The sequence below is a fragment of the Pleurodeles waltl genome, chromosome 8, assembly GCF_031143425.1.
Source record: "Pleurodeles waltl isolate 20211129_DDA chromosome 8, aPleWal1.hap1.20221129, whole genome shotgun sequence".
Classification (NCBI taxonomy): Eukaryota; Metazoa; Chordata; class Amphibia; order Caudata; family Salamandridae; genus Pleurodeles; species Pleurodeles waltl.
Window position 1 is genome coordinate 759,594,861 of NC_090447.1, and position 1,153,433 is coordinate 760,748,293.

The 1,153,433-nt window shown below is 44.2% G+C and overlaps 1 protein-coding gene and 1 long non-coding RNA gene across 5 annotated transcripts; one reads left to right on the forward strand and one right to left on the reverse strand.

Moving 5' to 3' along the window:
• Nucleotides 1-11,560: 11,560 nt before the first annotated feature.
• Nucleotides 11,561-864,191, reverse strand: GLRA2 (glycine receptor alpha 2). Of its 3 annotated transcripts, none has more exons than XM_069205004.1 (9): nucleotides 863,591-864,189; nucleotides 859,789-859,922; nucleotides 757,891-757,958; nucleotides 735,313-735,536; nucleotides 462,026-462,108; nucleotides 456,351-456,488; nucleotides 393,112-393,326; nucleotides 159,244-159,393; nucleotides 11,561-13,718 (listed from the first exon to the last, which is right to left on the reverse strand). In XM_069205004.1, exons 1-9 carry the CDS (start codon nucleotides 863,656-863,658, stop codon nucleotides 13,440-13,442), a joined length of 1,359 nt encoding a protein of 452 aa, XP_069061105.1. In that variant the 5' UTR covers nucleotides 863,659-864,189; the 3' UTR covers nucleotides 11,561-13,439. The 3 variants fall into 3 exon arrangements, with proteins under 3 accessions (XP_069061105.1, XP_069061107.1, XP_069061106.1); XM_069205006.1 differs by lacking the exon at nucleotides 757,891-757,958 and adding an exon at nucleotides 758,060-758,127 and having other exon boundaries at nucleotides 863,591-864,165; XM_069205005.1 differs by lacking the exon at nucleotides 757,891-757,958 and having other exon boundaries at nucleotides 863,591-864,191.
• LOC138250284 (uncharacterized) lies at nucleotides 13,654-124,702 on the forward strand. Of its 2 annotated transcripts, none has more exons than XR_011194925.1 (3): nucleotides 13,654-13,734; nucleotides 45,841-45,966; nucleotides 123,886-124,702. It is a non-coding gene; the product is annotated as an uncharacterized lncRNA (long non-coding RNA). The 2 variants fall into 2 exon arrangements; XR_011194924.1 differs by lacking the exon at nucleotides 13,654-13,734 and adding an exon at nucleotides 13,800-13,910.
• Nucleotides 864,192-1,153,433: the final 289,242 nt, after the last annotated feature.

Genomic DNA, 1,153,433 nt, shown 5'->3' on the forward strand with positions numbered 1-1,153,433 from the left:
TTCCAGGTTCTGGAAACTGATAGCAGATGACGGTAGAGATCCCGCCTCCTTACCCGGCTTTTCAATCCTCTCTGCAGTATGGGCAGAGCATTTTGGTCAATTATACGAAGGTCCATCTGAATTATCTTTTAGGACCCGCGACGATTCCATAACCTATGGGGCTATACCAATTAAATTTACTTTAGCCGAAACTAGAGCTGCAATTGATTCATTGAATTGGGGAAAGGCCCCTGGCCCTGATAAGATCCCGGGCGATTTATATAAGACAAGACCTGATATATGGGCACCTTATCTCAACCTAATCTGCAATGCAGTTGTAGCAGGAGCTCCTGCCCCATCTTCTTGGAAAGGGGCCGAGATAGTCCCCATCTTCAAGAAAGGTAGTCCAAATAATCCTGCCAATTATCGACCGATATGTTTACTTGATAACTCCCAAAAAATCTATGCAAAACAGCTTTCGTCTCATCTAGACGAATGGATCTCGGAGTCTGAAGCCTTATCTGATTTACAAGCTGGGTTTAGACCTGCTGTTAGCACCATAGACCAAGCCCTAAGATTCCTTGCAATCAAATGGAAGAATGTGGACCTGGAGGGGGGGGGAATTTGTACGTGGTTTTCATCGACCTTAGAGCCGCTTTTGATTTGATCCCCAGGAATATGCTTTGGTTAACACTTTCCAATATGGGGGTCCCATCCGACCTTTTGAAACTCATTACTAGACTACATGATAACACCTATGCACAAATCAGATGCGGCAAGGAGGGTGAACTGACAGACCCTGTAGCTATCACAAGTGGAGTCAGACAGGGTTGTGTCTTGGCCCCCACTCTCTTTCTGCTTTACATAAACAACTGCATCCACTATTTAGAGAATTGTATTAATGACTCGCCCAAACTGGCTGGAAAGAAAATTCTGTGTCTGCTATATGCAGACGACACAATTCTGCTAGCTAAATCACCAATGGGAATTCAAAATCTGGTCAACCAATTCTGTGACTTTTGCAGAGACTATGGGCTGGATGTCAACGTCAAGAAAACGAAACTTATGATTTACAGCCCCTCAAGGAAACAATCTCGTGCAAGAATAGTAATGAACTCAATCCCGTTGGAAAAAGTGGAAGAATTTGATTACCTAGGTATCAGGCTAACTAATCCAGGTAACTGGGAGGCAGCTATTGACAAAGGGGCACTTATCATAAGTCAAAGAGGTAGGGCACTTGTACGCAGCTCTAGAAAGGCATCGAGCCCCCCCCGAATACAATTGCGGAGATTTACAATGTCCAAATCTGTGAGGCAGCCCTGTATGGAGCGGAACTTTGGGGTTTGCGCAGAAAACTGGACTTTCTACAAACTACAGAAAACCATTTCCTCGACAGGTTTCCAGGTTAGGGAAAGGCACACCAATGACCCCTCTCAGGCTTGACCTAGGATTAAATAGTATTAAAACAACAGCAGCCCTGAGACACCTCTCCTACTGGATCCGTCTATGGAAAACTAACGAACTTGAACCATTCAGGGTGGCAATAAGAGAACTTATAGCATCGCCCCAAGGACCAAAAAAAAATCCTTTGACTGAAGGAGATGAAAGCTGCCTGGGACAAATTAGGATTTCCCCACTATTGGAAACACCCTGAACTGATCCTTACTAACACAAGGCAACTTATTAAAAGGAGATATTGGGAGAAAACCAATGAAGATTTTCTGCATCGCAACAGGGCGGGCAGGCTAACAACAGAATTTCTCCAGCTTAAACACAAACCCAGGCCTGAGATCTTCATGGATCTCCCTGTCTGCATATGCTCGTGCCCTACTCCTCCAGCTAAGATAAGGTACCCTGCTTATTAATAATTACACGGCTCGTTGGTCATCAAGTATCTCTCTGACTGACAGATGTATACTCTGCCATCATTGTAAGGAAACAATTGAGCACATGCTGTTTTTCTGCCCCCTATATAAGATCCCTAGAGAGAGGTGGATCATTCCTCTCTGCAAAAACTTATTATTGCAGGACCGAGCTAACGCCATCAGAATATGCAGATATGACACATCTATATTGGTAGTTAGCTCAGTCACCAAATATTTATCCGAAGCCTGGTCCATCTGTCGTAGGTATATCTTATCCACGGGTCCCTGAGTCAGCTAGGCACTTCTCTTGTTTAAAGAAGGAGGTTTTAACAAGAAATATTTATTCCTGATTCTTACATTTTAATTTTCAGATATGTTATGTACTATGATATTGAAGTGAATTTTATTTAACACTCGTGGTTTCTTTAGGAACCTTTTTAAGAGCTTGCGGTCCCTTATAGGAGAAGCTGAGACCCCACAAGTTTATAGAGATGATCTTTCAGTCTAATTGTTACGATACTTTATACACATCTGCATAAGAGACACAAGTCTATTATTTAAGTATTTATTATATCGTATGATTCATTTTGTATTTTAACTATGCTCAAAGCATCAGTGCCAAGGAGCACATTGTCGATATTCATCTGATTGCCGGTTACTACGTTTTACTAGTACCATGTATGTTTGTTAGTGTAAATTTTAATGGCACAAATGTTATTATGTAAGATTGTCATTTTGTATTTTAATGGTCTAAACTTTTAGACCGAATGAATATAAATAAAATAAATACTTCTTTCAACAATCCAACATCGCCCTGGCACATCAACAACTTTGACTTTCTAAAACAGATAGACCCTCTTTTTGCAACACTGCTAGCCCATAATTTTCTGCAGGCAATAGATCTTTTTAGACGAACTTTGCTCTGCAATTATTTTTGTAATCTGCAGGACTTGTTTTTCTCAATGTGATACTTCTCTACTAATTTAGCCTCCCAGACAGCCCCAGGCGCGGCACACTGTGACTTGGCTCACCACATAAGTTTGCTGCTTCCGATTGCTTCTCTGTATGTTTCTGCGTGGGTCCTCAAGGAAGTACCAAAGTTCACTGCAATGTCGCTCCCAGCCTCCATTCTCCATGTGAGGTGTTCTTTGGCTTTGAAAACAAGTGACCTCTTCTTCACCAGTGTGAAATTAAAGAATACTCCTTAAAGACACTGAACAAGAGAGGTACGTAGTTCACCTTTATTAAGAAGCCCTCATCCATCACTACCCTGAAGCAACTGACTCAGAACCTCCGAACCAACATTCTTTTCATATCACATTCCACAACAGAACTTACATACCAGCAACATCACAGTCAGCACCACTGTGAATCAAATCAAGTGTTTAGAAAACCACGATCCTTGGCTTGTGTAGGTCTTTTTTAAACTAACAAAGATGACCATTACCCAATGTATGTAGCAATCACATAACCTGACAGCATTGTCCTTAGCATGGATAGGAAAGTTCCATCTGACTTCCAGCATGCCAACAGCCATCTACATCCAAGAAATCTTCACAGTGAACATGTGCCTAAATAATAGGTTTGTTCACCACTGAGCATCAAATCCTAGAACTAAACTGCTACCAATTAAAAACTAAGGCCCATATTTATACTTTTTTAGCGCCTCATTTGCATCATTTTTTGATGCAAAAGCAGAGCAAAATGACAAAATACAATTGGATTTTGCAAGCTTGCGCTGCTTTTGCGTCAAAAAGCGGCGCAAATGCAGCGCTAAAAAAGTATAAATATGGGCCTAAAATTTTAGACTATGTGACCAAGGTGCTCACTATTTGGATCAAACTTCTCTGTTTGCAACCTCTTAGAGTGAACTACCACCCAGCTGTTTCTAGGGCTGCCAGTGCTTCTTGCAACATTGACAGCAAGAGAGTGGGCATATTGCAGCATGCCCTTTTCCACATGGGAACTGGAATGGGCTGTGGTAGGCCACAGAATGAGGACCATGACTGAGCCATGCAATATGATATTTCAGAAGGCACTTTCATCCAGCATATGACCTTCATGTAATCAGAAGCACATACATTGCAATAAGGGTGGAGTGAAGCAATTTTCAAGAATGTTGTCACTACATCCTCTTGCATGGATACTGGTAAAAAGTCCTCTGACGCTAAATAATTCAGCCAGCCACCACTATCTGCCAGTTTAGGTACACACTGAGTGTAACACAAGCAGCTAAACCTCGTATTCTGCTCAGTAGACTATAAAAAACGCAGGACACCTCCAAAGGGATTTTTAAGATGTCTACTCTGTCCAAAAACATAGGATGAGACAGAAATGTCGAACTGTGGCTGAGTTTAGTTAATCTCTGCTAACTAGGAGGATTTTCATTGCTACAGATGCTATAACCCCTTTCTAGATGCCACTGAAATAACAATGGAGGCTTGAAAGTACACAGTCTTTTACAGGCCTGATCGTAGCTTTAAAAGCAATATATTTTCTGTACTTATTTATGGCAGGTTACGCATAGATTGTCAGGTCTGATCTGGAAAGTGATTACATTGAGCACTGCTTTGACAGCAAGAGGTTAAGGGCCAGAATACAAGTGGGCCAGAAATTCTGATGGACTCAAGAACTGCAGTTACTGGGCCCATCAGATCTGCAAGTTTTTCATTTTTCCATACACATATTTTCGCTACTGAAAGCAGCCAAAATCTTCACGTGAAAGACTGGTGGCATACATGCGAAAATTATCAGGGTAACTAGCTATTTCACAATCCCATTTAGATAGCAACAGGGCAGACCTGACTGGAATATTGGACCCTACCACTTCAGGGCACTCTGATCAGCCAGGGAAACTATTATCTCTTGCAATTGGAGGTACGGGCACAAAAGGAGGTTCCTTTCCAGAGGAGACATGTTATGGTCTGTACCCTGGAGCGTTGGTCACCCAATTGTTGGCAAGGCCTTTTACTGTATAAGCAGGTTTTAATGTACAATAGACTTCTGATTTCAGTAGACCTGGTAGTCTGTGTAATAATAATCTTAAATCCCATATCTCATCTCATGCTAGTGATGATTAATCTCATATAACACTGGCTCATAGGAGGTGATGCCTGTTTGCATTAAATACTGTCAGTTCTTTATTGATATTGACATCCCATCCTAGTAGATGTATATTGTTGTTAGACCTTTTCTACAGATTCAAGAGGGTACAAGTCAGGATGGGGGAAGCCTCAGTTCTTTTCCAATATAGGAATGTTTTTGGAAGATGAAACCAGTATGTTTCATCAATTAAAACGAATGAGCTACCCAAAGCAATGCCCTCATTTTCTTCACTCTCAAGTTTCAACATTTTGTATTGATGGTCAACACATTAAACCTGGCGATACTAGCTCATCTAAACTGTCAGGACAAGATAAGAGTTTAGTAACACTATTCGAGGTTTGCATCATTGGAATATGCTGTATCTGAGCAGTAGTGGATATTATTTTAGCAGAATATTTCACCTCTCTGTGTTATTTTTGAGTAAGGACGTTTTTCAGCAAATACACAGAAGGTTCGGGATATCATGGTCAATATCTATTTCCATCCTGTGACAGTTTCGTATTCCTTATAAAGGTGAATCTTATTTCCTCTACCCCATCTCTGCTTCCTTGTTGATTGAGGTCCCTAAATATTGCAGTAGTGTCTCTTATCATGTATGCCTGTAGGTTTGGAGGTTGAAATACTCTGCTTTCATGCATGAAGACTTTCATTTATCCAGGATGAAGTATAGAAGACCCCTAAACACTCAATGTTACAAATCAATGTTCTTCATTAGATTGCCTACCACTCTTATAGTTCAAATACACCCCAGCTGAAATAACATTGGTACTGAATGTTATTCGTGTTTTTATGTCTGATATTGAAACTGGATCGAAAAAGTTGTAGAAACATGGTTAAATGTTTTTTGTTTTTGCCACATGTGCTTATTGTTGTAATTATTGTTACCACTACTGAATTGAGTGTGGTGCAAAATCAATTGAGTTGCACAATGTAAATGTGGATGTTAGTATTATCGACTGAGATGGGACTTTCAATTATTGGAATGTGATCTTCAACAGGTTAAGGTTCTTCACAGGAAAGGTGTCATCTAGGTCTGCCCATTGTACTTTGGACTCCTATTGTTGGTCTTCATTTGGGACCTAATTTACAGGGATTTGGCATAGGACAGCAAAGCGAGTCACCTTGCTGTGCTACCCTAAGCCAATGCAAAAGGGCAGGAATGCATTGTATTAATGCAATGCAGTGCATTCCTCTCCTTTCCCCTTGCGCTTGCACCATATCGGCAGCCTAGCGCCAATGCAAGCACCCTTGCACCATGGTGCAAGGGTGCCTGTGTGATAGGCAGTATTATTTTTGTGCAGGAAGGGGCAACATCCTGCACAGAAACAATCCATAGAGGTGTTTTCCTCTTTTAAGGTGTGCTGCAGAATGCGAAAAGGAAAAAACAAGGAGAATTAAAAATATTTCTTGCTGCGCCTGCCCTGGGGAGGCGTAAGGTTTTGACGCTTCCCCAGGTTTATAGGCTCTCCTAAATCTGAGGATGTGTTAAAATCCATGGGTGTTGCATGGGAAATGACACTGCAACATCAATGGGATACATCCCTAGCACAGAGAAAGGCAATGCAGAGACTTGTGCTGCCTTGCGTGCTCCATAAGCATGGGGCTATTCAAAGCCAAGCAAAGTGACTTTGCATGGACTCATAGATATGATTTTGTTGCCTGTGCCACCAGAGCATCTCAAAAAGTGATGCTCTAGCGGCTCACAGGGCTCATAAATATGCCCTAGGTGTTTTAAGGACTTCTGGAAACTATGAACTAATGCATGTCCACTCCTCTTTTCTCTTGAAGGGCTTAAAATCAACTCAACTACCAGTATGGTCTTTTGCCCATCCTGTAGATTCCCATGAGCTTTAAGTGCTTTGGAGTCTTTATCGTTTAAAGTTTCTGAAAGCTTGCACTATGAGATTTGTTCTCTTTTGAGGCCGAGTTGTGTGCAGTGATTATGTCTGAAAGGAACTAGAATCCATTCTTTTCCATAATCTATACCTCCATGCTTTCTCTGATAAACTTGTTCTCAGGACTTGCCCTTTCCTTTATTTCGAGTGATGCAAAGTATTAATTTATGAAGGGGGTGTTGATGTAAATAAAGTCATTGGATTTATCTGGAGAAAGTAAGTTGGGCAATGTTGTCACCTGTGGTTCCGTAAGAAAGGGGTGAAAATAATTGTGACAAAGAGCAGGTGGCTTTGAGTAGTGGTGCTATTCGTGCAAGATACTGTATTGCATGGACAATTAGAATTTCTGATAAATCAAAGTACATTTACTTCTGCTGCTTTGGTGTTAAACGTTGAGGCTTGAGTGTGTTACTGAACACGTGTTGCACATACCTTTATATGTTTCAGCGGTACACGGGCATGTACGTCAAATCGGCATGATATAGCAAATGTCTACTATGATGCAGCATTTTGAAGCTGACATACGACCTTGCATTTTGAAACTGGCATATACTTTAGATGCGCTGATCCAGCCTGGGTTTCGCTTTGCAGACTCTGTACCCATACCAGTGTGCACGACTATAGGAGCAATCTATTAGCTGTGTCCAGCTACTGTATCCTGTTGTGGATAAGAACAACTCCAGTGACAGCGATGACCAAACACACCACCTCCGTGCACCTATACCCCGCATCTATAGGCCTTTTGATAATGCTTTACCAGAATGAGACTCGTGAAAGCTGCAATAAGAATAATACTCTAGCTGAGAAGAGTATAGCTATATGTCACACACACACACATTTTCAAGGTTCTACATTACCCGCATGGTTGCAGAATCAAAGATACATATGTCACCCTGAGGATGCCACTCAGTCTGTATATGGGTGAAATGCATCGACATCTCCCGAGGCTTGTCTTGTGGAAACAAAAATGAATACTGATTGATAGCAAAAACATGAAGGGCAAGAAGAAATAGAATGATTCTAAATGCAACACAAGGACTCCTTAGGCACGTAATGGAGATTTATTTTTATTTTCACTGTTTCCAAATGAATGCAGATTAAACTTCGTGAAAATAGGGAATGTTTGTGATACCAAATCTTAACAGACACATAATGGGGTAAACATCACTAGAAGGTTAAAACAGAAGAACAAAGACAACTGAGGGTAGATGACATGATACTTATCTTTTTGACTGATAATTAAATTATTGAATCTATCCCCACCTGAGAACATATCTTTTTTCTTGAACGTAAATGCAAATCATCAGTTGAGTCTGACTAGTTTAGCCTGTTGTGAATGAGATCAGCTTCAGTTTCTTCTGTAGTTTCCTCCATTTGAAGACCAGCATGGTTCGGACTTCAGTGTTTGCAAGAGGTTGCAACATATTGTGACTACAAATGGTTTACATATTATCCATAGTACCTGCTTTTGGGGTGGCTCCGGAACAGTCATTGTAAAAAAATGTAAGGGGACACTGCAATTTGTTGCCGAGATGCTATGCTTTATCCTACATTTTATCTCTCCAGCTTCAAAGGATGCTAATTAAAGATGCTAGTGAGTTCATAATTAGAGGCCAAACTACACCACTCTCATATTTCATCGTGCCTGTTGTCATAGCAAATTATATTAGAAAGGTGAAAATGCAACATGTGAATCCCCCAGGCACGTTAGTACAAAACAAAGGAGATTCCTATGTGCAATGGCTGGAGTGGGGAAATTTCCTTCTCAGTTGATTTCTATTAACACTGATAAAGTGAAGCCTGATGAAAAAAGTTTGCATTGCACTGCAAATAAACAAGGTTTACGAAATGAGTCTCAGAATAACAGTGACAAAGAATAGGATTTCAAAGTGTTGATGGAAAAAGATAGATTGTTTGGATGAAAAGAAAACGTCAAGGTCTATGTGTATTGTGTTAACGTGCAGGGACCTTGAACTTGTGGTGGATTCAGGGTTACCTTTCACTATATTTGGAGACACACTATGCACTTTGAGGGGAAGAGTGAGATTCTTACTTCCATAAGACCAAAGCTGGGTGGTAAGTACAGATGTGACTCAGCTGGGGTGGGAAGAACTGACTGAGAAAATTGCAAATACAATTTGACTGCAACGATTAGCAGCAGATAATAGCAGTGTGGGTGGATGCAATCTAATGAATTGTTCAGCCGTTTTCTCAGGTTTTCTCTGGCATGTTAGAGAAAATGAAGACGACTGCTCCTGATATTTGCTTAAAGAATTGTGCATATCCAGTAAAATGTAATATGCACAGAATTTCTGTTAAACACAAGGGAGTTACATATATCTCAACAAATCAGCCAGCATGTACACAGGTGTAATTATTTTTAAAATTAGACCTACACTCAGCATGTCACCAAACAACAGGGACCCTCACTGTGTTTGTGACTTACGAATGATTGATTCTGTTCAAGAAGATGCTTTTTGATCTGACAAACAAGAAACATCTAAACTTTACACAATACAGGTGTATTACTTAGGGCATTTAATATCCAAAGCTGGCATCAGGCTGCAATGTTTTTTGATGCTGACTATTGTTGGAGCCCTTACCCTAATGGTGTATGGCTATTAATGGAATGTTCTTGATTGTGTATATGTTATGCCAGATGTATAGAATATTAAGTCATAAGTTGAAGTCTCTGAAAAGGTTATTATAGAAAGGTGAGAGATAGCTGGGAGAATTTGAGAAGGTTAAATAAGAAATTGTGATGGTGCGTAATTTGAAGCCATTACATCATAATGCCATCGGTATGTATGTTAGAAGTTACAGTTTGTGGCCAGTGTGAGCTAAAAAGAGCAAGTTTTATGAGCAGAAGGTGTCAATTGTATCTTTAAGTTTGATTCTCATGGCAATAAATTATTCAATGAAAAACATGTGCTACTGGCAGTGGTTTGGACCATGTAACATTTTAGGGACTTTTGGGCAAATTCACAAAAACATTTCTGAGTACAGGAAGTCGTTGTGAATCACCCTGAGAAACTCCCTATTGATAAAAGTGCAAAGAGAACACAGTCCTTTCTATGTGTACTAACTGTATATAAATATTACCTTCATTTTCCGCTGAATGTACTGTGGCAAATTCAGAAAGACATGTAAAGGTACTTAAAAGAGTGCTACAGGGGTACTTCTTCCCTTACTCATAAATACCCTTGTCAGTTGTCTCCTCTGTTTAGAGGTGGAGTAGAAAATAAGAACAGATCTGTTGACAGTTGGGTCAAAGGCATAAATGTGTTGGATTGATCTCCTGAGATCAAAACTGTAGCAATACAAATTAAGTTGGGAGAAAAATGAACAAAGAGTAGCTGATTGTAGAGTCGCTTCATCTGTGCCAGCTTCCAGGGTGGTGGATGCTTGGAGGAGTTTAGAATAGCAAAGAAGACAAGACAATAAAGGATAAAGTACGATGACTGGAGAAGTGGCAAAAAAGTGTGAAAAAGAATCTGAATTTAAGGATTATGTCACTGTGTGTAAGTGTTAAGTAGTGTGTTTAATTTTTGAAGAATATGTGAGTTTTTTCAGTGGCTGGCTTCTTGTGTGAGGGGTTGTCTTACACAGTATGTGAGTGAGGGCTTTGTGGGTACTCTGTTCTTCTTTCTGCTGTGCGTGTTGAGGAAAGAAGAAATGTGTCATGTTCTGTCTTTTGTTGTGAGTGTCTGTTTGAGTGTCAGATGCCTCTTTGTAATATCAACAGAATCTCTTGAGATCATGGTATTCGAGGACTAGGGTCGAAAGGGGATTCCAGGGGCTGGCAGATGGACAACTGCAAGGTGAGAAACATCCTGAAGCAGGACTCCGGAACAACAAAGTTGTGGATAAAGCAGGCGGAACCACGCTTGCGTGAACAACGACTTTGTTTTTCTGTGCCTTAACCATGTATATGCTGAGGCAGAGAAAAACGGAGTCAGCATCGGGAGAGGACGCGGTCAGGTCAGTATGTCTGGGGCAGGGTTGGGGGTAGTTCTTAGGGGTGAGGTAGTTTGTTTTTTAGGGGCGGGGTGGGGGGTCGGGGTTGCTTTAGCTTTTAGGGGTGGAGATGGGGGTCGGGGTTGTTTTAGTTTTAGGGGCAGGATTGGGGGTAGTTTTAGTTTTAGGGGCGGTGTGGGGTGTTGGGTTGTTTTAGTTTTTAGGGGCAGGGTTGGGGTAGTTTTAGTTTTGGGGCGGTTGGGGGGTTTGGGGTAGTTTTAGTTTTAGGGGTGGGGTGGGGGGTCAGGGTAGTTTTCGTTTTTAGGGGCAGGGGTGGGGTAGTTTTATTTTTAGGGGCGGAGGTGGGGGATCGGGGTAGTTTTAGTTTCAGGGACAGGGTGGGGGGTCAGGGTAGTTTTGGTTTTAGGAGCGGGGTCAGGGTAGATTTAGTTTTAGGGGGGAGTGGGGGACCGGGGTTGTTTTAGTATTGGGGTGGGGGTCAGGGAAGTTTTAGTTTTAGGGTCGGGTGGGGAGGTCAGGGTAGTTTTAGTTTTTAGGGGCGGGGTGGGGGGTTGGGTAGTTTTGCTTTTAGGGGTGGGGTCAGAGCAGTTTTTAGGGGGGCGGGGTAGTTTTAGTTTTAGGTGCAGGGGTGGTGGGTGGGGGGTAGGTGTAGCTTTGTTTTTAGTGGCGGGCGGTCTAGGTTGTTTTAGTTTTTAGGGGTGGGGTGTGGGGTCAGGGTTGTTTTAGTTTTTAGGGGCGGGGTGGGGGTCAGGGTAGTTTTAGCTTTAGGGGTGGGGGTGGGGGCATTGGGGTTGTTTTAGTTTTGGGGTGGAGGTTTGGGGTAGTTTTAGTTTTAGGGGTGGGGTACTTCTGGGTGTTAGGGCAGGTGGGGGGGTCGCATGCTGGAACCACGCATGGTGTCCCACACATGCCTTTACTAGGCATGTCTTTACAACGAAAAATCGTTGTTAAGGCATGTGTGGGAAAGGCATTTGTGGTTACAACACGGTCATTGTTCCAACCGCGTTGTTTAGGCATGCATGCGTGGTTCCAGCATTCGTTGTTCCATCATACATTCCTGCAAGGTAGGTAGAGTTGAAAATGAGGATGCAGTATATTTTAATGTGCTTGCTCCTTGTCTTTGTGTCAACATTAAAAGAATCCTTGAAATTGAAAGTGGAGTTTCTATTCTTGATTTCAGACTGCTTTGTTATGTATACAAACTCAGCTATCGCTTCTTAAAAGGTGTACATATGTCAATCATTCATTCTTTATAAAGTGTTGTTTAGTTTGTGTGTTTAAATATTTGTTAGTAATCTCTAGCTATAATGTTAATGTTAGAAGAGAGTGGAGACGAGAAATTCTAATGAAATTGAGTCCTGACTCAAAAGCAAACCTCACCAAGGCACAATATTTAAGCACACTCAGCTTTATTAAAACCGAACAGAAAAGGGAGCCTGTCTTCAGGTTGACTCGATCACAGGAAGTGCCTTTTTTATCTTACATGTCTTATTTTGTATGTGTAAGCAAAAATACAGTCTTTTTGTACTTAAACATGTAGCAAGGATTCAGAAGCACATAGCTCTGGCATCAAAAGGTTCAATAACAGGATATGAAAATCACAGTACAGTTGTAAAATTCTTAGGTTAATCCATGATATTCAAAATGGCAGCCGCTTCGAGCAAGATGTAAATCAGAGGTTTGTAAACAAGTTTTTGACACCCTACCTACAGAGCTAACTGGCGGAAGCTACGACGGCCGCGGCTATGCGAAGGGCTGGCGCTAAACAGAACTACGCCATTAAAGAAACAGGCTCTCAATAAATATGTGGTGTTGCGGAGAAGGCGCACATTGGGAAAGTTACAGTTTGGCACCTCGAGCTGTATTAAAGAACAGCAAAAAATCCACAAGCTTTTCCGAACAGAAAAGAAAACACAGCTGTATTGGCAGTTTCGCTGGTTGTTAAGGATGTTGGCTATCAAATAAACCACACAGTACACAAGTTGTATCCCAAAAATTACATTTCTAACAAAGCGAGTAAGTATTAAAATGCACATCCACAAATATATTAAAGTATAAATATTTTTTTCTTTTTTTTCTGCAAGTAGAAATCATGTACAACCCCACAAAGGGACTCCTTGTAAATCACCACCTAATGACATATCACTGGAATGTACTGTAGCTCGGCACTCGAATAGAAAGGCAGCATTTCCAGAAACAAAGAGAAGTTTGGTCCACTTTACACGCTGTACTGTCTGTAGCCACCGTTATTATCAAAAGAATGACCTGTTAAAAACTTCACTACGGTCATATGGCAGTAATATTTTGTTTTCTTATACAAATGATTAGGCAATATTTCATTGGCAGTGATTAATACATTTGGCCCTATTTGATACGTACTATCAGTGCAGACACTGGAAGAACAATGCACGTCACAGAGAATCGGATTGCAGTCCTGAAACGTGTCTACTCTCCTGCGTGTTTGTTTGTGCAATAGTTGTTCTTCTCCAAGTTCTCTCTTAGTTGACCTTGGTGGGGTGAACAACAACAAGGAAAGCCCAGAATGACAGAAAGACAGTTCAATGTGTATTTACAAGCACACTTTGGCTAGTTGGTCCTCCTCAGCAGACTACGTCGCCTACTTCATGTCGATATCCTCGTGCCTTATGATTTTGTACGTAATCCAGTAAAAGATGTTGAAGATGAGGAAGGCCAAAGGGAATGCTGCGCGGGATATTGTGTCAATCCGTTTGGCTCGATCAACAAACTTCTTTCGGATTGACTCAGAATCCTTGGGTGGAACTGGAGGTGGAGGAGGCGGTGGGGGCTTTACCGCCGTGCCGTCCTTTACCTGGAGGCAATGTCCCATTCCGTAGCCGCTGAAGTTGAATCGGCTTTCGCGGACAAGATCGTCTTCCTGAAATGAGAGAAGCGTAAGTGGATCAGCGCAAACAAAAAAGAATGTACACAGTCTCTTTCGACCCAGGTCCGCCTAGACTCGCGAATGCATTGTCTACATTGCAGCCTAAACACGCAATACTGTCCCGGAAGTGGCATGATAGAACATTTGCAAAAAAGAAAGCGGAAATGTACACATTTAACGCCACAGGTAGATGTGAGCTAGTTGCCTATCCAAAAGCAATATATTTAATGTTCATGTCACTGTTTGTACCGATTAAGTGTTTGTTTTCCGGATTGTACGTGAGTATTTTCAGTGGCTTGGTTCTTGTTTGAGGGGTGTCTTACAGTGTATGTGAGTGACCACTTAGTGGCTACTGTGTTCGCTTTGTGTTGTGCTTGCTGTGGAAAGAGGAAATGTGTCATGTTCTTTCTGTCGTGTGTGTGTGTTTGGGTGTCAGATACCTCTTTGTAATATCAACAGAATCGCTTGAGATCATCGTATTAGGATAGACAGGGGAATCCAGGGGCTGGCGATGAACAGCGGCGGGGAAGACAGAGCTGCAATCGGGGAAGCAGAGGATTTAAATGTGATTGCACATTGTCTTTGTGTCAACTTTAAAATTATCTTTTAAGTTGAAAGTTGAGTCTCTATTCTTGATATCAAACTGCTTTGTTGTGGATATATAAACTCAAATACAGTGTAAGAGGTGTACTTTTGTAAATCATTTATTCTTATAAAGTGTTGAGTTTAGCTTGAGTGTTTAAATTACTTGTTAGTAGTATCTATCTGCAATGGTACTCCTAGAAGAGAGTGAAGGCGAGAAATTCTGATAAAATGGAGTCCTGATTCAGAAGTAAACCTAACCAAGGCACCTTTGTTAAGCACACTCAGCTTTACTGAAATTGAACAGAGTCTTCGGGTTGACTCGATCACAGGAAGTGCCTCTTTTTAAAATATATTACATGTCTTCTTTTTCGGTGTAAGCAAAAATACAGTTTTTAATGTACTTAAACATGTAGGAAAGGTTTAACAACAGGTTATGAAAATCACAGTACAGTTTTAAAATTCTTGGTTAATCCATGATATTCACAATGGCAGCCACTTCGAGCAAGATGTAAATCAGAGGTTTGTAAACACGTTTTTGACACCCTATCTACAGCATTATTGACGGAGAAGTGGCAACAAGTGTGAAAAAGAAGTTGAAGGATGAGAAGAAAATCTTGAAGGGTCAAGCACTGTATCTTGCTACCACTGTAATCACACACGTTACAGAAAAATAAGGGCCTGATTTAGAGTTTGGCACGCTCTTGCTCTCACACATAAGCACCTTCTCTCCTTAACCGTGAACACTGGCAGTTTGGGCTGGACTCTTCCGACTAAAGCAGTGTCAAAACTGATTTGCATTTAGCTCGGATCCTAACCGAGGTGACATGGTGTGCAACATAATGATTGATTGGGATGCAGTCTGAGTCATTACCAGTGGCTGAGATTAATTCAAGCATTCCATCTATCACTGTTTTGTATTTTTAACATGTCTTAACATGACATAATTCCTGCATTATTCTCTGTGCAAAAAAGTACTGTTGATGATGGATAATTGACTTATTAGGCAAATATTGTTATAACAGTTATGGACTGCGTTGCACCATGGTTCATGAAGTCCAATTGTAATTTGAATGTATCTTTTATTAAGGGGGAGCATTACACTTAAAAACTTTGACTCCTATAAGGAAAACCCATCCCGAGTATAGGCTGTACATTTGTACATTTTGCACTGTAAACTGTTTCAAGACACTATGCACTATTTAAGAGGTGTAGGGTAAACAGTACTGTCTCTTGACCATACACATCCTGAAAGATCTATGAACACTGGCTGGTCATTTAGCAGGTGGTGAAATTTGTTGGTATCCAAAATTAACAAACTGACGTTTTAAAACATTGATTAGGCTGTAGGGTGAAATTATCTATTGATGAGGAACCAACCAGGCTTCTACCTTAAAGCTTTTTAGTCTTCTGAAGTAATTATATTATTATGCTTCACGTAGTCATCAAACATATGTTCTCATTTATCAAACAATGAAGTATGCAAAATTTGATGTATGTCACTTTGGATAAACTCCAGTTTGAAACGATACAGGTCACATGATGAACAAAAATCGGTATTAGGTATAAGTAGTCAAGGTCCAATACTCCCTACCTTAACAGATGCCCAAGATTGTGAATTTAGACAGTGGGTAATCAAGTGTTCCTTCATGTTATCCTCAGAACAATCTTAAAGTTTGGAATCAATAAACAGATTTGAACAAAATATCAGAACTTGATGGACTATTGCCTTTCTGTGACCTGCATTTTCAGCATAATTTTCAAAAAATTAGGTCCTCAACTCTTGTCTTCTTCAAAAATCGGCATTAGGTCATCTTTGTGGTCTTAATCTGCAATCCATCTTGCATTTTGCATATGGTATTGAAATGTCTTAGATGGTCTATTTGAGAAAGACTAGACTATTAACATTGTTTGCTGAATGTACCATGTAAAACAGTTGCAACCTTGTTTAATGAATCCAAATAGCATTCTTAACTGTATCGCATTTTATGTACATTTAAACAGAGTCGGTGGCGAAAAGAAAATGAAATGTTCTCTCAAATTTCTCTTTACCAAGAACTGTATATTTTAGTTTACATTTTTAATTGTATGACTGGCGGGCACCTTGATGGAAGTATACACTGCAGTATCAAGGGTGTCTAATAAACTGCACTGGAGATGCAGCAGAAGCCTTTCAACTCAAACAGAAAACAATGTATACACTCAAATATCTCCTAAGCATCATTCAAAAGCCTGCATCACATATTCAGCACAAAAAAAGTACCCATGACAATTATTGTTTAATGGCGCTATGGCAAGAAAGAGAAAACCCAAAATTATAAAGAATATCAGGAATGAATTTGGGAAATCTAATGAAAGAATTAACCTCAATCAAAGTCACAATGGACTCTGTCCCGGGAAATATCAGAGGTAAAACCACTCACAACAGACCTAACCACCTTACAATCCACATTGGACATCATAGAAAGAAAGAAATCAGTGTTAGAAAGCTACCTGGATTGCTTAGAAACAGTTCGGACATAGGGCAATAGCTAAGGCTGCAATACCGGATATCCATTGACATAGAGGACAAAAGCCACAAGAATAACAGCTGTTTCTCAGATGTTCAAGAGGGACTGGCATCAGATAATGTACCCACCTTCTCAACTACTTTCAAACCGAAGCTAACCAAACCCATCACTGGATTTACATAGGGCACACAGACTTTGCTCGAGGCCCTATCAGACAACCAGCAACCATCCCATACCAATCATAGCATGTTTTCTTCATAACCAAGCCCAGTGAGGTACAGTAGCCACCCAGAAGCAAAATGCCCCCTTACTGCACACACTGGGTCTCACAAGAAACATACTTGAATAAGAAGACTACAGCCCCTTCTTTGTAAACTGGGCATACAATTTGGACTGCTGGAACCTGTATGGATTTTACTGACAATAAATGACAAATATTAGGAATTTGCAGAACCAGAAGAGCTCGAACAGTTTCTCAAGACAGAACGCAAAAGGAGATGCCCATATCTGTGACAATGGATGCAGAAACTGAGGCACAAAGAGCATGAAAAGGACCAATTAGAGGTAGTTAAAAAAAATCGGTGTCAGAAACTGTTAGACCTGGCATCATTGGTGTGGTCTCCCCTAACATTTTGCCTTTACTTCCCAGGTTGTTGACTGTGTGCTGGACTTTGCTTTTGCTGTTTTAGTTACTCTGGGCAATTTACCACTGCTGACCAGTGCTAAAGTGCAAGTGCTCCCTATGTGAATTTGTATGTGTAATTGGCTTTTCCCTGATTGGCCTATTTGATTTACTAGTAAGTCCCTAGTAAATTGCGCTATCGGTGCCTGGGGCCTGTAAATCAAATGCTACTAGTGGGCCTGCAGTACTGATTGTGTCACCCACACAAGTAGCCCAGTAACCATTGCTCAGACCTGCCACTGCAGTCTCTGTGGGTGCAGTTTTAAATTGCCAATTCGACCTCACAAGTGTACCCACTTGCCAGGCTCAAACCTTCCATTTTCATACCTGTAAGGCACCCCTAAAGTAGGCCCTAGGTCGCCCCATGGGCAGGGTGCAGTGTATGTTAAAGGTGTGACATGAACTGATGTGTTTTACATGTCCTAACAGTGAAATAATGCCACATTCGTTTTTCACTGTTTCAATGCCCATCTCTCTCATAGGTTACCTGGGGGCTGCCTTTAAATATCATTAAAGTACAGTTTCCCTTTGAGAGCAGATAGAAATATGGAGTTTGGGATCTTTGAACTCACAATTTAAAAATACATCTGTTAGTGAAGTTGGTTTTTAGATTGTTAGTTTGAAAATGCCACTTTTAGAAAGTGGGCATTTTCTAGCCTAAACCATTTCTGTGACTCTGCCTGTTTGTGGATTCCCTGTCTGGGACAGAATGACAGTTGGGCTGTTTGTGAATCACCTCTAGACAATGACAAAGAGAACTGGGGTGTAGCCTGCATATCATGATGAGACATCTCAGTTACAGTGGAGGGAGGAGTGGTCACTTACACCTAAATGGCCTGTGCCTGCCGTCACACAATGCAGTCTCCAACCCCTGGTGTGTGTCTGGGGCCTGGCCTGAGAAAGGCAGGATCCTGTAAACAACAGAGACTCTTCTTTGAAGTTGGGCAACTTCAAAGGTAGAAAGGGGTATAAGTAGTGGACCAAACCCCCAGACTTTAGATGTCTTCAAGATTACTTCTAGATTTATGAGGAACCTCTGCCAAGGAGAAGAGTTGAAGAGCTGAGGATAAGTGCTGCCTCTGCCTGTGACTGTGCTTTATTGGGCTATCCCGCAGTTGCTGCTTCTGCCTGTGAAAAGGGAGAACGACTGGACTTTGTTGTGCATTCCTGCTTGAGAAGAATCTCCAAGGGCTTGGACTGAGCTTGCCTCCTGTTTTGAAGTCTCAGGCCATCAAAGACTTCCTATGCCAGCACTCGGACCCTCTACTGTGACTCCTTCCCTGCCAAGTGATGCCCCATCCAGTCACTTGGCCCTTGAAAGGTGAAGTTGGCAGAAAAAGGACTGAAATCCACACACAGAACAGGGTGTGGGGAAATTTTCGATGCACCACCTGCAACACGGCTGAAAAATTACGCTCCACCCGCTTCGCGGCAAGAATCGACACACCACCTGCATTGCGGCTGGGAGATAGACACATCGCGGCTGGAGAAATGATGTAAACCCGCTTGCGGCTGCTGATAACAACGCAACCCTGCACGCAGCATGGTTTTCTAACACCGTGCAACCGGATTTGTCAAGCATCGTCGTTTGGCATCAAAGTCATTGTGAACCTGCGCGGATCCGAGGTGCCCTGTCTGGAAATCAACGCATCGCTCTCTTGCAAGGGAGAAAAATGACGCATCGCCTATCCGACTGGAGAAGAAACGATGCATGGCCTCACTTGCGAGTAAGGAATCAACTCATTGCTGACTTTTTCAACGCACGCTCACCCGTGTAGTTTTATCTTTGACGCAAACCAGTTTTTTTTTTGTAAAATCAATGTTTCCATTGTTTTCTGTGGAGTAAGACTCTTAGGGCCAGATGTAGCAAAGGTTTGTGAGTCGCAAATGGCCCGAATCACTATTTGCGACTCTGCAAAATCGGAAATGGGATGCAAAAATCCCATTTCCGACTCGCAAAAAGCGATGCGAGCCGTTACCGACTCGCAAAATGTGCAACCCCATTTTGCGACCCGCAAATAGGAAGTCGCAATTTGCGAGTCGCAAACCATATGCAATTGCAACTCGCAAATTGCGACTAGTCGCAAAAAGCCCAGTTTGCATGTCCCATTTACCACTAACTCAGAGCAGATGGTAATCATTACCAAAGTATAAAAGGAGACCCAGAAGGCATCTGGGTTACTCAAGATGGCGGAGATATACCTGATAGCAGTGAGGAGGAGAGTCCACGCAGCCCAGCAGAGGAGGAGGAGGAGCCAGAGACAGGAGAAGATTTACCGAACAAGGCAGACTCTTTTTCAGCAAACTGAGGAAGAGATCTATGACAAATACAGACTTAGCAGCACTGCTATACTAGAATTAATTGAATTACTCAAACCACAGCTAGAACGCCAGACTCTGCGCGGCTGCGCCATCCCTACCCATGTGCAAGTGCTATGCTCACTGCACCTCTTGGCCTCGGGGAGCTATCAGGGGGTCATTGCTGTGGCAGGTGGGGTATCTCAAAGTGCACTATCAAGGTTCCTCAGGGCATTCCTAGATGCCATACTCACACACATGTCTCACTACATATACCTACCCAGGAATGAGGCAGAAATTAACAGCACCAAGTTGGACTTTTACCGGATTGCCAACTTTCCCCATGTAATAGGGTGTGTAGATGGGACACATATTCAAATATGCCCTCCTGCAAACCTGGAATATCTGTTCCGCAACAGAAAGTGTACCCACTCACTCAATATTCAGGTTGTTTGTGATGCCCATTATGTCATCACTGACATTGACGCGAAATTTCCAGGCAGTACTCATGACTCCTACATTTTTAGGCACAGTGGGATACACCAACGCCTGGAACGTGGGGAGTTTGGAGACGGATACCTCCTAGGTAGAGCTGCATACACCTTGTGGACATACACACAGATCAATGTGCACACCAACCAGGACTTTCTAACAGTGTACTGTTTGTGACCAACAGGTGACAGTGCATATGCACTACGGCCATGGATAATGACTCCGTACTTAACACCCAGCAATGAATGTGAGAGACGATACAACAGTGCACATAAGAGGACCAGGAACCTGATTGAACGCACCTTCGGATTGCTGAAAGCACGGTTCAGATACCTCCACCGAAGTGGAGGTGCCCTCCAGTATACCCCCATTACGGCATTAAAAATTGTTGTCGCATGCGCAATCCTGCACAATATTGCCAGCCGACGTGGGCTACCTCTCACCCCTGCAGACCCAGATTCTGAGGATGAAGAGCAAGAGCAACCACATCGCCATCATGGGGATCGGAGCATCGCAAATCAAGGCAGACTGAGACGGCAACACATCGCAACCCAATACTTTGGAAGGTACGTGTCAACTTTAACCATACTCACCTATTGACCAAAAACTCAATTTGTTAAGTGGAACAAAAAAACTATTTAATATGTGCAGAAAGTGAACTATTTACAATGACAAACTGTTCAGGGAGTTCAGAAAGCCAACCAGGCATGGGGCACATTGCCGTCATGTGCCCCAACATCAGGGACAGTGTTTAGTTTATGACCTACGGCGGCCTCTGCCAGCCTGGCTGGTCCCAGGTTGTTGAGCAGTGCTCTGCCTCGTACTCCCACTCCGGAGCACCCTGGTGTCACAGTGCAGCCCTCTTCGCTGTCCTGTGGAGTGTACCCTGTACCCCTGGACACATGCCGTGCCTCCATGAGATCGATCACATGGGTGATCCGGCCCAGGCCTCTTGCCACATCACCTGTAAAGTGGCCCATTTCCACCTGGAGGCCGACTGTTCTTCTTGACAGCCCAGTGGTGTTGACTGCCAGTCTGCTAATTGAGGAGGCCATCCTGTCCAGCCTCTGGAGCAGCTGGCGGTCCCTGCGCCGCCCACCCTCGCTCTGTGACAACAGTCCAGCCACCAGTTCCCGCATGGACAGGGCTAGGTCCCCAGTGTTGTTGCCTATGACGTCCAATTGTGCATGGAGCTGCTGCATGCTGTTCTCATCGCTCCTTACAAAGCGGTGCAGAACCCCACTAATCCTCCCTAACATTTGGTTCTGCAGGCGCTGACCACGGAGCAGTTGTTCCTCTGTCATGGTGGTGGATGGATGGACGCCCGGACTCTGCCTGCAGCCCTGCTCTCCTCAACCTGCGTCGCCTGCACAGCGGTGGATGCCCTGTGAGATGTACTGTGGCACTCCTGGCTGTTGCTGGTGCTGCCTCCGGAACCACTGTTGCAGCAGGTGTTGTCATCAAGGGGATGGTGTTGGTGGTGCAGGTGGGAGTGGTGGCAGCTCCTGTGCTTTCCTCATGGGGCTGGCTGACTGTTGGCACCTGGCTGCTGTGGATGGTGGTGGGGTCTTGTGGGAGACCTGTGGGACATGGGGAACAGACTGTCAGTGTCTACTATCTGTTGCACACTTCCTAATAAACATTTACCTATTGACTGCCTACTTGACTACATTGCCCATAATGCATCATGCTGGTATATGCTACCCTGAAATGGAGCTATATTGGTTGTGCATGCCCCTGTGTACATGGTGGGTGGGGGTATGGCATTGATGGGGGTACAGGCATATCACATGGTACTCACCGGTTGATGTTCTGGGCTCAGAGGTGTCCAGATCTCCGAATCCAGTTACAGCCTCCTGCTCCAGGGTCTCCTCCACCCTTTCCTCCAGGGGTGTGGGTGGTGGTATGGATGATGGTCCCCCTCCTGTGCCTCTCATCTCCCGGAGCCTTTCTCCCACCCTCTCCTTGGTCCGGGAGCGGAGGTCATACCACCTCTTCTTTATCTCATCCACACTCCTGTGGCTGACCCCCAGGGAGTTCACCTTTTCCTGAATATCCAGCCAAATTCTGTTTTTAGTGGAGTCTGGCACATTGAGGGCTGCCTTCCCAAAAAGATCATCATGGTGCTGACAGCATTCCTCTGTCAGCACCTCCAGCTCCTTCTCAGAAAATTTCAATTTCCTCTTTCTGGGAGTGTCTGCCATTGTTGCTGTAGCTCTGTTTGCAGTTCTGCTGTTAAAAAGGGTGTGGTCCTCCCTCCTCCCAGGTGTATTAGTAAACTTCCTGGCTGTGATGTCATCATCATGTGCCAGGAAGTGTTTCCAGAGTGTTCTGGAGTGGTTCCTGGAGTGTTCTGCAGCACCTGCAATCAATTTTCATGAGAATCGCAATTTGCGACACCCACTTGCAAATTGCGTGTCCGTTTTTTGCGCGGTCGCAAAAAGCGACCTCGCAGACAGCGGACTCGCTATCTGCGTTGCGACTCCAGGTGCGAGTCGCAATTTGTCCCCGGAAATTGTACCTGCATTCCTATTAGCGACACGCAATTTGCGAGTCGCACATGCTTGCAAATTGCGAGTCGCTAACTTTTTTGTACCTAAATCTGGCCCTTATTCTTTTGGAAATTCATATCTTGACTTGTATATGTTGGATTTTTGTCATTTTGGTCTTGTTTCATCTAGATAAATATGACCTATTTTTCTAAACTACTGTGCCTATTTCGTAGTGTTTTCACTGTATTACTGTGTGTATTGGTACAAATACTTTACACATTGCCTTTGAGATAAGCCTGACTGCTTGTGCCAAGCTACCAAGGGGGTGAGAAGGGGTTACCTTGAGTGTGTAACTTCATTGCTCTGACTATAGGGAGGGTCCCTGCTTGAACAGAGTGCAAACTGACTACCAACCAGAGATCCCATTTCTAACAGAAACAGATTAGGAGTTGGACGCACACACCCAGAAAGAAAACAGACCTAACCACCTTACAGTTCACATTGGACATCATAGAAAGAAAGAAATCAGTGATAGAAAGCTACCTCGATTGCTTAGAAAACAGTTCGAACATAGGGCCATAGCTAAGGTTGCAACACCGGAAATCTATTGACAGAGAGGACAAAAGCTGCAAGATCAACATCTGTTTCTCATATGTTCAAGAGGGACTGGCCTCAGATAATGTACCCACCTTCTCAACTACTTTCAATCTGAAGCTAACCAAACCCGTAACAGGATTTCCAGAGGGCACACAGACCCTGCTTGAGGCCCTACCAGTCAACCAAGAACCATTGTAGACCAATCATAGCATGCGTTCTTCATAAATAAGTCCAGCAAGTTCCAGTGGCCACACAAAAGCAAAATGCCGCCTTCCTGCACACACTGGGTCGTGGGTCTTCGTGGCAGAAAGGTTATCACAAGAAACAAACTTGAATAAGAAGATCACGGCCCCTTCTTTGTAAACTGCACATACAATGTGGACTGCTGGAACATGAATGGATTTTACTGACAATGAATGACAAATATAAGGAATTTGCAGAACCGGAAGAGCTTGAACAGTTTCTCAAGAAAGGACTGAAAGGGAGATGCCCATATTTGTGACAATGGATGCAGAAACTGAGGCACAAAGAGCATGAATAGAACTAATTAGAGGTAGTTACCAAAAATTGGTAGTCAGAAACAGATTAGGAGTTGGACCCACACACCCAAAAAGAAATAATAAAAATCCCCATTAAAATCCTAAAGAAATTAAAACTGAGACTCCAACAGACCTAAAATGTTGGCCGCTGCGGGGCCTTGAACCTGATGGCCCCAGCAGGCTGCACTGATAAGCCTTTAACCCCTCTGCATCTGACAAACTGTCTAGCAAGAATTAGTGGTAAGGCACACAGCTGTGCTTGCGCCGTGGAATGTGGCCAGTGTCCTACGCAGAACACGAGTGCAATGCAGAGGCCGGAGCCGGGCCCTGGCAGCGGAGGAAGTAGTAGTAAGCTGGATCAGACCCACTGCAATCAAAGTACTCCACTAAACACACTAAATCCCTGGCGGCAGTGAAGGGTCACTAAAAATGAGCGGCCCTGTGATGGTGGCAAAGTGCTAGGCGGTCCACACTGATGGCTGAGGTGAGGCGCTGCTACCTATGGCCCTGAGGGGATAGACGTTGGTGTTTCAAATTCTCTGGCATGATGTAAGGCCCAGCAAAAGAATGCAGGGGAGTGCCTGATAGAGCCCCTGTCGCAGAGACCAGCCAGCCTGCAGAGATGAGCCCGCTCAATGACAATGAAAGAGGTTATTGTTAGCACTGCTGTAGCTGGGTTCTCACAAGAGGGATATTGCTGTGGATTTTGAGGCTCCAGGATCCCATTTGTTCACTTAGGAAGAAGGTGGCCCCATCACAGTGCTCTAAACCTCTGCCTGCTACCGGGGTGTCAACAGCTTTAGCAGCTTTAGTGAGCTTTAAGCTCCTTCAAGAGCTACAGGCCTAGCCTCAGTAGGGGCCTTGGCCTTAACATCTCAGTGGATATACCAGAAGACATCTGTTGCGCAGGGGTTCCACACATGGAGAGCAACCTGTTGCACCACTACAGAGGACATCATCCAAGAGGATCTTTGTGCTTTGGATGTATGGGGGTCAGCCCTCCAACCACTTCCTGCTCCCCTGCCAGGACACCACAGAAGCATCCACTATTAAGGGAACTTTATAATGTGAAGGGGTTATTTCTGAGCATTCCCGGTATAGGTGACCTGTAATTCCTGACTTTCTGTTGACAACCCATTTCCTCTGGTGAGATTGACCTGGCACAAAAAACACTTCTCACAGCAACAAAAGAGACACTCACTACCTTAAGGGACATGCTTAGTATGCCCACTTCCAAACAATCTGATCAACATTGGGATGCTTCACCCACTCTGCCCTCTCACACAAGAGATTACATAGCTGCCCTCAAGCAAGACATGGCAGCAGATGTCAAGGACATTAAGAAAGACCTGGGAGAACTGAGCCAAAGAGAGATCACCCTGGAACAAACCAGCAACTTCCAAGAAGAGGAAATTGATGACCACTGATGTGTATTATTCAAACTGCCCAACAAAAATGAGGAGCTGCCGTATCACCTGGGAGAAATTGAAAGCTGATTGGACAGATCTAACATTAGAATTAAAGAGGTCCCTCTCCAGACGGACTTAGGGCAACTGGAGGAATATGTAATTGGCTTGTTCCACCACATTGTGCCAAACCTTGTGGATGAGGACATCATTCTGGATCGCACCCGTATGGCGGGCTGACCAGCTAAATCTCCTGGCATTCCTCAAGTTATCCTGACTTGCGTTCATCATTGCCATCAGAAAGAAACCATCATGTTGGTAGTGTGGGATTGAAATGCTATGAGAGAGAGGAGGTGTGGTTTTTCCAGGACTTGTTTCCTATTACGCCACAGCACCATAGGGTACTTCAACTTGACGTCACATTCCTAGGGGCGAAGGTGGTCCGATATAAATGGTTCCACACCTTTCGGCTAATCTTCATCTGGAATAACGAGACCCATATGGTCCACACAATGGCGGAAGCTTGCTCGGTGCTGGGCATGGAGGCACCACAAGAGAAGGAGAGCAACCATTCAAAGACACAAAGTCCATCACACTCCTCAAACACATCACAGCACCCCTCACAATCAGTGAAAAAGTGCCCTGGCAAACCTACAGAAACAGACAGCCGCAAAGAGAGAACAGCCTTACTATGCCAGCTCCAGCACTGGGACAGTGCATTAGATCCTCTCAATGACTGATAGAGAGATGGGTTGCCTGCGCCTTGATTGCGGCTCAGATCCAAGGAACTGCATTACCCTCTCTTTACCGACAGTCCTTCTTTAATGCGGTGGGGCTCCAATCTCACCCCAACTCTAGCACAGAGACAATCACTTACCAACGACATGGACAGCTTTCAGTTTGTTTACTATGTTCCCAAGAGGGAAGTGCTCCAGTTGTATTGTTCTGTGTTGCCCCCTGACTTTCTCCTGCTCAACAACCCACACACTGGTGTCCCCACCTCATGTGGTGATAGCTAAACTGTCCCAATGGGGTGGATGCATTGCTGCTTGACCCACTCTTGTTTGTTTGGCTCTATCACAAATTCTAGCAAATGTTTAGAATACTCAGCAGGAATGTCCAAGGCCTCAATGCTCCAGTAAAGTGTCTGATGCTTTTCTCCATGCTTAGAGTCTCCAATTGCAATATTTGTCTCATCCGAGAAACTCAGCTTCCTAAAGCTAACTGGAAACACCTGTGGTCCAGGGAAACGGGCCGGGGTTGGCGGTCTTTTTGAACATGTACTTCCCAGGTCAGGACACTCAGACACTAGCAGAGCTGCCGGGCAAACTGTCCTTAGGCATCTCAATGAATGCATACAATCTTGCTAACATCTATGCCCTAAATGACCATCAGGAGGCCTTCCTCCTGGATGCTATGGACTGGGTGATGGCCACTCTTGATGCAAACACTCTTATAGGAGGTGGCTTTAACCTAGTATATGATACACTCCTGGACGGATCGGCTCAGAGGATGAGGCAGACAGTGGCGTTCACACTGACAAGCATTCAATGGCTGGGGGACATGGGACTGGTGGAAGTGTGGTGACTACATCATCCAGCAGTAAACGATCACACCTAATTCTCAGCAGCCCACCTAACATATTCCAGAATAGATTTGTTTCTGACCTCACCGCGCTTTACAGCAGCTACATCATTAGTGTATACTGGCTTGACTGCTCTTTCTGACCACTGACCAATCTCTATTACACTGCACATCCCAGACTCCAAATCACAGTCTCGCACCTGGTGCCTTAATCATAAACTGCTGACATATGACTCAAATATATCCAAAATCAATAACACAATTCGCACATTCCTCAGCACCAATGACACACCCAATACCCCAGTCACATTACTGTGGGACACCCTGAAAGCAGTGTTACGAGGCAGCTTCGTAGCTATCACTGCCCGACTTAACAGAGACAGAAAACACAAATGACTCAGAATAGAGGGGAAGATGGAGGAATAAGAGGAGGTCAATGAGCAGTCTGGCTTCCATGAAGTGTGGTGCCAGCTCATGATATCCCAAAAGCAGCTTAAGGCCATAGACATAGATAAGGCGAAATATGCACTCCTTCGTACTAAACAAAAATTCTGTGCAGGAAGCAATAAAGCAGGGTATCTTCTGGCACATTGGTTATGTGGTCAGGTGCTCAAGCTGAGAATAACAGAGATTGAAGGGTCACATGGCTGCAGCATGTATCAGGACGCACAATTAGCTCAAGAATTGGAGCACTTTTACTCTACATTATATACGGGAGAGGTACTTGATCTAAGGGACACTGAGACTTACTTAGCCCAGGTCCATACAAACTGCATCCTTGTGGATGATGCCTTGCAACTAGACAGTGACATCCATCCAAACGAGGTACACATGGCTATAGCTCACCTGCAGTCAGGTAAAGCACCTGGTCCAGGCAGATACACTTCTGACTTTTACAAAACAATTGCAGCCTCTCTCCTTGCCCACCACTATAACTCTTTAAGCGCTTCAGGCCCCCTCACAGACATTATAAGAGAGGCCACCATTACAGAACTACCTAAGCCTGGAAAGGACCCCACTCTTTTTTCTTCATAGTGCCTCATCTCATTGTTAAATGTTGCTGCTAAGATTTTCACTAGTTTATTGGCTGCCTGCCTAGCTTCCTACATGCAGGGCCTGGTAGACCCTGGCCAGGTCAGGTTCATTTCTGAGAGGAGCTGCAGCGATAACGCCTTTTCCATCTTATAGATAAAATTTGTTGTTCCCACACGCCAGTGCTCCTCCTCTTAGTTGATGCTGAAAAGGTGTTTGACAGGGTACACTTGCTGTATCTCCAGTTAGAACTGGCCAAAGCTGGACTCATTGCCAGATTACAACATTGTATATGGTGCAGTTATACCAGTCCTATGGCTGCGGTCACAGTCAATGGGCTAATGTTGCAACCCTTTAATGTAGCATGCGGCACTAGACAGGGGTGACCCTTGTCACCACTCCTCTGTGCCCTCTATATGGAGCCATGTGCAGAGAGAATGTGTAGATACTTACACATAGCGGGCATCACCATCAGGAGTCGGGAGCATAAACTTGCTTTATATGCTGACAAAATCATGATAGCCATTCAACAAACCTTCACCTCCCTCCCCCCATTAAGGCAGGAAATGGAAGCCTTTGAGAGGGCCTCAGGCTTTAAGGTTAATCTTCAGAAATCACAGGCACCTAACCTTACCATTCCACAAGCTGACCAACTCGAAATAGAATGCCTCTTCCCCTTTACGTGGGCCACCCAAGGGGCCACCCATTTAGGCCTGCAAATATACTCTACGCTAAATCGAACAGTGGAGCGTAATTACGCTGCATTGCTTTCCACTGCCCGATCCAATCTACAATTATGAAAGGTGACTCATTTTCTTGGTTGGGTAGGTTAGTGGCAGCTAAAATGACCCTCCTAACCAAGATACTCTATGTCAGGCAGACATTACCACTGCAGTCCCCCCGTTATTGGTAAGCTACAGCACCTAATTGAAGACTACATATGGGATGATAAAAAAGCTTGCATGGCAAAGAAACAAGCATATCTGGCTGCAACAGAGGGTGGCTTCAGCATTCCCCACTTGGTGTGGTACTATTAGGCACCACAACTCCAATATTTGGTACAATGGTCTAGGCCTCACACTGAGAAGCATTGATGCTTTATAGATCAAGCAGTGGCCGGGATCCACATTTGGAACATGTCATGGCTCCCCAAGCCACACTGAACAACAGGGGTTCATATCTCTCCTGTAATTAGGGAGACAGTAGAAGCCTGGGACAAGGTGCAATTGATACGGAAGCTTTCCACTGGTCTATCACCACAGACACCCATAATAGGAAACCCCAACTTCCCTGCAGCTCTACAGGGGACTGCGTTCTTACTGAGGCATAAGGTCAATTGTGAACGGGTGGGTGACCTATTTGGTCATACTGGCCTTATGTACTTCGCACAGGTCCAGTCTAACTATGGCATCTTTCCCAGTGAAGACCGCCACATCACGAAACATCCCCGCCTGTACCGCCAGGGCAGTTGGACAGCTGGGCCGGAGATTAGCATCTCTGACCCGACGATCCAATAAAGACCGCCGGCAGTATCAAGAGTCGCCTTTCCACCAGGGTTTTGGCAGGGGTAGCACCGCCACGAAATTCCTGGCGGAAAGGCTTCTGGTGACAGGAAATTTCTTTCCTGTCACCTGGAGATGATCCCCCACACCCACTGCAATCCCAATACCCCCCACCTCCCATTCCATACCAGACCCCCCACTGCATACATGCAGACGCACACACACCCACACGCACCCCGCATACACTAATTCATAAACACTGACATACACGCATTCACTCACACTCATCGATACACGCATTCACGTACACACATCCATACACGCATTAACACAGACACTCACTTCAACAATCATATACGCGTTCAAACACCCATACACACACGCATGCACAGACACATTCAAACACCCATTGAAACTCCCATACACACACGCATACACACTTACATCCACACAAGGAGACAACACCCACTCACACATGCACATACAACACCCCCGCCCTCCCACCCCCCTCCTCTGTTGTACTATCGACTTTCCTTGTCTGGCAAAGTGGTAGTCTGTGAGGGAACAGGAGTTTCCACCACCGGCAGCGCCCCGCCATCTGGACACCACCAGGCTGTATTACAGGTCTTATTACGGCTGGTGGAGTCCTTTGGCGGGGCCATTGGTGGAACCGTCCATGCGCCTCCCACTGCCAGCACGACTTCTGGAGGATTTCTGCCCAAATTGTGGCAGAAATCCTTCAGTACTTGTAATATGGTGGTCGGAAGACCACTAGCACTGGCGGTCTTCTGGCGCCCGTGGCCTCGGTGGTCTGCTGAAAAGACCGCTGAAGTCATAATGAGGGCCTAAATCTCCAGCACAGTGCCAATGGGAAATGGAGTATGAATCCCCTTTTACCCCTAAAGAGTGATTTGACATTCTGCAACAAGTGTGCACGTCTGCTTATAGCGCCTTCAGAAAGGAGAATTTACTAAAAATTGTACATTACTGGTACTACACCCCAGCCAGAACAGCTAAAAAAGCAGGGTGGGGATGATGGATGGAGGAGGCAATGGGGAAATTTTGGCGCATTGACACATATTCTTTGGCATTGCGCCTAATTACAACAATGCTGGATGGATGTCCTGGCAGACATTAATGAGATGTACGTAACTGATCTGCCCAGGTTCACCAGTTACATTCTGTTGGGCCTCCCCAGTGCACTGATCTATCCTCTACGATTGGCAAAGTGGAGGGCTATCACCCTTGCCCTTTGTGCTGCAAGCAAGTCATACTGTGCACGTGGGGTACAGATAGGAGCAGACGTGGCGGTATTGGCAGCATAAACTATGGAAACACGTTGGCATGGAGAAGCTGACGGTGACAGTAGACTGCAAATTGCCGCAATTTGATAAAACTTGGGGGCTCTGTATACAATTTCTAGCTCAAGAATTCAGGGAACTCCCCTGTCCAGCCTTCTTGCAGACACTTCACCTCACACAAATGGACGATGATGCTAACTGAGGTGTGGAAATAGCAATTTAAACTGTATTATCTACACCATGACCTGAACTCATTGTATTTTCTTATAACAAGAGTTGTCGAGCTTGTCCCTATCTTCCTTCCCTTGACATTCCTCTTTACCTTTACCCCCTCCTTTCTTACGCCAGTCCACTCTCCATGGTTCCCACCTTTCCCGGTTAACCTACCGTTCCCTTTGTTACACCTCACCTGCCAACGAACATAGGTGAGAATTTTGTTATTTTATCATTTATTTCCTAAAACTGGATAAAGCAGATTTAAACCTTAATTTAATCTCTGCAGTGTTTAGAAAGTACACACCGAGTATTAGCCAATCACTCTCCCCTCCTTAAGTAGTTTTCTAATATTTACCTTTTCCTGCTACATGCATTCTAGCTACTATGACAGCAGTACAGAAACCAAATATACCAGATTTCAGTATATCAAGATGACCGGGACAGAACTACATAAGAAGGAGAATTCTCATGGTCACAAGAGGGGTGCACACACCCAGTTCTCTTCCTGATTGTAAATTTATGATTCCCTTGTAGATATACCAACTACTGTTCTTATATTAGACCTGCATATCTTTAGACACAGTGGGGTCTCTATATAATACTTTCATTTGATGTGTATATGATTGGGATGCAAGGGGCTGATGGTTCAACCCACCTGTTTGAAGTTAGTATTAAGCGTATAGTGACTACCCTAGCAGGGATGAGATTCTTACTACACTAAATATCTGTCCCTACCAATTATAGCTTTCACCCCAACTCTATAATGGTCAATTGAGGTACTTTAAGGTCACAGGCTAACATATTCCAAAAGCACTCCCAGGGAAAATAACCCTCCACCCTATACACCTCACTCAGCAACACATGAGTGGCAGCCTCCACTTCGTTTGACACTGAAGCCGTGCACCTAGCAGAAAATGTCCAGCAGGAAACCACTTACATTCATTTAACTTATCATCAATGGGGTAACTCATTATATAAAATGGTAAAAAGCACCGTCATGTTTAGCAACTTAAAAATAAGGCAGAGCACTCATGCAAGAAACTCACTTATCTCCCACAAAATCCAAAAAACTGAACACCAGCTGTGTGGCAAGAGTGGTGAATAGCAATCAAACAAGAACCCATGTTGGCACTACACATGACATTTCTGAACCTTGTGGGGTAGCAATATTAATCAGAAAATCCCAGCAACACACAATTGTGAAAACGGATCCAATATGGAGATTTTTGTTTGGCAAAATGTGCACATTACACACAATAGTAATAGCTGGATTTATTTATGCTCCAAGTACCAATAAATCACTCTTCTTGCCCACCATTTCACATATACACAACCATGTTACATATCCTTACAGAAAATGTATCCACAATACAATCATATTAGGGGAGTAAAACATAGTACTGGATGCAGTCACTAGACAGAACATCTGTCACAAACACAATGCAATACACATCACATTGCTAAAATTCTAAATTATAAAGATAAGGGCTTCATACTACAGGCACCACATAGCTAGAGACACAAGATTTTCAACTCCAGCCTCATCCACATCTTGCCAGGTTATACCATACTGATACACAAGCAACCTAAAAGTACAACACTCACAATGCATTCAGTTCAACATGGAAAGTGCTAAAAATGTATTGACACTTAACAGAACCTAAGTTATGTTAGCCATAACAGGCATCCACAAGTGCACAAACAATTTCAACCAAAACATAAATATAGCCCACATTTGTAACAACATTACACCAACTGCTACGCCATATGTAACCATAGAAGTCACACAATCCCTTCAAATGCATCTCCATTTTGATCTGTCCTAAGGCATAAATACTATAATCGCCTCATCAATATAAAGCACATTTAAGGTGGTCTTTTGTATTTTGTTAGACATGTGCAATACAAGTCAATGCCTATCAACTGATAGTTTAAAATGCTTGTCTATAATTAAAAATATATTTAACATAATTTAACATTATTCAACAACATGCTATACACACCAGTAATATTAATGATTGAGATTTTCTCTTACACCTTGAGGGTGCATGTAGCCATAACATCACCAACAGCATCACAATGCCATTCTGTAAAATGTGAATTATTCACATTTTAAAGTGTCTTTTGACATGTTACTCCATTTCAAACATTACTAATATACTGTCCCCAGTAGTAAAAGTGAATAATAAAGTATCACACAAACAATATGGTTTATTGGCCATCCCCCACATTTGTAATTTAGAACCCTAGTCCCCAATATCTACATAAGGTTTCTATCATCAACATCATAAAAAAATTAAAAACAAATATGTTTGAAAATATACCCAGTACTATTAAATATTTCCTATGCAAGTATTATTGATATAATAAAACATATGCACGTTTATATGTGTGAAGGAGAAATATCTATTGCAACAATGTGACTACCTAACAATAATCAATCTGCAATAATGTTTTAGATGCAATTCCGAGGTAACAGTATACCAAGACTAGTCTGTTGCCCGAACCATCTGCAGAAAGAACATTACTTGCCATCATTGGGAACAGTAGCCCTCCTGTTGTATGACAGTCTAGACGAAACATCAGGACTATCGGGTTCATGTGGCCTGCCCCTAACACTCTCATGGTCACCACAACACTATTACATCCAGTAGTTTTTCTGTTTTCAACTAAAACTACTACCATTGGGCCAATGCCTACATTTTGTTCCAAGACCACCCACCATCTACACTGTGCCACCTCTCTATTCCCTCAGTTCAGAAAAAGGCAAATCCCCAACACCTCATTTATTGTTTAGCAGCTATACAGGTGTGCTGTTGTTAGGGGATGTCGCATCAACACCCTGTCCTGACGAGACTGTATATGTGGCCACAAGTGCCGAAACGTTGTTGACACTACCTGTGCAAACAAACCTAATAACCCTAATTGCAAAACTTGCTGAGGCACATAAGCCTCAGGACTGATGATGCAGGGTTGTTTGTGTATTGTAACATACATCTTTGTTCTTTGTCATTGTCATTTACTATATTCATTGTTTATTGGTGATTATATTTACTTGGAACACAAAGCACTGTATGTGTGGGTTTGATCTGTGACCCTTGCTGAATAAACTATTACAATATTTATGGACTGGAGTGATAATTTCTTTATAAGTTTTTTACATTAACTGATGTCAGTAGTTACTGCTGATTATCTGTAAATTATGATTAATGATGCCAATGAGAACTATTGTTGCTCTGATGTGTTCAGAGGAATAAATGCCAAAATAGTTCCTCATAACACACTGTAGTATTGTTGTGCATGTAGCAAGCTGAATATGTCTGCATACCCTAACACTTATTATTAATTGTTAACAATTATAGAGTAGGACAACTGTCACTCATTTTCCTTGCTTGTGTTCTGCATGCAATGCATGGTAACATGGGCAAGAAAAATACTTAATTGCGCAGCTTTGTCAAATCATTTTTGTTTTCATCACACAAACGCTTGCTTTGGGAGTTTGTTTCTAGAAAAAGAAAAGATTTGCTGAGAGGGCATTTTATGATACAAGGCTGGCAGTTATTTTTAAATAAGGCAGGAAGCCCTGTGCAAGATTAGTGGTGCCTATAGGTTCTGCCCCCTGGCAGGATGGCAGGCTCCAAGTTTTATGAATTATTCAGACATATGTGACTCAGACAAATATATTTGTAAATCTTCCACATGTAATGTGTCTGTTCTCCTTGCCTAACTTTAGACAGAGGAATCTGTGTGATGTGACATTTCGTAAAAAACTACAGCTCCACATCATACTAGTTATTGTGCTGCATTTTTATTGTATTTTTTATGTCTACCATTATGAATTAATACATAGTTTATTTTACATGCAAATGGCTTACACACTGAACAAGTATATTTTTCCTTGTTCATAATTTAACCAGTATATTTGATGAGTTGTATATATTGTGTTTTTATCATTATTACAGATATATGTCTGGCAGAAAATCTGATGTGCCCACTTCGATTATAATGATGTTTATCATGTGCTTGTCATATGATAGCTAACAGAACATTTCTCTTACATGTACCAGTAACTTCTTATATTTTAATGTAAAGTTATTAATTACTTATGTTTTTAATCTAGAACCCTCCACTCAATCTAATGGGGAAGCTGGTTCAATATCTCGGCAAGCCTTGCAGAGCGAGTAGCACAGAGTGTGAAGGGGATGACATGGATGCTAGCTCAGCGTCTGCATCAGTGAGTTGGAGAGTAATTTCCATAAGTCTAGTCAGTCAGAGACCGTGCCATTGGAGCTACCACCACCACCACCACGAGTGCTCCAGCAATGCAAAAAGAATGATGGTCCCTACCCAGGAGACATGGATCTGGAGTCTCTTTCACCCCAGGAATCTCTCCCCTGCTATTGTGCCCCCACTCCTTATTTCCGTTGAGGCACTACAGGTGTGGAGCGACCTTTGTGAGGGACAGACTTCAGTTTTAGATATCTTCCAGTATCTAGTCAAGAAGGTGAAACAAATGGTCCAAATCATAGAGAGCATTTGTTCTGCTTAGTCTGCCCAGGGTTTCAAGAAGCAGGGGTTGCCATCCCCACTATTTCTCACTTTTTTGCCAGAGCCATGAATTTGCTTTTCTTGGTACCTGTGCCACTAACTTCTGTAGGTCACAACCCCTCTACCCTCTTATACCCAACCATTCCTTACCTCCCCCTCTGCCCCATCCAAAGGTGTCTGGCCGCCCAGATTCATCAGTGGAGGGTTCCTGTAATGTGAAAGGTGACATTCAGTGAAAATTGTCAAGGCAAGACTTTTGACAGTAACCTTAGTTTCTACCTATTGTTTTATACTTCACGTCCCCCAGTAAAAGTCAGGTGTGTATAGATTTTTTAATATATTTTGAACCATAAACAAGTGTTGGACATCTTTCTTATGTTTTATGGTCCCTGAGTGAGTGTGGTTTATATTGTACATACTTGATTATTAGGTAAATCAAAGACAGGTTTTTCAAGTTTTGAAATTCAACACCGATTGCTGCCTAATGTGTTGCATTGTGGTACCTATGGGGTAGTAGTCTAACATCCCTTGAAAAGATATGATACTGGATTGTTTTCTGGTTTTCGAATCTAAGGGAATAAAATTAAGGACAAGCTTTTGATGTTTGATATGAAATGATGATGGAGGTTTGAGTCATGTGTTTGCAAGCAACAAGGTTCTTGGGACCAATTGGTTACATTACATGAGTTATTGTTCTGTGTGTGTTTCAGTATTTTTATAGGTTAAAATGTTTGTTAGGAATTAAAATTTTGCACAAATCAAAATTTAAAATGCATATATTTATTTATTTATTTATTTTTAATCAGCAATTATATTTACAAATGAAAAGTACAGCCATGGGATTTTCCTTTTCCCCAAATTTTGCCAATTTAACAATGGGTTGGTTTGATCAACTTGTTGCATGGGCCGAAGAAGATAAAAAGTAGAAAATAGTAATTTGGCTCAGATTCATAGACGATTTATTTCTTATTTGGGATGGAACAATATCAGAATTCAAGGAATAATTTGAAATCCTAAATGCCTGAATACGGCATGTCCGCGCCGAATATAATCCGAAAGATGCGATCAAAACGACCGCGAGAAGTCACATGCGGCCGGCCCAAGTACAGTGCCAGCCGCCAGGAGGGAGCCTCTTGGGGGAAGCCTCCAGTCGGGGTATGAAAAAGACGAATGCCCGGAACCCGGAACTGTACAAATACATCCTCCAAGAGATAGAAAAAGGACAAAAACAACTGCCATATTAGGGCTGGTTGTAGTGAAACTATATTCATGCCAGCAACGTGGAGATAAAGATAGGACAAAAGAAATAGCCGCCATATTGGGGTGAGACCCAAACCATAATGAGAAAAAGAAGCAAATGAATAGAAAATGGATAGATAGTGGAACCAATTGTGAAGAAGGACAAAACTATATTAAACTGACTGGGTACCCTATAAGGCTAGAGAGAGACAAAAAAGTATATATAAAAAAAAAGTATATATAAAAAATGTGTATAAAAAGAGATGAACTAAGAATAATAATAAACGTGAACAATAGATAAAAGTGAATGAAGCATAAAAAAGTGAAGAGAAGAGCGTAAATGGAGAGAGGGAGAAGGGGGAAAGAGGAAGGACAAATAAGCCCAAATAAGTGATGTGATCAAGAATATTATTAACATAAGTGTAAATATATAATATAATGGTAAAAAACCTGTGGATACTGTATACATATTAATGACACAATGTGGACACCATGAAAGTGCATAGAATAACAATACTAACCAATTGACTCATAATATTAGTCATGGTATTATAACGACCAAGTATTTACAATATTGTGAAACAAAACATAATCCTGAAATGAACCACAGAATAAATCAACAAATATGGACATGATGTAAGTATTATATAAACAAATAGCAAAATGTGAACCGGCCCCAAAAGTACATTAAAACACATAAAAATACATGCTAATTAGACGCTATACGGCTTGTAACAGTGTTCTTCACGCCACTAGTGCCCACCCTGCTTGGGTTATTCAAAACATCCCATATGGAGAAATGGTACACGTTAGACGTAACTGCAGTACCAATGACATCTTTTGTACACAGATTCAGCATACTAGACACCGATTCATTAATAGGGGATATGACGCTAAGATCTTAACACAGGCGGCTCAACGTATTATGAAGACATCTAGAAAAGATACTTTGACTACTAAAACACATGGGAATCACAAGACTCGGAAGGATTCCTTATCCTTTGTGACTCGGTACACAGGCCATAGTCAGGGCACTTTAAAATTCTTAAACGTCATTGACATTTATTGACTGAGGTCCCGGGCCTTAAAAGCACCATACCTAACAAACCTAAGATCACCTATCGTAGGGGGCTAACTCTCAGAGACCATTTATGTCCCAGCTACATTTCTTCTCCCAATCCCTCCACGTGGTTGTCAACAAAACCCAAGGGTTTCTACACTTGTCATGATTGTAATATTTGCATTTTTGGTCGTGACAAAACCAAAGATTTCTGCTATCACAACACGAAGATATTTACCACACATCATTTCATAAATTGTAAAACCAAATTTGTTGTTTACATTTTGGGTTGCGCATGTAATAAGGTCTATGTGGGCAGTCCGAAACGCCCCTTAAAACTCCGAATACAGGAACACCTACGAGCCAGAAGAAAACATGACTTTGCATATCCACTTGCAACACACATGTTACTGACCCATCCCAATGATCCAACCATTCGGTTTCATGGGATTGAACACGTTCCCATTCACTCTAGAGGGGGAAATAGAGAACTGAGTTTGCACCAAAAAGAGGCGGCTTGGATCTGCCGCCTCCAAGCGGTAGAACTGGGCATAACACTGACCATGAGTTTCATTATTTTCTCAAGTGCGTCTAATTAGCTTGTATTTTTATGTGTTTTAATGTACTTTTGGGGCGGTTCACATTTTGCTATTTGTTTATATAATACTTACATCATGTCCATATTTGTTGATATATTCTGTGGTTCGTTTCAGGATTATGTTTTGTTTCACAATATTGTAAATACTTGGTCGTTATAATACCATGACCAATATTATGTGTTAATTGGTTAGTATTGTTATTCTATGCACTTTCATGGTGTCCACATTTTGTCATTAATATGTATACAGTATCCACAGGATTTTTACCATTATATTATATATTTACCCTTATGTTAATTATATTCTTGATCACATCACTTATTTGGGCTTATTTGTCCTTCCTCTCTCCCCCTTCTCCCTCTCTCCCTTTACGCTCTTCTCTTCACTTTTTTATGGTTCATTCACTTTTATCTATTGTTCACGTTTATTATTATTCTTAGTTCATTTTTTTTATACACATTTTTTATACAGGGAGTGCAGAATTATTAGGCAAATGAGTATTTTGACCACATCATCCTCTTTATGCATGTTGTCTTACTCCAAGCTGTATAGGCTCGAAAGCCTACTACCAATTAAGCATATTAGGTGATGTGCATCTCTGTAATGAGAAGGGGTGTGGTCTAATGACATCAACACCCTATATCAGGTGTGCATAATTATTAGGCAACTTCCTTTCCTTTGGCAAAATGGGTCAAAAGAAGGACTTGACAGGCTCGGAAAAGTCAAAAATAGTGAGATATCTTGCAGAGGGATGCAGCACTCTTAAAATTGCAAAGCTTCTGAAGCGTGATCATCGAACAATCAAGCGTTTCATTCAAAATAGTCAACAGGGTCGCAAGAAGCGTGTGGAAAAACCAAGGCGCAAAATAACTGCCCATGAACTGAGAAAAGTCAAGCGTGCAGCTGCCACGATGCCACTTGCCACCAGTTTGGCCATATTTCAGAGCTGCAACATCACTGGAGTGCCCAAAAGCACAAGGTGTGCAATACTCAGAGACATGGCCAAGGTAAGAAAGGCTGAAAGACGACCACCACTGAACAAGACACACAAGCTGAAACGTCAAGACTGGGCCAAGAAATATCTCAAGACTGATTTTTCTAAGGTTTTATGGACTGATGAAATGAGAGTGAGTCTTGGTGGGCCAGATGGATGGGCCCGTGGCTGGATTGGTAAAGTGCAGAGAGCTCCAGTCCGACTCAGACGCCAGCAAGGTGGAGGTGGAGTACTGGTTTGGGCTGGTATCATCAAAGATGAGCTTGTGGGGCCTTTTCGGGTTGAGGATGGATTCAAGCTCAACTCCCAGTCCTACTGCCAGTTCCTGGAAGACACCTTCTTCAAGCAGTGGTACAGGAAGAAGTCTGCATCCTTCAAGAAAAACATGATTTTCATGCAGAACAATGCTCCATCACACGCGTCCAAGTACTCCACAGCGTGGCTGGCAAGAAAGGGTATAAAAGAAGGAAATCTAATGACATGGCCTCCTTGTTCACCTGATCTGAACCCCATTGAGAACCTGTGGTCCATCATCAAATGTGAGATTTACAAGGAGGGAAAACAGTACACCTCTCTGAACAGTGTCTGGGAGGCTGTGGTTGCTGCTGCACGCAATGTTGATGGTGAACAGATCAAAACACTGACAGAATCCATGGATGGCAGGCTTTTGAGTGTCCTTGCAAAGAAAGGTGGCTATATTGGTCACTGATTTGTTTTTGTTTTGTTTTTGAATGTCAGAAATGTATATTTGTGAATGTTGAGATGTTATATTGGTTTCACTGGTAATAATTAATAATTGAAATGGGTATATATTTTTTTTTGTTAAGTTGCCTAATAATTATGCACAGTAATAGTCACCTGCACACACAGATATCCCCCTAACATAGCTAAAACTAAAAACAAACTAAAAACTACATCCAAAAATATTCAGCTTTGATATTAATGAGTTTTTTGGGTTCATTGAGAACATGGTTGTTGTTCAATAATAAAATTAATCCTCAAAAATACAACTTGCCTAATAATTCTGCACTCCCTGTATATACTTTTTTTTTATATATACTTTTTTGTCTCTCTCTAGCCTTATAGCGTACCCAGTCAGTTTGATATAGTTTCGTCCTTCTTCACAATTGGTTCCACTATCTATCCATTTTCTATTCATTTGCTTCTTTTTCTCATTATGGTTTGGGTCTCAACCCAATATGGCGGCTATTTCTTTTGTCCTATCTTTATCTCCACGTTGCTGGCATGTATATAGTTTCACTACAACCAGCCCTAATATAGCGGTTGTTTTTGTCCTTTTTCTATTTCTTGGAGGATGTATTTGTACAGTTCCGGGTTCCGGGCATTCGTCTTTTTCATACCCGGACCGGAGGCTTCCCCCAAGAGGTTCCCTCCTGGCGGCCGGCTCTATATTTGGGCCGGCCGCATGTGACTTCTCGCGGTCGTTTTGATTGCGTCTTTCGGATTATATTCGGCGCGGACATGCCACATTACAATACGCGCGGTAAGTTTTTTGGTGTGCAACATTTCCGCGTATGTGTTATTCTTCTATATATATTATTACATTCCTTTGGATTTCCATCCTTTTTAAGACTACTTTTTCCATTTTTGGGTCTTTAGAGCTTGTATCATTTCAGCTATGCTTCCTGTCAATTTGACCTATACCTGCCACAATACGTCACTGATTTCGGGTCTTGACGAGTCTGGATATGTTGGGTTTTTCGCTTTTATTTCATAATTTGAGTGCTTTTTGGATGGATGTACTTGACCTTATCTTATTGCTTTATATTTCATTCTACTTAGTTAATTCAAGCATGTAGCTCTCGTTACTCTCTAGCGCCATTTTCATATGTCACTTCAAACGACTCGCCTTTTTTACATGAAATCTCCCCCCCGTTTTTCTTTTTATATTTTTTCTTTACTTATCTTTTCCGTCCTTGGTTATCTTTTCTCAGGTTACAGATTTAATATTACACTTCTTACAATCATTACCGACTGGATACCCTTGATGGTACGTTTTAGTGGCTTGTGCTATTTACTTAAATTGACACTTGGATGCGCCCCCCTCTCCTCTTTTTTGGGATTTCACTTTTTATCGAATATATATTCACACTTAATTATTTACTCCTATAAAATATATTACGATTCTATTTCTAATTTACTCACTATTTGGTCAATTTTTTCTTATCCGTTACAGTATATTTTTCCTTTTGCATGATATGGAGCATGACTTGCATGGGTCCACAACTTTTATCAATGTGTTGGTACACAGTACTTTCTCTTTGGATTCACTTCTATAATTTGAGATCTCACACTTATTCACACAATCGATCCCCTTTCCTGTCCAATGAAATGTATAGTATACATGTTCTTTTCTGGTTACATTACAGCCCTGAAGAAGCCCCTCAATTGGGTGAAACGCGTTGGCTGTTTATCCTGAGTACTGTTCAATTTGTCCATGGATTACCCTTCGTTTTAACTCTTTTCATCTACGGATTTGTGTGGAATCAACACTTTGGACTTGTAATGAAATATTAAAAACAAGGACTTTTCATTTGCATTGGTAGAACATTGGACTCCTTCTTTATGCGGTGCACTGCCTTTTGAGTACCTCTTCAAAGAGATTTCAAGCCAGACAATATCCAAAGAAATGCACAGCTGCTGCAAAGGAACAGACAAGTCATATCTCTATAACGGAATTAGTTTAGAATAAAAAGACAAGTCTTGCAAAGAACTCAGATAATTCAATATGATGCATTACTACATAATCTAAAGAGACAACAGGGATTTGTAGCATTTTAAATAAATATTGTTCATATTACATATGGATTCGGTAATTGGTTGACATTATGGAGGTGTCTGGATATGTTGGGTTTTTCGCTTTTATTTAATAATTTGAGTGCTTTTTGGATTGATGTACTTGACCTTATCTTATTGCTTTATATTTCATTCTACTTAGTTAATTCAAGCATGTAGCTCTCGTTACTCTCTAGCGCCATTTTCATATGTCACTTCAAACGACCCGCCTTTTCTACATGAAATCGCCCCCCCCCCCTGTTTTTCTTTTTATATTTTTTCTTTACTTATCTTTTCTGTCCTTGGTTGTCTTTTCTCAGGTTACTGTTTTATTATTACACTTCTTACAATCATTACTGACTGGATACCCTTGATAGTACGTTTTAGTGGCTTGTGCTATTTACTTAAATTGACACTTGGATGCGCCCCCCCCTCCTCTTTTTTGGGATTTCACTTTTTATCGAATATATATTCACACTTAATTATTTACTCCTATAAAATATATTACAATTCTATTTCTAATTTACTCACTATTTGGTAAATTTTTTCCGATCCTTCAAGGTATATTTTTCCTTTTGCATGATATGGAGCATGCCTTGCATGGGTCCACAACTTTTATCAATGTGTTGGTACACAGTACTTTCTCTTTGGATTCACTTCTATAATTTGAGATCTCACACTTATTCACACAATCAATCCCCTTTTCTGTCCAATGAAATGTATAGTATACATGTTCTTTTCTGGTTACATTACAGCCCTGAAGAAGCCCCTCAATTGGGCGAAACGCTTTGGCTGTTTATCCTAAGTACTGTTCAATTTGTCCATGGATTACCCTTCGTTTTAACTCTTTTCATCTACGGATTTGTGTGGAATCAACACTTTGGACTTGTAATGAAATATTAAAAACAAGGACTTTTCATTTGCATTGCTAGAACATTGGACTCCTTCTTTATGCAGTGCACCGCCTTTTGAGTACCTCTTCAAAGATATTTCAAGCCAGACAATATCCAAAGAAATGCGCAGCTGCTGCAAAGGAACAGATAAGTCATATCTCTATAACGGAATTAGTTTAGAATAAAAAGACAAGTCTTGCAAAGAACTCAGATAATTCAATATGATTCATTACTACATAATCTAAAGAGACAACAGGGATTCATAGCATTTTAAATAAATATTGTTCATATTACAGATGGATTCGGTAATTGGTTGACATTATGGGGGAGCAACCACAAATCACATTGAGGCATGCTCCCAATCTAAAGGGCAAATTGACTAGAATGAATTTTAATTATGAGTAGAAAATTTGGTTACAACAACTGGGATTTTGGAAGTGCGCAAAATGTAAGGCCTGCAAGATTGGCATAAACCAAAAAGAATATTCCACTGGAAATGGACGCATAAAACAAATCAAACAATATATTACATGTAAAAGTCGATTTACAGTCTATGTCATTGAATGTCCTTGTGGTTTAAAATATGTGGGTAGCACGGTATGTGAGACAAAAAAACTGAATTTAGAACACATTTGTGCCATCATAAATTTGGATAGGAGTTACGTGAACATGGAGTTGGCACATAAATTATGCAATAGATCAAGGGCCTAAAAATTAACGAGGTGGGGATAGAAAGAAAAGGTTACGTCAGCTAGAACAGAGATATATAATGGAGATTCGCTCTAGAGGTTTGAATCAGGATGAAGAATTATTTGTACATTTATTATGTGGAAGTGTCTGATTTCATGTGGATGGAACATGAATTTAAATGGACCGAAAAGGTGTTTTTTTCTTTACAGCATCGCATGTGTTGGAGGCAATGACTTTCATTAAAGTATAGGATAACTTTTTGAGCTTTCCTAAGAACTTTTCAGGGTTTATATGATTTACTGAAAGCAATGTGTTGCATAGTAATTAAAAAATGTAATCAAAAATGGCTTTTCTTGGGCATGTACATATGATGATTAATAAATGAGGTAAAACTGGTACAAAAACACCATACACCGTAAACATTTGAAATAGTGGTATTTAAACAAAAAACAGATACAATGTATGAAAAATATAGGAAGCATAAGAAAGTAGCTTATGCACACAAATTTCAATATGTTGTGAACTGAATAGATGAAGTGGGGACATTGAATCACGAAATGATAACATGATGAGTAGAGGTGTTTGGCATTTAAGCCATTGGATCACATAGAAATAAATTGAGTGTGAACACCCAATAGTATTTATTGGTATAGTCTGAATTATCATATGTGTGAAAATTAAATAGGATCAGTCATCTCCACATAAGGGAGGAAAAAAGGAAAAGGAGCACGAATACCCGAAAATAATAAATGTAATACTGTAATCAGCATACATGTTTAAATTAAAAATCAAGCATATTCACAAGTAATTGTTACATAATTGAGAGGTTTTGTGCCTAAGAAATAGATACATAAAGGTGATAGTTAGTACCAGCTTTCTAAAGGAAAACGTATACAGAAACATGGGTATTGGTTGAAATGACTACATAAACAACAATACAATGGGAAATGGAATGTAAAAATATGTAACTGAATTATTTAAAAAGCGCATAACTAAGAGTTTGCCGGTTCTGTGCAATATATACAAATTATTTTGATAGAGATTATTGTTTTTTTTGCCTTTTTAATCATTGTATGGGTATCTACTCGAGTATTGTATATTTTTAATATAAACACTGAAGAGGGGCTGCAAGGAAAAACATGTGAGCAAAGTCCGGGTGACCGAAACACAACAGGCGTTTTTGCTTAACTGAGAAACAGAGCTTTATAATAAAGAAGGAGAGGGTACAACAACTTTGGAGTGCTGTTTATTTCCTTAACAAAGGCGAGGAATAATGGATATATATATATATATATATATATATATATATATATATATATATATATATATTGTTAAAAAATGTAATTTTTAGAAATAGTTTTTTGTTGGAAATGGCCCTCTCTACAGGGTCACGCCAAACGTTTTACCTTCCGCCTCCTATTTTTTTGCTGGATTTTTGCTGGTTATTCTTAGGGCTTTGTGCACTTTACCACTGCTAACCAGTGTGTGTGCTCTCTCCCTAAGAGATGGTTTGATTGGCATACACCTGATTGGCATATTTAATTTACATGTAAGTCCCCCGTAGACTGGTATAAAGTATATATATATACCAAGGCCTGTAAATTAAATGCAACCAGTGGGCCTGCAGCAATTGTTGTGCACCCACTTAAGTAGTACTTTAAAACATGTCCCAGGCCTGCCAATGCAGCCTGAAGGCAGTGCTCCACTGTCATGCGAACTTGGCATTTAAAACCCCTTGTATCTTTGAAAGAAAATGCTTGAACCTGGCTTGGGGAAGCACCCACAGCTCCAGGCTACTATCAGTCATATAGAAATAAGTGCAGACAAGGCTTAAGTGGGATCAAACAATTGGGGGGTCTCATAAAAAGGCATGGCTTAAACATGTAAACTACATTTTAGAGATTCCCACAGAGTGCCACTCAACTGGTATTTTGGTTTCATATTGAAAATGCTTCAATTCTGAAATTGTGAGACTGAATTAAATATTATTGAGGCCTGTGGAAGGAGTACTGGTCTTTAATGATGCATAATTTATGTTAGACAAATGCCTTTTTCTCTCCACAGCTCATCCATCTGCGTATCGTAAAACTCATCTTAGTCCTCTTCAGAACCCTCTTTTCACTCTCTCCTGAACGCAGTTCCTCGCATCTTCTTCACTTCATGGCCCCCAAACACTGCACCCACTCACAAGTAAGTCCTTTATTTTATTTTCATTTCTCCTTGTCAATATTTCGACATATGTGTATCCCATTCACTCACATTTATACAGAATTTCAACTGCATCTGGAATGCGTGACCATGGCACTTTGTGCTCTGCAGACCGGCCAACCCACTCTGTCCGTCATAAACACCTGGCGTGACTCAGCTCAAAATGTGCACTATTCATGAGTACTAAGATGCACTAAAAAACAAAGAAACACAACATGATGGGAATAGCTAAAACTCTTAGGGAATGCAAAATCAAGTAAAAAATGTGAAATAGAAACAGGAAGGCAATTGCTGACATGAATTACTTAACCTTTTTAGCATTCATTGTTCGAAAATCAGTGTTCTTATTAATGTTAAGGGCATGAATATAGGGCTCAATAGAGAGTACGGTGCACAAGAGGCCTAAAACGGCAGCTACTTTAGCTGCTAGGCCTCTTGTGCACCGGCCTGCCCCGTGTGCACTGTACACCGGATAGGCCAGTGTATAAGAGGCCTGAAACAGCAGCTTTCACTGCCTACGGCCCTGGCCTGAATTGAGGCCAGAGCTGTAGGCAACAAAAGCTGCAGGTTCAGTTCTTGTGCGCAAACATGGAAAAAGAAGAGTCAAGGACTTACCTGGGTCTTTCATGGTGTCCTCCTCTCCTCGTCGTCCTCCTCCTCAGCGGCCTGACTCACTGTCTCCCTCTTCCCCCTACTCTCGGGCTCCAGTGCGCACTGCAGACCAGCTATGGGGGTACACAGAGCAAGCGCAGACTGTCTGCGCTTGCGCTGTGTAGCCCATAACTGAGCTACAGTGTGGACCGGGTGAGCTCCACTCCACTGGCGGAGCTATCGGAGTTTTTGGCGAACTCCATACTCCAAGCAGAGTTCAGACTGCCAAAAAATCCATAAGCTCCACCAGCGGAGCACAGCTTCCCACCCACCCCTAAATTATATATTATTTGGAACTGTGATAATGTATTATATGTAACTGTGTTGTGTATTTTGATACTTGGATTTTATCATAAATAGCCATGTTGTATAAATGGTCTTTTAAGATATATTGGCTTGGTGATTTAGCTGGATGATGATTCATGCAAAACAGAATAACCTCCAACCCCCACCGTACCTAGTGGCAAGGCCGCAATGCTTTGATGTGTCATAAAGAATGTGCAAGTTTCACAAACTGACTGTGATGTTGCCAGGCTTGAAAACAAGATCTATGCCTTATATGATGGCAAGTAATGGCTGGAGCGAAATATTGAAAAGGCAGCTGTCAAATTTCATCAATTCATCAATTTCTGACAGCTAAAGGAGAGTTGTCTAAAACATGTAGGACAGCGAGGAGCTGTGGACACAACTATTTCAGTGAATATTGCCTAGTTGTAGTACTTCTGTATCATAATGTCCGAGAAGACACTCTTTCATTGCTTGCAAGGCTTTTATATGTTCCTGATCCCTTCTGAGGTTATGGTGGATTTTTGGAGGTGCTGTGTGGGCCACTTAGTGACAAGATTTGTTTTTTTAATGTATAAGCCGAAATGCAAGACCACTTGTCTCTTAATACTTTGCAACAATCCAATACACTGCATCATCTGGAGATCTCATAAAGTAACTGGACATATCTATAAATTCACATGCCCAAAAAAACAAAAAGTGTATAAAGGTGAGGTAGCAGGCAAGAAGAACTGTAGAACTGCAGGTGTAGTAGCATGTAGATTTGCAACAGATAGTTCATATGTAGTTTGCTACAATCACTGTTATAATTACACAGGGCTGCGTCTGCATTCAATGTTTTATACACATATAAAAAATAAGCAAATAGTACAACTGTCCCCAAACCCTCCATAGCACAATCTCTATTATACAACTTATGTGTTAAGATCACAAGTTGATACATATGTGTTCTGTAAAAGGAGGTGTGTAACTTTTTCTTGAGGTCCTCATACAGCACCAATAGAGATAAGGTACATATAGCTTATTTTCCACTGAGCAAGTTCACCTATCACAATTTAGCTCATCTAGTTGTTGATGATAGGGCTCCCCCTGTCTCTATATCATGTATGCACCTTTCTATCCAGTGTTCTAGTGTGGTGCATCAAATCTATATTTAAACTGGGGATAGGAAATGATTCAAAATTCTGTTAAATATCTCAGATTGGTCCTTGCTATGTAGATCAATCTCTAGTTCCCTGCCTTCAAAACAATAGCCTCAAGACAGTCTTTCATAGCAGCGTGCAATGCAGATATCAACATACTTTGTAGCATACTTGCATGACTGATAATGATGTCACGAATCATCTTCTGTAATGCAAAGTCAGCCCTACTTTTTTTGGAAGGTTCACCCAAGATGACCAAATCAGATGCCATTAAAAAAAGCAGCCAAATGATGCTTTATAGAGCTATGCACCCAATACCACAAATACTGTAGGTTAAAATTGGTCAAAACCTTATGATATGCACATCATGGTCTGCACTTCAACAACTCCAGCCACTCGAGGAGTTGCTTTGTCTTGACCTCTGTAGTCACCATGGGGATCACTACCATTTGTGGACAATCTTAAAGGAACTGACATTCAGATTTGACTGAAGTCTGTGCAATGGTCAAGCAGAATAGTTGACAAAGTTCATCTGAGTATTTTAGGAGGTTTCTTTTGCCAATGTCTCCTAACCCTGATACTGTTCCTCTAAATTGTGTCTGAATGTTCAAGTTTGGCTAGATTGGAGAGGCGGGTGAGCCACAATCTTTGAGTTGTACATGCCTCTACTGTTGTGGCAGATGAGGTCCTTACCCAGTTTGGAAATCTTTAACTTATTTAAGTTCTCCCTCTGCTATTACATCTTTTATGGTCTTGATCCCTGACATTAACTATTCGACCCAATACAAAGGGGAACCCAATTCTGAGTTTAGTGTTCCAACAAATAGGTGCCTCTGCGTGTAAGTGGGTATGTGTTTTGAGCTATTAGTGTACTGCTTTCAACATTTGTAAGGTGTAGGCTATGACCAGGTGTGAAGGTCCAGATGCACAACAACCATTAGCATAAAGCATATCCACCCCTCCCAAAAGCAACGTTTTTACCAATTATTATCCATGTTGGAGTATATTCTCCATTATGGAAGCTACACGGCAGGCAAGCCAACCTGTGTAATATCTATATTTGAGGGAGACACAGATTGCAGAAGATGATTGTGTCATAGAGGTTTGGCATTTTAAGCCTCAGTCGCACTGCACCACAAATGAAGGTCTTTATCATGGTGTTTGTTACACTTATACCAGTTTTCATGATTATCAGTGCAACAACCTAAAAGCATAGTTGAGTCTTGAGCAATGTTCATCTTTATGACCCAAATACTACTCCACAATGACAGGTGTAGTGAGGACCGTGATAGGAAATCTCTTGATATCTCACCATGAGTGGTCTAACATTGTCCACTATCACATCTTTCAGTGCCTGGTTGTCTAGACTATCTAAGTATTTAATGTGTTGTTGAAACTCACATGGATGGAAATGCACCAATTGCTTTTTTGTGTTTGCTGTAAGCAGTAAACTCTCACTCATGCCTCTGATGTCCGAACCCCTTTCAAAGGGCCACAGAGCACACAAGGGCTACTGAGCCCAACTGTGTGTGGTTGAGGTTTTTACTCTTGATGCGCCCGGACTGCCACACTATAGATCCTGAGCAAATGGGCCAATTGGGCAAATAAATCCCTTCTGCACTTGACTCTCAGTGGTAGCTGCGGACGAGTAGTCAAATGCTCCCTCAGGGTGGAGGGGAGAAGCGTAAATACAGGTGAGTGAACACAACTCATTACTCAAAGTGCACACAGTACTATCAATTAATCAATTTGCTTTTATGCAGAAAAGAAGCATTTTATTTCTAACACTAAACATTCAAAGGAATAACAAAATTCATAAGCAACAACACAATTCCCTTGAGGTCGGGCTCAAGCGTTTGCCTGGCAAATACATGTCAACACTCTCTTCCTTGTAATGTGGTTGGGATTATTCCCCATTCACTGGTGTCTGCATCCAGGAAAAGCTCACTACTGGGCCATACTCAAGAGTCTCCCTTTGACTTTTTCGAAATTATTCAAAAGTGTCTATGGTGCTGCAGCACCATCCACAACAAGTCCCCTGTGGCCCAACAGGCACAATTGTATTCATATGTAGATGCACCTCTGTGACACCTCCTCCCTCTCTGTGTATAGGCTGTCTGAAAAGTATGCACAAAGCCCAACTGTCACTCTGCCCAGATGTGGATTAGAGTCAAGTTTGCAGGCCCACTAGTAGCATTTAATTTACAGGCCCTGGGTATAGGGATACCACTTTACAAGGGACTTATAGGTAAATTAAATATGCCAATTAGGTATAAGGCAATCATGCCAAGTTTACAAGGGAGAGCACATGCACTTTAGCACTGATTAGCAGTGAAAAAGTGCTCAGAGTTATACAACAGCCAACAAGGGTCAGAAAAACAAGGAGGAAAAAGGCAAAAAGTCTGGGGAATGACCCTGTAAAAGGGCCAGGTCCAACAGTGAATTTGGATTTAATATTACAATTTTAGAAATGCCACTTTTCGAAAGTGGGCATTTCTCTACACATTGCCTTCTAGGTTAAGCCTACTTGCTCTCTGCCAAACTACCGGAGGGTGAGCACAGGATAATTTAGGTTTTGTTGCGATTTATCCTGACTGGGATTGTCGTCCCTACTTGGACAGAGTGCATACTTGTCCCAACTAGAGACCCAGTTTTTAACATTGGTGGCGGTAATGGGATAGGACCTGTGTTTGAGAAGTGCCATACAGTAGCTATGCGTACACTACCTAGAGACATTTAAAGACCCTTTCGATTTATTTCTGCAATTTTTCCTGCTTTGCATTTTTAATCCATCCTATGCATCATGTCTCTGGCTGGGTCCACAGGTGAAGCTGTGGAGTTTGACCTGGCTAAGCTGGAGGAATACACAGTTATCCAGTTGAAGGGCTTTCGCAAAGAGATGTGGGTGCCTGACCGTGGAGCTTCCAAGAAGGGAGAGTACCAAAAGGCGCTGAGGGCCTGGGCATAATCCAGCTCCAAATAGCATGGTGAGTTGGGGGAGCATGAGGATATCTCTTCCAAGCAGCAGCCAACAGCAGTTGAGGATGACACCTCTGGATTTGTGCCTCCTGTAAGGGCAGGAAGCAGTGTCTCAAGTCATGGCCTGACCCCAGAGAAAAGGAAAGAGAATTCAAGCTGCAGTTTGCAAGATTAAAAATAGAGGCAGAGGAGAGGAGAGCTGAAATGGAGGCTGAAGCTGAAAAAGCCTTAGCTGAGAAGAAACTACTTCTGGCTCATGAACTGAGCCTAAAGGATCTGGAACTCAAGGCCAAGCAGGCAGATTCAAGCAGTGATGGTGGCAGCATACAGACAGTACCTGATGGAGACAAGAAGGTTTGTATACCCAATGATTTGGTGCTCAGTTGTGTGGTGGGAGATGATACTGTCAAGTGGTTTTCTGCTTATGAAGTTACTTGAGGGCACATTGGGTTCCTGAAGAGCACTGGGGTTGCAGGGGAAGGCCTATGGAAACAAATGCCAACACTTGGGAGAGACACACTTCTAACATTAGAGGTTGGGGACCAGACCAAGTACACTCCCATGAAAGCCATTTTGATTGGCAAATTTGGACTGACCACTGAGAAGTATTGCCAAAGATTCAGGGACAGTCAAATGCTCCCCAACTAACCCTGGGTACATTTCATTTATTACTCTATTAAGGTACTGAGTGGATGAGTGCAGGGCAGCAAAGTCAGATAGTCACTGACTTTGCTGCCCTGCACTCATCCACTCAGTACCTTAATAGAGTAATTGGGTTGGGTTGTAGAAGTTAATCTTGAGAGAACACATACTCGGTCCTGGCTTTACAGAGCTGAGCCAGCACCTAGTTGACAGTAAGCTGACTGATCCTAGGAAGCTTGCTGAGGAGGGGGACCTCTGGGCTAGCACCATATTGTCCAAAAATCTATCTTGGGGGACACCCACACAGGTGGTCAGGGTTCCCAACAGAAGAAAGAGGGAGAAGAAAAACGTAAAAATGAGGAGTTCACTAAAGGCCCCCAAAATAATTCCCAAGGGGTTTGTGGTAACCAGCCCACTCTGATCCTAAGAAGAAAGGGTTCTTCGATCACAAGACAGGGAGGTGGGTTCCCCAATGTACAGAATGCTCCAAGTATGGTCACTCTAAGGGTGACTCCAAATGTCCAAAGAGGGCACAGCCCTCTCTGGTGGGCAGACACCTGGGTTGGATAGTGTAGCACTCGGGGAGGAGGTAGTCCCAGATAGTTTTGTGGAACAGAAAGAGGTAACACTAGTGTCCCTGGGGATGCAGGTATGGTGCCAAAAGCCCACATGCCTTCCAACACTTCTAAGTATAGGCAGTGAGTCACCATTAATGGGTAATGGTTGGAGGCTCTGCATGACACAGGAGCCGGCATGACAACTGTGAAGTGTCAGATGGTGTCAGCAGAGCAGGCCCTACCGAACACTTTCACCAAGTCATAGTCACCATCAATCATGAGCGCCATCTTCCGGTGGCTCTTCCGGTGGCTCTAGTTCCGTGTGAGTGGGGGTGTCTCAGGTACTCTGAAAGTTGCTGTGAGCCTTGCCATGCCTCTATATTGTCTGTTAGGCAATGATCTCAAATCAAATCAAATCAGGGTTTATAAAGAGCAACTACTCACCGGTAAGGGTCTCAAGGTGCTAAGAAGCACACAATCTGGAAGAAGGTAGAGGTCAGCTCTCAATTAGAGATGATGGGATAGCCTGAGTTGGTCTGTATGGCCGTGCAGTCCATCGCTGCCCAGGAAGGGAGTCAAGGACATCTGGAGCTGGGAAAATAGCCCAGACAGCTGCCAAAGAAACCAGTCCCTGAAGTTCCCACAGTGAAGGTTGACAGGGGTCCCTGAGGAGGAGGCCCCTGAACCAACCAGGGAGGATATTGACGCCCTGAGTGACACACCTGAGCACTGGTTGGCAAGTTGACGGTGGGCCCACCAGGGAGCAATTCTGCCAAGCACAGAAGGAGTGTCCCACTCTTGTGGGCTTGAGGTGACAGGCCTCAGCCTAAGCAGCAGGTGAAGCCTCTAGGCATCACTTAATCTACTGGGAGAATGATCTCCCATGTAGTGAGCTTGAGGGTCCGGGTGCTGGTGCAGCATGTGCGCTGGTGATCTCCCAGTGTTACCAAGTCTTCCTACTGGGTCTGGCTCACAACATATCCCTGGCAGGACATTTAGGGTAAGACACAACCTTTGCCAGACTTGCTGCCCACTTCTATTGGCCCCAAATGAAGACAGCCCAGATACATTCTGCAGGCCTTGTCCTACTTACCAGGCCAGTGGGAAGTCAGGGAAAAATCTGAATGCTCCCCTGATCCCATTCCCCACAGTTCACACCCCCTTTGAAAGGATGGGCATATAGGCATCATTGCTCCATTGGACCCCAAGACAGGCCTAGGCAACAGGTATATCCTGGTCTAAGTGGGCCATGTCGCACGCTACCCAGAGGCAATCCCTCTAAGGACAGTGACTGCACCTGTGGTGACCCGCACTCTGATGGGGATCTTTCCCTGTGTGGGGTTCCTCAGGGAGATAGTATCTGACAGAGGCACTAACTTCATATCTGCGTACATGAAGTCCATGTAGGATGCGTGTGGTGTAATTTATAAGTTCGCCATGCCCAATCACCCCCAATCCAAAGGTCTAGTTGAGAGAGTCAACAAGACCTTGAAGGGCATGATTGCAGGCCTCCCTGAGGCCATGAAGCATAAGTGGGACATCCTGCTTGCCATGCCTTCTCTTTGCCGTCAGGGAGGTGTGACAGAAAGGAGTAGGGTTCAGCTCTTTTGAACTCCTCCTTGGCCACCCTGTTAGGGGACCTCTAAGCATTGTTAAGGAAGGGTGGGAAAAAGCTCCCAGGAAACCCACCCAAGATGTGGTCAGCTACATGTTGGCCCTCCGTAACCAGATGCACAGCTTCAGGAAGAAGGCCAAGAGCAACCTCGAGGCAAGCCAGGAGTTAATGAAATGCTGGTATGACCAGAAGGCCACTCTGGTGGAGATTCAGCCTGGCCAAAAAAGTATGAGTCATGGAGCCAATAGACCCCAGTGCTTTCCAAGACTGCAGAACTGGCCCATACAAAATAAAAGAGCATAAGGGGGAGGCCACTTACTTACTGGACTCCAGACCCCTAGAAAGGGTGCTCCATGTGAACCGACCCAAGCCTTTGTTAGAGAGGTCCGAAGAGAGCATGCGCCTTGCGACAGATGAGGGTATGGAGGAGGAGAGTGAACCTTTCCCTGACCTCCTCTCTGCACAGGAGAATGATGGGTCAGTGGAGGATGTCAACTTCTCTCACTTCCTGACCCTAGAACAGTGAAGTGACTGTTACCGGTTTCTGGGACAGGTTTTTCTCCCTGTTTTCCCTCACCCTTGGACTCACACATCTGTGCTTCCATGACACTGACATGGGAAACACTCCGCCTGTAAGGAACAACATTTATAGGTTGTCAGATAGGATGAGAGCCAGCATCAAGGATGAAGTTGCCAACATGCTATCTTTAGGAGTGACTGAAAACTCTAACAGTCTCTGGTCCAGCCCAGTGGTATTGGTACCAAAGGCTGACCCACTGGGCTCCAAACCAGAACTTTGGTTCTGTGTGGACTACAGAGGCCTCAATACTGTCACCAAGACTGACCCACACCCCATTTCCAGCTGATTGACAGGCTAAGTGCTACCAAATTCCTCAGTATCTTTGATTTGACATCAGGGTTCTGGCCTTTACTGAGGGGGCAAAAGAGAGGTCAGCATTCTCAACCCCTGGGGGACATTACCAATTCTGGGTAATACCTTTGGCTTGCAGAATGCCCCTGCTACCTCCCAATGAATGGTTAGCATGGTCCTGGTTGGTAAGGAGGTGTTCTGTGTCACCTATTTAAACAACACTGGTGTCTACAGTGCCAGCTGGGAGGAACACCTGCATTTTAATCAAAGAAAAGGGTGCTGCGCCATGTCTTTGGCTTCAGCAGAGGTGCAAAGTGACAGAGAGAAATGGGGGTTTAGCGTTTCCTGCTCACTGAACATTTAATTTGAAGAGCTTAGAGAATCTGAGGAGGGTGCTGTATGACCTGAAACCCCCTCCGAAACCAGCACAGTTCGAGGCATTAACGATCTGGGAATTAGTAGCCAGACTGCAAAGCAACAGCAACAGAAATTTGAGAGGAGAATGAGAACGTAGAAAAGACCTACCGGAGGCTAGATGGGACAGTGATCAGATGTTTTGGAGAACTGAGACTTTACAGGAGATTAAGTTATTTCCTGCGATTACACAGGACACCGAGAGACAAGGAAGGAAATCCACTAGAAAGACAAACAGAAGCCATTCTGATAGTAGGGAGCAGAGATCAAAAGAGTCTAGCAGATCTTTGACACTTGAAGAAGAGTCAGACGATGACGAGTTTATTTTGCATTTATTGAGAAATCGTCCCCCATTATATGCAGCACAAGAGAGTGGTCCCAGCACTAGTGTAAATCCTTCAGCTCTGACCCAGGTTAATGGGACAATGAGTCCAGTGCAGATTAATCCTAGTATGACACCGAGCCCAATGCAGAGCAATCTTAATGCACCACAGTCAAACGTCCTGAGAATTTACCCTGACATACCTATTGTGGAAACTGCCACAAACCTAATAGAGCCAACAGGATAGGTTTTCCTGAAACTGATATTGGTTCAGACAGAACCAACTCCACTTTTACTGCCTTAAGTGAAGCCACAAGCAATGCCAAAGAACACTCCGATAATATGGATCAAGCCACATATGCCTGCATTGATGAGCCAGAATACGGGAATTATGCACCCACAGAACCTGAGTGTTAGACCAATCCCAGATGACCTATCTGTACCTGTCACCATCGGTCCAATTGTACTTTTGTTTGCACAAGAGAGTAATAGTGCAAGTGGACAGGGAGTCCTGAGTCAGAATGCAATGAGGGAAGGACTTAATGAGAATACTTGAGTGGTTTCTCCTGTGGGAGAGACCTTTGATGGATTGAGGGCATTGCTAGACCTTAGTCCAGTAGGAGTTTCTAGGGATACTGTCATAGGGTCGAACATTGTTAGATCCTGAAATTACTGACGCCACAGTCTCCAGAGGTAGTTATGCAACCAATACCACATGCCCAGACCAGCAACATTCTGTTGCAAGGTTTGACTGCCCAACAATTGACTGAAAGGTTAGACAAGCTGGATACCCCACAGAGTGCTCCTAGGAGAGAGGATCACTTGAACTATCAAGACTAGGAATGGAAGTGGGTGAGATCATTGATGGAACTATGGTTGTGAACAGATTAGAGTCTTACGCCGAAACAGAATTGAGGTATCTGTGCCTGAAGATTACGAGGGAAGTGAGTAATGTACATCAAATCCAGCAGACCTGGCAGAGAAGTATTCCACAGAAATAGAGAAATCAAAGCATTTGAAAAGGAGGTTCGATTTTGACACAAAAGACCTTGAACACATGAGATTTGCAGGAATGAAGGAAGAGCTTAGGGAGTTACTTCAAAATGTCCAGAGAGGGGGAGCATTAGACAAATGGGAAGGCAGATGGGTAAAGAAAAGAGATAAAAGAAAAAGGGATTCTGCAGAGCTTACTGCAAAGGTGCAGCAAAGTAAGGATCCAGTGAATTTTTACCAATGAGAGAGATTTCAGGAGGGAATTGCGTTCATGTCCCTTGCAGCAGAAGTTACATTCATACAAATGATTATCCTAGGTTGAGGGAGAAGCCAGTAGAATGGTAACAGCAGACAGACAAGGTTGTGAAACTTGAAAAATGCCTGTAGGAGGACTTGAACACTTTATTAGAGATAGTAGTTCCAGCTGGTCAGACTACAGGTGCGCCATCTCCTGAGGTAATGAGATATTATTACAAAGTGATTGAATTTTTGAAAATGAGAATTTCGCCCAAAAACATTGACTGGCAGAGAATAGACAGGACAGCTCAGGAAGCAAAGGAGTCAATACATGCATATTATGAGAGATTGTTGCAGGCTTTTAAGCATTTTAAGCATTACAGTAATACAGAAACAATGGAGCCGAAAGACATGATTCATTTTGTGTTCAGATTTGTGGAAAGATTGAGACTCGAAATTAGCCAGATGAATACGAATTATTTGATTTGCTGACAAGCAAAACTGATTGATGAGGTGTTGCAGTATGCAAAGTAGTGTAGTGACGAGACTGAATCGTAAGAGAGAAAGCTGGAAGAAAAGGGCATGGTGATGCAGATTAAAGTGACACAAACAGGGATGCAGGGAAATTTGCCACAACAGCAACTGCAGGGAAATATGATATTTCAAAATCAGAAGAGAGGTAGGGGTCGCAGAGGTAATGTAAACCGTAGTCCCTATTTGAGTACAGTAGTGGCTCAGAAAGATGTGCTGGGAATGAAGTGATTGTTGCCTTGTCATGCTTGCGGAGCGATCGTACATTGGAAGAGGAAGTGTCAGATGATAGTACAGGAAGGTGTTGTTCAGCAAACAGGTGACATCAATTTGTTCCAAAACATCAGAGGACCGAGAATGAGCAGTTATAACCCAAATTTCCATAGTAATATGAATCAAAAGCAACATTTTCAACCCATGCAGCAGGTGCAAATGCCATGTGTACAGACGACACAGTTACAGCTAATGCAACAACAGGTTCCAATGGTACCTAGACAGCAAATTCAAATATCTCAGGTGCCAATGGAACAGCAGCAGGTGTTGCATCCTCAACAGGTCACAGGTCAGAAGTTTAACTACAGTAATAACACAGTACACTAATTCCTGTTACACAGTGAGATTGGAATAAACGATGATTGGGTTAGCGAGAGTTCGGATGAAGAGGAATGTGTGCTTGCAGCTTCTTTAGAAGTAGATCAGAAAGGCCCATATGTGAAGGGAAAAGTCATGGGTCACAGAGCTTCATTCTTGGTTGACACAGGAGCTACACGCTCTACAGTAAGAACTGCAGAGGTGCCAAACTTGCCCCTTTCAGGAAAAACAGTCCAGATTGTAGGAGTAGGGAATCAGTATTTGACCAATCCATTCACAGAACCAGTTCAGGTTAAAATTTGCAACTTTAAAGGATTGCACACATTCGTATTCTGTGATTCAAGTCCGGAATCCCTACTGGGAAGAGACTTGCTGTGTAAAACAAGGTGCTCGATTACTTGTTCTAATGATGGAATCAAGATACAGACGAATAGTGATGAAGAAGATGACCCAGCTCCAGGGACCGAGTGTGAGACTCTAAATGAGGAGCACCCCTGATTTATTTATTTCCAGTATTCACAGTGAAGGAGCTTCCTCCTGATTTAAAGGGAACGGATAAAGAGAGAGTATGGGATTTGACAGGGAAAGAGATTGGTCTGATATAGGGAGTTGAACCAGTTAAAGTTCCTGTAAAGCTGAATGCAATTTTTCCTCCGATTCCCCAGTATCACATGCCACAAAATATCCTTATAAAGGTTGCTCAAATAATTGCAGAATTTGTAAACTAGGGGGTCTTGAAAGAAGTGTTGAGCAGCCCATGTAATTCACCGATAATGGGATTGAAGAAGCCCTATGGGAAAGTTCGAATTGTCCAGGATTTGAGAAAATCAAAGGACATTGTGATTAAATGTTGCCCCGTAGTGCCAAATCCAGCTGTGATAATGTTTCAGATTCCACGTGATGCTGAATGGTTCACTTTCATAGACTTGTCACAAGCCTTCTTTTCTGTGCCTCTTCATAAGGATAGCCAATTTCTCTTTTGTTTCAAATTTTTGGACCAAGTTTATTGTTGGTGTAGAATTCCTGAAGGGTTTTCAGAGTCACCTTCTATATTCAATCATATCTTGAAAAAGAATCTGGAGTCATTGGAATTGCCTTTCCAATCGACTTTGGTACAGTACATTGATGATTTGCTGATTGCACTAAAAATGAAGGAAGAGTGCAAGTATGACACAATTGCCTTACTGAACCATTTGGGAAAGAATGGTCATAAAGTGTCACCTCTTAAATTACGGTACTGTCAGAAAGAAGTGAAATACTTGGGTCACCAGATTGAGAAGGGATCAAGGAAAATATCCAGAGAAAGGGTACCGCAATATTGCAGATGAGTCCCCAACACACAGAGAGATGTCAGGATATTTTTATGGATGGTAGGCTACTGTTGCCTATGAACTCCCAATTTTTCAGTCATTTCAAAGCCCTTGCAGAAGCTGACTCACAAAGAAGTCACCAATCCCCTAGTGTTAGACTAGGCTTGCATGAAAGTGTTTTCTGAATTGAAAGAGAGTCTGTGTAAAGCTCCGGCTTTAGGTATGCCTAGCTACATTGTCTTTCACATTGTTTTGTCGTGAGTGTGATGCATGTTTGTTGTCTGTCTTGGCACAGGCCCATGGATGTGTAAACCACCCAGTAGCATATTCTTCAGCTACTTTGGACCCAGTTGCAGCAGCTTTACCAGGCTGTCTGCATGCAGTTGCATGAGTTGGAGAGAGCCTCACACAGTGTAAAGGCATTGTGATGGGACATCCTTTGGTTATTATTGTCCCTCACTCCATTGAGATCCTACTTACAAAAACGAAAACCCAGTACCTGACAGGTGCCAGATTGACCCGTTATGAGACGAGTATTTTAGGGTCACCAAATGTGTAATTGAGAAGATGTACAGTGCTTAATCCGGCAAATTTACTTCCAAATGAAAATGTTAAAATTGAAAAAGTGGAAGACATTGAGCATGAATCTCTTGAAGTAACTGATTTGTGCACAAAACCGAGACCTGACATTAGAGACACCCGAATAGAAGAAAATAACCAAATTATCTTTGTTGATGGCTCCTGTCTCAGAGACATCAAAGGAGTACTGAGAGCAGATATGCTGTCTGCACAATTTCTAGTATATTGGAAGCGTCTTGGCTTCGAGGAGTATACTTTGCTCAAGTAGCAGAACTGGTAGCCTGTACTAGAGCATGCCATGTTTCTGCCCAGCTTAAAGTTACCATGTATACGAATAGCCAGTATGGATTTGGAATAGTCCAGGACATTGGCCAGTTGTGGTCACAGAGAGGTTTCATGATCTCTTCTGGTTCACCACTAAGAAATGGTGAGAGAATTAAAGATTTGTTGCACGCTATCCAAATGCCTGAAAAGCTTGCAGTGGTGAAATGCAGTGCAGATCTGAAATCTCAAGATTTTGTGTCAATGGGAAATGGATATGCGGATCAAGTCACAAGGTTTTGCGCACTGAACTGTATATTGTTCAAAGAATAGTGTGAACTGTTACCTGAAGAATATGAAACATGTCCAAGTTTTGCATTAATGAAATGTGTACAGCGACAGGATGAATTGTGGGTTCCAGAAAAGGGTCATTTGGTTTTGCCGAACAGTTTGTTGTCTCAAATGACTAGGTATTATCATGGTCAAGCACATGTTGGGAGGGATGCCATGATTCGCCCTTTTAAGCACAATTGGTTCAATCTAAGGTTTAGACAAGTTGCTGAAGCAGTTTACCATTGTTGCGTCATTTGTCAATAAATGAACGCAGGAAAGGAGACAGTGGTTAATTTGAGCTACATTGGAAGTGCAGGAGGTCCATTTCGCAGAATGCAAATGGATTTTAATGAGATGCCTGTGTGTGGAGGATTGAGATATGTGTTGGTGATTGTCTGCATCTTTAGTCATTGGATTGAAGCATACCCTAAACGAAGAAATGACAGCCTCACAGTAGCGAAATTACTGCTTAGGGAACTGATACCACGTTTTGGGTGTCCGATCTCTTTCGAATCAGATAGGAGAAGTCACTTCAACAATGAAGTAATCAAATTTCTATGTGCAGCTTTAAACATTGAGCAGAAGTAGCATTGTAGTTACCACCCTGAAGCATTAGGACTAGTGGAACAGGTGAATGGTACCTTGAAATCAAGAATGGTGAAAATGTGTGCGTCCACAAATCTGAAATGGCCTGACGCACTGCCTTTAGTTTTGATGACAATGAGAAACACACCTGACAGGAAGACAGGATTATCACAGCACGAGATCCTCATGGGCAGAGCAATGAGGTTGCCAGCAGTTCCTGCACTTGCTCTTGTGAAAATAACAGATGATATGATGTTGGACTACTGCAAAGGTCTGGCTGATGTGGTTCACTCTTTCTCTCAGTAGGTGGAAGCCACCACACTGCCACTGATTCAAGATAAAGGACACAGCCTGAGAACTGGTGACTGGGTGGTAGTCTGGAAACACGTAAGGAAGACGTGTTTGGAGCCTCGGTGGAAAGGCCCTTACCAGGTAGTTCTGATCACTACCACAGCTGTGAAGTGCGCTAGAGTTCCAAACTGGATACACACCAGCCACACTCAAAAAGTGGCATGTCTTTTGGACAATGAAGAGGAGTTGTTGAGAGTACCAACAATGACCAGACAAGCCTCAGAGCTGGAAGGAGAAGAAAGAGGAACTGAGACTGGATCTGAGCAAGTTGAGAACGGTCCAGTCACTCCTGTGAGAGACGAAAGAGAAGACCTCCAGGAGGGTGACAGTGAGCCAATCTCAATTGAGGCAGCAGGAGACTCTAGTCAGAGGAGGGCTATCCCAGAAGTAGACGGTCTTGAGAGACAAACAGAGCAAACACCAGACCCCGAGGGGGAAGGAGTTGAGGCGGATCAAAGCCAAGGTGATCTGACTCCTCCTGAACCAGTTGCAGGTCTATCAAGAGAAAACCCTGCAGAGCAAGAAGAAGTTTCAAGTTCAACACTGAAAAGAGCATTGACCAAGGATCCACTGAAACAAGATAAGGAGCCAGAGTACAAACAACCAGAAAGGAAGCAGTTGTTGTGACCACGATTGAGGAAGAAGTAGATACAACAAAGAGAGAAGAACTAAGTGAAGGAGAATTGAATGGAGATTGAAAGTTGAAAAGAAAGAGAATAGCAAGTTGAAGGTATGCAGGTCCTGAATGGGCGTATGCAACAAAAAATGAATGGCAGAGAGAGTTTTTGTCTTTTTGTTTTGATCGAGACATTCCAGTTCAATATTTTGGCACTTGAAGGAAATCAATGAACTGAACTGTTGAGACAATTTGAGAAAAGTACAAGGAAAAAGAAACTCTTAAAAGTAACTGAAAAATACTTTTGCAACCTGATTTGACAAAGATAACCTGATTTGACAAGCTGCTAAACAGATTTTTGACAAAAGGATCCTGGAAGTGAGACTGAGAGCTGAAAATAACTGCTGAAAGAAGATTGAAGATTTATGTTTTTGATTTTTGCTGCATACTATCTACATTTTCCTCTCCTACTTTCTGATTCTTTAAAGATCATGAGCAACATTAGCCAGCAAGGTAGGAAGAACAGGTGCTGTAAATACATGAGTGTTGGTTTGGCAATTGTGTGTGTGATATTGTGCGTGATATTGATTGTGGGTATGACTGTTCTTGACAAGAGTAAAGCCAGCCATATTTCAGCTTTAGAGACAAGTACTGCATTAACAGCGATAGAGAAGTTTAGGTTAGATGAGACGTATCTGCACGTAGGTAATAAACAAGGGGAACTTTCTTCTAATGTCTTCTATCGTTTACTGAGTGAGTATGTTGAAACAATAGATGAGAAGAATTGTTATGTTGTTCACAGATTCCTTCATCAGTCGAAGAAGGAGTTACCTATCATAGCTTGCCCCTTACTTATGGGATAAGTTGTAGTCTGTTACTAACAAGATTCTATAACCAGGAGTACATCCAATATTTCTATTTAACCCCTTCTGTGCCCAGGACGTAATGGTTACGTCCTGAGTCACAGTGCTGCTGTGCCCAGGACGTAACCATTACGTCCTGTGCACAGAGCCCAGAGGGAGCGCTAGCGCTTCCTCTGTGGGGTTCCCCCCCCCAAGTCAGGAATGGAAGGGGAAGCCCTTCCCCTCCCACCCCGACCCCCCTCAACCCCCCCCTGTGACGTCAGCGCGTGAGCGCGCGCTGATTGAAAGAGAAATGCAAAGCATTTCTCTTTCAATCCCATGGGGGAGGCCCGGAGGGGCTTCAAAGGGAAGGAAATGTATTTCCTTCCCTTTGAAGTCTCTCACAGGGTTTCAAAAGCCGGATTGCTTGCAATCCGGCTTTTGAAACCCCACTAGACACCAGGGATTTTTTTTTTCATCCTGAAATTGTCAAAAGGGAGCGACCCCTTGGGCAAGGGTCGCTCCCAGGGGGGGGCATTTTTGGGGGAAGGCCTTTTCTGCCCCCCCTGGGGGCGGATCGGCCTATTATTAGGCCGATCTGCCCCCAGGGGGGGCAGAAACCTCTAGGCACCAGGGATCTTTTTTTTTTTCTTTTTCTTTTTGTGTTGTTTTCTTTTTTTTTTTAGGTGGGGAGCGACCCCTTAGGCAAGGGTCGCTCCCCTAGGGGGCAATATATATTTAGGCCATTTCTGCCCCCCTTGGGGGCAGATTGGCCTATTTTGATGAAGCCAATCTGCCCCCAAGGGGGGCAGAAACCATTAGACACCAGGGAGTTTTTTTTTTTTGCGTGAATTTCACGCAAGGGGAGCGACCCCTTAGGTAAGGGTCGCTCCCTGGGCGGGGGGGGGAATTATTTTAGGCCATTTCTGCCCCTCTGGGGGTAGATCAGCCTATTTTGATTAGGCTGAAGGGGGGCAGAAACCACTAGGCACCAGGGATTTTTTGTTTTGTTTTGTTTTACAGATGGGGAGCGACCCCTTGGACAAGGGTCGCTCCCCTGGAGGGGCAAATTGTATTTAGGCCATTTCTGCCCACTTTAGGGGCAGATCGGCCGATTTTAGGTCAATCTGCCCCCAAGGGGGGCAGAAACCACTAGGCACCAGGGATCTTTTTTTTGCGCCGTCACGCAAGGGGAGTGACCTTGTAGGCAAGGGTCGCTCCCCGGGGGGCGGTGGGAGGGGCAAATTTATTTTAGGCCATCTCTGCCCCCCCTGGGGGCAGATCGGCCTATTGGTATTAGGCTGATCTGCCCTCAGGGGAGGCAGAAACCTCTAGGCGCCAGGGCAAAATTTTTTTTGTTGTTTTTTTTTTGTTTGTTTGTTTTTTTAGAGATGGGGAGCGACCCATCAGGCAAGGGTCGCTCCCCTGGGGGGGTGTTGGACTTTTGCTTATGCAGGGTCATCCCCAGTCTTTTTCGCCTCCTGCCTCCTATGTTTTTCTGACCTGTTGCTGTTGGCTTTTCAACTCTGAGCACTTTACCACTGCTACCCAGTGCTAAAGTGCATATGCTCTCCTGTTTAAATTGTATGTAAGTGGTTCATCCATGATTGGCATATTTGAATTACTAGTAAGTCCCTAGTAATGTGCACTAGAGGTGCCAGGGCCTGTAAATCAAATGCTACTAGTGGGCCTGCAGCACTGGTTGTGCCACCCACATAAGTAGCTCTGTAATCATGTCTCAGACCTGCCCCTGCAGTGTCTGTATGTGTATTTTTACACTGTAAATTCGACTTGGCAAGTGTACCCACTTGCCAGGCCTAAACCTTCCCTTTACTTACATGTAAGGCACCCCTAAGGTAGGCCCTAGGTAGCCCCAAGGGCAGGGTGCAGTGTATGGATAAGGTAGGACATATAGTAGTGTGGTTTATATGTCCTGACAGTGAAATACTGCCAATTTCGTTTTCACTGTTGCAAGGTCTGTCTCTCTCTCATAGGATAATATGGGGGCTACCTTTAAATATGATTAAAGTGTAGATTCCCCTAGAGAGTAGATGGACAGGTGGAGTTTGGGACCCCTGAACTCACAATTTAGAAATACATCTTTTAGTAAAGTTGATTTTAAGATTGTGAGTTTGGAAATGCCACTTTTAGAAAGTGAGCATTTTCTTGCTTAAACCATTCTGTGACTCTGCCTTGTTTGTGGATTCCCTGTCTGGGTCAGTTTGACAGTTGGGTTGTTTTTCACCTCACACCAGACAGTGACACAAAGGGAGCTGGGGTGTGATCTGCATTTCCTGATTAGCCATCTCTGCTAGGAGGGAGGGGTGGAGTGGTCACTCTCATCTGAAAGGACTGTGCCTGCCTCTGACAATGCTGTCTCCAGCCCCCTGGTGTGTGTCTGAGGCCTTGCCTGGGCAAGGCAGGATTTCACAAGAAGGTGTGAGTCCCCTTTGAAGGAAGGTGACTTCAAAGACTAAAATGGGTATAAGAAGGGCACCCAAACTTACAAACTTTAGAAACACTTCTGGAATCAAGAGGAACCTCTGCCTGAAGAAGAGCTGATCGCTGAGGAACAAGTGCTGCCCTGCCTGTGACTGTGCTTTGTGGAGCTTTCCTGCAGTGCTGCTTCTGCCAGAGTAAGAGGGCAAAGACTGGACTTTGTGTGCCTTCCATCTTGAAGAAGAAATCTCCAAGGGCTTGATGTAGAGCTTGCCTCCTGTTGTTGAAGTCTCAGGGATAGCAAAGACTTCTTCCTGCCAGCACCTGGAGTCTCTGGAGAGACCCCTACTCTGCTCTGTGGTGCCCTTCCAGTTCCTGGGACCCTGAAAGGAGAGGCTGGCAGCCTAAGGACAAAAATACACGCACCGAGCACCGTGCGGAGAAAAGATCGACGCAAATCCGATCGCGGCTGAGAAAACGACGCGACGCCGGCTCCGCAGCTGAGAAACGACGCCGCAGGAAACGCGACCGGAGAATCGACGCCCGGAGCAGGAGAAACGACGCGCAGCATCGCTGACGAAGGCTGAGAGATCGCAACCAGCGCCGCGGGACTTTCGGACCGTCGCGTGGCTGGCTTTTTCGACGCGCCTCGCCGTGCCGAGCTGTTTTCGACGCATATACCCGTGCAGGGTTATTTTCGACGCACACCGCCCGTGCGGGGTTATTTTTTGCCGCAAACCAGGTACATTTTCACGCTAGCAGCGCTAGTGTGTTGTTACAACTACCTAAAGACTCTTTTTATTTTAAACCTTTAAAAAAATCATAACTTGACTTGTGTATGTTGGATTTTTGTCGTTTTGGTCTTGTTTTGTCTAGATAAATATTTCCTATTTTTCTAAGCTGGTGTAGTGTCATTTTGTAGTGTTTTCATTAAGTTACTGTGTGTGTTGGTACAAATACTTTACGCCCAGCACTCTGAGGTTAAGCCTACTGCTCTGCCAAGCTACCAAGGGGGTAAGCAGGGGTTAGCTGAGGGTGATTCTCTTTTATCCTAACTAGAGTGAGGGTCCTTGCTTGAACAGGGGGTAACCTGACTGTCAACCAAAGACCCCATTTCTAACATTGGTGACCAGCGGTCGGGATTGGACTTGTATTTGTACTTGACATACAGTAATTAAGTGTACACTACTGTTTTGATCTCAGACCACTACGTGACCACATACTACTTGTCTTGTGATTCTGCTTTTTGTTCTCTGATGTCCTCCTGGAAGTATTGATAATATTTTTGGACTTTGTTTTTGGGTTGTGAAGCCTTTGCAGAATGGAAGTCAATTTCTGGCACCTATTTATGTATAAAAAGTGGCAGCTTAAAGCATTCTGCATGGAAAGGGGACTGGCTGTGAACAGGAAATCCAGAAGGGAGGATCTTGAGTCAGCCCTGTTTCAGTATGAATTGAAACGTTGTCAGGCAACACCACCAAATGAGTCTGAGGAGGATAACTACTCTGAGGAGGAGGATAACTACTCTGAGGAGGAGGAAACAGAAAGAGATGAGTGGCTCCTAGCTCGAATCCGGAGTCTGGAAGAGCTAGATGCAGAGCTTGAGAGGGCTGAGGAGGAGAGAGCCTTAGTCCTAGAAAAAGAAAGGATTGCAGCTCAAGAGCTGAGCTGTGAAGAGCTGAAGCTGGAGGCCATGAGGGCTGAGTCCAGTTCAGATGGTGGCAGCAAAAATCTTGTATCCAGTACTGCTGAAGAAGTGCACATGCCCAGAGATGTGGTGCCCTACTTGAAGGAGGGAGTTAACACACGCCAGGAGGTTCAGGGGTATGAGGTAGCTCCAGTGATGCACAGGGTCCCTGAGGTGGATTGGGGAACTGGCATGGGGAGTCATATTCCTACTGGTGGGAGGGACACTCTACTGACTCTAGTTGAGAGTGACAGGGAGAGGGGTTCCCCCCAGGTAGAAGTCCTGGTTATGGAGTGTGAAAACATCCCAGAAAAGTGTGGGTTGAGTGTCAGGGACAGTCAGGTACTGTCTCACCAGTCTCAGGAGGGTGATGTGGGGTGCTTTTTCAAAGCAGAGTCACTGGATGGTTGGGTGAAGGGTACTTTGGTTAATTCATGTGAGGGGCTGAGTGATGTATTTGCTGGAGAGCATATGTCTAGTCCTTATTTTCCAGAGCTATGCCAACACCAGGTGGAGTGTGAGTTCTCTGACCCCAGGGAGCTTACAATGGAGGCAGACTTCTGGGTGAGTACCAGAGAGTCTGAAGAGGCATTTGGGGGTGCTCCTGAGAGGAGTGGTCTAGGTAGTTCCCAACCAGGTGAGGTAGGGAAGGATTGTAGTGTCCCAGGTAGGTCCCAGTGTAGTGGGATGGGTGAGGGACCCCATGTCCAGTCTCAGAGGAGAGGGAATGGGGATGGGTTGAGGCCCAAGGTGCCCGAGATCCGGTCCCAGGTCCTGGAGGGTTCCCTGCGGGAACCCCAGGAGGGGAGCCTAGCCTGTACCATAGGGCCATCTGTTGAGGGAGACCCCACAGTGTCAGGAGAACTTGGGGGGGCGGCTGTAGCCAGCGTCCCACCAGTTCTGGTGTCTGGCAGTACCACTCCTAGTGAGGGGCTGCAGAAGTCCAGACAGAGGGTTGAGAGGGGGTTGCGGACCCCAGTGGAGAACCTGGAGGGTCAGGGGTCAGCTCTGAGAGCAGAGCCCCCCATGAATGACCTTGGTAAGACCATTTCTGGGTTGGGGGGAATCCAGACTCTGTCAGATGGGCAGAGGTCAGGAGACCTGCGCCAGCCAGACTCTTGTGTGGCCCTTCGGGACAGTGTGTCCCTTGAGGGGGGTACGTGTGCCCCCCTGGAAGTCCTGGTGTGCCAGGCAATGGTTCAACCGCAGGGTGGTGACTCTGGGTTGAATGATCAGGTTCAGGGGGTAAACTCTGACCTGATGGGGGTAAGTGTGCTCCCAAGGAAGTCCTGGTGTGCCAGGCAGTGGTTCAACCGCAGGGTGGTGACCCTGGGTTGGATGACCAGGTTCAGAGGGTAAACTCTGACCTGGTAGGGGGTAGGTATGCCCCCCAGGAAGTCCTGGTTTGCCAGGCAGTGATCCAGTCTGTGGGTACAGACCCTGGATTGGGAGGCCAGGTTAAGGGTGTCCCCCCTGACCTGGAGGAAGGGGCTACTGCTAACAGTGCCCCTACCATGTTGTCTTCTGGGGGGGTCGCTCCTAGTTGGGTGGTTCAGGACCCCAGAAGAGAGGGCAGGGGGAGGGAAGCCTCACCCCTGGCCCTGGTCCAACCTGAAGGTACAGACCCTAGGTTGGAGGATCAGTTGCAGGTTAACATCCCTGCACTGATGGAAGAATTGTGCAGGACTGCTTCTACAAGCACCCTGACAGTTTTGGACTCTGGGGGTGCCGCTTCTGCAGGGAGGGTACAGAGCCCCAGAGGGGAGGACCAGGGTCAGGTTGTCATCCCTGACCTGGTGGAAGAGAGAGTGGTCAAAGGGTGCCAGGCACCTGGGGCTACCACCCCCCACTCTCCACAGTCACAGTGGTTAGAGAGGCCTGAGGTCGGGCTCTCATCCCTGACAGTTGTCTGGGGCCACTGTGGCTTGCTGTCCTGGTGGACAGAGTTGCCCCTGGGGGGGGGAGGACGAGAGTCACACCCCGGGGGTGGAGTGGGCAACACCACTGTGTTGGCCCTGGTGGTACTATCTGCCCATTGCAATACATCTGTGAGCAAAGTAAAGTTAGGTGTTGCTCAGATGGTGTCTGTAGATGTGGAGAAGGGTTCCCCATGGGTTAGCTTAGTGGGCCCTGAGAGTATGGACAGAGGGATCCAACTGGAGTCAGGAAGGCGTAGAACTGGAACATGCCCCTGCTGTTGTGGGCCTGGGTCCCTGTTCTATCGCCCCAATCAGGGAAGTACATCAAGGTATTGATTGTTCTCCCCTGGCTTTAGGCTGGTAGGGGGTCGTGTTGGACTTTTGCTTATGCAGGGTCATCCCCAGTCTTTTTCGCCTCCTGCCTCCTATGTTTTTCTGACCTGTTGCTGTTGGCTTTTCAACTCTGAGCACTTTACCACTGCTACCCAGTGCTAAAGTGCATATGCTCTCCTGTTTAAATTGTATGTAAGTGGTTCATCCATGATTGGCATATTTGAATTACTAGTAAGTCCCTAGTAATGTGCACTAGAGGTGCCAGGGCCTGTAAATCAAATGCTACTAGTGGGCCTGCAGCACTGGTTGTGCCACCCACATAAGTAGCTCTGTAATCATGTCTCAGACCTGCCCCTGCAGTGTCTGTATGTGTATTTTTACACTGTAAATTCGACTTGGCAAGTGTACCCACTTGCCAGGCCTAAACCTTCCCTTTACTTACATGTAAGGCACCCCTAAGGTAGGCCCTAGGTAGCCCCAAGGGCAGGGTGCAGTGTATGGATAAGGTAGGACATATAGTAGTGTGGTTTATATGTCCTGACAGTGAAATACTGCCAATTTCGTTTTCACTGTTGCAAGGTCTGTCTCTCTCTCATAGGATAATATGGGGGCTACCTTTAAATATGATTAAAGTGTAGATTCCCCTAGAGAGTAGATGGACAGGTGGAGTTTGGGACCCCTGAACTCACAATTTAGAAATACATCTTTTAGTAAAGTTGATTTTAAGATTGTGAGTTTGGAAATGCCACTTTTAGAAAGTGAGCATTTTCTTGCTTAAACCATTCTGTGACTCTGCCTTGTTTGTGGATTCCCTGTCTGGGTCAGTTTGACAGTTGGGTTGTTTTTCACCTCACACCAGACAGTGACACAAAGGGAGCTGGGGTGTGATCTGCATTTCCTGATTAGCCATCTCTGCTAGGAGGGAGGGGTGGAGTGGTCACTCTCATCTGAAAGGACTGTGCCTGCCTCTGACAATGCTGTCTCCAGCCCCCTGGTGTGTGTCTGAGGCCTTGCCTGGGCAAGGCAGGATTTCACAAGAAGGTGTGAGTCCCCTTTGAAGGAAGGTGACTTCAAAGACTAAAATGGGTATAAGAAGGGCACCCAAACTTACAAACTTTAGAAACACTTCTGGAATCAAGAGGAACCTCTGCCTGGAGAAGAGCTGATCGCTGAGGAACAAGTGCTGCCCTTCCTGTGACTGTGCTTTGTGGAGCTTTCCTGCAGTGCTGCTTCTGCCAGAGTAAGAGGGCAAAGACTGGACTTTGTGTGCCTTCCATCTTGAAGAAGAAATCTCCAAGGGCTTGATGTAGAGCTTGCCTCCTGTTGTTGAAGTCTCAGGGATAGCAAAGACTTCTTCCTGCCAGCACCTGGAGTCTCTGGAGAGACCCCTACTCTGCTCTGTGGTGCCCTTCCAGTTCCTGGGACCCTGAAAGGAGAGGCTGGCAGCCTAAGGACAAAAATACACGCACCGAGCACCGTGCGGAGAAAAGATCGACGCAAATCCGATCGCGGCTGAGAAAACGACGCGACGCCGGCTCCGCAGCTGAGAAACGACGCCGCAGGAAACGCGACCGGAGAATCGACGCCCGGAGCAGGAGAAACGACGCGCAGCATCGCTGACGAAGGCTGAGAGATCGCAACCAGCGCCGCAGGACTTTCGGACCGTCGCGTGGCTGGCTTTTTCGACGCGCCTCGCCGTGCCGAGCTGTTTTCGACGCATATACCCGTGCAGGGTTATTTTCGACGCACACCGCCCGTGCGGGGTTATTTTTTGCCGCAAACCAGGTACATTTTCACGCTAGCAGCGCTAGTGTGTTGTTACAACTACCTAAAGACTCTTTTTATTTTAAACCTTTAAAAAAATCATAACTTGACTTGTGTATGTTGGATTTTTGTCGTTTTGGTCTTGTTTTGTCTAGATAAATATTTCCTATTTTTCTAAGCTGGTGTAGTGTCATTTTGTAGTGTTTTCATTAAGTTACTGTGTGTGTTGGTACAAATACTTTACGCCCAGCACTCTGAGGTTAAGCCTACTGCTCTGCCAAGCTACCAAGGGGGTAAGCAGGGGTTAGCTGAGGGTGATTCTCTTTTATCCTAACTAGAGTGAGGGTCCTTGCTTGAACAGGGGGTAACCTGACTGTCAACCAAAGACCCCATTTCTAACAGGGGGCAAATTGTATTTAGACCATTTCTGCCCCGCTTGGGAGCAGATTGGTCGATTTTAGGTCAATCTGCCCCCAAGGGGGCAGAAACCACTAGGCACCGGGGATTTGTTTTTTGGCGCCAATGTCACGCAGGGGGAGCGACCCCGTAGGCAAGGGTCGCTCCAGAGGGGGGTGGGGGTTGGTGGGGCAAATTTATTTTAGGCCATTTCTGCCCCTCCCGGGGGCAGATCGGCCTATTATTAGGCCAATCTGCCCCCAGGGGCGGCAGAAACCTCTAGGCGCCAGGGCAATTTTTTTTTTGTGTGTTTTTCTTTTTGTTTTTTTGTTTTTTAAGAGATGGGGAGTGACCCATCAGGCAAGGGTCGCTTCCCTGGGGGGCACATTGTATTTAGACCATTTCTGGCCCCCTTGGGGGCAGATTGGTCGATTTTAGGTCAATCTGCCCTCAAGGGGGCAGAAACCACTAGGCACCGGGGATTTGTTTTTTGGCGCCAATGTCACACAGGGGGAGCGACCCCGTAGGCAAGGGTCGCTCCTGGGGGGGGGTGGGGGTTGGGGATGCAAATTTATTTTAGGCCATTTCTGCCCCTCCTGGGTGCAGATCGGCCTATTATTAGGCCGATCTGCCACCAGGGGGGGCAGAAACCTCTAGGCGCCAGGGCAATTTTTTTTTTGTGTTTTTTTTTTTTGTTTGTTTGTTTTTTTAGAGATGGGGAGCGACCCATCAGGCAAGGGTCGCTCCCCTGGGGGGCAAATTGTATTTAGACCATTTCTGCCCCGCTTGGGGGCAGATTGGTCGATTTTAGGTCAATCTGCCCCCAAGGGAGCAGAAACCACTAGGCACCGGGGATTTGTTTTTTGGCGCCAATGTCACGCAGGGGGAGCGACACCGTAGTCAAGGGTCGCTCCTGGGGGGGGCAAATTGATTTTAGGCCATTTCTGCCCCCTCTGAGCCTATTATTAGGCCGATCTGCCCCCAGGGATGGGCAGAAACCTCTAGGCGCCAGGGCAAATTGTTTTTTAGAGATGGGGAGCGACCCATCAGGCAAGGGTCGCTCCCCTGGGGGTCAAATTGATTTTAGGGCATTTCTGCCCCCCCCTGGGGCCGGCTGAGCTAGAGGCCAAAATCCACAGGTAGGCACTTTGCAAAAAACACCTCTGTTTTCTGTGAAAAAATATGTTGTGTCCACATTGTGTTTTGGGCCATTTCCTTTCGTGGGCGCTAGGCCTACCCATACAAGTGAGGTACCATTTTTATCGAGAGACTTAGGGGAACGCTGGGTGGAAGGAAATTTGTGGCTCCTCTCAGATTCCAGAACTTTCTGTCACCGAAATGAGAGGAAAAAGTGTTTTTTGGCCAAATTTTGATGTTTGCAAAGGATTCTGGGTAACAGAACCTGGTCAGAGCCCTGCAAGTCACCCCATCTTGGATTCCCCTAGGTCTCTAGTTTTCAAAAATGCGCTGGTTTGCTAGGTTTCCCCAGGTGCCGGCTGAGCTAGAGGCCAAAATCCACAGGTAGGCACTGTTTTCTATGAAAAAATGTGATGTGTCCACATTGTGTTTTGGGCCATTTCCTGTCACGAGCGCTAGGCCTACCCACACAAGTGAGGTATCATTTTTATCGGGAGACTTGGGGGAACGCTGGGTGGAAGAAAATTTGTGGCTCCTCTCAGATTCCAGAACTTTCTGCCACAGAAATGTGAGGAATATGTGTTTCTTTAGCCAAATTTTGAGGTTTGCAAAGGATTCTGGGTAACAGAACCTGGTCCGAGCCACACAAGACACCCCATCTTGGATTCCCCTAGGTCTCTAGTTTTCAGAAATGCACAGGTTTGGTAGGTTTCCCTAGGTGCCGGCTGAGCTAGAGGCCAAAATCTACAGGTAGGCACTTTGCTAAAAACAGCTCTGTTTTCTGTGATGCGTCCACGTTGTGTTTTGGGGCATATCCTGTCGCGGGCGCTAGGCCTACCCACACAAGTGAGGTATCATTTTTATCGGGAGACTTGGGGGAACATAGAATAGCAAAACAAGTGTTATTGCCCCTTGTCTGTCTCTACATTTTTCCCTTCCAAATGTAAGACAGTGTGTAAAAAAGACGTCTATTTGAGAAATGCCCTGTAATTCACATGCTACTATGGGCACCCAGAATTCAGGGATGTGCAAATAACCACTGCTTCTCAACACCTTATCTTGTGCCCATTTTGGAAATACAAAGGTTTTCTTGATAGCTATTTTTTACTCTTTATATTTCAGCAAATGAATTGCTGTATACCCGGCATAGAATGAAAACCCACTGCAGGGTGCAGGTCATTTATTGGCTCTGCGTACCTAGAGTTCTTGATGAACCTACAAGCCCTATATATCCCCGCAATCAGAAGAGTCCAGTAGACGTAACGGTATATTGCTTTCGAAAATCTGACATTGCAGGAAAAAGTTACAGAGTAAAACGTAGAGAAAAATTGATGTTTTTTTTACCTCAATTTCAATATTTTTCTTTTTCAGTTGTTATTTTCTGTAGGAAACCCTTGTAGGATCTACACAAATTACCCCTTGCTGAATTCAGAATTTTCTGATTCAAGTCTGCCTGTTCCTGAAAGCTGGGAAACTGGTGATTTTAGCACTGCAAACCCTTTGTTGATGCCCTTTTCAGGGAAAAAACCACAAGCCTTCTTCTGCAGCCCCTTTTTCCATTTTTTTTAAAAAAAACGAAATTTTCACTGTATTTTGGCTAATTTCTTGGCCTCCTTCTGGGGAACCCACAAAGTCTGGGTACCTCTAGAATCCCTAGGATGTTGGAAAAAAAGGACGCAAATTTGGCGTGGGTAGCTTATGTGAACAAAACGTTATGAGGGCCTAAGCGCAAACTGCTCCAAATAGCCAAAAAAAGGCTCGGCACAGGAGAGGGAAAAGGCCTGGCAGCGAAGGGGTTAAACCATGATGTTGTGTTTTTATTTGTCCCCATAGTTCGATATCTAAGTGGAGTAGCTAAGGAAAATGGCATAGTATTAGTGAGAAGTTTCTTTGAGCCTACAATAACTTTTGGCACAGCTTAGGTGCTCAGAAACAACCTGACATGCTTGCTTACACCATTAGAAAAGAGCTTCTTATATCACACAGATGAAAGAAGAAAGGCATTAAAGGAGAAGTTAGAAAAGGGCTTAGAGAAAAGGACTTTTAGAAATGATTATGTTTATAGTGTAATAAAAACACAAGGAAAACTAGATTTAGATGTGCAACACATAGGAAAGCTTTGTGTGTATAGACCTAAATATCGCACTGACACTTTATTTGTGGGAATGAGTGAATGTAGATGTGTTTTTGTTTCAGAGTAAATGGACATTTATGTTGAATAGACAGGATCCAGGGATTCCTGGTATATATTACATTTGTGGACCTAATGCTTATTACCGTCTTCCAAGAGGATGGTATGGCACATGTTATTTGGGGATAGTTATCCCAAAGATATTTCAACTTGATGACTTAAAAAGATTTCCGAAAATGACTGAGTTACATCACTTTAGAGAAAAGAGAGAGCCTCCTTCTGGCATAGTGGGAGATATATTTGGAGCAATGATTCCTTCAGTAGAAAAGTCACAAAAGATACAAAAGTTGTCTACTATTGTGGATAACATGTTGACAATTTTTCAGGAGCCATGATCCTGATCAATACAGAATGGCTGCGGAAAGAGCTATGACTATTTAGAAGCGCCTTGCGTTAGACTTTCTTTTGGCAAAAGATGGCGGTGTTTGCAAAATGCTTAATTCGAGGCATTGCAACTCATTTATTCCTGATAATAGTAAAGAAAATATAAGCTTACTTACTAATCTGACTAATGAAAGTGAAGATTTGATGGAGTTTAAACAACTAGGTGTTTGGGAGAAAGTTGGCTTCAGCAGGAAATTGGCTCAGCAACATTAGGAAAGGAATAATATTTAAAATAATACAAGGGATATTGATTATTGTAATTTGCATAATTGGAGCATGGGGAATATGTAAATTGTGCAGGGGATTAAATTGAAGAAAATGAAAAATTATCGGGGGAGGGAAGAAATGAAAAAGAAAAAATTGTTTAGGTAAAATTTTTTAAAAGGGAACGAAGATTAAGGGGAATAGAGATGACAGAATTTGAAGCTGAAGCAAAGAAAATTTGTGTGGACAGATTTTGTGTGATGACACATTTAGTCATCAGAGGAGGGATTGGTCACGCTGAATTCATTAATGATTATTCATGTATTATGAGTGTTGAATTTGCATAGCAAATTAATTAACGTAGAAAAAAATAATGCACGCATTTGAAGGTGCACCCACTTGAGTGGCTGCCAACGTTCACAAAGTAATCGACTTATAAAATGGCTGCTTATAGAATTAAATTGTGATTTTCCACTGTGCTGACCAAGGGCTTGTAGCTAAAAGTCTTTCTCATGAGAACTGCTTGCTCGAAGATGATGTACTAGCAAGGATACAATGTTTGATGTAATGTGTGTAAGACTGACCTTCCCAAGAAAAGACAATGGATGCACTGACTGGAGTATAAGTTGCAACAATATTGATACCTGACAAGCCAAGCTATGGAAATAGGAGAAGAGGAGCCAATCATCGACATGTGAACCATATGCTAGTAAAAGTGTAGATTTGAAGTTTTAGTTTCATTGGACTAAATACAAACATGCGATTCTTTGACCAATAAGGATATGGGAAGTAGTTTTAGGAAATCTAACTTAGCCGGACTGCACTGGGAGGAGACCACCATTTTTCTCAGTTTTTTCCCCCGAGAAGAGACGTGCTTATGTATATTGCTTAAAGAGACTTTGCTTTTTCTGAACTTTTGATGAAGAATCCTGATGCCTTGCTGACCGAACTGATGTCCTATTGACAAAGACTGTCACAGCTTGCTGAACCATATTGAGGACAGGTATAAAGTCTATGTTACTGATTGTTATGTCTATTTGCTTTTGTTTCTAGGTATCAACCGCTACTTTTGATAGGGCCATAGCTAGATGTTCTTCCAAATTTGTGTTGACTAAATTGTTTTGCATGAAGTCCAAACATGCTATTCTAATCTAATGTTGGCTAGGTTCTCACTGATGATGTTTGGTACATGTAATAACAGATGATGTCTTGTCTTTGCTGAATCTAAATGTATGTTATTTCATTTGCCCAGTTATTCTTGCTATTAATTTGCACTGTAGCTTTAGAATGTGTAGTGGCTCAAGCTTTGATTAGATTGCAATTCTTTCGCCGCTTTGGTCAGCCAGTATTGTTTTTGTTTGTTTATCATTTTATTTTGAGACTAAGGGCCAGATGTAGCAAAGGGTTTTTCCCATTCTATGTCAATGGGAAAATGTGTTCGTACATATGGCCCTAAGTTACATGATATTAGCATCTTTATATTGGGAAATAAACATTCAAATTTTTACATAAAGGTGGTTATTCTTGGTCGCGGGGTCATGATGTGTAGAAATTACTGACTTATTATTGATGTCATTGATAGTTATGGTTATTGATTTGAATTGGTATAGGTTCATGGTGGGAGAAACTCGAAGCGCAGTCAAAAGGTCCATCGGCCTATTCGCATCTTTTTGTAAGTTTACCTATTAAGGTCTGAAGCGCTAACAGACTGTCAATAACATTCTCTCATTCTGTTTATCTAATTCAGATATCTAGTTATAGGAAGATATTACTTACAGTCATTGCCTCAATACATGGCAATAAAGTATGATTCTAAGAGGCAATGTATGATTCAAGCTTTTAGCTTCTCTTCTTCCTAGAATTATTTACCCTTATTATTGATCATTATTAACATCATGGTTGGTTCCAGCAGGTGGTATCTGATGCCTCATTTCTTAAGTGGTGGGCGTAATGGCAAAAATGTACTTAGCTTCAGACTAGTCTTTTATGAAAGGTCAACTGCAATAAAAACCCTGACCCAGACTTACTAAGCCTTTGCGTTGCCTTTTCATCACACAACATGATGCAAGGACAATACAGACCCTTCAAATAGGTGTACAAAGCAACACAAGGGGTGATTTACATCACCTTGCATGGCTTTGTACAGAAATGTGAAAAATATTTTCTTCTAGTTATTTGCCCTTTCATGAGTAATACGTTGTGCCTTCATTAGCAGGAGGTTACTACCATGGGACCAGAGGTGGAGTGCCATTAAAAGAGAAGCATTTGTTGTGGTCTGGGCACTGACGAATCTTAGACGATACCTGTCTGGGAGTCACATCTGGGTTTAGATAGACCACAGGCCTCTCAGATGGCTCATGCAATGAGGGGTGAAAATCCTAAACTATTGAGGTGGTCCATATCCATACAGGGAATGGATTTTACAGTGGAGCATCGCCCAGGGACTGACCACCAATACTGATGGTCCCTACATATTCTTCTGTCTTGGTGATGAGAGTTCCCAAGGGGTTGGATAGCTCTCTCCACTTTCAGCTGGGGGTACACATGTTAGACCTAACAGCTTAGAGTGGCCATTCCCTACATTTTTGCCTGCCTCCCTCCATTTTTCGGGCCCTGTTTTTGCTGGTTTTAGGACTCTGCGCACCAGTGCAAAAGTGCATGTGCTCTCTCCCCTAAACTTGGTAACATTGGCATTTTAATTACCTGTAAGTTCCTAGTATAGTGCACTACAGGTGTCCAGGGCCTGTAAATTAAATGCTACTATTGGGCCTGCAGCACTGATTGTGCAACCCACATGAGTAGCCCCTTAACCATGTCTCAGGCTTGCCATTGCAAGGCCTGTGGGTGCAGTTACACTGCCACTTCGATTTGGCATTTAACACTACTTGCCAAGCCTTAAACTCTTCTTTTTCCACATATACATCTTCCCTAAGTTAGGCAGGACATGTACCTAAGTGTTTTACATGTCCTGGTAGTGAAAAATCACAAATTCGTTTTTCACTACTGCGAGGCCTGCCCCTCTCATAAGTCAGCATAAGAACTGCCCTTATATACTTGTAGGTGGTAGATTCTGATATGAAAGGAGTAGCCCTGTCATTTTTTGTATGTCCATAATGGTAATTGAAAAACCTGCTTACTGGTTAAGTTGGATTTAATATTACAATTTTAGGGCCAGATGTATCAAAAGATTTTGCATACGCAAACGGTGCGAAACTGTACATTCCACCGTTTGCGAATGCAAAATCCCCTTTCACGTTTATGAAAGGCAGTGCAGTGAAATTTTCAGGAATCACAATTTATAGCGATTCCCTAAAATTGAGACTTTGAATAGGGAATCACTTATTGCGATTCCCTAAATAGGAAATCGTAAATAGGGAATTCCTATTTGTGATTCCTATGCACATGTATCATGCATTCCCTAAATGCGAACTGAGCATTTAGGAAATGCAATTACCACAAATTCAAATTTGGTGGTAGCCAGGTGCAATTTTAAAAATGCATTAAAAATGCATTTTTAAAAGTGGCATGTAGCGCACACATTCCCCTAGCGCATATGTGCACTTAACATGTGCACAATTTCTTTAGGGGGGTGCATCAAAGGGGGCTTTAAGCCCCCAGCACCCTTGGGTTTGCATTGCCTAAATTGAGAGTTCCTAAGAGGAATTCACAAATTGGGAAATGCAAAACCATTTGCACCTATGGGCATTCAGGCCCACAGGGATGAATGGAGTCCCATTCCCTAACAGCGATTTCCTAATAGCGATTGCGAATTTTAAGAAATTGCAATTAGGGATTCGCTATTTTCTTACATCCCATTTTGCATTTCTCAAATAGCGATTTCTAAAAATTAGCTATTTAAGAAATGCAACCCGGGACTTTGTACATATGGCCATTAGAAATGCTACTTTTAGGAAGTGGGCATTTCGCTACACATTGCTTTCTAAGTTAAGCCTGCCTGCTCTGTGCCAAGCTACTGGAGGGTGAGCACAGGATAACTTAGCTTGTGGTGTGACTTACTCTGACTAGGATTTTGGTCCTTACTTGGATAGAGTGCATACTTCTGCCAACTAGAGACCTAATTCCCAACACCTATCCTCTTAAGTTTTAGTGTCTCCTTCATGATCATCACTGGTTCTCTCAGTAGAGGTGCTGATGGCATTCTAGTGTATTTCATTTTCACTTTCTGGATTAGTTGTTCCAAATGCCCAAAGGTAACTGCATTTCCTGGCATTTTTGCATCTCGTACCCAAGCCTTTCATGATCTCAGCCTTTATGGATGCTTTCCCAGCTCCCTAAAAAATGTGGCCTAATTACTTTGTGTACTGATTATTGAGTAGGTTGTCTTTAAGATAGGTTTTCAGTTTGTATTTCTCATTTAGTTGCCTATATTTGGAGTTGTTCACTCTCAATAATTTATTCAGCGAGCTAGTCATCCCAAATAGAGTTGAAAGACTATCAGTGGACGGTCCCAAATTCCACCCTTTAGTGTTTGGCAGCAGTTGATATCTAGCAATACTGTATGGGAAGAAGAAATAAATGCACGTTCTTCTTCCATATAAAAGAGATAAAAGAGTTTTCTCCGACTCGTGGGTAATAGATATGCAAAAACAAGTGTACACTGTTCCAAAGACAAAGAAAACTAGGGGGACACTAATGTTCAGGAGCAAGAGCCCTCACACATCCGAGAGGATATCATGCTTCATCATTGGGTAGCTCCTCGTCAGACCGGGGCTGCAATGTATGACGGGCTCCCCATAAAGGGGGCTCTTTGCTGGAGATCTTTATAGATGGCTGCCGTAGTGGAGGACACTAGTATCACGGTCAGGCACTATTCCTAGCAGGAGAGTGACTCATAAAATTAGTTCCCAGTCCTAATAGAGTAAATACATTTAATAAATTGAAAGATAAGACTGGAACCAAGATTAAAAAACATAAGGAAAGTGTAATGTGAGAAATAATGCTCAACCACTTTCTACCTAGTGTTGGAGCTGAGAAAATTATCGCAGGTCTCCTAAAACATGGTCAACATGTTTCGCGTACAGTGGTCTAACAAGATCCTATTACGCTTCTTCAGGACCAATTAATAACAAAACTTCTCCTGTCTATATGTTACAAAAAGTTTGCGTAATTTTAATTAGTCAAACAAGAACATGCAGTCACTTACATTGAAGTTCGCTGTTTGTCAAAAAAATATATATTTTTTTCGGTCGCCCATCCCTTGTTATGTGGGGAGCCCCTTGGGAAGTAGCATGCCGAAAGCGGTCACTGTTCATATGTGCCAGCAATCCACCGGGTCACCTACCCTGGCGTGCTATCCTGCATTGTGGGTAAAAGAGTCACAATTTTCCACCATTGCATGATCACCTAGCATGCCCTTTAGTAAAATGCTGTCGGAAGTCTACGATAATAAATAGATCTAACTAGTACCATATCAACAATGATATTCCAATCTGCCCCAATTACTACTTTGATTATGATATAGTTCTATAGAGTCCTGGGAATGCAAAGAATACGTTACCTACTCAGTCTCTTCTCAGTCTCTTCTCACCTGCTTTCATAGGTGACAAATGCGTCTCTCCTAATAAAAGCAATGAATGGGCATTTTGAGGCTGTAATGTTAGTCAGGTCATTCACTTAAGCAGCATAATGACAGGGTCCTCTAAATGTGATTTGTTACCATTCATCGCGGGCTGTACGTGCACATACATGATGATTTGTATCTAAGGTCTTGTGATGACATAGAGGCGTGTCTACCTTGGGGAGTGAGCAAATAAAAATAAATACATTAAATGAAAAGGCGGAGTGTCTTATGAAAAAGTAGTGGAATGTCATTTAGATACGATTCGATATAGATAACCCCTCTACACATCTTACAAACAGTTTGATACAGAAACCACTAAACAAGAATTATTCAGCTAAACTTGCTGTAACCAGGTGGGCTCAAGCCTACATGTCTGTCGCCCTGCGGGACACCTAATGTTGGTTCCTGTCCAGGTCAAAGCTAATGGTAATCTTTCATATTGTATATGTAAAGGAATTAACACTGTAAGCACTAGTCATCTTTTCCCTCTCTGAACAAGAATTCATACCTGTGCAGTGTAAACCAAGTTTTTCTCATTCACATGAAGTTCGAACATAGCTGTCAATAACGTTCTCTCGTTCTATTTATTTAAATCAGATATGTAGTCATAGGAAGATATTACTTACAGTTATTGCCACAATACATGGCAATAAAGTATCATTCTAAGAGGCAGTGTATGGTTCAAGCTTTTAGCTGGGAACTTTTCTGCCCCGCTTTGATGGGGATTCCAATCACCTTTCTGTGTTCGCCCACCCTTTCATGACAGATGCAGCCTTTCTCTCGCTGCTCTCAACGTTTCTTCTGTCATTGGAGCTCTGCTGCAGTCACAACATGTCGATTAGTTCACACCACTCCTGGCACCTGGGCTCGATGTGTTCATTTTTCGGTCCTCCAGAGCTCTCAGACGGTTCTCCATCTTCTCTACTTCCTAGAATTACTTACCCTTACTGTCGATCATTATTAACATCAACTCTGGTTCCAGCAGGTGGTATCTGATGCCTCACTTCTTAAGTGGTGGGCCTCATGGCAAAAATGTCCTGTGAGTCAGACTAGTCTTTTATGAAACGTCAACTGCAATAAAGACTCTGACCCAGACTTACTAAGCCTTTGGGTTGCCCTTTCCTCGCACAACGTGATGCAAGGACAATACAAAGGCTTCAATAAGGTTTACAAAGCAACACAAAAGGCAATTTACATCAGGTTGCATGGCTTTGTAAAGAAATGTGAAAAATGTGTTCTCCTACTTATTTGCTCTTTCGTGAGTAATGAATTGTGCATCACACTATGAAAGAGGAAAATGCCTCTTTCTTTTTTTTGTGCAGGAAGGTATCTCTTCCTGCACATATCAATAATACCCTTAGCACAGGCATCCTTGCATTATGGTGTAAGGGAGCCTGTGCTGTAGCTAGGCAGCAGAAAGTGCTCCAGTATGAGAAAAGCAATATCAAGGTGAGGGATGGAATGACTGAATGAATATGAGCCACTGGCAAGCTCCCAGGCCACAACCCAATTCATCCTTTTTCACCCACCATACCACCTCACTTTGGAGCCAACCGCATGCAAATCGCTCTTGATCATGCTCCAATGGAAGCAGTCCAGCCTGAACTGCCAGCCTAAGTGCTCCCTGAACCGGAACAAGACTGGTTTCTCTGTTATTAGGGCTCATCAGCCAGGTATAGGTTGGTTCCAGTGGCAAAGTGAGCACAGGACTCACGTCGGGGCATACCTTTCGCACTTAGGGTGTCAACTCCCACAACAAGATGGATGGAATACTTGAATTAATCTCAATCACTTGCAATCACTCGAGCTACATCCCAATCTATTGTTTTTCACCTACCAATTCACCTCAGTTTTGTCCCAGACATATGCAAATCGGTCTTGACCCTACTGCAATGGAAGCAGTTCAGCACGAACTGCCAGGCCAGGTCCTCCTTGAACCAGAATACAAGCAACCCAGGACAGGTTTTGCCCTGAGGACTCATCAGCCATGTATCGCTTGGTTACAGTGGCACAGTGAGCACGGGACACACGTCCCGCAAAGAGGGAGCAGAAATACTCTATATCTTTGCAAACATGGAACATTTTTGCTCTCTCCCTTTCACGAAATGCCGTGCAACAAGTTCCCTTGATGTGCTGCATTGTGTGAAATAGAAAAATATGCCCCTTGTGTTTATTATATAACAGGGCCATACATAGTTCTTTTTTTTAACCAGGATCAAAACTGGACCTCCTTGCTGATGACATATAAAGTATGTTATATTACGTTTCTGGGAGTATCTTGTTTCAGGGACCGATGTGATCTAATCTTATTGACCTTTGGGAATCCAAACTAGAATAACATTTGCAATGTAACATGTGGGGAAGTAGTTGGGATAGGAAGTGCTTCATGTTTGATTATTCTCCTCCTTGAGGTATTCCCAACGAATTAAAAATTGTCTCTTCAACTGTAGTCTTTCAGTCCATGGATTTCTTTGTGTATCCCAGGGTGCCTGACTCCAATAGGGATCTTTGTTCATGACTTTAAACTGGTTTTGTATTGAGTCTCATTTCCAATGCATGTTGTCTAGTTTGAAATTGGCTATGTCCGATCTGATTAATTTCATTTCTTCTGCAGTTTCCACAGTGCAGTCTTGGATTGATCCTATCACCAAATTGAAAAGCTCAAACTAATATTTGCCATTTCAGGTGTTATATCGATCGATGGTTTTGGTTTAGGGGCATAGGTGAAGCGATACTAATAATATTAAGTATCTCTGTAACTCTGAAGCAGATTGTGGGGTGACAGTAGTCTTGACATTTGCTACCTTCTTTGTGTTAGGTGTGCAACTCGTGCTGAAAATGAACAGCTGAAGAAATGTATTTTGGAGCACAGACATTTGGACTTTTGGCAAAATAGTGTAAACAAATTCCTGTAAGTCATTTTGGGACAGCATGTAGCCTATCGTTCTATTCAATCTTGGCGGTGGCGTGGACTAGGAAGTCACAGCATATGTTGGCAGCACTGAGGAGTCTTGAGAGCAATTTCTTGAGGGAGTTGTGGAAGACTTTATTGACGCCGCGATGCCGAAGTTGTGAAAATGTTATGGTTGGAGGCCCACATTCATTAAAAAGTGGCAAATCATCTAGAATTTGGATAGGGCAAAAAGTAATGGAAGCCAGAATTGAACTCTATCTCGAAAAAGCAATGCGAGCAATTTACTTTGGCTACGAAGTTGTTAAAATAGGTTTAATGGGGTGCTCTTTCTGTACTCTGCACTTTCAAAGACACAAGTCCATGAAGATGCACACTTATCCATGTAGGATGGGTTTTCGTGGAGCAATCATCAGACAAACCCATAGGATGGTCCCTTTCACCTTTTTCAATAATGGCAGACTTTTTTTAGATTTTAGCTTTTCTAGATCTTATTTCATTTTGGCCCAAGGCATTTTAGGACACTTAGATGTTCTGGAAAATAGACACCTGAGATAACAAAATAGAGACATGGGTATACAGCGACCAGAGAATAGGGAACACAGAGTGAAATGGATTACCAGAATAGTGCTACCCCAAGCAAATCACATTTAAAGAGAGACTTAATAACGTTTACCAATATAGAGAAGTAAATAAAACATTTTCTTTAGGATTCCACAGATCATCTTGGAATTTTCATAGTTAACATAGACATTCTCAGAAATGCAATCTGCCCCTTACACCCACTCACACAAACACTCCACTGACACTGTTAGCAAGCATTAGGTAGCTGGTCAATTGACCGGCACCCTTATACAGTTCAGAATGAACCAGCTCACAATGTCTCATATAAACATATTCATGACTCATCTTCCCTTAGTGCATCAAGAAAAGGCACGTGATCTGGGATTAGAAGTGATTCTTAATACATATTCAGAACTGTGTGGGGTGTATCCTAATTACTCAAGGGGCCTGAATTTCAGAGTCATCTAAATAGTTTGTGGACATTGTTTTTATTTAGATGCAGAAGCAAAGACCTTTCCCTCCATCAGTATTTTCAATTGCAGTTAAGTAATTCTCAAGCTGAGTGACCTGTTGTCTCTAACAGGGGAAGAGGTGATGAAGGGGCCCACATCCAATTGAATTGTGCTACTGAGCAGCTTACAGCTACCCTTTTGCTGTGTAGAGACTGGCTTGCCTAAGGGAGACAGATGCCGGATTTCAGAAAGGTGTGCACATTAAGTAGTGAACTACTTGCACGGTGTTGACATTGTGGAGAAGAAAGAAACAAATAGCGACAATTGAGTATGTAATGCCTTTTAGTCTACTGAAATGCTGTTATCTTGGCTTGACTTCCCAGGGTGGTGAGAGCACATAACATGGCATAGAAGGAATAAGAAGTGGTCTACAGGACAAGCAGTCCCCACCATGCTGGGGGTGCAGATGTAATCGAAAGATGCTGATGCCGCGTTGAGGCACCGTCAAACATCTTTCATTTTGGCATTTTCGGGCATCCCTAAAATGTCCACTGTTAGACCTGGCATCCTTGGCATGGTTTTCCCCTTAATTTTATGCCTTCAACCTTGCTGTTGTGCTTACTTTGTTTCTGGTCGTTTTAGGACACTGCTAACCAGTGCTAAAGTGCTTGTGCTCTCTCTTTAAAACACAGTATAATTGATTTATACCCAATTGGTATATTTAGTTTACTTGTAAGTCCCATGTACGTGTGCCCAGGGCTTGTAAGTTAAATGCTACTAGTGGGCCTGCAGCACTGACTGTACCACCCTCTTAAGTAACACTTTAAACATGTCTCAAGTCTGCCATTGAAGCCTGTTAGTGTAGTTTTAAACTACCAGTTTGACCTGGCAAGATAAACCACCTGCCAGGCCAAACCTTCCTTTTTAATAAATATGTCATCCCTAGTGTAGGCCCTGGACAGCCCAGAGGGCAGGGTGCAGTGTATTTAAAAAGTGGGTCATGTAGGTTTTAGTTCTACATGTCCTAGTAGTGAAAAAACGTTTTCACTACTGCAAAGCCCGCCTCTCCCATAGGCTAACATTGGAATTATCTTATTACATTTAGTAAGTGCCAATTTCTGTTACACCTCGCATCCTTGGTGTGGTTTTTCCCCTATTTGTTGCCTTCAAACCTACCGTTTTTGCTGACTTTGTTTTAGATGGTCTTAGGATTCCGCACACTTTACCACTGCTAACCTGTGCTAAAGTGCTTGTGCTCTCTCCTTAAAACATGTTAGATTAGCTTATAATTGGCATGTTTATTTTACTTGTAAGTCCCTAGTCAAGCAGCACTACCTGGGCCCAGGGCCTCTAAATTAAATGGTACTAGTGGCCTGAAGCACTGATTGTTGCACCCACTTAGGGAGGATTTTAAACATCTCTCAGGTCTGCCATGGCAGCATGTGTGTGCTGTTCTAAACTGCCCTTTCAACCTGGCAAAGTAAACATTTTGCCAGGTCCAAATCTTCCTTTTTAACATATACATGTCACCCCTAGGATAGGCCTTGGACTGCCCAGAGCACAGGGTGCAGTGTATTATTAAAGTAGGGCATGCACCTTTAAGTTTTACATGTCCTGGCAGTGAAAAATTCCTACATTTGTTTTTCACTACTGCAAGGCCTACCTTTCCCTTGGTATAACACTGGAGTTACCTTATTATCAAATTTAATATGTGCAATTTTCAAATGGAAACAGGTCACCAGTTCAAGTCTGGTGTCTTTGGACGTGTAATGAAAAATCCTTTCTCATGATGAAGTCTTATTTAAAGTTACAATTTTGAATATTTCACTTTTAGAGAGTCAACATTTTCCTACCTTAGCCATTTGGTGCTTGCAGCCTGCCTCTGGTTCACATGTCTGAGTATAGCTGACAGTTCAGCTTTGTGTATTTCTCCAAGAGAGCAACACACAATAGAGAGTTTAGATGTGCCTGGGAGGGCCATCACTGTCGGGATGGGAGGGTTGAGCTGGGCACAGACCAACATATAGTTGAGTAGGCTGTGTCCTGCTTTCACACAAAGGGCTGCATGCCACCTGTAGTTAGTCTGGAGCCAGGTCAAGAAAGGCAGGATGCCTCAGGACTTCAAAGGGAAATGTCTTCCACTTCAAAGGAAGGCCCAGGCGTCTCTATTGGACTCCAGACACCAACTCCTTTGTACACTTTTGGACCTGTGGATACTTTTCCAGCAAGGACGACTGTGCTGTTGAAAGGACTGCCACGCTGCTGGAGTGCTGCTTTGAAGGACTATTGTCCTGCTGTGCCAAACTGCTGATTGCTACCCTCTTGCCTGGGTGAGAAGGACTGGACCTGCATATGTTGAACCCAGGATCCCAGAGTGACACCAGGGGCTAGTTCTCTGGGTTTCGTACTAAAACCTCAGGGACTGAAGGCTCCAACCACCTTCAGTCCAGCACCTGGACTCTGTGACATGTGGGTCCTACACTTCCAAGTGCTGCCATCCCTGCCCTGGATTCTTGTAAGTGGGCCTAAAGGTGCTCTGCCAGACTATGGCCCAGATTATGACATTGGTGGTAAATTCCACTTACCGCCATGCTGACTGCCGCCAACATACCGCCGCGGATATCTGCTAACCATATTATGACACACACACACCAATCCGTCACTATTCACCAACGCACACAAATCTGCTAGCCCAAAGGTCAGTGATAAACTGGCAGTATCCAAACCCACACCGTTACGCCAACAGAACTAAGCCCATCACATTATGACCCACGAATCACCACAGCGGACATTCAATGGTGGTAAGCCATTGGCAGTACATACCGCCGCACTCAAAATACACATACACATACAAAACAGCACCACATTGGACAATTCAAACTACACACACATGACACACATACACACACCACACCCACACACCCACAACACTATAAAACACACCAACACACACACTACCCACAGCCCTTTACGAATACAAACAATTGCCAGCAGAGAAAGACAGCAAGAGCACTCACACAACCAGAGCCACATGCCACCATCACCTATACACCACCCACGCACCTTACATCACACACACCAACACATCACCCTACACACCCTCACCCACACCACTCACACTACACTCATGGCACGATAACGACACCCCAGGTTCTCTGAGGAGGAGCTAAGGGTCATGGTGGAGGAAATTATCCGGGTAGAGCCACAGCTATTTGGATCACAGGTGCAGCAGATATCCATTGTTAGGAAGATGGAGCTATGGCAGAGAATAGTGGACAGGGTCAACGCCGTGGGACAGCACCCCAGAACAAGGGGTGACATCAGGAAGAGGTGGAAAGACCTACGGGGGAAGGTGTGTTCCATAGCAGCAATACACCAACTCACAGTGCAGAGGACTGGCAGTGGACCCCCACCTCCTCCACCAAAACTAACAACATGGGAGGAGCAAGTCTTGGCAATCATGCAACCTGAGGGCCTGGCAGGAGTAGCAGGAGGACTGGACTCTGGTAAGTCAACTCTCTATTACTATCACCCCCTACCTGCATGCCATCACATACCCCCACCCTCACCCTCTCCCTTACTCCCATCACTCCACCACCATCACAACCCACTCATCCCAATGCCAAGCCCTGCATGCACCACTAATGCATGGACACCACTGACAGACCTGCATGGACACCTATCACCACAGCATGCACACTAGAGAGAATCATCTACCCCACCAAATAACAACTCACACAAGGCAAAGCTGGCAGGGCAATAACAACCATGGAGGGCAATACACCCATGCACAATATGTCACGCACAGAAACAATAAGACTGCATTTACATCCCCACAGGTAACCCAGCCAATGTCACCGCCGAAGAGGTGCCAGCACTATCCAGTCCCCCCAAAGAAGAGGCCCACAGTGATGACAGCAGCTCTGGTTGCCTGGATCTGGAGGACCAACCTGGCCCATCAGGGACCTCCGGACACTCGGTTACCCAGGCACACTCTCACACCACCACAGAGCCTCCCCCCTCAGGAAACACCACCACGGCACCCACCCAGTGGGCCCATACCTCTGTCCCCAGGACACATCATTCAGCAGTGTGTTCACCACTACAGGGACCCCAGGGCACACCACAAAACCAGGACAATCAGGGACCTGGGGTCAGTGTCAGTGGGCACACGGTTCAGGGGACAGAGGTACAGGACAACAGGTAAGCTGGGAGGACTGCTGTGCGACAGGGGGAGGACAGGCCCAGGGAACCGACCCTCCAGGAGGCACTCACCACGATCCTGGGAGCATACCAACATTCCCAGGATACGCTGGGCCAAATCCTGGACAAGATGCAGGAGAACATGCGGCTGCAGGAGGGACACTACCTGGGGACCAGGGAGGACTTGAAGGCATTAACACCACCCTGGTCTCCATTGCAGGGGTGCTGACAGACATGGCCAACAGTATGAGGGAGGCAGTGGCATACCAAAGGGCCCCTGACACTAGCCAGACTACTGAACAGCCCTCACCTCCGCTGCTACTAGTGTACAGGAGGCCCCGCCACAGGACCAACAGGCAACCAGCACCCCTCCCCCTGCAGACGGAGAACCACCTTGCAAACGTTCCCTGCGATCCAGGCAGAAGCCAGAGACTATTGCCAAGACCTCCGCCAGGAAATAAGACTCTCCTGATTGCCATCCTTGTGTCCCACTCTGTCACCCTGTCCACCTTAAACTGCCATTGCTCCCCTTCCTGTGCCCCCTTGGACACTGCACCTGTGATACAAATAGACTGGACTCTACCCTGGACTTTCCTCAATCATCACCCCACCCCATTGCACTAGCCCCTCTTCTTCAGAGCACTGCAATAAACACACTTTGATCAAATACAAGTATGGTGTATGTCATATGATTTCAAAATGTATTTGTTTAACAAGGTACAAACATTGCAATTCAACTCTACAGTAATGTTTACATAGGAAAGACCTGTAGTTGGCTGCACTGAACACACCAGGAACAATAGTGGGGCACCAACATCTGAAAAAAGAGATGCCAAAGGGTACAGTGAGTGGCCATAGAAGTAGGAATTCACAGCCTGCGAGTGGCAATGTCACACATCAAACTGTAAATGAAATGTGAAATAACACTGTCTTACCTGTGTCTCATTGGAAGTATTGGTGAATGATTGCACTTCTGTTGTCCTCATCCTCATCCTCTTCCTCCTCATCTTCACTGTCCACAGGGTCCACTGCTGCCACATGGCATTCTCCAGCCTCCTCCTCCTGCAGAAAAGGCACATGGTGGCGAAAGGCAAGGTTGTGCAACATACAGAATGCCACGATGATCTGGCAGACCTTTTTGGGTGCGTAGCACAGGGATTTACCGGTTAGATGGAAGCACCAAAACCTGGCCTTCAGGAGGACAAAGGTCCTTTCTATCTTCCTTCTTGTTCGCCCATGTGCCTCATTTAACGTTCCTCTGCCCTTGTCCTGGGATTTCTCACAGGGGTCAGTAGCCATGAGAGGTTGGGGTAACTAGAGTCACCTGCAAATATCGAGGGACAAATGTTAGCCACACACTCACCCTTAGGGTCCACACCATACCCATACCCCAACATCCACTGGGTGGGAAGCAGGGCTCACCTATTAGCCACACCCCCTGCCTCTTGAGTTGGGACATCACATTTGAGATGCGGCTATTCCTCAGAATAAAGACATCATGCACAGACCCAGGATACATTGCATTGACCTGGGAGATGTACTGGTCCGCCAGGCACACCATCTGGACATTCATGGAGTGAAAACTCTTTCGATTTCTGAACATCTGTTCATTTCGCCTGGGGGGGCAAATGCAATATGTGTTCCATCAATTGCCCCAATGATGTTGGGGATATGTCCCATTGCATAGAAGTCAGCTTTCACTGTGGCCAAATCCTCCACCTGGGGGAAAACGATATAGCTGCACATGTGTTTAATCAGGTCAGACAACACCCTGGTCAGCACTATTGAGAACATTGGCTGTGACCTTCCTGCTGCCAAGCCAACTGTCACTTGGAAAGAACCAGTAGCCAGGAAATGGAGCACTGATAGGACCTGCACAAGAGGGGGGATCCCAGTTGGGTGGCGGATAGTAGATATTAGGTCAGGCTCCAATTGGGCACACTGCTCCATGATTGTGGCCCTGTCCAGTCTATAGGTGAGGATAATGTGCCTGTCCTCCATTGTTGCCAATTCTACCAGGGGTCTGTACATGGGGCTAGGTCTCCATCTCCTATTCATCCACAGCGGTTGCAATCTACGGGGCAAAAGAGTGAGCAACTGGTCATTATCTGTACATTGTAACCACTACAGTTCAATGCATATTGTGATTGTAACATTATTTTGGTGGGATATGTCCAAATTGTGAATTTGTGTACTGTGATGCAGTTAGGATTCATGGCCTGACCCCCCTTGAAATGGCGTCCGCCTGTCCTGTATGGAGGGACAGGTGGAGAAGAGGTAATTCCACTGATGTTGTTCGACGTTGCGGGAGGAAGTCGAGAACCGCCGTGCAACTCCTCATTGGTTATCATTGGGCCATCATTGGGCTCTATGGGGTACAGTGGCCAATGGTGATGCACGCCGGTGGTGACGGTATGCACCTCCACAGACGTGACTGCCATTTTCTATCTGTTCACTTACTTACAACCTGACCTTTAACAGAAGAGGACATACACTGCATGTGGTGCTGTGACTTGTGTCTGGAACCGACCATGGCTCGTGTTACTGGGGAAAGGGCCCCTGCCTTCACATTGGCGGAGTTGGAGCGACTGGTGGATGAAGTCCTACCCGAGTACCGACTGCTGTATGAGCCTCCAGACCAACAGGTGAGTACACCGTGAATACGATGCATGGGGCATGAATGCATGGAGTGCTGTGTGTGAAGACCTCATATGGGGAGGGTTTGGTGGATGGGCCCTGGGCAGCATGCAGGATGTATGCTGGGCCATGTCTGTGATAATGGAGATGGGAAGGGGCATGGTGGGCAATAAGTGTAACAGGTAGGACGGTCGGACTAATATCTTTCCCTGTGTGTATTTCCCTGCATGTCAGTGCCCATCAAAAGAAGGGTATATGGCGTGCCATTGCCAAGGACGTGTGGACCCTGGGGGTCTATGGCAGACGGAGCACCCACTGTCGGAAATGGTGGGAGGACCTGAGACGCTGGGCACGGAAGACGGCGGAGGCCCCGCTGGGGATGACCTCCCAACGAGGAAGGGGTTCCTGTCGAACCCTGACTCCCCTGATGGCCCGCATACTGATGGTGGCCTATCTGGAGCTAGATGGGCGCTTGGGGGCATCACAGCAGCAACAAGGGGGTGAGTACAGTGCCCTTTATTGCAACGTATGCCAGGTGGGGTGGTATCCGGGTGGGGCGTGTGGGCCTTGTGGGTGCCCCTAGGCCAGGCCTGATATTGCAGAGTAGGTCCCATGTTGGGCAGGGTTCTGATGTGAAAGTCCTCCAACCAAGCTAGCAGGCATTCACTACTGGGCAGGGGTCTGTGTGCCTCAGGTATGCTGCAATTGGTGTTAGGTGTCCCTATCCATAGGCTGGTGACTAGCATTGTGACTGGTAGTGCATTGCCTAGTGCGTAGGGCTGTTCCCTGTGTGTGAGTGTGTTGTGTACGCCAACGGTGGTGTTGGTGCCGCCATTGACCAAGAGTATCCTTTGTCTCTTCCCCCCTTTTTGTTTTGTCACCCTGTCCTTATGTGCATTAGCATCATCTGGAGGGGGAGCAGCGGCACCAGCGAAGGAGGGAGCTGCATCCCACAGGACCCAGGAGGCCGAATCCACTGACGGTGAGGGCACCAGTGGGACGGAGGGTGAGGGGAGCACCATGGCAGAGACTGGAAGGTACAGTTTGAACACGGATACCTCCTCTGATGGGAGCACCCGGTGGTGGCAGACTTCTCTGTGCCCACCTCAGCTACAGGTACAGCTGCCACCCCGTACCAGCACCGCCCTCCCAGCAGCCTCCCGTACCCGCTCACTCTGGAAGGTGGGCATCTCCTTTGACCTCCTCCGAACCATCTCTGTTGGACAGTCAACCATTGTGGACGCCATCCAGGAGCTGGCTGCCCAAATGCAACAGACCAGTGCATTTCTGGAGAGCATTCACACTGGCTTGGCGGCCCAACAGAGATCAATCCAGGCTCTGGCCGCCTCTCTGATGGCAGCCATTGTCCCTGTTTCCACCCTCCCTCCTCCAAATTCCTCTTTCACAATCCTGTTCCCCTCAACCCCAACCTATTCCAAGCGCACAGGCAGACGAGCAGGCACCCAGAACAACACAAAAGAGTGGACATGGCAAGCACAAGCCCCACACTTCATCCCACAGGCACAAACACCGTCCAGAAGCAGACATACCAGCATCCACTGCCTCCACTGTGGCCCCCTCCTCCTTGTCATTTACCTCCCTCTGAGTAGCTTCTCCACTCACAGCCGCATGCACTACATTTTCATCCACTACCACCATCACCAGCACACCTATCAGTACACACCCCTCACTGGCAGTCACCACCACCACATCCATGCACACGTCCCCTGTGTCCTCTCCCACTGTGTCTGTGCCCCCTCCTCCCAAAGTACACAAACGCAAGCACTCAGACACCCAACAGCCATCCACCTCGCAACAGCATCCAGCCCATGCACCTGCACCCAAACACAGCAGACTGACACCTCCTACAACCACTGCCTCTTCCTCCACTCCCAAACCATCTCTCTCTTCCCGCCCCAATGTCCCTAAGAAGCTTTTCCTTGCCACCATTGACCTCTTCCCTCCCCCTCCCCGTCCCTCATGTCAGGCCAGGGTGGTCAAAAACAAGACAAGCACTTCAGCCACTCAGTCCACGGGCACAATAGTGTCCCCAGCAACTCCAGGTGGGAAAGGATCCCAGCCACCAGCCAGCCAGAGGGAAAGGGTGCCTGCCCCAAGTGCTTCAAGGAAGGGCAAGGAGCCCGTCCCAGCTGCAGGAAGGAAGGGCAAGGAGCCAGCCTCAGCTGCTGCCAAAAGGGGCAAGGAGACATCCCCAGCTGCTGGCAGTAAGGACAAGGGGCCTGGTGCGGGTACTCAGAGCCAACACCACCAACCATGGTGGTGCAGCCATCCGAGGCTGCAGGGGATGGGCAGGAGCGTTCCCCCACTACTACCAGCCCAACCTCCAGCACCGCTACAGCACTGCCACCAGCCCCAGTGGGCAGCCATCCGAGGCTGCAGGGAATGGTTAGGAGTCTCCCCCACCACTACCAGCTCTACCTGCAGCACCAGCCCCAGTTGGCAGCCTTCCAAGGCTGCAGGGGATGGGCAGGAGCCTCCCCCCACCATTACCAGCTCCACCTGCAGCACCATCACTACCACTGAGCAGCCGTCACCGCCGGTGGACAGTGTGTAGCCCTGCGTCCATGGGCTGTTGTGCGGCCTGGCCCCTGCAAAGTCTGTGGGTCAAACACCCAGCTGAGAAACTGTGACCTTGCACTCCCCAAGATCTGCATCACAGGGCACAATGCCCCCTCCAGAACCAGTGGAGAAGCCATCCACTCACCCCATCCTCTCCAGGATGAAGCTCACTGGGCACGATGCCTCCTCCAGAACCAGTGGAGAAGCCACCCACTCACCCCATCCTCCCCAGGATGAAGCTCACTTTGCACAATGCCCCCTCCAGAACCAGTGGAGAGGTCATCCACTTGAGAGACTGTGGCCTATCACTCCCCAGGACAGAGCACAGGGCATGTTTCCCCCTCCAAAGCCAGTGGGCAAGTCACCCACTTGAGAGACTGTGGCTGTGCATTCCCCAGGACAGCGCACAGGGCATGTCGCCCCCTCCAGGACCAGTGGTGTTGTACCATCTTCTGGCTAAGATGCCCCCAGTTACCTGTCCCCATGAGGTGCCTGGCTATTTTTGACCTGATGCCCCTGCAGTCTTCTCTCCGTGTTTTTGCAGGAGTGAGGTGAGGCCTTGAAGTTTGTGATGTGGTCCTGTGGCCCACGAACATTGAGGACTGGGTAGTGTCCCTTGAATTGTAAATATGTATATACTTTTTTATTTGGATGCACATATTACTACTATATTTATCTCATTACACTCTTTTTACTCTATTGTGGTTGTCCTTGCATTATTCTTCAGGGGTACGGGGTCAATATGTTATGTTACTGCATCATGTGTATGGTGTTGGGGGTGGGGATGTTGCCTGTTGTATGTGTGTGCCTCTCTCTTTCTCTTCCCCCCACCCCTGTGTGCTAGGCGGCTGTACTCACTGCGGTCGTCTTTGCAGTCGTTGGTGTTCGTAGTGAAGCAGCACATAGAAAAGAATTGGGAAGAAATGCAACTCGGGCTCCATGGCGTCGTGGTTGTTCCCTGAGTCTCCACAGGTGAGTCGTTTCCCTTCTGTGCAGTGTTTCCGCCATGCTTTTGATGTCATTGGTGCCACCCTGGAAAAGGTGGCGATTTGGTGTGCCATAATACAGTGGGCGGAACATTGTCTTCCGCCTGGCTGTAGGCGGTTACCGCCGTGGTGCCTGTTGATTTCGCCCTGGTGGTCAGTGTGTTAAAGTGGCTGTCTGTCTAGGCTGTTTCCGCCGTGGTCATATTTTTGCAGTAATTACCGCCGGCCCTGTTGGCGGTGATACCGTCACTTTATCACCGACCGCCAGGGTTGTAATGAGGGCCTATATGTTGTTCAAGCAGAACTGACTCATCTCCTTGGCTGCGTGGTGAAAATGTGAGCAAAACCAATGCATGTAATTTGCTTCGAGGATTCTCTCAGGGCAAGGACTCTGCATTGACATCCAAGCCTGCATCTGAATTGCTGTTGTGCAAAGCTTTCCCGATGCAGGCCCTCGCATTGCAAATCTCTTGTTGAAGGCAACCTCAACAACAACACAGGTTTTCTCATTGCACCCTCATCTTTCTTCTGACCGGTCACATTGCCTCTGCTGCACAATGCATCCTCAATGGCAAACTTCACATTGCAAGGCCTCGTCAACAGGATCCTCAATGATGATGAGGACCTCCTCTTGCAGCTTCGCAGCCCCTCCCGACTGATGCATTGCCTCGGTAGTGCGACTCATCCTTGACGAGGGAGCGCCCAACACACTGCAACCAGGATTTAAGGTACTATTGTTCAGTGGGCCTAACTGGGTCACTGTAGTCACCCCGCACTCCATCACGGTCAGCCTGAAGGTGTGATCTTGTTCCGGTCCAGAAGAACCAGATATCCACAGTTGGCGCTTTGTGCTTTTATGGCAACAACAACTTTTTCCCAACAACAACTTGACTTCTTTTTGCTCAGACACCCTCAGCCTCATCTGTCCCCCCCCCTCCCCCCCCTTTGGATCGTCCCTCGGCCCAACCCTTTTCAAAACCTACATGACCACTGTCACTAGCATCACCCAAGGAATTATTGTCTTATTTTATGCAGACGACTCCCACCTCATAGTCTCCCTTTCTGACAACACACCAACCAGGACTAACTACCACCTATATATGACCAAAGTCATTGAGTGGATGTAAAGCCAACTGTCTCAAGCTAAAAACAGATAAGGCAAACGTTGTGATCTTCTGTGGAAACACCTCACTGTAGGACTCTACCTGGTGGCTGAAGGAACTCAGACACACTGCAGTCCTGAAGCCCGCACAAGGAATCTGAGGATAGTCATTGAAGACAAAGAAAATCAATGCAGCCTCCTCCTCCATACACTAAAGGTGCTAAGGAAGATTTTCGTGTGCGTCCCCACCAACACTTGCAGAACAACCACCCAGACCCTCACCACCAGCAAATAGTACCACGGAAATGCCCTATACCTCAGAATCAATACACAACGGACAAGATGACTGCAGACCTTACTGACCTCGTCAGCAAGGTTCCTCAGTTCTTGAATTATTCACAAAGCTGAATGTGTAGGTCTTCAATCAGGCCTGACCACAACTCGCCTACTTTAGGTCCTGCTTTAGGGCTAAGATACATTCCTGGATGATTGTGCAGTGCACAAATATACATAACATAAAAAATACACATACATAAACCAAACTGTAGTTGCCAACTGAACTGGCCTCTTAGTCAATATTGTTTACTAATTCATGTGACGTTAGAGTTCGAACTGTGTGAGGAAATAAGATGGCCAACAGAGAGGAGTGAAGCACTTTTCCTAAACATAACAAGATCCATTCTAGCATGTATTTCTAAAGCACATTGGAACATCTGTGTTTTTTCCTACTCCCAAAATGATCAAAGCTCGGTAGTATAGAGTAGTTTAGTGTTTTGGATATGTATGCTGTCAGCATGATTGTCTGTCAGCTATTGTTGAGAACCGCTACTTTCTAACAAGCCCTTTACGGCCAATGATTTAAAAATTAATGTGAACGTGCCTAACTATAACAAGCATGAGCATACCTAAAACTGTCATTAATGTATGTGTAAAGTTCTAAAGAGCTGCTCAGATTTAGCCCACATGCTCTTTTGTTTCCCAGGGGCTCAATCTGCCCATCTGATTACCATTTTCCATCTGCAGGTATTTATTGCATGCACTGAGGGTTCGCAAACTAATGATTTTATTCATACCTTTCGTACTTATTATTCTCGGTGATGCACAACATGCACCTGTTTTGTCTTTCCGAATGCCAATTTCTTGTTATGTAGGGCAACAGCAGGGTTGTTTACATGTGTGCTGAATATTGCTGTGCTAGAAGGATAACGGTTTTGTGAGTGTCGATATTTTACAACCCCAATCAGAATGGATTTACTGTATCTCAACTATAGAGTGCCACCCAGCCTCTACACTGCAACATACTGCATGACATAACCCCCAAGGGCTGGATGCGGCCCGAGAGCATAAATAAAGGCTGAATGATTGCTTACAGTCATTTGGTGATACCTAGTTACTCAGTGTGTTTGTGTCTCATTGTTTATCATATTTTCAAGCCTGAATTGTGGCTTTACCTAGCCTGGACAGCGGTGTGATGGCATGCAGGGAACACTAGAAGCCCGGTTGCTGATCCTCGTGGCACCGCATGGTGCACGAAGAGCAATCAGCGGTTGAGCAGAGAGTGAGTCTTGTTGCCCCGCATGTTTTGTGCATGCTTCCATCACGCAGATGCTGCCATTCATCCAGTAGTTAGACCCTGCCATGGTTGCCCCTTGCTGGTGCCAATGGATTGGAAGTCTGCAGCACTATTTTCATGCCATGAGTGAAGCAGATCGGGCAGAGAAGAGGTCCATGATGTTACACATCAGTGGTGGAGAGATGCATGACCTGTTCAAACACCTTCCCAACATTGGAGGAGATGACAATTTTGTTGCTGCAGTAGCAGCATTGAACAGACATTTTGATCCCCAACTTAATCCCGATTAGGAGAGGCTCAAACTGAGACAGGCCAGGCAGACATACGACGAGACAGTTGATGTCTTCTATGCATGCTCACCTAAGTTAGCGAGCACCTGCAACAATATCACCCACCTGAACGTAATCAGAGCCCAAATGAGCAAAGGCTGCTGGTTGTCTGCCCTGAGAAAACTCATACTGTGACAGCCAGGTTATTCCCTAGACAACATACTGATACTTGCAAGATCCCATGAACTGGCAGACAGGAGGGCTGAGGACATGGAAGTTGCTTTGGCAGGAGGGGCAGCCCTGTTGAATGCACCATGAGCAGTGAAGATGAAAAAGGAACAAATCGACGCCATCCAAAGATGTCCGACCCGGCCATGCAACACTGCCACATCCAAGCAGCTTGATAAAAGGATTCGACTTCTGCGGACTGATGCACCGTATGCACAGAACAAAGAGAGGCGAGCTCGAAGTGTGGGTGCGTGAACCACTTGGCCAAGGTGTGCTGCCGCAGTGGGCCTTACACAAGAATATGATACCAAGGACGAGGGAGGGCATCCCTATGGCAGCTGTCCCTTGAAGTGGACAAAGCAGATCACACAGTGCAAAGGTCAGAGCCCGCCACTCAGCCTGATGATGACGATGATGAAGTCTTCACTATTTTTTTCACTAGCAAGGTGAGATACCTCAAGCCACCCCCAAAGATGTGCATCAAAGGCACTCACACCACAGCCCTGAAACACAACACAGGTGCATCCGTAAACGTCATTGACTCGACCCACTTACACAAAATAAAGCTGCAGCTGAAGTTGTTACCCACTATAACCCAGATCTACATGTATGAGGGCAGCGAGTCATTGCCGCTGAGCAGTGTCACAGAGGTAACTGTGGAAAACGAAGGTAAGATGGCACAGACCTGGTTACGTGTGACCTGTGGAGACACAGACACCCTCTTTGGGTGCCACACCACAGAGGACCTGGGGCTGGTCTCCTTCACCAGGCAGCTGCATGACTTACGTGCCACAGTCATTCTACAAGACTTTCCATAGCTCTCAGGCACAGGAGCGAGCCATTTCACCTACGCCCAGTGGTGGAAAACAGCTAGACCAACTCAAGAAGCAAGGGGTGATTGAGAAAGACACAGGGTGCACCCCATGGGTCTTGTCCCTTGTCATAGCCCCTAAGCTCAAACAACCGGGAACCATAAGACTATGCATTGACATGAGGCTCTTAAACAAAGCCATATGCTGAGAACAGCACATCACCCGATAACATAGTGGCGGTCCTCAATGGAGCCAGATGGTTCTCAAAGCTGGTCGTCAATACAGGCAACCCCCGGCTTGAGCTTGATGAGGAAAGTTGGTACAGAACTACCTTTTCAACACATGTGGGCCTTCGCAGGCACAGGCGCCTAAACTTCGCCATCTTATCAGCAGCAGAGGTGTTCCAAAATGTCATCCAAGAAACCCTCTCTGGGCTGGTTGGTGTACTGAACATCAGCGATGACATCTTTCTATATCCGGACACACTAGAAGAACACCACATGCGACTGGGAGTGACGCTAAAGCAATTAGCAGATCATGGACTGACCCTTCACAAGCAGAAGTGCTCATTCTACACCAATGTAATTGAGTTCTTTGGATAACGCTTCTACAGTGAGGGACTGCAGGTGGATAACAGGTGAAAAGAAGATTAAAGCCATTAGAAATGCAGCTGTTCCCCAAACCACATCAGAAGTGACAGCGCTTCCTTGGCATGACAAACTTCCTAGGGCACGTAATCCCAAATTTGGCCACACTATCAGGACCGCTAAGAACCTTAACCAAACATGACAGCCCGTGGAAGTGGGACACCCGCCTCAACCTAGCACTCTGGGAGATGAAGGAGACACTCCTGACTGAGGAAATGATGGCATATTTTAACCCTAGACACAAAATGAAGCTGGTGGTGGATGCGAGTCCTGTTGGACTTGGTGCCCTACTCCTGCAGGAAAAACGTGAAGGATTATGGGTTCCTGTGCCTATGCGAGCAGAGCTCTCACAGACACAGAGACATGCAGACACTTCCACCTGTACCTCTGTGGGCAGAAGTTCTGTGTTGCGACCAACCACAAGCCACTCGCCCCACTATTTGCTGGGGCAGCCAGAAGTGGACCACCCCGCATCGAGTGGTAGGCTTTGTATTTTCAACCATATGCATTCAGAGTTGTGTATCGGTCAGGGGTGAGCACTCCAGCAAACATCTGTCCAGACACCGGCCAGTACAGGCCAGCACCGACTCCGCCCAGGAAGATGAAGGCATAGAAGGATTTGTGAGAATTGTAGTCCAAGATGCATGATCAAGAGCATTATCCATACCAGAAATCCAAGAGGCCACGGAAAGTGACACAAGTCTATCCAAGGCAAAAGAGGTGCTCTGTGAGAGACAGTGGCACAACTTCCTAGATGGTGCCAAAGTGCTAACTGTGGATGAGAAAACAGTGATGAGCCAAATCTGGAGGATCCGAGATGAACTCAGCACAAGTGAAGAAAGACTGCTCCTCCGTGTACAGCCGATTGTAATGCCCAGAAGTCTGTGGGTAAGAGTTGTTGAACTAGCCCATCAGGGTCATCAGTGCATTGTGAAGACTACGGCATGCCTAAGGGGCAAGGTATTGTTCCCTGGCATAGACTAATGGGTGGATGACAGAGTCAGAGGCTGCCATTCCTGTGCCATCATGAGCAAAGATAAACCAGCCGCCTCAGTGATCACCGATGAAGCTTGCATGATGCCGTGGTCATGTGTTAGCATGGACTTCAGCAGTTTTCCTGGTGGCCGGGTCACAGCAGTATTAGTGGACTGCCATACCAAATACCCAGTATTGGAACTTGTGCCATCCACGTCTTTTATGAACATAAAGCCAGCACTGGAAAAGATATTCACACTACTGGGAATCCCTGATGAGATAAAGACGGACAATGGACTTCCATTCCAAGGGTAGGAGTTCCAATCATATCTCGGCAGCTGGAACATCATGCACCAAAAAGTGACCTCGCAATGTTCCCAAGCTAATGGGGAGGTGGATCGCTTTATGCACACCCTGAATAGGGTGCTGCATATCAGAATGGAGCAAGGAGAAGATGCAGAGTGCTGCTTGCACGGGTTCCCAAGGGCCTAGCAGCAAACACTGCACAGCCAACGAGGTATGCCCCAAGTGACCTACTGATGAGGAGAGCCACTCGTGATGTCATCCCAGTAGAACCCAACTGGAGCCCCGCTATCATTGACACCCAGGCCATAGGGGAAAAGGAAGACCACGAATGACCGAGCTAGCCAACATCACAAAGCCGCTGACTCAGACCTGCTGTTAGGATACAAGGTAATCATGAGAGACCGAGATCTGTGGTGGAAGTTCCGCACCTCATTCAAGAAAGAGGTATGGGAAATCATCAACATCCAAGGGACAATAGTTACCATCCAGCAAGGCCTGTCCACTGTATCCAGAAATGTCTCCTGGTTCAAGTATATCCGGGCATGGACGAATGAACAGGACAACCGCCATGAGGTGATGGATGAAGCACCAGAGGTCAGTAGAGCAAGAGCAGACAATGTTGGAACCAGGAATGATTGGCCGCCGGGTGCCCACAAGTCCTACATTCAGGAGTAATGGAGAACCCGCAAGCCAGGAACCAAGTTGTCATAGCCAGAAGTATGAACTCCTGCCCAACCCTGTCCCCAGCCAGAGACTAAAAGACTATGGGCCTGATTTTTGAAAAGTTAGCTCCGCCTTTGCATAACTTTTTGTCGCAAAAGCGGCGCAAACTTATATAATATAATTATATTTTGTAGCGGTGCAAACTTACAAAATATAATGATACGTTTGTTTCATCCCAGTAAAATGAATACCCATTTGTTCTGTGTTAGTAAAAGTTGGGAGGAATGTAGAGCACCGTTCTCTGCAGCAGTTCTCTGCATTACAATATAGCACACGACATAGCCCAAGGACCGGGCCCGGCCGAGGTCATAATAACGGCTGGGTGATGGCTTACAGTCACTCGGCCCATATACAGTTACCCAGTGTGTGTGTGTGTCTCATTATTTATCATATTTGCAAACCTGCGTCGTGTCCTTTCCTCGCTCTTGCCAGGCGCCACATCACCACAGTATGTGTATTTTGGACGTTATCCTATCAGACTGCATTTACTATGGTCTAAGCCACAGAGTCTTTGTAAAAAAGCAATGCCGAAAGCGTAATAAACACGTCATTTTTTTGTTTTCCATTCCTCAAGACTCCCCTTTTCATCAATAATAGTGAAAGAAGTTACAGATGTGAGAAATCAATAAATCAACATTAACCCAGTCATAATGAAAGTGTGAGTGACAACACATTAAAATGGCGAGGTTAATAATGGAATGTAGCAAACTATTTAAAATATTGCCCTCACTCTTTCCTTGCACCACTGTCAAAGGCCTGGTGTATAAAAACGTTTTAACAGTCGCAAGCCCTCCAATTCACTGAATCAAAGGGTTTGCTATCATTAAACAACAGTTTTGTATTTACTAAACACTTTACCAATGTGGACCACTGCCCCAATTTATAATGGCTTCTGTTCACAATAAGACATGTTGCATAATTACTTTCATTATTTTTAATTTAATATTTTCCACATAGCGTACCTAAGACTGCTTTTGTATTGGTGTAGATTTCGATATAGTGCGACTTTGGGTCACTACAGGGATGTGCTTTCTGAGATTTCGGCCATTAAGAATGCACAACATTTTACTTACCTTGCCTACGCCCATTCTCTTGAGAGATTCTTTTTGTCTTTTGGGAATGATGTCATATCTATTATTATGGCTAGTTGTCTCAAAAATAAGTAGTATTATTCAGTGGATCAGTTTAAACTGCTAGAAAACAGGTCTAAAGCAGAGCTCCCAAAAGTCCAGAACATCGTTTTTTCTTAAGTATGTTGAGCTGCTTTGCTACTGGACTGTGAGTAGCTATCACTTGAAGCATTGTGTGAGGGCAGGCACAGCCCTTTCAGGTGTAAGGGTCCACTCCTCCCCTCCCTCCCAGTACAGATGGCTCATCAGGAAATGCAGACTACACCCCAGCTCCCTTTCAGACACTGTCTAGAGAGAGGTGCAAACAGCCCAACTGTCAAACTAACCCAGACAGGGAATCCACAAACAGGCATCGTCACCAAATGGTTTAAGCAAGAAAATGTCTACTTTCTAAAAGTGGCATTTTCAAACACACAATCTCAAAACCAACTTTACTACAAGATGTATTTTTAAATTGTGAGTTCAGAGACCCCAAACGCCACACGTCGATCCGCTCCCAAAGGGAATATATGCTTTAATCATGTTTAAAGGCAGCCCCCATTTAAACCTATGAGGGAGATATGCCTTGCAACAGCGAAAACTGAATTTGGCTGTATTTCACTGTCAAGGCACATAAAACACATTAGTATATGTCCTACCTTCAACATACACTGCACCCTGCCCATGGGGTTACCTAGGGCTTACCTTAGGGGTGTCGTACATGTAAGAAAAGGGAAGGCTTAGGCCTGGCAAGTGGGTACACTTGCCAAGTCAAATTGGCAGTTTAAAACTGCACACACAGACACTGCAGTGGCAGGTCTGAGACATGATTACAGGGCTACTAATGTGGGTGGCACAACCAGTGCTGCAGGTCCACTAGTAGCATTTGATTTACAGGCCCTGGGCACCTCTAGTGCACTGTACTAGGGACTGACCAGTAAATCAAATATGCCAATCAGGTAAATCCAATTACACATACATTTTACATAGCACTTGCACTTTAGCACTGGATGGCAGTGGTAAAGTACCCAGAGTAACAAAAACAGCAAAAACAGAGTCCAGCACACACCAACAACCTGGGAAACAGAGGCAAAAAGTTAGGAGTGACCCCACCAAGGATGAAAAGTCTAACAATAACAAATGGACAGCTCCTCACAAAAGGCATGTGAACATTGATCTTTACTGGTGGAAGAATCACGAGCCATGAGAGGAGTGAGTTAGAGAGAGCGGTAAGATTAAATGAATTTTGCAGGCAGGAGCATAGCTTGTTCGATGAGATTTGGGGTTAGGGGGTGTGAATCTCAAACTTCTCAAATAAAAAAGCATCTGACTGTGGGGTGAATAGTTGAGATGACCAAGGTTCAACATTGACTGCTCACAAAAGGAACAGAGTCAGTACTTAATTGCATTAAGCGGACCTTCGGGGCTGAATTAGAGTTAGGCAGACATGGTAAGTAAGTATAACCATAACTATAACTGTTGAATTTCTATGGTTTTGAGCGTGCAAAATCTAAACCTAACTATAACGTCCCTCTAACGTTTGGTTTTTTACTACATTTCTAAGGTCTTTTTTTTTGTACGTTCAGTAACATTAAATTACCTTACAGTAATCCAACCCTCGCTGTGCAATACGCCGCAGCAGTTGGCCACAGGGCCTGTCTCCAGCCATCCCGCCGTAGGCATCTAACTGCGTGCAAAACAGCAGGGGCTGCAGGCACCTAACCCTGAGCAATGCACGGCTTTCTACCATGCGTGGGACGGTTGGCTCTAGGCTCTAGCCGGCAGCCAGACCCTGCAGTCAACCCTCCATAGGCACCCAACGCCATGCCTTGCACCACCTTTGGAGGTGCGTGGTGGGGGTTGGACACAGGGCCCCACCCAGGGCACCCATTGTGCACTTTCATAAACTCTGGGGTGAGCAAGGAGGCATTCACATCGATCGAGTATTTCAGAGTGTTTTGAACGTGGAATTTCAGAGAAAACACCCTTGCTTTGCCTTGGATAAGTTCAAGAAGTTGTGATGATTTGTCCTTTACAGAAGTGGAGCTTCTACTGGGACACCTGCTATGTTTATATTTGCAAGTGCTTACTGTGAGGTTCAATTTCTGTGAAATGAGCATTGGTGCAGAATGGATCCTCACCTGCTTATTTATCCAAAAAGAGTCAACAGTTTTGTGCAAAATATGTCCCCGACTGGAGTACTTTCTACTGGCTAATTAGTAAGTGCTACCTCATTGAGTAAATATAGAGTGCACATTCTATTCTAACATTGTGTAAAAACCACAAGGTAACGCCTCCAGTGACCATGTCTGGTGTGATTTTGGAAATGTGACTGTTCCTTGAGCTTTTCTCACTGAAATCTGTGCTAACACCAATCTTCGTATAGAGAATATGGCAATTCTACAAAGAGTCAAATCTCCACCAAACAAGTTACTTCCTCTTAAAATGAAGTTAGTGCTTCTTTGTTTGGTGGAGATGTGCTCATATTCCTGTGCATCAAGAATGCTCGGGGGCCTTTTGGTAAGCTGTCCATCAAGCTGGAAAAAGGCGGGAAGACCAGGCCAATCAAGCAGAGCTTTGAGGTCATTTTGTGCATTTGAAAACTGGTAGTAATTAAAGGGATGAAGAATCGACTCTGCTCTTACCAGGACAGGACAGTAAAGAATCCGCTCACCACAGTCAAAATTGCGCTCCAATAGAGCAAGGATGCATTCACCTCCATCAAGTGTTTCAAAGCATTTTTAAATGCGAAATTGCAGAGAAAACATCTTTGCTTTGACTTGGATAAGTTGAGGAAGTTGGGAGGATTTATCCTTTACAGAAGCAGAGCTTCAAGTGGGGCATCTGTTACGATTATATTGATGAATGTTTCCAGTTGAGGTTTAATTTCTGTGAAATGAGTATTGATGCCAGAATGGATCCTCACCTACTTATTTATCCGAGAAGAGTCCATAGTTTTGTGCAAAACTGTGGACTCTTATAGACAGAGGGGGAGCCACATTTCCCCTGAAGTCCTGTTGCTCCTGCATGCTGGGAGCGGCAACAAATGCTTCTCCCTGCATGCGGGAGGAATCGTTTCATCTGTTTTCCTGTCTGTTTGACAGCAGTCAGGAAAACAGGTGAAAACTCCACTCCCAGGGGGTGGGAGCAGTTTTCCTGCTTCTGCCCGATGGAGTGCACATATAGTTTGTTCTCGCTTGGCGCAAGCTATCATAGCTACCGCCAAGTGACAGCAATCGACAATGTCCCGACAGTGGGCACCTCAGGACATAGGGAGTCGGCTTAGGAGGTGGTGGTCCCGAGGGCCATTAGTGTCTCCAGGACGGGGGGCACCTCCTTTGTTATTTAGGGCAAGCCCCAGGAGATGGCGGTCCCTGGGGTGGAAAAAGACCCGGGAGGGGGGCTGCAGTACCCCCTCCCCCTTTGTATATCAATCATTGCTCCAGGAAGGTGGTAGTTCCTTAACATCTACTGGGCAAAGGAGGGGGTCAGTGTGGCCCCCACTAATTTCTTGATGAAGCCCAGGGGAGATGGTGGTCCCCAGGGCTCTTAAGGGCCTTTCCCAGCGAGGTGGCAGTCCCCGAGGCAAGACTGGCCATGGGGGGGGAGGGGAGCTGCATGATCCCCTCCCCTCAAAATATATAATTTTATATGCCTGTGGGACCTAACCCACCCAGAAGCTAACGTTTAAACAAGTGCGGGAGGTCGCTCTTGCTTTTAAAAAGAAATTCTCTGGATTCGCGGATTTTCTGTGATTTTAGCAAGACAAAAAATGCATTTCGGCCCTGGTGGGGTCTTTAGGGACCCCCCCACCAGGCCTATGGGGTCAGGGCACATATACCCTGCCCCTTTCTCTTTTTTTAACTTTCGTTTGAGACTCGGCTGAGTCCAAATCCCAAAATGGCTGCCAACACTTGCTGGTTGAAGTGTTGGCAGCCAATCAGATCTCATCATGAGATCTCACGGATCCAAAGAGCCTCTGAGTCCCTACAATTTTGGATTTCCTTCAATTTCTCAAAAACTACTGAACGGATTTACACCAAATAATAAAAAGTGTGCTTCTGGACCAAGAGCCGCCTTTCTGTCAAATTTGAAGTAATTCCGTCCAGCGGTTCGGGCTACAGTCGTGTTCAAAATCCCTATAGGAATTAACATGAAAAACACACTTTTTTTATCCTTGCCCCCCCTTTTTCATGGCCCCTGCTTGAAAGATCACCCCAAAACTTTCCATGTACAACAAGACTCTAGAGGAAACGTTTTTGGAAAATTTCATGAGGCTTCGTCAAACGTTGCTAAAGATATAGCAAAGTCAAAAAATGCTTTTATTATGGAAACTAGGTCCTAAAGGTAACTATGTACTGGTGACCCACAGTAGTTATTCTATATATATAGCAACAAAAAATTGCCCACAAGAGCGGCGCGCACTTACTGGTGGTGCAAGTGTTGGGGATTGACGACCTCCCCACATTTAATGTTCAGCAAAAGGAAGCACTGCACTCCCGGGAGATTCAGTTTCACCCATTTAATGGCAATAAGCATCAGCATTTCATCCATTACCACCTACACTTTTCGAATACTGTCTTGATCACGGCGGTTTAAAAAGGATTAGATGACACCTAATTGGTCATTCCATACCCTAAAAGCATTGTGGGAGTAGTTGTGCATACATCACAGCACATTACTCACTATAGCAGCATTGTGTAATAGAATGTTCACAAAAAGCATTTACAATCCTCATAGTTCTTCTCAATACTCTGTTGTATCACACATCCTTTCAAGTCAATGCTCTGTCATTTGCATATTCTTTCAGCTCAATGCTGCATACACTGTTATTGCCTTTTCCAGTGCTCATTTTATTGTCTTTTCCAATGCTCATTTAATATCCTTATTTTATTTACCCACGTGTGTCTTCCTTAAAGTATCAAAACTTCCACGTTACCTCACTGAATTCATGTTGTTAAACTCCCGGGCCCGTAACATCTGAATAATCCTTTAGTGTACAGGCAGCATCGATCACCATAATGAATACATACATGGCAGTTGCAGAGTTTTCATTAGGCACATTTGAAGTCAGTGTGTATCCAGCTTGTTGAAGTCTCCAAGTGTAAAGTACGCATGCGCAAGGGATTCGTATCCCCCTTTCCACTTCACAACATGCTTGCTCTTCTCCATATGATGCCGGGCGCTGCCACTCATTATTATAACAACAACAAATTGGTCACGAGAACAGCGCACACTTACTGCTGTTGCAAGTGCTGGGGATTGACCACATCCCCACATTTAGTGTTCAGCAAAAGGAAGCACAGCACTATATGTATGTATATATATATATATATATATATTTACATATGTGTGTGTGTGTGTGTATATGTGTATATATATGTGTATATATGTATATAAATAATAATATACAATATCTACGTTTATATATGTCTGTATGTAGGTATGTGTGTGTGTGTATGTGTATGTATGTGTGTGTGTGTGTGTATGTGTATGTATGTGTGTGTGTGTGTTTGTGTGTGTGTATATATATATATATATATATATATATATATATATATATATATATGCAAAAACAAAGGAGAACTCTGGGAAGTTCCCAAAGTTAAGTGGAGAGCAGCTCTAGTAAGGAGCACCCTGCGACACCAGCGACACTCTAGATTTGCTCACCTCAAATTTTACAGCGAGGATGACACTGTGTCAATTTTATGCTTAAAGATTTTGCTGTACAAATGCCAAAAGACTGTCACTATCTAGCTCGGCGTGGATAGCACTGTGCTGATCCTATGCTTAAAAACTTTGCTAGATAAGCAGACATTTGAGGTTAGCAAATCTAGAGTGTCGCTGGTGTTGCAGGGTGCTCCTTACTAGAGCTGCTTCCATGTGAACCAGGTACTTTGTGCTTGAAAGATACTTTGTTTTGCTTTTAAAAGACTTAAGACACTTTATATCACTTTTCAGTGATATCTCAACATATACTTATTGCATTTTAAATCGTTTTGACCTACATCTTATCAGATAAATATCATGTATTTTTCTAAACACTGTGTGGTGTATTTTTTTTTGGGTGCTATATGGTGTTATTGTATAAATTATTGCACAAATACTTTACACACTGCCTTCTAAGTTAAGCCTGACTGCTCAGTGCCAAGCTACCAGAGGGTGGGCACGGGATAATTTGGATTGTGTGTGACTTACTCTGACTAGGGTGAGGGTCCTTGCTTGGACAGGGGGTAACCTGACTGCCAACCAAAGACCCCATTTCTAACAACCTTCTTTTCCTGATTCTAAGTGCGCTCATTAGGAACTGTGCTACATTAAAGCAGACATACTCATTATGTAACATTTGTAAGAAAATAAGAGTGGGTCTAGCCTGCATAAACTGCTTCCTTTTCAGGAGTGGGAGAATAAATTGCATATGAGGATCACTGAAAAAGTCACAAAACAAGAAAAAGTGTAAAGTGTCCTGGTCAGAGAAATTATCACAGCTACAAGGGGCTAAAACATTGACTTTGTGCCAGCCAACAGGGTCAGCTAAAAACCAATGAAGTTGATTTAACCTGAAACGGGTCAAAATCAAGCATTTTGGGGGATTGGTAACAAACATAAGGTAGGGTTCAATTTTCCCATAGGTTGATATGATAACATGAGCACGCACTGAAGGCTTGGCTAGTTCCCCAGCTTCTCCAGGGGCCTGAGTTCTAATGCAGAAGTGTTTTTGACCTACATTAGATCACCATTACTAATATTTTCAGGGTGATCATATAGATCTGGGCGACCTGAAACCAAACATGAAAGTCTGATGTAGTTCAACCATGGAATCTGTGTGGCCTCATCCAGTGACATACAGTCCCTAAAAATAGCCCTATTGAGTTTCAGTCCAGGATTAAACCATACCGAAATTCTTCTCAACAGAGAGGGGATGGCCAATAGGTCAGAAATGTAGCCCACCCCTACATCTTCATGGACCACCAAAGAAGATGTAGATTGAGGTACGGCCAGGATGTGTCTTAAAAATGTATTTTTCAATAATTTGATGATCAGGGCCTTCTTGTAGTCCCAGATATCACACCCGTATGAGACCATAGAAATACATTTTGACTGATACATTTGGATAAGGGCCTTACTAGGTTTAGCCACTAATTGACTGGCAAAATCAAACACAGAAGCCACTACCCGATCCAGGGTGCTCCTTTGTGCTTTCAAAGTGCACCCTTACATATGGGAAAGCCTTCACAGTAGATATCTCGGCCCCCTTGACACTATGAGGATGCTTCTCTTACCGCCCCTCCCTACCACAATGGAATGTGATTTATTAAAATTTGTGCATAGGTCCAGCCTGTCCATAAAACTAACAAAAACATTTAGCTTTTTTTTGTAGGCCTTCCGCGGCTCTAGATAATAGGACCGAATCATCTGCATACAGAAGATCTGAGATATGACTGGACCCAACATGATGGATAGCTAGACAGGCACTCATAGGGACCCTCCCAAGCCATTAATATAAAGAGAAATACAACTGGGGCCAATATACAGCCCTGCCTTACTCCATCTTAGACTTGAAAAGGGGCAGTTGTGTTGCTATCTTGGTTGTAACATATCACTGCCTCCAGGTCATTATGTGGATCATGTAGGAAGTGCACTAGCTCTTTATCTAGGCCCACGTTTAACAAGGTTAATCTCATTTTACTCCTGTTGATCAAAGGTCAAAGATAAATCCATAAAAGCCAGTTACGAACTCCATTGTTTAGCAATGGTACATTTATCAATGAGCAAGCAGTCAGCCTCTGAAGAATAACCACCCCAGGATCTTAACTGTCAAATCTATTAAGGAAATGGGCCAATAGCAGGGCAGATGATTTCTTGCCCCTTTCTTAAAGATCAGCACAAGTATAGACCTAGAACAGAAATGAGGGATACCCTCCATCACTGCAGCATTCAACAAATTTGTCATATTTTGGGACATGTCTCTGAATCAAGTTTAAAAAAATCGCCCAGCACATCATCTGGGCCAGGTGTTTTATTATTGGATGGGCCCACAATAGCTGCTTTAACTTCCTCCTCCTGAAAAAATCAGGTTTGGTCTGCCACCCTGAAGCCCCAGATTAGACCCTGGAGCTTCAACTAGTTGAAACTCACAAATGCCCTTGACATTTTCTAACCAGGCTTCGGGAGTGATATGACAATCTGTGCTCACATTAACTGCCCCAGTGAAGTACGGAAAATTAACTATGTGCCAAAAATGGGCACTATCCCTTAGAACATCAACCTGAAGGAGCTGATTACACGCATCCGGCCGAGTCTTCTTTTTCCTAGTATATTTTGCAGATTTATAGGTTTTCCTGCTCAAAGTCTCTTCTTTGATATTACGTATTTTTGTTTTAGGGACGTTAACAGGGAGCGGTGGGCTTGAGAACAGGTCTGATCAAGTCATCTACTTACAGGAGTGGGGACCCCTGATTTACTCTTCCCTACCCTGAAAAACCATCAAATAAGCTCGCAGATTTAGTTAAAAGTGAGCAAAATACGATTGGGTGTGGAAAATACACCCAAAAACATGACAATTTCCTGCCTGCAAATGAGATCCAAGTTTGTCATAAGATTTAGGAGAGCCACTGTAGACTATTTCAATTTGTGACCCTGGTCAACTGGCTTGAGTTCGGGACACCCCCTTCGTCATTTATCAAATTCTTTCCCAGGACCCAATGCAAGGAGAAATACATAGGACTGTGATCACTGAATTGGCTCCACATGGCCCCATACTGGGTAACAAGATAAACTAGATTAGGGGACAGTAAACTGTGATCCATATTAGAACATTGGAATGTTGGGAGCTCCATTGGAGACAATGGAGTGCTCTTGGCTTTTACAGGCTGGTATGAGCCTGTAGCAGCAACATTCCAATGTTCTTTGTTCACATCAACAGCTGTGAACAAAGGCCTCATGGAGCTGAGGGGATTTAAAATCCACTTGGGCTTCATGAGGACTTTGTTTTATTTATTAGAACATTCTTCCCTCTAGTGGCATTATTTTCTAATAGCCGTATAGCCATTTGGCTCAGACCTTTAACGCTTGAGTGGGCCTTTAATGGCCGGTATAGCCTGCTACGGTGGGCTCTAAAGTTATAGTAGATTTACAGCCGTGCTCAACAAAAGTAGGAACAACCAAATTCAAACTAGCACCATTATTACCATAGTTTAAAAGTTGCAGATTATTATCAGTCTTGATTTTACCGAGAAGTTCACCCAGGCGGAGTGTTCAAAATGGGGCCTACCCTCTAAGGTCGACTCTTCACTAGGTACACACAGCTCTGAGCTCTTCGATTCTTTTGACTTTACCACAGTGGTGTATACTGATGATACGCAAATTGTGGTATCAATCTCTACCAATGTAAAGGAAGTGGCCGACCGTTTCAATAGATGCATGCGAACAATCGTTAGCAATGCTGTCATTTGAGGCACAGAAAAATAAACTATCTTCATCTTGCTTTTTCATTTTAACAATGGTGGATGAGTGGTCATCTCCTTATGCTTGTGAAGGCTTGTTTATTGTAATGCCTAAACAAGCTACAGATGCTACAAAATGCTTCTTGTCTTCTTTTGAAAAATATTTCAAAACCTAAGTCTGTAGCTGACGCCCTAGTGGAACGTCATTGGCTCTCAGTTAGGAAGAGGATTGCCTTCAAGGCCCTAAGTCTGGCATATAAAATGTTACATGGATCAGGCCCAGAATATCTTAACCCTGTCACTACCAGGCCTTTTCCACCTCAGCTGCCAAGCCTATTTTTGGCTGTTTGGGGCAGTTCGCACTTAGGCCCTCATAACCTTCTGTCCACATAAGCTACCCACGCCAAATTTGCGTCCTTTTTTTCCAGCATCCTAGGGATGCTAGAGGTACCAAGACTTTTTGGGTCCCGCTGAAGGGGACCAAGAAATTAGCCAAAATACAGCAAAAATTTCGATTTTTAAAAAAAATACGAAAAAAGGCCTGCAAATGAAGGCTTGTGGTTTTTTCCCTGAAAATAGCATCAACAAAGGGTTTGCAGTGCTAAAATCACCATCTTCCCAGCTTTCTGGAACAGGCAGACTTAAGTCAGAAAACCCCATTTTTCAACACAATTTTGGCATTTTACTGGGATATACCCCATTTTTACTATTTTTGTGCTTTCAGCCTCCTTCCAGTTAGTGACAGAAATGGGTGTAAAACCAATGCCAGATCGGTCTGGTCGGGTCTGGTTGAGAGGTTTAACCCCAGAAAGCTAACCATTTCTGAAAAGCAGACAAAATTCCAAATTCAGCAAGGGGTAATTTGTGTAGATTCTACAATGGCTTCCTACAGAAAATAACTGCTGAAATAAAAATATATTTAAATTGAGGTAAAAAAACTGCCATTTTTCTCCACGTTTTACTCTGTAACTTTTTTCCTGCAATGTCAGATTTTTTAAAGCAATATACCGTTATGTCTGATGGACTCTTCTGGTTGTGGGGATATATAGGGCTTGTAGGTTCATCAAGAACCCTAGGTACCCAGAGCCAATAAATGAGCTGCACCTTGCAATGGGTTTTCAGTTTATACCAGGTATACAGCAATTCATTTGCTGAAATATAAAGAGTGAAAAATAGGTATCAAGAAAACCTTTGTATTTCCAAAATGGGCACACGAGAAGATGTTGAGAAGCAGTGGTTATTTGCACATCTGTGAATTCTGGGGTGCCCATACTAGCATGTGAATTACAGGCCATTTCTCAACTAGACGTCTTTTTTACACACTGTCTTACATTTGGAATGAAAAAGTGTAGAGAAAGACAAGGGGCAATAACACTAGGTTTGCTGTTCTGTGTTCCCCCAAGTCTCCCGATTAAAATGGTACCTCACTTGCGTGCATAGGCCTAACACTCGCGACAGGAAACACAATATGGACACATTACATTTTTACATTGAAATCTGACATGTTTTTTGCAAAGTCCCTAGCTGTAGATTTTGGCCTCTAGCTCAGCCGGAAGTTAGGGAAACCTACCAAACCTGTGCATTTTTTAAAACTAGATACCTAGGAGAATCCAGGGTGACTTGTGGGGCTCTCACCAGGTTCTGTTACCCAGAATCCTTTGCAAACCTCACAATTTGTCCATAAAAACACTTTTTCCTCACGCTTTAGTGACAGGAAGTTCTGGAATCTGAGAGGAGCCACAAATCTCCTTCCATCCAGCATTCCTCCAAGTCAAATGATAAAAATGGTACCTCACTTGTGTGGGTAGGCCGAGTGCTTCCAGCAGGAAATGCCCCAAAACACAACATGGACACACCATATTTTCCCAAAGAGAACAGAGCTGTTTAAATAAAAATCCCCTGTGTCTAGAGGTTTCTGCCCGCAAGGGGGGCAGAGTGGGCCAAAAAAATAGGCTGATGTGCCCCCAAGGGGGGCATAAATGGCCTAAATACAATTTGCCCCCCAGGGGAGTGACCCTTGCCCAAGGGGTCCCTCCCCGTATATAAAATAAAAAAGTAAAAAAATATATATTTCCTTTGTGTCTAGGTGTTTCTGCCCCCACTGGGTTCAGATCGGCCTAATTATCATAGGCTGATCTGCCCCCCTGGGGAGTGGCCCCTGCCCAAGGGGCCGCTCCCCTCATTCAATAATAAAAAAAAAAAATCCCAGTGTCTAGTTAGGACCTATACTCAATAGGAAGGGTATTTTTTGTTTTGTCCAAATTGCTGGATGAAATTATACCAAATTTGGCAGAAAGCTAGCTCTTGGTCCAGAATGCATACATTTTGTGATTTGGTGTAAACACTTTTCTTGGTTTTAGAGATTTTAAAAGGCAAAAGATATGGATATCTAGGTGTGCCCATCCTCCACGAATCCACTGCTGGTCGATCCATGTGCCAGAGGAAGAATCTGATTGCCTGGCCGCAACCTGTCAGGGAAGTTGCGGCAGCCATTTTGTTTTATCGGGAATCGGTCCCCAGGGCTAAAATGTGAGGGGCAATGTACATGATGGGGTCAAGATAGAGGCTCCCTGACCCCGTGGGGTTGATATAAATGTGATACATTACCAACTAATACACTGGAAGTCCACAGAAAACAGTTTTTTGGGTGGTTTGGAGATCTGTGGATCCACTCAATAGGCTCAGTGCAGCCTCTGGTGTAAATTCATGGGTGGATCTGCAGATCTGGCCCTGTGGCCAACTCCTACCATGCACAGCTGATGGCTGTGTGCTGCATGGGGTTGGTTGGTTATGGTGACTGGGCGGCTGTGGCTTATACCTGCCACTTATGGCCAAAGGCTGTGCACAGCACAGGGTTGGTGCCATGCGGCCAACCCCTGTCGTGCACGTGGTTTGATTAATATATAGTCATTAAAATTACTTTGTTATAAAAGACATAGAAATTCACTGAAAAAATGAAAGGTTACAGGGACATTATAGTTAGGAAATAGAATTAAAAAAATTATAGAAATATACTTAAAAAACAAAAGTTTACAGGGACATTATAGTTAGGCTCAGAATGTATTTGTACAAAACCATAGGAATTCAGCAGTTATAATTAGAGTTATTTCAAGTAATTATAACTTGTGCCCTGGGGTAACTATAACTCGTGCCCTCGCTATGCACTGCTAGTTACCCCAGAGATTTTCAAATCTCCCACCAAGAGGGAGCAAACACCAAGGTCCAGATTTGTAAAAGGTTTTTGTTGCCCTTGCGCCACGCAAGGAGGCAAACAAGTGACACAAAACCTAAATGAGATTTATCAAGCCATGCAAGTCCACCTTGCGTGAGCCAGGATGGTTTGATAAATCTGGAGTAACGCAAGGCAGCACATCACTGCCTTGCTTTACTTTGCCCCAGGGAGGTGTTACATGGATAGAGCAAGGGTGTTTCCATGCATCCACCCATTCATTTTGGTGCATTCCCGGATTTACCCATAGTGGTAGACCTGGGAATGCATCAAAATCCTACACCTCACCAGGGGAGGCGTAACAAGATGAAACATGTTTTTTTCTCCTCGGTGTTTCCTTTTTCTATTCATGCTGTATTTTGCAGCACACATAGAAAGAAAGAAATGCCTCCAGAGGAATGTTTTTGTGCAGGTTGGTATCCCTTCCTGCACAATAACAATCCTGCCTCTAACACAGGCACCCTTGCACTATGGTGGTAAATGTGGCCCTAAATCCTCTCCCAGCAGGCGGGAGCTTCAAAAATGCACCTGCACGCTGGGAGCAGACTTTAAATCTGTTTCAGAAAAATATCAAAATATTGCTCCCACCCAGAGGGAACAGCATTAGGAGCTGCTCCCTGTGGACAGGATCAGTGCCAGCTTATGCTGAATGCAGGGAGATGGCTGCGGCCGAGGGAGGCTTGTGGCTCCCTTGCAGCCCCAAACAAATGAATGGGGGTGCCCTAAGTGGGGTCTAGGGCATCCATCTTCAAAGGGTGAGGGCCCTGGTGTATGGGGTTCCCAGGGCAGAATCAGCCCAGGGGCGGGGGTCTCGTGCCCCCTCCCCCAAACAAGTTTGCCAGGACATGTGGGTTGAAGGCAAAATTGGCCTGGGAGGGGAGCTGTGTGCTCCTCTCCCCTAAACAAGCACTCTAGGGTGAGGATGGGATCCCCAAGGCAGAAAATTTTCCTGCAGAGGGTGCCATGTGCCCCTTCCTCTGATTTTGATTCCGGATCTTGAGAGATGGGGCTCTTGGAGTCGAAATTGCCTGGGGAAGGGGTCTGCACCAGGGCATGTGGTCCCGGGGGCTGCATGCCCCCTCCCACTGATAATAATGCCAGGCCATGGGGAATGGGGTCCCTGGGGCTGAAATTGGCCCAGGAAGAGGGTTTGAGTACTCCTTCCACCTGATAATCATGTTAGGCCCCAGGGGATGTAGTCCTTGGGGCAGAAATCAGCCCGGGGAGGGGTGTTCCTGCCTCCCTCCCCTGATAATCAAGCCAGGCACCTTGAATTGGGTCCCTGGTCCAAATTTGGCCTGGGGATGGGGTCACAAGCACCCCTCCCCTTTATTTAAAGGAGTGGCTCAAGTGGCTCAAGGAGGGGGAGCATGCATCCCACCTCCCATTTGATAAAAAACAACAGCCCTCGGTGATAGGTCCCCAGGGCCTAATGAAGCTAAGGAAGGGGTCACTTGGCCCTCTCCCCTTTTAAAAAAATAGGCCCTGGAGGATGGGTGCCCCCGGCCTAATGAGGCTTGGGGAGGGTGGCTATGCAACCCCCTGCTGCTAACTATAACTTGTGCCCCCACCATGCTGCTTATGACCTCACAGATAACATCACTTGTGACATGTTTCATGACATCATTTATGACATCACCTTTGCTTTTTTCAGTGAATATATATGCCATAAAATATCAGGAACAACCGCCTTCACTCATTAAGTTAGAACTGAGACGAGACAGTACAGATACTCTCCCACCGATTTAAGTTTATTGAGCTTATTGATGTGTCCCACTTCCTACTAATTTAATTTACCTCCAGATTCCCTTAGTGGGTAAACCCAGCAAATGCTGTAAAGATTCCTTGAAATAATTTTCATATTCTTTCTGGCCAATTGTGCTTCAAATTACACGTTTTGCAACAACCTTTCATGAAAGGGAGCCTCACAGGAACTGATAAAACAGTGTTGAGAAACATCTCGCATCACAAATAGTGGACTTGGGCTACTTTTCTTTTTGCTACCAGACCTGTTTTATCTCCCTGTCCGACTAGATATTGAGCCTCCGGGTATTGTGCTCATTTGTTTATAAAACGCTTATGTGCAAAAAATAAATAGCGTATTTATTAATGTAATAAAAATGAATGTCATGTTGTAAACCACATTGACCTTCAGTGAGCTCTGGGCTATCATAAAATATGACCTTGCGCTTACTAGATACACTTTTAGGTCGAGGCTAGGCAGCGCACGCGCTGTCTCTGCGAGACATGCTGCATTCAGTAGAGGGACTTTAGCCATGCCCACTCTTGCCATTCGTTCTTTGTTGTGCTTGACCTAAATGGGTAACTTTTAATGATGCATTGTGCTAATTGTCCCTACTTTGCGATCTAAGTTTCCACCCAGGGAGCATTCACTAAAAGAAACTTTTTGTTGGCCATCACACTTCGTCACACTTCCTCTTGTTACAGCATAAGATGGCTCCGCCTCCCTCCTCCCATCTGGTATCAGATTTCCCTTTATCCGAACCGCAATCCTTTCTCCCAGTGGCTCGGCCTAATGCTTCATGTTCAAAGGCATGTTTTTTTTAAAATAGTTGAGTCTTGTTAGGTTCAAGCCTGCGAGTTCATGTGCTAGCGTGTGCATCTTGCTGGTGAGACTCTATGTTTAGTAAAGGGGTTGAACACACGTCTTTTCTCAGTTTCTTCTCATGTTTTCTTTTGTTTTTGCTTGTGGGCGCTGTTGTCAAAAGATGACAATTAACTTGTCATTAATTTCTCATTTTATGCTGCACTTCTGCTGGCTTCTAGGTGCTATAAATAACAATTGTTACTATATAACGATATGCTGTTATCTGATCTAATAAGGCTGAGAAGTGGATTCTGGTTTGTCCCACTTGAGGGCACTGCATACATCATTTGCAAGCCTTTAATCCGCTAATCCATCTTTAATCACTTAACCTCGCTTTGCTGGACACATTTCAATCGAGCAGCAGGGTTTGTCAGCTCACCAGGTAATGTGTGTCCGGAGACTTGTGTGGAAAGTGTGTGACTGAAGGTAGAAACGCACATATTTATACTGAGTACCACGGCCTATTCCAGTCCCTGTACCCCTCTGTGCATCCTGTTTCCACTGACCCCTGGTGTACTACTTCTGGTGCTTGCCCGTGTCTGCTGCATACAAAGATGGACTCAATAAATCTCCTAGATTGAGTTTTCCAAATTTCGCTGATTAAATCATGATTAGTTTATAGGACAACGAAAACCTGAATTTACGCCTATTTTTGACATTCCTGCAAGAACATGTTTTGAAATTATGGGAGACCGTTTACATGCATTCATTAGGGAGAGAAAGGCATGAATATGCATTAAATTGAAACCCTTAACAGAAACCCGCACTGGCATTTCAATGGGTTTCTCAGTCTTTATGTTAAATCACTCAACTTCCAAGCCTCACTCTGCCCTCACTGAATGTTGCGCTAGAGCAGCTGACACCTCCTCCTCCTTGCAGCTTGGAATTCGAAATTAAGCAATAATGATTTTTTTACACTTCACACTTGATATTTACAGGCAGATGTCCTGAGGTAAATGCTCATTTTATGAACACCTACCTCTTTGAAGCTGGCTGTTTCACCTGCATCATCCCTACATAGAGGTGCTGTAGTACTTTCTTTATATTTATGACTGATGGCCTAATTTGCTATTCAACCAGGTGTTTACCTGTAACTCCTTGTAAGCCTCGCTTTATTTTTGTCACATGGCTCATATGTCAATCTCTAAGCCTGCCATTCTTTTGACACGTTTGTCAATTAAACATAGTAATTACATTCCTGCAATTGCAAATTACGTTACTTTTTAGGTCGAGCATGCTGCAGGTAGAGGAAGATGGTAACTAGAAGTGCTTTAGCACAGAAATAATGTGGCAGGACACACATTATGAGGCATGGTTAACCAATTTATGTGGCAAGAAAAGTCAAGTTATCAATTTACAACACCAATAGCTCAAACTCAAGCAAATGCCAGACCTACCACATTACAAATGCTTGTTATAATGACTAACGGAAATTATATTTACGGTTCAGATTAAATGCAGTCTTCAGGACTGTTACAGCAGCAAATGTGCAAAGTTAAAGGTTGCATTTTCTTTTGCTTTTCATCAACAACAAATATAAAATTTTAATTTGCACCTTCTGTCAAGGTACTGCAAACTTCACTTATTGGTCTCATTTGATGTCACTTCTGTGTTGAGATTAGAAGGCAGATCACTATATGGTTTATACGTGAAAACACAACAAAGTTAATGCAAATACAATATAAGTAGAGTTTTTGATTTGGAATTTTCACACAAGTTAAAACACAGATATCATGGAAGAACATATTTTATTTCTCAAAACTCCAATTCTTTACGCCAATAAAGTTAAATAACTACAGGAGATAGTTTTAAATCCTCCGCAAGATAAAAGTGAATTATACTGTTGTCAGATAAATTCACTTAAAACTAAATCAGTATTGTTGGAAATGGTCCTTTTTGCAGGGTTATCCCCACACATTTTGCTTCTGACCTCCTGTTTATGATTCTGTATTGAATTTCGTTTTTGCTGGGTTTAGAACTCTGGGCACTTTACCACTGCTAACCAGTGCTATAGTGTAACTTCTCTCTGTCTAAATTGCATTGGTAATTGGTTTATCTATGATTGGCATATTTGATTTACTAGTAGGTCCCTCATATAGTGCACCAGGTGTGCCCAGGGCCTGTAAGTCAAATGCTACTAGAGGGTCTGCAGCACTGATTTTGCCGCCCACATGACGAGCTCTGTAAACATGTATCAGGCCAGCCAGTACAGTGCCTGTGTGGGTATTTTAAACTGCTGTTTCGTCCTGGCAAGTGCACACACTTGCCAGGCCCAAACTATCCCTTTTAATACATGTAAGTCACCCCTAAAGTAGGCCCAATACTGCTTCATGGAGAGGGTGCAGTGTATTTATTAGTTAGGAAATGTACTGGTGTGTTTTACATGTCCTGTTAGTGAATTACTGCTAAATGTGGTTTTCACTATTGCAAGGGCCGTCTCTCCTATACAGTAACATGGGAATTGCATTGAAATATCTTTTAAGTGTAGTTTACAAGGAGGAGCACATAGATATATGGAGTTTTGGGTCTCTGAACTCACAATCTTAAAAAAACATATTTTGGTAAAGGTAGTTTTTAAATTGTAAGTTTGAAAATGCCACTTTTTTAAAAAGTGGGCATTTTCTTGCTTAAACATTCTGTGCCTCTGCCTGTCTGTGGAATACACGCTTGGGTCAGGATGACAGTTGAGCTGTTTGTGAATTCACTCTAGACAGTCACGCAATGGGAGCTGAGGTCTGCCCTGCATAACCCGATGGGTCTTCCTGGGCTAGAATGGTGGGAGGAGCTGATACTTGCACCTGAATAGGGCTGTGCCTGTCCTTACACAAAGTCTCTAACCCTCTGGAGTGTGCCTTGGGCCAGGGCAGAAAAGGTAGGGTCTTGTGCACTACAAAGACTTTTCTTTTATGTTTTCCTACTTGAAGAAAGAAATAGGTAAAAGTACTGGATCTCTGTTCCCAAAAAGTTAGAATCCTTCTGGACTGAGGACATTCTGCCAGGAAGAAGAGCTAGATGCTGTAGGAGGGAGTGCCATTCTGCTTGTTGATTTGCTGTGCTGGCCTGCTGCTTGCTGCTTCTGTCCTGGAAGCGAAAGGTCTGGACTTTGCTTTCTGCATCCTGCTTCCAAAGATTCTCCAAGGGCTTGGACTGGGCTTGCCTCCTGTTGGAAGTCTCAGGGACATCAAAGACTTCATCTGCCAGCACCTGGGCTCTCTTGCTGAGAGTTCTGCCTCGCCAAGTGGTGCCAAACTCAGTTCTTCGGTCCTTGGGAGTGAGTCCTTGTGCAACTAAGAAGTAACCAACTACAAGAAACCAAGTACATTGACTCCAGAGCGACGTTGGAACCAGCGCCGCTCTCTGATTCCATGCTGCTGCCTGCACTGGAGCCGAGTCCCCCGGTGCAACGACCATGAGTGACACCATAGGCCCTCAGCTGCCGCAGCACCTCCAAAGTCCCATCACAGCATGAGTCACAAGTGCCATGTGACTGACGTCCGTGATGAAACCGTAAGAAACCAACGCCTCACCTCCCCTGCCTAACAGTAAGGAAGCGATGCATCACATCCCCGGAAGCAGCAAGGAACCGACGCCACACCGGCTCCAGCGACACCTCACCTTCAAGACACCATGCAGTGTCTTTGTTTCCTCATCTTTTTCCAAGGTCCTGTACCTGGGGCTTGTGCGACTCCATGACAGGCACGCACACTCCCTCACCAGTGGCATTGCACTGTTGTTAAAGACTCCATCAAAATGTGATAGCCCCAATTGGAGCTATTGTGTTTCTAAATGCTTTACTAAGATTTGTTCTTTGAAAATGTGTGTCTTTTGTCTTTTTCCTATTTTGGTCTTGTTTAATTCAGGTAAATATTGGCTATTTTTCTTAACAGGTGTGGATTGTTTTGTAGTGTTTTCCACTGTGTGTGTATGTGTGTGTGTACAAATACAATACACATTACCACTGAGATAAGCCTGACTGCTCGTGCCAAGCTATCAAGTGGGTGAGCAGGGGTTATCTTAGCTCTGTGATGCCCTTACCCGGACAAGAGAAGGTCCTTATGTAGACAGGGTTCAAACCTCTGCCCACTAAAGACCCCATTTCTAACCTGGAAGTCACTACTTGATACATTGGGCAGTAAATCCCCACTTAAGGCATGCTTTAGGAACCCGAGAGCCCTAAAATATCCGTCCAGATTTGGAGAAATGTGGATGCGCTTGGATTGTCATCATACCCACGTGAGATGCTCAAATACATAAATGGCACAAACATCATAAATATTGCTCTGATTAGGAGAGGGAAAGGGTGGTACACAGGACTTGATGATCCAGTGTACTATCTACAGTCTTGTGCTGCACTGGATAACAGCATGACTGCATGGGGCTTTGCTTATTTGTTTAAAACAAATGCAAATGTCTTTGGAAAAAAGGCCTACAAAACTGAAGTCAGTTTCCTAATCAATGGTGGACCATATAAATATAATCAAACAGAAAAGTCTTCCTCATTATTTATTTTATTTCAGTCTCCCCACTGCTTCTTAGATAGAGGCCTCTTTAGGAAACTGAATTTGTATACACAGTGAAAATTAAACTCTTATAACGAGGATTATATTTTGTGTTAATCTGGTTTTCAGGTGGTAGATTTTACCCTGTTTTGAACATTACTACCTACCAGCTGCCTCTTTGTCTATATAGAGTGTTGTTCTTCCTTATCCTGGCGATCAGGGTTTTTGACTGAAATGGTATGGGATCGAGGATTATGCGACCTCTACCTGGGTTCTAATGTGTTAAGTATTGTGGTAGCTTTACATTTTACTCATTACAAGTCAGGTGCCAAAGTTAGGATAAGTGTCTATGCAAATTGTGTCCCATTGGAATTGTAAGGTGCATCCCACTATTCAGAAATCCTAATTTTCCAAAAATCATTTGAACTTTTCCAGGGGAATGGGAACGCCTTGGTATAAAGGAGATGGCATTGCTTCATCGTCATTTAAATCATTCACTGATTTAGAACAGGAATCTAATCTGAGGTTTATAAGTACCTTTTACTACTATATTCAATTGCAAAGGTTTTTGGCTAATGTCAATAAAGTGTGAGTCTCTGCGATGTATCGGTGTGGACTTTGTGGTCCCTCAGCAAAGGTAATATATTTGTACAATTGTATTCCATTTGCACCCGATGGTCAGAAGAAATTTAGACCAATGTCTCTGACTTAGACTGGTTGCAATCAATTCAATGATTCATAGTTGAGCTGTTAGCTCAAATTTAAGCATACAATGCTACTTCGTATTTCAGCTATACGTCAGTACGCATGCAAACAATTTCTGCAAGATATACTGATAGATGTTCAAAATGTTTCACAGAAAATTGAGTCATACACTATGACCATGCTTTGAGTTAGAAGGTTGCTGGAGAAGTTTATTTCACGAGATAAGTAAAATCTGTGGGGTCCAGCTAGTTAAAGACTAATGCCTTGTCCTCATAGGGTTTTTACAGATTACCATTAATTGTATTGCCAATTATAATCAGAGTAGTGTAAATATTATGTTATTTGGGTGTTTAATAGCGCAAAGACGTCTGGATCACAAGTTACACTCGGCTGTGCAACCCAATCACCCTTCCTGGTTTATTTAACTGAAATATACAATGGAGAGGGGAGAAATGTTTTCTAAAATAAGGTCACAGTATAAAAAGTTTGGTCAGATATGGGCTGTTTAGATCTTGTGTTATTTTGATTCTATTTTGTGATGTTACATAGCAGTGACGTTTTATGTGACATTATCCTTTCCTTACTTGTGTTTCAGGATATAAATCTGCAAGTTAACATTTGACTTAAAAGATCTCTGTGCACCAGCACAGAGGGAAGGGCGGATCTGGTGGCAGGAAGTGTGGCTGTCTCCCAGAAGAAATAAGGAACATTCTGTGGGACTGAGGAAAGCCAGATTTCCTGTTGTGCTGAGAACATGTGCTATTCAGTTCAGACCGACAAACTGAAAGTGAGCGGCGAAACATCGCTGCACTCGTGTGCACTGGGTTGAGTCAGACGTAGCTATTGGTAACGGACATTTTATGCAATACCACCCTCTTAGAGCATACACAACTCGTTCACAATCACTACCCCTTGTCATGCAAATTGTGAGAATGAAGGTACTTGGCCATTCACTGAGCTCGCTGCAGGTTCTGGTTTTGTGATTCGAGGGACAACAGACAACATATCTCAAAAGCACTGCCTAGTTTCCCGAGAGACACCTAGGCAGAAGAGGACCTTATTGAGTGCTGACATATAATGGTTGTTTATCAGAAGCACTGTGCTGGCCTTGTAATGCAAGGTAAGCTATAAGGACTCCAGATTTCATAGACTTTCAGCATCTATTGGGTCTTTACCTTTTTCTTCGTGGAGGCATGCAATGCTCATCTTAATATAAATGCAGATCAGGCTGCTGAAGGTCCAAGTAAATATTGGCAAGCTACTGGTAAGAAAATTTAAAATGTGCCAACACGAAAGTCTACCCACTCCCTTAAAGACAGTGGAAGACTGTGAATTGGAGACGCAATACGACTTCATTAGGGCTAGACTGAGTTTCCGAATCAATATTTGCTTTAAACTGCTATTACAATAAAGTTCTCCCTGTCAGTCAGATAAGCACGTTTAGTTTATTATGCAAATGCCGAGTGGCAAAAATATATATCTCATACTTATTAAAGCAAGAGAGATCTGCCTCAAATATCACACTAGATATTTGAGACCTTTCTCCGTTTGAAGCTGCATCTGAATATTTAGTTCAAATTAGTGTCAATTTCAAATATTTGCAAAAACATATTCATATTTGAAAAACAAAGAATTCGCCCAATTTCACTATCTAAAACATTTGAGAATATTTGTTGAAAAATAGGATAGGATCTGATTTTGAAGTGAAGTGTTTGGAGTAACAGTGCAGGAATAGAATTAGCATTTTGGGTCTGTGAACTGGAAAATAATTCATGCCACATGGATCATGCAGTAATTGTCCTTAAGCTTTAGAATTGCCTCCTACTCGAGGCACTGTGTTGCAATGTCTGCAGATTCTTAGGAAATGTTATACCTTTTCAAATGTTATAACCTCTGGCCTGAGCGATCCTTTTTAGGTCGAGCGTGCAAGCACTCTGGCCTGTTGTAATCAATCTGTGGGCTTTTAACCACACCCACAGCACACCTCTCACTTTCACTCGATCATCGGCTTGCCTTTCAAAAATCCTTTGTTATCATTGGTAAATGCTTTCTGTTTGTCCCTCCTTGTGGCAGTTTTGTTACCGCTATGGCCATCGATCCTGTTACATGGATAATTGCATGTTTGCCAATACGTTTGACTGCAAGAAAACGTCGTTTTCCTTTTCTGTCTCTCCCTTGCGCTCATGATTATAGTGGCCATGGAAATTTGAATTGGCTCCCTTATGTCAGCTGTTTTACTTTTCATTTTCAATTTATATGGCAAGAAAAGTCCAGTTAGGAATTTACAACGCTAATAGCTCTAACTTGAGCAAAGGAGAGAACCATTGCATTGCAAATGCTTGTTAATGATGGGGTGTCTCTGACCCAGCTCTCTGATGATGTGGTGTAGTAAGTAGCACCTCATCCGTTGGGATGTAGGGGCAGAGCCTCACTACAATCTCCAGCTGTAGTTCACAGCAATTGAATCTTTGAGGTACTGCCTTTTGTACACTGAGTAAAAGGCAGTCTTTGTAGAATGGTTCTAGAAAGACGCACCAGAGAATCCAAGGCAGCATATTGTCACACTATGCCTCATTGGCCGGATCTTAACCTGTACTGAGATTTAACAAACATGTTTTGCTCTTAGAGTTGCTCACACTATAAGAAGTTAGAGGTGGAGTGCAGATCCAAAATGGAATGTCCTTGTTACACAATAAGGGTGTTGTAAAAGGTACAGCTTCCTCTCCACTTAACATGATCAACAAATAGTCTTCATCCACACATAACAAGGGAAACTCCTTCACTCATAACGCTGCAATGAAATGAGCAGTAATAGGACGTGGTTTTGTTCGAAAACATATACAGCAGTAAGACAAACATTCTTAACATAGCAGGAGCAGCAAAGCAGCATGATAAAACTTCCTCCACACATTTCAGAGCTACTGCCACACACAACATCTGCAGGCAGAGCACTAGATGGCTCAGTACAAATCAATTACAGCAGACGGCAAGCGTCATTTGCAAAGCACATGGCCAGCAGCAAAACAAGCTTCTTTAACTGAGAACATAGAGCTTTTATCTGCAGCGATGTCCTTTCTTTGTCGTAAATGTATTTTTTATTATTCATGCAAATTCATGCTACTCACAGTCACTGTTCTCAAAGAAGAAGTTATTTCAAGAAGCCAGAGCTTAAAGACTCCCAAACATTTTAGTCCTCTTTTTATGGTCTAATGTTTCACTCTTTGTGAGACCAGTGTTAAATATAGGGGTGGGTAGAACTTGCGTAATTAATTGTAGCATAATCACACAGAATTACCTTAAAGATATGTGAGACTATGTGCAATTACACAAGAAAAGTAATTCTTCATTTAGCACTATTTCCTACTGCAAAAATGCCCCTTCTCATCCAAAATTGGATGTGAGGATGCATTTTGCTCTGATAGCGCTAAATGTAGCAGAACACTAAGGCCCAGATTTAAGAGGACCTGGTGTCTCCTTATGCCACACTAGCATAATTGCTTTTCAAGCTAATGTGGCCCAACGAGGCCAAAATTACTGCGCCAGATTTACAAAGTTGTGCAATGCATGCATTGCCCCACTTTGTAATCCCTTGTACCACATTATGCCTGCGCCAGGCATAATCTATGCAAGGGTGCATTCCCCTGCTGGGGGGCTGAAATAATGGCACAAAGAAATCTAAAAGATTTCCTTGCACCATTTGTTTCAGCATTTTTAACACCTGCTCAGAGCAGGAGTTAAAAGGGGGCACACCATTATTTATATTGGAACTCTATGTACTGTTCAGGGTTAGCGCCAACCTTTTGGTGCTACAACCTTTTGGCGCTAACCCTGAACAGTACATCAATAGCGTAAAAGATGTTGAAGCTATTGCCCCCTATAGTGCCATGGTGCACTGTATTTTAAAAACATCGCACACATGGTGGTGGTGTGGGGGAATTAAGGGGCGCAAGAAAAGTGGCACTGCCCTGGGTGCAGCAACACTTTTCTTAAATCGGCCCCCAATAGTGAGAGTGAGCAGGCACCCACACTTGCTAATTGTGCTCCTGGGGTAGGATTTTCCACAGCTTCCTCCTGGCAATTAGCGCTAATTTCTTAGCACAAAATGCTACTAAGAAAAAGTGCTAAATGCAGCCAGGCAGGAAAAGAGAATGCGAGCTAAATGTGCTCCTGCTGCAGGATTTCCCTTCCATAGCGTGAGCAGGAGTAATTGCGAAGTTATCAATCATTCTGCATCAAAGAATAATGCGAAATTACCAAAATGACTCTGATTACTCTGGCCTAGTTGAAATTCCACTCAGGACTATTTAAAACATAAATGAGATATGCAGAATAAAAGAGACACACCTTTTATTACACAAAGCATGTTCATGGAGACCTGTTTTCTGCTTAATGCAACACATGGTTTCACAAGAAACGATTGTTTGCTGTTACAAAGGTAACTTGCTAGAAGTATCTTTGAAGTCTCCACACATAAAATCATTGGAGAGCCCTGTGAGAGACTTCAGCCATCCTAAAGATACTACTAGAAAATACCTTTGTGAATAACAAACAATCATAAACTTACCCAAAAGTGTAATTTTACCTTTGTGAATCAGGCCCTGTATGTTTTGTACAGACTGCATTACAAAGAGAGCTAGAAAGGACACTGTTAATAAAGTGCCATTCTTTTGTTTACATGCAAAACAACATTTTTTGTTGGTTGAATAACATTGAGATGACGATCTAAGAAAGTGTATAATTTTCTCTCCTTACAAAGTAGAACCTGAGGTTTTCCTTACAAATCAATAATTACAGGGAAAACCAGTAATTCCTGGTGTGACCGCCACCCATAATTCATCATTTCCCCACTCATAATTGCTGTTACCGGGTGCCATCGTACTTAAAAGAGACTTCCTAATGACTGACATTGATGGAAGAGTATTAAGCAGTCTTGCCATTGTGCATTTAAGAACTGATTACCTCTGTCTCATTTAAATACTGAACACAAGCATGACAGTGGGCTGGTGGAAAGGGAACAGAAGAGACAAAGAGGAGGGACACACTAAACAAAAACATGAGCAAGATATTTAATCAATATACACTATATTCTACAGCCCACAAGACGCGGCAGCTGCCGCAAATCTCAAGGGGTGGGGCGGGCAGGGGGGAGGGACGAGGAAGAGGAGAGGGGAATAAAAAATATAATTTTAAAAAATGTACCTCTTCCCATCGGCAGTGCCACCTCCTGCTGCCTCGCTCCTCCTCTTCTTCTGGTTTCCCAGCATTCACTGGGACACGAGAACAGGCTCCCCAACAATCCTGGCGCTGCTTTCATGCTAACATAGCAAGAAAGCAGCATCAGGATTGGTCTGAGCAGCTTGGACTGCTGCTCAGACAGAACACTGGTGTCTGTGCAGTTTCTCCAGCCCGGCTGTTCAACACAGCCGGGCTGGAGAAACCTAAGTGCACATGTGTGTTTGACCGGCCTAGGGCGGCTGGTCAAACACACATGCACACTTAGATGCACTCTCTCCTCCTCCTCTCTCCCACCTCCTGTGGCCCAGCCCGCTCCTTTCTTCACATGCTGCTGTGTGAGCCAGCAGCTGAAAGATAAATTGATAAAGAAATATAATTTTATCTTTCGGCACCTGGCTCAGCCAGGGGGCGACACTCCCAGGCCATTGCAAAGGAGCCGCCCCTGCATACAAGGCTATTTGAAGTTTGCTTACTAGTGCATGAGAATGTTGCACATTCAGGACAACAACTGCCCATTCAGACATGTGCTGACATCCATTGGGCACTTTCTGAGATGTACTTGGAAAAAGGTCACCATCAGCCACTGAGCCAGTTCCTTCCCCATGAATAATCACGAGAATTTGCTAAAGCAGAATGCTCTTTTTGGCGGGATTTATTTTGCGTCTGGTCTGAGAAAGAATCCAGTGGGAAACCAATAAGAAATTAATTAGATGTGCAGTGGGGTGCTCAGATTGTGATGGAGTTGGGAATATAATGCAATTCTCTTGGCGCTCAGAGATGTATAGCACAGCTGCTTCTCCCCCATTCTACTCCTTTCAAAGCGATCCTCAAATCAGATTGGGCTTTCACTCCCCCTGGACTGAGACATATTTCTAGAGAGAGACAGAATATAGATGTGATGTAGCATGACTCACCCATCCATGAATATGTAAGGAGGACAGAACATTTAGACAAATGAAGTTAAAAGTGGAAGCGCTGAACTTTTCAGTTAGCAGCAGTGGGTATCTCAGCAGTGACATTCGCGCTTCAAGGGGTGCTGTCCCTTTGATGCGGGCCTGCACACTGTGAATTGATCAGCGCTTCCAGTGTGGATCATTAGCTTTCAAAGATGTGCCTTGTTCTGCACCCATACTAATTAAGGCATGAGGCTTTTAGTGGTAGACAGAATAAATAAACTCAAAACTGATTTCGCCACATGAGTTGGTCCGCTGGTTTTCTGACAGTGGCAAAATTCAAAACCACAAGTTATGTGGCCTTTCAGCAGGATCACCAGCAGTCTCCAGGTCATTTTGTAAATAAGACTGCATTTAGAGTTTGGTAGGTGAGTTACTTAATCTCAGTAGTGACAAATATACTGTCTGCTTTATGACAAGTGCCCTGTCTTCACTAGCATTTATAATAAGGTAGACAAGATAAACGTCACGTTTGTAACAAAGTCACCTGTTTGTGAAACTGTAAATCAGCCCATAGTGTCCAGTCATGTACTTCTGTGTGATAACTTAATGGATTCTTGATATTGCAGTCTTATTTTACTCCATTTGAACTAACTTGACCAAAATACCTGTAAGCAATGACTTGTGGACGAAAAGTTCTGGGTTCTGGAAAGAGAGTCTGGAATGTTTAAAGTGAGGTGGTCACCCTATCTCTGAGTCCTATACATAGTATTCAGCAAAGGGAGACAAATGCTGAAATAATGTGGGCATTCCCATGGCTGGTGTCTCATGTGTTGAAGCCGCAGGTCCTTGGATGTCCGAAATCCTCTCCTGAGAATCGAAAAGCTTTTCACACATGCAGAGGGAAATGCCTGTTTTCCTCTTTTTCGGCTTATTGAAATTACGGAAAGTGACATGAAAATACACCTTCCCCAAAAATTCAAGGACTGCAGATAGAATGGCAAATTATCCTGCCTTCCTTTGTTGGGGTGCATTTCAATGCTGCAAGCTCTGATTGTCAGGCAAAGAAATAGTGCTACTTCTAGGACGCATAGCCCTCGTGGAAACTTCTGCAATAAGAACAACTTCACAGAAAGGTCACAAGCATTAAAGTACTTTTTGCAACCTCATGAAACAATGAAGACTACCCACTGGCGTAACAAAACTTGAGGGGGCCCCCCTGCAAAGTACATGAAGCACCCCACCCCCGGACTCTCAGCCAAGCTGCCGTGCTGAGGAGGCCCACTGGAGCTTAAGCCGCCACCCTCCCAGGTTGCCGTGGGGCTGCTGGGGCCTTTGGTACATCACTGACATTACCTGATATTAAATTCCCTGACACTTGTGCACATAGGGACACTGCCATGCCAAACACAGTAGTTCCTTAATCCCAACAGACACAGGCCCATTTAAATGCTCAAGGGTCTAAGCAACATTTTATAGTCAAATGTTCACCACACAGTTGCAACCTTAGTGGTGCTGAATTTGTATAGGTGGCTACAAAGTGTTGCCCTAGAGCTCCATGCAATTGCTATGTTACAGAAATTTGCAGAGCACTCCATTGCCAATAACATGACCTTGCTGCGCACTTAAAGGTCAGTGCAATTACATCAGTGTCTTGAGGATTAAGTCACAGAGCAATCTGCCTTTCTGATTAAATTGTCAGAATATAATTTAATCTTAATTTAACAGCTATTTGTGGTTTAGGATCTTATACCAATCACTTTTGTTCCAGACATACATCCATACACGGCCCCTATAACCAGAGGATATATTCTAACCTCATGAACCAAGATATAAATGTGACAGTTGAAAGTGACTCTCCCACCTCAGTAGTGAAGCTGATTCCTTCAACCCTTCTCACAGCCTCTTCAGGTTTAGGCTAGTGTTAGAAATGGGGTCTTTGGTTGACAGTCAGGTTACCCCCTGTTCAAGCAAGGACCCTCACTCTAGTTAGGATAAAAGAGAATCACCCTCAGCTAACCCCTGCTTACCCCCTTGGTAGCTTGGCAGAGCAGTAGGCTTAACCTCAGAGTGCTGGGCGTAAAGTATTTGTACCAACACACACAGCAACTTAATGAAAACACTACAAAATGACACAACACCAGTTTAGAAAAATAGGAAATATTTATCTAGACAAAACAAGACCAAAACGACAAAAATCCAACATACACAAGTCAAGTTATGATTTTTTAAAGGTTTAAAATAAAAAGAGTCTTTAGGTAGTTGTAACACCACACTAGCGCTGCTAGCGTGAAAATGTACCTGGTTTGCGTCAAAAATAACCCCGCACGGGCGGTGTGCGTCGAAAGTAACCCTGCACGGCTGTGTGCGTCGAAAACAACTCGGCACGGCGGTGCGCGTTGAAAAAGCCAGCCACACGACGATCCGAAAGTCCCGCGGCGCAGGGTGCGATCTCTCAGCCTCCGTCAGCGATGCTGCGCGTCGTTTCTCCTGCTCCGGGCGTCGGTTTTTCGGTCGCGTTTCCTGCGGCGTCGTTTCTCAGCTGCGGAACCGGCGTCGCGTCGTTTTCTCAGCCGCGATCGGATTCGCGTCGATCTTTTCTCCGCACGGTGCTCGGTGCGTGTATTTTTGTCCTTAGGCTGCCAGCCTCTCCTTTCAGGGTCCCAGGAACTGGAAGGGCACCACAGAGCAGAGTAGGGGTCTCTCCAGAGACTCCAGGTGCTGGCAGGAAGAAGTCTTTGCTATCCCTGAGACTTCAACAACAGGAGGCAAGCTCTACATCAAGCCCTTGGAGATTTCTTCTTCAAGATGGAAGGCACACAAAGTCCAGTCTTTGCCCTCTTACTCTGGCAGAAGCAGCACTGCAGGAAAGCTCCACAAAGCACAGTCACAGGCAGGGCAGCACGTTTTCCTCAGCTATCAGCTCTTCTCCAGGCAGAGGTTCCTCTTGGTTCCAGAAGTGTTTCTGAAGTTTGTAAGTTTGGGTGCCCTTCTTATACCCATTTTAGTCTTTGAAGTCACCTTCCTTCAAAGGGGACTCACACCTTCTTGTGAAATCCTGCCTTGCCCAGGCAAGGCCTCAGACACACACCAGGGGGTTGGAGACAGCATTGTCAGAGGCAGGCACAGTCCTTTCAGATGAGAGTGACCACTCCACCCCTCCCTCCTAGCAGAGATGGCTAATCAGGAAATGCAGATTACACCCCAGCTCCCTTTGTGTCACTGTCTGGTGTGAGGTGAAAAACAACCCAACTGTCAAACTGACCCAGACAGGGAATCCACAAACAAGGCAGAGTCACAGAATGGTTTAAGCAAGAAAATGCTCACTTTCTAAAAGTGGCATTTCCAAACTCACAATCTTAAAATCAACTTTACTAAAAGATGTATTTTTAAATTGTGAGTTCAGGGATCCCAAACTCCACATGTCCATCTACTCTCTAGGGGAATCTACACTTTAATCATATTTAAAGGTAGCCCCCATATTATCCTATGAGAGAGACAGACCTTGCAACAGTGAAAACGAAATTGGTAGTATTTCACTGTTAGGACATATAAACCACATTACTATATGTCCTACCTTATCCATACACTGCACCCTGCCCTTGGGGCTACCTAGGGCCTACCTTAGGGGTGCCTTACATGTAAGGAAAGGGAAGGTTTAGGCCTGGCAAGTGGGTACACTTGCCAAGTCGAATTTACAGTGTAAAATTACACATACAGACACTGCAGTGGCAGGTCTGAGACATGATTACAGAGCTACTTATGTGGGTGGCACAACCAGTGCTGCAGGTCCACTAGTAGCATTTGATTTACAGGCCCTGGCACCTCTAGTGCACCTTACTAGGGACTTACTAGTAATTCAAATATGCCAATCATGGATAAACCACTTACATACATTTTCACACAGAGAGCATATGCACTTTAGCACTGGTTAGCAGTGGGAAAGTGCTCAGAGTTCAAAAGCCAACAGCGACAGGTCAGAAAAAAATAGGAGGCAGGAGGCAAAAAGACTGGGGATGACCCTGCATAAGCAAAAGTCCAACAGCTAGCATTTCCGATTTGCAAAAATAATTCACAGCCTGCACTTTCAACTGGGCCCCAAAAAGGTGTATGGCTGAGATCTTGTTCTGTAATATTACATGACTTAACATATCAGAACAAATCACCCATACAGGCACCGTGATGCGGCAAAAAAACACTGAAAACCATTGCGTTTAGGCTAGAAAATGCCTGCAACTCCTTTTGAAAGGTTAGAGAGTGCAATGTCTACAACAAAGATACAGGGGCATTGGAGTTTACAACTTGGCTCAGATAAATCGCCACTCTCTCTTGTAGATCACCTTCCTTAATTGTTTTCTTAACTCTAATGTGAACTGAAAAGTGCCCCAGTATGACTGCGTGGCCCCCACGGCCAGAGGTGGCTCCTCTGCTACGGCAGAGCAGTGTCCCCCCCCCCACCAGCAGCAAGTGCTGCCAATCCCTCAGTAATGAAAGGATAATGAACAAAGTTTATTATCCTTTCATTGTTACAGGGGCGGGGCGTTGTGTGAAGATGAGCACTGAGGGGTGTGTACTCCCTTCAGTGTGCATGTATGTTTGGCCGGCAGTCTCGAGCCAGCCAAACACACATGCGCACTGTGTTCTCTCCAGGCCGGCACTGTGTGTGACCGGGCTGGAGAGTGCAGGCACAAGCTCCCACTCTGCCTGCTAGCACCCTTGCTGGGTGCTCCCAGCCAATCCTAATGCTGCTTTGAGCAGCGTCAGGATTGGCCACAGGGCAGGATGGGAGCCTGTGCCTGCCTGCTGCTGAGATGACAAGGATCAGCGGCGCAGAGGTAAGTTTAAAAAAAAAAAATTTATTTAATTTAATTAATATGACACCTCCCCTCCCCGCACCGCCCTGCTCCCTGCAGCCGCCATGAGCCGCGACTTCCTGGCGGTTCCTAAAATGCCTCTATGCTGTTATGACTATGTGCCACTTTAACAAGATTTGTTTTGTTGTAGTAGAAACTAAATCTTCCGCACAGGAGTTGCCATACCTGATATATAAATTTACAACTGGAATTGGCGTACCCTGGTGCAATTCCCTGAATTCCTAACACAGGGCTCTCTACTAAATTTGAATTCACAGGGGGTCTAATTTTCATTTTCGATGCATAAACAGTTTGTACAATTTGATGGAAACAATGCCAAATTCACACCACATCAGATCTTTTATGCCTTAGGAGATGTGGTGAGATCTACACCTAGTCAGACGTAGCAGTTTAGGGTCCCCTTTTAATCCATTTAGTTAATGCAACTGAGCTTCTGGTCAGAATCAAAAATTATTTCATTGCTATATGTTATATTGCTTAAGGAGCCTAATGAAAACCCAATAGTTCTGGGTCTTGTATACTGAATACACACAAACACACAGCCCTCTGATACAAACCATATAAAGAATATGATTGTGAGCCACCCTGGAACAATTAACAATTAAATGCAGTGAGTATTTTTTTTTTTAGCAAATTTACCATTCCTTTGAGTTCTGCTCTGATTTGTAGCTTTACTATTGACCCTAAGTTGTTTTAACAGTAATGTACACCTTGACAATGGCATTTGGTGACACAGTATGTATGCCTTGTCCATAAAACTATACTTTAAAATCAGGTATACCAAATTGGTTTATTAAAAATTCTAGTATCACATGGTAAGTGGAACAGAAAATGCACCTGTGACATGGACATTAAATGTCATTTGTAGAGCATAAGATGTGTTTAACACTGTACTTTGTGCTGCCCAAGAGTAAACTGATTTAGAAATGGTTTGCCCTGTAGCTCTCCTCCTGAGACTGAATACACATCGCAGGCCGACTCTTAATGACTATCTTCATGAAGGACAATGGCTGCAGGAGAACGTGTGTTAAGTGTGGACACATAGCAGGGATTAGCCATTTGTGAGGGGTACAGGAACAGCTGGCAACACAGAGTTCTTTGTTGTGATGTGGACATCCTAAAATAAGTGTCTCAGGAAAGGAAAACATTTTTAGCCAGAACCACACTAGACTTTGTGGTCATGTTCCCAGGAGTAGGGAAAACCATTTGCAGCAGTGTAATATGAGAGGAAGCCTCTTCTCCATGTGACAGTGGCTAGAAAGAGGGGTAATCCTCCTGCAACTGGAGATAAGACTGGGGCCATTTTAGATGATGGACTGTGGGGGTGGGGTAGGAACAGGTTACAAAGAAAGTGCTAAAAAAGAGGTTAGATTTCGCCAGAATGTTTCCAGGATAGGGTGTAGATATTCAGCCACTGACTGGTGCACAGAACAAGGCTGGCACCTCACCACCACCTATTTTGAATATTTCTGGATCTAGGAAGAAACACCTAAGGAAAGTAGCCTTTGTATAATTGTTAGAAGATAGAAAACCCAAGGACTCTTGGCTCCTGTTGGCACCCAGGGATTGGACTTGCTCTTCAATGGTCACCTGAAGCCTTCAGTTGCCACTACATGGACAAAGAAAGCAGAAGGACTCCTTGATTTGAAAAATACCATTCTCACCAGTTGGGATTGGACCTTGGGAGAGCTCTGGCTGGAGAGAGACTTGTTACCTACTGCCAGCCCTCAGGACATGGGGACTGCAGGAGTGACCAGGGGGCCCTTTACTAGCAGTAAGACACCTTAAGGACTTAACTATTTTTTCTCACCTATGTAGGAAGGCAACAATGTGCTAAGTCTTTTCCTGGAATGGTTCACATGAGGCAAACAAGATGTTCAGCATTGTCGCTTCTTGCTTCATTGGGTTCCCGCAGTGAATGGATATGGACTTTTTTGAGCCCTGCCAGACCACAGCTTCCATGTTTGCCCAATTGAGGATTTTGTGAATCAAGACAGTGACTGAATCCAAAGTTAAATATTTGCACTGGAGTGAGGCAGAACACCTAACCCAGCATAGATGCAATCTCAGATGGTGCAAAATCCTGCTTTGTTCTGCTTGGAGCTCATTTGTTTACATAATTAAAAATTTTAGTCGCACTTTTTGCTTAATTATTAACTGAACAGGGAATGATGAGTAATACACTCTTCAGATAAAAAGGGGAGAACAGACACAGGATGGTGGCAGAGGGAAAAAACTCCAGAGCCAGTGAATTATCTCAGTTTCTGAGCCCTTTCCTCAGATACCACTGCACAAAATGAGGTATGAAGCATATTGTAAAAATGTGGGTGCTGATTTGAAGGACAGCCAGATTGCTAACAATTATTGTGCCTATAGGAAGCTGGACAACTTTTTATGAGAAATAAAGCTGCTTAGGTTTTGGTATCTTCTTCAAAAGCTCCCAATACCAATGCAACTACACCAAGCACATAAGCATGCATTATTTTGCGTATAAAAACTGGTACATGCGGTGGTGTGATCCTGTTGCTGGTTCTGTATAAATAAGGCCCAGGTTCTAGTGCTCTGAACGTTGAGCGGGCAGGGCTGTAGCTTACTAAGTAAGATGGGGACGGGGTTGCCAAATTCAACTTTTACAACAATCAAACTGCATATCATGTTAAAATAAATTATATGAGAATCACGCCATGGGGAGGCTTATGGGTCAGTCCAATGGGAGAGGGGTGGGGATTGTTAGGGGTACGTAAAACTAATTAATTTGTGCAATAACCAACATGCTAAAAAAAAACTTCAAAACAAAGACAAGCATAGAGAGCGTGTGTGTGTCGTGTGTACTTTTGTCTGTGTGTGTATGTCAAAGTGCCAGGTGAAATCCTTCAGCCACCTCACCATACCTGACTGAAAGCACCTGTACCTAAATATTTGTTAGAGAATATATTTGTTGGGGGGGGTGAAACACCCCAAACACCCCCTTGAAGCTACCGCCCTGTGAGTAGGCCACTGTGTTACACATAATCAGAGTGTAGGACAGACTGTTGACTTCACTGACGAGAACAGTCAGGCATATGCCTCACCTAATGAAGCACATTGGCCAGTTAGGAAGAAGCTCATATATGTTCAAATATGATGGATTAAACGCAATATGGGAGTTCGATAATTCCCCAACTACAGCCCAGATACTGTTGACTTGCATGCAAGGGAACTTATTGTGTCTATGCCATATTTGTGACAACAGCAGATTATATAATGACACTGAATTGTCGAAAGAGAGATCCAATGGGATTTCAAACCATTGCGTGTAAACTTAACTTTAAGCCCAGTCGACTTTGTAACAACTGAAGGATAGAAAATGGATTTTCCCAGTCTAACTGCTGTTTATCGAATATCTTGAAGGATATTGATTCCATGACAAAATAGGTGGTTTTCTTCCCGCCACTCACTCTTTTTAGTTAGAGGAAAATAACAAGCCATTTGGGAGAAACAGGCAATAGCAGCAGTCTGGAAGATTTTGGAAGAATCTCCAAGCAAAGGAAGGGTATTGCTTTGTCTAAGGTCTCTCTGCCTTCCACTGGGATACAATAATGAAAATAATTTACTTTGCATAGGAATAGCGGATACAAATGTTATAGTTACCTTTTCAGTCATTTGGCATCAGGGTGGAGGAGACCGCATTCTGAGGGCTTAAGGCTGCTGTGGCGTAAAATGGATGTCCATACATAGTTACTCTTTCTTCCACTTAGAGAACGTCCTTCTATTTGACCCTGTGATCTTTTTTGTTTTTCATTTACACTCACATCACAGTTGTATCTCCTTCGTATTGATTAGCATTGCTGATTTCCCTTCCTGGCTCAGACTGCCACAGTTCAGTGATCACATTTATTAGGTCGCTGATGTGGAATAATATGCTTCACCCAGGATTTTCACTGACCTTTTCATGACTTGTCAAGCGACTGTTTTTAATAAATGTAGTTATACCAGTGAATGCTGTATAAACTGTGCCTCTTCCCTCAAAAACACAGAAATACGGTCCTCAAAATATGATCAGATGCAACTTATTTTCTCCGACTTATTTTAAAGTGCAGGACCTCAAATGACCAAGAGGAGAATATATACTTAAAACTATGCTTGGAATAAGGAATACTCCGAAATGAATCTAACATAAATAAAAGACAAAAGCATACTCATCTTATATCTAACGTTCGATTTACTGTGTTGATTACTGCGTAGATGAGGACTTTGCAATCCAAGATACAACAAGAATACGACATGAATATCAGGGCCCCATTATGTAATAGATACACTGCCCCGGTTTGTGCCGAAGAGCACCTTTAACTAGGTGTGCTACGAACAAGGAGGGACAGAGTGCCCTATTACATATAATGCACAGCCCTCACTGCAGCCCAAACTTGAACTGCTCTGGGGGCAGCACGTTAGTTAAAGACAGACCAGCTGATTGAAGTAGACTGTCCACCTTTCACAGTGCAGGCAGTAGCTGGCCTGCAATTTCAAGAAGGACAGGGATCCCCCTACAGACGTGTGTAGTGAGTTACTGTTGGTACACAGAGGAACTCAGGGTGCCAAAACACCACTGCAGGCAACCGGAGTGCAAATGGAGAACAAAACAAGACACCACAGATAAAGATATTTTTAACTCAGTCCTAAGACGCTACCACCAGCGGATACAGAACACCAAGAGCACAGCTTTTGCAGACAACATTAACATCAGAACTGAGAGCAGCAAGGAAAATCTTTGCCATCATCAAAGATAGCAATAAGCCTCCTTGCACCACCAACATCATCCCCTCACAAGACCTTGGCAACAAGCTTTCAGAAATCCTCTGTAACAAAATCACCCCCCCATACTGCACCTTTGACCCTCAACTGGGCCTCTGCAACTCAAGTTCACATCACTGCCACAGATCAAACTCTGGCCTCATGGCCCACCGTCACCACCAACGAAAAAGCTGCGACCATGAAGACCATCCACTCGAGGGCCCCATCTGACCCTTGCGCGCACCACGCTTCCTTCAAAGGACTCCTACTGACCATCAAAGCACTAACACCAATCTTCAATGTCTCCATTCACAGACACCTGGAAGCATGCCACCATAATGCGCATGCTCAAGAAACCACCGCATGGCCCAGCCATGCTTTCCAACTACAAACCCATCTCCCTCCTACCATACCGAAGGTCTTATAGAAACTAATCAACCAGTGTCTCACCCATCACCTCAGCAGCCACCAACTCCTCGATGCCACACAGTCCAGATTCAGGCCCAATATGAGTACGGATATAGCAATCATTATCACCACAGATGACATCTGCATGATCCTTGACAGAGGAGACACGGCAGCCCTTATTCTCCCTGACCTCTATGCAGCATTTGACATGGTCTCATACCCCATCCGCATCAGATGCTTTCATGAGATTTGCATCTAAGGACCAGCTCTTTGCTGGATCTGCTCCTTCGTAACGGATAGACCACAATTTGTTTGCCTGGCACCACCCTCCTCAGAAGCCCGCAGACAGCTCTGTGAAGTGCCTCAAGGTTCATTACTCTGCATCACCCTCTTCAACACATACATGATCCCTTCGGCCAACATCATCCATGCACACATCATCAACATCTTCTTCTACACCAATAATATGCAACTCACACTTTGCATCATGGATAAGACCTCCAAAACAAGAAACAAGTTCACAGACTACATGATCAAAGTCGCTAATTGGATGAATGCTCAACACAGACAAGACGGAAGTAGTGATCTTCAACAAGAACACCTCACCATGGACTCCAGCTGGTGGCCAGCTGAACTTGGACCCACATTTTGGCACCCATGCCAGGAACCTCAGAATAATCATAAACCGAAATCTGGACATGACTGCAAAAATCAATGCCATAACTGCACCCTGAAGATGCTGAGAAAGATCTTCAAATGGCTCCCAAGCAACATTGACAAAACTGTCACTCATGCTCTAGTCACCAGCAAGTTGGACTACTGGAACACCCACTACACCAGGGTCACCAATCAACTCACTAGAAGACCACAAACCATCCAGAACTTAAGAGCCAGACTCATCTTCAACTCACATAAAACCACATCTCATGGAGCTCTACTTGCTCCCCATACACACATGTACTCATTTGAATCTCCTGACCCACAACGTCAAGGTAGTACACAATATAGGCTCCATCTACCTGAACAATCACATCTCTTTCCACTAATCATCCAGACACTTTCTCTCCGTAGGACTCCTATTCACACACATCCCACAGTTACACAGAACCAGATCAGGAGTACTGGCATACTCTGACATCGCTCTTAAAGCAAGGAATAGCCTCCCATTCCATATCAGAGCCTATTTCTTGAATTCTGCAAGAAACTGAAAATCTGTTTTTTTAATTACCCAACCTACCATAGGCAGAGCCAGGCACACACACCGGCTCAGCGCCAGGAAACCTTTGTGAGTGATAGTGCACTTTACAAGTACACATAAAATAACACATCTACAGGGTCCATGGGACACCTTTTCCTCCCTTCAGAGAGGCACCCTGGGGAGCACAGTAACTGTGCACCACATTTTTGTGGCACAGAGACAAGAGCCTCCTGATAACCTTTTTGTGCCTGCCCTGCATTCTTATTACAGCGCTGGCTCAGAGGCAAAATGTTTCCCTCATCTGCCGGGAGCCACACCGCCATGCAAATGAGAGAATGTCCCCTTATGGTAGTGCTGATGTTATATGTGTGCCGGCACTATCTGCATCACAGAAGGGTTCTTGAAAGCATCTGTGACCCTTTCTATAACTCCAAAGTGCACCTGGCGATGCAGAAAATGTGTGCACATGTCCTTTGCATCCCAAGGGTAATGTAAAAAATACAGTTGATGCTTAGAAACTTCAATACACTTTTAAAGGGCAACAGCAAAAAGTCAATAACCATCAACGTGTACCAAGCGCAATTACTTTTAGACAGTGCTGCTGTGCTAAGTTCAGAATGTACAATTAATATTCTGTACATATGTGAGAAATTTAACACCATCTGGAGAAATTATGCAGACCTGGATCTCCCAGAATGGAAACCATGGTCCTTCATGTATTGTACCATTCACAGGCACACGTACATCCAGCACATACATACCTACATGCACGCACTGCACAGCACTACACCCTTCATGTATTGTTTCACTCAGGGGCACACATACTTCCAGCACATGCATTTAACATGCATGCACTGCATAGCACTATATCCTTCATGTATTGTCCAACTTATAAGCACGCACACACCTAGCACATGCATTCACCATACACACACTGCACAGTACTACAATATTCCTGTATTGTACCCTTCCAAGGCACTCATATGTTCAGTGCTGATAAAACACTCATGCGCTGTGCAGCACTATACACCAAACTGATGTAGCCGAGGGTTAAACACAGCAGCTGAACTTAAAAAATGAGTAAGCCTGTACACTTCACTCCAGTGACACAGGTTACAAAATGAACTGTTCACTCCTAGTGATCACTACACAATTATGCTGCCACCACTGCCTTTATGCTGCCTAACTACTGGTGAAGGCAGTAGCCTTCCACCACTATGAGGTTAGCTCTTTCGGCACCCCTCCTGGTTCAACAAGACAGAAATTAGTGAGACGGGCCTATCTTGTGGTACACACACATGATCTGTGTGTGCCTATAACAAGAAAAATAAACAGTAAGGATCCAGACATCAGAACAGCTGAAACACTCAGGGCAGGGGTGCACATCCATTACCATGTGGACCTTTTCATCCCAAAATGCTGTGAGAAATGTTCAATCAATCAATCAATCAATATTTGTAAAGCTTGGCTACTCACCTGTGAGGGTCTCAAAGCTCTGGGGGGGAAGGAAAGGGTCTCATCCGAAGAGCCACGTCTTGAGGTTCTTCCTGAAGATGGTGAGCAACGGGCAATGTCTGAGATGGGGGGGAGGTTGGTCCAGCTCTTTGCTGCAGTGTAGGTGAAAGATTGTCCTCCGGCAGTGGTTTTGCAGATGCAAGGGACGGTGGCCAGGGCCATCTGGGCGGAGCAGAGGGAATCTGGCGAGGGTGTGGAAGGAGAAGCGGTAGTTCAGGTACGCTGGTCCTGCGTTGTGTATGGTCTTGTACATGTGGGTGAGAAGCTTGAAGGTGATTCACTTCTCAACCTGTAGCCAGTGGAGGGTCCTCAGGTGTTTGGAGATGTGATCTTGGCGAGGCAGGTCCTGAATGAGTTTGGTGGCGCCGTTTTGGTTGACTTGAAGTTTTTTGATGTTCTTAGTTGAGGTTCCGGCGTAGAGGGCATTGCCGTAGTCGAGCTTACTAGTGACTACGGCATGTGTGACTGTCCTGCGACAGTCTTCTAGGATCCATCTGAAGATCTTCCGAAGTTTGCAGAGTGTATGCCAGCAGGAGGAGGCGACAGAGTTTACCTGGCGGGTCATGGATAGAGAGGAGTCGAGGATCATTCCTAAGTTGTGGCCGTGCTCGGTCGGTGCGGGGGGCGCTGAGGGATGTGGACCACCAGGAGTCATTCCATGCTGAGGTGGCGTTTCCGAAGATGATGAGCTCAGTCTTGTCAGAGTTGAGCTTGAAGCAGCTTTCTCTCTTCCAGGTGGCGACTGCCACCTGGATGAGGGATGACGACGAAGTGTAAACCCTAGTTTACACTTCAGCATTAGATAATCTACCTTTGAGATAAAATTACAATTGATAAACCAAGGGTAAGTCTACTCCTCACAAGGGAATCATTTCTTGCAAGCAGCTCCATTGTTCCCGATTGTTCTTATTCCCTGGCCCTCAGCACTGATTGTCCATATAACCAACAATGTTCAGTTCGTTACCATTTCCAAAGCCATGACATTGTAAACCAGGTGCAATAATCTAGGTAAGAATGAAAGTGGTGCTCTAAAATATACAGGTGAACAATTACCACATTTCAAAAGATTGCTATCTGAACGGCATAAAGATAAGAAAACAACATGACAGAAGTAACATGATGACAAAAACACAACTGTAGTTCAATTTTATTTATTTTTTTATTTGAAGGCTGTTTCTTTCAGCTGAAGGTGCTAATATAATAACATATAGGATCTGAAATAGAAAACACACCTTTCCCTGACTTTTTTCCCTGTGCATGAAATTTGCCATATCAGACCTATCAGTTGCTTATACTTTATAATAATAGTCAAGTGGGCAAATGTTATAGGGTAGCAGTAAAACCCCATGCAAGACAAGAATGATTGTTCTTCCGCTCAGTACAAATAGTTGGACAGATCTGCACCAAATTTGGGGCAAATAAGTTCAGTATATTGTGAGTAATTCAGGGAAGATAAAAATAGACTTCACTGTTGAGCTTGCAAATCTGTTTGATAATTGCATTTTAAATCACAAGCCATGTCTGAATGGACCAGAAGCTGTGTTTTACAGCGTTTCCCAGTAGGCAATTTTGCTGAGTAGGTTCTTGTTCCACCATAGTCTAGTTTTCTGACAAAGCTTAAATTGTTTTCCTCCAGAAGCCCTTAAATCATGCACAGGATTTGTAAACCACAACCATGTGCCCAACAGTCACAATCTACATGGCCTATTTACAATATGCATTTTGTAGTATGTTTGGTAGTACAGCAAAAGAACTACTAAGCATATTACAACATGCACTGATCTGAAAAAGAGCAAGCCCATTGCTATTCACAATCTGCAGAAGGAAGTCTCTTTGCAGGGCTTGGTCAGTGGCGTAACGAACTTTGAGGGGGCCCCTCTGCACAGTGCTTGGAGAAGCCCCTCTTCTGGACTCACGCAGAAGCTCTCAGGCCATAGTACTGTGCTGAGAGGGCCCCCTGGAGCTCAGGGCACCTCACACTGTGTGAGCTCTGGGGGGCTTTGTGACGCCACTTGGCTTGGTCTTCCAGCCAAGGCAAAATATTTAATGAATTGCATTAGTACAATATTATCCTACTGAAACAGATATCATATGCATTTACCATTATAACAAATTGCTCGGAATGTGGATTTACTTAATATCACCAATCCCCACCAGATCCGATTTCTCATTGTAAAAGCATGCCAAGAAAAGGCATGTGTGGAATGACACACGTGGTTCTAGCATGTGACCCCCCACCTGCCCTAAGGCCCAGAAGAACCCCCATCCCTAATACTAAAACTACCCCGACCTCTCACCCCTAAAAAAAACTACCCCGGATACCTCCCACCCACCCTGAGCTCTAAACACTTCCCTGACCTCCCCCACCCGCCCTAAAAACAACTGAACCGAGACCGCCAAAAAACGAACTAACCCGAACCCCTACCCCCAAAAAACAAACTACCCTGACCCCCCACCCCAAAAACCAAACTAACCACACCCCTGCTCCTAAAAACCTAACTACCCGATTCCCCCATACCCACCCCCAAAAACCAAACTACCCCAACCCTCCTACCCCTTAAAAACCAAACTACCCCGAACACTCACCCCAAAAACCAAACTACCCCACCCCCGAAAACAAAAGTACCCCGATCCCCCACCCCCCAAAAACCTAACTAACCCGATACCCCGACCCCCAAAAAACAAACTAAACTGATCCCCCCACACCCAAAAACCAAACTACCCTGCCCCCACCCCCAAAAACAAAAGTACCCCAACCCCACCCCCCAAAAACCTAACTACTCCCACCTCCACCCCCAAAAACCAAACTACCCCGCCCCACCCCAAAACAAATGTACCCGACCCACCCACCCACTCCCCAAAAATCTAACTACCCCCCCAAAAACCTAACTACACCGATCTGCCCACCCTCAAAAACATAACTACCCGATCCTCCCACCCCTCATCCCCAAAAACCAAACTACCCCGCCCTCACCCCCAAAAACAAAAGTACCCCACCACCACCCCAAAAACAAAACTAAAAGGACCACCCCACAACCGCCCCTAGAAACAGAACTGCCCCGATCCTCCACGACTAAAAACCAGAACTACTCCATTCCCCCATCCCTAAAAAAGAAAACTACCCCGACCCCACCACCCCCGCCCCTGCTCCAAGCGTGGTTCCGCTTGCATTAACAACGTAATCCGGAGTCATTGTTCTGGACATTTCCCAAGCAAGATACAAGGCAACATATCACTTCAAGCAGAACTCCGCTGACCATTTTGCATTAGGATTTTGATTTCATGTACACTTAAACCAATGCTGGATACAATTGTGCCATGTAACAAATTAATTGCACACTATATATTTAACTATGTCGTCTTCATTAGAGGATAGGAACAAGATGAAGGTACACCAAATTAAAAAATATATACTTAATTATTATTAAGGGTGGTTTGCTGAATTACTCTCATATTATGTGTTTCAGTCACTGTTGGTTGTTTTCTACCAGAGGTTCTTGGGAGTTGTATAAAAAGCCATAATACTCATCTCTCGACTATTAATAAAATCAAGACTTTTTTACAGCATCTCTAGGAAAGCATGAGTTTCTGTGTCAAATTTTATTCGCGAGGAATCATGGAACTGAAAGTCACCTATTTGTAATCCGCCCATGAACACTTTCAAGAGCATGTAATAAATCACGAATGTCCTATTGGTATACCTTGAGTGGCTCTAAGCAGCCAGCTAACGTAATGACTAAGCTCCCATTTTGGGAACTCAGGATCTAATCTTCTGCACTTGACTGAAAATCGAGTGATTCCAGCAACATCACTCATTGTCCCAGATCCCTTAAAATAAATTTATGAAAACTGGTATTCAGTTGATGAACAGGTCTCTGTTGCTACTCAGGTTCACATTGAGTTACAATACGTATATACCTCTGCACTTATTCTACAAACAGTCAAGATATGCATAGGATAGGTACAGAAATGCATGATTTGCAAAAGCAAACTTGCATTTGATAATGTGTCGTGGACGGCTGATGTGAGGAAACTGGTTTTAATCCATTAAAACGCAGAATTTGCAATTTTGGACCTTTACACTTGGTGTGGGAAAACCAATTCGAGTCTCACCCAATGTTAAGTCTAGGATAAAACAGTTTTGAGCTGTACGCTCCAGAGCTCGACTTTTAAAGCACGACCAGTTGCAGTAGACCTGTAGACCTGGAGTGAAAGGCTCTGTGCAGGATGCTCATGAACATGTGAGAACATGCTCATGCACATGTGTGCATGCTAAAGGAGGAAGATGGTGTCTGGCTCGGCCTACCATCTGTGTACACGTAACGCTGTCACAGATGGTAACCAAACTGAAATTAATATGACCTAATTGGAGACCAAAAGGAAATGAACCATATTTGGGATATAGTGTAAGGCGTATGGCTTATACTGTACACTATGGACCCGATTCCCAAAGATTTTGCAGTGAACCACTGATGTTTATCCTGAATTCCAGTGGTAAGCCAGGAAATTCATGAGTTAGTGAGGAGAGTTACAAGAGTATGTCATGACTATTAATATACCAATGATAGTGAATCAGGCCTTGTTTGTAAAAGAAAAGAAGATTGTGCTTTACTGCTCTCTCCAGATTGGTTTATGGTACAAAGGTGAAAGTCTCTATTTTGCAGCCAAATTAGCAGGCTCAAAATCCAAAAATGAGGTTAGAGATGACATATTTAGATTCCTTACTTTGTTTAATAATTTGCATATTTCTTTATGCCAGCCTTAATGGGATTCATGCTTTGAGCTGCTTTGCTGGGAGAATGTATTGATCAGACCGATCAAAACCACCTGAATTTAATGAGCCCACTGTAGGGAGATTGAGTTTCTCCTGTCAGAGGAAGGAGCCAGGAACCAATTCCCTTGGCTGTTAGCAGCACCTTCCTTTAAATCAGCTTGGAGGGTGTAAGCACTTAGGAAAAGGGAGAACTTGCCCACTTCTGGCTCCAACACAAGAGGCATTTTTGATGTTTGATACGTAAGACACCAGATTTGGGTGAGGGGATCTTGGCTCCAAGAAAAGGTTTGCTACAATTTTGGAAACAGCTGCAACTTTTGATTTTTTAAAAAATACTGTGCAAGCAGTGCAGCAGCCGGTGGGCTGATCCCTGGAAGTGTGACTGGAATAGATAGGTGTCACCTATATTCTAGAAGACGACACTTAAATTTTTTACATTTCTACAAAAGGTAAGAACAGCAGAGAAGAGTTGGGAGAAGAAGAAGATGGGCCATCATTGCTGATTAGCCCTCTTGTCGGAGAGTGGACTCTGGACTTGTTCTCGTGAACTGTTGTGAATTATGTCTCCAGGGCTGGTGGCACTATCTCCCTGACTACCTTTCTGGCACAGTAGAGGGTGGACTTGGTGGTGACCCTGAAGCAGAGAGGTCCCTGGACTTTTCTGAACGGAGCCTGGTATAGGAGGCCCAACACCAGGTACTACAAGTTATTGCTGGACACACAAACACACTACAAGTGGAAGAAGGCCTGGGTGTTTGTGGCGTGCAATAAGATAAAGCGGGTCATTCCGACCCTGGCGGTCGGTGGCCGCCAGGGCCACCGACCACGGGAGCACCGCCAACAGGCTGGCGGTGCTCCTACGAGCATTCTGACCGCGGCGGTTTAGCCGCGGTCAGACGCGGAAAGCCAGCGGTCTCCCGCTGACTTTCCGCCGCTCGTAGGAATCCTCCATGGCTGCGGAGCGCGCTCCGCAGCCATGGAGGATTCCGACTCCCCCTCCCGCCATCCAGTTCCTGGCGGTTCTCCCGCCGGGAACCGGATGGCGGGAGGGGGAGTCGCGGGGCCCCTGGGGGCCCCTGCCGTGCCCATGCCTATGGCATGGGCACGGCAGGGGCCCCCGTAAGAGGGCCCCTAAAAGTATTTCAGTGTCTGCAAAGCAGACACTGAAATACGCGACGGGTGCAACTGCACCCGTCGCACCTTCCCACTCCGCCGGCTCTATTACGAGCCGGCGTCATCGTGGGAAGGGAGTTTTCCCCTGGGCTGGCGGGCGGTCTTGCGAAGACCGCCCGCCAGCCCAGGGGAAAACTCGGAATACCCTCCGCGGTCTTTCGACCGCGGAGCGGTATTTCGGAGGGGGGAAGTCTGGCGGGTGGCCTCCGCCGCCCGTCAGACTCAGAATTAGGGCCAAAGTGTTCTACTGTGGAAGTCCTTTGCATCGAGCTGCCCGTAAGACAATCAGGGCTGGGCAGGTGAAAGGTCAGTTCTCTGCAATGAATCTGCTACTGAGGAGGAGATAGCAATAGCACCAGAATCGACAGAAAGGCATTAGGAATCCTCAATCTGAATTGTGAAAGTTGGTGGCTGGCGTGCCAATCCAGGAGAAAAGATCTGCAAGTACCCCACCGCCCGAATCTCACACAATGGGGATAGAAATACTGCACTTCACAGTATTCTGATTTTTTCCCTTGGTGCCCTGTGGCTGCTTAATAATGAACTGGCGTTGTTAGCTCCGAGATACACTGCCCTTCATCCATCACCTCGCACAATGATCAGTGTCTATATTCATTGGTAGGATCACCTTCTTGGCATTTACTACACACTGAACCTCTGTGCTGACCTGAGAAGGGCAGAGTGAAAAAGGGAGCAAAAAATATGTGTGTGTCAGAGAGTAACAGACTAGGAGGGAGTGTGAAAATTGTCTTTGAGAGAGACTGTATATGTGTTTGCGATTAAGAGATGCGTAAGAGCATGTGAGAGAGAGCGAAAGAGAGGTGTGCCAGTTGAAAGACAGAGAGCGAAAAAGCAAAAGAAAGTAAGAAATAAAGAAAAAAAGAAAGAAATACCCAACATGTAACCAGTTTAGATGCTCTTTTCTCTTTTATTTTCTTAATTTAATTGAAATTGCTGCAGGCAGACAGCTAACATTTGCATTTAGAAAATCACCTCTTCTTTGGAACTAACCATCTGCTACTTTCCTGTGATTTCTGCGATGGAGAAGCAATTATTGTATTGATTGAACCTTCCTTTAATGGACCCAGTCCATGTGTGTACGTACTTTACACCAATAAGGCACAGAGGCTTAATGATTAAAACAATTAGTGTGGTGTTGTTTGTTAGTTTCCATGGCAACATATTTGTTAAGACAACATTTCTGTTAGAAGAGCATATTTTCTTTCAGATGTAAAGTAAAGAATGCAGCTTTGTATACCAGGGTTGCAGCTGCCAGCATTGTCAGTAGAACAGTATATAGGTGTATTTTTCAGAACTGGTTTCTGTTCTAGAGATAGGTATGTTTTAAAAAACACGCCATTTGATTCTTCATTAATATTTTAGAGAAAATGGCTTTCCTTTTCCCTTCTGAACTTAACACTATGTAGAAATTGGGTGGGTGGGATGTTTTCCTATAAATCAGATCTCTTTTTTATTAGAAAATTGCATTATGGCCCATTCGAAGAGGTTCACGAAGGGCTGACCAGGGTCTCTTGATAAACGTTATAAATTGGTCAGTGTATTGCTGAATATGAAAGTGCATGCAAACGTTTTCTGCCACTGTCCTGTAAATAATTTGTGAAATTACTACTGCAGCAATGCGGAAGCATTTTTTATCGAAAGGAAAAATATTTTCCGCTAAAGAGTAATCTCTTGCCCTGCAACCTCATCAATCTTGAGTGTCCCTGCAATTGGCAGGAGTAGACCTCTGTTTCTAGCAGGTTGGGAATGGTTTGGGGAGAACTTTGTGAACGCCTACACACAAGTACGTTTTGGGGAGTGCACAATCTTACTCTGTAAGATCAGCGTTAGCAAATTCTAATATACCTTTTACACCAGCAAACAAAGCAATTTGTGCATATAAGCTAAAGTTACAGTACAGACGATAGGGCTGACCAGGGGAAGCAGATGTTACTCCTGGATTGTATTTTGACACCGTTTGCACGGCCTTATATCATGGCCCTTGGCAGTGGCAGAATATGGAGGCTCAAAGATGCTTCCTGTGGACTCTCCCTCACCATTATAGTTCAGAAAAAATACCGCCTTACACTCAGGGGTGCAAAGACAGATGTGAAACATAAAGGGTTCTTAATTGCTGAACTTGGTACTGGATAAGAAAGGGAGAGTTTGTTCTATGTGTAGATGAGAACCGACAACAGTGTCACTGAATGCTGATATAATACTTTTACCACTAGAGCAGTCCTACCCAGTGAAAACAACAATATCTTCATCAAAAGGAGCTGATTTGATCAAAGATAATGCTCCCCTGTTCATACAGGTAAAAGCTTGGAGGCCTTTCTTGATTCGAGACAGGGAGAAGGTACTGGGACTAGTCATGACTTTCCTTGAATGCGAGACTCTTAACACTATGTCACATGCTCCCTGATCACCAGGCATGACGTTGCCTCTCTTTTTAGGAGTAGTTTCCTAAACCTGAACCTCCAAATGTTGTAAATCTGACCTCCAACGTATTCTCAAAACGGATTTCATTTTTGTATCAATATGAAGTTATTAGATTTCCAGACTATGAAACTGGCTTCATAATGTGTTGGATCAAGTTAGAACATTATGCAAATCTAGTTAAGACTGTTGTACAATTACGTGAAACTAATTGCTGAGTTCTGAACCACTGACCCCTTTCATGCTACAATCTATTCAAGTTTTTTTCAAGGGCCCAGACCATATCTAGAGTATGCAATTACAGTGGTAATGATATCGATCTCATTCAGCAAATAATGTATGCTTGATATAATCTCACTAAGCAGCCTCTTCTGTCTGCAATGCAAGTGTTTTGGGTTTATTTTCATTGGGCCACATGTTCTATGACAACCTCTTCTGCATTAATATAACCAAAACAATTCCAGGACGCTCTTATTATTAAAAGACTGCTATCGACATATACTTTGTATAAATGACCTTGGTAAAGGAGTATTTACTAATTTAGCTATATAAGTTGGGTACTCTTAAATTATACCTGGCTCATTACAGGGCCCATACTTTGCAGACCTCAGCTCCTTTTCATATTTATTGAGGACACCAGTATTGTCTGAGATATTATCTCCCCGAAACTTCTCTAGGAATCCAACTGTTTTCTTAGAGTGAATTGTAAAGTGTCAAGTACCGAGAGGGACCTGAAAAAGATGTTTGTGCATCTGTGATCAGATAAAGTCACCCATTTGAGGAACTGTTGTGCACTATTCAGTATACCAGACACCCTGAGGCGTTTCCTTATTATGGGATAAATATGACAAACTATGAGAAGGCAAGTGTAACACATAACGTGCAATTTTAAAAACCTGGGCCAATATTTACCCTTTTTTGGCGCCAATACAATTGTATTTTGTAAGTTTGTGCCGTTTCTGCGTCAAAAAGCGGTGCAAATGCGGCGCTAAAAAAGTATAAATATGGGCCCTGGTACCTTATAAATACCTGCATTTCAGGGAATGCACTCGCCCTTACAACAATCCTAAAAACACCCCAGGCCATTCAAGGTACCACAGAAAACTCTTGTTGAAACCAACAGGCTACTATCATGCCAGTATAAAATGATTTATGATGGATACCTAAACCTCTTGAAAGAAGCAGTGAGCACTGAGAACTGAATTTATATAAATAACTTAATCTGTACTATGGTCAATCTAGAAGTTATAGCCAGAATTCAACATTTTTGACTTTGTATAAAGTGTATCCCCACAGGTTGAGTACAGGATTTGAGACTATTGTGACAAGTTAACAATGGTATTATTAGCTATTTATGCTGCTGAGCCCTTAAGTTATTTTTCATGCGTCCTCTTGAACACCTCAATCAATTTTCTGTAAATTTCTTAGAGTCCCTTCAACAGATTGTTCCACAAATTTACTATATGACAGGCCAATTGCAGGTTGTCTTAGCGAAAACCTTGCTAATTATAGGCAAGCGTTATGCTGCCTTTTATCAGATTCAAAGTTTGGCAACAAAAGTGACAGAGTGAAATTTGACAAAAGGTTTTAAATGGAGAGAGCACAGTGGTGAAGTGTGCTACACTATATGGGTGATGGCCTTCCTACTGCATATTGGATATGCACCACTGATGATTCATTTCACCAATTTGATGACAGAAATGGGAAAGATGTGGAAGAACGCATCCGGAACCACTCCTGCATTATTCATGCAAGCGGAACGACGCTTGCCTGAACAACGCAGCCCTTTTTCTTTGCCTTAACCAGCCATGTGTTGAACAACACAAATGCGTAGTTAAGGCAGAGAAAAAGGAAGATCCATCGGGAGAGGACGCGGTCAGGTAAGTTGGGCTGGGGCAGTGTTGGGGAAGTTTTTAGGTTTGGGAGTGGGGGCTGGGGGGTGAAGGGGTTGGGGTGGTTAGGTTATTTAATTTTTTTAAGGGCGGGGGTCGGGGGATCGGTACTATGGTTTTCAGGACGGGATGGGGGTTGGGGTTATTTTGTTTTTAGGAATGGGGTGGTGGGTTAGGGTAATTTTGTATTTGGGGGATGGGGAATTTATGTTTTTAGGGTGGGTGGGTTTTTAGGGGTGGGGGTTGGGTTTAGGGTAAGTTTTGTATTTAGGGCGGGTGGGGTGGGTTATTAAGGGTGGGGTCGGGGTGATTTTGTATTTTGGGAGGGGCGAGTTTATAGGGGTGGGGGTCGTTGTAATTTTGTATTTAGGGCGGGGGAGTCAGGTTGTTAGGGGCGGGGTTCAGGGTAATTTTGTATTTAGGGCAGCTGGGGTTCTCAGGTTTTTAGGGGCGGGGTAGGGGGTCTGGGTAATTTTGTATTTGGGGGGTTGGGGTAATTATGTTTTTAGGGTGGGTTTTTAGGGGGTGGGGTTGGGATAATTTTGTATTTAGGGCTTGTGGGGGTTTGGGTTTTTAGGGGTGGGGTGGGGTAATTTTGTGTTCAGGGCAGGCAGGGGGTCAGGTTTTAAGGGCGGGGGATCGGTCTAATTTTGCTTTTAGGGGTTGGGTAGTTTCATTTTTTGGGCGCGGGGCGGTTTTAGGGCTCAGGGTGGGTGGGGGTATCGGGGCAGTTTTTAAAGGTGGGCGTCGGGGTAATTTTGTTTTTAGGGATTTGGTTGTTTTATTTTTGAGGGTGGGGGTCGGTTTTAGGGCTCAGGGTGGGTGGGGGTATTGGGGTAGTTTTTAAAGGTGTGGGGTCAGGGTACTTCTGTTTTTAGGGGCGGGGTGGGGAGGGGAGGGGTAATTTTGTTTTCAGGAGTTGGGTTGTTTTATTTTTGGGGGTGGGGTTCGGTTTTAGGGCTCAGGGTGGGTGGGGGTTATCAGGGTAGTTTTTAAAGGGTGGGAGGGTCGGGGTACTTCTGTTTTTAGGGTGGGGGTGGCATGCGACAACTACGCATGCCGTTTCCACACATGCCTCTACTAGGCATGCCTTTACCACGAAAAATCGTTGTAAAGGCATGGGTGTTAAAGGCATGCGTGGAAACAATGCGGTCATTGTTCCGACGTGTTGTTCAGGCATGCGTGGTCGCCACATGCGTGGTTCCATCATACAACCCATAGGGGAAAGATCCGGAACAATGTGTCCGGAACTATGCCTGCGTTGTTAACACAAGCAGAACCACGCTTGCCTGAACAACGCAGGCCTTTTTCTCTGCCTTAACCATGCATGTGCTGAACAATGCGAATGCGTGGTTAAGGCAAGAAAAAAAGGAAGATCCATTGGGAGAGAGGGCGGTCAGTTAAGTGGGGCTGGGGCAGGGATGCGGGTAGTTTTTAGGGGTGGAGGTAGGGGGGTGAAGGGGTTGGTATGTTAGGTCATTTTATTTTTTTAAGGGGTGGGGTGGTGGGGTCGGTACTATAGTTTTAAGGGCCTGGTGGGGGGGGGGGCAGGGTTATTTTGCTTTTAGAGGTGGGGTGGGGGGTCGGAGTAATTTTGTATTTAGAGGACTTGGGGGTTGGGTTTTTAGGGGTGGGGGTTGGGTAATTTTATATTTAGGGCGGGTGAGGGTCAGGTTTTTGGGGTGGGGTGGGGGTCAGGGTAATTTTGTATTTGGGGGTTGGGGTAATTATGTTTTTAGGGAGGGGTGGGTTTTTAGGGGTGGGGTAATTTTGTGTTTAGGGCGGGGGTCTGGTTTTTAGGGGTGGGGTCGGGGTAATTTTGTATTTAGGACGGGTGGGGGTAGGGATTTTAGGAGTGGGTGGGGGGTCAGGGTAATTTTATATTTGTGGAGGTTGGGGTAATTAAGTTTTTAGGATGGGTGGGGGGTGTGTTTTTAGGGGTGGGGGTAGTGGTATATTTGTATTAGGGCGGGTGGGGATTTCGGTTTTTAGGTGCAGGGGTGGTGGGTTGGGGTCATTTTGTATTCAGGACAGGCAGGGGGTTGGGATTTTAGGTGCGGGGTGGGGGTTCGGGGTAGTTTTGTTTTTAGAGGTTGGGTAGTTTTATTTTTGGGGTGGGGGTTGGTTTTTGGGCTCAGGTGGGTGGAGGGGCATCAGGGTAGTTTTTAAAGGTGGGGGTCAGGGTCATTTGTTTTTAGGGGTTGAGTTGTTTTATTTTTGGGGGTGAGGGTAGGTTTTAGGGCTCAGGATAGTTTTTAAAGGTGGGGGTTGGGGTACTTCTGTTTTTAGGGGTTGGGTTGTTTTATTTTTGGGGTGGAGGTAGGGTTTTAGGACTCAGGGTGGGTGGGGGTAATCAGGGTAGTTTTTAAGGGTGGGGGGTCAGGGTACTTCTGTTTTTAGGGTGGGGGGTGGCATGTGACAACTATGCATGCCGTTTCCACACATGCCTCTACTAGGCATGCCTTAACAACAAAAAATCGTTGTAAAGGCATGTGTGTTAAAGGTATGCACGCCGTTGTTGTTCCAACCGCATTGTTCAGGCATGCGTGGTTGCCACATGCTTGGTTCCATCATACAACTGACAGAAATAGCAGAACCATACCTATCACAGTTCTGCCAATTAAAATCCAAAAATATCACTGTGTGAAGAGGGGATGGGGCCTCATAGTGGGTGTGGCCTTGTGCCGCGAAGTACCTACTAGGCACTTTCACCCCAGCCTCGCACCAAACCCCCTCCTCCAAAGTAAAAATAAATAAAAAATCCTGGACTGGTGCCGATGGGCTGGGGTGTGTTCACTCCACTTAATGCATGTTGGCAGTTAAAAGCCTTTGAAAATGAGCTAAAAACCACTGTTTACAGTGGTTTTCAGCTCCTTTTCCATGACACTGTGTGATACCAGCTCCTCGCTGGGTGACCGTGTGAAGGGAGCTGATATTGTGTGTCACACATTGGCACGTTGTAAGTTGGGAGGGCTGCTATCACTTGTAGCCCAGTAGTTCAACAATGTTGTTAGTGAAGAGCTAACACTAGCACTGAAGTTCTACCCACTATGCAATTAGCCATAGTGAGTGGGAGTGCTGGATTTCAATGCTCCTCTACCACTAGTGGCACATGACATGGCAATTGCCTGGAGTTATCATGTTCATAAACATTGGTACACCACTAAAACAATGTAGGGCATTAAAAGAGATATATGTGCAGTATATTTACTTTTTCTGCAGAAGTAATTAGGATACCAGCATGTGATTTCTGTTGGTAAATTTCTCTAATAGGGAGGATTTTATGAGAGGAAGCAAATGTAGAAACTTCATCTTTGCTTCATTTAAGTTCAACCAGATACATTCATCATTGACTTCTACGAATATGAAGTACATCGGTTTGTAGCAAGAGTGACAGAAATGCAGCGTTAATGCATAGTAAGTACATTTTCCTAAGGCTCTTCGTGCTGATGAAAGGCATGAGGGGTGTGAGTTAGAAGCAAATGTAGTGTCAAATTGTGCATTTTCCAGAACACAAGCACGTTAGGGTGCTAACATTGGTCAAGACTTTGTTTAATGTACCAGGAGGACAAAATAAAACAACTGCTTGCTTGCTATTGCATCTGATGTGGGCTCAGAAAGGCCATAGCAGATGTGACCGTGTGTGGGTGTGTGTGGGCAGTGTGTCTGGTGTGTGTTTGTATGCACACCTGTGAATGGATGTATGCCTGTGTGTTTGTTGCATTTTTCTGACAATTTCTAAGTCCTATGATGGTGCGGACCAGGGTGCTTTCTCGGCCTACCTCTAGATACACTGCTGCAGTGAATGTGCTTTAAATCTTCTTTAGTTAATTTTGAGAGTTGGATGTTTACTTAGTTTTTATGAAATGCAATGGAAGGTGATGGCTATGAACTTAATATAAAGAATAAATATGAGTAATGAAAAGCAAAACTGAGGAGTACAACTAGTAATAAATCACCACAATTTACCACACTCTGATCCAAAGTATAGTCCATACAAACTGTTACTCAGAAATGAACCAAAGTTGTTTTGGACCTTTCGGAGACTGCCAAAAGGTCCACAGTTCTGAAAAGCAAGAGTAAGTGGTTGAAGGTATTGAATGTAGTAGACAAGTTCAGAAGATCAATACCATGGTTGAGATCCCACCAATATCTTGGGTAGTGATCTGAACATCAAAACGTGCAGCTTCCCTTTTCATATTGGTCAAAAACCATAGATTCTACCCTCCCCAGCCTTTTCATTACATATGGAACATTAGAAATGGAAGGGGACCTAGTAGAGCAGGTTTTGTGCACCAGGTATTTTAACCCAATAGTAGAGAAATACTTAATGGCATTTAGTATAAGATACAAATGTTCCCTTGAACATTCCTAAATCAGACTAGAAGGGCATGGTTGTTCAATAAAATGTGTTAAATTCGTGGACTTGAGAACCGCACTGGTCTGTCTAAAAGTTACTTCCACAACCTAAAACAGACTGGGAATATCTGAGTCTCCAGTAAATATCACACCACTGATTTTCTGACTTGTTGTTGTGAGTCAATTTTAGAGATTCTCTCAATGGTGACTGGAGCACCTTACTAAATCCTGACCAAATCAGCAAGTCTCAACAAAATCCCCAGTTCTAAACAAAACTATTTTTACACTCTTGTAATAATTTCCTCTGTTTGAGCGACACAGCTCGGATTTCAGAGATTACTATGACCCTTTGCGAAATCCTAAATCATTTTTTAAAAGCTAGTTATACATTGATTGTCCTGATGAAGCGCAAGTACTTCTCGTGAAACAGGTTTTTCGCAAGGAAATAGTGACAAACTGGTACTTTAAAACTGCCACATTTAGAACAATCTGAACGGTGTTTTTGAAATTTTTGGCTTACTTGGAACTGAGGTAACAAGAAGTTCTTGTTCAGAATTATGGATCATGTTGCGCGTTACTGATTTCTTAAACTACCCTTTCGACCACTGAGAAAAATAGTTTTTTTGAGCAGTGTGAGACCAGGCAACTGACACAACCTTTTGTGACTGCAGCATAATGATTGAAATACACAGTTGTTTTAGGTGTTTGCAGTTTCCATTCCTTTCTAATGCTATTGACACATTTTCCTACACAAACAGTTTTGAAGTTAAATACCACATTGAAACACGTGGTTCAACTAGCAGCTTTGACCATTAAGATTTTAGCTTTCAGGGCCTACTATATGTCTTTCGAGGAACTGTCTCCAACAAATGTCTTTTTTTTGCTGTTTGAAAACGTTTTTTCTTTTGCCTTAGTTCTAAGTTGCTCACATCAGGTAGAGGGAGCTCTTTTTGTTAGGGGGTCCAACCCAAATTCTGATCAACAACCTACAAAAGAAAGGTAATCCACCACAAATTTCACAACTGGCTAAGAGTATGATGGCATGCCAAGAAGCAGTCATCCAAATACTGTTTTGCAGTCAACACTAATGCGAACTGCCCAGTCAGAAAGGAGTGTTATATGTCCTTTAAATGCAATTTTGTATGTGTGAGCCAGGGCCGGCTTTAGGGCGGTGAGAGCGGTGCAGCTGCACCGGATGCTGACCTGGATTGGGGGCGCTGATCTCAGGGGGTCGCTGTGTTAGCAATAACTTGTGAAACTTGTGATTTAAAAGCACCTGCTGAAAAGGTCCTTGTGCGTCCAGCCTTGAGCAAGCAATTAAAATGTCAAGATACCTCTTGTGATTAATGTTCCTGCTAGGGAGAAAGATGGGAGTTTTGTCTAGTGGCAGCTTTGACTCGCCATAAAGTAGCTTAGAGGGTTAAAATGCCTGCTACAAAGAACTGAACTATATTTTAAGTGGATAGCTGAGTTGATTCGTAAAGCCAGCCATTACAAGCGCCTTAAAATAAATGAAGGTAGTGAAAGGGGACCTATGAAGAGATGAGGGGCACATTTGAGGGGTGTTAGTGAGGGAATCCGAGGAGGTGGTCATGGGATGGGGGGGTGCCAAAAAAAACTGTTGTACAGGACACCACCAGTGCTAAAGCCAGCCCTGGTGTGAATTATTTATTTTACTGGGTTAAGAGTACAAAATCAAGAGCTATTGGGGTCTTGGAAAGAAGCATCACTAGATAAAGATAAAAAGATTCATAAAAACTGTTTAAGAGATATGGAAGAATGGGAATCACTACTAATTAAATTATATCAGAATGCAGTAAAAAAAAAATCTTGAATACCACTTTGAACAAATTGACTAACTAAATCACCGAATCTTGTTGCTGGGATTTTGCAGTATGGCATTCCGGCCAATGCATGGGTTCCTGTGCCATATTTTAGATATTGCATGACTAAAAACACTATATTTAAGTTTGGCACATTCCACTCTTTAGTTTATGCCGACCACCTGGAGTCATAACTCCTGAGGCATCGATGCAACATTTTAATCTTCCCATAGGATATGTTGATCTGAAGCATTGTATAGATCAGTGAGAAAATGTGCTATCACTTCATCTAATAATGATCATCTCAATATTACAAAGTCGTTAATATTAAAAAAATACACTACTTTTTCAAGTATATTTTCCTCAGTGTTTTAAGTTCAATGGACTAGTATAAATATTTTAATTTTAAATCAAAACTTCGTACATTGCTTACCTAACTTTAAAAGGTCCAGTGACATTATTACTGTGTATCATGTAGTGGTTAGTTATCTGTTTGTGGGGGCAAATGCTGGGAAAAACAATGTTAATGACAAATTCTTAACACACTTCAGCAGGTATAGATGACATTGGACTTATACCTCTATATACAAACCACCCTACCTTATTTTGCCGTTTTTGTCTTCTTCGCAGTCTCAGGAATTCTTTGTGTTGCCGGGAAACAAAGTTTACGGCGGCGTATTCCAGCAAGGCAGCAAACACAAACAGAAGGCACACTGCCATCCAGATGTCAATAGCTTTCACGTAGGATACCTGAAATGACAGCACAGTAACAGGTCCTGGTAAGTAGAGCCTCCTGACTGCTGTGCAGTGGCATGAACAGCACAGTTCATATGACAGCTATGGAGCACAGTTCCCCTCTAGACAGGTTCATTTCCTTGCTCTGTTTTTGCACTGCACATTACTGGACTGTCTTGTTGTCAATTTGTGTTTTTTATATTTGTGCCATTTTAAATAATATGCATTATAAATGAATAAATATAGATTACAACGTTCTGGAGAAAGAAATCAGTGGTAAGACGGAGCCATGTGGAATATGGAATCTCAACTGATGTCCCACGGGACAATGACAACTCAGAAAAATAGATTTATGACGAAAGCATTATTTTGTATTATTTCCATGTGTTACGGTATAACATGTTTTTTTTTGCTGTGTAAGCTCTCCTCAAACAAAACATGTTCTAAATCATTCCATATCTAATCAAACCAAAGAAATGTGTCAGATGGTAATAAATATACGCAGCCAAATTAGCATTATGAAAGTTCAGTGCCACTATTTCTAACCTACCCAACTCGTGACTTCATAATATGACCCACCCAGAAAGTGATGGCTGCTTATTAGCAGTCATAAAGGCACCACTCATCAACAACCAGCGGAGAATGAAGCCCCTACAGCAATGTGAAACCGAACAATCTCGCTTGCTCGCAATGTGAAAAGGCTGAGTTCTCCCTTCTGTCTCCGCTAATGTGGCTATCTGTTGTAAATGTATGAATGGCATTGCCCACAGAGATATCCACACAAGGGCACAATATATAGAAGACTTACTCCTCATGCCACGTGTAGTGTAGCATGCCAGTTACATTGAAGGCTGGTGAACTATGAAAGTACTGCGGTGTAAAATGCCTTCTCTGAATTAGCACAAGGGATAAACTATTTTAGCGATCAACATCCTCCTGTTTGATTTAAAACAGATCTAAAATATTTGGGCTAAATGGTGCATTTTACATCATAATGTCCACATAAATAGGGTAACTGCTCAAAGATTCGGAAGGGGCACTAATGCTTTCATTGAGTGGCTGTCACGCCTTACCCTTCAAAATTATGTTAGAGGTTCACCCTTAGCAAGAAAATTTAAATAATGGTGCAGTTTTATCATAAATTTCCCAAAAAACTGGCTTCACAGTAAAAGCCACTTACAGTTGGTGAAACAAATCCGGACATACAACCTCACGTTGCCTACTATAGTTTAAAATGCATATAACATCTTTCTTCACTTCATTATTAGAATGCCTTTCATGGTTCCACTTTCCCTATTTCAAGCAGTTTTCCTGTCATATGTTTTATGGTGAATCTCGAAGGAAGGATCAGAAAAATTTAACATTATGGAAATATCACAATCATCTCTTACAGTCTCATACAGCAGTGCTCCTGATACGTTTATCCATCCCTTACAGATCAGAAAGGTTACACTGATCTATTTTGGCAAAGGGATAATGAATTGGACACGGAAAAACACATTGCAGGGCAGTTTGGGTCCCATTGACAAAAGTTTTGCTGTGACATTCTCATAACTTACTCGCTTACTTCTGGAATAAGCCAGGAGTACTTTAAGAGTGAGTTACATTTACTCATACACCAATCTTTGTGAATCAGGCCCTGTCACATTTATGTTTTAATTTTCAAACCATTTTGCACATCTAATGTTTATTGTTACACAACATTATTTTACTTAAGCATCTACAAAGATAAAATCAGACTAAATAACTGGACCCTGCTCACCCAAAGACTGCAGTCCCAATACATCAACAGGCCATTAGACCACTAGAACAGTGTTGCATTGACCTTGGTTGCAGATTCTTATTGAAATGAATGTACTTGAGGCCTGTTATAGCATTTAGCCATATAATCATTCGTGTACCTAAAGAGAAGGTACCCAGAAAACAAAGGGAGGCAAATCACATACCGTGTGCAAGGAAAGTGCTGAGTTTACTCTCAACTTTCTCATCTTTATTGTAAAATCCATCAACAAGCTATGGCATAAACAATCACTAAAACCTATGTAAGCCCCTACAAATAGAGTTGATTAAAAAACAGTTGTTTTTAAAATTCTAAAATTACTTGATAAAAAGGATGCATTTAAAATAACAGATACTTGTTATACATTACAAGTAGTTGCCTTGCCCAGTGTTTTAGGCATTATTAGCTACGCTGAGTTCAGAAAATTTGAAACAGCAAACACAATGCATATTCTTGAATCAGTTTTGCATATTTTTTATGCATGTATCCGGTTCGAATTGCCCGTAGTCCAACATATTGGAACAACCTCTTTAGCTCTTTATAACTGGCATAGGCAATGCAGACAAACAGTAAATATTCCTAAGATTCCTCTGTCATACAAATATAGGGAACCTAGTTTGGACTTAGTGGCAGGTGTTGAGTGAGCAAGTGTAAACCTAGCTAAGGGTAATACACCGTATCAAAGTTCAAATACAAGGATTTTAAAAGTGGTAGATTAGTATGGTCCATTAATTCCTCCTCCATAATTACAGTTTTATGGTGCGAAAAAGCTTGTGCTAGAGTTCCTCGGACTATACAGCATTCCCTTTTCTCCATTGACGAATCCCAATAGCTGGCTTTCACTCTGATGACTATAGTTGGTCGAACAGTGGATGGATTGTACCAGTTGTCTCTCAGGCCAAGTGGTAACAAGGGCATTTTATTATAGATTAGACAGAGGATCTTCAAGGCTCATGGTGAGGTAATATCCTGACAAACATCCCTAAATGGTCTTAAGTCATCAACATACCTAATATGAAGCCATTATAGATTAGGCCTCAGTTTGGTGAGCTCTACTACGGGATTCAATGCAAGATCTAATCTCAAAGGTGATAGAGAAGCATTCTGACCAAGGTTTCTTAAGGACCTTATAATTTTGTTCTCTTCAATACCTCGGATTGTGACATCAAAGTATCTTTAAAGCTTTGTACCATAAAGAGCAGCATTAATTGCTTGGGCTTTATAAATTTCGATTGCAGAGGAGATTTGCTGCAAAGAAGGGTGCTTAGCAAGCACAAAGAATGGGTCAAGGGCCTGTGCTCAATGAATAGGAAGCACTTTGTAATTTGAGACACCCATGAATTGGAGTCATTTAGCCTGATCGCCAAATAACACATTTGTTGACTCTTTCAAGATGATTCTCACCCAATCTTATTTCCCCCCTAAAGTTTTCATCGATTCGAACTCACAAATTTGGTCTTTGGACATTAATTTCCACCCCATGCATGTCCCAAAAATAGAAAGCTTGTGACAAAGACTCTGCAGTCTTTTTGGGGATTTGGAAATGAGCATGATGTTATCAGCCAAAAGTAGCAGCGGAACCCTCTTCTTAACTAGAGTAGGCACATCATTTTCACAGTTGGTCAAAAAAGCTAATTCAGCCTATTAATAAAGATGAAGAATAAGGTAGAAGTCCGGGCACAGCCCTGGTGGATGCCTTTATTAACACTGAATATTTTACCTGTCAATTTGCACTTTGAACCTCACCTAACCTGAGCCAAATTCTCTGCGTGGAAGTGTATTTTAATTTTTAAAAGGTCATGTAGCACTCCCAAATTCAGCAAGAACTTCCCACAGACTGGTTGTAGGAACCAGGTCAAATGCGGCTCTGAGATCGGAGTCAAAATAACGGTTTCATGCTCCAATGTACACCTTCCTTTATTTGAATATCAGAAGTCTGAAGACCCGGTCGACAATTCCTGTTTTCTCCATGAAGTCTGCTTGGGAATATTTTAGAGTGCCATTTCCCCCGATCCAGTTGCTTAACTTATCAAGGATTTTTTTTGAAGAAGATGTTTTGGAAGTTATCCAGAGAGACTAATGGAGGATGATAATTTCTTGGCAAGCTTCTATAGCAGTTCTTAGAAATGGGTACAATCACCGAACCCTGCCATGTGGAAGGGATTGTTATGCCCATGGCTATGGCATTAGAGATAGGATTTATATAAGGAACAAGGCTGCATGGCCCCTACCCAAACCTGGGGCCTTTCCCTGTCTTTGGGAAGAAACTGGCTTCTCAGTATTTTGCAAGGAGAAGGTATGTCTAATACAACTTGCTCATGAAAAATTGTTCTCATCATGTAGGGAATCTGGAAAAGAAAATGGGGTTTCACTGGCATAAAGCTATTCAAAATCATTCTCCAAATCGAAGGGCTGGAAGTGGGTTTCTGGTCTCATGGCAATTCACAACCGCCATGGATCACTATACGCCAAAAATCCTTATATCATTAGTCTTAGCTGCTTCTAATAATTTTTTCAACCTTCCAAATTCTCAGACTATTTTTGCTGAGAGATGTGTAGCTTTGTAAATTGCTCTGACTTCTGAAAATGTGACGCTGTCTCCCAGTATAATAGTCACCAGCAGTGCAGTTTTGGTGGCTCTGCAAGTCGGTGCAAACCATTCTTGAAGTCTGGAACATCTAGTAACATGTTTGTATTCTTTTTCAAATAAATCTTTGTGTTCCTCAAAGAAGTTGCCATGAGTCTCTAGGACTAGATTTGGCTTGTGAACATTCTCTATCATTAGTCTTAGTGCAGTACTTACGGGCTCATAGATCTTTGTAACAACATCATTGGAATTGGAAATGGGATTCCATCTGATGGTCCTGCAAATGTTGCTAATTGTCAAGTCATTGCGTTACAGGCATTGCATGCTGTTCATCAAGCAGTAAAATCATGTGTTTTGAGCTATAATGGGTAATGGTTGCTCTCTTTTCTTTGTAGAGCTAAAATGTCGACCTGGGCAATCCTAGCACTTACAACCAAAAGAATATAGTCTATATTACTTACCTAAACCCCCCTTCAAAAGCTTAGAGAAGCATTTGTTTTGAATGGAGAACAACCATTAGATGAGTAAATCAAGAGTATGGATAGCCGATCTGCTCGGGTGCATCCAAGGTGGAACTGTTACATCTGCTATGCTCCACAAAGCATCCTCATCTTTAGTCAGATCAGGTGTTGGACCTGGCCCTTTTTGCAGTCATCCCCAAACCTTTTGCCTACCTCCTCCCCTTTTTGCTGGTCTTGGGATTCTGCGCACTTTCTCCCTGCTAACCAGTTCTAAAGTGCTTGTGCTCTCTGCTTAAAACATGGTGCCATTGGATTCTACTCAATTGGCATATTTAATGTACATGTAAGTCCCTAGTAAAGTGCACTGCTTGTGCCCAGGGCACGTAAATATAATGCTACTTTGGACATGCAACACTGATTGTGCCACCCACTTTAGCAACCTTTTTGTACATGTCTGAGGCCTGTCATTGCAGAGACTGTGTATGCAGCTTTAAAACTGCCATTTCAACCTGGCAAAGTTAACCTTTTGCCAGGCCCAAACCTTCCTTTTTAGTACATATAAGACATCCCTAAGGCATATACTGGGTAACCCAGAGGAAAGGGTGCCATGTTTTACAGGATAACATTGGTGTTGCCTAATTACATTTCATAAGTGTAATTTCCAAATGGGAAGAGATAACTCCTTCAAGTTTGGTGTCTCTGGAATCCTAATTTAAAATCTTAAAATCTTAAAATCTTAACTAACGATGAAGTCAGATTTTAAGTTACAGTTTTGAAAATGAAACCTTCATAAAGCTGGCATTTTCTTGCCCTAGCCATTCGGTGCCTGCAGTCTGTCTGGGTCACATGACTGGGTGTAGTTGGTGGTTGGGCTTTGTGTATTACTCCTAGACAGCCACACTCAATGAGTGATCAGGTGTGACTGAATGGGCCACCACTGGCAGGATGGGAAGAGAAATTGGGCAAAGCCTCTCTTACACCTGAATAGGTTGTGTCCTGCCTCCATACAAAGGACTGCATACCCCTTGTAGTTAGTCAGGAGCCAGTACAGGAAAGGCAAGGCATCTGTACACTTCAAAGACATGCCTCTAGAAGTGTCTCCCCACTTCAAAGGCACAAATGTTTATGAAAGAAGGACATCAGACCCTACCACTTCAGCACACGTCTGGACCTGTAAACACTCTGCCAGGAAAAAGGACGGATGTGCTGCTACTGGGGCTGCCACTCTGCTGGACTGCTGCCCCACAAGGAACTACTAACCTGCTGTGCTGACCTGCTGCCAGCTGCCCTCTTGCCTGGGGCAGAAGAACTGGACCTGCACTTCCATCTTTAACCCAGGACGCCAGAGTGACTCAAAGTGCTAGTCTGGTGGCCTCCTGATCTGAGCCTCAGGGACATTAAAGGCTCCCTACAGCTCCTGAACCCATCTTTAATGAGTTATTGATCCCAAAAAAGTGCCACTAAGGTCCTGGGCCCCTGGTGTGGCTCTCAAAATCTTAAAATCAAGCTTTGAGGCTCTTTGTGACTGTGATCAGGTCTGTTCGCACCTGGACCATGCCGGTCGCACAGAAAATCAGTGCAAGCCAGGCCAAGTCCATGTCTTCCCACAGCAAGCATCGATTGCCCGCATTGATCACCAACGTGAGGCCCAGCCCGCCCGTCCACAATGCTCCTTGTTTCATGTCAATCATCACCAGTGACGCTCTTCTTGCTCATAGCAGAAAACTTGAGAAGGTAAAACTTTAGCTGAACTAAGCTGGGACTGTATCCAACTCATTCTCCATCTCAGTTGGCTTGAACGTTTGATTTTGACCTGGTCCACGGTGACCAGATAGTCACTTTTGCCACTTTATGCTTTTACGGCCTATGTTGCAGTTTAGTCTTTAAAAATTCATAACTCTGGTTCTACTGATTGGATTTGTATAGTTGTGGTCTTGTTTTGTTCATTAAATTAAGCTCTAGTTTTTTAACCTGGCGTGGGATCTTTTGTGTGGTGTTTCACTGTATTACTGTTTGAAGTGTTGCACAACATTTTTACACATTGCCTTTAAGTTAAGCCTGACTGCTCTGTGCCAAGCTACCAGGGGATTGAGCACTGGTTAATTTGGAGTTTGTTTATGCCTTACCTGACTAGGATTGTGGTTGCTGCTTGACAAGGGCTCACACCCCATTCAACGAGTTATCCAGTTTCTGACATAAGCCGATAACAATGGTTTATATGTTAAAGATAATGGGTACTAATATAAGTAGTCAGCAGGGATATTGCTGAGTTTGAGGGTAACCGATTCAGTTTCTTGCATGTGTACCTCCATTATAAATGTTAATTATAAGAAGAACAAGCATCTCTTGGTCAGATTAAATCTTCATACTCTAAATATCTGGTTAGCCCTTGGATATCCCTATTACAGAGCACCGTAAAGAAACTTGTTTCCATACTACAAGGCCCCCAGGAGCTCTCTCAGGCCGTGAGGGAGCGGCAGGTATGCAAAAGTACCAACCCTATAAACAATATTTGTAACTCATGTCTCTTCGAACATGCATAGTTCATATCCATAAAATTCCCACAATTGTCATTCAGCTTTGATTTTAATCTGGCTATATGACAGCTGATGAGATATATATTATCCCTGGAAGATGGTTAGGTAATGGTAGAGCCCTGCCTATGTCTGTCCCTTGAGCCTGGTCAATACCAATGGTTTCATGGCTGTTGATGTTGGCACTCACTCCTCCCCTCCTAAGGTCCCTTCTACTACAATAGTTACATGATTGAACTATGGGTGCATAGTGCTGTAGGGCGTGAAGACAACAGATGAGAGTCAACTGTTTAGTAGTCACTGATAAGTGAATGCTTTTTTTATAATTATTGTGTTCAAAGATTCAAGAGCTGGAGCAGGCATTACATAACCTTTTTTAAAAGTCGAAAATAGATTTTTTTTTCTATTGGAATTTAATGGAACGGGCGGTTTTTCACTGGAAACATTGCGGTGTTTATTATAGCCATCAAAGGAACAGAATACAAACAGGATGCAGTAACAACAGAATAATACAAACCAACAACGCAACAACATAACACAGCACAACACAGTAGTACAACACAAAAACAACTCACCGGCGCACAAATAAACACACTCCATAACACATCAAAATGTAGCTCAAGAACAATGTTACAAAAAGTAACACAACCTGACAAAACATAACAGATAAACTATGCAGCACAGCACAACATAACAAGACCATTACAACAAAAGCACAATTGAACGGAATAGAACAAAATACAGCGAAACATCCTCTGTTGAACATATTGCAATATAAAAACTATATCAACAAATATATCACAAATCAAATAACAACATAAAAACATAACAAAAAATAATACACTGTAAAACAAAATGTAATGTTGATAGTGAAAAGTGCCCGGTATTTGCTGAAAATTATGACATTTGGTATAGAAAAAGGATTCATATAAGTAGTCTAAATTTTTAGTGAGAAAACTTGTAACTTTCAGGAATCTCCACACTTCAAAATTATCATTGTGGTATCTGTAATTCTGGGTGCATGAAGTCTGGTGCCATTACTGGGCAACTGATAGTGAGGATCTACAGGCTGTTTGCCATTCGCAAACCCTCTTATTCAGTGCATGTTAGGGTCTGCAAATCCTAAAAAAAAATCTTATATGTACTAAATCCATTTAGCAATTTGGAAAAGGTCTTTCAAATTCCTAAATGGGTTTAGAAATGGTTTCAGAGTCACTACTTACAAGGGGCATGTTTTGAGCATTCCTTCTATAAAGTTATTCTGACCCTAGTGTATCAATGTTTTATGATGGTAACTAGTCTCAAATCATTGAAAAATGACATACTCCCAAGCTGGGATGGTACCTGATTTGCAAAGGAGAGGGGGACCAATATGGATCCCTTACCCTTTGCAAGCTTTGAAAAATAATTTATAGAGAGTCAGCAGTGTCCAAAGAATCACTTCAACTATTGGGGAAACCTTTTGAGACAATAAAGGTTTTTTGAAACACAATCCCATTTTTAAAAACTATCGGCTACATTATAAAAAATCTTTCTTTACACACAGTTAGAGACATGGTGGTCTGCTGACCATCACAGAGCACCACCCCTGTGATTGTGACCAATCACAGTGTCACAAACTGAGACCCATCTAAAAAATATGAATTAGGCAGTCCTTTTGTGGACCCCATTCAATTTGATACTTTGTTGTTGGACCTGGCCCTTGTTACAGGGTTATTTCTAACCTTTTTGCCTTCTTCCTCCTATTTTTTCTGACTTGGTTTGGTTGGCTGTGGGACTACTGACCAGTGCTAAAGTGCGTGTGCTCTCTGTCTAAACATATTAGTGATTTGCTTCTCCAATGACTGGCATATTTGATTTACGAGTAAGTCCTTAGTAAAGTGCACTATGTGTTCCCAGGGCCTGTAAATAAAATTCACTGATTGTGCCACCTACATGAGTAGCCCTGTACACATGCCTCAGACCTGCCACTACTGTGTCTGTGTGGGCAGTTTTAAACTGCCATTCCGACCTTCCAAGTGCACCCACTTGCCAGGCCCAAACCTTCCCTAAGGTAGGCCCAAGGCAGCCCCTGGGGCAGGGTGCAGTGTATTTAAAAGGTAGAACAGGTATTGCAGTGTTTTAAATGATAGTGAACTACTGCTCAATACGTTTTTCACTTTTGCAAGGACTAGCTCTCAAATAGAGTAACTTGGGATTTCGCCTTGAAATATCTTTTAATTGTAATTTCCCTTTGGGGGCAGATAGAGATGTGGAGTTTGGGGTCTCTAAATGCACAATTTATAAATACATCTTTTGATGAAGTTGTTTTTTTAATTTTAAGTTTGAAAATGCCACATTTAGAAAGTGGGCATTTTCTTGCTTAACCATTCTTTGCCTCTGCCTGTCTGGGGAATACACATCTGAGTCAGGATGACAGTTGGACTGTTTGTGAATTCACTCTAGACAGTCACACAAAGGGAGCTGGGGTGTGCCCTGCATGTCCTGATGGATCTTCCTCAGCAAGAATGATGGGTTTAGCTGGCACTTGCACCAGAATAGGACTGTGGCTGTCCTTAGACAAAGCAATCTCTAACCCCGTTGGGTGTGTCTGGGGCCAGGGCCGGAAAGGCAGGGTCTTGTGCACTACAAAGACTTCTCTTTGAAGTCTGCCTACTTCAAAGACAGAAATGGATATAAGTAGTGGACCTCTGACCCCACAAAGTTAGAACACTTTTTGACGGTGGACATTCTGTGAGGCAGAAGAGCTGGATGCTGTAGGAGGGACTGCCACTCTGCCTGATGCTTTTTTATGCTGTCCTGGGAGTGAAGGGATTGGACTTTGCTTCCTACAATCTGATTTCCAAGGTCCTCCAAGGGCTTAAACTGAGCTTGTCTCCTGTTAGGAAGTCTCAGGGCCATTAAAGACTTCAAATGTCAGCACCTGGGCTCTCTTGCTGAGAGTCCCGACTTGCCGAGTGGTGCAGAATCCAGTTCCTGGGCCCCTTGGAAGTAAGTTCTGGTGCACCAAGACAAAACTAAGCACATCGACTCTAGAGCAACTTTGGAACCGGCACCGCTGTCTGACTCCGTGCCGCTGCCTGCACCAGAGCTGTGGTCCTTGCAGAGTGCAATGACGCAACCTGCAACAGAGGCCCGATGTGGCCTAGTACTTCTGAAGTCCCGCCACAGCGTGAATCCTGAATGCCGTATCACCAACATCCGTGACACCCGACTCCACCGCATCACATGTGGCCCTGTGGGGTTATCACTGCACTGCAATGTCTACGTCTCGCATCTTGACCTGCTGGATTCATCGACCCGGATGGGTCGTAAGGAGCTGACGTCTCGCAACCGACACCGCATCAACTTCCCTGCAACCATAAGCAACTGCTGCCTCACTTTCAATGTCTAGCAGTAAGGAACTGATGCCTCACCTCCCCGATAGCAGTGAGGAACCGATGTCACACCAGCTCCAGCGACGACTCACCTCCCCGACTCCATGCAACATCTTTGTTTCCTCATTGTTTTCTAGGGTACTGTACCTGGGATCCGTGCCACTCTGTTACCAGCCTGCACTCCCTCGTGAGTGGCTTTGGACTGTTGGGAACAACTCCATCAAAATGCCGTGATAGCCCCAGTTGAAGCTATTGTGTTTCTATGAGCTATACAAAGATTTAGGCCCTCATAATGAACATGGCGGTGGCGGTAATTGCCGCCAACGGCATGTCAGTCCAGACTGCCATATTACGAACATGGCTGAACCACCACGGTTGAAACCCTGCCACCGCCCGGCTCTAGCCACCAGGCAGCCTGGCGGTGGCGGCATTTCAGATCTAACAGGGCAGCACTGCAAGTAGCGCTGCTCTCCAGATAATGAGTCAAATTCCACCCACCTTTCCCTGGCGGTTTACACCGCCAGAGAAAGGCTGGTGGAATGAGTGACTCGGCCCCCCCCGTGGGCCCCTGCACTGCCCATGCACTTGGCATGGGCAGTGCAGGGGCCAACATGCATAGCCCTGTCGCGCATTTCACTGCCTGAATTACAGGCAGTGAAATACTTGACGGGTGCTGCTGCACCCACCGCACTGCCACATTGCTGCCGGCTCCATTTGGAGCCGGCGTCAATGTTCAGGCCCTGTTTCCAGCTGGGCCGGCGGCTGGAAACACTCTTTCCGCCCGCTGACCCAGCTGGATGTTCATTATCTGGCCAGCGGGGGTTCTTCATGCTGGCGGTCTTCTGTCAACCGTCAGTGCAGATCTCAGCGGGGAAACCTGCCAAGATCGCAATCACCAACTTAGTCTTTGAAAATTTTTATCTTTATTTGTGCATGTTGGATTTTTGTCATTTTGGTCTTGTTTTACTAAGATAAATATTGGCTATTTTTCTAAACTGATATGGAATACTTCTGTGGTTTTTCACCGTGTTCCTGTGTTTGTGTACAGATACTTTACATATTGCCTCTGAGATTAGCCTGACTGCTCATGCCAAGCTACCAAGGGGGTGAACAGGGGTTATCTTAGCTGTGTGACTCCCTTACCCTGACTAGAGTAAGGGTCCCTGGTAGGACAGTGTGCTAATCACTGCCGGCTAGAGACCCCATTTCTAACATTTGTGAACTGACCTATCTACATAAAGTAGGTTTGCAGAATCAGAACTGATCTGCAAAAAGTCAGTATGCAATTTGCAACCACTGTTTGCAAATTTGTTCTTACTACATGAGGCCCGATGTGTCCTAACTGAAGGTGCGTGAGAAAAATCTCAAAGTTGTGTAGGTGCAAAAAAGGAAGTTGCAACTACAATGCTTTGAAATACTAAACATGCAGTTGCGTTTCTTCTTGGTTAAAGGTCAAGTGGTTTCAATTCTTTGGTCAAATTAAATCTGATGCCACTTCCATTACATTGTGATTTTGTTAAGATGATATTACTGAATCAAGTGAAAACTTAAAGCTATGTGCTCACAGTAGTGCATGGACGAATTAGTTTGTTAATTTTAACAAGTCTTTACCTGGTCGATGTTGAAGGAAAACCACTACCACCAAGTCCCATGCGGCCACCTCTTCCACAATACTTTCTTCCATTGGCATTTTACGTTAATGTATCATGTGTATTTAATCTGAAAAGTGATATTGGCCATGTAACAGACTGCTTCCTGTTCAATAAAACTACCGACAGCAAAACCACATGTTCATTGTTATAGGTTGGTAAAGTTTTAATGATCGTTAGAAAGTCAGGCAAATTTGTGAACTTTTGCATTCCATGAAGAAGTATGAAGTTCCACAAATTTGCCAAAGGATGGCTCAGTCTAACTCCGACATCCTTGCAGCCAGAGTTCCCTCCCCGCATGGACAGCACCCATCAGGCAGAGGGATTTGTGTTTCACCTTGTCACATGAGTGTCAGCAGGTAACACAATGGCTTGGCGATGCGGTTTCTCTTTGCTACTTCTGGAAACCCCACCCATGTACTTTCATCAGAGAGGAAAGTAAAAGGAGTGTAGCAAACCTGAAATAGGGTAAAAAGGGGTCACTTTCATCTAAGCACGACTGTGAGAAGTGCTGCACCTCAGGGCTCCTATCAACCACCAATTTATTTTCAAATCTATCACTTTTGCGTTTTGCAAAACAGAAACAGTTTGAAAAATTGTGAAGTTGTCTGATCACTGACTTTATGACTTCCTCCACTACAACTGATTACGGAAACATTTCCATTATGTGAAGGCTGTTCTCTTCTAAATACACTATGAAAATGACTAGCAAGATAGTTCCATACACTGGCAGGAAAAAGATACATTCCCTTATTAAACTATTACTGGTAAGGGAAGATACTAAAGATGCTCGATATATGTTTTCTGGAAGATTCTCTTTTCCAGTCATTTTTATACACTCTCTGATGGGAATTTTAGTTATTTATCCTTAAAAGAAAGATGAGACCACTTTTCTTTTAGAGTGTTGCTATGATGTTCAAAGTACTCATACTAAAATACATGTCATCGTTGTAAAACAATAGTCTATCTCACAAGGCAATAAGGGGGGCTAACTTTAAGAGAATGACATTTTATTCAAAATGGATGCTCTATTATACCCCTCCGCGAATTAAGGAAGCATTTCTGGAAACTTCAGGCCTCTGTCCGCGTTGTAGCAACAATCAGGGTGACTGGCTCCACCTATGTTTTACTTGTCCCAAGCTTGCAGGTTAGTAGGATAGAATATTCCAGTGGATTAGTCTGGAGGTTCGGGCTGTCCTTATCCCAGATTTTGTTGGTGCTTTGTTTGGCATCTCCAGTCACCCCGAGCTAACAATTCGGGCAAGGCAAATTGTATTTATAGCCTCGATGATTGCCAAATCATTCATTCTTCAGGCGTGAAACTTGCCTCTATTACCATCCTATGCGGCCTGGGAGGCGAAAATGACATTTGTAGCTTCAAGGAGCAACTTTATGCTCAATGTCTGGGTGCATTACGCAGGTTTAAGGGAATATAGGGGTCAAGCACTGATCCACCCACACAACAACATTATATTGCAAGATTTTATAAAACCTAATATGTTATTAATTTTTATTCTTTTTTATGTCTTTTCTGTTCATTACATCAGTAGCATGCTTGGCTGGCCGCACCTCCAAATTAATACTTAATATGCTCTCAGCCATTCTGAATCTGTGTTTCAGACCCACATAAAATGATGATGGTATATAGAATTAATATTTTTCTGAGCTGTATATCGCTGCATTCAGGGCTTGTATGTATTATATGCACTTTAATTCAACTTGCACGCTAGCATTGCAGCACTTTATTTACAGTGTAAAGAATACATTTTTTTTGCTGAGCTACATATTGTTGCATACAGCGCTTGTATGTATTATATGCACTTTAATTCGACTTGCACGTTAGCACTGTAGCGCTTCAAGTTTTTAATACGTATGCCAGGGCACAAAACTCGTTTTGATCACCATTGTTGCATTACGCATTTTAATCTATTTAATAGTGTTTAGGTGTTGCACAATGTATTGCTGTGATATATGGGGGTTAGGGCACTGTTAGTAGGTTTTCGAGAATCACATGATCCAGTTAAATGGCTCTTCAAGTTTATGAATGAGGAGATGGACACATTTAAGATTGCTGTCTTGTTAATGTACTTTAATTCGTTCAGCCCTTTCTTGTACTTAGGCTCTTTACTAACCTCTATTCTGCTATACCCCTATTCTATATGTGATATTGTATAGAACTGGTCTTTTGCATTGTATCACTCCCGCTATTTATTTCTCTTGGTTTGTTGATATACTTTTTGCATGCATGGAATGGCCCAAGAGGATAATTGATGTATGTATTTTTTTTCATGTACCCAACGTTGCTTCGCATTCCTTAATGTCTGCCTTGCTTAATTATTATGGTTGTATCTGCTCAATAAAAGTATATATAAAAAAAATGAAAACAACTACGTTCACAATGCGGTCATATTAAATTGTTGTTGTCATTCTCAAGATGAAGAGAAAATAATGTAATGTGGTTATATTGAAAAAATTTGAACTTTTGTTGCAGCAAACTGTCCTGTGGTTTCAGATATAAGGATATGAAAAATGGATGCCATGCAACTGGTGCAGGCCAAGGACTCTAAGGCTCACAAGTCGATGGCATAGCCAGAAGGGTCTGGAGGAGGAGACAAGCAGTCACTGTGCTTAAGTGTGTTGTTGCACCCCTTGGAGTGGGACACTGTACACCTGACAGGAGCCAAGGACTCTCAAGCCCACCATCCCGCAGCATAGCCGTGAGAGGTTGATAGAGGAGATAACAGTCCCTGCGCTTATACTGCTCTGTTGCACTCTGTGGTGTAGGTCACTGTACACTTGATGTGGGCCAAGGACTCAAAGGCTCACAAGCCAATGGCATAGCTGGACTAGAGGAAGAGACAAGCATAAGATAGGGGCTAAAAGAGGAAACAAGCAGTCGCTGTGCGTATAGGGTGTTTTTGCACCCCTGGGAGTGGGACGCTGTACTTTTGGTGAGGGCCAAAGACTCACAGGCTCACAAGCCAATGGCATAGCTGGAAGGGGCTGGAGGAGGAGACAACCAGTCACTGTGCTCATAGTGTGTTGTTGCATCCCTTAGAGTGGGATGGTGTACACCTGGCGAGGGCAAAGGACTCACAGACCCACCATCCCACAGCATAGCTGGGTGAGGTTGATAGAGGAGATAACAGTCCCTGTGCTTATGCTGCATTGTTGCAACCCATGACGTGGGACACTGTACACTTGAGGTGGGCCAAGAACCTAAAAGTCCACAAGCCTACACCATAGCCCGGGCCTGGTTGGAGGAGAAGACAAGTGTCCCTATGCTTATAGTGCAATGCTGCACCCAGTAACATAGGACGCCGTTCACCTAGTAGGGACAAAGACTCAAAGGCCCACGACATAGCTGGGAGGGGTTGGAGGAGGAGACCAGCGGTCCCTTGCTAATAGCGCCTTGTTGCATCCTTCGGTTCTTTTAATAAAAATATATGAATATGAAAAGAGGCATGCATACCATACACTCTCTGGTGTTATCTGAAATATTAGAGGCTGTTATTTTCATAGAATACAAATGGTGACAAACAAAAAGCATGCATTATGTTAGCTATAATGTGTCAATGTCCAATGGGGAATGTTAAAAAACAAATAACTGGACCACTTCCTTGTGGAAGCAAAAATTGAAAGGCACCGAAATTTGACGACAAGCTCCCTTCAAATTTCCGCTGCGTCTGACTCTGATGTTCAAGGGAGAACAGTAATGTTTAAGACTCAAATGTGATGTTATTCAAAAGTTTATAGTGCCGACATTTTCGAAGCAAAGAATAAGAGAGATTTGTTTTAATATTTTGTATTTTCTTTAATTTAAGAAATACCAAGTCTGATTCTCTGGATTTAAATACTTTTCAATATTAACCTCTATTAATCATACAGAACTGTGAAAATTTCAAGTTCATTTTTATTTTGAAGGAATAAATATTCTAATTCTAATCTACTTTTTTACTGCCCAATAGAAAAGATTAGCCATTTTCAGTTGCTATTAATTACTAGTGTTATCAATACCTAATTCAGAGTTATTCAGCTAATTGGCAGTGGAAGAATAAAAGTCTGATTTCTCTTTCTTTGTCTCTCGCTCTCTCTAAACACACACACACACACCCACACACACACACACACACACATAGACACACCAACACACATAGAAACACATAGAAAAAACAGTGAGGACGTACCATACTCTGTCAATCTAGAAATTGCAGTATTTGTGTTGTTTCACATTTTTCCAAGGATAGCACTGATGCTGTAATGTAACTATATCAATAACCTTTTTTTCTCCATTGAAGGGACTAACTAGCTCAACGCCTATACAGTATAGATGCTTATTAATTACTCTATTAGAAAACCCCACAAATGCTAATGTAAATACTATGTATAATTGGATTATTGGTGTAACATTGTCTTCGCAATATACAAGTGCACATTGGAAAGTGTAACAATTTTTTAAATTGTAACACAATAAAATTAGCAAATAATATTTACAAAGACAGGTAAAGTGTAAAGCCTGGCAGAGTATGAATTCATTCAGAAATAGAGTGAAAAGAGATTGTATTACCTTACAACATGGGTAGTAGAATTTGGTTCAAATAGTGAGGACATGGAATTTCGAAAGTGATCTGCCTTGCATTTTTCCTTATAAAATCCAACATCAAGATATATTTTCTATAGACAGCCCGAGGATCACCGTTTATTATCAACTCAGAGACAGGATACTGAGAGTGATTAGGGCGAAGACATTTTTGACCCATTCTTACTTAGGTAGCATGTATTTCTGTTACCTCATATTGTTGGATACTAGACAGATTTGTTGTATCTGGGGTTGCATATGTAACTATGGGAATAAAATCTTGAAGGTTGGGGGTGGAATGTTAGGATTGGATGTTGTGGCAGTTGCTATTCTGGTGGCTGCCTGCTGGATGTATGACCTGAACTTGGAATAACAAACTGCTAAGAAACTTACCAGAAGTAGAGTCTCTATTTATCAGGTGTCGACAAGCTTTGAACCACGTTGTTTCCAGCAGAGTAGTGGTTTGTTGGAAACCTTTGTTCATTATTCTCCAATTTCCAGTGTCCGGTTGTTCGGAGGCCTGTTTATTTTTTCTTCTGGTGGAAAGATTGAAGAACGGTGCTGTGAGGAGGCTGGTTGTGGCTGGAGCTGTTGGGAACCTCTGGGGAGGTGAGGAGAAGCTGTTTTGGGAGGAGCGTGAAGCGCGAGTGAGCAGCGGTCAGTGCGCACAGTGCGCGTGGTGTGCGCAGCATCACGCGCGCTGGATCAGCAGTGTGATGCTGCGTCCAACTTTGTTTCCAGGACAATGGGTCACGCGCAGCAGTCTATCAGCTGTTTGACGTGCCGTGCATCCAGCGTTGCTTCCTGCTCTACGTGCTATGTATCTACAGCAACAATAGGACCCGTGTATGCGACAATGGCAGTGTGACGCGTTTCCAGCGAGTCAAGAGACTTGTTTCCATGACTACGTTAGATGCTGTGTGTGCGGCAGCGGCGCTCTACGTTGTTTGATTATTGCTTATACGTCAATAATATTGCTTATACAACATAAATTTCTATATTTGCACACTTGGTTGCAGATTACAGTGATTTGCACACTTTTACGTTGTTCATTATTGCTTATACGGCAATAATATTGCTTATATGACATAAATTTCTACAGTGATTTGCACACTTGGGTGCAGATTACGGTGATTTGGTCACTTTCTGGATGCATCCAAGAATGGAAAGGATGAAGTAGTGGCGTTTGCTTCTCAACTGTTGAGGGGAGCTGAGGATACATATTCAGTCGTTGAGAGGGAAGCTTTGCCATGTTGGTGGGGAGTGAATTATTTCAGAAGGTATTTGTGGGGTACGGAATTCACCTTGAGGATAGATCATAAACCGTTGATTAACTTGTTTTTAACTAAGGGTGCTTTCAAAGCGACACATAGAATTGCTAAATGGCATTATAGATTGCAAGAGCTTCAATTTAGATTGGAGTATATTGCTGGTGTTAAAAATATGTTTTCAGATTATCTACTGTGTCTTCTGGTGGATGCAGAGGTAGAAAAGGATAACAGTGATGATTTTCATGTGGTTGCGTGCACCATGTTGGATGAGAAAGAACGCATTAGTGAAGAAGAATGGAAAGAAGCTGTGAATCAGGACAAAGTGTGGCAAGAATTGAGTGGGAGTCTAAGTAGAGGATGGCCCAAGAGTAAGGTGTCTGAAGAAATGAAGGTGTGTAAGGAGATATTCCAGGAATTAAGTTGGTCTGATGCCATTTTGAGGAGAGCAAATTTGTTGGTGGTGCCACAAGTTATGCGCAGCAAGGTGTTGAGTTTGGCACATGAGGGACATGTAGGGATAAGTGCAATGAAAAGAAGAATACTGGAAACATTTTGGTGGTCTGGCATAAATAGACAGGTTGAACATTGGGTAAGAGAATGCGTGTCATGTGCTTTAAGTGACAAGTCGCAAGTGACTGCACTTAGCCCAGAGAAGTGGGTAACGTTTCCAGAGAAACCCTGGCATAAGTTGAGAATGGATAAGTGGTCCCATTAATATGTTGGGTGATAATCACATACTTGGTATAGAGTTGATAGATTACCATTCAGTTTGGTCGGATGTGAAGTTAGTGAGGATGCCGAAAACTAAAGTAGTGACTAATGTTTTGCTGGAGTTGTTCATGAGGGAAGGTGTTCCATCTGAAATAGTGAGCAACAATGGATTTATATCTAATGAGTTTAAGTAGTTCATGAGAAACTGGGGTGCGTAGCATGTCACAACTTCTTTAAATCATCCTAGGAGTAATGGTTCAGTGGAAAGATGTAACCGAGTATTAAAGGACAATATAACATTTTCTGTGGTGAATGGTTTAGAATGGAAGAAAAAGTTGGATGAGTTAATATGAGCTTTATGAACAACGCCTAATGCCTTTATAGGGGTGTCACCGTTTGCTTTACTCAAGGGTAGAGAAGCAGCAAACAAGTTAGTTTGTCCATGGATGAATAATTTGGAGGCATTGGAAGAAAAAAAAATGAATGTAGTAAAGAGGCCTGAAAGTGCACAAAATAAATATGTGGATGTAAGGAAGAGGAAAGGAGGGGAAGTAAAGTAGGAGATTGGGTTTGAATCAAACTACCAGGCATAATTGTCAAAGGAAGTTCTACATTTTCTATTCCAAAAAGGATGGCATGTGTGGTCAAATTGGATGATGGCATTTGGTGGAATAAAGAGAGAGTGGCCATTCAAAAGAATGTGGGAATTAAATCAGAAGTAATTAATGGGGATAAAAGAAAGTGTAGGGAAGAAGTTGGTGGTCAACGTTTGGAATGCAGGAGGTCAGAAAGAGAGAAGAAGAAACCTATATGATTACATGAGTATATTGAGTCAATAAGGTACAAAGTACATGAGGTCTAGAATGGAATAGTGTGTGAAAAAAGATTGATTTCAATGGGCCTCTTAACACTACACTGGATTAGCATAATTTTTTAAATGCTAATCCAGTATAGCGTTACAATAGCATCAAAAAAATTATGCTCTTGACTCTAACATGCGCCATGGTGCGCCTTATTGTAAATACAGCGCTACCATGGTGGCTCGTCATTAGTGATGCGCCATTTTCTTGTAAATATGGCCCATAATGTACTAAATTTCCCAAAGACAATTAGAGCTTGGATTTACATTCTTCAGGAAACTGTTTTAATGCAGAGTTGATGAAAGAATTAGCAAATGAATAGGCGGGAATGCAACCCTATAATTATTATTATATATAATAGACATGCAGGAATTAAAAAGAAGCATAGGCAACAACAAATAGAAGTTGAAAAGTTGATGAGGGCAAATAGTTATTGCTATGTACCTAGATTAACAATGTGGAGGTAGTTATCTTAAATGTCTACTATAGACAATTAGTACAGGTGAGATATGGCACAAAGTAAGCAAAGTAGACAAAATCCACCTAAGAATATCATAATTGTAGGAGATTTCTACTTGGCTACAGACATAATGCTTGACAGGAATTCAAGACACAAAGTTTGTGTCAAGATGGATAAGACAGCCCATAATTAAATAATATTAAGAATTAATAACATGTAATATCAAGTGGCGGTCTCACCACAGTGTGATAGGCACACCTGTGGCAGAGATTATGGGGGTCATTCTGACCCTGGTGGCCGGTGACCGCCAGGGTCACCGACCACGGGAGCACCGCCAACAGGCTGGTGGTGCTCCCAAGGGCATTCTGACCGCGGCGGTTCAGCCGCGGCCAGAAAGGGTAAACCGGCGGTCTCCCGCCGGTTTACCACTGCCCTACAGAATCCTCCATGGCGGCGGAGCGCGCTCCGCCGCCATGGGGATTCTGACACCCCCTACCGCCATCCTGTTCCACAGGATGGCGGTAGGGGGTGCCGCGGGGCCCCTAGGGGCCCCTGCAGTGCCCATGCCAATGGCATGGGCACTGCAGGGGCCCCCGTAAGAGGGCCCCACAAAGTATTTCAGTGTCTGCAAAGCAGACACTGAAATACGCGACGGGTGCAACTGCACCCGTCGCACCTTCCCACTACGCCGGCTCAATTCTGAGCCGGCGTCCTCGTGGGAAGGTAGATTTGCCCTGGGCTGGCGGGCGGCCTTTTGGCGGCCGCCCGCCAGCCCAGGGCAAATCTCAAAATACCCTCAGCGGTCTTGCGACCGCGGAGCGGTATTTTGACGGGGGAACATTGGCGGGCGGCCTCCGCCGCCCGCCAATGTTAGAATCACCCCCTATGCCTTTGATTGCCAAATTCACAGCTGTTATTTCTCAGCTGAATATATGTTAGTAACAAAACAACGTGGGCAGAATAACTGAGATTTATCAGTAATCTACATCCATCAGATCACAGTTTGATTGAGATAAGGGTTTTAGGTTGGACTACACCAGGAGGAATTTTTTAGAAACTTGATGGATTTCAGTCTATCAAAACTAAACTAAAAACTCAATTGAGTTTTTATGGCAATTAATGTGGCTTCAGAAAAGGATTGGAATGTATTAAGGCACTCGCCAAAGGCAGAGCTCAGAGTCAAACAGATTGCATATTGTTCCAGCACTAGAACTTGAAAATTACTGGAACTACTGATACAAGACATCAAGCTCAGGGCACTCGAAAAATACTACATTGGTAAAAGATCAAAGATGGAATTGAGGCAAAAAGTGAAAGCAAAAATATATGATAAAACAAGTTCATGAGAGAGAAGTTAGAAAAGAGGCTATTCTTCCTGAAGCGTAAATAATCAATAGACTTGAAAAGTTTGTATGGCTGCCTGCTGAGAGAATTATAAATTAAGAAGATGAAGGGGCAGATGTACAAAGCTTTTTGCATGGTGCAAAAAGCGAAATTCGCTGTTTGCACCATGCAAAAAGCACATCGCGATGCTCATTCCCATTTTGCGAGTCGGTAACCTGGTTACCTACTTGCAAAATGGGAATGCGACTCGCAAATAGGAAGGGGTGTTCCCCTTCCTATTTGCGATTCGCATCGTGATGTAGAATTGCTTTGTGACCGCGAACGTGGTCGCAAAGCAATTCGCAGTTAGCACCCACTTCAAATGGGTGCTAACCCATTGGCAAAAGGGAAGGGGTCCCCATGGGACCCCTTCCCCTTTGTGAATGGCTCTGAAAAAATGAAATAAAAACGTTTAATTTTTTCGTGTGTATTGCATCTTGTTTTCCTTCAAGGAAAACTGGCTGCCATACAAAAACAAAAAACTGCTATATTAAAAAGCAGTCACAGACATGGTGGTCTGCTGTCTCCAGCAGGCCACCATCCCTGTGAATACTGCGAATCGTAAGGGGGTCGCAAATTGCGATCCACCTTATTAATATTAATGAGGTGGGTCTTTGCGACACCCTTGCGATTCGCAGATGGTGTCAGGGACACTATCCTGCAAACAGGTTTGCGACTTGCAAATTGCAAGTCGCTCAGACTCGCAATTTGCAAGTCGCAAACTCAGAATTTCCTACATCTGGCCCGAAGTCCCTAAACTGAATAAAATCTACTAAGGATAATACTGGCATCCCCATGGGCCCGATGACAAAGGCATAGAGGAAAAACTAAAAAAATACTTTAAAGATATAAATCAGGAGATGCTAAAGAATGAGCAGCAAAAGAGTCTTTTTATATGGAAAGTGAAAATACCACAGTGAAGTCAAGAGACGATACAAAGATTTATATTACTTAATATTTTGTATTTTTTAAGTTTTTGTAGTGAGTACAAGGTTCAAAGGTACCACAGGACATTATACAAAGACAATGGATAGAGGTGTAAGATGCAACCAGAAACGTACTGATCACAAAGCACAAAAAGGCTGGTATCCAGAAAAAGATGGCTTCATCATTTTTTAAAGATGATCTGATACCATTAGTCATTTACATCTATAATGAAAGTAAGTATGCTGGGCATTTGCCCTGTGCCATGAAATAATCCAATATGTCTGAATTCTTAAAACAACAAAATAGATGGCCTGAATGTTATGCTTGTTATCATCCCATTTTGATAAGTATTGACTTTTCTCCTAGTAGCAAATGTTTTAACATCAGAACTGAGGACTGAGGGCCTGATATGGATCTTGTCAGAACTACCGCTGTCCTGTGGCAGTCCAAAGTACTGTGTCGAGCCGACGGACTTCCGACTACCATATGTGGATGTACTATGGCTGAGACTGGAGTGTTTCTCATCACGTTACAGCTGGCCCGCCCCGGTGGACTGCTATGCTGGCTCACAGTACTCCATCACCATCAGGCTGGCAGGTTCCTCTGACCATATTTAGATTTCCCAGTTGGACTGGCGTTGTTCTGGCGGTGGTGTCCTGACTTACGGGGTTCATTGCAGGAGCCATTCTACATTGCCCTGTGCCTGTGGCTCTGAAATGGATGGCAGCAGCACACAACTGAGGTACTCTGGACACTTGCACACAACACACAGCGCACTCCATTTACGCCATGATCCTTTACCATTCCACCACAACACAACTCTTACCTGCAGTAAACACACATGTAATACATCCACACACACAACTTACACATTATATTGCCACTACACCCACATACACCACAACCACATCAACCAAACAAAATTACACAGCTCACTCACCCAAAAACACATACATCCATCTCCCCTCATTACTCCTTCACGAGTCTTACACTACCTTGCCTTGACCCCTCCACTTTTCCTCCCACCACTCCCAAGTACAAGCCCTGTGGTGCCTGATATGTGGCCTAAAGATGCCCATGGACTACATGCAGAAGTCAAGTTAATGGCAACATGGCAGGAGGTAATGTAACTTACACACATTGTTCACTGGCACATAGGAATTACATTGGCAAAAAAATGTACATGAGACAAGGACTACATGACAGAGCATTTGACTTTTGCCTTACACAACATGTGTGCCACATTGTATATTGCTGTACAAGTCATTGTGCAAATGGTATGGGATTGATATCACAGTGAGATACATCCCTGTCTCATATTTATTACTGGAAATGCAACATCTCACAGACATGTCACAAAGTAATGCCCAAACTTGTCATTGTTGCCAATTGTGATGTACTTTGAGTTTTTTGTGCAAGCATTCATTATGGGAATTAATACTTATACCCACTGTTAGAAATAGGGTCTTTGGTTGGCAGTCAGGTTACCCCTTGTCCAAGCAAGGACCCTCACTCTAGTCAGGGTAAGTCACACACAATCCAAATTATCCTGTGCCCACCCTCTGGTAGCTTGGCGCTGAGCAGTCAGGCTTAACTTAGAAGGCAATGTGTAAAGTATTTGTGCAATAAATCATGCAATAGCACAGTATAGCACCACAAAACATACACCACACAGTGTTTAGAAAATTATATAATATTTATTTGGTAAAATGCAGGTCAAAACGATTAAGATGCAATAAGTATATGTTAGAAATATCACTGTAGAAATGCTATAAAGTGTCTTTAGTCTCCTAAAAGCAACAAATGTCTCTTGCAAGCACAAAGTACCTGGTTTGTGTTCAAAATCTCCGCAAGGAAACGTAGAAGAGGCGATACGTGGAAAACAGGGAGGTGTGCGTCGATTTCTCTGGCCACACACGGCAATGCGTCGTTTATTTTCCATGCACGGAAGGCTTTGTGTCGATTTCCGGCGCTCAGATTTGGATCCACTTCGGGTTGCGGGTTATCGGACACCCCGGGGACGATGCATTGAAATCTGGAGCTTGCAGGTCGAAGTCACATGGGCTGCATCGATCCGGTGGGCTTTGCGTGGAAATTTCTACCACACGGCAGGTGCTATGTCGATTCCTCTCAGGAAGTTGGCCTGCGTCGTTCCCGCTCGGCTGTGCACCGATCCAGTGGGCCATGCGTTGAATTTTGGATCGCTACGCTGGCGCTGCGTCCATCTTCTCCTTGTGAAGTCGTTCTGCATTGTTCTGGTTCTGCGTGTGGTGAATTTTTCACCACGATGCAGGCTGTGCGTTGTTTTCTGCAGGCTGTACGTCGATTTCCGCAACACAGGGAGTTCTTCTTGCAGGAATGAAGTCTTTTTGGTCCTGAGACTTCAGGGAACAGGAGGCAAGCTCTATTCAAGCCGTTGGAAAGCACTTCTCAGCACAGCCAGAGAGCTGCAAGGCAGCAGGGCAAAAGAAAGGCAGCAGTCCTTTTCAGAAAGCAGTCAGGTGAGTCCTTTGGGCAGCCAGGCAGTTCTTCTTGGTAGGTTGAAGGTTCTGGTTCAGGGTTTCCTCTCCAGGAAGTGTCTGAGGTGGTAGGGGCAGAGGCCTTGTTTAAATACCCAAATGTGCCTTTGAAGTGGGGAGACTTCAAAGAGTGGCTTAGAAGCACACAAGGTCCCCTGTTCAATCCTGTCTGCCAGGGTCCTAGTAGGGTGTGTGGCAGACCTTTGTGTGAGGGCAGGCTACTGTCCTTTGACATGCAAGTGTCAGGCCCTCCACCCTCCCAGGCCAGGAAGACCCATTCAATATGCAGATATATGCAAGTGAGGCTGAGCATCCTGTGTTCGGGGTTTGTCTGATTGAATGCACAAGGGAGCTGTCAACTGAACCTAGCCAGACATGGATTGTAAGGCACAGAAGGATTTAAGTGCAGAGAAATGCTCACTTTCTAAATGTGGCATTTCTAAAATAATAATATTAAATCGAACTTCACCAGTCATCAGGATTTTGTATTACCATTCTGGCCATACTAAATATGACCTTCCTACTCCTTTCAGATCAGCAGGTACCACTCAAACAGTATATGAGGGTAGCCCTAATGTTAGCCTGTGAAAGGATTAGGTCTCACAGCAGTGCAAAAACGAATTTAGGAGTTATACACGACTAGGACATGTAAACTACACAGGTACATGTCCTGCCTTTTGTCTACATAGCACCCTGCCCTATGGGTTACCTAGGGCCTACCTTAGGGGTGACTTATATGTAGAAAAAGTGGAGTTTTAGGCTTAGCAAGTACTTTCAAATGCCAAGTCGAATTGCAGTGATATTGCTCACACATTCCTTGCAATGGCAGGCCTGCGACATGGTTAAGGGGCTACTTAAGTGGGTGGCACAATCAGTGCCGCAGGCCCACTAGTAGCATTTCATCTACAGTCCCTGGGCACATATAGGCCCATATTTATACTTTTTTTGAGCCGCATTTGCATCACTTTTTGACCCAAACGTGGTGCAAAATTACAAAGTAAAATTATATGTTTTAAGTTTGCGCCGCTTTTCCGTAAAAAAATGACGCGACTGCGGCGCACAAAAAGTATATATATGGGCCATAGTGCACCTTATTAGGGACTTATAAGTAAACAAAATAATCCAATTGGGTATGATCCAATGTCATCATGTTTAAAGGGAGAGAGCATATGCACTTTAGCACTGGTTAGCAGTGGTAAAGTGTGCAGAGTCCTAAAACCAGCAAAAACAGTGTCCAAAAAGTGGAGGGAGGCAGGTAAAAAGTTAGGGGTGACTACCCTAAGGCAGTCAGGTCTAACATGTGTCCCCCCCCAGCTGAAAGTGGGGAGAGCTACCCAACCTCCTGGGAGCTCTCATTGCTAAGGCGGAAGTATCTGGAGAGACCATCAGCGTTGGAATGGTCAATCCCCGGGTGATTCCCCACCATAAAGTCCATCCCCTGTAGGGAAATGGACCACCTCAAGAGTTTAAGATTCTCGCCCCTCATCTGCATGAGCCATCTGAGGGGCCTGTGGTCTGTCTGAACCCCGAAGTGAGTCCCAAACAGGTATGGTCTCAGCTTCTTCAGTGCCCAGACCACAGCAAATGCTTCTCTCTCAATAGCACTCAACCTCTGTTCCTGTGGTAACAGTCTTCTGCTCATAACGACTACTGGTTGGTCTTGGCCTTCCTCATTTAACTGTGCTAGAACAGCCCCTATGCCATTCACTGAAGCCTCCGTCTTGAGCACGGGGCTGTGCACATGGATTCCTTCAGGTAGTCAAAGGCTTTCTGACAAGCCTCTGTCCATTTTACCAACCTAGGTTGCTTTTTGAAAATAAGTTCTGTCAAGGGTGACACAATGGCCTTCATTACAACCCTGGCGGTTGGTGTGAAAGCGGCGGTAACACCACCAACAGGCCGGTGGTAAAAAAAATGGGATCAGGACCACGGCGGAAACCGCCAACACAGACAGACACTTTAACACTCCAAACCACCATGGCAGTAGCAACAAACACTGCGGCGGTCAACGCCAACAGACAGGCGGAAGACAATGTACCGCCCACCACATCACAACCCACGAATCCGCCATCTTTTCTGGGTAGGGGTACCAACGCCATCAAAATCACGGCGGAAACAGGAATTGTAAGGGAAACCACTCACCTCTCGACACTCAACGAAGAACCAGGACGCCATGGAGCCCGAGTTACAGGGCCTGTTGATGCTGGTCTACCTCCTCATCTACCAGGAACATCAAAAACGGCGGCGACGACGACAGTGAGTACACCTAGTACATATGGGGGAGGGGGAGGAACAAGAGAGTGACACACACACGCAACCCCCCCATCCCCACCCCCACCCACAACACCATTAACACAAACACATGCAACAACATTACATATACACCCCGTAACACCCTGGAAGAACACAAAGGCAAAAGGAATTGTGTCAAAATAGTGATATTTTAGAAATAGGCAGATATACTATAGAGTTTGGAAAACAGTATTAACACAAATATACAATATGTACAGAAGGCCGTACATTGTCCATTCACAAATGTCAGTGGGCCACTGGGCCAAAAATCATGGGCCAAGCCCACACTTGACTCCTGCCTCAATACGGAGAGAACACTGCAGGAGCATCAGGTCGAAAACACATAGGCACCTCAGGGGGATGGGGAGGTGAGGGCACCTCAGCCGGAAGATGGGACAACGCCACTGCTCCTGGAGGGGGCTCCATGCCCACAGCGATGTCCTAGGGAGTGCAAAGGCACAGTCTCTCAAGTCTCTCAAGTGGGTGGTTTACCCACTGCTTGGTCCTGGGGAGTGCAAAGCCACAGTCTCTCAAGTCTCTCAAGTGGGTGGTTTGCCCACTGCTTGGTCCTGGGGAGTGCAAAGCCACAGTCTCCCTAGTGGGTGGCAATTTTCCACTGGTTCTGGAGGGGGCTTTGTGCCCAGTGTGCTTCATCCTGTCAAGGATATGGTGAGTGGATGCCTTTCTCCACAGGTTCTGGAGAGGGCTTGGTGCCCAGAGTGCTTCATCCTGCCAAGGATAGGGTGAGTGGATGCCTTTCTCCACTGGTTCTGGAGGGGACTTGGTGCCCAAAGTGCTTCATCCTGCCAAGGATAGAGTGAGTGGATGCCTTTCTCCACAGGTTCTGGAGGGGGCTTGGTGCCCAGAGTGCTCCATCCTGCCAAGGATTGGGTGAGTGGATGCCTTTCTCCACAGGTTCTGGAGGGGGCTTGGTGCCCAGAGTGCTTCATCCTGCCAAGGATAGGGTGAGTGGATGCCTTTCTCCACTGGTTCTGGAGGGGGCTTGGTGCCCAGAATGCTTCATCCTGCCAAGGATAGGGTTAGTGGATGCCTTTCTCCACAGGTTCTGGAGGGGACTTGGTGCCCAGAGTGCTTCATCCTGCCAAGGATTCGGTGAGTGGATGGCTTCTTCCACTGGTTCTGGAGGTGGCCTTGTGCCCAGTGATGCAGATCTTGGGTAGTGCAAGGTCACAGTCTCTCACCTAGGTGTCAGACCCACATGCTTTACAGGGGCCAGGACACACAACGGCCCATGGAGGCAGGACTACATACTGTCTGCCGGTGGTGATGGCTGCTCAGTGGTGGCAGTGCGGTGCTGGTGTTGGGGCTGGTAGTGGTGGGGGGAGGCTCCAGCCCATCACCTGCAGCCTCGGACAGCCGCCCACTGGGGCTGCTGCTGCTGGAAGTGGTGCTACTGTTAGCGGTGCAGGTGGCGGCACTTGCGGCAGGTCTGCTGGCGATGCTGACCGTGGTGCAGGTGCCGGTGCTGCCAGTGGTGGAGGGAGAGTCCAGACCTTCTCCTTCAGCCTCGGACGGCTGCCACTGGGGATGCTTCTGCTGACAGTAGTGGTGGCAGCGGCTGTGCAGGTGGCGGTGCTTGCGGCGGGGCTGCTGGCGGTGCTGCACGCGGTGCAGGTGGTGGGGCTGGCGGTTCTGCTGGTGGGCACCAGGGCTTCACCTGCATTCTCCGTCGGCTGAAGTGCCTTGCTTTTGGTTTTCTGCCCCTTCCTCACCTTGCCTGATACTGGTTTGCCCTTGGCTCTGTCAGCTGGAGGTTTGGAGGAGGCCTTGCTGGGTGGGTCATCATCCATGCCCCTGCTGCATGCTGACCCCTTCTTCAACTTAGCAGGTGGCGGTATGGTTTGGTCCTTTGCCGGGGTTGGTGGTACACTGGCTTTCCTGACGGGTGCCCCTTTGAGCCTCTGGGAGCTGCAGGGTCCACATTGGACGGCGACTTGGTGGCTGAGGTGCTGGGCTGGGTTCTGGACACCCTGGCCCGAGGGGATTGATGGGTGGGGGAGGGGTAGGGAACAGGTCAATGTTAGCTAGGAAAAGTTTTTTAGACACACTGGGGCGGGACGAGGGAGAGGGTTTGGGAGTGGAGGAAAAGGAAGTGGTTGTAGGAGGTGTCTGTCTGCTGAGTTTGGGTGAAGGTGCATGTGCTGGATGCTGTTGTGAGGTGGATGGGTGTTGGGTGGGTGTGTGCTTACGTTTATGTACTTTGGGAGGAGGGGTTACAGACAGTGGGAGAGGACACGGGGACGTGTGTATGGTTGTGGGGGTGGTGACTGCTTGTGAGGGGTGTGTTGTGATGGGCATGCTGGTGATGGCGGTAGTGGATGAGGATGTAGTGCATGAAGTTGTGAGTGGAGACGATACTGGGAGGGAGGTGGATGACGAGGAGGAGGGGGACACAGTGGAGGCAGTGGATGTTGGTGTGTCTGCATGGGGATGGTGCTTGTGTGAGTGCCTGTGGGATGATGTGTGGTGCTTGTGTTTGCCTGAACCACTCCTGTGTGTTGTCTTGTCTGCATGCTGGTCTGAAGATGTGTTTTGGATAGGCAGGGGTTGAGGGGATTGGGACTGGGATTGGGACTGGGTAGAGGAAGTTGGAGTGGGGAGGCTAGACACAGGGACAATGACTGCCATCAGTGCTGAGGCCAGAGCCTGAAATGCTCTCTGTTGGGCTGCCATGCGACAGTGAATACCCTCCAGGTATGCATTTGTTTGTTGCAAATGCCTTTCGACAACCAGGATGACATTCAGAATGGTTGACTGCCCAACAGTGAGGGATCTCAGGAGGTCAATAGCCTCCTCACTGAGGGCATCAGGGCTGACTGGGGCAGGGCCTGAGGTGCCTGGGGTGAAGGAGATGCCCACCTTTCTGGGTGAGCGGGCACGGGAAACACGCTGAGGGGCTGCTGGGAGGGCGGTGCTGGTAGGAGGGGTGGCGGCTGTACCTGTAGTTGGGGTGGGCACAGAGGTGTCCACCGCTGAAAGGGAGCTTCCATCGGAGGAGGAGTCGCTATCTGTGGTCTCCCCTCATGTCCCCGTCGTGGTGCTCCCCTTGCCCTCTGTCCCACTGGTGGCCTTACCCTCGGTGGATTCAGCCTCCAGGCCCATGTGGGATGCAGCTCCCTCCATTGCCGGTGCCTCTGCTCCTCCACCAGATGATGCTAATGCACATAAGGACAGGGTGACAAAACAAAAAGGGGGGGAGAGACAGAGGATACACTTGGTCAATGCCAGCAACACCACTACCGTTGGCGTACACAACACACAGGGAGCAGCCCTATGCACTAGGCCATGCCCAACCAGTTCCTGAGATAGTCACCGTGGGTGCTCCGTCTGTCAAAGACCCCCAGGGTCCGCACCTCCTTGGTGAAGGCATTCAAAATACCCTTTTTCTTGTGGACACTGACCAGCAGGGAAAAGACAGCAGAAAAGGGAATTAGTCACCCATCCGGACCGTCACACTCATTGCCCACCAGATCCCACCCATCCCCTGACGAACATACATTGACCACCTTACATGCTGCACTCTGGCCAGGACCCCTCAGCCCCCCAACATGTGGCTTACACACACAGCACTCTAGACGTTCATGGCCCACGCATCATGCTCACAGTGTACTCACCTGTTTGTCTGGAGGACCATAGCGTAACGTGTACTGGGGTAGGACCCCATCCACCAGTTTCTCCAACTCCTCCGCAGTGAAGGCAGGGGCCCTTTCCCCAGACACTCAAGCCAAAGTTGCTTCCAGACACAGGTCACAGCAGCACTTGCAGTGTAGGTCCTCTCCTGTTGATGGCCAGGTAGCAAGTGACTGAATAGTTGGAAAATGGCGGTGACGTCCGTGGTGGTGCATAACGTCACCACCGGCGTACGTCGCCATTGGCTCCTGGAACCCATAGGGCCCAACGATAACCAATGCAAAGTTGCGTGGGGGTCATCGACCTCCTACCTCGACGGCGCACTGCGCCAGGGCAATTACCTCATTTCCACTTGTCCCTCCTTGACGAATCCGCCATTTCAGGGGTCCACAGGGCATGGCACCTAACTGCATCACAGCAGGCATTGGCACAGCAACTGATTGTAGGATTCACATTTTGTTTCTGTAAAGTTAAAAAAACAGCATTAGTGTAATAGATGTGGGAATGTGATCCTCTGCTAACCGTTCTCTTCCATAGGCTCCAACCGCTGAGGCTGCATATGAGATGGCGGCATCCTCCGATGTACAGACCCCTGGTGGACCTAGCGACAATGGAGGACAGACACATTGGCCCTCATTATGACCCTGGAGGATGGTGCAAAAATGGTAGTAAGACCGCAAACAGGCTAGCGGTCATTACCGCCCCATTATGACATTGGCGGTTTGGTACATGCCAAACCGCCAATGTGCCACACCGTCCGCCACAGCAGTAACAACCGCCAGGCTGGAGACAATGGTCTCTAGGCCGGCGGCCATCACTAGTCCGCCATCGGTATGAGGACACCGCATACCGCCATGGATTTCATAGGGTTTTCAACAACCACGAAATCCATGGCGATATGCACTATCAGTGCCAGGCAATTCATTCCCTGGCACTGATTGGAGTCTCCCCCTCCACCTCCCTCTCCCCCTCCCAGAGTCCTCCCCCAACACCCATGACCCCCCCACCACCCACCAACGGTAGTAGGACTCCCTCCCCACCCCCCTTCACGCACGCTCACACCACTCACACACATACACGCGCACACACATGCACACATACACACATGTAACATTTCCCCTACACACATTACACCCCGCATACATACACACACTCACGCACCCCCTCTACACACTCACACGCACACCCCCATGCACGCACACACTACACAACACCCCCGCCCCCTCCCATAATGGACGATCACCTTACCTGTTTTGGTGATCCTCCGGGAGGGAACGGGATCCATGTGGGCTGCTCCGCCGCCAGCAACCTGTCACCAGAACATCACCATGCCGAATACTGAGTCATATTTCGGTGGGCGGTGTTCTGATGACGTGGCGGTGACGGTGGAGCAGCCTCCCCTACAGTATGGCTGCTGGCGGCTCTCTGTCCAAAAAAAGGCAGAGGGTTGCCAGCAGTCATAATATGGTTGGCGGAAGACCGCCAACACTGGCGGTCTTCGGACCGGCAGAACCTCCGCGGTCTTTGGAAAAGACCGCCGAGGTTGAAAGGAGGGCCATTATCATTACCTACAGATTTGATCGTGACACAGTCCAAGAACTGTGTGCCCAGACCTGATGTCAGCTATCCGGCAGCCCACTGGTATCCTCCCCTCTAGTGCAAGTCCTGTCAGTGTTCCATTTCCTGGCAAGTGGTTCCTTCCAAACAACAGTGGCCATGGCATCAGGGATGTCTCAGGCAATGTTCTCTAACATGTTGACCAAAGTGTTGTCAGACCTGCTGAAACACATGCACAGCTACATCGTGTTCCCCCAGGTGGAGGATTTGGTCACAGTGAAAGCTGACTTTTATGTCCTGGGACATATCCCCAACATCATAGGTGCCATTGATGGTACACATGTGGCATTTGTCCCCCCCGGAGAAATGGGCAAAGTTTCAGGAATAGAAAAAGCAATCACTCTCTGAATGTGCAGATGGTGTGTTTGGTGGACCAGTACATCTCCCATGTAAATGCCAAATACACTAGCTCTGTGCATGACGCCTTTATATTGAGGAACAGCAGCATCCCATATGTGATGAACCAACTCCATAGGCACTGGGTGTGGCTAATAGGTGAGCCCAAGGTCCCCACAAAGTATGAGTAGGTGTCTGGGTATGGGGTTGTCCCTAAGGGTTAGTGTGTGTCCAACATGTATCTCTCGATATTTGCAGGTGACTCTTGTTACCCCAACCTCTCATGGCTACTGACCCCAGTGAGGAATGCCAGGACAAGGACAGAGAAACATTACTATGAGGCACATGGGAGTACAAGGAGGATTATAGAACGGACCATCGGCCTCCTGAAGGCCAGATTCTGGTGCATCCATCTGACTGGTGGCTCCCTGTACTACTCACCCAAGAAGGTGTGCTAGATCATCGTTGCCTGTAGCATGTTGCACAACCTGGCCTTGAGACGCCAGGTGCCTTTTCTGCATGAGGATGAGCCTGGAGATGATCTTGTGGCAGCAGTGGAGCCTGTGGACAGTGAGGAAGAGGAGGCAGAGGAAGAAGATGTTGACAACAGGAGCAACATTATTCTGCAATACTTCCAGTGACACACAGGTAAGACATTGTACGTTCATATTACATTTCAGTTAACTGTTGGACATTGTACAAGACATCCTCTTACCCTATGTCTCCGGCCACTGACTTTACCCTTTGCCATCTCTATTTTCAGATCCCTGTGCCTCACCCTGGTTCCTGCTGTGTGTACTGCTGCCCACTACAGGTCATTCCAACATATATATACTTGGACATATGGATTGAAATGTTTACAGCTTGTTAAACTAATACATATTGCAATCAATTGACAGACTCCGTACTTGTATTTGATCCAAGGGTGTTTATTTCAGTGCTCATAAGTAGAGGGGGATGTGCACTGGGCAGGGGTGATGGTGGAGGAAGGTCCAGTTAGAGTCCAGTCTCTTGGTATCACAGGTGCATTGTCCTAGGGGGCATAGGAAGGGAATTAATTGCAGTTCAAGGTGGACAGGGTGACATAGTGGGACAGATTGGTGACAATCAGGAGAGTCTTTTTTCCTGGCAGGGGTTTTGGCAATGTTCTGCCTGGATCACAGGGACCGTTTGCGGGGTGGTTTTCCTTCTGCAGGGGGTGGGGTGCTGGTGGCCTGTTGGTCCTGTGGTGGTACCTCCTGTCCACTAGTGCCGGCGGAGGTGGAGGGCTGTTTATCTGTGTGGCTGGTGTCAGGGGCCCGTTGTTGTGCCACTGTCTCCCTCATGGTCTTGGCTATGTCACCCAGTACCCCTGCAATGGTGACTAGGACAGTGTAGATGTTTGTTAGGTCATCCCTGATCCCTGGGTACTGTCCCTCCTGCAGCCGCTGGATCTCCTGCAGCTTGGCCAGTATCTGGCCCATGGTCTTCTGGGAATGGTGGTATGCTCCTAGGGTGTTGGAGAGAGCCTTGTGGAGAATGGGTTCCCTGGGCCTGTCCTCCCCGTCGCACAGCAGTCCTTTCAGCTTCCCTGTTGTCCTGTGCCTCTGTCCGCTGAACAGTGTGCCCACTGCCACTGACCCCAGGCCCCTGATCGTCCTGTGTTTGTGGGGTTGCCTGGGGTCCCTGTAGTGGTGGACACACTGCTGATTGATGTGTCCTGGGGACAGTGGCATGGGCCCACTGGGTAGGTGCTTTGCTGGTGTTTCCTGAGGGGGAGGCTCTGTGGTGGGTTGGGACTGTGGCAGGGGAACCGACTGTCCAGAGGTCCCTGATGAGCCAGGTTGGTCATCCTGATCCAGGCGTGCAGAGCTGCTGTCATCACTGTGGGCTTCTTCAGGGGGTGGACTGGTTGTAGCTGGCACCTCCTCTCTGGTGCGTTGAGTAGGGGTCCTGTGGGGATGAAAATGCAGTGTTATTGTATCTGCGTGTGCCATCCTGTGCATAGGTGTGTTTCCCTGTATGATTGTGATTTCCCAGTCAGCTTGGCCTTGTGTGAGTGGTGATTTTGTGGGGTGGGTGAGTCTCTCTACTGGGCATGCAGTGGTGATGGGTGTCCATGCTGGTCTGTGATGGGTGTCCATGCATAGGTGTTGCATGCAGGGCTTCGTATTGGGTTGGGTAGGTTGTGATGGGGGTATATGTGAGGTGGTGGAGTGATGAGTGTGAGGGTAGAGGTAGGAGTTTGTGATGGCATGCAGGTAGGGTGGGGGATATAATAGTAAAGATATGACTTACCAGAGCCCAGTCCTCCTGCTACTCCTGTGAGATGCATTATTGCCAAGACTTGCTCTTCCAATGTTGTTAGTTGTGGGGTAGGAGGGGTGTGGGGCCACCACCAGTCCTCTGTAATGCTACCTGGTGGCTTGCAACCATGGAATGCACCTTCCCCCTTAGGTCGTTCCACCTCTTCCTGATGTCATCCCTTGTTCTGGGGTGCTGTCCCACGGCGTTGACCATGTCCACGATTCTCCGCCATAGCTCCATCTTCCTAGCAATGGACGTCTGCTCCACCTGTGATCTGAATAGTTGTGGCTCTAACCGGATGATTTCCTCCACCATGACCCTTAGCTCCTCCTCAGAAAACCTGGGGTGTCTTTGGGGTGCCATGGATGTGGAGTGAGTGGTAGGTGTGAAGATGTGTGGGGTGATGTGTTGTGGTGTGTGGTGTGAGGTGCGTGGATGGTGTATGGGTGATGGTGTTTTGTGCCTCTGATTGAGTGGGTGCTCCTGCCTTGTCTCACTCTCAGTTGTCAAAACCTTTGGGTCGTAAAGGGTTGTGGGTAGTGTGGGTGTGTGTTTTGTATTGGTGTGGGTGTGTGCTGTGTGTATGTGTGTCAGGTGTGTGTATTTTGAATTGTCCAATGTGGTGTGGTTTTGTACGTGTGTGTGTATTTTGAGCGCGGCGGTGTGTACCGCCAATGGTTTACCACGATTGAAAGACCGCTGCGGTGATTCGTTGGTCGTCATACTGTGGGCGTATTCTTGTTGGCGTAACGTTGTGGGTTTGGCTATCGCCAGTTTATCACTGACCTTTGGTGTGGCTGACTTGTGTGGGTGTCGGTATAGTGGCGGAATTCTCAGTGTGGGTCATAATACCCGTAGCGGATTACCGCCGCGGTCACGGTATGTTGGCGGCCGTCAGCACGGCGGTAGGCGGCATTTACCGCCAGGGTTGTAATGAGGGCCTAAGTGATATTGCAATGTTATGTAGTAATACAGTGTGCCCACCTCTGAGTCTGGCGACAGGGTGGGTTTCCTTTGTGGTCAAGTGGCGACAGCAACGGCAGGAAATGTCCAGTCTGGATCCATTCAAAAACGGAAGTGGAAAGGGTAAAGAAGGATGGTTTTTACTTCATTTCCTTTCCAAATCTGCCAACCCAGATGTGGAGGTATTCTTGCCACAGTTGCCTCGTGGCAAGGCACATCCAAATCTGCACTGCTGGAACACTGGTTGTGATCCCGCCGCCAGCTGCTTTCACCTATGGCGCCGTCGATGCAGTTGGGAATTTCTGGTGGATTTGGTGGGACTCTGGTGGGTTATCGTCTATGTTCCCGCCAACATCTAAATCAGGTGGGCCAACCATCAGGTCGGTGGACGGATTTTCCGTCAAAAAAGTGACTGTGGGACCATTACCACCAAGATCTAATCAGGCCCTGAATTTAGAAAATTCACCTAGAGACCACAGAGGTTTCATTAGTGGCAGACAAGTCCAGTACAACACCGGACTCATTTTAGATGTAATAAAGCTTCTGAGGAAGAAGGGTATTTCTGCTGAAAGCTAAGATGTCCTTCTATAATATAAATTGGCAATATTATCCATAAGTGTTAAAGGCAATGGATTGTATTGACACATTTATCCAAAGTATTATATGGCTTCGAAAAGGACTTCATGCCAGAGTAGTAGCAAAGAATATAATAAAAAGGTCAAAAATAAAGATAAATGTCTTTAAAAAAAAAAGTGATTTGACTTAATCATGCTAACTTTGCATTAATTATCTCAGAGGCCAGGACATTGCAAATACTGGAGAGACCCACAGTTGACCTTTAATGCTCTGACCAACTCCTTTTTTGGGGGGCGGGATGTTCTTCAAACAGTTCTAAAGTTGAATATTGGAGTTAAAAGGTGATATTCTAAGTGGATTATTATTTGAGGTGGGCTGTTGTCCACCTCAATGAACAATAATACTTACCTTTAAGTAACTTATCAGGTTGAATCCCAAAGTCATTGAAGTAACCTGTGCTCAACCCCTTAGTTGCTATTACACATATAGCAGACAGGCATAACTTAGGGAAACGTGTAAAGTATTTGTGCAGTACTAAAACAGCAATACACTCAAAACACCAAGTAATAAACATTCCAAACCAAATTAGACACAATACAGTAACATTAAATACACAAAATGACACCAAAATGACAAAAACCCAATAAGGGGAACCAAAAGTATGATTTTTTTACGTTTTATATAAAAATAGTGCCAAGAACACTAAGCACCAATGATAGTCTATGGAAGTGGTAGACCAGAATCAAGACATGATTTCAGGCTGACCATGATTGAGCACAGGTCGGACACACAAAGCGGGTTTGTCCTTTTCAAAGACCTCGCCTTCTAACTTAATTTTTTTAAAGTTGTTCTAAATCCTCCAGCAGGGCAAGCCTTAAGCTGCATCCCAGGAGAGTTCATTGAAAGCAAACTCCTTTGACGCAGGGTCCACTGGCTGTTTTGGGGACCTTGGAAGTCCAAACACTTTCAAAGTACCAACTTTGCAGGATGTAGTAGTTCCTCTGGGTCAATCCTAGGACCATAGGGGCTGCACTTGAAAGCCAGGGTTCACTCCAGCAGAAGCCACCCGCAAGGCTCAATCCAGTCCCAATTAGTACTAGTCAACCGGTCATGTTCGGAAAAAGGCATGTTGCAGCTTGTTGTGCTCCTGTAGCCATACAGGAGGTCAGCCAACTTACTCTTGGAGTCCATTTTGTTGTCCCTGTTATAAGAAGGTGCGTGTCCTGCATTTTGGGGCTCCTTTCAGGTCACACACAGCAGGTCCGGCCCTCTTCTCATCTTCTGCAGCTCCAGAAAGTGTTCTGATGAGGGTGCCTTAGGATACCACATTCATGGTTAGAACTAGCTAGTGAGTGGGGATGACTCTGACTCCTCTAAAGCCAATGGGCTATAATATCCCAGAGGCAGCAGTACCCACTTGTTCAGCAGTCCCTGTTGCCCCTTCTCCAAACAATTCCACAGTGACCCTCATTCCCAAAACCTAGGTTGGAGAAATCTTTTCTCCTTGGCACAGAGCCTGTGTGCCCATCTAGAGTTGTGGCTAAGTAGATGAGCAATCTCTTGCTCTGTGGTAACTCAAAACCAATTCTGTGTGTAGCTCCCGTCCCACTGGGTTTGGTGCCAGTTTAGTTGAAGGGGAGAAGGATTGCCTTCTTCATGTCTCACTTTACATGTACTTGTGAAATGCAGATTCCTTTACAAGTTAATGAAATTTCTGGGTCAACCTGAACTGTCTTCCTACAAGGGAGAGAAACACCTTCCCACACCTAGGCCATTATTCGTGCTCTGGGAGCAATTCGTACACCTTATTATGGTCAAGCACATAGCTGGACAGCTTTTGGAAAGCTTATCTAAATTAGCCTCCAGGAGCTATAGGCAGGAAGAAATTTAACTTTGACTACGTTCCTCTCCCTAAGTATTTATTAATGATATAACTTCATCAATCAATTAGACTTTTAGAAGTATGAAAAAAGTCCTTGAATTAGTATTTTCCTATCAGAAGTTACAAATTAAAAAGTATAACTTCTACTTTGACATTTTCCAAGATTCAGTTACAGCCCTGCAAGGAAAAATGCCTTTTATGGCCTCCTCACTGGAACAACATGCCAATTTTAATTTAACAATTTTAAATATGGGACATCCTACCTTTTCAGTCACAAGGTGTACTTAGGAGTTACTTAATAATGCAGGGTTTGCCACCTGTCAAAAATGATCACGTTGACAAGTTTGACAGCAGATTTTTAGGCTGCTGCAGTCAGGCTACACATTATAGGCCTGAAGTCATGTTCTCCACCTGTTGATGGGTCAATAGGTGCTGCAGACAACAGTTGGCATTTAACTTTCAAACCATGAGTACAATTTCTATATACCCTACACTATGGTCTCATAGGCAAGTTACATAAGTCATTTAAGGGTAAGCTAAACAAACCATGTTTAAAGGGGGAACAGTTTTGTGTTAAAAAACACAGTAAACATAGAATTCAGGAAAAAGTGAAAAATCCCAGGATGGAAATGCAGAAAAGGAGGATTTTCTACACCACGTTATTGCAACTGTAAGAAAGAAGTAGACTTTTAATGCTCTGATCACCTGCATGTGGGGGTGTGAGGCTGTCCTAGAGTTGGACAATGAAGTAAGAAATGTAATATCATTTTCTCACTGTACTCCTTCTCTAGTACGCCATGTAACAATTTATTCCCCTAAAATCCTATTTTGTCAATATTTTTTCCAAATTTCACATTGTGTAATCTCCTACTTTGTAAATAATGGCTCATATACACTATGCATCTCACTCTTGTTTACTGATTTGAACATTTTCAGAAGTCTATGCATAATAAGGAACCATAAGTCAATGCTCACCTATATAACTTGTAGTCACTCCTTGATCATCGTGTTGGTCCAGCTGGGTGGAAGGACCTTGTGCACCATTCAGTATGTGTCACCTAAACAACTCATAACATTGGACTAGATAAGCAAACTTCCATTTGTGTCCCAATCAGCAGTGTTTACACAGTTTGTTAACAAACTCGAGGCCTCATTTACAAGAATCTGGTGCATTGATGTGCCAGATTTCTTGAGCTTCCACAAGATCCCCTAGCAACACCATGGAGGCACTGTATTTACAATGCAGAGCTCCATTGCGCACGTTTTCACAGATGCGTCAGAAATTCTGATGCATCTGTTGGCTCTAAACTCACTCATTGCTAGAGTAGCGTCGTAGAAATTATGCTACTCAGTCAATGTGAGGAGGTTTTCATTGGAAAAAGCCCTGCATCAATTTTACGCCTGCTCTGAGCAGGCGGTAAAAATAGGACACAGTGAAGTCGCAGAATGAGCAGTGAAATGTTCTAAATTTCACTGTGTCCGTTCTGCATGACTTTTTGCCTGGGAATGCCTTCCCTGCATATTTAATACTTGGTGCTGGTATAATGTGAGGCAGAGATTTACGAACTGGCACATTGGGCCCAATGCATCAGTTTGTAAATCTGGAGCAGTGCACTGCACTGCTAGCGCCACCGCTGCGTAAAAGAAATTACGTAGTGGTGGCGCAAAGGACTTGTAAATGAGGCCCTGGATGTGCAATCTTTAAACCATCAGTTTCATATTATCATCATTAGTAACACCATTCGCCATATTCTCAAAATTTTATTGGTAAATGGAATGACAATGAGGAAGCCTAAACCATGTTTCTTCTATCACACCCTGCTGCTGTGCTGCCATGTTGTAATTGACGCAGGGACTTCCATCTTCTCTCAATTCTTCTTCACTTTTTTGCTCCAATGCATCTTCTATATATATATATATATATATATATATATATATATATATATATATATGTATATATATGCATTTATTTAAGACCGTAGTGTAAACATGGTCAAAGAAAGGGCATAATATAGTCAAGGAAAAATTGGATATTAGCATGAACTATAATTGTATCTGACCTAGCGAGTTACTAATGAGTAACTGTATTTGAACATACGCCCCTAAATGAATGTAATTTTTTGAGGCGATGTGTTCATTTCTATATTCATCAACCCAAAAATTATTAGTTATTTCAAAGCATCTGACTATTTTACCAGTCTGGTTGCACCAAGTAAAGCCCTCTGCTCTGGGTTCATTATGAGAGGGATAGTTACAAGATCGTCCTCCCTCCAATCTGGCAAGAAAGGAAGGAAATGCAACTATACTTCAGTAAACTATACTTTAGTAAAGCATAATTGCCCATTACCTTTCATTAGGCAATGGGCAAAATGATAAACGGATAATCATGATGGCTTCTCTTAAAATGTATTTTAAGGGAGGTCACATTAAAATGAGCCTGGATTGACAGGCAGACGGCATGAACATTTTAAAAAAGACGACCTAATACTTCACTCATCCTCCTATAGCTAGTTTGTCAGCCGCAGCAATTGGTGTGTATTACACTTTAATCGCAAAATGTAATCAGCTTTCAACTGGTTGCTTCTGGCAGTCGCAGTGGTGGCCCGTCCTTTAGGGTGGAGGGTCCACGCCCCCCCACCTTTTGCCCCCCATGAAGAGTGTCTGTCAGGCTGAACAAAGGTCAGCCTGACAGACACTCTTCATGTTCAGGTCAGGCAGCCAGGAGCAGACATGCGCAGTTTGCGCAGACTCCTGGCTGCCTGAGCTGAACTTTGCTGTGCTGAGGAGATCACAGCTCCTATGGGCGTGACCTCCTCAGCCCAGCTAAGGTGCCTCGAGGCCCTCCCCTAAGTGACGAGGAAAGCGTCACCAATTGACACTCTTCCTGGGCGCTTCAGCTTAAGCCCAGAAGTGCCCAGGGCGAGTGTCAATCAGTGACACTTCGTCACAGAGTGGGGTGGGGTCAGCAGTCTCACTGACCCCATCCCACTCTGTGACGAGGCTGGGACTGCTGCCTTCCCTCAGGTAGAAGTCCCAACCCTCCTGGGACCTGGAGGCCGAAGGTAAGTGTGTGTGTGTGTGTATGTGTGTGATGTTTCAAATTGAATGTTTGGTGCATGCGTGCATGTTTGAATGGTATGAATGTTGTAAATGGATGTGCGTGCTTGAAAGAATGAGTGTGTGTGATGTTTTAAAATGAATGTTTGGTGCGTGCGTGCATGTTTGAATGGCATGAGTGTTGTTATTGGTTGTGCGTGCGGGCGTGTCTGTGTGTGAAAGAATGAGTGTGTGTGTGTGTCCCGCCCGTCCCCCTCCCTCCTAAAGCTGCCGGCTGCCACAGGCAGTCGTTGAACTTGAAAAGTTAAAATTACGACTGTGCATCAGTCATTCGAGAATGTAGAGGCCTAGGTTGCACCACATTTATCGACTGAAGGGAATACAATTTAAGTAATTGTTTTTAAGGTTCTTTTTCTCAAATACAACAGGCAGCGTAACTGTTGTTTTGCTGTACTCGTGCGTAACCAGGTATGTCTGTTTGTGCAGTCTTTCCAGCGGTGTACTTAATCAGATTTAGCATGTGGCCTGGCTTTCGGTGCAGCCATTTTGTATAAATGATCACCAGCCTTCCTGGACTTTACAAGCAAGAGCCTTTCACTGACACTGCATAACTTAATAGCATCCATCATCCCTTCAAAGTTCAGCTTCGCATTTAGCCCAGACATACTGTACCGCTGGCAATCCAATGATAACCTTTATGAATGCATGAGAATTGATGGAGTCCTTAAAGGTCAATCGAAAAATATGCCTTTAGTAAATGGGGGCATTTAATGAATCTTCTAATTATTTTCGGTCAATTGTGCTGAAAAATCTCCTCGAAGCTAAATGAATTAGTATTGTAAAACGGGTAGGCAGGTGGTAATGCTCAGAAAGCTAGAGTCCATTTTCAATTTCTGATGAGCACATTTTCTGTCTAAAACTATTTGCATTTTGGTGAAAAAAATTGTCACAAGCCGTGCTTTCTACCAAGGTTTTCCATTCTCTGGTCTTGTTGTATTCATGCTTGTAACTCTTTGACTGAAACTGGGGAGTTTCTTGGAGGAAACTGCTTAGCGCCATCCAAATATTAATTTACAGCCTGTTAGAAAATGAGGCAACATAAATGATCTTCTCTCCTGAAGCGCACAGCATTGCCAAGAAAGGGCCAGCTACTTCTGCACTGTGCTGGGAAACGCTAATAAAATGCCTGCTTCTCAGTGGTGATGGAGAATGGATTAGATATGTCCGTTTACCCCATTGCTAATAAAATGCGGATCCTCCCACTGAGATAGTAGAAAACAATGTATTTGTTAATGTAAATGTCTACAGCTGTTTTTGTGCAATCTAGAGAAGTACCTTAACGTTGATAGAGCTCTCGGCCCTAGTCCTTATTTCTCCTCCTATGATGGACCTTTTTAGGATGCTTGATGGATAAAGAAGGGTTAGAATCAATCTCACATTTCAATTTACACTGTAATCCATTTGGTCACACGCTTAAATACCAGAAGACAATAAGTAAAGTTCAAAGGTTATTACAAGTTAAGCGGCAAACTAATATAAATGAATCTCAAAAACATACTTTATAAGTATAAAATAACCAGAAGTAAATTAAAGTGTTAAATTAAATTAAATCTCATAAGCATCAGGCATATGAGAATTTTACTTGAGGCAATACAAAAGATGAAAAACAGAATCTGATGGTCTGTATACAGGTTTCCGTCATCTTTTCTAATCATTGGATAAAACTACGTTAAACTAAATACCCTGAACTAAACTAAGGAATGGAACCTTATAGGCTTCTGCAAGCCCACAATGGGTGAGTTACATGGACTTCTCATAATTTCCTTTAGAATACCTCTGTCAGTAATTGATTAAATTACTGGGGTAATCCCAACAATTGTCGTGGGTGTCAAGTTATATTCTGTTGTCCTTGGGTACTCAACATTTGGTTTCACTGTGATATGGACAGGTTCAGCACACTTGATCAAACTTATGTCCTTTCCTGAAGGTCTGGTGGCAGATCAACTATTAATAAGGTGAACAATGCACTGTAAAGACCCTCATTTCCCAGTTTAAAGGCTACGTCCTTATCATAAGTTTGCATTTCCACATCTTTCGGCGTGCAATAGATGAACAATTGAGCTCACAAAGGAGGTGTCTCTCTAAAAGACTCACTGGACTAGAATCACCCACCATAAATTGGTGATTCTCCTCAAAAGACCCTATTTTCACAGGTAGTTCTGTTGTTTCTGGGTTTGTCATTTGTTTATTCACAACTCCTATAGCGGATCATTTTCCAAGAGAGCCGCTAGAAATGGAGCAAAGAAATCTTTTAGATTTCATTGTCCCTTTTATGCAGGTCCCCTTATTAGGGAATGCCCCCTTGCATACATTATGCCTAGTGCTGGAATAAAGTGGTGCAAGGGGTTACAAAGTGGAGCAATGCATACATGCAAATATGGTGCAGTGTTTTTGCCATAATATTGCCACAGTAGAGTAAAAGAATGACACTAATATGGCGATATATGGTGCTAGGCCCTCTTAAATCAGTGCCTAAGGCTCTGTGACACCACAAGAGTATTAGACAAATTCCCTTCTCTATGGTGCCACTATGACCTGTGGAACCATTTCCAGTATGATTCAGAGTCGAATAAGCACTTGCCACACATGGAGAACTTGTGTTTGTTGGGATCACAGGAATAAACCCTCTAATATCTTGACTTACAGTACTATTACCTGAAGCACTTGCCGCACTATGGACAGCCAATTATAAGTTGTCTTTCCAGACAGTCAGGCTTGTACATAGGGACCACAGGACCAATAGTAACTGTGACAGTAAGAGCATCAGCAGCAGTGGGGGCTGTGGAGTTAGCAGGAGCTTGCATCCCCGAACTCCCTTTTATCGGCTCACTATGGATTTATGTTGGAAATGGCCCTTTCTGCAGGGTTATCCCCAAACTTTTTGCCTTTCTCCTCCTTTAATTTCTGACCCTCTTTTTGTGAGCTTCCACTGCTAATCAGTGCTAAAGTGCATGTGCTCTCTCCCCTAAAACTTGGTATATTTGGCTTATTTAAGTTTCCTGCAAGTCCCTTGTAAAGTGGTATGCTATATTCCCAGGGCCTGTAAGTTAAATGCTATTAGTAGGTGTGCAGTGCAGATTGCGCCACCCACAGCAGTAGCATTTCAAACTTGTCTCAGGCCTGCCAGTGCAGTGCCCGTGTGTGCAGTTTACTGCCACATTGACTGAGCAAGTCAAACTACTTCCCAAGGCCTAAACTCCCTTTTTACTACACCTAAGTCACCCCTAAGGTAAGCCCTTTATAGCCCTATGGACAGGGCGTTGTGTATGTAAAAGGTAGGACATATATTGTCTTTGTGTTACATGTCCTCGCAGTGACAAGCAGCCTATTTCATTTTTCACTGCTGTGAGTGCTGCTCCTCGCATAGGTTTGCATTGGGAATTCCCTTATATATGTCTAAGTGGTAATTTCTGATCTGTAAGGAGTAGAGTGGGTATGTTTAGTATGTTTGGAATGGTAATGAGAAATCCTCCTTATTGGTTTAGGTGGATTTTACATTACTATTTCAGAAATGCAACTTTTAGAAAGTAGGCATTTCTCTGTGCTTTTAATTCCTGGTCCTGGGGAGTGCAAGGCCACAGTCTCTCAAGTGGGTGGTTTGCCCACTGCTTGGTCCTGGAGAGTGCAAAGCCACAGTCTCTCAAGTGGGTGGTTTGCCCACTGCTTGGTCCTGGGGAGTGCAAGGCCATAGTCTCTCAAATGGGTGGTTTGCCCACTGCTGGGTCCGGGGAGTGCAAAGCGACAGTCTCTCAAGTGGGTGGTTTGCTCACTTCTTGGTCCTGGGAGTGCAAGGCCAGAGTCTCTCAAGTGGGTGGTTTGCCTACTGCTTGGTCCTGGGGAGTGCAAGGCCACAGTCCCTCAAGTGGGTGGTCTGCCCACTGCTTGGTCCTGGGGAGTGCAAAGCCACAGTCTCTCAAGTGGTTGGTTTGCCCACTGCTTGGTCCTGGGGAGTGCAATGCCACAGTCTCTCAAGTAGATGCCTTCTTCCACTGGTTCTGGAGGAGGCCTTGTGCCCAGTGTGCTTCATCCTGGTAAGGAAGGGCTGAGTGGATGCCTTCTTCCACTGGTTCTGGAGGAGGCTTTGTGCCCAGTGTGCTTCATCCTGGCAAGGAGGGTATGAGTGGGTGCCTTCTTCTACTGGTTGTGGAGGGGGCCTTGGGCCCAGTGTGCTTCATCCTGGTAAGGAGGGGCTGAGTGGATGCCTTCTTCCACTGGTTCTGGAGGGGGCCTTGTGCCCAGTGTGCTTCATCCTGGTAAGGAGGGGCTGAGTGGATTCCTTCTTCCACTGGTTATGGAGGGGGCCTTGTGCCCAGTGTGCTTCATCCTGGATGGGACAGTCTCTCACCTGTGTGTCACACTGACAGGTGTTGCAGGGGCCAGGATGCACTGCAGCCCATGTAGTCACCACCCAGTGGATGCCAGTTGCTCTGCAGGTGGCGGTGCTGTCAGTGGTGTTGGTAGCCTCCAGGCCTTCACCTGCAGCCTCTGACGGCTGCCCACTGGGGCTGCTGGCAGTGGTGCTGCTGGCAGTGGTGCAGGTGGCGGTGTTGGCCGCGGTGCAGGTGGCAGTGCTCTCAGTGGTGGTGGTAGCCTCCAGGCCTTCACCTGCAGCCTCGGACGGCTGCCCACCTGGGCTGCTGCTGCTGGTAGTGGTGCTGCTGGTGGCGGTGCTGGCCGCGGTGCAGTTGGCGGTGCTGGCCGTGGTGCAGGTAGCCTCCAGGCCTTCACCTGCATCCTCGGAAGGCTGCCCACTGGGGCTGCTGCTGCTGGCAGTGGTGCTGCTGGCGGCAGTGCAGGTGGTGGTGCAGGCTGCGGTGCAGGTGCTGGCAGTGGTGGTGGTAGCCTCCAGTCCTTCACCTGCAGCCTCGGACGGCTGAAGAGCCATGGCTGGTGTTGTGTGCCCCTTCATGCCCTTGGCAGATGGTGATGCCTCCTTGCTTCTGCCAGTTGGTGTCTTTTTCTTGCCCTTGCTGGCTGGTGGTGCCTCCTTCCCCTTGCTGGCTGGTGTCCCCTTCTTGCCCTTGCTAGGTGGCGGACCCTTCTTGGCCTTGGCAGGTGGTGCTGGCACACTGGCTGGGCTGACGGGTGCCTCCTTGGGGCCTCTTACACCTGCAGTTGCTGCAGAAACCACAGTGGCCGTGGACTGGGTGGCTGAGGTGCTGGGCTGGGGTCTGGCCACCCTGGCCAGAGGTGAAGGACAGGGAGGGGGGGGGAGAGGGGAAATGAATAGGTCAATGGTGGCGAGGAAAAGCTTCTATGGGACACTGGGGTAGGAAGAGGGTGAAGGTTTGGGTGTGGAGGAAGATGGAGTGGTTGTAGGAGGTGTCAGTCTGCTGTGTTTGGGTGCTGGTGCATGGGCTGGATGCTGTTGTGAGGTGGATGGCTGTTGGGTGTCTGAGTGCTTGCGTTTGTGTACTTTGGGAGGAGGGGTCACAGACACAGTGGGAGAGGACACAGGGGACGTGTGCATGGATGTGGGGGTCATGACTGCCAGTGAGAGGTGTGTAGTGATAGGCGTGATGGTGATGGAGGTAGTGGATGAGGATGTAGTGCATGCAGGTGTGAGTGGAGATGCTACAGGGAGGGAGGTGGATGACGACGACGAGGGGGACACAGTGGGGGCAGTGGATGTTGGTGTGTCTGCATGTGGATGGTGCTTGTGTGAGTGCCTGTGAGATGAAGTGTGGTGCTTGTGTTTGCCTGAGCCACTTCTATGTGTTGATTTGGGTGATTGCTGGTCTGAAGGTGTGCTTGGGATAGGCTGGGGTTGAGGGGATTGGGTAGAGGAAGTTGGAGGGGGGAGGCTGGAGACAGGGACAATGGCTGCCATCAGTGAGTTGGCCAGAGCCTAGAATGCTCTCTGTGGGGCCGCCACGCCAGAGTGAATGCCCTCCAGGTATGCATTTGTTTTTTGAAAATGCCCTGCTACACCTTGAATGTCATTCAGTATGGTTGACTGCCCAACAGAGAGGGATCTCAGGAGGTCAATAGCCACCTCTGAGGGCAGCAGGGTTGACTGGGGCAGGGCCTGAGGTGCCTGAGGTGCCTGGGGTGAAGGAGATGCCCACCCTCCTGGGTGAGTGGGCACAGGAAACACACTGAGGGGCTGCTGGGAGGGCGGTGCTGGTACGGGGGTGGCGGCTGTATCTGTAGTTGGGGTGGGCACAGAGGTGTCCGCCACCGCCAGGGAGCTTCCATCGGAGGAGGTGTCGCTGTTGGTACTGTCCCCTCCTGTCTCCGTCGTGGTGCTCCCCTCACCCTATGTCCCACTGGTGCCCTCACCGTCGGTGGATTCGGCCTCCAGGCCCATGTGGGATGTAGCTCCCTCTGTCATCGGTGCCTCTGCTCCTCCGCCAGATGATGCTAATGCACACAAGGACAGGGTGACAAAACAATAAGGGGGGAGAGACAGAGGATACACTTGGTCAATGCCAGCAACAACATTACTGTTGGCGTACACAACTCACAGGGAACAGCCCTATGCACTAGGCCATCCACTACCAGTTACAATGCTAGTCACCAGCCCATGGGGTACAATGCCTAATGCCATTAGCTGCACACCTGAAACCCACAGGACCCTGCCCAGTAGTAGATGCCCACTAACATTATTGGGGTTGGAGTGCATTGTAGCTTGCCCATAATTGAACATACCCTGCCATGTTCGCCCTGCCCTAGGGGCACCCACAGACCACATTCCCACCCAGGTAATACCTTAACGCATGCAAAATCATGATTCAGAATCTGTACTCACCCCCTTGTGGCTGCTGTGATGCCTTCAAGCGCCCATCCAGCTCCAGATAGGCCACCGCCAGGATGCAGAACATCAGGGGGGTCAGGGTACGACGGGCACCCCTTCCTCGTTGTGAGGCCAGCCTCAGCTGGGCCTCCGCCATCTTCCTTGCCCAGCGGCGCAGGTCCTCCCACCATTTGCGGCAGTGGTTGCTCCGCCTGTCAAAGACCACCAGGGTCCGCACCTCCTTGGCGATGGCACGCCAAATACCCTTTTTCTGATGGGCGCTGACCTGCAGAATAAAAACAGCAGAAAAGGTATTAGTCATACCATCCGGACTGTTATACTCATGGCCCACCATATACCCCCGTCCCCTTAGGCACATACATTGACCACCATACATGCAGCACTCTGCCCAGGACCCCTCAGAGCCCCCCTGCACGAGGCGTGCACACACAGCAATCCATACATTCATGCCCCATGCATAATGTTCACAGTGTACTCACCTGTTTGTCTGGAGGACCATAGAGTAAAGGGCACTGGGGTAGAATCCCATCCACCAGTCTCTACAACTCCTCCGAAGTAAAGGCAGGGGCCCTTTCCCCAGACACTCGAGCCATAGTCGCTTCCAGACACAGGTCACAGCAGCACTTGCAGTGTAGGTCCTCTCCTGTTGAAGGTCAGGTAGCAAGTGAGTGAACAGATAGAAAATAACAGTCACATCTTCGGCGGTGCGTACCGTCACCGCCGGCGTACATCACCATTGGCTCCTGGAACCCATAGGCTCCAATGATAACCAATGCGGTGTTTCACGGCGGTCATCGACCGCCGACCGTAACCTCGCACAACGCCAGTGGAATTACCTCATTTCCACTTGTCCCTCCTCACAGGTCAGGCAGCCGCCATTTCACGTGGGCACAGGCCATGGCACCTAACTGCGTCACAGCAGACATTGGCACATCAACTGACTTCGAGTTCACATACTGTTTCTGTAAAGCACAAATTGTATATTAATGTGGAAATATGTTTAAATATGACCTTCTGCTCACCGTTTTTCACCCTAGAGTTCAACCACTGAACATGAATAGGAGATGGAGACATCCCCCGTGTACAGCCCCCTGGTGGACCTTGTGACAATGGAGGACAGGCACATTATTCTGATCTACAGACTTGATAGGACCACAATCCAAGAACTGTCTGCCCAATTGGAGCCAAACCTGGTATCAGCTATCCGCCACCCCACAGGTATCCCCCCTCTAGTGCAGGTCCTGTCACTGCTCCATTTTCTGGCAAGTGGTTCCTTCCAAGCGACAGTGGCCATGGCGTCAGGGTTGTCACAGCCTATGTTCTCAAACGTGCTGACCAGAGTGTTGTCTGCCCTGCTGAAATACATGCTCAGTTACATCGTATTTCCCAAGGTGGAGGATTTGGCCACAGTGAAGGCTGACTTCTATGCACTGGGAGATATCCCCAACATCATTGGTGCCATTGATGGTACACATATTACATATGTTCCCCCCCCCCGGAGAAATGAACAAGTGTTCAGAAATAAAATAAGCTTTCACTCTCTGAATGTGCAGATGGTGTGTTTGGCGGACCAGTACATCTCCCATGTCAATGCAAAGTATCCTGGCTCTGTGCATGATGCCTTTAACTTGAGGATATAGCAGCATCCCATATGTGATGTCTCAACTGCAGAGGCACAGGGTGTGGCAAATAGGTGAGCCCATGGTCCTCACCCAGTGGATGTAGGTATATGGGTGTGGGTTTGGCCCTAAGGGTGAGTGTGTGGCTAACAGGTATCACTTGCTATTTGCAGGTGACTTTGGTTACCCCAACCTCTCATGGCTTCTGACCCCAGTGAGGAATGCCAGAACAAGGGCAGAGGAACGTTACAATGAGGCACATGGGCGAACAAGGAGGATCATTGAGCAAACCTTTGGCCTCCTGAAGGCCAGATTCCGGTTCCTCTATCTGACAGATGGATCCCTGTACTACTCACCCAAGAAGGTGTGCCAGATCATTGTTGCATGTTGCATGTTGCACAACCTGGCCTTGAGATGCCAGGTGCCTTTTCTGCAGGAGGATTAGCCTGGGGATGGTCGTGTGGCAGCGGTGGAGCCTGTGGACAGTGATAAAGAGGAGGCAGAAGAAGAGGATGTGGACAACATAACTACACAAATTCAACAGTACTTCCAGTGACACACAGGTAATACACTGTATCTTCACCTTCTATTGCAGTTTTGTGTTTGACATTGGACATGGCAGCCCGATTTCTCTATTTCTATGGCCACTTACTTTACCCTTTGGCATCTCTATTTTCAGATCTCTGTGCCCCACTCTGGCTCCTGGTGTGTTTACTGCTGCCCACTACAGGTCATACCTATGTAAATATTACAGTACATTTCAATTGCAATTTTCACAGTTTGTTAAACTAATACATATGTCAAACAATTGACAGACTCCATACTTGAATTTGTTCCAAGGGTGTTTATTTATGTGCTAATAAGTGTAGAGGGTATTACAATTGGCTGGGTTGCTGATGGAGGAAAGTCCAGGGTAGAGTCCAGTCTATTTGTATCACAGGTGCATTGTCCACGGGGGCATAGGAAGGGGAGCAATGGCAGTTCAAGGTGGACATGGTGACAGAGTGGGACACAGGGGTGACAATCAGGAGAGTCTTATTTGCTGGCCGGGGTCTTGGCAATGTTCTCTGGCTTCTGCCTGGATCGCAGGGACCGTTTGCGGGGTGGTTCTCCTTCTGCAGGGGGTGGGGTGCTGGTGGCCTGTTGTTCCTGTGGTGGGGCCTCCTGTCTACTAGCATCGGCGAAGGGCTGTTCTTCAGTGTGGCTAGTGTCAGGGGCCCGTTGGTGTGCCACTGCCTCCCTCATGGTGTTGGCCATGTCTGCCAACACCCCTGCAATGGTGACCAGGGTGGTGTGGATGTCCCTCAGGTCCTCCCTGATCCCCAGGTAGAGTCCCTCCTGCAGCCGCTGGGTCTCCTGTAACTTGGCCAGTGTCTGGCTCATGGTCTCCTGGGAATGGTGCTATGCTCCCAGGATGTTGGTGAGTGCCTCGTGGAGAGTTGTTTCCCTGGGCCTGCCCTCCCTCTGTCGCACAGCAGTCCTCCCAGCTTCCCTGTTGTCCTGTGCCTCTGTCCCCTGAACCGTGTGCCCACTGCCACTGACCCCCGGTCCCTGTTGTACTGTGTTTGTGGGGTTGGCTGGGTTCCCTGTAGTGGTAGACACACTGCTGATTGACTTGTCCTGGAGACAGAAGGATGGGCCCACTGGGTAGGTGCTGTGGTGGTGTTTCCTGAGGGGGGGGCTCTGTGGTGGGTTGGGACTGTGCCTGGGTAACCGACTGTCCAGAGGTCCCCGATGGACCAGGTTGGTCATCGTGATCCAGGTGTGCAGAGCTGCTGCCATCACTGTGGGCCTCTTCTGGGGGGGGACTGGATGTTGCTGGCACCTCCTCTCCGGTGACGTTGAATGGGGGTCCTGTGGGGATGTAAATGCAGTGTTATTGTTTCTGTGTGTGCCATCTTGTGCATGGGTATGTTTCCCTCTATGGTTATTATTAGCAAGGCAGCTTTGGCTAGTGTGAGTTGTGATTTGTTTGGCTAAGTGATTGTCACTAGTGTGCATGCTGTGGTGATGGGTGTCCATGCAGGTCTGTGATGGGAGTCCAAGCATTGGTGTTGCATGCAGGGCTTGTTATTGGGATGGGTGGGTTGTGATGGTGGGGTATATGTGAGGTGGTGGGGTGATGGGGTTGAGGGTAGGAGTTGTTGTTTGTGATGGCATGCAGGTAGGGTGGGGGATAAAGTATTAAAGATTTGACTTACCGGAGTCCAGTCTTCCTGCTACTCCTGCCAGGCCCGCAGGATGCATGATTGCCAAGACTTGCTCCTCCCATGTTGTTAGTTGTGGGGGAGAAGGTGGGTGTTCACCGCCAGTCCTATGTACAGCTATCTGGTGTCTTGCAACCATGGAACGTACCTTTCCCCGTCGGTCGTTCCACCTCTTCCTGATGTCATCCCATGTTCTTGGGTGCTGTCCCATGGCGTTGACCTTGTCCACGACTCTCCGCCATAGCTCCATCTTCCTTGCAATGGATGTCTGCTGCGCCTGTGTTTCGATTAGCTGTGGCTCTATCCGGATGATTTCCTCCAACATGACCCTTAGGTCCTCCTCAGAGAATCTGGGGTGTCGTTGTGGTGCCACGGGTGTAGTGTGAGTGGTGTGTGTGAGGGTGTGTGGGGTGATGTGTAGGGGTGTGTGCTGTGAGGTGCGTGGATGGTGTATGGGTGATGGTGTTTTGTGGCTCTGATTCAGTGGGTGCTCCTGGCTTGTCTCTCTCTCACTTGCCAAAAGCTTTGGGTCATAAAGGGTTGTGGGTAGGGTGTGTGTGTGTTTTATATTGGTGTGGGTGTGGTGTGTGTATGTGTGTCAGGTGTGTGTAGTTTGAATTGTCCAATGTGGTGTAGTTTTGTATGTGTGTGTTTTTTTCGGTGATTCGTGGGTCATGATGCTGTGGGCATATTTCTGTTGGCGTAACAGTGTGGGTTTTGGTACCGCCATTTTATCACTGACATTTCGGCTGGCGGACTTGTGTGTGTGTGTGTCTGTATAGTGGCGGGTTTCTATGTGTGAGTCATAATAAGGGTAGCGGTATACCGCCGCGGTTACGGTATGTTGGCGGCAGTCAGCATGGCGGTAAGCAACACTTACCGCCAATGTTGTAATTAGGGCCTAAGTGTAGAGAGGTCTATACCACTCCAAGTCTCAAGGGAATCTGCTCTCGACTATGTGAATACCAACTAAGCCTGCAGAACCTTTGAGAAGTCCAAATCAGCAACACCAGTAATTTTCTATCTTCCTTACGGCTGACATGCACAACTCCCCTCAGGTCTCTGATCCCACAAATTATACACCAGGACAACCTTGGACATCTCCCAGTGCCTGGTACACAAACAGGAGCCTTTTCTTCTCAGTTCATTAGCACGTCCTTGTCCTTGACAATGCATCCTCCATCGACCACACTATCTCTAGTACACAATATACCTTTCACTAACTGCAGAATTGCACAAAAGCACATGCAGAGAAAGAACATTGCAGTGCAAGCAAAACTCCACATTAAAGGCTAAACATGAGAAATCAAATGCTTGAAGTCTGATTATGCTAACGTATTAGAACATTCAATGCATATTTGAGATACATGATTATAAGTGCATCTCACATAAATGAAGACACGAATTATAAATGAAAGGTGAATATATGCAATTTCAATATGCCAAAATAAATCAAAATACATAGATATAAATGTGCATAAGTCCTACAATTAGTGTGTTAAAGACAACTATTATGTGTGCGCATACCTGAGTCTCTAGTCTTCTACTGTGAATGCACCTTCAATAATACATTTTGGGTGCTTCAATTTACGTTAGTAACATTAAGGCTCACAATATATATGCTGTTGATTACATTATTAGATTATCTTTTTAACGTATAAAATGCCGAAAGTATGTGTTACCAAAGTGAACAATGGGAATAGATCAATGAAGTTATTCAGGTTTCTGCACACTCCATTCCACTGCATTCCTATCCTGCACATGTCACTTGTCTATACTCATATTTTTGGACCTGTCTAATACCTTCGACATTGCAAATCACACTACTCTACCCTACTATTCTCTCTAGGCCCTCTAGGCCCTGAGCAAACTGGTGGTTCTCTTCCTAACTTTCTGGCTGCTCTGAAACAGCCTCTTGGACATCAAAGAACTCTGTACCCACCAAAAGCCCACTGGCAAGCCTACATGACTCTGATCGTGGCCCTCTCCACTATACACCACCTCTGTCAGTGACATCATCTCCTCATTTTGCTTTTCATATCATATCTACTCTGACAATACAAATGTTTTTCTCCTTTCCAGCTTGTATGCCCCACCTTCAACTACACATCTCAGACTGTCTAGTCGATGGCACTGCAGCAACTGATGCTGAGGTACTACACTGTGTATCCACTTCTAAACTAATCCCTCCACTGACCTTATCTTCTTTCAACACACAAAGAGATTGATAAACCCCAAGACTATCTGCCTTCTCATGTGATCCTTCTGTTCTGAAAGCAATGCTCTCACCCACTTATTGTGGCATGCTTCATTAGAGGGCGTGATTCTATACCCCTTGTACTGTTATGTAAAATGGTGAAGCTTGATCATGCCACAGCTCTATATAAAAAGAAGGGATCCTGATCATAGGTAGTTAAACTGTCCGTAGGAATCCCAAATGAATTAGATGTTTATTAGCAGGTTCCTCTGACTGAAATAATGATGTATTTGGATGGCATTATTACACTTATCACCCTATCATTCCTTTATTTGTGTCAACATGTTTTAGCTGACATTTATAGGCCAGCAGGGTCAATGAGCTTCTTCAGGACTGGCAGATCCCTATTTGTCTGTGGTTTTATGCAGCCGGTCATGGTGTTGTAATTTTAAAAGTGTTAATTACACGAGATATCATAACACCTTTACTCAAGTTTTTTTGGCTCGATGGATAATTTCACCCAATCACTTTAACTTGGGGTAGGAACTGGGCCCTGTAATCACACATTAATCGAGAGATTGACAACCTTTTTATGCAGACAAATAGTGATCTGCTAGTTTTGAAGAAGGCTGTCAACCATGTGAGTGTCTAAATATTGGCTGAAACACATTGACACAAATAGATGATGACAGTTGAGGGCTGAATACACATTTTTTGGTGTTGATGTAGTGGCAAACCTAAGAATGCCTAACATACTTAAATTTGACATACTTGAGTGTGTGATATATTAGCATAAAAAATGTAGGTAATTAATTGCAGTGTGACAGATGTTTCATTGTAACAAACAGACAAAAGATGTCTGGCCATGGAAGAAGTGTCATAGAATATGGAATTTATCATCTGCAAATCTGCTGATCATGACAGAATAGTACAAGTGTTATTTAATGTTTAGAGGAGTTTGAGGTACTGTTTTTTGCAGTCCCATTATTACCTAGCAGTGTAATGGTCTATACACATAGAGAAAGACACTCTGGGATCAATAATAGAAACGTTAAGGAAAAAATATTGTCATTATTGAAAAGGCATGTTTTTAGTTAATCCCGAGAGATGATGAAACACAATAATTTCAGGGATTGCTTGTGGGAGGATAAAGGGGCAGCATGGCACATGGCCAGGGGGAAGGGGAGTTTACAGGCCCAAAATAATTTCTATTAATTAAAAAAATGTACCTTTTACTCCATGCCGCAGTGCTCCGATCCACTCTGGTCCTCCACTGCAGGCACAGGCTCCCAGCCTGCCCTGCATCCAGTCCTAACGATGCTTTCATGCTGCTGGCAGCATGAAAGCAGCATTAGAATTGGATGGAGCACCCCGCCCGGGCACTCCGAGGCAGAGTGAGATTCTCTGCCTGCTGTCTCCAACCCGGCAACACAGTGCCGGGTTGGAGAGAGCCCAGTGCGCATGTGTGTTTGACCGGCCTGAGACAGCCGGCCAAACATACGTGTGCAGTGAGGGGAGTGCTGTGCACTCCCCCTTTGTGTTTGTCACAGCCCCATGGTCCTGTCCCTTTTACCATAAAACAATGATAAATGTAGTTTATTATCGTTTTATAGTAACTGTTTTGCAGCTGCTGCTGGGGGACGCTCCTCCGCCATAGCGGAGTAGCTGCTCTTGAATAATTTTGGTTGTTTGCCTTGGTTAGACAGGGCTACTGAAGAGTTTGCGAACTCAGTGAGAGAAGGATCTACCTTCAATTCCTGCTCTGATATCTTCAGGTTTTTCCCCCAAAAATCCAAAACTGGGTCCTTTAGGTGGCCCGGCAAGTATCCTTTGAATTTTCCTCAATAAAGTCAGGGCAAACAGTACTAATGGGAAGATGTGCCACATACAGAACTGTAATAATAATATTCCATCCTAGGATGTGAATGCCAGGTCTTCGTGGTAAAGGAACATTTTAAAGTAAAGTGTAGTTGAATGTTTATGGCTCCTTCACTTCTCAGTGGATGCTTGCAACAATGTTGCCAGATCATCCCACCGGAAGCCAGCAACAATGCTGACATACCATACCACTAACCAGAGTTTTGTAGTGCTATCTATAATTCTACACTTGACATCCAGATAGGTAGCCTTGAAACTCGGGGACCCACACAAGTAGCACAATCTTCTTCATTTGCAACAGGGAAGTCTTCCGCCCGTCACTCGCTAGATTTACACTTCCACCAGGTGCTTATACTTCTTACACATAAGAGGAAGTTGGCACTATGTGATGAAAATGTGAACACCCTTAATTAGGCCACTGCAAAATGCGAACATAACTGGACATCACAGATGACCTCATAGCTTGCAGGGAGGCTCATGTCCTGCACCACTGACATAGCACACAACTTCCACATGGTCACCCCCCAAAGGAAGCAAATACCCTGATTCAGGCATACAAGGTGAAACAGGGAAAGTGGAAATTATCATCCTGCTGCGTTTGCTTATTGCTCAAGTACAATGAAATAGGAGTTATTTCTGCTCCTTTAATGCAAACAATGAAGCTGTTCTTGATAATTAAACCAAACACAGTTCTTCTTTTGTCATAAGTAGCAGGAACGTTAAGCTGCATAGTAGATTTAAAACATTACCACTACAGGTGGGCAACCACACTTTTGAAATCGGGTACAAAGAAATGCATGTTTTTCAAGTGGTTGTTAAATAGGATGCTAAGAAACATTTTGCATTTAAATAGAACTTCGGGATGCCTTTTAGTTCTAAAGCTATATATATATATTTATTTCCAGGAAGAAAGACTGACCAATTTAGATTTGAATTCCCTGCAGGCTCGTAAAATCCAGGGCACCAGTGAGAATCCTTAGGAAATGTGAACTTTGCGAAATGTATTTCATTAATCGCTGCCCACACACAAAGCTTGGCATTCTGCTTTGGATCGGGTATGAAAATCCTGGTTTGTGTCTCGATCTGTGCATTAAGGTGCCTTTAACTGAACATGCATTATCGCTGTAACTTTCCAAATACTGCATGAAGCTGTGCCCAGCGTATCCCTGATTCTTAGTAATCATCTTGTTGGCATTCAGGTTCTGGGAGTGTTCGACAGCACAGGTGCAGCTATAGGGTAGCAGGTGCAGTGTCACCAGTGGTGACTCGTGGGAGGGAAAAGGGGAGGAGCGGTGTGTGGCGGGGGCACGACGAAAAACAATAAACATAATAATAATAAAAAAAACTTGCCTTTTGCGCCTCACCGAGCCTTGCCGCTCTGCTCCCCGACTGGACTGCAGGCACAGGTTCCCAGCCTGCCCGACGTCCAATCCTAACGCGGCTTTCATGCTGCTGTCAGCATGAAAGCAGCGTTAGGATTAGACAGAGTGCTCTGAGGCAGAGTGGAAGTCTCTGCCTGCTGTTTCTGCCTGTTGTTGGAGAGAGCCCAGTGTGCATGTGTGTTTGTCCGGCCCGAGGCAGCCGGCAAAACATACATGCGCACTGAGGGGGAGTGCACGTTTCTTAATGTTTTTCTCTGAGATGCAGGCGTTAGGAGCTGAGTTGGAGTAAAAAGAATTCTGTTGTGTGTGAGACATAAGAAAGCCTGAGAAGAGCTATGCAAGGACAAAGAGGAGTATTCTAGAAGTTGGCAGATATAACCTTTTTGATTTAGCAGAGACCAAGGAGTATCAAGGTCTATGTGCAATGTCTCTGAAAGTTGTAATTTCTAATTAAAATTAATTGGGAGTTCAAACCAGATGCTTCTACTGTGATGTCATCGTCTTGGGAAACTTTGATTTAAAGAAGGTTTAGTTAGTGAGAGAGACCAGATTCTTTTCACCTTTTGAGCTGAACAGACCTTTCTGAGGTCTAGATTTCATACTTTGACCTTGTATGGCTACATGCCACCACACCTCTCTTAACAGAATATTCTACAGAATTTCTGTTTGTGGACTCTTTCTCAAATACTCTTATAGAATTAAAATAGTTTAGGTTTTAGTTTAAATGATTAGGCAGGAGAACTTGGTTTTAAAGAGAAAGAACCACATGCTTTTATGATTGTCTGTATTGTGTCAATCAAGGTCTTAGTCATGTATATGCTAAGTTTAATATTGTACAACACTTTAACTCTCCTTTGGTGATTTTATATATCTATACTATGGTTTTGAGACTCATTTATGTAACGTTGACTTTGAGTCTGTAATAAAGCCCCTTTGAATCTCTAATTCGACTCCGAATATTATTGTGTGACATTTGGGTTGCAGAGAAATTGTTTAAATGATTCAATAACAGTCTCTCTCTACCCCTTTGGAACTGAGAATAAAAGATTCATTGGACCCCAAAATTAGAGATAGGGCCCCAGGCTGGAACATCTGTGCATAGCCTATCATGACAGTAATCACCAACGTCCCTTGAACATGTTGTACTTGTAGTAAGCATGCTGTTGCATGAGAGGATTCTGTACATCTATTTAAGATTCCAAAGCACATATTTATACTCAGTTTCCGATGAATTAGCGTCATTTTCTTTACGCTAATTCAGCACAAACTTAACTCCATAGTTCTACTTTGGTGCTAGACACGTCTAGTGCCAAAGTTATGGAGTTTATGTCGTCTTCTGGACGTGAAAACCTACCTTGCGTCAATGAGATGCAAGGTAGGCGTTCCTTTCCAGAAAAGGATGCTATGGCCATTGCACCATATTTATCCCCCCTTGCTAAAATCCAGCACGGGGTGGGGGCCTTAAATAATGGCGCTAAGCTTGCTTAGCGCCATTATTTAACGCCTGGGTATGGGCAAGAGTAAGGGAACCTGTAGCCATATTTCCATGGTCAGAGACCATGGAAATTGCCCACAGGTGACCTTCCCTGACCCCAGGGACACCCCCACCCATCCCTACCCACACCAGGAGGACACCTAAGGATGGGGAAACCATCTCAGGTAAGTCTGGGTAAGTATTTTTTTTTTTTTAACAACACCGCTCATGGGCCCTGACTTGGGGCCCCCTGCACAGCGCTGGCCCCAATTGCCAAGCCCAGGGGACATTTGTCTCCTGGGCTTGGCCATTGCTGTGGTGGGCATGGCTCCTGCCTTTACACTGCTACACTGCTAAGGGGCAATTGTTTGCCTCTAAACAGTGTAGCGCCATAATTCGGTGCACAAGCCCCAGTTCCCCCTAAGCCTCCCAGCCCTGTTAGCCTCCTTTCCAAGGACGCTGACAGGGCATTAGCGCTGGCTAGCACCATTCCATAAATATGGTGCCTGGCTGGCGTCTTGGAATGGTGCTAGCCGGCGCTATACATTTTCACGCAAAACTGTACTGACACAGTTTTGCGTAAAAAAAGTATAACTCTTCCCCTAAATGTCTAGCCTATCACAACAGGCTCCGCCAAAGTCCCCTGAGTGGCTAGGCTTGTGGTAAGCATGCAGTTTACTTACACATGAGGTGATGTGGAACCTCTGCATAGCGGTGTGAATGTCTGTGAGAAGCCTATCATGATAGGAACCACCAACGTTGTTTGAGCAGGCTGTGGACATGGTAAGCTTGTTGTTTACATGAGTGGATGAGGTACTACTATGCAGGGGATCCAATGTCTGTTTATAATGTATGACAACAGGAATGTGGTAAGCATCACACATTGCTTGAGAATTGACTTGCAACAATAACATATCAGACTGCTTCATTAGCATCCTTTTTTTTACCCAAAATACAGTACCTGACATATTATGGACACAATATATGTTGAAAACTACATTTAGGCAGCCACACTTGCTTGTGAAAAAAATATAAGTTGTGCTATTACTTTCTATTCACACAACTGCATCCCGTTTAGAGCATGTCACCAGAACTGCACTGTTACTTCACTCATTCTGATCTATTGAAAATTACATCTTAGGGTTTTTAAAAAAAAATACTTTGATCGATGTATCTCTCTTTAGTTTTATGTATAATCTTGATTTATCGCCAGAAACCTATCACTCAGACTCTTTATGATTCCCAGTTAAATTGTGCCTGATTTTAATATAGTTGAATCTAAACAAACTGTTGTTGCTTATTAATAGATCTGGCATCCTTGGCGTGGTTACCCCAAACGTTTTGCCCTCTGACCTCCTGCTTTCTGACTCATCTTTGGTGGTTTTTAGGATTCTGGACACTTTACCACAGCTGACCAGTACTAAATAGCCAGTCCTTTGTTCTCTAAACAGAGTAACATCGGTTTATCAACAATTCAACATATTTAATTTACTTGTAAGTCCCTAGTAAGGTGCACTATGTGTGCCCAGGACCTGTAAATTAAATGCTACTAGTGGGCCTGCAGCACTGATTATGCCAACCAGTACAGCATCCTTTGAAACCTGACTCAGGCCAGCCACAGCAGAGGCTTGTGTGCAGTTTTAAGCTGCCATTTCAACCTAGCAAGTGTACCCAATTGCCAGGCCCAAACCTTTCTTTTCATTAGATGTAAGTCATCCCTAAGGTACTTCCAAATTAACCCCAAGGGCAGGGTGCAGTGTATTTAAATAGTTGGACATCTCTTTGTAGGTTTAACATGTGCAGGTAGTGAAAAACTATTTAACTCATTTTTCTCTATTGCATGGCCTGTCTCTACCATAGGATAACATTGGGGTTACCTTGAAGCAACCTGTAAGTGTAACTTTCAATTGGGAAAAGATAGAAATATGGAGTGTGGTGTCTCTTGACTAAAATCATAACTTATGGTAAAGTCAGGTTCTAAATTGTAAGTCTAAAAATGACACTTTTAGAAACTTGGAATTCTCTTACTTTACCATTCTGTACCTGTGCCTGTCTCTGAGAACACATCTAGGGTTGTTGACAGCTGAGTTTTTTGCATTCCCGCTAGACAGTCACACAGAAAGGGAGCTTGGGTGTGACATTTGCATTGTTACGGCCCATCACCTGGCTGATGGGTCTTCTTGCGCTAGATAGGTGGAAGGCTTTGACACACCTGAATAGGGCTGTGCCTCTCCTCATACAAAGGGCTGCTTAACCCCTGTAGACTGTCTGGAGCTAAGGAAGGAAGGGCAGGGACATTGTGATCTTCAAATGCCTTTTTGAAGTCTCCCCCACTTCAAAGGCACATTTGGGTATAAGTACTAGACACCAAACCCCAACAAATCATACCTCTACTGGAACCAAGGACACTCTGCCAGGAAGAAGGAATGCTGTGCTGCCAGGAGGGACTGCCACTCTGCAACTGCATTGCTGTGTTGGCCTATTGCTTGCTGTGCTTTAGGAGGGAGTGTCACTTTGCTACATGCTTAACTGTGTTGCCCTGCTTTCTGCTGCTTCTTGCCTGCAGCGAGAAGGACTGGACTTGCTCTATACATCCTTGATCCCAAGAATCTCCAAAGGCTTGTCGACTTGCCCCCTGTTCGTATGCAATCTCAGGGACAAAAAAGATTGCTTGCAAATCTCATGGTGCTGCTGGAATCACCTGTGAGTCCTATCCTTGTCTGAGGTGCCCCTCTCCAGTCCTGGGCCTCAGAAGTGTGTTCTACAGCTAAAACCTGCAAAAATTGAGGCATCTCCCCAAGTGCGGGAGAAAAATCAGGGCATTGCTCATCAACGGCGATGCAGTGGCTGCCTGATGACAGCGGATTCACAGACTGCATGGCCCGAAAATCACATTTTGCGTGGCACAGAGTATTGTATTCACTTCCACTGAGCCGGACGACAACGCAGTATCCCGAGTGCGGTAGAAATATAGACGGATCGTGCCCTCACCATTGACGCTTTGCTCCATCAAAGGTATTGTATCAGCACACCTTGCGTGGGATATGTAGCAGGTCTACCCCTCATCGTGATCTGCATGGAAGTTGGATTTGCATCAGTCCCTCACGACCTTAAGTAATCTTTTGACTGCTAGTGACTTCTAAGCACTGTTTTCACATTTAATCTTTAAAAATTCATATCTCAACTTCTATTGATTTTATCATTGTCATTTTGGTCGTTTAAGTAGATAAATATACTCTGTTTTTCTAAACTGGTGTGGAGTCTTTTTGTGGTGTTCACTGTCTTACTGTAATTAAAGTGTTGCACAAATACTTTACACATTGCTTCTTAAGTTAAGCCTGACTGTTCTGTGCCAAGTTACCACAGGGAGAGCACAGGTTAATTTAGGTTGGGTATCTCACTTACCCTGACTAAGATTGTGGTCACTACTTGGATAGGGTGCATACCTCTGCCAACTAAAGACCCAATTTCTAACACTTATCTTGTATAACTAACCAAGTTGTCATGTAAACAGGTTTTACCCCCTGTTGAAAAAATATTTTAGAGTCAGTCTTGTAAAAGGGTGGAGTGCTATTAGCAAGGACAAAGATAACATATGCACAGTAGTTGCACCTGAAATCTCAGAATAATTTGAAAATAGCACCACTTGTGTGTTGCTAAAACCAGAACTACTGGTAATTGCACATTTACAATTGTACACCTATAACACTAATTACAACATGCGGTTTTTGCATTTCTAAGAGCACCACAAATGCTCACTAGGATTTATTACATTGAAGTAAACCATAGATGAAATCAATCATTGTAGAAATGAAAGATCATTTAAAAAAGGTGAAATTCAAAAATAGAGAATACAAAATATTTTAAAATTAAACTATATGGTAGTGCTTGAGGTACTGCCCCTGAGAATTTTTTTGCTTAAGACCTAAGCTGCAGCTGCTTCTCTTTAAATATATCCAGTAGTCAAAGTGTTGTTGCCTTTATATCAGGCAAGTGCCAGGACATTGTCACTAGAATGGTAATGTATATCTGTAACTCTAACGTGTATGCCCCCATCTGCTGTACACAATGTTGTAGAACTACTAACACCACTATTAATGTACAGTAATCCTCTGGTACCCAACTATGATTGCTCTATAAAAAACATTAAAAAAATAAATCAAGTAACTGAGACGTGGCCACCAGATATTAGCTGATTTAATACCTAAATGAAGGGACCTAACATAATTGTTTTGTTGCAATTGACTGGCAGATGATCGAAAATGCAATGTAGCTCTATAAGGATTCATTCTTATGACAAGGGCTCAATACTGCATTCCTCTAATATAGGAAATGTTATCGGACAAAGCACATTTTTCTGAGGCATGCTTAAAAGATTAAAAATGAAATATCTACACAATGAAGCCTTGATCTTGTCACAATAGTGGTATCTTCACCTCCTTTTTAATGGCCTGAATATTTATGTTTCCACCCGCTGAGTCAGCAAAATGTTCATAATGCGGCCGGCGGGGTATCAAGGGGGCTGGCGGTCTATGGAAAGACTGTCAGCATGAACACGGTGGTGTTTACTGCCGTGTTCATAATGACCCCCATAGTGTCTTGATTCTGTATTTAGGACAGGCTATGTGAATTTTTCTATTCCAACTCAGTATAATGGGAAAGGCCGGCCTTCTGGTGGCCTAATAATATGGATACAAACTTCACTGAATGCCAGATTAGGCTGACTTGATATCGCCTCACCTACCATCCAGGGTGTAACAATCACTAGCAAAGATGGCTACACTTTCCATATGTACAATGTTTAGAACTGAAAGGTTGGAGAAGGCAGGGAAACACCCACATTGACATATTTCATGGTCCATAGGGGTAAATTTGATAACCATGATTCTCTCATTACAGTGGGAGACAACTTATGAATCCCTTGATAACCACGGCCTCTCTCTCACTAAGATTATGGATGAGGAATTGGTCGTTCCCGCGATTGAGACAACGCCAGTGAAACGGTGGACTGAGATAGGCTACCAACTAATGTCATTAAAATTGACCTATGGCATGAGGGCATGTACTGGCCAAACCAGGACTGATTTGCCAGCCCTCCACACTTATAAGAGCACAGGGCAAACTAGCAGGATTGATTATATATTGATTGCTCTGTCCCTCTGGAAATTTGTTTTAGATTTGAAGGGAGTCATAAGAAGTGATAGTGACCATAATAAAATCAATTGTACATTGACGGATATGATAAGCCATCTTGAGAATGTTCCACTGTCACTAGCCAAGGAACTAAAGCCAGCCATGACAGTTGATCGATAAAATGGGCAAGCATATCGGCTCAACCCGATATGAGGGCTGAAATAAATAAGACTCTCTCTCCCGCTCTAGCAGATTCGGCTAGACCCATGACCTCCCAAGCTTAAAAATTCTATAATTACGGCCATTCCTTGAAAACTCTATGCAGCTGTGGGAGAATGGCTTTCATCAGTATAATTCTGGACCCCATTGGTTAAAAAATCAACTAGGGCATGGCTCAACATAGACTGTAGGGGTGCCAAAAACAGGTTACGTCAAGCACTGGAAAGTGCCAACACTGATTCTATTAGATTAAAGAGGAAACAATATAAACTGTGCAGGCAAAGGCAAGTAGGGGCTGGGATACCCAGCTCTGGGAAGACCTATATGAAGCAGCAAAAGCTAAGCATGCTAGGCAATTTTGGCATATTATGGCCATGGGGGCCAGAACGAAAAGAGTCACTTAGCAAATTCAATCCAGCCGCAGGCCTGGCATAAGCACTTTTCTGACCTATACGGCACAGGCATTGGGTCTGTGGTGGACGCTAGGGTGCTATTAGAGCATTGGAGAAATGCTAATATAACCCCTTTGGCCTTAGAACTTAAGGAAACCCTGTGCACTAGTAAGGGCAGGTTTTAGGAAATACATTAGCACCATTGATCATGTGTCCTACAGAAATATCATTTATATGTAGTTTTTGTGGACTTAAAATGTGCATTTGCTCTGGTCCCTCACAACAAATTATGCAAGGTTCTGAAATAAAATGGGGTCCCCCTAGATTTTCTAGAAAATGTAATCCACTTATATCAAGATACTTATTGAGGAGAAAATGGTGTGCCCTTAGACCTGCTAGAAAATCTAATCCACTTATATCAGGATACTTAAGCACAAGTACGTTGGGGGCTCCAGGGTGAGTTAACTGATCACAGAGGGATCCAAAAGGGGATATGACAGGGATGTGTGCTTACCTCTATCCTTTTTGCTCTCTACCTAAATTACGTGATAGCCCAATTAGAGGACTGCAAGAAGGATGCACAAAATATTTCAAGCTGAAAGATCCCTTTGCTGTTATTTACGAATGACACCTTGCTGGTGTTAAAAACTACGGTGGACCATCAGATATTGGTGGACCATTTTGCAGCTGAGACCGAGGGTTAGAGATAAATTAACCAAATTTATGTCTACCAACCCACACAAATTGTTTTGAGGATCTACTAAGCTGGGTGATGCAGTCTGGAAAGGATATTTGATATTGACTACCTGGAGATAAGACTAACAATAAATAGGTCCTGGTCTGCCCAAGTCAAGAAAAGTAGTTTGAATCTATGCAGGGGTACTGAGATTATATAGCTCTAAAAAAGTGAGGCAGATTTCCCCAGCCCTAAATGTTTACCATGCCAAGTAAGTAGGAACTGCCCTATACAGTGCTGAGCTGTGAGGTGGATGACTGCTGAAACAACTTTTTAAGATCTTTGCTAAATCTGACCAAAACCACTCTTTCGGTGAGATATTAGCACAAAACCTATCACTCACAAGGCCAAACTAAGACCTGTTCTATACTGGCAAAGGCTGAAGTATACCCAGTCCCTTGAAGATTACTATAATGATTTTAAGGAAATAGTGGACCTAGATACGGCTAGGAAAATAAAGTGGATATACAATATTAGGGAAACTTTGTCACAACTAGGACTCGATGATCACTGGGAAAGCAGGATGCACCAGAAAACCAATACTTGAGATTGTGTTAAGGAAGCTTTCTGGGCATACACCTGCCACAACCCATCATGTGCCCTATGTGCAGTGGGTATTACTCGCTGGCCTCCTGCCATTCCTTCCACTGTGGCACCCTTCTGTCTCGAGTCCTCCATGGCTCCCTCCTCAAAGGAAGCCTGAACCAATGACCCTATGTTCTGTTGCTATGCAAGTTTAGTCTAGATTGCGGCTGCAGATATCATGTGCCTATTTAGGATAGTGACATTTCCACTGTGAACCACTGAACTGTACCATCAACCACTTGGGGTTCAGTTGTATTTGTTATTGTTGACACTTACCGTTTGGACCTGCTAGGCCTCATATCTGTTGTATGTAACACTTGATTTTCCCCAGGTTCATTGGAAGATTCCTCACTTCCATGTGGGACACATGTCTTTCTGGAACACTCTTGACTTCCTGTATATATACCCCCTTGGAACCTGCATCGGGGCTTGGCCTCGTACCTGTGCTGTGTAAGCAGCGTCCCTGCACTCACCTCCTGAGTCACCCGGATCTTCCTGAGTTCCTGTCCAGCACAAGCCTTCATCCCTTCACTCATCTCCTGAGTCACCCAGACCTTCAGTGCTCCAACCCTGTGCAGTCCTCATCCCTGCATCATCCAGATCTTCTGAGTCACCCAAAACCCCTAGCGTTCTAGTCTTGCAGGCCTTTCTGGTGATTCTGTGATCCTGACGTCTGAGACGCTTCCAGGGTCTTCCTTCATGAGCTACGATTCCACCTTCTCTTGAGCTTCTTACATTTAGCTTCCTGCTGTCTTCAGATTCTAGTTAAATTACTAGACAAGGCTAAGTACTTTCCTATAGGTTAGTGTGTGCTAGTACTTTATAGTAGTAGGAGGCTTGTCTGTCTGACTCTTTAAGACTCTGGACTTTGCTCCATTTCCTTCTCCGTAATTTTCCATTAGTGCTCCTTCCTTGTCCTTGTTCCGGACCCTCTCTCCAAACCTTGGTGCTTGAACTGTATTGCTCATGGACTCGAGACCGAGTGTAACCTTGTTTCTAGTATATCTTGGTAGTGTCCCCGACTCCAAACCAAGGTTTTGAGCACAATCTTGAGAGTGTCTAGTGACTCCAATCTTTTGTTGAGTATAACCTAGTTCTGAGTGTAACCTTGTCTCTAGCAAACCTTGAGAACTTGTTTGAGCTCTACCCCATGTACCCAGAAAACCTTGTTTCCAGTATGCCTTGTCCCTTATTCCAATCCATGTATAACCTTCAGAGTGCCAGTAACTCTGATCTATGTTCTGAGTTTACCTTGAGAGTGTCATAGGGTATAATCAGCATTCCAAGTTCTTCCTTAAGAGTCACAGAAGATTCTCATCCAAGAATCTGGTTATTCTGCTCTTATGCTGTGATTTTGAAGAAACCTGTAAGTGTTGGTTATTGAATCAGTGCATTGTGAATTGTGTAGAGGCTTGTTGATGTATTGATGGTAATTGCCTCTTCTTCTTTCCAGAGTACTGCATCTTCACGAAACCTAAGGTGCTGTGCCTTAAACTCCTGCCTTTGCAGTTTAAGAAGGTCTCAGGAACAATGCATTCTGTATGCAGTATAGTATCGGCATTGAGAAGAACCTGTACCACAAGTTGCTTTTCTTATTTTGTCCCTTCTCCCTCTGGAAGCCGATGGATCTAGGTGTACCTCCTTGGGTCCTGTGCCTTCCTGAGTGGGAGCAGTGGTTCAGCATTGGCTCCAGTGTTGACTCCGCTGTTGGAACTGGGTGAGTGCGTGACACAAATGGGGGTTTGAAGTGTGTAATAAAAGACAAGGATCTTTTACCTCAGACTTTATAGATGTTAAAAATCACAGTAAGTTTAAATGCTTCCTTGATTTTATTTTGACCCCAACCACTAGACAATTATATATTAAGTTTCAGCATTTCACTTTTCCTGTTGCTTCTGATCAAAATGGAAAGCTACATGAGTAACGTATGCTCAGTTTGTTTTCTGGAAGTTGAAACCGTATTACACTTTCTATTATTTTGCCCAGAATATGAGTGCCTTTGGAAATGTGGGATTTTACCCGTTCGTAGTCACTGCTATGTGGAGCTCAGCATGTTGCATGCTGAAACAGAAGAATCAATTGCCTGTGGTGTTGCTAAAAGTTTGTGAATCCATTCAAGATGTAGGATTAGCCCTAGGCCCAATTAATTTTGTGGGCCTTAAAAATTGCTGCCATGGTTGTATTGTCTTTTTAAGGTAAATGCATGCCTTGCACTTTATCTGTTTGAGTATTGCCCTTGTATTTTGGTGCATTTGTTGCTTTTGTACATGTGGAGTGTCTGTTGGGAAATGACCTAGAAATCTCTGCTTGGTCTGAGGTGGAAAAGAAGACCCATGCAGAACTGTTGGGTTTCTCTGAGGGTATGTGTGTGGCTACAAGGGCCCAGACAGCACGTCATAGAAGTGAGGGGAGCCTGGAGTATGGGCCAATGGTCCCCTGCCCTGACAACTAAGAACAGGGGCAAGCGATATGGGAGACAAGCTTCAAAAGTTCCCAGGGCCCAGAAGGAATCTGACCCCTGGGGAGGATCTGGGGCTTAAAGAGGAAGAAATCCCCCTAGGAGACCTGTCAGAGCTGGCTAAGCTTCAAGGGGCAGGAGGACCCTCCAGGGAAGATTTCTGCCTAGGGCAGAAAACCTGTCCTACTCTTGGCAGACATGAACATGCTCATGGTGACTGATGGAGGAGAGGAGGAACAGAGTGAGCCTCTTCTCCACCTCTTATCAAGCAATGCTAAGGATGTGTGAGAGAGAGTAGTCCTCTCTCCCACACTGACTGAGGAGGGGCAAAAGAACTGTCGCCAGTTCATGGAACAATTTGCTGGACTGTTATCACTAATACCTCCCCAAACCAAGTTGCATGTCAATGGTGTTAGACCTGACAGCCTTAGGGTGGTCACCCCTAACTTTTTGCCTGCCTCCCTCCACTTTTTGGACACTGTTTTTGCTGGTTTTTAGCCTCTGCACACTTTACCACTGCTAACCAGTCCTAAAGTGCATATGCTCTCTCCCTTTAAATATGGTAACCTTGGATCACACCAAATTGGACTATTTGATTTACTTGTAAGTCCCTAGTAGAGTGCACTATATGTGCCCAGGGCCTGTAGATTGAATGCTACTAGTGGGCCTGCAGCACTGGTTGTGCCACCCACCTAAGTAGCCCCTTAACCTTGTCTCAGGCCTGCCATTGCAAGGCCTGTGTGGGCAGTTTCACTACCACTTCGACTTGGCATTTAAAAATACTTGCCAAGCCTAAAACTCCCCTTTTTCTACATATAAGTCACCTCTAATGTGTGCCCTAGGTAACCCCTAGAGCAGGGTGCTGTGTGGGTAAAAGGCAGGACATGTACCTGTGTAGTTTACATGTCCTGGTAGTGTAAAACTCCTAAATTCGTTTTTACACTACTGTGAGGCCTGCTCCCTTCATAGGCTAACATTGGGGCTGCCCTCATACATTGTTGAAGTGGTAGCTGCTGATCTGAAAGGAGTAGGAAGGTCATATTTAGTATGGCCAGAATGGTAATACAAAATCCTGCTGACTGGTGAAGTTGGATTTAATATTACTATTTTAGAAATGCCACTTCTAGAAAGTGAGCATTTCTCTGCACTTAAATCTTTCTGTGCCTTACAATCCACGTCTGGCTGGGTTTAGTTGACAGCTCCTTGTGCATTCACTCAGACACACCCCAAACATAGGGTACTCAGCCTCACTTGCATACATCTGCATTTTGAATGGGTCTTCCTGGGCTGGGAGGGTGGAGGGCCTGCTCTCACACAAAGGACTGCCACACCCCCTACTGGCACCCTGACAGACAGGATTGAACTGAAAGGGGACCTGGTGCACTTCTAAGCCACTCTTTGAAGTCTCCCCCACTTCAAAGGCACATTTGGGTATAAAACAGGGCCTCTGCTCTACCACCTCAGACACTTCCTGGAGAAGAAACCTGAACCAGAACCTGCACCCTGACAAGAAGAACTGCCTGGCTGCCTAAAGGACTCACCTGATTGCTTTCTACAGAGGACTGCTGCCTTGCTGTTGCCCTGCTGCCTTGCTGAACTCTTGCCTTGATGCAGAAGTGCTCTCCAAGGGCTTGGATAGAGCTTGCGTCCTGTTCCCTGAAGTCTCAGGACCAAAAAGACTTCTTCAACTGGACTCCTTGTGCGCCGAAAAATTTGACACACAGCTTGTTCCGCGGTGAAAAATTCACTGCGCGCCGAACTGGAAAGATGCCGCTCGACCCCGCGAGGTAAAGATCGACGCCTGCGGTGCGACCGAAACTTCGACGCATGGCCCGCCTGGACAACGCCGCCCGACTCCCAGAGGGGAAATGGACGCAGCGCCTGCCGTGAGGAAGAAAATTCCACGCACAGCCCACCGGAACGATGCGCAGCCGGACTACAAGCCCAGGATTCCACGCACAGACCCCGGAGCGTCTGAAAACCCCGCGACCCACAGAGGAGACCTGTCCGCGCGCCGGAAATCGACTCAACGTCTTCCCCGCTTGGAAAATAACAACGCAAGTCCGTGTGTGAAGGGGCGAAACCGACGCACACACCATTTTCCACGTATCTCCTCCTCTGCGGCCTTTTGCTGAGATTTTTCACTCCAAACCATGTACTTTGTGCTTGAAAGAGACTTTGTTTGCTTTTTAAAGACTTAAGGCACTTTATATCACTTTTCAGTGATATCTTTACAATCTCTTATTGCATCTTTTACCCTTTTGACCTGTAAATATCCAGATAAATATGATATATTTTTCTAAACACTGTGTGGTGTATTTTTGTGGTGCTCTATAGTGTTATTGTATGATTTATTGCACAAATACTTTACACATTGCCTTCTGAGTTAAGCCTGACTGCTCAGTGCCAAGCTACCAGAGGGTGGGCACAGGATAATTTGCATTGTGTGTGACTTACCCTGACTAGAGTGAGGGTCCTTGCTTGGACAGGGGGTAACCTGACTGCCAACCAAAGACCCCATTTCCAACAAATGGCATAAACACTGGTACCAGTTTACCTGTTAAAAGTGAGATCTACAGGCTGTCAGATAAGGTCAAAGCCAGCCTTAGGGCAGAAGTTGCCAATATGCTTGATCTGAAGGTAACTGAGTTCTCCAGTAGTCCCTGGGCCAGTCCTGTGGCACTGGTGTCCAAGGCTAATCCGAAAGGGATGGCTACAAGGTATTTAAAAAACAGGGCATGAGTCCATATAATTTTACATATCCTGGCAGTAAAAAATCACCAAGATGTTATAATGTAATCCAAAGCACTCAGTGATATTATAACACCTTATAATGCAGAACTTCAGTTTGGGGATACCTAGAACCATGGTTCAAGGATTCAAATTAATAGTAGTTTAAAATCTAATCTGATGGTAAAGTCAGATTTAAAATACTATATTGATAAGCCACTTTTAGAAAATTGACTTTTTACTGCCTAACTCATCTTGTAGCCGTTTTAGAGTTAATCCATAACTATCACCTGGTAGCCTGCTGATCTTCTGCAAGGCAGTAGGAAAAGGAAGAAAATGACCTTGGCTGGTAGGAGGTGTGACCTCCTTCTAACAGAAGGGCCTTGAGGATGTGCCCACCAACTGCATAAGCTTCTATGGCTATCCCATGTCACATACAGATATAACTCACACATTGGCCTGCCCAAGCCATTGTCCAAGTAACTAGAATAGCACCAGTTCTCACTGGGGAAATCCTGTTAACGAACTGGTTTGCAAGGGGAGTTCCTCTTTTATCAATATATACCTCAGGGGTATGCTTAGAGCCCTGACCAGAAGAAGAAAGTTTCTGTAATGTTGGATTTTGGCAGAGAAGGGCACTGTGGAATTGTTTTGGGCCAACCCCCAAGGAAATTATCCTAAAGTGGGTAGGCTGCTCAAGGAAACTTTGTCCCTATTTGCCAGGGAGTTTCCTTCACCCACAGGCTACTTACCTGGTATAACATTGTCAAACCTGGGTACCTTCTTCATAACACCTCAGGACCTGTGGAACTTAGAAGGAGGACTGCACCTGGTGTTGAACCTGTGGAGCGAAACCCCAAGAGCTGGGCCTGCTCTCCATTTGTACCCAGGACTGAAGAGTGGACTCCAAAGGCTAGCCTGCTAGCCTCCTGTTAAGCTGAAGTAACACAAAAACTGCAAGAAGCCCAAGAATCTGTTGAGACACCTGACCAGTTCCTATTGCATTTGCCCTGGACCCTGCTAGTGGCTTCTAGGAGATCAAGTCTTAACTTGTAAGTGGTATCCAAAAGGTGCTTGACCCTTGGCAGGTGTTAGAATGTACGTTTTCCTCCTCAGAAACTGCAAGACTGGACACTTAGAAACATTTTTCAAGCTTCCGGCAAAAGATCAATAAGCTACCATTAGGCCTTCGCGAGCTGCAGCTGAAAAGTTGAACTTCTGGTCAGACCCAACTTACTGGTTTGCTCTGCTGAAAGGATCCTGAATTTCAAAAAAGTTTCTAAGTCTGAACATAGTGGAACTCACCAGGAACAATGACATCCTGGTCTATGATTTCAGACTATGCCCACATGCAAGGTTCACACCTCTGATGCGCAGAGCCTCGAGTTCCCACTGGAGCTAATGTTCCCAGCAATGATGGCCTTCAGCTTTTGTTGGCCAACATTGAGGAGCTACTCTACAGATCCGGCTGGCATCACGGCCCTCTGATGCCTTTGTCAACAAGGATTTTCTTTGTATACAGTTTTGTAGTTTTGGTGTCTATTTGTTCAATACATTTTTCTTGACCTTTGAAGAATGAAAGGCTGCATGAATCTGTTGGGCTTAGAAGCTGTGGTCATAACGTCAAACAGAGGTTCCTGAAGTGGATGCATTATCTAACAAGCCACCAGATCCAGCAAGTGGCCATTTTTTCTGTAGGCACTTTTACCTTTCTAAAATGTTTTGTGAATTGTGAGAAAGTGGTCATGAGAAGACCACATACACCGAAAGAGTCCATGCACCCTACTTGTAAAATGTGACTAATAATGAGCAAAACTGGTGAAGTGCACCTCAGCAAGTGAGTCACAGGCTAAATGAAGAACTTGTTGCTGTGGACAGAAATGCATGGAGTTGCTGGTTTTATTCAAGCATTCGTCTACAAATGTATGGAAAATTAAATGACGTGTATGTTTCATCTGTTCTCTCGTACAAGACCAAATGAGCCGAAGTGCGCAACTGTAAGCAAAGCTGCTCTTCCACGTGCAGACAGTGGGAGGCAGCAGACTGACGCAAAGGGTCACACAGGCTATGCCTCTTGGCAAGGTAAAGAAGCATTTTCTGAGCCTGCAGAGCAAGCATTTATTTTAAGCTTTCCAGACCATTTGTTAGAATAACATAAAATAGGCATGAGTTTGATGAGATTTGTCCTCTGTCTAAGCACGTTCATTTTACTCTACCTCGCCGTGGATTACGAGGACCAAATAAGCAACCCACCATTGAGGTTGTAATACATATATTTGTTCACATGCTTACTGGTAAAAATCTCATTAACAAAAAAAAGTTCAAACAAGTTTATAGCTGTGTATGATGAATTTGACATAGACCAGGATAGTTGCAAGAATATTTGCTGATAACTTTTTGCACCTGTACTATATGGCGCATCGAATGCTTTTGTAGGCGATCTCACACCCCTCGACCTATGCTTGTGATCAGTGTAATTTGTAAAATAGTAAAAATAAGTTCAGAGGTCAAACTTTTTTGAAAGTCCTCCACCGGTGCAGGTGCCCATCAGCTGGAATGACTGGCACACTGCTTGTGTTGAGATAGAAATGTTCATACACAGATTTTGAATTCAGATACAACGTGCATACGTGGCACCAGCAGCATAGAGCTAGCATTTGTTGTTGGAAACAGATACAATGAAAAATCTAGAACTGTGGCAAAACATGGCAAAAAAAATAACTTGTACGGGAGCAGTGCTTAATTTGAGCCGGTGGTTTCCGGTGCCGGGCACCTACACTTGATTTTGAGGGCCGGTACTTATTTTTCTGCCTCAAACGTTTACTGAGAGCAAAAGATACATGGGAAAGATGGAGGAAGAGAAAAACGAAAAGCGTCTCAAAGGGAGAAAGAGGAAAGCTGCAAGAGTGAGCTGAAGGGGCAGGGAGTTGCTGTAGATAGATTAAAGAGGCCCAAGAGGGCTTCAGAATTAGGCTGCCTCATTACTCTGTGCTTGGACACTTAATTGCAGCAGCCGCATGTTTCAGAGAAGAGCTTTGGGCACTGGAACTTTTTTATTTACAAATTAAGCTCTGTATGGAATAGACCGAAAGAGGCTATGTTCAGACGTGAATGCACAATTAATGCAACAAACATATGCTATACCAGGGACAAAGAAAACATCTAGTCCACACTAAGAATGGATATGATGCACACAAGAGGTGCATATATGGGTCACACGAATGGCAACAGTCTGTAGGTATCAATACCTTCATAAAGGCCAATGATAGGACGGTGATGTGCCCTAGAGGCTAGAATTGCTGTACTGGGAGCCTAGAGACCAGGGTTCAAATTCTTGTGTAATGTTTGATAAATCCAGTGGTCGAAGTGGGCGGGATCGGAGGGGCACGACGTGCCTATCCTTTTTTAATTTATAAAAAAAGTTCCCCTACTTTTTATGAAAAGACAACCATCTCTGGATGGTAAATTCCGATTGCTTCAACTTAAGTTTCATTGAGGGAGTCTCCTGTGCTGTGAGACCGAGGGATGGGCAGGCAGCTTACCAATAAACAGACCTTCTAGCCAGGCTGCCTTCTTGTCTGAAGCAAATGTGCATAACTGGTTAATCTGCAAATGTAAAGGGGGCTTGGGAGACAGTACTGGTTTAATTGATCGAATCACATGAAGATTTGTGATGACAAAGGTGTGTTCTTTTCGACTGGTGGTGGAAGAGAGTTACCAGCTGAGCTGTGAAGTATGTGCTTTTCAGGGCAGTTATATAAAAATAAATAATTACGTGCAGTCTAGGTATAACTAAAATCTATATTTTGGAAGCACCATTTTATCTGAAACCTTTTGCACACTTGGTAGCAGTCTGTCTTATACTGTGTATAATGCAAGTTTCACATAATGACGTACATGTTCTCTGTGCTTTCTGTCACAGGCCGGGAACTCGTAGCATTAACAACACACAAGCCAGTATTTTCCACTGCACAAACCAAGATTTTATTCTGTGGCTTTCTGGTTACACAGAGACCTCCGCAGTGCATTAACTAATAAAGGTTTCATAAAGTACAACAGTGCGCTTGCCACTGATAACAATGTTTTTAAATTTATTTTTCATTTAAGCTGCAAGTTATTTTATTTGTTTAGCCACACCTTTGACCCTGCCCCCATGCTCACTGATCCCGCCCCCATTGCATACAGCATCATAGTTCCCATACTTCTTTTAATGCACTTCGACCGCTGAATAAATCACTTAATTTACGTATACCTAAAAAACGTGAAAATATTCTGTAATTCACGCTTAATGTGCACGATTCTCTCCTACCATCCTATTTATTGCGTATAATTATACATACATGGAAAATATAAGTATTATGGAATTCTATGGTACGCCCATCTTCATACACCACAGTATAGTATGCTAACTAGGGAGATTAAAAAGGTACAAGTGACAGAGAAAAGACCATGCTGCTTGTTAGTAAAACACCCAATCCGTGTACACTGTAAGTGATTAATTTTAGAAAGCTATTTCTATAAACTAAAAATGTAGTCAAAAACTGAAAATACGTGGTATACTTATAGAAACTGAAAACAGATGGAAATAAAGTGTCTGACCTTTAACGTCCTTTACCTTGCCAACAAAAGAAATTCCGAGGGCTTCTTTTGAACAAGGAGTAGTCCCTATGGCCCTTCGTAAAGCCATAATTTGCTCATCCTTGACAAATAGACTCTGAACTACTGACACAATTACGGTCCATTGCAACCCATTGTTCTTCGCCAAAACATTGGTCTTAGCTCAGGCCTCAGCTATTCAGGTGCATGTTGGGAATGAATACTGAGCACTTATTGGCATTATCAGACCTTTTAGCAGCAGTGGAAGTCGTTGCCAGGAAGCTGCGCATGACACTGATTTGATCGTAAGAAATTAGCAGGACTAGAGGAAGTGGCGCTGAAAGAGAGATTTTGGTAGCTACAGCATAGAAAACACACGGAGACATGCGGAAAGCCTTCACCTGTGGAGTTCCCTATGGTTTCAGGTTTTCTCCTGCATTACGCAGACTTTTCTTAAAGCTGGTAGGAGACCTAATCAGCTGGGGAGGTGTGTCTTTCAACAGTGCCAAGACTGCACCGAGCATTTTGTCAGTACGGTGGCCGAAAATTATGGGGAACCTATTACAAGCGGGAAGAAAACTGACTGCGTCGGTCACAGTCAATAAGATATCAAGGAGGGGGAAAAAAAGCTTAAAATAACAGACTTGGATGGCAAACAAGACAGAGAAGGGCGAATCAAGCGCTAGTCTCACAGTCAGTAAACAAATACATTCAGCTTGAAAGGCTGAGACAGTTCGAGAATTAATAGTTGATGGAAATAGCGTAGGTACAAGGCAAATGTCACAGTGAAAACAGAAAAAGATTTCGGGCATACTAAAAGTGCTTAATTGTGAAAAAAAAAAAAAAACAGAAATGCAGAGGTGCAAAGTTTTTCTTAGGAGCCGTCACTGCTGGATCTGAAGAAGGATAATACCAAGGTTGCCTGGTTTAGATTCCACCTTGTCTCTTTTTTCCACTGTGTCTTTAACTCACTCTTGCAGCCATGTTTCTCCCTTTGTCTCAGTTTTCTTATCTTTCGCTTTCTCCTTCTTTGTCTCTTTTTCTCCCATGCTTTGGGTTAATGTCTGTTATGATGAAAAAAGAACTTCCCAAAAATGAGTGTTGGTGCTCCCCACCGGCACCCACCGTACAAATTAGGCAGGGACTAATGTTGAAAGATAAAAGTAGAAATATTCCCATTGTCTAGATAGACTTGTATCTTTTTTTTATTTTTCATAATGCACAGAAAACAAATCTATAACCATTCAGCCAAATTTGGTTCATATCAGGAGCTGCATGGAAGCGTGTTTGCTCGACCTTTTATTTTGACCATTTTCAACTCGCCGATAAGTGCAATAGACATGCATTTTAAGATTGTTTTCTTTCTTACATTTGATTCTTACATTTTCTTACATTTGATTCTGCCTGTCTGTATCCATGGAGATTCTGAATAGAGCAGCACCTCCCTCCTCCCTTCCACAGGGGCTTGGGCCTTGATGAATGGCTCTCTAGCTCCCAGGCCACCTGAGTCCCCCCCCTTTAACACCTGCACTGGGCCTTTAAGTTTGTAGAGGGAACACCAAGACTGCCACCTCCATTTTGTGAGCCCAGCTTTTCATGCGCCATCATACAGCTGAGTGATCAAGAAATCCTAGGAGACCGGTAAGAGCCCCAGACTTTCTGGGATTTTTTTTATTGTTAAAAGTTTAAAAGTGTTTGTACTGCTACCCGTGCCTGTTTACTGTAGGCTTCCTGTGTTTCAGCCAGCTTGGTCTTTTTTTAAACTGCTGTTTTTTACCCGTGACTGTTTGACACTTTCCTCTTAACTTGTCGCAAAAGACTGCATAAAGACAACTGCCACTCACCCTTCTTTTAAAAAAGGCTACATACACCTCACTGACTAACCAGAGTATTTAGGAGACTACTTAATCTGCTTCTGTGATGTAAACTGTGTTTAGAAAGTGACTGCACCACTTGTTTTTGCTTACCTGGAAAGTAGACTATGCTAGCTTGGAAGTGTGGATGCTGCCTGTCTGTATCCAAGGAGATTCTGAAGAGAGCAGCACCTCCCTCCTCCTATTCACAGGGGCTTGTGCCTAAGTTCACTTGGCCCTTATATAGGTTTCTATTGGTTGTTGCATATGTTGTTGTGATTGGTTGCTGGGACTAGTATTTTTGTTGGTTTAAGGATTAGGGTTTGCTTTCTGATTAATACTAGGGCTGGGATTCCTATTGGTCCATGGTTTTTAGGACTTCTATTTTGATTGGTACTAGGGTTGGGATTCCTATTGGTCCAGGGTTTTTAGGGCTTCTATTTTGATTGGTACTAGTGTTGGGATCCCTATTGGTCTGTGGTTTTAGAGCTTCTATTTTGATTGGTACTAGGGTTGGGATTCGAATTGGACTGAGGTTTTAGGGTTACTGTTATGATTGGTACCATGGCTGAGATTCCTATTGGACTGGGGTTTTAGGGTTACGGTTATGATTGGTAGTCAGGAATAGAGGTGTGATTGGTTAATAGGGCTAGGTTCCCCATTGGCTATAGGTTTTAGAGTTACAAATCTGATTGGTTAGGGTTAGGTTTCTATTGGCCAATAGGGCTATTTAAGCCTAGGGCTCAGGGCTTTTCAGCCCGGGCGAGGCTAAGGGCGGAGAGGACAAAGGCAGTTGCCTGTTGGGCCTGGCCAGACCTAGGGTTAGAAATGCCTCCCAATTTTCCATTTACAAGAAATGACCGTATTCCCTACACATCCTCCAACATTCAAACACAATATCAGCAAAGGCATCCAACTCATGCACCACAAACAAACCTCATACAGATTTCATTAAGACACCTTCGTTCTCACACCAAGCACAACTTTGTCCATTCCCACTAACACATTCTGCCATTGCCCACACAACACAAAACCACTTCATACATACTTTCAGCCTTCCAGATACCCCCCATTCATACAAACCAACAGCACTATCCTCTATCTGCTCCTGCGACAACCCCTTCTATTGTGACAATACCTAAACCTATCGTTCCATCACACCATCAACAAACACACTCCCCCTCACTTCACCAATTACACGCAACCATACAATCCTTACACCCCACTCCACCACACATATTGCCTCTTCCAGTGATCAAAACTAACACAAACACCCCTAACTTTCATCCATCCGCTCTTACACACCTGCAACACTCTTCTCCAAAACACATCAACACCCCTTGTAATATTCTAATACCACTCAATATATCCTCTCACTATTCCACAAAAAACAGAACAAACCACACACATCAGCACATCAAAATAACACAAAATTTCATACTTTTCGTCACACCCACTCCCCCCCTCATGACTACACAAATAATATAAATCCTGACCAATCTTTACTCCTACATTTTCACTCTTCACAAACATCTACCCAAACACAGCAACATTCCTTCACCCGCCTCCCATCCATTTCACAATTTAGAACCTTACATGATCCACATGCTCCTCCACCTCCCCTAAACCATACTCCTTCCACACTAAACAGACACAAACAAAATAAACAACATGCCACTCTTAACAACTTCGCATCCCCTTGTCTTTTACACAATAAGGCTGCTATACAAAAGAAAATACACTCACCATGTCACTCTCAGCCACCAAGTCCACCACCAACACACACAGACCCAACAAAATATGTCCTAAGACTGCTGGATGAGGAACACTATAAGGAAAAAAAGGACTATTGAGACCCTCATACAGTTATTACAACTAACAACACACCTGCTACAAGCTCAAAATATACTGCTCACCCTTCTCCAAAACAAAATGACACTGCCACAAACACACATTTTCTGAACTGCCTGCTCATAAATGCTTGATCACTCTAAAAAAACAAGAACCACATCTACGACCTGCTCACTGACACACAACCTGACATACTATTCGTAACGGAATCATGGTTGGAAGATGACATGGCCCCAGTGTTGCATGAAGCTGTTCCTCCAGGCTATCAAATCATCACACAAAACCATATAGGCTAAAGAGGAGGAGCTATTATATTCAAACAAGCAATACATGTCAGTAGAGCAGACAACATTTCCATACAAGGTTGTGAGGCCCTCTTCACCAGGTGGAACCCTACAACAACTTCTTCCTGCAACGCTCTCCTCCTTTACAGACTGCCACCTAACAATTCAACATTCCCAGGCACTTTTCTAGACACAGTCTCAAACCTTATAACATTATACTCAAACCTATGCATTCTTGGGACCTAACATTTGGTTTGACAAACCCAATATGCCCAATCCAAACGCTATCACCACAGGCCTAGTCATATTGAACCTAAATCAGATTGTACACAATCCCACATACATTGCTGGACACATCCTGGATGCCATTTTTGCAAAACCTGATCTAGTTACCGTTCAAAGCATCAGGCCAATCACATGGTCAGACCCCTATTTGGTAACTTTCCGACATAAAACACCACAAATCAACACACCCCATAGCACCTTACATACACACATATATCAACCATGGAGCAAACTCAGTTTTGAAGACCTAGAAACACACCAAACAGCCAACACAGATCTAGAACCAATAAATTCTGTTCCAAAACTTTATGAGCGGCTACAGGAAGCTTTGATATCCTAATACCACTCAGAAAAACTAAACAGGACACAAAAAAACCAACACCTTGGAGAAACACAGAACTTAAAAAGATAAAGCAACAAATCAGAAGTCTGCAACAGACCTAGCTCAAAACAAACCATATTCAAGACAAACTTTAGCTACACAAACCTAACAGAATATACAACTCATCAACTAAAAAAGCTAAAAAAAAGGTACTCCTTAGACAGAATTCAAAATGCTAAATCTGCAACTAAAGAATTCTATAATTTTCTCAATGATTTTCAAAAACCTAAATGCATGGAAGGAAGTCATCCCACTACTCGAGATTTCACAAAGAAACTGGCAATTCATTACACAACCAAGTCAGACACATTGGACTTTTAAAACAGAAGAAAACCATCAGCACCAACCTGTTTCCTAAAATCACATCCAAGAGTAAACCAACCCAGCCTCTGCACTCCTTCAAACAAATATCACAAGGTGAATTTATGAATTTGGTCAAAACAAGCAGGCCTTCGAGCTGCCCTTCTGACCCTTGTACACCACACATCTTCAAGAGCATTCTTTTATCTACTTCTGATGCCACACCTGTAAAACAATCATCAATAACTCTTTAACTACAGGAACATTTCCAGTAGACCAGAAAAAGGCATGCAGATGTCTGTTTTTAAAGAAAACAAACCTAGAACTGAATGACCCCAATAACCACAGACCAATTACAAATGGAACTTTTCCTGGGCAAACTGATAGAAATAGTAGCACTCTCCCAGATTCATTGAAGACAACTCCATACTTTCAGACTACCAAACTGGATTCTGCCCAGAAGAGGCACTGAATCAGCACTCATAGTAATCTGGAATAATCTTAAAAACACAGTTGACCGCAATGGAGTTGCTGCACTACTTCTCTTGGACCTCTCGGCTGCCTTTGATACTGTTGACCATGACATCCTAATTGAAAGACTCCAGAAAGCCGGCATAGAAGGGACTGCTCTCAACAGGATTACATCCTACCTTCAAAACAGAACTAATATTATCTACTCTCCCCCTTCTTGTCCAAACCCTACCTCACAATAGCAATGTCCCCCAAGGATCAATCACATCACCTGTTTTTCAACATCTACATGATGTAATTATCAGAATTGATCAATCATTTTCAACTCACATGTTACAACTATGCAGATGACACCCAAATACTACTTAAATTAGAATGCCCCAAAGACATTGAAAACTCACAAATCTTCAGTTGAATCAGAGTCGTTGATCAGTGGATGACTTGGAGCCATCTCAAACTGAATGCTTCCAAAACGGAAATACTCACATGGGGCGACTGGAAAGATTATGACCCATTGTGCCTGGCCTGATCATCTGGGACCACCTCCTCAAGTATCCAAGGAAGTTAAAAACCCTGGAATTACCATAGACTCCAAGTTAACAATGAATGCCGAAGTGAACAACTAACCACGATCATGCTACATCACCCTGAAGACTCTGCAATGCATCTTCCCCCACCTCGGATATCCACACAAGGTGAAGGTAATCTCTCTTGTGCTATCTAAACTGGATTTTGCCAATGGCCTCTACCACGGGTGATATCTATCGATTATGAAAAGACTACAATGTATTCAGAACTCAGCTGCCAGGCTACTATTATATGTAAATGCACAAGCCCACATCTACCCTGCCTTGAGAGCACTAACCTGGTTACCGGTTGCCAGAAGATCCACCTTCAAGCAGCTTTGTATTACCCACAAAGCTATACATGGAACAGGACCGCTTTCTATCAGAAACAAAATAACCAAATACATTCAACAATGAAACCTCCACTCAAGATTGCCCCCCCCCTTAAAACACCACAATACAAGAAAAAGACAATAGGTGGTACATCCTTCTCTGTTCAAGCAGCCAAACTATGGAATTCATTACCCCCAAATATAAGATCCACAGATAACTATCTTTTCTTCAGAAGACTACTCAAGAGTTGGCTCTTTCCTTCATAACAACCATATCCAAACAGGAATGGACTGCCCATACCTGAGTTGCTAAATATTTATAATCTGATAATGTGTATATTCAAGATATGTATACTTTTTTAAGAAATATGTATAGTTACCATTTTATAATAATACATTATACACATACTCTTTAAGCCTATTTAACAAATGTATAGTTACAGTTAAATATATATATATGTGTGTATGTGTGTGTGTGTGTGCATGTGTATATGTATATGTGTGTGTATATACATATATAGGTGTATGTTATTCTAGGTCATTGCATAGCTCCTAGGTAAGTTGTTATATTAGAGACTTATGAATCCCTGCTTTCTTCTTTATATCACAATGAGCAAATGTTATCTTAATTATTTAACAGCAAGCATTTCGCTATTGAAAAATTGAGGAAAGATAAATGAATGTTAGAAAAGTACACTTATTAATTAACATCAAGTATTACAAATCTTAAAGTCTGTGTTTACACAATACAGCTTTACGTCTCATATTATTATACCCATTGTTACATTCCTTGCACATATATATTTACTTACTATGTATTTACATATCTATTTATATATTACTCTAGTCCTACTGTATAGAGAGAAAATAAATAAAAATAAATACAATTAAATAAATACATTAAAAAAAAATATCAAAAAATAAATACATAGTTAAAAAATTAAATAACATTTACTCTCTCATAAGCTTTACTCTGTCTCCCCATCACCCTACGTCTCTATCAATCTATCCTCCATCCCCACTCTGACTCATCCCAAACTCATTCTACTTCTTTGATCTCCAAAAAAACCCTTCCTAAGCTTTTCCCTCCTCTACCGCTCCTGGCTCACCCCACACCTCAGTTTACTACTATGATCTCCCAACCAACCCTACCAAATTCTCCCTCAGTTATCTCACCTTTGACTCATCCAAAACCCCTTCTGCTACTATGATCTCCCTAACACCTTTCACAGACTCCCTTTCTCCTTTACTCATCCCAAGTCTCATCCTATTGCTATAAACTCCCAATTAACACTTCTTGATTCTTCCCTTCTCTATCCCTCCATTACTCTAGTCAATCCAACTAACAAACTCACATATCCTTCGCTCAAATTAACTCACACTAAACTAATACTGTACTCATATTTTCCTATACTAATCCACAACTAATTCCTCTTGGGTTTCGGAGTAGCGTGCTACTCTCTGAAAAGCGATTCAATGCCTTGTCAGGGGTAGTAAGCGCTATATAAATACAATTACAATTACATCATGCTAAAGCAACATAGGATACTCATTCTTGCAGAAATATGCAGACTGACAACCCAAACTCGGAAATTCAGATTTAGCAGCACTAATCACTTTGAATAACCGCGGATATTCAAATTCATGAAGCAGTTTTATAGCTTTACCTTTTTAAGTTCCTTGACTAAGGAATATTGATAAAGACACTCTAAAGGCCCACATCTACAAAACCGGTCAGAAATTCGCTCACACGCGGCCTGTGACAGTGCATGGTCGTAACTTACAACTAAATGCCTGCTTCCTACAACCTTCTGAAGCAACTGTGAGGAACTCACGCATGCACTATCTTATGTGTCAAAGGACATTATATTGACAAACATTTTCAGATTTTTGACCCTTTAATCCTGCACGTGAAAAGCTTCACATCACATAGTTTACACATGCTGTAGGTTACTATATGTGTCAGATTTTATCTGTTGGTTGGTATAATTTATTTTCATTGTCCAGGATATTATTTTTCAGCAATTGTTTAGGTGTAAATATTACGTGTAGATAAACGTGGGACATGCATTTAGAAATACTTCTTAATACACCAAATGATGACTATATGGTACACATCATTTTCTTTGCATTGAACTAAGCCACCTCTGACATTATTTTGGGACAGTAATATAAAAAATAGCAACCAAATTATTGGTTTTCAACGAAAGAGGGGTTAACATGATTTTTTTTCACTCCAATGGTTAACAAGGCACCACAACATGTATTTCCTTACTGAATCAACGTTATTCAGATATTAATAAAACTTGCTTGATTATGCTAAGCACAATGGTCAGTAGGCATCACTACTGTGTGCTGGCACCACATTCTAAAACTATATTAATTTGCCAGCAGCGGGAACCTGGATAAAGTGGTTGAGAGTAACTGTTCCCTGGATTCTAAAGTATTAGGTAACCAATGGGTGGTCATCTAATTAGAGAGTGCATGTAGTATACCCTAAAGGAGCACAGACTATGGCCCTCATTACAACTTTGTGCCGCCCGCCAAGTTGTAACCGCCGCGCGCTCGCCAATGCGGCCGCACTTCCCCGGTGGCCATCACAACATCCCCGCTGGACCGGCGGGTGGAAACTGAGTTTCCGCCCGCCGGCCCTGCGGGGATGTCAGCCGCAACACGGGAGCCGGCTCCAAATGGAGCCGGCGGTGTTGCGGCGGTGCTGCGGGTGCAGTTGCACCTGTCGCGCTTTTCACTGTCTGCTATGCAGACAGTGAAAAGCTCCATGGGGCTGTGGCAGGGGGTCCCGCAACTCCCCTTTCAGCCAGCCTTTTCATGGCGGTTCCTACCACCATGAAAAGGCTGGCGGGAGGGGGACTCGTAATCCCCTGGGCAGCGGGAGGATTAAATCCGCCGGGACCAACATGGCGGTAAACCGCCGATCCCAGCGGTGCGACCGCGGCATGAGTTTGCACTGCCAGCCTGTTGGCGGTGCAAACTCCAAAACATCCTTGACCGCCAGGGTTGTAATGAGGGCCTATGTGTTATGGGAGGAGCCTTGTGAACAGGGCCCCCCTCAAACTGTTCCAAAAGGAAAATTGTAGATCCTATAAGACTGAAGAAAAATGATGCCAAAGATCTGCTTCACAGATGGCCCAAGATCTTTGTCCATACAGCACCCATGCAGCTAGATTCAAGCATTCAGATGCAGATCCTTTAATATACATGGCACTTAATTTGATACTCCCTTCATGAACATCGGAGACCCGCCTCTCCAGATCTGCCTATGAGTGGGTGGCACACTATTAGTTGTTATGCCAATCATCTTCTTGGTACACGGACAAACGAAGATCCTCTCACAATTATTTACAGTTCTCTAGTCAGATGCTTTACTGCATCAAGCATCTTTCAACAATCTGTTGGTAGCAAAAATGTATGTCTCTCTTCACCAGGACTTGACGTCTTGCTACCGTCCACATCACCTGCCTTCCAAATACAGATCAAGAATCATAACACCTTTGGACATCTTACTGTAGCAACTGTAACCTATTCTAATTTCTATTCATCCCCAAAAACTCCTCAGAGAAACTTGGCTACTGTGTGCTGCGTTTTGCTAAAAACATAAAGACAAATGTGTACAAAAAACATATTAAATAAAATAGTTTTGTATTCAACCTCCACTGTTGCTCAACTCTTTCTTTGTGGCTTATGCCAAACAACCACTATGTGCCTCAGCTTCTGATTGTAGGTTACTTTGGGCTACTTTGAGATCATTTTTGGGACATTGACCATTTGAGAAAAAGCAAAATTACATAAAATGTGGTCTAAACACATTACACATTGCACCATTTTTGGCTATAAAATTAAGCAGTAAAATATTTTTAAAAGTAGCACAACATGGCACATCAACCACAGTTGCTGTGCATTGAGACTAATGGCATGCGCACACCTTTTCACCTTAGTGAAAACGAGTGAGTGTGAAATCTAGCATAAAAATCGTATGATTAGAAATTTTTATTAATATTTCATAAATGGGATGTGTGCCATATATGCTGCACACACGCAATGAGTGAAATGTTTGGAGAAATTTAAAAAAAAATCGGAGTTTGCACCTGCTCTAAGGATACAAAGCCAGGTCAGACAATCTTTGTTTACCTGGTTTTGCATAAAAAACCATGGGTTGTAGCTTTAGAACAAGCAAGTACCACAAGACGAACACCCTTTTGATTCAAAGTAGTGCAAACTGCTATTTTTACTACTTAGGAGCAACTATCCAGTGCCAACAAGGTTTTAGCTGGAAATTAAATATATTATGAAGATTGTTATACACAAAGTGTATTGTAGTCTTGATAAATCTGCCCCCAAGTTCTTTCCTTAATGAGTGCTCCAGCGTAATTAAGTGCCTCTGAAAGTCAGTTAGGAAGGATCATAGATCTTTAGTGACCATAATATTGAGGTTGTGATGCCTCATTTTTAGTCACAATCATGAAGGGTACTTCTAAGACCCCCACCAGCCCACAGTCTCTGTTTGAGAGTAAACTCCATATCTTAGAGTTACAAACCAAGGTAATGCATTTCAGCCAACACTGCATCATCTGAGGTGCTGTGAAGAAGAATCTCTCTGTTGAAAGGTCCTGAGGACTGCTATCCTCTAGACTGTGGGGCCCCAAACAGATAGATCTAGATGTACGAACATTTTGCAATTTGAATGTGTCCCTTCTTTGGCACAACCACAAAGCCAAATGTTGTTTGTGATTTACAAAGCCACGCAAATCAGATCTGCTTGGCTTTGTTTGGGACTTTTCCCAAAAAGTAATGCAAGACAGCGCATGGCACTCCCTTGCATTACCTTACATCAGGGATGAGTTCTCTGGGTGGAGCATGGCCGTTCCCATGGATCTTCCCATGGATTTTGACAAAATCCCACATTTACTAAGGTGAGTGAACCTGGGATTGTGCTAAAATGGTATGCCGACCTGAGCCAGGCATAACAAGGAGTAATATTTTTATTTCTCCTCATTACTTCCTGTAGTCCACACAGAAAAAGGAAAATGCCTTTAGGGATTGTTTTTGTGCAAGAAGGTATTCTTCCCACACAGAAAACAATACAGCCTGTAACAAAAGCACCCTTGCAGCATGGTGCAAGGGTGCCTGTGTTGGTGCCAGGCAGCACCCAGTGCAGGTAGGAGATATGGCTCATTTCTGCCCTCTCTATTTCGTGTAAATTCAGGGCAGCAACTTTGCTTGCCGCCAACGTTACGAAAAACACAGTAAATATTCCCTCCTTCCCAGTCTATATAATTAGCACTGAATTCAGTATGGACACTTGTTTAATTGACAACAGACAAGATGATTAAGAACTTAGCTTTATAGTCATTAAGCAGGTTTTGGCTAAAGTCTTTCAACATCAAGATGTGCTATGAATTCGTAGAGCAGAGAAGAAAAATGCTTGCACTACAAACTAAAAAGCAATAATCATTGTGGTATATCACTCTGATGAGAAAATCTCCTTTCATTTGCCAAAGTGGCTGTTACATATATGAGCTTGATATATCTAAGTATATTCTCATTCTATTTTGGAAGATGTACCTGCCAGGAATACATTTTTTGAAAATGTAGTGCTGCCAATGTTCATCCGAAACAATCTCAGAAATTGCCCAAAACACCTTTGCATACTTAGCTTATAATGGCTTTGCAACAAACGCATAATAATAAAGTGGTAGAACCAGATGTTCATCATGTTTGGTTCTAAGAACGTATAAGTGACATAATCAGAGCACAATTTTATTATCTCTATGTCAAAATACATTTTCTACAGGTACTCAATCAACTTCTTGGCAAGGCACTGTAATATATATTTTTTTAATATGAACAAAGACCCTTCATTATGCTCAGCTTTCAGGCTTTTGACCCCTCTCTATCAATTCTTAATTTTGATATACAAATATTTTCAAAAATGTTTGCTTCAAGGATGAACAACTCATTAATACAATTCACTGAAACAAACAAGGCTTTATCAGTGGCAGAAGCAGGGAAAAGAAATGTTGCAGATTTTTTCTTTTACTGATATAGCAATAATTTGGAATTTGACTTTAACAGTTAATGCAGCAAAAAGTAGTAGATCTTGTAGATTTAAAATACCCATGCATTCTCCTCAAGGTTATGTGGTTTTCAATGGAAGAATAGCAGGGCATTTACAAATTATATCACTCCAAAATTGAATCACTTATAGTTATTAATCAAAGTAAACCCTTAATAGTCCAATGTAGCAATTACCTTTGCTCTAAACTATTAGCAATCAAAATCTATAAAACAGTGGATCTGCCTGCTTTAGAACATTATCCAATATTACCTAATGTTGATCTGGCACTACAAAGAATCACCCCACTCTTGCATACTTTGCAAATATTGGGAATATTCAATTAAAGTGGCAAAAAAACAGAACATTCATGGGACATTCAGAACTCCACTATTGCTTTTGTAGAAGTATGACATCTTGGTACTACCATGCTATGGAATGTAGTAAGCAATTTAATCTTGGAGCAAAATAATTATGTTTGGATATCAATATTATCTTTGAAACTACATGAAAATGTTTATTCAACTCACGCTAATGTACTCCATAACATCCTTTTTTGCTGTAAATTGGATATATTTTGTATAACTTTGATATGATTCATACACGTTTTAAGAAAACATTCACTATTGAATTGGATACTTTGTAAGTCCTCTAGGTCTCAGATGTTGTTGATTTTTCTTATTGCCCTTGGAGCACCATGGATCACTTTTCTTTCAGAAGGAACCTTGTTGCTACATAAGCACAGTAAATATTGGTGTTAAAGGTGATGTCTTATGATGTGCTTCAATTTAACCTTAACACTCCTTATCACATGTGTTAAATGCCTACAGGAGTGTATATTTCTTCACAAAGGCCTTTCTGGAGGGAAGTTAGGACACAATTTCAGTTTCATTCGAAGATTTAGCAAAAGGTCAATACGTTGATTTCTAATTTATATTTTTGGCCTTTTCTTAATTTGAATTTCATTTGTACAACTTTTTTAGTGAAAAAGAGTATGTTGAGATCACAAAACAATTTTAAATGTTTGGTTATGTAACCTGGATTCACATGCAGCTCTAGGATTTAAAAGCTAATAAAATGGGAGGGTTTGTTTAGCAATGCATGAAGTTTACTCTGGTTAAGTCTAAACTTACGTTGTTAATATGTCAAGGCCCAGGTAAGTTTTGAAATGGGGTATTATTGATTATTATTATTATTGATCATGGGTTTTCTCACTTGGCATACCCTTTGCATTTCCCACTTTTCATCATTCTCTTTTCCTTTTGGATTGGTTTATTGTCTATTGGTTCGGTTTATAATCTAGACATGCAATTAGTCTCGTTACAAATGCAAAGGTAGTGTTGGTAAGCTATTTAGTATGTTTCTGGCTGTAAACTGTTGTGCAAATAAAAACCCAATAGAAATGTTAAATTAAAACTTGGGCCCACATGAATAATAGCTTTTATACATTTTTAACTATGTAGTTTTTTTAAAAGAATTTCAGAGGCTGCATTGTAGAAGTGGGTTTATTTTTTACATGGATGTCTCTTTGGGGCCGCCTACCATAGATAAGCTTCAGGGGATGCTCCCCTGCCCCATATGACTTCTTTAATTTTTTTAGAGCGTTGAGATTCAGCCACTTTGACCTGTAATGGCAGCCACTGCATTTTTCCTGAAGTTGTGCCAGCCAGTCAGATTGTGTTTGATCTGCAGATCCAAATTTGAATTTCCGGATCCAATCTTGGGTTTCCAGATGCAAAATATATATTGGGAGAAAATCCTCCCTCATCCATTCTTGTTTAAATCGTTTTTGAACGTTTGATCCACAGAAGTCGTGAAACTGGGCTTGGGGATCCACGTGGATTTACCTTTCAAATATATCTATAATTTAACTTCCTCGTGCCCAGACCTAAAATAATTATAAATGGTAATTTCTGAAACACTATGGAATACATTTCAAAGAAACCGAGCAAAGCACTTCCTTTAGTGAAGGTTTACCTTTATGCCAAGTGTAATGTATTTCCATTCAACTATTTTTTCCTGTACTGGAGAACAAAAATTCCTTTCCGACTAAAAATAGAAAATGTCACTTTTTTTGCCTCCATGACTCCTATTTTTTTGGCCTCTTCTTAGAGGATCACTATGAAATTTGCCATGCTGAACCCAAAAGCGAAGATTTTTTCAATTGGAAAGTTTGTGCTGATTAGATAATGGGCTTGATGTAGAGTTTGGCAGATATATGTACTCTGTTGAAAATTGAACTGTGTACCCTGCCCGCGAGACCCTCATTCCACACATTAGTTTAGAGAGGGGTGGACCTCAACTGGTGAACTCCCTTTTTTGAACATTTGAATGGTGCTTTAGTTGCCCAGATGTTTACAAATGTAGAGTGGTAACACTGTTCATAATTATCAATTAACAAGTGGTACGAGGGCTAGATTTACGCTGTATCATCAGCGTAATTCTATTCGTAGAATTGAGATCACCATCCTCAGTGTGGAAAGTGAAGATCATGCACACAGTTACTTTGGTACCCTCTTAACATGCTTAATAAAAGACACAGAAGTCTTAAGGGCGAGTATTGCTAAGTTATGTCTTTCAGACAGACAGACTGCTATGGGCAGCTCTACATTACACATCTGGATAGTTTCACTTCAACTTACTGATGAAAGTATTTTGTGTAGGGCTTCCGGTTAATTTTGTTTTATCCATACAGTGGGCCATACTGTTCTCAAACCAATTTAGGGTTCCTCGTGACATATACCTGAAGTTAGACAAAAAGGCATCCTGGTACCTTAGCCAACACATTTGAATATAAACATTCCAGGCAGATATTTTCACTTAGCAGGATTATAGTAAAGTAATAATGAATAATAAATACAATGCCGACCAAGCATCTTAACACAACACAACATCTGTGGATGAATCAGAACACAGTACGCTCTACAAAACGAGCCATTTGTGTGATCTGCCCAATGTGTAAATTTAAGTTAATTTAAACATGCCCCAGATGATTCCAATATGCTGGGAGTTACTGTTGTGCACAAAACAATGGATCTGTTGCTACAGTGAACAAGGTAAATGCTGAAATCTTTCTTAGAAGCAGCACTGAATAGCTTATAAGAAAATCAAAATTACACCTTTGCTATAGGAAAATACGATTTTACCAGCCAGCTGCCGTATATTTGGTACAATGATACATATACTTTTTTTTTAACATTTTGGGGGTGATTCTGACCCCGGCGGTCTTAGACCGCCGGGGCCAGGGTCGGCGGGAGCACCGCCGACAGGCCTGCGGTGCCCCGCAGGGCATTCTGACCGCGGCGCTTTGGCCGCGGTCAGTGCAGGAAAACCGGCGGTCTCCCGCCGGTTTTCCGCTGCCCCTAAGAATCCTCCAAGGCGGCGCAGCTCGCTGCGCCGCCTTGGGGATTCTGACACCCCCTACCGCCATCCTGTTCCTGGCGGTTCGCCCGCCAGGAACAGGATGGCGGTAGGGGGTGTCGCGGGGCCCCTGGGGGCCCCTGCAGTGCCCATGCCAATGGCATGGGCACTGCAGGGGCCCCCGTAAGAGGGCCCCGCTTGTATTTCACTGTCTGCATTGCAGACAGTGAAATACGCGACGGGTGCAGTAGCACCCGTCGCACCTTCCCACTCCGCCGGCTCGATTACGAGCCGGCTTCATGGTGGGAAGGTCGTTTTCCCCTGGGCTGGCGGGCGGCCTTTTGAAGGCCGCCCGCCAGCCCAGGGGAAAACTCAAAATACCCGCCGCGGTCTTCCGACCGCGGTACGGTATTTTGGCGGCTCCCGCCGGGCGCGCGGTGACCGCGCCCGGCGGGAGTCAGAATGACCCCCTTTGTCTCTATCTAAGGTATCTAGATATGAATACGACTGTGTGGTAACGAGTTACTAACTATGACAAAACAGCAACTCTCTTGAAAAAAACAAGGATTACATTTTGCAGTCAATTATGTTAGCAATATATCATTGTACATACTCATTGTATCTAGATGGCTACGGTACATCATGCAAAATACAGATGTCCCACAATAATAAATAAGCAATACCAACATATAGTGCATAAATTAGTCATTTATGTCACTGATTTTGGTGATTATGTGATGTAACTGTTCTTGCCACTTGTGAAGTCATCTGTGAAATCATAGTGTGATGGCAGGAGCTGTGCATTATGGAGTGCTGCGAATATGCAGCTATCCAAGGCAGGATTAATGGATTTTTAGATTTCGAATGATAAGTATGACATTCCTTCAAATCTTGAGGCTTTATGTTTATTTAAAAGGCACAGTACTTTGGGTTCAGAGTAGTCAACTATAACTTTGTACTTTGGGTTCAGAGTGGTCAACTATAACTTTGCTTTAAGAGAGATTATTTTAGTGAAACCAGGAATTAAAATTATTCTGACTGCAAAAGTGATCCAACAACATATAGTAGAATTTAAGTGCATGAACCCTGTTCAATGCGTAGCATAGTTCAATACACTTACGTATAGTATTGGCAACCCAGCTTTGGTTAGAAACACCAAAGTTCAAACCATGCGTGTTCTTCAGACATACACTTCTGATAAAGAGGTGTCCACCACTGGTCCGCATTGGAGTTGAGCCATGCAAAATTCCTAGAATAGCTGCCAACATAAGCTAAATTCACATATAAATAATCTAAAATGAAAGCATTTACATAGTTAGTGGTTACCATAAAAACGTTAATTGGACTCAGCCTTCCTGGACTGGCACTGAGAATCCCTGCTGTTGTCCGATTTTAGATGATCTTGTGTACATGATTGATATTCAGCTGTAATACCATCTATGTTGACATCAACTGTATGTTGGGGGCATTGGAGTGATACTAGAGGAGCAGAGTGAAATGCAGAAATTCATGTTGCAGATGCAACCACAAGCCAGGGTCCTGTGCTCATGATTCTCGCGCACATGGATATCTTTGTTTATTTTCACCTTCCTAAAAAGGATGCCGACATGGGCAGACACATGATATTGAGCTGGGTAGATATAGTGTAACATTGGCTTTCATTTCAATTAACCGTCAGATTTCCACCGCACTCTAGCTCATGAATATTAATGAGCTGACCTTTAAAACCTCATGAAAGGGATTGCCTTCGGCTGGTGGCCTGATCATGTCATAAAGTATCTTTTGAAACAGAGAATGCACAGGACACACAATGACTTATACCTGCTGCTTTTAAAGAAAACTCGGTACAATATGACCCAATGCCATTGTGTGTCACTGGGAATGAAGGTGTTTTACTGGAATTGGCAGTATCACAGTTTCACTCGGTGACCATCCCCCAAAAGCAACATAAACAATCACTTCAATATGATGCTAAGTATTGCCTGCTCTGAGCAGACAGTGGAACTTTTGCAAATGCAATACTCCTCCAAACCTTGCGGAAGTTCTGATTTCATTCTTTGTCATCACATCTTAGTGCTGGAACTGTCTAACACACACTATAAATAATGTGAGTAAACAGACCGTTTTTCACTTCATTTACCAAGACGAGTTGGTGTGGACTCGCACAGGCTTGCCAGTCAGCCTGTAAATACACCCAGCTGAAAGGTGATGCAAGTCCCTGCTCACTAAGGAACTGGTGATGGTTGTCCGCACCTGGGCACTCGTAGGTACTTCATGTAGGAACAAAAGCACCGACTCATGTTCGTCGTCCACACTCAGACTGCTGCTCTCATCTGATAAGTGCCACACGTACGAAATGGATATACAGCACAGGCTATGCTTGAACTTTTTCGCAGATAGTCTGTTTCCTGTAAGTAAACAGACTGCCAGTGCTTAATTTGCAAAATAATTAAGTGCAAAGGCCGAAGGTTTTGCTCAGAAGTCCTGCGCTGTAGTGAGAAGCCTCTAGGTGTGCGGTAAGCCTCACAAAAAAGACCAGTACACACGTGGTGCGTGGCTTAACAGGAGCCATCCGAGCACAGCCTCATCCGTCTCTGTATTAAGCTTCTGACGCTACATCCGAAGTCAGGGTGTCCGCATGCGAGAACGTGATAGCGACATTCGAATGTCTCACGATATACTACATTTCTTCCCAAATTTCTGTTGCTGAGAACTATAACTTTCAAATAGAATGTCCAAGTCCAAGACATTAGACTGCCAGTCTCATTTTACTTTATAATCAAGAGCATCCAAATATTTTCACTCGTGTGGGGTTTCAAATTTGGGGTCTCAAATGATATGGAGGGACACAGGGCTTTGTCTTTCCTCCCCACACCCTTTGGAGCTCTCAGAGTGGCTCTGCACATCTGTTATTTCTCAAGGTCCCTGGCCCCAGACTAGCATTGATTTTATGGCATTTTGTAGTATCCAGGCACTTATTTCATCTTCCTCCGAAGTGCTCAATAGGGTATCTTCCCTTTTTCGATCCAATTCGATATCTACTTGAGAAAGACAGATAGCTTTCTTGTGACTTGGTCATTCCCCTCTTTTCGCAGTGACTATAGTACACTGCATCCAGAAAGGCAGGAGGGATATCTCTCAAAGGGGAAAGTAAAATTTCTCCCACCCACCCTGTTGTGGATCTGCACCCATACACCTACGACAATGTCAAATTCTTGTGCCCCTCTGGCAGGACTTACCCGAATATTGTTTTGTGTTCAAGATACTGGCTGGCATTCAAGTCAAGCAGATTTGGTGACCATGAAGCGACATGTGTACTCACATATTGAACAACTAACCCAATCAGGACATCACCTGGTGATTGGTGAGTAGTAATGTCAAGTGTTCTCCTTGATGCACTCAGAAACACATATATTACTTCTTCTATGTTGTCATGTTGTTCAGTGCCTATTCTTATAGTTTTATTTAGAGTCCTCATCAATTTTTCCACTCTTCCATTCGCCTGAGGCCAATGAGGTCTTATCCTCTGGTGAGTGATACCTAGGGTTTCTAAGTAGTCTTTGAACTCCATGAAAAACTGGACCGTTAATGGCCTTTACACTTCTCGGGATTCTAAATATTGCAAATGTTTTGCCTAGGCACCTTCAGGTCTTTTCAATGTTGGCATTCTGTATTGTTCTTACGACAGAAGGTTTGGAGTTCGCTTCGAGTATCCCCAGCATACAACTTCCTTATGGTACTGACCCATAGTCTGCACTCACATCATGCCATGGCTTGATGTGGAGTTCCTCAGTGACAACAGGAGTGGGTCTTTTGGGGGCACTATTTGTTAGGCACGATTGATGGGACACTGTGTGATCCACAGAGGTATCAATGGTCTGAAATCATACTTTTTTGTGTAGCCGTACCTTGGCCTTGGTGGCACCCGGTGTTTGCAAGACTGAAGATCTGCTTCCATTGCACTGACAGGATAACGAGCTGAGACCTTAAAATGATGCCCCAGTTCTCAGTTCTCGGGTATTGTCTTCGACACAGCTCCCCACATCTCTCAGGAAGTATATTAACTGGTTGCCACACTCATTGGATGCTCATTGGAAGCAGGGATCACTCCCAGAGACTTTAGCAATTTCTAACAGCTTCACAGACTGGGGGAAGTTCACCAGGGTCACCTACTCTGCATATACATCTGCCCTGGTGGTGCTGTATGTTGACACAGAATCTGGATTACAGAGGTCCCGGGTAGGTAATCAGTTAGGTTTGTGCACCTGGGCTTGTACACGGGTGAACTGATATTTTTGAAGTTGTAGCACACATTTTTCTATTCTTCAGGAGGGTGCGGTGTTGTCCCAGCAAAGAGCAGAAGCAATGGCTTGTGACCAGTCTGCCTATGGAGGTATAAATAAAATGAAGTATGAACATGAGCGCACCCCCATTTGATTGCGAGGGCCTCCCTTTTACTATGAGCATACAGTTGTTCGGTGCTGTGAGCGCTCTACTTACTAACGTGGCAGTCTTCCATTTGTTTTGTGTGGTGTGTTGCCCCAGCACTGATCCCAGCCTGATAATACTAGCATCAACAATGAGCTCATATTAATCATCAGGGTGTAAGTACATCATTGTTGGTTCTTGAAGAGGGCATCGTTTATATCCTGGAAGGCATCTGCCTCTCATTTCAACCACTTCCAGGATGTTGATGTTTTGGTGAGTTTCCAGAGTGGCCCAGCCAGCATGTAAGATTGGATATAAATATGCTGCAAAAACTTGCTAGTTCTAGGAAACTTCTAATCTCTTAGGGTGACTACGGGGTACAGCGTCTTTGATGCCTGCCCCTTTTCGCTGGGTCAGCACGTATGCCTTCCCCTGAGAGGACATATTCATAGATTTCCATTCCCTTCTGCAGGAACTGCCCTTTGACTTTTAAGAGTGAGCTGATGATCCTCTAGGGAGGGGCTGTTTGTCGTTTCTGATGAGCTGTGATGGTGGGGGCATAAATCATGATGTTGTCGCTGACATTCACGATTCCTTCTAATCCTGTGAGCATTTATCATAGCACATTTTGGAAGACCCCACCCCTGACGAGATGCCAAAATTGAAGCTACGGTAAAGCTGAAGGCCCATATGGGTCGAACACGTTGTATATAAGAATAGTCCTCTTTGAGTTCAAGTTGATGGTAGTGGAGTTTAAATCAATCTTGGAGTACCGGTGGGCTCCATTTAAATCACCAGGAAAATTAGAATTGTTGGAGCTGGCCCTTGTTGCAAGTTCATCCCCTGACTTTTTGCCTAATTCCTCCTATTTTTTCTGACCTCTCGCTGTTGGCTCTAGGACTCTGAGCACTTTATGCTGATCAGTGCTAAAGTGCAGGTGCTCTCCCATCTAAAGTTGGTGTGATTGGCTTATACCTAATTGGAATATTTAATTTAACTATAAGTCCCTTGCACAGTGGTATCTCTATACCCAGGGCCTGTAAATTAAATGCTGCCAGTAAGCCTGCAGTGCTGCTTGCGCCACCCACTGAACTAGCCTTTCAAACCTATCTCAGGCAGTTCTCTGCCACAGGGACCTGGCATCTAAATTTACTTGCCAGGACCAGAACTCCCCTTTTACTATATGTAAGTCACTCCTAAGGTAGGCGCTCGCTAGCCCTATGGGCAGGGTGCCATGTATGTAGAAGGCAGGACATGTGCCAGGTTGCATGGCCTGTCCTGGTAGTGACAAACAGCCTAACTTGGTGTCTCACTGCTGTGAGTGCTGCCTTCTCATTGGATTGAATTAGAAATGCCCTGCTTTATATGTAGGGGGTATTGTCTGATTTATGAGGGGCAGCGTAGGCATGTTTGGTTGTAATGGTGATAAGAAATGCTGCTTACTGGTGTAGGTGTATTTTTTATTACTATTACAGAAATGCCACTTCTCGAAAGTGCGCATTTCTCTGTGCTTATGACTCTGGTGTTTTGCACCTTGATCCCAATCCACGTCTGGGCAGAGTGACAGTTGGGGCTGTCTGCATACTTTTCAGACAGCCTGTACACAGGGAGGGTAGAGGTGTCACAGTGATGCATCTGCATACTGAATAGTCTTTCTGGGCTGATAGAAGGGAGAGGCGGGTCACACCTACATTTGTAAAGGGTGTGCCCTGACCTCACACAATAGGGTCGTTTACCCCCAACTGATGTTTGGAGCCTGTGCTTAGGAGAGAGGGGACACTCCCAGAACCAGTTGTAACTGGTTGGAACCTCCTCTCCCCTTCTATTGTAAGACACTGTAAAAACTGAGTATAAGTACAGGGGAGTTTTCTCCACAATTTGGAGACTCTTGGAGACATTTTGGAACTGGACACAGAAGGCTGGAAGGACTCACCAGGAACCGCCATTGACTGCTGCTGCTGTGCTGACCTGTGACCTACTTGGTCACTGTACGGACTTACCACTTGCTTGGATCCTCTTTTTGCTGGCCTGTTGCTGGGTGCCTCCACCTGTGGGCCTTTTTCTTAAACTCTGCTCCCAGGGGCAGGGTGCTGTGGCCCCTGACCCCTGCAAGCTTGTGAAGCACGAGGAGTGCTTCATCACTTGACACAACTAGCGCTTTTGGAAAGCGCTTCATCTTTTATTCCCTCAGCGGTTTGAGAGCACTACTTTTTGCCCAGAGACACCACCGCGACCTGGGCTCCTCAAAAAGAGTGAAGCGCTTTGTGAAGCGCTTATTGTGCCATGGAAAAATCACTGCTGCAGCCCGGGCGGGCTGTTTATCGTAAGCGCGAGGATGTGATATCTCATTGTGCCCCAGGAGCGCCATCAAAAGGGGAAGAGGAGCGAGCGTGCTCCTATCATGCCCCTGGGGTGTAGCACGCTATGAGGAGCGCCCCCGGGACACTTTCAGGCACCTACTCTGGTGCATGCCCTCTCGGACAGCCGGGCAGTCCACCAAGTTTTGCTGCAGACATCAGGCGGGGAAGGAGGCCTCATCGGAGGCTCCCCCGCCCCACCGGGCTCCTTTCTCCTTGGTTCTGGGAAGGGCAGGGGAGAAAAAAGCCTCTCCTTGCCCCTCCGTGCCCCAGAGATCGCGGGCCCCAGGAGGGGCACGTCATTAATACAGAGGGGGTGCGTGCTACCCCCCTCAACCTCAGAACTCCTGAGAGGCCCCCTTTTGGGGTAGAAGAGCGCCGAGGGCTCCATTTTCGTTCTACAGGCACTGGAGTTGCCTACATCTCACACAGGTACTGCTAAAAGCCCATATATACAACAAAGGTTATTTTTAAAGACTTTATTGACTTATATGTTACCTACCTGTTTGATAATGTTTTCACATGTGTATGCAAATGTTTCTTTTATGGGCATAACATGCTAATATGTTTTCTGACTCGCCATACATTGTATAATGTTCCTAATATGGGTGTTTGTGATATTATTATGACAAGTGCTTTGGTGTAGTAACGTGTTTCATGACTACTGCTTGTGTTGCAGAATACTGAGTAACCTGTGTGTTATATGTGACTACTGCTAGTTTTGCAGAGTAACTAATGTGTAAGGTTCTGACAACTGCTAAGGTAGTAGGATATTACTGATATGTGATGTTTGGTCTAATAATCGCGTTGTGTATAATACAGTATATTTTCATATAACTTGGTGTTGTGTTTCCTTTGTGGTGGGGATAGGCGTCTCGTGTGTTGTGTGTGTTGTGCAAACGCTTTACACATTGCCTCCGGGTTAGGCCTGACTGCTCGTGCCAAGCTACCAAAGGGGTGAGCAGGGGTTATCTTGGACGTGTAACTCCCTTGCCCTGACTAGAGTGGGTGGGTTCTGCCTGGCTTAGGTGCATACTCTAGCCAACCAGAAACCCCATTTCTAACAAGAATAATATGACACTCATTCTTGATGACCTTATTAGGAAGCTGGATGTTGATATAGATCCTTTTATTATATACATTTTTATTTGCATTAAAAAAATAAGAGAGGGGGGCAGGAGCAAATTACGATACATAAATGATTGTTATCAGACCACAAATATTCAGTCCCAAATTCATAAAGCTTTCCTAGCGCATAAACCAACCTATACAAAAAACATTGCTATAACAAGCCTTCATATGGCATACAGTATCACAAAAGTGCAATTGGGAAGAAAAGAAAGTGAAAGTGCCTGAGCAGAATCAGATGGATCTAGGTAATAACTATAAGATAAAGCAGAATATTATAGTGGTAATTATTCAGAGGGGGAGGAGCAAAATTCAATACATAGCTCATAAACAGCATGCCACATGTACAATACCAAATCTTAAACCTTTCTGGTATACAAGCCCTCCCATACCAAAGAACATTGCATCTCCAAACCTTCATAAAGTGTGCAACATACAATATCATGATAGTGCAAATAACAAGATAAAAATATCAAGTGCCTGGGGAGAATCAAAGGATCCAACTGATGGATAAAAGACTGAACAGGTTTGTTGTAGCAATCATCATGCAAAGAGCCAATATAATGCTAAAATGGTATAAATGGCATATAAAAGTGCAAGGACATAATCATTGCAGGATCAGCCAGTTATAAAAATGGGAAAAAAGTCAATAAGTTACACACTACATATTTTCATATAGTTCACTAGGGTGGTGAGCTTTAATGACCACAGAGGTAGTAATAGCCAAAGCCATAACGCTATTTCACACTCTCCATTCACCTAGTGAGGGGAGACCAGATCCGACACCCATGCCTCTGAGCTTTCCACCCCTTACACTCATACATATTAATTTCCAGATTGTAGATTGACAAGAATCTGGACCTCCATTCTGCGAACGCAGGAGGCTCTGAGTTTAGCCATCCAGAGGCAATACACATACATGCCACTGACATGGCAATAAATACAAAATAGGATTCTTTAATCAAGGTCGGTGCTAGTAGTATCCTTAACTACACCTAATATCACCACAGAGGTGATTTGAACCTCTTCCATAATAACCAAAACAAAAAAAGAGCCAATAACCCGTAGAAAAGGGGTCAGAGCCGGACATGAAAAACACATATGCACGATTTGTTTGATCAGTCTCACAGTGATGGTAGCTACTATCAGACCTCCTGCCCACTTTATGCATCTTAGTCAGGGTACAATAATGATCAAATATGGTCTTGAAGTGCTGGCTCTTTAACCTCTGCTGTCATCAGCACCTTACTGCCAGCACTGAATGACTCCTGGAGAGGCAATCCTTCTGTACAGAGTCTACTATCCCATTTAGCATTTGGAGACTCCAGGTCATCCTACAGTTCTTGCATTAACAAACAATAAGCTGTCCCAATTCTAGCCCCTTTATCAACAGCATCCACTTAAGGGACCGACCTGGATGAGAATTGGTTATTATCCAATTCATAAAGAAAGTCTCAAATCTGGAGAAAGTTAAATAAATATGCCCTGGTTAGCCTGTACATTTCTTAAAGCTCACAAAAAGGAAGCAAAAGTCAATACAGATCATGATGTGTCTGGGCTGCTTGGGCTTTCTGGCAATGACATTGGTGAGACTCCGGGTGTGGGCCCACAAGTTTCTCAATAACTTCAACCATGGCACATCTGAGGAGAGTTTTATTTCCCCTCTTGTATCAACCTAGAAATTTCATTGTAGAATGTCTCTATGTGTGCTCAGACAAGCCTTCTAAGGCTATGGGAGTGGGTGTCCCACATGTGTTTATCTTGATGCAGGTTGGTCAAAGCTTGGGTCTAGTCAGTAAAGCTTGGAACTCTCATTTGCTGATAATGTTTACTGAGGTGCCTGTTTCTATAAGAAAGTCTATGGTTGTTCTAAGCGTGTGAATGCGGCATGTCAGCCTTGAGTGTTGGCATGTGTCATGTCTTCGCCTGAACAGGAGATGAGGAAAATCTTGTCATCATCACCTTCGGGGTCACCATCTGTGAGGGGTTTCCATGTTGTTGCTGCAGAGTTAGTTGCCTCAGAAAGCTTTGATGTCCCACAGCGCTCCTCCAATGGGACACAGTCGGGCAAAGTACCCCTTTACAAACTCTGGCAAAGTGATTGAGGCAATCAAAGTTGGAGCAAGGTTTGCCCTTGGCTTGACAGTACAGATCAGAACAGTATTTATATAGCACTAATAATCCTACTGCCATGGAGGATCAATTGAACTGCCAGGTCTTAAGTCTTTTCCTGAATTCAAGCAGCCAGGCTGATGTCTGGAGGTGGAAGGGGAGATTGTTCCAGGATATCACTGCGAGGTAGGAGAAGAAGCGACCTCCTCTGTTGCAATGGAGGGTTGGGGGTTGTGAGCAAGGGAGAGGAAGGTAGAGCACAAGGTTCTGGAGGGCTAGTGGAAGTTAGGCTGTGGTTGATGAATGTTGTCCCCTAGTTGTGTAAGGCTTTGTAGGTAAGGATCAACATCTTGAATTGACATGTCTTCTGGATGGGGAGCCAGTGGAACTTCTTGAGGCTGGGGGGTGTCGGTCCGCATGAGGAGGTCAAGGATGAGTCTGGCCACTGTATTCTGTATGGTCTGTAGCTTCTTCAGGAGGTAAGAGGTAATTCCTATGTACAGTGTGTTGCCATAGTCCAGCCGGCTGGTGACAAGGGCTTGAGTGATGGTTCATCTGGTGCTGACAGGAAGCCATTTTAAGATCTTACAGAGCAGCGAAGGATGAAGAAACAGGTGGAGGAGACTGTGTTGAATTGTTTTTTCATGGTGAGCTTGCTGTTGAGGATGATGCCAAGTTTCTGGGCGTGGTCTGTCGGCATGGATGAGGGTCCTAGTTGGAAAGGCCACCAGGAGTCGCTCCACAGGGAAGTGTTTTTCCCAAATATCGATACTTCTGTCTTGTCTGTGTTGAGTTTTAGGCAGCTGTCTTTCATCTAGTCGGCGACATTTGTCAGCTACCTGCAGAAGTTGGTCATAGTGGTGGATTGGTCTTCTGAGAGCGAGAGGATGAGCTGGGTGTTGTTGGCGTAGGGTATGGTGTTCAGTCTGTGGGTTCTGGTGATGCTGGCTATGGAGGCCACGAAGGTGTTGAACAGAGTAGGGCTGAGGGACGAGCCATGAGAGATGCCACAGATGATGTTCTTAGGTTCTAAGGAGGTAGTCATATTTTCTAGGTTCTGCCAGTGGGGGAAGGAGGTGATTCATTAAAGGGCATCTCTTTGGATACCAATGTGGTGAAGTCTCTTGATAAGAGTGTGGTGGGATACGGTGTTGAACCTTGCTGAGAGGTTGAGGAGGATCAGGGTTGCCGTATCTACCCTGTCAAGAAGGTTTCTAATGTCATCTGTGGCAGTGATCAGGGTGGTTTTGGTGCTCTTTTTGGAGTGGAATCCAGATTGGGAGGTGTCCAGAAGGCTGCTTCAGGTGCTCAATGAATTAGAAGTTGATGGCCTTTTCGACTTTGGTGGGAAAATAGAGCAGGGAGATGGGTCGATAGTTCTTAGGTTTGCTTGGATAGGCAGAAGGTTTCTTGAGAAGGGCTTTGTCTTCCACATGTTTCCATTCTTCGGGTAAGGTGGTCGTGGTGATGGATGCGTTGAAGATGGTGGTGAATTAATTGCTGATCATCTTGCTCCGGAGGTTGAAGATACGGTGAGGATAGGGGTCCATGGGTGCTCCTGAATGGAGGGAGTTCATGATGGCTATGGTGTTGTCGGTGGTGAGCTGATTCCAGGTGGTGAGCATAAGGTCTGGGTTCATGTCTGTTGAAGTGAGGAGGCTTAGGGTGAGAGTGGTGGTGGGTTGGGTTTGATGTTTTTGTAGATAGTGGAGATGTCATGGAAGCAGTCCATGAGGGTGTCCCAGAGTTACTGGGAAGGGATGATAATTTTTTTGGTGGCTGATGGGTTGGAGAATCCTGTGACGACGTAGAAGGGCTCTTTGCTGTGGTTTGAACTGGCTTCTGCGCAGTTGGCGAGGGCACCCCTTTTTATCTCTTTCGGTAGCTGGTGGTATAGGTTGTAGGAGGTCTTGAAAGAGGCATTGCCTATGGGCTTTTTGTTGATGTACCATTTCCTTTTGAGTCACTTACAGTTTTGTTTGCTGGTTTTCAGTTCTGTGGTGTACCAACTAGCCTGTTTGGGTAGAGTGCACAGTATCCACAGTGCTTCTTTGGAAGTGTGTCAGTGAACTTTGGACCTACTCGTGTCTGTGGCTCTCTGCCTTTAAAAACAGTCATGATGGTCTCCTTCTTGATGAATCGTTCCTCTCATGCTTCAGACTTGGTGGTGACTTTGCCAAAAGGAAGTCCCATTTGTTCAGCTTTGTCGTTGAACAGTTCATTGATTGGTCCAGCGTAAGGATTTCGTCTAAGGATATGCTAGCTTTTGGAAGGATGTGGCTTTTGAGGGCAGTTGACCTGCACCCTTGCATTAGTTGTACCAACTTCTTTAACTTTTTTTGGCGGTAATTGTCAGTACAAATACTTGCTGATTTACGCAATGTAGCATAGAGCACGCCAATAGACCCCCTTTCTTGTTTATGGGTTTAATTGTGAAATGTTCATTTCGGGGTTGAAATAGTTATTTTGTGCTTCGACTGGATATTCAGCATAAACAGCACAATCAGCATAATCGGCATACCCACCAGTGTTGGAAAAAATGGTGAAACAATTTATTCCCCAACCTAAAGCAGTAATACAAATGTAGTCGTTTCTCGGTCAGACTCTTTAGTAGCTTTAAAGTACTTATTTAGTCAAGTGACCCATTTGTGCCAGTGAGACACCACCTTTGCTGGGTCAGTAAGTTCACTGAAAGGCGGCAAGGGGTTGGCTGCCCCACCGTTGTTATGTTGTTCCGAATTCCATTGTGGGAATTTGCACTGTGTGGGGTCTGGGGAGCATCAACCTCCTCGTATTTGTTCATTGTGATAAATGTAAGTGTCATTGGTGCTCCCTATTGCAGCGAAAACGTATGTTCATGCACTCCGTGTGATAATGGCACATGGAGGGGAGTGCCTCTATGACGGCCATGGCTGTGGGTAGACGTATCTTGTCAGGAGTTAGTGTTGTGCCAATTAAGGTAGGTTTGAAGGTCCTTTTCTTCCTTGTCTTATGGTCTTATTGCTTAAGGAGGTAGTCTTTTAAAGTTGAATTAATCCTGACCCCTTTATATACCTCCATAAACAATTGTTGTCCAGAGATTTTCATTTTTGATTTGTGTTTTTGTATCATTAGAGAAGTCATTTAGCTTGGGTAGACATTGCTAATCCGGGCTAATTTTTTCTGGACAACATTTTTGAAAATGGCAGATGTGTGGCAGTGATGATGTAATATTTCAAGAACCATGAGACCTATATACTTCATTTTGGTGTCAAAACATAGGTTTTGGGGGTCAAGTAGTCTTATAGAGACAGAAAATAATTCCTCAGAGCAACCCTTCTTCCATTTCCAAAATGACAGCGCTATAATGCTATTATGATGTGTTTTAGCCATCATATTAGTAATTTATTTTAAGATTGTTTTTGTTTCAGGTTTTCCATTGATTCAAATTCGTAAACATGAGTGAAGCAGGTGGTAGCAGAGGATCTTTACGTCCTGGCAGACGGTTGCTAACTACAAAATCTGAGGACTCCTTCTACAAAGAAAAATGGGTCATATGCAGGGGTGGCTCCTTCGCAATGGTGAAGGAGCATCGCCCTCTTGGTTAAGCCGGGACATGAAAGATAAAACAATATTTAATTATCATTTTATCTTTCATCTGCTGGCTCAGCCAGCAGGGTGTTCAGGGTGGGGCAGGGCTGGGCTGTGGGAGGCGGGGGAGGAGGTGAGAGTGCACTAAGTGCGCATGTGTGTTTGGTCAGCCGTCACATGCGCCCTTAGATTGCTCTAGCCTCGTTGTATGCACAGCCAGGCTGGAGAAACAGCACAGACTCCAGGCTTGTGTCTGAGTGGCCTTACGAGCCATTCTGGGGAGCCTGTGCTGGTGTCCCAGTGAATGCTGGGACACCACAAGAAGACCAGAGGAGCAACGTGGCAGAAGGCGGCGGTGATAATGGGGATAAGGTACTTTTAAAAAAAATTATTATATTTTTTTTATTTATCCCCCTGTCCCTCCACTCCTGCACCTCCCCTTGAGATTTGCGGCAGCTGGCACTGGTCATATGCTGGTCATATGCCAAACTAATCTGAAAGAAAAGCTAACATCAACTGTGGCTGGACAGAAGTGAGTTCGAGATGTTGCAGAAATATTTCAAGATGAAGTACACAAAAGAGTGAAACTGATGGGTGAAGAAGATCAAATTGTTGATCATTGTAGCATCAAGTGATACAAGTCGTATACAATGGAAAAAAAAACTGGAAAAATATTGTCAAAAAATAGCAGAAACCACTAAATTTCAACAGAGAAAGCGACGACAACCAAACCCAATGCCCAACCCCTCATCTAACCCAGCAACTGATCAGAAAGCATATGATGTTCAGGGGCATATTTATACTCCGTTTGCGCCGAATTTGCGTCGTTTTTTTTGACGCAAATTCGACGCAAAACTAACTCCATATTTATACTTTGGCGTTAGACGCGTCTAGCGCCAAAGTTCATGGAGTTAGCGTCATTTTTTTGCGTGAACACCTTCCTTGCATTAATGATATGCAAGGTAGGTGTTCCCGTCTTAAAAAATGACTCCGATGCATATGCGTCGTATTTATACTCCCGGGCAAAAATGACGCCCGGGAGTGGGCGGGTCTAAAAAACCTGCATTAGCGCCGGATTTTAGCGCCTGGGTCAGGGCAGGCGTTAAGGGACCTGTGGGCTCAGAATGAGTCCAGAGGTGCCCTCCCCTGCCCCCAGGGACACCCCCTGCCACCCTTGCCCACCCCAGGAGGACACCCAAGGATGGAGGGACCCACCCCAGGGACATTAAGGTAAGTCCAGGTAAGTATTTTTTTTTATTTTTTTGGGGTGGCATAGGGGGGCCTGATTTGTGCCCCCCTACATGCCACTATGCCCAATGACCATGCCCAGGGGACAGAAGTCCCCTGGGCATGGCCATTGGGCAAGGGGGCATGACTCCTGTCTTTGCTAAGACAGGAGTCATTTCAATGGGGGATGGGCGTTGTAAAAAAATGGCGCAAATCGGGTTGTGGCGATTTTTTTGCCTCAGCCTGACTTGCACCATTTGTGGACGCCCATACGCCATTTTCCCCCTACGCCGGCGCTGCCTGGTGTACGTCGTTTTTTTTAACGCACACCAGACAGCGCCGGCGGCTAACGCCGGCTAACGTCATTGAATAAATACGGCGCCCGCATGGCGCTTCAGAATGGCGTTAGCCGGCGCTAATTTTTTTGGCGCAAAACTGCGTTAGCGCAGTTTTGCGTCAAAAAGTATAAATATGGCCCTCAATGTGTTATTTGTGGTTTAGCAAGAACAAGGGCCAAAGGGATTGAAAAAAGAACAACGTGCAAAGTATGTGAGTCTCAAAGGGCAAACATGTTTTTATCTGTAGCTAGTTTCTTCAAAGATGAAGTTTTCAACTGAGTAGCTGATCTAAAAAGCGAGGTGAATGTATTTGCAGTGAATTTGTATGCCCTCCCGAACTGCATGCGTGCATACATTTGAAAATATGAATGTACAAAGAGCTCCCAGCAGCAACGTAACCGCCAGCCTTCAGTTAAGTTTGCACTCTTTCAAAAAGTAAATGAAGTTTTAAAGCCACTCTTGAGTGATGGATACAGGTTCACACTCAGTGAGATCAGAGAAATAATGGTCAACATTGATGAAACTGTATTCATCCATAATAATTAAAATAAGATTTTTCTGATGAGATAGTACAATGACAGACTCTGTTTTTGTCAGTCTAACTAAAGAATAAGGCACATATGGTGTTCTCAGCTGATTTGACTCCTAAAGTTCTAGCTGCCAAAACATCCTGAAATATTTAGATTTTGGGCTTAATGACAAATTATGTGATGCCCCAGAGCTCTGCAAATCAGGGGAGTCAACAAGAATGTATGATATTGTCTTTACATCATTGTTTAACATAAGCAAAGCAAAACTGTTACAAACTAAACTTCTTGAGTTCCAAACAGATGCCGACAACATTGAAGATGGCTTTGAAGATTTAAGCGAAGAAGTGGAAGACAATCCCATGAACCAACAGGCTTATGCTATGTAAATGTACTGTCTTTTCCAAATCATGTTTTGCAAATTACATCATGGCAAAAAGAAAACTCCATTACACCTGATGACTGCCCACGCAATCTATGACATGTGCAACAATAGAGAACTAATCACTTCAATGGATATGACTGGTGTACCAACAAGTTATAATGGCAAAGTACGGAGCAGGAACTTGTTAGCAGCTCATGCTGTAAAATCTTGTGAATCCGACAACACACCACCTCCAAGTCACTTTACCAGGAAAGGATTTACAATTGCTGCTCTTGATAATTTTGATTTTGAAGACAGCTCTTCTTTGTCTGGAACATCCAGCACACATGATACTGCCAAGGTGCGTTTTCAAGACTGTACCAATGAAGTAGCTGCTGGAAAACAAGCTGCATCAGCTGTAGGCATAAACAAATGAAGCTGCAATATTATAACCCAACTGCCTTGCCAACATGTGCAAAATCACTACAAGCCATCAATGCTTCCAGACTACCAGAAAGTTTCAAAGTGGCTGAGAATATGGATCTTCTTCTACCTGATGCTGCACTCCGCAAAGCTGATTTATCTGAATTTATCATATTGCTTATTCAATACGGACTGAAGGATGAAGAAAAGCCAGTTGCTCTTTGGGCTGGAATTTATGCTGTGATCTCCCAGATTACCACCTCACTGAAGAAGGTTGGGTTTTTACCAGGTATACTGTTAGACCTGACATGCTTTAGGGTGGTCACCCCTAACTTTTTGCCTGCCTCCCTCCACTTTTTGGACTCTGTTTTTGCTGGCTTTTAGACTCTGCGCACTTTACCACTGCTAGCCAGTGCTAAAGTGCATATGCTCTCTCCCTTTAAACATGGTAACCTTGGATCATACCTGATTGGACTATTTAATCTACTTATAAGTCCCTCGTAAGGTGCACTATATGTGCCCAGGGCCTGTAGATTAAATGCTACTAGTGGGCCTGCAGCACTGGTTGTGCCACCCACTTAAGTAGACCCTTTACCTTGTCTCAGGCCTGCCATCGCAAGGCCTGTGTGTGCAGTTTCACTGCCACCTCGATGTGGCATTTAAAAGTACTTGCCAAGCCTAAAACTCCCCTTTTTCTACACATAAGCCACCTCTAATGTGTGCCCTAGGTAACCCCTAGAGCAGGGTGCTGTGTGGGTAAAAGGTAGGACATGTACCTGTGTAGTTTACATGTCCTTGTAGTGTAAAACTCCTAAATTCTTTGTTACACTACTGTGAGGCCTGTTCCCTTCATAGGCTAACATTGGGGCTGCCCTCATACAGTATTGAAGTGGTAGCTGCTGATCTGAAAGGAGTAGGAAGGTCATATTTAGTATGGCCAGAATGGTAATACCAAATCCTGCTGACTTGTGAAGTTGGATTTAATATTACTATTCTAGAAATGCCACTTTTAGAAAGTGAGCATTTCTTTGCACTTATATCTTTCTGTGCCTTACAATCCACGTCTGGCTGGGCTTTGTTGACAGCTCCTTGTGCATTCACTTAGGAACACCCCAAACACAGGGTACTCAGCCTCACTTGCATACATCTGCATTTTGAATGGGTCTTCCTGGGCTGGGAGGGTGGAGGGCCTGCTCTCACACAAAGGTCTGCCACACCCCCTACTGGGACCCTGGCAGACAGGATTGAACTGAAAGGGGACCTGGTGCACTTCTTAGCCACTCTTTGAAGTCTCCCCCACTTCAAAGGCACATTTGGGTATAAAACAGGGCCTCTGCCCTACCTCATCAGACACTTGCTGGAGAAGAAACCTGAACCAGAACCTGCATCCTGCCAAGAAGAACTGCCTGGCTGCCTAAAGGACTCACCTGACTGCGTTCTACAAAGGACTGCTGCCTTGCTGTTGCCCTGCTGCTTTGCTGACCTCTTGTCTGGCTGTAAAAGTGCTCTCCAAGGGCTTGGATAGAGCTTGCCTCCTGTTCCCTGAAGTCTTAGGACCAAAAAGACTTCTCTTTTTCATTTGGACTCTTCGTGCGCCGAAAATTTTGACGCACAGCTTGCTCCGCGGCGAGAAAATCGCCGCACACCGACGCTGATCGACGTGACACCTTCGGGGAGACCGGAACTTCGACGCACGGCCTCGCAAGGACAACGCCGCCCGACTTCCAGAGGGGAAATCGACGCGACGCCTGCCGTGAGAACGAGAATTCCACGCACAGCCTCCCGGAACGACACGCAGCCGGAAAACAAGCCGAAGAATCCACGCACAGTCCCTGGGACATCTAGTAATCCCGCGACCCACAGAAAGAGAATGTCCGCGCGCCTTAAAACGACGCACGACTTCCCCGCGTGAAAAATAACAACGCAAGTCCGTGTGTGCAGGGGAGAAATCAATGCACACATCATTTTTCCACGTATCTCTTCTTCTGCGGCCCTTTGCGGAGATTTTCCACTTTAAACCAGGTACTTTGTGCTTGAAAGAGACTTTGGGGGTCATTACGGCCGGGGACCGCGGATGCACCGCCAACAGGCTGGCGGTGCATCCAGGCCAATTCTGACTGCGGCGGTAAAGCCGCGGTCAGAAAAGGGAAACCGGCGGTTTCCCGCCGGTTTTCCCCTGGCCTGAGGAATCCTCCATGGAGGCGCTGCATGCAGCGCCGCCATGGGGATTCCGACCCCCTTACCGCCAGCCTGGTTCTGGCGGTTTTGACCGCCAGAACCTGGTTGGCGGTAACGGGTGTCGTGGGGCCCCTGGGGGCCCCTGCAGTGCCCATGCCAGTGGCATGGGCACTGCAGGGGCCCCCTAACAGGGCCCCACCAAGATTTTCAGTGTCTGCATAGCAGACACTGAAAATCGCGACGGGTGGAAATGCACCCGTCGCACCCTTTCCACTTCGCCGGCTCCATTCGGAGCCGGCATCCTCGTGGAAGGGGGTTTCCCGCTGGGCTGGCAGGCGGCCTTCTGGCGGTCGCCCACCAGCCCAGCGGGAAACTCAGAATTACTGCGGCGGTCTTTTGACCGCGCAGCGGTATTCTGACGGCAGTACTTTGGCGGGCGGCCTCCGCCGCCCGCCAAGGTCAGAATGAGGCCCTTTGTTTGCTTTTTAAAGACTTAAGACACTTTATATCACTTTTCAGTGATATCTCTACAATTTCACATTGCATCTTTATTCGTTTTGACCTACAATTATCCTGATTAATATTATATATTTTTCTAAACACTGTGTGGTGTGTTTTTGTGGTGCTATATTGTGTTATTGTATGATTTATTGCACAAATACTTTACACATTGCCTTCTAAGTTAAGCCTGACTGCTCGTGCCAAGCAACCAGAGGGTGGGCACAGGATAATTTTGGATTGTGTGTGACTTACCCTGACTAGGATTGTGGTCCCTATTTGGACAACTGGAGACCACATTTCTACTATTATCAGATTTCCGTTTCCCTACCTTGGACAATATTAAAAAGAGGATTCTTGAAATCAAGTCTGGTTCCCCTCTTGATCCGTGTCCTCCTTCTATTTTCCACTTGGTTCCTGATTTGATGGCTCAGATGTTAGCTCCCATCTATCAAGAGGTCCTAATATCCGGGGTGTACCCCTCTTCTTGGAAAGAAACCACAGTGGTACCCCTCAAGAAAAAACCAGACAGTGATAGTCAGGATTTGAGTAATTTGCGGCCAATAGCACTTCTCCCATATCTGGCGAAGATTTTAGAGAAAATTCTGGAACTGGCTGAGTTCCTAACTGAAGCAGAAGTCTTGATGTCTCTCAACATGGTTTTTAGGAAAGTACACAGCACAGAAACGGCCTTGATCTCATCCTCCGATGCTATTCGGAGGATGGTTGATGAAGGCCAGTGGGCTACTTTAGTTCTTTTAGATTTATCTGTGGCTTTTGACACTATCTCTCCTATCTTGCTGACATCTCGCCTTCATCAAGTGGGGATTAGGGACCAGGCGCTTAAGCTCTTGGAGTCCTTTCTTACGAATAGATGGACCACAGTTAGCTGTGGCGATTTTAGATCCACACCTTACCTTTTGCCTTGCGCGATTCCTCAGGGATCTTCCCTCAGCCCCACTCTGTCCAATGTGTATGTAGCTCCGTTGGCTAGTTTAATTCGAACTTTTGGTTTCATTCCATCTTCCTACACAGATGACTCTCAGCTTATTATCCCAATTAATCAGCCATGGGAGGAGGTGGCGGATCGGTTTAGCAATTGTATGCTGGCAGTGAGTAAATGGATGAATACCAACTGGCTTAAAATGAACGCCACCAAAACCGAAATTTTATGTTTCGTACTTGGGAAGGAGCTATAGAACTCACGGTGGTGGCCCTCTGAATGTGGCATTTGTCCTGTGCCTTCTACTGTTAATAGGAATTTGGGCATTCTGTTTGATGATCAGTTATCCTTTAAAAAGCAGGTTAACCATACGGTAAAGATCAGTTTATGGTCCATCAAAATGCTCAGAAAATCTTTTCCTTATTTGTCATACGAATGGAGAGTATCCGCCATCCTAGCATTGGTGATGTCCAAGGTAGACTATTGCAATGCCCTATTTCTTAATCTGGACAAGGTGCTGATTAACAGGCTTCAATTGGTTCAGAATTCCGCCGCCAGAGCGGTTCTCAATCTCCCTCGGCGGACATCAGTTAGAGAGAGCCTCAAGCAATCACATTGGCTGCCGGTGGCTCAGCGTAAACAGTTTAAATCGCTCTGTTTAACATTTAAGGCAGCTCATGGGATTGGACCACGGTATTTGACTTCCAGACTTCACTGGTATGTACCTAAGAGAAATTTGAGGTCTTCTCAAGCTTATCGGATACAGGTCCCTCAAACCTATAAAGCTAAATGGGGGATAAAGCCTTTACTGAGGTCGCTGCCAGAAGGTGGAACTTGCTCCCTTTGAACATCAGACAAGAATCCTGTTATTTGAAATTCAGGAAACTGGTAAAAACATGGATCTTCCCTCGTTAAAATCTTTTCCTGGTGGTTTATGACCTGTGTTCGGTTTTTCTTTTTCTCTTTTCCTTCTCCTTTGTCTATTTTATATTTTATAATTCTTTCTTTCTCTGCGTAGTGCCCTTTATTGCTTCTTCTCTTTTACGCTCTCTCCTCCTAGCGCTTCAACGCTCTATTGAGTAGGAATGCGCTTTATAAATTTTGGCATACAAACATACATTATAATATAGATACATATATTTGCTGTGCATATTGCAGTGGAGAATCATTCATGTATGTTTTTCATTTTATTGCTGTGACCATTTTTAAACGTGTACTTTCAACATGCTAATCTCCTTTTAGGAACCTTGCGTAGTGAAATAATAAATGTCTTCTTTCGACTAAGAAGCGCAGTCCAGAGATTTTTGTCAGAGCATGAGTATTTCAGTTCGGTCATTAGAGAAAAGCAAAACAGCGTTGATTTCCAGCATGCAGTCTTCGTTCCTCACTGCGATGCGGGGATCATTTTGACACCCAGGGGTGATGCGTAGAAATCCTGGGCATGCGGGATGAAGTCACAGGCGTTGCGTCGATCCGGTAGGAAATTAGTCAAATTTTATGTTGCGCAGCAGGCGTTGCGTTGATTCTTCACTCGGGAAGTCGGGCTGCGTCATTCCTGTTTGCCTGTGCTTCGATTCAGTAGAGCTGTGCTTCAAATTTCTGGTCGCAAGGCAGGAGCTGCCTTGATTATTTACTCAGGAAGTCAGTCTGCGTCGTTTCCGGCAGGCTGTGTGCCGATATTTTCCGCACAAGGAGTTCTTGAAGAGATGAAGTATTTTTGGCCTTGAGACTTCAGAAAACAGGAGGCAGGCTCAATCCAACCCCTTGGAGAGCACTTCTCAGCAATGTCAGAGGGCAGCAGGGCAACAGCAGGACAGCAGTCCTTCTCAGCAAAGCAGTCCAGATGAGTCCTTTAGGAAGCCAGGCAGTTTCTCTTGACAGGTTGCAGGTTCAGGTCCAGAATTGTATGATTGGGTGGGGTCAGAGATGCAGTTTATATACCCAAGTATGCCTTTGAAGTGGGGGAGACTTCAAAGAGTGGTTTTGAAGTGCACAAGGTCCCCTTTAAGTATAGGTCCGTCTGCCAGGGTCCTAGTATGGGGTTTGGCAGTCCATTTTGTGAGGGCAGGCCACTAGCTTTTGAAATGTAAGTGTCTTGCCCTCCATCCTCCTAGCCCAGGAAGACCCATTCAGTATGCAGATCAGTGCAGGTGTGACTGAGTATCCTGTGTTTGTAGTTGTCTGGATGAAATGCACAAGGGAGCTGTCAACCAGCCCAGAGATAGATTGGAGACAGGCTGTAAGACATAGATGGATTTTAAGTGCAGAGAAATGCTCACTTTCTAAAAGTGGCATTTCTACAATAGGAATATAAAATCCAACTTCACCAAAACGCAGTATTTTGTATTACCATTCTGGCCATACTAAATATGACCTGGTTACTCCTTTCTGATCAGAATCTACCACTCAAACAGCATATGAGGGTAGCCCTAATGCTATATAATGAAAGGAGCAGGCCTCACAGTAGTGGAAAACAAATCTAGGAGCTGTCCACTTCCAGGACATAAAAAACACACATGTACATGTACATGTCCTGCCTTTTACCTACAAGGCACCCTGCCCTATGGGTTACCTAGGGCCTATCTTAGGAGTGACATATGCAGAGCAAGGGGAGTTTAAGTCTGGGAAAGTACTTTTAAATGCCAAGTCGAAGTGGCAGTGAAACTGCACACATAGGCCTTGCATTGGCAGGCCTGTGACAAGGTTAAGGGGCTACTTATGTGGTTGACACAATCAGTGCTGCAGGCCCAATAGTAGTATTTAATTTACAGGCCCGTGGCACATGTAGTTCACTTTACTAGGGACTTACAAGTAAATTAAATATGCCAATTGGGTTTGAGCCAATGTTAGCATGTTTTTAGGAAGACAGCAAATGCACTTTAGCACTGGTTAGCAGTGCTAAAGTGACCAGGGTCCTAAAGCCAGCAGCAATGAGGTCAGAAAAAGAAGAGGAAGAAGGCAACAAGTTTGGGGGTGACCCTGCAGAGAGGCCATTTCCAACAGTACCCAAGCTAAATTACTTTTCTAATGATCCAAAAACACAAATAAAAAATGAAAATCTCTGGAGAGCAATTCAGGGGGGCAGGATTAAACATGTTGTTCTTCTAATCATTGGGCATGTGGCCTCCAAGCACATGGAGGGAGTGGCACTGGGAGCTTGCTATCTTGATCAGCATCATGCAGGTTGGTGCTTACTGCCCTCCGGTGGAGGAGCACCGTCATCGTATGCAATGCGCAAGCAGTCCACTACGCAGTGTGCCAGTGAGTGTAAGTATCACAAATACAAAGCAAACTGCACTTAAAGGGGTGGGCCGCAGCACCAGCCTTATTAGTAGTGGCAGGTAGTCTGCATAGCCTTTGAAGGTGGTGAGAGGTGGTGCAGGCTCTGGGGGCACGGACACCAGCGAGGCACAGTCCCACAATTTGACCAGCAGGAGGTGCCCTCATTGCCAGTGTAGTGAGGCCACTCAGGGATGCCGGAGCCCTCACAAAGGCCAGCATACACAAGTTGGAGGAGCTTATGAGAGACGTCCGACCATGAACTCATCTGCTCTTTACTGAGCCTCTGACACCATACCCAGCGCCAGGATTTCTGCATGCATGAACATGATGACAACACTTGTGAGTCTCGCAGCACTTTACAGGTGCTACTGAATGTTGAGGGTAGTCCATATGCTAATTGCATTTCTTCTGCTATAGGGTATCTGCATTGCCCTTTGATGAAGAGCAATTAACCAGATGCTATTGACATTTTGATATGCTATTTGAAAGATAGGAAGGAGTTTTGTGTGAACTTGAGAGATATTATATGAGTGCTACTGTAAAGGAATGGTGATCTTGAACAAGTTAAAGAGTCTGGTGTGGGAGTCTGGGGTCATATTATATTAAATGTAATGCCCACGCAAATGCATGCTATCACCATTTTCTTTTAAGGTGCTGTACATTGGCACTATAGAATGCGAAAAAAGAGCCTTTTATACTTAAAGCGTGGGCATTATTGAACAACCTGTACCTTCAAATTGAGCTGTTTCCTGATTTGCATCTTGGACCATCAGCTGCAGCTGGGCCAAGACATTCCTCTCAAAGAATATGCACTTGGCTAAAATATGGTACTAATGAAGTAAAGAAGGAGGCAATCCAGGAAATTTGCTACATTCCCAGCCTCCAATGAAGGGCATTTTGTGAATGGGGAAGAAGGGTGCAAATGCACTTCAATTCAGCCCCCACCAATTATTGATTGTGATCACACATTAAGCCTGAATGCACATTTCACCACATTTCACTGAAGTCTCCCACCAATTGTATGCATTGAGGTTTAATGTGGAGTGTTGTGACATGAGATGGAGAGTGTGTTGGTTATCTTGATTGAATGGTGTGTGGTGGTGTAGGCAGTGTGGTGTGGACTCAACTTTGCATTGGACAGCACTTCCCCATTCTTAACATTTTCACCAACAATGACTACACTTTCCACTACTCACAATACAAAATTGAACACTTCAAACTGCTCTGCAGTACAACTGATACTTACAAACTCCTCTCCATACTAGTATCCTCCTTTCTCAAACAAAGGGTACAACCAACCAAGCATAAAGATTTGCTACAGTCCACCACAAATGTCTCTCCACTAAACTCCACCACACTCCTCAGTTGACCACAGGCCATCCTCCACCACACCAGAGCGCACCCCACTCCATTTTGTAACACAATCTACTTAACAAAATCATGCCACACCTCTCAACCATAGTGCAATGTGCTGCAGTGCAAAACACCATGCATTAATTTCAACAAAATGGGCAGTTTGCTGGAGGCTGATTATTAGTAGAGGTAAGTTTGAAACTGCCACTAACAATAGTGCCCCCAGACAGTGTTAGGTCCATTCAAGGTCTCACAAAGTACCCCTGGCTCAACCCTTGGTAGCTTGGCAATGAGCAGTCAGGCTTAACTTAGGAGATAGGTATAAAAAGCATTTAAATGCACCAATACAGTAAATAAGTAAGACACAACACACAATACAAATCCCATACCAATTTATTAAATTGTGAAATATGTTTATCTTTAAAATTATACCAAAATGGCAAAAATCTAATAAAGGGAACCACAGATGTGAGTGTTTAAAGAATAAAAGTAAAACTAGCATTTAAAAGCTAATAGTGCTCATAGGGAAGGTTGCACTGGGCCGGAACATAGGCAAGGTTTCCAGCTGCCTGTAATGCAACACTTTTACACTTATTTCCAGAAGTGTTTCTTGGTGGAGGAAAGTGGTCTACAACAATCCAAGGTTCCAGAGTCTCTGAGATGTTCCTTGGGACGTTGGGACTACAATTCCCACAATGCACCTGGTCAAATCCTTGCAAATCCCCTGGGTGCACTCTAGGCCGGGGACTTTTGTGGAAGCTGGTGCAGGGAAGCTCTTTTAAACTGTTGCTTTCAGGAAGTCCACTCCTGAGTCCGTTATAAAGGAAGGTAAAATCCTTTCGGGGGTTGTTCTAGTGTGCAACAGGAGCAATACTTCGGTATGCATTCCTCTGCGTTGCAGACCAGAGTTCCAGTGGGGCAGTCCTTCTTATTCTTGTGGTTTCAGGCAGCAGATCTGAACTCCAATGCAGATCAGCCACTTTTATTCAATCATCTTGCGGGGCAGTCAGTGGGCATCCTTGCCCAATGAGCTGCAGGGTGCCACCCAGAAACATGACAACTTCTTCCAAAGTGTGGCATCTTTTTGTCCTATAAAGCACTGCATTTTAACATTCCATGATGGATGATTTTCCTCCAGAGGAGCAAGACCTGGCTAACACAACCCACTGGTGTGGCTCATTTCCATTAATTTCTCCCCTGGACATCTGCAAATTACTTTCCTAAGCCCACTGTCTATCTGTGGGGTTCAGGGTGAGAGGGCATGCCTGGCTGCATTCCTTTCTGATTGGCTTCCTTTTGAAGCCTTAGCTTGAATTACCCAGCCCCCTTCCTGACCAGGCCTAAGCATCTACCAACCTCCCCCATCAGATAGCCTCTGCTCAGGGCAGACCACCGGCTAATCCTGTTAGGGCTGTACATTCAGGAGAGACCCCTAGCAGGCTGGAATTTGGCTTACAGAAAAGAAAGCCTATAACTTATGTTCTGTATTAGTTATGATAAATTCAACTAGGGCAAGTTGTTGGACTCATCATTAACATTCATTCAAGTCCTTTCATGACAAATATAGCTCCCTCCTAGCCATACTTAGGGAAAATATTCCGATTTTATCCTATGGAACTAAGGCCCATATTTATACTCTTTTTAGCGCCGCATTTGCGCCGCTTTTTGCCGCAAAAGCGGAGCAAACGTACAAAAACAATTGTATTTTGGAGGTTTGCGCCGCTTTTGCGTCAAAAAGCGGCGCAAATACGGCGCTAAAAAAGTATAAATATGGGCCTAAGTATCTACAAGGAGGAAAAATGAAAGGTGGGGTTTTTCCCTCACCAGGGCATATAACACATATTTTATAATGTCCCTGCTTATAGTTACATGGAACCCCACCTCTGGGGCGTCTCGGGGAGACCTTGGGAGGGGACATATATGTAAAAATAAGGTCGTTTATCACTTGGGGAGTACCTTAAATCCTAAAGTGGAATTTTCACACATTTTACTTTTCAAAGACAGTCTGCAAGGCAGGGCTGCCTTTAAAATGACAGTAGTCACCATAGTAATACACACTCCAGTGCAGGAAATCTGCTGGGCCTCTAAACTCCCCTGCTCTATTATATGGCAGGTAGTTTAAATCCCCATTACCCTATTATCTACTAGGTTCTTACAGGGTCTGTCAGTGTCAATTGGAATTATAACATTGTACCATTGTACCATTTACCTTTTATTCAGAGCACTGGCCCTAGGCCTGTTTAGCATAGCCCAGGACACAATTAGGGTCAGTTACTGTGAGAAAGTAGCCTCTTTCTAGCCTTGTACCCCCACTTTTGGCCTGTTTGTGAGTGTATGTCAGGGTGTTTTCACTGTCTCACTGGGATCCTGCTAGCCAGGGTCCAGTGCTCATAGTGAAAACCCTATGTTTTCAGTATGTTTGGTATGTGTCACTGGGACCCTGCTAGCCAGGACCCCAGTGCTCATAAGTTTGTGGCCTATATGTATGTTTTCCCTGTGTGGTGCCTAACTGTCTCACTGAGGCTCTGCTAACCAGAACCTCAGTGGTTATGCTCTCTCTTTACAAATTGTCACTAACAGGCTAGTGACCAATTCTACCAATTCACATTGGCATACTGGAACACCCTTATAATTCCCTAGTATATGGTACTGAGGTACCCAGGGTATTGGGGTTCCAGGAGATCCCTATGGGCTGCAGCATTTCTTTTGCCACCCATAGTGAGATCTGACAATTCTTACACAGGCCTGCCAGTGCGGCCTGAGTGAAATAATGCCCACATTATTTCACAGCCATTTTACACTGCACTTAAGTAACTTATAAGTCACCTATATGTCTAACCTTTACCTGGTAAAGGTTGGGTGCTAAGTTACTTAGTGTGTGGGCACCCTGGCACTAGCCAAGGTGCCCCCACATCGTTCAGGGCAAATTCCCCGGACTTTGTGAGTGCGGGAACACCATTTCACGCGTGTACTATACATAGGTCACTACCTATGTATAGCGTCACAGTGGTAACTCCGAACATGCCCATGTAACATGTCTAATATCATGGAATTGTCACCCCAATGCCATTCTGGCATTGGGGAGACAATCCCATGATCCCCCGGGTCTCTAGCACAGACCCGGGTACTGCCAAACTACCTTTCCCGGGGTTTCACTGCAGCTGCTGCCAACCCCTCAGACAGGTTTCTGCCCTCCTGGGGTCCAGCCAGGCTTGGCCCAGGAAGGCAGAACAAAGGACTTCCTCAGAGAGAGGGTGTTACACCCTCTCCCTTTGGAAAAAGGTGTCAGGGCTGGGGAGGAGTAGCCTCCCCCAGCCTCTGGAAATGCTTTGATGGGCACAGATGGTGCCCATCTCTGCATAAGCCAGTCTACACCGGTTCAGAGATCCCCCAGCCCTGCTCTGGCGCGAAACTGGACAAAGGAAAGGGGAGTGACCACTCCCCTGACCTGCACCTCCCAGGGGAGGTGCCCAGAGCTCCTCCAGCGTGCCCCAGACCTCTGCCATCTTGGATTCAGAGGTGTGCTGGCACACTGGACTGCTCTGAGTGGCCAGGGCCAGCAGGTGACATCAGAGACTCCTTCTGATAGGCTCTTACCTGTGTTACTAGCCTATCCTCCTTCCTAGGTAGCCAAACCTCCTTTTCTGGCTATTTAGGGTCTCTGCTTTGGGGAATTCTTCAGATAACGAATGCAAGAGCTCATCAGAGTTCCTCTGCATCTCTCTCTTCACCTTCTGCCAAGGAATCGACCGCTGACTGCTCAGGACTCCTGCAAAACCGCAACAAAGTAGCAAAGACGACTACTGCAACCTTGTAACGCTGATCCTGCCGCCTTCTCGACGGTTTTCCTGGTGGTGCATGCTGTGGGGGTAGTCTGCCTCCTCTCTGCACTAGAAGCTCCGAAGAAATCTCCCGTGGGTTGACGGAATCTTCCCCCTGCAACTGCAGGCAACAAAAGACTGCATCACTGGTCCTCTAGGTCCACTCTCAGCAGGACGAGTGTGGTCCCTGGAACTCAGCAACTCTGTCCAAGTGACTCCCACAGTCCAGTGACTCTTCAGTCCAAGTTTGGTGGAGGTAAGTCCTTGCCTCCCCACGCTAGACTGCATTGCTGGGTACCGCGTGATTTGCAGCTGCTCCGGCTCCTGTGCACTCTTCCAGGATTTCCTTTGTGCACAGCCAAGCCTGGGTCCCCGACACTCTAACCTGCAGTGCACAACCTCCTGAGTTGTCCTCCGGCGTCGTGGGATCTTCTTTTGTGACTTCGGGTGAGCTCCGGTTCACTCTTCTTCGTAGTGCCTGTTCCGGCACTTCTGCGGGTACAGCCTGCTTCTGTGAGGGCTCCCTATCTTGCTGGGTGCCCCCTCTGTCTCCTCACGCAATTGACGACATCCTGGTCCCTCCTGGGCCACAGCAGCATCCAAAAACCCTAACAGTGACCCTTGCAGCTAGCAAGGCTTGTTTGCGGTCTTTCTGCGTGGGAACACCTCTGCAAGCTTCTTCACGACGTGGGACATCCATCCTCCAAAGGGGAAGTTCCTAGTCCTCTTCGTTCTTGCAGAATCCACAGCTTCTACCATCCGGTGGCAGCTTCTTTGCACCCTCAGCTGGCATTTCCTGGGCATCTGCCCAATCTCGACTTTGTCGCGACTCTTGGACTTGGTCCCCTTGTTCCACAGGTACTCTCGTCTGGAAATCCACCTTTGTTGCATTGCTGGTGTTGTTCCTTCTTGCAGAATTCCCCTATCACGACTTCTGTGCTGTCTGGGGAATATAGGTGCACTTTACACCTACTTTCCAGGGTCTTGGGGTGGGCTATTTTTCTAACCCTCACTGTTTTCTTACAGTCCCAGTGACCCTCTACAAGCTCACATAGGTTTGGGGTCCATACGTTATTCACATTCCACTTTTGGAGTATATGGGTTGTGTTGCCCTTGTACCTATGTGCGCCTATTGCAATACATTGTAATTCTACACTGCTTGCATTACTTCCTTTTGCTATTACTGCATATTTTTGGTATTGTGTACATATATCTTGTGTATATTTGCTATCCTCATACTGAGGGTACTCACTGAGATACTTTTGGCATATTGTCATAAAAATAAAGTACCTTTATTTTTAGTATATCTGTGTATTGTGTTTTCTTATGATATTGTGCATATGACACCAGTGGTATAGTAGGAGCTTCACACGTCTCCTAGTTCAGCCTAAGCTGCTCTGCTAAGCTACCATTATCTATCAGCCTAAGCTGCTAGACACCCTATACACTAATAAGGGATAACTGGACCTGGTACAAAGTGTAAGTACCCCTTGGTACCCACTACAAACCAGGCCAGCCTCCTACAGATACCACCAATATCAGTCAGAAAGATTGGGGTGAACATACTGAAAGGGTGAATTTCTCACACTGCTGCACACTAGCACGCACTGTATCCTTCACATCTAACTACAATCTTCAGTCTACCACTCTTCACGCTCCATATCCGACTGTCCTCGGTGACATATTCAGTGGAATTAACATTTAGCTAGTTTAACATATTAATACCCATCGCTAAACAATTGATCAAGCACAATATCAAACGCCTCCGATTCTTCAGAAAGAAAGGAAAATGAAATGAAAGAAATGGAAATTAAAAGGAAAAATGAGACAAGTATAAACGTTCAGTCTATATCCTATTCAGAGGTGCTATGCACCGACTGTTATTGCACTAAAAGTTGCAGCTCTGGTACTGTCCTGTGCATTCCAGTTCTATTTCAGAATGCGCTTTCATTTCAGGGTTCAAGTTTGTTTACTCCATAGAGCAGTGAAATAGCTTCTTTTAAGAAGATGCCCTGTTTAATAGTATTGTTCAAAGGTATTACTTACATAGCTCTTTAGGAGGCATTCTCGTTGCAAGCCATCAGGCCTTAAAAAGGAATGCCATCACTTTCTTCTAAACTGTTGGTGTCCTCCTGAAATAACTGTTGCTTGAACATAATGTCTGTGAGGTAAAGATTTTAATTTGAATGAACGTGTTCACAACCAAGTGGGAAACACTCTTTCCTGCGTCCATAATTAATATTATTTAAATGCATATACGTTTTAATTTCGAGTGCAGACAAAAGCTGCCCCTTTCTATCGAGTGGGAATAGGAAAACAATTTTGTCAAAATAACCACTTCTTTAGTAATGCAGTAGAACAGCTCACTGCAGAAAAGTGCCTTAAGTGTTGGTCTCAATGTACATTATTTAGCACCATTTTGTGCTATAACTAATCTACTTAAATAAAACTGCAACAGATGTAGGGTTAACAATGCATATCACTGCGCAGCCAAAAATCATGAGATTACAGTGGGCCTCTCTGTACCCCACACTTCATCACTCCTCACACTCCACCACACTCCCCAACAATGTATTACATAACACTATGCTACACATTTGCCCACACTCCATTTCCACCAAAGTTAGTCAAAAAACACAGTAGATTAATGCAGGTATCAGAACACACCTGAGTGGTATATAAGTTATACAGTAGTTTTCACAAGTCCCTTCACTGCATATTCGCTGGGTCTGCTTTAAGTGACCTATTCTTTCATCCCTACTTATCCTTTTGCCTTAAAAGTGCATTTATTTTCCTGATCTGGAAAATGATCACCTGATTCATTTATTTGTTCTGGGTGTCTAGTTCGGTAACGTCCACTGCCACAAAATACCTTAAATGATCCGTACGAAGGTAAAGGACAAATAAATATTTCGGAGATATTTCAGATAGCATTGTTAGGCTGCACGGTCAGAGCCTGCAGCGTGGACAGTGCCTAGAGAATCCGTGGTATTTTAATTATGACCGACAGCCAGGATTCAACGATTCACAATGTGAATATACTGGGGATTTGATGCACGTTACATTAGAGGGAAACATTTCTGTTGTTGGAAATTGCAAGGGCAGAGGTAGCTAGATAAACAATTGAGATTAATTAAAAAAGGAAACATCCTGCATGACTACCTGCATAAAAGAATTATTGTTTTTTCCTTAACTGGAACCGGACACGCCTTGGTTTTAGTCTAGCAATTGTCTAGCTTCCATGATGGTGAGTTGTGTAGCTTCAACCCTTTGTATGCTGCTGCTGTCAGTCTGCTACAGAATTTAGTTTAAATTTATGTTTGTGTACAACAGTCAGTGATACAGCTTCTTGTAGAATACTTTCTAGGTTTGTGACCAGTATGGGTCTCCAGCCTTTTCTGTAGTAAAAACTGCTTCTGTTCAATGAAATCATCCAGAGCTACGAATATTATTAGAATTTTAATACTGACCACATCAGACAAGTTTACATGTTTGTTTTAAATGTACACTTTTCAGTTTTTGTAGGCTGGGCTACACACAGGAGAGCTACTGATAGGTAGCTCGAGAGCTACTAGTAACTCACCAGCTACTAGTTGGAGACACCTGAATTCTGAGCATTGAGGATGAAGGTCAGGACCTGAACTATTAAGAGTATAGACCCCAACTAGATCATATGCGTTATATCACATTATAAAAATATTGTCTCAACTACATTCACCTAACCGACAACGAACAAAGTTAATATAGGAACGTAGTTGTGGAGTTAAGAATAATAATGATACACTTGCCTTCACGATGCAGTGGTCTGTAGTGGGCTGCAATGTAGTGGAGGGGATTTTATTGTATGTCACTATTTTCATCCTCAATTTAGTGCCATACAACAGTAAGCGAAACCTCTTTGGTGCAGCAAGCTTTACACATTGCAATCTAGGTTTCAGGTATCAACATCAAATGTGTATACCCCTTTCATTGTGCCTAGAGTCATTCACACATGCCATCAGCAATTAGTGTGGAGATATAGGTTATCGCTTGGCTGAATGCTCTGCCACCAACCTCGAGCTAGAAAATAAACCCACATTGTCCCCCCACCGCATGGCTACTTGCCCGTCATTCCAGGATATGGAGAGACTGATCAGCTGGTGGAAGATAATTGTAACCAGCACCCTGGAGAGCAGATGGGTTACTGGATTTCCTTAGTAAAATCCGTGCAGACTCTGTGGACTGTGGACCCTACAGCCCTTGTTTTTGTGTATTATACAGACAGAGAGAACTCTCTCATTTATTCACCTAGAAAATTTCAGTTTATTATCAACACTAAAAAACTAGTTAATATGACAAAGCAACTGTTTTTAAGATATTGATTTCTGGATACACGATATAGTGAAGTTTATCTTTATCTCTTGACCTGCTTTGAACCTCGAACATGTGTGTAGTAACATATAATAGACAAAGGATTTAACAATAGAAAAATATATACTCACAACAAAATTGCACTTATCAATTCCTCTCTTAAATGGTATAAATTTCACTTTTGCTGAACTCAAATTGGAATTCTTTCAAGGTTGACAGATTTTACATTCCACTTCAAGTAAAAACGGAATGCAATGGCATATAAGATAAAATCAATACAGACACACATGACTAGATTTAAATTATAAAAAATCGTAGATGTCCGGAGGAGCAAATGCATTTATGAATATTTGTGATTGACGCTTTGAAGAGGAAATCAAATATGTGTAACTATTTGATGAATGTAATTAGAAAGCACAGTACTATCTCCCGTGGGCATCAACGTGCTAAAACTGATAGTACCAGTAGTAACTTTCCAGGCAAGCACGCTTTATCTAACTTTACATGCGTGGAATCTCTGCCCTGTGGAAAATACGCTTGATTGGATTTAGAAATTATGTGCAATTTCCTTGTTTTGTCTATTTTCTTGAAACGGAAACATTTTTCCACAGGACGTTTTCCCTGTATACTTACTAATACAAACTAGGAAAACAGTGGCATGTCAGTGGCATGCTCTGGAAATTCTACTTCGCTTCATCAACATGTACATTTGTAAACATAAAAAGGAGGGAAAACAGTGTTTGTAAATATCCAAATTGTGACTTTGTGTATGAGTAACAACCTATATTTGCTTTACTCTAAATGGCCTAGGACACCCCATGGGAACAACCAAAGGTACCATCTCAGATTCTTCTCATTTGTGCAGAAACATTTACAAGTATAATGGAATTTAAGTGTGCGTAAGTGACACGTCTGTCAGTTATGACTGCCAGACATAAAGACAACACATGTGCTTATTGCTAGCATTGAGAGTTAACAAGCTGCACACAACAGCATTTCTCTGCTGTTTTTTTTCAGCTGCTTTTCACTGTTTTGTTACTGATGGTTAGTTTGTGCCCAAAAAATATACAGATAATAAAGTGCGAGTCTACATTTATCTGTTACAACTTACGTTTTACACCCACCGAAAATAAAATGATAAAACATCAGAATTGGAATAGATCGTGTATAAATTAATCCCCTACGAGTGTAAATTGAAGCTTTGTGGATCAAATCCAGAGACTTTAAGCCCGATAATTAGATACTTGTAATACCTGTCTGAGCCTTTATGCCACATTAGAAGACAGCCAATAATTTTAAACGTTCCTTTCACATTACCTTAACCGTTTAAGCACTCAATATGTCCCAAACATCAATAAACATTAACAAAGTACTTTTCTCATTAGATCGCTTCAATTACAATCCCAGGTGGTTTTACTGTGGTTCATTCTAGTCTCATTATTTGTTATGGTTTACATCAAAGTTGACAAAATGTTTATTATTATTTCCATATTTTATGCGAATAGATTGAGGCAATTGTGAGATTTCACGGTTTAATGTGGAGTAGTTCTTAGCAGAATGCGGACGAGTACAAACTTAAATAAACGTGCATTAAAATAAGTCTATCAGTAGCACTAATTGACGTTTGCTAAGTTATTCACTGTTGCCATCAGGCACCACACAATACATTTTCCAATTATTCTTGATCAAATTTATTTTGGTTGTAATTTCAAAGAATACAAACCTTGTGCGTCCCGTCGTACTAAAATTAATGTTGATGTCGACGCTTCTCCCATGTGAACGCCAATATGTAGTTACAATAAGTTATGCTTTTGTGGCAAGAACACATATATTTTGCGACAGCGCATTGTCTATGAGACTTATTAAAGTACATAAGCACATTTTGGTTCCCCAACATGTTTCAGGGACTATGATTAAGTACTGAAGAAATGAACATATTTATGTTACAACGTCTGGTCTAAAAGGAAATGGTTAGATAAACTATAACGTGGTTTATGCCACAAACAGTTTTGTAGGACAATAAAAAACAAAGCATGTTTTGATTTGGGCCAAAGCACGTTCACAGTGTAAACAGCAAACTGAAGAGTGCACTTAATTAAATACCTAAATAATAAACAGCTAATCAGGTTTGTCATTACAAAGGAGAAAATAAAAATATGTTATCAGACTTGCAAAAACACATTGTCACCATAAATATTTTCAACTTTAAGTGACCCAAAATAACTTTTTAATAGCCTGGAGTCACTCAACAATTCTACTGGTCTGCAGAATGAAATATCCCCTACTCAAAATCCGGCTGATGAACAACCTGACTTTAAAGATAGGTGATATAAGAGGTAACAGAGAACTTGCATGGGATCAAATGGTGCATGATCGCTCCGCAACATTTAAAACCAACTATTTTACTCCACTCGCTATTTCTGAGAGTGAGAAATTTATAGTGGGTAACAAAGCCTCAGGCTCCCAGTTTGACACCTCTTTGGCTTGGATTTCAAAACAGCTGGATTCATAGAGGATCTGTTTTTTGCATGGATAATAAATAACGTTTTGGCCTCAGGAGCGATACCCCTAGCCTTAAAAAATATCATCATCAGGCCACTTCTGGAGAAACCATCCTTGAGCCCCAATGCCCCAGTGAATTTCGGACCCATCTTATGCTTACCCTACTTCAAGCTCAAAATCATCATTATTACATTTTAGGTAAAAACCTACCTGCAAACAGAGGGCTTTGAATAATTACATTCGCTGCAATAACAAACCACAACAAACAGCAATGAATTTAGAAATAATAAAACACTCTCAAATGCACACAACATACCTTGATTGAAGTAAAAAAAGAGATGTATATTTCTGCATTTTATTAAATGTATACAGAACAGGTCACCTTCCTGCACAATAACGATCCTCTGAGACTTTTACCTCCAAGTGTGCTGCAGAATGTAGCACGCATAGAAAGAAGAAATAACAAGAAGAAATAAAGATATTTTTTGTCGTTGCGCCTCACCAGGGAATACATAGCTTTTTTACGCATTCCCAGGTTTACCAGTCTGCCCAGGACAGAGTAATGCAAGGCAGCGACTTGCGCTGCATTGCATAACTCCAGATTTAACAAGCAACCCAGGGCCATGCAATGTAGCCTTACGCTGCTTGGTAACAGTATACATTGATTAAAGTTAAAAAAAATAAATGTATATTTCTGCATTTTATTAAATGTATACAGAATGATGAAGCCTTGACAGAACATGTTACGCAAAACATTGTAGAAAAAATTAATGCAGAAGATACCATGCTGATTATTACTGGTTGTATCATAACATTTTACTGTGTCTATGAACGTTGTTTTAATATTTGATATAAGAGCGTCCCCAATTGTGGTGTTCAATATCATTCAAACCAGGTTAAATACACAGGATACGATTTCCTAATGTATCTTCTAGATCACATAATCTACACTTTCTATTGCTCTCATTTATAGTCATTCTTCAGGTACTGGTTTCTGTCAAAATATCAAGCTGTCGGACCAAGAATCAGTGTCAAACGTTTGAAAACAAAAGCTGCTATAGTTTTGGATTAAAAGTCTATCATAATGCTTTGTTAGTTCTATATAGCTCGAGTCTAGTTAGAGAGCACACATCTTCGTCAAAATTACATTGTCTAACTCTAAAACAATCTCTGTTTTGAGCATCGTTTTTGAACTATTGACCTTGTAACAAACACCGCATGCAATGTGTTAGAAATGGGGTCTTTGGTTGACAGTCAGGTTACCCCCTGTTCAAGCAAGGACCCTCACTCTAGTTAGGATAAAAGAGAATCACCCTCAGCTAACCCCTGCTTACCCCCTTGGTAGCTTGGCAGAGCAGTAGGCTTAACCTCAGAGTGCTGGGCGTAAAGTATTTGTACCAACACACACAGTAACTTAATGAAAACACTACAAAATGACACAACACCAGTTTAGAAAAATAGGAAATATTTATCTAGACAAAACAAGACCAAAACGACAAAAATCCAACATACACAAGTCAAGTTATGATTTTTTAAAGGTTTAAAATAAAAAGAGTCTTTAGGTAGTTGTAACAACACACTAGCGCTGCTAGCGTGTAAATGTACCTGGTTTGCGTCAAAAATAACCCCGCACGGGCGGTGTGCGTCGAAAGTAACCCTGCACGGCTGTGTGCGTCGAAAACAACTCGGCACGGCGGTGCGTGTTGAAAAAGCCAGCCACACGACGATCCGAAAGTCCCGCGGCGCAGGGTGCGATCTCTCAGCCTCCGTCAGCGATGCTGCGCGTCGTTTCTCCTGCTCCGGGCGTCGGTTTTTCGGTCGCGTTTCCTGCGGCGTCGTTTCTCAGCTGCGGAACCGGCGTCGCGTCGTTTTCTCAGCCGCGATCGGATTCGCGTCGATCTTTTCTCCGCACGGCGCTCGGTGCGTGTATTTTTGTCCTTAGGCTGCCAGCCTCTCCTTTCAGGGTCCCAGGGACTGGAAGGGCACCACAGAGCAGAGTAGGGGTCTCTCCAGAGACTCCAGGTGCTGGCAGGAAGAAGTCTTTGCTATCCCTGAGACTTCAACAACAGGAGGCAAGCTCTACATCAAGCCCTTGGAGATTTCTTCTTCAAGATGGAAGGCACACAAAGTCCAGTCTTTGCCCTCTTACTCTGGCAGAAGCAGCACTGCAGGAAAGCTCCACAAAGCACAGTCACAGGCAGGGCAGCACGTTTTCCTCAGCTATCAGCTCTTCTCCAGGCAGAGGTTCCTCTTGGTTCCAGAAGTGTTTCTAAAGTTTGTAAGTTTGGGTGCCCTTCTTATACCCATTTTAGTCTTTGAAGTCACCTTTCTTCAAAGGGGACTCACACCTTCTTGTGAAATCCTGCCTTGCCCAGGCAAGGCCTCAGACACACACCAGGGGGTTGGAGACAGCATTGTCAGAGGCCGGCACAGTCCTTTCAGATGAGAGTGACCACTCCACCCCTCCCTCCTAGCAGAGATGGCTAATCAGGAAATGCAGATCACACCCCAGCTCCCTTTGTGTCACTGTCTGGTGTGAGGTGAAAAACAACCCAGCTGTCAAACTGACCCAGACAGGGAATCCACAAACAAGGCAGAGTCACAGAATGGTTTAAGCAAGAAAATGCTCACTTTCTAAAAGTGGCATTTCCAAACGCACAATCTCAAAATCAACTTTACTAAAAGATGTATTTTTAAATTGTGAGTTCAGGGATCCCAAACTCCACATGTCCATCTACTCTCTAGGGGAATCTACACTTTAATCATATTTAAAGGTAGCCCCCATATTATCCTATGAGAGAGAGACAGACCTTGCAACAGTGAAAACGAAATTGGCAGTATTTCACTGTCAGGACATATAAACCACATTACTATATGTCCTACCTTATCCATACACTGCACCCTGCCCTTGGGGCTACCTAGGGCCTACCTTAGGGGTGCCTTACATGTAAGGAAGGGGAAGGTTTAGGCCTGGCAAGTGGGTACACTTGCCAAGTCGAATTTACAGTGTAAAAATACACATACAGACACTGCAGTGGCAGGTCTGAGACATGATTACAGAGCTACTTATGTGGGTGGCACAACCAGTGCTGCAGGCCCACTAGTAGCATTTGATTTACAGGCCCTGGCACCTCTAGTGCACCTTACTAGGGACTTACTAGTAATTCAAATATGCCAATCATGGATAAACCACTTACATACAATTTAAACAGGAGAGCATATGCACTTTAGCACTGGTTAGCAGTGGTAAAGTGCTCAGAGTTGAAAAGCCAACAGCAACAGGTCCGAAAAAAATAGGAGGCAGGAGGCAAAAAAGACTGGGGATGACCCTGCATAAGCAAAAGTCCAACACAATTCATAAGGGTTCGGGAAATAAATCCACATAGCTTTCCCCTTTAGAGCTTAGTTTGGCTTTTATAATAGAAGTAGTCTCCCAGATGTGCCCATATATTGTGATATATTGGGGTTAATTGTACAATTAAATAATATAGCAAATATATTTGATCAGCCAATTTACTCATGGCTGGAAGTCACAATTCTAGTCTTGGCAAGGCTTGTGTGGTCACTCTCCTTAAATTAAACAACTCATGGAGAGCATTTTGATCTTAAAACCAAGGAACATATTAAATTAACTTTCAAGCAACGTAGGCAGCAAGCAAAGTTGCTGGGCTGCATTGCGTGAAAGAGAGAGGGCAGAAAGCACCATATTTACAAAGGTATGGAGCAATTCTTCTCTCCCATTGCGCTGGCTCACATCAGGCAGCCTGGAGCCAATGCAAGCACCCTGGCAAAGAGAATTGTTTTTGTGCATAAAGAGATACCTTCCTGCACAAAAACAATCTCTTGAGATATTTTCCTCATTCTATGTGTGCTGCAGATTGCAGCACACAAAGAAAGATGAAATATCGAGGAGAAAAAAAAGTTGTTTCCCCTTGTTACTCCATCCTCTGGGAGGAGTAGCAATTTCACAAAATCCCAGGGTACAAACCTTTGAAAATCTGGAACTGCATGAAATCTATGTGTGGATGCATGGGAACGCCCATGTTCCACCCATGGAACGCCTTCCAGAACAAAATGTAATGCAATGCAGGGCAAGCCGCTGCACTGAGTTACATTTAGTTTAGTAAGCCAGGCAAGGCAGAGGAAATCATCCCTTGCATGGCTTTGTAAATATCTACTAACATTTTGCGTCATGGATGCACCACAAAAATGGTGCAACCATGATGACCAATGTGAGCAAATATGGCCCTTAGTAATTATTACATTGGTCTTGGTATAGAGCACATGAATACAATAAGGTGGCCTTAAATGTCATCTGCTTAAGATTAAGATGGCTTTAAGATTGTTTGTCTTTTCGGGGGTAAGGTTGTAATATGTGTGCATATGTACCAATAGCTTGGTACTACCAGAAGCCTCGTATTTTCTACGTGCTAACTCAAGATACAAAAACTCTTGCCAAGAGTTAGTATTTTTCTTTCCTTGAAGCTAATAGTTAAAAAAACATTGTGATCAATGTCGATTTGTGCATGGATGTAGGTCATCACAGTGGAGGCAAACATGTATGGGGTCATTACATCACAGCACTACATCACAAGTCATTTTGTCAGGATTACGTGTAAATTGCAACTTTACAGGTGAAATTTGATTGTTTGTGTGAATAAATATATATGCTTATATGTATATATATTCATTCCATGTTTCTATATTTTATATCAATATATTTTCTTTTTATATATTTCCATCCATAAACATTTAAGTTTACTGACTGTTGAATGCTATTGAATATTCAATCAAGCAGCAAAGTAAGTTTGCTTTTTATGGGGGATTAGCTCCTTGTTATGATCATAATACCATAATATTAGCAGTTGTTGAAGCTCCATTCTTGAATTCTTATTGTTTAATAGGGAGAATACCGCATTACTGTATCCAATTATCCAGCTATTTCAATATAAAACAAGCACATCATTTACTTTCACAGTCCAAATAATCTGTCCTTCTATAATTACTTGGATGTTTTCAACTGCCTTTTTTATAAAAAGGTACTGCCCTACTCCCTTTCTAAGGTTCGGGCATTTTTCATGCTGAAGACACACTGTGAACAGTGGTAAAAATATCTGTCTAAATTCCGCCTCTAATTTGAGAGCTGCTAAAGGTATGCCGTTTATAACGGAAGTCCTTGGCGGCTTCATTGGCTTGATTGTTTTTAGTATATTTTGCTTCTCAATTATCGGGCCTACTCACTGAGCAGTTGTTTTAATCGAGTGTTAGATATATAACAGATGTGTTGTATCCATATAACTCTGTCACACCGTTCTGCTTTGTAGTCTTGTGAATGGTTCAATCTGTAGTCTCTTGATTTTTCCCACAGCTTCTCGAAACTAGAACCCAGAACCACTTTGAGTCTTTTGTCCAAAGAAAATGTATCATCTGCTCCCATTCGAGAATTCCATTTAGTGTTTTATCACAAAATCCTGTGTGTGTCATCTTTATATTTTACCGGACGTCCCCTGTTTATGTCCCCTCAAAAAACATAGAGCTTGCAAATGCATAACCGATTACTGTATTTATGCAGCAAAGCAACCTACTCTGGAGTGTCCAAGAAAGATACCCGAAGACTCCAAGCAATGCAGAATGCAGCAGTCAGAAAAATCTTGAAACTGAAAAGAATTTAGCCAGTAGTGGACTATCTTTGGCCGTTATACCTGCTCCCAGTACAAAAAAAGGATTATGTTTAAAACAGATTTTAAGACTTTCATGCCTCCGGCCCTAAAGTTAAGATGATAAAAATGTAGGAAATATACTCTGAATCATTATTTATAGTCCCAGACAACTGCAGTTTGAGATTCCCAACTTTAAAATCCAGAGATAGCTGGGTAGTGTTTTCTGAAGTGCAGGAGATTGGACATGGAACAAAATACCCTTCTACATTTATTCTGCGAAATTTAAATCAGAATGTGGTTACTTAACCACCAATTCAGTCTTCGTGCTACATTTTCCATAGGCTTCTATGTGTATAGAGCCAAGAAACTCTTTACATTTTTATAAGCACATTTTTTTAAAATATCCATAAAATAAAAAATGTTTTCCATAAGAAATAATTAGGTACACAGCCAATGCCTTCTGCCTTTAACATATGAGCCCAGATGAATAAATCTTTCACACAACGCAGTGCAGCAAGGCAACTTGTTGCACTTTGCTTCGTGAAAGACAGAGGGCAGAAATGTGCCATGTTTACCAAAATGTGGCACATTCCTGGTCTCTTCCTGCATTGGTGTATAATTTGCTGTCTAGCGCCAACGTAGGGAATCTTGCGCCATGGTGTAAGGTACCTGCATTCCAGGCAGGATTGTTTTTGTGCGAAAGGGTCGCCTTCCTGCACAAAAACAATCCTGTGAGACTTTTACCTCTAAGTGTGCTGCAGAATGTAGCGCCCATAGAAAGAAGAAATAACAAGGAGAAATAATGATATTTCTTGTCATTGCGCCTCACCAGTGAATACATAGCTTTTTGACGCATTCTCAGTTTTGCCAGTCTTCCCAGGGCAGAGTAACGCAAGGCAGCGACTTGGGCTGCATTGCATTACTCCAGATTTAACAAGCAACGTAGGGCCATGCAAGGTAGCCTTACGCTGCTTGGTAAATCGGATTTCAGTATTGCCTTGCCCTTAGGGCTCCAGGCGTGACACAAGGGCAATGCAAAACTATGTTAAACCTGGCCCATTGTTTCAGAGAAATAATTAGGTAAACAAGCCAATGTCTTGTGACACAACCTACTGCTTCAGAGACTTTACTAGGTTAACAAGCCATGTAATACCTTGTGATGTAAATTATTTCATAGAAATATCTAAGAACACAAGCTAATGCCTTGTGATACAATCTGTTGTTTCTGAAAAATAATTAGTTAAGTAAGCCGATATCTCATAGTGCAACTTATTGTTTCTGAACAGTAATTTGGAAAAGAGGCCAATGTTGTGAGACACGATCTATTGTTTTAATTAAATAACTATGTAACAAATAAAATCTTTTTACCCTAACATATTGTTTTTTTTATACTTAGCTAGGCAAACAAACCAATGCCTTGTGATGCAACTTATTGTTTCAGAAAAACAACCACTTAAACAAGCTGCTGTTCTATGCTATAACTTATTAAAATAACGATTTTACAAGGAAAGAAAAAGCAAATATATTGTTCGAAAACTTCTTGTCTGACAGAGATAATTAAGCAAACATTTGGCAATACATGCAGGAGGTGTGAAAAATAAACAGCACGTGCCGTTGTGGAGTAGCCCTAAATAACCAGAAGGCAGCGTAAGGGCCTGAGTCGCAGAAAAAAATGGAAAAGTCTGATAATAAAAATTGTACCTGTGAATTGCACAGCTTTTCATCCTTTTCTCTTTTTCACCAGTGTCACAAGCATATGCTAGAAGTTGTGTGCGTTAATAAATTCGCATGGTAATATCGCCCGATCCTATTTCTATAATCAAGATCAGGGGCCGTTTTGTGAACAAGCCATATCTCTGAGCTGTGTGTCGTTTTGCAACAAATGTCTGCAAATATGCATTCAGTAACTCTGTGGGACAAATTACATACATTGAGACTTGAGAGTGCTATGTTAAGATTTAGGGTTGGATCGCAACATATTTTGACTGGACCTATTGCATGTCATTTGTGGTAGGTGAAGGTACTGCTTCCTCCAATCATCTTTTACCACTGGATTTTGGAGCTGGAAATGAGTGACAAGAATGTTTGTGTATGTATGTGTGGCATTTTCTTGAGGTAATGATGTGTTCTGTTGTTTTTGTGCTGCTTAAACGCAATGTGATTTGGGTGTATATGTTATTGTGTTGTGCTTTGCTGTTTGGTTTAGATGTGTCAACAAATACTACTAAATTTCTGTCCAAAGGCAGTACAGTTCTTGAACGATCGTGTGGCAAAGAACTGTTTACCACTAAGGTGATTAAATAGTACTGTTGCATAAAAACTGCAGAAGTTTCAGATGATCAGATGAATAATAGCCTTTCAGGCTCTGCTGAACCTATTAGTTCCTAGGATCAATCCGTGAATGCTACTAAGAAACATTCTGGTAAACTGAAAAAGATTAACTACAAAAAATAAAAACACTTAAAATAATAAAAAAGGACAACAGCAAGTATGATTGTCAGGAATACTCATCACACCAGATTTCTACTACACCAGATGCTCCCACAATTAGTCCATTAGATCAAAATGTAGATAAATTCAAACCTTTAAAAAAATCAGATTAATTCCAAACAGGCAGTAATAATTATGAACCCTACATTTAGCCTCACACTCAGGATTATATCTCTAATTCTTTGGCTAGTATGCATTCTTGTGGATGGTGTTCCCCCTACATGCCCAGTAATCTGCAATTAACAACTGATAATATTGTTTCCACATTTAGACTCTCCGTATCCATTGAATCAATAATTTCTTCTTCAAAATGTTCACACCGTTCTCATCTTAAGAAGCTTTCTTTCATCTGATTTGAAGCTGATCACATTTCAGAGAATGAGTATTTGTTATTTTAGTGTCTCATTATTTAATGTTACCTTCCCAATGCTTGTATGTGGTCTTATTTAGCATCAGGAAGATGACATGTGCAAAAGAGGAATATATTTTCATATCCCTTATCCTTGAGCACATGATCCTCCAGGGAAACCAATGGCTAATTTTACCTTACTGGACAAGAAAATAGAAAGGAGACTTCAGTGTGGAAAATTTCAGTGTCAAGACACCTATGGAGGGTAACCAGTTTTAACACTGGTAAATAAATACAGCTTGAGATGACATGAAATGGGTAATGATAGCTATGTATGGAGAACGATAAATGGCAAATAAAGTGAACAACGCCTAAAAAATGCTTATAGATTTTAGGCTGGGATATTCCCTGACTTGTTTTATTTAGAAGTTAGTTGAAAGGGCACTCAAAACAAATGAGGTGCATACCCCTGTCCACTAAACTGTTGGTTCACCTGCTTTATTTAGAATTGGGTGAATTGTCATGTTTCTACTGGCCCCATGGACATCAGGCCATAGGTCTAAGTACCTCAGGCCATCCGCTCCATTTAAGTGGGGTGTTCTGACAGTTTTTCCTGTTCATGACCAGGAGGAAAAGCCTGGTACTCATAGACAGAAAAAAGTGAAAATGATGCTTACAGCCTCTGGTAAGGCTCCCTGGATGCAAATGACATATCGGAAGCAAAAAGGTGTTTCTGTGTGACACCTGCCAGCAGCTCAGCAAAGCTACAGTGCCTTTCAATGAGATGACATGGGGGAAACTCCTCTGAAGTTTTAGAGATCTTTACCAGGCAGGAGTGAGGTCATTCCACATGATGGAGGAAGTCATTACCTCCTCCACCCTGGTGGACAGCGGCCACTCACCAACATTTAGATACGGCCTTTTTTTCTTGTTTATCTTTTGATGATTTAACCCTATATTCTGGTGTCCTTATGATTATGATCTTCTATACTGCTACTTAGCAACACTACATTTAATTAGTAAAATTTTGTGGCACTTTATTGAAAAGGGTTTACTAATTAAATGTAGTGTTGCTAAGTAGCAGTATAGAAGATCATTACCGATGACATCTCACTTTGTCTTCATCCATCTACCCATAGGGATTCTAAATTAAGAAAACAGACTAAGACTAACAGTGATCATTGTTAGAAATGGGGTCTTTGGTTGGCAGTCAGGTTACCCCCTGTCCAAGCAAGGACCCTCACTCTAGTCAGGGTAAAAGAGAATCACCCTCAGCTAACCCCTGCTCACCCCCTTGGTAGCTTGGCACGATCAGGCAGGCTTAACTTCAGAGAGCTAGGTGTGAAGTATTTGTACCAACACACTGTTAGAAATGGGGTCTTTGGTTGGCAGTCAGGTTGCCCTCTGTCCAAGCAAGAACCCTCACTCTAGTCAGGGTAAGTCACACACAATCCAAAATCAGCCTTTGCCCACCCTCTGGTAGCTTGGCACGAGCAGTCAGGCTTAACTTAGAAGGCAATGTGTAAAGCATTTGTGCAATAAATCATACAACACCATAGTATAACACCACAAAAATACACCACACAGTGTTTAGAAAAATATATAATATTTATCTGGGTATTTTCAGGTCAAAACGATCAAAGTTGCAATATGAATTTGTAAAGATATCACTGAAAAGTGATATAAAGGGGGTCATTCTGACCCCTGGCGGCCACCGACCACGGGAGCACCGCCAACAGGCTGGCGGTGCTCCAACGAGCATTCTGACCGCGGCGGTTCAGCCGCGGTCAGAAGCGGAAAGTCAGCGGTCTCCCGCTGACTTACCGCTGCTCGTTTGAATCCTCCATGGCTGCGGAGCGCGCTCCGCAGCCATGAGGATTCTGACCCCCCCTACCGCCATCCTGTTCATGGCGGGAAAGCCGCCATGAACAGGATGGCGGTAGGGGGGGTCGCGGGGCCCCTGGGGGCCCCTGCCGTGCCCATGCCAATGGCATGGGCACGGCAGGGGCCCCCGTAAGAGGGCCCCGCAAAGTATTTCAGTGTCTGCCTTGCAGACACTGAAATACGCGACGGGTGCCACTGCACCCGTCGCACCTTCCCACTCCGCCGGCTCGATTACGAGCCGGCATCCTCGTGGGAAGGGAGTTTTTCCCTGGGCTGGCGGGCGGTCTTTTGGAGACCGCCCGCCAGCCCAGGGAAAAACTCATAATACCCTCCGCGGTCTTCTGACCGCGGAGCGGTATAATGGGGGCGGAATTCTGGTGGGTGGCCTCCGCCGCCCGCCAGAATCAGAATCACCCCCAAAGTGTCTTAAGTCTTTAGAAAGCAAACAAAGTCTCTTTCAAACACAAAGTACCTGGTTTCTGGTGGAAAATCTCCTCAGAGGCCCACAGGAGAAGAGATACGTGGAAAACTGGTGTGTGCGTCGATTTCTCCTCAGCACACACAGACTTGCGTCGTTATTTTCCACGCGGGGAGTCGTGCGTCGTTTTCCGGCGCGCGGACAGTCTCTTTCTGTGGATCGCGGGGAGTACCAGATGTCCCGGGTCTGTGGGTGGATTTTCCTGCTTGTTTTCTGGCTGCGCGTAGTTCTGCGGGGCTGCGCGTCGAAGTTTCGATCTCACGGTAGGTGTTGCGTCGATTTCTCCTGGGGAGTCGGGCGGCGTTGTCCTTGCGAGGCCGTGCGTCAAAGTTTTGATCTCACGGCAGGCGTCGCGTCGATTTCTCCTTGGAAGTCGGGGCGGCGTTGTCCTTGCGAGGCCATGCGTCAAAGTTTTGATCTCACGGCAGGCGTCGCGTTGATTTCTCCTGGGAAGTCGGGCGGCGTTGTCCTTGCGAGGCCGTGCGTGAAAGTTTCGGTCGTCCCGAAGGCGTCGCGTCGATCAGCGTCGGTGTGCAGCGTTTTTCTTGACGCGGAACAAGCTGTGCGTCGAAAATTTCGGCGCACGGAGGGTCCAAGTGGAAGAGAGAAGTCTTTTTGGTCCTGAGACTTCAGGGAACAGGAGGCAAGCTCAATCCAAGCCCTTGGAGAGCACTTTTACAGCCAGACAAGAGTTCAGCAAGGCAGCAGGCCAACAGCAAGGCAGCAGTCCTTTGTAGAAAAGCAGACAGGTGAGTCCTTTGAGCAGCCAGGCAGTTCTTCTTGGCAGGATGTAGTTTCTGGTTTAGGTTTCTTCTCCAGCAAGTGTCTGATGAGGTAGGGCAGAGGCCCTGTTTTATACTAAGTTGTGCCTTTGAAGTGGGGGTGACTTCAAAGAGTGTCTAAGAAATGCGCCAAGCCCCCTTTCAGTTCAATCCTGTCTGCCAGAGTCCCAGTAGGGGGTGTGGCAGTCCTTTGTATGAGGGCAGGCCCTCCACCCTCCCAGCCCAGGAAGACCCATTCAAAATGCAGATGTATGCAAGTGAGGCTGAGTACCCTGTGTTTGGGGTGTGTCTGAGTGAATGCACAAGGAGCTGTCAACTAAACCTAGCCAGACGTGGATTGAAGGGCACAACAAGATTTTAGTGCAAAGAAATGCTCACTTTCTAAAAGTGGCATTTCTAAAATAGTAATATTAAATCCGACTTCACCAGTCAGCAGGACTTTATATTACCATTCTGGCCATACTAAATATGACCTTCCTGCTCCTTTCAGATCAGCAGCTGCCACTTCAACAGTGTATGAGGGCAGCCCCAATGTTAGCCTATGAAGGGAGCAGGCCTCACAGTAGTGTAAAAATGAATTTAGGAGTTTTACACTACCAGGACATATAACTACACAGGTACATGTCCTGCCTTTTACCTACACAGCACCCTGCTCTAGGGGTTACCTAGGGCACACATTAGGGATGACTTATATGTGGAAAAAGGGGCGTTCTAGGCTTGGCAAGTACTTTTAAATGCCAAGTTGAAGTGGCAGTGAAACTGCACACACAGGCCTTCCAATGGCAGGCCTGAGACAGGGTTAAGGGGCTACTGAAGTGGGTGGCACAACCAGTGCTGCAGGCCCACTAGCAGCATTTAATCTACAGGCCCTAGGCACATATAGTGCACTCTACTAGGGACTTATAAGTAAATTAAATAGCCAATCATGGATAAACCAATCAATAGTACCATTTACACAGAGAGCATATGCACTTTAGCACTGGTTAGCAGTGGTAAAGTGCCCAGAGGTCAAAAGCCAACAACAACAGGTCAGAAAAAATAGGAGGAAGGAGGCATAAAGTTTGGGGATGACCCCGTCAAAAAGCCAGGTCCAACACACACACAATAACATAATGAAAACACTACAAAATTACACAACACAGGTTTAGAAATATAGAAAATATTTACCTGAACAAGACAAGACCAAAACAACACAAATCCACAATACACAAGTCAAGTTATCAATTAAAAACAAAAAAGAGTCTTCATGTAATTTTAAATACAACGCTAACGCTGTTAGGGTGGAAATGTACCTGGGTGCATCAAAAATAACCCTGCACGGGCGAGTGTGTGTCAAAAAGGGCTTGCGATGCGTCGATATCACTCACGAGCGAGACCGTGCGTTGTTTCTCCTTCAGTCGGGTCCGGAAAGGCTTCGTGTTGTTTTTGCATGCCCAGCGAGGTTTGCGTCAGAAATCCTGTTGCATGATGATCTGAAAAACCCCAGCGCGGGTTGCGATCTCACCAGCCTCTGTCAGCGATGCTGCGCTTAGTTTCTCCAGCCACGGGCATCGATCTTTCAGTCACGTTGCAGGCGAGCATCGATTTTCAGCCACGAAGCCGGCGGCACAGTGATTTTTTAGCCGCAGATTGGAGTTGCGGCGATCTTTTCCATGCACGGCAGTCAGTGCGTGGATTTCTTACTCTTGGGCTGCCATCTTCTCCTTTCAGGGTCCCAGGAACTGGTTGGGCACCACTTGGCAGAGTAGGAGTCTCAGCAGAGGCCCCAGGTGCTGGCAGAGAGAAGTCTTTGCTGTCCCTGAGACTTCAAACAACAGGAGGCAAGCTCTGTATGAAGCCCTTGAGGAGTTCTTCACAAGAAGGAAAGCAACACAATGTCCAGTCTTTGTCCTCTAGCATAGGCAGAAGCAGCAACTTCAGGATAGCTCCAAAAAGCACAGTCACAGGCAGGGCAGCTCTTCTTCCTCATCTCTTCAGCTCTTCTCCAGGCAGACGTTCCTCTTGGTTTCCAGAAGTATTCTAAAGTCTGTGGTTTTGGATGCCCTTCTTATACCCATTTTGCCCTTTGAAGTAGGCCTACTTCAAAAGAAAGTCTCTCTTGTTTGTGAAATCCTGCCTTTCCCATGCCAGGCCCCATACACACACCAGGGAGTTGGAGACTGTTTTTTTTTCAGGTGTGAGTGACCACTCCTCCCCTCCCTCCTAGCACAGACGGCCCATCAGGAAATGCAGACTACACCCCAGCTCCCCTTGTTTCACTGTCTAGTGAGAGGTGCAGCCAGCACAACTGTCAAACTGACCCAGATAGGGAATCCACAAACAGGTAGAGTCAAAGAAATGGTTTAAGTGCGAAAATGCTCTCTTTCTAAAGTGACATTTTCAAACACACAATCTTGAAATCAACTTTACTAAAAGATGTATTTTTAAATTGTGAGCTCAGAGACCCCAAACTCCACATGTCTATCCACTACCAAAGGGAATCTACACTTTAATCAGATTGAAAGGTAGGCCTCATGTTAACCTATGAGAGGGACAGGCCTTGCAACAGTGAAAAACGAATTTAGCACTATTTCACTGTCAGGAGATATAAAACACATTCCTATATGTCATACCTTAACCATACACTACACCCTGCCCTTGGGGCTACCTAGGGCCTACCTTAGGGGTGTCTTACATATAAGAAAAGGGAAGGGTTAGGACTGGCAAGTGGGTACACTTGCCAAGCCGAATTTAGAGTTTTAAACTGCACACACTGACACTGCAGTGGCAGGTCTGAGACACGGTTACAGAGCTACTTATGTGGGTGGCACAACCAGTGCTGCAGGCCCACAAGTATCATTTGGTTTACAGGCCCTGGGCACCTCTAGTGCACTTTACTAGGGACTTACTAGTAAATCAAATATGCCAATCATGGATAAACCAATTACATACACATTTTGTATAGGAGTACCTGCACTTTAGCACTGGTTAGCAGTGGTAACGTGTCCAGGGTAACAAAAACAGCAATAACAAAGTCCAGCACACATCAACAACCTGGGAAACAGAGGCAAAAAGCTAGGGGAAACCAAACCAAGGATGAAAAGTCTAACAATCATGATCTAATACATCTTTCAACAAACATCAATTGCGATCAGATTTTAACTACTGTAGTTTGTTACAGGACCTCTGAGATACAAACAACTCATAAATAAGTGGATTGGGTTGAACCAAGGATTAATCAGTAATTGGTTCATGAGCTACTGGATTCGGTACCTGATTTACACAAGGCAAATCTACTTCAGTACAATGATTGTACGTGTAATGTACTGGATATGTTGACAATGCACTGGAATAGACTTTTGACAGGATGCACATACATTGAATTATAAACTTGCAGCTCATAAATTACAATTTCATAATGCTTGTTAGTGAGATGAGGATAATCAAATCACTCACTCTCTTATTAGGGTGAACTTTAGAGACCTTTGACATTTTGTCTCAGACTCAATTGATGAAACCATTCCTAAGTGAATTGCCTCAATCAGTAAGCAAACCTAGAGAATTGTCTTTAATGAATAATAAGGTGTTAACTCGGTATTTCCTGTTATCATTGAGACTCACACAAAGAGAAAGGTGAGTTTTAAACCCAGCCTAGTTTACACAGTTGATTAAATGATTAAACTGATTAATTCTGCAAAACCTTGTGGCTTAAGGACTATGCTTGGTTCCTGGTCCCTAGGAGCTGAAGTCCTGTATACCTTATTTAATGCATGCTAATCGAATGGCACAATTAATAAGCTGTGGAGAGTGATTTCATGTTGCCTGTATATTAAAGAAAATTGTGTAATTCCCTTTTCAATTACAGGCCTATAGTGCTATTGGATACAGTGGGTAAGTTTTTTGCAAAATATGTATTGTTTAACCTGAAAGCATGGTCACCAAGGACAGGCCTCTTCACATTTGAGCAGAGCGGCTTAAGGGAAACCTGTTTGATGGTTGATAACTTTATATCTCGTAGGTTGCTAAGTGAGAGATGTCCAATTTATAATAAACAACTTCTTTTTTTGGATGTATCAAATTTTCTTCTGCTTTTGATAAAGTTGATCACATTTTACTAAGGTCTAACCTGGAAAAATGGGGGTGTTAATTTGGTTTCATTACATTCACTGAGGGAACTCGGTGCAAATAATTGCATAAGAATTTAACTCAGTGCATCCAATGAATTTAGCTCTGTTGTACCTTCAAAGAATGGACTTCAGCAAGAGTATGGTTTGCCCCTGATAATTTTCCTGAATCTTGAATTTATTTAAGAGTACTCCTGTATTGCTCTTTTATGTACACTTACATTCGTTTGGTAATTGCCCACAAAACAACTAAAATTTGAATAAAATGGGAACAAAAAAAAGAATTCATATACAATCAATACATACTGAAATGACTATGTACTCCTTGTACTTTTAGGGGTTGGACGTGTTGTGGCTGAGGAGTATGTAAAAAGAGAACTCCTCTAGTACTACTTTCCATACTCATAAATAATTTTGTGAATCAGCCCCAAAGTGTGTGTGACTACGATTTGACCCTTTGTTAAGTGTTTGTACCAATAAATTGCCATTTATTTATTTATTTATTAGTTTTATATAGCACTAGCTAAACCGGATGGTATCAGAGCGCCTTACATGTTATGCAAATAAGTTTACTTTAACTACATGAGAGGATTTGTGTGGGTCAAAAACAAAAAGAGTATAGAACAAAATAATATTAAGGTAGTCAAAAATGGTCACAAGAGTATCTAAATACAGCACTAAGGTAAACAACGTTGGTGGCAGTTTAGAGACTGAGGGAGTCAGATGAATGCAATGAAGGCTCCTGTTGTTGGGGTTGGATGTTTGGGAAACATAACTCAATTTGAGAGCGTGTTGAAGTAGTTGTTAAGCAGTATACATTTGAAGTCTCGTTTAAAGCAAAAAAAGGAGGGGTTACATTGGAGATCCTTAGCGAGTGAGTTCCAAATCCTCCAACCATTTCCTGAGAATGAGAGCACCTGGGATGATTTACTTTTAGGTTTTGGTGCTATGAGAAGAAGTGAGTTGGAGCTTCTCAGTATCCGCCTCTTCATGCTCTCGATAGTTTGGCTTCTAGGTATTTGCGGTTATTGGTATGAAGGGCTTTGTGAGTGATGCAAGCTGTCTTGAAGGTGCATCTTCCTTCAAAGGGAAGCCAATTGAGATTCTTGAGGGCTGGTGAAATGTGGTCAAACCATTTGATTCCTGTGAAGATTCTGGCACCCACGTTGAGAATTGCTCTTAGGGAGTAAGGTGACTTTTCAGGGTCTCAGTGATGATGGCGTTACCACAGTCAAGTTTCAAGACAACTTGTGATTGTTCTACTTTCTTAAAACCATTAGTGGGAATAAACAGTTTGATTTTCCTAGATGTTTTATTGAGTAGAGTGCTCCTTTAGCTGAGTTGCTGATGCGCTACTTCACTGACATGTTTTTGTTCAAGGTGATACCCAAAGACTTTATGGAGTTAGAAAGTCGAAGAGAACAGTTTAGTGCATCCAAATTCTTGAGCCATTCCTGGATTGGTAAAGGTTTACTTTTTGGGAAGAGGAGTAGTAGTTCAATCTTGCTGGGGTTCAGTTTTAGGTGACTGGAGTTTGTCCAGATTTGTATCTTATTTAGTGTGGCACTGAGATGAGAGAAGTCTCTGGATGATGTTATTTTGTAGTAGAGTTGTCTGTCGTCAGTGTATATTTTACCCTTCCTTGTTTCAGATTAACTGTGAGGGGATGCATGGAGAGAATAAAAGGGGCCAGCAAGAGGTTTAAGCCTTGAGGAACACTTTCTGGATTTGGAGAAGGTTTCGAGAGACAACTGCTGATTTTGATTTATTTAGAACAATGTTGCAGATTGGACAAGAACCATCTCAGGAGTGTGCCATTGATACCAATGCGGTTCTTGAGTGTCTCAATTAAAGCTTGATGATTTACTGTCCTAAATGCCGCCGGTAACTTGAGTAGGATTCGGAGGCAGGAGTCGTCTTCATCTAAGGAGTGGATGTCATCTGATATATTGAGCAAAGTAGTTTCTGTGCTTCATCCTTTCTTGAATCTTGATTGGAATGTGTTGTGTAGGTTGAAATCTTCTACGTGTTGGTTGATATGTAGTAGAACACACTTCTCAATTGTTTAGCTAGGAAAGGGAGGTTGGTGACAGGTCTTAGGTTATTTTGGGTGTTTGGGTCCGCACCGGTTTTTTTGAGAATGGGTCTGACTTCGCTTAGTTTGAGGGAGTCAGGTACATGGCCTGATGTGAGAGAGGTGTTGATGATTTTGGTCCAAAACAGAGGAATCATGTGGTTGAAGTTCTTGACTAGGGTGATAGGAATCAGATCAGTAGTGTGGGATGTGGGCTTCCGGTTCACAATTATTTTTAAGACTTCTCCTTCTGTCATAGGTTTGAAATCTGTCCACTTAGCATTGTTTTTCAGTTGTAAGAGATTATTATTGTCTGAAAAAAAATTCAGGGCATTACCATTGTTAGTTGAGTCTTGGGTGGAAGTTTTTGTGGTGACTTGTGTGTCAGTGGCGTAGGTGGGCTTGGCTGTCTGATGTTTATCATGGATAGTAGAATGTTCAATTTTTGCAACTTTGTCAGTGAAGAAGTTGGCTAGTTCTTCACACTGTTCATTGATGGCTATTGTTTTGTTTTGGGAGGTGAGGGTAATTTGTTGTTTTATTGTGTTGAAGACCCCCCTCGGTCAGTTCTTCACAGGATCAAGTTGATTGTGAAAGAATGTGGCTTTTTTCCTAAAGATGTTTCTTATAGGAGAGCAGTTCAGAACTGAGGAGTGAAAGGGGTGCCGGTGATGGTTCTCTCTCCATAACCTTTCGGTCAGTCTTAGTTGTCTTCTCTCTTTTTGAGGTCTGAGATGAACCAGGATCTAGAGTGGGTTTTTCTACATCTCTTTAGTTTCTGCAGGGCCTTTTGGTCAAGAACATCTGTCATTGCTAAGCTATAGTGAGCAGTGAGTTCTTCTACGGTGTGAGGGAGAGGTTGAGATTGTAATTGGGCGCTGATCCTGGATTCCAGCTCAGTTACAGGGATTTGTTTGATGTTCCTTTCCCAGTGTTGGGGTTTGTTGGATAGGGCTAGTTCGGATCTGGGGTATGCCTTGAGACTGAACAGTATTAGATGGTGGTCCAACCAGTGTATGGGCCTGATGGATCGGAGGGAAACAAGCTCACCTCTGGTAATTAACACATCTAGAGTAGAGCATTTGTTGTGGATCTGTTCATTGCAGTGTGGCTTGAGGTTGTTGATTTCAAGAAGATTTATTAGGTTATGGACTGTGATGTCTTCTGTGTTGTTCCAGTGCAGGTTGGAATCACCTAAGATCACATCATTGAAGTCAGTTAGAGATAACTTAGTTATCAAGTTGTTTAGTTCTTTGGTGAAGAGTGTGCAATCACCAAAAGGGTGGCAGATGGTGTGGAGTTTGATAGGAGTGGTGCTTTTGTGAGTTTGTCTCCAAGTTATTTGAAGGTCGATTAGTTTGCGGTCCCAAGGTGTTAAGCCAGGTTTTTTCTTGGTGGATGATCACAAGCCCCACCCCCATTGGTCCTTGTCTATCCCATCTAATGATAGAGTAGCCCAGAGTTGTGAGCAAGTCCAGAATAGGGACTGAGGGCCTGATTCTAACTTTGGAGGACGGTGTTAAACCGTCCCAAAAGTGGCGGATATACCACCTACCGTATTACGAGTTCCATAGGATATAGGGCCTGATTCTAACTTTGGAGGACGGTGTTAAACCGTCCCAAAAGTGGCGGATATACCACCTACCGTATTACGAGTTCCATAGGATATAATGGACTCGTAATACGGTAGGTGGTATATCCGCCACTTTTGGGACGGTTTAACACCGTCCTCCAAAGTTAGAATCAGGCCCATAATGGACTCGTAATACGGTAGGTGGTATATCCGCCACTTTTGGGACGGTTTAACACCGTCCTCCAAAGTTAGAATCAGGCCCTGAGTGTTTGTTGAGCCAGGTTTCCATTAGGAATGCATCGTAAATTCTGTCAGCGAACATAGTTTCAGCTATTTCTGTATTGTGTTTAACTGCTGATTTGCAGTTAAGCAGCATGCAAGTTAAGGAGTTAGGAGTATAATTCGTAGGGTGTAGTGTCTGGATGGTGGTGTACTGAGCAGGTGGTCTGAGCGATATGTTAGTTTGAGGGTTTCTGTTTGTGCCCATGATGAGTGGGATTCTGGAGGGAGGCTTGGGATCTGCTCGATGGAATTTGCTAAGAGATTCTCCTTCAATTGCAGATAGTGGGTTGAGAGCTCGGGGGGGGGTTCTGTGGGGAAGGTGGCTCATCGGAATAGAGGTCCAGACGGTGTGCTGGCTGTCTCTGGCAGATCTTTCATCAGGAGCAAATTCCTCTGTTCTCAGAGTGGAACTGCGTGTAAGCTTGGCCTGGATTGTGAGGTTGGTTTTTATGTGAGGAATATCTTTAACTAGAGAATCAAGTTTTTGTTCTATCCAGGTAAGAAACAGAGTAAGTGTGTCAGGGAGGATTTCTGTTCTGTATGAGGGTGGACGTGCAGCAGGTCTTGTGTCTATAGAAGGTGGGTGAACTTCAGTAAAAATGAGGTTGTGTTATCAAGATTAGAAATGGCTAGACTTTCTTTGGGTTGAGTGTGTTCCACATTGGGAGTAAGTGTGTCAGGGAGGATTCCTGTTCTATATGAGGGGGACGTGCGGCGGGTCTTGTGTTTATAGAAGGTGGGTGAACTTCAGTAGAAAGGAGGTTGGTATCATAGAGGTTAGAAATGGTTAGGCTTTGGGTTGAGTGTGTTCCACATTGGGAGTCAGGGATCTGCTTGAGGGTGGCGCTTTTGTGACACATTTTTGAGTAAAAAGGCTGTGTTTTGGTGTGGATGTTAGTTAGGGTGGTTGGACTGTCGCTGTCTTGACTAAGACGTGTGTCAGGGGGTAGACAAGTGTGCATCATGTGGCAGTGGAGTTCTGGAGGCAAATAGTTTCCAGGTTAATGGAATGGGGTAGTAGGGAGGGTGGTGAGAGTGGAACAGGACCATCTTGTGACAGTAAGGTGAAAAGTGACGAGAAGTGTTCAGCGAAGATGGCCTGTCGCTTGAGTTAGTATGTTCCATGTCCTGCATATAGATATGAAGAGCTCACCTCTATAGTTTTGGGAGAGGGTAGTGGTGACTTTAGTTCCATAAGGAATTTTGATTGTTTTTGTAACTTTAAGGTGGAGCAGTAAAGTGTTTCGACATTTTGGAGGGTGTTTAGAGTAGAAAATGAATTCAGTTTTCGTGTTGCCGCTGCTTCTGTTGTAGTAGGTATCAGCTATAAGTTTCTCTGGATGTTGTTTGAGTAGGTTGTGTTTAAACATTTTCATTGCAGTGTTTGACAGTTTTTTAAATATTTATGCTCCAGGAGTTGGGGCCGTATCTTTCAAGTGTGGTGTTCTGTGGTTTAGGGTAGGGGAATGTCATAGCAGCTATTCCTTATAGTTGAGCCCCTGCAGAGAAGAGGTGGAGTATCTTACATTACTGTGTATTATAGGCAAATGTATGATTTTTGGGTCAATGTCCTGGGATCTCGAGGGGCTGGGTAAGCAGCATAAGAGCATGCAGTGGTTAGTTATCCGGAGGGTAGATTGTGTTTGGGTTTCCTATGTATGTCCAATATCCTGTCCAGGTTATCGTTGGAGTGGGATAGGGGCTCCGTTGTGTGATTATGGATGATTGCCAAGTAGGGTTTGTTCTGTTAGGAGATTAGAGTTTATTGTCAGGTATGATGAGTTTAATTAAATCTGGGAAGAGCATACAATTGCCCTTTGTTGGTCTTATGCTGTTTTTCACTCCTCTTACTGTAGAGGATACTGTAGAATAAGATGCCCGCCCCTTGTTGGTCCTATTTTTATTTCACTTCTCTTTGTAATGTGAGTCTTGAGGTGGTCCTGTTCTTTTTTTAATTATTTTTGGTGTCTTCTTACTGAATAGGGGGTTTTCATAGTAATGAGATGTCTGCCTCTTGTTAGTCCTATTTATATTTTAGTTCTCTTCCTTGTTGCGGGAGCCTTCGGTAGTCCTTTTTGTAATTTTCATTATGTTTGGGTCCTCATTTTGTTATCTACTCCTTGTGACTGGGAAAAGGGGAAGCAGCCTATCTCTATGTTCCCAACATGTCCCTCGTGTGACCTAGAACCTATCCCTGGCTCAGTGGTCTGAGGGTTTCCTCTGGTTTTTGCAGAGTGCTTCTTGGGCAGTACAGCGTCACTAGAGGAAGGGGACCTGGACTGTATGTAAGTAGGGCTAAAAATGTGCACTCCTGTGCTGAGGCAGGTCTCAGGCCCATTCTCCCCCTAGCTATTATGCGGAGCGGGTGTTGTGCTGGGATCGCCGCATGGGGGCGATCATGTGCCTCGCCACAATTGCACTTCCAACAGTAGGTCTCGTCATTGTGCAAATGGAGTCCAGTGGGAAAGGTTTCAGCTGCCCTTTTTTTAGTGTGGTCCGAGAGTGGCGTCCCGTTCGTCCGCTCTCTTCTGGCCCTCCCATACTGCACTCACTGACTGTCACCAGTAGGTAGTCTGAGGTTTTGATTATGCAAAGGCAGCCTCGGGTGCCTCAGTTCAAACCCTAGGACCCAATTTTGACCACCACCAGATGACAGTCATGCCTCGTAGACCAAGGCAGCATCATGTGTTTAAAAGTCAATTGAGAGTCAATTAACCATAACACCTAAAGTCCTGACTGACTTACAGCACCAACCCCAAGAAATGATCACGACATCCCAATTAGTTTACAGAAGAACTGAAAACCCAGAAACATGACTGCAGACAGATGGAAAGAAGTTGGCATGCCAGTAAGACCCTCGAGTACCAAAAACACTTAAAAAATGCCCTCAATGGATACCACCACCTCTTGAACAACATCAAGAAGACCGACCTACCCACCGGCATCAGGGACAGCTCCAACAACAGCAAGGAACTTTTCAACATAGTCAAGGATTTCACCAACCTCTTGGTGACCGAAAACAACATCACACCTCGCAAGCTCTCTGCAATACCCTTGCTGACTTTTTCATAACAAAATCAACACCAGCTATCAAAACTTTGCACTCCAAGCCCCTGAAGGGGCCAACATAAATGCATCATGCCAACTGACTTACACCCACACCAGCACACCTCGTGGGAACATCCTCTACAAGAAGGAAATTACATCCATCATGAGATACATCCACTCTGCAGCCCCAGCAGACCCCTGCCACACCATACATTCAACCTTGGCAATTAACCCATCAGCAAAGAACTCCCCAAGGTCCTCAACTCCTCAATCACCATGGCTCACTTCCCCCAGAAATGGAAACACGTAGACATGAAGCCACTGCTGAAGAAGCCATCTGCGGAGCTTGAGGAACCTCAGAACTGCTGACCGACCGCCCTGCTCCCTTTCCTAGCCAATGTCATTGAGAAAGCCATCAACATCCAACTCACTAGTGATCTGGAGAACCACAACCTTCTGGACCCCTCCCAATCAGGCTTCAGCACTAACCACAACACAGAGACAGCCCTAGTCACAGCCACAGAGGACATTAGAATGCTGTTAGATCACAGAGAAACAGCAGCCCTTATCCTCCTTGACCTCTCAGCAGCCTTCAACACCATATCCTACCACAAACTGTAAAACAGGCTCCACTAGATAGGAATCCAAGGAGCAGCCCTCAAGTGGATTGCATCCTTCCTCAAAGGAAGAACACAGAAGGTCAGACTCCTGCTCTACTCCTCGCTCCCTAAGAAGATCACCTGCGGTGTACCTCAAGGCTCGTCACTCAGCCCAGCCCTCTTCAATGTATACATGACACTCCTGGCAAACAGCATCAAGAACCATGGACTCAGCATCATCTCCTATGCCCACGACACCTATCTCATCCTCTCCCTGACTAATGACCCAGCAACCACCAAGGACAAGTTCCAAAGATGAATGAACGACGTGGCCACCTGGATGAACAACAACTGTCTCAAACACAGCATCGACAAGACAGAAGTACTCATCTTCAAGAAAGGACAGGACACCCCCTGGAACAACGCATGGTGGCCACCTAAGCTGAGAACAACTCCCAAAGTCACCAAACACGCCTGCAACTTCAGTATCAATCTCAACAGCCAGCTATCCATGAAGAAGCAGGACAGCGCCATCTCCTTCACTTGCTTCTTCACCATTCGAATGCTCAGGAAAGTCTTCAGATGGCTCCCACCCGACACCAGGCAAACAGTGACACAAGCTCTTGTCACCAGCAGAGTAGACTATGGCAACTCCCTCTACGTAGGAATAACCGCCCAACTCATGACGAAACTCCAGACTATCCAGAACACAGCAGCCAGACTCATCCTTGACCTCCACAGACGGACTCACACCATCCCACACCTCAAGAAACTCCACTGGCTACTAGTCCTTAAGAGATGCCAGTGCAATCTGCTTACCAATACTTACAAGGCACTACACAATGAGGGACTGGCATACCTCAACAACTGAATGAACTTCCACCAACTTACCGGGAAACTCCGCTCTGAATCCCTCTCCCTAGCAGCCACCCAAGGCTTCCACCAGGCAAACAGTTGAGGCCCCTCCTTCTTCCACCTGGTGGATGAGACCTGGAATAACCTCCCCCTGCACCTCAGAGCCTCACCATCGCTCCAGCAGTTCAAGAAGGACCTCAATATCTTGATGTTCAACCAATAGGAGAACATGCTGCATGCTCTCCCAGCGCCCCGAAACCTTGATTGAGATTGAGACAAGATTGCCTCAATTAAAAGCATGAAAAGTCATTTGCAGAAATCTTATGTGATGGTAAGAGGCTTGTGAGAAAGTGGATTATCACTGGGGTGGATGGTAGTACACCACAAGTAATAGTGTCACTAATCTAAATACAACATAATAAAAATCACAAACCACTTTGGAAAAATAGAGTACATTTTCATAAACAAAATAACACAAAAATCCAATGAGTAAAACCAGAGATATGGTTTTTTAAAGTCTGAATTAACATTAGCGCTAAAATGTGCAAAGTTCCAACTGCAAGCAAGTGGTTTCACTATGCTTGGTCAAAGTCAAAAGTTAACGATGACCTTGATAGTTCGCTGGTTGAATACAGAGACCACGTTTGACCCTGTGGGAAGTTTACCTTTGGACTTAGAAACTTTTATGAAAAAAAAAGTGGTTGTTGATGATTTGTCAGCAAGGCAAGATGTAAACTGAATGTGGAGTGGGGCTTGATAATGGCAGGTTGCTGAGGAGTGGGGTCCTGGTGCAGTTATTGATGAAGGCAGGAATGTTCCGAGCAGGCAAAGTTTGAAGTCCGTGCCAATGAAGGCCTCAACATCAATTGGATGCTTCTCTGCTTCGGTCCCGGTGAAGCACTCTATGTTCAGACGTAGGAACTTTTCTGGAAGCTGGATTTCCCAGAACCGGGCAAACCAGCAAGCTGAGGCTGACTGGTGATTCAACAGTTGCAGCTTTGATGGCAAATCTGGCCTCCATCGGTTCTCCAGGCAGAAAGTTGGCACAAAAGTTTCTATGTCCCAGCTTTAACAGTTTGGGCAGGATGTGTATACTCTAACACATGCCGAGGGTTCCAGGACCTTAGGAACTGCACCTGGGGGTCAAGACACACTCCAACAGAAGCCACAAGAAGGGTCCAGGGCTGGTTCAGTTGAAACTGGTCACCTGGGCTCTTTGAGGAAAGTGATCTTTTTGTAGCCTTGTGTCCTTATACCTTAACAGGAAGCCAGCAAACTGACCCTTTGGGTCCTATTCTTTGTCCTTGGTACAAGCGGAATCTAATCCAGCCTTGCGGGTTGTCCTCATAGGTCTCGAAAGAAGGTGAAGTCGTTCTTCTGTTTTCAACAGGTCCAGTAGTGTTCTGAAGATGGTGCTCAGCGGTGCCACTTTTATGGCTGACAGTTGGCTGTGTATGGAAGTGACTTCTAGTCCCTCTTTAACCAATAGGGAAAAAACACCTGGTGTAACCCTACCAACTTTTGCAGCAGTTTCTGTGTGCTTACTGAAAACAACCCCACAGTGCCCCTCTCTACCCAACACCAAGATGGCAGCAATTTTTGCCCTTATGAAGAGCTCCTGAGCCCACACTAGAAATGGGGCCAGGCAAATGAGTAAACATTTCCCTGTGGTCACTACAAGCTGGTTCAGGGAAACAGTGGGATAGATGTGTGGATGGTTAGTTAGACAAAAGGAAGGCAGGCCCATACGTGAGCTATATGGAAACCATCCTTTGAAGATATGCAAGGAGCTAGGCACAGCCCCAAGGCCATTCTGTCAGTGGAAGGTCAACTTTTCCCCAAGCCCGACGGCCTTGCATCAGTTCTGGGAGCCAATTCACACCGAACCAAGGAACTACTGAGCTCCTGGGTGACAGTTGTAAGCACAGGCAAATGGACATCTAGAGGCTGTGTGATGGCTAAAGGTAAGTTTTTAAATGTTACCTTTTGTAAAATATTTGTTATACATCTGACTTTACCAATCAAATAGATTTGTAATAAATATTTAAAAAAGGGTCCAAAAAATAACTTTTTATCTGGTTCTTAGGCGGAGGTAGCATTATTTATTTTGAGCATTGACTCCTAATGCTTTCATATAGAACACATAGCCCTGCTACAGTGAAAATAGCTTTTTAGGCCTTTTCTCTGTTAGGGCATGTTCTACTCTTAAATACCATGCACCTTGCCTTATAGGCACTTAAGGCTTCCATAGGGGTGACATATTAATATTTAAAAGTAAGGTTTAGGCCTCTCAAAAGGGATATTTTGACAGATCAAATTTGCAGTTTAAGCCTGCACAGCTGGGCTACTGCTGGCAGGCTTGCAGTCTTATTTTGTACTGTCCCTTCAGTAGGGGCACAATGTGTGCTGCAGTCCACTCATGATATTTATGACAGGCCCTAGGTACGCTTGGTACCATATAATATAAACTTATCATCTGAGGCGTACCCCAGGGTTCATCCTTCAGCTCGACCCTCTTCAACGTCTACATGGCCCCGCTCGCTAACATCGCCCGATCCCAAAACCTCAACATCATCTCATATGCCGACGACACCCAGCTGATCCTCTCCCTCACCAAGGACTCTGCCAAGACCTATCTACATGAAGGAATGAAGGCCATTGCTGAATGGATGAAGAGCAGCTGCCTCAAACTCAATCCCGACAAGACAGAAGTCCTCATCTTCGGCTCCATCCCCTCTGCATGGGATGACTCCTGGTAGTCTGCCACTCTCGGAACAGCTCTGACTACCATCAACCACTCATGTAACCTAGGATTCATCTTGGACCCCTCACTATCGATGACCCAGCAAGTCAACGCCATCACCTCCTCCTGCTTCAACACCCTCTGCAGGCTCCGAAAGATCTACAAATGGATACCCATCGAAACCAGAACAGTCACCCATGCCCTCGTAAGCAGCAAACTGGACTACGACAATGCCCTCTACGCAGGAACCACCGCCAATGCATCCAAAACGCCTCTGCACGCCTCTGCACGCCTCATCTTGGACATCCCCCTGCCACTGCCACAGACCCACCTGAAAAACCTGCACTTGCTCCCAGTCAACAAGAGAATCACCTTCAAACTCCTCACCCACGCTCACAAAGCATTGCACAACACCGGACCAGAATACCTCAGCAGTCGACTCCTCCTATACCCCGACCCGGCATCTCCGCTCCGCCGACCTCACCCTCGCAACTGTTCCACACGTCCGCAGAACTACAACCGGCGTGAGATCTTTCTGGCACCTCGCCGCCAAAACATGGAACACTCTTCCCACCCACCTGTGCCAGACCAAAGACCTCCTTACCTTCAGGAAACTTTTCAAGACCTGGCTGTTCGAGCAGTAGCAGCACTCCCCTCCCTCACCTTCTTCCCCCTTCCCTCCTCAGCGCCTTGAGACCCTCACGTGTGAGTAGTGCGCTTTACAAATCCCTGATTGATTGATTGATAGATAGGTATGTTAAATAGGCTAATTGGGAGTATAGCCAATTTCAACATGATTTAGGGATCAGAGCAAATGCACTGTGGTCTGGTTAGCAGAGTCCGAGCGCACATAGTCAAAACAACAGCAGTATCAGTCTAAAAAATGGGGGTGAATATGCCAAAAAAGAGACATTTTCATCCAAGGCTGAAAGTTCACAAAGGAGTGATTTTACACCTGTCATTCCATCACAGCAGATGTTATGGTCACTTACAGAAAGAATGTATGTAAGAGATTAAAGTATTAGTTGAAGTGGGTGAGAAACCACTTCAAATAATAATCACAGTCCTTGCCCAGGTGAAGTACCAAAATCATTGAATAAACCTGTGTTTAACCCTATGGTAGCTTGACACAAAGCAGTCGCACTTTACTTAGAGGCAATGTGTCAAGTATTTTTGCTGCACTTAAACATTAGTAAAGTGAAAACACAGCATTATAAAAAACCCAAACCAATTTAGATAAAAAATGAATGTAAATAAATAAAAGCACACCAAAAGAACAAAAATCAGTGAAACTGGAGATATGAATTTCTAAATCTCCAACCATAATTATCAGGTTTCAATAGACTGAATCAAAGTCAAAAGTCAAGGCATTGGAGCCCAGGCTGGATAGAGGGATCAGGTTCATCCCTGTGAAAAGTTTACCTTCAGTCTTCGAAACCTTTATGGAGAAAAAGTGGTCATCAAAAAGTTGTTGGCAGGGCAAGCTTCAAGTTGTATCAGAAGCGGGACTTGACGATGCCAAGTTGCTGAAGTCCGGGGTCCCAGTACAGCCATCGAAAATGGCAGAAAAGCTCAGCATGTGAAAAGTCCAGAGTCTGTGCACAGAAAGGCCTCAACGTTCATTGGCTTTGGCCCACAGTCAGTCTTGGTGAAGCCTTCCACTTTTCGACTTAGAAACAGTTCTGGAAGTAAGATGTCCTTCAGCGGGGCAAACCAGCAAGCCGAGGTCAACCAACAATTTGACATAGATGACCACTGCTTTGATGGTGATCCTGGTCTACATCAATAATCCAGGCAGAAAGCTGTCAATAAATTTCTAAGTCCCACTTCTTGCATTTTGGAGAATAGGAGGTGGTCACCCTAACACCAGCCAAGGGTATGGGACCTGTGGTGTACCACTTGGGGGTTAGGACTCACTCCATCTGAGGCCAGCTTCAGGTTCTAGGTGAGGTCCAGTTGGTACTGGCCGGCTGGGCAGTTGCAGGGAGAGGGGCCCCTGAAAGCTTGTTGAGTCCCTGTAGCTTGAACAGGAGGTCAGCCAACTGACCTTTGAAGTCTCTTCTGGGTCCTGCGTTCAAAGCAAGCAGAAGCCAGTCTTATTTCGGGGCAGTCCTTCTTCTGATTCTTCACAGGTTCAGGAGTGCTCTAAGGAAAGGTCTGTGGAGTCCAATTTAGTGTCCAGTACCAGCCTCTGGGTAGAGGACAAGCTTCTGACCACCCCTAAAACAGTTCTGGTCACTCTAGCCCATTTCACTGAGATTGATGCCAGCCCTATTAGAGAGACAAAATGGGGCAGGCCTGGGTGTGATCTTCATCTGTCATTGACAATTTGGTCTCCTTTGAAGCTCCGGAAGGGGCTGGGTACATACCCGCAAGTCCATCCTCTCATGAGAGGGGTGCCTTCCCCATTCCCCGGGCTTTTTGTCTACTGTATGAAAGCAATGTACATCTCGCGGTGCCATCAGGGGTCAGGTGACAGCTGGACACAGGCAGGAAAGCCATTTGGTTTTAGACAGGAAAATAACAACTTTCTAACTGACCATTAAATTGGATTTTACATTATTATTGCAATGAGTTCCTGGACCATTTTTTCTAGTTACTGTCAAACTGAATTTAGCACTTATTCTAGGTAATAATGTAAAACAGTCTTAACATATGGGAGAGACAGCCTTACCACATTGAAAAATTACTTTGTAGGTTTTTGAATACCGACCACCCTGCCCTATGGACATTTAGGGCCTACCTTAGGGAAGGCTTGTAAGCGTAAAAAAGGAGCTTAAGGCCTGGTAAAAGGTTTGTTTTCCCAAGTTGAAATGGTAGTTATTAAAACAGCACACTCTGACTGCAATAGAAGGCATGGAGGCATTTTCTACAGTGCTGCTTTTGTGTCTGGCACAAGGAGTGCTGCAGCCCACTACTAGCATTTAATTGACATGCCCTGAGTACATGTAGTACCATATTCTATGGGCTTATAAGTAAATAAATGTGTCAATTAGCTATATGCCAATTTTACCACACTTCAAATAGAGAGCACAAACACTGTAGCACCAGTTAGCAGGAGTAAAGTTTGCAGTGTCCCATGACCAACAAATATGGGTTCAGAGAAGCAAGGCGAAAATCTTGGGAAATTCGACAGAAAAGATGGTTATTTCCAACAATGTCCAAATATGTAAACTATTTTTTCTCAGATATAGTAACTGCATAACCTTCTTACCTTATAGACAAAAAAGGTTTGTTCAGCAGGGAATTTGACATCACCATAATTCATTTTTATGGCATGACTTTTCCAAGTTCTTTAAAACATATTAATTTGTTGCTTGAAATGGCAGGATTCAAATTATAAAATATTCTTCTACTACATCCAAAGAACAAAAGCACAGTACTGCGATTTGTTTGAGGTTTGATGTCTCCTATACTGCCCTCTTTATGGCATGGTATGATACGAAGAATGTCCTAAACAATTCTTTGATTGATTTTCAAGAAATTATTATATGATATTTTCTGGTCATTATATTAGTGATTTGTTTTGATATTGAATAGAACATCTGAGGAATCATGTCTCTATCATGACATGTCAATCAAAAAGTGTATAAACCTTGGAACTCAGTGTAGAGGAATTATAGATTCTGGCCTGTGAAATATAAACATATACAGACACATTGAAAAGTAAACTGCAGACAAAAGAAGGCACAGTTAGTAGCAGCTCATTTACTAAATTTAACACAAGAAGCTAACAATATTCCCTTTGGTGAGCTCATAAAAGCAAGACAAATATGTACTAACGGGTATACCTATAGAAAAAACAAATATACAAATTGTTTCTAGATTTTAGTGCAAACACATCTTGGACACTGTTGTAAAGAAAGTATATCAAGTCAAGAGAGTGATTTGCACAAAGAGAAACAGAAAAAATGCATTTAAGAATGAGAAAGCTGTCAAATGTATCATAACATTTAATTCAGATGGTAAAATAAGATTTTTAAGTTTCCAATTACACCATTTGACAGTGGATTCTGATACAAAAGATAAGATTGATGATCCACCATCTATTAAATTCAAGAGACCTGATAAATTAAAAACACATTTGAGCATCGCAGTTTATCACAGAAATGAACAATTATTCTACTTATTTGTTTATTTCTGAAGTGCAGTTTCACCCATGTGTATCAGGGTACTAAGGCAACCAGGGACACATTAACTAGGAAAAATAGTAGCGAGACAACTGTACAACTAACAATATAACAAAGTCTACAGCTGCTTACAAGGCATGGAATAATAATTGGTTTTGCGTAGCTTCTGAGGCAAGTTGTTTCAAGGAGAAGGTCCCAGAACTCTAATGGATCTACCGCCCAGGCATCTGAAAAACCATCAACAATCCAGATCCCAGTAAATATTTTGAGTCATTAGCAATAATATCTGCTGTGGGCCAGTGTTATAGTAAGTCCAGTACATCATTTGAATGGAATCCTCTGTTTCACCAAAAGCCAACAGAAGGTATGGTGACCCTCAAACACCTGTTCAAAAGTATGGAACCCAGAACCGAACTGTCATATTGTGAATGTGCTACACAATTGTTACATGACATTCCAGCACACTGAGGCAAAGGGTATTATCATAGTCTAGTTGGGAAAGGATTGTAGCACTGAGGACTTGTCTTGTGGAAGAAATAGAAGGGTTTTCTTCATGATCCTCAGCAAGAGAAGGCAAGTAGTCCATGTTTTATCTGTTTGGATGCCAAATGATTGCCTTGGTCTAATCAAACAACAAGATTTTTCATGGATCTGGAAGGGGAGAAAATGTTACCTAATAAGGGGCCAGATGTAGCAAACTTCCAAATTGCGACTTGCAATTTGCGAGTCCCAGCGACTCGCAAATTGCAACTCGCAATTTGAAATGCAGAAAGGTGTCTCAGACACCTTCTGCGAGTCGCTATGGGGTCGCAAAGACCCACCTGATTAATATTAATGAGGTGGGTCGCAATTTGCGACCCCATAGCGATTCAGGGCACTCACGGGGATGGTGGCCTGCTGGGAACAGCAGACCACCATGTCCGTGACTGCTTTTAAATAAAATTAAAATTAAAGGAAAACGAGCTGCACTTTGAAAAAAAAAACCGAAACCTTTTGTTTCGGTATTTTTCAGGGCAGGTAGTGGTCCATTGGACCACTGCCTGCTCTGAAAAATAATTTTTTGTGCCAGACACAAAGGGGAAGGGGTCCCATAGGGACCCCTTCCCGTTTGCGCCTGGGTTACCATCCACTTCAAGTGGATGGTAACTGCGCTTTCATTTGCGACCGCAATCGCGGTTGCAAATGAAAATGCATACCATTGCGACTCGCAAATAGGAAGGGAGCACCCCTTCCTATTTGCGACTCGGAAATGCATTTTGCGAGTCGGTTCCGACTCGCAAAATGCATTTCAACATAGCAAAGACGCATTTGCGACTCGCAAACGGAGATTTTCGCCGTTTACGAGTCGCAATGTCTTTGCTACATCTGGCCCAAGGAGTGTTAGACCTGGCATCCTTGGCATGGTTTTCCCTGACTTTTTGCCCTCTTACCTCCTGTTTTTCTGACTTCAGTTTTGCTGGCTTTTGGATTCTGGGCACTTTACCACTGCTGACCAGTGCAAAAGTACAGATGCTCTATACTCTAAACATGTTAACATTGCCTTAGCCACAATTAACTTATTTAATTTACTTGTATGTTCCTAGTAAAGTGAACTATATGTGCCCAGGGCCTATAAATTAAACACCAGTAGTGGGCCTGCAGCAAGGATCGTGCCATCCACCAAGGGAGCCTTTCACATATGTCTCAGGCCTGCGTCTGCAGAGCCTCTGTGGGCAGTTTTAAACTGCCACTATGGCCTGAAAAGTGCACCTACTTGAGAGGCCGAAACCATCCTTTTTATTGCACATAGGTCACCCCTAGAGCGGGCTCTGGTTAGCCCCAAGGGCAGGGTGCAGTGTATTTAAAAAGTTGGACATGTGCTTTTGAGTTTAACATGTTCAGGTAGTGAAAAACTGATAAATATGTTTTTCACTACTGCAAGGCCCATCTCTCATAAGGTTTTATATTGGGGTTACCTTCAAGCATCCTTTAAGTATAACTTTTAATTGGGAAAAGATAGAAATATGGATTTAAGTGTCTTTTTTGGTGAAATCAGATTTAAATTGTAAGTCTGAAAGGGCCACTTTTAGAAAGCTGATATTCTCTTACTTTAATCATTCTGTGGCTCTTCCTGTCTCTGAATAAACGTCTTAGGTAGATCACAGCTGAGCTTTGTGCATTCCCTCTAGAAAGTCACATAAAAAGGTTGCTTGTGTGTGACATCTGCATCCTGATGGCCCATCGCCAGGCTAGATGGAAGGGAAGAGCCGGCACTTACACCTGAATAGGGCTGAATAGGGCTGTGCCTCTCCCTACACAAAGGGCAGCATAACCCCCTGTAGAGTGTCTGGAGCCAGCAAAGGAAGGGTAGGGACCTTGTAATCTTCAAAGGGATCTTTAAAATTTCCCCCACTTCAAAAGCATATTCTGGGTGTAAGTACTGGACCCCAAAACCCACCAAATCAGAACAATACTGGAACCAAGGACATTCTGTGAGTGGCTGCCACTCTGCAATTGCATTGCTGTGTTGGCCTACTGCTTACTGTGTACTGAGCTGTAGAAGGGACTGCCACTTTGCTACTTGCTTTGGTGTGTTGGGCTGGTGACTGTTGCTTCTAGCCTGGGGTGAAAAGGACTGGACCTGTTTTCTACATCCTTGCACCAAAGATTTTCCCAGGGCATGTTGGCTTACCCTTGTTTACAGTAGTCCTACGGTCAGAAAACATTTTCATTTTCCTTGCACAACAACTGCTATGAGACTCAGATGATCTTGAGTCCGACCCTCCTGGATTTTTCCACGACCAGCCTTGAGCATCTTATGGTGTGCTTACGGCCATTTTGCACATAACCGCATTGTGTGCTGGCTGAAAACTCCCTGTGTCTGCATTGCCATCGCAGCCTATTACGGGTGCCTGTATTCCCCCAAACTGCGAAATCAGATCAGCGTGGCCCGATGCGCCCCACATCAAACAGAGGAGGGAGGACCAATCACTCTTGTTCCCCCTATAGTCTGAACCAAGGGAGACCACTGCACCTGCCCTCGCTGTTTCTCAACAGCTGCATCGGATTCCAGCGCAGCTCATCACTGCATCGATGGCACCTGTGGAAAGGAACAGTGCGTGCTTACCAGCGCTCATGAGGGCTGCTCAAAACCCAAGCGGTTAAACCCAATCAGTTTGTTCTTACATCCTTACCTTAATATTTTCTGGAGCACTGTTTTCGACATTGGGGAAAGCTTTGCCACCTTTCCCGACATTTCCATGAAGGACCTAATCTACGCTAGTGTGTTCTCAGCACTATAATAGCATACAATCTTTAACTCTTCATAACTTGAAATCTATTTATTGGATTTTTGTCATTTTTGTCTCATTTTACGAAGATAAATACTCTATATTTTTCTAAACTGGTGTGGAGTCTTTTTGTGGTGTTTTTCACTGTGTTACTGTGATCAAGTGTCGTACAAATACTTTGCACATTGCCTCCTAAGTTAGTAGTAGTAGTACAAAGACTTTATTCGACTTTCAGCAAGTCATAAAAGTAACAATATTTTACATTTTAATATACAATAAATACAATAAATAGGCTAAAATCTTAATGATTTACAATAATAAAAGATCTAAAATAGTTCAAGTTATGTTGCTACCCCCATGCGCTTTCTTGTGGTTAATACGGAGCATAAAAAATTGGCCAGGGTTCCGCACATCTCAATGGATGATAGTACCTGGAGGCTGGCGTACGCAGTACGACACTGAGGGAGATTGATTAGCCTTAAGAGAGGGACTACTAGGCGCTGTCTTTGCTTGGCGTACAGTTTGCAAAATAAAACCACATGAATTGTGGTTTGTAGTGCCTTTGCGTCACATGGGCAGGCCTTCAAGGTGGTGCTCCAATCATTCATGGGTGGGAAGGTCACTAAACGGTGGAATGTATCCAGCCTCAGTCTGGTGAGCACAAAACGATGGCGGGGATTTATCACATTCATCAGGTAAGGCTGGATAGCCTCCGTTGACAGGATTATTTGATTGTGAATGACGGTGGGCTTTTTTGATTCAACCTCCCATCGTAAGTCTTCTAAATATTTTAATGCCAGAGCATTCAGGTCCTTCCTAGAGATTGTTTCCAGGAGAGCTGGATTTGTGTAATAAGCTTTGTTGCCCATGTTTGAAAAAAAGGTCATAATGTATTTTAGCCAAGGCACCCTTGTTGCGTATATAGACTCCATGCAGTCGGTCAAAATGGCCTTATTTAGTTCAGTATGTTCCGAGGTCCAGATTGTGTGCCATAGCAGTAAGGGTTGAATCTTTATCAAGTCGGTAATAAAGGGGGATCCCAGTTCTGAATGAATTATGTATGATGATGTACCTTTTGGTACCATCAATAAATATCTTAAAAAGTCATTTTCAACCGTCTGTACCAGATTACAATCGGTGTATCCCCAGATACCGGACCCATACGTGGCTGCTGGGATGCACTTAGCTTTGTAAATTTTTATCATATTTGGCGGGGTAATCCCCCCTATTCTTTTAGAGAAAAACCTTAAAGCCATCGTTGTTTTTATAAGCTGGGCTTTTTTTGTCTTCCTACAATTAGCCCAAAAGCCCTGATTGTCAAACATTATGCCCAGATGGGAAAAGGTGCGCGCGGTTTCTACTCTCCCCTCCACGGTTGTAATGTTATAGGATTTGCCGCGTTTCCCACCACAGTTCATAATAAATGTTTTTGAGTGATTGACAGTAAGACCCAATTGTGACATAAATGTAATAAAAGTAGTTAATAATTTTTGTAAGGCTAACGGGGTCCTGGCCATTAAAACTGCGTCATCTGCATAAAGTAGGACCGGGTCAGCGCGATTGCCTATTTGGGGTAGATCTTTGCAGTTAGTAGCCAACACATTTTCTAAGTTGTTTATATACATCGAGAACAGGAACGGGGCGAGAACACAGCCCTGGCGCACACCTCTAAATATGCCAAAAGGGCGAGTACTCTCCCCCTTTAGGCCGTACCTCACTCTTGCTCTGCACCCTGAATACATATCTCGTATAAACTGGATTATAGCTGGTTCTACCCCCAAGCTGGTTAAAATGTCCCATAACTTGTCATGTAGTACACAGTCAAATGCTGATGATAGGTCAATGAAAGCCAGATGCAAATTGCCTTCTCTAATCCTTGTATACTTTCCTATGGTGATACCTAAATTCAGGCTTTGTTCCACTGTCCCAATGCCTTTCCGGAATCCGTATTGTAGAGGAGATAAAGCTCTCTTTTCTTCTGCCCATGTTTGCAATCTGTTCAGGATGATTCTCCCTGCTAATTTAGCTGTTGAGTCCAGCAGGGAGATGGGTCTATAACAGGCTGGGTTAAGACGGTCACCTTTTTTATATATAGGAATTATATTAGAATCTCGCCAAGATAGTAGGGGACCTTGTATGCAAATGGCCCTTAGTGACTGCGTTAATACAGGGCCCCATAAGTGGATGTTGGCCTTGTATATATCTATCGGAACGCCATCGGGGCCAGAAGCTTTTCCTGATTTGCTTAGAGATATGGCTTCCTCTACCTCCTCAAGGCTAAATTGTGGGGTTATTAACAAGCGTGTGCCTTCCTGTAGGGCTTGATCATATGCGGGTAATGTAGGGTTCTCTTCGCTGACTCGTGCATATGTTTTGGAAAAGTGTGCGATCCAGTCTTCTTCGGAGATCGCTATTTCCACTCTGGGGGAGACTCTATCCCCAAGCATAGGTGAGTTAATTGTTTTCCAAAAAAGAATATTATCTTTTGTGCGGCTAGCTGTATGTAGAGTTTCCCACAGGGTTCTTTTTAGGGACAATTTCCTTCCCTTCATTGCTGCTTTGTATTCTTGTCTACACTTACGTATCTCGGTTAAGGATCTTTTGGGGGCTTTTAAAGCTTTTTTCAGTTTCCTATGTGCTTGTGAGCAATTATAATCAAACCAACCAGTGGCCCTTTTTTTTCCCAGGTTACCCCTTCTGGTAGTAAGGGCTTTCTTTATAAATTGCATGATCAATGTAAAGACGTTCAAACGTCGCCCTGGGTCTATGTTCTCACTTAAACAGTCTATAAAAGCGTGCTTGCAGTTACTTAGTAGCTGTTTGAGGAAGAAGTCGGGGTCAGTCTGTGACCATTTCAGGGTGTATCCGTTACGCGGCGATAACTCAATGTTATCTAACAGGGTGGGCCTGTCGTCTCTATCAGCTGTTGTGGGGGTTATTAGGAGGTTAAGGCTCTGGGGGTAGTGGTCACTAATTACAATGTCATGCAGGGTATATTTCTTGAGGTAGTGTGAAAAATGGGTTGACATTAAGACGTAGTCGATCACAGTATTTGCACCCCTTCCGTTGTATGTTGGATTAAACTTTGATTCAGCAGTGTGTAATTCATTTGCAAAGCATAAATTATGGGTTTGTGCCAGTAAATTCAATGCGTCTCCTTGGGTGTTGTGTGCAAAATGGAGACTTAAGCCAACGCCCTCAGAATCCCAGCCACATACCTTATCTGAGGTTTCTTTACAGGGATGGACGTTGAAGTCTCCTCCCCAGATCATAAAGATCTCACGGCTGTTATTAGTACTTGTTATTTTTAAAAAATCATTACCCATCTCCATTAGGATATTAGCAAACTCTCCTGGGGCTGCATTATTATAGAAATTAATGAAGACTAGGTGAGTCTTATGATCCAAGTTGCCCTCTATCATTTGATAGTATAGACTCGTGAATTTCATCTCTAAGTTTTGTAGTCGTAACTTGTTAGAGATGTATGTGCATAGACCCCCTTTTGGTCTGCCGTGGCTAGACGGGCCAGCTGGTGAGTGAAATGTTTTATAACCATTAATGTGAAGGGGGCTCATCGTCCATGTCTCTTGGAGACATATGCATGAATATTTTTCTATAAAGTTCACCCAAGCCTCATTGCCTATTTTATTATTTAAACCTGCAATGTTCCAGAATAGTAGAGCAATCTCCGCTTTCTGTTTAGAGATACCTTGCTGGTCCGCTGGTGTACCGGGAGGTATGATGTCACCTGATGACTGGGGTGAAGTTCTGGGGGCACTGTTTTGGGTTAGGTGAATATGAGGCCTGTTTGCTATGGAATCTGTTGCGTGAGATGTATGTTCTTTGTTTGAGGCCCACCCTGATTTGTGTTCTATCTGGACTAGTTCATCTGGGGCTGTCTGATTCTTATTGAGTCAATCAGTATCTTCTAGGGCCGTAAGGGGGTGAAATCTGTTGCGCCCTGTTGGGAAGTCTGGTGTGTTAGAGAGTACTCTTGCTGATTGTGGGCCTATGGAATTGCGTCCCTCTGGGCTTTGGTAAAAGAAACCTAAGGGTAGTAATGAGATTCCTTGTGAAGTAACCTGTTTGGCCTCCTAAGTTAAGCCTGACTGCTCTGTGCAAAGCTACCAGAGTGTGAGCACAAGGTAAATTAGAGTGTGTATCTGATTTACCCTAACTAGAGTGGTGATCCCTACTTGGACAGGGCGCACACACCTGTCAACTAGAGAACCCATTGCTAACAAGGAGGATATCCAAAGGACAGCAGATCACATCAGGGGGTTGCATCTGGAAATCAAAATGTCCATCTTACCTCTATTAAGCTTAAGAATGTTTGGCATCATCTAGTTCGAGACACTTGCCAGGTAGTTCTTTAAAGGCAACACAGAGTCGGTACCACCCTGGTCTAACTTAATATGAATCTGGCTGTTGGTCACATAGGACAGCATCTGGAAATCAAACTTGTTCCTCCAGCAGTTGTCCATAGATGTTCAAAAAGATTTGGGAAAGTGAAGTCCCTTGAGGAACACTTCATTTGAGTGTCGATTCAATGGGCTTAGAAGTCTGTTCACACACTTCAAGACATTATAGTCTTGAACCAAATTCAAGGTTGATGTCGAAATAGGTCAGGCATCTTTAAGAAAACTTTTTGGACAGAGTTCATACTCCTTTTGTTATTTTCTCCACTTTTTACAGTTGGACACAATGAGTCTGTTGGACACAAATAGTCAATATTGCACCGAAAGGGTTTTATAAGCAATGTGAAAGTGAAGTCCTTTGAATTAATTCAATTGATTTCTTCAAAAACATACTTCTTACAGATGTCTGTTCAGTTCTTCAAGTATGTTCATGTATAAACAGACATCAAAACACAGCCAATACATTTTGTTACTTCAATTTAAACGCATTCAGGCCTATTGACCAGAAAAACATATAGGGCCTCATTATGAGTTTGGCGGACGGAAAACGTTGTCTTCCAAACTCCGTTCAGGGTGGCCACCGCCTACGTGGCAACCCCCCATTTGAGATATATGAGTTTCCTGCTAGGTAGGCGGGTGGAAACCTATTGTTTCCCCCCACCGGCCTAGCGGGAAACAGGCTACAACATTGTCTCTGGCTCATAATCGAGCCGCCAGCAATGCTGTCGCCTTCAAGTTGCACCAGCACCCACGCAATGTTCACTGTCTGCTCTTGCATTGCCGATGCCAAGTGCATGGGTAGTTCGGGGACCCCTCTGTGGCCCCCTGCACGTGCTCTCCGCCAGCCTTTTCACAGATACAAATAGTTCATTTGAGGAACATATATAAACAACCTTCCCTCTTCCACAAATAAATTAACAAGGATTTTGTAGCTTGATACTCAGGATCTGTTGCTGTCTATGAAAATAAATTGCCACTGACCGGTCATAATGCAATACCGGTGTAGTTTGCTTCCTTAAAGTGTCAGTGTTCGATTTCGAACCTTTTGGGTTTGCAGTCTTCCTGACTGCATTGCTCCTGCTTTTAAAAATGTGTGCTTTTCTCGATTAGGAATCGTTTTTAATTAATATTTGACTTCTTTTTAAAAAGAACATAAACAAAACTGTGCGAGTATAGCATGCTAATAGGCCGTCAAACTTACAAACAATTTGTTTTAAAATTGTTTTTTCTGTTGAAAAGCGTTTCGAAAATAGTTATACGTATAAAATATATATTTAAAGTGGTCTGGGATCCTGCACGTGGTCAGGACAACTCAGTGCTTATGACTATTAATGAAGATGTTCTTGAAGAAAGCATTTTGTCTTTTTTATTCATGAAAGCAATCGGGAGGAGGCACTATTAATAAAGAACTGGCTAATTGAGTGCAGTCATGGTGCAAGTTATATTGAAGGATCAGAATGTAAGACCAAGAGGCAATCCTATTGAGCGAACAGAGCTTTGAAGAAAATACATTTTTAAAATGCCTCCATTCCATTAGGTATTCGAGTAGGGAGGACATTAAATGATAATCCTTTATGAAATGTATAACATGTTTAAATCACGCCTGGCATTTTCCAGACAGATATGTTTTTCAACTGAGAAATGCATTTTTACTAACGACTGAAATGTAAGTTCCATCCAATTCCAAGTAGTGCAAGGCTTACCGCACCTGGCAATTAGGGGAGGTGATAAAGTCCACGCCAACGAATAAATTGCAGCGGCTCAAACTTGTCAAAATTTACCGGAAGGTAAATGTCCGGTATACGCCATGTCATGTGGATTTTGGTGCGGTAAGCAGAAAAATCAGCATGTTATTCCCCATTCATTTTTTGGACAAAACTAGGAGGAAATGCAATTTACCACACCATTTAAGTTCCAATCCCAGGTTATCAAATTTGACCAGATATGATAAATATTGCTACACCTGTGGGGTACTCAAATTCAAAGTCTAACTGTAATCCTTTGCACTATTGAACTGGTTTAAAAGTGATTGCTTACATTATCACAGCTATCGTAGGCTTAAATAACAGCAACTAATAACAATGTTTAATATTAGATTCTGGGTATTTTTTTAATTTAAAATGATGGAAAAAATGGCGCAGTAAAATGTAGTAAATTTCACTGCGCCCTTTTTTCGGGACTCCCCGCCCCACACAAAGCTGTTGGTTAAAAATGCATGACACGGAAAGTGACAGACATGGTATGGTGCCAATTGGAAGCACTGGCAGACGGGTCTGTAGAGTTAGGTAAAACAAATGTTATTGGGAAAAAAATCATAACTCAAAATGTTTGTTTTATTGGAACATATCTTAAACACAAATTCAAACAAGTAATTGCAACTTGCCGTTCATATTAAGAACTGTAAACCACTGCGTAATGTCTGTCACTGCAGAAATAGATGCAAAATGCATGTTTATCCAGGCACATGGCCTCCAGCTGTACTTTAGCTTTTCAGTATCATGGCTTCTCCATTTTTGTTTTCCTTTATTTCCAGCCACAGTCTCCTGCGCCTGGTTCTTATTCATTTATCACCAGTTCAGACAAAAGTATTTTCTAATGTTACTTCTAAATTTGTCTCATTCCGTCTCATAATCTTACCTTCTGGTTTAAGTTGTAAGGCAAGGATACAATCACTTTTTCAGAGTCACTTTCGACTACCTAAAGGCAACAACTACACATAAACACTTTTCAATGACTATAATCATGAATCTTTGGTGTCACACATGAGAAGGCCACCTCGAAGGTGCAACACTTCCAGAAAACCGTTGGTCTATCATTCTTGCAGTACCAAGATTTTCCAATTTAAGCTTATTAAGAAATGAAGTCATTTCGCAGATTCAGTACATTTGCAATAAACCATAAACATCATTCATTCAGAACTGATGAAGATTATCTGTAGGTTGTGCATGCAGAAATGCAGTCAGTTTATTTCTCCTCAAGCAAGCGATAATATAAATGCTATTGCCGTGTGCACACCAGTCACTGAACTATTCAGGAAGTATGTGCAATTTACCAATTCTGAAATGTATATTGGTTTGTACATACGGATACATGAACAAGAAATGACACAAAGGCAGCATAGACAGAATACGGTCTAAACCTCTGATGAATATTTAGAAAGTGTAAACTTGTGTATCTCTCACTCTGTCTCCCTGTATCCTTCTCTCTCTCCCGCTCTCTCTGCCTTTGTTTTAGAGATCTAAGAGAGTGTTCTGTAATTTAAGGCAGGCCTGGCACACATTACAGAAAATTAGCTACACCACTATGTCTTTTTGTTACTATAAATATCCCTTCCCCTTAAACATGTTACTTTAGAGGCCATGGAATGAAATAATGAGAAAGAATAACCAAATCTTGCAACGTTTTGACACAGCCCTGTGGTTATTTATCTTGCAGTGGTTTTGTAACCGAAATATAGAGTGCAGCGGGTTGCCAGCTTTTGTGTCAAGCACAGGATTCATTGCCCCATGTGAATGCAAAAAGTGTCAGAGTTTAATTGTCAAATGAGTACTGCAAGAAAATGCCTCTTTTTGCATGTACATCCCACATCTTTAAACTGATGCTGCTGGTTTTTCGACTCCGAGAGTGCACCGAGGCCTGCTAACCAGACCTCAGTGCCAGTGTTCTGACCCCATTCAAATTGCACCCTGAATTAGAGACACCCAATTGGCAAGGGCTGACTCACTTTTAAGTTGCTAATATATCTTACCCAGGGTACCCAGGGCATGTAGGGCAGAGTGTCCACTCAGGACTACAGCACTGTTTGTGCCTTCCTGTGTGTGACAAAGTAAAAAATGGCCTCCAGCTGCCACTGCAGACTGGAAAGACTGTTTTCACTGCCAGTTATACTTTGCTATTCACACCAATTGCAAAGCCCCCCTTTCCGATAGCCTTCTTTACATTTAATTTAGTCCCACTTTGTACATTTTGCAGCCGTGAAAAAGTCCTGTGGATGAAACATGTATCAGGTGCCTCTTGAAGAAAGCACTGTGTTTTTTGCTCTGAAGATTTTGGATGAGTAAACAGATAAGAATCAACTTGACTTGTTGACTGATGTGTGGTCGCTTATCACGGCTTTTTCCAACACATTCTCTGTGTGTGCTTCGGTACAGTCTTCATAAGTTTGCCGGACTGTTCTTGCAGAAAGGATGGTTTCACCCTAGGTGGTTGGGTGTTGTGACCACATCAGCACCACATTCAGGGACTGCCTTTTTCTGTTTGGACATACTTATTGTGTGATCGGATTGTCTCACCCTAGCTTTTATCTATGATGGGATGTGCAAACGTTATAGCATAACCACCATCTTTTTTGCAACTTTTAGAAAGTTGACACTCTGTAGTCTAGTTAGCCCATCAGTCTCACAAAGGACCTGGCACACAGACAGCTTTCTGACCGCCTGGGAGACATGTGAACAACTCCTCAGCCCAGGAACAAGGCAGTTGTCGCAGGGTGAGGTTTGACCCCTCTCCCGGGATGGCCACTCAGGGTGTTAGCCCATAAGGTGAGCTTCAAAGGTGCAGCTGCCTTTGTGAGGGAAGTAGAGCCAACACACCTGACAAAGTGGAGACAGAATCAAAGAGGGAAAACTCGCTCGAAAATAGGTTCTACTGTGGGCGTGTAGCCCTCTGGTAGCAACACGCTAGCAACACCGCTAGGGTGGACTACCAAGCTCCTTTTGGCCGAGAAAAGGTTGTGCCATATTGAAAGGGCAAGAATGTGGCACTCTGGGAAAGCCATATACTACACAGCACAGGAACTTTGTCACTTGGTAGGAGGAGGCCCAGAAGCCCATTGGCTAGTGACCATGTAGTCCCCTCAAAGCATTTTCCTGGCACTCTGACCCTCAGATCATGCTGGAATTGGAGAGAGGACCGATAAAGAACTGCGGAGCTGCCCTTGGACCCACACAAAGAGAGACTACACTGTCGGAAGGACTGCATCTGCTCACCCTAGGGCTGGCAAACTTTGGACTGTGCCTGCAGCTCCTGCCTCGGGAAAAGTTCATTCCCAGCCCTGACGTACAACAGTGACTCCAAGGATCAGTCAGCTGATCTCCTGCAATGGGTTCCAGGGACACAAGAGCTGAAGAAGCCCAAACCAAGTTGGATACCATCACAGAAGATTTGCTGCTACCATTCACTGGGCACCCAAGAGGACAAATCTGAGATAGCCAAAAGTTGCACCTGAGTCTGCCTGACACAGGAGTGCTATCCAAGTCCAGATTCATCACACCCTGTAGTCCAAAATCGTCTGGCCTACTATACCAATGGAGGACTTGGTGGGACAAGATCTCTGTGGCCAAGTTCACCCCACTTCACCCGCGGACCGAGAAGCATCCACAAAAACACCCTCATCGACTGCACCACAGCATCCTTTGAGCATCTTTTGCCTGCATCCCTCAGCATCAGGACCACTCCATTGATGTCTATGGCAGTTGTCCTGCAAAGTTAGGATCTTGCTTAAAAATGCTCTGGTGGCCAGGTAGCCATCCAAAGTGTCCATTCTGGCCCCCTAGACCTCTGTCGTGCCAGAATTGGTCATCCAACCAGGGCCGGAGTAGCCAGACTAACAATTTCAAACTTTTCAAAAGTTTCCAAAGTTATTGTTAACCAGTACTTGGTTTGCGGTTGCGTATAAAAGTAATAATTTCTTCTAAAATCTGTATCTTCTGAACACTCCAGTGAATTTTGTTCATAAAGGTTTCTACAAATAAGAATATAATGTATTTTTATAAATTTGTGGCTTCTTTTTTCTTGTGATGTGACTTTCTTATTTTGTTTGGTACTGTTAACTGCAGAGACATGGGCTTATTTTGTAAATGTGCCTGTGAAGTCACTGGATGGCTGGAGCAAGGGTAACAAGGTGGATACCTATGGGGATTGTACAATTTAATGGTGAAAGAACACATACTTACCAAGTGGTCCTCGGAGAAGTTACACCAGCATCTGGTAGACTCCAAGTTATCTAGCCCTAGAGAGTTGGGGAAGATAGCTGATGACTTGGTACACACTAGGGTGCCCAAAAAGCCATCTGGTGATGAACACCAAAGGGACTGTTTGTGGGAAAGATGGGGGCAAGTCCACAACAGAAGCCCAACGGGGGAGCCAGAGCCACATCTCAATCCAAGGAGAGGAGGTATAAGGAAAGAAGTGTGATCCGCCAAAGGTTGGGGTGTGCTCTGATTGTAGGTTGCCAGGGCACAAGAGGGGTGATTCTGCATGCAGAAAAAGTCACCCACTGGTGACACTACCAAGGGGATTTCAAATGTAGGATGTGGGGTGGAAGTTGTCTCAGGGAATTGCAAGGGGTACATTGAAACCACGTTAGTTTTCCTGGGTGCTGAGGAAGTTAACTCTTTGGCCCATTGGCCTGCCAGTATGGTAAGGTAAAGGGAGTGGCCAAATATTAATGGGGCGGAAGTTCAGGCCTTGAGGGATAGAGGTACCAGCAGAATTATGGCTTTAGCCACACAGGTTTCCCCAAGCCAGATCTTACCTGATGAGGTGGAAGAGACAGTCAGCTCTGACAATGTGACAAAGTCCCATCCCATAGCTGTGGTAAGCTTTGGGTGGGAAGGGGTTAATGGCCCTAAGAAAGTAGCTGCATTCCCTGCTATCCCAGTTTAGTGCCTATTGGACAATTAACTTGAAACGTATACCTGGGCAGAGGTATAGAGAAGGACTCATGCAGCAATGCTAGATATCCCTGTGTGGGTTTATGTCTCCACTGGAGCACAGAAGGGCTTCAGGGGAAAAAACACATGATTGTGGATCCTGAAACAGTGGACCCTATTCCCAGTACCAAGAGGAAGGGCAGTAAGCCTGGAAAGGCTTTTTCCAGGACTCCCCAGAACCAGAAGGAGCCTAACCATCACAGGAAGAGCCTGGTCTCTGAAGAGGAATGTACTGCCTTGAGAGACATGCCTGACTTGGCAGAATTTCAAGGAGCAGGTGCTCCCTCCAGAGAAGCCTTGAGTCAGAAACAGAAGGCTTGTCACATTCTCGAGGGCCTGAAACAGTTGGCTTTCAAACAAGAGGAAAAAGATGTCAGTGGTACCCATAAGGTATACTGTGAGGAATTAATTCTGTACAGTGAGGCAAGGGACCCCAAAGCAGGGGCAACCAGGAGAGTGGTGGCCCCGTCAACATTACAGAGGATTCTCCTTAACCTAGCCCATGACATCCCCTTAACTGGACATTTGGGGTAGACCAAAAGCTGGGACAGGTTGCTCAACCACTTTTATTAGCTCCAAATATCAAAGAAGGTGCAGGAGTTTTGTTTCTCCTGTGTCACCTGCCGAGGTAGTAGCAAGGCGGGTGGTAAGCCAAAGGCTCCTCTGATAGCACTGCCTGTGGTGGGGACTCCCTTTGAGAGGGTGGGGTTGAGATTTTTGGTCCACTAGACCCACCTACTGCTTCTGGGCAAGGGTTTATCCTGGTGGATGTGGACCATGCCCCCAGATATCCTGAAGCAATTCCTTTTAGAACAGTTACTGCTCCTGCAGTAGTTTGAGCCCTACTGGGTATTTTCACCAGAGAGGGTTTCCCTAAGAAGGTCATTTCTGATAGAGGCATAAACTTCATGTCTGCTTATCTGAAAGCAATCTGCAATGAGTGAGGGGTAGCCTATAAGTTCACCACGTCTTATCACCCACAATGAAATGGCCTTGTTGAAAGGTCTAACAAGACTGTGAAAGCAATGATTATGTGTTTACCTGAGAAACTCAGGAGAAGATGGGAAATTCTTCTCCCATACCTACTGTTTACCTACAAGGAGGCGCTTCATAGTGGAGTAGGTTTCATTAATTTTGAGCTACTCTTTGGACACCCTGTCAGGGGTCCCATTGGTTTGGTCAGAGAAGGTCGGGAGAGATGTCTCAAGGAGCCCAAATAGTGCATCCTAGATTATGTATTAAGCCGCCGCTCCAGGATGACAGAATACATGAAGACGGAAAATAGAAATTTGGAGGCCAGCCTGGAGTTTGTCAAGCAGTGGTATGACGAAATGTCTGTTATGGGTGAGTACCAACCTCAGAAATTGGTATGGTGTTAAAGCCTGTGGCACCCAGAGTCCTCGAAGACAAATGGACTAGGCCTTACCTCACCTTGGAAAAGTAGAGAGAAGTCACATACTTGGTGGACTTAGATACCCCACAGAACCCTCATAGGATGATACATGTGCATAGGCCCTGGTTACATCATGATAGAGCAAATATCACAATGCTAATTGTGACAGTTGGTAGAGAAGAGGTAGAAAGTGATCCTCTTCCAGACCTGATGTCAACCAATGTCAAAGATGGTTCTGTGGAGGGAGTAGCTCTGGCATGTCACTTTAACAATCCAGGAACAGAAAGACAATGACAACTTGCTTGGACAGTTTGCTAGATTGTTTCACTTTGACAAGCCAGAAAAAGAAAGACGGTGACAACTTGCTTGGACAGTTGGCTGGATTATTTTCCGACTCCGAGAGTACTCAATAATACATCTGCTATTTTGAGTTGCATTATTAATTAGTGGAGTTATCCAGTTGTGACTTCAGTTATATGTTAATATTCAATTGCAGTTATGTATGTTGTCATGAAATTGCTCTCTCTTCCCACTTCACCTGTAGAATCGCCAGTCCTCCCTCACAAGTTAATTGTGAAAGCAAGAAATATCCTTCTTTCGCTGAAAAAATTCACGAATCCATTTTCCACCACAGTATTTTCTCAGTAATGAGTTATTTATTGCACATATACTGTTTTGTAGGCGTACCTTGTTGATCTAATTTAAACCAGATTTTTTTAACATCTCATTCTGATGTTTTAGTGGTTGTAAAAGCTTGCATATATTTGTGGTATATTTTGATAGTGGCACATACCAATGTGTCAATAAAGAACTACATTTAATTTTGTTGGATTTTCTTTTCATTGACAATCTCATATTTCTTGACTTTGTACACTCGCTTGATTTCTGTGTCTTACTCATATTCAGAATATCAGCAATGTGGGAGAAACACTGTTGCAGTCCCTTGCCTGTCTAAGATGCAACACTGTAAATGTGCTGGATACCTGGCAAGGGACCCCTTTCCCTTTGTGAATGTTTTGTAAATGCATTTTTTAAGAATAGGCAGTGGTCCCAGGGACCACTGCCTATTCTTAAAAAATGAGAAGAAAATGCTCCATTTTTTTTTAAATGCATTCCATTTTCCTTTTAATAAAATGGGCTGCATTAAAAAAAAAGTTTGCTTCATTGAAAAGCAATCAGACATTCCAGCAGGCCACCATCCCTGTGATTTAAGTGATTCCCAATGGCCTGCAATTAATATGAATGAGGTAGGTCTATTTGTGACCCACCGGGGATCGCAAAATGTGTCAAAGACACATTTGTACATTGGTGTTGGAGATTACCAACTAGCGAATCGCTAAAATTCACTATTTGGTAATTGCTAAATATTACCTTCGTACATGTGGCCCTTACTTATCAAATATATATCACTGTTGTTTGCGATCTGAACATGTACGATTTGTGTAGCCCAGCAACATTCTCTGCAAGTTTTTTTCTTTTTTATATGCAATCCTTACAGTAGGTTGCAACTTTGAACCAAAACAAAATAAGCTAGGTCAGAAATTATATAAATGTAGCATACAAGCAAAACATCATTAAATGAATTAATACTATTTTTGGAAAATATACCTACTCTCCACCCTGACATGCAGTACAAGCCAAAATGACAAAGAACAGAAAGTTTGAATGTTTAGAAAGGCTGTATGCTCACAAACAGAACGTATTGACAAAGAAGATCCAGTAAAACATATGAAGAAGCAAAGCTTAAAAAATATTAGATGGCATGATTCCGCAGATAAGGACAATAGGCAGTCATACCTACCTGTGCTTTTAGATTGGATGTTGGTTTTTAGTAAAGAATTCAATGTTGGATTCAGAACATAGCAAAATAACGGTCATCCTTGTCTAATACATTCTTTTTCCTGTCTAAAACTGAATTCGTCTTTTCCCAAATTGTAGCAACAAGATCAGTGGGGGAATTTAAAATCATTTCGATCCATCACTATCTATACCAGTAAGATTATTGGGATTCACATTTGATCCTACACTATTCCTAATCTAACATGTCAAAAGCATTGCTGTCAGCTGACTTCCATTTGCTTTTTCTCAAGAAAATTATAAACAGTTCCTCTCATTAATCAAATGAAAACCACTGCCTGTGTACTAGTTATCTCATCTTTGATTTTGGCAACACTATCCCTCCTGGGGTATCACAATCCTGAATTGTCACTTACAAAGCTTTTCTCCATTCAATGGCCAGGCACCTTTTATTGACAAGAAAGTTAAGCTACATATACCCTGTCTTTAAGAACCAGTGAAGGCTGCCCATTAAAGCGAGAATCAACTTCAAGTTCTGTTGCCTCCTTAATTGTTGACCCTGTTAATCATCTCAAAGTCGAAAGAGGTCTCATGACAAAAACTCCTTCTTCCTGACAACTCATAAGCTGAAGATCTCCCAAGCATTCAACAAGCATTAAACTAGTCCAACGCTGGAGCGGCAATATCCTTTTGGAACTTCCTCTCACAAGACCTAAGAACTGAAGCTCTCTTTCAGGAAACATCTGGACACCCACATCTCCTACATTTACATTCATTGACTATTTAGCCCATCAACCAGAGCCCTCCATTCAGTCACTCTTCTAATGTGTTCTACATTTTACTGTTCTCTTTGAATTATGATCTTAGACCTTTTATAAAGTTACTAATACCTTGTGGTACAGCAGCATTGTAGGAAACAGTCAATACAATAAATAAATAAAAGTGGTATAAGCTTTGAGCAGAATTTGCCAGAGGGGGGCACAAACATGTACTTTTGGAGACCAGCACTTATTTTTTATCAACAGAGAACTAGTGCCGGAAAAAACAAATAAAGCGGGAAGATGGAGAACAAGAAAGGTGAAAAAACGTCTTAAAGCGAGAAAGCCGAAGCCTGTCAGAGTGAGATAAAGGGGCAGGGAGTGTCTGGTAGTGTATTATAAAGGCCTAAGAAGAATTTAACACTACACGGCCTTGGTATTCAGTGCCTTGACATTTAACTGACCGGCTGCAGGTTTCAGAGCAGAGTTTTGAGCACCGGTACTCATTACAAATTAAGCACTTTTTATCTAACCAGTGCGTAGTTGTGAGAAGCCCTACAAATGTGTGATCTGTGGATCTATTCATTTTCAAACATGACCTCTTATAATACTTTTTTCGCATTTATATTAAATGCTCTTTAAATTACGTAGAACTGTAGATATAACAAAGTAAAAGGAAGGAATGAAGGATGGGGATTTGAACATTTTGAAATATGAAAGGAATTGTGGAAAAAGTACATTTTGATCTTTTTTCCCAAAGTTATTTCCAGTGTGGGGATCAGCTGGGCCTTTTCAGTGGTAAAAGATGTCAGGGAGGCTCACTTTGTGGCTTGAATTTCGCAATTTTAGCTTAAATCTTATGGATCCCCTGTTTCACCGTTCGCCTTTGTGGCTCCTATGTTTCACAGTTCGGCCAGCCGCCACTGAACTGATTCATGGGGATCAATGTATGTTTGCCTCATCCATATTTTCACTTTGCAGTGGCAGTTTAAATTCAGAAAATGATCTTGTTTTTTTGAATCAGCAGGTGCCATTTTGCTTCAAAAACCTGCAACCTGCCAAAAAGAAGTTAATTTTTTTAAAACTCTGCTGCCTGCATTGATTATAACGGACTTGATGCCATCTCAGAAATAATAGTCTGAAACCCACTCATTTTACCTCGTGTAGTTAAGCTGCAGGGTACAGTAAGTGGTCTGCAGTTTCCACGGTCACACACAAGGCTTTATTAAATAGTGTCTCTGGCAGCTGGGTCCTGGCAGATAACATTTCATGAACACAGGTGGTGTGTTTTTTTCACTTCAAACCATACCATACCTTTTTAAGATGTTTAGTTCAACTCAAACACAGACTAGAGGGGAAAGACAAAAGTATAGTCTCCGTATTACTTGTTCGACTTTAAGAACCGCATTCAGTAAAGCTGGTTTGAAGAGGGACATTTCCTTGCCCTTTGCTCATTCTTTTGTTTCCATTCGAGAATCAGGCCCCCAAGAGATTTGGGCCCATATTTATACTTTTTGACGCTAAACTGCGCTAACGCAGTTTAGCGTCAAAAAGTTTTGCGCCGTCTAACGCCATTCTGAAGCGCCATGCGGGCGCCGTATTTATGGAATGGCGTTAGACGGCGCAATCAGACCGGCGCTGCCTGGTTTGCGTGGGAAAAAACCACGTAGACCAGACAGCGCCGGCGTAGGGGGAAAATGGCGCATGGGCGTCTTAAAATGGGGCAAGTCAGGTTACGTCGAAAAAATCGTCTTAACCCGACTTGCGCCATTTATTTTCGACGCCCATCCCCCATCAACATGACTCCTATCATTGTAAAGATAGGAGTCATGCCCCCTTGCCCAATGGCCATGCCCAGGGGACTTCTGTCCCCTGGGCATGGTCATTGGGCATAGTGGCATGTAGGGGGGCACAAATCAGGCCCCCCTATGCCACCAAAAAAATATATAAAAAAAAAAAAATTATACTTACCTGAACTTACCTGAATGTCCCTGGGGTGGGTCCCTCCATCCTTGGGGGTCCTCCTGGGGTGGGCAAGGGTGGCAGGGGGGGTCCCTGGGGGCATGGGAGGGCACCTGTGGGCTCATTTTGAGCCCACAGGCCCCTTAACGCCTGCCCTGAGCAGGCGTTAAAAAGTGGCGCAAATGCACCGTTTTTAGCCACGCCAACTCCCGGGCGTCTCTTTTGCCCGGGAGTATAAATACCACGTAAAGGCCTGGGAGTCATTTTTTAGACGGGAACGCCTCCCTTGCATATCATTAACGCAAGGAAGGGGTTCACGCTAAAAAATGACGCACATTCCGGGAACTTTGGCGCTATTCGCCTCTAACGCGATAGTATAAATATGGCGTTAGTTGGCGTTAGTTTTGCGTCGAAATTGCGTCAAAAAAAACGACGCAATTTCGGCGCAAACGGAGTATAAATATGGCCCTTGATGCCTGGTTTATTAATAGCCAAAAGCTGCATCCTCCGTGCTTTGCTCCCAACATTAATTTCTCCTTGGGAGCATGCCCCCTTTGCTTTTGAGGTATACGGAGACACAATGGCCCTCTTCACCAAAGCCCTGGTTAATTTAAATATGTGCTGTAACTCCTCTTTCCGCACATACCGTATTTATGGGGTTTGTGATAAACAACGGCAAGTCAAAGCTGCTGATATGGGGGGGATGCCCGGTATTTACCAGAACATGTGAATTTTGGAATAGTACTCACCAACATATGCATGTTATTACCCAAAAACCTGGAATTTGATGAATGTCATCACCACTTCCAAAAGTTTAATGCAGTGGAAAATGTGATCAAGACATTTAGTTATGTTCAGCTATATGAAGGTTTACCTGATGTTTGCTCCAGGATTTGTGGTAGAAGCACAGATAGATACTAAGTAGTGAGTGTATAGCAAGCATGATACAAATGCCTCTTGTGTTACTCCATATGCCATGGTATACAATGCAGATTCTGATCACCCAACAGAGACTAGTCTACTGTGGATTGACAGTAATGATCCGCTCCATTTCAGGGAGGATCTATCAACTCCAGTGGGTCTCTGAATCCGCTCATCGTGATCTGCTTACTTCTGATGGAGCAGGCAGATGAAAGGTCAAGAAGTTAAGAGAACTAAGGGTCCAATTTATAATTTGCGGGCAGACGACCATTCATCAGGATGGAAGGCTTATTTCCTTCCCTGCACTGGTTGTACTATTGTTCACCACATTAATAGGTCTCCACCAGCTCTACAGAGATCTCCGTTCGCTGATAGTTTAGTGAACAGCCACGTTTTATGTGGCCACTCATCAAACATTTTTGTTCTCCAGAAACTCTGACACCATAAGATTCTTCTCCAGGAGTGTGAGGGTCATTTGTCATTTGTCTAGCTTTTTTTTCAGGATCACCAGGGTTTCCTTTGCAGTCCCAAACAGGACAAAAAGTACATCGGGTCTTTGTAAGAAATTGAGTTAATAGTTGTGTAGGATGCGATGCTTGTGCAAGTCATAGGTCGATAATTGCCCCCGTTACTGGGAGCCAAGAACCCCATTGTAACACTTGACTCTTTCAAGTTAGGGAAGCGGAGCAGTCCAAGGCCTACCTACGGGAGGTGGCAGTAATCTGTCCCCACTGGCACACAATAACAACACTCAATAAATCATAATCCAGTCAGTTGTCTTTCATTGAAAAAAGAAAGGTACATTTATTACACTACTTAATACTCTGAATTAATTTACAAATATATGCATCGGGTAGATTGATTTACGTTTGGTGACATTCTGAAATCAGATTTGACCTCCAATGAGTCATGACCCGAAAAATTACAATGCCCTCATCTATACCATGTAGAACATCATAATGTTGACATGTTAAAAAAACAGACATGTTGACATGTTAAAAAACCAGACCTATTGACCTCGTCAAAAGGTTACCACTAGGGATGGGCGGAGCTCTACTTTGCGGAACTCTGCGGAGTTGGTAAACAACTCAGTGGAATTCCATGGAGTTCTGTGCGAGGCGGGTGTCGCCTGCCCTGGCCTGAATGTGCCTGATCTCAAAATCACTATGCAGAGTCAGCCCTGCTTAGCGCTTCCGAGATCGGGTGCATTCTGGCCAGGGCAGGTGGCAGCGAAAGCTGCCGTTTTCAGGTCTCTTGTGCATCGGCCTGCCTCGTGTGCAGTCAGTGCGCACGGGGCAGGCCAGCGCACAAGAGCTCTGAAACTTTCAGGCCTCTTGTGCACTGCCCTGCCTCATGTGCAGTCAGTGCACACGGGGCAGGTTGGCGGCCAAGAGGTCTGAAACTTTCAGGCCTCCTTTACACTGGCCTGCCCTGTGTGCAGTCAGTGCACACAGGGCAGGCTGGTGCACAAGAGCCCTGAAACAGCAGCCTTTGCTGCCTATGGCCCTGGCCTGAATTCAGGCCAGGGACAATAGGCATTGAAATCTGCCATTTCAGGCCTCTTCCGCACCAGTGTGCACAACATTAAAAAAGAAAAAAATGAGGACTTATCTGGGTTCTCCCAGGGGGTCTTCATTGACAGCGGACTGGCTCTCTGCCTCCCTCATCCTCATGCGCCCAAATTGGCAAAGGTGGTCATCATCAGAGGGAGGCATGAAAGCAGCTCCACCGATGTCTGCGTACTGCAGCCCAGTTATGGGCCACACAGCACAAGCACAGACTGTCTGCGCTTGCACTGTGCGGCCCATAACTGGACTGCAGGGTGCATGCAGTAAGCTCTGCTCCACTGGCGGGGCTAGTGGAGTTTTTGTTCGGACTCCGCACTCCAAGCAGAGCGCGGAGTGCCAAAAACTCCATTAGCTCTGCCAGCGGATCTCGCCGCCCACCCCTAGTTACCACATACAAAAAGCAAGCCTATTGGCTTTGCCATGGGGTCACTACAACAAAATATAAAGCAAACATATTGGCTGTGTCAGTGAGTTACCATTTTAAAATAACAATACCCAGATGTTAAAATATCACCATGTTTATATGCAATCGTTAGTGCTAATTATACCATTGCAATGTTTACCAAAAATCATGGTAAGCAATGCACTTTCAATAAAGCAATGACATTTAAAATAATGTGTGGCCCAGGCTTTCTTTTACCACTTCAGATCACATAACATGTACTTACTGGTCCAACTGCTAGTGGACCCTGCACTCCTGAGCTGTACAACAAACGCTCCAGCCCAAGGAGTACTTTGAAAATGCAGGAAGAGTCTCCCCGTGTCTCTCCATGTCATACATCCTGTGACCTGGGAGACTTTTTTCTTTAAATTCCTCCAAAAGATTCTGCTTTATTTCTTGCAGTCCCCCACAACACTTTTGCAGAGTCTTTGGTGGTGCCCTTGCCGCTCCTTAGGACACCACCAAGAATAAAAGAAAAACAGCAAAGGCCATAGCAGGGCATTATGGAGTGCCCCTTGTGGGAGCAGTGAATATTATATTAGCAGCGCTTGAAGCGTTGTTTCCATTGTGGGGCCTTGTGCGGCATGTTTTCTCCAGCTTTTCTTCTTTTTTAATAACAGGGTGCCCCGTCCCACCTATGAAACCAAGGGCTGCCTTCATTGTTGGGGCAGTACTAGGAGCCCTCTCCAGCCAGGTGGAAGCAGCCTGCATGGCTTGTGCTCATGGAGAAAGTAATTGGTGAGAAGAGCAGGCAGAGTGAAAGAGAACCCTACTTTTTAATGTTGTAGGGATGGGGTCCCCCAGACTGTATCTTCGTCTGGTGGGTCCCAGGGCCATATGAGCCTTTTGGGATAAGGCCCACGCACGTCCCTCTCCCCTAAATACGTAAATGTGTTCCTTATGCTGACCCCGGTGCACTGGCCCAGCCTGGGGGTATTTAAAGAAATACCAGCAGATCCCCAGGAGCTCCGTTACCCAGTCTAGAAAGAGGTCAAAGGTTAAATCTTTCACAGAACATAACTCAGGCCCTACTGGGCCAGTTTCAATGAGTCTTGGGCTAATTGTATTGTAGCCACCAGGGGCATTCTCAGTCAGCCTTCTGGTTTCCAAATGTTGAACTTTGCAGGGAGATGGTTTCACTGGCTCCATGCACCATCCTTCTCCTGTGCTTTGCCCTCCACAGACATCATGGCCTCCTGGCCGTCTTGAGGGTAGTTAGTGCAGTTCATGTCTTCCCCCAACTAATCCTCAGGGGGCATAAGAGGGACAGTACCACTCAGCCTGGAGAGACCCATCTGGTCCTGAGGGTCAGCTGCAGGCAAAGTCCTCAGTGCATCAGGTGGCTTGTACTTCCAGCTGGCCATGACTCTGGTGTAGTCAGTGTCCAGGTCCAGGGTCTTGCACTCTGTCTTTCCCTGTGCAATGGTTTATAAGTTTGAGTGGAAAGTTCTAGATGCCTGGCACCCTTGGCCAATCCCAGGATACCACATCATCCCTCCATCCCTGTCCCAACCCTCCAGCGCAGCATTCTGGGACAGTCCAATATGGCAGTACCCTTCGTCCCCTGATCATGTCTTCTGTGAACACCCAAAGGTGTGCAAATGATGACAAACTCATGTATATGGTCACTCAAAAACAATTCTGAGCCCTCCCCCCACCAATTAAACTCAGAGCCAAGTTGGCTAGAGGCCCAAAGGAAGAGGGCAGGCTTGGTGTCAGTTTCTTCAGCTTGTGACAGGAAGGCTTTTTTGAAGTGTAACTAGTCCTGGAGCACAGCCAGCAAGGCATCCTGTCAAGAGAAGACCAGCATGTGCCCACACCTAAGCCCTTTGTCCTCTGTGCTGGAGCAATACACATCTCATCACATGAGAGATGTCCGTCTGTCAGGTGACAGTTGATGGCCTACAAGATTTAGGCAGACAATGGTATTTTTTTTAAGTGCCTTTTCTCAACAGTGAGGCAAAATTTGATTTCACCATTATTTTGGAATTCAAAACAGGATTAAAATGAGTCCTTGAAATACTTCTATAGCTGCTAGCAATCCAAATTTAGTATTTATCAAATGTAGCAAACATTTGGCTATGGCATCAGCCAGCCTTTCTACAGTGAAAATTTGCTTTTGTGGATATTTCACCATATGTGAAATAGTAATTTCTACATGTCCTTCTTTCAAATGTCATGCACCCTTTTTATAGGGGCAACAAAACCTACTTATGGGCGACTTACAAATATTCAAAAGGAAGGATATTGCAGTTTAAAACTGCCACAAGCAGATTACTTATGTGCAACTAGCAGGTGGTGCCCAACTAATTTCTCATTCAAAGACCACACACAAGCACACACTTGTGTGCACATGTGTTCATGTGTAATCAGCCCTGTGCCCCTTACCCTTATCTTAAAAGGCGGAAACTGGATGTAAACACATGCAGTCCAATTACAATGCAATTACAGTGAGTGAGACTGAGTTAGAGAGACTCAGCCACATTAAAAACTAGGTGATCAAAAAGCAAAAAAATCCTAACATACTACATGGGCAGAACCTGTTTGTAATAACCTTCAACTCTAAAGATGGTGGACAATCTGATGTACCTACAATGATAGCTTTAACTTAGTTGGACAGTCAGTGTAGGGCTTCCAGTGGCAAAGCCAGTGGGATAACTGCTGGCAGAAACATGAAGGTCAGTCCTACTGTAAACAGAGCGGGCAGACTGTCAGTATGACAGACAGGGTGTTATGCCACATTTGGCCCTAAATTTCTGTATTCATCTAAGGATGTCTGTTGTTCATCCCTGATGCTAGCTATAGCGCTTTCACTGGCTCAGGCCAACCTGAACCTCGATTGCAGACATCAAATTGAGATTTACACCAAGGTGGCTGTGGGAATTGTATTGTGACCCTCCTTTCAGTATCTTGATGGGTAGGATACGTCTAGAATTGACCAATTGCTAGTCAATTCACTAGCTCAGCAGGTTTGGTGGTTGAAATGTCACCACATGAGATCTAAACAATGGATTGCAGTTGTCAATGTTTTTGCATGATCATGCTAAAGTACTCACCTTCCTATTAAGCAAATAAGGAGACTTCAGAGGTCCACCTTTTGATGAAGATGCTAAAGTACAAAATCCTACATTAGTGGCCCATAATAATAATAATCCATTGGTGCACAAATCAATCCATGATCTAGGCCTGGGATGCTCTCTATCTACACATCCAGTAAACAAACCCTTGAACCTACCTTAAGTAGTAACCCTGCTCTCCATAATGTCAAGGAGACATTGACAGGTTAATGTGGTTATTAACATTGTGTGGCATAGCACTATATGGAAATTAATATACCATCCAAATGCGCACATGTGAAAAGGCATTTTTTTAATGTGAAAATTATTTTGCCCTGGGAAATGAATAACACGTTTTTGACTGATTCAAAAGATCACTGAGATATCTGTCACAATATCGTTCTCAGTATTCACAGTCCTTGCCAGGGACAGGAAACATCCAGAGGCAAACAATATGTTGTGTTATTACAGTTATCAGATTAGTGGTGAGGAAGTATGTCTGTGGCATCGACATGTAAATGGATCATTAGGGTTATGTGGTGATATTAATGTGACTCTGAGCTGTAGATGTGAGACATGCAGACCAAGTCTACAAGATGTTTTTCAGAGGTAGAACCTATGGGCTGCAATGGTATTTATTAAGCAGATGGTGGTTCTGCCTCCAAGGTGATGAAATGTTTAACAAGAGTTGTTTCTACAGGCTAAAGGACCAAGAATGTAGCAATATATCCTGCTTTTCACTAGTACCAGTCTATGACAACTGGTGTTAATACTGAGCATCTGCAAAGGTGTTTTGTAATACTGAGAGATGGAGTATGTGAATTGAACCTAGATTAATGGATGGGAAACTACCATCAGGGTTATGTCTCCTTAGTAGCTCATTCAATTAGAGAGTATTTTCCTAAATAACATGAGACAAGTATAATTATAGAGCCCTGATCTTTTTGGTACAGAAAAGTTGTTGGTCAGAGCTTGGAGCACTCATACACTTTTTATACAGAAAGTCTGGAACAAATTGGTTATTGGTGCTTTCAAAACAAATCCAAAGTCAGCTTCACTAAAGGAAACCATACAATGATGGGTTTCTGACTGCACTCTTCAGGACCTCAGTGGGACAGAATATTCAACAATTCTAATGTAATTTACTAGAGCTCATGTTAGATAGTTGGGTCCAACAGATAATTAGTGAAGCATATTGGATAGAGCGTTCAGCATTTCTGTCTGAGTCTAAATAAATGAGTGCAGGTCTTCCTAGAGACACTGAAAAGCATCAAGCTCTAAAGCAAGGAATTCAAGAATTACTGAACTAAAGAATGGTGGTTCTAGATGAAAGAGACCAAAGTTTATTCTTGACCACTTTCATGGCACATAAGATCTTAGTAAATACGGACTCGTGATGAATTGAAGAGAGTGAATTGTTCATTCTTCATCATTTGTTCGAAATGAAAACGACACAGCACATTCTCCCAGTGGAAGCACAGAAACTCTTTTAAATGGCGTTCATTCTACAAAATGTAGTCTTTATTTTATTTGTTTCTTGTAAACAATGGGCATGTGTCTCCTAATAAATATGGAATAAACATTTACGGCAACTCCTAAACTATGTTGTATTCAGTATTATCAAAAAGAATTTTACTTCGCCTCAAAGACAACCTTTGTTTTCTAGGTTTTATGGACAGCAGTGCTTTCTCGAGGTATTTTAGCTCTGTAGGCCACGCACACTTGTTGCTCCACCATTGTCTTATCTATGTGCGGAACTTCTGCTGATTCCCCACCTTTACTATGTGGACACTGAATAAGAATTGATTTGGTGTACGCTTCTATGTTATGCTGGACTTGAAAATCTAACAATAGGCCTTCAAACTGTTCACAGTCAATACAACTACATGTGATGTTGTCATGAGTGAGTCAGGAGACAAATGACTTTCTGCTATATTACATGGAAGCTTCATAGGTCTCATCATGACTGCCCAATGGCTAGCACATTCACATAAGAGGGATGACTTTGCCCATCACCTGCAAGCCTAGACAGTTAGTTTTTCTGTTGGAGTAGGAGAGAAAGCTGTAAATAACACAAGGTACAATAGACAGTTTTCTAAATTGATGACTCCATATTATATGGACTTCAAGTGGATGATGTATTACTGGCTTAGGTACAAGTGCAATGAAATGTTATGTAAGTTAGTATGACTCAGCATTCTAAATCTGTAGAATTGGAATACAGGTGTGTGCGCTGATGTCCTTTGACTTCTGACGGAAGGATGGATTGACTCAAAGTATGACAGAAGTTGTTTCAAGCCTGAAATCCTCATCACATAAGGATTCCTGTTTTGGCCTGCTCTTGCATGGGACCCTGGTGCCTAGAGGGCGTATACCAAAGGCAAGATTTTGGTGTGTTGCATCTTAGCTAGTTTCGTAAAGGATGTATTCAGGATAGGAACCTGGGAAGGTTGCAAATTGGACTTAATGAGGAATTCCAAGCTGAGTATTGGAAATCTAATCACTTATTATGGTTTGCTTCATTGGAATGTCTTGTTTTCTCTCCCTCAAGCTGTGGTGTATTATCAAACAGAGAACTAGAGAATATTCCAATTGTACTGACTAAGTTGATGAGTACAAATTGCCATGAAATATATGTATTAGAGAGCTATGGGCCCCACAGACAATGTTATCTGGACTGAAACGTCACTTTTTATACTTAGGATGATATCCTCGCGTTGCATTAGTTTGACAGAGCCTGTGGCTCTGCAGCGAAGACAAATGTTCTTGATGTTGCTCACTTAATGGAACTATAGACAATGTTTCGAGTATTTGATCAATGTAACTTTTAATAAAGAAAATTATAGTAATCAAAACATTCTTGTAATAAAACAGGAATTGAAACAGAGTTATTAGAATGGGGCTTAAATATATGTGAATTTTTGGAACGAAATTACTAGAAAAGGAAAGTATCTTGGCATTGAGTGATTTGTAGCTAGGACCACGTCATTTTTCACTTATTATTATTCGGAACTGCCCAGAGTGTGTCTAATGCTTCTTCAATCTTCATACAAACAGCTTTAGCAATGTGGAAAAGGTTCAAGTAATCACAGACCATACAACATACACATACATGCATACAAACATGCATACAGATGTAGAAAAGAGCTTTTGGAAAGACTCTTTCAGCCACTGGTGAAAGTGGTTTAGCTGCTTTTAGGAAGCGGCTGACAGGGTCGTCCATCAGCAATAATATCAACCCATGGAATTTCCCAGATGTGTGGTACTTAGAAAAGTAGTCTACACGCACATTCTTATTAATGGATTTTTTCCCTTTTTATATGTATTCCCTCTCTCTCCCTCACACGTTCTGTATCCTTTAATGCCTGCCGTCTCTAGGGTGACTCATCCACTGTTTCACAGTGTCCCCCATTTGTCCACTGTTAGAAATGGGGTTTTTGGTTGGCAGTCAGGTTACCTCCTGTCCAAGCAAAAGCCCTCACTCTAGTCAGGGTAAGTCACACACTATCCAAGATTATCCTGTGCCCACCCTCTGGTAGCTTGGCACGAGCAGTCAGGCTTAACTTAGAAGGCAATGTGTAAAGTATTTGTGCAATAAATCATACAATACCACCATATAGCACCACAAAACTACACCACACAGTGTTTAGAAAAATATATAATATTTATCAGGATAATTGTAGGTCAAAAAAGAATAAAGTTGCAATGGAAAATTGTAGAAATATCACAGGGAAGTGATATAAAGTGTCTTAAGTCTTTAGAATGCAATACAGTGTCTTTCAAGCACAAAGTACCTGGTTTCTGGTGGAAAATCTCCTCAGAGGGCCACAGGAGAAGAGATGCGTGGAAAAAGGGGTGTGTGCGTCGATTTCTCCTCAGCACACACAGACTTGCGTCGGTCTTTTCCACGCGGGGAAGTCGGGCGTCGTTTTCCGGCGCGCAGACAGTCTCTTTTTGTGGATCGCGGGGATTACCAGATGTCCCGGGTCTGTGCGTGGATTCTCCTGCTTGTTTTCCGGCTGCGCGTCGTTCTGCGGGGCTGCGCGTCGAAGTTTCGATCTCACGGTAGGCGTCGCGTCGATTTCTCCTTGGAAGTCGGGCGGCGTTGTCCTTGCGAGGCCGTGCGTCGAAAGTTTGGTCTCACGGCAGGCGTCGCGTCGATTTCTCCTTGGAAGTCGGGCGGCGTTGTCCTTGCGAGGCCGTGCGTCAAAGTTTCGCACTCACGGTGGGCGTCGCGTCGATTTCTCCTGGAAAGTCGAGCGGCTTTGTCCTTGCGAGGTTGTGCGTCGAAGTCTCGATCGTCCCGAGGGCGTCGCGTCGATCAGCGTCGGTGTGCGGCGTTTTTCTCGCCGCGAAACAAACTGTGCGTCGAAATTTTCGGCGCACGGAGCGTCCAAGTGAAAGGAAGAAGTCTTTTTGGTCCTGAGACTTCAAGGAACAGGAGGCAAGCTCTATCCAAGCCCTTGGAGAGCACTTTCACAGCCAGACAAGAGTTCAGCAAGGCAGCAGGGCAACAGCAAGACAGCAGTCCTTTGTAGAAAGCAGACAGGTGAGTCCTTTGAGCAGCCAGGCAGTTCTTCTTGGCAGGATGTAGTTTCTGGTTCCGGTTTCTTCTCCAGCAAGTGTCTCATGAGGTAGGGCAGAGGCCCTGTTTTATACCCAAATGTGCCTTTGAAGTGGGGGAGACTTCAAAGAGAGGCTAAGAAGTGCACCAGGTCCCCTTTCAGTTCAATCCTGTCTGCCAGGGTCCCAGTAGGGGGTGTGGCAGTCCTTTGTGTGAGGGCAGGCCCTCCACCCTCCCAGCCCAGGAAGACCCATTCAAAATGCAGATGTATGCAAGTGAGGCTGAGTACCCTGTGTTTGGGGTGTGTCTGAGTGAATGCACAAGGAGCTGTCAACTAAACCTAGCCAGACGTGGATTGTAAGGCACAGAAGGATTTAAGTGCAAAGAAATGCTCACTTTCTAAAAGTGGCATTTCTAGAATAGTAATATTAAATCCGACTTCACCAGTCAGTAGGATTTTGTACTACCATTCTGGCCATACTAAATATGACCTCCCTGCTCCTTTCAGATCAGCAGCTGCCACTTCACCAGTGTATGAGGGCAGCCCCAATGTTAGCCTATGAAGGGAGCAGGTCTCCCAGTAGTGCAAAAACGAATTTAGGAGTTTTACACTACCAGGACATATAACTACACAGGTACATGTCCTGCCTTTTACCTCCACAGCACCCTGCTCTAGGGGATACCCAGGGCACACATTAAGGGTGACTTATATGCAGAAAAAGGGGAGTTCTAGGCTTGGCAAGTACTTTTAAATGCCAAGTCGAGGTGGCAGTGAAACTGCACACCCAGGCCTAGCAATGGTAGGCCTGAGACAAGGAAAAGGGGCTACTTAAGTGGGTGGCACAATCCGTGCTGCAGGTCCACTAGTAGCATTTAATCTATATGCCCTAGGCACCTGGAGTGCACATGACTGGGGACTTATAAGTAGATTAAATAGTTCAATCAGGTATGATCCAAAGTTACCATGTTTACAGAGAGAGAGCATATACACTTTATCACTGGTTAGCAGTGGTAAAGTGCGCAGAGTCTAAAAACCAGCAAAACAGTATCCAAAACGAGGAGGGAGGCAGGCAAAAAGTTAGGGGTGACTACCCTAAGGCTGTCAGGTCTAACATGTGTCCCCCCCAGCTGAAAGTGGGGAGAGCTACCCGACCTCCTGGGAGCTCTCATCGCTAAGGCGGAAGTACCTGGAGAGACCATCAGCATTGGCGTGGTCAACCCCTGGGCGATGTTCCACCGTAAAGTCCATCCCCTGTAGGGAAATGGACCACCTCAGAAGTTTTGGATTCTCACCCCTCATCTGCATGAGCCATCTGAGGGGTCTGTGGTCTGTCTGAACTAGGAAGTGAGTCCCAAACAGGTAGGGCCTCAGCTTCTTCAGGGCCCAGACCACAGCAAAAGCTTCTCTTTCAATAGCACTCCACCTCTGTTCCCGTGGTAATAGCCTTCTGCTAATAAAGACTACCGGTTGATCTTGGCCCTCCTCATTTAGCTGTGCTAGGACTGCCCCTATGCCATGCTCTGAAGCGTCTGTCTGCACGATAAATTCCTGGGAGTATTCAGGGGCCTTGAGCACGGGGGCCGTGCACATGGCTTCCTTTAGGGCGTCAAAGGCTTTCTGACAAGCCTCTGTCCAATTCACCAACCTAGGTTGCTTCTTGGACGTGAGTTCGGTCAAGGGGGACACAATGGTACCATAGCCCTTGACAAACCTGCGGTAGTATCCGGTGAGGCCTAAAAAGGCTCTCACCTCAGTCTGGGTTCGAGGTGGTTGCCAGGCCTTGATAGTTTCGATCTTGGCCTGGAGTGGCTGCACCTTGCCACCACCTACTAGGTGTCCCAAGTACACCACGGAACCCTGCCCAATCTGGCACTTACTAGCCTTGATGGTCAGGCCTGCCTGTTGCAGGGCCTGAAGCACCTCCTTGAGGTGGAGCAGGTGTTCCTCCCAGCTGGAACTGTAGACAGCTATGTCATCCAGGTAGGCTGCACAGAAGGCATCCTTGCCAGCCAGGACCCCGTTAACCAACCGTTGGAAGGTAGCGGGGGCATTTTTTAATCCAAACGGCATCACTCGGAACTGGTAATGGCCGTCAGGGGTGGAAAAGGCGGACCTTTCCTTAGCCCCCTCAGTCAGGGCGATCTGCCAGTACCCTGAAGTAAGATCAAACGTACTCAGGAACTTGGCAGCGCCTAGCCTGTCCACGAGCTCATCAGCTCGGGGGATGGGGTGAGCATCAGTCCGGGTGACTGAGTTGAGACCCCGGTAGTCCACAGAACCGGAGCTCTGGCTTCGCACCTGGGGCAGTAGCCTTAGGGACCAATACCACTGGGCTGGCCCAGGGACTACTGGATTTCTCAATGACCCCTAGAGTCAACATCTTGGAGACCTCCTCCTTGATGCTGGCCTTCACCTTATCCGACAACCTGTAAATTTTGTTTTTCACAGGGAGACTGTCACCGGTGTCAATATCATGAACACAGAGGTGGGTCAGCCCAGGAGTAAGGGAGAACAGGGGGGAGAACTGCTCCAACAGCTCATAACAGTCTCCTTTCTGATTTAGAGTCAGGGTGCCAGACAGAATGACCCCGCTTACTGACCCATCACCTTCTTGGGCAGAGAGGAGGTCGGGGAGAGGTTCACTCTCCTCTTCCGTTCCTTCATCTGTGACCAGAAGCATGTTGATCTCCGACCTCTCACAATGAGCTTTTAGTCGGTTCACATGGAGCACCCTTAGGGGATTCCTAGGGGTTTTGAGGTCCACTAGGTAAGTGGCCTCCCCTTTCCGCTCCTTTATTTCAAATGGGCCAGACCAGCGGTCCTGGAGAGCTCTGGGCTCTACTGGCTCCATTACCCACACTTTGTCTCCAGGTTGAAACTCTACCAGGGTGGCCTTCTGGTCATACCATTGTTTCATCACCTCTTGACTGGCCTCAAGGTTATCTTGGGCTTCTTTCCAGAAGCGGGTCATCTGGTTGCGGAGGGCCAACATATAGCTGACCACATCCTGAGGGGGTGCCTTTGGAGCTTTCTCCAATCCCTCCTGGACAATGCTTAAGGGTCCCCTGACAGGGTACCCATAGAGAAGTTCAAAGGGACTGAACCCTACCCCTCTCTGGGGGACCTCTCTGTAAGCAAAGAGAAGGCATGGTAAGAGGACGTCCCACTTACGCCTCATGGCCTCAGGAAGGCCACCAATCATGCCTTTCAGGGTCTTGTTGAATCTCTCCACAAGACCGTTCGTCTGGGGGTGATAGGGTGTGGTGAACTTGTAAGTTACACCACACGCATCCCACAGCGACTTCATGTATGCGGACATGAAGTTAGTGCCTCTGTCAGACACTATTTCCTTGGGGAACCCCACACGGGTAAATATCCCCATCAGGGTTCTGGCCACCACCGGTGCAGTTACTGTCCTTAGAGGGATTGCCTCTGGGTAACGGGTGGCATGGTCCACCAAAACCAGGATGAACCTGTTGCCTAAGGCAGTTTTGGGGTCCAAGGGGCCAACAATGTCGATGCCCACCCTTTCAAAGGGGGTGCCAACGACAGGAAGTGGAATCAGGGGGGTTTTAACCCTTTTTCCTGCTTTACCACTGGCCTGGCAGGTAGGACAGGATCTGCAGAACTTGTCTGAGTGTGTCCTCATTTTGGGCCAATAAAAGTGGGTGTCAAGCCTGTTAAAGGTCTTGCCCTGCCCCAAATGTCCTGCCAGGGGAATGTCGTGAGCCAGACCCAGTAGGAAGGTTCGGTAACATTGGGGGACCACCAGCACACGTGCTGCCCCAAAGCCCGGAACCTTAGGCTCACTGTAAAGGAGATCATTCTCCCAATATAGGTGGTGATCGCCAGAGGCGTCGCCGGCTGCCTGGTTTGAGGCTTGTTTCCTCAAACCTTCTAGAGTGGGACATTCTTTCTGCGCCTTGCAGAAGTCCTCCCTGGTGGGTCCACCCTCAACTTGCCAACCAGCAAGCTCAGGTAAGTCACCTAGGGCGGCGATGTCTTCCCCAGTTGGCTCGGAAGCCTCCTCCTCAGGAGCCCCGTCAGCCACTGTGGGAACAGCGGGGGCCGGTTTCCCGCACCCCTGGTCCCCCCTCCTGGCAGCTCTCTGGGCCATCGTTCCAGGCTCCAGATGCCCTTGACTTCCCTCTCGGTCAGCCATGGACCGTGTGGTCATGCAGACCCACTCAGGTAACCCTAACATCTCCAGGTGAGACCTGAGCTCTACTTCTTTCCAAGCAGTGTGCTCAAGGTCATTGCCTAACAGACAATCTACAGGCATGGCAGGACTCACAGCTACTTTCAGAGTACCAGAGACCCCCCCCCACTCAAAGGGAACCAGAGCCACCGGTAGGTGACTCTCGCGATTGTCAGCTACTCTGACCTGGTGGAATGTATTAGGCATTATCTGCTCTGCTGACACCAGCTGACTCTTGATAGTAGTCATACTGGCTCCTGTGTCACGCAGAGCCTCCACCCTCTGCCCATCAATGGTGACCCACTGCCGGTACTTGGAAGTATTTCTAGGCATGTGGGCCTTGGGCACCATTTCTCCTTCTCCCAGGGACACTAGGGAAATCTCTACCTGTTCCCCAAAGCTAGTTGGGTCCATCTCCCCCCCGAGTGCTACACTAGTCAACCCAGGTGCCTGTCCGGTAGTGGACGGTGCCCTCTTGGGGCACTGAGGATCGCCTTTGTAGTGACCATATTGGTAACATTCCATGCATTTGGGGCTAGATTTTCCTGACTTGTCAAATGTCCCTGGCTTTCTCCCAAATTTGGAAAAGGAAGGGTTGCCACCCCCTCCCTGGGAATTCTTTTGGGGGCCTTTAGAGAGTTCCTTATCTGTAAGTTTATCTCCCCCCTCTTTCTTCTGTTGGGAACCCTGACCACCTTTGTGGGAGTCCCCCCCAGGTACCTTTTTGGACACTCTGGTGCTAACCCAGAGGTCCGCCTCCTCAGCAAGCTTCCTGGGATCAGTCAGCTTACTATCCACTAGGTGCTGGCGCAAATCTGTATAAGTAACATTAAGCATATGCTCTCTCAGGATCAAATCATATAAACTTTTATAATCTGCTACTTTGTTGCCCCGCACCCATCCATTCAGTGCCTTACTAGAGAAATCAAAGAAATCTACCCATGTTTGTGTGGTTTGTTTGGTGCTGTCCCTGAACCTCTGACGGTATCCCTCAGGGGTCAGCCCAAACTTGGCAAGTAAAGTGGCTTTCTGGAGTGGGTATGTGTTTTGATCCGGTGGATCCAATGTGAGAAGTGTGTCCCTCCCCAATGGCGGCACATAGCCCCACATAGCTACCCCCCATTGCCCTTCAGGAACCTCATGAGCCCTTAGTGCAACTTCATAAGCAGCTAACCATTTATCTATGTCATCTCCCACCACAAAACTGGGCACCACATTTTTGGGTATACGAACCTTCTTTTCTCCAGCAGGTCCTGTCTGTATGCTGCCACCATTATTGCTGGATTCAGACTGTCTTGCCTTGATCTCCAGCTCCTTGAGACTCAGTTCATGAGCCAACAATAGTTTCTTTTCAGCCAAAGCTCTTTCAGCTTCCACTTGTTTGGCTGCTCTTTCAGCTTCTGCTTGTTTGGCTGCCCTTTCAGCTTCTGCTTGAATCTGTTTGGCTGTCCTTTCAGCTTCAATCTGTTTGGCTGCTCTTTCAGCCTCAGCTTGTTTGGCTTCTCTTTCTGCCCTCCTCTCCTCCTGTTGCGCCTCAATTTTCAGTTTTGCCATTTGCAATTGGAACTCCCTTTCCTCTCTCCTTTCCTCTGCGGTCAGGCTTTGCATGGAGACACTGCTCCCTGGTCTGGAAGGGTGCACAATTGCAGTGGTAACACCATCCATAGATAGTGAAAATCCTTCTGAGGGGCCATTTTCTGGCTCCCCTTCCTCATCATCCTCTAAATGGGCTTCTGCCCAGGCCCTCAGCGCCACTTGAAAGTCCTCCTTTCTGGAGGCCCCTTGGGTGGGTACCCTCAATGCCCTGCAGAATCCTCTTAGTTGTTTGACCGTGTATGTATCCAACTGGACTAGGTCAAAGTCCCCTGTCTGAGACCCAGTCAGAGACATGTTGAGTGAGGATTTAGTTTTTGAAAATTGTCAGGAAAAAACGGATTTTCAAAAAGAGATCAAAACCAAGTTGACCTTCAACTGTGGGTAGGTAGTGAGATACTTAGCTACTGTATGTCACTGCACAAATACAAGTCCTATCCTCACCGCTGATCACCAATGTTAGAAATGGGGTTTTTGGTTGGCAGTCAGGTTACCTCCTGTCCAAGCAAAAGCCCTCACTCTAGTCAGGGTAAGTCACACACTATCCAAGATTATCCTGTGCCCACCCTCTGGTAGCTTGGCACGAGCAGTCAGGCTTAACTTAGAAGGCAATGTGTAAAGTATTTGTGCAATAAATCATACAATACCACCATATAGCACCACAAAACTACACCACACAGTGTTTAGAAAAATATATAATATTTATCAGGATAATTGTAGGTCAAAAAAGAATAAAGTTGCAATGGAAAATTGTAGAAATATCACAGGGAAGTGATATAAAGTGTCTTAAGTCTTTAGAATGCAATACAGTGTCTTTCAAGCACAAAGTACCTGGTTTCTGGTGGAAAATCTCCTCAGAGGGCCACAGGAGAAGAGATGCGTGGAAAAAGGGGTGTGTGCGTCGATTTCTCCTCAGCACACACAGACTTGCGTCGGTCTTTTCCACGCGGGGAAGTCGGGCGTCGTTTTCCGGCGCGCAGACAGTCTCTTTTTGTGGATCGCGGGGATTACCAGATGTCCCGGGTCTGTGCGTGGATTCTCCTGCTTGTTTTCCGGCTGCGCGTCGTTCTGCGGGGCTGCGCGTCGAAGTTTCGATCTCACGGTAGGCGTCGCGTCGATTTCTCCTTGGAAGTCGGGCGGCGTTGTCCTTGCGAGGCCGTGCGTCGAAAGTTTGGTCTCACGGCAGGCGTCGCGTTGATTTCTCCTTGGAAGTCGGGCGGCGTTGTCCTTGCGAGGCCGTGCGTCAAAGTTTCGCACTCACGGTGGGCGTCGCGTCGATTTCTCCTGGAAAGTCGAGCGGCTTTGTCCTTGCGAGGTTGTGCGTCGAAGTCTCGATCGTCCCGAGGGCGTCGCGTCGATCAGCGTCGGTGTGCGGCGTTTTTCTCGCCGCGAAACAAACTGTGCGTCGAAATTTTCGGCGCACGGAGCGTCCAAGTGAAAGGAAGAAGTCTTTTTGGTCCTGAGACTTCAAGGAACAGGAGGCAAGCTCTATCCAAGCCCTTGGAGAGCACTTTCACAGCCAGACAAGAGTTCAGCAAGGCAGCAGGGCAACAGCAAGACAGCAGTCCTTTGTAGAAAGCAGACAGGTGAGTCCTTTGAGCAGCCAGGCAGTTCTTCTTGGCAGGATGTAGTTTCTGGTTCCGGTTTCTTCTCCAGCAAGTGTCTCATGAGGTAGGGCAGAGGCCCTGTTTTATACCCAAATGTGCCTTTGAAGTGGGGGAGACTTCAAAGAGAGGCTAAGAAGTGCACCAGGTCCCCTTTCAGTTCAATCCTGTCTGCCAGGGTCCCAGTAGGGGGTGTGGCAGTCCTTTGTGTGAGGGCAGACCCTCCACCCTCCCAGCCCAGGAAGACCCATTCAAAATGCAGATGTATGCAAGTGAGGCTGAGTACCCTGTGTTTGGGGTGTGTCTGAGTGAATGCACAAGGAGCTGTCAACTAAACCTAGCCAGACGTGGATTGTAAGGCACAGAAGGATTTAAGTGCAAAGAAATGCTCACTTTCTAAAAGTGGCATTTCTAGAATAGTAATATTAAATCCGACTTCACCAGTCAGTAGGATTTTGTACTACCATTCTGGCCATACTAAATATGACCTCCCTGCTCCTTTCAGATCAGCAGCTGCCACTTCACCAGTGTATGAGGGCAGCCCCAATGTTAGCCTATGAAGGGAGCAGGTCTCCCAGTAGTGCAAAAACGAATTTAGGAGTTTTACACTACCAGGACATATAACTACACAGGTACATGTCCTGCCTTTTACCTCCACAGCACCCTGCTCTAGGGGCTACCCAGGGCACACATTAAGGGTGACTTATATGCAGAAAAAGGGGAGTTCTAGGCTTGGCAAGTACTTTTAAATGCCAAGTCGAGGTGGCAGTGAAACTGCACACCCAGGCCTAGCAATGGTAGGCCTGAGACAAGGAAAAGGGGCTACTTAAGTGGGTGGCACAATCCGTGCTGCAGGTCCACTAGTAGCATTTAATCTATATGCCCTAGGCACCTGGAGTGCACATGACTGGGGACTTATAAGTAGATTAAATAGTTCAATCAGGTATGATCCAAAGTTACCATGTTTACAGAGAGAGAGCATATACACTTTATCACTGGTTAGCAGTGGTAAAGTGCGCAGAGTCTAAAAACCAGCAAAACAGTATCCAAAACGAGGAGGGAGGCAGGCAAAAAGTTAGGGGTGACTACCCTAAGGCTGTCAGGTCTAACATCCACCTACCACATCATTTTTTCGAGAAGGTTTTCCCGAGGTCCCGGAACGATAAACGAATATAAAAAATAGATACACATGGTTGCCAATGCAAACAAGCACAGGCAAAGCCAGAAGGCCTTGCCGTCTAAACTTGAGACCTGTTAGCTTTGCCGATGCATGTCAAAGCTTCAGTGGCTACCTAAGGCCGATCTGGTTTGTTTTGATCGGGATATATTTACATAAGCTTTCTTTTCTCCTTAAAAGTATTGTGCAGTTGCATTAAGATTTATAAATATTTTTACAAACACTAATAATTTATCTATCCACAATCCTTTGGCATCTGGGAATCAGTTGCACTCAAGAGTACAGGTTGGTATTAGGAGACAGCTTTGAGTTTCTAGTCGTAGGTTTTATTTAGCAAATTAACGCTTAAGGCTCATAAATATACAGTTATCAGAACATTTCTATTTTTATTTTCTGAAAGCATTTGGTAAGAATGCATGTGTGCAGCCACCACAATGGTTTTCCAGTTTTCTCTGGAAGACAGATTGAGCATATCGCCCCAGAAACGGTTCACTAAAACCTGTTCGTATTTGCACAGAGCACGTTAAGACAATACCACAGACGTCACGCGTCCTTAGATGCTGTCTGACAGGCGTAATGCATTGGACGCTGTTCACCGAAGAGCTGTTGTGCAGAGTGTGCTTGGGATTACTCAACGCCTGATTGGTGTGCGCACCTGTCAATCACAATTATGCCTCCTTAATACGTGGTTTATGGCCCTGAGTATGAAAGAGGGACAGTTTTTTCCTGATAGGCTCTGGGAAAAGCGCTCCAAACAGAATACAGTGCTTAAGGCAGAAACGTATTGCCCATGTCTTATATAAGATATGCAATATAACACCACACAGCCAGGTTTGTGAAATTTGGCTGACAGTGACCCATGCAAAGCTATTAGGTAAAATTCAAGAGCCCATTGATTAGGCAGAAATGATGTACACACTTATATTATAGCCAAATACTAGCAGCTTGCCAAACATAGGTTGTAGTTTTTGTGGACGTTATGCAGTTCCACTATAGAGACCTCTATTGGTTGCCATATTCAGTGGCAAGATATGGTACAGTCCTGTGTAAACAAACTATAAAGCCACACCTAAAGGTCAACCCAGAGTTGAAGTATGGGGATTTGTTTACTGAATGGTTCACAATTGTCCGGTATCATCTCTCGAGAACGTTTTCGTTTATTGTAAGGACAATTTATAAGCCCCATGCTGCTTACCAATATTATGAAATGGGCAATTCCACTCATAAACTAATCGTCTTCACAATACTTTAATTTTGCATTGATTTCAGAAACTTCAATCCCTTGCTCAAGGTAGACCTTTTCAAATAGTTGTACTTAACAGGTCATGAGCTTCATAGCAGTATTATTGAGCTACACTGGTATCGTGCTTCAACCAAGCAGTAGCTGAGTGAGAAAGCAACACAATACTATGCAATCCGTTATAAGTGAAGCTCTCTTTCCCCACAGCTCAAAAACTCTGTAGCTTTTTTATGGAAGCCATCAGAGAGTTACCACTTGTACCGGCGCAACTCTGCTCTCACATAGGAATCATATGCCTTCAGAGAGCACGGCCAGGGAAAAAATCAGTGCAGGGCCACTGGAATTATGTGATTCTGTGGCCGTGGATTTTTTTTTGCACAATTATGGATTTGCCGCATTTTCTACATTATCTGCTGCATAATCTGCAGCTTTTAACAAGAAAAAAATGCTTTCATCTGAAACGGATCAAACGTTACTAAAAATGCCGCAACATGTGCCGTCCTGCAGTGGAAATCCCTTTCTAAATGTTGAGGGTCAACTTTAAGTAGGGCATTGCCCTATCTGAGTGTAAAAGAGTTGCTAATGAGGTGAAGTATTTGCTAACACAATGTCAACATGGGCGAAAATGACAAAAAATGAAGTAGCACTGATATAAAATGTGCCACATAACGCTGCATATTTTGCCTTTTATTGCTGCATAATTAGTCACCCCTGCTACATAATTTGGTCCTTTCCTTCTGCATACTTCTTAGGGCCCTGCCTCGGGGTTACCATTGTGGAAAAGTCTTACCAAGGAAACAAAAGTGCTTCCCGTTTTCCCCAAGAATGAAGCACTACCAAGTGTTCCATGCAGGGTGCAATGTATCAATCCGTGCTACATCAACTGTCCAACTAATTAAGCCATTGACAGGATGATTTGCTGATTCGTTTTAGGTGACTTTTCTGTTGCAAATGCGTTTTTTTCACGGCTTCTGATCTTGCTCATATGCAATGGAAAATTATGAAGGGAACTGCTACCAGTTCCGACATTTTGAATTACTGCTGCCTAACAGCTGAATGCACCCTCCTCCTGTCCACTTAGCGGTCTAGATCTTCAATCAATCAATCAGTATTTGTAAAGTGCGGCTATTCATACGTGAGGGTCTCAAAGTGCTGGGGGGAAGGGGCCTCATCCGTAGAGCCAGGTCTTGAGGCTCTTCCTGAAGATGTTGAGTGACGGGCTTTGTCTGAGGTGCAGGGGGAGGTTGTTCCAGCTCTGGGCATCCCGCATCACAGGACATTTAGCTTATCATGGGGTGATGTTCTTTTTCCGAAATGGGTAGCACGAGGTCGTCTTCTCCCTTTCTACACAAAAGAACTTTTGAACTGCTTTCTATCTACTTGATGCTTTTACCACACACTTATCGCAATGGATGCTATGAAACATGTATGGCACTTTAAAGTTAGTGACATTTTTGAAAAATGCATAGTATAACGGAGAAAAACAGTTTGCATTCCCTTCTTCTGGGTGCAATTTAAATATGATGGTTATATGTCAGTAAATGTGTTAACCTTCATATATACACTGACCTGCCAACTCACACGCTGCCACTGTGTGTCAAGCAATATTGGCTATCTTCACATGGTCACCCAGTGACGATCCAATATGAAAGGGTGAGCATCAGGTGAGCCGGAAACCCTTGCAAGGAGTAGGATTCCAACTTGTCTTGGAGCCTACGTGCAGCCGATGTACAGCAGATGTCCATTTTGGGTGTTTAAACGTCCCAGGTCATTGGCAGCGCAGCCTCAGAGGCTTTTGTAATTTTGATTTCTTGGTGGAGGCAGAGAAGGAGAGTTTAAGTGCTTTTAAGTATTGCATGACAAAAAGCCCTCCAAGGCCCCACCTCCTTTTCACATGGTAAATATTTGTAAACATTTGGAAGGTTTAATATAAAAACCACCTCAAAGTCCCAGATTGCAAGTGTGACTGGTAAATTTTTTGTACAAACCCCTTTTTGTGCAAGGATTGGACTCTCGAGATTAGTGGTAATTATCACCACGACCCTAAAACCCCCCATATTGTCTATGAATTTCAGCAGGCAAAACCAGATAAAATTGACTTGTTGAAAACATGTAGTAAATTCTGATGCATGCAAAACATCTTGTGGAATGTATGATGTTCCTCATTTTCCCAAGGAAGACACAGAATTGACGGTATTTACTGCAACTGGTATATATTGCACCCCATGGTATTTACTGGATGTATTAAACACTTCACCCCCTTCCAATGCACTTGAAATTGGGGTAAACATTAGGAATTGATCCAATAGAAAGGGTTGTTTCCAGAAAAGAAGTTGCATGGAAAATTCAGGTAATATGCACAGCCCACTCGTACTGTCAATTTGTGGATATAGGAAAGTCTTCCTTTTTGCCCTGATCACCCCTAATATTTTTGACTGATGCTGGTGGTTACTGACTCTGAAAGTGCCCTGGCCTCTGCTAACCAGGTCCAGGGCCAGTTCCCATTTCCCTAAAAGTACATGGTGGTTAGAATAATTCTAATTGGCAAAGACAACCTACCCGTAAGTATCTAACATATGGTAGGGCATGTAGGTTTAGAGACCCAATGGACTTAATGCATTTGCCTGTGTACTGAGTGCTGTCTGGTGCCATTTTAAAGCCAGGTCTGCCTTGCAGGCTGGTTTTAAAATAAAACGATGTCAACATTCCACTTTGGAAATAAAAATACTCCCAAAGTCCAAGGCTACCTTTTTATAACTTACAAGTAATTTGGTCATTTGGTGGGAGAAGATTTGCTTCCTGGAGAAGCCAGGGATAGGAAGGGGCTGGGGAGATAAGCTGGACCTCAAAGACAGGAGAACAGATGTCATATGACCCAGGCCAGCCCCCAGGTCCTTGATCCCCAGCCAGATGCAAGCCCCCCACAATTAGCTCAGAAAAAGGTTTGGAAGGGGAATGTAGTCAGTTGTTATCCACACCCTTGGGTTGGTTACACAGACACACACGCCAAGGAGAGATTTTCTCCATTTTGATTTTTGGGAGGATAGTACATTCTGGGTCAAAAATTTGGCACACTTCTCAGAAAGTAACAGTAGCAGAGGGAGGTAGCATTACTCCTATTTGTTAGTGTGTCCCCTCTCCTGCCCGCCCAGAATGGCAATATATACAGAAATGCTACAGGGGCTCACAAGATCACTGCCTGAAACAATAGCAGAGGAAGGACTGCTGTGCTGGACCCCAAGAAACGACTATGCCTGAGTGGGCTCCCTCAGCAGCAGGTACAACAGGGCTGGAAGAAGTCACCTGCAAAGCCAAAAGAAGAACACCCCAGCTGACAAGCAGTAACTGGAATTTTCCTGTACTGTGCGGGTGCATTGTGGGGAATTGAGTCCTATTACCTAAGAAGCAATCTAGAGTCTCTGAACCCTTGGCCGGAGCTAATGGACACGTAGGCCCATATTTATACTTTTTTAGTGCCGCATTTGCGTCATTTGTTGATGCAAAAGTGGCGCAAACGTACAAAATACAATTGTATTTCGTAAGTTTGTGCCACTTTTGCGTTAAAAGGAAATCAGAAGCAACATGATTTCAAAGTTTGGAAACTTTCTGCAAAGTTTTGCAGAAAAGCTCCAGGAGGAGACCAGCTTGACATCAAGAGTCAGTCCACTGCCATAAACTCACAAATTGGTCTGACCACGCTAGTTTGCATGCTGAAAGCTCTGAAGCTCCTTGCCATCAATGCTGAGGACAAAGGCTTCCAGAGGCTTAGAGAGGAATTGCGTTGCAGCAGGCCATCGTCGACTCGGATTCTGGATCCATGGAACCGGAGAACTCGTCCTCAAGAGAAAAGTGCCAAGAAAAAGACTATGGGCTTGATTTAGAGTTTGGCGGAGGGGATTACTCCGTCACAAACATGATGGATAACCCGTCCACCGTATTGCAATTACATTTTAGCCTACGGAACTTGTAATACAGTGAACAGGATATCCGTGATGGAATAACCCATCTGCCAAACTCTAAATCTGGCCATAAGTCTAAAGGTAAAGTTTTCACCGGAACTTAGCCCTGAGCCTATCTGACCCACACTCCATCGGGATTGGCCTAAAACCCGTACCAGCATTACCAGATAGCCGTGAGTTGTGGTTTAAACTTTTTAGCGCTACACTGCACAATTTTTATTTAATCTTTGAAAATTAATATCTCTGGTTCCCTGCATTGACTTTGGTTTGTTTTGGTGTTGTTTTAAATATCTAAATATTATCTATTTTTATAAATTGTTGTGGAATTATATTGTATTGTATCATTTACGTATTTACTGTTTTGGTGGTGTTAAATACTTTACAAATACTGGTCTCCTAAATTAAGCCTGATTGCTCATTTGCAAAGCTGCCAAGGGTTGAACAAGGATTAATTCACTAAGACTTGACTGGATCCTTTAGTGACTGTGGTATGATTACTTAGATGAGAGTGAGCACCTTCATCTACTAAAAACCCACTGTCCTACAGTGGATGTTTAGGTACATATGCTGATTTACAGCTGTCACACATATCCAGTCGCTTGGACAAAAAGGGTGACATCAAAGTGGAATAGCTGGTTCAGGGCTACGAACATGAAAATAGGGCATCTGTTCCTCAATCCACTCTCTAAATGCATCTTTTAATCTTATTACAAATGCTTTTCTTATATATTATTTCCAAAGTTGCTGGTCTGCTCCTGCGACATTAAATCTGTAATGGTTTTACCCACTTTGCTAGAGAGTTCACAGTGGTATGTTCATTGCTCCAAGCCTAGTCTGGCTTTGATAATTTCACCCCTCCCCCTTTAGAAGAACCAGCAATGGCACCTAACCTTTTTGACTATCCAGGCAATAGGAAATCATTCCCTGTGGTGCCTGCCTGACTGTCCTCCATGGATTTAGCTTCTTAACCAGTATTATAGGTGAGAGTGAAGTCTGCCAGTCTCCTTCACTGCGCCTCTCTTAGTTTCATTGGGCATAGCATTGGTTCTGTTTTCTCGCTGCCTAGCCTGTCTTCCCCTAAGGCAGCAGGCAAAGGAAAATGTATGAAGTGAATGTGACGCACCCCAAAATGGTAGGAACAGGTAAGTACTTAGGCCGCTCAATTGTCTACCTGGTTTAAAAAAACGACAATTGCTCTCCACTGATGGTAAGATTGTTTAGTGAGTTAAATGATTGTTGGTGATATCTGATATTCAAATCCTGACATGGCTAACTCAACCATCCATGCTTCCTAAACTGTTCAAGTGAGTATCATTCAATTGAGTAATAGTATCAATAACAGCTGTATGTCACAATCTGAAGCACAAAAAACATTGTGTTGCTAAAATATTTCATCCAGAATATCAGATTGCAAAATATCTTGCAGGTAAGTCTATAAAAGTAAGGCTAGATTTACTATAGTAAACTCCACGTATGTGTACCTTCAAGATACATATATGTGGATTTAAGTATAATAGATCTACTCATACCAAAGTATATTTACAGTCACCATATTTTGTTCATCGATACTCTTCCTATGATATTTTGGTTGCACAATATGTAAAACACAATATTGTGGTAATATGACAGTAATGACATCTGAAGTCCAAACCTGAAGGGCCAAATCGCCCTTTTATCATTCTGAAGCTGCTGAACTGAGTTCCAATAAACTGGGTAATAGATTAACTTGTTATTTGTTGCACATAGAAGCAGCAAAGGTGCAGTATGGAGTCTTATAATGAAACAGGACAGTTATTATGAGTTCACTGGAGGGAAAAAAGGGATGTGGGATGGGAAGATCAACAATTCCTCACTGTAAAAGCGGGGCACAGATAAGGACTGCCAGGTAAATCATCATCTACAAAAAGAATTTGCACATGGATCCGAATTACAAGCTGTGCTATAATTATTAAACTTTCACAGTTTTCCCATGACAGATTCCTGCAGGTCAAACCTATCAAAATGTATTGGGGGAAAAATGCCAGGAAAAAGACAAAACAAGCAGAATTCAGAGTTCAAAAAATGATTCTCCACGTTCTGCCTCATTTTCCTGTTAAAAACCCGCACTTCGCACATGTGGTAAACACCACACCCTATGCTGCCCATTTTGTAATGAGGCTCCATGATATATTTGGTGTGCACTTTCACAGCTGTCACAAATATTTTGCTCAGATAAAGATAACATATATTTGAAATTAAAAGGAACTGAACCTAGCGGAACAAGTTCTCCACATAAACATGAGAGGACAACATTGCATTAAAAGCAGCATATTTTCGGGAATCTAGGGAAGGGTTAGGCCAATGATGGAATATTTTATTACAATGAAAGACCATAAATTCTTCTTCTATGAAATTACAAAAATATCTTGCTAAGGCTGTTTCAGAAAATAAACTTTCAATATTATTTTTTTCCAAAGACAGAAAAGATTGATCAATCGTATCAAACGCACGAGGAGACGGTATTGTATTTTGACTGAAAATCAACCTTAGTAAAAGCATTTGAAAGATCATCTCCAGCGCAGCATTTTACATATTGATCCCTCCTTCGAGTGGTTGTTTTGACAGTTGGGCAATTTTGAGGGAGCTTTGGGAAAACAATACTTACGTTTTTGCTTCAAAGCACTGAATGCTGCAATTCTAAATCTATTTGACTAATGGGCCCAATTCACAAAGCTTTTCCTACGAATAGCTGTGTCAAACTCCTGTCCTAAATGTGAGTTACTCCTAACGATCCAAGCCCTATTCACAAAGCATTTTCTAAAATATTGTACCTTACTCCATGTTTGCTGTGACTTACTCAGGAATTTCCAGAAGTAAGACATGCTTCCTCACAGGAAACATGGTAAGCATATCTTACTTTGGAAATTTATAAAAAGTCATGAGTAAGCCATATCCCTGTGTGCTGAATCGGGCCTTGTTATTCAGGAGTAACTCACACCAAGACGTGGTCACAAAAGCATGATATTAATAGAAACACTTCTCAAGTCATTTCTCTCATTCTGTGTCCTTGTTAGCTATCTTTTATAGGAATGACCATGTAGAAAATTAAAATCAGGGAAGACCATGCAAAAAATTAAAATCAGGAAGCAAGAAACTTTTCAGCACTTTTACACAGTTCAAGGTATCAACCAAGTTTGTAACTCATTTTAGAGAACATAAAAAGGGCCACCTAGAATTCACCTGGGTTGTTTTAGAGCACACACCTTGCAATCCTAAAGAATTACAAAAAAGAACAGCTACGGAACAAATTAGCTGGGTTTGTACTCAGTGATCAGAGGATAAAGGCCTGGCTGATAATTTGGAATTTAGGTAGCATACAGAGATATGTGGTAGCATACCATCTGTCTGCGTTTATCTAACATCACATACAAGAGTTCTCTCCTAGTAGGGGTCGCACTTCCCCCTGTCTCCTCTACTGCTATGGAGCTGTCCAGTAATAAGCGTACAGTAAGGTGGGACTCCTTTGTGCAATCAAATAAGCTTCAAGGAAAATTGCGTGCCCTAACCTCTTCTCACCAGTTATTTGATACCAACCTTATTCTGGCTCCATTAGAAATATTGCCTCTTCATTTGGACCTTTTTTCTACTCTGAAAGAGCTGTTTACTAAACGTCCAAGGCCACTGACTATTTCCTGTATTCGACCACATACTAAATGGTTCAACAAGAGGTGTAGGGAGGCCAAAAATACTTTGGCCATCGCGCTAAAGACCAAAGACAGATCAGGCATCATCACTGCTAGACGTCATTATGCTTCCATTTGCAACAAAAGTAAATTCGAGTACGAAGAGGGGCTATGGAGCAATTTACTCGAGGCAGCTACCGTCCATGATTCAAAACGGTTCTGGCTCCTAGTTTCCTGTGGTGATCAGAACCGCGCATCTCACCTGGAGTCTTATATTTCTCCTGACATCTGGCTCTCCTACTTTAAGGAATTGTATGGACCATTGTCGGCAAGTCATACTTCTGACATAATTTCGGAGGAGCCAACAACTTTTGACGAGCCTTTGGCTTTCTTGCCCCCTTTTACACTGAACGAAACTGTGTCGGCCATTGCAGCCCAGAAAGCAGCAAAAGCCCCTGGGATGGACGGGATCCCCTCTGATATGTTTAAAGTGGACCAGAACACCTGGGGCCCATATATTAACAGACTTTCTAATGCCATCTTGACTAGCAGAATTTATCCTGACTCATGGAAAGAGGCGATTATAGTGCCCATCCATAAGAAAGGAGAGAGGAACAACCCGGGTAATTATAGACCCATCAGCCTCCTCGACAACCTTCAAAAAATTTTCTGTTATCAGTTGTTGAGCAGGCTGAACAAGTGGCTAGTTGAAAATCAAATCTTAAATCATCTACAAGCGGGCTTCAGAGAAAAAACTAGCACATTAGATCAGATATTTCGTTTTACTTCTATTAAATGGAAAGTTGTCGATGTTGACTTAGGCCATCTATATGTAGCATTTGTAGATCTAAAATCGGCCTTTGATCTAGTACCCCGCCACAAACTGTGGGAAGTTCTGTCTAAAATAGGAGTCCCGTGTTCTATTTTAAATATTATCAGGGATCTTTACACTGGCAACTATGGCAGAATTAGATGGGGCCCACAAGGTGAATTAACAGAAAAATTCCTTACTGCCCGAGGTGTAAGACAAGGTTGTGTTCTTGCCCCTACCTTATTCCTTCTCTTCATAAACGCATGCATCCCTTATCTTATGGAGTGCTCTAACGACTCGCCTAAAATAGGAGGGCAGAAGATCCCCTGCCTTCTTTTTGCCGATGACACCCTGCTGGTTTCTCAAACAGCCACAGGCCTATCAACCCTGCTTTCAAGATTCATTGACTATTGCAATGATTATGGGCTCGAAATCAACCGATTAAAAACCAAGTGCATGGTGTTTGGCGATAGGAAAGGCAGAATGAGACGACCTATCTATTTAGAGGGTGCCGCGCTGGAAAGAGTCAGCGATTTTGATTATTTAGGCCTGAAACTAGAAGACTCGCACAAGTGGCAGCGCCACATCCAGAAGGCAACTTTACGATTGCAACAGCGAGCGAGTGGCATTGCAAGATTTGCAGCTAGATCTCCTAGCTTTGCCATGACGCCCGCAGTAGAAATTTACAAACTACAAGCAAGAGGGGGAGCAATCTATGGAGCTGAACTGTGGGGCCACTGTTGCCTGGATGATTTGATAAAAGTGGAGAACTCTTTCTTAAGGTCATTGCTAAGAGTTCCTTCCAGTACCCCAATGCTCCCAATACGCATGGACCTAAATCTCCCTTCTATCAGCCAGATTGTTGCACTCAAGCCCCTGTTGTACTGGATTCGCCTATGGTCATCAGATTCTCTTGTCCATTATAGATGTGCGCTAGCTAACTTGATGGCCAACAACACTAGCTCCAAAATCAAGTGGTGTGCATATGTAGAAAGGACCCTCTCGCTTCTTGGTTTGGGGTCCTATTGGAAGGAACCATTATCTATCCCTAAGAACGCAACCCAGACTCTAAAGGATGCTTTCTGGCTCCATGTTCAACTTTCCCAACTGTCCGCTGTCTCGTCATCATCCATGACGGGAAACTTTTTATATTTTAAATGTCATTATGAATTTGCACAATATATGGATATAGTATCTTCCCCGTTTGCTCGTTCATTATACATTAGATTCAGGGTGGGCTCTCTTCCTTTGCGTTCCCTCACTTATAAATGGCCTAATTTTAGTTGTTCTTCTAAGATGTGTCCGATGGGCTGTGCTAGAGAAGAATCAGTAACTCATATTCTCTTCCAATGCCCCGCATACTCCAAACAAAGAGCCCGTTGGATCATTCCTCTGTGCAGAAGTAAGGGTTTTAAAAACTGCTTGCTAGCTTTGAGAATTTTTAAATCTGATTCATCGGTTTTAGTGGTTTGTTGTTTGTCAAAATATTTAGACTCAATCTGGCGTATCAGATTGAACACGCTTAAAAAAGCAGAGGGAAATTTAACAATGAATGTGGTAAACAACAATTGATGGATTTATCAGTGCATGCACATATCACTTTTATTGCTTCAGATGCATCCCCTACCTGCTGTTTTTATTTTTCTTAGATATTTTTTAAATCGAAATGTCCTTTTTATCTGATATGGTTTGCCAGGCTTGTATCTTATTCTTTTACCTATAATGCGTTTTTACATAACTATAAGGTGCGATTTTCCATGAGGGAACTGCTTATGTGTAAATATTTCTCTTTTCTTTTTTTTCTCCTTTTCAATCTTTTATGACTTAAATTGTTTATCATGTAGCTTGCCGTTCCTTTTTTGTGTGATGCGCTTTTATGGTATTTATATTTACCGAAATAAAGCTAATGAATGAATAAAAAAACATCACATAAGCTGTTGAGGTAAGCCACCACTCTCAAGACTTTCTTGTCCTCTTTCTACAATCATTAATGCTGCACGCACTGATATGTTCACACTCTATTCCAATTGTTCTCTTTGGCAGAGTTTTGTGCTCACTATTTTCTCTAAATGTTGGTGTTTTACCCAGTGGCGAAACTGGAGCCTCCTCCCTTCAAAGAACATGGAAGGGGCTCCCCCCCGGACTCACTCAGGCCATGTGCTCTACTGAGGGCACTGCTTTAAATGGGCAGGTAATCACTGGTACGGAGTGCCGGCAATTTTTTATTTTCTCCCCTTGAGTACTGGAACTTGTCCGCAGACAAGGAGAGTATTGGTACCCATGGGGGTCCTGGCATTGACGCAAGTGGTGCTGCTCATGAATTCCTGCCTCAGCAGCAGTTTCACTTTCTAATACCTCTCAAAGGGTGGAATCCGGGGATGAGCTGCTCTAAGAGGAGGCAGGAGCGGGGTGGGGGGCTGCATGGCGCTATCTTTAGCTTAAAAGGTGATTGTGAAACCTAATGGGCAGGGGTGTGAGAAGCATTGTTCAGGGCAGTGCAGCTTGTTTAGTAAGCCCGTTGTTTAAAATGCCTGCACATTTTCACCCATCAGCGTTTTTAAAGTGAAGGCGTTTGCGTGAAAGAAAATCCCTGCCCTCTCCACCATCTTTCCCGATTAAACTCAAAGAAAAACTACATTAGAGGCAAAATACATTATTTTTTTTAGCGTTCTACAAATGGCAACCTCTTGCTTTGGATGGAAAACCAGATCCAAACCAATTGTTACATGGAAGATGTTCCATGAAAGATGTGACATTTTCATACATATTTGAATTTTAGAGGCCAAACCTGGCATTCTGGGATTTGTAGTTCTTTTTTTCACTCTACACAAGAGATTAAACAAATCTCAGCAATAAAGCATGTATTGTAAAAATCAGGGATGGATTTAAAATGTTACATAGGAGGCCACTTGGGACTACCAGCCCCTACTCACATATTTTGTGGGAGTCCACACACATTATGCATAGAACAAAGATCAACAATGACCATTTTTTGGTATTTTTTATGGTGAATACTGAATCCTTCAGGGCACTGCTTCTGGTGCAGGATCTACAACATTTTTGAGAGCTGCCACTGTCTGGCAGTGTATGTGTAAAAAGACAACATGTGAGCAGTTCTTAATTTGAGCCAGTGGTTTCTTCTCTGGTGCTGTGCACCAGCACTTATTTTTGAGGGCCGCCACTTATTTTTCTGCCTCAAGAATTTACTGCAAGCAAAAGGCACATGGGAAAGACTGAGGAAGAGAAAAACGAAAATGCTTCACAATGGGAGAAAGCATGTGAGAGATGGAAATTAAAAGCCAAAGGTGTGCGAGTTTGCAAGCACAGTTATGCCTGTGAGAATGAAATGTGGAACTTGTGTTTGTGTGAAACTGAAGGTGATTCAGAGTATGAAATGGATGTTTAAGTCAGGGACATCTTAACGTTTTCGTGGCCCTTGGCCAAACGTATTTAAGGTGCCCCTGTTTGGAACAGATTTGAATTTATGATCCAGTTTCAGCTCTTTTGTGCCCTCTTTGGCCAGGACACTGTCAGTGCACAGACACACTCAGCAAAATTCTAAATGTGTTTACATCTAGTATTCTGGGAAAGTGACGTGATTTTAAGTTTGTAACACAATATCAACTCACTATTATTATAAGTAATCTCTGTGACACCCTCTATTTTCTCATGTGTGCGGTACTGTTTTGAGATACAATAAACTTTTTTATGGAGGTTGCATTAAACATAAACACAACATTTGCCTGTAAAATGCAAACAACACCTACATTAAAAATATATTAAAGGAAAACACTATTTAAAACAATCTGTTTAAGAATTAGTCAAGGTCATCAGGGCGAGAGTCTCTCCAGAACAGAGCTGGCTCTATCAGAGGCCCCCCTGGAAGGCTGGATCAACGTGTCTGCCATAATGCGCAGAATGAAACATGCAGATCACAGATTTGTTTATGTAGGTAGCATGTTTGGTTATTGTTTTTGCTGCAGAGATCCTTGTGTTACCTGTCGTTAAAATCCTTGGGATATAGCTTAATGATTCATGAACCTGCATCAAGGAAATACATGAAAACAGCAAGGCATACATTGGGAATGTTGCTGTTTTTTCCTCAATACATTGTTATTCTAAGATTGCTAAAGAAGGATTACTTTGGTTAATAATCACCACTTCTTATATAAATACTATATAAATGGCCATTAGTGTAATAACTCATAGACAGATACATCGTTCATTCTTACAATGCATGCAGATTTCTGGCATACAAAGCTTAGAATGTCCAAAAACATAGCCCCGCCCCTTGCCCCGCCCTTAGCACCACCCTTATGCCCACCCCAAACTCCACCCCAGTCCACCACTCTTTTTGATGAGTCTCTGCACTTATTTTTTTCCATTTGAAAGCACTGACTGAGGGGGGCCCCTGGAGTGCGCCCCCCGCAACGTGGGGGCTGCGGGGGCCTTTGATACTTTGTTATGCCCCTGGTTTCTAATTGTTGGGGGAATTTATTTCACATTATGATGTGGTGAATGCCATTGCTTACCTAGGACTAGTCTAGCTTCTTTTATGCACCCTTTTTCTTGATGCAAAGACGCAATCTGCTGACAGATGCACTTTTTCTACCTTTACTAGGATACTTGTACCTTGAACAGCATACATTATTTCTCCTCCTCACTTTGTTTTGAAACCTATGCTGATTTGACCGGGGTAATTTTAGTTTCCAGTATCCGTCACCTCATACTAAGGCGGGTAAGGGTGGTCCTTTGAACCTTCAGAACAATAGGGATACATTCTTAATGTTTCACTTTATTCACGCCTTTACAAGTACCTGCTCTTAAGAACCGCTATAACCTACAAGACTTTAAAGTGTCTACATACCGAGACCCTTTTAAATCCCCACTGTCATGAAAGGTGTCCTCATATGCCAATATGAAATGGTGAGCTTACCTCTGAACGTAAGGAAGAGCTTCAAGAGTCCATTTCGTATGAAAGAAGAGTTTTTTTCAACGTAACTGACTTTAGCAGAATAATAGAGTGGCCCATTCTATAGTAAGAAGTGTGCACACGTGGGGTTGTTTTCTTCTTTGTACAAGAATGTACTTTTTACACAATATATTTTACTTTACTACTTCAAGTGCACTGTTAATAAAATTCATTCGTGTGCTTCTTTGCAGGATAAAATGATTAATTGCACGTGAAAAAGACTGAAAACAGTATAAGAACCCCTTTATCCTGTTTTAAAATGTCCAAATAGCACGCCAATAATGTCACACAATGTGCACACCATTTACTTTTGATCACGTAAAAATCCCCTCATTGGGAAGTCTGCCAAAAGCCTGCGGACAGAAAAATGTCTCGTTGTCTGTTTACTGGACAGTATTTTTGCTTCCTGTAGATGCACATATTACCAATAATTACCAGACGATTTAGCGCAATACTATAAGGAGTTCAAGAAAACATCACACATCTGCTGATAATTAGCAGACATGTCTCAGGCAGATTTTTGCTCCTGGAGGAAACATGCAGTAATGTTATCATGAATGATGGTTTCCTCAGTTAGTCCGTGGATTACTGGGTTTAGCTAAATAAGGTAGACATGGTTGTCGTAAGAACATAAGTAGCTCATCTCGCTCCACCATACTTATTGACTCTGATTGCACGTAGAGGCAATATTGTGTGCCTCATGGTTTCCCTTTCTTTTTGCTGTATTAATTTATCCTTGCCAAAAAAATCTGGTCTTCCCTTGCTCCCTTTCTCCTGACTTTGAGGACATTGTTGTGACAATTTCCATGCAAGCACATTTTTCACCGAATGTGGAAATCTCTGCAAATGGTTAGCATAAGCCTATCTGAAGGCCACTGGAATTATGCGATGTTGTGGCCTCAACTGTTTTCCCATAATTAAGGATTTGCCTTATTTGCTACATAATTCGTCATCTGCTTCAAATCCTCACATTTTAACAAAAAAATGTTTTAAGCTCAAATGGCTCAAAAGTTACAACAATCATGGCAATATGTGTTCGCACGTTTTGGAAAGGTTAACTGGTCATTTTTCATTTGCTAATTTATATATTTGGATTAAACTGGTATTAATGAGGTGAGATCTTTGCACAGACCTTATTACTATGTTTAAAAATGTCGAAAATAATAAAGCCATGGCATCAAAATATATTCCGGCCGCTTAATTTGTCCGTTCTTGTCACATAATTTAGTCAAACCTGCTGCATAATTTGGTGCTGTCCGCTGCAAAATTCTAGTGGCTCTGTCTATAAGCATAGTTCATGGAACTTTTTTTCTGAAAGGAGAACCAGAGGTACTCAAAAAACAAATCTGACAGTCTTTTCATTCAGTTCAGGCATGTAAGAAGGGCCACTGAAGTTCTGCAATGCTGTTACTGTTTATTTCTGCATATCTACTGTACTAGCAACATACTCCACAATCTGCAGCATCATTTTCGATTAAGAAAATGCTTTCAAACGGAACAGCCAGAGACATTGACTGCTGGTTGCAAATCATTATTAGAACATTGGAATGTTGGCATGTCCATTGAAGACAATGGACTGCTGCGGGCTTTTACAGGCCGGTAAAAGCCCGCAGCGCCAACATTCCAATGTTCGCTTTGTTCACAGCGACAGCTGTGAACAAAGCCTCACGGAGCCCGAGGGGATTTAAATCCCCTCGGGCTCCGTGAACATTTTTTTTTTTTGATAGAACATTCTGCCCTGTGTGGCAGAATGTTCTAATAGCCTTAGAACCCGCCGTAGCGGGCTCTACCGGCTATTAAAGTCCCTCTCCCTTGTTAAATGCCCTCGCCTTCGGCTCGGGCATTTAACGCGGGGAGCGGGCCTTTAATAGCCAGTAGAGCCCGCTACGGCGGGTTCTAAGGCTATATTCTATCTTGTCACTGTTTGCAAATTTTGTCAATTTGTCAAACAGATCAAAAACATGATTAAGAGACAATTAGAACATTGAAATGTTGGGACCTCCATTGAAAACAAAGGCATGCTCTGGGCTTCTACTTGCCGGGAGAAGCTCAAGCTCCAACATTCCAATGTTTTCTTTGACAGCTGTTGCTGTGAACAAAGGCCTCGGCGCCGTAAGGCCTTTGTTTTATTTATTAGAACATTCTGTTTTCTAGTGGCAGAATGTTCTAACAGCTAATAGCCCTCCGTAGCTGGGCTATACCAGCATTAAAGTCCCGCTCTTTTGTTAAAGGCCCTCACCTTTAGGCTCAGGCCCTTAACGATGAAGCAGGCTTTAATGAACGGTATAGCCCGCTACGGCATGCTATAAGACTATGGGGGTCATTACAACATTGGCGGTAAAAGCCGCTTACTGCCGTGCAGAAGACCGCCAACACACCGCCGCGGCCGAAGAATACTGCCACAGCTATTATGTTCCACATCTCGGAATACGCCAAAATTCAGACACCCACACAAGTCCGCCACACCAAAGGTCAGTGATAATCCGGCGATAACAAATCCTCCACCGTCACGCCAACAGAAACACGCCCATGCTATTACAAGCCACAAATCCACGCGCCAGTCTTTCAACCGTGGTATTCCATTGGCGGTACACACCGCCACGCTCAAAATACACACACATCTCCAAAACACCGCCACATTGGACAATTCCAAATTCACACACCTGATACACATACAAACAACACTCCCACACACCCAACACAATATAAAACACACACCCACATCACCCACAAACCCCTACGACCCAAAATCAGAGACGAAGGCGACAGAGAGAGAGCACAGCAATAGAGAACCCCACCACACAGAGGCCCAAAACACCATCACCCACACAACATCCACGCACAAAATTCCACACACCACTACACATCACCACACTCATCACCACATACACCACCCCACACATCACCTACACCACCCCATGGCACGCCAAAGACACCCCAGGTTTTCCGAGGAGGAGCTCAGGGTTATGGTGGAGGAAATCGTACAGGTAGAGCCACAGCTATTTGGATCACAGGTGCAGCACACCTCTATAGCCAGGAAGATGGAGCTATGGCGAAGAATCGTCGACAGGGTAAACGCAGTGGGGCAGCACCCAAGAAATCGGGAGGACATCAGGAAGAGGTGGAACGACCTATGGGGGAAGGTGCGTTCAGTGGTCTCCAGGCACAACATCGCAATTCAGCGGACTGGCGGCGGACCCCCACCTCCTCCCCCACAACTAACAACATGGGAGAAGCAGGTCTTGACCATTATTCATCCAGAGGGCCTCGGAGGAGTCGGTGGAGGAATGGACTCTGGTAAGTCAAATCTCAACTACCTGCATGCTATCACACACCCCCACCCTCACCCCCTCACCCATCACACCAACTCCTCACTAATGTACTAATAACACAAACCACACATCCCAACACTAAGCCCTGCATGACACAACTAAGCATGGACACCCATCACTAAAGCATGCCCACTGCACATACCCATAACACCCCCGAACCATCATCACACAAGCCCCCACACAGGAATGCTTGCACTGGGGTACACACACACCTACCCATTGCACACCATGACACACACAGATGCAATAATCATGCTTTTATACCCCTGCAGGACCACTACGTAACGTCACCAAACAGGAGGGTCCAGACATGTCCACTCCACCCCCAGAAGAGGCCCACAGTGATGACAGCAGCTCTGGCCAACTGGATCCAGATGACCAGCCCAGACCATCGTGGGCCTCGGGACTGTCGGTTCCCCTCGCACAGGCACAGCCCAACACTGACCTTCCACCCTCTGGTAACAGCAGCACAGCACCCACCCAGCGTGCCCACACCTCCGTCCCCAGGACACGTCAATCAGCTGTGTGTCCACCACTACAGGGAACCCAGTATAACCCACCACCCCAACAACAACAGGGACCTGGGGGCAGTGGTAGTGGGCACACGGTCCAGGGAACGGAGGCACAGGAACACAGGGAAACTGGGAGGGCTGCCGTTCGACAGGGGGCGGACAGGCCAAGGGAACCCACTCTCCACGAGGCCCTCGCCTCCATCATGGGAGCATATCACCACTCCCAGGAGACGATGGCAACGGTCCTGGCCAAGTTTCAGGAGACCCAGCGCATGCAGGAGGAACAGTATTTGGGCTTCAGGGAGGAGCTCAGAACCATCAGCTCCGCCCTGGGCACCATCGTAGGGGTGCTGAAGGACATACAAAAGACCATGAAGGACACCGTGGTACTCCAAGGGGCCCCAGACACTAGCCTGGATGATGAACTGCCCACCACCTCCGCCGGCGCTAGTGGACAGGACGCCCCGCCACAGGACCACCACACCAGCACCCCACCCCCTGCAGACGGAGAACCACCCCGCAAGCGGTCCCTGAGATCCAGGAACAGGACAGAGCAAGATGGCAAGACCCCCACCAGGAAATGAGACCACCCTGATTGTCCTCCCACTGTCCCACTTTGTTTCCCTGTCCAGATTGGAACTGCCCCAGCTCCACTTCCTATGCCCATATGGGCAATGCACCTGTGAGACTAATAGACTGGACTCTGCCATGGACATTCCTCCACCATCACCCCTCCAATATTTAGCACTGCAATAAACACCCTTGAACCACAAAACAATCTGGAGTCAGTCTGTGATTTTGAAAATGTGTAATAGCTATGACAGTGACAAAATCCGTTCTCAATAGCAATGTCAACATACCTATGTCATACATCACAAGTCCATGAAGGATGCAAGCAGATGACACACGTTGGTAACCACACCTGTGAAACCGTAATGGAAATGTATCACTCAGTTAGCAGATACTACTTCAAAATGACAGACAGGATAGAGGTAGAAGTGTGAAAGTGAATGTAATAGTAAAACAATTGTTCTCACCTGTGTGTCACTGGAAATATTGCTGTATGACAGAGTCCCTGTTGTCAAGGTCTTCTTCTTCTGCTTCCTCCTCATCAAAGTCCACAGGCTCCACAGCTGCCACAACCCCGTCATCTGGACCATCCTCCTGCAGAAAAGGCACTTGGCGTCGCAAAGCAAGATTATGAAGCATTGAGCAGGCGATGATGATCTGGCACACATTCCTTGGTGAGTAGAATAGGGAGCCACCTGTCATATGGAGGCACCTGAACCTGGCCTTCAGGAGGCCGAAGGTGCGTTCGATCACCCTCCTAGTCCGCCCATGGGCCTCATTGTAGCGTTCCTCTGCCCTGGTCCTGGGATTCCTCACTGGGGTCAATAGCCATGACAGGTTGGGGTAACCAGAGTCCCCTAATAGCCACACACGGTGCCTCTGGAGATGACCCATCACATAAGGGATGCTGCTATTCCGCAGGATGGAGGCGTCATGCACTGAGCCAGGAAACATAGCATTTACCTGCAAGATGTACTGGTCTGCCAAACATACCATCTGTACATTCATCGAATGATAACTTTTCCGGTTCCTGTACACCTGTTCATTCCTGTGGGGGAGGGACCAAAGCCACATGGGTCCCATCAATGGCACCTATGATGTTAGGGATATGTCCCAGGGCATAGAAGTCACCTTTAACAGTAGCCAAATCCTCCACCTGAGGGAAAACGATGTAGCTCTTCACATGTTTCAGCAAGGCAGACAACACTCTGGACAACACGTTGGAAAACATAGGTTGGGACATCCCTGATGCCATGGCCACTGTTGTTTGAAATGACCCACTTGTTAGGAAATGGAGCACTGATAGCACCTGCACTTGAGGGTGGATTCCTGTGGGATGGCGGATTGGTGACATCCGGTCTGGCTCCAACTGGGTACACAGTTCCTGGATTGTGGCACGGTCAAACCTGTAGGTGATGATTAAATGTCGCTCCTCCATTGTTAACAGGTCCACCAGCTGTCGGTACACCGGAGGATTCCGCCATCTCCTCACATGTCCCAGCTGATGGTGCCTAGGAAGGACAACAGCGACCACAGAGTCAACAAATTCTGCGGTATGTACCCACAGCTACACAGAACACAACACTAAATACAATATCCTTCCTGTATGTGTGTTGAGTGTAGGCCTAGGTATGTGTGACGCAGTTGTAAATGAAGCCATGTGGGCCCCTGCAATTGCGGATGCCTGACCTCTAAAGTGGGACAATGGGATGTGAGGTAACTGTGCTGGCGTTATACACCGTCGCGGTAGGCGGTCAAAGACCGAGGCGCAATGCTGCAATGGTTAAAATTGGACCCTATGGGTCTCAGGATCCAATGACGAAGTGCGCTGGCGGTGATGATACGCACCGCCGCGGACGTCACCGCCGCGGACGTCACTGCCATTTTCTATCTGTTGAGTCACTCGATACCTGATCTTCGACAGGAGAGGACCTACACTGCAAGTGCTGCTGTGACCTCGGTCTGGAAGAGACAATGGCTGGTGCGTCTGGGGAAAGGGCCCCTGCCTTCACTGCACAGGAGTTGGAGAAGCTCGTGGACGGGGTCCTCCCCCAGTACACGCTACTCTACGGTCCTCCAGACCAACAGGTAAGTACACAGGGAGCACGTTGTATGGGCTATGCCTGGGTGGAGAGGGCTGGATGTCAATAGGAAGGGGGCAGAGTCCTGCGAGCATGAAGAAGTGTGATTGCATGTGCCACATGGCAAGGTCAGGGATGTGGGCCACTCACTTCGACGGTGCTGTTGCTAATAACTTCTCGTCTTCCCCTGTACATGTCATGTAGGTCAGCGCCCATCAAAAGAAGGATATTTGGCGTGCCATCGCCAAGGACGTCCGGACCCTGGGGGTCCACCAGAGACGGAGCACCCACTGCCGTAAAAGATGCGAGGACATTCGCCGCTGGAGCAAGAAGACGGTGGAGGCTCAGCTGGGGATGGCCTCCCAACGTGGGAGGGGTGCCCGTCGAACCATGACCCCCCTGATGTTCCGGATCCTGGCGTTGGCCTACCCTGAGTTGGATGGGCGCATTAGGGCATCACAGCAGACACAGGGGGGTGAGTACACTCACATTCTCATGACTTAGCGCGCAGTGGAGGGGTCTGGGTGGGGGAGGAGGGCTGTGGGTTACCCTAGGCCAGGGCGAGTTCCGTAGGCTAGGCCCCTCCGGAATCCAGGTCATATGCCACTCCACCCCACCTCTGTAGAGTGCCAAGTACAGGTATACATGCCCCTGTGTCATCTATGTGGGTAGATGACACTCATAGCCATGTAGGGCGTATCCCAGGAACTAAATCTGTAGAGGCCATGAGCACGGCGTAGTGCAGTAGGCTGCTGTGTCTGTATTGTCCGCCAACGGTAGCGGTAAGCCATGCACTCAACCTGTCTTTCTTCTGTTTCCCCACCCCTTTTTGTGCTCTCCCTGTTCTTTTGTGCATCAGCATCATCAGGCAGAGGTACAGTGGCACGGGAGCACGAGGGGGCTGCATCCCACATGGCCATGAAGGGCCACACTTTGGACACAGGATACACCAGTGGGACGGAGGGCGAGGAGAGCTTCACGTCGGTCACCGGATCAGCAACCAGCGACACGGACTCGTCATCCGATGGGAGCTCCCTTGGGGTGGCGGCACCATCTGTGCCCCCCACTTCAACAGGTACAGCCGCCACCCACTACCAGCACCGCCCTCCCAGCAGCCCCTCACCCTTCGCTCCGTGCCCGCTCATCCAGGAGGGTGGGCATCACCTTCGCCCCAGGCACCTCAGCCCCTGCCTCTGTCACCCCTGCTCCCCTCAGTGAGGAGGCCATTGACCTCCTCACGTCACTCACTGTTGGGCAGTCTACCATTGTGAATGCCATCCAGGGTGTAGAAAGAGAGTTGCAACACACTAATGCATTCCTGGAGGGCATTCGTTCTGGTCAGGCTGCCCATCATCGAACCCTGCAATCTCTGGCCTCAGCACTGATAGCAGTCATTGTCCCTGTGTCTAGCCTCCCCCCTCCAACTTCCTCCACCCAGACCCAATCCCCTGTACCCCAGCCTATCCCAAGCACACCATCAGACCAGCCTGCACACACCTCAACACACAAGGGCAGCTCAGGCAAACATAGGCACCACACATCCCACAGGCACTCACACAAGCATCACCCACATACAGACACAGCAACATCCACTGCCTCCACTGTGTCCCCCTCCTCGTCGTCTCCCTCCTCCCTCCCAGTCTGGTCTACACTCTCACCTGCATGCACTACCACTACATCCACTAGGATTCACACCAGAACACCCAACACCACACCCCGCTCACCTGCACTCACCACCCCCACCCCCACTACCATTTACACATCCCCTGTGTCCTCTCCCAGTGTGTCTGTGACGGCCCCTCCCAAAGTACACAAATGCAGACACCCACACACCCAACATCCATCCACCTCACGACAGCCTCCAGAACCTGCACCTGCACCCAAATCATCTAAAGTTACACCTCCTACAACCACCTCCTCTTCCTCCACTCCCAGACCCCCTCCAGCTACCCATCCCAGTGTTCGTCAGAGACTTTTCCTGAGCAACCTTGACCTCTGTCCCACCACCCACACCCCTCCAATTCATAGGTCCCGTACTAGCACCTCAGCCAAAAAAAGTACGGTACCAGTGGTGCGTGTTAGAGGTATGTGGAGTGCACCGGCCACCAGGGCAGCCAGTGTGACACGGAGCCAAAGCACTGCCAGTCCACCCCCTGTAAAGCACCAGAAGTTGGACAGTGCCCGACGGGAGAGGGTGAAGACTCCTGCCGGCAAAGCCGCCCATAAGGGTGTCCAGGGGGGAGTGTTGAGTTAGCTGTGACCCCTCCCAAGGTGGTGAAGGGGCAGAAGAAGTCTCCAAAGTCTGGTAAGAGCAGCACGGCGGAGAAGGGCGCCATCCTCCCCGCTGGCCAGGACGCCACCCCCAGCCCCATCATCACTTGTCCGGAGACCTCCGCCAGAGTCAGTGCCCTGGAGAGCAGCACTATCGTCACTGGCCCGGAGACCACCGCCAGAGTCAGTGCCCTGGAGGGCAACACTGTTGTCACTGGTCAGGACGCCAGAGTCAGTGCCCTGGAGGGCAGCACTATCGTCACTGGTCCGGAGACCACCGCCAGAGTCAGTGCCCTGGAGGGCAGCACTATCGTCACTGGTCCGGAGACCACCGCCAGCGTCAGTGCCCTGGAGGGCCCCGGCAGCCACAGCCCCACTGGGCACTGAGGGACCGTCATGCCACACACCGCTGCACAGGTCAGAGACAGCAAAGTCAAGCACCGCTGAACATGGCAAGCACCGCTGAATAGGGCAAGCACCGCTGAACAGGGCAAAGACCGCCATGGCAAGCACCGCTGAACAGGGCAAGCACCGCTGAACACGGCAAAGACCACCATGGCAAGCACTGCTGAACATGGCAAGCACCGCTAAACAGGGCAAAGACCGCCATGGCAACAATGTCGTCACTGGTCAGGACGCCAGAGTCAGTGCCCTGGAGGGCAGCACTATCGTCACTGGTCCGGAGACCACCGCCAGAGTCAGTGCCCTGGAGGGCAGCACTATCGTCACTGGTCCGGAGACCACCGCCAGCGTCAGTGCCCTGGAGGGCCCCGGCAGCCACAGCCCCACTGGGCACTGAGGGACCGTCATGCCACACACCGCTGCACAGGTCAGAGACAGCAAAGTCAAGCACCGCTGAACATGGCAAGCACCGCTGAATAGGGCAAGCACCGCTGAACAGGGCAAAGACCGCCATGGCAAGCACCGCTGAACAGGGCAAGCACCGCTGAACACGGCAAAGACCACCATGGCAAGCACTGCTGAACATGGCAAGCACCGCTAAACAGGGCAAAGACCGCCATGGCAAGCACCGCTGAACAGGTCAGAAACTGCAAAGTCAAGCACCGCTGAACAGGGCAAAGACTGCCATGGCAAGCACCGCTGAACAGGGCAAGCACCACTGAACAGGGCAAAGACCGCCATAGCAAGCACCGCTGAACAGGTCAGAAACTGCAAAGTCAAGCACCGCTGAACAGGGCAAGCACCGCTGAACAGGGCAAGCACTGCCAACCCAAGCATCGTTAGCCCATGTGCGGCTGGGACAGTGACAGAACTGGGAACGTCACAAGGAGCGTGATGCACTCTGGGCACCAGTCCCCCTCCAGAACCAGAGGAGAACTGCATCCACTACCTGAATCCTTCACAGGATGAAGCACTCTGGGCACCAGTCCCCCTCCAGAACCAGTGGAGAACTGCATCCACTACCTGAATTCTTCACAGGATGAAGCACTCTGGGCACCAGTCCCCCTCCAGAACCAGTGGAGAACTGCATCCACTTGAGAGACAGTGGCTTTGCACTCCCCAGGATGGATCAGTGGGAAACCCACCCACTGTAGGGACTTGAGAGACTGTGGCTTTGCACTCCCCAGGATTGATCAGTGGGCAAACCACCCACTGTAGAGACTTGAGAGACTGTGGCTTTGCACTCCCCAGGATGGATCAGTGGGCAACCCACCCACTGTAGAGACTTGAGAGACTGTGGCTTTGCACTCCCCAGGATGGTACAGTGGGCAACCCACCCACTGTAGAAACTTGAGAGACTGTTGCTTTGCACTCCCCAGGATTGATCAGTGGGCATCCCACCCACTGTAGAGACTTGAGAGACTGTGGCTTTGCACTCCCCAGGATTCTTCAATGGGCATAGAGCCCCGTCGTGGATCTGGCTTTGCACTCATCCGGCTGAGGTGCCCCCCCTTCCCTTCACCCTGAGGTGCCTGTTGTATTTCTACCTGATGCCCCAGCAGTGTTCTCTCCGTTTCTGGACAGGTATCGTGTGTGGGCCTCACCCATGCATTTTGGGCCCAGTGGTCCACGGACATTGAATTGTGCATATCTGCACTACTAATCGTGATGTATATATTTGGAATGTGTATATATTTCTGTATATATGAGCTTACTGTATTTTTATACATTACAACAGTTATACTGATTCCCTTTTGTCTTTGCATTCTTCCGGGGGGGGTTGTGGGTTGTTACTGTGATGTTTGGATATGCATTGGTGTGTGTGTTGTAGTGGGTGAGGTTCAGGGTGGGGGTGTTGCGTGTGTGTGTCCCTGACTTTTGCCTCCCCCTCCCCTATGTCGTAGGTGCAGTACTCACGTTGTCTTCAGCACCGCCATTGCTGATGTTCGTAGAGGAGCAGGAAGACAAGCGCAGGGAGTATTTGGAGTTCAGGCTCCATGGTGCCCTCCTTCCTCGTGGAGTGTGTTAAGGTGAGCGTTTTCCCATTGCAAAAGCTGTTTCCACCGTGTTTTTATCCACGGTGAATCTGCCCCAGAAAAGGTGGGCGGATTGGCCAGTTGTAATACTGTGGGTGGTACATTGTCTCCCGCCTGTCTGCTGGTGGTGACCGCCGCGCTGCTTGTCTGTACCGCCGTGGCGGTCGGAGTGTTAAAGTGGCTGTCTATGTTGGCGGTTTCCGCCACGGTCATAATTCCCTTTTTTTTCCGCCGGCATGTTTGCAGTATTACCGCAGCTTTAACACCGTCCGCCAGGGTTGTAATGAACACCTATATTCAGTGTCTGCAGAGTGATAATGGATTAAAAGTGCCACTTCTACCACCTTGGATGTGTGCCCCTGGTTTGAAATATGAAGGAAGGTACAGTTCTCATGTTATGCCCAAATTTGTTTTTAAAAAGAAGTGGAAATCACTTTGGAAAAAACATGAGGCACTCCAAGCTACAGGTTGAAAAAGACAAAACAATGCCACATCCAGAGGCATAAATGGATGGCGTAGCTCGTCAAGTTTATATAAAGCATGTGAAATAGTTTTGGAGTACCGACTCACTTGTCTGCAGCGGCTTGCACAGTGTTTATATGTTTTGATTTGTTTGTATTGCTTTGTTCCCTTTGGGTCTGAAATGAATGTGCTTCGGATGAAAACTAGAAGTCCTGTCAAAATGATTCCCACATCAATGCCAGACGTGCACGTTCTTGCAGTTCCTCTGGAAGAAATGTAGTAAACAACAATTGCTTCTGTGGGCGCAGGTAACCTGGGGATTTAACCTAGGGTTTGTTTTTGTGCACAGAATGCTATTTTATCTTCTGGGAGATGCAATTATAAACAAGGGTGGGCCCTTCAAAATATCTTTGGTTCACACTAAATGGAGCATCATGTTTTGCCCATAATCCAGGACCCCTGAACAACAAAAAACGGACTTGTATTAAACGGATTCTAATACCTTCTTGCAACATATGTCTGACAGCTTTCTTAATGTATTCAATTTTTCACTAGGAATTCTATTTTGTATATTTCATGTTTGCAAACATGCTCTATCTTTTATATGAAAGAGCTATTACCAAGGATTTAAGTGGTTTGGGTGAAAGGTTATGGTGTAGCCATGCACTATAAGTGATAAAGTAACCCCTGCCATACATGGTCAGGATATTTCAAGTCACCTGCACAACCTTATAAAGTACCTTGGCCTTTGGTCTCGTTCCTATATATGTTCATGGAGCTCCTCGGTTTCTTGGAATATCCCCATAATGTACAGCAGGGGCTCCTTTATCCCACAAAATATTTGGATCTTGTACAATTATTGTTACCTTGTCCCTTCCCCTTCTTCTTTTTCCTCATGTGTCTATGAATGTGCTACCTCGTGTGCTGCTTTAACATGTGAGAAAATGTTGGTGTTTTGGAATTTGACATGCGGCAAAACAGGCATTCTGCAACAGATGTTTCTGAGGTTAGTACAATAAAAGTCATCCTTGTCACCTCAGCCTTTTGATAGTACTATTCATGCATAAATAAGAGAATGTAGACATTTATACATCAGACTTTCTCATTTACCTGAGGACCCACCCAGCGATATGTTAGTCACAGTTTGAAATCCTTGTAAAGCTGGCTCAGCGCCTTGTTACAGGTGGGCTGGTTAGCCAGGGTCAGACTGAGGCAGGAAATAGTCCCAGGCACCACAATAAAAGTGTCTCCCATTAGTAAATCAGATAGTTAAAAAAGTGCCCCATGTTTACAAATCATAGCAGTTTTGTTCTTATAAATACACACTGTGTCAGTATTTTGCACGGTATGAAAAGACTGAATAGGCTGAAGCATGCAGCAGGAAATATTTCTTTCAGTATCGGAGAAATCAACATTAAAAACAAACCCAGCAGACCATAAAACAGACCCATAAACAGCCACAAAATGACCCACACATTGTCTTGTTAGACCAGCCCTTTGCACACTACCTGACTGCACTTTTAGGCCAGTGCAATGATATGATTATCCAAAGGGAACAGTCTGTGTCTGCTGGCAGGGGTCTTCCATGAACACTTCACACTTAGAAGACTTCAAATGCACATAAGTAACACTTTTATGCACAACATGGGTCATATGTGCCTGTGAATGACTGTACCTCATTCACAAAGGCATTCATCAGACCTTCACCAACAGTGTTCCACTTTTGGAAAGACTTGAAGACCCATCTCTTTAAAGAAAACTACATCACAGTGCTATAACCACACACAACTTAGCATCCTCTCATATTGCTCATTGACCTGAAGCTTATCTTTGACCCTTTACAGCTCTACGGTGCCGTTTGGCTAGGTTTTGCCCTATAGAAATACCATATCTATACATACACACATACATACATACATACATCCCATTTATTAGTTTTTCGGGGCAAGATTTCCAGGTTGCTGTGTCTTTTTGCAATTTTGGTATTGTCTAGATACTAACCTCTGAATAAATCTATTTTGATATTGTATGGGTACTTACCTGTGACCAAATATATTTGTAGAACCTTTGCCTTGAATATGTCCTGCGATGTGTCTGACTACTTTGAATACATTCAATCTGTGATGGGATGGACAGAAGTAGACATTTTAGTAGAAAATGCTCATAACTTACACTAAATTTACTAATTCCTTTCAATGGTAGTGCATTAACATGGTACTACCTAATTTAAGACATATTTTGCACAACAGCTGCCACATTGATGAAGAAATATACCCACCAGTTTCACAAAGGTGAATCAAGACAGCAGGAAGATTCACAAAGGACATGCCTAGCTTATTTTTCTACAAAGGTTGTAGTCACCTGGTGTTTGTTCTGACACATTACTGGATGAAATATCCAGCCCACTCCCTCTCCTTCACCCTGCCTTTTAAGGATGTGCTCTCTCTTTCTGCAATGCTTTCTCTCCTTCTTCATTATTCCTCAGGTCCCAGAATATTAGAGTGAGGTTCAACAGAAATTCTGACAAAAATATAGAGTATGGTAAAAATACAGAATAAAAGTATTTTGGGCAGTCTTGAAAGGTACAGCGCAAAATGTGAAGAAGACTGGAATAAACCACCCACACATGTAATATTCATTTGTGGTCACATCTATGGAGAGAAGATTCACAGAAAAACAAAATAGTTGAAAACCCTTCCTGAGAACCTACACACATTTCTATAAATACAGATAGTTCAAAAATAAATTTAAAAAGTGAGCTAATATTTACTAAGTGAAAAACAAATATATAAAAAGCTAATTTGAAACGTAAAAACTTTGAGAACCCCATGTCAAATCCTAGCTATGGAACATTGTGTCGCATCTGTAAGATCTTTTCCAAGACATATTTTCTTTACTTTCAGCCACTTGCAAATATTCCCAGGAGCATGCCTAAAATATTGTTCCAGATTCATAATTTCAGTCATACTTCTGGAAGGCCATCTCAAATACGATGCCCTCTGCAAATGCACATTTTATCCCAGCTGAGAAAGTCCTATTCATAGACCTGTATCACATTTGGGTATGAGCCATTCCCCTCTCACCGTGGAAATGAATACACACCAGCTTCTGGATGGAGTAAAAATATGACCCTTTTCAGGGTGGAAAGGAGAGCAGTTTGAGAATGTTCTAAAATAGACCATGTTTGTGGGCCTTCACAAACTTCCAATGATAACCACACCGTGGAACACCCAGTTTTCCACCCTTTGGTTGACATTCACGAGTGTGGAGAACTATGCTCTCATGGCAGACATCTCCAAACTCGTAAATGGACTTATGCCTGCCTGGAATTCCTTTGTGAATTGCAAGCAAATATAAGTAAGGTAAATTTAGATGTAAATTTACCATTGTGAATAATCAATAATGTTTATAACTAAACAGAAAAAAGAGGAAAAGGAGTCATAGTTGGATGGTGGCAGGGTAAGGAAAGGGGTAAGAAGAGGAATGATTGTGCTGGAGGAAACTTCCATCTCATAAGGTGGAAAAATGGAGGAGCATGGGGAGCAGTAAAATAAACAATTTTGAATAATTTGTGAAACGGCTTTTGCCTCCATTGAAATAAGTGCACAGGATGGAAGGAAGAAAGAAGCAGGGGGAGGGAGATAGGAGGAAAATTAGAGTGAAAAATGCAGTGGAATGAGAGAAGAGGGTTAGGAGGGTAAGCCCCAGGAACATCATTTAAGCCCCAGAAACATCATTTCAAAAAAGTGACATGTCACACAGTGGCAGAACATGGGAAGGGTAGAAGAATCTATGCAAATCTTCTAGAGAAGCCAACAGAGAGACTCTGTTTTCAAAACTAATTGCGCTTACATCTTAAAGAATAGTATAAAAGCAATTTAATCAAAATGGTATTTTATGAACCTGCTTTTGCTAGGTAGTAACTGTCATTTGTTTTGAGCACTTTAACAGTTTAGGCGAAATTGTTTCTTAGAATTGGTATTCTATTAATTTATTTCTCGATAAAACTACAAATAACCTGTAAATACATCATAACAAAACTGAAATCTAAATTCAATGAATAGTGCGATATTCAGAACATTTATGGGATCTAACGTTTCCAGTAAATTTTACCAAACACTGTCACATTTTATTCTTACTTGTGTAACTTACAATTGGGAAAATAACAATGAAGCATTGAAAAAATTCCACCCTTATGTATAGTTAATGCAAACAATGTCAATCTCTTAAAACACACTTCAAAGAATGTGCGTGTATATTTAATGACTTTGATGGATGTGAAGGGTTCAAGGCAAATAAGACAAAAGAGGACAATGTATGGCATATGCTAGAACTGATATGGTACTGAAATATCATGGCGTAAATATAAACAGACAAAAAATATAGGCCCTCATTACAACATTAGTGGTAAAAACTGCCTACCAACGCGGCGACGGCCGCCAAAGGACTGTCACCGCGGCTACCAGCCATCCGCCATAATATGACCACAGCTGGATTTCCACCACAAGAAGGGCGGTAATCCGGCTGTAGCCCTACTGGCGGATGGCGGTAAGGTGGCGCTTCTACCACCAGCAGTGCCACGCCAGTAGATTGCCGCCAGCCGTATAGTGAGAAATAATACGGCCTGACGGTGTTATGCTGGTGGGTGCTGCTGGTGGGCGCTGGTGTCGGTAGCAGTGCTCCATCCTGTCTCCTGCCGGAGGACCCCCTGGATCCAGGTAAGTCGGGTCTCCAACAGGGGAGAGGGATGTTGTGTGTGTGTGTGGGGGTGTGTGAATGTATGTGTGTGCGTGTATGCCAGAGTGTGTTGAGTGTTGAATGCATGTGTGCATGTACGGACGTGTGAGTGCGTGTATATTGCGAAATGTGAATGCGTGTCTGCGTGTATGTTTGGAAGTGTGTGCGGATGTGTCTTTGATTGGATGTATGCAAGCGTGTATATATGTGTGAATGAGTGTGTGTATGTGTGTGTGTGAAGGGGGCATGGATGTAGGGGGTGGTTTTTTTTGGAGAGGTGGGGGTATCTGGAGAGGTAGGGGGGACCCCTACCAGTGACAGGGAAGGAATTCCCTCTCACTGATATGGGCTACCGCCATGGTTTTCGTGGTGTTACGAATGCCATGAAAACCATGGCGGTAGGCAAGGTCATAATCCTGCAGACGGCAAAATGGCGGCCGCCAAGCTGGAGATGGATCTCCCCAGCCTGGCGGCTGTTACCACTGTGGCGGTCGGAGTGGTACATTGAGGGTTGGCTTCAGCCAACCCGTCAATATCATAATGTGTGGGTAAGTACCGCCAGCCTGTTGGCAGTACTACAGCCACATTATCGCCGACTGCCGGGGTCATAATGACCCCCGTAGTGTCCTAAATATCAATTACAAAAATACTGCCTCATTGGAGTCAATTTTTTTTTAAAAAATCTCAAAAGAATGGAACAAGATTTTTGTAAATTATATTTAGGCCACATTATTAAGGTGAGAATACAATTTTGTTATCGATTTGTTTTACAAATAACCACAACAATCACTGACACACACAGTCAATACACTGTTGAAGTGAAGCATCCTAGTGTATCCCAAATTGTAACGAGAGTTTAATAGATGTTTCATTCATGCATTGGGGGAAAAGTATTGTATAATTACTTTTGTAAAATATTCATACTATAGAATGTGATGTGGCGTGAGGCTTCGAGACCCTCTAAGCTATGTTCATAGTTGATTACAATACTTTTTCAGAATGCACAAAGAGTAGACACGAAGGCCCAGATTTATACTTTTTGACGCAAACCTGCATTAGCGCAGGATTGCATCAAAAAGTATAGCACCGGCTAGCGCCATTCCAGGACGCCAGCCAGGTGCCATATCTAAGGAATGGCGCAAGCCGGTGCTAAGGCCCGGTTAGCGTAAAAAGAAATGGCGCTAACCGGGTGGGGGAGGCATAAGATAAACTGGAGGTTGTGCAAGAAAGATTGCCGCTAGTCAGGTTAGAGGAAAAAAAGTACTCTAACCTGACTAGCATAATTTTTTTGACACACAGCCCCATTGGATATGACTCCTGTCTTAGTAAAGACAGGAGTCATGACCTCAGCCCAATGGCCATGCCCAGGGGACATATGTCCCCTGGGCATGGCCATTGGGCACAGTGGTATGGAGGGGGGCCCAAGTTAGGCCCCCCGATGGCACTTAAAAAAAAAAAAAACGTACCTGGTCTTACCTGGGATGGTTCCCCCCATCCTTAGGTGTCCTCTAGGTGTGGGTAGAGGTTGGTGGGGGTGTCCCTGGGGGCAGGGAAGGGCACCTCCTCCTCCTCTATGATTTTTGCATGGGAGGATAAATAAGGCGCAAGGGCCTTAGAGTCATTTTCTGCCCAGGAACCTTCCAACTCATTGACGCAAGGTAGTTTTCTGCAGGCAAAAAATGATGTTAACTCCCATATTTTGACGCTATATGGGTCTAGTGTCAAAATATAAATATGGAGTTAAGTTTGTGCCAGATTTGCGTAAAACAAATGACGCAAATCCGGCACAAACAGAGTATAAATATGTGTCTAAGGGCCTTATTTATACCTTTTTTAGAACCGCATTTGCTTCATTTGTTGATGCAAAAACGGTGCAAACGCACAAAATTCAATTATATTTTGAAAGTTTGTGCCGCTTATGAGTCAAAATGAGGCCCTAAGAGTACTGTTGATGCCTAGCTCTTTAAATTAAATTCCTTTGCTTGTCACTATTGTGGACAATGTAATATTAATGTGAGAACGTGTGCATATACACAAGCAGTGGCAGCCGGCAGCTTTAGGAGGGAGGGGGTGGGTGGGAAGCACACACACACTCATTGTTTCACACACACACGCACACACGCACATCCATTTACAACACTAATAACATTCAAACATGCATGCATGCACCAAACATTCATTTTAAAAGTTCACACACACACACACACTCATTCTTTCACACACACATGCACGCACGCACATCTATTAACAACACTCATAACATTTTGAAAAGATCACACACATACACACACACACACACACACTTACCTTCAGCCTCCGAGGTCCAGGAGGGTTGGGACTGCTGCCTTCCTTCATTGGCTGACCTCAGGTCAGCCAGTTAGGGAAGCAGCAGTCCCAGCCTTGTCACAGGCTGGGATGGGGTCAGTGAGACTGCTGACCCCACCCCACTCTGTGACGAAGTGTCAATGATTGACACTCGCCCTGGGCGCTTCAGGGCTTAAACCTGAAGCGCCCAGGACAAAGTCAATGGGTGACGCTTTCCTTGTCACCCAGGGGAGGGCCTCGAGGCACCTTTGCTGAGCCGACCAACTCACGCCCATAGGAGCCGTGACCTCCTCAGCCCAGCAAAGTTCAGCTCAGGCAGCCAGGAGTCTGCGCAAATCGCACATGTCTGCTACTGGCTGCCTGCCCTGAACATGAAGAGTGTCTGTCAGGCTGACCTTTGTTCAGCCTCACAGACATTCTTCATGAGGGGCAAAAGGTGGGGGGGGGGGCCACTCCGCCCTAAAGGACGGGCCGCGCCTGTATAGAAGATCTGCTATCTTTAGCAATGGACGTGTCTCACCGAGAAATACGACACTTAAACAAATGATTGTGTAATATTTCTCTGCAGCAAGAAGAAATAAATTAAACATTTCTTAGATGTGTTGCCTAATGTATCCCATCGGTTCACAATCAAACTAGTATTCTGATACATTCAGAAACAACGGTAGTATGAGTAGATGCTAGGATAATATGACCAGCTTTGAGCGCACAGTGAAACAACGAATGTATGTAAATTGTACCTAATATAATCTTTGATTTCCAAATGAACTTCTTCTAGCCCAATATTGGCAATTTACCAAGACCACCCATATAAACAAATATATATAAACAAACATAGATGCTACGCCCAGTACTGAACTAGGACATTTTATTATACAAATTCAGTTATTCTTTTAGAGCATTGGCTCTGATTTGCAAAGAAACAACACACCAGAAAATCACATTTCAACTAACCTTGCTACTATCTGAACTTTGCAATACCAATACCACTGTCAGACAAACTTTTCACTAGTTAGACTCTTAACTGGGCATGGAGATTCTCTGCTGCAGTAAAAATTGTGAGCAACAGGCTCCAATGTTTTCATATGGCTGGTAAATAAAATCCATAAGTCATTATGTGGGCAATGCTAACTAAGAGCTAAAATTGTTTAATGAAATTTTGAGAAAGGTTTTAAGAGGTTTGTCCAGGTGAAGCCGTGATATAGGCCTATCTGCTCAATCCCACACACAAAGCAAAGAAAATTAGTCTGTCTGGAAAGGTTATTTAAAAGACTGCTAGTCCAACTAGTACCTCACAATGGTGTTCACCAACTGTGCACACTGTATTATTATTACTTGTACTAATGTTGGCCCGATCCAAGGGTATGGAGCAGTAACAACTGTTATGATGTGATCAGCACTGTGACCAACCATGGCCTTTCTAATGCATAATATTAACCTAAAGCACTTTGGACCAGATTTACAAGGCCCTAGCAGCACCTTGTGCCACATTAGTGTCATTTTATTACGCTAATGTAGCTCAGTGAGGCATTTTCTGATGTGCTGGATTTACAAAGTGGCGCAATGCATGCATTGCTGTACTTTGCCCCCCCCTTGCAGCACATTACGCCTGCGCCAGGCATAATGCATGCAAGGGGGCGTCCAGGTGATAGGAGGCCTGCAACAATGGCGCATCGAAATCTACAAGATTTCATGGTGCCATTTTTGGCATATTTTTTAACACATGCTCAAAGCAGGCTTTATATGGACACACCTATTGTGCACTAGTGTAATCTAGTGTAAAAATTGTTGATGCTGGTGCAGCATAGCACCACAATAGTGTAAAAATGTTGATGCTATTGTCCTAACACGTGCCATGGTGTGCCGTATTGTTAATACGGCGCACCCATGATGTCAGTAGGTGCCTGTAGAGGGGTGAAAGAAAAGTGGCAAATCAATGCTGATGTGCCACTTTCTTGTGTATCTCACCCTCTGAGTATCTTAAAAATAAACTAGAACCCTGATTCCATACTTGGTGCTAGCTACATTTCAAGCAGCAACTCCCCAGTTGTGTGCTTTTGCCGATGTGTTATTTGCGCATGTGCTTTCTGCCCAATTGCAGCATACTCTATGCTATTTTCCACAGGCGTTTGGCAGGTAAAACCTGATGTAGAATTTGTTGGAGATAAGAGTGGTATTCAGCTCTACAGATGAAGGAATGTGCACTGGTGCTCAGGGTTAAGCTCTCTGTAACATCTGCATTCGGTACAAGGTGCACAAATTGTAATTTTTCTTCTAAAGCTGAATTGGTTCCAGTGTGCCATCAAGGCCTCGAAAGGCTAAAATAAAACAAACCATGTGAAACAAGCATTTTGGAAACAATGAAATCAAAAGAAAAATACACTGGTTTTTATCATTGAAATTTTGGGATTTCGAGTACTAATACTGTTTACACCATACCCAGGTTTGTTCAATGTATATACTGTACATTTCTTAAAACCAACATTCTTTATTGATTTACAATAACTCTGCCTCTTACAGGTAAGTGTGTCTCTTTACCTTTGGAAGTGAAGCTCTGGATCCAGAACTCTGAGTGGTCATGGTGAGTACTGTGGTGATACCCAGTGCCACTCGGGCTGGGGCAGCGTCCATGTTGATCCAGAAGGACACCCAGGAGAGAATGACGATCAGGAGACTCGGAATGTACATCTGTATCAAGTAGTATCCCATTTGACGCTCCAAGTGAAACTTCACTTCAATGCATGTAAATTTTCCTAAAATTAGAAATTTATTTTAAAGATCACTGTTGTTGGAATGCAATAACCATAACAGCATGTGGCTAAGTTTCATACCAGAGAGGGAAGTCTGCAATCCCAGTATAAAAACCGCTCTAATTGATTTATTACAGTCACTATGTGACTGAAAATGACACAGCTACTTAACAGTCTTAACTTGTTACAGTTGAGTTGTGACATCATGATACCTACTGCCCGTGCCAGCAGCCAAGGTGAAAGGTAGGCACTGTAGCATCATTGAAGTTTAAAAAACAAAAACGAGAATTGACTTTTCCTTTTTGTGATCTGTTTTTCAAAAACAAAAACTATTCAGTAGAATTGTTTTCACTAGATTCATTACATGAAAGAGTCTCTGCATATTACTACTCATTCTGAGCTAATGCCATTTTTAACCACATTTCAATTAAACTGAATCTAATATGAATTTTACAACAAATTACAAACTGCTTTTTGGCATGTTTAATTTTAAGCCACTTTTATTCATCATGCCTCACATATTATAAGGAATACAGTACTCTCTGCCATTTGTTGACAGAATATCCCAGCTCATCGCAGAGTTCCATTACTTTTTAAAGGGATTGGGTCTTTGGACTCCCTCCAACCCCTATATGGTCCTAGGAACTCCACAGTGACTTATAATATCCTTCTTGTACTGGGGGTATTTTATCCCATATGTTTTAGAAATGTGCATATTTTTTTAATCCCAAAGTGCATTTTCATGAAGAGCACTTAACTCCCTGTTTTCCTTAGACCTAAACTGACTCTTGAGTAGCATATGTCATACTTGTGATTCCTGTAGGAAGACAAATGTTAAGCGAGAAAAGACTATGCAACTTAACCCAACCCTAGTGGCTAGGCCTTCAACAAAGATAGAAATCTTTGCTGTTATTTTACAGTTTGTATATGGTCACTTTATTTCCGCGGTCTACATGCGCACAGTCTACATATTTTTATGCCCACATCTGGAAGTGTGAAAGATGTGCTAATTACTGTTAGGTTTCCATTTATATTTAAAAGTTTATCAAGCATGGGTAATGAAAGGAGTTTGCAAAAACATTGTGAATTATATTTATTTAGCAATTTTACATAGGGCTGTGCCTCACCTCTCAGTTACTCCAGAGCACAATACAGAATGTATTACAAGGGAAGAAGGAATCCAACAGGATCTAAGGAAAGTCACCTAACCAGTGTTCCTCACTCGCTATGACCAAATCTGTACTGTGCTCTGTGGCTAGATCTGAATTATTAAGCCTTTAGGAGATTCCTTAAACGCAGGTAATTGGATTCTGTTTTCAAGGTCAGGCTCAACACATTGTATAGCTCTGACCCTTCAACTCCTAGAGAACCATCTCTGTGATTTAGGGCCTGATGACGATCTTGGTGGATGGGATACTTTGTCACAAACGTGACAGATATCCCGTCCGCCATATTACAAGTTCCATAGGATATATTAGAACTTGTAATACGGCAGACGGGATATGTTACATTTTTGACAGAGTATCCCAACTGCCAAGATCATAATGAGGCACTTAGGCTGATTATGACTTTGGCTATTGGAATGAGCAGACCGCCAAAGCTGTGGGGAGGAGGCTGCCATCATACCGGTGGGCCCTCCCCTAGCAGTATTACGATGTTTCCACCAGGCTGGCTGGCGGAAACATTGTATTACAACATTTCCGCCAGTGAGACAGGTGAAAACAGTGTCATGGCATTGGCCTCGGCTCACTTCTTAAGGAAGCTGAGGCCAATGTCGTGGCACACTAGCGCCCTCGGTATGCACACTGTCTGCAGTGCAGACATTGCGCATTACGAGGGTGCTGGGAGGGGGACTCCAGCACTGCCCATAGCATGGGCAGTGCAGGGCTCCCCGTGGCCCCCAGCTCTGGCTTTTCGCGAGCCTTTTCATGGCGAGTACCACTCCATGAAAAGACTGTCAGAAAGAGGAGTCGTGATCAGCACAGCAGCACTGAAGTCAGCACCGCCGTGGCTGACCAAGACTATGACTGCTGCCATCCTGTCAGGCTCTATGATCCTGGTGGGGGCAGTGGTCCCTTAGCAGTCGGACCGCCAGGGTCCTAATCTTGCATTCGGATCACCAGGAGTGTGGCGGTCCAACTGCCAATGTGGGTTTGACAGTCCTAGGACCACCAAACTCATAATAGGGCCCATAGTCTTTAGCACATTTATTGAGAAATCTTGCAGGTACCTGGAGGGGATATGGGGGAGGAACAAATGACATGCCTTAGGTATTTATTCCTGAGTGCTTTGTGTGCTGTATGATTCTGAATGTTATTCTCTCTTTCACCAGTGTCCAATGTTGTGATTTCAGTGCTGCTTTATGAGGTCACGTTTTTTGTAATTCAGGGATAGTCCAGTTAACTGACTCTGCAAACTTTACATTTTTCCTTTTTTTCTTTTTAAAGTTGGGTACACGCTATAATACATAAAATGACCCAAGTCATTATCAAAGAAAGGAGCATGTTTTAGATTAAGGATTACTAGCTGCCTATATATATATATATTTATATATATACACCATGCTAACAATAAACAACACTCCTAAATTTCACCAATTTCTAAAATTCAACTAAGATCACACAAGGAAAATATTTTCCTAGTTATTTACTCTGTAAATATGCCAAAAAGTATCTCAAATTATTTCACAGGTTCCATCTACAATCTCCATCCACAATTTCAGGCTTCAGCTAAAAGTTAATTGCAGGTACAGTGAGGTCAGAAACCAGTAAAGTACCTTTTGCTCACCCTCTGGGTTGTGACCTCACTTTGGTGTTGTGCTATGATTAATGTCAAATCAGGTGCACTGCAAAATGTCCATTTGCAATGAGTCAGAAAAATCCTACTTCCTCAATCTGTATGAGGCAGGATCCCTTTTGCGACTCACTGTGAATAGCTGTGAATGGGGGGATTGAGGCCCCCTTTCCTTTGAGATTCCTTATGGGCCTCAAAATGTAGTTTAAGCTTCAGAAAGAAATTTGCAACTACCAAAATGCAAGTAATTCATTGCAACTATTAGAAATGGGGTCTCTAGTTGGCAGTCAGTTTACACCCTGTCCAAGTAGGGTCCCTCAGACTAGTCAGGGTAAGGGAATCACACTCCTAAGATAGCCCACACTCCCCCTTGGTAGCTTGGCATGAGCAGTCAGGCTTATCTCAGAGGCAATGTGTTAAGTATTTGTACCCACACACAGTAACACAGTAAAAACACTACAAATGCACACCACATCAGTTTAAAAAAGAAAAGTAAAACAAGACCAAAAACGACCAAAATCCAACTTTCACTAGCAAAGATATGAATTTTAAAAGATTAAATCTCAATAAAAGCACTGAGAAACTCAACTGGTGCTACCACAGCATTGTGATGGAGTCGTTCTCAACAGTCCGAGGGAGTGCGGTACAGGTCATGGAGTCACATGGACCGCAGGTACATCACTTTAGAAACAAGGCAGAGTCAAAGATATGGCATGGAGTCGGGGAAGGTGAGGCATCACTGGAGCCAGTGCGGCGTCAGTTACGTACTGCTATGCAGGAGGTGCATCAGTTCCTTACTGCTGTGTAGGGGAGGGGAGGCGTCAGTTCCTTTTGAAGGGAGTGGAGGTGAAGCAGCATCGGCGGTGAGGCGTCTGTTCCTTACGATTTGGCGGGGTCGAGAAGTCCAGCAGGTCAAGACATGATGAGGTGACTCTGCAGTGTTGCAGTCACAACAGGGGGCAGTAGGTGCAGCGTTGAGTGTTATGGACGTTGGTAACATGGCACTCAGGACTCACGATGTTGCAGTACTTCAGAGGCACTGCGGTGGTGGCGGGCATGTGGTATCATTCACGGTTGTCACACTTCAGTGGAGACCACGGCTTCGGGTACAGGCAGCGGTGCAGGGTTAGGCAGCGGCACAGGTTCTGGAGTCGTCCAGAGTCATTGTGCCTGTTTCTCCTTGTTTTATGCTAGATTTCACTACCAAAGGCCAAGGAAATGGAGTGGGCACCTCTTGGCAAGTCAGGGTCCTCAACAAGAGAACCCAAGGGCTGGCAGGTAAAGTCTTTGATCTCCCTGAGACTTCTTATCAGGAGGCAAGCCTAGTCCAAGCCCTTATAGAAACTTCAGATGCAGGATACACAGAAAAGTCCAGTCTTTGTCCTCCCCAAGGCAGAAGCAGCAACTACAGGCCAACCCAGCAAAGCACACACAGCTAAGCGGCAGTACTCCTCCTTACAGCTCTTCAGCTCTTCTCCTTGGCAGTCTCCTCTTGATCCACACGTATTCTAAAAGTCTAGGGGTTGGTTCCAATACTTGTACTCATTTTGGCCTTTGAAGTAGGCAAACGTCAAAGGAAAGTCTTTGTAGTGCACAATACTCTGTCTTTCCTACCCTGGTCCCAGACACACTCTTTGGGTTTGGAGACTGTATTGTGTAAGGACAGGCACAGCCTTCTTCAGGTGCAAGTGTCAGCTCCCCCTACCACTCTAGCCCAGGAAGACCCATCAGGATATGCAGGGCATACCTCAGCTCCCTTTGTGTAACTGTCTAGAGTAAATTCACAACCCGCTCAACTGTCATCCTGACCCAGACCTGTATTCTACAGCCAGGCAGAGGCATAGAGTGGTTAAGCAAAAAAAATACCCACTTTCTAAAAGCTGCATTTTCAAACATGCAATTTAAAAACCACCTTCTCTAAAAGATGCACTTTAAAATTGTGTGTTCATAGTTCCCAAACTCCTTATCTCTATCTGCTTCCAAAGGGGAAAATTCTCTTAAATAATATTACAAGGCACTCCCCGTGATAAATTATGGAAGAGATAGGCCTTGCAATAGTGAAAAACTAATCTGGCAGTATTTCACTACCAGGGCATGTGAAACACACTAGTACATGTCCTACCTTTTGAATACGCTGCACCCTGCCCATGGGCCTACCTTGGGGGTACCTTACATGTGCTAAAAGGGAAGGTTTGGGCCTGGCAAGTAGGTCCACTTGCCAGGTCGACATGGTGGTTTAAAACTGCACACACAGACACTGCAATGGCAGGTCTGTGTCATTTTTACAGGACTACTAGGGGGTGGCACAATCAGTGCTGCAGGCCCACATTGCAGCATTTGATTTACAGGCCCTTGGCACAAATGGTACACTATACTAGGAACCTACTAGTAAGTCATATATGTCAATCATGGATGACCAATCATAATCACAATTTACCCAAGGAGCACTTGCTCTTTAGCACTGATCAGCAGTGGTAAAGTTCCCAGAGTACCAAAACCAGCAAAAACGAAATCCAGCACACAGTCAAAAATACAGGAAGCAGAGGCAAAAAGACAGGGGAAACCACCTAAAGGATGTCAGGTCTAACGGCAACCTATCTTGCACATTACAGGCTTTGTAGCTGAAATCTGAACATTCAGGTGTCACAAAGGAAGGGCAGTCGGGACTATTTGAGGCCCAGCTCATGTCAGAGCCACGCAGCCCGCTGGAAAAGGTATTTTATGCTTTTGGCATGTTTTCAGATAAAGCAGTTAATGATAGTAGTCACTACTTAGCGGCAGCATACTGGAGCCTTCTCTTTATATCTTCCTGGGTATTGTTTTAGTTTTGAAGGGAGCTTTTGTGCGGTCCCCCATGGTTTGTGGCCAGGGATCCACAATGCCTTTTGCCAAGTTTTCTAGCATTGAAAGGACTCTGATCGACCATTTGTGCTAGAATTCTAGAGGGTGCCACTTTCCTTCTTACTCTATGAAGTGATTTTATACATTTATAAAGCAACATCCAGCTATTTATAAGGCATCTAAAAAGCAATCACATGGAGAGCGGACAAAATATACATTTCTTGAAAAGATCACTATATTCTGTGGACATCTGCCATTTTGTGGTGTTTTCCTCAAGATGTAAGATAGTATGTATGTTATTAGTATTATTTTTATTTGATAACATGCTTGGCTCTTCTTACAAGAATGCAGAGGACAGTTCTTTCTGTGATGATGTAACGTCACAACAGTTGCCTCTGATCAGCTATGTGCAATACCTTTAACAGACCTGGATATGAAAAATACTAAATTGGAGGTAAAAGAGGGTTTTGCTCGTGACACGTCTTAAAATACAGTCCTGTGACATTGTTGTCAATGAAGGAACATTCTTGCAAGGTTTAAACTCTGCTTCAAGGGTGGCGTTAGTTTATGCGTGATAAATCCCTCTTCGCATGAATGAGATAAACTGGGGTTTTTCTGACCATGCCATGGCATGCAGTCCGTGTATGAGAGGCACACACTCAGCAGTATTTGCCCTATCTGAGTCCAAGGGCCTTCAAGGTAGATGCTAGTGGGGGCTGTGCTCTCCCCATTCTCTCCATGGGCCTTCTATGACTTCCTGACAGCTACACAGCTGTCATTACCTGGGAAACAATCAAGCTGAATCGCTCCCTTACTCTTCCTGTCCGTTCCAGTCTGCGGTGCACATGTGCTGGCATAGAGCCTCTTAAAGGGGAGGACGGCAACTGCACAGCCAGACAAAAGGCACTTTACAGGGGTATATAAGCAAGAACAACATGAAGGAGTACTTGAATAGCACGTCACAGGGCTGTTTGCTCATCCACACCACACTGGAGAGGGTGTCTGTGAGCGGGTACATCACAGAGGGTGTGTGGGTAAATAGACCACATGGAGATATGTGAGAGCAGGTACGCTGCGCAGAGGCATGTGACCAAACACATGACACATTTAAAGTGAGCAAACACACCACACACCATAGACACATCACCCAGACACAATACGCATGGGTATGTGAGCAGTCACGCATCATATGGAAACATGAGAAAGTCTATTGGATGTGGGTATGACAGTGTGCAAATCACACAATAGTGTCTGTCAGACGTTGCACAGGAGTCTGTGTGAGTGTTTTGAGCCCCCTGACATGTTGCCCCCCTCTACCACAGGGGCAGCAGGGGCCCCTGTTACACCCCTTGCATCTAGGGTATTTGTGGGATGTCTTTGTCATCGTGTCTGATTTGTGCCTTCTGTGTCTCTGTTGTTTTTTTTATTTCCCAAACTTGCGGTGTTGCTTTTTAGGTGGATTGCGCAAGCGCTCTGACGTATAGTAATCTATCTGTAGGCGTTCAAACATTACCACCGCACGCCCATCACTATCAATCGTTCATGGGCTTGCCTTTCAAAAATCCTTTGTTAACATTTGTAAATGTTTTACGTTTGTCCCTCCTTGGGGCAGTTTTGTTACCCCCTTGGCCATCGACCCTGTTACATGGATAATTGCACTTTTGCCAATACATTTGACTGCAAGCGAACTTCTTTTTCCTTTTGTGTGTCTTCTTCTCACTCATGCTCATGGTGGCCGTGGAGCTTTGAATTGGCTTGCTTATATCAACTGTTTTACTTTTCATTTGCAATTTATGGGGCAAGAAAAGTCCAGTTAGGAATTTACAACAATATTAGCTCTCTTTAATTAAATGTGCAGTTTCCCACCTTTCCCACCGTTCCTTCATCAATGCTCCAGCCTTGGTACCCCAGACTTGAATTTTATTTTCTGTTCGTTCTGACAGAGGAAATGCCTGGGGAGTGGACACCATAGCGAGTTAAACTGGATGCTTATCAGTGTTGTGACAAGTAGTATGCCTACACAGAGCTCTGTGCTGTCCTCATATTACTTACTTATAGGGCCCGGCACAGTAATGAATTCTACTCAATCTGAATACCATTCTAACCCTGTTTGAGATGCAAATTGGGACTCCGAATAGTGCTCATATTTTGCATTTCCTACCTTACACACATTTGATCAGGAAATTTGATTAGGAAATATCTTCTAATTTCACAAAAAGAAGGCGGTCATTACAACATTGGCGGTAAAAGCCGCTTACCGCTGTGCAGAAGACCACCAACACACCGCTGTGGCCGTGGAAATCCGCCACAGCTATTATGACCCACATTTTGGAATCCGCCAAAAGTCAGACACCCACACAAGTCCGCCACACCAAAGGTCAGTGATAAACTGGCAAAAACAAAACCTCCACCGTCACTCCAACAGAAATACGCCCACACTATCACGACAAATGAATCCACGCGGCGGTCTTTCGACCGCAGTATTCCATTGGCGGTACACACCGCCGCGCTCAAAATACATACACTCTTACAAAACACAACAACATTGGACAATTCAAAATACACACACCTGATACACATACACACACCACTCCCACACACCCAATAAAATATAAAACACACACCCACATCACCCACAAACCCCCACGACAAAAAATTCAGAAAGAAGGCCCGAGAGAGACACCACCAGCAAGAACAACAGCATCCACAGGCACACAACACCATCACCCACACAACTTCCACGCACCTCACACAGCACACCACTACATATCACCACACTTATCACCACACACTCCACCCCACACATCACCTACAACACCCCATGGCACGGCAAAGACACCCCAGGTTCTCGGAGGAGGAGCTCAGGGTCATGGTGGAGGAAATCGTCCAGGTAGAGCCACAGCTATTCAGATTACAGATGCAGCACACCTCAATTGCAAGGAAGATGGAGCTATGGCGAAGAATAGTGGACAGGGTCAATGCAGTGGGACAGCACCCAAGAAATCGGGAGGACATCAGGAAGAGGTGGAACGACCTACGGGGGAAGGTGCGTTCCGTGGTCTCGAGACACCACCTGGCAGTTCAGCGGACTGGCGGCGGACCCCCATCTCCTCACCCACAACTAACAACATGGGAGGAGCATGTCTTGGCGATTCTGCATCCTGAGGGCCTCGCAGGAGTAGGTGGAGGAATGGACCCTGGTAAGTCAAAGCTTTACTATTACATCTCCTAGCCTACCTGCATGCTATCACATACCACCACCCTCACCCCCAGCACCCCAACTCCTCACATATGTCCCAATATCACAAACCACCCATCCCAACACCAAGCCCTGCATGCAACAACAAAGCATGGACACCCATCACCAAAGCATGCCCACTGCACATACCCATACACCCCCCTAAACCATCATCACACAAGCTCCCACACAGGAATGCTAGCACTGGGGTACACGGTCAACCACCCATTGTGCAGGACCCCTACCCAACATCACCGGACAGGAGGGTCTACACATGTCCACACCACCAACAGAAGAGGCCCACAGTGATGACAGCAACTCTGTCCAGCTGGATCTAGATGACCAGCCCGGACCATCGGGGACCTCTGGACAGTCGGTTCCCCTCACAGGCCACCACAGACCTTCCCCCCTCTGGAAACACCAGCATAGCACACATCCAGCAGGCCCATACCTCCGTCCCCAGGACACGTCAATCAGCAGTGTGTCCACCACTACAGGGAACCCAGGATAACCCACCACCCCAACAACAGGGACCTGGGGGCAGTGGTTGTGGGCACACGGTCCAGGGGACAGAGGCCCAGGAACACAGGGGAACTGGAAGGGCTGCTGTGCGACAGGGGGCGGACAGGCCAAGGGAACCCACTCTCCACCAGGCCCTCTCCTCCATCATGGGAGCCTACCACCACTCCCAGGAGACAATGGCAACGGTACTGGCCAAGTTTCAGGAGACCCAGCGCATGCAGGAGGAACAGTATATGGGCTTCAGGGAGGAACTCAGAACCATCAGCTCCACCCTGGGCACCATCGTAGGGTGGCTGAATGAACTACTCAACACCAGGAGGGACACTGTGGCACTACAAGGGGCCCCTGACACTAGCATGGACGATGAACTGCCCACCACCTCCGCCGGCGCTAGTGGACAGGACGCCCCGCCACAGGACCACCACACCAGCACCCCACCCCCTGCAGAGTGAGAACCACCCCGCAAATGGTCCCTGAGATCCAGGACATAGACAGAGCACGATGCCAAGACCCCCGCCAAGAAATGAGACCACTCTGATAGTCATCCTACTGTCCCACTTTGTCACCCTGTCCATAATTAAACTGCCCCAGCTCCACTTCCTATGCCCATATGGGCAATGTACCTGTGAGACTAATAGACTGGACTCTGCCATGGACACTCCTCTGCCATCAGCCCTCACCATTTCACTACCCCCGCCAATATTGAGCATTTAAATAAACACGCCTAAAGCACAAAAACGATCTGTCTGTGATTTCGAAATAGTGTATTAGCAATTACAGTGCTACAATGTTTTTAAAATAGTAATGCCAACATACCTATGTCACACAGCTCTAGTCCATGGGGAATCTAAGCAGATGTCACACAGTGGGACCCACATCTGTGAAATCGTAAGGGAAAGTGACAACTCAGTGACCATACAATGGGTGAAAACGACAGACAGGAGAGAGGTAGTAGTGTTAAAGTACATGTAGTAGGCAGGTTTGTATTCCTACCTGTGTCTCACTGGAAATATTGCAGGATCACTGAGTCCCTGTTGTGCATGTCTTTTTCCTCTGCTTCCTCCTCATCACTGTCCACAGGCTTCACAGCAGCCACAAAACCACCATCTGGACCATCCTCCTGCAGAAAAGACACCTGTCGTCGCAAAGCCAAGTTGTGAAGCATACAGCAGGCCACGATGATCTGGCACACCTTCTTTGGTGAGTAGAATAGGGATCCTCCTGTCATATTGAGGCACCTGAACCTGGCCTTCATGGGCCTCATTGTAGCGTTCCTCTGCCCTTGTCCTGGGATTCCTCACTGGGGTCAGTAGCCATGACAGGTTGGGGTAACCAGAGTCACCTGTAAATGGCGAGGGACAACTGTTAGACACACACTAACCTGTAGGGATAACCCCAGACCCAGACAACCATTCCCAATGACTTGCTTCCAGGTGCTCACCTAATAGCCACACACGGTGCCTCTGGAGTTGACCCATCACATAAGGGATGCTGCTATTCCGCAGGATGTAGGCGTCATGCACTGAGCCAGGGAACATGGCATTCACATGGGAGATGTACTGGTCTGCCAAACATACCATCTGTACATTCATCGAATGATAACTCTTCCAGTTTCTGTACACCTGTTCACTCCTGTGGGGGGGACCAAAGCCACATGGGTCACATCAATGGCACCTATGATGTTGGGGATATGTTCCAGGGCATAGAAATCACCTTTCACTGTAGGCAAATCCTCCACCTGAGGAAAAACGATGTAGCTCCGCATGTGTTCCAGAAGGGCAGACAACACTCTGGACAATCTGTTGGAAACCATAGGCTGGGACATCCCTGATGCCATGGCCACAGTTGTTTGAAATGAGCCACCTGCAAGGAAATGGAGCACTGACAGCACCTGCACTTGAGGGGGGACTCCTGTGGGATGGCGGATTGCTGACATCAGGTCTGGCTCCAACTGGGTACACAGTTCCTGGATTGTGGCACGGTCAAGCCTGTAGGTGATAATCAAATGTCGCTCCTCCATTGTCGACAGGTCCACCAACAGTCGGTACACCGGAAGATGCCGCCATCTCCTCACATGTCCACACCGGACAGTGCCTATGAAGGACAACAGCAAGCACAGAGTCAACCAACTCAGAGGTACGTACCCACAGTTTACACAGAACACCATCCATACAAATAAGGTGGCCTGCATGTGTGTTGAGTCTAGGCCTAGGTCTGTGTGACGCAGTTGAAAATTAAGCCATGTGGGCCCCTGAAATGGCGGCTGCCTGTCCTCTAAAGTGGGTCAATGGGATGTGAGGTAACTGCGCTGGCGTTGTACACCGTCGCGGGAGGCGGTCGAAGACCGCAGCGCAATGCTGCATTGGTTAACATTGGACCCTATGGGTCCCAGAAGCCAATGGCGAAGTACGCCGGCGGTGACGGTATGCACCGCCGCAGACGTGACCGCCATTTTCTATCTGTTCAATCACTCGATACCTGATCTTCGACAGGAGAGGACCTACACTGCAAGTGCTGCTGTGACCTCGGTCTGGAAGAGACAATGGCACGTGCGTCTGGGGAAAGGGCCCCTGCCTTCACATCGGAGGAGTTGGAGAAACTCGTGGACGGGGTCCTCCCCCAGTACAAGCTACTCTACAGTCCTCCAGACAAACAGGTAAGTACACAGGGAGCATGTTGTATGGGCTATGCCTGTGTGGAGAGGGCTGGATGCAAGAAGGAAGGGGGCAGAGCGCTGCATGCATGAAAGACGATGAATGCATGTGCCACATGGCAAGGGTGGAGATGGGGGCCAATCACTTTGACGGTGCAGTTGGTAATGACTTCTCTTTTTCCCCTGTACATTTCATGTAGGTCAGCGCCCACCAGAAGAAAGATATTTGGCGTGCCATCGCCAAGGACGTCCGGACCCTGGGGGTTTACCACAGACGGAGCACCCACTGATGGAAAAGATGGGAGGACATTCGTCGCTGGAGCAAGAGGATGGTGGAGGCTCAGCTGGGGATGGCCTCCCAAAGTGGGAGGGGTGCCCGTTGCACCATGACCCCCCTGATGTTCAGGATCCTGGCGGTGGCCTACCCGGAGTTGGATGGGCGCTTGAGGGCATCACAGCAGACACAAGGGGGTGAGTACACTCTCATTCTGCTGACTTTGCGCGCAGTGGAGGTGTCTGGGTGAGGGAGGAGGGCTGTGGGTTTCCCTAGGCCGAGGCGAGTTCCATAGGCAAGGCCCCTCCGTAAGGCAGGCCATGTGGCACCCCACCCCACTTCTGTAGAGTGCCAAGTACAGCTATTCATGCCCCTGTGTCATCTATGTGTGCAGATGTCGTCCATAGCCTTGTAGGCCATTTCCCAGAATTGAACAGTGGAGCCCAAGAGGGCGGCGTAGTGCAGGGGGCTTCGGTGTCTGTCGTGGTGTCCGCCAACGGTAGCGGTATTCCATGCACTCAACATGTCTTTCTTCTGTTCCCCCCCCCTTTTTGTGGTCTCCCTGTTCTTGTGTGCATTAGCATCATCAGGTAGAGGAGCAGTGGCACCGGAGCACGAGGGATGGGAGCTCCCTTGTGGTGGCGGCAACATCTGTGCCCCTCACATCTACAGGTACAGCCGCCACCCCCCCTACCAGCACTGCACTCCCAGCAGCCCCTCAGCCTTCGCCCCGTGCCCACTCACCCAGGAGGGTGGGCATCACCTTCGCCCCAGGCACCTCAGGCCCTGCCCCAGTCACCACTGCTGCCCTCAGTGAGGAGGCCATGACCTCCTCAGGTCCCTCACTGTTGGGCAGTCTACCATTTTGAATGCCATCCAGGGTGTAGAAAGGCAGTTGCAACAAACAAATGCATTCCCGGAGGGCATTCATTCTGGTCAGGCGGCCCTTCACCGAGCTTTTCAGACTCTGGCCTCAGCACTGATGGCAGCCATTGTCCCCATCTCTAGCCTCCCCCCTCCAACTTCCTCCACCCCGACCCAATCCCCTGTACCTCTTCCTATCCCAAGCACACCATCAGACCAGCCTGCACACACCTCAACACACAAGGGAAGCTCAGGCAAACATAAGCACCACACATCCCACAGGCACTCATGCAAGCAACACACACATGCAGACCCACCAACATCCAATGCCTCCACTGTGTCCCCCTCCTCCTCGTCTCCCTCCCAGTCTCGTCTACACTCATACCTGCATGGACTGCCTCTACAACCACTACGTCTCTCAACAGCACACCCACCAGCACACCCCGCTCACGTGCAGTCACCACCCCCCACGTGCAGTCACCACCCCCACTACCATTCACACGTCCCCTGTGTCCTCTCCCAGTGTGTCTGTGATGCCCCCTCCCAAGATACACAAACGCAGGCAGACACCCACCCAACAGCCATCCACATCACGACAACCTCCAGCGCATGCATCTTTACCCAAAGTCACCAAACGTACACCTCCTACTACCACCACCTCTTCCTCCACTCCCAAACCCCCTCCAGCTACCCGTCCCAGTGTGTCCAAATTTTTTTTCGTGTCCACCCTTGACCTTTTTCCCACACCTCCCCCACCTTGTCCATCTCATAGGTCCCAAAGTAGCACCTCAGCCACAACATCTCCGGGACCAGTGGTGCCTGTAGTCGCCGGTATGTGGAGTGCACCGGCCACCAGGACAGGCAGTGTGGCACGGAGCCACAGCACAGACAGTCCCTCACCTGCGAAGCATCAGAAGTTGCCCAGTGCCCGGCGGGAGAGGGGGAAGACTCCAGCCACCAAAGCTGCTCCCAGGGGTCTTGTTGGGAGTGTGGAGTCAGCTGTGACACCTTCCAAGGTGGGGAAGGGCCACCAGAAACCCGGCAAGTCTGGGAAGAGCAGCACTGCAGAGAAAACTGCCATCATCCCCGCTGCCCAGGAGGCCACCGCCAGCCCCAGCCCAGCTGCCCAGGATGCCACCGCGAGCCCCAGCCCAGCTGCCTAGGAGGCCACCGCCAGCCCCAGCCCAGCTGCCCAGCTGCCCTGCCCAGCTGCCCAGGAGGTCACCGCCAGCCCCAGCCCAGCTGCCCAGGAGGCCACCGCCAGCCCCAGTCCAGCTGCCCAGGAGGCCACTGCCAGCACCAGCCCCGCTGGGCCATGAAGGACCGCCAGCACAAGCCCCGCTGGGCCATGATGGGCCGCCAGCACAAGCCCCACTGGGCCATGAAGGACCGCCAGCAAAAGGCCCGCTGGGCCATGAAGGACCGCCAGCACAAGCCCCGCTGGGCCATGAAGGACCTCCAGCACAAGCCCCGCTGGGCCATGAAGGACCGCCAGCACAAGCCCTGCTGGGCCATGAAGGACCGCCAGCAGCGGAGACCCTGCAATGTAGACCGCCTTCTGAAGCACCGCTGAACAGGGCATCGCCATCTGAAGCACCGCTGAACAGGGCACCACCATCTCAAGCACCGCTGAACAGGGCACCACCATCTCAAGCACCGCTAGCCCATGAGCGGCAGGGCCACTGACGCAACTGGGCCCGTCACAGGGTGAGTGATGCACTCTGGGCACCAGTCCCCCTCCAGAACCAGTGGAGAAATCCATTCACTACCTCTGTCCTTAACAGGATGAAGCACTCTGGGCACCAGTCCCCCTCCCGAACCAGTGGAGAGATCCATCCACTACCTCTGTCCTTCACAGGATGAAGCACTATGGGCACCAGTTCCCCTCCAGAACCAGTGGAGACTGTCATCCACTTGAGATACTGTGGCTTTGCACTCCCCAGGATTGAACAGTGGGCAAGCCACCCACTGTAGAGACTTGAGAGACTGTGGCTTTGCACTCCCCAGGATATGGCAGTGGGCAAGCCACCCACCGTAGAGACTTGAGAGACTGTGGCTTTGCATTCCCCAGGATTGAACAGTGGGAAAGCCACCCACTGTAGAGACTTGAGAGACTGTGGCTTTGCACTCCCCATGATTGAACAGTGGGCAAGCAACCCACTGTAGAGACTTGAGAGACTGTGGCTTTGCATTCCCCAGGATTGAACAGTGGGCAAGCCACCCACTGTAGAGACTTGAGAGACTGTGGCTTTGCACTCCCCAGGAATGGACAGTGGGCAAGCCACCCACTGTAGAGACTTGAGAGACTGTGGCTTTGGACTCCCCAGGATTGAACAGTGGGCAAGCCACCCACTGTAGAGACTTGAGAGACTGTGGCTTTGCACTCCCCAGGATTGAACAGTGGGCATGTGCCCCCCTTGTGGATTTGGCGTTGTGCACTCAAGCGGCTGAGGTGCCCCCCCTTTCCCTCCCACTGAGGTGCCTGTTTTCTTGCTGTCTGATGCCCCTACAGTGTTCTCTCCGTCATGGTCGGGGATCTTGTGTGGGCCTCACCCATACCGTGTGGTCCCAGTGTTCCACGGACTTTCTTTGTGCAGTACCTGGACTACTATGCCTGGTATTTATTTTGTACATTCTGTATATATATATTTCTGCCTACTAGTTTTTAATATATTCCGATGGTTACACTCATTTTCTTTGGTCTTTGCTTTCTTCCGGGGGGTGTAACTGTGATGTATTGATATGCATTAGTGTGTGTGTTGTGGTGGGTGAGGGTGGGGGTGTTGCATGTATGTGTCCCTGTTTTATGCCTCCCCCCTCCCCTGTGTCGTAGGTGCTGTACTCACCGCCGGCGTTCGTGCTCCTGGCAGAGGAGCAGGAAGACTATTGCAGGGAGAATTTGGAGTTCCAGTTACATGGTGTCCTCGTTCCTCGTGGAGTGTGTAGAGGTGAGTGTTTTCCCTTTGAAATTCCTGTTTCCGCTGTGTTTTTATCCACGGTGAATCCGCCCCGGAAAAGGTGGCGGATTGGCCTGTCATAATAGTGTGGGTGGTACATTGTCTCCCGTCTGTCTGTTGGCGTGACCGCTGCGCTGTTTGTTTGTATCGCCGTGGCGGTCTGAGTGTTAAAGTGGCTGTCTTTGTTGGCGGTTTCCGCCACGGTCGTCATTGCAATTACCTGTTGGCGGTCTTACAGCCGCTTTAACACCGTCCGCCAGGGTTGTAATGACCACCGAAATGTTAACGATCCCTAAATGACATGTAGGCCGATGCCAGTGGGAAGAAAAACAATGTTCAGGGCAGAGAAGGTCATCTTTGATAAGAAATTCATCCATAGGCATCCAGTCAAATCCTTTGTACGTTTACATTTTCAAAGCTAAATAGATCAATCTATTGTTTGTAAAGCATGATGTGAATCAACAAGTGCCTTGTTATAGACACTGTCCTCTTCCCAGGTATGAAATCCAGTTACTTCAGGAAATGTCACTTGAAAATACAATATTGCTATGTTGGCCACGGCTTAGGGATTTCTAATGGTAGGCAGTACCAGGCCACATGTTGAGGGCTACGTTAGAATTGGGTACAGAAATCATCAAGGGAATTACTGTAGACACACATTATCCAATTGTTTTTTGGCTCAGTTTGCTTTTTGTGCCTTTTTTGTATCCAACATTTTCACCATGCAAGGAGGAAGAACTGCAACAACAGTCTTTGCAACTATTTTTACACAGTATTTCCCTTACCACGTTATTTTCCTAGCACAGTTTCCTCCACGTAGTACATGAAGGAAAATGCACATGCAAAAAAACAGGACTGAGCATCATTTGTGTATTTTTTTACTTTTTAGTGTTACTACCATAGCCAGTAAATACTGGTACAGTAGGGTGTGGCATTAAGCAGGTGCAGTTTTACTTTGCACCACATGCTCTTTCTGTTGAGATCATCTCTGGGCCACCACACTAAATTAGTGGGAACCTCAAAAAAATAACCCCTCATACCATTCAGTGCCCTTTTGCACTCTCTCTTGGCTGGAACTTTTGTTTTACAACTGGGAGTAGTTTCTGTTTAAAGGGCTGTGAGAAAATAGGGCTTATCGCAGAGACCCCCTAACTTTTTGCCCTCATTTTCCACTTTTTGTTGGTGTTTTCCTGACTCTGATGGTGTCCTGGGTACTGCTAACCAGTCCCACGGCCTGTGCTCTGTGTAAAATCAATATGCAAATTAGGCTAGTTATAATTGGCTCAGTCAACCCACCTATAAGTCCCTAGTATATGGTAGGGCATGTAGGTTTAGGGACCACAGCATAGGTAGTGCACCAGTGCCCAGTGTCATTTTAAAAGCAGGACTGCCTTGCTGGCTGCTTTTAAATTAAAGTTATATGCAAATTCGACTTTGGAATTAAAAGTAGTTCTAAAGTCTTAAACTACCTTATTTTTACATATAAGTCACCCAAAGGTGTGCCCTATGTGCCCCTAGGGCTGGGTGCCATGTAACTATATGCAGGGACCTTATAAAACTAAGTGTGAAGGTAAACTTTTAACTGAGGCCTCCCGCGGCCTGTAGCCGAGCAGGGCTCCATCGCGGTTAGCCTTAAACTTTGACTTTGCCCCAGTCGAGGTGTAACCAGATGACCCGATTGGCGCTTTTTGTTTCTAGGCGCTAAAAAAACAATAATTCTTTAAAAGTTCATATCTCCGGTTCCCCTTATCCGATTTCATTTGTTTTTGTGTCATTTTAAAGATAAAAATATAATCTATTTTTAAAAATTGGGTTTGGATTTTTAAACTGTTTCCTGTGTTTTATTTAATTACTGTTTTGTGATATTTGAATGCTTGACACTCTGCCTCCTAAGTTAAGCCTTGTCGCTCGTTGCCAAGCTACCTAGGGTTGAGCTGGGTTTAATTTACTGAGACCTAAGTGGAGGTTAGTGGCCTATTGCTAAGTGTTGGTACCTACGTGCCCTTACCAATAACCCATTTTCCAACAAGGGCCTTGTTTGTAATAAATTTCTAGTAGGGCTGCTAGCCCTGAAGAGGTGTAATGGAATATGCTTTCTAGGAGCTAAATATATGGTTGCACTGCATTACTGTCTGCCATTCTATTTTCATGTGGTGATGCCCTCAAAGGGCTGACTGTATGGTTATAGAGCCATGTTTCTTTAAAATTATATTTTTGTTGTGGTGCCCTCTAGGGGCTGTTATGAGCATTGCAGTCCAATGCTAAAAGTTTATTTCTGATAAAAGTTGTTTATTGGGTTTACATGATGATTGTATATGTTTTATGAATCTCCCCTATTTGCAATTATGACCATGATTCACGCAAACTTAACATCCTTATAACACTATGATGGTTTGAACACTCTTGGTATATTTGGGTAACCCTTCTAGTTTAGTACTCTCACATGGCTGTCTTGTGTCTTTATTTTTTAATTGTGTTAGCCAGCCAGCAACTCTGATAGTGAGGTAGTGAAAGTGGTATTCTACTGGAATTAGCATGGCAGATTTAAATTAGGATGCTAAATGGCAACATATTCATTTTTTCCTGTAGATACAGGAAGAAGGTAAATGGAAATGCATCAATTATATGCAGAGCCACTGGAATTATGTGGTAGGAAAAGACCAAATTATGAGGCAGGGTTGACCAATTTGTGTGGCAAGAAAAGTCCAGTTATCAATTTACAGTGCCAATTACTCCAACTCCAACTAATGCAAGACCTATTGCATTGCAAATGCTTGTTTGTTTTTCTCTTCCTCCAACTTTCCCATATGTGTCTTTTGCTCACAGTAAAACAGTAAATGCCTGATGCAGAAAACTAAGTGCCAGCCCTCAAAAATAAGCCCGCACCAAAAACCATTGGCTCAAATTAAGTACTGGCTTTAACAGGAATTGGAGCCTTGGTTTGGTGTTCTGATTCATTATGGTAGAGAAAGTCACTCTGAAAAAAGGATGATGTCATCAAGGGGAGCAAGGCCAACACCAGTATCCCCCCAGGTAGATTTGTGCAACTGGCACAGGCCACAAAACAAGGATTAGGGTAAGGCTGGGGACAATGAAAGGGGCAAGGTCAGTACAGGGATTACACATAGGTCGCGTGAAGGTGATTTGTTTACTCAAACAAATTTGTGACGCCACTTTGTGAGGGTGGGAGTTAGGGCTGAGGTGTTTTTATGGTGAGAAACCATCCACCCACCCACCCAAAATGAATTCTATACAAAGTTTTTTTAATTCCCTGGGTTTAAAATTTTGTCATGGTCATTTTCATGGTAGAATAGGTTGCAGATTGTGTTAGTGGTGCAGTTTTAAGGGTGATGGAGAGTCAGATGTGGACATATCCAACTCAGGGCAGAGAGGGGGAGACGGGGGGAAGAAAGTTGGTTAAGGGGATTCCATTGAGTCGGAAGTGGTTTGGTGTGAGAGAGGAAGAGATTGAGTAATGCAAGGGAAAGGGTGCGAATGCCACATGAAAGAATATTGTTGCGGTATATGGGGATTTGTTTGGGGAATGTTACAAATGTTGGAAGTTCGTGGAGGGAGGATGCCAGGAGTTAACATTGCATTAGCAAGGATGGTTATTGTTTTTGATTAATTTCAAAAGCAGAGGTGGCTTCTCCGCGGTAGCGGAGGGGTGTCGCCCCCCTGGCTGAGACAGCAGATGAAAAATAAAATGATAACTTGCTATTGTTTTATTTTTTATTTTTTATCTGCTAGCTCAGCCAGCAGGTGCAGGGAGGGGCGGGACTGGTACACAGGAAGGTGGGAGGGAGGAGGAGGGGAGAGTGCACTAAGTGTGCATGTGTGTTTGACCGGACATCTGAGGCCAGCCAAATACACATGTGCACTTAGGTTTACCCAACTAGGCCTTTTACACAGCTGGGCTGGAGAAACAGCCTAGACTCCAGGCTCGTGTCTGAGTCGCAGTGACTGCTGCTCAGACCAATCCTGATGCTGCTTACATGCTATGTTTAGCATGTAAGCAGCACCAGGATTGCTGGGGAGCCCGTGCTGGGGTCCCAGCAAATGCTGGGACCGTGGATGTCAGTTCACCAAAATGCCTGGGTTAGCAGAAGTGACATCACTTGACATTTCATCTTTACTTTCAATCCCATTACACATGCTTACACATATACACACATTCACTCATACACACACTCTCTTTTACATAAACACACACTAAACCGCAAGCATACACACAACATACATTTAAATGTGTTTTTACTTACCTAAGCTCCCATGGAGGGTCATATTCCAGCTAACTAACTGTACTCCATTTTTTATTACACTAATAGTGAATAATATTTTATTATTTACTATTAAGGTAAAAAACTGATTGAAAACAAGGAAGTGGATACCCAACCAATATCCATAAGGAGGAGCTGCCAGTGTGCTTCTGACACGAGTTTTGCCACCTCTGAGGCTAGGGGTCGGAAAGGCAGTGCCAGTGGTCACAAGGTGCAAGCCAGGGGTTGCAGCTGCAACCTCTGGCGACCCCCGAAATGACGTCCATGGCTGGGACTCCAGCAGCAGCAAAGCGGCAGGAGATGGCAGCGGGGACAGGTGGCGGAGGTAAGTGTTTTCTTTTTTCTTTAAAAAAAATGTTTTCCCTATTGGACCCCCTCCACCAAGACCCCCTTGACATATACAGCAGCTGCCGCTGTTCATACAAATAATTCTGACTACAAGCATGTCCTAATTAAGCGGGCTTTTATTTTTTACAGGTCTATGGTTCGAGTCTTTATTGCACAAAACTATTCCCTTATCCATATCAGACCTGCCAGCTGTAATCACTAACACGATTACATCTGGTCTAGTAAAACCCCGGAGACACAGATACACTGTGCCAAAAGGCAAATGTGAGCAGGTGGACACAGCTTAAAGAAATACTGGGGCACATTAGAAAGGTTTGGGGGTTTGCTTTAGCTTCTAATAAATCTAAGGAGGATTTTTGTTACCCTTACTACTCTAGCCAGGGGTTGACCTTCCTTTACATTATGTTCTAAGGATATTTTAAGGTATACAAAGGAGTGGAAGGATAACACTATATCCTCTTTTCCAGATTTTGTTGGCCACGAGGTATCCTTTCACAAGTTTGAGGAAAGTTTCCCTCAGGCACCAAAAGTTAATACAATCCTCTCAAGTATGGCATCCTCTTAACCTTTGGCTTCAGTGGGTGCATTATTGTCAGACCATGTTGACAAGAAGGCGGATAGTTCCTTTCAAATTGCATATTTGGCCGTGCATTTTGCTATAAGAAAAAGTGCTTCTGCTGCTTTTACTTTGCAAATGTTTTTAAATCCTTTTAAGACCTTTATGAATATTTGCAAGAAGGATCTGTTCCCTCACCCATTTTGGGTAGCATGGAGCTGCTGTCAAAAAGTTTCTCTGATACAAGTTTTGATGCCATCTGGTCATTGGCCAAATCTGCAGGAGCACAGTCGTGGCAAGGTGCCATTTATGAATTAAACTTTAGAAGGTGGATGCATGGCAAAATACTCTAATCAACCACCTGCCTTTTTTAGACAAACATTATTTGGCCCTGAATTGAATGAATTAGTACTGAAACTAGCAGAAAAGAAAAATATGCTGTAGCCTTTTAGGACTCTTTTCAAGAGGTCCTTCTCTCCAAGGAAAATGATAAAAGGGGCGCAAGAAGCAAATAAACTCTTTTGTGGCTGGGCCCATCCCTGTAGGGCTCCTTTCAATGACAGAACCTGGTCCCAGCAATCTCAATAGCAGCACAAAAAGTCTGGCTATCCAATGAATGAGAAGAGGTTCAGCTAGACATTTACCACTTCCCAGAGGTCTGGTATGTTAGGTGGACAGACAGTGAATAACCTTATATCAATTTCAGAGGTTGGGGTTCCATTCAAGAGTTTAGTGAAGGTCATTGTTGATTCCATGGGGATTGCTATAATTCTGGGAAACAAGCATATACTTGTAGCAGTGAAATATCTACTAGGTCTCGTGTGGGGATGGCCCTCAAAAACGCAACATCGTCAATGATGGCCCTTGCCATGATGAGTATTTTTGATTGGGTCAGCTTCGCTAAAGAAGTTCTTTATGGAGCCGAGTTCCTGTCAATGTACACAAAGTCCATTTGTGATAAGTGTGGGACTAATTACCTCATAACATTCAAAGCCAATGTTCATGTTGTGGGTTTTAATTAAACTCATAAGAGCATTATAGATTCTCTGGAAGCCCATTGAAGGGGACGAAGGACACCTTCCTTCCAAAACTTATTTTTGAGTATAGGGAAGTATCACTGAAATGCCTGGGTTTTAAACCCTTAGAAGTGCATTTAAACCATCTTGTCCAGTGAACCCTCACCCTTGTCAGGTTTTGTATGCTTGGCTGTCCAAGAACTCACAATATGGTGGCAATAAAGCCATGGACAGAAAGGGCGAAGTAGGCTGGTCATAACATTGTCTTCAAAAAGTTCAGTTAGGCGATAGAGAAGAAATTACAAATCTCTGCCTAATTAAATTGTATCATTAGATCTTCTGAAGGAGAGTATTATGATTATGAAGGTAAGATTGATGGTAATGGTTAACAATTATTTGGAATTTGATATGGGCTTAGTCCTGCATTCTCATGTGGTTTTCATCCGAGTACAAGGAGTACACGTGAGGATGCTTAAATTGGTGAGAATTCATAACGTTTGGACAAGCATAGTAGCATTTCGATTGACTGTGTTTTCGTGGTAGTTTGCCGGAGCTGTTTGTTCAATGTCATGCAACAAAAGTTGGCAACTGTTTTTTTCTTGGCAGAGATCTTTTATGTTTCTTGTCTCATAATCAGTATAAAAGGCTCATTAGGCATGGATATCTGCTAGAATCCATGTGTGCCACACCAGAGAGCTAAGCTATTTGATAAACAACTGATTTTTAGGAAGAACCCACTTGACCCGAGACCTCTACAGGATGGCCTAAGAAGAAAAACTAATGTTGAAAGACACAGGAGGGTTTGACAAACATTTTTACAAAATGGACAGAGAAAATAAGCATTGGCAAAGCCAATATGTGTTTACCTAAGTGAGGCCATTTGGTGGTGTCAATGTTCTTTAAAGATGTTGCACAACAGCGCGAGCTGCTATGCAACATGACTCAAACGAAATAAAACCAAAGCACAATGGCGCATTCAGTGTTTACCACGTCATAGCTCTTACTTTTAGTTTTAATTTAAGCCATGTTGCACAGCAGCCTCACCTACTGTGCAACATCTTTAAAAAATATTGACAACGCAAATATGTCTTGCATAGGTGAAACCTGCTGGCTTTGCCAATGCTTGTTTATTCTTGCGTCACACTGGAGAAAGCTCAAAAGCTTAGCACGCACCAGTGCATCTACATACAGTTTGGTGTTCAGTTTGTATGAGGCCCAGAGAAAGAGAAGAGGAATGAGGCATTCTTTCCCTAATAGACAGAAGTCCAATGGCCTACAATGGTTTATTTGTAATTGTAACAAGTCAGATGTGAATGTCAGCTTTGAGGTGGAGGATTTACTAAGCAACCCTCTCTTCTAGGTAGAGGATGTGGTGTAACAGCCAGAGCTGCTGACTGTGAACCAGGTTCAAGTTTTGTCGGTGCCTCAACAACCTGTGATTCTGGGCAAATCACTTAGGCCCTCATTACAACATTGGCGGTAACTACCGCCACGGCGACGGCTGTCAACATACCGCCACCGTGGCTACCAGCTGTCTATGCGTATTATGAACACCAACAGTATATCGCCAGAATGCTGGCGGAACACTTCCGACGGTCATGGCGGCGGATGGCGGTAAGGTAGCGCTGCTGACAGCAGCACTGCCACACCAGCAAACCACCGCCGACCGTATTATGACCAATGATACGGCCTGGTGGTGTTTTGCTGGCGGACGCTGCTGCTGACAGCAGCGCCACGGACCATCTCCAGCCGGAGGACCCCCTGCGAGCAGGTAAGTTGGGTTCTCCGACAGGAGAGGGAGGAGTGGGGAGGGGGTGTTGTGTGCATGTGGGTGGTGTGCGTGTATGTTTTGGAATGCGGGTGTGAGTCGCGTTGAATGCATGCATGAATGAGTGATTGTTGTGTGTTGTGAATGCATGTGTGTGACAAGGTATGTTGATTTGTGTTGCGGTGTGTGGGTATGTATGTGTGCATGCAGGGGTGGTGGTGGGTATGCTTGTGTGCATGTGTGTTTATGGTTGAGCGTGCCGGTGTGTATATGTGCGGGGGGCAGGAGAGGGAGGGGATGGGTGGGGGAGAACTCTGGGAAGGGGGGCAGGGGAGACCCCTATTAGTGCCAGGGAAGGGATTCCCTGGCACTGATAGTGCCTACCGCCATGGTTTTCGTGGTGGTAAGTTTGCATGAAAACCATGGCGGTAGGCCGGGCGTAATCCTGAGGGTGGGATTGTGATGGCCGCCAGGCTGGAGAACGAAGCCTCCAGCCTAGCGGCCGTCACCACTCTGGCGGTCAGTGTGTGAAAGTGGCGGTCTTTGATGGTGGTTACCGCCAGGGACTAAATCCCATTTTTGTTTATCGCCTGCCTGTTGGTGGTATTAACGCCGCTTTAACATAGACCACTAGGGTTGTAATGAGGGCCTTAATCTCTTCATGCCTAAAAAACAAAAATTAATGTGTCCTTGTGCAATGTACCTGCTGCTCATGTAAAGTACTCCAATACCTTAGGGTCCAGTTTGCACTATATAAACCGGAAAGAAAAAAAAGCATCAAGAGAGAGGGGGTGGAAACAAAGGCGGCGGGGTGAGTGGATTAAAGAGAAGGGCGGGAGAAAGGCACCAAAAAGTAAATAAAAGCGTATCTGAAGGAACCTGTGGGCGTTGGAAGGACACTGGCCACAGGAAGCAGTATTTGGACAATGAGCCGGAGGCTAGAAGGAGGCACCGACCAATAGGAAGCAGGGAAAGTAGAGGAATGTGGAAGTCAACCAATGATAAGTAAAGGTAAGCAATGGGTGGGATCTGAGCCCTCTTTAAGATTTTTGTTTCTTCAGAAGAGATTTTGCAAGCGCTGTGTTGGTGAAACCTAAAAGCAACCTATCAGAGTATCTTTGCTAATGACATAGAGTGTTCCTACTTTTATGAATATTTTAAGTAAATTGAACAAAATGAGTTTGAACTTTAAGGCCTACATTTTCAACATACCTAACTTTTGTCACTGAACCTGGACCCATGTCTGTGGGATAAATATGTGTAAGGAGGTTTTCAAAGAAAGTAACCTTCAGTAATCATGGCATGACCAAAACAGTGTGAACGTTTGGATAAATAAGTTGACAGCAACATTTTCTTTCCTAAACGCAGTATGTGTGGGTAACATTGCATTTTGGAAATGGATGCAGAACAGGTAGCTGAGAAGGCAAAATGAAATGGTGTATTGACCAAACCAGCAGCACAGTCTATAGATGATGGAAGGAGACATCTCATCTATTACACATATAGCTGAAGGTAAACTCAATGGAAAACTACACATAGCTAATACAAAAAAGGTTGCCCTCAAACAAGGAATATCTGATTGCCAAACCTAATTCAACAAAAGAAGGGGATCAACATGTGTGTTGAGTGTGCATCTTTAGAACACACTGTGTTCTGGTCTCAGGATCCCTCACAGTATCCAGGTCTCACATGAGCTGTGACCCTCCACAACCACTGGTAATCCACTGATGGGAAAGGGGCAGGGTTACTCAAAAACTACTATCAAAGCCTCAACAGTGCTACAAAGAGGCATCTGTCATAGGTCAGCGCTTTACAATACATTTTAAATGCACTACATAAATATATATCAATCATCGTAAATAAACAATGTAATTCGTGGATTGGTCGAAACATTTAATAATGATGTTACTAGAAATGAATTTCTATTTTCGGTAAAGATACTGCTGAATCTAAAAAAATAGAAGCATTTATCACAAGGTCATCAGTGATGTGCATCCCAGATGTGATTTTCCTGGTCATGATGATGAATAAGTGTACTGGAGTTTCTTTTTTTTTTTAAGTCTCATTTCATAAAACTTGGGACGAGACGCATTTTGATGAGTTTTCATCGACTTTAATGTTACGTGTTATGTTAAAGTACTTTATAAAGCGCATGTTCATCACTGGTTTCATGGCGCCGAGGGTGAAGTAATACAGATGTGCTGAGACATTAATCATTTATATGCTTGAGTGAATAACCAGGTTTTCAGCAGTTTCCTAAATTTATGGTAACAAGAATTCCATAAGTTAAGTGCCAGAACTGAAAATCTGGCTCCACCAGTCCTCTTCTTTTTAAATTTGGGGACTGTCAAATAATCAGCATGAGAGGATCGCAAAAGGCGAGTGGGATTATATTTCTGACTAATTGTGAAAATAAAGACCGTACATTTGCTCCATAGCGTTTTATGGATGATGCAGCCTGTCTTAAAAAAAAATTGTGCCACTAGTAGCCAATGAAATTCTCTCATCAGAGGGGTAAGGTAGCACCCATAAGAAAGTTTAGGTATCAGATGGGCTACCTGATTGTGGATCAATTGCAGTTTCTCCATTAGGCCATTGGACATGCCAACATATAGAGAGCTGGCATAATCTATCGTGGAGATTACCAGAGCAATCACTACCTCAATAAGGACCTTGGGTGTCAAATCTTTAAATATTTTTATTAATACGCTGAAGTGTATGGAAAGAATTTGCAACTACTGCTCCAATTCAAAATTTAATTGACAGGTTTTTGTTACTGATTACACCAAGGCTCTTTACTGACGTCTTGGGAACCAGAGAAGATTCCAACTCAGCGGGTCAAAACGATGCAGTCCAATAGTCAACCTTACCTTTGGTGATAACGATTTCAGTTTTATCTGAATTCAATTTAAGGTGGTTGCAATTCATCCAGTTGCAAATTAATAGCATGGTGGACTGAAAAACATATTTTTACTCTGGAGAATTACTGTTTTTTAATAATAACTGAATGTCATCTGCATATTTATAGATCATGCACGTACTTTATTTAAGAGAATGGATAAGAGGGTGAATATATAGGTTAAATAAATACGGAGACATAGAAGTTCCTTCAGAACTCTGCAATCCAGATGAACCTCAGAATATTTATAAGATGAAAGGCAGACAAATTGGGTCTGATTTGTTGCAAGAGAAAAGACCCAGTACTTTGCTGAACCCCATGATCCCGCAGCCTTGACATGGTCCATTAAAAGCTTGTGGTCAACCATGTCAAAGGCCGTGGATAGAACTAAAAGAACCAAGGCCAGGATGGTATCTCTGTCAGTTTCTTCATGAAGGTGATCTGTCACCGATAAGATGACTGTTTCCGTGGAATGAGCTGGGTGAAAGCCAGCCAGAAGAGGATCGAGATATTCAGTTTCCTCTAAGAAGGTGCATTATCTTTTACCTACAGGTGCTTCTAATATCTTAGCCAAAAATGGCAACAGGGAAATAGGACAATAATTTTTCAATATTGCTCAGGACTGATCCAGAACTGATGGAGTAGTTGAGAAGGGAGATAGCAATATCTGGAAATTGTGAGAACACTGAAGTCAGGATTGTGGGAGAGCACATGTCATATGAGGAGCCTGATTTTACTTTAGACAGTGATTCCTTAAAACAATCCCTACTAGTCAGGGGAAATGATGATAGGGTACTAGAGTTCCTATCTGTAGACATTAAACTGATTTCATTATGGCCATTCAGAATACCGTCTTTAATGGTTTTTATTAAAACCACAAACACTGGTAATCCACTGATGGGAAAGGGGCAGGGTTACTCAAAAACTACTATCAAAGCCTCAACAGTGCTACAAAGAGGCATCTGTCATAGGTCAGCGCTTTACAATACATTTTAAATGCACTACATAAATATATATCAATCATCGTAAATAAACAATGTAATTCGTGGATTGGTCGAAACATTTAATAATGATGTTACTAGAAATGAATTTCTATTTTCGGTAAAGATACTGCTGAATCTAAAAAAATAGAAGCATTTATCACAAGGGCATCAGTGATGTGCATCACAGATGTGATTTTCCTGGTCATGATGATGAATAAGTGTACTGGAGTTTCTTTTTTTTTTTAAGTCTCATTTCATAAAACTTGGCACGAGACGCATTTTGATGAGTTTTCATCGACTTTAATGTTACGTGTTATGTTAAAGTACTTTATAAAGCGCATGTTCACCACTGGTTTCATGGCGCCGAGGGTGAAGTAATACAGATGTGCTGAGACATTAATCATTTATATGCTTGAGTGAATAACCAGGTTTTCAGCAGTTTCCTAAATTTATGGTAACAAGAATTCCATAAGTTAAGTGCCAGAACTGAAAATCTGGCTCCACCAGTCCTCTTCTTTTTAAATTTGGGGACTGTCAAATAATCAGCATGAGAGGATCGCAAAAGGCGAGTGGGATTATATTTCTGACTAATTGTGAAAATAAAGACCGTACATATGCTCCATAGCGTTTTATGGATGATGCAGCCTGTCTTAAAAAAAAAATTGTGCCACTAGTAGCCAATGAAATTCTCTCATCAGAGGGGTAAGGTAGCACCCATAAGAAAGTTGAGGTATCAGATGGGCTACCTGATTGTGGATCAATTGCAGTTTCTCCATTAGGCCATTGGACATGCCAACATATAGAGAGCTGGCATAATCTATCCTGGAGATTACCAGAGCAATCACTACCTCAATAAGGACCTCGGGTGTCAAATCTTTAAATATTTTTATTAATACGCTGAAGTGTATGGAAAGAATTTGCAACTACTGCTCCAATTCAAAATTTCATTGACAGGTTTTTGTTACTGATTACACCAAGGCTCTTTACTGACGTCTTGGGAACCAGAGAAGATTCCAACTCAGCGGGTCAAAACGATGCAGTCCAATAGTCAACCTTACCTTTGGTGATAACAATTTCAGTTTTATCTGAATTCAATTTAAGGTGGTTGCAATTCATCCAGTTGCAAATTAATAGCATGGTGGACTGAAAAACATATTTTTACTCTGGAGAATTACTGTTTTTTAATAATAACTGAATGTCATCTGCATATTTATAGATCATGCACGTACTTTATTTAAGAGAATGGATAAGAGGGTGAATATATAGGTTAAATAAATACGGAGACATAGAAGTTCCTTCGGAACTCTGCAATCCAGATGAACCTCAGAATATTTATAAGATGAAAGGCAGACAAATTGGGTCTGATTTGTTACAAGAGAAAAGACCCAGTACTTTGCTGAACCCCATGATCCCGCAGCCTTGACATGGTCCATTAAAAGCTTGTGGTCAACCATGTCAAAGGCCGTGGATAGAACTAAAAGAACCAAGGCCAGGATGGTATCTCTGTCAGTTTCTTCATGAAGGTGATCTGTCACCGATAAGATGACTGTTTCAGTGGAATGAGCTGGGTGAAAGCCAGCCAGAAGAGGATCGAGATATTCAGTTTCCTCTAAGAAGGTGCATTATCTTTTACCTACAGGTGCTTCTAATATCTTAGCCAAAAATGGCAACAGGGAAATAGGACAATAATTTTTCAATATTGCTCAGGACTGATCCAGAACTGATGGAGTAGTTGAGAAGGGAGATAGCAATATCTGGAAATTGTGAGAACACTGAAGTCAGGATTGTGGGAGAGCACATGTCATATGAGGAGCCTGATTTTACTTTAGACAGTGATTCCTTAAAACAATCCCTACTAGTCAGGGGAAATGATGATAGGGTACTAGAGTTCCTATCTGTAGACATTAAACTGATTTCATTATGGCCATTCAGAATACCGTCTTTAATGGTTTTTATTAAAACCATAAACACTGGTAATCCACTGATGGGAAAGGGGCAGGGTTACTCAAAAACTACTATCAAAGCCTCAACAGTGCTACAAAGAGGCATCTGTCATAGGTCAGCGCTTTACAATACATTTTAAATGCACTACATAAATATATATCAATCATCGTAAATAAACAATGTAATTCGTGGATTGGTCGAAACATTTAATAATGATGTTACTAGAAATGAATTTCTATTTTCGGTAAAGATACTGCTGAATCTAAAAAAATAGAAGCATTTATCACAAGGGCATCAGTGATGTGCATCACAGATGTGATTTTCCTGGTCATGATGATGAATAAGTGTACTGGAGTTTCTTTTTTTTTTTAAGTCTCATTTCATAAAACTTGGGACGAGACGCATTTTGATGAGTTTTCATCGACTTTAATGTTACGTGTTATGTTAAAGTACTTTATAAAGCGCATGTTCACCACTGGTTTCATGGCGCCGAGGGTGAAGTAATACAGATGTGCTGAGACATTAATCATTTATATGCTTGAGTGAATAACCAGGTTTTCAGCAGTTTCCTAAATTTATGGTAACAAGAATTCCATAAGTTAAGTGCCAGAACTGAAAATCTGGCTCCACCAGTCCTCTTCTTTTTAAATTTGGGGACTGTCAAATAATCAGCATGAGAGGATCGCAAAAGGCGAGTGGGATTATATTTCTGACTAATTGTGAAAATAAAGACCGTACATATGGTCCATAGCGTTTTATGGATGATGCAGCCTGTCTTAAAAAAAAAATTGTGCCACTAGTAGCCAATGAAATTCTCTCATCAGAGGGGTAAGGTAGCACCCATAAGAAAGTTGAGGTATCAGATGGGCTACCTGATTGTGGATCAATTGCAGTTTCTCCATTAGGCCATTGGACATGCCAACATATAGAGAGCTGGCATAATCTATCCTGGAGATTACCAGAGCAATCACTACCTCAATAAGGACCTCGGGTGTCAAATCTTTAAATATTTTTATTAATACGCTGAAGTGTATGGAAAGAATTTGCAACTACTGCTCCAATTCAAAATTTCATTGACAGGTTTTTGTTACTGATTACACCAAGGCTCTTTACTGACGTCTTGGGAACCAGAGAAGATTCCAACTCAGCGGGTCAAAACGATGCAGTCCAATAGTCAACCTTACCTTTGGTGATAACAATTTCAGTTTTATCTGAATTCAATTTAAGGTGGTTGCAATTCATCCAGTTGCAAATTAATAGCATGGTGGACTGAAAAACATATTTTTACTCTGGAGAATTACTGTTTTTTAATAATAACTGAATGTCATCTGCATATTTATAGATCATGCACGTACTTTATTTAAGAGAATGGATAAGAGGGTGAATATATAGGTTAAATAAATACGGAGACATAGAAGTTCCTTCGGAACTCTGCAATCCAGATGAACCTCAGAATATTTATAAGATGAAAGGCAGACAAATTGGGTCTGATTTGTTACAAGAGAAAAGACCCAGTACTTTGCTGAACCCCATGATCCCGCAGCCTTGACATGGTCCATTAAAAGCTTGTGGTCAACCATGTCAAAGGCCGTGGATAGAACTAAAAGAACCAAGGCCAGGATGGTATCTCTGTCAGTTTCTTCATGAAGGTGATCTGTCACCGATAAGATGACTGTTTCAGTGGAATGAGCTGGGTGAAAGCCAGCCAGAAGAGGATCGAGATATTCAGTTTCCTCTAAGAAGGTGCATTATCTTTTACCTACAGGTGCTTCTAATATCTTAGCCAAAAATGGCAACAGGGAAATAGGACAATAATTTTTCAATATTGCTCAGGACTGATCCAGAACTGATGGAGTAGTTGAGAAGGGAGATAGCAATATCTGGAAATTGTGAGAACACTGAAGTCAGGATTGTGGGAGAGCACATGTCATATGAGGAGCCTGATTTTACTTTAGACAGTGATTCCTTAAAACAATCCCTACTAGTCAGGGGAAATGATGATAGGGTACTAGAGTTCCTATCTGTAGACATTAAACTGATTTCATTATGGCCATTCAGAATACCGTCTTTAATGGTTTTTATTAAAACCATAAACACTGGTAATCCACTGATGGGAAAGGGGCAGGGTTACTCAAAAACTACTATCAAAGCCTCAACAGTGCTACAAAGAGGCATCTGTCATAGGTCAGCGCTTTACAATACATTTTAAATGCACTACATAAATATATCAATCATCGTAAATAATCAATGTAATTCGTGGATTGGTCGAAACATTTAATAATGATGTTACTAGAAATGAATTTCTATTTTCGGTAAAGATACTGCTGAATCTCAAAAAATAGAAGCATTTATCACAAGTGCATCAGTGATGTGCATCACAGATGTGATTTTCCTGGTCATGATGATGAATAAGTGTACTGGAGTTTCTTTTTTTTTTTAAGTCTCATTTCATAAAACTTGGGACGAGACGCATTTTGATGAGTTTTCATCGACTTTAATGTTACGTGTTATGTTAAAGTACTTTATAAAGCGCATGTTCACCACTGGTTTCATGGCGCCGAGGTTGAAGTGATACAGATGTGCTGAGACATTAATCATTTATATGCTTGAGTGAATAACCAGGTTTTCAGCAGTTTCCTAAATTTATGGTAACAAGAATTCCATAAGTTAAGTGCCAGAACTGAAAATCTGGCTCCACCAGTCCTCTTCTTTTTAAATTTGGGGACTGTCAAATAATCAGCATGAGAGGATCGTAAAAGGCGAGTGGGATTATATTTCTGACTAATTGTGAAAATAAAGACCGTACATATGCTCCATAGCGTTTTATGGATGATGCAGCCTGTCTTAAAAAAAGAATTGTGCCACTAGTAGCCAATGAAATTCTCTCATCAGAGGGGTAAGGTAGCACCCATAAGAAAGTTGAGGTATCAGATGGGCTACCTGATTGTGGATCAATTGCAGTTTCTCCATTAGGCCATTGGACATGCCAACATATAGAGAGCTGGCATAATCTATCCTGGAGATTACCAGAGCAATCACTACCTCAATAAGGACCTCGGGTGTCAAATCTTTAAATATTTTTATTAATACGCTGAAGTGTATGAAAAGAATTTGCAACTACTGCTCCAATTCAAAATTTCATTGACAGGTTTTTGTTACTGATTACACCAAGGCTCTTTACTGACGTCTTGGGAACCAGAGAAGATTCCAACTCAGCGGGTCAAAACGATGCAGTCCAATAGTCAACCTTACCTTTGGTGATAACAATTTCAGTTTTATCTGAATTCAATTTAAGGTGGTTGCAATTCATCCAGTTGCAAATTAATAGCATGGTGGACTGAAAAACATATTTTTACTCTGGAGAATTACTGTTTTTTAATAATAACTGAATGTCATCTGCATATTTATAGATCATGCACGTACTTTATTTAAGAGAATGGATAAGAGGGTGAATATATAGGTTAAATAAATACGGGGACATAGAAGTTCCTTCGGAACTCTGCAATCCAGATGAACCTCAGAATATTTATAACATGAAAGGCAGACAAATTGGGTCTGATTTGTTGCAAGAGAAAAGACCCAGTACTTTGCTGAATCCCATGATCCCGCAGCCTTGACATGGTCCATTAAAAGCTTGTGGTCAACCATGTCAAAGGCCGTGGATAGAACTAAAAGAACCAAGGCCAGGATGGTATCTCTGTCAGTTTCTTCATGAAGGTGATCTGTCACCGATAAGATGACTGTTTCAGTGGAATGAGCTGGGTGAAAGCCAGCCAGAAGAGGATCAAGATATTCAGTTTCCTCTAAGAAGGTGCATTATCTTTTACCTACAGGTGCTTCTAATATCTTAGCCAAAAATGGCAACAGGGAAATAGGACAATAATTTTTCAATATTGCTCAGGACTGATCCAGAACTGATGGAGTAGTTGAGAAGGGAGATAGCAATATCTGGAAATTGTGAGAACACTGAAGTCAGGATTGTGGGAGAGCACATGTCATATGAGGAGCCTGATTTTACTTTAGACAGTGATTCCTTAAAACAATCCCTACTAGTCAGGGGAAATGATGATAGGGTACTAGAGTTCCTATCTGTAGACATTAAACTGATTTCATTATGGCCATTCAGAATACCGTCTTTAATGGTTTTTATTTTCTCAATGAAAAACCTGTTAAGGGAGTCACATAAAGTTTGGGAAGGAATGACTTGTAAAGTAACTCTGTCTGGGTTGGACACTTCAGAGACTATTTCCAAAATCTCTTTAGATTTGTTTTTGGCTATGGGGATTTTGGTGGTAAAAAAGGTGTTCTTTGCTTGAAGAATAAGAATGTTATATTCTTTAAGGAGTTTGGGGAAAATTTCCTTTGACACTCGATTATAGTTTCTTTGCCATTTCTGCTCTGCCAGTCTTAATTTGAGCTACTCTTTTCTCAGTTCATCTATAAACCATTTCAAAGCATCATGGTGTCCAAGCTGTTTGGATAGAAGGAGAGGAGCATGAATATCACTAGGTGTGGTTAGTCAGTCATGAAGTGCTTTTGCCTGTGTATTGATATTTCTAATCTGCAGTCGCACAGTGGTGTCCAGATCATCACAGAACTGCTTCAGGTAAACCTTTGACCAGATTCTGGTTAATATGTTTGTGTTGCACTCTTCATCCTTGGCGTGGTCTCCCTTAACTTTTTGCCTCTGTTTCCCAGGTCATTGATGTGTGCTGGACTCTTTTTTTGCTGTTTTTGTTACTCTGGGCACTTTACCACTGCTAACCAGTGCTAAAGTGCAAGTGCTCCTTTACAAAATGTGTATGTATTGGGTTTATCCATTATTGGTATATTTGATTTACTAGTAAGTCCCTAGTAAAGTGTGCTAAAGGTGCCCAGGGCCTATAAATCAAATGCTACCAGTGGGCCTGCAGCACTTGTTGTGCCACTGCAGTGTCTGTGTGTGCAGTTTTAAACTGTAAATTCGACTTGGCAAGTGTACCCACTTGCCAAGCCTATACCTTCCCTTCTCTTACATGTAAGGCACCCCTAAAGTAGGCCATAGGTAGCCCCAAGGGCAGGGTGCAGTGTATGATTAAGGTAGGACATATAGTAATGTGTTTTATATGTCCTGACAGTGATATACTGCTAAATTTGTTTTTCACTGTTGCAAGGCCTGTCTCTCTCATAAGTTAACATGGGGGCTACCTTTAAAAATTATTAAAGTGTAGATTCCCTTTGGGAGCGGATGGACATGTGGAGTTTGGGGTCTCTAAGCTCACAATTTAGAAATACATCTTTTAGTAAAGTTGATTTTAAGATTGTGTGTTTGAAAATGCCACTTTTAGAAAGTGAGCACTTTCTTGTTTATACCATTTCTTTGACTCTGCCTGTTTGTGGATTCCCTGTCTGGGTCAGTTTGACAGTTGGGCTGGTTGCACCTCACACTAGACAGTGACACAAAGGTAGCTGGGGTGTAGTCTGTATTTCCTGATGAGCCACCTGTGCTAGGAGAGAGGGGAGGAGTGGTCACTCACACCTGAAAGGGCTGTGCCTGCCCTCACACAATGCAGTCTCCAACCCCCTGGTGAGTGTCTGGGGCCTGGCCTGGGCAAGGCAGGATTTCACAATCAAGAGAGACTTTGTTTTGAAGTAGGCCTACTTCAAAGGAGAAAATGGGTATGAGATGGGCACCAAAAACCACAGACTTTAGAACACTTCTGGAAACCAAGAGGAACCTCTGCCTGGAGAAGAGCTGAAGAGCTGAGGAGGAAGAGCTGCCATGCATATGACTGTGCTTTGTGGAGCTATCCTGAAGTTGCTGCTTCTGCCAGGGTAAGAGGGCAAAGACTGGACTTTGTGTACCTTCCATCTTGTGAAGATCTCCAAGGGCTTGATTTAGAGCTTGCCTCCTGTTGTTTGAAGTCTCAGGGACAGCAAAGACTTCTCTCAGCCAGCACCTGGAGTCTCAAGAGAGATTCCTACTCTGCCAAGTGGGGCCCATCCAGTTCCTGGGACCCTGAAAGGAGAAGCTTGGAGCCTAAGAGGAAGAAATCCATGCACAGAATGCCGTGCAGGGAAAAGATTGACGCAACTCCGATCTGCGGCTGAAAAATCCATGTGCCGCAGACTTCGCGGCTGAAAATCGACACTCACCTGCAACGCGACCCGAAGATCGACTCCCGTGGCTGGAGAAACAATGCACAACATCATTGATGGTGGCTGGTGAGATCGCAACCCGTGCTGCGTGGTTTTCGGATCATCGTGTGGCTGGATTTCCGACGCAAACACCGCTGGGCATCTAAAAACAACGCAAGGCCTGCCCGGACCCGAGAGTGCTGACCGGATTGACGCATCGCTCTCCTGCGAAGAGAAGGAACGATGCGCCTGACCCGACGAAAGGAGAAATGAGGCAAGGTCTCACTCATGAGTGAAATCAACACATTGCATCCCTTTTCTGATGCACACTCGCCCGTGCATGGTTATTTTTGACGCACCCAAGGTACATTTTCACGCTAACAGTGTTAGTGTGTGTTTAAAATTACTCGAAGACTTGCATTTTTAGTGATAACTTGACTTGTGTATTGTGGATTTTTGTCGTTTTGATCTTGTTTTGTTAGATAAATATTTCCTATTTTTCTAAACCTGTGTGGTGTCATTTTATAGTGTTTTCATTAAGTTACGGTGTGTGTTGGTACAAATACTTTACAGCTAGCACTCTGAAGTTAAGCCTACTGCTTGTGCCAAGCTACCAAGGGAGTAAGCAGGGGTTAGCTGAGGGTGATTCTCTTTTGCCCTGACTGGAGTGAGAGTCCTTGCTTGGACAGGGTGTAACCTGAACTGCCAACCAAAGACCCCATCACCATCTCTATGACACCTACTCTGCTTCTGGTCCTCCCAGAAGCCAGACCTCTTTCAATGGACCACAAGCAGCCAGCTTACCTCTTTACCCTTTGAATTAATGAACTTCAGACCTGGGTATGATCAGAAATAAATCACTTTTACTATGGTCCTAAGTGTGTGAACTGGTAAACCGCTGCCTGCCTTAGACAGCAGATCAGATATAGGTTCCATGTTTCCCCCACCACCTGTTAAAAGACCCTGGACAATAATAACTTCCATCTTGCAGCATTCACTGCTTCATTGTAAGAAATACCATTTTTTTGAGCACTGATAAATTTTGCAAATGAGTATGTGTATACGGACCTAGTTCTAGCGATCATACATGTTAAGCGAAAGAGTAATTGAAAGCATGACTTGATTACAAGCCAGGAGAAATAAGCGAAAGCAGGTTTCTTCTTACGCTTCCTGTGACCACTAACAAATATCCCTTTTTTGTTATGTGCCATAAAGGTTTTCCTTTCCCTGCACATTCTCTGGTAATACACAACGCCGTGATTTTCTGTTTCACAAAATGAGGCAAATGTCACTGACTTCCGCTATGTGAACAGTTTGATAATTGGCACTTGAGGATAGGGCATTTCATTCTCACTGCCAGAAAGGCCTGGAACATGTAGCACGAAACCAAATGTGCCAGTCAATATTGAAGCAACACAAGAACACGTTCCGCATGCTCCAATGAACCGACTTATTTGCAAATGATTCTATCAACGTTCTGAGGCATTTTAGTGTTTTTTCAGAAATAGTAATCCTGTTTTTGGTCCCACTACACGAAGTCTATTTCGCTATGTACAGCTCCCCATTTATATAAAAAAAAAAAAGTATTCGGTAACATGCTAGCGTGCTAGCGCTACACAAAGTTACTACTTTTAGATTTGCCTGTAAACCGTGCTTTTCGAAACCAACAGTGTTTTCATCGTGAAAGATGCAAGGGAGCCACATATGGATGCAAATGTCTCGTCAGATCATGGTTCTGAAATGACACAGCTGACAGCCTTTCCTGCTGATGGAGGGAAATGTGGGCACTGGTAAAGTGTGTTAATTTGGAACTGTTGCCAATTCCATGCCCACGTTTTATTCATGAGGGGTAGGCAGGGCCGTTTCTGCAAGGACATAATCTGCGGTTCCAGAACCTTGTTGAAAGAATGGATGGCCAAATCTTTGGAGAACTACAACAACAAAATACCGGGACCGGGGTTGGCCTAGCACTTCTACCTCAACCCGCACCTTTCTCGGACTGGGACAGGTAATAGGCCCAGGCATTAAAATAAAAGTGGCACCCACTAGTGAATTCGACATACAAAAAAGAGGCCCACATTTGCAAATCAGGGAAGTTTTGAACTTGTAAAGACACACTGTAAAGATTTTTTGCAAGATATGGAAGACTGCATGTATTTGAGGTTGCTGCAGGCAATGTTTGTGGTAAAATCAGGGAAAGCGATGGTAAGCACCAACTCACATGACCAAAAAACGGATCCACACACACTGAAATGTGCAGCTCGTCCTTTAGGGCAGAGGGGCCACGCCCCCCCCCACCTTTTGCCCTTCATGAAGAGTGTCTGTCAGGCTCACCAAAGGCCAGCCTGACAGACACTCTTCATGTTCAAGTCAGGCTGCCAGGAGCAGACATGCGCGATTTGCGAAGACTCCTGGCTCCCTGAGCTGAACTTTGCTGGGCTGAGGAGGTCACAGCTCATATGGGCGTGACCTCCTCGGCTCAGCAAAGGTGCCTCGAGGCCCTTCCCTGGTTGACGAGGAAAGCGTCATCCATTGACTTCGACCTGGGCGCTTCAGGTTTAAGCCCTGAAGTACCCAGGACGAGTGTCAATAAGTGACACTTCGTCACAGAGTGGGGTGGGGTCAGCAGTCTCACGAGGCTGGGACTGCTGCCTTCCCTCATTGGCTGAACTAAGGACCTAAGGTAAGCCAATGAGGGAAGGCAGCAGTCCCAACCCTCTTGGGACCTCCGAGGCTGAAGGTAGGCGTGTGTGTGTATGTGTGTGTGATCTTTTAAAATGAATGTTCGGTGCGTGCGTGCATGTTTGAATGTTATGATTGATGTTAATGGATGTGCATGTGTGTGTGTGTGTGTGTGTGTGAAAGAATGAGTGTGTGTGTGTGATCTTTTAAAATGAATGTTTGGTGTGTGCATGTTTGAATGTTATGAGTGTTGTTAATGAATGTGCGTGCATTCGTGTGTGTGTGTGTGTGAAAGAATGAGTGTGTGTGTGCTTCTCACCTGCCCCAGTCCCTCCTAAAGCTGCCAGCCGCCACTTCACACTGACCAGTCAGACCAGTCTTTGGTTCACTGCTTGATTGCTTTACAGGCCAGTTGCACCCTGGCTAGGACCCACGTTTCTGATCACCTTGGACAGAATGAGGGAAACACAACTACTAAGGCTGGCATTGCAAATGGCCTGGAGTAATCCCCTTATTTTCCCACCCAGAATTACTGTTACCGATACGCCCAATAATTCTGTAAGTGGGAAAAGAATGGGGAGTACATGTTTTTGTGGAACAACATGTGAGAACCTGTGTAATCCTGGTGTTTTGGGTGGTTTAAGCAACCGAAATCTCTGTGTGAAACAATTTATAATTCCGATGAGCCCGTTGGAATTGATGGCCCGCTCTTAATGCTGTCCTAAAACACAGAACATATATTAGAAATATCAGCAGTGCAGCATTTTAAGGTGCAAAGGCAGATCAGACAGAAAAGTGCTAACTAACTAAAAGAGAAAGCATAAATATGCTCTGAGACAGAAATAGAAACATGGAAGACCATAAGCAGAGACGATGGGAGAAAAAGACAGGGAGAAGCAAATAGAGAGCTGAATCATCCACACCTCTGAGTCTGTGCACCCAGAAGACAAGTCCAAGCAGGACAGAACATCAAGCTGCCAGAAACTGAGAACAGAATTTCCCCACTATCACTCTGGGCTGCCTTTAAACCCGGGAGATCTGGGGGAAATATCAAGCTTGACCTTTCAATGCTTACTGGTATTTGTTTCCTAAGATGCTGTCTTTCCAGGAGCAAGGACTGGATGGTCAACAGTTATTCATGCTGGAGAACTGGATGAACTAACTTGTAGTTCTGAGTGGCAGCGGGAATATTTGTCAGCTACTGTGCAGGGCTCCATTTTCACTACAAAAAACTAGCATTTTGTGCAGCACATTTCAAGACCACTGACACAAATCGGAGGCCCTGACACCAAATTTCTATCTGGAGCATCAGAGTATATTTAATGTAAGCTTTTAATATATATGCAACATCTGGGTTCAATTCTTTTTTTCTGACATATAAAAGTTTGCGGTGCATTGGTTTAAGAAATGATCTTGATAGCCTTCACTGCAATGAAAAGTGTGCCACAATGTAAACTATTTTTTCACTCCTTTAGTTGTTGATTCAGTTTGGAAGACTTTAGGTTGCTGTATTCTTTAAATATCTAGAATTAAGATTACATTGCCTACACAAATGTCTCTGTGTGTCCAAAATAGCAATGTTTGACATATAGCAAGGCATAGTCCTCTTCCCATATCTTTTAAAACGTTTTGCACTATCCCACATCTATCATAGCACTGGAAGCTCTAGCCTCACAACCGCAAACACCAAAATCACAATATATCGTGTGTAGGCTGCCAATTACAAATGGATACATACTGTGATTGCCAAACTGGCACTGCTATTTGTTGCATCTCATTAGGAAATTGTAACACTGCCCCTTTGCTAGCAGACATTGGGGGCTTTCCATGAACGTTATGATAGCTAGAGCTGTTTCCAACTTGTATGGTTATTGACTCCTTTCTTGTGTCTTCACAGTCATTGAAACACCCTGTGCATTGGAATCAGTTAAGCATGCCTGTCCCGGTTCAGATGTCTCTTTCAAAAGATGGCAATCAAAATGGCAGCCACTGTGAAGGGAGCTCACCAAAGACGAAGACCTCCTATCTAGTTCAGGGCTCTATTTTTGTTGGAAAACCATATGGTAGACCAGGAATCCTTGGTGTGGTCTTCCCCTGAACTTTTTTGCCTTCACTCCTCTTGGTTTCTGAATTGATCTTTGTTGACATTAGAACTCGGAGCACTTTACCCATACTAACCAGAGCTAAGGTGCTGGTGCTCTCTCCCTAAAACATGGTAGAATTGGCCTACTCCTGATTGGCACATATAATTTACTTGTGTTAGAAATTGGGTTTTTGGTTGGCAGTCAGGTTGCCCTCTGTCCAAGCAAGAACCCTCACTCTAGTCAGGGTAAGTCACACACAATCCAAAATCAGCCTGTGCTCACCCTCCGGTAGCTTGGCACGAGCAGTCAGGCTTAACTTAGAAGGCAATGTGTAAAGCATTTGTGCAATAAATCATACAATACCATAATATAACACCACAAAAATACACCACACAGTGTTTAGAAAAATATATAATATTTATCTGGGTATTTGCAGGTCAAAACGATCAAAGTTGCAGTATGAATTTGTAAAGATATCACTGAAAAGTGATATAAAGTGTCTTAAGTCTTTAGAAAGCAAACAAAGTCTCTTTCAAACACAAAGTACCTGGTTTCTGGTGGAAAATCTCCTCAGAGGGCCACAGGAGAAGAGCTACGTGGAAAACTGGTGTGGGCGTCGATTCCTCCTCAGCACACACGGACTTGCGTCGTTATTTTCCATGCGAGAAGTCGTGCGTCATTTACCGGCGCGCAGACTGGCTCTTTCTGTGGGTCGCGGGGAGTACCAGATGTCCCGGGTCTGTGCATGGATTTTCCTGCTTGTTTTCCGGCTGCGCGTCGTTCTGCGGGTCTGCGCGTCGAAGTTTCGATCTCACGGCAGGCGTCGCGTCGATTTCTCTTTGGGAGTCGGGCGGCGTTGTCCTTGCGAGGCCGTGCGTCAAAGTTTTGATTTCACGGCAGGCATCGCGTCGATTTCTCCTTGGAAGTCGGGCAGCGTTGTCCTTGCGAGGCCGTGCGTCAAAGTTTTGATCTCACGGCAGGCGTCGCGTCGATTTCTCCTAGGAAGTCGGGCGGCGTTGTCCTTGCGAGGCCGTGCATCAAAGTTTCGGTCGTCCCGAAGGCGTCGCGTCGATCAGCGTCGGTGTACGGCGTTTTTCTTGCCGCGGAACAAGCTGTGCGTCGAAAATTTTGGCGCACGGAGCGTCCAAGTGGAAGAGAGAAGTCTTTTTGGTCCTGAGACTTCAGGGAACAGGAGGCAAGCTCTATCCAAGCCCTTGGAGAGCACTTTTACAGCCAGACAAGAGTTCAGCAAGTCAGCAGGCCAACAGCAAGGCAGCAGTCCTTTGTAGAAAGCAGACAGGTGAGTCCTTTGAGCAGCCAGGCAGTTCTTCTTGGCAGGATGTAGTTTCTGGTTCAGGTTTCTTCTCCAGCAAGTGTCTGATGAGGTAGGGCAGAGGCCCTGTTTTATACTAAGTTGTGCCTTTGAAGTGGGGGTGACTTCAAAGAGTGTCTAAGAAATGCACCAAGCCCCCTTTCAGTTCAATCCTGTCTGCCAGAGTCCCAGTAGGGGGTGTGGCAGTCCTTTGTGTGAGGGCAGGCCCTCCACCCTCCCAGCCCAGGAAGACCCATTCGAAATGCAGATGTATGCAAGTGAGGCTGAGTACCCTGTGTTTGAGGTGTGTCTGAGTGAATGCACAAGGAGCTGTCAACTAAACCTAGCCAGACGTGGATTGAAGGGCACAACAAGATTTTAGTGCAAAGAAATGCTCACTTTCTAAAAGTGGCATTTCTAGAATAGTAATATTAAATCCGACTTCACCAGTCAGCAGGACTTTACATTACCATTCTGGCCATACTAAATATGACCTTCCTGCTCCTTTCAGATCAGCAGCTGCCACTTCAACAGTGTATGAGGGCAACCCCAATGTTAGCCTATGAAGGGAGCAGGCCTCACAGTAGTGTAAAAACGAATTTAGGAGTTTTACACTACCAGGACATATAACTACACAGGTACATGTCCTGCCTTTTACCTACACAGCACCCTGCTCTAGGGGTTACCTAGGGCACACATTAGGGATGACTTATATATAGAAAAAGGGGAGTTCAAGGCTTGGCAAGTACTTTTAAATGCCAAGTCGAAGTGGCAGTGAAACTGCACACAGAGGCCTTGCAATGGCAGGCCTCAGACAAGGTTAAGGGGATACTGAAGTGGGTGGCACAACCAGTGCTGCAGGCCCACTAGCAGCATTTAATCTACAGGCCCTAGGCACATATAGTGCACTCTACTAGGGACTTATAAGTAAATTAAATAGTCAATCATGGATAAACCAATCAATAGTACAATTTACACAGAGAGCATATGCACTTTAGCACTGGTTAGCAGTGGTAAAGTGCCCAGAGGTCAAAAGCCAACAACAACAGGTCAGAAAAAATAGGAGGAAGGAGGCAAAAAGTTTGGGGATGTCCCTGTCAAAAAGCCAGGTCCAACAACTTGTAAATCTGTAGCAAAGTGGCACTACATTTACCAAGGGCCCATAAGTTAAATGCTACTAGAGAGCCTGCAGCACTCATTGTGCCACTCACTTATGAGATAACGCATGTCTCTGGCCTGCCACTGCAGTCTGTAGTGCAGCTTTAAAACTGTGATTTTGACTTGTCAAAATCAACTTTTTGCCAGGCCTAAACCTTCCTTTTTAATTTACATGTCACCTCTAAGTCAGCCATAAAGATGGCCATAAAGACCCATGGGCACGGTACATTGTATGCAAACTGCAGGGCATGTATCCTTAAGATTCTTGGAAGTGAAAAAGTCCTGAATTCGTTTTTCACTGCTGTGAGGACTATCGCTCCCATTGGATAACATTGGGTTACCTTCTTACAGTTATTAAGTACTAACATTTGATTGGGAGAAGGTAGAACTGTCATGTCATGTTTAAACTCAAATGAATTGTAAATTAAAATCCTCCTATTGATGAAGTTGGATTTTAAGTCACAATTTTGAAAATGGCACTTTTGGAAAGTTGCCCTTTTCCTGCCTTAGCCATTTTTGTTCCTCTGCCAGAGCCTGGGTCACCTGACTGTGAACAGCTCTGCGGTTGGGGTTTGGGTATTCCAGTCAGACAGTGAGGCAAAGGGGACCTGGTGTAGGCAGGATGTGCCATCCAGCCTGGATGGCTGGGGCAGTGCTGGTCTCTTTCCCATTTGTACCTCAAAGGGCTTGCCTGCAACACACACAAACAACATGAACACTAGTCTTTTGTTACCCTAAATATCTTGGAGCCTTGGCAGGGGAAGGAAAGAACTGTCCAGAACCAGATGTGGGGGTAGGTCATGATGTCCCAGCACTTCAAAGGTTGGCACCAGGTATAAATGTTGGACCCTCAGAACACCACTGCAGCCCTCCTAGACCTGTGAACATTTCAGACGATGGACTGCCTTGCTTCCCAGAGGATTGCCCTGCTGCTTAAGGCCTGCCCTGCTATTTGGAGGACTGCCCTGCTACAAACAGGACTGTTCTGTTGCTTGAGGATTGCCCCCTCTCTGAAAAGGAAGATTAGCCCTGCTCCCTTCATCTCAGGCTACCTGAGTGACTCCAATTGTCAGCTGGCTAACCTTCTCCCTGAGTTACAGGGACACAATAAGCTCAAGAGACCTCTTTGCACCTGTCCAGCTGACCTGCTGCAATGGACCTGCATAAGCCTGAAACTAGACTTGCCTGAGCCCTGCTGGCCTCTGTTACAGTGATTTCCTAATCTCCAAGAAGAGCCTCCCCTTATCTTGGACCCTTAGCTGGCATCAGTTGAGCTTCACCTGTGAAGGAAGTTGAAATTATGAAGTCTTGGGCACTTAGGGCCTGATTACAACTTTGGAGGAGGTGTTAATCTGTCCCAAAAGTGACGGTAAAGTGACGGTAAAGTGACGGATATACCACCAGTCGTATTACAAGTTCCATAGGATATAATGGACTCGTAATACGGCTGGTGGTATATCCGTCACTTTACCGTCACTTTTGGGACGGATTAACACCTCCTCCAAAGTTGTAATCAGGCCCTTAGTGACATTGAATACGCCCATTCACACTGAGACTCTACCGCCTGGGACAATCATGCATACAAAGGTCTGATATACTCGACACTTCAAAATAAAACGACCACCAGCGATGAACGACAGTGTGAGATTTGCACTTTGCACTTCAGCAACGACAGCCCGCAGTAACTGTCAATGCAAAGCTTCAACAATTACTACCTCCTCTTTGTGCTACCACAAAATCCATCCATGACTCTGTCCCAGGTCCTTTTGGCCACCTCCACTGCAAGCAGACCTCTGTGCACCAGACTTTGAGAAGGTAGCTTTTTCAGCAGAATTAACCCAGTCCATGTATCTGGCTGTAGTCCATCACGGTTGGCCTGAACTTGTGACTTTCCCCTGACCTAGCATGATTAGACAACTGTGAGTAGTGCTTTGCACTTTTAGGCACTATATTTACCTAAAAATTTACAATTGCAAATCTCCAGTTCTATTGATTGAATTTCTGTTATTCTTGTATCATTTTACTTATTGACATATATTCTATTTTACTAAATTGGTTTGGGATTTTTCTTGTGTTGTGTTTTTATTTTGTTACAGTTTGTGTACTGCATAAATACTTGACACTTTCTCTCTGACTTTTGTGCTAAGCTTCCAGAGGATACGGCAGACGTTGATTTAGTGACTTTTGCAGTTCACCCTGGCTTGTATTGTAGTTATTGCCTAAGTGGGGTTCCACTCCCTCAATCAAAAAACCAATTTCCTACACCTCGCACAAGAGGGGACAAGTGGGCAAGTACTGTCTACAAATGGAGCTGGTCACAGTGCTTTTCACTTCACATGGGTGCTTTCCAAAGTACTAGTATATAGCAACAGGGAAAACCAGGTATTCCAAATGGGAACTAGGTCAGTTATACAAACAGAAAGAAAGATAATCCTAATTGAGTCACTTCTGTAGGAGGCTGGACTGGCTTGTAGTGAGTACCAAGGGGTACTTGCACCTTGCACCAGGCCCAGTTATCCCTTATTAGTGTATAGGGTGTCTAGCAGCTTAGGCTGATAGATAGTGGTAGCTTAGCAGAGCAGCTTAGGCTGAACTAGGAGACGTGTGAAGCTACTACAGTACCACTTAGTGTCATATGCACAATATCATAAGAAAACACAAAACACAGTTATACTAAAAATAAAGGTACTTTATTTTTATGACAATATGCCAAAGTATCTTAGAGTGTACCCTCAGTGAGAGGATAGGAAATATACACAAGATATATATACGCAATAGCAAAAATATGCAGTATAGTCTTAGAAAACAGTGCAAACAATGTATAGTTACAATAGGATGCAATGGGGAAACATAGGGATAGGGGCAACACAAACCATATACTCCAAAAGTGGAATGCGAACCACGAATGGACCCCAAACCTATGTGACCTTGTAGAGGGTCGCTGGGACTATTAGAAAATAGTGAGAGTTAGAAAAATAACCCTCCCCAAGACCCTGAAAAGTGAGTGCAAAGTGCACTAAAGTTCCTCTAAGGACAAAGAAGTCGTGTTAGAGGAATAATGCAGGAAAGACACAAACCAGTAATGCAACAACTGTGGATTTCCAATCTAGGGTACCTGTGGAACAAGGGGACCAAGTCCAAAAGTCACAAGCAAGTCGGAGATGGGCAGATGCCCAGGAAATGCCAGCTGCGGGTGCAAAGAAGCTTCTACTGGACAGAAGAAGCTGAGGTTTCTGCAGGAACGGAAAGGGCTAGAGACTTCCCCTTTGGTGGACGGATCCCTCTTGCCGTGGAGAGTCGTGCAAAAGTGTTTTCCCGCCAAAAGAACGCCAACAAGCCTTGCTAGCTGCAAATCGTGCGCTTAGCGTTTTTGGACACTGCTGAGGCCCAGGAGGGACCATGAGATCGCAAATTAGACCAGCAGAGAGAGGGGACGTTGAGCAAGACAAGGAGCCCTCTCTGAAGCAGGTAGCACCCGGAGAAGTGCCAGAAACAGGCACAACGAGGATGCGTGAAACGGTGCTCGCCGAAGTTGCACAAAGGAGTCCCACGTCGCCGGAGACCAACTTAGAAAGTCGTGCAATGCAGGTTAGAGTGCTGTGGACCCAGGCTTGGCTGTGCACAAAGGATTTCCGCCGGAAGTGCACAGGGGCCGGAGTAGCTGCAAAGTCGCGGTTCCCAGCAATGCAGCCCAGCGAGGTGAGGCAAGGACTTACCTCCACCAAACTTGGACTGAAGAGTCACTGGACTGTGGGGGTTACTTGGACAGAGTCGCTGGATTCGAGGGACCTCGCTCGTCGTGATGAGAGGAGACCCAAGGGACCGGTAATGCAGCTTTTTGGTGCCTGCGGTTGCAGGGGGAAGATTCCGTCGACCCACTGGAGATTTCTTCGGAGCTTCTGGTGCAGAGAGGAGGCAGACTACCCCCACAGCATGCACAAGCAGGAAAACAGTCGAGAAGGCGGCAGGATCAGCGTTACAGAGTTGCAGTAGTCGTCTTTGCTACTATGTTGCAGGTTTGCAGGCTTCCAGCGCGGTCAGCAGTCGATTCCTTATCAGAAGGTGAAGAGAGAGATGCAGAGGAACTCGGATGAGCTCTTGCATTCGTTATCTGAAGTTTCCCCAGAGACAGAGACCCTAAATAGCCAGAAAAGAGGGTTTGGCTACCTAGGAGAGAGGATAGGCTAGCAACACCTGAAGGAGCCTATCACAAGGAGTCTCTGACGTCACCTGGTGGCACTGGCCACTCAGAGCAGTCCAGTGTGCCAGCAGCACCTCTGTTTCCAAGATGGCAGAGGTCTGGAGCACACTGGAGGAGCTCTGGACACCTCCCAGGGGAGGTGCAGGTCAGGGGAGTGGTCACTCCCCTTTCCTTTGTCCAGTTTCGCGCCAGAGCAGGGCTAAGGGGTCCCCTAAACCGGTGTAGACTGGCTTATGCAGAATTGGGCACATCTGTGCCCAACAAAGCATTTCCAGAGGCTGGGGGAGGCTACTCCTCCCCTGCCTTCACACCATTTTCCAAAGGGAGAGGGTGTAACACCCTCTCTCAGAGGAAGTTCTTTGTTCTGCCATCCTGGGCCAGGCCTGGCTGGACCCCAGGAGGGCAGATGCCTGTCTGAGGGGTTGGCAGCAGCAGCAGCTGCAGTGAAACCCCAGGAAGGGCAGTTTGGCAGTACCAGGGTCTGTGCTACAGACCACTGGGATCATGGGATTGTGCCAACTATGCCAGGATGGCATAGAGGGGGCAATTCCATGATCATAGACATGTTACATGGCCATATTCGGAGTTACCATTGTGAAGCTACATATTGGTAGTGACCTATATGTAGTGCACGCGTGTAATGGTGTCCCCGCACTCACAAAGTTCAGGGAATTGGCTCTGAACAATGTGGGGGCACCTTGGCTAGTGCCAGGGTGCCCTCACACTAAGTAACTTTGCACCTAACCGTTACCAGGTAAAGGTTAGACATATAGGTGACTTATAAGTTACTTAAGTGCAGTGTAAAATGGCTGTGAAATAACGTGGAAGTTATTTCACTCAGGCTGCAGTGGCAGGCCTGTGTAAGAATTGTCAGAGCTCCCTATGGGTGGCAAAAGAAATGCTGCAGCCCATAGGGATCTCCTGGAACCCCAATATCCTGGGTACCTCAGTACCATATACTAGGGAATTATAAGGGTGTTCCAGTAAGCCAATGTAAATTGGTAAAAATGGTCACTAGCCTGTTAGTGACAATTTGGAAAGAAATGAGAGAGCATAACCACTGAGGTTCTAATTAGCAGAGCCTCAGTGAGACAGTTAGTCACTACACAGGTAACACATTCAGGCACACTTATGAGCACTGGGGCCCTGGGTTACCAGGGTCCCAGTGACACATACAACTAAAACAACAAATATACAGTGAAAAAATGGGGGTAACATGCCAGGCAAGATGGTACTTTCCTACACAACCCCCCCCCAAACGACGGACAATAAGACTAGCCATGACCTGATGAGTCTTCATTGTCTAAGTGGAAATATCTGGAGAGTCCATCTGCATTGGAGTGGCTACTCCCAGGTCTATGTTCCACTGTATAGTCCATTCCCTGTAGGGATATGGACCACCTCAACAATTTAGGATTTTCACCTTTCATTTGTTTTAGCCAAAGTAGAGGTTTGTGGTCTGTCTGAACAATGAAGTGAGTGCCAAACAGGTATGGCCTCAACTTCTTCAGAGCCCAGACCACAGTAAAGGCCTCCCTCTCAATGGCAGACCAACGCTTTTCTCTAGGGGTCAACCTCCTACTAATAAAAGCAACAGGTTGATCCTGGCCCTCAGAATTAAGTTGTGATAGGACTGCCCCTACTCCTAATTCAGATGCATCAGTCTGGACATAGAATTTTTTAGAGTAACAAGGGCTTTTCAGGACAGGTGCAGAGCACATGGCCTGCTTCAGCTCCTCAAAAGCTTTCTGACAGTTTGCTGTCCATAATACCTTTTTAGGCATTTTCTTGGATGTGAGGTCATTAAGAGGGGCTGCAATGGAGCCATAGTTCTTAATGAACCTCCTGTAATACCCAGTGAGGCCTAGGAAGGCTCTCACCTGAGTCTGAGTGGTAGGGGGAACCCAATCAATGATTGTTTGGATTTTCCCCTGAAGTGGTGCAATCTGTTCCCCACCAACAAGGTGTCCCAGATAAACCACCTTACCCTGCCCTATCTGGCACTTTGAAGCCTTGATAGTGAGGCCTGCCTTTTGCAGGGCCTCCAAAACTTTCCATAGGTGGACCAGGTGATCATCCCAGCTGGAGCTAAAGACAGCTATATCGTCCAAATATGCTGCACTGAAAGCTTCCAGCCCTTGCAGGACTGTGTTCACCAACCTCTGAAAAGTGGCAGGTGCATTTTTCAAACCAAAAGGCATTACAGTAAACTGGTAATGTCCTCCAATGGTAGAAAATGCAGTCTTAGGTTTAGCATCTTCTGATAATTTGATCTGCCAATACCCTGCAGTCAAATCAAAAGTGCTTAGATACTTGGCAGATGCCAGTGTATCTATGAGCTCATCTGCCCTGGGTATAGGGTGAGCATCAGTTTTGGTTACCAAGTTGAGACCTCTATAGTCTACACAAAACCGCATTTCCTTCTTTCCATCTTTGGAATGGGGTTTTGGTACCAGTACCACAGGAGAAGCCCATGGACTGTCAGAGTGCTCAACTACTCCTAGTTCTAACATTTTCTGGACCTCTTGCTTTATGCAGTCCCTGACATGGTCAGGCTGCCTATAGATCTTACTTTTGACAGGTAAACTGTCTCCAGTATCTATAGTGTGCTCACACCAAGAAGTGGTACCTGGCACAGTAGAGAAGAGTTCAGAGAATTGATCTAGGAGATTTATGCAATTATCTTTCTGCTCAGCAGTAAGACAATCAGCCAAAACTACACCTTCCACAAGAGCATCTTGATCTGTGGAAGAGAAGAGATCAGGTAGAGGATCACTGTCTTCTTCCTGTCCCTCATCTGTTGCCATGAGCAGGGTGAGATCAGCCCTGTCATAGTAGGGTTTCAGGCGGTTGACATGGAGCACCCTAAGGGGACACCTGGCAGTGCCTAAGTCAACTAAATAGGTGACTTCTCCCTTCTTTTCAACAATTGTGTGGGGACCACTCCATTTATCTTGGAGTGCTCTTGGGGCCACAGGCTCCAAGACCCACACTTTCTGCCCTGGTTGGTACTGAACCAAAACAGCCTTCTGATCATGACATTGCTTCTGGAGCTCTTGGCTGGCCTGAAGGTTTTTACTGGCCTTTTTCATGTACTCAGCCATCCTTGATCTGAGGCCAAGTACATAATCCACAATATCCTGCTTAGGAGCTTTTAAAGGTTGTTCCCAACCCTCCTTTACAAGTGTGAGTGGACCCCTAACAGGGTGTCCAAAAAGAAGTTCAAAGGGGCTGAAGCCCACTCCTTTCTGGGGTACCTCCCTGTAGGCAAAAAGGAGGCATGGTAGAAGGATATCCCATCTCCTGCGGAGTTTTTCAGGGAGACCCATAATCATGCCTTTGAGAGTTTTATTAAATCTCTCCACCAGTCCATTTGTTTGTGGATGATAGGGTGTTGTGAACTTGTACGTTACACCACACTCCTTCCACATGGCCTTTAAGTATGCAGACATGAAATTGCTTCCTCTGTCTGATACCACTTCCTTTGGGAAGCCCACCCTGGAAAATATTCCCAGGAGGGCCTTTGCCACTGCAGGTGCTGTAGTGGTCCTTAAAGGAATAGCTTCAGGATATCCTGTGGCATGGTCCACTACCACCAAGATAAACCTATTGCCTGAAGCAGTAGGAGGGTCAAGGGGGCCAACTATGTCAACCCCTACCCTTTCAAAGGGAACCCCAACCACAGGCAGTGGGATAAGGGTGCCTTTGGGGTGCCACCTGTCTTGCCACTGGCTTGACAGGTTTCACAGGACTTACAAAATTCCTTTGTGTCCTCAGACATTCTAGGCCAATGAAACAGGGGAACAAGCCTGTCCCAAGTTTTCATTTGTCCTAGATGCCCAGCTAAGGGAATGTCATGTGCCAGTGTTAGGAGGAACTTTCTGTACTCCTGAGGGATCACTAATCTCCTGGCAGTTCCAGGTTTAGGATCTCTATGCTCAGTGTACAAGAGGTTGTCCTCCCAGTAAACTCTGTGAGAGTCACTGACATCCCCATTAGCCTGTTTGACAGCTTGCTGTCTGAGACCATCTAATGTGGGACAGGTTTGCTGTGCCACACTCAGCTCCTCTCTGGCAGGCCCCCCTTCACCCAAAAGCTCAGCAGTGTCTGCTTCCAGCCCCTCTAGTGTAGGTTCTGCACAGGGAGGGAATTCTTCTTCCTCAGAAGTAGAATCCACTGTAGAGGGAGGGATAGTAGGAAGTGGTTTGCTTCTACTAGCCCTAGCTTTAGGGAGCACTTGGTCCATTGTTCCAGGATCCAAGCTTCCCTGTCCTTTTTGCTTTTTGGCCTGAGCCCTTGTCAAAGCAAAAATATGCCCTGGGATGCCCAGCATTGCTGCATGGGCCTCCAACTCCACATATGACCAAGCTGATGTCTCCAAATCATTCCCTAATAGACAGTCTACAGGTAAATCTGAAGCTACCAAAACTTTCTTTGGACCAGTAACCCCCCCCCAGTTGAGATTTACAACAGCCATGGGGTGGCTAAGTGTGTTGTTGTGAGCATCGGTTACTTGGTACTGGTGACCAAGTAGGTGTTGTTCAGGGTGGACCAGTTTCTCTATGACCATAGTCACACTGGCACCAGTGTCCCTGTAGGCCTGAACCTCAACACCATTTATTAGGGGTAGCTGCTTGAACTTATCCATATTAAGGGGACAAGTAACTAAGGTGGCTAAATCAATAGCCCCCTCAGAGACTAACACAGCCTCTGTGGCCTCCCTAACAAGGCCAACCCCAACTAAATTACCAAAAGTGAGCCCAGCTACTCCCTTGGATTGGCTATTAGTAGGTTTGCTCCCACCACCACTGCTATTAGTAGGGACACTAGGTGTAGCAGTAGGGGTTGTAGTGGTAGGAGCATTGGTGCCTTTCTTTGGACAACTGGGATTTGTTGTCCAATGGCCTTTTATTTTACATAAATAGCACCATGGTTTCTTTTCCTTGTTCTGATTAAAGGAGGATTTGGACCCACCACCCCCACAAGAGTGTTTTTGTGGGCCTGATGAAGACTCATTTTTAGATTTGTCCCCACCCTTGTCTGAAGGCTTACCATCCTTCTTTTTGTTGCCATCTTTGTCACCCCCTGTATGAACTTTTCTGTTCACTCTTGTTCTGACCCATTTGTCTGCCTTCTTTCCCAATTCTTGGGGAGAGGTCAGATCAGAGTCCACCAAGTACTGGTGCAACAAATCAGACACACAATTATTAAGAATATGCTCTCTCAGGATTAAGTTATACAGGCTGTCATAATCAGTAACTTTACTGCCATGTAACCACCCCTCCAAGGCCTTCACTGAATGGTCAATGAAATCAACCCAGTCTTGTGAAGACTCCTTTTTGGTCTCTCTGAACTTTATCCTGTACTGTTCAGTGGTTAAGCCATAACCATCCAGGAGTGCATTCTTAAGAACTTGGAAATTATTAGCATCATTTTCTTTCACAGTAAGGAGCCTATCCCTACCTTTTCCACTAAATGATAGCCATAGGATAGCAGCCCACTGCCTTTGAGGGACATCCTGTACAACACAGGCCCTCTCAAGTGCAGCAAACCACTTGTTAATGTCATCCCCCTCCTTATAAGGGGGAACTATCTTGTGCAGATTCCTGGAATCATGCTCTTTTGCAGGATGACTATGGGGAATACTGCTGCTGCCACCATGGGTTTCTAAACCCAACTTCTGTCTTTCCTTCTCTAGTTCAAAAGACTGTCTATCCAAATCCAGCTGTTGCTTTTTAAGCTTCAGTCTGGTTTGTTCCACCCTCAACTTATTGAGTTCCCTCTCTAACATTCTGTCATCAGGGTTGGTGGGAGGGACATTCCTAGATACAGAGGTATGATGGGAATGAACAGAAGGAGACCTGTCCCTTACAGAAGCCACCCTAACAGCTTGGCTAACAGAAACATTACTACCAGTATGGTGAGAATAAATGCTTTTGTTATGATGTGACCCAACACTATTTGTATGGTGTGGCTCATCATCATTACCAACTATGCTAGACTGTCTAGTAATGGGCAGGCTAGGAAGTTTCTTTCCTGAATCTTTTCCTGGGGGAGTCCCTGAATCAGATTGGGAACTATTAGGTACTTTTTCAACAGATGAGGCACCTATGGCCTTATCCTGTTCTCTAAGCATGTTAAGTAACAGTTCCAAGGAAGGATTCTTCCCTACACTCAAACCTCTCTCTATACAGAGACTCCTTGCTCTTTTCCAGCTAAGGTTGTCATATGCAAGTTTGGACAGATCAACATTTTGGCCTGTGCCAGACATTTTTAGAGAGAGTTAAAGTGATAGTAAAAGATAAAAAGTTTGTCAGAGCTTTTAGAAAGACAGAGAAAAAAACGTTTTAAACTTTTTAGAACTTTTTAGAAAGTTAGAAGTACTTTTCAGCACTTAGAAAAGAGTGAAAAGAGGAAATGCAAAACTTTTTGGCTATGTGTATATACACTGACCTTGTTTTGTATATTTTTCTCTTATGAAAAGTACAATGACAAGAGTGGTAAGTAGTCTCAAAGCACTTATCCCACCACTGCACAACCAATGTAGGAGGCTGGACTGGCTTGTAGTGAGTACCAAGGGGTACTTGCACCTTGCACCAGGCCCAGTTATCCCTTATTAGTGTATAGGGTGTCTAGCAGCTTAGGCTGATAGATAATGGTAGCTTAGCAGAGCAGCTTAGGCTGAACTAGGAGACGTGTGAAGCTACTACAGTACCACTTAGTGTCATATGCACAATATCATAAGAAAACACAATACACAGTTATACTAAAAATAAAGGTACTTTATTTTTATGACAATATGCCAAAGTATCTTAGAGTGTACCCTCAGTGAGAGGATAGGAAATATACACAAGATATATATACACAATAGCAAAAATATGCAGTATAGTCTTAGAAAACAGTGCAAACAATGTATAGTTACAATAGGATGCAATGGGGAAACATAGGGATAGGGGCAACACAAACCATATACTCCAAAAGTGGAATGCGAACCACGAATGGACCCCAAACCTATGTGACCTTGTAGAGGGTCGCTGGGACTATTAGAAAATAGTGAGAGTTAGAAAAATAACCCTCCCCAAGACCCTGAAAAGTGAGTGCAAAGTGCACTAAAGTTCCTCTAAGGACAAAGAAGTCGTGTTAGAGGAATAATGCAGGAAAGACACAAACCAGCAATGCAACAACTGTGGATTTCCAATCTAGGGTACCTGTGGAACAAGGGGACCAAGTCCAAAAGTCACAAGCAAGTCGGAGATGGGCAGATGCCCAGGACATGCCAGCTGCGGGTGCAAAGAAGCTTCTACTGGACAGAAGAAGCTGAGGTTTATGCAGGAACGAAAAGGGCTAGAGACTTCCCCTTTGGTGGACGGATCCCTCTTGCTGTGGAGAGTCATGCAGAAGTGCTTTCCCGCCGAAAGAACGCCAACAAGCCTTGCTAGCTGCAAATCGTGCGGTTAGCATTTTTGGACGCTGCTGAGGCCCAGGAGAGACCAGGAGGTCGCAAATTGGACCAGCAGAGAGAGGGGACGTCGAGCAAGACAAGGAGCCCTCTCTGAAGCAGGTAGCACCCGGAGAAGTGCCAGAAACAGGCACTACAAGGATGTGTGAAACGGTGCTCACTGAAGTTGCACAAAGGAGTCCCACGTCGCCGGAGACCAACTTAGAAAGTCGTGCAATGCAGGTTAGAGTGCCGTGGACCCAGGCTTGGCTGTGTACAAAGGATTTCTGCCGGAAGTGCACAGGGGCCGGAGTAGCTGCAAAGTCGCGGTTCCCAGCAATGCAGCCCAGCGAGGTGAGGCAAGGACTTACCTCCACCAAACTTGGACTGAAGAGTCACTGGACTGTGGGGGTTACTTGGACAGAGTCGCTGGATTCGAGGGACCTCGCTCATCGTGCTGAGAGGAGACCCAAGGGACCGGTAATGCAGCTTTTTGGTGCCTGCGGTTGCAGGGGGAAGATTCCGTCGACCCACGGGAGATTTCTTCAGAGCTTCTGGTGCAGAGAGGAGGCAGACTACCCCCACAGCATGCACAAGCAGGAAAACAGTCGAGAAGGCGGCAGGATCAGCGTTACAGAGTTGCAGTAGTCGTCTTTGCTACTATGTTGCAGGTTTGCAGGCTTCCAGCGCGGTCAGCAGTCGATTCCTTATCAGAAGGTGAAGAGAGAGATGCAGAGGAACTCGGATGAGCTCTTGCATTCGTTATCTGAAGTTTCCCCAGAGACAGAGACCCTAAATAGCTAGAAAAGAGGGTTTGGCTACCTAGGAGAGAGGATAGGCTAGCAACACCTGAAGGAGCCTATCACAAGGAGTCTCTGACGTCACCTGGTGGCACTGGCCACTCAGAGCAGTCCAGTGTGCCAGCAGCACCTCTGTTTCCAAGATGGCAGAGGTCTGGAGCACACTGGAGGAGCTCTGGACACCTCCCAGGGGAGGTGCAGGTCAGGGGAGTGGTCACTCCCCTTTCCTTTGTCCAGTTTCACGCCAGAGCAGGGCTAAGGGGTCCCCTGAACCGGTGTAGACTGGCTTATGCAGAATTGGGCACATCTGTGCCCAACAAAGCATTTCCAGAGGCTGGGGGAGGCTACTCCTCCCCTGCCTTCACACCATTTTCCAAAGGGAGAGGGTGTAACACCCTCTCTCAGAGGAAGTTCTTTGTTCTGCCATCCTGGGCCAGGCCTGGCTGGACCCCAGGAGGGCGCAAATGCCTGTCTGAGGGGTTGACAGCAGCAGCAGCTGCAGTGAAACCCCAGGAAGGGCAGTTTGGCAGTACCAGGGTCTGTGCTACAGACCACTGGGATCATGGGATTGTGCCAACTATGCCAGGATGGCATAGAGGGGGCAATTCCATGATCATAGACATGTTACATGGCCATATTCGGAGTTACCATTGTGAAGCTACATATAGGTAGTGACCTATATGTAGTGCACGCGTGTAATGGTGTCCCCGCACTCACAAAGTTCAGGGAATTGGCTCTGAACAATGTGGGGGCACCTTGGCTAGTGCCAGGGTGCCCTCACACTAAGTAACTTTGCACCTAACCTTTACCAGGTAGAGGTTAGACATATAGGTGACTTATAAGTTACTTAAGTGCAGTGTAAAATGGCTGTGAAATAACGTGGACGTTATTTCACTCAGGCTGCAGTGGCAGGCCTGTGTAAGAATTGTCAGAGCTCCCTATGGGTGGCAAAAGAAATGCTGCAGCCCATAGGGATCTCCTGGAACCCCAATACCCTGGGTACCTCAGTACCATATACTAGGGAATTATAAGGGTGTTCCAGTAAGCCAATGTAAATTGGTAAAAATGGTCACTAGCCTGTTAGTGACAATTTGGAAAGAAATGAGAGAGCATAACCACTGAGGTTCTGATTAGCAGAGCCTCAGTGAGACAGTTAGTCACTACACAGGTAACACATTCAGGCACACTTATGAGCACTGGGGCCCTGGGTTACCAGGGTCCCAGTGACACATACAACTAAAACAACAAATATACAGTGAAAAAATGGGGGTAACATGCCAGGCAAGATGGTACTTTCCTACAACTTCTATATTTTTTTTTACAGTTAGTCACTGTGGCAAATATTCATCACAAAACATCTCAATGAATCATAATCAATGCACCTGAAATTATTTGGAAAAGCTAGGTTATTGCAATTAGCCATTTCTCCATTGCAATAAGTATCAGAAAAACATTAGAGTGGTCACAATCAGGCTCACATAACAACCAACTGCTTGGTAGAACAGTGATTGGTGTAAGAAGTGGAAAAGACAGAGAATTAAAAATATTATAAACAGCACCCTTTTTTTAACAAGTGAAAGGTATATAGTGAATTTAAATTCAAATACTTAGGCGTTCATTATTAGTGGCCTCTTATTTCCAATGGGGTCAGCAACAACAGTTACCACCCCAATTGGAATTATGAGATACACTTTTTCTGTGGATGTGTTTATTTTCTTTCAGCAGCCAAAATCACTGTGAAAATCCAGGGAGCAATGAGGAATTATATGGAAAATCAGACCCAGAATAAATCATTCCCTCAGTAATTCCTCATTTCTAAGTGGACTCTCAAGGCCCTACTTGTAATGGCCTGGATTATACCTGTCTCCAGAGGAACCAATACTCCTGGTATTGGCAATTCCAGCTTTGGTAAATGACTGGCCATTCCTAATGTGGGCCCTGGCCAGTCAAAAGAAGAGCATTATTGTTTTGACTCATAATGTGTGATTTCCAATAGGGCTCATCATTAAGATGGACAAGCATAGCTGCTTGCATAGATCACTATTCAAAGAAGGATTTCAGTGAAGGGAAGGAGCCTTATAAGTAGAATTCTACACCAGGACGCAACTTAAGAGCAGCCTGACATAATATTTGGGGGAAGGAATCGTTTTACTCATTCAAATGTCCTGCTCGAATACATCAAAGTGAGAAGGAAAAACAGCACATGCTAATGGTAGCCAGAATAATAAAGAAAATACTGGGTCAGGCATAAGGTCTGGGGCAAAGAGAAGCTGTAGGTGCTTTGCTTGCCTTAAGGAGACTGTAATCTTAACAATGCAAACCAGGATAAACAAGAACATGCACTTCCCATGCTTTAATTGTAATGCTCTTTCTAAGATCATGAGCCAAGCAAGGCCTAACCCACAGCATCAGTATTTGTGAAGTACCATTATGTTGTCTTGTGGTCACTATTCATCAGTGGTGGTCACTTGGGTGCCACCTCCACATGTAATCTCAACTCACCCAAAATTGGATGGCATTAGTGCTGTTCATCAAGTGGATTCATCAGAGTTAGGCCTCCACTACTGAGGGTCTTGATAGGACCTGTTAGTGTTTGGTAGGACCTCATTCCTTTGTTGAATTGTCAGTGGCCACATGATTCTATATATGTATGAAAGTGTCAGAAAGGACCCAAAAAGAGGTATTTAGAAGTCATTTCTGAGTCCTGCTGGTTAGTGCTCTCAGACAAGGTCCTGGGCATTCCTGAGTTAAAGGGTATGTATTGTTTAGAGTTTGTCTCCATGCACCTCCTCCTTAAACCTGAGCTGGACGTTTGGTCTGAAATTGCCAGATCAGAGTTGTGGCTGAGAACATATAGACAAGACATTTTTCTCAAGATCCTGTTCCCTGGAATGCTCTGTCACTACTCCACTACTTATTGCTAAAAATCTGAGTATTTGTTTCTCCCACATTAAATACAGTTCTTGAATTGGGGAGGTGTAATATGGTCAGGCTAAATGATCAATTCTGAATCGTCTGGAACTTATGTATTTTTTCTTCAGTGTTCTAAAATTGACTTTTTGGCAATCGTCAAGCTGGGACAAAACCAGAAGCTTTATAGCTTGAAAGCCATAGTTTGCTTATGCAAGTAGGGGAAGCCGTTCTCAGCTCCATGAATTGTGGTTTCCTATCCTTTACAAATGTTATGATCTATTGCAAGACCTAGGTTATTCACTTTCTTGGGTATGAAGCTCTCTTCCTACTCTTATTACTATTGGAAAGACTGTATTATCGTTTAGGTTACCAGCAGTAATGACTTGTTCTTGGGTCTCCCTGGTACAGGAAATCTGCCTTCACCCACTACTATATCTGATTGGAAATATAACTTTTTTCTGATCCTTGGCATTTTTTGAATGGGAGATATAACTGTATATCTTCAAACATGCTGAATCCTGGATGTGCTGTGTGAGGACATTGGTCAGTGAGTGAGTATACGAATTGAAGAAGAGGTGTAACAATGTTGAGACCTGAGGAAAGCATCATTAAATTCATGAATTATTTTTTTTTACTAGAAACAAGCAGACCCATTAATGTGCCACTCTTAAAAATTTCACTTAAAATTTCCAGCTCACCCAGGGGAATATCACAATACACTTTGTTATAAAGTGACAACAAATGATACCAATTAGAACTCCATTCAGCACTAACAAAAGTTCTGCTCTGATATCAGGTAGTGTACCATTTGTATACCTAAGAGGACTGCAATGTGACTGACATTTGGGGCTGAGGTCGTTAATTTCCACTTACTCATGGATTTAGCCAGGACTAAAATGTATGCATGCAGGGTAAAACTGAAATCGCTTCAGGATCTATGGCTAGTTTCTTCAGCAATGGGAATGTTATCTAAACCATTAGTTCCTTAAGTACTATGTCATGATGGAAGGATGTATTAAGTCAGTGTAATGGTGGCAATAAGGGGTTTCACAGTCATTGTAACGTACTGTAATCTGGAAGATTAAATTCTTTAAGACTTTGATTTGTAAAGCTAGACTGAATTTAGACAGAGAATAAACTTGAGAAGGGGCCCAAAGTATCCTCGTTCTTAGAGGATTCAGGAGTTTTGTATTAGTTCAAGTTGTCCTTGATGGAGTCAGGACTTCTCTTTAATTTAAAGTCAAACAAGAAGTTTCTGCGCAGTTGTGATTCTGAATAGCTTTCTGTTTAATTAGTTACCTAAACCAATCCTGATTACAAGATGTAGCTTTGTGGGCCCCAGCAAAACCTTGTTTGTTTTTAGCTGTAATTTTTCTCAGTGCTTCAATAAGGTATGAGAGCTTTGTCACCTCATGATGCCTGATGTTGGCGTAAAGGATCAACATACAGGGTTGGCACATGCCACCTGATAAACAATACATAAAAACATAATATGGACATGTAATCTAATTATTTAGACTGTTGATGCATGTGTGTGTATGTGTTTGTACGAGCTATTAATAATTTTATTATTTATTGACTTGGGGCTAGATGTCTGTAACATTTTTGCTGTCACTAACAACCTGATTTGCAGAATCAGGCCGTTTGTGAAAGCAAAAAGGCTTTTTGTAAGGTACTAACACCAAATTGCGATTCAGTAACTTGTTTTTGAATTACATTGTGGGTTTGTGAACAAAAAACAGAATCTCTATTTAGAAGTGACATATTTATGGCGTCCCTTTCCATTTCCAAATAGGGAATCTGAACATTATGTACTGATGTTCTGCAGCCAAAATGCAGTCACAAAACATTCGCATTTTAACACCAACTGAAAGTTGGTGGTAACCGATTCACAAATGGGAAGGGGTCCTGTTGGGACCCCTTTCCCTTTGACAATGTTAAAAAAATTCTTATGAGCAGGCAGTGGTCCCATGGACCACTGGCTACTTTCAAAAAGTAAAATGAAACATTTTTTTTTTTTAAACATCCCGTTTTATTTTAACGAAGGTGGGCTGCTGTTAAAAAAAAAGATTCCCTTATTTAAATGCAATCAGAGACACAGTGGTCTGCTGATCCCAGCATGCCACCATTCCTGTGATGGCAGCGAATCCTAGTGGGCCAAAAATTGCAACCTACCTCATTATTATTCCAAGGTAGGTCTATTTGCGACCCACTACGAAACGCTATTTAGGGAATAAGGGCTAGATAACACATTTGTAATGTAGAAATAGTGATTACAACATAGCTATTTACAAAATATCGGGATTTGGTAATCACTATTACTACTGTTCGTGCATCTAGCCCAATATGTATAAATCTGAATTGTACCCTATACATGGCATATATAATTCACATGCTAAGTTCTCATCGCCTTACTTTTGTACATTTCTCATGATGCATTCTTGCACACCATAGTAAGGAAGAATAGTCTGCTCACATTCTTTTCATTCTGTGAACGACTTTAAAAAACTTTGCTTTAGCTGAAAGCTACAAGGGGCTGTTTCATTCATGGAGGTGTTCTGATGAACAGTTGAGGAGTATGCCCATGCTAACATGTGGTCAGTACTCATTTCACATATGGTAGTGGAATGATGGGCAGGAATTTAGCAGATTTGTAAAGATTGACAGAAAATACAACACTGTCTCTTGTTAGTCCTTTTATATGACGCAAGGTGTATGTTACTTTCCTAGTAGTCACTTGTGATTATTATTACCACTATTATTACCATTCACTTCTTATACTTTATTTTAGGATGCATAACAAATATGTGTACATACACCATAGTTGTATTCTTCGGCTCCTTAGTACCGAGGTGTGACCCAACCTATAGAAAGCATCCTGCTAGAGTCTCTGCAAGGTATGAACAGACTCTATAGTGGCACAGACCATGGGTAGTCCAGTGAGGCCCAAGTGTGTTTGTCTTCCCTGTGGATTCACATTCAGGCACATCTCTGTGACGCAGACAGTGCCTTTGGTTTGCAAATCGGCTGTGACTTGATGGTAGGGATTTCAGTTGCATCCAGTAAATAAAGCAGACAGAGGAGCAAGCATGCACACATGCACTCTCGCTCACACCCACGCACATGCACACACGCACACACATGAGTATTCACAGCACGCACTCACTAATACACATACATTCATACATACACAATGGCATGCTTGCACCAAACATTAAAAACAAACCTTTACTGCTGCAGCGTCATGGGGAGGAAAGCCTCAGTGATTCTAGCAGGGTTGGGACTGCCAATAAGAGGAGGCGGCAGCCCCTCACTTATCACAGAGTGGGATGTTGTCAGTAAGACTGCTGACCCAACCTCACTTTGTGATAAAGTGTCAGTGATAGACGTTTAGCTCCGGGCACTTCAAGGCTTAAAAATTGAGATCCCAGGTCCAAGGCTCTCTGTCACACTCCCCCTCATCATGAGGGAGAGGTCCTCGATGGGCTTTGCCAGGCTGAGAAGGTCATCACCACCGAGCTGTGACATATTCAGCCTGGTAAAGTGCAGCTCATTTAGCCAGGCACATGCATATTTATCCCATGTATAGCTTCTGACTGCATGACCTGAACAAGAATATTGTCTGTCAGGCTTACCTTTGCTCAGCCTGGTAGACACTCTTCAAGTTGGGAACAAAATGTGGCCCCTTTGCTCTTAAGAATAGGCTACAGTTGATGGGTCAAGCAACTTTGGTACTAATGGTATTTTCCATCAACCTTTTAAAAACAAGGAGGCATGTACATCAAATGGACTTGAAATGCATCAAGTTCTTCAAGACTGAGCAGTGCTCAAATATTCTACTTATTCCCCCTCAATGACCTACTCTAACATAAAGTAGTCTACCTTCGGCCTAATGCTAACTAATGGTGTTGCAGTGCACATTGTGAGGAGGGTCCTGAAGACCCTGCCACACGCAGTATGACTCTGCATCAATATGCATGTCAATCCCATAAATCTCCCATTGTTCATGGCAGTATAGTACTAGGTTGGCTCGGTCCTGTAGGAGTCAATTGTAATGCCAGTGATGTTCTAACCTGTGCTTACAAATGGAGCCCTCGGCAGGGCCTACCTGGCTGTGAAGATGAGAGCCACCTGCGCTGCACTGCCTACTGTGATGTGCAGTTGACACTTGAACTCCACAAATTCCCTAACTACTGATAAAAATATATATTTTTTGCGAATACAATTTGATCTTGAACTGAATGGAGCCCTGTAATAACTGCCATGATAAACTTCCAGTCTGTAGAGGTGGATTTTAGTAGGACATACGTGTTTCAGTGACCTATAAAATCATAAGGATTGTGCGTTAAGTACAGAGCAGAATACACATAATATTTGAGCACTCACCAGTGTTGTAGTGTTTTGTGCAGTCACCAAGCTCATTTTCTTTTTTCAGGATGAATTGTGGCAGTGTTAATCCATCTGCTACCTGGACAGGACCGACGTCCAACCACTCAAATATGAGGTCATGCATGGTATACCCAACTAAATGAAAGAAAATTGATATTAGAAAACAGCAAACTACAAATTCTGGAATTAACTTTTGTAAAATTACATAAAAAGGAACATGTTATTTGAAAGAGAATGCTTCCACTTGTAGATAGTCAGCACCAAACTATTGCAACAGTGTGCTTCAGGATATTCAGAAATCGATTGTGGTATTGTTAACCCTGCACTATGAATAATTATAAGGAGAACATAAAAACTAATCCCAACAGAAGAGAGTTGGGGACATGAATGAAATCTAACAAATTCAACATTTACAAAATTTAAATAGTTTTTTAAAGCACATTCCTGATTGCCAAGTGCCTTATTGGTGGCCAAGACGAAGGAAACGTATTTGATTACACAATCACAATCTGTTAATTTCTTCACTTTGTTCTGTTGTCTCTCATTTTCACATTTCTGTCTTGTAATATAGCTCATAATAAGGAGATATTATACTGCAGGCTGTTCGAAGACAACTTGATAAAACTACGTTATAAAGTATACATTCATCTACATTCAATACATTCTAAAACCAATGATAACTGTCTTGTATAGTCTTTCACATGTTTGGGTAAAATGTGTCCATCCAGATATGAGGTCTGATGCATGGGATAGTATAAATCTTAATTTGATACACCTCTAAAGTGAGAGTGAGTACATTTCAAAGCATGAAACACTTTAATACTGAATGTAACCAGCAAACAGTTTCTGCTAAAGGGAAATGAAGACCTGCAATTCCATCAAAATGTGCAAGAAAATTGTAATTGCATTAATAAAATTACAGATCAATGCTGATCAAAATATTGTCAGAATTGGGATTGTTAACTAGGGAGTGATTACTCTACCAACATAACAAACACAATCTGGCTAGATAGTAACAAAGCTTTAAAAGAATATGCGTTCAACCTCTGGCATCAAAGGCACAAGCAGCAGAAGTTCTACAGAGAAGTGCATGGAATGTTCAAGCAGAACCAAACAACTTTAAAGTCAAGAGAACAACACAATAAAATCCCCAAACCGTTTTCAAAAATCTTACATTCATTTCATAAGCAAAAACATAGCAAAACAATCAAAATTCAACGAATCGGGCCAAAGATATGTCTTTTTGAAATTTAGAGACATAAAGCACCAAGAAACCACAAAGAGATAAGGAAAAGTCTATTCACAGTTCACTGGAACTCTAAGTTGACTCCAATGAAACAGAGGTCAGGTAGATCAAGTGGGCCATATAGATGCTTTACTTTCAGGCTTAGTTTATTTTCAGAAGATACAAGCCCTCCATCACAGCAAGGAAAAAGCAGAGGTGGGTGAGGTTTGCTAAAATTCAGATAAATCATCATCCAGCTCCCACCAAAGCCTTTCAATTATGATGCCAGAAGTTCTGAATGGGACAAAGAAAGATTCTGCAACCACTTAGGTCACTGTGCCACTTACGTAGATTTCCTTCCTTGCTTGAGTGCAAGGTTTTACTTTGTGACTGAGTTATTTTTTGTTATAAAACTGTTCCTGTGAGGCAAGGCTGGAAGCTGTATTTGTGCAGGGCGTCAGGAAGCCAGACACATTCAATGAGATATCCCTCTGAATAATAAACAGATATCTCGAGACAAGGAGGACCAGAGTCTCCTAATCTGGCTATGCTGGCCCATTCCATATGTTAAGCGGAAAATGGATTGCCTCTAACTGAGACTCATACTGAAGGGTACTAAACAAGTTAGCAGACAATATGAGCAGAAAGTTCCCCTCACAATATTGCTTCATCTTCATCCAGACATATTCCAGATAATGACAAACAGGCTAGGAAATTCTTGGGTGACATGTTTGCCTAAAAAGAAGATTTTCTTCTACCCCTGGTTTGCTCACGGAATAGGTGCAAAGAAGCCTAGAGGACAGATGCACTAGCATTTCACTGGCCTACAGGCCTCCTGTATGCATTTCCCTTATTGCCCCCTCCCAGGTGCTGAAGAAGATTCAGCGGGAGAAGGTGAAAGTAATACTGTGGTTTGGTCTCTTAAACCATCTGTCTCATTTACCCCCTTTCAATTATCAATGTCTCCCAGGCCTCACCTTCTTCTTCAGTCTCTGGTATGGCTTCACCTCTTGACTTGGAGATTGGAAAGGCACCTCTATGTCACTTGAGGTGTACAGAAGAGGCTGCTTTGGATATACAGGAAAGACATAGCAGATCCACTAGGAAATCTTATAGCAGACATTAAAAATATTTTAAAAAATGGTGTGAAGACAGAAATCTTGATCTTGCCTCATGTAATCCTTTAAAACTCCTGTAATGTTTGACTGACAGATTTCAGAAAGATCTATCTCTTTCTACCTTAAATATCCAATTGGCTTCTATAAAGGAAATTAGAGACTTACAAAATCCTGTTTGATCAGTAGAGTTCTTGGTGCGAACACTTTTAAAATATTTTTTCCAATAAAAGACCTATGATTCAAATCCCCCCTCCACTTTGGGATTACAAAGGGTGTTAAAGTGTTTACAAACATCACCATCTGAAACATACAAATTGTACATTTAGCATTCTTGATAGCTAAAGTGGAATTTCTATCAGATACACGCCAGCTAGGCACTTAGGAGAGATAGATGTCTCAATGAAAGTCTCTTCATACCTGAAAGTTTGGTTGCTAAAATGTTTAACGCCTGGGTCTTGCTTTTTAAAAAACTACCTCCACATTTCTTCTAAAACACAAGATAATTCTTACAATTTTAATGCTAAACCCTTCCTCCCTGGAAGAAGAAAATATGCAAAGCCTGGATGTCAAAAGAGTAGTTTTAATTTATTTACAGCAAACTCAACCTTTTTGTTTATCTAATTCTCCTTTGTTTGCTTTTGCAAAACTGATACCTTAGTAGGTGGATAAAATTGATATGTTGAAAGCTTATGAGGCAATGAATCAACAGCCTCTGTTTGCTATTTACACTTCCTCTATAAGAAGTATTGCAACCTCATAGACTGAGGCAAAATGTATTTCAACACAAGAAATACATAGGGCCACTAGATGGGCATCAACAAATCCCTTTATAAAACGCTGTAGTTTACAGGTAAAGAACAGAGTGGAAAATGTCTATCAGAGGAGGTGCTATTGTGTTAAAAACTGAAAAGTAAAGATATGAAATTTAATATCTGCACATAAATAACTTAATGTTCATGAAACTTTTTTCCTTTCAAATACTAAGAAGATTTGGAGATTGATTGGTAAATCAGTAAATGGATATTACCGGTAAGTAACAAGGCCTGTTCAAGGAAAATATAACTACCTACACAGAGACAAACAGCTTTTGTAACTATTCCCTATGACAACATCTACCATACCCTAATGCCACATATCTTACGTACCCTGCCTAGCGGGCTGAAAAGGCACACTTTGGAGGAATTAGGTTGGAATTCAGTTTGACAAGTTCTTATGTGCAAGGATTGGCCAGTGTGATTCAGTGGGGTTATCAGCTGAAGAATAGTGAAAAGGACTCCATAAGGAATCTCATGAATCAAGAAATATTTGGGTTAGATCTAGGCAAATAGTTGTTCTCTCAAAATTTTACTCTGGCGCTGAACCATTTGATTTACAGGAAGATGTTGTGACCTCCATTTCTTCTTTTGAATTTAAAACTTTACGAAAAGGCACTGCAAGCATTATTTGCTATCAAACAGATTATACATACTGTACTGTATAATGAAGAAAAAGTTAGACCTGACTACTTCTTCTAGTCCCCCTAAGGTAGCCCAGAAGTACCTGACCTGGAACTTGGACCATGGTATTAGTCGTTTCATGATATTATTTTGTATGACTATGCTCAGGCTAAATGATTTAATGACAAACCGGTGCTCTTCTGGTAAAAATAGAAAGATTTTAACGAGTGATCTTGGGATCCACGGTCTTAATCATGTTCTCTTTGCCTGCCCCTTATTACTACCTCTGGGACGTTGCCTTTTATGGCCAATGTTTTTACAGAATAATGTTAATTCTGCAGAGGCAGCACAAGAATTTGTTTTTTATCCTAAGAATGAAGTCGTTTGTATGAGAATGTTTAATTTTTGTAATGGTTCTATGAATTTATATTAATGGTTTTTAGGATTGCTTCTATATTGGGGGAGGAATCTCTTCTGTTTGCTCAACTTTGAGAAATTTGCACATACTGTTTGCTGCTTTGACTGGGGGAGTATCTCTTTGGAAGTGCATTATAGACCATTTTGCACATAAGTTAACTATTTTAGGTTTCATTTTTAATGTTTTTATGGTCTAATGTATGTATTTTAAACCTGGAGCTAGGACTGCCCTTTAGGATTGGGAACTCCTTGGAAGCTCATTACGGAGCAATTTGTAGAATTCCTTTTGTTATGCATGTGGAGATCCTCCTTAGATATTTATTATGAAGTCATTTATTTTTAAATCTGTATTTATGCACTTTCTATTTGGCTCTTATTTTTAAGACACAAGGTTATGGCAGTTTTATATTGTATTGTTTTGATTTTGTGGACCTCTTTTGAGTTTCAAATCATGAATAAAGAATTGAATTGAATTGATTTGAGGTGACTGTCAATTTGCTAAAGTATACCCTTTTCCATAGCAAAAACACTCTTCCTTGTCAAAAGTCACTCGAGTACTTTTAAACTGCCGCCCAGCCAATACCTAATTGTTCTTCATGAAGCCACAAATATGTGAGTAGTGTAAATACATTCTGCAGCCCAATATGATATTTATATTCCACTCCACTTCTGCATTTCCTACGCCATAAACCAAAGCATTACAGGGCAGTTAAAAACACCAGTTAGGAGAACCCAATACACAGTACATGTTTAAGGAAAAAACATATGTTCTGTGACCCTGCTTAACAGTGCCATGGTTGATGGAGTCCTAAAACCAGCAAAACAAGTCAGGAACAAATAAGGAGGCCTCAACAAAAAGTTATTCAAGAAAGTGGTTGCCAATTGTCTTTTGAATGAGGCTAGAGATGGCCCATTCCTAATATGGGTAGGGAGTGTGTTCTATAATTTAGGCCTGAGGTGGTAAAAAGAGCAAAAGTTATGAGAGGCACATGGGCAATGAGGAGGAGATAAGAAAAACACTGCAGCAGAAACAAAAGGCATGAGTGGGATAGTCAAAGTAGCCATAATGTTGCCCCTTTTATGTGTTCTTACAGTGGCTATTCAGTGTCATCCATCAAAGACTGTGGGCCTGATTTAGAGTTTGACAGATGGGATACTCCATCGCAAATGTGATAGACAGCTTGCCTGTTGTGTTATCAGTACCATATGATGTAATGCACTTGGAATTGTGGGGACAGGATATCCGTCACATTTATGCCTGAGTATCTCAGCCTCCGAAATCAGGCATTATTTTTTGGGGGGTAATAAACAAACATGACTTGACAATGTATTAGATTTGTTACATATTTTTATAAATCTTCTTCTTACATCAGTTCTATGTGACATACGTTCGAATCACCATGTAGCTAAGAAAGAACATATAAAAGTTGTAAGGCAAAATTGACAAGAAAAAAGCCTTAGAGAAAAGTTACTCACAGCTCTCTAATTGCATTGCACACGTCTGTACATCCATGGGAAAGTTCTTCAAGTCCATTGGACAGGATAAAATTAACGTCAGCCTAGAGGTGGAGAAATGTAACATTTCGGTAAGCAGCAAGAACAAATAATGGCTTCAATAGTGGAATCAGTGTTCCACACATACTTTTAACTACACAGATATGGCATACAACAGCTCGCTTACTCTTGGGAGTGGTTCGATCTTACAGTGATTATAAAAAATTGTGACACTGGACTTAAAAAGCGCTATCCAGCAAAAATGCAACACTAAGGGAGGCAGCTTTGCCACGATATTACTTTAATAATATCCATGTGTTTCTGGCACATATAAAATTAATGCACCAACAATTAAAGGAATTTTCAGAATCTCAACACTTACGAAAATGGTGTAGCATCCCAAGGGCGTTTATCAAAATTATATTATGATTTAGTACAAGTTGTTCAACAGAAATCCACACATATTTCTCATACCATGGACACTACATAGGAGGCTTAATTCATATATCTCACTATAGGTGTACATAAATAAATATCATCCGAGAGTAAAAAGCTAAAATGCAAAAGTTTCTCCAGTTTTCCTTAGAAATGAGGAGAAAACAGCTCATTTTATCTGCCCCATATGCTTTCATGTTTTTGGAAGGTCAACATTTTGCAGTGCATTTATCTCTCCAACGAGGTCAAAACACTGAGGCCCTGATTTAAGAAAAGTGGCGCTGCACCCAGTCCAGCGTCACTTTTCTTGCACCCCTTAGCTCCCTCCTAATGTCACCATGTGTGTGCTGTATCTACGATTTGGTGCACCTTGGCGGTAGTTGAGGAAATAGTGTCAAAACTTTTGATGCTAGTTCAGAGCTTTGCAGGATTAGAGTCAACAATTTTTACGCTAATCCTGCAAAGCCCATTGAGGCTCATTGAAAACAATGGCATTAAAAGTGCCAACATAAATGATGTGAAAAAATCTTTAGATTTCTTTGCACCTTTTTTTCAGCACCCCTAATGGAGGAACACCCCCCTTGCATAGATTATGCCTAGCGCAGGCATAATGTAGCGCAAAGGGTTACAAAGGGGCCCAGTGCATGCATTGTGCCACCTTGTAAATTTGGTGCAGTGATTTTGGCCTTGTTGGGCCACATTAGCATAAACAAATGATGCTAATGTGATGCAAGGAGACGCTAGGGGCACTTAAATCAGCCCCTGAGTTCTTATAATCATTCATTAACACTGACCACACATTCCATCCGTTGTAATACCAGGTACAGCACAGCAAGCTAAGATGTTTTCCTCACTGAGTGCTCCCCTGCACCCATGGGACATACTTTTGGGTGTACTGAAGTTTTACACTACAGCTGCAGGTCAGAGAAGCAAACAGTAATGAGTGTGCCAGGAGAAAATGGCAATGTCTTGGTTCAGCGGAGATTTGGAGGCTACCCTTGACGTCACAATGATGATCTAAATGTGACTATACTTCACATTTTATTTTGTGTACTGATAAAAAAAACTAATGTAAACTTGGTCACTTAAAAGCCAATATTGATGTGCATTCACCATAGACTAGTGTTGTAATGCATGTGGTATAATCATATATATTGAATTATAAGCATTATGTTTGATTCTATAGGTTTCCTTATAATTTTAAAGAATAGTTATCATTGAAATGACAATGATTTTCTCGATGGATGTCTGTTAAATGTTATAGGCTAATGCTGAAGAAATGTAGTTCACCATTATATTTACTGACATGGATTAACAAGTTATTTCACTTTTGCAAGCTAAATGAAATTAGACAAGATTTATTAATGATGATTTTACTATTGAAACATTTACATATGTTTGTTTAGCATGACTATAGTGTGTCATCTTAATTCTGATTTAGTTTAGTCGTGTTAAGGCCTGCTAGTCCCCAGTCTCACAGAATGAGGGAAAGTTGTCTTCTTTTCTGCTAATGTGTAGTTTTTAAAATTTCATTTACACAAAATGTTAGTTTGTAAATAGTTGTGCTATTGTTTTGTTCATAGAGAGTCTAAAAAAGTAACCTTGGGGGCAGTACATGAAGAAACAGGGAACATGAAGATTGAATTTATTCATAATCTTTGCAAAGATGTACTGGAGAGCAAATATGGAAACCTTCCCATGACAGTCCTGGGAACTTGCCCAGATGGTGCAGATATCTGTTGTATGATGGGCCTTGATTGGACAATTTAAATCTTTTTATTCATATGGCGGTACCAATGGACAACTCATCATTCACATTGGACTTAAATATATTGTTTTCAGTTAGCTGTAGTGGGAGAAGCCCTTTGGACTTTGAGAGGTACAGACCTCTTTGCCATTGCCCTGCACTTTCTCAAATGCTTTCTGAGAAGATTAAGGTTTTTCCTGACCCATGAGAAGGCTCTTGACCAAGCTTCTGTGATGCTGTCACATTCCCTTTTTGCTTACTTCTTACCAACTTTAGCAGGCTTCATTTTGCCCCAAATGTCATTTTTCAACCTTCTTTTTGTCCTTTCTTTCCTTTTTTCATTTTGTTCCCATGTTTTGTAGTCCAGCGCATGCCATTAAGTAAATTATTGTCTTGAAGGGACTCCCCATGGTTTAGTTAGCTATTTAGATGTTTGCTAGAGTGCTCAAATGTTCAGAAGAGTTGGGGTTTTCAGAGCACCAAATTTTACTTTTATTGTTTTGCATTGCATTAATCAAGTGTTTAGTTTGTTTCATGTTGACAAGACTACGGCTCTGATTCAGAGTTTGGTGAAGGGGGTTACTCCGTCACAAATCTACTGGATCAACCTCCAAATTACAATTCGATTATAGCCTAGAGAACTTGTAATATAGCGGACGGGGTGCCTGTCATGTTGTGACAGAGTAACCACTTCACCAAAATCTACACCAGGCCTTTAAAATTTTCCAATGTTTTGTTCTCCCAATGGTTATACTGTATCTTTATAGCCTGGTGTTGAGAATTGTTTATGCTAACCTGAGTACTTATCTGTGATAACCTCTTTAACTTTATTTCTGATTTAGGTTTTCATTGTGTGCCCACTTTGGTCATACTGTAAATTAAATGTTGATTGATGGTGATGCTAACCACTCTTAACCCCAACTTAGGGTGAAAAGATTTTTCAACCTTGGTTAGAGCATACCTGAAATGAGCCATCAAATCTAGTAGCAGAGGACTGGTCTCTCCCATGTGGGGGCACAGGGGAGATCGTAGCAACAAGACAGTAAAAGAGAGATACTATTAGGGAATTAGGGAGTCCTATTTTGAAATTGGGCCTTACTAAACCCAAATTCTGATCTCATGGTTCATTCAGAAGATTAAAGGAGTTCTAGCAACGTTCCTTTGCAGCGGATGAGGGAATATTAATAGGGTCTGAACTTTGCATTGCTTATGCTTAGGACTGATGTTTGTGAAGTGTTTTGCCGATTTTTGAAATTGTTGCGTGAATGTGGTGCTTTTTGTTAAGATCTTGTGTTGGTTAATGGGTCCATAGTGGCCTTAGATCCCAGGATAATGCAGAAGTATAGAAGACACTTGGTCAATTTTTTTTCTGCAGTGTGAGGTGCTGATTGGGAGATGTCTTCGACAGTACCATTAGTTTTCCTGATGTGAGGGGTTGGTATAAATGAATTTTGAGTACACACATGGTAACTGTACCAATCCAAGTGAGATCCACTGGTCGAGTCTCATTCACAGTATAACTGGGAAAGCGTAGTCGGAAAACATATTCTATATCGCTTTTGAAGTGTTTGATTACCCAGTCCTTTAGTGAAGCAGACAGCTGTTATTGATTTTTGCTTGCATTATTTTGCCCTAGGCTTACAAGAAAGAGTGATTGTGAGAGACATTGTAAAGGAGGGTGAAATGCTGCAAGGAGTGAGACTGACATCACATGGTGTCGCACTGGTATAGGTCGGTTGGTGTGAAGCCTCACTGGTATTGATGGGCTACGTCACGGAGAGTAATGCTGCTATTGATTGTTGACATCAAAAAGAGGATTGTGAGAACAGGATTACTTTCTCAATAAGAATGAAAAGTCAATTGTACATTATTGAAATATTAAATGAAAATTAAGTTCTTTAAAGCATTGAAAAGTTTGATAAGAGGTGATGCATTTATTCCAGTTAGAAAGGGAATAGAGACTCCGCCCTAAGGTACTCCAGGTTATTATGTATTGTCCAACATGGGTCTTCAGGCATGTTTGTGACTTGAACAATGGCATAAGGTCACTGAGAAATAAGGTGCATTAGCATGTCCACGCTATGAAACATTCAATTTGAGAATTATTGAGAACCAGAGGAAAATTTTACATGAGATGAAACCAATTTCAAAACCTGCACAATTTGAAGCACTAAATACTTGGGAACATATAGCTCATCAGAGACAGAAAGAGAAGTATGAGGGTAGAGTAAAGAAAGCAATAAGGACTGTTGTAGATGCAAGATGGGATCATCAGCAGATAGATTGGACAGCAGACATAACAGGGGGAACTTGATTGTATTCTACCTTTGCAAGTGACGAAAGAGAAAGAGCTAAACTAAAGGGAAAGAAATGACAGAACAGATAACAGAGACAGAGAAAAAAGCTGAAACATATGAGAGCGATTAGGACGATGATTTTATAAATCAGTCACTGTTAAATTGTCCATCTCCATACAACTCTGAGAAGACAGGAGTGTCAGGTGAGACATCAAGAAATGTGATATTTGATATACCTTCTGTACCCATTGAACAGAGCACTAATCAGACAGTACAAGGTTCAAATTTGAATCAGGCAGGACAAGGCTAGGGATGACAGTTCATCCGAATATAATGAATAACATTAATCCAGATGCATTAACAGTGCAGTTGCTCCTTTATATGGTCCAGGTATGACATGAAATAATGCACATGCATTAAATGTTCCAAATGTTCCAAACATTTCAAATGTTATGAATGTTCTAAATACTGAAGTTGCACACAAGCGCTCCTTTACTGGCAAATGCCCAGGGACTGGTTAGCCCAAGTGGTTCAGAATTAGAAAGAATTATTTCACTTTCAAGGCCATTGACCCCTACACGTATTTCAGATCCAACTCTGACAACAAGCCATGCAGGATTTACCCCTAATATGAGGTTTCCTCAAACATCCTCACCATATTTTATACAAAGGCCAGAGCCTACTCTAAACATTGGTTATAATACCCCAAGTAGGAGATTACCCTTCAATTAGAAGAAGAGATGTCCATTGCGAATACCCAAGAACCAGCAAATGTGAGTACTTTAAGAGAAGCTTTGTCAAATCCTCCAATAGGTTTGCAAGGGTTTAATGTCCAGACACTGAACAATTGGTTAAATGGTCTGAGCACTACAGTGCAGCAGGAGCACCAGTTACAGTTGAAAATCAGTACAAACCTAAGAAAGAGAGAGACCTACAGATGTGTCCAAATTGAAATTAGAATTAAATGAGATGATACTGTGAAATTTAGACGCTTTTCAATTAGACGCTTACAGGGAAGACAAACTGCGGTTCATATGCAAAGGCATGCAAAACATGCAGAACAAACTTAAGAAAGACTAGCTGTATTAGCACAGAAATATGTAGTTGATTTGGAGAAATCAAAATTCTTAAAGAAGAGTTATCGTCAAAAATTCAGTGACAAGGACATCATGAACACGAGACCTCCGGTAATGAGATTGCAGATTAGATTAGATAATTAATTTGTTACATTTGAATATGGGTGCATTGGACAAGTTGGATGGACGATGGGAAGAAGGGTCAGAAGAAAGTGATAACAGCCCTACATCCTGCTGGAGCAGGTCAGAGTAAGGGAGATGTGAAGATGCTTCCCATAAAAGAAGTTCCTGATGGAGGATTTGTTTGTGTACCTTAGAGTAGGAATTATATTTTATCATTCACAAATGATTTCCCAAAATTGAGAGAGAAACCTGCAGAATGGTACAAGCAAACTGAAAGATTTGTTAAACTTTCCAAATGTTTGTGGGAGGATTTGAACACATTGTTTGACTTTGACATTGACATTGTGGTTCCGAGCGATTTGTGGACTGAATGCAAAATTGCTGTTGATTGGCCTGACGGGGCACCTCCAAGAGATCCAGTGACAAAGGCGTTGCCTGGAGAGGTGATTAAAACGTATCAGAAGGTGATTGCTTTTTAAAAAGAAAAGGTGTCCCCCAGAGATATTGATTGGCTGAGAATTGACAGAACGACTCAGGAGTTTAAGGAGTCAATAGATTCCTATTATGACAGATTGTTGCGGACCTTCAGACATTTCAGTGGTACTAAGACCAGAGAGGAGAAAGATAAGAGTCATTTTGTGTTTAGATTTGTACAGGCTTTGGAGCCAGAAATGAAATCTAATGATTCACATGATTCCAGTATTAGATTCCACATGAAATCTAAACATTAATCTAAAACAAAAGATGTGACTACAGTGATGCGCTTCACAAAGCCATAGAATACTTTATAAAGAACTCAGTAAACTGTTTTAAATTGTAAAAAAATATACAGGATAGCAAGAAAATCAGTGTACAGTTGTAGATCCCAAGCAACCTCTCGGATATTCTTGGTGTCTTTAGAAAGGGAGGACATTACTGTGTTCACCACCCTATTAATGAGATGATTTTATGCAATAGTGATAATTATAGATTCAAAATATGTTTATTGTATAGAACTATCCTCATGGGATTAACCATTAGACTACAGACTATTTTTGTGTGTATGTGTAGGTGTGTGAGTGTGTGTTTGTGTCTGTTTGTGTGTATGTGTGTGTGTGTGTGTGTGTGTGTAGGAGAGACAGCTTAGCTTGTGAGTTTTTTATTATGTTTGGACCAAGTTATAAAAATTACAAATGAGTAGTGATCTACTTTTGTTTAATAATTCTTGGCAAATCACAATTTTGCAGCATTTCTTCTTTAAGTAGAACAAAGTGAAGTGACCACCTAAGATCCTGTGCACCTTGGGAAAGCTCAGTTTGAATATTTGTAAATAGTTCACTAAAGACAGAAATGTATGACATATTTAAAGGCGGACTTTAGCATTTGACCACCAAGGGAAGAACAGACGTTTACATTAAAACTAATAATTATGTAGATTGATACGTAAGAATCAGAATGAAAAAATGAACACAACCTTGCAAATCAAAAGATTCGTACACTTTTATTTTTTTAAAGAACAGTGCTTGCACCATGAACGTTTATATGAACCCTCATTCTATTATTATTATTCACTTAAGTATTAAAGCAATTGTTTTTAATTCTGTATATTGAAAACCAGAATTCTAACACTAGATCCAGATTAGAGGTATTTCAAACATTGTCCATATCATGATTCTTTAAAATGGCCTTAGCCACACTGTTGAACTTGACAACCTTTCAGTGGCTTTCCCCCTAACTTTTTGCCTGCTTCCCTCCATTTTCTGATCTCGTTTGTTCTGACTTTAGGACTCTGTGCACTTTACTTCTGCTAACCAGTGTTGAAGTGCTTATGCTCTCTTCCCTAAAACATGCTAATATTGTCCCATGCCCAATTGGCATATTTCATTTACAAGTCCATAATAAAGTGAATTACATGTGCTCAGGGCATGTAAATTAAATGCTATTAGTGCCACCTGCTTAAGTAGCCCCTTAACCATGTCTCAAGCCTGCCATTGCAGAGCCTGTGTGTGCAGTGTTATACTTCCATTTCGACCTGGCAAGATACATATCTTGATAGGCCTAAACCTTCCTTTTTTATACATATGTCACCCCTAAAGTGGGCTGTATGTGATCCACAGGGCAGAGTGCAATCTATTTAAAAAGCAGGAGATGTACTTTTAAGTTATACTTGCCCTGGTAGTGAACAACTCTCAAATTCATTGTTCACTACTGCACAGCCTGTCTCTCCCAGATGATAGCATTGGGATTACCTTTATTATATCTTATAATTTTAATTCACAATCTGGATGAGATACGTTTGTCACTTTTGGTGTCTATGGACTCACAATTTAAAATCACAACCTAAAGTGAAGTTAGATGTTAAACTACAGTTTTGAAAACACCACTTTTAGAAAGTTGGCATTCTCTTATTTCAGCCATTTGGTGCCTACTGCCTATTGCCTGTCCCCAATACTCATCTAGGTTGGGGTGACAGTTAGGCTTCTGCATTCCCTCTGGACAGCCTCACATAAAGGGAGCATAAGTGTAACTGATAAGCCATCAACATTCTGATGGACCATCCTGGTCAGGATGGGTAGGAGCGGCTGTCACACCTGAATTGGCAGTGTCCTTCCACTCATAAAGAGCTGCTTACCCCCTTGTAGTGAGCCGGAGCCAGGACATGAAGGGAGGGCCTCGGTGCACCTCAAAGACTTTTCTTTGAAGTCTCTGTCACTTTCAAAGGCACAACTGGATGTAAGTACAGGATCTTTGACACCACCAACTCAGTACACTTCTGGACCTATGGATACTCTACCAGGAAGAAGAACTGCTGTGCTGCTACAAGGACTGTCATTCTGCAGAGGTGCTACTCTGCTGAACTCCTGCTTTGCTGAGCTGTCCTGCTGCCTGGTGCCCTCTTGCCTCGGAGTGAGAATGACTGGACCTGAATCTCTATATCCCAGAACCAAAGTGACTCCAGGGGCTTGCTGGCTTGCCTCCTGTTTTGAAGTGTCAGGGACATCAAAGACCTCTCTTTCATCTACAAACAGCACCTGAACTTTGCTTGCTACAAGTCTTGCTCTGGCAAGTGGTGCCAATCCAGTCCAGGGCACTTGAAAGGCATATAAGGTGCTGCATTTGCCAGAACCTGTGCATTAGCGCCGCTTTGCCAATCGGAACCGATGAATCGCCTGCTGCGTGATCAGGATCGACCCATCATGTTTCTACAGGGACCAGACTGGTACATTGCCCTCAGGACCACTGCATCACCTCTGGGTCAAGTGCTTCGGAACCAATGCATCACTGCTAGTGCATAGAGATGATTGGCCCAATGCCTTGCCAGCGTGGATTAACCTGTGCGTTGGATTCAGAACTGCCATACTCAAAAATGGTGCATCGAACTTGGAACTAATACATCGCTACAGCTGTGTGGAGAAATCCGGCACAACATCCGAACTGCATGGGGATTATTGATTCATTTCGTGATGTGACAAGGATTAAGGTATTGTTGCACAGATGTCCCTGCATGGGTCTTGTACCTGGCCTGCTCTCCATCGTGGGTGGTATGAACTCTTGACTTTGTTCCGGGCCAGTGCAACCAGATCTCCCAATAGGTACTTACTGCTTTTCAGCACTACTTGCACATTTATTATTTAAACATTCATATCTCGACTTCTATTTATTGGATTTTTGTCAGTGTGGTCTTGTTTTGCCATTAGAAATACACTCTATTTTATTTTTCTAACCTGGTGAGGAGTTTTGTGGTGTTTTCACTGTTGCACAAATACTTTACACATTGCCTCTTAAGTTAAGCCTAACTGCTCTGTGCCAAGCTACCAGAAGGTGAGCACAGGTTAACTTTTAGTGTGTATCTGACTTACCTTGGCTAGAGTTGTGGTCCTTTTTGGACAGAGTGCAACCCTCTGCCACCCAGACACCTAATTTCTAACATCCGTGTTAGACTTCGCATCCTCGGCCTGGTCTCCGCTAACGTTTTGCATCTGTTTCCCAAGTTGTTGATGTGTGCTGGACTCTGTTTTTGCTGTTTTTTGATACTCTGGGCACTTTACCACTGCTATCCAGTGCTAAAGTGCAAGTGCTCCTATGTAAAATATATGTGTTATTGGCTTTCCATGATTATGATTGGCACATTTGATTTACTAGTAAGTCCCTAGTACAGGGCACTAGAGGTGCCCAGGGACTGTAAATCAAATGCTACTAGTGGGCCTGCAGCACTCGTTGTGCCACCCACATGAGTAGCCCTGTAAACATGGCTCAGACCTGCCACTGCAGTGTCTGTGTGTGCAGTTTTAAACTGCCAATTTGACTTGGCATTTTCTTTTTATACATGTAAGGTTCCCCTAAGGTGGGCCCAAGTAGCCCCATGGGCAGGGTGTAGTGTATGTTAAAGGTGGGACATGTACTTATGTTGTTTACATGGCCTAACTGTGAAATACTGCCAAATCCGGTTTTCACTGTTGCAAGGCCTATCTCTCTCATAGGTTAACATGGGGGTGCCTTTAAATATTATTATAGTGCAGATTCCCTTTCGGAACAGATAGAAATGTGGAGTTTAGGGTCTCTGAGCTCACAATTTAAAAATACATCTTTAAGTGAAGTTGTTTTTCAGATTGTGTGTTTGAAAATGCCACTTTTAGAAAGTAGGCATTTTCTTGCTCAAACCATTCTGTGACTCTGCCTGTTTGTGGATTCCCTGTCTGGGTCAGTGTGACAGTTGGGCTGTTTGTATCTCTCTCTAGACAAGTGACACAAAGGGAGCTGGAGTGTAGCCTCCATATCCTGATGAGCCATCTGTGCTGGGAGGGAGGGGAAGAGTGGTCACTCACACCTGAAAAGGCTGTGCCTGCCCTCATACAGTGCAGTCTCCAACCCCCTGGTTTGTGGCTGGGGCCTGGCCTGGGTAAGGCATGATTTCACAAACAAGAGAGACTTTCCTTTGAAGTAGGCCTACTTCAAAGGCAGAAAGGGGTATAGGAAGAGCACCCAAAACCCCTGAAAATCAGATTACTACAGGAATCAAGAGGAACCCCTGCCAAGGAGAAGAGCTGAATAGCTGCCCCTGCCTGTGACTGTGCTTTGTTGGGCTATCCTGTAGTTGCTGCTTCTGCCTGTGAAAGGGGACAAAGACTGGACTTTGTGATATATCCCTGCTTGAGCAGAATCTCCAAGGGTTTGGACTGAGCTTGCCCCATGTTCTGAAGTCTCAGGACCATCAGAGACTTCCTCTACCTGCACCTGGACTCCCTGCTGAGACCCCTGCCCTGACAAGTGGTGCCCAATCCAGTGCCTGGGCCCTTGAAAGGAGAAGCTGGTGAAAATCCAAGAAAAACAACTTCGGATGACTCCAGACCGATGCCGCTGCCAAATCCTGTGACGCCACCTGCAACCGACTCCATGGTCCTCGCTGGAGTGCGATGACACATGCAGACCCGACACTGCTGCAGCCCCACTGAAGTCCGCGACTCCTTGGAAGTCACCGCACCAGGTCGTGACCACCGCCTCCCGAAGTATGCAGATTCTACACTATGCACCAAGGCCGCCTCACCTCCACCGCTACACAGCAAGGACCCGACGCCTCTTTGCGACACCTCCGGTCCCTTGCCCTGCAGCACTGGAACCGACGCCGCCGCCTCGGATTAAGCGACACTGTGATCCCCGACTTCGTGCACCGACTTGTTCTCACAGTCCCACCCTCCCCATCAGATTCAGAGGTATCTGAAAAAGTAACTCTCCGTGCTCCCTTGAAATTGGGGATGAAATTAGTCTCTGTGGATATCTCTTCTGAATAAACATCCACACGAAGATAAGGGATATACTCTTTCTTGTGAGAAAATACATCTGAATCTGATGGGGAGGGTGGATCTGTTAGGCATGACCTCAGACCATGCAGGACACAAATTATTTTTTAGAATATCAAAGAGGCAGGTACAGCCCTCGGAGAAGACAGCACAACAGAGGCAGGGGAAGGCCTAATTATCAGTCGGATCAGTCCCATCAGTATCTGCAGACACGGCGGCATCAGTATTGGAAAACATGGAAATCCCTAAAGCGTTACCTATTTTTAATTTGTCTCAAACCAATTTGGCATAGCATACTGTGGAGCTCTTAAAGAAAGGTCTTTCGTTTGTCCCCAGTCAGAGGGTTAACAAATTTGAACTTGTCAAAGATCTACAAGTATTTTTTTGCAAGATCAGGCTCAATAAATTCTTCTCAAATCGAGAAGTTCAATTGGATGGCAATATTTCAGGCCTTAGACCTAAATCTACTTTCATTCCTGGTCTGGACCTAGTTGGTCCAGAAGTAGCTATTTTTGAAAAAGCAGTTATGAGCAAAATCAAGAAAGCTATGAGATTTGTTCTCCCTCCTTCTTCTAACCTTACATCAGTACAAGAGATTGCCTTGAGAGATCTCCAACAGAATAAGCTAATCACTATAAAACCGTGAGATAAAGGTGGAGGTATAGTAGTCATGGATACTGAAAGGTATAAGTATAAGATGAATACTATGGTGGCCATTGAGGATCATTATTGTAAGATTCGAGGTAATCCATCTATGCAGATAAATTCTGAGATTCTGGCTCTGTGTGAATAAGGCCTACAAAATGGCCACATCACTAGAAGTGAGTTTAATTACCTTACAGGTGGAACCTTTAAACTTACTGTTGTATATGGGGTACCTAAGACCCATAAAAGAATTAAAGATCCTCCTTTAAGGCCTATTTTGTCCACCATAGACTCAGCTTCTGACCCTTTGTCCAAATATATTGACACATTCTTAAAACCTTTTCAAGAGTTTCTATCGTACATCAAAGATACAGCACACATGATCTCCATAGTGGAAGGTCTATTTTTTGATCCCAATAAACATCAACTAGTTACCTTAGATATTGAAGCCTTGCATACTAATATTCCACAAGATGGGGCTTACAGGGCTTAGAAAAAGTACTTAGAGAAACTACCTCCCAGAAGCCTATTAATTTCATCTTGAATTGTTAAAGATTGTGCTATGGGAGAATTATTTTGAATTTGATGGTAACACGTATAAACAAATAAAAGAAGTCAGCATTGGAGCAGCAGGTGCCCCAAGTGTGGCTAATATCTACATGGGATTATTCGAAAAAAGATTTATACACAATGAAGTTGCACCTTTGAAAATGTTAGACACTGGTCACACTATATAGATGACATTTTCTTCATGTGGAAAGGAGATAGAGATTTTCAACAGGAATTAATAGAATGGTTAAATCTGTGTGATGAACATTTGAGATTTACTCCTAATATAAGTAATCAACAAGTTGAATTTCTGGACATCCTTATATATGGAGATCAAGGACGTCTTTTGTTATCTTTGTATACCAAACCAACATCCCATAACACTTTTCTACACTTTGAGAGTTATCATCCGAGATGCCAACGTCAAAGTATACCATTCAGCCAGTTGTTGAGGATTAGGGGGAACTGCAGTGACATAATCGAATATGATAAACATGCCAATGATTTAAAAGAGAAATTCCTCCAGAGGGGATACCCTAGAAGACTGATTATAGATGCATTTAAGAGAGCTAAGTATTATACCTGGGAGACTATGTCACAAGATAAACAGAAGAAGGAACTACAAAGGCTGGTATGTGTGATTAAGCATTCTAATATTAACAACAAAATAGGAGGAATAATTATTACACAATGGAAAATATTGATTAGCAATGAAGGAAATGATCCTCTTCTTCTTCCATTGTTTGCATGTAAGAGAAACTCTAACTTAAAAGATAAATTAGTTAGAGCTAGGTCTTTCATACAGAACACTTATATACAGAAAAGCATTACTGGAACTGACCCCATCTTACCAAATGATAGATGTGGACAAAGTCATGCCTGTTCACAGGCCGTAGTGTCTGATCGTTTGATATATAACAACAGAGATATCCGTTTAAGAACTATGACTAAATGTAAAAGTAGCAATGTCATCTATTGCATTTTTTGTACTTGTAAGTTAGGCTATGTGGGCTAGAAAGGAGGGGAATTTAGAAGTAGATTTAGTGAACATAAATATGCCATTAGAAATGTTTAATTTCAAGCTCCACTAGCTTTTCATTGCAGTGAACACCAACACACAGAGAGTGATCTTCATTGGACCATTTTGGAGTAAATTGACTCGTCCAAGTACACGGATTCAGACACATATAGAAAGAAATGTGAGGTCTTCTGATTCTTCTTCTTGAATACAGTAGAGAGAGGTTTGAACGATAGCAATCCATGGGAGAATGCATTCTAGTTAAGTTGTAATTTCTAACTTGCTTTTATGTAATGTATTCTGGGAGGATAGTGACCTATATATGGTGGTTATATTTTTTCTCTTCATTCTACATTATCTTGAGTTTAAACAGTTAATTTTAATCTAATATATACATTTAAGAGTTTAGTTTTGTATTTTTAGTTCTACCTGTGTTCAAGTCTTTATCTATATCTATATTACATTTGAACATCTACAAAATGGCTGCCATGACCCTTGTTTCTTTTTCAATTAGGGATCACAGAACCTTCCCTGACCTTTAGTCTCTTGGTTATTGGTTAAGGTGTTACACTGGTTTAGTTGATTACTAATTTATCTTTTCCCATATTTGGGTCAGTTTAGGAATGATTTCTAGGACAGTCTGTTTATTTATTGATTATATATTATTTGTTTTGTTTTCATTTTTATTTATTATCCAGATATAGGCTGTAGCATCATATTTATATTTATATCCTCTTTTTTTATTTTTGGAGCGGTCATTGCCTTTTTAGATCTTATATCCATTGATTTTCCATTCTTACCTTACTATAATACTGTACTCATGCACCATTGCATTATGGCGGCCGTTTTGGAGCTGCCCGATCGGTCAAATTATCTTGGTCTGTTTTCTGTGATGTTCACCATGATGTACCTATTTACGCGTCACCAGAGGCAGTATGAACTTGTTTGCCTCTGCAGTCGGTGCTCTAGGAAGCATGATGGATCGCGTTTTTTCACGGATCGGCAAATCAGAATGTTTCAATCATGCTAGGTGGTCGCTCTGACCATTTTAGTGACTCCTCTCTCCCCGACTCACGTTAGTATGGTGAGTACAACATACTAAATAAGGTTTTCTTAGTTGGAGCACAATGTAGATTCTATATATTTAACATTGTATGTTAGATTGTAGATATGAGTTTTTGGGATAGCGTCTCAGATAATTATCTGCTTATGGTACATAATTATCTTTTTCATTAGTTATTCCTCTATGGTTTTGCTGCATTTGGGGGCTATTCTGTGATAGGCCACACTAATAGCTTTAGTTTTGTAAGTAGATTCAATTACTCCTTGTTAGTACAACGCTATTGACATCAGAGATAATAATAGATAACAGCTTAAAGTTTTCTATGCTATGCTTGGTTTTTCTTTTAGAGCTTGATGTATGTTATACACATAGTGCAATGGATAAAGGTAAGATGCTGTGCGCCACTCTAAGTGACAGTTATTAGATGGATGGACGTGAATACGTGAGCTGCCATAGTCTTCGCTTTTGTTTTTTGTTTTTTTTAACTATTTTTCTGATTGTAGTAGTATACATTACACCAGTTTTCTTGGGTTTATCTTTTCTTGTGCACATTTATATGTTTAATTAAGAGAATCACTTTAGGGTGTTTTGATTGCACATTCTATAGGGTCCCTTTTTTCATATTTTTTTTCTATTCTTTATTCTTTCATTATTCACTTGATATATAAGGTGGTGGATCTTTTTGACACCTTGGTGTGTTTATTTATTGATCTTTACTTGATGTGTGATGTACTGGCATACATTAGATTTTGGATTGAGCAGTTTATTTATGGTTTTCTTATCAATTTATTTAGAGATTTTTTCTATGGATGGAAACTCTCTCTCTCTCTCTCTCTGTACATTTTATAAGCCATGGACAATAAATGTGCGCCCTGAGGAAGGTGTGTGACCGACTGGCCACTTTACACCGAAACTTACGTCTGGGCGTTTGCTCAAAAGGAGGAACTTGGAATTTCCTGGACTTTGAATTTGAATTACTGGATAACTACAATTTACAGAGTAAAGGAGCATATAAGGAGTAAAATTGTAAAAATAACTTTTCAAGGAAAATTTTGAATTGGAGAAGCATCTTGGCTTTTGATGGGCATTGAACTATATATATGAATGATTTGATGCACGTCAGTGTTTCCTCCTAAGAAATATTTGTACATTATTTAACTATTTGTCCTCTTTTTTATTTATTTTCTATTGATGGATGAGTGAGGTGTAATTGAGTATGAATGAAGGTATAGAGAGATTTGTTTTCCATTATTTTACTTTAAAGTGCTCATATATATTTTTAATTAGTAGGTAGTTTTTGAGAAACAGTAATAAAGTTATCTATCTTTTGTCATATAATTTGACCTTTCATGTTTGTATATTTAAAAATAATCTTTTTGCTCAACGTTGATTATGTATTTTTTTCAGGATTCTTGTTGGAACCTTGATAGGAAGTGGGTTATTTTTTCATTTTTACTCCATGTGGCTCTTGAAACCTTTGTTATCTACTTCCAAATGACCCATCTGAGGCTACTATAAAAAGATGGTCAGTCTGCATCTTCATCACATCCAGCGGCCCACCACATGCACCAATGGGCTCACCTGGTTTGCATGAGTCAATCTCCCATAAAAATAAAAAAATCACCTAATAAGAATATACAAACACTTGAATGACACCAAAGCTTTCAGTTTTACTAAGGTGATAAAATAATACTAAGGTAGGGTGCCCACAATACAAACAGCACTCTCTAAGTGTACATGGCAACACATTTTATGGAAAAAAGGCTCTTATCCACTAAGCTTGACTTGCATTTGAGAGACAACCAGAAGTTGATGCTCTGGGATAAGAAGATCAACAAATGTGAGGAAAAAGGAACAGTTTGGCATCTGTCTTTCTTAAGAACTAATTATTTTTTAGTTGTACCTGTTGGCCAAAACCTTAGCCTTGGACTATGAGTGCATTGCATTGCTGAGGCTAATGAACCCTTAAGTAAGTACGATTGCCATGCTCTCCTCCCTTAAATCACCATTTTGCATTCTCAACTATCTTTCTGACGACCTTACTGTCATAGAGTAGAATGCAATAGAATGAAAATGTATAATACAGCTCCTTCCACTTCTGGAGAACTAGTAAAACTTAAAACCAGAAAAGAGTTCATCAAACACCACTTAACGACACACTACCAAATTTAAAACCAATTGTAAGTCAAACTCAGGAACACAATCAGAAAAATTGAAGAATGTTTGAATGCATCTCTAGAGAATTGTTTTAAGTTCTCAACACAGTACTCACTCTCAAGTTCAAAGATTTTTCATTTGGCCCTTCTCAATCCATAATCATTGAAATTGCTAATTAGATCAACAGAAACATTGATTCAATGTGAAGCAAAACTTTGCTGACTGGAAAGCTGAATATTAATCCTAAAGTTCCCCTCTCAACCAGTGCTACATTTAGCCACACAGCAGTGTAGAATTAGCTCCCAATCACCTCTTTAATTCATCCTGACTACTCCTTGAAGGAGGTTTTCAATGAGTTGCTCATTTAATGTCACCCAAACGATGGGGCTAGCAAATCTGTACCATGCATCCTAGCCACCACCCCTTATTCAAGAAATGGGTGTCCATCACAATTGATACTGGACATCACAACTCTGTCCCTGAAAATGACTTACACAAACCATGGTGATCTATAAGATATGAAACATACCAATATAAATGCATGGTTAGGAAATTACTTGGGATACATGTTATTGTTTCTTCACTTATAGATGTCTTGAACTTCCACCTTCCTACTAACCACCACATGGAAGGAAGACAGCATTCCTTGGAGTAACAAATACCATACCTAAGATCATGCACAATGACAATCCATTTCTTTGCTCTGCAGCTGCATTCAATACCACAGAATATACATCCTTCAAGGGAGGTCTCACTTGGTAGCAGGAGTTAAAGGGGTGTAACCTGAATGGCTTATGTCACTTTTGTCCAATCGCAGGAGTAGAGGGAGAAATTGCCACTGACCATACCTTAATTTCTTCAAAATGTGCCTGTTTCAGGTGCAACTACATCCTCTTCTTTTGCTTAGTACAAGCTCAAATCTCAATCCAAGTGAAATGCTATTAGGAAGTTAAGAAGACAATAATACTTCTACAATATCATATTTTGGGCAAAGGTTCTCAAGGGCCCACAAATGTATCAATCTTGGGACCTGATTCACAGAAAAAACACAACTCTGCACCCGGCAGTTTACAACCTCACATGCGTGCAGGTTTCTGTGCAACAAATCATAAAGGTTTCCTATATTATCCATTGAAATCTGCAACAGTTGTGTTGAAAACCTTCGCAAATTGGCACTTTTGACCACTCAGAGGCAATTCCACATTCACAAGTGTACTTTGCCCATTCCTTAGCATAAGGACATGCCATCACATGGTACTTTCTTCTCCGAAGTCAAAGTATTTCCATTAAGAAAATGCCCTTACCCACAACTTCATGAATGTGAGTGATGTCCCAAGTCCCTTTCCAAACCATGCTTTTGCCAGGTGGGACTATGTCAGAAGAACAATTGTGAATAATCGCAAACTGTTGAGTTTGTGGTTTTCCAAACTTTCCAGGGAATTACTAAACTGGTACAGCTCCTTTCCACCCCTGGAGCCAATCAATCAATCTTTGTATTTGAGGAGCACACAGCTGCCAACCAGAGTACCAGTGCCAGGACACAAAAACAGATCCAAACACACAAGGATTAATCCTGGTCAAAAAGCGAAGTCTTTAATTGTGTTCTAAACAGGCATTCTTCTCAAGACGACATAGCACTAAAGGGGGCACGCTCCAGACCTTGGCAGCTAACACTGTAAAAAGAACAGCCTTTTCTGGTTTTCAAAAGAAACCAGGGACATTTTTAAAAAAGCATGTTCTGAACATAGAGTTCAACCTGTCAGATAATGACTTAGTCCAATGCAAAGATATCTAGGAGCAGACTGATGAAGGGCCCAAAATGCAATAACTATGGGCCTGATTACAACTTTGGAGGAGGTGTTAATCCGCCCTAAAAGTGATGGTAAAGTGACAGATATACCACCAGCCGTATTACGAGTCCATTATATCCTATGGAACTCGTAATACGGCTGGTGGTATATCCGTCATATTTGGGACGGATTAACACCTCCTCCAAAGTTGTAATCAGGCCCTAAGTGTTTTGAAGATATTGCCTTTATTGACAGGAAGCCAGTGAAGCCCTTTCAGATGTAAATGGATTCAGATCAACTCATGCTGACTTTCAGATGATTGTTGGCCAATTATATGCACGAGTAAATCAAATCAAGTTACTGTAAATTGAATTTACACCTCTAAATGGCTTTGAGAATAAGATCCTTGGTATTTTTCTACCAATGTAATTACCTATATGAGAATAGGTCACTAAGAGCATCTCCTTTCTCCTTCTCAAGGCATGACAGAACATTCACTTGATCTGATCAAATTGTATAAAAGTTTTGATCCGTAGTTGCCTCCAGACTGGATTATGCTTTTTTGCTCATACCTGGGATTGAAAAGAATCAACAGCAAAATGCAGTGGTTATGCTATTTGCAGGGCTTACTGGAAGGGATCTTACAAGCAGCAGAGCTGGCAGACTGGCACTGAGCATCTTATGATTAGCAGCATCCTGAAATACTTCTGCAACACTCTGTTAAATCTACGGGCTACGAAATATTTCAGCAACACTCAGATATATATCTGAAGGCATACATTTGGCATATACTTTAATCCCCGATAGCAGGTTTTGGTTCAGAAGTGTTGATGGACTAATAACCACCCCATGAAAGGTGAAGGCTGTTATATCTTGGCACAGTACTTAAACCTGATGTGATTATTTTCTACCATAACATTTCTGATGGGCATTTCTTCAGTAAAATATGCTATGTTTGACATGCACTGCTTCTTCAGGGGCAAAATGTTACCCTTCTATACTTCTGGTGTTGTTTTCTAATGGGCACACACATGGTTTTATTTTGCAGGGAAATATTTATCCTGGGTACAGTGAAAGGCCTTAAATATTGGAATATGTTATTGATTCTTCATCAGAAGAACCTTCATAAAATCAATGATACTTTAATCTATGTTAGACATGGCATCCTTGGCATGATTTACCCCCTAATGTTTTGCCTTCAACCATCCTGTTTACTGACTTCGTTTTTGCTGGCTTTAGAATTCTGCACACTTTACCGCTGTTAAACAGTGCTAAAGTGCTTTCTCCTTAAAATGTGGTAGAAGTGGTTCATAACCATTTGGCATATTTAATTTACTTGTAAGTCCCTAGTAAAGTGTCACATCTGTGCCCAGGCCCTGAAGATGAAATTCTGCTAGTGGGCCCACAGCACTGATACTACCACCCACTTATCTCACACTTAAAAAATGACTCAGGCCTGCAATTTCAGCCTGTGTGAGTAGTTTCAAACTACCATTTTGAGCTGGCAAAATAAACCTTATGTCAGGACTGAGCCAACCTTTTTTATATGTAAGTGACCCCTAGGGTAGACACTGGGCAGCCCAGAAGGCAAGGAGCAGTGAATTAAAAAGTTTGACATGTACTCTTTAGTTATACATGTTCTGGTAGTGAAAAACTCTTACATTCATGTTTAACTACTGCAAGGCCTACCTCTCCCGTAGGATAACATTGGAGTTACCTTATCACACTTAATAAGTGTAACTGCAAAATGGGAACAGATGACCAGCTCATGTTTAGTGTCTTTGGAATTGTAATGAAAAATCCTAACTTATCGTGAAGTAGGATTTTAAAGTACAAATTTAAAAATTTCGCTTTTAGAAAGTGAGCATTTTCCTGCCTGAGCAATTTGATGCCTGACTCTGGGCTACATGAGTAGGTGTAGTTGACAGTTGGGCTTTGTGTATTCCATCTAGACAGCCACACACAATAGGGACCTTAGGTGTGCCTGGATGGACCATCACTGGCAGGATGGGAGGGAGGTGCTGGGCACAACCCCACTTACACTTGAATATGTTGTGTTTCCCCTTCCCACAAAGGGCTGCATACCCCTTGTAGTTAGTCTGTAGTCAGGGCAAGGAAGGAAGCACAACTGTGCACTTCAAAGGCATGCCTCTAGAAGCTTCTCTCTATTTCAAAGACACAACTGGGTATAAATACTGGACCTCAGACATCCACTTTTCAGTAAACTTCTGGAACTGTGGATACTCTAATAACTGCCACTGTGCTTGATTGCTGCTTGGAGGAACTGCTACACTGCTGTGTTGAACTGCTGCCCTCTTGCCTGGGTGAAAAGTAATGGACCTGACCAGAACCCCAGAGTGACTTCAAGGGCTATTTGGCTGGCCTCCTGATTGGAAGTCTCGGGGACACAACAGGCTTCAAACAACCTCACACTGGCATCTGGACTCTATCAGTAGGTCGATCCAGCCAAATAGTGCCATGCCAGTCCTGAACCCTTAGATGTGGGCCTAATGTGATCTGCCAGCCTCTGTGGATCCAGTGAAACCTCATACGTTTCCTCTGCTGCACGAAGCAACCCTGAGCTGAACTGACACGTTGACGCACCTGCGTGGAATGGACCTGTTGCAAAGACCCAATCACACTGAGGTTCATCAAAACTGCTGCTGCGCATCATATCCTCAGTGCAGAGCCTCACATTCCTCATTGATGTAACCTAGACAGTGGACTCTGCATCGCAACCTCGCAGCTCCTTGAAAATGACACATCACCCTGACAGCGTGATTCATCCTGAATGCCAGACTTTGCATTGTAAGCGCTCAACAACAAGATCCTCAATGAGGAGGCAAGTACTCGCACCACAGCCTCGCTGCATCTCACAACTGAGGCATTGGTTAGGTTGCTCTTCGCATCTTCGACGCGGATCCTTGCAACTCTATCCAGACCAAGATTAAATAACTTTGTTCAGTGGCCTAGCTGGATCCCTGCAGCCAGCTTGTGCTCCAACACAATCAGCCTGAACTTATGATTTTGTCATGGTCTGGTGCGACCAGATAGCCACAGTTAGTGCTTTGTGCTCTTTGGTCCTAGTTTCACTAAAATCTTTAAAATTGCATATCTCCGATTCAACTAATTAGAGGTTTGTTGATTTGGTCTTGCTTTATTTGTTAAAGAAAGCACTGTTTTTCTAACTTGGTGAGAAAACCTTTTTTAAGATGTGTTTTTCTCTTTTTTACTGTTGTGTTGCACAAACACTTAATGCATTGCTTCTAATTTAAGCCTAACTGCTGTGTGCCAATCTACTGGAAGAAACAGCACAGTTTAATTTTGGGTTGGCTTGTGCCTCACCCTGACACTAAGTATGGTTGCTGTTTGACAAGGGTTCACACCCCAGTCCACCAACAACCCAATATCTTGCAGTCTATGGGTTTGAAAATGTGTACCGCCATGCTAAAGTTCATTCTTTGGTTCCACTTTTAACACAGTTTAACAGGGATTGTGGACCAGTCCTTAAGCCCATATCTTCAACCAACTAACTGGAAACCACTGGACTTGGTGGCTGTTCCTGCCACTGGGTGGAAAATTAGGACAATACTAAAACATTTTGTGTTGTTGGTTATGGTTACTACTCCATCACTGGGCATATGAAACTTGAGTAAAATGTATTCTGTATGCTTCAAATTAACATTCAAACCTGACTGCACTGCTCTCCACATGCACAGAATATACGTATTTACATGTGAGTGCACTCTATCAAGGGGCAAGTGACAGACACTCCCAAGGCAAGCGTTTTACAAACTTAAGAATAACTAAAGCCAGCGCTAGTATAACAAGTGATACTGGCTCTTTGAAAGCTATCAAAACAACTATTTTGTAATGCTTATGAACCTAATGGATACGGCCCTAAATGAAAAAGCTGTATATTTGTACCTGTGCAACATCACATTGGTGACAGGAATGCACGTTTTCTCTTTTTTTTTTCTCCACGCGCCACATAACCTCCACCACAACACCCTACTAACATTTCGGGGTATTCTTAAATTTCCAGCCCGTATATGCAGTAAACCTCCAACCATTTTCTATGGGGTTATGAAAAGCCTAAAGAAGAGAATGTGTATGCCAACCAATTTACAATTTTGTGGGTTACGAAACTTTCGAGTCACACCACAACTTGTTCCCCAAATCCTCAAAACATGTGTGTGGTTTATACTATTGCCTAACTTATGCAACCATTGCACACAATATGTAGGAGTGAGACCGTTTTATGTCCAGGAATGCTTGTGCTGTTACCTGTCATTCATAAATGGCGCCATTTCCACCATAAACCTAGCTGTGCAGCTGTAAGTGACTTTGTGACTCGAGTGCTAGTGGGCCGCAGAAGAAGCGGATTCAATGTTCAAAATGTATTTAGCTCATCTGCCATACAAAACGAAAAAATATGACACCGGGCCTCTGAATAGTGATGAGTTATTAATGACACGCTCAAATAGGCCGGTGTTCCCGTCTAGTGCCTGTCGAAGCACAGTGAGTACCGTGGTTGAGAGGACACTGATAAAACCTGGTCGATCTAATTGTTCTTTGGCTAGGGATAGCAATAACGCATTTTATTTTAAAGAGCTGTGTGAGCGGGTACTTTACAGTGCTGTAAATGCATTTCTTGCTACAATGCAGAGTATCTGAACATTTCTCAAACTTGTTGAGAAAACTTTATAAATGTGCCACTCAACTCCTGATGCCATATCGTAAGCAGCTGCACTTGCTCAGAGCAGAGCACCTGTTTTTCTCGAAATTTCTGTAAGGTAATGAATGTGAATGGTTGACAGCACAACTTGGAAAGAGAGAGTGGGAATCACTGCTCACACTTTCTAATTTATACCAAATGCAGTTTATCGGTTAATTCGGAGAAATTCCGATTTTTATATCTGCACTTTGGACAGTAAAAATACATAAACAAGCTCTCAGTTCTGTTCAAGGCCAGCGCAGCTGTTCATGATACAGTGCCTGGCTTGCCATAACATTACAGCAGACTGTTGCAGGGTAGCACAGTTCTTCCAGTGGCCTGTATGCTTAACGCAGGAAACATCCTTTTGGTTTCCTCTACGTGAAACATTCACTAAATCGATACAGAAGCCTGCCTTTGAGCAAAATCATAGTAATAGCGGGCTTTCCGGTGGTGTGACTGGTGCAGCCGCACCTGGCTTTGAAGTGGGGGGGGGGGCTCCCTTTACAAATAACTTGTGAGTTTAAAAGCACCTGCTGCAGAATTAGATGGATGTCCAGCAGTTTCAGGCAACAATGAAAAATTACAAGAAAGCTCTGGTGATTAATGTTCTTTCTGGAGAGAAATTTGAGTTTTTTTCTGGTGGCTGTTTTGACTCATGCAGATTATAGTACTGAATTGTATGTGGCTAGCTCAGTGGGTTACTGCTTTTGTCAAGGAGATCCTTTTGTGACTTGCAGTTATTAGATTACAATTCTAATATAGCATTATTAGTAAAAAGCAACCCCATTGTGGTACATTGTAAATCCTGAGTTTGCGCTTCTCCAGACCAATCACTCTTAAAATATATTGTCTACTAGTATGGATGGCATGTGATTCGTACACCTTGTAACCCTCATTGTTATATGTAACATTTCCTAAAGACGCATTCTCACAAGTATGAGTGATTGTCTCTGTGTGTGTGTGTGATCTAAAGTGCTCTGATACCCTACACTGGAACGAGTAGTGCTATAAAACACATGAAATGTATGTGAGAGGAGCTATGGGGAGGCGAGGGGAACTGTTAGAGGGTGGTAGTGATGGAAACCAGGGAGATCACAAGGGGTACACCACCAGCGCTAAAGCCAGCACTGATCATTCTCACCAAACTGTTCAGCCCCTTCTCTAGCAGGATAAGATTGATGAAGTTCATTTTTAGATCTCTGAAATATAGTCCCCTGAGGTTACTAGTAAGCGAGTGCATGTTTTAAATTTTTACGGGATTTACAAATATTCCTAACAGTACAAGAATTGAAGATTTACAGGAATACTCCAATTCCAAAACAAAGTAACTAAGGGCCTGATTTATGAAAAGTGGTACTGCACCTAGGGCAGCACCACTTTTCTTGCGCCACCTAATGTCACTGTGTGTGCGCTGTATTTAATGTATGGTGCACCATGGCGGTAGTTAGGGTACTAGCATCATAATGTTTGATGCTAGTTCGACACTTTGCAGACTTAGAATCAAAAGTTATGACGCTAATCCTTCAAAGCACCCAGAGGCCCACTGAAAACAATGGTGTGCCTCCTTTTAACCCCTTTTCTGAGCACGCGTAAAAAGTGCTGAAACAAATGACGCAAATACATCTCTTAGATTTCTTAGTGCCATTGTTTTGGCCCCCCTAAAAAGGAAAAGCCCCCTTTGCATATATTATGCCTGATGCAGGCATAATGTAGCGTAAAGGGCTACAGAGAAGCACAATGCATGCATTGCGCCACTTTGTAAATTTGGCGCAGTGAGTTTGGCCTCGTTGGGCCACATTAGCGTAAATTAAAAATGACACAAATGTGGCACAAGGAGGCACTAGAGGCTCTTAAATCTGCCCCAAAATATTTACACATGATGGGAAATTGTACATGTGAAAATGATGCTAAATTAACTTACCCTGCCACTCAAGGAACAGTTTTCAGTACATTTCCCTAGAGTGAAAGTCACCTGTGTAAAATTTGTGGCCACACACGCTTCCACATTTGTGATTGATCACTGCAATTTGTGTGGCAACATCCTCCATAAGAAACCACACATTTCTGCATTCTTAAATGTGGACAGCCTAACATACAATTGGATTTCCTGTTTACTACAATTTATGATAGCAATATTCCACCTATCCTGACTCTGTGAAAGAGAGTGGGAAATTTTCTCTCATGCACATGTCCCACATATGTCCAACAGCTTTGTGGGACATATGTAGGCAGAACATTTTAAACTCAAGTTCTCAATTGTTTCCTATAACCTTGAAAATACTTTAGAAACAATATTTGTGTTTAAAACACCTTGGGCCAGGTGTACATAGGGAATAATTTGACATTACCAAATACTGAATATTTGTGATATGTGATAATTGCAAACACAAATGTACTAACATGTGTTTAAGTAGACCTATCTCATTAATATTTATGAGGTAGTTCTTGGTTTGCAACCCATTGGGAATGGCAAAAATCACAGGGTTGGTGGCTGTTAGAAATGGGGTTTCTGGTTGGCTAGGGTATGCACCTAAGCCAGGGAGAACCCACCCACTTTAGTCAGGGCAAGGGAGTTACACGTCCAAGATAACCCCTGCTGACCCCCTTGGTAGCCTGGCACGAGCAGTCAGGCCTATCCCAGAGGCAATGTGTAAAGCGTTTGCACAACACTCACAACATACAAAAATACCAGGAAAACATAATGATCCACAATGTCCATACCAGGAACATTTTAATTTCATATGTCCAAGGAAAGTACCTGTTTTTATGATGAAAGGCACTTCCAGTGCCACGAATTATCCATAAGGGGCCCCCGGTGCGCTACTGTATGAAAATGGGGACCTCGCATTGCTGTGGGGGGCAGCACGCACCCCCTCCGTCTTTTTAACAGGTCCCTCCTGGGGACTGGGATCTCTGTGTCCTCCTTGAACTTCTCTGGGGCTCCATCAGGACACTTGCAAGGGACTCCGGTGGGGCAGGGAGCCTCCAATGAGGCTTCCTTCCCCACCTGTCTCTCTAGACCTGAGCCGGCATCAAAGTGGGTGTCTGCTTGTGCCCCGGGGGCATTCCTTGGAGCGTGCTTCACCCCGGGGGCACAGTAGGAGCACGCTCGCTCCTTTCCTTTCTTTTAGTGGTGCCTGGGGGGCACCAGGGAGAGCGGGTCACTCAAACATGAAGAGAGCAGCCTGCCACGGCTTCAGTGGTGATTTAGGGAAGAACAACGTGCTCCCCAAAGAGCGCAACAATTTACGGCCACAGTGTGCCCCAGGTGCTTTTAACTTAGTAAGGCAGGGCACTCAGAAGGCGCTACACGGCACAATTCAAAAGCGCTCTCAAGGTGATACATCAGAAAAGGTGAAGCGCTCCTCATGCACTTCAGGTGGAGTTGCAGGGGTCAGGGGCCACAGCACCCTGCCCCTGGGGGGCAACAGTTAAGGACAAAGGAGCACAGGTGGCAGGTCCCAGCAGCAGGCCAGTGCAAGGGGGATGCAGGCAGATGGCAGTCTCTCCTAGTGACCCAGCAGGTCACAGGTCAGCACAGCAGCAGCAGTCCATAGCGGTTCCTGTGAGTCCCTCCAGCATTCTGTGTCCAGTTCCAGTTAAGTTCCAAGGTGTCGCCCAATTGTGGGGAAAACTTCCCCTGTACTTAGACTTTTACAGTGTGTTCACAAGGAAAAGGGGAGAGGAGGTTCCAACCAGTTACAAGTGGTTCTGGGAATGCCCCCTCTATCCTCCAGCACAGGCTCCAAATGTCGGTTGGGGGTAAACGACCCTTTGTGTGAGGCCAGGGCATGGTCTTTACAAATGCAGGTGTTCCCCGCCTCTCCCTTCTCTCACCCCAGGAAGACTATTCAGTATGCAGATGCACCATTGTGACACCTCCACCCTTCCTGTGTACAGGCTGTCTGAAAAGTATGCACAAAGCCCAACTGTCACTCTGCCCAGACGTGGATTGGAGTCAAGCTGCAAAACACCAGAGTCTTACGCACAGAGAAATGCTCACTTTCTAGAAGTGGCATTCATGTAATCCACCTACACCAGTAAGCAGCATTTCTCACTACCATTACAACCATACCAAACATGCCTACGCTACTCATCATAAATAGGACAATTCCCACTAGACATAAGGCAGGGCATTTCCAATGCAATCCTATGAGAAGGCAGCACTCACAGCAGTGAGAAACCAAATAGGCTGTTTGTCACTACCAGGACAGGCCATGCAACCAGGTACATGTCCTGCCTTCTACATACATAGCACCCTGCCCATAGGGCTAGCTAGGGCCTACATTAGGGGTGACTTACATGTAGTAAAAGGGGGGTTCTGGGCCTGGCAAGTAAATTTAGATGCCAGATCCCTGTGGCAGAAAACTGCGCATGCAGGCCCTGCGCTAGCAGGCTTGAGGCAGGTTTGAAAGGCTACTTCAGTGGGTGGCGCAATCAGCGCTGCAGGTCCACTAGTAGCATTTAATTTACAGGCCCTTGGTATACGGATACCACTGTACAAGGGACTTACAGATAAATTAAATATGCCAATTAGGTATAAGCCAATCATACCAACTTTAGATGGGAGAGTACCTGCACTTTAGCACTGATCAGCAGTGATTAAGTGCTCAGAGTTTTAGAGCCAACAGCATGAGTTCCGAAAACATAGGAGGAAGGAGACAAAATGTCAGGCGATGAGCCTGCAACAAGTGCCAGGTCCAACAGTGGACAGTTGGGGTCAGTAGACATCATGTCTGTGTAGCTTTTCAATAAAGCAATTTACAAAGATAAAAATGTGGAATGCATTTCAAAAAGAAAAATGAAAAATGTTCTCTTCATTTTGTAAGAGTAGGCAGTGGTCTGTGGGACCACTGCCTGCTTTAAAACAATATTTTTATAAACATTCTCATGGGGAAGTTGGTGATAAAATGCAAATGTTTTGCAACCACATTTGTCGCAAAACATTGATACATACCACTGATTCGGTAATAGATTATCAAATCACAAAAAGGGCTTAGTACATACAAAAATGCTCTTTTCTGGTCCTAAACGGCCCGATTCTGCAAATCGTGCCATTTGCTTTCAGAAAAATCCTCCCTACATCTGGCCCCTCAAGTATTTACTTTCCAGAATGCCAGGACATATGTGGATTTTCACAAAGCAGAAGACTTATTTGTATACATGTCATCACTAAGAAAAATGTGTTTGTTATGAAGCAGTTTTTCACACAACATATCTCAAATCGACAACTAAAAACAATTCTCTCTGATTTCCGCTTCCGAATATTTTTTTGCCTGGGTAGCTGCATCCATTGTGTCATTATTCAATATTTAGCATTTAAGCAAGTTTCTCTGCTGCCGAATACGCCGCATTCCTACATTTCATGTGGTATTCAATCTGCGTTATTCACAAAGAATCTGTCCCAGTATATATTCTCACATAGAAAAAATAAAATTACTAACTACTAAGAAGACAGATTTTGGGATCAAGTAATAGGACTCCTCAGCTTATCAGCAAAAAAACATCGTGCCTGATTTACAAAGATACATGATCTATTGTAGCAATTTTGACTTTCTTTGAATTCACTTGTAGTTTTCCAAGCGTTTTCCCATAGGTAAATATTTACTCATCCAGAAATCTGATAAGTGTACATTTGAAAAAGGCGAAAAAGTAATGCACACGCTCATTTGCTTATGCTAATTTTTCCTTTTTTCTCCATGGGAAAAATATTCTCTGATTTGAAAACCTTTTCTCTGCACCCCCACCAATCTTTTCAATTCCCGTCATACCCTGAAAACAGATCCACTCACCACCAGTAGGAGTAGCTCACCAACGATTTTCATTGTCGAAAACTATGTTGCAAAGATTTCGTAAATGACAAAATGACAAACTTTGTGGGTTTGTGGCTGTTCACAGACCTTTTGAAGCTCTATCCCACCATGTAACATCCACAACCACATCCTACCAATCACATGCAGCATTACAAATAGTGGGCTCGAATCAAAGGAAAATTGACTCCAGTCCTTTGCTGGTGCAAATCACAAACCAATCCAGGGTGGGAAAATAATGAAAAGGAGTTTGTGAAAGCTCATAAACTCACCAGGTTTGTGGACATTTAGGGCCTTATTTATACTTTTTGGTGCAAAACTGCACTAAGGCAGTTTTGCCCCAAAAAGTTTTGCACCGGCTTGCACCTAGCTTAAAAAAAAATTACGTTAGGCAGTTTTGAGTCAAAATAAATGATTCTGACCAGATTAATATCATTTTTTGACGCTAAGGGGCATATTTTTACTCTGTTTGCACTGAATTAGCGTCATTTTTTTTACTCTAATTCAGTGCAAAACTAACTCCATATTTATACTTTGGTGCTAGACCCGTCTAGCACCAAATTTATGGAGTTAAAGTCATTTTTTGGAAGTGGAAACCTACCTTGCCTTAATGAGATGCAAGGTAGGCGTTCCCGTGCAAAAAAATGACTCTATGGCCTTAACACCATATTTATACTCCCATGTAAAAATGGTGCAAGGGAGGGAGGAGGGGTCCAAAAATGGGGCAAAGCTTGCTTTGCCCCATTTTTTAAGACCTGGGTCAGGGCAGGTGTTAGGGGACCTGTGGCCCGATTTCCATGGTGGAACACCATGAATAAGCCCAGAGGTGCCCTCCCTATGCCCTAGGGGCACCCCCGCCCACACTAGAGGGACTGCGAGGATGGGGGACCCCATCCCAGGTAAGTACAGGTAAGTGCATTTTATTTTTGAAAGTGCCATAGGGGGCCCTGAAATGGGCCCCCACACCGGGTGCAATGGCCATGCCCAGGGGAACCCTGTCCTCTGTGCTGGCCACTGGGGTGGTGGGCATGACTCCTGCCTTTTCTAAGGCAGGAGTCATGTGGCATGGTAGGTTTAGCACCATAAAATGACGCTAATCTGGTTAGAGTCATTTTTTTTTACTCTAACCTGCCGAAAGCCATTTTTTGGTGCTTAACCCTCTTCTTCCATACTGCAAGTCCCACCCGACTAAAGTAATTTTTTAAAACTCTAGCCTACCCTTTTCACCGGCTTGCACCATTCCATAAATATGGTGCCCGGCTGGTGCACAGAAATGGTGCAAGCCGGTGCTAAACTTTTTGGTGCAAAACTGAGTTAGTGCAGTTTTGCAGCAAAAAGTATAAATTAGGGCCAATATTTTGTAAGTTTGCGCCACTTTTGTGTCATAAAATGACGTTAATGCGGTGTAAAAAAAGTTTAAATCAGGGCCTTGGTGCTAGATGGGTCTAGCACCAAAGTATAAATATGGAGTTAGTTTTGCACCGAATTAGAGTAAAAAAATATGACACTAATTCGGTGCAAACAGAGATTAAATATGCCGCAGAGTATAAATATGCCCCTAAATATGCGTTAAGGCCATAGAGTCATTTTTAGCAAAGTAGGTCTCCACTTTCAAAAAATGACTTTAACTCCATAAATTTGGTGCTAGAGGGGTCTAGCACCAAAGTATAAATATGGAGTTAGTTTTGCACCGAATTATAGTAAAAAAAAATGACACTAATTCGGTGCAAACAGAGTATAAATATGCCCCTCACACTCTCTCAAGACAAACCATGCTTTGATCCACAACATCCTCACGCCTTGCTGATGCTTCAATATACACACAATAATACAATACACAGCAGTAAATGCTTTTACATCCGCAAGATGTCCTTTTGTGGATAACTGCTCACCATAAATTGAGGGCCATATTTATACTTTTTGAAACAAAACTGCGCTAATGCAGTTTTGCGTCAAAAAAATTAGCGCCGGCTAACGCCATTCTGAAGCGGCATGCGGGCGCCGTATTTATTCAATGACGTTAGCCGGCGTTAGCCGCCGGCGCTGCCTGGTGTGCGTGAAAAAAAATGATGTACACCAGGCAGCGCCGGCGTAGGGGAATATGGAGCTTGGGCGCCAAAAAATGGGGCAAGTCAGGCTGAGGCAAATTTTTCGCCTCAACCCGATTTGCGCCATTTTTTTCGACTCCCAACCCCCATTGAAATGATTCCTGTCTTAGCAAAGACAGGAGTCATGCCCCCTTGCCCAATGGCCATGCCCAGGGGACTTCTGTCCCCTGGGCATGGTTATTGGGCATAGTGGCATGTAGGGGGGCAAAAATCAGGCCCCCCTATGCCACACAAAAATAAATAAAAAAATACTTACCTGAACTTACCTTAATGTCCCTGGGATGGGTCCCTCCAGCCTTGGGTGTCCTCCTGGGGTGGCCAAGGGTGGCAGGGGGTGTCCCTGGGGGCATGGGAGGGCACCTCTGGGCTCCTTCCGAGCCCACAGGTCCCTTAACGCCTGCCCTGACCAGGCGCTAAAAAACAGCAGAGAAGCGGCTGGACGTCATTTTTTTTGACCCGCCCACTCCCGGGCGTGAATTTTGCCCGGGAGTGTAAATACAGCGCACATGACTCGGAGTCAATTTTTTAGACGGGAACGCCTACCTTGCATATCATTAACGCAAAGTAGGTGTCCACGCTTAAAAATTACGCAAACTCCATGGACTTTGGCGCTAGACGCGTCTAACGCCAAAGTATAAATATGGAGTTAGTTTTGCGTCGGAATTGCGCCAAAAAAAACCACTCAATTCCGCCGCAAACAGAGTATAAATATGCCCCTGAGTCTTTTTCACTAGACACATGTATTTGTGGACAAAATGGTTTTGCATATTGTCACTTTGCGAATAACGATATTACACAACAATGTTGTATTCGGAAGCACTATTAGAGCATCTATGTGTTGCGTAGGTGTGCCAACAGCTTTCTGAATCGGGCAATTGGTATTTTTGGTAGGTAATGACTAATGGTGATCAATCTTCTGTCTTGATAAACAGCCTGGTTTATCGAGAAATATATTTTGTGCTTGACCTTGACTTGAGAGCTTTTACCTGATAACAAAAGTGTCAATGTTCAATCATATTATTCAATTTCTGTATCTTAAGTCGGATGCTTTCTTGAACCTATATGCGCATTACATTTTCTTGTCAATCTATTTTGTCTTTTTTCCATACACAGTTAAACTGATCATATGTTCCAAGAACAAGAGAATGAAGGCTAATTTTGCTTTATTACAGGATTTTGCGTCCCCCGATAGGCATACATATTGAATGTATTCTTTTAATAAAACAATAGGGCATAGGAACTGAAATAGCAAATTCAAGAACATAATTATGAGAGTCAAACCATCAGTTAGTCAAAAAATGAGCTCCAGGTACCAATAGCTGAAGAGTGAGAATAATTAAGTTTCCTTTGCTGTGGTCTACTGCTCTGTCATTTCTCCTGTGCAGCTGCATTGCTGTACCCCAATATTAAACATCAACAACAAGTTTTACAAACACTTTAAATAAGGTCGCTCATTTTTCTAGGGGTCTTAAATTGCACAAACTCATCAAAGCCTCATTTTGTTCATGCTGCATGTTCCATTTCTGTAGTTTTGTCTCTGATTGATGTTTGTTGTGCTTGACAGTGTGTAATCACTTTACCCTTTAACTACAAGAATCCTTGAGTAGCCAGAATATAGATGTGTCTTTCTTCCATTTTCTGTGTGCACCAATTCATGTTTTTTGCAGCATGCATACTGTCTTCCTTCAGCCACCCAAAATCGTGCATTGCAGACTTCTGTTTGGACCTTTATCTCTCTTAGCTTTCAGCCCGAAGATTTAGGCTAAAAGATAAATCCATGCATTGGTATGTTTATACACGCAATGGCCACTACGAGAATTAATTTGGAGCTTGGTCACAGTAACGTTTGCTGTTCAGATGTTTCAGATATTGTTAGATATGTCTCAGAGATTCTGTAAAGATTTATAAACTTTATTTTTTTTAAAACGCGCTTCAAACCATGAAAAAATAACGGATTTGACAAACAATGGATCTTAATGTAGGCATCGGAATATATACAATACCCCTCTTACTGACACACAACGGTATATAGTGCATACACAGTTATTGCCTAGTTCTCGAGGCAGGGATGATAACTCTGCTTAGGTGTAATTGCAAATATACATTAATGAAGATAAAGGCTGTAATTATCAATTTATTATTTGGGTATCACAAGCCATAAGCAATGTGTTAACTGCCTTGTGGTAACATGGATCACTACATGCGACTCAGTTTCAAATGTGCTGCCTTTGGTTTACGGATTGTTGCCAAGAACAACTGGTACAAATTACTAGAAACATTGTTCAGCACTCCAGCTGTTAAACTGGCTAGATGGAGCCTCTGTTAAAAAAAACAGAGAGTCTGATTTACAAAGTCATTTACACTTGTCATGTAAGTCTCATGTGTGTGTAAATGTTTCCTTTCAAGAGTATGAATCCAAGTTTGGTGTTCATAAAAGCTGCATTGTCACTTCAAAGGCTTTTTGACACCAATACATACCAAGACTGGCCTCACATCACACACATATAAACCATACTCCAGTAGGTGTTGTAAGGTGGGGATGTCCTGAAAAGGCTGGGAACACTCTCAAACCCTAAACACATTAGTTTGTAAATTCTTTTAAAAATGTGATCCAACCGATACCCATCCTAGAAATGGACAGAGAACTAAGCCTGTCGAGAACATACGCAAATCCCTTGTTTTTGGTGGGAATCGAACTTGTAGAAGTATGGGGGAGGGTTCTCTCCTCAGGAAGAAATATTTACCCGCTTGAGAAAAAATGTAGTTACCACACACAGTTGCATTTTGCATGCAGAATTGGATACAACATACGATTATGTATGTAGAGAGCTCCTTGCATGCATATCGTATGTAATCTACACCTTCCCTGGAGTACTCTTGGAAATCTGCAACTCCCACAATCTTTGTGAATTCCTACAATTTGGAACGCTGCACTTCTGCAAAGTAGTAAACCTGTAAGTGCAGTTTATATTTTTTTAATGAATCAAGCCACGGGTATTTAGCACAATAACATGACATGCACATATGCTACCCAAGCAGAAATACCTGTTTTACCTTAGAAACATGAAGAACAACTTATCTTGATGCAAAATGGCTACTACTAATCAAAATCTCTCAACTAAAGTATTCACTACAGATGATAAGAAAGAAGTATGGATTAGACATAATTAAAGCAACAAATGTTTTTGACAAACTACTTTAATCAGATTCCCCCTGCGTACTAACAGGTATTTAAATCATGTGACACAGTTCCCCTCCCTCCAAGAACAAGCATCCATGGAGTGTGTAATGAAATGTTAGAATTCCTCAGTCAAAAAAATCGATGCAATTAAAGCCCGAAATGTAAAAAATATGAGCTTGTCAAAGTTTGCTGCAACTGACGTCAATGGTGAGTCAGCTGCACAGGTTTTGTCACACAAATCTCACAGAGGCTCAGAATAAAACTGCATTCTTTTTCAGCAATCCATGAGTAAAGAGGGCATTCATGAGTTTCTAATGGCTGTGAAATCCACCACCTACCGAGTGTAGCCGTTTGCAAATTTCAGAGAAAATGAATTTCACAGTGGATCAGATATTATTTCTCCTTCATTCCAAACATAATTAAGAAGGTATGGATTACGATTTTATTAAAGAATATCCTTTTGCAGATCCTTTTCATTTTCTAAATCTGTTCCAATAGCCAATGTTTGTTTTCTCATGATAATTCCTCAGAAGATTACAACTGTTCATGCAAAAAAACGATTTACTGGGAATTTTAACTGCATTGAAAAAAGAAACATACATGACAGCAGGCTTTTTCCATCTATGCACCCCAAATTCGGAACAACATACCCATTTTTTTAGAAATGGGATCTTTGGTTGGCAGTCAGGTTTCCCCCTGTCCAAACAAGGACCCTCACTCTAGTCAGGGTAAGTCACATACAATCTAAATTATCCTGTGCCCACCCTCTGGTAGCTTGGCACTGAGCAGTCAGGCTTAACTTAGAAGGCAATGTGTAAAGTAATTGTGCATTAAATCATGCATTAACACAGTAGAGCACCACAAAAATTCACCACACAGTATTTAGAAAAATATATAATAATTATCTGATAAGATGCAGGTCAAAACGATTAAAATGCAATACGTATAATTTGAGATATCACTGTAAAAATGATATAAAGTGTCTTTAGTCTCTTAAAAGCAGTATATGTCTCTTGTACCTGGTTTGCGTTCAAAATCTCCGCAAAGAACCGCAGAGGAGGAGATGCTTGGAAAACCGGGAGGTGTGCGTCGATTTCTCGGGCCGCACACAGCAATACTTCATTTATTTTCCTTGCAAGGAAGGCTTTGCATCGATTTTAGGCCCTAGGGGGCTCATTCTGAGCCCGGCGGGCGGCGGGAGCCGCCCGCCTGGTGGGAGCCGCCAAATGACCGCACCGCGGTCAAAAGACCGCGGCGGCCATTCAGACATTTCCTCTGGGCCGGCGGGCGCTCTCCAAAAGAGCGCCCGCCGGCCCAGAGGAAATGCCCCTGCAACGAGGACGCCGGCTCAGAATTGAGCCGGCGTACTTGCAGGGGTGCGACAGGTGCAGTTTGCACCCGTCGCGTATTTCAGTGTCTGCATTGCAGACACTGAAATACACAGTGGGGCCCTCTTACGGGGGCCCCTGCAGTGCCCATGCCATTGGCATGGGCACTGCAGGGGCCCCCAGGGGCCCCGCGGCACCCCCTACCACCATCCTGTTCCTGGCGGGAGACCCGCCAGGAACAGGATGGTGGTAGGGGATGTCAGAATCCCCATGGCTGCGGAGCGCGCTCCGCAGCCATGGAGGATTCCCCCGAGCAGCGGGAAGTCGGCGGGAGACCGCCGACTTTCCGCTTCTGACCGCGGCTGAACCGCCGCGGTCAGAATGCTCGTGGGAGCACCGCCAGCCTGTTGGCGGTGCTCCCGTGGTCGGTGGCCCTGGCGGCCACCGGCCGCCGGCCGCCAGGGTCAGAATAACCCCCTAGGTCTTTGGTCCTCTTCGGGTTGCAGGGTTTTCGGACACCCTGGGGATGATGCGCTGAAGTCACAGGGTCTGCGTCGATCCAGTGGGCATTCCATAGAAATTTCTCCTGCAAGGCAGGCGCTGCATCGATTCCTTTCTGGAAGTCGGGCTGTGTCGTTCTGGCTCGGCTGTGCATCGATCCAGTGGGTTGCGCATTGAATTTACGGTCGTTAACCTGCCGCTTCGTCAGTCTTCTCATTGCGAAGTCAGGCTGCGTCATTCTGGTTCGGCATGTGGTGAATTTTTCACTGCAATGCAGGCTGTGCATTGTTTCTGGCAGGCTGTGCATGGATTTCCACCACACAGGGAGTTCTTCTTGCAGGAATGAAGTCTTTTTGGTCCTGAGACTTCAGGGAACATGAGGCAAGCTCTATCCAAGCCCTTGGACAACATTTCTCAGCACAGCCAGAGAGCAGCAAGGCAGCAGGGCAACAGCAAGGCAGCAGTCCTTCACAGAAGGCAGTCAGGTTAGTCCTTTGGGCAACCAGGCAGTTCTACTTGGCAGGTTGCAGGTTCTGGTTCAGGTTCTCTTCTCCAGGAAGTGTCGGTGACAAGAGTGTCTTGTCAAGAAGTGTCTAACTTCAGAAGTGTCTAAATTGATAGGGTCAGAGACCCTGCTTAAATACCCAAATGTGCTTTTGAAGTGGGAGGGACTTCAAAGAGTGGTTTGGAAGTGCACAAGGTCGCCTTTCAGTTCAATGCTGTCTGCCAGGGTCCCAGTAGGGGGTGTCCTTTGTGTGAGGGCAGGCTACTGTCCTTTGACATGTAAGTGTCAGGCCCTTCACCCTCCCAGCCCAGGAAGACCCATTCAAAATGCAGATGTGTGCAAGTGTGACTGAGCATCCTGTGTTTGGGGTTTGTCTGAGTGAATAAACAAGGGAGCTGTCAACTAAACTTAGCCAGATGTTGACTGCAAGGCACAGAAGGATTTAAGTGTATAGAAATGCTCACTTTCTAAAAGTAGCATTTCTAAATTAATAATATAACATCCAACTTCACCATTAAGCAGGATTTTGTATCACCATTCTGGCTATACTAAATATAACCTGGCTACTCCTTTCAGATCAGGATCTACCACTCAAACAGTATATGAGGGTAGCCCTAATGCTATCCTATAAAAGGAGCAGGCCTCAAAGCAGTGTAAAAACGAATTTAGGAGTTTTACACTACTAGGACATTTAGAACACACATGTTCATGTCCTGCCTTTTACTTACATAGCACCCTGCCCTATGGACTACCTAGTGCCTACCTTAGGGGTGACTTATATGTAGAAAAAGGGGAGTTTATTTTAAATGCCAAGTTGAAGTGGCAGTGAAACGGCACACACAGGCACTGCAGAAGCAGGCCTGAGACATGGCTAGGGCGCTACTTATGTTGGCAGCACAACCAGCGCTGCAGCCCACTAGTAGCATTTAATTTACAGGCCCTGGGCACATGTAGTGCATTTGACTAAGGACTTACGAGCACATTAAATAAGCCAATTGGGTATGAGCCAATGTCACTATGTTTTAAGGAGAGAGAATATGCACTTTAGCACTGATTAGCAGTGGTAAAGTGCACAGAGTCCTAAAGCCAGCAAAAATGAGGTCAGAAAAAGAGAAGGAGGAAGGCAAAACGTTTTGGGGTGACCCTGGAAAAAGGTAATTTCCAACATATTTCCATCAGGACCACCCCAACCCTACTCCAATTTAGGAACGAGTTGAAGACTCACCGCTTTAAATTACCATATATCACACTGCATTATCCTCCACAACCCAGCTTCCTCGCCTCTTTCTCCTTGAACTGATGCTTGACTTTTAACATGTACAGCGCTCTGCTGCTGTTTGGATAGGTGTGTGTTATAGAAATGTCATATGCACACATAAGTACATACATTGATTTCAACCTGAAACAAATCTATCCAATAAGCACAGGCCTTTCAGACTCAAACATCTATGGAGACAATGTAGTACCCAAACTTGACTCAGATAATGCACTTCCATCCTGTAAAACAAAACATTGTTTTTTTTTCTTCATTTTTTACATGCAGTCTGCTGTAGGGGTCAATACAATCCATTTGGAACTCTATAATCTGAACCATATATACAGCTCCTTGTGAACCACACATCATCAGTCGTTAAGAAATATCACTGGATTCCAGTGACCATTAGGATCAATTTCAAAACATGGACTATGTCACAGGAAATATGCACTTAGAGATTCAATATCGGGTCGTAGTCACAAAATTTGCAGCAGACAGCACATACAAAAAATGCAGGCCCAGATACCAACAAACCTGTGCAGACTGAAGGATTGTGTGCATTTAGAAAAGCCATCAATATCTGAGATGTAGTAATGTGAAAACACACCGTAGGATAGGAAGTTATTGGCACTCTCACTTGGGATATGGGGATACTTATAAGTGCACTGTGACAGAGATACACTTATTGATTTGCTTACTGGAGGCCAAGATCATGATCTCTTGTGGAAAGCCCAAGATGCACACTAACACCATTGACAGGATGTAAGTAGAGAATACAGGAAAGAGAATATAATACGCCATGCGTTCTCTAAGACTTCTCCTGATATGTTCCAAGGATGTGAACCTCTATTCCAGTCCACCTTTTTCAGTCTTCATCCCTTCCCCACTTCTGGAATTAGATGAAGGCTTATTTCAACAAGCAACAACTCCTTTAGATATAACCTTATTGTTTTTGACCCAAGCAGCAGGATACCTTTAGCCTCAATTCATTACATTAGACCTGCAGTATCTCCGCAATCTTTTCTCCATTCAACTACTGCATTTAGTCCACCACTTGGGACCCAGCTACCTACATGCTATCAACACTTCCTGATATCTCACAATGACAACTACATACATGATGATAGTTGCAAAGTCCTTCCTAGCAGATGACCTTACTATCTCTCCCTCCTACCTACGTGTGTGTACATGACCATAATCTTTAAACTGAAAATCCCAGATTTCTTAATGCTGCCAGATTACTGAAGACCATATACTACCTGCCTATCTTTCACACTTCTTTATCCATCATACTGCTAAGTGTTGCATCCCAAAACATGATGACCACTCTTTGGTGGTCACCATGCATGATGAACAATTTCCCACATAAAAACAAAACATGGATTTTGGACCTGGCCCTCTCTACAGGGTCACCCCCAAAAATGTTGCCTTCACTCCTCTTGTTTTGCTGAATTTTATTTTGTTGGCTTTAGGAGTCTGTGCACTTTACCACTGCTAACCAGTGCTTAAGTGCTTGAGCTTGTTCATTAAAATATGGTGGAACTGGCTTACACTGAATTGCACATTTAAGTTACTAATAAGTCACCAGTAAAGTTGTACTACTTGTACCCAGGGTCTGTAAATTAAATGCTACTAGCAGGCCTGTAGCACTTAGTGTGAGACCCACTTAGCACCCTTATTAAAATGACTGAGGCCGGGCATTAATGACTGCGCAATTTTAATTCCCATATCGGCCTGTCAAAATAAACCTTTTGCCAGGCCCACTCCTTGTATTTGAATACATATAAGTCACCCCTAGGAAGGTCCTAAACAGCCCAGAGGGCAGGGTGCACTGAATTAAAAAAGTTGGAGATATACTTTTTCGTTTTACATGTCCTGGCAGTGAAAAACCCTTAACTTCATTTTTTCACTGCTGTAAGGTCTACATCTTCTGTAGGATAACATTGGGTTACCTTATTACTTTTAATACATGATAACTTTTGATTGGGAGCAGGTACAGTTGTCAATTGTGGGTGCAAATTAATTGTAATAAAACCTTCTTTAATGGTAAAGTTGGATTACAAGCCACAATTTTGAAAGTGCCACTTTTAGAAATGTGCCATTTTTTTGTCCTAAGCATTTGGGGGCAGATTTATAAAAAAGTTTTGCAATCGCAAACGGTGCGAATCGGTAAATTCAGCCGTTTGCGAGTGCAAAACAGTGGTCTGCGATGAATGAAATGCATTCGCAGACCACAAATAAGAAATCGCTAAAATTGCGATTTCTTGCGTTGCGACCTGGAAATTGCGAGTTGCAATTTGCGATTCGCAATTTCCGTGTTGCAAGTCTATGCTGGAAAAAATCGCAAATTGCGATTTTTCCAAAAATGGCATTTTGCACTTGCAAAATACCATGAAATGCAACCAGGTGGTAACCTGGTGCAAAATGTAAAAATGCAGTGAAACTGCATTTTTAAATTGAACATGTAAAGCACACATGCCCCAAAAAAAAATTTGGGGGGGCAGGAGAGGGGGCCTTAGGCCCCCAGCACTCTGGCCTTTTGCATTTCCAAAATTGCGATTTCTGGTTCAGAAATCACAATTTTGGAAATGCAAAAAATTCATGGGGCCGGTATCGCAATTTGCGATTCGGTAATAGCATTTGCGATTTTTAAGAAATCGCTGTTACCAATTTGCAAATGTGATACATGGCCCTTTGCGACTCGGTAATAGCAATTTCTTAAAAATCGCTATTACCGAATCGCAATGGGCCTTGATGGTACGTTTCTCCCACTTCAAAGCTGACTACTGGACCATCAGACCAAGTCTTCCGATCACTTCTGGACCTTTTGAAGACTCAGAAGGACTGCTCTGCTTCCTTGCTGCAGGAAGGACTACCCTGCTGCAAGAATGACTGCTGTGCTGCCTGAGGAAGGACAACTGGACCTACTCCTTGAACCTAGGACCACCAAAGTGACCTCAAGGACTTCAAGGACTTGCTCATTGGCCTCCTTTTATGAGCTACAGAGAAATAACAATCTCCAGAGACCTGTCCTGTATCTGCTTAGCTGCCCAGACTCAACTTTTCCTGCTTGTGCGCTCTGCTGGAGTGAGTCCATGAGAGAGCTTATATAATTTACACTAACGAGAAATGTTTATGAATTAATATCTGATAATCCTGCAAAGAAACTATATAATAATTTTGCTTAAAACGTGCACCTGAAATGTGACCACGGGGAGTGGCCGCCAATGTATACGTAGACTAATAATGATGACTAAAATGTTTCTATTGTGTTTCAATAAGTTTATACTAATGATTGCGTTATTGAATCTGTGCTGAAATCCTCATAGGCCATAAGTTAGCATGAGCCGAAGCTTAGCTGCTTGGCTCTCATATTAAATGTATTTTTCTATTTTTCAGTGAACTGACTCATAAAAGGACACGACCCCGTATGTTCTTTTTCTTCAAACTAGAAGACGAATGTAACCATGTTAGATCCGTTCTCATAGCCTTTTCCTTGCTTGCAGAATAAATGAAATGAAACAATGTAGATTAATGTAATGTACAAGGTCATTCAAACCGGTGAAGACAATGAAGTTACTGACCAAAAGATGTGCAAAGAATTACAGAAAGATGAAATCATTCCGGACGTGCCACCTCTGAAGACGTCAATTATGGAGACCAATCAAAGACTTGTAAAATAATATGGGGTGAAAAGTTAGGTGACCTAATGAGTTTTCTTATAGGTTAAAGATAGTAGGGTATAACAAATGTCCAATAAAATTTTGTGGGAATGTAAAACTAAAAAGGGATAAAAACCCATGTCACGGAGAGTCATTTTGGAATTAGGTAGGGAATGCTATTGATTTTATCCAGAAACTGTGTCACTCTGCTTGGTGATTTGTTGCTTTATTTAAAACCATCCTCGCCCTTAGATTTGTTCATTTTACACTTTACCTCCTTATGAGGGAAGTGCCCTTTGCCCCGGAGCTGAGTTCTGACTGATGGCGAATTAACTGATGTCCTGAGCATGAAGACTGAACCTGTGCGCTGACCTAAACTTTGGAGGGTAATTATGACAATGCAATTACTTTTGACAGAGACCTTAGTTAGATGTTTTCCAAATTGATGTTCTAAATTGTTTTGCATGAAGCCCAACATGCTAATGCTAATCAGCGGTTTGGACAAGGGTTTACTAAACTGACACAAACAGACAAACGACCGAGACTACGCTTTGTTGAACTGATGCGTTATTGACACTCTGCCAAATTTGATCTATGTTCACGCCGTGTTATGTTCTGATGTTTGTGATTCTCGCTTTAATGAAATCTTACCAAAGTTACCATATCGTGACTATGCTATTATGTTTCTTGGTGTTGAGATTAACTCATCTGCTTTTAGATTGTAATTAATAGGGAATAAAACTTATTAAATTCTTCTAAACTGGTGTGGTTATTCATGGCTGCAAGGTCATTGTAGAATCTTGAATTGATTAATGACTTTGACTAAAGTGAAGTGTATTGTCATGATAAATATTGATGACATTATTGATGTATTGATTGATATATTGATTAGCTATCTCGTCCTAAGGTGTCTCTCAACTGGGTCAAAAGATTCATTGGCCTAAAACGAGTCCTGATGTGTAATAAATTATCATAAAGGGACGCGTTAACAGTTCTGGTAGCAGAGCGACAGTTTGGCCCTTTGGGGCCCTAGGATGGAGAATTATTGTTTAGACTGTTTTTCTGAGATAATGCAAATTGGAGGTATGATGTGTTTCTAAATTCACCATGACTTTCCCGGGATCTCAGAGCCTACCTAAGGGATTTGGGAATGTTTTCGGCATCATAGCATGCGTGGTGTAGAATTTGCGCTTGCTCAGCTTATGTATTTCGCAGGTGATTTGTGAAGTTCGTGTGTATCTAGGCCAGGTAAATGTTGTTTTAAGTAGGAGTGGGCGTACTCTGCAGTATGAGAGTAGGGAAGTCGGTGTACTTCATATGAGTGTGGCGCTTTGTGCTCAAAATTATCCACGTGGTTGGTTGTTCATGTACGGACCCGTCGTGGTCTAAGACTCCGGAGTATATTGACAAGTGTAGGAGACACTTGGGTTTATGTTGTAATTTGTGCAGTTTAAATAGGTCAATCAGGCGTGGTTAACAAGTCAAGTTTGAGTCAAATTGTATGTGTGAAACCTTCGATGGAGATTTGGCAAGTTCTAAAGTGCACTAGAACGAACCATTGACAAGTCCAGAGTAGGATTTGCAGGTCAAATTCTGCTTGCGGAAGCGGGAACTGAGAAGGAGAGAGTAGTGGCCGAGGCTTCAAGTGAAATCTCTGTAAAGTTCTGAAGCGAATGTGTACCCTTCCTGTAGTTAACCGGCAAATTTGTGTTGTTGTTGTTAAGGTGCTCCTAGTAATTTTTGCATTAGTTTGGTGTGAATCCAGAGAGGGGCGGACAAGCCGCAAGACTTTGTCAGCTGCAGTGTGTGAGTGTGACGTCAGTGGTGCCGCGCTGAGATAGGTCAGTTGTCGAGAGGGGTCGCGCACAGATTGGCTGCCGTCCGTGAGAGGCAATAAGTTGAGAAAGGTGGGTGAAGAGTGTCCTGGGAATCAAAGTCACTTCTTGATCAAATACAAACAAAAGAAAAGACGCAAAGATGAATTTTGTCAAAGCTTTTAAGAGTGCTCTGAAAGGAGACACATACATTATGGCGAGTGAAGGGGAGCCTACACCACCTGAGGGTACTCCAGCTTATATAGTTATGGAGGAAAAAGGTGTCGCGCCTTGTTTATGGATGAAACAGTGGCACAAATTAACGGAAAAAGAGGTACGTTTGGCGTTCGCAGAACACGGGACATCCAATACGAGAGTTCTAGAGAATTTAAGGTGGATGTTAAGTGTACAGAAACCACCTCCGAGGTCAGCTCAGTATGAGGCTTTAGCAATTTGGGATTTAATGGCTCTTAAACAGAGACAAGAAAAGTTCCAAAGAAGACTGAAAAGGGCAGAAAAGACTCTAGTGGAAGCTAGGTGGGATAATGAGAGCAAAATGTGGAGACGGGGAATAGTTGACGGATTAAAATTGTTCCCAGCAATAACACAGGGAGATGAGACGCAGGGAAAGAAAGCCACATGCAAAACAGACAAATACTCTAGTAAGACTAAAGAAACTAAAAGATCTTGGGAAGAAGAAGATGATTCAGATAACGAAGAATTTTTAAAACAGTTATTACATGATTGCCCGCCACCTTATGCGGTAAGCGACAATGTCCCGAGCACTAGTGCAGATCCTGGGAACCAGACGCAGGAGAAGGGAGTTACTGATACAGTACAGACTAGTGATACGGGTTCGATACAGAATGGTGTCAGTGTACCCACTGCGCCAGACATGCAGATACAGTTGCAACCTCTGCTGCAGATACAGAGAATCTATCCAGACGTCCCAGTACTAGAGACTACTACAAATCTGATAGTGCCACCAGACCCGATATATACAACATCGAGGTTAGTGCAGATTGAGCCAACTCCACAATTGCTGCCGCAGCCACAACTGATACCAGGATATAACCTAGCAGGAGGACCGCCATTAATACCTGCCCCGTCTTCACTGGATCAGACCTTTGGAGTCGCTGCTCCACGAGGTTTGGGACCAGGTCAGACACCAGCTGCCATATCATTGTCAATTACTGTTGGTCTGCCGGTACCATTGTATGCACAAGGTAAGCCTGGTATGTGTGACCAGGGAGTAGTGACCCAAGATGTAATAAGAGGAAGTCCCGTAGGAACTCCCCAGTTAATGGCCCCAGGAGAGCAAGTGGTTGAAAAACCGAGGTCTCTGTTAGACCTTAGCCCAGTTGAAACACCATTGGAGGCAATGAGTCAGGCAGGGCTAGGAGTGCTAACCCCACAGACAATAAGTACGAATGCTTCACAGTTGCCATTGATGCATGCAGGGAACATTTCATTGCAAGGTTTTACGGTACAACAGTTATATGAGTGGTTAGAGAAGACCTATGCTACCCAAAAGACTACAGTAACTGCAGTGGAACCGGAAAGCTTAGGGAGAGATGAGTACCTGAACTTTGTGAGACTGGGTGTGGAAGCTGCTGAGTTAGTGGAAGGAACGATGGGGGTAAACAGATTAGAGTCATACACCGAAGCAGAATTGAGATATCTGTGCCCTAAAATCACTAAAGAAGTAGGTAAGGTACATCAGAAATTAGCGAACCTGGCAGACAAATACAATATTGATATTGAGAATACTAAACATTTGAAAAGAAGTTACAGGTTAGACTTTGACTCAAAAGACTTCGAGCATATGAGGTCTGCCGGAATGAAAGCACATCTGAAGGAAATATTGCAAAGTGCTCAGATCTGGGGAGCCTTAGAAAAATGGGAAGGTAGATGGGCAAAGAAAAGAGATAAGGAGAAAGGTGACAGTCCAGGATCGAGTAAAGCAAAAACTTCACCAGATACGGAATCAGTAAAGATGCTACCAATGAGAGAAACAGCTAGTGGGGTTCTAATTCATGTACCGTGGTCCAGGGGAGACATCCTATCTTTCACAAAAGATTATCCCAGGTTGAGGGAGAAAACGATCGAGTGGTACCAACAAACCAATAGGTTTGTGAAGCTTGCGAAGTATCTCTGGGAAGATTTGAATACCTTGTTTGAGATCATTGTTCCGCCCGACTTAAGGCTTGAGTGCAAGAGAGGGGTAGACTGGCCGACACAGGAGCCGGCAAGGGATAAGGTGACCGGAGCACCTTCTGAGGAGGTGATGAAGTACTATCATAAAGTGATTGAGTTTTTGAAGCAGAAGGTGTCACCGAAAGTGACTGATTGGCAGACAATAGACCGGACCTCACAGGAGGTTAAAGAGGCGATACATGCTTACTATGAGAGATTGTTGAAGGCATTCAAACATTACAGTGGTACTGAGACCATTGAGCCGAAAGACATAAACCATCTCGTGTTCAGATTTGTTGAAGGGCTGAGACCAGAGGTTAGCCAGATGATTAAGAATCATTTGATCTGTTGGCAAGCGAAGCCGATTGATGAGGTGTTGCAGTATGCGAAATACTGTAGTGATGAGATCGAGCTGAAGCAGAGAAAACTAAAGGAGAAAGTTAAGGTGATGCAGATAAGGGCTGCGCAGGCAGGAATGCAGGGAAATGGAATTCAGCAGCTGGTACAGCAGCAACCGCAAGGGAATGGTGTGATTCAGGTGCAACCGAGAGGCCGAGGTCGAGGTTTTGTAAATCGCGGTCCAGACTTGAATACTGTTGTAGTTCAAAATGATGTACAAGGGATGAAAAAGATGCCACCATGTCACGCGTGCGGGGCGTGGGGCATTGGAAGCTGGAATGCCCAAATGTGGTGCAGGATGGTGTCATTCAACAAAGCACTAATGTCGGTACATTGCAAAATATGAGGGGTCCAAAATTGAGAAATCAAAACCCGAACTTTCAAAATAACATGGTTCAAATGCAAGGGTTACAGCCCATGCAGCAATTGCAAATGCCGCGTGTCCAACCAGTGCAAATGCAGCAAGTACAACAGCAGGTTCCTATGGTACCTAGACAGCAAATGCAATTACCATTTGCTCCAATGGGACAGCAACAGGTGATGCTTCCTCAGCAGGTCACAAGGCAAGTATTGAGCCAAAATTATACAGTACAGCAATTCCCATTGCGTGGTGAAGATGGAACGAATGAGGAATGGTCAGATGACAGTTCAGACAGTGAAGATTGCAGGCTTGCAGCATCCCTAGAAGTAGATCAGAGGGGACCCTATGTAGAGGGAAAGGTAATGGGTCACAAGGTTTCATTCTTGGTTGATACTGGAGCTACACGCTCCACAGTTAGGAGTGCAGAGGTACCGAAATTGCCACTTTCGGTGCGTACCAAAAGAGTGGTCGGAGTAGCAAACCAATACTTGACAAATCCGATCACAGATCCAGTGCAAGTTGAGATTGTCAACTTACAGGACTGCATAAGTTTGTAGTCTGCGATTCAAGTCCTGTGTCCCTACTGGGAAGAGACTTACTGTGTAAGACGAAAAGCTCGATTACCAATGATGGAATTGAGGTGCAGACAAACAGTGATGACGAAGGGGATGATGGTCAGTTCTCAGAGACGGAAGCAGAAACCGCGAATGAAGATTACCCTTTGATAACTTTATTCCCGATGCTTACAGTGACCGACTTACCAGCTGAATTACAAGGAACAGTGACAGAGAAAGTGTGGGATTTGACAGGAAAGGAAGTGGGACTGATAAAATGAGTGGAACCAGTTAAAGTTCAAGTGAAGCCAAATGCAGTGTTTCCCCAGGTGCCGCAGTATCATATGGCACAAGATGTCCTTATTCAGGTGTTGCAAATAATTGCGGACTTTGTAAAACAAGGAGTCCTGAAGGAAGTATTGAGCAGTCATTGTAATTCACTGATAATGGGTCTTAAAAACCCTTGTGGGAAGGTTCGAATTGTACAGGATTTGAGAAAAATAAACGAGATCGTGGTGAAGTGTTGCCCTATAGTGCCAAACCCAGCAGTGATCATGTTTCAGGTTACGTGTGATGCTGAATGGTTCACTGTTGTAGACTTGTCACAGGCCTTCTTTTTGGTGCCTCTTCATGAGGACAGCAGCCAGTTTTTATTCAGCTTCAAATTCCTGGACAAGGTGTACAGTTGGTGCAGAATTCCTCAAGGGTTTTCTGAGTCACCGTCTATCTTCAATCAGATATTGAAACAGGATTTAGAATCCTTAGTACTGCCTTTCAATTCGACTCTAGTACAGTACATTGACGACTTGCTGATTGAGTCCAGGACAAAAGATGACTGTAAATATGACACAATTGCCTTATTGAATCATTTGGGAAAGAATGGACATAAAGTGTCGACAAAGAAGCTGCAATACTGTCAGAAAGAGGTGAAATACTTAGGACACTTGATTGAGAGAGGGTCCAGGAGAATATCGAAAGAAAGGCTGACAGCCATTTTGCAAATGAACCCCCCAACAACAAAGAGAGATGTCAGACTTTTTTTGGAAATGGTGGGCTACTGTCATCAGCGGATACCCAACTTGTCAATTATCTCAAAACCATTGATAAAGCTAACAGGCAAAGAGATTAAGGATGAACCGTACACCATAACCCTATTCAAAGAAGAGCTTGAGTCATTCATGGAATTGAGAGAGTGCATGTGCAGGGCACCAGCTTTTGGTATGCCTGATTACACAAAGCCTTTTCTACTGTTTTGTCATGAACGTGAGGCTTGTTCTTTGTCTGTCTTAACACAGGTCCATGGAGGTGCAAATCGCCCTGTAGCATATTTTTCAGCTACCTTGGACCCCGTCGCAGCAGCCTTACCGGGTTGTTTCCGCGCAGTTGCAGCAGTTGGTCACGCAGTGTGAAGGCATAGTGATGGGACATCCCTTGACAGTAATGGTTCCACATTCAGTTGAAAATTTGTTGACTCGAACCAAAACCCACCACATGATGAATGCCCGACTTACCAGATATGAGACAATCATTTTGGGGTCGCCTAATGTCTCACTGAAGCGATGTACTGTATTAAACCCGGCAACCCTACTTCCTGTTGAAAGTACCGAGATTAATAATGAAGAGGAAGTGGAGCATGACTGTCTTGAGGTAACAGAACTATGTACCAAGCCCCGACCTGATATTCAAGATACGCAGTTAAAAGAAAATGACTGCATTATGTTTGTTGATGGATCCTGTTTGAGAGATTCACTCGGAATGCTGAGAGCTGGTTACGCTGTGTGTACTATAGCTGGTATCATCGAAGCTTCCTGGCTCGAAAGAATGTATTCCGCACAAGTGGCAGAGCTAATTGCCCTTACTAAGGCATGCCACGCAGCTGAAAATCTGAGAGTCACTATCTATACTAACAGCAGATACGGATTTGGAATTGTACATGATTTTGGCTAATTGTGGTCACAGAGAGGTTTCATGACCTCTTGTGGTTCTCCTGTGAAAAATGGTGAACAAATTAAGGATTTGTTACATGCGATTCAGTTACCTTTTGAAATTGCCGTGGTGAAATGCAATGCTCATTTTAAGTCACAAGACTTTGGGGGTTATTCTAACTTTGGAGGAGTGTTAATCCGTCCCAAAAGTGACGGTAAAGTGACAGATATACCACCAGCCGTATTACGAGTTCCATAGGATATAATGGACTCGTAATACGGCTGGTGGTAAATCCGTCACTTTTCCGTCACTTTTGGGACGGATTAACACCTCCTCCAAAGTCAGAATAACCCCCTTTGTGTCTATGGCAAACGGCTATGCAGATCAAGTCGCAAGATTTTGTGCATTGAACTGTATATCATTCAAGGACCAGTGGGAATTGTTACCGCAAACTGAAAATGACACATGTTTGAACCTTGCATTAAGGGTGGTCGATACACTAGATGAGCTAAAGACACTACAGGGTCGTGCTAGCAAAGAAGAAAAACACTCCTGGCAGAGAATGCAATGCGTACAAAAAGCTGATGATTTATGGGTCTCAGAGGAGGAGAAACTGGTTTTGCCAAACAGTCTTCTATCACAATTTGCGAGGCTTTACCATGGACAGGCATGTCTTGGGAGAGATGCAATGATCAGGTCAAGATTGACTGGTTTAACCCAAAATTCAGACATGCCGCAGAGATCACTTGTCACAGGTGCATCATCTGTCAACAGATGAATCCTGGAAAAGGGACTGTGGTAACTCTGAGCCACATAGGGAGAGCTGGCGGTCCATTTAGCAAGATGCAAATGGATTTCATTGAGATGCCTGTTTGTGGAGGATTGAAGTACGTGTTGGTGATTGTGTGTGTTTTTAGCCACTGGATTGAAGCCTACCCCACACGTAGAAACAATAGTCTCACAGTTGCAAAGCTGCTTCTTAGGGAACTAATACCCAGGTTCGGGTTTCCGCTCTCTATAGAATCAGATAGGGGCAGACACTTCGACAATGAGGTGATTAAGCTCTTGTGTGCCGCATTAGACATTGAACAGAAGCTGAATTGTAGCTATCGCCCTGAAGCATCAGGACTAGTAGAACAAATGAATGGTACCTTGAAATCGAGAATGGTGAAGATGTGCGCAGCTACCAATATGAAATGGTCAGATGCATTGCCCTTAGTGCTGACGTTGATGAGGAACACCCCTGATAAGAAGACAGGACTATCACCCCACGAGATCCTTATGGGTAGAGCTATGAGGCTGCCTGCAGTGCCCGCAAATGCACTTGTGACTATCACGGATGATATGGTGTTGGACTACTGCAAAGGTTTGGCTGATGTGGTACGCTCTTTTTCTCACCAGGTGGAAGCTAACACATTGCCACCGATCAGTGATCCAGGTCACACCCTGCAAGCCGGTGACTGGGTGGTCGTCAAAAAGCATGTGAGAAAGTCGTGTTTGGAGCCGCGCTGGAAAGGGCCATATCAAGTAATATTGACAACAACCACTGCTGTGAAATGTGCAGGCGTTCCAAACTGGATACATGCCAGTCACACAAAAAAGGTAACGTGTCCAACTGACGAGGAACTTGAAGTTTCTGACTCAACAGTTCCAAAGAGAGAAGTCTCAGGGCCTGAAAATAGCCGAGGGAACTGAGACTGCAGGAGAGCCCACTGAGAACAGCCTAGTCCCTCAAACAGTAAACGAGTTCGAGAGAGGTGACAATGTGCCTATCTCAGTAGAGGCAGCAGGAGAACTAAATCAAGGAGAGGTTCTCCCAGAAGCAGACGGATACGGGTTATAGCTTGAACCTGTTACAGATCCAGAAGAAGAAGAAGAAGGGGAAAAAGTAGAGAAAGATCAAAGCACACCGGCATCCCCTGAGCCAGTTGCAGGTCCATCAAGAGAAAACACCATAGCACAAGAGGAGGGTGCTGTTTAGCGTACTGAAAGGACAAGCAGGAAAAAGACGCATAAGGGAGATAATTGGCAAGAGAAGCAGGCTGCGAAAGAAAGGGTCGCACCAGGTGAAACAATAACAGAAGAAACTGATACATCCCGAATAGAGGATCTAAGTAAAGGAAAATTGCAAGGCGAACGCAGATTGAAAAGAAAGAGAACCACAAATAGAAGGTACGCAGGTCCTGAATGGGCATATGCAACAACATCTGAATGGCAACAAGAATTCTTAGTGTTCTGTTTTGATCGAGAAGTACCTGGCCAATACTACGGTACCTAAAATTCATCAAAGAAAAAGACTTTGTTAAAACTAAAATTCGAAATTAAAAGCTGAAAAGCTGAGAAAGAGACTTACAAACTACCGGATGTGACACTGATAACCTGAATTGACTTTGAAACCCCGATTATGACGAGCTGCTAACCTGATTTGACAAAAGGGTCCTGGAGCGAGTGAAACACTGTAAATACACTCAGAGAGAAAGAGACTTTTGCATCAAGAAAAAAAAAAGAGAGAGTTTGTTTTTATCATCCTTAAGTTGATTATTGTTCTGCTATCTGATTCTTTACAGACATGGCTTATGATAGAGGTAGTAACAAAAGGGGTAAGGTGTGTGGTTGGTTAAGTATTATACTAGGTATTGTGTGTACAATAATAAACGTAGGTGTGATTGTGGGAATGCTGTGGATGGATAAGAAAGCGACTAACAATGCTTCAAAACCTGAGACTACAACACTAACACCATGGGAAAAGTTTGAGCAGGATGCAAGACACTTGCATGAGGGAACTAACTCAAAGGGGGAACTTTCCACTAATGTTTTCTATTGCTTGCTAAATGAGTATGTTGAAACCATGGATGCGAAAAACTGTTATGTGTGCACAAAGATTCCTTCATCAGTGCAAGAAGGGGTCACCTACCATAGCCTTCCATTAACGTACGGGATAAGTTGTAGCTTGCTTTTAACAAGATTCTATAATCAGGAGCATGTGCAATATTTTTATTCTAATTTGGATGTGGTGTTTTCCTTTGTGCCTGTGATTGAGTTTCTGAACAAGTTAGCTAAAGAGCATAGTATAAAATTAGTTTGAGGTTCCTTTGAACCGACACTTACATTTGGGACAGCTTATGCACACCGCAATAATCTAACTTGCTATTGACACCTGTAGAAAAAAGCTTCTTAGATCACACTGATGATAGACGCAAAGCATTAAAGAAAGATTAGAAAAAGGGTTAGAAAAACGCACATATGCAAATGATTATGCTTACACCGCAATAAAGACACAAGGCAAACTAGCTATAGATGCATTACATGTAGGAAGGCTTTGTAAATATAGGCCGAAATCTGAACATGACACTTTATTTGTGGGAATGAGTGAGTGCAGGCATGTGTTTTTGTTTCAGAGTAAATGGACATTCATGTTCAATGTACAGGATCCAGCGATCCCTGGGATCTATTATATCTGTGGACTTAATGCTTATTACCGTCTTCCTAAGGGATGGTATGGACCATGTTATTTGGGAATAGTTTTCCCAAAGATTTACCAGATTGAAGACTTAAAGCAAATACCTAAAACGTCTGAATTACAACATGCTAGGCAAAAACGAGAGATAGCGGCTGCTGACGTTGGTGACATATTTGGAGCCATAATTTCTTCGGTAGGGGTTATTTTAAACTCCATGAAGATTCAAAAGTTGTCTACTATTGTGGATAACATGCTGAGAAATTTTACAGGGGCTATACTCGTGATGGATACTGAACTTGCTGTGGAAAGAGCTATGACTCTTCAAAATTGGCTTGCTTTGGACATTCTTTTAGCAAAGAGTGGCGGAGTCTGCAAGATGCTCAACAAGCGTCATTGTTGCTCATATATACCTGACAATAGTAAAAAGGTTAGAGATATGCTTACTAACCTAACTAAAGATAGTGCAGATTTGAATGATTGGAAGGAACCTGGAGTGTGGGAGAAATTAGGAAAAGGAATTGCCAGAGTAGGGAGTTGGTTTAGCAATATTTGGAATGGGGTCATTGCAAAAATATTAGGGGGGTTTATTAATTGTTCTGGCCTGTCTATTAGGTTTATGGGGAGCCTGCAAAATAAATGACAAAATTAAAAGAGATTGGACAAAGGGTAGGAAAAGTAATGAAGAAAATGAAAGGGAGAAAATGTTTAATGAAATTTGGGAGAGTTCACACAAGGGACAAGCTGTTGAAATGCACATTATGCGTAAAGTGAAAAATTAAAAGTGAAAGATCAAAGGGAAAGGTTTGTGTGATGACGAACGTGATCAGAGGAGGGACTGAGAGAGCCTAGTTTATATAATTTATACTAACGTGAAATGTTTATGAATTAATATGTGATAATCCTGCATAGAAACTATAATATTAATTTTGCTTAAAACGTGCACCTGAAATGTGACCACGGGGAGTGGCCGCCAATGTATACGTAGCCTAATAATGATGACTAAAATGTTTATATTGTGTTTAAATAAGTTTATACTAATGATTGCGTTATTGAATCTGTGCTGAAATCCTCATAGGCCTTAAGTTAGCATGAGACGAAGCTTAGCTGCTTGGCTCTCATATTAAATGTATTTTTCTATTTTTCAGTGAACTGACTCATAAAAGGACACTACCTCGTATGTTTTTTATTTCTTCAAACTAGAAGACGAATGTAACCATGTTAGAGCCGTTCTCATAGCCTTTTCCTTGCTTGCAGAATAAATGAAATGAAACAATGTAGATTAATGTAATGTACAAGGTCATTCAAACCGGTGAAGACAATGAAGTTACTGACCAAAAGATGTGCAAAGAATTACAGAAAGATGAAATCATACCAGACGTGCCACCTCTGAAGACGTCAATTATGGAGACCAATCAAAGACTTGTAAAATAATATGGGGTGAAGAGTTAGGTGACCTAATGAGTTTTCTTATAGGTTAAAGATAGTGGGGTATAACAAATGTCCAATAAAACTTTGTGGGAATGTAAAACTAAAAAGGGATAAAAACCCATGTCACAGAGTCATTTGCGAATTAGGTAGGGAATGCTATTGATTTTATCCAGAAACTTTGTCACTCTGCTTGGTGACTTGTTGCTTTATTTAAAACCATCCTCGTCCTTAGGTTTGTCCATTTTACACTTTAGCTCCTTATGAGGGAAGTGGCCTTTGACCCGGAGCGGAGTTCTGAATGATGGCGAATTAACTGATGTCCTGAGGACGAAAACTGAACCTGTGTGCTGACCTAAACTTTGGAGGGTAATTATGACAATGCAATTGTGGTTTGTCTGTTTGCTTTTCCTTTCTAGGTACCAACTGCTTACCTTTTGACAGAGACCTTAGTTAGATGTTTTCCAAATTGATGTTCTAAATTGTTTTGCATGAAGCCCATCATGCTGATGCCAATCAGCGGTTAGGACAAGGGTTCACTAAACTGACGCAAATAGACAAACGACCAAGACTGCGCTTTGTTGAACTGACGCGTTATTGACACTCTACCAAATTTGATCTACGTTCACGCTGTGTTATGTTCTGATGTTTGTGATTCTTGCTTTAATGAAATCTTACCAAATTTACCATATCGTGACTATGCTATTATGTTTCTTGGTGTTGAGATTAACGCATCTGCTTTTAGATTGTAATTAATAGGGAATAAAACTTATAAAATTCTACTAAACTGGTGTGGTTATTCATGGGGTCAAGGTCATTGTAGAATCTTGAATTGATTAATGACTTTGACTAAAGTGAAGTGTATTGTCATGATAAATATTGATGACATTTTTGACGTATTGATTGATATATTGATTAGCTATCTCGTCCTAAGGTGTCTCTCAACTGGGTCAAAAGATTCATTGGCCTAAAACGATTCCTGATGTGTAATAAATTATCATAAAGGGACGCGTTAACATCCTGATTCCCAAGAGGTGCTCTCCAGGTCCTGGACCTTTGGCTGGCATCACAGTGTTATCCTCCAGCTCCAAATGTGGGTTACCTCAGAATGATCATGGTGTGGCACAACTCAACGGAGCATGACACAGGACCACGCATTGCAGGATCTTGCTGTTCCTGATTGGGGGGCTTACTGGAACCAACACAATGTGACGCAACTTGACACAGCACCTTTCAGCTCCTGATTGGTGGCCCCATCGGAACTGAAGCAACCCCATGCAGCGCAGCACAGGACCTCACAACCAGGTACGTTGCCCACCTTTTGTGTTGCTAAAGTTGCCCTAAGTGGGAATGGTATGCCCAGACGTGGTTCCCGTGCTCACTGTACCACTGGATTCAAGCTAGCCTGGCTGATGAAGGGTGATACACTGAAACCGGTCGCAGGATGCTTGTTTCCGGTCCAGTGAGGGCCTGGCTTGGCAGTTCGGGCTGGATTGTTCCCTGGAGGAAGAGGGTTAAGACTGATTTGGATATGGCTGGGTCCAAACTGGGGAGGCATGGTGAGTAAAAGAACTATGGATTAAACCTAGATCTGTGACTGGGGGTGAGTGTTTACATTGTTCAGCACTCCTTTCATCATCCTTTTGTGTTGCTAACATTGCCCAGCAGGCCAAACTCGGTCTTGTACCCGGCCTAAGACTCCATTGCGTTCAGCTTTAAATTGTGACTTAGACCTGGTCTGCTGAGAGCGGATAACCCCATTTTGCACTTTGGGCTTCTTGGCAATACTTTTAGCTAAGATTATGACAATGGATGTCTCTAGTTCAACTGAATGGATTTTTGTAGTTCTGGTATCATTTTAATTATTAAAATCTACTCTATGTTTCTAGATTGGCGAGATTGGTTTGGGATTTTTTGTGTTTTGTGTTTTCACTTTGTTATTGATTGAGTGCTGCATAAATTCTATCCACATTGCTTCTAAATTAAGCCTGACTGCTTTTGTGCCAAGTTACCAGAGGGTTAAGCACATGTTAGTTTAGTGACTTTTTATGGTTCACCCTGACAAGGATTGTGGGTGTAGCTCAAGTGAGGTTTCACCCAATAACCCAATTTCTCAAAATGGGCAACACCCTTCCAACCACAAACCCTACACAATGTAGCATGCTACCCAGTTAAGAAAGTCCTTCAGCCCTACCCCACCCCCAATACAGGTAGTAAACGCTATAAAATTGTTATAGTTTCTCATTACAACTGTGACAACAGTCTTCACCTTAACCCTTACAACCTTATATATCCCAGCTCAATCAGAACTCCTCCCTCTATATTACAATCTCTTCTCCTCGAGTTGTTCATCACCCAATCAGACTCCCTAGCTGCCATGTTATACCAAAGCCACATTGGCACTATCCTGTGAATTAGTTACTCTATAGCTAGGTTGGCTCTATTTGGTTCTTAAACAGCTGGCAAGTGCTATACATATCCTCATGGAGAGAAATCAGCAAACACACACACATATTGGGCATCGATGTCCAATTTAGTTTCAGGAAGGTCTGTAGATTTTTATGGAATTTGCATAAGATAAATGCATTTTCAATTAATCTAATGAAATGACTTGTATAGACTGAGGTTATTCAAAAATCCAGCATGGATTTTCTGCTCCTGGACCTATGTTGGACTCTCCTATAACTGATTAAAGCCACTTGGGATTGTTAGAAGGTTTCAACACTTGACTTTACATTCTTCCCAACTCAGCTACTTCTGTTTGAAAAAAAGAAGGCAACAGTCTGCATATAGAGATATCCAACAACACAAAGAGGCTCTAGGAAAGATGTCACATGTTCAAAAGTAGGTAGCACAATTAAGTGAATGTCTCTTTCGAAGTGATGTCTTACCTGATTTCGATCTGAAGCTTGGCTGCTTGTTATTAGATTGAGCCACCCACGAAAGATGACACACATGTGCAAAAATAACGGTGCTACAACATTGTTGCAAAGAATGGAATAGTCAGGTATAGAAATGGCTCAAGCGCCTCATCAAAACAAGTCTGTCCACAGATCACGTATATATTCCTGCCAAGTGATTCAATGAAAGGAAACTTCCAGAACAGCACTGTGTGTGCTTACTCATTAGCAAGCACACAGCAAGCTAGCTGCAAATAAACACTTGCCAATTGTGTACCGCTCAGCAGGCACACACATATTACCTCTGCATACAACCCTATGTCAACTAAGATAACCCTTTTTTTATTTCACGTGACAAGTGCCTTTTTGAATGCGCGTTTCTTTTCCGAAAAGATATGTCAATCCTAGCTGTGACAGGTAGCTCTTACTGACAGGATGTTCCCAACGTTTAAAATGTCTATATGCTTTGCAACGTAGAGGCATCATTGGTGATATGGGAACAGATAACCCTTTTCTTTAGGTAAAAGCACTGCACAGCTTCTGAAATTCTTTCCAGCAGGAGATATACTATATAGTTAATTTAACTATAGTAGAAATTTCACTTGAAATATATTAATGTTTAGAACAGTACATACTGCAAACATTTTCCTAAGGGCATGTTTTAAATTGTTTCTAAACATCCTGCAAAAACATGTAACATATTATACTGAGGTATTGTTATCAGATGATTTATGCAAGGCTAGTTAAGGTTGTCAAAATAATGTATGAGCACAAATGGAGCTGTCTTTACTGTTGACTGAATTCTAGATGTTTAGATGTGGCATGTAACAGACAAGAGCAATTTGCCAATTGGCATCTTTACCTCAGGAAATCCTAGAAAGTTTAGGGTTAAGGATTTTTAGCTGCCCCGTGCTTCTACGTCCACTGAGCCCGAATAGATGTCTGCCCTAGGCCGGGTCGGTTGCCCAAACCCCTGACATTGCCAGGTGGCAAACCTCACCATCTCGCAAACCCTGCACACCCTCTGAAGACTAAAGGAACCTCCATTACGCGGTCACTGCCGCAGTGTTGCAATTTTCTACTTAGACCCATGGGGGCATATTTATACTCCGTTTGTGCCGGAATTGCGTCGTTTTTTTTACGCAATTCCGACGCAAAACGAAATCCATATTTATACTTTGGCGTTAGATGCGTCTAGCGCCAAAGTCCATGGAGTTAGTGTCATTTTTTAGCGTGGACACCTACTTTGCGTTAATTATATGCAAGGTAGGCGTTCCCGTCTAAAAAATTGACTCCGCGGCATGTGCGCTGTATTTACACTCCCGGGCAAAATTCACGCCCGGGAGTGGGCGGGTCAAAAAAAATGACATACGGCCGCTTTTGCGCCGTTTTTTAGCGCCTGTAAAAGGCAGGCGTTAAGGGACCTGTGGGCTCGGAAGGAGCCCAGAGGTGCCCTCCCATGCCCCCAGGGACACCCCCTGTCACCCTTGCCCACCCCAGGAGGACACCCAAGGCTGGAGGGACCCATCCCAGGGACATTAAGGTAAGTTCAGGTAAATGTTTTTTTTAATTTTTTTTGTGGCATAGGGGGGCCTGATTTGTGGCCCCCTACATGCCACTATGCCCAATGACCATGCCCAGGGGACAGAAGTCCCCTGGGCATTGCCATTGGGCAAGGGGGCATGACTCCTGTCTTTGCTAAGACAGGAGTCATTTCAATGGGGGTTGGGAGTCGAAAAAAATGGCGCAAATTGGGTTGAGGCGAAAAATTTGCCTCAGCCTGACTTGCCCCATTTTTTCACGCCCAAGCTCCATATTCCCCTACGCCGGCGCTGCCTGGTGTTCGTCGTTTTTTTCAACACACACCAGGCAGCGCCAGAGGCTAACGCCGGCTAACGTCATTGATTAAATACGGCGCCTGCATGGCGCTTCAGAATGGCGTTAGCCGGCGCTAATTTTTTGGACGCAAAACTGCGTTAGCGAAGTTTTGCGTCAAAAAGTATAAATATGGGCCATGGTTTGCGAACGAATATCGTCGGCCTACGGTTTCCTAGGATAACATAAAACTGAAGTAGTCAATTGATTTATTTAGGGGGATTATAACACGTTTACTATGCTTTGATAGTTCTGATTATAGTTACTGATCCCTTGTTTACAATAGTATGCATAGACGGGTTGGGGATCATAACTCCTATGGCTGGTATTGCACCCTAAATGTTTTGTTAGAAATGGGGTTTTTGGTTGGCAGTCAGGTTACCCTCTGTCCAAGCAAAAGCCCTCACTCTAGTCTGGGTAAGTCACACACTATCCAAGATTATCCTGTGCCCACCCTCTGGTAGCTTGGCACGAGCAGTCAGGCTTAACTTAGAAGGCAATGTGTAAAGTATTTGTGCAATAAATCATACAATACCACCATATAGCACCACAAAAATACACCACACAGTGTTTAGAAAAATATATAATATTTATCAGGATAATTGTAGGTCAAAAAGAATAAAGTTGCAATGGAAAATTGTAGAAATATCACAGGGAAGTGATATAAAGTGTCTTAAGTCTTTAAAAAGCAATAAAGTGGCTTTCAAGCACAGAGTACCTGGTTTATGGTGGGAAATCTCCTCAGAGGGCCACAGGAGAAGAGATGCGCGGAAAAAGGGGTGTGTGCGTCGATTTCTCCTCAGCACACACAGACTTGCGTCGTTCTTTTCCACGCGGGGAAGTCGGGCGTCGTTTTCCGGCGCGCAGACAGTCTCTTTTTGTGGGTCGCGGGGATTACCAGATGTCCTGGGTCTTGCGTGGATTCTCCTGCTTGTTTTCCGGCTGCGCGTCGTTCTGCGGGGCTGCGCGTCGAAGTTTCGATCTCACGGTAGGCGTCGCATCGATTTCTCCTTGGAAGTCGGGCGGCGTTGTCCTTGCGAGGCCGTGCGTCGAAATTTTGGTCTCACGGCAGGCGTCGCGTCGATTTCTCCTTGGAAGTCGGGCGGCGTTGTCCTTGCGAGGCCGTGCGTCAAAGTTTCGCGCTCACGGTAGGCGTTGCGTCGATTTCTCCTGGAAAGTCGGGCGGCTTTGTCCTTGCGAGGTTGTGCGTCGAAGTCTCGATCGTCCCGAGGGCGTCGCGTCGATCAGCGTCGGTGTGCGGCGTTTTTCTCGCCGCGAAACAAGCTGTGCGTCGAAATTTTCGGCGCACGGAGCGTCCAAGTGAAAGGAAGAAGTCTTTTTGGTCCTGAGACTTCAAGGAACAGGAGGCAAGCTCTATCCAAGCCCTTGGAGAGCACTTTCACAGCCAGACAAGAGTTCAGCAAGACAGCAGGGCAACAGCAAGGCAGCAGTCCTTTGTAGAAAGCAGACAGGTGAGTCCTTTGAGCAGCCAGGCAGTTCTTCTTGGCAGGATGTAGTTTCTGGTTCAGGTTTCTTCTCCAGCAAGTGTCTGATGAGGTAGGGCAGAGGCCCTGTTTTATACCCAAATGTGCCTTTGAAGTGGGGGAGACTTCAAAGAGTGGCTAAGAAGTGCACCAGGTCCCCTTTCAGTTTACTCCTGTCTGCCAGGGTCCCAGTAGGGGGTGTGGCAGTCCTTTGTGTGAGAGCAGGCCCTCCACCCTCCCAGCCCAGGAAGACCCATTCAAAATGCAGATGTATGCAAGTGAGGCTGAGTACCCTGTGTTTGGGGTGTGTCTGAGTGAATGCACAAGGAGCTGTCAACCAAGCCCAGCCAGACGTGGATTGTAAGGCACAGAAGGATTTAAGTGCAAAGAAATGCTCACTTTCTAAAAGTGGCATTTCTAGAATAGTAATATTAAATCCGACTTCACCAGTCAGTAGGACTTGGTATTACCATTCTGGCCATACTAAATATGACCTCCCTGCTCCTTTCAGATCAGCAGCTGCCACTTCACCAGTGTATGAGGGCAGCCCTAATGTTAGCCTATGAAGGGAGCAGGCCTCTCAGTAGTGTGAAAACGAATTTAGGAGTTTTACACTACCAGGACATATAACTACACAGGTACATGTCCTGCCTTTTACCTACACAGCACCCTGCCCTAGGGGTTACCTAGGGCACACCTTAAGGGTGACTTATATGTAGAAAAAGGGGAGTTCTAGGCTTGGCAAGTACTTTTAAATGCCAAGTCGAGGTGGCAGTGAAACTGCACACACAGGCCTTGCAATGGCAGGCCTGAGACAAGGAAAAAGGGGCTACTTAAGTGGGTGGCACAACCAGTGCTGCAGGCCCACTAGTAGCATTTAATTTACCAGCCCTATGCACATAAAGTGCACCTTACTAGGGACTTATAAGTAACTTAATAGTCCAATCAGGTATGATTCCAGGTTACCATGTTTTAAGGGAGAGAGCATATGCACTTTAGCACTGGTTAGCAGTGGTAAAGTGCGCAGAGTCTATAAACCAGCAAAAACAGTGTCCAAAAAAATGGAGGGAGGCAGGCAAAAAGTTAGGGGTGACTACCCTAAGGCTGTCAGGTCTAACATGTGTCCCCCCCAGCTGAAAGTGGGGAGAGCTACCCGACCTCCTGGGAGCTCTCATCACTAAGGCGGAAGTACCTGAAGAGACCATCAGCATTGGCGTGGTCAACCCCTGGGCGATGTTCCACCGTAAAGTCCATCCCCTGTAGGGAAATGGACCACCTCAAGAGTTTTGGATTCTCACCCCTCATCTGCATGAGCCATCTGAGGGGCCTGTGGTCTGTCTGAACCCGGAAGTGAGTCCCAAACAGGTAGGGTCTTAGCTTCTTCAGTGCCCAGACCACAGCAAAAGCTTCTCGTTCAATAGCACTCCAACTCTGTTCCCGTGGTAATAGCCTTCTGCTAATAAAGACTACCGGTTGATCTCTGCCCTCCTCATTTAGCTGTGCTAGGACTGCCCCTATGCCATGCTCTGAAGCGTCTGTCTGCACGATAAATTCCTGGCAGTAGTCAGGGGCCATGAGTACGGGGGCCGTGCACATGGCTTCCTTCAGGGCGTCAAAGGCTTTCTGACAAGCCTCTGTCCAATTAACCAACCTAGGTTGCTTCTTGGAAGTGAGTTCTGTCAAGGGTGTTACAATGGTACCATAGCCCTTGACAAATCGGCGGTAGTATCCTGTGAGGCCTAGAAAGGCTCTCACCTCCGTCTGTGTTCGGGGTGGTTGCCAGGCCTTGATAGTTTCAATCTTGGCCTGGAGTGACTGCACCTTGCCACCACCCACTAGGTGTCCTAAGTACACCACGGAACCCTGCCCAATCTGGCACTTACTGGCCTTGATGGTCAGGCCTGCCTGTTGCAGGGCCTGAAGCACCTCCTTGAGGTGAAGCAGGTGTTCCTCCCAGCTGGAACTGTAGACAGCTATGTCATCCAGGTAGGCTGCACAGAAGGCATCCTTGCCAGCTAGGACCCCGTTAACCAACCGTTGGAAGGTAGCGGGGGCATTTTTCAACCCAAACGGCATCACCCGGAACTGGTAATGGCCATCCGGGGTTGAAAATGCGGATCTTTCCTTGGCCCCCTCAGTTAGGCCGATCTGCCAGTACCCTGAAGTAAGATCAAACGTACTCAGGAACTGGGCAGCGCCTAGCCTGTCCACGAGCTCATCAGCTCGGGGGATGGGGTGAGCATCCGTCCGGGTGACTGAGTTGAGACCCCGGTAGTCCACACAGAACCGGAGTTCTGGCTTCGCACCGGGGGCAGTAGCCTTAGGGACCAATACCACTGGGCTGGCCCAGGGACTACTGGATTTCTCAATGACCCCTAGAGTCAACATCTTGGAGACCTCTTCCTTGATGCTGGCCTTCACCTTATCCGACAACCTGTAAATTTTGTTTTTCACAGGGAGACTGTCACCGGTGTCAATATCATGAACACAGAGGTGGGTCAGCCCAGGAGTAAGGGAGAACAGGGGGGAGAACTGCTCCAACAGCTCATAACAGTCTCCTTTCTGATTTAGAGTCAGGGAGTCAGACAGAATGACCCCGCTTACTGACCCATCACCTTCTTGGGCAGAGAGGAGGTCGGGGAGAGGTTCACTCTCCTCTTCCGTTCCTTCATCTGTGACCAGAAGCATGTTGATCTCCGACCTCTCGAAATGAGCTTTTAGTCGGTTCACATGGAGCACCCTTAGGGGATTCCTAGGGGTTTTGAGGTCCACTAGGTAAGTGGCCTCCCCTTTCCGCTCCTTTATTTCAAATGGGCCAGACCAGCGGTCCTGGAGAGCTCTGGGCTCTACTGGCTCCATTACCCACACTTTGTCTCCAGGTTGAAACTCTACCAGGGTGGCCTTCTGGTCATACCATTGTTTCATCACCTCTTGACTGGCCTCAAGGTTATCTTGGGCTTCTTTCCAGAAGCGGGTCATCTGGTTGCGGAGGGCCAACATATAGCTGACCACATCCTGAGGGGGTGTCTTTGGAGCTTTCTCCAATCCCTCCTGGACAATGCTTAAGGGTCCCCTGACAGGGTACCCATAGAGAAGTTCAAAGGGACTGAACCCTACCCCTCTCTGGGGGACCTCTCTGTAAGCAAAGAGAAGGCATGGTAAGAGGACGTCCCACTTACGCCTCATGGCCTCAGGGAGGCCACCAATCATGCCTTTCAGGGTCTTGTTGAATCTCTCCACAAGACCATTCGACTGGGGGTGATAGGGTGTGGTGAACTTGTAAGTTACACCACACGCATCCCACAGAGACTTCATGTATGCAGACATGAAGTTAGTGCCTCTGTCAGACACTATTTCCTTGGGGAATCCCACACGGGTAAATATCCCCATCAGGGTTCTGGCCACCACCGGTGCAGTTACTGTCCTCAGAGGGATTGCCTCTGGGTAACGGGTGGCATGGTCCACCAAAACCAGGATGAACCTGTTGCCTAAGGCAGTTTTGGGGTCCAAGGGACCAACAATGTCGATGCCCACCCTTTCAAAGGGGGTGCCAACGACCGGAAGTGGAATCAGGGGGGTTTTAACCCTTTTTCCTGCTTTACCACTGGCCTGGCAGGTAGGACAGGATCTGCAGAACTTGTCTGAGTGTGTCCTCATTTTAGGCCAATAAAAGTGGGTGACAAGCCTGTTAAAGGTCTTGCCCTGCCCCAAATGTCCTGCCAGGGGAATGTCGTGAGCCAGACCCAGTAGGAAGGTTCGGTAACATTGGGGGACCACCAGCACACGTGCTGCCCCAAAGCCCGGAACCTTAGGCTCACTGTAGAGGAGATCATTCTCCCAATATAGGTGGTGATCGCCAGAGGCGTCGCCGGCTGCCTGGTTTGAGGCTTGTTTCCTCAAACCTTCTAGAGTGGGACATTCTTTCTGCGCCTTGCAGAATTCCTCCCTGGTGGGTCCACCCTCAACTTGCCAGCCAGCAAGCTCAGGTAAGTCACCTAGGGCGGCAATGTCTTCCCCAGTTGGCTCGGAAGCCTCCTCCTCAGGAGCCCCGTCAGCCACTGTGGGAACAGCTGGGGCCGGTTTCCCGCACCCCTGGTCCCTCCTCCTGGCAGCTCTCTGGGCCATCGTTCCAGGCTCCAGATGCCCTTGACTTCCCTCTCGGTCAGCCATGGACCGTGTGGTCATGCAGACCCACTCAGGTAACCCTAACATCTCCAGGTGAGACCTGAGCTCCACTTCTTTCCAAGCAGTGTGCTCAAGGTCATTGCCTAACAGACAATCTACAGGCATGGCAGGACTCACAGCTACTTTCAGAGTACCAGAGACCCCCCCCCCACTCAAAGGGAACCAGAGCCACCGGTAGGTGACTCTCGCGATTGTCAGCGACTCTGACCTGGTGGAATGTATTAGGTACTATCTGCTCTGCTGACACCAGCTGACTCTTGATAGTAGTCATACTGGCTCCGGTGTCACGCAGAGCCTCCACCCTCTGCCCATCAATGGTGACCCACTGCCGGTACTTGGAAGTATTTCTGTGCATGTGGGCCTTGGGCACCATTTCTCCTTCTCCCAGGGACACTAGGGAAATCTCTACCTGCTCCCCAAAGCTAGTTGGGTCCATCTCCCCCCCGAGTGCTACACTAGTCAACCCAGGTGCCTGTCCGGTAGTGGACGGTGCCCTCTTGGGGCACTGTGGATCGCCTTTGTAGTGACCATATTGGTAACACTCCATGCATTTGGGGCTAGATTTTCCTGACTTGTCAAATGTCCCTGGCTTTTTCCCAAATTTGGAAAAGGAAGGGTTGCCACCCCCTCCCTGGGAATTCTTTTGGGGGCCTTTAGAGAGTTCCTTATCTGTAAGTTTATCTCCCCCCTCTTTCTTCTGTTGGGAACCCTGACCACCTTTGTGGGAGTCCCCCCCAGGTACCTTTTTGGACACTCTGGTGCTAACCCAGAGGTCCGCCTCCTCAGCAAGCTTCCTGGGATCAGTCAGCTTACTATCCACTAGGTGCTGGCGCAAATCTGTATAAGTAACATTAAGCATATGCTCTCTCAGGATCAAGTCATATAAACCTTTATAATCTGCTACTTTGTTGCCCCGCACCCATCCATTCAGTGCCTTACTAGAGAAATCAAAGAAATCTACCCATGTTTGTGTGGTTTGTTTGGTGCTGTCCCTGAACCTCTGACGGTATCCCTCAGGGGTCAGCCCAAACTTGGCAAGTAAAGTGGCTTTCTGGAGTGGGTATGTGTTTTGATCCGGTGGATCCAATGTGAGAAGTGTGTCCCTCCCCAATGGCGGCACATAACCCCACATAGCTACCCCCCATTGCCCTTCAGGAACCTCATGAGCCCTTAGTGCAACTTCATAAGCAGCTAACCATTTATCTATGTCATCTCCCACCACAAAACTGGGCACCACATTTTTGGGTATACGAACCTTCTTTTCTCCAGCAGGTCCTGTCTGTATGCTGCCACCATTATTGCTGGATTCAGACTGTCTTGCCTTGATCTCCAGCTCCTTGAGACTCAGTTCATGAGCCAACAATAGTTTCTTTTCAGCCAAAGCTCTTTCAGCTTCCACTTGTTTGGCTGCTCTTTCAGCTTCTGCTTGTTTGGCTGCCCTTTCAGCTTCTGCTTGAATCTGTTTGGCTGTCCTTTCAGCTTCAATCTGTTTGGCTGCTCTTTCAGCCTCAGCTTGTTTGGCTTCTCTTTCTGCCCTCCTCTCCTCCTGTTGCGCCTCAATTTTCAGTTTTGCCATTTGCAATTGGAACTCCCTTTCCTCTTTCCTTTCCTCTGCGGTTAGGCTTTGCATGGAGACACTGCTCCCTGGTCTGGAAGGGTGCACAATTGCAGTGGTAACACCATCCATAGATAGTGAAAATCCTTCTGAGGGGCCATTTTCTGGCTCCCCTTCCTCATCATCCTCTAAATGGGCTTCTGCCCAGGCCCTCAGCGCCACTTGAAAGTCCTCCTTTCTGGAGGCCCCTTGGGTGGGTACCCTTAATGCCCTGCAGAATCCTCTTAGTTGTTTGACCGTGTATGTATCCAACTGGACTAGGTCAAAGTCCCCTGTCTGAGACCCAGTCAGAGACATGTTGAGTGAGGATTTAGTTTTTGAAAATTGTCAGGAAAAAACGGATTTTCAAAAAAAGATAAAAACCAAGTTGACCTTCAACTGTGGGTAGGTAGTGAAATACTTAGCTACTGTATGTCACTGCACAAATACAAGTCCTATCCCACCGCTGATCACCAATGTTAGAAATGGGGTTTTTGGTTGGCAGTCAGGTTACCCTCTGTCCAAGCAAAAGCCCTCACTCTAGTCAGGGTAAGTCACACACTATCCAAGATTATCCTGTGCCCACCCTCTGGTAGCTTGGCACGAGCAGTCAGGCTTAACCTAGAAGGCAATGTGTAAAGTATTTGTGCAATAAATCATACAATACCACCATATAGCACCACAAAAATACACCACACAGTGTTTAGAAAAATATATAATATTTATCAGGATAATTGTAGGTCAAAAAGAATAAAGTTGCAATGGAAAATTGTAGAAATATCAGAGGGAAGTGATATAAAGTGTCTTAAGTCTTTAAAAAGCAATAAAGTGGCTTTCAAGCACAGAGTACCTGGTTTATGGTGGGAAATCTCCTCAGAGGGCCACAGGAGAAGAGATGCGCGGAAAAAGGGGTGTGTGCGTCGATTTCTCCTCAGCACACACAGACTTGCGTCGTTCTTTTCCACGCGGGGAAGTCGGGCGTCGTTTTCCGGCGCGCAGACAGTCTCTTTTTGTGGGTCGCGGGGATTACCAGATGTCCCGGGTCTGTGCGTGGATTCTCCTGCTTGTTTTCCGGCTGCGCGTCGTTCTGCAGGGCTGCGCGTCGAAGTTTCGATCTCACGGTAGGCGTCGCGTCGATTTCTCCTTGGAAGTCGGGCGGCGTTGTCCTTGCGAGGCCGTGCGTCGAAATTTTGGTCTCACGGCAGGCGTCGCGTCTATATCTCCTTGGAAGTCGGGCGGCGTTGTCCTTGCGAGGCCGTGCGTCAAAGTTTCGCGCTCACGGTAGGCGTTGCGTCGATTTCTCCTGGAAAGTCGGGCGGCTTTGTCCTTGCGAGGTTGTGCGTCGAAGTCTCGATCGTCCCGAGGGCGTCGCGTCGATCAGCGTCGGTGTGCGGCGTTTTTCTCGCCGCGAAACAAGCTGTGCGTCGAAATTTTCGGCGCACGGAGCGTCCAAGTGAAAGGAAGAAGTCTTTTTGGTCCTGAGACTTCAAGGAACAGGAGGCAAGCTCTATCCAAGCCCTTGGAGAGCACTTTCACAGCCAGACAAGAGTTCAGCAAGACAGCAGGGCAACAGCAAGGCAGCAGTCCTTTGTAGAAAGCAGACAGGTGAGTCCTTTGAGCAGCCAGGCAGTTCTTCTTGGCAGGATGTAGTTTCTGGTTCAGGTTTCTTCTCCAGCAAGTGTCTGATGAGGTAGGGCAGAGGCCCTGTTTTATACCCAAATGTGCCTTTGAAGTGGGGGAGACTTCAAAGAGTGGCTAAGAAGTGCACCAGGTCCCCTTTCAGTTTACTCCTGTCTGCCAGGGTCCCAGTAGGGGGTGTGGCAGTCCTTTGTGTGAGAGCAGGCCCTCCACCCTCCCAGCCCAGGAAGACCCATTCAAAATGCAGATGTATGCAAGTGAGGCTGAGTACCCTGTGTTTGGGGTGTGTCTGAGTGAATGCACAAGGAGCTGTCAACCAAGCCCAGCCAGACGTGGATTGTAAGGCACAGAAGGATTTAAGTGCAAAGAAATGCTCACTTTCTAAAAGTGGCATTTCTAGAATAGTAATATTAAATCCGACTTCACCAGTCAGTAGGACTTGGTATTACCATTCTGGCCATACTAAATATGACCTCCCTGCTCCTTTCAGATCAGCAGCTGCCACTTCACCAGTGTATGAGGGCAGCCCTAATGTTAGCCTATGAAGGGAGCAGGCCTCTCAGTAGTGTGAAAACGAATTTAGGAGTTTTACACTACCAGGACATATAACTACACAGGTACATGTCCTGCCTTTTACCTACACAGCACCCTGCCCTAGGGGTTACCTAGGGCACACCTTAAGGGTGACTTATATGTAGAAAAAGGGGAGTTCTAGGCTTGGCAAGTACTTTTAAATGCCAAGTCGAGGTGGCAGTGAAACTGCACACACAGGCCTTGCAATGGCAGGCCTGAGACAAGGAAAAAGGGGCTACTTAAGTGGGTGGCACAACCAGTGCTGCAGGCCCACTAGTAGCATTTAATTTACCAGCCCTATGCACATAAAGTGCACCTTACTAGGGACTTATAAGTAACTTAATAGTCCAATCAGGTATGATTCCAGGTTACCATGTTTTAAGGGAGAGAGCATATGCACTTTAGCACTGGTTAGCAGTGGTAAAGTGCGCAGAGTCTATAAACCAGAAAAAACAGTGTCCAAAAAAATGGAGGGAGGCAGGCAAAAACTTAGGGGTGACTACCCTAAGGCTGTCAGGTCTAACATGTTTCATGACATTTCAGACATTTTTCATGGATTATTCTCATCGTCTTGATAAAAAATACGAATTGTCTGTTGAAACGTTTTATTCAGAATTTACATTTTAAAAACGTTGGTGTTGTGGCTAGTAGTGAAATATAGGATTTGATGTGCCATTGTAATTCTGAAGGATGAGATGCAGATGTCAGTCCGTGGACTTGGATCAAACAAGAGGGTCGAGCTCACAGAAAGCATGATAGAAAGCGGCACGAGAAGCAGGGTACGTTTCTACGCAACAGCACAAAATAACACAGGATTCTTTTAAATATTTTATAAGAGGTTAGGCACTTCTTTTACATTTTCTTTTTTTATTAATCACCTAAGCTAATGGTCTACTAATCACTGCAATAATTGCTTGCCACTGGGAAATATGAGTTGAAGCCATATTGTAGCATACCTTCAAGTTTGAGCAACTAAGTGGACGGCCGACCCCACATCGAACTGCCCTGCTAATGTATAGAACAGCTCTGTGCAGCCTCCAGCTTTAGCCATCCTGTGCAATAATCCAAAGGCAATTTAGTAAGACCCCTGTCGGTTCACTCAACTCCACGGTACCATGAACTGTCGAAATTAGTCTGGGAACCAAGAGAGATCGATTGGGAGGGCTGCAATCCCCAATTTGCATCAACAGTGGTTCAATCAACACTAGAGAGGGGCCACTAGGAAGGTAAGGCTTTTTTAACACGATCATGGCAAAGATGGAAGGCATGACTTCTTTGACATGATGCATCGAGAGATCTCACAACACACATGTATACTTTAGAATCTTATAAAAAATGTGGTATTACAAGAAAGGGGACCTTTTTAGGTCAAGCGTGGAAGCGCTCTGAAGTGTTGGAATGAAGTGAAAGTGATGCGCCCATCACAATCACTCGTTCTTCAGCTTGCCTTTCAAAAATCAATTTTTTACCATTGGTAATTGCTTTACGTTTGTCCCTCTTTGGGGCAGTGTTGTTACCGCCTTGTCCATCGACCCTGTTACATGAATAATTGCATGTTTACCTATACGTTTGTCTGCGAGTGAACTTCCTTTTCCTTTTGTGTCTCTCCTTCCCGCTCATTCTCATTATGGACATGCCGTTTTGAATTGGCTCGCTTATGTCAACTTCATATTTCATTTTTTATTTATGTGGCAAGAAAAGTCCAGTTAGGATTTTACAATGCTAATAGCTCTAACTCAAGCAAACACAAGACCCATTGCTTTGCAAATGCTTGTTGTAAAATATACTTTCCAAATTAACATTTACTTGCCAGTCAACAATAACTGTGGAGTAAATGGTTACAAAAACCTGGGTAGGCATACACTCAGGTGGCAGTCCCAAGCCAGCTACAGTGCAAGTCACTCTGCCCCAAAAGTAGGCAGAAACTCTCACAAAAAGCAACATGCCTCAGCCCTATCATAAAATGCGTATTCACATCATATTGCAAGCATTTTCACCATATATCCGCACTCAGATTCATACACATGCACTCTCATACATGCAAACAGGCAAGCAGGCACTCACACACGTATGAGCAACACTGACACACCTCTATACACACCCTCACACAAATACAGTCTCTCCCACAAGCACAAATGCACACTATACAAACACATGAACTGAAATTTGCACACAAACGCATACCCATGCACACTTCCAGAAACATAAAAACATGCTTTTGTGCAGCTGAATGCTCATACATGCCGTAATACCATTGTGATCACACCCAGGTACAGCCACAAATACATACATATACAGATACACTTGAACAGAATAAGTGAACGTCATCACATATACACAAGCAGAAACCTACACAGTCTCATATAAACACATTCCCTGACACACACCCATTTTCCAGGGATTGGCATAATCAAACACACAATCTACAAGCACAGATGCACGCACGTACACAAAGCACCGTTATCAATGTTTGTAAATGTTAGGAAAGAACACTCATTTGCACATTTGTTTTTGTCACACGAAGCAGTGTTGCAAGGCTGTTGAGACCACTTACACCATAGGAAGTGACATCATTTAAATTCAAAATCATAATAACTAAAAAAACACCACTATATTTGTCACGATACCAATTCTGTAGTTCAAATCGTGTATGTGTTCCTATTAAACGTGAAAAATACATTTCCCCCAGCACGCAACAATCCACAAGCTAGCAGTTTCAGCAATGATAAATTTGGAAAGTATGAAATACTGACCTATTGAATAATGATCCCAGACAAAAATGAACACGAAATTAAAAAGCAATATTGGCCCCAGGCAGTGTATCATTTTATCAATCGGGATGGACCTTTAAGAGCTGGGCAACCAATCAGAATGCTCCCTTTGATAGCAAGAGCTAATATTACAGGTCCATTGCGCTGCCAGTTCCTAATAACTCTGTGGTGTGCTGTGGGCTCTGGGGCGGTGTGAGGGCAGGAGTTGCCTGTATGCTGAACAACAGACTGATAAAATTGGCTTCATTCACCCGTGACACATCTCCTGCCTCTTCTGAAGCAGTCAAATAGCGCACCGTTGTCCAGTCTTCTGCCTTGCTTTTGCTGGAAAGAAAGCCCAATCAACCAACACAATAGGAGAGCGTGGAAAGCTGTGTACTGTATGGCTGCAGTGGCGACTGAAGGAGCACCGCAGGTGGACAGAGTTGTTTTTCATGCTGTCTTTTGGCTCTTGCTCTGTTAATGCTCCCAATTTTTTTGGTGAGGAGAACTGTGATAGAGCGGTCCGTAGTAATAGTTTACTTGTGTCCGGACGCTCTTTAGGCCGATGAATCTTTTGACTAAGTGGGAACTCTCTGTACTCTTAATCGATCAACTCCCTCCAATCAATAATCAATAACGAACATAGGCAATACCTTGATAGACATAGCACTTGACAATTAATCCAGAATACATTTCGGCGAACCCTGACCTTTCAGTCAGGAATAACCACACCAGTTTATTCAAAGTTAGTGAATTTTATTTCCCTATATCAACAAAGCTAGCACAATATAAATGTGTCTCAACACCAAATGATAAACATAAATGAACATTAATAGCTGTCCATAGCGGCGAAACAGGTGCAATCTATGTAACATTTGAATCACAAGGCATTCGATAATAGCAATGCAAATCACTAATACGATAATCTGTAACGAACTAATTGCATACATTTAGTCAGCATAACAAGATCTCAAATTGCATCGTGCGACATATGGAACCCTCGTCTAACCTCAAATTAGCATCGGCATGTGGGGCTTCATGCGAAAACAATTTAGCAACATTAATTTAGGAAAAACTCCTAACTAGGGACCTTATCAAAATCAGCAGTTGGTTACCTAAAAGAAACACAATGCAATTTTACAATTTTCCTTTCATATTTACCAATTACGATCAGCAATCAAGGAAGTCTTCGTCTCACAGGTACCGTTCTTCGGTCAGCATGGGTACCGTTTCGATCAGCATGGGACGAGGCAAAGGGGCAGGGGTAAACGGGGCAATTGCCTCACGGCGGCAAGGTAAAACTATTACTTCATGCAAAGGGATCAAATCAAAGTTACAGTCTCTAGGGCAAGAATCATTTAAAGTCTCTTTCTCTCGATCAGAGAAAGAATCAAAGTCTCTTTCAAAATGGCGTCGCAGCAAAGTGGGCCATAATAGCTACGAAGTAAAAATGGCGGGATGTCCAATAATGGCCGATGATAGCGCAATGGCTACTTTCTTCTCGTGCACCTGATTTTTATAGACAACAGTTCGAATCCAGTAGGGTCTTCCATTGGAGGGTTCATAGGTTAGCTTCAAATTAACCAATCAAAAACGACAGTTCTCAAGCTTTTACTTAAGCATACATTATCCTTGGAGATGGGTACGCAAGTTGCAACATTGTCTACCAATTAGCTCACTTTCAGAGCCTCCATTGTCTGCACCTGCAAATCGACCTTGAAGTAAATTGAAAATATGCCAGGCTGGCACGAAACCTTAAGATAAGCATGTGAACAGTTTCTGTGGAAAAGTACAGCTTCAAGCAAAAATACACGTTTATTAGCACAGTGGAAAAATACGAGCACCTAAACCGTGAGACCGGGCAGCTAGGCCAAAGCCTCCGCTAAAGTCATGCTAAGCTAAAGCAATTCAAACAAGCAAATCGTAGCACACGTTTATGATTATGTCGGATTAGTGCAATTCTAATACACCACGTTATATAAAGCTCGCGTATAAATGATGGCAAACTACTCTGAGGGCACATTTTGTCCCCGTACAATCTTTATTAGTTCGGTTAAAGTCACACATGATTATTTCAGCACTACATTTAAGCGTTAATAAATCAGAACCTTCATTTTCTGCTTCATCAATCCCTCCTCTGATGACTACTTGTCATCACACCAAATCATGCCCACAAATTTTATTTCATTAAAATTCTGTCTGTTCCCATTTTCTTTTAGTTCCCCTAGTTTGCGCTTTGTATTCTTCTGCCATTCTTTTCATAATTTTCTCTTCTTTTCTTCTTTTAATCCTTTCCATAATCATTATTATTCCCCTTTTTATTCCCCAAATTCCAAATACACAAATTAATACTATTAATATTCCTTCTATTATTTTCAATAGTATTCCATTCCAAATTCCCCCAATCCAATGTCCCACTGAAGCAAGTCCCTTTCCAACCTTCTCCCACACTCCTGGTTCTTTCAATTCCTTCAAATCTGCACTTTCTTTTGTTAGATTAGCAAGCATAGTTTTAATCTTCACACTATTGTCAGGTATATATGTACAACAGTGTCGTGCACCAAGCATTTTGCAAACGCCTCCATCCTTTGCTAAAAGAATGTCTAAAGCAAGCCTATTTTGAAGAGTCATAGCTCTTTCGGCTGCAAGTTCTGCATCTATCAGTATTATAGCACCCGAAAACTTTGTCAACATGTTATCCACTATAGTAGACAACTTTCTTATTTTGATGGAATTCAACACAACTCCCAATGAAGGAATCATGGCTCCAAATATATCTCCTACCACAGCAGCTGCGGTCTCTCTTTTCTGGATACGATGGGATCCAGATGTCTTTTGAATCATCGATACGTCATCCAGCTGATAAACCTTTGGGAATACTATACCCAAATAACATCTCCCCCACCATCCCTTTGGAAGACGATAATAGGCATTATACCCACAAATGTAATATATACCTGGAATGACAGGGTCAAGTCCGTTCATCATGAATGTCCATTTGGCCTTAAAAATAAACGTATGTTTACACTCACTCGCTCCTACAAAAATATTGTCGTAATAAGATTCACCTCGATATATACAAAATTTCCCTACATGCCAAGCATCTAAAGCTAGTTTCCCTTGTGTCTTTATAGCAGCAAAATCATAGTTATCTACTGAAGTCCTCTTATGTAGCTCTTTTTCTAATTTCGCCTTCATTTGTGCCCTTCTATCATCTGTGCGATCTAAAAAGCTTATTTCTACAGCAGAAACTGAGCAAGTAAGGTTCTCCCTATGAGCATGAGCCGTTTCAAAAGGTTGCATTGGCTCGAAAAATTCCCTCATTATTTTAGCATCCCAATCTTTAGCAGTCTGGCTTAGCTGCACTATTATAGGAACATAAGCAAAGGTAACATCATAATTCGAATAAAAATACTGTATGTTAGTTTGACCATAAAACCTAGACATTACTATACTACATGTAATCCCATATGTAAGAGGCATGTGGTGATAAGTTACCCCTTCCTTTACTGATGTCGGTATCTGTGTACACACATAACAATCCTTCGCATCCATAGTCTCAACATACTCTGTTAGCAAGCGATAGAAAACGTTATACGAAAGCTCTTTCTTATCATGCAAGAGTCTCTCATCCAATGCCAGTCTTTTCAATGGGGTTAATTCAGTGACAGTAACAGGAGCAAAAGTAGAAGCCTCAATATTCTCATTCTCACCCTTTCCATGCATTCCAAGCACAATTGCCATTATTATTAGTACACATGCAATTACCAAGCCTATACACACATATTTACAATATTTCTTTCTATTATTCTGCATAGCGTACCTAGTCATGATCTGTATAGAATCAGAGAGCTAGAAGCACCTATAGATGAAACTATTTAGCGATTCAGTTACAAAGCTGAACGAGCTCAAGGTTCACACCGTCTTCTTCAAAAAGGCCAGTCACTTATCGGTTAGCAGCATTTGTCTCAATTCGGCAATAACTCAGTCTTTATCTGTTTAGCAAGTCTCATCCGGTTTAGCAATGTCTCGGCTGGTTGTTTCTTTCACGTTAGATTGTAGCAAGCAATATCATTTACTATTCTTTCAATCGACAGAGTCTATGAAACTTTTCTTTTCTATTGGTATCTCTTCTTCTTCTTCGTTCTCGATGCTTAGAGATACAAACTCGTCAGTCCAATCATCATTGACTGCATATGCCCATTCAGGACCGGAATATCTCCTGTTTGGTATCCTTTTCCTTTTCAATTTTGCTTCTCTTTTCGACTCTCCTTCGCTGGTACTTTCCTCTTTTGTCAAGTCTTTTTCTTCACTTGACGATTGTTCCACAACAGTCACTTCCTTTCTTTTCTCTTTCACTTTCGGCCTTCCTCCTTCGTTCAAACTTTCTTTACCCCTTTCTTTTATTGGTGAGATACTTAGTCTTCTCTTTGCACCATGTCCATTCGATGGACCTGCAGTCTTTTCTGTGGAAGCTTGAACCTTTTCCTTTTGTTCTGCCTCGTTCACTCCTTCTGGGGAATCAATCACGTTCTCTTTTTCCTTTTCTGTATCGTCTGCTTCTGGGAAAGCCCTCCTCTGATCAGGCTCTCCTGCCTTTTCACCTTTTTCGAGCCCTTCATCACCGTTACTTTCGTCAGGCTCTTTATCACTTTCGGCTGCTTCAGGTTCCTTTTCACCTTCAACTGCTTCAGGCTTTTTGCTACCCTCAGCTGCTTCAGGTTGTTTGTCACCTTCAGCTTCTGCGTCGCTATCTGAACTTTCTCCTTGGTCTTCCCCAAGTGACTCGGACTCTTCGCCCTCCAATAATATCTCTCTCTCTCCTGCTTCTGCCTGTACGCCTTCAGTTCGGTTTTGTTCTGTCTCAGCACTCAGCACTGTTTTATCAGGCACTGGCAGTTTCAGCGCTTCAACTTCCTCATCTGTGGGACACAACACCTTCTTTGTGTGACTGGCGTGAATCCAGTTGGGAACCCCCGCACACTTCACAGCGGTAGTTGTCGTCAGGATCACTTGGAAAGGGCCTTTCCAACGGGGTTCCAGACACGACTTTCTCGCATGCTTCTTTACCACGACCCAGTCACCTGCTTTTAGTGCGTGTCCTGGACCTTGGATCGGTGGCAAGGTGGTCGCTTCCACCTGGTGAGAGAAAGAGCGAACCACGTCAGCCAGATCTTTGCAGTAGTCTAACACCATATCATCTGTAATATTCAAAAGCGCATTTGCGGGAACGGCAGGAAGTCTCATAGCCCTGCCCATGAGAATTTCATGCGGAGACAATCCAGTCTTTCTATCAGGGGTGTTTCTCATTGATATTAGCACTAAGGGCAATGCGTCAGGCCATTTCAAATTTGTCGATGCACATATTTTCGCCATTCTTGATTTCAGTGTACCATTCATTTGCTCCACCAGTCCTGATGCTTCAGGGCGATAGCTACAATGCAGCTTTTGCTCAATGTTCAGCGCTTCGCAGAGTAACTTTATCACCTCGTTATTGAAGTGACTTCCCCTATCTGATTCTAAAGAGATCGGGAATCCGAAACGTGGTATTAACTCCCTCAACAATAGCTTTGCAACTGTAAGGCTGTCATTTCTACGTGTGGGGTATGCCTCAATCCAGTGACTAAAAGTGCACACAATCACCAACACATATTTCAGACCTCCATGCGCAGGCATCTCAATGAAGTCCATCTGCATTCGACTAAAAGGCCCGCTTGCCCTACCAATGTGGCTCGCGCTCACAACTGTTCCCTTTCCTGGGTTCATCTGCTGGCAAGTGACACATCGATGGCAAACTGCTTCTGCAGCTTGACGAAATCTGGGGTTAAACCAATCAGTTTTGAACAATCTTATCATGGCATCTCTCCCTAGGTGAGCCTGCCCATGATAGAACCGCGCAAGCTGTGATAAGAGACTATCTGGCAAAACAAATTTTCCCTCATGTGAAACCCATAACTCGTCTTGTCTCTTTATACATTGTGATTTAATCCAGGAATCTCTTTCATCCTCCCTGACATTATTTTGTAATGCTTTTAATTCATCTATTGTATCTACGACCTTCAAGGCAAATGCTTCAGCTGGTTCGAGTTCTGGCTCATTTATCGTATTCCAATCATCCCTGAGTAATATACAGTTCAAGGCACAAAATCTTGCGACTTGATCCGCATATGCGTTTCCCAGAGAAACATAGTCCTGTCCTTTCGTGTGAGCACTGCACTTTACTACTGCAACTTCGGCTGGCACTTGAATGGCGTGTAACAGTTCTCTTATCCTCTCCCCGTTCTTCACTGGGGATCCTGAAGAAGTCAGGAAACCTCTTTGTGACCATAGTTGTCCAAAGTCATGCACAATCCCAAACCCGTATTGACTATCCGTGTAAATGGTGACTTTCATCAATGCAGACAGTTGACATGCTCTTGTGAGGGCTACGAGTTCTGCTACTTGTGCAGAATAGACTCCTTGAAGCCATCCCGCTTCCAAGACCCCTGTTACAGTACATACAGCATATCCTGCTTTCAAAATCCCCATCCCGTCTCTTAGACATGAACCATCTACAAAAAGAATTTGATCATTTTCATCAAGCTTAGTATCCTTGATGTCCGGTCGGGGTTTTGTGCAAAATTCAGTCACCTGAAGGCAGTCATGCTCGACGTCTTCAGCGTTCTCAATTTCGGCATTTTCTCCAGGAAGCAAGGTTGCTGGATTCAACGTAGTGCACCTTTTCAGCTGCACGTTCGGTGAGCCCAGAATTATCGTTTCATACCTTGTGAGTCTTGCTCCAGTCATGTGCTGCGTTCGGGAGCAGGTCAAAAGTATCTCAACTGAGTGAGGGACCATGACTGTTACTGGATGTCCCATCACTATTCCTTCACTCTGAGTGAGGCTGATACCAACTGCTGCTACAGCGCGCAAACACCCTGGGAGTGCTGCTGCGACCGGATCCAAAGTAGCTGAAAAATACGCTACTGGTCTGTTTACGCCACCATGGGCTTTGGTCAGGACAGACAGAGAACATGCATCCCGTTCATGACAAAACAATGTGAAAGGCTTCGTGTAATCAGGCATACCTAAAGCTGGAGCCCTGCACATGCATTCTTTCAATTCAACAAAAGCATCCATCTCATCTCCTTTCAACTCAATTTGATCCAAAGCATCCTTCTGGGTCAGTTTCAGTAGAGGCTTTGCTAGAGTCGAGAAGTTGGGAATCCACTGGCGACAGTAACCCACCATTCCCAAAAACTTCCTCACCTCCCTCCTTGTCTTTGGTGGACTCATTTGAAGTACGCTTCTTATTCTTTCCTTCATTATTCTCCGTGACCCTTTCTCTATCTGGTGACCCAAGTATTTCACTTTCTTCTGGCAGAACTGCAATTTGGAAGGAGACACCTTATGTCCATTCCTTCCCAAATGATTCAACAGAGCAATGGTATCGGCTGTGCAGCCACTTTCTGTCTTTGATGCAACCAGTAAGTCATCGATGTACTGTACTAGGGTTGACTCGAATGGCAATTCTAATTCTTCCAAATCTTTCTTTAGAATTTGATTGAAGATTGACGGTGACTCAGAAAACCCTTGAGGAATTCGACACCAACTGTACACTCTGTCTAGGAATTTGAAACAAAAGAGAAATTGGCTGTCCTCATGAAGAGGCACAGAAAAGAATGCTTGTGACAAATCGATGACTGAGAACCATTCGGCATCGCAAGGAATTTGAAACATTATCACAGCTGGATTCGGTACGACAGGGCAGCACTTGACTATGATGTCATTTATTTTCCTCAAATCCTGCACGAGTCGGACCTTTCCACTCGGCTTTATTAGTCCCATTATTGGTGAATTACATGGACTGCTTAACACTTCTTTCAGTACCCCCTGCTTTACAAATTCGTCAATGAGTTGAGCAACTTTCATGAGGGTATCTTGTGGCATGTGGTATTGTGGGGTCTGGGGAAAGATTGCATTGGGCTTTACAGCCACTTTCACTTGTTCCACTCCTTTCATCAATCCCACCTCTTTCCCTGTCATATCCCACACTTCCCTTCCGACTGTTTCCCGTAATTCAGCTGGGATGTCCTCTTCAGTTATCATCGGGAAGAGACAAATTAGAGGATACTCTTCATCTACAGTTTCCATCTCATCCCCCTCTACACTGTCCTCTTCTTCCCCATCACTGCTCGTCTGTATTGTTATTCCTTCATTCGAACACATGATCGAACAACCCAACTTGCACAATAGGTCTCTCCCTAACAGTGCTATCGGGCTTGAGTCACATACCACAAACTGATGTACCCCTTGATAGTTACCGATGCTGACTGGTACCGGATCTGTTATTGGGTTCGTCAGATGTCTGTTTGCTACTCCCACCACTTGAACTGTCCTCCCTGAGAGTGGCAAATTTGGGACTTCACTGCTCTTAACTGTTGAACGGGTGGCTCCCGTGTCAACCAAGAACGAGACACGATGACCCATTACTCTTCCTTCTACGTACGGACCCCTTTGATCAACTTCCAAGGATGCCGCAAGCACACAATCTCCTTCTTCTCCTGAACTTTCACTCTCCCATACGTTGTTTATTCCACTCTCACTGTGTAATGGGAACTGTTGTACGGTGCCATTTGTGCTCATTACCTGACCCGAGACCTGTGGAGGAACCATCACTTGCTGCTGACTCATTGGTGCCAAAGGTATTTGCATTTGCTGATTAGGTACCATAGGTAACTGCTGTTGTATTGGCTGCATTTGCGTCATCTGCATACGAGGCATCTGCATCTGCTGCGGCTGCATAGGTTGTAATCCCTGCAATTGATTTACGGTCTGAAAATTTGGGCTTGGACCTCTCAGTTTCGGTCCCCTCATTGTCTTAAATGCATTGACATCATTGTTTTGCTGACCAACACCTGCACCTGCACCTGCACCTACACCTTCCTGCACCACCATCGGGCACTCGCGTTTCCAATGACCTACAATTCCGCACACGTGACACGACATCACCTTCTTCATTGCCTGCACACCCGTCACAACAGTGTTCAAATCCGGACCATTATTCACAAAACCTCCTCTGCCTCTGCCTCTGGCCTGTGGCTGAAACGCCATATTTCCCTGCAACTGCGGCTGTGGTTGCGGTACCTGCTGTTGGAACCCTTGCATCCCTTGCAAACCCTGCAAACCTGTCTGAGCTGCTTTAAGCTGCATCATCATCACCTTCTCTTTCAACTTTTTCTGTTTCACTTTAATTTCGTCACTACAGTATTTTGCATAATTCAACACCTCATCAATCGGTTTCGACTGCCAGCAAATCAAATGCGACTTTATCATCTGACTTATCTCTGGTCTCAGCCCTTCCACAAATCTGAAGACAAAATGGAGCATGTCCTTCGCCTCTATTGTTTCCGTCCCACTGTAGTTCTTAAACGCCTTCAACAACCTCTCATAGTAACTATGAATCGATTCCTTAGCCTCTTGGGACGTTCGATCAATCTTCTGCCAATCCACATTTTTCGCGGGTACCTTCGTCTTCAAATGCTCAATCACCTTATAGTACAAGCTCATCACCGTAGGTGATGGTGCACCCGTCTCCCTGTCCCTTTCTGGTTCACTTGTCAGCCAACCTACCGCTCTTTTGCAATCCTCCCACAAATCGGCTGGAACCACAATCTCAAAGAGGGTGTTCAGATCTTCCCAGAGACATTTGGCAAGCTTCACAAACCTGTCGGTCTGTTGATACCATTCGATCGGTTTCTCTCTCAGTTTGGGAAAATCGTCCGTAAAAGACTGAATGTCGCTTCTGTGCCATGGTACATGTACTAATTTTCCCCCTGCCGTCTCCCTCATTGGTAACATTGTTACTGTATCACTGCTCTGTGGTCTTTTCTCATTATGCTCTGTAGCACTGTCCCTCCTCTTTTCCTTCCTCTTTACCCATCTGCTTTCCCACTTGTCTAAGCACCTCCACACTTGTGCACTCTGCAGCAATTCTCTAAGGTGTGTCTTCATGCCTGCTGACCTCATGTGTTCAAAATCTGTGGTCCCAAAATCTAACCTATAGCTTCTGCTCAAGTGTTTCATCTTGCCTATGTCAATCCCGTTTCTGTCCGCTACTTCCTGCAAACTTTTATGTACCTTGTTCACTTCTTTCGTAATCTTTGGACATAGGTATCTCAGCTCTTCTTCCGTGTAGGACTCTAACCTATTCACACCCATAGTCCCTTCCACCAATTCTTGTGCTTCCATGTTCAGCCTCATCCTATTCAGGTAATCTTCTCCTTTCCCACTGGCTGAACTTTGTGTGGAATTCAAACTGTTGAACCACTGTGTCAGCTGTTGCGCATTTACCCCCATCAGTGTAGCATTCACATCGACTGCCATTGATGGTTGCGGCAACTTTTCAGTATTCGATGTTAGAGGTATTATCAATGGGGGGCTTGACCTCACCAGTGTTGACTGAGCACATATGGGACTAAACTCCATCAAGGACCCAGATCCATTTGGCTGAGCCGCTATCGGAGTTATCCCTGGAGTGTTTTCTATGCACCTCCTTTCTGTCCCATTCTGCAGTATTGATCCCTGACCGCTCATACCTAAGTTAGGCTGATTGTACAGGGGTACCGGTGGACCTACAGTAATGGGTAGTGATATCGCGTCTGGGTTCTGTCCATTTCCCATGTTCTGTGGCATGTTCATGCCCACACCATGGGTCATCATTGCCGGCATGCCCATCTGACTCCCCGTCATCTGAGCATGTGCGTTTCCTCCCTGTATCTGCTTCTGGGGCAGCATAAACTGAGTTGATTCAGCTTGTCCCATTGTTTGGTTGCAACCATTCTGTCCTCCCATTGCGGTTGGGTCTAGAATCATTCCTGTACTATTGTCGCTGCTGTAATACCCTGGCATCTGCGGCTGATAATTTTCTGCTGGTTTCAACATGGGCACATCTGGATATATTCTCCTAACCTGCGGTATCTGCGGGGTGAACAATAAACTCGGGTCCTTATATCCCGATGACGCTCCTGAACTCTGGGTTTCACTGTTCTGTACCGATGCCGGAGGGGCAGAGCTGGTACTTGGACCTTGTCCATCCTCCGCATAAGGTGGTGGACGGTCGTTCAGCAATTGCATTATCAACTCCTCATCCTCTAACTCCTCTTCTCTTCTCAACTTTTCCTCGTCCTCTCTATCCTTGGAACACTTCCTGTCCATCTTACAGGTAGCTTTCTTACCTGTCTCCTCTTCCTCCTTAGTAATTGCTGGAAACAATTTTATCCCCTGCAATACATCTGACCTCCACACCTTCTGTGCATTATCCCACCTAGCATCCGCTAGTGTCTTTTCTACCTTTCTCATCCTGGTCTCAAACTTCTTCTGCTGTTGCTGTCTGGCCATTAGTTCCCAAATCGCTAGAGCCTCAAACTGTGCTGGTCTTGGAGGCACCTTCATGTCGTACATCGTGAATCTCAAATTCTCTAGAATCCTTATATTGAATGTCCCATGTATCGGGAACGCTACGCTCCCATGTTTCTCTGTCAGTTTGTGCCATTGTTTTAGCCAAAGGCACGGAGCTACTCCCTTCTCTTCCATTACAATGTAAGCTGGTGTACCCTCGGGCGGCGTCTCCTCTCCTACGCTCGCTTTAATGTAAGACTCCCCCTTCATCGCACTCCTGAATGCTTTAAAGAATTTCATTTTCTCGTCTTTTATTTCACAAAGTTTGTAATCAATGGGTGACTTTAATTCCCGGAATACTCTTCGCTTGCCTTTCCCCTTCCAATCGAGTCCCACGGACTGCGTCCAATCCGTGTGCGACCCTTCTCTGCAATCAACCTATCCCAGCGCGGCTCCTAGTGACGTCACACTCACACACACTGCGGCTGACAAAGCCTCGCGGCTAGTCCTCCTTCACTCACCTCTTTTCGTAACAACTTTTTGCATGTATCGCGAGCTACCAAAAAATAAAACAGATCTGTTGGTTTACTACAGGAAGGGTAACACAATCGCTTCAGGACCTTAGGGACCTTTCACTAGCCTCGGCCGCTATTCCGTCTTTCTCAGTCCCCACGTTCGCAAGCAAATCTGACCCGCAGACCTACTCTCAACTTGTCAATGATCTATTCTAGTGCACTTAGAATCTTGTCAAAGCCCGAAGTCGAAGTTTCTTTCACTCCCTAACACACGTACCGACTCGTTGACCACGCCCGATCAACCTACTAAACCGCCCAGACCACAACATGGATCAACATACTCCGGAGTCTCTTGACCTCGCAGGGCCCGTCTCAACAACAACAACCACGTGGACCTTTTTATGCACAAAGCGCCACACGCACATGAAGTTCGACGACTTCCCTACTCTCACACTCGGAGCCGCACCTCCGCTATTTCTATGAAGTTCGACGACTTCTCTACTTCTACACTCGGAGTCGCACCTCCGCTATCCTTTAAAAGAAAAAAAATCCTCGCAACCTTTTCACACACCCTGCGGCAATAAGCTGTGCAAGCGCAAAACCCTAACTCCCCTCATACCATCACTAGTACCGCCAACGCTGTTTCCACACCTCCGTTCTCTCCATTCGCAAGCTCCGAGATCCCGGGAAAGTCGCGGTGGACCTAGCCCATCATCATTCTGTCAATCTATTTTACCCAAGAAAATCTAACTCAACTTCTCGAATGGGGTCTCAAAATGCGTAACCGTTAATTCAACACCATGTACTCTAAGAGTACAGGGTCCCAAAAGACGGAACCGTCCTCTGCTACCATCTACTGATAGAGCGGTCCGTAGTAATAGTTTACTTGTGTCCGGACGCTCTTTAGGCCGATGAATCTTTTGACTAAGTGGGAACTCTCTGTACTCTTAATCGATCAACTCCCTCCAATCAATAATCAATAACGAACACAGGCAATACCTTGATAGACATAGCACTTGACAATAAATCCAGAATACATTTCGGCGAACCCTGACCTTTCAGTCAGGAATAACCACACCAGTTTATTCAAAGTTAGTGAATTTTATTTCCCTATATCAACAAAGCTAGCACAATATAAATGTGTCTCAACACCAAATGATAAACATAAATGAACATTAATAGCTGTCCATAGCGGCGAAACAGGTGCAATCTATGTAACATTTGAATCACAAGGCATTCGATAATAGCAATGCAAATCACTAATACGATAATCTGTAACGAACTAATTGCATACATTTAGTCAGCATAACAAGATCTCAAATTGCATCGTGCGACATATGGAACCCTCGTCTAACCTCAAATTAGCATCGGCATGTGGGGCTTCATGCGAAAACAATTTAGCAACATTAATTTAGGAAAAACTCCTAACTAGGGACCTTATCAAAATCAGCAGTTGGTTACCTAAAAGAAACACAATGCAATTTTACAATTTTCCTTTCATATTTACCAATTACGATCAGCAATCAAGGAAGTCTTCGTCTCACAGGTACCGTTCTTCGGTCAGCATGGGTACCGTTTCGATCAGCATGGGACGAGGCAAAGGGGCAGGGGTAAACGGGGCAATTGCCTCACGGCGGCAAGGTAAAACTATTACTTCATGCAAAGGGATCAAATCAAAGTTACAGTCTCTAGGGCAAGAATCATTTAAAGTCTCTTTCTCTCGATCAGAGAAAGAATCAAAGTCTCTTTCAAAATGGCGTCGCAGCAAAGTGGGCCATAATAGCTACGAAGTCAAAATGGCGGGATGTCCAATAATGGCCGATGATAGCGCAATGGCTACTTTCTTCTCGTGCACCTGATTTTTATAGACAACAGTTCGAATCCAGTAGGGTCTTCCATTGGAGGGTTCATAGGTTAGCTTCAAATTAACCAATCAAAAACGACAGTTCTCAAGCTTTTACTTAAGCATACATTATCCTTGGAGATGGGTACGCAAGTTGCAACATTGTCTACCAATTAGCTCACTTTCAGAGCCTCCATTGTCCGCACTTGCAAATCGACCTTGAAGTAAGGAGAAAATATGCCAGGCTGGCACGAAACCTTAAGATAAGCATGTGAACAGTTTCTGTGGAAAAGTACAGCTTCAAGCAAAAATACACGTTTATTAGCACAGTGGAAAAATACGAGCACCTAAACCGTGAGACCGGGCAGCTAGGCCAAAGCCTCCGCTAAAGTCATGCTAAGCTAAAGCAATTCAAACAAGCAAATCGTAGCACACGTTTATGATTATGTCGGATTAGTGCAATTCTAATACACCACGTTATATAAAGCTTGCGTATAAATGATGGCAAACTACTCTGAGGGCACATTTTGTCCCCGTACAATCTTTATTAGTTCGGTTAAAGTCACACATGATTATTTCAGCACTACATTTAAGCGTTAATAAATCAAAACCTTCATTTTCTGCTTCATCAACTGCTTTATTACCCACACCTGCGGAGCAACAATGAATAAGGGGGTTGAAATCTATCCCCCTTCCATTGTTATGCACCATCACCGGCACACAGGTCAATAGTTGTGGAGAGGTTAATGAACCATAGGTTTTTGCCTATCTTGTGTTTTAGTTACTGTTATTCCTTTTCCTCCAGTTGCCCTCTTTGAGGTATTTGGTATTGAATATGTCAGTTATTCCCATGGCACCCGCCACACATTTCCTCAGCCAACTACAGTGAGGATCTAAATGCAATATCTCCCACTCATGAAACTTCATTAGCTCTCTCATTATCAAGAATAAATGCCAGACAGTTAGGCCCAGATTCATGCTAAAGTGCCGCAGTGCTGCGCCAAAAATAGCAGTGCCTCACCACTTTTGAAAAAGCAGGGGTATGCCGTATTTAGAGGAATATGGCTCACCTCTGTGTTTCCCCCTGCGCTGGCACTGAAATAGCTGCCTAGCACCAATGCAGGCATCCTTGCCCCATGGTGCAAGGGTGTCTGCGTTGAGGGGATAGATTATTTATGTGCAGGAAGGTGTCCCTTCCTGCACATAAACAATCATCCATGGCATTTTGCTTCTTCTATGTGTGCTGCACTTTTAGCGCCACCCCTGGGGTCGCTGTAGTTTTTGGTTTACGACAACTTGTAAATCTGAGGCAGTGTCAAAAGTAATGGGTTTTGTGGTGACACGCCCACAGCAACACCCATTGCAAGCCCCGCTGAAACAGAAAACTACGTCAGAGGGGCTCATATTTACAAAGAGGCGTAACGCCACAAAACAGTGGCATTACACCACCTTGTAAATATGGAGTAGTGCTTAGTGCCACCGGAGCGTCATGAAAAACGATGCTCTGGTGGCGCTAGGGGCTCCTCAATATGCCCCTTAGAGTTTTTTTTAACTTTAATCATATTTCAGAAACAGACTTGAATGACATGATCCATAACTGCAATTTTCTTTGTCAAGGTAAAAGGACATTCCTCATAACCCTTTAAGAATGCGCAAGTTCAATTGAAATTCAATTCAAGTCTGTTTTTAGTGATTATATGTTTTCTGTATGACAAACCAGAGCACTGAAAAATGTATGAAACACATGGAAACAAAAGAGCAACAGTAGTTTTAATCAGTGGTATTAACATGCTTCCATGGACAGTTCAGCATGCTTAACCAGACCTATATCTCCTCCCCAGTCCCTGTCTCTCTGCAGGAGATGTGTGGAGAAGAAGGGAGAGTTAAATACTGTGGTTTACTTCACTAACCATCCTGCCAGGATCCATTCTGTAACTGTTAAGCTAAAGCTCCTGGCTCTCCCTTCCACATGCCTCACTGTTGTTTTATAAAGCAGCAGCTGTACGTTCTTCAGGGTGAAAGGGGAGCCAGAAGTTGTGACCAAGGGCTGGAGAGTGGAATGTCCTGTCCTTCACCTCTTGCTGCCACTGTCTTTCAGTTACAAGTGGGAGCCATGATAGTAGAATTTGGTAGTTTCTTCTTCATTTCCATTTCCCTGCCACCCTTCTCTCCCTCTAATATCATGGACTTCTCAGTCCATGCCCCCTTATACCACCCTATTGCAGCTCATTCAATTAACATCACAGCCCAGGGTCAGCAGACGGAGTACTGAGAGGTTTGGGAATTAAACTAGGCCTCCCAGGCTGCCAATTTTTTTTTAATTAAAATTTAATTAAAACGTGTTGCCATCAAAAGTTGGAACATTCCTCCACTCTTATAGCCTATTATAGCAGGTTATACTTGCCATTAAATTCTTCAGACTCATGTCACTAACACAGAAGCAGATATACAATAACTGGCAAAGCTCCCTACATCCAGCTCCAAAACTATGTTAGTAGACATGGTTTGAATGCGTAGCATTCTGCACACAGGATTATCCAAGAAAGAGGCACATGCAAGCAAATGTGACCCCAGAGATGCGACAAAAGAGATGTGCTCAGTGTTTTGAATGAATGAAAGAATGCATGGCTCCCATTTCCACCATTCTCTCCCTTTTTGTTTCCTCCCTTGCCCCTTCTGACCTCGTTTATGTCACTTTCTCCCTGGATATCATGCATCAATTGTAATATGTAGGCCTGCTCTGATCTTACTGCATCTCCAACATTGATTTTATTCTTGATTTGTAGCTATAAAGTGGGTTGCTGTTGTGAATACAACACTAAATGAGTGACTCGTGGTGGGCTATGAGGCTGTTTAACTCTAAACACTGGATCCTGAGCATTCTTCCATTCCATGCGGAGTGACTGAGAGCTAGCATTTCTCTTATAACTTTCCACTCAAGCATCTTTTTTGTCTTGAGGAAGCTTTGACCTTTTCTTGCCTATTTGGCATTTACACGACTGCCAAAGAGATTTGATGCTTGTATAATACAAGGGAGCAAAGTGGAGCTATTCAAAATGACTATATAACCAAATGTCTGATTTCATGTCTGTTCATCGGTCTATATGCTCATCCATCTTTTCGCCTTTCTATCTAGACATCATTATATTGAAGAACTTTGTCAACTTGGTGTGACCTTGCAATGCCTTATTGTATTATTTATTATATTATCTTTGTAAGTTTGTAATTTGTTATTATTTTTAGAGTTTGTCGGTCAATAAACACTCTTTATAGATGGATCATATTTTGTGTAGGAAAGTATGTCCTTGAGGTTGCACAGGCTTAGTTGAACAATGTTGGAAAAGAAAAAGTTCTTTGCTGGGTGAAAAGACACATACCTCTGCCGTGAGTGCCCAACTGTATTGTTGTCTGGATCCCTAACAATGATTTTTTTCCATAGGCGAAGACAGATCATGCATGTGCTTCATGACAGGCATGTTTCACAGATTATGGTTTTGTTAGACCGGAAGGGGCAACCAAAATCTACCTTCATAGTGGTGGGGGGCTACTGCCTTCACCAGCAGTAAAACAGCACAACTGCAGTGAAGGCAGCATTCAGTGTAGTGATAAGTAATAGTGAACAGGTCCTTTTGCCCTGTGTCACTGGAGTGAGGCCTGCAGGCTCCAACACCCTTTTAAAAGCTGTTCTGTTGCTTTATGTTTATGTTACCACTGGCTTACATCAGGTTGATGTAGAATTGCATGTGTGATGAAAACATGTGCTGAGTGCACGAGCACTCACAAGAAATACACTGCAGAAAAAGTCAATTGTGGTACAATGCACACATGGCAACTGAATGTGTGTGCTGACAGGGCATGCTTTTCAGTAACACCCTGTGGCGCAGTACAGAGAGACTGCAGTACTGAACAGTGTGCGCAGACTGAGCGCGTGTGCTGCCTTTGGCAATGCTGGTGCTAGCATAATACATGAGGAGAGCAGTACTAGGCAGTGAGTGTGATGTGAATGTACACTGAGTGCAGGTGTGCCTGCATTACTACATTACATGGACGACCTTGGGTTCCATTTTGGAAAGCCTAGCCCTGCTTGGTGAAAACATGAGAAGTAGGGTAATCCCCTAGACAGATTTGTGTATTGCTGCATTCCTGTGTGCTGGGTGTGCCAAGCACTGGATGAGGGGAGAGCCAGGCTCTCCATGTGCATTTCAAAGGGCTGTTGATTCAGTAACAGATCAAAAGAAAGGGGTCTGGACACATCTCAAGAAGAAGGAGATTGGGCTGATAAGAGTAGGGCTGAGGGCCCAAGATTAACCTTTTGATGCACATATCAATGTGGCTAACATCTAGGTGTGAACTCCCGTCACTCCAATGTATCTTGTTCTAGATTTATCAGCTTCAAAGTCTAATGCCTAATGGGACAGACATCATTCAGGAGGAAGAAGAAAGGTAAAATATATCAATTTCAAAGAAGCAGAACCCCAACATAAATCTTCAAAGACTTGGACACTAAATTACATTTTGTGTCTGGAAAAGGTCTAAAAATAGGGTAAGACCCCAAACGTTGTCATCTGCTGAGCAGCTTGCCAGGCTGTGTGAGGAGTGGAAGCTCTGCTAGACTTCTGCCTGTGACCAGAACGAGGGGCCCAGCCAGCTAGTCTCTCTGCTGGGTCAGGAGACATCACCCAACGAAGTCAAGATCACCTGCCCTGGAACCTGGAGCACCAGCACCCGCCTTCTCACCAAGAATGGTGTGCCTGTGAGGAAGAGGAGAGGGCTGTAGGAACAAGGGGCCAGATGTAGCAAGGGTTTTGCGACTCGCAAACGGCCAAAAACGCCGTTTGCGAGTCGCAAAAGCCTCACCGGAATGCAGAAATGCATTTTGCGAGTCGGCTCCGACTCGCAAAATGCATTTCCGACTCGCAAATAGGAAGGGGTGTTCACTTCCTATTTGCGACTCGCAGTGGGATGCAATTCCATTTGCGACCGCATACGCGGTCGCAAATGGAGTCGCAGTTACCATCCACTTCAAGTGGATGGTAACCCACTCGCAAATTGGAAGGGGTCCCCATGGGACCCCTTCCAATTTGTGAATGGACCCAAAAATATTTTTTCAGGGCAGGGAGTGGTCCAAGGGACCACTCCCTGCCCTGAGAAAATACCGAAACTAAAGGTTTCGTTTTTTTTTTTAAGTGCAGCTCGTTTTCCTTTAAGGAAAACGGGCTACACTTAAAAAAAAAAAAAACTGCTTTATTTAAAGCAGTCACGAACACGGAGGTCTGCTGACTACAGCAGGCCTCCATGTTTGCGAGTGCCTCTACTCGCTATGGGGCCGCAATTTGCGACCCACCTCATGAATATTCATGAGGTGGGTCATTGTGACCCCATAGCGAGTCGCAGTCGGTGTCTGAGACACCGTACTGCATTCCAAATTGCGAGTTGCAATTTGCGAGTCACAGGGACTCGCAAATTGCAAGTCGCAATTTGGAAGATTGCTACATCTGGCCCCAGGTCCAGAAGGAAGCCGTGGCGTGAGCACTCCCTGTGCGAGGTGTGAGGAATCCATCCTTGCACCAATCGGGCTATAACCTGTGTGCCAGACTGAATGGGCGACCATGTATGTCAGGAGGGGCTACCGTGAACTGACCCTAAAAGGCGCAGTGGGAGAAACCCACTCCCTGTACTGATCTTGTGTGCTAGACTGTAGACTGTATCCTGTGTGTCAGGAGAGGGCGCCTTGAACTGAGGATGAGGAGCACAGTGGGAGGAACCTGCTCCCCACACCGATCAGGCAATTGTCCATGTGTTGAAGTGACTTTGTGGCCCCGGATGCCAGGAGGGACCACCGATGAATGAATCAAAGAAACCCATCCCCACACAGATTGGGTCATAGCCCATGTGCCAGAGTGCCCTGGTGACTCTTTTAGCCAGGTGGGGCCACCATGGACACCAACATCAGGCCAGCATGACTCAAGTGTGAAAATTGAATTGGAGCCCACCTATGCCAGGAGGGGCTGCTGGAGACGCTGAAGCCAAGAGGTCCAGCTCGTCGACCAGGACCGAGAAACTGCTGTGATTAAGGTGTGACCCAACCACATCACATGGACTGCACCAATTGATGTACTGTCAAAGCAATCCAAATTTGATACAGGGGATGGAGTAGCACAGGATAAACATTTTAGAAAAGATCGTGAAAAATATTTGTTTTACTTTTAATACAGAGTAGCATTCACCTGTAACATAAAGGAACGGGGTCAACCATGGAAAATGAAGAACTAAGCGTATAAAAGCTAAAGCTGAACGGGGCACGATGATGTCTGTAGAACGTAACACAACATAAAACAAGGCCAAACTGAATGGAATGTACTTGATCATTAAAGCTATGATAGCAAATTAACAATATTTAATGATGACAAGGAAGGACAATAAAGCTGCATGCAAAGCAGCCACTGTATATTAAGAGGATAATGTGGGATGGAAAACAGTGCTAGGACTCTCTATAAAGGCTGGGTTCTTTGTGAGGACAAGTTCAAAATATTTTGTTCATTTGTGTTATTCATGCATGCAAAATACAACAGGAGTTTATTGAATTTGAAGAACTATGTCCCAACTAAATGACCTGAAGATGAGTGTATGAGTTTTTAAATATATTATCATAAAGTGTAATTGTAACACGTTCACTCTGAGGGGAATACAGGAATTGTTACCAAATTCAATGGTACTAATTTCATCAACCATGCAAAGGTGAAAGGCTGGGTAAAGCCACCATGAGCTGAACCTGTAACTACTGGATCAAACAAGATCGCCACAGTGAATGCAATGGTTTATGCGTCATGTGACCTGGTTAGTACATTGACATTCAAACTAAAGAATGACATTGGTATAAGAAAAGTCCTTCAGGAAGAACAAAAATCAATCACATCCTGCCTGATGTATCAGAACCCTGAAACATCAACCGCAACCATTGCAGATACAGATATTTGGTCAGGATTTGACAACACAGGTAAAAAGCGGCAGTGAGGTACCATTAAAATGAAAATCGGGTTTACACAGGCTGGCAACTCCCACTCTGCTTAGCTATATGAATGTTAAAGATACACAGGTTTATCCCCTAATAGCAGCATAACCCATCAAGGGCCATCAGTTATTTCTATTCCATGCCGTCAAATAGTCATTCCATACATTTTTCCCTCCACTTTGCAGAGAGAGGTTGAAGTTGCTTGATCAGCCCTAATCAGTTGAGGGTACTAGAGCTTCATGAGAGAATTTCTTACCGTATGAAAGTATGCAGAGCAGTCTTGCCAGGTGACTATATGAATCGCAGACCAAAAACAAAAAAAATAAAATGTGACTACCAAAAAACACTACTATAGAAAATTTACTTATAACGGCTGTTGATGCTGTAGTGCAAAGTGTAGCTATCAAGTCGCTGGTGGTCACTGCAGAATGAAGAGTCGGGTTCACCAGAGCTTCGTGTTGGCATTTGGAACAGGTGGCAAGAGCTTGGTGCCAATGGACCCCTTCACTGTAGCAAAGAGCCCAAAACATCAGGATTTCTCCTTTTTTAGTCAGATGAGTACACTCTGATGCCAGACAAGGTCCCAGGACATGGGGAGACATCACTTGGGGATCAGGGACTCACTCTTGCAGAGGCCAGCAGGGCTTAGACAGTTCCTGTTACGGGCCCTGCATACATGCAGTACCGCTTACTAGCAACTTACAAGTAAATTAAATGTGCCAAATGGGAATAAGCCAATCTCACCATGTTTAAGTGAAAGAGCACACGGATAGCAGTGGTAAAGTGCACAGAGTACTAAAAGCACCCCAATCCTTAATAGCAGACACCATAATATGTCATATTTATCAAGTGCAAAATGTGCATTTTGGGTCCATTTTTACAAATATGAAAGCAATCAATCAAAATAATCCATATGCTCTCTATAGCTCTCAAATCATACCACGTTGAGAGACCAGATATACGATCATAATGGTTGCAAAAACTGACTGCACTTTTCCAGCCAGTGTGGAATATGACAAACTGACCTACGTAATAATAAGTGAGTTCATAAAACCCTGAGGTATTGGGGGTCGCAATCTGACCTACCTCATGAGGTAGGTCACGAGTTGTAACTCACACTGATGGGATACAACCACAGAGATGGTGTCCTTCAAGGGTCAACAGATTTGCCATGCCTGTGATTGTATTTATATCAAGTAAACCTAATAATGTAGCCCGTTTTCCTGAAAAGAAATATAGATGCTTTTAAAAAAAGTTTTCTTTTTTAAAGTTTCTCTCAGCGTTGGTTGTGGTTCAGTTACCAACTGCTCACCCCCCTTGACACTTTAAAGTAATCCAAAAAAGGGAAAAGGGGTCCAATGGCGATCCGTTTTCTTTTGCGAATAAAATACTATCTCATTGTGGAAATCTGTAACTATTCAAGGGTTTGAGAGTGGAGTTTCGGTTGGAAACTGTGATACTGATTCTTTGTTTGAAGAGACGCCAATAACGTTCCCCTTCCAAATAGCGTTTGGAATAATCTTCTTAACCAATTTATCTATTCATAAAATCTTTTCTGAATCGCGAAATGGGTTTTATGTATTAAGAAAAGGAATTTGGCATTGGGTAGCCCTCTGATACAACAAATCATAAGGCTTGCAAATGCTAAGACCCTTCGTACATCGGGCCCATATTACTTAACTGAGAAATTCAATAATCATGAGACATTTGTTTTAGGCACTCAATTGTTTGTTTCTTTGTAAAGAACCCCTTATTTGCAACACCTGGCATGTTTTAAGTTTTTATTCTGTAGCATTTTTTACTCTTATTGTATATAGTGTTTGATGTTCTGCATGCATAGTATTGGCCGGGCATCATTGTCGTTAGGATGTTGCTAATACGTAATTTCAGTACGGAATGCAGTGTCTGAATTACCATGCTGTCTCGGGCCAGACTTTCTGATTCATCAGGCGTATGCACCATAGGGCTAGTTCCTGGACAGATTTTCAGAAAACTGCTATGGTAATTAATTTATCTCAGTTGCATGTAAATATATCATATGTGGAGGTCCTGCAGATCTCAAACGGATCTGGCTCTCCGGCACCCACGTTGGACACAGGTTGTTTTGATTTACATCAACGTTTTTCAATGCACTTTTACTTCACTATATCCATGTGCTTTCCACATATTACATATTTTATAATGCACAGTGGCATTAAATTTTAATTTAATTTTAATTAAATAGAAATTTTAATTAAATAGAAAGGCACATGTAAAGAACATGCTAATGATTTCATTTCTTTGAAGCAGAACGTGATGACATTATACTCAACGTTGATATGACACTTGACCCATACACTTGTTGGTTTAATTTTGTCTCAGAGGGAGATAGTAAGTGTGAATGGTTCAAAAGTGTGCATAAGAATCATTCGTCTCTCGGTAACTAGAATTAATCAATTTTAAATCGTTTTCTTGTTGTTGTTATTATTATTATTAGTAGTAGCATTGTTATATATAATAATGTACACGGCAGAAAAAAAGATTTTGGTAATTTAATAATAGGGCTAATTATTACCCAGCTCAATGGGCAGTGATGACGTGAATTTACTTTTTATAAACCTCGGAATGTAGGTTTTGGACAAATCTGGATTTTTTAGAGTTTGTGGTAATGTCATTTTAAAAGCAAGGAATTATGGTTTTATTGTTAGGGTTTATTCAGACCAATGATTTCAAGACTATACTCCAATCTCTGGTTCTCTCAAAACTTGTCCATGGTAACAGTTTTTTGACTAGCATACCCGAATACACCTATCACCTCTAAGGGCTGTACTTGACTCCGCAGCCCACTTATTATCAGTCTCCAACATCACATCTCCACCATTTAGATCACCCTCAACTGGCCCCCCATAAAATCCAGAATTCAGTTATAGCTGGGGTGTATTAAACATAAGGCTCTACTCAGAGGAACACAAAACTACCACCCCAAAAACTAATCATTTCAGGTGGATCCCACAAACTCTGAAATTCAAAACCTTTACAAATTGAAACTTTGCTCTTCAAAAAACCTCTAGACCAATCCTTTTTGGACATTTGGCCCTTACATATGGAGCTCTATGCTCCCAGGCTTAAGAGCTAACCCCTCACACTATATCTTCAAAAAGAACATAAAACCTCTCTCTTCCATCACTACTTTCAGTTATGATCAGCCTCCATTCTAGGAGGTTGTCTGCAGACGAGAAGGCAGGATTATGGCAATACAATGACTGAACAACTACAGTGTCTCCTACTATATGCTCCAAATTATGGAAAACACGTTTTCAAGAGGATTAAGAGGATCCTGGAAAGGATCTAAAGGATATTTTTGTTTTGTCATAGACTTACTACGATGAACTCCTGCCCCATTTATCTCCAGTTTCAATCTCCGTCACAAACTGAACATTCAACCTTTGGATGAACTGTGCCCCCTACTCACTGTTAGCCATCTACTACTAGCACCATGTACCGCCTCCCCTCCTGATTATGAATACCTTTATTTAAATTATGAAAAGTGCCATGATACCCTGGAAGGTATGGTTTGCTACATATAAAACTGCAACTACATAAATAAATAAATAAATTGTAAACAATATGTCTCGGAAATCTCTGAAGACCAAGATAGTTTTTGTTTCATTCAAACACAGTGCCGGATTGGTGCCAAACACTTTATAAACTCTTTTTACTGCAGACTCTACCACTATTTGAGGTTTTTTAATATGCTAATTCTTCGCTCCATATTGTTTACCTCCTTATGTAATCATTCAAGTTCTTCCCTCCAGCTTACGAGCTTGCTTTTTATATTCTGTCAAGAAGCAAACTATGAGGAGCAGCCAGCTTTCTTTTGTAGAATAAAAGTGATATATCTAATACGCCTAATACAGTACACAAGGCTGAAAAGGAAGCGCCAAAACATAGACCTAGCATTCTTCTCCATATCTTGCCCACCAACACTTCCAAACACGCCAGTAGAGTTTAATATGCTCCCCATTGTTCAGCCCCATATAGAAGGTGGGGACTACTCTTAGATCAAAGGTTTTAACAATTGCGAATACAAAGTCCCCTCCACGTACTGAGTTACACAGTGACAGCCCCTGCATTAGTAGCTTTGAGGTCATTTTTAACTTGTCTTTCCTTCATAAATCATTTCTTGTCCTAGTCATTCACAAGTAATTTTATAACTGGAAATTCTCTAATGTGTTACCTCCCAATTTCCACACATGATTAGAACTCTTCTTGCCAAAGGTGGTTATCTTTAATTTGTCATAATTGGTGGCTAATTATTCCTTTCCAAAATAGGCCCTAAGTACATCAAAATCTTCTGGAGGCCTCTCTGTGCTGTAACTAAAATCACAGTATTCTCTTTTCACTACAGAATATGCCCCTTTTAACACCCTATTTAGGCGGGTAAGAACAATCCATGTTTAGACGTGTTGGCGCAACTGCCACAAACAGATTAAAAAGTGTTGGGACCAGTGGCCAGCCCTTTTGAGGCTTCTCTTAGTGGAGATCATAATTATTAGACACCTCCCTTTACAACTTACTCCAAGTATTACTATGAAGATTGTTTATGGTTTCCAAAAAGCCATTTTCTGATTATTTGCAAAGTTGTTTCATAGTTTGCGTGGCTTTGCCACACATACTTATATCTCTATTAAATCAGGGGTTCGAGAGAAGATGAGATTTAGTGAGTATGTTTCTGAAATAATTCTGCTACCAATAATCTAATGTACCACCACGTTTCCATGTCTCAAAGAAACTGTACATTTACTATTAAAATATAAGGTTTCAATACAAACCTTTTGGAGAAGCACTTCATATACAAGTGTAGTTTGTCTTGCATATGCAATTGATCCTATGAGTATATTACTATTAATTAGGGGCATTCAAAATTGTATTATGCCTGCACATTTCACACAATTTGCAACGTTTAGGTGAGACAAAATTTGTGATATTCCAAAAATATTGTGGGTGTGAAGTTTGCTTCTTGAGGTCCATATGTCTTGCGGGGGCGTGGGTTGAGCTGAAAATGCCTCACAAGCGACATTGTTTTCCTCTAGTTAGACCTTTTTACCGTTTAACATGAAGTATGCTCTAGTTCAGTTATTTTGTGAAATGCTGCAAAATTAATTTTGCTAATTTTTTCGATATGTTCCAGAATTTGATTAAAACATGCTGTATCGCAAACCCTGCTATCAATGGCCATACCGTTGACATCCATCTAATCAAAGTGACTCCGATTTACCAACTCTTTGGATTTTTGTTAGTAATTCTCTTTCGCTTTTTGAATTGTTGATATCAAAATAAGTTGAACATAAGCCTATGTAAAGTTTTATGTTACATTTTTAGATATAGATCACTCTATGTAAAACTTCTAACACAATAAATTCAAAATAAACCAAGATTGAGAGCTCTAAATCTAATTGGTGTTCTGCACGTATGGGAGTTCAGGCAAAATATTAGGAAGGAAGCCTTGATAAGCGCCTCCTATGGAGATTTTAAAATTATGACATTTGTTTAATATAGTCTGACGCATTTAAAACAGTACAGTGGACATAGTATCTTGGTCGGTGGAGAGGCGGGTTTTGTAGTGTGGTCGATTTCTACTGTATTTTTTAAAAAAATTGGGTTAGAAGATCTTTATTTGAAACTGTACTCATGTACACTGTTATTTGAAACTGTAGGAGAACTCTACAGAAAGGCAGGCCCCATTCAAGGTAGTGTTACCTAATACAAAAAAAAGACAACTGGACAAGTATCTCTTGTGCGCAACGATTAATCAATTTTCATGCAGAAAACCAAAGATAACCTGCTAAACTGATCTGCACAACTCCAGAAATCGTAAAATGTTGCTGTTTGAAAAGGATAGCAGTGCTCTGACAGTACAATTCTTTCCTATTGCCTGTAGTTCCAAGTTCATGCCCACGCGCCTATCTGATCATACCCCGCAGGAATGACTTTACTGGGAGGATTCTGTGCTGTGTGTCTCCAGCGATTACTCTCGCTTCCGCCTAACGCTTGCTGATGTCCTCGCAGCTGCTGCATTCCACTGCCTGGCAGAAAAGCTGCCCAGGAGCTCTGTATGCAAAGTGCTACACCAGGGTCTGCCGTGACAGGGCTTCCCTGCCACTGGGAACATGTCGTCCGTGCTATTTGTGTCTTCCGGTTTCAAGCTGCAGGTTGGTGCTGTGCACGCGTCTCGACGAGACAGCAGCGTGGAGCAGCTGCAGGACTTTGTGGAGACACCAGGGGAACTCTGCATGACTTAATCTCCGAATATTTGCTTTTCAGTTCAAATCTTTTTTCATTCAGCGAAAGAAACTGCAAACATAATTCTCTCGTGCGACATTAAGAGCTTAACTCATTTCTAATACACACCAGTGACCTATTTCTATCTCTTTATTAAACATGTCCTACTTGATAGAACTGTCCTTAATTATTAAAAAGAAATAAGTGACAGAGTGCAAAGTAAGAAAGCACCTTCCTACTTAAGAAACACCAAGGAGAAGGTTGAAGCCTTGACCAAACACTTCCTCTGTACTGTATTCAGGGGTGACAGTTTAAAGATAATGAGACCTGTCAGCTAGGTTAATTTAGACGCCAATTTGTACATTCTATATTTATGGCATCTGCATCACATTTATGCGGATATAGGCCCATATTTATACTCTGTGCGCCGGACTTGCGCCATTTTTTTTAAAGCAAATTTGGCGCAAACTTTACTCCATATTTATACATTGGCGCTAGACCAGTCTAGCACCAAAGTTATGGAGTTTGAGTCATATTTTGCACGTGAAAAACTACCTTGCGCTAATGACATGCTAGGTAGGCGTTCCAGTGCAAAAAATTACCCTAAGGCATGTGCGCCTTATTTACCCTCCGGTGTCAAAATGAAGCACAGGAGAAGGCGGGCCCTAAAACATGGCACCCAGCCGGATTTGCGCTGTTTTTTAACGCCTGGGTCAGGGCAGGCGTTAAGGGACCTGTGGGCTAATTTCCATGGTGAGTGACCATGGAAGCAGTCCACAGGTGCCCTTCCCTGCACCCAGGGACACCCATTGACACCCTCGCCCACCCCTGGAGGACACGCATGGATGGGGGGAGCCATCCATGGTGAGTGCAGGTAAGTGCAGGTAAGTATATATATTTTTTTTAAGTGGCATAGGGGGGTCTAACTTGGGCCCCCTTACATGCCACTGTGCCCAATGGCCATGCCCAGGGGATATTATTCCCCTGGGCATGGCCATTGGGCCGGTGGGCGTGACTCCTGTATTTGCTAAGACAGGAGTTATTTCCATGGGGATAGTGCGTCAAAAAATGGCGCTATTCAGGTTAGAGCCAATATTTTTGACTCTAACCTGACTTGCACCATTCTTTGGCGCACAACCCCCAGTCTTTCCTTTGCCTCCGCTGCCCAGTTACCGCCATTTATTTTGACGCTAACCGGGCCGCAGCGCTGGCTAACGTCATTCCAAAAATAAGGCGCCCAGCTGGCGCATTGGAATGGCATTAGCCGGCGGTAAACTTTTTGACACAAATCTGCACTAGTGCTGATTTGCATAAAAAATTATATATATGGGACTTAATCCATGGACAGTGTACATCTGGCCTTAGTTTTTCTTTTCTTAAAAAAAATTGTAGCCAGAAGATTGCTACTTTAATTATCGTTTATTAGTATTCAGCGTATATTATTCCCTGTTAGATCATATACCTGTTTTCCTTTTTCTTTTATTTTAACCAAATGGTTAAAACCAATGTGAGAAAAACATTGCTTTCGTGTATTTGTATGTAGAACCAGTGGTGAATATTTATTTCGCTTGCCTTGTACGAAGGCGAGGGCAGGATGTAGCTGGACACCATAAACAGAGTCAATATTAAGAAACAATAAATTGTTGTGCTCAGAAACTGGGAAGAGGCTTTTTTCCAGTTTACATGATCGGTGCCCTTCCCATCTCCTTCTCTCATTCTGGTAATTAATTGCTCTCTGGGATCTTGTAGTTTTACACTTCATAAAGTAACTGTTATATATCATCGCAGCCTGAATAAATGTTCATACCAGTTGCACCATGGCTTGCGAATCATCGTATTTTATTTCAATTCCCCCCTCAGATGTTCTTAGCTCGGCTCGGAGCTATTAATATTGCAGTGCTTCTTTGTAAGCTATTAAATATCGACATATAATGCTTCAGTACCCCGTCAAAGACTGAGCGTAAAGTGTCGAAACTGCTGATTTTGGCCATTGAAATTTAAAGCTGTCATGCAAGAGCCTGACTATAAATGATATACAAGAATTTCTACAAATAAAATAGAGGCACAAGAAAAGAGGAAAGGCTATTAAAGCTTGGGAACGTACGCACCAGACTCACATTGATTCTGATTTGTCGGAGTGCGCTGTAACAGTATTTCGTATTTAATGGGTCCTCCTCTCTTATGAAGTACCTAATTTACATTTCCCAGATGGTTCAGGCTCAGTCTTGTCACCTGCTTTTGCTAAACTGTCACATAGTTGGGATTGTTTTTGAGTCACAGGTCGCCAAATTATATATACAGATTAAAAAAAAGTGCATTGATTCTTCTGAGGACAAATATATCCTTCCTGCCTAATTTGGCCACTCTCCTTCCACTTAATTTACATTCAGAGACCTAATGACGAAACTATTAATATCCAAGCCTGACATAGATGTCAATTCACCAAAATGACAGTGGCAAGGAAAGTGACATCACACATCCATCATCCTCCACTGACACCAACGGTTGACCCATTGTCCTACTTTTACTACTTCATCAATCACCTTTTTGCTAATGGGGGCTACTGAAAGAAAGAAATAGAAACTAAAGAAAGTAAGTAACTCTCACAGCCTTTTAATGGATTTACGTTCCTGATGCTGTCTTCTTGATCCATGAGACCAGTGATATCAAGGGCGGTGCTAGGGGTACCACAGGGCCAGCAGCATGTGGCACTGGCTACCCCTATTTGATTATAGACCAGAAATGTGTAAAACTCCCTCATCTATACCCTATTATGTGAAACTGATTACATTTCATTGAGTTTAGTCATCTGAGTAGTTAAGGTGAATCATGTCTTTTACGCATGTTTAGGCCTTTGATTTTGCTATTGCAACCCAGACCTGTACTGGTACTTTGAGCCTGATGGCCTCTCTTTGTATTGGTCTACTAGAATACTAGAATAGCCTGTTGAATGACACCCAAACACTTCCATAGCATATATTTAACACATGCTTATATATAGCATGTTTTTGTTGGTGAGAAATTACACTCTTTATATCTAGAGCCATGCTGTTTTATGTTGAACTATACCTTACACATTATAGGTTATTGTAGATTTTTTAGATAAACAGCTGCTAACTACTGTGCCCATATGCATTAAACACAAGGACAGTTACTGAGTAGGCACTACGCATAAAGTAGTGACCTTTATGGACAGATTTCTAAGGGGGCACAATATGTTTTATGTTAGCTGCCTGGCAAATCGATACTGTGGTCTCCTTCCAAAAGCTTCACAAGTCCATCAAGGCACTGATTACGAACTGTCCAATTAATTCCTAGGTTTGATAACACCTGTTATAGCACAAACTGTAATTATGAGTTCTGTGATAATATACTTTTGGGGGGTAAATGCCTGGTATTTACAGGAATATATGGATTTCGGCACAGTAAGCACCAAAATCCACATTATTCCCTCAAAAACTGTTGATAAGCAATAATTACCATACCCAATACATTTCAAACACCTTGGTGTCTTTTTAAACTGGTGCAATAATTATAGCAACCGATACTGGCCATCTCATAATGAGTGCTCTAGATGTAGGCGGTGCGCCACCATAAATGTGCACCCCCTCAGCGAATAAATGGAATGAGCCAACATAATTTCCAGATGCCTTCCTTCAAGGCAATGCAGCTTTAAAATGCTTTACTGCTCTTGTACATTAACGTTCTCCCTAATTAATTAGCCACATTAACACCAATTAACCACTCTGCAAAGTAATCTCTTAAATGACAGCACTGAGATCAAAACACTAATGTATTGATGAAATGCACACAGCACAACTCTTACACATTGACTTCAGGTTTGTTGGCCAGGCATAGCTAATTTGTAAACAATAGGTGTAGGGCCCCAATTTCTTTCTTAGAGGTCAACAGCTGTCACTACTGAATGCCACAGCTACCAAATGTGTTTATTCTTGATTCCAACCCAGGGCTCTTTCTTCCACCACTCTCTACTTTGTGTCTATTTACCTCAATCCATGTCTGGTCTTTTTCATTACTTCTTTCTCCCTTTCTCACTGCTTTTCCCTCCTTTACTTTCTTCTTAATGCCTTTTTTCTCTCTTTTTTAATGTCTCCTAATGAAAAAAAAGTTTGGGGCATAAAAAATGAGAGCGGGTGCCAACCACCTGCAAATGTCTGCACTAATTAAGTACTGTTCTACACTGTGTTTTGTGAGAGAACACAATTCCCTTAGGCCCAAACATTTGAATCGGAAATAACTCTGTCTTGACTACACCCAATGGTCTAGTTGTGTCATGCGTCATTGAAATCAGAGTTAGACTACAAAATCATCAGAGCACGTATATTTGATAATAAACTTTTTCCACAGCTGTCATCTATGATTAAATACTGTAAGAAATTAATTTAAAGGACTGGACACATTGTCAATTAAGATGAGCCCCAAAAACTGTGACACCCCAAGTTCCAAATTGGATTACTTTCACTTTTATTAGTAAAAAGGATATGGTGTGATTGCCAACTCCGCAGTTTTATGGGCGTGGAAAAATATTTCCACTGAACAATAAATCTACACTTTATGTAAGGATGAGGTACAATATCTTGGGTCTGATTAGAAGTACTTTGGTCCATAGGACCGATGTACCCGCTGTGGCGGTCTGACTGCCGCACCCCTGGTGGTCCAACTGCCAGATTACGATCCTGGAGTCCACCAACACCGGTAGGATTAGAGATTCCGAAGTGTTGGGGGTGGTAAAAGTCATGGTCAGCAACGGCGGAGTGAGTTTGGCACCATCTTGTTTATCACAGCTTTCCTTTCTTTCCCTGTCATGAAAAGGCTAGCAGATAGTCAGAGTTGGGGCAACAGGGGGGCCCCTGAACTGCCCATGACCCTTTCATGGGCAGTGCAGGGGCCCCCTGTCAGCACACTCGGAATGTGTTCTGTCTGCCTTGAAAGACAATGAGCATTTTGAGTGTACTGTGTGCTGCAGCATTGGCCTCGGCTCTCTCTGAGAGCTGGGTCTAATGCCATCACACGGTTTTCACTGGTCAACCTGGCGAAAACATCGTAATACGGCAATGGTGAGGCAACCGGCTTGATAGCCATCTCCCTACATTCATATTGGAGTTCATGCGCTCCGACCACCCAACTCATAATGAGATCCCAAGTCCATTTAGTATTTGTCCTTCCTTGGGTTTGCAATATCAGTGTTAGACCTGACAGCCTTAGGGTGGTCATCCCCCAACTTTTAGCCTGCCTCCCTCCACTTCTCTGACACTGTTTCTGCTGGTTTTAGGACTCTGTGCACTTTACCACTGACAACCAGTGATGTTACCTTAAACATGGTAACATTGCTTTATCCCCAGTTGGCGTATTTGATTTACTTATAAGTACCTAGTAAAGTGCACTGCCTGTGCCCAGGGCCTGTAAATTAAATGCTATAGGGAGCCTGCAGCACTGATTGTACCACCCACATAAGACCTGTATGTGCAGTTACACTGCCGCTTCGACTTGGCATTTAAAAGTGCTTGCCAAGCCTTAAACCATCCTTTTCCTACATATAGGTCACCCCTAAAATAGGCCCTAGGTAACCCATAGGGCAGGGTGCTATGTAGGTAAAAGGCAGGATGTGTACATATGTGGTTTATGTGTCCTGGTAGTGAAAAACTCCTACATTCGTTTTCCACTACTGTGAGGCCTGCTCCTTTCATGGACTAGCATTAGGACTGCAGTCATATAATTTCTGAGAGGTAGATTATGATCTGAAAGTGATAACCAGGTCATATTTTGTATGGCCAGAATGGTAGTAGAAAATTCTGCTTATTGTTGAGGTTGGATTTTATATTATTATTTTAGAAATGCCACTTTTAGAAAGAGAGCATTTCTCTGCACATAAACCACCTGTGCCTTACAGCCTGTCCCCAATCAACATCTGGGCTGGTTGACAGTGCCTTTCTCATTTCACCCAGACAACCACAAACACAGGACACTCAGTCACACCTGCACTCATCTGCATATTGAATGGGTCTTCCTAGGCTGGAAGGGTGGTGGGCCTAACACTTACATTCCAAAGGCCAGTGGCCTGCCCTCACACAATGGACTGCCACACCCCCTACTGGGACCCTGGCAGACAGGACTGAACCGAAAGGGCAACTTGTGCCCTTCAAAACCACTCTTTGAAGTCTTCCCCACTTCAAAGGAATTTTTGGGTACAAAAACTGTGTCTCTGACCCCACCAACTCAGATACTTTGGGATCTACACCTGCATCCTGTCAAGAGGAACTGCCTGGCTGCCCAAAGGACTCATCTGGACTGCTTTGCTGAAAAGGACTGGTGCCCTTCTGTTGCCCTGCTGGCCTCTGACTTTGCTGAGAAGGATTCTGCCTTCCCCCAAAGTGCTCTCCAAGGGCCTGGATTGAGCTTGCCTCCTGTTTTCTGAAGTCTCAGGGCAAAAAGATTTCATCTCTTCAGGAAACTCCTTGTGCATCAAAAATCGACACACCGCCTGTCAAAATCGGCACGAAGCCTGCATTGGGACCCAGAAATCGCCGCACAGCTGACCGGAACCACGCAGCCCCGACTTCCCCACTGGAAATTCAATGCAGCGCCTGCCTTGCAATGGAAAATTTGAAGCTTTGCCTACCGGAATGATGCAGCACCCATGCTTTCTTCCAGCGTGTCAAGGATATTCCCTGCATCATCCCTGGGCATCCAAATATCCCAGCACTGCAGTGGGGTACCAAGAGTGCATGCCGAAAAACAACACCACCTCCTTGCAGGTTAGAAATAAATTATGTATCGTCTGTATTGCGCCGGAAAATTCGATGCAACACCCTATTTTTCCACACAGTTCCTCCTCTGTGGTTCCCACGCGTCATTATTTTTGACACATACCAGGTACTGTGTGTAACAAAGAGACAACTGGTTATTTCTAAGGATTAAGACTCTTTTAAACCTTTTAAAAGTGATATTTCAACTTGTACTTATTGGATCTTTGTTGTTTTAACCTTATTTTGTTCAGATAAATATTATCTATTTTTCTAAACCTGTGTGGTGTATTTGTGTGGTGTTCTCACTGTTACTGTATGATTTATTGCACAAATGCTTTTCACATTGCCTTCTAAATTAAGCCTGACTACTCAGTGCCATGTTACCATAGGGTGGGCACAGGATAATTTGGATTGTGTGTGACTTATCATGAATAGGATTGTGCTCCCTACTTGGACAGGGGTGTATACCTCTGCCAACTAGTGACCCCATTTCTAACAGTCAACAATTTTTATTACCTCTTTTTTGGTAAGGGAATATGTACTCTGAAAAGAAAAAAAATATTTTCTAATATTAATGTTTGTATTGGTGATGAACGTGGATGGGATTTTTTGTTTTACTATATTGTTGATTTCAGATGAGGTCTATTTCAATAAAGCATTATTATGGTTGTGATTATGAAAGAAATTAGTAAGGGGTCATTACGAGTTTGGCGATCGGACAAGCAGACAGTGCGCATTCCAAGGATGCTAGGTAGGGGACCCTGCATGGGCATGGCAGTGGAGGGGCCCCTCGGTGCCCCCTGGACTGTGTTTCTGCCAGCGTTTTTATGGTGGGGTCCCTGCCATGGAAAGGCTGGCAGAAACTGAACTTGTGATCAGCACGGCGGCGCTGAACTCAGCGCTACCATGGCTGATCACAACCCCGACTGCCATTAGCCCATTGGGAACCATGTTCCTCTCTGGAACATTGTTCCTGGTGGGCACAGTGGTCCCCTGGCGGTCCGACTGTCAGGAGCGTAATGTGGCAGTCTGAACACCACCGCAGCATTGGCGGCCCTAGGACCGAAGGCCCATATTTACACTTTTTTAGGGCCACATTTGCATAATTTTTTGACACAAAAGCAGCGCAAACTTACAAAATACAATTGTACTTTGTAAGTTTGCGCTGCTTTTGCGTCAAAAAATGACACAAACGCAGCGCAAAAAAAGTGTAAATATGGGCCTAAGTTTGGGAACTTTGACTCACAGTGACTCATAAGGACTGTGGTATTCTTTTAATTTTTTTAATAGTAAAGACCTGAACTCTCACTGGATCTACATCAGTTATCTCTATGAACACACAGCCATCTAGTTTGTTAAGTAAATATTAAGTTTCAAGCTTATCTGTTCCAATAATGAGAACACATCTACCATGCCTGCTCACAGGTGTGCTAAAAAATGCTAAAGGACTGTCAGCTCATTGAAGCCCAAGCATCAGTGCTAAAATTGGTGCTCTCACAATTGCAGACAGCTTTAGCAATAGCTCATATCAGGTACTGAACAAAATCGTGCTGATTCATTTGCTTGCTTTGACAATTGCCACCAGGGGCCAGGTAGTGGTACAGGCCTAATCAATCAACAGAGTTAGGAGTAATACCAAATGCAAGGAAAGTGCACTTCACTGTGTGCACGTGTTAATTGCCATTTTTGCCTTGGTTTCCAAATCTGGTTTTAAAATATTGGGAGGCATCATCTCCCATACAGTGCACACCGGGGAGTTTTTATACTTGATATTTCCAGTTGTTCATAATAATCCAGCGTGCGTTTTACCTATTCTCAATGGTAGATTTATTTTTTCACCCACTTTTATTGGCTATTTTGCAAATGCTAAATGAAATACACCTTTGCATTTAAACCAATCCTCGTCTCTCAAATACACCCATCGGGTGCTTTTGCAAGTCTGGCAAGGGGAAGTATTTTCGAAGAACCCTGGTCTATGGAGTATCCTGTGTTTGATACTTTGTTGTTCATGTGCAGTTATCGCTTATTGGTTTCAAGTCACACAGACTTCCAGTTCAGCACATGCATAGTTGGGATCCGGGACTGCCTCTTTCTCTTTATGCTGTACCGTTCTTGGGCTCGGCCAAGTTGATGTTTGCATTATGGACGTTGGCCTCTTTTGGTCCCGTTTTAGGCCTAAGGGCATTTAGTGTGGAACAAAACTTTCCATAATTTCATAGAACATGGCGAAATGTGCAGAATGTGCGTAAATACAATTTCCAACAGTTGTGTCAGTTGGACTGATCCTGTTGCTAATGAGTCAGCGCGATTTCAGAATGTGCTCCCGCATCTCATTAGGTACTTAGGGGGTCATTCTGAGTCTGGCGGGCGGCGCAGGCCGCCCGCCAGACTTCCCCCCTCCAAAATACCACTCCGCGGTTGAAAGACCGCTGAGGGTATTTTGGCTTTTGCACTGGGCTGGCGGGCGACCGCCAAAAGGCCGCCCACCAGCCCAGTGCAAAAAACCCTTCCCACGAGGACGCCGGCTCAGAATTGAGCCGGCGGAGTGGGAAGGTGCGACGGGTGCAGTTGCACCCGTCGCGAATTTCAGTGTCTGCAAAGCAGACACTGAAATTCTTTTTGGGGCCCTCTTACGGGGGCCCCTGCAGTGCCCATGCCATTGGCATGGGCACTGCAGGGGCCCCCAGGGGCCCCGCGACACCCCATACCGCCATCCTGTTCCTGGCGGGAGAACCGCCAGGAACAGGATGGCGGTATGGGGTGTCAGAATCCCCATGGCGGCGCAGCAAGCTGCGCCGCCATGGAGGATTCAATAGGGCAGCGGAAAACCGGCGGGAGACCGCCGGTTTTCCCTTTCTGACCGCGGCCAAACCGCCGCGGTCAGAATGCCCTGCGGGGCACCGCCAGCCTGTTGGCGGTGCTCCCGCCGACCCTGGCCGCCGGGGTCAGAATTACCCCCTTAATGTACAAACTAATTCTATTATTTTGACTGTCTTACCCTATAGAGCTTCTCTTTGAGTACCCCAGAATGAGCAGAAACTGAGGGGGAAATATAGGAATTACTGTATGAATCGAAATTACTGATGCTGTTAATTCTAATTCCGGTAACTTCTCTTTACTCAGGGGATTCTTAGGATTCAAGCCTCACTCCTTGTTAATTGAGCAACCTCAGAGATCCCGAAGCACTTGGCCCATATTTATACTTCAGTTGCGCCAAATTTGTGTCTTTTTTACGCAAAATGGGGCAAACCTAACTCCATATTTATATGTTGACGTTAGACATGTCTAACGTCAAAATATAGGAGTATGCACCAGTTTTTGGATGCGTGGACCTACCTTGCGTCATTGAGATGCAAGGTAGGCGTTCCCATCTAAAAAATTGTGCTACCCTCATAGCCCCATATTTATCCTCCATGCTAAAATGACGCACGGGTGGGAGGAGGGGCTAAATAATAGGGCTAAATAATAGGGCTAAGCTGGCTTTACACCATTATTTAATGCCTGGGTCAAACCAGGTGTTAGGGGACCTGTGAGCCCATTTCCATAGTAAAACACCATGGAATGGGTCCACAGGTGCCCTCTTCATGCCCCAGGAACACCTCCACCCCCACCAGAGGGACACCAGAAGGTGTGGACCCCATCCCAGGTAAGTCCAGGTAAGTATTTATTTTTTATTTTTTGCCATCGGGGGCCCTAAATCGGGGCCCCCTGCATGGCAAAGGGTGCAATGGCCATGTCCAGGGGACACTTGTCCCCTGTGCTGGACATTGGTGTGGTGGGCATGACTCCTGTCTTTACCAAGGCAGGAGTCATGTTTTTGGTGGTTGTGCGCCAGGAAATGGTGCTAGTCTGGTTAGAGGCCATTTTTTTGCCTCTAACCAGGCTAGCGTCATTTTCTGATGCACAATCCCCTTCTTCCCTACCGCCACCCCAACCCCCACCCACCTAGCGCCTTTGTCTAAGACACAAGCCCAAGTTTAGCGCCAGCTTGCGCCATTCAATAAATACGTTGCCCAGCTGGCATTTAAGTGACGCAAACCGTTAGCGCAGTTTTTCGGCAAAAAGCATATATATTTGCCTTGGTATCATTTACTCCGGGGATACAGGATTAAACCTTCCTTGCATTGGGTACTTGTAGTAATGGTAAATAGGTAAGAGTGGGATAGGGCCTATTGATTGAATTTTGAAAGTACCGCTTTTTGAATAGTGTGTTATCCTAACTAGGTGTACCGTTTATCACATTGTCATGATTGTTATAAATCTGGTGATTGTTTGCTTACTGTGTTGGCAGAAACAATCTGAGGTATTTTGCCTGACCGCACAACTGGTTCATGCGTACGAGGCAGCCGCTTGAGGTGATCAAAGTTTCCAGCAGAGGTATTCTGCCTTCAGTCCTGCTCTCCTTCTTTCTCCGTGAGGGCAAACATAATAATTGCTGTTAAGTGTGGGGGCCAATATTAGTGTCTGGATTCAGATTTCTTATTTTTAATCTATCAAATAGCTCTTCCCTTTAGAAAGGGGCACGCAGGGAATGAAGACAGGCATGGAGAATGATGCATACAGTTGAACAACACAGAGCATGTTGGCGAAGATGTTGCCTACAGTTGCCCTGGCAACTCAGCTAAGCTCTGTGCCACAGCTGGGAGCCTGTCAGCTCAGCAATGACTTTGCAACTGCAGATACAGACATGCAAGACATTGTTTCGCCATGGTCTGACACAGCTGACAGAAACAGAAAACCTCCATTCGAAAACCCTAAAGAGGAGTTCCGTTTTTTACTGAATAATGAAGAAAATGTACGTTGGCTACTAGAAAAATAAATTACTCTCTCATGCACCATGCATAAGGAATTGATATGGTTGAAACAGGCTGAGAATATCTCAATAATCTAATAGGAATGTCTTGAAACTTTATTCAAGAGCAAAAATATTTTACAAAATTTAGTGGTGTCTGTCACTTCTTTACCAACCAGCAATAATTATCCCTACTTTAAGTAATACTACATTTAGGGGCCATTCACAAAATAATTTTTTTGTAAATTTGGTAGTACTACAATAGTACTAATATCATACAACAAAATGCTATTCACAAACCTATGTGTAGAATCTACACCTCCATCTGTCCTATTGTTTTCTGTTTAGAGATCTCCACCCGACTGCAGAGTCACCACACTGAAGTATTCGTTTCATTAGCAAATGTGAAAGGGACCAAGGGGAGTGGGTGGAAATTGTGGACTACTTACGACTAAAGTGGAGGGGTAAAGGGAAGAATAAGAAAGAGACAAGAGAGGGTTAGAGAGCGGTTTAGGGAGAGACAAGCACCCACCACACAAGAGTATGCCCATTTCCGTTCAAAAACTGCACCTCTAGTTTCCAATGCTTATGTATCTCTATATAGATATATAGGTACACCTCTAAAGATGCTACAGTCAAAAATGACCTAAAACTGCAGTGAATGTACTCCAGAGTCAGAGTAAGTTCAGCAGCACAATTCGCCAACAACTGCTACTGCAACACCCTCCCATAGAAAATAATGGTGGTAGGGACTTCAAATAACATTTCATAGGAAACAATGTTCAAGTACAATAATGTATTTAAAATAGTTAAAAATATGAATTGCTGTAAATTAATATTAACAAAATCTAACATTATTTTTGTATTTTAACATATTTTAAAACCCCTTTTTGAATTTGAAATATAATGTAGCAATAATATTTAAAAAACTATAACTAAACTACCTTTAATTCCATACATCAATTTCAATAACTAATAATACATAATCGAGATATATTATTTTTACTTTAGGTGACATTTAGTTTCTTTCATTAAACATCAGAATAAAATTGTTAATTTAATGCTGTGTATGTAAATCAATTAAATATTTAGTTCAAAAGTAATAGTGCTGTGGCATTTTATTGTAAATTTAAAACAAATACAAAAATAATTTACACAGCTATTTAAACTTAAAGTGTGTTTACATTTTTTCATGTTTGATAGACTGTTGTATATTTACCTGTACTTTACCATAGTATGGTCTCAACCACCAGTAAAATCATCTTTGTGGTAAATATTTGATAGATCAGTCAGACTTGGGGTGGTCTGTCCTCATACATTTAGTCTTACTCCTCCATGTTTACTACTATCATGCTTTTTGGCGTTAGGACTCTGTACACTTCATCACTGCAAACCAGTGCTAAAATGTGTGTACTCTCTCCTTTAAACATGGTGAAAATGGCTTATGCTCAATTGGCTCATTTAATGTATTTGTAAGTCCCTAGTAAAGAGGTACTACATGTAACGAGGGCCTGTAACTTAAATGCTACTACTGGACCTGCAGCAATGATTGTGCCGCCTACTAAAGTAACCTTTAAACATATCTCAGGCTTTCCATTGCAGCCTATTTGTGCAATTTTAAGCTACTATTTCGACCTGTCAAAATCAACCTTTTGATACTAATCTACAATACAAAAATTAGACAGCAGTCTTTTGAAAGCACTGAACATAAATTGAACATAAATATACCTATTGATCATATTTACCATAATATATTACATTCATTATGCTCAAAGTAAATTTTTATTTCACCAGTAAGGCAATCGATAAGTGGTTCCAATTTTTACAGCGCCACTTATGTCTCACACCTGCTTCACTGATGAGGGGATATCACTTCCAAGTCTATAAACACTCCTTCTTTATTTCGTTAAGTATGACACCTGCGAAGAGCACCTCAATCTTTGTTTCACAGGTCACCATCTGCCCTATTCATACATAATGACCATAGGATTTACATCTCTTGATACCTGATACAATCTGACCATTCACAATTCAGAAGTATATGACACTTACAGTGATTTGGACAGTGGGAATTAACAGATTGCATCATGTATGAATAGTTGTAAATCCTATGGTCATTATGCATGAATAGACTTGATGGTGACCTGCCTGAGTGAAAAGAAATGGACCTGCATCTTGATTCCAGGTCACCAGAGTAACTCTAACGGCTAGTTAGCAGGCCTCCTGTTCAGAGCATCAGGGGCAAAAAAGGTCTCAATCACCTTGAGCCCAGCACCTGAGTTCAGTCTGCTTTGAGTCTTACCCGCCAAGTGCTGCCACCCCAGTCCTGGGCCATTGGATTGGTGTGAAGGGGCTCTGCTAACACATCTATGGTCCTGTTGGCAGAACTGACGCATTTCCACACAGCTCCACTACGGAACCACCGCAGTGTGACACATCCCCAATGCTGGACTTCGTATTGCAGCTTTCGTTTCAACTGCCACTGTATGATGAATACTCAGCGCAGGGCTTTGCATCGCAAGTCCCTCATTAGCAGCATCCTTGACAACAACGCAGGACTTCGCAACACAGCCCTTTTGGAATCACCAATGTGTGATGCATCTTTAAAGAATGACTTCCCCTCACAAGCCACTCGTTGATGTCCTCCTTGACGATGACAAAGGAATCTACATTGTAGCCCTACAGTTTCAGCGGAACTGCCGCTGTATGATGCATGCTGATTGAGGGATATTGCAATACTTAACAACCAGGATCTATGGTACTATGTTCATACACTAAATTTGTCCCTGTTCCCGGCCCACACTCCATCATGGTCACTCTGAACTTATGACTTCCCCTGGTCCAGAGCAACCAGGTGACCGTGGTTGATGCTTTGCCTAAAAGTATGAAGTTCTCTCGATATTTGTCATTTTGTTCTCAAACAATTTTTTTAATTTTACTCTATATTATAAATCAGTGTGGGATTTTTCTTTTGTTGATTTCTCACTTTATTCCTTTTTCCAGTGCTGCATAAATATTTAACATTGCATCTAAGTGATGCCTCACTGCTTTTGTGCCAATCTTCTAGCGTGTTAACCACAGGTTAATTTGGGGTTTGCTTGCAACTTCACCATGAAAGGGATTATGATTTCTGCTTGAGTAGGGTTCCATCTCCTCAACCAGTAACCAATGTCCAACAATATATATGTAAGTTAGGTTTATCTATTTTTTAGAATGTTGAACAAAATAAAAAACATACTACAGCACTATTAACTTAATTTTGAAATATGTATTTAATGATTAAAATAGAAAACATTGAATTAGCATATTTGTTTAAAGATGTAGTTTAAATAAAAAAATACCTAAAGTGAAAGGTTTATATTTAATTGTTATGAAATAAAAGCTACAAAAATGTATGTACAGAATTAATTAAAAATAAACACAATTAAAAGTACATGTATTTTTAAAAGTTCTTAAAATGTTTTATCCTAAAAAGTATTCATTTTTTCACATTTGTTTTATGTACACACACACACACACACACAGACACACACCCGCAGACACACACACACAAGTTCCATATGGAACTCCAAGGTGACTTGCAGTATCCTTCCCACGTACGGCAGGAGGGACTTTATCCCATATAGTACATGGTCACACCATCACCTTTCCCAAAAACCACTTAAAACATTGGTGCACTGAGCTCTTTCAGAAAGAGAGAACATGTTTGCAAAATCAAGAATAAAAGTAGAACCTCTAGCACAAAATATATATCTACACACACACACACAAAGATAAAGCTAATCCCCTACTCATGTCAAGACCAGAGGTTACCATTATGTATTCATCTTTTATTCCTGCTCCATGCAGCACTTTAAGGCAAACTTTAACCATACTTAAAATTCATTCTAGAACTAGAACAACTACTACAGTCTATGTAAAACAAGGCCTAAGAGCCATCTTCCTCTTTTGTCTGCTGCTTCTTGTCAGTTAAGCATTTGTCAGATTGCTTTATTCATGTTGAATTTGCATTATTGTATATATTTTTGACATAGTAATAGATATGATAATGTTAAAAAGTGTTAGTTTAGCTGTTTAGCAGTTTTTGGTATTGAATTTCTCTATTTACAGGATTTTTTTAGGTGTAGTTTACCAAAATTAGCTTACAAACATTTGTTTGTTTTAAATAATATATAGGTTTTCTTGCCTGTGGCCCAGGTGCACAACTCTCCAAGCGTTGCGAGGAAGAGTGAGAAAAACAGACTCAGCGTGAGTCAATTTAATTTCTTCCTTACGCTGAGGTCGGGCAGTGCACTCGGCTCCTACCAAGTGCATGGGAAGCGAGTTTGCCCTGCAGGCGCTTGTGTTCTCAGTGGTTCCTGATTACGGTGCTGTTGTACGTGGTGCACACCTGAGGGTACTGCCTGATCAGGCAGCCATTTTAGACAGCTTTGGTTGCCTTGGAGATTGAAGTCTCCAGTGGCCATAATTGTTAAATAGTAGCACAAGAAGATTTCAAACAGATATTACCTGTCATCCCTAACTGAAAGTTGAGGCAGTTGATGCGTTTTGTGATGGAGAGTGGGAGTAAGGTTTTGTAATTTAATTCATAATTTAAAAAAAAAAAAAAAAGTAGATATTTTACGGGCATTGATTTTAGTTGAACCTCAAGAGTATTATGTGTATGTTTGAAAATGAGGATCTTTATTTTTACTAAAAAAAATGAGTGAGGAAGGAGGACCTTCAAACGTTGGTAGCAATGAAGCTTCTTTTTAAAAAGATGGTCCAGGACCTCAGTAAAAGATATTTTAGGAACTCTTATGAAGGGGAGAAGAAAGGCTACGGATCTTTAAGATAAGGAATATTGGTCCTTGGAGGATGAGAAGGTGAATAAAAATGTGGGGTCAGGAAAGAAGAAGATGAAGAGGAAAAATACTGAAATTGAGGCAAATTATATATTTTTTATCTTGGCAGAAGGGTGGTCTAGGCACCATGGTAGAGGAGGTTGTACAATGCGGCATGAAAGAAGGTGTCCTTTACAGCACACATGAAATTCAGGTAAGACCTGATGATGTAAATTCATATAACCAGGATGGAGATACTTGTGATGAGTTTGTCTTGTTCAACTATGAGGAAGATAGTTGAGATCTAGAATATGATAAGGAAGAGAAAATGAGGAAGGAGAAAGGAGAAAGGAATTGTGAAGGATCCTCAGGGTGTGGATATCTCCAGTTCCGACATGATAAGGCACCTTTGAAGTACTGATTGGTGGCCTTTGCACATGTTAGATTTTGTAAAATTATGGATAATGAGGCCATTGAAGAAAGAGGCGATAGCTGGTATGAAAGCAGATTGCTCTCATCTAGTTACTGAGACTAAGGCCTGTATGACCCCAGATTTAGATCCAGATCTGATTAGTTTTCTTTTTTAATTGGGGTGCTACCCCAGGACAGGTCTAGAAAGGGCATACAAACAGTGTCAGGATAGATTGCTAGACGTAATTGGTCTATTAGTGAGAATATTGGATATGGCTGAGGAAGCCAAGTCTGAGACAGTGTCTGTGGATACAGAGTTATTAAGAGGTTGGTCACAGACAGCAGTATGTTTCCTTGGAAACACAAATGCAGCCTTGATGGCAGAAAAGAGGAAGGTGGTCCTGATGCACATTAGACCAAAGCTAGGAGACGTTGAACAAAATTAGCCAAGTGGAGTGCCAAAAGGGTATTTATTTGGGGATAGCCTTGTAAAAGATGTGGGGAAGTATGTTTCCACTTTCAAATCCTAGATAAGGCTCAAATTTCCTTAAAAACGTATTTGGGGGACATGTTTTTGATGGGGCTGCAGCAAGGCGACTTTTCCCTGGCTGGGCTTTCCCAAGGTCCCATTACCAATTGCAAGGATGTGCTTCTTTTACAGCATTCTAGGCTGCCTCTGGATTCTATCCTCAGAGAAGAAGAAGTATCAGGGGTCGCCAACCCACGGACAGGGCTCACATATTGCAAGGAATCCAAGGTAAGTATGAAGACAAAATTTGGTTCTTTCTTCAGAAAGGTAGGAAGTTGTTTAAAGCATGATGTACACAATTGGAAGGTTTTAACAAAAGATCAATGTGTCCTACAAGCTGTTCAAGTGTACACAATAGATCTTAGGGAGTTACCTGCTTCGGGAGTAGAGCCAAGGGAGCTGGTACTTCACAAAGACCAACAAAGTTGGTAGAACTGGAGGTTCTATATATGTTAATGAAAGAAGCGCTAGAGAAAGAGTCTGGGTAAGATTTGTGAGCACAATATTTTTCCCCGATAATAAACTTGAGAAATCTGTATTGTTTTTTGTGTTGCAGACGTTTCAAGGTGGAGGTTATCCATTTTTAAGAGATATTGTGGAGAGGAATAATTGCCTGGTAAAACTGGATTTTTGTGGAAAAGTCACAGATATGCAATTCAGGTGATTGGGATACCTTTAATAGTTCACTTGTCTGCCTTTCGGACTGGCATCAGCATATTGCTGTTTTATGACGGTGCTGAGGCCAGTAGATTATTTTTTCATAAGAGAGGAATTCAAATGATTATGTATATAGACATTTTTTTGATTATGTCTCAGAATCAAGAAGAGTTGAAGACACATGTTGTGCAGTTTTGAATCTGTTGGAATCCCTGGGATTTTTTAATCAATTTGGAAACATCAGTGCTGATTCCTTGCCAGGAGATAGAGTTGCTTGGGTTTCAGGTGAACACTAAGCATGCATCTTTGAGTTTACAGGAAAATAAGTTTATACAAATAAAAACAGAGGTGAAACAAATTCTGAAGAAACAGTTCATTACATTGAGGTCTTTGGCAAGTGTTATAGGTTTATTTTCTTCTTCATTTCAGGTGGTCGTTCCAGGACCACTTCATTCCAGAGCAATGCAGAGACTGAAGGCGGAACGTCTCAGGAAGGGTTTGTGGTATGGTGACCAATTACAGGTTACTTCAGAAGCAATGGAGGAGTTGAAGCCCGGCTAGCTTCAATCCAGTGGTACAGGGCTGCTGGGCTTTGTCTTATATACACTGTAGTGGTGGTTCTGGAATTTTAAGTATGGTTAAATTCTGCATTAAAGTGCTACATGGAGTACCAATACAAGATTAATGCATAATGCTAGCCACCATGGCTTTAATGAAATCCAGATACTCTGATCATAAATTAGGAGAACCTTTATTCTTGGGACCTATTGCTGACTCTATGGAATTGGTAGAACTGCAAGAGAGCATCTTTGAGCCCATTCAAAAAATCAACCTCTATTATTGTTCAGTTGAGAAAGCAACAATATCCTTTTATCCTCCACCTATTTCTTGTTCTTATTTTAAAATTGTTGACCCAATAACAGGGATCCCATAAATGGCAAAGGAAGAATGGATGTGCATAGACCCACGCCCACTTTCTCCAGGAGACATAGAGACCACCAGATTCAACAACGTCAGAGAGTTTGCCTGCCCAGTAGCCACTGAGAAGACCATCTTCTCCTCCCAGTAGTTCTGCAACACCCTGGCATTTTATTTCTGCAACAAGATACCCACCATCTACAGAAACTTCAAACCCCAACCCAACGACTGTACAATTTCCTCACAACAAATAACGCCACACACAACCACCCGCTCACTGCATAGGAAGAGCTGCCCACACAGAGCACCACAGCCATCATGAAATCCATCCAGTCGGGAGCATCCACGGACCCCTGTCTCCCACCACCTCTTCAACCCCAGGAGCAAGGAAATCTGCTGCAAACTCACCTCTATTATCAACGCAGCCATCATGACAGCTGCCTTCCCAGCCAGATGGAAAAATGAAGAGGTCAGACCCCTCCTCGAGAAACCCTCTGCCAACCCCAGCAATATCAGGAACTACTGCCACATCTGATTGCTCTTCTTCCCCATCAAAGTCATCGAAAAGGCCATCAACCACCATCTTGCAGATCACCTGGAGAGAAACAACCTGGTAGACACCTCCAAATCAGCGTACTGCACCAATCAAAGCACCAAGCTGATTCTGATCACCACCAGTGATGACATCAGAACCCTCCTTGACTGAGGAGAAACATCGGCCTTGATCCTCTTTGACCTCTCAGCAGCATGCTACACTGTATCCCACCACACCCTCATCAAGACACTCTACAACCTCTGGAGCCAGGCATCCCTCCTCACAGAACGAACCCATAGAATTCACCTACCACCTCTTTACCCTGGAACCCAAGAGCAGTATCTATGGCATACCTCAAGTTTCATCTCTCAGCCCCACCCTGCTCAACATGTACATGACGTCCTTGGCCAACATTGTCAGAACCAAGGCATCTACATTTTTTCCTATGTATATGACACCCAACTCACCACTGAGCCAAACATCCACAACTGCATGACAAGTGTCACCAACTGGATGAAGAGCAACTGCCTGAAGCTCAACACAGACAAGATGGAGGTGCTGATTTTTGGGAACAATACCTCCCTGTAGAACAACACCTGGTGGCCCTCTGAAGTCAGACCCACACCGACAGATCATTCTTGCAACCTTGGCATCATCCTGGACAGCAAACTTGCCATGAAATGCCAGCTCAACGTGGTGTCCTCTGCTTGCTTCTACATCCTACACATGCTTCAAAAGATCTTCTGATGGATCCCTGTCAACAACAGGAAAATCGTCACTCAAGCCCTAGTCACTAGCTGGCTGGACTACGGCAACACACTGTATGCAGGAATCTTGAAACCCCCGGAGGAATTCACAAAATGAGCCTGACACCCATTTCTGTCTAATGGCCACAATAACTACCCACTGGGACTTGAAAGTGTGGAATTATAGGTACCGTCCTGGACCCAAGCATTTAGGGGCAGATGTACGAATGTCCTGAATTGCGACTAGCAAATTGCGAGTCAGAGCGGCTCGCAATTTGCGAGTCGCAATTCAGGATGCAGGATGGTGTCCCTGACACCAACTGCACCTCGCAAGTGGGTCGCAAAGGCCCACCTCATTAATATTAGACTTACTGGAGACAGCAGACCACCATGTCTGTGACTGCTTTTAATAAAGCAGTTTTTTTTTTTGTAATGCAGCCCGTTTTCCTTCAAGGAAAACAAGTTGTATTACAAAAGAAAAAATGCAACGTTTCAGTTTCATTTTTTTAGAGCAGGAGGTAGTACATAGGACCACTCCCTGCTAAGAAAAAATGTTTTCCAGGCCATTCACAAAGGGGAAGGGGTCCAATGGGGACCCCTTCCCTTTTGCAAATGGGTTACCACCAGTGTGACACTGGTGGTAACTGCGATTGCTTTGCGCCGCATTCGCGGTCACAAAGCAAAGCAGCATCTCGCTGCGACTCGCTATTAGGAAGGGGAGTGTTATGCCCAGAAAAGTATGCAAATTTGTCGACATAGGTTTTGGGGCTCCCGACAGGTGGAGTACAAGAGTGTTCCCACTGTGTGTAGTTAAATACTGATCTGTGTCTAGTTGCTCGGTGCAGATAGTAATGTCCCCAAAGATTAGAAAAGAACATTCCCCATAATTTGCTGTGTTCATATACACATCATCACTTTCAAATACAGTGTAATCCTGCAGCTCAGCAAGCATAGAAACAACTGAACATCCCAGTCATCAGAAACTACACCAGGTGTAAATACATCAGTTACTGAAATTTTGAAGACATATGAAATTTGTATAACCTCAACCTTCAAGCAAGCCCCTATTCCATGCTTCTCCCTGCTGATGATGGGCTAAACCCAGAAACATGTGTACCGGGATATACAGCACTTGCTGCGCCTATGGAGGTGAAAGACTTTATTACTTTCTGAATGGACTACGAATTCGACTGCATTTACCATGATGCATTGGAGTTGGACTTTGTTGCTGGAGTGTAGGCAGTGTGGTCCCTTTCTTTGTAATTTTGTCTTTAAGACGGCTTTCTTGAGCCATGGCTGACGATCCTTGGAGGCACCTGTGTGCCATGAGTGGTACATAAACCCGAGAAGACATTTGGCAGCATCTCAAGCAAGCACCTATACCATGCTTCTCGCTGCTGATGACGGGCTAAACCCAGAGACACGTGTACAGGAATAAACAGCACTTGCTGCGTCTACGGACGTGAAAGACTTTATTACTTTCTGAACGGACTACGAATTTGACTGCGTTTACCATGATGTATTGGGGTTGGACTTTGTTGCTGGAGTGTAGGCAGTGTGCTCCCTTTCTTTGTAATTTTGTCTTTAAGAAGGCTCCCTTGAGCCATGGCTGATGAGCCTTGGGAGGCACCTCTGAGCCATGAGTGGTACATAAACCCAAGAAGATATTTGGCGGCATTTCAAGCAAGCCCCTATACCATGCTTCTCCCTGCTGATGACGGGTTAAACCCAGAAGCACGTGTACAGGGATATACAGCACTTGCTGAGCCTACGGAGGTGAAAGACTTTATTACTTTCTGAACGGACTACGAATTTGACTGCATTTACCATGATGCATTGGGGTTGGACTTTGTTGCTGGAGTGTAGGCAGTGTGCTCCCTTTCTTTGTCATTTTTTCTTTAAGACGGCTCCCTTGAGCCACGGTTGACAAGCCTTGGGAGGCGCCTGTGCGCCATGAGTGGTACATAAACCTGAGAAGACATTTGGCGGCATTTCAAGCAAGCTCCTATACCATGCTTCTCCCTGCTGATGACCGGCTAAACCCAGAAACATGTGTACAGGGATATACAGCACTTGCTGCGCTTACGGAGGTGAAAGACTTTATTACTTTCTGACTACGAATTAGACTGCCTTTACCATGATGCATTGGGGTTGGACTTTGTTGCTGGAGGGTAGGCAGTGTGCACCCTACCTTTGTAAAATAGTCAGAATTGTTGTTGTTTCTTCTTTGAAGAGGTATATACTGTTGGGTAGTGAGAGAGGACCGGGAATTACCCAAGGGACCTCTGGGTCTACTGTGCAGATTTGGCACAAGGTGCAAATATGATGTTGTCAATGGAGACAAACTTGTTCCCTTTGGAACCGAAATTCTTCTTCACAGCAATCTTCTCATGAACCAGAGCCCCAACTTTAGGAATCCAGCTTGTAGAAGTTGTTGGCAAATTCCTTATTCCTACGGTGGCAGCACTGGTGAATGAATTGTCATCACAAAATTGCTGACGCTCCTGTAAGACAGTGAGGTGTTCATTTATGTCAAAAGATGTGTCTGCTGCCACCATACCAGGGCCATCTAGATCTGGGACATAAATAGGTATCCCAAAGAGGACCTTGTAAGGAGTGTGTCCTCCCAAGGACCATTGTGGCAGATTATTCAGTGCTCTCTGGACCCCATATAGTTGATGAAGCCAACTGCATCCTGAACCCAATACTCTAACTGTTAAGGACTGCTTTAGATCTCGATCCCTCCTCTCCATGACCCAATTACCCTTGGAATGGTAGGGTGTGGAGTAATGAAGCTCAACACCCATCATGATGTCCCTGAAGGCATTAGAGGCAAAGGCAGCGCCCTGGTCCGAATGGAATGCTGCATATGTACTGGTAAAGATCAGCAAGTCTTTTATAACAGATCGAGCGTCAGCCGACCGCTGTGGCTATAACCACTGGAATGTAGAACAAGAATCTACAGTGACTCAGATGTATTTGTATGCACCACCAGGTCGTAAGGGTCCACAGTGGTCCAGGTACACACATTGTAGTGGCCTGTTAGACACTAAGAGGGATGTCTGTGGTGGTCTGTTTGTATAGACCTGGCCACCAGATATGTTTCTGTAAGAGTGATATTGTGGCCACGGTACCAAGATGAGTGATGCAACACCCTCATGCGCTGCTTTGATAAGATCTAATCTCTGGTCTTTGTTGGGGATTACTCTATCAACAATCCCAGGAATTTTTGCAAAGGCAACATTCTGTACACTGATGTGGTAAGAATACTTTGTAGGGAATGCTTTTGGGAGCGGCTTACTTTCAGCTGAAGCTTTAATGGCATCCAGAATTTTGTTATCCAATCTCATGTGGGAACGAGTCACTGCAGCAACAGAAGCCGTAGCTACTGCAGATTTGGCCACTTCATCAGCCAATGTGTTTCCAATAACGTATACTCCTACATGTTGGAGGCCCAATGTATGGACCACATGAGCCTCAGGTAGCTTATCCTTAAGATCAGCCACCCTCCCCCACAGAGTATTGTGTTTTATGGTGTTCCCCTTTGAGTCTCTGAACCTGTTCAATCACTAATGATTAAGATAATCATTGTAGGACTGGACACAGTAGTACAAATCACACACAATCAATATGAACTGTCCTGGATCGGTGTGTTCCAGTGCCAAGATAAGAGCTTTAAGTTCAGCTAACTGTGCTGTGTAGTCCCCTAGGGTCTGCGTGGAGGAATTGTGAGGGTGGAATACATCATCCTCCATCACTCCACTCACAGCTGTGCAAGCGGCTGAGTATTGATGTTTTGTACCTACAGCTGGTTGTTCTGAACCATCAGTGTAAATGATGATGTGGTACCTGTCAAGTGGCAAGATGTTAAGAAGGGTGGGGCACTCTTATCCATATTGGAGAAATTCTTGTGTTTGAAGTTTTTTTAACTAAGATGAGAAAGGTAGTTTAAATGATCATGCAACAACCATGATCGGCATAGTTTTCTTTAGACATTGATCAGGATATTGTGGACCTAACTCACAAAAAAACTGAAAAATGAGTGATGAATTAAAGGACACCTAAGCAAATCAGAGATTTATAACTTTTTCTACTATACAGAAGTCTCAGATATGCACCAGAATTAAATACTTATATGCATTCAAATTGTTCCCCTAAAATCTACTCATATTCTTGTTCTAGAGTAGGGGGGTTACACAGTTCCTTTTTCAGAAAAATAATTCTGATATATATATATATATATATATATATATATATATATATATATATATATATATATATATATATATATATTCACTTGAATTTCCATGGAAAAAGTTTTTTTTTTTACTTGCCTATATCTTTGGCACCGTTTGACGAATCTTCACAAAATGTTCAAAGACAACTAGACCGGTGATTACTGTTGTGCATTGGAACTTTCGGGTTGATCCATCAAGTGGAGGCCGAGAAAAAGGGGGCTAAAAAAACTTTGCGTTTCCCAAGTTAATTCCTATAGGACCTGTCAGCACATTTACAGCCCGAACAACTGGACGGAATATATGTATGAAGATGAATATATATATATACTGGACACAGATATGTATATATGTGTGTGTATATATATATATATATATATATATATATATATATATATATATATTCATCTTAAAAACCAAAAGTTATGGATAAACATACAAAACAATAGAAATTCAGCAGAGTTATTTCAAGTAAGTACAATTCACGCCTAAGGTAACTAGCACGCGCCCTTACCATGAATAGCTAATTACCCCACATATTGCAACACTCATGACATCTTTGATAACATCTTTGATAATATCAGTGTAATATGTGCAGTAAAACTATTGAGGAGAAACCTGTGCATGGCGTGGGGGTGAGTGAAACATATACTGAAACATATACTCTGCCAAATTAGAGAACAATTTCCTGCCACCCATGCCTGATGAAGGTCCAGAAAACATTAGCTTCTGCATTAGCATATGCAATAGTAATAGACATGTCGCAATACAGTCAATACTTCAATAGTAGACAGCAACATCTTCATAAAAAACAGTACTGAACTAATATACAAGATCAACTGCTTAAGCACAGAATCAAGGCACATCACCTTTAAAGCATTCAACATTCCAAAATTTTGAAATACATAAACAAGGAATTATAACATAACAATATCCTTGTACAAAGAAAAAACACATTACTAAACGCATTCTCATAAATCAGAAACATGAATGGAAAACATAATTAATTTCCTATCATTGCACAACATACTTGCTTGTCTTTGAGTTCTGGCCACTCCAGTTCTAAATCAAAATTGTCTTTCTCACCTCTCTTGGCTAACTTCTTTACATTTGTCTTTCCTGGTATCTTTGGTGTCTTGCATAATTTTGCCCTGCTTCATCTCTGCCCATTTGCTAACTATTTTTTTATTGCTAAGAGGCTCGATGAACTTCAAAATGGGTTTCTTCTCATATCCTGAACATCGTAAGCATCAAAACTTCTCTTTCGCGCCACCTATTTCGCTCCTTGACTTCTATCATAGCTCAATTTATTCTTTAATGTATTCTTTTATAATCCGAACCCCACTCCCACAGCTGACCTTCTAACCTTCAGAGGCAGAAAAAGAGAGACAACCATCTAATCTAATAATCCTATTTGTGGCCTGTATTTACCCTTTCTCCAGAAAAAACTATTTGCGTTGGTGACAATAAAGGGTGGTATTCTTATGCTTTACAACCATTTCCACAATAGAAAAAAAGTAAACTGATTGCATACAAACTGCCCTCCATTGGCTATTATCAGAATTTTATATATGCCTTCCTCTAAAAATACGCCCCTTTTAAAATTGGTAAAACCCTAGGTTTGACTGAAATCACCACTTGTGCCATTACTCATGTCGAGTGGCAGTCAACATACACCAGCATATGCTTGACAGCCTGATTTAAAACCCACCACAGTTCCTACAGTATTGTTTCATCCAATACCATCCGGAACTAAAAAAAAAATAGAGGCTTGCAAACCACAGACATTTTGCCTGTAGCTGAACTCTGCACACCTTTTCTTTCATTGCCAGTTCATTTTAGGTTACACCATGTTAAACACTATCTGCTGTTGCTGACACTAATATAAAATTTGTTCACAAACCCTGCAAGTCTCTCACGCAATCCTTTTAGAGAAACACAATTTAAAGCTTGAAAGGTATACCTTTCTACAACACAAATCTTTTTTTAAATTCCTCCAAACTCCAAACACCCTCATTTAACTTCTTTCTGCAAAACAAACCAATCACTAACTTTTTTTGACCTTATCTTGCAACTAATCTCCTTCATCTCTTGCTTCACGTTACTTGGTGTCCACTACTATATTCCTCAGTCCTGGTAAATAGAATATTTTAAGGCTACACTTCCTAAATCCTAATTTTTGCTGGATGATGCGATAGGTGGTGCGCTTCACCCTCTTTACAAGTAAAACCATATATCAGCAGATTATGGTATGTCTGCACTACAAATGTTATATCACAAATTATAAGTATCCCAAGGCACCACAACAGTGCAAAACGTCAATTGCACAGCTGACTACTTTCTCTCTACCAATTAGGGGTCCCTTGTTAGATCTGCCAGCATTGTGGTGGTCTTCCCTCAAACATTTTTTGCCTGCTTGCCTTATGTTTTTGCTGTATGTTTATGTTGGCCTTGGAACTCTGAGTACTTTACTAATGTTCTCCAGTGCTAAAGTGCATGTGCTTCTCTCCTAAACATGGTAACATTGGTGTATACTCAAATGCATATTTGATTTACTTGCGTGTCCCTTGTAAAATGGTATACCATATACCAAGGGCCTGTAAATTAAATGCTGTTAGTGAGCCTGCTCCACTGGTTATGCCACCCACAAAAGTAGACTTTCAAACCTGTCTCAGGCTTGCCATTGCAGGGACTGCATATTAAGTTTACTGTCACTTCAACTTGGCATTTAAAACTACTAACCAATTCTTCAACTCCCCTTTTATTACATAAGTCACCCCTGAGATATTCCCTAGATAGCCCTAAGGGCAGGGTGTTGTATAAGTAAAAGGTAGGACATTTGCTTGTAGGTTTTACATGTCCTAGTAGTGACAAAGATTCAAATTCATGTTTCACTCCTGTAAGGCCTACTCCTCTCATAGGCTAGCATTGGTAATTCTATAATACACTTTTAAGGTGTAATTCCTGATTACAAAGGAGTAGCTGCATCATGTTTCATACCTTTGGGATGATAATGTTAAATCCTCTTTAATGGTAAAGCTGGATGCACCATTACTATTTTGGAAATGCCACTTTTAGAAAGTAGATATTTCTCTGATTTTACTTCTATATTTGCCTTGCAGCCTGCTTCCAGTACATGTCTGGAGTGGGTGACAGCTACACTTTGTGCATTTCCTCTACATTTCCTCTACACAGGAAGGGTGGGTGTGACAGAGAACTCATCTACATTCTGGTGGCTCTTTTTGGGCAGAAGGAGGGAGGGGGAACTGAGACTTACACCTGAAAAGGGAGTGCCTGTCCCCACACAAAGGGCTGATTGCTCTCTACCGATTGTCTGGAGCCAGGGCTTGGAAGAAAAGACCTCTGTGCACTTCAAAGACCCTTCTTTGAATTCACCCCCACTTCAAAGGCATATTTGGGTATGGGAACTGGGCCCCTGACCCCAAAAAAGCAGTGCACTACTGGACTTGTGAAGAAGTCTGTCAGGAGTTTGGACTGGTGTGCTACAAGGATTGCTGACCTGGAAGAGTGCTTTCTGATTTGCTAAGCTGCCCTGCTGATCTTTGCCCTGCTGATCTCTGCCCTGCTGAGGATAAGGATTGGACCCGTCTCCCCTGAACCCACAGTGACTCCAAGGGCTTGCTGGCTTGCCCTCTGTTCTTCTGCAGTCACCAAAGACCGCCTTCAACCAGCACTATGACTCTGTGTGTTGTGAGTCCTGCTTTGCCAAGTGGTGCCAATTCAGTCCTGGGCCGTTGGAAGTGAGTATCTATGCGACAACCCCGAGAACCAACACATTACTGCCATTACACCGATCAGAACCACCACTTCCCTCCTCAGCACCAACGCATTGCTGCTGCCTCTGAGGACTTCGCATTACCGACTGCGCGTATAGGATCGACGCATTACCACCAGCCCCAGTGCATCAGTTCCGCATCGCTAGTTCAAAGACAACACATGCTGCACCTCGAGGAAATCACATCGACAACTTTGCAGCTCAACAACGACTCCTCCCTTGGGTGTGGATCCAAATCAACACATCACCTTCTCATCGCTCCTCGACATCGACGCTATCCTCCATCATAGGTACTTTCTCAGCAGGCCCTGCAGGGGTCCTGTAGTCTGCTTGCCCTCCATTGTGGTCGGCCTGACCTTTGGATTTACCCCAATCTTGTGTGACCTCAAGTAACCTTTAAGCGCTACTGACTTCTAAGCACCACTTTTGATTTATTCTCCTAAAATTCATAACTCTGCTTTTTTTTTGGATTTTTGTCATTTTGGTCCTGTCTTACTCATCAAAATATAACCTAATTTTCTAACCCTGTGTGGAATAATTTTGTGGTGTTTTCGTTGTGTTAGTATGTGAGTGTGTTGCACAAATAGTTTACACATTGCCTCTTTAGACAAGCCTGACTGCTCTGTGCCAAGCTATCAAAGGGTGAGCACAGGTTATCTGAAGTGTGTATCTAGCTTACCCTGACTAGATTGGTGGTTCCTGCTTGTACAGGGTGCATACTCTGATATCTAAAACCCCCAGTTCTAATACCCCTAATAAAAAGCAAATTCATCCCATCCACTACCTGGGCTAATGTGGGCAGCAAAATCCCAGCACTTTCATCTGTGGTAAGAATTGTATGGCATGAGATATTAAGACTTCATAATTACTGCACTGTAATAATCACATTTCCCAAACTTCAAACAGATCATTACGTTTCTCCAGCCTAACAAAAGTATTTCTTTCTTCAGCAGAACGACCACAGGAACTACTTTTTAGAAAATGTATTACAAACATTACGTAATCTTCAAACAGAACTAAAACATGATCTCTGTTCCTCTTTATCATGAGGTTCGGAAGCCCTCTCCAGTGTTTGCACCAGATCAAACTGCAGCCTAAGGGGGTTATTACAACTTTGGAGGAGGTGTTAATCCGTCCCAAAAGTGACGGTAAAGTGACGGATATACCACCAGCCGTATTACGAGTCCATTATATCCTATGGAACTCATAATACGGCTGGTGGTATATCCGTCACATTTCGGACGGATTAACACCTCCTCCAAAGTTGAAATAACCCCTTAAGTCTAAACATTGCTACTTTACTACCCACATCCAGTCGAACAATTGGCAGGCATTTCTTGCCCTTAGCATTAAAATCTCAGTCATATTTTATCTTGCTCATGCACATCGTTACCAAACACCAAAATGTTTCTTAGCATACTTGCTACTGGCCACATAAGTGAAAACTGCTGCTGTAAGACATTCAGTCATCATGCACAAATTGAATGCTCCTATCCGCACCAAAAACAAAAAGAGATCTGTAATCTGTGTAATATCCTACCTAACTATAAGTCAAAGACAAATCATTAATGATGAAAACACATGCTTTACTCATAGTATGCAACATTTCTTCAATGTTTGACAAAGGATGCCTGCCCATCCAGATGTTTTTGATATATACCTTAAATTAACACACAAATGAAAGCACCCTGCCTTCTCCACTGCACACATGAACAGATATATGAAAATGAAAACTGGAGAACCTTTGTACATAATCCTCATGTGCGTCATTGTTCCCAATCTATCTGATCTTTGCTGCAAATCTACACTTAACATCTCTTTTATCCAAAATAACACGTTATTCCCAAATGTCTCCTTAATATTGTTTGAATCATTTAGCGTATAAGGAGACACTTAAGTTCAAAAACACTTGAACAGCATTACCGTCCAACAAAGTCTCACAACATGGCAAGTCAACTTACACCTCGACCTACAAAACCACCTTCCCAACTTCGACCACCTAACTGCTTGCACCCTCTGTCTTTATCCACGTCACTACCAATATACACTTGCAAAATGATCTCTACAAGAATTCAATACAGAACATTGTCCTCAAAACAATCTGTCCTACCAGCTATTTGTCTTTGGAATTTACAACTATAATATTTCTTCTTTGGTTCACCTCTCCACCCCCCCCTACACACACACGTACACACACTCCTGGTTGTACACATTTCACCTTCTTTTGTTATATTGCTAACTGAGAGAAATTGGGTAGTTGGTTGAGGGGGGTGTGAGCCCTTCTCAAGCTACAGCTACAATCCTTGTCAGGGTGAATAACCATATTAATTAAATTAACCTGTGCTTGATTCTCTGACATCTTGGCACAAAAGAAGTCAGACTTATTTAGAGGCAATATGTAAATCATTTATGCAGCACTCAAACAGTAATACAGTGAGAATGAAACATAAGAAAAATCCCTCACCAATTTAGAAAAATATAGTAACAATGAAAAAATTATTGTAGGAGGCTGGCCTGGTTTGTAGTGGGTACCAAATGTACTTACACTGTATGCCAGGTCCATTTAGCCCTTGTCAGTGAAATGTAGTCAGTGTCTAGAATCCAGGCTGTCTAGAAGTATTTGTAGACAGAGCTGTCATGGCTGAACTAGGAGACATACAAAGCTCTTGCAATACCACTGTAGTTCCACTGTACTTACACACAAGAAAATAAATACTCAGTGTTACCAAAACTAAAGGTACTTTATTTTAGTGACACAATGCCAAATATATCTAAGGGGCTAGACAACCTTAGGAGGTAAGTATTATACACAAAATATACACTAGTAACCAAAATCAGGTAAGTAAACAGTCATGAAATATTACAAATAGTGAAAATCATCATAGGTTACAATAGGCCTAGTGTGTAGAGGGGTGCTGGGAGTGTAAGAAAACACGAAAGGTATGTAAAGTACCCCACCCCAGAGCCCTGGAAAACAAGAGCAAAGTACAGCAAGTTTCCTCAGAACACAGTAGAAGTTGTGATAAAGAACAATGCAAAAACCAAGCAAGACTGCAAGACACCAATGATGAATTCCTGGACCTGAATACCTGCAGAGACAGGAAACCAAGTTCAAAAACAGCTGAAGAATCCAGGAAGTGCAGGAGCCCCAGCTAACCAGGATGAAGATGCAAAAGTGAAACCTCCAGTTAGAAGAAAAAGTCAGCAATGCACCAAAGAAGACAGCTGCGGGTTCCTGCTTGTTGCAAGAGATGCCCCACATTGAGTAGACGAATGCAGGCTGGTTTTCTTCATTGGATTTTGCCAACAAGCCTTGGTTCACTCAAGAGATGTGTTTGTCGGGAAAAGGTGCTACCCAGACCCAGGAAGGACCTAGGGGTCTCAACATAGACTGAGGAGACATAGGGGGCTCTCAGCACTTCAGAGAGCCCTCAGAAGACCATAGAGCACCCACAGGAGTCCCAGGACACAGGAACAAAGGAGTTGCAAATTGTGTTCATTGCAGCACTACACAAAGGGATCCCACGCCACCGGAGAACAACTCAGGGAGCTGAGCGTCACAGGATAGAGTGCTGGGGACCTGGGCTAGGCTGTGCACAAAGGATTCCGTGGAGAACGCACAGAAGCCTTAGAAGCTGCAAAATACATGGTGCACAGGGGTACTTTCTGGCACGGGGAGGCAAGCTCTTACCTCCACCAAACTTGGACAGTTGGATCTTTGGACGGTCACGGTCACTTTGGTCTACCACCTGTGTTCCAGGATCCACACTTGTTGTCAGGAGAGGGGACCCAGAGTACTAGTCGTTGCTGCAGTGAGGTGCCTGCTGAAGCAGGGAAGTGACCCCGTCACTCCATGGGAGATTCCTTTGGTTCTTCTGGTGCAGGATGAAGGAAGGCAGTCCTCAGAGCGTGCACAACTTGGAAACTGTTGCAGTTGTTGGCTGGAGCAGAAGTTACAGAGTTGCAGGATATTTGTTGCAAGTTGTAGAGTTCTGCGGTTGATCCGACGGTAGAAGGTGAAGCAAAGGATGCAGAGGAGTCCTGCTGGAGTCTTGCAAACAGAATCTGAGGAAACACCCAGGGGAGAGACCCTAAGTAGCCCTGAGAGGGGGATTGGTCACCTAACCAGGTAAGCACCTATCAGGAGGGGTCTCTGACGTCACCAGCTGGCACTGGCCACTCAGATGCTCCCAGAGTTTCCTGACCATCCTGAAAACAAGATGGCAGAACCCAGGGACACTCTGAAGGAGCTCTGGGCACCAATCCTGGGGTGGTGATGGAAAGGGGGAGTGGTCACTCTCCTTTCCTTTGTCCAGTTTCGCGCCAGAGCAGGGACTGGGGGTCCCTGAACCGTTGTAGACTGGATTATGCAAGGAGGGCACTATCTGTGCCCTTCAAAGCATTTCCAGAGGCTCTGGGAGGATTCCCTTCCCATGCCTGTAACACCTATTTCCAAAGGGTTAGGGTGTAATACCTCTCTCCTAACGGAAATGCATTGTTCTGCCTTCCTGGGATTGAGCTGCTCAAGGAGGGCTGAAGCCTGTCTGTGAGGTGACAGCAGCTGTGGCTGCAGTGATAACTGCAGAAGACTGGTATGGCAGTATAAGGGGTCCATGGTGGAGCCCCCAGGGTGCCTGGAATTGGACCACCAATCACAGAATTAGTATTGGGGTACAATTCCCAGTTCTTAGACACCTTACATGGCCATTTTCAGAGTTACCATTGTGAAGCTACATATAATGTATTGACCTATATGTAGTGCACACACTTATAATGGTGTCCCTGCACTCACGAAGTCTGGGAGAATGGGCCTGGATGATGTGGGGGCACCTCTGCTATTGCAAGGGTGCCCTCACACACAAGTACTATGGACCTAACCTGTCTGAAGGTTAGACATATCGGTGAATTATAAGTGACCTAGTGCAGTGAAAATGTCTTTGAAATAGTGGTTGCACCATTTCACTCAGCTTGCAATGGCAGTCCTGAAGAAGTGTTTGTATGAGCTCCTTATGGGTGGCAAAAGAAATGCTGCAGCCCATAAGGATCACCTATAACCCCAATGCCCTGGGTACCTAGGTACCATATAGTAGGGACTTATAAGGGGGGTCCAGTATACCAATTTGGAGTGAACTCCTGGGTTACCAGTATGTAAGTACAAATTCGGAACCAGAGAGAGCATAAGCACTGGAGTTCTGGTTGGGAGGACACCAGTGACACAGTCAAGCATACTGACAAAACTGTAAAACACACTGACATGTAGGCCACAAACTATGAGCTCTGGGATCTTGCCTAGCAGGATCCCAGTGACACAGTAAAACACACTGACAAAAAGGCAAAAATGGGAGTTACCATGCTAGATAGAGGCTACTTTCTCACAATTATTTTACTCCTAGTAGAACTGGAGATATGCAATTTGAAAGAGTTAAGGTAGGTATAGTGCCTAAAACCACAAAGCGCCACTTGCAGTTATCTGGTTGTGCGAGACTGAATGAAAGTTACAAATTCAACTATATTGGAGCGTGGGCTGGAAAAACAGAACCAGTTGAGTACATCTGAAAAAGTTACCTTATGAAGACTAGCACGAAGAGTCCTGTCATGGTGGAAGAGACCATGAGGAGCAGAAAGAACATGAAGGGTAATCGTTGGAGTGCAAAAAGCAGTCTGGATGTCACAGGCAGTTGTTGCTCTAGTGCGAAGATCCTGTTGGGCACCATGGACCATCATTGCTGGAACTTCACATCGACAGTCACTGCTGGTTGTCGATGCTGTACTGCAAAGTGCAGATCTTACAGTCACTGTTGGCTGTCGCTGTATCGTGAAAGGCTGGGTTCACCTGAGGGTCCAGCTGGCTGTTGACATAGGTTGCAAGATCATGGCATGAATGGGCCTGTTCATGGTCACTAAGAGACCAAAAGATCAGGCTTTCTTCTTCTCTTCTAGGAAGAGCTCAACTGATGCCCCCTCAATAGTCCCAGACCGGGGCGGCACCTCTTGGGGATCAGGAACTCACTCCAGCAGAGACCAGCAGGGCTCAGGCTGGTCCAAATGCTGGTACAGGCAGCTCTAATGCAGCAGGTTAGTTGGGCAGCTGCAGAGAAGCATCTGCAGCTTGTTGTGTCAAAGTAGCTCAGAACAGGAGGTCAGTCAGCTGAACCTTGGAGTCACTTCAACCTGGGATGAAGGATGCAGATCCAGTCTTCCTGCTCAGACAGCAGGGTAGGACTCGAGCAATAAGGCAGTCGTCTGTCATCTGGGCAGTCCTTCTTCTCCAGGAATGTACTGAGTAGTGGGTTTAGGGGTCCCATTTTTATACTTGGATCCCCCTTTGAAGTCAGAGAAGCTTCTGGAGTTTTCCCTTACAGATGAATCTGGAGTTTCCTACTTCCCTGCCTTGGGCCCAGTCTGTTTAGGGGTACAATAGACTATTGTGAAGGCCTCTGTGTGGGAGCTGGGTCAGTGCTTTTGAAGTGCAAGTGTGGTAGGTGACAGCACTGCCCCCATCAAGTCAGGAAAACCCATCCTGTCAACACCTAAACAACCCTCTATACTGTCCAAGAGGAAACACAAAGACAAACTGCCAACTACACCCAGTTATGTGAACAGGCTTCTGGCACCAAATGGTTAGGACAAGACAATGCAAACTTTGTCATTAAAGAGGGGTTTCAATTACAATCTTTCAGTAACCAAACCTGATATGTCTTCCTGTTCCCAAAGAAAGTTATCATTTATTAAATGTAATAAGGTAACCCAATGTTATGTTATAGGAGCCCTCACAGCAGTGGAAGCTAAATATGGGAGTTTTCACTACCAAGACATGTAAAACTAGAAAGTATATATCTAATGTTTTAATTACAATGTACCCTGCCCTATGGGCCGTTTAGAACATAACCTAGTGGTGATTTATATAAAATGAAAACAAAGGTTTAGGACTGGAAAAAGGTTTATTTAGCCAGGTGGAAACTGCAGTATATACCTGTATACTATATACATGACATGTTTTAAAGGGCTACATAAGTGGGTGGCACAATAAGTGCTTCAGAACCACAAGTAGCACTTAATTTACAGGTTCTGTGTACCCACAGCATCACTTTACTAGGGACTTATCAAAAGATTAAGGGCCAGATGTATGAAAAGTTTTTGCACTCGCAAACGGTGCGAATCGCAAAAATCGGCCGTTTGTGAGTGCAAAAACGTGGTCTGCGATGCATGAAAGGCAATTCCAGACCAAAAAAAAGAAATCACAAAAAAGTCGATTTTTTGCGATGCGACCGGTTTTTGCGAGTCGCATTTTGCGATTCAGTATTTCCAGTAGGAAAATGCGAGGAGCAAAATGCGAATCGCAAAATCCGAATCGCAAAGAGATGCATAAAAAAATCGCAATTAGCGATTTTTCACAGAATGGCATTTTGCACATGCAAAATACCACTAAGTGAAAGCAGGTGGTAACCAGGTGAAACCTATATAAAGAGGCCAAGAATACCTCAGACTCTCTACCACAATGGCTGCACTCTACGTTATGGCGAGAAGGATGAGGATCTTGGCAGGTTTGAGGAGAGGGAGGAGGAGACAGGAGTGAATTTTTAGAGTGCGCATTACACTTTTTGACCAGACAGAGGAGGAAATATATGAGAGGTATAGGTTGAACTCAGCCATGATACTTGACCTGATAGCTGAGCTACAGCCCATACTGCAGCACGGAACACTAAGGACACATAGTATCCCCACCCATGTGCAGGTATTATGCTCCTCACACCTACTCGCCTCAGGGAGCTATCAAGGGGTTATAGCAGTGGCTGGGGGGGTCTCACAGAGTACCCTCTCCAGATTCTTCAATGCATTTATCAACGCCATGCTAAGCAAACTGCAACAGTACATCAGATTCCCCCACGCCTCACAGGAAATACAGCAGACAAAAATGGACTTTTATCAGATAGCACAGTTCCCCACGTCCTAGGTGCCATAGATGGCAAACATGTGGCAATCTGTCCACCCTCTGTCACAGAGTATGTGTACCGAAACCGTAAACACCAACATTCCATGAATATACAGGTGATATGCAATGCCTCCTACATCATAAATGATCTTGTGGCCAAGTACCCAGGGAGCACACATGATTCATACATCTTTCGCCACAGCGGCATTCACACAAGACTGCTAGCTGGGGAGTTTGGTGAAGGATATCTGCTAGGTAATGTCACTCTTTACAATGGCGCATAGATAACAAACCCTTGTCAGATGTCTGAGGTACTCATCAAACCTTCTGTCCCTTTCAGGAGACAGTGCCTATGCAGTGCGCACCTACATGATGACGCCCTACCTCAATCCCACCACACCGGCAGAACGGAGATACAATGCAGCACAAAGGGCAACCCGCAAAGTGGTGGAGCGCACATTTGGCCTCCTGAAGAGTCGCTTCCGTTGCCTCCACAAGAGTGGAGGGGCACTACAGTACAGTCCAGAAACCACATGTAGAATAGTGGCTACTTGTGCAATCTTGCACAATATAGCAACAACCAGTGGCATACCTATAGAAATCAGTGACACTGAATCAGATGAGGATGACGATCCCATACCACCTCTACAGCCAGCAGACAGGACCAGTGCAGCAGAGGGACGGCAAAGGCGTGCTGACATCACACACAACCATTTCAGATGTGAGTATGTACAATCAAACTCCACTAATAACTGTAGCTGTAGTGATAGAAATATTTATTCCCTTACGTCAGGTTATAAATTGTGATGAAAGAAGTAAAAAGGTGAATGATAAAAACGAAAATCAACAAATGAACTGAGTCCCACACTATTACTTCATAGTGGGGACACCAAAGTCAATGCGGCAAGAGTCACTTCCTCCTCCCTCGCACACCACTGGGGTGCCCAGTTGCTCACTGGCACCCTGAATGTCAGCCTCAGTGGCAGTGCTGCGCCTGGCACTGCGCAGTCTGTGGTCAGAAGCAGGTACGTGCACACTACTGAGGCTCAAGGTGTTCTCCGTGTCCCCCAAGGCAACCTCACTGGGAGTGGCCGACCTCTGTCCCATTACTAGTTCTATCACATTGGTGATTTGGACAAGGCCCTGGACCACATCCCTTCTGGTGTGTGCAGCCTCCACCTGGGCCACCACAGCACGACGGGCGATGAGGGCAGTGGAGTTGGCCATACGATTTGAGGACCTGCAGTAGTTCGCAAACATGGCGCAAAAACGGTGCTCATGTCTGCGTCGACTCAGTCTTTCGTGTCTCAGCTCCTCACACAGGTCACGCACTGCAGTGGTCAGCTCCCTAGTGTCCTGGGAGGCCTGCACCTGTCCCTCACGCAGCTGGTTGATATTTTCGTTCAGGGTGTCAAGTCTCCGATGCAGGCCAACCATATTTCTGTTGTGGACTCTAAGGTTCCTGTCCAGACTCTGTATTCTTCTATTTTGCAGGCGCTGTTGCTGCAACATAGCAGCCTCAAGTCCACCAAACAGGGATGTACCCTCAGCTGCCTCCTGCAGTTGCTGTTGGGACACTGGGGCACTTTGACGATGCGCTGAATGACCCCTGTCCTCTGGCACCTGGCTGCGCCTCCCGGATGCAGATGGTGTGCCTGGCCCCTCCTGCTGCACATCGGAGTCACCACTGAGGTCTGGAAGTGGCAATGGCCTGGGCCTGCGGCACACAGTTGAGAGATTGATGGACCCACTGGTGTTGGTGTCAGAGGGCAGCTGTGTGTCCGTCTCCCCTACACACGCTATTGCTGTGGCTGCTGTGCCAGGCCCACCTGCAACAACAATATGCAGCATGTCAGTTCTGTATGTTACATTCTCTGTCCAGAAATGGCAATAAAGCTATAGGTACTGCTCTACATGGTGTAGTGTGTGTTGTGTTACCTTGGGTGTCACTATGCTTGCTTACATTATCATGCCACTGTCTGTACTAGTTTGTGGACCACGACTCCCATAATGCATTGTTGTGCTGCTACTAAGATGTGGAGTGGACTACTTCACACACTACTTCACATTATATGCTAATTCCTAAGGGGCTTTTATGCATGCACATATTGGGTTCACACGACAAAATTGCACTTACCTTGGCTGGTACTTGGTTGAGCGGAGGTGTCTATATCTGTGACCCCTGTCTCTGCTTCCGGTAGGAGTGTTGATTCCGCCAGGTCCTCCAGTGGTGTGGCAGGTGGCTCGGTTGGTGGTCCTCCTCCTGTGCTCCTGGCCTCTGCAAGTCGCCTTGCCACCCTCTCCTTTGCCCGGGACCGCAGGTCATACCAGCGCTTCTTGATTTCTTCAATGGAGCGCTGTGCCACTCCAATTGCGCAGATCTTACTTTGGATCTCCAGCCAAAGTCTCCTCTTCTCACTCTCTGGCACCTGGAGGGATGATTTGCCAAACAGGCGGTCATGACTCCTCACCACCTCTTCTGTTAAGACCTCCAGCTCCTGCTCAATGAACTTCAGTTTGCGCTTCCTCTCCTGCTTCTCAGATCCTGGACCTTGGGGCTCCATTGTGGCTCAGGTGATGCTGCTCCTTCACAGTGCTGCTCACAGTGGCTGGGCTGCTCTCACTCAGGATGCTGGTTTGGGTGTGGCACCTGTAACTGCCTGGGATGACTCATTTCCTGCTGATGAGTCATCAGGCACCTCCAGGTGTGCATTCTCGAACTTTCTCGCATTTTGCGTTTTTTTACCGAATCGCAAAAAAATCGCAAATTGCGAGAATGCAAATTGCGATTCGGTAAATGGGCCTCGCAAACCAAAAATAGCGATTTTTAAGAAATCGCTAATTCCGAATCGCAATTTTGTTACATGGCCAATTGCGACTCGGAAATAGCGATTTCTTAAAAATCGCATTTTGCGATTCGCAGAGCCCAGTTTTCATACATCTGGCCCTTAATGTCCCAATTGGGTGTAAGCCAATTTTATCATGTTTAAAGGAAAGAGAATAAGTAGTTTAGCACTGGTTAGCAGTGGTAACGTGCCAATTGTCACAAAAGCCAACAAAAATGGGTTCAGAAAACAGGAGAGGTGAAGGCAAAATGTTTGGGGGTTACCCTTCATACAGGTCCAGGTCCAACATTAACTTGAGCACAACCTGCAATATGCTTTGCCCCTTCTCTGACTATTTTTTCTTTCAGATTACAGTGACATACTGTTTCCCCAATTCTCATGTTGATGCATCTCGCAAACTGGTTCTCATATAAGTGAATCAGTCAACAACACTTGAGTGCAGCAGTATACTCTCCCACCTTCACTTTGTTACAGTGGACATAGTTAAAAATGACATTTCATATAGGCCTATATCTTAAAATACAACAATTTGAAACAGACTGTGACAAAGCTTTCTCACTTCCACCCACAAATTGGGAATGAGAACAACTAGTTTTCTATATAGTGTTAAACGGTTCGTCTGCGGCCATGAGATACAAAACATGAAATCCTCTGTTCCCAGGGTTTTAGGGCCTGATTCTAACTTTGGAGGACGGTGTTAAACCGTCCCAAAAGTGGCGGATATACCACCTACCGTATTACGAGTCCATTATATCCTATGGAACTCGTAATACGGTAGGTGGTATATCCGCCACTTTTGGGACGGTTTAACACCGTCCTCCAAAGTTAGAATCAGGCCCTTAGTGTCTTAAATGAAGAACTGTGGTTGCCTGTGGAAGGCCATAAACAATATCAAAATTAGTTGAGCGCAACAAAATAATCAGCTAAGAAAACATTTTAAAATTTGGGTCTAACAACAGGATAAGACAAAATGTTAACACATGTAACAAAACACAACTACACTAATACTGATTTGACAAACTTTTTATAGACAATGATAAGAACCTTGTCAAACCTCACAACAGAAGACCTGACAAATTGTCATAGAGAAGCTTTACATCACTGCCAGAAAGAGGAGGAGCACTATTTATCCCACCCATGAAACATGAAGTCTTATGCTGAAATCACACTAGGAAATAGTCCCTTGTCATGAAATATTTCTCCATTCAGAGAGTTCAAAAGACCAGACTGTAAGAAGACTGATGACCGCCAAAAGCCTCAGAAGATAATCTATATGTCTTTTTCTGTAAGACAAGACCAACACAGAATGGCAGAATCCAGGTGCAATAACTTGAAGTCCCATGTCATCGAAGAAATAGGATGTATTATCACAATTTGTCCCTAGCATGCTCACTCCAGTGATTGCATTAGGCTCCAACATACTCTTCTGCATACACACAAATCTAGCACCTGCCTTGGGTTCTGGGCCATACTCCAGCATGTGCACATCACCGGTGACTGCCCTGGGCACTTAAAACTCTCTCCCATGGACTCTCATTGCTAGTGACAGCCAAGGGACAGTATTCACATAATATGATGATGCAGGTATTGACAAAGAGCCCCAAACAGTACCAATGAGAAGTAATCAACACCACAGAAATTAGGACAATATTTTTAAACCTTTAGTGCAGAGAACTGGACAATCTCTCCGTCTAGAAGTAAAGGCAAAAAACTGTCACTATAGGTGCAGCAGTTGGTCCACTAACCCATCACAACCACTAACAACACTGGAAACATTCAATTAAAATAGTCTTTAAGAGTATATTTTTATTTTAATTTACCATTCATACAGCATTATACCTTAGGTAGTTCTCAATCTGCAGCAACAAATGTCAAAGTATATGGAAAGTAAAAGAACATGATTTTAATTCTTCTTCTAAAGCATATCTGGTTACTTTACATTCTGATGCAGTCCAGGAAGTCGTATCAAAGTCCTCCCCCATGCTGGATCTTCCTGCGGTAGGTATAGTTAGCAGGAGCTTACAATAGACTCAAATGCAAAAGCCATGAGCGTCCGCAAGGAGTGTAAGGGGGGTGCTTGTCCCCCAGGATTTAGGTACAGCCTGGTGTGCAGGCTCACAATGCAGGATAATACTACAGCCACCGTAATGTTATGCTGCCTGCGCTAGTAAGGCCCCCGCCAAAAACAGCCCCCTTCAAAAAAAAATCTGCCTGATTTGTGGGCCAGCGTTACGGTTTTAAATGTAACTTTAGCTTTCACAAAGAGGTAATGCAAATTCTTCAGTGTTGGAATGATATGGAGTCGTTCAAGGAAATTGTACAACAACTTTAACAGACAATGGTAGTCATTATGACCCTGGCGGTATACCGATCGACAGGGTTAACATGGCGGTATCACCGCCAACAGGCGGACGGTAATGACCGTCAAATTATGACCATGGCAGTGATCTCTTCCATAGACAGCCAATGTACCACACCATCTGCCAATGCGGTATGAACAGCGAACATGGCGGTAGCCACCTACAGGCAGGGGGAGCACAAGGAACTGCCCACCATATTATGACATAGCACACAGCCACAATTTCCGGGTGGTAGCAACGACACCAAAAGCCTGATGGAAACACATCACTTTAAAGGAGCCACTGACCTCTAGGGTCACACAGGGGTCTGTGGCTGCCATTGAATCTGAACTACAGGTATTTCTGATTCTGTACCATGCCATGGCTGTCCTGGAGCACCAGCGCTGACGAAGATGATGACGGTGAGTACAGCCGCCTAGCACACAAGGGTAATAGACGGGGTTGAGTGACACACACACACGCACAACACACACATGCACAGGAAAACACATGCACAGGAATATAACAGTAACAGAACCCCGGAGTGAATAATCCCAGTACACATACACAGTTCCAACCACAGTATTCCTTTTGTATGAATATGTAAAATGCAAAAACATGCACAGCTGCAGAAATAAATAAATGCAGGCCCAAAGGCCAGTCGAAAGTCACTAATGCCCACAGGACAAAGTCCAAACCCCAACTTGACTCCTGACAACATCGGGAGTCCACTGTTCAGGGACATCATTTTGGAAATGGGCAGGCACCTCAGGCGCAGGGAGTGGATTGCAAATCATTGCGAGGGGGCTGATAGCCCGTTGGTTCTGGAGGGGGTTCCTGTCCACTGGTTCTGGAGGGGGCTACCTGCTCACAGGATGAGGAGGGGGCTTCATGCCCACAGGTTGAGGAGGGGGCTTCCTGCCCACTGGTTCTGGAGGAGGCTGCCTGCCAACAGGATGAGGAGGGGGCTTCCTGACCACTGGTTATTGATTGTGCCCCTTGGCCTATAGTACCAGATGCTGCTCCTTGGCCTCTGCTTCCGATGCTGCTCCTTGACCACAATTTTGAGTGGGGGCTCCTTGGCCAAGGTTTCCAGTGGGGCCTCCTTGTCCAGGGATTTCTGGAAGGCCTCCTTGGCCTTTGATATCTGGGGGGGGCCTCCTTGGCCTTTGATTTCTGGGGGGCCTCCTTGGCCTTGGATTTTTCTGGGGCCTCCTTGGGCAGGGATTTCGTTAGGGCCTCCTTGGCCCTGGGTTTTGGAGGTGGTCCCATGGTCTTTCCAGTCTGTTTGGGACGGGGCGGCACTTTAGCCTTCTGTTTTGGGGGGGAGAAGTGTCCTTGATCCGGGGGCTGGCTTCTCACTCATGTGCCCCTTTGTGGCAGCTGGAGACTTTGGGGGTGGAGCTGTGTCAGACTGGATGCTTGAGGTACTGAGCTGGTGTGGTGTGACCTTCCTTGGGAGGGAGAGGGAAGAGGTCAAGGCGGGCAAGGAAAAACTTCTTAGGAGCAATTGGGTGAGATGTGGGAGGAGGGATGGGAGTGGAGGTAGAGGAAGTAGTTGTCGGAGGAGGGGGTGTGCTGGACTTGGGTGCAGATGCATCCACAGTGTACACGTGTGAGGTGGATAGCTGTTGGGGGTCTGAGTGCGAGCGTGTATGTGTTACTGGGGAGGCAGACAGAGTGGGGAAGGACAAACATGACGTGTGTACAGATGTTGTGGTGGTGTCTGCAAGTGAGGTGGTTGTCCTGCATGAGGTGGTGGTAGTGACTGCGCCAACAGCCGACCGGAGCACCAGCTGATTGTGGGGGGCGGAGACAAGGCCCCTTTAAATCTGTAAAGCGTGCCCGCTTCCCGGGACGCGCCAGGGCAAAGCCCGTGCCAAGGGCGGGCCCGTCCTGTGCCCGTCTGTGACCGGTTGAGGCCGGGCTGGGCCCCCCTCTGAGGCCTGCTGACCAGGAGGTCTTGAGTGTCCAGCATCCACGGAAGAGAGTAGAAGTAAGGCATATTTTGACATGCCAATTGAGTAGTTTACCTATCGACGTATTTCAAACTGTTATATAGCACCTCTTTACCTTATTACTATTTGTTTTGGCTAATTTGGGGCATTTGCCCTATTACTATCTGAACACGATGGGCAAAAGGAAGAATACTACATCTGGGGCTGAAGGAGTACATGCTGTGCCTATTCAATCATCAATAACTAGTTATTTATCTACAGTTATTGGGGCCATTGAAACTGAAATTGGTCAAATAGAAGAAAGGATTGGGGTGGTTAACAATTTAACTCAAAGAATCCCTTTAGAGCCTACGGTTCACATACAATCTATGGATTCTTTAACTACCCCTTCTAATTTTGCTTCACCTCAACCTAAAGATAAAACTAACGTGCTACACTCCCTACAGTCCCCTAATGTATGCAATGAAGCCACTACAGAACACTTAGGCCCTTATTTATACTTTTTAATCGCCGCATTTACGCTGCTTTTTGACGCAAAAATGGCGCACACTTACAAAATACAGTAGAATTTTGTAAGTTTGTGCCAATTTTGCGACAAAAAGCGGCGCTAATGCGGCGCTAAAAAAGTATAAATATGGGCCTTAGTTGCTATCTCTCCTCCTCCTCCTCCTTCTAAAAAATGTGTTACATGTGTTCTAAAAAAGGAAAACTGGAGGTCAACGTAAAAGCACTAAGCTGCTAAAACAAGTGCCGAAGGCTAAGGAACTTATTTCTTCACCTCTGAACACCCCGGTCGATTATTTTTCCACAACAAGATTACCATCAGGAGAACTGGGCTCAGATATTAGAAATTTAAAGGACAACTCTCTGCCCAACTTGGACCAAATTCTTAAACCGCTTTTTGTGGCTTTAGAGGAGAAATTAACATTATTAATTAATTCTAAATTCAAGCAGCTACAAGAAACTGTTTTTAATTTTCTGTCGCAACACTCCGCTACAAAAACTGATATAAATCCCGTGGCTTCTTCCATCCAGGAAACTAAGTCCGATCCTAAAGATTCACAGCAAGTTAATTGCTTAACGAATTACGATCAAACTTCGGCTCATCGTAAATCCATTTGTGGCTTCCATGGTGACTTACCTATAGATCCTTTGCCTGTTCTGACTGGCAGTATGACCACTCTTTTGAAATCTGATACAGCCTTTAGGCCTAGATCATCTGTCACTCCAATGGAGGTTTTACAGCTTCCGCCGGACAGTGTGCCATATGTTTTAGTTTTAGCTAATGTGCCCCCACTTGACTGTGCTCAGAAAAAAGACACTCGGGCTCTAATAAGGAAATGTGCACATTAGATGAGGAGGGAATTAAGATGCCAAGATGATTTAAATAATAGAATCATTATGGCAAGAAGGGTGAAGTGGGTAGGTTTGTCCAACAAAATATATGAAGGTGATTGCATAGTGATTAATTTTGCTAACCCTCATTTGGTTAACTACCTGCTGGTGACCCTGCCATTGTGTGCGAAGGGGGATGGTGAGATCAAAATTCACCCTTTAAGTTTTTTCTATGAGCCAATTGTTCTAACAATTCCCTCCATGAAGGTTCCTTACGGACTAAATGTAGATCCGTTGAAGGTAATCAAAATCTGTCACCCCTTGATGTTAATGATTGACAAGTGGAGGGGAAGGTGTTTCCAATTGATATTCTGCAGGAAAATTAGATGGTGGGAGGGCATATATCTCTGGCATCAACAACAGGGTCTGGTGAATTAGTTATTTTATCACAGAATGTAACAGACATTGCTATAAATAAGGAGCCATGGAACACGTCCCAGGAAAGTAATGAGTCTCTATCCTTAATTAGTTGGAACATCGCAGGGCTCTGATCTAAAGTCGGAAACCAAGAATGGTTGGAGTTTGTATCCACTTATGATATTATTTGTTTCCAAGAAACTTGGTCTATGGCCCTTTTTTATCTGGATGGTTATTATTCTGTGTTTCAGCCTGCTCTTCCATCCACAGTGGGCAGAGCAAGTGGTGGGCTTTTGGTACTTGTGTCTTTATTACTCCCAAAAATTTAGGTCTCTCTGATTTGGTCTTCTGCCTTTCCGTGTAATGCCTTGCAGGAAGCCTCAAAGAGCTAACAGACTTTTTAGATTCTGCAGGAAAACTTCAGGACAGGGAATTTGATATGATTTGGGTCGGAGATTTTAATGCTCAGTTGTGTAACTATGAACTACCTCATATATGTGGCCCCCTAATAGAAGGTAGAGAGTCACTTACACACTTTATTCAATCTAATTTAGGTAACGCTCTGAATTCCCTTATTTATAAATACGATCTTATTTTCGCAAGGGACATGACAAAAAATTCAGATAAGGAAAATACCCACCTATACTGGGAGCACGAATGGCAGCATTATTGACTTCATTCTTATTTGCCCTTCACTCCACCGGGATATTGTGGATTTTAAGATTATATCCCATTGTGCCAGTGACCATAATCCATTGAGTATAAAACTAGCCCTTAAAACTAAGCAATTTTACCTAGGATAGAATGTAAGGGAAAAGTGGTTCTTAAAAGAAATTTCGGCCCCCGTATGAAGTGGGAGAGAGTAAATTCAAACACCTTTCACGAGGAGTTTATAACACAAAATAAGGGCCACATTAATATTTGTCTGTCTTTGCAACCTGTTTGTGTCCATCTTGTAGCTGCTTATGAATCTTTAAGCTATGCTATCTCTGAGGCACTGACGTATGCTGAACACTCTAAAGGTGTAAAACCTCAACGCTGGTTTAATTCGGCCTGTACGGCTGCACATAGAGATTTAAAAACAGATATTAAAATTATTCCATTTAGCCGTGTCCTAGTTATACAGGCTAGGGGTCGATACAAGTCAGTCCTTGAGGATAGGAAGAACGAAGTACGTACTAGAGCATGGGAAGATCTCATGGCAGCCACGGAATTGAGGGATTCTTCTCAATTTTGGAAGGTGGTTAACCATCCATATTTTTCAGGACAAGATAATAGGGAGGATGACTGTCTGATACCAGATGGGGTCTGGATAGAACATTTTTCATCTGTATTTCAGTCCACAAATGACCCTAATCATGGCACGGAGTTATGTGGTTCTCCGGGATTGGCTATTTCCACTCCAAATAAAAGTGGAATTCTACTTGAGATACATGAGATTGCTATGGCAATAAATAAAATGAAACTAGGAAAAGCCCCCGGCCCTGATGGGGTACCAGTGGACTTATTTAAATCTCTACCTGACTTGTGGGTCCAGATAATCACAAATACTTTGAATAGTGCTATTCAAAGCTCTATTCCTTCATCATGGCTTACAGCAATAATTGTACCGATATTTTAAAAAGGTAATAGGCTTGACCCTTTTTGTTATAGACCCAATTCTCTCATTGATTCTACGGCAAAGATCCTGGGGAGTGTAATCTTGAATCGGCTTGAGGAGTGGGTGGCAAGTACAAATATCTTATCACCAATTCAATATGGGTTCAGGCCTGGATTAGGCACAGTGGATCAGGCCCTAAACCTGCACCTCATTCTTAGCAAATATGTTATTGCTAAAAGGGAATCTATCCACTTAGCCTTTATAGATTTATCCAGTGCATTTGACATGATGAATAGAGTGAAATTGTGGGCACTAATGGATACAATGGGGGTTGAGCAAGATTTGTTGGATTTGGTCAAACGCTTATATTCTGATCTCACCATCTCAATTCAGTTTGGTCAACATGGTGAAAGGTCTCATCCCATTGCATCCAATCGGGGCGTAAGACAGGGCTGTACTCTGGCACCTTTTTTATTTTTGTTATATATCAACGGTTTGTATAGTTATCTAGCCCAAAATGGTAAGGATTTCCCAAGGATGAGTTTTAGACAATTGCCAATTTTACTGTACGCTGACGACGCTGTCTTAATAGCCCGTACGACTAATGGCCTACAGACCCTTCTGGACCTTTTTTTAACGTATACACAAGAGCTTGATCTGAAAGTCAATTTTAAAAAGTCACATGTCAAGATCTGTGGTCCTAGAAATACACAAACTAAATGTTTTAAAATGGGGGGGAACACTCTAACAAAGGTGAAAGATTTTTGTTACTTAGGTTTGTACCTAAGTTCCACTTTGTCATGGAAACCCCATCTGAATTTTAAGCTTTTACAAATGGAAAGAAATGTTGAAGCAATTTTCAGTTTTGCTCGTAAACTAGGGCATAGACCAGTTCATCAGATCATTACGCTCTATAAATCTAAATGTGTCTCGGCGGCGATTTATGGGGGGGGGCCTTTGGGGATACACCAGCTCAATTATACTACAACGGGCGGAGAATAAATTCCTCCACCGACTACTTATGGTACCCAAGAATGTAGCGAATATCATATGCCATGAGGAGCTGGGAATTGGTTACATTACTGATCTGTTAGACATTGCCCCCCTTTTGTTGTGGATAAAAGTATAGTCAAATCTGGTGGCCACTTTAACACAGGACTGTGTAAAAGACTGTTCTTCGATAGCAAACCACAACAAAATTCAATGGTTACATTTTATTCGAACTTGTTTTCAAAATTTGGACTTGGAGTTCATGTACCTTAATCCGGAGCTAATGCCTGCTTACCCAAAGGAAATTGTTAAATCCTACTATAAGGAGTATGTCATGAATCTCAGATTTTAAGCGGCAGAGAAATTGAGATCGTTTGAGTTATATGTACAAATTTCATTTTCAAAATCGATAGAACCCTATTTCGTTTGGTAAACGTTTCCCTCCCTATATTCCTTACTTGTACTATTTAGATTTGATATGATTGATTTTAGAGTGGCGTTTCCAACAAAATGCGTGTGGGAAAAAATATTACCACCATGTCCTTGTGATAACATCTCGAAACAAAGCACTTGTCATTTTGTTTTATTTTGTTCACTTTATTCAGTTCCTAGGAAAACTTTTATATTACCAATTTTGCGCTATTTACCTACTCTCTCCCACAAGGAAGGACTGATTGGTATTCAAAGCCTCTCATCTAAACAAATGTGTAGTTCAATTTTAAGTTTTATCAAATCAGCTATCGTTATTAGAAAAAGATATGAACTAGTTGATGTGACTATTTGTTAATGCAATTTCAAATAATGTTTGATTGTTGCATATGATTTTACAAGTATTAACCATTATATTTTGATTTAGGAGGGCTAAGGGACATGTTGTGATTTTATAGTTCTTGTAAATCAGCAGATCGAAGATATGCGTTTTAATAATTATGTAATAAGTATTGTATTTTATGGTGATACATATATATGCATGTGCACTTTTATGGCAATATGCCGAATAAAGTTTTCTGACTGACTGACTGCGCATGTGATGTGTGGGGTGCATGTCTGCAGGTCTGCTGTTGTGATGACTGTGGGCATGGCTGTGCAGGTGGAAGGGTCTGGGACTGATTATGCAGTGCATTCGTGTGTGAGTGCAGATGTGACTGTGAGGGAGGAGGAGGAGGGGGAAGCCTTGGAGACAGTGGATGATAATGTGTGTGCATCTGTCTGTTGGCTGTGTGAGTGCTTGTGGACTGAGGTGTGCTGCTTGTGTTTCTCTGTGCGAGCCTTTTGTGTTGTTTTGGGTGCATGCTTGTCAGAATGAGTGCATGGGATGGGTTGGGGGTGAGGAGACTGGGTAGTGGTACTTGGAGGGAGGACGGATGAAACAGAGACACTGGCTGCCGTCAGTGAAGAGGCTAGAGCCTGAAACTACCACTGTAGGGCTGCCAACCCTCCGTGGATGCCCTCCAGGAAGGCATTGCATTGCTGCATCTGGGATGCCAACCCCTGGATGGCTTTCACAATGGTTGCCTGCCCTACAGAGATGGATTTCAGGTGGTTGATAGCCTCTTCGCTGAGGGCAACAGGGCAGACTGGGGTAGGGCCTGAGGTGCCTGGGGCGAAGGAGATGCCCACCCTCCTGGGTGAGCAGACAGGGGCAACTCGGTGGGGGCTTCTGGGAGGGCGGTGCTAGGTCTGGGTGTGGCGGTAGAACCTGTAGGTGGGGTGGTTCCAGAGGGGGTCAGCTACCACCAGGGAGGTCCCATTGGAGGACGAATCAGAGTCAGTGGTGTCACCTCCTGTCCCTGCTGTGGTGCCCTTCGTCCCACATGTCCCCTCAGCATCAGTGGACTCGGCCTCCTGGGTCCCGTGGGCTGCAGCTCCCTCACTCGCCAGTGCCCCTACTCCTTTGCCAGATTATGCTAATGCACACACGGACCGGGTGACAAAAGGAGAGAGAGGGGGAAGAGAGAGAAAGGGAGCACAGGGGCAATATCAGCACCAACAGCACAGATGGCACACATCACTGTCACACACTGAGACTGAGAGCACACTGGCATACCATTGGCTAAGTACCACAGCAGGTAGGAGCCAAACATTGCCAGCTATACACAAACTGGTATCAGCTAAGCCCTGTCTGACATGAGAAGCCGCCTACCTAGCAATCTAATACATGCTTTCCACCCTATTAACCTGAGCTGGACCACGCAGCAATATCTGATCTGGTATATTGGGGCATCCACTGACTAGTACCCTGCACCCAAATCCCATGCCAGGCAACATAGATGGTTGACAAACACACTGTATTCACCCCCTTGTGGCTGCTGTGATGCCCTCAAGCGCCCATCCAGCTCTGGGTAGGCCACCACCAGTATGCGGTCCATCAAGGGGGTCAGGTTCTGATGGGCACCACTCCCTCATTGGAAGGCCATCCCAAGCTCGGCCTCCACGTTCTTCTAAGTGCAGCGTCTTAGGTCCTCTCACCGTTTCCTGCAGTGGGTGCTCCACCTGCTATAGACCCCCAGGGTCCGCACGTCTTTGGAAGTGGCACACCACAATCCCTTCTTCTGATGGGCGCTGACCTGCAGAGGATACACAGAAGGCGGTACACCATGAACCTGACAATCCAGCCTGTCACAAATATGGCCCACAAAAAGCATTTCCCCTCATCAGACACACACATGACCCTGACCCCTGCATTGATGCTGCCACCAGCCATATTCCACCCACCTGACACACTGCCAGCACACACACACATCTCCATGCAGTCATGTCACATGCAACATACCCATGGTGTACTCACCTGTTGGTCTGGAGGACCATACAACTGGCCATACTGGGGTAGGACCCTACCCATGAGGCACTCCAACTACTCCGGCGTCAAGGCTGGGGCCCTTTCAACTGTTGTACGAGCCATGGCAGGTTCCAGACACAGGTCACAGCAGCACAAGCAAGTGAAGTGGTAGAAAGGAAATGGCGTTCACGTCCGCAGCAGTGAACACTGTCATCGCTGGCGTTGATCATCATTGGTTCCCATTATCCATAGAGGGCCAGGTTACCCAATGAGGAATTGCACGGTGGTACAGACCGCCTTCCGCCATGATGCCAATGGCTGCGGTGTGAGGTCACTTCCACCTGTCCCTGAATACAGGACAGGCCGGTGCCATTTTCTAATGCTGGAACACATATACAGATTAATTAGTGCAAAATTGTACTCAAATGTACACACCTACACAGTTCCAGTGTCCAACATACACACATGCTCTGAGTACACTGCTGTAGTGTGTTCATGGTTCCTGTTGTCACTCCTTTCTTACATTTGGATCCCTTAGGTACCAACCACTGCGGAGGAATAGGAGGAGGCAAGCACCCATGTACAGACCTCTTGTGGACTTGGCTACACTGTTGGTCTGGCACATCATACTCACCTATCGTCTGGACAGGGCCACAATCACAGAGCTGTGTGAACAATAGGAGCTTAATTTGCTACCCCCTATCCTCTTGTGCAGGTACTTTCAGTGCTCCATTTCCTGGCTCTTTCCAGGTGACAGTTGCCTTGGCTGCAGGGTTGTCACAGCCAATGTTCTCTATTGTGCTTGCAAGGGTTTCGTCTGCCTTGCTCAAACACATATGCAGCTATATTGCATTCCCCCAGGTAGATGATTTACCCAATGTTAAGGCTGGATTCTATGCAATGGGACATATACCTCATGTTATTGGGGCTATCGACTGGACCAATATTGCCTTAGTCCACCCCAGGGCCAATGAACAAGTGTACAGGAATCAGAAGAATTTCCACTCACTCAATGTCCAGATGGTGTGCCTGGCTGACCAGTACATCTCCACACATCACTGCCAAGTATTTAGGATCAGTGCATGATGCCTTTGTCCTGAGGAATAGCAGTGTCCCACAGCTGATGGCACAACTACAGAGACACAGAGTGTGGCTAATAGGTGAGCCTGTGTCCCTACCCAATGGTTGTGAATGTATGCTTTGAGGAGTCATGGCCCCTGCAATTGAGCAGGGCTAATGGGTGTCTCTTATTTCTTGCAGGTGATTGCGGCTACCCAAACCTGCCATGGCTCATGACCCCTGTTAGGAATCCGAGAACAGGGGCTGAAAATAGGTACAATGATGCTCATGGGGGTGCCAGGAGGATTGCAGAAAGGACCTTCGGTCTCCTGAAGGCTAGGTTCAAGTGCCTCCATCTGACAGGTAAATCCCTATGCTACTCCCCTGTGAAGGTCTGCAGAATCGTTGTTGTGTGCTGCATGTTGCACAATTTTGGCCCTCAGACGGCTTGTACCCTATCTGCAGGAGGAGGGGGTGACAATGCAGCAGTGGCAGCAGTGGACACTGATGACAGTGAGGAGGAGGAAGAAGAGGAGGATGTGGATAACAGGTCACATTTGATCCAGTAGCACTTCCATTGACACTCAGGTAAGACATTTCTACATTTTAGTGTTGTACTGTGTGACTGCAGCATAATGCCAGTCATTCCCTTTGCATCCCACCTGACTGTCAGCTATGCTTTCCCTTATTACAGATGTTAGTGTTGTTACAACAGTGTACTGCTGTGATGTGTGCAGACTTCTGAGACACATTTGTTGGATGGATCAACATGTTACTGGACATTTGCACAGGATCATGCAGTTCATTACAGTTCATTACATTGTACATTACCTGTAGATAAAACACTATTACTCAAGTTGTGTCCAAGGGTGTGTATTGAAAATTGTTCTACAATGGAAAGTGCAATAGAGTGGGGTGGTGGTCGGGAATAGTCCAGTGTAGTGGCCCAATCTGTTTGTAGCACAGGTTCAGTGCCCAAAGGCCATAGGAAGGGAAGCAATGGCAGTTCAGAGTGGACAAGATGACTCAGTGGAACACAAGGGGGACATTCAGGAGGGGCTCATTTCCTGGCTGTGGTCTTGGTCTTGGCAACTGTCTCTGGTGTCTGTCTGGGTCGCAGGGAACGTTTGGGGGGTGGTTCACCTTCAGCAGGGGGAGAGATGCAGGTGGCCTGTGGGTCCTGTAGCAGGGCCTCCTGTCAACTAGCTCCAGCAGATGTGGAGGTCTGGTCAGTTGACTGGCTAGTGGAAGGGGCCCACTGGTGAGATGTGTACTCCCTCATGATGTTGGCCATATTACCCGGCACCTCTGCAATGGAGACCATGGTGGAATTCAGGGCATGCAATTCCTCCTGCAGCCACTGGTTCTCCTGCATGATGTCTATCGCCTGACCCATCTTGTCCTGGGATTGTTGGTAAGCCCCCAGGACATTAGTGAGTGCCTCCTGGACAGTCGGTTCCCTGAGCCTGTCTTCCCCCTGGTGCTCAGCTGTCCTCTGAGTGTCTCTGGCCCCCTGTGACTGTGTCTCCTGAACAGTGTGCCTACTGCCACTGACCCCAGGACCCTCATTGTCTTGCATATGAGGTGTGGACTGGGGTCGCTGTATAGGTGGGCACAATGCTTATTGCCGTGTCCTGGGGAAGAGGTCTGGGGTTGTTGGGTGGCTGCTGTGGTGTTGGATACTGAGGGGGGAGGTTCTGTGGTGGACTGAGGTAACCGACTGACCAGTGGTCTCTGATGGGCCACGGAGTTCATCTAGATCCAGAACTCCAGAGTTGCTGTCATCACCTGGGGCATTTTCTGGTGGGGGCTGGGTAGCCATGGCACCTCCTTGCTGCTGAGATTGGCTGGGGCACCTGTGGGACTGTAAGTGGTGTGTTATGCTACATGTAGGTGACATATTCTGCATCTCTAGCTTCCCCTATACTGTTGCTGTTGCCCTGCCACCTTTGTTTGTGTATGGTGATGTAATGTGGGACTGTTAGTTCTCCATGCTGTGCATTCATTGGTGGTGGGTGTACATGCAGGGCTGGAAGGGATGTGCATGCAGTGGGTATGGCATGCAGGGCTTGGCATTTAGGTTTGTTAATTGTGGCGTGCACTGTGTGGGATGGAGTGGAGTGATGTGTGTCAGGGTGAGGGGTGGGGGTGGCCTGCAGGTATGGGGGGGGGGGTGATAGGTAGTAAATGTTGACTCACCAGTGCCCAGTACTCAGGCAACTCCAGTGAGTCCCTCAGGATGCAGGATTGCCAAGACTTGCTCCTCCCATGCTGTCAGCTGTGGGGGAGGAGGTGGAGGTCCACTGCTAGTCCTCTGGATAGCTAGCTGGTGCCTTGCTGCTATGGAACTCACCTTCCCCCCTAGGTCGTTCCACCTCTTCCTGATGTCATCCCTTGTTTGTGGATGCTGTCCCACGGCGTCCACCCGGTCCACGATCCTCCGTCATAGCTCCATCTTCCAAGCAATGGATATCTGCTGGATCTGTGCTCCAAACAGCTGTGGCTCTACCCTGACTATTTCCTCAACCATGACCCGCAACTCCTCATCAGTTAAATGGGGGTGCCTTTGTGGGGCATGGGTTTTGTGTGGTGTGTGTGTTGTGCAGAAGGTGTTGAGTAATGTGGTGGGGTGTGGGGTTTGTGGTGAGGGACAGATGAATAGGTGGTTCTGGTGTGTGTGTGGTTGTCTCTGTGATTTGAGTGGCTAGTTATTGCAGTCTTTTCATGTTAGCAAAGGATTGTGGGTGATGTGGGTGTGTGTTTTATAGTGCTGTTGGTGGGTGTGTGTAATTATGTCAGGTGTGGGTTTTTCGTTCTGACCAAGGTTGTCTTGTTTTGTCTTTAGGTGACATTATCCTCATTGGCAGTGTTCACCGCCAATGGTTTTCCATCATTGAATGTCCGCTGTGGTGGTTGGTGGGTCATTATTTGGAGGGCGTAATGTTGGTGGCATAACAGTATGGGTGGTAGTACTGACAGTTTATCACATTCAGTGGGTCTGGTGAATTTGTGGTTGTGGCTGTTATCTGTCAGTTTTGCATGTAAGTGTTATAATGTGGTGGATGTATGTCCGCCTCCGTGGCAGTATGCTGGCAGCAGTCAGCACAGCGGTATTCAGTATTTACTGCCAAGGTCATAACGAGTCTCAATATAAGGACGACCTGCAGATTTTTCATTTCCCTTTGTATATAGTGACACAAAGAGCATTTCAGTGATCTCATTTTGCCTTTATCATGGTTTTTATGGAAAGTGGACATATGTTGCTCCCCAATGAGAGAGAAAACTATGTATATGAGTTTCTAGTGATTGTTCACCTCTGTCACTACAGCATTTAAATGCTTACCTATCAACATCTGATGGTCAAAATAAACTCTCAGAATTCTTAATTTTTTGTGAGCAATAGTCAAGAGGATCTCACGCTGATGGACAAACAGTCATCTTTCATTGTCTTCAGGACCCTTTTAGTTCTGAATAGTAGAAGTCTTATTTTATATTTCTTCAAACTCAACCAACCATTGTCCATTCAGTCTTTAATTTATTTAATGTTTAACTCTTTCAGGTCTAACTCAGGGTTTCAGGAAATATGAAAGACCGCTTGCCTGTCATCAGCCTGTTCATGAAAATCCACCCTCAGTTCTACCAGCAGATCCTGTAAACTTGACATAAACATTAAATAAAATTAGTGATGGACACCTATGTACACTCCTCTAATCTCAAGACTCATGCTACCCTTCATGCAAGCAGATTACCATGACTTTGTAGATGCCCTGAAAAGTGTGGGTGCCTTTTCTAAGTATTTAGCTCAACAAACAAACCACAGAGAAGAATCACATGCATCAAAACAGGTTATCACACAAACAGGAATGCAATCCAGATTAAACTTTATTAAAGAAAGTTCACAATTCCTATACTAGAAATATAGCAGCATGGTCTCAACAAGTTCTAAACAGAAAAAAAAAACATTTCTGTGCTCTTTTACCAACACATGTTTCATGAGCATCCTGTATTGTTACTCAAAGATTTATGGTGCACACGTTATTAGAGTTCCTGCATCTATAGTGCCTTTTGAAGGTACAAATTAAAAGAATATTCATCTATATTTACAGTACAACGTATTTAAGAGATCTTTTTATTGCTACAAAAAGTCAGTATCAATGAAGGGGGCACGCAAACTCGCCATTATCATAGCATTTACCCATCTTATCTGAATGAACATGTATATGAGTGCCAAAATACATAGAACAGCTTACAAATTACAGTTTAAAATACTCAACAAATCACAAGAACAAAACAAGTAAACTTAAGTATATACACTAATATGTGAGTTAGTAGTCAGGTATACTTCTACAATGTACAATTTGCAGAATTATACATGTTAAGCCACATTAAATAAATCACTCTTTCTCACAGTTAACAATCTCTTTCTTTGACTTTAATCTACAGTGGGATGCATTCATTCAGTGAGGCGAAACAGTCCTCTAAGAGCTTCCAGTTTGTCTTCAGACATTTAGTCAAGGGTATCATCTATAGTTCTCACCTGCTTTTGGTAATTGTGCCAGATTAAACAAGAAAGTGAACACACATTAAAAGTGGAAATCAGAAGCTATTTAATGTTATTTGAATTCATCAAAATCACTAATCTTCTCATGGGTTGCTTGAGCGGAGAATCAAATTCTTGCTCAAGTAAGAATCTATTAACAAATCACTGCTCTGAAAATAGGAACAGACGTCATATACTGATTAAGGAAGCTAGATGACAATATTCTCACAGTTAAAATATGGAAAACTTCCTAATCCTGCATCAGTATTAAGACCAAAGTGGAAAGACTGGATAAGCAAAGTATGTATTTTGTCTTCATTTGATGTTACCTACACTTTCTGGGTCTGATTCTGAAAGATAAACTTACACTTCTGTACAAGTTTACTATTTTTTTTGGTATTCACAAACTACAAGTTTAATTTTGCTAATAGTGATTTTATGACTGCAGAGGCTCACGCATAAAAAGAAGGAGAAGCCTGTCCTATCTTTTTATGTAAAGAGTTCTCTGCCCCAACTGTTTAGTCTCCTCAGTTGTTTAAAATACTATTAGTAAAATGTAATTATTTGTGAATTCCAAACAAATAGTACATTTACACCAAAGTGTGCATTTACCTTTGTGATTTAGGCCCAGAGTTTCTGCTTCATATAATCTTGAACCGCTTGTCAGTCACAAAAAATGTAGCCGCAATCAATTTTTTATGGCAGTCATTGAAATTGCAAGCTCACCCATTGCACAGATCTGATTGTTCAGCTGCATCAATATGTCTCAAAAGTCTCACCTTCAAGGCACTTATCATGTCCCTTCATAGAAATTAGGAAAAACATAAGAGATGACACATCCTGTCTATGTGGATTAACAATTTGAAAATGTATCAATCTGAAATTGTGTTCTCACATCCATACATTCTCCAGTTTCTAAAGTCTTTATTTTGATTAATGATAAATGAGCAGGCCTTGCATTGCCCAGCTGTAAACATTTGAAGTTGAGGTGGTAACCAAGTATCTTGTGTGTCTCTATTGTGTTCTAAATGGCTTGAACTGACACTATTCAGATTATTTGCTAAATTGGTGAATGTAATGTCAAGGGAAGGGTCAATATTAGACTCAGCTCAATGCTTATCAAATGGCCACACATAATAAATGTCTATCCTACTCATGAAGTTGACGAATGTATTGTAAATAAGGGTGGGTGTAACTTGCTTAATTCAGTGTAGCATATTCGAATAGAGTTACCTAAGAATTCCATAAGATTACGCTTGAATTACATGAGAAGAGTCTACATTTAGTGCTATTTCGTAGCACAAAAATACCCGTAGCATCCAAAATGGATGCAAGGAGGCATTTGCGGTAAGAAATAGCAGTAAATGCAACAGAACATTAATAGCAAGCAACCACTTTCCCTTGCTTAATGTGCTCTTAGGTTAAGATTTTTCCCCAATTTACTACCGGCATTTAGCACTATTCTATAAGTGCAAAAAGCACCCTTGCATCCAAAATGGACACTAGCGTTTTGTACTGAGAAACAGTGCTAAATGGAGCAGAACATGAATAGGAAGTGTGAGCTGCTGCTTGTGCTCACTAAATGTGTTCTTGTGGTAAGATTCCCCTCCCAAATTATAATGTAATGCATAGTAACTGAAATTACTCCAATTACTCTGGCATAATCGAAATTCCACCCAAAACTAAGTCTAATATCAAAGCTAGACATCTGAGCTTTCCTCTCAATCATATAAATCTACTTTCTGATTTAACCAAAAGTTTTAGTAAATCCTTTCTGGATCTATTCTTCTACATTATTTCTAAATAGCCCCCCTGTTGAAATCTCAAGCAAATAATCCTACTTTACTTTTCATATAAGGTGTTGCCACTACAATTTCTCATTGCTTAAATCAATTCCTAAAGAGGATATTTTTCTTATTTATTGAGTTAGGGTAGCAGGTTTTTGGCATCCAATACCATATTAACAGCAGCTTATTTCCTGGAGATCTTGGTTGTTAATTGATTATTATCAATGCACAAATGTCTGTCCACATGGACAAATTATAATTGACTACAATTTATTGATAATCCTAGGTTCAATCAAGTTCAACACAGTTACAAATTCAACCAAATCAATACGTGCACCATTCCAGCTGAGTGATGAGCCATCTATAAATTGTTGACAAAGGCAAACCAAAGGCCAGCTGAGGGGGACTATTTGGGGCCAGCTGAGAAAGCCAGTTGGGAGCCCTTGACTCCTCTGGCACTTTGCAGTTTTGAAATTCAAGAAAATGCAAATAAGGCATAATAAACACCTACCATCGGGCCCTGTGGCATTTCTCTTCCTTCTGGGATCTCTCTTTGCTAGGGGTCTGCTGCATTATGGTGGGCCCTGTAGATGGGTGTCTGAAGGGATTCAGCCCTCTCTGGAGCGTAGTTGCACTGGGCTGTGGTCTTAGGTGGTCTTGAGACTCAGTGGGGACTGTTGAGCCTCAGCCCAGATCTGTTTCCAGGGCATACTGAGTGGATTCAGCACGCAATGGCTCTCCCAGCACAGCTTCTTGCAGAAGCAACACTGGGGGAAGAAAAGAGAGAGGAGGAAAGTAGAACCCATATGAGCCCAGTACAAAGACTCAGGGCAGGAGGTGAAAAGAAGTTCTGTCAGTCTCCCAACCCCACATGGTAAGAAGAAGAGTTAAAGGTCAAGGTTAGTGCAATCGGGGGCTGGGGAATCTGTGGAAGTCGAGCTGGGGGCTTCTAGAAATAGATATCCCTTAGGAATAAGAACATACTTTTGAAGCAAAGGCAGTAAAAACAGTCCAGAACCCGCTTCAGGTCTCTCCTCCTTTACAGTGCATTAGTCAGAGTAGAGACCCTAGCCCTACTAACAAGAGAACAAGTGGAGCAATGAAGTTACAGGGAGGTAGATTGCTCAGGGCATGAAACCAAAGTTTGCTTCATCTCCACTCTGGCCACAAGATAAACAGAAGCCTAAAGGATCTCTGGGCTGAGGGATCAAACTAGTAGAGTACACCAAGATTAACCCCTCTTTAAGGCCTTTTTTTAAGGTGCAATCCAAAAGGCAGGTAGAGAGTGAACTTTCACAAGGGGCAATATCATCATAGAGGCAGACAAACAGGGTACAGGGGAGAGATAGGCAAGCATTAGACCCTGGAACAGATTTCAAGCACTAACAAGTGAAGGAACACCTGGCCAAACTCAGCTACAAGGAAAGCATCTACAAAGCTCAAGCCTTGAGTCCCCAGGTTCTGGAAGTCAGCTAGTGATTGAAAGGGCTCTAGTAAGCTTAACAGAAGAGATTAGAGACAAGTTTGCAGTATCAGAAAAAAGACCTGGGAAGAATACAGAAAAAAGACCTGGGAAGAATACCTTAGAACTTAAAATAAATACGCTAATGGATAGAATGAGGGTGATAGAAGCCTCTATGGAAGAGCTCACTAAGGAGGTTGAAGCTAATTGCATTGAAATCCGAGCATTACAGGTGAGAAAGAACTTTGAGATAAAACAGAATCTCTATAAAAAAATGCAAGATGTAATAATATCAGGGTGTTAAATGTTCCAGAAGGTTTAGAGAGAGAAGACCTTAAAAGCTTCATGATAAACCGGCTGAAAAAGTTAATTCCTTCTTCGGACTCCATAGAGCTTAAGGCTGATATACAGAGGATTAACCAAAATCCCTTTACAAAAAAATCAGATAGGAAAAACCCAAGGAAAATCCTGATAAACTTTAAGTCTTACTCATTGAAGGAACGAATTCTACCTGTTGCCTTATAAACTGACAACTTAATAAAAGGAGAATGGTCATTTCTGGTTCGGACAGATATTTCGGATCACACAAGACAGACAGTGGGAGTTGGGGAAGCACATCTCAGAGCTTAGGGCAGTAGGGGCCACCACCCAAATAAGGTTTCCCACTACCGTAAAAGTCACGTAGAAAAATAAAATGCACAGCATAAGGAACACCAGAGGAGGTGGAAAACCTTATAGAACAGACTAAAGTACACCAGAATTCAAAATAGAGAGGAGACGAAGAAAAGGGATCACATGGGTATATAGAGAATACACAACATGGTTTTAGGGAAGGTTCCCCAGGGAAGGCAGGGTCTTTTTAAACACAAGAAGAAGGTGGGTCGATGGTAGTCATTGGGTGGGAAGCATGGTGAAAAAAAAAGTCTCCTTTTGCAAATAGTCAATACTTACAATCAAAAAGCAAAGCAGTAAAGAGCACAGGGAAGGCAGGTCTCTTCAGAATAAGATGTCAGACTTGGTAAATCATGAACCATTAAAGGTACTAACTTGGAACATGAATGGCCTCAGGTTAAATAGCAGGAGAAGGAAAATTGTGGCATAGCTGAGACAATCAGATAATGAAGTTCTAATATTGCAGGGGGCTCACTTGTTACATGAAGAACTGAAGTACATTTTAAAGAGACAAATGGGGGTTGAGCATTTTGTGTGTACCAATCAACAGTGTTGCGTTAAGGGGTGGCAATGTTGATCAAAAGCTCCACTAAGGCAACATTGGGTGAATGTTTTGTAGACTCAGCAAGGCAGTGGGTGGTCACTATAATTAAAATTTATAGTGTATAGTATGCTTTTTTAGGATACTACGAGTCAAATATTGATGACCCTGCACCCCTCCGAGCACTATACTGTGAGGCCCTGGACTCTAAGGTCCCTATTGTGATAGGAAGGGATTTTAATATCCTGTCGGACCCTGTCTTTGATAAATCTACTAAAAGAAACACAGTAGGCTCCTCTGAGGTGAGAAGTTATGTAAATCTGATAATGTAAAATCTTGGGCTAACTAATATTTGGAGAGAGAGGGCTAATGGTGCAAAGGTTTCACCTTTCGTACAAGAACTATGGGCATTCTTCCTGGAACTGATTTATTTTTGGTTGATATTAGATTAGGTAAAAGAGTCAAAAGGGGGAGCATTGTCCAGCATATCTTTCAAATCATTCTGCTGTGTGGCTAGAACTACGTCTCAATAGGATTACAACCCCTCCCAGATGGTCTCTAGACAGAACTCTTTTTTTGGACTTGACAGTGAGAGAATTGCTTAAAAAGGATACAAGAGAGTTTTTCCAACTCAGTAAAAAGTTCTGCTCCAAACATACAACATGGGATATGTATAAAGCTTTTATTAGGAGCAGAATAAGAATATTTGCAGCAAATAGACACAAGAAGTCACAGAATAGACTAAGAGAGTTAGAAGTTAAAATTGTGAGACTTCAGGAGAAGGTTGAGTTTATGTATAATCTCCAGGAGCAGGCTGTTGTGCTAAATAAGATTAACAGAGCAAGAGCTGATCTGGCAGATTATCTGGAAGGTATAAAAGAAGGAGATGGGAGGCTAGCAAACTGGTTAATTATGAGTAAGGGGAGGAATGTGGAAAATTATTTGCCTGAAAGGCGCAGCTCTCTAAGAACATCATTAAGGAAATTGAAGCTAAAGAGTCTGGCAAATGCTATATTGAGGATCCAGATATAGAGCAGGGTTTTATTACCTTCTTTCAAGATCTTTATAGTGAGGATCTAGAAGTCTCTAAGGCCCAGATAAAGAATTGCTGTGGGTGCATAGACCTGTCATCACTGAAAGCTGAATTAAGGTGAGGCTTCAATCAAAGGATTAGTGTAGAAGAGGTGCAAGGGGTTATTAGGAAGCTAAAAAGGGTGAAAGCAGCTGGCCCGGATGGCGTACCGAACGAATTGTATGTGGCCCTAAAAGATGAACTTATTCTGAGCCTAGCTGAATTAATGAACAAAGCTTTCTCTGAAGGTTACACCCTGCCTCTATCCTGGGATGAGGCTTTATTTGAAAACCAAAATAAAGACTCTAAGATCTGTGAGTCATACAGACCGATCTTGTTACTTAACAATGACAAAGATCTACTTGCAAGTGTTAGTGAAGAGATTGGAACAGGTGATCTGGACTTTAGTTCATGAGGATCAGAAGGGGTTTATTGAGTGCTGGCAACTCCGTGAGCTAACACATGATCTAGTTGGCGTGATAAATATGGCTACAAGAAAAAAAGGGAGGACCTAGCCTGGCAGTTTAGGCTGCACTGTTCCCATGGGAAACATGGTCTAGACTGATTTGCATATTGCTGGGTCCAGACTGGGGTGGCATGTTGAGCAAAAGAACAATGGATTTAACCCAGATCTGTGACTGGGTGTGAGTGTTTGAAAAGTGTCAGCACTCCGTCCATCATCCTTTTTATGTTGCTACAACAGGAAATCAACTTATAAAAGGCGATGTACCAGAATGCACAAGAGCTGGCTCCTGTCGATGGTTGCAAGAGGTTGTGGACCCAGTATTAGGAAATTGCTGCTTGGTAGCAACAGTAAAAAGCGTCCTATTAGATATACCTGTGAACCGAATCCACTAAACAGTCACTCTTACTCTCTTAGTACTTGGTGCTAAAGCCTTCTTCCACTAGTGCATGGTCAAATGGAGCTGGATGAAGAAATCACAATTAAATATAAGGAATCTGTGAGCGAATCTAGCCACATGTGTTCAACTAAACTTTCAGACCTTTAATTTAGAAATGTTTAACTGCATTCAAACCTGTGCTTTGACTGATTCATCTGTACAAGGATACTACATCTAAAGTTATTTATTGCATTTTTATTCTCCCATGTCAAATTCCGCATGTGCATCAGAACATCTGTGGTATCCAGTGCATATGAGATCCGATTCTAACTATTGTACTAGAAAGTTATCAATATATGACAGATTGCAGTTGTTTTACCCTTCAATGAACTAGTGGGTGTATGTATCTTGGAGACTAAATAGGATGTAGCTGTCGGAAGGCGCCTGTTAAGGAAAAAGCCACAGCAATCTTCTAAACTAAACCACTTATTAAACCAGAAGTCAACCTTATTTTTCAATAGCCTACAGCAAAATCTCTCTGAAATTCACAATATTAAGCAATATAATTTCTAGATAGTATACTTTGGCAATAGTACCACCTTTTTAATAAACCTTTATTGCAACACTAGGATTGTTCCTTGGATTTTAAAATCTCGGCTCTTAATTACCATTAGACTAGGGCCTTATTATGAGGATGGTAGTCATAAGACTGCCAGAATTGTGGTGGAAGTTAGACCTCGGCAACTGTGGAAGTCCGAATGCCACATTACAACTGTGGCGGGCATAACCTGAACTCAGCGCCGCCTGGCTGATTACAACCCCACTTTCCACCAGCCTTTGCTGGCAGAAAGCCAGTGCCGGGAGCTACAGGGGGCCCTCTGCACTTCCCATTGCCCATTACCTCCCGTCCCTCCCTCGCCTTCCTTTTAACCAATGAGGCCTCCTGCCTCCCCCCTAGACCCTCCCTTCCCCTTTCAAAACCCCCCCCCACCCTTATCCCCTCCTGTTCTTTTGTCTAGCCCACGCTAGACGGTTTTCTTTCCCTTTCTTACCTGCACGGCGGGGCCTGGAGGTCTTCGATGGAGGCACTCCTCGGGACGCGGTGCTCCGCGAGGAGTGCTACGGCTGGGTCACGTCTTGAGCGAACGGCATGGCTGCTCGAGAGGCGTGTACTGGGGGCCGGCTGACGGGGTCAGCCGGCCCTCTGTGGCTGGGGCGTTAGTTTCCGGGTTTCCGCGCCGCGGAGCCGCGAGGACCGAGGAACTTCAATTTTTGGATGCTGGTCAGGTAGGACGGGCGTTCTGCCCGTGGTTTTTTGGATTTTTACAAGGATTGTGACCTTTTTAGGGTTTGGTGGAGCCCTGTTAGGGAGGACCAGGGTCCTATATGTAGGGTAGTGTTTTGGAATGAAAGGCAGTGTTATTTTGGTTACCATGCCTAAAGCTCCAGCAAAGGGACGTGGTTGTCTCTTCTTCCTCCTCGGAGGTGGGAGGGGAGGGTAGCATTGCTCTTCCTGAGAACCCACAGGTACCTGGCAGGGGTACTCCCCTCATGTCTAGTGAGGAAGTGCAGGATATGGGTGAAATGGCTGTCACCAGGGCACTGCAAGCTGGCGTGGCCAGGACTGATCAGTCTAAGCGTGCGCACTCATCGGTAGCGGCAAGGAAATCCTCATCGGAGAGTGAGGATGAGGCCCCATCAACGTCATCTGGGGGGAAATAGGTTTCCAGAAGAGGTAATGTGGGAAGTGATGACACATGTTCGGGACAGTTTAGGTTTCCCTGTGTTTCAACCTACAAACTCAGAGTCTCATTTATTTCCTCAAATATCAGACGCCTTTTATGTTTGCCATGCCTTTCCAGGGACCTGTGAAGGATATGGTGTTTCGTGAGTGGAAGGATGTGGAGAAGGCTCAGGTTCCACGATTCCTTCAGTAACTTTACTTACTTGAGGGTGAGGGGGTTTTTCCTCCTTCAATACGCCTGGACTCTATTCTGGCTACTCTAATTGGCAAAACGGCAGTCAATCCGGAGGATTGTGTGCCTACGTATGCCACAGACCGTAAAGTGGATTCAGGTCTTAAGAGGGCTTTTGCGGCGGAGAATCTGGCGCTGAGGCAGGGATTTATTCTGCTTATGCGTCACAATCATTGGTTCAAGGCTTTGATAAACTGGCGGTGGCTGTACAGGAAGGGGCAGAGTGTTCGGAGCTCCTGGCTGGTATGGAACAGCTGGCCAGATTATTGGCGGATGTGTCTTCAGATATAGTCCGTACTTCGGCTCTGGCATCTGGGTCTTTGATTGGGGCTCGTAGGTCCCTCTGGTTGCGTTCATGGAAGGCTGATCCAGGGGAAACGGCGGCCTTGTTGAGACTGCCGTTTGAGGGTTGTAACTTGTTGGGAGAACTATTACCATCCATACTTTCCAAGGCGTTTAAGGAGCGGAAGCATGCCTTACCTTATAAAGGGGTTTCTTCTTCGGGTAAAGGGTGGAAGAAGCATTCCAGATCTTCTCCTACTAGGGTTGCTAAATCCTTTTCGTTTAGGAGACGGCGTTTTCATCCGCGTTTTTCACCTAAGAAGTCTACTCCTGAGACCCGGGGTGGTTTCAAGAAGGGGTCCTGGCATTCGCTGTGGGCCTGGCAGAGGGCCGGTTGGGGGATGACTGTGTCACTTTCTTTCAGCTTGGGAGGACAGTGTAACCGATCATTGGGAACTAGACATGATGACCAATGGTTATGTCATAGATTTTGTGGCGGTTCCTCCAGATTCCGGGGTGCATCCCACACCTCTGCCTTCAGAGGGGTCTTGGAGTGGAGCATTATTGGACGGAGTGCGGGACTTACTGGTCATGGGGGCCATTTCCCATGTTCCGCTAGACGACCGAGGTCAGGGCACTTATGCGGTCTTGTTTCTTGTGCGGAAAGTTTCAGGGGGATTTTCAACCGGTGCTCAATCTGAAGGAGGTGAATACCTGGATCAGGACAGGGCATTTCCGCATGCTGTCCATTCGGACTATTTTTCCATTGGTCAGGCAAGGGGATTTTCTGGTGTCACTGGATCTGCCGGATGCTTACCCACACGTACCGGGGGCATGGTCCTCTCAAAAGTTCCTGAGGTTTGCTGTGGGGCAGGATCGTTTCCAGTTTTGCGTTCTGCCTTTTGGTCTGAAATCTTCTCCCCGAATTTTCACGAATATGCTGGCTCCTCTAGTGGCTTTGCTTCATTCAGAAGGGGTGTTTCTGCACCCTTTTCTAGTCGACATTTTGATTCATGCCCATTCACGAGACCTTTTGCAGAGGCAGGTGGCCCAAGTTCTGGGGGTCCTGCAATAACACAGGTTTTTGATCAATTGGGTGTAATCGGACTTTGTGCCGTCCCAGGATCTGGTTTTTCTAGGGGCTCGGTTTCAGCCTATTCTAGGGTTGGTGACTGTGTCTGAAAAAAGGTTGGATGCTCTCCAGGCTTTGGTAAAGAAGGTATGGTTACTGTCTGCTCCCCGAGCTCTTCTATGGTTGCGACTGCACATTTGGCGTCAGTGATATTTTGGGTTCTTGGGCACGTTTCCATCCCCTGTGCTTGATGACGTGGTTCTTGAGTAGGTGGGATCCAGGGTCCGGTTCTCTGAAGGACGGGGTTCCAGGGTCCGGATTGATTCACAGAGAGTTGCAATGGTGGTTGGATGCAGACCACCTGAGGGTAGGGGTGTCTTTGTCACCTCTGAGACCCGTGGTGGTGACGACGGATGCCAGCCTCTCCGGTTGGGGGGCATGGATGGGGTCAGCTCAGATTCGGGGGTTTTGGTCCCCTCAGGAGGCGAGTCGGTCATCTAATTGGCGAGAATTGCGGGCTATATTCCTGGCTCTGGTCCATTTCCAGGATTCCCTGAGGGGGTTGGCGGTTCTGGTTCGCACAGACGACTTAGTGGCCGAGGCTTATGTCATTCGGCGAGAGTGGTAAATGTTCGGGCGGATCTACTGAGCAGCGTGATTCCTTCCTCTCAACTTTTCTCTCTCCGGAGGTCTCTGTTTCGGCATCTGGTTCGGCTTTGGGGTCTTCCAGTGCTGGATGTGTTTGCGTCAGTAGAGAATGCGATAGTGGAGTGCTTCTGCTCCCGGTTTCGGTGTCCCCAAGCATGGGAGGTGGACGGGATGTCATGTCCTTGGCCGCAGGGCCTTTTATATGCATTCCCTCCGTTTCAACTATTCAGGGCGTTTCTGTTAGGTGCCAGTGGCTTTGAGTTCTACCTTGCTGGCTTCATGGAGACGTTCAACTTTGCTTTCTTATGGTAGACAGTGGAAGGTGTTTTCGTCTTGGTGCTTAAGTCGTGAGTTGGATCCTTCCTGCGCTTCTCTCTTTGAGGTGATGCAGTTCCTGCAGGACGGTGCTCGTTTAGGGTTGTCAGTGGCTTCTCTTCGGGTACAGTGGGCGGCTATTCAGGCATTTAGGGACCATGGCGTAATCTTCAAGTTGAAGGGCGATTGATGCCTGGATTTTTTCAGGGGCTTATTAATTTATTTCCTCGCCCGGTACGTTCTTTTCCCTCATGGGATCTGTCCTTGGTTTTGGATGTGTTGACAGGGGCCCCTTTTGACCCATTGGGGGACTGTGATTTGCGACGTCTATCTTTGAAGACGTTCTTTTTGGTCGCCATTACTTCGGCTCGTCGGTTGGGGGAATTGGGGGCATTGGCATGTTCCTTTCCTTTTTTGTAAGATTTTTCCCGATAGGGTGGTTCTGGTTCCGGTGCCTTCCTTTATTCCAAAAGTCAATTCTTCGTTCCATTCCAGGCAGGCGGTCATCCTTCCTTCAATTTGTCCGGATCCCTCATCAGGGGAGGAGGTCCGTTTGCATTCGTTGGATGTGCGTAGGGTTTTGTTGGAGTATCTGCGGGCGGTGGCTCCTTTTCGTACAGGGGATTCACTGTTTGTTACTTTTGGTCCGGCGCGCTAAGGTGAGAAACCTTCCACGGCTTCCTTGAGTCGGTGGGTTCGATCTTTGATTCTGTTGGCCTATTCCTTGAAAGAGGTGGTTCCTCCTCTAGGGATTCAGGGGAGGTCTTCCAGAGGCATGGCGTCGACGGTGGCAGAGCTTCAGGGGACTTCAGTGGTGGAGATTTGCAGGGCCGCCGCTTGGGCTTCTCCTTCGGCGTTTGTGCGTCATTATAGGCTGTCGGACTTGGATGGTTTGGAGTCGGTGTTTGGTCACCGGGTCTTATCCTCTATGAGATAATGTTTGGGATGTTCTTGGTGCAGGATATTAACTAAGGGTCTTGCAACTCGATGTCCGTCTCCTGTGTGTTTTTCTTGCTATGTCTCATTGGTTAAAAGGAAGGCGAGGGAGGGACGGGAGGTAATGCTTCCATTTTCTTACGATAATGGCATTACTCCTAGTCCTACTCCCTCGCCTTCCTTTTCCGTTCCCTCCCACCCTCCCGGTACGGACTGTCCGAGTTGCGGCTTGGGCTTGGTTTTTGTACAGGAGGGGATAAGGGTGGGGGGGGGGTTTTGAAAGGGGAAGGGAGGGTCTAGGGGGGAGGCAGGAGGCCTCATTGGTTAAAAGGAAGGCGAGGGAGTAGGACTAGGAGTAATGCCATTATCGTAAGAAAATGGAAGCATTAGCTTTTGTGACAAAATGACAAAGAAAGATAGAAAGGAAAACCAAGAAAATGGGAAAGAAGTGGAAAGAAAGAAAAGAAAGAAAGAAAGAAAGAAAGAAAGAAAGAAAGAAAGAAAGAAAGAAAGAAAGAAAGAAAGAAAGAAAGAAAAGGACCACCACATGATTGAGGGTCTGAAAAAATACCATACTACCAGGAAATAACAATTATCACCATATTCAAAACAGACTCGCACATCTGCCTAAGTACTGAATACTCTAGTGAATCATATGAATAATGCGATATTGCTTCAGAAAGGCCGTGCAAGCCTTGCTCTAACAAAAAGGATATTGTTTTTAGGCTTCTACCGCACCTTACTGCTCTCTTTCCTCTGCTGACGAGTTCTGATATTTTCATCCTGAGCTCCCTGAAGCGGCCTCATTTACATGCAGTTGCTAAATCAATCCTCTGCTTTCTCCTTCAATTAGATGAAATCTTCCTCACAGGAGTGAAATAAGCTGTGATGATCCATCCTCAAAAGATCTATGTGCGTCTTCAGAAGACAAATACCAGTGCATGTGGGAGCGAGAAACAGGAAGAGGCTGAATGGTCGTGGGCAGGTTAATGATAGAGAGACAGCTATTAGGTATATTGATGTGAACACACATTTCGTTGTTGGGTGAACGGATTGGTCTTCATTCTTGGAACGTATGTACTGAAACTGTCTCAAATCTACTGCAACTCAAATGTAGCATTTTTTGTCAGAGCCTGTTTGTAGATATGGAGTGTTCTGCAATGCAAATGTAGGTCTCAAATTGAAAGCATTAGATTGAAATGCTTTAAAATCTAACTTTCCTTGAGACTCTTGGCCCTTTCGATGTCGCTTCCCCTTTCTGGGTTGAATCGATGGCCATTTTCTAACACCCCTCGCTTGTGCACGCATAATCGACTTCTCTCAGGTTCAGCGTTTCGTCAGACAATCAAGCAAGCAATGTATCAACCAGTCAATCAGCAATAGGCATTAAACAAGCACAAAAGGAAGAAAGGATGCAGAAAAGCAGAGACTTTCTTCCAGTGTAAAACTGCCCCCCGGTAGAGTTGCTAATGTCTGTTTGGCAAATATCATCACTACTTCCACTGTTATAACTATTCATCAAAGTACAAGTCCTCAGGCTTCTCCTTGCTCCTTTTTCTCAACACACATTAATATGTAACTGAAAAGTGCACTTGACACTTTTCTCCTGTGCTGCCGTTTTACCTAACAGTACTTTGTGTACTGTGATTGTCAATGTTGAAAGCAAAACTATGTGTACCAGAATGCAACATGGCGCATGCTAAAAAGGCAGGATTTACTGAAAGTGTCACACATTACATGGGATCTGTTGGAAGCTACGTTTTCAGAAATCAGCAGAGTCCGCCCATCAACAAACATTTCTTCTAGGGGTGAAAGGAAGAAAGCAAACAAATGGACCCATGTGTTTGCTGCTTCATCCTTCACCCATAAAATAAATATTTTTTGTTTCTTAGACTGACGGTCATTGCTCAGTGCTTAAGTTGTAAAACACATAAGTGCCAGGGCCCTCCTCAGGAGGCCGCCGCAGCTTGCACCACCCATTGCTCCTGCCAGCGTTGCCAGTGACATACTTACATAACTACTCGCCATCACACGACTACAAGTCTGACAATTCAGACTCTTCGAATCTCCCAAAGCTATAAGAATGGCTTGGGCTGCAGGAATTACAATGAATTAATAGACAACTATTGTTTAGCTGATCTTTAAATTACACAAATAGCACCACCAGGAGGCAGCTGTCATAAGTACAGGTGTTGACAATTAAGTGCTCGTGCTGAGCACCGGAAACCACAGCCTAAAATTAGGCACTGGCACTATTCATTGCTGCAAACCACGTATGAGAACCTGCATTCCATTTAAAGATCAGGCAAGTTGAATACCACCCCAGTCTCTGCATTAGCAAGTGACTGCTACAGGCACACAAAGTTTGGGCTCATGCAAATCAACTTTCTTCATGCTGAATAAATGCAGTCATTCTGAGTGAAAGTCGCCATACTGAGTGAAGGCTGCCATACGTCTTGAGTGCTGTGACATCACAACTTTTTTTTTTTTTTTTTTTAATATATATTTTTATTGTTATATCTGCCAATAGGCAACACTTAAGAGAGATACAGGTGCGTACAATTTGCTCCAAGGAATAGGTACATTTGAGGTTTCTTAATTGCCGCATTTCCCGTTCCCGTGCAGAAGCCTCCCCCCCCCATGCATGCCCGGGCGCGCGGAGCCCCCCACACGCGCGGGCCAAAGGGCAAGGAAACAATGTACATTTGTAGTGGATAATTGGTACACCATGTGAGATAGTGATAGAGAAACTTAAGGTACAGAGAAAAAACACAAAGAGTAGATCGGGAGCAGGTCAAGCGAGCGCCGTAGGGGAGGCGGGGGGGGGGAAAGCAAAGGAGGGGGACGAGTTACAAGGGGAGTGTGGCCCCCATCTAAGGTCCAGCAATTGAGCCCCCTAGCCAGGGCCGTTCAGCAATACCTGCAGTCCAATAGTAGTTCAGGGAGGAGCTGGGGTTCCAGCTCCCACCTGGAGAGAGGGCGGTGACATGGCAGTCCCCGAGCAAAGCAAGCAGCCGTGGCAGCCGGCTCCACCCGAACAAATAGTATAAGTAGGTGCACAGTCCTCTTAGTTTAGGTCTTCCATAGAGAGCCAGTATGGGTGTCTATATGTATATATATATACATTTGTTTTCCCCACATATTGTTTGGTAATGTATTTGGGCTGCCCTCGTAACTCATATCTTAGTTACGTAAGTTGGTTTACAACTTGTGGTGTGCATGACAGTGGGCACTTGTGTTGGTGTCTTAGAGTCGTATTTTAAGTGTCGGGTGTTCTCTGATATTTACTCTTTTCAGGGAGGACGATCGTCATCCTTGCTTTCTACAGCGGTCACAAAAGAATTCCAAGTATCCAGGCCCTTGACCAGGATTCCTTTGTCCAATAGGAGCTGCAGCGTCTGTGCTTCAGCCTTTGCCCACCGAAACAGTTCAGCCCGCCACCGGGCAATACTTGGGGCGCCCGGTGCTTTCCATTGCATGGCTATAAGGGGCCTATACATCACCAGTGCTAGGGCGATACAACGAAACGTGTGTTTGCATTTTTTGGGGCACGGCCCTATGCCCAATGAGCATAATTCGGGGCTGGGAGTTAGTGTAGTGTTTGTCCATTCGGCTAGCAGTGTTATTATGTCAGTCCATACATTTCGAATTGGGGGACAGTCCCATGTCATGTGAAAGAAAGTCGCTTCTGTGGATCCGCATCTGGGACATGCTTGCGGTGCTTGAGGAAACATGCGGGTTATGCGGTGTGGCGACAGGTATGTTTGGTGCACGTAATTGAACTGAGTGTACCGGAAGCGGGGATTACGGGATACTTCATAAATCATTCTCATGGCTTGGTTCCATGCGTGTTGTGTTAGGGGTGCTGACAGCACATGGTCCCATCTGCTTTATGGTTGTTCCTGTGTATGTTCGATATGTGTAGTGGGAGTTTTGTATGTATTTGATACACTTAGTGGAGTAGTTGTACTTTCTAACAGGTCGTGGAGAATGGGGGAGACATTAGGCTCCGCATTGACATTTCTCCACCGAGACCGTATAACTTGTCGCACTGCTCCGTAGGCAAAGAAGCCACCTTGTCCTAGGGTATATTTGTCGGCCAGTTTCTCGTATGTTTGGAGTTGCCCGTCAATATATATGTCCCCAATTGTACGTATGCCTTTGTCTCCCCAAGCATGCAAACCCACCTTGGTTGCTATTTTTGCGAGCTTCGGGAGAGCCAACAGTGGTATCTTAAGGGAGTATTGTGGAGTTTTGTCACCTGATAATGCGAATCGCCCCATATCCAGTGACCCGTAGTCAGTAGGATACTGCGTGGGTGCTTAGGGCACTCGTGGTTCAAGAGATAATGCAGTACCTCAGTATTGCCGAGGTCCGATAGAATCATCTGTGTTTCTGCGTTGGTGGGGTTCCTGATCCAGGTAGATATCCATTGCAGTTGAGCGGCTGCATAGTATAATTCAAATCTGGGGGCCCCTAGTCCCCCTAGAATAAGTGGTTGATATATTTTGGATAATGCTACCCATCTTCGGCCATTGCCCCATATCAAATCAGTCAGTAAACTATTCAAAGGTTTGAAGAAGGAAGCGGGTAGTAGCAACTGCAGGGCCATAAAGAAATGCAGGAGGCGTGGAAGTATTATCATCTTTGCTATGGCCACTCTGCCCATAGGCGATAGTGGAAGCGAACACCAGAAGGGCAGGGAGCCCCTAATGGATCTGATCGCTTGGCCGAGGTTGCCGTCCCTTAGGTCCCGGTTGTCGTGATGTATATTTATTCCTAGGTACCTAAAGGTGGTGTGACACCACTTCAAGTCACCCGGTATGGAGGGTATCCAATGGGTTTCAGGAACCGGGCGCATGGGAAATATACATGATTTTGACCAGTTCACCCTCAGTCCAGCCGCAGAGTCAAATCGCTGCAATAGGTTCAGTAGGCCAGGTAAGAATTCCGTGTGATCGCGGAGGAACATTAGTGCATCGTCCGCATACAAGGACACTATCCAATGTGTCCGGCCATCATGTACGCCCCAGGATGGGGCCAATGTACGGAGACGAGCCCCCAGTGGTTCAATGGCCAGAGCAAACAGGAGCGGGGATAATGGGCATCCCTGCCTGGTACCTCTTTCTATGCTGATTGGCTCAGAGATCGTGTCACCTGTCTTGACCCTCGCCGTTGGATTAGCGTATAATACTTTCACCCAGTCAATATAAGTCTGTCCAAATTCTATGCGCCGGAGCGTTTCAATCAGGAAGGGCCATCCTAATGTGTTGAACGCTTTTTCTATGTCTAGCGGGACTGCAACTTGGTGATAATCGCCCACTGGGGATTTTTCCATTAGGCGCAGTAAATTCCGGATATTGCTGAAAGTGTTGCGGCCAGGAATGAAACCAGATTGGTCTTGATGGACCAATTCTGATATGTATGGGAGCAGGCGGTTAGCAAAAATTTTGCCCAGTAATTTGCAGTCTGTGTTTAGCAACGATAATGGCCTGTATGAGTGTACATCCAATGGATCTCGGCCCGCTTTGGGTAACACCGCTATCAGTGCTTCTCGGCAAGTATCGGGAAGCTGGCCTAGTCTAAGGGCTTCTTTTAACATTGCTAGATATAGGGTTAAAGTTTGGCACGAAAACATATTATAATATTCTATGGGTATACCTTCGTTACCAGGCACCTTGCCATGCGTTAATTGTTGTAACACCTGTTGTACTTCCGTAAGATCTATCAGACTATCTAGGTCAGCTATCTGATTATCCGTTAAGTGGTTTATGGCAATGCCGTTAAAGAACTCGCTTAATTGTATTGCCGTAGGAGGGGGTCGCGCTTTGTATAGTAAGCCATAGTACTCTCTAAAGGCACTGTTTATCTCCGCTTGTGTATTGACTATTAATCCCGTGCCTAGGTGGATGGCGCCTATGGGGGAGTTCCGACGCTCATTGCTTATGAGCCAAGCTAGTAATTTACCGGATCTGTCCCCTCCTGCGTGTGTGCGGGCCATGTAATGTCGATGGTCGAAGCACCTGAGCCGGTTGTCTGTCTCGTTCCATTGACCAAGAATATCAGAGAGCTCTGCTAGCGTGGTTGTGCCTTTTGCAAAGTTGCACTCTGAGGAATGAACCTCCTGCTCTAATTTACAGAGCTCGCATGTCAGTGTTTGACGTACTCCCACTGTTGTTGATATACATATCCCCGTATGACAGCCTTGTGTACATCCCATTCAATAGCTCTAGAGCTTGTTGTCCCATCATTTTGGGTGAAATATGAAGAGATGTGTGTGGCTATCTCTTTTCTGAACGGAGGATCGCCTAGTAGTTGAGTTTGTAGGCGCCAGGTTGGAATACAGGCACAGGGTCTACCCCATCTAATGTGCGCGATAAGTGGGCAGTGGTCCGAAATTACCCTAGCGGCATAGTCCACACCCGTTATTCTATGCGTTAAACCCTGTGAGATAAGAATAAGGTCAATACGGGTGTGGAGGAGGTGTACTGGGGCGTAGTAGGAGTATTCTCTATCATGTGGGTGCAGGTGTCTCCATATATCTATCAAGCGGTGATCTTTCATCCATGATTGTAGCGTCTGAGAATTTTTCGCTATTGGTGCAGTTACCAGGGGGAGATGTGATCTGTCCATCTCTATTTGCGGTACGCAATTCATATCCCCTCCCCATATGCAAGATGTAGTTAGATCGTTTGTTAATTGTGATATCGTTTTTTGTAGAAATTCACCTTGTCTAACATTCGGGACATGTAGTCCATTTATCGTTAATGCCTCCCCGTCTAGCAGCCCCAACAGTTGTATAAATCTGCCATCCTTATCTGTTGTGCTGCATTGTACCGTGTAGGGAACCCCTGGGGCCATCCATATCAACACCCCTCTGGCAAACGACGAGTTACCAGAACCATAAACCCGACCCGCCCATCTCTTTTCTAGCCGTGTGATATCCTCTGGGGTGATGTGAGTCTCTTGGAGAATTGCTATGTGAATATGATGGCGTTTTAGATATGTGTGTATCCTATTAAACTTTTTTATTCCCGCCATACCCTTCACATTCCACGTTATTATATTATATACTGGCTCTTTATTCATCATTTTGAGTGTTTTTGTGAAGAGCTATGTGTAATGTTCCCAGGATCCTAGACCTGCGCTCATCCGACATTTGCCACCAGTCCAACACGCGCGCGCCCCAGCCATGCCACCCGCCCGCCCCCAACCCCGATCCCAAGAGAAGAGGAATAATCCCATGATGGGAGAGAGAAAGATAAGAAAGAGAAAAGGAATAACAACAAAAAGGATATTCCGGGCAGATCCCGGTTTTAAACATAGTGGCACAACCGGTGCCTAAGCTAGCGTCCTGGTAGTTCAGTTCCATTTGGGTACCGTTCAGGTAGCGGGGGTGTAGATTGACTGAGGTCGGGTCCCTGGATGGCCCACCTCCAGGATGATGCTTTCCCTGCGTGATCCTGTGCATGTCCGTGTCGTATGGTGGGCGACAGTTAATGCTGCCAGTTCGGCTATCAGTTGGTTCCCCTCCCAAGGCCGTCGTGAGCCCTGGGGTGCACCTGCAGAGGGGGGGAGGTCTCGCCCAGGACTCCGCCACGCCCGGACAGGCGCGATGGGCACCCGCCCCGGTCTTCTAGAGTTCGTCAGCCGAGCGCGGAGTGAGGGTAGGGCCGACCAGCAATGGGGAGGGGGATGGGCTGGAGTCCCCGCCATGTGAGGTTGTGTCATTAGTATCTGTTTCGCTCCTGGTGTCTATTAATGATCGGGTGAAAGAGCTGGTTTCCTTTAAAATTTGTGCTTGATCTGCTGCCATTTGTGATTTGGTTGGGCGCGTCGTTGCTTTTGATTTTTTCTTCCTTCTGGAGCTGGTGGTAGTCCATTCTTCGTTCGCTGCCTCTTCCCTGGCTGGATCTACCAATCCTTTAGCATGGATCCATGTCCATGCGTCTTCTGGTGCGGAAAACATAAGAGTTTTTCATCTGTTACTATTTGCAGGCGTGCTGAGAACATAAGAGAGTTGGTGATATTGTGGTCACGCAATAGTTGTTTGATCTTAACATATGCAACTCTTTTACGCTGTACTTCCATCGTATAATCTGGGTAAGCCGTTACGTTGCTATTTTCCAGGTTAACTGGGTTTGAGGTTCTGAAGTGTTGGAGAACCATGTCTCTTTCTCTATAATTTATGAACCGCGCTATCAAGGGGTGAGGTGGTGCTCCGGGCCGAGGGGGTCTGCCTGGAATTCTGTGAGCTCTCTCAATCACTGGGGCTCTAGCAGAGTCTTGTGTGTTCAGTATGTTTTGCAGCCAATTCTCTAAGAATTCCTCTGCTTTAGGGAGCTCAAGTCGTTCTGGTATGCCGAGGAATCTGATGTTGTTGCGTCTTGAGCGGCCTTCCGTGTCCTACGGCCTACGTTGCAGTTGAGCTAAATCTGTTTCTATTTGTTGGATTTTGGTTCTCATGTCTGCCACTTCTGGTTGGATGGGTTTTAATGCTGATTCTGTGTTGTGTACCCTTTCTGTCAATTTACGGTGGTCAGCGCAGAGCAGTTAGACCTCCAGTACCACAGCGTCGATTTTCCCCTCCAATGAGGATTTAGTGTCCATTATTGCTTGCATGATTCTATCAAACTGGAGGGAATGCGTGCGCATAGTTTCATTCAATTGAAGAAGTGTTGCTGATTGCATGTCCGATTGAGCTGCAGGTGGGGGCGGGTCCCCATCCATATGGATCCCCAGTTTGGGGTGTTTTGGCTTAACCATGTCTTTTCACGATTGTTGCCCTGCCCAATCCGCCAGTCCCGCGAGTCAGAGTCCAGCCGTGCGGGGGCACCAGGGGGTACAGGTAGGACGTCTGCGGGGATCCCCGCGCAACAAGCAGGCAATTCAGGACTGTCAGAGGGGCAGATATGTTCTGCACTGGTAAAGCTCACTGCTGGGCCTTCCGAGTCGTGTTGCTTAAGGATACCGGCTTTCTATTTGATGTGTGTCCCATGGAAAGACCTTGTGGTTACTATCAATTTGGGTTGATGGGGGCCGCTTGAGTCTCCTTTGTATTAGTTTGATTTTTTACGGCTTTTCTCAGTGACTGGTAGTCGTTGCCGTATTACGGGATATGATCAGGCATGTATCCCCGCTATGCACCAAATGAAAGGGAGTGCTCCGCTAATGTGGCTGGTAGCGCTGAGTATCTGTGGGCCAGAGGTATTATCCCAGAAAAACGATTATGCGCCTAGTTGGGGAGTTACTGGCAATTCACCGTGTGTAGCTATTGCACCCTCAGCCCAGTACACCCAAGGAGCATCTAGTGTGTGGGCCCACTCCACTCCCGGTTCACCTTTCTTCTTGTTTCCTTCATCCTATCCTTCTTAATATCCTGTTGTTTTTATCTTCCTTACAGGCTGCATGTTTTGCCACTGATTATTTAACTTCTGGTTGTACCTGCAGTCACTGAGTTAACTGGTGTCCATATGTTGTGTGTTCCGTTGCTTAGATTTCCATTGCTACCCAGGGGTCGGCCCCCGACACCGCTCCCGAGCGCCTGACCCAGGCCCGGGTGCGGGTGGCGTCCGATCCAGATGGGGGGCAGGAGGTCGCGTCCCGTCAAGGGAGGCTTAGCACGCCCCCGCAAGTGCGTTGATCAGGTAAGGAGACCGAGGGGCCGGGTCCTGCATGCCGCGCGCGTGTGCCCGACTGCAGTGCGTGCTCCACTAGGCCGCCCAGCTGGGGTCGGGGCACAATGTGCGCGGCCCGCTCCAGCGAGCACAGTGCCGCGGTCCGCTCTCCCGCTGAGCTCCGCGGTGTCCAGCAAAGAAAAGCTCCGGGCTGGAGACCAGGGGATCCAGGTGAGCCCGCAGCGCCACCATCCAGCACGTGGCGCGAGCGGGCGAGTCCAGCGGCTCCAGGCGACGGCGCGTCGCCGTCTTAGTGTCTCCGATTTCCCACCCCAGGTGCCGTCTTCATGAGCCACGAGTCCTCGGCTCTACTCACGGCAGGGGAGGGGAGCCTTGCCCGTATCTGTCGGCGGTCAAGGATGCGGCAGTGACAGGATATTTCAAATGTTGGTGGGCCGTGAGCGGAGCTCTTTGTCTAAGCGTCCGCTCCGGCAGCCATCTTGGCCACGCCCCCCACAAGTTGTTTCTAATGACATTACAAGTGACTAGGTACATCATTTTGTTATCCCACAGGTGTTATGATTTTAGAAAACACTCATATTATATACAGATTATAACAACTCTATGAACATTATGAGCAAGAATAAAACTGTAATAACAACAGTATTAAACAAAGTATTTATGCACTGATCATTTCATGGCCAAGTGAATAGCAGTTTCCTAGTGGACTGGACATCCTGATAGGCTGACAGCAGAGTTACAGCTTGTTACATCCAAAATCTCAGAAAGAAACTGTGGAGGAGAATGGGGTATTACCAGTTGATTCTCTAGGAATAAACCATTTATTCCACAGTTCCGGAGATAATAGGACCTCAGGGATCATTAAATGAGGGGGTGCAAAATTAATATATCTGCACAGGGGAAATGCTCATGGAGTCATATCGGTTTGCATTTTTTTGCATTAATTGATTAGCTGCATGTCTGGCACCCATGTGCAGTGGTAATATTCACTTTAGTGTGGGTGTGTTCAGTAAATATTGTCAGTCCACATTACAACATTTTTTTGCAGATTTTCCTAAGTCAATAGACATATTTTGAGTGATCAATTGAGTCTCCTTCTGCCAAGCAAAACAAGGAGTAATGAATTAAAAATATACAGATAAAGTGAGCTAATTGTGGAAGAAGAGAATGAGTGCTGTATTAAATACAGTCATTGATTTTTTGTCACTCTGCATTCCGCTTGGAGTGTGTTGTTTGGTCAAAAACTCCGCTATCCCCGCCAGCAGAGCAGAGCTCACCACGTGCCCACTGTAGCCCAGTTATGGGCCACACAGAGCAAGTGCTGACAGTCTGGGCTTGTGCTGTGTGGCCCATAACTGGGCTACAGTACACACTCACCTGAAGTCAGCGGTGTGGAGCTGCTCACTGGCGGCCCAGCAGCTCCAGAACCAGGGCCAGGAGGCAGAGAGCCAAGCTGCTGGCAGCGAGGAACCCCTAGGAACCAAGATCCAGGTAAGACCTCGCTTTTTTTCCTATGTGCACACTGGTGCACAAAGGACATGAAATGGCCCTGGCCTGAACTTGAGCCAGGATGGTAGGCAGTGAAAGATGCCATTTCAGGCCTCTTGTGCACCAGCCTGCACTGACTGCAAATGGGGCACGCCGATGCACAAGAAGCCTGAAGCAGCAGCTTTCGCTGCCTATGGCCCTGACCTGAATTCAGACCAGGGCCGTAGGCAATGAAAGCTGCCTATCCAGGCCTCTGACTGCACACAGGGCAGGCGGGTGCACAAGAGGCCTGAAATGGCAACTTTCATTGCCTACAGCCCTGTCCTGAATGTGCCCGATCTCAGAAGCAATAAGCAGAGTGGTGCCTAACAGAGGCTTCTGAGATCGGGCGCATTCAGGGCCACTCCGCAATTCATGGAAATCCGTGGAAGTCCACTGAGTTTTAAATCAACTCCACAAAATTCCATGGAGTAGAACTCTGTCAGCTCTGCCCACCCCTACTTTAATGTTGCAAAAACTTGTCAAAGTTCTGACCTTTCGCAGCCTGCCAATGTTTATATCAGACATTAAGTTATACCTGTAACCAGAGATTGATCCCAGCCCACCGGACTTAAAAAATGTTTATACAAGCATTTAGGCTTAGAATCCAGATTAACTCACAAATAAAACTCTGTATATTTCTTCTTCGATTGGAAACAAACGTATTTGTAAACAGTGCAAATAATGTGTCTTTTTGTAATCATCAAACTCTTGAGCAAGCTTTTGAGGTGATGCTTAGTATAAGAGACATTAAATCTAAATATTAAATACCAAAATGTCCTTGACATACACAAAATACCTAGAGACTCTATAGCCATTTTCATAATATATTTAGCAAAATTAAGAGATTGCAGGGTCCCGGGTTCAACATAAGTGCAGGTCCCTGATAATATAAGCAAGACCTATGTAAACAGTACCACTTCCAATTCCTGGCATATCGCTTAGACAGACATAGATTCTCTCACTGATAACTAAGATTTCCATAAGAGACTTTCCACACTTTTTGTTTTTGCTATCTCATGTATCAACAAATACTGTATACCAGGGGACAATATAGATGACAATTTAGCAGTGCAAACTGTTAACAAAGCATTATTTCTTGAACAGCCAATAGCAGCTAAGACACTCAATAACCCCAGACCAATCAATGGGCTTTACCGCATTGCATTTGTACATACTTTTTCGTATTAAGATTTGCTTTGAAGAGTACACCTAGGCAATAATATTTCTAAAACCTTTACATTTTTACACATTTTATACTCAAAATATAACTCTTTGTAATCAATGATGTAAAGATCATAATTACGGTTTTTCAGATAATAATGTGAAGATAATGATTATTCACAAACCACTGTAAAGCTGCCAATATTATAGAGTCCTAAGGAAGCAAGGTCTAACAAGACAATTCCATCAGTGTAGGTCAGAAGGTAATTAATTATTCACCCAATTTTTGGCACTAAAAAGTATGCTTTATTTTATGATAACTTTATTCAAATACCAAAGTATTCATAAAAGTACCGACATTCACAATAAAAACCATACAAATTTGAATGAATAGGGTAAAACTATCATAAAAACAAATGGGTAAAATCAAATGCTATGCACAGACTTCCAGGCAGTTGTGCAATAATACTTTCATCAGGCTCAATCAGTATTCAAGGAACACCGAGCGTGCACTGCTGCACGAAGGAATGCCCCAATATGAGCAACTACTTCACCATTGCCACCCTGAGATTATTAATGGTGCGTCTTTTAACAAAGGGAATCAGAAAAGCCTAGAGTACATAAGATCATATCTACAGAAGAATATAAAATGTGTCACAGTTTGCCCGGACTTCCCTTCACAAGGGCATGGCATGAAATCAAGGCTAGTGTTGAAGCCCATTGGAAAGTATAACAGTTACTTATCGTCCCAGCCCTGTAGCGGAACAACAAACTCTGCTCCCATTGACCAATTGATTTATTCATGTACCCCACAGGCCGGCAGTCCATGTTAAAATTCAGGTAAGCAGCCACATTGGACTTCCCCCTTTCTCTGGTTATCCTTTCTGAGTCCGTCAGGTTAAATAGGGCAGCTGTTTTTTTATTGATAATAAGATTATTTTCAGGATCTTTAAGGCATAGTGAAAGCCAACCTTCTGTAAACTTGATTCTATGTTGGCTATCCAGGAGATCTTAAGGCCTTCATCACAACCAAGGCAGCCTTGATGATATCTATTGTGAGGCTCGCCTCCTTGTTTTCCCACACTGCCAGCCATAATAGGGGAGGGTGGGCTCTAATATATCTTCAATATCCGGGGACATCTGACTCTCTTTGACAGATCAGATGGGAAGAAGGGATGGGGACCTCCAGGACCTTTAGGCAGAATCTCTTTTCTTTGTTCTGCATTTTTGAATACCCTAAACCCCGCTCCATAAGTTGCTGAAGGTATGCTCTGCTGTTTATACATTTTCAGTAAGGGGATGAGTGCGCCCCCGCCCCTAGGTTTTGTCAGCCTACGTAAATACTAGTTGCCTTAATTAGTTTTGCCCTGGAATGAGCAATATGCAGGAACAGTAAAGGTTAGTCCTAGATAAGGGAAAGTGCATTTCAGACTACTGTCGCCAACTGTTACTGTGGACACTCGATATTTCTTCAGGCCACAAGCCATAATTTAGAATTTGGCAAAGTTTGTCTGCAGATCCAATTAGGCCATAAAAACCCACAAAACCATTAATTAAAAGGCGCAAAACTGTTTGGGGTTCATGCCATCAATATAACATCATACGCATACAAGAATGAGGGTAACAAGTAGACATTAATGAGTGGACATCAGGAGTTAACTTTGTTGAAAAGGGAGAAGCTTATTAATATGCAGGATGACCAAACGTAGAGCTAAAACACATCCTTGCTAGGATGACCACCTGGCACTGAGGGAAATTCTGAACAGTGGCGCTAAAAATTCAGGACATATGGTCAAAATTCAGGACACAAATTCAGGACAAAAGGACAATTTTATGGACATATTAGAATAGGACAAGTGAGCGTAGGTTCAATAATGTGATGTGGAAGTGAATAAATAGACAGCTGATATAAGTAAAAAGCAAAATAGGCCTATGGTCTTTGGCTTGTTTAATACATAGCAGTACTTAGCAAAAATTCACATGTAACTCGACTTACTTAAAGAATAAAAAAAATAGCAAACATATGCGCGCTAAGCTAAATTTGACAGCTGTCATGAGGGACAGTTGTCAAATGATACTACCCCTTTGCAATGAAAGATAATAGTTGAAGAAGTGCATATTCGAAAAGCACAATTGCTCTTTTCTTGTTGCTATGCCCTCCAAATTACTCCCAGTTAATGTCCAGATTTCACTTTTTGCAGAATCCCAAAGCAGATCATGAATTAATCGTATAAGCATGTTTTCGTTGAAGCCTTTCAGTCATCACTAATTTTCATAAACAACTTTACCGTATCAATGGTAACTTAACTTTCTACACTCATTGGAGAGGTCACAATCGTAATGACAGTCATTGTCAGTATCATTTATGATGTTTTCATAAATGTTTGACATCCGGGCATGGATGGGGAGTTTGGCCTTCTCAGAATGGATTGTATATTGGATTGTATATCGCCCATCTGTTCACAAGCATGCAGGTGCTTTATTGCCGGTGTCTTAAAATCAATCCTCTTCTCCACTGGCAGCCAGTCCATGCCATGAACAATAGGGGACACTGCACTCTCCTCACTATACAAACTTCTGCCCTTGGCGCTGAACTCTGAATGTCACACTTTGGCAAACTCTGGCAGTGCATTGGTGGTGGTCCTTGTGGAGGGTAGGCAGGAGCTGGGTCGTTCATACCGCTTGCCCATTGGTCTGGCCAGGGAAGGTCTAGGTTGTGGCCTAGATCCAGTCATCACTGCGTAGGTTGATGTTCTCTTTGGAACAACAAAGATAAAAAAACAAGTAAAATGCATCCCAGGAAAAGAGGTCATCAACTGCCCAAAGTCAGTCTAGGATGCTAATAATAAACAACTAGTGTGTGCATATAAGGTCATTGGGCAGAGAGCATACTGTATAGAGTGCACCATGATTTGCTGGCCGACACATATGCCAAACCAAGGCCAGCATACAAACTGTGTCCTACGTTGATAGTGGCGTTCACTTCCCCTTTGCTAATTTGAGGTTTTATTAAATATTTACTGGCCGTTAAAGGCCAATAGGTTTTTTTGCGGAAGTCTACCTTCCTATCCGATGCAGCTGAAATATCGGAGAGCTAGGAATGAGAGCATTTTACAAGGAAGAAAAGTGGGCATAATCCAGTTGTGTCACATTAGGCAAACAACTCATTTAATGCTTTAACCATGTGGTAGCAGTGTACGTTTACCTCACCACTGTCAGTCACTTGGATTGTATCACAAAAAGCCTAAAGAGCATGTTTGTGTGCCTGAATGAAGGCCTCCATGGCTATGAAACTACTTTGGGTATTGCACACAGACTTCCCTCAAGCCAGACGCCCTCAACCTCAGTCTGCTACAGCAAGCTACAACTCATGTAATACCATGGTTAACAGAGGGCTATTAATATGTTCACAATACATTCTGTATACCCATTTTCATTCATCCATCCACCCAAGCACCTGTCCCATCCAATCATCAATCCATCACTCCATCCATTCATTTATCAGTCCATCTGTCTAAGCATCCACGGAGGCACCCATGTCCATCCATTCATCTACCTACTCATCCATTCATCAAGATTCATCCACTGAGAAATCCATGCTTCCAACCAATGCAAATATCTATACAGCCATCCTCCCGATTACATATTCTCCATTCATGCCCAAACTCTCCATCCATTCATTAATTCCTCCTCCTGCTCATCAATCTGTCCCTGTGTTCCGCCATTCATTCATCCATCCAACATCTATTCAGCTCAAACAATAATAATTGAAACATCAAGATGCTCAACTTAGATGAAAATCTATGTGCGTAAAAATCATAGTGCCATATTATATGATAGGAAAATAGTAAAAAAATTAATTGCAAAACTGTAATAAAAAGCAAGAAAAGGCAGTACAAGCAACAAGCTAGAGCTTTTCAAGTGCCTTACAATGGTACTGGGTTATGTTAAAATATCTCTGTGTTCCATTAAGCACTTATTGACCATTGACGCTGCACATATATCCAGTTATGATGCCTGCATCACGTAACTGTCAGCTGCATGATGAACCAGAAACGTGTAAAAAGTAACAGTATTGAAATTAAGAACAAAAGCTGTCCATTATCATATCAATAATTGACAACGGACATCAGGCCGAAATTATGGACCATCCGTGTAATTTATGGACAGGTGGTCACCCTAATCCTTGCCTCACACCCTGAAGGACCACTCTATCTTTTGTGACCTCACCATTTGAATTTAATCTAACCCTGGCCTTCATGTCCCTATGCAAATAAGCTAGAAAATGCACTAGTGCTTCATCCATTCCATGTGCAAGAAGAACTGACCACAGCTTTGAGCAAGTAACGTAGTCAAACACTGATGTCAAATCCATAAAAGCTAAATACAAGGACACCTCTAATCCCCTCAGGTTGGGTCTCAGCATAAAGTCTAGCAAATGACCCTCCCACACCTCGCTTGCTTGAAATGTGACAACTCATGCGGGGGTCACTACTTTGCTCGTGCACTTCATGTCCTTTACAGAACAACTTACTTTTTTTTTTGGGAACAGATAAAACCAATAGGTCCCATTGGTATTGAAGCACCTCTGTCTTCCTACTTGAGGTTACCTGTTTACATACCTTGCACTGGAGTGCCACCTCTAAAGAGTTTCTCTGTCTAGCTATCAGTGCCCTGCGTAATTGACGATTTGCCTCAGAACAGTCATGATCAAATCACCTGGGCTTAATAGCTAATGTGCAAGGGGTGGGGCGCGATAACTTTGTACTGATGTTCTCACAAAGCTGGGTAAAGGCCTTTACCACTTCATTACTGGTATCGTTCTCAGTTAAGCAGATCTCAACCAGATTCAAATTCTCCATGATTATGACATGGAAGAGTTAGTCAGGTTCAAATGCTCTCCAGATTAGTCGCAGTCCATCGGTGGTCGGTTGAACATTTCTGGTTCCAAACTCCATTCTGAATTTGGGCCTGGGAGTCAATATGAATACTGCCTCTATTGGGTTATGGTCCGCAAACTCAGAGGGGACTACTTTCCCATACTACAATAAGGCCTCTAAGTTAGACAATATGAAAAATTAGTCACTTGTGGAGGAACACCCACGACCCGTAAAAGTTGGTAGTGAAGGTTTGGCGTGGGGAGCTACATCCATTACATTGTTTAAATTTTGGGAGGCCAAATAACCCATTAGTTCCACCCTCCGATTGTCAATGTTACTCAAGGTATCAACAGGGTTATGTTTTATTTATTTCAGCAAGTTGTTTGGCAAGTTACAGAGAAGATCAAGGGAGCATAATTCCACCTCTACGTGAGCCAATCTTTTAAGGGAATGTTGAAGATTAATTTAATTGTGCATCCAAATGGGCCATTATCCAGTTATTAGGAAGCTGGTCCTTCATATTTAACAAAGCTAATGATATTCCACCTTTTCCAAACTTAGGGTTGATCAACCTATTTAAAAGCTCATGAAAAGTTAATAAAGGCCATTTCATGTGCTGCTTTCTTTTATCAGATATTTCTCACTTAGCAACCTGAGAGATATGAATGAATGAATGAATGAGTGAGTGAATAAATGAAAATAATTTATAGGGTGCAGGAATAACCAAAGGAGTCAAAGCGTCAAGCAGATAGCCCTACAGCCTAAACAGCTGAATGTAACCAGGCCCCTATTTGCAGACCACTGTTTTAAAACATTTATTATATACTTTGTGAACAGTTTGGCAACTATATCCAATAATATGATGGGCTGCAAGGGTTTGGAAGATTAGCTTGGCCACTAGAACTGCTAACAATAGTATTTTTGATAATTATTAATTCCTAACAATGAACAATTGATTACAAATCAGAGAGAATATATGGGTGGCCTATATCTCATCAAAATTACTTTTCCACGTTTGTGCAAAAAATGGTCCCTTTGGTGCATCCTTTTCCCAGCAATTCAAATACAAGAAGCCAAAAATCTCTCAGCTTCTCCATAGTGAGTACAATTTGATTTATTTTTCTCCAATAACATATGTACCTAAATTGTTGTTTAAATAATCCAGATTTTGTATTTTTGGAATCTTTGCAACAGTCATAAATCTAACAGTATGCCTTACCATCATATCAGGACACTATTCATGAAATCATCATAGTTGGTGGAAAAGGATCCTAAGCGATTCAGAGGCCATGTTCCATATATCATGCAGCCATTTGTATAAACTATTCATTTCACTTAGTTATGGGTTATTGAAAACTCTGAGATGATCCGATGGGTTCTACCTTAATTCCAACCTGTCTACAGATAACTTTTATGAAACTAAGGAGACAATTAGGATCACTCCTAGCTTTTGCCCTGAATTCTAAATTTATGATTCCATGCCTCAGTATGTAGGTAGAAAAGCAATTGCTGATGATAAACATTCTCCATTTCAAGCAGTAAAAGCTAAGGAGACTCCCAAGAGCCTACCATTTAATAACACTAAATTTAGTTTATCAGCCCATTGAAACAATAATGCTCCTTAAATATCAGATGATTTTTTATTATATAAATGAAGAGTTTCCAATTTCCAGATGTCATCAATAGTTAACAGTTCTGAAATTTCGTCATTTTCCATTTGTCATTGTCTCTTTGAAATAAGGCCATTGAAATCTTCCATTAACCTAAATTCCTAAATAGATAGATATCTTCAAAGGACTCGATAATCAACACAATTTCAAATAGCAGATCAGCATTATGTTTGGTTCTGTCTGGATTGTGAACGATAAAGATTGAACCCTTGTATTTAACTCCTTTGTCTGTTATTGACACCCTACGTTCCTATCTTATACCAAGTCAATAAACCACAAAATCCAAATCAAGCTGTGATAAAACTTTAGGAAAAATTAACTGTCACCTTTGGTATGACCTGATTTAGCAAAGATGCCTGATTTATTCTATGCTCGATAGTTAAAAGCAGCAGCTGATTATGTTTTCTGTAAGCATACTAAAGCACATCAGAATATTGGATTAAGGACAAACAATAACTCAGTCCAGGAACATTCAAACTTAATACACAGAGACCCAGGGCACGATTCACAAAGGTAACTTACACTTTTGAGTAAGTTTACTACATATTGGCCTATTCAGAAAATCTGAGTGTAAATTTACTTTAAAACTGCAATTTACACTCTCATTTTGTGAGTATGCAGGATTGAACGTGTGCAGGATGACAAATGCAGAGATAAAGATTTGAGATTTCAAAATAACAATTTTTATAAGTGCACAGAGAAGATGAGAAGGGAGAAAATAAATTTCCTTTAAGAATCAATAATTGCCGCTTTGGGCTACAGAACAAGCTTGGGACCAAGAAAGATGGAAATCTCCCTGCCTGCTGTTGTCTCCCTGCTTGATGGTGTCTGTTTAAAGAAAATGAAAACAATAGTTCCTAGATCTGACATGGAGCCTTGTGTCCCTGGGCCTGTTCCAAGAGTTTACTGACAGGATCCACTGGGCGAACTTGATCTTAGTAAATAAACTATGTGCAGTTCCAGGTTAGACATATGAGATGTTTAGAGATTAGTAATAACTCTGAAGGATGCTTGAACATTTTGGCTATTTTTCACTTTGTCATGGACTTTGAATACCATTTTCTGTGCATTCTGTTTTTTTTTAATTGGACATTAACATTTGAACCTCCTATCAGATGTTCTACATTTTTGTCTTTGCTTTTCATATGATATATTTTGTTTTCCCTGAACCTGCCTGAAGTGTTTACGTTTTTTTTTCTTTAAATATATATTTTTGGGTTTCTTTGCTACAAAAATTGTCTCCTACTTTTTCTGACATTGGCCTCAATATGTAAGCAAATCTGCATAATCAAAGGTACAAAAGTGGAGTGAATGTTATTTTTACTACACATTATTTGAACCTGTGGATTCTTCTATTTTAGTAGCATGAGGGTTCAGCATCAGATAAAAATATGTACTGGAGGGAATACTTGAATTCACCTGAAACACTGACAATCTTTCTTGTTATCATTCCGCTTCTTTACCATAATTTGTAGAAATCCTTATTAGGGAATTGCAAAATGAAAAGTACTTTTTGAAAAGTGTATTCCTCTAATAGCGATTTCTACAGTGTCGCAATCACACTTAAAAAATAACAATTTAGGAAATTGCTAAATTGTGATTTCCTAAAGGGCAATCACAAATTAGGAAGAGTCACAATCTGGATTCAGAAAGATGATGTCAGACCAGGCAGTTAAGAAATACAGAGTGAGATCTTAATAAAAACATGTTCCATACTAAATGCAACAATTATACTGAAATATCATCCGTTTGGCTGTAGATTTCCTAGGTTTCTCTATAGAGTGTGGAATAAATGTAATATAAGAATCCATTGGAAAAGAAATGAAAGCGCCAGTAGTGAGACAGGTGCACTCCTTCCTTCCTAGACAGGTGGAAAGACCTAGACCAATATATACAGAATCAGAATAGAAGTAGCAGTGTATAAATGCTCCTGGGCCAGATTAGTGGTATGCTACAATACTTGCATAAAAAACACTGTGGGCCCTATTACGACCAGGACAGAGAGGTTTCCTCTATCATAAATGTGGCGACTATCCCGTCCGCTGTATTATGATTTCATTATATTCAATGGAGATCGTAATACTGCGGACGGGAAATCTGTCACATTTGTGATGGAGAAAACCCCTCCGTCAAGGTTGTAATAAGGCCCTGTGTCACAGATAATGCAAAGGTAATGACATTTTCAATGGCCACGTAAATAAGTATTTGAAATATATATCATTATATTAAAATGTTACACCTGTCTGGGTTCATTGGCCTGTTGTTGTGTCTTTCATGCTTTTTGTTCCACCCACTACAGCATACAAAATGGGGGGCTGGGTCAAACCACTCAGGCCAAAGTCTTATGTCACGGTGAGTGATGGTATCCTGCTCCTTTCAAAATGTACAGTTACACACAACAAATAGTCCCCTTCAATGCCAGGGACCACTAGCTAGTACGTGCCTTATCATGAAACAAAAACTCATGTGTTTCATTTTTATTTATTATTATTGTTAGCAAGGACCTGGCAGCTCCCTTATCAGTGTCATAGGGCTGTTCATGTCTCCTTATATATGCATGTTGCATTCATAATTCAATATTGTTGCTGACAGTAAAATATACAAGCATTGGCAAAGCCAATATTCCTGGTCTGTGCAAGCAGTGTGATTAAAATGGATGAAGACGGCTGGCCAATGGATCGAACCCCCTATGTCATTTTGGATTGTGAGAGTTAAATATTGCATTAGGTTTTTGTTTGAAGTATATGCCAAATATGTGAGCAGTCATTATTGAATGGTTGTTTTATGTGCCCTATTGTAATGTCTTTCACTTCTTGTTCTTGGATTCAACTATGATGTCATTATCCAAGGGCGCAACACAACTACACTGTCTCTTTTAATAGTATGAGAAGGAGAAAACATTAGGCATGTTACAAACACACTTATGGGCACTGTATGAACTGGGTTTGCTATTCTCTTACCATGCAATATGCCATCTCTAAAGTCACCCTGAGATAAACAGGTATGTAGTCCCCTGGGTGGAACATAAAGTAGTCATGTGTGCTGTCTGGAAATCTGCCTACAGGGTAAGTTATGATGCTTGAGGCATCACACACTACATGTACCTTTTGCGAATGGGAGCATTTCCTATTTCTATATAAACATTTATTTGTATAGGGGGCACTTGGCAATATGTGTGCCATCAACACAGCCAATTACGTTTGGGAACTGTTGTAACCTGTAAAACATGAATTTGGTCTGTTGCTAATACTGGGGCATATTTGGTAATCATATATATTTGGTTACTTTGCTAAACATGATGTCCAGAAACCTGTGAAGAAACCTAGAAAAAGCACTCTGTAGCACTCCTCCTGGCACTGCAATGACTCCATGGTAACTGCCTGAAGCCAAAAGGTATAGAAAACACTATACCTGCATATGTGGTTGGATTGCATTGCTTCTGACTGTTGGGGTCTCTAGCTGAGGTTATAACTCAGCAATTAACACCAGGATTACCTCACTACTCAGTCTGTACTTCTCATATATCTCCTCCTCAGTCTGTACAAAAAGGGTGTCCCTCACCATAAATATCCTTCCTGCCTCCACCTCTTTCTCTGTCTACCAGCCAAAATCCTTATCCTCCTTGCCAAGACATAGAGCCGCCATTCTGAATTAGCCAGATGCATTTTGGGTGATTTTTTTTTAGTTTGCACCTGGTTACCACCTGTTCCACGTTGATGGTAACTGCAATTCCTAAATACCCACTTTGTGAATAGTCACAATTAGGAAATCCGTTGTACATAGTGTTGGCGATTCACTATTTGGAAAACCATTTTGGGGATTTCCTATTTAGCAGTTTCCAAGATGCAATTTCTAGTAGATAGAAATCACATCTTGCACCACCGCAAATGTCCTTCATAAATACTAATGAGGCATTTTGCATTTCCTAGTGCCCAAAATTGTGAACTGCATCATGAAGAAATGAAAAATGCCTTTGTACAAATGGCCCCAAGGGTGGAAATAGGAAGGGCTAGGTAAAATAAGACAAAATATCATTCTAACATAACTAACTTTACCTAAAAGATGCTATGTGTGGCATGATACTTCTACACAGCCTCCCACTGCGAACAAAAATTTATGGTGCCTCTCATATTAATATCTGGTGTCACCAGGTTCGTTGGAAGAGATTAATCAAGGTGGGTAGAGCAAAAAAGCTAGGTAAAATGAAATATCAGATTATGTTCCTGTACAAGTGATATTTTTTGCAACATCATTAAAATACACCTTGTGTTAGATACCTTAGACTCTCTGACCAACCTCACACTCAGTAATGCCAATTTACTAACATAAGGCAGTGAACCGAGTGCTCTGTAACCCAATAACCTCCTGTGCATTACATGAGGCTGATGCATTCCGGGAAATGATCAGCCCTGTGAGTCTACACAGACTTACAGGATAAGTTGCTTTAGTGAGCTTCCACCAAGAAGGGACGCACACAATAATTCAGATTATAGATAACCCCCTAATCTAGTGTAATGTGTATAGATGTAACTATAAAGAAAACAATATAGTGACAATGAAAGCAATTAGTAAGCAGCACATTAAAGAACTGCAACACCGCTGAGGTGTTTCATCAGTTAAGTGGATGGAACCAGACTGTGCTCACTAACCCCTCCCTTCTAGACCAAATGTGCCTGTCTGAGTTTTTTAAAGTGCCTTCTCAGTCCCATACCTTACCCAAACAACAAGACTGTTGTTCTGTACTTCAGGAAGGTTACTCACTGTCTCTGTGCCTCAGGTGTGGCATTCCAAAGCAATGTGACATGGTCAGGTTAGCTTTGAGAAGCAAGCCTATGTCCCTCACTGCCGAAGTTTACAGTTCAGTCTGCGTAAGCCTAGTCGCCCAGGAAGTTGAATCCTCCTTGCTCAATAATCAACTGTACCAAGATTAAATGCACTTTCCTGGATTTTGAAAAGGGCGGGCCTTGCAATGAATGATGTAAAATACAAAAAAATAATTCTATCTAGTATGGTAAATTATATGAATACATATATATGAATAACTGACGATCTAGCAAACTATTATAACACAAATGTTATACTTTGTATATTTGCAGTCAAAACTAAATGCAGCAAGCATGTGTTTATAAAGGTAAATGTGCAATGAGATACATGAATTTACATAAAATGCAATGGGGGCACAAAAGTAGAAAAATGGAAAATTATGTCACAAGGTTTACTGACTTTCTTAATCTTGAAACAGCACAATACTTCAAATACAATTTGATATCAATAACATTAAAATGTTATAACATAGTAGGAATTTTAGGCAGTGCCACGATATTCAAAAAGTCTGATTATTATCAACTTAAACATCTATAATTCCTTATTAAATATCAAACACTGAGGCATAACGTTTAAAATGTGAAATTATTCTTTACACAGCTGCAGGCAATCATCCATCATGTTATTTTTTTTCGTTTTAAATTCAGACATTGGCTGTACAGATAACCATGAATACACATCAATTAGGAAATAACATCAAACCAAAATGACCACCTAGCACCGGCAAGAAAAATAATGTGACTCTGGCTTGTTCTACTCCATTGATAATGCTCTAACATAATGCAGTTTTGCATGCTCTTGCATTCCAATATACACCTCACTAAGTCCAAATCGACTGATTGCGTGCTTCCTTCATTATGTAACAACCCATCTCTCTGTTAGAGCACCAATGGAGGCTGTCTGGGTGCCTATGGTCAAGTTTTTATTTTCTGTGAAAGTGTGGCTCTCTGTGTTGCCTCTTTGTATGTTATTTGTGCACAAATATGATCATGTAGTGTTGTTGGTTTGTGCTCGCAGACAGAGCAGTTGGCTTTCCCATTACTTATTTTCTTTGCTTCACCACCGAAATGCTACATTAGGAGCCTAGTAGGCTACGTTGGTGGTGATGGTCCAGCAGTGAACAGAGGTTTGAATTGACTGAGATGTTGTGGTAAACTGTGGGACTTAATTGAATCATCACATCCTGAAATATGCTACTGCTGCTCATTCAAAGGGACTTTTCATAAGGCGTTGGGGTAAGAGGATCTGAACTGAGGGCCAGATATATACTATTATCATTCGCAAGCAAGGGATATGTAATTTGCAGACTGTCTTTTCCCATATGGTCGCAGAATGACCCATCTAATACATTTTAATAAGACATGTCGGAATTTGCAACTGCCCGTGAATGGCTGCAACTACGAGAATGAAGGCCTGCAAGGGGCAGCGGACCTTCTTTCTGCCTTCACAAATGCAAAACGTTTTTAAAGCAACCCTAAGCCATTACAGAGACAGATGCTGCTTTTAATAAAAATGTGTTCCCTGCTTGGGAACACATCAGGAGGAACAGGCAGTGTTCTTAAGGACCACTTTTGGTTTGAACTGAGGCTACCTGTATGATTCCTAAGGGAACAGAAAGAAAGCTTCCCCTTTGTGAATCAGTTACGATTCCAACTTGGAGGTAAGTAAATGATAACAAGTTTTAGAGAACAATTATGAGCACCAACCATTTATACACCCCTTTCAAAGTCATAGGTAGGAAGGAATTACACTTCCAAGCTCCCTTCTATTTGCAATTTAGAAAGGGTTGCAAAAACTCTTTTACTATTTGGAAAGGGATTTCTGTTTTTAAACACAGAAAAGCCCTTTTGCAGTTACAAATCTGGTGATCTTGTGAATCACAACTTTGCAACCGCCAAAGACCTTTGTACACGTCCTTGATTTCTGTGTTTACTTTTGACTGTAAGTGATGCTTTCACAAGCTCTGTTTGTGGGTGCCTCACCTTCTGATGTAAATGTTGTAGCAGATATAAGGTGAAGTCTGTACAGACCAACATAGTGAAGGATTGACTACTAGACTATTTCCCAATAGTACAGCAGCTATTCACATGGTGTCACAGTGACTGAAGTATGCTAAGTATGATGACCCCATACCATCATTGTTGGGGTCAGCAGGCAGGACTACAAAATCCTTTTGAAACTATTACGCATGTATACGGCAAACTACTGTGTATGATTATAACTCCAAAAGGTCAAATGGTACAGGTCGATAGATTTAGGACACTGATTACTGCATTACAGAATGTTTTGTTGTAAAGTGTCTTATTTTACTTTTAGACTATGTAAGAGATATTTTTAACTTTTTCCAACTGGCCATAAAGTAATACCTCAAACAAAGCCAGGGCAGTTTGGAAACACACATGCTTCTAATATCAGTTTCCACAAATTAGTTGCTGTGGCATAATCACAGGTAAACTGAAAGTACACAAAATACAAATAAAATAATTTCCTGTTCAAGATTATTTGATTTAAAATGAACAAGGTTAACTGCACAATGTTATGACTATAAATCTAAGTACTGGTTCTCACATATACTATTTTGAATAAGATTTAACATATCCAAAATTTGAAATAATTTATGTAGTGACAGAAAATATTAACTGTACAGCAAATTGAACACTGCATGTATACCAAAACATTCAGTCTTCAGGTAAATGATCTGTAACTGACTAGTATACTGTGTCGGCCACTATATGTGCAGATGATGACAATCTGGAACTATCAGAGGCCTTTAGAAAGAACAAGAAGAACAAGAAGATTCAGAGAGAGGAATAGACAACACTAAGGTGAAAACCTGTATAATTGCTATAAATTATACTTGTCTAACCCATTTTTTATGTCTGTACTACCCTTCTCCTAATGGGACTACTCTTTTAAAAAACCGAAACAGAATAGAATTATTTTGAAACACAATTTCTCTTGCCACTCTCTTGCCTTTACACTTGCCTTGCAATGTGATGAGTACTTACCATCCAAACTATGTTTACACAGGAAACTCTGATTCTGTTTTGCTCACTACTCAAATTCAGTATTTCCAAGAAATATATTCTTACAGAAATACTACACATTTTCAGATTCATAAAAAATACATTTTGAAATTATAAAATCACAGTGCTCTTCTCTACAACCAACATGTAACACATACCTAAAAAACAATATAAAGCAGTATATAAAATACCTTCACAGCTAAGAAACATCTGAGAGAACAGCACGTTTACACCATACACTAAGTACATCAAGGTTTCAGGGAACATCATTTGCCCTTAAAAATGCAGAACCTATTACAATACTTAAAAAACAAAGTACATTGTGCAAGGCCACATGGCATAAACCACACAACGGCATACTTCATATTTTAAAAATACCTTTTAAAGTACATCTAAAATAAATCTATGAACAGCCCTTTCATACCATACTCGAAATACCTCAGCTTTCAGAGGTACATTGGTTAGCCTGTAAAAAAACAGGTCTATAGTTACTTAGATTACAAAGTTCTTTTGACAGAAAAGTGCAGTGTGCAAAACCACACGGTGTATACTGCTTAATAGAAAATTCATATTTAACATGCCTTTTAAAGGGAATCTTATATAAATCCACAACGGGACACTTTCGTATTCATTCATATCATATTCAAAATAACACAGTTGGCAAACAGAATGAAATCTCAATTGTAACTAATAAAGTGCATTGTTACAAGACATTTAAACCTAACTGGTCCTATTAAAACCCTATTTTATCCTAGTTCAAGGTAGACTTACTACAATTTTGCACAAATATGAACTGAAGGCAATGGCTTATTGATGCCTCAAACCTCAAGCAAGGCTTAACCCCATATCTCTCGACCGAATCCCATTTGTTTTTAAAACTGGTTGCAGGATCTTCTTTCGTTCTTCTAAGAAAGATACACAGTCCACCAATAGGTGAGTCACTGAATATCTTTTACCCCACTTACAAGAGCACTGACCAAGGTTCTCAACAATCTGCACTTTCAACCCTGGCATCCGCCACCCGAGATCAGTTCCCACTCTTAGGCGCAGCATTTCATTGTGGAGAGTTCTTTCTGGAACCCTGTACAAATACGGGAAAAGGTCCATGCCATCCTGAGATGATAAAAAGGGAGCAACTGATCTCTTATTCCTCAGGTACTGTAGATTCTCACTCCAGCTCATTTCCTCAGCAGAGCGCCTATGCACACTTCTTTTTCATTTAAGAATGTATTCATTAAGCTACAAACATCTCCTAAGATCCAATGATGGTGCACAGCTTATTAAGCAATATACAAAAACAAATCCAGGATGTTTAGGTAATTCAAGAAATTCAAAATAAGTCAGAACTGATTCAAATGTTGCTGTGTTAAAGAACAGAAACCCTTATGACAGAAACAATGACAATTATCCCTTGCAAAATATCACATATTGAACATTTTATAACAGAGAATTCAAGGTCAATACATTGTCCACAGTAAGTAGATACCAAGATTTCTCAAATCACTCTGCATTATGATATATTGCTGTTTTATAAGCAATGTGAGCAGACCTTAACGGCTTCTCCAGGACTTAATAGCTAAGACAAATGAATGCAAATACTGTGGCAGATAAAGTTGGGTTGCTTAGAAACAGTGAACCCAGGACAGACACAGGTAAATCTATTTGCTAGAAGATCCTGCTACATCCTTGCACAGTAAATAGGTTTGCCAAGCATTCCATAATCTGCTTCACTGAAGTGATACCATGAGTTATGGTAAGGGCATACTGAGGTAAATATACAATGCCCAAATTAAATCAGAGGTTAACTATTCGTTTAAAAATAAGAGATCTATTATTGAAAGGAAAATTAATTCTTATTCTTCTATTATTGCAAATTAAATTAGTCTCTCTTTAACGTAAAAGATACAAAACCTCTATAACATTCCAACTAAGGATATTGAAATTGTCTTCAACCGTGATAAACAGTCTTTCATTAACATGCATACATTTTATTGAATTATTGTATTATACATTCTAAAATGTTTTATAAAAGGAAAAGATAGAACTAGGTCAGGAGAGGGTAATCTGATGAGTCTACCTTTCCTTCTTTTAAGGGTAATCTGCCAATTAAAATAGAAATGGACAATTGCACACAATCGTATTATTTATTGTTTTATTTATATTGCGTTCAAATATTTTTCCCATTGACATCCTAAAACAATTCTTTACAATGATACTGAACTTGTTGATTGTTTAGAGAACAATAATTAAAATGCAACAAAAAAACAAGGATTTCCTCATATTTGTACTCAATTAGAGATACTATCTGATCATCTGCGATCAATAGGAATTGTTTTTTAAATTTATAACAGTATTGATCCCAATATAGGTAGAATATGAAGTAATGAATCAGAAATATTTCAAAGTCAGCTCTGTTAAGATCTGCTTATTGTAGTCTTTGTAAATTCGGGCCTTTGTTTTCAAATATATCAGCAATCAGATATTTTAAAGTCAAAGCAAAAAAGAACACATAAAATGTGGCAGATTCAACTTATGACCCCAGGAATAAGAAACAATATCTTCTCCCATGCAAGGATTGTAATGCCACATCAGGGGATAGAGGCTCAACCAATAAACAGAAAAAGAATAGTGATTAATAAAATACTTTTATGAAATATTGCAGGATGTGTCAACCATACAATGGTGTTCAACTGAAGGCATTTTTGTCTGACTTTACTTCAATTATGCTACAGGAAACCAAGAGCCCAGGAAAAATGGAGCTAACTACATGAGGTCTGCAATATGCTCAGCTAGAGGTAGCTCAAAGGAAAGTTGCAGAGTTTTCATCTAGCAGAAATGAAAATTACAAAGTGCAACAAATAGTGACCAGTACCCTACTACATATGGCAATGTACATCATGTCATGTGTAGTTCTACGTAAGAGACCAACATACCTAGACACCACAAATATGTAACTGTTGTTTTTTTCTCTAATTAGAGCTTTTGAGGAAACTAGTTTTTCCACCTTTTGCATGGAGCTGGGGTTTGAGCAAATCAAATAAACAATGTGACTTGGCTCAAAGAAGCAGACGATAATCTGGTGCATTTCACACTTTGAATGGAGCCTACCATGTGTAAGAATGCAGACTATTTGCATGCAAATTGCACATAAATGATGGAACAAAGTCTACTGTGATTTAGGGTGAATATGTATGCATTAGATAAAACCATTCAAGTGCATCTAAAAGGACTAAATCAATAGTGTTACTGGGGTGTCATACCACAATATGTTTGCAGGCTCTGTAGTAACGATTCCCAAATAGCACTAGTCTAGAATGGTGATGAAGCTTTGGGGAACAGATAGTTACATGCATCCTATTTTGTATATTGTTGTTTACATGGTACAACTATTTTATATAACTAAATCAAGAGAATGAGGCACATGGAAGGATTCTAATGGAATTATAGTGTTTCACGGAGTGCTCTGTTACAGGAAGCAAGCATTTATTTTTCAGGTGTTAAGGTCAGAGCGACTATTTCTAACTAAGTAGGAATTTCTGTTGGATAACTAAATTTGTGTCATACTCATTTGGTATACCCTATGGTTTTATCATAGGATGCAGATTACTGTCACCTGTTTAAAATATAGGCTACAGATCACCTGCCCATGGACAACTCACAATCCATGCACAACAATGGTACTATTTCAGAAGCAGAATAATACAAGTGGTGGTGAATCAAATGAAATGTGGTAGAGCCCAAGCACCCTTGTCTATACTGCTTCTTAAAGCTATTTTTGGTGGAAACATAAGCTCTGACAAACAGCTATAGAAAATGCTAGCCAGACCTTAAAATTACTATATTATACTCAAACTAAATATTAAACATAAATCTAAAATTAAACCAAGCCCTCTTTTTATTTAGTGATATGTTGTGACATAGTTTTTGTTATGAGTGACACCTCCCATCAGAGTCACATCATTTTATTTCATTGTTTCTATCCAAAGATGAACCTGTAGGGAGTTTCATGGCTCTAGATCTATGAATTTCTCTGAGCATTGGATCAGAAATCCATTCAAGCTGATTATCCTATATTCCTTGCATCGAGCACCTATAAGGGTACTGTCCAATCAATGCTTTCTGTCAGATCACTGCTTTTGTTAATGAACCCAGGTTTCAAGTTTATTTGAAAAGTGCATAGTTAATCAAAACCATTACACCATATTTTAATGTAAAAGTTAAAATACATAAATAAATTTTTACTATATACCGATAAAACCATTATAAACTTAAGACACTACATATAGTGCTAAGAGTACAACAAGCAACATATGTTGCAACAAAAATTCTCCTTGCACCCTACAAAGCTAATAGCTAAAAAGATACCTAAAAATAAAATGAACTAATATTTAAAATACGATCCATGAGCTTTTGATTTCCAAACATTTGCCTATCACCTCAATTTTTTATAAAGTACAACTATTTTACCCCACAGTCCACAATGCTTAAAATATATTCAAAGTACCAAATAATAAGGTGCAATATTGACCTAAGACGGCTTTATATTTCGCCCCCCTAACCCCTCAAAAAACAAAATACAAACATCCTTCCCACGTTGCCTACAGTACTAAGATTTCGGAGTACTTAAAAAAAACACAATCATTTTAAATCCACATTTTCTGAACATTTAACATACCCTAAAGAACCTCACTCCCTTGCCCCCTTAAAGTTCACCTTGCCTTGTTCATAAAGCTTTGTTGATACCAAATGCAAAAATGTTGTTAGTTTAGTGTTTAGAGTGGTATCTGCTGATTTGAAAATACTAATCACAGCTTGCCTGCACATAAGTATACATCTCTGATTAAAGATAGCCTTCAACAAACTTCTTCGTTCGTTTAGCAAACCTTTACATGGACAAAACAAATGGATAATACATCTTCCACCTCACTTCCGCACAAACTACTGAGAGCGTAAACTTATCCATTCCCAGGGGACTCTATTGGCTCGTCCTGGCAGGTGGCCAAAACAATATCTACTAAATAAGTCCTTTTCCCTTCTTGCCCACCCTACCTACAGGTATAGCTGGGGCTTTAGGATTTTATACTTGTTTATTATTATCCATGAGTAGGATTTACTTGAGAAGAGACCCTTATCTGTGATATATGATATATTCTTCACGGTTAACAACTTTTTTTAACGCATAATAGGGGTTGCTTTAATCCCCCAATGGCCAAACCCCTAGATCAGTTACATAGTTAAAGAACTCAAGCCCCACTCACCATATTGTATGGCGCACGTCTATACAAGTTAGATTGGCAGAGAGCTAGAATACATATAATAGGGAGTGAGCAGACAAAATCACTGTCAATGTAACAAAAAATTTTGACTGTGATATTACGATGTCAGATTATATAGTGAACGGCTCTGTTCTTTCATTTCCAGATACCTGCTCGGGTAGCATCTGCACCATGAATTAGATAGTAGTAATCATAACATCTATACTGAAAATCAGGCTAATAATTGATTTAATTATAGATCACTCACAGCTCTATCTAATGTCATGGAATATTGTAGGGTTAAATGCAAAACTAACCAACCACAATTTGAGAAACTTCATAGATACTATATTTTTCAAGAATCCTGGCCATCATCCACTGTTTTTACATCTTATAGTGCAGAGGCCAATTCCCTCTATGCTGGCTGGCCGTTCAGAGGTCTTACCTTTTGGATAAAGGGATAAAGATCTTGTGTCAGATCAAGTTGTTAGAAATAAGAATGCTCATCGTATTGGGTTCACCTATTATCTCTTCTAACAGTCCTTTTGTAGAGGTATTTAACATGTACAATCTAAGTACCCTTAACAATAAGGAATCACCTCATTTACACTTGCTAGAGGGATATGTGGAACACTGTACTGACAACTGTCCTCTCTTATTAGCCAGAGGTTTTAATGTAATGTACAAACCCCTTGGACATTATGAGTATCCTTACAGAGCAAGAGAATGAGGAGTGAAGTACTGCAACTCTTACAACCTTGCCCATGAAAAGTTGGTCTGCTTCAGCATTACAATTAGCATCACTCACCTTATCTTATGGTCTTCGCTATTACAGTTGCTAAACCCTGTCCGACCATGAGTGTGTGGATACTTTTAAAAGAGGAAATGGTACTAGCAAAATATATTACATTATTTTGGATTTGGGCTTCTGGTCAGGCTTGCTTTATATTGAAATTATTGCTCGATGAGACAGTGGTCATGATGCTCTTTCTCTGCCCTTTAAAGTCCATTGACAGTTCATTGACTGACCAGGCTGCTGCTACCATTATTCCACACTTGCTGCCTAATACATAATAATTGAAAGTGTGTCAAAGGTCTGACCATTTTAACAAGACCTGCAGTACTTGCCAACATATATAGAGTTGTAGTTGCAGCCCTGGAGCCTTATGAATATCTACCTTTGGCAGAGGTCCCAATTAGTAATATCCATCACATATTATTTGAAACCTTAAAGGCATTTTTCTACAAGTAGGAAATGTCACTGCCCCTGAGATGAAAACAAGCACTCTGGTATGGCAAGGACTGTAAACAAGCAAAATTAAAACTATTACCTGCAGCTAAAAGTCTTAACATGGATGCCATTATCAAAGCTTAAAATGAATATATGTCTGTCTAGGTTGCTAACACGAAGAAATGCAAAGAAGCAAACTGCCATGACTTGCTGGATCCTGTAAAAAAAGAGTGATCATAGGTAATTTTGGCTCATTTGGTCATAGTAACGTGAAGGAAATTGGTAATTTAGAGTTCTATAATCAACTGCATGTCTGGTCTTAACATTTTACAGCTACTGTATATGCGTAGATAAACTCTCACCAGAGGAAACTGAGCATGTGAATAGCTCAATAGCTCTGAGACCCATTATTCTGAATTAATTGTTATTACAAGATTCACTTTAAGCTGTTGAGAGGCTGAAAATGGGAAAGCCCCTGGTCTCAATGAGATCCCAGAGTATCTATAGCCTGTTACATGGGGCCCATGTTAATGTATTATTGATTGTATTGCAGCTGTTGCTGATATTCCGGAGTCCTGGAAAGGGACTGAAATTATCACTATTTACAGGAAAGGAAGCAGGGGTATTCCAGGGAATTATAGACCTAGAAGTGTAATTGAAAATTTACAAACAGTCTTCAGTAGACATGTAATACCCAAGGTACATGACTAGATATCAGAGACCAGATCTTATTCCATCTTCATGCTGGCTTCCTATCTATGGTCAGCATACTCGACCAGGTATTCCTTTTTGTTTTATTACACTGGAAATATTTGCCATGAACCATGACCATCTTTATATGGCATTTGTGACTCTGTGGGCAGTTTTTGATATGGTACTTAGAGCTAAATTGTGGGAAGTGTTAAATAATATGGGAGTCCCACAACTTGCTGATATTAATAATGCACCTATATACTGATAACTAAGCTCAAGTCAGATGGGACATGGAAAGGAGAACTGACAAACTGCATTAAGATCCAAAGAGGTGATTTTCAGGACTAACCCCTTTTGGCCTTTATCCTAATGAGGTAATTGAATGAAATACCTCTGTGACTGCGACAATGATTCACCCAAAATTGTTGGCCAAAATAGCCCTGCACTGTTGTTTGCAGGTGCCACTCTGGTGATTTCTGAAACTCCACTGGGTTTGCAAACTATGCTTGACACATTTTCAACTTTTTGCAGCCTATGGGGTCTGGAAATCAACTGTACTAAGACCAAACATATGTCATTTGACCCACATAGATCTTTCTGTGGAAAATTGAAGATGGGAGATACTGTTTTAGAGTGGGACAAAGTTCGACTTCTTGGGATTTCTGGTGGTAAACTCACTCTTTTGGACATCACAGATGCTGCTATCCATGTATAGCGAACAAAAGGTCTTGGTGGTGTGCTATTTGACACAGCGATATGAGGCTACCGTAACATCAATAGCCTAGTCAGAATGGAAAAAACATTTAAAAGATGTTTATTGAATGTGCCACAAAGCACCCCATGTGATCCCCTCTGCCTGGACTTAGGCTTTAAAAGCACTGAATCTATCACTAATTTAAAACCATTTCTCCATTGGAAGGGAAGTAATGATCAATTGGAACCTTAGAGGAACTCATTTATTGAGTTCAAAATCATGAATAGGGCTTGCAGTTTACTTCCGTTCCATCCAAAGATGTAAGATCTTTGTTTTATTCTTTAGGATTTTATGATGTGTGGGGTGATCCAGAATCCATATCCAGAGAGACTGTGAAACTAATAAATGCTAAATATTAATCTTTTGCAATCTAAAGGTAACAACACGATTCAAGAAGTGAAGGCTTGGCTGAAAATGTCCTTAATTTTAAAAATGTTTTAAAGTTTGAGTCTTTTATGAATTATATTGTGCCTTGGGAAGCTAAAATATATACCTGAAATTTGGATTGGGAAATCTACCCATTAACAGCTTCTGTTGTATATGGCCTTCAGCTAACCGCTGGTCTGATGAATATCCCACTTGTATGGTCACTGTAGAGTTTGAGGCCCATTTGCTGTTTTCTGCACCGTTGAAAGTCATCGTAGGTGGGAATGGATTTTTCCTTTAAGTCAAAATTAGAACATTAGGCAATATTGCACTGCATTGAGGATTTTTATATCAGATTCCAATGGTTTTATTGTTTTTGGCATGTCTACATTCTTGTACTCTGATTTGTGTTTCAGAAATACTTTTTGTGCCTTAGAACAGAATTCTTAGTCAATACGTTAGCCAGATTTTTACTTTTCATAGATGACGTTTATTTATACATTGTTATTGTACTGTATCATTTGCTACAACTTGGTGTATATTTGAAGGAAATTCCCCAAAACCATCTTTTGCACTTTGCGCTACAGCAACGAGAGACAGCAGTGACCGTCAGCATGAAGGTCCAGCAATGTCCGTCCACGACGCCCAATATCTTCGTACTACAGCGATAAACATCAGAGACACCAGTCCTGCTCTTCACACTACAGCATTCACCATCCATGTGCTCTCCCTGCTCCTCATGATCTCCTCCACCTAAACAGAACTCTTCACAATGAATTTTGAGAATGTAACTTTTTCAGCAGGACTTACCTGGTCCCTGTATCTCACAGCACTCCATCACGGTGCCTGAACTTGTGACTTCCTCCTGGTCTAGCACGATCAGCTAACTGAAAGCTGTGCTGTGTGATTTTAGGCGCATATCAACCTAAAACTTTAAAGCTGAATATCTCTGAGTCTACTGATTTTTGTCATCCTGATCTCATTTTATTTACTAAAATATACTCTATTCTCCTAAATGCCTTGGTGTTGTGTGCTGCATAAATACTTTACACCTTGTCTCTATGTTAAGCCTCACTGTTTTTGTACTAAACTACCAAAGGGCTATGCACAGGTTAATTTAGTGGATTTTGTGGTTCACCCTGACAATGATTGTGGTTGTTATTGAGTAGGGCTTTTTACCCCCTTCAACCAATAACCTGAATTCTTACAGGACAGCATTAATAAACCTTCTATGAGTTGCAAATATTGGAACTACATCCTATTTGAACTAACACAGCCCTTCCCCAATTACATGTCTTTGAAGAAAAAGATAAGCAAAGGGGTCAAACCAAAGCCCCCCTGTCAATCTCCATGGCTGCTTCCTAATGCTTTTATGGGCATTACATGTGCTCCTGCACACAGCTAAAACTGTCTCTAGCTAGAGCAAAAAATGTCTTGTGTCTCTTATGAGTATACACAAACATGTTCATCCAACTGATACATCTACCCCCTTGTGTCTGAGATACTGGTTAAATGTATCCCATTATTCCAATTTCAATGAGTTAAACACTCATTTCTGACATCTGATATGCTCTACAGGTTTTGAATTTGAATCCTGGCAAACTCAAACATCCTTCTATCTGATATCCATAAAATGAATACTATTATTATGAGTAACAGTGACAACTTTCATTTACTGTGCTTAGAATGAGTAGTTCTGTGGAAAGCACTAAAGAAATCAAGCTTCTATTATTTCATTAGACATAACAAAAATTCAGCACAGTCTTTCCTATAACAAGTGTTACTTTTTCGTTTTATCTTATTGAATGTACAATGTGATATGACAAGCTGAAATGTTATTTTTCAAACATGGCCAAATGTCAAGTAAATTATTCAGTCGAATTCAGAGTGGCATCAAACTGCATTGTTGCCTCAAGTGCGATGGTGTTTGATGTCACTCAAAACAACAGAATCCTCTGATTCAGTATGCCGATTAAGGTTGGATGATCTCTCGAATCTACAACGTTTATGACAAATCCCTGGCCAAAATGTAGTTTCTCTTGACTCCAGGCCCTGGAAAATGCAAAACTGTTTTCCACAACCTAATGCTTAATACTATTTTATGGTTCAAATTCGAGGCTGGGTCATCAATTGAGAAAGCCTAATTTAAGAAACAATTCTTACTGCAATTACATGATACAAGCCTTATGAATATTCATTAAATAGTAAAGCATGAGCAGAATGGTTTAAGTTCAGGCAGTGGAAAATGTAATGCTCATGGAACTCCGTTCATCCCTAATAAAGACACTATGAATACAATTTAAAAGAAAGTACCTGAGAATAACTGGTTCACCACTGTGTGAAAATGATCATATACAGATATCATTTTGAAAAAGATGTAATTACTGTATCCGTCTACACCACAAGGCTATGGCCCTGATATTAGATTAATGCAAAGGTGCAGAGTCCTCTGACTTTTAAACTTTGTAATTTTTTTTAAAAGCTTTGCAAGCGTATGCTGGACGGTACAACACACATCCAAAGAGTAAAACGTTTCAAAGTTTGTCTAAGCATAGTATTTTTTTACTGAAGGTGTACCCTTCTGTGTTAGATGTTACACAGCCACTTTTACACTATAGGACAAAGATGTGTGTGTGTGTGTGGCACTAGACAGAATGATTGTGCGGCAGAGCTCAGGGAGAGCAGAACAGTGCCATATCTCAACTAGGAGCTGTCCAGCTCTCTCCATTTCATGCAACTCTGCATTACATAGTATCTTTGTAAAACTACACCAATTTACTGATATTTTATGAGTAAGATGAATAGATTTCTAACATTAAGAAAATAATAGAATTCAAAAGAAGCTGGTTAGACTATGTCACTCACTAAATATAGTCTTTGTTAAGAACCCATAATCATTATTTGCTGAAGAAAGTCAAGTGTCATTTCATTTTGTCAGGATAAATAATTTGTGGGAATATGATCTATGTATGGATAGTATTATAATATAGGAATGTGTTGATGGCCGGTCATGCTTTTGCTAGCTCAGATTTCACCTCCTTGCCTTGTCATTGTCAGCATCTGCAAGCTTGTGATTGGTATTTGGTAATATGCTGCTCTCTGGCAGACCAGTGTATTGTTGACAGCATGGGCATAGTCTAGTTGAAAGCAAAGAAGAATTCTAAAGTAATTTCTTGGACTTAACATCATTAGCCTCATTACAATTGTCCCTAAGTTGCTGCTGAGGCCTGTAATGGGAATCACAATTGGAGCAGTGCTACCACACCTTGTATTTCCCGGTGCAGTAAAACTGTATATTGTATTGGGGACAAAGCTTTCAGGTTGCACCTGAACAACTCCCTCTCCGGTAAATGTAATGGAATTACAAGTTTATTTGTTGTAATTGGTGCGGTAACATAATTTACTCCATTGCTTAGTAGTCTGCAGGTGATCAACTTGTTATTCACCTGTAATCATGGAAGCCAGAAACACTGAAAACCCCAGTTTCAGTAATACAGGATTGTTAGAAATAGGGTTTTTGATTGGCAGTCAGGTTACCCCCTGTCCAAGCAAGGACTCTCACTCTAGTCAGGGTAATTCACACACAATCCAAATTATCCTGGGCCCACCCTCTGGTAGCTTGGCACTGAGCAGTCAGACTTAACTAAGAAGGCAATGTGTAAAGTATTTGTGCAATAAATCATGCAATAACACAGTAGAACACCACAAAAATACACCACACAGTGTAAATATATAATATTTATCTGGTAAAATGCAGGTCAAAACTATTAAGATGCAATAAGTATATGTTGAGATATCACTGTAAAAATGATAGAAAGTATCTTTAGTCTCTTAAAAGCAATAAACGTCTCTTGCAAGCACAAAGTATCTGGTTTGCGTTCAAAATCTCTGCAAAAAACCACAGAGGAGGAGATGCGTGGAAAACAGGGAGGTGTGCATTGATTTCTCAGGCCGCACACAGTGATGTGTTGTTTATTTTTCATGCAGGGAAGGCTTTGCGTCGACTTCCGGCACTCAGGCTTGCATCCTCCTCAGGTTGTGGGGTTTTCGGACGCCCCGGTGATGATGTGTTGAAGTCTGGCGCTGACAAGATGAAGTCACAGGGGCTGCGTCGATCCGGTGGGCGTTAGGTGGAAATTTCTACCGCACAGCAGGCACTGCGTCGATTCTTCCCAGGAAGTCGGGCTGCGTCATTCCGGCTCGGCTGTGCATCGATCCAGTGGGCCGTGCGTCGAATTTCCGGTCGCTACGCTGGCGCTGCGTCGATCTTCTCCTTGTGAAGTCGGGCTGCGTCCATCCGGTTTGGCGTGCGGTGAATTTTTCACTGTGAGGCAGGCTGTGCATCGTTTCTGGCAGGCTTTTTGGTCCTGAGACTTCAGGGAACAGGAGGCAAGCTCTATTCACGCCCTTGTAGAGCACTTCTCAGCACAGCCAGAGCGCAGCAAGGCAGCAGGGCAACAGCAAGGCAGCAGTCCTTCACAGAAAGCAGTCAGGTAAGTCCTTTGGGCAGCCAGGCAGTTCTTCTTGGCAGGTTACAGGGTCTGGTTCAGGTTCTCTTCTCCAGGAAGTGTCTGAGTTGGTAGGGCCTTGTTTAAATACCCAAATGTGCCTTTGAAGTGGCAGAGACTTCAAAGAGTGGCTTAGAAGTGCACATGGTCCACTTTCAGTTCCATCCAGCCCAGGAAGACCCATTCAAAATGCAGATGTATGCAAGTGAGGCTGCGCATCCTGTGTTTGGGGTTTGTCTGAGTGAATGCACAAGGGAGCTGTCAACTGAACCTCGCCAGACGTGAATTGTAAGGCACAGAAGGATTTAAGTGCAGAGAAATGCCCACTTTCTAAAAATGGCATTTCTAAAATAGTAATATAAAATACTTAAATCCAACTTCACCAGTCAGCAGGATTTTGTATTACCATTCTGGCCATACTAAATATGACCTTCCGATTCTTTCTAGATCAGAAGCTACCACTCAAACAGTATATGAGGGTAGCTCTAATGTTAGCCTATGAAAGGAGCAGGCCTCACAGCAGTGGAAAACTAATTTGGGAGTTTTAAATTACCAGGACATGTAAACTACACAGGTACATGTCCTGCCTTTTGTATACACAGCATCCTGCACTTTGGGTTACCTAGGGCCTACTTTAGGGGTGACTTATATGTAGAAAAAGGGGAGTTTTCGGCTTGGCAAGTACTTTTAAATGCCGAGTCGAATTTGGCAGTGAAACTGCACACACAGGACCTGCAATGGCAGGCCTGAGTGGTGGTTAAGGGGCTACATATGTGGGTGGTACAAGCAGTGCTGCAGGCCTCCTATTAGCATTTAATCTACAGGCCCTGGGCACATATAGTGCACTTTAGTAGGGACTTATAAGTAAATTAAATAAGCCAATTGTGTATGATCCAATGTCATCATGTTTAAGAGAGAGAGCATATGCACGTTAGCACTGGTTAGCAGTGGTAAAGTGCGCAGAGTCCTAAAACCAGCAAAAACAGTGTCCAAAAATTGGAGGGAGACAGGCAAAAAATTAGGGATTGACCACCCTAAGGCTGTCAGGTCTAACAATGATGTAGTCCTACTGGCCAATTTTACTGGACTACTTGAAGTGAGGGCCTTTGTTACAATTACATGAAGAACAATATGCTGTGAAATAAAACTTTTTGGAATGTTTAGGGGCCTTACTCATAAAATATAACACGTTTACTACATTCTGCACAAGGTGCACCATTAAAGGCTTGTTAGAAGTAGGACACAACTTGAACACACTATCAATACAATTTTCTAAGCATATCCACTGTGTTGTAAAAAAGGAGTTCAAATGTTTTTGGCCCTTGGTAAGAGCTGTTCATTAAATGAGGATCTTTTAATCAACAGAAGAATGGAATTTGCTAGGTTACTTCCATACCGGGGTACAATATTGTGAAATGAATCTAGGATCTGCCTGAAAAAAACTTTATAGACACTGTGGTTAACATTGTATTGCATGTTTGAGGGTGGCCCATCTTTGGCAAACATCAGAAGATACAACGTTGGATCAAAAGTTGAAATGCACGGAATATATAATAAAGTAACCTCAATAGTAAAAAGGGAATAACAAATATAAAAAATGTAAGGTATATGCATTTTTTGCCAAATGTTAGAAGATAGAAGAAAGCAGATGCTTCAGGCCCTATTCACAAAAGTGAATTTACGTGTGTAGATTTACTCAGTTCAAGAAGTCTAGACCTCTAAAACTGAATTTTTGAAATGTATAATTATGTATTGTTTGTTTGTGAAGGGCTATTGGGTTCTTCGGTTATTCTATGCAAAGTTGTGACTCTTGTAAAAGACAGTAATACTGTTTCAATGCTTCAGGTTATTGTTGTTTGAGAACATTTTAGTTCCAGTGCATAATTTTCATTTTCTGTAGAATTTGTCTTCAAAAGATGTAATGCTTTCATTTGTAATAAAGCATTAATACCTCTTTCCTAATCGGGTGAATCACAGCAGAATCCTGTTATCTTTGGATAATCTTCCACATGCTTTTTGAGAGAGAGAAGTATATAAGGAACTTAAATTTCAGATGTCTCAAAAGAATAGTGTAGACCTTCTCCTTCATATATTAGATCCAGCCCTTGAATCACTTTTAGCTGTCTCACACGGCTATTGTTTTTCCCAAAAAAACATACATAATATATTTAGAGCAAGGGACTTTTGGTTAGCGGGAGTCGCCTTTTGGTCTTTTAATTTGTCATTCACATTTTGCTTCCGCCTACCACAGCATACAGCACTGTACAATGCCTTCCTTAACCGTTGCCTTCTTTTACTTTATGTGACTGCCCAAAATCTGTGCACATTGTTCACATCCACTTAAACCTATTTCCTTTGATTTTAGTTATAAGGCTAGTTGAAAGTGTGCATTTTTATTTTATTTATTTTTATATTAACATTAAAGAAGGGTCGTTTATTTTTCCTATGCTCTTTTTTTTTTAATTTATGTTTAATAAAATGCATGGTACATCTGAAAGGCTTGTTGACTAAAAAACATCATTAGCAAAACAGGCACATTGTTGATTTTTTTAGTTTCAACAATTTTTAATAAATGGTATTTCAAAAAAGAACGATACACTTCAGATAGACCAGCATACATCAGTGTGCACATTTGTGAAAACATTTAGAGCTTATATAATATTGTGCTACGAAATAACATATATAGTACAGTAGTATAAAGCAGTTTTTCAGATATGGGAGAACTGTAAATACACAACAGAGATTCAGTATAGGAAGTGCATTCCACAGATGGCTAGAAGTTCGTACCATTCAATAGAGAAGCACCATAAAACATAAGGAAAAAAAAGTCAGACAAGAACAGTAGCTGGAAGATGAAGAAGAGAGGGGAGAAAGTGCATTATGCTCTGGTAATGCAGTCCACCAAGCCCCATCTTTCCAGTAAAGCTTACAAATTCTTATAAACTAACTAATGTACTCTCAGTGAGTCTGGTTGGGTGAAAACTATTGTGTATCAGCACCCATAATTTTTCAGAGGGAAAGAAGGATGAGGACTAAGGGGGTTTGCATTTCTGGAAGTATTCAACAAGACTGTCACTTAGTTGTCAAGCACTATACGGTACATGTAGTTTTGAATACATCATGTTGTCCGCAGTGCTAGTATCACAAATCAAAGACCACTGTTTTGTAAAAGACATTCTGAATGTCAATTTCCATTCCATGAGAATTACCTTTGTACCCAGGATTATAAATAGATCACTGAGTTATGACTTTTGAGCAGACAGAGACAAAGAAATTGAGTTTGTAGGATTGCATTGTTGAATGCTTTTTTAAACTAAAAGCTTTGTTTGTAAGAATATGTTGACCATGTTTACGTGGTGGCTTGATGTCTTATTTCCTAACATTTTTGTTGCATTTACTTGTAATAAAAAAGAAAAAAATAATTAAAGCACCAGCCTAACATTGCCAGACCTATTGGCTTTATTTTTAGGACGAGACTGAAAGAGCTTACCTAAGCAAACTGAAGTCTTCTTCTTCAATTGTGTTACATATAAACACCTGATTGATTTGACTGATTCACTATATATATGAAGAACCTCAACACCAAGGGGTCTCTTGTTTAACTACATTACCAATGTCTTGCTGAAAGGAAGGAATTCAGCTTTTGTCTGAAGCTTAAATGTGAGGCACAACTCTCACTGACCAATGGGAGCATATTCAGCACTCTAGAACACTGCATTGAGAAAGAATGGCCTCCATAAGTTGTGGGAATTTCTAACAGTAGCTTGAAATGTCTGCACAGAGATTTGAGAAGATATTCCCATTGACACAAATCAGTAGCTTAACTGAGTGCTGTAGCTGGACCACAAAAGTTTTCTAAGATGCCATTTCCAATTTAGAGCCAGATCCACTGCTCATAAATAGAGAAGGACGTGGCTATGCGTTTAGGCTGTTTCTATGCACTGAGTGAATATAAAGGCTGCAAACTGTGGAGGAAGGTCATCTAAAATGACTAAAATATTAGGTGTATAATTAGAAATGATGTGTTTGCATGTTGCTGAAGTATAAACGATTCCCTTGTGTACATGTGTAAATGGGTTCGCATTAGTTTAGATCAAATATCACTTTTGACATTGTTTACAATCGAAAGGTTAATTGTAAAACTCAAATTGTGAGGAAAATGTACTGCAACTAATTGTAAGTAAAGGCTTGCGGATGTCAGGTAAGAGTCTATAGAAAGTAGAGGCCGATTTGGCTCTACTAGCTCACGTGTAGCATAAAGAGGCATTTAAGGGGAAAAGACTAGTCTCAGAGACACTAAGCCTGCTCTTCACAAATAATCGGTAAAGAAAATCTGCCACCAAAGAAAGTGTCATCCAATAAAGGTGCATTTCTGAGAAATAAGAAAATATCACAAAATATCTCTTTAATTTTTTAAGTACATGAAAAATTATTGAGTTCCACCTGTGTCAGTGGAAAGATACCACAGCCTTTCAATAATCATGTATTTCACAGAGAAAAAACGGTAAGACTCATATACCATTAGAAAGGGTGAGACTCATATGTCACGGTGCTACACTCTCAGTGGTAAGGCACTTTTTGCATTTGCTCATGTTCTAACCACATGAAATCAATAGGATCCTGTTGGTGGGATATATTGCCACCTGGTGCACCCGCTGAGAGCTCTGCCTGTGCAGTGAGAAATATTATCAGTGCTGGAGTTATTCTGGTCGTTTCTAGTTTGGTTACGACTGTGTCACATGTTAACCCATTCAGGTGTGGCGCAGCTCTGCTAAATCGCACTGTGCCCAGAGTTTTCAATGGCCATTGCTATTCTCCACACAGTGCCCCACTAGGATGTCATGAAAAGGAATTCATGTGCCAGTTCTGCAGCTATGCCTGGCGAACAATGGCACCCTTTTGGAATTGCGGTGCCAAAAGAAGGCTTCGGCCAAGCCATTTTGTGGGCAACAGAGCTGCAATTTTTGATGTTTGGATATAACGTAAACCTAGCTTGTAAGAAACGAAGTTCTGTACATTGTGAGGAGTTTTGGGAGATGATACAATAGCTTGGACACCAATTGAAGATTTACATCTTTTGAATTACAAAGTTGCATTTCGCCTATTTATTATTGCATTTAGCATTTTAGACATAAGAACATTAACAATCCGATTAAAAAATATTTCTCCTGAATTACTCATGAATTTTAGGAGTACTGCAAGAGTAAGTAACAGCAAAATATTTGCAAATCTGGTCCTAAGATTTTTGTCCAGGATTACATGATTTCACAGATTGTCAATTATGGGATTCAAACATAGGCCACCAGATTAGTTAGATCTTAACCACTGCACCACATGTTTTCCCTTTTTTTGGGGGTCATACATTTCTCAATGCTGAGGAATCGAAAAGAAAATCTCACTGTACATTTTAAAGAGATGCTGCAAAATTCCCCAGGGAACCATCAGTCAGAAAGTGAAACTTTTCGAGGCAGGGTTCTTTTTGTGGGCCATTCTCTCATATGCAAACGCCCATCTGTTGACTATTGATCACTTTCTTAGTGGACTATTTGCTGTTGAATATATGTTCATTAGATGGGCTACACTGTTTGCGGTATTCTCTGTGCCACGTGATTTTCCCTAAGCACAAGGTGCATTGTTTGTGCACTGCTTAATGTCAGCTCATGGTGACACGTCAGATCTCTTCAGCAAGTGTTGACCTTTTAAAATGAAATGGCTATTTTTGTTTCAGAAAAATCAAACCTTTTCAATGAAAATGCTGGACTTTTTTGTAATGGAAAACATCGACCTTTGCAAGTAAATGATTTGACCTTTTTAAATGATACAAATTATTCATTGCATTATGGAAATGATATGCAATGCAGGCTCAAAACACATCTTTATTGATAATGTTTCCCTAAACGATGGCGATTGTTTTGTGAGAAATTGTACAAAAAACAACACCTATGTTGCTGAAGGAGCAACTCATTGCAAATGGATCAACAACTGCTACACCACACTTTTGATCCATGTCATCAGCAATGGAATTCGGATTTGAGGAGACACACATAAAGTAGAACATATTATTTCTGTGTAGGGAACTTAACTGACAGGCCATGGGTGAAACAGTTCACAATCTAATGATGAGCTGTAGCTAATCTCCCACAGTGTCTAAACAGAAGAACCTCAAAAGCGATACCAGTTGTGCTATGGGGTGTACATGGCTCGCCTGCAGTGGTTTAACATGAGCAGCAATGCAAACTTCCAGAGAAATGTGTGTGGACTAGGATATTGAGCAACCCATCAATATAATTAGCAACATAGGGAGAGTGCAGGCGTGGGCTGGGTGCGGTCTTGATGTCAGGACTTCCCGCTCCAGAAGACCTGTAGCCAAGCAGACTGGCTGGACTGTGCCTCCAAGCCTCAATACAGCGAGGGGTGAGGGTGTTCATAAGCATCCTGGGCTGCTTGCAGTGCAGGCGGCCTGATTACCCGGTCTGGATGCACTCCAGGCTCGACTAGGGGCTATGGATGTGCCATCAGAAACTTATACCTTATATTCATCACTTATGAACTACCTACAAATAATTATAACGTGCACACCTCCATACACTGTACATAGAACACAGTAGCCACACTACATCAACTACAACTCACCACTCTACTATGCATTTGTTCTCACAAATAATGTGATTTTCAGTGATGTAATATAAAGGTGCATAAGCAGAGCATGGAGGAGGAGTTCGGATTCCTCCAGCGGGGCAAGGCTGAAAACTGTAGCCAAAAAGCTCCATTAGGCAAAATAGCCTCTCCATGATGTCCTGCTGTTGTGCAAATGCTCCAAGAAGGAACAATCTGAATCTTTGGACTGGCGGCAACACTCCTTCATTAGATTGAGGTGATAAGTTGCTCCTGGTTTTCGAATTGATAGCTTTTAAGTTTAGGCAGGAGGAGTACACTCTGGAACTTATCCAAGAGCCCCAGTTCCTTAGAGACACCATCTTGGTGTCAGGACTTGCTGCAGAGAAAGACACCAGTGAGGTCCAGGGCAGGTTTAGTTGGAACTGTTCGGCTAGGCTCGCCATGAAGGTGGGCTTCTTGCAACATTTCTGTCCCTGTAATTTAACAGGAGGTCAAACAACTGGCACTTGGGGTCCACTTCTCAATCCTGGGTGCAAGTGGGAGCAGGGCCAGCTCCTAGGGTCTCTCTCCACAGGTTCAACAGCAGGTGCAGTCCTTCTGTCTTCCACAGGCCCAGGAGTGCGCTGAAGAAGGTACTAAGGGTGGCACTTTTATGTCACGTCCAAAACTTCTGTGCAATCTCAAGGTTCTGCTCTTTTAACTTGCTGGAACCTCATCACTAGAATTTATTCACAGATGACCTGTGCTTCATCTCCTATATCTCCACTTTTATGTTTGCTGTAACCTAACTTTAGAAACAAGAAGGAACGTTTAACTAAATCTTCATCACAATGCCTTTTTTCATCTAATTTTTCCCTGAAACCAGGTCCCCTTACTATGTACACCTCCATATAAGTACACATACTGTAATACATATGAATATATAATGCTCTGCAGTATCTTACATACATACTCAGCAACCGTAGTAAAGTCACCCTGTTCACATTCTCTGCCAAACTGTTTATTTCTTTGCTTTGTACAGCAAGCAGTGATACTATGTATATAGTACCATGACAAAATGCGTTTGGAATGTTCTATAAATACATTAAATAAATAAAACAATAAATGTATAAATAAATAAATATGACGCCCCTGCAGACAAATATTCTGTGGATTATTCATGCCCAGTATCGCAAACAGTTGATGCTCACTGTCTTGGTCGATTGATGCTCCTTGCTGTCTAAACCATTCAAAATCAGTACTTCTTGGGGACATTACTGCACAGGGTCATGGCTTTTGCCTTTTCATATTTAGTCTTGAAAGCAACCGCTAATAATCATTACTGCAAGCAATTGTTCATACTCATTAACGTATTGGCTTTAACGTATAGTTCATGCTAGCGGGAGGTGAACAGAGCCCACAGCACAAACTCTCAGAAGACAAGAAATACAGCTGTTAAAGTAGTATGTTTTTTTCTCAGTACTGTGCTTTTAAGATTTGTTATAGCAACCAAAGCAAAGAAAAGAAAACGGTGTCAGCAATTACAAACAGTATACTTGTGGAAGGAGTACTGCATTCTGATGTGCGCACATGATTAACACACCAGTCTAGACATCAGCAACCGTGCATCGAGAAGTAGCTGTTCGCCGATACGTTATTATCGTCACATCTATAAAGTATAGAGTGCAAACCAGTCGTCTAGCAACTTGCTAAATAAATGTGTATTCCGGAGGTGAGAAAGCTTTATCTCAGCTCTCTCCAAGAACAGTAGAAATGACAAAAAGCTCCACTCATTCTGGAAGTATAAATGGCAGATGCAGTTGAGAGGCCACAGGTAACAATGCATGACTGGGAGTGGGGGAATACAAGAGCCCCTAGAGTAAGAGAAAACTAGGTCTTCAATGAGTGGAGGGGTAGCTCTCCGACCAATCACTGTGGGGGCATTGGGGTTCCTGGTCTTGACAGACGAGCGACTAAGAATGCAGTCTGTTGAGGAGGAAGTCCCTTAGGAAAACAGACAATGGCTACAGGGGGCAGAATAGCAGAGAAGGCCCAGGGTAGCGTCTGCTTGAGTGATGGCACATCCATCCAGGAGAAGGGGTAGACAGGGGAGAGGGCACTAGTACACTAGTCCAGTAGGTCAAATCCAGGAGGGAGGGCACAGGGAGTGTTGCTGTCCCCGGGGAGGGCTGTCCTTTGCCATGCACCATTCAATAAATTGCTTGTGAAAGTATTCAATGGTGCCTCCTCAGGGGGAATATGTTTAAGATTTGGCATACAACTCAGTCAAGTATCCAGGTGTCTTGGGGTGGAGGGCTCCCCACATAGTAGGAAGTTCTCTCCATGTTGCAACCGCAGCCGTAGCACATTTGAGAAGGTTCCTCACCCACAGGAATAGCAATGGAACAGCAGCTGACTTCCATGACATCGCTATGGGAATTTCACCAGAACAGAGGCCTAGTCAAGAAAGCGCACAACATATTTATTTTTACTTGTCCACGGTACTAAGCGCAGGAAGCAGGGGAGTGAGTCACGCTGTACGTCACGGTCCATGAATTCCGTCAGTGCTTGAATCGTCCCCTCCAAAACCTTTCAATCTCCAGGCATTCCCAAACCATGTGGTAGAAGTCGCCCTTGTTGTGGAGAAGCATGAGCACTTTGGAAGGGCATCTGGAAATATATGGTGTAGGCGGAACTGAGTCAGGTACACTGGTGAATGTAATTGAACTTAGTATATTTCAAGAAAGTGTTTCTAGACACACTGTGTACCTGCCCTAGTGCCTTGTTCCATTGCTTGTCTATTAGTTCACCCCCGATGGACTGTACCCATTTATTGAGCAACCCTCGGAAGTCAGGCAGTCACAATGCAAGTTAACCACCATAGAGCAGTGTGGTTTCATGTCTACAAAAGCCGTGGGTCAGTAGACTTAATAGCACTGGAGACATGGGTGGTTTGGTGTGATCTGCACTTCAAGTCACCCCTGTGGTTGCCATCAGTGCATTACGTGCCAGGAACTGGCCCTCTGGCAAATTATATTGGCCCTCGAGCAAAGCATATTGACCCTGCAGGTATGCAAAGAACATCAGTTGTTGGTGATTACAGAGGTCTCCAACTGTGGTGACGCCAGCCTAGGTTCATGTCTGGGAGACATGATGATTGGCAAACCTATGAAATTCCGGCAATCACTACAGCAGCAGGGTAGGAGCATATGGGGTTGGGTGGGGGTCGTGTAATGGTCCCAGCAATACTTTGAAGTGAGAGGCTCGGTCCCCTTAGATTGCCCAAGGTGACATCAGCCAATTCAACACTTCTCAATGTGACCCCCAGGTAGTGAAAGATGTCAACCTGCCACAAAAGCCAAAGGTGGCGAGGGTTTCCACATCTGTGAGGAGGGATATTCTGTAGGAGGAACAAGCTAGACTTAGACCAATTGAGGTGCAGGCCAGAGGCCATACCAAACCTATTCAAGGTTTCCATCACTACTGGTAAGTCCCGACCAAGGTTGCTGAGGAAAAGCAACTCATCATCTGTATAAAGTGATATAATCTCCCATGCAGCACTGCTGCGTGTGCCCCATTGCGGACCTTGCATTCGAAAGAGGCCAGCCAGGGGCTTTAGAGCCAATGCGAATATCAGGGGGGAAAGAGGGTAGCACTGTTGATTCTCTCTTCATATCTCTAAGGGCAGTGAGATGTCTCTGCCCGTCTGTCCTTTGGAAATCTGATCTTTGTATAGCAGGTCTTTTCAGCATAGGCTTTCCATCCCTGACCCCATCTACCTCAAGACACCCCAGAGATATGACCAGCTCAGGGAGCCTAAAGCATTCTCAGTGTCCACGGAGAGCGCCACCACTCACGAGGATTTAGTACTCTGTTTCTCCATAATACAAAGCAAATGTCTGAGGTTTAGGAATTTGTTCCTTCCTGATATGAAGCAGCTCTGATCAGGATGGCCCAGAACAGCCACAAAAGGGAGTAGACAATTGACAATGGCCTTCCCCAGAACCTTGTAATTCACATTGATCAGCGAGAGAGGCCTGTAGGAGTGGACATCCAATGGATCTTTTTCAGGTTTCCATAGTACCACTATAAGCATCTCTCTCTTTGAGGGAGGAAGCATGGGCACTGTTCTTGCTGCCTGAGATATGGTTAACAGTTGTGGGGCAAGTGTGGCTCGATATGTGAATAAACCCAGGGGGAGGCCATCTGTTCTCAGGTCTTGTTGCGTGCCATCTGGTCTAGCAATAACTGGATCTCATCGACTCTCAGAGGGGCATCCAATGTCTGCCTAGGATGAGGATCCAGATTGGGGATCAGGAGGGCATCCAAATATGCCTGAAACCTAGGTGTAGTTAGCCCTTTGGCCTGCTGATAGAGGGCCTTATAATAGTCACAAATAACTATTACTGGGAAGTTGTGAAGTGAGTATCTTGCCTGTAGGAGACCGGATAGCCGTTAGATCAGGGTTTTCACATGTAGAACACAAAAATCATGATAACACTTGCCCTGCCTTGTCGCTTTCCATGTGCCGCCTCATGGTGTACTCTGATAGTCCACCCGACCCAGTATATCCTGTACAGCCCCATAATCTGTCTGGAGTCTAATGAGTTCTGCTCTATGATCCCCTCCCTTTCCTAAATGTGTCTCTATTGCACGGATCGTTGCCTCCGGTGGTGTCAACTCACAACATAGTGATAGGTGACCCCGTAGTTGGTTTTTATACAGAAGCCTCTTATGATTACTTTAAAGGCATCCCACTCAGTTCCCGCACTCAATGTCAACCACTCATTCTGCTTGAAATATTCTAATAGTGGTGCCCTGACTGATTTCAGAAACACGATATCCTGGAGTGCGTGGATGTGTAAGCACCATGTGGAAGTCTGAGTCCGATACCTCCCCCAAGTCAAGGTGGTAGGAAAGGGACAATGATCTGATAATGTTCAAACCAGATATTCTGCTGTCCTAACATTCAAAGGCAGCCCAGGGTTAACAAAGAGGAGATCAATCGTAGAATGGAGCTAGTGGATCAGTGAAAAATATGAATATTCATGCTCAAGAGAGCGTATAACCATGAGACGTCAAATCAATGCCGTCTCCACAGCCTGCTTCCACACACTCCATAAGCTCTGTGAGGTCTTCAACTGGCTACCCATCAGCACTAGAAAGACGGTAACACAGGCTCTCATCACCAGCAGACTAGATACAACAATACATTCTATGCAGACACCTCCACCAAACTCTTGAAAAGAATCCAATTGATCAAAAACACAGCAGCCAAACTGATCCTCAACCTGCCCTAGAGAACCCACATTACCCAGCACCTAATGGACCGCCACTGGCTCCCGGTTCAGAAGAGATGCCACTTCAAGCTCCTGACCCACACCTACAAAGTCCTTCACTACCTAGGACCTGCCTAAATTATCCACCGCCTGCACTTCCACCGATCACCCAGAAGCATCTGTTCCACCCACCTAGCCTTCTCAGTGATCCCTTGCATTCACCGCAGCTGCACCGGAGGACGCTCCTTGTCCCACCTTGCCGCCAAAGCCTGGAACTCCCTCCACCTTTGCACTGCACACTCACTCACCGGCTTCGAGAAGAGTCTGAAGACCTGGCTCTTCGACTGAGACCTGCAGCAAGCACCTGGATACCCTCGTGGGTGACAAGCAGCGCTGTACAAATACTACTTGATTGATTGATTGTATGGAGTGCCAAATGTCCTGCAGGCCAGTATGGATAAGCTAGTCTGCTAGTCAATAGGCATCCCTATTCGTCTGTGTCCCCTCTAATGGGGGCATCGATCAGTCTTAGTTAATGTTAGGGGTGCAATTGAGGTCTCCCCCAAAGGTTGGGTGCTTGTAGATCACTGCACTAGTGTAGAAGGAAGAGAATTAAGGATTCAAACAGGCCTGAGTTGGGTGCATACACTGCCCCAAGGAAAATTGGGGCCTCATCCAAGTGCCCTGCGATCTGCGGATAGCACCTGTTTGGGTCCACCCTCTGGCATATGATCTGGAGGGGGACGGCAGGCACCACCCATATTAATACCCTTCTAGCATGTGTTGAGTAAGTAGTGTCCACCACCTGGCCCCCCAGTGGTGCTGCAAGCGCTGCAACTTTATTGCTGTCATATGCATCTCCTGGAGGTTGGCTACATGTATGTGTCTATGCTTGAGGTAGGAGTATAGTTAGTGGTGCCACCTAGGTGTTCCCAACCCTCTCACATTCCAGGACAAACAGTTATAACTGGGAACAGAGTCTGCCATTGTAGCTAAATTTCGCCATGAAGGGGATAACTCTCATGCTCTGAGTCAAGCCCCATCCCACCCCATCACTGCCAACTCCCTACACCCAGCCCTCCCACAACTGTCCACAGACATTAGGGAAAAGAAGTGAAGACAAAAACAAGCTCCAGATCAAAAACAACATATCAAACAGTACACATCAAACTGAGTCCACTAAACTTGTTGTGGTGGTAAGCCTAAATGGAGTAGTCATAGTGGTGGTGTGGCCCATTCGCTACACACAATGGGCCGGGGGTAACCCCTCACCAATTGTAGAGTACAGCAAATTGATATCCTAGTAAATGTGCCACAAGATTCCCCGGTTAAATCACCAACTCAGCAGTCATCGGGGTCAGGGCCTGACCTGCTTGCAGTTCAGAAAGAATATAAATTCCCATTCTCCTTTCAGGGAGGATGTGGAGCTGCCAGGGGAACTGGTAGTGTGGCTGTATTCTTCGGCTACCACCATTGCCCGATTTCTAGCTACCTGTTCCACTGTCAGGTGGCCCCGAGGGTGGCTGTTGTTATGGCGCTGCCTGCAGACGGGATCCTCCTCCCCCTTTTCCCACTGGCACCCATCGCATTCTGTGACAGAGGTGAGACCCCCCTCCTTTTTCTCCAGCCATTCTCTGGACTCAGCTGGGGATGTGAAGAAGCGAGTTGTGTCAGAGTCCGGGACCCAACTTTGGCTGGGAAAATCAAGGAGTATCGCAGGCCCAGTTGTTGAAGCTGACATCTAGCAGGTAGGAAACTATTCTATTGGGACTGTACACCTGCTGTGTAGCCTGGATATGTGTTCAAGGGATGGTTCTCCACCTGCCAGGGGCCCTTGGTGAGAGTCACCCATAATATAGGATCTCAGTCTCGAAAATTGAACAGTCTAGCTGCTACTAGCTACTACTAGTCTCAGTGTGCTCATTCCACTGAGAAGAAAGATGACTGTCTGCCCTCTAGAACTGTGTGGAGCAGCCAGTCCTCCACACACTTCGGTATGCCTATGAATCAGATGTTATTGTGCCCTGATCTGCCTTTTGCATCATTTATGCGGGCTCACAGTAGAGTTACACTTCTGCTTGAAGTGTCTGTAATTGATTCTGCATGTCAGATATAGTATGCCCCAGGCCCACTAGGGCAGATTCATTGGATCCTATGGGGTCTCTGAGCTTAGCTTTAGCAACTCGCAAAAGGAAGCTCATCTTAACTATGAGGGCATCCAGTTTAGCGTCTAGTGTGGCCTTCACATCTTTAATTGCCCCTACGAGTTTATCCTGTTGGGGTATCGCAGTTCTACTACCTTGTTCAGGACTGCCCCTGGTGCCCCGCTGTTTGACCATGTTGGCACCAGTAAAACCCATGCAGTGCTCCAGTCCCGGCCCTGGTATCAGATGTCTGCATTGGAAAAGTATCACAGAACGTGGGCACAGGGCCACAGGCATGGGCGGTAGAGGCCCCACAGGGATGAAGTATTGCAAAGTCGATGGTGGCCCATGGAGGGGGAATAAAACAGTGGAGAGAAGCAGTGCAACTAGCAAAGATTTGCAAATGGAGAGGAGTGAGCACAATTGTAGGAGAAACAAGGTCAAAGGGAAGCATCCACTAAGACCCCCTTACTCATGGGTTGCTGGGTGTGCAATCACACTGGTTCCCAAACTCTGCCAGCATGTCCCAGCACACCCCAGGCATGCCCCAGGTTTCAGGGATGAACAGATGACTGCCGGTGGGGGGGGTGGTGGTCAAACCCCCTCTTGCACCAGTTATTGCTGCCCTCCCAATGAAGATATTCATTGGCTGTGAGGCACAGTGCCAACCAGTAAAACAACAGCCGACCTCCAATGGGGGCAGTGTGCTGAGGCAGAGAGTGCAGTTCAATAGAGTGTTGAGGGCAATGGCAGGCCAATCCTCACCTCAGTAGCTTGTTGAGGCAATAGTCAATGTTGGTGTACCTTTGCATCACTATCTCGAGCAGATGAGAAGGGGATAATCTGGTAGGAGTCTTTTTCTCCAAATGTGGGGCCTTCAGGAGGCCAGCGTTCACCACCTGGGCTCCGGCAGTGCCACCCAAGCCTTCGAAGGTGCAACCCAGCTGCGGGAATCTGGTCCCTCTCCCTGCCATGTCCAATTCGAGTGGGATGCAGGCAGGAGCCACCACTCGCTCTCCGCAAGAGTGACTAGCTTATTTCCAAGGGTGGGCTGAGGGGCCCCAAAAGTCACGAGGATGAGGACTTCCGGGCTTTCGGGCTCCTGATCTCAGGCCTCGACTGCAATCGCACGCCTCTGCTGCTCTTGATGCTGTAGGTGGTGCCACTCCACCAGTTAAGCCCAGGACGTGATGGTGGCACTCGTTATGAGGTCCCCGATGTAGGACTGGGTTGGATAGGGTCCCAGATGATGCAGGATCTCTGTAGGTGGGTGGGACTCCCAGAGCTTGATTACCATGCGTCTTTCTCATCTTGGCCATACCCCCACCCCAAGTAGTAAGATCACTGAAACTCCCTCCAAATTGAAGAGTGTGTTACACAGTGTGTGGTACGTTCAATGACTTAGGTATTAAGTTGGTTGAGTAATAAATTACTGTAATAAGTAATTTAAGAATTGTTTTTTTTATTTGTCTGTATTGTCGTCTCAAATTATGTCATAGTGACAGACATTATGCTTAACCATCTTTACATGCTGATAAAGTGTCATTTTACACTATTAATTACTCATTGTATAACTATGTCTGATTGTAGTTTAAGAATGTATGCTGGTTTTATATTTTTCAATGTGCTTTCATAAAGATTAATCATATCACTTTACGGATATTATGAATGATGTAAAGTGGTATTATGGGTGCAGGAAATAATGTGTCAGATTATGACTATGTCATGCTGGTGGTCTGAGGTAAGATTAAATTAATACAGTACTTAGTTTATGTCTGTGTTTTAGCGGTGCTCGGCACCAGCACTTATTGCTTAACAGTGGCATATATTTATGATAATATTACCATCATTCCCAAGCTGTTCTCATACCCTTTGGCCATCTGGTGTAGTGCAAATTGTCAATTTTGTAGGGGTTTGATGGTGAGTGTATGTAATTATTACTAGTATGTGGCAGCTGTAGCAGGGCCTGTAGATTGCGAAAGCTGCAGTGGCCTCTTCAGGAATATCTTGGACCATGACACTTATTTATTTACTTCTTTTTAACAAATTAAGCACTGAATTAATACCTCATGTACACCACACTCACAACCTGGAAAACAATGTATGTTTCCATCATTTTCCTTGCTAATTAGGTCACTCTCTAAGCCACTATTTAAGAATGCAAGCAGATCAATGTTTGGGGTTCTGTTTTTTTGTGTATCAACATTTACATCACCCTTGAGCTTCTGTATGCCAACTGACCACATGACTCAACCTAAAGGACATGTACCAATGTACCGTGGATGATGGTATTGACTACTGTATGTAAGAGCAGGAGGCAAAAGAAATGTCCAAGTCACGGTGTAAACAGATAGGAGAAAGTGAAATACGCCTTATATTGAAACAAGAGTAAACATTTTGCTCCTATTTCTTTTCACACATTGCACCATGTAAAGCAGTCATGGAATAAGTACAATGTTACCACTGGGGACACATGGGCCTTGCATCTGCCTCCTCTATGCCAAGATGGTCTTCCACTGGTTCTGAAAGCCGGGAGGCATGACTAGCAGTGACCCTCCACATACAACAAATGCTACTCCTCTAGTACTCCAATTTCAGGTATGTGATATCATAAAAACACAGGTAAACACACAGGGGTAGATTTACTACTGAAACCTTGTGCACCAAAGCACAGCAATAAACATTGCTGCACTGCATTGCATGCGACAGTGTCACATTTACTAAGAGATGTCACTGTTTTGCTCTCTGTTTAGTCACAACAACACACATAAACTCTACAGTAATGCACCAACTTAACAACCCTAGAACTATCAACACCTAAAACTAAATATAGATTTTAATTCTATGCTTCATATGATCACACAGTTCCTTTATCATATTTTCACCTTTTATTCTTTGTGGTGTCTCTACAATGGCAGCATTATGCAATCTTTCTATCAGAAACGTAAACACCTTATTTGCTGATATATTTATTTGTGTGCTTTTAAATAGTGGATTGATTTATCTGATGGGATGACATTAGTAGATACGTTTTTTTACACAGAGATTTCACTATTAAAATATTTTATCACACTAATTGAGTTCTACGTAAGCCATTGTCCTCCAAGATACTCACCCTTGTGCTGATGCGCAATGAAGCTGCCTAGTGCCACGGACACACATTTGCACCATAGTGCAAAGGTATCTGTGTAATATTTAGCATAGGTTTTGAACGGGACGTGTAATCTTCCAGTAAAAAATACCACTGTTAGAAATGGAGTCTTTGGAAGGCAGTCAGGTTACCCCGTGTCCAAGCAAGTATCCTCCCTCTAGTCAGGGTAAAGGAGAATCACCCTGAACTAACCCCCGCTCACCTCCTTGGTAGCTTGACAAGAGCAGGCAGGCTTAACTTCAGAGTCTAGGTGTAAAGTATTTGTACCAACACACACAGTAACTCAGTGAAAACACTACAAAATGACACAACACAGGTTTAGAAAAAATATGTAATGTTTATCTAAACTACACAACACCAAAACGACAAAAATCACCCATACACAAGTCAAGTTATGAATTAAAAGCAAAAAGAGACTTAAATCCTTTAGAAAACAGTGCTAACACTGTTATTATGAAAAAGTACCTGGGTTGTGTCAAAATAACACCGGATGGGTTGGCGTGCCTTGCTTTCCCTCTCAGCAGGAGAGCGATGCGTCGATCCGGACAGGCACCTCAGGTGAGGGCAGGCTTTGCTTTGGTTTTCCACGCCCAGGGAGGTATGCATCGAAAATCCAGTCGCACGCTATCAGAAAACCGCACTATGTGGGGTTGTGACGTTAACAGCCTCCATCAGCGGGTGTTGTACGTCATTTCTCCAGCCGCGTTGCATCAATCTTCCAGCTGCGATGCAGGTGGAGCGTAGATTTCAGCCACGAAGCCGGCGGCGCATCGTTTCTCAGCCGCGTCTCAGAAGGTGCGTCGAATATTTCTCCGCACGGAGGTCTGTTCGTGGATTCTCAGTCTTTGCCAGCTTCACCTTTCAAGGGCCCGGGAACTAGATAGGGCACCACTTGGCGGGCAGGAGTGTCAGCAGAGAGTCCAGGTGGTGGCAGGGGAAGTCTTTGATGGTCCTGAGACTTCAACAACAAGAGGCCCTTGGAGATTTCTTCACAAGCAGGAATGTACAACAAAGTCCAGTCTTTGTCCCCTTTCACAGGCAGAAGCAGCAACTGCAGGATAGCTCCACAAAGCACAGTCACAGGCAGGGCAACACTTCTCCTCAGCTCTTCTCCTTGGCGGAGGTTCTTCTTGATTTCCAGAAGTGATCTAATTTTCAGGGGTTTGGGTGCCCTTCTGATACCCAGTTTTTCCTTTGAAGTAGGCATACTTCAAAGGAGAGTCTCTCTTGTTTGTGAGATCCTGCCTTGCCCAGGACAGGCCCCAGACACACACCAGGGGTTTGGAGACTGCATTGTGTGAGGGCAGGCACAGCCCTTTCAGGTGTAAGTGACCACTCCTCCCCTCCCTCGTAGCACGGATGGCTCATCAGGATATGCAGGTTACACCCCAAACTCCACATGTCTCTCTGCTCCCAAAGGGAATCTATGCTTTAATCATATTTAAAGGCAGCCCCCCGTTAACCTATGAGAGAGATAGGCCTTGCAACAGTGAAAACCGAATTTGGCAGTATTTCACTGTCAGGACATATAAAACACATTAGTATATGTCCTACTTTAACTATACACTGCACCCCGCCCATGGGGCTACCTAGGGCCTACTTTAGGGGTGTCTTACATGTAAGAAAAGGGAAGGTTTAGGCCGGCAAGGGGGTACAGTTGCCAAGTCGAATAAGCAGTTTAAAACTGCACAACCAGACACTGCAGTGGCAGGTCTGAGACATGATTACAGGGCTACTGATGTGAGTGGCACAACCTGTGCTGCAGGTCCACTAGTAGCATTTGATTTACAGGCCCTGGGAACCACTAGTGCGCTGTACTAGGGACTTACCAGTAAATCAAATATGCCAATCATGGAAAACCAATTAGATACACATTTTATATAGGGGCACTTGCACTTAAGCACTGGATAGCAGTGGTAAAGTGCCCAGAGTAACAAAAACATCAAAAACAGAGCCCAGCACACATCAACAAACAGAGACAAAAAGTTAGGGGAGACCACGCCAAGGATGGCAAGTCTAACAACCATGCTGAGGCAAACTTTGAAATGTTTCCCACTTTGGATGTCTGCTGTAAAGTGCAACACACATGCAAAATCTAAAATGTTTGGATAAATAAAAACATTTCTCCTTTTTACTCTTGCCTCAAACAGGCATTCTTTTTTGGTGCAACACCCTGTTTACTATGGTTAGTAGATAGGGATTAATGTAAAAAACCATGAGCAGTTGTCATGGAACACCAAGGTATCACCCTTGGAACTCCCACTGATGTAAAGTAATGCAAAACAGTGCGAATTTCCAATGTTATGTAAACCCTGATCAAAATATTAGAAAATATGCTTGATAATTTACTGGGATAATAAACACAACATACAGTATACTGGCATTTAGTTCACACTCAGAAGTTTACTAGACATTGAGACCGTAACTGTCAGACTACTAGAAATTAGGCTACAATTAGGCTGTGAGAAATTGTGTTGTTTGTTGACTGGAATGGTAGCTATCCATGTGAGGATGAGCAAAAAAAGTCACTAATCAACCTGTGCTTAACCTTTTGGTAGCTTGGCAGAAGAGCAGTCAGGTTAAACTAGAGGCAATGTGTAAAGTATTTATGCAGCACACAAACAGCAATAAAGTGAAGAAACCACATAAGTAAAAAAAAAAAAAAATGCACACCAATTTATAGGAATAGAGTACATTTTATCACATTATGTGACACGACACCGAAATGACAAAAATCCAATCAGTGGAACCAGAGTTATGGATTTTTAAAGTGTACAGTAAAAACTAGCACCTAAAAGATCAAAGTGTCACTCCTGGAAATGTAGCCATGTAAGATTGGGTCCAAGTGGAAAATTACTGCTGACCACAATGGAATGCATGTAGGATACAAGTAGTGGGTAGGGTACAGTTGGCGCTTACCTTTAAAATTAGAAGAAATTTGAAGAAAATGGACTGAGAAAGTAAAGTTCAGCAGGGCAAGGTTGCTGCAGGTGGTGTCCCAGGAGGGCGCATTATCACTGGGGAGCGACTGGAAAAAAGTCACAGTGAAGATTTCCACATTCAGACTTAGGGAATGATTTAGATCCTGGCGGAGGGGGTTACTCCGGCACAAACATGCTGGATATCCCGTCTGCCGTATTATGATCCCATTAGCTCCTGTGGGGATCTTAATACGGTGGAAGGGATATCCATCATGTTTGTGATGGAGTATTCCTTCTGCCACAATCTAAATCAGGCCCTTAGTCTCTTTTTTGGAAGTCAAAAATCTCCAACAGGACAAGGCTGGGGCTGTAGCTGAAGTTACACATGGCAGGATGCCCCTTTGGGGAAGGACCACTGAACAGGATTTGATGTTGTGGAGATAAAGATAATGGGAGCTGCTGCGAAGTCAGGCTGACTGAAGATGTACTTTGGGTGGCTGGACAAGTTGGTTGGTCCTCGTCTCCTCTCAGTTCTCAGTAAAATTTCAAAGTTCCACTTTTTGGATTTTGACTATCTGGGCACCATTAACACCACTATCAAGGGTCCAGGACTGGAGGGGCACCACCTGGTGGGTTAGGACTCACTCATGCTGGGCCCGTGTGTGGATTAAAGATGGTTGGAGCCTTTTCTGAGGCTCTGATAAAGAAAATGCCAGCTTTCTAAAAGTGCCATTTTCAAACCAGTAACTTAAAATCCTACTTTACCATTAAAGACGATTTTTTAATAACAGTTTCTCAGACACCAAATGTGAAATTTGCATCTGTTCCAAATCAAATATTAGCACTTATTACATGTAATAAGGTGAGCCAAAGGTATCCTACGGGATAGGTAGGCCTCATACAAGTGTAAAAACTAATTTAGGAGTTTTTCATTACCAGGACATGTAAAACGTAAAAGTACATGTCCACCATTTTAATTACGATGCATCCTGCCCTGAGGTCTACCACATAGAGGTATTTAATTCTTAAGTCCCACTTAACATATCAAATAATTTTGTAACATAGCACTATTACTTGTTTTTTACTGGTGAAATGTCCACTGATCATGTTTGTGTGGACACTTTAGCCTTCCTTTTTTTTTGTTTGTTTCCCTTTTGATCTTTGCTACTCCTTTTCCCTGGGATCCAAGGTGTGAGACACATTACTGGGCCACTGTTTCTTCACATGGAGCAAATAAGAAAAGGCAAGAAAAAAAGTGGGTCAAAAACTTTCTTCTACAAATTACTGAAAACTCAGGAAAATGCCAGCTCGGCAAGCCACAAATACTTTTTAACACTTTTGGTATTATTACATTCTAGCCTAAAATGACTCGCTGGGTCAGTCCATCATTCGCAAATCATACTTTGCTTTTGAACGGGTGACCAAAGAAAGTAATACAGTAGTATAGTTTTTGGGGTTGAGCCTGCAAGTGAATGCGCTAGCGCATGCTTCTCGCTTTCAAGAGACTGCTGTATTCAGTACAGGGCTTGGAGCCCGCCTGTCGCTCACCATTTGTTGTTTTGCTTGGCACTCTTCTTTACAGCCTAGTAATTCATCAAGGCACAACTGGTATCACTTCAGTTTCTCTGCGTGGCAAGGTGTCAACCACTAATGCGACTTAATTAGTGCCTGTCCGCTGCGCCCAACGTGATCGAGGTACTATTTGTTGTTTTTAACTTCGAGTGCCCCGCAAACAGAAGGGTGTGTGGCAAGCAAAAACATGCGCAGTAGGCACAACATTTGCAAACTTTAATTTTTTTAAACGTACTTTATTTTATGCAGCCATGTCGTCTTTTCTAAGTTTCTTCTCATGTTTTCTTTTTGTTTTTGCTTGTGGGAGCTATTGTCAAAAGATGGCAATTAACTTGTTCGAAATTTGCGCGACCAATTGCATTGCAAATGTTTGTTTTCTTTTGGTACACGTTCTCTCTTTCATACACAAGAGAAGAGCTCTGAGTGGTTCCCACATAATGTAACTGCTAATCATTGTCTATGCAGTATGCCAAGGGCCTCAATGCAAGGAAGGAAAAGGCCTGGTCAACTACAGCAGTAATCAGGGTTCAGTGGGCCCAACGAGCTCTAAACCTGGTGCCACTGCACTTGCTGCGCCTACTGAAGATCGGCACCTTCCACTAATGTCAATAAATCATTAATACACGGAAACCCACCACTGCCATCCAGGCTCCTAGATGTGGCCCACTAATATATTGTACATTGTTCTAAAAGGAGATGTAATCTAGTGGCTAACTGCTGCCCTTGAACTTCTGATCCCGGCTTGGGCACATGCCCAGTAAATCGTCTAATCCTGGGCAAATTACCTCTCCATCTGTGATGGAAATGTATGCCTAATATGCTAAAACCATACTGATCATTGTTAATGTCGCTGCCACATTTTCTCAACCCCTTCTACCCACCATACGCGTTTTGCGTACTAAAATTTGCCCCGAATGAAAACATTCAGAACTTTGCCTGCTTGAAGCTCACTGCTTTTGTTAGTGCAAAACATGTTTTTCACCCTTCTCAGAACAACTACATAAAATGTGCTGTAAACGGAGGAGGAACGTAATGGGTTTTCTAAGCTAGCACAGTAGAGGGCATGAGAACAAAGTTAGGAAGAAGCGCATAAATTACAGGCACGTGGCGCCCTTTGTTAAAGGATTCAAACAGCCTTTTTGCACAATGGTCGAGCCTTGGTTTCTGTTTTCCAGACTCATCCACTCTCTCAGACACGCACCACACTTTTCTAGTTACAGTTCGTCTTGTTTAACGTATTTCTGCTCCAATATAAACGTTCTCTCTAGATTGTACTGCTGCTACGTGAAGATGGCTAACAAATTAAATGATATAACTAAATAGTAATGTTAACAAAATGGTCCTACCAACGATTTATTAGATGTTATAAAAAAAGAAGTGACGCTGTTAAACTTGATAGTTACAAACCTCTCCTAATGTGTCACCATCATTCACATTGATTTCAAATTCTTTACTGCTCTATTCCAGACCTGCATTGAGAAGGAAAGGTCAGATGTAATCCATCTAAGTTATTAACCCTATTGCAGTACACTTTTCAAAGAGGCTTCAGCATCCGCCTCGACTGACCCCACGCTTACTGCTCAGAGCGCTGGCTGAAAAGTCTCTAGTCATAAAGTGATAATAATGAAACTGACCTGGTTCACATGATGGCCTGCTGCTGGCTGACCCTCTCATAATTTGATTGACATGTGCTTGACACGTTGCCTCTATATATATTTTGAGTATAAAACGAGCAATGATTTCATTCTCCAATTGCTAAACGTAATATAAAGATCCATGTAAAATGTGATACTCTAGTCGCATTGCACATCGCACAGAATTTTACATTTGATGTTGGCAGCATGATAAAGTCAAGTCATATAATAAAACTAAACGCTCAGGGCCCCATTTACAACGTTTTGGTGCAGGGCAGCACTGCCAGCCTTCTTGCTGCGTTGCCCTGCATCAAAACAAAAGGGCAGGAATGCGCCTTATCTACAAGATACGGCTCATTCCTGTCCTTTCCTTGCACTGGTGCACAAATTGCTGCCATGCTCCAATGCTGGCATTATTCACCATGGTGCAAGGGTGCCTGTGTTGGGGGGGTGATTGTTTTTGTGCCCGTAGAGACACCTTCCTGCACAAAAACAATCACGAGAAGCGTTTTCCTTTTTCTATGTGTGCTGTAAAATGCATCATACATAGAAAGACGAAAAAACGAGGAGAAATAAAGATATTTCTCCCCATTGTGCCACCCTTTCACCACCCCTTGAGTGGCCTGGGCTTTTGATGAATTCCCAGGTTTACAAAACCTTGTAAATCTGAGAATGCATCAAAATCCATGGGTGCTGCATGGGAATGCCCACCACAACACCCATGGAACACTGCTCTGACACAAAGTGAGGCAATGTAGAGACTAGTGCTGCATTGCCTTCCTCCTTATCTGCAAGGCCATGAAAAGCCACGCAAAGTGGCTTTGCCCGGCCTTGTAGACATGGGCCTGCAGCCTGTGCCACCAGTATGTCACAAAAAGTGATGCACTAGCAGCGCAAGCTGCTTGTAAAAAAATCCTTAAGTTTCGAAGGGCTCAAATAAGCTCCACGGTCGTGGCTGTGCAATGGACTGCTGCAATTCGTCAGCTATTTCAAGTTCTCTCTCCATAGCTACACAACGGTGTTTTACCTTAATATTGTTTAAAAATATTGTTGGGCTTTGATATTGATACTGTAATGTCCAGAACATCTTGGGAGTATCACAGGCAACAGTATAATTTTTTTCCTTAAAAATATTAAAGAATTTAATATAGTTTTCTTACATATCATTGCACTTATTTATTCACTGGGTTATATTGTTTTACTAGTTTGTGTTTTAAATAATAATTATTTTATTATTAGTTTAAAATATTTGGATTAGGTAGGATGTATACATATTTAATTTTGTCAGGCTGTTCAGTTTATAGGGAAATAGGCTAGAAAGAGTGTTAAAATAAATTTGTTTTAATATTTAATATATTGTTAAAAAAGGCTTTAAATTGTAATTGTTTAATTTGTTTATTATTTAAAATAATTATTTACATGATATAATTAAACTTATGTGCATTTATTTTTAAATTTTGTTTTATGTTTTTATTAGGTAGTCTTTTTAATGTCCGGCTTGTGTATGTTTTAAAGATCATAAAGTGTACATTTTTCAAAATATTGTTTTGTGTTTGGTTTGTTCGGTGTTTAGTGGATTGGGGGAATTGAGTTAAATACATTATATTGATTAGTCATTTTATTTGGTTCATTCTTTAGAGAAAATTGTACATTTTTACAATTATTTTTTGCAGACAAATTTATGAATATTTGATCATTTGGAAAGAATGTTTTCAAATATATTTTTTGCTATTTGTCTTAGTATTTTCTACTTACATTGTGTTTGTATTTAGTATCTTTAATAAATTTAAATAGCTATTTTTGTTCAACCTTTTTGGGGGTACATTGCTGGCTTTGTATAAAAATAGAGTGGCGGTTTGTTTAAATAATTGAAATTTTAATTGTTGATTATTAGTTGGTAAGTATTTATTCATTTTGTGAATTATGTGTTCAAATAATTTAAATAGAGCTTATAAATTGTTTTCATTTGTTTACAATTTTCAGTTTATATATTTTTTAATGAAGTAACACGTAATGTTTACATTAATTTTTAGGAGTTGTATAGAGATTTATAAAGTTTCATTATTATGTTTTATTTTGTTTAATTGTTATTAATCTTTTAAATATTGTTTATATTGTGAATAGAATTTGCATTTTTATTAATGTTCACATGAATTGATATATTCATTAAAATAATTACTATATGTTTGTTTTAATTATTTAATTGAGCTTGATGTTTTTTCAGTGGGAATAATTGTTTTTTTTACATTTAGCAACTTGGATCCTGTTTTTTTACATTTGTATTTAATTTGCTAGGATAGGGCATTTAAATGCTATTTTTCTAAAGTCCTAAATTGGCACTGTACTTTACTGGTCAGTTTAGTTTGAGAATGGTAAATATGATCCTTCCAAAGTGCAACATTTTCCGAATTGTTGCTTAGGTTGGCGTTGGAATTGTAAACCCGACCCCTCCAAATTCCACATTCGCTACAGCTGCTTAGTTTGGAGCAGTAATAGTAAATGTGACCCTCCCACCCCCAAAAATCTAACCCTTTCTAATATGAACCCTCCAAAGTCTGACGTTGTTCCTACTGTTGCTCAGGTTAGGGTGAGAACAGTAAATTTCACCCATTTAAAGCCTATGCTGGTACATGTTTATTTTTTGTTTACAATTATTTTAAAGCTAATAATTCATTACTATTTTTTAATTATTAACTGTGTACTTTGTGTTTCACACAGAAAAAAAAAAAAAAATATATATATATATATAGAGAGATATATATATATATCTATATATATATATAACACCTAGTGTCAGTCGCACTAAGTTGTTATAGTTAGGACCAAGTTTCTATATAAAAAGCATTTTTTTTTACTTGCCTATATCTTTGGCACTGCTTGACGAATCTTCACAAAACTTTCCAAAAAAATTGTCAATCACGTCAGCTTCTGTCCGAAAAGTTTTAGGTGATCCATCTGGGGGGCCAAGAAAAAGGGGGGGAGGGGTCCCAAAACACGCTTTCCCAATCCATTTTTCCATAACACTTTTGAACAGCGATAGCGCTGAAACTACTAGACAGAATTACACCAAACTTGGCAGAAAGGTAGGTTATGGTCCAGCAAGCAACCTTTTTTTGTTTTGGTGTAATTCCATTCAGTAGTTTTGGCGAAATTAAAGAAAATCCAAATTTGTATATATAGGGATGCTGAGGATTCGCAACCTCCTGCTCTTGTGCAAGATCTGATTGACTGACAACACTTCAACAACGAAGCCGTTGAAGTGTTTTCAGCCATCTTGGGACTCAGCTGAAGCCGAGTCCAAGAAAAACATAATGAAAAATACAAAAGGTGCCAGGGTACTAACACCCTGACCCCTTTGCTCTGATGCTAAAAAGCACTTTTTGTAAAGTTTTACTGCAAATTCATGATGTGGTCGCGAATCCATGGTAAAAATTCAAATGAAAAAAGCACTTGTTTTAACTAAGCCCTCCAGGTGGGCAAGGTCCAAGGGCACTCTTTCTTTTTGATAGGGGGGGCTTCTGCCCTCCCCTCAGAGCCTCAGGGACCACTAACTCCTCAGAGCTTTATGAATTATGAGCAGGGGTCTGTGTTGCCCCTGCCCCCCAGGGCCCACCACCCCCAGGGCAAGAATATTTTTCATATGTGGGGGAGGCCTGATGGTTTCCTCCTGTGCCCTAGGGACCACCACCTCCCCTGGGCATTCTCAATAATGTCAAGGGGGTCCGTTTTGGACCCCCATCCCCCTGGGGATCACTACCTCCCCGGGACTATGCATACATTGGAGGGGGGGCCAGAAAAATTGACAATGCCTTGACAGAGGCAGTCTACCATGACTGACTTTTCCTCTGCACTACTGGCCTTTCGAATGACTGGTAATGCCATTAGCTTCCCCCGTTTTGCACTCAGTGCAGTAATTATGCCTTTATTTGAGCTGCCTCTCTTCATTTGCCGTGTGTCCCAACTCTCCTTAACTCCGTAGCTGGGCAATGTTCTGATAGTACGAGAGACGTTTTCTGAAAACAAATTCTGCGTCATAAAAAGAAGCCCAAAGAGGATTAAACTGCACAATTATCAAGATAAAGGCTTTATTTCGGTCTTTTTTAAACCTGGTGTGCTGACTTCCATTTCACTTTTAAACATGAAAAAGTCAAGGGACCAGCAATTTTAGATGTTTTGGGACTAGTGCACCTACCTGAACATGGCGCCACACCTCCCAGCAGGGCATGCCCTAGTTTGAAAACCACTGGGCCATTTGTTAACCACTACCATATGTCATGCTGCAGAAATGCTTCAGAGGGAGTTTAAGTGACTGGGTAGCTTTGAAGAGGCACGCTCCAGTTTAGCCCATGGTTCACCAGTTTGACTGTCTGCTTTTCTTGTTCTGCTACCATCCCAATCCCCTGCAGCAGGATTATGAAACATGGGTTGTGAGCATCAGATTTTCAGGATTAACACTGTTTATGTAAATGGCATCCAGTCATAATATTTGTAGGTACATCTATCCCTTGTGAAATCCTTAACATCTGGCATGGGCATAGCATATACGGATCATCAAAGGACTCCCTGGCCCTAAAGCCTATCACGTATAACTTCTTACATCTTGGCTGATAATATTATCATTAGTTTCATTTCCACCTCCGCTTCCATCCAAGCACTGAAAATAGTAGTTCTAGTTTGCCACTAAGGTTCATATCATATGTAATGCCTCTTTGAGGTGACAAAATAAGAATGCTGACCCTATGGGACTTCAAAAACCCTTAGATCTCCCATGAATACTGATTATTATGGAAGGATAAAAATAAGCAATTTTGCCCACCCCCAATAAAAATACAAATAACAAAATTAAATGCTGTGCAAATGTGAGAGCTGCAGTATTTGCATGAGCAATGTGGTTATTTCATTTCAGAGTTGCATTCATCTCAATAAAGGCGTATGTATTACCTTCAGTTCGAGAGAAAAGGTAACCTGATGTCCCCGTTGTTTAAATAAAGCCGACCTTTTCTTTTGTTTTGTGCAGGACATTCTGCAGAGGCAGCTCCTGCATAGGGGCTGAAGGGAGTTGGCCCACTGCTTTAATCTTCTCCCATCTGGGCACATATACTGCACGTTTGGGGGGCTTCATGCTACAGCAGAGCTGGGCTCCAAATTGCATTTTTGCATGCCATCACGAGGGGAGGGGCATGGCTGTTGGCATGGAAAGCTGTGGTGCTGTGTTAAAGTGCCATGACTGACTGACCTGTCGCTGGTCTCGGCAGCCTAAACGCAGACTTCAGGCTTCTCACGCAAAATTCACTTTGTGTTTAGGCTATGGGCTGGGACAGCAAAAGCAACTCTCTGTGTCTTCACTGGGGTGCCGTGACGAGCTGCCTATCCGATCCTGGCACAGCTCTTCTGCTTTATAACGTAAAATACGTCATAAGAGCTGCAAAGGGACTTCAGGACAAAGCAACACCAAGTTCTCACACAGTGGATTCCGACAGCGCGGGGATGAGTAGTGTGTGCAATATGGGCAATTATTGTGCTGCTTTATTTCAAAGTGCGCAACAGATGCATGTGGTATTTGAGCATCTTATGCCTGGGCTCCCTTTTCTGGGAGTGTGCAGGAAGGTATGGACTGGCGAGCTCTCTTGCTGGCAGCTTACATCGACCCTCGCGCTCAAAGGGCACACATTGAATCTGACATTATAATGAGGTAAGGTGCATTTTACAAAGCCCCATGTTCTTCGGAAGTAAGCATCATTGAGGCATGTTTCACAATAAGATGATGTGGCATCATGTTCAGAGCTGCTGACTTTAGAACTAGGTGAGAGTCTCAGCGCCAGCTCACCATTCTGTGATTCTGGGCAAATATTTAATTTCCTCGTACCTAAAAATAAATATATATAAACGTGACCTTGTCTAATAACTGGTGCTCATGTAAAGCGCTCTAAAACCTCTGGGTCCAGTCGTGCTATATAGAAACTGCAAACAAAAATAACTGCAAGTTGGCAGTTGTGTCCAAGTTGACAAAGGTTCCTTTTGTCCAATACAATTGTCTTCAAAATGAGGCGCTATATTTCCGACTTTAAACACGGTTACCTTTCCACAGCATAATACAAATAACAGGGGAGAGTACAAATGGCCTTTTCTGATCACTTGGTGTATCGTTGCTGTGGCTTAATTGTTTCCTTACATCTCATATAGTCATTATCTGAGTCAGGAATAATCAAATATGAAAGTTCACAATTAAATGGGTCACATTAAAGAGGCATGCCTGAAAAGGTGGTCGGTGGAAAATGAGTACATGTGTTTGTACTGGAAATGTGTTTGGCAAGGAAAGCTGTCATAATGTGCTGTGTTATTTCACAATTAGAGACACCACGGATGGTTGTACCACACAGCCCCTTATACAATACAGAATCTATACCTTTCTTTGTTGTGTGTGAGTGTTTATTGTAGTTTGTAAAAAGATACCCGTGTGTGCATCTTGTAACTGGGTTAATTATGGCAAAAGGCTAAATGTTAACCACAATTTACTTAAGTCCTTCAATGCAGTAATTGCAATTTATCTTCCCAGCCCTTCAGAGTTATGTTTTGAGATTATGTAAAGTACATCTGCATATATTTGCAATGTCCTTTAGCCTGAAACCCCCTTGGGTCACCTGGTGTCACTCTGTTTGCTCACAGTGACAGTCGAAGATAGCGTAACTGATAGCGTTTATGCCCCACCACTTTCAAAAGCCACTAGCCGCCACTGAAATTCTGTAAGGTTTCAGCGCAGGTGAAACCCCAATCACTGGAGTATGTGATACACTTTAAATATAAAGAGGCCTATAATATTAACACTACTGGGGACGCAATGATTGTTTTTCACTGTTTTACTGGTTTTGGAATGCAGAATTCGTAACGCAACAAGTTGCATAAGTGTTTTCAGCAATTTTGCAGTCGTGCCCAAAACCTACTTGAGACTGGTTGGACTCTTCGTCATGCGGTAAACAAGGAAATTCAACTAACATTAAAAAAATAAATGGGAATTCTCAATTTACATTTCACTTTTAGAAAAGTGTCCTCAAATTAGAAAATCTTTATCTTTACCATTGTCAAAAAATAATAAGGAAACCTGGGGGCAAGAGGTGGCAAATGTATTAAAGGAGCAAATACACAGCTTCCAAAACGCCCTATTCAGGTAGGCCTTAAACAGCTAAAACTTGTCCCTGTCTTTCCTTTGTAGCATGGATTTGGGGCAAGGCTTATTTTAAACAAGGTTTTAGGAGAGAATTAATTGCAAGGTTCACAGCAAAACAAGCAATACAGTAAGAAACAGAGAATGTAAGATGCAAGCCATGGATGAAGAAAAAAGGAAGTTGCATTAGACAATATAAAGAATCAAACGGCTTTGTAGTAATTCCTGAACATTTTACATTTTCTGAACACTGAACTGAATTGAGTTCTGTGCCCTATGTAATAGCCTGGGCCCTCAGGTGCTCCTGTTTAGATGATAAAATCTTGCAATCTGGCACAATACCCTTATAACTGTGAGGGATATAGCAGGTGAGTTCTAATGTAGTGTACATTAGGGACTTTGTTTTTTATAAAGTCTGCCTATGTAACACATTTAGGGCCCGATGTACGATGCCATTTTGCTGTCGCAAATGACGAAAATCGCTGTTTGCAACCCCAAAATGGGAAGGTACAATATACCATCCCTATTTTGCGAGTTGGCCACAATTACCGACTTTCAAAATAGGGATTTGCGACTCGCAGTTAGTAAGGGGCTTCCAGAGGACCTCCCTTCCTAATTGTGAGTCTCAGGGGGAGGTATGATTTTTTGTGACCGCAATTGCAGTCTCAAAACAATACCAGTTACCACCAATTTAAAATTGTGGTAACCAATTCGCAAATAGAAAGGGGTCACCAGGGGACCCCTTCCCCTTAGTGAATGGATGCGAAAATATTTTTCAGAGCAGGTAGTGGTCACCCGGACTACTTCCTGCTCTGAAAAAAATGAAGAAAAAAAAACATTTTTTGCTTTAAGGAAAATGGGCTGCATTTAAAAGAAAATGCTTCTTTTAAAAGCAGTCACAGACCTGGTGGTCTGCTGTCCCAGCAGTTCACCAACCCTATGAGAGCAGCCATTTCAAATGGGGTCTCAAATTGTGACCTATCTCATGAATATCATTGAGGTAGGTCATTTGCTACCTAATTGGGAATCGCAAACAGTGTGAGTTATACTGTTATGCATTTGGTTTTGCGAATGAGTTGCAAATTGTGAGGCGCAAAACCTGCGGTCAAACATCTGGCCCATAGTATATAAGAGCCATTTGCTCATGTACAATGTGCGCCTTTTAAAGGAGCAATGTAAAAAGCAATTTTCCCCCAGTGCCATTTTTGTAGATGTAATTATCTCTTCTAGTAAAAAGAACAGATGATGGGTGGAATGCTGAACAATCAAGCACTAACCCCCAGTCACAAGGATCTGGGGTTAATCCATCGTTTTTTTGGCCCTCCGCACCACCCCAGGGTGGACCCAAACATATGCAAATTAGTCCCATAGGAACAGTCCATCCAAACTAGCCTGGCTGATGAGGGGTGATACCCTGAAATAGGCCTCTGGGTGTTTGTTTCTGGTCCAGGGAAGACATGACTTGGCAGGTAGGGCTGGACTGTTCCCATAGGGAGCAGGGTCTAGGCTGATTTGCATATGGCTGGGTCCAAACTTTTGCTCGCTGGGTGACTTGGTGAGCAAATTAATGACAGATTAAACCCATATCTGTGACTAGGGATGAGTTTCAACACTCTGTCCATCATTTTATTTTGTGGTGTTATTATCTCTTCTGGCCTCAGTGTATTAACAAAAAGGGTATTTAACTGTAACCTCTTTGAATTAAATAGCACAATTCAAAACTTCAAGACAAGGGTACTCAATGTGCTGTTATTTTTTGTTATGCATTTAAATCCTTTTTACATGATATTATGAAATGTTACAGATGTGTAATCATATCTTTGGAAGAATCCTCTAACTGCAGAAGATATTATTTTTGGTCGGCCTAAAAGATGAAACTCTCGACTATGTAATTGCTCCCAATGTTTAAGTAATGAAAAAAGGCAATTTGATAGAGGCCTTCAGCAGGCGTATTGCACCCATTTCTTACAATTCAAATTACAGATGGATCTGGGAAACTTAATATGTCCTATGACACCACCTAGTCCAGTATGCTATCTTAGACCGCAGGCTCTAAGGCTAGCAAAAAGGGGGGGCAACATCAGTCAACATCTAACCAAGCTGAAACACATTACTACATTGGATTTTTCAGGACATGGCTATGGGATCAAATGTAGGACTCACATATAACAATATAGTTGTAGTTTTAGTTGTAGTTTAGTTGTCCTTCAAGATATTTGTATAATAACCCTAATCACAATAAAATTATGGCAAAGAACTATAGATGATAATAATTTAGTGAATGAAAATTCCTGTCTTTCTAACAATACCAAGCATACTATACACAAGACATAGTCAACAGGTTCAAGCCACTCTAGTATTTTCAGTGTCACCTTACTTGTTGCATAGAAAAGAGGAAAAACCTTCAGGGATATAATCGTTAGAGGTGATGACCCTGTCAAGTGCACCAAAAACAGGAGCACTTAAACTAGCCTGTTACAAATGTAATAACATTACCCTTTGTAAAATGTAATTGTTGTTAACAGTTTCTCTAGCCAAGACACCTCAACAAAATGCTATATCTTTGAAAACTCACATGCAGAATACTGAATTTACAAACATGAATGCCCTTCATGCTTAGTGTACATTGATAAAACCAATTTTAAAACAAGCATCTCTGAGCACAAACTTTAAAATTAAGAGGTTGAGTTAACATTATATTTTTTAAATGTGTTTCCAACAAGCACCTAGTTTTAAAGATACATTGTAGAGCTTTCGATTATGTGAAGGAAGATGAATGTTATAATGACAGAGAAATATTTTTTCTCAAAGATTTAATTTTGGTTCAGAAAACCAGTTTTTTTTTAAGACAGTGGTCTCAGTGATTTTAATAAATGCAGTTTTACATTAAAGCTGTTATCTTTGACATTTCTTTACCCTCTAGTATCATTCATCATCTCTTAGGTGCTCTATAGTTGGCCTGTTTTGATTTTGGATTATATCACATTCAATACACCAGTCTTTTTACATCTATGATACACATAAGGTATTACTGACACTGACTATTGTCTGTGATTTTTTCATCAACAACACAGTCTACTGGATACCGATCTTGAATGGATTGGCTTCCAAAGTTGGAAAAAAGAGGCACACAATTATGCCCACAAGATGATTGTAAGATTAATAAGATATGCTGTCAGATAACTTGGCCCACACTAAACGCATGTTAAATTGATTTTCTTAGCCTTTATCTTGCAAACCCAATAACAACCAGCTCAAACCCTAAAAAATAGCATCATAACAACATTGTGAACCAGCTTATTGTGTTTCTTTCAGCTGAACCGTTTTTTCTTTTCATTCCTCCAATGTGTTTCTTTACTTTCTCTAGTTAATTAGTTCTGTTTTACTTGTAGTTCATAAACTCAGACGGTTTCAGGTTTGAGTCTGGATTTTTTAAAAGGTTTTAGGGTTAAATTCATTCTGTTGTTTCTCACTAGAAGATGTTCTTCTTATTTCTTTTTCCCAAAGACTCATTTTATGAAACATTTATTTTGCATCTGGGCCTCAATATCCGATACGGTATTATTTGCAATCTCATTTTAATTTTCAAAAAGGTTTCTTGTCACAAACGTTATATTAATCACATATGGCACCTTGTACATTGATTTTAAAATATGAGTGCCATTACAGTTTTTTTACTCATGTATTTCATTCTGATACCTAGAAAGCTCTAACTTTGTAGCATCAAACAAACTAAACAAGTGCATACAACTATCACAATTTGCCATCATTGATACAACATTATGAGATCATCAACATCCTTTGAAAATAGAGATTTAAAACTACAGCAAGACAGGTTGTTTGGAGTTCTAGTGATTCATATTCATTGATGGATAACATTTTTAAACACCCAGCAAGATTGCAAAGGTTTATTCTAGCTCAGTTCATTACTTACTTTGTTGGTCCAGAAATCAATTGTCTGAAAACTTTGTGCCTGATTTAGTGTTTTGCGGAGGGGTTACTCCTCCACAAACATGATAGATATCCCATCCACCATATTTCAATGTCCATATGACATAATGGAATTGTAATTCAGTGGATGGGATATCCGTCACATTTGTGACAGAGTACCCCATCTGCTAAATTCTAAATCAGGCCCTTAGTTTTTAACAGAACTCAACTGGCCAATACATGTTTCGTGACCTTACACAAACACAAGTGCTGCTTCATTAAATGATTAAATCTAAGCATCTGTTAGAAATGTATGGTAGCCAGATGCTTTGTGAGTCAAAGACCATCCTCAAAAATGGGAAATCATTAACCATTGTAAAATTCTTCCCCTTTATGGAAATTGTTTTGACTTTACACCATTGTTGCCCACACATCATACAATCAGTTTTAGCAATATTGGTCTTGAGGTTCAAATCATTTATCAACTGTACAAAATTACCCTTGAAACCTCTTAGATCATTAGAGGTTTGGGAGATCAAAACGGTGTCATCAGCATATTACAGTGTTGGCACAGGAGTTGATGTTAATTTTGGCAAGTCCTTACCATTTGCAATAAAAAATGATGAATAAATTAAATAGGGTAGGGGTGAGTAAATATCTGTGACGGTCCCACAAACTAAGCCAAATGGTATAGTTTAATTCCCCTTCTCAACAATATCTAACCAAAGTCAAAACTCCACTTAGTATGACACGTAAAAAATCAACGAAGGTTTAAAACAGCCTTATCTGGAGAAAATTCCCCATAGCTTTGATCAATTTACACAATCAAACACTCTAATAAGATCCATGAATGAAAGATAAATTGACCTTGTTTTAGCAACCACATAAGTATCTATATTAAGTTGCCAATTCAAACACTGTTCCCAGGTCCAATCTGAAACCATATTGAACCAGGCTGATCACACTATTGTTCAGGTCCCAATCCTCGATCCTGTGGCGGATAATGCCCCCTGCCACCTTGACCATCGAGTCCAACAATGAAATTGGCCTAGAAACGGGAGGCCTGGCTACTACAGTTCTTAGAAATTGAAGCAATGATTGCAGTCTGCCATGATGTTGAAATTCCAGAGTAGGCATCTGTGATCAGGACATTAGTTAATGATGGGGCCCGAAATTCTAAATTATCCTTGTACAGGTCCATTGGGATCCTGTCTGGTCCTGGGACCTTCCAAGAGGGGCGAAGCCCATTGGCTACAATAACCTCTTCAAGCTAAAATTTAACACAAAGGAGAAATAGTGGTGGCACCTCAAGTACTGCACCTTCATGACCTAAACCAAAGGAATAAATATTTATGAAGAGTGTGACATAACTATGTGCACTTATGTCAGCACTTAATCTGTTTGAATAGGTTTCATTGAGACTGTTTGCTTTGTAAGACATTGATATCTCACCATTCACAAGCTCTTTCTAGGTTGTCCGAGGATTTGCCCCTGATTGCAGCTTTCCTCTTCTTAATGGCTGATTTATGCACTGGCGGTTGTGGCCTGATTTCTAGGAGCACTATTCAAAGTGTAACACAATCTTTGGATGGCCACCCTACATTCTTTGTTAAACCTGCCTGGATTAGCACCCCTATTGATAGTACTGTGACTAAGAAGGGTTGATTTAATATAGTTGTTTAACTTAGAAAAGGCCTTGATTGCTGAAAGTGTGGGTTGATGAGTGATCAACAACTCATCATAAAGAAGATCTATGTTAGCTTTAATCATTGCAGCTAATAGGCTGGGTATACGAACGCCCCTCCATCTCAACCTTAGCCCTCTATCAATAGTGTTTAGGCCAGTTTGCCCCTTTTCTCCTAGCAATAGAGAGAATGTTAGCAATCATAGTAGGAGGTCATTGGGGCTGTGATTGCTGGGATGATTTTCAGTTGTGCCCCCAGAATAGACTTGCTCTAATCTTGGATATGACGATATAGTCAGTGATAGTGCCTTGGTTGCAGCCTACAAGCATTGCTGCCATGGCAGACATCTCCCCCACGCATTCCACAATGTTGTAAAAGCCAAAATCTAAAAGATGGTTATAAAGTTTGGCACCCATGGAGTCTACTTTCTGTCATTTTCAGAGATTTGAAAGGGTCAAAAAGTGTGATACAAGATCCTATTTTGGGTTGAAACCCCTTCCCAGCTTGATATTGAAGTCCTGAAGAACAGCAAAATATCTGTTCTGTAGAATGGCTAGGGCATGAAATAAAGTGTTGATTTGGTTGACCTTGTCCTACCGGCTAACTGAGTTATAGAATTTAGCAGAAAAAAATTAAATGTATTTGGGAGGACAATCTCTGGCATTCAAATGTATGTACTAGGCGCCTTAAATTTACTCAATCAATTGGTGATCCTTTCAAGGTGATTCTTATGGTAAGGGAAAGTCAATAGCAGCTTTTCTTGAAATGTATAAAACGCAGTGTGTCCCCATTGCCATCTGGAGCGTAGAAGTCTGGGGTTATGCTAAAATACGTAGCATTCATACCAGACCCCTTACTACCCTCAGTTTGTATGTCATGAGGTACTCAGGATAACCTATATTGAGGACCTCATAAAACTTTCACCCCTGATACTCTGGATGTTTATATGGAACAACACCCGTGACCATCTTAGCTGTGATGTAGGCTTGAACATCCTATCGCTGTCCTATGTCAAAACTTGCTTTTCTCAATTGGGTAGGACATCCTCAGGCCTTGAAAAACCATAAACGTGCTACTAGACCTGCAGGTCGAGTAACTTGAATAATGTACTCAACCTAACTGAAATGTACGTGACCCATAAACTGGTCTCAAATTATGTAATCGTAGGCAAATACGTTATATTTCAGCACTGCCTTTTTCTTCATTCTCATATGTGAGTGCATCTTCAAATATGTGAGTTCAGCATTTCTGCTGTACAAAAAAAACTCTTGTTTGATTAAATAGACTAAATGTTTGCTCCATGTATAATGATAATCTAGCCTACATATAGGGTACACATGATCCCTCACTTCCCTCTTAGTTTCTTAATAGCATAGTGTATTAAAAATAATCTGTGAAAACCGGGTTTCAGAAAACATTTATCATTTGCACATCATCAAGTAAAGTGTTCAGATTTGCTTTTATCCTATTACATTTTTTTTTTTCATTCCACAGAAGTCCAAAAAAATGGGCTTTCACAACTATTGAAATATATTTTGGAACGTGTGTTCAGTTGACTTGTTAGCTAGTCAAGTGTGCGTTTGGAAAAATCTGACACCCTGCAGCCTTTCATTTCACACTCTTTGTACAGCAGGTCAGGCAGTTCACTTTATAAAATTCTGGAACTCTGCAGTCAGAGAAGAAAACTGTCTTTGATCTCTTTCTCAGAACATAGAGCTAATGTGACAAGATAAAAACAAGGTTTAAAGGTATTCTATTGCCCCTTCACTTTTTGAGTGAACAGAACACTTGCTCTTTGTCAACTCACCAGAACAGGTGAGGTAGGTTCTAAATTTAGCCACCTGATAAAAGCTGACTTGCCATTTGGAGTGGGTGAGTAGATTTCTTGAGGCCTGATCCTTTTTTACTAATTCCATCAGTATGCAAGGCATTTTCAAATAGATTTGAGTAAAACTGCTAACCCTACAAACAAGCAGTACATTCTCCGTCAAACTACTGTTGACGTTAACCCGTATTCATTGTACACCATCAGACAGTGGAAGAGATCTGTACTGTTGAGGTTCAGAACAGGTTCCACACATAGCCTGTTATGTTCTTTCTTGGGAGAGTTAGGAGGTGCCTGTCCCCTTGTTTGTTTGTCTGATGATTTTTCCCTTTTTCTCTTGGGAAAGTAAAGAAGGATCGGTCCCCTATTTTCTCTCTGTGTTGATTTTTCCCAATAAACCCTAAAACATTTTACCTTTGTCTGCAAATGTTATGTAAACTATACCAGGCTATATTTCTTGTCAATTGTGAAAGCCTTTAATTGCAGACTATGCAGAATTCCCTGATTGTTCTTCACTCTCTTAAGAACGAAGCAACTTGGTCTGTAGTTGCATCTTTTAAAAAAAATATTTGGTTCACTACCGTACAGACAAGCTTTTTTAATTTTTTTAGTATTTTCAGTGTTTTTATATACTGTGATTCTATGCAATATGTGCTTTTATGATTACTTATTTTAATTAAATAACGTATTTGTTTATTTTGATTTGATTTGACTGTATACTAAGAAGGGGCTGCTGATAGCAATGAATAACACAGTTCATGATAATCTGTACACATGAACATCTCAAACGTTTTTAGGCACATTTACACAGTGGCTCTATTGATTGGGGACTCTTAAAAGAAAAACTGTACTCTCCAGTCTACTGACTTTGCTGGTAGACTGTAATGACAATCCAGCTTTTCAAGTAGTGCCTCTAAAAGCAAAGGTTAAAGCTCAGTTATAACTGGGATAAGGCTGTGTGCCATTCTACAAAACTCTACTCAACATCACTCCACTCAGTACACTCCACTCTAAGCTTTGAAACACATTTTTATGAATTTAAAAAGACATAGAAATTGAATGTTAGAGTGTATCCATAGTTATGAAAACATTATTTATCTTTTATATACAAAGCCAACTTAAACTACAGACAGCTTAAAAATTCTAAAGTTATATTTACAACTTAAACTTATAACTTGTGCCCCGGCTAAAACATCCTGTAACTCTTGGACCTCCATACATAGTGTTCTGAACTCGCTAGTCACACTATATTAACTATAGCTCGGAACTCCACCATGCATACTTTTTCCATAAATTATTTCAGAAGGCATGTCATAAGTCTTGCAAGGAATGCCATCATTTAACATGATGTAAGTGATGTAACATGAAAGAGTATGAAGAAGCCGCAAATTATAGTTAATGTAGTGTGGCTAGCTAAGAAGTGTAATTGAGTGGAGCGTTGTCGAGTAGAGTGTCATAGAGTGACATAGAGCATCGTAGAGTGTAGTGTCACAAAGTGAAGTGTTGCAAAGAACAGTGGAGGAGAGTGTCGTACAGTTTAGTGTCATACAGTGGACTGTCATATGGTTTAATGTCCAGAGTGAAGTGTTGTTGTATGTTGTGGAGAACAGCGGATTAGAGTTCTGTAGAGTGGAGGGACATACAGTGGAGTAGAATGTTCTAGAGTGGAGTGTTGTAGAGTGGAGTGGCGTGTAGTAGAGTACAGTGAAGTGCCATACAGTGGAGCGGAGTGACGTAGACTCGTGTACCGAGGAGGGGCATTCAGTGGGGTACAATCTTCTATGGTAGAGCCATGTAGATTGGAGTGCTGCGTCATAGAGAACAATGAAGGGTCATATACGGGAGGGGAGTGTCATAGAGCGGAGTGCTGTATAATAGAGTGTCATTCAGTGGAGTGTCGTTGAGTGGAGTGTTGAACGGAGAAGAGTGGAGTAGAGTGTCACTGAGTGGAGCATTGTTGAGTGGAGTGTCATAGAGCAAAGTGGAGGAGAGTGGAGTAGAGTGAAGAGCCATGTTTTTCAGTGGAGTGGAGTGGCTTGCCATAGAGATGAGTAAAGTGGCGTGTCATAGAGTGTTATACAGTGTTTTAGAGTGGAGTGGTGTACAGTGGAGTGTGATAGAATGGAGTTGCATAGAGTGTTATAGAGTTGAGTGGCATAGAGTGGTGTAGAGTGGAGTGACGTACAGCGGAGTAGAGTGGATTAGGGTAGAGTAGTGTGTCATACAGTACAGCAGAGTAAAGTGGGGTGCAGTGGTGTACAGGGAGTTGTATAGAGTGTTGTAGAGTGGTGCAGAGTTTTGTTGAACGGCACTGAGTATAGTGTTGTACAGTGGCATACAATGGAATAGAGTGTTGTAGAGTGGAGCTGCATAGAATGGAGTAGAGTGGCATGGAGTGGTGTACCGCGGAGCATCACACATTGGCATAAAGTGGGGTAAAGTGTCATACAGTGGATTAAAGTGTCATAGAGTGGAGTTGTATGTTGTACTGTTCTGCAGTGGAGTAGAGGGGAGTGGCATAGAATAGAGTGGAGTAAAGTATCCTATAGTGGAGCGGTGTGTCATACAGTGGAGTTGAGTGACATGTTGCACAATATGGAAAAGTGTCATTGAGAGAAGTAGGGTTGAGTGGCATAGAGTGGATAGAGTCAAGTGGCATAGAGTACAGTGGAGTTTAGTAGACTGTGATAGAGTGGAGTGGCACAGAGTATCTTAGAGTTGAGTGGCATAGAGCATTGTATAGAGTGGCATGGCCTAGGGGGGCAGGAATAGTGTACTACAGAGTGGCATATAGTGGCGTGGCGTAGAGTGGAGGTGCGAATGGTGGAGTGGCTTAGAGTGGAGTGGCATGTCACAGAGTACAGTGCAGTGTCATAGAGTAGGGTGGCATACAGTGGAGAGGCAGAGAATGCAGTGACAAACAGAGAAGTGGCATAGAGTGGAATAGCATAGAGTGGGATGGCGGGGAGTGGAGTGGTTTAAAGTAGAGTGGCACTGAGTGAAATACAGTTGCACACTGTGGAGGGGCATAGTGTGGAGTAGAGTGCTGAGGAGTGGCCTACAGTGTAGTGGTTTGGCGTACAGTAGAGTACAGCTGTTTGTCACAGTGTCATGTCATTCAGTGTCTTAGAATGAAGGGGCGTAGATTGGGGTGGCATAAAGTCAAGTGGGATGTAGTTCAGTGGAGTGATATGCATTACAGTGGAGTGAGAAGTGGTATAGTGGAGAGGCGTGTCATAGAGTGGAATGAAATGGGGTGTCATAGGTGTGAGAAGGTAGCCTCTTTCTAGCCTTGTTACCCCCACTTTTGGCCTGTTTGTGAGTGTATGTCAGGGTGTTTGTCACTGTTTTCACTGTCTCACTGGGATCCTGATAGCCAGGCCTCAGTGCTCATAGTGAAAACACTATGTTTTCAGTATGTTTGTTATGTGTCACTGGGATCCTGCTGGTCAGGACCCCAGTGCTCATAGGTTTGTGGCCTATATGTATGTGTCACTGGGACCCTGTCACACAGGGCCCCAGTGCTCATAGGTGTGCATGTATATGTTCCCTGTGTGGTGCCTAACTGTCTCACTGAGGCTCTGCTAACCAGAACCTCAGTGGTTATGCTCTCTCATTACTTTCAAATTGTCACTGACAGGCTAGTGACCATTTTTACCAATTTACATTGGCTTACTGGAACACCCTTATAATTCCCTAGTATATGGTACTGAGGTACCCAGGGTATTGGGGTTCCAGGAGATCCCTATGGGCTGCAGCATTTCTTTTGCCACCCATAGGGAGCTCTGACAATTCTTACACAGGCCTGCCACTGCAGCCTGAGTGAAATAACGTCCACGTTATTTCACAGCCATTTTACACTGCACTTAAGTAACTTATAAGTCACCTATATGTCTAACCTTTACCTGGTAAAGGTTAGGTGCAAAGTTACTTAGTGTGAGGGCACCCTGGCACTAGCCAAGGTGCCCCCACATTGTTCAGAGCCAATTCACTGAACTTTGTGAGTGCGGGGACACCATTACACGCGTGCACTACATATAGGTCACTACCTATATGTAGCTTCACCATGGTAACTCCGAATATGGCCATGTAACATGTCTATGATCATGGAATTGCCCCCTCTATGCCATCCTGGCATTTTTGGTACAATTCCATGATCCCAGTGGTCTGTAGCACAGACCCTGGTACTGCCAGACTGCCCTTCCTGGGGTTTCACTGCAGCTGCTGCTGCTGCCAACCCCTCAGACAGGCAGCTGCCCTCCTGGGGTCCAGCCAGGCCTGGCCCAGGATGGCAGAACAAAGAACTTCCTCTGAGAGAGGGTGTGACACCCTCTCCCTTTGGAAAATAGTGTGAAGGCAGGGGAGGAGTAGCCTCCCCCAGCCACTGGAAATGCTTTGTTGGGCACAGAGGTGCCCAATTCTGCATAAGCCAGTCTACACCGGTTCAGGGACCCCTTAGCCCCTGCTCTGGCGCGAAACTGGACAAAGGAAAGGGGAGTGACCACTCCCCTGACCTGCACCTCCCCTGGGAGGTGTCCAGAGCTCCTCCAGTGTGCTCCAGACCTCTGCCATCTTGGAAACAGAGGTGCTGCTGGCACACTGGACTGCTCTGAGTGGCCAGTGCCACCAGGTGACGTCAGAGACTCCTTGTGATAGGCTCCTTCAGGTGTTAGTAGCCTTTCCTCTCTCCTAGGTAGCCAAACCCTCTTTTCTGGCTATTTAGGGTCTCTGTCTCTGGGGAAACTTCAGATAACGAATGCATGAGCTCAGCCGAGTTCCTCTGCATCTCCCTCTTCACCTTCTGATAAGGAATCGACCGCTGACCGCGCTGGAAGCCTGCAAACCTGCAACATAGTAGCAAAGACGACTACTGCAACTCTGTAACGCTGATCCTGCCGCCTTCTCGACTGTTTTCCTGCTTGTGCATGCTGTGGGGGTAGTCTGCCTCCTCTCTGCACCAGAAGCTCCGAAGAAATCTCCCGTGGGTCGACGGAATCTTCCCCCTGCAACCGCAGGCACCAAAAAGCTGCATCTCCGGTCCCTTGGGTCTCCTCTCAGCACGACGAGCGAGGTCCCTCGAATCCAGCGACACCGTCCAAGTGACCCCCACAGTCCAGTGACTCTTCAGCCCAAGTTTGGTGGAGGTAAGTCCTTGCCTCACCTCGCTGGGCTGCATTGCTGGGAACCGCGACTTTGCAAGCTTCTCCGGCCCCTGTGCACTTCCGGCGGAAATCCTTCGTGCACAGCCAAGCCTGGGTCCACGGCACTCTAACCTGCATTGCACGACTTTCTAAGTTGGTCTCCGGCGACGTGGGACTCCTTTGTGCAACTTCGGCGAGCACCGTTTCACGCATCCTCGTAGTGCCTGTTTCTGGCACTTCTCCGGGTGCTACCTGCTTCAGTGAGGGCTCCTTGTCTTGCTCGACGTCCCCTCTCTCTGCAGGTCCAATTTGCGACCTCCTGGTCCCTCCTGGGCCCCAGCAGCGTCCAAAAACGCCAAACGCACGATTTGCGTGTAGCAAGGCTTGTTGGCGTCCATCCGGCGGGAAAACACTTCTGCACGACTCTCCAAGGCGTGGGGGATCCATCCTCCAAAGGGGAAGTCTCTAGCCCTTGTCGTTCCTGCAGTATTCACAGTTCTTCAGCCTAGTAAGAGCTTCTTTGCACCAACCGCTGGCATTTCTTGGGCATCTGCCCATCTCCGAGCTGCTTGTGACTTTTGGACTTGGTCCCCTTGTTCCACAGGTACCTTCAGACAGGAATCCATCGTTGTTGCATTGCTGATTTGTGTTTTCCTTGCATTCTCCCTCTAACACGACTATTTTGTCCTTAGGGGAACTTTGGTGCACTTTGCACTCACTTTTCAGGGTCTTGGGGAGGGTTATTTTTCTAACTCTCACTATTTTCTAATAGTCCCAGCGACCCTCTACAAGGTCACATAGGTTTGGGGTCCATTCGTGGTTCACATTCCACTTTTGGAGTATATGGTTTGTGTTGCCCCTATCCCTATGTTTCCCCATTGCATCCTATTGTAATTATACATTGTTTGCACTGTTTTCTAAGACTATACTGCATATTTTTGCTATTGTGTATATATATCTTGTGTATATTTCCTATCCTCTTACTGAGGGTACACTCTAAGATACTTTGGCATATTGTCATAAAAATAAAGTACCTTTATTTTTAGTATAACTGTGTATTGTGTTTTCTAATGATATTGTGCATATGACACTAAGTGGTACTGTAGTAGCTTCACACGTCTCCTAGTTCAGCCTGAGCTGCTTTGCTAAGCTACCATTATCTATCAGCCTAAGCTGCTAGACACCCTATACACTAATAAGGGATAACTGGGCCTGGTGCAAGGTGCAAGTACCCCTTGGTACTCACTACAAGCCAGTCCAGCCTCCTACATTGGTTGTGCAGTGGTGGGATAAGTGCTTTGAGACTACTTACCACTCTTGTCATTGTACTTTTCATAAGAGAAAAATATACAAAACAAGGTCAGTGTATATACACATAGCCAAAAAGTTTTGCATTTCCTCTTTTCACTCTTTTCTAAGTGCTGAAAAGTACTTCTAAACTTTCAAAAAGTTCTTAAAAGTTTAAAAAGTTTTTTCTGTCTTTCCAAAAAGTTCTGAAAACTTTTTTCTCTTTGTCTATCACTTTAACTCTCTCTAAAAATGTCTGGCACAGGCCAAAAAGTTGAACTGTCCAAACTTGCATATGATCACCTTAGCTGGAAAGGAGCAAGGAGTCTCTGCATAGAGAGAGGTTTGAGTGTAGGGAAGAATCCTTCCTTAGAACTGTTAATTAATATGCTTAGAGTACAGGATAAGGCCATAAGTGCCCAATCTGTAGAAAAAGTAGCTAATGGTTCTCAATCTGATCCAGGGACTCCCCCAGGAAAAGGTTCAGGAAAGAAACTTCTCAGCCTGCCCATTACTAGACAGTCTAGCATAGTTGGTACAGAGGTTGAATCACATCATACTGATGATGTGCTCTCACATTATGCTGGTAGCCAAGCTGTTAGGGTGCCCTCTGTAAGGGACAGGTCTCCTTCTGTTCATTCCCATCATACCTCTGTATCTAGAAATGTCCCTCCCACCCACCCTGATGACAGATTGTTAGAAAGGGAGCTCAATAGATTGAGAGTGGAGCAAACCAGACTGAAGCTCAAGAAGCAACAGCTGGATTTGGATAGACAGTCTTTAGAAATAGAGAGGGAAAGACAGAAGATGGGTTTAGATACCCATGGTGGCAGCAGCAGTATTCCCCATAGTCATCCTGCAAAAGAGCATGATTCCAGGAATCTGCATAAGATAGTTCCCCCTTACAAGGAGGGGGATGACATTAACAAGTGGTTTGCTGCACTTGAGAGGGCCTGTGTTGTACAGGATGTCCCTCAAAAGCAGTGGGCTGCTATCCTATGGCTATCATTTACTGGAAAAGGTAGGGATAGGCTCCTTACTGTAAAAGAAAATGATGCTAACAATTTCCAAGTTCTTAAGAATGCACTCCTGGATGGTTATGGCTTAACCACTGAACAGTACAGGATAAAGTTCAGAGATACCAAAAAGGAGTCTTCACAAGACTGGGTTGATTTCATTGACCAGGCAGTGAAGGCCTTGGAGGGGTGGTTACATGGCAGTAAAGTTACTGATTATGACAGCCTGTATAACTTGATCCTGAGAGAGCATATTCTTAATAATTGTGTGTCTGATTTGTTGCACCAGTACCTGGTAGACTCTGATCTGACCTCTCCCCAAGAATTGGGAAAGAAGGCAGACAAATGGGTCAGAACAAGGGTGAACAGAAAAGTTCATACAGGGGGTGACAAAGATGGCAATAAGAAGAAAGATGGTGAAAAATCTCAAGATAAGCATGGGGATAAGGGTAAAACCAAAGATCCCACTTCAAATCTTAAACACTCTTCAGAGGGTGGGGATAAAACAAATTCTTCCTCTTCTTCCCAACCTGCACACATTAAAAAGCCTTGGTGCTTTGTGTGTAAAAATAGAGGCCATAGGCCAGGGGATAAGTCCTGTCCAGGTAAACCCCCTGAGCCTACCACCACTAATACATCAAGCTCTAGTGCCCCTAGCAGTAGTGGTACTAGTGGTGGGACTGCTGGCAACAGTCAAGCAAAGGGTGTAGTTGGGTTCACTTATGGGTCCATAGTGGAAACTGATGTAATCAGTCCCAAGACAGTTTCTGTCACACCTAGTGGCATTGGCCTTGCCACACTGGCTGCTTGTCCCCTTACAATGGATAAGTACAGGCAGACAGTTTCAATAAATGGTGTTCAGGCCTTGCCCTACAGGGACACAGGTGCCAGTTTCACTTTGGTGACTGAAAACCTAGTGCCTCCTGAACAACACATCATTGGACAACAGTATAAGATTATTGATGTCCATAACTCCACTAAGTTTCTTCCCTTAGCTATAATTCAGTTTAGTTGGGGTGGAGTTACTGGCCCTAAGCAGGTGGTGGTATCACCTAGCTTACCTGTAGACTGTCTCTTAGGTAATGACCTAGAGGCCTCAGGTTCGGCTGATGTAGAGTTTTATGCCCATGCAGCCATGCTGGGCATCCCTGAGGAATTGTTCCCTCTCATTTCAAGTGAAATGAAAAAGCAAAGGAGAGAAGGCCTGAAAACTCAGGATCCCTCTCCATCAACAGGTAAAAAGGGTATCACAGTATCCCCTAACCACCCTACCATTCAGGATACCATTCCTGTGGTGGGAGAAACCTCTCCTGGGGTGGCACCTGTTCCAAGGGAATCATCAGCTGGCAAAGCTGGACTCCCTGAGGTGGAAGTACCTCTCTGTGGGATAACTAACATTGGTGAGAAAAACAGCACCATTTTAGTTAACATGGAGCATCCCTCCAACCCTCCCAGAGAAACTTTAGTGCAGAAACCCTGCACTACCTCACAACACTTAGGACAGCATCCCTGCCCTAGTGTGGAGCTCATAGGACAGCATCCCTGCCCTTCTCCAACTCAAGAGAAACAGCATCCCTGTTCTCTCTTCCAGCCAAATGGACAAACTTTTTGCCCAGCTATGGCTTTACTGAGACAGCATCCCTGTCTGGCATTTCCATCATTACAAATAGGTTCAGTGGATAATTCCCACTGCTCTAAACTAAAACTTACTGATAGAAACTCTGAAAATACATCTTCACATTGTTGGTTAGCTAAAAAACTTCAAACAGGGTGGTTTACATCCCCACAGGGAAGTAACCATATAGTGGATGATAAAGGGAGTAACCAGTCTATTGCAGAGCTACTCTCTACTTATCACCACTTAGACAATAAAGTCTCAACTGGCCAAGGTTAGCCTTATTGTCCTTCGTTTGGGGGGGGGGTTGTGTGAGAAGGTAGCCTCTTTCTAGCCTTGTTACCCCCACTTTTGGCCTGTTTGTGAGTGTATGTCAGGGTGTTTGTCACTGTTTTCACTGTCTCACTGGGATCCTGATAGCCAGGCCTCAGTGCTCATAGTGAAAACACTATGTTTTCAGTATGTTTGTTATGTGTCACTGGGATCCTGCTGGTCAGGACCCCAGTGCTCATAGGTTTGTGGCCTATATGTATGTGTCACTGGGACCCTGTCACACAGGGCCCCAGTGCTCATAGGTGTGCATGTATATGTTCCCTGTGTGGTGCCTAACTGTCTCACTGAGGCTCTGCTAACCAGAACCTCAGTGGTTATGCTCTCTCATTACTTTCAAATTGTCACTGACAGGCTAGTGACCATTTTTACCAATTTACATTGGCTTACTGGAACACCCTTATAATTCCCTAGTATATGGTACTGAGGTACCCAGGGTATTGGGGTTCCAGGAGATCCCTATGGGCTGCAGCATTTCTTTTGCCACCCATAGGGAGCTCTGACAATTCTTACACAGGCCTGCCACTGCAGCCTGAGTGAAATAACGTCCACGTTATTTCACAGCCATTTTACACTGCACTTAAGTAACTTATAAGTCACCTATATGTCTAACCTTTACCTGGTAAAGGTTAGGTGCAAAGTTACTTAGTGTGAGGGCACCCTGGCACTAGCCAAGGTGCCCCCACATTGTTCAGAGCCAATTCACTGAACTTTGTGAGTGCGGGGACACCATTACACGCGTGCACTACATATAGGTCACTACCTATATGTAGCTTCACCATGGTAACTCCGAATATGGCCATGTAACATGTCTATGATCATGGAATTGCCCCCTCTATGCCATCCTGGCATTTTTGGTACAATTCCATGATCCCAGTGGTCTGTAGCACAGACCCTGGTACTGCCAGACTGCCCTTCCTGGGGTTTCACTGCAGCTGCTGCTGCTGCCAACCCCTCAGACAGGCAGCTGCCCTCCTGGGGTCCAGCCAGGCCTGGCCCAGGATGGCAGAACAAAGAACTTCCTCTGAGAGAGGGTGTGACACCCTCTCCCTTTGGAAAATAGTGTGAAGGCAGGGGAGGAGTAGCCTCCCCCAGCCTCTGGAAATGCTTTGTTGGGCACAGAGGTGCCCAATTCTGCATAAGCCATTCTACACCGGTTCAGGGACCCCTTAGCCCCTGCTCTGGCGCGAAACTGGACAAAGGAAAGGGGAGTGACCACTCCCCTGACCTGCACCTCCCCTGGGAGGTGTCCAGAGCTCCTCCAGTGTGCTCCAGACCTCTGCCATCTTGGAAACAGAGGTGCTGCTGGCACACTGGACTGCTCTGAGTGGCCAGTGCCACCAGGTGACGTCAGAGACTCCTTGTGATAGGCTCCTTCAGGTGTTAGTAGCCTTTCCTCTCTCCTAGGTAGCCAAACCCTCTTTTCTGGCTATTTAGGGTCTCTGTCTCTGGGGAAACTTCAGATAACGAATGCATGAGCTCAGCCGAGTTCCTCTGCATCTCCCTCTTCACCTTCTGATAAGGAATCGACCGCTGACCGCGCTGGAAGCCTGCAAACCTGCAACATAGTAGCAAAGACGACTACTGCAACTCTGTAACGCTGATCCTGCCGCCTTCTCGACTGTTTTCCTACTTGTGCATGCTGTGGGGGTAGTCTGCCTCCTCTCTGCACCAGAAGCTCCGAAGAAATCTCCCGTGGGTCGACGGAATCTTCCCCCTGCAACCGCAGGCACCAAAAAGCTGCATCTCCGGTCCCTTGGGTCTCCTCTCAGCACGACGAGCGAGGTCCCTCGAATCCAGCGACACCGTCCAAGTGACCCCCACAGTCCAGTGACTCTTCAGCCCAAGTTTGGTGGAGGTAAGTCCTTGCCTCACCTCGCTGGGCTGCATTGCTGGGAACCGCGACTTTGCAAGCTTCTCCGGCCCCTGTGCACTTCCGGCGGAAATCCTTCGTGCACAGCCAAGCCTGGGTCCACGGCACTCTAACCTGCATTGCACGACTTTCTAAGTTGGTCTCCGGCGACGTGGGACTCCTTTGTGCAACTTCGGCGAGCACCGTTTCACGCATCCTCGTAGTGCCTGTTTCTGGCACTTCTCCGGGTGCTACCTGCTTCAGTGAGGGCTCCTTGTCTTGCTCGACGTCCCCTCTCTCTGCAGGTCCGATTTGCGACCTCCTGGTCCCTCCTGGGCCCCAGCAGCGTCCAAAAACGCCAAACGCACGATTTGCGTGTAGCAAGGCTTGTTGGCGTCCATCCGGCGGGAAAACACTTCTGCACGACTCTCCAAGGCGTGGGGGATCCATCCTCCAAAGGGGAAGTCTCTAGCCCTTGTCGTTCCTGCAGTATTCACAGTTCTTCAGCCTAGTAAGAGCTTCTTTGCACCAACCGCTGGCATTTCTTGGGCATCTGCCCATCTCCGAGCTGCTTGTGACTTTTGGACTTGGTCCCCTTGTTCCACAGGTACCTTCAGACAGGAATCCATCGTTGTTGCATTGCTGATTTGTGTTTTCCTTGCATTCTCCCTCTAACACGACTATTTTGTCCTTAGGGGAACTTTGGTGCACTTTGCACTCACTTTTCAGGGTCTTGGGGAGGGTTATTTTTCTAACTCTCACTATTTTCTAATAGTCCCAGCGACCCTCTACAAGGTCACATAGGTTTGGGGTCCATTCGTGGTTCACATTCCACTTTTGGAGTATATGGTTTGTGTTGCCCCTATCCCTATGTTTCCCCATTGCATCCTATTGTAATTATACATTGTTTGCACTGTTTTCTAAGACTATACTGCATATTTTTGCTATTGTGTATATATATCTTGTGTATATTTCCTATCCTCTTACTGAGGGTACACTCTAAGATACTTTGGCATATTGTCATAAAAATAAAGTACCTTTATTTTTAGTATAACTGTGTATTGTGTTTTCTAATGATATTGTGCATATGACACTAAGTGGTACTGTAGTAGCTTCACACGTCTCCTAGTTCAGCCTGAGCTGCTTTGCTAAGCTACCATTATCTATCAGCCTAAGCTGCTAGACACCCTATACACTAATAAGGGATAACTGGGCCTTGTGCAAGGTGCAAGTACCCCTTGGTACTCACTACAAGCCAGTCCAGCCTCCTACAATAGAGTCAAGTGGTGTGGAGTGTTATGGAGTATAGTGGACTGTTGTAAAGTGGAGTGCTGTGTTGTAGAGCTGAGTGGCATAGACTGAAGTGGCATGTAAAAAGGAGAACATGTTACAGAGTGGCAGAATGCAGACTAAGGGCCTGATTTAGAGTTTGGAAGAGGGGGTTACTCCGTAACAAATGTGACGGATATCCTGTCCGCCGTATGACAATTCTAAAATAGCCAATGGAACTTGTAATACGGTGGATAGAAATAGCGTACTGAGTATCCGTCACATTTGTGACATTGTAACCCCTCTGCCAAGCTCTAAATCAGGCTCCAAGTGTGGCCTAAATAATATTTTGCCATTACAAATTAAAAAGGCAGCATTTTGTTTAGACCGTACTGTTTTGCGTTTTGGCTTTTAAAGGAAAATATAGTGTAGTACAGTGCTTTTTTTTTTTTTTTACATATTTAATTTTTTCAGATTTCTGTAAGTACTGCACTACTTTCTAGGTAGTACCGTTGTACCTCATAAACTTTCTTTTTGAATATCTATACTAATAAAACTACTTTTCCCTACCTTCTCACTTAGCTAAAGTGACTCATGTTTATCTATGCCCTTATAAAACAGTAGTACACTACATTTCAAATTAAAATCCAAAACGCAGACTAATTGCCTGATTTAGAGTTTGGCGGATATGTTACTCAATCACAAATGTGACAGATATCCCGTCTGCTATATTACGATTCCCATAGGATATAATGGGATCGTCATATGGAGGATGTGCTATCCATCACATTTGTGAAGGAGTAACCACATCCGCCAAACTTTAAGTCAGATCCTCTGTGTGGTGAAAATAATATGATTGGCTTTTAATTTTGTAAGGGTTTCCATTACGGAATCATGTACTGTTTTGTCATCGGCATGTACCGCTGTATACTGTAGAATCACTGCAGTATATCATGGCCCAAAATATTACTAAGTTTCTGGCCCATATAACTGTAAATCTACTGCACATTTTTACATTAACTAGCCAAAAGGATGCTTTCCATAACAAAATTGACATTCCTGCCAAATTTTATAAAGGTCTGTGCAGCCATTTGCCACTATGTCTGAAAAATGATTAGCCATCTTGCTCCCGAGGGAGTTAGCACTCTGATTGGCTGCCAGCAACATGGGAAAAATGTTGCTGGCCGCCATGATAGCACTCTGGTACTCACTCCCCTGTCCTGGACTTTTTTCAAAGAATGATATATGGGGGCAGGGTAAGGATGTCCTGCCTACCTCTGCCCCATAGGGAGACCCAGAGGAATGCCCCAAGGCCAAAATTAAAAAGAAATCAGAAAATGTTGCCACGGTCCTGCAAGAGTCCTGCAGGATTATGGCAAAAAAAAGGTGGCCGCCATTTTATAACATATATATGGGGAGGGGGAGTCAGTAGGAGACCCCGTCCCCTGGAGCTGGGTATATTTAATGAGAGGAAGACATGCAGCTCCCTCTTGCTAAGCTGTTTTTGTCCCCGGGGACACAATCCCCCAATCTATGTATTAGGGGAGGGGGGAACACAGCCCTTCCTGAGACATTTTTAGCACCAGAGACCCCATCCATCAGGCCTCATTTAATTATTTAGGGGAGGAGACACCACCCCCCTTCCCTGAGCTCTGTTCAGCCCTAGGGACTCCATCCCCCAGTGCCCAATGTATTTAATTAGGAGAGGGGGCTATGTGGCCCCATTCATGAGCCATAAAAAGGCACTTATGACCCCATTCCCCAGGACCATCACTTTAACCCAGGGCCTGCTCACTTACTGTGTCCCAGGGAGCCCACTACCAGGACATAGTAGTTTCCCTGCCTACACTATTGCCGGCTGGGAAATGTGTTTGGTCTCATCTGACAGGAGCATTTTTAAATCTCATGCCATATATGAGCAAACATTGAGGGCCTTATTTGAATCTCAACAGATGGAATACTCCATCACAAATTCGATGAATATCCTGTCAGCCATATTAAGATCCCCAAAGGCTATAATGGGATTGTAATATGGTGGATGGGATATCCCCTCTGCCAAGAACTAAATCTGGCTCTAAGTCTACTCCCAGCCGGCGGGAGTTTAAAAAATGCTTCCGCTGGCTGGGAGCAGACTTGTTTTAAGTTTCCCTGCTGGCACCGATGCGGGTAGGGAAAAAGAACACAGATTACTCCCACTCTAAGGGAGCAAGCAAAAATAGTTGCTCCCTCTGGTCGGGAGCAATGTCGGTTCCTTCACTATGCAGGAAGCTGGCTGGGTCTGTGGGGGCTTTGGGCTCCCCGTGGCCCCCAGTCAGTACCCACCCATTTAAAATGCAGGCCCAGAGGGATAAGGGTCCCGAGGGCAAAATAGGTTTGGGGTGGGGGGGGCCACATGGCTCACCTTCCTTTTCAAAAGGCCGGCCCGGGGACTGAAAATGCTTGGGGAAAAAAGGCCTTGCATCCCCCCTTTTTAAAACAAAGGTACTATCCTGGAAGATGGGGTCCCCGTGGCTTCTGAAGGCTCGAGAAGGGGGACAAGCTCCCCATTTTAGCCCCAGAAGATGGGGTCCCTGAGGCCTCATGGAGGGGGAGCTGCATCCTCTGTATTAATTACTAAGCCCATGGGGATGGGGTGCCTGGGGTCTAATAAGGCTCATGCCCCTCCCCTTTTTTATGAAATATGGCCCTAGGTATGGGGTACCTGGTGCCCAAAAAGGCTCAAGATTGCTGCACGTCCTCTCCCCTTTTTATTCTGCCTCAGGTGATGTCTTCCCAGGCTTTCACAATACTCAGGAAGGGGGGCAGTGCAGCCTCCCTTTAAACAAAAAACAGCCTTGACGATGGAGTCCCAGGGCCTTGAAGGCCATGGGAGGGGAGACACATAGCCCCCTCACCTTTTTTCATTGGTTTGGCTCCAGGCAATGGAGCTAATAAGGCTCGGGAGGAGGGCTGCATGCCCCCTACCATTAGATTTTTGCCCCATGGGATGGGGACCCTGGGGCCCAAAAGGACTTGGGGAGGGGATGTGCAACCTCTTCTTCTTCTCTATTGAATTTGGCTCAGGGATGTGGACTTCAGTATTTTCTGTATAATTATACATTTGCCAGATAGATAATCTACTGCATAATTATCTGAATTCAACGAAACTAAATCTTTAGCACAATGAATCAATGTTACTAAAAAAGTGCCACATGTTGTATTGTACCTTACATCATGAAATAAGTACTCTGGTTTAAATTATTGTATTGCACATTTACAACCAAGCCTGAATACCAGCATAGACTTGGACATATTATATACAATGAATATCTTTTAAACAAGGGCCTCATTTAAGTTTAGGTGTTAATGGAAAATCCTCTGATAACTTAAGGGAGTGATAACTTTGGAGGATAATTTGTTGATGGTGGTTCCTCCACCACTGGAATGGCTAGTATAATGGAGGACAATGACAGTGAGTTATACTCCTGGCTGAGCATTTCTGTTTGAAGTCTGAAGAATTTATGTTACTACCAATATCAGGTTCAACGTTATTAAACAACTTAAATTAGCATTAAAAGTACTGATAAAAAAGAATAGTTGTACATATTTATGATACCACAAAATGCAGTGTAAAAATTGGATGATGCACAACTGATAATCCAAGTGCTACACCAACATGGAGATGAGGCAAAAGTTCCCGGTTAAATGCATACAAACCTGTTGCATGTTTGCCAAAAATGACAAATTGGGAATGATGGAAATGAAGTGCTCTTAAGCCAGGGGCAGTATTCCACCATCCTGATCAATAACAATGGTGCAAATCAAAGAGACTGTAAATAATCACTTCAAACTAAACAACATATTGTTTGACAACAACAAAAAACTATACTCATTACCACCTGGTGATAATTTGTTGAAAAATGCATATTAGTGTTATTCACAGCGCCAGTATTTAAAAATTACAAAACAAAATAGACATGTTCTTCTTCAGGTCCTTTTCTAGTTTGAAAATGTGAAAGGTAAAAATATTCCTATCTAACATACAACCACCATATTCCTTTACCTGAAGACAGGTAATTTTTAAACTATAAGTGCAAGGACCCTCATTAGGAGGCCATTGCAGATTGCACCACCCACTACCTTTGCCAGCACTGCCAGTACCAAAACAACCACTAACCATCACACTCCTTTAAGTGTGATAATTCAGACTATTCAAGGGCCCCAAAGGTATATGATTAGTTTCGGTGGAAGGTGTTAGTCATGTTTAATGTATATTGAGTTAGCAAACAACTGTTGTGGTAATTATCTCTAAATTAGAAAATAGCATCGCCATGTGGCAGACTGTCATAAGTGCCGGTATGGATGATTAAGTGCCGGTTTTGAGCACCGGAAACCACCAGCTCAAATTAAGCACTGTGTGGGTGTACTTCAAGGGCCAGAATCTACCTATGGAAGACTTACAATATTAAAAAAAGTAGCAGGTTTGTGGGTGTTCTCTGCATTTTGCAGTCCATCCTCAATGAGTGTCCTGCGTCCCTAACCTTAACTTTATGATAGTTCAAAATCTGCAAATACTTAATAAGTTTGTCACTCAAACACATTGTTGTTACATTAGTATGTTTGTTTTTGCAGCAAGCACAGGTGACGCAGATTACACAATAGTAAGCTACATCTAGATAATCATATAATTCATATTAATATTCTGACACCGAAAACAATTATTTAAATGAAAATCATGTTGAATCGACCATTCTTTCTATAATGTATGATTAAAATTATAAGGGACACACTGGCACAATATTCATTAGGGTTAAGGATTTAGGGGCATAATTATCAATAATGTTTTTGTTGTCCTTTTGCCACAAAAATGTTGAAGGTAAAAGATCTTGGCAGAATTAGTGCTTGTGTGCAAAATGCTATTTATTGAAAGACAGTTGACAATGAAAATTCAGTATAAAAAATAAAGTCATGCTAACATCAAGAACTACACAATTTAGAGACACTACATAAGGGGGCCACATAAGTGGGTGCAGGGCAATGCAGAACCTATAATGAGGTTTACAAAGCTGTGCAAGGCCACCTTGCATGGCCCTGCTTGATAAATCTGAAGTAAAGCAAGGCAGCGCAAGTTGCTGCGTTGCCTTACTCTATCCCAGGGAGGCATTCCATGGATGGAGTGCAGGTATTCCCAAGCATCCAACCATGCATTCTGAAGCATTCTCAGATTTACCAATACTTGTAGACTTGAGAATGCATCAGAATGTTAGCGAGGGTAAATATCTTTATTTGGTCTCTGATTTTACTCTTTATAAGTGTGCTGCATTCCGCAGCACACATAGAGAGAGTAGCAAGCCTTAGAAGAATGTTTTTGTGCAGGAAGGTATTCCTTGCTACATAAAAACAATCCTGCCTGTAATGCAGGCACCCATACACTATGGTGCAGGGTGCCTTCGTTGGCACTTAGCAGCAGTTTGGGCGTCAGTGTAGGCAGAGAGCAGGAATGTGTCATATCATGATAGATATGGTGCATTCCTGCCCTCTGCCTTTCATGCAGCAAAGGGCAGCCAGGTGTCTTGCTGTGTTGCATGAAATATTGATAAATATGGGCCTTTTGGCCCCTCAGCAGAGGAGAAGCCTTCCCTATGTGAGACTACTGGCAACATCTAAGGAATTCTCGTTGGGTGGAGATAGTTTTGCTGAATGGAAATATACGAGTGCTGCTGATGCACTTTCTGTATCACTGCTTCTTGGTGACCTCATACTGGGAGTTCTTTCTGCAGAATAAAAAAAAATGTCAGACTAGTATTTAGATTTTTCCCTTCCGTCAGGGATTTGATTTTATGTGCTTGCCCGAGACTGGAAGCCATGCCCCAAATGCGATGGGGCCAAGGTCAACCTGGTGTTTAGGGAAGTTTAGGACAGTCAGGGGTGCCCGATGGTCTGGTCTTCCAGATTAGTGTGTGTACTGTTTTCTTTCGGTGTTTATGATCCTCTTTTATGGCCAGCTGAGCCGTTTTTCACTGTTGATTTCACAGCTATTAAAATGAACATTGCATGCAGCAAGCTCAAATGCATGCTGTTTTCCACACCTAGCAAAACGCTTATACAGCTTGTCTTTGTCCAATTTGTAAACAGGGCTATCTAATCCACTAATGGGACAACTTTTATATTGGTGCCCGGGCCTATTTTCTGTCCCAATCCAATCCCGGATAGAGCATCCACCACTATGTCTCACTGTTGTCCAGCGGCTGTGGAAAGGATGGGACATTTGGTCAAAGGTTTTCCCAGGTGGAACTAGTTCAAGATCTGCTGTTGGATAACTTGTTGTTCCCTCACCTCTAAATGAAGTGGGAGAATGACTGGGTTGGAGGAGCAGTAGCCCCATTGATATGCAATGGGGCTCCCGCTGAGCTAAACCGTATATAAATATTAGTTATATTAAAGTCTTGACTAGCCACATTTAAGTATACAATATCCATTTGATTTATTCAAATAACAGACATACTTATGGATCAAATCTGTTTATTATTTTGAACGTATAAACATACAAAAAAAAAACATCATATCACAGGGCAGCGAAAAGAGTAAAACCTCATGCAGTCAGAATTCAAGTCCACAGACAAAGTCCCTCCAATTAGTCTCGCATCATGCCCGAAAGGACATCACCGCCCGCCCCACCCTTATGGTCCAGCGAGCAACCAAGCAACACCCAATATTCTTCAGACTGCAAGATCCCCTCATGAGGCCCTGTGTAAACACAAAAATAAACACATACCAACAATGCTTCCCCTCCAGCCCCTGTGTCATCTTAGTTTCTCTCCACTCCTCTGCTCCTCCCTCTCACTCACCCAATCGCTACCATCTCAGACATCCCTCCCCACTAATGTCGAACTAGAGTTCAAGTTAGCGTCAAGACTCTCAAATAGGCCGGACATGTCAGCTCAGTAAATTCTGCTGATAGGATCTGAAGGAATGGATTCCATAATTCACTCATTTCTCCCACCCGCTGCTGGGAGGCTAGGGTGAGTTTTCTCCATAGCGAGGATAAACCACAGCTTCTGAAGCCAGGAGACACGTGTCGGAAGCCTATCCGTACCCCACAACACCAGGATCAGCTGTAACGCTGCGTTAAGTGCCAGAGCCATCTGCCTCCCTTTTAACGATCTCAAGGGAAAGGTGATCGAGGGACCTTGGTATGGAACGCTGCATCTATATCATCTATAATGCTTGCCCAATAACGGTGGAGCTTGGGGCAGTGCCAAAGTAGATGTACAAGTGTACCTGTGGCCCCACACCCCCTCCAACAAAGATCAGACTTAGCCTGATCCCATGCGTGAACCCGTGCTGGAGTGTAATACCAGTAGGAGGCCACTTTGTATTATGTCTCAGTTCCCGCTGCATTATAGGCTGTGTGGTGAATCCTATAGAATATGCTGTCCCATTCCTCATCTGAGAATTCCCTCTCCATCTCTCTCTCCCATCTTGACTGTCCCTTTGACTTTCTCCCCCTGCAGAAGCCGATAAAGTTCTGAGATAACTCTTTTATCGTCCTTCTTTAGCAACAACCATTTCTCAAACTGCGTAAGTGGCCTCTCTATTAATGCTCTGTTAGCCGGCTGGAGAGCCCAATGCCGAATCTGATAATACATCAGCCTATCTGCCTCCAACAAGTCATATGCCTCCCGCATCTGTTCGAAGGACAATACCCCTTGTTCGTCAAAAAAGCATCCCACCCTCTTACAACCCCCGTCATACCAGCGCCACAGGCCTTCCAGACGAAATCCCGGCTCAAAATCAGGGTTCGCGCCTATGGGGGTCATCGGGAACGGGAAGGACGTCAACCCCGACCGGCAAGGCCGTAATCGGAGAAGGATAAAGGCCTCCCACCCTATGGCGACGTCGGAGCCAATGTTCCTTCCAAATGTGAGAGCCCGCCACCGCCTGGTCCATAAAACACCAATGTTTCTCAGTAAGTGGACGACTCCACTCTAAAAGAAAGCGCAGTTGTGTCGCCTGAAAATATCACAAAAGACAGGGAACCACTAGGCCTCCCCCACTCTTAGGGCGATACAAAACCTGCCGCGGGAGACGGGCCGGCCTACCCTCCCACACGAATCTCAGAACCGCCGATTGAAGAGTGGATATTGTCCGAGGAGGTGGAGTCAACGAAAACGCCTGAAACACATACAATATAAGCGGCAGGATTGTCATGTTCACAGCCGCCACCCTACCCAACCAAGACAATTTGTGTCTCCCCCAGGACTCCAGGTCCGGCTGCACCTCACGAACTAACTTCGTGTAATTCAGACTCACCGTCCTGGCAGCTGAAGTTGCTAATTCAACCCCTAAGTAGGAAAGACGTGAAGACGACTAAAGAAAGGGGTACCTAGCTCTCAAGGTTGCCTCATGATCCAGGCTGACCGACAAACTAAGGACCTGGGACTTCTGCATGTTCACCCGGAATCCCGAGACCTGGCTAAACTCAGTTATTATCTCCATAAGCGCAGGTATCGAAGTCACAGGCTCCTCAAGGGTGAGGATTACATCATCTGCATACAGGGTAATGAGATGGCGATCCCCGCCAAATTTCACTCCCGAAACTAAGGGGCTGTCCCGCAGTCGCTGTGCGAGGGGCTCCATATATAGCGCAAACAAAAGGGGGGATAACGGATACCCTTGTCTAGTCCCCCGCCCAACCGGGAACGGGAGAGAAAGCACTCCATCAAGACGAACCGCCGCTCTGGGAGACCGATAGGCGCTCCGGATCCAAGACCGAAACCCAGGGCCCAAACCGAAGCGCTCCAGCACCCGAAAAAGGTATGGCCAGTGGACCCTATCAAACGCCTTTTCGGCGTCAATAGAAAGGAAAAGAGCTTCCCTTCGCGATCGGCCTAGTTTATCCAACAAATGCAGAAGACGCTTCGTGTTGTCACTACACTGTCGGGTTGGAATAAATCCCGACTGGTCCGGGTCTACAAGGCCTAGCATATAAAGATTAAGGCGGTGAGCAAGGATCCCAGTAAATAGCTTGGCATCTATGTTCAGGAGTGAAATCGGCCTATATGAAGCACACTGCTCTGGGTCTTGGTCAGCTTATAGATATCCGCAATGGTGGCGTCCAACATACTAGGCATCAGTGCACCCGACGTCCGGAAGGAATTGAAAAGCCTCACCAAGAGCGGGGCAAGTTCTGCACAAAAGGTCTTATAGAATAATGCCGTAAACCCATCAGGGCCAGGAGATTTCCCACCCTTTAGGCGGGAAATCACCGATATAACCTCTTTCAACCTTATCGGTTGTTCCAGCTGGGACGCCTCCTTCTCACCAAGAGGACTGATAGCTATACCTTCTAAAAAGGAATGTAGAGCCTTGTCGTCTCGCACCTCCGCCGCATATAGCCCCCGATAGAACTCTGCAAAAACCTCTGCAATCTGGTTGCTCGTGCGGGCCTCCCTCCCGGACGGGGATCGAATCAGTTTTATCGACGACGACGCTCGTTGCTCTCACAACCGATGTGCCAAGAGCTTTCCGCACCTATTGCTCCGAAGATACTATGTATGCTTAAGCCGCACCACCGCATACTCCGCCCTATCCCAGTCCAGCCTCTTCAACTGCTGGCGCACTCTCTCCAATTCCCGCCAGACTCTAGGCACACCTGTGGATTTATGGGAACGCTCCAACACAGTCACCCTCTGCTCCAACTCCTCCCTTATCTCTCTCCTTGCCTTATTATCCCTCGCAGACAACACCATCACCTCACCCCGCACCACTGCCTTCAGGGCCTCCCACACAGTCTCCAAAGCCGTACTGCCACTGTCATTAAAGCTAAGGTAGTCCATAATTGCGCGCTGAAGCGACTCCACCACTGTCTCACTCTGGAGCAGAGAATCCCTAAATCGCCTGCTTGGAGCACCCACACGACCCAAATCCGTGGTAACCTCCAAAGTAATCGGAGCATGATCCGTCAAGGCCCTCGGGTCAATCGTGGCCTCCCGAACTCAGGAAAATAACTCCTGTGAGGCCAGAAAAAGATCGAGCCGCGCGTATGTCTTGGTCGCCGCTGAATAAAAGGAGTAGTCCCGTAGCGTGGGATGCAACTTCCTCCACACATCCTCCAACCCACATTCAGCCAACCACTGACGTCCCGACTCCAATAACGCCCCTTCCTGGCCAAAGTGTTGACCCGAGCGGTCAAGCTCGTTATCCATCACCAAGTTAAAATCCCCTCCTACCAAGATGGCCCTATCTGGCGAGCTAAGTATCGGGGAAACCGCCTGACTCAGGAATGCTTCCTATTGGGTGTTCGGAGCATAAAATGAAGCCACAGTGAAGGAGAAGGCCCCAAGTCTTATTCTCATAGCCAAGAGCCTGCCTTGCACTTCGTGCACCTTCCCCACTATCTCCCCGGCAAAAGTCTTTGAAAGCAATATGGCTACCCCTGCATGCTTCGTAGTAGTGGATGACCAAAATTGTCTAGGGAACCACCGTGAGCGCATGCAAAATGTGCCTTTGTGCAATAAGTGTGTTTCTTGCAATAGGCAAATATGACTCCCGGATTTCTCCAGACTCGACAGTATTGCTAACCGCTTAGTCGGGCTGTTAAGCCCGCAAACATTCAAACTTAGACACTTAACTGTCATATATCACAGAGGAGGGATTGCCCGGGGGGCAGGAGCTTTGCGGAAGGGCCACAACACGGGGTAGCACCTCAGCCACCCAGAGTAAACCAGCCCGCCCATTACGACCTTTAATGACCGGACACACAGGGGAGCATACCTACATATAACCATAACGCACAACAGGTGCTCATAAGAAAACAGTCCTCTCACACACATCCCAAAGAGGAAAAAGTCTCAGCAGGGTCGTAGATCCACACAAATTCGCCCACCAGGTCCGTCAACTCCGCCGCCCAGGCCTCGCTCAACAGTCACAGGCACACAATGAACAGCCCAGTTCTATCCGGGGACTCCCGCCGCTTCTCGCCTAGGCACTTGTCCCAGCCACCACACTGTTCACAGCCGATTGGCGCTCTGAGATCTGTTCCAGTGCAGTGGGGCGTTGCTGCTTCCTCCTCTTCTCCTTTCGCCGCCAACGCGGACGGCTCCCACCGCCCGGGACCAACCCCGGATCCGAATCCAGGACGTCTCCCTCCAAACCCAGGTTCCGGGCTGCCTCCGACACAGACTTCACCTGATGCAGCTGGTTCTCCCAGCGGAAAGCAAGACGGAACGGATGACCCCACGAGTAGGACACAGCATGTGCGCGTAAATGCTCCATAATGGGCTTTAACTCACGCCTCCGTTGCAAAGTCCGAACCGAAAGGTCCTGGTATAGTTGGAGCTGATGGCCTCTAAAGTGAACCTGTGAGAGATTGCGCTCCCGTTGCAATATGCTTTCTTTCAGACCAAAATTGTGGACGCATGCCAAAATATCCGGCGGACGGTCCCCAGCTGCGCCAGGCCGGCACACACGATGGACTCTGTCCAGGACAATTTCCTGCGACTCCTCCAGGTCAAGGACCGAGCGGAACAACGCCCCCACAAAGTCTCTAATGTCATCCTTCTCCGCCCCGATCAGCGCCCCTCTAATACGGATGTTATGTCTGCGCGACCGATTCTTCAAGTCCTCCACTGTCATCTGGAGGAGATCCTGTTGCTCCCGCAAGCGTAAAACCTCCTGCTGCAGGTCTGCCAGCTCCTCACCACAGGCCGTTTCACCATCCTCCACCTGTGCTACTCGCTCACCCAAAGATGCGAGCTCAACCCACAGTGCCTTCACCTCCTGAGATATGTCTTTGCGGAGTTCCTGCAGGTCGCTGCGAAGCGATTCGAACAAGGAGGTAAGGAAGCCCTTCGTGACTGGGGCTGCCTCGTCCTCTGTCACTTCTCTTCTTGCCACAGGAGACCCCGCGGGAGGCGGCTCCTCAGGGGCCCCTTCCGGGCCTGAGCGCCCCCCAGTCAACATATCACTCACCGTCCGGTCCCGCCTGGGCTTGGAGGCCACCATCACCTCCGCTCGCGTACTGTGAAGGCGTAAGGGACTCAGACGGGCTTCTGTGCGTCGTCGCCGGGGAGTTATTCTCCTGGCCTCACTCCCCTATCAGCCGCCGTTGATCCTTCACTGCGGAGCCCCGCACGAGGCTCCTCCACCCCACGGCTCACTTCCATTTTAACCAGGGCCTCCTCGGGCCGCCCATGTCAGCAACCAGTAACCGAGGCCCACTGGGCCACCTCCAACTCCTCCACGTCACTGCCCGCGGGGCAAATGCTTCGGGGCTCGCCAATGCCAGGGAAAAAAGGAGGGCACAACCACCTCACGGGCCCCAAAGCCCAGCTCAGCCCTGGACTCGCTTCATGGGCTCCTCTTCAACGCCCATGCGCGTCCTCCACTGCAGGCGCTGCCTCACCCCCACATCGAGCCAGCAGGCTGCCGGCTCAAGGCCCGCCGCGCGGCACGACCCGCCGCACACAACTCCCTCCTGCAGCGAGCGCCGGCCCAAGGAGCGCGACTCCTCGCCCGCAGCGCCGGCCGCGTGCGGCCCCAGCTCTATCGGGGCCCCCGCTGCCCCACCACCACAGGCTCCACAGCGGGACCCCCCCGGGCCACAAGATCAGGGGCCGCAAATCGATTTCAAGGGCCTGGGCAGCGGAGCACGGACCAACGCGTCCGCTCACGCTGCCATCTTGGCCACGCCCCCCAGACATACTTATACCCTGCACTTGCTACTCCAACATTATTTCAATTTAAGTAATCAGTAAACTAAGAGACAATTTATATAAACTACCTGATTAGTGCTAATTTGCATCAAGGTGCCATGAGAGAGATGAAACAAATTAGCAAAAGCTTGCAAAATGTAAAATGGTGCAAATAACGCCTCACATCTGTTTTGCTCAGTTTCCATTTTCTGTGGAGGTCCGTTGTGACTTCCAAAATCAATGTTCTTATGTTATCGACAAACGAAATTGTAAACAGATTGCAAACAGTCATTATCACAAAGGCAAAACAACACTGAAAGCAAGGAAAAGAAATTTCAGGTTGGTGTCAATTGTTTTGTGCACTGTTTTTTAAATGTGTGAACTGTTGTGCCGGGATAATATCAACGGATTTTCATACGTACCAGAAAATGTTGAAGGTAAAAGATCTTGGCAGAATTAGAGTTTGTGAGCAAAATGCTATTTATTGAAAGACAGTTGGCACCAATGAAATTACACTATACGAAATAAAGTCATGCCAACATCAAGAACTACACAATTTAGAGACACCAAACTAGACACTGGTGCCATCCTGTACTATCAATGAATTCTGATATAACCAACACACATCTATTATCCTCATATGGAAAACCTGAAGAGGTTACCCAATAAAAACAATACATTGCATTACTGTAAATGCAGCCAATGCTTAATCTTAGATATGATGTAAAACATTTCAGAGAAAAGCAGGTCAACAACAAAGTATACCCAGTTCTATTTGTAAAAAACATCATGGAATCACTACATTTCCATGGACCACAGAGTGGCAAATATTTATCTGGAATTTATCTCTGGCTTACATCTATACTAAGTTATTGACATAGTTTGTTTTTATCCTTTGTAAGAGTATGCCAAAGGGAAGAAGCACTTTCTTCCATTATACAATATATGTAAGGAAACAGGTTTTTTAAGGGTCTCCCACCCCACTTTTTGACCCCATTTGAACTATTAGCTGCTGGTATTTCAACTCTGAGTGTGCAATTTCGACTCTGAGAATGCACTAAGGCCTGCTAACCAGACCTCAGTGTCAGTGTTTTAACAAAGTACATATTGAATTGGACATAACTGATATGCAAGGCCTGACTTACTAATAAGTGCCTAGTATATGCTACTCAGGACATGTAAGACAGAGTGTCCACTCAGGGCTGCAGCACTGTTTGTGCCACCTGTCATATGATTAGGTACAAAATGGTCCCCAGCCTGCCGCTGGAGAGTGGAAGGACAGTGTTTTCACTTCCAGTTCGACTTTGCCATTCAAAACAATATCAAAGCCACCTTATCCCTTAACAAAATATAAGTCTTGCATAGGAAAGGCCTATGGAGTCCTATTGCAGGAAACTGTATTTGTTAAGTAAGACATATGTTTTCTGATATGCATTAATAGCTACACTTACAATTGTCAAACCGGGTCATGTAAGGTATCAAATTAATTGTGGCATTAAGTGCGACCTGATGGCCAAGTGAAAATTAATGTAACTATCAAAAGTAGGCAACTTTTAGAAAGTTGCTACTCTGTGCTCTACTCATCCAGTAGCCTCACTAAGGCACACACTCACAGTCAGCTTTCCGACCACCTGGGGAGATGTGTGAATGACTCCCAGTCTCAGGCAATGCTGTAGCAGCGGGGTGTCACCTCCTTTGCCAGGATGGCCACTTGGGGGTTAGCCCAGAAGCGACCTTCAAAGGGGAAGCTGCGTTTGATGGGACACCCAGCCAATACCCCTGATCATGATGCCTTTTGTTCCTGTAGACAGCATGGAGACAGGACCAGAAAGGGTAAACTCACCCCCAAACTGGTTTTACCGTGGTCGTGTAGTCCTTAGGTAGCCACATCTCTAGGGTGGGCTGCAAAGCTCCTGACAATCAAGGAAAGGTTGTGCCATTCTTGAATGTGGCATTCTGGGATATCCAGATGACACACATCACTGGAACTTGGTCACTAGGTAGTAGGGGACCCAGTAGCCCATTAGCTAGTGACCATCTGGCCCCTCAGTGCACTTTCATGGGATAAATATGGCACCCCAGGCACCTTGACCCTCAGATCATGCTGGAATTGGAGTAAGAATGCAAGAAGGTCTTCCCAGTTGCACTTGGACAGGCACAAACAGAGGCTGCACGCTCAGGACTGCACTGGCTGCACTTTTTAGGAAGTAAAGATTTGATGTACCTATGGCTCCGGGCGCAAAGAAAGGTTGATTCCCAACATCCAACAGCAGCCGCAACTCCAAGGATCAGTCGGCTGATATCCTGGTATCCATCATCCGAGGACAAATCAGAGGACAAATCAGAGATCGCCAATACCTGCACTTGTGTCTTCTGACCCGGGAAGTGCTATCCAGGACAAAATGTGTCATACTCAAGGGACACTAGCCCCCACCAATGGATTTTGCTCCAGACATGGTGTAGACTGACCAGTAGTCCAGCATCGGCTGGCTGGCTGCTGCAACATGGGGGACTTTGATGGACCCAGACCTCTGTGGCCAAGTTTGCCCCACTTCACCCATGAACCACAGAATCACTACAAAGGCACCCCCATTGACCGCACCACAACTGAATCATCCTTTGAGCATCTTTTTTCCTGCATCCCTCAGCATCATGACCACTATATTGATGTCCATGGTGTTTTCACACCAATAATTCATTTGCAAGGTTCTAAAAAGCTACTTCAAATGCAAATTCTTTGATGATTGCAAAAATCATATATATCCCCCATTTGACCACATTTCGTTTTTAACAATTTTATTTAAGTTATGACATGAGGGCAAGTTTAGCTCAGAAAATCACAGAAATGAAACCTAGAATGGTGGGAATGCTATGTTACATTGATTTAAAAAATGTGACAATCTTCTTTACAGCAACCATGAAGGCAAGGACCACTAGCAGAGGAGTTGCTAGATGAATATAGTTACACATCATGAAGTAGCTCAAATTTCAGCATGATAAAAAAAAGCCTTGAGGTATCAGACAGATAGTCCAAATCCAGTTCTCAGTGTACTGTTCATTTATGAACTTAATTTTGCACTCCATGTATTATTTAAATAGTTCAATTTTAACCACTTCAAGAGAACTGTGTGCGGTGTCACCACATACATCAGCTTCATACACTACCTTAGAAATATATTTTTCGATATGGACTCTTATTGAAGTTTTAAGAGCAAGTGTACAGGTACAGTTCGAGTTCAGCTCTTTTATTGAGATAGGCTGTGTACTGCTTTTACTATATGTTCCTTCAGGACATGGTATTTTGAAATTTGAACCTACACATAATTGTAAATGGTAACTTTTTCCCATTGAGCAAAACTGAGAGAGGCATTGCTTTCAAGAGGTGACTTCCAAAACTTCCTATTTAATACATTTATTTTTAGCTTTTTACCAGAGGCGTTTTCTTCTAAAAATGTACGAGAGTACGGTATTCACTCTCTCTGCATTCAGCATCACATATCAGTAATTAATAATAGTGGGGTTCTAGAGGTCCACAGCAAGGAACAACTATATCTCTATTGCACACAAGAAATGCAAAAGCAAAAGTAGAAGAGTCAAATTGCACTCTTGCCATTCTCCCGCATATATCAAACAAACCAGTCTTCTCAACATTATCATATGCCCTATTGTTTATACTTTAACATTAAACAATTGAGTAGCCCCTTCTCCATTCTCAAATTATTTCATGTAACCAATACATTAGATAATTTAAGATATCAATGCCATTTGCAAATCAATAAAAGCCAAGAAAATCTTTGACTATCTTCAAGCATCACCCTCAACATCAAGAGGAACAGTGTTTGAAAAGAAGTGAAGTGAAGAGTTCAATGTCCTTTTAGTTACATCTTTGGTTCCTCAAACTCACATTGCTAATCAGTAAATAGCATTTTGTCTGTATCCACATTAGCAATCTTTGTAACTCAGATTCCAACTTGGTATGGTCTGCATGTCAATAGATGAAATGGGATGGCAAGAGACAGGACTTTCTCTACATCCTGTTATAAAGATTAGTGCTATACCAGTTTATTTCCATGAGTTTTGAATCTTTCAGTTTGGATTTACTAGATTAAAGAACATTGAATGACTAGTACCCACATTTCTGGATTACACTTGATTTCTTTACTTGGTATGAAAAAGAACTTGGGATCTAGCCTTTCTTTAGCTCATCAACTACTTGCTGAGCCTCTTCTAGAGGTATTGTCAGAAAGACTGATGCAACATCAATGGAAACTACCTACTTGATGGTGAATACATAATATCGTCTACTGTGACTTATAGCAGCATTGCCCACATAGAGAGGAGCAAAAAAGTTACATTTGGTTTTATCAGCCTTGATGCTATGTCCTACATTATTATAATATAGTTCTGTAATTGATAATCATACATTTCAAACATTACTGGAGAGAAGTCCAAGAGAATATCCTTTCAAAGCATATCCTTTCAGGTCCAAGACCACTTGAAAAGACCATTAGATGAGTATCCAACTACATAGACTGCAGGATAACATTCTTTATAAGCATATGACGCATGCCTCAGATAAAGCGTATCTTTTTAGGAAGTCCAAGACCACATGAAAAGACAATCAGATGAGTATCAAACTACCTAGACTACAAGATAACATTCTTTACATGCTGGTGACACTTGCATTAGATATTGTCTATCTTTTCAGGAAGCCTAAGACCACTTGAAAAGACAATCAGATGAATATCCAACTACCAACTCCACAGAATAACTTTTTTTATCAATAGGCGACGCTTGCAGTTGCAAAAGCCAAAAGCAAAACATTCTTATCCCTCTGATGCTGAGGATGCTGGATTATGCACTCCACAAAGCAGGCTATACAACTCCTTCTTTCAGAAGCCATTTCAGATGAAGAATCACGAATAAAGGCTTGAACATTAATGCTCACAAAATCAATATAAAATACACCAAACCTGATGCTTCCATTTTGTGTAAAAAACAATTATCATTCACAACCCTTCGTCCAGTTCCTCACAATAACTGCAGTAGAATTCTCAATGGTATATGCAATCCATACTGCCATTCTACAGGAATAAGCTGAATTAAACCAGCTGTAAAAAAAATCTAACAATAAAACAATCTCACCTGATGCTGTAGAGCACGTTCCCATTCTTAAAAATCCTTAGCAGTTTGTTGTCTGTTGTAACATCATGAAAATTTGCACCTTTTTCATTAGCAAAGAACAAATCAGGCTTCCAGATTGAGTCCAACATAGAAGGATCAAGGTCCAAAGAGTCATCAGGGTATTCGCTGTATGCTAGTCGAGGATCGTTCCAAGTCTGTCTTAAAAAAATGTTGACTCTGTAATCCTATGGAAACACCAGGCAAAAGGATTACTTAATATGTGAGGAATGGCAAGGCTTCATTTAAACGTCTAAGTCAATAACATTGAAAGGGTGGTTTAACAGTATACATGTTCACAGACAGTGAATCTTGGCCAATATCAGACCCAAAACAATCATGATATCTTTGTTTTTCCTGAGCAAACGCAGAGTTGTCAAAGGAAAACAGAGAAACAGATGGCTGATGGACACATTGGAGAAATGTGATGTATGGGACACATAAATGATAATGAATGTCCTCTTGCCTACCCACCCAGAAAGCTTCCCCTGTGATGTTTCATTTGGCACCATCATGGTCATCGCCGTTGCATCTTTCACAGAACTGAACAAGACTGAGATTTGAAAACCTCATTAGGCGACCAAATTAAGTTGGTATGTTAGGACCTTGCCACGCTGATCCAACCATGTCTATTCATTGGTAGCACATAATAAATATTAGAACAGTATAGATACCAAAAAATGAACTTAAATGCACATTGAAAAAAGAATAAACATAGCCATTCGTGTACTTGAAGGAACCATGTTCCTTTACTAAACTCTGTCCTGTTGTATTGAGCTCTTTGCCCGTAGGATTATATATTGATATCAGCCTGTGGCTACCCCATATAAAAACAGATTGACTGTATGCTGCTTGTGTACTGTTTTATGATATGAAACATTTTAATGCATCATTTTTTACACTTCTTTAAGATAAATCCAGACAAGGGAATGGATAGCTTTCCATTTGTATGCATGGGTAAAAATCGCCAACAACAGAAATCTAGTAGCCATAGTTATAATTGTGTTTTTTAATCAAATGTGCTGGACACTTCACTTCGCTTTCTCAACCACTGTCACATAATAATAGGCCATTACTCCAACACACATCTACCAATGCAGTAATACAAAACTCCAAAAGCTATTGGCACTATGATGGAGAGCCAATCTCTAGAATGTTCACTTTTTGTCACCAGAGTATTCTGTTGGGAAAAAAACAAAAAATGGGGGGATAAGTTAACCAAGGTGCAGACCATGCTTTGTTAACCAATAGCCTCATCTTCTATGGCAATATAAGGGCTCAGAAGTCGACACGCTCTATTGCTGGAAGCTCTTTGCTTCAAAACCTCACACACAAAAACACTTCTTCACTTCTGCGGTGACCTTGACCTGGAACTCTCAATGACACACATTAGCACTAAACCTTCTCTTGGCACATTCAAGGAATATCAAGAAGTCACCTATTCAAATCCCCTTATTCCTTTTTATTAATGTATGCAGTAAATGACTAATGACCCAATCACAAAACATGTTTGACTGGCGCTACTTCATGTCCTTGATGGGAAATCAAGTAGTGCTTAGTGCAAACACCTTTTACCACCATGTTATGAAAGCAAGTTTTTGCAGATGCAAAGGTTGCAAGAATGTTGGTGCATATTTGTTCTGTGCATTTTGAAGTGGTGGTAAAATATTTTATTATTTTGTGCTGCTCTGTTTTGTGCAGCACTGTTGTAATCTGCTTTTGCTCAGTTGTACATTGATTAATGTGTTGTATTCTGTTTTGACTATTATGTAGTGCCCAGTTATGTTTTAATTGTCATGTCTTTTTGTTTTGGGCATGTTATTGTTCTATGTTCTGCTGTCTACCTTAGATATGTGAACAAAATGCTGCTACATTTCCAGCCAAAACCAGCATATTCCTTTAAAGTTGTATGTCAAGCAACCATTCACCTCTGTTTAAGTTGGTAAAATAATATCTGCTTCAGCTCTTTAACTATTTAAGAAACCAGTCAGCCCAAGGCTATGGCAGAGATTGGTCTTAAAGTAGCAATTGCATGGCCTCTTATGTGATACATTCCTAACAATTGACACAGTTATTGTTCAAGCAATTGACAAGATGGCATTCTTCATGCTCTAAGAACTCCCTCGTCCCTAACACTGTACTTTTTCTGTTCTATGATATAATTCATATATAAATAGAAACTAAACAAAAAGTGAGCAAAGAAAAATACCCACCGCAAGTACAATGAACGTTTCCCGGCTACGTGTTTTCTGTTTCATCAATTTGCCGCTCAGCCACCCTCCCCCGGCTTGCATACATGAGCACGATTGTTTATTATCCCCGTCACAACTGCCTTATCTAGACGTACATTCTTGATTACATTTGTCCCGGACAGATTTAATGGCCTTAATGCTGGTTTTATCATGGATAAGAAATGGTTATGAATGTGGCGCTGAACCGATATAATCCTAACTAGCGCACAAACCCCTCACATATTAATAAGCTTTTGACTTGGAGGAGTCGCAAGTTGCTATCTGCGCGGTGAACCACTGAAGCACATCATGTGGGTAATTGTGATCCGCAAAATGTAGGTCAACTTAGATTTCATGACCTGCATCGGCAAGGGCTTTAATCAAAATGAATAATACATTCCAAGACACGAGATGAGTCCAAATAAATATTTGCAGCCCAACACATTGTTATCTGTAGCATGGAGTCCCAGATGGCTTATGATTAAGCAAGCCTATGATGCATAATTTAAGTCTTAAGCTGTCACAACAACTTTTCATCGAGTTATGAAATAGACCTGAAGAGCATTGTCCCTTCTGCTTTTTCCTTTCGTCTTTCTAGTTTCCACAGTTTACTCTCACAGAGGGCTAACCTTTGACAATGTCCATTTCTATCTGAGTAGCTGATCAAAAATCCTGCTAACATTTATTATGCAAATCGGTGTTGTCCTACCACAAAATATGTGATTGTTTTAAATAATTCAGTTGACTTTTCAGATTTCCCTTCTTAAGAAAAGTTCTCTCTTTGTGCATTGTACTGAAAACAAAGTCTGTTATCCCTGAATTGGCAGAGCAGTGCTGTGAAATCTGTTACGCTAACAAGCTCGCTTTCTTTGGCTCCAATGAACTCTGGTATGCGTGCAGATGACTTTGCATTGTGTGCTCCAAATCAGTGCTGTCGTCGCGAGGATTTCAAATCTAAATCCAATATTGCACAATACGATGCATATCCTCCTACTGGAAACATCAGCCATGAACTGAGGTGTCCAGTATCCAATACCTGTGTTACCAGGAAGATTCATCCTTATAGAAGAGCTGTATTTGGTGGTCGAAGTGCTAGTTGTCTTCCGATTACATTGGGATTCCAGGTTCTAATAACATTCTCTGGTCCTTCATTGCTGCACCATGCTACAGACGGGGGCTCACAGCTATAATCTTATTGCTGTTATCATACCCTATTGCCGTTGGTATTTAATGAAAGATCATCTTGACTTTAAAGTTTGTTACCTAGTGTACAACATTGTAGTGGATAGACAAAATTGTGAAGTACTAAACCAAAATACCTGGCGATTTAGTGTGCCTAGTGTAACTCGAAGCGGAGCACGCCTTGCCAAAATTCAAGATGACCCCAACCTATGTGAGTGGAATCCTCGCATGGATACCGCCATCTTTTTCCCATGTCGACGCCGATTTTCTAGAATGTTGAGGAGTCGGCCTTTGCTTCAGCTGTATTCCCCCCAGTCATTAAAATAAGTTCATTTACATTTGACTTTTCTTTTGGTACTACCAATGAGCAGCAGCATCCTACTTAAAGAACAGATTAAAGTTTTATAGAATGTTACCGTTATTTAGAGGATACTGTTTCTAGTGTTACCTAGGTATTTCAGTCAAATGCCAATAAATGCAACTGAAAAAAGAATCAAGGCTGATTTCGACAAGTAAAAGCCATGAACATTGGATTTAGTAAATGTGCAATTCTCTTTCCTCATGCTCTTTTTTAAAGAAAGGTATAATTTCGAAATTTAGCAGCGATAAGCAGCAATTTCATCAAGAAGCGATTTATGACACTGTAAACTACGATAAGAAAAGCCGAGTGGTTGAGAAATATGACTAGAAAACTCTGAAACTAACCTATTTCTATATTAATTCATTGATGGTCGTGCGTAATTTTAAATTATATATGGGTATTGGACATAACCTCTCTTTTCTTTCTGTATAATAGTCCACTTCAACAAAAGATCTTCTGCCAATGTGCTTCCCAAGTGTCACAGCCGTGAAAGTTCCTGCCTTGCAGAATATTAATATTTCTCGTTTCTGACTCTTTCCTTCATCACTGTTCTTCGATCTCTCATGTCCCATACCCATTTTGTCCCACAGTCATTTAGTATTCTGTAATGGCTATTGGTAATAGCACTCCTGAGCCAAGTCAATGCCACCCACTCACAGCAAAGTTAACAGTAAAACCCCAGCCTTCTGGTAATTAATATGGATTCATGGGTTGCATTCCATGCATCAATTATTTCAATTTAATCTCTGTTGTTTCCAGATAAAGGTGTTTTGCCCAGTTCAGAGGCAAAACTGCAGCCACGTGATGCATTATAATTAAAAATTATCAATGGAGAGCGTTTGTTCACTGCACGTAGTTTTTGTGTCTTCTAACCCTTGTCGTTTATGAACATTGTAGAACATTGTCACTGAATGAGAAACTCTTTCCTTGGCTTATAAAACGCAGTGTCCTGATGTAAGCAGAGCAGATAACTACTTACTAGACACAAAGCAGCAACTGCCATCTCTGGGAGTCATGCCCAACATCACATGAATTAGTCATCTGCGATATGAACGCGAGGGCTTTCTGAGTGGTACTTTCAAGAGATGTAAATAAAAACGAGTTTAAATTTAGCAGGGCTTTGTTCCATCAGGTTCAAGAATTGCCATTGCATCATAGCACTCTTAGCTTATCAAAGCTTCTTATTTTTAATTCTGGAGCTTGTGCAAACTTTAAATTAATGTTTTAGTTCAGACACACAGTGTGTAAATTCCCCAAAAGCTGCAAAGAAAGTGAATTGCATCCTAGGCATAGCTAATGAAAGTAGAAAATGGAAGAACAGATTTTCTGCACATTCAACAGTATAAGTGCACTACAGAGCTATTTAAAGGCAAGATCAAATGCAACATTCAAAAGGATTAATGTAATTGGTCTTCATACTCAGCCAAACTATTTAAAAAAATCTGATATATTGCTCTAATATGGTGAGGGTTGGACACCACTTTTGGCCATGTAATCTTGGTGAATTTATTATTCCAGCAAGGTGGCGGAATAATTGTGACATGTTTGTTAAGTGTTCTCCTGAACATTTCTCCAGAAAGAGTAAGGAGCAAAGGGAAATGGTCACTATCACATCTCACTTCTACTTTCATATCTACCAATTGGGGCCACAACCTAACATCGACCAAGAAGTAATCAATAGTGCTTGTCGACATGCCCCTTTTAAAAGTAGGTGCGCTGTTCATATCGGATGGAGTTCTGCCATTACAGGCCCTAAGGCCATGATTTAAACATAATGTGGCTAATTGCATGGCCACCCGAGATTTTTTGCAAGGCTGGGTAATAGATAGTTGTGGGATCCCCCACTGCTCATCTTCTTCATCAGTTAAACCACTTATGAGAATAGAAGGCTCGAAGGTACAGTTAAAATCTCCAGCTATGATTAGAATAGTTGAGGGGTGGAGGCTGCCTACAAATTCAGACAGAATAGCCAGGGTATGGGACTCGGAGCCATTTGGGACCGATCGTATATAAGCATTAACAATAACAATTGATAATCTTCTGTTAAACGTAATACACATGGCTTTTAGATCTACAGAATCAATTTCCAAAAGCTTATAGTCACACTGCAAATTCTTGTTAACAAGTAATAAGAGCCCACCTTTTGCCCGGCCCCTCCCCTTCTCTGGAGGTGTAGCAGGTGCACTAAATGAGAGAAATCCATCTATATTGGTGGCATCCTCCGCCCAAGTTTCCTGAAACAAACATATGTCTGTTTTTTTAATAAAAGAGGCCCATTCACCATCATCTAATTTCTTTGCCAGGCCGGCAACATTCCATGACATAAGTTCTAACGTACATTTATCTTGGTTTGTCACCACGATTGTGCATCCAGCGTCTACCGCGCTCGGGTCATTACTACAAGTGTTTGATGATGATACTTTGTCATCCCCCGTCAAATGTAAGGCCTTGGAGCAGGCCGTCACATTAGTTACTAGTTCAGTAGTCAGTCATACAGGATTAGGCAACGGCCTGGGATTAACTTCCTTTCGTGCAGCACCTCCACGGGAATTAATTAAACCATCAGATCCTGCCGGTCCCATGGCTGGTCCAGTATTTTGTGGGTGTAACATGAGTCTAATTCCCTCCCTGGTTGTTGCATTATCCAAGTGGGTACGACAATCAAAGTCCATTAATTGTGTCACCATATACTTGTCTTCAAAATAGATAGTTATTATGTCAAGATTGGTCCCTGTGATGCTGCTTCTCTTGGCCGATATTATGTCAGAACGAATAACAGAGAGACAACTTCGTCGGGAACGTATCCAATGTATGACTTTGTTGATCAAGGAAGCTTGATTCTCAGCTAACCCTGGCGATAGTTTTGAAACATTAGTCAAATAGATTTTATTTGTTCCCTGACTTGTAAGCAGGTCCTGTTCTTTATTACCTATACTCTCAATATTGTATCGAGAGAGAGTGATGTTATTAGAGGGGGTCTCATGTGACTTGTTAGGGGTTTGTGTAAAGCTGGAATCTTGGACAGTTTCCGGTGGGTCGGATCTACTAGTCCTACCTCTGGCCCTGTCACTGGTAAGATTACTTGACCAACTACCTTGACGGTCTCTGTGCCTAGGTACATTTGTAGACCTCCTTCTGGGCCTCATATTGTCAATATTGGGATCACAGCGGTAATCTTCCCTCCCTTGAAGAGCTGTCCCCCCTCTAATGGGGAGACAACAATTGTCCCTTAACTCCGTCCCCATTGATGGGGCAGATAATGGGAAGGCTTCTTCCCCCCTGACCTCCCCACAGACTTTACAAGACCCGGCACAAGCACGGTTGCTCTTCATAAGATCTATTAGTACTAAAACCAATCCCTTAACTTCATCGACTCTCTGAAGAACTGTAGCCAGGTTGTCTCTACTAGCTGCCGGTTCTTTGCCTTCCGACTCGAGCTGGGGGATCGGTGAAATAACACTAGGGTTGGGTTTTCCAACTACTGGCTTGCACTTGGGCACACTCGTGGGCACGGGCGAATCCTCTATTACTAATAGAGGTTCAAAGCGATTAGTACAGAATAAGCTAGGGACCACCTTGATCACCGGGGTCAGTGGTAGGAGGGTTGGTGTATGTGGTACATGTGGGAGACCCCGCTGGGATACTGGAGGACTCGCTATGTTATAAGTGGGTATTGGGAAGGGGCCCCTACAATTATGCGGGCCCCCATCTCCATCAACCCCTATTATAGGATCTATAGGATCCCTTGACCCCTTCTTTTTAAATAACTCTGGGATTTTCCTATCCTTAGGGGGGCCTCTCTTTAAATTATTTGCCCCTAAAGTTGTTTGTGTACCTAACATAGACTCAACTTCTTTAACTAGGAGATCTATTTCATCCAATGGGTTAGACCCATTGGGTATAACTGGATTCAAAGGTCTACTTGGGCGTTTTTTTGCGATTTTAGTACCCTTGGATTGCACTGGTAAATCTATAGCCTTCCTTTTCCCCATATTGGGAAGATGCCCGCAATGGGATAGCTTAGAGGAGGAACTAATGAGGGAAGGGCTGAGTAATGAATAGGCTTCTCAATTTAGGAATAGTAGGATGGTGCTATAATCTGTACACTCTTAAACAACTCTTAGATAACAAGTAGTTCTCTTACTGCAGGTGAAAGAGAGGGGGCCCAGCCCAGCCTCCTCCGGTCTCTGACGGGCTAAGGACGGGCCCGCCCTTGGCCCGGGCTTCGCCCGGGCGCGTCCCGCGACGGCGGGAGCGCGACGATAGTTTTAAAGGGCTCCTTGCCCTGATGTGTGGCCCCTCCTTCCTGCTCCTCCAACGCGCTGCCCGCGACGGCGGGAGCGCGACGATAGTTTTAAAGGGCTCCTTACCCTGATGTGTGGCCCCTCCTTCCTGCTCCTCCAACGCGCTGCCCGCGACGGCGGGAGCGCGACGATAGTTTTAAAGGTCTCCTTGCCTTGATGTGTGGCCCCTCCTTCCTGCTCCTCCAACGCGCGTCCCGCGACGGCGGGAGCGCGACGATAGTTTTAAAGGTCTCCTTGCCCTGATGTGTGGCCCCTCCTTCCTGCTCCTCCAACGCGCTGCCCGCAACGGCGGGAGCGCGACGATAGTTTTAAAGGGCTCCTTGCCCTGATGTGTGGCCCCTCCTTCCTGCTCCTCCAACGCGCATCCCGCGACGGCGGGAGCGCGACGATAGTTTTAAAGGGCTCCTTACCCTGATGTGTGGCCCCTCCTTCCTGCTCCTCCAACGCGCGGCCCGCGACGGCGGGAGCGCGACGATAGTTTTAAAGGGCTCCTTGCCCTGATGTGTGGCCCCTCCTTCCTGCTCCTCCAACGCGCTGCCCGCGACGGCGGGAGCGCGACGATAGTTTTAAAGGGCTCCTTGCCCTGATGTGTGGCCCCTCCTTCCTGCTCCTCCAACGCGCGTCCCGCGACGGCGGGAGCGCGACGATAGTTTTAAAGGGCTCCTTGCCTTGATGTGTGGCCCCTCCTTCCTGCTCCTCCAACGCGCTGCCCGCGATGGCGGGAGCGCGACGATAGTTTTAAAGGGCTCCTTGCCCTGATGTGTGGCCCCTCCTTCCTGCTCCTCCAACGCGCGTCCCGCGACGGCGGGAGCGCGACGATAGTTTTAAAGGGCTCCTTGCCCTGATGTGTGGCCCCTCCTTCCTGCTCCTCCAACGCGCTACCCGCGACGGCGTTAATGTAATTATTCATACTATTTTACAAATAGGGGCTGCACGATGAAGCATTTCATAATAGGTGCATATTTTACATTGCTCCCAATTTATTTGATATACTCCTAAAATAGCACGTTTAATCAGAAGTGAAGTCTTGTGTGCAATACTCGGTGACAAGTGGAAGCTACTATAAAAGGGCACATTTTCCTTCCTTTATTTTTTTGAATTTCGATTATTTTAATGTTAGAGGTAACCAAATTCACAAAACAGCTGGAAATGTAGGTTACATTTTTTAACAGCAGAGGACCTGCTCAGATGTGTACGTGTGCCTGCCATGGGCAGATCATACACACTAAAATTCATGAATGCATGATACAAGGCAGATAAAGATAAAACAGGTGGAAGTAAAGAAAATTGACCACACTTAGACATTAATTTCAAAATTTGGTCACACTGCATTACTGCTATAGAGCTAATCTGCTTTTCACTCATTCGTTTCACGAAAACCAATATAAAATGTAGTTTTATCACTGCTGTGACAAGTTGTGGGTTATCTGCAGAAAGAGAGACACTAACAACTAAAGAAGGAAGCTGACAGTACAACCTGTGCTCCTTTCCATTTAGTGAGAGCATGGTGATCAGAGGAGGTAAATGGTTGCCTGTCGACTACAATGACAAAGAGGGTTAGTGTGGTCAGCGGTATACCGAAAAAAAGAATTTAGAAAAACATATTAAATAGTTTCAACTGCTTTTAGCTTCAAATACTAACAGAGCAGTGGATCCAAAGATTGGACTAGTATGCTTTGTTTTCACAAAAGCGATTACAGATGAATATCACGACTAATGTTTCTATTTTTGATTATAACGAAAATACTGCATTATGTTAAATACAAGAAGAGGAGGGTAACATAACCAGGTGTGAACATTAATGCAGTATGATCAGTTAAGCGGAAGAAGAAGTCTGAATTATACAACTCAATGGTGAATCACTTAGAAAACTAGTGAAGCAAATTTAGAAACAAACATTATTCAGAGAAAATGGGCCTGGCAACTGCCAGGACCAAAACAATTGTCTTCTTCTAAAAGACTCTCCTGCTCATCTTCCCCAGTGTTACTGTCTTGCAGCAATCCACTCCTGTGCTAATTAGGTATTCTACCTGCCAACATTATTATAATCACTGTCAGTATCCTCCTTCTTACCCATGCTCTCCTCCAGCAACCCGTGTTATGCCACTTTGAACTCTCATTTCTTTACCTGAGTCTCCATTTACCCTGAATAACCAATCTTAGCGCACATATTGGTCTTTAAACTTGACCCCAACCCTAAATCCTCAAATAAACTTCAAAACTTGTGAAGCCTCCACTAGGAAGTCCACAAAAAAACATTCTTTACATGAGATCACGGCTCATCCCCATACATACATAAAAACCCACATGCACTCGCTTCCTTGCACATTGAACCTACCATTTGCCCTGATCTAGCAAGGGTTACAAAGTCTCCCTTTCCACCTTCTCCAATACTCATGACCATGCCAAATCTAGCTATGTCTGAACCCTAAGCACTTAGTGTTACAGACCCCAAGCTGTTACTTCACACACTGGTCTCCATCCCCTCAATCATTTTCACTTAAAACTTGCCCCATTTCTAAATTTGGCCAAGGTCTTCTGCGTCCTGTTCTGCTCCATCACTCACAAACAGTCAATGTTTTCTCCTCTCAGGCATCATCATGTATCTCAACGTTTCAAAAAAGCCCCTTTTATTTCCCATTTCAGAACACCAAATCCTGTCCACATTGATTATAAAATAACACTTCTGTTGACCAAAAAATGTCTAATCTGCTTCACTCCTTCCCTTTTTTCATGACTATCGTGCTTCCCTTTCCAATTTGCTGCGTTGCTGCAAAGATCGAAATGTGCAAATAAGGATCATTATAAACTTAAGTCAGAAAATATTCTAGGTATTCATTTGGGAAGCACTTTGGGTATAAATGATGAACGTTTTGGCGTTAAAATAAGAAAGCGACGATCAAACAAAACCCAGGGTCAGATGTAGGTAGGTATCCTTTTGCGAGTTGCAAATTGCGAGTCCCAGCGACTCGCAATTTGCAACTCGCAAAAAGAAAAGCTGAAAGGTGTTTCAGACACCTTCCGCGACTCGCTATGGGGTCGCACAGACCCACCTCATAAATATTTATGAGGTGGGTCGCAGTTTGCGACCCCAATAGCGAGTCTAGGCACTCACGGGGATGGTGGCATGCTAGAGACAGCAGACCACCATGTCCGTGACTGCTTTTAACTTTTAAATAAAGCAGTTTTTTTTTTCTCTTTGCAGCCCGTTTTCCTTAAAGGAAAACGAGCTGCAAATAGAAAAACTACCGAAACCTTTTTGTTTCGTTTTTTTTCAGAGTGGGAAGCACAATAAAAAAATGTTTTTGTGAGCATTCACAAAGGGGAAGGGGTCCTGTGGGGACCCCTTCCCTTTTGCAAATGAGTTACCATCCACTTCAAGTGGATGGTAACTGCGAGTTGGTTTGCGACCACTTTCCCGGTCACAAAGCAACTCTACATCGTGATGCGATCGCAAATAGGAAGGGAACACCCCTTCCTGTTTGCGAGTCGGAATCACATTTTGCGAGTCGGTACCGACTCGCAAAATGTGGTTCTGCATCACGGAAGGCCTTTTGCGCCTCGCAAACGGCGTTTTTCGCCGTTTGCGAGTCGCAAAAGGCTTACTACATCTGGCCCCAAGAAACATAGTGAAATACCACCGCAAGAAGGGCGAAAATCCAGCTGTGGTCATGCTGGCGGACAGTGTTAAGGTGGCGCTGCTACCACCACCAGCGCCACGCCAGTAGACTGCCGCCAGCCGTATTATGAGAAATAATACAGCCTGGCGGTGTTCTGCTGGAGGGCGCTGCTGGCGGTAGCAGCACCCCGTTCCTTCCCCTGCAGGAAGACCCTCTGGATTCAGGTAAGTCGGGCTTCCGAGAGGGGATGGGGTGAGGGCTGTTGTGTGTGGGGGTGTGTGCATGAATGTGTGAGTGTCTGCATGCATGCCCATGAGTGTGTAGTGTTGATTGAGTGTGTGTGTGCATATTTGAGACTGCGTGTATTAATGCAAATGTGAATGAGTGTCTGCGAGTAAGTTTGGATGTGTGTACGGATTTGTGTGTGAATGAATGGATGCATGCATGTTTGAATTCGTGTATGCCTGTGTGAGTGAGTGTGCGAAAGTGTGGTGTGTGCCTGTGAGTGTGAGTGTATGTCAGGGATTGAAAGGAGGGGAGAGTGGATGGAGGGGGGATGGGTGGGGGTAGTGGTGGATCTCCTACCAGTGACAGGGAAGGAGTTCCCCGTCACTGGTAAGAGCCTACCACCATGGTTTTTGTGGTGTTACGAACACCACAAAAATCACGGCGGTAGGGAGGGTCATAATGCTGCGGGCAGGACAGTAGCATCCGCCGGGTTGGAGATTGTTATCTCCAGCCTGGCGGCTGCTACCGCCATGGCAGTCGGTGTTGTACATTGGAAGGTTGGCTTCAGCCAACCCGCCAATGTCGATATCTACCGCCAGCCTGTTGGCTGTACTGCTGCCACATTAACACTGACCGCCGGGGTCATAATGACCCCCATAATGTCTTAAATATTTTTTACAAATTTATTGCCTTGTAAAAGTACCATCATTGACATGCAAAAATGGCACTTGGGCTGTCCATCCACAAGGTGCCAGCAGTTAGCCATCTCTCTGCCCTCCAGTATCTACAGCTCAGATATGGTGTGCTTAACTTGGGATTTGGAGACAAGGTGAAGAAAATGTTCTGTTTGATCGTACTGGAAATGCGAGAACTCTACCTTGAAGTGGGTGGCACTAGATCTCCTCAGGAGGTGGATTGAATTAAACAATCTGTAAAATGTATGCTTTTTGACAAAGCTTGAGGCTCATAGATAATACTTTTTTTCGTTCCACCTTCTAAGTAAGCTTTGTGGTTCATAACAAGCTGCACAATTTGAGAAGTGAAGAAAAATAATAATGACACTTTTAAATCTAGTCTAAATGAGTGTTGGTACAGGTGCTTATTTTTGCATGCTGCGTCTAGGCTAAACACCAGCCTATGCATCACATTTCTAGACTGAGTGGCACCAGAAGACAGGACATTTTAACAATCGGATACTATTGGCTACATTGGACAAAATGACAAAATAACAGTGTGTGGAATGGAAACTTGCATAATTCGAGGTGGTCACACATGACACAATGTTGTTGCCATGCTTGAGGGGTGCTCTTTTTCTACTGAAGCCAAGTCTGACAAAAATGTTAGTGAACTTTTAACATGAATAGTGGGGGAAAATATGGTACCTACATGTAGGGAAATTGTGCAGTTAGCATTGGAGGTAAGCCACATCAATATCATCATTCTAAGACATATGCTGACGATCACAGGTCGGATGATGATCTCTTTCGTAGCTACCTTCCCCTATGACAAAAGCTATTATCATTCATTTGGGGAATGCCAAAATTGGCCGAAAATTGTTTGGAAAGCATTACTGTCTGTTATGCCCGTTCACAACAGCAATGTTGCTCAATTCAATAAGGTAATCCAATTATTGATTAGGTGCGAGGCGGTGCACGCAAGGACTTTTACTAGGAACCAAATGAAGAACAACATAACGGTCACCATACAACTTCTTCAATTGACACAAAGCACCTACTCTAGAATGCTGTACTAAAATGCAGTTGAATTTAAATTATCTCAAGATGTAAGTATCTAAGAAGTTAAAACACAGATGTCAAAAATATATATGCTTCTCCTTCACAAAACGTATGCTTATCTTCCACAACTTCTGTTAATAATCATTGCTATCATCACTGGTCGTTCACAACTCAAATCAATGTGAACCACCGGTGATTGGTCTGCGTGTAGTCCATTGCGTTATCCTGGACATCATCTGTGCCATTGTCGACCGGAAATAAATATGTGGAAATCAATATTGTTCATGTTCTAAATGGGCCCGACTAGGCTAAACTAGTGGGCCACAGTCCTCCCTATGGAAACTTAGGAAACCTTGGATAGGTTTCAGTCCTATTATGCCTCATCTATGGGTCCAGCTAGAGTTCTTCTGGGACAGGCTCATCTCTATTCTGTGAGCATTTCCCTACTTCCTTGTACAACCAAAACAGTAAACAAGTGCCAAATGCAAATATGTGAATAAACTGAGCCACATCTCTATCTGCATTTCATTGCAACAATTTAATGTAAGTAGTATAATACTACTAATGCAGATTTTTTTGGGATCTGGTCCCTAGTACTTCAAACTACTCCTCACTGATGAGGTGTAAACTGGTGTAAACACATTTTGGTTTGCTTGTGTTTCTAACAATTTGTGGTTGTTTAAGCAAGACTGGTTTGTCTATGGTTGTCCCAGTTTTTAATGACACTCCAAGCTAAGAAATCATGAAAAAGAGTGCTTCCGTGGACAATGGGCTGGGTTTATGATTAATTCTTGCATTGTCATGCATAAGTTGCCTTTTTACTCCGATATGTAATCCAAAGTGAGAAACAAGACATGTTTTTTTACTCACTCCATTACACAAGCTCAAAATGCTCCTCACGGATAAGGCTAAAAACTATGAATTTTGCCTAAAGTTGCATGTGCTGACAATTAGAGGGTGCTAACTGCCTTTTATAGTCAGAGCCAGACTTATCTGCATGTACTTATTCCCCTTCTGTAATGGTGTAACAAACAATATAATGATTGCATGGAGTGCTAGAGAGAGGAATTCTGGGAGATTATGATTGCTTAAATGTTTTTTTACCTAAGACCTATGTAGAGTACAGATAGAATTTAGAGGCACTGAAGAGCCTTAAAAGTGACAAGAAAATGAACAGTATGTGGAAAAGAGGAACATTTACCTTAAAATACTAACGGATGTACTTTGAATATGCCATCACTTTTTTTGCAGAATGGTCTGAGCAATGTGGCAAGTATTAGGACCTGATTTAGAGTTTGGCTGATGGGGTTACTCCATCACAAATGTGACTGATATCCCGTCGGCCATATTACGGTTCCATTATGTCCTATAGACTTTGTAATGTGGCTGATGGGATATCCGTCATGTTTGTGACAAAGTAACCTGTCCACCAAACTATAAATGAGGCCCTTAGTTCTTTAGGAATGGACTTCCCCAAAAGAACCAGAGAAAGCTTGTAAATAGTTTGTGTTTTTTATCTGTGGCAAGATCATGCAGCTGGTTCTTTACTTCATGCAGTTCCTCAGGGTACTGGACATCTCTCCTGTAAATAGCCTGGTTGGTGAGGCCAGTAAAAGTGCATTATTTCATAGATGTGTAGCAGGACCAGTAATTGTATGTGGTTAAAGACTCATTCAGGGATGTTCAGTTTATTTTGTTGAGGTGGTAAACTAGGTACATGACAGTTTTTTAAATTCTAGAAACTAGGTCAGAGGTATGGTTTTAGAGTTCAGTGGAATATGTAATTGTCAAGCTTAGAGAAGACTTTTTTTAACTTTGAAATATCTTCTAAGCGATGAACGTTTGAGGCACAGTTGAGTGGCATTGATACACTGACTGACAGCTACTTGGTGATAATGTTGAGTACTGAGCTACTCCACATTCCATCAAGTGCATAGGAGAGTGGGTTGTTTCTAACTGCACAAATTGTTTCTTCTAAGAAAAAAAGAAACACCTGATTATATGACCCCCTGTCACCATGTGGCTAGTCATGATTTCAACAAGAGTCTCCTGGGAGACTGCTTTGAAGACTTCCAAGGTGACGAGCAGGACTAGGAGGAATATGTAACAGCAGTGAAGAATCTGTACGACATTATGTAGAACTCGCAATGTGGTGGTCCATGGGCTAAATTAGATTCTACATCCAGATTGATAACTGCACAGTAGATTATTGAGATATTGTCCTGTAGCTGAAAGCTTACTAGATTTTAAATGTGTTAACCATGAAAATGTATCTTTGATGCTGGACTTAGGCACTGCTAAACTTGGTGGTTTTAGATGCTTTTTTAAGTAGCAGGGATGCTTGTGCTTCTTTGAGTTTTACCTTCTGCTGAATGTAGCCGAGGCAGGTGGGTGCCTGTGCTCGCTCCCACTGGATGTGTGCACCTCCACAGGGGTCAATAAGGAAGAATTTATCAAGTTGGGTCCTATTACCACAATATCACATTACTCCTTTGGAACACTGGCATTCCTGAAGTGTTTGAATGGAGTTTCTTCAAGGCTCCCTCATGAGTTTACTTTTGGGTACAGTTGGCAAAACCATAATGTTGTCACAGTACATGGTAGCCTCCATTATCAAGCCAATCAACGGAGACAGGCAGGGATGCAAATACCAGCTATGACATAAAGCACAAAGACTTTGAATGCAAGGCTGCCTGATTTCTGTGTTCTTAAAAACATCAGGCAGAAGACTTTTACACTCCACACATGCATGATATTAGTAACTAAGAGATGCTAAAGGGCCTCAGTAGAAAAATAGTGAAACATAATACGTGTTGCAGTACTTTTTTATTTGCATTTTCATGAGAACAGGCTGCAAAAAGAATCATTAGCTTGTTCAAGAGAACCTGGTATAAATAGAATCTTAGTCTTAAAGGGATCATTTCCAAGATATCAGTCTCCAAGAAGGACTCTAAGAAGGGAAATCAGGAAACTACACCTGCAAAGATGATAATGCAGTATAAACAGAGAGATCACTTTGATAAAAGGTTAAGCTTAAAGTATCTTGAGGCACAAAGCCATACTGATCAAATAATTTTCAACATTGATCTAAACTCCTCGATACAGAACCATAAGGCTCTTCCACTAATCACAATATTTACATGGTAGCCAGCATTTTGAACTAACACACAGATGTAGATGTCCTGGCCTAGAGTCATCCCACTCATTACAAACAGTACAATCAGAGAAGAAAGCTGTTGACAGGCTGGGAAAGAAATACATGAAGTGTAAGTAGTGTATCATATTTGTGGTTGAGTGCCTAAAGAATGGATGTTGATCTGATCCAAAAAGATAACTGGTCAGTGACTTTATAAATGATATGTTTTTAGGCAACCTCTCTAGCGCAAACTCAGCCAATCATTATTATGAAAACAGAGCAGTGGGTTTTCTACAGTGGTGCTGGATCTAAGTTTATGAAGATGTGCATTTTCTCCAGTGATGAAGGGCACATGTTTACCTCTATGAGTGCAGGGGATGAACCTGTCAGGCATGCCAACCAATATTTCTAAACGGTTCATGGAACTAGGTTGATATCACTCACAGAGGGCAAAGAAGACCATACCTTCTGCTGGTTTCACTTAATATCAGTGCAACTACAGAGGATATGGGAAACATCTCAGACAAACTGTCTGACTGCCTGCTTTCAGAACTGTGCAGGAGCCCAGCTTACTGCAATCAGAGATGGGTCAAGCACTAGTTATGAATAATTTTTATTTAGGAGAATTTAGGCCTGGCATCCATAAAAGGTTATCCTGGGATGTAAATAAAGTAGACTAGTTTACACTGGGTAAACATGTTGTAGTGCAATCTGCCAAAAATCCCAAGAAGCAGCTTGTACATGGTTGTAGTATATATGGTCATCAGCATCACATGCAGGCCTGATACCACTCCTCAGACTATCCAAAGTTTTTCAGGATTGACCGACACAAGAGACATTGGAACACACAGTGGCTCTCTATCCATTCTTCCATGTACACAATGGACTCTCTTGTTATAAAACCAGCAATGTGTGGCACTTAAGCCAAATTCAGTTTCTAAAACATAAAAAGGATTCAGGGTATCATCATCAATGAGCAGCTCCTACTGGTGTGTCACAGACTGAGTGCCAAATATTCCTCCTATTTTCAGGTCTGCATTCCACCAAAGAGGCACCAAGGCATGGAACCAGAGGTCTACCTCAAAGTGATTATGCATAAGCTTCCAATTCAGGAGCATATTCAATGCTGCTGGATTTTCTATTTTTGACAGTAGTGATTTATAGTTGTAAAGAACATCAAGGCTGTGTTCACATTCTAATTTGCCCCACTCCATGGTGGTCCAGGATTGTGGATCAGCGGTTGTTGGTTCGAAGTAAGTCAACTGGGAAAGATGACATGCAAGACATTAGTGTCCTGTGTGTGTAGGTGCAACATCCCAATTCAGAATACGCATTCAGTTTACCAGGCTTCAGTTTCAGTCTTCCACCTTCTCAAATAAATAATGTAATGTCTGAATCAATTCATATAAGGGTTAATTTATGTATAGTGACTGATAGCATCCCAAATACTTAATCATGCCCCAGGGCAACCACATCTTAATTCCCTGAATTGTGCCTCACAGGGCTAGCTGGAGTTTAAACAACCTCCAGAAATCAGACTGAGTCTTAGTCATCAATGTAGGTATATTATCCTCCACCATTCCTTCTTCTTCTCTATTCAGAAGGATATCTAAGTAGTGCAGAACTTTCAGACTCATTTCAGAGCAAGACCAACAACAGTGGTGATGGTAGCCGAGCGAGATAGTGGTAACTTCTCACATGTTTCCCAGTTAAGAACAATATGGTAGGCAATGGCTTGTCACAATCTGCGACTGTCATAGAGCGACTGTTAGAATAAAAGAAAGATTTAGGGGCATTTTTATACTCTGTTTGCGTTGAATTAGCGTCTTTTTTTTACACTAATTCAACACATGTTTTGTCTACGGAAAACTACCTTGCATCAATGAGATGCAAGGTAGGCGTTCCTGGGCAAAAAATGATGATATGGCCTCAGCGCCATATTTATGCCCCGTGCTAAAATCAAGCACGGGGGGATGGGGGCCTTAAATAATGGCGCTAAGCCTGGGTCAGGGCAGGTGTTAGGGGACCTGTGGGCCTTTTTCCATGGTCAGAGACCATGGAAAGAGCCCACAGGTGCCCTTCCCCAGCCCCAGGGACACCCCCATCCAAACCAAAGGGACAGCAGAGGATGGGGGAATCCACCCCAAGTAAGTATAGGTAAGTATAGGTATGTTTTTTTTTTTTGAAGTGCCATAGGGGGGCCTAACTTGGGACCCCCTACATGGCACTGCGCCCAATGGCCATGCCCAGGGGACATGCCCTGGGCATGGCCATTGGGGTGGTGGGCATGACTCCTGTCCAGAAGTCCAGAAGTGATCTGTGGTTTTGGGTGCCCTTCTTATACCCATTTTGGCCTTTGAAGTAGGCTTACTTTAAAGGAAAGTCTCTCTTGTTTGTGAAATCCTGCCTTGCCCATGCTAGGCCCCAGACACACACCAGGGGATTGGAGACTGCATTGTGTGCACAGCCCTTTCAGGTGTAAGTGACCTCTCCTCCCCCCTAGCACAGATGGTTCATCGGGATATGCAGGCCACACCCCAGCTCCCTTTGTGTCACTGTCTAGAGAGAGGTGCAAACAGCCCAACTGTCAAACTGACCCATACAGGGAATCCACAAACAGGCAGAGTTACAGAATGGTTTTTGCAAGAAAATGCCCACTTTCTAAAAGTGGCATTTTCAAACACACAATCTTAAAACCAAATTTACTAAAGGATGTATTTTTAAATTGTGAGTTCAGAGACCCCAAACTCCACATGTCTATCCGCTCCCAAAGGGAATCTACGCTTTAATCATATTTAAAGGCAGCCCCCATGTTAGCCTATGAGAGGGAGAGTCCAGTACACATTAACAACCTGGGAAACAGAGGCAAAAAGTTAGGGGAGACCACGCCAAGGATGCAAAGTCTAACACTTGTACATTTATTTTAGGCAATGCTAAAGAAAACAGGTAAAATGAGAATCAAGCATAGCACCCTTTCTTAACTAGCTTAGTGCGAGGCTTGCGAGGCTTACAGAGTTAGCTAGGTATGTTTTCAAGAAAATGAAAGTTCTATCTTTTCATAAATCAGCTTCAAACCAATAATTGTGAACAGACACTTGACACATTAGCAAGCACTGGCAAATGAGGTGCAATGACACCACCAACTCACAGCATGCTTCCTCTACAACTCATTAAACAATTATAATACACAAGCTATGTGTTAAAACCTTCTGCAACATTATTGCCAGTTGTAACTTGCCTCATGGTGAAACAGAGTTTTGTCAAATTCGCATCCAGTGCAGGACATTCTAAAGTAAAATCAACTGACTTCAGCATTAGCGACACTTACAACATTTGACAATTTGTTTTAAAAAAAATAATATTTAGAGTATGTATGTCAGAGTATTCATGATTCAAAGTGCGTGTGTTAACTAACCTGCTAAGGTATCAAACACATCCAAATAACAAATAAATATCCCATTGGGTTCAACTTAATCAACTAAATATATGTGCATACTTGACCTTACCTGAAAAATAATTGCATTGTGAATTATTGAAAGATGCAGTGACAAGGAAGAAATTTAACTGGACCTCGAGAACATCTCCATAATGCTGACGCCATCAATCAGAGTTCTATCATTTACAGTAAAATGAAAGTAAAACAAAGAACCCCTCAAGCAATTATTGTGTGCAGTTGTGCACTTCACTTTCCCATCTGCCATCTTCCCCGATGAATGAACTGGTGGATGTTGCACACGTGGACATACATGTAAAAGGGAAACAGTAAAATGAAATGAGTGAATTTCATTGAAGTGTGAAGAAATTAAATTAATGTCACAGCAGAGCGCGTATAAACATTTCATTGAAAGCCATCTTGAAAAGTTAGCATTATGCAGTTTTTTGCTTTGTTTGCACCTATGCCAGAAAACTACCTGACAAAATAGAAACTCTAGGAGGTGTTCAAGGATCTTCATTAATGACACACACATACATAAATACACATACAACCACACAAATGAAGACATGCTTAGATGTGCCAAGAGTTTCTGCTGCAATCATTGTGAAGTTTTCTTTGAAACTTCACAAGTTTCAGAAACATCTTGAAGTTTCAAAGCTTTTAGAATAGCAGATGAAGACCTCTATTATCTCTAGGTTTGAGGGAGAACCAAATTTTAGAAAAAAACGAATTTTACCAAAGAATTCTCTCACAATTTTAGTTTTTTAAAGAATCATCCCCACCATAATCTTTTTGCAGGAATGTTCTGCCAGAGAAGCTGGATTTGGTTGAAAAACTTGGAAACATTTGTACATTTTGCAAAGTGCTTAGTTTGACAGCATTGCCTATCTTCAAGGGTGAAGTATAAACATATGCCACCCATGTAGTAAGTCAAAATGACACTTTTAGCACTTTTAAAAACAATTCATATTCTACTGATGACTCTGACTCAAACCTAGAGTTGGCTGTCTACTGACCTAATGATTTTTAAATGTCAGGGACCAAGTGGTAATTCTAAATGACCAAATTCAATTCGCTTCTATAACATGCAGTTGTTGCATATGGAGTTTAGAGTACTGAAATATAAATGCAAAGCAGGTATAACTAGGCTAGTGTTTCAATTAAAGTATCATGTGATCCAGTTAACTCAAACCAACCTCCTATGTTTCAACATATACAACATATGTATTAATTTATCAAGTTTTATCAAATTTCTATTTCAATACTACAACTAAGGGGTATTATTGCACTTAAGGAACTAAAAAACAGTTACAATAAGGTTAAGGGTAATGACAAGCAAGCAGACAAAAATGAGTAGTTGAATGGGAGGTGAAGCAGATCTTAAGAGTCAAATTATGTAGGTGGAAATTGAAAAGGTGAATATTTAGTAATTTACCGAAATATAGGAGGTTGGTTTGAATTAACTGGATACCAATAACCAGTTCTATGATGCAGATGGAATCAAGGGTTAGTTTCTTCAAAGCAGTTCATCATTTGTTCAAAAACGCATAAAGTATTATCCAGATCCACTTGAAGGAACACTACCAGAATAACTAGTTTAAAATGTCGGGCTACAAAAATATTGTAGCCAGAATATTGACTAGTAAAATATTATGAAAGTAGGCATATATAGGTAAGTATAGACATACTATTCTTAACTTTACATTTATGTACCTTCACAATATATTTATCTTCAAGGTGTTTTGATGTGGAGTTAAGAATAGTAAATCAATACTTAATGATCTATGCTTACCTTTACAATATTATGGTAGTTTATAATTTGGCTTGATACTTTTGCTGGATATTCATATATACTTCCCCAGTTGAAACCACATGTACTGAAATTCCCTCTTGGCAAAATACTATAAACCCATACAAGGCTATTGCAATTAGTGAGAAAAAAGTGCTGCTGATTATCTGCTATCTTAAAGCATGAAACCCATCAAGGAATACTAATCCTAAAATTTATGTTATATCCTTGATTTCGTCTATACCAAGTTTAGCCATATCGTGCATGTCATTGAAGTTTAATATCATACCTAACAAATTTGATGTGTTACATTTTTTCTCAATCTGTCTGTACTATACTATCTTGCACACATTCTGAAGGGAAACAGGTTCTGCTTTTGGTCCTAATTTTTGCCGCTGATGATCGGCCAAATCAAAGAAACAAAACATTACACATTGTGAAACCGAGTTGGCAGGTGGCTATGAAATGCGTCAGGCATATTACACTACTTCACAAGATGGCTTCAATGGTCCCACTCACCATTGTAGTTTCTGCAATTGAACCAAAGCTGTTGATAAATATGTTGCAGGTAACATTTACAGGTGGACCTGAAATGTGAACAATAAATAGAAAAAAGAATGACAGGTAGCGTTCATGACATACATCACAACACTTTTGTACAAGAGGGGTTCGCCGCTGCGGCACTTACCATTGTTGTTTCCGTGACTGATCCAAAACTGTTGATAAAAATATTGCAAGTAACATTTACTGGAGGACCTGTGGAATGCAACAAGAACACTGCAATATACCACATATCGAGGAAATATTCTACTTTGCCTACATCAGCGCAATGCAGCACAAGTAGGAAGTGGAGATTGAGTGATTTGATTGTCTAATACAACCTATATGACTGTATTAATTTTGTTTTCAAATTGACAATAAATACTCTTATAACAAACATTGGTGTACATAATTTTTTACAAAAACTTGAGACTAGCTCAAAGACATGATTTGATGTGGACAGCTGCTAGAATTAATTTTATCATCAGATGATGCATAGATCATACTAGGAAAAAGAAGCAAGAAGATATTTTAGTCTATAAGATATTTTATTTTTTCCTAGTTTAATAAACTGTTTACAGTAATGCAAATATCATGAGATGTTTGCCACTTTACTCAAAGTTAATGTACCCAAGATGAGGTGTGCAACTGCTTTATATACTTACGAAGGGGCCTAGGTGGCCTATTTATGAATAACGTTCTTTGTTAACTATTGGCATTAACTCTCATATGAAGAGGTAATCTTTTAACTATTTTTTCTAGAAAAAAGACTAGCATTTGTAGCTATACTGATGAGGATTCAGCTCTAAATAGTTGCACAGTTGTTTACAACAATAATGGCCAATCTAGCACTTTGTGCAGATGATTGACCAGAGCCAAAGACATAGTCACACATTTCTAGATGTGATGCTTCTGCATACACACTGATCTTAATTATGTTGGGCTTGTAAAATTCCAACACCCCACTGTTTGCATGGGTCTCGTAATTATAAGAACGTTGGATTTTTCCAAAATCTCATTTTTCAAGAGATACATTTGTGCTCTGATTAGAAAATTAGGTGCTAATTATCACACATGATAAATAGCGACACTGTGGGATATGTTATTTATTGAGTGTGATAAATACCACCTATTATGAGTTCCTGGGGGATAACGTGGATTTTGGTGTTTAATACAACAAAATCTGCATCATATGGTGACTACAGTTTGGTTTTCCCCTGTTAAATTTCAGTAGATTTGACCTGCCGAAATCTAACAAAGGCTGAGTGATTTAACGCATCCAATAAGTATCTGATGTGTTAAATACCTAACAATTCCTAATTTCAACCGTGGTTTATGAATGGGTAGGAATTAACCGCACAACTCATAATCAGGCCTTTGGGCATGTAGAAACTACTGAGATTTCTTGGGTGAAAAAGGGCCGAGAAATACTGTTGATGCGGATTTTGGTGCAGTAAGTATGTCATGCTACATTTGAAGGGCAGACCTCCTAATTACCATTGTTTATCACATCTGATAAAATAGGAAAGCATGTGTGTTTTTTTTTTTTAATGCAACAAACAACAATGCAATTAAAACAACCATGTAATTGAGGTCTTTGCGTTTGGAAGTTAAACACAGAAATTAATGTTTTAACTAGATTTCTGACATGTGCTTTAATTCCCTAAATCTACCTCTAATGAGTGTCCACATATTTAGATAAGGAAATTATCAATTGTTTTTTTTTTACTTTTTCCGTTCACTAAAAAATTATATTTTATGAAGAGTCTCTTCCCTCATGCCCATGTGAAAATGAGAGCTATTTGTGGAATTTTCACTTTCTGTTGCATTAAGTGAGGTGTAAGTTACAAAGTACATGCGTGAGGGAAAGGCATGGCAAATGTGTGAGAATATTCAAAACGTAAGACCTGTATGCAGGTTCCCATCATTGCATTTTAAATCTTTGACCTTCCTCTTTGGAATGTCAGAGCCACTGTTCCCGGAGCCACAGGTGTAATCAGATTTCCACATGAATAGTTGGCACCACTGCTTACAAATATGGCTTTGAGAAGCACATGTCAGTTTTGTATGCCGATTCAGTATTTTTCAAAGTGGCACAATGCATGAATTGCACCAATTTGTAAAAATGGCGCCATGTTTTTGGCCTTCTAATGCCACATTAGTTTTGTGTGACAACATTGCAGGGATGCTTTGGATTCCCAGTCATGCCCCGCTTATAACTAAAGGTGAGGGGATTAGGAAGGTGTAAGGAGTGGTTTATGGAGGGCTAGGGAGGGGGTTACAGAGTGACATGCACACACCCACAACGAGTACACCCATTGCTATTCACAAACTGCTCTTCTAAAGTTACTATAGTCAAGAAGGGACCCAAAACAGTAATAAATTAGTCCAGCTCAGAACTGGTGTAAGTCCAGCCCCAATTGTCCAAGCAGTGGATCCGCCACACTCTCCCATAGAAAATAATGTTGGTGGGAGTTTAAAATAAAAACATGTAGGACATAATATTAAATACAATTAATTAATATAAATATATTTAAAGTAAAAAATATATAAAAATATGTTACTATAAACTATTTATTATACTATAATATGAATTTGAAAATAAATAGGATTTCATTTAATAAAATAAAATAAAATTAATTTAGTTGTATACATCACTTTTAATTTAGTTCTATACATCACATTATTAAAAGTGATGTATAGAACTAAATGAATTGAATTATATTTTCTTAAATTGAATAATTGAACAAACATATTTTTATTGGGGGACAATTATTTTTTAATTTATAGTTCAGCAACATTATTTTTATTTAAGTTAACATGATAAAATTAATTAAATATTTTATTCAAAAGTGTTATTTTCCTTCACATTTAAAATAAATATAAGCTATAGTTATATTAATATATAACATAAAAATATATTTACTAATTTTTCTCCAGTTGCACAAACTTTTTTTTTGCCTATAATTTGTTATGGTAAGCATAGGGAAAACTGAAACAGTTCATTACACTTTGAAAAGCATAGTAAAATAATTTGCATTCATTATTATTATTGTAAAGTAATTGTATATACTAATTTTAAAATGTAGAACTGAGAATAAAATGCTACAGGACTATTAATTTTGAATTAAGTAAATTATTAATTTTACCCCAAAATATTTTGCTGACATTTAAATTAAAAAATAAATTCCCACCTAATATAAAAAATTAAATAAAAATACTTTAAAATGACTTAAAATAAATATAACATTATGCATTAGTCATTTTTCTAAAGTAACTATAGAATTATTTATAAGTAAATTAGTTATATTGTATTAAAAAGTGATCTTACATTGATTTTAAAATTCAACAAAGGTTATTAAAATATATTTGTAATATATAATAAATATGGTTCATTTATTTGTATATTTATTTTTACGTTAAATTACGTTTGTACGTTTAACTCTATTAAATAACTTTATTTAATTTAACATTATTTTCTGTGGGGCTCTTTTTTGGCGTCCCCACTTCCATTATTTGCTGTAGGAAGGTATTGTAGTATCAGAGGTTCACCATGTCTGGTGCTTTACTTACTGCCATTTATTTCTGCCAGTTTTAACTTACACTTGTAAATGGTGCTCCACCCCCTTTTCAGGATGTGAAAATATGCAGGTGTACACTTTTGAGTAACTTTACACACATATTTTGTGGATAGTCCACGGTAGTAAAGTTACTCAAAAGCGTAAAAGTCAATTTAAATATGTAATTTACTTACAAGTGTGAGTTATGTTTGTGAATAGCAGCCCCTTTACTCAGGAGGAGATTTGGGGTTGGATCACAAAACATTTTGAAGGCTACTATTTCATGTTCTTGGTGGTAAGTAAATGCATTCCTTAATCCAAACACTTTTTACCACCGTATTATGAATACAGGATTCTGGAGGTGGTAACATGCACATCTATACAGTCACATATTGATGTTGTGGAGATATATTCTGTTATTGTTTTGTGCTGCTCTGTTTTAGTGCTGTAATATTGCAATCTGTTTTTGTTGTTTTTTCCGTGGTTTTTGTTCTGTCTTGAATGTTTCATTGTGATATGCCCATATGGTTCCATTCCTTTGTTATGTTGTCAGCATAACACAAAATGAAGGGGACCCAGTGGTGGTGTCAGTCCTAGTTCTCCCATATGGCAAACATATTTTAGAAATTTAGCTGAATGATGTCCTGATGGATGGAGGGGGGGTCCCAGATGGGCTGAAGGAGCTTGTTTTACTCAACCGTTGCTCTGTTATTTTCAGTTGTTTATTTTAGACACAAGAATAAATCCTGATATATTGTCATAAAAAGCAGCCCAGGTCATGAACGTTCCCTTCACAAGCAACCATATACTACTGTCCAGGGTGGTAAGATAGTGCTACTTGTGCTCTACAAATATTTAAGGTTCTAGCCAGTGTAAAGCTCGACAAAGACTGGGTTTAAACTTAGCGCTCATAGACCTCACTTTATGTATATGGCACTAAAGCTAAAATGTTATCCTCATTTTTCTGCCATCTTATTCTTCAGTTTCTTCTTGAACTCAAATATAGATTTGCCTTTATGGGTGCTTATTCCATCATTAAGGCATATCTCTAGAAAGGACAAGAAAAAAAGTGGGAGTCTGGCTGGAATACAAAACTGTAGATTTTGTCACTGGATCGTGTTGATTAAAAAAAGTAATTTATATATTGCACCATTATTATGGAATTGCTTTCATTCTTTCTTGTGTCATCTTTAATAACCTCTCTAGACAGGCTCCGTGGGAGAGTCACCAGTGTCACAACATGAATGATATATATATATATATATATATGGATCTAGTTTCTATTTTTTTTTTAAGCGTTTTTTTGTTTTGCTAATAACTTTTGAACCGTTTAATGAATCTTCACAAAATTTTCCAAGAAAATACAATGCTCACTTTAGCTGCTATCTGGCAGCTCCCACCAAGCAAAAGCAAACAAAGTCCGCTTTCTGACAGAGAGAGTTGTCAAATAGCTCCGGCTGTCAAAAAGTTGAATTTTCATAGGTCTTCCCTGAAAGCAAATATGTGTGCAGGGAGGAAAGGTGAAAGCATTGCTCCCAACAACAGGGAGCTGCTATTTCAAGCAGCTCCCTGCTTGGGGGAGGAATACAAGCTCCAGCTGGATGCGTGGAGGCGGCTAGGGCTATGGGGGCCTTCAGGCCCCCCCTGCAGTCCTGTCAGTCTCTCTCTCTCTCTCCATAATGGGATAGAAGAGAGAAAGAGAGAGAGATAGAGAGAGAGAGAGAGAGAGAGAGAGAGAGAGAGAGAGAGAGAGTGAGAGAAACTGTAATCACAATGGTCACTCCATGAAATGAATTCAAAGCATCAAACTAGCAAAATGTTTGTTGCAAACGTTACACTTACTTTTAATGGACAGCAGACAAGGGTCCCTTCTGGCCTAATGGTAAAGCTCTTGGAATGTAAGTATGTTGAACGTTTAAATCCTAGTATATCATGACAGTGTCTGTTTATTTTCTAGTGTTTTGACTGTTAAACATTCCTAGTGATGGAACATTGAAGTCTTTTTTCACCTCAAAATCTGTGGGTTCAATGTTAATGCTAAGTCTGTACACTGCACACTAAGGAGTTACCTCTGGCCTAGTTGTTAAGGACTCAGACATGCACACCGAAGGTTAATGGTTCCAGTCTAGGTGAGTCTGTGGTAATTTCCTGCTTTAGTTTCTTTTAACAAAAACATTTTTCTTGTCAGCTTGTCTGGCAATATCTCATTCTAGGTATATCATTAATCAAAGCCTAAAAACTCCATCTCTCTGCCTCTCTCTCTCTCTCAATTTATCTCTGTGAAATCTTTCTCTAAATCACTCACTCTCTCTCTCAATCTCTCACTTTATCACTCTCTCTGGGTTGGGTGGTTATAGGGGGTTAGCCACAGGGCCTGGCCACAAGCCAGGTGGTCCCCGGGGTGCAGGAGCTGCATGACCCTCTGCATACTTTATACATAAAGCCCCGGGAGGTGGTGGTTCCCAGAGCCCTGTGGCGCTGCAGGACCCCTCTAGTATAATTTTATAATCTATTGTCCCGGTGAAGTGGTGGTCCCCAGTGCACGGGCGGTCTGCATATCTGAAGGACCCACCATTATATTATTATACATTTATTACCAGGGATGTGGTAGTCCTTGGGGGCGTGAGGGGCCACACAGCCCCCTGCATATTTATTATGTACAGATCCTGAGAGGTGGTGTTCCCAGGGCTTCTAAAAGCACTCAGTGCCCCCTCATTTTTTTACCTCCCAATACCCCCAGGGTCTGGGCCACCTGGAGTCCAAAGTATTTACAATGTGGGAGACTGCACTTTTTAAAAAAATCACAGAGAACTCTGTGTATCCAGCTGCAGTTTTCTCCATGATTTAAAAAAATGCTTCTAAACCTTGGGGGTCTCAGGGTGACTCCTGGGCTAGGGGGTCAGCATATATATACCTTGCCCCATGTTTTTTTTATGTCTGCTGAAGCCGAGTACCAAAATGGCTGCCAACACTTCTTGTTTGATCTGTTGGTAGCCAATCAGATCTCAGTAGGAAATCTACCTGGATTTGCAGCATAGAAAAACACATTTCTTATCTATCTATCTATCTATCTATCTATCTATCTATCTATATATCTATCTATCTATCTATCTATCTATCTATCTATCTATCTATCTATCTATCTATCTATCTATCTATGCAAGAAATTTGTATATGAAAATATATATTTATATATATGGTTCTTGTTGGACCTGGCTTTTTCACAGGGTCATCCCCAAACTGTTTGCCTCCTTCCTCCTATTTTTTCTGACCTGTTCTTGTTGGCTTTTGAACTCTGGGCACTTTACCACTGCTAACCAGTGCTAAAGTGCATATGCTCTCTGCGTAAATTGTACTGTTGATTGGTTTATCCATGATTGGCTATTTAATTTACTTGTAAGACCCTAGTAGAGTGCACTATATGTGCCTAGGGCCTGTAGATTAAATGCTACTAGGGGGCCTGCAGCACTGGTTGTGCCACCCACTTCAGTAGCCCCTTAACCTTGTCTCAGGTCTGCCATTGCAAGGTCTGTGTGTGCAGTTTCACTGCCACTTCGACTTGGCATTTAAAAGTACTTGCCAAGCCTAAAACTCCCCTTTTCCTACATATAAGTCACCCCTAATGTGTGCCCTAGGTAACCCCCAGAGCTGGGTGCTGTGTGGTTAAAAGGCAGGACATGTACCTGTGTAGTTTATATGTCCTGGTAGTGTAAAACTCCTAAATTCGTTTTTACACTACTGTGAGGCCTTCTCCCTTCATAGGCTAACATTTGGGCTGCCCTCATACATTGTTGAAGTGGCAGCTGCTGATCTGAAAGGAGCAGGAAGGTCATATTTAGTATGGCCAGAATGGTAATACAAAATCCTGCTGACTGGTGAAGTCGGATTTAATATTACTATTCTAGAAATGCCACTTTTAGAAAGTGAGCATTTATTTGCACTTAAATCTTTCTGTGCCTTACAATCCACGTCTGGCTAGGTTTAGTTGACAGCTCCTTGTGCATTCACTCAGACACACCCCAAACACAGGGTACTCAGCCTCACTTGCATACATCTGCATTTTGAATGGGTCTTCCTGGGCTGGGAGGGTGGAGGGTCTGCCCTCGCACAAAGGACTGCCACACCCCTTACTGGGACCATGGCAGACAGGATTGAACTGAAAGGGGACCTGGTGCATTTCTTAGCCACTCTTTGAAGTCACCCCCGCTTCAAAGGCACAATTTAGTATAAAACAGGGCCTCTGCCCTACCTCCTCAGACACTTGCTGGGGAAGAGCCCCAAACCAGAAACTACATCCTGCCAAGAAGAACTGCCTGGCTGCTCAAGGGACTCACCTGTCTGCTTTCTACAAAGGACTGCTGCCTTGCTGTTGGCCTGCTGCCTTGCTGAACTCTTGTCTGGCTGTAAAAGTGCTCTCCAAGGGCTTGGATAGAGCTTGCCTCCTGTTCCCCGAAGTCTCAGGACCAAAAAGACTTCTCTTTTTCATTTGGACTCTTCATGCGCCGAACATTTTGACGCACAGCTTGCTCCGCGGCGAGAAAATCACCACACGCCGACGCTGCTCGACGCGACGCTTAAGAGGTGACCTGAACTTCGATGCACGGCCTCGCATGGACAACGCCGCCCGACTTCCAGAGGGGAAATCGACGCGACACCTGTGGTGAGAAAGAAAATTCCACGCACAGCCTCCCGGAACGATGCGCAGCCAGAAAACAAGCCGAAGAATCCACGCACAGACCCTTGGACATCTGGTAATCCCGCGATCCATAGAAGGAGACGGTCTGCGTGCCGGAAAACGACGCACGTCTTCCCCGAGTGAAAAATAATGACGCAAGTCCGTGTGTGAAGGGGCGCAACCGACGCACACACCATTTTTCCTCCCGTAGAACGACGCACGTCTCCCCGCGTGAAAAATAACAACGCAAGTCCATGTGTGAAGGGGCGTAACCGACGCACACACCATTTTTCCACGCATCTCCTCTTCTGCGGCCCTCTGCAGAGATTTTCCACTCCTAACTAGGTACTTTGTGCTTGAAAGAGACTTTGTTTACTTTTTAAAGACTTAAGACACTTCATATCAATTTTTAGTGATATCTTTACAAATTCATATTGCATCCTTGATCGTTTTGACCTGCAAATATCCAGATAAATATTATATATTTTTCTAAACACTGTGTGGTGTATTTCTGTGGTGCTATATTGTGTTATTGTATGATTTATTGCACAAATGCTTTACACATTGCCTTCTAAGTTAAGCCTGGCTGCTCAGTGCCAAGCTACCAGAGGGTGGGCACAGGATAATTTGGATTGTGTTTGACTTACCCTGACTAGAGTGAGGGCTCTTGCTTGGACAGAGGGTAACCTGACTGCCAACCAAAAACCCCATTTCTAACAGTTCTTTTCCCAAACACAGGATCTATCTATTAGTAGAGCAGCAGCTGCAGCAAATGCAATGACACAGAGCTCAGGAGCATGAGGGACCCACTAGCAATGATGTGCAGCTGCCTTTCTCCTTGTAACCAGGAAGCAGAAAGTGGCTATTTTCCATGAATTAGGACCCATGATGCCATTATGACACAACTGCCCTGTTTTCACTCAGTGAACACATTTTTTTTTTTCTTCAACCAGTTATCTGTCTCCGACCACATAATAAAGAGTAGTACAAGGAATAATGGGTGAAACGGTGATCGCAAATAACTACTTCTTTCAAGCTGTCTACTCTTCTCAAATGAAACCCAGGCTTACTCATGCACTCATCCCCCACACTTCTACAGTCGATTCACATATTCTACCTATGCACTCCACAACCATTACCCTTTTACAATAAAAACCGCTTTGCAACACATTCCCAGAGACAGACAACTTAGCAAAAACAGAAGAAAACAGCGCAGAGCACACAGCTCCAACACATATCACAATATTTGAACTTCACAGGAATATTCCAAGCTCTACTGCTGCATCTATCAGCAACTTCCTTCAGATCAATTCAGGTTTGGTGCAAAACACACACCTAATCAGAGCCAATGTGACACTCAATGCCAAAAGCATCATGTTCCACTAATAGACTGGACAATGCAACACCCCCTTCAGATATCATACCTCCAAATTCACCTTATCCACAATACACTAAGACCCTAGTGACATTCCATACAATCCTTCTCTCTTCTTAATCTGCCTATTTGAGGACCCTTCTGACTATTATGGACCTTGGCTGTTTGGAATGAGTCTCTTGATTCTTGGGAATGCTAATCTTAACAAAATAATTTACTTGAGGTAGAATCCTAGAAAGATGAACCTTCCTCTCTTCTAAATAGCTCCTCACCTTTCTCTTGTACTCAGCAACATTTTTTTTCACATTCCCATACACATTTCTGATGTTAGGTACCTAGACTCTTGAATTCCTCACCTTCTCCTTCAACCACTATGGTGTGAGGGAAGAAACATGATACCACCTTCTCAACAGTTCAAATGGTTAACAGCCTGTCACAGAATTAGGAGTAGTCCTATAAGAAATGCACATTACAGTGCCCTGTTCAAATGTATGCCCTCACTTGCAGTAGGTTGTACAGAGGCTTTGATAACAAAGTTGAATAGCCCATCCTGCCCATTCGTTTTTGGGAGATAGAATACAATTCTATTATGCCTTACCTTACATTTTCCAAAGTATTCTGAGATTATAGGACTGGAAAATTGGGGACCATTATCAGACACTAAACATTCAGGTCATTCTAAAAAATATATTACAGCATCTAACATCACATTTTCAGCCACTCTCTTCTCAGGCCATCTGGTGAGATACTCCATCATTACAAACTTCTCCATTTTTTGAAGCAAGCAAATGTCCAATCAAATTGATTCAAAACTTTCTCCATGGTCTCTCTGGGAGTTCAGTGTGAATGGGCCAAAGCATACAAGGTTTGGAAGACTTGTCACTGTCCCTACAAATTGTTTACTGCCTAACAGTCTATCTTCACTTTAACCTTTGACCACTAAAAATATTCCTGAATCCTCCTCTTGGTGTCCCTCATTTTCAGATGTCCACCATAAGCAGGTCTCATATCTCTCTCCCTAAAACAGAAAGAAGGAACATTTGTATATCCACTACTGAGAATACCTCCTTCCTAAGCTAATTCCCTTGAACTTTGAACAGAGAATGCAATTCCCTTTCCAACATTCCCCCATAAGGCCAGCAATTCAACACATACTTCCTCACTACTTTCCAAAATGGCATCACCCATTGCCATGTCCCATTCATGTTCAGAGAAACACCATTAGGTGAACACCCAGCCAAGTCCATCTAATGCACCAAACTAACTACTTTCTTCTCTTCCTCATATAAACCAGGAGCAGGCATACATAGGCTTTTCATATAATGTGCATGTACATTAGTTTTTCCCTGAAATATAAACTAGTTTTCCCTGGATTATAAACTATTTTGTTTGGGTTAGCGCTCTGTGAAGCAGGAGGAGGGGCCAGCCGCCACACGCTAGGGCAAGGAGCCCTTTAAAAACATTAACGCGCTCCCACTGCCGCGGGTAGTGCTCTGTGAAGCAGGAGGAGGGGCCAGCCGCCACACGCTAGGGCAAGGAGCCCTTTAAAAACATTAATGCGCTCCCGCTGCCGCGGGTAGCGCTCTGTGAAGCAGGAGGAGGGGCCAGCCGCCACACGCTAGGGCAAGGAGCCCTTTAAAAACATTAACGCGCTCCCGCTGCCGCGGGTAGCGCTCTGTGAAGCAGGAGGAGGGGCCAGCCGCCACACACTAGGGCAAGGAGCCCTTTAAAAACATTAAAGCGCTCCCGCTGCGCGGGACGCGCACGGGCGGCGCCCGGGCGAAGCCCGGGCCAAGGGCGGGCCCGTCCTTGCCCGTCATTGCCAGGAAGAGCCAGGGCAGGGCCACGCCCCTAATGTTTTAAACTAGGTAGGCTCAAATGTGATGCCCCTTAAAAGTAGTGCGTCTGGGTTTATTTAAGTATAAACATCCTTACCTATATCGCACTACCTTTCAATTAGGGCCTATCGGCTTCTGGAATATATTATCCAAGGTATTCATAAATCAGTTGCGGCTTCCGTTAGTATCCCGGCAGGCAGCGCGGCACCGAGGAGCCCCGGCCCGGAGACCCCGGCAAATGGTGTGCCCCGGAAGTCGGTGGATTAATTGAGTGCACCTGCATACACGACGCTGGCTGCGAGGATCGCGGGCTCCGAGCAGGGGAAGCGAGACAGTGACGAGGTTTGGAGGCAAAGACGGAGCAAAGACGGAGCAGAGCAAGGGGCTCTGTCGGTGTTTGTAAACTGCCGAGACCAGGGGACTGTATGTAGGTTGTGTATATCACATTTTGTTTTCAAGCAGCCCTTATTATCTTAATATTTGTGTGTAACTTGGAAAAGCCTTATTCGATTTTAAAGTGATAATTTGTGACTGTTAAGCATGTCAAAGCAAAAAGTCCCCTCTATACCCCAGACATTGGATAATTATTTAGTGAAGATTGTTAGTAAAATTAATTGCGAGAGGAGACAATCCCTAGGGCTTAGCAGCTCTCCCCCATTATCTAGTGTGCAACTTTCACCTGCTCCATTGGCTCTGGATGACAGTAGTAGTGTCTGCACTAATTCCGGTGTTCCTGATAGGGAAGTGATTATGCAGAATACTTCTACTTTAGCCGATCTAGAGGTTTCCACTGATCCCATAGTGCAACATCCACCCACCCCACTACCTAGAGTGGTTAGAGCATGTAGAAAGACCCAGACTAAACGTGGGGGTGCTCGGCCCGCAAAAAAAAGATTAGTTAGCCCCCTCAAGAATCCAGATAAGGATGAGGATAATACGGCAAATATCGACGACGTTAAACTAGATGCAGAAAAAACAAAAAACTTAGTAAGTATTATTGACTTAAAGATTAAGGGTATTGTCAAACCCCTTATGGTAAAAATTGATCAGCTAACCGCGGAGGTTAATAGATTAGGCGATCTCCTCAAAAAAACACTGGTGGAAGCAGATAGTGTGTCAGCCCCAATAACAATAAGCAATCATGATACTCAGGTTGCTCCCCCCGGTGATGTTACAGGTTTAGATATTAGTAGGAGTGTTGTACAGAACTACTCGACAGCACAGTCCTTAGCCTGTAATGATAGCCAGGTTGTTTTAATACCTGATAGAAAAGAGGATTGGACTGAGGTAAGGCGAAGGCGCGCCATTAATCTCCCTCCTGATTGCGCACCATATGTGGTAGTTTTAGCTAATGTTCCCCCTGTTGCAAAGGGGAATCATCAGGAAACCCACGAGCCTTTAAAAAATAAAACCGTTTCCTGGATGCACAGGCATTGTGGATTCCCAACTGAACTCTCAGATCAAGTTCTGACTACCAGAAGGGTAAATTGGATAGGGAGCTCTAAGAAAAGTTTTAGTGGTGACTGTGTCATTATAAACTTTAAACACCCTCAACATGCTGCCACTGTATTATTAAGAGCTGCCTCATTACCAATTACTGATAATAATGTGTGTGCCCGCTCGCTTGCTTTCTTTTACAGCCATCATAATAATGCCCCTTATGGGAGTAGAGGAAGTAGATTATGCCCTGCTACACAGGCTATACCCTGATATTTTAATGCAAAACCGGATTCAACCCCTAAGTTCTCTGGATGCAAATGATTGTCTTAATGAGGGAGGGCAGTTCTTACCCCAGGTGATTATTATTCCCTGTGTGGATATCGGTATAGACAATACCATGGCCCAAGAGATGCCCAACAACACAGAAATTGAATTGGCTGTGGATATAAGGGCACCGCCCGATTGTGGGGACATAAGCAATTCAAACCAGAATGCGAATTGGGGACGAAACAATGGTATGGTGCCTGATAGTAATTGTGTTAGGGGTAAGGATACTATTACTATTGTTTGTTGGTTTACCAGTCGCAATAGTAGGTAAAGTAGGAACGGACCGAGATGGTTTAATCACCTTTGCACTTCCGCACTAACTGGCCTCAAGCAGGCTTTAGCAGCGAGGCCCAGGGACAAAAAACTGGTAAATAAATTAAGAATGGAATATAAATGTGTGCTCAAACAGAGGAAGGGTGAACTGCAGCAACAGGCTTGGGATTCCCTCAACCAAGCTGCTGAACTATCAAATTGTACATTATTTTGGGCCACGGTCCACTCGCCTTTTCTAAGGGATGAAAAAACACCACAGTTGACTTCTAATGTTTCTAGCGAGGGTTGGATTGCACATTTCTCCAGCATTTTTGACTCTGATAAAGACAATGATCCTAGTCCCAATAAGTGGCCCACTCTGCCTTTGGATATATCTGTTAGTGAGGTCAAATATGGTATACGGGCTAGCAAAGGAGGGAAAGCTCAGGGCCCAGACGGGGTACCTATAGACGTTTATAAAGCTGCGCCAGATGTCTGGGGCCCCCTTTTAACCATTGTTTTTAATGTTGCCGTGTGTGCCGAGGCCCCTGTAACTTGGGGTGAATCAATCATTGTGCCAATTCATAAAAAGGGAAGTAGATCTGATGCTAAGAATTACCGCCCGATCTCTCTCCTTGACTCTTCAGTCAAGGTTATGAGTAGAGTGATGTTAGTAAGATTAGAGGAATGGGCTGAGCAGGATAGCATACTGGGTGATAGCCAGTATGGTTTTAGGAAGGGACGAGGTACGCTCGACCAGTGCATCAATCTTGATCTACTGATCGGGAAGTATACTGAAGCGAAACCCGGTTCCCTGTATCTTTGTTTTGCTGACCTGAGCAGCGCATTCGATATGGTAGATCATTCCATTTTATGGCCAACTCTGTTAAATTTAGGAGCCCCAGAAGGCATAATCTTTTTCCTCGCTAGGTTATACGAGAAATTGAAAACCAACGTACGTTTTGGAACCAGAGGAGAATGTACTCCAAAAATCTGTGTTACACGAGGAATTAGACAGGGTTGTGTTTTGGCAGCTCTCTTATTTGATTTATTTATTAATGGAATTGATGATATTTTAAAAAAGGTTAATGCTGATGCTCCTCAGATCAACGGTGTTCCGGTGCCGGTATTACTATATGCCGACGACGCTGTTTTACTCTCTCGAACACCTGTCGGATTACAACGACTAATGGATAGTTTTTCCTCCTTTATTAAAGATAGAAAACTAGTAATTAATAAGGGAAAAACGCATACCATGACCTGCGGAGCTAAAGCCAAAACGTTAAATGCCTTTTTTATAGACGGCGAAAAGGTGCAACAGGTGGATAAATTTTGTTACCTAGGTATTACCTTCTCTAACGACAGGAAATGGAACAATGAATTTAATAACATCCGGAATAAAATGGCAAAAAATGCTTATGGTATTTATAGATTTGCTGCAAAAGTTGGGGATCGTCGAATATGCTCAAGATTTACCAAGCTAGATGTGTGACTATTGCTCTGTATGGGGCAGGAGTATGGGGTTATAGCTGTACCTACAACTTACAGTTGGAGGAAAATATGTTTTTAAAAAAGCTCCTGTTTTTGCCCATCTCTGCCTCAACTGAATTAAGCCATCGCGAATTAGCCATTAATTATTTAACTGATCTGATATCACTTAAACCATTGATGATCTGGCGGTCTTTTTGGCTTGGCGATGAGAAGCTACTTAACAGAACTATTGTTGAGGATTGCCTACGTTTGGATAAATATCGAGATATTCCCTGGGTTAAATATGTTGTTGTCTGTTTTTCAGACATTTTTAATCTGAATATTTTAAATAATCCTAGTGCAGCAACCACGATCTCCAAATCAGAAATGAAAAGTATATTTCTAACTTATGCAGAAAGGAAACGAGCAACCATAGCCGGATCACTGTCCTCCTTCATTTTTTATAATAGATACAATCTAATGGAGGGTTTTCCATCTTACCTAACTATGGTGACTAGGAATTCACATAAATTTGTGCTAACCAGACTAAGATTTGGGATGGCACATTGTTTAGTAGCCCATCCAAACATTAAGAAACACCCGATTGGGCCATGTAGGTGCGATAATGTATCTACACAGAGCACTGTGCACCTTCTGCTGTTCTGTAAACTGTATACATGTTTTCGTATAGTATTTTTGAAACCTCTGTTTGTTAAATACGGAACACGTACAGTTAAACATGCCATGGCTTTAATTTTTAATCTGCAATCGGCAGATATTTGTTTTTATACTGCCACCTTTTTAAATCAGTGCATCAATTCCAGGAAAAGTATGAGTTTTTAATGTATTTCATTATTCATTTTATATATTTATGAATGACCATATGTGTTACTCAATGAGCCATTAACTATAATTAATAACTGTAAGTTTTAATTGCAATGTCTTTGTAAATATGTACTGTTGTCTTTTTTTTTTTTTCTTCTTTGTTCATGCTTTTATGGTCATTTATATGTGCCGAATAAAGTTTTATGAATTGAATTGAATTGAATTGAAACTATTTTGAACAGATAGAATGAACCCTCACAGCAAAGTTTGCTGATCTGGCCATCATCACCCTTCCCTAACCTGGACATAATATGTTCACAAGAGGCTTGTGATACATATGGAGAAGAAACCTGACACTCTTGGGTTCAATTCCTTCTTTGGATATGTGGTCGCCCAAAGACTTCATTAAATCACAACAAGACCTACATTTATCCAAACTCCAAGTTAAATCTTTGTCTGAAAGAGCTTGCAAATCATTTCACAAATTGCTGTTCCTTGTCATTTACAAAAGCAATAATCTCATTTTAGAAGACACCAACCCAATGTATTCCTTGCTATTCTCCTTCAGGATCTATTGGAAGACTGGCAATGTACAGCCAAATGGCATACTTTTGAAGTGGAACAAATGCAGTGGATGTTTTTACCTTTCTGCTAATCCAGCTTGCTGGTACACACAAGCCATATCTAGCATTACAAATATAAAAGCTCTAGCAAAGGTGGAAACCATCATATGCATGTGTGGAAATGAGTGCCGATCAATTCAGCTGACATCATTCAAACTGTGCACAGCTATGCACAACCAAAGTTTGTCAGAGCCCTTCAATGAATTGACCACCAAGTTCAATAATATCTTAATCACATTAATCTTTTAGTAGATCTGTTAACTTTCTGCTATATGAAAAACAACATTCCTCACTCTGGGCCTGATTTACAAAGGCACACTTTTGAGTTCACAAACTTCAAGTGTAAGTTACTACTAAACCAAAATCAGTATGAAGTCCTTCACTATAGATGGACAAACACTGGTACTTTAACATCCTCAAATAGAAGTTAATGTTGAATTAAATGAGTTAAAAAAAAGTGACAAATATAAATAAATAAGTATTAATATTAACAAAATATACAAAACAGTACATATTTTTCTTTAATTCTAAAATATTTTTAATACCCGATTTTTCAATTAAAACAAAGTAACAATAAAGTTGATTTAAACAAATTTTAATACATTTTATACATTGTTTAAATAATCATATGACACATTTTTTTTTTTTCATTAGGTTGGAATTTATTTGGTAATTTAAACATTAGAAAAATTATTTGAATTTAATATATTTTCATTAATTATTGTTTTATTTCAAAATTAATGTACTAGTGCTTTGGCATTGCTTTATTTAGTTCTACCCTTACAAGTTAACTACGTTTTTAAATGTCCCCTATACTTTACTATAGGAAGACTGCAGTCAGGGCAGAGATCCCTTCAGTGCTCAAGATAGGAGTGCAGCGCAAACACAGCTGATACGTGGTGTAAATGTAGGATATTTGTCACAAGAGAAGAGTAATCTAAAGGAGTATATGTGAAACAGTGTGAGCAACCGGCGACCTCTTTCCATGTGTCCTTTCTTCTCTAACCAACTCTCATCAATGCAGGCTCTCACGGGCGCTCATCCACCAAGTTTTCACACTCCACCCCACACTCTAAAGACGAAAAACACACAGACTGCACCCATGCCGATCCCACACTTAAGCAGTGCTCACAGCCATATCAACCTGTACAAGAGAAAGAAGTGATGTGGGATTCTTACATAAACAGGCCTATAGTACCCTGAACAGCTACACTGTGCATGCAAGCTCAAGGGTGACAACAAGAATAAACATCTACTCACAAAATTCCAAACGCCTGGGGATATTTATTCAAAGCGAAGCAGCAATGGAGAGGAAGAGGTGTCAGATCACAGGATATTTTAGACTATGGGTACTCGCAAACATTTTCCCAGGGGCCAAAATGTTTGGTCTGTGACGCGCCTGGGGGCCGCATTGATGCCAGGGCAGTGGCGGTCAAGTGGGGTGGCTGGGGGGATTGGTAGCAAGGTAGGTGTAGGAGAAGCAAATTATATCCATCTAGTGGCTGAAATAAACATTGGGAAACCAGAAAACCTGGAATGAATCCCGGCTTACCCACTTTTCCAAATTGTGTGATCCTAGGCAATTGTTTAGTCTCACTTTCCCTCCTTTTTTTGGATTATCACATTTAAGATGACCTCGAAATACATGATTTATGGTGTGCACTGCACGAAACCTGCTTCTATGTTTGATTTAATAAACTATAATGTTGTTAATGTATGATAGGAACCCAGGCCACCCACAAAGTGCACATACCAAGTGACTTGCCTCTTTAACTTACTATTAGTGGTGTTCTCAGGGTAAGGGAAATAATTGATGTTTCAAAATTTATGTTTCCAAATGTATGTTTGAAAACTATCACTTTTAAAGGAATACATCTCAATGCAATGATAAAATATTTTTTACTAAGGCAAAAAGGTTCTGCATGTTAACTAAATCCCTAGTTACTTCCTTTCTTTAACACCAATTAAGTTTGAAATAAATGATTGTGTGTGTATTTAATATTTTCATTGTTAGTGCGGAGTTGAGCAAACAGCTGCCCAGTGCTCCTGTTACCAAAGGGGCCGCATGTAAAGGTCAGAGGGGCCGCATGAGGTCCGCGGGCCGTACTTTGAGTATCCATGTTTTAGACTGACACTTTTTCATGTTTTTAGTGGTATGTAAGATAGTGGTTAGTGTAAACACATTTTGCAACCATATCATGAAAGCAGATTTCCGTATGTACAATCGTGTGAGACATACATATGCAGTTATTGTAGTGGTGATATGTTGTGTTGTTTTTTGTGCTGTTGTGTTATTGTATTGCATAGCTGCCGGTTATGTTTTGTGTTGTTATGTACCTTTGTGTATGTTATTGTCTTAAATTCTGTTGCTTACTTCAGAGACAAATGCCGCTAGAGTTCCGGCCAACAGCACCACATTCCTTTAAAAGTCCAGTGACAAACGTTTACCACTGTCTAAAGTGATAAAATACTGCTCACTTCTCTAGCTTTTCAAGTACTTAAGAGACAATTCAGCCCCAAGCTGTGGAACAGACCTTGCCTTTAATACGCACTTCTAGTGCTCCTCGCTTTATGTGATAGGGCCCCTGGGGGTTGTTTTCCAAAATCTCTCTTCAGCCTGGATACAGAAGCCCTGCCGACAAATGATATGCCCTAGAGCAGGAGGTAGCAAAATTAACAGTTTGACACGAGATTCTGACACTGATAAATAAGCTCCTTCTTTAAAGGCAGGCTTTCTTTCTAGATTGTCAGGTTAAGTGGTTATGGTATTTAACCTTAAATGGTGAGGTATGGCGCAGCATGCGGTGGCCAGCTGTAGTAATCTGACAAAACAACATTTTGCTTTCAGGCGTTGTTGCATGAGTCACTATTATTTTTAATGTATTTTGACTTCTATTGTCTAATTTATATCTTACCAAATAATTTGTTGAATTCGATACAAATTTGAGTGAACAGGCCAGGGAAATTATAGCATAAATTCTTTCTCCTAGAGGCTCTCGTTTCTCAAGAAAAACATGATTCTTTTGTTTGTACGGCCTAAATCGTCCGCCTCTGCTGACAGGTTTGATTTTGTAACAATAACCCACACAAGAGGTGTTTTAATTTATTTTTATACCCAGCGTGCCATTTTAAATCCATACCTTACTATCAGCCTGGTTTTAGATTACGTGTTATGCCTTGCTAGAGAGACGTTTGAGGGGCCTAGGAGTGGGCTTTTAAAAAGAATCATGATACATGTGTTTGAATGTGTATGAAGCGGGCCACGTGTCTACATGGCGCTATTTAGCTACTCCTGAATCCGAGTAGTTGATAAAAATATATTTATTTCTGAGAAAGCGACTTTCAGAACTGCTGTGGATTGTCTTCAAATATTAAAAAACTTCCTCTAAAATGCATGTCTGTGACCGAAAGGGCTCTAAGGTCCCTCCATATGTTTTTAGTGGATTTTGTAGCACTTTCAGGTCCACTTTTCCTGGTAGACAAACATCAAAATTTGGCCCTTAAACTATTACGTAAAGTGACAACAATCCCGAACACAGCAAAAAACGCATAAGCTTAAAGAAGCACAAAGTTGCGAAAAGCACCCCTAAGGTTGAGCAGGCCATGAGCCCGCACACAGAAGTAGAAACAAAACTCAAAAAGCTGCTCACTAGCACTAGCACATTAGCTTTATAATACCACACCAACTAACCATAAAGAGGACGTTGAGTGACTGGTCTATAAATCAACACTTTAGATGAAAGAAACGGGCTGAATGGTGTCGAAGGCCGGTGTATGCTGATAAAGTTGCTTTAAAATATTGCTCAATAACCTACTACACTCCCAACTCTCTAACAATCCTTGCTCTGAATACCCTATATCAAAAAAATAAAATCTACTATTGAAGGAGGCCAGTGCAATTTTTGACAAAATAGCCTCACGTTTTTGGAACATTAAGGCCTCAGTACGAGATATCTGGAATTTTGCAGTTATCTACAATTCCAGCCCATAATCCCAAATTCTGGCAGTCACAGGTTTTCTCCCTGGACTGGTGGAAAAAACAAACAGACCTAGAGGTATCCATCCTTTTCTGTGTGTTTTTCCGAATTCTGCTAAAAAGCACACAGACGTTTTCCACCTACTCCATGCAGGCAGAAAATGTATAGAAAAGGGGGAATGGAGGTAAGAGAGAGTATGGTTGAAGGGGAGAGGTCAGGGTGGGTTTGTGTGTGTCGAGAGACAGCACTGTCTACTCCCCCATACTTCTGCAGGGGTTAACAGAAATGTGTTTTTTATGGCCCACCACCCCTGCAGCAATAAATGTAGGTCCAGACTCCCAGCCTGTAATTATTGGATTCAGGGTTTGCAAACCCTTATGATTCTTGGCCGGGAGAGCCTTTAGAATTGTCGATTGCAGAATTACACCCAGAGTTATCGCTCTGACTGAAATTATACCACGCTTGGTGAGGCCATAGACGTTAGAGTCAAACAAATTTTCAAGGATGGGGACATTGTTGGATGGTGGGAGACTATGGTCATACCTGCTTTTGAATGCTGCAGAGATATACAAATTGTGACTTGTGCTATGTGGCCAATATCCACTAGTAATTTGAGAGCTTCCAGCATCACAACTAGGATTTTGAGCAATAACCTACTGATTGTGGCTATGACATCAAATGCTATTGACACATTGACTCCATCAGACACAAAACGTCAGCCACTTTGAAACCCACTCCATAAAAGCTCAGCACATATTCCTTGTGTGAACACCATCAACCTGTGTTCTGCAATACAGTGATACATGGGCAAGTGTTGATGTCTCCTCAGGTGTCAGCAGTTCATTAGTCCAATGAACCTACAGCGGGAGTGGAAGACCTTGGGTAGTAGAGCAGGACTGAAAACCAAAAGCCAGTCTGGCTGAAATATTAAAAACAGCCTCACACTGCAGGAGGCTGTGACTAGAATTTGGCAATAGGTCTTTCATGTTTGGGCATGAAAGGAGTCCACTTCTGCAGCCCAGTGGCAAATGGCAGACTGACAGAGTGTCCGGTCCAACCATGTTAGGAATATCAATGAGCTGGTCATGGATAATCTTTATCTAGTGTAGAAGGGAGGAATATTCCATGATTTCTATGCCACATTCACTTTCCACACCCTATTGTTAATATGAAACATTTTTCTGAATGACGATTACCAAGACCAATAGTAGGAGTATCCATCTCAAAATAGCTAACTTGAAAGAATTAATACATTCATTAATAAATGAATGAATAACATTATTCGAGCACACTGATACACACATAGTGGCTCTAAAAGGATCAGGCATAAAAGACTAGATAAAAACTTAAGAAGACACAAAAAACAGGGTTTGAGCTGGTTCCTAAAGAGGAGCAGGGAAGGCATATTTCTCATGACAGTTGGCAAAGAGTTCCATGATTTGGATGCCAGATAAAAGAAGGCATGGCCTCCATGCTGCTGAATTTTATGCAGGGAAGATGAAGGAGGTTAGCACTACAGGAGCATAGAAAGCTAGCCAGTCTTAAGGAAGGACTCTGTTTTTAAGTTAAGAGGCACAAGTGTTGTGGAAGTTTGCATGTGTCAATCAGAGCACTTTAAAAATGTAGCACTTGCAAATAGGAAGCCAGAGTGAAGATTCTGTCTAAAGGTTCATAGTAAGGAAGATTTAAGACCACGAGATAAGCATCATACTGCATAACCTCGAACAAAATAAGAACATAACTAGGTATGCCCAGATAAGGAGAATTGCCATAGTCAAGATAAGCAGTTATGAGGCCTTGAATAAACATTCTGTGGCAGAAAGTGGGAAGAACCAGAAGAATCTTACTGAGCATTATGAGAATGCCAAAATATGTGGAAGCAACCCAAGAGACCTGAGAGAAAGATACATTGCAATCAAAGAGGATGCCCGGGTTTCTAAGGCATTTGTAGGGAGGAGTGGAGATGATCTCTGAGGTTCACCATGTGGGCAACCATGTGAAAAGTTAGGTCATAAATTTTAAAATCGTCATCTGGTGACTTTTTGAGACATCTGTGGAGGATAACTTAATGATCCATTCAGTAAGTGTCAAGTACCCTGTGGAAGAGGAGTTTATTAGAGCAATTGAAACTGGATAGCGGGGAGTGAGCCCTGAAAATACCTCCAAGGTGCTGCTCAAATATGTCCATTTTTGCAGGACATATGGATAGTTGACTACCATCTGACTGTGATCAGGGACTTTGAAATCAGCCAAACGATGGATCAATCCACGCCATGTCTCTTGAGATGGAAATCAGAGGGACCATAGGCACCAGATGACCAGACCAGATATCCTTTTAATCATCTTACAGGTCAAAATGAAGTAGAAACTACAAAGGTGAGTGCGAGGAGAGATCTTCCCACAGACTGTCTCCTTTGAAATGGTATCACTTGAGTTACTGTTGGGCAAGACTGACTTCACTCAGTATCACATGTGGAGGAAACTCTTAGGACAAAAATGTACAGCCAGGACAAAGACAGGGTGCAGGTTAAATCTTCCACCAAGCATTCACTAGACCCACAGGGTAGCCTGTCTTTACCCCTGAAGAGCTTGTGATGCGTGGGTAATCATGGTAAAGCACTAGGAGTTCCCACCACTCAGAGCCCACTTCAAGGCCACAATAACCTCCACAACATCCAAGGTATTTAGCTTCAGGACTGATGGTGCCTTTCTAGTAACAGATGTAAAAAGCTGCCTGACCCGATATTACTGGAAACCTCTGTTTGTCTAGTTGGGTCAACTAGACATGATGTGGAGGTGTAGATTGTTGTTTGCCTGTCAAAAGGAAAAGAATAATAGACTTTCTAGACATGTTACTTATCAAGAAGACATACTTTAAGGTTAAACACTGGTCCACTGAAGCACATCAGCACCACCGTACCTGGGAACGTTGGCTAAGGACAGTGAGATCCTGAAGAGATATCACTATTTGTAGCTTTTATAAGGGCAACTGCTAAGATGAATGATGAGAATTCAGACTTTTGGCCTGTTCTTCGATTTAAAAAGGTGGTGAGGTGTGAGCATTTTCCTTCCTCTCCTTTTAACCCTAATGGTTGAGTGGCTCCATCAAAGATGGACCCAGACCAACATTTCTTGGACCAGGGGAGAGTAAGTCTTCCAGTCTTGAGAGAGTTTACAGGGCTTTCTAGAGTTTGGAGTGGCTCCAGATATCACAAATAAAACCTCCTATTTACAATCCTGGAGAGGATTACTTGGGCACCAGTAGAGATATATCTGTTCACACTTGTGGAGCTGATAGCAATATGTTAAAGGGAAGTGACCCTGAACACTAGGCCAAGACTTAGGTAGGGTTAATGCTCTCCTGTTGGCCTACTTTGTGATATGTTTGGAAGACAGGCTTTACGTGTTTGAAGGACTTGGGCAGTAGCACCTCAAAACTACCTCCAAAGATACATGTAACCTTAAAAGTTCAAAATCTTGAAATGACCAGCTATAGGGTGTCCTGAGGGAATGTTCATAGGCCTTTGAGGAAGGTTTCCCTCGCCAGGTGACATAAATCTCTTAGCATGGAACCAAAGTTTTATGTCTGATCTGCAATGCATTCTCTAATGGCAAATGACATACCGGTCTGTCCATTTTTGCTTGTCTGGCCTTTCCTTTCCTTTTTTTCCCAGTGGCAACGACAATTATAAGCTCACAGGTGGTGTTCTAGGATATGTTTTTTCCCAGTAGAGCATAATTCTATCCTAGAAAGGGGGCACAGCCAAAGTATACCTCCACCCATATATAGATTGTGGCTACTCTCCCCTCAACAGGTTATGGGGGACTGAAGGTCTGTTGTAGATGAATCTATAATGCTCGGCACAGGAATTTTCACTTGTACAACTGAAGGAAGGTCTAGTAACATTCACCAGGAAAATAGACTGAGTCCCCAAAAGTGTGCCCTTTCTCTCCCCCCATGTGTATGTTATGAGTTGTTGCATGCATCATATATGTTGTGTTTATTTTATGCTTTGGTCTCTTTGTGCTCTTCAGGTGATGGTCTGTGCGGGCACATGATAACTGCCTCTTCTGGTGGACATTCCCCTGTAGGATGTCTTTCTGGCTGCGACTACATGAAACACATTTCTCCCTTGAAAGTCACACAGTCTTTCTAAGAGGGTTTTGGGAATTTTTAACATCCTGTCACTCCATCGTTGTGCACAACTAACACAGGATTGTGCAAAACTGGTTTGGCCTCCTGAACATCAGTCTTCCAAGATCTGTCCACGGACAGTTTACTCCGGTTCAGGATGTCTGGAAATTAATATACTTATATATATCCTAACTCTTTGCTGTGCTTAGAGCAGTTTGAAACAGGAGAGGCAGTGGTCGAGATGGTTGAGCTGTCTTTCAAATGCATGCCCTCGCCCTCAAGCATTCAGCCAGTCAGTTGTGACTAACTCTGGTGATATCTTCATCGTCTCAGGGCTAACAATATATGGAAACTTTAAAAAACTGCCCCTATTAGTGAGCATGTATTGACCCTTGCTCTGCCTCATGTTGCAGGAGCCTGTATCTTTCTACCTCTATCTGAGAGAGCACTTCGGCTTTTCTCTTTTACACTAGGTCTTTGTGGTGCATTATTTTAGCCAAGCTTGCCTGCCCTGAATCCACAACTTGTTCAACTATCTTTATACTGCATACAGTTCTGGAGATAACACTATTTAAATTTGATGTAGGTCCCAACTGTAATCCAGTTTTTTCTGAGTTGCTTGTTGGAACTAGAGGGTCCTATTTGTGCCAGGACACAATATGTGTGTTTAAAACATGGTGAGAATGGGTAGTCCATTCCCATCACCAGTGGTACCCACAATGCAGAATTGAATGTTGCTATCAGTAGATACTTAATATATCCTCTATTTTACTACTCAGTCCTGTTCTTGTTCCATCAACATGCAACTTTGGGCAACTCCTTTGAATGGCCTGGGAGTCTAAAAGGGCAGACCAAATGGAAACCTGTTAGGTACTTATAGGTGCTGCCTTGATTGTCACCACAACCCCAACTGCACATAACAAACCAATCTATCTCTACTCTACATCATCAAAGTGTAAAAAATTTACCAAAGTAACTTTGTATATGTAGGTGTTTCAGTGTGGCCAAGGAAACGTCATCTTGGGTACATTCGTGTAAATTCTTATTTCCAAAAACATTATTGCAGACGGACATTCATTCCATTCACTAAAACTCATGGAGATCAAGTTAAGGAGGGCAAGATCTCACTAGAATAAAAAAACACGATGATAGAAAACATGTAAATAACAATAATATACCAGAGCAGGAAAGTTAATGGTAATGTTAATGTAGAAGTTGAAGTTAAGGTTAATTAGGATTTGGATGCCTCACACTGTTGGTCTAAAAATTGGCTTCAAGGTAGAGGACATGACTGTTTAAACTGAATTATGCAGACTGGCCTTTGATTAAAGTACAAATCTGGTATAGTGAGAGAGGAATTTGGGATCCCACTAGCCTAAACGCTAGTCCTTGTAATTTAATCATGCATATCTCGGAACTAACAACGAGGTGACACATAACACCGCACAGAACTCCTAAATAAATAAGTAAACTATGGAGACTGCATGAGAAAAGGCACATTCTTGTTTTTAAAGCTACGCAACGTATTAACTAGTTCAACTTAATTGAACTATTAAAGTTAGGATGATGTTCTTTGCTTCCACAACAGATGCCACGTTAAGGCCCCAACTACGACCTATGAAAAGTAATAATCTGTGGCCTGAATTCCTGATACAAGTTGGAATCTCATGAAATTAAAAAAATCTGCGGACCTGGAATTATTGGGGGGGATTGTGCATGGAATTCCCTTTTCTTGGTGGCTCAAAACAGATTTATAACACCTGTTCAGAGCAAGGGGTAAATGTTTGAAAACATCCTGTGTGAAACAGTTGGGGTGGGCAAAGACATAGAGTGGGTGAGTGAAGGAAATGGGGAATAACCCCTTGAAGCAAGGGGCATTGTATGCTCCCCCCTCATGTCTTGGTTGAGGATCAGGCGTGGCCACTGAATGACTCCGTGTTGCGATGCAGCCCTTTCTTTATGCGATTCTACCAGCCAGATTTATCAGCTGGAAAAATTAGGTCCGGTGATCCTGCACCAAGAAAATCCAGATTCGGGAACACTGGACAAAGTTATTCTTGTGCAGAGCGGAGCAGAGCAGAATTCTACACTGGAATTCTGCTCTGCGGAACTTGTAATCTGGCTGAAATCGTAAAGTTCTTGAAAAACATTGTCTCTTTATTTCACAACTATTGCACCATACATAAAAATATCAATTTGTTTAACCAGTTCCCATAAATTTCTCAGTTGCACTAGCGCTGGTGAAGGAAATCAGCTGGGGGCTGATGACAACAGCCAAAGTAATCGTGAAGAGGCTGATAAAGAATGTCATCAATGCTTATCAGGACTATGAAAACCAAGATAAATCAGTGGATTTTATGTATTTCAGCCATAAAGTTAAGTTTCTTAAAGCCTATATATACTGTGGTTAAATACTAGAAAGTAATTAGGCATAACAAGGAAAATCGGAACTGGCATCACAGATTCCTCATTATTAAAAAGGAACCCAAGGGGTCCACTTGTAATCCACAAGGAATACCAAATCCTTGTTAATCGACAGACCCGGGGTTAATGGTGCCCACTCCATCGGGATGCTGCAGGTGAGAGGGAAGGAGTTGAGAGGGCTGGTACTAGGCCACTCACAATGAGGCCTTATGTGAAAATTAACAACAACAAAAAAGGCGGTGATATCAAGAAGCACTATTCTCCACAGACGAGGCCCAGTGACGCAGTTTAATGTACACATATCTGCAGGGGCGGCTCCTCCATTAGGGTGGAGAAGCGTCACCCCCTCCCCCACCGCCAGCACAGAAGCTGCAATGCTTTCACCACGAAGGAATAATAAACCAGGTTTATTATTCCTTCGAGGTGAAAGAGGTGGGGCATAGGAGATGACAGCCTTGGAGGGCAGAGCACTCCCCTCAGAGTGCATGTGTGTTTGGCCGGCCGTCTCAGGCCGGCCAAACACACATGCGCTGTAGGCTCTCTCCAGCCCAGCACAGTTGCTGGGCTGAAGAGAGCCTGCACAGGCTCCCAATCTGCCTGGGAGTGCCCAGCCAGGGCGCTCCGGGCCAATCCTGACGCTGTTCAGAGCAATGTCAGGATTGGCGCAGGGCAGACTGGGAGCCTCTGCCTTCAGTGCCAGCGAGACGGAGGAGAGGAGCGGAGCAGCGAAGAGCGAGGTAGGTTTTTATTTTATTTTATTATTTTTTTAATCCCTCTCCCGCCACCCCCCAACGCAGCCCCCCTCCTCATTAACAGTGCGAGCCGCGACTGCACAATAGACTAACATTTGATCACAATACTGCATTCCATCAGATTTACTGGGGGACTTTGTGCTAGGCATGATTATTTTTCTCCTAACCCAGTTCTCTCTCTCCGACGAAGTGTGCAAATTAATTTAGGTCATCAAATGGAATTACATGCTTTACACATAACAGCTTTTCAGAATAATCACAATGATGTAATGTTTACTATGGAAAATAAAGATTGCTACGGTTTGGAAATACTAAGTATCATTACCCCACAGGATAAATATGTTTCTTCATCTCTGTGTGTATGTTTACCCAAGGCCTCCTCCACTGCACTTCGCAATATTTGTTCGTAGTTCTCCACCAGCAACGCAGGTGGCAATGACGCACCATTTACTTGAAATACCGGAGGCAAATCACCTCTAAAGCCCGTCATGTTTTGCAGACTGAATCAGCTAGCTAAATCACTTTGTTTAGCTTCGAACAAGCAGCATCACTTACTTAAAGTAGCTACGCTAGGCTTCAAATGATGCTTGGCCCATGAAAATGTTAAGGGCGTGTACAAAAACATCACTAATTTGCATACACCTGTTGAAGAGAATGCACATTGTGAAATTTTCAGTATATATTTTCAATCGTGATGGCATGAATTATAACCGGTGCATGCGTCATGGGAAGGCATTTTGAAAGTGAATGATTCAGAGACACAAATTTGCACAGCAGTGAAGTGGCAGACGGTGTTTCCAGAGATAAAATGGTAATAACGGGCTTCTTTTGGCAGTTTTATTACGGAGCGGCCTGGCAGACAAGCAAACTGCCAAAGTGAGTAGAGAAGTCAATAAACAAACTCTAAATTCAACCTGGTTGAATTTATACATTTGAATGACATTTATTTCTTCCAACCATTCTAAGATCACTTGCCGCTTTAATTTTTGGATTATCTGAATTAATTTGCTGGGGGATGGTGCGTAAAATAGAGAACATAATTAAAAATAATAATTTTGTAAGAAAAAGGCAGTTCATATTAGGAGTGATTCTGAATAGTCTTCCCACTGATAGAAACTTTGTGGAATGTTTCCAGCATAATTGTGAAATAGTGACTCTAGAGTATAAATCTTCTAAAACTGTTGCATTGGTGTTACAGACCTAAAGCAGGAAGCAGTCACGATTCACAGGTCATGTCCCACAGTAGTGTTTCCATTACAGTACAAATGCTTCAGTGCATATTGATGCCAGCATGTCACACTTATCCTCCTTCAAGCAAATCGGTGCTGCCTCCCAGCGAATAGCAACTCTATAACTGTTAAAATAAGTAGCGAACATGAACCGTCCAGGTATTCCTTAATTGTAGAAATATTCACAATTTTTTAATTGTTGTCTATAAATATTTCTTTTGGAGAGATGGAATAGAAATTCTCTGACAATTCGCACCCAGCCTGGGAACGTTTCCTCCCCCTCCCCCGCCTACCAGCCAGCCCTACCCTGGGAACTGACTCATCAATGCAGCAGGTCCCGGTGGCTTAGGAGTAGCACCTAGACCTGCCAGCAGCTGAGCAGACTCAACGGAGGAAACAACGTGGGCAGTGTAGAGTCCGGCTGGACTCATACTAATGTTTTGAGATGACGTGCTTCCACAAGCCACTCCTTGAGGGCTGGTTTCACACTCATCCCACACCCATCCATCACAGGTGTCACGTGTCAGGTGACCCTGCAAATAGAAAGGGGCCGGGCGCACGTGACCTGGACCAGCTCTAGTAACAATAATGCTGTGTTTGTGTCACTCATTTTAGAAGCATTAGGGCCTAGGGCCTCCAACACTACAATGGCGACGACAAGAGGGTCTGACCCAGCATGCAGGCTGGCAGCACCTCTGCCATTGATCATGGGGGGAAGAGTAGCCTTTGCATAAGGCACTCCCCCACCCACTGCCACCATGACAGCCACCAGCGCAGGGCGACAAGGCGGCCACCCAGCGCCAACACCGGAGACCTTAGTGAGGCTCCTGCAGCTGCCCGCCTGCTCTGACACTGATTCCTCCTCCGATGGGAGCTCCCTGGTGGTGGCAAACACCTCTGGGGCCACCCCAGCTACAGCTACCACCCCCGTACCAGCACCGCCCTCCCTGTTGCCCCTCACGGAGTTCCCCGTGCCCGCTCACCCAGGGGGGTGGGCATCTCCTTCGCCCCAGGCACCTCAGGCCCTGCCCTAGTGAGCCCTGCTGCCCTGAGTGAGGAGGTTATGGACCTCCTCAGAACCATCTCTGCAGGGCAGTCAACCATAGTGAATGCAATTCAGGGGTTGGCATCCCAGATGCAGCAATGCAATGCATTCCTGAAGGGCATCCACAGTGGATTGGCGGCCCAACAGAGATCGTTTCAGGCTCTAGCCTCCTCTCTGATGGCAGCCATTGTGCATGTTCCTACTCTCCCCCCTCCAACTACCACTTCCCAGTACCAGTCTCCTCAACCCCAACCCATCCCATGCACACAAGACATCACACAAGAGTAGCACAGTCACACACAGGTAGCACACTTCAGGCCACAAGCACTCACAGAAACAACAGACAGTTGCACACAGAATAACATCCACTGTCTCCCCCTCTTCCTCCTCCCTCACAGTCACATCTGCATTCACACCTGCATGCACTGCTTCAACAGCCAGCACCACCATTACCACACCAAGCAGCACACACACCTCACTAGCAGACACCTCCACAACATCCATCCACGCATCCCCTGTGTCCTCTCCCACCCTGTCTGTTCCTCCTAAGGGACACAAACGCACGCACTCAGAGACCCAACAGCCATCCACCTCACATCAGCACACTGCCCATGCACCTGCACCCAAGACATTCAGGAGCGCGACCAGGGGTAGGTTAGTTCACCCTCCTCCACGACGTCACAAAGTGTTTGTAAGCCTGGCTAATCCCATGAAGCCCTATCCCAATTTGGGAGGGGTGACTAATAGGAACAGAAAGTTCAGGTCAGATTGGACTCGCGTAAGTGACTGGTGATACTTTTTGACTGTCAGTTATAGATTGTAAGAGTCAATTTAGTCTATAGTTGGAGAAGTTTAGTATACATTAGGTCCTGAAGAAGCGTCAAAGGATCCTTGTGGACCACAGAGACGCGAAACATGTCGACCCTATTCTGAGGTAGGTCTGGTAGTTCCTGACCTCCTCTCTGTTGTTTATAGTGTTAGAGAGTGGTTGAGCATCATCTCTATCTCACTCTCCGGTTATATTTTTAATCTTGGCCATCACCCCACACAGACAAATAAACATAGTACTCAGTGAGGGTCTTGAGCCAATTTTATCCCGTTTTTTTTATCTCTTCTCTTTTTCTCCTTACTCACTTTTGGGGTATTGTGGCATCATCGAGAAAAGATCTCCGGCAAAGAGCCCCCATACGGGGGGTGCCCGTCAGACATTGCAGCGCCGGTCTGACGAGGAGCACGTCCGATGATGAAGCATGACACCCAACAGGGTGTGTGAGGACTCTTGCTCCTAACAATTAGTACTCCCTAGTGTTCACCCTGTCTTTCTTTCTCTTTTTGGAACAGTGTATTTCATTATAAAGTAACCTGCACCCAAGGAGACATACACCTCCAACAACCACTCCCACAACCTCCACTCCCATCCCTCCTCCCTTATCCCACCCCACCGTCCCTAAGAAGCATTTCCTTGCCCAACTTGACCTCTTCCCTCCCCCGTCCACTTCCGTCTTGCCCGTAAGAACAGGGTCCCAACGACCCAGCCCAGCACCTTAGCCAAAGAGTCCACGGGGTCAGTGGAGGCACCTCCTAGTTGTGGAGGAAAGAAAGTGAAGGATCCTACTCCACCAGCCAGGAAAGGGAAAGATCCTACTCCACCAACCAGGAAAAGGAAGGATCCCACTCCACCAGCAAAGTAAGGGAAGGATCCCACTCCACCAGCCAGGAAAGGGAAGGATCCCACTCCACCTGCCAGGAAGGGAAAGGCTCCCACTCAACTACCAATGACAGGAGCGGTTGCCACTCAACCACCAATGAAAGGCAAGAAGCCCTCACCTCCAGCTGTGACACAGCAGCCCTCACCTCCAGCAGAGGCTGCAGAGGAAACACCTCCCCCAGCAGAGACAATGCAGCCCTCACCTCCAGCAGAGGCTGCCCAGGGGACACCTCCCCCAGCAGAGACACAGCAGCCCTCACATCCAGCAGAGGCTGCCCAGTAGACACCTCCCCCAGCAGAGACAATGCAGCCCACACCTCCAGCAGAGACTGCCCAGGGGACACCTCCTTCAGCAGAGACAATCCGGCCCTCACCTCCAGCAGAGGCTGCCCAGGGGTCACCTCCCCCAGCAGCAGAGACAATGCAGCCCTCACCTCCAGCAGAGGCTGCCCAGGAGACACCTCCCCCAGCAGAGACAAAGCAGCTCTCACCTCCAGAAGAGGGCATGTAGGCCACCCTTCAGGGACTGTTGTACAAGTAGCCCCCTCCAGGAGCAGTGGGTGAGTTCCTCACCTCAGAGACTGTCAACCTTGCACTCCCCAGCATTGGGAAATGGGCATAGGGCCCCCTCCAGAAGAAGTGGGTGAGTTCCCCACCTCAGAGACAGTGACTTTGCACTCCTCAGCATTGGGAAATGGGCATGGAGCCCCCTCCAGAACCAGTAAGCAAGTTCCCCACTTCAGCTGAGGTGCCCCCACCCCTCTTCCCCCTGAGGTGCCTGCCCACTTCCAACATGTTGCCCCTGCACAGTTTGGTGTGGAGAATTTCAGGATCAGGTTGGGGCTTGGACGGTGCCCTGTGCCCATGTGGGCCTTTTGTACTTTGGTCTGGGCATTGGCCCTTACTGGAAAATTGTTCATATATATTTTTTGTCACTTCGGTGCTTATGGTGGTTGTTGGCATGCAAATACATTATCAATTCTGCCTTACTGTTGCCGTTGCATTATTATGAGGTGTGTCCTATGGCATTGTTTTTCGTCTGCAGCTGGTTGTATGTATTGTGTGTGTGTGTGTGTATGGTGTGTATAGTGCGTGTGTGTTACTCTCCTTTTCCTCCCTCCTCCTCTTGTGTGTTAACTCCCTGGCAGATGGTGTGGTACATTGGCTGTCTATGGGAGTTATCACTTCCATGGTCTTAATTTGGTGGTAATTACCGCCAGACTGTTGGCGGTATTGACGCCACTTTAACAGTCACTGCCAATGTCATAATGATCACCTAAATCTTTTGTAATGTCCTGTGGTTATAGGGTGGGGCTGAGACCTGTCTTTAAGCTCCAGGCTACTCCTGTTGAACATGTGACTAACTTTAAATATCTCTGGGTAACCTTTAATTGGAATGGGTCCTAGCTCCTGCAGATAGACAATAGACACAATCAGCTAGCAAGGTTTAACAATGCAGTTTTTTTCCTTTGACACCAAAGTGGGCAAAAGGTCACTTGGCCACATGCTGGCAATTTATAGTTGTAAATGTGTAGGTTTGGCTACTTACAGTGCAGGGGTCTGGGACGCACATGTGCTTTCGCCATTACAGATCACTGAAAGAAAATTCACGCATCGCCTATTGGGCTTACCACCATCCATCACCTCTTTCATCACTCATAGGGAGCTAGGGCTTACCCATCTCAAGGATATTTTAAAAACTCGTCCACCTTTGCTACGGCAAAGGTTTTGGGTTAACAAGGCTCTCTCCTTAAACAGATTGCTAATCAAGGACTGACTGTCCCTAGATATTCCCTGGTTAAGGGGCATTAGGGACGTGGAATTGGACCTGGGCAAGTAGGACTTATTCGAAGACCCTTCACCCTCCATTCCTGCCATGCCCAAAAAAACACCTAGGGACACATTTTGGGAGGAAGAGAGGTGGGTTAAGGTGTCGGCACTCCATTCTGTCACCCGCTATTTGCAGCTTGACCCCCACATCCTAGGAGCATTTAACCATTCCTATTGTATGATGCACAACACTATAAGTACTTTATTTTGCTCAGGTTTTGCCTTAACATATTTTGAAGACTGGTTACTTTTACTCAAAGCAACGTCTAGTCATGTAATCTTGTACCCAGCCCATGTGATCAGATGTCAGCCTAAAGCACATTACAGGTACAGTTTTTCTGTGCCTTTTACTCTGCTTACAGATCCATGGTTCTAAAAACTCTTTTAATTAAGTACTCCTTACGTCACTGTAAAGAAGCCTGGCACTTTTTTCAATCTCTGGCATCAGAGGAGATTGTCTTCCCTGCTTATGCCTTTTTGAGGCTGGTGCTCAAGGCAAGGGAATTGCATGGGTAGTTCTGTAAATAAGTATGACACCTCTGTGCATCCTCGCCTTAGATCCATTTTAATCTTCCTTCCGTTATTGATCACATAATTTTTATTGTTGTGTTGTATTTTAATCCGTCCATCTAGCACATTAATGGCAAATGTTTTATCCTTGCGTCAATGCACAATTTATTTAACTCGATGATTGCACCTTGATTTTATTGTTGTAGACTCTGCTTGCATTTACCGTGTTTTACTTCACTATGTATTGCTTCTTGTATTTTACTTTTGTGTTCTATTTTAATACGTCCGAATGAAGTTGGTTTGATTGATTAATTGGTTATATACGCCACAATTGAGCAGTTAGGTATGCACTTCAAGAAAAATACCCCTTAAAAGCACAGGATGAGCAGCCCAAGCTATGAAGAAGAAAATGCACACAGATGGAACTGTGAGCTTCTGAAAGAATGCACCAGAAAAATAATGCTCCTCAAAACAGAAGATCAATTAGGAACATGTTTCAACAAGTATGTTGTACCCATGGTAATAGTGGATCTCCAGCTACTCTGCAAAGAGAACATTGCTCTCAGAAAATGTGCATATCGGTTTTATACTATGCTGTGCATACCAAGAATGCACTGAACTGGTCTGCGCATAAGGCATGTCATTAAAACTACTGTGAGAAAAAAACTGCCATTAAAATGAGTCTGTTGAGAACCTAGTGCAGAAGAATTAATTGAAAAGAAAATATGGCAACATAATTAATCATCCAGTAGAATATGGCATCCGAATTACTGTGCCACAACCTGTACACATGAGCCTTACAGTACTGGGATTTTGTTTTAGCAGAATGAGAGAGCCAATTATTGTGTCAATCCTGGTTACTGGGCTCCTTTGCCAATTAAGCGGTCATACGGACTCCTGTGAAAAAAATAATTAGGATTTTAAAGGGAAGAAAAAAACCATTATTACCCCAGTTGGTTGTATCACAAGGCAACCAAACTTACAATGAGCCATATGCAAATTTGGATCGGGCGACTCATACATCATCTGATAAGAACAACAAAAGGAAATTGTTTGTGATGGTTTATTTAAAAAACAATGAGATTGTAGAGTCTCCATTTGGTGCAACAAAATATGAGATACTGTGAAATGGCCACACATTTTGAATATAAGGGAATAACCTAAGAATGGCTGGTGAGCTGGAAAAATGTATAGATTTCACAATTAGTTTCCTTGACAACCATCCAAAATGGAGTAAATGATTGATTTATCAAACTGATGATCAACAAAGCAACCAAATTGGGGATTGGAGGCGACTCAAACTACCTTTTAGTTTCTGTACTTTGGTTGGATGTTCCTAAAGCATCATGCATCCTAAACTCAACGGTTTCCTACGCTTTTTTTACTCATGAAAACTTTATAGTATTGATTTGAGTATTTTAATATTTTTTTGTTTTGTGAATGTTAACCTTCTTCTGAATAGGATTATATCCTCCATCCACTGTTTATAACTTCATGACCAAAGTTATGTATGTATTTGGTGGAAAAGATTTCAATCAATGAAAAACTTCTATTTACATAATTACTGCACCAGTAACTTCGCTATCCCGCGTACTGTGTAGCTAGTGGTATGCCTTTAGAGGCCGAAACAGAATGACTTCACAGCCCAGCACCCTGGATCCTGAAGCTGAAACTGGATATTTGTCCGACCCTCCTACTCCCCAGGCTACCTCTTGTATAGGGGCTAAGTCGCAAGGACAAGAAGTCCCAGGTGCTGAACTTTTCTTACGCAAAGGAATTGGAAAGGAACGAAGCAAAGCTGTCTGCCTCCAAGAATAGACTAGTCTGCTGCATGTGGCAAGTTATACATTCTAGTGGGTTTGAGCTCTGCCACGCTCTCCACTGGCGTATTCATTTTCAAGGAACGACCCGAAGCTCAGTAGGACAGATGCTGGTGCTAGACATTTAATTCCTAGAAACTATGTCCAAAAGTGGTAGCTCCCTATCTGAGTTTAAGGATAGGAACAGTAGGAACCATCAGAAATATGGCCTCAGCAGCAACATTGAGAAACCCAAGAGGTACTATTGGGCTACAAATATTCATGTTTTGGGAAATCTCATTAAAGTTTTATCATGGAGCACATCAGGATCTTCCTGTGTACCGTGCTCTCAACCACAGTGGAAGATCATTAACCACACCAGAAAGGCCCCCGAATCCGTGAAGCAGAGACTAAAGAGCCAGCATCTGTCCTCTCATAGTACGCAATTATCTTTTGGAATACATTCTAAAAAATTATTAACATTTTATAAAAACTCATACTGTACAAAATTGCTATACATAAGGTGATGGCCACGTATGTGTTGAAACAGTTTTTAATTAACAGGCGGCATAAACATTTGTGATATCTCAGTCAGTTAATTCATATGTTAGTTAATATAGTCTATTTTATTCCTTAGTGTCAACGGTTTTAAAAAGATGTTTAAATCTGTGTGTCGTTCTGACCCATATTGTGGCGGTTTGTACTGCGGTGGAACTGTGCAAATAACGCTTTATCACAGAAAACGGCATTCTCACCGACCAATACTCTTGATGAATAAAGGGCTGGAAGAAAATGAATTGGTGAGAGTCAAACGGAAACTCTATGAATTCCCTGACTGCCTCACCTAACTCTGTGGCCTCCTACATCTGTTCAGGCTGCCTTAAAATCAATTTTCATTAAAAATCGAAACTTTGACATGATCAAAAGAACAACTTATACAAAATGTCAGCATGGATCCCGATGTGCGGGATACATTTTATTTTAATTTATGAATGCAGACCAACTTTAACTTGTAATTGAAGTTAATGGCCGAAGTTCCAACGCTTATTGAAGGCTCATTGGAGTGCTACATTGATGCAGTTTTTGTATAAACATCCACCCTGTTGCTAATGTGTCTTCTGGTAGACTAGTACATAATGAACCGCATATATACATACACCTGCTTGCCACGTAATTTGCTAAAGATAACATCGTTGCCCAGGTGAAGTTTAATCTTATGCCAGTTCAAATAGCAGTAGCGACCATCTTTGAGCACTCAACAACTCACTCCACATCTAAAGAAGACTATCGCTGCTTGTAGAGTCGATGGCAATACACTGCAAAAATGTGCAAATTCTTCTCATCATTTGAGAATGGATAGAAATGTTCAACTTTGCAATCACGGGTTTAGTGGTATGCCACAAAGCAAAGCTGACTGCACAGAACGTACCAGACAAATAAACAACAATGAGCTGTAATAATAAGATGTGTCAGTGAGCGATAAACGTGCTGTGTGATATCTAGAAAAGCTCTTGTAGATTCCCCATGGGGCAAACGAGGGCTATTTCCTAACATATTTATGGACTCACCGATAAAACCGAAACTGCATTAATTCACACCAAGCATGAGCAGCATAACTGTTTGGATCGCAGGATTTGCAGAAACATTCATATTTCACTTCTGGACAGGATGCAACAGCAGTACCAACACAAATGTGCAATTGGCTTGTTTCAGTAAAGTTGGCAGATGATGTTCCCTTTTGGATCTTCTGCCTCAAAATAACTTTGTGGAAGTAAGCAAGGACATATCTGGCAAAACATTCACCCAATGGTAAAAAGAAGGTTGGGACATACTTGGCACATATGTATTTCTTTGCCACAAATGAAGATTGTTAGAAATGGGGTCTTTGGTTGGCAGTCAGGTTACCCCCTGTCCAAGAAAGGACCCTCACTCTAGTCACTGTAAGTCACACACAATCCAAATTATCCTGTGCCCAACCCTCTGGTAGCTTGGCACTGAGCAGGAAGGCTTAACTTAAAAGGCGATGTTTAAAGTATTTGTGCAATAAATCATACAATACCACCATATAGTACCACAAAAATACACCACACAGTATTTAGAAAAATATATAATATGTATCTGGATAAATGCAGGTCAAAACGATGAAAGATGCAATAAGTAAATGTAGAAATATCACTGAAAAGTGATATAAAGTGTCTCAAGTCTTTTAAAAGCAAACAAAGTCTCTTTCAAGCACAAAGTACCTGGTTTACATGACAAATCTCCGCAAAGAACCTCAGAGGAGGAGATGCGTGGAAACAAAGGGGTGTGTGTCGATTTATTGGGCTGCACGCGGCGTTGAGTCGTTTTTTTTCACGAAGGGACGGCTGTGAGTCGATTTCCGGTGCTCAGTCGTGGATCCTCTTCGGGTTGCAGGGTTTTCAGATGCCTCGTGGACGGTGTGTGGATTTCCTGCGCTGGCAGGACGAAGTCACAGGAGCTGCGTCGATCCAGTGGGCGTTGCATCGACTTTTCTACCACACGGCAGGCGCTGCGCCGATTCCTCTCTGGAAGTGGTGCTGTGTCTTTCTGGCTCGGCTATGCGTCGATCCAGAGGGCCGTGCGTCGAATTTCCGGTTACTACGCTGGCACTGCGTCGATCTTCTCGTTGCAAAGTCGGGCTGCATCGTTCCAGTTCGGCGTGCAGTGACATTTTCACCACGGTGCACGCTGTGCACCGTTTCTGGCAGGCTGTGCATCGAATTTTGCAGCACAAGGTGTCCTTCTTAAAGAGATGAAGTCTTTTTGGTCCTGAGACTTCCGGGAACATGCGGCAAGCTCTATCCAAGCCCTTGAAGAGCACTTCTGCACCTCAGCCAGAGAGCAGCAAGGCAGCAGCGCAACAGCAAGGCAGCAGTCCTTCCAGAAAGCAGTCAGATGAGTCCTTTGGGCAGCCAGGCAGTTCTTCTTGGCAGGATGCAGGTTCTGGTTACAAGTTTCTTCTCCAGGAAGTGTCTGAGCAGGAAGAGGCAGAGGCTCTGTTTATATACCCAAATGTGCCTTTGAAGTGGGGGAGACTTCAAAGAGTGGCTTAGAAATGCACCAGGTCCCCTTTCAGTTCAATCCCGTCTGCCAGGGTCCCAGTATGGGGTGTGGCAGTCCTTTGTGTGAGAGCAGGTCCTCCACCCTCCCAGCCCAGAAAGACCCATTCAAAATGCAGATGTATGCAAGTGAGGCTGAGTATCCTATGTTTGGGGTGTGTCTGAGTGAATGCACAAGGAGCTGTCAACTAAACCCAGCCAGACGTGGATTGGAAGGTACAGAAAGATTTAAGTGCAGAGAAATGCTACCTTTCTAAAAGTGGCATTTCTAAAATAGTAATATTAAATCCAGCTTCACCAGTCAGCAGGAGTTTATATCACCATTCTGGCCATACTAGCAGCCCCAACGTTAGCCTATAAAGGGAGCCGGTTTCACAGCAACGAATTTAGGAGTTTTACACTACCAGGACATGTAAACTACATAGGTAAATGTCCTGCCTTTTGCCTACACAGCACCGGCCCTATGGGTTACCTAGGGCATACCTTAGGGGTGTCTTATATGTAGGAAAAGGGTAGTTTTAGGCTTGGCAAGTAAAATGCCAAGTTGAATTGGCAGTGAAACAGCAAACACAGGCCTTGCATTGGCAGGCCTGAGACATGGTTAAGGGGCTACTTAAGTGGGTGGCACAATCAGTACTGCAGGCCCACTAGTAACATTTAATCTACAGGCCCTGGACACATATAGTGCACTCTACTAGGGACGTATAAGTAAATTAAATAGTCCAATTGGGTATGATCCAATGTTACCATGTTTGAAGGGAGAGAGCATATGCACTTTAGCACTAGTTAGCAGTGGTAAAGTGCGCAGAGTCTAAAAACCAGCAAAAACAGTGTCCAAAAAGTGGAGGGAGGCAGGCAAAAAGTTAGGGGCGACCTCCCTAAGGCTGTCAGGTCTAACAAAGATACCATAGAATACTTTAGAATCTAAGTCAGTGTGTGGCTATCATGGTTAATGTAGCTACAAAGCATCATGGATGCCTTTTGGGCACTTTCTAAAAGTGTAAGTACTGCATTTGAGTAGTGTTTTTAAGATGAGGCTACAGCCCTTATAACTCAGTCCTATCACCCACACAGAAAGCACATGCCTGAGAAAAGTGGATTCATGTCATGGGGAGTTGACCATTTCAGTTATAGCCACATAAAGAAAATAGGGCATGATTGACCTTGTAAAAACTTTTTATGTCAAAAGGCAAATCAAACGTTATGCATAGATCTAGAGTAGTGGATGGAACATCATAAGATTTAAACTCAATAGTCCCTGTAAAGTATGTGTGAAATAATTAAACAAAGAACACCTTTGCCATGTTTATATGGAGGGGATCTTAGAGATAAAATGTTTGATTTGCCTTCCTTTAACTGGACTCCCAGAAACCTTTGTAGGCTCCATATGGCTATCAAGTAGTTTCCCAGTTGTAAACAAAATCTCTGGTAAAATCCTGGTCCACAAAAAGGGATAAATGGGTTGTGAAGCAAAAGATGGAGGAAATACAGGATGCTTTGATATTTTGTAAAATACTTTTATAATATATGCCTGCCTGGAATTTGTACTTTACATCTTGAATTTTTGCAAGTTGTACTTCGCCTTGTGAATTTGAACATTGAGTATATGCACAATATAATAAATATGTCAACCTTGCTTTTATTTATATGATTTCCATTATTTTGATGATTCGTTTTTTGCCGAAATAATCTCAAAATGAATATTGATCTTGAGGATGATAAAGAAGAGAAAATCTGTATGATATAGCACACTTCATAGTTATGTTTTTTAACTTGTGTTGGGACTCAATGCATCACTGACGGTTCATATTATTTCTGTCCGTTGTTGCTCGTTGATGTTATCTCTATGGTGGTAGGTGTTTTTATATTTTGCTTTTTCTTTATTACTTCGATTTTGCAATTAATATGAAACCTTGAGCTCATGTCATGTATTACATACGTACGGTTGGGAGCAGAACATGTTCATATTTTAAAATGATTTAATGCATTTTATGCTATGTATTTATTTAATAATTATTTGTTATTTAGTTAGTGGATTTGAAATTCACTAACATGCTACCAAGGTCACTTCGCAGTGCAGGAAAATATATGAAGTTTCAGAAAGAACCAATAAAGAGAGACAGAGGAAAATATTACATGGAAATCGACAAAGAGAACGTATTATTTGGCAAAAAAGCCTTTCTCTTTAAGAAAAAAGGGATCTCGGTGGACTTTGATTGTGACATTAATAGCTCCACGAAGACATTGACTTTCAAAGCTGTTTTGAAAGAGGGTAAGCTGACTCTCATGCTCGGGTGTGGCTCCTGTGAGTTTTAGAGGTTTGCTTCTTTTGTTCTGATGGGGTTCCACCACATATTTGTCTTATATTTTGGGGGGACGAAAATAAAACTTACATTGTTGGAACTGAAAACCTGACCAAGGACAATCTTGGCACCATCCTCCCTAAATCATTTCAAAACTTGACTAGAGTCATTCTGGTTAGCAAAGAACACTTGGAATTTCAACTTTGATATTGCTTATTTGACCAAGACTCTTACAGGGACAAGAGCAGAGCACCTTCCGAGCTACCTCCAGCCAGCTCTCCTTCCCTGTTCCTTCTGGGCAGGAAACTCTAATAAAATAATTATTGTGGTTGGTGTGTTGCTGGGGGTACCCGTTTTACATTCAGTGATGATCGCCACCGGTGGTGCTCAGCAAAAAGTGCTTATTCTTTTGGCACCAACATTTTTGCATGTCCAAGAGGCTGCACTCAATGTTGACTGATTGGTGACATTCATACACTGTTTCACTCTTAGGTGATGCATTTTGTGCTAATACATCACTGTTAGAACTGGCATCCGTGGTGTGGTTTACCCCTGCCTTTTTGCCTTCAGACCTCCTGTTTTGCTAACTTAGTTTTTGCTGGCCTAGGTATTCTGCACACTTGACTACTGCTAAGCAGTTCTAAAGTGCTTTCCCTCTTTCCCCAAAGCATGGTAACACTGTCTTATCCCCAATTGGCATAATTAATTTACTTATAAGTCCCTAGTAAAGTACACTACTTGTGCTCTGGTCTGTAAATTATATGCTACTAGTGGGCCTGCATGAATAATTGTCCCCCCACTTAAGTAGCCCTTTAACCATGACTCAGGCCTGCCATTGCAGACCCTGTGAGTGCAGTTTTGAACTGCCATATCGACCTGGCAAAAAAATCCTTTCGCTAGGCCCTCACCTTCCTTTTTAAGGACATATGTCACCCCTAAAGTAGGCTCTAAGAACCCTCAAGGTCAGGGCACAGTGTATTTAAAAAGTAGGACATATACCTTTTAGGTTTACATGTCTTGGTAGTAAAAAACTCTTAACTTCATTTTTCACTACTTCAAGGCCTATCTCTCATCCTATAGGGTAACGCGGGGAATACCTTACTACATTTTACAAGTGTAAATCCCAATCTGGAAGAGATAGATTTTTAGGGTTTGGTATTTCTGAAATCACGATTTAAAATCACAACTTATGGTGAAGTCAGATTTTAAATTGCAATTCTGATAATGCCACATTTAGAAAGTTGTCATTTTCTTGCATTAGCCATTTGGTCCTGCTGCCTCTCTCTGATCACGTCTGGGGTGGGGACAGCTGGGCTTTGTTTATTCCCCCTAGATAACCTCACACCCAAATGAGCTTAGGTGTGACTTGATGGGGCACCAGTGTCCAGATGGGTCATCCTGGCCAAGATGGCAGGGAAAAGCTGGACACAGCCTCCCTAACTCGTGAATAGTCTGTGTCCTGTCCACACACAAAAGGCTCCATACCCCTCTGTAGTGAGTCTAGAGCCAGGGCAAGAAGGGCATGGATTCTGTGCACTTCAAAGTCATCTCTTTGAAGTCTCCCCATTTCAAAGGCACAAATGGTTATTAGTACTTTACCTCTGACACCACCAACTCAGAACGCTTCTGAACTTGTGGATACTCTGACCGAAAGAGGGACTGGTGTGTTAATGCAAGGACTCTGCTGGACTGCTACTCTGTTAAGCTCCTGCTTTGCTGTATTGACTGCTGCCGTCTGGGAGTGAGACAGACTGGACCTGCATCTCTCCAACCAAGAACCCAGAGTGACTACAAGGACCAGCTGGTAGGTCGCCTGATTGAAGTCTCAGGGACATAAAAGACTTCCAGCCAACCTTCATCTGCACCTGGACACTGCCATCTGTAAGTGTACCCTGCCAAGTGGTGCCACCCCAGTCCTGGAACCTTGGAAGTGGTAGTGGGCTTAAGTTGTTTGCTGCAGCTAAAATGATGCATTGCCACAGCTGTGCAGACCAGAACCAGCACATTTCCCCTCTTGTGTGGATCAGAAGCAGCACATGGGCTCCATGGATGGGAGTCGACGTATCGTCTCTTCAGGGCAGTTCAACCTTGGCTCATCACCTCCAGAACTGCTCCATATCAGACCCGATGCGTTGCTGCTGTTCCAAGGAGAAAATAGATGTATCTTTGCAACTGCGTGGGAAAGATTGATGCACCGCCTGCACTGCAGGGACTGACAATGACGTATCGCTTCCGCATGCTCGCCGCATCTGTGACATTGATGCAACCAACATTAAAGTACTTTGGTTCTGTGGGCCCAACAGGGTCCCTGTAGCTGGCCTACGCTCCATCATGTTCGACCTGAACTTTTGACTTTGTCCTGGTCCGGCGCAACCAGATATATCTGATTGGCACTCCTTGTTTCTAAGTGTTTCTTTAAAAAAATCATATCTTAAGTTCTACTTATTGGATTTTCGTCGTTTTGGTCTTGTTTTATTTATTAAATGAAGTTGTATTTTCCTAACCAGGTGTGGTATGTTTTTGTGTGGCGTTTTCACTGTTTCGCTGATTGAAGTGTTGCACAAGCACTTTACAAGTTGCCTCTTAAATTAACCTGACTGCTCTGTACCAAGCTACCTGAGGGTGAGCACAGGTTAATTTAGGGTGGGTTGGTGATTTACTCTGATTAGGATTGTGGTTGCTGCTTAACCATGGATCACACCCAGTCAACTAGTAACCCAATTTCAAATAACCACATAATGAAATCACCACTCTTCTTTTTATTGTAACTCCCTGACAACACATTTCTGTAAGCATTCACGCTGAAAACAGAGCAGATAAAATGGGTAGCCCTAAATAATTAGCCAAAAGAAAGGTGGCATCAGATAAAAATGTCTATCTACAAAATAATTTCACCAGAGTTTAAAATCCTGAGATACAAACACAAACTTGAGGCTAAAAACAAACGAGAACAAATCATTCCTCAAAAATACCCAAAATACTATTTAAACATCACGATATCAATCTCAGAAAAAGCTCAAATTATCACATAGTCCTCTGCATTACAAAATATTATGTTAGTGGCACAGTTATTTCCCAATATTTCTCTGACTCAATATGACAATAACTATCAATTTCTTTTTCGTCCTTTCTCTTGTTTGTTATAACTCTCACTATAACTCAGCCTTACCCTTGACACCTCTCTCTCTCTCTCTCCCTCTCTCTCTCTTTTCCTTCTCAACTCCTCAGAAAAAACACAATAGGTTTGCAGAAAATATTGACAGTGTTTGTGTAACATGGGAAGAGCAAATCCCGAAATATCGCAGGACTTGAAGGTGAAAGATGGAGTTCCACTTTGATTGGAATGCTGTTTTTGCTCAAAATTGGTTTATTCACAGATTGTGGCACAAACGAATTTGAATTTTCTATGCAACATTCCCATTGACAGTTGTGGATATGAGTGCTCAGAATCGAAAGGGGTAGTTCTACCCGTCCGTAATAACTCACCCACTCATGACAGATGTCCGTTTGGATAATGTTATTTAACTTCAAACGCCTCGATTCCTGATCTTTAGGCTAGTGAAGGTGGGAGAATGAGTTATAGTACTTTGTGAAATGACAAAAACCTGGGCCTACGCCTTCTTGGCTTCCCCCAGCCAGAAATTAATTACAACACACCATTATAATTCATGAGATATTAAGACCGACACCAATTATATGTAGCTAAAGGTATCAGCCTGATTTTAATATTTACACTGGTCCTTTAAAGTCTAAATATGGCAACACAAACAGATTATTGGAATATTAATTCCAATACTTTATCATGGAAGGAGTGGAAACAGTAACAGCCTTCGATGACTTTGCATAAGAGGATGAGACCTTAATACCCACAGAATCCCAACAGAATGTAGCCTTCCGTTTATTCTTGAGATTTGTCACTTTTTCCCTCAAAGCCTTTAACCTCAGCCGTGGGTAATACCGACAAGTGAATCCCTCCACAAATATGTTGGTGCCAACACTTGATAAGCTAATACTGTCCTTTCTACGAGCCGACAAAGACATTTCAATTGAGCATTATGCACCTTGGGGGGTTGGAGGTGGAATTTATGTCACGTAAACCATCTTTCATGAAGGCACTCATTTTCGCGTGGCACACGACCCGTGACACCAGAATGCCAGTGCTTATTGTCAGTTTGCAGATGTTATGGGTGCCATTTTGGGATGAGCTCCCTTGGTGGCGAGAACTGTACAGGCTCTTGCTTTACCGACCTCACCCCAACAACAAGGCCCGGCCTACAGGCTGTGCCGAGTGAGGGATAATTTGGAGAGACTGCAGAATGTCATGTGCAGGCACTCTTTCTATTACTACACTGCAACTTTTATCTCAGGAACACCACATTTCTAATTTTAGTTCTCTAAACTGTTGGGACATAATGACTTTTTTTTTTTTTTTTTCGTTTGTTGCCATTGGCTGACCTGCTTGAATCGGCGCGTTAGATACAAAAATAATTTTGGATTTATGTTCTTTATATGCGGACCAAATTGAAACATCGTGGGTGATTAGTTGATCACTGCATAAATTGTATGCAACGAATTGCTAATTGCTCAATGTTCATACATATGCTAATGAATGATATACATGCTCCAGCTGCGGATTAAAATATGAATGGCCAAGCTTATTCCATGTTAAATCTCTGCACGGGCATATTGTCAGCTAGTAATATGCAGTGTGGAATGGAACAATAGTCCTGTTTATTAATTATATTTCCTCTGGCTGAAACATTACAAGGAAAGCAGGCCAACTTCCGTCTAAAATTTGAATTTATAACTAAATTCACACAGTAGGTAAGATAATTGCTCTTAAATACTAATTCTAGCACTATTGTATATATCATTTCAAAAATATTTATTTCGTTTAAAAGTGCACAATTTGAGAGAGCTTGTGTTAGGTGATAGGACTGGCATATACTTAATAAATAATTTCCATCAGTCTCTTGGGTTCAAATCTGCCCATGTGGAAGGAGTTTAAGACCTTTTAGTTGTAGTTATCCATGCAATGAGAAATCACATCTTGGTATCTTGCATGAATGGTCACGTGGTAGCATTGAGGAACAGAAACAAGTTGCCCTATTAAAATGTACTCCAGTCTACGTTTTGACTAAATGTATACATTTTCAAAAGCTCTAAAAGAAAATTAGAGGATTTTGTTGAGAAACACTGACTGCCACAGATTCCCAGGAGATCTCACATGCCCAAGCACGTATGCACGTATGTCCATGCTAACGTCCGGATATACGTTTCAGTGTGCAGCAATATGATGCTAAGTCCATATGGAAAACGAATATAAAAGTACAACTTCCAAGCATCTTTGATTGTGGAGGTGTTTCCTGCCCCTTTCTCACCCTGAAAACTGTAGGAGTCAATCTACCAATTCATCCACGGTAAACGTCATCCTGAAAAAAGATTGTAAACGCCCACAAATTTACATTTGTGAATGTTGATAGGAGGACCCCCGACTAAAACACTCAGAAACCTGCACCTATTAGCTTATTTGCGCTATTGGAACTTCGTCCCTACCCTCAGATTTTCTCTGTGAGTTAATCATATTTTTGATGACAAACCCCTACAGCACCCAATTTTGTGAATTAGGAATACGATTATAAATTACTGTATCTGTGCACTTACATTTACATTGCCCCTAAACAATGGTTCCCCCAACTATTGCAGAGTTGGTTTGTGAAAAATATATATCTTCCTGATCGTAAATCTATGTGTGGGTTGGGGCAGGTCCGATTCACTGATATATTTCTGTGGTCTGCAGATAAGAATATGTATACTATTGAGTAAAAGTACAGGTTGATTAAAAAGAAAAAACAAATATGTGTATTAGTATAGTAACTGTCAGCTCTCCATTGTGATTCTTAAAGTTGTTCAGGGAAAATAAAGGGCCTGATTTAGATACTGGCATAAAAGTTACTCTGTCACAATGGTGAGGGCTAGTTCATCCGCCAAAATCTAAATTCCATTACATCCTACGGATTTAGATTTCGGCAATGGGATACCATTGTGACGGAGTAACTTGTCTGTCAATATCTAAATCAGGTCCAAAGTTTCTAAAATGTTGGTGTGAAATATCCTCCACAAAACACTGATCATTTTTTAAAACAGAAATAAGGTATAAAAGCACAAAAATAACACAATCCACCAAGAAATATGCAAAATAGCCCCAGCAGAACAAACTTAGCCTCGGAAGAAAGGAGTTAGGGAAATTGTCAGAAATCCTGAAGCATTAATTCCTTAGAAAATCCTAATTAAATGGGATGGATTGAGGCGGTGGGCGTGCCACATGCCTAATGACAAATCGACGAATTAAGTTCATAACTATAAAACTAAAAATGCAAATGGAAGTCTGTTTGATTGAAAGGAAGTCTGTCTGTGTGCTTTGAGTAGTTAGTCTTTTGACCTTTCCAATGGCTGTAGCCTACTGAAGGGTTCAGTAACATTCAATAAAAAGGACAGACAGTTTTGTTGCTAAATTGCCATGACTGCAAGTCTCTTAAACTGGCTGATTGTGTGCCCAACCATTGCAGAGCTGGAGTAGTTGCGCAAAGCATAGGTATTGAAGTAGAAGCAAATTACAAATTGTCCCACCTTCTTTAAAATATTTATCCTAAATATTTTTCCATGCGGCCCTAGCTGCAGGACATATTTGGGGTGTGTAAAATATCTGACACTTTAATCCTACTGTACAGTTTAATAGGAGAGTTTTACCAAAATAAAATATGCAGCAAAATAGATGATTTAGGATTAAAAGACCAGTAGTGAAATTACATTTCTGTCATTCTTTACATTTGAAGTTACTTTGAATTATGAAATATATAATGCTTCAGTACAGCTGAAATACATGCCAAAGGCATTCACATTTCTTTTTGCGATCACGCTCCATTTATGCTTTTCTGGGCCACTATCAGCAAGTTGGTACTTCAAAGAAAAGTCGAAAGAATGAATGGAACAGAGGAGGCCAGTGGCTGATGACTATTTGCCACATTTCCCATTTAGATAAGGGAACCATGGAATTGGAGATGAACTAGTGCTATATTTGACAGGACCCCAACACAAACACCACCTCAGAAAAGGAGATCCCCACTTAAGTGTAGTAGGCTTCAACAGGAGCACCCAGGGTGTAATCTGCAGCCACAAAAGAGGTCCACACAGCTGAGCCAGGGATTCCCTGTTTACACCATTAGGATATTTGTCATGCCGAAAAAAGCATTCTCAAGACAAGAACTGCATCACCCTGCAGCCGAACTGGCACGAGAAACGTGGGAATTTTATTGAGGATTAACTACTCCTCATCAAAAATGAACCATTGTTTTACTCTTTAAAATATCTTGCTTGACTATTTCCAATGACACAATATGCCTAGGACTGAAGAGAATGGAAGACATATCATCCATGTGCACTGAACAATTACTGCCTGCATGCCTGAATTTTGGGAAGAGTTGCAGCCAATACTGTCTGAAATTCTATTTTGGCATTTGACTTTAGGACTGTACACCAGCCTCCTGCTGATTTAAACGGACTACAAGGTTTAAGGATGTGCTAACGAAGTTTGCAAGACCCTTTGGCTGAAGTTTGATGAATGTCCTCAAAAGTAAAAGTCTGCCTGGAAGAATTCCAGTGACCTAGTTGGAGCCGGACATTTCTTGTGGCCCGAGAAGAAGGATGTTGGGAACAATTGTAAAACTTGGAAGAGAGGAGAGGAGCCTGAGAAGCCAGTCTGGAGGATTTGAGGACTTATATTCAGGGTAATAGTATTAAAATAATTTGTGCACAGAGGTAGGACATTGAAACAATTTCTTTTCTGGAAGACTAGAACAGCCTCCCAAGTCTACTGGAAAAAACACTTCATTGGTAGGTTAGTTTTGCATTTTCTTCCACTTTTAGCTTTTCGATGGACATTTTAGGTAATTGGGCAAAATATCAAAGAGAAATATCATGTAGACAAAATATTGTTTTTTAAAACTTTTTTATTGAGTCAGAAAGCATCCTCCTAAGTAACATCAATACAAAAAGACAGAGGGATAACTACAAGGAGTTGGGGAAAAACACATTTTCCAACACAGGGATATACAAAGAAATGTATGGCAAAAAAAAAACAGATAGGGTAGAGTGGGATGCCATTGAATACCATGCAGCGGACAACCACTATAAATCTAAACCTAGCAGCTATGGATTGATAAGAATTACGTTTTAGACATTATTCTGTGGCTCCCAATTAAAACCCACCTATATCCTGTCCACTTTCTTAAGTGAGCAGATACCCTGGCTCTAGCAATACCGGTTCAGACTCATTATGTTGTCATTCTCCTAGACCTCAGCGCGGCTTTTGATACAGTAGATGTGAATATCCTAAAAAACAGGATGCAGGGGATTGGAATCTCCGGAACTCCTTTAGAATGGATCTTCTCATTTATTTACGGAAGATCTTTTCAGGTGTTAGACAGATCATGTATATCCAAACGTATTATGAGCAGTTGCGGAGTGCCTTAGGGTTCCTCTCTAAGCCTGTTGCTGTTTAATATCTATATGTTGCCATTAGCAAAGATTGTCCAATCATTTGGTTTGAAATTGGTGTCATGTGCAGATGATACTCAACTTATTGTCTCATTCTCCAATAAGCAACTGGATCTTGGGACAGCATTGGGACCCTGTCTACAAGCAGTTGCTGCCTGGATGACGGAAAGTAAATTAAAGCTTAATAACGGAAAAACAAGGAGGTTTATTTTGTGCAACCAAAAAATCCCTTGACAAACCCAGCTATGATAAAAGGAGTCGGTGTACTCCCGCCCCCTAAAGACCTTATTAAAAGTCTGGGAGTATGGTTGGACCCCCAACTTTCAATGTCGCAACACACTCATAGAATAGCCGGAACCTCTTTTGCGCTTCTTAGGACCCTGAGGAAGATCCTGGCGATTATGCCTTTTGCAGCCAAAAGATTGATTATTCAGGCCCTGATAGGATCACGCATTGACTATGGCAATGGGTTGTTTATAGGATCGCCTAGATATGTCATAGATAAAAAAACAGATGTCAGAGCACTCATGATATCAAATTAGAAGTAAGTTAACACTATGAATTAAACTGGACTCTGAGACAAACACGAGTTTGTCGTACCTTCACCAAGGAGATTGGACATTTGAATTTACTTCTAATTTGATATCATGAGTGCTCTGACATCTGTTTTTTTGCTGTTTTGTTTCCCTTGAGACATTGGAGGACTAAGGAAGATCCTCTTGTCAGAAGCACCGTGCCATGAACGGAATGTTTTGATTTTAATGGACGTTCTGTGAGCGCCCTAAATCCTATGAATTTCTTCCTAACCGGCACTGTTTTGACTACATTATGTCATAGATAGACTACAGAGGGTGCAAAATGCAGCTGCACATCTTCTCTTAAATTTTCCAAAACAACATTCTCTACGTAATGGAATTGCCTCTTAACATTGGCTTCCAGTAGCCAAAAGGATTCAATTCAAGGCATTATGCCATATCCATAGAGCATTATATAGCCAAGGTCCTGAGATGCTCAGAACATTAGCCTCTTTTTATGCACCAAGCAGACTACTGAGATCCTCCTCAGCCATGTTAGTTACAGTTCCAAAAGTGAAAAAGGCAAGATGGGGAGGAAGGTCATTGACCTATCAAGGAGCCAAACTCTGGAATAGTTTACCTCCTAACATCAGATCAAGTTCCCAAGAAATTTCTTTTAGGAAAGCCCTAAAAACATGGTTATTTAGAGCTTGAATTCATGTGCGGTTGTGTACTATTGCGATTCTGCATTGCAGTGTATGCGCTACAGGCCTTTTGGCAGTTTAAGCGCTATACAAGCAATTATAACAGAACATAACGTAACTTAAGTTAATACCCGGATATGTAGCTGAGAATGTTAACCCCAGAACTGAAAGAGCCAACTGGAAGTTCAACAATAACTGAGTTTTAGCTATGTTTAACTTATGGCCTGAAAATATTCAAAATTTGTCAGCTTTTTCTTTGAGGTGGACTAACGCAACTGATGGATCAGATATATGTATAGGAACATCATCAGCGTATGCAGTAATTTTAAGTCCACAGCCACCAGACATCAGCAGACAAATACTTCCATTCATCTACAGAGATTAGAGGTATGGCTTCAAACTGAGGATAAAAGAGGATATAGTGGACACCTCTGCAGGGTGCTACGATAGATTCTAAATGGTGATGAAAATATCCCATCATATGCAAACCTAGCAACAGGGGTCTTATATAAAGACTGTACCCACTTACAGAACCGACCTCCAATCCCAGAAACCTTCATTATTACCCACAGGCAGTCCCACACTACATGATCAAAAGCCTTCTTGGCATCTAACAGAACCATACCTAACTTCTTACCGAATCTTCCCGCCACATCAAAGGCAGCAATTGCCGTATTGGTGTGGCTAGTTGTACTCTGCCTGGTATAAAAACATGCTGTTGTCGCAAGACTACATCTGGCAAGAGAGGAACAAGCTGGGTAGCTAAGATATTAGTGAATATTTTTGCATCTGTGTTGATCACGGAGATGGGTTTGTAAGAGCCCCTTAAGGAATACTATAATGTTAGTCAAACTCCAAGTGGCAGGCACTTCTCCATTTCTATCAATATGTTGTATGTTGTTTAAGAGGAGGGAACTATGATATTCCGGAACAGTTACAAAATTCCAGTGGCATAGAGTCCTCTCCTGCTGCTAAAGCAGCCTCAAATCCCTGGCAGACATGTCTTCCTACAATGCTAATGCCTGAGAATTCCCTAAACATGATAGTCTGCAACTCTGAATGTATGCATTAAGCAAGGAAACACTAATCTGTTGGGGTTGCCTAATAGTTTCTGATATAAAGCAGAGAACTGGTCTACAATGGCCTGGAGGGTGTATACGTTGTTTCTTCACTACCTTTGATACCTTTGAGATTTGGTGTGTTAGGAGTCGATCAACCCTCTCCCCAAACTCGTATTTAAACAACTTATTTTTAAGATAGCTAGCAGCCATCTTCTCTTTCAGATTTCTCCTGAGAAGAGACCTTTTATTCATTAGGTGTTCATTGGGAACGTTGCTCCTTCACTACCTTTGATACCTTTGAGATTTGGTGCGTCAGGACTCGAACAACCCTCTCCCCATACTCGTATTTGAGCACCTTATTTTTCAAATAGCTAGCAGCCATCTTCTCTCTCAGATTTTGCCTGAGACGAGACCTTTTATTCATTAGGTGAACATGATGAGACCAGTCGCCGGGTCTCTAGTTCTTATCGCCTAGGCATGTAGCATTTCCAGCTGTAGAATTTCTTGGCATAGCCCGCTGACACTATCTTGTATGTCGTGGCTTTTATTATAGATAAACTGTGCCCTAATACCCCACATATAAGCCTTCATTGTGTCCCACTCCACCAGCGGTGAGGCTGTATGTACATTGACACTCAAAAATTCACAAAGAGAGCCATACATAATCTTACAATAATCAGGGTTTGTAAGAACATGTCAGGAAAAGGTGAACTGGCACAGCTCTCCCCTAACTAAGGTAACTTCAGTGTCAATAGAATTGGAACATGAGACAACATGACCTTGGGGACAGACCTGTATTTCTATATCCTGTAGCAAATGTCCTTTAGCAAAAAACATTTCTATCCTGAAATAATGCTTGTGCGGAAAGGAGTAAAAAGTATAACCCTGCAAAGTAGGATATAGCGCCCACCAGGTATCTATCAGCCGATGTTAATGGGCTAGTTCCAGGATAGATTCCCTGGTTTTGGCCAGATGGTTAGTAGAATCAATGCTATAATCAATCACGTAATTAAAATTACCAATTAAGAGTATCTCAGCAGACCAGTCCAAAAGTTCAAAACAAATCATATCTAGGATCCCAGGCTCACCAACAGTTGATCAATAAACAGTGCAAGCCACACATTTCAGGGCATATATTACTATCAGAACGATCACCCTCTTCCCTCTCATATCCGAAGCAGCTCTCAACATCTTAAACTTTAGATTCTTAGCTAACATAACTGCAACGCCCCGTCTGAAAACAGGCTGAGATGTACTTATGACCATATTATAGCCAAGTTGCTTAAGCAGGTGGAGGTCCTTACAAGCAAGGTCAGTATCATTCAGAGAGAACAGATGCAGACTACACATTTTTTTCTCTTCTCGTACTGTTGTTTGGTAACTGAGTTGAGGCCAGATACATTCTAGCACATACACTTTAATCTAACTATTGCAGTAACTCACACAAAAGAAATACCTAATCTATGTCTTAATCTCATATTTATGTGTATTCTTAATGCAATCCATCCATATACAAATGAATGATCCTTTTGACTCATTTTACCCCTCACCACAACCAACCCACCAAATGCAAGAATTTTTTATATTCATCTACACAGTGCGGCCCCCCTCCACAGACCCACACTCATCCTTCTGCAAACCCTCCCCCATATCTATCTAAGGGAATCATCCCCATCCCACTGCTGTTGATGGTAAAGATAACTCTGAAAGCCTACCTCCATGTGACCACCACAAAGCCATCCACCACACCGTCATGCTGCCCCTAATAGAGGAAAAATAGACCACACCCAAAAAATAGACACCCTAAATTGAGCCCCCAGTCAGAGGGAAACTAACTCAGAGTTGTGACACATGCGTCAGAATAACAGTGACAAAAATAATCTACAATGCAGTCCTCTTCAGGTTGTTAAGAACCTGTGCAGCATCTTGCTCCATAAAGCATATCTTGCTCGAACCATCTTTCATGATCTTGAGCCTGGTGGGTTCCTGCAAGAGGACTTGAGCCCCAATTGACTTCAAGGGATCAATTATTTGGCAAAGCTTCCACCTTCTATCCGTTGTGGACTTGCAAAGATCTGAGCCACCTGAAATAGGAATGGAGTCAACAACCACTGGAGAGGTAGGGTGAGCTTTCAGTGAGATTGCCTGCCTCAAGAGAAAATGATCAACATATATTAAAATGGGTTGGGGATGTGCAGACTTGACATTGGAGGTAGTTGCCTTACTATTCCGATTTATGGGAGCCGATGTGCCCATTGTGTTTGTGAATCTCTGTCCCAGTCTGGCAGATCCGGAAATGCCTTCCCAAAAAACTGCATGATAAATTCCTTGGAATTGTCGCCTTCTCTCCCTTCCGCAATTCAAAAGACCTGAGATTGTTCCTCCTCCAATGATTCTCCAAATTGTAAATTTTAGACTGAACCAGTGCCAAGTAGCGATTGTGATTCTTGATAGATTTCACTATAGCTGACCCCACTTCCTTTGCATTAGCTACTCACTGCTGTAACTCCAGGGTTTCTGTATATAGGGCCATCACTTTAGCAGTAACTCCAGCCAAAGACTGCTGGATTGATGCATTATCTGTTCTAACTTGGGCATAGCGCTGCTGTGCCTCAAGCCCACTGAGCTTGGAGCAGCTGTAGTATTGTCAGCAAGGATGGCTCCTGTGTGCTATCTACTAGCAAAGAACCTGTGGAAGCAGCTGGTGAATAATAAGAGGGAGGACCACCTGAAGAATTTAGATTAGTCTCAGAAAGTGCTAAACTTTGAGGACTGGAGGGAGCACGAGAGGTTGACTGTGCAGTCTATTGCTTGTCTGCAGTCGTTAATAACTGATGCTCCATCTGCGCGATAGACAGTTGGGAAATTAGGGCTTTCACATCTCCCTTTGACATGAACCAGTCCCGCAATGGGCTGCCTTAGGTGCCACCTCTTACTCTACTCCTTGTCTGTGAGGGTGTAGCATTAGCAGGCTAATGGCCCTTTTGAGCTTGCTTAACTTTGACATTGCCCCATCCATGTACAGCCATCTGCTTGTCACTTTTTTGCTGAAGATGAGGCGATAATATGTTCTGTTACATTCAAGGTGTGGCTTTATCACCATTTATGCTTCAGGTTTGAGTGGATGGAGAGGCAGAACTAGCAGGGGAAGGAGTGAGGGGATCGAAGTCCACAATCTGCTGAGTTGATACAGAGCCCAACACTATTGGCCCTGTTGAGCATTCACTTGTGTCTCCCAGCTAAGCGTCTTCAATCACACCACAGCCTCTACCTGTATTGTCGTATAAAATGGCCCTCCTGGATCCATTCATGGCTGCCTCTGTGGCTACGTCCGTGGGGTTGATATCGATGAGGGCCTTAAATGGTGTTTAGGCCCCCCACGTTTAAGCTCAGCAGCGCCATAGATCTGCGAGTGGAAAGCTAGGAGAAGAGCGCTGAATTCTCCAGCGTAGTGCTGTGAGCCTATGCTGCCCTCCGCTTAACTGCAGCACATGCGACCCCCTGGAGGCTCCAGATATCTGATGGGTGCACGGAATAGCCAAGTCTGTTATATCTGCCTGCAATCAGCTTGTAATACTGAGTGCGTTGTTCACATGCTGGACGGCTCAGCAGTGGTCGGCGGCGACCATGAGAGTGGTCAGGGAGGAAGACTTCATAGTAGCAGGATCAGCTCATCATCTTCCCTCAGCCCAAGACATGGACAAAATAATTTGCAAAGAAAATAGAGGACAAAAATATCATGAAGGTAAGTTTGTATAGCAAAGCAAAGTTCTACTATACTTAACTATACATACTGTATATGCACCTTGATGATACATACGCACTACAGGACCAGCAGAGGCCTTGATACTCACTCTCCCAGCAGAGTTTGCAGCACAGGACAGACTGCTGATGCCAACTTACCGGCAGGAGGCACATAAAGCAATCTCGCTCCACCGACAGCGCGGGACGCGCTACAGGCCCGAGGGAGGCCTTGAGACTCACTCTCCTAGCAGAGTTTGTGGCTGGAGACAGACTGCTGATGCCAACTTACCGGCAGGAGGCGCGTAAAGCAATCTTGCTCTATCCACAGCGCGGGACGTGCTACATGACTGAGGGAGGCCTTGAGAGCTCTCCCAGCAGAGTTTGGGCAAGAGACACTCCACTGATGTCAGATAAGCACCAGGAGGCGCCTAAAGTCATCTTGGTCTATCAGCAGCATGGGACACGCTACTGAACCGAGGAAGGCCTGGACACTCGCTTTCCCAGCAGAGTTTGTGGCAAGGGACACATCACTGATGCCATCTAAGTGCCAGGAGGAGCCTAAAGCCATCTCGCTATACCCACAGCACAGAATGCACTACAGGACCGGGTGAGGTCTGAGTCGCGTTCTACAAGCAGAGTTTGCGGTAAGGGACACGCCGCTGATGCCAGCTAAGCGCCAGGAAGCGCATAAAGCCATCTCGATCTACCCGCAGAGCGGACGCGCTACAGGACCAAGGAAAGCCTTGAGACTTGCTCTACCATCAGATATTTCAGCAAGAGACAAGCTGCTGACACCAGCTCAGTGCCAGGAGACACATAAAGCCATCTCACTCTATTCACAGCATGGACACACCCGCGCGAAGTCCGGGCCAAGAGCGGGCCCGTCTGCACCTGTCTGCGGCAGGATGAGGCTGGGCTGGGCCAGCCCCCTTTGACTATTGGCCTGTTAGTCTTTTTTCTGGATGAGTGTCTGAGGTCTGATATCTTAGTAGGGGTACAAGGTATAAGGTACAGTGATTCTTGTGTATGGTAAATTAGGGCACTGAACCTCAGTGTTGCTTTGGGGTTATCTGTGAGATCTCCTTCCTTTTACAACACTGTTAAATATGGGCAGGTTGTAATACACCTTTGGCTCCATCAACTTTTAACTCAACACTGGATGGTTTCCTACAAAGAGTGGTAGGCATTCTTAGTAAGGAGATCGAATTGCCTGAGAGAAGACTGTCTTTGTCTTCATCACCATTATATAATTCTGTCTCAGCTTTGACTCCTGTTTTAGCTTTAAGCTCAACGCAGGTGACGGGTGTCCCAGTGGGTGGCATGACCAGACAGCGCTGGTCGTACCACTGACAGCTTCACCCCCTCCAGTGCTAAATGTGGAAATCCTTTGAAGAATTGTGATAGGTTTTCTTAGATGCAGTCTCAGACCATAAAAGGGGGGTCAATGCCCCAAGTGATCAGTAAGACCACTGTTGTGAAAAGAAAAAGAGTGGAGATTATGACAAAATCTAAAAAGCAAAAAGTTGCTGTCCATAAGAACACCCCTAGCCCAGTAGGGAGGAAACACTGGGGGCTTATCAGCTGGCTAATGAGGGATTGCTGCTTTCACAGGAGTCACTTTTCTTGAATATTGGGAAGTTGATTAACGATGCTTATGCCCTAATATTGGTTTGTTTAGAGAAGATTGAGAATCAAATGGATCATTTGATGAGTGTATTGAAATGCGGCCAATGGGTTGAGCCGACTAGGACTGATAGTCAGGCCTCCACTGAAGTCCCTAGTGTTGTGCAGGAGGCCCAGAGCAATGTGGGCCCTTTATTATCTGTTGATACCACTTCCATTGTTGCCCTTGCTGGTTCTACATTACTCACCAGTAGTTAGGGCTGGGGCTTGTTCTATTCCACAGCATGATCTTCAAACCAATTGACTAAGGTCAACTCTTCTCTAAATAACCTACAGTTTATCCCTCGAGCCAAAGGGGCTTCTGTTTGTCTGCCTTTGCCCCCACAGTTTACCCCATACACCTTGGTGGTAGTTGGTGTTCCACCCTTGGCTGCTGACCTACCCAGAGCCTGATTAATAAAGCAGCAAATTGGTGTAAGAAAAATGCAAACTTCCACTGTACCATAATCAATAATATCATTATGGCTCATAGAGTGAGTTGGGTGGGCCTTATGCTACAGTCTATTTATGGGGATTGCATTATGTTAAAGTTCAAGAATATAAAATGGTTTCACTTTTTGCTATCTTGGTTGAGATGTTTAGATATAAATCAAAGTAGAATGACTAGACCATTGTTTTTTTTTCATCCCACCTGCCAGAAGTGCCCTGGAAGGAATTTTATAACTGGCCTCGTAAGCATAATAGGCCACTTACTAGGCATGATCCTGTAGATTTATGTGTTCATCCCAACCGTTTTGAAGTTCTATCAGACCCGCAGGATATTGACACCCGATCCTGTCAAAGTTCAGAGACAGTGGGGCTGAGGTCAAGTCAATAGAGACTTCCGCCAATGTTAGTAACCCCTGTCTCACTCTTGGTGAGTCGTTCTTAGTGACTAATTTTGATACGAGGTGTGCCGGAAATACTCAGGCTTTGCAGTTTTTATCCTGGAATGTGGCAAGAATTCAGGACAAGCTTCTTAACGAGGATTGGTTGTTAATTATGAGATCATATGCTGTCAGGAAGCATGGGGCCTTAATACTGTATCCTTAAATTGGTATATGTCTTATTGCTCACCTGCCACTCCATCACTGGCTGGAAGGGGAAAGGATGGTTTTGTAATTTTTCTATCTTGTGTATTAGGCAATCTAAAGGTGAATGTGCTGGTTTTTACCGCTAATTTTCAAATTGTGTTTCTGCAAAAAGCTGAGGTTGCAAATTGATTCTAATGAATCTTTATTATAATCTGTTTGCTTCCCAAACTGCATAGATTATTGAGGATTTGGAGACGAAGGTCGCAGCCTTTTGTGGCAGACACAAACATGTGTCTATTTCATCAATCTGAGCAGGTGATTTTAATACTACAAAATGCCGATTTAGTGGAGAACCCATTTGTGGGTTTTCCAATCCACAGGATGATATTAGTGGCCATTTTTCACATTTTGCATGTGGCGAAGCCATAAATAAATTAATCTTGTTTTATAATCTAATTGACACCTCAGATATATTGGATAAAAATGATGATAGGCCCCCTACATTTATGGGGAGTGGGAGGGGCAGCATGATTAATTACCTTTAGTTTGGTGCATAACCTGAGACATTTCAAAGTACAGTGTTTACTATTTAGTGATCATAACCCTATCCATATTTGCTTGACTGGGAATTACCGTGTAACTTTGACAAGGACCACCTGTCTCACTATTACCCTTAAGATAAATAACGGGACCCATTTAAAGTGGAATAATGTTAAACCGGACACCATTTTTTATAATTCAATTAAAAACATGGTGACTGACTTTTTCTGTTGTTTGTCGCCCGAGAGGCCCCCGGAAGATATTCTCCAGAGTTTTACCAATATTGGTGGCAAGGTAGCAAGCTAATTAATTTTCAAAAAATACTTAAGCAAGCGTCCAATGAAACTCTGGTTTATTAATGAGTGTACCATGGTGCTTTCCCTCAAAAAGGCAACTACTTTTCGGCCACGTAATCTGAAGGTCATAATTGACTCCAGGTGGGCCTATAAACAAGCCTTATTAAGAAGGTAGCGTGAGCTGAGGATCAAGGCATTGGAGGATTGAGGTGAAGCTGCAAAGTTGAAAGATAATAAACTTTTCTGGAGGTGTTAACCGCCCAATCTTTACTAATGATTTCTCCTCTGGAATTGAGTGCACATCAGTGGTCAGGATTGGACTGATCATTTTTCTGCTATTTTTGACCCTGGGTATTTCTTATCTGCCCAACGGGGAGTTTCAGTCTGCTAGCCCACTTTAATCAGGAAGGAATGATTGGTTGATCTTATTAACCTTGGCTCTGTAACTAATGCGATCCAGAGTGCAGCTAATGGTAAGGCCCCAGGCCCAGATGGGATTCCAATTGATTTTTACAAATATAATATTGTTTTTCGGGCCCCTCTATTGACCAATGTCCTAAGGGCAGCTGTTAAAGCAATTTGAAGGACTCATGGAAGGAGGCCATTATCGTCCCTGTTTTCAAAAAAGGGTATCGGAGCTTGCCTACTTTGCTACCACCCGATCTCCTTACTAAATTCCATAGTGAAGATTTTTGGGCAGGTAATTTTAGATAAATTAGAAGCTTGGGCAGAGGCTTCTGCCTTTTTCTTACTGCTCCAATATGGCTTCAGATCTAGTCTAGGGACAGTAGAGCAGGCTCTAAATCTAACTCTCATTTGGGGAAAGATTGTCAAAGCCAGGAGAGGTGCCCTTCACATGGCATTTATGGACCTCTCCTGTAGTTTTGACCTAGTGGACCGGGCAACTTTATGTAACCTAATGGACCAGCAGGTATTGACCATTCACTAGTGGATTTGGTACAACGTTTACATACAGATACAACCACAAAGGTGTGCTATACCCCTTTCTGCGGAATGTTAAAAAATCTGTCAGAGTATCCAGGTGTGAGACAGGGTTGTATTCTCGCACCTTTTTATTTTTACTGTACATTAATTCCTTAGGTAATTATTTAGAATCATTTGGTTTGGCCATCTCACATCTTGCTGCTCAAGCAGTCCCGGTTCTCCTATATGCAGATGATGCCGTTCTTTTGGCATTAACTGCTAATGGCCCACAAAACTTGCTGAACATGTTCCATGACTTCATGTCTAAATGAAAGCTTAAGGTCAATTTTCAAAAATCCTTTATATTGACCTGTGGTCCCAAAGCTACTAAAACAAAAGCCTTTAAGATAAGGAGGACCCAATTAATGAAAGTTCCTTTTGTCTGCTATCTGGACATCTTGTTCGATGCAGGTCGGTCCTGGGAGAGGCTGATTGCCCAATGAGCACTTAAATTGGGGGAAGTCTCTGATGGTCTATTTAGATTAGCTAACTGGCTCGGTTGTAAACCAATTAGGGAACTAATTCAACTGCATAGAGCAAATGTCTCTCTCTTGGGACGTGCAGTGCAGGAGTGTAGGGTTGCATTCCCCCAGGGCAACTGCAAGCTGTTGAGAATAAATTTATATGTCGCTTGCTAGCATTACCCAAAAGTGCAGCAAGTTTTATTCTCAACCCTGAATCAGGAGTAGATTATATTGAGGACCATGGTGGGTATGCCCCCTGTTGTAATGGCTAAAGATTTGGGGCACCCCAAAGGCTGTATTTCTTTGGCCTAGTTTTAGCAGATTACTCAAAGCTGGATAATTGCCATGCTATTCCATGGTCGCCATGTGTAAAAAGGATTTTTTATGCTCTTGTCCTGAATGTACTCTTTGACTCCCCTGATGAGATTCATCCCCAATTCAAAGAATGTGTTAAAAAGCGGTATTTGTCTCATAACTAGGAAGGGTGCAATGTAAGAGCCCTCAATATGGTTTCTGTGATTAATTTTATGCAGTTCAATAATATTTCAGGGGTGAACAAGTACCTGTTATTGTTAACTAATCTACATCATAGGCTCTACATGACAAAGTTGAGGCTCAATTTAATCCATCATTTGGTAGCCTTTCCTGTGGCTGGGGCAAGAATAATTACTTGTTCTTGTTGCCCATGTGACAATTTCTCAATCCAATCCGTGTTGAACTTCATGCTTTTTTGTAAATTGTATTCTGTGTGCTGGTCTCATTTTCTTTGCCCCATTTTCAAAAATATGCACTTTACATCACTCAAATATGGATTGAAATGTTTGCAATCTGCCGCCTCACCGTAAACCTGTCATGCTGCTGTGAGTTTTATCAGGACTGTGTTGGCTGTGCTTGATTGACTTGTCTTCCTACTCACCAGACTGTTGTTTCAAAATAAAACATGCTTCCTATGAGAAACGTGAAACAGTGATTCACTTAATTTATCAACGGATACTTCATACTTTGAATTTACTGGTGTACTGTATTACTGTTTTAGTTCTTGTGTGCTGTCGTCATATTTGTTTATTGTCACTTGTGCATATTTATACACATAATTTGTGCCTACGGGTAGTGAGGCACTTGACCACTTGCACCATTTGCGAACCTAAGAATTGTTCATTTCATACCAACTTGGCTACCTCCAGGAGGTGCAGTCTTCTATTCCACTACTATCCTGAAGTATTTTTAAAATGCATTTAATGTTTACAAATGCCTTGATTAAATATTGCTCCAGTTACAAAATATTTGCAATGGTTTTTATTATTAGCCAATTTGCACATTATGATTGCACTGTTTTTTTATATTTGTCTAGCTGTTTTTAGTGTTTTTAATTGATTTTCACAATTATTGACGTATTTTGTTTTTTAATAAATAATTGATGACTGCAATGTTGTTATTTCTGCACTTTTATGGTCTTATTTAGACCGAATAAAGTTATTTTGACTGACTGATACATATGCTGCGTATATGTGGATCTAATATTATTAAATCTAAATGTATCTATTGGCACTTACTTTCTTGATATGTTTGTCCTCAATATTTTTAACACAATATTTTGTCAACACAATATTTTCATATCAATATTCTGACAGATAACAGTAAAATTGTGGTTGCTGCTGAACAGTTTACCCCATGGGGCCATTTCTGGCTCTGACTATGGCTTCCAGGCTAACCCTTCTGAAGATCTCTAACCTCCAGAAAAATTGCTAATTCGTAAGTGTTAGACCTGGCATCCTTCATGTAGTTTCCTCTAACTTTTTTGTCTTCTGACCTCCTCTTTGATGGCTTCGTTCTTGCTGGCTTTAGAGCTCTGGGCACTTTACCATTGCTGACCAGAGCTAAAGTGCATATGCTCTTTCCCTAAAACAATTTTCCATTTGCTTGTCCCTAAAATATGTTGCCATTGGATTATCCACAATTGGCATATTTTATTTAATTATGATTCTCTAGTCAAGTGTATTACATGTGCCCAGGGCCTGTAAATTAAATGCTACTAGTGGGCCTGCAGCACTGATTGTGTCACCCGCTTAAGTAGTGCCTTAAACATGACTCAGGCCTGCATTGCAGAGGTTGAGTGCAGTTTTAAACTGCCATGTCGATGTTGAAAGTTAACCCTTTTGACAGGCCCAAGCCTTCCTTTTTAATATATATACCCTTTTTAATAAATATAAGTCACCCCTAAGGTAGACTATTGACAGCCCCAGGGGAAGAGTGCACTGTAGTTAAAAATTTGGACAACTTCATTTAAGTTTTACGTGTCCAGGTCATAAAAAAAGTCTTAAATACTATTTTCACTACTGCAAGCTCTATCTCTGCCATAGGTCAACATCACAATTGCCTTAATACATTTTTTAAGTGCAATGTCCAATTGGGAAGAGATGGAACCCCCAAGTTTGGTGTCTCAAGAATCACAATTTAAAATCACAACTTATGGTGAAGTCAGATTTTGAATTGTAAATCTGAAAATGCCACTTTTAGAAAGTTGGCATTTTCTTACTTTAGATCATCTAGTGCCCTCTGCCTGTCACTAAATACATGTGTGGGTGGGTGACTGCTGGGCTCTTGTGCATTCCCTCCAGACAGCCACACACAAAGGGAGCTTATGTGTGGCTGAGTGGCCATGTGCATTTTGATGGCCCATCCTGAGCAGGATGGAAGGGAGGAGCTGACACTTACACCTGAATGGGCTGGGTCCTGAGCCCTCATAAAGGGCTGCATAACCAAATGCAGTGTGTCTGGAGCTAGGGCAGGAAGGACAGGGACTTTGTGCACTTCAAAGCACCACAGGATACAAGAACTGGACTTCTGGCCCTACCAAATCAGTAAACTTCTGGACCTTAGGCCATTCTATCAAGAAGAAGGGCTGCTGTACTGCTGAAGGGACTTTCGCTCTGCTGCCCTTCTTGCCTTTCAGTGAGAAGGACTGGACCTGCATCTCTACATCCCCAGAACCAAAGTGTCTCCCAAGGTTTGCTGGCTTGCCTTCTGTACTGAAGTCTCAGGGACATCAAAAACTTCACTCATCTCTGCCACAGCTTCTGGACTATGACACTGTGAGTCCTACTCTGCCAAGGTGCCAATCCAGTCCTGGGCCCTTGGAAGTGGGTTGTGCTGCTGTCTCTACCAAAGTCCACGCATCGCTGTCACTGCACCAATCAGAAGCCCCACATATATCCTCAATGGCAATGCATTGCCGCTGAGGACAAAGATATCACAGCACCAACTGCACGAATCAACGCATTGCCATCGGTCCTGATGCATTGCCTTTCATCGCAGGCTGCGCGGCTCGACAACAACGCATCGCCTTCATAGCAAACCTCCACAAAGGTACTTTTTCAGCTGGACAATATTGGTCCCTGTACCAGGCCCACACACCATCACGGTCCTTTGGAACTTTTGGATTTACCACGGTCTAGCGCTACCAGACCGCCCTGGTTGGCACTTTCAGTTTCTAAGCACTATATTTGCAGATAATCTTTAAAAAATCATATCTAAACTTCTATTGATTGGATTTTTGTCATTTTGGTCTTGTGTTGTTAATTAAAAATTAAGATCTATTGTTCTAACTTGGAGTGGATTATTTTTCTGTGGTGTTATCTTTGTTTTACTATTTTAAGTGTTGCAAAGATACTTTAAAAATTACCTCCTAAGTTAAGTCTGCCTGCTCTACGCCAAGCTACCAAATGGTAAGCACAGGCTAATTTATGGTGTGTAACTGACTTACTCCAATTAGCACTGAGGTCCCTCCTTGGAGAGGGTGCATACCTCTGCCAACTAGGGACCCAGTTTCTCAAATGAAGGATATAACTCTCAGTGAGACCAATCACCAAATGTATTCTGCCCATGGTTACTGCCTGGTCAGCGCACAATTGTTCTAGACAGCCTGTAGAATAAAGGATGGGTTGCACTTTTGGTGCATTTGGATAACACTGAATTATTTTGACCAGTGCTCTCCTCTGGATGTGTTTTTGTTGTTTTTATGAGTTTTGATGTCTATATGTGATTTTCTTGATTTTAAGGACAGTCATGGCTCGGACCTTTTAGGTTCTTTTTTATCATAACTGTATTGTTTAGATAATTTCTGCACATATACACACGTGTTTTCTCTGAAGAAGGCCGTGGTGCTGCTTGTTCTTGGGCCTTGTCAAGCTCATTCATAGCTCCCATTAAGACATTGGCCTCTCTTTTTTACCTACAGCCTAACTTTTTTATTTCCTACTCTGTACGTATAGAATATAACATGCTAGAGGAGTAGTGTAAAATGAATCACACCATTAAAATAATTGAAATCATTGGTGTTTTACTGTGGTGTAATGCAATCAATAAAAGGTAAAGGACGTTTATCATATGTTGCATCAGGCTAACATTAGAAGATAGAGAAAGGAGAAATTAGCATAGTTGGAGGGAAGGTAGTGAAGAAGCAGAGTTTACAAGACATGTTTCGCAATACTTGTAAATTGTCTGCAATCCGAGCTGACTGAGATTATCATAGAGAAACAGGCTTTGGAGTTTAATTGCCTCAGTCTGTCAATAACGTTTCCTCAGTTAAACCAGACAAAGTCAGTGAAATGTGCTTAGTGGCTGGCCTCTTTATCTACACATACACTGTTAGCCATTGGCTGACAATACACATCACATTATAACGTACCCACTGATGGTGTTATGTTACTTAAATTACACAGTGCGAATGGTATCAATGAAACAAGAATGTGAAAGGGCTGATTGATTTGACTTTAACAACTTTTACATTGTTATGAATATTAAAAATGAATGATCTGTGGTTTAGTTGAAAGAAAGTTCTAGGTACGTCTCTCTACTCCAAACCATTGTCCATCAGTGATCAGCTTCTTCAGGCATGAAAAATGAGAAGGTGATCTAAAGAGCAAAGTTAATAGTTGGGCTATATCAATAAGGACCACTGTTTACCTTACATACTAATGTTATAAGTAATAATAATAAAATTATAGTCTTTCAAAACAAAGTTTGGTGTAACACTTTTCACAAGTGCAGTCAATGGCGGCCGGTAATTTTAGGGGAGAGGAGTGCTGGTGGGTAGCACACTCACACTCATTCATTTACACACGCAGGCACATCCATTCACAACACTCATCAACATTCAAACATACACGCATGCACCAAACATTCATTTAAAAAACACACACACAGTTACCTTTAGCTTGGAGGTCCAGGAGGGTTAAGACTGCTGCCTGTCCTTTCTTGTTGATCTTAAGTCAGCCAATGAGGGGAGGCAGCAGTACCAACTTCATCACAGAGTGGGATGGGGTCAGTGAGACTGCTGAGCCCACCCCACTGTGTGACGAGGTGTCACTGATTGACACTCGCCCTGGGCGCTTCAGGGCTTAAAACTGAAGCGCCCAGGTCGGAGTCAATGGGTGATGCTTCCCCTCATCCCCTTTGCTGAGCCAAGGAGGTCACGCCCATAGGAGCTGTGATCTCTTCAGCCCAGCAAAGTTCAGCTCAGGCAGCCAGGAGTCTGCGCAAATCACGCTTGTCTCGCTCCTGGCTGCCTGAGCTGAACATGAAGAGTGACTGTCAGGCTGATCTTTGCTCAGCCTGACAGCCACTCTTCATGAGGGGCAAAAGGTGGGGGGGCGTGGCCACTATGCCCAAAAAGAACGGGCCACGACTGAGTGCAGTGTTTTCTCAGTGTCCTGATAGGACGGGGTTACAAAATAGAGATTCTGTTGATCAAGAAAATTAAATTGAGACTTTTCTTGCTGGATTTTTGAAGGAATAGGTAATGGTCTTTGTATTGAAAGTACAACAGTATCTGAACCCAACCAAAAAATTGTATACCTCAATAGATATTAGAAGAAAGACCAAGGGCACTGTTATTTTAGCCAGAGAGTAAAATAAATGAAGGTTGGTGCAGGGATCCAGAACCATGTTACAAATTGTGCATCTTTCCTTGAAAGGAGTCTTCTATAATAATAATATGCAAAAATGTCACTTCCTGCTTGCTTAGACTGTCTGTTCAAACTCTGGATTCAGCAGAGACAAGAGGAGTACTTCATCAACATTTCCAGTCACCTTGTGTACTCACATACTGCTGAAAAGAATAAGTTAAATCTTTTTAGATGCATGTTTGCGCCCATTTCTTCAATTTTTATTGACTCAAAGATGTCCCACTTAAATCACACAAATTGGAGAGGGGAAGGTAAACGCCACAGTTCGTCCTCCCTGATTTGGAGATACATGTCAGACTATATTTGGACATCAATGTAATCCTGTTGGGTCATGTAGTAAAGCCTTCTTTTTGTGAGAGGAAGCCTCCCACACTGTTTGTGTCATGCTTCATCATCGGCAACCTCTCCCCAACCTGGTAGGGCAGTGCCACCACAGCAGACTCAAACTCCTGGTGGATTAGAAAGATTATAGAGAAGGAGGGGGTTCTTAAACAAACGTAACAGGGCAAATGATAGGAGCCAGATGAATCAAAAATACCTTGGGGTACCCAGGTGCATCATCTTTGGACCCCAGGTTTAACTAACCACCTCAATGAGGTGGTCACTGAGGACATTGGCTCAAACCATCTCTCTAAGCCTTCATGCTAAAGTGCAGGTGATCCTATACAAAATGTGTATGTAATTGGTTCATCCATGATTGGCATATTTGATTTACTAGTACGTCCCTAGTACAGTGCACTAGGGGTTCCCAGGGCCTGTAAATCAAATGCTACTAGTGGGCCTGCAGCACTGGTTGTGCCACCCACATTAGTAGCTCTGTAAACATGGCTCAGACCTTCCACTGCAGTTTCTGTGCAGTTTTAAACTGTAAATTCAACCTGGCCAGTGTACCCACTTGCCAGGCCTAAACCTTCCCTTCTCTTACATGTAAGACACCCCTAAGGTAGGCCCTAGGTAGCCCTAAGCGCAGGGTGCAGTGTATGGCTAAGGTAGGACATATAGTAATGTGTCTTATATGTCCTGACAGTGAAATACTGCTGGATTCGTTTTTAACTGTTGCAAGGCCTGTCCCTTTCATAGGTTAACATGGGGGCTACCTTTAAACATGATTAAAGCGTAGATTCCTTTTGGGAGTGGATAGACATGTGGAGTTTGGGGTCTCTGAGCTCGCTCACAATTTAAAAATACATATTTTAGTAAAGTTGATTTTAAGACTGTGTGTTTGAAAATGCCACTTTTAGAAAGTGAGCTTTTTCCTGCTTAAACCATTTCTGTGACTGTCTCTGTTTGTGGATTCCCTGTCTGGGTCAGTTTGACAGTTAGGCTGGTTGCACCTCTCACTAGACAGTGACACAAAGGGAGCAGGGGCATAGTCTGCATTTCCCGATGGGCCATCTGTGCTAGGAGGGAGGGGAGAAGTGGCCACTCACACCTGAAAGGGCTGTGCCTGTCCTCACACAATGCAGTATCCAACCCCCTGGTGTGTGTGTGAGGCCTGTCCTGGGCAAAGTAGGATTTCACAAACAAGAGAGACTTTCCTTTGAAGTAAACCTACTTCAAAGAGCAAAATGGGTATAAGTATGGCACCCAAAACCACAGACTTAAGAACACTTCTGTAAACCAAGAGGAACCTCTGCCTGGAGAAGAGCTAAAGAGCTGAGGAAGAAGAGCTACCTTGCCTGTGACTGTGCTTTGTGGAGCAATCTTGCAGTTGCTGTGCTGTGCTAGAGGACAAAGACTGGACTTTGTGTGCCTTCCTTCTTGTGAAGAACTCACCAAAGCCTTGATTTAGAGCTTGCCTCCAGTTTGAAGTCTCAGGGACAGCAAAGACTTCTCTCTGCCAGCACCTGGAGCCTCTGCTGTTCCAATCCAGTTCCTGGGGCCCTGAAAAGAGAAGCTGGAAGAGCAAGAGTGAGAAAGCCACACACCAACCGCTGTGCGGGAAAAAGATCGACACAACTCTGATCCACGGCTGAAAAATTGCCGCGCCGCCGGCTTCGTGGCTGAAAATCAATGCTGGTGAGATCGCAACCCGCGCTGCGTGGTTTTCAGATCATCAAGCAGCAGAATGTCTGATGCAAACATCGCTGGACATGTAAAAACTATGCAAGGCCTGCCTGGACCCAAGAGTATGGTTTGAATCGACTCATTGCTCTCCTGCAGAGAGAAGAAACGATGCAGGCGTACTCGACTGAAGGAGAAATGACGCACGGTCTCGCTCATGAGTGATATCGACGCATCGCAAGCCCTTTTTCACTCACACTCGCCAGTGCAGGGTTATTTTTGACGCACTGAGGTACATTTCCATGCTAAAAGCATTAGCTTTGTGTTTAAAATTACATGAAGACTCTTTTGGTTTTTAATTGATAACTTGAATTGTGTATTTTGGATTTTTGTCCTTTTGGTTTTGTTTAGATAAATATTCTCTATTTTTCTAAACCTGTGCTGTGTCATTTTGTAGTGTTTTCATTACGTTACTGTGTGTGTTGGTACAAATACTTTACACCTAGCACTCTGAAGTTAAGCCTGCCTGTTCGTGCCAAGCTACCAAGGGGGGCAGCGGGGGTTAGCTGAGAGTGATTCTCTTTTACCCTGACTAGGTTTAGGGTCCTTGCTTGGACAGGGGGTAACCTGATTTCCAACCAAAGACCCCATTTCTAACACAAGAGATATATTATGAAGGTGTGGTTAAGTTATTTCCGACCATGGTTTGCAGAGAACAAAACTCAATGAGAGATATTTTCTGCTAGAAACCAGTTTACTGCTGTTATGTACCAAGAATTTTCTTTTGTGCTCTGAAAGTAAAATTTCAGAAAATGTTAAAATTCTGCAAAAATTAATGAAAAATGTCCTTAATTTTGAACAATCTGAGCTGCATGTCAAAATGACTCATCTACCTTTTCACATAATATCAGACAATTGTCCATATATTTTGCGAAGGTAGGCACCTGACATCCTGGTTACCAACTTTTTTACTATTTGGGCACATCTGTGAACAGCTCTTGATATATATCCATATAAACATTGTATATGGTCAGAAGGATTATGCAGCATATACCACACTTGTTTTATGTTCATTCCATACCAATGAAAAATAATAAAAGGTTCATAGAAATTTGAGAGCAGTTTGAAGATGGCACTATAGAGCTAAATTGGTCCCTGCTTATTGCAAGTGAGATTTAAAAAATAGAGAATGCGAGTGCTTAGGGATGTTAATGATTGGCTACTTGAAAGAAGGCATTTCTAATTAGTAACTCAGTAATAGGAACAGTGGGCAATGTACAAAGATTTTTTACAGCCACAACCTCTTTCATTTGCTGCCAGGGGGTGTGTGACCCATACAAATCATTTTCTAATGTGCTAAACACATTAAGCAATTCTTTAAAGTTTTTCCAAATTGCAAATAATTTTTGAAATGATTACCCATTAGCAAATTAGAAGGGAAATTTTTAAGGCACCCTTTTCAAATTGCGAATAAGTAAGCTATGCGTCAGTGTTTTGTAAATGGGATTCATGTTAAGTTACCCAGAGGAAGGAAGTTGCAATTTGTAACTTGTCCTATGAATATTAATTGAGCAGGTCTTTCTGCCACCCCCTCAGATTCCTTATGTTGCAAACTGACCTAGTAGTACATAGGTCAGTTCACAAAAATCAGTTACTAGTACCAAACTTTTGATTCACAAATGAGGCTAGTACAATGTCCTACTGAGAAGACTAAAAATTGTTCTTCTGTAGTTAGTGCTGAAAATAAAATATTTGCACACAGAATACCAAGCCATGTCTAGACCCACGAGCGAGAAAAAAAAAAACGAGTGTAAACTGAGAAAAGATGACTTAACAGAATAAAATAAAGTTATCTTAAAAAAAAAAACTTTACAATTTTGTTTGTCCTCCTTGGCACATTTTTGCGGGTCACAAGCCTTCTGTTTGTGGGGCACTGAAAGATAGAGCAAAATAGTACCTTGAACACGTCGGAAGCAGTGGATGGGTTCTAATTAGGTTTAAATCAATTAGTGCTTGATCCCTGCTCCACACAGAGGAATGGAAATGATGCCAGACATGCCTTGACGAAATACGAGGCTGCAAAGAAGAGTGCCACGCAAACCAAAAAATGGTGTGCGACAAAAGGGCTCCAAGCCCTTTACTGAACACAACAGAGTCTTACATGCGAGACGCACGTGTCAGTGCATGCACTCGCAGGCTCGACCTTGAAAAAAAGATTTGCAAGAAATCAAATCAGCGCTTCTCTAAACTACAATAAACACCAAATGTCAAAGATGAAGTAGATCGGTGCAGCTCAAAGGACTGCTGTTTATGAAATGCCTTCATGATAAGAGGAATGATTTGCTTTGCAAATGCCTTTGTCTGTCTGGGATCTGAATAGTAAAAAAGGTCACGAGAACATTAGCGTTACACCCAATCACTTTTCTTCATCAATTGCACCAAAAATGATGTCTGGTTCAAATTTTCAGATTAAAAGCTATATTTCTTCTTTTACTTACTTTATCTTGCCTTCCAGGTATTTGATTCCTGTCCTGTTGCTACTGTCAAGAACACATGGCAACAAGGTGATTTGCAGAGACAGAACAATTCCAGGCATAAATATAATGGGCATATTTCCAACGAACTGGTGCATCGGCTCAGATGCACCCGTTTCCTTGCGTCACCCTGCGCCCCCTGATGACACCATGGTAGGGCAGTATTTACAATACAGAGCACCATGGCGCAAGTTAGCACAATAGCATCAACATTTTTTATGCTATTGTGGTGCTTTGTTGCACTAGTGCCAAAAAGTTTGACGCTATCCAGCAAAGCTCGAAGAGGCCCATAAGAAATAGCCTAGCAGCACTTTAACGCCTAAACGACTCAAGAATGGCACAGTGAAATCTTGTAAATTTCACTGTGCCATTTTATTTGGGCATCCCTGTAGGAGATGCTCTGAACATACGGATGTCTCCTCATATAGTTCAGCATAGTATCTATGAAACACCTTTCTGATTCCATCCACTGTTGATATAGTCTGTCCTTGCCAATCTTCAATCTCTCTGATGACCCCAGATGCTGCTTTCTGACTAGCCCGTACTGCTAGTAAGCGACCGGATTTTTCTCCAAACTCATACCCTTGTTCACATTGCGCTAAATATTTTTCCGCTATTCTTTGAGCCATGTTCTCGTTAATTGCTGCCTTAGCTAAAACAACTTCCTCTTGAGCCTTTTTTATATCCCTCCCGGTTTCTATTGCAGTTACCAATTGTCTTTCTAGTACCCTTAACTTCTTATGGAGATCCCGTATTCTGCTTTGGGCGATTTTCTGCTTTTTAATACTAAACTCAAAGTTTCACCTCGTATTCCTGCCTTTAAAGTATCCCAAACTATCTCAACTGGGGCTGACCCTTGATTGAAACCCAGAAATTCAACTAACGAATTACACATATATTTGCAGTATTCTGGGTCATTAAGGAGCCCCCTTTCAAATGTCCACCCCCTAATCCTTGATTCTAGCCAGTCCAGTTCCATATCCAATACTAGGGGATTATGATCTGTGACAACCCATGGATACAGTTCCATACTCCCCTTATTTAACAATACGGGAGAAATCAGAAAATAATCGAGTCGTGCTAATTTCATATGAGGAGCCGAATAGTACGTATACCCGGGCTCTGGATTACATTATCTTGCCCAGGCATCCACTAGTCCTATTTCCTTCTCAATGGTGACCATTGCTTTATATATCCGAGGTTTACACCCCTGATACTTCTTTGCTGTGGGTGCGAGCATATCCTGTAGTCCCTCCCAGGAACCATTAAAATTAAAATCACCACATAGAATATAGGGAGGGGACCATCCTACTAGCTCAATAGCGAGGGTGTCTAAAACAGCTGGATCGTCCGTTACTGCCCCATATAAAGAGCATAGTGTAAAGCTACTATGCCCATAGCTACACTCTACAATTACCCATCTCCCTCCCCTGTCCACCTTCTGTCTCCTAAAATTCTATCTATGCGTCCGGTCTAGTATCGCCACCCCCTTAGTTCTAACGTCCTATGCTGATCTGACTATCACTTTCATACCAAGTGACCCAAGAAATCCGATATTATTAAATTCCACATGTGTCTCCTGTAAACAATAGATATCTGCCTTAAAGGTTTTTAATTCCTCAGCCACTCTCCTTCTTTTACGGGGGTCATTCAGTCTGCATATGTTTATTGAAGCAATTCGGAGCCTAGCCATGTACTATTTTTCCCCCTTTTTTTTTTTTGTTGATTGTGTTTTTTTTTGTTTCCCCCCCCCCCATTTCTCCTTCTGCACACCCCATTTCTTTGAATTCCATCGGCTCTTTCTCTTAAGTCTTCTACTCCCTTTATTCCTCTCCTCCTATTTTTTTCCCTTTCAAACACTTTCCTTGGTCCATTCCTTTCCTTTTTATACCCGCGTTTTCCTATCCCTTCCTCCCTTCCCCTCCTCTCCTCTTCCCCATTCCCTTCCCCCCTCCACCCCAGACCAGTCCCCTCCATCCCCCTTCCAAACTCCCATCCTCCCCCCCGGGGCTGGCCCCCCATCCTGTTGAGCATTCAGACCTATCATGGCCTGGATGTTGGTGACGTGTATAAGTGGGCCCACCCACCCACCAGTCTCCCAAGCCCCTTTGTTCTCCATATATCTCTCTACTCTACTACTTAATCCCCATCAAATATTCCTTTGCTTTAATTTGTGACGTAAATACTTTTACTTTCCCATCCATAACTGTTTTAAGTCGAGCAGGGGCCAACATGTATGCCTCCCCTCCTTTCTCTGAAAATGGTTTAATAAGTTGTCTAAGCCCCCATCTCTGCTCCACAGTGGCGTGGCAGAAGTCAGGGCGGGTAAAGAAGGTAACCCATCCACCGTGCATGGCGTATTTGGTCGAGCCTTAACAGAAATTTCCTGTTGAAGTAAGTAATTTCCAAAATAGACTAGGATAGCCCTAGGATATTTCGAGTCTGGCCATTGGCCCCCCTCCCGCCGAGTTAGCGGGAACCTGTGAACCCGCTGCAGCTCAGTCTCCCAATCCCAATTCCCCAGTTCCCGGAAGGCCCTACGTAAAAGGTTGACCATATAAGTCTGTATATTACTTCCTTCCAGCCCTTCCGGTATACCCAAAAATCAAAGGTTGTTCCTTCTCTGTCTATTCTCAAAGTCCTCCATTTTCCACATAACGTCCGTCAATTGTTCACTCCTCGCAGTACTCTGTTCTTTAAGTGTATCGACCTCCTCCTCAACTGCGGCGATTCTTCCTTCCATCAAGCCTAGTTTTGCTTCTATTTCTGTGCATGATTTTACAACTTTACGAACCGAGCCCTGCAGCCTCTTTGTAGCTATCCTCGCACGTCGGCTTTCAATCCTAGTCTCTGTTTGTAGTTCTTTAATTGAACTGTATATTGACGGCAACAGCCCAGCCTCAGTACCCACCGTGGACGAAATGTTAGGGCAAGCTCCTGTCTCTAATTCTATTTTCCCATCGACTGAACCCTGTTGGCTTAGAGTGGGAGTGTCTGAAAGCCCGATACCAGATAAATCCCATTTCAAAGTCTTGCCGCCCATAGACCTCGAATTCTCAGAACCCTAGTGAGAACAGGGCCGTATTTTCACAGATTTCCGCTGTCGGCGCGGTTGCCGTACTGTAGGCTCATTACTTGAAGACATATTTCCAGTTGCTGATTTTTCACTGTCTTCAGATTCACTCAAGCTGTAGTCAGTACTGCTGGGTTCAGACTCTTCTGTCAAAGAGTAAAATTTGTCGCTGCTATCTTTGCCCCAATCCATAGGTTGAGAATCTTTCCCCGTAGCTTTACCCCATCTTTTAGGGCTTTCATAAGCCTCCTGTTGATCCACCCTTTCCGTAATAGGCCCCATTAGAGTTACCGTTCCTTCCCTACTTTGAGGCTCTGGGTGTTCGCTCTGATCAACTTGTTGCGTTTGGGGGGGATTGTTCCCCTTAGGGGGGTCGAGCTCCTTCGCTCTGCCCTCCCCAGCTTTCATCTCCAACATAATGTCAGTGTCTTGTATAGATTTTGTGTAAGATTCGCAGTTCTCATTACATAAATCCCTACTAGTAATATTCGGGAGAATTATTTCTTCACCTAATTTGTCCTTATTTTCAGGGGAGGGAGTTACAGAGATATTGTCTTGTGCCCCGCCTGCAAAAAAAGTCATGATAGTAGATTGGCTTTTATCTTTGCCCTTGATTTCTAGTGAAGGAGTGATACTGTCACTTGTCTTAATATTTTACCCCGATCCTGGCATATTTTTCACTCCTACTGTTTTGCCTGCTAATGACGTCAGACGTTTATTTGCTTGTGCTGGTTCTCCTTTATCTTTCCCAATATGAGTCCTCTTTGTTCCTTCACTCATGTCTCCAGGGTTCCGGATAGCCTTAGGTGCCATATTTACTTTAAACATGAGAAATAATGACCCAAACCGTGCAATTGCACAGCTGATTATTGTTAATGCGTCAGCAATTTTTTGTTGCGCACCATTTCTCAGTAGCCATAGCGGGGTGTTTAAGTGCCCAGATAAATCTGTTTGTGCGCCCGAAAACATTGGGGTCCGTAAGCCTTTTAAATCTCTCCCCCCCCTTCTTTGTCACCCTGCTCTTCACTGGCCATGGGAAAAAAACATCGGGGATTTTTTTTTCCCCCGCTGTTCCCCCGCCGCAAAGGCTACATCAGCCTGTAAAGGTTACTTAACAGCTTAACTAAATGGCCCGTATACTCCATGTTAAGAGAATTGGGGGGAGAAAGATTGTTTAGCAGTCTGGAGCTCAGTGCATGTATTGACAATACCACTTAGGCGAGGCAGAAAAAAAAATTCAGTCTGATCCTTCTCTCTTCTGCATGTAAAAAAGGAATTACATGCACCTTTAAAATGTCCTACCGCCTTTGTACTTCTACCGGTCTCCAGGCGTGTGTTGAGACTCTTTGGAAGGGTTTAGTCCTGCTTTCGTCCTGCTTTGCCAGTTTCTCCGCGGTCCATGCGGCGCTCGGCATCCTCCTCCCGAGCGCCGCTGCTTCTGCCTCGTCTCTCCTTAGGACCGCGATGTCCTCAGTGGCCCTGAGCGGCCCTGGGCGGTCGAGGAGAAGCTCGGAGCCCCGAGCTCTCCGTTGGCGGCGTGTAATCGTGGAGCAGCGTTTTCGGCTGTGACCGTTACGGCCGCGGGTACGGCAGCTGACTGCTTGGGTCCTGGTGGGCGGGGCCGGTGAGCTGCGCTGTCTACGCCGGCACCATGTTGCTCAGGAAGCAATTGTTTCCGCAACGGCCCAGAATTATTGATTTACTAATGTTAAATCCATATCCATGTACTTTGGGTGTACACTCTGACTATTGACCCCAGAATACTGATAGGACACTTTATTGAGGACAAATTATCAAAAAAGTATTGACAGGTAAGTAGGTCCAAATTGTCTCTAGCTAACTGCGTGTACATGTACCTATCCAGCACATACATCTTCAAGGTACGTAGATTTGGAGCTAAGACTAGTAAATCTATACTTCCCTATATACAATTTTGATATTTTGTCTCCTGACATTCTGTCCTTGATATTCTTGTGCCATGATATTCCGTGGTCAATATTCTGTAGCACAATCATACTTTGAAGATACATATGTCCTCATGTTATGTATATATCTGTTAAGTATAACAAATCTATGCATAGTTAACCTTTGCTATTTTGGCCACAATATTAGTGCCCCACAAAATCCTGGACTCAATATTCATGAGCCATACCAGTGCAAAAGAGGGCTGTAGGACACACCCGCCGTACAGTAGCTGAGGTGGCAAAAACATGCCAAAGGTGGGAAGTGTTTGCAAGGGCATATAAACTTTGACTAGCGTAAAACTGCTAAAAAAATAACATCTGATGAATATGCTGAGCAAATCAGAAATATATACGAAATAAACTCTTAAACACGAGGGTAATTGTTGGTGTGAGTTTGATTTTACCTAATGCACAGCTGACTCTGACTTGCATACTGGGCGGTTAGAAATCTTGGTAAAGATAATCCTATTAGTCATACATTATTGCCGCTATTGATACTGTGCATTTTTTCTCTGATAAAATAAATTCCATTATTTATGAACTCCATGGCAGTTTACGGGTCTCAAGACTGCCAGTGACCATATACCTAGGAGACTAGGTTTTGGACAGATGACCTAACAGAAAGATTTTAAAACATGGCAATGACAACAGATGTGTCTTGATGTGTCTGGATCTAGATCATATAGTGAAAGCTTATTATGGTTTTAAGTCCAGTGTGCCACTCTAGCTTCTCACTAGAAGAAGTATTTTCCTTTCTACTAAAGCTATGTGACATGAACCCTAACTTGTTGCATACAGGAGGAAAAGAGATCCAGTTGCACACTAACTGGTAGTCACTTAATGTATTTGTGATCCAAAAACTTTACATTAATGAAATTCTCTTTCAGAAGTTATGAGTCACTCCTGCAGAGCCTACATCCTATTCATAACTGCCTTTACATTTGTGATAGGAATATCATTCACAAGAGTCAACTTTTCAGTTTGACATTATAAAAAGGTCACATGCTAATCAAGAGTGGCATTTGGCAACATGCTTTTAGTCTATGTTCTGAAATGTTCTGAATATTTATTATATCCTGAGTCTGAATAGTGGGGTATTTAACTGTAACTGAATCCTGAAATGTTATCCAGTCATTATTGTTCATTTTGGCAGAAGATTAGATAATGTACCTGGGGCATTCATCTACCAATGTGGAAGACATGCACGGTTATTGCTTTTGCTATTTCACCCATGAAGGATATCTTCTTTGTATCACTCTGAATATATGTAGCCTGGTAAGTCACTAATGTTCTGTGGGCATCAAGGCACTACCAGACCAGGAATTTGAGAGGCTAAATCCATGCCACACATCTTAAAACTGTTCTCATAAACGCCTACATCTGCAAGTTGGGTATATTCTTTTGCTCTGGTTCCTTTGTGGAGTCAGGGTTTGCAAGGAAATAACAATCAAATGTATCACTCTACTGGCAGTGCCCACTTGCAGATCTGCATACTTTGAGACTTTGGAAATTTTTCTCTGACTGCCTTCATGGCAACAGAAGTTACAATGGAATAACATTTTAGGCCTCCTTGTGCTTCCATGGCAATTTCTACTAGAGTTATAATGCAATAACATTGTAAGCCTCTTTGTACATCCATGATGACATCAGAATGAATAACAAAGGAAAACCAAAATAATGCTCTTTGAGGGCCACACACACATTTATTACAATATTTAGTGCCAGATGTATCATCCATTTTTGCATTCGCAAATGGTGCGAATGGCCGCTTGTGAATGCAAAAATGCCTTTCAGTATTTATTCAAGGCATTCGCAATGCAAATTGCAAGCCCATTTAGAGTATTGCAAATTGCGATTCTCTAAATAAGAAATCGCAAATAAGGAATCCTTATTTGCGTTTTCTAAACCACATGTAACAAGCAATTCCTTAATGCGAATTGGGCATTAAGAAATCGCTATTACCACCAAGTTGAACTTGGTGGTAACCATGTGCAAATTTTACAAATGCATTAAAAATGCATTTTTAAAATTGGCATGTAACGCACACATGCCCCTTTGGCATGTGTGCGCCTTACATGTCCTTAAAAAAAATCTTGGTGTGCAGCAGAGGGGGCTGTAGGCCCCCAGCACCCTGGGTATTGCATTTCCCAAATTTGCGAATTCCAGTTAGGGCTTCCCAATTTGGGAAATGCAAAAGAATTGCAAATATGGGCATACAGGCCCATAGGTGTGAATGGGGCCGGTATCGCAATTTGCAATTCGGTAATAGCATTTGCGATTTTTAAGAAATCGCTATTACCGAATCGCATATATGATACATAGCATTTTGCAATTCAGAAATAGCGATTTCTTAAAAATCGCTATTACCGAAAGGCAAACGGCTTTTTTGATACAGCTGGCCCTTAATCTAGTACTGATATGGCTAATATGATACCTACAGTAAAGAAATTGAAGACAAATATGTCAAAATTAGTAATGTCAATAGTGCACAATAAACAGCATAATATTAGGTTGGGGTAATTTTTGTATTAGGTGAGCCTAATTGTGCATAAATCCTGATTATCATGTTTATGTATTAAGCATAATTGCTGTTTTTGCCCACTTAAGCTTTCTCATGTGTTTATTTGCTTGCATGAGATTAGTTCAAGCAAAAACATGTCTGACGGGAACTGAGAACTGGAGTGCAGCATGAGCACAAGCAAAGTTCCCCCACTATTTTAGAAACTCTAAGGAAAGTTCATTGAGCCAGTATCTTGCCTGAGTTTGGTAAGTGAATGCAAATCTTGTGCATAATTTTCATGGGGATGACCACCCAAGTGGGCCTTTAAGTGATATGAAAAAGAGGACTATATTATTAAGGGCATGACCTAAACTTGTAAACTAAATTTCTGTGATTCCCGTAGTGTGCCAGACAACAAGTATTTTGGTACCTATATAAGCTTTCTGGTATTACATCCAGATATATAACACAACAACTGACTGTTAGAAATGGGGTCTTTGGTTGACAGTCAGGTTACCCCCCGTTCAAGCAAGGACCCTCACTCTAGTCAGGGTAAAAGAGAATCACCCTCAGCTAACCCTGCTTACCCCCTTGGTAGCTTGGCAGAACAGTAGGCTTAACTTTAGAGTGCTAGGTGTAAAGTATTCGTACCAACACACACAGTAAATTAATGAAAACACTACAAAATGACACAACACAGGTTTAGAAAAACAGGAAATATTTATCTAAACAAAACAAGACCAAAATGACAAAAATCCACAATACACAAGTCAAGTTATAAATTAAAAAGCTAAAAGATTCTTTCTGTAGTTTAAAACGCACACTAACACTGTTAGCGTGAAAATGTGCCTTGGGTGCGTCAAAAATAACCCCACACGGGAGAGTGTGCGTCAAAAAGGGCTTAGGATGCGTCTATTTCACTCATGAGCGAGATCTTGCGTCACTTCTCCTTTCGTCGGGTCGGAGCACGTTGTTTCGTTTCTTCTCTCCCAGGAGAGAGGTGCGTCGATCCGGTCAGCACTCTCGGGTCCGGGCAGGCCTTACGTTGTTTTACATGCCCAGCGGTGCTTGCATCAGAAATCCAGCCGCACGATGATCCGAAAACCATTCAGCACGGGTTGCGATCTCCCAGCCTCCGTCAGCGATGCTGCGCATTGTTTCTCCAGCTCCATGCATCGATTCTTCGGTCGCGTTTCTGGCGAGTGTCGATTTTCATCCGCAGAGCCGACGGCGCGTTGTTTCTTCAGCCGCAGATCGAAGTCAAGGCGATCTTTTCTCCGCACATCGCTTTGTGCGTGGATTTCCTCTGCTTAGGCACCCAGCTTCTCCTTTCAGGGTCCCAGGAACTGGATGGGCACCACAGGGCAGAGTAGGAGTCTCTCCAGAGACTCCAGGTGCTGGCAGTGAGAAGTCTTTGCTGTCCTGAGACTTCAAACACCAGGAGGCAAGCTCTAAATCAAGCCCTTGTAGAGGTCTTCTCAAGATGGAAGGCACACAAAGTCCATTCTTTGCCCTCTTACTCTGGCAGAAGCAGCAACTGCAAGATAGCTCCACAAAGCACAGTCACAGGCAGGGCAGCTCTTCTTCCTCAGCTCTTCAGCTCTTCTCCAAGCAGAGGTTCCTCTTGTTTCCAGAAGTGTTCTAAAGTCTGTGGTTTTGGGTGCCCTTCTTATACCCAATTTCTCCTTTGAAGTAGGCCTACTTCAAAATAAAGTCTCTTTTGAATGTGCAATCCTGCCTTGCCCAGGCCAGGCCCCAGAAACTCACCAGGGGGTTGGAGAGTGCATTGTGTGAGGACAGGCACAGCCCTTTCAGGTGTAAGTGACCACTCCTCCCTTCCCTCCTAGCAAAGATGGCTCATCAGGAAATGCAGACTACACCCCAGCTCCCTCTGTGTCACTCTCTAGTATGAGGTGCAACCAGCCCAACAGTCAAACTGACCCAGACAGGGAATCCACAAACAGGCAGAGTCACAGAAACGGTGTAAGCAAAAAAATGCTCACTTTCTAAAAGTGCCATTTTCAAACACACAATCTTAAAATCAGCTTTACTAAAAGATGTACTTTTAAACTGTGAGCTCAGAGACCCCACACTCCACATGTCTATCCGCTCCCAAAGGGAATCTACACTTTAATCATATTTAAAGGTAGCCCCCATACTGACCTATGAGAGAGATAGGCCTTGCAAAAGTGAAAAACGAATTTAGCAGTATGTCACTGTCAGGACTTATAAAACACATTACTATATGTCCTACCTTAACCATACACTGCACCATGCCCTTGGGGCTACCTAGGGCTTACTTTAGGGGTGTCTGACATGTAAGAAAAGGGAAGGTTTAGGCCTGGCAAGTGGGTACACTTGCCAAGTCGAATTTACAGTTAAAACTGCACACACAGACACTGCAATGGCAGGTCTGAGACATGATTACAGGGCTACTTATGTGGGTGGCACAACCAGTGCTGCAGGCCCACTAGTAGCATTTGATTTACAGACCCTGGCACCTCTAGTGCACTTTACTAGGGACTTACTAGTGAATCATGGATAAGCCAGTTACATACATATTTTGTAAAGGAGCACTTGCACTTTAGCACTGGTTAGCAGTGCCCAGAGTAACAAAAACAGCAAAATCAGAGTCCAGCACACATCAACAACCTGGTGAACAGAGAAAAAATGTTAAGGGAGACCACGCCAAGGATGAAAAAGTCTAACACTGACATGCACCTCATACAAGCCAGGTCTTTTGGTTTAGTCAATGATTGTAAGCACTATAAAGCAGGAATATGCTACGTGGAAAAATACAAAATAACATCATCCTGGAAATAGCTAACACTCTTATGGAATGTAACATGGAGTAAAATATGGGAAATATGAATTGGAAACCAAATCTTGACATGGATTATTGTGACGTTTTTTACAATAATTGTTCAGAAATCGAACTGTGGTTTTCCCGTTTCAGTTAAAGACATAAATATGGGGCACAATAGGGACCTGTTTTGATGCCCTTTTTTTAATTACTACTGGGTCTGAGATCCAGATGGCCCTGGCCCACTTAAAGCACTGCACCCAAACATACTTGGTGTGTGTGTACTTCGCGTCAGTGTATAGCAACTCATGAACTTTAGTTATCTGCAACTTTTTAAAAATGACAATGGAGGCAAGAAAAAATATGTAATGCCCCAGATTATAAGGAAAGCAGGTGATGTTGACCAACTGGGGACTGGTTTGATCAGGATGAGTGCACTGTCAATGATATCTTCAAGACAAAGTTAAGATTACAGCGCCTCAAGCAAAGCAGATGCTTTAATCAAGAGGTTAATAAGGTAGTACTTGACTTTGGGCACAGTGTGTGACTGATCAAATTACAGGAAACGTGGGCGTTGTTAGAAGAGATCAGTTACATTAGTGATCTGAGGGGTGCTGGTACTCGTGTACTCTGTCTTTGTTGACTTCCTGCATTTTAATAATTTGATGATTAGAGTGTGAACAAGGCGACCCCGTGGGAGAGGTTCAAATCCCCAGGGGCCAGAAGAGGGCAGAGTGATATATCAGCCTAAAGGACCTGTGGAAAGTGACAGTAACCTTGCCTGACTGCCAGAAATATGACTTCTACGACATAATTGTTAAACGGCCCTGTTAACAGACCGGTACTGCATTTTTCGTAAAGTGCACAATGGCCAGAAATGTTCCCTCCTGATTTGTACTTCCATTTAAAAGTTTTCTTAACAAGTAGGAAGTATTTTTACGTGATAGAAATAACTATTTTGCAGAAACTATTGATTGCTTGCATTTTGAAGTGAATATTCTTCAGTTTAGAAGTTGTTTTATTGCTACTAAAAAGTTTAATGTCAGGGAGCAATATGATTGAGGCAAGCGAAAAACGAATTACTTTCAAAAGTCTTCTGGGATGCACACCTTTAAAAGATTCCATTACTCTGAGATTGCAGCACATATCATTTTATGGGAGAACTTAGACACCTCAGCGGTGCAAAAGGCGAATGTAGAAGTTAATAAGAAAATTCATACAGGAAAGAAAATTTGCAAAGAGGGTTCAATTCATGTTTAAATTAGTTTCAAAGAGGGGATGCGTGAAATGTAGCTGATAACCTCACTGCAAACATTTACATAAATTGGAAAGATATGTATTACAATCGATAACATCATGAACCATAACAGGACGCCATTGATCTAAAAAGTAATAAAACACTTTTGGGCGACTTCAGGCTTTGGAATGAGGCATTGTCAGTCATATAGAAACAAGGAACCGTCAATGCCAGAAGGGCAAAGAATCAATGAGCCATAAATACAACAGGCATGACTGTTAGTTTCCCAACCAACATTCACATGTGGATTATCTAGGCAAGCAGTAACAGATTGACGCTCAGATGAATCTCAAAGTCATTGTGACATAGACCAGAATGACTAGCCGTCAAGGATTAAGCATTTTCTAAGACATAAAAGGAATCATTTTTTTTAGATTAACCTCATAGGCCACCTGTATGAAGGATCTATTAATTTCGATGTGTCAGTATTAATAGTTACCAGCCTCTTAAGAATTATGGGATCGTTAGGAATAGTGCTATTCTAATTTGTTTCACACCTCAGAATTTGCTGTTCAAGACAGCAGAAATCTTCAAATGACACTCCAAAAGGCAAAATGAGAAAATTACAGGGGAATCAGACCCAGTTTATAGACCCCCTCTGTAATACTCATGTCTTGGGAAAATTCTGGGTTCAACCAGAATCCCTTCTAGCTCCCCCTCCAGTGTTAACTGTACCCCGATAATATGTGGGTAGGCCCACTGGAAGTAAAGAAGTCCTTGCCACTCAAAATAAGAGCCAAAGTGTTATATTTGAACTAGTTAGTGCAGCTAGCATGTAAAAACACTTTGTGCGTTCAATCATGAAGCAGGAGAGTACAAATGGGTTTTAAGCCCTTATTCTCTCCTCCTTTGACTAGGTTTCATGGTCACATTGCTTTCATGAGACCGCACTGCAAGGCTTTTACGCAGTAAAGAACTATGTAAATGGATTTAGAGTCGAGAAATGACATTCATGCACTTAAAAAGATGTAACAGCTTCCTCTTATGCAGGGCTTATGATTGACATATCTCTAAACTGTTCACAAAAACAAGGGGACAAAAATTAACAATTTCCCTTAGAGGTTGGCTCTGTACAGCAAAACTCTCCAGAAAACCATAGCCTTTTCATCCCAGATCCCTTCAAAATGAGGCTGGTCTTGGAGTTTATTCTACATATTAATCCAAATATCCCTTTAGACCAGTTTACAAGGTTGTTTTGCACTACCATGAGACAGGTTCAGTGGGAAGAGATTCACTGTGAAAAGTTTAGACAGTTCTCTGTAACTTTCTTCCAACAGAGAAGCCAGACTTGGTTCATTGGGGGCAAGCGTACTGTCTGCAGGGGGGTGGAAATTCCTGGAATCTGGAGGGCATGGAAGCTGAGATGAGCTTGATCCAGTGGAAGCTACAATCAGTCAGAAAAAAATAGTAAACTGGTGTGCTCATTTTGAGACTTTGTAGACTTTGGCTGGTTGAGTGGCCCCTACAATTCCTTCCAAGAGGTCTGATCACAGGTACTGGTACTGTTACATGGTCAAGAAGAAACCGTCAATACAAATGTGGAAACAACCATGCTAGAGGATCAGCCTACACATCTGAAAGACAGCAACATGACCAGAGACAGGCAGCCTGCTGCAGTGAGGTACTGACCTTCTCCCAATCATATCAGCCTCAGTAAGCATTCTTTGACTGAAATTCTTATGTGATATTCAAGATGTACTGTTTCCCTCTGGATGGCATTGTTGATTGCAAACACATTACAGACTTGCTCTTGGACTCTTGCATTGTCTTACTAAGTGCTGTTTTTTTCTCAGTTTCTGTTATTCCCTTTTTTTCAATTTTCTTGTTGTAAGTGGTACCCTCTTGTTACATTGATATTTTTCCAATAAAAGTCGACCTTTGAAATTTACGTTCTATATTTCTTTAACTGTGTTTTTGATTGGTTGTTTGGTTTATTATGCACAATAACTGACACGCTTTTTATGAGCATTATCATGCTGTTTAGGCAAAGCTTACATAGACGAGTCAAGGTTACCATCAGTTTTCATAACGTGCTCTTGGTTGTCAGTTGAATAGAGCTGTATATCAAGCAAGCGACTTGCCTAAGACAGGGAAAGCATTGGAGGGGTGGGAATATAGAGGTGAAATGCAGTGAATCAATGAAAACAGAGGGGGGGAAATAAGCCAACAGACTTAATGTATGCTCATGGAGACCTTAGTTTTGTGATCACAAGTGTGTTTTTGATAGCTACTGTCATGTGGTTGATGGACCACACAATTTCTCTGTTTAATTTTTGAGATAGGCGACCCTGTTAAATTTTGCTGCAGGAGGGCTGTGATTTTCACGATTTTTTCTCCCCAATGCTTAATTTGTAAAAAAACAAGTGTAAGGGCCTTAAGTATTTCTTAGGATCCTGCCACAGGGTGGGTTTACTGAGCACCAAGTCTGCCTAGCCTTTCATCCAGCACTCTCCACTTCCTGTCTCTTTATATCATTCTTGCAGGTTGTTTTTCATACCTGCTTTTTACTTTCTGGACGTTTTCCAATTTTTCTTTCCCTCCTTCTTTCTCTTGCTCTATGTCAAAACCTGATGATGAGAAAATAAAACAAGTCCTGGTCTCCAAAAAGAAGTGCTGATCCCCATCATCCGCGGCCAGTGGTGGCCTGCAGTTTTAGGAGGGAGGGGGGCAGGCGGGAAGCACACTCACACTTTCACACATGCACGCACATCCATTAACAACACTCATCAACATTCAAACATACAAGCATGTACCAAACATTCATTAAAAAAGATCACACACACACACTTGCCTTCTGCCTCGGAGGTCCCAGGAGGGTTGGGACTGCTGCCTTCCCTCATTGGCTGACCTTAGGTCAGCCAATGAGGGAAGGCAGCAGTCCTAGCCTCATCACAGAGTGGGATGGGGTCAGTGAGACTGCTGACCCCACCCCACTCTGTGACGAAGTGTCACTGATTGACACTCACCCTGGGCGCTTCAGGGCTTAAACCTGAAGTGCCCAGGTCGAAGTCAATGGGTGACGCTTTACTCGTTACCCGGGGGAGACCCTCGAGGCACCTTTGCTGGACCCAGCAGGTCATGCCCATAGGAGCTGTGACCTCTTCAGCACAGTAAAGTTCAGCTCAGGAAGCAAGGAGTCTGCGCAAATCGCGCATGTGTGCTCCTGGCTGCCTGACCATGAAGAGTGTCTATCAGGCTGACCTTTGCTCAGCCTGACAAACACTCTTCATGAGGGGCAGAGGGGGGAGCGTGGCTTCTCCACCCTAAAGGACGGGCAGCACCTGTCCGCACCTTCTGGCACAAAAAAGTACAACCTGTTCCTTTTTGACCTGGAAAACCTTAAGATTCCAGCTAATATGCATGAAAAGTTTGCAACATTCCAGCGTCTGGACAGATGCTCATTATGTGAACCTGGATGTGATACTGGCTTCGTCATTTGATGGAACAAACGAGTTGGGCTGTTTTCACTGCTCTCACCAATCCACTCTTTTAAACTTGCAAGTGAAGAAATCTACTCTATAAGTTGCTTTACAATTATTTTTCATCACTTTAAATGCTACGTGGTCATCTTCATTTTGTTAAAATCTGACTTATTAATGAATCATTTCAACGTAGTTTAATGTTGCTGTCTTTTTCTAAGGGCGTTAATGGCTGTTAATTTCCTTTCTTGCTCTTATGTCATTAGCTCAATGTGGACGTGTATAATGATAGTGGAAGAGCACATAAAAGCAGTTAATACCCTCAGAAGATGGATGATGGTGATAAACACTCAGGCCAGGTTCTCAACATACCTTCATACAAAGACACGTGTCCACATCTTGACATTATTGCACACATGATCTCAGTTTAGGAACGCTAAGAATGCAGAAATAGTTGTGAATAATGTCGGCTTTTTAAGACATATAATTGGCTGAGCTAATCACTTCGCTCCGTAAATGGAGTTAAATACATTTAAAACTCACTTTTGAAAGGATATACTTTTAGGGCTTTGTTAAATCGATGTTTTGGGTTCCCAATTTCTACAAGATTTTCCACACAAAAAGTTGCATTGATCTTTCCCACATGGGCAGAAGTCAGCAAATTTAGGCACTCGTTAACAACAGTGTGGCAATGTTGTGGAATAGAAAAATTACCAGAGTTTTTTTCTGCTCTGCACCTTCAAAATACACAATCTTACCCGGGTGTGGATGCGGCTATGGGGCTTGAGTTGTGGCATTACCATTTCATTTCCCAGTAATTGCAGCTTTTTTGCTGAAGGAGAACATCTGCTGCAATGTCCTGGGTGAATAATGCTTTTATAGTTATTCCCAATAGAACCCAGTGAACTTCAGAACACAGCAATAATGGCGGTCAGTAATGGTAATACCTGTAATGCCATTTTTGCATTTTTACTGGATAGGGTCTAAAGCTGAGCCTTATTGGTTTATACGCACATGAAAGAGAAGAAACAATGTGGGAGACGTTGTCCAGAATAAATGTTGGCAGAAATAACGTATAGTGTTCTACAGTGACTCCTGCACTCAGATCATTTTTCAAAGTTATGTATCATTGCACTCTGCAATGAATGTTCCAGGACAAGTCATATTTTGTAACCATCCCCATGCTGATTAATTATCATTTAATATAGATTACCAAAACCTGCCTCTTGAAATACCTCCCACCTGCCTGAAGTGTGTCCACGTACGTACAGCCTATGTAGATGGGTACAGTGGAGTGGGTCTCTGTACTAGGATTATGCAGATTTCCCAGAACTCCCCTCAGCTTGCTTCAAATTTTCATCTGTGTAAAGCTATTGAAAGAATTATTCATGAGTACCGGTCTTATTTGATTCTAGTGTACTTTCTTGGTTGATTTGCACAGAAATGACTTATTACTTCTAGATCTATCTTCCTTGCCCCCGCCCATACTATTGAGGTGTGTTCTGCATATGAGATAGGAAACTACAATTCGAAATGGGGTGAATGTAACCCACGTCCCTTTTATGGGGTGCCATGAAGGGAGCAGCCATTCCCAGCAGCCACCTGGCTTTTCCCATCCCCATTAAGCATGGAAGATTCAGCCAGGAGCCTCGATGTGGCTTTTGCTTCGACTAACTGCTTCCAGAGGTCCCCTCTTGCTGGGCTTGGGGAAATGTAAAAGTTCCACATTGGAGCAGCACCTTAAAGAAGCTTTTGAACTGATCCTCGCATTTTAGGCACATGCAGCGCTACAGCGGGAGGTCCCTCTTCACAGACCTAGCTATCAAGATGTATGAATATTCCCAGTTGCAAAGAAAAGGGAAATAGGAGATCATGGGGCTGGTATATCTGCACTGTGTTTGTTGGTAGAGTTGCCTGGCCTCTTCTCTCAGTGTGATTTGGTGTGGCATGGAAGAGAGGCTTGCTTCACACTGGAACAGAACTAATGCAACGAAGTTCTGGAGTCTCTCAACAGTGCAAGTGCAGGATTTTAACTTCATTGCTATTAGTGACGTGGCAAACCATTTCAAGTGCACATCGACTAGATAGTTACTGGTTTGTTTGGTTGTGATATATGAGTTCAAGTCACTCCTCTGCTTGTGTAAAGAACAAGCACTGATAGAAAAGGAGGCACCAGGAGTACTCCTCAAGGTCTAGTTCGTTCTTCCCTCTATGTACGCTCATTATGCATGGGATTAAGGCAGATAGTGCCAGAGTCCACCTGGCCTTTTATTCAATTGGGCATTTCCCCGTGGGCTGGAGCCATTGTAGGCTGGTTTTGAAAGCCTAGGGTCATCAATGCTGGTGCCTTTGATACTTCCCCCAGCAACTGAAGGATAATTGCTATAGGCACAGGTGATTTCAAAAGAGAGGCAGGGAGAGAATTAGAAAGGGAGAAGTGAGAGAAGGGAGAGGGAGAGAGTAAACAGATGTATGGAAAGAGAGAGAGAGAGGGGAGAGCAATGAGCAGAGGGGAGTATGATTAGATTGAGCGTTTTTGCCAGGGCTGCTTTTGGTTTCCAAGTTCTACCCTGATTGTGGCAAGCTTTAAGACTCCTCTCTCCAAGAGAAACATGGTCAGCCAAAAGATGAAACCCCGCTTTTCAGGTTTGGAAGTTGACACTGTCAGAAAGTAGAGTGAAGATGAAGTACCGTGTGTCCTTGAACTGAGGAAGAAATACATTGATAAAGAAAGGTTACAATCCATCAATGACATAATGACTTGGAATATAGGAATTATCCTCCCGAGGTACCCAATACCTCCTCTGGGGCAGATCTGCAAAAATTCTACAAACACCATTTTTTGCAAGGCATCATCGGAAGGGATTTGATGGGCCTGGAAAGGACTAACATTTTACGATTCATCACCAAACTGTCCCTTCTACCTGAAATGGGCAATGCCAGATACCATTTCTCTTAATTCTGTGATGGCAAGCCTGATGGGGAGAATTGATGTTAGTAGATTTAGGCTTGAAGGGTCCTACTGATAAGAAGGAAGACTCAGCCATCAAGACAGTTGAATTATGCATCCATCTAGCCCCTTTTGGCTATTGGTTATGGAGCATGTACAGCCTAGTCTCTTCATCTGGTCTTCAATGAAGTGTTTAAGTTGGTTCATGAGAGAGCCAAATGCTTATCCACATCGGAGTATATGGAGTGTTACAAGGAGTTCACTTCAGTTGGCATCTCTTAGAGTGTGAAAACTGCTCATGCTAAAGAGGGTCTCCATTCCAGCTCTCTTGACTCTCAGTCTTTGGGACTGGCATACCAATGCTTCACAGAAAACAACAATGCTCAGCATGCCCTTCATGAGTATGAGACTCTTAAAGAACAAATGGAGTAGGACCCACTGTTCTTCATTCCTTCCTTTTCTTCCCTCATCTCTCAGAACAACTTCAGACACACTTCAAAGTGCTGGAAGTCTTCTAAGTATCACAGACCTTAATCCAATAGTGCATAAGTTTAAGACTAAATAACATCAGTTTATTACCACCTGTGTCCCATTCCTCCTGATTAAGTCACCTACGGCTTTTCCTTGACAGTAAAAGATTAATACAGCATTTTGTACAGGCTTAGGTGGAATTCACTTTTGACTGCTACGTTCTAAAGATAAATAATTAAAATGTATGTCAACAAATTCATCTCTCTTCTCCTGAGTCAGGGGTCATCTGAATTTCATGGTCTCAACATCAGAATAAGACGGTCTTGGATCAAGGGATGAAGAAATTACTGGAGAACACGCTTATTGCACATGTAGGTTATCCTACAGATTTGCGAGGGTTGGGTATCCCACTCAAGAGATCTGTGCCCTTTACAGCAGTGATTCCCAACCTTTTGACTTCTGTTGACCCCCACTTTATCAGTCCTGGAACTTCGGGACCCCCACTGAATTATTATTGGAATCCGGGGACCACCCACTGAGTCATTACTGAAAGCTGGGAACCTAATTTGTTAAAATTATTACATTTTCCAAGTAATCGCGGACCCCCAGTGGTCCCCGGGTGACAGGTTGGAAACCACTGCTTTACAGTTCAACACACAGGGTGTGATAAATGTGGTCAATAATTGACAGCTGCCCGGACATGGAAGGGCCATACACTCAACCTATGCTCCCTCTATATCCCACCCGTCTTCACACCATGACTCTTCTGGAGGTTAGCGCTCTCCTACTAACACTACCAATTGGGGCACTAATATTGGGAGGTGACAGAAACTATATATTGGTGCCAGAGGCAGATAGAAAAAGTAGCGCTACTACACTGGGAATGAGAGGCCCACTGCTTGCATTTGTGGAAGCTATTGTGTTAGCTGACCTCTGGAGGGAGCACCACCAAAGGCAATGGTAGTACACATACTTCTCAGTCATGCACAATAACTTCTCCCGTCTGGATCATATACTCATGCACCACACAACAGTTGATAGATTCAGGGGGCAAGGCACCATACAAGAGGCAAATCTGATCATTCCCCGGTGGGGTTCCTGTTGGAGAGACTGTCCAAGAAATTTGCATTGGCTCCAAGATTAGATACCTGGTATCTCAGAGACAAAGACATGAAAGAAAAAATAAGGGAGGGGCAGATTTATACCTTGCGTAGAACCAGGGAACAGTGGAGTCTGCCTGTAACCTCTGGGAAGCATTTAACTCTTTGCTACGGGGTCAGGTCCGGACCCTGGTGGGGGAAAAAGGAGGAATGTAGACTAGAAAACTAGGCTATTGAGAGGGACGTAGTAGCACTAGAGGAGAGGGCTGTATAGGAGGGGCCAGTGAGCCTTAGTCATCAACTACACCTTAGACAGCAGGATCTCTCTGCACTGGGCACAGAGTCACGTATTGGCGATACAGCGTCAACTGTACAACATTGGAGATAAGGTTGGTAAACTCTTGGCCTGGTTGGAAAAAAGGGAACAGAGTAGATCGTGGGATTTCGAGATAAGGGATAGAGCTGGTGGGATACATAAAACCAAAACGGCCATAGCAGAAGCCTTTGCAGCCTATTATGAGGAAGTATATACCTATGATACGACCAGAGCTGATGCCGACCGTGCAGACTTCTCAAAGATATCATGCTACCAGTACTAATGCAAAAGGATAGAGAAGCCCTTGAGGCCAAACATGACAGTGACAATACGGGGTCTGCAATCAGAGAAGGGGGGGGGACAAATGGCCTGCCTGTGGAGCTTTATAAAACCCTTGCAGACAAAGCCTCCAAACCCATGCTTGAAATGTTCCAGCTGGAGTGCAAGGAAGGCTACCTGCCAGTTGATCAGAGTAGCCACTATTGTAGTTCTCCACAAAAAAGGTAAGCCACCGGCAGATTGTAACTCATACAGGCCCATATCCTTGCTGAATGTAGAAGTGAAAGTGGTCACAAAGATGCGAGCTACCAGGCTCCGTGGGGTCATCACTTTTCTGGTGCACCCAGACCAGTCAGGATTCATGCCACACAGAAGCACCCGTCTTAATCTGAGATGTCTGTACAAGGTACTATACATAACCGAACAACCCAGCAAGGAGAAGGCATTCGTGAACGCCCTGGATGCAAAAATGGCATTTGATAGCATAGAATAAATCTACTTGTGTGCCATGCTAGCCAGGATGGGCTTCAGCCAGAAATGTGGCAATTGGGTAAGGCTCCTATATGAAGCACCTCTATCAAGGGTGAGAGTCAATGGGGAGGTGTCCTGCGAGTTTTCCCTGTATAAGGGGATGCAACAGCGGTGCCCACTCTCACCCATGATGTTTGCACTGGCCCTCAAACCGCTGGTGGTATGGGTGCCCCAATGCCCTTATAACGGGGCTCTGGGTTGGTGGTAATTGGGAGGAGGGTATTTCTCTCTATGCAGATGAAGTCTTATTATAAGTCACCCAGCCGTACCTCTCCATAGCCAGAGTATTGTATATCTTCAACACTTTTGGAAGTTACTCCAGTTACCAGGTAAACTGGTCCAGGTCAGTGATATATCCCTGACCAGACAGGCTCCCTGACTGCCATTAGACTGTATGGCACCAGTGGTACAGAACAGGTTCAAATATCTGGGAATTTACATCACCAGAGACTCTCATGACTTTCTACGCAGAAATGTGCTTGCCCAAGTAAATAGGCTACGCAGCTATGTGGCACACTGGTGGAATATGCTCCTCTCCATGATGGGTAGGGTGTCATTACATAAAGTAATGACTCTCCTATGTATATTGTATGCATTGCAGAATACACCATTTAGAATCCCGACAGAAGTATTTAGTAAAATAGATCATGAAGTCCGAACACCCCCTTGGATGAGCACCACTCTGAGAATTGCACAATGTAAGTTACAGAAGAAAGTGTATGAAGGGTGGACTAGCAATCCCAGATATCCTGAGGTATTACTGGGCGACACAATTTATAGTGATTAATGACTGGGTCTTCTCGGATCAGCGAGAACTGGCTACCAAGTGGATAGGGAAGCCTTGGGCAGCAGAGATTACTATATGGAAGAACAAGGGACAGGGGCCTCCAAACACACATCCAGATGGTAGTCAGGGCTTGGAGAGAAGCCACAACCTATCTAGGCCAGGAAGGAAAATTTACAAACTTGATCCCTTTGTGGCAAAGTGTCCTGCTATGTGAGGCCATAAGGGCTTCTCAAGCTGGGAAATTATAGGAATTGAGCATCTTGGAGACATTTGGAGGGGGCAGGCCATGATACAGTTTGCAGATCTTAGCCAGGAATAAGAACTGGTGGAAAGGGAATGATATAGGTATATGCAACTTGGGCATGCCCTGAAGAGACATGTCCTGGAGAGAGAGCACTTGCCTGAGTCGTCTCCTTTTGAAGATAGACTGCTTATGGATCCAATCCCCTAAAAAGGGGTCTCTATCACATACAGAAAGCTGATGAATAATTCCCCAGATCCAGTGGTGGTATTAAGAGAAGCATGTACTAGGGCCGTGGCAACATTGATAATGATGAATGGGTTGGCACCATCCAGAGCCCAAGGGTGATAGCTGTTCGGACCTATTTTCGATTAGTCCAATTTAAGATTTTACACAGATCATACTTCTCGAGAACTGTAATACACAAGATTGTCAAAGCAGTTACACTGCTATTCTTGCAGGATTGTACTCACGATGGTACGTTCTTTCACATACTTTGGAAATGCCTGAGGATCCAAGAGTACTGGAAACAAGAAACTGAGGTAATGGCTCAGGTGTTGTCAGTGACAGTCCCTGTTGATGCCAAGTGGCTCCTCCTGGCTATTTCGGGCGAGGAGGTCTGGCCGAGGTACCAGAAAATGTGGTTGGTAATAGCAGAAGAGGTATCTAAATGAAACACAGCACGAGCATGGGGCAGGGAAGCCCCTCCTAGAGCAGAAGATTGGGAATCAGATCTTGGTTGGTGCCAGAGAGGGCGTAACGGGTGAAGTGCAAGAGCAGAGGATGCCTGAAGAAATAGGAGAAAGCCTGGGCCTGGCGAGACTTTAGGGGTTAATGAATAGAGAGGGAAGAGTGAAGTGGGGTGAAGGGTACAAAGCACATGGGCCGATCAGCCATGGGAGTGGTTTCAAGAGTGATGATGGGACGTAAAAGTGCCATAACTATGAAGGGTCCAAGTTTTAAATCCAATGATGGTAATTGTACTGGACTGTATGATGCATGTTAAACTGAGATCATTATTTGTACGTGCTGTATGGTACATTAAGGTAATAAAAAAAGTTTTTTTTAAAGAAATTACTGGAGCAGAATGCAATAAGGTGTATGCCACTGTAAGCAAAAATAAGCAATGAGGGTTTAACCCATTGTATTCTAGTTGCCAAAGGGGCCAAGAGCTACCACACAAAGGTGAACAGTTGGGTGCAAGCATTACCTTTCAAAATGGAAACTCTGCTTATGATTATTGTTTCTCATGCCCTTCATGGTGACTCTCAAACTTCTAGGAATCTACTTTCATATTCTGATGGCTTTTTATCATTAGGTATTCCATCGGATTGCTGCACAGGAGTATATACTTTTAGATCTCAGGACTACATCTCAACCTGAAGCCGATCCCTCTCTAATGTACACTATTTTGGTAGTGTTACACCTACAAGACTGGTCTCTCTAGCTATACTTTACGTGCTCAATCTCTGAAGAAGGTGGTGAAATGTCTGAGAATGGTCTAAAAAAGTCTGAAATAAAAAAAAAATCCTTACTTCAAAAAAGTGCAGGCTTATACTCTTCAAGAATTTGGCATTTAAAGGAGCACACTTTAAATGGATTTGCTCTCAGGATGCTGCAAGCAGAGATATCACCCAGGCTACAGAATGTGTTATTATTTATCCACTCGGTCTCAGGCAACAACTCAGGAATGGGTCAGGGTGTGGATCTATATGGTCCCAAAGTCCAGCCTCCATCTTCAGCCACGTTTCAGTCATCTTTATGCATAGTTCCAATTTTTCCAAACATTTGAGGAGCTGATCTCAATCATATGAGATTCATATCCTCACAGTTCATTTAGTCATGCCCAACTGGTCACAGAACTGTGAATATTTACCAGAAGGAATAATGACAACTGCCAGAGGCTGGGGGAATAATGACAACTGCCAAAGGCTGGGTTGGGAGATAACTTTGGGTGCTAAAACATCACAAGGCAATGGTCTCTATCTGGAGGTTGTAACTCTCTCAGCTGGAGGAAGTTGGCAGTACTATGTAGACTCTTGAACATTTACTTCCATAGGTTCAAGGAAAGAATGACTTGGTGGTAGCATATATTATCTTGTGATTTTTCTGTCCATTTTTGTCAGGCTTTCCCCTCCTTCTTGCCACCTGTCACCTATGCTGTGAATGTGCATACCTGCTTCAAATGAATCAACCTTGGGGGTCAGGCTCACAGGCGTCTGGCTTTGTTGGTTTGAAAATTGGGATGATTGAGGTCTAGATGAATGGTTTGCACCTCATTTTAGCTATGGCAATTCAGTTCAGGTGAGTCTTTTTTCACATGAAAAGCCTACGCAATTGAGGCTCTTTTCGTGAATGGTTTAAGGAACTGACCTTTCCCAGCTGGAGTATTACTATCAGACAGTTCTTTAGTTCCTCTGCAATGGGTTCTTGCTTAATCTGGCTATTGCCAAAATGAAAACTTAGTTGTCATTTAAGTGTCTGGCTAAGGCTGTGATGGAATAGAAATATATGAAGCATCGTCAACCCTTACTATGTATTGCATTACAATCATGACACCAACTTTAGGATGTTTAGTTTGTCCTAGAAGGCTGGCAACACACTTTGACGCATCTTTTTGAATCTATAGAAGAAGCAGATCTCAGGTTTTCAACATGGAAATTTTCCTTCCAGGGGGCTATTACTCCAGAGCCCTGGTGTGCAGAGAAAGTGTTCTCTGCTTTGCTTTGCTTTAGTTTTTTTTCCAGTTTAATCTCCACATCCTGTTTAGAAAAGGGCACTCGTGCATTCTACAATTGGCATATTTCCTATCTACATTGGGCATGTAAAGCATTGTACGTGTCTCTGTATTCATTTTTGAATGTTTTATTATATGTTGTTTTTGGACTTTATAGTTCCATGTCTCTGCACGTGTGTGGTACGCAACAATATATAGGCACAAATAAGTCAATTTAAATGCAACTATTCGCAGCATGTCCCACTAACGTACACTTGATGGGGGTTGCAGCCACATACAGATTTCTGCGCAGTATTATTTTTATTTTCTTTCCACTAATCACGTTATTAGCGTGGAGCGCTTTGGAGACATTGTAAACAGGCTAGCAAAGTTACGCTATACAAAACGCGTGGATAAGACAATAAGACCCATATTTATACCTTTTTGCTCCGCCTTTGAGTCATTTTAATGACCCAAAAGCGGCGCTTTTGCGTCAAAAAAGGCGCAAAGGCGGCGCAAAAAAAAAAGTATAAATATAGGCCTAAGATTTAAGAATAGAGATCGGTATACTCAATAAATACCCGGGGCTTATTAATAACGTTTTTTTTTCTGGAAAAATAACTGGTCCACCTGAATAGATTTCTTCTTCACAGGTTTAAAAATTCTTAGCGCTCTTCCTTGTCACATATATTACATATGAGTTATGTCCAGATCTCCATTAGACTCCATTCATCTCTTACTCTCACTTATCCTGCCCTTTCTGCTACCCTTCTGTAGGGCCCTCCTATCTGGTCCATAATTACCCAGAGTGCACTTTGCTTTCTGCGTTTTTTGCGTATCCAAGGACATACTCTAGGCCTAGCGAGAGACGGAAGGCATATTCTTTTGAGTCAGCCACTTGGTTCAAAACTTGAGGAAGTGTTTTAGAATAATAATGATGCAACACCATTTCAAAGCAAAGCAGGGTCCTGTTTGTCAAGACATCAGTAACTGCGTCTTATACTTCAGGAAGTCTTCAGATAAAACAAGTTCAGAATAATCAAACTGACATCCGGCACCTCAGAATCAAGGTGCCGAGCTTCCATAGGCAAGTCAGCTCAATCAAGTCATGTCATATTATGCTGCGACAGAAACATAGAGTTTTCTGGAGGGGGACGAATCTCAACATTTCTACGACTCAAACGATGATCACTATCAGATGCACATGTACCATGAGTGCTAAAGCAAAGATGACGGATTGACTTTATTAGCTCTCCTCCTGCACCAGGTATTTTGGTAAATTATTGGACCGGTACCATAACCACGGGGAAGGCTTTACAGAAAGGGATCACATTACACTTGAAGAAATGTGATCAAAGACACAGATCAAGAAAAATGATATTTTATTTTTCATAATCTCCATAGTGGAAAAAAGCACTGTGTCAGTATTTCCCTCAATCCGGGCCGCCCATTCTTTGGCCTGTGCCTTCTCCCAGGTAAATTTCAGCAGTTGAAACATCCTGATATTTAACGGGAGAAAATGCCCGGTAAATACTGATACGTATGGATTTGTGTGCAAAAAGTACCAAGATCTGCACACCATGCCTCACTGTAGAAGGGTGCAGCATGTAACATGTGATAATGATCGCACATTTTAAATTCTAATCCCTGTTGTGATGGATTTTAAACGGTGTGATAATTATTGCACCCCCAGCCATGCCATTCATAACCGGACCTTTTTGTTGGATTTGAAACTTGACATATGGGTGGAAGAGACCAAATCAAGATGGAGAGTCGGAAATCTATGCTTCCACTGTTGCAGGAAACAGATTTCCTGACTTCAAGGTGTCAACATATACATATCTGTTTTCTTTAAGAGTTATATCTCAAACTTACTGTCCAAAATGGACATATTTCTGTCATTTTCCCGTTCAACTTAAAGACAACCCCATGTGTTATCAATTCAATAACTCTAGTTAAAGGATTAAAGTTCACACTTATCTGGGTGCCTACCAGATACACGAGCCATCATTACTATGATCAATGTGCAATGAGTATGCAAAACCAACAGGGAATGTAAGAATCAGATCACTTGGGGCGCTTGAATAACAGCTAATATTCATACCTTCAGACAACCACTTGTTAAAATGTACTGGCACATTCTTCTGAAAAGACATAACATCAGCTCTTCACCGAGTGAAGAGAAAATTCCGATTAAAAGACAATTTTCAGTGTCTTGTTTGTCAAGAGGTGGTTTCAGCCAGGGTCCGGAAAAAAAGCACAAGAATTCATGGAGACAGCAATATTCTTGATGATACGGACGTAAGAACACAGGAAACCTCTGACAACTGATTTACATCGTGATCTGCTCTTACGGTATTATGACCATCTCCTGACAGCGTCACATCAAATCGGGCGGTATCCACGGAAACTGCAGAAGGGATACCAATTGTATGCACCACGCCCAAGATGATGACTGCAGAGGCCAGTAGAGAGTGTCTGAAGCAAGACTGGGATCAAGCACAAAGCAGAGTCACTGGAGATATCCTTATTCTAAGGTAACAAAGAACAAGAAAGAACTGAAGAAAGTCCAAGCAAACCCACCAGCATTTCAATACAAGTCGGGTGTATGTGCAATAATTGTGAGGATGAAGAATACTGCTATAATCTTAGAATTAACATATTATAGCCAGTGCTTTAAATGGGCCGGTACTGAGTACCGACACTTTTTTATTTTGAGAGGGAGAGTACCTGCTCTTCTTAAGGTAAATGTAAAACTTTAAATTGGGGAGTACCGGCACTTCTCAGAAGCAAGCAGGTACTCTGACACAGAATACCTGCCCTTCTATTTTTCCATTTCAAGCACTGATTATAGCCAAGCTGCCACCAAAATGATTCATTGAGATGCGCTCAACCCGATCTCACTCTGGGTGGTACTCGTAAAAGTAGTTCAAAAGCAGATGGTAAAACACTTAAGATATGTATTCCCCTGTTACCAGATTTCTGTCTCCCATGATGATATTCAAGAAAAAATGCAAACACTGTGGAAGACCAGTAATTGAGCTATTTACCACAAAAGGCAAAATGATGGTAATGCCCTTTGCAGAAGATTTAGTAATTAGCTAATTTTGTGTTTGCTTTAATCCCACTCATTCCCAAAGTAATTGTCAAACTCAGAAGAGAAGGTGTGAACTGGGTTAAATGGTGCCATTTATTCATTTAAAGGTGGTTTAATTACTAAATACCACTGAACTGCTTCAAAGTGCTAAACAGTGGGTTGGGAGTTGGGTGGTTAGTTTGAGACTTGAGAGGAAAAGGAGAGAAAGAAGGAATGCAAAGAACCCCGGCCAAAAGAAAGGCAGTGAAGTAAGCGAAATAAGGTTGAATTTGCATTAAAGCGGAAGATAGCGGAAAAGAAGTTAAGAAGGACAACGTTCTTATAAGGGAAGGAGGAGCCTGGGAACTAACAAGAAGCAAGGAAGGGTAAAATCAGAGTAAAAGAGATAGACATATGGATGGACTCTCTGAGAAGAATGGGCGGTAAAGGGTGCAGCTGTGGCATAGGAGGACCTAGATTCTATTTCTGAAGGTCTTTTTCAGGAACCTCCATAGGTATTGCGACTATCTCTTTACTAATGAAATACTTGAATATTGTGCTCCTGCGGTTGGCCAGGCTACTTCAATTCACGTTGAGACTTAGAGGACTAGAATTTGATGACAGAAATTGAACAGCTGGGGATAGACCTTTGCAAATGTAATCTCTTATTCTGCCAGCTTGGAAAAGTTTTTCTGCTGCCATTGGCTCTGGATAATACTCGGTAGTTTGAGTAATTTGATTAATTTCCCTTTGATACTTTCAAACACAGTTTCCCCTTATTAGATGCAGTTACTTCAATCAGAATTGATGGTGATCATCCAGGACTCCACTGCAATTTAGGGGCAGATTTATACTTTTTGCTGCAAACCTGCGTTAGCGCAGGTTTTCTGCAAAAAGTATAGTGCCGGCTGGTGCCATTCCTAGACGCCAGCCGGGCGCCATATTTAAGGAATGGCGCTAGCCGGTGCTAAGGCCCTGTTAGCGTCCTTTGAAAGGACACTAACAGGGCCTGGGAGGCGTAGGGGGAACCGGGGCTTGTGTGCCAAATTATGGCGCTCTACTGTAAAAAATTGCCTCTAAGCAGTGTAGCGCCATTTTCTGGTGCACAAGCCCCAAGGACATGGCTCCTGTCATAGTAAAGACAGGAGCCATGCCCACCACCCCAGGGGTCATGCCCAGGTGATGAATTGCCCCTGGGCATGGCCATTGGGGCCAGCGCTGTGGAGGGGGCCCCAAGTCAGTGTCCCCAAGCGGCGCTGGACAGAAAACAAAATACCTACCAGGACTTACCTTTGGATGGGTTCCCCATCCATGGGTGACCTCCTGGTGTAGGTAGGTGTGGGTGGGGGTGTCCCTGTGGCCAGGGAAGGGCACCTGTGGGCAATTTCCATGGTCTCTGACCATGGAAATCTTCCTACAGGTCCCCTTACGCCTGCCCATACCCAGGTGTTAAACAATGGAGCTAAGCAGGCTTAGCGCCATTATTTAAGGCACTCCTCCTCCCGTGCGTGATTTTTGCACGGGAGGATAAATAAGACTCTAGGGCTATTGAGGCATTTTTTGCCCGGGAAAGCCTACCTTGCATCTCATTGACGCAAGGTAGTTTTCCGCTGGCAAAAAATGTTGTTAACTCCAATATTTTGGCGCTAGACATGTCTAGCGACAAAATATAAATATGGAGTTAAGTTTGTGATAGATTTGCATTAAAAAAATGACACAAATCTGGTGCAAACAGAGTATAAATATGGGCCTTACTTTGGTTATAGTACTGTCTGCATGTGCTTATTCTCAAGCCTGGTTATGCATTTCTGTGCAATTTGCTCTGGTTTTCATCTTGATCAAAACATGGCACTGTCAATGCTGGGCGTAGATGCCTCTAAATCCAGACCTAAAGAATCAAGTGAACTGGATGCATGGCAATCACCAAGTACCAAATAGACAGCTTTGTTTTGGAAATGTGAAAATCTTATCATATATTTTAGAATGGCAAGAAGATGATTGACAACTACACTATCCACATGAAGTATACTGAAAAGAATAATAATTGCATCCCATTGTCACCTACTGCTCACATCCCACTATCATTCACATTTGCATCTGAGTGTGTTTTTGTAGGCATGTATTCCTAAAGTCATCTCTGCAAATGTATAATGGAGCTGGGTTTAAGTATGTTTTGAGAGGTGCAAGGAGAGCAACAAGGTGGTGATGCCTCATTGCACCAAGTTGACTATTTCATCTCACCTTCCTTACAACTTGCCTGTTCTCCCACAAAGATGTGGTGGATTTGCAAAATGTATACGATTACGCTTGAATAGTAATTAGTGGAAGCTGGATGCTTTTGAGGTAGTTATGTGTCATGGGGCAGAAGGAGCATTGGAAGTGTAAGCAGAGGCGATAGAAAAAAAACAGATGCATGGTCCATCTGAGTCTGGTAGAGTTATGGACATATCTCTCATCTAAGAAAGGTGACCAGGGATAAATGACTCATTTTAATACTTCTTGTTAATTACATGATTGTCAATGATTTTTAAAGAACCTTATGTATAACTCGCAAAAGTAGTGAGATGTACAGTATGTGCACATGTGTGTGAAATCGCCTTCGGTCCACATTCCATTCCATTGTGTTTTGCCCATCATACCACTCTTGAACAAGGCCTCATATTGCAAATCACTACTGACCCTGATCCTCATGGGAATAGTCTATCCTGAACTCCAGGTGAGGCCCTCTCCAGAAGGGTACACATGCACCAACGAGAGGTTTTGACCTATTGGGGCCTCTTCAGTAGAATGCCGCTTCTATTGTATAGCCAGTGAACACAGGACCCATGTCTGGGCCTACCCATCACAATTAGAGTGTACACTACATCAAGATCAGTGGAGGTGACTGACATTGTAACTCTCGGCTGCTGCACTTTCATGCCTGTCTTGAGATTTCCTGTAAACATTTTGTAAATACAAAGGATCTTCAATTTGTCGTTACTGATTTTGGAGTAAGCTAGCAGAAAAGATGGGTTGGGCAGGAGTTATGTCTGGTACCTTCCTTCAAGCCCCATACTGCTCTTAGGCGACCCTCGGCTGCTTTCTTATTAGAATTTTAAGGGAACACAGCTTACCTTTAAAATTTGGCCTGATTCGTGCATCATATCCTGATGTTCGGCCCATTAATTTATCCAAAAAGTCGGAAGGAGACATAGTCTGTGGGGGAGATTTTCCATGCCTGGAATCATGTTCTTTACAGAAGGCCGCCCTAGAGAAACCAGGAGCCAGAGTTAGCTTTGAAATACAGTGCAGAACATGGGTAGCAAATTAATTTCTCTACTTAGGGGGACAGAAGGGTGATTAAAACACACTTTAGAGAGTGAGGTGGTTGTTTTCATGACATTTTCAAGGACTTTCACAGCTGTGTGTGTTGTCACTTCAATCTGACCTTAATGATCATACCATATGGGTGCACCAATGGCTAGGACAGGGAGTAGTGCAGCCCTGATTCGAACTTTGGTGCTCCCTTATTGGACCAGTCACTATGATCTAAGTTCAGTAACCAATACTGAAGCATTCTTAGAAGATCGACAGACACAGGTTATCGTTTGAAACTTTATATGAAGGATTAGTAAGTAAATACAGGAAAAATGCCATCAGCAAGTTATAGATTACAACTACAAAGAACTCTGTACAGTTCTATATGAAATCCGGCATAGATTTGCCTTCTAAAGGTGGGGAGAAAAGGTATCTCGCTGGGTACAGAAACTACATGTCTTTTAGAGGACTCTAGACAAACACTTTAACACATTCTACACAAGTACATGGTCCTCAGGATGTGTACCAATGACGAACAAGCCAGAAGAACCAACTTACCCGATAATGCATGTGCATGTGGAGATTGTCTGATGATAGTACTACATTGGATTTTAATTGTTCTCATAGTAAATTTGTGTATGATAATTGATACATTGTATGACACTAGTCTGCGACGGTTGGGACGTCCTTGGTTAATTACAGTGAGGGAAAGTCTCTGGGAGCATTCTCTTTATTAATGTAATGCTTGCAATTCTTTCTTTAGTACAGAAAAATTAGTAGAAATTGTCATGTGATGTATGGTGACGATGCAAGATGGGGGGCAGTGTAAGCACAGTTTGGGTTTGCATAAACTCAGTTCGGAAATGTATTCAATGAAATAAGAAAAACAACTCCCACATATGTTTTGTGTGCAGAACACCAGTGTCATTTTAAGGGTTTTGGTGGCCCTGGGCAAAACATATTTTGGGGGGCCCAAACAGATCAACATTGAGCTTTATTAGTCATTCCCCATTAATGCAAAACATATGTAGCCAAACAAAACTAAATTATATTCTAAACTTAAACAGGATCACATAAAGACAGCTAAGAAATGTTTTGCCAGGGACTCCAAAAATCCTTAAAATTATATTAGCTAGGAGACAAAGTGAAAGGTAGGGTTAGCAAGAGCGATTAGACAGAAATAGAAAAGACAGATGTCAAACAGAGAGAAATTTAACTTTCCTGGGACTGAAGCTGGGGGCCTTGGACAATTCCCCTCTTTGCCCCTGCCGTAAAACGTCCGTGCAGAACACCAGGAAGGGAATGCATATGAGTCTGCGTGTTAGTGATGAATGAGGACAACAAACACTTTAAGGGTTGAAGTGTTGGTTGTATGTGCTTTGCCAGACCTTCAGCCCTGCGGTGACACTTTTCTCCCCAGCACCACTCTCCCGGCTGTGGGGGTGGCAGGGCCCCGTCTGAGGGACAAGGTGGCCTGGTGCCTGCCTGTGTCTAATGGAGTCCATTGTCCTGTCACGTTTCGGCTGCGTGGGGGTGGTTGGGTCAACGAGCGGGGTGGGAGGGTCGGGAAGCTGGGGAGTGATACACACCTCGCTCTATGTTCTCTCCGTCTCCCTCTCTAGCCAGCTTCTCTCCCGGTTCTCCATCCTTCCCTCTCCTTATCTCATTTCCTCCGATGGCGCGATTCCGCTGTGAAATCACGAAATCTTACGTTTCTCGCATCGTTTTTGGGGTTCGGACCTACCCTAGAGAAAACTCTTTCCAAAAAGTGTTTGCTCTTAGCTTCTTCAAACTTTGAAATAATAAAGCGACTTTAAGAACTCAGTTGTGTTTCCAGCGTTCCTTTACCCATCAATCGATCTCCTTTTCTTCTCTGCCTCTTATGTATCTCTCGTTCTCAGATTCTCACTGTCTGCATTGCTCTCTGCTATGCCTCTGACTCTCTCTGTAGCTTCCTCTCTGTGTCTTCCTCTTCCCATCTCCTTTTTTATTTATAGTCTCTGTTTAATGTCTCTCCATTTACTACGCTATAATTCCCCTATTTCGCTTACCCTAACTCAATCATATCCCTTTATTCCCAATCTTTTCCTTATAGCCTCCCTTTGTGATTCTTACGCTCTTTTTTTCTCTGTCTCTTCCCGTTTCTTTTGGTATCTTTCTTCTCCTCTTTTCCAAACACGCCTTCCTCGCGCTTTCTTTCTTCCTTTGCCTCGCTCTCGGTCTCTCTCTTTCTCTCTCTCAGTCTTTCTGTATCAAATTCAGGCCCTCTTTTCACAGTCTTTAACTGTCACTCTCGCCATCTGTCTTGATCTCCCACTTTCTCGTTGAATCCCCACCTCGCATTCTCTCACATTCTCATCGGTTCCCTGTTTAACTCTAATTTTCTCTCTCTCTCTCTCTCCCGCCCCACTTCACATCGCTCTGTAGCCCACTGCCTCATTTACCCTATCTGCCTGTCCATTTCTTTTTCTGTCTGTTTCTCTCTTTTAAATTATCTCTTCTAATTGTCTTCCTCATCCCTGTTTATATATATCATTCTCACCCTCTTCGCCACTCGCTTTCGCTCTGATGCCGAATTCCCTCGCGCTCTCTCTTCCCAATATCATCTCACCCGGCCCGCTCTCGTTTCCCTTCGATATGTATGTTTCTAGTTCTTTCGCCCCTTTCAATTACGCTCTCTCCCTGCCCCGCTCCCCGCCCCGTCTCACCATTCCGAAAGTGACTGTTCTCCCAATCTTTGCCCCTGACCGGTTTCTCTTCTTTGTCGGGTCTTATCTGTTTCCGTCTCTCACTCACATACCCATTCCTGTTCCTTATTTGTGCCATGCCCCCCTGGGTATCTCTCTAAGCGTGCTTCACCCTCACATCTGTAATCCTCTGACTGTCGCCACCACCGGTGTATCCTCTCGATCTTTCCCTCAACCCAATGCAGTGAATTCAACAACAGATTAATCGCGTGCGTCTGTGGGGGACGGGGATGGTGTAGGACCCGTTGCTTCAGCCTGTTTAAACGTGCCCATTTTCTGTGAATGCAAAACACAAGACTGGCATATAGTGAGAAGGAAACTGGGTCTGTGGGAGATCGTGGCAGAGTGGAGGGGGGAGGGAGGATTAGTGCTTACCCACAGCGGGCCACCCTGCAGGTACAGACTTCTCCTGTGCCCTCCCATATAAAATTACATCCCCCCACCCCCAAAAAAGCTCTCCGTGCATCCCGAGCCTTTTAGACAGAGGTGCGTATCATATAATTTGAAATTGACCCTTGTGGTCCAGAAACACAGAGCGACCACTGGTGGACAACAGAATGCTCATTTTTGCTCCCTAAAAAATGACTGGGTCACAGATCTAGCGTGCAAACGTGGTTCCCAAATTACAGCAGTCAAACAGAACGAGTGTAGGAGTGCACATCGTTGTGTACGGGAGATGTGCGTGTAAAGAAATCCTGCCTCTGGATGGGGGAGCAAACCAGTTTCAGAAACTTGTCAATTTTTACATCCGTTGCCAAGAAACACGACTCCCTTTCCATTGAAGAATGATGCACATTGGAAAGACGTCGTAAGCAGACTTGAACATGGGTAAACGTTAAGTTCAACGCCTCTAGCCAAAGCTGGTTCTTACCTGAAATGAAAGGTCTCCAGAAAAAAGGCACACAAGGCTGTCAAAATGCTGACCAGCTGCCGGTTCATTCCTCCTGTTTTCGGTGGTGGTTGCCGAAATATTCCAGAAGAGGCTCCGATGTGAGTAGGCCGGGGCGGGGGGCTCTCTCACAAGCACAGCGAGGGCTCCTTTAGAGGGCTCCAGTAGCGGCGGCTGCTTCCCTCCACAAACACTGGGAGACAGCGGGGGCGCGGGCTCTGGTGGGCCGGGAGCACAAACGCAAAAGTGCCGTTCCTCCGACTCATGGTCATGTCAGAGCCAGGCTTCTCATCGCCCGACGAGTGGAGGGCCGGGGAACGGGCGTGCAGCTCCGGGGAACACAGTCGGATGCTTAGGCTAAAAGAACAGCATGATGGAGCGCAGGCAAGTGAACGCTGTAAATGCACCTGCTTGTGCGATTTACTCCCGTGAAAAAAAATATCTGTCCGCCAGCGATATTTAAAATTGTGTTGGATAGAGTGCTTTGTGCACAGCGGGCTCCTTGACAGTGCCGGAATGGTGGAGCGCAGAGAGGGGTTTCGCAGCCACTGGATTTCAGCACTTGGACAGCTCCGCGCTCTGCTCTGCGCATGAGCGTTTGAGCAGCGGGGGCCTGGGGAACCAGGGACAGCACAGGGACAGCCCGCTACTGCTCACAACGGGCGAAGGTGCGGGGAGAGCCGGGGATCCTCCATATGAAATTCAAATTGTGCATTATTTATCAAGGCAAGAGGGCAATAGAAGGGGAGTACGGGGAGGAGGAGGGATGGTGTGGGATTACGGCGAGCAAAACATAGAAAATACCAGAGGATGAAAGGGAACGACGGGAAACTCAAAAAGGAGAAGTAGAAACGGCGGAGAGGGTAAGGAAGGTAAAGTAAGCAAGGATGTGTGGAATGAGAGAGAGATAGAACACAGCAATAAAGACCTGTGGCATAAGAGGGAGGACATTGAAAACGAGTGAACCATACTGCCAAGCGATGGCGCGCACTGACACTGTAATTGTATTGCTTCGAAATGCATGAGTTTTGAGAATGTCAGATCATTTATGATTGAGAATAAATTGACTCAATCTGAAGACATATGTGTTATCTAAACCGTTAAACTAGTTCTTTCTTCGTTAACTCTAGTTTTGGCGCTGTTCTAGCGTTCTGCCGTGAGAATATTGCTCAGGCTGAGACTGGAGACAGGGTGTGAAATGGTCGAGTCAACACATTATAACATGGGCCTACTTTGATCATGCATCCACGGCGAGACACCCCTCTGGTAGACTACTTATCCCCACTTGGGAATGTTATGAACTATGGGACACTGTTGCATTGGGTTTGTTATTGCCGCTCCTCACGTAGAGTTAGGATTGGTTCAGGATTTCCTTTTTTTTATTAAAATGTTTTTATTTAAAAAAAAAAAATACAGATAAACAATTACAGTATACAATTAGACCTTCTTCAATTGGGGGGTTCGGTGCATTTCTTCCATATATCCCTACGCAGAAAATCATAACAAAAGCAGAAATCAGGGAACCTCGTTTCAGTACATTAATCATTAACCATAAGCCAGCTCTGAAAGTGACCCCAAACCGTGTTCCCTTTCATTCTGGCTAATCTTCCCTTCCGCTCATACAGGGGGGTCTCCACATAATATACCGACATTAGCCTGCCCAACCACTGTTGCCAGGATGGTGGTAACCTGTTCAGCCATACAGAGGAAATACATAAGCAATACACTGCCATAGAAAGAAAGATAAAAGCCCTCTGTCGTCCCCTTGTTTGTTCGGCCGTCCCTAGAACCAGAATTTCTGGGGTAAGGACAACCTCTTGCCCCACATTTTCTTTTATTACAAGTTGCCTCCCGTCTATCAGTGCCTTTAATTCTCTACAGGTGGCGAACATATGTATTACATCTGTCGCGTGCTCCCCACACCTTGGGCAGTTGATTCCTCGTGATCCCCCCCACTTAGCAAGGTGGGCTGGTGTATAGTACAGATTGAACACAGTTTTATAGTGTTGTGCCTGCAGAGATGAAGATAATAGTACAGTGTGACCTAACTCGAGTGAATTATGAAAATTGGCGCTTCCATCAGTCAATTTCCCGCTCCACCGTTCGCTGTGCTTCTCCAAATCGTCAGGTTGTTCTGCCATTAACAAGGAGTATATTACTTTGATAGTTAAATTCGATTTTCCCAGGATGCGTTCTAACAGTTGGTTACTTTTAAACCCCTGTGACCCACCCGTCTTCCTGCTCAAAAAATCTCGTACCTGTAGAAATTTAAAGAAGTCCTTTTGTTCTAAGGCAAACCGTTCTTGGAGACTCTTGAATGTTACGATTCCAGCGTTATCGAAAAAGTCCCCCAGCCTCACAATCCATCACTCTTATTTACACATACAATCCGAGAAGTAGTGCAGATATGTACAAAACAATGTCCGTGCACCAACAGTCTACAAATTCATGGGCGAGGCCCACAATAGATACCTGACCAAAATCAGAGAGAACACTGCCATGGCGGTCTTTGCCCTGTTCAGCGGTGCTTTGACATGGCGGTCTTTGCCCTGTTCAGCGGTGCTTTGCCATGGCGGTCTTTGCCCTGTTCAGCTGTGCTTTGACATGGCGGTTCAGGACTGTTCAGCGGTGCTTTGACATTGCGGTTCAGGACTGTTCAGCGGTGCTTTGACATGGCGGTCTTTGCCCTGTTCAGCGGTGCTTTGCCATGGCGGTTCTGATACGGACATTGGTGTGTGGCATGACGATCTCTACACTGGGCATTGGTGTGTGGCATGACGATCTCTACACTGGGAATTGGTGTGTGGCATGACGATCTCTACAATGGGCATTGGTGTATGGCATGACGATCTCTACAATGGGCATTGGTGTGTGGCATGACGTTCCATCATTGCCTAGCGGGGCTGTGGCATCCTGGCCCCTCATGGGCTGTGACTCCGGCGGTGGTTTCTGGACCAGTGACGATACTTGGGCCCTCCTCGGCTGTGACTCAGGCGGTGGTTTCTGGACCAGTGACGATACTTGTGCCCTCCTGGGCTGTGACTCCGGCGGTGGTTTCTGGACCAGTGACGATACTTGTGCCCTCCTGGGCTGTGACTCCGGCGGTGGTTTCTGGACCAGTGACGATACTTGTGCCCTCCTGGGCTGTGACTCTGGCGGTGGTTTCTGGACCAGTGACGACGGTGCTGGCGGTTGTGTCTGGACCGCCGGAAATGATGGCGCACTTCTCCGCCGTGACACTCACAACAGGCTGGGCAGACTTCCTCTGGACCTTCCCCACCTTTTTTTGAGTTACAGCTGACTCACCAATCGCCTTCGATCCCATGTCACTTGTTGTCCCACCAGGAGTCTTAAGACGGTCCCGTCGTCCACTCTCCAATTTCTGAGCCTTTACAGGGGGTGGGCTGCCAGTGCCTTGGCTCCGGGTCCTACTGCCTGCCCTGGTGGCCAGTGCACTCCAAAAACCTGGAACACGTACCACTGGTACTGGAGGCTTTTTGGCTGAGGCGCTACGACAGGACTGATGAATTGGAGTGGGGGGGGTGGGGGCAAAAAGGTCAATTTGACATAGGGACAGTTTCTGACGGACACTCGGATGGGTAGCTGGAGGGGGTCTGGGAGTGGAGGAAGAGGAGGTGGTTGTAGGAGGTGTCACTTTAGCTGTTTTGGGTGCAGGTGCAGCTACTGGAGGCTGTCATGAGGTGGATGGATGTTGGGTGAGTGATTGCCGGCGTTTGTATACTTTGGGAGGGGGCGTCACAGACACACTGGGAGAGGACACAGGGGACTTGTAAATGGGAGTGGAGGTGGTGAGTGCAGGTGAGCGGCTTGTGGTGCAAGGTGTTCTGGTGCGAGTCCTAGTGCCTGTAGATGTGGTGCATGCAGGTGTGTGTGTAGACGAGACTGAGAGGGAGGAGGGAGAAGAGGAGGAGGGGGACACAGTGGAGACAGTGGATGTTGCTGTGTCTGTATGTGGTTGAGGCTTGCATGAGTGCCTGTGGTGTGTGTGGTGCCTATGTTTGCTTGAGCTACTTGTGTGTGTTGACTTGTGTGCATGCTGGTCTGTAGGTGTGCTTGGGATGGGCTGGGGTACAGGAGATTGGGTCTGGGTGGAGGAGGTTGGAGGGGGGGGGGCTGGACACAGGGACAATGGCTGCCATCAGTGCTGAGGCCAGAGATTGCAGGGTTCGCTGAAGGACAGCCTGACCAGAATGAATGCCCTCCAAGAATGCATTACTGTGTTGCAACTGCCTTTCTACACCCTGGATGGCATTCACAAAGGTAGACTGCCCAACAGTGAGTGACCTGAGGAGGTCAATGGCCTCCTCACTGAGAGCAGCAGGGGTGACTGGGGCAGGGCCTGAGGTGCCTGGGGCGAAGGCGATGCCCACCCTCCTGGGTGAGCGGGCACGGGGCGAACGCTGAGGGGCTGTGGGAGGGCGGTGCTGGTAGGGGAGGTGGCGGCTGTACCTGTAGAAGTGGGGGGCACAGATGGTGCCGCCACCACAAGGGAGCTCCCATCGGGGGACGAGTCCGTGTCGCTAGTTGGTGATCCGGTGGCTGATGTGAAGCTCCCCTCACCCTCCGTCCCACTGGTGCATTCAGAGTCTGTGGTGTGGCCCTCCATGGCCATGTGGGATGCAGCTCCCTCGTGCTCCGGTGCCACTGTACCTCCGCCTGATGATGCTGATGTACAAAAGGACAGGGAGAGCAGGAAAAGGGAGACAGAACAAAGAGAGTTTTAGTGCATGGCATGCCGCTACCGTTGGCGGACAAGACAGACGCAGCAGCCCCCTGCATAACGCCGTGCTCCTGACCTCTGCACATGCAATTTCTGGAACATGGCCTACATGGCAATGGTGGAAATCTGCGCACATGGATGCCACAGGGGCAACTATACCTCAACTTGGCACTCTGCTGAGGTGGGGTTGAGTGCCACATGGCCTACATTACGGAGGGGCCTTGCCTACCTACCTCGCCCTGGCCTAGGGACACCCACAGCCCACCTCCCCCACCCAGACACCTCCACTGCACGCAAAGTCCACAGAATGAGGTTGTACTCACCCCCTTGTGTCTGCTGTGATGTCCTCAAGCGCCCATCCAACTCCGGGTAGACCACCGCCAGGATCCAGAACATCAGGGGGGGTCATGGTGCGACGGGCACCCCTCCCACGTTGGGAGGCCATCCCCAGCTGAGCCTCCGCAGTCTTCTTGCTGCAGCGGCGAATGTCCTCCCATCTCTTACGGCAGTGGGTGCCCTGTCTCTGGTGGGCCCCCAGGCTCCGGACCTCCTTGGCAATGGCACGCCAAATGTCCCTCTTCTGGTGGGCGCTGACCTACATGACATGCACAAGGAAAGAGGAACAGTCATTACCAACTGCACCGTCAATGTGAGTGGCCCCCTCCCTACTCTGGCCATGTGGCCCATTCATTCCCATGCATAACTGTTCTATGTACTCTGCCCCCTTCCCTCTTCCACCCAGCCCTCTCCACCCAGGCCTAGCCCATACAACATGCTCCCTGTGTACTAACCTGTTGGTCTGGAGGACCGTAGAGTAGCGTGAACTGGGGGAGGACCCCATCCACAAGTTTCTCCAACTCCTGTGCAGTGAAGGCAGGGGCCCTTTCCCCAGATGCAGCAGCCATTGTCGCTTCCAGACCGAGTTCACAGCAGCACTAGCAGTGTAGGTCCTCTCCTGTCGAAGGTCAGATATCTAGTGAGAGAACAGATAGAAAATGGCGGTGACGTCCGCGGCGGTGACGTCCGCGGCGGTGCGCATCATCACCGCCGGCGCACCTGTTCATTGGCTCCTGGGACCCATAGGGTCCAATGTTAACCAATGCAGCATTGCGCCGCGGTCTACGACCGCCTACCGCGACGGTGTGCAACGCCAGCACAGTTACCCCACAATCCCATTGTCCCAGTTTAGAGGTCAGGCAGCCGCCATTTCAGGGGCCCACATGGCTTAATTTACTACTGCGTCACGGATAACTAGGCCTATACTCAACACACATACAGGAAGGGTTTTTTGTCTGGTGTAGTCTTGTGTGTAACTGTGGGTACATACCTGGAGGAATAGTGACTGGTTCTTCGCTGTTGTCCTTCTTAGGCACCGTCAGCTGGGACATATGAGAAGATGGCGGAATCCTCCGCTGTACCGACCGCTGGTGGACCTGTTGACAATGGAAGAAAGACATATCATCGTCACCTACAGGTTTGACCGTGCCACAATCCAGGAACTATGTACCCAGTTGGAGCCAGAACTGATGTCACCAATCCGCCATCCAACTGGAATTCCCCCAAGTGCAGGTGCTGTCAGTGCTCCATTTCCTTGCAAGTGGGTCTTTTCAGACAACTGTGGCCATGGCATCAGGGATGTCCCAGCAAATGTTTTCCAACGTCTTGTCCAGAGTGTTGTCTGCTCTGCTGAAACACATAAGGAGATACATCATTTTCCCTGAGGTGGGGGATTTGCCTACAGTGAAAGGTGACTTCTATGCCCTTGGACATATCCCGAACGTCATAGGTGCCATTGATGGGACCCATGTAGCTCTGGTCCCCCCCCGCAGGAGTGAACAGGTGTACAGGAACAGGAAGAATTATCATTCGATGAATGTCCAGATGGTCTGTTTGGCAGACCAGTACATCTCGCAGGTAAATGCAATGTTCCCTGGCTCTGTGCATGACGCCTACATCCTGCGGAATAGCAGCATCCCTGATATGATGGGTCAACTCCAGAGGCACCGTGTATGGCTATTTGGGGACTCTGGTTACCCCAACCTTTCCTGGCTATTGACCCCAGTGAGGAATCCCAGGACCAGGGCAGAGGAACGGTACAATGATGCCCATGGGCGGACTAGGAGGGTGATTGAAAGCACATTCGGCCTTCTTAAGGCCAGGTTCAGGTGCCTCCAGATGACAGGTGGATCCCTATTCTACTCACCGAAGAAGGTGTGCAACATCATCATCGCCTGCTCCATGCTCCATAATTTGGCATTGCAACGCCAGGTGCCTTTTCTGCAGGAGGATGATCCAGATGATGGTGTTGTGGCAGCTGTGGAGCCTGTGGAGCCAGTGGACAGTGATGAGGATGAAGCTGAGGATGAAGAAAACGACAACAGGGAGTCAGTCATACAGCAATATTTCCAGTGAAACACAGGTGAGAACATTTTCTGGTTTAACATTACATTAACTTTCACACGTCTACCTCTATCCTGTACCTACATTTCACTCACTATTTGTTCATTGAGTTGTACCCTTCCATTTCAGTTTCACAAGTGTGGTAACCTACGTGTCAACTGCTTGCATCCTTCAAGGGCTTGTGATGTGTGACATTGGTATGTTAGCCTTACAATGGGTAACCCATTATGACACTGTAATTGATAATACAAAGTTCCAAATCATGGACTGACTCCAGATTTTTTTGGCTTTTAAGGGTGTTTATTTAAGTGCTCAAAAAATCAAGGAAGGTTGTAAAATGCTGATGGGTGATGGTGGAGGAATGTCCATGGCAGAGTCCGGTCTATTAGTCTCACAGGTGCACTGCCCATCTGGGCATTGGAGGTGGAGCTGGGGCAGTTCCAATCTGGACAGGGTGACAATGTGGGACAGTGGGGGGACAATCAGGGTGGTCTTATTTCCTGGCGGGGTCTTGCCATCTTGCTCTGTCCTGTTCCTGGATCTCAGGGCCCGCTTGCGTGGTGGTTGTCCGTCTGCAGGGGGTGGGGTGCTGGCGTGGTGGTCCTGTGGTGGGGCGTCCTGTCCACTAGCGCCGACGGAGGTGGTGGGCAGTTCGTCATCCTGGCTAGTGTCAGGGGCCCCTTGGAGTGCCACGGTGTCCCTCAAGGTCTTTTGAATGTCTGTCAGCACCCCTACGATGGAGCCCAGGGCAGAGCTGATGGTCCTGAGCCCCTCCCTGAACCCCATATACAGTTCGTCCTGCAGACGCAGGGTCTCCTGCAACTTGTCCAGGACTGTCGCCATCGTCTCCTGGGAGAGGTGGTATGCTCCCATGATGGAGGATAGGGCCTCGTGGAGAGTTGGTTCCCTTGGCCTATCCTCCCTCTGTCGCACAGCAGCCCTCCCAGTTCCCCGGTGTTCCTGTGGCTCCATCCACTGGACCGTGTGCCCACTACCACTGCCCCCAGGTCCCTGTTGTTGTTGGGGTGGTGGGTTACCCTGGGTGCCCTGTAGTGGTGGACATCCCGCTGATTGACCTGTCCTGGGTAGGGAGGTTTGGGCCCGCTGGGTGGGCGCTGTGCCGGTGTTACCAGAGGGTGGCAGCTCGGTGTTGGGCTGTGGCTGGGCAAGGGGAACCGACTGTCCTGAGGCCCACGATGGTCCGGGCTGGACATCAGGATCCAGTGGGGCAGAGCTGCTGTCGTCACTGTGGGCCTCTTCTGGGGGTGGAGTGGTGTTGTCTGGACCCTCTGGTGTGGTGACGTTCCTTCGGGTTCCTGCAGGGGTATAAGAACATGATTATTGCATGTGTGTGTTTCATGGTGTGAAATGGTTGGGTGTGCGTGATCCCCAGTGCAGGCATTCCTGTGTGGGGGCTTGTGTGGTGATGGTTGGGGGGGTGTTCTGGGTATGTGCAGTGGGCATGCTTTAGTGAGGGATGTCCATGCTTAGTTGTGTCATGCAGGGCTTGGTGTTGGGATGGGTGGTTGGTGTCATGGGTAGATTAGTGAGGATTTGGGGTGATATGGGAGGGTGTGAGGGTGGGGGTGTGTGATAGCATGCAGGTAGGGTGGGGCATATGATAGATAAGATTTAACTTACCAGTGTCCCATACTCCACCGACTCCTCCGAGGCCCTCAGGATGCAAGATGGTCAGGACTTGCTCCTCCCATGTTGTTAGTTGTGGGGGAGAAGGTGGGGGTCCGCTGCCAGTCCGCTGCACCGCAATGTTGTGCCTGGATACCGTTGAACGCACCTTCCCCCGTAGGTCATTCCACCTCTTCCTGATGTCGTCCCTATTTCTTGGGTGCTGTCCCACGGCGTTGACCCTGTTGACTATTCTGCGCCATAGCTCCATCTTCCTGGCTATTGATGTGTGCTGTACCTGTGAGCCAAATAGCTGTGGCTCTACCCCTAGGATTTCCTCCACCATGACCCTGAGCTCCTCCTCGGAGAAGCGGGGGTGTCTTTGGCGTGACATGGGGTGTTATGTGTGATGTGTGGGGTGGTGTATGTGTTGATGAGTGTGGTGAGTGTAGTGGTATGTGTTGTTTTGTGCGTGGATGTAGTGTGGGTGATGGTGTTGTGTGCCTCTGTGTGATGGGGTTGTCAATAGCTGTGCTGTCTCTGGACTTCTCTCAGAAATTCTGGTTGTAGGGGTTTGTGGGTGATGTGGGTTTGTGTTTTATATTATATTGGGTGTGTGGGAGTGGTGTGTGTATGTGTATCAGGTGTGTGTATTTGTAATTGTCCAATGTGGCAGTGTTTTGGAGATGTGTGTGTATTTTGAGCGCGGCGGTGTGTACCGCCAATGGAATACTGTGGTTGAAAGACCACTGCATGGATTCGTGGGTCGTAATAGCATGGGCGTGTTTCTGTTGGCGTGGAGGTGGAGGATTTGTTTCTGCCAGTTTATTGCTGACTTTTGGTGTGGCGGTGTTGTGTGGGTGTCTGAATTTCGGCGGATTCCGTGATGTGTGTCATAATAGCTGTGGCGGTCTACCGCAGCCGCGGCGGTGTATTGGCGGTCTTCTGCACGGCGGTAAGCGCCTTATACCGCCAATGTTATAATGACCCCCTAAGTGCCTTATCCATTTCTAAGCTGCTAATCTGACCCTCTAGTTGCAAGTTATCTTCTTCTGAGACTGTATTAAACTTGATAGGGTGAAAAAATTCCTGCATCTCTGTAGCCGAGAATCCAGCCGTATCCTTATACAGGTCAGTGTAATACCCCTGAAACACTTTCCTAATACCTTCATGGTCAGTCACTGTTTGTCCTTGTTGGTCTAGAATCTCTCGGATTACCCCTGCTGCTGCCTTATGACTTGCCCTTACTGCCAACAGGTGACCAGTTCTTTCCCCATACTCGTACCACTCCGACCGTTGCGCGAGATATTTTCCGGCTACTCTATCTGCATTACCCTCATTTATAGCTGCTCTTGCTATAGCTATTCGCTCCTTTATATTCTTCGTATCTTCCCCCCTCTCTATGACTGTGATCAGTTGCATTTCTAGCTCTCTAAGCTTCAAATGAGAATCTCTAATCTTCCTTTGGACCTTTCCTTGTTAATTCAGACTGAAGCTTAGGGTTGCTCCCCGTGCCCCTGCTTTCAAAGTATCCCATACTATCTCTATGGACGCAGAGCCTCTGTTAAACTCTAGAAATTCCACTAACCAATTCCTCATATATTCCAGATATTCAGAGTCACTAAGGAGCCCCCTTTCAAAAGTCCATCTCTTGGTTTTATTTTCTAGACCATCTTTCTCCAAGTCTAATACCAATGGATTATGATCCGACATGACTTGTGGGTGTAACTCCATACTAGCCTGTGAAAGCCATTCAGATGATATCAGAAAAAAATCTAATCGGGCCAGTTTCACATGAGGAGCGGAGAAGTAAGTGTACCCTGGATCTGGATTACGCAGCTTGGCCCAAGTATCCACCAGTCCTAGTTCTTTTTGTAGACCTACTATAGCCTTAAGGACACAAGACTTCCGCCCCTGATATCTCTTCACTCCGGGCACTGAAAGATCTTGTAGCCCATCCCAAGACCCATTGAAGTTAAAGACTCCACATAGAATATACGGGGTCGGCCAGCCAGTTAATTCTATGGCCATAGCGTTAATTACAGTTGGCTCATCTAATACTGCCCCATATACAGAGCACAATGTGAAGCTACCTTCCCTAAATAGACATACTACTACTACCCATCTTCCATTCTTGTCCACCTTCTGCCTCGCAAATTGTATTTTATTGCTCTGATCCAATATCGCCACCCCTTTAGTTTTCACCTCTTGTGCTGAACATGCTATCACCCTCATACCTAGTGATCCTAGTATCCCTCGATTCCTATATTCTACATGCGTTTCCTGCAAGCAGTAGATATCTGCCCTGAGAGTTTTAGCTCCTCCGTGATTCTCCTTCTTTTCCTGGGATCGTTTAGGCCACAAATATTGATGGAAGCAATGCGGAGTCTGGTCATTCTAAGATCTTTCTACCCTCCCCCTACCTTCTTCGCCTCCCAGTCTTCCTATTTGGCCTTTAACTCCAATTGTGTATACTCTTACAGAAGTCTTTCTTTCTCTGCTCTCTCTGGTCTTTTGATTCTGCTTCTGTGCCAATCTTCCCGTCCCTCTCTGCCCCTTCCCCCCCTCCTTTCCACCTCTCGTCCCCTTCAAACCCCCCCAACCCACCACACACCCATCTTCCCTCCACCCTCCCCCCCCCCCCAGGGGTAGCTGGGGGCTCTCTCTCTCAGCCAACCCCCCCTTCCTTGTAGAGCAATCGAGCCTCTAGGCTCGAGTGTTGATGAAGTGTAGATGCAGGATGTCCCGCCCACCACCGAAACCTTTTATATCCAAAAGAGAGAAAAAACACCCCCCCAAAAAAAAAACACACCCTTATTTCAATTCCATCAAATATTTCTTCGCCTGAATCTCTGACGTAAACCATCTCACTTTCCCATTAACCACCGTTTTCAGCCGAGCAGGGGAGATCAAGTAAGCCTCTCCACCCTTATCAAAGAAGGGTTTGATCAGCTGTCGGAGCCGCCATCTCCGCTCCACGGTTGTATGACAAAAATCTGTTTGTGTGAAGAAAGTGACCCCTTCTGCCTGTCGAGGGGTATTGGGATGTGCTTTATCAAAGATTGCCTGTCGCAGTAGAAAATTCCCCAAAAACACCAATATGGCTCTAGGATATTTTGAAGGAGTTGGGCGCGCCCCCTCCCTCCTGGTCGGGGGAAATCTATGTGCCCGCTGTATCTCATTGCTACAGTCCCAATGGTTCAGTTCGGGGAAGGCTTTCTGCAAAAGCTTGATCATATAGTCCCGAATGTCATTTCCTTCCAGTCCTTCCTCTATGCCCAGGAAGCGTAGATTATTCCTTCTATACCGATTCTCGAAATCTTCCAATTTCCACATCACATCAGTCATCTGGCTTTCTTGCATGACATTCTGTTGTTTCAGGGAGTCGACATCCTCTTCGACTGCTACTATCCTCTCTTCCATTGTACCTAGCTTAGTTTCTATCTCAGTGCATTATTTGGCCACCTTACGCACTGATCCTTGCAGCCGTTTTGTAGCCATTCTGGCTCGGCAACTTTCTACCCGTGTTTCCGTTTGGAATTCTTTGATTGAGTTGAGCATTGATTGTAGCATCTTAGAGTCTGTATTGGCTGTGCATGTGTCACTCTTCGCACCTTCAATATCGTCTCCTCTGTCCACACTCCTGGACGGTTGCTGATAGTTCATGCTTGGTTTATTCGTTGTGAAGGCTTCATCTGTTAAATTGATACTGGAGTAATCCAATTTCATAGTCCTGTTCCCACTAGAGGTGGAAAGTTCAGTACCCTCTTTTAGATCAGACCTCATTCTGATGCACTTGTGCTGGCGGTGTCTCTGCCGCACTGTGAGTTCATTATTTGATGAAGCATTCCCCTCCTCCGAGGATATGCTGCTGCCAGAGTCATTAAGGCTTTGCCCCTCAGTGCTGTTGAGTTCTGATTCCTCTGTTAATGAGTAAAATGTATCCCCAGTATCTTTTGACCAGTCCAAGTTCTTAATCTCCGTCCCATTGCTCTTATCCCTTTCTCCTAGACTCTGTGGCCTGCCTTGCTCTTCTGCGCTTCCTCGCAATTGCATTGTATCACTTAAGTCCTTTCCTTGTATCTCTGGCACATGCTGCAACATCAAGGGAGTCTCCTGACATTTTTCCATTGTGCCACTATCAGACCTTGCGATTCCTGGTTGGTATACTCTTTCCTTTCCGGATTTTTCACTGGAGGCCTCCCCCAGTGTTCTTTCTGTAGATATTTGTTCCCCTCCCAGCATAGGGGTTAGCAGGGTAGTTTCAGTTTCTTGTGCCCCTCCTGCCAGGAAAGAAGTGATAGTGCCCTGAGTTTTATTCTTCCCCCTATTTTTCACAGGGGGGGGTCACGTTATCGCTCAATTTAAGATCTTTGCTTTGGCCTGTTGTGCTTCTCCCAGGTTGCCTCCCCGCGATTGAAGTGGGCCGTCATTTAGCCCTGGTCTGGTCCTCTTTCTCTTTACCTGAACACAATGATTTAGCATTATCAGTCTTGTCTCCAGAGTTCTGAAGTATTTTAGGTGCCATCCTTGCTTTCAGAAAGGGGGGGAGTAGTTTCACCAAGCTGGTTAGCCCTACTATTGCTGTTATCAAATCATGTGCTAAACTATATTTCGTGCTTCCAATAGTGCCCTTAGTAGTCCAGGGATAAGTACATGAGTGAGTAATATCCGCCTCCGTGATTAATAACATTAGAGAAATCCTGGTTTGTAGATACAGCTCACCATAAACCCTCTGCCATCGAGTTTAACACTCATATGTACCTTAATAACTAAGGTTCTCTCCCCCTTTCCCCTTTCCCCCCCCCCCCCTTGAGAGAGAAGAGTTGAGAAGGGGAGTGCGCATAAACTGGCGTGTTTTTTTTTTTTTTAAACTTCAGTCAATCCTTAAACCATTTCTCCCCCCTTGGCTTACTTGAGATTACTTGAGACTTCTGCTCTTCTTCCTTGCATAGCCCGTAGTTGAGAGCGCAGAGCAGGCAGGTAGAGTAGAAGACTACTTCCTCCTTTTATTTTCCTGGATATCTCTTCTCTTTGTCTTCTCTTAGTCTAAATGTGTAGCATATCATAGAAGCTACAGGGAGCGTTTACCTGGAAGCATCCGACAGGGATGCCTCCATTTTCATCTCTCCCTGCTTTTCCAAAAATGTTTCCTGAGGGAGAGGCTTCCCCCCCTCGTTGTTTTCACCGGCGTGCTTGATTATCGTAACCAGCAGCTGAAGAAAGCCCTTTGGTTCCAGTCTTGCCCTCGGGGGACCGCCCCCAACGTGCTTGTCTCAGCTGTTCAGGCTACGGCATGGCCGGGACAGTGCAAAGGAGGGGAGGCCTCCCCTCTCGTTGTTATCCGCAGTCGCGGCGCGTCCTCACTCTTCGGTGTCCGGAGTCGGGGTGGGTGTGGTCGCAAGGCTGCGTCCGCTCTACGGCTCCGCCATTTTGCTCCGGGTTCAGGATTTCCAAACATCAAACCGCGATCTGTGGTCGAGGCATACGATAGTTGGAATGTGATGTGCACTTTAATTATACTCCGCACCGAGCCTCCCACGGTGTATTTTAGTTGCTAAAAGAAGTACAGTCAACATTATATTGTCATTGATTTAATAATTCCCTACTCCCATAGGCGTGCATTTTAGAAGCAATGTATATTGCAGGTTTACAATGGACAACGCTATTTTAGAGCGGTGTTCATCCCTTATGACTAGGAACTGCCAAGGAAAGTTATCATAAATTGGAAGAATTTTTAGGCCACTAGCTCTGCGCTTGGCTGTTATGGTGTAGAAATCTGAAAATAAACTTTGTGACCTTTGACACATGGTTGATGGATTCCTTCACTCGATAATACCACTTTGAGATATGTTCACTTACTAACTACAACTAACCAGAACTTAATACATTTTCAATTGTATGTGATTCTCAACACAACGTGTTCTGTAGTGCTTCATGAAAACAAATCAAAATTAGTGGGAAGTAGGTAAACTGAAATGGCGTTATTCTGATGCTAACCAAACGAGACAGGCTGTTGAGAAGCAACATCTTGTTGATGGTATCAAAATGCATCTCAGAGGTCTACTAAAATTAAAATGCACACCATGCTTTGTTAGAAGGGGACATATTTAAGAACCCCTAGCGCCACTGGAGCATCACTTTTCGTGAAGCTCCAGTGATGCAATGCCCTGCGCCGTATTTACAAGTTGGTGTTAAGCCACTTTTGTGGCTTAACGCCACCTTCTAAATACGACCCTTCAGATGCAGCCTTTTATGTGGAAGTGGCGTGCAATGGGTGTTGCTGTGGGCTTGCCACAGCAACACACATTGCATTTTGACTCTGCCCCTCAGATTTACAAGTTTTTGTAAACCTGATGCAGCACCAAAATCTAACACCACCCCAGGGGTGGCGTTAGCAAGGCGTAACAAGGAGGAATACTTTTATTCTTCCTCGTTTTTTTGCTTTTTCTATGTGTGCTGCACTCTGCAGCATGCATAGAAAGACTAAAATGCCAGATATGATTGTTTATGTGCGGGAAGGTGTCCCTTCCCGCACATAAACAATCATTTCAAAATGACACTTTGGCACTTGTGTGTGTGCTGCATTCTGCAGCACACACACAAGTGCCAAATCGCCATTAATGATTGTTTATGTGCAGTAAGGGACACCTTCCCGCACATAAAGAATCAAACCCCTCAACGCAGACATCCTTGCATGATGGTGCAAGAATGCCTGCTTTGGGGCTAGGCAGCACAATTCAGCACCAGCGCAGTAGGAAACGCAGGGGTGTGCCATATTCTAGTAAATACAGTGCACCCCTGTGTTTCTAAAGTGACACAGTGCGGTGCTGACAATTTTGGCACAGCACTGCGCTGTGCCACTTTTTAGTAAATCTCAGATGTTTAGCATTGTTGACTCTGTGCCCACGATGGCTTTGAAACTAGGTCCTGGTGTAATTTTGGTTACGCTTCTGTAATATGGCTTAAGTTTGGGAATTTTACATTGTGAAAATTACACGTAAAGAGCAAGATTATGCTATTACAGCTCCTCCTTTAAACAACATGTCAGCTGAGGAAAAAAATCATATTACAGGAGCAAGGGAACAACACGATCGATTAACACCAAAAAGCAATCGACCAGTTATAGGATGTATCCCAAGTTCAAATGATAGCAGCAATGTGTACATACAGATAACCTCAGCACTTTTAAAATAGCTTAGCAGCCTTAGCCGCACAGGTAAACTTCAATATCAACCACATTAGTAAACAATGTGCACAGCACCCCCGCAGTACAATGTAGTGAATCCCAGGCAATCACTCCCACACACTCACCTCACACTGCTACGTGGTGCCATGGATATCAGGCAGGCTGAAATACACGCACTCTCACACACTCATTTCCAGCACCCTGATTTGGTGCTCCGACATTCAGCAAGTGAGGTGTCAATAAGTTGGCTGACCCCTCTTGGAACTCAGACGTTCCTCCACTCTCCAACTAATTGGCGCCACAAGCGCTAGACATCTCGTAACCTTTCTCAGGATACTAGGCCACTCGTCACCAGTGGTTATACTTATTCAGGTTCCCAGGTCAACGGTGGGGGAAGAAAGAGAGAATGGCTGATCAGGCAACAGTTGACAAATGGAGGTTTAGCCTCAACTCGGGAAGTTCCCTCAGGAGTCTCCAAACTGGTCTTCCAGCACAGGCCCAGTCTGCAAAGGATGGGTGGAGGGTCACCATGGGACACACGCTGTTCTCAATGGCGCCCAGCTAAGCTGGACACTCCAATCCACTAATAGTTATCAGTTCCATGCCTCCTAGGAATGGACGTACCACGTCTAGGGTGGGATGACTTGGGCCACCCCCGGCTTTCCGGTTGCACACAAAGAGTTACCAAATTTGCATCTCTCTGAAAGAAAGCACAACATCGGGTGTGCAATGACTTGAGTCACACCAGATGAATCCAATTACCCACGGAGAGTTACCGATTTCTGTGCCCTCCTGGTATGGGCACAATATCTGGTGTATGAAGACCTGAGTTGCAGCAGGCAATTCTGATTGCATATGCAAAGTGACCATTGTTGTGCCTCCCTGGAATGAGGCACTTCGTCTGGTGCCTGATCACTTGAGTCGCACCAGAAAATTCCACACACACATGAAAAGTTACCAATGAAGTGCCTCCCTGGAATTAGGCATGACATCTGATGTGCAATGACTTGAGTCGCACCAGACACTTCCGAACAGACAAATAGTTCTAATTCCATACTTCCTTGGAATGAGGCACAATGTCTGGTGGACGATGACTTGAGCCACACCAGACAAATTCGGTCACACACACACAGATGTAAGTTCAGAAGTGCTGCATGAGGTAAAATGTGGCACTGCTCCAGGTATACCCCAACCTCCGAGGGTCGCAACCAGTGTCACGAGCACCACTCACAATGAGCATGCAGTTGAGTGTCGCACAAGAGAAATGGAGCAAGCTCGACAAAAGGGGGCAATGCGGGGTTCCTCAATCGGTAAATCAGCTTATTACCAACCAGATGCCTATGTGTGTTATGGCCCCATGGCGAAGGGCCACACTTTTGAATGTGGGCAGTACTTTGAAGACTCTGCACCAGGCATATCTGGCCTCCAGGCACAATACTAAGTTCTGCGCTCACACCGCTGCTACCTGGTGGAATCCAGCAGATGTCAGACGCATAGGAGTGCACCGCTCTCCGGATGACACAGGTAGAAGGCGTAGGTCACTTGCAGCAGGTCTTTGATCTCCCTGAGGCCTCCATGATGAACAGGGGGCAAGCCCTTGGAGGGCACACTTCAGAGATCCACATTACATCAAGCAGTGTGCCCAGGCCAGCCACAACGCAGGAAGGGTGTACCATCCCTTCCCAGGGTAGTAAATACTCCTGTGCATAGCAGATTCCTTTGGCAGTGTGCACCAAGCAGTTCAGGGTCTCCATCCTGTGATCCTGCAAGTGTATTTCTAAGTTACTGAAGTGTAGTATCCCTAGGTATAGTGAAGTGTGCCTTTGATGTTGGTGATGGTTTGAAGGGTTCCACTTTGCACTATGCATGTCTCCTCTAAATTCCAGTCCTGTCTGCCATGGGGCCATCAATTGCAGATCTTAATTTTTAGTGGAGCCATGATCTGGCTCCGAGAGGCCAAGTGTCACAACCTCTCCCTCCAGTCTATCCAGCCAGGCCCTCACATGGCAGAGGTCTGTTGTTCCTGTTGCCCACATTTAATAGCTGTCACTGGGGAATACACAGATGTGCTTCCGCCAGTCCCCAGAGGAATGAATCTGAATTAAAAAGGCAAACACAAGGAGGAGTTTTAGGACATAGAAAAGCCAACTTTCTAGAAGTGGCATTTCCAAGGCATTACTGACAAAGCAACCTTTACAATTGGAAAGGGTTTGTAATTGTAAATCCAATGATAGTAAACATTATGAGGCTGCTTCACTGCAATCCACTATTGCAGCTAGGATTAATTATAAACTTTCCCCCATATTAACCTATAGGCAAAGCAGCTCTTGATGGTCTTAATGGTAGTGAAAACACACACAGGTATTCTTCACTCCCTTTGCACATGTGCCCTGGCTCACGCACCAGCCTGCAGTGCCAGGCTGGACACAAAGTTTGAGAAAGCTACAAAGGTGCAAGCGTGCTCATACAGCCTTGTTGTGACAGGCTCAGTATATATATGAAAACATTACTGTGCAAGTTTGCACATATTGGCAAGCTGTGCAAGGCTCAGTATATATATATATATATATATATATATATATATATATATATATATATATATATATATATATATTATATGTGAAAACCCCAGTGTGCAAAGGTGCACATACTGACATACTGGCAAGCTGTGCCTGGCTCAGTATATATATAAAAACACAATTGTGCAACTGAGCACATGCTGGCAAGTTGTGCCATGCTCAGTATGTATGAAATCACCACTGTAACAACACCAATGAGCAAGTGTGCACATATTGGTAGGCACCACTTCATAACATATGTAGCAAGGTTGCATACACTTTCACACTGTACTTACAGTTTGAAAGCATCCTTGGCCCTAGGAAGATCAAGCAAAACCTCAGGTAAGAGCTGACCTCCTAGGTAGGGAATCCCACGTGGGGGTTCTCTCCTGCACGGCATAGGACACCATTGTGCGCCTGGCCTGCCTTCTTCCCACCGCCTGCTCCATCCTCCAGGGTGCTCTAGGGGTAGCCGAAGGCCTATTCAGGGTTGGCCAAAGTGGGGGAGATGCAACCCAGAGCACAGGCGCACCTGTAACTCTGCCCCTGGTATGTGGTGTACCTTTTTACAGGGCACTCTTGGGTACAGCACCTCAATCAATCACTAAGTGCCCCTCCCTGGCATTGGATAGGAAGGGCGTGTGAACTTTCCCACTGCAGGACAGTGGGAAGGTGCCCAGAGTCCCAAGGCTAAAAGTTTTGAGGAAAAGGCCTAATAAGAGCTATATCCAACAATCACCAATTCTGTGCTAGAGATACTGTTTTATTCAAGGGGCTTGTGGATGGCTTGTATTCATGCCACATTTAGGTTACTTTTGTCTGCATGTGCTGGTTTCTGGCTAGGGTTGTGGTTGCTCCTGGAGTCCAGGCTCATGTAGGTAGACATTTTCCTTTACTCTCCCCAATGTGCTTGCTGGACTTTGTGTGTGTGTGTTTGCGAGATGGTTGATTGGTTTTCTTTTACTTTTAAAAACATATTTCACGGATAGTTGGTGTCTTTTGTGTTTTGTATTTGGGTTATTTTAAATTCTGTTTGAGTTTTGCTCACTTTTTCCATTTTTCTGTGCTATTATATTTTGTTATCTTGTTTGGATTTCCTGTTACATTATTGTTGATGATTTACTGGACTGGTTGTGTAATAAGGCCCACAGATAGTCCCACTCACATTTTTGGTATATATTTGAGCAATCATTCCTTGCAATCCTGCAGAGTTTGTATTGATGGAGCAGGAGGAAGGGATATTAGCCATACAAGGGCAGGAATATTCTCTTCTCCCTTTGTATCCCATGCCTTCTTTTTGCTGACCATATGACAACCACCATTTTGTGGAGCCATTGTGTGCATATGATAGGCAGCCATTTTGTTTTTGTTCCCCATGCCTTCAAGTTCTTTGCTGACCATGTGTTGAGTGACCAACATTTTATGCAGCTTGTGTGTGTGTGTGTGTTTGTGTGTCTGGTGGTCAGTTTGTCTTAGTTCTCAATGCCACCTTCTCTGCTGGCCATGTGGTGAGTGGGTATGTGTGTGTGTGTTTGTGTGTGGCCAGTTTGTTTTTGTTCACTATTATATGTGTGTGGTGGTTATTTTGTCATTGTTCTCCATACTTCCTTCTTTGCTGCCCATGTTGCGAGGCACCTATATTTTATGGAGCCAGTGATTTTACAAGTATTAGTAATCTGTTAATTTCACTTTGAAAAGCCATTTTCTTGGAGCATTAATAGCAACCCATAATTTTTGTTCATTTTTAGCTTTTGTTCTAATATATTTTTCCTGAATTATTTATTTGTGCTGGTGGCTGATTGTACTAGTCTTTTAGTCTTTAGTACACAGTTGTTATTTTTATTGCTGTAGTCAATTTTTGCCTCCCCACCTGCATCCCACATGCCACATGAGCTCTGGAGAGACACCAACGATTGCTATATTAGGTTATTGTTGTGATGTTGCGCAGGAAGGAGCACATACATCCCTGACTTGTTAAACAGATTTATTAGAATAGGCCTGGAATGGCAGGACCACCCAATCATCAGCACAGATATCAGCTCCAAGCTACCCTTTGGTGGTATGGAATCCACACCCTGATGTCACATCATTTTAGATTTCACCAGAGAGGCCTGGCCTTGAATAAAACAATACACTAACCATAACACTTCTCCCTCCCCAAAATAAACCAAAGAAGTGGAAACACAAATGCAAATAATGAAATTAAATATTAATGTAAATTCAAAAAAATCTAGAACAAAATATCTATGCAATGACTAATAAGCATAACACTACAACACTACCTACAAGAACCATACTGCACAAAATACCCATGCAAGATTTGTAACCAAATTTTGTATGATTGACTAATAACCAAACATGGGAATTGCTCATACACTCCCGCTCACCACATAGTCTGTCTACCATTCTGGTCTCATGGTACTCCTTTTAGCCTGGACATCCTTCTCTACTGGAGATGTGGATGCTGAGACATAAGAACCTATCTTCACACCATAACTATAGTTCACATTGACTTCCACCCTCTCAATGCAGGACATACTCCACACGTCTCTAGATTCCAGAACAACAACATTTTTCCTCACCTCCTATATTTTGAAAGGCCCAACAAACTTGGATCTGCTTTTCTTAACAAACCCTGGCGCCTTTGCCAAAATTGTGTCTCCCACTCTCCACTTTACATTCTTAACGCCATTCCTCCCATCACATCTAGTCTTGTACTTTCCCTGGTAACTCTCTCTCCTGTCCTGCACTTTCTTCCCACTCATGGGTACCTTTGATTTCAGCACCCACTCCTAACCATGGTGGTTGGAGCTCTGGACACGAAATTCTACCCTCCAATCATTTGGGAAGGTGACCTCAAGGTGATGGAATTAGGGGTGTTGCATTGCTCCCATCGTGCCTCCCTTAACACTTCCTTTAAGGGTGTACTTGTGTTCACCAATCTTTGAGCACAAAAGTGACCACCCTGTTTATCCTCTCAGCAAGACCATTTACCTGAGGTGATAACGGGCCATTTTGTATTGTTGAATAGACATTGCATTATTCTCTCATTACAGTAGAGGTAAACTGCACCATGTTATCCGTGGCAATCACCCCAGGGATACCCTAACATGCAAACTCATCTCTGAGAAAATCAATCACAATACAAGTGCTCACAGCACTCACACAATGAACTACCACCCATTTGGTAGTATAGTTAACCAATAGTAACGCATACTGTTCCTTAGGTGACAACAACTCAAAAGGATCAATAACATCCAACCCCAACTTCTTCTAAGGCTCCTCAGGAATTTCCACACGAGAAAGTTGGTGCAGCATATGTCATCTTATTCTTGTCATTACTGGCACATAAGCCCTCATTATGACATTGGCGGTAAATCCGCTCACCATATTATGACACACATACACCAATCCGACAGAATTCAGCCACACACACAAATCCGCCAGACCAAAGGTCAGTGATAAAGTGGCGGTATCAAAACCCACACCGTTATGCCAACAGAACAATGCACATCACATTATGCCCCACGAATCACCACAGCAGACATTCAATGGCGGTAAACCATTGGCGGTACACACCACCGTGCTCACCATGGACACCCACATACAAAACAGCACTACATTGGACAATTGAAATAACACACACCTGACACCCATACACACATGACACCCACACCACTATAAAACACACACCCACATTACCCACAACCCTTTACCATTTCAAACCATTGCCAGCAGAAAGACACCAAGACCACTGAGACAACTAGAGCCACAAACTATTCACACCTATACACCACTCATGCACCCCACATTACACACCCCAACACATTACCCAACGCACCCTCCCCAACACATCTCACACAACACCCATGGCACCACAAAGACACCCCCATTTTCACAGAGGAGGACCTAAGGGTCATGGTGGAGGAAATTATCAGGGTAGAGCTACAGTTATTTGGAGCACAGGTGCAGCAGATATCGATAGCTAGGAAGATGGAGCTATGGTGGAGAATCGTGGACAGGGCCAATGCCGTGGGACAGCACCCAAGAACTAGGGATGACATCAGGAATAGGTGGAATGACCTAGGGGGGAAGGTACATTCCATTGCAGCAAGACACCAGCACGCTGTACAAAGTACTGTCAGTGGACACCCACCTCCTCCCCCACAACTAACAGCATGGGAAGAGCAAGTCTTGGCAATCCTGCATCCTGAGGGCCTGGCCGGAGTAGGAGGAGGACTGGACTCTGGTAAGTCAACTCTCTACTACTACTACCCCCCCTCCTGCATTCTATCACATACCCCCACCCTCACTCCCATCATTCCACTCCATCCCACACACTCCACCATCACATCTCACTCATTCCAATGCCAAGCCCTGCATGCTGTACCAATGCATGCACACCACGCACAGGCCTGGATGGTCACTCATCAATAAAGCATGCACACTGTAGAGAACTAACTATCCCACTATACACCAACGTACACAAGTGAAAGCTGCCAGGGCAAATCCAACCAAAGAGGGCAAGCCACAGATGAACAATATGTCAGACACAGAAATCATAAAACATCATTTACATCCCCACGGGTACCCTAGCCAATGTCAGCGGAGAGGAGGTACCAGCACTATCCAGTCCCCCAACTGAAGAGGCCCACAGTGATGACAGCAACTCTGGTCTTCAGGATCTGAATGACCTACCTGGTCCATCAGAGACCTCTGGACAGCCGGTTACTGTCAGAGTCACCAGATCCTCGGGATCTGCGCACGTTCCCAACACGTCCACCACTGAACAGCTCCAAGACTATGATAGATAAATCACAGAGGCTAAGAGAGTTCAAGAGAGGAAGAGGGGATTAGGAAGGGAGCAGCTGGGAAGGAGACCTGTAGTAAGAAAAAGGTTAAAACACACAATATGAACATTACATCTCATGAAATCAATACTAGACTTTGACTCTAAGCCTAGTCATTCTGAAAACATGAACAACCTAAGAATTAGGCTTAAAATTACTAAATTTCAAGCTGGCCGGATACCTGTAAGGAAATCAAGATGGATTAAATGAAACTTTCAAATTCAACTACTTTCCTTTACATGAGAATCAGGAAAAACATTCTGAATAAGTTCTAAACCAGTCATATGAATCCTTTTTTGAGAATGCATACTAGGACCATGCAATATTGCATCTAGAAACTCTGGCCTTCTGTGTTCTCTTGAAATGTTTCAACACGAATGGCGCACATTGCAGATTTTCATATATATATAGTAAACACCATAAAAGGATTGTGCACCATGAATAACACAATATAGATTCAGGAAACAAATCACACAACTTGTCAACTCGAATATTACCTAATAAATGTCCTAGAATAGTGGCATACAATGAACAACATGAATTAAGCTTGAGGAGAGAATCGTGCGTCTTGCCGATTCGAGTGCCACCATTTAAAATGTCAAGAAATGGTAGCACGCAATGAATAACAAGATTAAAGCACCATGAAACGAATTGCGCGTCTTTTGCCGATTCTTAAGCCACCATATAAATTTCAAGAAATGGTAGCGCGCAATGAACAACAAAGTTAAATCATCATGAAACGAATTGCGCGTCTTGCCGATTCGCAAGCCACCATACAAATGTCAAGAAATGGTAGCGCGCAATGAAAAATAAGATCAAATCAGTATGAAACATATCGCGCATCTTGCCGATTCGCAAGCCACCATGCAAATGTCAAGAAATGGTAGCGCGCAATGAATAACAAGATTAAATCAGCATGAAACGAATCGCGCGTCTTGCCGATTCATTAGCCACCATGTAAATGTCAAGAAATTGTAGCACGCAAAGTAATCTGTTAATCATTAAAGAATTAAGCCAAGAATATGAAAGTTCTCGATACGGCGTCGGGAGGCAAGCCCAACCACCGTCTTACCTCCCAGAACAAGGATCACCAATGAAGAATGAAGGGCAGAGGCCTGGAAGATCAAATAGGCCACCGGGACAGAAGCTCAGGAAGTAGCTGCTGCTCTGCACCGGGACCTCTGAATAGTGAGCACTTGGAGCTGGGCTGGCTCCCTTTTATAGGGTCTTGGCCCAGCCCACAACCAAACCCAGGCATGCTGCAGTGAAAGTCTCTGGAAGGCCCTGGAAAGGGACCACACCCTAACACACTCTGAAAGCCTACAGCAATACATTGCAAATGAACAGTATTTTTAAACACATTAAAAATAAGTCTTCAGGATTAAACTCTGCAGTGCAAAAGGTTAAACAACACCATATCAGCACAATGCATAAATTACGTTGTTTTGAGAGTGCTGGGTTTTTGCATTCTAGTCGCCAATAGAGTGCGCACTGCCCTGGTGTTGACAGTTACCCAGGACAAGTCACACACCACCGCAGCACCTCCCCTATCAGGAAACACCACCACAGCACCCACCCACACCTCTATCCCCAGGACACGTCAATCAGCAGTGTGTACACCTCTACAGGTATCCCAGGCCACATCTCATACCCAAGACAATCAGGGACCTGGGGTCAGCGGGCCCACGGTTCAGAGGACAGAGGCACAGGACAACAGGGAAACTGGGAGGAGTGCTGTGTGCCAGGGGGAGGACAGGACCAGGATGCCAACTCTCCAGGAGGCACTTGCAGAGATCCTGGGAGCATATCAACAATCCCAGGACACGATGGGCCAGATCCTGTACAATGTGCAGGAGAACAGGCGGCTGCAGGTGGGACAGTACCAAGGGGATCAGGGCGGACTTGCAGGCCATCAACAACACCCTGATCTCCATAGCAGAGGTCCTGGCAGACATGGCCAATCTTATGAGGGAGGCAGTCTCACCCAGGGGCCCCTGCCGCTAACCAGACATCTGAACGGCCTTCCACTTCCGCACCCCTCCCCCTGCAGAAGAAGAACCATCCCACAAACGTTCCCTGCAATCCAGAAAGAAGCCAGAGACACTTGCCAAGACTACTGCCAGGAAATGAGTCACCTGATTGTCACCCTTGTGTCCCACCCTGTCATCCTGTCCACCTTGAACTGCCATTGCTCCCCTTCCTATGTCCCCTTGGACAATGCACCTGTGCTACAAACAGACTGGAACAACACCCTGGACGTTCCACCATCATCACCCCATCCCATTGCACTTGCCCCTCAATATTTTAGCACTTCAATAAACACCCTTGGAAAAAAACAAGTTTGTAGTATGTCATGTATATCAAATATGTATTCATTGAAACAGGTACAAACATTGCAAATCAACTGTACTGAAAATGAGCATAGATTAATGACCTGTAACTGGCTGCAGTGATCACACCAGGAGTACATGTGTGGTCACCAACATCTGCAAAATGAATTGCCAGAGGGAACAGTAAGTGGGCATAGAAGTGGGAAATATCAGCATTTCATTGCCACACAAATTCAAACAAATGTCATTGAAATGTGAAGTAACACTGTCCTGCCTGTGTGTCATTAGAGATATTGTCTGATCAAATATGTTCTGTTGTCCTCATCCTTTGCCTCCTCATCCTCACTGTCTACAAGGTCCGCAGCTGGCACACGGGCATCACCAGCCTCCTCCTGCAGGAATGGGACATGGCGTCTGAGGACCAGGTTATTCAACATGCAGCATGACACCACTATCTGGCAGACCTTCTTTGGTGCGTAGCACAGGGATCTACCTGTTAGATGGAGGCACTGGAACCTGGCCTTCAGGAGGCCAAAAGTCCTTTCAATTATCCTTCTGGTTTGCCCATGTGCCTGATTATAACTTTCTCCTGCCCTTGTCCTAGCATTCCTCACAGGGGTCAACAGCCATGATAGGTTGGGGTAACCAGAGTCACCTGAAATATTGAGGGACAACATTTAGCCACACACTATCCCATATGGCCCACACCATACCTATATACCAACATATACTAGGTGGGAACCAGGGCTCACTTATTAGCCACACCCTGTGCCTCTGTAGTTGGCCCATCACATTTGGGAAGCTGCTATTCCTCAGGACAAAGGCATCATGCACCGACCCAGGATACTTAGCATTGACATGGGAGATGTACTGGTCCGCAAGGCACACCATCTGTACTTTCTTAGAGTGGAAACTCTTCTGATTCCTGAACACCTGTTCATTCTGGCGGGGGGGGGGACAAATGCAATATGTGTTCCATCAATCACCCCAATTATGTTGGGGATACGTCCCATTGCATAGAACTCGGCCTTCAATGTGGCCAAATCTTCAACCTGGGGGAAAACAATGTAGCTGCACATGTGTTTAATCAGGGCAGACAACACTCTTGTCAGCACTACTGAGAACATTGTCTGTGACATTCCTGTTACCATGCCCACTGTCACTTGGAAAGAACCAGTTGCCAGGAAATGGAGTAGAGATAGCACTTGCACAAGAGGGGGGATCTCAGTGTGTTGACGGACAGAAGATATCAGGTCAGGCTCCAATTGGGCACACAGCTCTGTGACTGTGGCCCTGTCCAGTCTATAGGTGAGGATAATGTGGCTGTCCGCCAGTGTTGCCAAGTCCACCAGGGGTCTGTACACGGGGGTATGTCTCCATCTCCTATTCATCTGCAGCGGTAGCAATCTAAGGGACACAAGAGTGAAGAGCCGGTCACAAACTGAACAATGGAGCTACAACAGAACTTTGAATCCTAGTAAACTTGTAATGGGTCATTGTGATTTGTCCAGTATGTCCTAAAATCTCCTGTGATGCAGCGTTATTCCAGGGCCTGCCCCCCCCTTAAATGGCGTCCGCCTGTCCTGTGTGGAGGGGCAGGTGGAAGTGAGGTAATTCCGCTGATGTTGTGCGCTGTTGTGGGAGGTGGTTGGGAACCGCTGTGCAACTCCTCATTGGTTATAATTAAGCCCTATGGTGTACAGTGTCCAATGGTGATCTACGCCGGCAGTGACGGTATGCACCGCCGCGGACGTAACCACCATTTTCTATCTGATTCCTCACTTGCTACCTGACCTTCCATAGGAGAGGACATACACTGCATGTGCTGCTGTGACCTGTGTCTGGAACCTACCATGGCCCGTGTGACCCAGCCTTCACTTCGGAGGTGTTGGAGAGACTGGTGGATGGGGTCCTACCCCAGTATGGACTGATGTATGGGCCTCCAGACCAACAGGTGAGTACACTGTGGGCATGATGCATGTGGCATGAATGCATGGAGTTGTGTGTGTGAAGGCCTCAAGTAAGGGGGATGGGTGGATGTCTTCTGGGCGGCGTACAGGTTGTGTGCTGGGCCATGTATGTGTAAATGGTGATGGAAATGGGTATGGTGGGACATATGTTTAACAGTCAGGAATGTTTGTCTAAATCTATTTTCTTGTGTCTATTGCCTCTGCAGGTCAGCACCCATCTAAAGAAGGGTATGTGGCATGCCATCGCCAGAGAGGTGCGGAACCTGGGGGTCTATGGCAGGCGGAGCACCCACTGTCGCAAATTGTGGGAGGACCTGAAACGCTGGGCACGGAAGATGGCAGAGACCCAGCTGGGGATGGCCTCCCAACGAGGAAGGGGTGCCCTTCGAACCCTGACCCCCCTGATGGCCCACATACTGACAGTGGCCTATCCTGAGCTGGATGGGCACTTGAGAGCATCACAGCAGCCACAAGGGGGTAAGTACAGTGCCCATCATTACAACTTACGCATGATAGGGTGGTATCCAGGGTGGGGGATATATGTCAGTGGGTGCCCCTAGGCCAGGCCTGACATTGCAGCATAGGTCCCCTGGTGGCTAGGGTTCAGAAGGGAAAATCTTGCAACCTAGCTCGTAAGCATCCACTACTGGTCAGGGCTGCGTCGGTGCCAAGTGTGATGCATTTGGCAGTGTGTGCCCCTCTCCATGCCTTGGCCACAAACTATTTCTCTATCAGTGCAATGGCATATTATGTAGGGCTGTTCCCTGTGTGTGAGGATGCCGTGTATGCCAATGGTGGTGTTTGTGCAGCCATTGACCAAGTGTATCTTCCCCCCGTTTTTGTTTTGTCATCCTGTCCTTATGTGCATTAGCAATATCTGGCGGAGGAGCAGAGGCACCGGCAATGGAGGGGCTGCATCCCACGGGACCCAGGAGGCAGAGTCCAACAACGGTGAGGGCACCAGTGGGACAGAGGGCGAGGGGGGCACCACGGCAGAGACTGGAGGGGACAGTTCTGACACAGATACCTACTCTGATGGAAGCTCCCTGGTGGTGGCGGTCACTTCAGCTACCAGCACCTCCTTCCCAGCAGCCCCTCATCGAGTTGCCTGTGCCCGTTCACCCAGGAGGGTGGGCATCTCCTTTGCCCCAGGCACCTCAGGCTTTGCCCCAGTGAGCTCTGCTGCCTTGAGTGAGGAGGCTTTTGACCTCCTGAGATCCATCTCTGTAGGGCAGTCAACCATTGTGAATGCCATCCAGGGGCTGGCAGCCCAGATGCAACAATCTAATCCATTCCTGGAGGGCATTCACACTGGTTTGACCGCCCAACAGAGATTGATTCAGGCTCTGGCCTCCTCTCTGATGGCAGCTATTATCCATGTTCCTACCGTCCTCCCATTGTCCCTGTTCCTACCGTCCTCCCTCCAACTTCCATTGTCCAGTCCCATTCCCCTCAAACCCAACCCATCCCAAGCACACATACAGACGAGCATGCACACAAGACAACACCCAAGAGTGTCCCAGGCAAACACAAGCACCACACTTCATCCCACAGGCACTCACACAAACACCATCCAGTTGCAGACACAACAACATCCACTATTTCCACTGTCTACCCCTCCTCCTCCTCCTCCCACCCAGTTCCGACCACACTCACACCTGCATGCACTACATCATCATCCACTACCAGCATCACCACACCAAGCAGAACACACACCTCACTGGCAGACACCTCCACAACAGCCATGCACAAGTCCCCTGTGTCCTCTCCCACTGTGTCTGTCCCCTCCTCCTAAAATACACATACGCAAGCACTCAGACACCCAACAGCCATCCACCATACAACAGCATACAGCCCATGCACCTGCACCCAAAAGCAGCAGACACATCCAGCGAACACTCCCTCATCCTCCACTCCCATTCCTTCTCCCTCTTCCCTCCCCCATCCTGCACGTTTGACCAGGGTAGGAAGAACCCAGCCAAGCACCTCACCAACACGGTCCACGGCCCAGTCGTCACTGCACCCACTCGTGGTGGAAAGGGATCCAGGCCACACCTCATGAAGCGGAAGGAGCCTGCCCCAGCAGGCAAGAAGGGAAAGAACCCTGCCCCAGCAGGCATGAAGACCAAGGAGCCTGCCCCAGCAGGTAAGAAGGAAAAGGAGCCTGCCCCAGCAGGCAGGAAGACCAAGGAGCCTGCACCAGCAGGCAGGAAGACCAAGGGGCCTGGGCCAGGAACTGTGACGGAGCCACCACCACCAACCAGGGTTGTGCAGCCATCCGAAAATGCAGGGGATGGGCAGGAGCCTCCCCCCACCAGCAGCACCACCACTGTACAGCAGTCCAAGGTTGCAGGGGATGGTCAGGAGCCTCCCCCCACCAGCAGCGCCACCACTGTGCAGCCGTCCGAGGTTGCAGGGGATGGGCAGGAGCCTCCTACCACCAGCAGCACCACCACTGTGCAGCCATCTGAGGTTGCAGGGGATGGCAGGAGCCTCCCCCCACCAGCATCACCACCACAGTGCAGCCGTCCGAGGTTGGAGGGGATGGGCAGGAGCCTCCCCTCACCAATAGCACCTCCACTGTGCAGCCGTCACCACCGGTGGATGGTATGTAATCCTGCCTCCATGGGCTGCTGTGCGGCCTGCCCCCTCCAAAACCAGTGGACAAGACACCCACCTGAGAGACTGTGGCCCATCACTCCCTAGGATCAAGCCCAGAGCAGGTTGCCCCCTCCAAAACCAATGGGTATGACACCCACCTGAGAGACTGTGACCTTGCACTCCACAGGACCAAGCACTCCAGATCCAGTGGTCTTGTTACATCTCCCGGCTGAGGTGCCCCCATCCCCCTGAGGTGCCTGCCTATTTACCGGCTGATGCCCCTGCAGTGTTCTCTCCGTGTTGAAGCAGGTGACATGTGTGGCCATGTGGCCTACGCAAATTGTGGACTGGGCTGTGTCCCTTTTTCTGTACATATGTATATATCTATTATTTGCCTAACTTATTTTTCATACTGCGTTGATATCATTACATTAACTTTTGTGAAATTGTTTTGTCCTTGCATTATTCAGCCGAGTTACGGGGTCAAATTATTTTTGCAATGCAGCTGGTTGTGTGTATGGTATGTGTGTGATGTGAATGTGTGTGTCACTCTCGTTTTCCTCCCCCCCTCCCTTGTGTGTTAGGCAGCTGTACTCACCGTCGTCATCTTCGCCGGCGTTGGTATTTGTGGTGGAGCAGAACGTAGAAGATCATCAGGAAGACATGCAGTTTAGGTTCCATGGGGGTGTGGTTCTTCCCTGTGTCTCCAATGGTGAGTCCTTTCTCTTCTGAGCTCAGTTTCTGCCAGGCTTTTGATGTCATTGGTACTGCCCCAGAAAAGGCGGCGGTTTTCAGGGTCTTAATATGGTGAGCGTACCATTGACTTCCGCCTGGCTGTAGACGGCTACCGCCGTGGTGGCTGTTGTTTCTGCCCTGGCGGTCGGTGTGGTACATTAGCTGTCTATCAGAAATCTTTCAGCCATGGTCATAATTTGGCAGTAGTTACCGCCGGCCTGTTGGCCGTATTACCGCCACTTTATCACCTACCGCCAGGGTCGTAATGAGGGCCATAGTCAGCAATCCTTAACAGCTTGCTCAACTTGTCGATCCAGTTTAGCCCACCAATATAACTTACGTGCCTGAGATGTCATCATATTCTTTCCCAGATGGCCCTCATGCGCCAAATATAGCATTATTTCCTGCAAACTTGTTTGTGGCACAAGACGTGTGCCCATGAACAGGTCACAATCAATAAAACTCATCTCTTCTCTTACATTCCAAAACCCCTTCACTTGGTTTGCCACATCCTTACGATCCCGCCACCCCCTTACCACAACTTCAGATAGACATAATCCCTTCAAGTAAAAAATATGTACCAATGGGTAATGATCAGGTCTCCCCAGAAGTAGAATCTGAAATGTATCACCCATGCAACCACCAAGGCCTCATACTCTGCTACGGAGTATCGCTCCTCTGTTCAGTTCAAGAATCACGAGGTAAAACCTATAGTCTTGTGCTTCCCTTTAATCACTTGCTACAAAACAGCACCATGACTACTAAGGCTTGAACCAGTTAGTATTGTCTTCTTACACACATAAAAATGTCTCAAAGTGGAAAATATACCTACAGATAACTAGACTGACTGAAAAGTCATTTCACACTCACCCGACCATGAGAACACCAACACTTTTTTTTAGTAAACTTCTCAGTGGTTGACCACACTTGTTAAATAAAACTCAGCTAAGCAGAGAATGATCTCACTTGATCTCTGTTTTTAGGGATAGGAGCCTCAACAGTACTCTTAGTCATATCTAGCTTGGGACTAATTCCTTACACATAAATCGTATGCCTGAGATACGTGAACTTTGTGACCCACACCTGCATTTGTCTTTCCTCAAGGTCAGTCCAGGTGCTTGCAATTTCTCTAATACCTGCATCAAGACTTAATCATGAGCACCCTTGTCTTTTCCATGCACCAAAATATTATCGTGGAAGAATGGTACATAAGGAATCCCTTCCAACACCTGCTTCATTGCCTCTGAAAACAAGCCACCACTGATGCTATCCCAAAAAGCATTCTTAAGAATCGATAGGCTCCCAAAGCATGATAAATGGTGTGAGATGTCATGATTGTTCGCTTACGGAAATCTGATGGTAGGCTGAGCCCAAATTCATAGTACTAAGCAGTCTAGCTTCTTTTAGACCAGCTACCAACTGAGGTATATTGGGAAGAGGTTGGTGATCAACCCATATATGCTTGTTAAGTCCCCTGAGGTCCACGCACATTTGCACACACTTCTTCTACCATCTTTAGGAGCAAGGATCACTGGGGCAAGCCACTCAGAGGATTCAGTTTCCTCAATGATGCCCAATCTCAATAGTATTTCCACCTCAGGTTTAAGATGTTCCCTCATTAAATTCAGCACCTTCCTGACCTTAAACACACACAGCACAGTATTCTTTTTCAACACAATCTTGTGCTTAAAGCTATGTAACAATCCCAGCCCCTCACCAAAAACTTTGGGAAACTCACATAACACATCATACACATCTCCATTGTTCACCATTAAAAGAATGGGCTGGGGTATTAGGTCTGAAAAAGATACCCATGTCCCTTTGATGTAGCCAGCAAAATAAATTGCCTCCACCATTTGATATTTACACTTTGGCCACAGTTTCTCAGTAACAGAATTGAATTTTCATAACTGTATTCATAAACACATCAATATTTGTTCAACCATAATCTACAGGGTTGATATCAGATGGTAATACCGTATTATGTTTACCATCAAAGTGTTCTCACCAATGCTGGTCACCCACCATGTAATATCCGTTAGGACCTTTAATGTCTCACCCCAATGTCAACAACATCCTCTGGCATTTTTAAGCCACCTCCATCAACCACAGCTTCATTCATTACAGTCAAAACCACTTTGCTTCTTACCACACTTCTTGTACAGTGCTAATTGACAAAATAATTTAAGCTGTATGAAAAGTGTGCAGCACTAGCACACCTGTAACACTTCACATTCTTACTGTCTAAATATGCCTGAGAAATTCTAAAATGAGTTATAAGATTATTTATAGTCACATTAGCACTTTTCCCTGACACCATGTTCATTGCATCGACTTGGCGTATATGTTCTTCCCATTCTACTGCACATAACTCTCAAAAACAGGTGGAAGCATTCTTCGTAGCTTCCGCGACTGCTAATGCTTCCTTGAGGTCAGGGTCTTTGCCTAATAGTTTTAGGCCGGTTTCCCTTTTCTGACCGCGGCTTTACCGCCGCGGTCAGAATTGCCCCTGAAGCACCGCCAGCCTGTTGGCGGTGCTTCCTCCGTCCCCGGCCCTGGCGGTCCATGACCGCCAGGGTCGGAATGAGGCCCTATATATCTTTTGAATTCAGGTTATGATATTTAGGGGCTTAATGTTGTACATTCATGTCAATACTAATGCATTGAGATCTCTTTATTATAATTGACTAATTAGGCGCTTATGATGATCATTGATGGGTATTTTTTAAAGACCAAACAGAAGGTTTTTTTATTTTAATGTGTAAATCGACCTTTAAAAGCCCTCTTTTGATAATTGTTAATAATATGTATTTTAAAATATGCTTAATCTTATTATCCTTGGGTTGTAAATTGAGAATACAGTGGGATTGACATGAATATATGTATAAATATTGCACTTTATATCATGGATGAGAATATTAGGATTGTATGTCATGGTTGAAGATCGAACAATATGTTCATTTAAAGATGGCCACCGTCTTCATAAACACCAGCTGATAATGAAAATAGACGAGGGCTCACAAGTGGTATATTTATAGTGTGGGCTTTGAGGGGGCAAATATGTCCGGTTGAAGGTGTTTGCAGAAACGTGTTGACATTTTTGTTAGGTGACAGCGTTTTCCTTTACAACACATTTACAATAAAGCAGACGAACTCTATGGAAGAACTTCTCTTTCTTTGTTACTTTTTTTGATGGTACATTGTGATACGGTGCAGCTGTTTGGTGAGCGGGTCTCACCATTTTGAAGTATATATATATATATATATATATATATATATATATATATATTCCAACAATTTTCTCCTCCATGAAGAAAAGCGCCGAACTCCGGTTAAAAGTGAAATGAGGCATTATTTATTCACAGAAGCAAAAGTTCTTGCATTTCCCATTTTGAGGGAAATGCAAGAACTTTTGCTTCTGTGAATAAATAATGCCTCATTTCACTTTTAACCGGAGTTCGGCGCTTTTCTTCATGGAGGAGAAAATTGTTGGAATGTTTGAGAGGGTTCTTCGTCCCTCTGTGCTGTGACCGCCCTGTTTGGATCAGGCTTTTCATACGGAGAAAAGTTGATGGTGATATATATATATATATATATATATCACCAAGGTACATGTGTGCAGAGGTATATATAGTAACACTTTGCTTCCCTTGAGAAACTTACCTTCATGATACTTTTGTCCCAAGATATTTTTGGTTCCAATATCCTGTCTCAACAAAGCATTACTTAATCCATAGGGCATTATTGGTATTCAAAAAGCCCCAAAGGGGTCTAGAAGGTTGTCTCCCCCCCCAATCCAGGAGTGCAAAGATCCAATTCAGTTTCACAAGGGACAGGATTCTGAGTTTCTCACTGGCTTCTGTAAGTGTTCATGCAAACATGGATCAAAGATTCTAAAGGAACTGCAGTACAAATGGAGTCCATGTTTGTGCCGGTATCCTGTCTCAGTCTCAGAAAGAGAGCCTTGATTAATGCTGATCTCCATAAGTTCTTCTCCAGAAGATGTGGACAGTTCCTTTGTAGCACCCTTCTAGAGGCAAGTTGAAGGCTTACAACAGCAGGAGGCATTGGGTCCTCCATCTCTCAGATCTGCATTCAGAAAGGGGATGTTCAATGAACATGGCTTGGTCCCTGAGTTCAGGAAAAGAGATTGGATGGACGGATTGGACCAATTCATTTTTGATGTAATCGGCAAAATAAGATCATTAGAGTTCTCATGGTTTCAGCAGCTAGTTGACAGAATTGGGTGATATATGCCAAAACATCCTGGCCTCTTTGTTGGATGTCTTATAGCGCCTCTTACATCAAAAGTATGTTAGTTTGAAGTTTGTCAGAAATGTGGATTTGTTAGAAAGCCTGAGGTCATCAGCGGTAACCAGCAGTATAACCCAGGCTTGTGCCAGTCCAGGCAAGTCACTTTTAAATACCCCACATTGGTTTTATCCTGGCCACATTAGGCTGGACAAAAAGAGAATAAAATAAAGAGGCCTAGAACCCCAGAAGCCCATGAAGTTAGGGCTTGTAGGGGAGCTATACTTTCATCTCATTGTTGTAACTCCTACGTCCATTGCTGAACGGGTTGAGTTAGGACTTGTGTTAGATCCATTTCTTCCCTCTCTGAACTTGGAGGTAGGAATTGCAAACTATTGAGGGCACAACATTTGAATGGATCTTTGCTGCTGCTTTTTAACTTGAATCATCTAATCTCCAGAGACATAGGGCCTGATTTATATATTGGTGGATGAGTTACTCTATCACAACGGTGATGGATATCCCTTCCGCTGAAGTCTAAGTCCCATAGGAAATAATAGGATTTAGATTTCAAGCCTTCAAGATCACTGAAGTCCCAACTCTCCATCTTCTGGATGTTTTTCAGCTACATGCTTGTTCCTCTTTGGGTCTCCTTCTGGAAGGAGCTGACTATTGGGAGCTGGCTGCATTAGCAGCACAGTGGCTGTCAGAAGGGGTCACTCTTACCTCTGTCAGACTGAGGGCTTGATTTAGATATTGGTGGACGAGTTAATCTGTCACAACGGTGACCGATGTCCTATCTGCCGAAATCCTATGGGATTTAGATTTTGGCAGACAAGCAGGATATCTGTCACCTTTGTGACAGAGTAGCCCATCTACCGAGTTCTAAATCAGGCCCAATGTTATCACTGCTTGTAACACTATGCATGCAGTGCTGTTGCCTACTGTAGTGCAAGACATCCTTAGTCTATGGTCTGACCCACTGCTGCTATTTAAACTTTTCAAAGCTACGAGATAGAGGAGTTTACCCACATACCCCCAGATAATCTAGGTCTTAGAGAATCAGAAAAAGCAGCATATAATGGGGGCCAATTTCAATAGTTTAATTTCACACAATAAGACAGCTAAGACCAGGTGTATGAAGGTAAGTGTTTACGATTACCAAATAGCAAGTTTTTGTGGCTCGCACTTTCATAATCGCAAACAGCAATGTACAAATGTGGATTTTACACATTTTGCAATTCCTCGTGGGTCGCAAATAGACCTACCTCATGGATATTAAGGCGGTAAGTCTTAATTTGTGACCCATTGAGAATCAGGAGAAAAACATATCTGTGATGGCTTTTCATTAAAACAGTATTTGTTTTAAAATGCAACTCATGTTCTTAAGGGAAAATGGGATGCATTTCAAAAAGAAAAATTAAAAGTTTTCTTTTCATTTTTAAAGAGTAGGCAGTGGTTTTCAAAGCATTTGTGAATGGGTTAGCACCAAATTGATTGTTGTAGTAAAAAGCAAATGTTTTACGACTGCATTTCAGATGCAAAACATTCGTACATACCACTGCAATCCAGTATTAGGTAGGGACGCAGTAAACATATCCCTTCCTAATACCAAATCTCAAACCCAAGTTGCGATATGGTAACAGGTTACTGAATCTCAATTTGGATTTGGTACATACGAAAATGCCTTTTTGTGTTCGCAAACGGCCCGACTCTGGCAATTGGGCCGTTTGCAAATGTAAAAATGTTTCTTACATCTGGCCTTCAATTCTTACTGGGACATGATTTAATCATGATCATCATACCAACCAATATATTTATTAAAGAGCTATCACTCTTTACATCAAGAGGACCCCACAATCTTTGGATACATATATATGTACAATTTGACCACAGCATAAATCACAAAACATATACATACATGATGTGTATAATATATCTGTTTTGTGGTTTATAAGTGTTTTTTGGTTTATGCTGTTGTCAAAGTGTACATATATATGTATCCAGGGACTGTTGGGTTCTCTTAATGAAAAGAGTGATGACTCTAATACATTCTTGATTGGAATAATGAGCAAGATTAAATCAGGTCCCAATAGGAATTAGGAAGCTTATTGTGTGAATTTAAACTTTTGTAATTGATCCCCAATGTAGGTTGATGATGTAATTTTCAAGGCACCAGTGATTACAGAACATGCACCCATCCAAATGATAAATTTACCCATGAGGATGTAGGTGGCCCTAATCCACTCCCCCTCCCTGCAGCTTGGACAAAAGTTTCTGAGGACCAAACCATGCCAAGGCTATGCTATCTAGTCCCTAGGCTTGGTTGTTTTCTTGGCGCTGGCACCCCTAACTGCATCATCTGCCTGACATTGTCAAGGGCATTCCATAGAGGTTGCGATTACGTCTTCCTCCCTGTTCTGAGTTAGGTGACCAGCACTTGGTCCATATGCATCTAGTGCAAATAAATATTTCATGACATAACACAAGTATGAATGCTAATCTTAATAACCCCTCAAAGTGCTAAATTGTTTTTTTTAATTAACTTAGGTGAGAGAGGTTGGCCAAGCTAGTTCTAGGAGATCCACCAATGTGCTTGGTCTCTATTTTCTATCTTCTATTGAGGCAGCCATTAACCAGAGCCGTTTTTCAAGAGATAGAAACTAAGCAAGTCTGGACAGTATGTCACGTGGTAGACTTCTCAACCTTGCAAATATTTTAAGGGAGTTGTCAGATTTGCCAGCAGCGAGGTTGTCACATTTTCAGCAAGCAAAATCTGAAGTTTGAACTCTACCCACCTAAAAGTGCCATGTCATTTTGCAGCATCCATTTCATTTTAAAGGTGGATGCATATATTCACACACACACACACACACACACACACACTTGCTGACCTTTACTCGTCCTTCTACTTTTCACTGTCTACCACACTAATTCAGCTTTCTAGCAAAGTTAATAGGCGTGCCACTACCCAACTCAGTGCTGCTTCTATTATTCATTCTGGATGAATGAAAGGCAGAGTTTCAGCAACATATTTTGAACATGTCCCATTGACAACTTGGGTACCTAAGCCACTATATTTGCTGTGGAATTGCATTTTCTGCTAACCTCTCTTAGTTGGTTAATGCACCTGCAGAGAGGATTGAAGCACCTGATGATCTGGGTGCATCCTGCACTTCTTGGTATCATTTTTTAACTCATGCTGTTAATGCACTTGCAAAAGAACTCTATGGGTAATCAGGCCCTCAAATATGTGAATAATAACAAGCCTTCAAAGTACTCCAATTAAATAATGCTGATCACATTTTCAAACTCAAAATAAGATGGTTCAGTCATCTAAACCATTGAGGAGGACACTAGAGGTGCACAAGTGGGACAGGAGAGAGGAATGGAGCAGGGGAAGCTTTAGGGGAAATGAGGAAGGTGCATTGTGGATGATGTTATCTCATCAAAGGCAGTGTTGATAGACCTATTGCACTTTGTGTGAAGAAGAGCAGAAGTGTGTTGTGGAAACAATATAGTGAGTTACACTGTCACACTTCACCAAAATTACCACACTCATGGCTTGCAGCAAAGCAGAATGCCTGTGGTTCCCAACCAGTGGCAGCTGGTGACATTTGAAAGTGGTAGGGCATAAAAATTGGGTATGACTTTTATGCAGCAAGTTAAATGGGCAAGCTTAATGGACAAACGTGGGGTCCAACATGAGCCCTCCTCGAAGATTGTTGTTTTAAAAAAGATTGACAAATGGTGCATTTGAAAGCAAATTAATTTAGTGAGAAAGCAAGGTTTATAAAGCAGTGGGAACGAATAGTCTTGAAATACTAAACACATTAAAAACTGCCACATATCTTACTGCATTAATACGTTCAACAGTTACTTTAATGTGCAAATTGTACAGCGTGACAACTTCAGGCCCTTTAAAGTGTGTTCTTGCCCAATGTCTTGCAATGCATGTAGCATCACCTTTGAAAGAAAGTGTTCTAACCAGGCATCAGGAAGCACCCACAGCTGCTGGCTGCAATCAATCATACAGAAATATGTGCAGATAGATCCTTAAGTACGATGAATAAAGTGGTGGCTCTCTAAAAGGGAACATGCAAAATACATTTCTGTGATTCCCATAGTGCACCACCTGGCCTGTATTTTGGTTTCTCTTTGAGATGGTATTGTATCCAGAAATATAACACAACAACTGGCATACACCTAAAACCAATCAGTACTATTGGCTTTGTCAATGGTTGTTAGCTGTTTAAGATAAATGAGTAACAATAATTAATTATAATTTAACATTGAAAATGTTTTTAATTCTGAAGTTGTGAGACTGTGAGTTCAATATTATTGTGGCCTATAGAAGGAGTATGGTCTTCAGTTATGTGTGCATTACATTAGATATGTATACCATTTTTCTCTTCACTTCTAATCCAGCTGCACATTTTCAACCTCCTCTCTTTCCTTCAGCACCCTCTTTTCCCTCTCCCCTGAATGCACTCCCTCGCATCTCCCTCATTTCACCACCTCAAACATACACTGCAATCATTCACATTTAAGCACTTTATTTCATTTTGCTTTTGCCTTTTAAATATATTGAACTCTACGCACCCCTTCACACACATTTAGATTGAATTTCATTTACAACTGGAATACATGACCATTTTTCTGTGTGCTCTGCAGAGAGACCAACACACTGTCAGGCACTTTGCTTTGCCTTCAGTGTCAGCCTCAGGACTCTCAATCATGGCACCTCAGAAACACCTAGCACGAGTCAAAGTATGCGCTATGCAAGGGTAATACAATGCACAGAAACACAGCATGATAAAACAGCTAACTCTTTTGTGAAATGCAACATTAAGTAAAACATTAAATAGGAAGAACTAAATGGCTGACATACATTATATACATTTTAATATTCATTGTTCACATAGTAATTCATGTTTGTGGCATTAATGTTAAGGGCATTACGATAGGGCTAGTTTTAATGCCATACAACTGATAACTGCCCTTACTGTAAGCATGTATTTCTCCCTTTGCGCTTGACTCGGATATTTGGATCCATTTTGCAAGGGAGCAAAAACCGTACTCGTAATTTAGAACAATTTCAGGCGGAACAAATACAGCAGGCCCACTTCTCAAGGAGCCAGTGATCTGCAGCCAGGGCCTGCGGCGTCACATTGAGGAGGTTAGCATGACAAGTGGATCTCTTTATAACAAAAATAACACAAGATTATCATTATAACACTTACTGTTTACTGAAGTCAAGGCACTAAATCACACATTTGCACGCACTCTTACTGCGTGACGGACAGGGAAAGGGTAGGATCAATGCTTGTTAATGATTAATGACAGATGGCTGCCCTCATGCAGGGATGAAGACTCAGACGCCCAAAATCAGGAAGCTAAAAGCATCACTGGTCTTTGGTACTACCATAGACCACAATGAAAAAGAAGGGTTTTAGAGCAGTCCGCCCTGCTTCGTTCATCACAGTTAAGAAAGTTGATTTACTGCCTGACTTCTGTCTCATGCTTCAAAGCGAGACAGGACAGGCAGCTTGGGACAGGCAGCCCAGAATTAAGTGCATCATTTTGTTTAGAGATACAATTGTATCTCTAAACAAATCAATCTATTTAAAATATTTTTTAATATGAATGTGAAGGAATTTCAGAGGGGCCCTAAAAGAGAAACCGCCCCTGTTCCCAGCCCACAGAACCACCTAGACAGCAGGGTATAAAGGTGAAGAGTTGCTTGATTTAGAAATGCAGGTACGTTTTTTGCCACTAAATTGTCAAATTGGAGATCCAAGAAATGGGCCCACAGCCGTCTCAATCCTGTTGCAGTAGAATGTTTACTTTAGCATTCCCCTGCTGTTGATTATAAAACGATAAGTCAAGTATATGTTGAGCCACCGGCCTCATTCTGTCTTTTACATGCAGTCATCATGACTATCTTTAGCCTGTCCAAACCTTTAGTTTTGGAATTTTTTTTACAATATTACAGACGGAGGATGCCTCAACTTTGGAGGCATAGCTTAGCAAGTCAGAAACTCAACAAACATCTTATGTGAGCAGCCATTTCACTGTAAATATCAACGTAAATAAAACTCTTAGGGCAAGATGTACAAAGCCATTTAGCATTTCTCAGTGGTCCGAATTACTGTTTCAAGCCACTAGGAAATGCTAAAATGGGCTTTGGAGATGTACAAAGCCCTTTAGGGAATCGCGAATTGCGATTTCTTCCCAGTAGAAATCACAATTTGCGATTCCCAAATAGTAAATCACAAAACAGGATTTCCTATTTGCCATTTCCAAAGCACATTTTGAAAGCATTTCCTAAGTGCGAATTGGGTATTTAGGAAATGCAATTACCAACGATTCCAAGTCGATGGTAATCAAGTGCAATTCAAAAAAAGCACTTAAAGATGCGTTTTTGAAAGTGCAATAGAGCACACACATGCCCATAAGCATTTCCATCCTGGTTTCAGCTCCTTAATTGGGAGTCACAGTACCCGGGCCCATTGTATGTTGCAGGAATTTGTTGCTCAGTGCACTAGTCAGGTATGGCTAGATAATGTTTGCCTCTTTGGAGTGAACTAGGCCTGGTAGCCTTCCATTTTCTTTATATCTAGCCAAGTCCTCATCCCTCGATAACTTGAAGACTTGTTTGTCTAGTGCTTTCGTTATTGCCACATAGTTTACTTTCTTCTGTGTCCAGCTGGGTATTGCTAATTTCAATTTTAACACCGCAAATTGCAGATAGCTGTTCTGGGAGTTTGGCCCCCCAAATATAGCACTTGAAGCACGCCCTTTAATATTTCTGTGTCCGCTTGGAGAATTTGGAAACAGTATTTAGCCAGATGGCTCAGGTGTTTGTACGTCTGCTAAAACAAACCAAACTCAAGCTGAATCAAACAGTTGCTTGTGTACTTTGTTAGACTGAAGATCCCTTTGTAACCCTGGCACTGCACTTTTTCCATTATTGACTCCATTTGGCCTGGGAATGCCTGCTGAGCATACCCTGCTAGTGCAAGCAGTTTAGCTTCTAACACTCTTCTAATTGGTTCTGTGGTTAGGCTACATAATTTCTCCTGTGGTTTACAAACTGCATATGTGGTTAGTTATGTTTTGGAGCTCAATTTAGACTAACGTAGTGATGGCTTCCCTGAGTCGCTTAGCCTTACCCCCAGGTAATTATAGGATCTTCCTGTTTCTATGATCTGTGAACCCACCCTCCACCTGAAGAGAGCTTTTGATGCGTGTTGTCCAAAGACTACCACTTTGATCTTGCTTGCGTTGGATCAAGACCTCTTTGTAGGCCGACTATGGTGTGGTCAAAAATTACAGGTCATCTGCATACTGGAGTAAGTGTAGTCTGTGTGATCAAATTTTTGGGGTCACCATTGTAGCTTCTTGGAGGGCCTTCCCCAAGTCAGCCGTATACAGGTTGAATAGCTTGGGTGCCATGACACAACCCTCTTTTAGACTTCAATCCTTGTAGAGCTTGTGGGTGACCGTGTCCCCATCCAGTTTTATTCTCACTCAGGTGTTACTCTATAACAAGATGATGGCCTTCAGGAGTTTGTTAGGGATCTTCCAGCTTTTAAATTTGTTCCCCAACTTGTTTCTGGACACCCTGTCAAATGCCACTGAATAGTCCACAAAGCAGGCAGACAGGGCTGTGCACAATGCTGCAATCCAAGTACCCCATTTCTGAATAGGGGAGTCTGGATTTCTTTAACCCCTTCACTGAGCTGTTCCATTATCCATTTCTTCAATTTTCCTGAATTGACTGTGTTCCAGTTGATCCTCTTTAGCAGGTTATGGTCATCTGCGCCCATAGTGCAGCTATTGACCTCGATTTGTGCCCTTAGCTCAGTTTGGAGCTTCAATTCCAGCCTCAGCATGGCGTGATTTCTTGATATGAGTCTGAGCATCTCAAATCCAGGAATCATTTGCCTGGTATTCTTGCTTAAGACTATATAGTCGATGGTAGTATGGCTGTTAAAGGAGGGGATGCTTGTGACTTTGAGTTGTAGTTCACTGGCCCAAGCTTCTGCTGAGACTAATTCGCAGATGCGGAGAAAGCTGCTGAATGCTCTTTCAGGAGGTGTGTTGCTCCTGTGGTTGACCACCTCAGTACTCAAGTAATGTATATTTAAGACCCCTGTTATCACTGTGACCGTGGATACATTTTCGCACACAAGGTCTTTAAAAGCAAAGATTGCCTTTTCGGTTGTCTCTAGCATTGATGCTGTATGCCAGCTCAGGTTGATGTTGATGATAAGAAGATCCTTCCATCTTTCTCCGTCATGTATAACTTTCGATTAAAACTCTCTGAAGTTTATTCAAAATACTCCTGTGTTCTTTGATAGTGACTTGCAAATTGTGTTTCACTTATATTGAAAGACCTCCTGAAGGTCTTCCATGGCAGTGTAGTTCACTTGCTGGTATGTGCAGGCCTGCAGAACCTTCTAGATGTATATCCTCGGTTTCCCACATTTCTTGGAGGCAGAGTATATCACTCTCTTGCAACTCTTTTCTTGCTTATTCACTAATTAGAATACTTGCAGTGCCTGCCACGTTCCAAGAGATGAGTTTAAGGCTGGCTTTTTTCGCACTGTGGTGTACTCTGTCAACGTGAGTTACTTGTGTTGCTGCCCACCTCTCTATCCGTGGGAACCAGTACCCCTTCTTTATGCTAGGGGTGATTGAGGTTACTGCTCCCCGAAGTGGTAGATGAAGGGTTCTGGTCCTCATGTAATCGTACTCCTACTGTGCTGCATTACATGATTCTTCTTCTGGTTAGCCACTCGGTTGGTCTATATTCTGTACTGAGGTTCTGAAAGTGCATTAGGGGTTATACCAGTGGAATTCCCCCTTAGCAGGCATTATGTGGCTTTGCTTTTGCTGTGGGTGCTGCCTGGGGTACCTGCCAGCATATGAGGGCATTTTTTCTTCAGTAGGTTCCTGAACCCGCATGCCCCAGACCTCAAATCGTTGTTTCTCCTGCAAGTCCAAGTAAGCAATCCTGTCCATCTTCCAGGTGGCTATCGTGTATTCCAGAGCATTGGGCTGGTTTCCCCTCTTGAATTGGATGCTTAAGTGGTCTGTACTTGTTATTTGGGCTAGGGAGGCGATATGTTGAAGCAGCTTCAAAATGTTAGCCTTGTTAAGGATATTGTGCCTCCCTCGAGACCTGATTAGCGGGTAAAATATTACTTTCCGTGAGGCACCTAATTTGACCTGCGGATTTGCCTCATTGTTAGTTTCTAGCTGTTGAGAAGAACTTTCACACAAGATGTCAATTGGTCTGGCAGTTTGCTTTCCCCTTTATTCTAGGTCTAGCAACCGGACTTAGACTCGTTCCTTGTTGTTCATATAGTTCTGCTTGCCTCTACCCACATTGCACTGAGACTCCTTTGGCCCACTGGGGGCTGACTGAATTGCCTGGACTTCCTCATGTGCTGTCACTCTATCTGGACCATGACCCTTTCTTATGGCGGCCATGAGTATGTGCGACTCTTTTGGGAGCTGCTTTTTTCCTAAATATCGGGTAGAGATTTGAACTTGCTGTTTCCTCTATTTTTACATTTTCCCCTGCCTTCGAGTTCTGTCCCTAGCTACTGTGTGCAAGTGTCTGTCATGTTTTTTGCCTTTTCTTTAATCTGTTTTTCTCGCGCCTTGACAGTGAGTTGTTATCGTTGCTGTTGTCGTGGCCTTAAGGTTGCATTTGTTTATTTGACAATGTTGCTGTTATTTTTGTCCTTGGGACTCATGCCCAGTTGCCCATTGAAATTGATGCTATTGGTGTTGTTGTGATTGCTTAAAGTCATGCTGATTGGCTGGTTAAGGTTTACATTGCTGTTTTTATCTCTATTAATTGTCTCCAGGGTGTATGTCTGCTCATTGTGGGCATCTGCTGAGATCGTATTTGCTCTTAAAGCCATAGATCTTGTCTTTGCCCCTTTTTTAGTCCAGAAACGTTTCCCCTGCTGATATTTCTGGTGCCTTGTTGTTAAGGTGCATGGTCATTCTCTCTTTGTCCATGCACATATTGTATTGTCAATTGTCTTAAGGCTTCGCAAGTCTCTGATCATTGTTCTGAGCACCTCGGGTAACGCTGATAGTTTGTCTACTATGATCTTACCATGACATCCATTTGAGGTGGCTGTTTCTTCCATCGCTTCTAATTTGGTGGCCATGTTTGCAATAGTGAGTGCTAATTTTAGCATTGTGTCCATGTGAACCTCCAGCTTGTGCGACTGCCAGGTAAGGGCATTTGTGGCTGCCATAAGAGTGGCATTAATTGTTGTCAACAGTGTGTCTTCAGTATTATTTGTTTTATGGAGGTCTAGACTCCGTTCAGGGCTAACCTCCTGGATACTGTTGAAAACTTGTCTGCCTTATCTAGTGCAAGTGACATTTTCATTTTCATTATCCTGATTGTAAATAGGAAGGGTGAGCTCTTTTCTGCTGCTTATTCTGACATTACTCAGAGTGGCCATTTTATGGTTTGGTGGCTCTGCTTTGCTGTGCTGATTGACCAACTCTTCTTGTGTTTAAAAATGTGTATCTTCCACCTTGACATAACCCATGCTCTGGGCAGTCACCCTGATGAATGAGGGTTGTCGGGTACCTTTATCAGATTTACTGGGGCAAGTTGGTGCCAGGCTCGACCTGGTGTTAGGAGTTGGGCTCCCTGCGATAGCTCCTAGACCACTCCTAAAAAATACCCAACCAGGTTCTTTGTCTTTATTGCTACCCCCCCAGATGCCTGAGTTTTGGTCGCTGTTTCCTTCTTCATGTTTTTCCATAATAGTTGCCCTCCTTTGTAGGAAAAGCCTATGGGCGATTTTTCAGCTGACTGCGAAACTCAAAGGTTGCTGAGCCAGTTTGGTCCCCTGTCTCCTTCTAAATTGCCACCTGTTAGACTCTGATGCCTCTGGTACTCTCTTCAGGGTGCTCCGTAAACAATCTACTGGACAACTCATTAGATTGTGCGGTCCCCCTGACCCGTGGGTCCTTCTTGACTTTACTACTTTAATCCTTCACTCCTTATTCTTTACTTCTTAATGCTGTGCACTCTGTTCTCAACTTGATCAAAGATTGTTGTGTTGCAGTGTTGCAATGTAGTGTTGTTGCAATGCTGCCACGGTTTTTCAAGAGGGGGTTGGGAGCTCACTCCTGGCCACAAGCCATGCCTGTACCTAGTTGGGCTGCCTTTGTGACCAGGGGGCTCAACCTTCTGCCTAGGCACCTCTGCTCCCACTACACCCCCTCCCTATGTTTCTGGACAACTTATGGACCACTCGGTCCTCCCAGGTCTCCCCTAACCTTGGTGTGTTGTTATTGTGTTGCTCATGCTTTGCCTTACTTTAACATCATGTTTCTTGATGCTTAAAGTTTTGCTGCATAGTGCTCTCCTTGCTTGTCAGGCACCTCCATGTGCCCCCCACAGGCGCATGGGCGCGCAAGGTTGCAGAGCAGCGACTCTGGTAGTCTGATTGTCCACTCCCCTCTCCCTATTTCCCTCGCCTCCCTTGCAGCTTTCTACTTTTTGGGGTGGAACTCACTGCTAATGTCGACTTTTCCACTTGTACATGTGAGGGAGCTTGAGCTTGAAAGCTGAGGTCGGTGGGGTAGGTGCAGCCATATGGCCATGTTGCCGTATATCTGTACTGGCAAGGCAGGTGAGAAGAAGAGCCGATGGGAAGTCAGCAGGGAGCTGAGTGTTAGTGTGCCCCCCCCACAGCTCTCACCATCTCCAGTGGCCTCTGTGGCCTCCGTGGACTCCGACCCAACACATATTTCCTCCTCCTGCTGCTACGTCCGTGCCCACGGCTTTGCCGTAATCTCGTTGCAACCTTGTAAGCTCCGCCTCCGCTTCTGACTTCTGACTGTATACTTCCAACTTCCGACAGTGTGTATTCAGCAGCATTTTGGAGATCACTACTTTGTGAAAATATTTCTTTATGTGGGCTATAAGCCTTGTGTAATGAATGGACTAAGAGCCTGATTTAGATGTCGACAGAGGGAATAACTCATCACAAATGTAATGGATATCCTGTCTGCCATATTACGATTCCCATAGGAAAGAATGGGATTGTAATACGACAGACAAGATATCTGTCACATATCCCCTCTGCCAACATCAATTGGGAATTTTGCATGTAAGCTGTACTAAGTATATAGATGGAAACAATACATTATTGGTGCCTCAATGTAAGTATCTTTATTTTTTAATAAAAGGTTTCTGATAGAGGGATAACTGACCTTTTGTAGTGTACCAGGTGCAGGACACACATAAACTGTCCAATTACTTCTGTTTTTTTATATAATGCATGCATTCCCAAATGTGGAGGTTGAAGTTGTGCGTCATCATGCAACTCAACAAAGTTGATGTCAGTTGTGACATTAATAGGATCTCCAATGTCAAACACAACACTTAACTTGGATGTCTAGCTCTGTTAGTCGCCATTTTCTTCCAGGACACTGCTGTTGATGGCCTACACCTTGCCCTTTTCAGATTCAGCCAGCTTTGCTGAAGAAGAGTCACTTGAGGCGTTTCTTTTCATTGATCTTTTTATCAGTGTTTCTGCTTTGCGTATGTTCCCAAATGTTTAGCTTATTGCTCATTAAACCTTGAGATAATTTTAGCATTTTAACCTTTCTACTCTATGACAGGGGCCTACACATTTCATGAATCTGAAGTCATTGCGTCTGTCACATTGTGTTGAGTCCAATAATTACACTTAGAGCAGAAATTGGGAACAGCTTTGGGAAAGGAACACATTTGGATTAAACAGCAAACAACACTTTTTACAGCATCAGGACACCTGCAGTGTGACCCATCGCCTCAGAATGAATATCTTCTATCTAAACAGCTCATGCCTTACTCAAAATATCATTCAGTTAATTTAGCTTCTGCAGAAGGTTCTTCTGAAATAGTACCCAGCAATGGTTTAGTACACCAGTGCCTGTTCACAGCTGCACTTATCAAACTTGCTGTCCTTCATACATTTAACATAGCTTGCGATGAGTGTCAGTGGTTTTACCAGGACCCTAGTATGAATGGACGATATCACGTTCCTTGTCTGCATTCTTTTCAGGTGAAATATATTTCAGGATGCTACCTTTTAAGTTGTACAAATATAGGCGTCAGTGGTCTGAGAGCCTGAAAATAATGTTCCTTGCATCAGAAGTATTTCCTTTTCTATCTGTCACACCGATTGCAGCAGTGGAAATGTTGTACTCCTTGATCAACCTGGTTCACCGAGGCCTCAGCTGTCTTGACTCATCAACCTCATAATGTGGTTGAAAACCCAGGACGATGTGCTTGGCAGCTGAAAGGGAGGTGCAGATGCAGGTGGTGTGCACCCATTGAAGAAAACCAATCAGGAGATCATGCACGGCTCATATGAGGAGTGTTTTGGGGCTCCAGGGCAGGCATATGTTACTTGGCAATAAACAATAGGGCTATTGGTGTGTACGCTTAGTGTCTTGATCCACAATACTGCTGCTCTCAAACTGTACTGGACTGTGTCAGAATGGTGAGCTGTAGCCGGCAAGGCTCACTTGAGGAGGCAGTATGAGGTTAGTAACTCAGAAACAATGTGATAGTGAAAAAAACACTGAAAACCTCATTGTGCGTGGCCATTTAATTCTAATAGGGAAGACAACCTCAGGGACAAAATGGGGATACACCAGGGGAGACTGACCTAAACTTATCAATTCCCCTGGTAATTTTCCAATTTTTAATGGGCCCTCAGGGCTCAGCTAGTAATGTGATGGAATTTCACCACCAGCAGTAACACTGGGTCTGGGGGAGTACAGATCCATTTCCAGGCCACTCGTAGTGAGAACCTTATTAATTTGAATTTCCAGGCAGTTCTTTACTGTAAAAAAAAGACTTTATTTACGGATAGTGTTGGAAAATGGGCTATTGGTACGGGCAGGTAAGTACCTAAGGCCACTAACCTCCACTTAGGTCCAGTTAGGTCTCAGTAAATTAAACCTAGCTCAACCCTTGGTAGCTTGGCAATGAGCGACAAGGCTTAACTTAGGAGACAAAGCGTAAAGCATTCAAATATCACAAAACAGTAAATAAATAAAACACAGGAAACAGTTTAAAAATCCAAAATCAATTTATAAAAATAGATCATATTTTTATCATTAAAATGACACCAAAGCGAATAAAATCGGATAAGGGGAACGGAGATATGGATTTTTAAAGAATTAATGCTTTCTAGCGCATAGAAGCAACTAGCGCTCAAAGGGTTAAAAAAAAGGTCACACTGGAAAGGAAAAAAGTCCAGAGTTCAGGCCACCCACGAGGTAACACTGTCACACTTACTTTCAGAAGTGTTTGATTCAGGAAAGTGGTCCATAGCAACAGGAAAGGGTTCACAGGCTATGGTGTGCCTCTTGGGGTCTGGGACTACAACTCCTACAATGCACTTATGGAGTTGCTCCAAGCATCTCCAAACTTCTGGATCTTCTTCCAGAGGTCCTTTTTGTGTCCCTGAAGTGTCCACAACTTGATCCAAGGTTCCAGAAGCTCTGAGTTGCTCCTTGGGAGTTGGGACAATGCACCTGGTCAGAATCCTCAAATGGCCACTGGACGCTGGTCAGCTGGGCTCTGCTTGCAGGACTTGATGCAGGGGACTCTGGGCAGCTCCTTTGTACCTGTAGTGAACAGGGAGTCCCTTCTTGAAGCAGTAGAAGACAGGTAAAGTCATTTTAGTGGTGAAGCCCCAGTGTGCAGCTGATGCAGTCTTCCAGAGTGCAGTGTCCAGGTGCAAGTCAGGGAGTCCAGCAGGGCAGTCCTATTTCTCCTGTAGTTGTTCCTTGTTGGAATCTGATAGGGATCTGAGGTGTGGGTGCAGGTCTGCCAGTTTTAGCCCTGCTCTTGGGTGAAAAACAGGGGGGTCCTGGTTCTCTAATCAGGTGCAGGGTCCTTCTCCCTGTGATGACCACTTCCTGGGAAGTGTGGCAAAAATCAATCCCAGGGATCAACATTCCTCAAAAATCCATCATGGCTGAAAGTGATTTTTGGAGGTTACATCTGGCTGAGCCCACCCACTGGTGTGGCTAAAAATCCTAAACACACCCCTCTCCTGCCCTCTCCTACTCCAATCAAGGGACACCTAATTGTCTGGGTTTGCAGGATGTGAGGGTGTTGCTGGGTTGCTCCAAATGTCCTCTGCTTTTGAAGACCAGTTTGGCAGCCCTCCCCCTTCCTGCTTCACCATCTGCTGAGGGGAGATCTCCTCCCCCAGGCACATCACTTTGTGTGGAGCCAGGCCACGTCACACCTCATCAAGGCAGCCTGGCCAGGTTGGCAGAGGCTGGCCAATCAGAGCACATCAGCAAAAATACTGCAGGGCTGAAGTTGGCAACTTTTCAGGTAAAGTTTAAAACTCTTTACCTGAACAAGTTTTATTAAATCCCACAACTGTAAGTTGTGGGATTTATTACAACAATTAATTTGATACCAAACCTCTCGTATCTGTTACTTAAGGGGATTTTTAAAATTAAAATAAAGTCTCCCCATTCTATCCTATGGAGGCCATTCACTACAATGAGGGAAAAACGAATTTGTCTGTTTTACCTCACCAGGGCTTATAAAACTATTTTTATAAGGCCCGTGCTTATAGTTACATGGCACCCAGTCCTAGGGGCACATAGGGCGCACCTTAAGGGTTACCTATATGTACAAGTAAGGTAGTTTAAGACTTTGGAACTACTTTGAATTCCAAAGTTGAATTTGCATGTAACTTTAATTTAAAAGCAGCCAGCAAGGCAGGCCTGCCTTTAAAATGACACTGGGCACCTCAGCAACTACCTATGCTGGGGTCCCTAAACCTACATGCCCTACCATATACTAGGGACTTATAGGTAGGTTGACTTAGCCAATTATAATTAGCCTAATTGCATACTGAATTTACACAGAGCACAGGCCTTGGGACTGGTTAGCAGTACCCAGGGCACCATCAGAGTCAGGAAAACATCAGCAAAAAGTGGAAAATGGGGGCAAAAAGTTAGGGGGCCTCTGCAATCAGCCCTGTTCTCACACATATAGGAGTTAATTTTTATTTAACATTGAACTCTTTCAAAAACGGTGGATCTATGGCCAAACTCATAAGTGTAGTTGCTAAGTTTTTAAATAACATTGAATGTTTGACTTATGGGGAACATTTGTCTAAACTCAGAGGTTTTTTGGAAGCATTTAGGTGTATTATTTTTTTCAGCCAACAGATGAAAGGAACCTGCTGGCAGTGTCTTTATTTTCAGTATGAAGGGATTCCAAATAATTATATAACAAGGTATGTGTTTCAAATTTCATCGTGTGCATTGAATACAATCCAAAAGATTCCTAAATAGTTCACCACTAAAATGATGATGTGCTCACCCTGCAAATAATCTTTTGTAGAGCCTTTCCCAATGGTGGTCAAGGGTGACCTGGTGTCCAGTCACCAGTGCCGGTTGAGGGGCATACATCCTTCACTTGAGTCCAAACATCCAATAGCCAATGGGCTATAGAGGATGCAGTAGCTGGATAGGGTGCTTGTTCACCCTAAGTGACCCTTTTGATAGTCATGAGTTGAGGGAATTAGTGTCTCAGAAAAACAGTTGTCATCTTTGCTTGAAAGTGGCATCCACTGCTTATTGCCACCCACAAAGTGCACTGGAAACTCTAGTAGGCAGTTGCCACTGGCTTGGACATGGATGTATTGACCACACTATCTCAGGAACCACTTGAATTAGAAAGATGATTTTAATAGTTCCATAATTATGCCAAAGTCCCTCAGCTGAAGAAAAGGAACCACAAATCAAGGGCCAAAGTTGAGAGTTATCAAGCCTTCTAGGAATAGCCAGGGAGATAAGAACAGACACACCCTAGAGGTACAGTGATGGTCAGGGAAGATACAGGCTCACCATTCTTGATTGGTAAGGTGATGCAGCAGCTTCTCTCTCCAGATGGGTCTGTGGGTTCCTGGGCAGTTGCTAGGGTGACTTTGCAATGACCAGCAGTCTCTAGTTTTCAGAGTGCCCACTGTGCAAACTTCTTCAGTCAGCTAAGCCTCCTGGCAGGCACTCTTGAGCTCCTGGTACAGGCAGACACATTTTTCATTTTCTCTATGGATCTCATAGCAAGGTGCTTATCCAGACTTCCCTTCCTTTGGTTCATAGAGAGAGTTAGTAGCAATGCATCGGTTTCAGAACTATGTTTGGGAGTAGATGAAACACTGTGCAAAATACTGGTTGGCAATGCTATTCTGGTCGTCAGACTTGGCCAATCAGCGTTCACTGCAAGCCGCTACGTAAATAGAAAGATACTGATCACACCTGAGAAAATCCGACTCACCGGAGCTGGAATGCATCGGGTGTGATAAATACCAGCCAAGGATGATTTTGGGACGGAAATAACATGCAAGTTTTTGGCACCACATCACCCAGCATTTCTTTTCTGATGAGTATTTGTAGCTTTGTCGTGCCGATATTCATTACAGAACCTATAACTGCGACATGTGCAGTAATAAGGTTTACTGCATAAATCATTTAACTGACCAGCTCATAACGAGGATCGTAAGAAAAGCCGTGGTGGGGACAGATGCGCGTGTCGGCAAACATCAGGGTGTGGGGTATCTGGATTGGGGAGATGTTAGGAACCCCAAATAAACCTGAAACTACAAGCAACTAGTTTAGAGACCTGGACGGCAAGACTGACGCTCACCCTTCCCCCAAATCTTTAACCTCGGCGGCAGGAGGAAAAAGGCAAACATGGATGAGAGAGGGCTTTTATGACCTCTGCAAGTTCTTGTGCTCGTCACTGAAATGTTTGCCTTGCAACCAATGGCAGTCCAAGAATCAGAAAACAACCACCACTTAGGATGGAGAGACCACCACAAAGGACAATGCCTGTTGGCCTTGTAGCATTCCCTTACTCTGTTTTATAGCATGTCAGCTCACCAAACATTAACTCTTTGAAGAATGTCAGGACAGCACTGCAAACTGCAACCCTCCAGAGGACGCACACACTTCTTTAACCCCATCATTTATCAGCTCATCTATCACTGTGACCTTCTCACAGAATGACTTAGCAGGTACACTATCCCACTGAGCTTCAATACTTCAACCACACTCATAAACATGCTTATACATACACTGAGGCAGCCGATGCATTAGCCCTGAGTGTCCTCGCAGCCTTGCAATGACAGCTACTTCATCCTGTCCCTGGCCGCATCTAACTTCACGGACCTGGGTGCCCAGTTGAACGGAGTTGAAGCTAGATAGATATGGCACATGCTTATTGAATGGGTTACGCCACCATCTTCCGTACAGGCCACATTCAGAAACACCCCGCCCACACCTTCAGGTGTCAGGAAAAAATACCAACAGAATGCTAGGAGTGGTGGTCTTAAAGGAAACAGGAAAATGGTTGAGTGACAGAAAGTGACCCCTATCAAATCATGTAGGGTGCTCAATCGGCTTCCGCTCCTGTAGCAATGTGTTTATTCCACATAATTCTGGTTAAATCATTACACAATATATCAGTGGATTGTTGTATTATTAGTAATCACAAACTAAACAAATTACTTTTGGAGAAATAAAACATGTGCAGGAGTATTTTCATGTCCCCAGCAGCAGACAGTGTATCCGTTTATTAGGGGGAAGGTGGGGAGGTGCGAGACCCATTGAACACACATTTCTGGTTAAATCCTTACATGATAGATCAGTGGACTAATGCACTGATCAGTGTATATTATTGGTAAATCACAAACTGAACAAGGTTATTCAGGTAATTTAGGAGAAATAACAAGTGAGCAGTAGTATTTTCACATCCCTGGCAGCAGACTGCGCATCCGTTTATTAGGGGGAAGGTGGGGAGGTGTGAGACCCATTGAACACACATTTCTGGTTAAATCCTTACATGATAGATCAGTGGACTAATGCACTGATCAGTGTATATTATTGGTAAATCACAAACCAAACTGAACAAGGTAATTTAGGAGAAATGACAAGTGAACGGTAGTATTTTCACATCCCCGGCAGCTGTGCATGTGTTTGATAGGGGGAAGGTGGTGTGGCGCGAGGCCCATGCGATGAGTAAATGGGAGCCAAGTGAGCCTGCCAGAGAAAAGAAGGCTGCTACTGTCCCAAGCTCAAGGGGCTCAGAGAGCACTGCATAGCCAGCACTAACACAACTGTAGCATTAAGAGGAGGTGGTAGGGAGGAATGCTATATTAAAATGTTAGGGACTATGCCGCAAAGTTGAACAAATGCAAACAGTAAGACGAGTAGGAACCAAAGAGAAAAATAGTCCCCTGAAGAACAGATAAACAACCGAAGCGTGATGATACAGTTCTTTGTCCCTGCGCCAACAGAGAAAAAAGGAGGGACAAAGAGGTAGGACTGACCACTAGCAAGCAAGTATTTTTAAAGAAAGAAGGAAGCTTCTGAGCAACCAAGAAGTAATATTGCATTTACAAGTCCATGTATTCTCAATTGATTCTTTATTTGTAGACCTAGTCTTCAGAACCACTGTCTCTCCATGTTTAAAACAGATCAGTAATCACATCATCATCATTCCTGCTTTGTCCAGTAACTACTGAAAAAAAACACTCTTCAATACAAGATTTCTTAAATGTATGATTGATAATATAATAATGTAACTTGCTGGATCAAAGTAGTCTTCATAGAATATGTGAAGAGAAGAATGAGGTCATATACCTGTTAAATGACCGGCTGTATAGAGCCAAAAGCACAAGGCTTTGAAAACACACGAATGGAGAGGGGAGAGAAAGCACCAATGGAGAGAGGGGATAGGAGGCAAAATTTCTGGCACTTCTGTATGGACATTCAATGAGACAAGCACCCATTTTCTGTATGAGATGAATTTATGAAGATTATGAGTTGGCAGCCCTACAAAAAAAATTGGAGCTTAGCCTACAGATGATAAGGGACTGAACTAAAATGTTACTAGAAAAACTAGACAACGTAGGATTTTCGAATTACTTTCCTCATTAAAAAAGCATGTTGAGTTTAACTTACTAACGTGTGCCTCAAATAAGAAATTGTTGACAAACATAATGCCTAGTTTATGTGCGCTCAATGTGGGTACAGAAAGGTGACTTAGGAAGCAAGCCACCAGATTGAGGTCTAGATGAAATGGTTGCTAAACATGAAGACATCAGTCTTGTCTGCCTTTAAGCTAAAGTGAGATTGTATTCATCAAGCTTGCAACCAAACACAAACATCTTCTGAACTGGTCCTGCAGGCACCCAAGCACTTCATCGAGTTACATAGTGATCTGAATATCATCTGCGTAGGTGTAAAACTGAAGACAATAAGATAAAAAGAGCATGGTTACAAAGAAGAGTCTTTTTGGACCACACAACTGAAAGTTTTAAATGAGGAGTGGCATAACTGTTTGAGAACGCCCATGCAGAAATGAGACAAACCAGCTGTGAACTGCACCCTTTACTCCTACATTAGTGAGCCTGTCCAGAAGATGAGAAACCATATCAAAAGATGCAGATTGATCTGGTAGGATGGGGAAGGCTACTTCGCTTGCACCTAGAGTGATTCTCAGGTCATTTACTGGCTGCAATGAATACAGTTTCGATGGCCAGATTGAGGCGAAAGTCTGACTGAAGGGCATTTTTAAGAGAGTGTTCTTCAATATAATTAGACAGTTGTTGCTTAACAAAATGTTCAACAATTTTAACAGTGAGTGGCAGTAGAGAAATGAAGTGGTAGTAGTTGGATAAAATAGTACATTCTAGAGGGGACCTTTTCAGAAGAGGAATGATGGGCACCGTTGTCCACAGACTGGACTGCAATCTAAAAAGCAACAGCCTTATCAATCTTGACTAGGCCGTGGTCCAGCAGCGAACTAGAGGAAATGCAGTTAAGCCTGATGACAATATCAGCACCAAACCAAAAGCTACCAAGAAGAATAGGGGACTGGAGGATGGTAAAGTGAAGGGCAAATGCTCTGAAGGTGATATGTGTTTATTACCTAAGGAGAAAGAACTTCTTGTTCTGAAAAAAGTCAGCAAATTCAGAGCTACTGGGAAGGAACTACAGATGTAGAAGCCCCTTCAGAGCGAGCAAGATAGTTGTAAATAGAAAACATGTTTTTGGTGGGTTTGTTGGCAGATGGTAGTAGTCATGCCAAGCGCTTTGCACTGTTTTTCATATGAGAATAGTTTCGTATTTGTTAAGTGCTTTGCCGGCAGAATTGTATGTACGTCTCTACTGCCTGTTACAGCGTCTTTAGCTAGAGAAAGTTCATCGGATCTGTATACCAGGGGGCTGACGGAAATGCACTATGGGTGATTGGGGCCTTCTTGAAGGTTATGCAGACTAAACAGACATTCCTGGGTAAGAACCAGTAGGCCTCTTAACATCAGAGCACGTCTCTTAGTAAAGTGATTGTTGAGCTTACTTTAGTTTAAGGAAAATGTGCGCAGGGATTGCTGAAACATACAAGGTCGATACGCACTTTAAATCTCTCCACCCGAACTGTCGTAGACAGCTGGGTGGAGAGCAGGCACAGGCCTCCAAGGCCTAAAGGAGCGTCAAACCAGCGCCCTGCAGCTATCCGGGTGCGAATGCAGCGCGAGGATTAGTAGAAGGGAGCTGGCTCAGAGACCGCTTGCTTCCTGACTGTGGGACAGAAAGAAATGGAGTAGGTAAGTACGTTTTTAAAAATTTAATATACTGTTTTATTTTGTTTTACACATTGCTCAGTAGTGTGAGAAACTCGCACGGCCTTCAGCCTTAACTCCAGAGCTTTTAATCGTGGCCCGTTATAAACAGTTGGGCATATTTACAAGCCTCTAGTGCCTTCATGCCCTTCCCTTGTGTCATTTTTTTACGTTAAAGCGACGTCAAGGAGGTCTTTTCCCGTACCGGAGTTACAAAGTGGTTCAATGCAAGGGTTGTGCTACTTTGTAACCCCTTGCACAACATTATGCCTGTGCCAGGTGTTAGGAGGCCCAGAAAAATGGCGCAGTGAAATTTACTAGATTTCACTGTGTCATTTTTCTCGTCAATTTTATTGCCTCCCCAAGGCAGGCGTTAAAGTGTTGCCCCCATTCCTTTTAATGGGCCTCCCTCACCATTGCTAGACTAGCAGCATCATTTTTGGCACTAGTCGACCAATGCGGCAGAATAGCGTAAAACATTTTTGAAGCTATTGTGCTAACGTGTGCCATAGTGCACCGTATTGTAAAAACGGCGCTACCATGCTGAAGTAGAAAAGTGGCGCATCATAGCTGATGCGCCACTTTCTTGTAAACATGCCCAACTGTTTATAGTGCACCATGACTGAGAGTTTTGGGGTTGTGCCTCAGGGCATTGTTAATCGCCCCACCACTTTAAACAGGAATCAGGCACCACAGCAGAGAACGCAGAAAGCAGAGCTTTCCTGGAAAGCAGCACAGTTGCAGCATGGCCAACAAATGGTGTTGTGCCCTGAAATAAAATAAAAAAATTAAAAAAACAGTACAGCAAGTGGAGGTGGTGTCTCCTCTCTTTACCCCCTGTAAATAGAGAAAAATAAGCATGGTCTTTAAAAAGAAACAATTGCTCAAGGGCCAGAGGGCACTGATGAACAGGTTGTTCAGGTTGGTTGCAGCAAGAAAAGCAGGCCAAATAATAAGGACATAAGGGGATGACAGGCAGGAAGGGGGAGTGGTGTGCACTCCCCTCAGTGCGGATGTGGGTTTGTCTGGCCGTCTCAGGGTGGTCAAACCCACATGAGCACGGAGCTGTCTCCAACCCGAGCTGTGTTGCCGAGTTGGAGACAGCAGGCATAGGCTTCCAGTCTGCCTGGGAGTGCAAAGCCAGGGTGCTCAGGCCAATCTTGACGTTGCTTTCATGCTGCTAGCAGCATGAGAGCAGCGTTAGGATTGGCTGCAGGGCTGGCTGGAGGCCTGTGAGTTGCAGTGAGTGCAACCAAAAGAGCTGCAACGTGGTGGCAATGCAGCAGGCGTCAGATAAGTTTTTTTTTACATTTCTATTTTTGTTGTCTTTCTGTTTTGTGCCCCCCGCCCCACCACTTTACCCCAACAGGTTGGGTACAACCTGTACACAAATGACCGAAGAGATGGAGAGTTTTGACATTACTTTCCTGACATCGTGGAATGAAGAGGATGCTGAGTGTCAAACTCATAAGATTGAGTGGAGAACAATTGATAGAGATGTGAGTGATGGTGAATGTTCAGGAATGAGCAACATCAGTGAAAGCGGATTGGAGAATGAAGAAGCATTACTGGAGGAAGAAGGAGAGGATTTGGAAGAGGGTGAAATACCACCACGGCAGATTCTCCCAGACAGCGACCAGTGGAATGGGGCAAAGGGTGGGTAACTAACATATTGGACAACAGTAATCCATTGCTGATACCAAATATAAGGGTTGTTTGCAGATCTAAAATGGAAAAAAGTGATTTGAGGTTTGCAGCGGAGAAGGGAAGACATTTGTGAAATTAATAGCTACTCAAAAAAGGCTGCAGACAGTTGAGTTAGGGTTGTGGCAATGCTGGCAGAGAGGAGGACAGGTACAAAACGTGCAAGCAGCTGAAAAAGGGGTTGACATGAATTTGGCAGACAAATGAGTGGGTGCAGATAGTGACTTGGGCGGTAAGGCATTGGATGGACCCATTTAACAAGTGGGTGATAAGTCCTAGAAAAAGCCTGAAAGTGTGAGGGTTGACAAAGCTCATGTTACAGAGGGAAGTGATGGGCAAAAGGAATAAGAAGAGAGTGCAAAACAGTCCAATGGGTTGAAAAAATCACCTTATGTGGGTGTATGAATGCCTTTGGGTGTGCACTTGCCTACAGAAAGTGAAGGAAATGTTATGGAAAGGGAAGTTCATTGATGTCTACAAGCTGTTACACAGGGAGGTATAGTCCAAAGAAGAAGCTTGGGAGTTAGGATGCAGACCTAGAGTACCTACTAACATAGATAGATACAGAGGCATCTGCCTTTTTTATTTATGTGAGTGTATACTGTGTAAAGTTTCTAGAGCAATCACTATCCATCTTTTAATACATAGATACAATTAGAAAAGCACAAATGGATTTTAGGGGCATGGCTTGATTGTATCATAACAAAGAATTTAGAACCAGACTTGTAGTGAAGCCAGACAAAGCTTGGGGTGAGGTAGATAATGAATTGTTGCTTCAATGGATGTTTTCAACCCAACCACCTTCTGTCTTGCATAATGCCAGTGACTGGATGGTACAATTCCAGACCTTTCTGGGGCATCACACCCTTGGGGGTGGGCCCATGGGGAAATGGGCAAGGGATTAATCCTGAAGTATGCTGGGGGTTTAAAGGGGGTCACTCTGCCCCGTTCCCATGCAGATAAAAGCATGAATGTTAAGAACAAGTGGGGAAACATGCTATTCAGCAATATTTTGGGGAGCACACAAATCTCCTGCAAGTTGTCCATGAAGGGGCAGGGGACGACAATAACAACAGCCTGGTAACAAAGGCTTTCACACCAGTTAATGTAGAACCATTGTATTTGTGGCTTGCTTTTTACCCAGAGAAGTTGTAGTGTTACTGGAGTGGGGCCTTCAAGAAGGATTTCAAGTAGGATATCAAGGGCCTACACAGAGGAGGTTTGCAGACAGTTCAAAATCAGCTAGAGATACACCACAGGTAGTAAAATAAAAGTTGACCAAATAATTAGGAGAAGAGAGAAATGCATGTTATTTACTTCATTGGCCACTAGTTGACCTCATGATATCCCCCTTTAGGAGTGGTGACTAAAAAAATGCTGGGAGAGTTCAGAATGATCCACCAACTGTAATAGACCAAAGAGTCATCAGTTAATATTTGTATTGCTAAAAAAGACACAGCAGTCCAATTTGGCTCTGTGGACATTGCAATAGTATTGGTTCGGAAGTGTGGGTTGTGTACTAAATTGGCAAAAAGTGACATAAAGTCTGCTTTCTGGCTACTTCCGCTACGCGCATTGAATTTTCTCTTGTTGTGTATCCAATTTGATGGGCATATATATTTGGACAAGGTGGTTCCCATGAATTGTGCGGTATAATATAAACTTTTTGAATTGTTTAGCACTTTCCCACAATGGTGTTTCACAGTGAAGCCAGAGCATGAACTAGTGATGCATTATTTGGCCAATTTTATGTTTCTTGGTGTGAGTGGTGCAGGGGAGTGTGATGGAGACTTACTGACTTTTCACGCAGTAATTGCATATTTGAGGGTCCTTTTAGCAACAGAGAAAACTGAACGCCCCACTACAAAACTTGCCTTTCTGAGTAATGAGTTAGGCACAGAAGCTATGAAAGCCAAGTTACCATAGGCCAAGATCAATGAGATGATTGTGTTTCCAGAGAAAAGCAATAGCAGCCCCTAAGTTGTCACTGTCAGGTGAAGCGTCTCTTGGGCTTCCTAAATTTTGCATGTAGGGTGGTCAGAGCGGGCAGGACATTTTGCTGCAGATTAACTTTTCTGCTGTCGGCTGCACACTTACTCGATCACAGGATCAGAATTTCTGCTGCAGTGAGAGTGGATCTTTAAATTTGTCTGGTATTTTTGAGGAACTTCAATGGAGTTATGATGTGGTCGCTGGACTGGGACTTTCAGTGGTTGATTCGAAGCTTTTCAGATGTTGTGGGAGTGGATGGTTTTGGCTCGTATTAGGGTGGAAGGTGGTGGTCTGAAAGGTGGCCACAGAAATGGGTACAAGAGCGATAGAGCATTACATTTTTGGAGTTGTTCCCACTTTTAGTTGTAATTTCGCTGTAGAGCAAACACTGAGCGGACAAGACTGTGACGTTCAATGTAGACAATGAGACACCAGGAGCATTATTCAAAGAACAGAAGGCAAGAAGTAGGAGTCTTTTGAAGCTGATGCAATACTTTATGATCAGTTGTTGATGTTCAACATTGTGTTTAGAGTCAAACATGTGCCAGCTGTGAAAAACTGTCTTGTTCATAGTGGCAGAGATTCTGCCGTTTGGTGCCTGTAGTGGATCAACTCAAGGCAGAAGGTACCAGAAGGGATTTGGGAGTTGGAGAACTGAGTGGTCTAGGTTTTGTGGAAAATGCACTGGTGAGAACTAGTAGGTCAGCATACAGACATATTTAGGAGAACATTTTGTCTTATGGTGCAGCTAGAAGAGGTTTGGTCCAGCAGGACATGGAGAGGAGGCAAGAAGATGTAGTATGTTTCATTATGCACAACATTGACCAGGGCATTTCAGCTACAACAATGGTAGGAGGATGTTACTAGGATGAGTTAAAGAGAAAGTGAGGAAGTGGCATCTAAGGGAACCTATCACCATTTAACGGTTGCTGTTGTTCTTACAGAGTTTACTAGAAGTTTGCTTTAGTGGTTTTGTGACAGGGCTGTTAAAATCAAACATGTTATAATTATTCTTTGGGGCCTTTCAAGTTTCTGAATTGTTAGGGTCCAACTGCATACATGGAATTCAGTTTGGTGACATGGAACAAAAAGGGGGAACACTGGCCCAAGGTGAAGGACAGGAGGGGAGGGGTAGGGAATAGGTCAATGGTGGTGAGGAAAAGCTTCTTTGAGACACTGGGGCGGGAAGAGGGTGAAGGTTTGGGAGTGGAGAAAGAGGGAGTGGTTGTAGGAGGTGTCAGTCTGCTGTGTTTGGGTGCAGGTGCATGGGCTGGATGCTGTCGTGAGGTGGATGACTGTTGGGTGTCTGTGTGCTTACGTTTATGTACTTTGGGAAGAGGGGTTACAGACACAGTGGGAGAGGACACAGGCGACGTGTGCATGGATATGGGGGTGGTGACTGCCAGTGAGGGGCTTGGAGTGTTAGGCGTGCTGGTGATCGAGGTAATGGATGAGGATGTAGTGGATGCAGGTGTGAGTGGAGATGCTACTGGGAGGGAGGTGGACGATGAGAAGGGGGACACAGTGGAGGCAGTGGATGTTGGTGTGTCTGCATGTGGATGGTGCTTGTCTGAGTGGCTGTGAGATAAAGTATGATGCTTGTGTTTGCCTGAGCCACTTCTGTGTGTTGATTTGGGTGAATGCTGGTCTGAAGGTGTGCTTGGGATAGGCTGGGATTGAGAGGATTGGGACTGGGTAGAAGAAGTTGGAGGGGGGAGGCTGGAGACAGGGACAATGGCTGCCATCAGTGAGTTGGCCGGAGCCTGGCATGCTCTCTGTTGGACCCCCATGCCAGAGGGAATGCCCTCCATGTATACATTTGTTTGTTGCAAATGCCCTGCTAGACCCTGGATGGCATTCAGTATGGTTGACTGCCCAACAGAGAGGGATCTCAGGAGCCTCTTCACTGAGGGCAGCAGGGCTGACTGGGGCAGGGCCTGAGGTGCCTTGGGCGAAGGAGATGCTCACCCTCCTGGGTGAGCGGGCACGGGAAACACAGTCAGGGGCTGTTGGGAGGGCGGTGCTGGTACGGGGGTGGCAGATGTTCCCTTTAGTTGGGGTGGGCACAGAAGTGTCTGCCACCACCAGGGAGCTTCCATCGGAGGAGGAGTCGCTGTCTGTACTGTCCCCTCCTGTCTCCATCGTGGTGCTCTCCTCACCCTCTGTCCCACTGGTGCCCTCACCGTTGGTGGATTCGGCATCCAGGCCCATGTGGGATGCAGTTCCCTCCGTTGCCGGTGCCTCGGATCCTCTGCCAGACGATGCAAATGCACACAAGGACAGGGTGACAAAACAAAAAGGGGGGGAGAGACAGAGGATACACTTTGTCAATGCCAGCAACAACACTACCGTTGGCGTATACAACTCACAGGGAACAGCCCTATGCACTAGCCCATGCACTATCAGTTACAATGCTAGTCACCAGCCCACGGGGTACAATGCCTAATGCCATTAGCTGCACACCTGAAACCCACAGGACCCTGCCCAGTAGTAGATGCCCACCAATATTATTGTGGTTGGAGTTCATCTGAGCTTGCCCATCATGGAACCTACCCTGTCATGTTCGCCCTGGCCTAGGGGCACCCACAGCCCACATCCCCCACTCAGGTAACACCTTAACGTGCGCAAAGTCAAGAATCTGAACCTGTACTCTCCCCTTGTGGTTGCTGTGATGTCTTCAAGTGCCCATCCAGTTCCGGATAGGCCACCGCCAGGATGCGGAACATCAGGGGGGGCAGGGTATGACGGGCACCCCTTCCTCGTTGGCAGGCCAGCCCCAGCTGGGCCTCCGCCGTCTTCCTTGCCCAGCAGTGCAGGTTCTCCCACCGTTTGTGGCAGTGGGTGCTCCGCCTGTCAAAGACCTCCAGGGTCCGCACCTCCTTGGTGATGGCACACGAAATGCCCTTTTTCTGATGGGCGCTGACATGCAGGAAAAATACAGCAGAAAAGGGATTAGTCATACCGTCCGGACTGTCATACTCATGGCCCACCACATCCCTCACATCCCCGTACGCACAGACATTGACCACCATACATGCAGCACTCTGCCCGGGACCCCTCAGCCCCCCCCCCACATGAGGCTTTCACACACAGCACTCCATACATTCATGCCCCAGGCATCATGCTCACAGTGTACTCACCTGTTGGTCTGGAGGACCATAAAGTAAAGGGTACTGGGGTAGGACCCCATCCACCAGTCTCTCCAACTCCTCCGAAGTGAAGGAAGGAGCCCTTTCCCCTGACACTCGAGCCATGGTAGCTTCCAGACACAAGTCACAGCAGCACTTGCAGTATAGGTCCTCTCCTGTTGAAGGTCAGGTAGCAAGTGAGTGAACAGATAGAAAATTGCGGTCACGTCCGCGGCGGTGCGTACTGTCCCCGCCGGCGTACATTGCCATTGGCTCCTGGAACCTGTTGGCCCCAATGATAATCAATGCGGTGTTGCACGGCAGTCATCGACTGCCGACCACAACGGCGCATGACGCCAGCCGAATTACCTCATTTCCACTTGTCCCTCCTCACAGGTCAGGCAGCCGCCATTTCAACGGGGCACAGGCCATGGCACCTAACTGCGTCACAGCAGGCATAGGCACATCATCTGACTTACAAATTCACATACTGTTTCTGTAAAATAAAAAGTGCATATTAATCTGAGTACATGTTTGAATATGACATTCTGCTCACTGGTTTTCACTCTAGAATTCAACCACTGAGGATGAATAGGAGATGGAGACATCCCCTGTGTACAGACCCCTGGTGGACTTGGCGACAATAGAGGACAGGCACATTATCCTAACCTACAGACTTGATAGGGCCACAATACAAGAGCTGTGTGTCCAATTGGAGCCAGACCCGACTTCAGCTATCCGCCACCCCACAGGTATCCCCCCTCTAGTGCAGGTCCTATCAGTGCTCCATTTCTTGGTAAGTGGTTCCTTCCAAGCGACTGTGGCCATGGCATCAGGGATGTCACAGCCTATGCTCTCAAACGTGCTGACCAGAGTGTTGTCTGCCCTGCTGAAACACATGTGCAGCTACATCGTATTTCCCCAGGTGGAGGATTTGGCCACAGTGAAGGGTGACTTCTATGCACTGGGACATATCTCCAACATCATTGGTGCTATTGATGGTACACATATTGCCTTTGTTCCCCCCCCTCCGGAGAAATGAACAGGTGTTCAGAAATCGAAAGAGCTTTCACTCTCTGAATGTGCAGATGGTGTGTTTGGCGGACCAGTAGATCTTCCATATCAATGCAAAGTATCCTGGCTCTGTGCATGATGCCTTTATCTTGAGGAATGGCAGCATCCCATATGTGATGGCTCAACTCCCGAGGCACCGGGTGTGGCTAATAGGTGAGCCCATGGTCCCCACCCAGTTGATGTAGGTATATGGGTGTGGGGTTGTCCCTAAGGGTGAGTGTGTGTCTAACAGGCATCCCTCGATATTTACAGGTGACTCTGGTTACCCCAACCTCTCATGGCTACTGACCCCAATGAGGAATACCAGGACAAGGGCAGAGGAACATTACAATGAGGCACATGGGCAAACAAGGAGGATCATTGAACGCACCTTTGGCCTCCTGAAGGGCAGATTCCGGTGCCTCTATCTGACAGGTGGATCCCTGTACTACTCACCCAAGAAGGTGTGCCAGATCATCGTTGCATGTTGCACAACCTGGCCTTGAGATGCCAGGTGCCTTTTCTGCAGGAGGATGAGCCTGGGGATGGTCGTGTGGCAGCGGTGGAGCCTGTGGACAGTGACTAAGAGGAGGCAGAGGAAGAGGATGTGGACAACAGAACTACAATAATCCAACAGTACTTCCAGTGACACACAGGTAAGACACTGTAACTTCACCTTCCATTGCAGATTTGTGTTGGACATTGTACATGGCAGCCTGATTTCCCAATTTCTATGGCCATTTACCCTTTGTACCTTTTGGCATCTCTATTTTCAGATATCTGTGCCCCACTCTAGCTCCTGGTGTGTTTACTGCTGCCCACTACAGGTCATACCTATGTAAATATAACTGTACATTTCAATTGCAATGTTTACAGCTTGTTTAAGTAATACATATTTCAAACAATTGACAGACTCTTTACTTGTATTTGTTCCAAGGGTGTTTATTTCTGTGATAATATGTGTAGGGGGTATTGCAATGGGGTGAGTTGATGGTGGAGAAATGTCCAGGATAGAGTCCAGTCTATTTGTATCACAGATGCATTGTCCAAGGGGGCATAGGAAGTGGAGCAATGGCAGTTCAAGGTGGACAGGGTGACAGAGAAGGACACAAGAGTGACAATCAGGTGAGTCCTATTTCCTGGCGGGGGTCTTGGCAATGTTCTCTGACTTCTGCCTGGATCGCAGGGACCTTTTGCTTGGTGGTTCTCCTTCTGCACGGGGTGGGGTGCTAGTGGCCTGTTGTTCCAATGGCGGGCCTCCTGTCCACTAGCGTCGGTGAAGGTGGAGGACTATTCTTCAGTGTGGCTAGTGTCAGGGGCGCGTTGGTGTGCCACTACCTCCCTCATTGTGTTGGCCATGTCTGCCACCACCCTGCAATGGTGACCAGGGTGATGTGGATGTTTCTCAGGTCCTCCCTGATCCCCAAGTACTGTCACCCCTGCAGCCGCTGGGTCTCCTGCAACTTGGCCAGTATCTGGCCCATGGTCTCCTGGGAATGGTGGTATGCTACCAGGATGTTGGTGAGTGCCTCGTGCAGGGTCGGTTCCCTAGGCCTGTCCTCCTCCTGTCGCGCAGCAGTCCCTGTTGTCCTGTGCCTCTGTCCCCTGAACCATGTGCCCACTACCACTGACCCCAGGTCCCTGACCGTCCTGGGTTTGTGGGGTTGCCTGGGGTCCCTGTAGTGGTGGACACACTGCTGATTGATGTGTCATGGGGACAGAGGGATGGGCCTGCTGGGTGGGTGCTGTGCTGTTGTTTCCTGAGGGGGGAGGCTCTGTGGTGGTTTGGGACTGTGGCTGGGTCACCGACTGTCCAGGGGTCCCTGATGGGCCAGGTTGATCATCCCGATCCAGGCGTGCAGTGCTGCTGTCATCACTGTTGGCCTTTTCTGGGGGGGGACTGGATGTTGCTGGCACCTCCTCTCCGTGTTATTGTTTCTGTGTGTGACATCTTGTGCATGGGTCCCTCTATGGTTGTTATTAAGAGGCAGCTTAGGCTTGTGTGAGTTGTGATTGGTTGGCTAAGTGATTGTCACTAGTGTGCATGCTGTGGCGATGGGTGTCCATGCAGGTCTGTGATGGGGTCCATGCATTGGTGTTGCATGCAGGGCTTGGTATTGGGATGGTTGGGTTGTGATGGTGGGGTATATGTGAGGTGGTGGAGTGATGGGGTGAGGATAGGGTAGGAGTTTGTGATGGCATGCAAGTGGGGGTGGGATAAAGTAGTAAAGATTTGACTTACCAGAGTCCAGTCATCCTGCAACTCCTGCCAGGCCCTCAGGATGCATGATCGCCAAGACTTGCTCCTCCCATGTTGTTAGTTGTAGGGGAGGAGGTGGGAATCCACCGTTAGTCCTCTGTACAGCTATCTGGTGTCTTGCAACCACGGAACACACCTTCCCCGGTAGGTCGCTCCACCTCTTCCTGATGTCATCCCTTGTTCTGGGGTGCTAACCCACGGCCTTGACCCTGTCCACGACTCTCCGCCATAGCTCTATCTTCCTAGCAATGGACGTCTGCTGCACCTGTGCTCCGAATAGCTGTGGCTCTACCCGGATGATTTCCTCCACCATGACCCTTAGCTCCTCCTCACAGAATCTGGGGTGTTGTTGTGGTGCCATGGGTGTAGTGTGAGTGGTGTGTATGAGGGTGTGTGGGGTGATGTGTTGGGGTGTGTGCTGTGAGGAGCGTGGATGGTGTATGAGTGATGGTGTTTTGTGCCTCATATTCAGTGGGTGCTCCTGCATGTCTCTCTCAGTTGTCAAATTCTTTGGGTCGTAAAGGGTTGTGGGTAGTGTGTGTGTGTGTTTTATAGTGTTGTGGGTGTGGTGTGTGTATGTGTGTCAGGTGTGTGTAGTTTGAATTGTCCAATGTGTTGTTGTTTTGTTAGTGTGTGTGTATTTTGAGTGTGGAGGTCTGTACCATCAATGGTTCACCGCAGTTGAATGACCGCCACGGTGATTCATGGGTCATGATGCTGTGGGCGTATTTCTGTTGGCGTAACAGTGGGGGTTTTGCTACCGCCAGTTTATCACTGACCTTTGGGCTGGCGGACTTATGTGTGTGTCTGTGTAGTGACGGATTTCTATGTGTGGGTCATAATACCCATAGCGGTATACCACCGCCGTCGCAGTATGTTGGCGGCAGTCAGCATGGCGGTAAGTGGCACTTACCACCAATGTCATAATGAGGGCCTTAGAGAGATTATGAGGTTGGGAAGATGGTCATCAGTTTGTTGTTTAAGATATATCAGATATATTTAAAACATGCACTAAATGGGTTGTTTCTTTGTTTTCCTTTGTTTCAGGTTGCGTTCCAGGACCGTATGTGTCTCTGGTCTTCATATGAATTGGCGAGTACTCATTTGTAAAATGGGCAGCGAAACAGGATGAATCTCAGCCATGTGGAAAGAACTTGGGATTTTGGTCCTCAGAGTTTCAGATTGATTGGTTGGGAAAACGGGGAATTAAATGGGAACAGTTGCTTCTCTGGTTATTTGATTTGGTGAAAGTGAAACCCTGTCTGATGTCTTAATTAGACACTTTGGTGAGAAGGATTTGGTTCAGTTGTCTGGTCTTGGTTTTATTAAGGTCAGGAAAAGTGATCTGGAAGTGATCAGAAGGTTATGGTCTGGGTGTTTTTTTGGAGAGCACTGGTACCCAGACGAGAAAGTGAATAGGAAGGTGCATGGATTTTGTGGTCTAGTGTGATTGAGCATGAGGACATCAGTAAAGAAGCTTTTAATTTGTTCTGCCAAGATGAGATACATCTGTTCCTTCTAGAGAATGAGCTGTATCTATTGGAGATACAAGTGCACGTGGTGAAAACATTAGCAGTCAGAAGGTGATAGAATTTGGACGACAGCTTGCATCCTTTCACAGTGACAGAAACAGGTGCTGGAGCGACAACCCATTGTTTCATGTTTTTGTAATACTGATGAAGCTTAGCTGCATGCCTGTCCTAATATTGCAGTCTTTTGTGCTCACTTGAGGTCTGTACTTTCTGCGTGACTCACCTGATGAGTGCTCCCTGGGGTGGCTACCTTTAGGTGGCCCACACCTAGGGCGTTTTGGGTGAGTATGTGAACCAGGCCCAGGAAATATGTCTGTTGGCAGATTCAGAGGCTGGGGTGGGATGGTAATGCCAGTCATGGTAACTGACATTTTACTGTGCATTTATAGAGCACCTAGGGCAGGTTCTTTCTGTACTCCCTCCATCCTTAATAAAAAGATGAATAGTGTATTTGTTGCCATTTTGAAGCAGCTTTATTGATTTTACAGGTAAGGGTTAGCCTTTTTTCACTTTAGTTTACATGCATAGCTTTTTGGATGCAACAGAATGAGGATCTAGGTGTTTAGCTCACATAACAAATTACAAAGGTAATTTGAAATACTCGGAGAACACAGCTCCACAATCCACAACCTGTACATCCCTTGTATGGACCACAGATTATGACAACAGGCACCCAAATAACTCACTGGGACTCAGAGACCTGGGAGGAAGGAAAGGATGGTTTTGAACACAGTCAATTATGAAGGTGAGATAGTTACCTGTTCCTCTGGTGAGCCATCGAGCAGACCATACAGGAGAAGGACCTCTTCAACAGGTTTCTCCAGCTCATCTGGAAAGAAGGCAGGCCCCTTTCACCTGCTGGCCTGGCATGATTAATTCCAGAGGCTGCACACAGCTGCTGAAGTGGTGGAGGTTTTGATGGCACCAGTGTCAGGCAAGTGAGTTATTTTCCAAACCACGGCATACATGTACTCCATGTACGTGGTCATCACCATCGACGGGCACAGCCATTGGGCCATGACCATCACAGTCAACAACGTTAGTCTATGGCTGTGTCTGCCACGGTTGGAGCCTTCCATGCTCTGATCAACTTCTGCCACCTGTGGGTGGTTCCTAAAGTCCAAAGAACAAGGTCAGGCGTCCACCATTTTGGCACTTGAAAATGCAGTTTTGTTGACTTTTAAATGTGTCAAAACATATATTAATGTGTAGTAACATCTCAACAGATGTAAAGATCCCTCGATATTTAGATTTTCTACACAGTCATCATGTAGCACGTTGCTGGTCACAGATGCCATTAAAGAATGGTTCACTATACCCTACCGGTGACAGTATTTTTGGCAGTCGGAACATACTTCACAATATCAAGGGGTACAAGAGGAGCAGATCAGTATCTTATGTGTCCATATATGTAGTAGACATGTCTAGACAACCAAGGGGATCATGGCTGGACCATGAGTAGTAGTCAGTTTTGATGTGTGATGGGTGTAATGTGTTTTCAGTTAGTAATGTTTTGTCACATGACTTTGGTCTTAATCATCAGATATGTTAGTCTAGGCACAGTGACTAATGCTCCAACTCATTTCATTCCACAAATAGGTACCCTGGGAGAGGAAGGATGTGAAAATCTCCAGCATACCATCCATTTCGAGACTTCTGTCCATGGAAAAATGTGACGTAATATAGCGGCTCCGTCTGAATAGGCAAACAATCCAAGATCTATGTTGTCAGCAGTAGCCAGATCTCATGCCTCAGAATACTAATCCAACACGTGTACCACCCATTGTGAGATTCATGGCAGTATTACACTTCCTGGCCACAGGGTCATTTCAGTATACAGTGGCTATATCTGGTGGCATGTCACAACCTATATTCAGTGGTGTTTTAAGAGATGTGCTATCAGCAATGACGAAACACATTGACACCTATACCAGGTTCCCCACGTGTGAGGATTTAGCCAATGTGAAGGTTGACTTCTATGGATTTGGTTGCCTTCCACATGATGTGTGGGTCACTGATGGCACCAATAATGCATTGCTTTCATCGCATGCTAGTGAACAAGTCTATTGCAACAGAAAACACTTCAACATGCAAGTTGTCTGCTTTCAGATCTGTACAGCCCACGATTAATTTGTAATACGTAACAGCACCATACCCCAATTTACGTCACTACTACAACCGGAGAGGGCCTGGCTTGTTAGTAAGTTACATCTTTTGTGATCTTGTGTGTACAATGTCAGGTGTTACAATCAGGAAGTGTGTGACTCATTGTGGCACTAAAGTCTCATTACAAAACAGGAGACTCAGCATATCCCAACCGTCCTTGGCTGTTAACACCACTGAGGAACCCAAATATGCCAGGGGAAATCCACTTTAATAAGGCCCATGGAAGAACACGGCCGCCAGTTGAGTGGGCTTTTGGGCTCCTTAAGACCAGATTTCGCTATCCTGACAAGACTGGAAGGGTGTGTCAAATCATTGTGGCGTGCTGCATGTTCCATACCATCGTCCTGTGAAGGTATGTCCCTTACGTCCCAGAGGAGGGGGAGACTGCGGTGTCACCGGGTGATAATTCGGAAATGCCAAAGGAAGATGATAGTGTGAAGAGGAAGAATCTGACTTGCAACAAGATCTCATCAACAGATACTTCTTATGAGTGTAAGAATGTCATGAGATGTCATGACTTTGTACAATGAACTCTTGTTGTGAATATGTGAGGAGTATATTATTTTTAACAGTTCTGAAGCTGAAGCTCTGGCAAATACTGGCAAAGTGTGTCTAATGAGGAAGCTTGTGACACAATAACATTTAGAAGATGTTGCTTTGTTTGTGTGAGATCTATTACATGGACTACATTCTCCAGATGTTTTCTATGTGAATTGTGTCATATGTATGGTTTCATAGCTATACTGCTTGTTTTTGCATTTGTTCATGTATCTTCACCATGACATCTTCATTGGGACATTTCTGAGTTGTGACGTTGGCAGGTATATGATAGTGTTCGGACGTACGGAGTGGACATGGATTGTTCCTAGGAATGTAGGGTACAGACTTTGGGTGTACAAGACCTGTACCAAGACAGCTTGCACAGAGCAAGGTTGGAGGTTTGGAAGATTCCATTGGACTTGTTCCTTGTCATGTGGTGGTCCTGATGCATAATGTGTGTTATCATATGGTAAGTGTTTGAGTGCGATGGTCGTTATACTGTTCAGGGCACTGTGTACATGCAACATATCCCTGCTTGTTTTTTCATTGTATAGCTCACATGTTCTTCCATATGTACATTGCTAATTGTGAAATTTAAGATATCAGACAATAAGTTTGTGATTTGTGAATTTATTATAGTGCTAATGGTGAAAACAAGCTTGTGGCAAAAAATACCATAAATGACAACTGAACAGGTCAGTCATGGTGAATGAAATCATTAGAGTAGATGCCTCACCATTAGAAGTGGAAAGCCCAGAGTACTCCTCCCATTAGAAATGGAATGGGGCTCAGGATCAGTCCACAGAGTGAATGTGTGGCTCACAAAGGAGGACATTAAGGATGAGGTTTCTTGCTGGCAGTGGTGGGTGTTTTTCCATTCCCACCTCCTGGCTTTTCACATGGATGTCCCTGCTTGCGAGGACGGGGGTTTCAACTGCTACAGAAGCTGGGGTGTCTGAGGGTGGTTAGTCCTCTGGCAGGACATCCCTTCCTGTGTCTGCTGCAGATGTACTTGCGCTTGATGTAGTTGGTTCACAGAAAGGAGTAGATGTTGGGGGAAAAGTCCTGCTCAGGACTGTATGGATGTTCCTTAGTACCCCTGTTAGGGTGCCCATGTGTGAGTTATGGGCCTCCATATTTTGGTGTATGTCTCTCTGCAGCTGCTTGATTTCTTTGAGTTCAGTTAGCATCTGGCCCATCACACCTTGGGACTCATCATAGACCCCCAAGACTTAGCTGATAGTAATCTGGTCATGAGTGTCCCCAGTGGCCTCACTCTTGCAGCACACAGCATCCCTCCCACCAACCCTTCCCCACAAGCCTGTGTCCTAGGCATGGGATAACTTTTCCATCTGGGTCCTGTATCCTCAGTGTCAGGATTGTTGATTTGCACATCAGAACTGGGGGGCACAAGATGGTAGCAACTGTGCCAGGTACACAGGTTGGAGGGCGCGTTGTCTGTGATGTTGAAACAACTTGGGTGGGAGGTGCTGTTGTGGGCAGAGTGAGACTAACATTTGCTGCCTGACCAGGCTGCTCAGATGGGCCAGGACCTTCAACAACATCCACATGTCCAAAAGTGTTCTCACCACTGAAGGCTTCATCCAGAGGTGGGTTGGTTGGGAGTCTGGTTGGTTGGCCATGTCTGCAAGGTGCTGTGCCAGCTTGACCTGTTGAGTACAATGTTATTGGTTGAAGTGTGGAATCTACATCCAAAGGTTTTGTGTGACTGTAAGTAGCACCTTGGACACTCTTAAGTTGTAGATTTGCTGATTGTGCTATGGTACCAAGGTACTGAAGTTGTTGACATGACGTGTGACGCTTGCAGAAACTATTAGACTCAAGCAGCTCATCAGATATGGTGATCATTTGCACTTCAGATGAGGAAATATAGATGACATCTTAGAAACAGTTAAGCCAACACAGTGGAGAGGAGATGTGCATTTGACATTCCAAGGCCTATGTGTGCGAGATACAGGCAAACACACAACGTTGTGGTATATGTTGCTGTAGCCATCATATAAGCAGTGCTGATTCAATGTGTAACTGCCTCTACCACTCTGATGAAGAAACTTAATACTTTAGGAATACTTGATGTACACTCTTGTTAATACGTCAATCCTGTCCTCAATAGTTTCATTTTGGCATACCAAGACAAGAGCAAGCTAGATTGACAGACATGTCTCTGAGTGAACATGATATGTAGATTGCTAACTCCATTGTGAGAAAACATCATTTGAGAGATTGCACACAGGTGTATTTGGGCAAGTGCAGAGAGGCCTGTTGATTAGAGGTGCAGGAACAAGATCTCCTGGTAGTTGTAGCCAAGTCACTTGCTGCCTCCTCACATTACCCAAATACGAAACTCACATGTGAGGGTACATCATTTGAGAGTTGCCACACAGATGTATTTGGACAAGTGCAGGAAGGCCTGTTGGTTATAGGTACAGTAACAGGGCCTCCTGGTAGTTGTAGTCATGTTACTTGCTGAGTCCCCACACTACACAAATGCTAAACTCCCATGGGAGGGTACATCAATTGAGAGATGACACACAGGTATATTTGGGTACGTGCAGAAAGGCCTGTTGTTTAGAGGTACAGTAACAGGGCCTCCTGGTAGGTATTTGTCATCATGTCACTTGCTGAGTCCCCACACTACACAAATGCTAAACTTCCATGGGAGGGTACATCATTTGAGAGATGACACACAGGTATATTTGGGTAAGTGCAGAAAGGCCTGTTGGTTAAAGTTACAGAAAAAGGGCCTCCTGGTAGCTGTACTCATGTCACTTGCTGAGTCCACACACTACACAAAGGCTAAACTCCCATGTGAGGGTAAATCATTTGAGAGATGGCACACAGGTATATTTGGACAAGTGCAGAAAGGCCTTTTGGGTTGAGTTAAAGAAACAGGGCTTGTAGTCACTATATTTCCCAACACTTGACAAATGTTTAGTGTTACAAATCTGTTGCCACACTCAAGTTAGGTTGGCCCATACATTTACATGTTGACATATACCATGGGTCCTGGGATGATGTTTTGATGTTGAAACACTTACAGACCTCATTCTAACACATGGCATGTAATGGGGATTGATACATGTGATGTTATGTACGACAATGCACATTTACAAGCTTACATCTCTGCAATTCTGTGTATTGCATGTTGGGAAAGTAGATGAACAACACAGTAGCAAAAGGTGAGATGTGAGCATTCAGGACATTGAAGATTTGTGACAGTTTTTGGGTTATAACTTATCAGGGTCCATTCTCCCAGCTATTCCTGTCAAGCCTTCAGGATGCAGGATGGTCAAGACCTTTTCCTCTCAGGGAAAGAGTTGTAATGTGCAATGGGAGGACCAACACCAGTTTATTGGCCTCCATGTGTTGCCTGGAGGCCAGAGGGCCCACCTTCCCCCTCAGGTCATTCCACCTCTTCCTAATGTCCTCCTTTATGCACAGGGTGGTGGCTACAGCATTCCCTCTGTTGACTATCCTTTGGCTCATTTCTATTTTCCTACTGAGGAGGAGTATGCTGGACTTGGGCTCCAAACAATTGTGGCTCTACTTGTATGATTTCATCCATCATGAATCTCAACTCATCTTCAGAAAAACTGGAATTTGTGGAACGTGACATGGGTGTAAAATGGAGTGGGTGGCAGGGACTTACTTAAAAAAAGTGATATAAGGAGTAAATGGACAAAAGTGTGTGAAAAGTGTTGAGTGGGATGGAAAAAAGGGATGCATTATCTGTCAATGATGTGAAGAATGGTGGGCTCTGGTCTCTTTCTTGTAGTGGATAGGCAAAGGATCATGGTATGGGAAGGTTTATGTTTTTTAGTGTTTTGCAGGTGTGTCCACTGGGCCAATATATGTCAGCTGTGTTGTTTTTGAATCCATCAAATGGGAACTTGTCTGTCACTTTGCTGAATGCATACCATGGTACCACGGTGGCTAACCAACATCAGCTGACCTCCGCAAGGAGACCACCACGTCGGCTCAGTTTTTGTAATTGGCTTGTGGTTCCACGCGGACAAAATGGCGATGGAGTGTGCAACACCAAGATGGCAGGCCACCATGCAGCCGGCAGGCAGCCATTTGTTTTGACGGTTCAGCTTACATACACCATAATACAGCGATCTGGAGACGGCCGGCAAAGCAATCTTTATGCGACCGCCACCTTGGTGGTCTGGCTGTCTGACTGCCAAACTCAGAATCAGGCCCTAAGTGTAAAATACGTTACAAACTGCCAATTTGACTTTGAAATATAAATAAATGATACCACCAGCCTATACCCAGTCACAGAGGAAGTGATAGAGGTCACAGATGTAGCACACCAATTTACTAACAGAAATCTCGTTCTACAAACAAAACAAAGACAATCTTAGCCTCCTACTGGATTATTTCAAATAAACTTGGATTGGCAGACTGCTTCGCTTTGGACACAGACATCAACCCAAGTTCCAAATACCATGGTGGAATGTCCATGATATCATCTTGCGCAGGAAGCCAAAACAAGCAACACAGTAGAAGGAAGGCAACACTGTCTTTCAACCCACACTAGGCAGAACCCTACCTACTCTCTAACTTTATAAATGATTACAAAAAGAGCAAAGCTACAAACAATTATAAATAGAGCTGTCTTTACCCCCAAATTGCACCTAAACCTATTAGTTAAACCAAAAGAATGTATGACCTGCTACAATTTAAAGTCAAACTCTTCACAGTAAAGAAAGGAGAAGAAATTACAGCCAAATGCATATCATAAAATAAATAGTAACCTACAAAGGTCCTAAAAAACTGTCCCAAAATCTACAGCAAAAGCAAAAGAACAATGGATTGAACCCAGATCTGTGACTGGGGGGGGGGGTGTTTGCATTGTTCAGCACTCTGTCCATCATCCTTTTGTGTTGCTAAAGTTGCCCTAAGTGGAAAGGGAATGCCAAGACGTGGGCCCCCGTGCTCACTGAGCCACTGGATTCAAGCTAGCATGGCTGATGGAGGGTGATACCATGAAACCGGTCCCAGGATGCTTGTTTCCGATCAAGGGAGGAGATGGCTTGGCAGTTTGGGGTGGACTGTTGCCATGAGGAACAGGGACAAGACTGATTTACATATGGATTGGCCCAAACTGGGGTGGCATGGTGAGAAAAAGAACAATGGATTAAACCAAGATCTGTGACTGGGGGTGAGTGTTTGCATTGTTCAGCACTCCGTCCATCATTCTTTTGTGTTGCCAAAATCCAAACCAACATGACAAATCACTTTATACATACATATTAAACATAATGTTTTATAACATCAGTCTGAACATTAAATACAATTCCAATGTTAAGTAAGACTGAGATAATAAAATATATAAATTATTTTCATGAAAAATGTAAACCCCACCAACCAAAAAGCTCAAAGAACAAACTCAATCCATCATGTAAAATAGGTACATAAACCACAGGTTTCCAAATAACAATCACATAATATTTACATAAACAATAAAATATAAAATATCCCACCCAAAACTAATAAACCAATATGACTTAGGCCCCGATTATGTGTTTGGTGGTCCTAGGACCGTCAGACTCGCGGTGGTAGTTGGACCACCATGTCTGTGGTGGTCTGACCACCACATTACGAGGTTGACAGACAGACCCACCAACCTACTGCCATCCCTGCCAGGATCCTAGATCCTGACGGGCTGACTGTGGGGCTGGTTGTAATCAGCCATGGCAGCGCTAAACGCAGCATCACCCTGCTGATTGCAACTTTTTCTCCACCAGCCTTTTCATGATGATTCTACTGTCAAGAAAAGGCTGGCAGAGAACAAGTGCAGGGGTCACAGTGGGGCCCCTACACTGTTCATGCCCCCTTCTCAGCACCCTTGAAATGCGCACTGTCTGCGGTGCCCCCTACGTGCGGCAGCATTGGCCCTGGCTCTTTAACGAGCACCTTTCCCAATGGGCTGACCAAGGTTTCCACCATTCAGCCTAGTGGGAAAGTCGTAATGGGGCTGGCGGGGAGGTCGCTAGTACTGCGGTAACCTCCCCATCAGGAGTTTGACAGACAAATGTTTCCTGTTCTGTAGCTGTAGATCGTCCTCTGTACCCACACAGTCAAAAATAATAATCCACTAAAAATGGGAAACAGCTTTCCCAAAAAGCCCAAAAAATGCACAAATCAAATAGAGATTCCTCAAAGCAATCCAAATTCTATAGAAACCATAAAAAAACCTCAAAAAGTTTAAAAACAAAACACTCCTTGAAACCCAATAAAGGAAATCAAAGTAAAAAATTGGGGAGCATATTTATACTTGTTTTGCGCAGAATGTCCATCATTTTTTTAAAGCAAATTTGGTGCAAAACTAACTCCATATTTATACTTTGGCGCTAGACCCATCTAGGGCCAAAGTTATGGAGTTAAAGACATATTTTGGACGTGGAAACCTACCTTGCGTCAATGAGACGCAAAGTAGGCGTTCCTGTGCAAAAAGTGACTCTAAGACCTTAGTGACATATTTATCCCCCGTGCTAAAATCACACACGGGGGAGGGGTCAAATAATGGTGCAAAGCTTGCTTTGCACCATTATTTAACACCTAGGTCAGGGCAGGCGTTAGGGGACCTGTGGGCCTATTTCCATGGTGGAACACCACGGAATAAGCCCACAGGTGCCCTCCCCAGGACCCAGGGACACCCCCACCCACACCAGAGGGATAGCGGAGGATAGGGGACCCCATCCCAGGTAAGTATAGGTAAGTACAGGTAAGAATTTTGGGCCATATGTACTAAAGCTTTTTCCCATAGACACAGAATGGGTAAAATCCTTTGATACATCTGGCCCTTTGTTTTTAAAGTGACATAGGGGGCCTTGAAATGGGCCCTCCTACATGGCACTGGGTGCAATGGCCATGCCCAGGGGACCCTGGTCCCCTGTGCTGGCCGTTGGGATGGTGGGCGTGACTCCTGTCTTTTCTAAGACAAGAGTTATGTGGTATGGATGGTTTTGCGCCAGAAAATGAAGCTAGGCCGATTAGAGTAAAGTTTTTTTTACTCTAACCTGCCTAATGTCATTTTTTGGTGCAAAACCCCCTTCTCCTATACCACAACCCAACTCGGCTTGCACCATTCCCTAAATATGGTACCCGGCTGGCGCTCTAGAATGGTGCAAGCCGGTCCAAAACATTTTGATATAAAACTGCATTCGTGCAGTTTTGCACCAAAAAGTATGAATATGCTCCTTAGTTTATTATAAAACAAAAGTGATTTCATTAAAAAAAGGTAATTTCCAATGCCAATAGGACGTTCGTAGACAAAAACCTATTAACCAATCAAGAAAATCCCCCTGAAAAGCACACTACATTCCCAAAAATACATGTACTTTACACTTAATCATCATAAAATAAGTAAAATAAGACAATATAACATAACAATACATTACTAAAACAGTGTATGAAAACCCAAACTACACATAAGTGAAAAACCCTACTATTAATACAGCCAAATGTATAGAAAAATCACTAACAACACTATAACTAACCTTTAGACCTACACCATACATCCCACTACCCTCAAAATCCTTTAAAAAACTGTGAAAAGACTTACTTGTTCTGATGAACATCAGCACTTTACTGTGAATTAGATCCCAAGAAATATAACTAAAATGGCATAATAAGAGTGAAGACTACAAAATGAAGGCAGCAGCAAAAAATAGCCAATAAATGAAATTAGAAAAATATTATCTCCCCATTGATCTGAATTGGAAACAATTTAACATTTTTGAATAACACATAAAACTTGTCATTTTTTTCAAAACGTTTAAACATTCTAAACTCTATATTAAATAGTAGTATAAAAAAATATAGTTATTTAATTGATACTGAAAAAACGTATGTTAAAATGATGTACAAAATATGTACACAAAACAATTTAAGAAATGTTAAAAAATTAAAAAAGTGGAAAAAGTTTAACATACAATACTATTTAAATATAATTTACACTTTTTTATGTAATCAACTGCATTATAAATATGTTTGTTATCTACATATGAAAGTTTATTTTGTAAGTTGAGATGTATGTTTAAAAATTCAAAAATATACATTAAATAAAGTTGGAAATCATATATAGAATTAGAAACATGTCACATGTCTTTATTATATATCTTTATGATATTTCTAAACTTGAACAATATAATTGAATAAGGTAAACTATTTCTAGTACATGCCTATACTATTTAAACAAAGGATTCCACAGTATTGTTTTAAAATTAAATAATCACACTCCAACGTAAACTATTGTTTAAGTATGTGTTGGGCACTAATTGGGTGACATATACTATTCCCACTCCAATCTAAACCAATTTGAAGAATGTGTTAGGCACTAAAAGGGTGACATTTACTATTTCCACTCCAAACTACCCAATTTGAGGAAAGTATTGGACACTAAAAGGGTGACATTTACTATTGCCCCATTCCAAGCTAAACCAATCTGGGAAGGTGCTGAATGTTAAAAGGGTTAAATTTAATATTCCTACTCCAATTTAAACCAATTTATGGATGGTGTTGGACACTTAAGAGGTGACAATTACTGTTCCCATTCCAAAGTAAACTATTTTGAAAAAAACATTGGATAATTAAAGGTTGACATTTACTATTCCCACTCCAATCTAAGCTAATTTGAGGATGATGTTTGACAGTAAAAGGGGGACATTTACTATTACCACTCCAATTTAAACCAATTTGGGCAAGATGTTGGACTCTAACCGGTGAGAATTTCAACTCTAACTCCAATCTCAACCAATTTGGGGAAGTTTTTCGATGCTAATGGGATGACATTAAGGGGCATATTTATACCTTTTGATTCAAAACTGCACTAACGCAGTTTTACACCAAAAGGTTTAGCACAGGGTTGCGCCATTCCTGAGCACCACCTGGGCACCATATTTATGGAATGGCACAAGCTGGTGCAAATGGTGGGCTAGCTTAAAATAAAAGATGATAGCGGGTCCGGCTGGCAGTATGGGAAAAGAAGGTTTTGCAACAAAAAATGACGTTAGGCTGGTTAGATGCAAAAAAATGACTCTAACCAGCCTAGAGTCATTTTATGATGCAAAACCAGTCATACCACATGACTCCTGTCTTAGAAAAGACAGGAGTCATGCCCATCTCCGCAATGGCCAGCACATGGGACCGGAGTCCCCTGGGTATGGCAATTACACCCTGTGCCATGCAGAGGGCCCCCAGTTGGGCCCCCGATGGCAGATTAATGTTAAAAAAAAATACTTAACCTATACTTACCCTACTCACCTGGGATGGGGTCCCCCATCCTCTTGTGTCCCTCTGGTGTAGGTGGGGGTGTCCCTGGGGCTTGAGAAGGGAATCTCTGGACCCATTCCATTGTGTTTAACCAAGGAAATTGACCCATAGGCCCCCTAATGCCTCGTCTGACCAATGCGTTAAATAATGGCGCAAAGCAAGCTTTGCACCATTATTTAGCCCCTCCTCCCATCTGTGCACCATTTTAGCACAGGGAGATAAATATGGGGCTATGGGGTTAGCACCATTTTTTAGATGGGAACGTCTACCTTGCATCTCATTGACGCAAGGTAGGTTCATGCATGTAAAAAATGGTGCAAACTCCAATATTTTGACGTTATACGTGTCTAACGTCAAAATATAAATAGTTTGTTTTGCCCTGAATTTGCATAAAATAATAACGCAAATTTTGCACAAATGGAGTATAAGTTTGTCCCTTACTTTTTCTTCTCCAATCTCAACCAATTGGGGGAAGGTGTTGGACAGTAAAGGGGTAATATTTATTATTCACACTCCAACCTGTACTAATTTAGGGAAGATGTTGGATACTAGAGGTGTGAAATTTACTCTTCCCACTCCAATATAAGCCAGTTTGGGGAATGTGTTTATAAATGAGTGAAAGTTACTATTTTCACTGCAGTCTTAAATATTTTATGCAAGGTGCTTCACACTAAAAAGTTCATATATATACATTCAATACTCCATAATCATACTTAATTTTTGATATATAAATTAACAAAAATGTATTTAAAACACGCACTAACCAGACTACAAACCTATATATTCACAAACAAACTTTAACAAATAAAAGAATAGTTGTATTGCTATTAGCAATAATATCTTTTTTAAATTTTTACTACCATTCCTACATTTTGAACCGTAACAGAATAAAATAATAATCATAAAACCAATTTTTAAAAGAGCATTATAATTGTCAGCATAAAATATTTAAAAAAGGTTAATTTTGATATAATTTCTTTCCACAAAAATTATAACATGATTAAAAACATTACTTGATATTTGTTAATTTGAAACGTTATTGTAAATTATTTGTATTTAATATATACAATAAAGTAACCATTTTATATTTAATATTATTATTGATATATATATATTTACATATATATATATTTATAAATCAGTCGTTATAAAACTTAATAATGCACCCATTTCATTTAAAAATAACAATAGTAATGTGCATATTATTAAAATGATTAACATCAAATTTACATTAAAATAGCCACATTTTAAAAATCCCCCAACCTTATCCCCTTAAACCCCAATATCCAGCTGCCAAAAAATATAAACCCATTATTTTCAGACTTTAATACAACTAAAAATACAAATTTCAAGAATTTCATAATTAATAAATTATCTTACTAAAGACACATCCAAAAAATCATAAACATAGAGAATCAAACACGCTGCACTAAATTACATACAAAATAACACATAGAATATTGTAAACAACAATATTTTCGAAATCATTATTTTTTACAACAATGTTAAAAACAACGCGTAAAATGATATTTTTACCTTATATTCCTGTTGACGATATTTTTGACTTACTGACGTTCTTGACACAATATTTTTGTATCGTGAATATTTTTTATTTGATATTTTGTCCAATCACATTGTATTCTCCAGCTTGTGCCTTTTTTCTTTAATTCCCATCCCTTAAAACCACAGAGATTTTTTTCATGGATGCTTTTGTTGTTCCACCAACAGGGTGCTAGCATTTAGTCTGGGCAGAATTTTCAATTCCGTTTGCAGAATTGGAGGAATTTTGGTAATTATGTGTTACGCTGCATTATTGGTAAATTAAAATTCCACCGCCTCACTGGTGGAATTGAAAATTATGCAGTGGTTTGTAAAGTTTAGAAACCACTGCATACCACTTGGCACTCATAATCTGCTGTGATTAAAAGTCTTTAATCACTGCATGGTATGTAAGGTCACAGAGTGATATGCAGTGATTTCTAAACTTTAATACCCACTGCATACCACCCGGTGGCAGTGCCCTTACATGCTCTGCAGTGACTAAAAGTTTTAATCATTGCAGAGTATGCAGGGTGCAGAGTGGTATTTGGTGGTGCTATTTTCTTAGGGTAAAATGCATTCTCATAACTGTATTTGGACACAATGGTGCATTTTATGGTAAGAAAATGGTGCCAAATGGCACTATACCCTGCTGCGGAATTTAGCAGATTCTTGCAGAATTTGAATGTAATTTCGCTAAGTCAACCTTGGCTAAGATCTGCTGGCCTGAAGTTTAGAATGTACCATATCTTCTGAATGGCTGGCTATCCAACCAAAGCTCGGAATTTCAAATGATTACTGACACTTCTCAGTGAGTACTTTGTGATCAAATTAACTTCATCAAAAGCTCTGCAGAATAAGTTCAGATAGGAATTAGGTATCAGTATCTTGGTGGTGTACTTTTCCCTAAGACTAAACAAACTGTACACCAATGAAAACCTCTGTTGGTGTAACCTGCACGGAAGACAAACTACTGGATTGCCTTAAAAGAAGTAAAGCTGCTCTGACCTGAAGGACAGTCATCCATAATAATGGTTCACAAAGGTTTTACAAGCGTGTCATATTTCATTAGCAAATTATTAGCCACAAGAAATTAAGAATGAGAGCACCGGGAATCAACCGTAAACATTTAGAGAGAAACTAAAGAGTAATTTTTAGTAATTTAGTTGCTGCATAAATAATTATGTTGATTTCTGGTGTTCTCAACAATAATTGATCTAACGTCATGTTGACTCACCTTATAAGTGAGTCCTTGGTGAACCAGTGTTCTAGATGACTACTATTATCCAGTTTCCCTTTGGTATATGGGTTTCTATTGTGGTTTCTACTGCCATGAAGGACAAACACAAGACACAGTTGTATGCAACTGTGTGAAGGATGACTTTATGAGAGGGCTGTTTGGGTGTCACATTATGCCTGAATTAAACAAAAGAGCTGCATCTTCATTGCAAGAGGGGTAAGGGCATGCTGAAAGCACCAGTGCAATGCACCTGTGTTTGTGCCAGCACTTCCCCTCAAACTCCACCCTTTTACACTCCCCTATAGAGGGCAACTGGGAATTTGACCCAGAGATGGACAATAAGAACATTCACTACAACTTTGCGACATTGAGGGGCTCAATATACCTTTTCCTGAGCCTAAAGGTAGCAGTGAAGTTTGGCCTTTGACTCTAAACCTGTGATAGGTTCCAGTGCCTGCTACTGATCTCACTGACTCTGGAGCTGTTTGTATTAAATTGCATTTGGGATGTTCATCTGAATCCTAATGCTACACTCAGGGCTCTACTGCTTTCCCTGGGTACTAATTAGTCCAATAGGGGCAGTTAGGCAGACTATGAAGTACAATAATATCAACAGGCAAAACTATCAACTGCAACATTTCGGCAACCACTGTATCATAATGTTAAGTATATATTGGTAAGTATACATTTACTATTCTTGACTCCACTTATATGTATCTTGAAGTTATATATATATCTTCAAATGCATATATGCAGAATTACATATAGGGCCTAATTACAAGACTGGTGGCTACTAAACCGCCAGCATTGCGGTGGCAGTGTGGACGCCGCTGCTGTGGCTGTCCCACTGCCACATTACGACCCTGGCGGTCAAACCGCCAGGGTACCGCCATCTCTGCCGGGATCGGTGATCCCAACAGGCTGACAGTGGGTGCAGGTTGCAAGCAGCCAGGGCGGCACCGCATTCAGTGTCGCCCTGCTGATTACAACCTGGTCCTCCGCCAGCCTTTTCATGATGGTTTCAGTGCCATGAAAAGCCTAGTGAACAGGAGCAGGGGGCCACAGGGGGGCCCCTGCACTGCCAATGCCCGTTGAATGGGCAATGCAGGGGTCCCCCTTCCCAGCACCCTAGTGATGCGCACTGTCTGCTATGCGGACAGTGAACATTATGAGGGTGCTAATGTGACCTGTGAGCGGCAGCATTGCTGCCAGCTCAATTACGAGCCAGCGACAATGCTGCCACCACTTTCCTACTGGGCTGACCAGTGGAAACCTTGGTTTCTGCCCCCCAGTCCAGCTGGAAAGTCATAATGAGGCCAACGGGGAGGTCGCTAGTACAGTGGTGGCCACAGTGTTGGGAGTTTGACGGATGGGTGTTCCCCTTTGCCAAAATCGTAATCAGGGCCTTAGTCACCCTATACTTATCTATATACTCACCTTCATGATGTTCTAGTATTCGATATTTAAAACTCCGTATTCTGGTACCATACTCCAGTGGGAGCCTCATTCCCATTGGTGCCCCAATCACTGGAAACATGGTTACCCACTGAAAAATACAATCCCCTAAACTGCATGATTCCCTCTGTGACCCAATTGTGAGATGTCAGTATATCTCCTGATACCAGTAAAACTCCTGAACATTGACTTGCTCAGTGTGGATTTCACAGAGGTACCCCCACATTACCAACACTGAAGATTGGATCCAGATACATTTGAATTTAAGCATTTGGTCAGAATCTCCTTTCTTCAAACAGTAGCATGCACTTTCTATGCACCACACAATAGAAAGAGGGTACTACTGATTGATGAAAGGGATTACTTTCCAAAGTTTCAAATTCAGCAGTATCTGAATCCAAACTCGAGTTCTCTTGGGGTAGGGCACAAGACAGTTTAAAGGACCAGAGAGAGATAATGCATTTTAGCACAATCACATAATTGTCAGACACATCACTAATTACTTTTCTGAGCATCCATTGATTAACCAGAGGTTTAACTGGTATGAATTGGGTAGTTCCTAGGTTTATCCAAGGAAAGAACATTGAACTACCAACATCACAGAGTGATTGTGACAAGTGTAAAACAATAATATTAGTTTCATATTGATAGTGGGCCCACTTAGAAATTCTAAACAATAAAGTTTGGGTTTCTATTGTGATCCTTCTAATTGCTAGAACCTTCATTCAATGCCTTTGGGCCTGATTACAACTTAGTCAGTCTTACCACCAGCCCACTGTGGTGGCAGTCCAGAAAAATGCTGCCAAGCTGGTACCATCCCACCTGCTGCATTATGAATGTTCTGCAGGGCTGTCTGTGTGTGGGCGTTGGAGTCATGGAGGCGGCACGCTTAAGCTCTGGAAATGAGCTGGAAGCCAATGTCGCCATTCTACAATGCATCCAGCCAGTCGGGCACACTGCTTCTTTGCATTATGTTCTGCAAAAGAAAAAAACAGACCCGAAGCCATTGGAAGACAATACACGAGCACCAGTTACATTAAACAAGGGCACAATCGCCCTCGAGCCAATAATTCAGCTGATTACCTGCCTTTCTGCCGACTCTCACAAGGTGGTTTCTCTGCCAAGAACAGATCTGCAGAAAGGCAGGTCATGATTGGGCCTGCAGTGAGCTGCATGGACCCACTCCATGGGCTGCCTCTGCCACCACAGGAGCAGAAATGTTGGGGGAGGCGGCGGTCCTGAGGCGGTGTTCTTACTCACTTCCTCATCAGGTGGTCAGGCAACCAGGGAAGTGGGCAGAAGGACCACCAAAAATGCAATGACAGGACTCTTCCTGCCATCATCGCAATAAGGCCATTTATCTTGATTTATGACTGAGTCACATTCAGCTATTGTAATTAGAGGTATATATATATATATATATATATATATATATATACTCTAAAGCAATAACTCTGACTTGACAGTGACCTTTAGTGAGTGATGTTACTTCATGCCATGCTATACCTATGATTTAAGCCAACACCAGCTCATGAAGTTATTTTTTTTGCTCGACCACGTTACCACAGGGCAAGTCAGTTTTCATACAGGAATACTTGCCATCCAACAGCCAGTGCAATAGTGCTTCTGATTGGAGATGCCAGTACTGGATGCTAAGGACCTCATTACAAGTTTGACGGTCCATGCACTGCCATGGCGGTGGTCCAACCACCATCGTCTTGGCGGTCAGACTGTCGTATTATGATGCTGATGGGCCCATAAAGGAAAGACAGCAGCAGTCCTTTCGGCACTGCCAGACAACGCAGACCGCCGCAGTGGCGAGGCAAACCAAACAAGCAGATAGAGCCAGTGTTTCTGCCAGACACATTATGATGTTGCACACTACCAACGTCAACGTGGTGGTCTAACCACCACGTCCCAGCAGGCAGAAATGGAGAGCATAAAGGAAGTAACTCAACTGCAGGCAGCGTTACACGTCCTGTGCCACCATGGAGCCCATCACACATGTCCTGCCGCTACTGCTGCTCATGGATGGAGCCCAAAATCCATGCCACTGTGGATGCAACTGACGGTAAGAACACACACCTACCTGTGTCATTAGCTCAACAGCAGTTCTTCGGGCCCTTATCTACATGATATGGGGCTCACGCTACGTGCACCAAGCACACGTGTTATTGTGTCACAAGGAATGACACACTTACAGTTATTAAACACCCCATTTGGGCAGGTCACTGACACTGCACCACCACACTGCACAAAAGCACACGTCTGCTCATCTCAGGCACAGTGACAGTGAAGTGTACAGAACATCATGTCACGCAACAGCAACACCACAGCAACATAACATCTACCAATTCAACTGACACCCTCACATTTCTTACATGCCTTGGACTGTTGTCAGATTGAAGACACATTAGTATGGATGTGACATGGAACACAAACATCCCTTCCACCAACATCCCTGTAATTGACCCACACATCACCCACATTGCAAGACAATGGAAGGTCAATGGAATGAACAGTAGTTTGTGAAACACATATCGAAAGCTCACAATGCAAACAATACTTGAATAATAGGGATGGGGGCATCAGGGGCACTCATGGAAGGATGCAGGCCTGGGACACATTTCTCTTTGCACATGCCCCTAAAACACCATTTGCACAAGACGTGGCCCTCCATGTATCACAGGGGCAAACAATATTTGAGGTAAGTGACATGCCTATCTGCCAAATGTGTAAGTGCAAGTCAAGAAAACACATATAACAGCAACAGCATGGGCATACATTTAGATGAAGTAGCTGCAAGGTTCACACATCAAAATGGACACATGGTCAGTCAAATGCAAAAGAACCTAGCACAGTTAAACCCCCTCCACGTGTGGACAAACCAAACTCTAGCTTGCTCACATGAGACGAATGTACAACTCATATCAGGGGGCAATTCTTACATGCTGACATTAGCCAACACAAGATGAAATACTTACCATAGCAAACATAACACAATGCTATGGTATCCCAACTGGATTATCAAACAAATATCCATATAGTGAACATCTACCCTTGTCTTGGGTGACACCCGCACTGCCCACAAATTCAGATAATGCACATTGATCAGCATTCAGTGTAAAACACACACAACTGGAAGTATACAACACACGTTATTCAGGAACAACATGAAGGTAGAAAAGTAATTGCAGGACAAATATGCACCCAACAAAACAACAACTTGGTTTGTTGAATTCACATTCTGAAGAACAAAGACCATTGGCCAGTCCACATGAGTTCATGCACAATATTGTGGCCAACCTTGACTCCAATAACGGACAGGGAACCTCCACAGTAAGGGGCATCTATAGGGCAGTCAGGCACCTCAGGGATCATCCTTGAGTGTTGTGGCGTTGGATTTGGGATGGGTGGGTTTGGGAGGGGGAGTCTTTTTCTTTAGAGGGGTGGGCTTCTTCTTGTGGTGGAGGTGTATGGTTGCTTGCAAGGGGACAGGTGTGACAAGGGAGGATTTGGATGTGAAAGGGACGGGTAGGGATGTGGATTCGGGCCTCTTGTGTTTGGGAGGAGGTCTGGCGGTAACAGGGGAATAGGCAAGGTCAATAAGGAAGCTCTCTTTGTGAAAACGGGTTGGGTCATCAGAAGGGTTTGGGTATTTGGTGGTTGAGGGAGTGATAGGCTTGTCTGTGGGTGTAGATGCCTAGGGTGTGTGCATGTGTTAGGTTTGCTTGTGTTTGGGTGGTGTGTGTTGAGTGTGTGAGTGTGAGCATTTGCATGTCTTGGGGGACTGGGTGGTTGAGGTGCTTGGTGATGTGGAAGTGGTGGATGTGTGTGTCTGTTGGGATGGTGTCTGTGGGTATGGTGAATGTGTCTGTGTGTGTTGTGCGGTGTTTGGGGATATGGCATCTGAGATGTGCAGGTCTGTGGGTTGTGAATTGGTGTCTGGCGGCATGGTGGATGTGTCACTAGGTGCTATGGTGGTGTCTGTGGGTATGGTGGATGTGGTGTGTGGGTCGTGGGGGTGTCTGTTGAAATGGTGTCTGATGTGGTATCTGTCGGTGAATGTTGAGTGCCTGTGTGCCGGTGTGTCTTGTGGTGTTTGTGTTGATGCGTGCTGCTTGTGTGTGTTGAGGTGGGTGCATGTGGATGTGTCTGTGTGCATGGAACAGTAAGGGGAACAGGGAATATGGATTGGGAAGAGGGAAGTGGTGGGGAGATTTTGGGGGTGAATGGTTGCTGTCAGTGAGGAGGCTAGAGCTTGGAAAGATCTCTGTAGGCCAGACATGTCACTATGAATGCCTTCCAGGAAAGTATTTGTCTGCTGATGTTGTCTTGCCAACCCCTAGATGGCCTTCACAATGGCAGTCTGCCCCACAGAGATACTCCTCCGGAGGTCAATAGCCTTCTCACTCAGGGATAACAAGGGTTGGAGCTGATGTGCCTGGGGCAAAGGAGACACCCACCCTCTTGGGTGAACGGGCATGGACAACTGAGTAGGAGTAGCGGGAAGAGTGGCAATGGAACTGGGGGTGGCATACAAGGATGGTACAGGAGTAGGTCCTGATGTGCCTGCCACCCCTAGGGAGTGGCCACTGTAGGTAGAATCTGATGTTGATCCTGTGTCCTCCTTGGCACTCCCCTCGCCCTCCAGGCCATTGGGTCCCTCTGTGTCAGTGGTGTCATGAATGGAGGTACTGTGGCCTGATCCTGCCCCACTTGGTTGCACCTTGTCTCTTTCACTTGTCTGGGATGATGCTGCAAACACAAAGAAGAAAAGGGTCACCACATGTTCATGATCACATTTGAACAACATCTGTATTTATCAAACATTATCATGATGTCAAGTAGGCCCCGGAAGCAAGCTACATCAAAGTGGCTCCTATGTGTACCATACCATACGCATGCATGCCGCATGAACTGTCAACAGTTGCCCATAGGAAAATCAGGATCTCAGACAACTACAATTGCATTGGTGAAGCTGTGCAATCAGAGTAACTATTGAACACGTAGGAGACCAAATCACCTTCAATGCTTTACCTCATGGAGAATACCTCAGTTACCTGTTGTCATGAAATAATAGGCCAATGCCACATTCATTCTCACAGATCCCACACAAGGTCATGCATACATCTATTTGTCACATACACAATAACACAACAATAAGAAATGATTCTCTAAAATCCTGACATGTCGCTGACTGCAAGACAGTAGACTGAAGATGGTGACATGGAAATACTCATGTCATACTGGAAACATCGCAGAGTTAACCATGTGTAATTTGTCGTACTGAGTCATGGAGGTAGCACAAATGTTGCTCAAATGTACTACACATTTGGCACAGAAATGTACACTGTCGACAAAATGTGCAAAATATCAGGGAGATATGTCTCTAAAAACCACAACACAATGAATCAGCTAGCCCCAGGGAAATTACCGCTACTGTCTGGCACCCCTTAAAATGACATGCTCTGATTGCATCAGTAGAAGCCATTAGTCCCTTGTATGTTGGAGAGGCCCAGGGATTTGCAAGTACTTGTAAAAGGACCTCAACATGTTGCCCAATGGGAAGCTACATTACTGTCTCCATTTTGGTCTTGCAAGCCAAGATGTCCATGGATGAATGGTTGTACCCAACCCCATATGATTCCAAGATACCTACAAATCACTCCATGATGCATGTCAACAGTCAGGTAACTAACCTTCCCCATTTCACATGTGCAGTGAACTTTGACACATGATGCCACATCAATAGCATGGAAATGTACATTGTGTGTAAAAACTCTATTCCTACCTATCATGTCCCTCATTGCTACTGCATTTGTACATGCCAAATCACATGCAATGATGGGTGAGGGTATGTGTGAGCCAACAATCAATGGTGACACTCTCCTGTCTGTTGTACCACATGAAATGTAGCCCCATTGCATATGTCCAATTCCAAAAATAGGTTGGCATGCACATACATGTGAGGGAATACAGAAATCATCCGATGAAGACAGGTAGACCATGCATGAAATGGTAGTGCACACATTTTGTCAAAAGAGAATGGGACACATGCTAACATGTTGGCACAAGGAATGTTGGCAACAGTGATGGCACATAAATCATGTCAATGGGCATTCCCCACTTACCAAGGGAAAGTTTTGATCTGTAGCTGCACCTAGAGATCAATGTATGATCTGTCACACATATGATGGCCACCTTCACATGGCAGACAGTAGTAAGGCAATACAACTCATCACACACTGAAGACAAGTGACCTCTGGGGGGCAGAGGCCAATGTACTCACTTGACCAGGCACATGGCTGAGGACAGTGATTCATCACTTCTTTTTCTTTGGGCTATAACACTGAGGAGTAGGGTGTGCTGTGTAGAATTTAGACCTACTACAACAACAGACATTACTTGATTGATAAATGTAGACAGCCATGTGTTATCCGTAGAAAGGATTTTTTTTGTGGAGTGTACTCAGTTATGTCCTAGGTCCCTGGGCTAAGAGGCAAGGCACATCAGTATGCACCACATTACATATCTACTCAAACAGTTACTCATCTTGTGTGTCACACATGGGCCACCCGAAATCATCAGGGGGAGATGCCAGAACTTAACACACTAACTGGGCTATGTGACAGGCAGGAATATGCCATGTACTCACCCCTTGTGGCTGCTGTGCTCTCCTCATGCCCATAAGGGTGCAGACCATTAGGGGTGTCATGCTCCGACTTGCGTCCCACCCACATTGGGAAAACTGCCCCAGCTAGAACGCCACAATCTTCAGGGCCCAGCGTCTCATGTCCTCCCACCTCATGCTTCAATGGGTGCTCCATCGGCTATGGACCCCCCAACGTCCGCAACTTCCTAAAACTCCATCTTCTGATGGGTGTTTACCTGTATGGATGCAAGCGACAAATCAAGCAATTACAAACACAATTACTAACACAAGTTTTTGCCCAAATGGATGTGTGACACACATGTCAGAAACAGCAAGCACAAAATAAGCAATTTGTGAACACACCACAAGTGTAAAGCACACATGCCAATGAGTGCAGGGATATGACTACACACTTTTGGATTCATCTGCAGACTAACCCACTACCCTGCTCGTAGCCTACAATAACTAAGCAAGCCTACTGACATCAGGTAGCCCATGCTCCAGATGTATGTACTCTGATGTGAGCCTCAATGAAACACTACATTCCAGTATTGCTTCTAAAGGGGTAAACTCCTTTGGCCTGACTGGACAATCACATTTACACTCTGCAAGATAAACTCCCTGCATACAGTCCCTACAGGCAGCTGCCATAGTACAGACTTGCACCCTTGCACTTGAATGACAATGGAAGGTCTGGCATGGTGGGTATGGATAGTGTATTCCCTGTGCATGTGTGGACAAGTGGCCTGCCACATCAGGGTGAGTTTCTGTGATATGTACCTGTACCAAAGAACATTCCTTTGAACATATCTTTCTAACCTATAGATATGGCATCCAACATACAAAGGCATACATTGTAGGTTTTCTGCTTGGTAACCAAACTACTCAGTCACATGTCTCCCAGGAATCTACACACTGTCTGCACTGTGGATCTGTCATTTGTGCAATAAGCCTGTGCAGGACAATTATGACTTCTGTGAAGGTGATAACAGAGCTGTGGGAATAAGGGACCTGTCACGTGTCAAAGACACACATTGACAATGATGCAAAATGCACATGAGTACTAGTTCTGGGATTTACCTCAGTACCCTTTCCTAATCTAGTCAATGGACTGAGGCATTCAGAGCATGTTTGCCACTAGAGCCTCATACTGACCACCTGACAGGATCAGCAGGTCTAGGGAGTGGGTACAGTGCCACAGTTGCATGGCCACAGTGACTCTCCCATAGCCTGGACTATGTCCAGTACTGGGAGATACACTTGACAGGCCCTGGTCTCTGCAGGCTGAATATACAGAACCTACATGATACTCACATTCCCATAGCTTCCATGAATTACAGTACATCGTGTGGCCATCATGAATGTGGCTTGTGGCTTGTGTCGCAACCTGAAGGGAGCAGGGACTCATGATATGCCTTCCCGACAACAGTTTGGCAAGGCCAGATGTAGGGTGAAATATCTGTGGCACAATACACATTGCTTACAAGATCCTCAAGTGACTCAGACAAGGTGCATACACAGCTCATGCTGTCATGCGCATACATGTTGTCTAACATATACAACCTTCATAAACAGAAAATGTAATCGGATGGCAGTAAAGTTGCATTGCCTAGTTATGTGCATTCAATCCAGAAATGATCTAGGACCCCAAAAACATCACATAACACAATGTGAATGAACACAACATATAGTACTGGTCTCTAGTACCTGCACCATGTACATCACATTGATGCTACACAGACTCCACCAACAAGCAAACAAGAAGACTAACTGGCACACAGAGGCACATTGTAGCCTGTGAGGAGGTTGAACAGAGTCAATTGTGCCATGAGACACTTACCTGCTCCTCTGGTGAGCCATAGACCTGACCATACAAGGGAAGGATCTCGCTTACAAGCCTCTCCAGATCCTCTGGAGAGAAGACAGGGGCCCTTTCACCTGCTGAACATGGCATGATTCCTCTCAGAGGCCACACACAGCAGCTGAAGTGCTGGGGTGTTGCTGGCTGCAGTGTCAGGAATCAAGTGACTGATTTTGCACAAAGCGTTGTACACATATGCCACAAACGAATCATCACAGCCGACGGACACAGCCATTGGGCCGCGACCTCCACAAGCAACAACGTTAGCCCATGGCTGTGTCCACAGGGATTGGAATCGCCTACCGTGCGGATTACTTCAACCAGCGGCCGCGGGCAGTCCCTGATGTCCAGTGGAGTAGTATCACTAAATAAAAAGATGGACAGAGTGTTGCAACTTTTCAAACACTCACCCCCAGTGACAGATCTGGGTTTAATCCATTGTGATTTTGCTTGTCACGTCACCCCAGGTCGGAACCCGCTATAGGAGCAGTCCAGCCAGTTCCTCGCTGGACAGGATTCAAGCATCCTGGCACTAGTTTCAGGGTATCACCCTTCATCAAAAAGGCAAGCTTGAATCCAGTGGTGCAGCAAGCAACGGACCCACGTCTGGCCAGCAAAAAAACTGATGGATTAAACCCAGATCTGTCACGGGTTGAATGTTTGATTTGTTCTGCATTCTGCCCATTATCTGTTGTTTTTGCATTTGTCGCCCCAAGTGGGAAGGATATGCCCAGACGTGGGCCCCGTGCTTGCTCTGCACCAGATTCAAGATAGCCTGGCTGATGAAGGTGATACCCTGAAACCGGTCCCTAGATATTTTTTTCTGGTCCCTGGAGGACCTTGCCTGGCAGTTTGGGTTGGACTGTTCCCATGGGGAACAGGGTCAAGACTGATTTGCATATGGCTGGGTCCAAACTGGAATGGATTGGCAAGCAAAAAAATTGATGGATTAAACCCAGATCTGTGACTGGGGGTGAATGTTTGATTTGTTCCGCATTCTGTCCTTTATCAGTTGTTTTTGCATTCGTCCAGTGGAGTAGTTCAGGCATCCGCCATTTTGGCAGCTTGAAAGACTGTATGTGGTTCTGTTATATGCGTTGCAAAAACAATATAAGTTTAAATTATCACAAACATCCTCAATCTGGCTTGTTGTATAGGTCCGACCACACAACCACCAGTGTAGTGTGTTACATGGCATAGATGACATATGACTGCAGTGCACAGGCCACTGACAGTATTTTTGCCAGTCGGAAAATAAGTCACATTTTGAAGGGCAATTGTGTAGCAGATAGTTGGTTGTCACCCAAATCCATGTTGCTGACGTGTTCACAACCATGGGATCACATTTGACCCTTGTGTAGTTGGCAGCTGTGATGTGTACTGGTCATCATGTATATCCAGTCAGTCAGAAATGCTTTGTCATATGATATTGTTGGGATGTATCATGTATGCTGCTGTGGACATAGTGACTACTGTTCCACATCATGTTATTTCACACATAGTTACCGTGGGAGAGGGAGGATGCAACAACCTCCTGTCTACCGTCCATTGACAGACCTTCAGACCCTGGAGGAACACCACGCCATCCAGCTCTGCTTTCTGAATAGGTAAAAAATATTGGATTTATGCTATCAGTTGGAGCCAGATCTTATTCCAGCTAACAGTAATCCTTTCTGCATACCACTTTCCAACATACAGTGGCCCTATCTGGTAGTATGTCCCAACCCATGTTCAGTCTTGTGTTGAAAGATTTCCTATCAGCAATGTTGAAAGACATTGACAGCTATGTCAGGTTTCAAGATGTGAGGATTTAGCCAATGTGAAGGCTGACTTCTATGGTTTTGCCCACTTCTCACGTGGTGGGGGCAATTGGTGTTACACATGTTGGCTTGGTGATACCACAGGCCCCTAACAAGTCTATTGTAACAGACAAAGGGGGTCATTCCGACCCTGGCGGTCCATGACCGCCAGGGCGGAGGGCAGCGGAAGCACCGCCAACAGGCTGGCGGTGCTTCCTTGGCTATTCTGACCGCGGCGGTAAAGCCGCGCTCAGAAAAGGGGAACCGGCGGTTTCCCACCGGTTTTCCCCTGGCCCAGGGAATCCTCCATGGCGGCGCTGCTTGCAGCGCCGCCATGGGGATTCCGACCCCCTTCCCGCCAGCCTGTTTCTGGCGGTCTTCACCGCCAGAACCAGGATGGCAGGAACGGGTGTCGTGGGGCCCCTGGGGGCCCCTGCACTGCCCATGCCACTGGCATGGGCAGTGCAGGGTCCCCCTCACAGGGCCCCATACAGATTTCCACTGTCTGCTTAGCAGACAGTAAAAATCGCGACGGGTGCCACTGCACCTGTCGCACCCCTGCAACTCCGCCGGCTCCATTCGGAGCCGGCTTCCTTGTTGCAGGGGCTTTCCCGCTGGGCCGGCGGCCGGCCTTTTGGCGGTCGCCCGCCGGCCCAGCGGGAAAGTTGGAATGGCCGCCGCGGTCTTTTGACCGCGGGGCGGTCATTCGGCGGTAACCGCATGCCAGTTGGCGACTGCCGCCCGCCGCGGTCAGAATGACTGCCAAAATGTCCATTCCATCAACGTGCAAGTTGTCTGTTTGGCGAATCTCTACATCTCAAATGTGTGTGCCCATTTTCCTGGATCAGCCCATGATTCTTTTATAATGTGGAACAGCACCATACCCCAGCTGATGTCACAACTGCAAGCAGAGATGGCCTGGCTGGTTATAAGTCATTTCTGCCCTGATTGTGTGTGAGCAATGTCAGGTGCTACAATCATGAAGTGAGTGACTTATTGTTGCACTTATGTCCCATTCCTTAACAGGAGACTCAGCATATCCGAACCATCTTTGATTATTGACGCCACTAAGGAATCCAACTACACCAGGGGAAGTCCGCTTCAATAAAGACCATGGAAGAACATGGCATGCAGTGGAGCTGGCTTTTGGGCTCCCGAAGGCCAGATTTGGCTGTCTGGACAGGACTGGTGGAGCCCTCCTCTACTCACCCAGGAAAGTGTCAGACCATTGTGGCATGCTGCATGCTCCACAACATCTCCCTGCGGGGAACATCCTATACATCTCAGAGGAGAGGGAGCCTGCAGTGCCCTAGAGTGAGAATCTTGAAATGCCGACTGGAGATGACAGTGGTGAAGAGGAAGGAGCTGACTTGTTAGACGATCTCATCCACAGCTACTTCTCATGAGTGTATGTCATCTGATGTTATGACTGTGAATGTACAATGAACTGTAGTTGTGAGAATGTGTGGAGATTAGTGTTTTCAAAACAGCTAGAGAGTTGATACTCTGCAAAAATCAGACAAAGGCTGATTGATAAGACAGATTTTGATACATCCTCACCTTCATGATATTGCTTTGTTTGTGTCAGAATTATTTAAATGAACTTTGTTTTCCAGATGATTGCCATGTGACTTGTGTCATATGTATGGTTTCAAGCCTATACTCATTCTTTGTTCTTTGTATAGGTACCTTCACCATGACATCTTCATGTGGACATTTCAGAGTTGTGACATTGGCAGGTATGTGATACTGTTCTGACATATGAAGTGGACATGGATTGTTCCAGGTAATGTAGGCCACATAATTTGGGTTATGAGACCAGTGCCAAGACAGCTTGCATAGTGTTTGGATGGAAGTTTGGAAGAGCCCATTGGACTTGTTGTGTGTCCTGTGGTGGGCCTGATGCATCATGTGTGTCATCATGTGATCATAAAATATGTAGTCCTAGCTTACGACCAAGTCACTTTCCATTCACAATGACTAAACACTCTTTTTGTATGACCTGTATATACCCGTAGATGTGTTTCATTGTTGTAGGCCACAGTGCCTGTGCCAAAACACTGACATATATTTGTGACATACCACCAGATGCATGGGCATTGGATTATAATGGCCTTGTGATCCAAAACTGTTGTACTGCCATCTGTCCGAATCATTGATAATGTGATGTTGGAATACTTTGGTGTGGTATGTGATAAGGCTCAAGTATGCACCACTTCATTGTTTGCCTATTCTACAGGACAATGTCTGTCAACACCAGAGCAGTACGCGCTCTATTGGCGACAAAAATGCAAAAACCCAGCACTCTCAAAACAAAGTAATTTATGCATTGTACTGATATGTTGTGGTTTAACCTTTTGCATTGCAGAGTTCAATCCTGAAAACTTATTTTAATGTGCTTACAAATACTGTTCCTTTGCAATGTATTGCTGCAGGTTTTCAGAGTGTGTTAGGGTGTGGCCCCTTTCCAGGGCTTCCAGACACTTTCCCTGCAACATGCCTGGGCGTGGTTCTGGGCTGGGCCAAGACTCTATAAAAGAGAGCCAGCCCAACTCCCAGTGCTCACTATTCAGAGGTCCCGGTGCAGAGCAGCAGCTTCTTCCTGAGTTCCTGTCCCGGCGGCCTATTTGGATCTTCCAGTCTTCTGCCCTAATCCTTCATTGGTGATCATTGTTCCAGGCGGTAAGACAGTGGTTGGACTGTCCCGACACCGTTATTTAGAATTTTCATATTCTTGGTTTAAATTCTTAAATGAGTAACAGATTGCTTGCGCGCTACCATTTCTTGACATTTATATGGTAGTTTACAAATAGGCAAGAAGCGCGATTTATTTCATAAAGGTTTGACTTTGTTATTCATTCCGTGCTACCATTTCTTGACATTTACATGATGTTTTACGAATTGGCAAGACGCACAACTCGTTTCATGAGCATTTAACTTTGTTGTTCATTGCGTGCTACCATTTCTTGACATTTGCATGGTGGCTAATGAATCGGCAAAAGAAGCGCGATTCGTTTCATTGTACTTTGATCTTGTTATTTATTGTGAGCTGTTATTCCTTGACATTTTTATCGTGTTTTACGAATCGGCAAGACGCACAATTCGATTAATGATGATTTGACTTTGATATTCATTGCGTGCTACCATTTCTTGGTATTTTACATGGTAACACTCGAATGGCAAGACGCACGATTCTCTCCTCGAGTTTAATTAATGTTGTTTATTGTATGCCACTATTCTAAGATATTTATTATGTAATATTCAAGTTGACAAGTTATGTGATTTGTTTCCTGAATCCATATTGTGTTATTCATGGTGCACAATCCTTTTATGGTGTTTACTATATATATATATATATATATATCTGCAATATTTGCAAGTTGTGTTGAAACATTTTAAGAGTACGCAGAAGGCCAGAGTTTCTAAATGCAATATTGTATGGTCCAAGTATACATTCTCAAAACAGGATTTATATGACTGGTTTAAAATTTAGTCAGAATGTTTTTTCTGATTGTCATGTAAAGGAAAGTACTTGAATAAGAAAGTTTTCATTTAATTCATCTTGATTCCCCTACAGGTATCCGGCCATCTTGAAACTTAGTCATTTTAAACTTAACTCTTAGATTGTTCATGTTTTCAGAGTGACTAGGCTTAGAATCATAGTCTAGTACTGATTTCAGGAGATATAATTTTCATATTGTGTGTTCTAACCTTTTTCTTACTACAGGTCTCCTTCCCAGCTATTCCCTTCCTAATCCCCTCTTCCCCTCTTGAACTATCTCTTTCTCTGTGATTTATCTATCAGAGTCTTGGAGCTGTTCAGTGGTGGACGTGTTGGGAACGTGCACAGACCCCGAGGATCTGGTGACTCTGACAGAATAGTGAGCCCACGAATTATTATCCTCCTGGCTTGTGTATGCTCTCAGCATTGGCGACGATAGACGAGTTAGTCAAGGCTATCACCCAGCTCCAAGCAGAGGTGGTATCATCCAAAGAATTGACAACCAGCTTAGCAGAGAGAGTTAGTCAGTTGCAAGATAATGTAGAGAAGAAGGAACAAAGTCCCACAGGTGTGTCTTGGCCAGGTACTTCTTCTCAGGCTTCTGGAAGTAATCCGATTTCCCTATATGTTCCTTCTGCTATTTCTTTAGCTCCCCCAGAACCTTTCTCAGGTGACCCTTTGAAAGCGCAATCTTTCCTGGTTCAAGTGGAACTACACTTCACCTGCAGACCAAATACTTTTCCAGATGCCCAGTCCAGAGTAGCTTTCTTGTTATCATATCTGTCTGGGGATGCAGCTACTTGGGTAATTCCTCTTGCGCGTAAAAATAGTCCCTTGTTGTATAACTGGAGAAATTTTGTTTGTGAATTTGAGAGAGTTTTTGATCGTAGAACTGTAACACAGTCAGCAGATTGTGAAATATTAGATTTACGCCAAGGAAATCAAGATCTAGTGTCATATTTAGCCAACTTTAACTGGCTGGTTGCCGAGACATCCTGGTCTGAAGAAAAACAAGCGGTCTTATTTTACAAGGGACTCAAAGAGGAATTAAAAGATATCTTAGCGCAAATCGATCCACACCCTACAGACTGTCAAGAATTAATAAATCTTGTCTTGAGACTTGATCATCGTTTAGCAGAACATAAAGGAACGTGCAAAAAGATTGGAAAATATTCATGGCGCGTTCATGATAACAGAGACTCAAGAACTCCGAAAGAAAGAATGCCAGAACCGATAGAAATTGGAACCATCAGAAGACCTTTGACCAAAGATGAAAAGGACCTCCGCAGAAAAAATGGACAATGTCTTTATTGTGGGCGAAAAGGTCATTTTGCCAAAGATTGTCCAATCAAACCAAAGAACAAGCAAGGTCCAGTTCAGAAGGTCGCAGCCAATGCACCAGTCGAGTTGGAAAACGAAAACACCCGAGATACAGAGAAGGGTTTCCCCTGGGTGTCACCGTGGACCCTTCACAATCTAGACATCTTAAACTGGAAATAAGAGTTCAGGTCAAGAAAAAGATCTATTTAAAAAAGCTCTAGTCGATTCTGGGGCTACTGGGAATTTTGTTGATGTCCAATTGGTTCGTGCATGGGGGATCCCATGTATTGAAAAGAAGACTGCAGAAATCATCCAGACAGTCGATGGAAAACTCTTGACTGGAGGTCCGGTAACTCTTCAGACCATCCCCTTGTCGATGATTTGTGAAGATAAGATTCAAAGAAAGAAACATAAAGAGAAAATCATCCTTGACGTGATCCATGCTCCCCAATATGGGATTATCCTCGGCTTGCCATGGTTAACTCATCACAATCCAGAGATCAATTGGGCAGAACAAAAAATCGTGTTCTCATCTGCGCTATGTAATGAACAATGTCTCCAAAAGATTCAAGTACCAAACGTTTGCAACTCTTACATAGCTACTGCCGTGGAGAAAGAAATTCAGCTGCCCAAACAGTATTCATCTTACAAAGATGTATTTGATGAGAAAGGATCAGAGAGTCTACCTCCTCATAGATCTTATGACTGTCAAATTGATCTAGCCTCAGGTGCGATACTTCCCAACTGTCGTGTATATGACCTGTCAGAACATGAAAATCAACCTTTACGAAAATACCTATATCAATTTTTGGAGAATGGCTTCATTCGCCCCTCTAAGTCTCCTGCAGCTTCACCTTTGTTTTTTGTTCCAAAAGCTAATGAAGAACTTCAAACTTGCATCAACTATAGGGGTTTGAACAAAGTCACCATCAAGAATAAATATCCTTTGCCCCTAATTCCGGTCTTATTGGAACAAGTAAAGAAAGCAAAACTCTACACGAAGCTTGACCTTTGAGGTGCTTATCATTTGGTCAGAATGAGAGAGGGTGACGAGTGGAAAACAGCGTTCAAGACAAGATATGGCCTTTATTAATACACCGTCATGCCTTTTGGTCTGTGTAATGCTCCAGCAGCATTTCAATTTTTCTTGAATGACGTTCTTAGAGAGTACCTCGACATATTTGGCATAGTCTACATCAATGACATTTTGATCTACTCAGACAATGAAAACGAACATGTCCAACATGTCAAGAAAATTCTTGCAGCCCTTCGAAAACGCCATTTATATTGCAAACTAACCAAGTGTGAGTTTCATGTTACCACAGTTGAGTTTTTAGGGGTTATTCTTACCCCTCAAGTTATGGTGATGGCAGAAAAGAAAGTAAAAGCCATATCTGATTGGCCCACCCCAAAGACTGTTTGTGATGTACAATGTTTCCTGGGGTTTGCTAATTTTTACCGGAGGTTCATAAATCATTTCTCCCAGACAGTGGCTCCAATCACTAAGCTACTAAGAAAGAAAGAAAAGTTTGCATGGTCCCCAGAAGCTGATCAAGCCTTCTCAACTTTCAAGGAAGCTTTCTCCACTGCCCAGGCCTTGACTCATCCTGATGCAAATCAACCTTTCATAGTGGAAGCTGATGCTTCAGATGTAGCAATAGGAGCCGTCTTATCACAACGAAATAAAGACACTGGTCAACTTCATCCTGTAGCTTATATGTCTTGGAAGTTGAACAAAGCCGAACAGAACTGTGTCATTGCTGAAAAAGAGCTTCTGGCGATTCGTGACGCCTTCAAAGAATGGAGACATAATTTGTTGGGTGCCAAATACACTGTTACAGTATATACTGATCATCGTAATCTTCAATTCATGAGTTCCGCCAGACTTTTGACCCCTCGGCAATTACGCTGGATGCTTTTTTTTGCCGAATTTGATTTTGTAGTAACCTTCTGGCCTGGTAAAGATAATCGCAAGGCTGACACCTTGTCCCGTCAAGAGTCTCCCACGTTGCCTGCATTTCAAGCCTCCAGAGCTATCATTGTTCCTGACAAGGTTCTATGTATCATAAAAACAGAAGATTTCTTTGAAGAAATTCGCAACTCTTTCACTGTTTTAAAATGGCAAACATGGGCCTAAGCAGATCCCAAAAGGTCAATCAAGCAAGGTTTACCCTTTCATGACGCTCGTTTGTTCGTACCCACTACCAAACTTCACAAGATAGTGTTTGATTGGTTGCATGTTACACCTACGGCAGGTCACCCAGGTACTCCTAAAACTCTTGAACTGATCCAACGTTATTTTTGGTGGCCTACCCTAACAAAAGATGTAAAAGCAATGGTAAACAACTGTGAAGTTTGTGCTCTCATTAAAACAAGTCATTCAAAACCAAAAGGGTTGTTACATCCACTTCCAACCCCAAGTCGTCCATGGGAGCACATTTCTTTAGACTTTATTACCGGTCTGCCAGTGGTTCAACAGCATTCAGTAATTCTGGTGGTAGTAGATAGTCTCAGGAAATATGGACATTTCATCGCCTGTATAAATTGCCCACTTTGAGTGAATTGGCAACTATTTTACTGAACAGAGTGGCTCGTTATCATGGACTGCCAAAGGTTATCCTCTCCGATCGGGGGTCACAATTTTCCTCCAATTTCTGGAAGACATGATGTAAAACACTCCAAGCGACATCTACGCTATCTACTAGTCACCATCCTCAAACAGATGGTCAAACGGAGAGACTAAATCAGACTTTGAAACAATACCTACGTGCCTACGCTGAAAAGGCACTTCATTCTTGGACATCTATGCTCTGGTTAGCTGAGTTAGCTTACAATAACTCATTCTACACTTCTCTTGGCGTTATACCCTTTTTTGGTTTATTTGGCTATCATCCTGACACCTTGCCTATCACAATTCCTCAAGAAAGTTCTCTTACTCCAGCTGTGTCAGAAACCATTCAGCATTTACATCAAACCCAGAAACTGAGTCAACAGCATTTAGAAAAAGCCAAACAAAAATATAAAAGGCATTATGACAAGAAACATTGTGAGGGACCGCAATATCAACCAGGTGACAAAGTGTGGCTTTCCACAAAACATATGGGGGGGTCATTACAACATTGGCGGTAAAAGGCGCTTACCGCCGGACAGAAGACCGCCTAAACACTGCCGCGTCCGTGGAATTCCGCCACAGCTATTATGACCCACATCTCGGAATCCGCCGAAATTCAGACACCCACACAAGACCGTCACACCAAAGGTCAGTGATAAACTGGCGAAAACAAAACCTCCACCGTCACGCCAACAGAAATAAGCCCATGCTATCATGACCCACGAATCCACGCGGCGGTCTTTCAACCGCGGTATTCCATTGGCGGTACACACCGCCGCGCTCAAAATACACACACATCTCCAAAACACCGCCACATTGGACAAATACACACACCTGATACACATACAAACACCACTCCCACACACCCAATTTAACATCAAACACACACCCACATCACCCACAAACCCCTACGACCACAATTCACGGACGAAGGCCAGATAGACAGAGAGCACAGCAATAGACAACCCCACCACACAGAGGCACACAACACCATCACCCATACAACATTACACGCACAAAACACCACACACCACTACACATCAACACTTACACCACCCCACACATCACCCACACCACCCCATGTCACGCCAAAGACACCCCCGGTTTTCCGAGGAGGAGCTCAGGGTCATGGTGGAGGAAATCCTACAGGTAGAGCCACAGCTATTTGGCTCACAGGTGCAGCACACATCCATAGCCAGGAAGATGGAGCTATGGCAAAGAATCGTGGACAGGGTCAACGCTGTGGGACAGCATCCAAGAAATCGGGAGGACATCAGGAAGAGGTGGAACGACCTACGGGGGAAGGTGCGTTCAGTGTTCTCCAGGCACAACATCGCGGTACAGCGGACTGGCGGCGGACCCCCATCTCCTCCCCCACAACTAACAACATGGGAGGAGCAAGTCTTGACCATCATGCATCCAGAGGGCCTCGGAGGAGTTGGTGGAGGAATGGACACTGGTAAGTTAAATCTCAACTATCATATCCCCCACCCTACCTGCATGCCATCACACACCCCCACCCTCACCCCCTCCCCTATCACTCCAACTCCTCACTAATGTACACATAACACAAACCACCCATCCCAACACCAAGCCCCGCATGCAAAAACAAAGCATGGTCACCCCTCACCAAAGCATGCTCACTGCACATACCCATAACAACCCCCTAACCAACATCACACAAACCCACACACAGGAATACTTGCACTGGGGTACGCAAACACCCACCCATTACACACCATTACACACACACATGCAATAATCATGCTCTTATATTCCTGCAGGACCACTACGGAACGTCACCACATAGGAGGGTCCAGACAACTCCACTCCACCCATAGAAGAGGCCCACAATGACGACAGCAGCTCTGCCCTACTAGATCCTGATGACCAGCCTGGACCATCGTGGGCCTCGGGACAGTCGGTTCCCCTTGCACAGGCACAGCCCAACACTGACCTTCCACCCTCTGGTAACACCAGCACAGCACCCACCCAGCGGGCCCGTACCTCCATACCCAGGACACGTCAATCAGCGGTGTGTCCACCACTACAGGGAACCCAGGATAACCCACCACCCCAACAACAACAGGGACCTGGGGGCAGTGGCAGTGGGCACACGGTCCAGGGGACGGAGTCACAGGAACACAGGGGAACTGGGAGGGCTGCTGTGTGACAGGGGGCGGACAGGCCAAGGGAACCCACCCTCCACGAGGTCCTCTCCTCCATCATGGGAGCATACCACCACTCCCAGGAGAGGATGGTGACGGTCCTGGCCATGTTTCAGGAGACCCAGCGCCTGCAGGAGGAACAGTATTTGGGCTTCAGGGAGGAACTCAGAACCATCAGCTCGCCCTGGGCACCATCGTAGGGGTGCTGAAGGACATACAGAAAACCATGAGGGACACTGTGGCACTCCAAGGGGCCCCTGACACTAGCATGGATGGTGAACTGCCCACCACCTCCGCCGGCGCTAGTGGACAGGACGCCCCGCCACAGGACCACCACACCAGTACCCCACCCCCTGCAGCCGGAGAACCACCCCGCAAGCGTCCCTGAGATCCAGGACCAGGACAGAGCAAGATGGCAAGACCCCGCCAGGAAATGAGACCACCCTGATTGTCCTCCCACTGTCTCACTTTGTTACCCTGTCCAGATTTCAACTGCCCCAGCTCCACTTCCTATGCCCATATGGGCAGTGCACCTGTGTGACTAATGGACTGGACTCTGCCATGGACATTCCTCCACCGTCCCCCATCACCATATTACTACCCCCCTCCATTTTTGAGCACTTAAATAAACACCCTTGAACCACAAAACAATCTGGAGTCAGTCTGTGATTTGGTAAATATGTATAATCAATGACAGTGTCAACATGCGTTTCCAATTGTAAAGACAACATACCTATGTCACACATCACAAGTCCTTGAAGGATGTAAGCAGATGACACACGTTGCTAACCACACCTGTGAAACCGTAATGGAAAGGTACAACTCAGTGACCAAATACTGCTATGAAATGACAGACAGGATAGAGGTAGAAGTGTGAAAGTGAATGTAATGGTAAAAAGAAAACTGTTCTCACCTGTGTGTCACTGGAAATAGTGCTGTATGACTGACTCCCTGTTGTCTATGTCTTCTTCCTCAGCGTCCTCCTCACCACTGTCCACAGGCTCCACAGGCTCCACAGGCTCCACAGCTGCCACAACACCGCCATCTGGACCATCCTCCTGCAGAAAAGGCACCTTGCATCGCAAAGCAAGATTGTGAAGCATCGAGCAGGCGATGATGATCTGGCACACCTTCTTTGGTGAGTAGAATAGGGAACCACCTGTCATATGGAGGCACCTGAACCTGGCCTTCAGGAGGCCGAAGGTGCATTCGATCACCCTCCTAGTCCGCCCATGGGCCTCATTGTAGCGTTCCTCTGCCCTGGTCCTGGGATTCCTCACTGGGGTCAATAGCCAGGACAGGTTGGGATAACCAGAGTCCCCCAATAGCGACACCCGGTGCCTCTGGAGTTGGCCCATCATATAAGGGATGCTGCTATTGTGCAGGATGTAGGCGTCATGCACTGAGCCAGGGAACATAGCATTTACCTGGGAGATGTACTGGTCTGCCAAACATACCATCTGTACATTCATCGAATGATAACTCTTCCTGTTCCTGTACACCTGTTCACTCCTGTGGGGGGGGGGGGCAGAGCTACATGGGTGCCATCAATAGCACCTATGATGTTGGGGATATGTCCAAGGGCATAGAAGTCACCTTTCACTGTAGCCAAATCCTCCACCTGAGGGAAAACGATGTAGCTCCTTACGTGTTTCAGCAGGGCAGACAACACTCTGGACAACACGTTTGAAAACATAGGCTGGGACATCCCTGATGCCATGGCCACTGTTGTTTGAAAAGATCCACTTGCAAGGAAATGGAGCACTGACAGCACCTGCACTTGAGGGGGGTTTCCTGTGGGATGGCGGATTGGTGACATCAGGTCTGGCTCCAACTGGGTACATAGTTCCTGGATAGTGGCACGGTCAAACCTGTAGGTGATGAGTAAATGTCGCTCCTCCATTGACAACAGGTCCACCAGCAGTCAGTACACCGGACGGTTCCGCCATCTTCTCAAATGTCCCAGCTGACGGTGCCTAGGAAGGACAACAGCGACCACAGAGTCAACAAAAGCCCAGGTATGTACCCACAGATACACAGAACACGACACCAAACAAAAATCTTCCTGTATGTGTGTCGAGTGTAGGCCTAGGTATGTGTGACGCAGTTGTAAAAGAATCCATGTAGGCCCCTGAAATGGCGGCTGCCTGACCTCTAAAGTGGGACAATGGGATGTGAGGTAACTGCGCTGGCGTTGTACACCGTCGCGGTAGGCGGTCGAAGACCGCGGTGCAATGCTGCATTGGTTAACATTGGACCCTATGGGTCCCAGGAGCCAATGATGAAGTGCGCCGGCGGTGATGAGACGCACTGCCGCGGATGTGACCGCCGTGGACGTGACCGCCATTTTCTATCTGTTCAATCACTCCATACCTGATCTTCGACAGGAGAGGACCTACACTGCAAGTGCTGCTGTGACCTCGGTCTGGAAGAGACAATGGCTGCTGCATTTGGGTAAAAGGCCCCTGCCTTCACTGCTCAGGAGTTGGAGAAGCTCGTGGACGGGGTCCTCCCCCAGTACACGCTACTCTACGGTCCTCCAGACCAACAGGTAAGCACACAGGGAGCACGTTGTATGGGCTATGCCTGGGTGGAGAGGGCTGGTTGTAAGAGGGAAGGGGGCAGAGTGCAGTGAACATGAAGGACTGTGAATGCATGTGCCACATGGCAAGGGCAGGGATGTGGGCCACTCACTTCGACGGTGCTCTTGCTAATGACTTCTCTTCTTCCCCTGTGCATGTCATGTAGGTCAGCGCCCACCAGAAGAAGGACATTTGGCATGCCATCGCCAAGGACGTCCGGACCCTGGGGGTCCACCAGAGACGGGGCACCCACTGCCGGAAAAGATGGGAGGACATTCGCCGCTGGAGCAAGAAGACGGCGGAGGATACGCTGGGGATGGCCTCCCAACGTGGGAGGGGTGCCTGTTGCCCCATGACCACCCTGATGTTCCGGATCCTGGCGGTGGCCTACCCGGAGTTGGATGGGCGCTTGAGGGCATCACAGCAGATACAAGGGGGTGAGTACACCTTTATTCTGGGGACTTTGCGCGCAGTTGAGGGGTCTGGGTGTGGGTGGAGGGATGTGGGTTTCCCTAGGCCAGGGTGACTTCCATAGGCTAGGCCCCTCCGTAATGCAGGCCATGTGCCACTCCACCCCAGCGCAGTAGAATGCCAAGTACAGGTATACATGCCCCTGTGGCATCCATGTGGGCAAATGACACTCATACTCATTGCCCAGGAGGGCGGGAGTATTGTCACTGGTCAGGAGACCACCGCCGGAGTCATTGCCCAGGAGGGCAGAAGTATCGTCACTGGTCAGGAGACCACCGCCGGAGTCAGTGCCCTGGAGGGCCGGAGTATCGTCACTGGTCAGGAGACCACCGCCGGAGTCATTGCCCAGGAGGGCAGAATTATCGTCACTGGTCAGCAGACCACCACCGGAGTCATTGCCCAGAAGGGCAGCAGTATCGTCACTGGTCAGGAGACCACCGCCGGAGTCAGTGCCCAGGAGGGCAGCAGTATCGTCACTGGTCAGGAGACCACCGCCGGAGTCAGTGCCCAGGAGGGCCGCGGCTGCCACAGCCCTGCTGGGCAATGAGGGACCGTCATGCCACACACCAATGCACAGGTCAGAGACCGCCATGGCAAAGCACCGCTGAACAAGGGAATCACCGCCATGGTGAAGACCGCTGAACAGGGCAAAGCACCGCTGAACAGGGCAGAGAACCGCTGAACAGGGCAGAGACCGCCATGGCAAAGCACCGCTGAACAAGAGAATCACCGCCATGGTGAAGACCGCTGAACAGGGCAAAGCACCGCTGAACAGGGCAGAGAACCGCTGAACAGAGCAGAGCCCGCAATGGCAAAGCACCGCTGAACAAGAGAATCACCGCCATGGTTATGACCGCTGAACAGGGCAAAGCACCGCTGAACAGGGCAGAGAACCGCTGAACAGGGCAGAGCCCGCCATGGCAAAGCACCGCTGAACAAGAGAATCACCGCCATGGTGAAGACGGCTGAACAGGGCAAAGCACCGCTGAACAGGGCAGAAAACCGCTGAACAGGGCAGAGACCGCCATGGCAAAGCACCGCTGAACAAGGAAACACCGCCACATCAAGCATCGTTATCCCATGTACAACTGGGACTGTGACGGAACAGGAACCGTCACAGGGAGCCTAATGCAGTGTGGGCACCATTCCCCCTCCAGAACCAGTGGAGACTGTTATCCACTTGAGTGACTGTGGCTTTGCACTCGCCAGGATTGCACAGTGGGCAACCCACCCACTGTAGAGACTTGAGAGACTGGGGCTTTGCACTCCCCAGGATGGAACAGTGGGCAACCCACCCACTGTAGAGACTTGAGAGACTGTGGCTTTGCACTCCCCAGGATGGAACAGTGTGCAAACCACCCACTGTATGGACTTGAGAGACTGTAGCTTTGCACTCCCCAGGATGGAACAGTGGGCAAACCACCCACTGTATGGACTTGAGAGACTGTGGCTTTGCACTCCCCAGGATGGAACAGTGGGCAAACCACCCACTGTATGGACTTGAGAGACTGTGGCTTTGCACTCCCCAGGATACATCAATGGGCATGGAGCCCCGTCGTGGATCTGGCGTGGTGCTGTAATCCGGCTGAGGTGCCCCCCCTTCCCTTCCCCCTGAGGTGCCTGTTGTATTTCTATCTGATGCCCCAGCAGTGTTCCCTCCGTTTGTGGACAGGTATCTATTGTGGGCCTCGCCCATGCATTTTTGGACCAGTGGTGCACGGACATTGATATGTGCATACCTGCACTACTTCTCGTAATGTAGATACTTTTGAATGTGTATATATATATCTGTATATATTTGGTAACTGTATTTTGATACATTACAATTTTTGAACTGATTTCCTTTGGTCTTTGCATTCTTCCGGGGGGGATGTGGGTTGTTACTGTGATGTTTTTAAATGCATTGGTGTGTGTGTTGTAATGTGCGAGGGAGAGGGTGGGGGTGGGGGTGTTGCGTGTGTGTCCCCCTGACTTTTGCCTCCCCTATGTCGTAGGTGCAGTACTCACTGTTGTCTTCGCCGCCGCCGTTGCTGGTGTTCGTAAATGAGCAGGTAGACAAGGGCAGGTAGGATTTGTAATTCCGGCTCCATGGTGCCCTCCTTCCTCGTGGGATGTGTAGAAGGTGAGCGTTTTCCCATTGCAAAAGCTGTTTCCGCCGTGTTTTTATCCACGGTGAATCTGCCCCGGAAAAGGTGGCGTATTGGCGGGTTGTGATACTGTGGGCGGTACATTGTCCTCCGCCTGTCTGTTGGCGGTGACCGCCGCGCTGCCTGTCTGTACCGCCGTGGCGGTCGGAGTGTTAAAGTGGCTGTCTATGTTGGCGGTTTCCGCAATGGTCGTGATTCCCTTTTTTTGTCCGCCGGCCTGTTTGCGGTATTACCGCACCTTTAACACCGTCCGCCAGGGTTGTAATGACCCCCATAGACTTCAAGAAGAAGCACATGTTTAACCCTAAATTCATAGGTCCTTATACTGTCCTTCAGCAAATCAATCCAGTGACCTATAAACTAGAATTGCCCAGATCCTTACGGATTCATCCAGTGTTCCACACTTCCCTCTTGAAAAAGGCAGTCCAAAAGGTCCACCCTCATCCAGCTCCTGTTCTAGTACAAGGGGAAGAAGAATACGAAGTCAAGAAAGTGTTGGATTCTAAACTGAGAGGGTGTAATCTTTGTTACTTAATCTCATGGAAAGGTTATGGTCCTGAAAGTAACTCATGGGTTTCCGCATCTGATGTTTATGCTCCAGTACTTGTGAGACGCTTTCATCGTCTTAATCCAAGCAAACCAGGCCCTATAGCGCGTCTGGGAGAGGGGAGTACAGTCAACACCACAGCAGTACGTGCTCTATTGGCGACAAAAATGCAAAAACCCAGCACTCTCAAAACAAAGTAATTTATGCATTGTGCTGATATGTTGTGGTTTAACCTTTAACATTGCAGAGTTCAATCCTGAAAACTTATTTTAATGTGCTTACAAATACTGTTCCTTTGCAATGAATTGCTGCAGGTTTTCAGAGTGTGTTAGGGTGTGGCCCCTTTCCAGGGCCTTCCAGAGACTTTCCCTGCAACATGCCTGGGCGTGGTTCTGGGCTGGGCCAAGTCTTTATAAAAGAGAGCCAGCCGAACTCCCAGTGCTCACTATTCAGAGGTCCCGGTGCAGAGCAGCAGCTTCTTCTTGAGTTCCTGTCCCGGCGGCCTATTTGGATCTTCCAATCTTCTGCCCTAATCCTTCATTGGTGATCATTGTTCCAGGCGGTAAGACGGTGGTTGGACTGTCCTGACACCGTTATTTAGAATTTTCATATTCTTGGTTTAAATTCTTAAATGAGTAACAGATTACTTGCGCGCTACCATTTCTTGACATTTATATGGTAGTTTACAAATAGGCAAGACGCGCAATTTATTTCATAAAGGTTTGACTTTGTTATTCATTGCGCGCTTCCATTTCTTGACATTTACATGGTGGCTTAAGAATCGGCAAGACGCGTGATTCGTTTTATGGTGTTTAAACATTGTTGTCCATTGCGCGCTACTATTTCTTGACATTTACATGATGTTTTACGAATTGGCAAGATGCACAACTCGTTTCATGAGCATTTAACTTTGTTGTTCATTGCGCGCTACCATTTCTTGACATTTGCATGGTGGCTTAAGAATCGGCAAAAGAAGCACGATTCGTTTCATTGTACTTTGATCTTGTTATTTATTGTGAGCTGTTATTCCTTGACATTTACATCGTGTTTTACGAATTGGCAAGACGCGCAATTCGATTAATGATGATTTGACTTTGATATTCATTGCGTGCTACCATTTCTTGGTATTTTACATGGTAACACTCGAATTGGCAAGACCTACGATTCTCTCCTCGAGTTTAATTCATGTTGTTTATTGTATGCCACTATTCTAAGATATTTATTATGTAATATTCGAGTTGACAAGTTATGTGATTTGTTTCCTGAATCCATATTGTGTTATTCATGGTGCACAATCCTTTTATGGTGGTTACTATATATATATATCTGCAATATGCGCAATTTGTGTTGAAACATTTTAAGAGTACACAGAAGGCCAGAGTTTCTAGATGCAATATTGTATGGTCCTAGTATACATTCTCAAAACAGGATTTATATGACTGGTTTAAAATTTAGTCAGAATGTTTTTTCTGATTCTCATGTAAAGGAAAGTACTTGAATAAGAAAGTTTTCCTTTAATTCATCTTGATTCCCCTACAGGTATCCGGCCATCTTGAAACTTATTCATTTTAAACTTAACTCTTAGATTGTTCATGTTTTCAAAGTGACTAGGCTTAGAATCATAGTCTAGTATTGATTTCAGGAGATATAATTTTCATATTGTGTGTTCTAACCTTTTTCTTACTACAGGTCTCCTTCCCAACTGCTCCCTTCCTAATCCCCTCTTGAACTCTCTCAGTCTCTGTGATTTATCTATCAGAGTCTTGGAGCTGTTCAGTGGTGGACGTGTTGGGAACGTGCACAGACCCCGAGGATCTGGTGACTCTGACAATGTCTGACCAATGCCTTTCTTCCATGGTCTGGAGGTCTGGAGCTGTAAATATGTTCAGTTACTCAGTATGAGTCAATCATTTATGATTTCCCCTATTTCCGACATATTGATTGTCTATGTGCTGAACACTGTAATCATTTGTTTAGTTTGACCAGACATTTGTATTTATGTGTTTGTGTTGGGTGGTTGTAAACCTGAGCTTGAAACTGTGTACATGCAACATATCCCATCTTGAACAAGTACCTCAGATCATCATTGTATGGTTCACAAGGTCTGACATATCTACATGGCTAAATATGAAAACAAAATCAGCAGACAATGAGTCAGTGATGGGTGATTTTATTGTGAAGCTATGACCAACAGAAAATATATATGACATGTATCAACCAAATATGTTAAGGGGTCAGTCATGGTGAATGAAATCATTGGAGTAGATGCCACACCATTGGAAGTCTAAAGTCCAGAGTACCCCTCCCATTGGAAATGAAAGATGGTTCAGGATCAGTCCACAAAGTGAATGCATCACACAGAGAAAGGAGGTCCTTAAGTAAGAGGATTATTGCAGGCAGTGGTGGGTGTCTTTCCAGCCGCCCTTTCTTGGATCCTTTGCTGGACGTCCCCGCTTCTGGGGGTGGGGGGGATATAGCTACTACAGAGTCTGTGGCTGGTTGTTCCTCTGGCAGGACCTCTCTTCCTGTGGCCGCCGCCGATGTTGATGGCCCTGCTGTTGATGAGCCAAAGGAAGGGGTTAATTGGATTAGAAGAGCTCTGCTCACGGTTGTATGTCCCTCATCACCCCTGTTGGGGAGGCCATGTTGGAATTGTGGGCGTCCACCTGTTCATGCATGTCCCTAATCATGTCCCTCTGTAGCTGCTTGATTTCCCGGAGTTCGATCAACGCCTGGCCCATCACGTCTTGGGACTCCTGATAGACCCCCAAGACATGGCTGATGGTGTCCTGGCCAAGAGCAATGCCAGTGGCCTCACACTGCTGGCCCACAGCATCCCTACCACACACCCTACACCCAAGGGCTTGTGCCCTTGCCACAGGTGCCCTCTACAACTTGTTCTTGGACCCTCATTGTCAGAAGTGTTGCACTGCAACTCAGGATCCAGGACTGGGGATCACAAAATGGTGGACACTGTCATAGGTACACAAGTGGGGGGGTGAATGGTTTCCTGTGATGTTGATAGAACGGGGCTGGGAGATGACATTATGGCCAAATTGAGACTCACTGTTGCCGTCTGACCTGGTTGCCCAGATGGGCCAGATCCGCCCTCTGGTCCACAAGTCCAGAAGTGTTGTCACTACTGAGGCTTCATCCAGCAGCAGATCCACCTGTTGATGAAAAACATACATTATTACTGGTTGAATTATGACATCTACCTCCAAAGGTTTTGTGTTACAGTAACCAGAGACCTTGGACAAAGTTAAGTTGTAGGCAATCCAATTGTGCCAAGTAACCATGGTATTGGGTGTTTTAACATCACATGTATGAAGCATGACAACCCAATTTGACTTAAGCAGCTGATGAGATGTGCAGATCAGTTGCACTGTGGAAGACGGCCCGAAAATGACATTTTACCACCAGTGCATCTAACACAGTGGAGAAGCAAGATATGGCTTTGATCATCTGGAGGTCTAGTTGAGTTGGATGCAGGCAGACCCTGGATTTGGTTGTATATGTGTTGAAGTCATCATGTGCACAGTGTGTTTCAATGTGTCTTCTGATAATACCAATCTGGTGATGCAGCTTGAGGCTTTAGGAATACTTGTTGTACACACTGGGTAAGGTGTAATTCCTGTTCTCAATAGTTTAATCTTGGCTTAACAAGTGAAAATGGAGCTAAGTAGACAGACATCTCTGATTTGAGCATGATCTGTGTCTTGACCACTCCCAGGTGAGTACACATTAATTGAGAGTTCACAAACAAGGACATTTGGACAAGTGCACACTGTGCTGGTGGTTGGAGTTAGAAAAACAGTGCCTCCTGGGAGTTGCAGTCAGGTCATTCTCTCTACTCCCCAACACTTGATAAATGGTATATCCCCAGGTGGGTACACTTCAATTGAGAGTTCACAAACAAGGGTATTTGGTCAAGTGCAGACTGTGCTGGTCAGTGAAGTTAGAGAAACAGTGCCTTCTGAGAGATGCAGTCAAGTCACTCTCTCTATACTACAAATATTATACTATTGGTATCCCCCCAGGTGAGTACACTTCAATTGAGAGTTCACAAACTGGAGTATTTGGACAAGTGACCACTGGGCTGGTGTTTGGAGTTACTGAAATAGAGGCTGCTGGGAGTTGCAGTCAGGTCACTCTCCCTACTGCCCAACGATTGACAAATGGCATCCCCCCGGTGAGTACACCTCAATTGAGAGTTTACAAACGGGCATTTGGACAAGTGACCACTGGGGTGCTGTTTGGAGTTACTGAAATAGAGGCTGCTGGGAGTTGCAGTCAGGTCACTCTCTCTACTCCCCAACACTTGACAAATGGTATCCCCCCAGTAGGTACACTTCATTTGGGAGTTCACAAAAAAGGGGATTTGGACAAGTGACCACTGGGCTGGTTGTTGGAGTTACAGAAACAGGGCCTGCTGGGAGTTGCAGTCAGGTCACTCTCTCTTCTCCCCAACACTTAACAACTATTTGGTAATACATTTCTGTATGCAGAATGCATTTAGGTTTGAGCATACGTTTCCTTTTTGGGACATACATTGAATCGTGGAATGTGTTTTTGTTATTGTGAAATTTCAAGGCACCATTTGGACATATGATATGTGATGAGCCTCAGTAACTATGAGACTGGATCCAATTATACAGAGTGACAGTGTTAAATCTCAGATGCTCTGGGTATTGAATGTTGGTGAGGTACATAAACAAGACAGTGGTAAAAGCTGAGCTGTGAGAATACATGACATTAAATTTTTGTGACAGTTTTGGGTTGTAAGTTACTAGACTCCACTTCCTAAGGTATTCCCGTCAGGCCACGACCTTTTCCTCCCAGGAAAAGAGTCTTAATGGGGCACTGGGAGGGCCACCACCAGTCTTCTTGGCCTCCAGCTGCTGCCTGGAGACCAGGAAATGGACCTTGCCCCTGAGGTGCCTACAGCATTCACTCTGTCGACTATTCTGTCCCACATTTCCATTTTCCTACTGAGAGGAATGTGTTGGACTTGGGCTCCAAGAAATTGTGGTTCTATCCAATGATTTCTTCCACCATGACTCTCAACTCATCCTCTGAAAATCGTGGGTTTTTGGCCTGCGACACGGTTGGAAATTAAAGGGGGTGATAGTGACTGACTAAACAAGACAAGTAGATATGGGAAAAAAAATAGATGATGTGTGTGAAGGGTGCAAAATGAGTGACTGTTTTGTTGTAATGTGCTTTGTGGTTGGCCACAGCTCTGAAGGCACTGGAGGTCGGACTTCCTAAACCCATCTGTCTTTTTTGCTTGGTGGATGGTGGTCCTGCCTGCATAACTCGTAATACAGCAGTTTGGGGACGGCCAGAGTTGCGGTCTTTGTAGGACCGCCAACATGGTGGTCTGCTAGATCAACAGCCAAACGTATAATCAGGCTCTAAGTACTCAAAGTACTCACCAGAAGATTGCCCAATAAATACTGGCAGCCAACAACATGGAGACAGTGCCTAACACAAGCAGGAGATTACTTTGTTTACTAACTAGGAAACAGAGAAGAACTTTATGACAATGTTCACATGGTTGATGTGAGAAACTTCAGTCTACAGCTGCTCAAACTCAAGCTTCAAGGGTGTGGGGCATATGTGAGTTAGTTAATATATGCATTTCCATGTTGCTACTAGAACACCTCCGGTGTCCTGTTTTGAAGATGTCGCCATATTTCACTGGTTTAGATGATGCCTTAGATGGCTTGATATGTTTTCATTTTGATGTGTAAATTAGGTAGGTAGGGCGAAATACAAATTTAATTTCAATTAATTTACACCATCGTAAATCATGTCATTTTTGGAACATTGTGTTACTCTTGTTATGCAAATTGACTATATTACATATTTACACCATTCGTGAAATCATGCCACCAATTCCTGTAAATTTATAGCATGGGAATGTGGAAACAACATGAAGAACCACAATGCAAGAACGGCAGTGCATGGCAATTTTCGTGCTTTTTTCTTTCGGTGCCTTACAATCCACGTCTGGCTGGGTTTAGTTGACAGCTCCTTGTGCATTCATTCAGACACTTCCTGGAGAAGAAACTTGTAACCAGAACCTGCATCCTGCCAAGAAGGACTGCCTAGCTGCCCAAAGGACTCACCTGACTGCTTTCTGTGAAGGACTGCTTGCTGCCTTGCTGTTGCCCTGCTGCCTTGCTGCTCCATGGCTGTGGTGAAGAAGTGCTCTCCAAGGGCTTGGATAGAGATTGCCTCTTGTTCCCTGAAGACTCAGGACCAAAAGGACTTCTCTCTTGCAACTGGACTCCTTGTGCGGCGAAAAATTAGATGCACAGCTTGCTAAAAATGATGCACAGCCTGTCCCGCAGTGAGAAATTCACCGCACGCCGAACCGGAACGACGCAGCCCGACCTCACAAGGAGAAGATCGATGCGGCACCTGCGTTGCGACCGGAACTGCAGTGCGGAAGAAATTTCCACCCAACGCCCACCGGAACCACGCAGCGCTTGTGACACCGCTCTACAAGCCCAGAATTCCATGCACAGACCCCAGGGCTTCTGAAAACCCCGCAACCCAAAGAGGATCCAAGACCGAGCACCAGGAATCGACGCACAGCCATCCTTGCGTGGAAACTAAACAACAGATCACCGTGTGCGGCCAGAGAAATCGACGCGCACCCCCTTTGTTTCCACGCATCTCCTCCTCTGCGGCCCATTGCGGAGATTTTTCACGCAAACCAGGTACTTTGTGCTAAAAATAGACTTTGTTTACTTTTAAAAGACTTAAGACACTTTATATCACTTCTCAGTGATATCTCTACATTTACTTATTGCATCTTTGATCGTTTTGACCTGCAAATATCCAGATAAATATTATATATTTTTCTAAACACTGTGTGGTGTATTTTTGTGATGCTATATTGTGTTATTGTATGATTTATTGCACAAATACTTTACACATTGCCTTCTAAGTTAAGCCTGACTGCTCAGTGCCAAGCTACCAGAGGGTGGGAACAGGATAATTTGGATTGTGTGTGACTTACCCTGACTAGAGTGAGGGTCCTTGCTTGGACAGGGGGTAACCTGACTGCCAACCAAAGTCCCCATTCCTAACAGTGTGTCTCCTTTTAAAGTTTGCTCTGAGAATGCGTTAAAAGTGCTGTAAAAAATGTCCCCTTTGCATACACTATGCCTGACGTAGGATTAACATAGCACAAAGGGTTACCAAGTGCCGCATTGCATGCATTGCGCCACTTTGTAAATTTGACATGATGATTTTGGCCTCGTTGGGCCACAGAACAAAATTATGTTAATGTGGTGCAAGGAAGATCTAGGGGCTCTTAAATCTCCCCCTAAGTGTTTAACACACCAGAACAATACCTTTGTTGCCTTAACTACAAGATACCACACAAGAGCTTTAAAAGAAAACCCATTTTTTTAGCTGGATGGAAAATAAATAGATAAAGTAGTCCAGACACCTTTCTTAAAACATCGAGCCTCGTATGTTTTTAGTAGTTTAACAGTGCTGTGTAGATGAGCTAAACACTAGAAAAGGCATGACATATGCATGCCTTTCACAAATGAAAGCAAGCGGATTTTAAAAGGCAAGCCCACAAACCAATGTAAGTGACTGACGTGACATGGGCGTGTTTGGAAGGCCAAAGCGAGATTACAGAATGGGACGGAGCACTTTGCGCTCGCCCACACAAATCAACATAAGAGTGAGAGTAACACAGAGAGTTTGGAAAGATGAACACCCATGGAGAGAACAACATGGGGCAAAGTGTGAAGAACATGGACAAGAGCAACAGAGTTAAGCAGGAGAGAAGCACGCTGATGAGAAAGAGCAACACATTTGGGAGAGCAAAGCACACAGATTAGAGCAATTAATACTGTGCATCTAGGTGAGAGAAGGACGTGGTGGAGATATCTGGAAAAAATGCACTCTCAAGGAGGGCTTTGCTTAAGCAAAAAGAGAAAAACAGTCCCCTAAATGTGAACATTGCAAGGACCCAAGTAAAGATTCTTTGCTCAAGGGAAAGGACACAAACACAATGGACAAGGCTAGCCATTGAATTAGAAGGGGGACTTTCAGAGTGACAATAAAGCCAACCAATAGTAAGCAATGGGTGGGCTTTAAACCTGCTGTAAGTTATTGTTAAGCTGACAATAGGTCTTTTGTAACCAGACCGTTTGTGCCGTCTGGTAGGCTCTGACAAGCTTCATCTAAAAAATTACCTATTAACAGTAACGTACTGAGGGTGGTAACTGTGTTTGACTGCTTAGAAACTGATTTGTGTCACCTGAAAATGGTGTTGGGCAGTTGAAGGATTGACTGGAGTTTTGGTGACTAAACTGAGGCACCACTCCCTAGAATTTAATGTCAAAATGTGTGAATTTTAATAAGATGAGATGTGACATTGAGAATGCACATTGCTCAGTAGCTGGAAGTAATTTCCTGAGGAAGGTACTTAACTTAAACCAGGGCTCAGGTTACACCTGTAATTAATTTGAAATCTGCCCTTGGGTTTGTTTTTCAGAATATGATTGCTTAAATAGGGGTTGAGAGAAATAAATGTGGTCTAAATACATTTACAAAAATATTGCTCCATTGGTTATAGATTTTCTATTATTAAACCAAATGAGAGAAGGTTTCGTGAATTACATTTAGACACAACATGTCTTTGAGATCATATTTAGGCACCCATATTCTGGTACAGTACTACACTGGACCTTGGTGGCAGAGAACTTTGTTGCACTAAGTGTTCCAGGTGCTTTCGATTTTGAAGGATGTGATCATGAGAGGATAGGCGAAATTAAATGCACAAATTTGAAGGTGTGCTAGTTGTACCTTATTATTAGTTGACAGTTCAGAATTAGAAATAACTTACCACTGTTGCATGTTAATCTCCTTTCTGTGGTATGCAAACAGTGTAATGCTATTTGCTTTGACAAATCGAAACAAGGGATTTTCTGCAGGAAATTTCTTAAGACAACATCTGCAATTTCTACATGAATTGCAATCCTGTTTTGGCTGCACATAGCTATTTATGCCCACAATGAGATTTGAAGCCCCATCGTAATCAGGGCCCACTTGATCTGCTTTTCCAATTCGCACAAAAAATTTTCTTTTTCCATGATCACCCCATTTTCTCTTTTTTTCTTTGTACTGATGCAGTTTTTGTTTGTCTTTGCACACTGTGACTCTGCTAACCCAGTCCCAGTGCATGTGCTCTGACCCCTAAAGCATGTCAAAATTAGATATACTCCTAATGGGCATATTTAACTTACCTATAAGTCCCTAGTATATGGTACAAAATCTGCCCAAGGTGTGTACGTTAAATACCACTAGTGGACTGCTGCACATATTGTGCCTCCATGAAAGTGACAGCGCAAAACATGACTACAGGCCTTCTAAAAATAACCTAGCTGTGCAGGTTTAACCTGCAAGCTCAATCTGTCAAAATAACCCTTTTTGATAGACCCAAGTCCTCTTTTTAAATATTAATAAAGCATCCCTTAGTAGACTGTAAGTACCCATAAGGCATAGTGCATGGTCTTTAACAGCAAGACATGTAAAAGTTTAATGTTGAATATATCCTTACAGTGACAAGGCCCTAAAAGCTATTTTACTGTAGCAGGATTAGTTGTTTTATTGGACAGCATTGAGGTATATTATTAAAATTAAATAAAATTATTTCCGCCTAGGAACCAGCAAAAAAGTTAATTCTCAGACTTTTTCAAATACCCATTACAAATCCAATTTGTTAGTGAAGCTGCATATGCACTAAAGATTTTGAAAGATTCCATCTGTCACCCAGGAGCTGAATAGCTCTGCAAAGAAGTATGATGTTGCTCCCAGAATTAAGACAGAGGACTTGGGTGTTGGGATGTGTTTTGTTTCTCTGACAAGATACCCATCTGGGCAGTGCCCAAGAATGTAATTATCTTCAAAAGGGCAACCCTATTACAGGCAGATGTAGCTAATACCTGGCCCTGCCCCCTTCCTTTGTCCTCCTAGGCAGCCAGGCACCAATCCTATTGGGAAAGGTGCTTCCTCAAGAACAGGTTTTGAGTGACCACTGAAGAGGTGTTGCTGGGGTACGCTCAGGACCTCTGCACAAGGCAAGGAAGGTTTTGTCATGTTGGGTTTAGGTAGAGAGGACCACTGTGAGATTGTTTGCAGTAGGGCACACAGGAACTGCTGCAAAGGGGGCATTTGCCTTATTGGTTAGGGAGGGGCTAGGAGTCCTTCTCACTCACAGGCTAGTTCCAGGCATAAATGTGCCACCCTCGGCCACCCTCTTCAGAACACATTTAGACCTGTGGAAGATCGAAGCAGGACTGCACCCTTGGTTGAGACCTGAGAGTGAACTCAAAGGGCTGAACCTGCTCCCACTTGTACCCAGGATAAAGAAGTAGACTCCAGAGGTCTGTTAGTTGAGGTCCTCTTAAGATACAGAGACACAAAAGCTGCAAGAAGCCAATTTTCCTAAACTAAATCAGCTGACCAGTTTCAACTGGACCCTGCTGGTGGCTTCTAATGGAACGAGCCCTGATCCTTACGTGCTGTTTCTGAGGTCCTGGAACCCTCGATGGTGACAGAGTGTACTTCTCTTGCCTAAACCTAAACCCCCGTATTCTGAAACATTTTAAAGACTTTTTGCCTTGAGAACCAACAGAAGACTAAGATCAACCTGCCAAGCCATTGCGACAGGCCTGACTTTGCTATAACTTCAGCTATGTTCTCTTTTGCAATAGCAAATATGATTCAGGCACAGGCCCGGCACCAACTGTATCCGACAACATTGAACCCCCTTTAGTTACAGTCTGCTGCCATGCCCCACTGAAGTTCTCTAACTTCCAGAAAAGAGTCTAAGGTCCTGATTGCGAGTTTGGCAGATGGACCTCCAGACCGCTGTGTTGACAGACCTAAGAAAACCACTGAACCGGCGGTCTCCAGACCACCCTATCATAATATATGCAGGCTGGTCCACTGACTGCCAAAACAAATGGTGCCCGACAGCTATGTGGGGGTCAGCAACCTTGCTGCTGCACACTCCGTTGCCATCTGGGTCGCATGGAACCGCAGAGCCCATTACAAAAGCACAGTTGGCATGGTGATGGTCTTGCAGCGGTCAGCTGATGGCAGTCAGCCACCATGGTATACATTCAGCCAAGCAACAAACAATTGGATGGATTCAAAAACAAAACAGCTGACCTACATTGGCCGAGTGGACACACCTCCAAATCACACAATAGAACACACCCCTTCCCAGACCATGATTCTTTGCCTCTCCACTACAGCACAGGGAGTGAGACACCAGAGAACACTACTGTATACAGCATATAGGTCAGCCACCATTTTTATTCACAATCCAATTTCACACCTTGCACACACTTTTTTCATTAATTTCCTATTTCACTTTCCCTATCAAGTAAGTCCCTGTCACCCACTTTAATTTACATCCATGTCATGTCCCAAAAATCCCAATTTTTCAGAAGATGAGTAGAGAGTCATGGTGGATGAAGTCATAAGAGTAGAGCCACAATTGTTTGGAACCCAAGTCCAGCATACTTCTCTCAGTAGGAAAATGGAAATGTGGCAAAGGATCATTGACAAAGTGAATGCTATAGGCACCACCCTGCGCACATAGGAGGACATTAGGAAGAGGTGGAATGACCTGAGGGTGAAGGTGCATTCTCTTGGCTGCAGGCAACACTTGGATTTCTTGAAGACTGGTGGTGGTCCTCCCAGAGCCCCATTACAGCTCTTTCCCTGGGAGAAGAAGGTCTTGACCATATTGCATGCTGAGGGCTTGACAGGAATAGTTGGGGGAGCTGAGCCTGGTATGTCACACCACAAAAACTGACACAAATCCTCAATGTCCTGCATGCTCACATCTGACCTTTACCACTGGGTTGTTCAACCACTTTCCCAACATGCAACACCCAGAATATCATAGATGTAAGCATGTCAATGTGTATTGTGCTACAGAACATCACATGCATCAATCCCCAGTACATGCCGTATGTTGGAATGGGGCCTGTAACTGGGTCAACATCAAAAGGTCCTCCCAGGACCCATGGAATGTATCCACATGTAAATGTATGGCCCCACCTGACTGCAGAGTGCCAATAGATATGTAAGATTAAACATTTGTCAAGTGTTGGGAAGTTGAGAGAGTGACATGCCTACAACTACCAGGAGGCCCTGTTTCTGTAACACAAATCAACAAGTCATATTGCACTTGATCAAACACAACTGTCTGCCATTTTTTCAAGCCAAGTACCCTCCCCTTGGAGTTTAGCATTTGTGTAGCATTGGGAGCCAGCAAGTGACATGCCTATAACTACCAGGAGGTCCTGTTTCTGTAACTCATGCCAACAGGCCATACCACACTTGATCAAATACACTTGTGTGCCATCTCTCAAATGATGTTCACTCACTTGGGAGTGAGAAATCTACATTTCATGCTCAACTTAGAGAAGTGTCTGTCTACCTAGCTTGGTCTTGTCCTGGTATCCCCAAATGAAACTATTGAGGACAGGAACAAAACTTACCAAGTTAGTACTTGAAGACATACAGCTGTTTCATCAGATGTGGAGTGGCAGCTCACACATTGAATCAGCACTGCTCATATGATGGCTACAGCTACATATAAAACAAAGTTGTATGTTTGCCTGTATCTCACACAACTAGGCCTTGAAATGGTCAAATACATGTCACCTTTCCACTGTGTTGTCTTCAATGTATGTAAGATGTCATGTTCATTCCCTAACTAAAGTGCAACAGATCAGCACATCTAATGAGCTGCTTGAGTCTTATACTTTCTGCAAGTGTCACACATGTCAGGTCAACAACTTCAGTACCATGGTAACATAGCACAGTCAGATAATCTACCTCTTCAGATTGTGCAAGCTCTCTAATGACAGTGACACAAAACATTTGGATGTAGATTACACATGTCAACCAATAACAATGTTCTTTATTTCATAACAGGTCAAGCAGGCACAGCACCTGCCCAGGCATTGGGCCTGATTATGACTTTGGCGGCTCAATGGTGGGGAGTTGGCCGTCAATCTGGTGGCGTCCCCACCACGGTATTGTGACTTCCCTGCCAGGCTGGACTGCACAGACAGTGTGGCCGCATTGGCTTCAGCTCTCTGAGACTTGAGGCCAACTATCAGTGCTGGCAGCACCCTCGTAATGTGCAGTGTCTACCATGGCAGACAGTGCACATTCCGAGGGTGCTTACAGGGGGGACCTTGCACTGCCCACATCTTGGGAAATGCAGGAGCACTCCTGTGGCCGGTCTTTGCTTTTCTGCCAGCCTTTTCATTATGGTGACTCCGCTATTAAAAGGCTACCAGAAAGGCAAGTCATGGTCAGCACGGTGGTGCCGACATTGGCATCACTGTGCTTTGCCACAACTTGCACCGCCAACCTGTCGGGATCCATGATTCTGGTAGTGCCAGCATTCTCCTGGCAGTCTGACCACCAGCATTATAATCTGGTGTCGGACCGCCAAGATTGCGGCAGTTGGACCGCCACCATAAGTGCAGCGGTCTTAGGAATGCTGTCCTCGTAATTAGGTCCATTGTCCAATGACCAGACACCCAAACCACCTCTGAATGAAGCCTTCAGTGATGAAGACACTCCTGGACATGTGGAAGTGGATGACGGTCCTGTCCCATCTGAGCAGCCTGGTCAGAAGGCTACAATGAGTCTCACTGTGCTCACATTGGCACCTCCCATCCCAGTTACATCAACTTCACAGACAACAACATGTCCCCCACTGTGTACCTAGCACAGTTGCTACCGTCTTGTGCCCCCCCAGTCCTGAATCCTCAGGAGCAAATCAACAATTGAGACACTGAGGCCCTCATTTGGACATTGGCGGTAAAAACCGCCTACCACCGCGGCGATGGCCACCAAAAGACTGTCGCCGCGGCTACCATCCGTCTGCCATAATATGACCACAGCCGGATTTCCGCCACAAGAAGGGTGGAAATCTGGCTGTGGCCATATTGGCAGATGGCAGTAAGGTGGCGCTGCCACCACCAGCAGTGCCACACCAATAGTCTGCCACCAGCCTATTATGATAAATAATACAGCCTGGCAGTGTTCTGCTGGCGGACGCTGCTGGTGGTAGCAGCGCCCCCCATCCCCTGCCAGAAGAACCCTGGATCCAAGTAAGTCGGGTCTCTGACAAGGGAGGGGGGTACGGGAGGTTGTGGGTTGTGTGTGTGTGGGGGGGGAGGTGTGCATGTATGTGTGAGTGTGTGCATGAATGCGAATGTGTGTGTGGTGTTGTTTGCCTGCGTGGATGAATGTGTGTGAGTGCGTGGATGAATGTGTGTGAGTGCGTTAATGAATGGTAATGTGTATGCGTGTCGGCGTGAATGTTATAATGTGTGTGCGGATGTATGCGTGAATGAATGTATGCATGGTTGTATGTATGTGTGGATGAGTGTGTGTCTGCGTGCGTGTGTGTGTGTTTTGGGGGCATGGATGTAGGGAGGGCAGGGGATAGGGGGCATCGGGGGAGCTGTTGGTGGGTGGGGGCCTCCTATCAGTGACCTGGAAGTAATTCCCTGTCACTGATAGGCCCTACCACCATGGTTTTCGTGGCGTTACGAACGCCACGAAAACCATGGCGGTAGACAGAGACATAATACCGCCGACAGCACAATGGCAGCCACCAGGCTGGAGATTCTCATCTCATCTCCAGCTCAGCGACTGCTACCGCTATGGCGGTCAGAGTGGTACATTGGGGCGTTGGCTTCAGCCATTCTGCCAATGTCATAATGTGGCGGTAAGTACTACTGCCACATTAGCACCGACCGCCGGGGTCATAATAACCCCCTGAGTGTCTAGGATCCAGTTGGAGAGGGCACACTGTGCCAAGAGACATGCTCCTGGGGGTAGGGTCAGTGGGAGGGATGCTGCGGGCTGGCAGAGTGACACCACTAGGCCTGTTCCTGACCGAGATACCATCAGCCAAGTCTTCATGGTTTATCATGAGTCCCAAGGCGTGATGGGCGTTAACCGAACTCTGGGAAATCAGGCTGCAGCTGAGAGACCAGATCCAATGAATGTATGCCCATAATTCACACATGCGCACCCTAACTGGGGTGCTGAGGGACATCCACACAACCCTGAGCAAGACTTTTCAACCACCATCCACTCCTTCTTGTGGGCCAACCACATCAAGCCCAAGTACATCTGCAGCAGTCACAGTAAAGGAAGCCCTGCCAAAGGACCAAACAGCCTCAGACACCCCTGTCTTTGCAGCAGCTAAACCCCAACATCCTCGCAAGCAGGGATATCCATGTAACAGTTCCGTAGTTGCAGATGGCAAGACACTCACCACTGCCAGCAAGAAACCTCATCCTTAATGTCCTCATTTGTGTGTACCACATTTACTCTGTGGACTGATCTTGAACCCCATTCGATTTCTGATGGGAGGAATACTCTAAACTTTAGACTTCTGATGGTGTGGTATCTACTCCTAGGATTTTATTCACCATGACTGACCCCTTCACTTTTCAATTTTGTCACTTTTTCACCGAAGTTTGTTTTCACCCTCAGCACTATAATAAATTCACTAGTCACAAACTCACTGTCTGCTGTCTTAAATGTCACATTTATTAATGCTGATATGTGAGAACATGTGAACCATACAATGAAAAAAACAAGCTGATTGTAAAAGCAGGGATATGTTGCATGTACACAATGTTTAGCTTAGGTTCATAACCATGTCACACCAATACATACAAACAAGTGGCATGGCAAAGAAATTTTGTATTACATTGTACACATCTTAGGCTGTCAAGATGTCAGAAACATAGGAAATCATATAAGGTGGGATCGTACAGTGCATGTGATCAAATTTACAGGGACAGACCTCCAGAACATGGAAGGAAGGGATATATCAGATACTGTCTTGTAGAATAGGAAAAAAAATTGTTTGGTTTATGTCATCCGGTGGAGCCATGTCGCCTACCTCACAAAAGAATACCAATATCATAACAGGCAAGATTCAGACAGATGGCAGTACAACAGTATATGACCACAGGGTCAATACAATCCAGTGCATCTGCATCTGGTAGTATGGCACAAACATATGTCAGTGATGTGCCATTGGCACTTTGGCCTACAATGATGAAACACTACAACAGCTACATACAGTTCATACTAAAAGAGTGTTTAGCCAATGTAAAGGGAAACTAACATGAGTTTGGGCTTGAAGTACATGTTTAATGACCACATGATGGATCTGACCACCATATGACAAGGAACAAGTCCAATGGAGCCTCCTCAACTTCCATTCTATCACTTTGCAAGTTGGCTTGCACAGGTCTTGTACACCCAAAGTGTGCAACATACAGTCCCAAGAACAACCCATGTACACTTCGTATGTCCCAACAGCATCATATACCTGCCAATTCCACAACTTTCAAATGTCCAAGTAAAGATGCCAAGGTGAAGGTATCTAAGCAAACACAAAAACAACGAGTAGAGTTATGAAAACATACATATGACACAATTCACATAGCAAAAGTCGGTACAATGCAGTCCATTAAAAGAATGTGACACGAACAAAGCAAAATTACCAAAGTCTGATTGTGTGCTTCTGCAACAAACACCCTTTGCAAGATTTTGACAGACCTTCAACTTCCTAACATGTACTACAGTTATAGTCCTCACATCATCATAACAAGAGTTCATTGTACAGTCAAAGTCATGACATCTCATGACATACTTATACTCATGAGAAGAAGCTGTTGATGAGATCGCGTTGCAAATCAGCTCTTTCCTCTTCACCACTATCATCATCATTTGGCATTTCAGGATTCTCTCCTGGTGGCACCTCAGGATCTCTGTCCTCTGGGATGTAAGGGATGTTCCTGTGCAGGATGATGTTATGGATCATCCAGCAGGCCTTGGTGATTTGGCATACCTTCACGGGTGAGTAGAGGAGGGCTCTCTAATCTTGTCCAGACAGTGAAATCTGGCCTTCAGGAGCCCAAATGCCAGCTCCACAGGCAGATGTGTTCTTCCATGGGCCTCATTGAAGCGGAGTTCCCCTGGCGTAGTTGGAGTTCTCAGCGATTTTAACAACCAAGGATGGTTGGGATATGCTGATTCTCCTGTTTTGTATTGAGAAATAAGTGTTACAATGAGTTACACACTGCCTGATTATAGCACCTAACATTGCACACACAAAGTTAGAACAGATGTTACTTACCTACAAGCCAGGTGTCAAAAGATTACCTATTAAATCAAACTTCCACAGGAGCAGATGCCTTTTACCCAATTCCGTCCAACTGATGCGTGCTCAGACTTTAACTGATTATCTGAACCCTGCATCTGCTAGAGGGAAAGGGGAATGGAAATAGAACAAGACAGACCACCTCCAGATCAAGTTTCAGCCTGTGTTTCCCCCTTGAAGATAGGATATTCAGTGTGTGCTCTGAAAACCTGCACCTTTCTTATTGGGAATTCTTTAAAGGAAGGACCTGCAGTTGGGTGATAAGAGCATAGATAAGTTCATTCCTACTGCGCATTCAACTGTTCAGCTTTTCACATTCACCCAATTCTATTATTCTCCTAACCTGGATCTTTTGAGAGACTAGTCTATAAGACAAGAATGTTAACTTAATATCTTCTTTGCTCCAGGAGTAAGAGGTTTCCAAGGTTCTCTGGAGAACAGTTCAAAAGTTCACAAATATACAAACTACCAATGCACTTTACAGGAAACAAAAAATCCTATGCAAGGTTCAGTTTTCTCAATCACAGTCTCTAGGAATTAGTCTAAGGTTTGCCTATAAGACTGACAAGTCTGCAAAGCAAAGAGTTCATGAATATATATGTACATATATATATATTGGCAAGTCTGGAAATCATACAAAAGGATTCTTTACTGAAGTTGCTTGAAGTTCTGTTAAGCCAAAACAAATTCTCCTCAGAAAGCCGATAGCCAGATGTTGGAAGAAATACAAAAATTCTGCTTTTTTAAAAGGCAAAAAGTAGCTGGTGTGCACACCGTAACAAGAAAAAGAATTAATTACTCAAAACTGGAAGAATTCTCTAAACAACGGGCATCAAGAACACTGCTCAATTGTGGAATCAAATGATTTGGAACATTAGTTACTGTGTCCAGACCAACATATCTAATGAGTGACAACAAAGTCATGTGACAAAACATTACTGACAGAAAATACATTACACGCATTACACATCAAAACAGTCTGCTTCTCAAGGTCCAGCTATGATCCCCATGATTGTCTAGATGTGTTTACAACATATATGTGCACATAGCACACCTATCTGCTCCTCTTGTGCCCCTTGACATTGTAAAGTATGTTCTGACCACTAGAAGTACCGTCACCAGTGAGTTACAGTGCACCACGGTAATTTGGCATCTGTGACCAGCAACGCACTACACTGATGACTGTGTAGGAGAATATACATATCAAGGATTGTTGACATATTTTGAGATGTTAGTACACATTTATACATTGTGTGACACATTTTACAGTCTGCAAAACTGTAGTTTCAACTGCTAAAATGGCCGATGGCTGACCTGGTTTATTGGACTTTAAGAACCTCCCTCCACCTGCAAAAGCCGACTACACAGTAGATGGTTTCAACTGCAGTGGTCACAGTCGTAGGGTAAGGTTGTTGACTGTGATGGTCACAGGCCAATGGCTGTGGCCATCAACAGTGATGTCTGTGTATGTGGCGTACATGTACGCTGTGTTTTGGAAAATTACTCACTTACCTCCTGAAACTGCTGCCATCAACACCTCCAGCATGCTAGCTGCTGTGTGTCACCTCTGGGAGCAATCATGCCAGGTCAAGCAGGTGAAAAATCCCCTGTCTTCTCTCCAGAGGAGCTGGAGAGGCTAGTGGAAGAGGTTCTTCCCCTTAATAGCCAACTCTTTGGCTCACCAGAGGAGCAGGTAACTACCTCAGTGTCACATTTGTCTCTGTTCATCACCACCCTTTGCTTCCTCACAGGCTACAAGGTGCCTCTGAGTCCCAGTGAGTTATTTGGGTACCTGTTGTCACAATCTTGGGTCCATACATAGGATGTACTGGTTGTGGAGTGTGGAGCCCTGTACTCCTTTATCCTCCTAGTTTTGCCTTCATATGTCTATGCAAGCAAACTTTACAGACAAATAAAGATATATGTGATGATCTGATGATGGTAAATAACACAGTAAATGTAATGGCATTACAGCATGAGCTGTGTATGTATACTGTTTGAGTCAGTTGAAGGATGTTGATAGTGTAAAGTCCAACTGATCACTCAGCCCAGATATGGCCTTGGCAAGCTGTTGTATTACAACAAAGTAAATCTCATGGAGGCCTTCAGAGTGCCACACAATCTTTAACTCTTTTTTAGTATGGCCACAAGATGTACAGCCATGTATGGAAGTGATGGAAATTTGATGTTAATGTAGGTTCTGTATGCTCAGCCTGCAGAAGGTAAGGCATGACAAAGTCTCTTGACACTAAGGGGCATAGCCCAGGCTGGTGAAAAGTAACTGTGGCTATTCAACTGAGGCATTGGACCCACTCCCTGTAAACTTTCAGATCTTGGATATGGCCAAAATGAGTCTTCATGAGCAAGATTTGGCCTGAATGCTTTTACATTGACTATATTAGGAATGGGGATTGAGGCAACCACCTGACCTGGAACCCATTTCTATTGACCCTCATTGTCAATGTGAGAAAATGACTTATGACAGGCCCCTTACTCCCACAGTTCTGTTGTCACCTTTCCATAAGTCATGTTTGTACAGTGCAGGCCTATTGCACAAGTGACAAACACAAGTGCAGATAGTTGGTTAATTCAGGGGAAATAATGACATCTGAATCATTACCTTTGTAACCTGCAACAAATCCCACCAAACATACGTTGCTATGTTGGATGTTTTCTCGGTCATAGTACCACATATGGCAACAGGTGACTCCTGTAATACCAGTACATACCACACAAACCTACTCAGAAGTGGTAGGAGATTCCATTAGGTAGATAACATGTCCACACATTTACAGAGAAGAAGCTTTCAGTGGCACCCACATCAACCCTTTCATTGTCAACTAAGTCTTAGGTTATAGTCGGTTACATAGTAGTTGCATGTATGAACCGTATGCAGTGAGTATTTCTGTCCCTGTATATATCACCATGTGTGCTTCACACAAGAAGTTCTTTGCAATTACAAATTCTTGTGTAAGGTGTTTCCAAGATGTGTAGTAAACAACCAGTCAACCATTAAAACAAATAAATCGTGACTTCTTCATTTGTCTAGTGCATCCATTCAAGTCAATGCCCATCAGAAGCAAGGGATTTGGAGAACCATCACCAGGAAAGTGGGGAATCTGGAGGTCCATCGTCGGAGGAGCATCCACTGTCAGAAAAGGTGGGAGGACCTATGATGCTGAGCCCAGAAGATCGCAGATGTCCAGCTGAGACTATCCTCCCAATATGGGTATGGAGCATGGCAGGCCCTTACCCCCGATGGCCTGCTTACTGGTCATGGCCTACCCCGATCTTGATGGGTATTTGAGGAAAGCACTACAATTACAAAGGTGTGAGTCCTGGGCAGATTCCTGCCTGTTACATTGCCAAGTTGATGTGTTAGCGGTAGCCATCTCCCAATGAATATTCGAGTTGGGCCATTTCTGAAACACAAGATGAGTTGTAGTTTGTATAGGTATGATGGTTGGTGCATGCTTATGTGCCTTGCCTATTGTCCTAGTGACAAGGGACACAACAGAGTACAGTCCACTACCAATATTCTCTCTTGGGAAGACACATGGCTGAGTACAGTGGTCAATTATCTCATGTTGTTTCATGTTGTGGGTGTCATTTGTACCCAACAGTCCCCTTGTCTTCATTGTGTCAACCCCATCATCAAACAACATAAGGTAATAGATCATTGCACTCAGCCATGTGTCTGCTCAAGTCAGCATATGTGTCAAGTGTGCTGGTACGTCACTACTGTTTCTCATGTGATGGTGGCCATCATACATGTGACATGGCATACATTGTGCTTTGTGTTCAGTCGATGAGCAATACCTTCCATTGGTAAGTAGTTAATGTACAGTTACATGACCTGGGTGACATCACTATTGGCAACAGCATTTCTGCCAAAAATTTAGCATGTGTACCTCACACTTTTGTAGTATCATTTCAAGTACTGTTTCATACATGTTCTACCTGTCTTCATGGGATATGTCTGATTCCAACACATATGTGTGCATGCCAAAATCTCTTGCAAAATATATGTGTATGATGAGTATACAGTTCATGTGGTACCACAGACAGGAGTGTGTCAACTTTGATTGCTGCGTCACACATACTCTAAGCTATTTCTCCATGTAATTTCTCATGAACAATTTCAGGTGCAATGATGGACACGACAGGCAAACCTACAATACTTACTCACAATGTGCATTTCCTTGCCATTGATGTAGAATCATTTGACTACATGCTTGGCACATGTCAATTGTTGTAGGTACTTTACCTGACTGTTGACATGCATCAGGGATAGACATATAGAAATGATAGAATCATGTGTGAGTGTGTAAACTCAGAAAACCAATAGAATCTGTATTTGCATGACAGAAAGGTACAGTGATGTGCCTTTCTATTAGAAATCATGCAAAAGACCCTCTTCAGATGATGGCGATTTCCTGAGCCACTACACTATTCAATGGATCTTTTGGCTTTTAAATATGAAATGTTTGAAGGTTAATCTCAGCAGTACCAAGCGAGACAGGTGATTTACCTATGCCTAGGTGATTCATTGTGCTATGGCTATTTCTGGACAAATCTCCCAGACTTTTTGACCAGATTTTCACCATTGTACATGTCAGCGCAAGATGTGTCATCTAGCAACGCAACGTTAGTACAACTTCCATGAGACTATTCAGACAATGTACATTTTGTGAAGTAGCCATTGGTAAGTTTTTTTACTTGGGTGTGTCAATGTCACCTTCTTCCTGCTAATGTGCTTCCTACTGCAACATGGATGGATTATCTGCCCAACAAATCCACATGATGTGGTATTGTATACATATACATATGCTGATTTTAGGACCTTGTATTGCATCTATGAGAATGAAGTTGCCATTACCATATTAATTGTTGCCAGCAGGTTTGTGAGGGGTGCCACAAGAGCCAAACCATTCAAAGTGATAAGGCCTCCTACATGATCCATGGGTATTGTGATTGGAGACTTCACTCATGCGCTACCCAACACCCATAGATACACCCACGACATTCATCATACCCCTAGACACCACCCCAACACACACAGATGCACCCACCATTCCCACCTTAACTGTCACATCGATATACCAGCCCACCAAGAAATGCAAACACCCGCACTCAAACATGCAACAGACACCAATAAAACGCAAACATACTTCAGACATACACGTACCAGCAAAAACAGAACACAAAGCCATAGCAGATACAGGCACTCCCTCAACTCCCAATCGTTAATCCCTCCTGTACACCCTCCCCATTTTCCCAAGGAAAGTTTCCTGTTTGGCCTTGCACTTACCCCTTTAAAATCTCTCCCTCCCAAACCCAAAAGGACCCTGCCCACAACCCAATCCAACTCTTCCACATCCAAGTCCTCCCTGGTGACATCTGCCCCCACTCCCGGACCCATCCATACCCCACCCACACCCAATAAGAGACACACCCCTCCCAAAGTGAAGCCCACCCCTCCCAAAACCATACGCACCCATTCTAAACCTGACGCAACCCCGCCCAAAGGTCATCATTGAGGTGCCTGGACTGCCCATTAGATGCCCCTTCCTGTGGAGGTTTCTGTGGCAGTGATTAGTGAGAAGTTTTGGGGTACAGCAGTGTGCCATGCTCATGTTTTCATGAACTAGACATTGGCCTTTACTCCAGTTTTGGAGTTTTGTCAATAACGTACATTTGGTTATTGTGCCATACATTGGTCCTGCCAATACTTTTCTACCTTTTTGATGTTCATGTATAATTTGTGGTGTATTACTACAGTTGTGTGTGTTTAGCACTGATTGATAATCCATTTGATGTAGTGGTGAAGATCTAACTTTGGAATCAGTGCTGGAGTCATCCAGGACATGGTGAAATGTTGGATGGATGGATGTGTGGGGTGTAATCCAATTGGCGTGGCATTGTATTGGTTGTTGTTTCATATGGTGAGAATTTTATCTTGGCTTGGCCATTGCCAACATTTACTGGGTTTCATTTCTCCTCCTGATGTAGATTGGACATTTGTATAATGTCTGCAGGCTAGAGTTTGTTGTCCATACATGGATGGTATTCAATTGTGCTACCTTCCTGTACAGTTCAATGGCCATGTGTCCATTTTGATGTGTGCACCTTACACCTACTTTTTTTAACTGTGTGACCCATGCTGTTACTGTTGTATTTGCTGTCTAGACTTGCACCTACACATTTGCAACATGGGCATGATATTTGGTAATGCCAGTGGCTGTCCCCAATATTCATCAGGCCACAGTTCCTGTGCACATAGGGGTTTAGAGGGATGTGCAAAGTGGAATGTGTCTCAGGGCAACAGCCTTCCTGGGGTCACCCTGATGCCACCATACCAATTCTGCAGGGATTATTTACATTGTGTGCTTTGGATATTTTTTACACAACTTATTCTGATCTCATTTACCTTACGTTCTCTTGCCATGTAGGTGATATGTGTGAGTCCATTACAAGGATGCTGCAGAGGAGGTATGTTTGGGTTCAATGACACATTCATACAGATGTATCCCTTATGTCACGACAGACTATAGCATGTGAATGATGTGAGGATGACACACCAATTTGTAGGTGTGCAATTAATGAGGATCTTCTGTTTGGTGACACAATGTTATGAACACATCACTATCCCTGTGACTGGGATGTGCACACTTTGAACGTTTTGTAGTGTGTGGTGGTGCAATGTCAGTGACCTGGCCAAAGGGGGTGCCATGGGGCTGTGATTGTGACCTACGTTGTGTATGACTCCGAACGGGGGCACAGACAATCTTTTGGACCACAGAGCATAGCCCACATACCAGGTCAATGACAGCCTGTTGAGTTGATGTGAGTTACTACGAAACTGGTCTGTGTTTGGCTTATCATCAGTTGTATCCATGTAGGCGACGATTTTGTGCATCGCTGAGCAGCACAAGCAGTGGCCGGATGTGTAGGATCAGCTTCATGGCAGCACTGGATTGGTGAAGATGAGAACAGGTGAGTTACAGCATTATATTCCTCCATTTCTGCCAGTTCAGTTGTGGTGGTTGGACCGCCACAGTCACGTCACTAGACAGCAACATTGTGATTGGACCCGTGTTTGCACTGGCAGTCTACCCTCCGACAGATACATTGGCTTCTCTCACCAACACCGCAGTCTATTTTTGCTGGCAGTCGAACTGTGGTCTTTCGTCTATGTTACCGCATGCATCGTAATATGGCGGTCGGACCGTCAACACACCAGCATTTAAACTGCCATGGCTGCCAAACTTGTAATCAGGCTTTAAGTCTGGAGGTAGAATTCTTCACTGATCCCAATGCAGAGAACCATCTGATCAACGCCAAAGACTTCCAGGTGCAAACTTCAGACTTTTCCCAGTCTACATTTTTCCTGCCTTTGTTATCAACTTCACTGAGACCTACTGTTTTATCAACCTGCCTTCAACGAGCCCGTCTTCAGATTCAGCCTGCAGCCTTTACTCACTGAGAACTGTACTGTAGCTGTGGGTATAGCAATAGGGAGAAAAATGACACCCAGGTGAAACGGTGAATATACGTGATTTTATTGTACTTCAGCAGTATCTTTATAACAGTCTCTATCTGTGGGTTTTAAGATGAATGATCTCCTCTGTTTCTTCTCCCTCAGGTTTCCTAGTGGCTGTCAATGGATTCCCGGCGGTGATATTGTCAGGAGGACCGGAAAAAGAGGAACGAAAGGCAGGTAAGTAGTGTCTCTGTGAGTGAGTTTGTATTTTAGTGACGTGCAGGGAGGGTGCGGGTGTAGAGAGAGAGAGAGAGAGAGAGAGACAGAGAGAGAGACAGAGAGAGAGAGAGAGAGTTAACGTGGTAGAAATATCCTCTCCCAAGAGGAGAAAAGTAAAAGAAAAGGAAGCAGGATTTAAGGGTGAGGGCCATAGGACCTGTCCCTACACCTCTGTGGACACAGTCTCCATTACAGTTAGTTATACCACTCTTCCCTGTGCTCAGTGGTTGGTGCTCCTTCTTTTGTTTGTGGGTTTTCCCCTTTTCAAACTCACTTCCCTTTCCCTCCTCCTCCCCCTACCCCTCTCATCCACCTTCCTCCCTTCCAACCATAGACAGTAATGTATTCCCTAAGCAGAACCGTACCTTCTTTAGCCACGTCCCTCCAGGGTCGTGGCAGAGTTCGAGCCTCTCTGGACTTTCCTGTCCCTCCGTGGGAGTCTCTCGTGTGCTTCTTGTTTCTGTTCTCCCAAGGTGGGGACGGCTGTTTTTTCCGTCTCCTTCGCTGTCCTCTCGGTCCACAATCTCCGTTCTTCCCTCTTCGTTGTTTTTCTCCTCAGCGTCCTTCTCCTCTCCTGTGCATTCCGTGCATAGTCCTTCTTCACTTTTTACACACTAGGGAACCCGGATATCCGGGTTCCCGGCTCCAACGTCGTCTTTCTCTTCCTTCCAGCCTCGCGCTTCCCCTTCCTTCCCGGGTAAGTCGATGGGAATCTGGATGTCCGGATTCCCGTTTTCAAGGGTTTTGTCCTCTTTGGGAGTCTTCGGGTGCCATTCCGATCCCGGATCGGCACGAAATGGAGCCGAGGAGTCCGTCACCCGGCTACATCTACTTTCTTGGAAATTTTCTAAGTTTAAATTAGCTTTCAAAATGGGATTCACCTATCCTTGTATCTGACTCGTGCTCAATTACTGTTGGCCTCAAACCTTTCTCTTGCCCTGGCCTAACATGATCAATGATCCACAGTTAGCACACTGTGGTTTCTGGAACTATTTTTATTTAAAACTTTGAAAATTCTTATCTCTGGTTTCCCTTTTTGGATAATAGTTTTGATGTCATTTTGTTTATTAAAGTATTCTCCAATTTTATAATTTGGAATGGGATTTTTATTGTGTTGCGCTTCTGACTTTTTAACTGTTTTGTAACTTCTAAATGGTTTACACATTTTCTTAAATTAAGCCTGTCTGCTCTGTGCCATAGGTACCAGGGGTTGAGCTTGGGTTTGAACTACCTACTTCTTGAGTATACCTAACAGGGACAGTACAATTATTACTCATGGTGGACTACCTTCCACACCAATTCATAATCCACTTTCTCACTAAGTTGAATTATCATATGATAAGGTCAAGGCTGTGCCAACAGTATGATTGAGAAAACCAAGTCCACAAAATATTTATTTTATCCTGACATAGCTTATCAGTGTTAAAACCATACTCTGAAGGACAGTATGATGGGTTATTACACTCTGAAGCATCTATATGGTATTTATACTTTCTCTAAATTCTTTTCTGTTCAAAAGTAGGATCCGCATTAAATGTGTCCTTTTTAAGGAAAGCAATTGAAATCATAGAGTCATGTCATGGAAATTTCTAAAATAAATATAACAAAATAAAATGAAACCATTATTTAATTAAGCAAATTAGTATTGTCCATCATATAAATAAATTGTGCTTGTTAAACAGAATTGATCTGAGAATTAGAAAACTTTCTGGCCTTCTATGGCACTGCAAAGAGGTCAAGTAAAACATGAGGTGAGGAGGGGTAGCACATACTTTTTGTTAGTGCTCCTATATTTAAAGGAAATAATGCTCCCACTCAAAGATAAGCATTTTGCCATTACTAAATCAGTGGATTCATATTTACAAGACACATTAAATATAACAATCACCCAGCTGTTAGAGTTAGTTTAGTGTTGAAAGCTCCTTTAGTGGGTCTGAGCTGTGCTGGGTGTTCTTTCACCCAAAATGAGTTAAAAATGTATCATGTTCTGCTGTGCTTTAGTTGTGTTTCTCTTAGTGGTTAGTGATGTTGGAATGGCAAGACCTCTGGCACTATACCGCATTTGTGCTATTTTGGATGCGAGGTGTTAATTGTTCTGTCTAATAGGTTTCTTTACATGTGCATATGCGAAAGCTTTAAATAAAATGCAAATTTGAAATGAACAATTAACATGAGCAAATAAAGCTAGGCCTAACTAAAGCTGCTTTTCATAATCATACTCTTGCTTAAACTCTGCATGACCTTTCCTGCCTGACTTGCTAAATTGTTAATGCGAACACATTCATTGGAACTTAATAAATGTCTCTTTTCTAACCTTTGTATGGCTTATGCATGTTACCAAACTACCTCCTTCCTAACAATGGAAGCTGTAGTTTCCTGTACTTTTTGCCTTAATGACCTGCTTTGTAATGCACCAATTTATACAACATATTGTTTAAGTTGCATCTTTTATAAATGTGCTTACAGTGTGAAAGCGGTGAGAAAAGAAATGACGACATTAATTTATGCATGTATTTTATTTTTGCAGAAGCAAAGCATGCATGGGAAAGCTGAACCATGTTTCAGTTTACTTTTCAGTTCAAGCTGATTAATGTATAAGAAACTCAGTTCACAGGAGATCATGTTACATTTGTGATACAAATTGTTAAAGATTGTATCCAATATATTGTAATATAAACTTGTTCAAGGAAAAGAGCAGGAGGGGAGTGGTGTAGAGCAGCAACAGAGAGAGAGCTTCTCCAGAGTTTAGAGAGAGTGGGAGATTAACAGTAGCTCTTGATTGCCAGAGAGAAAAAGAGGCAGGACAGACTGTTACAGAGTAGTATGTTAGTTGAAAGCCCATTGAATTGATAGTTTGTGAGAGCCAAGTCAAAGAAAGTATAAATAATTACTCTTGTAATTTTCAATAGCATTTTCTCGCTTTTTTCTTTAGTCTGATTAGACAAAGCATTCTAAAACTGTTACTCTATTCTTATGAGTACTGTAAATCTTTCCAGAAAAGACTGAAATATATATAGTAGGGACAGATTCAGGACACACTTCATGCAATGTTCTGTAATTTCATTGCTTAAAATTATTACTTAGAGATTGAGGTAAACTTTTCAAACGCCCTTAAACTCTCATCATGGCGGTCTGAAGAGTTACAAACATTGCAAATATGAAACACTCATAGAGTTCCTGAAGAATTAGTAATGCTTGAAATGCATTGAACAAGCAAAATTATTATGAGTGTGGTTAATGAAATGGAAACAAAATATGTGAAGATGCTATTAAAAAAACCTTCGTCTAGTGTTGAGTATAGTAGGACAAAGTGGTGTTAGCTCAAATTTCCTCATTTTGTAAACGGAAATGCATTTAAAATAAAAGTACAAAGTAATGTTTGTATAATAAATGCAAATTTGTTGTAGGTTGACATACTTAGCTGTTATAAATATACAAGTCAAATAACTTAGGGAGTCATTATGACCCCGGCGGTGAGTGTTAATGTGGCGGAATGACAACCAACAGGCTGGCGGTACATACCTCCACATTATGAGATTAGTGGTTTGGCTGCAGCCAACCCGCCACTTCTTCACTCCTACCACCATGGTGGTATGAGCCGCCGGGCTAGAGAAGAGTATCTCCAGCCCGGCGGACGGCATAGTACCGCCAGCGGCATTGTGATCCTGCCTACCGCCATGGTTTGCACCATGAAAACCATGGCGGTAGGCCCTGCCAGTGACAGGAAATTCCTTCCATGTGACTGTTAGGCAGCTCCCCCACCCCACCAACACTCACTTGACACCTCTCACCCCCTCCATCCAAACACCCCCTCCGATCCTCACACACACACACCCCACCCCCTCCAATCCTCTCACACACACACACCCCACCCCTCTGATTCTTAGACACCCCCACCCCCTCTGATCCTCAGTCACACACACCCCACCCCCTCCAATCCTCAGACATGCCCCCACACTCCCCATACATGCACACACCCGCAGACACGCACCACGCATACACCCAATCAGTCACATTGCCATACACGCATTCATACACACACTGGCAGACACACATTCATACACGCATACATCCACACATGCTCACACACATTCTTACAACGACCACACTGACATACAGACACACACTCACTTCACCATTCTTACACACATTCACTCACATGCATACAACCACACAAACAGCACAACACACACAGACGCATTCACACAATCATTCACACACAGACACACCACCCACACTCCCAGCCCCTTCCCCTGTCAGAAGCCTGACTTACCTTGAGCGAGGAGGTCTTCCTGCAGGGAACTGGAAGGGGTGCTGCTACCGCCAGCAGCGCCCCGCTGGCAGAACACCGCCAGGCAATATGAATTGTCATAATATGGCTGGCGGCATTCTACGGGCGTGGTGGTGCTGGTGGTAGCAGCACCAGCTTACCACCGAGCACCACCATGAACACTGCGGAATTTCCGCCCTTCTTGTGGCGGAAGTCCCACAGTGCTCATAATATTGCGGAAGGATGGTAGCTGCGGTGGTGGTATTTAGGCAGCCATCATCACGGATGTAGGCGGTTTTTACTGTTGATGAGATAATGACCACCATAATGTACTGACTTCAGTTAGAATATCTGCCAATGCCATATTAATAGAGGTTTATATGCAAACATTGAAAGGCCTATTTTCTGCATTGAACTGTTTTGCACAAGATGCTTTTCTCTCCCACTGCCGATTATATAACTTTCCAGAAGCCTTCTCTTAGTTAGTGAATATGCATTTCTTATGCATTAGACAACTGATAGGGAGGTTCTCATTGAGAGAAAAGGAGACAACAGGAAGGATAATTCATGGGAAAATTCATCTGAACTGCAAAATGTGGACAAAGTATCTTTTCAAGTACTTGTCTCTGTGACCTATTGTGAAGATGTGATAGACTGTGGAGTTTACCTACTCCCGGGAGTTTACTGAAATCCTACTGGGTATCGTGAACAGAGAATGTGATATTTGTTTCTTTTTAAACTTCACTGCATTTATATTAGCATGTGTTCCTAGAGTAGGCTCGCTTTTGGCTTTTTGGCTTCTTGGCTTAAGAGCACTCTATATATCCTCTTCTGGGTTACCAGGGATTACATATTTGTCTTCAAGAGAGATTACCTTTAAGCCATTTCTCTTTTAAGAGATGCCTGCTGATTCATAGCTGAGAATATTTTCCAGCTGAACAGTTTCTTTATGGCTTGAAATGCAAAGGTTGTATGCTTATGTGCTCTGTCTCTTTATTGGGTTTGTAAATTGACACCTTCTTCTCTAGAATCCTTAATTTTAGATTAAGGAAATTTCTTTATGGAAGACGCTTGTTGTATTATCTCTATTTTGACTACGATATTTACTTATAGTGTATTTTACCTTGTTTTGAAATATCGATTATTGGATTATTTGAACTTGAAACAATGATGGCTAAAAGATTAGTAACTGTTGAACAAACAATTAAATCTTAAGAACTGAAAATAAAACCCTTTAACTTACACAAACTCTCTTTAACAAACTAAAGTCTTTAATAATATTACTGTTTATAAAGCCTTGATTTGGATGGTTGTTCTTTATAACTTCTCCTTGCAGTTGAACAAAGGTCCATACGGACAGTGGCAGGTTTATTTAATGATTACACTTGAAGACTGAGATTCAAAGATCCCTGGGTCAATAAGTGATAGAAGAGGACAGTTTGTATCACTGGAGAGGAAGCAGCAGACAAAGGGGGTCATTATGAGTTCGGTTGTCGCATGACCGCCATATTGGCAGTAGTACCACCAACAGGCTGGCGGAGAAGACCCCTGAATTATGACCATGATGGTCTTCCCAACAGAATACAATCAATCCACCACTGGCACTGCCAGTGTGGTCAGGCCGCCACAGAAGACGGCACCCACCTTCAGGCCAGTGGAGAGCATGTTCCTACCAGACAGAATACAAGGCTGCACACCGCCAAGGTTTCCTCTGCCTTTGCACTAACACGGAAACCCTGGAGGAAACCAACTCTATAAAAGGAGACCATCAGGAACATGTAGGCATCTTGAGCCGCCATGGAACATGAGCTGCACGTCTTCTCGCTGCTCCTGCTTACCCAATGATTCTGGAACCAGGGACGATGACAACTACAGCAACTGTGAGTACACACACTTACCTGTCACTGTTGCACAATGCCAATGTATTAACCTGCATACAACATACACATCCTGAACGGGTGGTGATGGTGAAGCACACACATACCCTCACACTGAAATGCATACCCACACACAGCCACATACACACACACACATACATAGTACACACACTACGGCCAACGCACACACTTTCAAGACACACCAACACCCAAATAAACAGCACCGGCAAAGTCAAAAACTACAACACACAACACAACCAAATGACACAACAACACCACAACTGCGACACCTCGAAATCACCGTCATTCATCGACAGCACACACCTCCACATGGCAAATCATACATACACCACAACCTAAGAACACCAGAGAACCAACACACACAATCACACATCCATACAAGCCATACATTATATCCCTCCAATACACATCACAACGGATCTGACATAACAATCAACACACACACGCACACACAGTACAACCACACAAGGGCACACAACACAAGAAATAACACATGTTAACACAATCACTACACATAATATCAACATTAGTCCATGTCCCAAACTCATAAATGCCCATCACACAATACACAGCCATCACAGCGGGACAAATTCAAAGCACACACCTACACGTGATGGCCAGACACAACTGGGAGCACAACCACCACATACACAAAATGTACTCACACATTAACAAAAGCTTACAAGACCAAAACAGCCATAAAGAATGAAAGGCAGGATAAAAATTTGACTTTGGACCCAACAACTGGTTGGCCCAGATGTATGGCGAGAAGTAAATATGTATAAATATAGAACTATGAACATGATAAGAGGCCATAGGCCAGTCCATACACATATGTGCTGCAGGCACACATGAACATTCCAGTGCCTCTACTTGACTCCTGACTGCCATATAACCTCCACATGTAGGGGACTCAAGGGGGCAGGCAGGCACCTCAGGGAATGGGGGAGGGGAGGGAGGGTTTGGGTTTCAGTTTGGGAGGTGGATCCTTCGGCTTTGGCTTAGGAGGGGGAGGCTCAGGTTGAGGCTTAGGGGAGGGCTGGGAACTCTTGGGAGGGGTTGACTTTTTGGCGGGGGAGGATCATGGGTACCTGCAGGGGGCCCAGGGGAGGACTTGGAGGTGGAAGGGTTGGACTTGGGAGGGACACAGATCTTCTGGTAGTCACACGGGGTGGGAGAGAAGTAGGGAAAAGTTTCAACTCCAAGAGGCAACATTTCTTAGACACACAGAGACGGTCATGACAAAAAAGGTTGGGAGTGGAGGGAGAGGGAGTGGTTGTAAGATGTGTTTTGGTGGATGTCTTGGGTGCATGTGTGTGCGAGGTATGCTTGTGTGCACTGGGTGGCTGTTGGGTGGGTGAGTGTGGGTGTTTATGTGTGTTGGGAGGAGGGCGGTGGAGGTGCTGGAAATGCTGTGGTGGATTGGTGACTGTCGGGTGGTGACCGCAGGTATGTTGGATGTGCTGCATGTAGACGTGTCTGTTGTTGTGGTATCTGCATATGTGGTGACTGGTGTGGATGTCTGCGGGTCTGCTATTGTGGTGACTGTGGATAGGATAGGATAGGATTTGTGGCTGTACTGGTAAATGTTGGTGTAGTGTCTGCATGTATGTTCAGTGTAGTGTCTGTGAAGGTGGGGATATTGAGGGAGTCAGTGCAGGTAGTAAGTGTTGGTGTGTCTTCAGGAGGGTGTTGTCTGTGTGCATGCTGGGGGTGGGTCTTGTGGTGCTTGTGTCTGTCAGCGGAACCCTTAGATTTTGAGATGGATGCATGCTTGTCTGTGTGCTTTGGCTCGTATGGGGAAGAGGGGAATCAGAATGGGAAGAAGAAGGTTGAGAGGCGACGGATGACAAAGGGTGACTGGCTGCCATCAGTGTGGAGGACAGAGCCTGAAAGGATACTGTAGGCCAGCCAGTGCTTTGTGAATGCCCTCCAGGAATGCATTGCTTTTCTGGACTTGAGTTGCGAGTCCCTGGATGGCATTCACAATGGTCGACTGACCTCTGACCAACAGAGATCGTCCTCAGGATGTCAATAGCATCCTCACTGAGGGCACCGGGTCTGACAGGGGCAGGGGCAGAGGTGCCTGCAGAGAAGGAGACACCCACCCTCCTGGGTGAGCTGGCATAGACAACTGGGAGTCCACTGGAGGAGGATTCAGAGGATGATGAAGTGGAAGATCCGTTCTCCCACGTGGCACTCTCCTCGCCCTCCGGGCCACTGGGTCCCTCGCTGTTGGTGGTATCAGCACTCCAGGTCCCGTGTCCCGCAGCATCCTGACGTGCCTGTGCCCCGTCTCCTCACCTGCCGATGCTGATGCACACAAATAGAGAGGGAGGGAGAGATAGAGAGGGAGAGAGAGGGTCATCACATTCTTCACATACACACATTAGAATAAGAACAACTGTAGTTATAGATCTCCTGGTTAGGATATGTCATCTAGTAATCCTCATTTCCTACATCATGTCACAACATGTTGTCCTGGCTGAAGCAGAAAATCTGTCCTAATCTGGATCAGAACTCTACATACTCCTATAACCTTTAAGAAAAACAGTTTTCTGATCACAACATAACATGTATATTCTGAATCTACACCTGACCAGTCCATGTCCATAAGTAATGTCCCACGATAGTTAAAAAACTCAATTCACAGACCACACTGCACCTGCCATTCTAATCACATGCCTGGCTGAAAGCTCTGTACATATATGCAATAATGAAAACAATCACTGATGTAGCCACAACATGAGGCACTTCCATACAGGTGACATCTGATGTGTATAATACATGTCTGGAGAACAGCCATGTCACTACATGTACCAAACTCCAGAGGAACCTCTGCAGACACTGAACATCGAAACACCACATTACTTCATACATGCATGTATAGCTACAGTGGCCTACGTAACACAAATGAGACATCCACTGACAATCAATGAGTGCAGTGTAAGAACACCTAAACATTAGCCAGCCATGAAATTCTTCATAGGGCACCTAACATACCACCTGACATGCTGTTACAGTTCCACCCTATGACTGCATGAGAAAGAGAATACCACTCACACCTTTCCTGACATGTGATTAGCAGTACCTAAGTACGGACAACACACATATCCCACTGAAGAGATATGTACACATGATGTACACATAGAACTACATGACTGCTGTTGCACTGACCACATATCCCACAGCAACACCTGCTTTAGAAATTGTAGTACAGCTAAACCATAAAACATTGAAATTAGAAGTCTTTCAATGACAAATCCTGTCCTAACTGCCCTCCTCAGCCAGATAGGGGGTAGAAATGATTGACCCACTCTATTACATGTGACTCTAAGTAACCATTGAGACATGATGCAAGCAGATAATAACATTTATGTCACTGTAATTGGTAGAACATTTGCACACATAGCATGGACATTACATATTGTAAAAAGGTAGCTCTGCCTAGCCACTTACCGCCTAGAGAACAGAGCTATTGGGATAAATGTGATTTGCCCATATGTCAAAGCCATGGAAATGCTTGAAAAGGACAAATAGAGAAAGACATACACCCATAGTAGAACAGCCTTCCCTTACTACCTTCACATACCCCATAGTATGAAGATGATGCAGCAATGATGATACATCTACAGACCCATATGCACTGTCCTATCCTGGCCATATCTGTGTAGTGATTGAGAGGCCTGCCTCACATGGAGTCAATACCTGTACCAGTACAAATGTTACATTGTCCCTGTACAAAATATGGGGGTCATAATAACCCTGGCGGACGGTGTTAAAGCGGCGGTAAGACCGCAAACAGGCCGGCGGAAAGAAAAAGGGAATTATGACCGTGGCGGAAACCGCCAACATAGACAGCCACTTTAACACTCCGACCGCCACGGTGGTACAGACAAGCAGCGCGGCGGTCACCGCCAACAGACAGACGGAAGACAAAGTACCGTCCACAGTATTACAACAGGCCAATCCGCCACCTTTTCCGGGGCGGATTCACCGTGGATAAAAACACGGCGGAAACAGACATTGCAATGGGAAAATGCTCACCTGAACAAACTCCACGAGGAAGGAGGGCACCATGGAGCCGGAACTCCAAATACTCCCTGCGCTTGTCTTCCTGCTCCTCTATGAACATCAGCAACGGCAGCGCCGAAGACAACGGTGAGTACTGCACCTACGACATAGGGGAGGGGGGAGGCAAAAGTCACGGACACACACATGCAACACCCCCACCCCCAACCCGACCCTCACCCACTACAACACACACACCAATGCATTTCCGAACATCACAGCAACAACCCCCAAACCCCCCGGAAGAATGCTAAGACAAAAGGAAATGAGTTCAACCATTGTAATGTATCAAAAAACAGTAAGCTCATATATACATCAATATATACACATTCCAAATATATACATCATGATTAGTAGTACAGGTATGCACATTTCAATGTCCGTGAACCACTGGCCCCAAAATGCATGGGTGAGGCCCACACACGATACCTGTCCTGGAACGGAGAGAACACTGCAGGGGCATCAGATAGAAATACAACAGGCACCTCAGGGGGAAGGGAAGGGGGGCACCTCAGCCAGATGACTGCACCACGCCAGATCCACGATGGGGCTCCATGCCCATTGATGTATCCTGGGGAGTGCAAAGCCACAGTCTCACAAGTCTCTACAGTGGGTGGTTTGCCCACTGTACCATCCTGGGGAGTGCAAAGCCACAGTCTCACAAGTCTCTACAGTGGGTGGTTTGCCCACTGTACCATCCTGGGGTGTGCAAAGCCACAGTCTCTCAAGTCTCTACAGTGGGTGGTTTGCCCACGGTACCATCCTGGGGAGTGCAAAGCCACAGTCTCACAAGTCTCTACAGTGGGTGGGTTGCCCACTGTACCATCCTGGGGAGTGCAAAGCCACAGTCTCTCAAGTCTCTACAGTGGGTGGTTTGCCCACTGTACCATCCTGGGGAGTGCAAAGCCACAGTCTCTCAAGTGGATGCATGTCTCCACTGGTTCTGGAGGGGGACTGGTGCCCAGAGTGCCTCATCCTGTGCAGGATAGATGGAGTGGATGCATGTCTCCACTGGTTCTGGAGGGGGACTGGTGCCCAGAGTGCCTCATCCTGTGCAGGATAAATGGAGTGGATGCATGTCTCCACTGGTTCTGGAGGGGGACTGGTGCCCAGAGTACTTCATCCTGTGCAGGATAGATGGAGTGGATGCATGTCTCCACTGGTTCTGGAGGGGGACTGGTGCCCAGAGTGCCTCATCCTGTGCAGGATGGATGGAGTGGATGCATGTCTCCACTGGTTCTGGAGGGGGACTGGTGCCCAGAGTGCTTCATCCTGTGCAGGATAGATGGAGTGGATGCATGTCTCCACTGGTTCTGGAGGGGGACTGGTGCCCAGAGTGCATCACTCACCCCGGGATGGTCCCTGTTGTGTCACTGCCCCTGCCGCTCATGGGCTAGCGGTGCTTGAGTTGGCGGTGCTTGCCCTGTTCAGCGGTGCTTGCCATGGCGGTCTTTGCCCTGTTCAGTGGTGCTTGACTTTGCTGTCTCTGACCTGTTCAACGGTGCTTGCCATGGCGGTCTTTGCCCTGTTCAGTGGTGCTTGCCCTGTTCAGCGGTGCTTCCCATGGCGGTCTTTGCCCTGTTCGGCGGTCTTTGCCCTGTTCAGCGGTGCTTGACTTTGCTGTCTCTGACCTGTGCAGTGGTGTGTGCCATGGCGGTCCCTCATTGCCCAGCGGGGCTGTGGCCCTCCTGGGCACTGACTCCGGTGGTGGTCTCCTGACCAGTGACGATAGTGCTGCCCTCCTGGGCACTGACTCCGGCGGTGGTCTCCTGACCAGTGACGATAGTGTTGCCCTCCTGGGCACTGACTCCGGCGTTGTTCTCCTGACCAGTGACGATGGGTCTGGCGGTGGCGTCTTGGGCAGTGGGGAGGATGGCGGCCTTCTCCGCCGTGCTGCTCTTCCCAGACTTTGGAGACTTCTTCTGCCCCTTCACCACCTTGGGAGGAGTCATAGCTGACTCAACACTCCCCCCGGGACCCTTGTGGGCAGCTTTGCCGGCAAGTGTCTTCCCCCTCTCCCGTCGGGCACTGTCCAACTTCTGGTGCTTCACAGGGGGTGGACTGGCAGTGCTTTGGCTCCGTGTCACCCTGGCTGCCCTGGTGCCCGGTGCACTCCACATACCTCGAACAAGCACCACTGGTACCGGAATCTTTTGGCTGAGGTGCTACTACGGGACCTATGAATTGGAGGGGGCGGTGATGGGACAGAGGTCAAGGTTGCTCAGGAAAAGTTTCTGACGAACACTGGGACGGGTAGCTGGAGGGGGTCTGGGAGTGAAGTAAGAGGAGGTGGTTGTAGGAGGTGTAACTTTTGGTGATTTGGGTTCAGGTGCATGTTCTGGAGGCTGTCGTGAGGTGGATGGATGTTGGGTGTGTGTGTGCCCGCGTTTGTGTACTTGGGGAGGGGGTGTCACAGACACACTGGGAGAGGACACAGGGGACGTGTATATGGTAATTGGGGTGGTGAGTGCAGGTGAGCGGGGTGTGGTGCTGGGTGTTCTGGTGCGAGTCCTAGTGGCTGTTGTGGTAGTGCATGCAGGTGAGAGTGTAGACGACACTGGGAGGGAGGAGGGAGACAATGAGGAGGGGGACACAGTGGAGGCAGTGGATGTTGCTGTGTCTGTATGTGGGTGATGCTTGTGTGAGTGCCTGTGGGATGTGTGGTGCTTATGTTTGCCTGAGCTGCCCTTGTGTGTTGAGGTGTGTGCAGGCTGGTCTGATGGTGTGCTTGGGATAGGTTGAGGTACAGGGGATTGGGTCTGGGTGGAGGAAGTTGGAGGGAGGAGGCTAGACGCAGGGTCAATGGCTGCCATCAGTGCTGAGGCCAGAGATTGCAGGGTTCGATGATGGGCAGCCTGACCAGAATGAATGCCCTCCAGGAATGCATTGGTGTGTTGCAACTCCCTTTCTACACCCTGGATGGCATTCACAATGGTAGACTGCCCAACAGTGAGTGACCTCAGGAGGTCAATGGCCTCCTCACTGAGGGCAGCAGGGGTGACAGGGGCAGGGGCTGAGGTGCCTGGGGCGAAGGTGATGCCCACCCTCCTGGATGAGCGGGCACGGGCAAAGGCTGAGGGGCTGCTGGGAGGGCGGTGCTGGTAGGGGGGGTGGCGGAAGTACCTGTAGAAGTGGGGGGCACAGATGGTGCTGCCACCACAAGGGAGCGCCCATCGGAGGACGAGTCTGTGTCACTGTTTGCTGATCCGCTGACTGCCGTGAAGCTCCCCTCGCCCTCCGTCCCACTGGTGTATTCGGAGTCCGTGGCGTAGCCCTCCATGGCCATGTGGGACGCAGCCCCCTTGTGCTCCGGTGCCCCTGTACCTCCGCCTGATGATGCTGATGCACAAAAGAACAGGGAGAGCACAAAAAGGGGTGAGGAAACAGAAGAAAGACAGGTTGAGTGCATGGCTTACCGCTACCGTTGGCGGACAATACAGACACAGCTACCCCCTGCACTACGCCGTGCTCTTGGCCTCTACAGATGCAGTTCCTGGGATATGGCCTACTTGCCTATGAGTGTCATTTGCCCACATAGATGACACAGGGGCATGTATTCCTGTTTTTGGCACTCTGCAGAGGTGGGGTGAAGTGGCACATTGCCTGCATTACGAAGGGGCCTAGACTACGGAACTCGCCCTGGCCTAGGGAAACCCACAGCCTTCCTCCCCCACCCAGACCACTCCACTGCGCGCAAAGTCATGAGAATGTGAGTGTACTCACCCCCTTGTGTCTGCTGTGATGCCCTCATGCGCCCATCCAACTCAGGGTAGGCCACCGGCAGGATCCGGAACATCAGGGGGGTCATGGTGCAATGGGCACCCCTCCCACGTTAGGAGGCCATCCCCAGCTGAGCCTCCAAGGTCTTCTTGCTCCAGCGGCGAATGTCCTCCCATCTTTTACGGCAGTGGGTGCTCCGTCTCTGATGGACCCCCAGGGTCCGGATGTCCTTGGCGATGGCAAGCCACATATCCTTCTTCTGGTGGGCGCTGACCTACATGACATGTACAGGGGAAGAAGAGAAGTCATTACCAACTGTACCATCAAAGTGAGTGGCCCACATCCCTACCCTTGCCATTTGGCACATGCATTCACAGTCCTTCATGCTCGCATAACTGTGCCCCCTTCCTACTTACATCCAGCCCTCTCCATCCAGGCATAGCCCATACAACTTGCACCCTATGTACTCACCTGTTGGTCAGGAGGACCGTAGAGTAGCGGGTACTGGGGGAGGACTCCGTCCACGAGCTTCTCCAACTCCTGTGCAGTGAAGGCAGGGGCCCTTTCCCCAGACGCACGTGCCATTGTCTCTTCCAGACCGAGGTCACAGCAGCACTTGCAGTGTAGGTCCTCTCCTGTCGAAGATCAGGTATCGAGTGATTGAACAGATAGAAAATGGCGGTCACGTCCGCGGCAGTGTCGTCCGCGGCGGTGCGTATCATCACCGCCGGCGCACTTCGTCATTGGTTCCTGGGACCCATAGGGTCCAATGTTAACCAATGCAGCATTGCGCCGCGGTCTTCGACCGCCTACCGCGACGGTGTACAACGCCATCGCAGTTACCTCACATCCCATTGTCCCACTTTAGAGGTCAGGCATCCACCATTTCAGGGGCCCACATGGCTTCATTTACAACTGCATCACACATACCTAGGCCTGGACTCAACACACATACAGGAAGATTTTTGTATTTTTAGTCGTGTTCTGTGTAGCTGTGGGTACATACCTCAGAATTGGTTGACTCTGTGGTCACTGTTGTCCTTCCTAGGCACCGTCAGCTGGTACATGTGAGGAGATGGCGGAATCCTCCGGTGTACCGATCGCTGGTGGACCTGTTGACAATGGAGGAGCGACATTTAATCATCACCTACAGGTTTGACCGTACCACAATCCAGGAACTGTATACCCAGTTGGAGCCAGATCTGATGTCACCAATCCGCCATCCCACAGGTATCCCCCCTCAAGTGCAGGTGCTGTCAGTACTCCATTTCCTAGCAAGTGGGTCATTTCAGACAACAGTGGCCATGGCATCAGGGATGTCCCAGCCTATGTTTTATGACGTATTGTCCAGAGTGTTGTCTGCCCTGCTGAATCACGTGAGGAGCTACATCGTTTTCCCTCAGGTGGAGGATTTGGCTACAGTGAAAGGTGACTTCTATGCCCTGGGACATATCCCTAACATCATAGGTGCCATTGATGGGACCCATTTGGCTTTGGTCCCCCCCACAGGAGTGAACAGGTGTACAGGAACCGGAAGAGTTATCATTCGATGAATGTACAGATGGTATGTTTGGCAGACCAGTACATCTCGCAGGTAAATGCTATGTTCCCTGGCTCAGTGCATGACGCCTACATCCTGCGGAATAGCAGCATCCCTTATGTGATGGGTCAACTCCAGAGGCACCGGGTATGGCTTTTAGGGGACTCTGGTTACCCCAACCTGTCATGACTACTGACCCCAGTGAGGAATCCCAGGACCAGGGAAGAGGAAGGCTACAATGAGGCCCATGGGCGGACTAGGAGGGTGATAGAACGCACCTTCGGCCTCCTGAAGGCCAGGTTCAGGTGCCTCCGTATGACAGGTGGTTCCCTATTCTACTCACCAAGGAAGGTGCGCCAGATCTTCATCGCTGTATGCTGCACAATCTTGCTTTGCGACGCCAGGTGCCTTTTCTGCAGGAGGATGGTCCAGATGACGGTGTTGTGCCAGCTGTGGAGCCTGTGGACAGTGATGAGGAGGAAGCAGAGGAAGAAGACAATGATAACAGGGACTCTGTCATACAGCAATATTTCCAGTGACACACAGGTGAGAACTATTTTTTCACTATTATATTTACTTTCACACTTCTACCTCTATCCTGTCTGTCAATTTGAAGCCATATTTGCTAACTGAGTGGTACATTTCCATTACGGTTTCACAGGTGTGGTTACCAACGTGTGTCATCTGCTTGCATCCTTCATGGGCTTGTGATGTGTTACATAGGTATGTTGACATTACATTTTCGAACGGATTTTGTCATTGCCATAGATAATACACATTTTCAAAATCACAGACTGACTCCAGATTGTTTTGTGGTTCAAGGGTGTTTATTGAAGTGCTAATTATTGGAGGGGGGGCAAAATGGTGATGGGTGATGGTGGAGGAATGTCCATGGCAGAGTCCAGTCTATTAGTCTCACAGGTGCACCGCCCATATGGGCATAGGAAGTGGGGCTGGGGCAGTTCCAATCTGGACAGGGTAACAAAGTGGGACAATGGGATGACAATCAGGGTGGTCTCATTTCCTGGCGGGGTCTTGCCATCGTGCTCTGTCCTGTTCCTGGATCTCAGGGACCGCTTGCAGGGTGGTTGTCCGTCTGCAGGGGGTGGGGTGCTGGTGTGGTGGTCCTGTGGTGGGGCATCCTGTCCACTAGCGCCGGCGGAGGTGGTGGGCAGTTCATCGTCCAGTCTAGTGTCAGGGGCCCCTTGGAGTGTCACGGTGTCCCTCATGGTCTTCTGTATGTCCTTCAGCACGCCTACGATGGTGCCGAGGGCAGAGCTGATGGTTCTGAGCTCCTCCCTGAACCCCAAATACTATTCGTCCTGCATGCGCTGGGTCTCCTGAAACTTGGCCAGGACCGTAGCCATTGTCTCCTGGGAGTTGTGGTAGGCTCCCAGTGCCTCGTGGAGAGTGGGTTCCCTGGGCCTGTCCGCCCCCTGTCGCACAGCAGCCCTCCCAGATCCCCTGTGTTCCTGTGCCTCCGTCCCCTGGACCGTGTGCCCACTGCCACTGCCCCCAGGTCCCTGTTGTTGTTGGGGTGGTAGGTTATCCTGGGTTCCCTGTAGTGGTGGACACACAGCTGATTGACGTGTCCTGGGTACGGAGGTATGGGCCCGCTGGGTGGGTGCTGTGCTGGTGTTACCAGAGGGTGGAAGGTCAGTGTTGGGCTGTGCCTGTGCGAGGGGAACCGACTGTCCCGAGGCCCACGATGGTCCGGGCTGGTCATCTGGATGCAGTTGGCCAGAGGTGCTGTCATCACTGTGGGCCTCTTCTGTGGGTGGGGTGGAGATGTCTGGACCCTCCTGTCTGGTGACGTTAGGTAGTGGTCCTGCAGGGGTGTAAAAGCATGATTATTGCATCTGTGTGTGTCATGGTGTGCAATAGGTGGGTAAGCGTGTACCCCTGTGCTAGCATTCCTGTGTGGGGGCTTGTGTGATGATGGTTGGGGGGGTGTTATGGGTATGTGCAGTGGGCATGCTTTAGTGATGGGTGTCCATGCTTTGTTGTGTCATGCAGGGCTTGGTGTTGGGATGGGTGGTTTGTGTTATTAGTACATTAGTGAGGACTTGGAGTGATAGGGGAGGGGGTGAGGGTGGGGGTGTGTGATAGCATGCAAGTAGGGTGGGGGATATGATAGTTAAGATTAGACTTACCAGTGTCCATTCCTCCACCGACTCCTCCGAGGCCCTCAAGATGCATAATGGTCAAGACCTGCTCCTCCCATGTTGTTAGTTGTGGGGGAAGAGGTGGGGGTCCGCCGTCAGTCCGCTGAATCACGATGTTGTACCTGGAGACCACTGAATGCACCTTCCCCCGTAGGTCATTCCACCTCTTCCTGATGTCCTCCCGATTTCTTGGGTGCTGTCCCACTGCGTTGACCCTGTCGACGATTCTCTGCCATAGCTCCATCTTCCTGGCTATAGAGGTGTGCTGCACCTGTGATCCAAATAGCTGTGGCTCTACCCGTATGATTTCCTCCACCATGACCCTGAGCTCCTCCTCCGAAAACCTGGGGTGTCTTTGGCGTGCCATGGGGTGGTGTAGGTGATGTGTGTGGGGTGTATGTGGTGATGAGTGTGGTGATGTGGAGTAATGTGTGGTATTTTGTGCGTGGATGTTGTGTGGGTGATGGTGTTGTGTGCCTCTGTGTGGTGGGGTTGCCTATTGCTGTGCTATCTCTCTGTCGCCTTCGTCTCTAATTTTTGGTCGTAGGGGTTTGTGAGTGATGTGGGTGTGTGTTTTATATTGTGTTTGGTGTGTGGGAGTGGTGTTTGTATGTGTATCAGGTGTGTGTATTTTGAATTGTCCAATGTGGCGGTGTTTTGGAGATGTGTGTGTATTTTGAGCGCGGCGGTGTGTACTGCCAATGGAATACCGCGGTTGAAAGACCGCCGAGTGGATTCGTGTGTCGTAATAGCATGGGCGTGTTTCTGTTGGCGTGACGGTGGAGGTTTTGTTTTTGCCAGTTTATCACTGACCTTTGGTGTGGCGGACTTGTGTGGGTGTCTGAATTTCGGCGGATTCCGAGATGTGGGTCATAATAGCTGTGGCAGAATTCCGCGGCCGCGGCGGTGTATTGGCGGTCTTCTGCACGGCGGTAAGTGGCTTTTACCTCCAATGTTGTAATGAGGGCCTATGTCTGGCATCCTATTTGCAAATACAGATGATCGAGACAGAAGGGAGTGCACAGGCACTTTAGAGCTACTAGAGCACACATGCTGAAGGATGGACCTGAACGTACAGTCTGGTTAGGATGAAAAACAGCTTGCAATCCTAAAAAAGACTGGGTGGTGTCACACATGTGGCATTGTCATCTGAGCATCTCCACATGCAGACATGAATATGTCTTGACACAGGTGAAATAAACGTACACATAGCAAACCATGAATGCCAGATCTACATCTAATAGTCAGGCAATGTGGGTACTAAGTATTCCCACTAATCTACATACATGTAGCACCTACAACATTGTCACAGCTGTTACAGTGTGAGTACAAACACCATACAACCAGAGTCAAGTACAAGGATACAGTCATTACTTACCCCCTTGTGGCTGCTTTGCTGTCCTCAAATGCCCATCCACCTCAGGGTAGGCCATTGTCAAAATGCAGGCCATTAGGGAGATCAGGGTCCGACGGGCACCCGTTCCTAGTTAGGATGACATCCCCAGTTAGGCCTCCATGATCTTCCAGGCCCAACGTCTCAGGTCCTCCTACAGCTTGTGACAAGGGGTGCCTTGCCTGCTGTGGACCACCAGGCACGCCAGATTCCCTTTTTCTGATGGACGGTTACCCGCATGGATGACACAGACAAAAGGAGAAAGTCATGTATACATGCACCATACCAATAGGAGTGTTCACTACACTTTTGTCACTGTAAGTAGGCACACTTACCCATCCTCTCTGCTCACACACCTTCACAATATGGCATCTGCATGCATCCACACTCTCACCAGTTCACATGCCCAAAAAAACATCACACACAACACCTATCACACATGGATGAGCCTTTAAACTTACCTGCTCCTCTGGTGCCCGAAATAGCTACTCATACAAGGGTAGGACCTCCTCCCCTAGCTTATCGAGCTCTTCAGGGCCAAAGGCAGGGGCCCTACCACCTGCAGGATGTGGCATGATGGCTACCAGAGGCAGTACACAGCAGCTCACGTCGTGGAGGTCTTGCTGGCAACAGTGTCAGGAGTCAAATGAGCAAAACTGCTGAAAATGGCGGTCACGGTCCATGGTCATGCCTATTGGCCCCAGTCTGCCAAAGGCAGCAATGTTAACCAATGAAAAGTTGCAACCCGGTTGCTGCCACCTACCACCATGATGACTTCCGAAGGTGGACTTAGGTCACTTCCAACTGTCCACTACAGTAGGTCAGGCACCTGCCATTTTGGGCACATGTAATCAATAGGTGTGCAAAATAATCTGCATCAGTCACTTACTACTCCTATTTTCAGTGTAACGATATGTTGGGCCATCATGGTTATGCAACATATAGTGACAATCATTACACAATGACGTATTCAGGCTGTCTAAACGTTGAGAACTATGTAAAGAAACTCTGTGGTACATAGGCCAGGGCTAGGTAGAGGTAGATACCAACACATATGTGTAATGAGTCCATGACAGCAACGTCACCCACACATGTACAATGACAAATGTTTTATATGTACATTCCAATTTACATGTAAGCCAATGTGCAGCAATGAGGTTAAATTAGGTAGATATCTGTGCTCTGTATTATATATGTCAGAAATCCTGCGCCACCTCTACAGATATTAGTTGTCTGGTAATATACAGTGTGTTGGTGATGTGTGCATACTGCATAACTCGTACATTCTCTCCTCTCAACCTATTTATCCTGCCATGAGAAGAGTGAGACAACCACCAGTGGAATGCCCACTAGTTGACCTGGCAACCATGGAGAACAGGCATGTCATCCAGGCATACTGTCTAAATCGTCATACCATCATGGATCTATGTACACAGTTTGAGCCAGATCTAATGCCATCCATTCGCCATCCCTATTGCATACCTCCCATAGTTCAAGTCTTGTCAGTGCTACACTTCCCTGCCACAGGGTCCTTTCAGAATACTGTTGCCTTAACATCAGGGATGTCTCAGCCCATATTTAGTCTGGTGTTGAAGGATGTACTGTTTGCCTTGTTGAAGCACCAAGACAGCTACTTCAGGTTCCCCAAACAATGGATTTGGCATTTGTGAAGGCAGACTTTTATGAGATGGGGCACATTCCTCCTGTGGTAGGAGCCGTTGATGGCACCCATGTAGCCCTGGTCCCTCCCAGTGCCAATGGACAGGTGTATAGGAACAGGAAGAACTACCACTCAATCAACATACAGGTAGTGTGTCTGGCAGACCAGTACATCTCACAAATCACAGACAAATTTCCTGGATCAGTGCATGATTCCTACATACTATGTAACAGCAATGTCCCACATCTTATGGCACAACTACAAACAGAGTGGACCTGGCTGCTTGGTAAGTATGCATTGTATTGTACATTTAGTGTTATGTCACCTGTCATCACATCATAGGCAGTCACTGAAGCTCTGTATATTTTGTTCTACCATTGTGCTCACAGGTGACTCTGGCTATCCAAACCTTCCTTGGATGTTGACACCAGTGAGGTACAAGGTGCAGATGACTGTAAAGTGATAAATCTGTAACAACATTTTTCTAGGTATAGGCCCTATGTTTGTGTATGGTTAATGTACTGGGTCCTCTGTGATGTCATATGTGTGTTCCATGGGATATGTGATCATGCAGCTATGTTCTGTATATGTGAAGAGTCTGTACCTGGTGATATATAGGTCCATTCTGGGTGCCCCGGCTTTGTAGGTGGGTTATCATGGCCATGACGTCTGTTACCTGTATTTGTACAGTGTGCCACCATGCCTTCCATCCTGATAGTATTCTCTGTTATGCTCTATTTGCAGATTGGAATGCTGCCTATATTATGGTATAGACTTCAACTGCAACCTCTCTGACACCTGTCCTGTAACTTCTCTGTTGTATTATGTCTCATGCTGTGGGAGGATCCTTCTGATGACTATTAGACTGGCTGTTCGATGCATGGGGGCATGAAATCACCACAGTTGGAAAGCATGGCAATTGTTGAGGTATTACTATGACACATGCAGTAGCTGTGCTCAATTGTGATTTATTGTGCATATCATGATGAATAAGGTCAAAATCAAAGTGGTAAAATGAAAAAAGGGATGAGGAGTTAGGTCATGGTAGATGGGTTCATCAGAGTAGCACCTATACCAGTTGGTTACACAGGTCCAGTGCCCTTGTACCATGGGAAAATGGAGTCATGTCTCAGAACAGTCTACACGGTGGCTAGGTGGCACACAAGGGTAACATATCAGGCGATCAGGCGATGTTCACTATCCTTGCGGTGGGTTTGGTTTCGGCATCTGCTCAAGCTGGATTTCCAGGTGGACATCCACGTTTGTGGGGGTGTTCTTCAGCTACGGAGGGAGGGGTGTCTGAGGCTTGTGGTTCCCTTGGCAGGGCCTCCATTCCACTATCTACCACAGATGTAGATGGGGCAGATTTGAGGTTGCTAGTGGAAGGGGCCTGATGGTGTGTGAGGGAACCTATGAGGGTAGTATTGATGTCCCTCAGCACCCCTGCAATGGTAGCCATGGTGGAATTATGTGGCTGCCACTGCTGCATGACTTCCTGGTGGTATTCCCTCTGCAGCCTTTGATTCACATGTAACATGGTAATAATTTGGCCCATCCTGTCCTGTGACAAGTGTGCCCACTCCCATTGGTAACAGGGCCTTCATTGTCAGGGATGTCAAGGTTCAACTCAGGTCCCTGTACTGTGGTGCACACAATTTATTGAATTGGCCTTGGGACACAGGTTGGGGGGGGGCAAATAGTTGCTTGTGATGTGGTTGAACCAGGGATGGAAGGTGTTGATATGGGCAGGGTGAGGCTGGGAGTCGTTGACTGACCAGGTGTCCCAGATGCACCAGGTTGTTCGTCGTTGCCCAGACATCCAGACGTGTTGTCCTCACAGGTGCCTTCATCCTGAGGGGGACTGGCAATGTCTTGTATCCTCTCCATGGTGGCAATGGACGGGTTACCTGTGGAGGAAGTGAGACACAGAGTTCAGGTTTGAATGTGTGTTAGATTATCTCTTAATGAGATGCATGACAGTGGTTCCACATGATTCCCTGCAATATCTTTGACAGATGCTGCACAGCATACCTTTTTTTTTATATACTACTCTGTGACTTGATTGCCATACTCCATGTTGGGAGATGTCATACAGGTTTGGTACAGATTGCACAGCAGATGAGTTCTGTTATTGTCTGATAAATGACATGACTGGTCACCTCTGTTACCTAGTGATTTGTAAGGATTGCTAGATGTCACAAATTATAGCTGTACAATACACAATTGTGTCCTAGTGTGAACACAGTATGTGAGTATGCAAGGATTAAAGTCCTGTATCTAGATGTTTTTCATATGTTGACTCAGCCATCTTCCTTTTCAAAGCTGTTCAGTTTATTTCTGGCTGAGGATCTTTGATCTGCACCCATTAGGAATGGTCTGTAGCTGTATGTTGTTTTGCATGCTATTGTGAGTGTGCCATTGCATTTATGTCATTGCCTTGTACTAGTCCTCACTAGGTCACTCTAGATGGTATAGTTAGTACTTTATTTGGTCATGCATAAAATGTGATGTGTTTTTCACATGCAAGGTGTTCAAAAAGTAGGGTTAGTGCATTCTTGGAATAGTAGTGTTTTGATTTGCCAGTCGTTCATGTGCCATTACTAAGGCCTTTAGGGCAGTTGGGCTGGGTGTGGTGGCATGCAGGAGAGGGGAACTAGGTGAATAGGTGGGAGGTGCATTGGGTAATTTAGTTAATTAGGGAATATTTGGGTGGTGAGGAGGCATGCAGGACAATACAGTGGTAAGACATGAATGTTGTAGGTACTTACCTGACCCCAGTCCCCCAGGTATTCCAGTCAGGCCCTCTGGATGCAGTATGACCTTCTCCTCCCACAATTTGAACTGTGGGGGAGGAGGTGGGGTCCCACCTCCAGTCTTGTGCACGGCGATCTGGTGGTGTTATGCCATGGAACGCACCGTTCCCTGTAGGTCGGTCCACCTCTCCGTGATGTCCTCTCTTGTGCATGGATGGCTGCCTACTGAGTTGACCCTGTCGACCATCCTTTTCCCCATCTCCATTTTCCTGGCAATCAATTTTTGTTGGTCCTGTGCTCCAAACAGTTGTGGCTGTACCCTGACAATTTCACCCACCATGACCTTCAACTCCTCATTAGTGAAACATGGGTGTTTTTGTGGGGACATGGTAGCTCTGGTAAAGACAGTGAGGAGGTGATTAAAAGGTTGAATAATGTTTGTGATGATGCGTGGGTGCTGTGATGTGAGTGGGTGATGGTTGATGGTTGATGTGTATTTTGTTGTTTTGTTTATTGTGTATTGTGTATGTTGTACAAGTGTGGGATGTGTGCTGAGTGTACTGTGTCGGAGTGCCTATTGTTTGTTTAGCTACTTATAATTTCTTTGGTGGTGTCTGGCTGTGAGTGGCATTAAGTCATACCAATGTTCATCAATGTACTAGATTCATTTCATGTATCATATATGTATGCAGCCTGAGCCTCATCAAGCTTTGCTAGCAGAAGCTTTTGAAACTAAATTCCCTGATAAAGGGCACCAGGCCGAAATACATTGGCATGTATGATTACTATGTACTCATTCTTGAACAGAATGAACAAACATTCATGAATGAATAAAACGACGGATAAGTCAAATTTCATCTTGTGAGTTTCATTTGTACCCAGCCTTAAGAATTATATAGCAAATTCTGGAGCAATTAAATTAATCCAGCACATTGATGAACACTGGTATAACTTAAGGTAAAATCCCTTTTGAGACAGACCCCGGTGCACCTAGGGCTCACTATTTCCGACAAGGGAGAGCGCTACTTTTCCAAATCCTATTGTTCCAGCTGCTGTTGGAGGGGTTACCATGATGGAGTTTCTCTAAGTGTAAAGAAATTCACAAATGGCTGCCTGGACAGCACCAAAAAATGTCCAATTATTAAGAGAATGGAGAAGGATTGTTTTTACAACACCAATTGCACAGGGAAAAACAGGAAAAAATTGATGGGATTTTTTCTCCATGATTTGTGAAAATTCCCCTGATGATATAGGGGAAGGGGGAACTGCTAAACCACGTATTAGTCAGAAAAGGTCAAGACTCCTTGATATACCAAAATTAAAGGTGGGATTGGAAGAGATCACTAAGGGATGCATAGACAGTTCACATTTGAACCAATATCAGGAGAATAAACCGATACACATACCTGATGTGAGAGAACAGGGCTGATTGCAGAGGCCCCCTAACTTTTTGCCCCCATTTTCCACTTTATGCTGGTGTTTTCCTGACTCTTATGGTGCCCTAGGTACTGCTAACCAGTCCCAGGGCCTGTGCGCTGTGTAAAATCAGTATGTAAATTAGGCTAATTATAATTGGCTAAGTCAACCTACCTATAAGTCCCCAGTATATGGTAGGGCATGTAGGTTTAGGGACCGCAGCATAGGTAGTGTGCCCATAGGTGCACTGCAGAGGTGCCCAGTGTCATTTTAAAGGCAGGCCTGCCTTGCTGGCTGCTTTTAAATTACAGTTATATGCAAATTCGACTTTTGAATTAAAAGTAGTTCCAAAGTCTCAAAATACCTTATTTTTGCATATAAGTCACCCCTAAGGTGTGCCCTATGTGCCCCTAGGGCTGGGTGCCATGTAACTATAAGCAGGGACCTTCTAAAAATAGTTTTATAAGCCCTGGTGAGGTAAAACAGCCAAATTTGTTTTTCCCTCATTGTAGTGACTGGCCTCTATAGGCTAGAATGGGGAGACTTTATTTTAATTTTTCAAAGTCCCCTTAAGTAACAGATACCAGAAGTGTGGTATCAAATTAATTGTTATAATAAATCCCACAACTTTCAGTTGTGGAATGTAATATTACTTGTTCAGGTAAAGAGTTTTAAAGTTTATCTGAAAAGTTGCCAACTTCAGCCCTGCAGTGTTTTTGCTGCTGTGCTCTGATTGGCCAGCCTCTGGCAGCCTGGCCAGGCTGCCTTGATGAGGTCTGAAGTGGCCTGGCTCCACACAAAGAGATGTGCCTGGGGGAGAAGGTCTCCCCTCAGCAGATGGTGAAGCAGGAAGGGGGATGGCTGCCAAACTGGTCTTCAAAGGCAGAGAAGGACATTTGGAGCAACCCAGCAACACCCTCATATCCTGCTAACTCAGACAATTAGGTGCCCCCTTGATTAGATTAGGAGAGGGCAGAAGAGGGGTGTGTTTAGGATTTCTAGCCACACCAGTGGGTGGGCTCAGCCAGATGTAACCTCAAAAAATCTCTTTCAGCCATGATGGACTTTTGAGGAATGTTGCTCCATGGGATTGATTTTTGCCACACTTCCCAGGAAGTGGCCATCACAGGGGGAAGGACCCTGCCCCTGATTGGAGAAACAGGACCCCCCTGTTTTTCACCCAGGATCAAGGGTAAAACTGGCAGACCTGCACCCACACCTCAGTTCCCTACCAGATCCCTACCAGGAAGAACTACAGAAGAAGAAGGACTGCCCTGCTGGACCCCTGGCCTGCACCTGGACCCTGCACTCCGAAGGACTGCACCAGCTGCGCACTTGGGCTTCACCACAAGAAGGACTTTGCCTGGCTTCAACTGGTTCAAGGAGGGATCCCCTGTTTGCTACAGGTGACAAAGTGCTAACCAGAGTCCCCTGCACCAACTCCTGAAGAAACCAACCAGCTGACCACTGCCCAGTGGCCAAAAAGGAGTTTGTGACAGGTGCATTCTGAGAGTTGTAGTCCACACCCACAAGGAGCATCTCAGAGCTTCTGGAACCTTGGGATGAGCTGTGGCCCCCAAAAGAACCTTAAAAGAACATCTGGAAGAATATTCAGAAGTTTGGAGAACTTTGGAGAACTTTTGGAAAAAAAGCTCCATAGAGGGACGGACCCGCCGCGGCAACTCTAGCCGGCTTGCCTCAACCGCGACCCGGCCTGACTTGCAGGTTCGTCCCCGTGAAGAAAATCTCCAAAACAGAGACTAAGTCCGAACGTAGGAAGTTGACCGGGACCTCCCAGCCAGCATATCCGAGGATGGCTCCAAGGACGTCGGATCAAGATCCAGGTTTGCCCCGGTTGAAGGATTTTCACCTCAAAAAAACGACTAAGTCCGAAGGTAAAAATCTGCATGAGGGCTCCCGCGACACGTATCTGAGGAAGAGTTCCAGGAGGTCGGATTGGACTGGCAGGTTCGTCCCGCTGAAGAAAATCTTCAGAAAAATGACTAAGTCCTAAGGTAAACTTTTGACCGAAGCCTCCCACGGGCTGTAGCCGAGCCGGGCTCTATTGCAGTCAGCCTTAAACTTTGACTTTGCCCCGGTCGTGGTGTGACCAGATTGGCGCTTTTTGTATCTATGCGCTAGAAAGCAATAATTCTTTAAAAATTCATATCTCCGGTTCACCTTATCCGATTTTATTCGTTTTGTGTCATTTTAAAGATAAAAATGTAATCTATTTTTATAAATTGATTTTGGTTTTTTAAACTGTTTCCTGTGTTTTATTTAATTACTGTTTTGTGATATTTGATTGCTTTACACTTTGTCTCCTAAGTTAAGCCTTGTCACTCGTTGCCAAGCTACCAAGGGTTGAGCTAGGTTTAATTTACTGAGACCTAACTGGACCTAAGTGAAGGTTAGTGGCCTATTGCTAAGTGTAGGTACTTACCTGCCCTTACCATTAACCCATTTTCCAACACCTGAGTAAAGATGTGCAGCTGCCATGCATAATAGGTTAACTCAATTGGCAGGAAAATACAAGGTGGAACTCTCTAAGAGTGTTCCTTGATAGAATAGGTTTAGAGCACAATTGGATGGCAAAGGTATTGTGACTGTGCAGTCCTTGGGAATGAGATTGCACATTGCTGAATTGGTAAATTGCATTCAGAAAAGGAGTGATTTGGATATACTAGAGAGTAAGTGGTCAAAGAAACAAGGAAAGAAAAGGAAGCAAATAGATACTAGAGCTTAATAGTAAGCCATCACCATTCGCAGAGGAAGATGAGGCTCCAGTTTTCCCTATGAGAAAGATACCAGGTGGAGGGTACGTCAATATACCATGAAGTAGAGGTGATCTTGTGACATTCACAAACAAATCAAAAATTAAGAGAGAATCCTGCCCAATGGTAGACACAAGTTGACAGGTTTGTGAACATTTCAAAGGTTCTGTGGACAGATTTGAATACTTTCTTTGACATTGTGGTGATTTCTGGGTTGAATGTTAGATAGCTGTACAATGTCCTTGTATAGAGCCTCCGAGGGATGCTCGTAAACGTTCACCCTTACCCATAGTGATGACAAAATACAATAGGGTGATTACTTTTTTTAAAGTAATAGTTCCATTGAGGGATTTTGATTGGTTAAAAATTAATAGAACCACTCAAGAAACTTAGGAGTCAATCCATTCTTATAGTGAACAATTGGTACAGGTGTTTAAACAGCACAGTGGACAAGAAAATCCCAAAAAGCGGAATATGGGGAGTTTTGTGTCACAATTTGTTCTTGGTTTGAGTTCCAAATACATATACAGCAAAATGTTATTTGTAGGTAGACAAAATCTTTGAATGAAATCTTGAGGCATGCAAAATACTATAGCGATGAACAAGAAATTATGCAGAAGAGGCTTAAAGAAACGTTTATGTTTGGTCAAATTAAGTTGACAATGAAAGGTTTCCAAAATCAGCCTTATGGAGGAAATGATGGTGAAATGCACGGTGTTGGGTTTCGGAGCGGTTGCCAAAAGATACAAGGTGGAATTGGTGTATCGCAAGAAAGAGGTTGTGGTATTCTGATTGCCCAGAATTCAGAGGTGGATATTAAAATGTCAAATAAGTCAACTCATTGTTACTAATGCAACAGGTTCAGGGATTGGAAAAGGGAATTTAGGCAGAATCCAAATCAAGTAAGTAGTGAGGGACAAATGCAAAATGTGAATCAATCACAGATGAAAACTGCTCCAGTTAAAGCCTTAGTTCAACGACGCAGATATCAAATCAGTCACATGTCCCTATGATGCAGATCCCTCAGGCAACAATAACCCCATAGATTGTGGGAAACCCCAGTGTTAGAAATAGGGTCTTTGGTAGGCAGTCAGTTTACCCCCCCTGTCCAAGCAAGGACCTTCATTCTAGTCAGGGAAAAGGAGACTTACCCTCGGTTAACCCCCGCTCACCCCCTTGGTAGCTTGGCAGGAGCAGACAGGCTGAACTTCAGAAGCAATATGTAAAATATTTGTACCAACACACACAGTAACTCAATGAAAACACTACATACTGACACAACACAGGTTTAGACAAATAGGTAATATTTTCTAAACAAAACAAGACCAAAATGACAAAAATCCAACATACACAATTCAAGTTATGAATTTTAAAGAGAATACGAGTCGTAATCCTTAGAAAACAGTGAGAACACGGTTATTTCACAAAAGTACCTGGGTAGCGTCAAAATAAAGTGGCACAGGCGAGTGTGCGTCGAAAAAGGCCAGCGATGCGTCGATTTGTCACCCGCAAGCGAGAACGTGCGTCATTCCTCCTCTGGTCGGATCGGCGTGCATTGTTTCTTCTGTTCTGCAAGAGAACAATGCGTCAATACTGGCGGGCACCTCGGGTCCGGGCAGGCTTTGCGTTGATTTTCCGTGCTCAGCAATATTGCGTTGAAAATCCGCTTGCACGGTCTCACAAAACCACGCTGCGTGGGGTTTGCATCATTGTCAGCCTCCATTAGTGGGTGTTGCAAGTTGTTTCTCCAGTCGTGTTGTGTTGATCTTCCAGCTGTGATGCAGGTGGAGCATTGATTTCAGCCTCAAAGCCGGCAGCACGTCGTTTATCAGCCGCCTCACGGAAGGTTAGTCGAAAAGTTCCCCGCATGGCGGTCTGTGCGTGAATTTTAAGTTCTTGTCCACCAACTTCACCTTTCAAGAGCCCAGGAACTGGATAGGGTACCACTTGGCAGGGCAGGAGTCTCAGCAGAGAGTCCAGGTGCTGGCAGGGGAAGTCTTTGATGGCCCTTGGACTTCAACAACAGGAGGCAAGCTCAGTTCAAGTCCTTGGAGATTCTTCTCAAGCACGAATGCACAACAAAGTCCTGTCTTTGTCCCCTTTCAAAGGCAGAAGCAGCAACTGCAGGATAGCCCAACAAAGCACAGTTACAGGCAGGGGCAGCACTTCTCCTCAGCTCTTCAGTTCTTCTCCTTGACAGAGGTTCATCTTGATTCCAGAAGTGATCTAATCCTCAGGGGGTTTGGGTGCTCTTCTTATACCCCTTTCTGCCTTTGAAGTAGGCCTGCTTCAAAGAGAAGTCTCTGTTGTTTTCAAGATCCTGCCTTGCCAAGGCCAGGCCCCAGACACACACCAGGGGGTTGGAGACTGCATTATGTGAAGGCAGACACAGCCCTTTCAGGCGTATGTGACCACTCCTCACCTCCCTCCTAGCACAGATGGCTCATCAGGATAAGCAGGCTATACCCCAGCTCCCTTTGTGTCACTGTCTAGATAGAGGTGCAAACAGCCCGACTGTCAAACTGACCCAGACAGGGAATCCAAAAACAAGCAGTCACAGAATGGTTTAAGCAAGAAAATGCCTTCTTTCTAAAAGTGGCATTTTCAAACACACAATCTAAAAAGCAACTTCACTAAAAGATGTATTTTTAAATTGTGAGCTCAGAAAACCTAAACTCCATATTTCTATCTGCCCCCAAAGGGAATCTGCACTTTAATAAAATTTAAAGGCAGCCCCCATATAGGCCTAAGAGAGAGATAGGCCTTGTAACAGTGAAAAACGAATTTGGCAGTATTTCACTGTTAGGACATGTAAAACACATACGTACATGTCCCACCTTTCACATACACTGCACCATTGGGCTACCTAGGGCCTACCTTAAGGGTTGCTTACACGTATAAAAAGGGAAGGTGTAGGCCTGGCTAATGGGTACACTTGCCAAGTCGAATTGGCAGTTTAAAATTGCACACACAGACACTGCAATGGCAGGTCTGTGCCATGTTTACAGGGCTACTCGTGGGTGGCACAACCAGTGCTGCAGGCCCACTAGTAGCATTTGATTTACAGGCCATGGGCACCTCTAGTGCACTGTACGAGGGACTTAATAGTAAATCAAATATGCCAATCATTGAAAGCACACATACATTTTACATAGAAGCACTTGCCCTTTAGCACTGGATAGCAGTAGTAAAGTGTTCAGAGTTTCAAAAACAGCAAAAACAGAGTCCATCACACATCAACAACCTGGGAAACAGAGGCAAAAAGTTAGGAGAGACCACGCCCAGGATCGCAAGTCTAACACCCAGGGTTAATATGATTCAGGCATCAAGGGTGAATTCGAATCCTTTCCATTATCAGAACCCGTTTCAACAGTTTCCCATGTTTGAAAATGAGAATTGTGACTCTGACAATTCACATTTATGGTGCCTGAGAGGGAAAGAAGACTGGTTACTCAACAAAGTCTTAGTAGTAACCAGAGCTGACCATTTAAAGAAGGAGAGGTAAATTGCCATCAAGTGTCATTTCACATTGATACAGGTGCTAACCGTTTCACTGTTAGAGCAGACGACATCCCAGAACAACCCCTTTTGGGAAAGATGATCCAAGTTGTAGGAGTCACAAATACTCAAATTTCCAACCCAGTTTCAAAAAGGGTACCTGTAAAAATAGGCTTATTTGAGAAAGATCATTAATTTGTTGTGTGTGATTCAAGTACTATAAATCTGTTAGGAAAGGACCTTTTGTGCAAGCTAAATTGCACAATAAATTGCAGATATGATTGTGCTGAGTTTCAAGCACATGCTGAAGATGTTGAAGTTAAAATGGCAAGATAGAAAACAGCTGTATGGGATTTTTCAGGAAAGTAAATTGGACTAAATAAAGGTGTAGAGCCAGTCCAAATCACCATAAAACAGAATTCTGTATTCCCAAGAATGCCAACATGGAATCTCATGCCTGAAACAGTGGCTGAAATTTCTCCAATGAGGGAAAATGTGTTAAAACAAAGGATTTTGCAGACATTGTTGGAATTCCTTGCAATTCACCTATTATGGGTTCACAAAAGTCCAATGGTAAGTATAGGATTGCACGGGATCTGCAGAAAATCAGTAATGTAGTTGTTCCATGCTGTCCTGTGGTACCGAATCAAGCAACAATATTACTTTAAAATCCCTGCAATGTAGTGGTTTACCATTGTGGATGTCTGCCAAGCCTTTTTCTCTTTTCCACTGCACAAGAACAGACAGTTCCTGTTCTCCTTCATATTCAGGGATAGAGTTTTGGCATGGTGCCGAACTCCACAGAAGCATACCAAGAGCCTTTCAATCTTTAATAAGATCTTGAAAAAGAATCCTGAGACTTTACAAATGCCCTGGAATTCAGTTCTTGTTCAGTACATTGATGACCTACTGGTAGCATCAAGTACAGAAGAAGCCTTTATTCAGGACACAGTTGCTTTGTTGGCCAACAATGGACTTACAGGCCTTCCTTATAACTTCAGCGGTCTTTTACGCAGTCCGCTGACATCATGCCTGGCCACTTGATCATCAGTGTCGGCAACCTTCAGACTGCCATATTATGGCTGCTGGCTGCTCTCCGCCACTATTTGGTGAGGAAGCCACCAGCAGCCATACTGGTGGTCGGCGGTCTAGTGGAGCCTGCTCCGTCGCCACCGCCATGTCACCACAACATCGCCTGCCGTATTACTACATTGTTGATTGCGTAGTGGTGTTGTGTTGGGGTGCTGGCGGCGGAGCAGTCCCATGGACCCTGTTCCCTCCCGATGACTACCAGGTAAGGTGATCGACCGACGGGGGAGGGGGGTGTTGAGTGTTGTGTGCGTGAATGGGGGTGGGGGTGTGTGTGAATGGAGGCAGGTGGGGGGGTGTTGTGGGTGTTTGTGTGCATGTGTGTGCAAGTGTCTGTGTGCCTGTGTGACTGCGTGTATGCAGGGGGCAAGGGGAGTGTTGTGGCCATGTGTGCATGTGTGTGTGAATGAGTGAGCGTGGATGTATGTGTGTGTGGTGTGTGTGTACGTGGATCGGGCGGGGCTACAGTATAGGGATGGGGGAGGAGGCTTCGCTGCTTTGGGGGTGGGGAACTTCTGATGGGGCCAAGGGGTACGGGGTCCTGACATGGAGGGGGGGTGGGGAGTCCTGTAGTGGCGACAGGAATGAGTATTCCTGTCACCAGTATCCTTACCCCAGGGATTTCGTGGCGGGGCTGCCGCCACAGAATCCCTGGTGATAAGGATACTCAAAATACTGCAAGCAGTGTTAGGTGGACCGCCAGATTGAAGGTGGACAACGTTCGGCCAGGCGGTCCTACCTCCCTGGCAGTACAGGTGGTAAACTGGCTACAATGCAGCCAGTCTACTACCCTTGTCAAAATTTGGTGGTCCTGCATCACCACGCTGTCGGCGGTCTGGCCGCCATCGTCGGTGTGGCGGGGCAGGACCGCCAGGGTCATAATGACCCCCACAGTGTCCCTGAACAAAATGCAATGCTGCAAAAATAGGTCCTGTATTTAGGACATCTCATTGAAAAGGGAATAAAAAGATGTCACAAGAGAGAATCACAACAATTTTAAAAATGAGTCCTCCCAGAACACAGAGAGGTAAGGATGTTTTTGGGAATGGGGTGCTACTGTAGACAGTAGATTCCCAACTTTATCCATAATGGTCAAGCATCTACTGAGGCTATCTCATAAAGATGTGCCTGATTTGCTTCCATGGGACAAGGATTGCTTAAAAGCATTCCTGAGCTGTGAAAAAGTCTCTGTCATGCCCTGGTATGGGGAATGCCTGATACCAATAAAATGTTCACTTTGTTCTGCAGTGAGCAGGAATGTGTGGACTCTCTCAGTGTTTACTCAGTTACATGGAGACTCTCTGACACCTGTGGCTTACTTTTCAACTACACTTGACCCTGTTGTCGCTGGACTGCCCCTCTGTCTTAAAGCGGTTGTGGCGATTGGTGTCAGTTTTGAGAGAAGCAAGAACTTAGCTAAGGGACATCATCTTACTGTGATGGTCTCACATTTTGTTGCAGTTTTGATTACATTTATTAAGATGCAATATTTGGCAAGCAGTAGGCTTACATTGTTAGAGCAATTGATTCTCGCTGCTGATAATATTATACTGAAGCAATGTTAAACTCTGAATCCAGCTACATTGTTACTGTTACTTGAAAATGAAACTGATGGGGATGAGGTTGAGCATGATGTTACGGATTTATGTACCAAGTGAATACCTGACATTAAGGATGAACCCTTTTATGAGCCTGATTATGCAATATTTGTGAATGGCTCATGGTTGAGAGACAATAAGGGTACTTTGACAGTAGCTTATGATATCTGTACAATTCCGGAAGTATTGTAAGCCTCCTGATGTCTAAGTGTTACCACTGCAAGAGCAGTGGAATGAATTGCCCTTACACAAGCCTGCTATCTTTCAGCTCAATTATGAATGACTATATTTACAGATAATCAGTATTGCGTTGGTCTACGTCTTTGGGGAATTGTGCTCACTTAGGGAATTCATGTCTTCATCCGGATCTCCCATCCAGAATGGGGAGCATATGATTAAACTGTTGGAAGCTGACATTTAAAACAAGACATTACAGTAGTTAAATGTGCAGCCCACTGAAGTGGAAATGATTATGAAATGCCAACTAAGTTGTTCGTTATTGTGCCATTGTGGCATGCACATTTAATGGGGAATATACAAATGAATCTGATTAGGACACAACCTTTTCAATGCTGTTGTCAGTAGCTGACATGGGAAGAAATCAGGGAGAAGTTTCAGAGCTAGAATAGTAAAAATGGTGTTAAACTGCTAATGACATTTAAGTTTCAGCTGATGGAAGACCTGTGTTACCAGATTCCCGATTATTCCCCATGACACAACATTTTCATGGCCCTGCACAGATCAAACGCTATGCAAAGGTTAGACCATTTAAGCAGAACTAGTTTAATTCCTGATTCATAGTTCTAACTGAAGAATCATGCCATAGATGTGTGACATGTCAGCAGATGAATGTAGACAGAAGAAACCCTGTAATGTTGAGTCACATAGGAAGAACAGGAGAACCATTTAACAGAATGCAGTTTGATTTTATTGTAATTCCTGTTTGTAATGGGCAGAGATGCATCCTGGTTATTGAGTGCATTTTCTCCCAATGGGTGGAAGCCTATCTAACGCAGAGAAATGAGAGTCTCACAGTAGCCAAACTGCTGCAATGTGAACTTATACCGAGGTTCGGATTTCCAGTTTCTCTGGAGTCAGACCGAGGGACCCACTTTAACATTAAGGTCCTCTGAATGCTGAGTGCAGCACTTCAGGTAGAACAGATGCTTCTTTGTAGTTATTCCACGGAAGCCTTGGTTATTGTTGAACATTTGAACCCAACATTCAAATCAAATTTGACAAAGTCATTGCATGTATATCTTTAAAATGGCCAGATCTTTTATCATTGATGCAGATAAGTCTCCAAAGAACCTCTGACAGGAAGACAGGATTATGGTCTCACGAGATAGTCCTGGGACCGTGCTATATCACTGCCTGATGTGCCTGATGTGCCTGTCGAGATGGGGCCACTCACCTGAAAAGCAGGATGTCTGCAGGGGCGATGGTATGCCCCCCGACCTCCTGGAACACCTCTCTGCACTTCCCGGTGCACACAGAAACCCCGGCAGGTGTCTCCAAAGGAAAGTGGGAGTGGAAGAGAAAGAGACAAAACACTGCCACGTCTTGCCGATCCAGCCAGGCACCCTGTATCTTCGGAGGGGGCAGGTCGTTGTTGACAGAGTGATAGTAGAGTTAGTGCACTCAACTTCCTTGAAACTGAATCTCTCTTTCTGATATGGGCATTGAGCGGTAGAAGAACACCGGGATGCTCCAGCACTTTTCTTGGATAATAATAACTGTTGGCACAATTACTAACACTGCATTATCAAAAAACCCAAACAGGGTACCATAACAATAAGTACTGTGACACTAGGGCTGACTTCACAGAGATTCACTTTTGCACACTACAATTAGAACTGTGGTTTCACTTATCATGCACAAGAAAGACAAACAAGGGCATTAATTATATCACATAAAACTTTCCTGCATGCATAGGATTAAACTAAAAGGAACAAAAACAATCCAAGAAATACAAATTTCCACTCTGGGTTCAAACAGTTAGGGTAGCACAGTTTGGTTTGGTTTCACTGTGTGTGTGAAAAACCCTTCAAAAATCTAATTCTTCAAACCTGAAACACAGGCATGAATGACACAATTTAAATCCAAGAGTTATGCTATTAGAGAAAGAAAAGTCATGTAAATGCTCTCCTAAAATTGCACTGTAATTTTTAGTAGTATTTGAGCTCAAGCATATTTCCTGAAGCACATTTAGGCAAGTAACTACAATAATAATGTAGAATGTTCAGAAATGCATTTGTCTCTTCAAGATAAGCACTCTGCCAAAATACGAGGTCTGAAATACACCAGCTGTTCTAGGAAAGCGCAGCGCTCAAAGAACAAACTCCCTGCAAAATACTAGTCACTTAGCTGTAGTCCTTCCCGGAGTATTGGAGGAATGCCTGGTGTCAGCTGGTACAGGAACGAAGAAAAGAATTGTCTCAAAAGTCCTGAATACAAGGATGACAGCAGGGGCTGGACTGCCAAGTCAGGTGCTGAGATTAGGAAGCAAAACAAAGCCAAGCAGGGAGGCATGTTTCACTCTGCTATTTATAGCCAATCAGGAAAGCAGTTAAGTTTCCACATGTGAATGAGTCACCACACCCAATTAGAAGCACATGTCTATACCACACCCAAATATAAGCACATGCCTACACCTGCTCACATTAGTAAACAAGCATTGGTAAAACAAGCATTGATAAAACCAATTGTGTAACACAGCACATTATGCCTACTTAGAAACATGAAGTTTTAACCAAGAACAGAGATATGATTTAACCCTAATCCATGGGGATGCTGACAGATAACACAGGAGGCACCTTGGGGATTCCTGACAGTGCCTGTGAATGCACTTATGAACATCACAAATTATATGATACTCGACTACTGGAAGGGGTTAGCTGATGTGCTACGTTCTGGTGACTGGAAGCAGTTGAAATGCCACCAAAGCAAATGAATTATGCAGGTGAGGGAACAAGTGTAAGAAGCAAAAGACTACTATTGAGATTGGAATGTCCAACTAGTAGGAGGAAATTGTGATCTAGTGTGTCATTTGAACACATACCACAAACTATCACTGAAAAGGCAGAATCAAGTGGTATAAATGACACAGGGGAGATCAATAGACACCAGGGAGATGCAAGAAGTTACCGTACATTTTCATAGTATTCATCACCTTAATGGACCTACTGCACAGACTGTGCTTAATGAAACAGATCAAGATCTCAGTGGATTGAAAACTGAATCACTGGAACCTTTGTGTCACACTATACTGAGACTAAATTGAATTCAATTAATTGAGACAGACAATACCATACATTAGGATTTTGACAGTTGATATCAATTAGTTCTATTCAGAAAATCTAATTTCGTAAATAATTAGCTGTGTTTAGGCCAAACAACAAAGACTATGATCATTGAAAGTGGAGTAGCACAATGTAGACTCCATTTTATACACATCACCTTTGCGCAATTATGCATTTATATTTGACATTGTATTCACTGTATGCCTTAATCATATTAACTTGTGTGAATCATTTAAATATATTAATGAAATGTAATTACTATAGACATTAATAGATTTATACACATCCGCACTACTGTTCAGTTGAAAATGCTTACTTATGTTAATTATTCACATTTTAAATTTACGTTTTAATTAATGTGCATATGTAAACATGTATTCTTTTATTCACGTTTTGCATTTATTCTTTGTTACATGTGTGCATGCATAGCCATGTATTTGAAATGTACATGAAATGCTTAGTTAAAGTTAGCCTGACCACAGAACTCATCTTGAAATGTAGTTTGCTTTGTCAGCATGTGCTGTTTCTGCAGGAGCATTCACATGATTGTGTTGGCTTGAGAAAGGAGCATTGTATGTGGTAGATGACTGATAGTGAGGGTTGAGAAGAGAAATCTTAGCAAGAAGCATAGAAATGTAGGCCCTCATTATGACATCAGTGGTAAATCCCACTTAACGCCACACTGACTGCCGCCAGCTTACCGCGGCTGAGGTGGATATCCGTTCACCATATTAAGACACACACTCACCAATCTGTCAGTATTCAGCCCCATACACAAACCCCCCAAAACCAAAGGTCAGTGATAAACTGGCAGTCTCAAAACCCACAACGTTACATCAACAGAACTACGCCCATCATATTATTGTATTGTATTGTAATAGTATTTATATAACGCTTATGACCCCGGACGAGGCGTCAAAGTGCGTTTCAGTGAGTAGCACGCTACTCTGGAACCCAAAAGGAATTAGTGGTGGATTATTATAGGGAAATATGAGTACAGTTTTAGTATTATTATGAGTTAATTTGAGCAGCGGATTTGTGAATTTGTTAGTTGGATTGGAGTAATGGAGGGATGGAGGAGGGAAGAATCCAGAAGTGTTAATTGGGAGTTTATAGTAATAGGATTTAGGCTTGGGATGAGTAAAGGGGGGATGGGGGAGGAAAGAGACTGTGGAAAGGGTTAGGGAGATCATAGTAGCAGGAGGGGTTTTGGATGAGTTAAAGGTGAGATAAATGAGGGAGAATTTAAATATGCTGCTCACCGTAGTCTGAGTCGTTTTGGAAGGCAGGCAGTCCCTCCTTGGTTTTTTGAAAGCTCAGTTGCAGGAAGAGTTGTCTTTTTGGGCAGAGTGATGAGGTCAGCCGGCAGGCCAGTGGGGCTGGTATCAGATCAGCAGCTTCTTTTCCTCTTCTGCAGGTGTGACTCTTCTCAGTGTTCTTTCCTTAAGTTGTCAGGATCCGAGTTCTAGGGCTCAGGGGTGCCACCTTTATCTATTGAAGACCAACGAATCACCACAGCGGACATTCAACATCGGTAAACCATTGGCGGTACACACTGCCGCGCTCAAAATGGACACACACAAACAAAATAATACTACATTGGCCAATTCAAACAACACAAACCTGACACCCATACACACACCACACCCAAACACCCACACCACTATAAAACATACACCCACAGTACCCACAACCCTTTACCATTTCAAACCATTGCCAGCAGAGAGGCATCAAGAACACTGACACAACTAGAGCCACACAATATTCACACCTATACACCACTCACGCACCCCACATCACACACTACAACATATTACCCAACACACCCTTACCTACACACCTCACACAACACCCATGGCACCACAAAGACAACCCCGTTTCACAGAGGAGGAGCTAAGGGTCATGGGGCAGGAAATTATTAGGGTAGAGCCACAGTTATTTGGAGCACAGGAGCAGCAGATATCGATAGCCAGGAAGATGGAGATATGGAGAATTGTGGACAGGGTCAACGCCATGGGACAGCACTCAAGAACTAGGGATGACAACAGGAAGAGGTGGAACTACCTACGGGGGAAGGTACATTCCATTGCAGCAAGACACCATCTCACTGTACAAAGGATTGGCGGTGGACCCCTACCTCCTCCCCCACAACTAACAGCATGGGAGGAGCAAGTCTTGGCAATCCTGCATCCTGACAGCCTGGCCAGAGTAGGAAGAGGACTGGACTCTGGTAAGTCAAATCTCTACTACTACTACCAGCCCCCCACCTGCATGCCATCACATACCCCCACCCTCACTCCCATCACTCCACTCCATCCCACACACCCCACCATCATATTTCACCCATCCCCAATGCCAAGGCCTGCATGCTGTACCAATGCATGGACACCACTCACAGCCCTGCATGGGCACTCATCACTAAAGCATCCACAGTATAGAGAACTAATCATCCCACCATACACCAACATATACAAGTGAAAGCTGCCAGGGCAAATACAACCAAAGAGGGCAAGCCACGGATGCACAATATGTCAGACACAGAAACCATAACACATCATTTACATCCCCACAGCTACCCCAGCCAATGTCAGCGGAGAGGAGGTGCCAGCAATATCCAGTCCCCCAACTGAAAAGGCCCACAGTGATGACAACAACTCTGATTGTCATGATCTGGATGACCAACCTGGCCCTTCAGGGACCTCTGGAAAGCCGGTTACCCAGGCCCAGTCACACACCACCACAAAGCCTCCCCCATCAGGAAACACCACCACAGCACCCACCCAGCGTACCCACACCTCTGTCCCCAGGACACGTCAATCAGCAGTGTGTCCACCTCTACACAGACCAGAGCCCACACCTCATACCCAAGACAATCAGGGACCTGGGGTCAGTGGCAATGGGCACACGGTTCAGGCGACAGAGGCACAGGCCAACAGGGAAACTGGGAGAAGTGCTGTGCGCCAGGGGGAGGACAGGCCCACGGAACCGAGTCTCCAGGAGGCGCTTGCAGAGATCCTGGGAGCCTGTCAACATTCCCAGGACACGATGGTCCAGATCCTGGACAGTGTGCAGGACAACATGTGGCTTCAGTAGGGACAGTACCAGGGGATCAGGGAGGACTTGCAGGCCATCAACAATACCCTGATCTCCATAGCAGGGGTGCTGGCAGACATGGCCAATATTATGAGGGAGGCAGTCTCACAACAGTGGGTCCCTGCTACTGGCCAGACATCTCAAGAGCCTTCCACCTCCGCTACCACTAGTGGACAGGAGGACCCACCACAGGACTCACAGGCCACCAGCATCCCTCCCCTTGCAGAAGGTGAACTACCCCACAAACGTTCCCTGCGATCCAGACAGAAGCCAGAGACACTTGCCAAGACCCCCGCCAGGAAATGAGACTATCCTGATTGTCACCCTTGTGCCCCACTCAGTCCCCCTGTCCACCTTGAACTGCCATTGCTCTCCTTCCTATGTCCCCTTGGACAATGTACCTGTGCTACAAACAGACTGGAACAATACCCTGGACTTTCCTCCTTCATCACCACATCCCATTGCACTTGCCCCTCAATATTTTAACACTTCAATAAACACCCTTGGGAAAAAAAGAAGTTTGGAGTATGCCATGTATATCACTTATGAATTCAATGAAACTGGTACAAACATTGCAATTCAATTGTACAGAAAATAAGCATAGATTAATGACCCGTAGCTGGCTGCAGTGATCACACCAGGAGTATATGTGAGGTCACCAACACCTGCAAACTGAAATGGCAGAGGGAACATTAAGTGGGCAGAAAAAAGTGGGAAATATCAGCATGCTAGTGCTACAGAAATTCAAACAAATGTCATAGAAATGTGAAGTAACACTGTCCTACCTGTGTGTCATTTCAAGTATTGTCTGATCATAGTTCTGTTGTCCTCATCCCCATCCTCTGCCTTCTCATCCTCACTGTCCACAGGGTCCACTGCTTGCACACGGGCATCTCCTGCCTCCTCCTCCTGCAGGAATGGGACATGGCGTCTGAGGGCCAGGTTATGCAACATGCAGCATGCCACCACTATCTGACAGACCTTCTGAGTGAGTAGCACAGGGATCCACCTGTCAGATGGAGGCACCGGAACCTGGCCTTCAGGAGGCCAAAGGTCCTTTCCATTATCATTCTGGTTCGCCCTTAGGCCTCATTATAATGTTCTTCTGCCCTTGTCCTGGCATTCCTCACAGGGGTCAGCAGCAATGATAGTTTGGGGTAACTAGAGTCACCTGAAATATTGAGGGACAACATTTAGCCACAAACTATCCCATATGGCCCACACCATACCCATACACCAACATCTACTGGGTGGGAACCAGGGCTCACCTATTAGCCACACCCTGTGGCTCTGTATTTGGCCCATCACATATGGGATGCTGCTATTCCTCAGGACAAAGGCATCATGCACCGACCCAAGATACTTTGCATTGACGTGGGAGATGTACTGGTCCACAAGGCACATCATCTGTACATTCATAAAGTGGAAACTCTTTCGATTTCTGAACACCTGTTCATTCTGGCCGGGGGGACAAATGCAATATGTGTTCCATCAATCATCCCAATTCTGTTGGGGATATGTCCCATTGCATAGAACTCTGCCTCCACTGTGACCAAATCTTCAACTTGGGGGAAAACAATGTAGCTGCACATGTGTTTAATCAGGGCAGACAACACTCTTGTCAGCATGTTTGCGAACATTGACTGTGATATTCCTGCTGCCAAGCCCACTGTCACTTGTAAACAACCAGTTGCCAGGAAATGGAGCACTGACAGCACTTGACCAAGAGGGGGGATCCCAGTGGGGTGACAGATAGAAGATATCAGGTCAGGCTCCACTTGGGCACACAGCTCTGTGATTGTGGCCCTGTCAAGTCTATAGGTTAGGATAATGTGCCTGTCCTACAGTGTTGCCAAGCCCACCAGGGGTCTGTGCACGGGGGTATGTCTCCATCTCCTATTCATATACAGTGGTAGGAATCTAAGGGACAAAAGAGTGAGGAGACGGTCACAAACTGAACAATGGAGCTACAACAGAACTTTGCATCCTGTAAACTTGTAATGGGTCAGTGTGATTTGTCCAGTGTGTCCTAATATCACCAGTGATGCAGCAATTTTCCAGGGCCTGCCCACCCCTCCCTGAAATGGCGTCCGCCTGTCCTGTGTGGAGGGACAGGTGAAAGTGAGGTACTTCCGCTGACATTGTGCGCCGTGCGGGAGGCGGTCGGGAACCGCCGTGCAACTCCTCATTGTTTATAATTGAGCCCTATGTGGTACAGTGGACAATGGTGATCCACGCCAGCGGTGACCGTATGTACCGCTACAGACGTGACTGACATTTTCTATCTTATTCCTCACTTGCTACTTGACCTTCCACAGGAGAAGACCTACACTGCATGTGCTGCTGTGACCTGTGTCTGGAACATACCATGGCCCGTGTGACTGAGGAAAGGGCCAGCCTTTACATCGGAGGATTTGGAGAGACTGGTGGAGGGATCCTACCACAGTACGGACTGCTGTATGGTCATGCAGACCAACAGGTGAGTACACTGTGGGCAAGATGCATGTGGAATGAATGCATGGAGTGGTGTGTGTGAAGGCCTAGTATAAAGGGGGTGGGTGGATGTCCTCTGGGCAGCATACAGGTTGCGTGCTGGGCTATGTGTGTGTAAATGGTGATGGAAACGGGTATGGTGGGCCATATGTTTAACAGACAGGACTGTTTGTCTAAATCTATTTCCTGTGTGTATTGCCTCTGCAGGTCAGTGGCCATCAGAGTGGCTCTGTACACCAGTATACAACATAAATTTGGAATTTGTGCGATAGAACATGTACTGCATAAGAGATCGGCTAGTTTAATGGCACATACGCAGATGATCATTGATATGATAGAATTTATACTGAATAATAATTATTTTCTCTTTAAGAAAGAATGGTATAAACAAAAACAGGGTGTGGCAATGGGGTCAAAATTTTCCCCCTCATATGCTAATCTATTTATGGGATGGTTAGAGGAAAGGTGGATATGGGGCCCAGGAGCAGCAGAATGGCACACTAACATTTTATACTGGGGACGCTATATCGATGACTGTTTTATGCTATGGACAGGAGATATCAATTCATTGGAGAAATTCTGTGGATATCTTAATAACAACAGTGTGAATATTAAATTCACATATGAATATAGTGAAACACGAATAGTATTTCTGGATGTAGAATTGTATATTGAAAATAACAAAATAGAGAGTAGACTATACCGTAAACCGACTGCGTGTAACAATATATTATATGCTACTAGTGCTCATCCGCAACATCAGATAGGGGCGATACCTCTTGGTGAGATAATCAGAGCTAGGAGAAACTGTAGTAAGAATAGTGACTTCTATGATGAGATTGACAATATGGGTCGAAGGTTTTTAGCTAGAGGATATTCAGAGCATATCATAGATAAATCGATACAGAAAGTGAAAAGAATATCACGCACACAAACTCTAAGACAGAATATGAGAGAAGGAGGTACATTGAAAAAAGGTGAGGCTCAGAAGGTCAGAATAATTTTGGATTTTACGGATAAATCTCAAATACTTATTCAAAGTATGAAGAGACATTGGTCGCAACTAACTCAGGACGATGTACTTAATAAGTATATAGGAAATAGACCGGACGTTGTATTTAGAAGGGGTAATACTCTTAATAATATATTGAGTCCTAGTTACCCATTAGCGAGTAAGGAATTAGATTGGCTAGGTAAACAAAATATAGTTTTTTTTAAGTGCGGATCATGTACAGTCTGCAAATGGGCATGGCAGCCCAAGAAAGAGTTTATGGATGGTAAAGGGCAAACAGTGTATATCAAATCACATATTGATTGTAATACAAAATTTGTAGTATACATGATTGTGTGTAGTTGTAATAAGATATATATAGGCAGTACTATTAGACCACTGAAGGTGAGAATTTTGGAACATTGGAGGGCTATTAATTTGGGGGACGATCGTTATCCCATAGCGTCCCATATGAAGACTTGTAATGCACAGACCCAATATAAAACATTCAAATTCTTTGGTTTCGATCACTGTTTGGCTAATCCTCGGGGAGGTAGTAGGGAGTTAACCCTCAGGAGAAAGGAATCTCAGTGGATTCTACAATTACAAGCTGTGGAACAGGGTCTAAATACTGAATATGAAATGGAATATTATTTGGGAGATATGTAACAAGTGCATATATCAACATAAAATGAGGTGTTAGAGTTATATAATATGTACTGCATATGTATTAACATAAAATTAGGTGTTGGAGGTATATAAGATGTACTGTATATAATAACATGGTGCACTATAATTAGATAGTATACGTAAGTAGGATAAATAGGCTAAGATTGAGTTTAGTAGCCATTATTTGAGAAGCTTAGGTAACTGTAGTACATTGAAGGTACTTAGAATTAGAAATTAACACATGTGTGAATTAAAACTCGGGGATTTGCTAGTCTGTTTTCTATCTCTACTAAAATTATTAGGAAAAAATAGACAGACGCTACTATTGAGTAGTTCGTTTTCGTTATTTAGTTCACTGTTAGAAATAGTATAAATACTGATCTTTTACCCTATAACAAACCATGAGGCAAGGAATATACGGTAATATTTGGATCTTTGTTAGGTTAGGGAGTTTAAGACACTGACAGTATGGAATTGTATATATTAGTAATAGATATTTATATATTATATAATATCAAGCAATACTCTATTGCATGTATCAAGGTGCATTACATAGACTCCAATAGCTGCAGGACATTTAATTTGTCGGTTGCGCACTATCAGTGACTCGCTTGATGTCAGATATTCTCGGACTGGTGTAGTCCGCTTTTCAGCTTTACTCTTATCATTGAGAAAAACGGACGCTCTTACAGAGCAGTCCGTCTTTGATGTTTAGCAGGAGAATGGCGATATAAAACGCCGGGAGCAGCTAAGCGTCGGCTTCGATGAAATACGAGTCGATTGCATACTCGCGTTCCTAAGAGATATCTAAACAGAAATACGGTGAGCATTCTAACAAGATTTAAATCAATGTAATGAACACGATATATTCAGGTATAATATTTTTAGTATATAATTATATTCAATTCCTCCAGGGCAGAGTATCAAAAAGGAGACAGTCTATTACGAGTTATCTGTTAAGGAATAAGTGAATATTTTTTCAGGTAGGGTTTAAACTAATCTCTAGTTCACATGACTCACGAGGTCTAAGGAGCTAAAAGGGATATACAAGCACAATCACTGAGGTGATTGCATATTTGTAAATAATTGGCACATAAAAGGTGGTGTGTTAACATGCACTCAGGGAAATTTTGACTGTGAGGAGAATTAAGATTCATAATAATTCTTTGGGTATAATTGAGATTTAAATTTTGGATTCCCACCACATACTTCTCATATATGTTTACAATTATATCTAATCACATTTAATTATATTTGATTATATGCAATTAGGCATTAATTTATTTTATTTTATTACAATAGTACATAAATATGTATTGTTATAGGAGGTCCTGATGAAATCCAAGGGTACTCCCAGGATGAAACACGTGTTGGCAACGGAACAACAGGACGGACACATTACAAGAGGATAAAATTTGGGACGGACTCTGACTTTGTGGATAATATGCAAGGATCAATTTAAGATGGACTTTAATTTCATGGACAATTGAGACTATCAATTAACATATTTGCATTTTTTGATTGATGATAATGAATTTTTGGTTATGTATATAATATTGTCGATTACATTAAATATGATAATTTAGGTAGTGATAACAAATCTTTTTTATAGGTACAGATTAACATGTTGTGTTTAATTACACGTGTGCGAACATTTAGTTTCGTGTTGTGGTAACCCTGTGTTACTGTTTTGGGGAGATTGGAGGGTATAGCCCCAATGTTTGGCACCGTGTATTGCAAATAATATTTGGAGATTTGGATTTAGGAGAGTAGGAGCGCTGTGACACTCTAGTTTTACCCCCACAATATATTTCTTCCACAGGAGAAGACCTACACTGCATGTGCTGCTGTGACCTGTGTCTGGAACATACCATGGCCTGTGTGACTGAGGAAAGGGCCAGCCTTTACATCGGAGGATTTGGAGAGACTGGTGGAGGGATCCTACCACAGTACGGACTGCTGTATGGTCATGCAGACCAACAGGTGAGTACACTGTGGGCAAGATGCATGTGGAATGAATGCATGGAGTGGTGTGTGTGAAGGCCTAGTATAAAGGGGGTGGGTGGATGTCCTCTGGGCAGCATACAGGTTGCGTGCTGGGCTATGTGTGTGTAAATGGTGATGGAAACGGGTATGGTGGGCCATATGTTTAACAGACAGGACTGTTTGTCTAAATCTATTTCCTGTGTGTATTGCCTCTGCAGGTCAGTGGCCATCAAAAGAAGGGTAAATGGCGTGCCATCGCCAAGGACGTGTGGACCTTGGAGGTCTATGGCAGGTGGAGCACCCACTGTCGCAAACGGTGGGAGGACCTAGACGCTGGGCACGGAAGACGGCGGAGGCCCAGCTGGGGATGATCTCCCAATGAGGAAGGGGTGCCCCTTGAACCCTGACCCCCCTGATGGCCCACATACTGGCAGTGGCCTATACAGAGCTGGATGGGTGCTTGAGGGCATCACAGCAGCCATAAGGGGGTCAGTACAGTGCCTATCATTACAACTTATGCATGGTAGGGTGGTATCTGGGTGGGGGTTTGTGTCATTGGGTGCCCCTAGGCCAGGCCTGACATTGCAGCATAGGTCCCCTGGTGGCTAGGTTCAGAAGGGAAACTCTTGCTACCTAGCTCATAGGCATCCACTACTGGTTAGGGCTACGTGGGTCCCAGGTGTGCTGCATTTGGCGATGTGTGCCCCTCCCCATGCCTTGGCCACTAACTATTTCTCTGGTAGTGCTATTATATATTGCTTAGACCTGTTCCCTGGGTGTGAGGGTGCTGTGTACGCCAACGGTGGTGTTGGTGCAGCCATTGACCAAGTGTATCCTTTATCTCTTTCACCCCGTTTTTGTTTTGTCATCCTGTCCTTATGTGCATTAGCATCATCTGGCAGAGGAGCAGAGGCACTGGTGACGGAGGGAGCTGCATCCCACAGGACCCAGGAGGCAGAGTCCACCGACGCTGAGGGCACCAGTGGGACGGAGGGCAAGGGGAGCAGCACAGCGGAGACTAGAGGGGACAGTTCTGACACAGATACCTCCTCCGATGGAAGCTCCCTGGTGGTGGCGGACACTTCTGTGACCACCCCAGCTACAGGTACATCCACCATCTCCGTACCAGCACCGCCCTCCCAGCAGCCCCTCAGCGAGCTGCCCGTGCCCACTCACCCAGGAGGGTGGGCATCTCCTTCGCCCCAGGCACCTCAGGCCCTGCCCCAGTTAGCCCTGCTGCCCTGAGTGAGGAGGCTATTGAACTCCTGAGATCCATCTCTGTAGGGCATTCAACCATTGTGAATGCCATCCAGGGACTGGCAGCCCAGATGCAACAATCTAATGCATTCCTGGAGGGCATTCACACTGGATTGGCAGCCCAACAGAGATTGATTCAGACTCTGGCCTCCTCTCTGATGGCAGCCATTGTCCCTGTTTACCTCCCCCTACCAACTTCCACTGCCCAGTCCCATTCTCCTCAACCCCAACCCATCCCAAGCACACAGACAGACAAGCATGCACACAAGACAACAGCCAAGAGTGTCACAGGCAAACACAAGCACCACAGTTCATCCCACAGGCACTCACACAAACACCAGCCAGTTGCAGACACACCAACATCTACCTCCCCCTTCTCCTCCTCCATCACCTCCCACACAGTTCCGTCCACACTCACACCTGCATGCACTCTATCATCATTCACTACCAGCATCACCACACCAAGCAGAACACACACCTCACTTGCAGACACCTCCACAACAGCCATGCACACGTCCTCTCCCACTGTGTCTGTCCCCACCTCCTAACGTACACAAACGCAAGCACTCAGACACCCAACAGCCATCCACCACACAGAAGCTGCACCCAAAAGCAGCAGACAGACACCTCCAACAACCAGTCCCTCATCCTCCACTCCCATTCCTTCTCCCTCTTACCGCCCCAATGTCCCTGAAAAACTGTTCCTATCCACCATTGACCTCTACCCTACCCCTCCCCCCATCCTGCACGTTTGGGCAGGGTAGTAAGAACACGGCCAAGTACCTCAGCCACACAGTCCACGGGCCCAGTCGTCACCACACCCACTCGTGGTGGAAAGGGATCCAGGCCACATGTCCTGAAGGTGAAGGAGCCTGCACCAGCAAGCAAGAAGGGAAAAGAGCCTACCCCAGCAGCCAGGAAGACCAACGAGCCTGCACCAGCAGGCAAGAAGGGAAAGGAGCCTGCCCAGGCAGCCAGGAAGACCAAGGAGCCTGTTCCAACAGGCAGGAAGACCAAAGGGCCTGGGCCAGGAACTGTGACGGAGCCCCCTCCACCAACCATAGTTGTGCAGCCGTCCGAGGTTGCAGGGGATGGGCAGGAGCCTCCCCCCACCAGAAGCACCACCACCACTGTGCAGCCATCCAAGGTTGCAGGGGATGGGCAGGAGCCTCCCCCCCAGCAGCACCACCACTGTGCAGTTCACCGCCGGCAGAAGGTATGTAATCCTGCCACCATGGGCTGCTGTGTGGCCTGCCCCCTCCAAAGCCAATGGGTATGACACCCACCTGAGAGACTGTGGCCAATCACTCCCCAGGATCAAGCACAGGGCATGTTGCCCCCTCCAGAAGCAGTGGGCATTACACCACCTGAGAGACGGTGGCCCATCACTCCCAGGATCAATCACAGGGCATGTTGCCCCCTCCAGAACCAGTGGTCTTGTAGCAGCTCCCAGCTGAGGTGCCCCCATCCCCTATCCCTCTAAGGTGCCTGCCTATTTACCAACTGATGCCCCTGCAGTGTTCTCTCCGTGTTGAAGCAGGTGACATGTGTGGCCTTGAACTTGGCCCTCTGGCCATGGGGCCTACGAACATTGTGAACTGGGCTGTGTCCCTTTTTCTGCACATATGTATATATCTATTATCTTGCCTAACTTATTTTACATACTTTGTTGATCTCATTAGATTCACTTTTGCAAAATCATTTTGTTCTTGCATTATTCAGCCGAGTGATGGGGTAAAATTGTTTTTCTAATGCATCTGGTTTGTTGTATGGTGTGTGTGTGTGGGGTGTGTGTTGTGTGTGTGTGTGTCATTCTCTTCCCACCCTTCCCTTGTGCGCTAGGTGGCTGTACTCCCCATCATCGTCTTAGCCGGCGTTGGTGTTTGTGGTGGAGCATAACATAGAAGATCATAGGGAAGACATGCAGTTCAGGTTCCATGGCGGCGTGGTTCTTTCCTGTGACTCCACTAGTGAGTCCTTTCCCTTCTGAGCTCTGTTTCCGCAAGGCTTTTGATGTTGTTGGTACTGCCCCGGAAAAGGTGGCGGATTGTGTGGGTGTAATATGGTGGGCGGAACTTTGACTTCCGCCAGGCTGTAGCGGCTACCGCTGTGGTTGCTGTTGTTTCGGCCCTGGCGATCGGTGTGGTACATTGGTTGTCTTTCGGAGATCTTTCCGCCATGGTCATAATTTGGCAGTAGTTACCTCCAGCCTTTTAGAGGTATTACCGCCACTTTATCACCGACCGCCAGGGTCGTAATGAGAGCCTTAATGAGCAGATAAAGCCTTCAGTTCATCATGTACCAGGACTGAGGGATGTTGAAGGTTGCAGTAACTAAGTTTCAGTGGGACGTGAAACTAAGATGATTTTGCAAACACACATCACAAATAATTCATTGATTGGTTTCTGGTGGTGTGGGAAAATAAACAAATGTTGCTGAAGTTTAAGTTGCTTTTAAATAGTGTTCACACAGCTAGTAATTAGGACAGAGTTTCTAAGACTTTGAGGAGTACCAACCTCTCTGCTTCCCTTTATTCTTGCAAGTGTGAAGCATTATGCTAAATACTTAGGGGCATATTTAAGAGCGCCTAGCGCCATTCAATCCATGCATTGCAGCACTTTGTAACCCTTTGCGACACATTATGCCTGAGCCAGGCATAATATATGCAAAGGGGGAGTTCCCCTGTTAGGGGTGACCAAAAAAATGTAGTAAGGAAATCTAACAGATTTTCTTGCGTAATGTTTTTCGGCACTTTTAATGCCTGCTCAGAGCAGGCGTTAAAAGGGGGCATGCCATTGAATACAATGGGCTCCTATGTTCTCTGTAGGAGTCGCGTCAATATTTTGGTGCTACTCCTCCAGCGTACATGAGTATCGTAAAAGAAATGATGCTATTGCCCCCTATCCTGTGCCATGGTGTGGCATCTTCTAAATACTGCGCACACATGGTGGTGGTAGGGGGGCGCTAAAAGGCGCAAGAAAAGTGGGGCTGCACTCTATGCAGTGCCACTTTTCTTAAATATGCCCCTTATTCCTTTTCCTGTAGACTTCTATTGAAACCTTCCGGAATTTCCAGACACCCCTTTTAAAACCATCCTAATTTTCTAATTAGAGCCATACTTTAATGATCTTAGAACTATCCTATGTTAAGAAAAGAGATCAGAGGTTTATTTATGGAACTTCGATTACTTATTCTCAGGTTCTGTACTGTAGCGGCTGTTACTATTCTGTATCTCATTTTGCTACAGCTGAACCTACTGAAATAGTTCAGCTTGTCAGCTGTATTTCTGTATCTTTTGAAAATCATTCTGGCATGTTTACATACTGGACTGATCAATAACCTAAAATAAATCCTTGCTAACTACAGTCTCTGATTCCTGGTCCCTATTATGGAGTCACATTGGCTTCACAAATCTGAAAGGTATTATTGATGTTGCCTCCCTTTCAATGCTTCATTTCAACTTATAAAGGTCCATATGACCAATGGGGAAAAATGTTTGACAACTTTACTAAGAAACTGCATGCTCTCCAGATGGTAGCATGTTGACTGGTTTTGTTACTGAAGCAAAGAGAGTTACTGTATCTCTATGAGAGCCTTCAATTTGCCCAAACCCAGTCTTAGCCCCTAAATTCCATGTCTCTATTAAGGGGATCAGCAGGGTTCCAGATGTTCAGAATGGAGTTGTAGCATCAGAGCAGTAACTATAAATAGGGTTGGACTTTGCAATTGCTTATGTCTAGCTTGTGGTATTGTGCTGAGATTGTGTGGTGTGATGTGGTGATGCTTTAAGTTGGCCAGATGTGGGTGCGCTTAATGTTAAGAAGTTGAAATGGTTATCAGGCTGGACGTAGCCTAAGATCCCAGGATAAGTAATAAATCATCAGTGTAAAATACACTGGGTTGGTATTGTCTGCTAAGTTTTGTGGTGTTAGTTGTGAGGTACCATAACCTACACAATTGAGACAGGGACAAGTACCTTTGTGTGAGACGAAATTGTGATTGGTGTGGTGGATCCTTTTGCATAGGGGTGAAGTTGTACTGATCTGGGTGACTTTCTACTGGTCACGGTTTCATTCGAGTGTGAATCTGAGTACGCCGAAAAGTGTTGCTCCTGACTATTTCTTGTGTGAACGAATACTATTTATCTATTAGTGGAGCAGACACAGTTTTGTTAATATTGCTTAGTATTTGTTTGCATTTGCTTAGAGTTGGGAGGAGAGTATGCTTGGGTAAATTGTAAAGGAGGGTGAACGTTGCAAGAAGTGAAAAATGTGACAGTGTGCAGCGCTGAGATTGGATGGTTGGCGTTAGTGCCATGCTGTTATTAGTTGACTATGCCGTAGAGTGCTGCATTGTTACTGGTTGTTAACATCTAATGAAAATTGGGGGTAAAGAAATTATTTCCTGCTATGAAAAAAATTCTATTTGTGACTGTTGACATTACTATTGAAAAATTTTGGCCTGCATTTATACTTTTTTTAGCGCCGCATTTGCGACGCTTTTTGACGCAAAACGGCGCAAACCTACAAAATACAATGGTATTTTGCAAGTTTGCGCCGTTTTTGCGTCAAAAAATGACGCAAATGCGGCGCAAAAAAAGTATAAATACGGCCTTATGTTTTTCAAAGGTGTATGAGATTTGATTAGGGGAGATATGCGAGTCCTGTATAGAAGGGGAGAAGAGAAGCCACCAGAAGGCAGAGCAGGTCATTTTATGGCTGTAAATTTGGGCTCCATACATGTATTGGCTGAGTCAATGGCACACGATCACTGAAAAAGAAGATGTTTTGATTTTTCCTCACTATGGCACATTTAATTTGAGATGTATTGACAATTTGAAGAGTATTGTACAAAATAAAGCCACTTCCTAGACCCGTACAATTTGAAGAACTTGGGAACATACTGCTTATGTTAAGGAAAAGTAGACATAACAGGGAAGGGTAAAAAAGCAGTATATATCTGTGCCGAAGTGAGTTGGGATGCAGAACAGCAACAGTGGAGAGCCGATGTAATTGAGGGAACTAGGTTAAACCCTGCATTGACAAGTGTGGAACCCCAGAAAAATAAAGAGAAGAAAGGAAAGAATTAAGGCAAAAGGTCCAGAGAGTTCAGGCCAAGATAGTGATTCCAAAGGTGATTTCATAGATGCGTTATTGTCAACATGTCCACCTTCATATAATGTAACCTAACCAGAAGGAGTAAATAGTGTTGTCATTTGTGGAAAATCAGAAGGCTCCACCGGCCCAGTGAATACAAGTCAGAACTTGATGGGAGAGAGTTCAAGGATCAGTGCCTCCGTTACCTCCACTGTTCCTAATGCCCCAGAAGCAATTACTGTCCCGGTTACTATTGGTCCCACAATTCCCTTGTGCAAATTTGAGCCATCAGGAGCCACAACACATGCTTTCACATTTCGTACTGGAATAAATGTGTCAACTACTGCTCCTGTCGTCCCTGTATGGGTAGAAATGAGAAGAATCCTTCAGTTCTGAATCAGGTAACTCAAACTCATGTTGCCCTTGTATCAACTAGAATAAATCAGAGAGGATCTACTCCTGCAGGAGAATGCACTCAGAGGTTGCAACATTCTCATCTGTCCATTTGAAATTCACCTCAGTGTGTTACTAGCAGTGGTCCTCACGAAGAGATGGTGTCCAATTACTCTGGAGTGCAAAATGATAATTCACAAGAATTTCATTATTTAATTAGGTTTTGCAATGGGTCACCAAGAGGAGGTGAGGGCTCAGGATTGGTCAGGAAAGTTCAGTCTTGTGGAAGGGAGAACACAATGGATGTGGTCATATTAAAATTAGAATTGAATGAGATGATACTAGGAAACCTTGATCTTTCCCGAATGGATATCTACCAAGAGAAAGAGCTTGTATTCTTTGCAAAGATATTACTTAATGTGCAGAACAAGCTCATGACAAGCTGTCTGAATTAGCCCAACCGTATCATGTATATTTAAAAGGACCAAATCGTTGCAAAAAAACTATCATGTATGTTTTGATGAAAATGACATTCTCAGTATGAGGTTATCAGGAATAAAAATACAGATTAGGGAATTAATTGGCAGCACTCGGAAATGGTGCAAATTGGACTTGTGGGAAGTCAGGTGGGCTAAGAAGAAAGATCAGAAGAAAATCAAATGGGGAGTCACCTCTGTCTCTAATGGAAGGAGAGGGTGCTTCACAATGAGGGAAGTGCTTGGTGGAGTAGGATTGATCTTGCCACATTCACAAATGATTTCCCTAAATTGAAAGAGAATCCAGCCAGTGGAGTAGTATACAGAAGTTGATCGGTTTGTGAAGATTTCAGAAGTATTGTGGGTGGATTTGAATACATTTTTCGATACTGGGGTATCAAGTGACTTACGGCCAGAATGTAAAGTAGCTATAGAGTGGACAGAGAAAGAGTCTCAGAGAAATCTGATATCTCATGCCCTCTCACTGTTGGTGATAAAAAATATCAAGAGGCGATTATCTTTTTTTTAAAAAATAGATATTTTTAGTGTTTTTTCAGAGAAGAAAACAAACCATAACTGAACAAAACAGACAGCAGGCATAAAGGCATCACATAGTGGGCCTGCTCGGCAAGTTATAATCAAACAAGTAAGTCATAGACATTTGACAAGTGACACCATATAATGTTCCTTTATGCCTTTCATTTTAATATTACGACCCAAGTCAAGTACCTTTCACATTAGTCCTCTAAACTCCCACAAATGGGACCAGAATTTTTCCCATTCTTGGGGCATCCTCTGCAGCGACAGATCGTTTTTTCCTTCAACATACACTAGGCTATGATGTTTTTCCAGTCCTCCACATACGGGGCTCCTCCAACTCTCCATTTTCTGGCTATGTTCCGTTTGCCCGCTCCCAGGGGCAACCACAGCTTAACACATCTAGGTGGAGGATCATGTCTCCAAATATCCAAGACGCAGAACTTGGTTGTATCAGGGATAGTGTAACCCAATGCATCTTTTATTGTCCCCCTGAGTGCTGTCCAGTAGGGCCGTATTGTTTGGCCAGGTGCACAGTATGTGGAGGAATGTACCCAGCTCCCCCTAACACAGACGTTCATGGGGCATGTACCAATGGAGTGTAGGGTTGTGCTGGATTAGTAGGACTGGTGAAGGATACGCAGTTGCACTAGTCTAAGTCCAGTCTCCCTAAATATCCCTGTGGTCTCCCCGACTCACCAGCCTCAATGTCTTCCACCTTAGATTTCCATTTAGTCTTAACCTATTGCAGAATATCAGGGGAGTTATTGATCAACTTTTTATATAGCAGTGAGATCGCCCCTGTAGACAGTGGTTCTGACAATATGTGGCTTTCCAATGACAAGGAGTTTTCGAGCAGTATGTTTGGGGATATGTAGCGCTAGAACATGTCTAAGCTGAAGGTATTTATAGATCTCTGAGAGTGCCAATTCACACTGACACTGCATGTCGGCAAATGTGAGCATGTCCCCTTTGCCAAATGTCCCCTAGTTTGGATATCCCAATAAGGTTCCACTTTGAGAATCCATGTAGTAATCCTACTTCCTCTAGAATGTTTCTCAACCAAAGTGGGGTCATTCCAGTTGGTTTCCCTTCCTCCCCAAAATGGCAGCAGCTTCCCTCTAGGCTTGTACCACCATCTTGGTGTGGGGTAGCAATAACAGCAATGTTGTAGAGCTATAAATTGCCCCCAAATACCTCCTTCTGTTCCCAAGTTAGTATCTTTCCAGATATCAGAAAGACCAATTTCATCATCATACACTCCACACATCAATTTTTGAAGGGCTATATGTGGTGGTCCTGTATCCCAGAGAAGTAGTCAGAACGAGGCCTCCCTCCACGGAAGAACTCTTCAGGGACTTGATATGGGTTGTTATAAAGGGCATAGAGCAACATCGTCATTTTGAACGTCTCAATAGGGAATACAGCAAGGTCCAACAATACTGCACATCGGCTGTAAGTGGTCCAATATGGGGGCTAGGTTTCTGCGATAGAAGAGCTGAAGGTCAGTCATGACATATATCCCCAGGTACTTAAACACTGGTTTGACCGTTGGCATGATTATGTTCCCTCGCAGGTGGGGTTTGGGACCCATGATCAGATGCATAAGGGACTTACCCCTGTTAATAGCATAGCCCGATTATTTCCTGAAGATTTGAAAGTTCTGCCATCAGTCTGGAAATAGCCGGCGGGTCTGTGACATGAAACAAAATATAATCCGCGTATAAAGAAGTACATTCTTCCGAAGCCTCCTCCGAGTGTATTCCTCATAATATGGAGTCTCTCCTGATCCAGACATACAGCAGTTCAGGAGCTAGGGCAAAGATCATGGGGTTATAGGGCATCCCTATGTAGTCCCTCATTGGAGGGCAAATTTGCTAGATATCACCCATTCACCCTAACTTGGGGGATGAGGTCTTACTAGAAGAGGCAAATCTAGTCTATGAAGTTGGGGCCACACCACAGTCTCTCAAATACCTCAAACATGTAATCCCAATCAAGTGTAGCAAAGGCCATGGTGGTGCCTATTGCCAGTACCATGGTGGGTATCCTGTCATTCACCCAACCTTGCCATTACTCTGAAAAGTCATCAGATGCTATGCCTTGTCCCTCTATTATGCATGAAGCCCAACTGATCTGCGTGTATAAGTGAAGTAGTGACCTGTCGGAGTCTGTTAGCTAGAGATTTTGTGAGGATCTTGTTCTCTGCATTGAGGAGTGCTATTGGTCTAAAAGAACAATATCTTTCAGGGGGCTTTTCCTCTTTGTGTGAGACTACTGTTGTGGCTTGCCTTTGATCCTTTGGGAATTGACCTGATGATCTGGCTTCCAGCCACATCTTTAGAAGATGAGGTTCTATTTTGCTTGCTAACCCATGGTAGAGTTCAATTGAGATACTATAAGGCCACATCGCCTTCCCAGGATTTGGGGACTGTAAGGCATAGCTAACCACACTAAGTTGCCTGTCACTGTCTAGCATCTGCCTATGCTCATCTGTCAACTAAGGGACATTGATCTCAACAAGAAAAGCTTTAATATCAGGTATTTCACAATGTGTCTTAGCGGAGAAGAGGTCTTTGTAGTACGCAGAGGAATTCACTGGGTACTACAAAGACCTCTACTTCGCCAGTGAATTCCTCTGCTATATCCTCAGGGTTGGACTTCGTCTCTTCTCTGTCAGTGGTTGCAATGCTTGGTTATGCTTTTCAAGCCACGTCAATAATTTCCCTGATTTATTGCCTTCATCACGTAGTCTTCTCTGGGACATTAGGGAGGATGTCCTTGCGCTTTTTTCAGCCAGGTCCCCATACTCACTCTGTTTCAGTATAAAAAGCATGAGCAACATCTTCAGTCTCGCTGTTAGGTGCTTTTGTTTCCAGGTCTATAACTTCTGCCTCAAAGCAATTCAGTTTATCCCTTGCCACTTTGTCCCCGCACAGTCAGTGTTAGAAATGGGGTCTTTGTTTGGCAGTCAGGTTACCCACATTCCAAGCAAGGACCCTCTCTCTAATCGGGGTAAGCCACACACAATCCAAATTATCCTGTGCCCACCATCTGGTACCTTGGCACTGAGCAGTCAGGGTTAACTTACAAGGCAATGTGTCAAGTGTTTGTGCAATAAATCATGTAATAAGACAGTATAAATACCACAAAAATACACCACACAGGTTTAGAAAAATATAGAAAATTTATCTGAGTAGAATAAGGTCAAAATGATCAAGATTTAATAAGTACAAGTTGAGATATCACTTTTATAATGAAAAATAGAGTCTTTAGTTCTTAAAAAGCAATGTGTATCTTGCAAGCACAAAGTACCTGGTGTGCATATAAATTATCCACATGGGACCGCAGAGGAGGAGATGTGTAGAAAACTGGGAGGTGTGCGTTGGTTTCTCCGGGTGCACACGACAATGTGTCAGTATTTTCCAAGCAGCAAGGGTCTTGCATCGATTTCCAGCACACGGACTTGGATCCTCTTCGGGTTGCAGGGTATTTGGATGCCCCGGGGACGATGCAGAGAAATCCTGGGCATGTGGAACGAGGTCACAGGAGCTGCGTCGATCCAGAGGGCAATGCAGAGAAATTTCTGTGTCACTGCAGGTACTGTGTCGATTCGTCTTGCAGGAAGTCGGGCTGCGTCGTTCCGGCTTGGCTATGCTTCGATCCAAAGGGCAGTGCATTGAAGTTCCGGTAGCAACACTGGTGCTGCGTCAATCTCGACTCGGGGAGACGGGCTGTGTCGTTCCGGTTCGGCATGCAGTGATTTTCTCACTAAGATACAGGCTGTGTGTCAATTCTGGCAGGCTGTGTGTCAATTTTTCACCGCACAAGGAGTTCTTTGTAGAGATGAAGTCTTTTTCGACTTGAGACTTCAGAAAACAGGAGGCAAGCTCAATCCAAGCCCTTGGAGAGCACTTCTCAGCAGAGCCCGAGGGCAGCAAGGCAGTAGGGCACCACCAAGGTAGCAGTCCTATTCACCAAGCAGTCAGGTGAGTACTTTGGGCAGCCAGGCAGTTTCTTTTGGAGGTTGCAGGTTCTGGTTCAGAGTTTCTTCCCCAGTGGTAGCTTGTCCAGAAGTGTCTGAGTTGGTAGGGTCAGAGGCCCTGTTTCAATACCCAAGTGTGCCTTTGAAGTGGGGGAGACTTCAAAGAGTGGCTTAGAAGTGCACACGGTCCCCTTTCAGTTCCATCCTGTCTGCCGGGGTCCCAGTAGGGTGTTTGGCAGTCCATTGTGTGAGGGCAGGCCAGGAAGACCCATTGAGTTGCAGATGTGTGCAGGTGTGACTGAGCATCCTGTGTTTGGGGATGTCTGAGTGAAATGCACAAGGGAGCTGTCAACTGACCCATCTAGATGTGGATTGTAAGGCAGAGAAGGATTTAAGTGCAGAGAAATGCTCAATTTCCAAAAGTGGCATTTCTATAATAGTAATATTAAATTCAACTTCACCAGTCAGCAGGATTTTGTATTGCCATTCTGGCCGTACTAAATATGACCTTGTCACTCCTTTCAGATCATAATCTACCACTCAAACAGTATATGAGGGTAGCCCTAATGTTAGCCTATGAAAGGAGCAGGCCTCACAGCAGTGTAAAATGAATTTAGGAGTTTTACACTACCAGGACATATAAACTACACTGGTAGATGTCCTCCCTTTTCCCTACATAGCACCCTGCCCTATGGGTAACCTAGGGCCTACCTTAGGGGTGACTTATATGTAGAAAAAGGGTAGTTTGAGGCTTGGCAAGTACTTTTAAATGCCAAGTCGAATTGGCAGTGAAACTGCATACACAGGCATTGCAACGGCAGGACTGAGTCATGGTTAGGGAGCTACTTATGTGGGTGGCACAATCAGTGCTGCAGACCCACTAGTAGCATTTAATCTACAGGCCCTGGGCACATGTACTGTACTTATAAGTAATTTAAATAAGCCAGTTGGGTATGAGCCAATGTCACCATGTTTTAAGGTAAAAGGCACATGCACTTTAGCACTCGTTAGCAGTGGTAAAGTGCACAGAGTCCTAAAACCAGCAAAAGCAGTGTTAAAAAGTGGAGGGAGGCAGGCACCAAGTTGATGGTGACCACCCTAAGATTGTCAGGTCTAACACTCAGGGAGTATGCTTGGCCCCTGATCACAATTTTTTACACCTCTACAGAGTCAGCTCCAAAACGACTGATCCCTCATTAGTTTCAAAGTATGTGGCAGTTGTTTGTCTCAATTTCTTCAGAAGGTTTTGATTTATCAGATGCTAAGCACTGATGGGTTGTAGCCATGTGGTCCTCTTTGAGTTCTCCCCTGAGTTCTAGCCACACCGAACAATGTCCAAGATATCCCTGACTGAGAGGGTAATTCCGACCCCGGCGGTCCTTGACCGCCAGGGCCGGGGTCGGCGGGAGCACCGCCAACAGGCTGGCGGTGCTCCTAAGGGCATTCTGACCGCGGCGGTATGGCCGCGGTCAGAACCGGAAAACCGGCGGTGTCCCACCGGTTTTCCGCTGCCCTGAGGAATCCCCCATGGCGGCGCAGCTTGCTGCGCCACCATGGGGGATTCCGACCCCCTCACCGCCATCCTGTTCCTGGCGGTTTCGCATGGGCACTGCAGGGGCCCCCGTAAGAGGGCCCCACTTTGAATTTCAGTGTCTGCTTAGCAGACACTGAAATTCGCGACGGGTGCTACTGCACCCGTCGCACACCTTCCACTCCGCCGGCTCCATTCGGAGCCGGCTTCCTCGTAGAAGAGTGTTTCCCACTGGGCTGGCGGGTGGCCTTTTGGCGGTCGCCCGCCAGCCCAGTGGGAAACCCAGAATGACCGCCGCGGTCTTTTGACCGCGGTACGGTCTTCTGGCGGTTCCCGCATGGCGGGCGGCTCCCGCCGCCCGCCAAGCTTGGAATGACCCCCTGAGTGTCTAATCTCACTGATCCTGGCCATGTTGGAGTGTTGTGTGAATATGTAATCTAGTTGTGAGAAGCCGTGGTGTACCACAGACAGAAAGGTGTATGTGCAGTCGTCTACGTGTCGGAGGCACCATGTGTGCACCAGGCTCAGAGCTGTCAGAAAGGAGGCAAGAGTGGTTTTAGATAGGGCTACTTGTGTGTTTGAGTGTCTATTCATGTCCTCAGCCATGACCACATTAAAATCTCCTCACATAATTAAGATGCCCTCCGGCAGTTGTAACAAGATGGGGCTTAACCCTAGGAGTGGTGTAATTGGTGGGATGTGTACCTAGCATATGTTGATGGTTAGGCCCTCCCATGTGCCAGTTTGAGCTACATATTTCCTCTGAAGATCAGTCCAGTACTTATGTGGAGTGAATGGTATGCTGTTTTTAAGTAGTATTCTCATTCCTCAGCAGTCGGATGTAAAACCTGCATGAGCTGTCATCTTATACCCGTATCTAGACATGGCTGTACAGGAATTACCCAGGAGGTGCGTCTCTTGGATTAATATAATGTCTGGTTTCTGTCAGCTGAGGTACTGCATTACTATCTTCCTCTTCAGCCGGTCGACCAATCCGCTCACATTCCAAGACAGTATTTTTAGATGGTTATGAAGGCTTTGTGCCATTTTGGTCTCTTGCATATGGTAGTGATCTTGGCGTATCAGTCTGAGTGCCCTGTGTAATTTTTTGTAAGATTTATATCTGCTATATAACATGAACATAGAACTTTTTTCTATAACCAACACCCCCACACATTGCCACCATGTACAGTGAGCCCAAAATTGCCCACCACCTCCCAACTTGCACAACGCCTGTTGCCCCTCTGAATATGGCAGTAAAACTGTTAACTGGGAGAGAGTGAGTCTCACCAATCAAGCAAAGTTGTATGTGTAACTCACCAATATCGAATGCATGTCTGTGGTTGCCCCCACTAAGGGCTTGTGTTATTGTCCTTGGCTTGACAGAACTGGACCAGTTGTAACCCCCCCATGACAAAGCATTTTATAATCCACCATCAAATTCTGTAAGTGTATGTCTTCATTGCTTTCAGAGTTCTGCCTATTGTGTCCTAAATGTTTCCCCTGGCACCTCCAATTGACAAATCATTTCAGCTGCACACTGTATTGTGTCTGTTTCCCTTCTTGGCCACGGGGAGCCGTCTCTTTCTCTGATGTTGGATGCCAGGCACCAAACATCCAGCCACTCCCAGGCCTCTTCAGCGGTGACAAAGTGACAAATTTTGCCCTCAGCAACCACTGGCAGCTTGGCCAGAAAGAGCATCATGAATTTTAGTTCTTTGGTTTGGAGAGCTTTCTTTACCTCAATGAAGCTTCACGTCTGTGGCTGGACTTTGAGTGTGAGGTCCGGGTACAGACTGATCATAGCACTGTTGAACTTTCAGTCTGTTTTTTGTCAGTCTGGTTGGAGAATAGTATTGTGTTCTCAATGATTAAAGATACAAGCGATTATTGTCCGTGTTGATGCCCCCGGTCTGTGTGGAGGCACTGGCACTTTATGGGCCCGCTCCACAGAGAAACATTTAGAATCTCCGCGGGTTGTACAATGCTAAGGATACAATGCTCAATGAAGAGGTCCATGCTAGGACCCTCCGCTCATTCAGGCACCCCCACCAAACATATATTGTTGTGATTAGACCCTTTCTCCATGTCTTCCACCTTGGATTGTATTAGGGCATTGTGTTTTTGCAGGTGGTACACCTCTTTTCTGTGATTGTTTGTGAAGCCAGTGATTTTAGATAATGTTGCTTCAGTGTCTCTCAGACGGTCATTTTTCTTGTTGACATCAGCCTGCAGCAGGGACATTTCTATCACAAAGGAGTAAAGTTTTGGCTCTTGAGTTTTTTTTATCCTTTGGACAGTGGCAATGATGTCTTTGAGGGTTGGCTTTGGCGATGCTGCGGCCCGGTCCTTTGTTGGGTCTGAGGGTGGATTCTCAGTTAATCGATGTCCGGCTGTGGGGACTGCATATTCATCCATTATGTTGTGTTGTGTCAGCTAGCCCCCTCTGACTCCCACCCTGGTAAGTGAGTCTGGGGTACTCTGTGTCTCTGTAGAGACATGGGGGAATGAGAGATAGAGTGTTATGCAATGCTTTCTGCCAGGAGGAGGGACATTATTTCCTCCCAGTAGCTGTCCTCCAATCCTGCGGCTTTTCAGTGGGCACACCTCCACCACTCCACTTACTTGGGTTCTCCATAAAGTCCCTCGCCCTTGAGAGGGGTTGGCCCAACCACCACATGCAGGACCGTGGGTCAATTCGCTACCCAGCAGCATGGCACCCAGGCTCACTCCCACCTCATCAAAGCTCGCTTGTCCTCCTCAAGAATATGATGGCAGAGCAGGCTGAGGGAGACCCTATCCCTCACTTAAAGGCCACCTTTAATAGTTCAAGTCTTTTCTTGTTTCACATATGGGAGGTGGGACATTAAATTGTTCCACAACCCTCTTGCCCAACCATACATTCCTTTGTTTGTTTCCTTCCACAGTGAGGCACTCAGCATATATTGCATGGACACCCAGCTGCACAGTGCTGTTGAGACCAAGGGAAGTCCCCAGAAATCATTGCAACCCTCCAAGTGCTTTGTGCACCACGGTCTGCAACGGTCTCCCAAGTTTGTGTCCACCTTAAGTCATTCTCATTGAGGCAGTCAGTATGCCCCCACAGTAGCCAGTAGTCTTCAGGTGTCCCCACCTCATCATAGATCCCAGGTGTGGGCCTGTGGTCCCCACAACCTCACCATTCAGAATAGCCGCCACTGTCTCTTTCATCCCTGTGCTCGTTGGAAGGCACCACAGGGGGGGTGCGCCTATCACGAGAGGAGTGTTGAGGCCCAGCCGCCTCTCTGTGTGTCTCCCCTGCTACCACCTCAATGCTCTCCAGGACAGCTGCTGAGGGCAAAATGATCTTTGCCCCTTCGAGTACCCTGTCCTGGCAAGGCCCCTGTAGACCGGAAGGTCCAAAGTACCGTCGCCACCCCAAGCAGGTCTCCAGCTACAGATGGCCTCCTCCCTCACTCCCTCAATTAATACAGGGGTATCTCTCCACAATCGCACAGGCCCATGGGGCCCAAGTCTCAGGCGTGTTTACTGTCACAGTGACCCCAGTCCCTAACATGGGTCAGCACCACCGATAGTCATAGAGTAGGCGCCAAGGGGGGCATTTCTGGAAAGCCTGTTTCGTCCTCTTTATGTTGTCAGACTTCGCAGGCAAGGGCCATGGCAGATTCAGGATGGTGAAACATTTAGGATGTAGGTGCTTCCCTTAAGAGCAGCCGCCACGTTGGACTGTAGGCCATCCCCGCCCCCAGGTGATTACCTTTTTGAAAGGAAAGATAACAGCAAAAGACATTGATTGAGTTAAGATTGACAGAATGAATCAGGAGTCTAAGAAGTCTGTGCATGCATATTAAAGATTGCTATAGGTGTTTAAACAGCACAGTAGAATGGAGAATCTTGAAGCAAATGATGTTAGAAATGTTGTGTTTCGCTTTGTGACATGATTGAGACCTGAGATTAGTTTGATGACTTACCAGTATTTGATTTGTTAACAGAGTAAATCAGTTGACTCTGATGAGATCTTGAGGCATGCAAAATACTGTAGTGATGAAAAGGAAATGAATCAGAAGTAATTGAAGGAGAAACTGAGGTTGGCACAGACAAAAGCATCATAGAGAGGAAGTCAGAGTCCTTCTTATATAGGGAATATTGTGCTATGCAATGTGTGTATCAGCAGGGAGGTCCTGCCATGCAAGCTGGAATGGTTACTCGCAATAAGGTAGAGATTGTGTAGTTCAGATTGTCCCAAGTCCTAGAATTGATGTAGCAACATTGAAAAGATCGAATCCATGTCATTATTGTAACAAGTTAGGGAATTGGAAGAGGAAATATCATCTTAACCTCAAAAAAGTAATGAATAAGAATCAAGTCCAAAATTCAGGGTTTACACAGCCCCAGACTAACAACCATGTACAGTCACAAATGTACTGAGAGCGAAAGTGAAAGGTCCTAATGTGCCACAAGCTCCAGTGATGTAGGTTCACAAGCCCTGATGCCTTGGAAAAATGTAAATGGTCTCAGATTTAATTATAATCAAACCCTGAATTTTTATCAGAACTCCTTCCAAAATCAGAATCTGTTCCAACAGATTCCCATGTTTGACACACTTGATGGCTACAGCTCAAATCTGTCACAACAAACATATATAACATAACATATGTATTTGTAAAGTGCATACCATATTCCTGACAGTGCCTGAAGGGGGAGGAAGATCGCGTACGTGGCATAGTGTTAGTGGTAGACCAGAGTGGTCCATTAGTGGAAAGTGAGGTGAATGTCCACCTCGTATAATTTTTAATTAATACTGGTACTACCTGTTCCGCTGTAAGAAAAGTAAAAGTCCCAACCCTACCCCTCTCAGGAAACAGAATTATTATTGTAGGAGTCACAAATGAAAAATGTCAAACTCCATAACAAGTAAGTGCCTATTAAAATAGGGGCTTTGAAGGAAAATCAACAGTTTTTGGAGTGTGATTCTAGTGCTAAAAATCTTTTGGGACGTGACCTATTGTGCAAGTTAAATTGCACCATCTATTTGATGAAGATCTTGATTTCAAATTGATAAACCAAGGGCCAAATGTTGGATTATATCCTACGATGACAACTGAGGATTTGCCATCAGATATTAAAGATATGATGAAGCCTGTAGTTTGGGACTTTTCAGGAAAGGACATAGGTCTCATAAAAGGAGTTGATCCTGTCCGCAAGTAAAACCTAATGCAGAATATCTAAGAATTCCACAGTACAATCTGACTCCTGAAATGATTGCTGGGATTACTCCGGTGATAAAGTCAATGATACAGCACGGCATTTCGAAGGAGATAATGGGGAGTCTATGTAACTCACTCATCAATGGCCTGCAGGAGCCGAGCGATAAGTACGGCATAGGGCAGGACCTGAGAAAGATGAATAACATTTGTATTTCCTTTTGTCCTGTGGTACCAATTCCAGCTGTGATTTTGTTTCAGATTCGATGTGTGGCTGAGTGGTTTACTGTCATCGATTTGTGCCACACCTTTTTCTCTATTCCCTTGAATGAGCAAAGTCAGTACCTTTTTGTCTTCTGATTCAAGAGCTGAGTTTTGCCATAGTGTTGAGTCCCACTGAGGTATACAGAAAGTCCCTTGATCTTTAATCAGATCCTTAAAAAGAACCTTGAGCCTCTGATAATTCCTTGTAACTCTCTCCTAGTTCAGTACATCGATGAACTGCAGGTGGAGTCGGATACTCAGGAAGTTCCTAAACAAGACACCTTTGCATTGTTGAACCACTTGGATGAGAATAGACATAATGGGGGTCATTATGACCCTGGCAGTCTACTGACCACCAGGGCCATGGTGGCGGTTTCACCGCCGTCGGGCTGGCGGTGAAGACCGCCACATTATGAGTGTGGCGGGTTGGCCTCTGCCAACCCTTCACAGCTCCGATCATACCACCATGGCAGTCGGAAATGCCGGGCCAGAGATGATCATCTCCCGCCCGGCGTTCCACAGAAGACCGCCATGGGTATTAGGAGCCAGCCTTCTGACATGGTTTCTGTGACGGTATCACCACCATCACAAGCATGGTGGAAGGGCTACCGGTGACAGGGAATTCCTTCCCTGTCACAGGTATACGGCTCCCCACCCCCCCAGCAAGCACTAGACCCCCCACTCTCCATTCAGCCACATCGCCCCCTCTCCCTAACCTTCCTTCAGCCACATCTCCCCTCCCCACCCCACTGCATACATGCACACAGACACCCAAACGCACACATACATCCATTCACCTACACTTACAAACATGCATCCACTCACATGCATCCATGCACGCATTCACTGCACCTTTCATAAAACATTCACAACTCCTTTCATACACATATTCATGTACGTAAACTCACACCCATCCTAACACGCATACTCACACGCAGACAAACACACATTCACCACAGCAGTCATACTCGCATACTCACACGCATACACACTGACTTGCAAACACACAATCACTTCAACATTCAGACATGCATACACACACATTCATGCACATACACAGACACCACACACTCATACACGCACTTACAACAACCGTCACCCTCCCACCCCCTCACTGTTGGACGATCACCTTACCTGTTCCAGGAAGAAGGTCATCCGGCAGGGAACGGGATAGGGTGCTTCCACCGCCGGCAGAGCCCTGCCAGCAGGACACCGCCAGGCCATATTATGGACCATAACATGGTGGGCAATGTCCTTCTGGTGGGGCGGGCTGGTGGTGGATACGCCAGGGCGCCTCCACTGGCCAGCATGACTACTTCTAGATTTCTACCCAAAGTGTGCCAGAAATCCAGCAGTACCTGTGATATAGCAGGTGGAAGACCGCCAGCACTGGTGGTGTCCTGGCTCCTGTAGCTTTGCGGTCTTGTAAAAAGACTGCAAAAGTCATAATGAGGGCCAAAGTGTCTCTGAGCAAGCTGCAGTATTATCAAGGAGAAGTTCTGTATCCTGTACATCACATAGAGGAAGGAGTAAGGAAGGTGTCTCAAGAGCGAATTTTGATGAGTCTTATGATGAATCCACCAACCACCCAGAGAGAAAGTCAGGATGTTCTTGTGAATGGTGGGATAATGTCATCAGTGCATAACCAACTTTTCCCTAGCGGCCAAGCCTTTACAGAGGCTGACACACAAGGATGTGTCTGATCCAATACCTTGGGATACTGATTGCTTGGTTGCCTTTCTAGAGCTGAGAGAAAGTCTCTGTTGTTCCCGATGCTGGGAATGCGTGATTACAATAAAGCTTTTACTCTTTTCTGTGGTGAGAGGGAGGGCTGTGCTCTCTCAGTGTTTTCCTAGATGCATGGAAATGCTTGAATACCTGTGCCATATTTTTCTGCCACTCTTGATCTCATGGCCGCAGAACTGCCAGGGTGTCTTAAAATGGTAGTGGCAGTAGGTGTAAGCATAGAACAAAGTGAGAATATTGTAATGGGACATCCCCTAACTGTTCCTTTGCCTCATTCAGTTGAGATCTTGCTGGCAAGTACCCATACTCAAAACTTGACAAACAGTTGCTTGACCAAATATGAATGGATCATACTTGCAGCTGATAAAGTCACCTTGAAGAGATGTGCTTCTCTGAATCCTGCCACTCTCTTACCACTGCCTGAGAATGAAAATGATGATGGGGAGGTAGAGCATGATTGTCTCGATGTCACTGAACTATGCACCAAGCCGACACCAGATCTATGAGATGAGCCACTGGTAGAGTCTGATTACATGCTGTTTGTGGATGGGTCTTGTCTAAGAAACAATGAGGGGAACTCTAAGAGCTGCTTATGCAGTCTGCACAGTTTCAGGAGTAGTTGAATACTCCTGGCTTTGGGGGTTGTTTTCTGCACTAGTGGCTGGAGTGATTGCTCTTACTAGAGCTTGCTTTGCATTTGAACAGCTGAGAGTGCTGTTTATGATACCGAACAGTTATGGTCACAAAGAGGGTTCATGACTTCATCTGGATCCCCCATCTATAATGGGAAACATATGAGATTGCTTGAAGCATTACCGCTGCCTGCAAAAATGCTCAGCCCACTGATGTGGAGATGACTATGTGACAGTTGTCAGTCCATATGCTTCTGAGATTGCACAATATTGTGCGCATGGGTCTCAAACATTCAATGGTGAATATGTAAAGGAGTCTGAAGATTAGATAAATGACAAACTTTTATTGTCAACAACTGATACTTTGGGAGGAAAGTAAGAGAATGCAGAAAGAAGTGCCAGAAGCAGAACAGCAGGGTTGGATCAGAGCAGATTGTATAATGAGAGATAATGATATGTGGGTTTCTGTGGATGGAAGACCAGAGTCACCAGATAGCTTTCTATCCCCAATGGCCAGAAACTTTCAGAGACCAACACATGTTGGGAGGGATGCAATGGTCAGCGCATTCAGATAACATTGGTTCAATGCCTGATTTAGACTGGTGGCAGAAGAATGTTTTTCACAGATGTATTGTATGTCACTGATGAATGTAGGAAAAAGAACTCAGTGACATTAAGCCATAGAGGGAGATCAGGAGGGCCAAGCATCTGGATGAAAATGGAATTAATAAAAATGCCTGTGTGCAAAGGGTTGATATATGTCCTAGTGATTGTGTGTATCTTCTCGTGCTTGGTGAAAGCCTACCCAATGAGGAGAAATGACAGTCTCACAGTAGCCAAGGTGTTGTTGCGTTTTCCTGACTTCGCTCGAGTCAGACCAAGAAACTCATTTCGATAATGAGGTCCGGAAAGTATTGTATGCAGCATTACAAGTGGAGCAAAGGCTACAATTCAGTTATCGGCGAAAGGCTTTCAGCATTGTCAAGCAGACGAGTGGCACGTTGAAATCCAGGTTGCTCAAAGTGTGTGCTTCAATGTCTCTGATATGGCCTGATGGTTTCCCTTTTGTGCTGATGAGTCTTCACAGTGTTCCTGATCAGGATCCAGGATTGTCCCCTCATAAGATAATCATTTGGAAAGGCATGATACTGCCTGCAGTGCCTGCACATGAGCCTGTGAACATTACAGATGACATCGTTCTTGACTATTGCAAGGGACTAGCTGATGTGGTGTATTGTGCGTCCCTCAAGGTTGAAGCTACTGCCACCTCTCCACATTTGGAACAGGGCCATGAGCTTAGTCCTGGCATCTGGGTCTTTGTGAAGAAATACGTTGGTAAGACATGTTTGGAGCCTAGGTAGTGAGGTCAATTCCAGGTCAGCCTTGTGATAAATACAGCTGTTAAGTGTGGGATCTTCCCAACTGGATCCATGCCACCCACACTCGCAGACTGGTGTCCTTCTGGTGATGTGACAGTACCTCTCACTGGAGTGCAACTGACAACTTAGAGACAGCCAGAAGAGATTACACCAAGTACTGAGAGTCAGCAAGAGCCTGTGACATCACATCCTAAGCCTGAGGGGGGTCTTGATGAGCAGACATTTGAACAGTCTTGGCTCGAACTGCTACCTGAGCCAGACTCAGACCCTGACAAAAGGCCTACTGTTGTGTCAAGTCGAGTGAAGACTGGAGACCATTGGTCGAGAAGGCAAGAGAGGGAGAGAGTAATATTGCCTGCAGAACGTATACTGAGTACTGTCCTAGAGGATACTAAGGACTCTGGTCTGAGTGAGAGTGAAGACAAACAATCCACACTCAGGAAATCAAATAGAGCTGGAGTGCCACATCAGAGATACTCATCCCTGAATGGACATACTTTGCCACAAATTACAGTGAAAGGGGAGTTTATGAGTTGGAAGGAAGTAGTGAGATCCCAGTTGAACTTGAGCTTGTAGCTGAACTGTGCTTTGAACTTGCTATCTTATTGAACACATTGATTTGAGTTGCTTCTGACACAATCAATTGAGCTGAACTTTGATCTATGTTTTCAGGAGAGACATTAAATGGAGCTGGCTAAAAGAATGGAGATTTCTTAGGCCCAAGGTTGCAGAAAGACCATAAGGGTGTCATTTAGGAGAAGGTATAGCAGGGTTAGGGAAGACTTACAAAGCATTTGTAAATAATTTAATTATACATCACATGAACTTTGTTTTGCCATTTTCACTAGTAGAAACATACAGAGAAGAGATACTGTTTTTGCTAATTTCTACTCAGCGGTAGGTATCTATAGAAGTCATGGAAACTAACAACACCAGTAGGCGTTGGTTTATATTAGTGGGAGCAATATAGCCCTCATTGCAACCCTGGCGGTAAATCCCGCTTTCCGCCGTGCTGAAGACCGCCAACATACCGTTGCGGCGGTGGAATTCCGCTACAGGTATTACGACCCACAGCTCGGAATCCGCCACAATATACACACCCACACAAGTCCGCCACACCAAAGGTCAGTGATAAACTGGCGATACCAAAACCTACACCGTCACGCCAACAAGAATACACCCACACTATCACAATCCACGAATCAATGTGGCAGTCTTTCAACTGCGGTAAACCATTGGCGGTACACACGGCCGCGCTCAAAATACACACACATTTACAAAACACAACCACATTGAATAATTCAAAATACACACACCTGATACACATACACACACCACACCCACACACCCACAACACTATAAAATACACACCCACATTACCCACAAACCCTTACAACCCAAAAATTAGAAGTAGGCCAGATAGAGAGATCCGCTAACAGAACACCAGCATCCACAGACACACAACACCATCACTTATACAACATCCACGCACCTCAAACAACACACACTAACACATCCCCCCACACATCACAACAGACAGCACCTCACACATCACCCACACCACATCATGGCACCTCAAAGACACCCCAGGTTTTCAGAGGAGGAGCTCAGGTTCGTGGTGGAGGAAATCATCCGGGTAGAGCCACAGCTTTTCGGATCACAGGTGCAGCAGACATCCATTGCTAGGAAGATGGAGCTATGGCGGAGAATCGTCGACAGGGTCAACGCAGTGGGACAGCATCCAAGAACACGGGATGACATCAGGAAGAGGTGGAACGACCTACGAGGGAAGGTACGTTCAGTGGTATCCAGACACCAGATTGCTGTACATTGGACTGAAGGTGGACCCCCACCTCCTCCCCCACAACTAAAAACATGGGAGGAGCAAGCCATGGCAATCATGCATCCTGAGGGCCTAGCAGGAGTAGCAGGAGGACTGGACTCTGGTAAGTCATATCTTAACTACTTCATCCCCCCACCCCACCTGCATGCCATCACATACTCCCACTCTTACCCTCAACCCCATCACACCATCATTTCCATATGTCCCACTATCACAACCACACATCTCAATACCAAGGCCCTGCATGCAACACCTATGCATGGACCACTGTTACCAAAGCATGTCCAGTACAGAAACCCACACAGACCCCAAACCAACTATCAGAAAAGGGCTAACACACTGACGCAAGCACAGGAGTAGAGGTTACCTCACCCAATGCACAAGATGGCACACACAGATACTAAAACTATGCATTTCCACCCCAACAGGACCCATACCCAACGTCATCGGACAGGAGGTGCCAGACATATCCAGTCCCCCCACAGAAGAGGCCCACAGTGATGACAGCAGCTCTGCACGCCTGGATCAAGATGACCAGCCCGGCCCATCAGGGACCTTGGGACAGTCAGTTCCCCTGACACAGTCCCAAACCACCACAGAGGCTCCCCCCTCAGGAAACACCACCACAGCACCCACCCAGCAGGCCCATCCCTCTGTCCCCAGGACACCACAATCAGCAGTGTGTCCACCACTACAGGGACCCCAGGCAAACCCACAAACCCAAGACAATCAGGGACCTGGGGTCAGTGGCAGTGGGCACATGGTTCTGGGGACAGAGGCACAGGATAATGGGGAAGCTGGGAGGACTGCTGTGCGACAGGGGAGGACGGGTCCAGGGAACCAACACTCCACGAGGCACTCTCCAACATCATGGGAGCATACCACCATTCCCAGGAGACCCTGGGCACGGTACTGGCCAAGTTTCAGGAGACCAAGCGGCTGCAGGAGGAACACTACCTGGGGATCAGGGAGGACTTGAAGTCCATTAACACCACCCTGGTCACCATTGCAGGGGTGCTGGCAGACCTTGTCAACACCATGAGGGACACAGTGGGACACAAATGGGCCCCTGACAATAGCCTGGATGATAAACAGCCCTCCACCTCCGCTAGTGGACAGGAGGCACCGCCACAGGACCAACAGGCCACCAGCACCCCAACCCCTGCAAAAGGAGATCCACCCCACAGACGGTCCCTGAGATCCAGGAACAAGACAGAGAACATTGCCAAGACCCCTGGCAGAAAATAAGACCCTACTGAATGTCACCCTTCTGTCCTACTTTGTCACCCTGTCCACCATTAACTGCCATAGCACCACTTCCTATGCCCCATTGGACAATGCACCTGGGAGACCAAGAGACTGGACTCTACCATTGACATTCCTCCACCATCAACCCAGCCCATTTCACATCCCCCTCCACTTATTTGCACCGAAATAAACACCCTTGATTCACAAATCAATCTGGAGTCAGTCTGTGCTTTCACAATTATGTAATTGCAAAATCTCTGGAATATAGCAATGCCAATGTACTTGTTCACATACCAATGTTACACATCTGTAGGCCGGGAGGAAACATAGCAGAGGGCACAAATTGGGACCCAGATCTGTGAAATGGAAAGCCAAAGTGACAAGTCACGGTCCATACACACAAGTAAAAAGGCAGACTTATGCTAGGTCCTACAATAGTATGACATGTGGGAAGCAGTTCCATCTTCTTACCTGTGTCTCACTGGAAGTATTGCATGATGATGTTGTTTCGGTTGTCTACATTTTCTTCTTCTGCCTCCTCTTCTTCACTGTCCACAGGCTCCACAGCTGCTACAAGACCAGCATCAGGCCCATCCTCCTGCAGAAAATGCACCTGCCGTCACAAAGCCAGGCTGTACAACATACAGCAGGCCATGATGATCTGGCACACCTTCTTCAGTGAGTAGTATAGGGAGCCACCCGTCAGATGGAGGCACCGGAATCTGGCCTTCAGGAGGCCGAAGGTGTGCTCTGTTATCCTCCTAATTCGCCTATATGCCTCATTGTAGCGTTCCTCTGCCCTTGTCCTGGGATTCCCACTGGGGACAGTAGCCATGACAGGTTGGGGTAACCAGAGTCACCTGCAAATATCGAAGGACAACTGTTAGAAATCCTCCAAACATTAGGGACTCTCCCATACCCAGACAGCAAATGAAACTGTGTGGGGACTTTAGGCTCACCTATTAGCCACACACGGTGCCTCTGGAGTTGGCCCATCACATAAAGGATGCTGCTATTCCTTAAAATGTAAGCGTCATGCACTGAGCCAGGACACTTGGCATTCACATGGGAGATGCACCAATGATGTTGGGATATGTCCCAGGGCATAAGAGTCACCTTTCACTGTGGGCAAAATCTCCACTTGAGGAAAAACAATGTAGCTGCGCATGTGTTTCAGCAGGGCAGACAACACTCTGGACAACATGTTAGAGAACATTGGCTGGGACATCCCTGATGCCATGGCCACTGTTGTTTGAAAAGACCCTCTGGAGTACAGACAGGACCTGCACTAGAGAGGGTATTCCTGTGGGATGGCGGATAGCTGACATCAGGTCTGGTTCCAACTGGGCAGACAGTTCCTGGATTGTTGCACCATCAAGTCTGTAAGTGATAATTATGTGTCTCTCTTCCATTGTCGACAGGTCCACCAGGGGTCTGTACACCGGAGGATGCCGCCATCTCATCACCTGCCCCAGCGGACGTGCCCTATGGAAGAGAACGGTGAGCAGAGGGTCATACAACACTTAGGTATCACAATGCCGTTTAGCAAAAACTTAACAATTTCTCAATGTGCCTTTGTCTGTCCGTATTCCTGGCATAAATAGGTGTGATGCAGTTATTTGGCCTGCCATGTGGCCCCCTGAAATGGCAGCTGACTGACCTGTAAGGTGGGACAAGGAGAAATGAGGTAACTGCACTGGCGTTGGACACCGTTGTGGTAGGCGGTCGAAGACTGTGGCACAATTCAGCATTGGTTAACATTGGGCCCTATGGGTTCCAGGAGCCAATGACGATGTACGCCGGTGGTGACAGTATGCACCGCTGCGGACGTAGCCGCCATTCTCTATCTGTTCACTCACTTGATACCTGGCCTTCAACAGGAGAGGACCTACACTGCAAGTGCTGCTGTGACTTGTGTCTGGAAGCGACAATGGCTACAGTGTCTGGGGAAAGGGCCCCTGCCTTCACTTCGGAGGAGTTGGAGAAACTAGTGGATGGGATCCTCCCCCAGTACACGTAACTGTACGGTCCTCCAGACAAACAGGTGAGTACACTGTGAGCATGGTGGATGGCACATGATTGTATGGAGTGTCGTGGATGGAAGAGGGAGGGGAGGGGGACAGGCCAGCATGTGAGGATAGTGTGTGTGTATGTATGTCTGGCCCAGGGTGGGAGGTTGTTTTTAGGCAATGCATGAGAAGAACAGTACGGGATAGTAATATCAATTATTACTTCACTTTTCCTCTAGGTCAGCGCCCACCAGAAGAAGGGGATTTGGTGTGCCATTGCAAAGGAAGTGCGGACCCTGGGGGTCTACCATAGATGGAGCACCCACTGCCGGAAAAGATGGGAGGTCCTGCGCCGCTGGAGCAAGAAGACGGTGGAGGCCCAGCTGGGGATGGCCTCCCAACGTGGAAGGTGTGCCCATCGCACCATAACCCCCTGATGTACCGGATCCCGGCGGTGGGCATATCCAGAGTTGGGTGGGCGCTTGAGGGCATCACAGCAGCCACAAGGGGGTGAGTACACTCTCATTCAGCTGACTCTGCGTGCTTGACAAGGTGTCTGAGTGGGGGGGTGGACTGTGGGTTCCCCTAGGCAAGGGCATACGCAGAAAGGTAGTTCCATTGTTTTGCAGCCTCATTCCCAGTCCAACCCCAAAGGTGGTATTTGTCCTCTACACCTAGTCAGGTTCCCTTGGGTGCCAGCTGTGCATGAAATGGGTCTAGACAGAGTCCCCCTTGGGCATGTGCCTTTCCCCTGCCCTGTTAGTGCATGGCTTAGTGCATAGGGCTGCTCCCTGTGTGTTGTGTCCGCCAACGGTAGTGGTGTTGCATGCACTGACCATGTGTATCTTCTGTCTTTCCCCCCTTTTTGTTTTATCACCCTGTTTGTGCGTGCGTTAGCATCATCTGGCAGAGGAGCAGTGGTACCGGAGCAGGAGGGAGCTGCATCTCACATGGCCCTGGAGGGTGAAGTAACGGAGTCTGAAGGCACCAGTGGGACAGAGGACGAGGGGAGCTCCACGACGGGGACAGGAGCATACACCAGCGACAGAGACTCCTCCTCTGATGGGAGCTCCCTTGCGGCGACGGGCACCTCTGTGCCCACCGCATCAACAGGTACAGCCGCCACCCTCCCTACCAGCACCGCCCTCCCAGCAGCCCCTCAGCGTGTTTCCTGTGCCCGCTCACCCAGGAGGGTGGGCATCTCCTTCGTCCCAGGCACCTCAGGCCCTGCCCCAGTCAGCCCTACTGCCCTCAGTGAGGAGGCTATTGACCTCCTGAGATCCCTCACTGTTGGGCAATCTACCATTTTGAATGCCATCCAGGGTGTTGAGGGGCATTTGCAGCAAACAAATGCATACCTGGAGGGCATTCATTCTGGGCAGGCGGCCCAACAGAGAGCATTTCAGGCTCTGGCTGCAGCACTGATGACAGCCATTGTTCCTGTGTCCAGCCTCCCCCCTCCAACTTCCTCCACCCAGACCCAATCCCCTGTACCTCAGCCTATCCCAAGCACACCATCAGACCAGCATGCACACTCATCAACACACAAGAGTGGACATGGCAAACATAAGCACCACACTTCCCACAGGCACTCACACAGCACCATCCCCATGCAGACACACCAACATCCACTGCCTCCACTGTGTCCCCCTCCTCCACGGCCTCCTAATCCCTCCCTGTCTCGTCTCCACTCACACCTGCATGCACTACATCCTCAGCCACTACCTCCATCACCAGCACGCCCATCACCACACACTGCTCACGTGCACTCTCCACCCCCACTACCATTCACACATCCCCTGTGTCCTCACCCAGTGTGTCGGTGAGACCTCCTCCCAAAGTACACAAACGCAGACACACACCCACCCAACAGCCATCCACCTCCCAACAGCCTCCGGCCCATGAACCTTCACCAAAATTCACCAAACGTACACCTCCTACAACCACTACCTCTTCCTCCACTCCCATACCCCCTCCATCTTCCCGTCCCAGTGTGTCTAAGAAACTTTTCCTGATTAACTTTGACCTCTTCCCTACACCTCCCCCGTCCTTCCCCTAGGGCCAGGCTGTCCAGGTCCCAGCCCAGCACCTCAGCCAACAAATCCCCAAGCAGAGTGGTCACAGCAACTCCGGTCTCATCGCGGCCGCCACCCATCAAGGCTGCCAGTGTGCCACCTAGCGAGGCCAAGGTGCAGGCCATTCCGCCACCTGCCAAGGTGAAGAAGGTGCTCACATGCCGGAGGGAGAAGCCACACCTACCAACAAGCAAGGGCTCCTCCAAACCAAAAGGGGACAGTGGCAAGACACCAGCAGCAACATCAAAGGTGGGGAAGGGACACAAACCGAAGAGCAGGTCAGGACAGGGCACGGTGGCTCCGGCTGAGGGACCAGAGTCACCCCTTCTGTCAACCAGTACACCAACCTGTACGGTGGTGGACACCGCCACCTGCACCGCCACCAGCACCGCCACCAGCACTGCCACCTGCACGTCTGCTGCCTCACCAACAGTCCCCAGAATCATCCCCAGTGGGCAGCCGTCCAAGGCTGCAGGAGACGTCCTGCTGTGCCCCTCAACAGGTGCAGACACATGCACCACTGCCAGCACCTCCGCCACAGACACCTCTGCAACCACCGCCACCAGCCCCACGACGTGCTCAGACAGTCCCACCACAGCTGACATGGCAATCATCCCCAGTGGGCAGCCGTCCGGGGCTACAGGAGACGTCCTGAACCCTGACCAGCGTCCATGAGGCATGACTCTCAGCACTGTTTTACCTGCATGTGGCAGGCGAAGTCGCAGCAGGATGGAGTGTGTCTCTGCCTCCATGGTGTATCATGCTACCTGTTCCCAGGCAATCTCGTGGCACACACACCCCAAATGATGAAATTGAAATTAAGACAAACAGTGACGATGATAGCTTCTTTCTAGTTTTCACAGTGAGAGATCTTCCTTCCGATTTACAGGGAACAGTTAAAATGAAAGTGTGGGATTTTACAGGAAAAGACATTGGTCTAATAAAAGGTGTTGAGTCATTTAAGGTCCCAGTCAAGCCAAATGCTATTTTTCCCCAGATTCCTCAGTACCATATGACACAGGACACAATTGAAGGGATTGCACCCAATATTGCAGAGTTTGTAAACCAAGGAGTTTTGAAAGAAGTGTTGAGCAGTCCATGTAATTCACCGATAATGGGATTGTGAAAGCCCTGTGGGAAATTTCATATTGTTCAGGATTCGAGAAAATTAAATGACATTGTGATTAAATGTTGTCCCGTTGTGCCAAATCCAGTAGTGATTTTGTTTCAGATCCCATGCGATGCTGAATGGTTCACCATAAGAGACCTGTCACAAGCATTCTTTTCTGTACCTCTCCATGAGGATAGCCTATTTATTTTCTGTTTCAAATTTCTGGATTGAGTCTACTGTTGGTGTAAAATTCCTCAAGGGTTTTCAGAGTCACCTTCTATTTTCAACCAGATCTTGTAAAGGAACCTGGAATCATTGGAGATGCCTTTCCAATTGACATTGGTACAGTACATTGATGATTTGTTGATTGCATCAAAGAGGAGAGAAGCATGCAAGTATGATGCTATTACATTACTGAATCATTTAGGGAAGAATGGTCATAAAGTGTCCCCAGTGAAATTACAGTACTGTCAGAAAGAAGTGAAATATTTAGGTCACCTCATAGAGAAAGGAACTAGGAAGATTTCCAGAGAGAGAGTCACAGCCATATTGCAGATGAATCCCCCAGCAACCCAGAGAGATGTCAGGATGTTTTTGGGAATGGTAAGCTACTATTGCTAGTGGATTCCCAACTTTTCAGTCATTTCGAAGCCATTGCAGCAGCTGACGCACAAATAAGTCACTGATCCCTTAGTGTTAGATCAAGCCTCTTTGAAAGCATTTTCTGAATTGAGAGAAAGTCTGTGCAAAGCCCCGGCTTAGGGAATGCCTGACTACACAAAATCCTTCATGTTGTTTGGTCATAAGTGTGATGCATGCTCTTTTTCTGTCTTGACTCAAGTCCGTGGTGGTGTAAACCGCCCAGTAGCATATTTTTCAGCTACTTTGGACCCATTTGCTGCAGCTTTACCAGACTGTATGCTCTCAGTAGCCGTGGTTGGATTGAGCCTCAATCAGAGTGAGAGCATTGTGATGGGACATCCTTTCACAGTCATAGTCCCTCACTCCATTGACGTTTTACTCACACATATGCCAGGCTGACTCATTACGAAATGATCATCCTGGGGCCCCAAAATGTGTCACTGAAAAGGTGTACAGTGCTTAACTCAGAAAGCTTACTCCCAAAACAGAATGTTGAAATTGACAAATTGAAAGAAGTTGAACATGATTGTCTCGAAATAACTGATCTGTGCACAAAACCGAGACCTGATATTAGAGATACCCGATTGGAGGAAAATGACCAAATTATTTTTGTTGATGGTTTCTGTTTAAGAGACAACATCGGAACACTGAGAGCTGGATATGCTGTGTGCACAATTACTGGTATACTTGAAGCGTCCTGACATCCAGGAGTATATTCTGCACAAGTGGCAGAACTGGTAGCCCTTACTAGGGCATGCCATGTTTCTGCACAGCTGAAGGTTACCATCTATACGGACTGCCAGTATGGATTTGGAATAGTCCTCGATTTTGGCCAGCTGTGGTCACAGAGAGGTTTCTTGACCTCTTCTGGTTCACCAGTCAGAAATGGTGAGAGGATTCATCAGTTGTAACAAGCTATTTAAATGCCTGAGAAGATTGCCATGCTGAAATGCAGTGCCCACCTGAAATCACAAGATTTTGAGTCAATGAGAAATGGATATGCGGATCAAGTCGCAAGGTTTTGCGCATTGAACTGTATATTGTTCAAAGATAAATGAGAATTATTATCTGATGAAGAGAAGATGAGCCCAAGTTATGCATTGCATGTTATAGATACCTTAGAAGAATTTAAAGCATTTCAGGACAATGTTGAAAGGGATGAGAAAAAGACTTGGATTAAACTGAAATATTTTCAACGTGAGGATGAACTGTGGGTTTCAGAGGAAGGACAGTTGATGTTGCCAAATAGCTTGTTGACTCAAATGGTGAGATTTTACCATGGTCAAGCACATGTTGGGACAGATGCTATGATTGGTACTTTTAAGCAGGTCTGGTTCAATCCAAAATTTAGACAGGTTGCCTGAGCAGTTTTCTATTGTTGCATTATTTGTCAGCTAATGAATAGGGGTAAAGATACTGTGGTCAATTTGAGTCACATTGGATGAGCAGGAGATCCATTCAGCAGAATGCAGATGAATTTCATTGAGATGCCTCTATGTGGAGGATTAAGATATGTGTTGGTGATTGTTTGCATCTTTAGGTATTGGATTGAAGCTTACCCTGCACAAAGAAATGACAGCTCTACAGTAGCAAAGTTACTGTTTAGGGCACTGACACCACGTTTTGCATTTCCGGTCTCTTTACAATCAAATAGAGGAAGTCACTTCAACAATGAAGTAATTAAACTACTATTTTCAGCTTTAAACATTGAGCAGAAGTTGCATTGTAGCTACCGCCCGACGCGTCAGGACCTGTGGAACAGATGAATGGTACCTTGAAATCAAGAATCGTCAAAATGTTTGCGTCCATTAATTTAAAATGGCCCGATGCATTGCTGTTAGTTCTGATGACTATGAGAAACACACCAGACAGAAAAACACCACTGTCACCGCATGAGATCGTCACGGGCAGAGCGATGACATTGCCAGCTGTTCCTGCAAATGCTCTTGTGAACATAACAGATGATATGAAGTTGGACTACTGCAAAGGTCTGGCTGATGTGGTTCGCTCTTTCTCTCATCAGGTGGAAGCCATCACACTGCAACCGTCTCAAGATCAAGGACACAACCTGAGAGTGGGAGATTGGGTTGTGATCAGAAAGCACGTGAGGAAGACATGTTTGGAGCCTCGGTGGAAGGGTCCTTACCAAGTAGTGCTGATCACTACTACAGCTGTGAAGTGTGCTGGAATTCCGAACTGGATCCACGCAAGCCATACGCGAAGAGTACCGTGTCAGTTGGACGATGAAGAGGAGTTGTTGAGAGTACCAACAACGTCCAGACCAACCCCAGAACTGGAGAGGGGAGAAGGTGAATCAGAGACTCAATCTGAGAAAACTGAAAGGGGTTTAGCAACTCCTGTGAGAGAGGAAGCAGAAGAAATACAGGAGGGGAAAAGTGAACTAACCTCAACTGAGGTAACAGGAGAGTCTAGTTAGAGGAGGGTTCTCCCAGAAGCAGACGGTGTTGAAAGACAAACAGAATAAACAACAGATCCTGAGAGGGAAGGAGTCGAGGCGGATCAAAGCCAATGTGGTTTGACTCCTCCTGAATCAGTTGCAGGTACGCCAAGAGAAAATCCTGCAGAACAAAGAGAAATTACAAGTCCGACACTGAAAAGAGCATTAACGAAAGGTCCACTAAAGTAGATAAGTGGCAGAAGGCACAAGGAAAGAGAAAAGAAGCAATTACAGTAACAACAATTGAGGAGGAAGTAGACACAAGAAAGGAAAGAAGATTTGAGCAATGGAGAGCTGAATGGAGATCTCAAATTGAAAAGAAAACAAATTGCGAATCGAAGGTGCGATGGTCCTGAATGGGTGTACGCGACAACAGGTGAATGGCAGAGCAACTTTTTGTCTTATTGTTTTGATCTAGACATTCCAGGTCAATATTTTGGCACTTGAAGGAAATCAATGAACTGAACTGTTGAGAACTGTAAACTGAAAAAGTGCCAGAGAAAGAAACTATTTAAAGTAACTGCGAAATACTTTTGATAACCTACATTTTGACAAGCTGCTGAACTGATTTTGACAAATTATCTATATTTGACAAAAAAGATCCTGGAAGAAAGACTGAAAGCTGTAAATACCTGCTAAAGAATGATTGAAGATTTTTGTTTTTGATTTTTGCTGCATAGTTATAAATGTTCTCTTCTAAATTCTGATTCTTTACAGATCATGAGTAACCTTAGCCAACAGGGTAGGAAGAATAGGTGCTGTACATGGGTATTGGTTTGGCGATTGCATGATAATGTATCTGATGTTGACTATGGGTGTGACTGTTCTTAATAAGAGTAAGGCAAACCATACCTCAGCTTTAGACACAACTATTACACTCACAGAAATAGAGGAGTTTAAGTTAGATGAGAAATATCTGTACATAGATAATGCCCAAGGAGAACTTTCTTCTAATGTTTTCGATCTCTTATTGAGTGAGTATGTTGAGACGATGGATGCAAGAGATTGTTATGTTTGCACGCAGATTCCTTAATCAGTCGAGGAAGGAGTTACTTATCATAGTTTGCCCTTACTTGCGGAATAAGCTGTAGTCTGTTACTAACAGGATTCTATAACCAGGAGTACATTCAGTATTGCTCTTCCAATTATGATGTTGTGTTTTCGTTTCTCCCTATAACTACAAATTTGAGTAGAGTAGCTAAGGAGAACACCATAGGATTAGTGAGAGGATTCTTAGAACCTTCATTGACCTTTGGTACAGCTTACGCACATAGAAACAACCTGACATGCTTGCATACACCCATAGAAAATAGCTTTTTAGATCAGACAGGTGACAGGAGAAAACATTGCAGAAAGTACCCTCTTTCTTGGCATGGTTACCCCTATTTTCTGCCTGATGTCAGTGTGCTTGACTGTTTCTACTGGGATCCTGCTAATCAGGACCCCAGTAGTTATGCTCTCTCCCTTCAAAATGGTTGTTGGATACTGTTAACACAGTATTTCATCTGCAATCTGGCATACTGGTGCCCCCTTATAAGTCCCTGGTATATGGTACCTGGGTACACAGGGCATTGGGGCTGCAGCATATATTTTGCCACCCATAGTGAGCCCATGCAAAGGCTTCTCCAGGATTGCCATTGCAGCCTGCGTGAAAAGGTGCAAGCGCCTTTTCACTGCCATTTACACTGCACCAGGTCACGTATAAGTCACCCCTCTGGCAAGCCTTCCAGGCCTGAGGGCAGGGTGAAAAGTACCTGTGTGTGAGGGCACCCCTGCAGTAGCAGAGGTGGTCCCATGAACTCCAGGACCATTTTCCAAGACTTTGTGAGAGTGGGGATGCCATTTTGCACATATACTGACCTATGTCCATATAATGGTAACTCTAAGTATAGGCATGTTTGGTATCAAACATGTAGGAATCATACCCCCATGCTTTTGCAAGCATTGGTTGTATGCTTCCATGCACTCTGAGGGCTCCTTAGAGAACCCAGATTACTGCTATTACAGCCTTCTAAGATTTTCCAGGCAGCCCCAGCTGCTGTCACCTCACTAGCAGGTTTCTGCCCTCCTGCTGCTTGAAAAGCTCAAACCCAGGAAGGCAGAACAAAGGATTTCCTTTGGGAGAGGGGTGTTACGCCCTCTCCCCTTGGAAATAGGTGCTCCAGTCTTGGGAGGGGTAGCCTCCCCAAGCCACTGGAAATGCTTTGAAGGGCACACTTTGCGGGTGCTAAGGCTTGTTGGTGGACTCCAGTGAGGCAAACCAGACTGCAAGACTGCAAATCTTCTTTTGCACCTTCATCTGGGTTAGCAGGGGCTCCTATTCGTTCTGGACTCCTCTGTGCTTCTTGGCCTTGGTCCCCATCTTTCACAGGTCCTCAAGTCCAGGAATCCACTGTTGGTGTCTTGCAGTCTCTTCTGGTTCTTGCATTATCCTTCTTTTCGTTTCTTTGTGTGTTCTGGGAAAGTTACTGTATTTTACTCCTGCTTTCCTGGACACTGAGGTGGGTTCTTGTACTTACCTTGGGGGTTTTCTAGTACTCCCAGCTCCCCTCTACACACTATATTTTCCTAGGTGGGAGACCGACTTTTGCATTCCATTTTCTTAGCATATGGTTAGTACTCCCCCTAGGTCCATTTCTAACTATTGTGATTTTCACTAATTGAACTGTTTTCTGACTGTTTTCATGCCTATTTCTGCATACTAGTGTATATAATTTGTGCATTACTTACCTCCTAAGGGAGTATAGTCTCTATGGTATTTTTGGTATTTGTGTCACCAAATAAAGTACCTTTATTTTTGTAACACTGAGTATTTTCTTTCATGTGTGTGAGTACTGTGTGACTAAAATGGTATGCATGAGCTTTGCATGTCTCGTAGATAAGCCTTGGCTGCTTCTCCACAGCTACTTCTAGTGAGCCTCGCTTCTAGACACTGCCTACACTACACTAATAAGGGTTAGTTGGACCTAGTAAAAGGTGTAAGTACCATAGGTACCCACTACAAACCAGGCCAGCTTCCTACAAGCATTAAAAGAGAAATTAGAAAAGGGCTTACAGAAAAGGACATTTAGAAATGATCATGCATTTAGTGAGATAGAGACACAAGGAAGGTTAGCTTTAGATGCACAACACGTAGGAAAGCTTTGAGTATATAGGCCTAAATCTAGAACTGATACATTGTTTGTGGGAACGAGTGAATGCAGACATGTTTTTTTGTTCCAGAGTAAATTGACGTTCATGTTGAATGGACAGGATCCTGCAATTCCAGGAGTTTTTTTTACATCTGTGGATCAAATGAGTATTACCATCTTCCAAGAGGATGGTATGGCACATGTTACTTGGGGATAGTTTCAACTAGAAAACTTGAGTAAATTACCTAAAATGACTGATTACATCATGTAAGACAAAAGCAAAAATCATATTCTGACATAGTTGGATGTATGGAGCGATAATTTCTTCAGTGGATGTTATTTTGAATTCATTGAACATTTTAAAGTTGTCTACTATTGTGGATATCATGCTGACAAATTGTTCAGGAGCCATGATCCTAATAGATAGAGAAATTACTGCAGTAAGATCTATGACTCTTCAGAACTGCCTCGCGTTAAACATTCTTTTAGCACAGGATGGCGGAGTTTGAAAAAATGCTGACTCAAGACATTGTTGCTCATATAGTCCTGATAATAGTAAAGAAATTAGAAGCTTGATTAACAATCTGACTAGTGATAGTGCTGAATTGAAAGAGCTGAAAGAACCAGGAGTTTAGGAAAAGGTTGGCATAGGATTTATGTCCGTGGGAAATTGGCTTGGCAATCTAGGAAAAGAGATAATATTGAAAATAATAAAGGGGATATTGATTATTGTGATTTGCATAATTGGAGAATGAGAAGTATGCAAATTGTATCATGTGATTAAATTAAAGAAAATTAAAAATGATCAGAGGAGGGAAGAAATTAAAATGGAAAAATAATTCAGGGACAATTCGAAAAGAGAAAGAAGATGTACAGAGGACAAATTTTAAGGGAACAAAATAATGCATGACTTAGAAAATGTGCCTACTTGAGTGGCCGTCAGTCATCACGAAGTGTCCTTATTCATTGCTTATTAAAATGAATTCATGTGCCCATGTTTGGAATGATGTAGTAGTGTGTTATATTAATGATTATGTGTTATGTATTTGCTTTATTAATTGAAGGCCTTAAATTGGCGAGGTTTTGGGCCTAGTTGCACAGCCTTATGATAAAATGTACTGTCAAGATAATGCTGTGAGAAATGTTCGCTTGAGGAAATTAATATGCGAATTGTTCTTTTCCACTTAGTTGACCAAATGATAGCAAATGTTTTCTTTTCCCATGAGAACTGCTTGTTAGAAAATCGTGCAATAGTTACTGATACAATGGAAAGTTTAGTGTATGAGAAAGGAATGTTCACAGGAGCTAACAATGGATGCACTGACTGAAGGACAGAGAGATACAAAATTAATGCCTGACGAATCTGACTACAGGAACAGGAGAGGAGGAGCCAATCATCGACATGTGAAAGACAGTTTAGTTATATCTCAGATTTGAAGTTCTATTTCCATTGGACTAAATGTAAACGTACGATTCTTTGACCAATGGTAATGTGGGCAGAGTTTTAGAAGATTTTAACTTAGCCCGATTGCTCAGAGAGAGAAGCGCTCATTCCATTTTTAGTTTTCCACCCACAAGGTGTACTTGCCTTTTGATTCTCTTACTTAGAAAATTCCATCTTTAACTTTAATGCTTAAACCCCTGATGCTAAATACTGATCCTTTGACTATGTTTTACAAATGGTTCGGATAGCTTAGAGTCCCCTGTTCTGAACCATTCCCTTTCGTGGTTCGATGCTGATGCTGACCTAATAGATGTCCAATTGACGAAGATAGTCACAGCTTTCTGATCCATACTGAGGAAAGGCGTAACAAAATGTTATCTTGTTGACGTAATTTGTCTTTTTGTTTCTAGGTACCAACCGCTATTTTGATAGAGCCATAGCTAGATGTTCTTCCAAATTTGTGTTGACTAAATTGTTTTACATGAAGCCAAAACATGCTATTCTAATCAGAAGGTTAGTGAGGGATGACCCTAAAATGCTAATAGGTTGCTAATAATAAATAATTGATGCTACTCAGTTGCTGAATCTAAATGTATGCGATTTCTATTGCACAATTGTTCTTGCTATTGATTTGCACTGTAACTCTATAGTGCGTAATTCATGCTTTGGTTAAATTGAGATTCTTTAGAAGATTTGGTCAACCTGTGTTGTTTCTGTATGTATACCATTTGATTTTGAGACTAAATTATGTGAAATTAGCATTGTTAGTATAGGGAAAAAAAACTTCTGACTTTTAAAAGAAAGATGTGGTTATTCATGGCCAAAGGGGTCATGGTGTGTAAGATTACTGTCTCCAAAGAATATTAATGTTACTGATTGATATTGTTTGATGGTGTGTATTGAATTGGTAATTTATGGTGGGATTTACTTTAAGTTCTGCCAAAACGTTCATCGAAATTGATATTGTTTGATGGTCTGTGTTGAATTGGTAATTTATGGGGGGATTTACATTAAGCTCAGACAAAACGTCCATTGAACCTCTAACTCGCCCCATTATGAAATAAAGATAAGAACCTAAATAAGGTCAGACACGCTAATACAAGCTCCTTTGCAGCAGAGCGTTAAATACTCTGAAAACTGCTTTGCTGCCGTCATCTCAACTTTTATCGTGTGAAAACAGGAAACACAAAATGAAATAATACGTTAATAACGCAAGCACCGAATCCGCAAGCAGCGTTTGCATACGTTATTCTCATTTTTCTACAGAAATCCAGAAAACAAGTGCACAAAACTCAGAGAAGACAACACGCAAAACTGATTTTGCAATTGATTTTGCACATGTACTTAAACAATTATCTTAAATCTGTTTGTAACAGTGATTTTTCCGAACAACCCGCTCGCATTTGGACTATTGCACGTTAAGCTAGACATATATGGTTTAATGCTTTTCGTTCGAGAATTGTCTTGCTCAGTAGAGAACACCAGTCACGAGCCTTATCTATCATTGCGCATTAATTGATTGGATAGTAAATGAAGGTATCCTGCTTTCTCCTTTCACAGCCTTGGGGATTTGCCGCACACCATAAGGATAATTAAAAGCTCGTGTTGGACAATACCTTTTGTGTTGTTTTACAGTGTGGGGTACTTATGATCAATCGGGGTCACGGGCAGGTCATCTGTTTAGGACGGGTAAATGAATATTTCATCATCTAGGCAAATGTGAAAGAGATCTCATAGAGGGTCGCGTGTACTCGCAGTTGTTAACCAGGGAGTTTTTTTTGACTCGCTAAGGGACTGCTGTTAAACACTTAATTGTCTTAAAAAATCTCCTCCTGGCTTTTGTTATACCGGCAGACTCTTTATTTATTTATGTATTTATTCATCGTATTTTTATTTGTAGAATACCTTGATACGGTGTCAGACATACCAAAATGGTGTCAGAACGCCTTATAACACATGAGCAACGTTTATAATAAAAATCAGATTTAAACAGAGCGAAAGGCAGCTATTACCCGTACAGCAAGAATTAACATAGTCCAAAGGAGTTTAGCAACCATTATTTGTACCCTGAGCAGGCACTCAGAAATGGCAAATGACGTACGGAATCAAGATTTAGGGGCCCAATTTCCACAGCAGTTTTTCATTTGTATGCTGTTAATCACCCCACATGCTGGGTATTGCTATATTTTCGTCTAGAGCTGGTCACCTCAGGCAGCATTTCCTAGCAATGCAAAGTAACAACTTTTCAACCGTTTAAAAAAAATAATCTTTGGTAATCTTTTGACTTTCCCAACATTTTCCAGGACTTGGGTTTGAATACTAAATAAACCTCTTGACTCAGTGGGGAAAACTGCACTTTCCTCAAATATTCTAGGACAGGAATTAGAATAGAAAAATTGCTTACCTCCTGAATAAGATGGAGGACATATATATGTTACAGGCTCCAGAGAAATAGGAACACCAGAATTAAATAATAGCTACACCTTAGGCGGAGGAACACATTATAGCTGAGTTTACTAATTAGATAGGCGTTGAGATCATTCTAATTAATCGAAGCCAAATAGAACACTACTTCCGTGAAAAAATAATGCAACCTTTATACATGGGTTTAAATATCCTAGGTGAATATTAATTTATTCACAAACTCACACCTACCCATGTGTTGGTTTATTTGCACTGATATGCTTTCAACATGCCACTTATTACCATATTTCCAACTGTAAGGGCCTGCTAATGCGCATAATTTATGTTTTCAGAGGTCAGTGCTGTATTCTGGTAGTAAAAATCAATGTTCATGTTTTGTCTTTGGAGGCAAAATGTGAATATTGGTTTTTGGAGCCCTAAAACTGCATTGACTGCGCAAAAAATAGCACACCCCTGCAATATTCATTATAATGTTAAAAACAATACTGATGCAAATTAGCTACACTGAAGTGGTGTATGCAAACCGGTCCAGGTGAAATGTTTCATTTTCTTTTTATAGATTATTTGCATTGTCTTCAGTTTTACAATAGCTTTTATTAATTATTACTGGTCTACTGTCGAGAAAATAAGGGATCAGTTTTGCTTCTAATTTCATTTCTACTTTCCTTTTTTGTGCTAATGAATATATTTGCCTATTGGTTCTACTTACATTGTTGCTACTTTTTAGCTTGATTTACTCATGTTGCCTGTAAATCTGAACTTTTTAGGGACAGCCCTGTCAATACTTGTTAAACTTTTACAAGCAAATTGTTGTTGGTAAGATCTGGGCAGAAAGAAGTTGTGAAAACACAGATCAGTTTTTGCTCATAATTTCTTTTGTATGTGTGAATTCATACATTTCTCTATTACTACTGCTGAAATTGTAGCTACATTTCTACTGTGGTTTAAACATGTTTAACTTTTTTGCAGGATTTTAATTTGCATCTCGATAATTTAATTGACTCCTCAGCTTTGTCACTTGTTGATCTTTCAGATTCGTTCAAGCTCCCCTCAGCGAGGTACACAGTCAATTTGTTTTTTTCTAACATTTAATTAGTGGCAAATTAAAACTTTAGGACGTGACCTGGTCTGATCATTGCCTGATTCCCTTCTTTTGGCCTACTAAGAGCAATTGGAGCCAGGGGCAGCCCCTCCTCAATGACAGAGCAGTGTCGCTCACCTGGCCAAGAGCCAGGAGGAGAAAAATAAAACAACATTTTAATATAGTTTTATTTTTCACCTGTGGGCTCAGCCAGCAGTACAGGGAGGGGCAGGGCTGGGCCACGGGAGGAGGGAGAGTGCACCTAAGTGCACATGTGCGTTTGGCCAGCTGCTGATTGTAGCTTACAGAATGTCAAAGAGGGCTACTACATGTCAGTTTGGCATAGAATCAAGGCTCCTGAGCTGATTAATGTCCTTTCTACATCTACACTTAGTTTGAAGGGTGATATGTGCATTGATGATCAGGCTGTCAATCACTGGGTGCTGCCGTAGATAAGCTGGCCCCGGTGAACGCTGCCAGCCACAACAAAAACTGACTTGCTTGGTCCCATGGTTTTAATGTTCCACTACACATGGAGAAAAAGCAATGTAAAAAAAAATGGGAACAATTTGGTGGAAACAATTTCTTCTGGCTAGCAAGCTCAACTTTACGTTGATGTTAAAGAAATATCATTTAGCAATTTAGGCTACCCAGAGTTCCATTTTTATGGATAAAATCTATGGGCAACAATAAGCCGCAAGGGATTTTTAAAACTGTAAATACTTTCCTTTAACCACAGGCAGTTAGCCTACCTATTAATGCCCAGATTTGCACACTAAATTGGATGATTTCTTTGAAAGCAAAATCATTAGAATTCAACAAAACCTTAAGACATTACCTGGGTCAGAAAACAGTGACATTGATGAGATGGGCTGTCCTCTGCCCCTTGCTTGCACTTTGGCTCAGTTTAGGCCAATTACTTTGAAGAAGTCTAATAAGGCCATCTGAGCTGCAAGTCAGGCTCTCCATCTGGCCCATGCCTTCCTTCTGTATTTGCTCAGGCTGCTGAGATTATCAAGCCTGTTTATAATCAGAGCAGCACAAGTTCCCTCTGCCTGGAAGCAGGCCAATGTAATACCTTTTCTTAAATATCAGTTGACAGATAGGTCTTTAGATCTATTGCTTTATTACCAAGTGCAGCTATAATTCTTGAAAAGATTGTTAAGAGCCAACTGTCTGTGTATTTGGAGCTAAGCAGGCTCCTGCATATTTCTCAGGTGGGACCGGTGTTTGGCTGTATAACACCAAAACTGCACTATTAGAAATTGTGGATTCCATAAATTGGACATTATGCAAATGTCTTAGTGCTGTTCTGATTTTATTAGATCTATCAGCAGCCTTTGATATGCTCTCTCATGCCATTCTCTTACAACGCCTTAGTGATATTAGAGGTAATGGCCTGGCTCTATATTAGATTCACTCCTTTTTCAATAATAGGGCACAAGCTTTTTGGGCAGCCCCTTATTCATTTTCCTCCAAATCGTACCTCTAGGCATACCCTAGAGCTCATCTCTGAGTCCTACATTGTTCAATGTATATATGTCTCTCCTGGCTGCTCTGGTTGAGTCCTTTTGTGTGAAGAGATAATTCTGTATGTAGATGAGAACCTCTTTACATGTGAGAACAGCTGGCCGTTGCAAAGTCTTATAAAGCTTGACTAGGAGCAGATTTCTATTAGATGCAAGCCAATAACTTACAATGCAACTAAAATAAAAAGGTTCTGCTATATGGGTGTGATTTTTTGTTGTTGGTGGAATCATTGTTGCCTTATAGGTCTCTCTCCTCCTCCCCCACCTGCACTGGTGGCACAGAATTTGGGAATAAAATTGGTGAATAAACGTTCTTTTAAATCTCAAATTTCAGGGGTTGTTAGGTCCTGGTTTTCTACACTCAAATCACTTACGACAAACCTTGGATTACTGTCAATTGAGGCCCAATGCAGGGTGAGTAGAGCTTAAATCACTTCTAGTCTGGATTATACAAATGCCATTTTCTTGGCCCTTCTGTATATATTAGTTAGGTGTTAACAAGTAGTTCAAAATGCGGCATCATAGATTTTATTGAAACTCCCAAGCTATAAGTCAATGATGACTCACATGCACATGCTTCATTGACTACCTATTATAAAGAGGATTCTGTAAAAATCCTTTGCCCAAGTGCACCAGGTGTTCTACAAATCAGGCCCACAGTATCTTTCTGGGAGAATTAGGCCTTATAAACTGAGGAGAACTTTGTGTTCCTCCAAAGCTCTCCTGATGGGAATTCCTTCTCATCCCAGTTCCAGAAAAGGTGGTTCACGGTCCTAACCTCCCAGACCTGGAATACTCTCTTGGTAGGTCTATGGGCCATTCAAAATGATCATTTATTCTGGAAAGCCTTAAAACATTTCTGTTTACCTCACTGTAAGTCCAGCTGGAAGGACTGTTGTTTCTGAGCACCAGACAACTCTGCCGCGTAGCTGTGTGCTTTATAAATCTGATTCATTCATTCATTCATTCATTCATTCATTCATTCATTCATGTTGTATGTTTATGTAAAGGGTTAGGGCCAGTACTGCCAATATGTGTTAAACCTTTCAAAGCAAACTGTTGTTGGCAAGATCTGGTGAGACAGCAGTGTTTATTTTTAGCCTGTGGTTGCAGGTGGGGTCACAGACACTCATTTTTGAGGACCAGCACCTATTTAGTCTCAACAGAACTTGATCCAGAGCAGGAGAAGGAAAAACACAAAAGGATGGGCGAAGAGGGAAGAGAAAACAAGAAAACCAGAGACGAAGGGAGAAAATAGGGGTGAAAAAGAACCTGCAAGAGTGATATAAAGAGGTAGGAAGAGTCTATTGGTGGATTAAGAGGCATGTGGTGGAGTCGAAAGTGCTCATTCTTGGTTTTTGGAACTCTGACCTTCGAAAGCACTAGCCACAGACTGGAAAGGGTAAAACACATGTCCTGTCTTTCTGAACCTGAACTCTTGCACGTGCAATCATTCAGTAACAGTCTCTTAAAAAATAGCCACTAAAATTGAGTGTACTATCGTCAGCTTTCTTCAGCTCTGCATGCCACCCTCTGTCATTGGCAGTACACAATACCTTCAGGCCCATCTATCTGTTATTTTCTGCCACACTCTTGTCATTGTCTTTCACTGGCATGGGTCCGATCTTGGCCATCTGTGTAGCAAGGGTCCTTATTCAATATAGTATTAATCATCTTCTCAGGCTCATTCAATCCAAACACCTTAAAACCCTTACATTCCCACCATGGGGCATATCTTTTCCAGTTTGGGTATTGTGTAGCCATACGATTATGTGATCACCCATGGCATAGATGGGTCATATCCAATCCCAGGCACTGGAAGAAGTTTGAGGGTTTGGAGTACTTTATAGTAGAACCGGGTGTGTCTGGGGCTTGTGAATAATAATCAGGCGTGGAGCTTCAGAGGAGTGTTTGGGGTGTGACACTCCCAAAACAAATGCATTCTTGGCTTGGTATTTGGTTCTGGGGACAGTGACATGGGCCTCCTATCCCAGTCTCAGTTTTTCTCTCCCTGAGCAAAAAAAAGAAAGACAAAACAGTGACCTTTAGTGTATAGAAGAGAGAAAAAGAGAGAGAGAGAGAAACAGAAAGAAAGAGAATGAAAGCGAGAGAGAGAGAGGGTGATACCCATCTGGTGGCTGAATTTCAATATGGAAAACCAGATAACCTGGAATTAATACTGCCTTCCCTGTTTGTCCAAATTGTGTGTTTGGAAGTAGCAGGCCTGGAAAGCTGCACCAGCCCCAAGTTCCCAGGCATACTACTGACAAACATACAAAAAGTGATGGGATCAAGGCTTGCAAATAGTCTAACTAGTGGAAACCACTCAGGTAATCACTCCAACCCATTGTTTTTTGCCTACTGTGCCACTCTAGACCAAGGCCCACCTAATGTAACTCAGTACTGACCCTGTTCCTCATGGAAACAGTCAATCATAAATCTTTGTCATCTCACGTCTCTACTCTGCAGCCCACAGCTTTTTAGTTGAGAAATTTGAAGTTCTCCCCCTACCTCCTAAAACTCACTGCACATTGGTTGTAAGTTTATCTTGCTGTCATCTACTGAGAATAGTCGAACAGCATGGCCTGAGGCATATCATGCAGCGTTAGTAGTGCCTGAAATTAGTTTTCTTGCAATTACACTTTTAAGCTACGTATTAAAGAGAGCTTCTGTTCTTGTGTGAGCTTTGCTTAATGAAAATGCTCAAATTAAAAATACATCTGTATATACATACATAGAGGTCTTTTGGCTTTGCCCCCTTCATTCATTGGTCTATTCAACTGTCATTCACATTTTGTTCTGTCCTACACAGCCTACATAGCATACATGATAGAGAAAGGGTTAGTCCACTTTGGATATTGGCTTTCTTGTATAGTGAGTGACCATTTTTCCTGATGATTTCCTGCTGACAAATTTACAATTGCCCTAAAAGAATTGCTCTTCTGTGGCAGGCTACTGGCCCACACTTCACTAATGTTTTTTTTCCTTTCCTCTCTTTATCTTTTTTATTTTCTAATCACCTTTGTGTATATAAACTGTGGGCCCTATTAACAAAGGTAAACTTTGACGTTTGATCTAAGTTTAGAACAAAAGTTTAACTTTATGACTTTTCAGTGTTCATAAAGGTAAATTACAAGAAGTATCTTTACATCTGCACATCGGCAGAATCACCGCACCAGGAGTGTACTCTCTGCACTCGTAGTGGAATGTCCGCACTCGCGCTTGATCTCCACCCTGAGTGTGGCGATTCCGCCTCAAGTGTTGAGATTTCACCCTGAGCCTGGATGTAAAGATACTACTCGCAACTTACCTTTGTGAATATCGAAAAGTCGTAAACTTAGACTTTTGATCTAAACTTAGACCAAAAGTCTGTTCACCTTTGTGAATCGGGCCCTTTGTATTCGGGGTACAGTAAATAAAAGCCAATAGTACAATGTGTTGTGCCAATAAGAATCCTATTATTCTTTGATGTACATTAAAACTAAAAAGGGTTTCTAGGTCTGGTTTAAGTACACCTGCCTGCTAGGAAGTGCTGGTACTGTTCTAATAAAATGTTATGCATTGAATATTATATTTAATTCAATTTTGTTATTGCAAGCATATGGCTACTATGTTTAGCCAGTGGCATGTTTTCTTCCTTTTATTTTTGTTGCATAGGATTGCAATACAAATAAAAATAGCTGCTATACAAGCTTGCCAAAGCCAAACCTGATGACTTTCCAATACTTGTCTTTATTGCAAGCACAGCATAAGCACCAGGGTTGCTTCTACTTTAGACTTACTTTACAGCCAGTTCAGGGGACTGCCTCAGCATACAAGGTCAACTTCAAATGTTCAACTCATCTCATTATCAAAGACATCTCCAGCTTTAACATTATCTACTCTGGCCAATCAATCAATAAACTTTTTTTGATTAAGAGATTCAAGAAAAAAACACAAATTTATATTACTGCAATAAATAAAAACATACCAATATAAAAACTTAGAAGTTTATAGATTTGAGGCTACATACTGTATGTTTTGGAAAGCTAGAAACAACTAAACATGTTTTTTTGGTCCTTGAGAGTCTGTAAAAATATAAGTGCTGGTCTACATAACCTAAGATTGTGCAATTTTACAACAGGTAATAAAAACAGCCTAGTATATGTTTCATAAAACCTGCAGAAAAAATAAAGTGAATCTGAGTGTGCTTAGACACTTGATCACAAGGGCAAGGTGGGTGGATTTCACTCACAAAACAGCCCATTTGGTAGCAGAGCAAAGTACAAATAGAGCCTGTTCTAAATCTCAGCAATAAACATCTTTCCCACTGGCTTAGCGTATAGAGCAAATAGGGTTCCATAACTAAGGTAGTTTGTAAAGTAGGTACTGTCTGTTGTTACCTTGGAGGATTACCTGTGGTCTCTTTCATGATATCTGACATTCATAAACTCGTGCTTAAGCCAAGATTTATCCAACTTCATTATATGATCAGGGGTGGTAAAACTCCATATTGATAACCATAATAATAGTGGTCTAAGCTTAATAAGGTTTTCATTATAAGTTACGCTATCCCACAGCGTTTGTGTTTTCCTTTGCTTTTGCCGCCCTAAGTGCGCCGGGTATGCCCAGACGTGGGTCCCGGGCTCACCGTGCCACTGGATTCAAGCTAGCCTGGCTGATGAGGGGTGAAACCCTGAAAACGGTCCCAGGATGCTTGTCTCCGGTCCAGGGAGAACCTGGCCTGGCAGTTCGGGCTGGACTGTTCCCATGAGGAACAGGGTCAAGACTGATTTGCATATGGCTAGGTTCAAACTGGGGTGGCATGGTGAGCAAAATAATGGATGGATTAAACCCAGATCTGTAACTGGGGGGTGAATGTTTGATTGGTTCCGCATTCCGTCCATCCAGTTACGCTATCCCACAGCGTTTGTGTTTTGCTTTGCTTTCAGTATAAGTGAAACCTAGTTACTGTGGGCAGACAAAATGGGAGCAGCTAGGAGGTTGTGATAAAAGGCTCCATGTTAGTATACCCTCAGACACATTTACCACATGTGGCTACTGGAACACTTTGGTGGTCAATAGAGTTTGGTGGTCCCATGGTGGCGGCGGTAGCACAGCCGACGGTCTGGCAGTGAAGACTGCCAAATTATGACCATGGCGGTGTTCCCAACAGAACACAGCTAAACTACAATCAGTATTGCTAGTGAGGTCAGGCCGCCGGGGAGGGCGGGAGGCACCTTTAGACCAATGGGGACCATGTTTCCTCTGGACACATTACGAGCCTGCACACCACCAAGGTTTCCACCACAGTCCCACCATCACCAAAACCCTGAAACCCTGGCAGAAACGAACTCAATAAAAGGAGACAAACCTTCAGTAGCACAGACACGTTCAGAGCCGCCATGGAACCAGAACTCTAAGGGCCATATTTATACTTTTCGAAGCACAACGCAGTTGTGCGTCAAAAAATCTAACGCCGGCTAACGCCATTCTGAAGCACCATGCGGGCACCGTATTTATTCAATGACGTTAGCCGGCGTTAACCGGCGGAGCTGCCTGGTGTGCGTAAAAAAAAATGACGTACACCAGGCAGCGCCGGCGTAGGGGAATATGGAGCTTGGGCGCCAAAAAATGGGGCAAGTCAGGCTGAGGCTAAATTTTCGCCTCAACCCGATTTGCGACATTTTTTTTGACTCCCAAACCCCATTTAAATGACTCCTGTCTTAGCAAAGACAGGAGTCTGGCCCCCTTGCCCAATGGCCATGCCCAGGGGACTTCTGTCCCCTGGGCATGGTCATTGGGCATAGTGGCATGTAGGGGGGCACAAATCAGGCCCCCCTATGCCACAAAAAAAAAAATAATTACTTACCTGAACTTACCTTATGTTCCCTGGGATGGGTCCCTCCATCCTTAGGCGTCCTCCTGGGGTGGGCAAGGGTGGCGGGGGGTCCCTGGGAGCATGGGAGGGCACCTCTGGGCTCCTTCTGAGCCCACAGGTCCCTTAACGCCTGCCCTGACCAGGCGCTAAAAAACTACACAAAAGCGGCTGGACGTCATTTTTTTTGACCCGCCCACTCCCGGGCGTCATTTTTGCCCGGGAGTGTAAATACGGCGCACATGCCTCGGAGTCACTTTTTTAGACGGGAACGCCTACCTTGCATATCATTAACGCAAAGTAGGTGTCCACGCTAAAAAATGACGCAGACTCCATGGACTTTGGAGCTAGACGCGTCTAACGCCAGAGTATAAATATGGAGTTCGTTTTGTGTCGAATTTGCGTTAAAAAAAACGATGCAAATCCGGCGCAAACGGAGTATAAATATGCCCCTAAGTCTTCCCACTGCTCCTGCTCACACTACAACTCCAGAACCAGCAACGACGAAGACAACAGCCATAAGAACACCCACCTAGCACACAATGAAGGGAAAGCCTTTAGAACACATGCACACAAACACACAGCCGGGACAACCAATGATGGGCACACACACACACACATACAACCACACACCCATACCAACACAAACACACAGCTGCATACATACATGCACACACAAACCACACACACACAAATCAGAAACACACACCACAGCCAACACACATTTGTCAACTGCACACACACATCACCACTGGCTAACACACACAAACACAACACCACTGAGTCACACAACGACATCCACAACCGCAACTACACAAATGCATTGGCAAGCCATTGCACTGCACACCTGCACATGACAACACATACAGACAACGACACGCAACAACTCAGAACCAATCAACATCATCACACACCCATACAACATGCCAAATGTCACTCCACGCCCAAACAACACACAATGCATATGACATAGAGATGACCACCCACACGGACGCACACACAACCACACAATGGCACACAACACCACCACAACACATCGCACCATGAACAATACAAAATATATTTACACACCTACATGTAACTACAAAATCATATCCCACACACAATACACATCCATCACAGAGGGATTGACGGCAGGGCCTCACACACACATGTAGGCCATGCATAACAGCACGCACATTCAACACACACACACGTCTCACACACACACAAAGGACCACAAACACAAATCCGACATGGAGAAAGAAAGGTTGTCTAAGTAGTGTTCCAACATTTTGTTGGCCCAGATGTATTAAATCATGAAAATAAATAAATATATAATAACTATGTGCAATAAAAGGCAATAGGCCAGTCCAATGTCAGAGGTGCCAAAGGCAGATTAGGCACCTCACTGTGCCCCAACTTGACTCCTGGCTGCAAAATGATCTCCATAGGTTAGGGGCATCAAGGGGATAGGCAGGCACCTCAGTTGTGGGGGCAGTGGTTGGAGGTGGGTTTGGGCAGGGGTCCTAGGGTTTGGGCTTGAGATGGGGGTCTTTGGGCTGGTTGATCTTTTGGCAGGGGGAAGGGCATAGGCACAACCAGGGGTGGCAGGGGAGGACTTGGAGTTGGAAGGGCTGGCCTTGGGGAGTAACACAGAGGGTTATATGTCGGAACCACAGGTGCCTAAACCACCCGTGGCTCAACAACGAGGTTGGAACAACAACCTCGTTCTTACCACTAATGCCTTTACCACAAATGCCTTAACAACGATTTTACCATTGTAAACACATTCCTGGTAAAGGCATTACCAATCAGCATGCACGACCCAGCATGCTTCCACCCCAGCCCCTCACCCCACCGCTTGAAGCTAAACCCTGACGCCCCTCCCCCAAACCCTAATCACCCCCAGCCCCCCAACCCACCCCAAAACTAAAAATACCCCTAGTCCCCACCCCACCCCTAAAACCTAAACCCTGCCCCCAAACCCTAATCACCCCCAGCCCCCTCCCAAAAACAGCCCCAGTCCCAGCCCAACTTACCTCCTCCTTCACTGCGTCCACTCTGACTCCCTTCTGTACCTTAACCACGCATGTACATTGTTCAGAGATGCGTGGTTAAGGTACCAAAACCAGGAAGTCGTGGAAAACGAAAGCGTTGTTTCGCTTTCGTTTTTCACAATCTTGTGGTTCCAGACTCGTTCTTCTGGGTGTTTCCCATCACAGAGTGCTTCGGAGAGTGAATAAGTATAGGGAACAGGGAGAAATCATAGAAGAAACGTTTCTTTGGCACACAGGGGCAGTCATGGCAAAAGGGTTTGGGAGTGGAGGGAGAGGGAGTGGTGGTAAGATGTGTCTTTGTGGGTGTCTTGGGTGCAGGTGCATGCATGAAATGCATGTGTGTGCTGGGTGTCTGTTGGATGAGTGAGTGCAGGCTTTCAGGTGTCTTGGGAGGAGGGGAGAGGAGGTGCTGGGAGATGCTATGCTGGATGGGTGTGTGTCTGTTGGGGTGGTATCTGCAGGTATGGTACATTTGGGGCATGTGGGGTTGTCGGTGGTTGTGGTGAGTGCGGAAGTGTAACGGGTGGGTGTCTGACGGTCTGATATTGTGGTGACTGTGGAGACAGGGTTTCTCTGTGGTACAGAAGGTAGAAGGTTCAGGAGAGGGTCACTGGGTTGTGTCTTTGCATCTGTTCCAGCCGGATGTCTGGATGGACGAATACGACAGGGGGTTCCTCTGCTACAGAAAGAGAGGTGCCAGTGGCCTGTGGTTCCCCTTCCAGTACCTCATTCCACTGGCTGCCGCAGATGTGGATGGCTCAGTTGGTATGTGGCTAGAGGAAGGGGCCTGCTGGTGGGTGGAGGAAGAACGCAGGATAGTGGTGAGGTCCCTGAGCATCCCTGCAAGGGAGGCCATGGTACCATTGTGGACCTACCACTGATGCATGGCCCCCTGGTGGTATTTCCTCTGCAGCCTTTGGTTTTCCCCCAAGATGGTGAGATGGCCTCCTGGTAAGTTGACTCCCTTGGCTGTCCCGTCCTCTGGTCCACAGGTGCCCTCCCATGCTCCCTGACCCCTTTTGCCTGTGCCCCTGGCACAGTGTGCCCACTCCCAGTGTCACCAGGACCTTCATTGTCTTGGATGTGAGGGGTTGACTCTGGTCCCAGTACTGTGGGGCACACTATTGATTGTACAGCCTTTGGGACACAAGTTTGTGTATGAGGGGTTGGCTGTGCTGTTGATGCCACAGAGTGTGGGGGAGGTTGAATGTGGGCAGGGTGATGCTGGGAGTGGTGGACTGACCAGGTGTCCCCAATGTGCCAGCTAAATCGTCAATGTACAGACATCCAGACAGTACTGTAGACATTGTTTGTGGGTAGTGAAGTGTGACATGGGTACCATGTTCCATTGAGGGTTGAGGAATGAGGATTGCATTGCTGTCATTGCCAGTCGAAGCATCCAGTTGATGTAGCAGGTGCAATAGTTATACATGCAGGTGTTGCACTGTAAAGTGGACATAACAGGTTTTGATGTAGATGGGCTGTTGCATTGTGGGAGTTGTAGTGATTGTTATTGGTTACGTGCACTTGGCAGGAACTGTGTGGGCATTGTGGCTGGCTGGTAGTGTGGCATGCAGTGGAGGGGCATTAGGTGATTGGATGGGAGGTGGAGTTGAAGACTGGGTGACTTGGCAAGTGATAGGGTGGTGGGGAAGCATGCTGGACAGGAGTACTTAGTACCAGGGGAGTGATAGTTACTTACCAGAGTCCAGTCCTACGGGTATTCCAGTCAGGCCCTCAGGATGAAGGATGTCCAAGACCTTCTCCTCCCACATTGCAAACTCTGTGGGAGGAGGTGGGGGCCCACCATCAGTCGTCATCTTGGCTATTTTTTTGTCTGAATGCCATGGAACGGAACTTCCCATGTAGGTCGTTCCACGTCTTTCTGATGTCCTCCCTTTTGCATGGATTGTTGCCCACTGAGTTGACCCTGTCGACAATTCTTTGCCACAACTCCATTTTCCTGGCTATGGAGGTTTGCTGGACTTGTGCTCCAAACAGTTGTGGCTCTACCCTGATGATTTCATCGACCATGACCCTCAACTCATCGTCAGTGAAGCGTGGGTGCTTTTGACAGGACATGGTAGTTGTGTTGTGGGTGGTAGTATGTGTTGTGTGCAAAGTGAAATGTAGGGTGCTTGATGGAGAAGGAGTTGTTTGGTTCTGTGTGTTAGTTGGATGTGGTGTTTGTGTGCAGTAGCAATGTGTGTATTGTGTTGATGGTGCAGTTGTGTGGTGTGTGATGAGTGTTGAGTTTGATAGTGCCTAAGGTGTACAAGTGCACAGTCTTCAGTTTGTGTTCTTCTCACTGTCTGTGTTAGTAGCTGTGTTTGCAAAGGATTGTGGGTTGTGTGGGGGTGTGTTATATAGTGCAGTGAGCAGGTGTGTGTGGCGGGTGTAGGTGCCTCAGGTGTGGGGTATTCGTAGTGTCCAATGTGCTGTTGTGTTCTGTCTAAGGTGGGTTTTTGTCCGCAGTGGTTCGCACCGCCTATGGTTTTCCGCCATGAAAGAACCACTGCCCTGATTTGCGGGTCATAATCTGGAGGGCGGAATGTAGTCAGTGTGGTGGTGCTGGTGGTCGGACCACCTCTATACCACCTTCAGTTTTCCTGGCGGTCTCAAATTTGTGGCTGTATTTTGGCAGTCTTCAATGTGTGACTCATAATACAGCGGTCAGAATACCCCCTCCATTACAGTATTTTGGCAGTCGCAAACACAGCAGGCTTCAGTAAAGACAGCCATAGTCGTAATGAGAGCCTTTGTGTTTCATAAATATCTAAAAAGGCAGCCTCCAGTTTACCACATATCATAGAGGTCAAATTAAATAGCCCTTAAGTGGGAGTGGGCACACCGTTCAGGGGACACAGGCACAGGGGGCCAGGGCCAGCAGGAGGTTAGCTTTGCACCAGGGGGAGGCCCAACCCAGGGAACCGACTGCCCATTAGGCACTCACACACATCCTTGGGGCCTGCCAACAATCCTAGGACAGGATGAGCCAGGTGATTACCATTTTGCAGCAGAACCAGCAGCTGCAGGGGGCACACCACCAGGAGGTCATGCAGTAGTTGCAGGTGTTAAATGCCAACATGGCCTCCGTTGCAGGGGTGCTGGGTGACATGGCCAACACGATGCTCGAGTACAAAGCACACCAGCGGGCCCCTTCTACTAGCCAGTGTACTCACTAGCCAACAACATCTGCTGCAGCTAGTGGACAGGAGGACCTGCCGCATCACTCACAGGCCACCAGCACCAAACGTTTTCTAAAACCCAGACAGACACCAGAGGCTGTTGCCAAGACCAAAGCCACTGCCAGGAAATGAGCCCCTCCTGAATGTCTCCTTTGTGTGCCACTGAGACACCTTGTTCACTTTGGACTGCCATTGCTCCTTTTCCTATGGCCCCATGGATACTGGACCTGTGCTAGAAACGAAATGGGCCACTACACTGAAGTTTTTGTCCACCATCACCCCATTCTATTGCACTATCCCATCCTTTTTGTCACTTCAATAAACACCCTTGAACACAACTGAAGTATTTGTGCTTTATCATACAACAATATGCAATTTCTTGATCTGCATTATCCTGTAAAAATGTCCTGTTATGTGTGAATCCATCCAACAAATGTGTGTAAGCAGTCTGTAGTCATCACATCAGTACACAGTTGTGACCACACCAACATCTGCAAAAAGGAAAAGCATAAGTGACAGTCAATTGAGAAGTAAAGGTAGAGCTTAGAATAGGAATCCACCAGTTACGTGGAGGCACGAGAACCTGGCTTTCAAAAGCCCAAATGTACGTTCAATAACCCTCCTCGTACGCCCATGTGCTTCATTGTACCGAATTTCTGCCCCTGTCCTCGTATTCCTCACTGGTGTCAACAGCCAGGACGGGTTTGGGTAGCCGAAGCCACCTGGAAGTAGTGAGGGACACACATTACTCATGTACAATGGCACAGAGTACAACTTCAGGTGGCATACAGTAACATACAATGGGTGAAGACTCAAGCTCACCTATGAGCCACACTCTCTGCCTCTGTAGTCGTGCCATCACCTATGGGACACTGCTATTTCTCAACACATAGGCATCATGCACAGATCCAGGAAACTTGGCAGTGTCTTATGAGATGTATTGATCAGCAAGGCACACCATCTGGACATTTATAGATGGGTAACTCTTCCTAGTCCTGCAGACCTGCTCATTTGTCCTAGGAGGGACCAACGCATTAAGGGTCCTGTCAATTGCTCCAATCACATGCCTTATGTGTCCCATGGTGTAGAATCCAGCCTTCACAATGGGCAAATCTTCACTCTGGGGGATTGAGATGAAGCTGCTCATGTGTTTTAGCAAGGCAGCCAAAACTCTTCCAAGTACATTCAAAACATTGGCTGTCACATTCCTGCAGCCAAGCCCACAGTCACCTTGAAGGAACCACTTGCCAGGAAGTGGAGGACTAACAGTACCTGCACTCAGGGGGTATTGCTGTAGTGCTACGGATAGCAGGAATCAGATCTGGCTCCAATAGTTGACACAGCTCAGTAATTGTGGCCCTGTCCAGACAATAGGTGATAATGATGTGGCGGTGCTTGCCTCCTCCTCTGTAGTGGTAGGTGTCTAAGTAAACCAAACATGAGATGCGTGTGACTACATGAAGTATGGACACACAATATCACAGTACACAGAGCAGTCACATCCGATTACACCAACAAAATTGTAAAGTGCATTGGTGTCCTCTGCCTGCAAACGTACTTTCTCAAATATGCCAATACATTTCATTGGCCATTGTGTCCCACAGATGTAGTCAGAGCTGTGTGTCGTGATTAGTATCAGCAGATTATAAATGTCAACTACTCTTCTGCCAGCAGTGCACTGGTATGAGATTTAGGGCCATATTTATACTTTTTGATGCAAAACTGCGGCAGCGCAATTTTGCGTCAAAAATATTACCGCAGGCTAACGCCATTTCTGTGCGCCGTGCGGGCGTCAAATTGATACTTTGATGCCCGTCGGCGCAAACCACAGGTGTAAGTCATTTTTTTGACGCATGCGCAGCGTCAAGTCGTAAAGCAAAACGATGTTAACGCGGCGGAAATGACTGTGGGTCAATTTACGACACCGCACACCGGATATGTGTAGTTTTTTGACGCAATAGCGTCAAAATTCCCCGCAAACACAGCCATTTCAGCAGAGGAGAGCCAAAATGGATCCCAGATGCCTGTACAGACGCCAGGAAGATGACAACAGACCAGGAACCAGTCAGGAGGACCCACAAAAGACCCAGGACAGTCTTAAGATGAAAAGAAAGTGTCACTTCAGTGCAGAGGAACAGGAAATTCTGGTTAAAGAGGTGACGGAACACCAGCACCAACTGTTTGTCAACTCAAAGTTGCCAATCAGTAGGAGAGAGGCAATATGGCAACAAATTGTTGACAAGATTAAAAGTGTGGCAGAAGTACGCAGAACAGGCATCGAGTGCAAGAAACGCTGGCATGACTGCAAGCGCAGGACCAAGGAAAAAATGTCCAGGAACAGGAAGGCAGCACTGCAGACTGGAGGTGGGAGTCCAGCACACCAGGAGGCCCTGGACCACATGGAGGAGATGGTCGCAGCCGTCATCCCTGATGAGATCGTCACAGGGATTCAAGGACAGGACAGTGCAGACTACCAGGAGACAACGCACATGCAGGGTAAGTTGCATGGGGAATTAAAATGCACAAATGTTAACTGAAAGCAGGGGGGTTGGACATACCTACTACACAATGCATGTAAGTCATGATATTCAGGGAGTGGAATGGGTAAAGGGGTATGGCATGGGGGCATGGCCTGCACAGAGAGAAGCTGGGACACACCATTACAGTACACCAACAGTCCCATGGGGCCATGCTGCCATGCCAACTATGGAGCAAAGGTAAAGCCACGCCAGGAGGGAAGGGCACAACGTCAAACTGACATCCTGTCACACGTCAGCCACTATACCCCATACATTAACTAGGGCCCAATTAACAACCTCAAGCCATACCAACAACTGGAATGTAACAGTGACAACAGTTGCCACTACCACCTCCACTGTGTGTGCTGGTCAAGTAGCCAATGGCAGTAACGTCCCTATGGATCATACACACCGAAATTAGTGGGTTGAGGATGACAACTTCAACAATCCCCTGAAACAAGACAAAGGCTCCAGTCCTGTCAAATGTGAATGCCCATTGTTGCCGCAAACATCAGCCAATTACATCAACAGTAGGAGCTACACAGCACTAAGGACACACCCATGCTGCATATGCCAGGGTCCATCTTGTGCCTGGGTCACAATGCAACATCCCAAATGTCATACTGCTCAGACAACAGCATTGAGGGGGAGGACACATGTAACTGGTCACTGACATACACCTGCACAGACAGAGGAGGAAATAGGACACTGCTACGACTATCAGGGCAATCCAATCACCACACATTCCCCAAAATCAGCTGTACACATTACCAATGCTAACATCCACATCGTGCCATTACAATGCTATGCATAGGATACGCTACATGTCAACTACATATAAGTGGATGTGAAAGATCAGAGACTGGGGCAGGTCCAGATTGTAAAGTGTGCTGCTAGTGCCATCAGAGCACCCACAGCCAGTGAAAGGACTCACCATGAGAATGGATGTAGACGGAGGCTTGAGTAGGACAAGAAGGTGGCAATTCAATATTTGGCCTAAAACAACACGAGAGGAGATGATGCCGACAGGTCTAATAACTTAATACAATACATGTGACATGCAGGTGGGCCATAGGCCTGGGATAATGCCCATCTGAAAGACTGGAGCAATGAACAGGAAATAAGATCACAATGTGAATTCATCACAAGGCAGGCATGTCACATCACCAATGCCATAACACAGATACACTAATTGTACCCTATTTCATTGCAGAGGATGATGGATCATCTGCGGATATGCCTGTCCAGGACTCCCCTGATGACATGGATGACAAGCAGACAAACATCACCCAGCAGACCATCCAAAATGTCCTTGGAACCCTCCAGACACCACCTTCAGTCACAAGGAGGATCTCAGAACAAGCAGCCATCACAGAGGACCCACCCACAACACCAATTGTAAGACCTGCCAGCTCCAATGCAGATGAGGACTCAGACGACACTGGCACCAGCTTTGAGAGAACTGTAGTCCGAGTACAGCGGGAGCTGGCCAAGGAGGTGCAGGTGGGGATGCAAACTATGGCAGCCAGCCTAGAGGGGGTGCGTTCGTGCATGATGTCATCTTCAGATCAGGCAGCAGCCATGCAAGCCCTAACATCCATTCTGCAAGGTCTACAACAAACTGTCAAGGAATTCACCACAGCAGTAAGGGAGTTGCCACAACACCTCGCACCCCAAACCTTCTACTGCATGCACAAATGCAATCATGACCCCCTCAGGGCCGACCTGGCTGCCTACCATCGTGATGTGGCTGCTATTCTTAAGAATCAGCAGATCCTCCTTGCAGCAGTACTGCCCTTAAGACCTTCACAGGTAGCAGCGACCGGGATGTCTGACTCCACGTCTTCTAACACTGAGGTGTGTGTTGCCCCTTCACAACCACCACCACCAAGAACAGAGGAGGCAACACACACATCAGAAGAAGAAGACATGGAACAGATCACCTTCACACGTAAAAGTACCCAGAAGCACTAGTCCCTGCCACATGGCCAACTATTACCAAGGTCCAGCGCTTTGTAACATGCCAGTCTTACAACAACTGTACTCAATGACTGTTCTGCAAACCACTGTTTATCTTGTCATCCTGCCCAGTGATTGTCTCTCACCTACTCATTGGCAAATCCTGTCCCTCTGCACTGTCTGACACATCACCCCTACATGTCAAATGCATTTTCCTTTCTCACTTGTGTAGGATCACAATGGAAGATGTCACTATAATGGACTCACAATCATGGACAATGTACATATAGCACTACAGCACTTTTCAATAAATAGCACTTACACAGCCACTTTGTCTCTGTGTAATGTGATGCATAAACCGTGCAGTAGATAACTGAAATGTGCCTCCTGTCAAATAACGTAGCTTGTCAACACAACTGTCCTGAAATTATGTAGTCTGATAACTTTGCACAGTGGCCTGGATTGCATCATACTCTGCCCTTCCTGAGGGTAATATCTGATGAAAAGAGAAAGCATCCTCCTCACCTCACCCACCCTGCCAAGACGTGGCCTACCCAACATCTTAGCACCGAAAAGGGGAATAGGCGATAAAGAAGAACAAAGGAGAAAAGGGGAAAAGTAGAAGTACAAAAAAGTAAACTTAACAACTAAAAGAGCCCAACTATCCCCAAACTAGCACTACCCACAACAGACTCCCACAAACAACAAATACAATACCATACTGGACAATTGTACACAAAACACACTCAGACAGTATACAACAACAATATTTATTTCACAAACTAACAAATAATGGAGCACACTGGAGACAAAAGCACAAATTCACTGGTCAAAACTCAGTACACAGCCACACAGTCTAGAAGAATAACAGACTGCAAAGTGAAAGTGAAAGTGAAAGTACACCCACTGTACATAATCTGTAAACAGGATATCCTATTACATCACTTCCTGCATAAAATGGCCACCGTTTTTTTCGTTATGCGTCATATTTTTTCACGCATACAGTATGTGCGTCATTTTTTTTGACGCACAGGAGTAAAAATTAGGCCGCATCCTTATATTTGTAAATAGTCTTAACACTTAACCAATTTTCAGGGCATTATGCGTCGTTGTGTGGGCATAAGCGTCATTTTTTTACGCTTGTGTGTCATTTTTTTACGCATATGCGTCGAAATTTCAGGGCATGAACTTGTTTTGGGTACTTTTTCCATTTTAATGTTATGTTACATTTGTGACACAACTGAGTTAGGCTGATTGCACCCACTTTGGTGTTGATGGTGTATGTTCACATGTGAGACATCATACTGCTACAGACCATGACCTACTACTTCCAGGATTTTCACGCTTGGCTGACGCACTAGATGGCCATATGTGTAGCCTACATATATGTATTGTACAATTTGGGCATGTTTGGCATCAGGAGAGGATAGCAAGGTGATGCACATGAGTACAATACCTCAATGCTTATGTGTGCATTGGCTACTAATGTATGTGTCGACCCAGTGTGTGTGCATGACAAGATGCATTATTGCAAATATGCTTGTATGAATGTGAACTCAATGTGTCCAAACCTTAGATGCAAGTCATTGTGGAAATGAGAGAGGACATGTGCTAGTCATATACGTAGCAACATCTATTGTGTGCACTTCCAAGATTTTGGGTAACGTAGACACCACAAAGGACAAAGCATGCACCGGATAGATGGCAGACGCTTGTTCATGTCAATGGTCCACAAGTTGGCCATCCCATGTCCTAGAATTTTGGTAACTGCTTCCTAGGCACTTGTTGGTGAACCCACAGTGAGTCAGGCACATGCATAGACGAAGTGGGTACCATGTTATTGGCACAGACAGCCAAAGGTGAACCACAAATGTAATATGACGCCACAGTTGTGGTCATATGACTGAGCCACAACTCTCCAGTGGCAGTGGTGGACCAGCAGACGAGGCAGCATGTGTCCACATATTTCCAGTGATCAATTGCACAAAGGTGTCTTTTTCATGTGTGTGGTCCAATGTTGATCCTGTATATTTTTAGGGGTGGTTTTGTCACAGTTACGTCCAGGTCTCATCATGAGTCAGTGGCAGCTATTCCTCTATCTACTTGGTAACCTTCAGAGATCAATGTGAGTAAAGTGGATGAGGACATGAGAACCTACATGGGGATGGTCCCACCCTGTCACTGAAGACGTGTAATGAGACTGTCAACAGGGCAACCTTGGTGTGCTGAGTGAGATCATTTCTCCGGAGTCATGTTTCGACAGGTGTCATTACAACATTTGTACACAGGTTGGCCTGTGAAGTTCCCACTGCATCTGTGAACAGCATAGCCTCTGTGTTGATTAATGTAGCAACTATTCAGCATGCACAGCCCATCAATATGTTGTGAGCAATGTGATTCAGCGTGTGAACTGTCAGAGCCCTAATATGTGTGGACTTTTCATGCACATTATCAGAGGTAGCTGGTTCTGCTGGAGGCACTATACCCAATCCCTACATACGGCCCTGGTAAACTGTCACACTTTGTCATTCATGAACATGAGACCCAGACAAGGGATGGGCCATGATTTTGGTATTCAAAGACAATTTTACTAATATGGCACATTTATAAACAGATGATGCTATACAATGTATTTGGGTATGCAGTGATGAAGCACATGACAAAATACCCTCTGAGGAATGAGAGGTTTGCTAACGCAAGTGTGGTACATATGTAGCAACAAGGTACCTTTAGGGTAACGCACAGACAGGTGCCAGTCAAACTGACAGGATGCAGGGTCAAGCTGGATCCAGCAATTTCACAAGGTACATAATCAGTGATCTGACTAAGACTGGTCGGAGGAAGAACAAGACAGTTGACATGGAAAACTGTGTATGTCCTGTGTTTTTGAAGGTGACACATAAACCCAAGGTCTGTGGTACACGGCTTAATTAGTAGCAATGCATAACAGTGTATTTGACAAAATGGAAACTTCTATGCTGTTCCAGGCTTCAGCAGGGGCAGTGCTGTTGTTATTGTTCAAATGGGTGGTGTGCATGGAGGTGATCACAGGTGTGTGCTGCATCAGTTTCTCACAAGTCCTGTATGTGAGATTTGAATTCAAATGGCCAACAGTACCTTTCACACGGGAAGCAATCTACAGTTGATAACAGGGCTTAGAAACTACAAGCCAGTGTATTAATTGACCTGACATCCATGCAGTCAGATGTACTACGACAATGGCATAACATAGGAAAGGGTGTAGCACACAGGATTAGTGTTGTTTGTCTGTGTGTGTAGAGGAGGGACTATCAGGGTACCCATATTACCATTCCAGGGACCTCTTCAGACAGGTGGGTTGTGACCAGGAGCATTGGTGTGTCAGGAGTTAGGAAATGGGCTGACGTACATGGAATGTCACGTGCGCAATGCTTGTCATAGGTGTGGCACTTGTGCTCTCTATGTTCTGCTTATATGGAACTCTAGTCACAGAGAGTCCTTGCAAAGATCGGTGCAGTTGGACTTACTGCTGTCAAGGGTCTGGTCACACATTCCTGTTACCAATGCAATAGCACATCAACTGCCTCATGTATGAGGCTTGTTTTCCCCTTATTGAGTGATGGTGTCTTACTTGTGTGCCATATGCTGCGATGAACTATGTTGCCAACATGTATGTGTGAAATAGGTGTGGTCCTCTGCTATTTCCCTTCAAAGGTGAAATGTACAGGATATATGTCATTTACAGTGTGTGTGTATGTGACTGTTGTATGATACACATCACAATTGCTCTGTGATTTTCTGTGTCCTGATCGGTATATCAGCAATGCTCCATGAGGCTACACTCTTATTCTGATAGTTAGAGATAAAGGTGAGCAACAATGATTAGCCAGACCATTATATGATGATTATTATCGATGTTTATTTACATTAGTCAATACAGTGGTGATGGTGATTAGTTTTTAAAAAAATTGTTCACTATATGTTGGCGCCTACGCACTCCAGCAGCCGTGTGTTGTTGTTCCCCCTCATGTTGCAGACCACCATCCTCCTCTTCCTCCTCTTCAGGCATGTGTGGCTCTGGTTCCAAGAGGGGAATGTTCCTTCTTATGCAAATGTTGTGCAGGATGGCACATGTTCGAATGATCTTACAGACCATTTCAGGGGAATATTGGAGGCTACCACCAGTGATGTCGAGGCACCTGAATCTTGACTTGAGGATGCCTAAGGTCCTCTCGACTATGCTGCGTGTCCTCCTATGTGCGTCATTGTAGGCACGCTCTGTTGCAGTGCTTAGGTTGCCAAATGGTGTCATTATCCCTGGCTGGATCCCATACCCCTGATCAGCTGAAAAAGAAAATGAATGGGATCATGTTGATGTAGCTTGCCCCATTGAAATCACCTTGCATGGCAGTAGTTGCCTTGTGTTGTCTGTGACTCTTTTGTATTAAAGTGTTCCTTCTTAGGCTAGTAGGATGTCACATCTGCATTGTGTTGTTTCCTTGGCTGAACGAGTGTTTGGCTGCTGACCCGTTGTCAGCAGTATGTTTTGGGATTTGCAGTACAATATGCACTCCCTAGCTTTGTGACTTGTGATACAGGTGTCCCTGTGTCTTCACTGGGGGTGAGATGATAGTTCCACACACAGATTAATTTTGACATTGTTGTTAACACGTTCACATCAATGTACCCTGGACATCCCATACCTTTAGACTTATGTAATGGATTAATTTAAACATCAGTGAGATGCTTACATTTTGCAAGGTGACAATTAGGCAAACCACTCCAAACGTTGTGATCATTGACGTCTTAACATTGGACTGTACACTAATTTCAGATGTGTGACAGGTTCAATGCAGACCTACGAAATATGGCGAGCGATGTCATGACCTCAGTGTGTTCCTGTCCACATGTTGCTGTCGTGGTGTATTTGTTGGGTGTCCTAGAGGGTTGCTGTGCAGTGTGTATATAAGTAGGTTTCTGTACTTACCAGCAAGTAGTCCATTTCCATACCGTCCATCCTGGAAGTGCTGATTGATGGTAGAGTGACGGAAAATGAATGAGTCATGGACACTCCCAGGATATTTTGCCATGATGTTGGTTATCAATTCTTGCTGATCGACAATGGCCTGCACATTGATGGAATGTGTGTGCTTCCTGTTGCGCTACAGGTGTTCAGTTGCAGCAGGTGGCACAAGGCGTACATGTGTGCAGTTGATGGCACCAAGGACATGTGGGAAGCCACTTATGAGGTAAAACCCCTGTTTTGTCTCCTGCTGCTTCTGCAGTGTGTTTGGGAAGCGGATGTGACGGGGTGTGAGTCTAATGATGGCATCCAGTACTTTGGGCAAAAAGGCAGAACATAATGGCTGTGATATTCCGGCAACCAGGGCACCAGTTGTTTGAAAAGAGCCACTTGCCAGCATGTGAAGTACAGCTAGCAGCTTGGTTTCTGTTGGGATGGTGCGGGTGTCAGCAAGGTGGGTGCCAACTGTGGCTCTATGTTTTGCAGCAGCTGCTGAATGGCCTGCCAGTTTAACCTGTACCTCTGGATGATGTCATGTTCCCTGAGGCCATGAAGGGTTGTTCTGGTGTGGAATATCCTCTCCTGCCTTCTGCGCTGCCTTTGGGGTCCTTGCTGGTGTTGTGGTAGCTGCTGTTGTTGCTGCTGGGCTCTGCGTCTGCATGCACGCTGGATGAGAAGCACCTCCATGTCTCCCTTTTGCTGCTCTGCTGTTGCTTCTGTGTGTTCTCATTAAATACAGGTGTGTTTGCCCCATTTTAACGCCTGCCCTGACCCAGGCGTTAATTTTTGACGCAAATCAGGCTGTGCGTCATTTTCTGGCTCCGCCTTCCGGCCGTGCAGCACTTTTGCCCAGAAGCATAAATACGACGCACGGCCGTTTAAGTCATTTTTTGGATGGGAACACCTACCTTGCATATGATTAACGCAAGGCGGGTTGCCGCATCCCAAAAATTACGCACACATGAGGATTTTGGCGTCCGCGGGCGTCAAAGTTTAAATGTGGGGCAAGGTTTGCGCTGAATGTGCGTCAACATTTTTGACGCACATTCGGCACAGACAGAGTATAAATAAGCCCCTTAATTTGAGTGCCACAGTTTACAAGCAAGCCAAAGTGTGTAGCAAACTGGAATAGTCTTGGTGTATACCATTGGTACCTAAGATGCACATTAAATTGTCCGTCATGAGTACCAGCATTAGGAATTGGTAACTGCCTGTCCTGTATGCAGGGACAATTGGAAGTGACCTCACTCCACCGGCGTTTGGCGTGATGCTGGAAAGTGGTCTGCACCGCCGTGCAACTCCTCATTGGTTAACATGGAGGTCTATTGAGCACAGGAACCAATGATGATCACCGGCGGCGGTGTTCACGCCGCAGAAGTAACCACCATTTTCTCGGTCCCACTTCACTTGATTCCTGACTCTACAGATCAACACCTCCACTGCATGTGCTGCTGTGTCCTGTGTCTGGAACCCGCGATGGCTCGTGCTACAGGGGAACGGGCCCCAGCCTTCTCATTGGAGGAGTTGGAGAAGCTAGTGGATGGGGTCCTACCCTTTTATGGGCAGGTGGATGGGCCTCCAGAACAACAGGTGAGTACCTTATGGGTACATTGGATTCAACATGGCTGTATGAAGATGTATGTGTGTGCTGGCAGTTTGTCATTTGGAGAGTGTGTTTTTGCTGCATGCAATGTGTATGCAGAGGTACGGGTCATGTGTGGGCTTAATGTGGGAGCTATGCAGTATGTAAGCCATTTCTGTAACAGAATGGAGTGTTGAGTTCATGGTGTCCATTCGTCTGTGCTCCCTTTGCAGGTCAGCGCCCATCAGAAGAAAGGTTTGTGGTGTGCCATCGCCAAGGATGTGGTGACCCTGGGGGACCCACTGCAGGAAACGGTGGGAGGACCTGAGACTCTGGGCCAGGAAGACTGTGGAGGCCCAGCTGGGGATGGCCTCTCAACGAGGGAGGGGTGCCTGTCAGACCCAGACCCCCCCTTAATGGCCTGCATACTGGCAGTTCCCAATCCGGAGTTGGATGGGCCCTTGAGGACAGCCAGGCAGCCACAAGGGGGTGAGTACACACTGTGTGGTATTCTTTTTTGTTGGCTGCCATGGTGTTTAGGTGCAAGGTTCTAGTCAATGGATGCCCCAATATGGCGTTTTAGCTAATCTTGTGGAGTCCTGCTTAGCAATGTAGGGTGCTATGTATATTTGGTATTGGCAAGTAGCTGGCATACCATGGCAGACGTGGCTTTGTGAGTCCCAGTAGGTGTGCAGATTTGAGTGTTTGGGTTCATTTCTGCTGTTGTTCCCAGGAACTGGTTTGTCATTGTGGTTCATACTACACAGTGTTAGTCCCAGTGAGTGACAGTGATGTGCATGCCATATGTGCTGTTTTTGCTGTAATTGACCATGTGCTACCTTTCTTTCTCCCCCACCTTCTATCCTTTTGTCATCCTGTCCTTGTTTGCACTAGCATAATCTGGTGAAGGAGCAGGGGCACAGGCAAGTCGGGGAGCTGCAGCCCACGTAACCCAGGAGACAGAGTCCACTATCACTTAGGGGACCAGTGGGTTGGAGGGCGAGGAGCACACCACTGGTGAGACAGAAGCCACAACGTCTGACTCTGATTCCTCCTCTGATGGAAGTTCCCTGGTGGTGGCGGACCCTTCTGGGACCACCTCAGCCACAACATCTTCCACCCCCCCCGTACCAGCTCACCCAGGAGGGTGGCATCTTTTTCACCCCAGGCACCTCAGGCCCCACCCCAGTCAGCCCCGCTGCCCTCACAGAGGAGGCTATTGATGTTCTGAGATCCATCTCTGTAGGGTAGACAACCATAGTGAATGCCATCCAGGGGCTATCATCCTGAACGCAGCAATGCAATGCCTACCTGGAGGGCATTCATGGTGGCTTGGCTGCTCTACAGAGATTGTTTCAGCCTCTGGCTTCCTCTTTGATGGCAGCCAGTGGCACTGGTTCTTCTGTTCCCCCTCTAAATACATGTTCCCAGTCAAATAGTCCTCTCCTCCCATCCATCCCACACACGCAATCAGACCAGCATCCACCCAAGACAACAGATAGGACTCGCACAGACAGGCACCATACTTCACACCACAAGCAGACACACAGCCAACACACAGAAGCACATACAACAGCCACTGCCTCCACTGTTTCCCCCCCTCTTCCTCCCTCACAGTTACATCAAAACTGCACTGCATCTTTAGTCCCAGATCCTGCCACCTGTACAGTCTTGCCACAGTCACCACAACAGCAGGCACGCAGACTAGCACCACATTCACCACATGCGCAGTCACCACCATCACAACCTCATGCAGCACACACACCTAACTTGCAGACACCAACATAACATACATACCCACAACCTGTTTGTCCTCTCCCACCCTGTCTGCTCACCCCCATCCAAAGACACATAAACGCTCCCACTCAGACACTCAACAGCCATCCACCTCACACATGCACTCTTTACATGCACCTGCAACCCAGTTCAGCACACCTTCTTCTCCTACAACCACTCCCTCCACCTCCACTCCCAAGCCTCCTCCCACAACCAGCCCCATTGGACCTAAGAAACTTTTCCTTGTTCGCCTTGACCTCTTCCCTCTTCCTCCCCCCATCCTGCTTGAAAGAGTAACCTCCCTCTCCCCCAGCCCAGTACCTCCAGCTCCCAGTCCACTCATGTCCCACCCCCAGCAGCTAAACCTTCCACTGAGGGGCACAGAGTGGCACTCCAGCCCCCTTCTCCAAGCCATCATCTCCACCACCTTAGCAATGGAGCAAGGACCCGCCCCCTCCCAAACCCAAGTCAAACGACCCACTCCCAAGAAACTCCCCACCCCCCACCTCCTGAGGTGCCTGCTTACCATCAGCATGATGACCCTTCCCCGTGGAGTGACTTGGGCTGTCAGGAGTCAAGCTGGGCGTTGGACGTTGCCCTGTGGGTTTTCCCAAACATTGAACTGGCCAATGGCCCTTTCTGTATATATTTCATTTATTTTATTGTGGTTGCTGATCCCACCGAATTACAGTGGTTGGATCAGAGGTATGTCTCCTGGCTTTCTTTACTCCTGGCTTATGTTGTTGTTGCAGTTCTCTGGCAGATAGTTCTCAGTGTATTGGTATTTGTGTATGATGTGTGTTGTGCATGTGGGTGTGTCACTCTACCCTCACTCCTTTGTGTGCTAGGAGGCTGTACTCACCGTCGTCGTTTTTGTCTGCGTTACTGCTCCTGGACTGCCGTCATGTGGTACAGCATTGGGAAGACTTCCAATTCGGATTCCATGGTGGCCGCGGACTCCTCTGTGTCCCTGGAGGTTAGTGTCTCCTTTATATGATTTGTTTCTGCTAGGCTTTTTGTGGCAGTAGTCCCGCCCCAGAGATCCTGGCAGTGTGCTATATCATAATATGGTGGGCGGGGTGTGGTGTTCTGCCAGCCTGAAGATGGAAACCACCGTGGTCAGTGGACGGACTGCACAGGTGGTTCCGGTGGTACTTTGGCTGTGTATGGGAGGGATCACCACCGTGATCATTATATGGCGGTCCTCACTGCCTGCCTGGAGACAGACCTACTGCCAGCCCAGCGGTCAGCTGACTGCCAATGTCATTATGACCACCATAGTGTCACAGTTAAGAGCTAATCTCACCCAAATTGAAAGTCCCCCTTTTGATCTAGCAGAACTTGATGGTTGTGCACGGGTAGAATAACAGCTGTAGACATTACACGTGATAACTGATATTTCCTAGGTCTCTTGTAACAATACTATATTGTGGCTTTGAGTGAAGGATAACCACATTCCACTATAGCTGCATAGCCAGAGGTACTCCAGTTTATACTCCTAATGGTTTTAGAATTACCTCTAAGCAAGCCTGGTGATTAATTTCATCTTACTATCAATTACTTCGATACCTGTGGGGGGGGCGTGGCCGAGACGCCCACAAGATGGGCACAACTCATTGAGCCTCCATGTCGTCACAGAGATAATATCAGCATTTTGACAGCTTATGGACATTGCTGAAGCTCCGTTTTAGTGATAGGGAGATGGGAGCGCGGGTAATAGGTATTTTATTTTTGAATTCTCTTTTATGCCTGTTTTACTTGATTGTTTCTCCCATCTTGCCTCTCCTCACTCACAGTGGCCGCAGTCGTCATTTTGAATTTGGACATGCAATGTCACTCGCTTTTGCCATTTCTTCATGACCCACATTTTTTTAGGTCCTCTTAGTCAACAAATTTGGGCAACTTTCATAAACATCTTCAGTTGCTGTGTTTATTAATGTAACATGAACTCAATTACTGGGATATTGTCAACTCCCACAGGCATTAGGCTATTGTTGTTTCCACTTCACATAATCTTGTTAGTCAGGGGGTGCACTCTATGGGGCAAATTGGAATCTTCTTTGCTGCAACTGATTAAGGCTGTGGAATTTGCAGTTTGTGATCTCTTAATACAAGCTTTTCTTCAATACATTCACCAGTTTTTAGTGTGGGCATGTACATACTTAGGCGGTCATTCCGACCCTGGCGGTCATGGACCGCCAAGGCCGGGGACCGCGGGAGCACCGCCAACAGGCTGGCGGTGCTCCCAAGGGCATTCTGACCGCGGCGGTACAGCCGCGGTCAGAAATGGAAAACCGGCGGTGTACCGCCGGTTTTCCGCTGCCCTGGGGAATCCTCCATGGCGGCACAGCTTGCTGCGCCGCCATGGGGATTCCGACCCCCATACCGCCATCCTGTTCCTGGCGGTTTTGGCCGCCAGGAACAGGATGGCGGTATGGGGTGTCGTGGGGCCCCTGGGGGCCCCTGCAGTGCCCATGGCATGGGCACTGCAGGGGACCCCGTAACAGGGCCCCACCATGATTTTCAGTGTCTGCCATGCAGACACTGAAAATCGCAACGGGTGCAACTGCACCCGTCGCACGCCTTCCACTCCGCCGGCTCCATTCGGAGCCGGCATCCTTGTGGAAGGGTGTTTCCCGCTGGGCTGGCGGGCGGCCTTCTGGCGGTCGCCCGCCAGGCCAGCGGGAAACCCAGAATACCCGCGGCGGTCTTGTGACTGCGCAGCGGTATTCTGGCGGCTCCCGCCGGCCCTGCGGATACCGCGGCCGGCGGGATTCAGAATGACCCCCTTATTGTATGTAGAGCCTTCCTTGTCTCTCTGTCAAACGACTGCATCATTATCTGGAGCAATTTCCTCTGCTCGGAAGGAACATAATAACTCTTCAAAATGTCAAAAAAAGAAAACGCTTCCCGACAAAATCTCCATTGCCTTTGACCATTGAAGACCTTATGGAAGAAATAAAACACCTGAAGCCCTTTGTAATGGAGACAAATGCTCTAATCCAAAGTATTAAAGAAAGGTTTTCTAATCTAGAATCCAGGGTTACAGAGGCTGAACAAAGATTAAGTAATATACAAGACTCAGAAAACAAGATAGATGTTATAGCTAAAGAAATTTTGGTTCTGAAACAGCAAACAGAGGATTCGAAAAATCGTAATAGATGTAACAAAATGTGAATTTCTGGTATTGTCGAGGGAGCAGAGGGCAATGACATAATTGCTTTTCTTAAAACACACATTCCTCAGATAGTTGGTCTCAAGGATGATATTGCTCTTAACCTACAATGTGCCCACCGTGTGGGGCTCAAACCATCTGGTGCTTCATTGTCTGACCGACCAAGAGGCATAATAGTTCTTTTTATGGAATATACTGAACTACTTATGGTCTTATCTGTGGCTTAACAAAGGAAACAAATGATATGGTTGGGTCATAGGGTTTTCTTTTTGAAAGATGTGGCATGCACCTCGGCAGCCCAAAGCAAGGAATTTCTTTCATTTCGTCCTGACCTATGGTCTCTGAATGCTCAATACGGCCAAGCGCTTCCTTGCTTTTTCAAAGTGACTTATAAAAAATGGTTACCTTTGCAATTCTTCTCTTCTACCCCCATTAAGGCCTATTACTTACACAAATATCTTCATTATCAGCTCCAAAATCGTCCCAAATATAAAATATAACATATATGGGAGTCTGATCGCCATTGCCAATTCTCTGTCCAAACATGGAACTTTATATGGTCAAAAATACACCATACCTCCTGCCATGCTAGCACTACATAAACTACCTATTATTTTTACCACAGGTGTTTTTTAACTCCTCTCTCTCTCTCTCCAAGTAAAACCCAACCCTACCTAATCTCTGCTGGACCTGCTCTAATACACCATGTACCCATTTGTATTCTTTCTTTCAATGTCCAACTATTGCTTCTTTTTGGCGCAAGATATGTAATACAATTGGACATATGCAATATCAACTTTCCTTTCAACATTACCAATATTTTTATGAGAAGCTCTTCGCCTGTTTGGATTGGTGCCTGTAAAATGGGCCAATTTGTTGAGCATTTCAAATGATCACTTCGAACTGGAAAGATGCCACTAACTTAACTTTTAATGGATAGTGGAATTTACTTTCTTATTACCATAGACTTGACAGAGCATCTGTCAATTCTACAAGGCAACTTCCCCAAAAAGACTCATACTGGTCTGGTCTTACTATATACTTATGTCATCAATCTACTCAGTTTCAACCCCAAAAAGAATGTTTTCCAGCCACAATGCAATAATACTTTATTACAAATTATATTACTTAATTGGTTGTTTTTTAATATTTTGAATTTATATGGCAATTGTTGTGTTATCCAAGTAATCACTGTCTCTGGTAAGGGATGTTCTATCTTATACATATTTGTTTTTCCTCTTTTTTCTTATTCTTTTCTTTATTATTTCTCTCTCATCTTCTTCTCACTACTTTTATCTTTCTCTCTTATTTTCTGGAAAACTTAAAACATAAAATGCAGTTTTAATAATGTGATGTTTTGTATTCATTATTTATTTTTTATAGTCAATAATATACTGATATTCTGTTTGTTGACCTTGTACCTATTGTAGTTTCTTGTATTATAGTTTGGAGTAAGTTTCAATTCTATAATATAATATTGTACCTCTTTGGTTAATTTTATTTTTAAATCAATCATTCTTAAACTCAAAAAAAAATTACCGGTAGGAGGGTTCAAGCAGGGTTGTCAATCAATGTCTGGGACATCTTGTAAAAGTGAAAACCTATTCTGTAATGAAATTACGTTGTCAGTCACTGGGATTTTGGGGACCTAGAATTCAAAGTCATTTTGGGTTGGCAAAATATTGGTTTGTAACAATAGCCTAGCGCAAGTACCAGGATATTGCTAGCTGTGCTTTGGAGATTGCATACTCACGAGAGCAAACGGTTTACTCTGTCGGTACAGTTAAATCTAATAACAATATCTCCTTCAACAGATGTATTAGCAGGCCTGTTCTACAATACTCTCCTCACAGAGATAATTATATTTGACGGTAGAGGGATATAGTCCAAATATTTACCTAGCCAAAGTGTGACCTTATTCATAAGTTGTGCATGACATTCTTTTGTCCCCTCTTTTAATGGTGGAACATTGGCTAAAGTAAACACATAAGGGCATTTTGTGGAAGATGGATTGTGGGTAGCTGGTACAGGGCAGGCTTCCGATAACGCAAGTCATTACTTTTATCACTTGCCTAGATTGTACGTAAGCGGATGGCATTAGTTGCTGGCTTTGGTTGTATGCATCAGCATCAGCTTTACTGCGTCCACATGTGCCACCCTCTTTCGTTGTCACTGGCCTCGCTGGAGCTGATGATGGTAATTTTATGAGAACTTGTTTCCTTCAGGCATCAAACCTATTGAGGGATATCTCCATGTGATCCAGACTTCCGGCTAATGATATGAGGAATGTACTGAAAAGAATGCAAAAATTGTTCATGCAGACAATCGACCCAAAAAATATCACAAGGAACCACGTCTTCTGTGTTTGTTCTCTTATTGCAACTGACAGTCTTATTTCCCACTTCTCTTACTCTTTACCACCAGCTCAGCTAATTAGGGCCTGTAGTTACTTGATGTACAGGGGGAACAATTGAGCAGTGATCTGTGATATCAGATGTTGGAACCAGATTTATGGAACTAGATAGCTCGGTAAGCCCCCTTTCCGCTGAATGAAGCTCTCGGTGGAAGTCTCCTTTTGGCCAATTTGAGCTCTTTATTTAAAACCCCCACTGCTCACACTATAAAGTTATCAGTTGTACCAGCAATTTTCTTAAGATGTGAACATGAGTTGCTTATAGCTTTTCTCTTACACATTTAAACCTGATGTCCCAAGGAGTTATCAGGATAATTTAATCTTGGCTCAAGAGGGGGGCCTGGTCTGGCCTTGATTGTGCACTTATGGGTGCAGATAGGCCCGATCTTGGGCCGGGGTTCACCTCGCTGTGCTCTGGCGCATCATGAGCACATCCCATGCTGCGGGAGAAAACTAGTACGTTTGTAGCGCATCTTCATAGGAGCTCCACCTACTGGGCCCACACTCAGAATTCTGGGCAATGCAGTTCTCTGGTGCTCCAAGCAATGATAAAGTTCCACACTGTGAGAGAAACCTCATACTATAGGTGCTCATTTCCGTATGAGCTCCCCCAGCCCACACTCAGGGCCTTGAGATTGGCAGGTGGCAGAGGCCGCCCGTCAAACTCTTTAGGACGAACATTTTTGCCCTCCGGCTCTATTAGGAGTTTTGCGCTGGGCCGGCGGGCGGAAACAGCATTTCCACCCGCTGGCCCAGCGGAAAACTCACCACAACACTGACGCCAGCTCCTAATTGAGCCGGTACGGTGCATTGGGTGTGACAGCCCTTGCTGTGCTTTTCACTGCCCATAATTCAGACCAAGAGGAGACTCGTAATCATCAGGGCAGCACTGCCCTGGCAGATTAAGACCGTCGGCACCACCAGGCTGTCGAGTGGTGGCAACCTGGTGGTGCCAGAGGTCCGACCATGGTGGCTCCGTCGGGGTCATAATGTGGAGGCTGGCCCACTGCTTTGGCAGCGGTACAACCTCCACCGCAAGTCTGGAGGTCCCAGGACTGCCAGACTCGTAATGAGGGGCTCAGTATTCTGAGCAATGCAGTTCTCTGATCCTCCAAACAGTGATAGTATCCCATGTTGTGACTCCGGTCAATATAATCATAGGTGAGCCTGTTTCAATCTATACTTAGTGGTTCAGTTCAATAATAGTCAGAGTTTTGTCTTTCATAGGGTGTGTGTAAGAAAGGGTAAGATTTTTTTCATGGTACCCCCATTTGTTCCTGTCTCTTGTTTCTAGCTTTATGACTGTGCACTGTGCTACAGCTCAATATTGGTATAGTATATGTGCCTTTCCCCTAAAGCACACACTGTGCATTGGAATCATCTAATTAGGTTATTTAAGTTTCATGCAAGGCCATTTCATATGATACAGGGAATGTACCAATGGCTTGGAAGGTAAATGTAATATTTGGGCAGCAGTGTGCATTTACATTACCCTCATATATGACTAACATAAATTGCTTTAGAGAGCACCATTCTGCTCTGGCTACGGTTTAAAAGCTTTGCAGTTTTGCAGTAACAGGAAGCTGGGAAAGTGTATTCACCACATACGGAAAGCCTTTTTTCATTTACTGGATACGTCACCCCTAAAGTGTGCTTTGCAAGCCCCATGGGGTTGAGTGCTTAATATGTAAGAATGTGGCATGCTACTTATTGAGAATACTATGGGCCTGATTCTAACTTTGGAGGACGGTGTTAAACCGTCCCAAAAGTGGCGGATATACCACCTACCGTATTACGAGTTCCATAGGATATAATGGACTCGTAATACGGTAGGTGGTATATCCGCCACTTTTGGGACGGTTTAACACCGTCCTCCAAAGTTAGAATCAGGCCCTATGTCTTCACATTAAGACATTGTCCAAAAGCTGTTTTCACTATGTAGATAGAGGTACAGTTATTGTCAACCTAGGTTCAAAAAAATCTAACTCAATGGCTAAAGCAGATTTTGCCTATGACTTCACATTACATCACTCATGACCTGTCAATTGACACCATAAATGACACCTCTACCCCACAGGTACAGTCAACCCCCACTGCACATGTCCTAAAGCAGTGCATTGATCCTGTGCCCACCCAGCACAGTGCCATCTGGCATCGGGTCTGTTGCATCACCAGACACTTACATTTTTTTAATAAATTTTTTCGGTACCGTGGTTTCAATACCAGTGCCTCTCTTCCACAGGGTTTGCCACACTAGGTAAAATAGCACCTAGAGATGGTTTCATGCCACAAATAGTCCTGGGAGTATGGGTTTTCCCACCCTACCCCTCTTTTGGGTTACTTCCACTGTCAACTTGCTTTCCTGTCCCCTCCCATCTGATCTCCATCGTGAATTTGCTACCTCATCCTCTACTATGTTATCAGTTTGCTCGCTCATCCCCTCACACCCACTTTTTGTTGTCAACTTGCTTTCACAGCACCTCCCATCCACCCTCCATTGTCAGATTCTGCCCCTGCCCACAGCCCACCACCCTTTATTGTCAGGTTGCTTTACCAGGCCCTCACGCCTGCCATCTGTTGTCAGCTTGCCTCCTGATTCTCTCTAACCCACCCTCTGTTTTCTGTGTGCTTCTCCAACCCCTCCTGGCTATTCAATTTTTGGTAACTTGCTTCCTCTGCCCCTGCCATCCACTCTGTTGTCAGCTCCCTGTGCCACCCGCCCCTGCCTCCCTCTGTTTTCAGTTTGCTACCCCAAGCCATCCTTCCACCCCCCATTGTCATCTTACTGCCACATCCCCTTCCATCTATGCTCTTGTGTCAACTTGCTGCTACAACACCTCAAGCTCACACTCCATTGCTAGCTTGCTTCTGCGGCCACTCCAACCTACAAGCCATTATCAGTGAGCTCCTTCAGATCCTACTGTCCACCCTTCTTTTACAGTGTGCTGCCACACTTCTTCTGCCCAACCTTCCTTGTCAGCTTATTGTCATTGCTCCCCCCATCTAAATGCTATGTTTTAACCCCTTCGCTGCCAGGCCTTTTCCCCCTCCTGTGCCAGGCCTTTTTTTGCCTATTTGGGGCAGTTCGCTCTTAGGCCCTCATAACTTTTTGTCCACATAAGCTAACAAAGCCAACTTTGCGTCCTTTTTTTCCAACATCCTAGGGATTCTAGAGGTACCCAGACTTTGTGGGTTCCCCTGAAGGAGGCCAAGAAATTGGCCAAAATACAGTGAAAATTTCGTTTTTTTCAAAACAATTGGAAAAAGTGGCTGCAGAAGAAGGCTTGTGGCTTTTCCCCTGAGAATGGCATCAACAAAGGGTTTGCGGTGCTAAACTCAGCAGCTTCCCAGCTTTCAGGAACAGGCAGACTTGAATCAGAAAACCCAATTTTTCAACACAATTTTGGCATTTTACTAGGACATACCCCATTTTTTCAATTTTTTGTGCTTTCAGCCTCCTTCCAGTCAGTGACAGAAATAGGCATGAAACCAATGCTGGATCCCAGAAACCTAAACATTTCTGAAAAGTAGACAAAATTCTGAATTCAGCAAGGGGTCATTTGTGTAGATCCTACAAGGGTTTCCTACAGAAAATAACAGCTGAAAAAGAAAAATATTTAAATTGAGGTGAAAAAAACATCAATTTTTCTCTACGTTTTACTCTGTAACTTTTCCCTGCAATGTCAGATTATCGAAAGCAATATACCGTTATGTCTGCTGGACTCCTCTGGTTGCGGGGATATATAGGGCTTGTAGGTTCATCAAGAACCCGAGGAACCCAGAGCCAATAAATGAGCTGCACCCTGCAGTGCGTTTTCATTCTATACCGGGTATACAGCAATTCATTTGCTGAAATATGAAGAGTAAAAAATTGCTATCAAGAAAACCTTTGTATTTCCTAAAAGGGCACAAGATAAGGTGTTGAGGAGCAGTGGTTATTTGTACATCTCTGAATTCCGGGGTGACCATACTAGCATGTGAATTACAGGGCATTTCTCAAATAGATGTCTTTTTTACACACTCTCCTATATTTGGAAGGAAAAAATGTAGAGAAAGACAAGGGGCAATAGCACTTGTTTTGCTTATCTATGTTCCCCCAAGTCTCCCGATAAAAATGATACCTCACTTGTGTGGGTAGGCCTAGCGCCCGCGACAGGAAATGCCCCAAAATGCAACGTGGACACATCCCATTTTTTTGAAAGAAAACAGAGGTGTTTTTTGCGAAGTGCCTACCTGTAGATTTTGGCCTCTAGCTCAGCTGGCACCTAGGGAAACCTACCAAACCTGTGCATTTCTGAAAACTAGAAACCTAGGGGAATCCAAGATGGGGTGACTTGTGGGGCTCGGACCAGGTTCTGTTACCCAGAATCCTTTGCAAACCTCAAAATTTGGTTAAAAAAAACACATGTTCCTCACATTTCTGTGGCAGAAAGTTCTGGAATCTGAGAGGAGCCACAAATGTCCTTCCACCCAGCGTTCCCCCAAGTCTCCCGATACAAATGATACCTCACTTGTGTGGGTAGGCCTAGCGCCCGCGACAGGAAACACCCCAAAGCGCAACGTGGACACATCCAATTTTTTTAAAGAAAACAGAGGTGTTTTTTGCGAAGTGCCTACCTGTAGATTTTGGCCTCTAGCTCAGCCGGCACCTAGGGAAACCTACCAAACCTGTGCATTTCTGAAAACTAGAGACCTAGGGGAATCCAAGGAGTGGTGACTTGCGGGGCTCGGACCAGGTTCTGTTACCCAGAATCCTTTGCAAACCTCACAATTTTGCAAAAAAAACACATGTTCCTCACATTTCTGTGTCAGAAAGTTCTGGAATCTGAGAGGAGCCACAAATGTCCTTCCACCCAGCGTTCCCCCAAGTCTCCCGATACAAATGATACCTCACTTGTGTGGGTAGGCCTAGCGCCCGCGACAGGAAACACCCCAAAGCGCAACGTGGACACATCCAATTTTTTTAAAGAAAACAGAGGTGTTTTTTGCGAAGTGCCTACCTGTAGATTTTGGCCTCTAGCTCAGCCGGCACCTAGGGAAACCTACCAAACCTGTGCATTTCTGAAAACTAGAGACCTAGGGGAATCCAAGGAGGGGTGACTTGCGGGGCTCGGACCAGGTTCTGTTACCCAGAATCCTTTGCAAACCTCAAAATTTTGCTAAAAAAACACATGTTCCTCACATTTCTGTGTCAGAAAGTTCTGGAATCTGAGAGGAGCCACAAATTTCCTTCCACCCAGCGTTCCCCCAAGTCTCCCGATAAAAATGATACCTCACTTGTGTGGGTAGGCCTAGCGCCCGCGACAGGAAACGCCCCAAAGAGCAACGTGGACACATCTAAATTTTTGAAAGAAAACAGAGGTGTTTTTGCGAAGTGCCTACCTGTAGATTTTGGCCTCCAGCTCAGCCGGCACCTAGGGAAACCTACCAAACCTGTGCATTTCTGGAATCTAGAGACCTAGGGGAATCCAAGATGGGGTGACTTGCGGGGCTCGGACTAGGTTCTGTTACCCAGAATCCTTTGCAAACCTCAAAATTTGGCTAAAAAAACACATGTTCCTCACATTTCTGTCGCAGAAAGTTCTGGACTCTGAGAGGAGCCACAAATTTCCTTTACCCAGCGTTCCCCCAAGTCTCCCGATAAAAATGATACCTCACTTGTGTGGGTAGGCCTAGCGCCCGCGACAGGAAACGCCCCAAAGCGCAACGTGGACACATTCCCTTTTTTGAAAGAAAACAGAGTTGTTTTTTGCGAAGTGCCTACCTGTAGATTTTGGCCTCTAGCTCTGCCGGCACCTAGGGAAACCTACCAAACCTGTGCATTTCTGAAAACTAGAGACCTAGGGGAATCCAAGGAGGGGTGACTTGCGGGGCTCGGACCAGGTTCTGTTACCCAGAATCCTTTGCAAACCACAAAATGTGGCTAAAAAAACACATGTTCCTCACATTTCTGTGGCAGAAAGTTCTGGAATCTGAGAGAAGCCACAAATTTTCTTCCTCCCAGCGTTCCCCCAAGTCTCCCGATAAAAATGATACCTCACTTGTGTGGGTAGGCCTAGCGCCCGCGACGGGAAACGCCCCAAAGCGCAACGTGGACACATCCAAATTTTTGAAAGAAAACAGAGGTGTTTTTTGCGAAGTGCCTACCTGTAGATTTTGGCCTCTAGCTCAGCCGGCACCTAGGGAAACTTACCAAACCTGTGCATTTCTGAAAACTAGAGACCTAGGGGAATCCAAGATGGGATGACTTGCGGGGCTCGGACCAGGTTCTGTTACCCAGAATCCTTTGCAAACCTCAAAATTTGGCTAAAAAAACACATGTTCCTCACATTTCTGTGGCAGAAAGTTCTGGAATCTGAGAGGAGCCACAAATGTCCTTCCACCCAGCGTTCCCCCAAGTCTCCCGATACAAATGATACCTCACTTGTGTGGGTAGGCCTAGCGCCCGCGACAGGAAACACCCCAAAGCGCAACGTGGACACATCCAATTTTTTTAAAGAAAACAGAGGTGTTTTTTGCGAAGTGCCTACCTGTAGATTTTGGCCTCTAGCTCAGCCTGCACCTAGGGAAACCTACCAAACCTGTGCATTTCTGAAAACTAAAGACCTAGGGGAATCCAAGGAGGGGTGACTTGCGGGGCTCGGACCAGGTTCTGTTACCCAGAATCCTTTGCAAACCTCAAAATTTGGCTAAAAAAACACCCTTTCCTCTCATTTCGGTGACAGAAAGTTCTGGAATCTGACAGGAGCCACAAATTTCCTTTCACCCAGCATTCCCCCAAGTCTCCCGATAAAAATGATACCTCACTTGTGTGGGTGGGCCAGGTGCCTGCAACAGAATAAGGCCCAAAACTTGAAGTGATAGCACAGCGAGTTTATAGGGGCATATTCTTTTATACATTTTTAGACGGACTCTGCTTTGGGGACCCACATAAGTGAGGTGTCATTTTACTTGGGAGACTGAGGGGAAAACTTGGGAGTAGGAATGTTGTGCTGGAGCGGTGATCCTACTAAGAAAAGTCAGGAAAATATGCTTTTTTAATGCAAATTTTGAGGTTTACAGAGGAGTCTGGGTAAGAAAATGTTGGGGGAGCCACGCAAGCCACACCTCCCTGGACTCCTTGGGGTGTCTAGTTTTAAAAGAATTCTGGGTTTTGTAGGTTTCCCTAGATGAAGGCCGCACCCAGGACCAAAAACATAGGTGGGCCCTCCCCCCCAAACACAGGTATTTTTGTAATATATCATTTTGATGTGTGCACATACGTCCGTGATGTGCCAAACATTAAAATTGTGAAAAGAAACACACTTAGGTTATGTGAAGGAGACCCCTTCACCCACCAACCAAGTTGGTGGCATACTTCATCATCGGGGTCCCACCCGAGGCACCTAGCGTGTCACAGGTGTGCTGCGACGCCTGATTACAGTCATTTTTTAGCACACATACTGGTTGGATTTGGCACGAGGGTGAGTGATGTTCAGTGGATCAAATTTTATTAACAAGAGATTTCACAAAAATGAAATGCACTGCTAATAACTGAAAGGCAAAAAAGTGAACCAATGACTCACAGCTCATGAGCTGTAAAGCCGCGACAAGGCATCAACCGCTTTACAGTCTATTCACACACCTTTCATACATGACACGCACAAGACCATTCACACCGCCAGCCACAGGCCCAGCACATTACAACACTCACATCGACAGACCGCGCCACTCAAGGGCCCATCACTTACATACGCCCACATCCCTGATACAAGAATCACACCAGCTGATGGGAGTGTGGACTGCCGTTTGGCTGGCACTGCCAGCCAAGCGCCACTCCACGCACACCGCTAGCCAAGTGCCACCCCACGCACACCGCCAGCTAAGCGCCACCCCAAGCACACTGCCAGCCAAACGCCACCCCACGCACACCGCCAGCCAAACGCCACCCCACGCACACCGCAAGCCAAGCGCCACCCCAAGCACACCACCAGCCAAGCGCCACCCCAAGCACACCGCCAGCCAAGCGCCACCCCAAGCACACCGCCAGCCAAGCGCCACCCCACGCACACCGCCAGCCAAGCACCACCCCAAGCACACCGCCAGCCAAGCGCCACCCCACGCACACCGCCAGCCAAGCGCCACCCCAAGCACACCGCCAGCCAAGCGCCACCCCATGCACACCGCCAGCCAAGCGCCACCCCAAGCACACCGCCAGACAAGCATCACCCCACGCACACCGCCAGCCAAGCAACACCCCAAGCACACCGCCAGCCAAGCGCCACGCCACGCACACCGCCAGCCAAGTGCCACCCCAAGCACACAGCCAGCCAAGCGCCACCCCAAGCACACCGCCAGCCAAGCACCACCCCACGCACACCGCCAGCCAAGCGCCACCCCAAGCACACAGCCAGCCAAGCGCCACCCCAAGCACACCGCCAGCCAAGCGCCACCCCAAGCACACCGCCAGCCAAGCGCCACCCCACGCACACCGCCAGCCAAGCGCCACCCCACGCACACCACCAGCCAAGCACCACCCCAAGCACACCGCCAGCCAAGCGCCACCCCACGCACACTGCCAGCCAAGTGCCACCCCAAGCACACCGCCAGCCAAGCGCCACCCCACGCACACCGCCAGCCAAGCGCCACCCCAAGCACACCGCCAGCCAAGCGTCACCCCACGCACACCGCCAGCCATGCGCCACCCCAAGCACACCGCCAGCCAAGCGCCACCCCACGCACACCGCCATCACTTTTTTTATTTATAACCAACAAAGAAACCACTAATTATAAAATAAGCACAAAACTACAAACACAAAAGCTCTAACTAAATACACGACAGAGATGCCAACCGTGAAACATATGAAAATATAAAACAGACAGCTTACGCTCACGGTATTTCCCAAAAGTTTTTCCTTGTGTGGTAACTTCTAAAACAGCTGGGCACACACAGCCCAGGCTTTGAAGGGCATTCGGGGCAGTACATCCGGCTCTCCCTCCGGATTGATCTCCGGGCACATACTCTACATTTCTTTGTGGGCATGTCTTTTTTGGGAGTGGGAGGAATGTGATCTGGAAAGTGCCGATCTTTCAATCTAGCCACATCCTCCACCACTTCTACTCTAGGAACTCTTGCCGGTTCCACCACAATAAGGCTTTCTATCACCGACTCCTGAAATTTAACAAATGTCCTCCTTGACTCAGGTGAACAATCCTTGTATACAATAAAGGCATTAAAAGTTGCCAAATGAAATAAATGTAGGGCCAACTTTTTATACCACACATAAGACTTACGAAGAGCAGTGTAAGGTTCCAACCTCTGATCTACTCTATCAACACCACCCATGTGCCTATTGTAGTCCAAAATGCATGCAGGTTTGCGCACTTCTGCAACCTGACCCCAAACAGCCACAGGGGAAGTACTCTCATCATGGATGGTTGATAGCATGTACACATCCCTCCTGTCTGAAAATTTCAGAACTAGCAGCTCATTATTCCGCAAGGCACTGCACTGTCCCCTCTCAAGTTTTTTACAGACAAGCTCCCTTGGATAGCCTTCCCGGTTAGAACGGATTGTGCCACAAGCAACAGTGTCCACCCTAAACAACTCCTTGAACAACTGCACTCCAGTGTAGAAATTATCTACGTACAAATGGTGACCTTTGTTAAACAGCCGTCTAGCAAGTTCCCACACAATTTTTTCGCTAACTCTAAAAGTGGCCGGACAACCAGGAGGGTCAATACTGGAATCCCTACCAGTGTAGACCCGGAAATTATACACATATCCTGTACTGCTTTCTGACAGCAGATACAATTTAATCCCATACCGTGCCCTCTTACTAGGAATGTACTGCTTAAAAACTAAACGCCCCTTGAAAAGGACCAAAGACTCGTCCACACTTATCTCTTTGCCTGGAACATAGACCTCTGAAAACCGATCCACAAAATGATCAAGGACAGGCCTAATCTTAAAAAGGCGGTCACAATCAGGGTGATCTCGTGGCAAGGCTAAAGCATTGTCTACAAAATGCAGCATACGAAGAAGAAGCAAATACCGATTACGTGTCATAGTTGCAGGAAATATAGCAGTTGCCATCAAGGGACTAGTAGACCAATAAGAAGCCAGTGACGGCTTCCTGATCAAACCCATCAAAAAAGACACACCTAAAAACCTTTTCATCTCTTCCAGATATCTGGGAACCCAATGAGTAGCTCTAGACTGAGGCTTAAGTCTGGCAGCGTTGTCCCGCAAATATTGCTCTGCATACACATTTGTCTGCTCCACAATCTCTTCCAAAAATACATCGTCCATAAACAAGTGAAAGAAATGGACAGGCAAAAAGTTTTCCGTATTAACTCTACACCCTGGGAGACCAGTAAATGCAGGTAACTGTGGATGCTCCATGTTTGGGGCAATCCAGGTGTCAGGTCTTCTAATGGGAAACCCTTCAGCCCCAGGCTGCTGCACTCTTGGCACATCAATGTCCTCCTCTAACAGAGGCCCTTCATCTGCACTGAGAGTAGCTTCCTCATCAGAAGAATACTCTCAGACAGAAAACTCACTTCCAGAATCTCCTGCTTCCTCCTCTGCCTCAGATGCAGAGTCAGTGTCGTAATCATGGTCTGAAGACGACTCAAAGAGCATGCGAACAACCTGCTGAGCGGTCACTTTGCGGCTAGCCATCATCCTAACAACAAATGGATTGCCAACAACAACTAGCACTAAAATAAGTAATAAACAAAGTGTAGCTTTATCACAAAGAGTTATTTACTACAAAAAACTATACCACTCACTTGCCTGAAATAGCTACTCACCAAGCAACTACTCTGCACAGACACAGCAATCACCAATGATATCCCACTAAAAATAAAAAATAAAAAAGAAAATTAGACATATGACAACACAAACATCACTGTGCTCAAATCTAAGGACAATGTCAAACACACAATACTGCATTTAGTACACCACCTACAAACATGTCATTCATGCATGTCAACAATACTCCTTTGGAGTAAATTGCTTTCACTTACCTAAAACATGCAACTATGCAAACCGCAGGACAACTACTGCCAAAACCGCAAAGATCCACAGCAAAGGAAGCAAAAGCATTGAACTAGAAGAAAAAGAAGAAATAAATTGTTATAATCACAAATACAAATACTTTGCCAGTTGACAAACACCCCACCACCAAGAACTTAGAAGTTGTCCCTGGTACCTAAGTGGATCCTGCAATGGGCAACACCTCTGTGCCCCCTTTAGGGGGCGACCCTTCCCAAAGGGGGCATCCCCAGCACGACACAAAACAAAAAAATCCCTGCCGTATTGGTGGTTTCTGCCCTCTTTTGGGGCAGATGGGCCTACAAAAATAGGGGCAGGGATGGCCAATACGAACTTTCCCCACTTTAGGGGGGCGACCGTTGCCCAAGGGGTGCCCCCAAACACACACCACACACACACACACCACACAATCCCTGGCGCCTAGTGTGCTTCCACCCTCCCGGGGGCCAGATCGTCCAAAAAATGGCTGGTCTGGGGGTTGCCCCCAAAATAAATAATAAAAATAAAAAACAAAATCCCTGGTGTCTAGTGGATTTCCCCTCCCCCCCCCCTTGGCGGCAGATCAGCCCAAAAATTGGCAATCTGCACCCGGGGGGGGGGGGGGGGGGCGAAATACAAAAAAAATAGCTGCCTGGTCTGCCATCGGGGGGGCCGAAACAGAAAAAAAAAATAGCTCCCCAGGGGAGCGACCCTTGCCCAAGGGGTCGCCCCCCAAAAAAACTTTACAATAAAAATAAATCCCTGGTGTCTAGTGGATTTTGACCCCCCTGGGGGCAGATCGGCTGAAAAAAAGGCTATCTGCCCCCAGGGGGGGGCGAAACACTAAAAAAATTGACCCAAGGGGTCGCCCCCAAAATACACACAAAAAAATAACATCCCTGGTGTCTAGTGGTTTTCGCCCCCCCTGGGGGCAGATCCGCCGAAAAATCGGCGGATCTGCCACCAGGGGGGGCGAAATACAAAAAATAATTGCTACCCCAAAATAAACCTATTTCAAAAAATCCCTGGGGTCTAGTGGAGATTCCTGCTCCACGATCGCGGGCCCTGCCCACGATCGTGGAGCAGGAATCTTGTGAAAACAGGCAAGGCGGAAAGGAAAAACCCTTTCCTTTCCCCCTGTGTCTGTTTTCACCACCCCCCGCCCCCCAAAAACAGAAAGGACTCACCTTTTCGGTCCTTTCCCGACGACGCGCTGGAAAACAAATGGCTTCCAGCGCGCCCGGCAACACTAGATGACGTTGGCGCGCTGTGCGCGCGCTGACGTCTTCGGATTGCCGGGGGGGCGGGCGTGGAAGGGGAAGGTCTTTCTAGCCCCATCCCAGCCCCTCCTGTCTGCCCTGCATTGTGAGCTTGCTGCCCCAGCCCATTCTGATTGCACGCCATTGCCACTTGCTTCCCCAGCTCCTCCTGCTTGCAAGCCATTGTCAGAATACTGTCCCCTGTCACCCACACTGCATTGTCAGTCTGCTTTCCAAGCCCCACTCAGCCACTCTTCATTGTCAGATTGCCCCCCACTCCCTTGTCAGCTAGCCCTCCCAACCATTCGTGTCCAACCTCCATTGTCAACATGCACCCCCGCCTCTCCTGCCGACTGCCTGTGTTCCACAACCTCTCACATCCATCTTCCTTTGTCCATGTGCTATTGCAGCCCCTCCTCCTGCCTTCTATTGTTAGGTTACTGCTAAATCCCTCCTGTTGCCCTTCATTGTCAGCTTGCTGACCAAGCCCCTTCTGACCACCGTCTGTTCTGAGCTTGCTGCTTCAGCCCCTCCCTCCCATATTTCATTGTCAGCTTGCTTTTTAAGACCCACCCACAGGCTAGCCATTGCAGATTGCTTATTCTTCCTCTCCTGCTGAACCTCCTCTATCAAATTTCTGCCCCTCCCCCTCCCGTCCACTCTCCATTGTCAATTTGCTCCCAGAGCCCTCCCATCCACTCTCCAATGTCACCTTGCTGCCCCAGCCCCGCTGCCCCACCCTCTGTTGTCCATAAGGTTTTTCATCCCTCCAATATCTGTATGTTACCCCAATCCCTCTAGCCCACTCTTCATTGTCAGCTTGCTTTCGCATCCCTGTCGCACACCTTCCATTATCAGCTTCCTGTCCCAGCCACATACGACTGCCCTCCATATCCAACTTGCTGTTGTAGCCCCTCCAGCCCACTCCCTGTTTCAGCTTGTTGCCTCAGCCCCTAACACCCACCCTCCTTTGTCCATGTGCTAACCAGAGCTATAAGAGGGATGTAAAAAGTGGGGGGTCTCTAAAAGTGACATTTAATAATGGGTGTAGATTAAACATGTATATTAAAAGTTTATAATTCCCATAGTGTGCCACCTAAACTGTATTTTGTTTCCTCGCTGTGCTTTCTGTTTTTGCATCAAGATACATAACGCAACAACTGGAAGTACACTTTAAACCATCCAGGACTATTGGTATTTTTGTCAATGGTTGTTAGCTGTTTAGGTTAAAGAACTAAGAACAATTATTTTGTTTTAAATAATTAATGTTGAATATTTTTCAATTCTTAAACTGTGAGACTGTGAATTAAACACTACTGAGGCCTGTTGAAGGGGTAGCATTCTACTGATTGTCACAATCATTCCTGTTAGGTTCACTATATTTTAGACATGTACACCTTTTTCTCTCTACATCTCCACCATCTGCAAGTCACACACCTCATTTTTCCTATTCATCACTCTCTTTCAACTTTCTCCTACACACGCTTCCTTGCATCTTTTCACTTCACCACCCCCAAACACACCACATACCCACTCACCTGTAAGCACTGCACTTTTTTACTTTTGCCTTGTACATATTTTGACAACTGTGTTCCTCTTGCACACATATTTGTACAGAATCACAGTTGCAGCTGGAATACATTACCATTCCACTGTGCACTCTACAGAACGGACTAAGGCCCATATTTATACTGTTTGACGCAAACCTGCGTCCGCGCAGGTTTGCGTTAAAAAGCATTGCGCCGGCTATCGTCATTCCAGGACGCCAGCGGGCACCATATTTAAGGAATGGCGCAAGCCGGCGCTAAGGCCTGGTTAGCATCAAAATATATGACGCTAACCAGGTAGGGGAGGTGGAGGGAGATCTGGAGGTTGTGCGGGAAAGAATGGCGCTAGTTAGGTTAGAGTCAAAAAAATGACTTTAACTTGACTAGCGTCATCTTTTTGATGCACAACCCCCATAGACATGACTCCTGTCTTAGTAAAAATAGGAGTCATACCCCCAGCCCAATGGCCATGCTCAGGGGACTTATGCCCCAGGTGCATGGCTTTTTGGCACAATGCCATGTTGGGCGGGGGCAAGTTAGGCCCCTTTATGGCACTTTGAAAAAAAAACAAAAAAAAACTTAACTGGACTTACCTGCGATGGGTTCCCCCATTCTTAGGTGTCCTCCAGGTGTGGGTGCGGGTGTCCCTGGGGGTAGGGAAGGGCCCCTGTGGGCTGTTTCACAGTCTCTGACCATGGAAAAAGGGCCACAGGTCCCCAAATGTCTGCCCTGACCCAGGCGTTAAATAATGGTGCTAAGGAGGCTTAGTGCCATTGTTTAAGGCGTGATTTTTGCACAGGAGGATAAATAAGGCGCTAGGGCCTTTGAATCATTTTTTGCCCGGGAACGCCTACCTTGCATCACATTGATGCAAGATGGTTTTCTGCAGGCAAAAAATGACTTTAACTCCAATATTTTGCTGCTATACATGTCTAGCTCCAAAATATAAATATGGAGTTAAGTTTGCGCCGGATTTGCGTAAAACAAATTACGCAAATCTGGCGCAAACAGAGTATAAATATGCCCCTAAGACTGCATGAGTGTGTATTGTGAACATCTTTTTGACGGACAAGATGAGAAGCTCTCACTGCCTTTGGCCTGAAATGCAGAGCGCTCAGTTGTGGCCTGTTATAAATAAATGGAGGTGCCTTTCATTGAAAGTATGCAGTATACAGTTTAATATGCTAAATGAAAAAACACATCATAGAAATAGCTAACACTGTTAGGAAATGCAATATTAAGTTAAACATGATATGTAAACAGAAACCAAATTGCTGACACTAATTACAAAACTTTTTTCCATTAATTGTTCAAAGATTAATCTGTGTTTTTTGCCAAGGTTAAGTACATCAGTACATGGCCTGATAAGGACCTGTTTCAATATCTGTTCACAACTACTACCAGGTCTGAGACCCAGAGGGACCCGGTTCACGTAAAGCCCTGGTGGTACCCCAGATCAGCTGTCAGCATGCAACCTCAGTCCCAACCTCCTATCTCCTGTTGTCAGATTGCTGTTCTGCACCTCCCACTGACTCACCATTGTCAGTTTGCCACCCCAGCCCCTGCAGCACGCACTCCATTGTCAGCTTGCGTGCAAAACGTCTCCTTCCCTCGCTCCATTATTAGTTTGCTTCCTCAGCTACTTTCACCTGCCTTCCATTTTCAGCTTGCTCTCCCAGTCCCTCGCTCCCATTCTTCCATTGTCCCTGTGCTTCCTCAATCCTCTCACCCACCCTTTGTTGACAAGTTGCTTCCTAGCCCCTCCCTCCTTCTCTCAGTTGTCAGCATACTGTGCCAGCCCCTCCCACATACCCTTCATTGTCAGCTGGATTCTCCAGCCTCTCCTGCCCACCTACCATTGTCAGCATGCTGCCCTAGCCTGTCTCCAATGCTTCCTAGGCCACTCCCACCTACCCTCTCACATTAGCCCTCCTGCACAACCTTCATTGTCAGCTTTCTCAATCAGTCCCCACTACTTAACCTCTATTGGCAACTTGCTTCCCCAGCTCCTTCACATCATTTTCCTTTGTCAGCTTACTCTTTTAGACCCTCCTAATCACCCTCCATTGTCAGATTGCTCTCTCAGCTCCTCTCACCTATTATTAATTCTCAGTTTGTTCTACCAGACTCTTCAGCCCAATCTCCATTGTCTTTGTGCTTGGTCAGCCCTTACCACCTACTCTCCAATGCCAGGCTTCTTCCCCAGAAACTCCAGCCCACTCTCTGGTGTCAGTTTGCTCTCCCAGCCTCTCCTGCACACTGTCTGTTGTTAGGTTGCTTTCTCTGCCCCTCATATCCATGTGTTCAGTCCCTTCGGCCCATCCACTATCATCCATGTGCTTCTCTAGCCCTTCCCTCTCACCTTTTATCATCAGCTTGCTGTTGCAGCCACTCCCATGTGGTCTAAAATGTCAGCTTGCTTATTCAGCCCCTCTTGTCAACCTTCCATTGTTAAATTGCTGCCCTAGCCCCTTCCACCTGCACTCCATTGTCAGTTTGCTGCTCCTCCCCTTCCCAACTGCCCTCCATTGTCAGCTTACTGCCCTGCCCCCTGTCTCCCGCTTTTCTTAGTCAGCTTGCTTCCCAAGACTCTTATGTCTACCCTCAGTTGTCAGTTTGCATTCCCTCTCCCTCCGGCCTATATTCCTTTGTCAGCTTGCTGCCCCAGCCACTCCCTCCACTGTCAGCTTGCTTTCCGATGTGCTCTTGCCAACTCTCCATTGTCAATCCATACCGCACCCTGAGCTTGCTCTCCATGTCCCTTTGTCCTGCCATCCATTGTCACCCTCCCATGTCAGATTACTTGTTGGTGTGCACCTGCAGCCTCCTGCCCTCAATGGAAAGCTTGCTGCCCAAGCCACTACCATCCTCCCTCCCTGGTCAACTTGCGTTCACAGTCACCCACCCCACCTGTTATCAACTAGCTCCCCTACCCCATCTCCTGGCATGTGGCTTCATTACTACATTTGGAAGGTGTCCAAAGTTGGATTTGTCACTCTACGCCTCCATATGGTTCAGCCACCAAAAGTGTTCCGTCTTGGCCTCCATTGACAGGATAATCTGCTCTGCATAGGATACTCCGTTTTTGAGATGCAGTATCCTTAGTTGCTGGAGGACCCTCTAATGTAAGGCCCCCCGAAAAATTGCCTTAATAGAGAAGGCTAGTAGTACTACTATCCAGGCCAAGGAACATGAGGAGCAATTCTGACTCACCAATGCTCGTCTCAACTCTTTCTTGATAGATTTAACTTTCTACATAGGCAACTGGAGATGAGCATTCACTGAGCACACCTGAAACCCCGGAACATCTATTACTTGGCTCAGTCTTAACATTGACTTCAATACATTTATTATGAATCTCAGATTTTGGCGAAGCTGGATTGTCCAAGAAAGATGCATCGTTAGTGTGGACTGGTCCTAGGCCATTAAAGTCAAACCGTCCAGGTATACAGTAAGGAAGCCCCCAAAGAGCTTCCATCACAGGTTTCATGCATTTGGTAAACACAGTGGGGCATTTGAGAGATTGAATGGAGGGACTTCGTACTCACCCTAAACTGGAATTGGAACAAATTCCTGTGGGGCTGGAAAATCAGAACTGTGAGATATGCATCTTCGAGATTGGCTCAATATAAACAATAGTGTTCCTATAGGAGATCTCTCAAAAGATCAATACCATCCATCTTGAAATGTCTATAAGTAATCCAGTGATTTAAATTACAGAGGTTCAGAATTAACATGAAACCCCTTCCCTTCTTTTTGACCAGAATGATAGGACAAGACAGACAGCACCCTTGGCAACAAGCTCTCAGATCTATAGTTGATGAAGCTTTGTTATCGTAGGGAAAAACAGAGCTGCATGGGGGTGTGGAAAATTTGGCAGAAAGTCCCATAGAACGTCAGCTGTTTTCCTGAATGGTTTCCAAAACCCAATCATCATGCATCACAACTTACTAAGTGTGAAATAAATGCCAAACGCTCCCCCAGAATAACTGAGTATAGAGGAACGTTGCTCACCTGCAAAGCTTGTAATTGCTGCTTCTGAGGTACCACCCATGTAACAGCCTCTAAATAGTCCTTATCCCACTTTAGATCTGGAGGGGATGAATGAGTTTCCTCTATAATTATCTCCTGATCTTCCCATCTCGGGGAAGCGAAAACTGATTGTGAGCCTTAATAAAGGACACAAGCACATCAGTAGTCCTAGAACAGCCCGGTCCTGGCAAACGGCCAGGTCGCAAGACTTTTGTGAGTGAAAGCTGCATTTTGTCATTGGTGGTAAATGTTGTAACAAATTTGCCCAAGTAGGACAAAAGACTCCCCAAAGAAAAGTCCCTTCGCCCTGGGCCCCCTTCTTCTATAGCCAGATTTGTAAGCTAGGATTAATCCCCACTAGTATGGACTGCCTCATACTCTATAGAGAGGGCATAGCTAGTGTTTTCCAACTGGCAAACAGTGCGTTGGGCCCAACCAATTCAGACATCAGACTCAGTGAGGTTTTCCAATCCCTTAACCGAGTGGTTCCCAAACTTTTGACTTCTGTTGACCCCCACTTTATCATTACTGGAACCCGGGGACCCCCACTGAATCATTATTAGAATCTCGGGACCACCCCACTGAGTCATTACTGAAAGGTGGGGGCCTAATGTATTAATATTATTTAACTTTCTATGCAGTTGCAGACCCCTTGAAGAAGCTCCGCGACCCCCAGAGCTCCACAGACCACAGGTTGGGAACCTGACTGCCAGTTCCAAAATCTTGTCATTGAGCCAGAGGTATCCAGTAACATATTCTGGCAACCCCACCATGCATAGGCTATCCATTTCTTTGGATCCTTCCTCAACTTTGGTAAGAAGACTGTCCACTTTTGGTGTCTCCACCACTTTGCCAGTAAGGGAGGGCTAAGGGCGTTCAGCCCAAAGCTGGGTCTGCACTTCCCTCTCGAAAAATTTACGGAGTCATGCTTGTACATATTATGCCACCTCTGAAATTGATAGCCATTCTGCAGGTACGGGTGACCAATTTCCTTGGGATCAAAATCTACCAGTCTATTCTGCCATTCTGTCTTTGGGGCTGATGCATCATAATGGGATTTGCGGCGATGTTTTGATTTCACAGGACTAGCCTTGTCCAAAGACGAATCAGAATGGGAAGAGAGGTCGGAGCCATCCACATAATTTTGCTCACAGGGAGGCCTAGAGCACCATAACTTTTGTCCAAAATGATGTTATTGGATATCTTTTCCATAGTCTCAGAATGAGGCAATGATGAGGAGCTTGCTTTTGTTTTGGCAGGTTTACTCTCATCCAACATTTGTAACTTGAAAAAGGGGGCAAGGTACTCATTGCTTTCCTGCTGCTATGTACAGCACTTCAGCAGTCTTGTAAAAGTCTGGAGTACCATTCCACAGACCTATTCACTGACTCCTGGACCACTGCGTCCTCCAGTTGCTCTTCCAAATATACCACAGAAAGGTTTTCATAATAATCTAAATACTCTCAGCTGTAAAAAGATTGATATTCAGCCATGGTAATAATCAGAAAGTCACTAGCATTCACTGAACCCAAGTGGTATAAGGTGGGAGATACCCCAATCTGGCCAAGTAGATGGCCTTAATTGAATGTGGAGGGAGTGATCTGTTTTCCTAGGTTGAGGCCCTTGACCAATACATGTTACAACCCTAACAAGCTTCAGGGCTCCTACAAGAGCAAATGCCTCAATTTGGGCTCCAAATGCGATGTGGGCAGCTGAACAAGCTAGATAGCCCAACACGCTACCATGTTCCACACATAGCCCAAAGCTTCAAATGATGGCGGTGGCTGAGAGCTCATGCACACTCACACCACCAACAGCAGGAGGGGACTACATCTGTAGGCAAGAACTCTCACGATTCACAGGCCAAAATAATGGAAGTGGAATCCTCACCTCAGAGATCACACTTCATTCTCATGTACCACAAGTTGAATAAAACAGATACAATAAAGACGCACATTACATTTACTAAAACAAGCAAGTCACATTTATACTGGCTGCTGTTCTCAACACATACATTTTTGGTTCTCAGCTGTGAGAACTGTAAAAAAGCACAAAGCCAACAACACAGATGACAGACTAAATGGCACTTAGATTGGCTGTTGAGCTGCAAAGAAAGAAGAAGGACTGTGGTATCTTCAAAACGTAGTTTGATTGGTGACTCGGACCATGATAAGACTGAAAGCGTTAATGGGAAATTAAGTTTATTGTTTGCAATATTTTCATTGGCTGTTGTTTTATGAGCAATAAATATTGAGAAGCACAATCTCTGGGCCTGACATAGAACTACAGCTTTCCAACAGTTTTTTAATGAGCAGCTAGAGTGCTAACGTTTTGTATTTATGACAAAAGTGTGGCATTCTTGCACATAGATAATGAAGGACAGGGATGAAGGAGTCCGGAGAAGGAGCAGCTAGCTGTCCACCTAGGGCAGTCAGGGATGGGCAGGGACAATAGGCCAGAGGACTAAAGTAATGGGGCAAGGGCATGCATATGGTGTACAACGGGTAGGCAGAAGGTTTCAGCAATCTGACCACAGAGAGCAGGCCTGCATTAGAAGGATCAGCAAAATGGTCCATGGAACGTAGGAGGAAGGTGGGTATGCACATGGTGGATGAAAAGCAGGAGGTGGAGAACAGGGGTAGCAAACTCACAACAGAGAGCAGGCCAGCATGGGCAGGGGCAGCACAATGGACCACGGATAGCACGAGAGAGAGGGCAGGAGCATGCAAAACGAGATCAGAGAGCTTTGAAGGGGGCAGGATAACAGGCTGACCACAGAGGGCAGGAGGTGAGGTAGGGGCACATTGAAGGAGAGCGAAGGACAAGCAGGAGGGGAACCAGGACAGCATGCTCACCACAGAGGGAAGGCTGCAGTGGCTTGGTTACCAGCAGGGTGTGGGCCTGGCCAACCCACAGTTGTGGATGTCCAAAAGTTGTGTGCAGAGGTAGTGTTTGCTGAATATGTTAAAAAAAACTTGGAAATTCTATGCAAAATTAAAGGTTAAATAGACACTATAGTTAAGGATGGTAATAAGATCTTAGCTTAAGTTTAAAAAAAACCTAGAAACTCAATGAAAAAAAAAAAGTTTGAAGTGAAGTTTTATTTAGGTATGGTAATAAGAGCATAATTTAAGTTAAAAAATCCTACAAATTCACTGAAAAACACAAAGGTTAAAGCAATGTTATTACTAGTGATGTAATCAATGTGCCATTTAACTTCATGAGTGATGTAATATGTGATGTAATAATAGTTCATGGCGAGAGTGCAAGTAACATTTAGCTCACTGAACTGTAACTGGTAAATTTCAGTGTTTTTTTTGTTTTTATGGGTTGGTTTAACTCATTTGAACACATCATAACCTTACTTTAAACAGTTTTTTTAGTGACTTTTTATATATTCAGATGTATATGTGAACATATCTCAATATATTATGTATATATGCCATCTATTATTGTAGTATGTTTGATATATATTTTTTTTAATGTATACCTATACTCCGTGCTATGATTGTAGACCATTTTCAAATGCATTTATTTCTCTGTCGAGAAGATCACAACCACATTTACACGTTGAGGCATAGGCAGAGGTCACAGTATATACTAAGTGCCTGCAGGCAGTGAGAAGCATACTGGTAACCGCCCCGTACTGATCTGATGATAGAGTGTGGTTATAGTTATGTCCGCTTTTCCATAGGAAAAGCATTTTTAACATTGCATATATCTTTAGTGCTGTTAAATGAATCTTCACAAAACCTTCCAAAATAAATGTTTTTCAAGTCAACTCTGAACTGGAAGGTTTTGAGGTAATCCAACAAGTGGGGGCTGAGTAAAAAAAGAGGGGGGCAAACTTATTTTCTCCCTTCAGTTTTTCCATAGGAACTTTAGACACAGCTATTGCCCAAGCCACTGAAGGGATTTAGAACAAATTTGGCACAAAGCTTGATAGTGGTGCCGAAAGAGTGCTTTCTGTGATTTGGTGTAAATCCATTCCATAGCTTTTCAGCTGTTAATGCTCAAAATCGTTGTATATTTCGTGCCGCAGAGATCTCAAACTGAGATCTGATTGGCTGCTACCACATCAACCAGGAAGTGGTAGCTGCCATCTTACGAGTTTGGACTCACTCCTGAGTTCTAAAAAAAGGTTAAAAAAAGGACATAAGCGGGCGGGATAGGGATACTCTGGCCCCTCTAGGCATGGGGTGGGATCTCATAGGAACCCTGCTTGGGACATACACTGTTTTTTGTCAAAATGTAGCTTTTTTTAGTCGAAGGGGGCATGTGACCCCTCCTCCATGAGGCTCTGAGAGGCCCAGGGGACCCATCCCTTGTGGCCAAAGTAAATAAGAGAAGAGAGGGGCATGCAGCCTCATTCCCAGAGCCTTATTAAGGCCCAGGGACTCAATCCCCATCCTTTGGGCAAGAATTGTACAATAAGAGGAGGGGCAGCTGGGCAACCTCCTCCCCGAGCATCTAAAGGTCCCAGGGCCCCAGTCCCTTGAAACTGAGTGAATAAATGAAGAGAGGGGGAGCACTGCCCTCCTCTGGGAACCTAATTAAGTGCTCCAGCACTGTGAGCTATTTCTAAATACTGAGGTCTGATGAATTTTGCTTCTGTGTTCCGAAGGGTGAGGAGACTATGAATCATATTCTTCAAATTTAACTACAGTGTAACTCGATAGTCACATATTCAATCTCAGAGACCAAATAGTAGTTCAAAGAGCTTTATTTAGACTCAAAGTCAAATTTACATATATGAGTCTCAAAATCATACTATAAAAGTACAGAATAACCTAAGGTGAATCAAAACGTCATACAAGTCATACAATATGAAACTTAACTAGCATATAAAATACAACTAATTCAATAGTAATAATGCTGAAAATGAGGGAAAAAATGGATGCATAGAGTTTGAATCCAAGTTTTCTTGCCCAACCATTTCATTTAAATCCTAACTATGTTAATAATCCACAGATTTAGAAAACTATTCAGCACAACAGAACTTCTTGGGAAGATTCCATCAAGAGAGATATAGCGACATGAAGCCACATAAAAAAGAGTTTAAGAGATCTAAGGGCAAGGGAATCTGAAACTTACCGCTAGCTAAACCACACTTAAATCTTGTTTCTTCCAAAGATAATCTCATAGGCAAATATGTTTCCCAGTTCAAAAACATAGCCACAAAATATTTTTTGCTAATTGACACTTCGGTGTTCTGGGGTTTCAACGTCAACCTTGGTACACCCTTGTGCTTTGGAATTTCACAAGAGTTACAATTGCAAGCCCAGGATACTCCTTACATCCTCAATAAGCATGCCACTGTGCTTTTCTCATCATCTCAAACAATGAGCTCCCTAATAACTTGGATCCTGACACCTGCAGCTTTAGAAAAACATTCAAAAAGTAGACTGCACATTGAAAGATAAAACACAGAAGAAAATATGGGCCTTCACTTCGGCAAGACTAATTAAACATGAATACACTTTCAGGTTATATAAATTCTATATGTCTCTAATGTGATATATATAATGATGATAAAGAATAATATTTCTAAAACACTGTAACATAAACATTTTTTAGACAATGATAAAATATGGCATTGCATTCATCTGTGCACCTAGCTCGTATATTTTAACGTGCACCACATTAAAGAAACATTCCTTTTGTTACGCAGAAAAACAACCACCCTTTAATTTCACATTTTAAGAGACATAATGGCGCAGCCAAGTTATGCTCTCTCATAGGCCTGGGGGCCCCATCCCCCAGGGCCAAAATGTATAATGAAAGGGGAGAGGGCTGGATGTCCCCCCTCCTCAAGCCTTAAAATGCCCCCTGGGACCCCATTCATTCGGCCCGCACCAGAAATTAAAAGTGAGGGGGGGCTGTGCAGTCACCCTCCCTGAGTCTTTAAAGGCCTCTGGGATCCCATCCACAAAGGTTGGCTCACTTACTGTGTACCGGGAAGGCCACCATGGAATCCAGATGTTTACCTGCTTTCACTCAAACATATATTTGCTCCTAGCTGGTGGGAGCATGTTTCAATATCCTGCTGGGTGGGAGCAGACTTGCCTTCCCTGCTTACAGAAAAGATATTGCTCCTATCCAGAGGAAGAATGCAAAAACAAGCTGCTCCCTCAGGCAGGAGCAATTCCAGCTCTTGCAGCATGTGTGGAGCCAGCTGGAGCTACAGGGGCCCTGGGGCTACCTTTGTTACCCCAAATGTGTGGCTTATTGGTGCCCCAGTTGGACACCTTGTCACTCTTGTCTTAAATCAGGGGGTGGGGTACCCGGGACCCAAAAAGGCTCAGGGAGGGGGCCTTGTGGTCCCTCCTTTTTTAAATAACATATTCCCCCAGTGAATGGGATCCCCAGGGGCTATGAAGGCTTGCAGAGTGGTTATGAGGACCTCCCCTTTTTAGTTCAGTTCAGCCCCATGGTCTAATTAGGCTTTGGGTTCAAGGGCACCCCTCCCCATTTTATTTGAATTTGGCCCTAGGGATGGAATCCTGGGGGCCTAATGAGGCTCGAGGAGTGGTGTTGTGCACCTCTACCCTGATTATGTATTGCTTGGTGGGTGCCCCGGAAGGACACATGAGCACCTACTGATTAATTATAGAGGCCCCTCAGGATGGGATACTCAGGACCTAATAGGCCTCGCCTTGGATTTTGGCCCCAGGGATGTGGTCTCCGGGGCCCAAGAAGGCTTTGGGGGGGCACATAAATGAACAAACCACTGACATTCACCCAATATTACTAGCTCTGACAGCAAAGGTTAACGAAAAGATCTTTTTTTTCAGTGATGAGCTGCCAACTCTCCGCAAGTGACCTACCCCCCCACTGCACTCATCCTTTGGGTGAATATAAGTAAAAAGACAATAACATCTATGAAAAGTGTTTCACTTTTCAAATATCCAATTTCTTTAGCATCTTTCAAAAGTTTAGAGTTAAGCCTATAGGAGACCAACCAGTGATTTCGATTTTTTTATTACTCCACATTGACAGAGCCTATATCATAGTGTCAGAAGCATTGGTTGATCTCTTTAACAATATCAACATTGTTGTAAATTATAATAATGTTGTTTAACATACATTGAGTGATATAATATGTGAGATCATAAGCAGTACATGATGGGGCTGTAAGATATAGCTTGTTCATTTAATTATGACTGGTGTAGTTCAGTGCTTTTGGGTTTTTTCAAATTAGAGTGTCTCATTCCAACATCTAATGTCACCTTAACCATCTTTTTAATATTAACATCAACAAAACCATCTTTTAAATATATATATTTATATATTCACTCACAAAACCGCAGGGGCATTATAGTTAGGTTCCGAGTTCAGTCATGCAAAACCAGAGAAATTCAGCAGTTACAGTTAGTTATTTCAAATAACTATAATTGTGGCCTAACGTAACTAAAACTGGTGCCCCCACCCATTTTTTCTTCTATAATTTGACTGCTAAGGTTTCATTGATATTTGTATTGACTTTATAAAAGTTATGAGTCCAAAGGCGCGAGTTATAATTACCTTAGGCCATGAGCTATAGTTACTTGAAATAACTCTAACTGCTGGATTTCTCTGGTTTTGTGCATGTAAAATCAGAACCTTTAACCTCTGTTTTTTAATTGCATTTCTATGAGTTTTTTAATTCTATTTCCTAACTATAGCATCCCTGTAAGCTTTGTTTTTTTAGTGAATGTCTATGGTTTTTTAACATGAAGTAACTTTTATCACTATACATTAGTCCACCCACCGCCACGCATGGCGTTCGGGTGTGTGCAGTAAGCGTTGGAACAAGGGCCTGTGGCTAACCACCTACAACCAACCAACCCGTGCCACACACGGCCCAAGGCTATGTGCGGCCAACCCCTTTGACCACCCAACCCCAGACTGCGCACAGCCTTTCACCATAAACCATGGGATTTGGCCAAAGGGCCTGTCTCTCTGTGTATGAGAATAGGTGTGAGAGGGTGTCTCTGGGTGTGAGAGTGGCTGTGGGAGTGACTGTCTGGGTATGAGAGTGGGTGTGAGAAGGTCTATGTGGTTGTGAGAGTGGGTGTGAGAGTGTCTGATTGTGCTCAAATAGATGAAAGATGCATTCACCTCCACAAAGGATTTCAGATCGTTTTTCGATATGGAATCACAAAGTAAACACACTCAGGTGCATATTTATACATGGCTTGAGCCATTTTAGCATAAAAAATGTTGACGCTGAAATGGCGCATAGCCAACTCCATATTTATATTTTGACTCTAGAGCCGTCTAGCGTCAAAATATTGGAGTTAGCACCATGTTTAGGATGCGCGAAACCACCTTGCATCAATGAGATGCAAGGTAGGCGTTCCCGTCTTAAACACAACGTTAATCCTCTAGCGCCATATTTATGCCTAATGCAAAAACAATGCTAACGAAGGAAGCAGACTTAAAATGGCACAAAGTCTAATTAGCTCCAAAAATTAACACCTGTCAGACCAGGCGTTAAAAAGAGGCTCACACACCACCACTCAAGGAAAATACCCAGAAGGAGCCTTGGAAACTGCCAGGACAACATGGAAGTGCTACTGCTCCAGCTTGGCACATGCCACAGACATTTGCGAAGACAGCAGATCCAACCACAGCAACCTCTAACCCCACCACAACAGCCACTGAGGCAGCATAGAAGGAGGGAGAGAATCTTTAGACAGCAATACACACCACCCATTGTCACCCACATGACAAGACAAGTACATGATGGCACCATTAACAATCAGTCCCATACATGTTGTGGCCTCCAAAATCGCAATCAGGTGTGGGATGTGCTACTCTGTCCAGCATTGTTGAAATATGTCTGAGACACAACACCAAACAGAGTGGAAGTAGACCTACCCATATATGTTGCAATTGACTAATTAACTCTCCAGCACTGAAATGATGTGACACCTCAATATCAGTCAGCCATGGTAAGAGTTACCTTGGCTGTGCCTGTTGCGCCGCGTGGTGCGGCGCGAGCCGAGCATTCGGCTCGCGCCGCGCAGCGCGTTCTCAGGACGCGGCACGCCCCGAGTCTTCTTTGTACAGCGCGAGGCCCCAGATATTATTTTGGGCCTCGCTCTGCCTTCTGTGGTGTCCCTGTTCTCCCCTGACCCCTCCTTACCTGTTTCTTTTTCTTTCTTCTTCTTCTTTTTCTTCTTTACTTTTTCGAGGCATTTTCTGTCCTTTCTTTATGTCTTTCCCCTTTCCCATGTTACCTTTTTCTTCCCAGCATTCCTTGGTCCCTATTTTCTATGGTTCCTGTTCTATTCTATCCTATGTACTTTTTCCCTATCTAAAATGGTGTCTTTTTACTTCCTGTTGGTCACTTCCTGTTTCTTGGTATATAAGGGCTCTGTTTTCTCCCTTTCCTTGCGCTGCATCACTTTCTGCTCAGATTGTGTCTTCGCTCCTGATTCTTAGCCTTCGGTTCTGAATCTTTTCAATTTTGCATTTACCTGCATTTTGTTCCTGTTTGATTCCTGGTTTTGTTTTCGTTTCAGGAATCCATTTTTTGGAGGTTTTTTCCCCTTTATTGGGGTTTTTTCCCTCTGGCACTAATTCTAAAGGGCACGGTCTGTTCTTGGCGTTTCCACTGCCTGCAGCACCGTGGCTACTAGAAAGAGTCGCCCCTTTCTGGGCCAAAGCCGAACCCTCAAGATCTACGCCACTAGATCTGCGGTTTCCAGGCGCCAGCAGCACGTGAGTCGTGACAGAATGCAGCGCCAAACCATTCCGACATCTTCTGATACTATGGATGACACAGTGGCGGCGGCTGCAGATCCTGATTCATCTTTTTTGACTACTATTCAACAACAAGCTCAGGAATTGCAACAATTGCGCAACGAGAATGCCATCTTACGACAGGCTTTGGCCCTCCGTAGTTGCGATGTTCCGACTATCTCCGCCTCAACGCCTCGCTTCTCTGGTGAACCAACTAAACTGCGTGAATTCCTGGATGCATTAACGGTTTACTTCGCCTTCAGACCTAGCCAATTCTCTCATGACAGGACAAAGGTGGGATATCTTATTAGTGCATTATCCGGTCCTGCCTTGGCCTGGGCAACCCCGATGGTGTCATCCAACGATCCAGTATTGTCGGACTATTCTGCCTTCGTGACCCGCTTCAAACAAATGTTTAGTCGCCCAGGATTGGAAGCCTCGGCAGAGGAAGCATTATGTGATATCCAGCAAGGTTCCCAGGATGTCCTCCGATATATTTCACGTTTCCGTCAATTAGCGGCAGAGACCACTTGGGTAGAGCGTACCCTGGTAACTTTGTTTCGCAGAGGACTTAAGGAAGAAATTAAGGATGAATTAGTACATTCCACCAGAGTTGAAGATCTTCGTGGCCTCATGGATCAAGCACTTTCCATCGAGTATCGTCTTCAAGAACGACGAATGGAGAAGAGAAGGAGTAGAGGAGCGTCTCAGCCAAGCTCTTCACGGATGTATCCACCTCATCCTGAGGAATCTCGTCCTCCTGCTAAAGATATAGAAGGGGAACCCATGCAAGTGGATACTGCTCGAGGGCCACTCTCTGCTAGTGAGAAGGAAGACAGACGGAAGAAGGGATTGTGCCTCTACTGTGGTTCTGCTGGTCACCTGCTTCGTACATGTCCTGTACGTCCACCTAGACCCTTGGGAAACGCCACCTCCCGTCCTCTGTAAGAAGGGAGGGGACGGGATCATCGGCTATACCTTCTATCAGCTCATTCAACGACAATACAACTTACTTGTTCGTGTTACCAGTCATATTACAACTACCTGATGGCCGCCAAGAAAGAACTATGGCATTATTGGATTGTGGTGCTAGTGGTATATACATGGATAAGACATGGGCCACTAATCTGCAAATTCCCACTCAACCCAAAGACATTCCTGAACAAGTACACACTGTGGATGGATCTTTAATATCCTCAGGTCCAGTCGATACTACGACCTTGATGTTAAATTTACAGTTTGGTAATCATCAAGAACACCTCTCTTTTGATCTCATTTCATCTCCCAACCATACCATTATTCTCGGAATTCCATGGTTTACTAGACATAACCCATATGTGAACTGGGTAACCCGGACAATTTCTTTATCCTCACAGTTTTGTCAAGAAAATTGCTTTGCTTCCGATAAATATTGGTCACCAAACAGATTAACACCTATGAAGAGTACTACGGAGTATTCCATCAACACTGTCCAAGGGGTTCCTGAACATTATTTAGAGTTCCAAGACGTGTTTCAAAAACCATCCAGACCTGTATTACCTCCACATCGAGAGTACGATTGTGCTATTCCTTTGGAACCTGGAACAGTCGTCCCCTTTGGGAGGATGTATTCTCTCACGGAACCTGAAAAGGAAGTTCTTAAGGAGTATCTGGAGGAAAATGTACAGGGTGGTCTCATTGTTCCATCATCTTCTCCAGCAGGGGCTCCTCTCTTTTTTGTACCTAAGAAGACCAAAGATCTTCGTCCTTGCATAGACTTTCGAGGCCTAAACAAGATAACTATAAAGGATCGTTATCCTTTGCCCCTCATTAAGGATATTTTAGAGGCAGTCAGAGGGGCTCAACGTTTTACCAAGTTGGATCTTCGGGGAGCTTACCACCTTTTACGTATAAAAGAAGGAGACGAGTGGAAAACAGCATTCAGGACACCGTTCGGTCATTTTGAATATAAAGTCATGCCCTTTGGTCTTACGAACGCTCCTGCTATATTTCAAAGGTTTATGGACTCAATATTTTCCGATCTCTTGAACCAGACACTCGTAATCTACTTGGACGACATCCTTATTTTTTCCAGACACCCCGAACTCCATTCTTCTCATGTGAAACAAGTCCTTCACAGACTCCGAGCACATCAACTATTCTGTAAACCCGAAAAGTGTGAGTTCGATAAGACGGAAGTCAAATATCTGGGTTATCATTTAAGTTCCACCGGCATAGCTATGGACCTAGAAAAGGTACAAGCAATTCTAGAGTGGCCTTCTCCCTCTTCTATCAAAGAAACACAATGTTTCCTAGGATTAGCAAATTTTTACCGACAGTTCATTCAAGACTTTGCTAAACAGACCAGCCATATAACCCATACCTTAAAGAAGGAAAATCTAAAACAGGGGTTTGTCTGGACCAAGGCGGCTGAAACAGCTTTTCAAGAATTAAAGAAGGCATTCACTCAAGCTCCCATCTTGAGACATCCAGATACCAATAAACAGTTTATCGTAGTTACCGATGCTTCCGAAAAAGCTATTGGAGCAGTCTTGCTTCAACTTCAAGAAGATGATGGTCTTGAACATCCTGTTTTCTATTTGTCCCATATTCTCTCTTCAGCTGAACAACATTACTCTGTACTAGAAAGAGAGTTGTTAGCTCTGAAGACAGCCTGCATCGAATGGAGACAGTTTCTGATGGGATCCAAGGAGCCTTTCGAGGCGAGAACAGATCACCGTAATCTGCAATGTCTACGTAATTTTGTATGCCAAAATAGTCGCCAGGCGCGTTGGGCCTTTTTCTTTAGTCAGTATGACTTTTACATCACCTATATTCCTGGATCTCAAAACATTCTGGCTGATGCTCTGTCTCGACGCTATCCAGATTGTACTCCTTCCCCATCTCAGTTTCTACTGGAGCCTAGTAAGATCATTGGAGTTGCTCAATCTTTTCTGGATGAGGTACAACTGGAGTATTCCAGCCTGTCTAATAGCGAAATAGAGAAATTAAGAACCTTTTTATGCAAGAAAGAAGGATTCTTTTTTCATCAGAAGCTGTTATTCCTCCCTACTAACAGAGTGCGAGACAAAGCATTACAGATGTGCCATGATTCACCGGTTGCTGGACATAGAGGTATTAAGGCCACACAAGAACTTCTTTCGCAATCTTTCTGGTGGCCTACCTGGAAATCAGATGTCGAAAGATATGTTCAGGCTTGTCCAATATGTGCCCAAGTCAAGATTCCCCGTAGCAGACCTGCAGGATTACTACAGCCTTTGCCAGTTCCACCAACGCCATGGCATACTATTTCCACTGACTTTATGTGTTCACTTCCGCCATCAGCTGGAAACCAGGTTATCATGGTCACTGTTGATTCTTTCACTAAGATGGCCCACTTTACTGCTCTAAAGAAATTACCAACATCCCAAGAATTGAGCCAGATATTTATCAACCATATTTTCCGTCTCCATGGACTTCCACATACCATTGTGTCTGACAGGGGTCCCCAGTATATTTCCCGGTTTTGGAAACATTTTTGCAAGACACTGAATATCAATATAGCACTATCATCCGGTTTCCATCCTCAGACCAATGGACAAACTGAGCGTTTGAATCAAGGACTAGAACAATACCTTCGTTGTTTTTGTAATTCCACCCAAAGCAACTGGAACACTTATCTTCCTATTGCTGAATATTCCTACAACAATTCTGTCCATAGTGCCTCCAAGGTCACTCCCTTTTTCTGTTCCTATGGCTATCATCCGACCTCTTTTCCTACTGCTCCTCAATCTACCTCTCCTCTGCCTGCCATTACATCTTTTTCCAAACGTCTCCTGCAACTCCATAAGCTCATTAGATCTAATTTATTGCACACTAAGAGGTATATGAAGAAGATCGCTGATAAGAAACGTGGACCCACTCCTGATTATCACCCTCAGGATAAAGTCTGGCTTTCTTCCAAATTCTTGCCCTCTCGTCTTTCTCTGAATAAGTTCACGCCTCGCTATTATGGGCCTTTTCGTATTCTTCAGTTGCTCAATCCTGTCACTGTTCGTCTTCGCTTGCCTCATACTTGGAAAATTCATCCGGTCTTTCATGTATCCCAACTCAAACCTTATGTCCCTGATCCTTTCTCTCGTCAGTTTCCTTGTCCTCCTCCTGTGTTGGTGAATGATGTCCCTGAATATGAGGTTCAAGAAATTTGTGACTCTCGCCTTTTTCACCAGCGTCTTCAGTATTTGATTCACTGGAAGGGTTATCCTCTTAGTGAATGCTCTTGGGAAGATGCTTCTTCTGTACACGCCCCTCTTTTGATTTCTCGTTTTCATCGTTTGTTTCCCTTCAAACCTGGACCTTCGGGGGGGGGACCTACTGTTGCGCCGCGCAGCGCGTTCTCAGGACGCGGCGCGCCCCGAGTCTTCTTTGTACAGCGCGAGGCCCCAGATATTATTTTGGGCCTCACTCTGCCTTCTGTGGTGTCCCTGTTCTCCCCTGACCCCTCCTTACCTGTTTCTTTTTCTTTCTTCTTCTTCTTTTTCTTCTTTACTTTTTCGAGGCATTTTCTGTCCTTTCTTTATGTCTTTCCCCTTTCCCATGTTACCTTTTTCTTCCCAGCATTCCTTGGTCCCTATTTTCTATTGTTCCTGTTCTATTCTATCCTATGTACTTTTTCCCTATCTAAAATGGTGTCTTTTTACTTCCTGTTGGTCACTTCCTGTTTCTTGGTATATAAGGGCTCTGTTTTCTCCCTTTCCTTGCGCTGCATCACTTTCTGCTCAGATTGTGTCTTCGCTCCTGATTCTTAGCCTTCGGTTCTGAATCTTTTCAATTTTGCATTTACCTGCATTTTGTTCCTGTTTGATTCCTGGTTTTGTTTTCGTTTCAGGAATCCATTTTTTGGAGGTTTTTTCCCCTTTATTGGGGTTTTTTCCCTCTGGCACTAATTCTAAAGGGCACGGTCTGTTCTTGGCGTTTCCACTGCCTGCAGCACCGTGGCTACTAGAAAGAGTCGCCCCTTTCTGGGCCAAAGCCGAACCCTCAAGACCTACGCCACTAGATCTGCGGTTTCCAGGCGCCAGCAGCACGTGAGTCGTGACAGTGCCATGCTGGAAGAAATGCAAACTTATGTACAATGGACATATTGGATGGACTGCTTCCAGACACCCACACAAACCTGCAAATACAACATGGGATGTCAAATGGAGACAACAGAAATGGTGTGGGAGGAGTGATGTCAAGTGTGTTTGGAACTCATGACAACTCACAGAAACTGACAATTCAACTGTGCCTATCAAGTTGGCAGGAGAAGGAGATGTAAACATTTTCCAGGAACACAAGTCACATGTTGCATCATGTCCATGTATGTATAAACAATGTTGCAGTATGAGATGTGCACAAAGTGCAAACAGACTAAAGAATGGGAGCAATGTAGGTGACAACAAATGCCTCACCAGAAGTGCAGGAATACATGGAGAAGGAGACACAAAGACCAACACTGACTGAACAACACATCAATGTCTACATGTCAACATTTCACATATGTACAGAGAGGGTGGACAGATCAGTCCATCACCCAGTCATGTTGGCCACTTGCATACTATGGTATTTGCCGATCACATGCCACCATGACAGGGGGTTACCACAGATAACACAATCTATACCCTGGCACGTTTCCGATGTTGAAGTCAAAACAGAGATACAAGCCCAAAAAGATGTCCGAGGGAAATGCTAAGGACATCAAAACATGTCACATGTACAAAATGTCCAAGATCTGAGTGATGTATGTGAGAAGAGAAAGCTGACATCAAGTATGACAGTGGTAAATGTGAGATCCATGACTGTAAGACCATAATTGTGCATGTGTCTGTCTGCTGGGGAGTGTGCATAGTACTGCTGAGTGGCAAACATGAAGAGGCTAGGTCCCTGCTCAATGAACCCACACACCACTGCTCTTTATACATGAACACATCACATTGTCAGGGGCGTAATGCATGTGCATAGGGGGGTTATTAAACTGGGGCTCCATTGACTTCCCTCTTCACTTGCAACCATAGGGTAGGTCGCTCCCCCTGCCGCTGCAGCTCCTCCAAGTTCCCGAGTTCCTGTGTTCCTGAGACCCACCTAACTGTAAGTACCCCCCTCCTCCCAGCCCCTCGCCCTGCCCCGCGCCACTCACCTTCTCTCCTGCTCCTGCTTCTTTTCCTCCTCTCTGTCTCTTCCTCCTCGCTCCCCCTCTGCAATCTTCTTCTGTGTTCTTCTGTTCTTCTCTTCTGTTCTTCTGTTCTTCCCTTCTGTTCTTCTGTGTTCTTCCGGTCTTCTGTGTTCTTCTTCTCTGTTCTTCTCGGTGCTTCTGTGTTCTTCTTCTCGGTTCTTCTGTGTTCTTCTCTGTTCTTCTCTGTTCTTCTGCTCTTCCGATCTTCTGTTCTTCTGTCTTCTGTTCTTCTGTCTTCTGTTCTTCTGTTCTTCTGTTCTTCTGTCTTCTGTTCTTCTGTTCTTCTGTCTTCTGCTCTTCCGGTCTTCTGTTCTTCTGTCTTCTGTTCTTCTGTCTTCTGTTCTCCTGTCTTCGGCTCTTCTACCTCCTCCGTCTTCTTCCCCCGAGCCTGCCCTCCTGCTCCTTCCTCATCCCCCTCCCTGACTCGCCTCCCCCTCTCTCACCCCTAGCTAACCCGTTCGCTATCTACCTCCCTCACTCCTCCTATCTTCCTATCTCTCTAGCTCCCTATCTCACTATCTAACTCCCCCACTCTCCACCTCCTCCTACCTACCTATCTGTCTATCTATCTATTTCCCTATCTATCGACTTCTCTATCTATTTCTCTATCTCTCCCCCCCTCCCGCCACCCCCTCTACTACCTATCTCCCTATCCTCTCACTCTACCTCTCTCCCTCACCCACCTCTACAACCCCCCTCCCCTATCTTCACAACCCTCCTCCTATCTCTCTCCCTAATCTCCAAACCTCCTAACACTCACCCTCCTCCACCCTAAACCCCCTCCCCCAGCTCCTCTCACTCTACCTGTCCTCCCCCCTCCCTCGCGCTTTCCCGCCGCGACCTCCTGCACGCCCCCGTCCCCCAGCTCCCATTCGCCCCCAGCTGATCCCTCCCCCCCCTCCTTCCTCTTATGGCGGCCGCTGCGCGACAGTGGTAGCGACCCTTGACCCAAGGGTAGGTCGCTCCCCCTGCCGCTGCAGCTCCTCCAAGTTCCCGAGTTCCTGTGTTCCTGAGACCCACCTAACTGTAAGTACCCCCCTCCTCCCAGCCCCTCGCCCTGCCCCGCGCCACTCACCTTCTCTCCTGCTCCTGCTTCT

Coding starts and splice junctions, on each gene's coding strand:
- GLRA2 (XM_069205004.1), bottom strand. CDS start 863,658: ATGAACCGGCAGCTGGTCAGCATTTTGACAGCCTTGTGTGCCTTTTTT. Junction 462,109..735,312: donor AACGTGCTCTACAGCATCAG/GTGAGATTGTTT, acceptor CTCCACCTCTAG/GCTGACGTTAATTTTATCCT. Junction 13,719..159,243: donor GACAAAAACGGCAAAATAAG/GTAGGGTGGTTT, acceptor CTCTCATTTCAG/GAAGACGATCTTGTCCGCGA.